Below are 1138185 nucleotides of genomic sequence, written 5' to 3'. Positions count from 1 at the left end.
AGAGAGAGAGAGAGAGACAGAAAAAAAATAAGCAGCATGGATGATTCTGCAGTTTTTCACTAAATGAAGGCCTGCTCCAGATTGGCTGTGAGAGGAGAGGTATAAATCTGCAAGCAACACCTTCACTGGGAGACCAACCCAAGAGAACACAAGTGAATTTAAAGCTGGGAGGAAAACTGCCTGGGTTAGACACAGCAAGAAATATTATGGCTAGTCTCCAAAGGAATTTGCAGGTAATTCTGCATACATAAGCTGTTAGGCTGGTGCAAAAGTAATTGCTGTTTTGCCTGTACTTTTAATGGCAAAAAATCCAACTGCTTTTGCACCAACCTAATATCCACTCTAAGTGCTAACTTTGGAAGCTCCAAGTAAGATGTTTGAAACAAGGAGCACAGACAAAATGTCACAAGCAGCATTATTAGCTGACAGTAAACATAGCTAACACTTGCATAGCATTGTTCTAAGCAGTTTTCACACTATTAACTTATTTAATCTTCAAAACAACCCTAAGAAGTCAGATGGCAGATGTTTTCATGAGCCTCAGTTTTTAGATGTCCAGTGTCACACAGTTAACAAGTGGTAGAAACTGCAGTATTCAGATATAAATGTGTGCTTTTTTCCCCTTACTTCAAGTTACGTTTCCCTTGCCAAGCTCAGAAAAGACGCCATGTCTTTGTGTGTTGTTGCCTCAGGTGTGTTTCTGTGACCCAGAGCTGAAAGCAAACTTGCCAGGCAGAGGAAATAAAGTCCTTCCTAGCTATTTGTTTCTCAAAAGCCTTGCTTCTCTGAAGGATGTTATGGTGGATTATATTGGACAGGGAGAAGAAGTGAATGCTTTTTGGATTTTTACAAGCAATTTAAACTAACGCGATGCTATGGACTGAATGGTTTTGTACCCCCCAAATTCATGTATTGAAATCCTAACCTACAATATGATGGTATTAGAAAGTGGGGCCTCAGAGGTAATTAGGTCAGGAAATGGAATCCTTATGAATGGAATTAGTGCCCTTATTAAAAGACGTGAGAGAGCTTGCTTTTCCCTCCCTGCTCTCCACCATGTGAGAACATGAAAAAGACGAGAAGACCGCAATCTGCAAACCAGACAGAAGGTCCTTGCCAAATACCTAATCTGCCAAGATCTTGATCTTATACTTCCCAGAGTAAACCAAAAAATAAAACTCCCAGGCCCCCATTCCACCCCCAAAAACCATGTGAATGAATCCTCTCCTCAGCCAGGGCTTCCTAAAATTTAACCTGCAAGACGTTCAGGCCATGATGGGAAGTGGGGGTTGGACATGCCTCATTATACTCCACCAGCATTAACATCGATACAAACCTAAAGCCTGATAAGAAACATTTGCACTCTATCCTCTCTGAAGCCTGCTACTTGGAGGCTTCCTCTGCATGATAAAACCTAGGTCTCCACAACCCCTTCTCGAAATCCAGACATTCCTCCCACCTTGAGTTGTCCTGCCCTTCCAGACTGAACCAGTGTAAGTCTTCCATGTATTGATTGATGTATTCTGTCTCTCTAAAAGGTATAAAAGCAAGCTGTACACTAGCCACCTTGGGCACATGTTGCCAGGACCTCCTGAGGCTGTGTCACTGGCATGTCCTTAACCTTGGCAAAATTAACTTTCTAAATTGACTGAGTCTTGTCTCAGAAATTTGGGGTGCACACCAGACTCCAGAACTATTACAGATAACTGTCTGTTGTTTAAGCCACCCTCTCTATGGTGTTCTGTTATAGCAGCCTGAATTACTAAGACAGGGAAGGGAGATATTTATCCAACAAGACAACAAGGATGAAGTCCTCTGGGGTTCCCACAAACGAAGGCTGGTCTATGCCTGGTTGTCAGTGGCTGGGGTGGGAGTTAAACAGTTAGTGATTTATCCCCGACAGCCACAGTACCACACTCAAACGTGGCACAGAATCCTCCAGGTTTGGCCTTCATGGGAACAGCAAGGTTGGGACAATAAGCCTATAATTGGTAACCTGTCCAGGCCAGAGCCAAGTCAAGCCTTCTCTGAAAATGCCGTGCTGCAAAGACATCATGAGCTTTTGCCTGACACTGTGGGGTTGGATTGGTAGTGGAAGAAGCCCAGGTAAAGACAGATATTGAATTTTCTGCTGTTTCATATTAAACTTGATTTAAAGAAGGAAAAGAATGTGGCATTTCTTGCCCTGTGGTCTCGCAGAATAAAATGCAACCCTGTTACATAGATAAGAGCAAATTCCTGAGAGGGATGAGGAGAGTTGACCTTGGTAAGGAAGCCGGGGAGTGAAGGTCCTGAGGAGGTGAAAGAGGTGATGAAACAAATTAGGCCTCAATGCAGATAACATTCCTGAACAAGGCAAGATAAGGGAACAAAGGGATATCCTTGGCTGACTACAGATAGGAGAACAAAGAAGAGACCACTGTGGGTGGCCTCCAGAGAGGGTGACGGGCAGTGGGGGACAAAGGGGGCTGCATGACGGTCGGTCGGGAGGGAGGAGGAAACTTGGAGGAAAAGAGCCTAAGTCTGTATAATCAGCTGAATGATGAGTGTGCTGTTTTAAACCAGCCTGCTTGGTGTGGCTTTTCCCCTTAACACTGGTACACTGATAGAAAAGACAAGACTGAATTAAAATGAGAAGTATGGATTCCTGAACCCATTCAACACCATGGTGGCCTCATCACTCTGCGAATGACTCTAGGGGGCAAGATCATGTGTGACATATACTTGGCATCGTAATGTGCATGACACATGCCGAGGTGGAGGGTGAGTGAGGCAGAGCTGCCTGGCAGGGAAGCCACTGGGCTCAGTCAAAATGCTAGAAGCACAGACCCTGGACCCAGTGGACACAGCACATCCCACTCTGGTTTCATCAGGGTTCCTCAGAGGGGGCCAGTTTGGAGATCAGAAAAGAATGTGGAGACTCCACACTGAGTCTAGTCCTAAAGTTAACTGGCAGGAGAAACAGGCAAACCACAGGGGATGGAAGAGAGAAGGTAACAGAGACCAGAATGTTCATGAAATTGGTGGAAAAGGAGACAGGAAGGGAGCTGGTCCTCAGACACCCCCCTAGTGCCCAGAGCTGGTATAGGATCCACTACAAACTGGATGTTGTGGATAATATCACTGAATGCTAACGTTTCCCAGCTGTGTATTGTTGGAGATGGGGTGGTGCTGGTGGTGGTAGGGGTAGTGAGCGGCACCAGTAAGCGTGGGCTCAGAATCCGTGTTCTTGAATTCAAATCCCCGCTCTACCACCCACAACCTGCCTGTGAAACACTAGATAAGTGAGTTATCTCCTACCTACCTCGCTTATCTCATCTGTGAATGAAACGAATACTGCCTACTTCATAAAGTTACTATAAACACTGATTAATTAATTCAGGTAATGCTCTTCATATACAGGATAACGATACGTCCCATCTTATCTAGGACAGTTTGGTTTATGCCTGTTACATGGTATAATTATTAGTGGAGCTTTCTCCTTTTACTCTCAGAAGTGTCTTGATTTGGCCTCTGCTGCTGGCCAAGATGGAGTTAGCATGAAATAGAATTAGCATTTCCTTCCTGAAACAAATTTTTTTAAAGAAACAATATATATATAATGATTCTCAAGCTATTGGACATCAGAAAAGATAAGACAGTGGTCCCTGAAAGATGTGAAACAAAAAGAGGTGATTCTACTAACTGCCCTATCTTACCATGTAGAGAAAGTAGATGTCTAAGTCATGGTGTAAAGAAGAGAAAGAAGAGAGAAGGAGGCCGGGCATGGTGGCTCACACCTGTAATCCTAGTACTTTGGAAGGCTGATGCAGGTGGATCACCTGAGGTCAGGAGTTCAAGACCAGCCTGGCCAACATGGTGAAACCTTGTCTCTACTAAAATTACAAAAAATTAGTCAGGCGTGGTGGTGGGTGCCTGTAATCCCAGCTACTTGGGAGGCTGAGGCAGGAGAATCGCTTGAACCTGGGAGGCAGAGGTTGCAGTGAGCCGAGATTGCGCCATTGCACTCCAGCCTGGGCAACAAGAGTGAAACTCTGTCTCAAAAAAAAAAAAAAAGAAAAGAAAAGAAAAAAAAAAAAGATGAGAGAAGGATCTGGAAGTCTAGGAACGCCAAGGGCCAAGGTAGCTAAAATTTTCAAGGCTGAGTTCCAGAGAAAAGGACGCACAGAAAGAGAACTAAGGAGACCTTTAGAGGGTCCAACTTAAGTACTGATCAATGTGTGCCTGTGAAGAAACTTACCCAAGCACGAGGAAAGAGCCACCCCAAAGGATCAGATGAACACCACCCTCTAACAGCGGATTTTCCCAACAGCTAGAATGGAAACTTCTCAATTGATGGGGCATTGATGAGAGTATTAAAGAGAGTCTTGCTTCAGTAATAAGGAAGAATTAACCCTAGATTAAATGCTGCTTTGGTCCCACCTAACAAAATATAAAAGCAAGACCTACATGGATTAAACTGTTTCCTAGTAATTTAACTCTGTTTCAGAAAAGCTGTCAAGAATACTTATAGAAATACGAAAAACAACCAACCTAGAATTGTTTAATGATTTTTAAATGTCTTTTTAAAACAAAGGCAAAATTAAGATGTTTACAAAACACAAAATCTGAAAGAATTATCACCAACAAAACTGTAATACAAAGAATATTAAGATTCTTAGAGCAGAAGAAAAATTATTCCAGATATAGACTTAGATTGAGAAAAAGGAATGAAGCATCAGAAACTGTAACTGCCTGGGTAAATACAATAATTTTTTTCTGATTATTTTCTTATTAAATCTTTATAAAAGATATCAACTGCTATATATATATGTGTGTGTGTGTGTGTGTAAAATTATGAACTTAATTATAAACCCTAAAGTAACCACTAAAATAACTCAACAAAGAGTTATAGCTAATAAACCAACTAAAGAGATAAAAATGGAATTATAAAAAATACTCCAAAAAAAGGCAGAAAAAGAGGAAAGGGAATAAAAAAGAACAGATGGGACAATAAAAAATAAGTACTATCATGTAGATTTAAGCCCACTAAAGATGTCAATAATTACATTAAATGTAAATAGCCCAAATTCCTCAATTAAAAATCCCAAATTATCAGATTAGATAAAAAAGTAATACCTAGTTGTATACCGCCTATAAGAAATTCATTTTCAATACAAAGACACAGATTAAAAGTAAAAGGGTGAAAAGATGTATATCATGCTAATACTAACCAAAATAAAGCTGAAGATGCTATATTAGTATCAGATGAAGTTATATTTCAGGAATTAAAATTACCCAAGTTAAAGATAATCATTTCATAATGATAGAGAGGTCAAGGCATCAAGAGTACAAAACAATTCTAAATATTTATGCACCTAAACACAAAGCTTCAAAATCATAAATTGGAAACTTATAGAATTGTAGAGAAATAGAAAAATTGGCATTTTTGTCAAATTTTAACATTCTCTCAATAATTGATAGACTGCCTAGATAGAAAATTAGTAAGAACATAGAAGACTTATACAATGCTATCAACCAACTTAACCTATTTGACCTTTCTAGAACACTCGTCGACAACAGAAAATACATTCTTTTCAAGTGCGCATGGAACATTTACCAAGAAAAAGCATGTTATAAGCCATAAAACAAGCATCAATAAATATATAACGATTCAAGTTTTACAAAGTATGTTCTCTGACCACAGTAGGATTAAATTACAAATCAATAATAGAAAGCCGTCTAGAAAATTCTTCAAATACTTGAAATGTACGTAACACACTTCCAAAGAATTCATGAATCAAATAAGAAATTAAAAAGTCTTTTAAATTGAATAAAAATGAAAACACAATATATCATCAAAATTTGTTTAACGCGGCTGGGCAAGGTGGTTCACGCCTGTAATCCCAGCACTTTGGGAGACTGAGTCGGGGGGATCACTTGAGGTCAGGAGATGGAAACCAGCCTGGCTAACATAGTGAAACCCCGTCTCTACTAAAAATTCAAAAATTATCCGTGCATGGTGGTGTGCCCATATAATCCCAGCTACTCAGGAGGCTGAGGCAGGAGAATCACCTGAACCCAGGAGGTGGAGGTTGCAGTGAGCCAAGACTGTGCCACTGCATTCTAGCTTGGGCAACAGAGGGAGACCCCATCTCAAAAAAAAAAAAAATTGTTGAATGTGGCTAAAGCAGTGCTTGTAGAAAAATTAAAAATGTATAGCAACAAAATGCTTATATAAAAAAAAGAAAGCTTTCAAATCAATTACCTCAGCTTCCACCATAAGAAATTAGAAAAAGAAGAGCAAATGAAACCTAAAGTAAGCAGAAGAGAAGAAATAATAAACATCAGCATTTTAATTATTAATAAATCCATTTATAATTACGAATTGAATAAACTATAAAACAGAAAACAACAGAGAAAAACAATAAAACCAAAACCAGTTTCTTGTGAAGATTAATAACATTGATAAGTTTGTAGCCACTGATCAGGACAAAAAAAAGGAAAAAGAAAACACAAATTTCCAATATTAGGAATAAAATAAGTAACATCACGGAAGATCTAAATATAATCAAAGTATAGTAAAGAAATATTATGAACAATTCTATGCCAATAAATTTGATAACAGATGAAATAAGCAAATGACTTAAGTGACACAAAATATCAAAGTTTACACAAGAAGAGCTAGATTACCCAAATAACCCTAAATAAATTAAATAAATTTGTTGTGAAAACTACCACAAAGAAAACTCCGAGTTCAGATGACTTCACTGAAAGACTCCACCAAATATTGAAGGCAATAATAGTATTAATTCTAGACAAACTCTTCCAGAGAACTGAAGAAAGGAAAATATTTTTCAACACACTCTATGAAGCCCATTACTCTGATGAGATTGAAATAGAGAGAAAAGAGAGATTACAAAAAGAAAACTCCAAAACAAAAACCTACAGGCAATATCCCAAAGCATAACAACGTGAGCAAATCGAATCCAACAATGTGTAAGTACCTCATGACTAGACAAGCCTTATCCCAGGAAAAAAAGTTTAGTTTAATATTCAAAAATCAGTTAAAGGTATTCATGATATTAATATATCTTGAAAGAAAAATTACAAAAGCATTCAACGAAATCCAACATTCATTTCTAATTTAAAACAAACAAAAAAAAAACCTCTCAGTAAACTAAGAATAAAAGAGAACTCTTCAGCCAGATAAAGGACACCTATAAAATCACATAGCTTACTTATATCATTCTTTTTTTTTTTTGTAAATTATTTTATTTCTTCCTTGATGATTTAGAGGGACTATCTTCAAACCAGCACAAATATTTCATACATAATACCTGGCCATTTTCTAACCAGTTGAGTAATTTTTTGCACAATAAGCTACCTCACGTCTTTCAGCAAGAAATACATTACATTTGAATAGTAAAGACATCACATAATGAATTAGGACACAATTAAAATTTGCTTTAAATATTGCTTTGGGGGAGAGGACACCACACTTCTACTCAATGAAGAGAAACATTTTTATAGTCCAGAGGTCTTTTATTTTTTTAACACGTAATATGCCATGAATTCACAGGGAATAGGTTCCAGCAGCTCAGGCTCTTTCCCGTTGGTTCTCACAAAGCGTGCTTCTCTGAGTGGACAGGCTGAAGCTTCAGTTGAACCCAGGTACCTTTCTCTTTGGCTTCTTTCTCTTTCTGATCATTTTCCTTCACGTGTTTCAGGAAGCTATCTCAGCTCTTAGAGTGTTTAATGTGCTCAATATGCACATTAATTATCTTGGCAAGTATCTTGCCCTTGTTTGTTTACAACAATGTCAACAGCGTGCGGGGGAACACTGTAGACTCTCCCAGTCTAGCCATGGTAACACTTGTGGGGTTGTTTACAGCAATGCCAACAGCATGCTGGGGAACACCGTAGACTCTCCCAGTCTAGCCATGGTAACACTTGTGGGGCATTCCCTTTTGAAGAGTACCCATTCCCTTCATGTCTACGATATCACCTTTCTTATAGATTCGCATATACGTGGCCAAAGGAACAACTGTATGTTTTCTAAAAGGCCAGAGAATATGTATCGGGTGCCTCTCCTCTTTCTCTTTGTGTTTGTCATTTTGGCGAATTACTGGAAGATGGCAGTTCCAGCCGAAAGCTCTTACATCATTCTTAATGGTGAAAGATTAAATATTATTTTACTCCTACATCAGGAATGAGACAAGAATGCTCACTCGCACCAATTCTATTAAACACTGTCTAAGAGGTTCCAGCCAGTGAAATAAGGCAAAAATAAAATCTCTCCAGACTGAAGTAGAGCTATCATTATTCACCATTACCATCATCATCTATGTGGAAAAAGAAGCCCAGTGTAATTGACAAATCAATATCTACCTCCACACATAAAAATTAACACAAAATGGAACATTTGTGAAAAACCTAAAATCTTAAAACATTTAGAGAAAAAACAAAGAAGAAAACATGTGATTATGGGCTAGGCAAGTATTTCTCCGAAGAAACATAAAAACCATGCACTATAAAAATTAAAAATTAATCAACTGAATTTTATAAACTTTAAATTTTTAGTCTTCAAAGACACTGAACAGCATGAAAAGACAAGCCACAGACTGGGAGAAAACAGTTGCCATCACATATCTGATAAAGGACTTGTATCAAAAATATCTAAAGAACTCTGAAAACTCAGTAAGAAACAACCCACTTAAAAAAAGATGAGCAAAAATTTTGAACAGAAACTTCACTAAAGAAGATACATAGATGGCAAATAAAGACTTGAAAATATATTCAACATCATTAATCATTAGGGAAATGCAAAATTAAAGCCATGATATCATACTACATGTAATTATTAATAATATTTAAAATTATAAAGGCTCACCACACAAAGTGTCAATGAAGATGTGGAGGACTTAATATGTTTTATATGCCATTTATGAGAATATTAAATGGTACAACCGCTTTGGAAAAAATTGGCAGTTTCTTAAAAATTAAAGCTACACCAACAATATGATCTAGTTATTCTACTCCTAGGTATTTACCAAGAGAAATGAAAGCATACGTTCATACAAAGACTTATACATTAATGATCATAGCAGCTTTGTTGGTAATATTTAAAAAGTGAAAACAACTCAAATGCCCATGAACAGGGAATGGATGAATTAACTGTGGCATATCCATACTATGGAGTACTACTCAGCAATATAAAGGAATGAACTACTGATACACACAACATGTGTGTATCAATAAGTAAGAAAGAAAGAAAGACAATTCTAGAAAATGCAAACTAATCCATAGTGACAGAAAGCAGGTCAAGCGTGGTGGCTCATGCTGGTAATCCCAGCATTTTGTGAGGACCAGCTGGGCAGATCACCTGAGGTCAGGAGTTCGACACCAGCTTGGCCAACATGGAAAAACCCCTTCTCTACTAAAAATACAAAAATTAGCTGGCATGGTGGCATGTGCTTGTAATCCCGGCTACTTGGGAGGCTGATGGAGGAGAATTGCTTGAACCCAGGAGGCAGAGATTGCACTGAGCAAAGATCGCAGGAGCAAGATTCTGTCAGAAGAGGAGAGGAGAGGGGAGAGGAGAGCAGGGGAGAGGAGGGGAGGGGAGGGGAGGGGAGGGGAGGGGAGGGGAGGGGAGGGGAGGAAAGGAAAGAAAAGAAGAAAAGAAGCAGATCAGTGGTTACCCAGGAACAGGAGTGGGTGATAGGGAAGGATGATAAACAGGCATAAGGAAACTTTCAGGGGTCATAGAAACATCCACTATCTTGATCACGGTGAGGGCTTCATGTGAATATACATATCAAAATTTATTAAATTATATGCTTTAAACATTTATAGTTTATTATCTGTCAACTGCCCCAATAAAGTTGTTTTTAAAAAAGTATCCCTGTTTGGATGATAGATTATAACCTTCCTGTTAAAAAGGGGCCTGGTATTTATGAATGCTCAGTTAGTGTTGGGTATTAACATTAGTGTTAGCATTAAAATATTAGTATTAATATTATCCTACCAGCCACAGTCATACAGGCCCAGGAATGAAGACAGGTCTGATCTGCAGATAGGTCTGGCAGATCTGGGAGTAAGGGACTGGGGAGGCAATACAGGGCAGGGCTAAGCTTGAGTTTGAGGGGTGGGTGGAACTGGGTTAAAATCCATTTTAACCCAGCAGTTTACAAGCAGTGTGATCTCAGGCAAGTGCCTTAACTTCTTTGAGTTCTCAGAATCCTCCTCTATAAACAGTGGCAATATACTAAACTAGCCTCATAAGCTGGCTGGGAGGATCAAATGAGATGATCCGGGGAAAAGCAGAGACTCAAATTCTGTATACAGAAACCACACAGCAGCTTTTTCAAAAGCAAAAGAAAAAAATCAGCAAAGTGCCGGCAAGCAGCGGCTGCTGAGCACAGATGCTTAGTGACTGGTGGAGACAGTGAATCACTGAGGCGGTGTATGCTGCAGCGTAACCCTCAAGCACCAGGCTCTCTGCTAAACTCGGAGATGATCAACGGGCTTGGTTCCCTTTTCAGAATGAAATCATAACAGAAAAAAAAAAAAGTGGAAGACTTAAAAAAAAAAACTAGCTAAATGTGTTACACTTTGTAAGTGAGTTGCTGGTGGAACTATGCTGCTGGCCACAGCATGTACTTAGCAGAACCGTCACAAATGTTTAGACACAAGACTATCCTTCCAATTGATGAGGATGTCCTGCCCTTGTAGAAGGGAGCTTCCTGAGGACAAAGATGCTATGGGGACAGTAAGTTATCTGGTCGCAAGCAAAAGAGAGGCAAATGAAAAACCAGACAACCATCTCTGCAGAAAACAGCAGAGGCAAGGAAGGCTGAGCTGACCTTCTGAGTCTATGTTCCTTACCAAGTCTTTTTCTTAAGGTCGTCTTTCCTGTGGAGTCCAGGCAAAGTATACTTTTTTGAAAAGCTTAAAACATAATTCTCATATAAATAGTGAGGACATGCTGAAATTTTACTAACTTATTAATGAGAGAGCCAGCAGGATGCCAAAGCTGGACAATGGTTGCTAAGTTGTATATTTAAAATGGCAAATACTCTATAAAGCAATCATGGAATAATCATCAGGGTTATTGTTATTTTTATTTTATTTTATCTTACTTTATTTTAGAATCAGGGGGTACACGTGCATGTTTGTTCCATGCCTATATTGCATACAGGTGGGGATTGGGCTTGTAGTGGCACCTACTACTCAAATAGTGAACATTGTACCCGATAGGTAATTTTTCAACCAGCATCCCAGTTCCACCCTCCCACTTTTGGAGTCCCCAGTGTCTATTATTTCCATCTTTATGTCCATGTGTACTCATTGTTAGCTGCCACGTACAAGTGAGAACATTCAGTATTTACCTTTCTGTTTCTAAGTTAGTTCACTTAGGATAATGGCCTCCAGCTCCATCCACGTTGTTGCAAAGGACATGATTTCCTTCTTTTATTATGGCTGCTTACTAAGTCCATAGGGCTTCTTTATGGCTGCTTACTAAGTCCATAGTGTATATATACCATTTTCTTTATACAGTCAATTGTTGATGGACAGTTAGGTTGGTTCCATGACTTTGCTATTGTTTTATTCTAATACTGTGAAAAATGACATTGATAGTTTGATGCGAACTGCATTAAATCTATAAGTTGTTTTGGAAAGTATGGTCACCTTAACAATACTGATTCTTCCAATCCATGAACATGGGGCATTTTTTCACTTGTTTGTGTCATCTATAATTTCTTTTATCAGTGTTTTATAGTTCTTCTTGTAGAGATCTTTCACCTCCTTGGTTAAATATCTTCCTGGGTATTTTATTTTTTTGTGGCTATTGTAAATGGGGTTGAGTTCTTGATTCGATCCTCACCTTGAATGTTACTGGTGTACAGAAACGCTACTGATTTTTATACATTAGTTTTGTATCCTAAGACTTTACTGAAGTCATTTATCAAGTCTAGGAGTCTTCTGAAGGAGTCACGGTATTCCAGGTATACAATCGTGTCATCATTAAACAGTGATAATTTGACTTCTTTTCCAGTTTGAATGCCTTTTAGTTCTTTCTTTTGTCTTATTGCTCTGGCTGGGACTTCTATTACTATGCTGAATTGGAGTGGTGAGAATGGACATCTTTTTCTTGTTCCAGTTCTTAGGGGGAATGTTTTCAACTTTTCCCCATTAAGTACAATGTTGGCTGTGGGTTTGTCGTATATGACTCTTATTATTTTGAGGCATTTTTTGATGCCTGTTTTGTTGAAGGTTTCCATCATCAAAGGATGTTGGATTTTATCAAATGCCTTTTCTGCATCTGCTGACATGATCATATGGTTTCTGTTTTTAGTTCTGTTTATATGGTGAATTGCATTTATTGATTTGTGAATGTTGAACCATCCTTGAATCCCTGGGATAAAACCCACTTGAGCATGATGAATTATCTTTTTGGTGTGTTGTTGAATTCAGTTTGCTAGTATTTTCTTGAGGATTTCTGCATCTATGTTCTCCAGGGGTATTGATCTATGGTTTTATTTTTGTTGTTGTTGTTTCCTTGCCTGACTTTGGTGTCAGGCTGATACTGGTTTCACAGAATGTGTTAGGGAGGAATCCATCCTCCTGAATTTTTTTGAATAATTTCAGTAAGATTGGTACCAACACTTCTTTGTATATCTGGTAAAATTTGGCTGTGAATACATCTAGTCCTGGTCTTTTTTGTTAGGAGACTTCTTTAATATTAATTCAATTTTATTACTCATTACTGGTCTGCTTAGGATTTCTATTTCTTCCATCTTGGGGGATTGCATGTTTACAGGAATTTACCCATTTCCTCTATGTTTTCCAGTTAGTATGCACAGAGGTACTCACAGTAGTCTCTGATGCTCTTTTATAATTCTGTGGTAGCAGTTGTAATGTCACCTTTATCATCTTGGATTGTACTTACTTGAATCTTCTCTCTTTTTTTTCTTGGTTACTCTAGCTAGCAGTCTGACAATTTTATTTATCCTTTCAGAAAACCAAATTTTTGTTTTGTTGATCCACTGGACCTTTGTTTTTTTGTTCTTCGTCTCATTTAGTTCTGCTCTGATCTTTGTTATTTCTTTTCTTCTGCTAGCTTTGAGTTGGATTGTTCTTCTTTTTCTAGTTCCTTGAGGTTTGATACTAGGTTATTAATTTGAGATCTTTCTGTTTTATATAGGCACTTAATGCTAAAAACTTTCCTCTTAGCACTGCTTTTGCTGTATCCCAGAGGTTTTGGTATGTTGCGTCTCTATTTTCATTCATTTCAGTTTTTTTTAATTTCTGTCTTAATCTTATTGTTTACCCAAATGTCATTCTATAACAAGTTGTTTAGTTTCCATGTACTTGTGTAGTTTTGAGAATATCTCCTGGTATTGATTTCTAATTTTATTCCACTGTGTTCAGAAAAGATACTTGATATAATTTTGATTTTTTAAAAATTTACTGACACTTGCTTTATGGCCAAGTATATGGTTCATTTTGGAGAATGTTCCACGCAGAGATGAGAAGAATGTATATTCTGCAGTTGTTGGATAGAATGTTCTGTAAATGTTTATTAGGTCCATTTGGTCTCTAATCCAGTTTAAGTCCAGAGTTTCTTTGTTGATTTTCTGCCTGAAGGATCTGTCTAGTGATATCAGTAGGGTGCTGAAGTCCCCCACTATTATAGTATTGTTCTCAATGTTTTCTTAGATCTAGTATTTGCTTTATAAATCCATGCGCTCTGGTGTTGGGTGCATATATATTTAGGACAGTGTTAAATCTTGTTGTATTGAACGCTTTATCATCATATAATGCCCTCCTTTCCGCTTTTTTACTGTTGTTCGTTTAAATCTGCTTTATTTGATATAACGATTGCTAGTTCTGCTTGCTTTTGTTTTCCATTCACATTGTATGTCTTTTTCCACCCATTTAATTTGAGCCTATACCTGTCTTTATCCAGTAAGTGGGTCTCTTTTAGGCAGCAGAACCATTGTGGTTATTTTCCTATTGCATATAAAACCCTTGCATCTCTTCGAAACAAAACTAATTTATACCTTGTCAGTTAATAATAATAAATAGTAAGTAAAACAAAATTACATTTCCCGAATACAAGAGTCAGGAAACTATGGCCTGTGGGCCAAATCTGGTCTGCCTCACATTTTCATGGAGTTTTATTGAAATATAGCCACATTCACTCATTTATGTATTGTCTGTGGCTGCTTTTGCCCTACAATAGCAGAGTGAGTCGTTGTGACGGGGACTATATGGCCATCTAAATCTAAAATATTTATTACCTTGCCTTTTACATATAAAGTTTGCCAGCCCTGCCCCCAAGAGAGTCAAACCTCGGGCAGGCTTGTTAGTGAGTACTTTAGCATGACATTGAAAGGATATGCAGGGATCCTTTGCCATTACTTCCAAATTTCAGATAGAAACACACATGCATACACACATGCACACACATACACACACTTTTAGGGCTTTAGGGTAAGTGCAACTTCCACGTCTGTAACTGTGGCTGAAGAGATCCATGATTTTCCTTGGGAAAGGGTTATATAGACTGCTACCAGTACTAATGCAGAAATAACAGGAGGAAAAGATGCTAAGCAAAAGAGTAAAATGACCCGAAGGCTCTACTTTGCTCACAGCTTCATCCTTTTGGTTCACTTTTTAATTTAGTCAGATCCTGCCTACCGAGCACTAAGGACTGGATTTGATCCTGTCTCTGGTGTGGCAGCTGTTCCCTGTAAGACACCAACGACACCTGGAGGCTCTGAAAGGATCCTAAATGAATGCAAGGGGAGAATTACAAGGATGTCCATCATAAAATTCTTTAATAGCAACAAAGTAGAAATTATCTGAATTTTCAATGATAGGACATGCTTAAATAAAGAGGGCTTAAATGAAGCCACCCAATGAATGCTCTGAAGTCATTAGAAATGGTAACATGGCTGCATATTCATTGATAAGGAAAGACATCCATTCATTATATATTGTTGAAAGAACAAAGCTCATCCCAAACAGCAGGTACAGTATGGTTAATTGTTTTAAGATATAAATGTAGGAAACACCATCTTGATAATAGTTACTATCACCAGATAGTGATTTTTAAATGTTCTTTGTGATCATCCAGTTTTATTTATCCTAATTTTGTGTGTATGAGTGACTTGTGTAATAAACGAACATTAAGGAATATTAAAGCCTTTCCTCACAGGGAGCTGCTTTTTGTGTTCAGAGGGTAACATGATTTTGTCTCTCTCTCTCTCTCTACATGTACATATATATATACACATATATATATGTCAATATAAAATTTTTAATAAGAAAGATAGAGTATCAGTACTTCCCCCCAAAGGATCTAGTCCATTCATGTCATTATAAACCATTTTATATGAAGGGGAACTATTTTCCCAAAGAGGACAGGCCATGATAGAGGAACTAAAGAGAAAATAAGAAAAAAACATGGATAGGTGTACATATTATGGTATATACTGATGAGTGAAATTAGTTCTTTCTCAGAACAATGTTGATTTAAGATTCCAATCATTTGAGACAAACATAAAATAGAACTTCACATGATAGTATGTAGGCTAACCCATAGAAACTTCTACCTAAAGAGTATGCCATATATAATAGTGACTTTGTAAGGTCAACAAATATTTAGAATGCAATAACATTCTTCCTTCTTTTCTTCTTTCCATCCTTCTTTTTTATTTGACATCCTTGGCCTATTTCGGGAATTACGTGTGCTGCAATATGCCAGGCATTGTAAGGGCAGAAAGACCATGGACATCAATCCAACACCCCTATTCCCGTCTGCTTCAACCTATTGGTTGCTTACAATCAGTTCCTGAGGTCAAGTTATTCTATCTAAATCTGAACACCCATTTTGTTAAGAATTTTGCTTTTACAAAACAACCAATATAAGATGACATGACTACCACAAGATATATGTATAATACATCTATTCAATTAAATCATAAATTTTAAATATAGTAAGTTAGTGACTAGTTTGTAGTGAATGGTGCTTAAAAATAGGGAAAAATGCTTTTTTTCCTTTTTTCCTCTGGAAAAAAGAATAAGTATAGAAGTAACAAGTGTTCATCTTTGTTTTTATTTCTTCTCAGGTTAAAGAGTACATGCAATAAAGAAGAAAGGATTACAGAAAGAGGGGAAGTGTGGAAGAAGCCTTATAAATTTTATTAAGATATGAACACTGAAACCTTTCTCATTTTTCATAGAAAAACACATACTAGATCGGATAGCTAGAACAAAATGGGCTTGAGTTGAACAAAAGTTCACTGGGAAGAATTTTACTAAATTCTGGTATCTTAGGTAAATTTGTAGGAATGCATACCTAAATTAAGAGGTTGGAGTATTTAAACAGACAAAAGGTGAAAAAGCTAAGCACATGTACAATTAAAGTTTAGACAATTTGTATTTTTAAATGCTAGTTGATTTATGTTTCTACATTAATTCATTTAATAGGAACCTTGACAGGCAATTGGGAACGTACCTTAAGGAATCATTCCACAGTGCAAATCTGTGACCAAAGAGGCCCTTTTTCAACCTGACATTAGTTTTTCAACGAATTAATTGCAAATTTTAAGAATTATGAGATATCTGAAGTTATTTGTATTAGGAAATGAACAGAAAAATGTAATTATTTTTCCCCTCAAATAATATTTGAAGCCTGAAAAGAAGCTATGAACTATGTCATATTTCTTGTATCTTTCTGACAGTTTGTAATTACTTTTAATGCTGCTGTTCTCTATATTATTAATGCTAATCTGTCATGACAGGGGCTGAAGAGAACCAGTGATTATATGCCTTTTCACCAGCAAGGCTGGTTTTAAGTAAAGGTCTTAATCACAGGAAACTAGAAGAGAAGTTACTTCAACGGAAATAGACCTTAACCTTCTTCCTGGTTTCTGCCATCTCTTAAAATAAATGTACATCGACAACAGTTGAGGCAGTATGACAATCTATGCAATAATTTCTGCAAGTGACATCGTGTGATGACACTCAGTGATTCACAGACTCACAGAGTTGTAAGGTGTCTTAAAAGCTCATCGACTGCAACTTGCCTGCCAATGTCTGAATCATCTCTATTAATCATGGCCAATGGCTACTTCTTCTCTGTTACAGATGCTCAGAATGACAAGGAACTCATTCCCTCTAACAGCACTGCTTTCTTCCTTATTTTGAGTCAAGACCTTACTTTCTGCAAATTTACTTACTGGTCTCAGCTCTGTCTTTTAGTAGCACATCAGACAGGCAGCTCCTCTCACCCAACACATGTTTGGCAACCATTGCTATAACTGATATTCTCTCTTGGTCTTCCCAATTACAGGCTAAGCACATTGACTTCTTTTAATAAGCCCCATGATACCGGAAGTCCTGTGTTTTATTCACCTCTTTGTCTCTAGTGTCTAGCACAACATAGATACTCAATAAATAATAGTTGGAAGAACAAATGTAAGTTCTCATTATCTCTAGTTTTCCACATTTTTGTTTGCATTTCCAGGGACAAATAAACTTGACCACTCTTTTCCAATCTTTGGCCATTCCTACTCAAACCCTTCTGTTAGGAGATGATCTCACCCAAATTAACCAAAGAATGGGAGACACATTCCTCAATTCCCCTCTCCTCCACGCTGATATCTATTCCTTCTTACTTTCTTACTTTTCAGTTATATCTCTTCTAGTCCATCTTGGATCTCTCCACAGGCACTCCTTCAGTTTATCAATATGCTTGAGCTGCCTTCCTTAACCAAACTTTCACTCCATCTTGCCTTACCCTCAAAAGCTGCTACCTTTCCATCACTGCCAACATCTGCAATCATGTTCTACAGATGTATTTTATGTCTCCTTTATAAAATTATCAATATTTCATTGCTAACATGAAAGCACAGGCAAGAAATGGAAAGTACCACCCAAAGATTTTAGATTCTGTGTGTGCTAAAAATGATTAGTGAGAGTGGACTACTAACAATGAGGTGTCAATCAATTGAATTTAGACACACACGGAAGGGCAGAATCAAATTCTATTGTCTAATAAGCAAATGTTAACGCTCTGCAAAAACCTTTCGTTGTTCAACATAAACTCATATTTATACAGACATTGGAAAAAAAACTTTATTTTTCCATGAATGTATTTTTTATAAAAACACAGGCAGAATTTCTGATGGTCTAAATTGTTTTTGTAAACAAATTTAGAGGTATTTTTTTCCTATTTTAAAATTTGCTGTCAAAACTAAATAATACCAGATTCATATCTCACTTTAATTTTCAGCTTGGATCAATAAGCTCAGAAACCTAACTTCTAAGCTGGCTGCTGTGGCTCACGTTTTCTATCCCAGCCCTTTGGGATGTCGAGGCAGGTGGATCACTTGAGTCCAGGAATTCAAGACCAGCCTGGGCAACATAGCGAAACCACATCTCTACTAAAAATACAAAAATTAGCTGGGCATGGTGGTGCACGCCAGCTACTTGAGAGGCCAAGGCGTGAGGATCGCTTGAGCATGGGAGGTGGAGTTTGCAGTGAGCCAAGATTGTGCCACTGCACTCCAGCCTGAGTGACAGAGCGAGACCCTGTCTGAAAAAAAAAAAAGGAAATCAAACTTCTAAAATACATTGTTCTTTTTGCTTGTAATTAGCTCCTCCTAACATCTCTTTATATTTTATATTGTTTTGAGGTTCATCTTTTCTTCACAGTCAATACAACGAGATCATGATGGGTGCTTCTTTAGAGTGAGAAGTTGTATCAGGGAATTGGAACCATGCAGAACATTTGACAATGATGAAACTATAAGGCTTTTACTAAGCACTGGGCTAATCACTTGAAGCACATTATTTCCTCAAGTGTTGTAAGGTGTGATATTGCCTCCATTTCACAAATCAGGAAATAAGATTCACAGAGTCTAAGTAACGTGCCTATGGTTACACAATGAATAAGGAGCAAAGTTGGGATTCAAACACCAACTTTGAGAATAATGCTTTTAACAACAGCACCATTCCTCTCCCTCGTGTGTTATTTAAACCCATTCCCCTGGATTAAGAATCCGGATATAAAGGTGCAGAAAGGTGAGTGGTTTATGTAAGCTCACATACACTGTAAATAGTAAGAAACTGGGTCATCCATCAGGCCACACAGCATCTAAAGGGAAAAGACGCTTATCAACCATCCTAGCTCTTTTGTCAGGGTCCATTCTCACCTGGAAACCACTGGAGCTCTGACTGGGGAGCTGTGGCAAAGTAGAAAATGATTAGAAACTACACTTGAAGGATAAGAAAGAGAAGGCGTCAGGAGCTTGAGTCCCAGAACTTTATTTGCCCAGCTCCTTCAGCTCTGCACCTTACAATATGATCCCACCTTTACGAAGCAGAGAAGAACTAAACAAAAGAATTTTTTTAATGCTTCATTTTTTTTTCTATGAGTATAGCTTTAATAGCAGCCTCTGTTCTTAGGGGACACAGCAGTAGCAGACAGAGCACAAGAGGAGAGGAGTTATCCAGGTGACTCCTAACCTGACAAATACTAAATCCATTTCCTTCTTAAAGCAAAAATTTATATTAAATTAAAATAAAAATCTACAAAGCCTATACCACTGCCAAAGCCATACAGAACTTATGCTGAGTTATACAATCAGAAGACATTTTTGCAGAACACATTTGCATTTGAAAGCACCAACACATCCTAAATGTGCAGCATATGTACAGATCTGTGCAGTAGCAATTAGGAACAGAAATAACCAGTGCAACTGAATTAGAGTTGATGAGGTTTCAGTGTTCAAGACAGCCACTTCCTAGACATGACTAATCCCTGCTCATCCTTGGGGTCTCAGATTAGATATTGCTTTTTCCACAAAGTTTCTGTAGGCTTCTGAAGATAGGCCGTATGCCCATCTAATGCGTTTCATCTTCCATTTCTCCTTCCTCACAGCATTTGTCACCTGCTATCAGTATGACCAGTTTGCTTCTCAATCTCTCTAACAATACTGTAGGAGTTTGGACCATGTCTGTCTTGTGCCTTATTGTATCATTAATATGTCTCACAATGCCTGGCACTAAATAGTTGCACAAATGGTTTTGAGTGCATTAAGAATAAACAGTAATGGAATGCAAGACAATCGCTTACAAAAACCAAAAAAGCTACCTATTATATCAGCTCCAACTGCAGAAAGTCGAAAGACCAGGATGTGATATGGTAAGTGGTGGACATACAACTGAGTCAGAAATATAGAACCATGAAAAAGGAAAAACAACAGGCCAGACCACGATGATACCATCACACTAATTTCTGGATAAGAACTCTACTCAAACACTATTATTGGAGGCATTGGTAACTGCAAAACAACTTTGATCTGGTATTAACTTATCATTGCTATCTATCCATTATCCATCTGTCTACATATCTACTTATCTGCCTACCTACCTGTTATCTAACTAGCTATCCATCTATTCATCAATTTATTATCGATTGTCTGCCTATATTTCCATCCATCAATCCACATGTGGTGGGCAACATTCTAAAGATGACCTCTAATTTGCAGATGTAATTAAGGTTACTAATCAGCTGCCCTTAAAATAGGGAGATTATTCTGGATTATCTGGGAGGACCCAATGTGATTGCATGAGTCCTGATAAGAAGAAAAAAGGATGCACGAGACATGCAGCAGAAGGCAAAGGTGGCAAGATGGGAGTGCAGGGCAACATCTCATCAAAAGCAAGAGCAAGGATGCAGCCCCAAGAATCAAGAAGTGGTCTCAACTGACAGCCAGCAAGGAAATGGGAACCTCAGTCTTAACAGCCACAAGGAACTGAATTTGGCCAACAGCCTGAACGAGCTGAGAAGGGGATTTATCCCCAGAGCCTCAAGGAAAGGACACAGCCTGGCTGACCCCTTGATTTTGGCTTATGAAACCCAGAGCAGAGAAACAAATCTAGCTGACTGGATTTCTCTCCTGTAAAATTATGAGATAAAAACTTGCACTGTTTTAAGTCACTAAGTTTGTGGTAACTTGTTATGGCAACAATAGAAAACTAACACACCATCCATCAATCCATTACCTATCTGTCTACCTACCTACCTATCTATCCATTACTTCTTTATCTAGTATCTATACATATTTAACCTACCTATTGTCTATCTAAATAGTATCTATCTATCATCTATGCTTGTTGCCTGAACTGGCTCAGTTCACTTAACAACAGCCTCTTCTCCCTGACCTTCCACCTTGCTCCTAAACACACATGTTTTCCTCCTGGGATAGGCCAACAGTCACCAGAAAGCCTGGATGGCTACTCCTTCAGCTGTGGGACCCTTTGTAACCTGCAGTTTCCCTGGTGTCACAGTTCTCCCATAGTCTAACATCTCACTTCTACCCTACGCTACTGCCCTCTGCTTGACCTTCACTCTAATAGCCTGCTGGGCACTGGGTCCTGACTCTACTCCTGGATGCTCAATTGCAGCCACTAGGTAAGTGCCCACTACCCCATCCTTAATCAGCTCAGGCTCATTCACTTGAATCAGTTACCGATGCTCCAAGACCGTGGCTGTCTGAAAAGAATCCTAGCAAATCATCAGGACATAGTTCATTCACTTCTCGGAATGGGATCTCTTTTGTTCTAATGGATTTTTCTTTTCTCTTTATAAGATCTGATTTCAAACAACTCTTTCAACTATTATTAAGAGATACCCAGAACAGGAAACTGTCACTTATATTCACCTTTCTGTAACTAAAAATCTTTATTCCTTAGAGAACAGTGTCAGCAAAGGGCTAAGGGGTCTATTGGGATATGTTATCTCTCACAGCAACACTTAGGACATATTTCTTTATAAAAGATACTGTGCTACCCTTCTAAAATGATATATCAGACCTGAAATGGGCACATAAATCCAACTTCATAAAAGAAGAGCTCTTTTAAACTATTCATGTTCTTGGAAATATAGGTCTTACAGCATATTACTTGCCATGATATAGTTATGAGGATTTTATATAAATATATAAACATATATACATGTGTTTATTAAAATATATATGTATTGAGTTCTTACTTTATGCCAGGCATCAGATACATGCACTTTTACCTACATTTTCTCCTATAATCCTAACGACTCACTAAAATATGTCCTGCTGTCATCTGCATGCTATAGATGAGAGGTTAAGAAATTTGTCCAAGGTCACAAAGGTAGAACATAACAAAATTGGGATATAAATCGAGGAGTCCAAACCTGAGGTTCGTTATCTCAATTACAGTCGTGTCACTTAACAATGGGATACATTCTGAGAAATGCATCATTAGGCAATTCCCTGTTGTGTAAACATCATCGAGTGAACTTACACAAATCTAGATGGCGAAGCCCACTACACACCTGGGCTATATGGTAGAGCCTATTACTCCTAGGCTACAAACCTGTACAGCATGTTTCTGTACTGAATGCTATAGGCAATCGCAACACAATGGTAAATATTTGTGTATCTAAACACAGAAAAGGTAAAGTAAAACTATGATATAAGAGATGAAAATGGTACACCTGTATAGGGCCCTTACCATGCCTGGAGCTTGCAGGACTGGAAGTGGCTCTGAGTGAGTCAGTGACTGAGTGGTGAGTGAATGTGAGGGCCTAGGACATTACCGTACACTACTGTAGACTTTATAAACACGGTACCCTTCGGCTAAACATTTTTTTTTAATTATCTTTCTGCAATAATAAATCAACTTTAGCTTATCGTAACCTTTTTACTTTATAAGCTTTTTAATTTTAATTTTTTTACTCCTTCATAACACTTAGCTTGAAACAACACATTGTACAACTATACCAACATATCCTTTCTTCATATATTTATTCTATAAGCTTTTTCTATTTTTATTTATTTATTTATTTTACTTTTTAAACTTTTTTTGTTGAACCACACATACACAAACATTAACCTAGGCCTGCACAGAGCCTGGATCATCTGTATCACTGTCTTCCACCTCCACCTTTTGGGAGGTGTTCAGGAGCAATAACAGGCATGGAGCTGGCTTCCCCTGTGACAGCAACGCCCTCTTCCAGAAAACCTCCTGAAGATCCTGCCTGAGGCTGCTTTGCAGTTAACTTTTTTTTATAAGTAGAAAGAACATACTCTAAAATAAGGCTAGAGTATAGAAAATACATAAGCCAAATAACATATTTATTATCATTATCAAATAATACACACTGCACATAATCGTATGTGCTATACTTTTATATGACTGGCAGCAGAGTAAGTTTGCTTACACCAGCACAAACACACAAACACATGAGTTATATTTTGTGCTACAACATTGCAATGACCATGACATCACTAGGTGACAGGAATTTTTCAGCCTCATTATAATCTTACAGGACCATGACATATATGTGGTCCATTGTTGACTGAAATGTCGCTATGCAAAGCATGACTGTACTACGCTATGTTTTGCTCATATCACAGTGAGAATCCAGGTGTGATGACAGAAGCACCCTTGCTCTTGGGATGAATCACATCAAATCCCCGGCCCCTGTTTGTGAACTGAGGGATACGGACCATATGCTCTCTCATGCTCTGTCTGGGTCCCTCTCTGACCACAGTAGAGGAGGTGCCTGGTTAGCGCATATTATCATTGCCCTTTCTCTTTTCCGCACTAACCTCCTGATGTCATGCACATCGTTGTCCTTCTCTTTTTCTAAAGGTCATTTAACACTCCATTTAGTCACCCTTGATAATGTTCTTCTTTCCAGAGGTGTAGTGAGAGAAGCAGCTTTCAAGGTGATTTCTCTGCATGGAGGTTATGTCCAGATCTGGAAAGCACCCAGCCAGGATTCCGTTTCTGGATCAGGTAGTGCAATGTCAAGAGCAGAAAGAATCCAGTCCAGTGAGAGACAATCATGTTGATCAGTTCTTTACCAAAGAAGAACCTAACTGAAAATAGCAAACTGTGGCTGACAATTCTTGCTTCCAGCAACACCTCAGGAGCTGTCCACGTCAACTCCCAAACCACTGGGGGAGTAGTATGATGTCAGGACAGGAAATGTATTTCATGGAAATCACCAACTCTAGTCAGTTATGAGTAGATTCCTGGAGTTCTAGGATAAAATGCATTGGAAGATGGGCCTCAACTCAGCAGGAAAGACCACTGATCAATTAATGATGTCTGCAAGGGACAGAGGGTTAGAAAAGAGGCACCAGGCTCAATGTCTATTCATGGATCCTTGCAAAATCAGTGCTAGCACAGGCTTTGCAATTAAATCAGCCTAGGATCAAACCTCAACTCCCTCACCTACTAGCTGTATAACCCTGAGCAAATTTCTTAAACTTTCTGTCAGCTAAAATGGAATAGTCATGAGAATAAAGACCCACTGAGTCATTAGCAATTAACATAAGGTTCCCCAGATAAAAAGCAGTGCAAAGAACACTGATACATATAGCAGGATGGAAATGATTTTCTTCTCTTCCCCGCCCTTGGGATTGGGGAAGAAGTCACAAACTGCCACTCATAGGCCCAATCTCACCTTGAGACCTATTTTATTTGGTCCATGTTGTGAGTTTGCAGTGTCTAAATAATTTTGGAATTAGGCCAGGCGCAGTGGCTCATGCCTGTAATCCCAGCACTTTGGGAGGCCGAGGCAGGCAGATCACGAGGTCAGGAGATCAAGACCATCCTGGCTAACATGGTGAAACCCCATCTCTACTAAAAATACAAAAAATTAGCCGGGCGTGGTGGCGGGTTCAGGTAGTCCCAGCTACTCGTGAGCCTGAGACAGGAGAATGGCATGAACCCGGGAGGCAGAGGTTGCAGTGAGCTGAGATCATGCCACTGCACTCTAGCCTGGGTGACAGACTAAGACTCCATCTCAAAAAAATAAATACATAAATAAATAAAATAATAACAATTTTGGAATTAGCTGCCAGCTTATTTCAGATGTTAACTAATATATCTTATTTCTTTTAAAAGCTTGGTCTGACAACATTGGCCCCATCCCAACATGCCAACAATCCATTGAAGCTGACTAGTGACTGCTTTCTTTAAATAGTTTCTGAGCCCTTTTTTCCCCGTTTTCATTGTGATATATGTCATATATTCAAACGAGTACATGAAATAGATGCATAATTTTAGGAGTGATTAAAAGCCAACATCTATGTAACCCAGTTCCAGGTAAAGGGATGGAATATGGCTCGCACCCCTAGAAGAACCATATGCCCCTCAAATCACAGTCTCCATCAGCCTCTGAGGATCACCACTGTCCTGACCTACATGAGAATCATTTTCTCGCTTCTCATCATATTTTTATGATGTAAGTATGTATCCCTAAACTACATAGTTTTGCCTATTTAGAGAGCAGTATGTAAATGAAATCTCATTGAAAATCTTATTTTGGGTCTAGCTACTTTTGCTCTACATCATGATTTACAGATTCACCGAGCTTGATGGATTTTATTTATTTTCATTGCTACATAGGTCATGCACTCTCTAAGTTGTGTCATCCTTCCACCTGGCCCTATTATAGACACTTGGATTTGTGCTTTTATATCAGGACATCTAGCTTCCCTGATGCAGGGAAATAATTACAATTATAAGGATGTTCTGTCCTCTGACCACTCTTGCCAAGGTTCCTATCTTGTTCCACAGCCCCACTGTGAGTCCAGTTTGCTGATATTCCTCCCAAGGCTTAACCCTAAGGACACTCAGTGTGTACAATTTCTCCTCCATGTCCTTTCTTCATTCTCAGGGACCTTCTGAGCTCTTCCATTAAGTGACCCAGTAGCCAAGGCTAACTACCCTGCATTTATTGGTCCCTTTTTCTCAACAGGAAATTAAGGGATTCAGTGAAGCCAGAGACAGATCATCCCTCTAGTAGCACATCAGGCAGCTCACAGCAGCTCCAGCCATGGCTGTTTGTCATTATCCTGGCTTTGTGAGCCTTTGTCCAGCTCTCAATCTGTGCCGACATCTCCTCTGCCAAACCAATTTGAATTAATTTGTCAAGCAAAATTTTGTGAGATAATATATCAGCTGCATTACTGAAATAAGATCTATGACTTCTACTGTGATCCTTTCATCTTCTAATTTAGCCATTCTATCAATAAAAGCAATCAAGTTTTCTTGGCAAATTTTTCTTTATAAATCAGCTTTATGGGTGATGGATACGCATTCTTCTTGATGTTTATGGATTTTCATTCCTAATATCTGTTCTATTGCTTTACTACAATAGAAGTGAGTCATCTAAGACAATGACAATTGGGGTGCTTTCCAATATGCTTCTGGCTGTAAAAGTCAGTCTCAGAGTTTCAAGTATGCTGAATGGGCTATTATACCAACCCTCTGTGGTGGGCAGAGAACCAAGTCCCAACCTCTCAGGCTGGCATACAAGGACCCTGACCACGTCAATGCAACCATCTACCTCCCGCACCCAGTCTCATCCTTCTCATGCATAAATGACATGAAAAGGCTCAGGTGTCATGTTAATCCTCTTTTCTTTGTCTGTGATGTCCCTTGTGTTAGTTAGGACTCTTTAGGTTGTGAGTGACAGAAAGCCACTAGTGACTTCAGGTACCATTTGATCAAGGCTCCAGCAAAAAGGGCTTGCTTGCTTTCTCCTTCTCTCTCTCTTTTCATTCTGCGTTTTCCAGTTCTAAAAGAATCTCAATGGATGTCCTCACTGGATGGCTTTTCTAAATTTTCCCCTCCTTTTATGTTATAGAAATATATATCTATAGCAGAAGTTCCCAAGCGGGGGTGATTTTGTACCCCTATAAGACATTCGGCAATGTCTGAAACATTTTTGGTTGTCACAACTCAGGGCACATGCTACTGGCATCTAGTGGGTGGAGGCCAGGCATGCTGTCAACATCCTATCATGCACAGGATAGGCCCCACTGCAACGAATTATGTGGCCTCCACTGTTGATGGTGCTGAGGTGAGAAACCCTGGTCTGCCCCTTACTCTGTGACTATGCAGTCAACATATTTCTCTCCTCCATTAGTTGCAACAAAATGCTGGGTCTGCTATCCAGGCCCTAAGTGGCTTAGTCCCACTTGGCTTGGATACATACCTAGTCTATACAGGGATGCTGCACATGACTGCGCACAAAGGTGCCTGCCTGACTGACGGGCAAGTGGGACTGACCCCAGGTCTGGTGGCCCACTGACCAGGGGGTGATTGCAGAACTGTATGTGACAGAAAGGAAAAAACATATTTCCCCAATTTTCATTATCCCCAGGGGTGACAGAATAGGAAGACAGGCTCTTTCTTGCATCTCTGGCTAGGATTATATTTTCACTATTAAAATGTCTAGATCATTCGTGTTATTCTGTGAGATTTTTAAGAAGGATATAATGAACCACCTGTTGTATTAGGAAGCTGACCTGGGTTTATTTCACCACCTGGGAGATGGGACATGTGGCTTGCAGATAACTAGCCTCTAACTATCACTCCTTTGTCCCCCTCCTTCTGAAAACCCTCACCAGAAGCTCATGGTCATCTAAGAAGGACCTCACGCTCATTGTTACAGGGTCAGGATATTTACCAACACCGTGGCGGTAGGCAGAATTCTAAGATGTCCCTTGAGTCCCCTGCCCCATGGAGAATATGCTCTGTAGAATCCCTGGGACTGTGAACATGATTGTCACTCCCATGACTATGTTGTGTTATATGGACAAAGAGATTTTTGCAGATGTAATTATGTCCCAAATCTGTTAACCTTAAGATGGGAATATTTTCTGGGTGAGCCTGACCTAATCACATGAGCCCTTTAAATCTGGGTCTAGAGGTCAGCAACAGAGGATGTCAGCATTTCTTTACTTTTTTTTAATTTATTATTATTATTATTATTATTATACTTTAAGTTTTAGGGTACATGTGCACAATGTGCCGGTTAGTTACATATGTATACATGTGCCATGCTGGTGTGCTGCACCCATTAACTCATCATTTAGCATTAGGTATATCTCCTAATGCCATCCCTCCCCCCTCCCCCCACCCCACAACAGTCCCCAGAGTGTGATGTTCCCCTTCCTGTGTCCATGTGTTCTCATTGTTCAATTCCCATCTATGAGTGAGAACATGCGGTGTTTGGAGGATGTCAGCATTTCAAAGCACAAGGCTCTAACCCACAATTGCTGGCTTGAAGATGGAGGGGCCTGTGTGGCAAGGAATATGAGTAGCCTGTAGGAGCTAAGAGCAGGTTCCTGGATGACAGCCAGCAAGGAAATGGGAGCCTCAGGCACAAGGAACTGAATTCTGCCAAGAATAAGGGTAAGACTGGAAGCAGATTCGTCCCTAGAGCCTCCAGGTAGAAACTCAGTTCAGCCAACACCTTGATTTCACCTTGTGACCCCTAAGCAGAGAACCTAGCCATGCTATACTGGACCTCTGAGCCACAAAACTATGAGCTACTAAACGAGTGTTGGTTTAAGGTGCTATATTTGTGGTCACTTGTTACACAGCCATAGAAGAGTAATACATCTATCAAACAGGCCTCTAGTCACAGCTAATAACTCAGGCCCTTTGCTAACCCCAAAACATTCAGTCTCCTCTTATTCCTACTTTCTTGTCACACCACTATAGGTGTGGATGACTTACCTGAGACCTTGCAAGCTCATCACACCTAAATAAATTTTTTCAGCATAAGACCAAAGGAATTTAAATTTCACAGAGTTAAACTATAGTTTTCTTTAACACCCCATTAATACTCAGGGTTGCCCCTGACCTCAATTACCCAGTAATGCCCATTTTAAAAGCTTAAAGCAAATAATTTCTGAAAAAAGATGCAAATATAATATCAAGAAAAAAGCGGTCACCCTAATGCTGAGCTTTACTCGGGTGCAGCAGGATTTCACGGCCATCCCTTTTGATTATTTAATATTCATTTCATCTCCACCGGAGGCTGTGAGGCTGAATAGAGATGATGTCTCGGGATTGTTAAACATAACTCCGGAATGCGTGCCTGAAACACATTCTGTTTGCTAGAAGATGTAAGATAGAAGAGGCAGAGTGCTCTGTGCTGATGTAACTGTTCTTACTGAATCTCTGAGTTTAGCCACAGTAAGAATTGCAAAGTATTTAGGGCCAAATATTCAGCTACTTGCAATTTAAGGAATATTTAAAAAGCTATCCACCAAGTCCCACTATAATTTGAAAGACATACTGAAAAGTAGTATTGGGACTTGGGAGATGTTTTGATCATGAATTAAAATTTCATAACATTATGACAGCATTTTTGATGGTACTTTTGTCTGCCTGTGAAGCATTTCCCTTGAGTTCAGCTATGCCATTTGCATTTTCAATATTCAGTTGTTTCTAACTCATGCCCAGACTTTTTGACCACGTTCATATTGGAACTGAAAGAAAAGTACTGGCAGTTCCCAATTATTTGCTACAAATGCTCCCTCTATAAGTTGTTCTTAAGCTGATTATTACAAAAAAAATGCCCTTTTTCTTTTGGAAACAATTTTGTAAAGGGGTGAAGGGTTCCTGACCGATGATAAGCATTAGAAAAGTTATAGTTATGATGAATATGTTGTAAGAGAAAAGATTGATCATAAATTCTGCTGGATAATTAAAAACCTAGAGAAAATATACATGTTTATAAAATGAACATAAGCATACTATAGGTACAGATTATAATGGCATTAAATGTAAACGAATACATTGACCATTATTTAACAATTGGGCTTGTTACTTAAGATATAGAAAAGATTTTAAGGAAGGCTGGGAAAGGAGTTCAGGAATTATTGACTAAATGCCAATTTCCTCCCCCCATTTACAAGTTTCCTAGAGCAAGAGATAGTGTTCAGAACCACATCGACTGTCACAAAACTATCCTTAACTTCAGAATGATTTTGTCAACAGTGCACGGAATCATCTAATGCATGTATGTGTCTGTGTATGCATGTGAGCATGTGTGCATATGTATGTGCATGTGTGCCATGTGTACGCACATGGCTGTGTGTGAATTGGTGCACATGTGTACATTGTGCATGTATGTGCGTGCATGCCTATGTGCATGTGTGTGCATGTGGATATGTGTGCATTCATGCACATGTGTGCACTATACATGCATGTATGTGTGTACATGTGTATGTGTATGTACATAGGAGAATCAGAAGTCTGTTTCCTCCTCTTCTGATTTCCCTGCCTTCTCCCCAACACCTACCATACCCCACCCACTTGCCTTCTCACTCCTCTCTGTTTTGAGGTCCCTGTAAGGCAAGTCCTCTCGGAGAAATGCGAAGAGGTGAAGAGGAGAGGAAGGCAAGATGATACCTTGAGTTGGAAATAGCATGTGGAGTGAAGGATGAAAGAAAAAGGGGTTGATGTTGGCTGACTATGTAGATATAACTATGTTTTGCATTTTGAAAACACTGCGGTATTTTCTTTACCTCCTGCTTCCTCTCTGCTAAAGATGGACCCAACAAATAGATCAGTATGGTAGGAAATGAGGTAGCCACACTGGAAAAAACTGAATAGGCAGAATAATAGAATTCTGAATACGGAAAGTGGGACTGATCCCTGTCCATACCACATTTTCAGCAGCCTTAGAGGCTTTAACTTGGAGTTGTACCCATGTCAGTGGGCAGTGGGGTGGGATGGAATGTGATAGCTACTGTGGTTAGTTTGTTTTTCCTGCCCTTAGTAGTCCACTCTTTTACCCTTCTTCAGTCACAGGAGTGGACATCTGACCTGAGCTTACCTATTAGAGTACCCTGTTTTTCTGAACACAGTGACTTAGCTGAAGTGGGTATGTGATTCAAGAAGGACCAGTCTAGTTTCCTCACTAGAATTGATATACAGATGATGGGAGAGAGAAATTTCCTTTATGTTGGTACGAATAACCTGGAGCTGGCAAGAGCCACTGTTCTTGGCCACATGGAAATAACTCGCCTGATAATTGTGAAGAACTAGAAACAAGCAGATAGAACAGAAAGGGAATGGATACATGGACAAATGGGTGGACTGATGGATGGATTGATGGACGGATGGATGCATGGATAGATGGACCCTCCCTTGTCCTCCCCACATTTAAAAGAGGCAGAGGTGCCAATAACTGCATCCCAAAGCATAAAAGTGTCTCCCCCCAACCTAATATTCCTCTGGGATCATGGGCCTTAATCAAATTCATCAGCTACTTTGGCCTGGTTTTCCAGAACTAGCAAGTTTAACTCTCAAAGTCCCAGGGAGATTTTAGTGATCTCCCCACCTTGAGCAAGAAAAGGTTTTGAGTCATAGGCACCGTGTTCCAACAGCCTTCAAACCCAGGGCCATCATGTTGCACACTTCCAGGATGTGAATGGGGCCACACTACAGATGTCCAAGAGGTAAATGGATTCACTAGTGTTGGGCAAAGTGGTGGCCAGCCCCACCCTCTGACCTATTCTCTGGAGCAATTCTTTCATCCCTTGATCTAAGTTTCTTCCCAAGTAGATCCTCAGCCTGTCATCAAACAGACTTTAGAGTGGTCTTTCCCTACTAGTACTTAGAAAAACCCAATTTTAGAATAGGGTCCCATCAATCCTTTTCAAGTGGTCACTTTGGACTAAACATTTTAAACTAAAGTGACCACTTGAGACCCCCAAGCTGGGGTCCTAGCAATCTGTTCACATCTTGTTTTCTACCACCTGCCCCTCTGGTCTCTGCTGCCAGAATTTTGCAGATGATGTACTTGCTGGGCCAATCACTGGGCCATGAAGGGGTTCCATGGGGACCTCAAGCCCTCGGTATTTATGCAGGGACTTCTGAGCTCAAACAAGACAATGCTCACACTAAGTGTAAGGAACAATTTAAAATAACCTTCTCAGAACATCTCCACCAGTCATAATGTGTAGAACTCCTTTGGATCCTGGTTCAAACAAACCATTCATTTTTTAAAAATATGTTTCAGTCAAGGAACTAAACAGTGACTGGATATTTGAGGATGGCAAGTGGATACTGTCATTTTTTTACATACGATAATGGTATTGTGACTATTTTTAAGAGTTTTTCTCTTTTAGAGATACATACTGAAATATATGTAGATGATATGATAGCTGGGATATGCCTCAAAATAAACCAGTACGGGTGAAAGAGGTGGAGAGAAGTGGGTGGAGTAGAGACAAAACACATCCACTGACAGTTGTTGAAGGTGGGTGACAGTTACATAGGATTTCAGTGCACTTCTCTGTCCATTTCTGTATATGCTTGAAATTTTTCATAATAAAAAGTTAAAAAGTAATTTCAGGCATCTCAGGCATCTCATTTGAGATTCTGGAGTCTCCTTATTGCAAGCAAGTAGATATATCTACATTAGCATTTCCCAGTTGCAGAAAACTTAATTGCATGATGGAAAGTGTTTTAAAATGTCTAGTTCCACCAAAAATATACAAGAAAATCAAGCTCTGTACACAATGCCAAGCAAGCTAAAGAAAGTGATGTTCCATCAAACCACAGAAATCCAGAAAATGTCCATTTATGCTGAAACTAAACAAAGTTTCAGTAACATCACTGCCCAAGCCAAAACACCATTTCTCTACCTCCTGGAATCAAAGAAGAGGTACAGTTTCTAATCAGAGGCATATACTCAGCCCCCTTGAACGCACTCGGTAACAACAAGGACCTTAGTAATGAGGCAGTTTCTTCTCAAGTAGTCACTTTAGACTAGATCTCCATAATGTGGGCTTTCAATGCCATCCACCACTTCACATCAATCATATTAGAAAAAAGGATTCAAGGATTCTTCCAGATAGTGTTCGGAGACAGGAGGAAGTGCTTGTTTCAGACCTGTTCAGTTATCGGTCTTTATAAGAAGCAAATCCACGTGAATGGAGGGCTCAGGGTATCTGACATATATTTGCCTCTCCCTCATTTATTTCTAACAAATTACTGGGAATGCATCATTGCTGCCCTCTCAGAAAAGGGAGTCTCTGATTGGTTTTACATGTGGGCATTAAAAGAGATATTTGAAATGTGTGTGTTGAATAACTCCCCTGTTCACTGGGCATTGTATTTACTGACCGTGAGGAAGATGTCATGGGAGTGGCAGTACTATCACCTGAACATGGCTGGACACAGAACCTCTCAGAAACATTTAGCTTTAGTCTCCACTTCTGTCCAGCAAGACTCAGTAAGGGAGGCAGACTTGTATAGTAAGCCAAGCTCAGCCTGGGAGTTTGGACCTGGATCTGAAAAAAAGACGCACCACCTGAATATCTCCAGGTGTGTCCGTGGATGTTGGCATCTCTTCCCCTGCCCCTTTGTAGTCTCTGACACTCCTTACCCTAGTCAGCTGTGGTTCCTGAAGACCCTCAGCCATAGGCTACAGCTATGTCCCATCCCAACTTCAATGCCACCCCAGTATCCTGAGCAATAGAGGCGTGCATCCAACAGTGGGATGTAGGTTTCCTCGTGTTTCTAAGCCTACGATCAGGCATTGTGGGCTCTTGGCACCGTATGTTCTCCAAGCTCTTCCCCAGCCTCACCGGCTTTGCCTGGTTAGGTTTCTGCCTTTACTACCTTATTCAAACTCTCTATCAGTGGGTCTCCGCCTGAAGCATGCATCAGACTCAGCTGAGGGCTCTTACAACTCAGATTACCAGCTCTACTCCTCAGAGCTTCCGATTCAGTAGAATCTGCATATCTAATGAACTCCCAGGTGATCTTGATGCTGCTGGTCCAAGGGCTACCTTTTGAGAACCTGTTCTTGAGCTCTTTTTGAGCCTGGAGCCTTTTCCTGAATGTCAGCCGCTTTGGTTGGTACTGTCTTCCCCCCTTAGCTTGGACACTGACCTTAACCCTAGAAAGATCATGACCCTGATCCTGATTTGGAGTCATCATCAAGATCATCAGCCTGACTCAGCCTCAAGACCCCTGCTGGCTCACGTTGAGACCTCTGCTTCGACATCATATTAGCATGGTCATGAACCTTGAAAAAGATAAAATTTTCCATACTTTCTAGGACACCGTGATTTGAGTTGTTTCTACAGCTTCAGCGCCTACCCTAGGGTCGCACTAAATTTTCTTAGTTCCTGTCCCACCCACCACCAGTGTTCCTCCTACCCTGCAGCTCCAACGCTGAGGTCCCAACCCTACACAACCAAGCTGACGGGACAGTATTCCAACTCTCTGCATCCCTCTCCAATTCTCAAACCCAGATGTCAGCCTGCCAACCTGGCTCTAGTGCCTGCACTGCTGATTCATCTTGTGTTTTGTTATTATTATTAACAACAATAATTATTATTTACTCTTCCAGGACAGAAAAGGCCTCAATTCAAGCCTAGCTGTATAAATGACTATCTGGAAGGAATTTGGCCAAATGTCTTTACTCCTCTGAGCCTCAACACTCAAATAACCTGTAGATGCCCAGGTTTTCCCTGCAGATATTCTGATTCCATAGGACCGAGAGGGGACCAAGGTTTTGACATTTCCTCAAAGCTTTCTTGGTGATTACAATGCACAGCCAGGGCTGAGAGCCCCTGGTCCAGGCCTCATTTCACAAACACAGAGACCACGACTGCGATAACAGTGACATGTAGGAACTTCACTGAAATCTGGTGCTGGGATTCTGGCCTCTCAGTCCCTAGCTGAGAGATCTACATGGAGATGGACATAGTTGCCACCATCCCACACCTAGTCAGAGCTGAACCAGAGCAGTCGTTATCCAGCAGGGCTGGGCCACAGAATCACCTGTGGAGCTTGTTAAATGGACATTTGGAGCCTTACCCCAGACTCCTGCTACACGGAGGTCTCCAAGGGGGTTAAGAGGAGGAGGGTGACAGGAGTTCTTCCACTGGCAAGAGTGTGGTTTCAGCGTCCTCCAGTGAGCATCCTCCAGGCTGCAACACGTTCCCGCTGTGAGCTAGGTTAGTATCCTGGCTCTGACTTTACCCTCCGTTCTCTGGCTGTGATGCTCTGATTAAATCTCACATCTGACTCTGACTTGGGCTCCAGTTTTCACATTCTTCTTGGCATCTTGGCTTAGGATCTTCATCTTCTCACTCTTTCTTCCCAGCTTCCCCAAATGTGGGGTTGGTGCCTCCCTTACAGAGGACCGGATTCTGTCACTGCTGGGCAAACCTTCAGAGGGTTCCCCTCCCCACATGAAAACAGCCCAACTTCTCTGCTCAGAGGCTTGCAACTGAACTCATTATACACACTATTAGCCATAAAGGCTTCAGAGGCTATTAGAGAGAAACAAAAGTTCCCCCAGTGGTTTCCATAGATGGTCTGAAATGTTTATCACTGTCCTCAAACAACAGTAAGTCACAGGGACACATAATTTGGCCCCTGGCTGCTCACTGGTTTATTTATGTCATTTATTGAGAGCTTTTTAAAGAATTGTTCTTCCCAGACAGCCTAATGCACTGATGGAAACACATTGTCCACTTTCAAAAATCAGAATCACACATCATTGTCCAGTCAATATGTCCCTATTCTTTTATGGAGGCTAAAAGTTGTGCTGATTGAGAGAGAAAAATGATGTGTGTGTATGTGTGTGTGTGTATCAAAATCCTCCCATGCTTTGGGAGGGTCAGCTAGGGCTCTGCTATCTTTCAGTAAAATGTGGCAATTTATTTGTGGAAATCCCATTATAGCTAATAGGAGTTAAAAACCATTTAAAAAGATAAGGATGTCTAGCCATTTCAAGATTATTTTGTGAAACACGCCCTGCTAAAAAAGGCATGAATTTTGCAAAGAACATCACAAATCTACTCATACCAATTCAACTCACATAAAACAATTAAAACTAAATAAATCTGATACCAATGCTAAATGCTTTTTAAAATCTCTCTTTAAATACATCAAGCTTAGAAAATCTCACTACTAGGAAAACATGCACTGCACACTTAGACATCAATGGTTATTCTCAGGCATCCCTCTTTAAGAAAAATAATTGGACAAAATTTTAAATTTATATCAACTAAGATAGTACTATAATTTATAGAAATGGAAACTTCAAACATAAAGAACTTTCAAACTGGAGTAAATCATATCCTTGGACCCATTCTGCTCAACATGTTAGCAGCATCTTAGTAAAGACATGGAAATGATGCTTTTCCAATTTATGAGGGAAACAAAACTGAGTGAAATAAGCGATTAAATAGACAATAAAATAAAGAAGATTCACATTGATTTTGACAGCCCTGAAGAAACGGTACCATTTACTAAAGTAATTCTATTCTACCTCTGGAAATTGATTCTAGGAAAATAATCTTAACAATGTTGGGGGAGGAAATAAAAAAGAAAAAAGAAAACTACAGCATAAAGATGTTCAATACAGTCTTATTTATAATAGTGGGAGCAATCATGGCATGCAAATATTGGAAGAATGCTGCAATAAATTCTAATACATTAATGTCATGAAATATAAGGCTATGATATTTATGAAAAGTTACATAACAAAAAATGCTTGTTTTATTACTAAGATTAAAAAAATCAGGATCTAAAATGATAGGATCAAAAGTTTTTGTTTTTTGGTTTTTTTTTTGTTTGTTTGTTTTAAGACAGGGTCTCACTCTGTCACCCAGGCTGGAGTGTAGTGGCATGATGTTGGCTGCCTGCAACCTCTGTGTGCTCAAGCGATCCTCCCACCTCAGCCTCCCCAGTAGCCAGGACCACAGGCATGTACCACCACACCCAGTGATTTTTGTGTATATTTAATAGAGATGGGGTCTCACCATGTTGCCCAGGCTAAAAGTTTTTAAATATCTAAGACACATAGGGAAAAAGTAGCTAGAAAAAATATACCAACATGGTAGCACTTTATTCATTCTTCATTCAACACAATCATTTTCTCTTTCCACCATCTAACATGTATTAATGTTGCTTGGGCCAGCACCTAGGGGGTGATTTACATTTTCTTTTCCTTTCTACTTGTCTGTGATTTATAGTTTCTTTGAATACATATGCACGAGGCTGCAATTTCCTCGAGAGGACCCATTTATAATAGGATCCTCCTACTAAGCTTACAAACTAACACAGGCTCTCCACTTTCTTTGAAAATGCACGCCTCACCCCTGTTGTCAGCTCCCCAGTTACCTCAGGCTTCCTGCTCTCTCTGCTTTCCCGTGATGAGAGATGCTTATATTTACCAACTGACTCAGGCCTTATGAGCCCCGCAGTGGAGGCCCACCGACAGCTGCAGACCTTCTGAGCTAGTTCTACTCTCCCTTTGATTCCCAGCCCTGCCCCCTCCACCAACAAACAAGAAAATAGAAAACTCCCCAAAACCAACCATCCAATCGCAGGTATACAATCTATCAGTACCACCCTTGAAAACATCTGTAAACCATATGGGTTAACATACAGAACAAAGAAGGATGCTAATCACAAAGCTTCAGAAATGCTCAGCACCCTCCAGGTCACCTAAGCTGGGGCTCTATGGGTTACAAGAAACTGAAACATTTTCAACTCAGGCTCCAGGGCATTGGCACACACTGTCCCCACTTTGCAGAAAAGTCTCCTCCCATATGTCCACCTGGCTTACCCCACTACTTCCTGTCTTTGCTCAAAGATCCCCTCTCCAACCATACTATTTAAAACATTGACCATGCGCCACTCACATCCCAGCACCCCATCCCCCTCCCGGTAATTATTTTCCTCATTGCACTTATCCTTTTCTTACATGCCATATATTAATATTTTACTGATCTTGTTTACTATTATTTTTCTCATTGCCTCCCCCAACACTCAGTACCTCCTGGAATACAAAGTTTCAGGGGGACAGAAGTATTTTTATCTTTATTTTCTGAGGCTATAATCCTATCCCCTAGAATACCATCTTGCACATTCTAGGCACTCGTAATATTTGTAGAATGAATGATGAAAGAATGATGCAATCTCAAGGAAAACAGTAAGTCACAGCAATCATTTGTTCAGCACTTGCCATTTGCAGAGAACATTTCACATTCAGTATTTCATTCACTCCTCTCCAGAACCCTATGAGATGAGTAATGTTATATTCACTTTACAGATGGATAAATTGAGGAGCAGAGATGAAACGGCTGTCTCAAGATCACTCAGGTAGTGTATTAATTTGCTCAAGCTGCCATCACAAAGACTAAGTGGCTTAAAAAACAAAACTTTATTTTCTTGCAATTCTTAGGTCAAGGTGTCACAGGGTTGGTTTCTTCTGAGGCCTCTCTTTGTGGTTTGCAGATGGCTGTCTTCTCTTTGGTCTTCACGTGGCCTTCCCTCTGTATGTGTCTGTGTTCTAATCTCTTCTTAAAAGGATACCAGTTTTAATGGGTTAGGGCCCACTCTATGACCTTATTTTACCTTAATCACCTTTTTAAAGGCCTATTTCCAAATGCAGTCACATCTTGAGGTACTAAGGTTTATGATTTGAACATATGAATTGTGGGGAGATACAGTTCAGCCCATAACACGTAGCAAGCAGGTGGTAGTGCTAAAATTTGAATGTGAGTTTCCTGACTGCAACCCATACCCTTCTTGCTCCACTGTGCTCCAGCTATCCTAAGATAGGCCCTGACCTGAAGACCTGACAACCACCCCCTTACGTGGACAATCCACACTGCCCTGTTTCCTTCCAAAGAAGGGGCCTGCTTCCCCTCCTCCATAAATGCATCGTGCCCAAGCTAGACAGCACAATTTCCCACATCCCAAGAATGTGTGTGACCCAATTTCTCCTCCAGACTTGAATCTTATTAATCCAGTTCCTCCAGTGCTTAGGATTCCATTGTGAGTCGCATGGGGACCATCTTCTGAGCTGTGTCTTCTGCACAGAGCATCCCTCTTTCAAACAGCTCCCGAGGCAGCAAATAGGCACTGCAGAAATCCACAGCCCAAATGATCCCCAGGGGAACCCGCGATGCTGCTCTGGAAGGGTGGGCGAGAATTTACCCAGAGTTAGGGCCTGAGATGACCAAGGATCCACTTGCCGCCAGGCTATTCTGTCACCCCAACTCCCCGAGGTTATTATGCCTCCTCTCTCAAATCTAAAATAAGTAAATGCACTTTTGTACTTCCTTTTTAGGTGCCTTTATTCATCACCCCCACAGAGGTGCTTCTGTCCTGAGCATTAGACTGTTTTCCCCCTGAATCAGACACTATCATCCCAGGCTCAGGCCAGGCCTAAGTAATGACACTTTGCTGTTCGTTGCTGCTCAGCTCAGCTCAGCTCCCACGTTGCTATTAAAAGAACACAATAACTGGACCATAAAGCAGTCTCTTCCCACCATCTAAATTTACAATCAAATCAGACTGACCAGGCAAATTGACCTGATCAACTGATTAGGAATCGATCATTAAGAAAGCTTTAAAGAAAAACCAATTTGGTTGGCACAGCCAAGCTTTGGGGCATGCTTCTGATGGGAACATACATAAAGAGAAGAAAAGCTCCACTCATTTTGTAAACACTGAGCCCCTCCCCAGTCTCAGGCACTGACTGAGCCCTGGAGTTACCACAACAAACAAGATGTGGTCAAAGCCCTCAAAAAGTCTACCATGTTGTAGAGAACCCCATCAAGGTTCAGGATGGTGAGAAACAGAAGGCTCACCTATGGTACACAGTGCTAAAGGAGACCTGGAGAGATTAACACCTCACCCAGGAGGAGTCAGCTAACTGAGCTTGAAGAGGATGGTGTCAGGTGGAGAGGATACTGGGACAAAGATCAGCAATCACAGCACAATGAGCTCTAAGCCACTAGGCTGAGCTGTCTCCAGTGGCTTTGTCTTACAAACCCTCCACTGGCCCCCACATGATTGAAATACTGCCTCCAGTACAGGGTCTGTGCCTTGGGATCTGCTCCAGATAGTCCTGGGCAGCAAGCCTACACTTCCTTCTTCCCCAAAACACCCACCACAGACACACACACACACACACACACACTCTCACACTCTCATACACTCACACACACATACAAACATTCACACACTCACACACATGCAGTAACACATACATTCACACACTCACATTCAAACACATTCACCAACACACTCATAAATTCACACACACTCACATACATTCACACACAAGCACTAACACACTCATACATTCACACACTCACTTTCACACACAGGCAAAAACACAATCACATGCCCTCACACTCATGCACACATTGTTACGTTCATACATTTCACGTGCATGCTTACACTCACACACATACACATTCATGAGTGTGCACACACGTGTTTTCATTTTTCCTTTTAACCTCACACTTAATTTCAAATTGAAGTGGACCCCGAAGATAATAAGGATACTGAAACAAAAGAGGTTCAATATAAGGGCTCATTTCTCCCAAGGTATCTTTCTCATAGCGAATCTGATTTTTGCCAGGACTCTTTCTATGCCAACTTTAGCCTGTTGTCAACACAGATATCAGAGGGATTCTGTGAAGACGTGAGTCACACTGCTATAGTTTGGATGTTTGTCTCCCTAAATCTCACATTTAAATTTGATTCCAATGTTGGAGGTAGGGTCCTAGTGGGAGGTGTTTTGGTCATAGGGAAGAATCCTTCATGGATAGATTAATGCCATCCTTAGGTGAGGCAGAAGGTATATCACTCCTCTCTAGACCTGGTTGTTTAAAAGATCCTGGCATCTGCCCCACTCTCTCTTGCTTCCTCTCTCACCATAGGATCCCTGCCCAGATTGGCTCCTCTGTGCCTCCACCATAAGTGGAAGTGCCTCAAGGCCCTCTTCAGAAGCAGATGCTGGCACCATGCCTCCTGTCCAGCCTGCAGAACAATGAACCAAATAAACCTCTTTTTAAAATAAATTACCCAGCCTCAGGTATTCCTTTATAGCAGCACAAATGGACTACGACACAGATCATGGCTCTTTCTGGTTCCAAACCCTCCAGTGGTTTCCCATCTCCCTCAGGGCAAAATGGCCCACAAGGTCCTTCAGACCTGCCCTGTTACCTTGCCGGCCTCTTCTCCCACTCTGCTCCCCAGAACTTCAGCCCCCTGGCCTTCTTTCTCAAAGCCTCCAGGCCTGTTCTCACCTGAGGGTGGCTGTCGTTCTGGCCACTCCACTTGCTCTCCCCAAGGCCAGAAAGTATCCTCCCCCAGATATCTGCAGGGCTGGCCCCCTTCACTCAAATATCTTTCTAGTGAGGCCTTCTCTGGTCACCCTCTTGAATACTGTGCCACTGTCTCTTCCACAGGCTTCTATCTCCTAGTTCTGTTCTGCTTTTGTTCATAGTTCTTATGCCATATAACATGAAGTAGACTTCTCTTTCTTACTATTTTTTTCTTCCATTAACTCAGGGAAAAGGCAAATTCCCAGAAGACAGGGACTGCTGTCAATTTGGGCCACAGGCATTTTCCTAGCATTTTTAGGAGAGAACTGGACAGAAGACAGCTCCACACGCAAATCACGAGCAAGAGGTGGATTCATTTGCCCTGAGGCCCTTGGGATGAGATGCAGATCAGGGAAGTCCTCTTTACACCTTGAGGTTCCAGACAACCACCTTGGGGGCTACGAGAGGAAGGGATGAAAGGCAGCTGTGTGCAGAGCTTCTTCATCCAGGGAAGCAACTTTTGCATTCATTTTTATCTCTTTGAACATTCACATAATATTGCATCTAATGTAATGAAAGATTTACACTGTTTTAGACAAAAGTTTAGAGACTGCCTTGGAAAGATTATAAAGACAAAAAGAAATGGACTGAAATCTAACTCTACTGCTTATGATGGTGACATATGGGCCAAGTCACATATGTTCTCTAAGCTTCATTTTCTATATTTAAAAAATGAAGATGATGCCTACTTTCACGGGTGGTATTAACACTATTAAGGCTGAGCATGGTGGCTCACTCCTCTAATTCCAGCACTTTGGGAGGCTGAGGCAGCCTCATCACTTAAGCCCAGGAGCTTGAGACAACCAGCCTGGGCAACATGGCAAGACCTGTCTCTACAAATAATTTAAAAATTAGCCTGCCATGGTGGCATGCACCTGTAGTCTCAGCTACTTAGGAGGCTGAGGTAGGAGAATTGCTTAAGCCCAGGAGGCAGAGGTTGAAGTGAGCTGGGAGCGAGCTGGGATTGTACCACTGTACTCCAGCCTGGGCAACAGAGCAAGACTCTGTCTCAAAAGCCAAAAAAAAAAAAAAAATACTGTTTAACAACTTGGTAAGTTATAGGCACCAATCAGAACACATGATGTCAACACTAAAGGAGACAGAGGATGACTGTCCTGGCATAAGCAGAGGGTCATTAAACAATGGGTCCCCATGTCAATCTCACAGCCTCCCAACAATCTGAGGGCCTTTGAATCCTCTAGCAGACATGGAAGTGTGGGAGGAGGACAAGGCTAATTAAGGGTGAGTAATAAGAACCCAAGCCTTTTTGTAGCCACCTTTGAAAGGCAGATGCAGAATGCCCCAGCAATGAAAATTCAAAACAAAAGGTCCAGCCCACCTTCTTCCCTTAAGCCCTTGTCAAAGATTAAACAGCATACCCCAAAGCCACAGACAAGTCATAATATGCCCATATTTTATCTGGGTCGTATTGTGTGCAGCATAATTAATGTTTAAAAAGCATTTCTGCAATAAAACGTCTCCATGATAACTGGCATGTGTCATGAGGATGCTGTGGCTCTGTTTAATTTGATTGCAGAAGAGATTTCTAGTTAGTGGAGCATTGCTGCCAATGGCCCCTTACTGGACACAGCTAAACACAGCCAAGTGATTGCATTTCCAATCAGAGGCAGAGCCTGGGACCGACAAGTCCCCCGTGAGTGCGTTTCCTGGCCGCTAAAGCCCTTTGTTCACAGTCTGGTTCTGCAAGTGTGCTTTCTTCCGATGTCTCACAATCACTGGGCTGCTTACCAGCATCTCCAAGGAGGGCCTTTGCATGAATGTTATAAAAGAATTCTCGCCTGAGATTGCCTGATGCAGACCTCTGTCGAGTCATTCTCTCAATTTGGTGAGCTGATGAAAAGCATCAATTATCTCAAAGCACTAAAGTTTGACAATTTTTTCACAAAATGAATATTTTAGTCCTCACATAACAATAGAGGCAAAATGAGCTGGGATGAGTGAAAAATGGACAGAATTAATTTCTTCTTGGCACAACAGATTTTCCTTTGCCCATTCCTTTCACCTCTTCACTGCTACTTCCCTTGGAGTCTTAAGTCAAGAGAGGGGGGATACTTGTCTCACCTATAAATGGCAGCTGCATAGCTGGGACTGATAGAAATGGGAATGATTTCTAGACCTAGAAGACATGATCCACTAAGTCTAAAGAAAATATTTCCCTTGTCCCTGGCTTGGTTATGAAAAAAGACCAGATGTCCAGTCTATATTATAGATTTAACTGAAGTGCCCCTGTGCATGGTTTTCGAACCAATTCATAACTAATAAAAACATTTAACATTCTACTACTAAAGCTGAATCAGAAGTTGCATATTATTTACTCTTCTATACATATATAAGTTGGATCAAGTTCTTGATGGTCCCTGTAATACTATCATTTATATTTGCATTCTAACTTGCTTTCTAAACATGCAGTGTTGCTCTGTGGTTAAGAACTTGGGCTCAGCAGTTAAAATGCCTGTGTTTGACTCAACTCTGCCATTTATGCTATGTCCATACCCCTGACTCTGCAATTACTTGTACATCAACCTAATAGTAACAGAAATTGTGCTTCTCATGTGAGTATTGAATAGTAACCCCTTCAAGGATGTATAATACTTAACAGTTTACAAAACACCCTAAGTATGTATTATCTCAAGGAAACTATCCATCTCTTTTGTGGAGAAAGATGAGATATTCTACCATTTCTCAGGCCTTTACAATGGCAATTTCTCCACTTTGAATATTCTACTTCCTTTCATTGTCCTTCAGACTTCAGCTAAGATAACACGACGTCCAGAAGAAATTGTCCTTAACCCAGAGGTTAACTTGGAGCCATGAACCACCATGAAGCCCTTGTCTTCTCTGCTGTAGCACTCATTCAAACTTCACTATCATTGTTTGCACATCTAACCTCCCTGCAAGACAAAAGTGCAGTGAAGGCAAACAGTACGTGTATCTCACTCACCATTATATGCCCAGAGCTTAATACAATGACTAAACCTAAAATATATGTACTATTTCTTTAATGCATGCACTATTCAATTAGTAAGTTAGTTTAAATATGTAGAAATTGACACCTAGTTCCTACAGACACAATTATTGTTCCTTTAATATATCTGTGCTCCCCAACCTTTCCCAGCCTCCTTGCATTAGGCAAGGCCATGTAATGAATTCTGGCCAATGGGCTGTGAGCAAAAGAAATGAGTCCCTTTAAGGTCAAAGCTTAACAGAGTGGATGAGGTTGCTCTCTGCTCTCTCTTCCCCTGGTACAGTGATTGGAGAAGGCACTTATTGAGAAGAGGAAGCTTCAAGGTGGAACAACTGTATCCCTGACTCATAACTTGGAATCAAACTGACCTAAAGAGGCCTTGGACTGCAGAGGACTTTGTGAGACTTATTGTAAACCCATGGAGATTTGAGGGGCGTGTTTGTTACTACAGCATAGCTTAGCCTGGCCTGACTAATTCACAAGTTTTCCAGGATTACACAGCACACTAGATTCAAACTCAGACCTCTTGAATTTTAAAAGCTTAAAATTGAATGAATAATAAGGACTTGGCTTTAATTTCTTATAGCCTAATATCTTTTTATCATCATTATATCCAGAATGTCAAAAAACAAAAATCTCATGAACCACCTACACCAAAATTTCCTAGGAAAATGACCAGCCATTTGCCATCAATTTATGAACATTTTCTGTATATGTAATGTGGATGCCTCTCAAACCATACCTTCAGTCTATTTATCGACAGAAAAGGCTGTGTGGTAGAAGGAGTATCACTGTTTGTGAATGAGGCCACCTGTTCCTCTATTCTGATGTGACAGGTTTGAGTCTCTTCCCTGTGAGTAGGCGGACAGTTGGAGTTGATTTGCTAGATAGTTCCCTCAGATGTGATTACAGCACAATTACATTGATAATCAGCTCAGTGTGTGGTCAAAATGTTTTCTAACAAAAAAAAAAAGTATTTTAGTACATGGAAATAAGAGTATCTAGGGAGCAGGTAATTTATAGCTAATGTCTCCTTACATCAAATCTGATTGCAAAGAAAGGTTCTTTCTGTGAAGTTAGGCTACTGAAACAGAGATAGACCAACTGGGCAAGGGCGAAGAGGCTTAAGTTTTGAGCCAGGGCAAGGGTGTAGTAATTTCCTCCCTATCCTGTTTCGTCAAAGGGTGATGCAAACCATGCATGCTTCTCTGTAAACTCTCTTCCCTTTCTCTCCAACTCTGTGGTGCTAGCCCTAAGTATTTAGAAAAAGCATGCCAGCATTTAATGAGAACTTACTCCTTGTGGTTACCTTTTTAAATTCTCATTTAAACCATCAGCCCTTTGAAATAGCTATCTTCCCTGCTCAGCACTCAGAATCTGGGTGGTCTTGGGCAAGTCACCTGTGAAATAGAGGCCCTACCTACAGACCCTGCAAGGCTGGGAATCAGTCAAGTATAGGGGGATATATTTGGTTTCTTGGGAAACAGAATCCAAGATGGAGAACTGCATGCAGGAAACTTCTCAGGGAGCCCTCTCGGGAACAGCCCCTGTAAGGAAGTGGGAAAAGCTAGGTTGGATAGAAGGAACTTAAACTGTGATGCAGTTGCCAAATGACCTCAGCCAGTCCATGGGGGCTATACAGTTGGGGGCCCTTCAGTGTCCCAAATTAAGACAAGGGACTGGCCTTGGTACACCACCCACCCATTACAACCCATAACCCATTAAATGCTGGCTGGTCACAGAGAGGGGGAGTAATCTCAGGTAAGGTAATCCCTACACCCAGAGCAATGCCCAGGGAAGAACTCAGCTATGAGCCAGCAGCAGGCAGCACACAGGACAGTGAGGGAAGAAATGCTTCAGTGCTTTCCAGAGGAGGAAATGGATGGTGTACCACAGCATTCACTCATTCTATGAGGGCAAGAGCCATGCGCTACGGTCCAGTGGTGGGAAAAGGAAGAATGGGTAAACAAAGAGTCCATTATTTGCAGTGCAGTGGTGCCATTAGGAAGCACACTTGCATCCGTTTAGCATGAGGGAACACATTTCTGGAATGGGAATGGTAAGTACATCATCACCATATTGGATCCTTATACCATAGTTCATTTGGATTTGTGCAAGCTGTCTTCAAATTCGCTATGCCACTCATCCATAATTTGTGCTAGTGATGGATCTCAAGCTATTGTTAGACAAACCTCCCAAGCTGTTACAGTGATGTCATGATGTCATAATGTCAGAGGCCTTCCCACTTTCCCAAAGCACCTGCTGTTCTTTGCCCTCTGTTTTCTCCACCAGGAACCCCAGCCACTGTCAACAGTGCATGTGAGCCTCCAGTGTGACTCTCTTCCTTGCATTCTTAGGTGATGATGCTGGATGGAGGTCCAGCATCACCACCTGCGCAGCTGTCCTCAGTTACTGAACTCAAAGCTGCTATACAGGACACAAAGTACACACGGCAGGAAGCAAAGCTCTCGCAGAGGAAATAACGTATATTGCCAAACACACTCCTTTCAGGATTATGATGTAGATGCTCACGGTGGAGAACATTCCCAAGGTGCACACTGATGTTCACTGGTCAAGGGTGTGCAGGACAGTCTGTCCAGCCTGAAGCTCTCACTGAACTCTGGTCGAGAGACATTAGCATGCAGGACATAAAGGAGATGAAAGAGGACGAGGTGGAGGAGGAGGGGAAAATACACACGCACACACACACACATACAGAGAGAATAGTGTAATGAATTCTTCATATTTAAATATTTTGTAACTTATATATGGTTTTAGAATACATTTCAGAGAAAAATAGCATTTAACAGTACTGCATGAGGGTGGTACTGAACAGAACGTGTTTGCACAGGATGTATAGAAACTTAGACATGAGGGAATAAGGAAGATTTCTTAATGGAGCTGAAATCTGAAATGTGACTGGGATTTAGCAAGGTTTGAGGGTTTGGGGGGGACACATTTCAGGCAAAAGCAACAGCATATGCCAAGCCTGAGAGATGACAGAGCATTTGGCATATTTGAAGAAAGCAGCCCATGTGTCTTCAGAGGCTAAGAAGGGAAGTGAGGAGAGGAGAGATGAGGATAGACAAAAGAGGCAGAAGCATCCCCCTGAGTACGAAGGGAAGCTACAGAGAGAAGACCTAGGGGGCTGGGAAACAAGAGTGTGATTTTAGAAAGCGGATTCAAAATGCCGCCAGGTTCTCACTTGAACCATGGCCCTCAGAGCACAGCCTTTCTCTAAGCTGAGGAAATCTCCTTACCAACCCTAGAACCTGTGATCATCAGAATAGCAATTTCCTCTATTTTACAGCCCTTTATGGTTTCTCTCTCTCTCTCAATCTCTCTCTCTCAATACACAGGTACACACATATACATAATGTTATCTACATCATATACATTCCCATACATTTCAGCTACACCATCACAAAAAATCTTGCTAAGTGTACAGGGCAAAATATAGATGAGCAATATTTACATTTCACAGATGGGCAAACAGAAGCTTAGGGAGATGACCTAAACTGACTGCCCTTACACAGCCAGCAGGTGATTGGAGCCAATACACAAGCCCAGGTTGTTGCCTTCTCACTCTAGGCTCTTTCCACAGCAATTTCCTATGAGGAAAGTAACCTTTCCTTGGGTACAAATGTGCTCATTGTTCCACCCTTCTTACTGTCACTAAAAAGCAATTTTCTGGAGCCTGTTGAGCTGATTATAAACATAGATGAGAAGAAGTAAATATTATACAAGGAATCTCTTGACTAGCAACAAAACAATAGGCTAAAATGTGAACCACTAACAAGTCCCAATCATTTCTTCAACAAAAATCTACTAAATGCATATCATAGGCTAGTCACAGTGAATATAGAGAGGTGAGGCAGACACTACCTTGGCCCTTGAAGTACTTACTTATAGCAGGGCCAAGGACACCCATGTCTACCCTGACCAGTTGGAATGTTTCTTCATTTAAGAGATGTGATGATCGAATTATTGACCCCAATTCTTTGCTACCCTGGAGGAATATCATCCACCACATTCTTACCACAGCCTCATGGTAGGACAAGAATACTTCCCCTTCACTAGACTTTGTGATGGCCGTGTGACTTAGTTTGGTCAATGAGATGTTAACAGACATGATGCAGTCAGATGTTTGAAACATACTTGAACAGCTAGACTTGCGTATTGCACTCCCGCCCTTCAACAAGAGAAGAACTTGCCCTGCATAGTCACTGTCCAAGGAGGATAAGAAACATTTATAAGATACTTAACCTAATCCACAGCCTGGAACCTAACTAACCCAGACTAGAGCAACTGAGCCCAACCTTACCCACAAATATATAAGCCAAAAATAAATGTCTATTGCTGCATATACCACTGAGATATGCAGTCATTTGTCCTGCTGCATTGTGATGACAGCTATCTGATTCAGGAGGTATACATACACAGTACTATTCCTTTGAAACAAGTAGGAACTGGCTGCTGCTACACAAGATTAAAATTAGACAAATATCAACTCCTTGTTTAAAATACTTCTGTTTCCCCTTAAATCAGGAAAAAGGCAAAGATGTCCACTCTTACCATTCCTGTTAAACATTGTACTGGAAGTCCTAGGCAGTATGATAAAGCAAAAATTAAAAATAAAAGGCATACAGATGAAAAAAAAAGACTGTCATTTGCAGATGTTATGACTGTATAGAAAATCCTAAAGATTCTACAAAAAATGCTACTAGAATGAATAGATGAATTCAGCACAGCCACAGGATACAAGGCCAATATGCAAAAGTCGATTGTACTAGCACTGAAACATTAGAAATTGAATTATTTTTGTTAATGCACCATTTACAATAGCATCCCGAGACATAAAATACTTAGGGATAAATCTAATTCATTAAGTATAAGGTTTGTATCCTGAACACTATAAAACATTAATAAGATTTTAAAAAGACCAAGAAAAATGGAAAGATAAACCACATTTTAAGTATCAGATGATTCAACATTTTAATTCTCCCCAAATTGACCAATAGATTCAATGTCATCCCAATCAAAATTCTACAAGATTTTTTGTTAAAAGTGACAAGCTGTTTCTGAAGGTTATATGAAAAAGAAAAGAACCTAGAATGGATAGAACAATTTTGAAAAAAAAAAGTTGAACAACTTGCAGTACCTGATTTTCACATTTACAATAAAATTAGAGTAATTAAGAAATTATGACAGAGATCAACCAGCTTTAACTACAAGAGACTAGACAGAGATATTGTAGGCTTTGTTGGAAGTATGATCTCTGTCACAATAACTGCAGTACAAAAGTAGCCATAGATGATAGGTAAATAAATGGCATGACTATGTTTCCATAAAAGGTTTTTTTTAATAACAGGTGGAAGAATGGATGTAGCCAATAGTTTGCCAACCTGTACAGTATGGTATTGGTAAAAATATAGATATATAGATTAATGAAATATACTAGGATTCCCCAAAATAGACCCAAATATATGTGGTCAAATGACTTTTTTAAAAAATAAAGGTGAAGTGGTGAGAACTTGACCCATACCACATTTCAAAGTTATATCATAGATGTAAATGTAAATGGATCATAGACCTAAATACTAAATCAAAAACTGTAAAAACTTCTAAGAGGGAATCTTCACAGCCTGGAATTAGGCAAAGATTTCTTAGATAAAATGCAAAAATCATGAACTATAAAAGAAAACAAATTGATAATTTGGACTTTATAAAATTTAAAACTTATGCTCTTTGAAAGACACTATTAAGAAAATGAGAAGACAAGCCATAGACTGAGAAAATATTGGCAAAACATATAATTGATTAAGAACCTGTAGCCAGAATATATAAAGAATACTCAAAACTCAATAAGAATAAAAGAACCCAATTTTTAAAAAACTGATTAAAAAATATGAACAGACACTTTACCAAAGAGGAGCTAGGAAAGCAAACAAATAAACATGTGGAAAGATGATCAACATCATTAGTAATTGGAAATTTCAAATTCAAACCACAATAAATGACTACTTTAAAAAAACTGACAATACAAAATGCTGGTAAGGACGTAAAACAATAGGATCTCTCACACATTACTGGTGTGAATGCAAAGGAGTACAGCCAACTTAGAAGACAGTTGGCATTTTCTTAAAAATTAAGCATGCCCTTACTATATGATATAACAACTCCACTTTTGATATTTACACAAGAGAAATAAAAACGTATGTCTGTACAGATACCTGTATGTGAAAGTTTATGTTTGATTATTTATAACCTCCAAAAACCGGAAATAACTCAAATGTCCATCAACTGTTGAATGATAAACAAACTGTGGTACACCCCTTTAAGATTACTCATAAATTAAAAGGAATAATTCTGACACATGCAACAATATGGACTGACTGCAAAAGCATAACCCCAAGCAAAAGATACCAGACACAAAGGGCTACATCTGTATGATTTCATGTATGTGACACTCAGAAAAGGGCAAATTCCATGGAGGAAAACAGATCGGCAGTTGCCAGGGGCTTGGAGTAGAAGAAGGGCTGGTCTACAAAAAGGGCACAAAAGAACATTTTGGGGTAGCAAAAACATTCGACGTCTTGGTTATGATAGACTGGTACTTATGTACGTGTATACGTTGCTAAAACCGATGGAATCTAAAAATGTGAATTTGACTGTATGTACATTGCAACATAATTGTACCAAAAAAAAAAAAAACCTTGAGTTGTTCCCCAATTCTCTCAAGATTAAGATAAAAACACACATCTTTAACATAGCCTAGGTGTGCTGTCAACACTGTCTTCCACTACATCAATGGCCTCAGGATTTTAGATGAAGACTCCTACCCCAGATCATCTGAATCAGAACCTCTGGAGGCAGTTCCAGGAATCTTCACTTTTAAGCAGCATCCCCAGGCTACTCTAATGCTCATTATAGTTGGAGGATCCCTAAGGAGGAATTTCTATCTCATTCTGTGGCCCTACTCATCTCTGAGCGTTCCACACCCCTTACTGTCTGCACTCGAGCTACATTGGCTTACAACCACCACCACCACCCCAGGGCCATTGTCCAGCACCCCTGAATCCCAGGCACAAATGTCACCTCCTAGGGACACCTTCTAGGATATGCCCCAAGTGGGCCAGACTCACCTGAATTCACTCTGCCTGCAGCCTGCATATCTCTGTCCCTGCACTTCTCAGTACGTAATTACATATTGGACTGGTGAAAAGTTGTTTACTGCTCATCTCCCCAGGGAATGTGTACTCTGTCAGGGCAGGGCTCTTGCCTGTCGCCTGTGTTCATTCCCTAGCAATGTGCCTGACCTATATAGTATTAATACAACAGCAAATACATAAACTGTACTTACAAGTGCCAGAATGATTTTCACTTATTACAAGGTAATATTAATCAATATAATCCTCACACCAACCATATGAGATGGATGCTTTTATTATCTCCCTTTTATGAACAATAAAACTGAGGCACAGAAAGGTTAAATAACTTATTGGAGGCCTCATAGCTGCTAAGTGGCAAGCCAGGATGCAAACCCAAGAGGTAGGGCCCATCATACTGAGAACCACTATGCTTCGAGTTTTATATCTGCTGAATAAAACAAACAAATGAAGAGGAAGACTCAAGTTGATAAAGCAAAAACCCTGTTAGTAATGAACTGACACCAGAGCATAGCTCCACTGGTTCCCGATGCCAGTCATTAGCAACCTCATCTCAGACACTCCAACTTCTACATACACAGGTCACCTCTTCATAGGGAGCAGAGAAGAGAAACCTGCACTAGCATTTCTCAAACATAAACTCAGATGTTTCGTCTCCAAAAATCTTCTGTCATTGGGATGGAGAGCAGCAAAGAAAAGGACTTGCTGGCAACCAGCAGATTTGCTGACAACCAACAATTCCTGCCGCTGGACCACAAGTTTGCTTGAAGAAGATAATCAAGTCCATTTGTCAGACATTTGAAATAGCAGAGATTCCTTCCCTAGACAGACAGGCAAGGCAAAAACAAACCAATTTGTGCTTCCTTTCTCAATACTTGAATTTCTCTAGCTGAATCAGTTGGCACACTCTTAGGGAGGCTTTGGGGCATCAGAAGAGGTAACAACAATTGCCGCTATAGTGATTGGTACCCTGTGAGACCACAGACCTGCAGGGAGGGGAAAATGAGGTCCAGCTGAAGACATCTGGCACCAGACAAACAGGTGGAGGGTCCATAGAAGTGGAGGACTATGCAACATCTCAGCGGATGGTCCTCTATAGAGATGTGCCATCTCTCCTCTGCATGTCGCCCTAGAACCAAGAGGTGTCTGTGGCTTTAAAAGGCTGATGCCAAGCCCAGGCCCCACTGGGTTCAGCCAGGACCGCAGTCCTATAAAACAGCACTTCTCCATCTTTCCAGCGCACAGCAACCATGGGGAAAGGCGAATGCAGACTCTGCTTCCTGGAGTGGTGCCTAAGATTCTGCATTTCCAACAAGTTCCAGCTACTGCTGATCCTGCCAATTTGGGGGCCACCCTTTGATGAGTGAGGCTGCAGAGGTTTGTTGACTATAAAGGAGAGTCAGCCCCATCGAGAAAATCCAAAGGGGTGAAAAAAAAAATCAGTTTTTTTTTTAGACAACAGAAGATACAAAACCAAAACCCAAAACATAGCAGACCCTTTTCCTCTTGCTTTCCAGACACAGGAATTTCTCTAACTGGGCAATCTGTCAACCACCGCTTACTAGAGCAATGGGAGACCATGTTTTAAAATCAATCAGCTGCTATGATCGTAATGACTCAGTGTGATGCATATGGAAAAAAAATACAGCTGACAGGAACTGGGATACAGTCAAATAACAGGAGAACTTATCTGCAGTGCAGCTTACATCTCAGCTCTGAATCTTTGCAGAGAATTGCTCATCCCAATGGGCTTCTTCTGTGGTCCTCAGGATAAAGACTGATAAGACAGCCAGTGATACAGGCAGAAATTTTTTAAATTTTGATATGTCTTGTAAAAAAGCATTTGGAAAAAGTTTGGATAGAGGGATTAAAAGCTCTCCTGAGATTTAATTAAACTACACATGAGATGGGGAAGAAGAGGGAGCAGAGAAGGGAATACGTGAACTTCTTCTGTGTTTCTTGCAATTGATTTTCACATGTAGCACCTTCTAGGGCACTGAAAATCTCTCTGAAGGTGGGCACTGTTGTTATTTTATTCCCCAAATTAAGAAACTGCCTTGGAGAAGTTTGGTGACTGCTCATTGTTACTGTAATCAACAGCCACACAACTCCTTCTCTACCACACTAACGACAAAAGAAGACAACAAGCAAACCGGAGTCGTTGAGTGACAGCAAGCGCATCTACAAAGCACTGTGTGGCTTTTCAAGGACCTTCTCACACTCTCTCTTGCTTAACATACAAGAATATAAATCAGAAGTTCATTTTTCGAAACATCATCCTTCATGGACACACAGCCAGTGAAGGCAGATGCATGGCACAGGCCCCAGTGGCAATCTCTAAAGGTAAAAAGTAGAAAGAGATGTGGCATCATTACATCCCGGGAGGGCGTGGATCTCAATAACAATCAATGTTAGTATTGTTGGAGCCAACAGTGACTGAATGCTTAAGAATATCAAGCATTCTTTTTTTCTTTTATTTTAGGTTCAGGAGTAGATGGGTTTGTTATAAGGTAAACTCATGTCACGGAGGTTTGTTGTACAGATTATTTCATCACCCAGGTACTAAACATAGTATTTGATAGGTATTTTTCCTGATTGTCTCCCTCCTCCTGCCTTCCATCCTCAAGTAGGCCCCAGGGTTTCTTGTTCCCCTCTGTGTGGCCATGTGTTCTCATCATTTAGCTCCCACGTTTAAGTGAGAACATGCAGTATTTCGGTTTCCATTCCTGTGTGAGTTTGCTAAGGAAAATGGCCTCCAGCTTCACCCATGTTGCTGCAAAGTGCATGATCTTGGACTTTTTATGGCTGCATAGTATTTCATGGTGTCTATGAATCATATTTTCTTTATGCATTCTACCGTTGGGGATTTACGCTGATTCTGTATCTTTGCTATTGTGAATAGTGCTGTGATGAACATACATGTGCGTGTATCTTTATGCCAGCATTCTTAACAGTGACTTTGTGTCATGAAATGTGCCAAGGGCTTAACAAGCAACATCTTACTTAAATCCTCAAAACAATCCCATGGAGGCAGATATGACCATGAATCTCATTATCTGGATAAGGAGCTGAGGCTCAGTTAAGTGTCTAGGGTTACATGGATAGAACAAGACAAAGATAGAATTCGAACCCAGGTCTCTGGATATCAAAGCTGGTGTTCTTATCCACTGCACTCAATCCCCGTGGAAGAAACAGAGTAATTGGCCGAAGTCTGACACACTTTGTTCTTTGGCACCTGACCTGGCACCGCATGGATGCTCTAAGGTGGTTCCTTGGTGAGGAGGGTCACGTATAAGATCAGCGAGTGTTGAGGAGCAACTGGGGGAAAGGAACCAAACTCTGTCACAGAGAGTCAAGAGAACAGGTCAGATGGAACAGACAATTCTGAGAGGAGAAAGGAGATCCATGAGCAATGATGCCCATCTGAGACCTTTACAACTTAAGCACCAGATGAATTAGCTGAGCCACCTCCCCAGTTTTTGTTACACCTTACAGTTGCTTAAGGTAGCAACTCACGCTTTCATTCAACAGTGATTTTTTTCCCCTGCATGTTGGGCACTGTATTAAGCCCTGGGAATAGAGCAGGAAATAAGACCGAATCCCTGTTTCATTAAATTTCCATGTGGCATGGGAGATGACAGACATTGAAAATTAGGATGTAAGACAATGTCACGTAGTGTAAGGGCCATGAAGATAAAATAACACAAAGTGAGAAATAGAGTGAGATGGGAGTCAGAGTATTTGTTTTCAACTTTTTGTTAAGTATAACAAACACATACAGAAGTGCACCAGATAAAATTTAAGCTTACTGTATGTTAACACATTGAACACAAAAAATGTTACAAGCACCTGGGTCAAGAAATAGAAGATAACCATTTCAGAAGCCACACGTGCCCCCTTCAAGCCACAACCTCAAAGGCATGGGAAGTTCTCATGGAGAAAGCAACATTAGAACAGAGACCCAAAAAGGGGAAGAGAACAGTGAGCCATGTGGGTAGTAAGAGAAAGAGAGTATTCCAGGCAGCGCGAAAAACAAGTGCAGAGAACAAATGAATGGAAGGCAGTTCAGCAATACCAAGAAAGCAACTGTGGCTGCATCAGAGCAGATGGATGCATAGATAAATGGATGGAAGGACAGAAGGAAAGGAAGATGGAGAGATGAGTAGAGGGATGAATAGACTTTTGGAAGGAAGAAGGGGAGGGAGGGATTACAGATGGAGGGACCAATGAACAGAGAGGTAAGAGATAATATCAGAAGAAAGGTAAGCAACAGATGAAATCAAGCTTCGAAATAAAGAGCTAGGATTTTATTCTAATAGCATTAGGATACCATTGAGTGATTCTTAGCTAGAAATGGTATGATCTCATTTGCATTTTCAGAACTTAAGTGGAGGACAGACTTAAGGGGTAGGGCAAGAATAGCTCTTTACCCCTGCGATGAAAAAATTATATACACTCCCCAAAAACTTTTTATGAAGCATGTGAGATAGAAGAGTCCAGAGCTGCTCTGGTTTGAAACTTGCCAGAAAGGCACTGCAGCCTTGGAGAGCCTCATAGGCAGCCCAAGGGCCTGGTCAATGCTATGGTTCCCGAGTGGTCAAGCTGGAGAAGGTGAAGTGCAGCACACCAGTATGCTCTCAAGCAAAATTCTGCAGAGTCAAAAGTTCTGCTTTCATTACCTCCAGGCCTCTCCTTCTGGGTCATTTCTCCACTCAGCACTCTTCTCAACCCCTCAGACACTCAGCAGTCCTCTGCTCTCTAGCCCCCAACTTGACCCAGAAACACAAGAATCTGATGTGGCAATTTGCCTGGAGCCTGAAACTCTTCACATCAGTGTTTGGACAATCTCAGTGTTTGCAGTTTAAACCTCATCTCCTTTAGCATGCAATGAAATGCCTGTCTCCAGTTGGAAATTCCAGGCCATCAGAAATAGGAAATGGAGAAATTTGCAGATAGAGGAAGGCCTCACCATTCTTTTTGCCTCTAAACTGATAATTTATCCCCAACTGCTCTGGATGTTAACTGACCTGGTGAAGAGATGTTTTCTGCAAGAGCTTCCATCTGATGAGTTCCCACTCTTCCTCCCCTAATCTAGCCTTCTCTCCACTAGCCTTGGTCCCAGGACACCTCTCCCCCTGACCAAAACCCACATCACCAGCTGCCTCCCCCAGGCAGCCTCCCCTGCTTCACCAGGCACCCAAGGCAGGTGAGGGGCAGAGAGAAGATATTCAAGGACTCTAGAAGTAGGAAACTAAGGAGGGGTTCTGGCAAAATGGGCACCAAAAGCAGCACTCTGATCCTCAACCCAGAGCCACCAGTGGGGAGAGGGACAGGGTAAGGGAGCCAAAGCACGAAATGAGAACGCAGGCCTGTGTTTCAGAGCATGGGAGGAGGCAAAATTAATGCTCATTAGAGAGACAGAAGCAGCAAAAAGGTGCGAGTGGAAAACCTCGGGTTGTCTGCATAATCAATGCTAATCACAATCTTTTATGGGAATTGTTTCCCATTTTATTCCTAATTACCACTCACTACAACAACGATAAAGCATATCACTAAATATAATCTCGAATTAACTTTGTGGTAAGTTCCATTTGATTATAACAGCCCAAGGAGTGATTACAAGGTACAGAGTGGTCCCAGAATTAACTCCTCAAATGCATGCCCTTTACTGGTGGCCCAGCTCAGATGGACCAGCTCTGAGCATTCACTTCTGCATGTCGTGATTGCGCGCCCTGGATTTCCTCCATCCCACACATAATGGAAAGGTTTGTGTGCCCTGGATTTCCTCCATCCCACACATAATGGGAAGGTTCCCACTTCAGAATACCCTATCCCTACTGCCCTTGTGGTCATTAAAATACTGGGCAAACCGCAATTCCTAATTTTGATTCAGAAGTGTGATCATCCAACTTGGGCAATGTGGGCTGACAGTCAAACTTTAAGAAGTCTGAGAAACAGCAAGTCAGGGTGGCCCAGTTGTCATTGGAATCCTTGTCTTCCCTCACCTAGGCTCAGAATGGGTTCCTGTCATTGGATAAGAAGCAGCTGCATTTATGCTATCCTAGGTCAGTGATGAGGTGTTGACTCTTCCCTGCGATTGGCACTTAGAGACCTGCACAGTCCATGTCAGCAAAATCCAAGAACATGAGGTCCCTTCTCCCCAGTAAGGCATGCACATATTAACTGGAGGCCAAAGCATGGGATTACCAGTCCTAGTAAAGGGAAGTCTGTTTTGACAGCACCATCACCAGGAGTCTTGCTGGATGTCCAGAGGGAGATGCCTTGCTGCCGAGGCACTAGCTAAAAGAATCGCAGTCTGACCCCATCCAGCCTGGGGCGTTTTGTGGCCAGCAGAGATCGCCTCACCAGAAATCAACCGTTGTGCAAGTTGAATCTGGTCTGTGGGTATTATTCAATACGAAAAGCCACACAGCCATATATGTGGGCCCCACGTGGGCCTCAGTAACTCTCTGCAGCTGCCAACAGCTGGAGCCAACTCCTTCTGTGCTTCCCCCACCATGGTTCACTGGCCCATCATGAAGTGTTTTAATGCTGGGAAGACTCAGTTGATTTATAGCAGATAAAGCTAGAGAGGAAACATTGTTTATAACCTCCAGGGATAGATATAATATGATTATATCATGCTATGATGACTATCATTTATTAAGGGCCTATTTAGAGCCTGTAATGGGCATGGGGGTGGTGCATTTGGCCTAGACGCCATCTCTTCAAGAGCTGTGGAGCCAGAATTTGAGGTCACCCCGAATGAGGCTATTTATATATTCTAGTATGTTTGTTAAAAGCATTCATCTGTCCAAAATAAACACTTAAAATATAACAATTTTTGCAACAATTTGGGGATGTTTTTATTTTTTAAGCATACCTGGAGGCTCAAAAATGTGAATTAGGTCGGGCCTCTGGAAAGCCAAGAGTTCCTGAGCCTGTCACGTAGTAAATGCGTTAATCATTTAATGCACTTCTCGGCATTTTAGGCGTATTATTTCTAATTCTCAAACATAATTTCAAGGTGAGTATTATCATTTCCATTCTACAGCTAATATTTAGAGGTAGGTATAATTATTTCTATTATACAGTTAATGTTGAGGGGTGAATATTATCATTTATATTAAACAAATGAGATTATGAGGTAGGTAATATTATTTCTAATATGTAGATAAGGTTGGGAGGTGGATATTATCATACTTATACAGATGAGGAAACAGAAACCTAAAAAGTCATAGAAGTTTGCCTAAGAGCTTACAGTTTGGACAGGCGAAGCCACCAGAACTACAGACAGCCCAGAGTGGGGTGTGCTAGCTCAGTTGCCAGAAAGCTGCTTGTACAGGTGGGGGTCATGTAGCCCTGTAGAAAAAGGATGTCCTCCTCTAACAAGGAAAACACCTCTAAACCCCTACAGAGGCTTCATAGCAGCCAGCCTGTGTCTTTTCACATGTGCTCCCATGAGTCAGCACTGCACAGGGACTTCTCTGCTGCCTCCATCACCCCCAGCACCTGTCACAGAGGAGTTCCCCTAATGCATGGGATGGGCCCTGGGCTTTCAAAGCAATTTTGAAAAATGAGTCTGAAATGGTGCATGTCAAGGTTGCAGACAGTGATGCTTCAATGACAAGCATCCGTAATAACGTGACAGCACAGCTGCTAGGCTAAGCCAGAGAAGCTCAGAAACCTCTCTCTCATTTCCGGGAATCCTCCGAGTCTGAGCATTTCCTGCAGATTGTGGCCAAGGCCCCGGTCCCAGAGTTCCATGAACCAGCACCTCACCATATTAGACAGAGGCAGCCCCCACTTCAAAGCTACAGCAGGACAGTGACTGCTTTTCCACGCTGCATGCCACAGGAAGTGACACACTCCTGAAAAGGATACAGGTCCAAGTCTCCAGTCACAGTGATGAAGCAGGCCTTGCACGTTTGCAGGGCCTCGACTCTGATGTTTGCCATCTACTACTCAGGTTATCTCACTCCGTCCGTGTCGGGCCCCCAGGGAGTGAAGGAGCCACAGGTAGAGATCCAGATTTGCCTTTTGCAAGCTGTTCAATTTCAGGTTGGCCCAGAGTTACGAAGGTGAGGAACCAAGAGTACCTTTGCTTCTGTTTGTTGTTTGTTTGTTTGTTTTTAACCCTTTTATGTACGACCTGTTCCTCCAGCTTGCAGCAGCCTCTCTCACAACGCTCTTGGCAGGGGTTTTCTGAGGAACCAAAGTTTACCCAGAGATGTCCCAGAGCCACCTCGGAAAAAGCAGAAGAGAAAGTCAAGCAGCCAATTTTCCAAGGTGAGCAAAACACATTCAATCTGAGCACAGTCACTTGGATGTGTATTTTACACTGGGTTTTTGCATAAGATATTCTCTGCAGAAAGCGTTTCACTGCTGTTAAAAAATAATAAAGAAGAAATCGGAAGAATAAAGGAAACCCACTTAGAGGCCATCCAGGTCTGTCCCATTTAAAGAACTCTTTCCTGGGAGACAGAACTATTCTCCCTCGGGGGAAATGTAAACTGGCTTCCTAATTAGGCATCAAGACTTTAATTTGAAACAATCTCTTCCTAAGAACCAAGGGGTTTTGTTCTTTCCCATCTGACCATCCTCAGTAGGGCAGAGATCAAGGGGCAGAGACTCAGGTGCCTACAGGAGCCAGGCAGGAAATGCTCAGACAGAAGAGGCCTATGAGGTCTCTATTGAACTGAGAATTGCATTTTACATTCATCTCCAACCCCCTCGGGGGTTGCCTTGAGGAAAGGAGGGACAGTGATGCCAGAGCTTCTGATTTTGCAAGAGAAGTTGGAACTCCAACACTGTGTGTGACTTTTCCAAGGTTTAAGTCATGACAACTCTTCAAAAGAAAAAAAATCAAAACACTCTGTGGGCCAAACTACACATATCTGTGGCCCTGTGCTGCCAAGCTGAGGAGCTGGAACAGACAGACTGGGAAGTTTTGGGGGCAGCTAGAGAGAAGACAATATCCCCTCACCCTCCCCATTGTTACTCAGAAACAGCACGGTTGTATTCAAAGATGCTGACACCTACGAAAACACACTTGATAAGAGATCAGCAAACTTTTCCTGTAAAGGTCCAGGCAGTAAGTATTTCAGGTCTTGTGGGTCAAACGGTCTCTGCCACAACTACCCAAGTCTGCCTGACCACCAAGCAAGCCTCCCCTGCCTCTCACCTTTCCACCTGCCTTACCCTCTGTTTCATGCCCGGCCCTCCCTCTATACCAGCCCACCCTGCACCTGCTCAATCTCTTCTCCTCTTTTGTCTCCCAATGTAAATGTCTCTTCTTCAGGGAGACCTTCCTCAGCCTCTCCCTCTCCTGGACTAGATCAGAACCCTGGTTATCACTGATCTCTCATAGCTACTCCCTGTGCTGTTCTTACCCAGTGATGAACACACTTTGTTTTTATATCTTTCAGTAATTTTTTTTAAAAATAACCTCTGTTCCAGTCTACTCTGTAGGCTCCAAGAGAGCAAAGGCTGTAGTTTTTGCTTTCCACTGTGAATACCTAATTCTTAGTGACGCACCTGGCCCATGGGAACCACACAGGTATGTATGGACCTGGATAAATTAATCCACAGCACCATGTGCCACTGATGACTACCTGAAGCATTTGTCAGAAACACAGGAGTTCCCCTGCCACCTTCACCTTGGACTCCCTTGTGGATTCCCGCCCCATGTCCTCGCCTGGCTGAATTTGGTGTTGCTCCTTGGTTGCTCTCATACCTGATCCCAGACCTTCTCTAACCTTCCACCCCTAAGCTTTGAGTGAAGTCACTTCCCTTCTCTTTTCCATCCAGACCTGACCCAACGCTGGTTAATGGCTCCACCACACTCCCCCCGCCACCATGCAGGTCCTCCTTCCCTAGCGATGCTGAATCCCACACACCCCCTCTAAAACCCAGCACCGTGCCCTAGGGCTTCAACTTCAACATCCACAGCAACCCCATGACTAAAGGAAGAATTGTCCATTTTACAGATAAGAAAATATGAGTTTCCAGAGGTAAGGTAGATTTAGTGTTTAAACTTAAGGCTCTGTGAGTTCAATGCCAATTCCTTGTTTTCTCAGCTCAATGTCAGGCAAGAAGAGCAAGAAATAATGCCTGACATCAAAGGAGCTTAAAAACCCAATATGAGTGACCTACAAGTTTTATAGTTGTAGTGTGCTATGCTTGTATATTTAAAATCATCACCCCTTCATCTTAGCCCATCTGATTAACCTTTGTGCCTACTATGACATATAGTTAACAAATAATTGTGTTTCAAGTGAGCCTGAGGAAATACGACCTGGTACCTCCGCCGTGATAACAACAGAAGTAGTAGTGATAGCAAACATAGTAGCTAACATTTATCTAGAGCTTTCTATGTGCCAAGGGGCATTCTAATCTCTTTACTTATGGTGGTGTGTTGAATAGTGTCCCCTAAATATTCATGTTCACCCAGAAACTCAGAATATGGCCTTATTTGGAAACAGTCTTTGTGGATTCGGTTAAGTTAAGGATATGGAGATGATATCATAGAGGATTTTAGGATGGCCCCTAAATTCAAAGACTGGCATTGCTATAAGAAGAAGAGAAGACACAGACATCCAGGTAAGAAGACCATGTGAAGATGGAGGCAGAGATAGGAGTGATGCTGCCACAAGCCAAGGAATGCCAAGGCTTGCTGGGAGCCATCAGAAGCTGGAAGAAGCAAGGAGGGATCCTCCCCTAGAACCTCGAGGCAGCACTGCCCTGCCCACACCTTACATTCAGAGTTTTGGTCTCCAGAACTGTGAGAAAATAAATTTCTGATTTGTTTTTTTGTTTGTTTGTTTTTTGTTTTTTTGTTTTTTTTTGTTTTTTTTGAGAGGGAGTCTTGCTCTCTCACCCAGGCTGCAGTGCAATGGCATGATCTCAGCTCACTCCAACCTCCACCTCCCAGGCTCAAATGATTCTCCTGCCTAGGCCTCCTCAGTAGCTGGGATTACAGGTGCCCACGACCACACCTGGCTAATTTTTGTATTTTCAGTAGAGACGGGGTTTCACCATGTCAGTCAGGCTGATCTCAAACTCCTGACCTTGGGATCTGCCTGTCTCAGCCTCCCAAAGTTTTGGGATTACAGGCATGATCCACTACACCTGGCCAAATTTCTATTGTTTTAAGCCACACAATTTGTGGTGATTTGCATCCCTAGAAAATGAACACACTTGCTCTGTGTCATTTACTTGTCACAATAACTGTATGAGGGAGGTATCATTTTCCCTATTTTACAAGTGAGGACATTGAGATTCAGTGTGGTTATGTGATTTGCATGAGCCCCTCACTAATGAATTGTTGGGCTGGCTTTGAATCCAGGTGGTCACTCTCCAAACCCCTGTGGCTACAAGTGGCCACCGACAAGTTTTCCCAGGCTTCCCCAGACTAGAGCAGAGTCCCACACCCATTCAGCCTCATTGCCAGTCTCCGTACTGTTTTTTCCTGGTGACTAACACAATCTACAAGGGAGAAATTTCTCTTTGGCAAAATCCTACCTTTGGGCTCTTCTGCCCTGCTGGGTTCTCCAGCACATGCCGTGGAGATTTGCCGTGTGGTGCTGTGATCTGGCTTGACTTTACTCCTTTGCTCTCCAAATAGAAGAGTTCAATAACTCAGTGGCAGCCTGTCTACCCTCAACTGGAATTTAAAGCACAGATGTCGATCATCATCAAGCCTCTCCTCTTCCTGCTACCTTTCCTCCTCCTCACATCACAAAAAGCCCTTCTTGTCAGATGGAGGGGAGGACCACAGAACAGGAGGATCGTGGAAAAATGGAAAACTCCTTGGCACATGCCGCTTAAGGTTTCAGCTCAGAGCATCAGCCGCCCAAAACAGGCCTTCCTCCAGCTTCCAACCGAGGGGTCAGGAGGGGCAAAGTGAACATGGTAATTTTTCTAAGTGTCTTATTAAATCTTTGTCAAGTGGCTGAACATCTGCTCTCTTTTCTGCTTGTGTTTGGAGGAGCAGATCTAGCCCAGAATCACAGGGTTTCAAGGGACCTCAGTTCATCTATAATCATACCAGAGCCTTCCCTCAGGCCCTTGCCAAAGCAATTAGCAATCCTGCTTTTAACCAATTAGGCCCATCTTTTCAGATCCCTGTGGCAGAGGCTGCCTTCTCCCTCCCGGCTGCCTGGCCTCCGAGGAGGCTATTTCAAAAGGCACAATTTGAACCAATTACACTTGTCTTGTTATTATAATCATTAATCATCATCACTCTAATGACAACTAATAGACTACTACAAATCCCGTTCTAGAACATGATGGGGACCTACATAAATAAAGAACAAATATTTTGTAGAGTGCTTCCAGGTTTTTCCGAGCCCTTTAACGTTGATGATCATGTAGGGTCTTCAATACTGTAAGGTGGGTTATCAATGTGCACATAAATAGCAGCCTTACGCCAGTTCTCAAGTCACTTAATCAGGCCATAGCCAATAAATAAGTCATAAAGAGCATTGGTTAGAAACAAAAGAGAGGCCTACAGTGTGGGGTGGTAGACAGAGAAAAAAGCAATCTTGGGACGCCTTATATCTGCATGATGATTTTCTATACTCTAAGCCCAGGTTTCTCATCCTGTCCCACAGAATTGTTGTAAAGATGCAACAACATGGCACTTAGAAAGCACGTAACACAATGCTTGTCAAATTTTCACCACAATAATGATAAGGAATAATTATTTTTTCAAGGCAAATAACATTTTAATGCAATGATTTTAAAACATCAGAATGGAAAAAATCCATGATGAACAAGATATCAAAATGTTAAACAAAGACAAGTCCCCATCTGGCACATGCACGGCTCGCCTCATTCCCCTCACCCTCATCCTAGCCCTGGTTCGATCACCCTAGTGGTCAGTGGATGGCTTGTGGTGTGATGGGGAGAGTGTCATACTAGGGAAAGGCCTGAGTTTGAGTTCTGCTGATGCTATTTACTTGCTGCAGGTTCTCAAGCCATTTACCCTTGCTGAGCCTATCCAAGTAGACAAGAAGGCCTATTTCTCTTCTGGGATTCTTGTAGGTAATGATATGAGCAAAAATATACAACTCTTTTTTTGGAAACTTGAGGTCTCATTCAGCTGTTGTATGCGTTTAATGGACATAGGGCTCCCAATCACCCTCCAGAGGTAACCCTTTAAGCCTTTTAGGAACCAGATAATGTTCTCAACCTTTCAGTCTATCTGCCCCCACTCTACCCCTTCCACAACAGAATGGACCTGCCCTTTGCCAGAGCTCAGCTCCCATGCACCTGCCAAGGTTTGCCATAGGCCAGATCTTCACTGTGCTCCCTATTTTTAGCCAATAGGGAGGGGATGGAGGAAGGGTTGAATGTCTTCTCTGAGGACATTGCTTTTGAGTAAGAACAATTGTTGAGCTTGTGCAATGTGTTAAGCCTTTTGCTCTACCCGCTACATGTTTTGTCCCATTTAATCTTCACAGGTACCCTACAGATAGATGCCATTGTTCTATTGCTTTACTGTTGAAGTAAATAATGCAACATAAGTCAAGTGCCCTGCCCAAAACCATGTAGCTAATGAGCATGAGGTAAGCCCAAGCCATCTGGTTCCCAAACGATATCCAAAGCATTCAATACATGGTGTCTTTAGAGACAAGAATAAAATATATTACCTAGGAAAGGCAGAGGGGGTGGAGATAAGAGCTCAAGCAGAATGTGTTTATTGGACACTGGGGAGGAAGAGAAGAAAAAATATTAATGTTCATGGTGTGTTTTGGTCACCATGTGATGTGGCTTCCTATACCGCCTCTTTTAACTCTCACAACAGCCCTTCAAGGTGGTATTATCATCTCCATCCTTGAGATCAGGAAGTTGAGAACAGAGCAATGCTAACCCAATGGGGTAGAGCTAAGTCTCAAGCCCCATTCGCTTTTGCCTGTAGCCCATGATCTTCCGCTAATGTTTCCCAGGCGGTATAGCACTGTCTGACCTCCTTCTCAGCACGGCGCCTGAGTCCTGTGGCTGACTGACTGGCTCTACTACAAAGTCTTGTTTTCCACCAAACTTCTGGCTACATAATAATTAGCATGTTGACATAAAAACCCTAGAAGAAAACCTAACCAATACCTTTCAGTACATAGGCATGGGCAAAGACTTTATGGCTAAAACACTGAAATCAATTGCAACAAAAGCCAAAATTGATAAATGGGATCTAATTAAACTAAAGAGCTTCTGCACAGCAAAAGAAACTATCATCGGAGTGAATAGACAACCTACAGAAGGGGGGAAAATTTGTGCAATCTATCCATCTGACAAAGGGCGAATATCCAGAATCTACAAGGAACTAAAAAAAATTTACAAGAAAAAAACAAACAACCTCATCAAAAAGGGCACAAAGGATATGAACAGACACTTCTCAAAAGAAGACATTTATGCGGCCAACAAATATGTGTAAAAAATATCTTCATCACTGGTCATTAGAGAAATGCAAATCAAAACCACAATGAGATACCATCCCATGCCACTTAGAATGGCGATCATTAAAAAGTCTGGAAACAACAGATGCAGGCGAAGATGTGGAGAAATAGGAATGCTTTTACACTGTTGGTGGGAGTGTAAATTAGTTCAAACATTGTGGAAGACAGTGTGGTGATTCCTCAAGATCTAGAACCAGAAATACCATTTGGCCCAGAAGTCCCATTACTAGGTATATACAAAAAGGATTATAAATCATTCTACTATAAAGACACATGAACACTTATGTTTATTGCAGCACTATTTATAATAGCAAAGACTTGGAACCAACCCAAATGCCCATCAATGATAGATTGGATAAAGAAAATGTGGCACATATACACCTTGGAATACTATGAAGCCATAAAAAAGAATGAGTTCATGTCTTTTGCAGGGACATGGATGAAGTTGGAAACCATTATCCTCAGCAAACTAACACAAGAACACAAAACAAAATACCACATGTTCTCACTCATCAGTGGGAGTCGAACAATAAGAACACATGGACACAGGGAGGGGAACATCACACACAAGGGTTTGTCAGGGAGTTGGAGGAAGGGGAGGGAGAGCATTAGGACACATATCTAATGCATGCAGGGCTTAAAACCTAGATGATGGGTTGATAGGTGCAGCAAGCCACCATGGCACATGTACACCTATGTAACAAACCTGCACACTCGGCACATGTATCCCAGAACTTAAAGTGAAATTTAAAATAATAATAATAATAATTAGTGTGTTGATTTCTTCTGGTTTTCATAGAATGGTCTTCCATCTTGAAGAGCAGCCAAGTAACAGGACTGGCCTCAGGTTATTATCTGCCTATCCAGCATAAAGCACTCAACAACCCACATACACCAGAAGCAACAGCAAACTTGATCGCTCCCTTCCCTCCTAATCCATATTCAGTCCCTTCCATAGTACTCCCAGTTCTGCCTTTATGCCTTTTCCCTACTCTCATTATGTTTTTCACATGTTTTCCAGCTGCCATCCAGCCAATACACTTAAAGAGGAAAATGCAACAGAGGAGTTAAGAACTGGAAGCTTTGAAGAAACCAACACTAAATTCAAAGCCTGGCTCAGGCCTGTACCTCTCTGGGCCCCAGTTTTCTCACCTGTAAAATGGATGTAATATTACCAACATGATAGAACAATTGAGGAGATCAAATGAGATAATGCATGAAAAGGGCTTAGCAGGCCAGGTGTAGTGGCTCATGCCTGTAATCTGATCACTTTGTGAGGCCAAGGTGGGCGGATCACTTGAGATCGGGAGTTCAAGACCAGCCTGGCCAATATGGTGAAACCCCCGTCTCTACTAAAAATACAAAAATTAGCTGGGTTTGCTGATGTACACCTGTAATCCCAGCTACTCAGGAGGATGAGGCAGGAGAACTGCTTGAACCCGAGAGGCGGAGGTTGCAGTGAGCCGAGATCGCGCCACTGCACTCCAGCCTGGGTGACAAAGCGAGGCTTTGCCCCAAAAAAAAAAAAAAAAAGAAAGAAAAGAAAAGAGTTTAACACAGTATACAACAGAGAATAAGCACTTATAAGCATTTGGTAATAAAAACTAGCCTTAGATAATGTGTCCATCTTGGCAAGTCCAGTCCCTGGAATTTTTCTTATTCTATCTAGGAGTTCAGTGAGGAAATTTTCTCTTCCCATCTCACAAGAGTATCTGGCCTCCATGCCCTCTCTCTTCCATGAGGTTGGCCTGACTGTGATTAACCTCTCCCCAGTCTGATCCTGTACATGTAAGTCTAATTTTTTATCTGCTACATAGATGTGAACTGCACATCCTCAGAGAATGAGGCCTATGCAGGAGTGATGGCTTTATCTGATTGGAGTCAGCCTGGTTAGGAACTAGATATTCAGAGCCTGATGCTTTGGGGAAGAGTACTGCTATGCACAGAATGCTCTCATAAACAAAGCTGTAAAAGCACCAGCCATAGGGCAATTCAAGCACCAGACATAGGGCAACTCTCAAAGCCCAGAGCTTAAGTCTGGGAGAGTCTTCTGGATTCATTCTGGTATCATTCTCATATGCCAATATGTATATAGGTGGGCCCAGTGACTTATGCCTGTAATCCCAGCACTTTAGGAAGCCGAGATGGGAAGATCGCTTGTATCTGGGAGTCCAAGACCAGCCTGGGCAACATAGTGAGACCCTGTCTCTACAAAAAATAAAAAATGAGCCAGTGTGTGGTGGTAATCCCAGTTATTCAGGAGGCTGAGGCGAAAGGATTGCTTGAGCTCAGGAGGCTGAGTATGCGGTGAGCCATGGTAGCGCCACTGCACTCAGCCTAGGCAACGGAGTAAGCTCCTGTCTCAAAAACAAAAGTATGTCAGTGGTGGAGTTTTTAGAGAAACTTCCCATGATGAAAAGGACACAGAATTGAGTTACTCTAAGAAATGTGACCAATACACCTCTCTCTGCTCAAGAGCCTCCGGTGGTTCCCAGCTGCCCATTGCAGTGCTCCACAAACATTTTGGCCTCCACACTCTTTTGCAATCTTAAAAAATATTAGGCCAGGCGCAGTGGCTCACTCCTGTAATCCCAGCACTCTGGGAGGCTGAGGCGGGCAGATCACAAGGTCAGATCGAGACCAGCCTGGCTAACACGGTGAAACCCCGTCTCTACTAAAAATACAAAAAAAAAAAAAAAAAAAAAAAATTAGGCAGGCGTGGTGGTGGGCACCTGTAGTCCCAGCTACTTGGAAGGCTGACGCAGGAGAATGGCGTGAACCAGGGAGGCAGAACTTGCAGTGAGCCGAGATCACGCCACTGCTCTCCAGCCTGGGTGATAGCACAAGACTCCGTCTAAAAAAAAAAAAAAAAAAAAAAAAAAAAATATATATATATATATATAGAGAGAGAGAGAGAGAGAGAGAGAGAGAGAGAGAGAGAGAGAGATCCCCACTCCTACATAGGTTTTGTTTATACAGGTTATATCTACCAATATCTGCCATTAGAACTGAGAAATTTAAAAATATGTATGCATTTAAAAAGAACAATCATAAACTTTAAGTGGCTCTTTACCCACGCATGATTTTGTTACACCATGCATTGGTCATTAAAAAGCTATTGGCTCAATGAGTTATGCAGCTGTTCCAAATGTTGAGACGTTCCATTATATAACACTAAATATTTTAACATCAGGCAGTTTTTTGTGAGTACACTGTAGGAAAAGAGTCAGTGATTTGCAATGCAGTTGGGTACCATTGCTTTGATTTGTGCAAAAGTGACAGCCATTTAATCAGTTTTGCTTTTACACCACCAATACAAGTATCCACACAGATGAAGAGACAAATAATGAATTTATATTATCATGAAAAAAGTTTTGACTTAATAGGCCCACTCTGAAAGGGTCTCAGGAACTCCCCACCCCCACCCCCCATGGGTTCTGCAGACCACAGTTCTAGTACTTCTGGAATCAAATCAGTAGTTAAGAATTTTGGCTTTGGTTTCAGGCACAGGGTAGCATGAATCAAAATTCTTCCACAGGCTAACTGAATAACCTTGGATAAGTCGCCTGACCATTTTGAGCCTCAGTTTCCTCTCCCTCTGTAAAATAAGAATAAAGATAGTACCTATCTCATAGGACTGTGATGAGGATCACATAAAATATTCTATATAAAGAGCTATATAGTACCTGATACAGAGTAGAGTACCCAATAAATGATATATACATTTTAATTTAGCAAATTCTTATAATATAGGTGCTAATGTGGGATAAAATGTGTAAAATAAGGGGAGAAAGGCAGACCATTTAACTTTGTCTATTGAATATGTAAGAACATGCTATCTCCCTCATTCTGTTTCAGGATCCTGAAGGAGAGAAATGGGCTAAGCACGTTGCTGAATTTACACCCATTATCAGGTGGAAATGCATCTTATTTATCCTAAAGAGACTATCAGTGTTCATATGTAGCTAATGCTCATTATCAAATAAAAAGTAAGTAGCAACAAAAAGCAGTAATTTAGCTCAAACATGCATTTTCATTTGGATATGAATCTTTTTCAGGTTTTCCATCTTTTGTTACGTTAACCATTCATCTGTTACACCTAACTGACACTAATATTGCCTTCACATGCTGAGGGGAGACTTTAAATTTAAATACGGTACTCAAACTTCCTAGAAGTCTCCTTTGCTATAAAAAAGAATATGCTTTATTCTTTAGAAGTCAGATCAAAGTAAAGAGCAAACCTTCCCTTAAAAAACCAGCAGCAACTTCTTCCAGCAAAGGCAGTCATGTATATCTCTGCACAGCTGCAAAGCAAGCTAACAGTATATCTGGTTCAGTATAAGAAAGGCAGAATTATGAGCCTGCCTGGATGATGGAATATAGAAATGCTGCTTTTCAATGCCTCTACAGGGGTACCTGTTAGCTGCTTCCTCCTAATCCAGACTCCTAACCCTTGCACACTTAACCTGCTGCTTACCCTACTCAAGGCGCTGTGACTCTTTGTGGTCCTGTCTGTGGCTCTGGACCTCCTTCTTGCTGAGTTGACTGCAAGCTGCTTTATTTGCCTCTTCAATCATCCAGCATCCCCCCTAGCAAAGGAAAACCTGTACCCCTCAGATGAGTTGTGAGAGAGTCAGCACCAAGGACAAAAGAAGAAAACTGAAGTTACTTTTGGAAAATGATTCAGCCTTAACCTGACCTAGACAGAGATGTCCCACATGGGACCATCACTAGGAAAGGAACACAACTCCATCGCTCTCATAAACAAAGTTGTAAAAGTGAAATGTTTGGGCAGGGACAAATCCACAACTTTACCTCATTCTACCACTCACAGGCAGGCTTCTCCAACTGGCAAAATATTCCTGGCTTCCCCAGCTCCAGGGTGCTCAGAATTCCCTGGGAAGCTTGCTAAAATGCAGATTCCCTGGCCCTGTGCCTCAGGTGATGCCAATGCAGACCTGCCAGGACCCCCTTAAGATGTCTTTTCTACCAGCCTGGATTTCCCAGCTAAACCAGTTAGAGGATTTCTAACCACCTTGATTTCTTTCCATTGCCACTATTTATGTCTTCTTTCATTTAAAAAACACTTATCAATCATATATGGCAAACATATATATAATACAATATATGACATATAATAAACTACTTTCATCAAGCTTAAATTCTAATTAAATGAATCACACAAATAAACAACCTATGTGATATATTCAAATGCTCAGAGCAGCTTTGTTCATAATACCTAAATAATGGAAACAATCCAAATGTCCGTCAACAGAAGACAGAGAGATAAACTGTGGTCTATCCACACAATGGAATAGTATTCCACCATAAAAAGAAACCAAGTGTTGATACATGGCACAACATGAATAAACCTTGAAAAAATTATGCTGAGTGAAAAAAGCCAGTCACAAAAAGACCACATATGTTATGATTCCATTTATAAATAATGCACAGAAGAGGAAAATCTATAGATACAGACAGTTAACCAGCAATTGCCAGGGCTAGGGAGTTGGGACAGATACGAAGTGATTGCAAGTAGGCATGAGAAATCTCTTTGGGTGCTATAAGTAGATTGTGGTGACATCTTTAGACTTGTGTGTCACCAGCAAATACAGGTTATGCTCCATATCTCTTTGTGTTGGGCCTCAGGAGTAGACAAGGCCATGGCACAGGGCTCAAAACGGCCATAGGAAAAAGCTGGAGTTAAGGATGGTGTGAGAAGGAGGTGGGTGGGCGCAGAAGGCCACATGCTGACACCTCCATCAACCCACATTTCACGGAGGAAAGAACAGGGAACTATCAGAAACGAGACAGAACAACCAAATGGCCATAACGTCAAGTCCCTAAATCATCCAAAGTGTGTCCTCGTCTGGGGCAGTATAATGACACAAGAATTAAGAGTCAGAGGTAGCTAACATTTAACAAACCCATCCTATGTGTTAAGCCCTGTCTTAAGCTTTCTGTGTGCATGAACTCATGTAATCATCACAGCCACTCTGTGACATAGGTATGAATGAAAGAGGTTTCTGTAATATACAAGTCAGGGTCCTGGCAGAACAAAGATGGCCCATTCAAATGAGGCCAGTGATGAAAGCTTAATAAAGGGAGTTTACAAAGGTATACGCAGTGCCCCAGGAACTAACAGGTGCTGGTGCAGTACTCCACAGCTAGTGACAGCAGGAAGTCATCACTCCTTTGGGTTTGAAAGAGCTTGCAAGTAGACGGATGGGGACCGGCACCTGAATGGAGAACCATCCAAAGAAAAGGGATGCAACCAACTCACAGTGACCCGGAAGAAAGGAAATGGGAAACAAATACCTCGACCTAACTCTCTTCCCTTTCTTCAGTTTTCTTCTGACAACTTCCATTGACAAACCCATTTGGACACCACAGGATAAGGAAGCCCATTGCTACAGCCTATAAGTCAGCCTCCTATACACAAAGATGGATGGACAAGGATAGAGAATGAATCTGGAGGAATAAATGGAAAACATCCCATGTCATATCAGCATCATTCACTCTTGACAAATAGGGAAACCAAGGTCTGAAAGAGTTAAGGGATGTGCCCACGGGCATACTTCTAGAAGGTCAGAGCTGGGCTAGGAATCCAGACATTCTAGTGGGTCTTAACCAACCCCTAGGCTTCAAGTGTTTCCCTGAACCCCAATCAGTGTGGAAAATGATCAGGACTCTCCAGGTTCCCAAGATTAGAGGAAACAACTGGGTCCCAGCACAAAGTGATCATCCAGAACCAAGACCAGGTCACATGACCGTATACTCCCCACACCTTCCAACTCCTGGATTTTTCAGTTATGTTGTACTCAGGCCTCATTTCCCATAGGACAAATGCAACCCAGGTCTGGGTATCAACTCTGTCCAGGTCACTGAATGTGGCTCAAACACAAATCATCAGGCATGAGGTTTTTGGTGGAAAATATTTTAGACTATTCTATGTGAGTGCTGTTTCTCTGCCACCTGCAGGCCTGCTGTGCCTGGGAACAGTTGGGGAAGCAAAACTCATGCCATCCCTGCTTGTCCTTCAGCCTTAGAGAAAGCACTGCTTGGGGAGATGCTTCAATTTGTATGCTAAAAATCTCTCCAACCCTTAAAGGAAAAGCAAAGTGCCTCTCCCTGCTCCGATTTGCCGCAACTTGCAGGACTGGTACTTGAAAAAATGGGCTATGGGGTCTGTGAGTCCCCAAATGGACTTGGTTGTGAGGGATCTCCTTCATGTGACTTCTCACGTCATACCCACTGGGTCTGTGGGGTCCCAGAGCTGTCCTAAGATGACCTGGTCCTGGAGACAGATGCCACCCAGGAGTCCCAGCTGGTGAGCTCCACCCCTTCCAGCCCAGGTGGCCCCTCAGGAGAAGAAGGTGAGGTGGGCATTGGGCAGTTTGGGGCATTGACTGAGATGACAGCTGAGCGATGGGGTTAATATGAAGGGACAAGCCTGTCTGCCACCCTGTTTGTTATCAAACAGTTCCTGCAGAGCACTGCAGTCACAGTGAGCACATCAATCCCAACACAGGCAGCCTTTCGAAGGTAGATGCCAGGCCTTCAATTGGCCAATGTACTATTGGTCAGCCCACCTATTTCATCCTTGACTTCTAGCTTTATTGTTCTGTGATAGGGAGGAAGGGGTTGCACTCCCTGTGTCCATTTCATCTGCCTTTGCTATTATGCACTGTGACAGTCTCTGCTCACAGCAGGTTGCAGAACTGAGCCAGTTTTATGATTGCTCTCTACCTTTTTCCCCAGTCTGTGGATCTTTCCATCCCAAATAAATCAATGTTACTATTTCTCCTTTCTCCCCCCATTCTTGGCAGGCTACTGCTCAGGCCATTTCTTTCAGATAATGAGCCAGGCAAACTTTCCTGCAGGGCCAGTGTGGGGCCCAGGCTGGGATGGAAACAAGGCTGCATGGTTCAAACCAGAGAGTTTCTGAGATGCTGCACAAACTGCCCTCTGTCTGGGCCAGTCATGGCCATTTCCCTTCCACGTGATGGAGGAGGAGGAGCATGGGACAGGGCAGGTAAGGGTGGAGAGAGCAGGTGCAAAACCATGCTTCATCCTAAGTCACCCTAAGTGGACTCAAGTCGGCTCATGGAGTGCACTGTCTTTATGTCAGGAGAGCTTCCAATACCATTTCCACTTCAGACATCAAAAGAAGGACTCTGGAAGCCATTTAGCTGAATGGTTTTCAAAGGAGAGACTTGTTTTTTAAAATAAACACTTATGCAGAATCCCAATATATAAAAGAGAGAAAGCACCATACTGGCTGATGTTGGAGAGAAAGCACCATACTGGCTGATGTTGGAGAGAAAGCACCATACTGGCTGGTATTGGAGAGAAGGGCTCAGGACCCTCCCCACTCTCTCTCCCCATCAACCCAAGAGGCCACCCAAGTGTCTTTGTGAAAACCCAGAGTTTTGCCGGTGTGGTTTGGAAACTATGAGCCAACCCTTTCACAGGGCTGAAATCTCCTTCTCAGCATTTCTGGTATGTTCCCAACTCCAGCCATTTGTGGCTGTCCCTCCAACACACATCCATGAATCTGTCCCTGCCTGGTACCGCTGCCCTCCTTGTAGTGCCTGATGCCAAGCCAGCTGGAGGCCTCTCCTCTACCCTCAGACCCTCCACCAGGTGCCTCATCGGAAGGACTGGCCCGCTCTGTGGCTATGCCCTCAGCCTTGTGTTCCCAGGCTCCCTGCCTGGTCTCTTGATGCCCAAGAAAGCCACCTTGACCTGCACATGGACAGGTTTTTTCCCCAGGGTGGGTAATTTCCCTATCTGCCTTCTTGGCATTGTAGCATGATGGTTAAGAGCCATAAGCTTCCAAGTCACACTACCCAGGTTCAAATCCTGACTCTGCCCTTTTCTAGCTACTCACTTTGGTGACCTTTGGCAAGTTATTTAACAGCTCCATGAATCAGTGTCCTCATCTGCAGAATAAGCATAGCAATCCTTCCAACTTTAGAGTTGGGAGATCCTGTATGTGGTCAATGTCCAGGGATGCTACTCTGTCACACTCATACTGCCTCTTGAGTCTATGACCCCAGACCTGGCACTCACAGCCCAGCTGGAGCTGGGACACCAGCCAGTTCCTCCACCCTGCTCCAGCATGCACATTTCAAACCACTCTGCCACCTGCTGGTAGTCTACACATGATCCAGGGGGAGCAAGTCAAGACAAAACTTTAACTCATGTTTATTTTCTTTTTTTTTTTTTTTTTTTTTTTTTTGAGATGGAGTCTCGCTGTCGCCCAGGCTGGAGTGCAGTGGCGCGATCTCGGCTCACTGCACACTCCGCCCCCCGGGGTTCACACCATTCTCCTGCCTCAGCCTCCCGAGTAGCTGGGACTACAGGCGCCCGCCACCTCGCCCGGCTAATTTTTTGTATTTTTAGTAGAGACGGGGTTTCACCGTGTTAGCCAGGACGGTCTTGATCTCCTGACCTTATGATCCGCCCGCCTCGGCCTCCCAAAGTGCTGGGATTACAGGCGTGAGCCACAGCGCCCGGCCAACTCATGTTTATTTTCTAAAAATCCGTTTAACAAATGTTTATTGAGCACCCATGTAATGCCATGAACTGTGCTATATATTAGGGATTCAATAGAGACTAAAGAAGACAAGACTGTTATCCTACAAAGCTAACATTTCAATGACTCTTTTTTTGTGATATTTCCCTAAAGGAACTGGAGGCAAGGGTTGATCCCAAGATCTGACAAAATACTCAAGAAAATGCTCAGCCGCCCAACCGTGTGTTGCACAGGTGCTTAGTGAGAGCCCCAAGGGTAAGAATCAAATAGAATCATCACCATAATTGTGGGCAGTGTTTTCTTTTCCTCTTGGGCAGAGAGCCTTCCATTAGGCACAGAGCAGTGAGGGTTGGGCACAGGACTGAGTTCGGGCTCATGGAGTATGGCCAGAAGTGACATGAGCTGCTTCCAGGCCTGGCCCATAGAAACTTCCTGCATGGCTGCTCCATGCTTTTCCCCCTTTCTGGCAGTCTTGAACAAAGAGTGCCCCCACGGCAACTTGGGAATCACCAAGGTAGGGAAGATAGCAGAACCACAAGACAGAAGGAGCCGGAGCCCTTGAATCACCACTTGGAAGAAAGTTGCTCAACCAGGAAAACTTTCATTGGAGCTTGACATGAGTGAGAAATAAACTTTGATATTTAGAGGTTATGTTTTACCATGGCTTATATGGTGTTAATGTACAGAAGTGGTGAAGGACCATGGAAAGAAACAGGAAGAAAATGAGAAAATGGGATGGACGATGAACAAGACAAGAATTCAGGCATCTTTTGTTGCTCTTATAACTTTTCTGTTCTCTAATGTTAAAACGTAAAGTGGTTTATTTTCCCTCTGAGTTCAGTAATAAAACATGTGCCACAAAAGGGGAGTATATGCCTGTGCCCACTGTCTCTGAAAAAGAAAATGTAACTTTAGTTTGACAGGATTTCTTTCACAGGAGGGGGAAAGAAAGAAAGAAAAGTACAAAGGAAATTCTCAAGCTAGTTGGAGAATCTAAAGACATAGTCTCAAGCACAGAGAGCACACTCAAGGAACTTGGAAGAAATATGAAGTTTCAAAGGCTGACCGCAGTCTCTGTCAAAGTTTCTGCAGTCTGACATCTCAGACTGCAGAGTCTCAGACCCAGCAAGAGGTCAGATGAAACCACCTAAATCACAGATGGGTTAACAGAAGACGAAAGCTATATCTTCTCAGTATGTAATCCAGGTTTAAGGAAGAACCTAAGCTAGCAAAACAGGTGTGATAAAATGAGATGTATCAGAAGGGATTCTCCTCCAAAATAACATTAAAACTGTTCTCAATAGGAGTTCCTTAGACCCTTAACATCAGAGTCACTGGGAATGCTGGTTGAAATGAAGTCTGTTTATTCTTAATAGTTAAAGAATAGAAAATACCTAAATGTCCATCAACAGGTGAATGGATAAACAAAGTTTGGTATATCCATACAAAAGAGTATCATTCAGCAATAAAAAAAGTGACAAACTGATACACACAATATGTGTGAATCTCAAAAACATTTTGGTGAGTCAAAGAAGCCAGACATAAAAGTACATACCGTATGTTTCCGGTCACGTGAAACTCTAGAAAAGACAACTTTAATCTAAAGTGACAGAAAACACATCAGTATTTGCCTGGGCAGGGAGAGTGGTGTGGAGAGCGAATGGGAAGTGGCACAAGAATGTGGGAACGTGTTCCAACTTGACTGTAATGGTGGCAACGTGGCTTTATAAATTTGTCAAAACTCATGAAAAGGTACACTTAAAATAGGTGTGTTTTACTGTATGTGAAGTATACCTCCACAAAGTTGATTAAACATTAAATCTTACAAAATGTAGACCTATTAAAAGCAACAATACTCCAGTAGCAATGAGCACACCTAGCACCCAGATGATGATTTCTAATACCAGGATGATTTCCAATACAAGGATTCTAGAATGGGAGCAGGAAGTATACAAAATGAGCCTGAGCTCATTGTAGTTCCAGAAAGTAAGGAAGTACTGAGAAAAAATAAATAAAATGAGTGACATGGTTTGGCTGTGCCCCTACCCACATTTCATCTTGAATTGTAGTTCCCATAATCCCTACGTGTCATAGTAGGGACCGGGTAGGAGTTAATTGAATCATGGGGGCAGTTACCCTCATGCTGTTCTCATGACAGTGAGTGAGTTCTCATGAGATCTGATGGTTTTTATAACAGGCTTTTCCCCCTTTTGCTTGGCACTTCTCCTTGCTGCTGCCACGTGAAGAAGGATGTGTTTGCTTCCCCTTCCACCATGATTGTAAGTTTCCTGAGGCCTCCCCAGCCAAGCTGAACTGTGAGTCAACTAAACGTCTTTCTTTTATAAATTACCCAGTCTCAGGTATGTCTTTATTAGCAGCATGAGAACAGACTAATACAACAATCCCACAGTAACAGGGTTACGTTAAGGAGATACAGAGTGAACTGAAAGTGCTCCCAATGGCCAAAGCCAAAACATTTTCAGCAACCAAATAGTATTGATATTACCCAAAAGTTAAAAATAAATAAAAAGTTAAAAATTAATTAAAAATAAAATAACATAATAGCCATGTGTCCATATCAATATAAATAAATGATTAAACAAATAAATAAATAGGGGAGAATAGACAAACTTTTGATACAGAAGAATTCCAAATAATTTACATATCTACTCCACCCTTCAGGAAGTAGAGCATAACTCCTATTCTTTCAGTGTGGGCTACAGATAGTGAATTTCTTTCAAATAGTAGAGAAAAGAAGTACAAAAGAATAACTGTGCAGTGAAGAAACAACGAACACTACCTCAGCCAGGTGATCAAAGTCAACATCAACAGTGATATATCATGTTGACAGTATGTGCCCTTGATATCACGTGATGAGAATGGCATTTACTTCTGTGGTTTTCCTAACAAAAGTCCATAACACCAGCCTAATCATGAGAAAAACATCAGACACATTTCCATTGTGAGACATTCTTCAAAATAACTCCTCAAAACTCCTCAAAATGGGGAAGGTCATCAAGATCAAGGCAAGTCTGAGAAACAGTCACAGCCAAGGAGATGTGACAACTACCTGTGATGCAGTGTCCTGGACAGGATCCCGGTACAGCAAAAGGACGCTAGGTAAAAACTAAGGCAATCTGAATAAAGCATGAACTTTAGTTAATAATCATTGATATTGGTTTGTTCATTGTGACAAATGTACCAGGGTACAGTAACAACATAAGTTAGTAACTGGGGAAACCGAAGGTGAGGCCTATGGAAACTGCACTATCTTTGCAATTTTTCTGTAAATCTAAAACTGTTCTAAAATTTAAAGTTTATTTTTAAAAATCAGAGGCCCATTCATTCAGCCTCTCTAGTCCAGGTGCCCAGTAATCTGTATTCAACACAGCCCCGTGAGTGTATCCAAGAAGCCCTAGAGCAGTGGTTCTCAACCTTGACTGCTTATCCCAATCACTTGAACTTAATACCACCGCCAGAACCCTTGTGATTCAACAGGCATGAAGGGAGGTCACAAACAGGTCTTCTTAAATGGTCTCCTGGTGACTCTATCATGCAGGGTTGACAGCCACTGCTTTAGGGACATGTTGGATTTCTTCATTCTTTTTTGCTTCTACATCCAATATTTCCACCCCCAAACCCCCCACCCTCCCACTCCACACCACACTTTCCCTTAAAACACATTTAAGCATATCACTTGCCTGCTTGGGAAAAAAAAAAAAATACCATGGGCCCAGAGAATGCAGGAACCACTCCAGGAGGCATATTACAGTCCTGGGCCACCAGCACCCAGCCACCTCCCAACTCTACCTTGGTCCATTCCCCTGCGGCACCACAGGTACCCAGCCCTGCAAGCCTCTGACTCCATTGCACCTTTACAGCACTACAGCTCATGTGCACGCCTCCTCTTTCCCAGACAGACTCTCCCACTGTTACAGTAGGTAGCTAGTCAGACACGAGCAGGGTAGGAAAGTCCCCTACCACCACCACCCCCACCAGGAATGTCAGGCCACCATTAGGTGATGGGCAAGTGGTTGTTAAATTGTCTCTAAAATAAATATCAGTTGCCGCCAGTGCCAGGGTAAGGCAGTCTCCCAATAGATAGAAAACCCTTGAAACTGGTGATTAGCAGCTTCCAGATAAGATCTCAGCAGTTGAGTGAGTCGGCTCAAGCATGAGCACTAAGAGGCAAAATGACAGAGTTTAAATGGCATATGACCTTCCTCTTGGAACACTCAACTAGTAAGGGGAAAATGCCTCAAGTGAGCATGTGCACAACTTCGGGAAACACACTGTGCACGAGGCCCCTCCCAAGCACTAGCAGGCCACTGTGCATGCAGACAGCCCACCCCAAGGGAAAACTCCGGGGAGAAGGGATGCGACCTCCCAGAAGCATGCCAATGTATAAAACCCAAAGTCAATGTCAAATCATGCACTTGAATCTCTCAAATTGCCCACTTGACCCTCTTCTACATGTACTTCCTTTTGCTCCCGCTTTAAAACTTTTATTTAATTATTTATTTATTTATTTATTTATTTATTTATTTATTTATTTATTTTAGATGAAGTTCTGCTCTTGTTGCCCAGGCTGGAGTGCAGTGGTACAATCTCAGCTCACTGCAACCTCCTCCTCCTGGGTTCAAGCAATTCTCCTGCCTCAGACTCCCGAGAAGCTGGGATTATAGGCACTCGCCACCATGCTCGGCTAAGTTTGTATTTGTAGTAGAGATGAGGTTTCACCATGTTGGCCAGGGTGGTCTCCAACTCGTGACCTCAGGTGATCTGCCTGCCTCAGCCTCCCAAAGTGCTGGGATTACTGGCATGAGCCACCACACCCGCTCTATGCTTTAAAACTTTTTGATAAACTTTTACTCCTGCTCTAAACCTTGCCTCTGTTTCTTTCTTTCTGAAGAGTCTAGAACTGAGGTTGCTGCAGACCCACAGGAATTCGCCGCTGCTAACATACTTGGGGGCTGTGTGACTCAAATACATTCGCTAGAGGTAGCACCGCCTGTTCTGCCTGACAAGCTCTCCCTCAACCTTCAAAACCTAGATCAAATGTCTCCTCCTCTCTGAAGCCTGCCCAGCTGTCCCCCTAGAATACAGTCAGTTTCCTCTTCTGTCTTCCGGCCACACTTTTCTGAACTGTGCCTCATCACCCACCAGAGTGGACTGCAATCTTGCTTTGAATGTCTCTCCCCATCACTGGAAGGTGAACACCTTGAGGATAAGAATATGCCACTGTTTGTCATTCACACCCTGCTGTCCTCCCAGCACCTATCACAGTGCTGAGCAGAGTAGCTCCTCAGTATTCATTCAAATGCGTAACTGAGTAAATGCATTAATGAACAAACTCATTCTAGAGGCCTCAACCTCGTGTGAGGGGAAATAAAATCTGCCAGCTAAGAAAATACCTCTCTGTATCAGATGGCCCGTCTATTTCTGTTCATTTGCTCTGCAAGTGACATTCCGAATGTTTCCTTAATGTGTTTGTTAAGAACTACATATGCCAGCTTGATGAACAGGCTCTGGTATACATAAGCCAGTCAGGATGTCAGCAATGCTGCTGGAGAACATGGAAAACAAGCCGACATCTCAGACTCACGGACCAGCCCAGAAGCAGCAAGCACCTTGCAAGGTAGACAGAAGGCAGAGATGGGGCCAGGACACCAGGCTAAAGCCCCAGGGCATTTCACAGTCCTGCCCTCAGCTCATCCCCATGACCCTCTGTAAATCAGGCAGGGCTATCATCTTAAATCTCTTTTTTTGGTGGAGGAAACTGAGGTTCAGAAAAGTTGGGGTGGAAGCAACTATCAGAAGCAAAGACCAAAGCGGCCACCACAAAGGAGAAATTGACTTGAAGTCCCTTCCTTTTGTAAAATCTTTGTGGGAATCATAAACTCAATTCCATACAGCCCTGTGCTTGATTTTAAGAAGCAGCAAGTAAATACCCCAGGGTCCCTCAGTGAAGGAGCAGGAACTGGAATGTGACCTTCTTATGACAGTGGGAAAGATTCTGTGTGGTATAGAAGAAGAGGTTCTAGGAACACAAACCATTGAGGATCTGATAAGGGTTATGGGCCCTCTAAACAGGAAAAAATCCAGTGCTCGTGGTCTTGCATAAAAAGCCAGAGGCTAAAAGGCCCTGAAATGTGCAGAGATTATTCAGGGGTCCATAGGTCTTGTGTAAGAACCGCTGGACTAGATGCTCTTACAGTCCCTCCAAATCTTGACATTCTCTAGTTTATCTTTTTTTGTAAAGGATAAAAAGGATTTTTAAAAAGATTTTTGCTTAGTAAAGACTGCAAACATAGTAACTACTCACTAAATGAAAGCTACTAATTGCAATGGTGTGATGATAGATGTGCAAGCAGTCTCCTACAATTGCAGGGGAAGGAAATTCAACTCAAATTGACTTAAACAAAATAGAGATTACTGGGAGTATCAAGCTTCAGGCATAGTTAGATCCAGGTGTTTAGATGGGATTCATCCAAAATCTAGATCTTCACGTCTTCATTAATCTTTCTTGGATCTTGGTTCTAGTCTCAGCCAGGCTCTCTCCTTGTTGGGGCAAGATGGCCAGCAGCTGCTCCGAATGTACATCCTGTCCTTTCAGTACTCCCCAAAGAGCAGTGTGCTTATTTTCCGTAAGTTGCAGCAAAAGCTGTACATGGTCCTGTTTGGATCACCTCAAGTCACTTGCCAATGCTTGAAGAAATCTCTAAGCTTCAGTGATAGCATACTCCAGTGGCCCTGGCTTTAGTCTCAGTTCCACAGTAAAATCTAGAGGTGGAGGCCAACCACCAAGTCATACACATTGAGAGTGGGGAAGAGGTGAATCTGCAGGAAAACACAGTGTGCTATTATTGGGTGGGGGTGGGGAATGGGAGGATGATTCTATATAGGCAGAATGAATTGATGGCTACTACAGTAATCATAAACACCCATGTCTACTGAGCTATTGCTCTCTGGAGTAGACGCAGCGTGGTGGTCTCTGTTCAGCAATGCTCTTGATGACTTCTTAGGTAGGATGTGTTGGTCCAAGGATAAATGGGATGGAGGACTTCAAAGGCATAGGAAACCCATTGACTCTGTCACCACAATAACAGCCCTGCTGACTCATGGTGACTCCCACCTCCTTTTGAGAGAGCAGCCCCAATAATAGAAAGCCTCCCATGTCCCACAGTCCTGCCTCCTCTTGTCAACAGCTACTGTTAAAGTGAGAACAGAAAATCTCCTATCACCTTGACAGGCCTCCCACTCAAGTGTATTTTTATTATTTTACCTAACCCTGAAGGCTATCTTTATCTTTCTCCCCTACAGAGTGATTTGGTGACTGTCTGCTTTAATCATTATAGAGATTCAGAAATTTCCTAGGGGCAAAACTACAATTCTTACAGAACAGTGATACCTGGAGTGCTTTTTCTATTCAGGACTCCAGCCCTGAAAGGGAGTCTGAGCACCAGTGATAGACTGCCATCCTCTGGGCCTTGGGAATGGGGACATGTCTCTCTACCCCCTTGTCCTCAGTCAGCAGCTGGCTCAGGGACATCATGGGTCTAGATTAGATGAAGTAAAGTGCTTTCAACTCTGTTGCCTCTTTCTAGCCTGCTTTGGTCCACAGCCAGCTCAGAAAGCTCCCTCTTTTTACTACTACTCAAACAGCCACCCTGGAAACCCAAAAAGGAATGACCTACCCACAGCCTTGAAACTAGTTATCTAGTTTTATCCCAGGAGAGCTGGGGTTTTTTTGTTGTTTTTTGTTGTTGTTGTTTTTGAGATGGAGTCTCGCCCTGTCGCCCAGGCTGGAGTGCAATGGCATGATCTCAGCTCACTGCAACCTCTGCCTCCTGGGTTCAAGCAATTCTCCTGCCTCAGCCTCCCAAGTAGCTGAGACTACAGGTGTCCACCACCACACCCAGCTAATTTTTGTATTTTTAGTGGAGATGGGGTTGCATCATGTTGGCCAGGCTGGTCTCATACTCCTGACCTCGTGATCCGCCCATCTCGGCCTCCCAAAGTGCTGGGATTGCAGGCGTGAGCCACCGTGCCCAGCAGAGCTCAGTTCTTTTTAGGATGGAGAGGGAACTCAGTTTTGGATGGAATGGGGAAACGTTTAATGCAATGGGAGTAAAAAGGTAGGAAAATGGGCCAAGCACAATGGCTCACACCTGTAATCCTAATACCTTGGGAGGCTGAGGCAGGCAGACTGCCCTGAGCTCAGGAGTTCGAGATCAGCCTGGGCAATGTGGCAAAACCCCATCTCTACTAAAAATACACACACACACAACACATACACACACACACACACACACACACACACACACACACACACATTAGCTAGGCCTGGTGGCATGCACCTGTAGTCTCAGCTACTCAGGAGGCTGAGGCATGAGAATCGCTTGAGCCTGGGAGGCAGGTGTTGCAGTGAGCCGAGATCGCACCACTGCACTCCAGCCAGGGTGACACATTAAGACTCTGTCTCAAAAAAAAAAAAAAAACAAACAAACAAAAAAAAAGTAGGAAAACCAAGAGTTGCCATCTAGGTGACCAAATTCTGTTTCTTCTTTTGTAACAGCCTCAAGGAGAGTCTACTGGTGATCTCCCCAATACTACAGTCTGCTTGTTCCCCTGCTCAAAAGCCTTCTCTTGCTCCCTGTTGCTGTCAATAGAAGATAAACCTGCTGGGTGTGCCCTGCAGGCTCTGTGTGATCTGGCCCCTGTTTACATCGCCAGTCTACAGTCTCTTTGCTTTATCCCTCACTTTGCTCCAACACGTGTTAAAGAGTAGTTCCTGTTCTCTTACCAGAAAACTTACAGGATTATTCTTTTAAATGAATTTCTCTACTTGGCTATTATTAGTTTCCAAGCCACTCTAGCCAGTGACAACAAATGTGATGGCTTGTGTATTTACGTATTTTCTTACAGTTCTGGAAGAACTGGTTTCACCGGGCTGAAACGAAGGTGTTGGCAGGGCTGTGTTCTCGCCAGAAGCTCGAAGACTCCTTCCTTCCTTCCTTCCTCCCTTCCTTCCTCCCTTCCTCCCTTTCTCTCTTTCTTTCTTTTTCTTTTTTGCCTTTTCCAAATTTTAGAGCAGCATCCTTTGCATTCCTTGGCTCCTGGTCCCTTCCTCCATCTTCAAAGTAGCCAAGCATTTTGCTTCAGTGGTCACATTCCCTTCTTTTATCTCAAATCTCCCTTCTTCTTCTTATAAGGACACTTGTGATTGCATGTAGGTAATCCAGGATAACCTCCCCATCTCAAGATCCTTATTTAATCACAACTGCAAGCCCTTCTTGCCATATACGGTAACATTCACAAGTTCTGAGGGGTTAGCACCTGGGTATCTTTTGTGGAACCCGTGATCAGCCTACCACAACCACTTCCCATATGTCTGTCAGGGATCACCCATATGTCAGTTGCTCGAGGAGGTCCTCACTGTCCCACTTCTCTTCTCAGCCAAAGGTTATATATCTCTTGCCATCCCCTGCTTCCCTCCACATTGCACACACTATAGTATGTGACACCTGTGACTGGCCTGTCCCTCTGACTAAACCCATCCCCAGATGGCAAGGGAAAGGTCTAATGCATGGAAATGTAAGTCACTTATGAAAGACCACATGAAAGAAGTGTGAAGCATGAAGCTACAGAACAATAGGTATAACATGAGCACTGTTTAAAGAGCACTTGTGTCTAGAAAGATGCGACCTGACTTTGACCTGTGGTTACATCTGGAGAGAGGCATAGGCTTGATGAGGCAAGAATGGCATGAGACTTCTTTTTCATTCTGGTGTTACCTTTTAACATGAGCATGTGTTCATGAATTTATTGTATATAAAAATATTTTAGAAATTAAATAGCGGCATATTTCAGATTCTGTAATGTTTCCCCATTTTCTGTTTGAACAAACAGTTGTTTTGTATGTGTCTGCAGTGTCCAACAGGGCCAAGTTTGAGATCTTTCCAAGAAGACCACTTAGTTTTAAAGACTAAGACTTTCTGAGACTTCTGCCAAAAGCTAAAATTGGTATCCCAAGGTGCCAAGTTCTGATGGTCACTCTCTTTTAAAGGGATCCATGTGGGGTAGAACAGGCAGATGAACCCGAGTCTCTAGTTAGTGAGGACTGCATGGAGCCAACAACTGTCAGAGCTTGAGGATGCCACACAGAGCTGGAAAGACTGGGCATCCACCCCTCCCAGAGGAGGGAAGGGGATCCATGGCCATCACTTTCTATGGTAAATGTTACTGACCAGCCAGCAATCAGCAGATGTCAACAGGCTTGAGTCAAGCCAATTGCTCTAATTAAAACATCACTAAATGCAGAAACACTGACTCAACTCAGCCAACATTTGCCTTTAACACATGGTGCAAAGAAGCAAGGGGATGCCCAGAGAAAGCCATTTGCTTTCTGAGCACCTTCTACACGCAAGTGCTCAGAAAATCCCATGAGCAGTCACGGGAGACAAAGCTGAAAAGATACAGGGCAACGACGACACTACCAACATGAAATTTCTAATAAATATGTTAAGGACAAGAAACAGGCATGGAGAAAATATTCCTCATGCATACAACAAAGGTTGATTATCAAATGCACATTTAAAAATCTCCCTCAAATGAATAAGAAAAAGGCAAGCAATGCAATAGAAAAGTGAGCAAAGGATAAGAACAAGTAATTCACAGAAAAGGGCATTCAATCAAACAGCCTGCAAATACATGAAAAAATGTCCCAAATCACCGTAAGATTAGGAAAAGGTTGATGTTGTTCTTGCACTCTATTTATAGGAGCACAAATTTTTAAAGTAGTTTTGTGAAAAAATTTGGGCATAAGTAAGAAACTTTAAATTGTATATACCATTCCACTCTGCTGCGATCAACCCTAGGGAAAAATACATATACCTATGTAAAAAAGTGCGAAACGCATTTTCATTGCAACATTGTTTGTTACTGTGAAAATCTAGAAATAACCTAATGATCCAATTACAGATAAATTGCTAAGCAAATTATAAAGCATCCACACTAGGAGATACAATAAAATGGCGATACATCATTGTATAGTCACATTAAAAGATCTCTAAGATATTCTGTAAGCATTAAAAGGGTATTGAGGAATTATATTTATAAATTATTTCTAGATACTTATATTTAAGTACACAGACACTAATCAGGAAAAATATAATCCAAACTGCAAATAGTAATAACAAAATTTGTTCTTTTCAAACTGTTTTCCCCAATATAATTGGTACAAATATGGTTTAACAGAGCACATGGAAAAAGAAATTAGAAATATTTGCTGATCATAAAAGCTTAAGATCAATATGCAATTATCACAAAAGCTAAAACAATGTAAGTTACACTAACAAAATAAGTCCTTAGAATTTTAAAATGATAGTGGCTGGTGACCTCTGAGAATATCTCAATTTGCAAATTCCATCCCTCTTCATTCTACATCACTTCTCTTACAGCATTTGTGAAGTTTACTTATTCTACTTTTCTATAAATTACTGAAAATACAATGATAATAGGTCCCAGTGTGATTCGGGATTTTTCTATATATCACTTTACTTAGATAATTTGTTGCTTTATGTAGTTTGTAGCTCTTTTACTACGTGCCTACAAATATGGGAACTGTGTTATCTTCCTGACAAACTGACTAATATGAAGTACACTTCTTTATTTCTGTTACTTCTTCTCTGTTTTGATGTCTATTTTGTCTACTATTTATATATAACCACATCAGTTTTCTTAAGCTTGCTATCAACTGGCTGTGTCCTCACCCAAATTTCATCTTGAATTGTAATTCGAATTGTAGTCTCTACATGTTGGGGGAGGAGCCTTGTAGGAGGTGATTGGATCAGCAGGGTGGTTTCCCCCATGCTGTTCTCCTGATAGTGAGTGAGTTCTCATGAGATCTGATGGTTTTATAAGGGGCTCTTTCCCCTTCACTCTGCGCTTCTCTCCCCTTCCACCTTGTGAAGAAGGACATGTTTTCTTCCACTTCTGTCATGACTGTAAGTTTCCTGAGGCCTCCCCAGCCATATAGAACTGTGAGTTGATTAAACTTCTTTTCCTTATAAATTACCCAGTCTCAGGTATTTCGTTATAGCAGTGTGAAAACAGACTAATACAATCATCTTCCATCCTGTTGCCTTAATTCTGTGTCTTTAAACTGTTTCTCTCACGAATGGCATACTGGTTAGTCTCACATTTTATCCAATCTGACAAAATGAAGTATTTTATTTATTTATATTTCATGCAGCTTGTGGTAAAATTATGTTTAAGTTCATCATTTGGGTATTTGTTTTCCATTAATTTCATTTACTCCGTTTATTCCAACTGTTCCTTTGTTCCTTTTTTCCTCCATTATTTTGGAAAAAATGGGTATTTTTTAGCATTCCAATTTCTCTCCTTTATTTGACTATTTAGTTATATCATTTCATGCTATAATTTTAGTAATCCTCTAGAGCAATGCTGCCTAATTACAATGTGACCCACATATATATATTTACAGAATATCTAAACTTCCTAGCAAAGTTTAAAAAACAGATGATATTAATTTGATAATGTATTTCATTTAACCCAATATACCCAAAATATTATCATTTCAATATGTAACAAATATAAAAGTATTAATGAGATATTTTGTCTTCTAAAAGTACATTTACATTGTCTTTGCAATTTGACATAAATTTTATACCTACAGCATATCACAACAGTTAAAGTTAAAGATAGGCCTACCAGAGCAACCACATTGTGTTTCAACAGAGGATAGTTACACTGTGTCAGTTTTTAACATAAATTTAAATTAATTAAAATTATAAATGTACTTCCTCAGTATCACCAGCCACATTTCAAGGGCTTAATTGCCACAGATGGCCAGTAGATACTCTATTAAGCAGTACACTCTAATATGTAAGGTTAACTTATCACGGTCTAACTTAAAATAATACTATGGCATTTCATGCACAATGGGGCACTCTTACGATAGCATAATTTATCCGTTTTCATCCTTTGTGCTATTTTCACATATCCTTTTCTTCCACTTACATTAGAGATTCTACATAATTATTATTTTTGCATTAAACATCCAGTAGTCTTTTATAGTTTAACTATATGATGGATATGCATTAAAAAAATAATTTCTAAAATTAGATTTTTGGCTTGCCTAAATAGTTATGCTTTCTCAGGGTCTTCAGTTTTTATTGTAGACCTGGGTTCCCTTCTGTTATCATTTCCCCTTAGCTTGAAGAACATCTTTCAGCATTTCCTGCAGTGCAAATATGCTGGCAAAACATTCTTTCAACTCTTCCTCATTTAAAAATGTCTTTAATTTGACTTCATTATTAAGTATATTAATGCTGGATGCAGAATTCTATGTTGAGATTTTTTTATTTTCTTTCAATTCTTTAAAAAGTAAAAAAAAAAAAAAAATTCAATGGAGACTAAAGATATTCCATTGTCTTTGGTCTCCATTGTATCCAATGAGAAGTCAGTTTCCATTCTTATATTGTTCCCCTGTGTATCCAATGTGCATTGATTTCTCCTCTAGCTGATTTTAACATTTTCTCCTTAGCTTTTCTTTTTGTCAACTTGACTATAATGTAGTTTTGTTTCAGGTTTTGTTTTTTTCTTTTTATCCTACTTGGGGCTCTCTGAGCTTTTCTTATAGCAATGGGTTACTATTTTTGATCCAATTTTGAAAATTTCAGTCCATATTTTTTCACATATTTATCTGTCATTCTCTCCAACAGACACTCTGAAAAAAAGTTTGCTTCACCATTTAACACTGCCTTTGAAGTTCTGTTAAACTTTCATTTTTCTTTTTTCCTTCTGTTGCTTCAGTTTGAAGCTCTATAGACCTGTCTTCAAGTCTTGGTGCTGCTAGATCTCTTCTGCCAAACAGTTAGCCAACTTGTCAATGCAAAGGAATAGTTCTTGGAGAATAATAAAAGTGCTGCTTCAGTGAACACATAAATGATAAGAAAGCTAAACATTTTTATTGCTGATATACAGAAAGTTGGAGTAGTCTGGATAGAAGCTCCAGGAAGCTACAACACTCCCTTAAGCCAAAGCCTCATCCAGAGCAAGCCTTACCTCTTCAATTCTGTGAAGGCTGAGAGAGGTGAGGAATCTACAGAAGAAAAGCTTAAAGCTAGCAGAGGTTGGTTCATGAGGATTAAGGAAAGACACTCAGTCTCCATGATATAAAAGTGCAAGGTAAAGCAGAAAGTGCTGATGCAGAGGCTGCAGCAAGTCATCCAGAAGATCTAGCTAAGATAACTGATGACAGTGGCACTGAACAACACATTTTCCAAGTAGACAAAACAACTATTAGAAGAAGATGCCATCTAGGACTTTTATAGCTAAGGAGAAGTCAATGCCTGGCTGCAAAGCTTCAAAGTATAGGCTGACTCTCTTGTTAGAGACTAATGCGGCTGGTGACTTTAAGTTGAAGTCAATTTTATGGATCATTCTGAAAATCCTAGAACCCTTAAGAATTATGCTAACTCTATTCTGTCTGTGCTCTATAACGGAATAACAAAGCCTGAAAGATAGCACATCTGTTTATATCACAGTTTACTGAGTATTTTAAGCCCACTGTTAAGGCCTACTGCTTGGAAAAATAGATTTCCTGCAAAACATTACTGCTCATTTACAATGCATCTAGTTACCCATCAGTTCTGATGAGGATGTATACGGAGATTAATATTGTTCTCAGGTCTGCTAACACAACATCTATTCTACAGCCATCAAGGAGTAATACTTCAAGTCTTATTATTTAAGAAATATGTTGTAGAAGGCTATAGCTGTCATACATAGTGATTCCTCTGACAGATTTGAACAAAGCAAACTGAAAACCTTCTGGAATGGATTCACCATTCTAGTTGCCATTAAGAACATCCATTGTTCATGGAAGGAGGTCAAAATAACAACATTAACAAGAGTTTGAAAGAAGTTGATTCTGGTGTCATGGCTCACACCTGTAATTCCAACACTTTGGGAGGCCGAGGCAGGCAGATCACTTGAGGTCAGGAGTTCGAGACCAGCCTGGCCAACATGGTAAAACGCCGTCTCTACTAAAAATACAAAAATTAGCTGAGTGTGGTGGCATGTGCCTGTAGTCCCAGCTACTCAGGAGGCAGAGGCAGGAGGATCACCTGAACTCAGGAGGCAGAGGTTGCAGTTAGCTGAGATCAGGCCACTGCACTTCAGCCTGGGCAACAGAGCAAGACCCTGTCTCAAAAAGAAAGAAAGGAGAGAAAGGAAAGAAAAGAGAGAAAGAGAAAGAGAGAAAGAAAAAGAAAGAAAGAAAGAAAGAAAAGAAAGAAAGAAAGAAAGAAAGAAAGAAAGAAAGAAAGAAAGAAGAAAGCAAGAAAGCAAGAAAGCAAGAAAGCAAGAAAGCAAGAAAGCAAGAAAGCAAGAAAGCAAGAAAGCAAGAAAGCAAGAAAGAAAGAAAGAAAGAAAGAAAGAAAGAAAGAAAGTTGATTCCAACCCTCATAGATGATGTTAAAAGGTTTAAGACTTCAGTGGAGGAAAGAACCGCAGATGTGGTAGAAATAGTAAGAGAATTAGAAGTGGAGCCTCCACCAGGCACGGAGGCTTACGCCTGTAATCCTAGCACTTAGGAAGGCTGAGGCAGGTGGATCACCTGAGGTCAGCAGTTCAAGACCAGCCTGGCCAACATGGTGAAACCCCATCTCCACTAAAAATACAGAAATACAAAAAAAAAAAAAAAAAAAAAAGCTGGGTGTGGTGGTGGGCACCTGTAATCCCAGCTACTTGGGAGGCTGAGGCAGGGGAATCACTTGAACCTGGGAGGCAGAGGTTGCAGTGAGCCTAGATTGTGCCACTGCACTCCAGCCTGGGGAACAAGAGCAAAACTCTGTCTTTAAAAAAAAAAAAAAGTGAAGACTGAAGACATGACTGAATTACTGCAATTTCATGATAAAACTTAACAGTTGAGGAGTTGCTTTCTATGAATGAGCAAAGACTGGTTTCTTGAGGTGGAATCTAATCCTGGTGAAGATACTGTGAACACTGTCAAGATGACAACAAAGGATTTAGAATATTACATAAACTTAGCTGTTAAAGCTGTGGCATTACTCTAATTCACTCTAATTTTGAAAGAGGTTCTACTGTAGGTAATATGTTATCAGACAGCATTGCATGCTGCTGTGAATGGAAGAGTCAATTCATATGGCAAACTTCATCATGTTACTTTGAAAAATTTCCACAGCTACCTCAGCCTTCAGCAACTCCTACCCCAATCAGTCAGCAGTCATCAACGTTGAGGCAATAATCTTCATCAGCAAAACTTTTAGAGCGCACTGAAGGCTCAGATGATTGTTAGAATGTTTAATAATAAAGTATTTTAAATTAAGTTATACACATTTTTAGACATAATGCTATTGTACACTTAATAAACTACAATTTAATGCAAACATAACTTTTATATGCACTGGGAAACCGAAAATATTTGTGTGACTAGTTGTGCCATTTGCTTTATCGCAGTGGTCTGGAACGGAACTCACAATGCCTCCAAGGTATACCTGTACTTCATGCTAAACACTGTGTCTAGTGGTAGCTCCTCCCTCTGAAGTTGTCCTTTTAGATTTCTTTACGTCCATAGCTCTTTGAGGGCTTTTTTTTTTTAAGTATGATTTAGTTGTTATTGTTTGCCTAGTGATTTGTGGTTGTGTTTTGGGGGATAAAGGTCCTTCATATCTCCCTACATCCTAGCCAGAAGTGGAACACCTCATTTAGGTTTTGTTGCATAATTAACATTCCCAAAACCTAAGGCCTAAAACAACAATCATTTGTTTAGCTCATATTTCTGTGGGTTGACAATTTGGCCTGGTTTAAACTGGGTGGTTCTTCTGGTCTCCGATGGGGTCCCTCATGCATCTGTGGCTAATGACTAGTCAGCTTAGAGGATCTGCTGTGGCGTGTTGGCTGGCCATCAACTGGCACAATGGGGCAACTGGATAGCCTGTATCTCATTCTCCAGCAGGCAAGCTTGAATTTGTTCCCACACCAACTGGGCAGCACAGCTACCTAGAGCATGAAGATTTCTTGAAGCTTATGCTCAAAACTGGCACAACATCACATATGTCACATTCTTTTGCACAAACAAATCACAAGCCCAGCCTAGATTCAAGAGATAGGTACACAGCTTTACCTCTTGATGGAAGGAGCTTCAAAGTCACATGAGCAAGGGCATGCATTATGGAAGAGTTGAGAATTGTAGCTATTTTTGCAATCTACCAAATAGTGTAACAGTTTGTTCTTTTTGAATTTTTTAAAATTTTCAGTGCAGTACTCAAATTATCTTCTCCTAAAGAAAACAAAATCTACGCTTTTTATGTTTATCAGGGAAAAAAAAATCATGGACTATAATCATCCCAAAATGAAAATGTCCAATCCATGAATGGCAATGACATTGGGTGATCATATCATGACATCATGAAGGTAAAGGTAGATTCTGTTCTACTCCAACCCAATGGGACTGTACTTGGAGCAGTGTTTTGGCTCAGGGAGGGGAATCACAAGAATAGCATTGTCAACCTGGGACATTTGGGGAAGAAAGAAATCAGTTCAGACCAGGACTCAATTTCACATCATAAGAGAGATGGTTGAAGGAATCAGCACTGTTTATCTTAGAGAAGAGAATGCATTAGAGACAAACCAGCCAGCTTCAAATATCTGTAGATCTGTTTGGTTTAATCCTTTCTTTCAAACCCAGAATGAAGGATTACTTTATCTAAATTATTTTTTATTGTGATATAGTTCATATGTCATAAAATTCACCATTTAAAGTGTTCAATTCAGTGGTTCTTATTATATTCACAAAGTTGTACAACAATCACAATTATCTAATTCTAGAACATTTTGATCACCCCAAAAGGAAATCTCATACCCATCATCAGTAACTCTATATTCCTTCCTCTTTCTAGTGCCCCTGGAAACCACTGATCAACTTTCTGTTTCTATAAATTTGCCTATCCTAGACATTTCATGTCAATGGAATCATATAAGAGGTGGTCTTTTGGGACTGGATGAAGAAATGCTTTCTTCGTTCCGCATAATGTTTTTGAGATTCATTCATGGGTAGTATGTAACAGTACTTCATTCCTTTTTGTGACTAAATATTCCATTGTATGGACAGATCTTCTTTTAATCCATTTATCAATTGATAGACATTTGGGTTGATTCTACGTTTTTGCTATCATGAATAATGTTGCTATGAACATTTATATCTAAGTTTTTGTGCAAACCTAAGTTTTTAATTTTCTTGGGTATATCCTTAGGAATGGGATTGTTGGGTCATTTCAGTTCACTCTTGAAGGCAAAGCCGTGTTAAGAGAAAATAATTTTCCACCAAAGGAAACTATGTTCACAATGAAATGAGCTTCCATGAGAGTTAGTAAATGCCTGTTCCTGGCGTGGTAGATGGAGAGGCTGGATGAGATTCTCGGCAGGACATGGGATGTTAGACTAGTAAGAGGCAGGAGTACAGTTTAGGAGCAAATATTCGGGAGCTAAACTGCTTTAGTTCAAATTTCACTTCTGCTACTTGCCAGCTGTGTGACCTTGGGCAAAACACTTAATCTAGTTTAGCTTCTGAATTTCCTCATCTTTAAAATAAAAGCACCTATCTCCCTAGTATTAAATTACATAATATATGTAAAGCTCCTGGCACAGGCCTGGCACAGAATAAATACTCAAACAACAGAAGCTACAATTATTACCATCGTCATCATGAGAGCTGAGGCTTAGACATTTTCTTTTAAATGCAAATTGGAGACCCCGTTATCATTTTACACTTCTACTCATTCACAGTCTTTCCATTTATCAGTTCCTCAATGATTTTCTTTCCAAATATAGTTTTACCAAACATATATAGATTAAAAGTCACCTGGAAGCAAACCCAAACCCTGCACCATTCTATTGACAATTGGACTGATTTCAGATTCAAAGAAGGGAATTAAAAGATGAGCCCGTAGCCAAGGTTTAAGTCCTTGATGGGAATCCAGTGACACTAAGCTCAGTGGGGTAGTTGCTAGGCCAGATGACCTTACAATTGTCCCTTCCAACTCTCCAAAGTCCTCTGTGGTCTAGAAGCACAACCTGCAACTATGGATCTTTGGGGCAGCTTCTTGGTATTCTCCAGGGAACATCTGGATCAATTTCTCCATTAGTCACCTACACTGTCCAAGAAAATTACCACAGGCCTACAAGACAGGACTAAAGGAATTTTGACCATGCAGAAGCAGAAAGATTTGTAAAGCAAGCATCTCAGGCCTGAATGCTCATGGGAATCTAGCCCTTCAAACAAAAACAGGAAGCAAGAGCTTAGAGCAAGGGATTAGATTCCTGTGGGTTTGCTTTGTCTCCTAAGCTATACTCCAAGCCCTGACTACTCAAAGTGCAGTCCATGGTCCATGGACCAGCAGCAGGGCATTGCCTGGAAGCTTGTTAGAAATGTGATATCAGTCCCCTCCCCAGACCTTCTGCACTGGACTCTGCATTTTACCAAGATCTCCAAGTGATTGGTGTGCACAGTGAAGTTTGGGAAACATTGTTCCAAGCTACTTGAGCAGCAAGTTTGCTTCCTAAGAATTATTACATAATGTTCTTCATTTTTACAGCATTTTGCAAGTTACAGAGAACTAAACCACAAGACCCCTGGGAGGAGGAATAGGCTCTTTTCATTTCTGTATAGTAGGGCCTGTGGCAGTATCCAACACCAAATTTGCTCTCCAATGCTGGATGAATCTGGAATAAGTTCTGACATGGCCCAACCTAAGGAGGTGACTTGGGAAGTAAAGGGAAAGGATTAATGTTTGTTTTATACGTACTATGTATCAGACACTATTATTATAGAAGTAAGATATTTTAGTCACATTTATAATTGAGGGAATTCAGTTCAGAGAGGCCAACTAGTCTGCCCAAAGTCAAAGAACTCATAAGCAAAAAAGCCAAGATCAAACCCAAGGTTACAAAGTTAATAGAATATGGCATAGCAAAGAACTCAAATCCCAGGTCCACCTAACTCCATAACTCTGTCCATGACTGAGTATAGCACCAAAGGAATCATTCATCAAATGGATTGACATAATTGACATAATGATGTGATTGACACGTCAACATTTCTTTATTTAACAAAACAAACATATATATATGTATATATGTGTGTGTGTGTGTGTGTGTGTATATATATATACACACACACATATATATATGTAGAGAGAGAGAGAGAAAGGGAAAAGTGGGAGAGGGAGCAGGAAAGAGAGAATGAACTCACTATTTACCAGGCACCAATCCTGAACATTTTACATGGGTGACTTAGCTCACGTTTCTTAACATTCTCATGCGGAAGTTCTATTATATCTGCTTTACAAGTGGGAAAATGATAGCACAGAGAGATTAGTACCTGTCCAAGGTGACCCAGCTGATAAATGACAAAGCTGGGATTCCAGCACAAGCCCTTGAGCCCATATCGTCAACCGCTATGATGTGCTGCTACTAGCATGAAGAGAAAACTTGACTGCTGGGCAATTTGCCTACCTATTAAACCTCTGCTTCCCCAAGATGCTCCCTACCCATCATGGCAGGTGTGAAATCACCTGTGGCCAGAAGACAGGTCCTACATCAAGACATCACTGAAGCAGCCTGAGTCCCAATCAGGAAGTTCCACAGTATCCTGAGATGGAAAACCACAAGAATAAGGAAAGTATTCTCCTTTAGCAAGAAGCCGAGGAGTGTTCTCTCTATCCTGGGTGCATCAGCTGCCCTTGTTCTTGGCTGGTATTCCTGCTTCACCCTGCTCCTCCTCTCTGTCCTTCTCGCTATTAGTTCACCTCTGCAGACTTCACGTGTCTTCAACCAACAGCTATGAGCTCATTCTGCCTACCAGGAGGCCAGCTGCTCTTGGCCTGCACTTTGCTTCCGGTCACAGTCTGGAAGGTCCTGCGTCCCAGAGAGAAGTAATAATGCTCAGCCTCTTCTTTCCTGATGCACTGGGGCTGCAACTGCTCATTCCTTCCCCCTTTAACCCCGTAGAATGCATCATCCTTTGCTTTGGCCTCCAGTTGGTCATGCAAATGAACAAGGGTCCTCACTCCAGTAGGCAACAGGCTTCAGAATTGACTCAGAAAAGCGTTTGCTCTTGGGCATTACCTAATCCAATCAGCCTCCACCTGTTGCAGATGTACTCTGAAGCTCTCCTCTTAAATGAACCACAAGGTATCTTTGAAAAAAACATTTGAATTTGCCTGCATTCAGCATCACTAGGTTATTTCTAAGCATTTCAAAACCTATGCTTGCATTTGAAACATTTTCTTTTTATATGACTGCATTGGTTCAGACTCCAACCCCACTTGATGGCTAGACAGAGTAATGCTCAGAGGCTTTAAAGTTTCTACTTTACATTGATGTTTTTCAAAATTTAGCATATGTAAGATTTGCATCAGGAACACAATAAAAATGAGTTTGCTATGTCAGTTTCCAGTTTCTTTCTCTCAGGTCAGATGTCAGCATACCTAGCGCGGGACAACTGAGGAATCTGCATTCTCAAAGAGAAGCCTTCATGGTGCCACTCCTCTCCACTTCCCATGCCTTGTTTATGTAGGTGGCTCCATGCTTTGAGAAATACTGCAACAGGGTAAGAGAGTCTATGAATAGAATTTAGGATTCTATGAACGTGGATGGGAAAGAATTTTGCAGCCTCATTTTCAACATCTTCAAATTGAAAATTAGCATTTCCCTTAATAATAAATATAGGCCACAAACGACAGTTGTACTAACAGTGCCTGTGACTTTGTCACCAATGCAACTCATACTTTTCTATCACACAAGTTTTGCAGTTATCTCAAAATATCTTTTACATTCACCAGTTCTTCAAAATTGTAGTTGTTATGAGACTTGCTGCTAGATCTCAGCAATATGTTAATTTAAAAACACAGCACAAATTTTGTTTAATATTCTAATAATTGTAATTTAATAGAATTGGCTGCCTTTGTAATCCAACATTATTTTTTATTTAAAAGCGTGATGCTGAGAAGATGTCCCTGGCCTTCACCAGACTGCTGAAGGGAATCTCTGAATTAAAAAAAAAAAAAAAATGTTTAGGAAACTCTGTTCTCAGACATCCCCTTTGCTACCCCTAACTCTTTGCTGATTCCAGGGGAATTTCAATGACAATGCTTGCCCTACTCAAGGGAAGCCAATGGATAGGTCTGGTTGAGCCAATCAGATGCTCCTTCTTGACGTAGGAGCTAGCATGCAGTCAGTAGGTGGGGGACTCTGGGGCTAAGAGGTCTTTAGAATCAGGACACAATGGATCCCACTGCAAACCACAGTCCCATACCAGACAATGGTGCAAGGGACAGACTGAAGAGATTGAGAGAGCTGGCCTGTGACTAGAATACAGCAGAGATAGGAAGCAGAAGTCAGCTCCACGAGCTAGAACCTATGATCTCAGAGGGGCTGAGAGAGAAAGAGCATTCCAGTTTCCCCAAGGCTCAGCTATACTCCCTTCCCTGGACCTGCAGAAACTTCACTTCTCTTTGTATTAATCTATCTCCTTTCCCTTTTCTAGTTGGAGTTTCTGCTTCTCCTAGCCAAGGCCTTGACTACAGGTGCATGGGTGGCCCTTATTAGTTGTTTCAGTATCTTTCCATGTTTGCTTATATCATCACTTAGCTGCATTGTAAAAAAGGGTGGATTTTTAAGTCAGACTTCCCGAGCTTATCCTCTGCCACATCCTGCTTGTAAGAAGGTAGGCAAGTTGCTTGGCCTTTCTGTACTTCATTCTCTCATCAGAAAAATGAGGACAATAGGAGTAGCTACTTTGAAATCCTGGCCAGTAACAGCAGCTACCTAACATGAGCATCAAATGAATTGATGTATATAAAATATGTCTGGGACAGAGTGAGTGCTCAGTAATTGTATGCAATTATAATGCTTATTGTCCCCAAGTCACAGGCCTTGGACTCTTGTCATCTGTACCTGCTTACCCTTCTTTTCGGCACAGTCCCAATCAGAGCTAACCATGATGGACAGGCCAACATAGGGGCTGGGCATCTCCACAGATTGGCATTCTCTACTGGCAATCTTACACTTATTCTTTGTAAAAAGCTTTCCAGTAAGATCGTGAAGATTTTCTCTTGGAGTTCTGCTCAATTACTAGAATAGATTCACTTATTTGTGAGATAATTTGTTTCTCTTGTGCTGAGATTTCTCTTCTTGTTTGGGACAAAATATAGTTCACATCACATCTCCATTCATTCCTGGGCAAACAGTTCATACCCCCGCTAAGGTTAGGAAACTTTAGCACATAGGGTGTGCTGGACACAGGCACAGAGCTGCACACACTCCTGGTGGAAGGCAGGGGGCAGAATTACCAAGGCATCCCTGAATTGAACACGGTAGCTCTGAGAAAGGATGGCCACCTCTTCAGCTACCAATCTACCCCTGTCCGTCTTTTCCTTGATGTGACCCCAGGTGTTTCCTCTCCTATTAACAAATACCACCTAGCACCAGGCTCTGAACACAAACACAGGGCAGCCACTACTATTTCCTGGATGCACGTCTACCTTCAGGGCTGTCCAAGATGTGGATGCTCAGAGAGCTCATTGCAAGGGTCCAATATCAGCTTTCAAATCGATGTGGCTTAACCTCTGTCCCTCTATCATTGATGTACCCATCAGGGAAGTCACCTAGGGTAGATGTAGCATGCTAGAAAAGCTTGTCTGATTTTTGTTTCCCTCACCATTAGGCAGTTTCCTTGCTGTCTTACGGTTTAGATTATTTTTAAATGATTTATGGAAAAATGAAAACTAATGTTCAATTAGACCAAGACCCTCCATCCAAAGAAGATGAATAATATAATCAACCTAGACAAATGCCAGTCTAATTCTTAAAGCTGCCTGCAGACAAAGATTGTGAAATCCTCTTATCCCTTATTGTATCTTTTAATCAGGCTAACATTAGGAAACTTATTGCAATGATAACAATAATAATATTGACAATCATGAACATGTGATAAATGATAGCTACTTGCCATATACTTTTCTAAGCATGTTACACATGCTCATTTAATTTTCACAAAAATGAAATAGGCACTATCATTATCTCAATTTACAAATTGAGTCAGAGAGGCTAAGTGACTTGCCCAGGGTTACTCTGCTAGACATTACCCTGCTACTGCTAGGACTTCTGCTAGAACTGAGCCCATTTTCTCATGCATTCTGTGGAGAGGCTGAACAAAACCACTTAAAACTGCCCTGCCTGCTGTCCCAAAGATGACAGAAAAGCACCTCTTCACCCCTTTGCCTGGTTTCTCCTGCAGGCAGCATTGATGTGGACTGTTCGGGTCCTCTTCCAATCCTGCCACTGAATTCTTCTGCAACATGACCATGTTTTTTCTAGGACTAAGCTTCCTGGTCCATAAAATCAAGGTGTTGGACCAGGTGATTGCTAATGTTCTTCCCTAGTTGTGATGGTTAATACTGAATATCAACTTGATTAGATTGAAGGATGCAAAGGATTGTTCCTGGGTGTGTGTCTGGGACGGTTTGCCAAAGGAGATTAACATTTGAGTCGTGGACTGGGAGACGAAGACCCACCCTCATTCTGGGTGGGTACCGTCTAATCAACTGCCAGCGCAGCTATAACAAAACAGGCAGAAGAGCATGGAAGGACTTGACTTGCTGAGTTTTCCTGCCTTCATCTTTCTCCCATGCTGGATGCTTCCTGCGCTTCAACGTCAGACTCTAAGTTCTTCAGCTTGTGGACTCTTGGACTTACACCAGCAGTTTGTCAGGGGCTCTCAGGCCTTTGGCCACAGACTGAAGGCTGCACTGTGAGCCTCCCTACTTTTGAGGTTTTTGGACTCAGGCAGATCCACCACTGGCTTCCCTGCTCCTCAACTTGCAGACGGCCTATTGTGAACTTTGCCTTGTGATCATGTGAGTCAATTCCCCTTAATAAACTCCCTTTATTATATACATGTATCCTATTAGCTCCCTCTGTCTAGAGAACCCTGACTAATACACTGGTCTATTTTTGAGTTTTCAGAGAAAGAAAAGAACCCTCACCAAAGCATAACGGATGACAACTGGGTAATGATCATTTGTGATGGGGAGGGTTCAAATAACCATGATTTCATCATTGTTTGGGGATAGCTGACAACCAGAACAGTGAGTTTCCCAGCTCTGGAGGCAGCCATCATAAGAGCAAGTGGGTAGTGAAGCTCTCACACCGGGCTGGTTCTCTGATCACTGCCTCCCTGGCTGTCTCCAAGAGAACAGAAAGGGTGGTCCCATAGACCACCACAACATCACCTGGGGAACTCAGTGACATGTCCAGAACCCACTCTCAACCAACTGCATCAGGATCCCTAGAGGTGGTGCCAGGAATCTGTATGTTCAACAATATCCTGGGTGATTTGAAAAACACTGGAAACCATGACATCAGGGGCTGTCAGTTTAGAACAGGTGACTAATCTCTTATTATTACTCGAGATTCAGATCACTTTTTACATTCTATAAAATTTGGATATTTTTTATTCATTCAGCTCCTAGATTTTATTGTGAAGAGTCAAGGGCAAATTGAGGGTATGCCCAGCTTTCTAAACTTCGAGATTTTGCCCATACACATTCCTGTGTGTCTTGCATATTCCACCTTCTTCAATGGATACTGCTTTCATCTTGCAAGTGAAAATGGGAGCATCTCTCAGCTCCTTCTTGGCTCTCAGTAAGGGAATTTTCTGATGGAACGCTTTGCTACAAACAAACACCTTCTTACCTAGTGAAATGTCACCATCAGAACTGCCCTGTCCTAGAGGGCCGTGGACTGAGCTTTGTGTCACAAGAGAAGACAACAGAACTCCTTGGATCATGTGTTAGGCTGAAGGACAGCAAAACAATGTCCTGCCATCTGGCCTTGACCTTGTCTTTCAGGATAGAAACCTTCAGACATGTGCCTGAGCCAAGCTGTGTGTCAGCTGAAGATCTCCGGGTCTCTGCTAACCACAGACATGGCAATAACTTGGGCTAATAACATGTGTAGAAGTGAAGTATGTTACATCCAAAAGAAAGACGTTAGAGACGGCATGTTTCTTCCCTGCAATGGCAATAGATAATGCTCCAGACAGTAAGCCCCATCAGCATGGGTGTTAGAGACAGGAAATGTAGAGCAGAGCACTCATCCCACCCACTGAGCATATGTAGCAAGTGCAAGAAATCACCCTTCATCGCATTAAGTCAATGAGATCCACGAACTATTTGTTACTGCAGCAGAATGTAACCTATTCTGACAGATATAAAACATGACTCTTAGAACAGTGGTTTTCAACCCTGGCTGCACAACAGAATCAGCTGGGGAGCTCTAAAATAGGTGCTTGGACCCAATCCCAGGTCAATTAAGACATAGTCACTCTCTTAGTTAGTGAGATAATCTCTCCATAAATATATTGACTGAAGTACACTGACAATTTTTCAGACTGGGGTTTGTGGGGAGGAAAAAACAGCAATGAACTGCTGAGCTTATACAATCATATAATGCCTTTAATGACAATTTTTTAAAAAAATAATGGCTTAGGGGTATCTTTGAGTACCAAATGCTATATTTATTAACCAATAACAAGGAGCATTTGAGGTGTCTATATTGGTTGTGATTATTCTGAGAAATGTGACAGTTTTCCTGATCTATCACCAGATATGCGTATCCCAGCCAGTTTAATTAACTTTTCTCATGTGGTTCACTGCATTTAGAAATGCAAAATTATCTCACTGTGTCCAGAGATTTGTCAAACACAACCTGAAAAAAAAAAAAAAAACTACTCTTCATTTACTGTAAGGAGAGAAAGGGAGGAGGAAGGGGAAATTCAGAAACAACATAAATGCAACCCCATTTTCCTAGAACCATCCTTTGTTTTGAAAACAAAGAGAAATTAGCTGGACATGTGACAAACAGACAAAAACTCCAAATAATGAAAACTTGCTCCGAAAAAAAACAAAAATCCCCATTATTAGTATGCCTGGGGAGATCACATCTACTAAGCAGCTGGGCTCGGCTGGTCTCCAAAGATAAGCGGGAGGAGGGAAGAAAAGGCTGTTAGAGAGATGGTGCTGCTGATACCCGGAAGAAAGCCACCCTCTTGATAATTGGCTAAGATTTTAAAATTAAAATACTGCTCATTTGGCTGACCCAGAATTGCAGAACTACAAGTGCAGGGAAATTTTCCTTTAGTGGGAATGAAGTCTCTGGGCAGAAAAGATGGGCTCCAGACGCCTCTTTTGAAGTTGAGCAAAAACTATTGCTGAGCTGTTCTGAAAGTATCTTCCACCTCTGGACCAACAGCCTCACACTGGTGGCACCAAGAGTGGAGGCAGCATTTTCAGTTTGCATTTTCATCTGTGCATTTTCAGTTTGCTGCTGAATACTGCCTGAACTCAACTAAGAGGAAGCCAGAGACCTGTGGCCCCTTCTCAAGGAGCTGCACAAGACATTGACAGAAATCAAAGAGATAAAGATCCCATCCATAAGTGACTTCTTAATTTTCTGTAACATATTTGCCTGTGATTTGTGTAAACATGGTTTCTGAAAACTAGGATCACAAGCAGTCCTTGGGAAGTCGAAAAGTTGAGGAAGACAAACCTAGAGCTTTGAAAAAAATGTGTGTGTGTGTGTGTCTGTGTGTGTGTTTTAAAGGAAGAAATTTTTTCTGCTAACCTTCCACTCTAACATACCCCCAACCCCCCCGCTGGCAGACATTGTTAATCAATCATGGCTGTCATTCCCACTGAGCCCAGATGTGGCCAGAATCCTCAACATCTCATTCCAGGTAGTCACCACCAATCAATGCAAGTTAGCATGCATGATGAGCACTACGCTCTCCATCTGAATAATTTGAGATTAGACAGAACTTCCAATCCAAGCATTTGCCAAGAGTTCTATGAGGGGAGGCGAACAGTGTTGGCCACCCTCCCAACACCCATTTACCCTTCCTCTGAAAGCCCCAGTTTTGCTCAAGTAGCTACTCCCTCCTTTACTCAGCCACGTACCTCAAAGGAGATAAACCCCCAGTTCTCTTCCCAGGACGTAAGTTATGTCTGGTCCTAGCCAATCACAGTAATCCATTTCCTCTGCCAGTGATGGGTTAGGATTGTGACACTATGCTGGGCAATGAGACTCGAAGGGAGGACTTGGGGAAGTCTCTTGAGAAAGGTTTTCTTTTCCCAAGGAATGAAGGGAAACAAAAAGAGGGAGGAGAGGAGAAGATGAGAGGAAAGCAGGACCTCTCTTCTTAAAGACATCCATATTTGGATGTGGTACCAAGACCATCTTCCTACCAAGGGAAAAGCAAGGCTGAAAGATAAGCCATTATGCAAAGATTGTCAGAGAAAAATGACAGAAAGAAAATACCTGGGTTTTTCACCTACTTCAGGACTTTTAATTATGGGAGATAAGGAATCCTCTCTACTGTTTAAACAAGCTGAATTAGAGCTTTTGTTTATTGCCACTGAAAATATTCCCAATTAATACATAGGAGGGGCTCTGTGCAGCTGGGCAGAGAAGAATGCTAGAGAGGAGACCAACAGCCACAAACACCGTTTCTGACGTCAGTAAGCAAGGGGCCCCTCATGACCTCAGTTTGAATTCTGGATCAAACCAGGCCAGATATTTAGGAAAATCCCAACTAAGAACAGAGCCAGAACCATAGCCCAGGACGTTGAAGACTGGTCCCCAGGTTCCATAAGTGAAGATAAAGTAAGTGGGGAGGAAGAGAAAGGGACTAGCATCCCACAACCAATTGTGTATACCAAGTTCTCTTTTCACTTAATGTTTCTTACAACCTTATGAGGTAGGGTGATGATCCTGATTCTGGAGATGAGGAAGCACAGAGAGAGGTTACCAGGGGATCAACAGCAGACCTGAGGTTTTGTCCTGGGTCTGACTTGGAAGTTCAACCTCCTTCTACTATATCATGAAACCAACATTGAGTTTCACCTGGTTCTAAAACTCCAAACTTGAGCGTCTTCAATACCCCAACCAGCTACAGGATTGGCCTGGTTTAGGACTAACGCTGCTGGTGAGGGCTTTGGCTTCCTGGGGACGAAGCAGAATTTGGGACCAGAAGCCAGATCCATCACATAATGGTGAGTGTAGGACCCAGATCCCCTGTTGGGCTCTGTCACCAGAAGCAAGAAACACTGGCCCCTCAGACTGCTGTTCGTAGTGATGCATGAAGGAGCAGCCTGGGATTGCCCCTGCCCGCAATCTGCATGTCAGTTTTCAATGTGGAGTAGCCACCAACCAGACACCACAGGGCCATGAGTTTACTGAGAAGAGAACCAATGTTCAACAGCGAGAGAGAAGTGAACACATAGATGTGGAGTCAGAAAGTTGGGTATTCATTATGTATTAGTTTCCTGTTTTTGCTGTGAAAGGAAAATAAATCTCGGGGACCCCAAATCACTAAGCCAAAGGGAGAAGTCAAGCTGGGAACTATGTCAGGAAGACCTGCCTCCTATTCTATTTCTAACTAAGATAGCTACAAAGATAAAAAAGCTACAAGGAAATTCCTTCTGGACAAAGGACGGATGGAACTCAAAGTCATCCCTCTACTCACATGAGACAAATGTGTATCTGACTGCTTCCTTTGACCTATTGTTTCACTAAGCCAGACTAAGGCATAAGTGACTATTCCTATAAATTGTATATTCAGTAAAAGGCTAATCAGAAGCTCAAAAGACTGCGACCATTTGTCTCTTACCTACCTATAACCTGGAAGCCCCCGCCCCATGTTGAGTTGTACCAGCTTTCCAGACAGAATGAATGTACATCTTACATATACTGATTGATGTCTCAGGTCTCCCTAAAATGTGTAAAATCAAGCTATGCCCCGACCACCTTGGGAACATGTGTCAGGAGCTCCTGAGGCCACGTCACAGGCATGTCCTTGATCTTGGCAAAATAAACTTTCTAAATTGACTGAGATCTGTCTCAGACATTTTGGATTCATACTGCCATGATAAATTACCACAAACTTAGTAGCTTCTAGGAATACAAAGTTATTCTCTTACAGTCTGGACGTCAGGAGTCCAAAATGGGTTTCACGGGGCTGAAACCAAGGTGTTGGCAGGGCTGCAAACTCTCAGGAAGCTCTTAGAGGGGAATGCATTTCCTTGCCTGTTTGGCTTCCAGAGCTGCATTCCTTGCATCCCTTGACTGATAGCCTCTTCCTTCATTCTCAAAGCCGCAGATTGGCAGCTTCAAATCCCCCTCTGCTTCCATTGCCACCACATCACCTTTTCTCTCCCTTGCAGTCAAATCTCCATTTTACAAAGACACTTGTGGTTACATTTAGGGACTTATCCATATAACTTAGGATTATCTCTCCATCTCAAAGTCCTCAATCACATCTACTAAGTCCCCTTACCATTCCTGTAATGGCGCAATGGGTTTGTCTTGCCCATTGTCCAGACAGAGCTGATTTATCATAACGGGGAAACTGCAATAGAGAAGGAGATTTGCACACATACAGCCAGTTAAATGGGAGAATGGAGTTTTATTATTACTCAAATCAGCCTCCCCCGAAATTAGCAGGCTAGAGTTTTTTAAAGAGAATTTGTGGGGATGGGGTGGCTATGGAATGGGTGTTGCTGATTGGTTGAGGATACAATCATAGCGGTACGGAAAATGGCCCTTATGCATGCTGAGTGACTTCTGAGTGGAGCCACAGGACCATGAGTGGGTCTCAGTGGAACCATCAGTGGTTAGAAATACAAAAAACTACCCTGAAAAGACATCTCAAAAAGCCAATCTTAGGTTCTACAATACTGATGTTATCTGCAGGAATAATCAGGAAAGTTGCAAATCTTGTGACCTCTGGAATAATGGCTGCTAATAGTTTATGTCTACATCTTAGCAGAATTCAGGTTCCTCACATGCTCCTAATCTAGTAGTCCTTCATTAGCTTGGCAGGTCCAGATGAGGCCATCCAGTTGTCAGAAATGCAAAAACCTGAAAAGACATCTCAAAAGGCCAGTCTTAGGTTCTACAATAGTGATGTTTTCTTCAGGAGTAATTGGGGAAGTTGCAAATCATATGACCTCTGGAATAATGGCCGGTAATTATTCAAGCCCCACTCATCCTAACTTGGTGGACTTTCATTAGTTTTGTAAGAACAGACTAGTTTTGGGGAAGGGCTATTATTTAAACTATAAACTAAGTTTCTCCCAAAGTTAGCTTGGCCCACACTCAGGAATGAGCAAAGACAGCCAACCTGTGAGGCTAGAGACAAAATGGAATCAGCCATGTCAGATTTCTCTCAGTGTCATCATTTTCTCAGTTATAATTTTTGCAAAGGCGATTTCAATATCCTACCACCCAGCTTTCCGAGGGCACTTTAAAAAATGATCCCGCTAAATATACAATCATGTCATCTGCAAAGAGGGACAATTTGACTTCCTCTTTTCCTAATTGAATACCCTTTATTTCTTTCTCCTTCCTGATTGCCCTGACCAGAACTTCCAACACTATATTGAATAGGAGCGGTGAGAGAAGGCATCCCTGACTTGTACCAGTTTTCAAAGGGAACGCTTCCAGTTTTTGCCCATTCAGTATAATATTGGCTGTGGGTTTGTCATAAATAGCTCTTATTATTTTGAGATAAGTCCCATCAGTACCTAGTCTATTGAGACCAACCCCATTGTCTGAGCCCAAAATCTCCTTAAGCTGATAAGCAACTTCAGCAAAGTCTCAGGATACAAAATCAATGTGCAAAAATCACAAGCATTCTTATACACCAATAACAAAGAGCCAAATCATGAGTGAACTCTCATTCACAATTGCTTCAAAGAGAATAAAATACTTAGGAATCCAACTTACAAGGGATGTGAAGGATCTCTTCAAGGAGAACTACAAAACACTGCTCAACAAAATAAAAGAGGACACAAATAAATGGAAGAACATTCCATGCTCATGGATAGGAAGAATCAATATCATGAAAATGGCCATACTGCCCAAGGCAATTTATAGATTCAATGCCATCCCCATCAACCTACCAATGACTTTCTTCACAGAATTGGAAAAAACTACTTCAAAGTTCATATGGAACCAAAAAAGAGCCCACATTGCCAAGACAATCCTAAGCAAAAAGAACAAAGCTGGAGGCATCACGTTTCCTGACTTCAAACTATACTACAAGCCTACAGTAACCAAAACAGCATGCTACTGGTACCAAAACAGAGATACAGATCAATAGAACAGAACAGAGCCCTCAGAAATAATACCACACATCTACAACCATCTGATCTTTGACAAACCTGACAAAAACAAGAAATGGGGAAAGGATTCCCTATTTAATAAATGGTGCTGGGAAAACTGGCTAGCCATGTGTAGAAAGCTGAAACTGGATCCCTTCCTTACACCTTATACAAAAATTAATTCAAGATGGATTAAACACTTAAATGTTAGACCTAAAACCATAAAAACCCTAGAAGAAAACCTAGGCAATACTATTCAGGACATAGGCATGGGCAAGGACTTCATGACTAAAACACCAAAAGCAATGGCAACAAAAGCCAAAATTGATAAATGGGATCTAATTAAACTAAAGAGCTTCTGCACCTCAAAAGAAACTACCATCACAGTGCACAGGCAACCTACAGAATGGGAGAAAATTTTTGCAATCTATCCATCTGACAAAGGGCTAATATCCAGAATCTACAAAGAACTTAAACAAATTTACAACAAAAAAATCAAACAACCCCATCGAAAAGTGGGTGAAGGATATGAACAGACACTTCTCAAAAGAAGACATTTATGCAGCCAACAGACACATGAAAAAATGCTCATCATCACTGGCCATCAGAGACATGCAAATCAAAACAACAATGAGATACCATCTCATACCAGTTAGAATGGCGATCATTAAAAAGTCAGGAAACAACAGGTGCTGGAGAGGATGTGGAAAAATAGGAACTATTTTTATACAGATCCTATTTAGGATCTACATGAAGCTGGAAACCATCATTCTGAGCAAACTATCGCAAGGACAGAAAACCAAACACTATATGTTCTCACTCATAGGTGGGAATTAAACAACGAGAACACTTGGACACAGGAAGGGGAACATCACACACCAGGGCCTGTCGTGGGGTGGGGAAAGGGGGGAGGGACAGCATTAGGAGATATACCTAATGTAAACGACGAGTTAATGGGTACAGCACACCAACATGGCACATGTATACATATGTAATAAACCTGCACGTTGTGCACATGTACCCTAGAACTTAAAGTATAATAAAAAATATGTAGCTATTAAAAATTTAAAAAATAAGAAAAAGATCCTGCTATGCATAATGAGCCTAGCACATAGTTGGAACCAGTGAATAACAAGGATGAAGATGTGAATGAGAATAGCAGAAACAATAACAAAATCTACTGAGCACTCGCTACATGGCAGACACAGTTCTAAGTTCTCTACATGGATTTCTCATTTAATCTTCACAATTCTCACAAAGAGAAATAAGTACTAATGCCAATCCTTTTTGCAGATGCAGAAGCAGGCAAAGGAAGTTAAGCAATTTGCCCAAGGTCACACGCCAGAAAGTGTTTCTATTGGTTTCCTGGTATGCAAATTACCACAAAACTAAGTATCTTAGAACAATAAAAATATATTATCTCACAGTTCTGGAGGCCAAACATCCAAAACTCAAGGTATTAATAGGGCTGTGCTCCTTCTGAGAGCTCCAGGAGAGGATCCCACCTTGCTTCTTCCAGCTTCTGGCATTGCCAGCAATTCCTGGCATTCCCCGGCTTGTAAATACATCATTCCAGTTTCTGCCTCCATCATCTCATGGAGTGACATCTCATGGGATAGAGCAAGCACTTCCTCATTCTCGCAGATTCAGGAGTAGCCAGTGTACAGGAATGGTCATAGACAGTCCCAGATCAAATGATCCTGGGAACCGCCCCTACCCCCAACCCCCAGCACCCAGTACAGACGAGCCCATGTTTCACTCAAAACTGATTTGACTTCAAACTAAAGCTGAGCCCCATTATCATTACTTAATGTCAGTGTAACAGCAGTGTGATACCCGGGCTTTCACACAATATATCATCCCTGCAGACTTGGATGCTAGCAGGACACCGTAGAAATACAGCTTCCCAACTTCCCAATGTGCTCACGGCCATCAATATTGATAGAGTGTCATCAATCAAATCACGCAGGCTTTTATATGCTCTCATTTTTAGCCTCGCCTCACCATGCATTATAATGGAATATTTAAAACCATGTACACATTTTGTCAAGGCTTCATGACCACTAAATGCTCTCTTGTTTGCAGCTCCAAATATTATTCATTACGTCTAGATAGGTGGTGTGCAAAAGTAAAGAAACCATGCAGGAACGGAGTGTGATTAAGAACGGGGAGGGAGAAAAACACCATCAAAGTCTGCTGTCTGATTCAGGCCTACATTCCAGACCAAGAATGTCAAGCACAAACTCATGCTCCCTCCCACCTGTTTCCTTCTGAGCCACTGGAGTCAAGATACGTGGCTCAAATACTAGCCCTCATGTGAGCTTGGACAGGCTGCTTTACCTCCAGTACCCTTGCTGTCCTTATCTGAAAAAAAGGAGACAATTCTACCCTTGGAAGTTTTCAAGGACTTCAGCCAAGGCTTGCACATCTCTGTGTTTTTGCTCAAGAATGACCTTTCCTGTGAAGCCCTCTCTGGCTATCCCTTTGTAAAGATTTATTTGCCACCTTCCCCCAGTACTAGTCATGGACGATCCCCCTTAGCATCCTCCATCTTTCATGGCACTCCCAACCTGCTTAGACTCTCTGATTCACTTAAATGTTTTATTTATTATCTGTTTCCTTACACCAGAATGTAAGTCCAACAAAGGCAGGATGTGTCTGTTTCATTCACTGATTTACCTCTGCGCTAGGCGGTTCTTGCGGCGCTGTAAAGGAATGCCTGAGACCAGGTGATTTATAAAGAAAAGAAATTAATTGGCTCATGGTTCTGCAGGCTGTACAAGCTTGGCACCAGCATCTGCTCAGCTTCTGCCCAGCATCTGCCCAGCTTTCTGGGAAGTCCTCAGGGAGCTTTTACTCATGCTGGAAGGTGAAATGGGGACAGGCGCATCACACAGTGGGAGCAAGGGCAAGGTCTGGGAGGGAGGTGCCACACACATTTAAACAAACAGATCTTGCAAGAACTCACTTACTATTGTTAGGACAGCACCAAGAGGATGGCGCTAAATGTGGGAAATCAATCCACCCTCATGATCCAATTGCCTCCCACCAGACCCACCTCCAACACTGGGGATGACATTTCAACATGAGATATGAAGGAACAAATATCCAAACAATATCAACCCCCAAAGCCCAGAACAGCAGGAGGCACACAGTAGCTCTGCCAATAACTGACTGTTGAGTAAATAAATATCGTACCTGCCAGCCCTAATGGTCATTTCACACTTGCTGGATAACAGACAAACTGAGAAAGTCACCAATAGCACCACATGTGTATTTAGCACCTACTCTGTGAGGGCCTCTGCTGTGAGCCCTGTGTGCATTATCTCCAGCAAGCCTGAGGGGCAGGTGACAGTCTCCCACTTTATAAACAAGGACTCCCGGTTGTTCCTGTTCTGAACCTGGTGCATAGTCATGGTGTGACCTTGAGCAGGTCACTGACTCCGAGGCCTGTCCTCTCCTCTACAGCCCTTTTCTGTGCATCCCCACAGGACTCGGTCCTTGTCCCTTTATCACAGGGACCACACTCTATCATAAATTCTCTCTCCTGAATCACTTGAGCTCAATGCAGGGGGAGAGACCATGACTTACCCTTCTACGAGTCTCCATCACCTGATAGTTGCCCTGTGAATCTGAGGTGAATACATTAATACAAATAAAATGAAGAAGGCAAACTAGAATCAGGGATAGCAAGTATTGATGTGTGCATTCCCATTCCTCCTCCCTCAGCCCTGCTCACAGACTGTCTGACAAAGCGAATAAACCCTTTCTTTCTAAGCATGGACTCAGCCTCAAAATCCTTCTTTACGCACCACGTTGAGCAGCTGTTTCCCAATCCACAAGAGTTGGCACAGCAAACTTATCAATCATCTCTGACATGACAATGGTTGCTGCATCACCCAACCCACTTCCTCTTCTTCATGGGCCTGCAGTCTACATCTTCCACCCTTCCTTGCAGTGGCTGTGCCAGTGCAACAGAGTTCTAGCCAACAAGATGTGTGTGCAAGTGATGAGCAGCTCATCCAGGTCTGCCTTGTCCATCCCTCCTATGAGGGATCTTCTGTGCTTCTTTCTCCCCTCTATGGATTGATGAAGACAAACACCATGATCTTAAAGGCTTCATGTTGAAGACAGTGGAGCAACAGGGTAAAAGAAGCCTGGAGCTCCAAATCACTGCTTGGAGGAAAGCCATCTGCCATCCAGGAAGTTGCATTTACAAAAATGAGAATTGAACACTAAACATTTGGCAACCTACAATTTGAGCTTGTATGTTACAGAAGCCAGCTTTACCCTAATAAACCTAGGTTACTGTTTTTTTCAAAATATCTTTTTCAGCTCCAGATTCCTACAATTCAAAAACTTTTCATTTGTTATATAGTGTCCGAAGGTACTTTCTAACATCTCAATGAGGCATGTGCACTTCTGTTTGTATTTATATTATTGTATAGGGTACTGTGTACTCAGCAAGTACAACCTTTAACTCTAGGAAATACTTAAAGGATTGCAAGATAGAATTTCTGTCTTCAAACCACAGGTCATCTCCTTGGGAAAATGAGACATATCCATGTAAAATGGTTGACTATCCCAAAGCACTACCTGAAGAAATGTAGCAACAAATGACATAATCAATAGGAAGTAATACAACACCTATACATCATTACCCATGTACCTCGGGCAAGTTACTCACCCCCACCCATCACCAACAACCCAGAACATAACTTCTTCCTTGAACAACACAGCACAACAATTGCACCCACCTCACTGGGTTGGGGAGACTTTAGGTAAATATAGGTGATGTGCATATAGCAGCAACTGGCCCAAAGTAAGCTTTCAATAAATGTTTGCTTCAATTTTGACAGGAGAGATAGCTAGCTATGGAAGGGAATGGCAGAAGGTATGTGGTGATGGCTAAGAGAGGATGTGATAAGGGAAAGAAGTAGGATCAGGAATGCATATGTTATGTTCAGGAAGCAGTGAGGAAATCAGTCTGGATATGTGACAGAGATTTCAAACAAGAGATCACTCTTACCAGGACTCGATTCTGCAGAATAAGAAATCAGTACCTTAACCACACTTTTGGAAAAGTGCATGATAAACGAAGGAAGGATAGATATGTGGATGAGTAGATGGAGAGATCAAAGAAAGAGAGAGAAAGGCAAGAAGAGAAAAAGAAAGACTGGTCAATCGGGATTTGACAGTATGGCACAGTGGAAAGAATTCATGCTTCAGAAGGAGAAAGACCTGGATAGAGGTTTCGACTCTGCTTCCTATTGTTGTATGATTTTGAATTAATTGCCTTCTCTCAGTAGCTGCAGCTTCCTACTTTAAAGCGGGGGTCACAGTCCCCATATCACATAGCCACATGGTGAGAAATAAATGAGGTAAACGATAGGAAGCCCGGCACACTGTCTGGCCATGGGGTAAGTTCAGTCATGCGACACTATGAAAGCCCTGCAGTGGAGATCAAGTTGCACTCAGCAAATATTTGCCTCTCCCTCCTCGTCTATTTAGTTAGTGAAAGCCACAGTTGCCTCTACAATAGCAATGAAAGCTCGGTTCCCAGACCGGCTCTGGCTAGGACTCAAGCTGGCAGTCAATGGAAGCAGGAACAAAAGCCCAGAAAACGCCACCATTGCACAAAGTCCTGGGCAATGTTGCCACCCTCCACACATCTCTATTAGGGAGGAGGCTTGGGATGCAAGCTAGGGTCTTAACAGTTTCCCCTCATTCTGCTGAGGAGAAATGTGCCCTGGTCTGAGAAAGCTTCTCTCCAATAAACATTCCTCTACCTGGCTCTGTTTACCTGCCATCCTCCGTCATACAAGAGCAAACTAGTCTTCACAATTTCCCAATCACACTGAAATTTCTGCTCTGGATTTTCTGCGCTTAAAGGGGTGGGGAGTGAAAAACTTGTCTAGTAGAGTTAGGGGTAACCGTCACAGAAATATATCATCAAAAACTGTGGTGGACCATTCATGGTGTTCTCATCAAACAATTGACTTAGTTGATTAAAAAAAAAAAAAAGTCCTCTTTGCAGAAAGCAAGAGTGAGTTTTCCAGCCATGAGGCACCCACTGCTGCCCTACAAAGGAAGAGGTTGTGAGAGAGAGGACTGTTTTGGCCACTTTCCCTCAAACATAGCAGAAAATGTGTCCTGCTGAGGGCATCAGACCCAGCCTATGGTTCTGCAGTGGTAACTCTCACAGCGGGTGGCCAGAGGCCAGCACTGGTCGTTTCTTGATGGTTTGTTTGTATCCCTGAAATGCCAGGAGCGTTGGGAAAATGATGGTGGGAGGGAAAAGGACAGAAATGGGAGAAAAGCAAAATGTTCTTTAAAAGCATTAAAAAAAAAAAAAACCCAGTAACCTGAGTGGGAAAGCAAACATGAGGCACTGCTAGCCACAGAAGTGAGGCTGAGGCTGGAAATGGGAAAACTGTCACAGCCTAACAGAGCCAGGACTCTGGAGGTCACACTTTGAGAACTTATGGCTTCTGCCCAACAACTGTCTTTGCGGGGCCACCCACATAACCTGCAGGGCCCAGTGCAAATGAAATGAAACGTGGGGCCTCTTGTTTCAAAAGCAGAAAAACATGTTGTTAATGATACTGAAATGTACAGTTTTTTCCTTTCTTCCACAATCTTTCTCTCAACTTGTCATGATGCTGTTTATTTGCTATTTAACACCATTCTAAGTAAAAAATTTAAAAATTAACACATTAACTTGTTAACATGAATTTTACCATCATCTTTGAATTGTGCAGTGTCAGTTTTAAATGCACATATAGGAGAATTTAACTAATGTGCAGAATCACAGAAATGACACAATTTGAAAAAAAAGAAATTATACAATTTGTATTCCACAGCTCATGCATGCATATATATTATACTCTTACCAGGACAGTGAAATTGTTGCACAAAACTGATTCAACTGCTTTATTTCACTTCTTATATTCTAGGAACACATTCTATCAACACTATCCACCTTCACCTTACTATAAGGAAGGACTGGAAGGAAAAGAAACTCTGTGTTGCCCAATCTGTCCCATTCCTTCTATGTCCTCATTTTCAGCATAAGTAGTCACCTCATGCAGGGAAGTAACATGAGTAAGAAAGAATCTGATAGGGTTCCTTGGTCGTTTGTTTCTTAGAATGCCATCCTCTTCCTTCGGTGTTCAAAGCAAGTCCTGGTTTGAAAGGAAAGCATTGATCCTAGGGTGGTCAGCACCTTTGGTTACTGAGTCCTAGACATAACACACTTACTTTGTACTCACTTTAAGTCTCTCTAAACTTCCATGCATTATGGGCCCATTGGAATTCTGTGCTCATGGGGCATTGAAAAATGCTATATGCAAACAGGGTGGCAAGGATTGCAGGACATACATATTGTGTGTCTTCTGCTCACAATCCTACATACAGTAACTCTTATCATTGTAAAAGAAATGAGAGGGAGATATGGGACATACAAACACAGAGGAGAGACACAAGAAAAGAAACCATGTAAAGGTAGAGGCATATATTGCAGTGATGTGGCTACAAGCCAAGGAACATTAAGATCCACCAGAAGGTAGAATAGGCTAAGGAGATTCTCCCTAAAACTCAGGAGGAAGTATAGTCCCGCTGACACCCCTATTTCAGACTTTTGGCCTCTAAAACTGTGAAACAATACGTTTCTGTTGTTTTAAGCCACTAAATTTATGGCAATTTGTCTTGGCATCCCTTGGAAACAAATACACTCCTATCGCAGCTTCCTTCCCCATCCCACGTAACCCCCTCACATCCATCATGCTATTGTATTGAAAGCACTTAGCACAGTAGGTGGCACATTTTTTTTTTCTTAAATCAATGATAACTTAGATATAAGCTCTAAAAGCACAAGGACCTTTTCTATCGTGACTTCTCTTCATCCTCAATGCCTAGCACACTGAAGGGGCTCAAAATGTAGCTTTCAAGTCAGCAAATGAATTAAGGATGTTTCCTTTAAGATGGAATGTAAGTTTGACTTTCACCCAACAAATTCTCCCAATACGCTATGAGATAATTAAACATATTTATATAGATCATCAATAGGGCTCTTGGGGTTTGTTCACTTATCCATTCAATAGCTATCCAATAGCCTTCTATAATCCTGGCCCTATTCAAGGTGCTACAGCTGCAGTGGCAAACAGGAGAGGTGAAGCCTCTGCTTTTGTGGAGTTTATGTTTGAGAGATGGAGACAGATGATATACAAGGAAACAAACAAGACTGTAGTAAGATTTCAAGTCGTGATGACTACTGTACAATTTTTTAAAAGGGTTGATATAAGGACAATGGTGGGAAGGCAGGAGCTATTTTGGACAGAGTAGTCATGAAAAGGGTCTCTAAGGTAATGACACTTTAGTTGAGACCTGAATGAAGGGTGTGTAGACATGAGGGAGAAAATACCTCAGACAGAGAGTGCAGCAAGTGAAAAGATCTGCAGCTTGGCAAACTGGAAGATGGACAAGAATTCTATGTAATTACACGTAGTCCCTGAAGGGAAACTGAGCAAATGGTGTCAAAAAGAAAAGTAGGAACCAGGTCATGTAGGTTTCATAGCAATGCTGAGTTTATTTTTTTCTGAGAAAAGACATTGGAGGATTTTAAGCAGGGGGTGACTTGATCTGTTCTAAGTCTCTCTGGCTGTTGCGTATAGAACAAACTGAAGGGAGTAAGGGGAGAGAATAGAATCAGAGATCTGTTGAGTTTTTACAGCCATCCAGTCAAGAGGGTACGATAGCATGGACAAGGTCTTTGTTGAATGAATTTTAAAAGGAGCAGCCCTGCACACATGTATGTTCTATAAAAAACAGATTTTAAACAAAGTTGTGCTAATTTAACCTACCTAGACTATATTAGTGATGGGTGTTCAGTGAATACTTGTAGATGGATAGCACAATCCCGATGCCCAGCTCATTGACAGTCAGGCTGACTTAAGACTTGCCAAAAGCTGATACTTCCAGCTGCATCAAATACCACAAAAAGGTGAAACACAGCATACTTCAATGTTGGCTTCATCTGTCTCTTGATATCCAGTGAGGTAAAAATGGCACCAAACTGGGCATAGAGACACATCCCCATAGTCTCAGCTACTTGGAAGGCTAAGGCAGGGGATCATTTGAGCCCAGGAATTCAAGGCTGTAGTGAGCTGTGACTGCACCCGTGAATAGCTACTGCACTCCAGTCTGGGCAACATAGTGAGATCTCATATGAAAAAAAAAACAAAATGGACACCTTTGCTCCTAGGATTGTCTGACCTATTATTCACCAGTAGCCAATCCAACTTATTTTAGCCCAGCTATTTCCAACCACAAATGGCAGAAAGGACAGGTAACATAAAAGCTCCTTGAATATAATATGCTGAAGATATTAGATGCTGATTTCTTGGTTGTGATCCCACCTGTTGGGGAATAGTGAGGAATAGGGTGAGGGTTTCACAGTACTGTTACTCATGAGATATGTGACCTGCCACATATGTCCTCTGTAACTGGCTCAGAGTTGAATGATTAAAGAAATATTTTGTACTGGGCTTGAGATTCATAAAGCTTAGAAGGCAGGCTTTAATATTCCTACAAATTTCCTGAATAGTATGTTAAAACTACACTCAACAAGCCTCTTTCTGAAGGGATATGGTAAGACCATGAGCTGTTGTTTCCCTCTCTAATGTTTTCTAGAATCTTTCCCAGAGTTTATACTTCAATATTCAGGCAAGTTAGGGACCCACCTGGGACTAAGTGATACTTTACCCTTATACCTTGCTAAATGACATGGTCATTCTGCAAAAACAGGCCAACAGGATACAATTTCACATCCCACAGAAGGAATCCAGGTTTTAGAGGAATACATGATCCAACACTCTACGTAATAACAACTTACTGAATAAATGAATGAATGAGTGCTGTTAGTTCACCGCCTCTGAGACCAAAAGTGTAACCTGAGGTTCTCTCAGCTGCTTATATTTCCAGCATCTGAGCACACTCATTATCAATAGATGCTTGAAAAATGATGAGGTTACAGAATTAGCTGAATTCATTCATGACCCAGATTTCCATATAACCTCAAGAAATCAAATGGAACTGAATACAAATGTTTGTGGAAATAACAGACATATATAATAATATATTTGCATTCCCTGCTTCTGGGCCAATTGACCTTGTTTATAGAGTATGATCCCATCACCTTTTAGTCACAGCTAAAGGGCTGAAGATGCTACCTGATCCAAGAATAGTCCTTCATAGATTGAGTTGAGCCAGTGTGTTCCTCCATTGGGAATCTCATTAAAGAGGCACAGAGTCTGTTATTAGTTGGCAGAAGATACTTGAGGACATAATGGAGGGAAAGTACTGGAAAACTACAGCCCATGGGCCAGATCTGTCCTGCTGCCTATTTTTATTAATAAAATTTTACTGGAACAGCATCATGCCCATTTGTTTACAAATGATCTCTGCATTCATGCTACAATGGCAGAGCTAGATCATTTAAACACAGATTTTATGTTCCATGAAGTAAAAAATATTTACTATCTGGTTCTTTACAAAAAGTTTGCTGACCCTTTCTCTTAGTCAGTTTTATGCATCTATAACAGAGTATCACAGACTGGGTAATTTATAATAAACATAAATTTATGATGCATGCACTTGCTCTCCCCAAGGGACCAAGGACAAGCCTGCTACGTACTACCACCCATGGTAACCCCACCCATACAATTGGCAGAGCATACACTTCTCCAAGGACTGAGGACCAGTTAACCAAATGCCTAGCAAAACTGTGCCACTACCTCCATAAATGCCCACAGTCTACATCACTGAGGAACTCAAATATGTCACTGATTTGATTAAAGTCAAAGAAATCACATGAAGACTACACTCCTGTGTCCACCAAGAACAAAAGGTGAAGCATCCTACCCAATTGACACTATAGGCCACATCTACCTATGACAAATACTCCATAAATTTGGAAGAGGTAACTGTTCTACCAGATATACAAATGTCAAAATAGGGACACAAGAAACATTTAAAAGCAAGGACACATGACAGCTCCAAAAGAACACAATATTATCCAATAACAGACTCCAAAGAAAAGAAAATCTATAGAATGCCTGGAAAAGAATTCAAGATAATTACCTATAGGAAATGCAGTGAGGTACAAGAGAATATAGATAGACAATTCAATGAAAGTAGGAAAGCAATTCAGGATCTGAATGAGAAATTCAAAAAACATGGTATCATAACAAAAAGACAAACATAAACCTTGAGCCTGAATAACTTAATGACAAAATAAAATAGGCAATTGAAAGCATCAACAATATACTAGATTGAGCAAAGGAAAGATTTTCTAGAAGACAGATCTTTGGAATTAACCCAGGAAGGAAAAAAAAAAATAAAAAAGAATAAAGAAAGCCTATGGGACCTATAGGACACCAAGAAGCAAACAAATATTTGTGTTGTGGGAATTCTAGAAGGAGAAGAAACAAGATAAGGTATAAGAACCCTATTTAGGCTGGTGCAATGACTCACACCTGTAACCCCAGCAATCTGGGAGGTCAAGATGGGAGGATTACTTGAGCTCAGGAGTTCAAGGCCAGCCTGGGCAACATAGTGAGACCTCATCTCTACAAAAACTCAGTCAGGTATGGCGGCATGAACTGGTAGTCTCAACTGCTCAGGAGAATGGGGTGGGAGAACTGCTTGAGCCCAGAAGGTCAAGGCTTCAGTGAGCTACAACTGTACCACCGCACTCCAGCCTGGGCAACAAAATAAGACATTGTCTCAAAAAAAATAAAAATAAAAAGCTTATTTAGTGAAATAATAGCTGAAAATTTCCCAAACCTTGGGAGAAATGTAAAATCCAGAATCAAGAGGCTTAATGACTCCTAAATAGATTTGACCCAAAAAAATTCTCTCCAGGGTATGTTATAGACAAACTTTCAAAAGTCAAAGATGAAGAGATAATTCTAAAAGTAGAAAGAGAAAAGCATCAAGTCACATATAAGCAAAGTCCCCATTCGACTAACCGCAGATTTATCAGCAGATAATCTTACAGGCCAGAAGAGAATGAAACAATATATCCAAAATGTTAAAAGGAAAAAAAAAAAACTATCAGATAAGAATACTATACCCAGCAAAACTAGCCATCAGAAATGAAAGAGAAATAAAGACTTTCCTAAATGAGCAAAAACAGAGGGAATTTATTATCACTAGACCAACCTTATAAGAAATGCACAAGGGAGTCCTACATCTGGAAGTGAAGGGATGATAACTACCATCATAAAAACATGTAAAAGTATAAAACTCACTGATAAACTATATATACAAATAAGAAAGAGAAAGTAATCAAATCTTATCACTAAAAAACTCTCCAAAGTACAAAAGAAAACAATACGAGAGGAGGAAAGTAACAGAAGATATACAAAACAACCAGAAAACAATTAACAAAATGACAGGAGTAAGTCTTCACCTATCAATAATAACCTTGAATGTAAATGAATTAAATTATCCAATTAAAATATATATACGGGCTAAATGGAGAAAAAAAATTCAACAATATGCGGCCTACAAGAAATTCACTTCACCTGTAAAGACACACACAATGAAAGGAAAGGGATGGAAAAACATTTAACACAAATGGAAACCAAAAACAAGCAGGAACCGCTACATTTATATCAGATAAAATAGACTTTAAGTCAAAAACTCTAAAAAGAGACAAAGAAAGTTGTTATATATTGATATAGGGATCAGTTTAGCAAGAGGATATTGTAAACACACAGGCACGCCATCCAGAGCACATGCATATATAAAGCCAATATTATTAGATGTAAAGGGAGAGACCACAGTGGAACAAAAATAGAAATTAGTAACAAGAGGAACTTTGGAAATTGTACACATATATCAAATAAATAACATGCTCCTAAATGACCAATGGGTCAACAAAAAAAAATTTCAAATGTCTTCAAACAAATGAAAATAGAGACACAACAAAATAAAACCTATGAGATACAGCAAAACCAGTACTAAGGGAGTAGTTTATAGCAATAAATGCCTATATCAATAAAGTAGAAAGATTTCAAATAAACAACCTAATGAGTCATCTCAAGGAACTGGAAAAGCAAGAAAAGCCAAACCCAAATTGGTAGGAGGAAATAAATAATAAAGATCAGAACAGAAGTAAGTGAAATTGAGACTAAAAAATGCAAAAGACCAACAAAATGAAACTTCTTTTATCTGAAAAAACAAAAATCAACAAGCCATTTGTTAGACTAAGAAAAAAGAGAGAGAAGACCCAAATAAAAAAAATCAGAAATGAAAAATAAGCCATTAAAAATAGTGCCACAGAAATACAAAGGATCATTAGAGACTATTGTGAACAACTACATGCCCACAAATTGGAAAACCTAGAGAAACTGGATATATTCCTAGACACATGAAATCTACTAAGATTAATCCAGAAAGAAATAGAAAACCTGGACAAAGCCATAACAAGTAATGAGATTGAATTAGTAATAAAGTCTCCCAACAAAGAAAAGCCCAGGACTAATGAGCTTTACTGCTGAATTCTACCAAACATTTAGAGAACTGACACCAATTCTCAAACTATTCCAGGAAATTAAAGGGGAGGGAATTCTTCCATACTCATTCTATGAGGCTGTCATTACCCTGATGTCAAAACCAGGCAAGGACACAACAAAAAGAAAACTACAGGCCAATAGCCTTATTAAATATAAATGCAAAAATCCTCAACAAAATACTAGCAAACCAAGTCCAACAGCACATCAAAAAGCTTACACAGCATGATCAAGTGGGATTCATCCTAGGGATGCAAGGATGATTCAATACATACAAATCAGAAAATATAAATCATCACACCAACAGAATGAAGAGCAAAAACCATATGATCATCTCGATAGCTGCAGAAAAGCACTGTTAAAACTCAGCATCCTTTCATGATTAAAAAAAATAAAATCTTTCAACAAATTAGGTTTAAAAGGAAGGCACCTCAACACAATAAAGAGCATCTAAGACAAACCCAGATCCAGCATCATAAGAACTGGAACAAGACAAAGATGCCCATTTTCATCACTCTTAGTCAACATATTACTGGAAGTCTTAGCCTGAGAAATTAGGCAAGAGAAAGAAATAAAGCGCATACAAATTGAAAAGGAAGAAATCAAATTGTCTGTTTGCAGACAAAATGATTTTATATACAGAAAACCCTAAAGACTCCACCAAAAAATCTTGGAACTGATCAAAAAATTCAGCAAAGTTACAGGATACAAAATCAACATAGAAAAATCAGTCGTATTTCTATACACCAACAACTAGCTAATAAAGAAATCAAGAAAACAATCCATTTACAACAGCTACCAAAAATGGCATATATACACAATAACCAAGGAGGTGAAAGATTCTACAATAAAAACTATAAAACAATGATGAAAGAGATTGAAGAGGATATAAAAATGGAAAGACATCTCATGTTCATAGATTGAAAGAAATAATATGAAAATGACCATGCTATCCAAAGTGATCTACAGATTCAGTGCAATCCCCATCAAATAAACAATGTCAATCTTCACAGAAATAGAAAAATCCTAAAATTTGTATGAAACCACACAAGACCCCAAATAGCCAAAGCAACCCTGAGCAAAAAGAACAAACCTGGAGGCATAATACTACTATGGCTCTAAATAGACCAATGGAACAGAATAGAGAGCCTAGAAATAAATCCATTTATTTACAGCCAACTGACTTTTGACAAAAGCATCAAGAACATACATTGAGGAAAAGACTGTCTCTTCAATGAATGGTGCTGGGAAAACCGGATATCCATATACAGAAGAATAAAGCCAGACCCCTATCTCTCACCATATAAAAAAATCAACACAAATGGATTAAAGATTTAAATGTATGACCTGAAACTACGAAACTACTAGAAGAAAACATAGAAGAAATGCCTCAGAACATTCATCTGGATGAAGATTTCATAGATAAGACCTCAAAAGCTGAGGCAACAAAAGCAAAAATAGGTAAGTGGGATTATATCAAAATAAAAAGCTTCTGTACAGCAAAGGAAACAATCAACAGGGTAAAGAGACAACCTGAAGAAGAGGAAAAAATATCTGCAAGCTGATCATTCAACAAGGGATTAATATCCAGATTATACAAGATACTAAAGTAACTCAACAGCAAATAACAATAATAACCAGATTTTTAAATGGGCAATTTAAATATCTATCTACGCAGATAGATATTTCTCAAAAAATACATAGAAATAGCCAATAGCATATTGAAAAATGCTGAACATCATTGATCACCAGGAAAATGCAAATCAAAGCTACAATGAAATATCATCTCACTCCAGTTAGAATGGCTATTATCAAAAAGACAAAAAAATAACAAATCTGACAAGGATGTGGAGAAAAGGAACTTGCCTTTTCCACTGTTGGTGGAAATGTAATGTAGTATAGTCATTATGGAAAATAGTATGGCGTTTCCTCAAAAATTTAAAAATAGAACTACCATATGACCCAGCGATTCCACTACTGGGTATACAACCAAAGGAAAGAAAATCTGTATGTTGAAGAAATATCTGCACTTGCATGTGCACTACAGCACTATTCACCATAGCCAAAATATAGAGCCAATCTAAGTGTCCATCAACAGGTGGACCAATAAGAAAATATGGCATATATACACAATAGATCAATATAAATCCATCCCCATACACTGAAAAGTTAAGACTTTCAAGAATGTTAAAGAGTTCTTTCAGGTCATATCTTGTTCCCTGAACTAGCATAGCAGCCCACTGACCACCCCTCAAGGACCAACGTACTGACTTTGTAACTTATGTGCAACAAACAGTCTTCAGAGGTGTCCCTGGAGTGAACATTACAGAAAGACCTTTATGTTTATCTATGCAAAAACCCAAGGAACTCTGAGTAATTTCTCTTGAGCCTTGTAAGCACCTCAGTCAGGACATTACAGAGGTGGAAGAGACCATGGGTGGGCCCTCCAAAGATTCTGGCTGCTTTGTAGTAAAGAAAACCAAAATGTTTCTCCCAAAAATGTTGAGGATTATTATATTAAAGACACTGAAAATGCAGGGGAACACATTGCCTCAGCTTTTATTTGCCTGATGACAGGACATAAATCCTTTCTTACTGGAGACAGCACTTGCTTATTGCCCTACGGAAGGCACCAGCAATTACCAGAGGAATCTGGGAACAGATTTTACTACCTTTCCATGTTTTCCCTGCCTTCTAAAAGACTGGAACTGCTCTCTCCTTTGTCTTGTCACTATGCTAAGATTTATTGCCCTTTGTTAAAATACTATTTAAGCAAGGACCCTAAGCTACTGCCTTGAGAGAGATACTTTTGAACTGAGGTCTCTCTCAAATGATGGGTATAGCACACATCCATAAACTTCTGCTGGTGTTTATCTTATTAATCTGACTTTTGTTTTCAGGGAAGTGTCTCAACTAAAGAATTTATCCGGGTAAAAAAAAAAAAAAAAGAAATTATTTTCTCCCCTTTGGTAGAAATTGTTCCCTTTGTCCATGACTACAGGAGGAACCACACACTAAGCAACTGTTCTTTCTTCCAGGCCTCATAGGAAAGACTTCAAGAACTGAGTTTCGTAAGCACTCAATCAACATCTATTGGGTACCAACTGTGTACCAACCAGTGTAGCTAGGGGGTCCTCAAGATCATCCCCAGGTTTAATGATTCACTAGAAGTACTCACAAAACTCAGAACACTCATTATACTCACAGTTATGGTTTATTGCAGCAAAAGGATACAGATTAAAATCAGCAAAGGAGAGAGTCACGTGGGAAAGGGTCCAGGAGAGAAGAGGCATGACAATTGTCCCAGGGGAGTTGTGCAGACAGTGTCTATGTCTCCCAGAAATGATGTGTGATAATACACACCCGAGTATTTGACAACCAGAAAAGCTCACCCAAGTCTTGGTGTTTTTATGGGAGGTCAGTCACGTAGATAGGGTAGACATGCTGTGTAGCTGACCATAGTCTCCAGCCCCTGCAGAAGTCAAGCTGACACTTTGTAGCCCAAGATCTCTCCCATAAATCACATTATCATCATAAGCTAACTGGAATGAACCAAGACCCCCAGATAAACAAAGACATGATATCAGGAAGGACATCCCAAGAGCTTACTGGTTACCTCCCAGGAACTGGGCAAGGACTAAATCTTCCTTTCAGCAAGTTTAATCCTTTACTACACAACCCGAGTGAGAAAGATGCCAGAGGAGAAGAAATGTGGACATGCCCTGAGACAACTTATCCTGTGGTTGGAAAAACAACAGCATGAAGGTCCTCAGTAAGCAGACCTCTGCTTACATCAAGCAACATGAACTTTGCCAAAGCCTGCAACTCTCCAGGACTCTGGCGTTCAAGGCATAGCACGAAAACTCTGGCCCTGCAAATAGCCCAGCACCTCCCACTTTGGCATGTCTTCCTGAATCTGTTGCAGTCATTCATTCACCAAGAACTTTCTAGCACCTACTATGTGCCAGGCTACATTCCAGGCACTGGGGATGCAGGAGTGAATACAACAGGCAAGTTCCTTATAGCCGCAGAGCTTGCATTCCAGGGTGACTTGGCAGAACAGACAAAAATCCAAGTAAACAGAAAGCAAGTTCACTGCCAACACTGATTAACGCATTAAAATAGCTTCAAGTGAGAGAAACTGGTACAAAAGTAATGCTTTGAAAAGGTAAAATGTAGCTGGGAGGACTGAATTATCAGAAGGGATGAGTCTTTCTGATTATCAGAAGGGATGAGAGAACAAACAGCGAGAGCCTATGCCTGGGACAGAATAAGACTATGCACTGATGAGAACACAGCAGGCTCGGTGCACAGAGAAGGTCCTAGAGTGGATCCAACTACTATGATCAAGTCTTCACGTCAGCTCTTGCCACTAACAAAGAAGCCTATTGGAGGTCAGTGTCAAGAAGACAAAAAATTGTCTTTAAAATAGAGGTTGGCTTTAGGGAGATGGGGAAGAATGAATTCATGAAAATTAGGGGTTTTTTAAAATATTCCACATTTTAGGGAGTGGGTCTTTTGAACTGAGGTAAAAGTCATGCAACATAAAATTAACCATTGTAAGGTGAAAAATTCAGTGGCGATTAGCACATTCACAATTTTTTGCAACTACCACCACTACCTAGCTCCAAAACATTTTTATCACCCCAAAAGAAAACTCCATACAAGTTATTGTGCGATGAATGAGTGGCTTGAGCTGGGCCTGGCTAGACAGGAAAGGTAGAAGAAGCAAGTTTTAAGCACATGTTGGGCATAGGCAGGCAAGAAGGTGGACAGAGCTGTCATGCAGCAGCCTGGGGTCTGCAGTTGGGCCTATCAAGAACATGTGTGGTTCCTTTGGCCCTTACCCAGCCTATTCTGCCTTAATATCAGAGAGTGCGCCTGGGGAAGAATCAGCAGATTATTTCCTGCCCTGGGAAAAGTATATATGTATATTGGGAGGTAGAGATTGACACAGGGTGGAAATGTAAACATTTTTGTAAAAGAGACTGTCCAGGAAGAGTACCTAATCCAATCAGGAGGTGAAGACCTGAAAAGATGCCTTCCTGGGGAAAATGCTGTTTGAGTAGAGACCTGAAGACAAGGACCAAGTATCAAGTTCACCAAATGGGGGTGGGAAGTTGAGCCATTAAGAACATACTAGAGGCCGGACGTGGTGGCTCACGCCTGTAATCCAACACTTTGGGAGGCCGAGGTGGGCGGATCACCTGAGGTCAGAAGTTCGAGACCAGCTGGCCAACGTGGTGAAACCCTGTTTCAACTAAAAATACAAAAATTAGCCTGGTGTGGTAGCGCACGCTTGCAATCCCAACTATGCTTGCAATCCCAGCTACTCAGGGGCTGAGGTAGAAGGATTGCTTGAACCAAGTAGGTGGAGGTTGCAGTGAGCCAAGATGTCACCACTGAGCTCCAGCCTGAGTGACAGAGTGTGACTCTGTCTCAAAAAAACATAAAATAAAAAGAGCATACTAGAGGCAAGAGACTGTGGTCCCTGAATAACCAACTGTATCAGTACTATCTAGAATATTGCTAGAAATGCAAATTCTTGGGCCCTGCCCAGACCAGCTGAATCAGAAACTCTGGGGATAGGGTCCAGCAATCTCAGTTTTAATGCACCCTCAAGAGGATTTGACACAAGCTACAGCTTGAGAATCACTGCTTAAGATTATTGCAAATACTTCATAGTCATGTTCAAAGCCTTTCCAGGCTGCCCTTGAACCTACCTTTCTAACTCTCTCCTCTATCCAGAATGCCCTGATGCTTGTCCTCCTGCTTATGCTTCAAGATGAAGTTTTATTATTTTTCATTTATAATTTTTTCCAGTCCTCACTCTGTACCAGTACTATTTTAAGCAGTATATACATATTAATTGAGTTAATTCTTACAATTACCCTAGGAGATAAGTGCTGTCATTATTCTCATTTCCCAAATGAGCAAATCAAGGCTCAGAGAGGTAAGGTAATTTTCCCAGGGTCACACAGCTAGCAAGTGGCAGAGCCAGAGTTTAAACCTAGACTAACCAGATTCCCAACCATCATGCTACACTGCTATAAAGTTCAATCTTGGGTTGTTCTGACTCCTTCCCAATCTCTCTAATCACCATATATGCAAACACACACTGTAGTACTTATCACTTGGTGCTGAAATTACACACCCATCTGTCTCCACTTTAAACTGTGAGCTCTGATGGTAAGGGCTATGATGTTCATCTCCGCATCTACCTGGCACAGGTAGGTGCTCTGAAACATTGAAAAGGGGTGGATGAGTTTGGTGTACCTATGAGCAACACTACTGCACACCTTCTGACCAACTCATAGAGTTCATTTTATAATCTGTCGCTTAGTTGGAAAAATGCTCAATCTCAAGAGACCACAGGAAAAAGAGAATCACTATATCTGGGAAGTGCCCAACTTCATGTGACTCAGTGCCATCTCTAGGGAAAACTTCCCATTCCCTTGGAGATACTTACTCTGAATAAATAGAGACTTGACATTTGAGTGTGAAGGCCAGGACCGTACAGAATAGGCTGTGGTGACTGCAAGTGCTACAAACACAGCTGCTGTCTCAGAAAACAAGTCAATAGGTTTCCCATTTTAAGAGATGACAGCTCTTCATCAACTATTTTGACTTGGTGTCCTAGCCAGGGGAATGAGCTGAGAAAGACGTTGCAAGCTCTTTCTGCCTGTAGCCTTCAGGGATGTCCTGACTCAAGGGTACAGGAGGACAACCAGGCCACTATGGGCCCTGGGAAGTCATCCTGCCAGAGAGGAATGTGCCCTTAAATACACTTCCGGGCTACATGCAGTTCTTTTTAAGGTGATAGAAGTAAAACTGCACAAAATCATGATCAAAGGGACTGGAAACACAACTCCTAGTCCCAGTGATACTCAAGTGGAGTCACAGGTTGCTTTATGTTTCTATTTCTGTTACTCTAGTTCTCTAATGTAAGCTCCCTGAGGTCAGGCATCTTCCATGCTCACCACCATATGCCCGGAGGACTATGGTAGGCACTAAAATATTTGTTGGCCGGGTGCAGTGACTCACACCTGTAATCCCAGAACTTTGGGAGGCTGAGGTGGGCAGATCACCTAACACCAGGAGTTTGAGACCAGCCTGGCCAATATGGCAAAACCCCATCTCTACGAAAAATACAAAAATTAGCTGGGTGTGATGGCACACACCTGTAATTCCAGCTACTTGGGAGGCTGAGGCAGGAGAATCACTTGAATCCAGGAAGTGGAGGTTGCAGTGAGCCGAAATCATACCACTGCACTCCAGCCTGGGAGACAGAGTGAGACTTTGTCTCAAAAAATAAATAAATAGATAGATAAATAACAAATAAATAAATAAACCTGTTGATGATCTACTATGTGATGCCAAAATGACTGAATTGCTGCAAATTCAAGAGTATCAGTTAGCAATTGCTATATAACCAACCAGTAGCTCATCACGCTGCTCAGAACACTCTCAAACATAGTAGCCTAAATCCATAAGCATTTATCATTGTTCATTGTCTCCAGGTCAGCTGAGGGGTCCAATTATCTGATCCAGGCTTGACTGAGCTCAGCAGGGCCAGCTCATGTGTTTGGCAGGTTGGCTGGTTGCTGACTGGTCTAGCATGGCCTCATTCACATAGTGAATGGTTGGCTAGCTTATCACTGGGATTTCAGGGGTAGCTGGATCCCAGGTCTCTTATCATCCATCTAGCCAGCCTGACTCTGTTCACATGGCAGTGGCAAGTCTCCAAAAGTGCAAGACCTAGGCTCAGAACTGACACACCATCATGTCCACCATCACAGCAATCACAGTCCAGCCCAGATTTCCAGATTTCCAGTGATGGGAAAACAGACTCCATGTCTAATTGGTGAGGGGGAATTGCAAAGTCACAACACAAGGAACTCCCAAGTGTACTGTAGCCATTTTTGCAGTCTACCTCACAGGTTTATTTTTAAATTGGTAGCTAAAAATACAGGTTACGTGGCACATAGGCATTGCTGGAGGTCCCTTCAGAGATACCTCATGAAGATAGGTTTCTAACTCTCAGAGTTAATGTAAGACTTAATTTGTCATCATACTGGCTAACAGGTTCTAAGAACATCAGTAGTAAGAGTTCATTTATTTGATTCTTCCTAATGGTGGAAGAGAGTAAAAATAATGAGAATTATGATGATCATAATTTTTAATAATAGTAAAAGAAGAGGAAAGCAATATTCATCAAACAGTACCAACTACATGCCAACCATGGGGACAAGGCCTTATGTATACATTGCTCCTAATCCTCACAAACCCCAAATAGGTCTTCTTCAATCATTTCCCTGATCGGAGATAAGCTATGAAAAGCTATCTAAATTGCCCAAGCAGAGGTGGCAGAATGCAAGCTCAGGTCTGCTGATTTCCAAGTGAGGGCTTTGTCCATGATGCCAAACTCACATCTGAACATTCCAGGAAGAGAACACAAAGTGGGGAAGTAATTAACTTTCCATGGTTTGACCCCTTGATACTTAAGAACACTCTCAGCCCTGCCTTGTTAGGCCTCTTTCTTGCCTCTGCTGGAAATGCCTTCTGGTCAATGCAGGGTTAGAGTTTTAGTAGCCATGAGGGCAGCTGTGTTATTGAGGCTTATATTGTCTGATTACTTAGGGAAACAGTAGAGCTTAATTTTATTAATTCATATTGATTTATATATCTTGGCTCATTCCACAAAGGATTTGAGGAAACTTACAATAAAAACAATACAGTTTTATACAATCCCGGAGATCAAATGCTGGTAGAAATGTATTCCCAGAACTACTTTTTCCATGGCATCTTTTACTGTTCTGTGTGGACAAAATAAGAAATCATCATCACAGAGTCTCAGCCCTGAAAGAGGCCATAGTGGGTCTCCAGCTGTATTAGTCTGTTCTCACACTACTATAAAGAACTACCTGAGACTAGGTAATTTATGAAGAAAAGAAGTTTAATTGACTTGCAGTTCTGCGGGCTTAACAGGAAGCATGACTGGGAGGCCTCAGGAAACTTACAATCATGGTGGAAGGGGGAAGGGAAGCAAGCACGTCTTACCACAGTGGAGCAGAGGAGAGAGAGAGAGCAAAGGGGGAAGTGCCACACACTTTTAAACAACCAGATTTTGTGAAAACTCACCCACTATCATTAGACAGCAAGGGGGAAGCCGCCCCTGTGATTCAATCATGTCCCACCAGGCACCTCCTCTGACATGTGGGGATTACAATTCAGGATGAGATTTGGGTGGGGACACAGAGCCAAACCACATCACCAACTAAAGAACCTAAAAATTACGTGGGAAGCTGCTTTAAATGAAGATGACTTTGTTACACACCCAGACTCTGATTCAGGTGGTCTGCGTGAGACCTTAAAACATGTTTAAAATAATATTTAAATTCCCTCCAGCAATTCTGCCACAAATATCACACAGATTGTACATTGAGGAAACCTCATAAAATCCACACCACGTAACAATAAAGGCATAGTCTTGCTAGCATTCACTTTAAATTAAGATACTGACTTAGAGTCTACTGTGTACTAAGCCCAGGGCTTAGCACCAGAGAGGGAAGATAAATAAGAGGAGAACCACCACCCTTCAAAACTAAGTCTAACCATGGTAACAATGAACTACACAATCAGTGGTGACACAACATATTTAGTACCACAAACCTAGAAGCATAAACCCTTTGAGGAGCGTGGGTAAATTTCATCTATGAGGTCCTTCATGGGAAGGTATGGTTCAGAGCATGGGCTCTGCAGGTGAACAGTATCCTGGCTTTCAGTTTGCTAACTGTATGCCCTTGCACAGGGGACTTACCTTCTCTGGGACTTGGCTTTGTCATTTGTAAAATAGTGATAAGGGTAGTGCCTACCTAATTAGGTTGTGAGGATTCAATGAGAGAATAAATTCGTTGCCACATATGGCTCAGAGTTATAATCTGTGTGTTATCTATGTGTTTTTCTACTCTGGGCACTTCAAAAGTTGTTTTGTTATTGTTGTTGGTGTTGGTAATGGTGGTGGTGGTGGTAGTGGTGACGGTGTTAAATGCGGTTTTGGTGGATGTGGTGGTAGTGGTGGTGGAGGTGGTGGTGGTGAAGATGGTGTTGAAGGTCATGGTGGTGGAGGTGGTGTTGGTGGTAGTGGTGATGGTGTTGAAGGTGGCAGTGTTGGAGATGGCGCTGAAGGTGGCAGTGGTGGAGATGGTGCTGAATGCTGTGGTAGCGGAGGTGGCGGTGGTACTGGTACTGACAATGGAGATGGAGTGATAATGAGGTGGTGATGTTTAATCTTTTCCTAGTCTACTTGGAAAAAAAAGACTAAAAGAAACTGCAACCCAAAGGCAAGCAATGGAGACCCTGAAGCCTGGCTGCCAATTAAATTATTCTTTTCACAATCCCCAAATAATACAAAAGACTATGATTTGGGCTGAGGCAGAGAAGACACAGTGAGTTCCACTTTGGCTAATACATTTGAAATAAACAGAATTTCCAGATGAAAGGGTGGTTCTGTAGCTATGGAGAAAGATGAAAGTAGGAAATAAGGATTTAAGAATCAGTCACACATACTGAGAAGGCACAAGCAATGTCCAGGAAAAATCTGTAGAGAACAAAGAAGAGAGAGAAGATAACACAGTAGTTCCCATTTGTCTGTGGGGGATACATTTCAAAACCCCCAGTGGATGCCTGAAACCATGGATAGTACTGAGCACTATATACACTATGTTTTTTCACATATATAATATAGATATATGATAAAGTTTAATTTATAAATTAGTCACAGAAAGAGATTAACAATAAGAACTAATAATAAAATAGAAAACTTTTAACAATATACTCTAATAAAAGTTATGTGAATGTAGTTTCTCTTTTTCTCTCTCCCAAAATATCTTATGTACTGTACTCATCTTTCTTCTTGTGATAATGCAAGATGACACAGTTCCTATGTGATGTGATAAGATGAAGTGAAATGGATGGGATAGGCATTGTGACTTAGCATTAGGCTACTGTTCACCTTCTAACAATATGCCAGAAGGAGGGTCACCTGCTTTGGGTGATCCTGGATCACAGAGCCATGACAATGTGGAGGGTGGGATATCAGAAGTAGTCAGTCAATGGCTAATAAGTGGATAGTGCATACAGCACAGATACACTATACAAAGGGATGATTCACATCATGATCAGGATTAAGCAGGATGGCTTGAGATTTCACCATGCTACTCAGAACACATGCAATTTAAAACTTATGAATCGTTTATTTCTGAAATTTTCCATTTAATATTTTCAGCCTTGCCTGTTTTCAAGGGCTGATGCCTCCTAAGTCACAATTTTACTAATCTTTCCAGTTTGAAAAACAGTTTCCTTTCCAGAGATAGTGGGAACATACTGTTCTGGGTCAGAATATTGAGTTTACTGGACACCCAATTCACTGGCTATTTGTTCGTGGAAAGCTGTATCTTTATACTTAGAACAGTTCTTCCACATGCACCTGCTTCATCTCCACACCTGCCCTATAGGATATGACCACCACTCATACAGGCCCACCTACTTCTACTCCATACAACTTCACACACTCTAATCCACCCCACCCAAGACTGCTCTTGGACACTGAAGATACTGGTTTCAGATTCTCAGGACTGACTGAAGAAGGAGACACCCTTGGCTTCCTTCTTCTTCTTCACTGGTTATTCATGAGAATTGCTTGGCCAAAAAGCAGTATTAAAACCTATTTAATAGTCCCAACATCTAAATGGGATTAGATGGGCTACCTGAAGAACTTGGGAGGTCTCTAGAATTGACTCATTTATTTTATTATTTTCTGACCTCCTATTGGGTGCTTGTCACCATTGGCATTAAAATGTTAAGTAAAATTATATATAACCATGGCCCTCATGAAGCTTAAAGTCCAACCAGGAAGAGAGATATTAATCCAGTTCTTACAAAATTAAGGGTAAAACTCAGGCTCTTAAGTATTGCGCTCTTAGATTGGTGCAAAAGTAATCACTTTTTTTGCCATTAAAAGTAATGGCAAAGCAGGCCGAATAGGAAGAGCTCAGGTCTGCAGCTTCCAGTGAGATCAATGCAGGAAGCAGGTGATTTCTGCATTTCCAACTGAGGTACCCAGTTCATCTCATTGGGACTGGTTAGACAGTGGATGCAGCCTACAGATAGTGAGCCAAAGCAGGGTGGGGTGTCACCTCACCCAGGAAATGCAAGGGATCAGGGAACTCCCTCCCCTACTCAAGGGAAGCTGTGAGGGACTGCTGTGAGGAACAGTGCATTTGGACCCGCATACTACGCTTTTCCCATGGTCTTTGCAACCAGCAGACCAGGAGATTCTCTTGGATGCCTACACTACCAGGTCCCTGGGTTTCAAGCACAAAACTGGGCAGCCATTTGGGCACACACCGAGCTAGGTGCAGGATATATATATATATATATCTCCCAGTGGCACGTGGAACACCAGTGAGACAGAACTGTTCACTCTCCTGGAAAGGGGGTTGAAGCCAGGGATCCAAGTGGTCTAGCTCAGTGGATCCCAGCTCCACGGAGCCCAGCAAGCTAAGATCCACTGGCTTAAAATTCTCGCTGCCAGCACAGCAGTCTGAAGTCGACCTGGGACGCTCGAGCTTGGTGGGGAGAGGGGCATCCACCATTACCGAGGCTTGAGTAGGCAGTTTTCCCCTCACAATGTAAACAAAGCCGCTGGGAAGTTTGAACTGGGTGGGACCCACCACAGCTTGGCAAAGCCTCTGTAGCTGGACTGCCTCTCTAGATTCCTCCTCTCTGAGCAGGCCATCTCTGAAAGAAAGGCAGCAGCCTCAGTCAGGGGCTTACAGATAAAACTCCCAACTCCCTGGGACACAGAACCTGAGAGAAGGGCTGATGGTGGGCACAGCTTCAGCAGACTTAAACATTCCTGCCTGCTGACTCTGAAGAGAGCAGCAGATCTCCCAGCACAGTGCTTGAGCTCTGCTAAGGGACAGACTGCCTCCTGAAGTGGGTCCCTGACCCCTGTGCCTCCTGACTGAGAGACAGCTCCCAGGAGGGATCAACAGATACCTCATACAGGAGAGCTCCAGCTGGCATCTGGTGGGTGCCCCTCTGGGACAAAGCTTCCAGAGGAAGGAACAGGCAGGAGCAATCTTTGCTATTCTGCAGCCTCCACTGGTAGTACTCAGGCAAACAGGGTCTGGGGTGCACCTCCAGCAAACTCCAGCAGACATGCAGCAGAGGGGCCTGTTAGAAGGAAAATAACAAACAGAAAGGAATAGCATCAATATCAACAAAAAGGACGTCCACACAAAAACTCCATCCAAGGTCACCAACATCAAAGACCAAAGGTAGATAAATCCATGAAGACAAGGAAAAACCAGCGCAAAAAGCTTGCAAATTCCAAAAACCAGAATGCCTCTTCTCCTCCAAAGGATCACAACTCCTCACCAGCAAGGAAGCAAAACCGGATGGAGAATGAGTTTGACAAACTGACAGAAGTTGGCCTCAGAAGGTGGGAAATAACAAACTCCTCCAAGCTAAAGGAGCATGTTCTGACACAATGAAAGGAAGCTAAGAACCTTGAAAAAAGGTTAGAGGAATTGCTAACTAGAATAACCAGTTTAGAGAAAAACACAAATGACCTGATGGAGCTGAAAAACACAGCACGAGAACTTGGTGAAGCACACGGAAGTATCAATAGCTGAATTGATCAAGCAGAAGAAAGGATATCAGAGATCAAAGATCAACTTAATGAAATAAAGCATGAAGACAAGATTAGAGAAAAATGAACAAAAAGGAATGAACAAAGCCTCCAAGAAATATGGGACTATGTGAAAAGACCAAACCTTCATTTGATTGGTGTACCTGAAAGTGACAGGGAGAATGGAACCAAGTTGGAAAACACTCTTCAGGATATTAACCAAAAGAACTTCCCCAACCTAGAAAGACAGACCAACATTCAAATTTAGGAAATACAGAGAACACCAAAAAGATACTCCTTGAGAACAGCAACCCCAAGACACATAATTGTCAGATTCACCAACGTTGAAATGACGGAAAAAATGTTAAGGGCATCCAGAAAGAAAGGTCGGGTTACCCACAAAAGGAAGCCCATCAGACTAACAGCAGATCTCTCAGCAGAAACCCTCCAAGCCAGAAGAGAGTGTGGGCCAATATTCAACACTCTTAAAGAAAATGATTTTCAACCCAGAATTTCATAGCCAGCCAAATTAAGCTTCATAAGCAAATGAGAAATAAAATCCATTACAGACAAGCAAATACTGAGAGATTTTGTCACCATCAGGCCTGCCTTACAAGAGCTCCTGCAGGAAGCACTAAATATGGAAAGGAAAAACTGGTACCAGCCACTGCAAAAACATAACAAATTGTAAACACCATCGACACTATAAAGAAACTGCATCAACTAACGGGCAAAATAACCAGCTAGCATCATAATGACAGGAAAAAATTCACACATAACAATATTAACCTTAAACGTAAACGGGATAAATGTCCCAATTAAAAGGCACAGACTGACAAATTGGATAAAGAGTCGAGACCCAACCGCATGCTGTATTCAGAAGACCCATCTCACGTGCAAAGACACACAAAGGCTCAAAATAAAGGGATGTAGGAATATTTACAAAGCAAATGGAAAGCAAAAAAAAGAAGGGGCTGTAATCCCAGTCTCTGATAAAACAGACTTTAAGCCAACAAAGATCAAAGAAGATAAAGACAGGCATTATATAATGGTAAAAAGATCAATGCAACAAGAAGAGCTAACTATCCTAAATATATATGCACCCAATACTGGAGCACCCACATTCATAGAGCAAGTTCTTAGAGACCTACAAAAAGACTTAGACTCCCACACAATAATAGTGGGAGACTTTAACAGCCCAATGTCAATATTAGACAAATCAATGAGACAGAAGATTAACAAAAACATTCAGGACTTGAACTCATCTCTGGGCCAAGTGGACCTAATAGACATCTACAGAACTCTCCACCCCAAATCAACAGAATATACATTCTTGTCAGCACCACATCGCTCTTATTCTAAAATTGACCACATAATTGAAAGTAAAGCACACCTCAGCAAATGCAAAAGAACAGAAATCATAACAAACAGTCTCTCAGACCACACTGCAATCAAATTAGAACTCAGGATTAAGAAATTCACTCAAAACCACACAACTACATGGAAACTGAACAACCTGCTCCTGAATGACTACTGGGTAAAAATGAAATTACGGCAGAATAAAGAAGTTCTTTCAAACTAATGAGAACAAAACCACAACGTACCAGAATCTCTGGAAAACAGCTAAAGCAGTGTTTAGATGGAAATTTATAGCACTAAATAGCACACGGGAGAAAGCGGGAAAGATCTAAAATCAACACTCTAACATCACAATTAAAAGAACTAGAGAAGCAAGAGCAAACAAATTCAAAAACTAGCAGAAGACAAGAGATAACTAAGATCAGAGCACAACTGAAGGAGATAGAGACATGAAAAACCCTTCAAAAAGTCAATGAATCCAGGAGCTGGTTTTTTTAAAAGATTAACAAAATAGACCACTAGCAAGACTAATGAAGAAAAGAGAGAAGAATCAAACACACACAATAAAAAATGACAAAGGAGAGATCACCACTGATCCCACAGAAACACAAACTACCATCAGAGAACACGGCAAACAACTCTATGCAAATAAACTAGAAAATTTAGAAGAAACAGAAAAATTCCTGGACACATACACCCTCCCAAGACTAAACCAGGAAGAAGTTGAATCCCTGAATAAACCAATAACAAGTTCTGAAATTGAGGCAGTAATTAATAGCCTACCAACCAAAAAAAGCTCAGGCCAGATGGATTCACAGCCGAATTCTACCAGAGGTACAAAGAGGAGCTGGTACCATTCCTTCTGAAATTATTCCAAAAAATAGAAAAAGATGGACTCTTCCCGAACTCATTTTATGAGGCCAGCATCATCCTGATACCAAAACCTGGCAGAGACACACACAAAAAAGAAAATTTCAGGCCAATATCCTTGATGAACATCGATGCAAAAATCCTCAATAAAATACTGGCAAACCAAATCCAGCAGCACATCAAAAAGCTTATCCACCATCATCAAGTTGGCTTCATCCCTGGAATGCAAGGCTGATTCAATATATACAAATCAATAAACATAACCCATCACATAAACAGAACCTGTGACAAAAACCACATGACTATCTCAATAGATGCAGAAAAGGCCTTCAGTAAAATTCAACACCGCTTCATGCTAAATATGCTTGATAAACTAGGTATTTATGGAATGTATCTCAAAATAGTAAGAGCTATTTATGACAAACCCCCAGCCAATATCATACTGAATGGGCAAAAGCTAGAAGCATTCCCTTAAAAACCAGCACAAGACAAGGATGCGCTCTCTCACCACTCATATTCAACATAGTATTGGAAGTTCTGGCCAGGGCAATCAGGCAAGAGAAAGAAATAAAGGGTATTCAAATAGGAAGAGAGGAAGTCAAATTGTCTCTGTTTGCAGATGACCTGATTATATATCTAGAAAACCCTATCATCTCAGCTCAAAATCTCCTTAAGCTGATAAACAACTTCTCCAAAGTCTCAGGATACAAAATCAATGTGCAAAAATCGCACGCATTCCTATACACCAATAATAGACAGAGAGCCAAATCATGAGTGAACTCCTGTTTGCAATTGCTACAAAGAGAATAAAATACCTAGGAATCCAACTTACAAGGGATGTGAAGGACCTCTTCAAGGAGAACTACAAACCACTGCTCAAAGAAACAAGAGAGGACACAAACAAATGGAAAAACATTCCATGATCATGGATAGGGAGAATCAATATAGTGAAAGTGGCCATACTGTCCAAAGTAACTGATAGATTCAGTGCTATCCCCATCAAGCTAACACTGACTTTCTTCACAGAATTAGAAAAAACTACCTTAATTTCCATATGGAACCAAAAAAGAGCCTGTATAGCCAAAACAATTCTAAGCAAAAAGAACCAAGCTGGAGGCATCACGCTACCTGACTTCAACCTATATTACAAGGCTATAGTAAACAAAACGTCACGGTACTGGTACCAAAACAGATATATAGACCAATGGAACAGAATAGAGGCCTCAGAAAGAATGCCACACATCTACAACCATCTGATCTTTGACAAACCTGACAAAAACAAGCAATAGGGAGAGGATTCCCTATTTAATAAATGGTGTTGGGAAAACTGGCTAGCCATATGCAGAAAACCAAAATTGGATCCCTTCCTTACACCTTATACAAATATTAACTCAAGATGGATTAAAGGCTTAAACATAAGACCTACAACCATAAAAACCCTAGAAGAAAACCTACGCAATACCATTCAAGACATAGGCATGGGCAAGGACTTCTTAACTAAAATACCAAAAGCAATGGCAACAAAAGCCAAAATTGATAAATGGGATCTAATTAAACTAAGGAGCTTCTGCACAGCAGAAGAAACTATCATCAGAGTGAACAGGCAACCTGCAGAATGGGAGAAAATTTTTGCAATCTATCCATCTGACAAAGGGCTAATATCCAGAATCTACAAGGAACTTAAACAAATTTACAAGAAAAAAATAAACCACCCCATCAAAAAGTAGGCAAAAGATATGAACAGACGCTTCTCAAAAGAAGACATTTATGCAGCCAACAAACATATGAAAAAAGGCTCATCATCGCTGGTCATTAGAAAAATGCAGATCAAAACCACAGTGAGATACCATCTCAGGCCAGTTAGAATGGCGATCATTAAAAAGTCTGGAAACAACAGGTGCTGGAAAGGATGTGAACAAATAGGAATGCTTTCACACGGTTGGTGGGAGGGTAAATTAGTTCAACCATTGTGGAAGACAGTGTGGCGATTCCTCAAGGATCTAGAACTAGAAATACCATTTGACTCAGCAATCCTATTACTGGGTATATACCCAAATGATTATAAATCATTCTACTATAAAGATACATGCACGCATATGTTTATTGCAGCACTATTTACAGTAGCAAAGACTTAGAACCAACCCAATTGCCCATAAATGATAGACTGGATAAAGAAAATGTGGCACATATACACCATGGAATCCTATTCAGCCATAAAAAAGGATGAGTTCACATCCTTTGCAGGGACACAGACGAAGCTGGAAACCATCATTCTCACCCAACTAACACAGAAACAGAAAACCAAACACCACATGTTTTCACTCACAAGTGGGATTGAACAGTGAGAACACATGGAAACAGGGAGGGGAACATCACACGCCAGGGCCTGTCAGGGGGTGGGGGGCTAGGGGAGGGATAGCATTAGAAGAAATACCTAATGTAGATGACAGGTCGATGAGTGCAGCAAACCACCGTGGCACGTGTGTACCTATGTAACAAACCTGCACGTTCTGCACATGTATCCCAGAACTTAAAGTATAATAATAATAATAAAGTAATGGCAAAAACTACGATTACTTTTGTGCCAACCTGTGAGGGAAGGCAGGCTGATTCTTCAGTGGTATTAAGTTGGAATATTCTGACCTTTTAGGGGTTATCAGGGAAGACTTCCTTCAGGAAGGGACTACTGAGCTGAGATCCAAAGAATGTATAGGAATTAACAAGATCAGGGGTTCCCACCTCTGGAGGTAAATTGGAATCACCTGCATAGCTCTTAAAATGCTGATTCCCAGGCCTCTCAGCAGACCAAATAAATTAAAATCTGTTGTGGTAGGACCAAGCCTTTATATTTTCAGGATCCCTTCCCCTGCACTCTAGTAGATTATCATGTGTTGCCAAGGTTGGGAGCCAATGAACTAGGAAGAAGAGACTGGGGACATAGGGAAGGGCATGTGCAAAGTCCCATGAAGGAGAAGGACATGGCCATTGGTGGAGCCTGAAGAAGGCAGGTGCGGCTTGAACACGGAGACGAAGCCTGATCAGGGATGAGGCAGGGAGGAGGGTGCGGGCCAGGAAATACCACACAGGCTGTGCTCAAAATTTTGTTTTTTTATTTTAACATCAATGGGAATCAAGTGGAGATTTTTTTTAATTTTTATTTTTATTACCATTTCTTGGCCACAATCAGCTTTGCATTCTGAGAAGATTCTGACTCCCTGATGAAGAAAAGATTGGAGGGAGCAGGAGGGACTAGACTTGGCCTGTGTGTGCCAGTGGGGAGGGGAGGAGGAACTTGCTTGACCTGCAGGCTGCAAACTGAAGGACAAGCAGTGACTGCTCTCCCACGGTGGGGGGAGAGGGCAGGGTGAGGTCTGTCAGTCAGGTGGCCTCTGTAAGAGCACCAGCCTTGCCAAGAAGGCAGACCATTTTGGCAGCCTCAGCGAGCACTAATCAACAAGTTTGGCCGAAGCCCCTCTCCTCAGGAGGACCAGGCACAGCGGCTTCGACAGCCTCACTTGGCACGGGGCTGGGCGAGGCTGCCGTGATACAGGCAGCCTGCCGGAAGCCATATGCACTGCTTAATTCCTCCACAAACCCACTGCTTGCAGCCACACAGACATATGCAGCCTTAATATGGTTACAGCGTCTTAAACTCCCAAGGAAAGGGGGAGAAGCGATGTTCCCGCCCAAGCACGGTGGTGGAGAGGAGAATTGTCAGAAGTGATTCTTGGCTGAGATTGGCAACATACACTGTCACTTGAACCTATCAATAGACCAGGCTGATGATGTTTTTCACTTAACACCTAGCGACGAGGCTGTCAGAAACTGGCAGGAGATCCTTGCACGCCCTGCCAAGAAAGAGGAACATGAAAAATCTGTCTAAATCCATGCTTGCTAATAAATATACCCCTGGAATTCTTTTTTAAAGAACGCATCATTTCAGATGTCTAGGCAATATTTGCCAGGCATTCAAAAAGCCTGATGGAGCCAGGAGGTTTTTCTCCAGCTCCAGTTTTCATGTGACTTTGGATTGTAGGCAGAACAGGCAAGGCAGGGACTTAGTAAAGGAGGGGCCCCAAAGATATTAATCTTTGTAAATTCTAGTGTGGGGTCAAGTGTGAGGCAAAGAGAACAGACACATGACACTGCCCCTAGGCTCCAGTGACAAGCTGTAGGACCAATGGAGCCAAGATCCTCATGGTACCTGTATCAGAAAAGGACATAGCGGGCTCCTTGGAGGATCCAGAGGGAAGATGCAATAACCACAAGCCAACCCTGTCTGGCTGCTGTGCAGTTGTTTGTGCTCTTCATGAATATTCCCAGTAGGACTGCACTCCTCCTGCATCCCCACAAGCTAGGTGAGGTCATGTGACCTGTGTTGGCCCATGGAGCGATACACATCACACTTCAGGACAGAACCCTTAAGAGCCAATGCACCATGTGTGACTTGCACTTTCTTCCTGCCCCGATGACTGGCAGTAGCTAGGTCACAGAGCAAGGACAACATGCAGAACACTCCAGCTGACCTGCAACAGATGTGGAGCTTATGTGGGAAATACAGTTAGTTGTTTTAAATCACGGAGATGATGGGGATTGCCACAGTATAACCCAGCCCATGTGCTGTTAGAGCCGTTGTGAACAATTCCTTCTCTCTCGGTCATCCTCCACCCTATCATGCGCAGGCTGTCATGGACAGTGGTTACAGTCCAGCAAGTCTGGGTTCTAGTCTACCAGTGATGGTCTTGGATGAGATTCTTAAACTCTCTGAGTCTCCATTTTTTTCACCTCTAAATTGTGAAAAATAATACTATCCTCTCTTTAAGGGTTTTGCATTAATTATATACAATACTATTTAGAAATTATTAACCTTTACTGCACTCTATGCAGAAAAGAGTTAACATAGCAGGCCTGACACTGCAATCCTTAGAAAGGCTTGCTTGCAAGGTTGGCCCTTAGCTAGTTTCTGGGAACCTGGATTTCAGGAGGGTTCCCACTATTCCCTAAGTGATTAAGGGGGCTACTCTAACTAAACTGTTTGTGCAAACAATATCATGTATACTGCACTTGCATTCCTCATGGGAGTCTGGAATTTTGGTATGTTATTAGCAGAAGGTGCCTACATGATCAGCCCCCAACAAAAAACCCAGGGCATGGAGTCTCCAGTGAGCATCTCTGGTTGGCAACATTCCACATGTTTTCACAACTCATTGCTGCGGTAATTAAGCATGGCCTGTGTGATGCCTCTGGGAAACCTGTGCCTGGCTTCCTCCAGGCTTCACCTATGCACCTGTGCCCTTTGCTGATTTCGCTTTGTATCTTGTCACTGGAATGTAACTTACACATGAATCTGACTATATCCTGAGTACTGCGAGTCCTCCGCAGGCATCACCAGACCTGCGGGTTAATTAATTTAATAATAACATATTAAAAAGCTAATTTAATATATTACGTTAATATTAACAATCTTTATACTTACTGTTAACTTATATTAAATTAATTAATATAGTAAATTAACTTATTAATATGCTAACTATTATATATAGTTAAACATATTAAAATATATAAATATATGAATAATATATATTATATATTATATAATATATTATATATAATTTGCATTACATTATTATATAACATAATAAAATCAATTACATAATATACAAATGATATTTATTAAATCTATAATATAGTATATATAATACAATATAATATAATAATTCTTATATATTAATATAAGAATAGCAATATATTCATATATTAATAGTATTCATATATTAATATTATGAATATATTGATATAATAATTATGTATGATACAATCAATTATATAATATATAAATATTATATATTAAATATATAATATATAAATATTGTATATTAAATATATAATATATAAATATTGTATATTAAATATATATAATATATAAATATTGTATATTAAATATATATAATATATAAATATTGTATATTAAATATATATAATATATAAATATTGTATATTAAATATATATAATATATAAATATTGTATATTATATATATAATATATATTGTTTATTAAATATATAATATATAAATATTGTTTATTGAATATATAATATATAAATATTATTTATTAAATATATAATATATAAATATTATATATTAAATATATAATATATAATATAATAATAAAATGCAAATTATATATATAATATATCATGTATTATTTATATATTTATATATTTTAATATGGTTAACTATATATAATAGTTAACCAGATTAATAAGTTAATTTAATATATTAATTAATTTAATGTAAGTTAACAATAAGTATAAAGATTATTAGTATTAATGTAATATATTAAATTAGCTTTTTAATATAAGTTATTATGGTATTATATATTAAATATATAATATGAATTATGTATTATGATATATTGTTATAAATTTATATTATAATGTATTATATATTAAATTTAATATATTAACTTATTCATATGTTACCATACACAGTTAAATATATATTACAGTATAAACATATTAAACTCATTAATATAAGTATAAAAATTGTTAGTATTAATTTATAACTTTAATATTTTAAAGTTATAAACTATATATTAATTTCATATATTAAAAGTTTTAAAAATATTAGTCATAAGTATATATTTATATTATAATTTTAAAGTGTTAAAGTTATAATATATTAATATATTTCAATGTATACTTATTCAATAACTTTAATGCATAGTTATTAAAATATACTTATTAATATACTTTAATGTATACTTTAAAATAAGTATATATACTTACATTAAGTATATATAAGTATATAAATTATATACTTTCATGTATACTTACAACTATTGTTATAAGTTAACAGTAAGTATAAAGATTGTTAGTATTAAAAATAAAAGAAAGAAAGACACACCAAAAGAAATGAAAATAACTAATTCATAGATAAATACAAAGGAAAAACACCTGGAGACCAACTGATGTCCCCAAGGTACTTCCTCAACTACCAACCACCCAGAATGGTGAGTTATTAGCCTAAGATTTTGGAATTACCCTCCCTATAGGACAAGTATTGGCCCCAGGGAATGTGTCTGTCCCTGCTGCACACAAGTGGCCATTCCTAAGGTCACTCAGTAAAAACAGCAATCCTAGGAGCCACAAGAGCTAACATTTATTGAGCTCTCTTCTCTACCTTTGATGTACATTATCTCATTTAAGCCTCAAAACATCGCTCTGGAGTAGGCACAGTCACTATCCTTGTATATAGACGAGAAAACAAGCTCAGAGAGGTGCAGCTATGTGCCCACCAGACAGTGTCACAGGTAAGGGTACGGACTTGGAATCCAGACTGCCTGGGTTCTCATCTCAGCACTGTGGCTGCCATAACAAATTGCCACAAATTAGGAGGCTTAAAATGACAGAGATTAATTCTTTCACAATTCTAGAGGCCAGAAGTCGAAATCAAGGTGTCAGCAGGACCAGGCTCCCTCGGTGGGCTCCAGAGGAGGATCCTTTCTTGCCTCTTCCACTTTCTGGTGGTCCAGGCATCCCTTGGCTTGTGGCTGCAGAGATGGGATGCGGTACCCATCTCTGCCTCTGGCTTCACTTGGCCTTCTCTTCTCTGTCTCTCCTCTTTTGTCTCATATAAGGACATTTGTTATTGGATTTAGGGTCCACCTATTTTAGGATGATCTCAACTCAAGATCCTTAATTACATCTGCAAAGACTCTTTTCCAAACAAGGCCACATTCTAGGTTCCAGAGATGAAGACATAGACAGAGCTTTCAGGGACTGCCATCTAGCTCACTACAAACATCACTACTTAGTGCCATGCCACCTCGGACCAGTTCCTTAACCATCTGACATGTCACAGGATTTTTCTGAGGGCTAAGCAAGGCACGTGGTCTGCCGCATAGTCAGAGCCCCCCAGCACACAGCTGTAATGCAGAGTGACTAAGATTTGAACTCAGGCACGCACAACTACTATTCAGTCTTACTTCCATCTGAGAACAGTTCAAGAGGGAGCCTCCCTTTTGGGTGGGTGTCTGAAGAAATCTTTGTAGACCCAACGACCACCCATTCACCGTCCTGCAGTCATTCTGACTAGAACCTTTCTAAGGACTCTTTTGGTCCAGAGCTTGCAACAGGCTAAACTTCCCCACCAGGCTCCCTCCTGAGGCCCTCAAAGAATAATTCTGGAGAATCTGGGCTCCTCTGTTTCACCATCTCAAAAACCCTGACAGTGATTACTGCTGCCACACTAGAGTACTTTGAGGGTTATCGAGTTAATGACTATAAAGTCTATGGAGCTCTTGAGAGGAAAGAAGCCATAAAAATCAGATAAATAAAACAGTCAATCAGCACGTGTTTATTGTGTCCACAGGGTGCACAGCACTGTACTCAGAAATAAAGATTAAAGGGGAGAAAACTAAAGGAAAAGAAGGAGGAAAGTTAGTTTAACCAAAGTCTTTCCAGGCCAGAGTACAAGGCCAGCCATAAACTAAAAAGCTAGCGCTCCCCAAGGCTTAAAACAATGAAGTGGGTGCCTATGAATCAGTAAAAAAATGATAAAGAACTCAACTGGGGGAAGCAGTGGGCAAAGGATTCAAGTAGGCAGTTCACAGAAAAATAAATACAACTAGCCAATAAGCAATGATGAGACACCATAATTAATCAAATAATAATGAATTACCATCTCTTATTTTTCATGCAGGCACTTTTTTAGTTTTCTAATACACAGTGCATGAAGAGTGTGAAGAAACAGGTACTCTTCATGCACTTTTAGGGACACTATGGATTGGGGTAACCTCTCTGGAGAGCAAGTGGGCAAGAGCTATCACAATTAAAAATATATATACCCTTTGACCCAGCAATCCCACAGTTGAAAATTTACCCTGTGAATAAACTCACAAGAAAACACACGTGGCTAGGCTGGGCACAGTGGCTCATGCTTGGAATCCCAGCACTTTGGAAAGCCGAAGCAGCCAGATCACTTGAGGCCAGGAGTTTGAGACCAGCCTGGGCAAAATGGTGAAACCGTGTCTCTATTAAATAATGTAATAATGTGGAAAACAATGTAAAGATTCTTTGAAGAACTAAAAGTAAATCTACCATTTGACCCAGCAATCCCACAACCAGGTATCTACCTAGAGAAAAAGAAGTCATTATATGAAAAAGACACGCATACTCATGTTTACAGCGGCACAATTTGCAATTGCAAAAATAAGGAACCAGCCCAAATGTCCATCAGTCAATGAGTGGATAAAGAAAATGTGGCGCATGTATATAGACTACTCAGCCTTAAAAAGGAACAAAATAATGGCATTCGCAGCAACCTGGATGGAATTGGAGACCATTATTCTAAGTGAAGTAACTCAGGAATGGAAAACCAAACATTGTATGTTCTCACTAATAAGTGGAAACTAAGCTATGAGGACATAAAAGCATAAGAATAATACAGTGGACTTTGGGGACTCAGGGGAAAGTGTGGGAGGAGGGGTAATAGACTACACATTGGGTACAGTATACGATTGTTGGGTGATAGGTGCATTAAAATCTCAGAAATCACCACTAAAGCACTTATTCATGTAACCAAACAGCAGCTGTTCCACAAAAACCTAATGAAATAAAAAATAAATTAAAAAAATAATAAAGGAATAATGCATATCCTTATATAACCAGGTATTTTTTAAAAACCTGGCTATAAAAGGATACGCATTATTACATTACTGCTCTTAATAACCGAAAATTGGGAACAAGTTGATGTCTAAAAGTAGAACAGTGATTACATTATGGGTAATGTATATGGTAAACATTAGGCAGATGTAAATGAAGTAACTACCTGGCTGGCAAGAGCGTGTGCCAAACTATCACATTAAGAAAAAAAAAAAAAAAACTACCGCAGAACAATATGTGCTATAAGCATAGCTGGGTCTGCACCTCTGGCCCTGCTGTAGCCAAGGCCTGCCCCACCACAAAGATATCAGGGTTAGGGCTTTCTCTGTGAAAGCCAAATTCCACCCAGATTCTTCACCACAGAAAGGAAGAACATAGCAAATCAATTAAGACCTTGAACTTGGAGTCAGATGACCAGGTTCAAATCCCAATTCTGGTGCCACTTACTAGGTGTGACATAGGGCAGGTCACTTCATCTCTCTGTTTCTTAATTTTCCTAAAATAGCAATAGCATCAGTACTTGCTTCACAGAGTCATTCTGAGAAACAAATGTGTTACTATCTAAGGAGAGCTTTTAAACAGAGCTTGGCGGATAGTCACTACCTCTGTAAGTGTTGTTAGGCAAATAAATTGGACTCAAATGGTAAGCACCCCATCTTCTGAATCCCAGTGTGACCCCCGCCCCCGTTAATGTGGCCCCAAACACTCAAGGGGTAAAGAAGGGAAAGGAAAGTGCCTTGTAGTATTCAATGGGCCACTCTACAGGATGAAGTCATCTTGAAAAGGATAATTAGGCCTCCACTTGGTTTTCATTTTATTTCGTTTTCTTGCCTACAGTTGACACACAGGGAGATTGTTACCTCCACAGCCGCCAACAGCAAAGCTGCCCGGTTTCTCCTATTTCTATAGCGAACTCCTGAAAGAGAGAAGTCTGCTGGTGCAAACTGCTTTCATGGGAGGAAGCATCTAAAATGCATTTTAATTTCCATTTGTGTGAAGCTTTTGTATCAAATTACAGATCTGGGGCACAGTGCATCTCAGTGAAGAATCCCATTTTCCATCAGTTTAGATGCATTTGTCGTACTGTCAAGGGGTAAAATATTAAGGCTGAAATCGTATCTCCATTGGCGACTGTCTGCTGGTGTCCCACTTCCTGTGTTGATTGAGTCAGATGACAGAGCAACAATTAGTATTCAGAGACAAGCGCTGCCCCCTTCGAGGCCCCAGACCAGGCAAAGTGGCAAGTCCAAGGGGCTTCTCACTCAAATGCAGTCATGTCAGTGGTCTGTCATTAACAGCAAGATCACCAGTCAACTAGGGCCAGCCAAGGTTGCTTGAATAAACTAAAACAGAAGCTGGCAGAATGCGATAAAGCAGCTAAATTCTGCAAAACTACCAAGTGACTGTTTACCAGGCTGCTGAATGCACCTAGTTTATTTTATGCAAGTCAGACTAAGCCTGCATTTGGAGGTCAAAGCAACTAGGCTAGAAAAGCCACCATTCCTGGCCGGGCGTAGTGACTCATGCCTGTAATCCCAGCACTTTGGGAGGCTGAGGCGGGTGGATCACGAGGTCAGGAGATCGAGACCATCCTTGCTAACACGGTGAAACCCCGTCTCTACTAAAAATATTTTTAAAAATTAGCCGGGCGTGGTGGCAGGCGCCTGCAGTCCCAGCTGCTCGGGAGGCTGAGGCAGGAGAATGGCATGAACCCGGGAGGCAGAGCTTGCAGTGAGCCAAGATCGCACCACTGCACTCCAGCATGGGGGACAGAGCGAGACTCCGTCTCAAAAAAAAAAAAAAAAAAAAAGCCACCATTCCTTAAATAGTTCTTATTTCTCTGGCTGGGCATATTAAGGTGGCCTCATTGGAGTGTACAATTTCTGCCCTGTACAAGGCTGCTGAAATAGATTCCCCTTCTCTGACTCTAACCTTCCTGCAGTGGCCAGGACTGCTCCCTTGGGTGCCCAGGACCAGTCAAAAATCACCTGTTTGTGATTACACTAGACTCATCTGGATAATCCAGTATAACCTCCCCATGTCAAGATTCATAACATTCACAAAGTCCCATTTGCCATGTAAGGTAACATACTCACTGGTTCCAGGGATTTGGATATGAATGACTTAGGGACCATTATTCTGCCCCCCCACACTGACCTAAGAGAGTGGTCCTAAGAACCAGACTCAAAGGAAGGGCTGTGGAGTTGGATCACTGATTAGTTGCCTGGCAACGTGGAGTTTATCACTAGTGGGAGGTGGAGCATCATCATCTGTGGGCACAGCATGATTGCTAAGACTTTCACCTGTGGAGAACCGGGACCAGAAAGGGGCAGAAGGGGAGATACTGGTTTGTGCAGTGTCTCTGGTGTTGGAGAGGAGTGAGAGATACAGTAATTCTAAGGACCGTGAAATTAGGTGGCTGTCACTGAATACCATGAATGCCTCCAAGAGAAAAAATGGCAGCCTCAGGGCAGTCACTCAATAATTTAGAGCAAACAGTGTCAGAGAGCATCCCTGGCATTATTTAAAGAAATGCTCATCTTCTTCAGCATAAAGACAGAGCTGAAGAACAGACACAGAACCTAATTGTAAGAGCAGCTGAAGTTCAGAGTTCTTAGATTCTTAGCCTAGGCACATCTCTTCCACCAAAGTCAAAATCCTTATGGGAAGAAGTGGGACTCTGAGACCTGGGGTGGAGACACTTGAAAACATGCATTTGAGCTCCTTCAACCCTATGATCCCCCTGAACCCTTTAGGCCTGCAAAAGTCTCCTCCTCCCTCTCACTGGAAGACAGAGCCCCTTCCCTTGAAGAATGAGCAAAGCCACTAATGAGGTAGGTGCCCAACAAAACAATGCCCCCACATCCTCTGCTGGCTACCAGACCAACACCAAGAATTGACTCTCAGCCTGACCTGACTGGGAAAGTGTTGAGCCTTCCAGGGAGAGAAGGTTTCTATACCACAGGGGCTCCAACTGGCTAACATGAATGGGCTCACATGGCTAACTTGGGCCAACATAGCCTGTCCATGTTAACTAGCTAACATGGGTGGGCAAGAACCAGGAGAGTGTGGGAGTAACTGCAAGGGTGCTGGGCCCATGGGTGCAGAACATAAAGCATTTGGGATAAAAAAAAGAGTTTATTTGATGGGTAACCATCAAATATAGGCTTTAACACCTGGCAAATCTCTGAGGGATGAGTCTTCCATGCAGCAAGGATGGCTCTTGGGAGCTTAGGTTTAAGCCCCTCAAGATGGAAGGCAAAGGAGAAGAGGGATGTGGGTAATAATTTAATTAAAGTCAACTGTTACAGTGCCTTTGAGGTTTGGAAGTCATTGCCAAGGTATCTGGAAAAAGAAATCCGAGCTGACATTCTAGGAAGCTCCAGTTCTTTGTGGGATCTGAGGGAAAGAAAACTCCCCTTGTTGGAAAATGGCATCGCTGCCTCCTTTTACTAGGAGTGATCAATATGACACCTCCTGAGGAAAAAAGAGCAACCAGCAGACCTGAGGAATGCTGCTCTTAGAAAGCTCTGCCTGCAAGGTCGGACCTTGGCTGACACCTGGATACTTTGATTTGGAGAGGGTTCCCTCCATTCTCAGAACTGGAAAGTGGGCTCACTGCATCAACACTGTTCATGCAAACAATATCATTCATGCTAAACGCCTGCTCTCCTTACTGAGATCTGGAATTTTGGTACATGCCAGGAAAAGGGTGCCTACATGACTAGCCTCCAATTTAAAAACCCAGGGTCCTGATTCTCTCGTGAGCTGTCCTGCTTGGCAACATGCATACAGGTTATCACAGTATGTTGCTGGAGGAATTACACTTGTCCTGCGTGACTCCACGGGGAGAGGATAGTGGGAAGCTTGTGCCTGGCTTCCTCAGACTTCACCCCCTGTGCCTCTTCCCTTTGCTGATTTTGCTGTGTATCATTTCACTGTCATAAATCATAGCTTTCAATATGGCTGTATACTGAATCCATGAGTTCTTCTAGCAATTCATCAAACCTGGGAGTGGTCCCGAGGACCTCCATCATATACTACGACAACCAGATAAACATAGTTCTTTTCATACATATTTTTCTAAATGTTCCTGAGGGCAAGAAACTTAGTGGATCATGAAGAAAATACACTCTTCCCTTAAGAGTTCAAAAGTTAAGGTGTTCGTTTCCTTCTATCCTGAGGGATTTTGCTTCCCTTTGTACCCACTGTTGACGTGTTCCAGCTTCTTTAATGTGTAAGGACTCTGGTTTCATACTTAGAGGTTTGTGTTCTTGCCTTACAAAATATAACTTTTTAGAATTTCTTGGGGAGGCTCCTTTCCCACTCCAAAAGCATAGATACAGAATTTTTTTATTCCACTGCCCCAGAGATCTCTAAAATGTTCAAAATGTTCATGTTTATTCCTCAGACCACATTTTCTAAACTACCCCTTTCACTAATAAATGGAACCAAAGCCCTGTTGGACAGATTTCATGTTCTGGCAGTGAAGGGATGGGAGAGAAGACTCAGGTAATGCCTGGGAGCCTAGAAGAGTATTTCTATCAGACTAAGGAATAGATAAGATTTTCTGAGAATCCCAGTTGATCTTAAGAAACACTAAGAGGCCTGGTGAGGTGGCTCATGCCTGTAATCCCAACATTTTGGGAGGGTGAGGCGGGCAGATGGCTTGAGTTCAGGAGTTCCAGAACAGCCTGGACAACTGTGTTAGGGTTCTCCAGAGGGACAGAACTAATAGGATACATGTATATATGAAAGGGAGTTTATTAGGGAGAATTGGCTCACATGATCACAAGGCAAAGTCCCACAATAGGCCATCTGCAAGCTGGGCAAGAAAGAAGCCAGTAGGGGCTCAGTCTCAACCTAAAAGCCTCAAAATCAGGGAAGCCAACAGTACAACCTTCAATCTGCGATCAAAGGCCCAAGCACCCCCAGCAAACCACTGGTGTAAGTCCAAGAGTCCAAAGGCTGAAGAATCTGAAGTCTGATGTCCAAGAGCAGAAGGAACAGGAGGAAGCATCCAGCATGGGAGAAAGGTGAAAGCCAGAAGGCTCATCAAGCCAGGGTATCCCACCTTCCTCCGTCTGCTTCATTCTAGCCCTGCTGGCAGCTGATTAGATTGTTCCCACTCACATTGAGGGTGGGTCTTCCTCTCCCAGTCCACTGATTTGGATGTCAGTCTCCTCTGGCAACACCCTCACAGCTACACCTAGAAACAATAATTTACCAGCTATCTAGGCATCCTTCAATCCAATCAAGTTAACACCTAACATTAACCATCACAGCAACATAGTGAGACCCTATCTTTACAAATACAAAAAAATAAGCTGGGAGGGGTGGTGCATGTCTATAGTCCCAGCTACATGGGAGGCTGAGGTAGGAGGATTGCCTGACCCTGGGAGGTTGAGGCTAAAGTGAGCTGAGATTGCACTACTGCACTGCAGCCTGGGCAACAGAGTGAGACCCTGTCTCAAAAAAAGAAAAAAGAAAAAAAAAAAGAAAGACTAAGCATTATCATAGTTGACCAAGTCTTAAAGAAAGACTAAGAATTATCACGGTGTAAAATCTGGCAAAGAGGACCATTTGAGTGAAAAGGGACAGGAGTAAAAAATGGCTGAGGTCATTCCAAGAACCTTCAAGGAGCTCAAATTCTGGACTGAAGGGGCGGAGAGATGGCCTAGTCAGGTGCACAGGGAAGCTGTCCTCCCTCAAAGTTTACCAAGGAAAAGGGAAAGTCTACTCCAGGGGTAGGAGCATCTATGAAAGCAAGCTCTGTGTGCAGGGTGGAACCCACAAATCATCTCACCAATTGATTCTCAAGTTGCTGTATTATTTTTCTGGTTGGAATGTTATTTTTCTCTTCTCTATTCCCAGTGCTCCATCCTAGACAACTTTTCTTCCAGTTTCCTTGGGTCCCATTCCCTGACCAGGCTCCTCAGCCCTCAGTTCCCCTGATCTCTGGTCCAGTCTTATTAGGCATAAGATGATGGTACTACAGTCTGATGCTTAGTCAACCCGTGCTCTGTCCCAGCCCTGGGATTCTTGCCCCACCCTGCCATCTCATAGATATCTGCATGGGGACAGAGGAGTTGGGTGGCTGACTAGTCAGGGTCATGGTAGGAAAGAGATGGCATGTTGAAGGGGTGAAAGGTTAAAAGGACTCTTTAGAAAAATGTGGGCAAAGTGAGGAAAATGAACAGGGAATGAAGCTCCCCGGGGCTAGCAATGGTGGGAAGCTGAGACCACCCCCAAGACTGAAAGGACAGAAGGAGGGAGAGTTACCAGAACTCAACAAGACCTACAGCTCTGGGAGAGGGCCACCTTACAGGAGCGACGGCCCACAACAGAGAACTGCAACAATGCCAACTTGTGCCCCATCAGGAGGTGAAGTAGGAATTCAAATAGGCTTTCCTCCACTTCTTTCCCTCCAATCTCCTGCTGCTGCCACCATTGACCAAACCCAGTGAGAAACCAGAGGAAAGGCAACTCACGCACAGGTCTAGGGATGCACATGAAGGATCCTGGATTAACAGCTAAGTACAAGTCAAGACATATAAACTTATAATTCAAAATATATCCCAATCATTTTAGTCTCTATGAAATAGAAAACTGATGCCAAGAAAATTTTAAAACTTATGTTAAGATGCAACTTTACACTTTCATAGCACATACCTTGGTAGGCAGCCAGTTATTAACATGCTCAGGTGTCTGAAGTGGCCCTCTCCCCCTAGTAGGTAGATAAAAGATGCCACATTAGAACAGGACGGGAGTGTCTGGGGATAGAACTAGGCCCTTCAGTACTTCTCTGGGGTAGCAAATAAAACAGATTTTGCTGCCTGTCACCCCCCACAGCAGTGTTTGCACTTTCTAGCAATCATGTCTCTTGTATTATCAATTTCACTTTTATGCAGTTACCAGGACTCAGTTCTGATGAACCCAGCAGACACCCTCCTTCCTGCCTTAGTCCTCAGTCACCTTGGAGTCTTGTTTCAAAAACTGGCTTTCTGATCAATTTCATGTTTTCACAGTCAACAGGCATTAATCCTAATGAACACCGCTTATTATGGGCTCTCCCTCACAAGTGGTAGGGAATTCCTGCGTGAAGTGGAGGCTCAGATGTTTTTGCAGCTTCCTGTGCATATAAGCCACTTTAGAGTTTCTCTAAAATTGAAGTTACTGTCCTCCAGGGTAAAGAGCTTAGAGGCAGTGCAGGCTGAAGGGGTGGCCACAAGAGCAGGAAAAGGAGGGGAGGCTGGGAGAGTGAGTGTCCCGATTTCTTCCAGGTGGCAGTGATGCCTGCCTCCACAGGTGAGCAGAAAAGCACCCATAGAGAGTGATATGGTTTGACTGTGTGCCCACCCAAAGCTCATCTTGAATTGTAGCTCCCGTAATTCCCATGTGTCACAAGAGGGACCTGGTGGGAGGTCATTGAATCATAAGGGTGGGTCTTTCCCATGCTGTTCTCATGGTAGTGAATAAGTTTCACAAGATTTGATGGTTTTATAAATGGTAGTTCCCCTGCACAAGCTCTCTTTTGCCTGCTGCCATGTAAGATGTTCCTTTGCTCTTCCTTCATCTTCTGCCATGATTGTGAGGACTCCCCAGTCATGTGGAACTGCGACTCCATTAAATCTCTTTTTCTTTATAAATTACCCAGTCTTGGGTATGTCTTTGTTAGCAGTGTGAAAATGGACTAATACAGAGGCTTTGTTCGCTTTTCTTTCACGGCAAAACTCCCACTCAGTTTAACAGATAATTGCCATTGGGTAACATTTCTCCAATTAACATTTTTCTTTTCATTAATAGTTCTTTGAGCAAGGAAACTAACTCATTTCTTGCCACGTTTGGAGGTGCGATCCTCCTTGGTGCTATAGAAAGGCAGGGTAGTATAGTGGTTAAGAGTTGAGGTTCTGCAATCAGTCAGTCCTGGGATTAAATCTCAACTCTACCACTTACTGGCTACACAACCTTAAAAAGGCCACTTAACTACCTTAGAAAGACTACTTCACTTTCTGGGCCTGTTTTCTTACCTGTACATTCTTATCTGTAAGGTAATTATAATCCTTTCTCACTGAATTTTTTAAGAAGATTAAAAAAGAGAACACAGAGAAAGCTCAGCATAGCCTCAGAATAATTAAATATAAAATTACCATATGAGTCAGCAATTCTACTTCTCAGTATGTATCCAAAATAACTGAAAACAACGATTCAGTCACTTATACATGAATCTTCACAACAACACTATTCACAGTAACCCAAAAGTGAAAACGGTCCAAATGCCCGTCAGCTGATGAATGGATAAACTGTAGCCTATCATAACACTGGAATATCATTCAGCCATAAAAAGGAGTGGGGAGTGACTGCTTCATGGGCATAGGGTTTCCATTTGGGTCATAAAAACATCTGAAGCTAGATAGGTGTGATTGTTGTGCAACGTTGTGAATGTACTACATGCCACTAAATTTCACAGTTTACAGTGATTAATTTTATGTTGTATGAATTTCATCTCAATTTTTTAAAAAGTTCAGCATAGTGTGAGGAACATACAAAGTGGGCAGTAAATGGTAGCAATTATGACATCCCCAGGGAAGCTTATATCTCCCTCTGGGTTGCATTCAAAGACTCCTTGTCAGCTACAGGCTTCTGCAGCTGCAGGTGGGTGAAATGTAGCCAAAACTCTTCAGCTGGGCAGCCAAGCCCCTCTATGCCAGTTCCCAGATCACATCACTAACTTTAGCTCTCAATGTCTCCCTCTACCAGTGATTTTCCCCATTTGTGGAGGTGAGGGGGTCATTAATTCTTTTAAGAATCTGCTGGAAGCATTGAATCCTGTCTTCAGAGGGAAAATGCAAACAAAATTTTCACTCGGCTTTTCAGGTTTCAAGACCATTCATGAGCAGTAGGAATGTTCCCTTTGACCTTCTTTCATTCTTACCCTACCCTCACCCAGCAATGTCTGCCCATCCTTTAAGGCCCAGCTAATACACAACATATCTACTGTGACTACCTCAGCCTTCAAGGCCCTTCCCTTTCTCAGAATTCTTCTGGAAATCCATATGATATCACCTACTTGGTATATTACCACACACTGCTTTGTATTGCAGGATTTCTCTTCTTTTTTTTCACAGGTTTACTTTTATCTCTAACTGTATTGTAAACCAGAGGGTGCAAATTCAAATGTCTCCAGAACCCACGTAGTCAGGGATGATGATAGACTGGAGAGAATCTCCCTCTTCTAAAAACCCTGGTGTCTCTGGGTCTATAGTTTGTCATGGAAAGTCAGAAATCTGGACATTTATGTGAAATCTTTTAGTTTTCAAATGCTAATAACTACCCCCCAGAAGCACATATTAGGTGGACACATTTTGTTGAATGCATGGCTGGTCTTGGTCAGACAAAAGACATAGTCAAAGTAATAACTTCTGCAGGCCCTGATTTACTAGAATACAGCTTGGGTGAATTCTAGGGTGCCTGGAGGGCTTTGACCTAGCATTCTAGGACAACCAACCACCTGTTAGCCAAAGTGACTGGGGTCTGATTTTTCTTTAAAAGGTCTAATACTTTGCTTTAAGGCTCACTCCCAGGAAGGAGATTTCAGATTGTGTCTTGACTGAAGACTGAAAAACCGTGCTTAGGTTAGAGGTGGTGATAACTTGGATCATTTCACAATTGTTTGTGCAGTTATTTCATGACACATATTGGACTGGGCACAAGAGATGCAATAAGGAACAAGACAGACTATACCCGTGCTCAGGAGTTCAGAAATGAAATGCAAGAGGATACTGATGAGGAAGAATAAGAATAGGGCATACATGAAATTAAAAATACAAATGGCCAACAAATAAACACAAAGATGTTCATCATCACCAGCACTCAGGGACATACAAATTAAAAAGCACTTCACATGGGCAAAAATTAAGAAGTGTGCTAATGTTGATGTGGGAAAATGGCTTCTCTCTGAACTACAAGTGGTATCATAATTTGGCTCAGGCCCTTTCAAGGGCAATTTGCTGGTGCCATTAATGTTTAAATGTGCATCCCCTGTGACTCAGTGACTCCACTTCTTTGTAGCCACTTTGGAGAAAACACTCATAGTACAAAAAAGACATATTCAAGTACATTCAATGGAACATTGTTTTCAAGGCAAAAAAAAAATCCTATATCAATAGGGAACTGTTGGAGCAAGCTGTCCTATGCGATTGTATAATGAAATTCTATGCAGTACGTAAACCAGTAAGGTAGGTTTGTTGGTCCCAACACGTAAAGTCTCTAAGACACAGTGCTGAAGGAAATGCACAGACAGTAAATACGACTACTCATTTTGTATGATACAATTCTATGGGTTAAAAACACACAGATGTTTCTAGTTTAAAGGGATCTAGACTAAATTCAAAAGAGTGGCAGCTTCTTATATGGAAGAATTCTCTGGAGATGGCTGGTGATGCTCAAGGTAACTGGAGACTTACTAGGAATCTTTGAAAAAACACGCTCATGCCGTACCTGTGTGGTTGACAAAATTTAAAACACTTAGATGATTTCACGGATCTGTTTTCATCAAGGACATCTGTGATGTTCCACTTTCTCACAAGCCAGAAAATCTCATAGTTCTCACCCCAGCATTATTTGCACATTTTTGTTGTTGTTGTTGATTATATCATAGTGACTCTCTAACAACTGACTATACTATAACCTTGTACTTTCCCTAAGTTTCAAAATTGGTGTTTCAGGCCCATTTTTATTTCCATTTATAAAGCTGTCTTTCTTTCAAAATAAAAACTGCTCAGACATGTGTTTTGGGGAGGCTGGGCCCAGCTAGGATCAGCTAGAAGCCTGAAATCACTCTCAGATGCCAAGCTGGCTGCTGGGTTCCTCCAAGAACTGCTGTAAGGGGTAGTAAAACAAATCTTTGTGGCTAAACAAAGCCGGCACCAAAGCCCAGTTCCACCTACCCTGGTTGTGAGACACACAGGACATCTATCATTCTTATTTGGCTGTCCAGTGTTGAAGAGCCCCCTAACACATCAGGAAGTGAAAATCCTTCCAGTCTCTCTTGCAGTGAGGGTCCAGCACATAGCCGAGACTCCTCCCATCACCCACTTGCCACGAAGCAATGGGAGCAGGTAAGCCAAAGCAGCAGCACTTGTGGCAGCCATTCTGGCAAAGGTGGCAGCCTCAGCTTCACCATCTTCCCAAGGCTGCTGTTACCCAGGCTTGCTCTGTCTTGTTTGCTGTGAGCAGGACACACTTCAGGGTCTATACCTGGGACATCAGTGGTAGGGTCTTTGGTGGTGGTGTTCTTGGCTGTACGGCTTCTAGACCTGTAGTTCCAGCCCTCCCGTAGATCCTTCAAACTTCCCAACAACATATTGACAAATTGATTTTCTGCTTGGTCAGGGTTGGTTTCTATTAGTTGCATCTGAGAACCTCACTGACCTGGTAATCTTGGGAAAGTTACCTAATTTCTTCTGTTTCTTCATCTATGAAAATGAGAATAATAATGTCTATTTCACAGGGTTACAAAGAGATAAAATATATGCCATATATTTAAAATATACATATTGCATATATGAAGTATATTTTAAAATGCACATACATAGTAATATATTGACTGAATGTTTTATGCACTTACATGAATTTATGAATATTATATATCTATATATAACATCTACATTAGGTAAAATAAATTAAAACGTCGAACCCTATAGTTTTCTCCCCAGGGTTGGGGGCAGTGGGGTGTGATGGGTTCTTAGGATTTATAGTAGATTGTTGTTTATTTCCACTCCTAACATTTCATAGATAAATGGAAAGGCAAATGATGTAAAGTTTTTCAAGGAGGCAGGAAAAAAATAAATTAAAAGACGGGATTTGTGGACCTAAGCTTGAGTATAAATAACTGCTCCAAACCACCTGTGACTCGCTTATTTTGTGTGTAATCTGTGGTGACCTTTTCACTGAAGGCCAATTTTCTGATATCAGAATAAATTCTGACCATAGTCCAGCTGGCTTGACAGCATTCACAGAACTTACCTCTTCTAATACAAGTCCCATTAAACATAATTAGAGCTGAAAATCTTCTGGAAAACAACTCTTGAGTCCCAGAGTGAAGTCCACAGCCGAACAGGTGACATCAAGATTAATGACCTAGTTGGGTGCCCATGCCAGCGTTCCCTTGTCAGCCCAGGTAATCAAGAGGCAGAATATGTGATAGTATGGAAGGGCCTCCGGGATCCCAGTGTGCAAATTAGTCTGAGCATCAGATTCTCTAGAACCAGGAATTTATCCTGTCCCTCTGTTCACAGGGAGTATGTAACCATCATGACAGGTCCTCCGGCTGCTTGATCAGCAGAGGGGAAGAGAGACTGGAGGTTCCCATTTCCCAGATCCATGGGAGCCTCAGAAATGAGCAGCCTCAGCCAACAGAGACAGAAATAGAGGTGAGGTGAAAATGAGTGTGTCTTTTCCTAACTCTCTCTGGACCATCCGCAGGACAGATACAGAAACTCCCTCACAAATTGTCAGGGCACAGTCACTGTGTTCCTCATTAAGCCTTTTCACCTGAGGACTCCAAGCTTCCCCAGGACATTCCTTCATACATTCAAGCAATAGGAAAAGATAAGCAGAAAGCACAAACCCCAAACTCCAATGGGGAGAAAAGGCAGCAGCATATCTCAGCCTGAAACCAAAGCAGTCCTCTGCTTTGATTTTAAAATAATGATTGATCAAAAGGGATCACAACCACTTCTCCTCCCTTAATTCAGGAGCTGGTTAATGTACTGGGAGATGAAGGGGCCCCACAGCCATCTTTCTTCTCCCTCTTCCTCCCTATACTCTAGCCATTTCTTCAGGAAAAAGGGAGTTTATAAATATCTATTACATGCTTCTCTAGTGTACTTTACGCAATACTTTGCTTATAAAACCCTTTTCTTCTCTGTGGGAAATTATTCCATGTGGTTTACATGGGGCTAAACTTGCTATTCACAGACAGCCCCTGCCCAACACACATGCACACACACACACACATACACACACACACACACACACTGCCACCATAGTAGTGAACACCAATACCCAGAAGTGGCCAGTCCAAGAGTGACCATATGACCTATGACCTAAGTCAGGCCCATCAGAGCTTCCTCTGATATATGAACACCAAAAAGGATAATATCATCTTGAGCTACTTCTGGTCATTTCCTGCAAAAATATGGGGAAAGTTGTCTGTAGTACGAGAGAATGGAACCACCATCCAAAGAAAGAGATGAAAGGATAAACAGGAATAGACACACAGAGCCCTCATGCTATCAAATGAGCCATTAAAAGAATGCTGTTTAATAAATGAAGAAATTCAAAACAAATCCACTCACTTGTAATAAGAGGTTTGAGGTTAGAAATGGTGAAAGAGTGAAAGGGAAGTTGACCCCACAGGCTATAAATAAAGCTGTGGGTCATAGTGTGATCTTGGCATTTATATAGCACCTGCTGAGTGCCCAGCTCTAAACCAGGGGCTTTTTGATATGTTTTGTGTAGCAACTGAGAGGGAGGAATTCCTTGGAACTCACACTAATTTATTTAACAAGGAAAGTGCCTGGCTAAGACTTTGATACAGAGAGGTACTTAATAAATGTTTTATTGAATAGTGTGATCTGATAAATTCAGGAGACAGGGGGACTATATTCTCCCTTGATCTTCACATAATACTTCTATTCATTCCCTTTATGTATATGACTTCTTATCCACTAATTGACTGTGTGCTCTTAAACTGGGGCTCTGCTATCCCATACCCTTGCAAATTACTCTTCAATGTCTAGTCTCTGCTATGAATTTATTCCTATGAAAATTCATCTTTTAGCCCCACCCATCATCTTGGTCTGTCAACATGATGCGGAATCATGACTCCATCATCCAACATTTAAGTTTCTTCCTTTCAACTCTGAATCATTTAAAAATTTAACAGGCTTAACTGATATATCTGTATTATAACTATTGGTAAATACAGGCAAGATAAGGAGAAGATGGTCCCACAATATACAGGTAGAGAAAACTCCCTTCCTTCCTCCAGAAAAAAAAAAATGACATTAGTAGAAGATCTTCATATATAGTTAAATACCCAGTTATAAATCAACCTGCTAACTAACTGGGCCCACATTTCCACCTGCCAACTATGGGGGTTTTATGAAAGATGCTGTCAGATGCCCTGCTGGATATCATGCACATCCTGCCTCCAGGCTGTTATAAGAGTACAAGAATCTGATCACATAAGAATTAAATTTGGTTTGACACGACCAGTTCTTGGTGAACCCATTCTGGCTCCCAGTAATCCCAGCTCCCATTTCCACTGCCTCACAAGCCATCTGTTTGATAATTGAGTCTGGGACTGCACCGTTCACTAGTGTCAAATTCACTGGCCGATAACTTCTAAAAGAACCTTCCTTCTCTTTGGGAAAGTTCAAAATCTGTCTATTATCAGTCTTCAGTCACCTCTCCTTTTTCTATTCAACAAATAAATATTTAAAGAATGCCTAACCATGTGGCTCTGTGTTAGGCATTTGGCAAATAGAGAGGAGTAAGCAGACAGGGTTGCTATTCTTAGAGAATTCCAATGACCATTGCCAACAATAGCATTTCAATCAAGCAAGCATAACATGAGAATCTCCCATGAAATTCTCCCATAACATGGGAGAATCAAGCAAACACAACATGGGAGAATCTCCTGTTGTGCTTCACCAGGTCTATCTCTGGGGGAAATAGATCTGAGTTAGTGACTTTGGCTGCATGTTGCTGGAATTCTTCCTACGACTCTCTCACCTCTGCAACTCCACTCAGATATACCAAGGAATTCCTCTCTGCTCTGGCAGTTCTAAGAAAAATAATGAGACAAATGGCTGGCAGTTGCTGAGCTGTAATATTTACTGGGAGAAGTCTCAGAGGGTTTTTGCTCTCTACTTTGGAAAACTGTTTGCTACAGCCAGCCACAGAGATAAAACTGAGCAGCACATGGGAAGAAGGGTATGTCCAGTATAAAGCAATAACATGCCAGAAATTCATGCATTAACCAAAACTTCATATTCAAGCCCAGCAAATGGACTCACCAAATGGCCTCACCAAACTAGAAAACCCTCAAGTGCAGAGACATGACTATGTATCGTCACAATCCCAAAGCAATGCTTGGAACACAGCAGGTACTTATGGAAGATCAGCTACATTCATGACCCCTTTGTGCAGTTGGCCCCATGTGACTTTCAGTTCCTCTTATTACAGAGGTGGAGCCTACCTCCCTACCTCTTGTCTGTGCTGAACTTGTGACTTGCTTTGGCCAACAGAATTCTGTGGAAGTGCTATGTGCTGGATATGAATACCAGCTTCACATTCTTGTTCTTTCTGCTTATCCTCCTGCACCTCTGCCTCTGCTATGAGAATATGCCTGGACTAGCAAGCTAGGATGAAAAAGCAATCATCCTCTTCTAGGATGAGAACAGCCATGTTGTCTTGGTTTCCCCTTGCATAAGCCAGACTGTAAATGAACGATGCCCACTCGACCCCTGACCTGTGAGTGAGCCTAGCCAAGATCAGCAGAGCCACTGGACTGCCCACACTTGACTCAGGACACACAAGCAACAGAAGCTTATTTGTTCTTGTTAGTTACACAGCATTATTTTTGGTATGCACCATTGCGTTGGTGGTATTAACAGTTCTCAAATATAAGAAGGACAAAGAGAAGAGGGAGGAAAGGGGACATTTCAATGCTAAGCTTATTATAAATTTGCCACATATGTGATATCTACTCTTCATGTTTGACATATTCTTCCTGTGCCAAAGGAATAGATTTGGAAAAGGAAAAAAAAATCTGCCTTCCTGATTGTCATAAATTTCTTGAGAAGGAGCGGATATGAGACAGAAGGGAAGGAGAAGGTTCAAAAGTAGCCTCTCTGTATCCTGTATAGCAACCAGCACTATAGATTTTACGTTTAAAATTTCCAACAGACCCGCAAGACAAATTTCATCTAATTCTGGAGACCCAAGCTTGTTTCTATGAACTGGTGATGGCCTCCTGCCTTCACACCTATGATGGACCCAGATTCCCTCCCCTTTTCTCTATTTTTCCCCACAGGAAGATCATTAGAAAAATCAGAATTTAAACAGCAATCAAGGCCAGGCATGGTGGCTCATGCCTGTAATCCCAGCACTTTGGGAGGCTAAGGCGGGTGGATCACTTGAGGTCTGAGTTCAAGACCAGCCTGGTCAACATGGTGAAACCCCATCTCTACTAAAAATACAAAAATTAGCTAGGCATGGTGGTGGGCTCAGCTACTCAGGGGCCGAGGCAGCAGAATCGCTTAAGCCTGGGAGGTAGAGGCCACAGTAAGCTGAAGTTGCACCATTGCACTCCAGCCTGAGTGACAGTGAGACTCTGGCTCAAAAAAAAAAAAAAAAAAAAAAAAAAAACAACCAGCAATTAAGCAGCGCTGCTTTCTCTCTCAACTGTTAAAACTTCACGCAAGCAGTCCTCTGTTCATCCACTTTTTTCCCGAAATGCAAGTGAAGAGCCCCTTTTAGTTGGCTTCAGTATGTTTCTCAAAGTGCTGACTCTTCTGGGTTTTGGATGGGTGACATGGTGAAGAGCACAGGCTCTAGAGTCAGACTGACATGGCTTTGGCTCCCAATAGCTCCTAGCTCTGCCACATAGGAACTGCATGGTCTTGGGTAAGTTTGCTAGCCTCTCAGGACTTAATTTTTCTTTGTATGAATGGGAAAGATTGTCATACCCATGTCACAGGGTTGTTGTGAATATTAAATGAGAAAATGGAAGCAAACTGTTCAGCACTATCCTGACACATAATAGGTCTCCAATACCCAACAGCCATCATAATTCTTTAAGCTGGGGCCTATTCTTTTGAGTTGGAGGATAAGTGGAATTTTTTTTTAATCCTTTGTCATTTTCTTCTGCTGCTTATAGGGCCTTTTGGTATCGTGGCTTTTCAGAAAGCTCTACAAGCAAATATCAGATGACTTGTCAACATTTTCCCTTTTGGTCTTTATTAAAATCACTCTACAGGACATTGGTCAAGACTGGACTTTGCAACTCTGGACAGTAGGAAGCTACACCAACACTAACCTAGCCTTACAATTATGAATATTGAGGAAGGATTCTGAAATCACCATTGCCAAAGCCTGCCTGCTTCCCAGCCTGGACTCTTTCCTTCTTCCAAGGCCCAGATATCATCAAGAGGCATCTCCAGTCTTGGTCCCAGGTCCAACTCCTGCCATAACATTCCAGTTTCTCCAGGATGGGTCTCCTAGGAATGAGAAGAGTGCCACAAATATCCACTACCCTCACTGCCTACTCTGCCACCTAAGCTGGCCAGCTGATGGCCTTCCACTCACCCTATGGTCTATTCCCGGGGCTCCCACCCACTTACCGGAAGCTCCACTTCTTTCAGGAACACCCAGAGTGTCTGCTAAGGCTCTGCCCATCATTTGTCTGCATTCCTTCTGGCCCACTCTCCCTCAAAGCACCAGCCTCACCCCAGGATATGGACTTCATTGCAGGGTTACCGCTTGTGATAGTTTTATGTGTTAACTTGGTCAGGCTATAGGACCCAGTTATTCAATTGAACACTAGTCCAGATGTTGATGGGAAGGTGATATGAAGACTTGGTTAAGATCTGCAACCAGTTGACTTTAAGTAAAAGAGATTATTCTTGATAATCTTGGTGAACTTCATCCAATTGGTTGAAAGGCCTTAAGAACAAAATTGAGGTTTCCCAGAGGAAGAAGAAATCCCATCTGTGGACTGCAAAATCATCTCCCGCTGGAGAGTACACAGCCTGAGGGCCTGCCCTGTGGATTTTAGACTTACCAGCCTCCACAACATGAATGTGTGTGTGTGTGTATGTGTATGTGTGTGTGTGTATGTGTGTGTGTGTGTGTGTGTGTGTGTGTGTATGTGTGTGTGTATTAATCCATTACTGGTTCTCTTCTCTGTTAGCATCCTTCCTGCCCAGGAACCCCTGCCACTACCACTGCCCACACAGCCAGCAGATCAAACCCAAAATGGCCAAAATCTGATCTCATTGCTCCCACAATTCACATCAAAACCACCCAGCTCCTAGTCACAAGATCACTTTACCAGGCTGACTGTCCTGTTAACATTTAACAATATCAAAAGCCAATAACATTTTCCTGAGCCATTCCTGTGGCCTGAGATGATGCTAATCACCATGTATGAATTCATTTAATCTTCCTGCCATCCTATATGGTAGGAATTATTATTATTCCTATTTATCCAAAGAAAGAATCAAGACTCAGCAGCACCTTCATGGAGGTGACTTAAGGTCCCCTGGCTACTAAAAGGTGGAGCTGGTATTCACACCTGCTCCAGCAACTTCCCAGTCCCAGTTTCTGGGGCCTCTGGCTTAAGCTGTTTTCTTGCTTCCAGTTTTACCCTAAATCCATGTTCTACATAGTAGTGATAGTAGAGCTGAATGTTGACCTCCTAAGAGATACGTCCACCTGAAACTTGTGAATGTGACCGTGTTTCGAAAAAATATCTTGGCAGACATAATTAAGAACCTCGAGATAATATCCTTAATTAGAGTGGGCCCTAAATCTGGTCATAAGTGAGCTCACAAGAGAAGGGGCAAGGCACAAAGAGGAAAAGGCCATGTGAAGATGAAGTCAGAGACTAGAGTGGTACAACTACAACCCAGGAGATGCTAAGAATTTCCAACAACTGCCAGAAACGAGAAGAGAGGCATAAAACAGCTTCTCCCTCAGAGGCTCCAGAAGGAACCAACTCTGCTGACCTTTTGATTTTAGACTTCTGACCTCCAGAACTGTGGAAAAATAATTGCTATTGTTTCAGCCACCTAGTCAATGTGTGGATTAAAGTATTTTTTGTTCCGGCAACCCCAGGAAACTAATACAGTGGTCAAAGTGATGCTTTAAACACGTAACTCAGATCGTGTCATTTTCCTATGGAAAACCCTCCAATGACATCCTATTACACTCGAGTAAAATTCAAACTCTTTACTCAGGCCCGCCAGGCCCAATAGAGTCTGGTCTTGCCTTCCCCTCTTACTCGTGACATCCTCCATCCTCACGCCCCTGATCGGTTCACCCTAGCCACACCAGTGATCTTTCTGTTCCCAAATGCACCAAACCCATGCCTGCCTGAGGATCTTCAGACTGACTGCTCCTTCTGCCTGGAAATGTTTCCCCCAGATATTCCCAGGGCTGGCTCCTATTCACCTTCAGGACTCCAAAGTCCCCTTCTCAGAAAGGCCTCCTCTGACCACAAATTCTAAAATAGCCCTTCCCCAAGCACACCCTATCCCACTGCCCGGTCCTGTATTTCTTCACAGTCCTTATACTTGTTTACCTGATTGGTTTATGAGTATTATCTGTTTGTCATGAGAGCAGATTCTTGTCTGCTTATTCACTGATCAATCTCCAGCACCAAAAACAATGCTGGGCACTTTGTAAGTACCTAATAAATGTTTGTCTAATGAACAAAGATATTTTGTTCAACTCTAACTCTGGGGCCCAAGACAGCCACCAGATCCAGATAGATAAAGGATTCAAGATTCTTCAATCTCCCACCTAGTCCTAAACCTCTGTTCTAGCAAAACCTGGGACTGAGCCCAAAGCTCCATCTGTCTTTGCAGCAAAGTGGACCCCCAAATCACTGGTCAACATCCCCTTCCCACTGCTGCAGCAATCATAAAAACAGTCAATCCCAGAAGCAGACAGGTTCACTTCTCCCAGCACCCAATGGACCCCCAAATCACTGGTCAACATCCTCTTCCCACTGCTGCAGCAATCATAAAAACAGTCAATCCCAGAAGCAGACAGATTCACTTCTCCCAGCACCCAACGGACCCCCAAATCACTGGTCAACATCCCCTTCCCACTGCTGCAGCAATCATAAAAACAGTCAATCCCAGAAGCAGACAGATTCACTTCTCCCAGCACCCAATGGACCCCCAAATCACTGGTCAACATCCCCTTCCCACTGCTGCAGCAATCATAAAAACAGTCAATCCCAGAAGCAGACAGGTTCACTTCTCCCAGCACCCAACGGACCCCCAAATCACTGGTCAACATCCTCTTCCCACTGCTGCAGCAATCATAAAAACAGTCAATCCCAGAAGCAGACAGATTCACTTCTCCCAGCACCCAATGGACCCCCAAATCACTGGTCAACATCCCCTTCCCACTGCTGCAGCAATCATAAAAACAGTCAATCCCAGAAGCAGACAGGTTCACTTCTCCCAGCACCCAATGGACCCCCAAATCACTGGTCAACATCCTCTTCCCACTGCTGCAGCAATCATAAAAACAGTCAATCCCAGAAGCAGACAGATTCACTTCTCCCAGCACCCAATGGACCCCCAAATCACTGGTCAACATCCCCTTCCCACTGCTGCAGCAATCATAAAAACAGTCAATCCCAGAAGCAGACAGATTCACTTCTCCCAGCACCCAATGGACCCCCAAATCACTGGTCAACATCCCCTTCCCACTGCTGCAGCAATCATAAAAACAGTCAATCCCAGAAGCAGACAGATTCACTTCTCCCAGCACCCAATGGACCCCCAAATCACTGGTCAACATCCCCTTCCCACTGCTGCAGCAATCATAAAAAGAGTCAATCCCAGAAGCAGACAGGTTCACTTCTCCCAGCACCCAAATGCTGTACACATCTGCCCTCTTCCCCTCTACTGCCCTCCAGCCCTTCCCAACACTGCCATGCCCCTCCTCTCTTGGTCCATTGTTATCTCCTGACTGGTGCTCACACTTGAGCTCAGGACACATTTCTTTCTTTTTTTTTTGAGACAGAGTCTCACTCCGTCGGCCAGGCTGGAGTGCAGTGGCATGATCTCGGCTCACTGCAACCTCTGTCTCCCAGGCTCAAGCAATTCTCCTACCTCAGCCTCCCAAGTAGCTGGAATTACTACACCAGCTACTGGCATGTGCCACTATGCCCGGATAATTTTTGTATTTTTAGTAGAGACGGGGTTTCACCATGTTCTCCAGGCTGCTCTCAAACTCCTGACCTCAGGTGATCCACCCACCTCAGTCTTCCAAAGTGCTGGGATTACAGGCGTGAGCCACCACGCCCGGCCTACCTTTCTTGAGCCAGCAGGGATCTGTCACTTTACTTCCTCCTAGAGCCACAAAGCAGCTCTCCACCTACCCTATTGGCAGGACCCTCAAGAATGTAAGAATGCTCTCCCCAGCTAAGAAACTCCAGCAGCATTGGGAGCTGCAACCTCCTTGGCCCAGTGATCCTGTGAACTCCAAACTCCCCACCAAAGGCTAGATCAGAGGCTGCAGAAAGTCAAGGAGACCAGCTAAAGACAGAGGCCTTCCCTAAAAAAAGTCCTTGACAGGAATCCTGTGGCACATCAATGCCAAGACATGGCCATCGTCCTCTTCTCCAAGGAGCAGGTCTGCCAATGGCTCCACAGCTGTGTGCCTGGCATGGCAGATGGAGTGGATGACCAGTGCCAGTTCTGGCCATAATCAAAACCCACAGGTCCAAGCCCCATCCTATTTAAGCTTGTTTGCCCATCCCTGAGTCCCAGAATACTGTACCTGCCTTCTTTGAACTGAAACCCCCAACACCCAGGCATCCAAGATGGCCTCCATCCCCCCTGGAACCACAGGTGTGCTCAACGTCCACGCTCACAGACCCCCTAGAGCCTGCACGTGACACTCAACGGGGAGCTTTTAAACATATTTAGACCAGCTCCCCACTCCCTGCCCGCAACGAAGATTCTGAGCCAGTGGGACAAGCAGGCATTTTTTAAAATCTTTTTATGTTTTCATTGGGTTTTCATTTTCGTTTTTTTACCTGCAGCCACTGCCTTCGAGTGTAATTTAAACTTCACATACAAACTGCAACTCCTTTGAACTTGAGGAGATTTCTAGTTCCGCAAACCTTTCCCACACAGTTCCAGGGGCCCTCTTTGACCACCGAAGGTGAGCCTGGGAAGTGGGGAGCAAACTCATAGACGCCTCTAGAGCAAGTCTGACTCAAGACCTCCCTTGCCCTTGCTTTTCAGGAGCTCAGAAATAAGATGGAGTTTTCTCCCTTGTCCCCAGGAAGCCCATCCACCTGCCCCGATTTGGCCAGTTTCACCTGATGCTGAGTGGACACAGCTCTTCTGGTTTTAGCAAAGTTTTAAAACCATTCACCACCCAGGTTTGCTGAAGCTAGCGTCGGGTTCACCTTTGGCAGTGAGTGATGCATTTCAGCTGGGTATCCTGCCTCCACAGGTTTTTCCCTTGGCCTGGCCGCAAAGCTGGGCAGACACATCAGGCCCCATCCAGAATCTAACAGAATTCTCGTCCTAAGAAGCTCAAGAACGATCCCCAGCAGAGATTATTGCCACCTACATGAAGGACTGTCCCCAGATGCCCTGATGAAGAATCCAAGACCCAGAGCAGATATGGAGAGTTGGAGAGCACATTAGAGAACACTCCCAGAGCTCCCTGCAGTCCTCTGAGGACACCCAGGATCCCTGAGGCCCCGTATGGCCCCTTAAGGGCAAAAGCTGCCTGAAGCCTCTAGGGCAAAGGCCCCCAACCTACCTAATCCTAAGAATCACCTGGGGCGCTTGCTAAAAACCACAACAGAATCAGAATCTCTGGAGAAAAATGGACATGTTTATAAATGCTCTGGATGATTCTCTGGCAATATGGGGAAGCAAGGGGGTTAAGTCTTGGCCCAAAGCTGTTCCCCAATTCAAGATCCCACCCAGACTCCTGAGCTTCCTAACTGGTAGTGATTGCCCAGAACCAGGTATTATGTTTTGCTGAGCTCAGGCAAGCCAGTCTCCTAGAGGCCTAAATCACTAGAGCAACAGTTCCCAGAGTTTTTAAATGATTTAAAGACCATCCATATTAGAAACAAGGAGACAAAATGAATGAGGGGTATAGGGCCTGTTATGCAATTCAGATTCCCAGGCCATGAGCCAAAGATCCTGAAACAGAATCCCTGAGAGCAGGGCCCAGGAATCTGCTTTCTGAAGAAGCTTCTCCCCCAGGGACACCTTTGCCCATTGACATTTGTCAACTCCTGGCTGGTGTCTGATGGAGGGGCCATCAAGACCAGTTTTGGGGACCTGAGATACTTAGACACTCCACTGAAGACTGGGGCCTGTGTCCAGAAGTTTCTCCATATCAAACCCACTTGCAGAGACCGTCATTTCTGATCCCTATTTCCAAGTCAGAACTCAAGAAGAAAGCTCTTTCTCCAAAGCCTGCTGGAGGAACTTCAAAGCAGGCTGGCGGGCTATTGCCTGCATGTGTGCCCTTCTTGGGGAAGTCAGTCCTTCCCTGGTGTGAAGCTCAGGGCCACAGTGAAGATGCTGCATTGTCAGGAGGGGGCCCCTCTTCCACTAAGAGACAGTCCTATAACTCTTCTTATCCTACTAGACCTCTTCTTCCTCTTCTGTGAAATGGACTAAGTTGAATCCTAACACCCTCAACCCATTTCTCCTGGAGGATATCACTGATGAAAATCACTACTGAATACCACCTCTTTTATCCTGGACAAAAGCTATGGGTCCCAACAGGTTCCCCTATCCCTTCCTTACCACAATGCAGACAATATTCTCTCTCTACAGGGTGTATCTGAGCACGTCACTTCCCTGCCTAGAATGCATCAATAATGTATTCATTGTTCTTAGGATACAATTCAAAACACTTAGCATATAGGCGCTACGGCCATGGTGCCCCCATTAATCTCACTGGCTTATCTTCCACCCAGTGTCTTTCTCCCACTTCTCAAAAGAGCTGAGCTATTCCTGTTCTTGGTAACTTTGCACATTCTGTTCCCTTCCTGAAGTGCCCTTTCCCTGGTAACTTCTAACTCAACCTTGGAGCTCAGCTTTCCTGACCACTTTCCCTCCCCATACCTAGCTCAGGCCTCATTAGCCCCCCTCGTTGATCCCTTGTTAGCATTTATCAAATGTGTAGTGAACTCGTTATCTGCATAATTACATGCTCATTACCTGTCTCCCCAAAAAGCTGTGATGCCATGAGGATGACCATGTCTATCCAGTTTAATATTATATTTCCATGGGGCCTGGCACATAATAAGTATTCAGTAAGTATTTGTTGAACAAGTGAGCAAACAAGAAAAGCAATTAATTAATCAAAAGTTTTAATAACACAGTTTTCCACCCCCAGTACTTTCAAGAACCACTGGGTACCTAAACCCTACACCAATGTATATTGATGAATAATGATGTAAGCAAACTTCTTCATCTGCCTTTGAATAGTCCACAAGTTCAAAAGGGCAACATTTGCCAAATGTATGTGATTTTTTTTTCATGACAATGGGATTCTTCACTTTACACACACAAAAAAAAATCCCCTGAAAGACATCTTTAAATAGTGTGTGTTCCCTCTGGTGCCCATAAGCTGTATTAAGAGCTCATTAATTATCTGCCAGGGAGGCTAGAACTAAGAGGCAAGTCATAAGGATGGTTGCCAAGGGAAGAAATGATGATAAATCAGCACTTAAAGGAAAGTGTAAATCATGGGGGAAGTAGGACCCAATTTACAGAAGTGCGATTTGCACACAGCTTATCAGGAACTTTATTATTATGAAGCACACTTGGAGGGGATAGAAACACTGTTGCCTTGGAACAAGATTTCTTCCTTTGAAAGGCATCTTTTCCACTCCGTCTCTGCACAGCTTTCAAAGGCGTCCTTGAGTTGCTGGCTTGGGACTGGAGTGTGTTCGTGCCCCGGCCTCTGCTACCCATCAAACTCTTTGGACCACTCAGGTACCCTTCCCTGGCATGAGTGTAAGATTTTATAAAGGTCCAGTCCACCTTATGCCAGGGTGGTTGGTAACTTGGGAGAGAAGAGGGCACTCCCCAGGCATGTTGTAGGGAATGTAGCGGGTGCTCCACAGAAAAGAATAGCATTTACTGAGTGGTTGGCGTGTGTTAGCTCTTGAGTTCATGCTTCAAAATATCCCTTATCAAAAACTGGAAATAATCAAAAAGGACTGAAAGGAGAATGATAATTTTGGCTGTGTCCGCATCCAAATCTCATCTTGAATTGTGGCTCCCATAATTCCCATGTCTTGTTGGGAGATTACTGAATCGTGGGGGCAGTTTCCCCCGTACTGCTCTCATGGTGGTGAATAAGTCTCACAGGATCTGATGATTTTATCAGGGGAAACCCCTTTAAATTGGTTGTCATTTTCTCTCTTGCCACCACCATGTAAGAAGTGCCTTTCACCTCCACCATGATTGTGAGGGCCTCTCCAGCCATGTGGAACTGTGAGTCAACTAAACCTCTTTTTCTTTATAAATTACCCAGTTTCGGGTATGTCTTTATCAGCGGCGTGAAAACGAACTAATACAGAGAACAAGCAGAGGCTATTGATTCAGAGCTTGCGACTGCAAGGGAATCAGCCACCATCACTTGCATTTGGCAGATTCCAGGGCAGGCAAAGGAGAGGGAACGCTTCATGTTGGGAAAAGGGAAGGCTTCAAGTGTGCCCTGTTTGGAGGCTGTTGACACAGGGAAGGATAGGTGAGCTAGAAGGGTGGAAGAGGAGCATCCCATGCAGTTGTCTAGAGGGGCAAATTTGACTTTCTCTGGTTTGTCTTAAGTTGGAAACAAGGACCAACTTGGGAAAACTGGCAATAATTGATCAAATCCTGGGTGTTTGGGGCCAATTGCTGCAGAGGTTGTGGGTCAGAGTTCTACTTCTCTATAAGTCTGGCGATTGTCACTTTCTGCTTGTATATTCAGCCTCTCATTAGAATGGCACTACCTCTTTAAATTCCACGATAACACCAGGGCTTTCTGCAAGAGCATTTCTTCTTTCACGGGCAATAGCAAGACCTATGTTTCTGTCCTTGGGACATTTCCAGATGCCTTTAAGAGTCAGCAGTCTCTGCCTCTTCCTCCCAGTTGCTCTTCCTTTCTCCGTGCTGAGGTCTGTGCTCACCAGGATTGCTCTATAACAAAATAATCCCTCACTCTCTTTCATTCTGCCCTCCTGCTCTGTTTTCTTATGGCCCTTGGCTCTTCCTTCTGATGTGTAAGGCCTATTGTTCTTGGGTATGAATATATTCATCTCTTCCTCTCAACTCAGACTGTGCCAGAGCCTTGAAGATGGGGCCATGTCTGAGTTACTTTTGTGGCCTCAGACCCAACACATTCCTGGCCCACAGAAAGTGTGTGACAAATGTTACATGAATAATTGAATGAATGCATTGCTTTCACTGTCAGCCCTGATGATAACGAAAGGAAAAGGACAGAAAATAATGAACACAACACAGATGGGGCAATTACAAAACCTCAAGAATTATTAAGAAGGTTCTGCTGTAGTGTCCCTGGTCTTCATGAAACCATAAATGAGCCCAAGATTGGATCTTCACTCTCCTTGTCAGTTTTCTGCCTTCCATTATTAAATGGTTCCAGGTAAGACTTCTCCCCTTCATAATTTTCCCAGCTTTGGAGATCTTATAGTTTTCCTGAATCCCCATATATGCCTATCAAAATACAGGAGATGTGGCAGGATGTCAAAATGCATCAATAATGAGTTCAAAGTGAGTGGTGGTGGGAGAGAGATACTATTTTGAATGACCATGCCAGAGTTGGAAATGGATAAGTTCATAGGAGAGAAATTACCTTGGCCATCCTAGTCCAAGGAAAATGTATTGCTCCCTATATGATGTCAAATGACAACTCAAATGGCAATCAAAATATAATCATTGTGTGATACAAGAGGCAGTGTGTATGTTGAGGTATGGCTACCTCAAGGCTTTTGTTTGGGATGCTGTGAAAAACTGCCAAGCAAAATTCTATTTAACCATGTCACAGAACCCATGTCTTTATAGTTGAGATTATCTAATTAAATCAGGTAAGAGTCCCTGTCTTCCACTTCAGCCAAATAATTAAAGGAAAATCAAAGCTTTGAGCCTGAAAAATTGTCAGCACTCCAATGCTTAGCCATTTGCAAATACAGCAACAGCCAACACCTCTCTCATAACAAAATAGAGATAGATGCCATTTTCCCCATTCCAGTAACCCAGTCTGTTAACTGCAGTTCTGCATGTTGACAGTGCAATGGTAATCATGACCCTCAGGCCCTACAAGATTGAGAAATGCCTTCTGAAGCATCAAACAGAGATTAAATTGTCTTGCCTGTAGTTACAGCGTTAATTTAAATTAGAATTCTTTGAAAACTGGTACTGGATTACCACTACTCAAAAGACATGAAATTTTATCAAAGGGTGACTCTGTATGAACCAGAATGTATGATTAACATGAACATTCTTCTCTTTTTTTTTGAGTCTTTCTAGATGCACAAGACTTTTTTTAGAAAACAATTTATTGAATATAAAAACCACCATTTGGCTGGGTGTGGTGGCTCATGCCTATAATTCCAGCAATTTGGGAGGCTGAGGCAGGAGGGTTGCTTGAGCCCAGGACTTTGAAACCAGCCTGGACAACATAGCAAGATCCCATCTTTAGTAAAAGTATAAAAAAAAAAATAGCCGGGTGTGATGGGCATGTGCCTGTAGTCCCAGCTACTCCAGAGACTGAAGTGGGAGAATCATCTGAGCCCCGGAAGTCGAGGCTGCAATAAGCTGTGATCACACCTGTGCACTCCAGCCTGGGTAATAGGAGTGAGACCCTGTCTCAAAAAATAAACAAATAACAAAAAAAAAAGCCACCATTTACTTTGGAATGGAACATGACAGTTTACAAGTGTTTCCACGTATTTCTTGTCTGATTCCAGTAACTCTTCAGAAATGTAGATGAGTAGGATGTTGAGGATAATGTCAGTGTCCCACCCAATTCCTTTTTTACTTTTACACTCAGACTTTGGTGTGCTTTCATTTCCAAACTGCAGCTCTATTTTGGAGAACTTCCCTTGGGCTATTAGAGAACACTTTGCCCAAATGGGTATAGCACTAGAAGTTTCTGGGAATTTACATTCCCTTATCCTGCCCTCAGTCCTAGCCAGTGACTGAAATGCAGGAGCATGAAAGGTTGGCCAGACATTGGTGGCTCATGCCTGTAATCCCAGCATTTTGGTAGGCAGGGGCCAGAGAATCACTTGAGGACAGGAGTTGAAAACTAGCCTTGGCAACATAACAAGACTCCATCTCCATAAAAAATTTTTTAAAAAATTAGCCAGTGTGATGGCACACACCTGTAGTCCTAACTACTCAGGAGGCTGAGGCAGGAGAATCCTTTGAGCCCAGGAGTTTGAGGTTGCAGTGAACTGTGATCATGTCACTGCACTCCAGCCTGAGCAACAGAGCAAGATGCTATCTCTAAACAAAAAAGAAGAGGAGGAAGAGGAGGAAGAAGAGGAAGAGGAGGAAGAGGAAGAAGAAGAAGAAGAAGAGGAGGAAGAGGAAGAAGAAGAGGAAGAGGAGGAAGAGGAAGAAGAAGAGTAAGAAGAAGAGGAAGAGGAAGAAGAAGAGGAAGAGGAGGAAGAGGAAGAATAAGAGGAAGAGGAAGAAGAGGAAGAGGAAGAAGAAGAGGAAGAGGAGGAAGAGGAAGAAGAAGACGAAGAGGAGGGAGAGGGAGAGGGAGAAGGAGAAGGAGAAGAAGGAGAAGGAGAAGAAGGAGAAGGAGAAGAAGGAGAAGGAGAAGGAGAAGGAGAAGAAAACAACTCTAGAGCTGCCTCCAGAGTTCCCCTGTGGGATCACGCTGGAAGGCTGGAGCTGGCCCCTGCAGGACTTTTCCTGAGATCACACCCTTGCTCTGCTTCCTCCCCTTTCCTTACTACCCCCATTCCACCACTTCCTTAATAAGCCACTCAAACCTGAAGCCACATGTAATAGCTACTCCTGGAGAGTGTGACCTAAGACTCAGGTGTAATTAATTATCAACCTCTTACAAATGGAAAAATGGACTCAGAGGAAGTTAAGTGACTTGTCCAAGATCATATAAGCTGAGTCTAGAGCCCAAGTCTTTCCATTAATCAGCCAATCAATCAATATTTACTGAGCATCTATCACTATACTCAGAATGGGGAATAATAGAGAGATAAACACGCTACAGTCCCTAACTCCATTCAAATGTACAGGCTGGTGAGAAGAAAGGCAAGACTCACCACAATGATTTTAGCTGGCAGTACTTTCCAACCGAAAGGAACTTGGAATAAAAGGGTATAGGGTATTAATTATGTCTTTTCAGGTTGATTTTGTCATGACGCCACTTGAAGTCAGTCAAAAGAGTGAGGATTTTTGCTGAACACAACTCAAGTCACCTCAAGTCTAATCAATTGCTTTCCTGCCCATCAGGGTACCACATTTAAGCAACTGCTGGGGGGAGAAATAGATAGAGAGGGGGCTGGGGAGGATGGGGACTTAATGGGATCCATGATGGAGAACTAGAAAGGAAGAAAATGGCTAGGTCCAGGAAGAATCTGACACTAAAGAGGCAGTGTTTCTGCACATGGTTACCATCCCTTCAAATGCACCCTAGGGCCATGGCCCTCAACCTCTCAGATGCCAGCTTCCTGGAGAAGGGCCGAGCCCACCCTCTGTAAACCAAAAATAAAATTCTAAGCCCCCCTCAACCATCTGAATTGACACCCTCCTCTAGGCCAGGGTGCTCCAAAGTTAACCTGAAAAACTGGTCCAGGCAATGACGGCAAGTGGGGGTAGTGGGGATGGGGCAGGCCTCATGATGCCCTCCTCCCTTTTGGAATTCAGGAAAAACCGACCATTATTTAACATCAACATAGACCTTAAGTCTGATAAGAAACATTTACAATCTGTTCTCTCTGAAGCCTGCTACCTGGAGGCTTCATGTACATGAGAAAACTTTGCTCTCCACAACCTCTTATGTAACCCAGATATTCCTTTTCTATTGATAATAACTCTTCCAACCAATTGTCAATCTGGAAATTTTAAAATCTACCTATAACCTGGAACCCTCTCCTCCACCTCCACTTCAAGGTGTCCCACCCTTCTAGATCGAACCAATGTATATCTTAAATGTACTTGATTGATGTCTCACGTCTCCATAAAATGTATAAAACCAAGCTGTGTCCTGACCACCTTGGCCACATGTCAGCAGGACCTCCTGAGGCCGTGTCATGGGTGTGTCCTTAATCTTGGCAAAATAAACATTCTAAGTGGATTGAGACCTGTCTCAGATACTTTTGGGTTTGCACCTCTTTAGGTCACCCACAACAAAGCCCAGCAGCCTCTCTGGGGCATCACTAGGACCTGGTGGCCCAGTGATCTGAATCTGCATGTCTGAGCCTGGCTCAGTTTGTCTGAGACTGACAGAGATGAAGTTACTCATCTAAGTTTACACAACCTAGTAAGAAGAAAAGCCAAGATCTGAACCCAGGAATGCCTGACTCCCAAGCCCACGCTTGAATACTGAGAAAGAAAAGGAAAGAAGAACAGCATTCTCATGAGTTCTCAGTTTTTCTCAGCAGAATAAACCACACTGGTAAGTTAGGCTGAGCAAACGCCTAAGCATAAAAGGAAATGAAATTCTCAATCAGAAACAAAAAAGCAGAATTAAGTCTTATATCACAAAGAACTAGCCTGGAAAGAAAGAGGAAAGCCTCAAAATGAGATGGAGTATAAAACAACGTAAATGTTCTAAAACTCAAAAGATGTGTCGGCTAGGAAGGAAAAGCTAAAGACAGAAGATGCTGGAGGTCATTTGTGTGGGTTTACCTTTATCTTCATGGTAACTTCACTGCAATTCCTCTGTATCACTTGCTACAAGAAAAGGAACAGCAGACATTAAAAAGGCAAGAAAAAGGTTAAGTAGTATTTTCCTAGTGTGCATCCAAACATGATTAGGATCAGGCCTTTCCTAAAAACTAGAGTACCAAAATAAGATAAATAGTTTTTTTTTGTTATTTTGTTTTGTTGTTTTTATGGTTTTTTTTTTAACATATATTCAAACAAGAGGAAACAGGAGGATGCCAGAATTTGCAAAGCCAATCTAACCTGATGTAGCAGAAAAAAATCTTTGATTACACTAACTTGAGGTTAAACCTTAGAAGAACACATAATATAGGAAATGGGCAGTCCTAAAAGTAGCTGGAAAATGACAACATAAGTGATGTCGAAAGCTAAGGAATACTTCTTTCTGTGGGAGACCACGCTCAGGATCTAACCATTTTCCAAGCACAGAAGAGGCACTCTTTCTTGGGAACGCACCTTGTGGGGAATCACAGGGATTCCCTTCTTCTACCTCCCAACCCCCTAGAAGTCTCTGCCCTCAGATCCAGGCAGAGGAATCTGAAATGCTTACTTGGCTTCCCTCTTGGGACTTGCAGTCTCATTAAAAATGCAGAGAGAGCCTGGGAGGAAAGTAAAGCCCCATTAACTTGAAGGAGGACCATTGAAATTTCCCTGTGCACACAAGTCCTTGCCAGTGCGACCTTGGCCGTTTCCCGGCCTGGAAAAAAAAAAAAAAAAAAAAAAAAAAAGTGGCGACGGTCAAACTCTCTTTTCCATGGTTTGTTGTGAGAGCTCCAAGAACATGTGGAAACACATGGCACGTGGTAGATTCTCAATAGCACTAAGCTCTCCCTCCTGAAATAGAAAAGTGCGAGACACAGGGGAAGAAGTATAAGGGGGATAAGGGAGCAGAGGAGGGGAAAGGGTTGACTAGGGCTCCAGCTGCTCCTGCCCAAAAGGGAGCTACCAGGGAGCATCCTAAGTCAACTGTATTCCATGGCTGGAAGGTGGAGCCGGGAAAAAATGGGGAGCATAGAAGAGAAGTATCTTGATACCTCAACCCAATATAGTCATGTCTAGAAGGGAGACACTTTTCCCAGGGAATGTGTAGATGAGGTCAAGCTCCAATGAGAAGCTGTGAATTAACCATAATCTTCAGAGCCCAGAGCCTGGAGAGATGCTGATGGCACCCGGAAGTAGGAACTGAAGCTCTCCTACCCGTATTATCAGTAGAGCTTTTCCCTCTGTCAAATCAGAATCCTCTGGAGGGCTTGTTAAAGGACAGATTGCTAAACCCCAACCCAGCCTTTCTGATTCAGTAGATCTGGGGTGCAGGCCAAGAATGTGCATTTCTAACAAGTTCCCGTGTGATACTAGTTCTGCTGGTCCAGGGACCACACTTTTAAGAACCGCTGTGCTATACCTTTATTTAATATCCTTATGAGAGATCCTCAGCCTAAAGCTAACAGAGACTTTGAACAACTCCTCCTCCTATTGGCGCCCCTGCACTTGAGTTGAGACATTGTGCTAGCTGACGCCTGTGAGCCCTGCCAGCTCTGGTGTTCTGCGATTTTGCAAGGGTCTAACCAATTCAGTGCATTTACTGCTTAGCTCTGGGCTGGGAATGGGGAGAGAGCAGGCGTACAAGTGTGATTGAGCGACAAGGAGAATCTCCAAAAGACAGAAAGAGCAAATACTGCATTTTTTTCCTATTTCCCTAATTTTGTTCCATACTCTAAAGCACTCTCCTGACTTCAGCTAAGCTTGCCCTGGGATCCTGGGCTTGGCAGATATTTAAAATAAAGAATGAGCTGTTTGGCAAGGTAAAGTTTTCCTAAACGTCCTCCCCACCAAAGATTCTCAGCCCCTATGGCTGTGCTTCTGTGACTCAACAGTGACATCTGGTGGCCATGAAGGTGCATCCCAAGCCCTGATAACACCTGCTCGTGCTTCTGAAAACTACGGCACATACAGGGGATGCCCAAATTGCCGTAAATAAGCTCATTTATCAATCACATATAACATACCCCTACTATCTGCAAGCAAATTGTTCTCTTGGTTGAATGCGAAAAACATTAAAGTATCTGACTTCTATTTTAAATCTCTATTCATTGACCCATTTGAAAGGATACAATCCTTAGGAGGCTGACAACCCACTGTGGTTGATGCATCTTAACTAATATTCACATTTAAACTGTTTGGTTAAAGGAATGCGTCAAAGCATTTGGCAGTGGAAAAACAACACAGCCTAACTTTGCATGCAACAATTTGATCTAAGCAAATAAATAAGTTATTTTCATTTCCAGTTTAACGTAACAAGAATATTTCTACAAGATAATTTGCTTTCAAAAATTCTAGCTGTGAAGTTTAATAACAGAACATGAAGCTTCGTGTCATTTCATATTTATGCTCCAATCCCAGTTTTGACAGTTCCCATGGGCTCTGGACTGCTTGGCTAGAGATATTTTAGGCCATGTTTTCATAACAACAGGTAGAAAACGCAGCCCTAGAGCCAGGAAAAAATAAAGAGCCTTTAATAGGGTTTTAGACATGGGACTTGCTCACCTTTTTCTCCTCCTTGCTACCAGGCAAGTTTACAACTCAAAGAAATGGTCAAGTTTTCCCTTCCAGTCTCCTAAATATATGGTACTAGACGCCTGTTCCAAGCTCGCAGTGTCAGAAAAGTCCCTTCTCTCCCCGGATTGGCTAACAGCAATGGCAGCTAGCTGGTACTGATCAAGAGTTGATGCCATGCTGGGGGTTGTGCCCAAAGCATCATACGAAGCTGGCCAAATCTCCAGGGAATCACCAGGAAGGAAGAACTATGTGTATCTCATTTCACAGATGAGGTAATGGGGCCTAGCTGGTGAGGACCTTTGCACATGGTCTCACAGATAGCATGGGTTCTGAACCCAGACATCTAATTCCAGACTAGGATCAGCCCTGGCCAGGTGTGTCAGGGTGAATCTGACCCATCCTCACCTAGTCAAACCCTTCAAAGGGCAGCTTCACCATTTTCTCTTCCTGCCCTACATTTCCCACCACTCTCACACCCACAAACCCAGCCCCTTCCAATGGCATCAGTGCCTCTTGCCAGTGAAATCTCACCCTGCTTATCACTAGCCCTCCCACAGTCCACCCTTGCTTTAAGTGGGTGACATGAATGTTAAGCATCTTAAAGGCAAGACTCATGTCTAATTTGTGTCTATATTAATCCCAAGCGCTGGCACCGGACATTATAAGCAGTCAGCGGCCAGTACATGTTTGCAGGATGAACAGATGAATAAATGGACCTGGAGAAATGCACTTCCATGCTGTAAGAGATCCCTGGGGTCAGGAAGGGAGCTAATCCCATTGGAGGGCATGGACAGTGATGATGCTAACCCCCAAAGAGTGGACAGGGGAGTGGGAGCACAGGGAGGACATCTAAGGAATGTACTCAGAAGGCATCTCTATACCCAGGTTGTCACCAACAAGCAGAGTGATCCCACCACTGAACAAGACACCTTCAAGGCAGAGTCAGGCACTGCAGCATGAAGCCAAAACAGAGGACTCTGCAACCTTCCCCCTTTAGCCCCTCTGGTGGGGCATTTAGGAAATATACAGAACCCCCCTCTCTTCTCTAGCACAGAAGTACCACCACCCCTTTCTAGACTGTGAGCTCTTCGAAGGCACAGGCTGTTTGGTTCTCTGCTAAATCCTGGATATCCTTGACACCTAGAGGAGGTTCAATAGGTATTCTTAAAGCATTCAAGCCTTAATTTCAGCAGCCACTACAAAGCAGTGGTAAGGGAGAAATCTGTGTCATATCCAGAGCAACACCCAGAATTCCTCAGTCTTTTCTGAAACAGTGATGTATCCGTCTTCATATTTTGTAGATGCTAATTGTTGACAAGATGATTTGGTAGCTCAAAAAATTGGAACTGACACCGTCAACCTGTTTAATCCATTTACAATCTTTGATCATCAGTGCAAGGGACTTTGTCAACTGAGTGAGGCCAGTTTACCTTGTGAGGCCAGCATCTTGTTTCCTATTAGTGATGAGCATTACAAGTAAGTAGATTGGCTTAGCATGTTAAATAGCATCCAACAGCCCAGCAAAAATCACACGCTAATGTAAGAAAATAGAATCTGTGAAATAAGGAGAGGGAGGATTCAAGCCAATGCACATTTACTGAGCAAAAGTTTTGCTAACTAGCTTCGCCACCACTGGACTTGCTGCACCCCATCCTCCACAAATTGTCCAAAGTGATCTTTCTAAATGCCAATTGGCTCATATTGCCTCCCTGTTTAAAATTCTTTAGTAGTTTCTCCAATCTCTTTATCATGTCATCCCAGGCTGTCTGGAATATGGGCCTTGCATACCTCCCTAGCCCAAAACATCTCCCTTTCCTCACTCCACGATATGCTACACACACTCCCCCTGTACTCCAGAAGTCTCATGGTATGCATGAATGGCTGCAGAGTCTCTTTCAACAGGACCTTTGCACATGCTCCTCCCTCCTTTTGGAATAATTTCCTCTACCCTTTCACCTAGCTAATTGCTTCAGGATTTAGACAAACTGTTTATTGCATCCAAGGAGACTTCCCTAATGTAATGGGGTTAAATGGTGGTCTCTAAAAAGATACGTCTACATCCTAAACCCCAGAACCTGTTAATGTGAAAATAAAAAGGGCCTGTAGGGCCTGGTGTGATAGATCATACCTATAATCCACCCACTTTGGGAGGCCGAGGTGGGTGGATCACTTGAGCCCAGGAGTTCAAGACCAGCCTGGGAAACATGGTTGTATTAGTCCATTTTCATGCTGCTGATAAAGACATACCTGAGACTAGGTCATTTATAAAGAAAAAGAGGTTTAATGGATTTACAGTTCCATGTGGCTGGAGAGGACTTACAATCATGGCAGAAGGCAAAAGGCACATCTCACATGGTGGCAGACAAGAGAGAAGTGAGAGCCAAGCAAAAGGGGTTTCCCCATGTAAAACCACGGCTTCTCATGAGGCTTATTCACTACCAAGAGAACAGTATGGAGGAAACCACCGTCATGATTAAATTATCTCCCACCAGTCCCTCCCACAACATGTTGTAATTATGGGAGGTACAATTCAAGATGAGATTTGGGTGGGAACACAACCAAACCACATCAATGGTGAAACCCCAGCTCCACAAAAATACAGAAAAGTTAGCCAGGCATGGTGGCACATGTCTGTGGTCTCAGCTACTCCGGAGGCTGAGGTAAGAGGATTGCTTGAGCCTCGGTGGCAGATGTTGCAGTGAGCTGAGATCACGCCACTGCACTCCAGCCTGGGTGACAGTGTGAGACCCTGTCAAGGAACGAAGGAAGGAAGGAAGGAAGGAAGGAAGGAAGGAAGGAAGGAAGGAAGGAAGGAAGGAAGGAAGGAGGGAAGGAAGGAAAGAAGGCAGGCAGGCAGGCAGGCAGGAAGGAAGGAAGGAAAGAAGGAAGGAAGGAAAGAAGGAAGGAAGGAAAGAAGGAAGGAAGGTAGGAAGGTAGGAAGGAAGGAAGGAAGGAAAGAAGGAAGGAAGGAAGGCAGTCAGGGAGGAAGGAAGGAAGGCAGGCAGGCAGGCAGGCAGGCAGGCAGGCTTGCAAATGTAGTTAAGTTAAAGATCTTGAGATATGATCATCCTAATCTGAGTGGGCCCTAAATTCAATGGCAAGTGCCCTTGTAAGAGACACACAGAGGAGCGGCACAGGGAGAAGGAGGAAAGGAGCCATGAGACTAAAGTGATGCAGCCACAAGTCAAGGAATGATGCCAGGAACCACCAGAAGCTGGAAGAGAAAAGGAAGGGTCTTCCCCCAGAGCCTTTGGAGGAAGCATGGCCCTACTGACACCTTGACTTCAGACTTCTGGCCTCCAGAACTGTGAGAGAATAAATTTCTGTTGTTTTAAGCCAGCAAGTGTGTGGGAATTTGTTACTACAGTTCTGGGAGACTAATACACTCGACCTTACCTTCAGAAGCTCCCTGTTCTGTGCTACCCCAACTCTGCACACACTCCTATCTCTGTCTTTTTTGTATGGTTTTGTGATTGCTATTTGATTTTGTTGCCTTCCACACCAGACCCTGTGCCCAGAAGGCAAAGATTTTATCTTCTGTGCTTTCTGCCATGTTCCAGCACTTCCTTGAATGGTTCGCAAGGCTGTCAGCAGGTAAAGAGCAAAAATGACCAAGAGTCTAACTTGATCTTTAAAATCCCCAAATCGACCACAAATGTCTTCTGAGGACAAGCCTATAAGTTCCCCCCTCTTGCCCCCTTGCTCAAAGCTTCTCTTGATCCTCAGTTAATTCCTGCATTTCTTTGCCAACAATGCCATCACCACCCACTTAGCCGGCCAGATGAATCATGTATCTCCCTCTTTTGTCAAAGGGTGACAAGCCCTTAAAATTATTCATAAGTAATTTCCATTGGTTTTAAGCCTCCATTCACTGTTTCAGGCTTAAGTGCATCTATTGCCTGTGAGTCCAACTTCACTGAGTAGAATGGTAGACTTGCTGTGGCATTAAACTTGTCTTTCTCTTTTTTAATTGCACATTACTAAAAACAGGCATACACCATAACCCTGCATAAAGTGTTAAGTGAACAAATGGAAGAATGATAAATGTGTATTCACCCCAAGCCTCTTGACAAGCTCCCTGAATAAAACCTAGGTAAATAAGGTTTAGTCCTTGGCTGCAAAGGGGTTTATAATCTAGGTTAGTCTAATAATAATAACTGCTAACATTTGCTGCCTCGCCACCAAATCTGTTTTGGTTTTGGTCTTGGTTTTTGATAAAGCACAATTACTTCCACACGTGCCACTAAAAATTTTTTTCAAAAGTTTCCCTTTCCTTTGTTTTTAAAATAAATATATATCAATAATAAGCCAGAAGGTCTATTACCTATTTACAAGTGAGCTGGCAAGTAGAGGTAATGATAAGTCAAGCAATGCGGCACTGCTGCTGGAAATGCAAAATAGGATAGCTGCTGTGGCAAACCATCCTGCAGTTCCTCAAAATGTTGAACAGAAAGTTACCACAGGATCCAGCAATTCCACTCCTAGGTATATAACCAAAGAAATTAGAAGCAGGTATTAAAATATTCATAGCAGCAATATTTGTTACAGCCAAAAGGTCCATCTGCAATGCAAATGTCCATCCACTGATGAATGGATAAACAAAATGCGGTCCATCCATACAATGGACTACTCTCTAGCCACAAAAAGGAATGGAGCACTGACACACAGGAACAGCACAGACGACAATCAAAAACACCATGTGGGTGAAGGAAGCCAGTCGCAATGCCCACGTACTGTGTGATTCCATTTGGATGAAATGTCCAGTCTAGGCAAATTCAAAGAGACTGACTAACAGTTGCCAGGGGTTAGGGGAAATGAGGGTAGAGACGTTGAGAGGCAATGGAGTTTCTCAGTCAGCTCAGACTGCTATCACAGAAACACCATAGACCGAGTGGTTGAAATGGCAAACATTCATTTATCACAGTTTCGAAAGCTGGAAGCCAGAGATCAAGGCGCCAGCATGCCTGGTCTCTTGGTGAGGGCCTCTGCTTGGTTATGTCCTCATATGGCTTTCCTTGGTGCATGCATGCAGAGAAAGAGCAGGCTGTAGTCCTTCTTTTCTTTTCTTTTCTTTTTTTCTTTTTTTTTTTTTTTTTTTTTTGGAGACGGAATATCGCTGTGTCTCCCAGGCTGGAATGCAGTGATGCAATCTCGATCTTGGCTCACTACAACCTCCGCCTCCTGGGTTCAAGCGATTCTCCTGCCTCGGCCTCCTGAGTAGCCGGTTCTACAGGCGTGCGCCACCACACCCGGCTAATTTTTTGTATTTTTAGTAGAGACGGGGTTTCACTGTGGTAGCCAGGATGGTCTCAATCTCCGGACCTCGACATCTGCCCACCTCGGCTTCCCAAAGTGCTGGGATTACAGGTGTGAGCCACTGCTCCCAGCCTCTTCTTTTCTTATAAGAACAATAATCCCATCCTGGGGGCTCCACCCTCATGACCTCATCCAAGCCGAATTAGCACCCAAAGGCCCCACCTCCTAATACCATCCCATTGAGGGTAAGGGTTTCAACATATAAATTTGGGGGGGATATTAACATGCAGTCCATAACATGAAGTGACTGCTAATGGGTATAAGGCTTCTTTATGTGGTGACAAAAACGTTCTGAAATTGATTGTAGTGATAAATGCATAACCCTGAGAATATACTGAAAGTCGTTGAATTGTGCAATTTAAATGGGTGAATTGTATATTGGGTGACTTATATGTAAAAAAAAAACCCTGTTATCAATAAAAAAAGGAGGAATATGAAAAGAAACAATGGAAGAAGGGATTACAACCTCAAAAAGATCAGGAATGAATATATCCTAGAGAAACATACTGTCCTATGAAAGATTCAAAGCCAATATCAACAACACAAAGCAATTGTAGGGAGAAGGTTTGTATCAAATCCAGGACAACTACAGACTCCGTCTTTTCTTGAAAAGGTAATAATGCTCATTAGATGACAGTACTGTTCTCAATGATCTGGAACATTTAGAACATTTAAAATGAGATAATATCATCTAAATCACTAAAGTCTCAAGGACCCTGTGCAGTAATATAATTTCTAGTTTATAGATGAGAAAATTGAAGTACAGAGAAGTGAAATTGCTTGTCCACAATCACTACCTGGAAGCGGAGTAACTCCAAAGTCCAGTGCTCAGCTGGGTAGACAAGATGCACCAATATGAAAACATGAGAAGCATAATATGTGGATCAAGAGAATGGCAAGGACAGCCAATGTCCTCACAGCTCCCCGAAGGAAAAGTGCTTCTGCAGAGAGGGCCTTGAAAGACTTAGTGCAAAGGGAATTTCCAGACACTTGGTGATATGGTTTGACTGTGTCCTCACCCAAATCTTACCTTGAATTGCAATTCCCATAATCCCCACATGTCATGGGAGGGACCCAGTAGGAGGTAATTGAATCATGGGAGTGGTTACCCCCATACTGCTGTTCTTGTGATAGTGAGTCCTCACGAGATCTGATGGTTTTATAAGGGGCTTTCCCCCCTCCTTCAGTCTGCATTTCTCGTTGCTGCCACAATGTGAAGAAGGACATGTTTGTTTCCCCTTCTCCCATGATTGTAAGTTTCCTGAGGCCTCCCCAGCCATGCTGAACTGTGCATCAATTAAACCTCTTTCCTTTATAAATTACCAAGTCTTAAGTATGTCTTTATTAGCAACGTGAGATCGGACTAATACATTTGGACAATTGGAAAGGGAAAGTGAGTTCCTGTGTCTCTGGGCGTTGGACAAATAGCATCAGGAAAAGTGAAGTTCATTCAGACTGTGAGTAGACCCTCAAGGGAAATGCTGCAAGTGGAAATCAAGCACTTTGCCAACTGCACAAGTTGATTAATCTGGTTCCTAGTGTGCCAAGAAGCATTCGGGCAGAAAGCTCCATATTTATTTTCAGGCCCGGAACAAATTTGACTGGGCAGCAAGAACTGTCTTAAATACAGTCTCTTTCTACTGGACACAACTGAAATGTCTAGATCATAGTTTCCCAACTAGTGTTCCATGGAATACTAGTTCTGCCTGTTGCTAAGAGGAGGTTGGGTTGACAGAAAAGAGTTGCATGTTTATACAAACTTCATAAATGCTTGATAAAACTAGATTAACATTTCTTTTTAACTGAGGACTTGTCAGAGCCTCTACTTAGCTAAAACGCATGGAGAATCTTCAAGAGGCTACAATAGATGGCAACGTTCACCTACAGGATCAGGAACCACATTCTCATAACAGAGAATTTGGCCTCACTGAACTCGTTTTAGTTTTTACAAATGTGTATTTTCTCCTTTTTGGGACTTCGCCTACTTTTTCCTTCCCTACTTATTACCTGCCAAACACTTTGTCTCATTCCTTCCAGAAGTCTTCCCTGACCTCTACAAACTGACTTAGGATCTCTTGCTTTACATTCCCTAAACATTTCCCACTCTACCATCATAGCATTCAACACACTGTATTTATTATCACTCATTTGATTTTCTGCTCCTATTGCTAATCCATGAGCTTGGTAATTAAGGGATCACATCTGCCTCACATGTCACGGTATCCCCAGGGTCTAGCACTCTGTTTGGCCTATAGTGGTTGTTGAATAAAATTATGGTTAAATGAATGAATGAGATGCAATCTACCTCCTTATAAACTCCTTTGCCCTCTGAAGACTCACAAGAGCTCTGTCTTTACCAGCAATGCCAATCACTGCTTGCCCTGGCCACAGACTCCCCCCATCCTTTTGTAAGAGGGTCTGCTCACCCACAGTCCAGCTCCCTATGGGGCTGTATTCATAACACAAGGTCTTACCCCATCCCAAGCCACAAGCAGACTGAAGAACCTGACCCAAAGGTGGTCGATCTAGAGGCTGTGCAAAGGTGAACTAGACCCTTCAGATTTTTTCCCTCTGTTTCAGGAATTGAAAATAAGACACACAGAAGGAAGTTGCCAGTTGGTGGTGGATACTAGACAAAGAACATTTGTTCAAAATGTTCTTCGAAATCTACATCTGTACTGTTCAATAAAGTAACCATTAACTATTTAAATATAAATTTAAATTAATTAAAATTAAAAATTCAGAGTCACACTAACCACATTTCAAGTGTTCAACAGTCATGTGAGGCTAAACTACCATATTAAACAATGCAGGTGAAGAACTTTCCATCGTTGTAAAAAGCTCCATTGGACAACACTATCCTGCATCTTTACAGTAGAGCTCACTTACCTTGACCAATGTAAGTACAGTGTAAGAGTCTCTGCTCCTTGTAGAGACTCCAAAGAAGTCTCCGAAGGATTCCAACCAGAACACCATTGCATGATGCAGCCCGTCATTCATTTAACATCAAAGTTGTATTGATGTACAAAGTGCTAGTAACATCTGATCTTCTGAGTGACAGGGAGGCATTAGTGAGCTCCTACCACTGAATGAAACTGGGCAGGGAGGCCCTGGCTGGAGCCTTGGGAAGATGAGAAAATGATGGGTTTTGCACACTGCCTGCTGCTAATCGGGCTTTCAGGTGGGAATGCTGGTGATCCTGGAATCCTGCTTCTAAGCCCCCCAAATCCATTTGAAGCCTCTTGCCTCCTGAACTGCCCTGAACCTGCTTCTGCCTCTCCTATGGCTGACCTAGCTCCTGCTTTGCTCCTTCCAAGCTCCCAGTCCTATAGCTCTGCTCCCCTGACCTTCCTGGGACAGGCCCTACCTCAGTTTTCATCCCCCTCCCTGCCCTTTCCCTGCTCTTCTGGCTGTGCTCACTAATCACAGATGGACTCCCTTGCTCCTTAAAGGTGCCCTAGGAGTTTTTAGAGCTTCCTACCCCATCCATGGAGTACACTCCTTTAGTGTTTTAAGCAAAATTAAGTCAAGATGATAATCAACCCTAAGTTATGGGGGGCAGCAACAACAGGTTAAGCCTTGACTAGACAGTTGATTTTTTCCAATCCCCACTGCTGTCTTGTAAGAATGTCACCCTCAGGTGAGGAAACAAACTCAGAGAGATCAAATAAGTAGCCCCAGAAATACAGCAAGGAAGTGACTGAGTTGGGATTTAAATAAAGGTCTTTCACTCCAAGACCAACATTCTTTCTGTTATACCTTAACTTCAATTCTCTCCTGGGATTTTTGGAACTCAGGGCTCCAGTGGCCTCAAAGATTCCTCACACTTAAAAATGTCTCCTTACTCTTGCTATCTCTCAACCATACAGTCCTTTCTTTCACAAGAAGATTCCAATGACAGATAATAGTTTAAAGCCTGATTCTACTTAGAGAGATTCATATTTCAACTAAGCAAGGAGTAGGCAAGCCATGGCTTATGAGCCATATCTCGCCCACCACCTGTTTTTGTATGACCCACAAACTAAGACTGCTTTTTTATATTTTTTAAAGGTTGGAAAACGTCAAAGAAAAAATAATATTTTGTGACACGTGAAAATTATATAAAATTCAAATTTCAGTGTCCATACATAAAGTTGTACTGGGACGTAGTCATGCCCATTCATTGACATGTCTACAGCTGCTTCTGTCCCACAAAGCAGAGTTGAGTAATTTCAAAAGAGATTGTGTGACCTGCAAAGCCTAAAATACTTATTATCGAGCCTCGATAGAAAATGTTTGCAGACTCCTGAATTATGCTAAGGGTGTCACGTTCTGACAGTGAAATCTCAGGCATTGATCACAATGGAAGCAGAATATGTAAGACTGACATCACATGGTAATCTGGGAGTTGATGGTGTCATTCTCCCAATCCCTGGGTTGGTGACATAGTGAAGAAGGGCCCCATGGAGTGCTTCTAGTAATATTGATTGGGTACGTCTAAGGGAGGTATTCTGACATCCTCAATAAGACAAACTACTTAATCTGATCATACCAGACACAACTTCAAACCTAAGCAACACTTCAAAGGAAATCATACTGGGAAGATGCCTGGACGAAGTATTAATATTAGTAACCAAGAAGAGTGATCCAGCCAATTAGGCCAAGAAACACGCAACAGTTCTGAGGTCTCACCAGTACGGTACCATCTGCTCATGCACACATCATTTTTATCAGCCTCATAACTCTTTCATCTGGGAAGTGTCATTGGTCTTCTAAGCCCATGACCACTGCAAAGAGAACAGTCCCAAAAAAAGATATTATTTTTCTCATTCTAACTTAACTTCTTTCCAACAAGGATAAAACAGAGAAGCAAGCATCCCTCTGCCATCCCTTTCACCCTGGCTGTCACTTCATTCTCATCAGCAAATTTCAAGAGAAGTGATCAGGGCCCCCACTATGACTCATTACTCAGACGTGAAGGCGGCTGTCTTCTTCCTTCTGTTCCTTGAAATATGAGAGATAATAGAAAAGGGGTTTTTTTTGTTTCTTTTTTTTTCTTTGGCTCAGAGCTAAATTTAATGCTTAAGCACCACAACTATCCTTAGCCTAGATTGTAACATCCTAGAATTAGGATTGTAATGTTCTAGAATTATGTCCTAATCATATCCTAATTCTAGGACACTACAATCTTCCTATCTCTAAAGCACTACTCTAATGTTTTGTTCTTACTTCAATAATTCTTTTAATATGTAATTTTCAGGGTCATACACCTTAAATGATTTTTTGAGGTAACAAGAGAATAAGGAATAAAAAGATTATATGTGTATACACAAATATACATTTGTGTATACAATATATAATTGTATGTAATAAACAATATTATACTTAATAAAAAATAACCATTTACTATGCACTTGCATGAGCCAGCCTCTCTACTAGGTATTTTATATACCCCATCTCAGTTAATTCCTTCACAAACCTGTTTCTTATTGTCAGTAGATGAGGATGATTAGCTACCAGGGCCTAATTGCAGGTCTGAGTCAGAATTTCCAAGGTCAAGCCAGGACTTTGGGCAGAAATTGGTTGAGACTCCAGCAAGAGACACTAAGTCTAGGAGGACTTGTCAATTCACCAGATGCTCAGAACATGTAGAGATGTCAGAGAAGGGTGAGAGCTGGGGAGCAAGCTGGAGTTACTACCATATGGCCAAGAAGCATGGACAGGGAAAAACATTCCTTTTCACAGCAAAGATTTACAGAACATCTCCCAACTCAAGGAGTTTAGGGTTGGACAGAGAATATTACAGCTGTCTACTACATAAAGTCCATTGGAATGCTATAGGTAAACTGCTTTGGGAATTCAGTATCCCTTCAGCTCTGGGGAAAACAATACGTGTGGAATCAAAGAATTCAACAGCCACTGATTTAAGTGTCCAATATGCAGTCCTCTGGTCAATGGGATATAAAGATGAATGAGACACTGTAACACCACTGCTCATCATCTTACAAAGATAGAATGTGTACAAGGGAAGACTTCCTGGAGAAAACTTCATCAAAAGTGAGTCTTACATATCCATGCGCTTGGTAGCATTATCTGCAATAGCCAAAAGGTGAAAGCAAACCAAATATCCACCAGCAGATGCATGGATAAACAAAATGTGGTATATCCATACAATGGGATATTATTCAGCCATAAAGAGGAAGAGACTTCTGATACATACCACAACACTGCTAAACCTTGAGGACATTAAGCCAACTGAAATAAGCCAGTCACACACACAAAAAAGACAAACACTGTGATTCTACTTATATGAGGCACCTAGAATAGTCAAATTCATAAAGACAGAAAGTAGAAGGGTAGTTTCCAGGGCCTGGGGATAAGGGGGATGGGGAGTTCATGTTCACCGGGCATAGCGTTTCAGTTTCGCAAGATGAAAAGAATTCCACAGATGGATGGTAGCACAAGAATGTAAATGCACTTAATACTCCTAAACTGTACACTTAAAAATAGTTAAAATGCTTAATTTTATGCTACGTGTATCTTACCACAATTTTGTAAATTTTTTTTAAAGTGAGCTTTAGTGATCAAGTCTCTTGTAGACTTTTCAAACACAGCACCAAGGAGACATAAATAAAAGTCAGAATCAAGAATGATCACAAGCCTAAGGAAATAGTCAAGAAGCAAGGATCTGAGGGTAGCCAGGGATTACTGAGAGCACCGCAACCTTGATGCCTGCGAGAGCTCCATAGTTCAGGCTGTGAATTTTATGTGGAATCTATTTAGGAGGAAATGGTCCCAGGCTGGGCCTTGCTGAAGAAAAATGAAGAGGATATCAGTTTAGATGCAGGGAAGTAACAATATCTAGGCCACTTTTTATAGGGTAGTCACCTGAGAATCATGGGGTTTCGCTCAACTCACCTTTTATCTCTTTGTACCAATGACTTTAAGATTGGCAATTTCAGGCCCCTCCCAGCAAGGCACCATATCATTTCACAGAAGTGTGGAGAAAGCATGAGCAGAAAGGAGAAAAGTTCCCCTCTCTTCATTCATGATCCATGGAAAGGTCCCAAAGTGCTATCTAAGTTATTAGGACACACTCTGCAGGGTTTTGTGGCCTATAAGGCCTGTTTGGGCTCCAGTGAAATCAGAACTTGAGACAAGGACTTGGGTGCATGTGCTTCACTTGGAGGTGATCACAGATTATTAAACAAAAGAAGTGAGGAACCAGGGAAAGTAAGACAGGGAGGACTGGAAGACCAAGTCAGGATGCACACCTAGGGTTAGAGCTGTTGGCCAAAGGGGCTCAATTTCTGAACTGGAACTCCAGAGATGAGTACAGAATGCCTCCCAAAACTACCCATCTGAAAGACAAAGGGCTGGAGCCTTCTTCCACAAACTCCCATCCTCTGTTGGTTAAGGATTGACCTCAAGGGCATTCACTCCCTGACATTTCCAGGAAGCCTTTTCATGAGCCAAGCAGACCCTGGCAGCTCAGATAGACTCCGAGGGCAGAAAGCAGAAAGGAACTCCACACTTCTGTGCTACTGGTAGGATGCTACCAAATGAATCTGAGCTTTCACAGAAGTGTCCCCCACAACCATGGCTAAATCAGACATAGGCATGAGATATGGGGCACCAAAAGTGTCTCTATGTGGACCTTTGGGGTCCTAGGATAATTTAAGGAAGACCGAGATAGTTGCAATGTATGGTGACTTGTGACATTTTATTATTCCAATAAAGCAACAGAGCTGGAGAAGTGACAAGGTTTTTTAATAGGCACTTTAAGCCTATCTCAAAAATATATATTATTGAGATCCTAAGAACTTGCAAATCCCAAAAAACTTCTTCCACAAGGACAATATTACACAACTGTCTCAAATGCAGCTACTTACAGCAAAGTGACATGACCACTCATAATCGGACAAAGTCATGGAGAATGTTGTCAGATGTCACAAGGTATGTGGCAGCCATGAGAATGCCCCTCCTAGCCCTCTACCTAAAGGAATCACAATTGACCAACAGCTCCAGATGCTGTGAGCTCAAATCCATGGATATATTTGTGCCAAGGCCATACTTCCGTGCTTTGCTCCCTGCTGCTTACTGGGTGCAGCAGGGATTCTAAGGCAGGTCCATTGCTGGGAGATGCAGAACTCTTCTGATGAGGAGTGTGACTCATGAACTTCCCTATGGCCTTGCATGAACCTTTAGTAGACTACCCCATCCTTAGACTCTACCCAGCCTGCCTTCCTCTTCTCTTTCACTTCAAGGGCACACGCGTATGGCAATCTGGCAGCTCTCATGGTGTTTCCTGACTCCGTCTACATTTTTCTCTCACAGACTTTTCCTCTAATGAAATTCTTGCCTATTTAATCCAGTCTTATCTGCTTCTCAGAGGACCTAGACGAACATGGGCTGTGCTGAAAAGTCCATGTGCCTATTTTCTCTTGTGAAATCTGTGCTTATTGCACCCCCCTTCCCATAAACACCTAACAATATTTTTCTCATTGTTTTCATACTTGGACTCACCCCTATGTTCAGATAAGTATCAATTTTTACAGATTTTATGTACAATAGAGGAAATATATGTTTAATATTCCACAGTAAGAAAGAGCTGATTACCTCCAGCAAGTATTCTAATAATTTAATAGATGAGAAAATATTGGGAGGAGAGGGGTAATATAATATTGTTTGACCCTGTAGTAATTATGTCTTCAGATCTGCAATGCTTTTGGAGGGACCCAGAAAAATTCCCTTAAACTATACAAACAAATTTCTTGTGCCAGGCCCCAAGGTACACTGCCCAGATCTCAAGTGAGTTTGCCAAGAGCAGTGCAGGCAGCTGGCACCTCTAGCTGCAGAGCATTAGGGGTGTTCCCCAGTGGTCAAGCCAAGGCCAAGGTCTCCCTGGGCAGCTCCCGGCCAATGACTGGACACAAAGGGGTACTAGGGCCAGACAGTTTCTGTCTGGCATACACTGCTCTAATGGGTGATCTCTACTTTGGAGCTACACATCAGTACAGTGAGACCTTCTCAGATTTACTCTACAGGCTGAGGCTCTTTTTAACAAAACCTCCTCCCTTCCCCTCTCTTTCCACAGCTGTCAGATCTTCACTGTGATCTGAAGGCCTTCAGATGATGAAACTGAGCCCCAGAGACAGAGCATACCTGCCCAATCTTTCTCAACAGATCCATGTTCCAGCTAGAAACAGAACCCACATATCTTCAAGCTCCAAAGTACAGTGTTCCACCCACATCTTGCTGCTTCTGCACCCCAGTGAGCCGGCTTGTGGCTGATGTGATCACCACAGTCAAACATCTTATACACTTAGACTCAGCAGTTGTCTCACTAGGTGCTCAGATGGCCAATTACATGTCTTCACATCTCCATTTGCTATACTATAAAATTTAGAAGACACTTGCCTCACATCAGCTCCCAGGGTGAAGAGGAATAAAATACTTTTTGTAGCTGGAAGAAAAGCCATAAATAACACAGAATTGTGCAGTCAGCTTTCACTTATCAGGGTAAATGGATGGGTGCACTAGTGCAGATACATGGCCTGGGGCTTCTGTGACTGCCAGAGCAGCATAGACACAAGAGACCAGAGAGACAAGCAGCCGGGGAGCTGGGAAGGAGCCCCAGATAAGCCTGGGAAGAGTGGCCCTGCTGAGCCGGCCGATTTGAGCCCGATCTCTTAATATGTGCTCTTTTGAATGGAAAAAGAGCATATGCAAGCAGTGCACAAATATATGGCTTTTAAGTATATGAAAAGAGAGATAGTCAAGCTCTCTCAGTCTTGCAGAAACACAAAATTAAACAATAATAATAAGATTAGCATTACAAATTCAAATTAGTAGAGATCAACATGCAATATTGGTGAGGGTGTATAGAAACAATGTATTCGTGCAAATGTAAATTGTGCACATTTCTCCAGAGGAAAATTTGGCAATTTCTACTAAAATATAAAGTGTTTATACACTTGGACTTAGCCATCCCACTTCTAAGACTTTATGATACAGATCAATTTGCACAGATACACGAGTGCACAGGGTGATCATTGCCACAGAATTTGAAATAGCCAGTCCCTGGAAACAGACTCAATGTCTACCATGAGAAGAAAGTTTAAATAAATTGCAGTGAATATGCAATAATGATATGCAATGGAATGTGCTAATATGGAATAATAACAAGCGAACAACAAATAGAAACATGCAGGATGGGTTACTACCTAAAAAAAATACAACATACACATATATGCATATGCTTGTATATGCAGAGAACATTTTTGGAAGAAAACAGAAAAACTGATTGAAGGTATCTACTGTTCTGAGAAGGGACTGATAGTGGGAAGGAGACAGTTTTCACTGTATAACCTTTATACTATATTTTTACCATTTCTTTGTCTTATTTGAAAAATAAAAAACTTGTTAAAAACATATGTTTTCTCCCTATAACACTGCTCATGGCAGCAGAAGTAAAAACAACATCAATAATAACAACCACCAACCTGTGATTAGCACTTTATATTCCATTCAGCATTTCCCACCTATTTCTCTGATGTGAGCAGACAGAAATGATTTCTACCCGTTTCTCAAATAAAAACGCTAGAGCCAAGGAGAGTGCCTTAAGTGCCCAAGGTCACTGGAGAGGTCATCTGGAAGGGACCACTCTTAATTTTACCATGGCTCATACCCACATCTTCAAGAAAGACGTGATGAAGAAGTATCCTAATATCCATGCTCTAAATCCTGGGAGCTTTTCTTTCCACATCTTCTCTCTCTGCCTCGCAAAGAAGAAAATCATTGTCTTCTAATTTAAAAAGCAACAAAGCAACACTGAAGTTTTAAATAAAGGGACAAAATAAATGTTTGGCAAATGCAGAAAAAGAAAGAGTCACAGGGGACTTTCAGGCTACAGAAGGTGGCCTGGAATGGAAGAATGAGCCCAGATCATGTGGGGACAATCCTCCTCCATTCTACATTCTCTGCTGAAGTCTTTGAACTCATTCCCTTCTGTCTACCCCAAAGAGCCAGTAGGGATTCCCTGGGAAATCAGAAGAGAGATTCCAGGGGCTGCTTTTCCACCAGGGATGGAGTGTGGAGGAAAATAATGGAGAGGGTTATCAATGTGGTTAAAATAGAAGGATCTCTGCCCTGCGGGGCCTAAAAGAAATGCTGTGGCTGAGCTCCTGAGATGAGATAACCTTGGCTTGAGACCTTCCTGCTGTTGAATGGGCAAATCACTGCATGCATTCAGCTTCTTTCCTTGGAAGGATTGAGATATTGAATCTTGTCTCAGTATCTGTAACACATCAACAATGCACGATCCTCAGGGGAATGTTCACAATTTAACAGTTTATTGTTAAGTAAGAAGGAAATTATAAGAGTATGTAACGAGACACACATTCACACACAGGCATGCATATTCATTACATATATATAGGATACATGTTATCAGTGGTCTTCTCTTACAACGATTTGTGTTTTTTAGTATTTTCCACATTTTCCAGTTTTCTGTAATATGCTATATTATTTTTACATTCAGAAAATATACATATGTATATATAATATATGTTATAAAGATATATATATTTATATATAATAAAAAGATACATATATATGTACATGTACACACATACATATATATATTTGAGGCAGAGTCTCACTCCCTCACCCAGCCTGGGCTCACTGCAACCTTCACCCCCTGGCTTCAAGCAAATCTCATGCTTCAGCCTCCCGAGTAGCTGGAATTACAGGAGCCTGCCACCACACCCGGCTAATTTTTGTATTTTTAGTAGAGATGGGATTTCGCCATGCAGGCCGGGCTAGTCTCAAACTCCTGACCTCAAGCGATCTTTCTGCCTTGGCCTCTCAAAGTGCTGGGATTACAGGTGTGAGCCACCACGACCGGTCAGAAAAAGTATATATATATATATATTTTTTAAGTATATATTTTTTAAAATAAAGACCATAAATACAATGAAGGAAGCTTAAGAGATCATTCCATTGGAGTTAGGGTATAACAATGCTATATACTTGAGGTCAGGGATCCAGAGTTACAACCACCATGACCAGCATTTCTTCCCCCTTGGTTCTCCAGGATTATGGTCTGTTAACAGGCGTCTAACATTTCTAACTGCCATTTCCATTAAACAGGGTAACCTGATGGTAATCCAGACTTCTTTTCAACTAGATTATGTTGCTGACAGCCTTCTCCTGGTTGGCCTCTACAATGTTAAAATGATTAATTGAGAAGCCATAAGACTGAGGCAGCTCCAGTGCATTGGGTTTCTACATAAGCAAACCAAAACCCAACTCAGTATAAATGGTCATATTTTAGGCCAATCAAAAACTGCTATCTCCTAACTGGGACTTTCCTCTGGAATGATCCAAATAGAGCTACTGCTCCACTTTAACAAATCTTTTTGTTTGTTTTTGTTTCCTATCAAAGCCTTACCCTTGTGCCCCTCCAGTGAATCCCCAAACCAGTTGCAGTCTGGAGCTGCCTGACTCATGAATCACTATTGATTTTAAAATTTATCTTTTTTTTTTTTTGAGACAGAATCTCACTCTGTCTCACTCTGTTGCCCAGGCTGGAGTGCAGTGGCACAATCACAGCTCACTGCAGCCTTCATCACTCCAAGTGATACTCCCACCTCAGCCCAGGTAGCTGGGACTATAGGCATGTGCTACTATGCCTGGCTAATTTTTTTGTAGAGACAGATTTTTACCATGTTGCCCAGGCTGGTCTCAAGCTCCTGGCATCAAGCAATCTACCTGCCTCAGCCTCTTAAAGTGGTTAAGATTACAAACATAAGCCACCATGCCTGACCTTTAAGTTTATCTTTTAACAAAAGTTATTATCAACATGTTGTATTAGTCAGTTCTCACACTGCTATAAAGAACTGCCTGAGACCAGGTAATCTATAAACGAAGGAGGTTTAATTGACTCACAATTCTGAATGGCTGGGGAGGCCTCAGGAAAATTACAATCATGGTGGAAGATAAAGGGGAAGCAAGGAGAGAGAAGAACAAAGGAGGAACTTCCAAACACTCATAAAACCATAAGATCTCATGAGAACTCACCCGTTATCATGAGAACATCATGGGGGAGACCATCCACCAGAGTAGAGAAGTTTGTTAGAAACTTCTCTACTCTGGTCCCTTGCTACTAACAAGTACTGCCTCCTTGACCAAACTTTAGCCAGGCCCCTCACAGAACCCTCTTCTTGACTGAGCCTTGCCCTTGGCCTTTGGACCCAGTTTTACCAAGAATCCTGCTAAGCCATTTAGCAACAATTCTCCCACCCTTGACATCTAATCCAGTTCCTCTTCCCTAACCCTGAATACCTAACCAAGATCTTCTTAATACTTTTCTATCCTCTCCCTCACCCTGCCTGTTGGCTTTAAGTCCCCAGCTGTCCCTTTTATATTTGAAGTTGAGTTCAATCTCTCTCCCCAATTGCAATAGTCTTGAATAAAGTCTTCCTTGACATTTTTCACAAGTATTTGGTGCAATTTCTCTTTAACACTGCTCAAAATGTGGGCCACATTCCAGCAGCATCAGCATCACTTAGACACTCGTCAGAAATGCAGAACCTTAGAGCCCACCCCAGAATTGCTGAATCAGAATCTCCACTTTAACAAGATCCCCAGGTAATTTCTGTGGATATTAAAAATTAAGAAGCACTGCTTTTTTCAACATGGCCTCAGCTCCTTCAATATGTGTGGAGCCCTAATTGTAGACTTTCAGGACAGCCCCCATAGGACCAGCCATTCATGACCAGCTGAGGAGACTCATTGACTTGTGCCCTGTCTCATTTTAACTCTCATCCTTTCAACCTCTTTACTTACCCTCTCCTGGATTCCATTTTCCATGTTCTCTGCCTCAAGCATGAGTTGTCAATCATCCCACTCTCCCCAGTGGCATAGGTCTGAGATAGAAGGAGATCCCTTGATTCCTAAGGGTGGTGGAGGGGAGCAGGGTAAGAAGCCCTCACTAAGGTCTGGCCCTAGAATGGAGTTTCAAAAGGCAATCAGACTTTTAACACACCCAAGATTAACCTCTTGTTGGTATATGTCCTCAGCCAGTGTCTTTTCCCCTGCTCTGCCCTAAGCATAACAAAGATCCCCCTTCTATTATATTCTGGGGAGCGAGGATAGGAACAGGACTGGTGAGACTTTTTTGGCCAGACATGTGACATGGATAATCATTTGATCCAATGAAGCCATGCATCTAGTGCCAATATGCCAAAAGAGTCTGGGTTAGGGTTCCCAGGATATATTTACACTACTATAAAAAGTTATTCTTTGTTCATCTGAAATTAAAATCTAGCTGCTGTCCTGTATTTTATCTGGCAACTCTAGCCTGGCTCTATCAGGAATATTTTCAATGCTCATGAGTGGGATTTCAATGTCACAAGAAGGTAAGATCACAGGACAAGACCGCCTATTATTCTCTCCTAATTAGAACATATATTATTATTGGCAGATTTACCCCTTCTACCACTCTTCCCATCTCTTACATGGATGGGGCTTATGGTAGAAAAGGGAGAGGGAAGTCTAAATTCGGAAAGTATTGGGAAATACTATAACAAGAAAAAATGTTTTTTTAATTTGTACATAGCTCTTTTAAAACACCCTCCCTTATTGCAATTCTGAGATATCTCTTTGTTCAGGAAATATCATGACATCGCTAATATATTCTTAGATTTGGCAAAAGAGACAATTTCTTGATGTTTCTTTCTGGTGTTTCTCTTTGGACTCCAAGGAGGTCATGGATACACGCCAGTGATAAAATTGTGATCCATCCCCCTTCTCTACTTCATACCCCATGACCTTGCCTGGTTAAAAAAAAAAAAAGTATCTCCCCTCCAAACTGAGTCATTGTCTTCTACCTCTCTCAGAGTTCTGTTCCTATGCAGTTTTATGCTATAGTTATGTACGACTTACGAACTTCTATGGTTTAAACTGTGAGCTCCCTGAGGATAGGGGCATGCAGCTCCCCAATCCTGGCCCCAGGTCCTGCCAATGGAAAGACCTTCACAAAAGTTTTTTGAATGAGTCCTGTATGGCTTTCTCTTAAAGCTAAAAACGAGACCCCAGCTGGACTTCCACTTGACTCTACTAGACTGTGATCGGAATGGAAAATGAAATGACATCAGTTTGGTCCAGAATCCCTGCCAGGGCTTACGGTTACAAAAACTACTGGCAACACTCTTTACAGGGCACTCTCAAAGGACTTTCTTTGGCCTCTGAATGTACTGGAGCTTTTGAAATGGATGCAAGCCCTTCCACGCCTGCTGGGTTCCCCTTTATAATCCACTGCAACCATTAATACGAAAAAAAGACGCTTATACGCTACTACTTTAGACACTTTCTTATTCAGAGCTAGGAACGGCCCCAGGAGGTGAGGCCTCCAACCCCTCAGGCAGGAGAGAAATAATAACCTTTTCATACTCTTTGCCCAGACTTGAGGAAGCCCAGGGTGTGAGTACCACAAATCGTAGCCAGCTGCGAGATTCCAGGCCAGCTCAGAATAAGAAACCTACTGCAGAGGGGGCTTTCGCAGAAAAAAGCCCAAGTGCACGAAAGATACCACACTCATCCCCATGGAGATTTCAGGTCCAGCTGAGGCCCCGTATCCCAGTGAGAGTCTCCAGTGGTCCTTGAAGTTGTTCCCACAGTTTATCTAGATCTCATGCTGCCCAAATCACATAATCCTTCATGCCTAGGGGGTTGTTTTCTCTTCTTTCTGAGAAAAAGGCACAGGCTAAGTGATTCTGAGGAGAGAAAGCTTCAACTTGCAAGGTTCACCAACCTCACTCTCTACTCCCAGTGTCTCTCTTGCCACTGAAAGTAATGTCAAGAACCGCAATTACTTTTGCACCAACCTAATATTTATACTTGTTATCCCAGCAGGAAAATACAGCATCCTTTCAGTAATGGACATCGGCTGATTTGCCTGCCCTACATCCACCACTTGTCATTCTGAGGCTGTCAGTCATAGCCCCCTAAGCCACTCCCCTTGGTGATGGCAAGGGTCCCAGATCAGGCCAATCATAATCCACAATGCCCCTGGTGGCTAGTCCGAGAAGAGAGCATGTTACTCAAGATGGGCTGCCCAGAGCTCTTCCCTGGAACTAATGCACAGACATCACATGAAAGCAGGCACTTTCCTTCTGCGAGGGGTCACTGAGCTAGGAGGATGGGAATCCGGGCCTGAAAGCAAGGACCTGCCTGCAGAGAGAAGCCAAACAAAGAAAAAAGAAGAGAGATGAGAAATGGGAAGACATATATACATCTCACTGCCAAGGTTCTGTATCCTGTAGTTCTTCCCTTGATCTTGGAAGCTATTCCACTGTCCATTTCCTCTTTTGCTTAAAGTAGTTGACACTATGTTTTTGTAGCTCACAACAAAAGGAGTCACGAATAATATTCTCCTTGAAGTTCTTTCTAACTGGGATAGACCCTTGAAGAAATACACCCCCCTCTTAATCATTTCAAGGTAAAAGACAAGTGAAAAGAAAGAAGAATGTATAAAACTACAGACTCTTACATAACCGCTGTAGGGTATGGCTATATCTAGCTGAGGGAATCTGTCCTGAATAATAAAGTAAGTAATAACCCAACAACAGGGACAACTAATATTCTGAGGCATTGCTGGCCATGCCCATGGAGAACTTGCCCCTATCCCCCTGGTCAAATTGGATGATGAGAAGTGGACAAAACTTTGATTAAAATGAGTCAAATAGAAAGAGCTGATCCAAAACATCACACAGAACTGAAGTACGAGGCTGCCATCTTGGGGTGTTGCAACAGACCAAATGAAAGTAAAGTGGTCTGAGAACTACCAAGAGAGAAGAAAAAAAAACAGGCACTTCCTTCTTCTTAACAACTCTCCCAAATGAAACACATCATTTGTTTACTGATCTAGTGTAGCCGAACGAAGAAACTACTATTTTAACAGTTGGCACCTATGTATTTATTTTATTTGTTTGGGTATTTTTTTTTTAGAAGAACTCATCTTTATTAAGAAACAACTTTGCTAGATTGCTTTGAGTGAAGAAGGTGAGATCCCAAACCTGCCTTGTAAGGGAGAAAAGAAATAAACAGAACAGTAAACTTAGCTGCAAAAGAAGTCATCCAGAATATTGGAGGTTGGCAAGGGATGTGAGATGGGACCAGACTCTTGGCAGGAAGCAGGAGCCTGCAGACTGGAGTGCTGGTGAGAGGTTCTTTGTGGTGGAATGGTCAAGGAAATTTAAAGAACAGAGCCTCAAATCTATACTTTAAAGATTTTTGTATTTAAGACTCATAAACATCTTTTATATCTTCCATCTTCAATAAAGTCTGACAATACACGTCCATGGGCAAAAAAGAAGGAAACAGGATGAGTACCCTGTCTGGTATGCATGAATGTGAGCAAATAATACACGGTGGGAGATGAGATGGGAATGAGCTCATCAGCAAGAGAAACCTGGTCCTAGAAATAAGATCACCACCACCCCCAATCAGCTTTTCACATTTTAGGAAGAACATTAACTTTTTCACAAAATGTGGGTTAGAAGTCATTTTAAACTTTAGGTTTAAAGACAATTCATTTTAAACTTTAGGTTTCCAAAACCCTTTGCCCATGTCTCTGACGTGAATACTAGACTGTATTTTCACATACCTTGTGGACTCACTAACTTGAGCTCTTTGAGGACAGGGGCATGTCTTACCCATACTAGTGCCTAGAACAATGTCTGGCGTGCATTTTTTAATTAATTATAAGCTTTATATTTCAGAGTGGCTTAAGATTTACAGAAAAAATTGCAAAGACAGTATAGAAAGTTCCCCTAAACCTCACACCAGGTATCCCCTATTATAAACATTTTCCATTAGCATTGTACATTTGACATAATTAACGAATCAATATTCAAGCATTATTATTAACCAAAGCCCACACTTTATTCAGATTACCTTAGTTTTCATCCAATGTTCTTTCAGTATTTCAGGATCCCACCCAAACATGTCTCTCCATGCTCTTCTTTGCTATGACAGTTTCACAGAATTTCCTTGTTTTTTAAGACTTAGACAGTTTTTAAGTTGCGGTCAAGTATTTTGTACAATGTGAAACAATTGGAATTTGTCTGATCTTTTTCTCATGATTAAACCAAGGTTGCAGAGAAGAAGACCACAGAGGTAAAGTGACATTCTCATCACATCATATCAAAGGTGCATGCTATCAACATAATTTGTCACTGTTAATTTTGACCTTAATCTTCCAACTGAGGACGTGTTTGCCAGGTTTGTCAATGCAAAGTTACACTCCCCTTCCTCTCCTTTCCAGACTTCACTCTTTTGAAGAAGTCACAATGCACAGCCCACACTAAAGAAATGGGAGCCATGCTCCAACCCCTTGGAGCAAAGAGTATCTACATAAATTACTTGCATTTCTTCTGCATAGGATATTTGTGTATCCCCCCCATCTATTTGTTTATTTAATCATTTATTTACATCAGTATGAATGCATGGATATTGATTTCATACCTTGGGCTATAATCCAATACTACTCTATTTTATAGAGCACATTGTCCCCAGTTGGCCATTGGGAGCTCTTGCAGTTGTCTTCTATGTCTCTTTGACACACCCAATTGTTGTGGAGTTTTTTGTTTTGTTTTGCTTTGTTTTGAGGGGGAGAGTTTTGGGGTGGGGATTGTTTTTGTGGGATTTTTATTTATTTCAGTCGGTTTTTGGGGAACAAGTGGTGTCTGGTTACATGGATAAGTTATTTAGTGATTATTTCCAATTTTCTGAAAAAGGGATTGTACCCGAAATATACAGGGGATTCTTAGAACTCAGCAATAAGAGAATAAAAAACCCAATTTATAAATGGGCAAGAGATCTGAACGATTACCTCACTAAAGAAGATATTTCCGAGATTTTGGTGTACCCATCACCCGAGCAGTGTATGCTGTACCCAGTGTGCAGTCTTTTATCCATCACGCACTCCCACCCAAAACGTCTGCATGGTAAAAGAAATAAAAAGCAGAGTAAACAGATAACCCACAGACTGGGAGAAAATATTCTCAAACTATGCATCTGAGAAAGGACTAATATCCAGAATCTACAAGGAACTCAAACAAATCAGCAAGAAAATTATAAATAATCCTATCAAAAAGTGGGCTAAGGACATGAATAGAAAATTCTCAAAGCAAGATACACAAATGGCCAATAAACATATAAAAAAAGCCCAACATCACTAATTATCATGGAAATGCAAATCAAAACCACAGTGCAATACCACTTTACTCCTGCAAGAACGGCCATAATTTTAAAATCAAAAAATAGTAGATATTGGTGTGGATGTGGTGAAAGGGAACACTTTTACAATGCTGGTGAGAATGTAAACTACTACACCCATTATGGAAATTCCTTAAAGAACTAAATGTGGGTTTTCTTTTTTTTTTTTTTAGAACTTTCTGGCACATAAGATGCTCCAGGCTTATCTGGTGTATTTCCTGCTCCAAGTCTTTAAATCCAGGAAGACCTAGCTTCCTGGTACCCATAATCTGGGTACCAGGTGCACTGGTTGCTACTGGGACATTGTTGACACTAGGCCCACTCAGCTGAACAAGCAAGGAAATATATGTGTGTATACCAACTCAAGTACATACACATACCTACAAATATTTCTTCATGTAACTATCCATATCTATTAAGCTGACATCAGTTCAATTCCAATACAGATGTGTAAAAGCATCTGAATTGCTAACCCACACTCCCATGAGATACAAATTTATCAACTAAAATACAATAATTCTTTTGCCTCTAGTTTTACAAATTCCACTCATTTCCAAAGTTACTTAGGTCAGTACCTGTTCCCCAACTCCTTTCAGTGAAATTGTTTCACATACTGTGATACAGTTAGACTGTTGTGTCACAGTCTATGTTCCATCCTAAATTTCCATGACTTCCTAAATGCTTTTTTAAACTTGTGTACATTAAGGTTCACTGTTTGTGTGTTAAAGGTCAATGGATTTTGATAGATACATAATCTTATTTGTCACAATTATAGTATTATACAGAATAATATCACTGCCCTAAAAAGAAAACTCTACGCTTCACCTATTCAACCCTCCCTTCCCCTCACCCAAGCCCCTCGCAATCATTTATTTTTGTGTCGTCTTTATAGTTTTGCCTTTTCCAAAATGTCATATCATTGAAATCAAACAATATGTAGCCTTTTAAGGCTAGCTTTCTCCAACTAGCAATATGCATTTAAGTTTCATCTCTCTGCATAATATGCCATAGAATGAGTGGACTACAGTTTACCCACTCATCTATTGAAGCGCATCTTGGTTGCTTCCAGTTATTGGTGGTTATAAATAAAGCTGCTACAAACATTTCTAGGCAGGCTTTTGTGTAAACATAAGTTTTCAGATCAGCTGGAGAAATAACTAGGAGTGTACTGCTAGATTGTGTGGTAACACTGTGTTTAGCTTTACGAGAAACTGCCAAATTGTCTTCCAAAGCTACAGTACCATTTACGTTCCCACCACAAATGAACGAGCATTCTTGTCGCTCCACATCCTTGCCAGCAATTGGTACTATCGGGTGGTTTTCTTTGTTTAGTTTTAGTCATTCTAGGAGGTGTAGTGATATCTCATTATTTTAATTTTCAGTTCCCTAATGGCAAATGATGGTTTGCATTCTTTCATATGCTTATTTACCATCTGTATATCTTCTTTGGTGAGGTGATCATTCAGATCTTTTGTCCCTTTTTAAATTGAGTTTTTTGTTCTCTTATTGCTGAGTTCTAAGGATTCTCTGTATATTTTGGATACAAGCCCTTTTTCAGACATAAGCTTTATACATATTTTCTCCCAATCTGTGGTTTTTCTTTTCATTCTCTTAACAGTGGCTCTTAAAAGTCCACTTTTTCAGACTTTGTTCATTTAATAAGGTCCAACTTGTCAATTTTTCTTTCATAAATCATGTTTTTGGTATTGTATCTAAAAACCCATTGGTAAATAAAAGGTCACGTAGATTTTCTCCTGTATTATCTTCTAGAAGCTTTACAAGTGTGTGGTTTATATTTAGGTCTATGATTCATTTTGAGTCAATTTTTGTGAAAGGTGTAAGGTCTGTGTCTAGGTTGGGTTTTTCTGTTTTGGTTTGGTTTTGATTTGCATATGGACATCCAATAGTTTCAGCACCATTTCTTAAAAAGACTATCCTTTTTCTCTTAAACTGCCTTTATTCCTTTGTCAAAAATCATTAGGCTATATTTGTGTGGGTCTACTTCTAGACTCTCTACTCTGTCCCATTGACCTGTTTGTCTGTTCCTCCACCAATATCACACCGTCTGGATTACTATAGCTTTGTAGCAAGTCTTGCAGTAAGACATTGTTCTTCTCTTTCAACATTGTGTTGGTTTTTGGGGGTCATTTGCCTTTCCACATAAATTTTAGATCAGTGTGTCAATATCTAAAATACAGCTTTCTGGAATTTTGATAGGAATTACATTGAATCTGTACATCAAGTAGGGAAGAATTGACATCTTAATAATATTGAGTCTTTCAATCCATGAACACGGACTATCTATTCAGTTTGATCTTTTATTTCTTATGTCAGAGTTTTATAGTTTTCCACATAGAGATTCTATACATATTTGTTAGATATATACCTAAGTATTTCATTTTGGGGGCACTATTAATATCTGTTATCTTTTTATTCCAAATTCTAATCATCCGTTCCTGGTATAGGAAAGCAATTGACATCTATATATTACCTTATATTTTGTGATCTTGCCATAATTATTGATTAGTAGATTCTTTGTGATTTTCTAAATAGACAATATACAGAACAGAGATAGGTGCATTTCTTCCTTCTCAATCTGTATACTTTTTGTTTCCTTTTCTTGTCTTATTGCACTACAAAAGACTTCCAGTACAATGTTGATTAGGGGTGGTGAGAAAAAAAATCCTTGCTTTGTTCCCAAACTTAGAGAAAACACCCAGTTCTCATTATTAAATATAATGTTAGTGGTAGGTTTTTTTAGATGTTCTTTATCAAGCTGAAGAAGTTCTCCTCTATTCTCAGTTTACTAAGAACTTTTGTCATATCGACATGTGTCCCCACCAGATCTCCCATCAAGGAAAGACTCGTTACCCCAGTTATCATTTCTTTCAGGATCTGCCTCAGCCACAGAGCTACCTTTCCCAAGGGCACATTCTTCCTGGGGCAACGCACATTCAGTGATTGATAGAGGGGTGTTGTAAAGGCCCGACCGTTTTAGTACATCAGGGTCAACTGCGATGAAGAACATATGCTCAGAGCTCTCCCTGGAGTCAGCCAAAGCTTTGCCAGACCTACATTACAGTTCAACTTTTCCCTCTACCCAACCAGGCTTCTTTCTCCTCCATTCAACAGGTGCTGATATCTGATAAACATCCTGTGCACCAAACTCTACCTCAGTGCTGACTTCCAAACACCCAAGCTCTCCCTATAGAGAAAACTTATTTTCCATGCCACTTCACAAATGACAGAGTGGCTTTTTTTTCCTACCAGACCATCAGCTACACACACACACACACACACACACACACACACACACACGAGTAGAGGGAGAAAAAAAACATTTCCCTCACCATTTGGTTATCACTTAAGAGTGCTAAATTTTGATGCTTGGCTGTAGGGTCTGTATCCATTTGACATTGTCACTCAATACAGATTCTCTTAATTCTCCTTGCCCACTTTGCAGAGTAATGCAGCCACATTAGCAGAAATGCTTGGACTCTAAAATGGCCTGGCTCCTACCCCTAGACAAAGGAATTCAAGTAGGCAGATGTCACAACCAGAAAGCCTCTTCCAAAAGCAGCACCGATGCAAAAACCACCAGACACAAAGCCAAAGAGCTCATCAGAAGCGTCAAAAAAGACGAAACACAAGTCAGAATCAGAGGATTGTCACTAAGGGTTTTAGTTCAGGATCAGATGAAACAGAGTGCTACCACCTAGTACAGTATATCACATATAAGAGTATATGCTAATTTTTGTGGGGCTTTTTTGAGAACTCTTTTATATTCTGGCACAGAAGATGCTCCAGGCCTATCTGGTATTAGTTCAATTTTATTGAACAAATTCAATAAATATTTGCCAAGTAAATTAATGAGCACATTCGGAATTAGAAGTTCTAGATCCTGACCCTAGTTTTTGTACACATAGTATACAATCGAGAGCCAACTATAAAACTACATATGGACTGTTTAATTTCCATGCATTCAGCTTACAAACATTTCATCAGCTTTTTCATATTTGTAGATGTTTGGCTGTTTCACAGTAGCATTGTTAGCCAATTAATATTTCCATTTTAGTAGTATCTCCATATTTGAAGGTAAAGCAATGTTTGTGCAATTATACAACTATTTTATTGCATTTGTTCTTATTAGTTTACAAAAATGAGTGGAGAAAGAAAAATGAATGTTGATTCCTGGCATAAGCATAGGTCTCATTAACTCAATACAATAGAGACAAAGATAGAAATCATTAGGCCTGTGGAAAGTGGTAAGTCATTAGCCTCAATCAGATGCTCATTGACTTCAAGCTGGTCAAACTTGTGCTCTATTTTGAAAGGAAATAATAAAATGAAAGACCTTGTATGGAATGTATAAATCATCGAGAATGATGCCTAAAAGCTAAGGTGTAATTAGGGACGTTAGAATGTTTTTCAGCTCTCTAGTAACAGAACCCACATGTAATCTCATTGAAGTTTCATAGCTGACTTTTGCACAAGTTTTTGAAAGAACATTAGGTACAAAATCAGGGGGATGGCTCAACTAATGCACGGCCTTCCACTCTTACAGAGTTGTATATTACCCAGTAGACAATAAAATCTGTGACTGCAATACTGGTTTTTAGTCTGTCATATTTATATAAACCTTGATATTTTGTAAGTACAAATGTATTGGCAATTTTGTTGGCCTAATACCAATCAGTACAAATAGATAGGTGTGGGTATAGGTATAGGTGTACTTATGGGAATAGGTATGGATACAGATGTACATGCCTAGGCACCTTAGCATACTCCCATTTCTGGAATGTAGCCCATAGTGTTTTTTTTTTTAAGAGGAAAATATGGAAGGGACAATGGGGTAGAGAAGACAGAAAGTGGAAGGGAGACTTATAGGCCCAATTCCCAGCCCATCCCCTGAGGTTGACCACCTCCCTTTCTTCAGAACTAGGTCAATCATCTTACTCTGCTCCTCTTTCATTTCCAGGGCACCATTTCTATTATTAAGGCCTGAATCCAGCTACCTTATGATGATTTATTTTAAACAGGACTCTGGTTCACAACCACTCTACAGGATAGATTCAAGCCTGTAAGACGAAGGAAATTCAGTCTTTGAAGTGGAACAATATCTGAGGACAAGGGGTGGAGGAGGCCTCTTATTACCTCTTTTAAACAAAATACTACAAATATTGCAGCCATTTCAATACTTTCATAAATAAATACAAAAAATTGTCATTGTACACCAATTTTGCTGATGACATGAAAGCATTTCAAAGAATACACAGTAGGCATTTTTTCATTTGCAAATTTAACATGCATGATTTTGACAATTTGTGAGAGATCCTGGAGGAGCATGACATGTAGCAATTTGTAATTTTGCTAAGGCACTAATTTGAATCACCTCCACTGTGAGCTAGTGTGTGGGGAATTAGTCATTCAGGTGGTCAATGAGCCAATACCTGCATCGTGATGCTAGTTTGTTGCTCATTGTTGATGAATCTGGGGGATTCTGGAAAGTTTCAAGACAAATATACTACTAGTTGACTACACAGTTCAATACAATTAGCTGTTAGAATTGTATATGTAAAAACGCAGATAGATCTCATTGGGGATGACCCTACCTGACCACTGGAGCCAATTGCAGGTGTCAAGAGTGGTCAAAACCAGATAACCCACCTCTGTTTTACATTCTATCAGGGCATTGGGGTAATAATTGGCATAATAATCTAGCACTTACTTGTTTGCATCATATAAACACTGAGGTGTTTTTAAAAATATTCTGTCCACCAGTGTTGAGTAGTGGTATGCTTCCTCACCTGTGGTAGATACCATTCAGTGCCTGCCAATGCCCATCCTCCACCTCTTTGTTACTCACAGCCCCTCATTGTTGTCCATGACAGTAGTGGATCCAGTATCTACTTTATCTACTCCCCTAATGTCTAGGGGTGGCCCTATGAAGCCAGTTCTGGCTAAAGAGATGTAAGAGGAAGCCATCTGGGAAACTACCAGCAAAATTTCGCTTTCCTATGAAAGCGACGATGTGGCCTAAACCATTGCCCCTGACTTTCTGCCTTGAACTTGGCCATGAGGACTAAAGCTATAGCAGCCTTCTTGCAACCACAAAGCCATAAGCAACAGAGAATGGCTGGGTTCAGGCCTTAATGGAAGGGAGGGTGGCCTGGAGGTAAAAGCAATAAGCAGAGAAATAATGGGAGCAACAATGTGTTCCTGACATTTTTGAGCCACTGAACAAACATTGCCTGTGTCCTTCGTATAAGAAAAATAAAGCCCTGTTCTCTGTCAGCCTTCATAAGTCAGTAGATTTGTTTTCTTATAGCCAAACACAAATACATCACTCATAAAAACACATCATTTGAAAAGATAATACCAATACCTCAAGACTCCAGTCCCACATTCTATGATTATAAAAGGCTAAGAGGTTCTTTCAGTGGAAAGCTTGATCCCCCAGACCTACTTACTTTACTCTACTAGACAGAGCATAGAGCTTCCATAGGAATCTTCTCTCTGATTTCCCCCATATTTCTTTCAGTGGGTGTTCACGCCTCAGGGAAAAGTGGACTTTTATCTATGGTGTGTCATGATATCGCTTTCTATCTGCCTCATGTTTGGTGTCACCTCTCAGTTACCAATGAACTATTTCAGGAAAGAGAAAAATCCTAGGGAAGGAATGGCAAAGGTTGTTAGTGGTTTATTATTGATTTTTTCTGAATCAAATTAGAAAGACTGTTAAGAGCCGTGGAGAGCCTGAAGACTTCAGAAAGGGAACTAAACTCCAGGAAGGTCCTCTCCAATATTCCTGTGACAAGTCTACACATGTGCCATGAAATATGCAGCTAAGCAAATTTTTTTCCAGGAACTCTACCAACCAGGAAGATATAAAGAGCATGCTTCCATTTAAAGGGCAATAAACTTCAACTTAATTAAACTAACTTTTTGGAAGCAGCTACTAAGGGCCAGGTTGTATGAGAGGAGCCAGGTACATAAAAAGGGACAAGGGTCATAGCCGCAAGGAGATCACACTGTATGGTGAGACATATGCTCCTTTGATCGATCAGCTGAGAATTCTCCATTTTCATTTTTATCCAGGTAGGAATGTAATAACTTCATCTTCCTGTATTGTGGTGTTTCTCCGTCTCTATTACTAAGCCAGATGCTGTTTACGGTACCTCATGCTGGGGGTTGAGAGGTAGATAAGCTCATTAACTTACCATTCATCCTCAGCCTATGCCATTCTGCAGGCAGGATGCCCAGCCTGGATGCCAACTTTTTACAAATAACTATTGAAACTGTCAGTTATCTTCATGAGCACTGCTCCGGTGAAAGAACAGCATAATTGGGGTGGGGGGTGGTAAAATGTTAGTGAGCTCATTTTTTTCACCAGCAACAGTAACAAAACATCTTTCTGGGGATAATATATTTACTCTTATTATTTGGTTCATAGCAGGTAAATTCCAAATAATACAAGAGTGAAAAATATCCAATTCCTTAGCTTTTAGGAGAGGTAGGACATACAATCTCTCAAGTTCCAAAAAATACAGAGATCATGGGACCCTATATCTTTTTTTTTTTTTTTTGGTCTGATTTTAAACAGAAAAATCCTGATGCTTATTTTTCTTCTTAGATATTTGTATGCTTAAATACAAGGCAGCAGGACTATAAGAAAACCCCAGTGTTAACCCTCAAGGAAAAGATATAAATTTGAATGATCTATGACATTGTCCTCTAGGACAATGGATGGTTCATTATTAAGTCAACCAAAATGTAATTTCCAGTATCCTTTCCATCCCTCCTAGTCTATAAATCCAAGACTCCAGCAATTTGCCTACTCCTGCCCATCCCTTAAAACTCAGCTCAGCTGCCAAAACCCTAGTGAAGGCTTCCTCTCTCCTGTGAGCATTGCTAACGTTTCTTTTCTCCTAGTCTCCCTTTATCTTCTGCTTTCTCTCGTCTGGCCTTTCTCAAGCCATATTCTAATTGTTATTAACCCTTCTGTCTTTCGCCTTAGTGAGGTCCTAAGAGATAGGAGCCAAGTTTATTCACCTTGTATCCCAGGGCCTGTAGTTCTTGGTATACAGGATATCCTCAATAAGTATTTGCTGAACGGGAAAGGAAAGAATGAATGTGGGAAGGGTGGAGTATCTTGGCAGGTGCTTGCTACTCAAAGAACTAGAGCTCCATGGTGCAGCAAGGGAAAAGGTCTCTGCCTCCCAGCAGAGGGCAGCAGAGAGCTTAGGAGCAGAAACTCCCTGCAGGATGATTAACTCCCAGAGAGAGGGTTTTCCCAGAATTATGGGTGGGAAAGGCCAAGTACCACCAAGAGAGGCAGCTGATTGGATTAGGTGGTAATTGAGATAGTTGAGAGGTGTTTGCAATTAATTTAAAAGGGGAGCCATGTACTTTAGTGTCGACAGGCAAAATCTGGCCAGGTGTGGCTTGTCTGGGCCTCAGGAGGGACAAGGGAGAGGCTAATCCAATCCAATCTAATCTAATCAACTGCCCCTCATGAACAAGATCCCAGTGTAAGCCAAAGTTCAATTAGCCAGGGTAAAAAACAAACCCAAACTCACACATACACTTACGGAACTTTAGGGTGGAGAGGACAAACCCAGTGACACTAAAAATCAGAGACACATCATTCATTGTCAGATGTCACGGTGTGCTCAGGTAGGACATCAAACCTGGCAGAAGTGTATAAGGACGCTAAGAAACAAAAGTGAGTCCAATATAACTGGGTGAATTGTGTTTTGTGGAACAGGGCCTCATCTGAAAGTCCATAGCCCTGGGAATTGGATTCCCAGCAGGGAATGGGCTACAACTGATCTCAATGTCTTGGTATTCATGAGGAAGAGGAAGAATAGAGAGCAAACCTAAACATCAACACAGAATGGGTCACTAATGGGTAGCCAGAATTTTAAAGAGACTTAAATACTAGATAGCCTATGAGGCAGGATCTGAGCAGGGAGACAAACCTTGAACAAAAGTCAGTGACAAAGAGAAGGTTCTGCTGGTCAGCTCAGAAATACCAAGGGCACAGGACCTGAGAGAAGGAGTCTGGAAACAGTTGTGTTTTGAAATCACAAACCTGGCCGGCCGCGGTGGCTCATACCTGTAATCCCAGCATTTTGGGAGGCCAAGGCGGGCAGATCACGAGGTCAGGAGATTGAGACCATCCTGAATAACACGGTGAAACCCCCATCTCTACTAAAAATACAAAAAATTAGCTGGGCGTGGTGGCAGGCGCCTGCAGTTCCAGCTACTCAGGAGGATGAGGCAGGAGAATGGCGTGAACTCGGGAGGCAGAGCTTGCAGTGCGCCGAGATGGCACCACTGCACTCCAGCCTGGGAGACAGAGCAAGACTCCGTCTCAAAAAAAAAAAAAAAGAAATCACAAAGCCTCTCCCTTCACCCTCCTGAGGACCAGACAAGCCACACCTGGCCACGTTCTGCCAGTTGACACTAAACGACATGGCTCGCCTTTTACATTAATTGCAAACACCTCTCAACTGTCTCAAGCACCATCTAATCCAATCAACTGCCTGTCATGAACAAGGTCCCAGTGTAAGCCACAGTTCAATTAGCCAGGGTAAAAAACAAACCCAAACCCACACACACACGCCGTCACAGAGCTTTAGTACCGGGTTGCATTTTATAATTCCAAAGCCCGGGACTTTTACTGCTGACAGTATGGTCTGTGGAGCAGAAACAACATCATTACCAAGGAGGTTGTTGAAATGCAAAATCTCAGTCCCCACCCCAGACCTACTGAATCATACGTAATCTGCATTTTAACAAAATCTCCAGATGGTGTGTGTGCCCATTAAATTGGGGAAGCACTATTCACCACCACCTGATCCCTGCCTGCACCTCCGACTGGAACCGGAGACACTTTCCATCCTGACAACAATGTTCCAGCCATACCAACCTTCTTTCCGTCCCTCAAATATGCCATACTCAGGGCAGGCATGATGGCTCACTCCTGCAATCCCAAAACTTTGGGAGCCTGAGGCAAATGGATCATTTGAGGCCGGAAGTTCAAGACCAGCCTGGCTGACACAGTGAAACCCCATCTCTACCAAAAAATACAATAATTAACCAGGTATGGTGGTGCACACCTGTAGTCCCAGCTATTTGGGAGGCTAAGGTAGGAGAATTGCTTGAACCCAGGAGGCAGAGTTTGCAGTGAGCCAAGATGGCGCACTCCAGCCTGGGCCACAGAGCAAGACCCTGTCTTAAAAAAAAAAAAAAAAAAATCATGCTCATTCCCAACTTAAGATCTCTGTCCTCTCTGTTCCCTCTCTCCACAACCATGGATGGGTTTCCTTGACATTCAAATCTTTATTTTCAGATCAGCTCTGCACAGAGGCCTTCTCTACATACCCAATACAAATGAAATGCTTGAGCAGTCTCACCTACGTTCTGCAATTTGACTTCCATGCATAGCGCCTGGTTGTTTGCCTTGAACATTCGTCAGAATCACCCAGAGAACTGTTACAACCCAGATTCCTGCGTCCACCCCTAGAGTTTCTGATTCAGCAAGTCTAGGGCAGAAGCTGAGAATTTGCATTTCTAACAAGTTCCCAGGTGATGCTGACACTGTTAATCTGGGATCACTCTTTGAGAATCATCGGCACTGTCTCACTACCTGATGATATTTTCCTCATCACTCTTTTCTGTAGTGTCATCCGCACTCCACTGGAGTGTCTGTTCTATGAAAGCAGGGAGTTTGTATGTTCTGTTCACCCTGTATCTCTAGTGCATGATACATAGTAGGTGCTCTTTAATATTTGTTGAATGAAGAATGGAGTAATTAGTAGCTAATCCTTTTCATTGTAGATTTTGGATCATCTGCATTTGGTTTAATCTAATTTTGCAAGAACTTTGCTTTCCATCCTGTGCATATATGTAACAGCCGTGAGAGACTATTCATTAGACACAATTTAACTTACAAAAATGTAAGCCACACACAGAGTTGACATCTGTTATTGACGGTATGTTTTAGGTTGTGAACTTCATTAGTTGTCCTTCTACTTGAGGATAGAGATTCTATCCAACACCATATTTAGAAAATAGCCCCTTCTTTTTAACAACACAAACTCAGTGGCATTCTCTTTAAATTGGGGGCAACATCCTCTTACACACAACACTGAAAGCGGAAAAGTAAACAATTCGATACATTCATACAGTCGTTCTTTCATACTCTGCAGAGTAACATTTCTCATACATCACAATTAAATACATCATCATAAGGTTTAACTAATCACTATGAATACATCTCAGTAACAACCAGGTCCCTGTAGTGCTAGTAAGATTATACTTCACCTATCGATCCATTGAGCTTGCCTCTAAGGAGCCTTAACAAGTCACATGTTTTCCTGAAATTACTGAAGAAACCAGTTCACTGTGCAGTGCCTCAATCACCCCTCCATTTGCAGATTCTGGAATATCCACATGTATGAGTCCACAGATAACTGTGTTTATCTGCTTCTCCTGCTACCTAAACACTGTCATAGCCATTGCTACCTCTACCTCCTCCCCTTCCTAGCTAGTTCCTCCTGGTGGGTCTCCTGCCCACATCTGGCTCTCTGACCCCACCAGACTCTGAATCTCCTCTTCCCTGTGAGACATTTGTTTTCATCTTTTTAATGCTGAGGCAGAAACCCTCCCTGCATAACAAGGGGCCAGAATCAAAGTCCAGGCTTGCAACCTACAAATCTACTGCTAAATTCGCTCTAAAGTTGGCCACTGGGAGAAGCACCTGGGGAGGAAGGATGAGGCATAGCCTTGCTAATTAAGCCAGATTCAAGGTGTCTGGAGTCTTGTGTAAGATGCTGTAGTTAAATGTCAAAGTCGAGGAGTCAGCTGGTAAAATGACAAACCGTCCCTGTCAGAATGCTGACAGGCAAAGGCGGCAGCAGTGGCTGGGGAGACGCCAGCTCTCTGTGGCTCACCTGTGTCACCTCCATCCTTCCTGAACACTCGTGACCAGCGACCACATTGAAGAAAGCAGACGGGCTTCCACCCGGCTACACTTGTAAGGGATCCTTAAAAATACTGACACAGATGACAGTGAGGGTCTCAAAGGAGGTCTCAACACAAGCCAAGGGCTGAGACCAGAATCAAACACAGTATCAATTCAATAAAGCCTATTTGAAGGCTTTGAAGATCCAGTTTTGCTGTGTACCTATATATTACAAAACACTGGCTCAATTCTGAATTGAAAGGCCTTACAATGAATGTTATTTTAAAACACATTGTTTCAGTTTTCAACATAGAAAAAAAAATCTATTCTGGTGCAGGAAACTACAAATGGCCATTAATTCTGGCTTTTGGTCCATAATTCCTTTCCTGTATGGGACCCATTTGCTCATCTAACAGAAGCATTTGACTGACTACTTATTTTTGTCATTTTTTTTACAATAACAGCAATCCTATGAAGTAGAGCAGATTTCAAGTATTTGTTCCTCCATTTTATGGTGATAACCTCAGATTAAGAAAGATCAAGTGACTTGCATAGATTACAGCTATGAAGTGGTATAGCCAGGACCCCATTTATCAAGCAGTCCAGCTACTGGCCATCCGCAGCATCTCAGACTGGTCTCTCCCCTCGGTTTCTTCAATCAGGCAGTGCTCTCTGGCATCTTTATTCCTTGCCAGTGAGCCTGGGGTTGCTGCTTTCACACACAACTCACTGTCAGTGGCTACGACTCTTTTCGTTTACTTTCAGCTGCCAGAAAAGATTCTTCTTCCAACCTCAATGATGTTGGTAACTTCAGCTTCCACTAAAAATATTTTTTCTACTGAAAAAGCTGTGGTGGTTTGTGTAGGGGAAACAAAAATGTAGATCTTAATTGAATATCCTCTGTTCTGTAGGTTCATTTATTTGTGATGAGATGAACTTTCTTTTTCTTCACCCTGGCCCCATCCACCTTATCATCTTTCTAGGGTATGGCACATACAAAGCTTGGTGCCAGAAGGAGAATTTAGTGATAAAATTCAATGTAGAAGAAAAAGAGATGAAGACTATTAGCATCATAACAAACAGAAACTGCCATGGGATCAATGTTGGCAGTATAAAAGATCCAGTTGTCAGGATCAAAACCTACCACAACCACCACTCATTCTAGAGTGGAGCCAAATGGAGCTGGATGGTTGAGAAGCTGCTGCAGAGGCCAAGAAGAATAAACAGGTCTGAAGCTGAAGACAAAAGGGGGCTACTCCAAAATCTTATTCTACCTATGGACTCAGTTCAACTTGAGAATAAAGGATCATTTAGGGTATTCTCTTGAACTGCATGTGCTTGATTCCCAAATGCTAATTGCTTAATAATGGACTGGATCACCATCGCCTCCTATAAACAGGGTCGTAGATTGGGTCATGCTACAAGCATTGCCTTATCATCAACCAAGAACCAGGCAGTGACATGAATAATAATATATGGACTTTCCTTAAGAAACTCACAGTCCCAGGGACTTTTTGAAGATAATGACTATGATGGTTAATTTTATGTGTCAACATGACTGAGCTAATGCATGCCCAGATAGTTAGTAAAATATTATTCCCAGGTGAGTCTAGGAGAGATTAGCATTTGAATCAGTAAACTCAACAAAGAAGATCAATCTTCACTATCCAATCCATTGAGGGCACGAATGAACAAAGTGATGGAGGAAGGGTGAATTCTCTCTCTTTCTCTCTTCTTGAGCTGGGATATCCATCTTCTCCTGGCATTTGACAATGGAGCTCCTGGTTCTTGGGCCTTCAGACTCCAGGACTTATGTCCGCACCAACCACCCACCTCCCCACCCTCCAGGTTCTCAGGCCTTTGGACTTAAACTGAATTACCCCACCAGCTACAAATGGCATATCAAGGGTCTTCTCTTGCCTCACCAAGTGAGCCAGTCCTCATAATAAATCACTTCTCATATCTCTCTTTACATATTCTACTGGTTTTATTTCTCTGGAGAACTTTAATATAATGACCATGGACATTTAAACTTTTAAATGAGCTTATTATTATCCTCTCATAAAATTTTCAATGAAGGTATTAAGACCTCATCAAGACAATGGATACAGATGTCTGCTGCAGTCAAACCATAAATGAAAAGCAAAAATGAAACTTAGAGCAAAACCTTTGAGAACAATGACCTCTGTCCCTCTGAGCACTGAATAATAACTAATATATACCATACTCAATTTTTCATATACCCAATTTCTTATTTTATAATAATATGAATACCTACAAGGTAAGTACTATTACTATTATACCCATTTCACAGAAGAAACTGAACATCAGAAAACTTAATAAACGAGCTCACTTTGCTTTTGCTTTTTCCTGAACTACTAATCCCAGGCTAACACAACCCAGCAGGCGCCTGCCCTCTCTGGATAGAACAGCTGCAAATGCTAAGAAATATTAAAGCCTTTGTTTTAATTAACTTGAGGATTTTTCCAATGTTCTGGCTTGGCATGTGGTTATTGAATCTGGTTACTGAATGTTTGGTAGTAGGCCATTCTGCTTGCCAATTCAAATTTATTCACACTGAATAGCTTTTATTTTAAAACAACAAAATCACAAATAAGGCACTAAAAATACAGAGCCAAACTTTGCGAATTTAATGTCACAACCAAATTCAGGTATTTCTTAAGGAAAAAATGTCAGTTGAGAACAGGATGTATAAAGACTTTATTAAATGCTACATTTTCTAATGCTGCTTTAAATTTATTTGTGTTGAAGTAAATGAAGATCATTCTAATAAAAAATGATATTTTTACAGTTGGAAGTATTTTTTTCTTTTTAAGAACCTTAGTTGTTTTTATTCCTCATAATGATTCTTATGAACATATCTTACTAATTGTTCAATAGTGTTTCCTATCAGAGCTATTTGGGATATATTCCTTGAATGATTACGATTTGAAGCACAACAGAAAATTCATAAGAGTTTCTCTTCTGCAAAACATGTTTTCTAAAAACATAATAAAACACTGGTGAAAATCCTATAACCATGTATACAAAAAAGATAGGAGGGAAGATAAGTATAGTGGATGTGAAAAAGTGAGATAAATCCCCATCTTTCACCCTATACAAAAGTCAACTCCAAATGGATTAAGGACTTAGAGGTAAGACCTGATACTATGAAACTACTAGAAAAAAAAAAAAAAAAACTTTGATCTGGGGAAAGATTTTTGGGGGTTAGACTTCAAAAGCATCAGTAACAAAAGCGAAAACAGACAAATGTGATTGTATCAAGCCAAAAACTTCTGCACAGCAAAGAGAACAATTAATGAAGTGAAAAGACCACCTACAGCATGGGAGAAAATATTTGCAAACTATCCATCTGTCTCAGTTTGTGTTGCTTTAAAGGAATACCTGAGACTAGGTGACTTATAAAGAAAAGAGGTTTATTTAGCTCACTGTTCTGCAGGCTGTACAAGAATCCTGGCACCAGCTTCTGCTTCTGGTGAGGGCTTCAGGCTGCTTCCACTCATGGTGGAAGGTGAAGGAGAGCAGGTGTGTACACAGACCACACGGTGTGACAGCAGGGAAGAGAGAGGGGTGAAAGGTACCACCAGACTCTAAACAATCAGCTCTTTGGAACTAATAGAGGGATAACTCGCTCATTACCACAAGGATGGCACCAAGTCATTCATGAGGGATCTGCCCCCATGACCCAAACACCTCCCATTAGGCCCCACCTCCATTGTTGGGGATCAAATTTCAATAGAAGGTTTGGAAGGTCAGATATCCGAACTATAGCACCATCCGATAAGGAATTAACAACCAGAATATATAAGGAACTCAAACAACTCAAGAGCAATAAAACAAACAACAGCAAATAATCTGATCTTAAAACGGACACAGGCACAGAGGCACATGCCTATAGTCCCAACTACTCAGGTGGCTGAGGCAAGAGGATTGAGCCCAGGAGTTTGAAGCTGGCCTGGGCAACACCCCAGTTGACCCCATTCCTAGTTTTTTTTAATGGGCAAAAAACCTGAACAGCCAGTTCTCAAAAGAAAATATACAAATGGCCGAAAGTTAAGCAAAAAAAAAAAAAAACTCAACATCACTAATCTTCAGGGAAATGCAAATCAAAACCACAATGAGATATCATCTCACTCCAGTTAGATTGATTATTATCAAGAAGATACAAAATAATAAATCCCGGAGGGCACAGTGGCTCACACCTGTAATCCCAGCACTTGGGGAGGCTGAGGCAGGCTGATCACTTGAGGTCAGGAGTTCCACACCAGCCTGCCCAATATGGCGAAACCCTATCTCTAGTAAAAATACAAAAATTAGCTGGGCATGATGGCACACACCTGTAATCCCAGCTACTCAGGAGGCTGAGGCATGAGAATCGCTTGAACCCAGGAGGTGGAGGTTGCAGTGAGCCAAGACCATGCCATTGCACTCCAGCCTGGGTGACAGAACGAGACTCCATCTCAAAAATAAAATAAATAAAATAAAATAAAACAAATCCTGGAAAGAATGCAGAGAAAGGGGAATTCTTGTATACTGTTGTAGAAATGCAAAGTAGTACAGCCATACGAAAAATATTATGGAGATCCTCAAAAAACTAAAAATAGAACTGCCATATGATCCAAAAATACCGCCGCTGGGTATATATCCAAAAGAAAGGAAATCATTATATTGAAGATATACTGCACTCCCATGTTTATTAGAGCACTATTCACAACAGTCAAGATACGGACTCTACCTAAGTGTGCATCAATGGATAAAGAATATGTAGTTTGTATACACAATGGAATATTATTCAGCAATAAAAAGAGTGAAGCCCTGTCATTTGCAGAAACATGGATGGAACTGGAGGTCATTATGTTAAGTGAAATAAGCCAGGCACACAAAAACAAATATCACATGTTCTCATGCCTATGTGGTAGCTAAAAAAAAATAGATCTCATGGCGGTAGAGAGTAGAATAGTGCTTACCAGAGGCTGGGGAGGGAAGGAGGAAAAGGGGGAAAGAGAAGTTGGTTAATGGGTACAAAAATACAGTTACATGGAAGAATAAGTTTTAGTATTTGATAGTTCAGTAGGGAAATTATAGTTAACAATAATTTATTGTAGATTTAAAAGTAGCTAGAAGAGAAAGAATTGTAACGTTCCCAACACAGGGGAAAGAAAAATGTTTGAGGTGATAGGTAACCCAATTGCCATGATTTGATCACTACACATTGTATATAGGTATCAAAACATCACGTGTACCCCCCAAGTACGAACTATGATATGTCAATTTTTTTAAAGTTATGAAACATTTTTAAAGGGAAGTATAGAATAAAAGGGAAAATGAGGAAGAGAAGACTGAAGTAATCAGAAGAGAAAAGAAAGGGGAAAAGGAAAGAAAAGAAAAGAAAGGAAAGATGGAAAAAAAGAAGGTTCTTGCTTTGGCTTTCGGTGTAATCCTGCCCTTTGCCATGCTTATGTCACACACTCACACCATACACACACACATACATCATATACACACCACACACCACACACACCACACACACATACCACACACACTGCACACACACCATACCACACACACATCATACACACACCATACAACACACACACACACATCATACACACACACATCACACACACACCACACACACCCCACACCACATACACAAACCACACATGCCACACCGCACACTCACACACCACACACACCATGCACACGCCACACACACCCCACACACCACATACACATCATACACTCACACCACACACATCATACGCATATGCCACACACCACACACACACCATGCACAGCACACACACACATCATACACACACCACACACACCACACCACACACACACCACACACCACAGCACACACACACCACACAACACACATCGTACACACACACCACACATTCACACACCACACACAATCACATACCCACACACAAACACTATGAACCACAGCACACACACCACGAATCACACAGCACACACACCACACCATACACACAGCACACACACCACGCCACACACCCCACACACCACATCACACACACCACACACACACATCACACACACAAACCACATTCATACACCTCACACACCACACACTACTTCTTTACAGTTGTCTCAGCCCCACACATCTGGCACATGATGTAGAAGTTGGCAACATTTTGATGATCCGAGATATTCCTTTCAAGAATACAAACGAAGGCCATAAACACATCAATTATTTTCAATTGTTTTAAAATTAAAATATAAAAGATTCTCAGAATGAAACCATTTACCAAAACAAGTTTTATGAAAGATGAATACTTAAGTTGCTTTCTATATTTGGTAATCTGCTGTACTTCTTTCTGAGTTTTTCTTAACAAAGAAAATATACTTATTGTGCGAATGGATGGTACACAGTTAGAATAGAAATTATAAATCGTTAAACAGCATAACCCCAGCCAGAATTTGTTTTCCATCCCCCCTCCTGTATACCCACCCACCCTCTGACCCCTTGGAAATGTGGCTTAGACATAAGAATTTTATCGTTGGGGAATATGTTGGTGGTTGACAAAGAAAACAGCATAAAATATTTTAAATTAGGACGGTCACATACGCACATATGTAAGCATCTGAATGCGTGCATACACACACCAGCCCCAGGTACATGGAAACCATACCCACAACCCTCTCATCTACCGATATATAAAAGGAAATTCTGAAATTTGAATTACAGCTTCCACCTTCTCAGTGGAACCTTATTATATTACTGGATGAGCTGTCAAACAGTCTGATAACGCTGTTTAAAATTCACAATTGGGCATATGTTTCCATTTAATCTGAGAAACAGCAAGGCCCACTCTAGCGGGTGATATGCTGTTTATCTGCTGCTTCCGCCGCGGTTGTCAGTGTTTCTGAAATGCCAGTGCTACCGGCAAAGCACTCTGATTAGGACGTCAGTCTGCCTTTGAGCAAAGGCTGCCAACAGCCAGCCTGTGCGGGGAAACAGAAGGGCCCTTAGCTATGGCCCAGGGTTGGGAAGCGCGTTAGAAAGTACCCACCAAAATGGAAGAAATTGCTGAAGAGAACTGGGCTTCCAAAAGGTAGCTTGACCTATCTGGACATGTGAGCCAGTATCGAGAGATGCCTTTTGTCAGGAGACATACTCGGGCGACTTCACTCTCTCTAAATCCCCAGTTTTCATTGCAAATACATAAGTATTGTTTTATATTCTTAAGAGTAAAAGGACAATAACAGAGAAAATTCTTATTCTTTTTCTTATTTAAATTTGAATTGTATAAATAGCATATAGATAATATTCAGATTGTAAAAGATTCAAACATCCAAAAATACACAATTTAAAACATGAGTGGGCCCTTTCCCTGTTCTTTGGCGGGTACTCTCCATTGCTGCATGGATTTATACATGGATCTTTACATATATGAACACACACTTTCTTTTTTTTAAACACAAAAGGAAGCCGGCTCTCCTATCAGTTCTGTGACTTGCTTTCTCCACTTCATAGTGACACATCTCAGAGATCATCCCACATCTGAACACACAGCTATACCTCATTCTTTATAATGACTATGTAGCTTTGCACAGAAAATGTATACGATAATGTATTCACTACACCCTCAGTTATTGACGTGCATGTTGCCTCCAGTTTTTTACTTTTATAACTAATGCTAACACGAACTTCCTTGTACATAGATTTTTATAAAACATGTGCTTGAGGGTTTTTGGTTAAAAAATCTCCTAGAAATGGATTGTTAAGTCAAAAACTATGTGAACCTTAAAATCTGATTTATATTAACGAAGTGCCTTCCCAACAGGCTTGAACAACTCATGCTTCCACCAACAACATATGAGAATGTGTATTTCACTGCATTGTTGTGAAGATCTGGTATTATCAAGCTTTTTGATTTTTGACATTCTAAGGAATGATAATCTTATTTTTTATGTTACTAATTACAACTTCAGATGACCTTATTTCCTTAAATATTTTGGACATTCCTTTTTCATTCCTTTGCAAATTACCCAATCTTTCTTTTTCTGCACATTTTTATTTAGGTGTTTGCCATTTACAGCAACTAATTCATAGAAGTTTCATTATTGGGTATTAATACGTTTTCTGTTACATATGTTGAAAATATTTATCCCAATCTCTCCACTTAGAATGACCTTAATTTCAGCACAAACTTTGTTAATTGGTCTTCAATGTTCTTAATTTTTTTTTCTTTAGGTCATCAGATAACTTTGTCTTTTGGTTATGTAACATGTTAACATTAGGACAACCTGGGAGAAGGGTACACAGGAACTCTCTGCACTATCTTTGCAACTTAAATGTAAATCAAAACTTATTCCAAAACAAAAATGATATACACATGTAAATATATATGTGTGTTTATGTCTGCATTTGCTAAGTTGTCCTTCCACAACTGCATTTTATGCCACTACTAACTTTTCATCACTTTGTACGGAATACATATTTGTATGACAGTAACAGTGATTAAATAAGTAAGTGGACCTTGTAGTAAGTGAGTTATTTCTTTGCTGCCATTATGTCTAATTCTCCATAGGTTATTCCATCTGAAGGCTTTTTAGAATCATAAGTAGCTAAGATCATTTTTCACCTCATCATCCCATTATCCATAATGAGAAAATACTTTTAAATGTGAAGATTACTCTTTCCAAAGATCCCTAGTGAGGGCTCCTATAGGCATTAGAGAAATTTATGAACTGTATGTTTTTGCAGCTGCAGCAGAAGTAGAAAGAGAATACTGAAAGACACCCACACAGTCCTACTGGTGACTCCCAAGAGTCAGGCTCCTTCCAGACTATACATGAGCCTGTTAGGATGATCTTACTGAACTGACCAACCTGCTGCTCCTTATTCCCAAGATATTAATGGGCTTTGGATTCACACCCAAGGTTTTTGGGAAGAGAGGAAGTCTTGATCTAGTGTCAAATTTCCTGGGGAATGTCAGTGGATCTAACCAGAGTCAGTCCAATTGCATAGCTCTAATAACTTTTCCATGTGCTTTCTAGTTTATGAAGGCTTCCACACACATTACCCCCATTTAATCCACTACAACCTGAATCGCAATCATCTGCATTCTTCAGATGGGGGAAATGAGGTCCAGTGACAGTCAGTGTGATTTACCCAAGGTCACCAATACAGTGAACTTTAGAGCCAGAAACCATGCCCAGTTCTTCTGAATTCAGATGCCAGGGGGAGAGAAGTTCAAGGAACAGCTTAGCAGAACAGACTCCAATCTCTGCTTGGCCATTGACAATTTTGCAACTTTGTATAAGTCAGCATTCAAAATGTGTTGGACCAGATAATTGCTGAGACTCCACACTACCTTAATACTCCAAATATAATTCCTAATCTATGTCTGTCAACCCTGGTCCTCGTCCTGGCCCTTTGAGACTGTTTCCAAAGTTTGATAGGATTTTTAGATTTCTGCCTGATTTTCTCCTAGTGTCCAGCAGAACCAAAAAGTTCCATTCAGGTCAAAAAGTTCCAATCTCACCTAAGAGTTCCTGAATCTTCCTAGGAGGAAGTAGAGAAGCCGGGCCTTTTCTCTGCTTGGGAATCCCAGAGCTTTGTGGTTAAAAGGTAAAGCCATATTCATCCTCCCTCACTGTATAAGTTGTGTTTGAAATAGATTAGAAGGTGTTTCAATAATAATCTTTATATTACTGATTTCATAAACTCCAAGCTTCCAAGAAAATATTCACAGGGTGGGAAGTTCTTGACCTCTTTTGGAAAATAAGCTCAGGAATGTCACACTCTTAGGTCAGATGATACAGGAAGGCAACCTAAGTACATCCACTTGTGTTGAAAAATAAAAGGTCAGGTCAAGAGAGATGTCTGTCCTTGGCCTATTTGAACATAACAAATTTATTTTTTTTAGAGTTGAAAATGCATTTCTCCTGAATTGTTTACACTAACTCTAACCAATGATTTATGAAATTTCTTGCCCCCAAGAGAGATACTATGTCATCTTAGATACAAATTCATGAAAAATTTAGGTAGTAGATAAAAAACAGTTGCAACATTCTCTCTCTCTCACTCTCTCTCTCTCCCTGTCTCTTCTTCTCTCAGAAGAGAAATTTTAGTAGCAAGTCTTGAATGCAATATAAAAAAAACAAATTGCTTTGTAGTATTTATTCTACATCTGTTTGTTTTGTTGTTTTTTCTTCTGTTGAACTGAAGAGGCAAGCAGAAACCCAAATGTGCTCAGGATTCTGAGTTGAGTTTGGATACCACTCCAGGCACTGCAATTAGCAATGGATAATTCTTTAATTGTATCCATAAGAACAAATGTAATGCAGAACTTGAGGGGAAAATATTTTGAATAATCACTTGGTATGGTATGGTATGGTATGGTATGGTATGGTATGGTATGGTATGGTATGGTATAATCACTCCAAGCAAAACTGAATTCATAGAGATTCATCTCTTCCTAAAAGAGATGAGAGTGTCCCATGTCCTTCGGGATGAAACATTGATCTTGCTGTGACTTAATAATGCTAAGTCTGGAAAGTCAATAGGCTTATAAATGGATATAGAGCTTGCGTTTATAAGACACAGATTCCAGGCCTGGGTACAACCTTACTGTCCGTATTGTCTTAGGAAAGTAATTCAGGCTGGGTACGGTGGCTCACACCTTCAATCCCAGCACTTTGGGAGGCCGAGATGGGCAGATCACTTGCGGCCAGGAATTCGAGGCCAGCCTGGCCAAAAAAATGACACCTCGTCTCCACTAAAAATACCAAAAAAAAAAAAAAAAGCTGGGTGTGGTGGTGCATGCCTGTAATCTCAGATACTCAGAAGGCTGAGGGAGGAGAATCACTTGAACCCGGGAGGCAGAGGTTGCAGGGAGCCGAGATCGTGCCAGTGCACTCCAGCCTGGGCAACAAAGCGAGATTCTATCTCCAAAAAAAAAAAGAAAGGAATTTTAGGAAAGGAATTCAACCTCTCTGAGCCTCATTTTCTTCATCCATCAAAGACAGCGAATGAACACATCCTAATGAATTAATAGAGCTAGGCATTGAACATCGATGGCTGATAACATCACACACACTTAAAGAAATATCTATATCACAAATTATCAAAAAATGAACCTGATTCTGATAAAGTCTCAAGATCTAACTACCAATTTACAGGAAACACAGGGGACAGAGAACCATATTAAACCATACCACAGGGACACAGTCAGTAAAATTCAGACTGTGGCAAACTTTAAGATAGAAAATGCTGGTATCTCCAACAACAATACAGAGAAAAGAAGGTGAGGGACAAAAAGAGAGAAAAACAGGGAGAAACTATAGATCAAAAGAGACTTAAGGGACATATCAACCGTTAGGTTGTATAAATCTAATTTGGATCTTATCTCAGACAAACAATGGTGGAAAAAACAATTGCAGAGCCTCTAGTTTCCACTTACGGATATAAATACTTGGACAGAGCTTTGCCCTCTCCCGTAGAACAGCAACAAAACAACAAGACAAGACAATTGCAAATTCATTACTTTTTTCAAACACATTGGAGAACTGAGGTCTCAAGGCAATCAGTTGGTCCAAAATACAAGGTCAGACAGATATCTTCAAGGAGAGCGGAGATGTGACTACTAGCTTACCTGGGGTAGATGGAACTGGATGGACACTGGGGAAAAGCGGTCAGCTAGAATAGTCAACATAATACTAGCAAATCAAATCTAGCACTATATAAAAAGGATCATATATCACGGTATTAGTCCCTTCTCAGGCTGCTAATGAAGATATACTCAAGCCTGGGTAATTTATAAAGGAAAGAAGTTTAATTGACTCATGGTTCTGCATGGTTGAGAAGGCCTCAGGAAACTTAAAATCATAGCAGAAGTGGAAGCAATCATGTCCTTCTTCACATGGTGGCAGCAAGAAGTGCAGAGTGAAGGAGGGGGGAAAGCCCCTCAAAAAACCATCAGATCTCGTGAGAACTCACTCACTATCACAAGAACAGCGGTATGGGGGTAACAACCCCCATGATTTAATTACCTCCCACCGGGTCCCTCCAAATGACACATAGGGATTATGGGAACTACAATTCAAGATGAGATTTGGGTAGAGACACAGCCAAACATATCAATCACAATCAAGTGGGATTTATCCCAGGGATACTGATTCAACATTTGAAAGTCATTCAATACAATTCACAATGTGAACATTAAAAAAAAAGAAGAAATATCATATGTAGTCATGAAAGACTGAATGCTGTCCCATTAAGCTCAAGAAAAGGATGTCCTCTCTTATCAGTCCTGTTCAGCATCATACTGGATGTATCATACTGGATGCATCCCAGTCAATGTAATAAACTAAAAAAAGGAAATAAGAGCCTCACAGATTATTATTACATTATATGTGTTAATAAAAAACTTCCCTATTTCCACCTATGCAAAGGGTACATATGAATTCTTTGTACTATTTTTGCAACTTTTCTAAAAGTCTAAATTTACTCCAAAATAAAACGTTTCGTTTTTAATTAACAAAATAGAGGTAATGATAACATCTTGAGTCCCTGGCCTCCCCTATTACCACCTAGCTTCTGTCTATACCATAAACTAACCTACTGCATGAGTCTATCATTTGTTAGACCATCTTGGCCACTGTTTAGTTTCCTGTTGCTGCTGTACCGTGTTACCACAAACTTAGTGGCTTAAAACAACATAAGTGTATTGTCTTGTGACTCTGAAGGTAAGTCCAAAAGTCTTACTGAGCTAAAATCCAGGTGTCGGCAGAGATGAGCCTCCCTTTCTGGGGGCACTAGGGGAGAGCCTGCTTCCTTGCCTTTTCCACCTTCTAGAGGCTGCCTGCATTCTTTGGCTCATGGCCCCCTCCTCCATCTTTGAAGCCAGCAGCGTAGCATCTTCAAATATTTCTCTGACTCTGACTTTCTCTTCTGCCTCCCTCTTCTACTTTAAAAAACACTTATGATTAAATTAGCCCCACAAGGAAAATCCCCCTCTAAGGTCAGCTGACAGGCAACCTTAATTCCATCTGCAACCTAATCCTTCTTTGTCATATAGCCCAACGCACTCACAGCTTCCCAGGATTAGGATGTGGACAACTTTGGGAAACATTATTCTGCCTATCACAGCTACCCTTTGCCAGGAATGCCTGGAACGTGTGCCTCTACCCAAGCCCTCTGGCTAATCAGGTCCCTAAGTCATAAATTCCAGAAACTTGATACTAACTAGTTGGAAATGTTATGGTAATTGCCTCAATTGTGACTTCTTCAGCTCACCCATTCCCAATAAGCTTATTGACTTTATTTATTTATGTTTTTGTTTGTCTGCTTGTTTAATGTATAACCTTTCTATCTTTGACTGCTGTTATCATTGTCTGGCTAAGCCTATAAATTCGAAGGCTGATGCAGACAAGTAAAATAAATGTCGCTGAAAAGAAAACTCATCTTAATGTTTATCTTAAAATATCTTTGTTGAAATGCAATCATATTTCTTCTTGTTTTCACTTTGGCAGTAACAGAAAATAACTAGTCAATATTCACCATATAGAAACCTTTTAAATTTACTCTTTCTAATGCCAAAAATGCCCATCAATATTTCAACCAACCAGCCAATCCAGGATAAACACAAATCCAGGATACAACGTCAGCTTCAAGATGTCTTTTTGTTTGTTTGTTTGTTTTTGTTTTGTTTTGTTTTGAGACAGAGTCTGGCATGATCTCAGCTCACTGTAACCTCCACCTCCCAGGTACAAGTGATTCTCCCGCCTCAGCCTCCGGGTAGCTGGAATTACAGATGCCCGCCACCATGCCCGGCTAATTTATGTACTTTTAGTAGCGACGGGGTTTTGCCATGTTACCCAGGCTGGTCTTGAACTCCTGACCTAAGGTGATCCATCCGCCTTGGCCTCCCAAAATGCTGGGATTACAGGTGCGAGCCACCGTGCGTGGCCTCAAGATGGCTTTTGAAATGATGGAGTGACATAGACAAGCCCTAAGATAAACAGCCACCCACAAAGGTGACCTATGTGATAACTCCAACTTTTCCCCCTTAGTCAACATTCATCCTGGCCTATTTCCTGAAGTTCTCATAGATCTGACTCAAATCCTTCATGAGTCTCCTATATAAGTTCAACTTGGATCTGCAGCTTTTTCTTCTCCAACTGGCAAAATTTCAATCATCTTTCAAGACTTCCCATATAATGCTTTTCTCTCCCCCAGGAACAATTAGTCAGCCTCTTCTCTCTGCTCCTGTGGGATGCTCTGGGAGTTCATACCTCTAACACAACCTTAACTTATGGTGTTATAACTGTCTATATTACTATCAGTTTTTTTATTTCAAGTGTGGTTATTAGTCAATAAATTCCAAGAATGCAGCTACTGTGTTTGTTAAATGAGTCCTCCTGGATTTCTTCCTACCTCTCTGGCTACCTGAAAATTCAAGTAAAGGAGAATTCAATTTCAATTCAATATTGGAATTCCTCCACACTTTTTCCTTGGTTCTTTGATCTTCTCACTGTATATTCGTCTCCCTAGTTGATTTCATTCATTCCATCGGTTTCAAATACTACCTTTATGCAAATTACACTCAAAGTGTATTTCCAGCCCAGAACTCACCAGTGAGATTAAACCCAAGTGTCCATCATATTTTGAATATCTTAAAGGCACCTCAAATACATCATGTTCAAAACACAACTAAGGAACTAGTCATGGGAACTTGTGGGTACCTTCTGATAGGGTTTAGATCTGTGTCCCTGCCCAAATCTCATGTCGAATTGTAATCCCCAATGTTGGAGGTGGGGCCAGGTGGAAGGTGATTGGATCATGGGGACAGATTTCTGTATTGGTGCCGTTTTCATGTTAGTAAATGAGTTATCACAAGACCTAGTTGTTTAAAAGTGGGTGGCACTTCCCCCCCACCTCTTTCTCCTGCTCTGGCTGTGTAAGACTTCCCTACTTCCCCTTCACCTTCCACCATGATTGTAAGTTTACTGAGGCCTCCCCAGAAGCAGAAGGTGTTTGCTTACTGTACAGCCTGCAGAACCATGGGCCAATGAAACCTCTTTTCTTTATAAATTACCCAGTCTTGGGTATTTCTTCATAGCAGTGTGAGAAAAGACTAATACACCTTCCCAGCATCAATTTTTCTGTTTCTTACAGCAGCAGTATCCTAATTTCCTTTAAGGACTTTATTCCTCCAACTCTTGGCCAACCTGGTCTCTGTGAGGTTCCTCCACTCTCACCCACTACTCTGGCCAGGGTGACTCTTGGGCTGTGAGTATATAATCCAATCAAACCAAGCAATTCACAGTGATGCCTTAGCTGGGGCTGCTAGAAAGAGAAGACCTTGCCCTTTCTCTGTACTTGGTGGAGTGAGTAGAGTATATGGTCATCTTGTTTCCATAAGTGGACAAAGGTACCCAAGGGAAACAGAGCAAAGAGATTGATTCCTGTCATATTCTTTGACCACATGCCATGCCTAATGCCAATATAACATTTTTTCCAGTTTAGTCAACTAAATCCCTTTCTGTATAAGCTAATTTGTGTTAGATTTTCTATCACTTGGATCATAAAGAACTTTAACTGATACCCTCTGCTCTACACCTGATCTTCCAGAGTCTCCAATTCAGTAAACTATATCATCATCCATCCAGCTAAGGAAATCAGACACTTAGGAGTCATTTCAAATTCCTCCTTCTCCCTTGCCTTCCATATCCAATCAGTCACCAGGTCCTGTCGATTAGAGGCCCTAAATATTCTCAGATCTGTCTATTTCTTTCCACTTTTATTGTCCCCACTCCATCCCAACTATCTTAATATTTGCCGGGACTACTAATGCCTACTAATTACTCTACCTTCACCTACTCTTGTCTTCCTCCAATTAATTCTCCACACTACAACCAAAATGATCTCTTTGAAGTGCTGAAGTATTAACTTCAGGCCAGTCATGGTGACTCATGCTTGTAATCCCAGCACTTTGGGAGGCCAAGGTGGGCAGATGACCTGAGGTGAGAAGTTTGAGACCAGCCTGGCCAACATAGTGAAACCCTCTCTCTACTAAAAATATGAAGAAAAAGAAACACTAGCTGGGCATGGAGGCACACTCCTGTAGTCTCAGCTACTCTGGAGGCTAAAGCATGAGAATGGCTTGAACTCAGGAGATGGAGGTTTCAGTGAGCTGAGATCATGCTACTGCACTCCAGCCTGGGTGACAGAGTGAGACTCTGTGAAGGAAGGAAGGAAGAAGGGAAGAAAGAAAGAAAGAGAGAGAGAGACAGAGAGAGAGAGGGAAAGAAAGAAAGAAAGAAAGAAAGAAAGAAAGAAAGAAAGAAAGAAAGGAAGGAAGGAAGGAAGAGGGAAGGGGGAAGGGGAAGGGGAAGAGAGAGGGAAGGGAGGGAAGGAAAGGAAGGAAGGGAATGAAGGGAAAAAAGAAAGAAAGAAGGAAAGAGAGAGGAAGGAAGGAAGGAGAGAGAGAGAGAGAAAGAAAGAAAGAAAGAAAGAAAGAAAGAGAAAGAAAGGAAAGAAGGAAAGAAGGAAAGAAGGGAAGGAAGGAAGGAAGGAACAGGGTTCCAAGATGACCAAATAGGAACAGCTCCAGTCTATAGCTCCCAGAGTGAGCGACACAGAAGACGGGTGATTTCTGCATTTCCAACTGAGGTACTGGCTTCATCTCACTGGGGCTCATCAGCCAGTGAGTGCAGCCCACCAAGTGTGAGCCAAAGCAGGGTGAGGCATCGCCTCACCCAGGAAGCGCAAGGAGTCAGGGAATTCCCTTTCCTAGCCAAGGGAAGCGGTGACAGATGGCACCTGGGAAATCAGGTAATTCCCACCCTAATACTACACTTTTCCAACGGTCTTAGCAAATGGCACACCAGGAGATTATATCCCTCGCCTGGCTCAGAGGGCCCCACGCCCATGGAGCCTCGCTCATTGCTAGCACAGCCGTCTGAGATGAAACTGCAAGGCGGCAGCAAGGCTGGGGGAGGGGCACCCACCATTGCTGAGGCTTGAGTAGGTAAACCAAGCAGCCAGGAAGCTTGAACTGGGTAGAGCCCACCACAGCTCAAGGAGGCCTGCCTGCCTCTGTAGACTCCATCTCTGGGGACAGCGCATAGCCAAACAAAAGGCAGCAGAAACCTCTGCAGACTAAAATGTCCCTGTCTGACAGCTTTGAAGAGAGTAGTGGTTCTCCCAGCATCGAGTTTGAGATCTGAGAACAGATAGACTGCCTCCTCAAGTGGGTCCCTGACCCCCGAGTAGCCTAACTGGGAGGCACCCCCCAGTAGGGGCAGACTGACACCTCACATGGCTGGGTACCCCTCTGAGACAAAGCTTCCAGGGGAACGATCAGGCAGCAACATGTGCTGTTCAGCAATATTCGCTGTTCTGCAGCTTCTGCTGCTAATACCCAGGCAAACAGGGTCTGGGGTGGACCTCCAGCAAATTCCAACAGACCTGCAGCTGAGGGTCCTGACTGTTAGAAGGAAAACTAACAAACAGAAAGGACATCCACACCAAAACCCCATCTGTACGTCACCATCATCAAAGACCAAAGGTAGATAAAACCACAAAGATGGGGAAAAAAACAGAGCAGAAAAGCTGAAAATTCTAAAAATCACAGCACCTCCCCCCTCCAAAGGAACGCAGCTCCTCACCAGCAACGGAACAAAGCTGGACGGAGAATAACTTTGACGAGTTGAGAGAAGAAGGCTTCAGACAATCAAACATCTCCAAGCTAAAGGAGGAAGTTCGAACCCAATGCAAAGAAGCTAAAAACCTTGAAAAAAGATTAGACGAATGGCTAACTAGAATAAACAGTGTAGAAAAGTCTTAAATGACCTGATGGCACTGAAAACCATGGCATGAGAACTACGTGACAAATGCACAAGCTTCAGTAGCCAATTCGATCAACTGGAAGAAACGGTATCAGTGATTGAAGATCAAATGAATGAAATGAAGCAAGAAGAGAAGTTTAGAGAAAAAAGGGTAAAAAGAAACGAGCAAAGCCTCCAAGAAATATGGGACTATGTGAAAAGACCAAATCTATGTCTGATTGGTGTACCTGAAAGTGACGGGGAGAATGGAACCAAGTTGGGAAACACTCTGCAGGATATTATCCAGGAGAACTTCCCCAATCTAGCAAGGCAGGCCAACGTTCAAATTCAGGAAATACAGAGAACACCAAAAAGATTCTCCTCGAGAAGAGCAACTCCAAGACACATAATTGTCAGATTCACCAAAGTTGAAATGAAGGAAAAACTGTTAAGCGCAGCCAGAGAGAAAGGTCGGGTTACCCACAAAGGGAAACCCATCAGACTAACAGCTGATCTCTCAGCAGAAACTCTACAAGCCAGAAGAGAGTGGGGGCCAATATTCAACATTCTTAAAGCAAAGAATTTTCAACCCAGAATTTCATATCCAGCCAAACTAAGCTTCATAAGTGAAGGAGAAATAAAATCCTTTACAGACAAGCAAATGCTGACAGATTTTGTCACCACGAGGCCTGCCCTACAAGAGCTCCTGAAGGAAGCGCTAAACACGGAAAGGAACAACCAGTACCAGCCACTGCAAAAACATGACAAATTGTAAAGACCATCAAAGCTAGGAAGAAACTGATCAAGTAACGAGCAAAATAACCAGCTAACATCATAATGACAGGATGAAATTCACACATAACAATATTAACCTTACATGTAAATGGGCTAAATGCTCCCATTAAGAGACACAGACTAGCAAATTGGTTAAAGAGTCAAGATTCATCAGTGTGCTGTATTCAGGAGACCCATTTCATATGCAGAGACACATATAGGCTCCAAATAAAGGGATGGAGGAAGATCTACCAAGCAAATGGAAAACGAAAAAAGGCAGGGGTTGCAATTCTAGTCTCTGATAAAACAGACTTTAAATCAACAAAGATCAAAAGAGACAAGGCCATTACATAATGGTAAAGAGATCAATTCAAGAAGAAGAGCTAACTATCCTAAATATATATGCACCCAATACAGGAGCACCAAGATTCATAAAGCAAGTCCTTAGAGATCTACAAAAAGACGTAGACTCCCACACAATAATAATCGGAGACTTTAACACCCCACTGTCAACATTAGACAGATCAACGAGACAGAAAGTTAACAAGGATACCAAGGTATTGAACTCAGCTCTGCACCAAGCAGACCTAATAGACATCTACAGAACTCTCCACCCCATATCAACAGAATATACATTCTTCTCAGCACCACATCACACTTATTCCAAAACTGACCACATAGTTGGAAGTAAAGCACTCCTCAGCAAATGTAAAACAACAGAAATTATAACCAATTTTCTCTCAGACCACAGTGCAATCAAACTAGAACTCAGGATTGAGAAACTCACTCCGAACTGCTCAGCTACATGGAAACTGAACAACCTGCTCCTGAATGACTACTGGGTACATAACAAAATGAAGGCAGAAATAAAGATGTTCTTTGAAACTAATGAGAATGAAGACACAACATACCAGAATCTCTGGGACACATTTAAAGCAGTATGTAGAGGGAAATTTATAGCATTAAATGCCCACAAGAGAAAGCAGGAAAGATCTAAAATTGACACCCTAACATCACAATTAAAAGAACTAGAGAAGCAAGAGCAAACACATTCAAGAACCAGCAGAAGGCAAGAAATAACTAAGATCAGAGAAGAACGGAAGGAGATAGAGACACAAAAAACCCTTCAAAAAATCAATGAATCCAGGAGCTGGTTTTTTGAAAGGATCAACAAAATTGATAGGCCATTAGCAAGACTAATAAAGAAGAAAAGAGAGAAGAATCAAATAGACGCAATAAAAAATGATAAAGGGGAAATCATCTCTGATCCCACGGAAATACAAACTACCATCAGAGAATACTGTAAACATCTCTACGCAAATAAACTAGAAAATCTAGAAGAAATGGATAAATTCCTGGACACCTCCCAAGACTAAAACAGGAAGAAGTTGAATCCCTGAAAAGACCAATAACAGGCTCTGAAATTGAGGCAATAATTAATAGCCTACCAACCAAAAAACTCCAGGACCAGATGGATTCACAGCCTAATTCTGCCAGAGGTACACGGAGGAGCTGGTACAGTTCCTTCTGAAACTATTCCAATCAATAGAAAAAGAGGGAATCCTCCCTAACTCATTTTATGAGGCCACCATTATCTTGATACCAAAGCCTAACAGAGACACAACAAAAAAAGAGAATTTTAGACCAATATCCCTGATGAACATCAATGCAAAAATCCTCAATAAAATACTGGCAAACTGAATCCAGCAGCACATCAAAAAGCCACTTAACCATGATCAAGTGGGCTTCATCCATGGGATGCAAGGCTGGTTCAACATACACAAATCAATAAACATAATCCAGCATATAAACAGAACCAACGACAAAAACCACATGGTCATCTCAATAGATACAGGAAAGACCTTTGACAAAATTCAATGGCCCTTCATGCTAAAAACTCTCAATAAATTAGGTATTGATGGGACGTATTTCAAAATAATAAGAGCTATTTATGAGAAACCCACAGCCAATACCATACTGAATGGGCAAAAACTGGAAGCATTCCCTTTGAAAACTGGCACAAGACAGGGATGCCCTCTCTCACCACTCCTATTCAACATAGTGTTGGAAGTTCTGGCCAGAGCAATCAGGCAGGAGAAAGAAATAAAGGGTATTCAATTAGGAAAAGAGGAAGTCAAATTGTCCCTGTTTGCACATGACATGATTGTATATTTAGAGAACCCCATTGTCTCAGCCCAAAATCTCCTTAAGCTGATAAGCAACTTCAGCAAAGTCTCAGGATACAAAATCAATGTGCAAAAATCACAAGCATTCTTATACATCAATAACAGACAGAGAGCCAAATCATGAGTGAACTCCCATTCACAATTGCTTCAAAGACAATAAAATACCTAGGAATCCAACTGACAAGGGATGTGAAGGACCTCTTCAAGGAGAACTACAAACCACTGCTCAAGGAAATAAAAGAGGACACAAACAAATGGAAGAACATTCCATGCTCATGGATAGGAAGAATCAATATCGTGAAAATGGCCATACTGCCCAAGGTAATTTACAGATTCAATGCCATCCCCATCAAGCTACCAATGACTTTCTTCACAGAATTGGAAAAAACTACTTTGAAGTTCATATGGAACTAAAAAAGAGCCTGCATTGCCAAGACAATCCTAAGCCAAAAGAACAAAGCTGGAGGCATCACGCTACCTGACTTCAAACTATACTACAAGGCTACAGTAACCAAAACAACATGGTACTGGTACCAAAACAGAGATATAGATCAATGGAACAGAACAGAGCCCTCAGAAATAATACCACACATCTACAACCATCTGATCTTTGACAAACCTGAGAAAAACAAGAAATGGGGAAAGGATTCCCTATTTGATAAATGGTGCTGGGAAAACTGGCTAGCCATATGTAGAAAGCTGAAACTGGATCCCTTCCTTACACCTTATACAAAAATTAATTCAAGACGGATTAAAGACTTACATGTTAGACCTAAAACCATAAAAACCCTAGAAGAAAACCTAGGCATTACCATTCAAGACATAGGCATGGGCAAGGACTTCATGTCTAAAACACCAAAAGCAATGGCAACAAAAGCCAAAATTGACAAATGGAATCTAATTAAACTAAAGAGCTTCTGCACAGCAAAAGAAACTACCATCAGAGTGAACAGGTGACCTACAGATTGGGAGAAAATGTTTGCAATCTACTCATCTGACAAAGGGCTAATATCTAGAATCTACAAAGAACTCAAACAAATTTACAAGAAGAAAACAAATAACCCCATCAAAAAGTGGGCAAAGGATATGAACAGACACTTCTCAAAAGAAGACATTTATGCAGCCAAAAGAAGACACATGAAAAAATGTTCATCAACACTGGCCATCAGAGAAATGCAAATCAAAACCACAATGAGATACCATCTCACACCAGTTAGAATGGCAATCATTAAACAGTCAGGAAACAACAGGTGCTGGAGAGGATGTGGGGAAATAGGAACACTTTTACACTGTTGGTGGGACTGTAAACTAGTTCATCCATTGTGGAAGACAGTGTGGCAATTCCTCAGGGTTCTAGAACTAGAAATACCATTTGATCCAGCCATCCCATTGCTGGGTATATACACAAAGGATTATAAATCATGCTGCTATAAAGGCACATGCACATGTATTTTTATTGCGGCACTATACACAACAGCAAAGACTTGGAACCAATCCAAATGTCCATCAGTGATAGACTGGATTAAGAAATGTGGCACATATACACCACAGAATACTATGCAGCCATAAAAAAGGATGAGTTCATGTCCTTTGTAGGGACATGGATGAAGCTGGAAACCATTATTCTCAGCAAACTATCGCAAGAACAAAAAACCAAACACCGCATGTTCTCACTCATAGGTGAGAACTGAACAACAAGAACACTTGGACACAGGAAGGGGAACATCACACACCAGGGCCTGTTGTGGGGTGGGGGGATGGGGGAGGGAAAGCATTAGGAGATATACCTAATGTAAATGACGAGTTAATGGGTGTAGCACACCAACATGGCACATATATACATAGGTAACAAACTTGCACATTGTGCACATGTATCCTAGCACTTAAAGTGTAATTTAAAAAAAAAGAAATCTTCAAAAAAAAAAAGAAAAAGAAAGAAAGACAGAAGGAAGGAAGGAATGAAGGAAGGGAGGGAGGGAGGAAGGGAGGAAGGGAGGAAGGAAGGAAGGAAGGAAGGAAGGAAGGAAGGAAGGAAGGAAGGAAGGAAGGAAGGAACTTCACCTGTCCAAACATGCAATTATTTTCCATTGCTCTTAAGACAAAGACAAAACTCTTTAACATTGTATCTCTATCTGGCTTACCCCAAAACAGCAGGTCACAAAAGTGTGCCTGCACATAGTTTTATTTGGGACATGACACCAGGGAGCAGGAGTTCATGCATCATGGAAACTGGGTAGAACAGAGAAGGAGGAAATGAAAGAAAGAATAAGTTGATTACCAGTGTGAGCAACTATGACCAATTCTGTGAGGAATTTCTTAGGTACCATGGGGAATGTGTCTCAGAACTGTCCACCAGAGACAAAAGGTAGAAGCATTCACCCACTGCCTTTCATCCACCAATGGTTGAGAGTTGCTCCATGGACACTAACACCCTGGTATGTGTGGGTTGCTCACATATGGCTGCCAGGTCTGCAAAGGCCTAGGCCTGGAACCAGAGAAGCTCCAGGACAAGGTCAGCATAAAGCTGATGGGAGCTGGTGTGGCACTGTTCACCGTAGCCTTGGCTGGAATTAGAGTGGGAGTGATGCGGCGTAGCACAGGTACCTGATGCTGTGCATGATCTGGCCTCTACCTATCTCTCCAGCTTCCCCTCGACCTCTAACTTCATTCAAACCATGCTAGTCTTATAGCTCCTGGACTCCACATGTTCTCACCTACCACCAGGTCTTTGAAGGTGTTTCCTCTGCCTGGAATACTTTTTCCTTCCCTCTTCTTCTGGTTCCCCCTGCTCATTCATCAGAACTCAACTTGAGCAACATTTCCTCTGGGAAGACTTCCCTGACTGTGTCAAATCCACCAATCAGGGGCACTCACAGCTCTGTGTGCTTCTTCTGTGAGACGCATATGAAGGCTGCAATTGCCCACTTGTGTGATCATGTGAGGTCATCCAACTGCTGCTGGACTGTGCGCAACATGAGGAAAACCACAGCATCCCCAGCATTAACATGGTATATCATAGTTGAAAGGATAAACAGATTTATCTTTTTACTCCTGTTAGTGTCTGGAACATCTAGTTGTGCAAATATTTTTAACTTAATTAATCAATCAATAAATGAATCTAATACTTTAAGAAGCAGAAGTGTTACTTTCTGGAGAACTGTATTTAACTTTCACTGAATTTCATTCTATTTCTTAAAATTGTTATAATGAGGCTCTTGTCTTGGAAGCCCTAGAACAGACACTATATCAATTTCCCCTTTTTAAAATGTGTAATAACTGTAAACAGCAACTGTAGTCCCCAAGAAAGAATAGTTGAGATAAAGAAAATAAGAGAAATCATCAATGTAGCTAAGAAAGCTTCACTGTGAAGTAAGACAGGGGTGCTATCTAAAGCAAATTAATATAGGTTATTGACCATAGAAGAATAAAATTTATTGGTATGTGAAAACAAACTCCCCAGAACCACTCTGAACTTTCCCTGTTAGCCAACACCATCAATTATTATTATTAAGTGCCTGCTCAGCTGCTGCTTGGTGGAAGAGGTAGGGAGGTTTGGTAGCTAGGCAACGAGCTGGAAACTCAAAGGGTAGGAGCTGTGATTCTGGCTCCTCCATAAAAGTGATAAGTGGCCTTGAGTAAACTCCCCCTGCCTTGTTTTCTTCATGTGAAAAATAGCATCACCAGTCTGCCTTTTTGCACTGAGGGAAGAAAAACAGAGAATTGCACCCTGCAATTACAGAAAAGTGAGCTTATGGGGGCTGGGAAATGAAGAACACATCAGGGAATCAACTTTTCAGTCAAATCACCACTTTATTACTAAAGGTTTGAGCCTGAGTATTCTGTGCCTCAGTTTATCCATCTGGAATGATTCACAGATAATGGTCATGTCCTGGCTTAAAATACAAGGTAAAGGTATGGCTTTATTTCGGTAGGATCTAGGGGAAAACTTGCATAGAAAAACCTCTCCCACAAAGTGCCCTTGTAATTTCTCAAATACCCCTTGCCCACCTGCTTTGTCCAAGCTCCAACAATACCTTGTTTGTATCCCTATTAAAAGTCTGTATTGTCTTGTGGCTTTTTTGTTTAGACATCTGACTCACTTGTGAACTCCAAGAGCCAGGCCATGCATCCATGTCTGAAGCTTTAGCACTAGTTTCTTATCTAGAGTGAGTGCTCAATAAATCTTCGTTGGAAAAATGAATAAAACAATGAGTGAATGGATGAACAGGAAAGAATGAACCAGCTGACCTCCTCACACATCAACAGCCTTCTCCTCACTTCCTCATGCTGTTCCCACCTTCCTCGAATGATGACACTGTGCTGACTTTGAAGAAAGGCAATCATGAAGAATGACGGAGTCTGGAAAACCAGGAATGGGGGTGGGGTTTCCAGGTGTGGGTGATGGGTAGAGGAGTGAGAGGACAGGAAGCAAAAGCAGAGGTGTGGAGTTTCCTTCAGAGACCACGGAAATCCCACTGGGAGAACAGAAGAGCTGGCATGGAAAATAGAAGTGGGGCAGGCAACAGGAGAGAACTGTGACAGCCTGAGTGGAGTAGGGCAGGACCCTGGAGCCCGTAGATGCACTTGGGTCAGGGTGATGGGGGTGACGGTACACAACTGAGGATAGAAGAATTCAATTCATCTTTTGTTTCCTCTCCTGTTGGTTTTTTACACATAGGATGAAAAAACCTACTTTGGGAAAAAAATAAGCAAGTGGACTCAAAGGTTTACAACAGCACTATTCACAACAGCCAAAAGGCAGAAACAGTACAAATGTCCATCAATGAATGAATGGATAAACAAAATATGGTCTATCTATACAATGGAATATTGTTCAGCCATAAAAAAGGATAAAATACCGATACATGCTATAACATAGATGAACCACAAAAACCTCATGCTGCGTGAAAGAAGCAAGTCACTAAGGGTTACATATTGCATAATTCCATTTAAATGAAAGCTCCAGAATATGTAAGTTCATGGACATAGAAAGCAGGCTAATGAGTTTCCAGGGGTTTGAGTGACAGGGAGTAGGAGTATGATGGAGCATAATGGGTACGAGCTTTCCTTTCTGGGTGACGAAATGTCTCGGAACTAGATAGAGATGGTGGTTATACAATATATGAATGCACTTAATGCCACTGAATTGTACACTTTAAAGTGGTTAATGGTTAATTTTATGTTATGTGAATTTTACTTCAATTAAGAAAAATAAGCTGGGCCAGGTGCAGTGGTTCACGCCTGCAGTCCCAGCACTTTCGGAGGCCAAGGTGATAGAATCACTTGATGCCAGGAGTTTGAGAACAGCCTGGCCAACATGGTGAAACCTCGTCTCTCCAAAAATATACAAAAATGAGCCAGGTGTGGTGGAGCACGCCTGTAATCCCAACTACTCCAGAGGCTGGGGCAGAAGAATCGCTTGAACCTGGAAGGCAGAAGTTGCAGTGAGCGGAGATTATGCCACTGTACTCCAGCCTGGACGACGGAGTGAGATTCTGTCTCAAAAAAAGAAAAAAAAAAAAGAAGAAGCTGGTAGAAAATACCTCCCCTTTGAATGAACCCATTGTTGGAGGCTTCCTCCATTTTATGGAGAGAGAAGCTGCAGTTAAAGCAGAACCAGGGCCTCTCCCAACTTACAGTCAAAATGTCACTGACAGTCCCTGCCTGGCTCTGTCGTAGGAAAGTTATCCCTTGTGACTCCTAGATCTTCCTTAGCTTTCTCCCTCCCTCCCACAGAATGTAAACTCTGGGAGGTCAGAAATTGGGTCTATCCTGCTCAGCTGCCATTTCCCAGCACCTAGCATGGTGCCTGATGTGGTGTATGACTACTGTGCCCTCTGATCCATTCTCCACACTGTAATAGGTGATCTCTTCAAAGAGAGAATTTTCTTGGGTCCCCTTCCTTCCATTTTCAACCCTAATGGCTTCACTGGCTCTAGAATGAAGACCAACGTTTTGCCCTGAGCCATAAGCTAAGCGTAATCTGGCTCATGCCCAGCTCACCTTGAATCTGCCCACCTCTATGACCCAGGCCCGTGACCTACTTTCAGCGAAGGTCACCACACTTCCTCCAGTGATGCAGCCTTTCCATGTGCTACCCCTCTGTCTCCCTTCACTTCAGCCTAATTAACTCTTACTCATCCTTCATTTCTGTGCCAAAGACTGTCCCCTCTGCCCACCAGCATCCATTCTTATCTTCCTTTTAAATAGAACTCCCACGCACCTAGCTATCACCACTAACAACATCTTCTGGCCTACTTTGTAGCTAGGTGTGGTCATGTGACTAAATTCTGGCCAAGAAACAATGATGTGTACAGCTGCCAAGTCACCTCTTGAAAGCCATTTCTTTCTCCCCTCCTTCTGGCTCAAAATGATATCCACAGAGGTAGGATTGGAAGCCAGATGTTGAAGATGGCAGAGCTGCCTACCAACCCTGAACTGCTCACCTCTGTCATATAAAAGAGAAAGAAATTTACATCTTATTGAAGCCATGACAATGTAGCATCTTTGTGACAGAGCTTAGCTTGTATCATAACTAATCTATACCTTACCTCAACCGAATCATATCAAAGCCTTTCCCTGTCCAGTGTAATCAGTCTGATCAGTCTGACTCTTCCTATTATGTGTTCTCAAGCCACCATAGACCTCTTATTTCTATCACTGTGTGTGTGGGGAGAGGAGGGGAGAAAGAGAGACAGAGACAGAGAAAATTTTTAACTCCTGCCCCTCTCCTCTAGATTATAAGTCCCCCAAAGGCAGAGGTCACATCTACCTAATTGACCGTGCCAATCCCAGCACACAAGCCCCAGGCCGCGTCTGGCACACAGTAGGTGTTCTATTACGCTTAATTCATTAAATATTTAAACAATACCATCTCTGTAAATAGGAAGAAGATGATATACATTCTTAAGTAAAGCCCATAACTAGTGCTGAAAGGAAAAAATTCCACTGAATAACTTTGGAGAAAGTGGCCTTGCTTCATCTGTGCTCTTGGTGAAGATAAGTCCTTGCTAGGTCATAAATAGCCATGAAATGAGATTGCACTTTGACTGATTCCCTTTTATTATTTTTACTATTATTTAGAACCATCCCAAATAATACAGTTACAGCCCAGCAGCGTCCTTCCCTTCAAATATAACTGTCATTCCTGTAGGGTAAGTTTCAGAAATGTTTATATATTATCAAAATTAAGTTTCAAAATGAGCTACAGTATCTGGGAAAGGGGGATAATAATATTTCACAGAAACTAATTGGAAACTTGTTTTGAAATAAAGTAGTTATTATTTCCATCATGGAGAGATGAAAGCAGAGAGATTTTCTTTTATCTCACCCAGGCTAGTATCTTACATTATTTATTCAAACTAAAATTAAAACCTGGACAAATCCTACTGCGGCATTGCATACCAGTTAGAGATTATTCTTCTGGAAATGAACTTTTTTCACAAATTTCATTATGAAGTTCCAAACGACTATTATTAAAGTGTAACATATAAAACTAAATTGTCTTTCCTTTTTCTGGCCATGTGCAAGATTCACTTTCCTATGCAGTATGATTCTTTTCTTCTGAACTTGGCAGCATGTTGTCTACTGGCCACGGCCCAAGCATCCAGAGAATCACACAAAACCTGCTCCACCGTCCCGCTGACCTCCCTGCCGACAGGCTTGCTGGGTTCTCCACCAAAGTCCTGGGGACCCCCTCAATGCCATTGTATTGCCCCACCCCTTGCATCCCAAGGAACAAACATCAAGAAATGTTCACCTGGTGACTTTGTCAAGACTTGAACTTTTTTCTACAGACTCAAACTCATGCAAACTCACTACCTGCAAAAAGTGCCTGGAGTGTAGTGTTAACCTACTTTCAGATTTCTGAATCCTTAACTCTGAAGCTCTTTCTCACCTATCCCCCAGGCTTTCCCACATCCTGCTCACTTGGCCTGGAATGTTCTTCCTTGTTCCTTGATTGCCTAACTCCAACTTGTCCTTCAGCTCTCAGCTTCGACGTAATTTCCTCCAGAAATATTCCCCTAACCTCACTCCCAGCTACTGGGTCAGGTATGGCCTATGTGTTGCCATGATACCCTGTACCACTTAGCACTTGCAACTTTTTATTTATTATTATTATTACTATTATTATTATTATTATTACTATTATTATTATTACTATTAATCTTAGAGATGGTCTCTCACTCTGTTGCCCAGGCTGGAGTTCAGTGATGTAATCATAGCTCACTGCAGCCTCAAATCCCTGGGCTTAAGCAATCTTCTGGCCTCAGCCTCCCAGGTTGCTGGGACTACAGGCCCTCGCTATCATACCCAGCTAATTTTTTATGTTATGTATTTATTTTTTGTACAGACAATGTCTTGCTCTGTTGCCCAGGCTGGTCTCAAATTCCTGGCCTCGAGTGATCCTCCTTCCTCAGCCTCCTAAGGCACTAACATTACAAGCATGAGCCACTGCACCTGGCCTACAACTTTTTAATTTGCTCCACCTCCTTCTGAATTGTAAGCCCCAGGAGGGCGGGAGTTAGGTTGTCTTGCCCCCCGCCCCCACTCTATCTTCAATACCCAGCACAGTGATGGGCACAAAGCAATTGATCAATACATGTTTCATTCATTTTTGATTTAGATTCAACTCTGATATCTGGCCCCTGGAAAAAACAATCCCTAATCTGCATCCCAAAGAATACTATCTTCAGGCTTTCCTGGCATTAACTCTGTGGCTCACCACCAGAGTTCTCTCTGGTTCTTCATCTTGAGAACTAATGTCTCCTCTGCTCATTTCCTTCTACCCTTGGAAGGTCCTGCCTAGTGCATCCAGGGTCTTCTCTTCTGGTCAATTAGTTTGAATTATGCTCATTAACTAGTTATTAAATCTGGCCCTATTTTTTGGGTCATTTGCATCGATATGCCATCTCCTGTACATCCAGGCCATCGTTTATCTTTCCACCCTCCAGTCTACTCTAGTTCTCTCTGGCTTAAAAAGGATTTAAGCCTGGTTTATACTCCTTAAGAGGAGACAAAGGATGTCTCTAGCTACTGGATGGTTGTTGCACAGACAAAACTTTAGACATTTCCTACCTTCGTTTCTTTCCATCTATATGACCTCTGCTCTTGATCCTGCTCAAACTTTCTCTTTTCCCCAAGCCAATGAGATTCCTCCATCTTCCAAGTAATAAAAAAGCCTCACACTCTATCCACAGAAAGAAAGTCATTTTCCAATCAGCTCTGTTTAGCTTTTGCCTCTGCCTGCATGCTGCCAGCAGCTCCTTTTTCATCACAGCTTCCTAGATTTATGTTTTGTTTGTTTGTCTGTCTGTTTGCTTAACTATGATGAAAGGTGGAAAAAGGGCAGGTTTTCCCAGAGGGAAGTCAATCAGATCCTTTTTTCACAGGTTGCCTAAAGACTGTCAGATCAATTAAACAATTCATCTCTCAGATGTATTCAGCTGAAGAATTTGTCCCTGGGTATTTGTACTAGAACATATTGAAACCAAGTCAAAACATCATATTATCTAACAGGAAATTCTTCTGACGTATATGGTAAAAGGGAATTGAAAGCATTGTTTCCAAATCAACCCCCAAGACATAAATTTGGCCAAACATTAGTCCAGCATGGTGCAATGAACTCCTCTCATGATTTTACACTTTGCTTTACTTTCTTTCCAATAGAACTCTGTGTGTTTTGGGTAAACACACGAAGAAGTGACATGAAACAGAAGTTGGAATCATTATGGTTAACCTGAGCATGTTGGAAACCAAGGATCAGCAGAATGTTATTATACACAACCCATAAATTGGAGTGAATGGTAAAACTAGAACAAGCATGAACTACTTACATTGCAAAATAGGCAGCAAAGTCTGGACAAAGACACCAACAATTTCCAAATAACCAATAGCTGATTGATGGTTAATATCTATGACACTAAAAATCCATATTTTCCTCTCCAGAGCATGGCCTCAGTGATGTTTGATTTTGATTGACTCATAGGGATAAATTGTTCAACTGGTCCAGACTGTCTTGGTTCACATCTTGGTTACATGTAAAGAAAGGAGCTAATGACTATCGCTTACCTTCACTCTTCTTGTTTGCACCATTTGAGGTACGAGCAGATCAATAAATAATAGCTCTCTCTTCCCTTCTCAAGTTAAGAACCTATCGAGAAACAAGACACAGAAGACAGACACATAGAGATCAAAATATCAGCTTTATTATTATAACTGATAAGACTAAGAGAATTTCGCTGGAGAATTGAGAACAAATGGACTTGCTAATACTCCTTAATTAGTCACATTTACCCACCAGTCCAAGGCATCCCTCCAGTACTCTAGGGCCCTCCCTACACAGGCTGTGGCTGCTTCTGTAAGTTTCTGACATATGTCAGTGTCCTGGAAATAGGAGAGGTCCAAGAAAGACAGTTAAGCAGATTTACTTCCTTCTTCAATCAAAGGCCAGGAGGGTCGGGCACCATGGCTCATGTCTGTAATCCCAACACTTTGGGAAGCCAAGGTGGGCAGATCACCTGAGGTCAGGAGTTCAAGACAAGCCTGGCCAACATGGTGAAACCCGATCTCTACTAAAAATACAAAATTAGCCAGGCATGGTGGCGCATGCCTGTATTCCCAGCTGGTGTGTGCCTGTATTCGCAGCTGGTGTGTGCCTGTAGTCCCAGCTACTCGAGAAGCTGAGGCAGGAGAATGGCTTGAACCCAGGAGGCAGAGGTTGCAGTGAGCTGAGATTGTGCCACTGCACTCCAGCCTGGGCGACAGAGGAAAACTCAGTCTCAAACAAACAAACAACACCAAAAACAAACAAACAAACAAAGAAGGCCAGGAATGTGACGATGGCTGTTACACCAAAGGCAATTCACTACGAAAACGTAAGTACACAGGCACTCCATACAGCAACCAATTAAATTCTATCAAATGTCCCACCAACAGCTATCATATGGTCCAAAGGTCGATAAGCTGAGGATTCCCTAAGTGATTCAAATTTACCTTGTAATACAGATATGAAACAAAATTTTAGGATTCCCATGAGGTTTTATAGATTTGTTTGGCCTTATGTGGGACAAAGGTAAGTTTTTCCTTAAGCACTCGAACTAAGCCAGAACGCTTGAAAATGGGTATGTTGCTTATTTGGGTTCTCTGATTAAGAAGACAATTCTTTCATCTATGCCTTCCAGAGCCCCCCAGACAAGCTCAGATCTATTTATGGCTTCTATTAGTTAGAGCAAGAATATTGTAAAGTCTCTGTTCTGTTTCAAACCAGACTTGGCTGAGAGCCTTTGTAAAATGCATCCATTCACTTTGCTCCCGCCATGAGTACATTAAATGCAATTTCATATTTCTTTGATGATTTATGCTCTTTGAGAGCCTCACATCATCATTTACATCAATGCTCACTGTTTGGGCCTAAATACACAGAGATAGAATATACAAACAATTGGATTAAGTGTGTCCTAACCATAAGACAAACTGTGGCTGACCAGGAAGACCTCTGAAATATACATATGAAAGATGATAGGAATACATTAAAAAATGATGATGGTGGTGGTGATTAGCACTTACTATGTGCCAGACACTCTTCTAAGCCCTTTATGTACATTCAATCATTTACTTTTAAATTTTTTTTTTTTTTTTTTTTTTTTGGAGTCAGAGTCTCCTTTTGTCATCCGGGCTAGAGTGCAGTGGCACGATCTCGGCTCACTGCAACCTCTGCCTCCCGGGTTCAAATGATTCTTATGTCTCAGCCTCCTGACTAGCTGGGACTACAGGCGCACGGCACCAAACTTGGCTAATTTTTGTATTTTTACTACAGACCGCATTTCGCCATGTTGGCCAGGCTGGCCTTGAGCTACTGACCTCAGGTGATCCACCTGCCTCAGCCTCCCAGAGTGCTGGGATTACAGGTGTGAGCAATCGTGCCTGGCCTCAAGTCCTTAAGTATTATTACCTCCATTTTATAGATAAGGCCAACTCAGGTTCATGGAAGTGAACTAACTTGCCCATGCTATAGGAAGTGAACCGCCAGGATTTGACCATGGATGGTGTGGTTATAGAGCCTTCATGTAAAGCCACAAACTGAAGCAAGGGAAAATATGTATTGAACTGAATCAACAAGATGGGAGAATTCATCCCTCAGTAAGTTGAAGTGAAATATGCTTAAGCCTTCATCCGCAAACTCAGAAACATACGCATGCACACACACACAAACACACATCCCTCTTATCAGCTACAATCAAAGTAAAAAGATAAACCTAAAAATCACAGACTCACTGCTTGGGGCAGAAGATATAACATTAACAAATAACAAAGAGAAAGTCATATATCTCCACTCCTGTTGTATTTCCACCTTCTTTATCAGGGACAATGATCTTTAAACCCAGGAGAGTTGAATAAATGTAGTTTAGAAGGAACTGAAGTATGAGATAGGTAAGGTGATAGCAGGAGACCATCTTGTTGTTTTAAATGAGTTTTTGTCTCCAGGCCTAAACAAATTACGTCCTGGAGTATGAAGAGCCTTTGCAGATGAAATCTAAGAGTCACTGTCAGTAATCTTTACAGGGTCGTAGAGAGTTGAAAAGGTGCTGGGGCAAGGTATTAGAGACATGTACTAGAGACGTGTAGAGCTAGGAAATTAGTATTCTAATTTTTCAAAATGAGGTGGAGGAAAGTGTATTCTGTGACCTACAGATCTGCACGCTTGATTTTGAAACAGGGTATGACTAGATGGTGTGTCAGCCCTTAAAAAGGAAGTGGTGATCACGAGGAACCAGGATGTATTCACTAAAGAAAAGTAACAGATTCTACATGCCTTCCTGTGTGTGTAGCTTTAAGGACTGGTGACAGTGAGGATGTCATGTGTACAGTAAGTGGTGGGAGAGCAACCTTGATGGGGCTCCCATCACCCCAAGGGCCACAAGGGTTGATTCATTCGATCTGGCTGGGTGATGGGTCCCCTCCTTTACTTTATGTTCCATGAAGTTGCACACTTGCTCAAGGAGAAACACCAGAGAGAGAAAGGCCGTCACATGGGCAAGGGAATACAAACCCTGTGCCTCCCCAGAATCCCCAGACAAGCTCAGATCCATCTGTGGTTTAGACTAGTTAGGGTAAGCATATTTACAAAGCCTCTTACTATTCTTGGAGATCTGATGGATAAGACAGTGCTTTTAAGAGAACAAATACCTGGTTGACCATTCATACCAAAAAAGCTTACATTTATGAATCAATGTCCTTCTGATTAGAACACTTTTCCTTCAGAGAGTTGCGCAGCTCATGGCCCCCCTCCATTAGGAGTCTACCTCAGTTTCACCTCCTTAAAGAGATCTTTAACCGTATGATATAAGATAGCATTTGCCCTCTAAATACACTGAATACCTTGTTTTCTTTTTCTGTATGGTTCATGTCATTATCTGACATCATATTATATATTCTAGCTCTTCTCACTATCTGACATTGTATTATATACAATATTATATATATTATGTATATATGTACATATACACATAATTTGTCTCTCTCCTGCTCTTGCAGAACCAACAAATTCTGTGTGAATTATGTCCCTGTGTTATTCAGTAGCCCTGGCCTTTTGAATGTGAACTCCATGAGGCCAGGGACTTTGCTGTCTTTTTTACCACTGAGTTCCTAGTCACTAGAAGAGTACTAAAACATAGATGTGCTCAATAAATATTTTTTGCTCAATAACATTTGTCAATTTGTGAATGTCAACCTGGAGAATGGTCTCTAGTGGCTACAGTGTTCTGTCCTTGGCCTTATCCAAAATATTAACTCTGACAGAAAAGAAGAAAGATAACAAGAAAATTGATTCTGATTCCCAGTCAAGAAAACATTTATCTTTATTATTGTTATTACTATCATCACCATTACCTACCATGTGATAGGCACTGTATTCTGCTCTAACACTATTGGAGATGCTCACAACAAAACTAAGAGGTAGAAATTATCATCTTCACTTTGAGATGAGCAAAACTGGGTTCAGGGAGTTTAAATAAGTGGCTAACATCAGACAGCAGTTACGTGATGAAGCTGGGATTAAAATTCGAGATCTGTCTCACTAAAAATTGTGTCCTTTTTTTTACAAGATGATGATAACACTTATAAAAACATGAGAAACCTACCTTAATTTGCAGCTGACTGGAAAAACTAGTACATCAGATGAAAAAAAATCAAGATTTTATGAGAGTCTGAGATTTGAATGGCAGGCCAGAATTCAAAAATATATATATATTAGGTATGAAGATGAAGTTCCATATACCAATTCTAAGCATCATATGCACGGATTGGGGGGAAGGGGGGAGAAGGGGGTGACGATAGTCATTTATTTGAAATAGACCAAGAGGCATCAATTGACCACAAGATTAGTCTAAACCAATAGTAATATGTGGCTGTAAAATGAACTAAAACAATCTTAAACTGCATTATCATGAATTTTTTTAAGGGAAGAGGGTTCCAGTTTTATTCTACAAAAGCTAGACCAGGAAAATGAAAGTTAAAATAGTGTTAAGACCCCTGGAATGGTGAAAATCTCATTATGAATGACATGATTAAAGGGCTTGGTAAACCTTGGCCTGGGAGAGAGAAGACTCAGAGATATGAAGATATCTATCTTCATATCTGAAGAACTGTCAAAAAAAATAAGAAAACATTCTCTGTTGTTCCTGATGAGTGAGACTATAGGAAAGAGGTTTGATTAAAAATACAAAGCTTACTAATAATTAGATGCCTTCCCCGGTATAAGTGAGTTTCCAATCTATTAGGGGAGATATTCAAGCAGAGGCTGTGTCACAATCTGGGCTGGAAACTCTAGTATCTACCCAAAGGGGTAGAAGATTAGGTTGATTTTAGGGGTTTGTTTTTTCAGTTCTATCTCCTACATGTGGTGACCTTAGTTTCTGAACCCCAAACCAAGACCTATGATCCTATAAAAGACTTTTTGTGTTGCTTCCAGATTTGAAAGACAGTCTAGCAGGTACAACCACCAAAATATCGTCGTTTCTAGGAGTTATCAGTGATGAAATAATGGGGAAAATATATGAAATTGGAACTTTCCAGGAAAGAGGAAGAAGTGAAATCACACTACAGCAGGCATTTACTTCTCTTTGAATACTCATGTTTCAACCAAGAAGGCAGAAACTCTGGGTAAAATTTCCTTTTTTTTTTTTTTCTTGCACAGCAAGTTTTCTGGAACTAATACTTCTTCCTCCAAAGGCTGAGTGCCAAAATATAATTACAAATATAATTATAATCTAGCTCATTCACATTAAGAAAGTCAAGAAGTCATTGGAAAAGCTTCTTGGAGCATCATCAAGATTTCCAGGCCCTACCACAGGAGCCATGCTAGCCCTTCCTTCATGACTTTGCTTCCACCTTTGTGCACACAGCAGATGTTCTAGTCTGCAGCTCATCAAGAGGCCAAACTATCCTTGTTCCTCCACCCTGGACCAGAGTGACTCCCCACCAACTCCCTATTTTGGGTTCTTGTACTAAGAGGTGAGGGGCCAAAGACTCCCCCTTGGCCAAATCTGGACTCTACTTCACCAGTAAGGAACTATTCAGACTGATTAAGATATTGTAATTCTGGATATCATGCATTGGGCTGGTATCAGCTGTTCCCTATTAGACTTAGACACAATGTTCTTTTCAATAGACTACTTTGTTTCACACTGACAGTCATTTTTCACCCCGCAGAATTTCAAAGCCAAGAATCCTGTATTACAATGTAAACAAACAAAATTAGACTCAAAATTGCCTTTTCTGATTTTGATATATTAATCAACTCTTCAGGAAAGCTTCTAAACATTTTCAATTACATCAAAACAGGCTGGCAACATTTTCCAACTTTAAAAAAAAATCAGGCTTAGTTAAAGGTTTGTTTTCTATTCCATTGATACTCTATACTACATATTTGCAACTGTTTCTGTTTTAGTACACATTGATTAATAGCATTAGTCCTCAAATCCCAGCATGTTCACACACACGCAAAAAAGTATTTCCATCTGTAATCTTCATTAAGGCAAGAGAAATCTATCAATTTTGGCATGCTTGCTGCTTCTTTCAGCTGCAGTCTTGAGTCCTTGCAAATGTCTGAGACTATGAGCCTCACAGCTGCCATTAAATGCTAATTGTAGGGCAGGTGTGCACTCTAGAAATGGAGGCCAAAAAGAATGGAGCAAAAGAGCCAAAGAGAAAGAGAAGTCTTGACACCTGAAAGATGCAGCTCCCTCTGTGCTTTACACCTTACTTGACTGGGCAGGAAAACTGGCATTTGAACTAACAATGAAAATATGCTAAACAACCAAACAAGAAGCAGGTATGATCCACAAGGGATGTAAAAAAAGAAAGGGTATACTGGACAATTATGTGCTTAATAGATTAGATGACGACAGCAGCTAAAGCGCTTAAATTACATCTATTGTTACCTTCTTTAAGAAGTGGAAATCATAGGAATAATGCTACCAAGACAACTGAAATATTTTCACATCCTTCCCTAAATGTATTCCTTAAGAAAAAAGTTTACGACTGCTCCTGCTGCTACTTGCTGAAGTTTTTCGTAACCTTTAAAGAACTGTCTCATCTACAAGTTAAAACTGGCTAGTTATCAGGATTTACTGAATCCCTGCAGTTTGCAATATGCGTTCTGTGCAAGAATACAAAAAGAATTAGAATACAAATCTGCCTCCTCAAAAGGGGTTACAATCTGTAGTAGAAACTGGATTTGGAAAAATGCTTGCAAAACATGTAAAAATACTCAAGTGTGAAAAATAACATGATCTATTATATAATTAAATGGGGTTGTGTGTGCCACTACATTGGGAATTTCACCTCCTTTATTAAAATGAAATGCAGAATTTTCAGCACTTGAAGGAGCTTCTCCAAGAGGATACAGGGGCTGGCCATTTCAGCACAGCTCCACTCTGTGGAATTTCTCTGTCTCTCTCTCTACCCCACCCCCAATGCCCTCAGACACACACACACACACACACACACACACACACACCCCACTTTCCTTGGCAGTCCTTAACATAAATGAGATAGACAAAAATTTTCAAAATTATTTTATTATTTCACTTTGTGCAAGATGCGTAAAAGCAGTCAAGCTTATACAGTCCAGCACAATAGCTACATAAACCCCCTGACCCCCAAGATTCTTATACAATAAGAATATCCCCATCCTTATTCCCCCAAAAGAGTTAGTGATTTAAGACTAATCTGAGACTGCTGGCATTAGTGCTAGTTCTACGATATTACAAAATTAGGAATCTATCTCTCATCTTCAGCAGAAAGTGTTCTTTAATTCTTAATATCATGATAAGGAAGAAATTTCAGAATGTCAAAAGATAGAGACTCATAAAAGGACCTCACATGTTTCTTATTTCCTGTCAAATGCAATGCAAAACAATATCTCAGTATTATTCTACTGCTTCCAGTATTTTTGCCTAAAGATGGGAATTTCTAATCATGTAAACCTGGTATTGCTCAGTTAGGGAGTGAAATGGAGTTTGGAAAAAAGTTTCACCCCTACCGGTAAGTTTCTATGAGGACTGAGTTGGAAGGGGGTTTCCCAGCATGTAAAACCAAGACTCCTGAGAAAGTTTTACATTTCTATCAGCAGAAATTGAAAACCCACAGTGACATTGACACCCAGTCACACCTTTGTTCTGCCTTATATTGGACAGGAAGGAGTGAGTTTCTCACCAATCTCTCTCCAGACATACCTACTAAAAAGTGCTAGCAGGCAGAGGTATTCTAAATAAACAGGCTTTAAGCATAAGCAGATATACATCTTAAGCTTTATTAGATATTTCTTATTTTCTTCATCAGTGTAGATATAAAGCAGGCTGTCTATTAAAAAAAGGCTTAGGAGTTTGGTTCTTTGATTAAGAAAAATAATCATGGTCTGTTAGTCTATTTATTACCAAGAGAAGAAGAATTTGCTATATGGCAATGTTAAGGATTGCGGCCCCACCTGGAGACCTTCCTAAGGGTCTCTCTTAACAGGTCCCATCTGTTCAGTTCACTTCCAATTTGCTTTGCCTAAAGTGCTGACAGAAAGACTGACAGAAATACCTGACTTCACAGTGCCGCCTTTAAATGAAACCCCATTCCCTACATTCATGGTTTGGTCCTTGGTGGGTCAGAAGATAAATCTCTAGATGAAACCACAACATTTAAAGAAGAGTTACTCACATAGTGAATGGGGATACTATTCTGTCAGTAACTGTATTAGTCTTTTCTCAAATCACTATAAAGAAACACCTGAAACTAAATAATTCACAAAGAAAAGAAGTTTCATTGGCTCACAGTTAAGCAGGCTATACCAGAAGCATGGCTGGGGAGGCCTCAGGAAACTTACAATCATGACAAAGATGAAGGGAAAGCAAATACATCTTATATGGTTGGAGCAGAAGGAAGAGAGACAGGAGGGAGGTGCTACACTCTTTTAAATGATCAAATCTCATGATAACTCTCTCACTATCATGAGAACAGCACCAAAGGGGAAATCTGCCCCAACGATCCAATCACCTCCCACCAGGCTCCACTTCCAACTCTGGGAATTATAATTTGACATGAGATTTGGGCAGGGACACAGACCCAAACCATATCAGTAACTATACATGGTACGGACAGGTAAAATAATAGTAGCCAAAATGCAGTGACTTATTCAGGAATGAAAGGAAGGATGATTTTCTAAAGGCGGTAAGACCTCCCTACAGACTTGGTCATTATGTAATTGCACTTATTTTTAAAAGGCTCCCATAAACTGTAACCCTGGTGATTTACATGAATCAATTAACATCTATGTATAGTAATCATTCATCCAGCTGAAAAAATATATTATATATATGTCAAATTATTTCTTTGTTTCATTTAACACAACACCAATCTCAATTCACGTATGTTCACTCTTCTTCTTCTTCTTCTTTTTTTTTTTGGAGACAGAGTCTCGCTCTGTCACCCAGGCTGGAGTGCAGTGGTGCGATCTCGGCTCACTGCAAGCTCTGCCCCCCGGGTTCACACCATTCTCCTGCCTCAGCCTCCCGATTAGCTGGGACTACAGGCGCCTGCCACCACACCTGGCTAATTTTTTGTATTTTTAGTAGACACAGGATTTCACCGTGTTAGCCAGGATAGTCTTGATCTCCTGACCTGGTGATCTGCCCGCCTTGGCCTCCTAAACTGCTGGGATTACAGGCGTGAGCCACCGCACCCAGCCCTGTTCACTCTTCTTAATCCACAGCTGCTATTCCATGATTCTGTACTCATCACCTTTAAAAAAAGAGAAAACTTAATTTTAAGAAATCTAAATTAAGCATTCATGTTAGAAAAACAGTACGTCAGCTCAAAGGAGATGGTTGTGTTAATGTAACAAAAGGTTTACCTCATTCCTTGTGCTCACTGAGGTAACCCTCATTCAAGTTGATACCCTTAAGTGAGCTGTGCTAAAAAATGATTGTATCCAAGGAGCTTAGTAGGGGCAAAGGAAACTGCAACACAAAAGGAATCCTACGAGATTAATTTTATTATTTAATATTTATAAGATTGTACCTAAAATGCTAACTCAAGAATAAAGAAATGTCACCGGTTAACATAAGTTTAAATATTTACAAATATTGAAATAGTGGGAACTGTCAAGTGAAAACACAAGAGACAAGGGCGATGTTATGCCTGATCCTATCAGCATCACCAGCTAATTCTGACAACTATGATCAAAGAACAAAGAAAACCCAGAATTATAATGAAGTGATTTTACATGGTTTTGGTTAGTGTGTTTTCTGTTGGAAATAAAAGAAGACAAACTAGAATTAGCTTAAATAATGACTTTTATGATATCACAAAGCAGGAAGTCCAGAGCTAGAGTGGCTCCATGGTGAGTTCACTTGGTAATTCACTGATGTCAAAAGAAACCTTCTTTACAACTTACTACTCTTCCAACCTAAGCATGTTGACTTTCCCTCTGAGACTGGTTTTCTTCAAGATCCTTAAGATGGCTTCTGCAATTCCAGGCATCATATAAGGATGACAATCGTCAGAGGCCGAATCATTTGCTTCTAAGTGTAAATTTTACACAGAAGCACCATACGCCTAAGCCAAAGACTGCCCCTCAATACTTTTTGGACAAAATTATATCACAAAGCCATGTCTAAATCAATCATCGGAAGGGTAATAATTAGAATTAGAATGTCTGATTTAGACTATTCAATATTCACCTCCTCTCAAGGCTGATGGAAACCCTAACTTCCCCTAAAATACATTACTACACAATATTTGAGAAAATTTAGAATTCTACCAGTAACAAATAAGGCTGGTGAGAATGACAATGGGGTAGACAGCCTGAAGTATCAACCACATATACCTAATAGAAATAGATCAGAGCTTAACTCACTATGCTATGGCTCAATTCATAGAGTTGACACAGTTTAACAGGTGGACAGTATCATGTATCTAAGATTAGTCATTGTTGTTATAGCAATATATCTTCATAGAGAGCTGGAAAGACATGAATCTCTCTTTAAAAGGCAGTAAGTGATTATAATTGAAGCACAAATCATTGCTAAATCCATATCATGTACATGGACCCAAAATAGATATTTCCTCTTTTATTGAAAAATCAAGGGTTCCTTTTACTGGAAAGTTGAGTTCCAATGAGTTTCCAGTAACAGTTTCACATTACAGACGTGCATTTGTAATAAGCTTAAATTGGTTAATTGGGCTCAATTTATCTAATGGGCTACTAAAGTGGTCAATTGTTATGCAAATTAGGGAACATGGCTGTATTAAAAAGTAATGTATTGTATAACATTACCTGAATATATTCAGATATACATTGTTACATTTTTCATTTCATTCTAAATTTTCATTTAACATATCACCATCTCCCATATAGAAAAAATGGCTACAACGATACTTGTTAACTGTGTGCTCTTTTCTAAAATATTTAATCAATTCCAATGAGAAATAATACTATTGAAATATTTTACTCCGTTTAAGGGAAGTCGGGAAAGACAATGTGGCGTAACAATAAAGCAATCAACTGAGAGGCAGGAAACAGAATTCTAATTCTGATAGCATTTATAGAGTACTCACTATGTACCAGGCACTTTGCTAAGTGTTTAACCCGTATTCGTTTCTTTAATTCTCCCAATAACTCTGTAAACGAGGTACTATGATTATCCCATTTTCAGACTGAAGCACAAAACTGGGGCACAGGGTCACTTGCGCAGGCTTACACAGTTAGTAAGTGGCAGAGGCAAGATTCAAACCCAGACCACATGACTTCAGAGCCAAAGCACGTAATTGTGGTGCAATACCACCTCTCTAGTTCTGGAATTGGCACTAGCTGCTTAAATTGGTGGGAGGTGGGGGTGGTTACAGTTTTCTAATGAATTAAGAATTTGAGATATTGGAGAACATTTCCAGCCCTAACACTAAAAATGTCATGAAAGCCATGACCTTACAGACAATCTCCTCTGCCATATGGTTTATATTAAGATTACATTTATGAGCCAGGCACGGTGGCTCACGCCTGTAATCCCAGCACTTTGGGAGGCTGAGGCGGGCGGATCACCTGAGGTCGGGAGTGCGAGACCAGCATGACCAACATGGAGAAACCTCGTCTCTACTAAAAATACAAAATTAGCCAGGCGTGGTGACACATACCTGTAATCCCAGCTACTAGGGAGGCTGAGGCAGGAGAATCGCTTGAACCTGGGAGGCGGAGGTTGTGGTGAGCCGAGATCATGCCATTGCACTCCAGCTTGGGCATCAAGACTGAAACTCCGTCTCAAAAAAAAAAAAAAAAAAAAAAGATTACATTTATGACACAACTGAACACCCACCTCTGGACTTTCTAAGTAACAACAACTGCAAGGTAATTCATCAGAAGGAAGAACGAAAAAGCCAACCATGACATATAAGTCACAGAAAAAATACATCCCCTTGGAGGGAAAATGTTAGTTTATGAGACCTAAATTCATAAGGTATCCCAGACACTGGCGGGAGACCCACCTAGAAGATAGGCTACAGAACTGAATTTCCTACACTATGGCTCCTGAATTAACCAAATATTTTTTAAAGCACACCATAATGTTTCATGACAATAAACAGTGGACAATTCTTTCCACTCAGAGCAAAAATTCTTTCATCTCTCTGAGCCTCCTAAAGAGTCAGAATTAAGGTATTTTGAAAAATCTCACCAAACATAATTATGAGTATTCATAGGATTTCTCAAAATATCCTCTTTGGCTATACCCAAACTGAGGCATAGAGATCTATACATTTGCAGAAGAATTAATATTAAATTTTTTTCTCCAAACACTGTGAACTAACTACTCACTAGAAGGGCCTACCATTCAGCTTATCTGAAGAGTGAAATTTGTAATCTAAATGACTAAAGTATCTAATCTTATGTTAAGGATACAAGCAGAATTGTGCAATATCTTCCTGCAGTCTGTGAAGTTCATCCTTGATGTACTTTCTCACTATGTGTCAAGAGCGTCATTGAGTGGTCTAAGTTCTGGAAAGTGTCCTGGTCAGAGGTGTTTTCTCAACCCAGTCCCTATGGCCCCTGGTGGAATGGCTATGGCACAGAAGTGCAAAAGATAGAAACATTTTATTCTGAAACAATCACTGGAATATAAAACTCAGCCAACTTTCTGTTAACGATCAATTTTCTTTGGGGTATAGACAGTTCCCTTTTGGGTGTACAGTAATATCTCAATTATCTCCAATAGATAAGGGAAATAATAGTGTGACTATGCAAATAACTCATGTCTCATAATATGTGTTTGTGTGTACGTGGACATATCGTTTTGTGGATTTTGTTTTGCAATCCCATTCTTCTTATATTACATAATAAAGTTAATTTGTTATTCCTGAACAAAAGATGACCAAAAGGTTCCAAAGCATTGTGGACGCTAAGGTCAAGTTGTGAAAAATAAATTTGCTACAGTATGCAAGGGCTAATCCATAACAACTTGCTTAAAAAGATAGTAACAGCTTGTTTACAACTATAATGTGAAATGTATTCCAAATAAAAGTGCTGTGCACTTCTATTCCCATATACTTGCTATGTCTTTGTCCTAGGTTTATGGAATAGATAAATTAAAAGGAACTTTATGACATTTTCCACTGACAAAAAACTTTAGGCAGCTGAGGCACAATACAAAAAGCCATTGATGACAAGAACCACCTGCTTGTCATGTAAATGTTTCCTAAATCACAAAAGGCATGAAGTTCCTTTTGTGTTGTTTCTCCCTTTCATCTTTCAGGCCAATCAGATACTATGGACAAGGGATAAAATGGGAGGAATTACTACTCTGTCTTGTCTGAGCCATTGAGTTCATAATAAAATAAGGATAATATGGCAATTCAGCAACAAAAGAGGCAAACAAGTATGAATTGAAATAACAAAATTCATTTGGTAATATTGAGACTTCAGAACCCAGGGAAGCAGAATGATCAATGAAGTGAGTGGAGCAATGGCCAGGGAGTCCCACCAGCTCAGGACCAAGCCTGGGTCAGACTCTTCCAAACCTCTGGCAAGTAATTTCTCTGCTCTAGATCATGTTTCTTTTATTTCCTTTTCTTTTCTTTTTTCGTTTTAGATACAGGGTCTTATTCTGTCACCCCAGGATGTAGTGCAGTGACTCAATCATAGCTCACTGCAGCCTCAAATTCCTGGGCTCAAATAATCCTCCCATTTCAACCTCCAAGCAGCTGGGACTACTGGCATGCACCACCACACCTGCTATTTTTTTATTATTATTTTTTATTTTTTTATTGTAGTGATGAGTTCTCACTGTGTTAACCGGGCTGGTCTTGAATTCCTGGCCTCAAGCAATCCTCCTATCTTAGCCTTCCAAGCCAAGCACTGGGATTTCAGTAGATCATGTTTCTTAATCTGTGAAATGGGAATAATAACAATACCTACTTCAAAGGGTTGTGGTGACAAATAAATCACCAGCTTGAAAGCACTTATCCCAGTGCCTGGCACATGGCCAGCAAGCTATACATGCCAGCTGCTACTCCTATTAACCCAAGAGTAAGATCATCCAACTGAGGGACAATATTTGGATAGCACACCCTGCCCTGAGAATGTCTCTCATTTCACATTTTAACAAAATATATGCAAGTTCTTCCTTTCATGAATTCTCCTTTGAAAATTTAATTCGGAAAGTAATATACATTTTCAGCCAGGCAGTGGCCCATGCCTGTAATCCCGGAGGATGAGCTCGGCGGATCACTGGAGGCCAGGAGTTCGAGACCAGCCTGGCCAAAGTGGCGAAACCCCATCTCTACTAAAAATACAAAAAATTAGTCAGGTGTGATGGTGCAGGCCTATAATCCCAGCTACTCACAGGCTGAAGCACAAGAATTGCTTGAACCCAGGAGGCAGAGGTTGCAGTGAGTGAAATACTTCCATAGCTTCTATGGTTTCACTATTGCATTTGAGTTTTTATAGCAGTGAGCCGAGATTGCATCACTGCACTCTAGCCTGGGCAACAGAGTGAGATTCTGTCTCAAAAAAAACAAGTAATATATCTCAAAAAAAAAAAAAAAATATATATATATATATTTAGAAAAAGATTTTGTTAATGCAGGTTTTAAAGTGAGAGTCTCTTCCCTACTCACAATATCAATTGTAATCATTACTTTAAATACCACAGTTCTTGATTTGCGATATATGCTTCCAACCTTTTACAAATTTAAACAAATATAGATATCATTTTTATAATTTTTTTTTTTTGAGACAGAGTCTCACTCTGTCGCCCAGGCTGGAGTGCAGTGGCCCGATCTCCACTCACTGCAAGTTCTGCCTCCCAGATTCACATCATTCTCCTGCCTCAGCCACCAGAGTAGCTGGGACTACAGGCGCCCGCCACCACGCCCAGCTAATTTTCTGTATTTTTAGTAGAGACAGGGTTTCACTGTGTTAGCCAGGATGGTCTCGATCTCCTGACCTCATGATCCACCCGCCTCGGCCTCCCAAAGTGCTGGGATTACAGGCGTGAGCCACCGTGCCCAGCCTCATTTTTATAATTTTTAAAATAGAAATAAACCATGTTATAGAATTTATTGCTACTTCCTCTTTCACTTAACGTATCCTGCATATCTTTCATAATATGTTAGTAGGTATAGATTTCTGCTGTTGACATAATCTAATATTAAATTTTAAATGATAAGGAGATAAATGATAAGATAAATGATGAAAACAGAAGGATCATTAAAAAGTGTTCTTTCATTGTTGCTTAGCTTTTAAGTGTGATGATGGCATTGGGATTATGTTTTGTTTTAAGTCCTTACCTTTTAGAGATATCTACTGGAATATTTACAGATAAATTACACAATGCCTAGGATTAGCTTCAAACTGAAAGAGGGATGGAAAGAGGAAAACTTGGAAACATAAATAAAACAAGATTGGCCATAAATTGATAATTAAGCTGGCTGATGACCATGTAGGGATTAAAGTATTCTCTTCTTTGTACTTTTGAATATTTTTGAAATTTTCCATAGCAAAAAGATTTAACAGTTTCCCTCCTTAAAACTGATCTACTAAATGCCAAATAGCCATATCTTTAAACCACAGCAATTAATTCCTCCTGACTGGTTAGATAATAATTTAATCTACAAGACTAATCATTCCTAACACACATCCCCTAAGCAGCACAAACCAAATGCAACTCAGCTTTCTTATAGTTTGAATGATGCTATAAAAATTCAAATGCAATAGCGAAACCATAGAAGCTGGTTATTGTATTTCACCAATGTTAAGGGAGCTATTTATCAACAAATGCAAATTATAAACTATTATAATTATTTTTTTAGAGTTAATGAAGTATTTTCCTTTTCCTCTTACACTGGAATTATTGCAGCTAGATGAAAAAACAAAAACAGTTGTTTAGTCTAGGTACAGTCAAGAAATCAAGAAGATCACATGGAGTGTTCTGTTCATCCAGCTAGGAGGACACATACAACCTGGAGTGTGTTCACCAAAATTTTGCCATGCTGAAGCCAAGAGAAGTTATTTGTTATGCCACTGGAGCAGAATAATGTTTTGAGTTTCATGTTTTACTCTATGCACACCTCAACACTTCCAGGAAGGTGGCCAGGCACTTTGTACGTCTTATCTCTGGGGCAGGAGAGGAGGTTTATAGGACATAGAGGGGAACTGCCTGAATCCTATAGCTCCTCTTGGCTTTTGTAAAAGTCTACACTGAAGAGGTATGTCCCTGATGCCCAGAGGCAGACAGGAGAGACAGTACTTTCTAGGGCAGCAAAAGGGAAGAATAAGTTTTTTCAATAATGGGTAGAGGTCAGAGTTCAGAAGATCCAGTGAGACAAAGAATCTTACAAGGCAAACAGTGTCTGTATTGTGCACGCAGTAATGTTGGATGCTAGACTTCCAGTCCTCTCGAAGATTTGTGACACCGAACGTGGACTGGAAGCAAGGGAGAAGCAGAATCTAAAAAGATTAAGATGAATGGAAAATGGATATCTCTGCATTATCAGTGAGATAAGGACATAATTCATGATCAATGACAAGGAGATCTTCACCTATGATTTGGCATCATTTAAGACCCTGAACCCTTGGACTATGCTTGGGGCAGGACATCACTAATAAATATTTAAATTTAATTTCTGCCAGCCCATAAGTATAATTAGATGTTAGATTTAACTTTAAGTGGATTTAAAGAAAATAAAAATGTCCAATAGTACAGATCTTAGTTTGTGGTAGTTAATTCATACAGGCTACTCCATTAAAAATCCACCATGCCAATAAAAGAGACTATAGAAGCAATCTACCTCCATTCTGTAATAACCATCCTTTACATCTTCACAGCTTTGTATTTGTAAGGTGTTTTCACACACGTTGTCTCATCTGATCCTCACAGTGTTCAGAGGGTTCAGCGGCTCTTGAGCAGTTGAGAGTAGATGGGCAGGAGTGAAATGGCTCAATGGAAGACAGGACTTTCTCAACTGGTCACTAGTCATTTCTTTTGCTCACTCGCTCTCTCACTCTCATGCTTGCTAGAAACAAGAGGAACCATTTATTCAACACTTCATTTAAAAACATCTGTGCAAACCTGTCACTTGTAAGATGGATTTTATGGAACCTATTGTCAAGGATGAATTCACTTCCTCAGGGGTGGCAATTTAGGCTGCCATCCAATGGTGGTAGTTAAGTCTTGGCCAAATGTTACTCAGCAGAGAAATATTAATATAACAAAACAATTGTTTGTAGGTATATTTAAGAAGGAAAAACAATTATAGCACTTTGCAGTGCCTTCTTACTATAAGAAACAGATACTTTTCTTAAAACAATTCAACAGAAAAAAAAGTTCACTTAAAGAGCATTCTTTTAGTGCAAATTTTTGAAGCCAGAAGATTTAATGGAAGTTGCCCCTAAGGAATGGGAGTTGGGGAAATGAAGTAGGTGAGACTTTCATTTTTCTAATTTGTACATTTCTTTATACATATATACACACACACACATATATATCATAGTTTGGAAACTAATCTTTTTTAATCAAATGAATCTAATATCTAATTGGATTCTTTTCCACTTTATCACATCATTGCTAACAAAATATCTACAAACGTAAGAATTCCTTAATAACTTACAGGGCTTTAAAAAGAGAACTTTGATTCCTAATTATTCACTTTTGTCACGAAAACCCCTGCCCTGGTTTGTCCATGCTCTTTAGGCCAGCAATTTCTAACTATGGTAAGAACACCAGTGGGATAAAGGAGTCTTCAACATCAGCATCAGGATTAAGAATTCACTTTCCATCAACCTACGCCATCTGGTGAGTATGCAAGGTTTAATGCACCTGCCTTTGATTTTTCAGGCATATTCTCAGCATACAAGTCGTAATCCAGGAGAACAGTTTTTTGTTTCTATTTTAAAGTTGTAACAGGAAAAAAATTCTCCGAAAGACAAAATGCATTTTTAAGTCTGCAAAACTTACTACAGGCTTTCATGGCTAGAAATCCTAGAACCAAGATTCAAATTCAAGTCTTTCTATTTCTAAAGATTATGTTCTTTCCACTCCACCGTACAACTTCCCCTAGAGATCATTTTCATAAATTTAGTTTTCTTTAAAACAGTAAATTGGATTTGCAGAGTTTTTTTCAGCCCCTGCTGCTGTGTGAAACAGAGAAAATGTCTCATTGTTAGGGTCAGCAGTGCCTGGGTACCACCGGAATGTGCCGGGATGATTTGTGTCCAGGTATATGTGATGGTATCCTTCTCCAAAAGCTGTGAGCACCTGCATGGCTTGAATTCGGCTTATGTGGAGCTCTCCAGTAGCCACAGAACAAACAAGCCTTCCCAGCACAACTAATAAAAGAAGAATTTAAAAAAAAACTTACTATAAATAATAAATAAAATAACAAAACTTAAAGACATGTAACTGTCCTTATAAGAAAAATATTGGCTTTCTGTTTTTTAATGGTGGGAGGCATATTCTTAGAGTAGTAGAGGGATATAGGAAGGTGAGAGCAAGAGCCCTTGACTCAGTCCACAGGCCCAGCAGCCTTCTTTTCAGCTGGCAACGGCTTCTATAACCTGCTCTCTCCTTTTCTAGGAGTAAGGATCCGTTGTAGGTAAAGAGAAGACTGTTTGGCCTCTCCAGTCCTCTGATTTAAGACCTTTCTTTTGTTCCTTCTCATTAGTAAATACGACAATTACTCCCTTTCCTTGGGAAAGTAACAACCCTATGTCAGCTATGGCCAGGTTTCCAGTTATAACATATTCCCCTAACACTTCATTTCCATGTGCTTCCTCTTTCTGAGAACCTCCTCCATCCCTCCCAAATGTCTTCCAGGTTTAGACCTTTTGGCTTCATTTGCATGAATTGATTATGTTTTTTAAATTGTTTCTCTTCATAATCCCCATAGCAACTGGCTTCTTTAGAAATTTCCTCACAGGCCAAAGATATCATACCTTTTAACTGAAAATAACATTTTAAATAGAATTAGTACAGGAAAATAAGCTGTTTTTTTACCTCATCCTTGACTTTTCATTTCTTTAATTTTCTTTGGTAAAATTAAAAATTTTTTAAAAAACCTGTCAACTCAGCTGGATGGAATTTGTTGGGTATTGTGGGGCCTGTAAGTTATTAAAGGATGTATATAATTTTTTAAATGCTGTCTCACCCATTTTACAGAGCAGGCGGTTTTTCACTTATTCATTCAATAAGTGTTTTTTTAGTATCTTAAGAACTGTGTTTAAAGCTGTGAAACATTTAAGGTGAGTATAAAACCCAGAATTGTCCTCCTGCACCTGAAATCGTTTTAGTTAACAATGAAACGTAGTGTGTAATTAAACACTGAAACTATAACACAGCCCTATCATCATTTTCAGTTGATGTAAGAAGAAGGTGAAATTTGAATTGGGCCTTGAGGAGTAGGATTTGAAAAGTTGAAAGAACACCAAAAACATTATTCCAGGCATCATTCCAGAAGAGAAGGCAGTATGAAATTTATATGAAGGATAAATATGGAATGTTTGGAGGGACAGTAAGTAGATCAACTTGGCTAGAGGAGAGTACGTTGAGACATATAAGACAGATGAAAAGCTAGAAGATAAGGCTAGAAGGCAGGTGTAGAAAGTCTTACCCATCAAGTCTCGACCTGGGTTTGGATTTTATCTCAAAGGTGATAGGATGAACTAGATAAAATGGAAGATTAATCTACAGGAAATTACGAAGTGTAATCTAAAATAATCTTTAAAATGGCTTGAGGGTCAGGCTTTCTCCTTGTCTTCTGCTTTGTTCTTCCTTCCTCCATTTCCCTTCTCCACTTTAGCCAGTGATCTTAAGAATCACACAATTCTATTGTGCAATGTTTAAACGGTGTCACTCTACTGCTTAAAACAGTTCAATAGCCTTGCAGAAACTTTCAGATAAAATCCTACCAATTTAATACATGGCCTTTAAGATCTGGCCGTAACTTGCCTCCCCAGACTTGTCACCTATACAACAAGCATCACTTTAACCCTTTTCTATTGGACTTCACTCCTCCATGCCCCTTTCCATTTTTTTGTCTCACAAACGTGTAACTCATCTTGAGGTTTCGGCTTAGCTGTCACTTTCCCAAGGATGGATCTCAGAGCGCTTTAAATCCAGATTATGCTGCCTTCCACATCTTCCATCTCTATGACAGTACTTAGGATCCATATCGTTGTCTTGGGCATACCCATGGCGGGGGTGGTTTCCCTAGTACCTAACAAAGCACCAGAAACATAAGAGATGCCTTAAAATTTTTGGTAAATAAAAGAATAAAAAATGAAGAAGGCAGAACAAAAAATAGGAGCCTATGGCAATCAGACAGTCATAACATAGTAAGATTTAGGCATAAATTCTGGGATAGGCTTGCAGCAACAGAAAAGAAGGGATGGATGGAGGCACAGTAAAAAAAAAAAAGCTAGGTGGAATGCTAACAAACCTCAATTCTGACTGAGCTGACATAATTTGGTATACATAATTAAAAGGTCCAGCTAACTCTATATAGTTTCCAAATACTGGCTGATCATCAGAATCATCCAGAGAATCAGCAATGTTTTTGGTTTTGATGTGTTTTAATTTTTCATGATCTTTCTCATAACAACTTACTGATGTTTAGGAATTACCTAGATGTCATATAAGGCCATTTCCAGTACTAATGTTCTGATTTAACCAAGACATCCACGAAAAGGTAATAAGTAACCGAAGGTAAGAGCAGAAGGAATGCCTTATACTACTACATTGTTAGGCTGGTTAACCTGGAGTAACAATTTGCATGTAACAGGTAGCCAAAAAAAAAAAATACTTGATGAATAAATCAGGGAAGCAGAAAGAGGGAGCACATTTTGCGAGATGGATTTGATGTTGGACATGAGTTCGGAACTCACACTCAACCATTTGTCTGTCCTTCCAGCTGTCTCAACAGAACTCTCATCCTGCTTTAAGTGGATATGTCCTTGGCATTGCTGTTGTGGCTAGTATAGTGACTATCTCTGAGGAACAGCACCCAATTTCTCTTTAAAGAATTACCCTCCCCCATTGTGTATAGTCTTCTTGAAATTGTAAATCAGGTCCTGCCCTCCCTTAGCTGAGACATAACAAAACTCTCTCCTTGATTTTGAAAACTTGAGTAAAGTGTCCAAAGAGCAGAGAAATCAATTGGTGCTCACCATTCTTGCTGTGTCATTAAGTTCCTTGGAATGCCCTGGTTTCTGTTCTTTTAACTTAGCCTTGTTATCAAGCCTTCTCAACACCTATGAACTACCCAGTATCCTTCTAAATCACCATTTTGTTTAACAAGTCTTTTCAATATCTGGTACCTACAAACAGACAAATGAACAAAAACTAATACTTAATATACCACCTTCATTGTCTCATTGCATAAAAGAGTTCCTTCCTGTGCTCACCCCAGATTCTCCTCCAGTTTCTGCACTAGGAAGGTATGCATAGCCATTGCAGTATTTAAAAAAAAAAAAGAAAAGAAAAAAATGCAAGCCACACATGTAATTTTATATTTTCTAGCAGCCACATTTTAAAAAGTAAACAGAAACAGATGAAATTAGTTTTAAGGCTATATTTTATTTAAACAAATATATCTTTATTATTAATATATAATATGAAAAAATATTGAGATTTTTTTTAGAGTAAGTCTTTTGAAGTGTGGTATGTCTTTTACACTTACAGCACATCTCAATGCAGATGCTAAATTTTGAAAAGTTAAAGTGATATATGTTCCTTCCAAAACAATATAGCCTCATATACAGAAAAATAACTCACACTGTTACTTTTAACATTTAAATTGCTGGGCATGGTGGCTCAAGCCTATAATCCCAGCATGTTGGGAGCCCAAGGCAGGCAGATTGCTTGAGGCCAGGAGTTCGAGACCAGCCTGGTCAACATGGTGAAACTCCATCTCTGCCAAAAATTCAAAAATTAGCTGGGTGTGGTGGTGGGCACCTGTTATCCCAGCTACTCAGGAGGCTGAAGCATGAGAATTGCTTGAACCCAGGAGGCGAGGTTGCAGTGAGCCAAGATTGCACCACGACACTCCAGCCTGGGTGATAGAGCAAGACTCTGTCTCAAAATAATAATAATAATAATAATATAATAAAATTTAATTTAAATTAACTAAAATATTCAGTTCCTCAGTTGCACTAGCCCCATTTCAAGTGCTCACTAGTCACATATGACAAGCATCTATGCACTAGGCACCACAGCCTTAGATCTGCTATGGGAGTGAAGAGTCACAGGGAACCTTTTCTTGATGGATATAGTAGTTGGCAGGAATTGGAGGCTTTCATACTTCCAACAAATTCCATTATGACAGGACTCAAAACTGTGTGAAGACCTATTTGAAACATTTCTTCCCTCAAAATGATGTTTCTTTGGCTGGGTAACTACAACAGGTTAACACATTATTGATTGTGAGATCTATCCTCTGTGCTCTGCAATTCAGGTGCATAGAAAGATCAAGGAATTATCTTGTCAGGTAGTTTTCAAAGTTAAAATTACACTATTACTCTTAAATCACTTCTCATTTATAACATGTTGAGGGGTGGGAAAAGACTTGGGGGATTCATTTTAATTATAAGGATTTTCACCATCAAATAGAAAAATAGAATTTTGAGTGGCAGGTTGAAGAAGGTGAGCTTTATCTCTCAGACAATAACAGATATTGTAAATTTTAGAGTGAAAGAATAACATAATAATGTCAATGTTTCAGAAAAACAAATCAGAACACAGACTGGTACAACAGGGGTCCATAGAGAAGGTGTGGCGCTTCCAGCATCCTTACATGATAGATATATGCTCTTATTTCGCCGGGAATGCTGTTTTCCTCTTCTGAAGCTGACAAGACATGTGTTCATCCTAGTTCAGTCGCCCCTTAGTTTCCCAAGTGCAGAAGGCAGACTGAGTCACTTCTCCCTTCACCTCTACTCTCACAGCAGTTCTTTGAGAATCCCACAGAAAAACCAAACTTATAGAGACAGAAAGTAGTCGTGAGGACCTGAGGAATTAGTGTTTAATGGGAACAAGAGTTTTCATTTTGCAAGATGAAGAGTCCTATGGTGGTAAAAGCAGCATAACAATGTGAATGATTGGTGGGCCTTTTCCCTGATTAACTCCTCTCTACGTTTAGGAGAGTCCTCATTTCCAGGCCAGAATGGTTTAGGTACCCTCGTTGTACCCTTTCATGACCCTCAAACTTTCCTTACCGGGCTCTCATCACAACTGTCATCTACAGCTAATTGTATGGTATATTAGTCTGCTACGGTTACTATAAGAAAACACTACACACTGGGTGCCCTATACAGACTGGTTGTGATTTTCTCACAGTGCTGGAGGCTAGAGGTCTAAGATCAAGGTGTTGGCAGGTTTGGTTTCTCCTGAGAGATTTTTTAAATTTTTTTTATTTTTTTGGCTTTCAGATAGTCTTTCCTTTATGCAAACACAACCTTGGTGTCTGTGTCCAAATTTCCTCTTCTTATGACGACATCAGTCAGACTGGATTAGGGCTCACCCTAAGGGTCTTGTTTTAATCACCTCTTTAAAAAGGACTGTCTCCAAATACATTCACATTCTGAGGCACTGGGAGTTGGAACTTCAACATATGAATTTTGGGGGATGCAATGTGGCTTATGATTAACCTCTACTGTTTCCACTTGTAAAACTTTTAACACGGACTTTGTCTTGTTCATATCTGAGGACCTTTACAGTTGATGCTGTCTTCTGAGCACACTCTACCTCCAACTCTTCATAAAACACGTTTTTCTCAACTTTCAAGCCTTAGCACCATCATCTGACAAGGGCCGTTCCAAACCACCTGGTCTAAAGTAACCCTAAGCGTTACTCTGTCACATCACTGTTTTCTCTCTTTCATAGCAGTCGCCACTTACTTACGTCCAGAATATCAGCTTCAGGAAAGGTGGGGATATGTGTTTTTACACGCTATTATACCCCCGGCATCTCACACACAGTCACAAGTGAATGAGATTCTGTAGCCACTTGGTACATTACAATGATTTTATTTACCCCTGGGAAAACCTAAAGGGCTTTTAACATCCAAATCGGTGTTTGAATTTCAGCTCTAACATGGATTAGCTGTGTGAACACCAAGTGCGTTACCCACTCTGTGTCTCAGAATCCTTAACAACACGATGACAATACCTTCTTTCCGGTTCTTATGGGGATTAAGTGAACTAATTAGCCCTAAGGTGACCAGGTCAACAATCTGACGTAGAACTCATGGTATCAGCCGAGATGCTATTAGCTTGAGGGTGTTCCAAAGCGTCGGACCTGGGAATGGTTTTCGAAAACGTGTTTAGGTGGTACCCAGAGCATTAAACACCAGGGTAGGAACGCTACCCTATTTTCAGTGGTTTTTTAAATTCTTTTTTGTTTTGTTGTTTTGTTTTTGAGACAAAGCCTCACTCTGTAGCCCAGACTGGAGTCCAGTGGCGGGATGTCAGCTCACTGCAGCCTCGACGTCCCGGGTTCCAGTGATTCTCCAGCCTCAGCCTCCCAAGTAGTGGAGACCACAGATCCGTGCCACCACACCCAGCTATTTTTGTTGTATCTTTTGTACATTTTTTGTATATTTTGTATATATTTTTTGTATGTATATTTTGTATATTTTTTGTGTATATATATATATATATATATATATATTTTTTTTTTTTTTTTTTTTTTTTTTTTTTTTGTAGAGGTGGGGTCTCCCTATGTTGCCCCTCGCTATGGTCTTTTCAATTCTTTGGATCAAAACCAGGCTTTGTTCTCATTCATGTGTCTTTGGCACCCATCCCTGCCTCCATCCCTTGCCATTTCTTGAGATTCTTCTGTTTAGCAGAGATCACTCGGCCAGACACGCATCGGCAGCAGCCTGGGAATGAAGCCAGCCTGCCTGGGGCGGCCCCCGCCGCGCTCCCCCGGGACTCCGGGCTGCTGTGAGGAAAGCAGCAACTCGTGGGGTCCTGGTGAAGAGAAAACGACCTGGACCCTGCAAAGCGACCCAGAACAAAGGGAGCCCGCCACCCACGTTATGAAGACAAAACACGTGGGTAACACGGCCCAGGCGGGTGGCAGGCGTGGCGGAAACCTCTCTGAGGCTGGCGAGGACTACTGAGTGTGGAGGGGGTCCCTGAGGAAGGGAGTCCCCGAGGGAGGATGGGCCTCCGAGGGGGCCAGGCCGACGTCCCGGGAAGGCGACCCGCGGCTCGGGGAAGCCAAGTTCTGGGTCGTCCTCTGACTTCGGCTTTTTTGCGGTCTGCCGCGCTCATCCCCGCGCCCGCCACCCCGCGAGCTTACCCGAGCCTCTCAGTCAGCAGAGCGCCCGCTGAGTGGCCGCGCCCGCGCGCAAGACACAGGGGAGGGGCGGGGCGGGGCGGCGCGCACTACGCGAGGGACGCAGCTGCGCACGCGGCTCCGCGCATGTGCGGTGAGGCTCGCGGCCGGAGTGCGGCGCTGGGCGGAAGCTACCATGGCGGCCGAGCGAAAGACAAGGTTGTCCAAGAATCTACTGCGCATGAAGGTGCGGGGACGCTGAGAGCGCCACTCCGGGCGGTAGGGGCACCCGGTCCTTCCAACCTGGCCGGGGCCGAGGCGGCGGGCGGACAAGGGACACCAGAGAGGCCTCAGAGGGCTTCCAGCTCTCGTGCTCATTCATTCACTTAGCGCCTGCTCTGCACTGTTTACTGGGAACCAGCTTACGAATTAGGCCGACTCTCTCAGGAGGCCCGCGGGCGGATGGGAGCTTGAGTACACAGAAGCAGTCAGGGTACAGCTTACCCAGTGCAGTGAGGGTAGAAGCGCTGGGGACCTTGGGGACTCACCGAGCTTCTCGAGAAGTTGTTGCTTACTTATATATGCAATAAATATGATATATGGGAAGTGTAACTCCTTAGCTGGGTAATTTAGGTAAATTCACTTCTTTCTCTGAATATCTCTTTTCCTCATCTTTAAAAAGAAGAGCATTAGGCTACATGAGTTCAAGCTCCTTTTTAATTTTGATAATACTTCTTTTAGTAGAGTTCTTCAGAGAAACAGAATCAACAAGATGTATATGTGTATATATGTGTATGGAGAGAGGGGGTATTTTTAAAACTGGATCACACGACTGTGGAGATGCAAGTCTAAAATCTGCAGGGTGGGCCAGTAGGCTGGAGACCCAGAGAAGTACTCAGTCCAAGTCCAAAGACAGTCTGCTGGCAGAACTCCCTCTTCTTCCAGGGAGAAGAGGGTGAGTCTCGCAGGGTAGTCTCTAGGTTACTGGGAGGGTGGAAGGCACAGCGTCCTAAACTAGGAGAAACTGAGTTCAGAAGTCTGAGAGGCAAGAAAGAAAAAGAAAACCATGGAAATTTCCAAGAATTAGAGACAATTCAGTATGTCTGGAAGGCAAGTACTAAGAAATGGGGTTGCAGAGTAGGCAATGGTCACAACGTGCAGGGAATTTGAGGCCAGATTAAAGATATTTTCCTTTATTTTGTGAGCAATGGAAAGCTATTGAAACGGGGAACAGTATCAAGAAAATGGCAAATATTTATAGTACTAGACAATGATTGAAGTGGTTTGCGTATATTAACCTATGCAATTCACATAATGACACTTTGAGGTGACTACAGGCAGTAACTCTCTTCTTACAGCTAAGGCAACTGAAACAGAAATAAGTAATTTACCCAAAGTTACACAGCTAATAAGTAGTGTAGACAGGACGGGAATTCAGGCAGTCTGGCTCCAGAACCCTGGCTCTTTATTACTACTCTGTACTCTGTGATGCCTGTCACTAAGCACTACTTCTAGAGAGTAGCAAACTGTTACATGTCATGTTTAAAGAGGTGGAATTTCCAAAAGAGGGAAGGAAGCATTCATAATGTTTTGAAAGATAGGCCATTCGCAGTGGCTCATGCCTGTAGTCCCAGCACTTTGAGAGGCTGAGGTAGACAAATCGCTTAAGCCCAGGTGTTTGAGACCATCCTGGGCAACATGGTGAAACCCCATCTCTACAAAAAATACAAAATATTAGCCAGGCCTAGTGGCACGCACCTTTAGTCCCAGCTACTTGGGAGGCTGAGGTGGGAGGATCACTTGAGCTTGGGAGATCAAGGCTGCAGTGAGCTGAGATGGCGCCACTGCACTCCAGCCTTGGTGACACAGGGAGACCCTGTCTCAAAAAAAAAAAAAAAAGAGAGAGAGTAAACATTATATGGGCAAGATTTGAATGGAGTTGAGCTAGGATGGAGTTAGGGATGAATGGGTGAATGAGGGTGGAGGACAAATTGCAGCATAACTTAGAGTTTGTCAAGCACTTTCATGCATATTAGCAAAATTTGAATCTTTACTGAACAGAGTTTGATTTTATGGTTGGTAATAACATTAACTTCAGAGAAGTGGAGTGAATTGGCCAAGCAGATATTGGAAAGATTTTAGCAGTTGTTTTAGCTCTTGGAATAAGCCAGATGATGTACTGGGTGACTCAGGCTCAAACTAAATATCCGAGTTGCAACTAAGAAGAAAGAAATTAACTTAAATGTCCACCCCCACCAAATGGGGAGACTCAACTGGACGTTGGAAGCAAAGGAGAAGGAAAAAGATCACCCACATTCTCTATTTGGTTTAGCAGCTTTGGTCATTGATAAGAAAAAACTTACTGGCAAGATAGCAGGAGACACTGTCTATACTGATAGAACAGAGTATACTGTGAGAAGGCATGGAGTAGCTGCACTTAGGGTGCCTTAACCAGAGCTAAGTCCTATATAGCATGGGTCCCCAACCGCCAGGCCATGGACCAGCACCAGTCCATGACCTGTAAGGAACAGGCTGCACAGCAGGAAGTGAGCAGCGGGCAGGCAAGCGAGCGAAACTTCATCTGTATTTACAGCTGTTCCCCATAGCTTGCATTACCACCTGAGCTCCGCCTCCTGTCAGATCAGTGGCAGAATCCTAGATTCTCCTAGGATCAGAAACCCTACTGTGAACTGTGCATATGAGGGATCTACCTTGCGCTCTACTTACGAGAATCTAATGCCTGATGATCTGTCATTGTCTCCCATCACACCCAGATGGGACTGTCTAGTTTCAGGAAAACAAGCTCAGGTCTTCCACTGATTCTTCATTGTGGTGAGTTGTATAATTATTTCATGACATATTATAATATAATAATAGAAACAAAGTGCACAATAAATGTAATGCACTTGAATCATCCCTAAACCATCTACCCTTCCCCTCTCCACCACCCGTGGAAAAATTGTCTTCCAGGAAGCCCATCCCTGGTGCCAAAAAGGTTGGGGACCACTTTTTAGGCAAGTATAAGAGGGTTGAGGATTTAATCCTGACTCACTTCAATGCCTCTGACTTGGTCAGCCATTGCAGGGTGATCCTAATGGGAAGAAGAAAAAGAAGGATGTGGATGGAAGGTCTTCCAGTATGGAATGGTTGTAGAGGGTGCTTATTTGTGATTTTGGCACTGTTAGACTCTCAGAACAGGGCTTGGCAAACTTTCTGTAAAGGACCATATGATAAATATTTTGGTCTTATGAGCCAGACAGTCTCTGTTACAACTACTCAGCTCTGCCAGTGTTGTTCAAGACCGAATGACCATGGTTGTGTACCAGTAAAACTTTATCGACGACAACAGACATCTAGCCTGAGGACTGTATTATGCTGATGCCTGCTCTGAGTCCTCACTAGTTTTGGAATGTGTTCTGAAATGCTCTAGAGTAGGAGAATCGAACTTGTACCTAAGTCTGGAGGTGCTTGATTCATATTCACAGGGAGTTCTGTCCTTTCTATGTGTACAGAACATATGTATATGGCTGTTGTATACCAAAAGAATAGGTACATGACTAAATGGGAGAAAAAAGGGCAGTTGGGCAGTATTGATGAGTTTTACCACGAGGAATATTAGTGATGAAATGAGGCATCTGCATTTAAAGAAAACCATCCCAGAAAGAGAATCTGGAAAAATAAGATAGGTCTAGGTTCATTTCCATTCAGAGAACTTTCACTGAGTGAGCTCTTTTGTGTACCAGGGGTGCCGCCTAAGTACCAATGATACAAGATGAACAAGAGTCATGGTCTATTCAGAATCGTAGTCCTGGGAGACACCAAAGCAGCACGATGGTGAACAATATTCCAGTGTTGATGAGGCTGTCTTGAGAATGTGCTTCTTTATAGGAGCAGACCTAGGAAGAGCCAAGCCAAATGCCAACCAGGAAGTCTTACCAAAGGACACACACTGTAGGCTTAAAAGAGTAAATATTTTGCCAGGCAGAAAATGGAAACGTGTTAAGTCGCAAAGGCAAAAGGACTGGGAAGTATAGCGTGCACATTCCAGAAACTGCAGTTCTTTCCTGGGATGAGGATGTACACACAGGTAAAATGGATGACGACTGCAAAACACTAGTCTGCAAACTTGTTTTCTTTTACTTTTTACTTAAAATAGTGATAGATTCACAGGAAGTTGCAAAAAGTGTACAGGGATATCCCGTGCGTCCTTCATGCCACCTCCCCTAGCGGCAACATTTTACAACACTAGGATATGATAAAGAGCCAGGACATTGACAGTGAGCTGACGCAGATTTCACCATTTTACACGCACTCATTTTGCGTGGACGGTTGCTGGGTCATATGGTAAGTGTATGTTTAGTTTGCTAAGAAACTGCCATGCTGTTTTCCACAGTGGCTGTACCATTTACTTTCCCACCAGCTATGTTTGAGTGATCAGTTTCTTCACATTCTCTTCAGCACTTGATGTTATCACCATCATGTGTTACTTAACACATGATTTAACAACAGGGATACGTTCTGAAACATGCATTGTTAGGTGATTTCATCATTGTGAGAGCATCATAGGGTTCATCTACGCAAACCTGGATGGTATAGCCTACCACACACTTAGGCTATATGGTACAGCCTGTTGTTCGTAGGCTGCAAACCTATACAGCATGCTACTGTACTGAATACTGTAGGCAGTTGTAACACAGTGGTGTCTGTGTATCTAAACATATCTAGATATAGAAAAGGTACAATAAAAATGCAGCATTGTAATCTTATGGGACCACTGTCATATATGGGTTCCATCGTCGACCAAACATCATTTTGCAGTGCATGACTATTTTATTCGTGAACGTTAAGGTTTTTTCATTTAACTTAGTAGTCATTGTTAAAGTGCTTATGCCTAAAAAGGCTTATGTTTGGAAAAGGTGGAATAGAAGGAGGAGAAATATGGGACCTGGGCCGGGCGCAGCGGCTCACACCTGTAATCCCAGCACTTTGGGAGGCCGAGGCGGGTGGATCACAAAGTCAGGAGTTTGAGACCAGCCTGGCCAAAGTGGTGAACCCCCGTCTCTACTAAAAACAGAAAAATTAGCTGGGTGTGGTGGCAGGCGCGTAATCTCAGCTACTCGAGAAGCTGAGGCAGGAGAACCTCTTGAACCTAGGAGGCAGAGGTTGCAGTGAGCTGAGATCGTGCCACTACACTCCAGCCTGGGCGACAGAGTGAGACTCTGTCTCAAAAAAAAAAAATAAAAAAAAAAATAAAAAAGAAATATCGGACCTGAATAAGGGAAAGAAATGGGGGATACATAGAAACCAGTGGAAGCTGAAACCTAACTGCTAGGAGGCTTCTGGGTATTTTCTGATTTTATTTTCTCCAGTGTTGATATTTTATCTTGTTGCTGTGGTTAGCCTCTTAAGTTTGTTCACTTGTTCCCTGAAGAAATACAGGTATTCATGCTAGTGAGAGACTGGCAGCAGGACTGTTATTTACTGCCATATTTTGAGTCAACTTTCTGCAGATTTGATAAGAGCAGCTCAAGAGTTTAGCAGCATTTCAGAGGAAAAATAAAAACGAAGAGCAGACTTATAGATGTACCTTTGCTTCTGCCTACATTTATCGGGCTCTTACTGTGCTTCAGTCATCATATTGGGACAGATGAAGGAGATGACCCAGACACCCAGTCCTTAAGGTCTCCAGAAAAGATAGATGCTCAGAAAGTTCAGATGTGGTGAGTCTATTGGAGGGAGCCATGGAAGCATTTAGGACAGAGGCACTGATTTTACTGGCACTCATAGAAGTCTAGTAGCTTTACCTATGTCAGACGGGCGAGGAGTTGGCCAGGTGGAAGAGGATAAGAAGGGCATTTCAACCCCAGATCAGCAGGTGCCAAAGCCAGTGGGCTCTGTGGGTGAGCACAAGACCTTCGAATGTGGTGTCTTAGCCCTTAAGTTTTCCGAAGGAAATATACATTGTGCATTTTCTCATGCCCTGACACAAGCCCTCATCGTCTAGTGTAAAGTTGGAAGGGTAGAGCTAAACCGTTTGATCACTTGCCCCAACCCTCAATCTTGAGATGGGTTCCATAGATAAATGAAGGAGAACAAGTAGAAGAAGAAAATTATTTGGGGTTTCCTCAGTTCTAAAATGGGAAAAGTTTCTGACATTGATTTTGTTTGTTTTCACAGTTTATGCAAAGGGGACTGGACTCAGAAACCAAGAAACAACTAGAAGAAGAAGAAAAGAAAATCATTAGTGAAGAGCACTGGTACTTGGATTTGCCAGAGCTTAAAGAGAAAGAGTAGGTTTATTAAAATTGATACTGATGATGCTTGTGGCATTCAGAAGGAAACTCCTGGTAAATTTAACTCATCATTCCGGTGACATAAAGCCCATGAAATTGTTTCTGTTCAGTTTATTGATTTAGTAGCACAACTAAAAAATATTAAACCTATAGAAGTTGTACATGGATTTATACATTTTTACTACTCCCCCTCCCAGCCACTATTTTGTCCTTTTTTACATTGAATGAAGGAACCTAGCCCACATATCTCTGATAGTAACAGCAGACCTTTGGGGAAGCTGTAATGTTCTCTCTATCACCTTAAGTTCTAAAGATTAGGGGTGTACTTCAGGTCTCTCCAGTTTTGTTTCGGTTACAGAGTTCATTAGGTTGAGCATTTTAAGGCAGGTCAGAAGTTTTTGTTTCTTCTTTTAAATTGTTACTACTTGTAATACCATCCATTTTAGCTAACATTTACTGAATCTATAGTGTGTACCAGGAACTGGGCTAAACACTTTACATCTGTAGTTATTGAATCTTCGTAGCAAACTTAGGAACTGCCTCCTATGATTCTGTCACTTTGTAGTTGAGGAACTGAGCTTAAGGGAGGGTAACTTGCCCAGCTTCACCCAGCTAGTCAGTGCTGAAGGCTGGGGTAGACAGTTTCTGGCCCACCCCTAAGCTTGGCTGGTGCCTGATCAACAATTTTGAATGAAGGAGTGTTGGATTTATTTCATCCATTAATTTAGCTGAATCCTTCTGGAAGCTATTTTTCATTTTTCCCTGATACTTTCCTCACCTTAGTAAGCTCTGTTGTATGGTAGTTTTACTTAAACTTTGGTCAAATGACTGAAGATGCTGCTTACTGTCTTGAGGCACATTTATGTGTTTCCATTCTGTACCTGATGTTTGGGCTTTGATTTGGAATGTTATATTCCCCTGTTCATTTGGCTGACCTCTGGACATTGTTTGAAGGTTAGATACCCTTCTCTAAAGATAGAAAGTATGTCCCACCAGGAGGGATCGGGAGAAGGTACTTTTTTTCTCTGCTTCTCAGAGGAAGCAAGATGTTGGTGAGGAGGGAGAAGATAGTGCCAGGGGCAGGGTCACAGGGAGGAAGGGACCTTTGCTGCTGGAGCTATAATTTACTTTTATGCCTTAAGTAAACTTGCCAAAGTGTTCCTTCCAGTTGTTTATTAAAGAGCAGGACTGTTTCTATCTTGTTTCCAGTATTTTTCCCCTAATACAGCATATTATTCCCAGAAAATGACCTTTACATTTCTTTCTGGGAAGGTAAATAATGCCTTTTTGCCATTACTCAGCATCCTGTTTATGTATAGGTGTGTATATCAGCTCAGGATGTTGGCAGGAGAAGATGACACTCTCAGACTGAGGAGAGACTATCAAGGTGTGGGTGGGGCATAGGGGGGCCCCTCGGGGCAGTGCAGCACCTCCTAGCATGTGTAGTGGGAGTGATTACCACCTGAGCTTGCAGAGTCAACGGGTGGGTGGGGAATAGCTGCTACCGAATCTGCAGATAAGTTGTGTAGAGAGAGCACCTTACAGGAGCTGCTACCTCCATTCACGGGTACGGCCAGCCCAAGGTCATCCTAGCAAGGGAGCCAGGTACCTGGCAGCAAAGGAGCCCTTCCGTGCATTACGTTCAAGTCAGCCTCCCAGGCCAGAGAAACAGGTGAAGACGGGAAGTAGGTCTGGAGGGGTGAATGGATGACATGTCCTTGGTATACGTGTTGTATTGAGTTGTTGTTTTTAACACTCTAAATAGGGAGATCATGGAATGGATTGGTTGATTAAGCACATGGGCTCTGAAGTCAGGCAGACCTGGGTTTGATGCCCAGCTCCGCCAGTTGTTTACTTGTCACCTTGGGTGAGTTACTTAACCTGTTTTGTGTCATTTGTGTATTGGGTATGATGATAGTACCTGTCCAGTACATTCCGAGAAGTAGATGAGGTAATATATGTAAAACAGTCACCATAACACCAGGCATAAAGCACAGTGATTGTCACCATTGTGTGTATTTCCTTATATCTGAATATATGAAGTACACCCATTCCTTTCTACTCACTTATGTTTGTGTATCCTTTTTTGCTAGTGTTGTCTTAACTATTCTGTGAATTTGGAGATTGCATGTGTCTGTGCTCTGAAAGTCTCGACTTTCCCATTTTTAATGTCAGCCGTATCAGTCTGTAATTCAGTGAAGATAATTAGGGCTATTCAGTGTTAACACTGCCTCACAGGGGACACTTTTAGCCAGTGGCTAGACCATGTAGGGGAATGATGATCTAGCTGCTGTGCCTCAACTTGGAACAACTGAAGGGCATTCCTGACTCCAGAGCTCTCATATGTGGCTGAGGCCTTAGTGTAGCCACATTGCCCATTATCTTCTCCCTCTGCCCAATCCTTCTTTCTCTGTTTTCCTAGAAGGGCATCTGCTGAACAACACTGCCTGCTAAGTTTTCTGCATATATGTCTGTCTCAGAGTCTGTTTCCAGGGAACCCGATATAGTGTGAATTCCTAGGAGTGAAATTTACCAGATGAAAGATTTTGCTATCTATTGCCTTATTGTTTTTTTCCCCAAGGATATGGTCCAGAAAGAGTGTGCAAGTATAGGCAGTTTAATTCCTCCTTTGCCGTAGCAAGTTGTTTAAGAAGTATTTTTGGCTATTGTACATCTTATACTTGTGTTTTGTGGTCTGTTTGGAGTCAGAAGCTATAGGGACCTGAAACTAACAAGTTAGCCTGCCACACTTTCACTGATGCTGGTGGAAGATAGGAACCTTCTGGGTCTGAGATGTAGGGGAGGGACAATAGCCTTTCCTTCCACCCATTTGAAGTTCATTAGTTGGGGTCCCTGTAACAAAAGACAGATTAACAAAGAGAAAGGTATACACTTTTATTTCACAAAAGTTTTAGGTGACACAGGAGCCTTCATAAGAAAATGAATACCGAAGAACTGGTTGAACCTGAGTGTTTTTATGTTAGCTTTGATGAAGAGTGGAAAGTTGTGAAGAAATATGATGGGAGCAAGGGGTATGAACGAAGAGTAATAAGCCAGGAGAAACTTAGCAAGTCTTTTGTTCAGATTCCTCTCTCTGTCCCTTCTTCTGAGATAAGGATGTTGCTTTCCTCTGAGTGTAGGGAGGGCACCTCTTATGTGAGATGCTTTTATGACCTGCTTCAGGGGACAGTCAGAAAATCCTACCTGCACGTCATTTTTCAGATTCCTCCAGTGTAAAATTTTCAGTATGCCAAGATGCCATATTTTGGGAGTAGTGTCTCCTGAACACCATCAGAAACAAAGGACTTACTGTACAGCAAGCAGCACAAGCATCAAGTTTGCGTCATTTCTCTTTTGTCCCCAACTCCTATGAGGGATGGCGTGAAGTGGCCCAGGTGGATGCTGTGCACCCAGTGGATTTGCATCATAGCTGAGATCTCCTGAGCTTAGAAAACTGGAACCTTGGATAACGGACCACAAGCAGACTTGCCTTCGGCCCCAAGAGAGGCATCTGTATTATGCTGGACAGTAAGCAAATCTGCCCTTCGCTTTAGAGGAAGACTGTTTTTCAAGGCTGCTCGCTATGCAGATATCCTTGCAAAGATAGTCCAGAGCAACCGGGCAGTTAGTGCCTCACTCAAAAAATGTGCAGGAATGTGAGACCCACTGAGAAGGGTTTTCTAACTGGAGTTTTGCCATGGTATTTGTGGCTTTAGGCAAGTCCAGCTTTTTCTGAGCAGTAGTTTCTCATCTGCGAAATTTATGAAATAATTTTGTGGGTGTGTTTTAGCCTGAAAATTATCCTCATTAATGAAAATTGGATAATTAAAATACAAAAAGAGGTAAGTTTTGAAATATTTCACTTGCTTGCCAACTCTGTAATTAATTTTTCTAATTCTTAAAACCATGCATGTAGATACAAAACACCTGTGCTCCTTTTTATATTAAAGATACGGTGTCAATGCAAACCCGTGGGAAAAACCTCTGAGGGGCCAGTAGTCCTGCTCTGAATCCAGTCCTGACCTCTGGAGGTTGTCTTTCTCTGGGTCCCTCCTTTGCCTTAAGTGAAAGCTTTGATGTATGGTGCTTTCCTGAGAGAGATGATTTACTTTGGAATTGAGGAGGTCTCATCAGCTGCTCCCTCTATAAGGAATAAGATTGGGCAATTGAGAGGGAATCCCAAGTTCATAGAAAAAGCTGAACAGCAAGTTCTGTGCCCAAATTTAGATTCCCTCAGGGAGAGGCGGTTCTGAAGTAAGTGAGTTTCTAGCCAGACTAGAGGGCCAGTGAGAGAGGAACCAAAATCACAGTGGTTCTCAGAGTTTTGGAACTCAGAAGCTATTTGCATTTATAAAAATTATTTAGAACTCCTAGGCCGGGCACGGTGGCTCACACCTGTAATCCCAGCACTTTGGGAGGCCGAGGCAGGCGGATCACGACGTCAGGAGATCGAGACCATCATGGTTAACATGGTGAAACCCCGTCTCTACTAAAAATACAAAAAAAATTAGCCAGGCATGATGGCGTGTGCCTGTAGTCCCAGCTTCTCAGGAGGCTGAGGCAGGAGAATCACTGGAATCCAGGAGGCGGAGGTTGCATTGAGCCGAGATTGCGCTACTGCACTCCAGCCTGGGCAACAGAATGAGACTCCATCTCAAAAAAAAAAATTTATTTAGAACACCTAAAGAGTGTTTTGTGTGATTTATATTTGTTAATATTTACTATGTAAGAAATTTTAAAAATTATTTAAATAACAAATTCATTACCTAACACATTTTTAATGACAAATAACTTTTTCAAGACAAAAAATTTAACGAGAAGAGTGGCACTGTTTTCTGTTTTTGCAAATCTCTTTAACATTGTGGCATAATAGAAGACAGCTAGACTCTGAACGCCTGCAGTCAGCCTGTTAAAGCATGTTGTATTGGTTGAAGTATATAAAGAAAATCCCCCTCACACAGGTGATACAGTTGAAAAGAGAGGAGTATCTCAATGGCCTTTTCAGATAATTCTTTGGTACAACTCCAAAACTCAGTCAGTAGTAGTTTCTTCAGAGTAAATTGCAACGTGGAATCTGAAAACACCAGTGAATTTTTCATGTCTTGGTCTGTCTTGTATTCCAAATAGATCTTTTACCTGTATATGATTTCTTAACATCCTGCATCTGTCATTTGGAAAATGAGTTGTATAGATTTTCCCAGTGTTAACTCATCTTGTTATACAATATCAAAAATCACATTCATTAGTATCACCGTGGGTTTCAACAGAAAAGTCTTTTAAGTGTTGGGAAGCTATCAAGCCCAAGATGACAGATAAAAGCTATTCGGAATTCTAACTTTTGCTTGAAAGCTTGAATTTTGTTATTGGCAGTAAATAGTGTCAGTTATTCCCCTTGAAGTGTCAGGTTCACTTTATTTATTTTCAAGAAAATGTCTGCCAAAGAACCCAAACCCGCAAAACCATAGTTACGGTGTGACATTGAAAAAAAGTGTCTAATTCATCTCTCGGTTCAGTCACACAAGTGCAGTTAGATTATTTGACTATGATGAAGTATCTTTTTTTTTTTTTTTTTTTTTTTTTGAGACGGAGTCTCGCTCTGTCACCCAGGCTGGAGTGCAGTGGCGAGATCTCCGCTCACTGCAAACTCCACCTCCCGGGTTCACACCATTCTGCTGCCTCAGCCTCCAATGTAGCTGGAACTACAGGCACCCGCCGCTATGCCCAGCCAATTTTTTTTTTTTTTTGTATTTTTTTAGTAGAGACAGGGTTTCATCGTATTAGCCAGGATGATCTCAATTTCCTGACCTCGTGATCCTCCTGCTTCGGCCTCCCAAACTGCTGGGATTACAGGTGTGAGCCACTGCGCCCGGCTAAGAAGTATCTTATATATAGAGTTTCAATTTCGTATACCGAATATTTTTTAAAGTAATTGAGGGCTAAGATTAACAGAAATAAATTTGTGCTGTGTCATCAAGAACATTCTAATGTGAAACTGGCATTTTTCTTTGAACTGTGAGGGCCTGGCAGTGAAGAATGTAACTACCAGGGTAGTCTGGTATCACTGCTGCTTTCACTCATGCTAAGATTCGTTTTACCCAGAGTTGCTTTTGCACAGTCTGCAAATGTCAACACAGTAAAAGATGACATCTTAATGTTATCATGCAAGTAACTCTGACCTCCTGCTACTACTCTGCATTGTCTCCATTCCAACTGCAGGGGCTTTATGTTTCTCAGGCAGGTTAGATTCCCTTCTCAGGGCCCCCACTTATGGGGACTTCAGGTGTTCTTCACCTGGGCATCCTCATATCTTGCTTCCTCACTGCCTCCTGGTCCTTGCTCAGATGTCACCCCTGACAAGAGGCCTATCCAGACCACTCTTTTAAAAGACGCCTCTCCTCTAGTCTGCCCTCAGTATCTCCCCTTAAACTGTGTGCACGTGTGGGTGTGTGGGTGGTGGTTGCATTCAGTGGAATGTACTTAAGTCTACAGCTGTATGTGTTTTGATAGTGCATGCATCTTTGTAAACCATACTCCTATCAAGGAAACATTTCCATCATCACGTAAAGATCTTCATCCCTCTTTCTAGTCAGTCTCACTCCTGCTCTGATGCAAGCACTGTTCTGATTTCTTAAACCGTAGATTAATTTTGTCTGTTCTTGAACTTCATAAAAAAGGAATTGTGCAATATGTGCTTAACTGTGTCAGCAAAATGTTTTGGATATTCATCCTTGTTTTGGAACATCAGTAATTTGTTTCTGTTGCTAAGTGGTATTTCATTTTACAGATACACCACGGTATATCTATTCATTCTTCTATTAATGGACATTAATAGAGAAGTGTTATAACACTTTCACTAAGGAAGTATGAGAGTTCAACATTTGGAGTTAGATATCTTTTTAATTTTATTCTAGTGGCATCTCATTGTGGTTTTTAATTAGCATTTTCCTGATGACTAATAATGTTAAAGAACTCATGATTGGGTTGTTTCCAGTTTTTTATTTTTTTATTTTTATTTATTTATTTTTTTTGAAATGGAGTCTCGCTCTGTTGCCCAAGCTACAGTGCACTGGCGCAACCGCGGCTCACTGCAGCCTGCTTCCCAGGTTCAAGCGGTTCTCCTGCCTCAGCCTCCGGAGTAGCTGGGATTACAGGCGTGCACCACCATGCCCGGCTAATTTTATTTTTAATAGAGACCATGTTGGCCAGGCTGGTCTTGAACTCCTGATCTCAGGTGATCGCTGGCCTCGGATACCCAAAGTGCTGGGATTACAGGTATGAGGCACCACACCCAGCCTGTTTTTTTACGCTTATGGATAAAGCTGGTATGACATTCATACTCAAGTTTTGTTTTGTTATGTTTTCATTTCTTTTGTAACTGTGGAATTGTACTTTAACAGAAATTTTCAGACTAGTTTGTTCTATGATTTTACACTTTCACTAAGGAAGTGTGAGAGTCCAACATTTGGAGTTATGTATCTTTTTACTTTTAACTATTTTAGTGGCATCTTATTATGGTTTTTAATTTGCATTTTCCTGATGACATAATGTTGAAGAACTTCTTCCTTTTTGGCCATTTCCATATCTACCTTTGTGAAGTGCCTTTTCAAATATTTTGGCCATTTTAAAAATTGAGAAAGTTTTGTTTTTGTTTTGTTTTTTTAAATATTTTATATCACATATTTGTTCATCCCCCATCCAGCCATCAGTTTATTGTATTTTTGATGCAGTAAGTTGCAGACATCAGTATATTTCTTTCTGAAATATTGCAGCATGCACATCATTAACTCAAGCTCAGTGTTTCTAGGGTTTTTTTGAGACAAAACTTACATACATCTGTGCATGTAGGAGTTATTTATGTTCTGAATACAAGTTCTTTGCCACATATATATATAGTGAATATTTTCTTCTAGCCTGTTAATGTTGTCTTTTGATGAGTTTCTATTTTATCAATTTTTTCTTTTATGGTTAATTCCTTATGACTCTCGTCTAATGAATCATTGGCTATGCCAAGATGGTAAGATATTTTCTGTTTTCTTCTAGAAATTTTGTAGTTATAGTGCTGACATTTTTATCCATGGTTTGCCTCTAACTTTTTGTGTACAGCATGAGGTAGAAATCAAAGGACATGTCTTTCATAGATAACCTGTGATCCTATTAACTTTTTTTTTTTTTTTGAGACAGAGTGTCACTCTGTCACCCAGGCTGGAGTGCAGTGGCGCAATCTTGGCTCACCGCAACCTCCACCTCCCGGGTTCAGGCGATTCTCCTGCCCCAGCCTCCTGAGTAGCTGAGATTACAGGTGCTGCCCCACCACACCCGGCTAATTTTTGTATTTTTAGTAGAGACACTGTTTCTCCGTGTTGGCCAGGCTGATCTTGAACTCCTGACCTCAAGTGATCTGCCCACCTTGGCCTCCCAAAGTGCTGGGATTACAGGCATGAGCCACTGCACCTATTAACATTTATTGAAAAAATTTTCTTTGCTTATTGCATTGTTTATCTCTAAGTCTGTCATAGTTTTATATATCATAAATAGAGTTTTTTCAAACTTATTTGTTGTGTGTATGTATGGGGTGGAGGGGTGTGTAGAAATTGAAGGTTGTACGTTGACTTCGTATTCTGTAATGCTAAATTGACTCACTGACAAGTAGTTTTTTTGTGGATTCCTTAAGATTGTTTACATGCATAATTATGTCATCTGCAAAAAAAGACAGTTATACATTTTATCTCCTCTTGTTGATTTATTTCATGGCTAAGGACCCAATACAGTATTGAATAGAAACGACAAGAGTAGTCCTTGAATTGTTTCTGATCACAGTTGGGAAAGCATTTACTTTCTCTCTATTACACATGAAGTGCTGTTTTCGTCAATGCCCCTGATCAGTGGTCAGAGATACTCCTTTATTTTCGTAGTTTGCTGAGGGTTTTCATCATAAATGATGTTGAATTTTGTCAAATAATTTCTTATGAGAAGATCATGATTTTTATTTTGTTAATGTGTTGAAAACTATTGACTTTTGAATATCAGAACAGCCTTGTATTTCTGACATACACTCTACTTGGTCTTCATATGTAACATTTAAAATTTTTAAATTCAATTTGCTGACATTTTATTGATGATTTTCACATCTATATTTAAAAAAGATATTAGACTGTAGAGTTATTGTAATGTCTTTGGTTTTGGCCATAAAATGAGTTGGAAAGTGTTCCTACCTCCTCTTCTTAGTTCTTGGTTTGTGTAAAATTGAAATTATTTCTTCCTTAAATGCTTGGTGAAATTCACCAGTGAAGCCATCTGGATCTGAAGCTTTCTCTGTGAAAAGATTTTTAGTAATGAATTCCATTTATTTGATAGATATAGGACTGATCCAGTTTTTCACTGCAGTTTTTTTTTCAGTTATATAATTTATTTTTTTAAATTGTTTTTTCCCTTAATTATATAAGTTCTATTGGTGTTTTTTTGCAGTCTCTATTTCTTAATTCAGGCTTTCTGTTTCTTTCTTCATTGCATGCATGTTTTCGTTTAAATCCTTGAATAAATTTACAGTAACTATTCTAAAGTCCATTTCTACTAATTTCATTTTCAGTTGTTTTCTTTCTTTCTATGAGGGGATTACATTTTCTTGCTTCCTTGCATGTCTAGGAATTTTTTATTGTGTGCTGTACATTTGTATGTATTACATTGCTGACTACCTGGATTTTGTTATTTTTCTTAATAGAGTGTTGAATTTTGTTTCATTAGGCAGTTGACTTACATGCCAATCAGCTTGATTTTGTTAGGGTGTGTTTTGTAGCTAAATTGTCTCTACTCCTAAGGTGTGGCCTTTCTACTAAATATCACAGAGTGTTTAGCTTGTTCTCTCCTCTCTGGCTAGGCAGAACTCAAACATTTCCTTGCTCTGTGCAAGCTCTGTTATTTCTTCAACATGCAATTGCAGGGTAAATTTTTTTTCCCCAGGTATGGTAGGCTGGAAAATGGTCTCCCAGATAATATCTAGGTTTTCATCTCTGAAACCTGTGAGTGTTACCTTATGTGGCAAAATTTACCTTGCTGGTATATGAGTAAATTACAGATCTTTAGATGAGAGATTATCCTGGATTATCTGGGTGGGCCCTAAATGTAATCACTTTTCCTTATAAGGAGGAGAGGTGAGGAAGATTTGACACACAGAAGGCCTTGTAACCGTGGAAGCTTCTGGAGGGATCCCAGGCCTACTAACATCTGGATTTTGTACAGAACTGTAGGAGCATAAATTCTGTTGCTCTAAGCCACCAATTTTGTCAGCTTAAATTTGTTACAGCAGCCACAGGAAGCTAATGCAGCAGGTGTTCTCCCAGAAATCATCTCTCCAGCAGTTACTTTTTCCCTAAGTCTAAAGACTCATCCTGCACATGTGCAGCTTCATGGTCAGCCAAAGATTCAAGGGAACCCAGTATGCAGGTCCTGAATTCCATAGTGTAGCTCCCTTTCAGTGGTATCCTCACCCAGATATTCCAGCCACCACCATAACCCCAAACTTCAGTTTGTGCCTTTATTTTTTTCAACTAAAGCCCCAATGAAACAGTTTGTCTCTTAAGCTCAGCAAGACAGGGTTTTGTGTGAGTCCCCCACTCCCTGCTCCACAATCTGGAAATTGCCTCCAGGCAGAAAGCTCCGCATTCATGGGGTCTACTTCATTTGATTTTCTTCTCTCAGGCATCACAGTCATATGCTTGGATTTGTTCATTATCTGAAAATGGTCATTTTATATTTTGTCCTGTTTTATATAATTATGGTGCAGGAAAGCTAGTTCCATACCAATTACTCCCCTACAGCTAGGGATGGAATAACCTGCTTTATTTTCATCCATTGTGTGATATAAATGTTTCATGTTTCATTCATTATTTGGCCCCTCTTTCTATAGACTGTAACCTCCAGGAGAGCAGAGGCTCCTTTTTTTTCTTTTTTTTTGGAGGTGAGTGTTTGACACTGTCACCCAGGCTGGAGTGCAGTGGCACAATCTTGACTCATTGCAACTTCCACTTCTGGGATGCGAGCAGTTCTCCTGCCTCAGCCACCTGAGTAACTGGGACTACAGGCATCCGCCACTGTGCCCAGCTGAGGCTCTTTTACTGGTGGCTGTTTCCGCAGTTTGATTTAATACACACAGTTTGGTTTAATAAGTGTTTGTTGCATAAGGGAATCTTTATGAGAATCAGAGCCTACTCCGGCAAACAAGCCTTAAAAGCCACATGTTTGCTTTCCTGCCATGCTTTAGGGTTTATGGCCAGGCTGGAGATAGATATGTCACCTTGGATTTACGGTCATGTGGTGGTGACTCAGCAGAGAAATTCTGCTGCAGACAGAAACATCCTGGTCCAGGGAACGCAACCTGCCCCAATGCCATCAGTGGTGTCGTGCTCAGCCCCGTCAGCAGCAACAGTGGTTTTCCTAGGGTCATTCTCTAGCATGATTTTGGTTCTGGTGCAACCACCTAGCGACCGTTATTTCTGCCCGTCTTCCAATTCTGCCCCTTCAGCCTTCCCGGTGATTCTGAGATGCCCAGTACAGCTGGCTCTTTGTGTCACAGATTTTGATATCTACAAGGGGTCCTGGAACCAGTCCCCCTTGGAAATGAAGAGCCTACAGTGTTCTTACAGTAAATTCCTTCTCTGCTGAAGTCATCCAGGGTCAGCCTTTGGTGTTTATAGCTAAGAGCTCTGACTGATAACACTGTTAAAGCTGCTCAAGCCTCTGATTTCCCACTACTTCTCCTGGATTTGTAATAAGAATTTGGTGGGGGCCAAAATCTCAGAAGTCACCACTAAAGAACTTATCCATGTAACCAAAAAACCACCTGTTCCCCAAAAACTATTGAAATTTTTTGAAAAAAATCTGTGTATAAGTGCACCACACAGCTCAGACCTGTGTTCAAGAATCAACGTAAATGCAAGTACAAAAAAGACTGGAAGGAAATATTCAAATATACTAACAGTCCTTTTTATCCTCTTGGTAAGGAGCTTACAGGCAGTTTATAAACTCATACTTTATTCTGCTTTCCAAATTACGTTCCTTAAAATGTGCTGCTTTGATAATTAGAGAATGGAATTTTTGAAATCCCTGAGAACGAAAGACAAAATATGCCAGAAACTTTATTAAAATGATTTGGAGTAGTGTGTCACTGTATACTGTATGTGTATTTTTACATACATATTATTTCCTTTCTGAAAAAGAATTGGAAAAAAATATGGTGAGGGGATGTAAACACAAAAGAAACTTTGCTTCAACTTTGGCAAATTCAAGTTTATTGTCAATACTTTAGATCTTTATATTATGTAGATATTTATGCAAATTAAATGTGGTGTTTAAGAGAGGCTGTGCCTCTAGCTTGCTGCTCTTGTCTCCTAATGCCTTTGCTGACCAAATTAATCAGATTTTATTTTTAACCCTAAGTTAGAAATCTTACTGTATTTTTACTTCATTCTACTGAGAACCATAGGTTGATTATTTTTTTTATTCAAAGTGTTGGCTTTTGTTTGCTGTGCTTTATATATGGAGAAATGCTATTTTTATTTTCCCATTTAGGAGTTTCATAATAGAAGAGCAGAGTTTCTTACTATGTGAAGATCTTCTCTATGGAAGAATGTCATTCAGAGGATTTAATCCTGAGGTTGAGGTATTAAATATAATTGCTTCAAATTAAAAATTTTTCCAATTGAATTTTTTTCTGCTAATAATTGGGCTTAGGTGTTTCTCCACCAGGTACCATTTCTACTCATTATATAGAAAATAACAAGTCTTGAAATATCGCCATAGCTATTTAAAGAAATTGGAGGCATTGCAGTCTAGTTTTATGGTAGAGGTGAGTAGATAATTTCATATAGCAGTATACAGCCCTTGACAGAGCCACCATAAATATTAAAATTTCAAGTTGTGTCTTTTACAGGAACGTCAAGATTTTATTCATATCATGCTATTATGAAAAGTTATTTTCTGGCACCTATACATGTATTTTTTCTAACGGAAAAATGTTACTTTAGAATTATGTCATTTGACTTTTTAATGGACTGTTGTAATCCAAGCTTGTAAGTAGATTTTTAAATGAATCCTTTCGACAGTTTGTTTGAAAAATGAATATTTGCCTTATAACTGAGCTATTCATTTGAATTTTCCTGCTCCAGGATAGAGAAGCAGACCTTTATTTAACAAATATTCATTAGAACTCTGGCTCATATGTTAAAAGCCATCCTATCAAGTACTTGATGAACCAAATGGACACATGAGATATAAATCTTTAGTTTGGTAAATATTACTTGAAGCCAGTGTTTCTTGCCCTTGGCAGTGTTAACATTTGGGGCCAGATAATTCTTTGTGGTGGTGGCTTTCCTAAGAGAATGACGAACCACATCCCTGTCCTCTGTTCTCTACCAACTAAATATCAGTAGCACACACACACCCCACCCTCCTACCCAGCTGTGACAACCAAAAATGTTTCCAGACATTTTCACAGGTTCCCTGGTGGGGAAAATCATCCCCAGTTAAGAACCACTTCTCTAGGAGCCACAGTTAACTAAGCCAATTGCCAGAGTTTATTGAAAGATTCTAGGTTAGTTTTCCTTTTCTTTTTTGGCGGAGTGGGAGGAGGCATGTGTGATAATTAAGGTGTTATGTTAGAAGTGTTTGTTTTTAATATATGCTGGTCTCGCTTTGACTTTCTTTAATTAAGCTTCAGATTGAGAAGGAGAGGGGCTGGGCAGTGGGGTGAAGAGGGAAGAAAAAGGCAGGGATTATGAAGATGTGGTATTCAAAGAGTAGGGTTTGGATAGGCGAGCATTCCAAAGTATGTCTGCTGCAATGGGAAAGGAGAGGTGCCACTGCCCGCAGAAATTGATGGGGGGCAGGGACGGGTGTTAGAAAATGGCCCTAATTACTGGATTCTGAAACACTGAATACACTCCCCCTAGGAAAAGGTTTTAAACTATTATCACTCTTTTAAGCCTTAGAAAAACTAGTTAAGACTGATTTCTCATCTTTTATTCCTTCTCCTCTTGCTAAAAAGAAGAGATTACACATTTAAAAAAAAAAAGGTCAGAGGATAATTATCACAAAAAGGTTTATGTGAAAGAGTTGGAGGAGAGACCCTGTGGTGCATGGATGTTACATGGGATGCATTATCCACTCTAAAGTTTAGGAGGGTAAGGCTGAGGTGCAGATTCCCTCCATTAAACAGGGCCAGCCTTCCACTTCTCCCACCTCCTCCACTCACCACCACCACCACCAAGAGATGCATTTAAAATTATTACTGACGACTAGTGTTTCTTCCATATGGCTTAAAGATGGGTGGGGGAAGTTCAGGGAAAATCTGAAAGTTTATTATTTCTTCCCCCACTCACCGGAATGTGTCAGCAGTATGCCTGCTTTAAATATGAGTAACTAATACTAAGATTTATGATCTTAAATACACTTTAAATTCACCCTAAGTATAATTCAGTGGGGCTTTGCCTTACTATTTTTTTGACTCAGAGCTTACTTCTCTTACACCATTGTGGTATCAAGTATTACAGAGAGTCCCTTATCAATTTTGACTAGTTCTCTAGATTATTTGACTTCAGTTTCTCTGCCTTCAGGTAAGTTTGACATCAGTTCCTTTCACAAGCGTTTTCTAGCCTGAAGGTCAGCACTGGTGTATTTTTCAGAAATTGATGCTTCAGATGAATGCTAAGCACAAAGCAGAAGAAGTTGAAGATGAAACAGTAGAGCTTGATGTGTCAGATGAAGAGATGGCTAGAAGGTAACCGTGCTGCGCAGCAGCCTTCTAATCTGGACCTAGCATTCATTGGCTCTCCCAGGAATGCTCCTCTTACCCCACAGTGCACGGCAGCTTTCAAGGGAGTCCCCCAGTAGGACGATGACTGTGATCGGCCTTCTCTTAATGGCCTACGGGGGCCACAGACCTGTCTCAGGCTGCCAGTTGAGGGCCCATTTCCAGAGCTGCTGGAAATGTGTATTTTAAAATGTACATCTCTATTTATTTAGGGTAATGCAAACACCAAAATGGCAAGGAATTTAATCACTCTTAGAGAAGTTCATAAATTGTTAAATCAGATGGTTTCTTTTAATGATAGTTTTCTTTTTCGTAATCTTTTTTATTGCATATTTGGTCTGATATTCTTGACAAGGCTTGATCCCTACCTTTTTATTTGAAATTAAACGTGTGCTGCCTGTCCTCTTGACAGATATGAGACCTTGGTGGGGACAATTGGGAAAAAGTTTGCCAGAAAGAGAGACCATGCCAATTATGAAGAAGATGAAAATGGAGACATAACACCAATTAAAGCAAAGAAGATGTTCTTAAAGCCCCAGGATTAAGATGGATGCCTTAAGCGATGGCCCAGGGGTGCTTGGTGGAAGTCAGCAGGGCATCTGGAGCTCATCCCAATGGTGTCTCTATAGTTATTAATACTGTAACGTTTACTTGTAAAGAGATTATCATTTTAGAAACATGCTGTTTTTGAAACAGATGTGTGATGGATGTTGTACATCCTTTGCTTCTTGGTATTCATTCAGAGTGGATTTTTAGCCCCTGATCTACAAATGTACATTGTTACAGGGCTGCTTCCTAAAGATTTTTTTTACCTCAGGTTTCTCTTAATATAGTTCTCCAGTCACTGACCTTGAATTGACTTACATAAACTACTGCCAATGTTTAAATTGCCCTTATGTTTATATTTATTATGTCAAGCCAATTCGTACATACAATTTGGAATCAAATGTCATAAGAATTTATTATATAAATTTATCAAGAATAAAAATGCCTCTCCAGCCTTAAGTATTTACATGCTCCCAGGTCATTGTCAGTTTATGGTATTATGTTGTTTTATTTAAAGCATTGAATTGATAGAAAAATTTGCTCTGTAATAAAAATCTACTTTCACATACTTTTTATATTTTCTTGTACTTTCAAATAACAATTTTAGTCTAATTCAGTAATATAACTTTTTTCCAAATAATAACTTTAAAAAACAGCCATTGATCAGAATATAGTGATGTATTAGGTTGAACCATAAGAAATTGCCTTTTACAGGTCAAAAATAACCTTTAGTTTCTTACGGTATAACCCAACAGAATTTACCACTGACCAATGGTACCATCTCCTAGTCTGAACTCTATTCTAAATGCTAAGTACAGAAAGAAGCACATAGAATTAAGTGTGTGTATGTGTGTCTGTCTTTCTGTCTGCAGATAAGTACCTAGGACTTCTGAGAACTACTGATTTAATTTCGCTCCCAGGAAGTGAATGAGGTACATGTCTCCTCTCTCCTCAAATCTCTGTAAGGAAGGTTTTATTGCTCTGTGACCTCAGTTCTCTGGTGAGTTATGAGAAAAGATAGGACTTTGAAGTTAATCTGGCCTTTTTTTTTTTTTTCACTGTGAGTATGAGAATGATGCACCTCCCAACTCTGGGAAGTAACGAGTTCTTCCCAGTGCCTTACCAGCACCACAATCCACGGACTTACTACCGGACTTACTACGTGTCTTATGTACCTGTCTGCACAGTCGACTTCTGATTGACAAACTCATTTCACCATAAAAGAAGTGGGGTAATGGGGGCTTATGCCTCTTGAGTGCACTGGTCTTAGCATATCCCCCATCACCCAGGAATAGCGGGCATAATAGGACGATGGAATGGTCTGCTGAAGACACATTTATGGCCCTAGGTGGAATACAACTCCATCTGACAAATGTAACGTGTGCTTTGATTGAGTGACCACTCCATGGGACTGTTCTTGGTCAGAATGCACGGTCTGGAATCAAGCAGAGGTAGATGGAGTGGTCCCACTCATGGGTGATTTGTTTCCTGCTTCTCTTGAGTTCCCAAGGGAGGAGTGCTCCCGCTAGGGGACACAACAATGGCTCCATTGAGACAGGAATTGAGACTATCCAGTCATTTCAGCACTGAACCAACGGGCTGGAGGTTACTGTTTTGGCTGGTGCAAGTGATCCTGGCAACAAAGGGGCATTTATGTCGTTCCTACACAGTGGATGGTGAGAAAGGCATCTGGAACCCAAGGATTCTCTAGGGCATTTTTAGCACTTCCCATGTATGCCACTAACTTCTAAGGGACAGCTATAACAGTCTCAAAGAGGGGAATGATTGAGGTCCTTTAGGGAATGATGTTTTGGTACACCCCACCCCGTATAAATCCTGAGAAGCTGAGCTACTGGCTGAGGGAAGAGGAACCATGGGATGTGTAAGGAAAGAAGGAAATTTATTATTTCAGCCTTATGACTAGCCAGTTACAGAAACAAGTTACTGCAACTGTTACATGGAGGGTTGGCACTCCATATCAGTGAGTTCCAGATATCGACTTGACTAACCACAGAAAGTACTCAAAAAATAAAAATACAATAAAAAATAATATAAAGTACAATACAGTATGACAACTACATAGCATTGACATTGTATTAGGCATCATAAATCATCTAGAGGTAGTCTAAGGGATACAGGAGGATGCACGTAAGTTATATGCAAACATGCTGTCTAAGGTAAGGGGTTTGAGCATCTGTGGATTTTGGTATCTGCAGGAGGTCCTGGAACCAGTCCTTGGATACCCAGGGATGACTGTTTTCTTCTGCGTGTGTGTGTGTGTGTGTGTGTGTGTGTATGTGTGTGTACTAATTTCTTCTCTTACCTCCTTATTTTGTTTTCTTAGGGCGTTAATTTCGCTATTTAGTCGTAGGGTAAGAATATTAGGTGGGTTTGTGATTAATTTTAGGTGTAATTAACTGATAGAATGTCTGCTGGGACTTTGTGTCTCCTCATTTTGGAGAAAGGCTGAGGGTATCTTGTACAAAGGATGTTTGCAGTGTATTCGGTAGAAACAGTTGTTTTCCTTGTTGCAGGAAGTTTAGGTTAGAAGTCTGTGGATGCTAAATGGCCGAAAGGGCAGGTTGTGGCAGATTCAAAGCTGTTGCTTCACAGAATCAAACTCACCCTCTGTATTCAGCTTTTAGTGCCGGGCTGGGACTGAGCAAACCCCATGTCTCCTATGCAGCTGACTTAATTAGGATCAGCCAGTGGAGGCCCAGCTGGAGATGGCGAGGCTAGAGGAAGAAGACAGGATGTGTCCCTTCTCTCTGCTTCCTCTTCTTTTCCTATTTCTTTGTCACCCTCAAAACACCTGCACCCCAGCAGAGGCTGGTATTCCAGGAAGAGTTGTTAATATGAGTTTAGTCTTCCCAACACTTGCTGCAACAGCCTCATAGCAACTCCTCAGAGACATCACCAGCACCAACCACCCTGTATTCATTCCGACATCTGTCCAGCGCCTTGGCCACAGGGTTCCCCCACCCAACCCAGAGACACTGATATTAGCAGAATAACAACTTAATGTCAGAGGTCTGAGTTTTGGCTCTTTGGGGCCCCTCCCAAGTTTCAAAAATTGAACAATTTCCCTCTCTTCCCTAGGAGTCGCAGCTTCCTGCATGATACCTCAGTGTTTTCCTTTTGCCTCGTTTAGTTCTTTAATACCCAATTAACAATTCTTAATATTTAATTTCCTCTGTTAAAATAAGGGTGGCTTTTAATCTCCTGACTAGATTTTAACTGTTACCGACATCCTAAAGCAATAATATCTGAAATCATGGGTTTGCTAAGCTTAAAATGCTAATTTTTCTAATCTGCATTCAAGCGTATAATGATTAAAGTTGAAATGTTTATCTATCTACAACTTCCTGGAAGTTATCTCATGAATCCAGGAATTAGTATGCACTTTTTAAAAAACACTGCCTCTGTATTTTTTTTTTTTTTAAGTTTGAGTCAACTTTATTTTTTTTAATTTTTTTATTTTTTTATTATACTTTAAGTTTTAGGGTACATGTGCACATTGTGCAGGTTAGTTACATATGTATACATATGCCATGCTAGTGCGCTGCACCCACTAAATCGTCATCTAGCATTAGGTATATCTCCCAATGCTATCCCTCCCCCCTCCCCCCACCCCACCACAGTCCCCAGAGTGTGATGTTCCCCTTCCTGTGTCCATGTGATCTCATTGTTCAATTCCCACCTATGAGTGAGAATATGTGGTGTTTGGTTTTTTGTTCTTGCAATAGTTTACTGAGAATGATGATTTCCAATTTCATCCATGTCCCTACAAAGGACATGAACTCATCATTTTTTATGGCTGCATAGTATTCCATGGTGTATATGTGCCACATTTTCTTAATCCAATCTATCATTGTTGGACATTTGGGTTGGTTCCAAGTCTTTGCTATTGTGAATAATGCCGCAATAAACATACGTGTGCATGTGTCTTTATAGCAACATGATTTATAGTCCTTTGGGTATATACCCAGTAATGGGATGGCTGGGTCAAATGGTATTTCTAGTTCTAGATCCCTGAGGAATCGCCACACTGACTTCCACAATGGTTGAACTAGTTTACAGTCCCACCAACAGTGTAAAAGTGTTCCTATTTCTCCACATCCTCTCCAGCACCTGTTGTTTCCTGACTTTTTAATGATTGCCATTCTAACTGGTGTGAGATGGTATCTCATTGTGGTTTTGATTTGCATTTCTCTGATGGCCACTGATGACGAGCATTTTTTCATGTGTTTTTTGGCTGCATAAATGTCTTCTTTTGAGAAGTGTCTGTTCATGTCCTTCACCCACTTTTTGATGGGGTTGTTTGTTTTTTTCTTGTAAATTTGTTTGAGTTCATTGTAGATTCTGGATATTAGCCCTTTGTCAGATGAGTAGGTTGTGAAAATTTTCTCCCATTCTGTAGGTTGCCTATTCACTCTGATGGTAGTTTCTTTTGCTGTGCAGAAGCTCTTTAGTTTAATTAGATCCCATTTGTCAATTTTGGCTTTTGTTGCCATTGCTTTTGGTGTTTTGGACATGAAGTCCTTGCCCATGCCTATGTCCTGAATGGTAATGCCTAGGTTTTCTTCTAGGGTTTTTATGGTTTTAGGTCTAACGTTTAAATCTTTAATCCATCTTGAATTGATTTTTGTATAAGGTGTAAGGAAGGGATCCAGTTTCAGCTTTCTACATATGGCTAGCCAGTTTTCCCAGCACCATTTATTAAATAGGGAATCCTTTCCCCATTGCTTGTTTTTCTCAGGTTTCTCCAAGATCAGATAGTTGTAGATATGCGGCGTTATTTTCGAGGGCTCTGTTCTGTTCCATTGACCTATATCTCTGTTTTGGTACCAGTACCATGCTGTTTTGGTTACTGTAGCCTTGTAGTATAGTTTGAAGTCAGGTAGCGTGATGCCTCCAGCTTTGTTCTTTTGGCTTAGGATTGCCTTGGTGATGCAGGCTCTTTTTTGGTTCCATATGAACTTGAAAGTAGTTTTTTCCAATTCTGTGAAGAAAGTCATTGGTAGCTTGATGGGGATGGCATTGAATCTGTAAATTACCTTGGGCAGTATGGCCATTTTCACGATATTGATTCTTCCTACCCATGAGCATGGAATGTTCTTCCATTTGTATCCTCTTTTATTTCCTTGAGCAGTGGTTTGTAGTTTTCCTTGAAGAGGTCCTTCGCATCCCTTGTAAGTTGGATTCCTAGGTATTTTATTGTCTTTGAAGCAATTGTGAATGGGAGTTCACTCACGATTTGGCTCTCTGTTTGTCTGTTGTTGGTGTATAAGAATGCTTGTGATTTTTCTACATTGATTTTGTATCTTGAGACTTTGCTGAAGTTGCTTATGAGCTTAAGGAGATTTTGGGCTGAGACAATGGGGTTTTCTAGATATACAATCATGTCATCTGCAAACAGGGACAATTTGACTTCCTCTTTTCCTAATTGAATACCCTTTATTTCCTTCTCCTGCCTAATTGCCCTGGCCAGAACCTCCAACACTATGTTGAATAGGAGTGCTGAGAGAGGGCATCCCTGTCTTGTGCCCGTTTTCAAAGGGAATGCTTCCAGTTTTTGCCCATTCAGTATGATATTGGCTGTGGGTTTGTCATAGCTCTCATTATTTTGAAATACGTCCCATCAATACTTAATTTACTGAGAATTTTTAGCATGAAGGGTTGTTGAATTTTGTCAAAGGCTTTTTCTGCATCTATTGAGATAATCATGTGGTTTTTGTCTTTGGCTCTGTTTATATGCTGGATTACATTTATTGATTTGCGTATATTGAACCAGCCTTGCATCCCAGGGATGAAGCCCACTTGATCATGGTGAATAAGCTTTTTGATGTGCTGCTGGATTCGTTTTGCCAGTATTTTATTGAGGATTTTTGCATCAATGTTCATCAAGGATATTGGTCTAAAATTCTCTTTTTTGGTTGTGTCTCTGCCCGGCTTTGGTATCAGGATGATGCTGGCCTCATAAAATGAGTTAGGGAGGATTCCCTCTTTTTCTATTGATTGGAATAGTTTCAGAAGGAATGGTACCAGTTCCTCCTTGTACCTCTGGTAGAATTCGGCTGTGAATCCGTCTGGTCCTGGACTCTTTTTGGTTGGTAAGCTATTGATTATTGCCACAATTTCAGATCCTGTTATTGGTCTATTCAGAGATTCAACTTCTTCCTGGTTTAGTCTTGGGAGAGTGTATGTGTCGAGGAATTTATCCATTTCTTCTAGATTTTCTAGTTTATTTGCGTAGAGGTGTTTGTAGCATTCTCTGATGGTAGTTTGTATTTCTGTGGGATCGGTGGTGATATCCCCTTTATCATTTTTTATTGTGTCTATTTGATTCTTCTATCTTTTTTTCTTTATTAGTCTTGCTAGTGGTCTATCAATTTTGTTGATCCTTTCAAAAAACCAGCTCCTGGATTCATTAATTTTTTGAAGGGTTTTTTGTGTCTCTATTTCCTTCAGTTCTGCTCTGATTTTAGTTATTTCTTGCCTTCTGCTAGCTTTTGAATGTGTTTGCTCTTGCTTTTCTAGTTCTTTTAATTGTGATGTTAGGGTGTCAATTTTGGATCTTTCCTGCTTTCTCTTGTGGGCATTTAGTGCTATAAATTTCCCTCTACACACTGCTTTGAATGCGTCCCAGAGATTCTGGTATGTTGTGTCTTTGTTCTCATTGGTTTCAAAGAACATCTTTATTTCTGCCTTCATTTTGTTAGGTATCCAGTAGTCATTCAGAAGCAGGATGTTCAGTTTCCATGTAGTTGAGCGGTTTTGAGTGAGATTCTTAATCCTGAGTTCTAGTTTGATTGCACTGTGGTCTGAGAGATAGTTTGTTATAATCTCTGTTCTTTTACATTTGCTGAGGAGAGCTTTACTTCCAAGTATGTGGTCAATTTTGGAATAGGTGTGGTGTGGTGCTGAAAAAAATGTATATTCTGTTGATTTGGGGTGGAGAGTTCTGTAGATGTCTATTAGGTCTGCTTGGTGCAGAGCTGAGTTCAATTCCTGGGTATCCTTGTTGACTTTCTGTCTCGTTGATCTGTCTAATGTTGACAGTGGGGTGTTAAAGTCTCCCATTATTAATGTGTGGGAGTCTAAGTCTCTTTGTAGGTCACTCAGGACTTGCTTTATGAATCTGGGTGCTCCTGTATTGGGTGCATATATATTTAGGATAATTAGCTCTTCTTGTTGAATTGATCCCTTTACCATTATGTAATGGCCTTCTTTGTCTCTTTTGATCTTTGTTGGTTTAAAGTCTGTTTTATCAGAGACTAGGATGGCAACCCCTGCCTTTTTTTGTTTTCCATTTGCTTGGTAGATCTTCCTCCATCCTTTTATTTTGAGCCTATGTGTGTCTCTGCACTTGAGATGGGTTTCCTGAATACAGCACACTGATGGGTCTTGACTCTTTATCCAATTTGCCAGTCTGTGTCTTTTAATTGGAGCATTTAGTCCATTTACATTTAAAGTTAATATTGTTATGTGTGAATTTGATCCTGTCATTATGATGTTAGCTGGTGATTTTGCTCGTTAGTTGATGCAGTTTCTTCCTAGTCTCGATGGTCTTTACATTTTGGCTTGATTTTGCAGCGGTTGTTCCTTTCCATGTTTAGCGCTTCCTTCAGGAGCTCTTGTAGGGCAGGCCTGGTGGTGACAAAATCTCTCAGCATTTGCTTGTCTGTAAAGTATTTTATTTCTCCCTCATTTATGAAGCTTAGTTTGGCTGGATATGAAATTCTGGGTTGAAAATTCTTTTCTTTAAGAATGCTGAATATTGGCCCCCACTCTCTTCTGGCTTGTAGGGTTTCTCCCGAGAGATCCGCTGTTAGTTTGATGGGATTCCCTTTGAGGGTAATCCGACCTTTCTCTCTGGCTGCCCTTAACATTTTTTTCCTTCATTTCAACTTTGGTGAATCTGACAATTATGTGTCTTGGAGTTGCTCTTCTCGAGGAGTATCTTTGTGGCGTTCTCTGTATTTCCTGAAACTGAACGTTGGCCTGCCTTGCTAGATTGGGGAAGTTCTCCTGGATAATATCCTGCAGAGTGTTTTCCAACTTGGTTCCATTCTCCCCATCACTTTCAGGTACACCAATCAGATGTAGATTTGGTCTTTTCACATAGTCCCATATTTCTTGGAGGCTTTGCTCATTTCTTTTTATTCTTTTTTCTCTAAACTTCCCTTCTCGCTTCATTTCATTCATTTCATCTTCCATCACTGATACCCTTTCTTCCAGTTGATCGCATCAGCTCCTGAGGCTTCTGCATTCGTCACGTAGTTCTCGAGCCTTGGTTTTCAGCTCCATCAGCTCCTTTAAGCACTTCTCTGTATTGGTTATTCTAGTTATACATTCTTCTAAATTTTTTTCAAAGTTTTCAACCTCTTTGCCTTTGGTTTGAATGTCCTCCCGTAGCTCAGAGTAATTTGATCGTCTGAAGCCTTCTTCTCTCAGCTCGTCAAAGTCATTCTCCATCCAGCTTTGTTCCGTTGCTGGTGAGGAACTGCGTTCCTTTGGAGGAGGAGAGGCGCTCTGCGTTTTAGAGTTTCCAGTTTTTCTGTTCTGTTTTTTCCCCATCTTTGTGGTTTTATCTACTTTTGGTCTTTGATGATGGTGATGTACAGATGGGTTTTTGGTGTGGATGTCCTTTCTGTTTGTTAGTTTTCCTTCTAACAGACAGGACCCTCAGCTGCAGGTCTGTTGGAATACCCTGCCGTGTGAGGTGTCAGTGTGCCCCTGCTGGGGGGTGCCTCCCAGTTAGGCTGCTCGGGGGTCAGGGGTCAGGGACCCACTTGAGGAGGCAGTCTGCCCGTTCTCAGATCTCCAGCTGCGTGCTGGGAGAACCACTGCTCTCTTCAAAGCTGTCAGACAGGGACATTTAAGTCTGCAGAGGTTACTGCTGTCTTTTTGTTTGTCTGTGCCCTGCCCCCAGAGGTGGAGCCTACAGAGGCAGGCAGGCCTCCTTGAGCTGTGGTGGGCTCCACCCAGTTCGAGCTTCCGGGCTGCTTTGTTTACCTAAGCAAGCCTGGGCAATGGCGGGCGCCCCTCCCCCAGCCTCGCTGCCGCCTTGCAGTTTGATCTCAGACTGCTGTGCTAGCAATCAGCGAGACTCCGTGGGCGTAGGACCCTCCGAGCCAGGTGTGTGATATAATCTCGTGGTGCGCCGTTTTTTAAGCCGGTCCGAAAAGGTTAATATTCGGGTGGGAGTGACCCGATTTTCCAGGTGCGTCCGTCACCCCTTTCTTTGACTCAGAAAGGGAACTCCCTGACCCCTTGCGCTTCCCAAGTGAGGCAATGCCTCGCCCTGCTTCGGCTCGCGCACCGTGCGCGCACCCATTGACCTGCGCCCACTGCCTGGCACTCCCTAGTGACATGAACCTGGTACCTCAGATGGAAATGCAGAAATCACCCGTCTTCTGCTTTGCTCACGCTGGGAGCTGTAGACCGGAGCTGTTCCTATTCGGCCATCTTCGTTTGAGTCCGCCTCTGTATTTTAATGCCCTTTGACTTGGTTGCCAAGTCATCCCGTTCATCCCTTTAGTTGCCAAGTTACTGTCCTCTAGGGGAGGGCCCCTATCTTATTTCATTTGCTCCTGTGTCTAGCAAGAAATATGGCCTATATTGAAGCTTTTAGTAAATATTTCTTCAGTAAGTGAGTGAATGGCAGTTAGAATGATTTAGAAACCAACTGGCTCACAAAGTCTATTTAAACTATAGTACTGAACAAAGACCAAAGGAGAAAAGCAAAGGCTATCGATTCTGAGCTTGCTATAGCAAAGGAGTCGGCCACCATCACTAGCGTTTGCGCAGAGACTCAAAGGCAGGCAGAGGAATGCAAAAGCTTTAAGACCCACGGAAGAGAAGGCTCAGGTGTGCTGATTGGACTGTTGGCGTGAAGAAGCTGGAGGTAAGCTAACTACGTGCAGGGCACCCTGTGTGATAGGTAAGAGGTACATGTTTGACTTTCTTTAGTTGGTCCTAAGTTGAAAGCAAGGGCAAAATTAGGGAAGCTTCAGTTATTAAGTCCTGGCCATCTGGGGCCGATCGTTACAGAAATTATTTACCTTCCAAGATAGCAATCTGGCTTCCTGCAAGTGTGGTTTATATAGCAGGCTGGATTCCTGGGTTGCTTACTGTAAATAGGGGTTGGTTTCTTGGGCAGGTTGCTGCAGGTGACGGGTCAACATTCTGTTTTTATATATGGTCTGGTCATTGTATATTCAGTTTCTCAGTCCTCAGCTTTATTTCTAATCATAACATGCAATGTTTGATCGTGTCTGTATGGAAATGTGCACCCAACTTAATAGGAAAACGCCACCAGTGGGATCAGGAATGTTTGTGGCTCTAGCCGTCAGCAGAGGTGCCTATTCTGGAGGCAAGTACTTCAGCAGTTAGCACCACAAAGACAAAGCCCACAGATCAAGGGAACTTTCACTATCCCAGATCCTGAGGGAAAAAACTGAACACCACACGGATATAAAATTCAGTTTAACAGATAACCATTGTTTCACGCCGACATACAACCATCCAATCACTGACATTCCCATTGGTTGATGAGCTTAATCCAAGTGGGCTTTCTGGGGAAAGAGAGATGATGTAGCTTTAATGGTAGTTTCAAGAAAATCCCTAGAGACCTCTCACTTTTTAATATGTCTTTTATAAAGGTATCAGTTTTCCCCCCTTGCCTGCTGAGACACATTTTCGCAGTCTTGGCCTCAGAGAACACGCAGATGCCTTATCATCTGAGTCCAGGGTGTCTTGGCAGCCTCTTAAAGAGAGACTGGAGTCTGACCTCCCATAGAAATAGGCTTGCATAAGCAGTTTATTAAAATTATTTGATGGTTCTGTAAGTTCCTGCAGGGCTGTAAGCCCTACTACAGATGGTTTACATTTTAATTTTAATCGTTATGGAAGCCATTAACCCAGAATCTTACCTTGTTCAGCTCTGTTTGGAAAAAAAAATCATTTGCACAGAGAGGTCACTGCTTTTCAAACCAGCAGCTCAATGTTATATACCAGAGTTTCCTTCCAATATATTTTGCTTGTTTTTTTTGGATGGCTTTGTGTTTTCATTTTCCCCAGGGAAAAGATGCACTGGGTTTCAGGATACTCAGGAAGTAAGAGTCCTGGACTCTTACTTCGTGCAAAGTTGGACTCATTCATGCAAAGTTGCACTGATCTCTGTAAGATATATTTGATCTGGATGGTATCTCTTGCTAATATCTCTTTCATCAGCATTGTCTGGATGGGGAGAGCAGGGGTGACCCTACATAACTGCAAAATTGCGGCAGGAACTAACAAGACCATTGAGGTCATGAAGATGACAATCTGCCAAATATTAGCAGACTGCATGTTACTGTGACATCCCTCCCTCCTCTCCCGATCATGGCAGGTTCTCACCTCCACCACTCTTCTCTGACCTCTGCTCTGATCCCTGTCCCTGATGGATAGTTCATCATGTATAACACCTGTATCAAACAAACGCTCTCCCTGAACCGAATCCTTCCTGCTTTCACCTCAGAGCTTCATTTAACCTCACTAGGATGGCCACAAGTCAAACATAGAGAATGACGCAGGAACAGGTCTGCAGTTCAAACCCTAGAGCGCATTCTGTAGTCCATAGGAACAGAAAACGAGCTATGTTAGGAGGGTGTGGCACAAAGCCACACTTGGCTATCTGAGCTCCTATCAGGCATTCAGTCAAGAAGTTAGCAGATAATGACGGGAACAGGACATTATCTGCAGGAAAATAAAGCAAGGTGGAAGCAGCTGCTCCGATGGGAGCTCCCCAAAAGAGTAACCATTGTGACAACCGTGCAGTGGAGACCTGTCTGTAAATGCCAGGAACATTTGCGACGTCATTCACCGTAACGATAATAACAACTCAATAATAAATACTGAGTCTTGACACTGGGCCAGGCACCGAATTATGGGGGGGGGATGTAAAGTATTACCATGATTTTACCCATGAAGAAACAGAGGCACAGAGACATTTGGTACACCCAATGTCACACAGCTTTTAAGTGATAGAATCAGGATTTGAACCCAGATCAACTGATTACAAAGCCAGTGCTCTGTCTCTTATGTCATGCTGTTCCTGACCAAGCCAAGGGTCGGGCTACTTATTCTCGCAGCCCAATAACGAGATGCAGATGAACTGGGAGAGAATCAAGTTTTTATTTCTGTAACCAGTTACAGGGAGAAGGCCTTGAAATTATCCCCAGACCAACTCAAAACTACAAAGTTTTCCAGAGCTTGTATACCTTCTAAGCTATATGTCTACATGTAAGTGTGCATTTGTGCATTCATCTAAAGACATAAGTGATTAACTTCTTTTCATCTATAACTAAGGTCTGAGTCTTGAAGCTCTTCCTCTGGAACCTGAGTAAATTTACTTAACCTAAATGGGTCCAGGTGCTGGGGTCAATACCTTTGTCTTGTCTCCTGCTAAATCATGGAGGTTTGGGGAGTTTCTTTAGTACCCAATAAGGCTTGTTTGTGGAGGCCTGGGGAGTTTCTTTGGACCCCCCAATAAAACTTATTTACTCCTAAACGGGTCCCGTTAAGAATTCCTTCATTATCCTGTCATGATTTAAGGCCCAGGAAAGGCCGAGGCAAAGCTCTTGATGGGCTTTTGTGACATTCCAGCCTTTGCAGAAGGGCACTGACTCTCTCAGCTGTTAATATTTGATGGAACCACTCGGTCAGTGCTGAAACCGTTGTTATGGAAGCCTGAGTTAGTGAAACCTGGCCTGCCACAACGTGGTGAAGAAAGCAAAAGAAAATAACTGGGAAAGAGGTATAAAACCTAGCCCCATAAAACGTTTTTTTGTTCGTTTGTTTGTTTTTTCCAAACAGAATCTTTCAGAATCCTGTTGTTCTGGCAGGTATTTTTTAATATTTCCTTCTTACAAATTTCCTTTTTACAGATGATATGCATTATATTGACATTAACAATCAATCTTAGACACAAGTGATTGTTTTTATAAATAGGATCTCCTCAATATTAGTGATCCTATATTAAGAAAGATAGTACATGTGAACCAATGGTAACCAAAAAGAATTTGAAAAGCAATAATTTAGTGGGAGCTCACTTGGAATATAACTCTATGTCATCATGTATTTATTTAAGTCATATTCTATGAAATATCCTATTTGAAAGCAAGGACACCCTTTGGTTGCAACCCCAAGTTACTCATGCAGTACTTCGTAAAAAAGAGGTGTTGGCTGGGCGTGGCGCCTGTAATCCCAACACTTTGGGAGGCCAAGGCAGGCAGATCACTTGAGATCAGGAGTTTGAGATCAGACTGGCCAACATGGTGAAACCCTGTCTCTACTAAAAATACGAAAATTAGCCAGAGCAAGATTCCATCGAAAAAAAAAAAAAAAAAGTATGTGTTTAACAGATAATAGTGAATTGAATGAAAATATCATTCTATTTACCCAACCTCATATAAATGTTAAATGTTTCCAGTGAGTCTCTTCTGTAAATTCATTTAACAAATATTGGACTCCTCAGAGGTTTTGCATGTTTCACTGTTTCCCAAGGTAATCCTGTCTGACAGCATGTATTCACAAACTCAACCTCTTCAGTTGCTCAAGGCTCAAGAGTAATGGAGTAGAATGTCAGTATTTTCCCCGGAGACCAGCGTTATGAAATTCATGGTTTGGGATGTACCGCTCCCTTCTCGTTGAATCCTGGCACCAGACTCGATTCCCTTCTAACACGCAGAAGGCGCGAGGCAGTTGAGGTGGTTTCTTCCCAGAAATTAACTCTACAGTTCATTTGATCTGATAAGATCTAGCTAGGGAAATTTCCAGGCAGAATGTTAAACATGACAGATTGCTTTCTCTGGCTTCCTATGGTAAAATACAAGATAGAAAGGAATTGTTCCATTTTTTAGCAGAATTTCAAGAAACATTGAGGCCCCATGGTGGTCTTTCTATACTAGCAATCAGAAAGTTCTCAAAGGCAGAAAATTCAAAGATCAAATCCAGCATGTTGTCAGCAAAATTTGATCTAAGGATAAATATCGAGGTAAATCCTCAAATGAAGATGCAGCTGTTAAACCATTTTTTGAGATGTCAGAAAGATTTCAGAATGTGCCTCCTAGACCCTCCTTGCTATGTAAAAGAGATTTCATGAATCTTAAGGGCATTGTCATTAATTTGAGGGATAGTTTGTTATGCAGCAATACATAACTAAAACACCAACTTTTAAACGTTTGCCAATCTTATGTGTACAAGGTGTAGCATCTCAATGTTACTTCATTTGCATTTATCTGACACTAATAAGATTGAGAAGCTTTACATGAATCCCTGTGAACTCCCCCACCGCCAGAATTGAATGACAAAGTTTGGAGGGGAAAAAAGTTTCTCTGAATTAGCTAAGATAATTCAGAGAAATAACAATAAATCAACAACAGGGGATAAACTATAGTGCAGTTACTGCTGGAGAGAAATTTCAAGGGAAAAAAATAATTCCAGAATGTTAGGTTGCCCTCTGGCATTGGTGCACCTTATACAAGATAGTGGTAACGTTGTACCTGCTTTCAAGAGAACACTTGTTCAACGGATTATGGCCTCTATCTCCTTGATTCTAGGAAAATTGGTCTCTGGATTGTTTGAAAGTACAGCTCAAAATGGCCAAACGCACAAGTCTGAGGTTGCTTCTGTCACCACCAGCAAAAGTGGCAGCAGTACCTGAGAGCCTCCTACAGAAATCTAACAGGAAACCACAGGATCTTAAGTTTCCTTGGTGAAAGGAAGTGAGGTTGAAATCTAGCCTCATGATGAGGGAGCGAAAGCTGGGGTATTAAGGCTGGGGACGGCAGAGGGCTTAAAACACCTTTCTCCAGCCTGGGCAACATGGTGAAACCCCATCTCCACCAAAAAGTTAGCTAGGCATGGTGGTGCACGCCTGTAGTCCCAGCTACCCAGGAGGCTGAGGTGAGCCTGGGAAGGTCAGGCTGCAGTGAGCCGTGATTGAGCCACTGCACTCCAACCTGGACAAGAGTGAGACCCTCTGTCAAAACAAAAAACAAAACAAAACAGAACATAACAAACAAACAAAAAACATCCTCCAGCACTCATGGATTAGCAGCTAATCATTTTTAAATCTGAAATTGGATATTTCCAGTATTTATACCTTGGAGCAGTAGAGCTAAACTAAGAAATGCCCGTGCTGGGGCCTGGCGCGGTGGCTCATGCCTGTAATCCCAGCACTTTGGGAGGCCGAGGCGGGTGGATCACAAGCTCGGGAGATCGAGACCATCCTGGCTAACACGGTGAAACCCTGTCTCTACTAAACATACAAAAAATTAGCCGGGCGTCGTGGGTGCCTGTAGTCCCAGCTACCGGGGAGGCTGAAGCAGCAGAATGGCGTGAACCCGGGAGGCGGAGCTTGCAGTGAGCCGAGATTGTGCCACTGCACTCCAGCCTGGGCGACAGAGCGAGACTCTGTCTCAAAAAAAAAAAAAAAAAAGAAAGAAAGAAATGCCTGTGCTTACTTCGCTTCCCAGATAAACAGATTACAAAAAAAAAAAAAAAACGAGAAAGCCACTACATATATACCAATAATTTCAAATGTGGGAGGAAGTAATAATTATGAAACTAGTAAGAGCTCTCTCTCGAATATGAATTATGCATATTGGAAACTCATTGGTTTTAATACATAAAGTGCCAGAATTAGTAGTCTTATTCCAAAAATTCTAATTCATATTAAATTAATTCTTAGAATAAAAATTCAAATACAAACTAACTCATTTTCCGTTTCCTTGATGAAGAGTATTTTTATTCTTAAAAAGAAAAAGAAGAGAAAGAAAAGGAAAAGAGGAGGAAGTATGGAAAGATTTTACTTCATTGAAAAGGAGCCAAGGAAGAAATGGGCTTCAAGTTGAAGATTTTAACAGTAACCCTTTTGAAAATATCAGAAGCCGGGGGAGGTGGCTCACACCTGTAATCCCAGAACTTTGGGAGGCCGAGGCAGGTGGATCGCCTGAGTTTGGGAGTTTGAGACCAGCCTGACCAACATGGTGAAACCCCATCTCTACTAAAAATACAAAAATTAGCCGGGCATGGTGGCACATGCCTGTAATCCCAGCTACTCCGGAGGCTGAGTCAGGAGAATCGCTTGAACCTGGGAGGCGGAGGTTGTGGTGAGCTGAGATTACGCCATTGCACTGCAGCCTGGGCAACAAGAGCAAAACTCTGTCTCAAAAAAAAAATAAAAATAAATAAATAAAATAAAAATATCGGGACCAAATCTTTACCTTATAGGTCTCTTTTATCTTAAAGCTCTGTCAACTGGCAAAACAAATTATGTTGTTTTTAGTCAGCATTGAAGTATTTATTTTGCATGCAATAAGATGCACCCATTTTAAGTCCCAGGTTTTATGAGTTTTCACAAATGCATTCACCTGTGTAGCTATTCCCATAATCAAGACATAGAATGTTTCCACAATTCCTGGATTTCCCTCTTGCCCCTCTGTTGCCAATTCCAGAGCCTCTATACTAGGCACCCACTGATCTGCTTCTATTATGTTAGCTTTGCCTATTCTAAAATTTTATATAAATGAAATCTTACGGTATGTAGTTTTTTCTACCTGTCTTCTTTTACTCAGCATGATGTTTTCCTATTTATCCATGTTGTTGCATGTTTCTGGAATTTTACTCTTTTTATTGCTGATTAGTATTCTATACCACCACTGTGCAAAATGTATTTTGTCCCTTTATCTGTTGATGGTCATTTGGTTGTTCCCAGTTTCCTTCTATTATAAATAAAATGGTATAGACATCTGTATATAAGTGCTTGTGAAAATATATTTTCATTTTTCTTGGATTAGGATCTAGAAGTGCAATTCTTGGATCTTATGATGTGTACTTATTTGTATAAGAAACAAACTTTTCCAAAGCAAGTATGCCCTACTAGACTCCCATCCTCAATATATGAGAGTTCTGCTTGCTCCTCATCCTCATCAGCAATTGGTGTTGTCAGCTATATTTGATATTAGCTATTCCAGTTGTACTTCATAGTGGTTTAATTTGCATTTCCCTGGTGAACAATACTGTTGAATGAACATCTTATCCTACACTCATTGACTATTCTGTATCTTCTATTGTAAAGTGTCTGTTCAAATATTTGCCAATCTTAAAAAATCCAATTGTCTGCCTTCTTGTTAATTTTCAAAGTATTATTTAAATATTTTGATAGTTAAGTCTTTTCAGACATGTATTTCTAAACATTTTTTCCCTAGATCATAGCTTGCCTTTTCGTAATTGCAATGCTATCTCTCCAAAGGCAGAAAGTTTTAATTTGATGAAGCCTGATTTGTCAGGATTTTATATGATGTATATTTTGTTTCTTATCTTTGCCCACCTCAAGGTTATGACAGTTTTCTTCTAAAAAGTGTATAGGTTTAACTTTTACATTTATGTCTATACTTTATTTAGAGTTTATTTATGTTTATGGTGTAAGTAAAGGGCTGAGATTCCTGGTTTTGTTTTGTTTTGTTTTCATACAAATATTCAGTTGCTCTAGTGCTACTGGTTAAAACACCACACTTTTCCCTACAGACTATCCTTGGTACTGATTACGCTGCTGTGGATTTATTTCTGGACACTCTGTTCTGCTCCATTTATCCATATGTCCATTCTTACACTAATATTTACCTATCTTGATGACTGCAGCTTTATATTAAGTCTTGAACTACAGTAGTGTATTTATCCAACTTTGTCCTTTCTTTTCAAAATTGTTTTGAGTGCTCTAGGTAATTTACAATTTCATATATGTGTGTGTGTATGTGTATATACGCACACATATATACACACGTGTGTGTATATATACACATATATACACGTGTGTATATATGCACATATATACATATATACACACGTGTGTGTATATGCACATATATACATATACACACACGTGTGTGTATATGCACATTTATATACACGTGTGTGTATACGCACATATATACACGTGTGTGTATACACACATATATACACGTGTGTGTATACACATATATACACGTGTGTGTGTATACACATATATACACGTGTGTATATACACACGCATGTGTATATATACACACATATATACACGTGTGTATATATACACATATATATACACATATATATACACACGCATGTGTATATATACACATATATACACAGAGTGATAACTTCTGATTATCACAAGGACAGCACCAAGCTATTCGTGAGAGAATCCACCTCCATGACCCAAACACCCCCCACCAGGCCCAATCTCAAACACTGGAAATTACACGTCAACATGAGATTTGGAGGGGACAAATATCCAAACTATATCAGTGGCTGGGATCCAGAACAGTGTTAATCAGTGGAGTATGGCTTTTTTCCCTTGATTCAGGGAAATTGACACCTAGATTTTTAGAAATTAACAAATTTACAAGATTACTTTTATCTAATGTGACCCTGGCACCTGAGAATCTTTGGCACTGAAATCAGAAGCATTGTTGATTAGAAGTGAGGTTGAAATCTGCTGTGGTGGCGGAGGCCACAGGGATCAATAACAAGAATGGTACCAGTCTGGGATTGGATAGTCAGTTGCTGAGCAGATGTCCTCACAGAAGTATTTTTGTGTAAGGTTGTGATGGCCTTTGTGCAAGGTCGTGGTTTTGGCAGAGTGTTTGTGATAGTTTTATCAGGCACTTAGTCAATGAAAACCCTCCCTTCATGACCTTTCCCAGTTCTGTCAGGATTTTCTTTTTTTTTTTTTATTTTTTGAGACAGAGTGTTGCTCTTTTGCCCAGACTGGAGTGTAGTGGCATGATCTTGGCTCACTGCAACCTCCGCCTCCTGGGTTCAAGCAATTCTCCTGCCTCAGCCTCTAGAGTAGCTGGGATTACAGGTGCACACAACCAGGCCCGGCTAATTTTTGTGTTTTTAGTAGAGATGGGGTTTCACCATGTTGGTCAGGCTGGTCTCGAACTCCTCACCTCATGATCCACCTGCCTCGGCCTCCCGAAGTTCTGGGAATACAGCGTGAGCCACCATGCTCGGCAGGATTTTCTTAACACAAGTGACTCCAATGATTCTGACAACTTTAACATTCCCCCCTTTTTAATCAAGGTATTTCTTTAAAAGCATCGCTGATCAATCATCCTGTGGTTAGATTTTGATTTTCTCTTGGTGTTGGGATGGACCTTTCCTGGGTTGTTGGTATGATCCCACATTGGAGGGAGTGATTGGCAGTTAGGGTTCAGTGTCAAAACCCTTTAGCCACATTTGAGAAACAAGAAAGGTTTGAAGGAAGTGGTTCTCAGGCTAAGTCTATCTGGAGCCCACTATTAAGTTTAATTTTCTCTGTTCCACACTCTTTTGCAATCACCTCAAAGTGCTGGGCCAGCAGTATTTTTTTAAGGAGGTGTACTTACGCAAAAGTTTAACATGTAACAAATGCAAAGTTTAAAAAGAGAAAATACAAAATTAATAGTAATATGTACATGTTGGAGTTTGGTGGCACAATCACAGCTCACTGCAGCCTCCACCTTTGCGGGCTCACCTCAGCCTTCCAGGTAGTTGGGACTACAGGTGAACACCACCAGGCCCAGCTAACTTTTTTTGTATTTTTTGTAGAGACAGGGTTTCACCATGTTATCCAGGCTGGAGAAGGGTGTTTTTAAGCCCTCTGCCATCCCCAGCCTTAATACCCCAGCTTTCTCTGCCTCATCATGAGGCTAGAAGATTTCAACCTCACTTTCTTTCACCAGCAAGACTTAAGATCCAGTGGTTTCCTGTTAGATTCCTGCTGGGTACTCTCAGATACTGCTGCCACTTTTGCTGGTGGTGACAGAAGCAACCTCAGACTTGTGCATTTGGCCATTTTGAGCTGTACTTTCAAAAAATCCAGAGGCCACATTTTCTAGAATCAAGGGGATAGAGGCCATAATCTGTTGAACAAGTCTTCTCTTGAAAGCAGGTACAATGTTGCCACTATCTTGTGTAAGGTTCACCAGTGCCAGCAGGCAACCTAACATTGTGGGATTATTTTCTTCCTTTGATATTTCTTTCCAGCAGTGTCTGCACTATAGTTTATCCCCTGTTGCTGATTTCCTATTATTTCTCTGAATTATCCTGGCTAATTCAGAGAAACATTTTTCCCCTCCAAACTTTGTCATTCAATTATAGGAGGTGAGGGGAATTCACAGGGATTCATGGAAAGCTTCTTAAATTCATTAGCAGTCAGATAAAAGCAAATGAAGTAATATTGAGATCCCATACCTTGCACACATAAAATTGGCAAACATTTAAAAGTTGGTATTTTGGTTATGTATTGCTGCATAACAAACTACCCCCCAAATTAATGACAACATAAGGTATTCACCTAAGTAAACACCTTAAAATTAAATATATGGGTATTTTATCAATAACTCAGAAGATTTATTCAACCAACAATATTAAATTAGCCATATGTATTACACAAAAAAATACCCTTCTATCTTTCAGAGGGGCTTATAGTTTTATTTTATTTTGTTTTTATTATTTTATTTTATTTTTTGAGATGGGGTCTCTGTCTGTCACCCAGGCTGGAGTGCAGTGGCATGATCTTGGCTCACTGCAGCCTCCGCCTCCTGGGTTTAAGTGATTCTCCTGCCTCAGCCTCCTGAATACCTGGGATTACAGGCATACACTACCATACCCAGCTAATTTTTGTATTTGCAGTAGAGACAGCGTTTCACCATGTTGGCCAGGCTGGTTTCAAACTCCTGACCTCAGGTGATCTGCCCACCTCAGCCTCCCAAAGTGCTGGGATTACAGGCATGAGCCACCAAATCCATCCAGGGGCTTATAGTTTTATAACCTTAAGTCAGCTAGCAGGGACAAATATAAAACTATCTGACCAGTAAATCCAGGCAAAAATGTATGTGGACAATTTTAAAGACATTTCTATTTTTTTAATCAATAATTTTAAAATCAGCTTATTCGTTAAAAATTTGCTTCAGCCACATGAACTGAAAGCTATTTGGGTTAATTACTATATATTTTTAAAATTTTTAGGAACACTCATTTGTTTGAACCTATCTGAATAGAATTCCTTAAGGGATTCCTGGCCAACTACACCAGATTTTACCGTGTAAACACACATACAACATAATAAATGTACATATGCATAAACACACCTAAGTGTATGTAGGTACACATACACACACACAAGGATCTTAGAGCTCTTTAATTGTATCATTTTAGTCATGAAATAGTAATATAAACACACTAGTTTGTAAAAGATAATTGAATCAAAATTATATTTCTGACAAAATGGGACAAGTTCATATGGCCAAATTTTCATTGCCCTGATAGGTAATCTGATGAAGGCTGTGGACCAAATTTTTGAGTAAAGCAGCTTGCATAGCAGGTTGACTTCTTAAAAAGACATCTTTTTTACCCTTTTATTCCTTCTTCTCAGTTTCAAATGAGTTTATAGTTAAATTATTAATGTTTGTGTTAATATTTTAAGTAGGACTGCCTGAATTCCATAAAAAATAAAATTTCCCTGTGGCCTTGAATTTTTAGTAACAAATCTATCTTGTTTGCTCCTCTGGTTTTTTTTGACTAGTCAGTGCAGGTGAGGATGCAATTAAACAGGATGTTTTGCTTTTTCTGACTCCTGTACAGCACACAAAGCAACTTTGTATCAAACAGCAATACCATGTATTATTACTCCAAGCTCAAGATTTTGACCAGTCTGATCTGAGAGCCTTTTAAGAACATTTATCCGGTTCTTTTTCTCTTAGACTATCAATCCTTCAATTAACAGTTCCATCACCCTAAGCAATTGTTAGTGAGGCAAACCCACATTTACATTTCCAAAGGGTATCTAGGTTGTTGGTTGCCATGGAGCTGTTAGAATTTTCAAATACATTAATATGGAATCCCTTTAAGACTTTTTAACAAATATCATGGCTGAAGTGCCATAAGCAGTGAGTTTTATCTCAACACCAGCAGAAAAGTCAACAGTTTCAAAGTAGGAGGGGGGTAAAAAAAGAAAGAACTTGGAAGGCTGAGGCAAGCGGATGGTTTGAGCTCAGGAGTTTGAGACAAGACGGGGAATAGGGTGAAATCCCATCTCCACAAAAAATGCAAAAGTTAGCCAGGTATGGCTGCACACACCTGTAGTCCTCTCTACTGGGGAGACTGAGGTGGGAGGATTGCTTGAGCCTGGGAGGTCAAGGCTGCAGTGATATATGTTCATCACACCACTGTACTCCAACCTGGGTGACAAAGTGAGACCTTGTCTCAAAAAAACAAAAACAAACAAACAAAAACTTAGAACGTTCTACATGTTAAATGTAAAGTCAGTTTCTTTTTCCTCAGAGTTTCTGATTTGTGTGTCAGGGGGGTTACATAATAGGCATATATATATGTATAGGCTACATAAGATATTTTGATACAGACATACAATGCATGGTAATCACATCAGGGTAAATAGACTGTCCAACACCTCAAATATTTATCCTTTCTTTGTGTTACAAACAATCCGAATATACTCTTTTAGTTATTTTTAAATGTACAATAAATTATTCTTGACTATAGATATCCTGTTGTACCATCAAATACTAGATCTCATTCATTCAAACTATATTCTTGCTAGCATTGACTATCCCCCTCCCCCCACCACATTACAGTTACCAGACTCGATAACCATCATCGTACTCTCTATCTCCATGAGTTTAATTGTTTTGTTTAGCAGCCACAAATAAGTGAGAACATGTAAAGTTTGCCTTTCTGTGCCTGGCTTATTTCACCTAACATAATGACCTTCCAATTCCATCCATGTTGTTGCAAATGACAGAATCCGATTCTTTTCTATTCTGATTCTTTTCTATGGCTGAATAGTACTCCATTGTGTACATGTATCATATTTTCTTTACCCATTTGTGTGTTGATGGACACTTAGGTTGCTTCCAAATCTTGGCTATTCTGACTCGTGCTTCAATAGATATTGGATTGCAGATATCTCTTTGATATACTGATTTCATTTCTTTTGCATATATACCTAGTAGCTCTATTTTTAGTTTTTTTGAGGAATCTCCAAACTGTTCTCCATAGTGGTTGTACTAATTTACATTCCCACCAACAGTGTACAATGGTTCCCTTTTCTCTAAATCCTCACCAACATTTGTTATTGCCTGTCTTTTGGATAAAAATAATTTTAACTGGGATGAAATGATACCTCAATGTAGTTTTGATTTGCACTTCTCTAATGATCAGTGAGGTTGAGTGCCTCTTTATATGTCTGTTTGCCATTTCTATAACTTCTTTTGAGAAATTTCTATTCAGATCTTCTCCCCATTTTTAATCAAATTATCAGATTTTTTTCTTTTGAGTTGTTTGAGCTCCTTATAAATTCTGGTTATTAATTCCCTGTCAAATGCGTAGTTTGCAAATTTTTTTTCATTCTGTTCGTTGTCTTTTCACTTGTTCATTGTATTCTTTGCTGTGCAGAAGCTTTTTCACTTGATGTGATTTGTCCGTTTTTCTTTGATTTCCTGTGCTTATGGGGTATTGCTCAAGAAATGTTTGCCCAGTCCAATGTCTTGAAAGATTTTTGTAAAGTTTTCTTGTAGTAGTTTTATAGTTTGAGGTCATGGTTTTAAGTATTTAATCCATTTTTATTTGATTTTTGTATATGTGGGAGACAGGAGTCTAGTTTCATTCTTCTGCATATAGATATCCAGTTTTCCTGGCACCGTTTATTGAAGAGATTGTTTTTTCCCCAATGTATGTTATTGGTATCTTTGTCAAAAATGAGCTCACTGTAGATGTACAGATTTATTTCTGGGTTCTCTAACCTGTTCCACCGGTCTGTGTGTCTGTTTTTATGCCAGTACTATGTTGTTTTGGTTACTGTAGCTCTGTAGTATAATTTGAAGAGAGATAATATGATTACTCCAGTTTGGTTCTTTTTACTCAGGATAGCTTTGGCTATTCTGAGTCTTGTGGTTCCATATACATTTTAGGATTTTTTTCGGTTTCTATGAAGAATGTCATTGGTATTTAGATAGAGATTGCATTGAATCTGTAGATTGCTCTGTGTACTATGGACTTTTTAACAACATTTATTCTTGCAATCCATGAACATGGAATAACTTTTTTTATCCTCTTTGATTTCTTTCGTTGATGTTTTATAATTTTAATTGTAGATATGTTTCACTTCTTTGATTAAATTTATTCCTAGGTATTTAATTTTATTTGTAGCTATTATAAATGAGATTACTTTCTTGATTTCCTTTTCAGATCATTTGTTCTTCGCATACAGAGATACTACTAATTTTTTATGTGGATTTTGCATCCTCTACTTCTACTGAATTTATTGCTTCCAATAGTTTTTGTGTGGAATCTTTAGGTTTTTCCAAACATAAGATTATATCATCTGTAAACAAGAATAATTTTTTTTCCAATTTGGATCCCCTTTATTTCTTTGTCCTGTCTGATTGCTCCAGCTGAAATTTCCAGTATTATGTTGAACAACAGTGATGAAAGTGGGCATCGTTGCCTTGTTCCAGATCTGAGGAAAGGCTTTCAGTTTTTCCCCATTCAGTATGATACCAGCTGTGGATCTGTGATATATGGTTTTTATTGAGTTGAGGTATGTTTCTTCTGTACCCAGTTTTTTTGAGGGTTTTTATCAAAAAGGATGTTGAATTTTATCAAGTAGTTTTTCCGCATCAATTGTAATAGTCATATGGTTTTTGTCCTTCATTCTGTTGATATAATGTATCATATTGATTGATTTGCATATGTTAAACAAACCTTGCTTCCGTGGGATAAATCCCACTTGGTCATGATAAATGATCTTTTTAATGTGTGGTTGAATTTGGTTTGCTAGTAGTTAGTCTAGAATTTTTATATCAATGTTCATCAGGGATATATTAGCTTGTAGTTTCTTTCTTTTTTTTTTTTTTTTTTTTTTGATATGTCTTTGTCTGGTTTTGGTATTACGGTAATACTGACCTCACAGAAGGAGTTTTTAAGCATTCCCTGCTCCTCTATTTTTCACAATAATTTGAGTAGGATTGGTAATAGTTCTTCTTTAAATATTTGGTAAAATTCTGCAGTGAAACCATTGGTTTCTGGGCTTTTTTTTTTTTTTTTGCTGGTAGACTTTTTATTACATCTTCAATCTCATTAGCTGTTATTGGTTTGTTCAGGTTAAGGAGTTCTTCATGGTTCAATCTCAGTAGGTTGTATGTGTCGAGGAATTTATCCATTTCTTCTAGATTTTCTAATTTATTGACATACAATTGCTCATAGTAGCCTTTAATGTTGCTTTGAATTTCTGTGGTATCAGTTGTAACATCTCCATTTTCATCTCCCATTTTATTTATTTGGATTTTCTCTCTTTTTCCTTAGGTAATCAGGATAAAGTTTTGTCTATTTTATCTTTTCCAAAAACCAACTTTTTATTTCATTGATCTTTCATAGTTTTTTTTCCTGTTTCAATTTTGTTTATTTCTACTCTGTTCTTTATTATTTCTTTCTTCTACCAATTTTGGGTTTAATTTGCTCTTGCTTTTCTAATTCTTTAAAAGGTTGTTTATTTGAAGTTTTTCTAGTTTTTTGATGTAGCCACTTATCAAAAGAACCTATCACCTTCCCACTTAGTACTGCTTTCACTGTATCGGATAGGTTTTGGCATGTTGTGTTTCCATTTTAATTTGTTTCACCTTAGGCCTCTTACTAGCAATGGAACTCAATCCTTAAAACCAATAACCTTAAATTAAGGTACCCACTAAAGACATTCAACTTCTCCAGTATACTAGGTTTTTGTTTGTTTGTTTGTTCGTTTTTTTTGAGACAGAGTCTCGCTCTGTCGCCGAGGCTGGAATGCAGTGGTGCGATCTCGGCTCACTGCAAGCTCCGCCTCCCAGGTTCACGCCATTCTCCTGCCTCAGCCTCCCGAGTAGCTGGGATGACAGGCACCGGCCACCACGACTGGCTAATTTTTTTGTATTTTTAGTAGAGACAGTGTTTCACCGTGTTAGCCAGGATGGTCTTGATCTCCTGACCTCATGATCCGCCCACCTCAGCCTCCCAAAGTGCTGGGATTACAGGCGGGAGCCACCACGCCCGGCCCAATATACTAGGTTTTTATTCAATCACAATTCACCGTACAATTCACCCACTCAAGCCTATTCACAAGCCAAAATATGGGCTCACTTCTTCTAGACCTAATTTTACTAGAAAAGTCTACGCCAAAGACCATTTCACAAACCCAAGTTTCAGCCTCCATTACCGTATCTACTCAAAAAGTCCTAATTAAACTCTTTCTCTCTTTTTTATTCCATCCCTTCTAACCTACTCTTAATTAATCTATTACCCCAAGTAATTTCAGTTGCAACATAAATACTAACAAATAATGATCAACCAGCAACTACCACCAATCAACACCCATAACTGTACAAGGCAGCCACACCCACAGAATCCTCATACAATAACCCCACTCCCTCACCCTCAAAAATCATTCAACTCTCTATGCTATTAAAATCAGTCATAATTACCACCCCATCATACTCAACTATTCACCGAACCAACACCAACTCTATTAATAACCCTAATAATAAGGCCCCTCAAATGTCAATATTTGACTCTCATGTTTCAGGGTATTCCCCAATAGCCATCGCCGCAGTATAACCAAAAACAACCATCATACTGCCCAAATAAATAAATAAATAAAAACTATTAACCCCACGAAATCTCCGCCAAAATTCAACACAATACCACAACCCACAGCACCACTAATAATTAACCCTAGACCTCCATAAATAGGAGAAGGTTTTGAAGAAAAACCTACAAACCCTGTAACCAAAAGTACACTCAATAAAAATAATGCATATGCCATTATTCCCACATGGACTATAACCGTGACTAATGACATGAAAACTCATCGTTGTACTTCAACTATAAGAACACTAATGACCAATACCAGCTAAACACACCCGCTAAGAAAAATTATTAATTACTCATTTATTGATCTTCCCACACCCTCTAACATTTCTACATGATGAAACTTTGGCTCACTTCTTGGTACCTGCCTAATTCTCCAGATCATTACGGGATTACTTTTGGCCACGCACTATACATCAGACAGCTCAACTGCCTTCTCTTCAGTTGCCCATATCAGCCGAGATGTAAACTCCTGCTGAATGGTCCGCTATTTTCATGCTAACGGCACTTCAATATTTTTCATCTGCCTCTTCTTACACATTGGCCGAGGCTTATACTATGGATCATTTATATTCCTAGGAACCTGAAATATTGGCATTATCCTCCAATTCACAACTATAGCAACAGCATTTATAGGCTGTGTTCTCCCATGAGGCCAAATATTATTCTGAGGCGCTGCAGTAATTACAAATCTACCATCAGCCATCCCATATATTGGAACTGACCTTATACAATGAATCTGAGGCGGATTCTCAGTTGACCAAGCCACCCTTACATGATTTTTGCCTTCCATTTCATCTTACCCTTCATCATTACAGCTCTAGCAACTATTCGCCTTTTATTTTTACATAAAACAGGATCTAATAATCCTGCAGGGGTTTCATCAGACCCTGACAAAATCACTTTCCATCCCTACTATACAACCAAAGATAATCTAGTTTTCATTTTTCTCTTCCTCTTTCTAATAACTCTAGCACTATTTTTGCCTGACCTTCTGAACGACCCAGATAATTACACTTTAGCCAACCCCCTCAACACCCCACCACACATTAAGCCAGAGTGATACTTTGTGTTTGCATACGCAATCTTACGATCCATCCCTAACAAACTGGGAGGCGTACTGGCCCTTGTATTCTCCATTCTCATTCTAGCAGCTATTCCCATTCTTCACATGTCTAAACAACCAAGCACAGTATTCAGCCATTCAGTCAATGCCAATTCTGAATGTTAGTCGCTGACCTGTTTACCCTCAGATGAATCGGAGGGCAGCCAGTCGAATGCCCTTTTATTGCCATCGGAAACACAGCATCTGTTATGTACTTCTCTACCATCCTCACCCTCATACCACTCACTACCTTAACTGAAAATAAACTACTTAAATGAAAATGTCCTTGTAGTATAATTCAATACTCTGGTCTTGTAAACCAGAAATGGAGAATTCCCTCCCCAGGACACTCAGGGAAAAAGCATTCCCATTTCATTGTCCACACCCAAAGCTGAAATTCTAATTAAACTGTTCCCTGAACTTTTCTCAGCACACACTTCAACTACCATGCCAGTCCTAATCAACTAGCAGTAACACATTAGTGCTTTTATGTACTTCATGCATTACTCTTAGTCCCCATGGATAATATATAGTACTATAATGGCTTATTTGTACATAGTACATTCATATATGAGAGTACATTATAAATCTAGTCCACATACATATAAGCACATGTTAACAATCTCTTAGCCAATTATTGCACATCTACTATTTTGAACCGTACAACAAAACCTAATCCATATGAATATTGACCCGTACTAAAAATCCTTAATATTACATAGTACATACATTAGTACATACATTCATTCATCAGACATAGCACAACTCAGTCAAGAAATCCCTCACCAACATGGATATCCCTTACCAAATTTTGGTCACTTAATCTACCAACCTCCGAGAAATCATCATCCTGCTCAGGAGTACTACTCCTCGCTCCAGGCCTATAACACTTGGGGGGTGACTGTTCCGAAACTATAGCTGGCACCTGGTTCTTATTTCAGAGCCATAACATTAAGATCGCCCACATGTTCCCCTTAAATAAGACATTTCAATGGATTAGTGACTACCACCCTGTTAACCAATCACAGGAGCACTGTCATGCATTTGGTATTTTTAACTTTGGGAGATGCTGTCACTCAGCATCACGGAAGGTCTTGTCTCCTCAGAATCCGCTGTAGACAAACTCAGATTTGATTCCTGCCGAATCAATTGTAGAAGCTGTTCCCCTAGTCCTGGGTAGATCCAGAAATTCTGTACAAGAGCCAGGGCCTGAAGTCAAGAACCTTAGGAATCTACCTGGTGCTCTATTCTAGTGTAGCTGAGCTGTCACCCACGCCTCAAGACAAAGCGCTTCCCACTCTGCCCTCCCCTTTCTTTAAGCAGAGGGAGTGCCTCCCCATTGCCAGCACTACCCCAGGCCTGCAGCAAGTACTTACTGGCTACAGCTGATGTTCACTCAAGGCCCAAGCACTCTTTAGGAACATAAAAATAACCAAAAGTAAATTTACCACAGAAGACATGCCTTGCAGACAGATGTAAATTCTATAGAAACCAGAGTACTCAAACCAGAAGGGCACTTATCTTTATGCCAGAAAAGACAAAAAGTCTTTTATCATCCCAGGAGTGTTTTAAGGTCCTTTATTAAGGCAGCCTTATCACCAAAGCAAATCCAAAATGAAGCCAAACACCTCTACCAAAAAGAGGGAGGCTTGGTATGAAAGAAGACTCACCAGGGCAAGAAAGGCCAGCCATAAAAGGCAAACCATGGAAGTGGAGCTCCAAGGACTCAAGTGACTACTGAACACTAACTCCACGAGTTGCCAATTCCTCCTGATAGCGATATTTCTTCAGGTTCCCCTTCCAACACCATTTATGTCAACCTAAATCACTAACAGAGAGAGCCTCTCTAAAATAAAATTATATTTATTTGGAAACAGGGAATTGCAATGGGAATGTATATGCCATAGTAAACTATTAAGTTGGTGCAAAACTAATGAAAAGCAGTGGCAAAAACCGCAATTACTTTTGCACCAACCTAATATGTGCATATTCAGGGAGGAAAAGGAAGATAGACATTTTTAAAGGAAAAACCAAGAGGATTACATAATTCTTTTGAGATAATAATCCTTGGCTAAAAGGATCAATAACAAGGGTGGTGCCAGTTCAGGACTGGACAGGTAGTTGCTGGGCAGATGTCCTCACAGCAGGTTTTGGGTTTTTTTGTTGTTGTTGTTGTTTTGGTTTTGTTGTTGTTGTTTTTGTTGTTGTAAGGTTGCAATGGCCTTTGTGAAAGATTGTGGCTTTTGCAAAGTGTTTTGTGATTGTTTTTATCAGGCATTTATCCATGAGAACCTCCCTTCATGGCCTTTTAAGGCTCCATTTGTCAGTTTTCTGTTTTTTAGCACAAGTGACTTTATGTTTATTAATTTATTTTGTTTTGTTTCATTTTTTGAGACAGGGTCTTGCTCTGTCACTCAGGCTTGAGTTCAGTGGCCCAGTCTTGGCTCACTGCAACCCTCCGCTTCACCGGTTCAAGTGATCCTCCCACCTTAGCCTCCAGAGGAGCTAGAATTACAGGCGCACACCACCACGCCCAGATAAGTTTTGTATTTTTAGTAGAGATAGGTTTTCACCATATTGACCAGGCTGGCCTAGAAATCCTGAGTTCAAGCAATACTCCTGCCTCACCCTCCCAAAGTGCTAGGATTACAGGCGTGAGTGGCAGCACCTGGCCATGTGACTTTATTTTTATACTGACAACTTCAACAGTGCTATCTTTACTGTAAAATTCTAATTTATCTATCTTCAATTACTCTTAAAGTATCCAGTGTTGCCTAGTTTACTCTTTATTTTCTTACTGAAGACCAAACAGAAAAACAAAGAAATGAATGCAAAGGGAAGAAGACAGGAAGAAAGAAAAGAAGAAAGGGAGGGGGAGAGAGGTAATAACAGAAAGAAGCAGAAAGAAAGAAAGAAAGGAGGAAAGAGCCATCAGAAGGAGCAAAGAGGTTCTCATCCCTGTTGTACCCTCTCTGAATACCTGCTCCACCAACTCATAGGTGGCCAGAGACTTAACTTTTTCTGAGAATAGCCCTCAAGCAATTACCAACCCAACTGATATCAAAACATCCCATCAGGTGGAGAAATTCGGAGATGTGTGTTTACACCATTTCATAGGATTTTCCTAGTGATTAAGCTGCAGTTGCCCTCAGTGCTGGCCTGCTTGATAAGACAGCTTGTAAGACTGCTTTCTCTTCTCTTTACTCCCTTCCAAATTTCTCCTACACCACCAGAGGAACTGCTGGCACATGAATCCTCATCTCAAGGTCTACTTCTGGGGGATCTCAAATCAAGACAGCAACTCTGAACCAGACATTTGAATAATAGTTATTGGTAATGTAATAATGGATAGACAGGCAGATTAATAGATCGATAATAGCATGGACAGATGGATGAAATAAATGGATGGATAAATGGGGATAGATTATTAATATGTAAATCAAGAAGAGAATCTTTGGAAAGGAGAAATATTACAGACATTTTTATCTGGAAGTTCATATTAAGTAAATTCATGTTTTCTTACTGAATGCTTTAAAATTGCTTTTTTTTTTAATGATCTTTGAAAATTTTAACCCTATACAATAGTAGAAAAACTACTAGTATCATAAATTTCCATATATCCATCTTCTAGGCTTCAAAAATTATCTACTCATAGTCATCTTGTTACATTTCTACCTCCACCCACATATCCCACTCTATATTATTTTAAATAAAATCACAGATGTCATACAGTTTTATCTGAAGATATTTCACCATATATGTATAAAAGATAAGGACTCTTAAATAAAAATCACAGTATTATTATCACTTCTCAAGTAATTAACAATTTCTTAATATCATAAAATATCCAATAAGTATTCAATTTTCAAATTGTCCAATTTATTTATCTATTTTTTTTTTTTTTTACAGTTTTTAAAAATCATGATCCAAACAAGTTCTCTACGTTGTGGCTGGTTGATGTTTCTTTTAATTCTCTTTTAATCTGTGTATCTCTGCTCCATCTCTCTTTTTTTTCTTGTAATGCAGTTCTTGAATAATTACTTGATACATTTTAATTTAACAAAAACTTGGCCAAATCGAATGCAAATTACATTTTTGCTTCCTATGAGTCATGCAATTTATAACCCAGGGTGAAGCCAGTGCTTTGACTTTATTTCTTACTGTCTGAAGACTAATAGTGGAAACTGTTATTTATATTGTGGAAAGCATTCTTGAAATGTAAATGCTTGGAGGCTGTGGAAACAGACATATGTATATGAAAGTAAAATTAGGAATTCTCAGAAGCTGGATAATTAAAGAGAATGAGAAAGCCAGCAGTAAATGCCAAATTACTGTGCTTTATAAATCTGGAAATTGATCATGCCATTTCCCTGCTTAAAATATTTCTATGGGTTTCCATTACATTGAAAAGACGCTCCAAACTCCTTATCCCGACCCTATGTGATCCTGGCCTGTCTCCCCATCTACAAGCTCTCCCTCTCCCTCACTACACTACAGTCACATGGCCTTCTCTCTAAACCTTTGATCACATTATGCACTTGTATTACAGGCCTGGATAACATTGTTTCTAATTCTAAAAATGCCTGCTCACAATGGAGAACTAAAAAAGTGCAGAGTATTTCTCAAGTTTAAAAACATATAGCCAAATGTGATATATATATATGTATATATATATGTAAATACATATACACACATATGTGTGTATATATATGTAAATACATATACACACATATGTGTGTATATATATGTAAATACATATATACACACATATATATGTGTATATATGTAAATACATATATACACATATATATGTGTGTGTGTGTGTGTGTGTGTGTGTGTGTATATATATATATATATATATATATATCACATTTTCTTTATCCACTCGATCGATGGGCCTTTGGGCTGGTTCTATATTTTTGTAATTGTGAATTGTGCTGCTATAAACATGCGTGTGCAAGTGTCTTTTTCATACAATGACTTATTTGATTTGAAATTTTACAGAATCTACTATGTGCTAGTTACTATGCTGGGAAGGTGGCGGGGATGGTCACAGCAATTAACTAGATGCATATATATACATATATATGTTTGTATATATACGTATATATTTGTATGTATGTATATATACACATATATGTATATATGTGTATATATACACATATATGTATATATATCACATTGTATGTATATATAAATTACATAGTGTGTGTATATATCATATATATGATATATATAGTGTGTATATATGTATATATAGTGTGTGTATACGCATATCACATACTGTGTGTATATATATAGTGTGTGTATATATATGTACATATACAGTTTGTGTGTATATTTATCACATAATATGTGTATATATACATACATATACATATATATACACTCACACTATGGAATACTACTCAGCCATAAAAAGAAACAAAATAATGGCATTTGCAGCAACCTGGATGGAGCTGGAGACCATTATTCTAAATGAAGTAACTCAGGAAGGGAAAACCAAACATTGTATGTTCTCACTTATAAGTGGGAGCTAAGCTATGAGGACACAAAGGCATAAGAATGATACACCCATTACCCAATGTGTAATATTTTATTCCTCACCCTCCTCTCACCTTTCCCCGGACTTTAGGGACTCAGGGGAAAAGGTGGGAGGGAGGAGAGGAATAAAATATTACACGTTGAATAATGGGTGCGCTGAAATCTCAGAAATCACCACTGGAGAACTTATCCATATAACCAAACACCACCTGTTCCCCAAAAACTATCCAAATAAAAAATATAATAAAATAAAATTTCAAATCAACTTATTGGGTCATGTTGGCCTCCTCACCGGCAGATGCTTGGACTACTAACTAATCTCCACACCTTCAACTCTACAATACCATCAAGTCTTCACTTTCCTTTATTTCATTCTCATTCAGGCCAAGTAAACTTAGCCTGGGGCCACATGTAGGATGACCTCCCAAACTAGCTGGGTCTTGGGAAACATGGAAGGGCTTACAGAAATAGTCTTGATTCCCTAAACCTAGGTACTATCTCCAAGGAGGTTACTGTCATAATTTTGGGAAGCTATGGGACGATGTGGTCACTCACTCGGCAAAGTGCCCGTTCAGAAATTTCATCCTCTCAGCCGTAGGAATGTCAACCCACTAAAGAATCTGCAGGCATGGTAGACTGATTGCATTAGTGGCCCCAGTTATATATCTTTCACTGCATACATGCCCTTTGCCATGTGACTTTGCAGCTCCTGTCACTGAAGAGGCAGAGTGTCTCTTGACTTGCTTTGGACAATAGGATATGTTGATCATAGCAGGGTGCCAGCTCTGAGCCCAGACCCCACGGGGCCTTGTGTGCATCCCCTTGTTGTCCCTCATGCCACTGTCATTACCATGACCTAAGGCCCGGGCTGGACCTCTGGAGAATAAGAGCTATTAGAAGCAGAACTGAGTCATCCCAGTTGGTCCTGCTGAGGCCAACCTGCCTCAGTCAACAACCAGTCTACCCTATATATGCGAGTGAGCCCAGTCAAGATCAACAGAGCCACCTAGCCACATAACCCCACAGACCTGTGAGCAGACGGGGCTTCTTGTTGTGTGTTTGTTAGGAAGTAATAGTGTGTCAGTTGACAACCTAGTCAGCAGGAGAAGAAAATTACATTGATTAAGTGCCTGTTAGGTACTATGCACTCTGAATGGGTGCTTTCAATATATTTTCTCACTCAATCCTTTACCTATTGTAGATGAAAAGGTTTTGCAAACATTATTTGCCTACAACCCACAGTTAATACATAGCTCAGCCAGATCTGGACCTAAATCTATCACCAAAGCCCAGACTTTTTTCTCTATTTAGGAAGATCTGCTGAGTACTCGTCAGAAGTGCTCTCTTAAGACAAAGTTGTTTGGCGTTTGAGGAAGTGTCCCCACACAAATGCACATGGACCCAGATCCTGTGGGTGTGACCTTATTTGGAAATAGGGTCTTTGCAAATATAATTAAGTTAAAACGAGGGCATACAGGAGTAGGGTGGGTGTTAATCCAGTGACTGGACACAGAAAAGGGAAATATGGACATGAAGACACACAGACACAGAGGGAAGGATATGAAGTGAAATCAGAGGTGGAGGCCTAGTGCAGAGGTTCACACCTGTGATCCCAGGTCTTTGGGAGGCTGAGGCCAGCTGATCACCTGAGGCCAAGAGTTCAAGATGATCCTGGCAAACATGACAAAACCCCATCTCTACTAAAAATACAAAAATTAGCCAGGCATCATCACACATGGCTGTAACCCCAGCTACTCAGGAGTCTGAGGCAGAGAATCACTTGAACCCGGGAGGCGGAGGCTGCAGTGGGCTGAGATTGCGCCACTGCACTCCAGCCTATGAGACAGAGTGAGACTCCATCAGAAAGAAAGAGAGAAAGAAAGAGAGAAAGGAAAGAAAGAGAGAGAGAGAGGAAGGGAGGGAGGGAGCGAGGGAGGGAAGGAAGGAAGGAAGGAAGGAAGGAAGGAAGGAAGGAAGGAAGGAAGGAACGAAGGAAGGAAGGAAGGAAGGAAGGAAGGAAAGGGAGGTGGAGATTGGAGTGATGCTACCACAAGTCCAGGAACATCAAGGATGGCCAGCGTCCACTGCAGCTGGGTGGCAAGCAAGGATCCCACCCTAGAGACTTTAGATGGCATGGCCCTGCAGACACCTTGATTTCACACTTCTAACCTTCAAAAATAAATTTCTGTTGTTTTAAACCACCAAGTCTGTGGTGCTTTATTACAGCAGCCCCGGGACATTAACAGAGTGTCTTCAAAACTAGTAGCTTTAACACTTCTTTTGCTTTTGTTTTTGTGTTTGTTTTTTGTTTGTTTGTTTTGTTTTGTTTTGTTTTTGACAGTTACCAATGGTAAGAAATAGAAACCGTTGCAAAGAGGCAGAATAACAGAGTTGCTAAGAGCATGGTTCCGGCTCCAGAGATCTCTTAGGCTCAAATTTCAACTTCCCCACTTGCTAATTATGTGATCTAAGGCAAGATACACAATCTCTTTGTGCCTCAATTTTCCTCTCCATAAAATGGGACTGATGCAACAAATTCGATGAATCTCGAAGGAATCATGCTGAGTGAGAACTGCCAGTCCCATAAGCTCACGTGCTCAATCGATTCCATTAATATAATATTCCAGAATTGGCACAATTTGAAAACTGGAGGACAGATTAGTGGTTGCCAGGGTTGGGGACACAGAAATGTGGTTGATATGACTATGAAAGGGCACCATGAGGGATGCTTGTAGTGATGGAAAGGTTCTGCATCTTGACTTTATCAGTGGCAATTTCCTGGATGTGAGACTGTGCTAGAGTTTTGCAAGATATTACCATCAGAGGAAACTGCGTCATGGGCACAAGGGATCTCTCTGTATTACATTTCATAACTGCATGCGATCTGCACTGATTTCAAAATAAATACGTCAACTTTTAGAAATGGAGCTAATAAGAGTATTCACTTTATAATTTGTGTTAGTTTGTATCCTGATGAGTGAATGAGTTAATACATGAAAAACAGGTCGGACAGGGCCCAGCAGAAGTGCTCATGGGTCTTTATCATTATCAGTTATTTTTCAGTACCACATCCTGTTTCAGAACCTTTTTCAGTCTTGCATCTTGAAATGTACCTGTGCATGTGACACCTGGACTCCGTCTCTACTTTCTCATTGCCATGAGGCAATCTGAGTAGATGGCCATTCATACAGGTGAGTCACAGGTTATGACAATTGTCTACAGGGCCCAGAGCCTTTTGAGTATCGTTTCATCTATGCAACTCTGGAAAGAAGGTGCTTTCCACACAGTGAGGAATCCAGCAGCTGTGTGTGGATGCTTGCAGCAACCAGTCAAGGGCATGTCAGCATGGGTCTGAGCACACTTGGTTCTCTTGGTGTGAGATGCAGTCCTTTACTCTCAGGGATTATAGCATTATAATCAGGGATTGTAGAATACTCTCAGGGATTATAAAGTAACCATCAGCTGCATGTAGCCGTGAGACATTTCAAATGTGGCTGGTGCTGAATGACATATGCTGTAAAGTGTAAAATATACCCTAGATTTGGTTGAGTTAGTACAAAAATAAAGAAGCATGTAAAATGCTCCATAACTTTTTGGAGGACACTGCCTACTTCCCAGAGCAGCCCATGGAATTACTGAGCACAGAGCTTTGCAGGCAGCACATGGCAAGTGCCCTGTAAATGGTATTAGGAGTACTTAAGGCAGTCTTCCAAAGTTGGAAACACAGTTGTAGTTTGAGACATTCGTTTTCTGTCCACCCTTCTCTCTTCCCCTCCCCATTCCCAACCCCAGTGTCTGAGAAGTCTTTGTAATTTAGGAGTACCCATTTTACTGGGTGGCCAAACCCGAGGGGGCTGGTGTTATCTGAACTCAGCACTTGTTTATATTAGAGAACTAAGTCAAAATCTCCATTGGAGACACAGACCTTATACTATTGCTATCATGTCAGCACAGAGACCTGGAAGTTTTAAATTCCATGAAATTCTATGCTCAATGATTCCCTCCTTTATAAACTTTTTATTGGAGTACAAATCATAGTGTAAGCCTCAATGAATTTTCACAAAGCGAGCATGCTTGTGTAACCAACGTCTGTACTTAAAACAAAAACAGAACATGGCCAGCCTTCTTGAGGCCCCCTCAAGTCCTCATCTAGTGAAGATTCCCCTCCACCCAAAGTAACTACTATCCTGACATTTATTTATTTATTTATTTATTTGAGATGGAGTCTCGCTCTGTCACCCAGGCTGGAGTTCAGTGGCTCAATCTCGGCTCACTGCAACCTCCACCTCCTGAGTTCAAGCAATTCTCCTGCCTCAGCCTCCCATGTAGCTGGGATTACAGGCGCCTACCACCACACCTGGCTAATTTTAGTATTTTTAGTAGAGACGGGGTTTCACCATGTTCGTCAGGCTGGCTTCAAACTCCTGACCTCAGGTGATCCACCCACCTTGGCCCCCCAAAGTGCTGGGATTACAGGTGTGAACATGAATTAGGTTTTTCTTTTTTAAAAATGTATATGAATGCTTGGGGTTAAAGCAGAACTCCCTTCTTTTATAACAGTGTGGGCCAGGTGGGTAGAGGGGATGACTAGGACTTGGCTTGGCCTTTGGCTGAGCAGCCAGGAGTCGCAGGGCAGAAACACTGGAGCTCCCGCTGGGGTAAGTGGGATGTATCATGTACGAAATAGTGAAGTTATGAAAAGCTTCATCCCTTAGCGTCTATTTTGGCTGGTATGAGTCTAGCTACACCAACTTTTTAAAAAATTAGTTTTAGCACGGCATATCTTTTTAAAAATGTTTTTACCTTCAATCTTGGGATGTTTCTCTTGGGGACCCTCGCTTGTTTTCACTTTCGTGGTGGACATTGACCCTCAGAAGTTTGAGGAAAGTGCATTCCTGTTCACTACAAAGTGAGTTCTGGGAAGGGGGGTGGTGTTGTCTCTGTTCTGACCTTCTCCAGCTTCTCACCCAGTGCTGCTGCTTTATGATTTACCAAAGTGGGGCTGCCTCCCATCTTTCACCAAGCCAGGAATCTCACTCTCAATTACAATGAAGCAGAAGTCACAGGACACAACGATATAGAGATGGGTCAGGATGTTGCACTCTCCTTTTACCGCACAGCAATTATGATGCCAGGTGTTACTGGCTCTGCCTCCTTGTGCTTTTCTTGTGCTTTTCTTCAACCGCCCTTTCACAGCTGTCCTGAGAGGGAGAATGTTCTGTCCCTTTTATCATTTCAATCAGGATAGAAAGAAAAGATTCATGATGACACTGAATTAGTGTACTTTTACCTTATTTGAAACACTGATGAGGCATCTTTTCTCCAATTTTTCAAAACATATAAATGCCGACGGTAATTTTCAAACAGGAAAATTTGACAATTTCAACAATGCATTATTATAAGAAATAACATCTCCACAAAAGGCATTTACACACCACTTATATCTTCTCTCTTCCTGCAGATGAACATGTCTTTATTGGAAGGGGCATACAGACTTTGGAAATTTGTTACACTTAGTACCAGGAGGTTTCATGATCCTTCTCAGGAGGAAAGACTTTCTGACACCTCCTAGTAGATTTCAGTAAAGCTTGGCACATAGTAGGTGCCAATGGATGCCTTGGAATGAATGGAGGATGATTTCTTCTCCTCCTGAGTCCTAATCTTCCCATTTTTCTTCAATAACAGTCCCATTTACTGGGTAAATAGACCATACATCTCTACAAGGTCACTAGCAGCACCCAATGTAACTATAAATCTTGCATCTCCTGACATGGTTTGGCTGTGTCTCCACCCAAATCTCATCTTGAATTGTAGCTCCCATAATTCCCACGTGTTGTGGGAAAGACCCAGTGGGGCATAATTGAGTCATAGTGGTAGTTTCCCTCATACTGTTCTCATGGTAGTGAATAAGTTTCACAAGATCTGATGGTTTTATCAGGGGTTTCCCTTTTTGCTTGGATTTCATTCTCTCTTCTTGCCTGTCGCCATGTAAGACATCCCTTTGCTCTTCCTTCATCTTCTGCCATGATTGTGAGGCCTCCCCAGCCATGTGGAACTGTGAGTTCATTAACCCTTTTTACTTTATAAATTAGTCAGTCTCGGGCATGTTTTTATTAGCAGCATGACCAATACACCCTCCAAGCTCCTCACCCATTTAATGTCAACCCTCTACACCTTAATTAAAATAACCCATCAACATGTGAGATAAAGGGCTCTGAAACCATGCAGTTTATACATGAAATCCTGACTTAGAAAGAGAAAGTGAACTTCCATCTAGGATAGAAAAGAGAGAGCTTCCTTTGACCTGTCACCGCTCTTCAGTGAGAACTGATGCTTCTCTTGGTCTCTCCTGGTGGCTAAGTTGGAGCTCTGAGCGAGTCATCAGAAATAGCCTCGGCCAGCCGTGAAAGAAGCTGCCTGGAACATCTAAACCCTGTTGTCATCAAGAGCTGGATGGCAAATCAGTTTCCTTTCTCACACAAGTTGTCATCAACTGCTGGTGGCTGGGTGGGCACGATGCTGAAAGAGTCGGAGGCCATATCTAGGCTTGGTGGAAAAGAGTTTCCTGGTCACTTAGCAATCTCTACCCTGGTAATTGTTATGAAAAAATTAACCAAAATTTGGAACCAAGGCAAAAAATACATGTGTAATGTTTTTAGTATCGTGTAAACAATGCCAGAACATTGTCTAAAAGCCCACGTAAGGACAACCTGACTCTCTGAGAAAATGTGACTTTGCTTGCTGTGCAACTTATATATTGGCCCAGTTCTGTAAAGGTAGATGTTAACTTGGAGAAACTAATAAGAGTGCCAATTACTTTTCAATTTTTTTAATTTTTATATTTAAGTTCCAGGGTACATGTGCAGGATGTGTGGGTTTGTTACACAGGTAAAAGTGTGCCATGGTGGTTTGCTGAACCTATCAACCCATCACCTAGGTATTAAGCCCAGCATGGATTAACTATTTTTCCTAATCCTCTCTCTCCCACAACCCTGCCTCCCAGCAGGCCCCAGTGTGTGTCATTACCTCCCTGTGTCCATGTGTTCTCATTGTTCAGCTCCCACTCATAAGTGAGAACATGTGGTGTTTCGTTATCTGGTCCTTTGTCAGTTTGCTGAGGGTGATGGAGTGCCTGTTACTTTTATCCCATAGAGATGCAAATAATTTCTGACCAGGATAGAGCCTAGACCCAGATGATAAGTACATTGCTCCATAGAACCGTAATCTGTTCTTTAGTTTTATATCTGATTTAGCAATCTAATTCTACCATCATTTTTTAAAGGACACTCTATTTATATAACAGCTTCTCGTCTCCTCTCTGAGACCAGCTTTGCCATCCTGCTGGTTATCTCATTAATGAGTTAAATAAAACTTTGATGTCTGCTCATTGTATGTTTGTATGAGATTTTAACATTTTCTGAAAATTATTTCTTGACCTTGTGGAAAGAGGAGGGAGGTAGCATGAAAGTCATGAGTTTTCCCTTCCTGGCCTGGGGTCCAGTGGAGGAGAGGGGCCTGAGGATGTGGCCTACACAGGCTTGCACTGTGGACCTCTTCCCAGGCCCTCCATGCTAGGGAGCCAACCCTGTAGAAAGAAATGCACGTGTGTGATCAGTGCCTGCTTGGACCACCCAGTTATCTACTGATCAGAAAGATCATGTTGCCTTTCAAAATCATTTAGTGACCTGCTGAAACTTTACCACCATTGTATAAGGAAATGATGTATTGCTTCAAGCCCAGCTCAAAGAAGTAAGCTTAAATAAAACTTTACATAGTCCAAAGCCTTCTCCGCATCACAACATCTTTCCTAATGCTTTCTGCTCATGTTTTGGTTTTTCTTCCATCATTACTATAGCACCCTATAATTAGCCATATGAATAACAACTTATTGTGTGCCTTCTAGAGCCAAGTAAGCTCTAAGTACTTAATATAGATTAACTTATTTAATATTGTAACCGCTCCATGAGACAGCTGCTATTCATCATCATCCTCTCAGCCGGGTGTGGTGGCTTATACCTGTAATCCCAGCACTTTGGGGGGCCGAGACAGGCAGATCCCTTAAGGTCAGGATTTCGAGACCACCCTGGCCAAAATGGTGAAACTCCATCTCTATTAAAAATACAAAAATTAGCTGGGAGTGGTGGCAGGCACCTGTAATCCCAGCTACTCGGGAGGCTGAGGTGGGAGAATCGCTTGAACCTGAAAGGAGAAGACTGCAGTGAGCCGAGATTGTGCCACTGCACTCCAGCCTGGGTTACAGAGCAAGACTCCATCTCAAAAAAAAAAAAAAAAAAAAATTATCCTCTCCACTTTACAAATGACAGTTCTAAGGCACTAGGAAAAAATCAAGTAAAATCCCCAAGATCTCATAGCTCATCAGTGGCAGAACTGTGACTTGAACCCAGAAAACTGGCTTCAAAAAGAAATGAACCACTGCGTAATTGCTACTTTTTAAAAACTGAAGTTGAACAAGTTCAGATTAAAAATTTTGCTCAACTCCACTATGTCCTAGGTGTGTGACTTTGGACAAGTTAACTTTGTAAGTCTGTTATGTTATCTAAAAATTGGGATGAGAATACACCTACTTCATGGAATCATTATAAGGATTGGATTGGTATATCCAAGTACAGTTGTCCCCGTTATTCACAGTTTCACTTTCACTGGTTTCAGGCATCTGAAGTCTACCATGGTCTGAAAATATTAAATGGAACATTCCAGAAACAAACAATGTATAAGTTTTAAATTGCACTCTGTTCTGAGGAGCATAATAAAATCTCACTCCATCCTGCTCCCTTCCACCCTGCCCTGCATAGGGGGGATTCATTCCTCTGTCTAGTGTTTTCACTCTGCCAGCGCTCCCCACCCATTAGTCACTTAGGAGGTATCTCGGTGATCAGATCAACACTTGCTGTATTGCAGAGCTTGTGTTCAAACAACCCTTATTTTATTAATAATGGCCCCAACATGCAAGAGTAGTGTGGCTGGCAATTTGGACATGCCACAGAGAAGCTGTAAAGTGCTTCCTTTGTGTAAAAAAAAAATGAAAGTTCTCAACTTCATAAGGAAAGAAAAAAATTGTACGCCGATGTGGCTAAAAGCCACAGTAAGAACAACTCTTCTGTTTGTGAAATGGTGAAGAAGGCAAAAGAAACTTATGCTAGTTTTGCTGTTGCACCTCAAACTTGAAAAAGCATATATAGGTCTGTACTACCCCCTGTTTCAGGCATTCACTGGGGGTCTTGGAACATACCCCCTACGGATAAGGGGGGATGACTGCGAAATTGCTCAACACAGTCCCTGGCATGTAGAAAGTCATCAATGATTGTTATCTTAAAATAAAAGAAGAAAAAAACAGGCAGTAGGGATTTTTATCAGGAGGAATAGGAGGTATAAGCCTCATTGTTTGTTCATATTAGGTTGGTGAAAAAGCAATTGTGGTTTTGCCATTTAAAAAAAAAAATGTAATGGCCAAAACTACAATTACTTTTGCACCAACCTAATAAACGATTCTCCTGTGACCTAGTGGGAGGGAGAAGCATTAGCCAACCAACAGTGAAAGGCCCCATTTGGATTAGGCTGTTCCTGATGTCCTGGGTACAAATTCAGAGCCATGTTGACCTTCTCACTATCTGGCCTCAAGCTAGAAAGGACAGACCAAAGTGACCTCTTGATCTCGTCTTCATTTAGATACAAGAGAAGAAAAGTATGACGATTACTACCACATTCATGGAGCCCTTATTAAATGCCAGGCACTGGCTGAACCCTTTGCATTATCATCACAGTTAATCCTCACAAACAACTTTATGAGATTATCGTTACCACTGCACCTGTTTTTAGAGTAAAAAGCAAAAACGAAACCTTAAGATGCAGAGAAGTTGAGCAGCTTACTTAAGGTCACCCAGCTGTTGAACAGTAAGCCCGAGATTTGAACCCAAGTCTTTGTGTCTTATTCAGTTGGTGCTTCTGTAATAAATTACCATAGACCGGGTGGCTTCAATGACAAACATTTGTTTCTTACAGTTCTGGAGGCTGGAAGTCCGAGATCAAGGTGCCGGCAGACCCGGTGTGTGTTGAGCACCTACTTCTTGGTTTGCAGACGGCCGTCTTCTTGTCGTGTCCTCACATGGTGAAGGGAGAAAAGCAAGCTCTCCCTTGTCTCCCTTGTCTCCTCTTGTGACAGCACTAACCTCATCACAAGGACTGCATCCTCACAACCTAATCACCCCCCAAAGGTCCCACCTCTGAATATCATCCCATTGAGGGTGAGGATTTTGACACATGGATTTAGGGGGCATGCATTCAGACCATAACACCAGGTGACTCCAAAATGCCCATGACATACTGCCTTGTTGATCTGCCACCAAGAATGTGACATTTGGAGCAATATTAACCAGGACTGAAACCACAAAAACAAAAACAAAATGCATCTGGCATGCTGGGGTTTTGGGGAAGGGTGAGCAGTTCTTTGACCTGAAAATAAGGAGAGCCACCTTGGGTTCCCACAAGTCCTGTTTGCACATTGCCTCATCCCTCTTCATCCCAGCAGGTGAGGCAGAGTCCTAGCCAGAGAGAGGGGAGGGATGGGAACCTGGAATGGTGCACTAGGGGAAACTCACATCCCATCATTTTCACATGTAGGGCCTTTTAGAGAGTGAGTTCTTCTTGGAGCCATTCATCCTGAGGACCCATGAAGATGTGGGCCTGAGTGTTAGCCATAAGCCTTTGAAAACACTTTGGCAATGATATTGATGATAATGATGATGATGGTATAAATTAGAATGCGGTGCTTGCAAGTAACGTAAAGTGAATTCTGACTGTCTTTTACCAAAAGGAGAGTATTTTTGAATGTATATATTATTCACATAATCAAGGCAAGCTTGGAGGACTGAGCTTAAAATGTTGGATTAGGGGGAGCCGAATGTTTATAAAGGACCAAGAAATGGGAGACACACCTTCCATTTGTGGGAGATTGTCAGCCTCACCCTTCATGTTGACATTCCATTCCCTAAGAGGGTCATATGTTTCTTCATATGTCCAAGTCCTGGAGCTAAAATGCTGGCAGAGGCAGGATGTAGACCTTATGTCTTCTATGGTTGGAAGAAAATAGCTGCTTCCCATCAAGATCTCACATCTGGGCAATGACCCCCAAGTAGGAAAGTAAGTGGATACTGCACAGCCACACCCCCTCCAAAATATCCAGCATCATAATGGCAATGGCGTGTACTGGCCTAGCTCTCATATAATTTTCAGGCCTGTTTTGCAACTCATCTTAGATATTCAACATGGAAGTGTGTGCTTTTTGTTCGTCAGTGAAAATTTCTTGCCTGAACATTTAAGCCTTACCAAAAAACCCTACCCAGGCCAAGAACAGCATGTTTCTATTTAGAACCTTCTCTATGTGGAATTAGTTCACCTCTGACAGTCAGGAGACAGAGCACAGGGCAATGCTAAAGAGAGGGGTGATGTTGTGTCCAGCAATGAATCATTACCTGTAATCAAAATCGGAGAAAGAACAGAAAATGGAGCTAAACAAAAATCTCTCTATAATAAAATTCTCTGGGCAATTACCTGGTGGCGAGAACATCTTCACACAGATGGAATTACCTGAGAGGAACAAATAATTTGCAACAAATGCCTGGAGTTTCCTTGATCTTCCTGATTCCCATGGTAGTTTGGGATCTCACTTTAGTCATCTCTATATTTTGCAATATGGTAGATAAGTTTTACTGCCTTACTGTGCTAGACACAATGTACATTATGCTGTTATCCTAGCTGAGCATGAGTCCAATAATCTAGGATTGCCACTGGTCAGCTAAAATCTTTGATTTCCACCTTGAGGCTTGGTAAGGATTTTAATTCATCTTGTTCCAGAGGGACTGTGTTCATAGACTTTGGGGATGAGATCCCAAAATAAATTTTAACAGAAAAGTTGCTTTTCTATGGGAGAGGGTCACTAAACGGTAATATCACTTACCCTAACCACTTTCTCTTTTCATGTTTACTCTCATCACTTTCGTTCTCCCCTAGGACATTGAAACATTGCCCATTTTCTCTGTTAAGCGTTATTTTATTCCTCATTCTTTACTAAATCTATTTCAAGACTGTATATTTGTCAGAAATTAACTTTGTTGCAAAAAATAGAAGTTCAGCTAGAAATAGTTCAAAGAAAATGTATTCATTCACACAATTTGGAAATCAATCCAAACGGTAGGTCTGCAGGTATGGCGACATCAAGGGGCTCAAACTATGTCATTAGATCTGGGTTTTTCTTCATTGTTCTGCTCCATTTTCCTTTCTCCTGGCTTAATTCTCTAACAGATTCTCTCTCCTTGGTGGGCTCTAGAAGCTTCACTTGTTACCATGGAAAGTACAGTACAGCAGCTGCTCATTTCTCCCAGTTCCCATTAGTAATCTTCCGACCAAAAATCTTTGATTGGCCCTTTCTGTATCACATGCCCACCATGAACTAATCACTGGAGCCAAGGATATAGGTTGGTTGCTCAGCCTGGGTTACAGCCTGTGGTCGCTGGGGTGGGGGTCCCTTGAATGACAGTCTCACCAAAATCCCAAAAGGAAGGAAGGCAGGACAGGTAAGAGAGTAAGCAACTTTACCCTACAAACATATTGAGGTCTCCCTATCTTGAGCCTTCACATCTTTCCCCAATTTCTCTCTTCCTTTTGCTTCTATTTCTTGATGTGGAATTCTGAGCTGGCTATTGTACTGGGATTCAGAAACACCCATCCAGTTCTGCCATGTCCACCAATGATCTTGGAGATCTCAGAAGGAGATATTGGCCTACAAGACAAATCAGTAGAGAAACACTTTATTTTGAGCCCCTCCAGAGCAGGTGTGTTCAGGAGTTCTAAACCCCTGCATGGAGCATTATATGTCGGCTGGACTAGAGACTTTTACTGGGCAGGAGTTACAACCACCCCATCAGAGCTGTTTGCATGGAATTTCTCTTTCTCCGAATTATACCATCCAGACATCCAGAATGTCATTCCAGAACGTGGTCTTTATCACTAGTATAATGAAACTGATGAAATTTAATGTTCTATTCCAATACTATAATAGAATTTATTTGTAGGCCTTTTATCGCCTCCCTGTGTAATAAAAGAAATCAGATTTTCACTGGATGCTTTTCCTAACTTATCCTGGGTCTGCTGTGAGGATGGTCCATTTTCCTGCTGGCAGCACTGGGAAAACAGAGAAAGGGAAGAGAAAAAGAGGGTAGATGGGTTTTGTCCTTGATGCTGTATAGCCAGGTATTAAAGGCACCTTGCATCCTACCCTTGAGCAGAACAGCAGGACTGGGGAAGGGGAAATTCTTTTAGCCAGGAGTCCTGTTGTTGAACCACCGTTTCATCATGCTTTCCCCCAGGAATACAATGCATTGTTGATGTACGGAGGGCTTCACTCTGCCCTTGGCTCTTACTGGTTTCTTACAGTAAATCAGGGATATCAATTACTGTGTAGACATGGTCAAGGCATGAAGGTATTTTGTATGTAACACTTGTCTCTTTTGTTTTCTGATAAATTGTATGTATTGCTCTAAAGTGAAGTATATTTGAACCTTTATTAATGCATTCAGGCATCCTTGTCTCTTCTGCTTTAAAACAGATACATTTGAAGCTAAATTCAAGATTCTCTTCCCTCCGCCTTCTCTTCTCCTTGCTCTTTTCCTCAGGGTCTAGATTTGTCGGGGCTGGTGTATTCTCCTGGCATTTGGGGAAACAGCATTTGTCTCATCTTCCAGTTGAGATTTCTCATCCTCACTTTGGCCCAGGTTCAAGGCTGCCCACCCAGCGGCCTCTGCTATGGTGTTCCCCGACCCACATGCTGGCACCTTGATTCTTCCAAGCTCTGTTCCCTACTCTCCTAAGGAGCTCCAGTTGACTTTTCCCAGATCTCCTCACTCCCACCCAAAGCCAAATGAGTCATGATGGGGGCTAAGGTCTGTATGTTTGTGTCCCAAAAAAATTAATATGTTAAAACCTAATCCCCTTAAGAGGTGGGCCCTTTGGGAGGTACTGCCTTCATGAAAGAGATTAGTGCCCTTATCAAAGAGATCCCAGAGATGTCCTTCACCTGTTCCACCATCTGAGGACACAAGGAGAAGATGAAAGTCTATGAATCAGGAAGCAGGCCCTTACCAGACACCAAATCTGCCAGCGTCTTGATCTTGGACTCCCTGAGAACGGTGAGAAATAAATCTCTGTTGTTTAGAAGCTATCCTGTCTATGGTGTTTTGTTGCAGCAGCCCAAATGGACTCTGACAATGGGGGTGGCAAGAGAGGTTGTCAATCTTTCTCTTGTTAAATAGACCACCATGTGGTTTATTTTGCTCCCAGGTAACCCCAAAAATCATGTGGAAGCCCTTCTTCAGGGAACCCAATATGAGCTTCTCTGATCTGGGGTTCTCAGACCCATGGGGGTGTCTATTCAGCATCTTCTCCTGATGGCTTACAGAGTTTTCAACTCTTGGGAAGCTGCACAAGAGAATAGATGCCACGCTCTCATGTCAGCTCTCTTGATGTCTCTCACAAGAGTCTTCCCTGCTTCTTCTGTAGCCTGAGCACATACCCAACAGCCTGCTCACTCCATGGCTTGGAGGAGTGGTTCTCAAATGTGGGTGTGCCTCACCTGGAGATCTCCTTACAACACAGGTTGCTGGCTCCAATCCTGTTTCTGATTCAGTAGCTGTGGTCAGTAGGACAATGGTCTTCGATATGATTGGGGCCTATGTCCCCACCCAAATTTTATGTCAAATTGTAATCTCCAATGTTGGAGGTGGGGGCTAGTGGAAGGTGATTTGATTATGGGGATGGATGTCCCCTTTGGTGCTGTTTTAGTGATAGTGAGTGAGTTATTGTGAGGTGTGGTTGTTTAAAAGTGTGTAGTACCTCCCCGCCACTCTCTCTTCCTCCTGCTCTGGCCATGTGAAGATGTGCCCGCTTCCCCTTCACCTTCTGCCATAATTGTAAGTTTCCTGAGGCCTCCCTATCCATGCTTCCTGTACAGCCTGTGGAACTGTGAGGCAATGAAACCTCTTTTCTTTATAAGTTACCCGGTCTCAGGTATTTCTTTATAGCAGTGAACAAATGGACTAATATAGTCCTTAACAATGATAATAGTGTACGAATCCTCAAAGCCTGTGAATCCGTTATCTTATGTGGCAAAAAGGACTTCGCAGTTGTGATTAAATTGAGGATCTTGACATTGGGAGATTCCACTGGACTATCTGGGGAAGCCCAATGTAATGAGGAGGGCCTTATGAGCGGGAGGCAGGAGAGTCTATCAGAAAAGATGTGACAATGGAAGAGGAGATTGGAGTGGTGCTGCCATAAGCAAAGGAATGCAGGCCTTTGAATGCTGCAAAAGGCAACAGATGGAGTCTTCCCTGGAGTCTCCAGAATGAACACAGGTCTGCTGACCACTTGATTTTAGCATTGCAAGACTCATTTCAGAATTCTGACCTCCAGAACTGAAAGGTCATGCCTTTATGCTGCTTTAAACTACTACATACATGGTAATTTGTTACAGCAGCCATAGGTATGTAATACAGAATTGGGGTGGCTCCTGAGAATCTGTGTTTCTAATAGAGTCTCAGGCGATGCTAATGCTTCAGGTCCAGGGATCACTCTTTGAGGACTGTTGGCTTTTAGGGAAGCACACCATCCTCAATGCTCTTCCAAACTTTGGACTATAAGCTAAATAAATCGCTTGTTCTCTCAACAACACTGGAATCATGCAAATAGAAGTGTTGGCTTCAACAACACTTATCCCCAGAAAGTGCCTACTAGGGAAATCAACACTTAGACTGATTTTTTTTTCTTTCCATTCTGCTCTGAAGCAATGGTGGAGAGCCACTGGGCTGTCAGTTTGACTAGCCATTAAAAATATATCGTGTTAGTATTTTATAAATGTTTATCTTGCTATATGGTTATTTATTATTTTCTCTGGGAGAAAATTGCAGAGCATTGTCATAGTATATACTTTGATGAAATCGCCAAGGAAAATAGGAAAAGAGCCTCCACGTTTTAGAAAGGAAATGGAACAGAGAGGTTTGCAATGAGCAAGATATTCTGATTCCCTTTATGTACGCTCTGCTCACCAGCTCCTCCCCTTTTGCCATACCCAACTGACCTTGGCCATACTTCTATAATTATCTGACATTGCTCCCTTCCACTAAGCTCTTCCAGGTAATGATACTGGCTTTTCCATCCCAGTATGCTCGGATGGGGGTAACATAGTAACAGTGCTGGTTACTATGGGCACTAAACCAGTCAGCCACATTCCCTAGATCTGCCAAGAGGTCTCCAGCGTTCTGCTTGAGATAGGACACCTTATCCTATTGTCTCCAGTGCTCCTGGTAGAGAAAAAAAAGAGGAAGGAAGAGAACGAAGCCCTGATGATTTACCATGAATCCAATACCTTGGGTGCAGTAGTCACGGAATATCAATGCACAGTGAGGAAGACTTGCAAGATCCATTGGACTGTTGCCCTTGCCATTTCTGCCTCCTCCTTTCCTTCCCTCTCTCTTTCTCCTTGTCTCTCTCTTTCTCTTCCTCTTCTCTTGGCAGGCAGTGGAGTCCAACTCAGGATTTGAATTCTGGCCCTGCCTTTTGCTAGAGTGTGACAAGAAATCTCTCTGATTATATTAAGTAGGGGCAAAGATACCCACCTCAATTCTCTGATGAGAACTAGATGAAAGAATACCTGTAATGTATCTGGTGCATAGTAGGAACTCAATTAACATTCTCCATGAGGCTGTTGCTATTCTCCAGCCTTCTCACTACAAAGTACTATTCAATCAATGAATTTCACAGAGAATACAGAGTGGGAAACAACTTTAATGAGAAACCCAGTTTCCCAGTTTCCCTTTCATTTCAAGACTATGACATTCCGACTTCTTTGAGGGCTTCCATTGCCTAGGTGGCCTTTTTCTTGTAGTTAGGCATTCTTAGAGCTCTGGGCATGGGCTTGTCTTGGCCAAAATGTCTTTTAGCAAAGTAATCATATATGCCAATAGGCAAATAGTGAGCAAGGCAGATCCACAAGTAAGCGCCTTTCCCTGGCGTGTAATAGGCAAAAGGGCTCTTCGCCAAGATAGCATGCTGGATGTCCCGCAGCACCGGAGAGAAGTCCTTGCTGGCTAACGAGTTGATCAATAGGAGGAAATTCCGCTGTGCTAAGATGTAGTCCTGGCCGTAGTCTTCCTGTACCTCAGCGGGGAGGTGGTCCAGAATGTCCTTCTCCAGCTTTTCCCACTTGTCACTGGTGCCTGCGATATCTGGGGTGAAAGGAAAGGGAAGAGTCAGATCCTGGGAAGGCCAAGGAAGTCAGGGAGCAGGCGCTTGTCTCTGTTGGGAAGGATGGCCCTTTGCAAATGACGTTTATTTATTTATTTTTTTATTTTTTTATTTTTGGGATACAGAGTCTTTCTCTGTCTCTCAGGCTTAAGTGCAGTGGTGTGATCTCAGCTCACTGCAACCTCTGCCTCCAGAGTTGAAGTGATTCTCTTGCCTCAGCCTCCCGAGTAGCTGGGATTACAGGCATCACCAACATGCCCGGCTAATTTTTATATTTTTAGTAGACACGGGGTTTTGCCATGTTGGCCAGGCTGGTCTTGAACTCCTGACCTCAATTGGTCCACCTGCCTCGGCCTCCCAAAGTGCTGAGATTTCAGGCGTGAGCCACCACGCCTGGCCTGCAAACGCCTTTTAAAATGTGTGCTTTATAATGGCATTTATTATCATTTCTAAACCTACATACAGAAAAGTGCACACGTAATTGGATTTTTCCAAACTGATAGCCCATGTGACTAGCAAACAGATCAAGAACAAAACAAGTCTGGGCACCGTGGCTCATACCTGTAATCTCAGCACTTTGGGAGGCCCAGGAAGGGGAATCGCTTGAGCCTAGGAGTTCAAGATCAGCCTGGGCAACATAGCGAGATCCCATCTCTAAAATATATATATATATGTGTCTGTGTGTGTGTGTGTGTGTGTGTGTGTACACATATATAATGTGTATATATATATACACACACATATATATGTGTATATATATATACACACACACACACATACACACACATAGACATAGACATAGACATAGACATAGACATAGACATAGACATAGACATAGACATAGACATATACACAGAAATTTAGCTGGGCACAATGGTGCTTATCTCTAGTCCCAGCTATTCGGGAGACTGAAGTGGGAGGACCCCTCGAGCCCACGAGTTGGAGGATGCAGTGAGCTATTATATGACTGCACCACTGCACTCTAGCCTGGGCAACAGAGCTACACTCCAATTTTAAGAAAAGAAAAAGGGAAAAAAAGAAAAAAAAAAACAAAACAGAACAGGACCAGCCTTAAAATCTCTCCTTTCAGCCCACTTCTCAGTAACCATTTTCCTGATTAATAGGACAGATTCATCTTGGCTGGTTTTGAACATTTATATAAATGGAATCGTATGAATAGCACTCATTGTTTAGCATCAGCTTCTTTATTCAACAGTATATTTGTGACATTCATCCATGCACTGTGTGTTGATTCTCCTTTCAGCATAGTATTCCGTTGCATAAAAATGCCATGAATTATTTATCCACTATACTGTGATGGGCACTGCGCTTATTTTCAACTGGGCCTTTAGAAATGCTGCTGCCACAGACACTCATCTTTTGGTGACTATTACATATATAATATATCATGTAATGTCTACAATATAATATATACTGTATATAATATAGTATATATACACTCATATAAGCATACACACGTATAATTTTTTAAGATATAGAAGTAATGCCTACCAATTAAATATAGGATTTTAGGCTGGGCATGGTGGCTCATGCCTGCAATCCCAGCACTTTGGGAGGCCCAGGTAGGTGGATCACCTGAGGTCAGGAGTTCAAGACCAGCCTAGCCAACATGGTGAAACCCTGTGTCTACTAAAAAATACAAAAATTAGCTGGGCATGGTGGTGGGTGCCTGGAATCCCAGCTACCTGGGAGGCTGAAGCAGGGAGAATTGCTTGAACCCAGGAGGCAGAGGTTACAGTGAGCTGAGATCGCACCACTGCGCTCCAGCCTGGGTGAGAGAGTGAGACTCCATCTCAATAAATAAATAAATAAATACAGGATTTTAAATATTTAATCTACTTAATGGATATAATTTTCATTTATGTTTTTAAAAATATATGAAGTGTAATTTTAATATAATTCACACATAAATTTTAATACACAAACTACATGCAATTAAGTATAAATATATTTTTAAAATAAAGACAATACCTGCTTATCATATAAAATTAAATAATTTATTTACTTTAAAATGTAGCAGCTCTGCCTCCTCATTATATAAAGTGAATAATAAGGAGATGTGCATATTTTTAAAATTAATCTCCTCTAAGGTAACTAACAGTTTTGTGTGCCCTTCTACATTCCTTCCTTGTTCATACAAACATACATACACATAGAAGAATTTGGTTTAATTTTTTTTACCAGGAAATAACAAAAACAAAAAGGATCATACTATGGTGTTTATATTTTCCATGAATTTGTTTTGGCTTAGTAATAAATCACAGACCTCCCTTCTTGTCAATGTCTATGGATTAAACCAGAGCAACAGAATTTCCCATTGAACAGCTTTTAGCCAATCACTTCCCTATCCAATGACCTTCCAGTTGTTCCTATAGGTTTCAGCATTTCAGGCACTGCTGCAGTAAATCGACTTTCACCACCTATTCGTTTTTACTTTGGCTTTATTTCTGTAGGCAAGAGTCCTCAAAGTACAGCCTGGTCGAAGGCACATTAATTTTGAATTTTAATAGCTACTGCCAGATTACTTTCCAAAAAGCTTGCGGTCTCCCACGCTGTCTCCTGCAAAGTGCTTGGTTGTTCACATAGCTGTGGGGATGAGCCCTTGCTAGCTTCGGTGACTCCTGGATATCAGGACTGCAGAGAAGGAGGGATGCTCACTTGGAAATGTAGGCCAGTGAAATCCAATTATACTTATGGAAATGCAAACGGAGTTTCAATTGCTCCTTTCTTTTCAGGAAGGCACACACCGTGCTTAAAGAAATGATTATCATGACAATTACTCTGGAGGTTTCTAGGTCCTGAAAAACATGTTTTCGTGAGCTACTATTCCTCCTCCTACCTCTCCCCTGTCCCTGTCTTCGTGGGCTGACACCTCATTCTTCTTTAAACACCTCATGGAATTTCTGGCCACTCTTGTGGGTAACCTATCCAGAGTCCCCAAAGCTGTCTCTGTGAGTGACAAAGCCATCAGCCTTTTGCCATCAGTCCGTCATCATCTCCCACTTTTGACAGACTCTCCCTACCCATCCCTCCCATGCCACTTTGGTGCTGCACACAATGAAGTTATTGATATGACCTGTATCAAAATCCCATCTCTGCCTCCTATCAGCTCTATGGCTTTGGAACTTCCTTAACTTCTCTGAGCCTCCATTTTCTCACTGCAAGATGGGGCTATTATGATGCCTACTTCACAGGTGAGGATTAAGGGAGATAATGCACATAAAGCACTTAAAATCTGCTAATCTAGCATGCAGTATGATTTAGCTATCTTTATTTCAGGGCACCAGAAAAATCTGGAATGTCTCTTAGAATGTCTTCAGAAGCTCCTTGTCTGTGTCCCTGAAGATTCCTTTTCTTGCCCCTACCTTCAAATAAATATAAGTATGAAGTGTCATTCTCCAAACATGAGTTCTCAGCCTTCTGCTCTTGGGCTTCTTGCCTTGAGAGAGCTCATCAAATAGCTTTAAACTGGGGGGCAGCCTGATATAAAAGGAAGAACCCAGGCACTGCATCTCAGGATCTGATCTCAAATTTTCCACCATCACGGTGTACGTGGGATACCAGATCCCCACCCAAGGGCATGTTATCCACCCCAACTCAGCACCATCACCTGGAGAATAATGTCAATGAAACCTGCTCCTCAGAGTTGTGGTGATTGGAGTATACATAGAAAGGGTAGAGGTATAAATTGGAGCAATATTTTAGAAAACAGGTTGGTATGATTCAGTAAAGCTGAAGACAGGAAAACTCTATGATCTAGTCATTCTTTCAGAGGCATTTGAACAAGAGTAACTCCATCTTGAATAGGGGCTGGGTAAAATGAGAATGAGACCTGCTGGGCTGCATTCCCTGGAGGTTAAGCATTCTTAATCACAGGATTAGATAAGAGGTTGGCAGGATTGGTATCACAAGATACAAGTCATAGTAACTCTGCTGATAAAACAGGATGTGGTAAAGCAGCCAGCCAAAACCCACCAAAATCAAGATGGCAACAACAGTGACCTCTGGTCATCCTCACTGCTCATTATATGCTACTTATAATGCATTAGCATGCTAAAAGACACTTCCACCAGCACCAGGACAGTTTATAAATGCCATGGCAATGTCCAGAAGTTGCTCTGTATGGTCTAAAAGGGGGAGGAACCCACAGTTCCAGGCCATCCCTCCCACTTTCCCAGAAAACTCATGAATAATCCACTCCTTGTCTAGAATATAATCAAGAAGTAACTATAAGTATACTCAGTCAAGCAGTCCATGCTGCTGCTCTGCCTAAGAAGTAGGCATTCTTTTATTCCTTTACTTTCTTAATAAACTTGCTTTCACTTTACTCTACAGATTCACCCCAAATTCTTTCTCACACAAGATCCAAAAACCCTCTCTTGGAATCTGGATCAGGAGCCCTTTTTGGTAACAATTTCACTCTGCAGCATGTGTCATGGGAAAATTCAAGCACACAAAAACCAAAGTACATGTACCAGAAAGTTCATAGCTGCATTGTTCATACTTGTTCAAACTAGAAGGGACTCAAACATCCCATCAACAGTAGAAAATCATGGCATATTCACAGAATACTGCACAGCAATGAAATGAGTGGACTACAGCTACACACAGTGCAGATAAATTGTCTAATCAGAATATTGAGTGAAAGAAGCCAGACACAAAAGGATACATACATATTGATTCCATTGAAAGTGCAAAAGCAGTTAAAGTCAAATGCTATTAAGTGGGCTGGATGTGACTCTACAAAGAAAAGCAAATAAATGATCATTACAAAAAGTAAGAGGTGATTACCTATTGGGAGGTTGGAGAGGGCTGTGATGGTAGAGGATCATATAGGGGCTTCTGGGTGTTGGTAATGTTTTATTTTTTGATCTGGGTGTTAAGTACAAGAGGATTTATAATAATTTGTTGAACCCTGTGCGTATAATGCTTTTTTCTGTTTATATATTTCTCGATTTTAAAAATTAAGATCAACATCAGTAAAGAATGTATGGTAAGTGGGTGAGAACAGCTCTCCAGAACTATTATGCATAGCAATTATACTGAATCTCCAAAATCATAACCTAACTGCAGGATTGCTCTCTCGTCTAAATGGAATTTTACATCTGTGTGTTGGAATTCTCTTTGGGCTGTGTCACCAAACACTCAATCCTCCTGCCAGATTCAAAATCAAATTCACCATTTCCCTCTTGTACCAGCTCTCAAGCAGCTTCCCTCTCTTTGTATCCCAGTCTCTCAGTCCAACCAGCACATTTGGCTTCACCTCTGACCCATGTCTCTTCTCCATCTCCTCTCCTCAATTCTCCTCCCAACCCAGGGAGTCCCCAAGTTGGAAACCCATCTCAAGACTTCATCTTCTCTGCATTTCTATCGCCCTGGTCCTGCCTGTCATCGTGTTGACCCATATCCCTTTCTCTGGGTCTCTGTCCCTTTCTCTGAGTCTTGCACCCCCTCTGCAACCTTAGGAGGTTCTCAGCTATCAAGTGTTTCAAGCCAAAATTTCAATATTTCTGTATAGATTTTATCTTTTGCATTTGGGATAACATTCAAACCTTTAGGGTTTGTTCTTTCGTGCATTTAGCAATACCTCCCAGTCTGTGGTCTTTTATTAGACATACTTTTTACATCTTCACTTGAATCATCGGTTAAATGTTTGATGGCCCAGAACTGAAGACTGAGCCTTGGGGTAGGCTGCCTCTTCCCAGAGTTCAGATATGCAGGGAGGGGAGTGGAGAGAAGGGCCTTCTCCTCTTGGGGTGGAGGGGAGGTGGGTCATATTCTTCAGAGGGAAGGAGAAAAATATTGTTTCTGAAATATAAAGAAGCTGGGGAAGGAAACCTTCTTGGCCAATGGCAGCAAAAGACTAATAAATGTTACTCTGACTATCTGCTCAAACTTTTAGATGAAAATAAGCTCTGAAGCCAAATAAAGAAACCTAGTATGAAACTAATGGATTATACATTGTTAAACAGGTTTGGGTGGGGCAATGAAAATAATCAAAATTGGTGAGAGTCAGTTAGGGACCATTTTTGAGCTGCGTTCCCACAGACCAAATACAACTCTACCATTGAGGGAGGGAGTGTGTGTCCCAGAAAGGTCCCGCTCAGAGCAGGCACCAGGGGACCAGGGTTCTAACCCAGTGTGGCCTCTGCTTGCTGATGACTTATAAGCCAACGCAATTCCTTTGTGAAAGGAAGCAGGGGTGAAGCCATACATGGAGAGCATGGCACTTAGAAGAGGCCCATGCAACCCAAGCCCTGCTGGGTGGACACTGAGAGCTGGAGAGCTCTGGATGCATGACAACCCCTTCCCAACCCCCTGCACTAAGAGACTTAACGAAACTCCAGCACAGTTTCTAGCAGCATAAGGCCCTGTCCCTTGGATAACACCAGCCCCTCCCTAAAATGCCTGCCTAAGAAGGCTCAACCTTGCCAGAAAATTTTACTATTTGTTCTATCCAAGACATCCCTGAGAGGTCCCTGACTTCCCTTTCCTGAAATACTTACTAAAAAAGAACTTTAAATTGTAAATATATAGCTCTTGCAATGCAGAAGCATTTCTCTCCAGGATCTGAGAGCCATTCCTTTGGAACTGAATCATCAAGGATCAGACCTCTGTTTCTCTGTCTCTGTGGGAAGACAGAATCTGGACTTCTTTAATTGCCAGCTGGCAGACACAGCTGGCCCCTCTGCATGGACACTGATGGACCCTTGTACTTTTTCACTAATCTGACTTACTGAGCCATGCTTTCCCCTCTCCCTGGTTTTCCTTTTAAAATGTTTAAAACACCTTCGCACAAATCAGAATGGAGCTTAGCTCTTTCCCCTACTGTCAGCAGTTACTGAATCAAACCTGTTTTCACCCCTTTAACTGATCTCTGGCTGTGCTCATCTTTGACAACAATGAGGGGTTCAATGTGTGCTCTGTCAGACCAAGAGGACCTTCGGGGTTCCTTCCAGGATGAACATCACAGGTTCTTGGGCTCAGAAACCTACTTGTTAGGAAGCCTCCAGGTTGGATGGAAGCAACTTTAATTCCCCACTTGGAAAGCTCCAGTCTCATAACTGATGAGAACATGGTCACAGCCGCCTTTGATGAGCCATAAGATGCCAGCCTTTCCATTGGGGCCCCTCCTATGGGAATAATGGGAGAAAAAGAAGCAAAGTTAGAAATGTTCATTTGTTCATCCAATAAATATTTAATCAGTGTCTACTGTATGTAGGAACTGGTATCAGTGACTTGGGCAGACAAAGGCAGGCAAGGCCCCCTGAGCCCAGGTGAGCAATGTTCTTGCTCATTCCCACAGTGTAGCTTCATTTGCTTCTGCCTTCTTTGGCTCCCCTATTGCAGCTGGTATGATGACAAACCAAGTTGAAGGCTCAATCTTGTCCAACTCCTAAGCAAAATGTAATTTAGGGCTGGCCGCAGTGGCTTATGCCTGTAATCCCAACACTGTGGGAAGCCAAGGTGGGCAGATCACCTGAGGTCAGGAGTTTGAGACCAACCTGGCCAACATGGTGAAGCTCCGTCTCTACTAAAAACACAAAAATTAGCCAGGCGTGGTGGCGCATGCCTGTAATCCCAGCTACTCATGAGGCTGAGACGTAAGAATCGCTTGGACCCCAGGGGGCAGAGGTTGTAGTGAGCTGGGATCACGCCACTGCACTCCAGCCTTTCGAAAGAGTGAAACTCCGTCTCAAAAAAAAAAAAAAAAAAAAAAAAAAAAAAAAAACAATGTAGTTTAGGTAAGATGAAGAGCACCTACCGACCAGGCCCTGATCTTCTAGCCTGACCAACATACCTTCTGAGGTTCCTGGTAAACATATCTTTTTGTGGGGAGGAGGGTCCACTATTCAACCCACTACAGCACCTGTAATCGAACAGATTGTGCTCAATACTTGTTGCAACGAGGAATAACATACATCCTGGGAAATGGTGGGGCATCTCTTTAAGAGGATGTGAGAAAGGACTTATTCTAGGGCTAGAGCAGATGCTCTGTTTCCCACCTAAATCATATTTAGCTTAGAAGCTGGTGAGATTGAGCCTTAAACTGAGTTTGTCACTGGACCAGCTATAAGGAAGTAATGGAAGGCAAGATCAAAGGAAGCCAAGAAAGGGAGTGATCCACTTGGAATAAGAGTCTCTGAAGATGTCACTGAGGCAAGGATCTCTAGGAAAGGCCATCCTGGATTAGGATGGGCCCTAAATCTAATTAATGATGGGTGTCCTTATCAGAGACAGAAAAAGAGAAGGCACAAGGGAGAAGGCCACATGAAGATGGAAGCAGAGATTTGGGTTATGTTGCCCAAGCCAAGGCACACCTAGGGCCACCAATAGCTGAAAGGGGCAAGGACAGATTCTTTCCCAGAGCCTCGAGAAGGAGCACAGCCCTGCTAACACTTGGTTTAGACATCTGGCCTCCAGAACTACGAAAGAAAAAATTTCTGATGTTTTAAGCCACTCCGTTTGTGGTGATTTGTGACAGCAGCCCCAGAATATGAATTGAGGTGCATTCCTGGTGGTCTTCAGCAGGAAGACACTGATGTTATGAAGGAGCAAAGACAGTAGGGCTCACAGTGCCTCATGAAGTCTCACACGAAGACTAGACCCATAACAACAGGGCTCCCAGGCTTGGCAAAGATTTCCCAAGTGAAAGAAGCATCCACTGGGTGAATGGATAAGCAAACTGTAGTCCAGCCATATGATGGAACACAACTCAGCCATAAAAGGGAATGAACTTGATACATGTAACAATATGGATGTCTCAAAACAATTATGGGCAGTGAGAGAGCCAAACACAAAAGGGTATGTACTCTTTGGTATAATTCCCTTCATGTAAAGTTCAACAAATGCAAATTAATCTCTAGTAAAACAGATCAGTGGTTACCTGAAGGGTGGGGGTGCTATGAACATTGTGCCCACCCCCATCAAAATTCGTATTTTGAAGCCCTAACCCCTAGTGTGATGGTATTTGGAGATGGGGCCTTTGGAAGGTAATTAAGTCCTGAGGGTGGAGCCTTCATGATGAGAGGGATTAGTGCCCTTTTAAGAAGAGACACCAGTGAGCTTATTTATTCTTTCTCTCAGACAATTGGTGAGCTAGTAATTTATTGTCTCTCAGACAATTGAAGAGCTAGTAAATTCCTCTTCCATTTTTGGTGTAAGCTAACTTGGGGTTTGGCCCTGTCACTTAAACACAAAAGGTCCCAAGGCTTAACTGATATAATTTTAACACGATGTCTGGCATCAAGCAGACTCTCATTAAACTGGTTAATCTTGCCACAGATGGCCAGCGGATTTTTATGTAAGTGATTTATAGTTTCATGAAATCTTAGCGTTTGAAATCCAACTCCTTTCTATTACTAATAAGGGAGGCCAAAGAAGTTACAGCAACTTGTTCAAAATCACAGCATGGGCTGTGTGGCAATCCCAGTTCGTGGGGTTAGCCAGAGTTCTCACTTCTCCATGACCTTTATAGATGTTGAAGGTTGGTCAGATAGAAGACAAACAGGTTAGCAGAGGAGCCAACACTGACTGCATTCAAATCCTAGCTCTGCCATTGATTAGCCACCTGTTAGCAGGATAGTCACTTTATATTTGGTCTCTGCCTTTTTATCTGTAAATTAATAATGATGGTCCATGCATCATAGGATCGTTGCGAAAGTTAAATTAATAATATATTAGAATAGTGCCTGGCACAAAGTAGCTCCATATAAGGGCTTTCTACCATTAGTGCTACTCAGGCTTTTCAAAATAATATCTCAATAGCCCAAAAGGCTCCATATGTTCACGGTTTCTTAGAGTAATAAGTGCACCTGCTTCAGAATCTCCAGCAGCCGTTGTTTACTATGTGGATTACTAAGAGCCACCCTGGACCCACTGAATCAGAATCTGCACTTAATACTTATTCAAGTAATCTTTTGAATATTAAACCTTGAACATTAGAGTTTTGTCACATATTTGTGCACATGAGCTTTTGTGATAATGCACTGCCTTATGGGTAAGCGCTGTGGTTTGAATGTGTCCCTCCAAAAGCGTATGTTGAAACTTAATCCCCAATGAAACAGTGTTAGGAGGTGGGGTGCACCAAGAGGTGATTAGGCGTTGAGGATGGGGTGAATGGATTAATGCCATTATCTTGAGAGTGGGGTCGTCATAAAAAGGGGATTTTGGCCCCCTTTCGCTCTCTTTCTCTTTCTCCCTCTCTCTTGCCCTTCCACCTTCTGCTGTGGAACAGCACAGCAAGAAGACCCTCACAAGATGCCACCCCTTTGATCTTGGACTTTCCAGCCTCTAGAACCAAGAGCCAATCAATTTCTGTTCATTATAAATTACCCAGTCTGCAGTATTCTGTTATAGCAACACAAAACAGACTAAGACATGACATATGAAGTTTGTTGACAGTAGATCATATACCACATTGACAATCTAAACAAAAAGCATGCTTTGAATCAAACATTTAAGACTCATTTGTCTTTTGCATTAATTTGAACCCTGCAAGAACTGCCAATATTAGACCATGTCTTACCTATGAAATGGCAGTATTGTATGGTTCAACCTCATCCATCCAATCTTGCCGTTAATGTTTAAGATGACGTAAGATGAGATAAATATAGGTGTCCAAAGTTGCTGATTAAGAGCCGCTGTGTCTTAAGGCTTTTTGACGTTATGTAACCCTTCATTGTCTGTCCAGTTACAGCCTCTAATTTTTTAATTTAACTTTTAATTTTCTCAAGGTAAAAACACTTAATGTGAATTCTACTTTTTTAACATATTTTTTAAGTGTGCTATACAGCTTTGTTAACTATTGGCACAATGTTGTATAGCAGATCTATGTAACTTATTCCTCTTGCATTACTCAGACACTTTGAATAACCTAACATTAGGTAACTTAAGAGAACACACCTTGTTATGGACTTAATGTTTGTGTTTCCCAAAAATTCCTATCTCAAAGCCCTAATCCTCAAGATAGCTGTATTTGGAAATGAGGACTCTAAAAAAGTAAAGTTAAATGAGATCAGAAAGATGAGGCCCTTGATCCAACAGAATTAGTGTCCTTATAAGAAGAAACACCAGACACCTCACACTCTCTCCTTGAACATGCACCAAGGAAGGGCTATGTGAGGACACAGCAAGAAGGTAGTTGTCTGTAAACCAGGAAGAGAGCCCTCACCAGAAAACCAACCATGCTGGCATGCTGATCTGGGACTTCTAAACTGCATAACTGTGAGAAAATAAATTTGTGTTGTTTAGGCCACACGATTTGTGATATTTTATTGTGACAGTCTGAGCAGACTGACATACGTAGTCAACAACAAGACCTGCCTTAATCAATAATGTACAGAACTATGGACTCTTTCCACTCTTCCTAGACGTAGACTGCACCCTTTCTATCCTTACTTAGCATAGGCACGAAAAATCATCCCCTCTTCTAAGTCATATTCCCCCGAATGCCTCTGTGAACTATTCAGTCAATTTGTTCCCTGGGCTGTGTTCCCTTACCTGGCAGGGGAATAAATTCAGCATTCACTTTGTTGATTATTCTGGTGGTCATTTTATTTCCTTTACATTGTGATATATTGTTGACAGTAGGCTAAAAATAAGGGACTTGAAGTTACCATTCTGAAGCTTACAAAAGAATTGTGAAGACCCTCTCTCTCCCCACCGTATGTGTACTTAGCATCATGTTTTCAAGGTTCATTCATGTTGTAGCGTGTATCAGTACTTCACTCTTTGTAAAGCTGAAAAATATTCCTTTATATGGATATGCCACATTTTATTTAGCCAGTGATCCTTTTATGTATTCTTAAGTTGTTTCTACCTTTGGCTATTGTGAATAATGTTGCTATGCCCATCTATGTATGAGTGAGTTTTTGTTTGAACACCTCTTTTCTATCTCTTACATATACACCCAGGAGTAGAATTGCTAGGTCACACAGTAATTCTAAGTTTAACTTACTGGGGAACTGCCAAATGTTTTCCACATCTGCTGAACCATTTTATATTTCTACCAGTAGTATAAGAGGGTTCCAATTTCTCCACATTCTCACCAACATGTGTTTTTTCTGTGTGTTTTTTTTTTATTATAGCCATCTTAGGGTGTATATTATATTATGGTGGTTTTTCATTACGGCCATTTTAGGGGGTATGTTATCTTATTGAGGTTTTGATTTCTAGCAATTGTGTATTTAGAAGCCCTCCGGTGATTCTGATGCATCTCAAGCTTGAAAATGTGGTCCGGGGATTAGTACCGCCAACATCACTCAGGAACTAGTTATAGACATGCAGAATCTTAGGCTCCACCCAGACCAACCCAGTCAGATTCTGCCTTTTAGCAAGATCTCCAAGTGATACCCACATATGTCAGTGTTGAGAAGCAATGGAGTAAGAGACAGCCCTAAATTGCCAACACTTCCTGATTACCATTTAAACAGAACAGAGTTAGGGTTTTTTTTTTTATGCCCCTCCTTGTCTGACATGTTCTTGCTTAACAGCCTGGAAAAGTAGAAAGCACATAGTACTTGGAGTAAAACAGATCCCGGTTCATATCCTGACTTTATCACTTACCAGTTACACAAACTTGGGTTACAGAGTGCTTGATCTAGAAAATTAATTAATATCTGCATTCTGTGGATGTTAGAATGAATTGACTATAGGCATGTAAATCTCTCACACAACCCAGCATGAGGAGGTTCACTCAGTCTTGCTCTACCCACTTTCCCCCTTGTCCCACAATCTCCCTAAAGAGTGTCAGGGAAGAAAATCTCAGCCTAGGCTTCCCATCTTGCCACTGAGCAGCTGAGAGACTGGCTGAATGACTTGCCAAATGATTCTTTTAAGGCAGCTGGCTCAGCAAGGAAAAGTCCAGGAATGATCCCACAGTCTGGACTGAGACAGAACTCAAGGCTGAAACTGTGAACTCTTCTAGATCTTTTAATTTGTAGACTTGTAAGAATCTCTAAGATTGCTTGCTTTGGTATAAAGTAATTCTGAAGTATTTTAAATAGCTTGGGACGGCCTCAGTAGCTCATGCCTATGATCCCAATACATTGGGAGGCCAAGACAAGAGGATTGTTTGAGGCCAGGAGTTCAAGACCGTCCTAGGCAACAAAGTGAGACCCCATGGCAAAAATAAATTAGCAGATGTGATGGCATGTGCCTGTATTCCCAGCTACTCAGGAGACTGAAGTGGGAGGATCGCTTGAGCCCAAGAGTTCAAGGTTATAGAGAGCTACTATCGTGCCACTGCACTCCAACCTGGGCACCAGAGGGAGACCTGTTTTAGAGGGGTTTATCTTCAACTCTTCTTATTCAAGCATAGCATGCAATTATACACAGGTGTTTACTCTGCGATTTCTGGAGGAAAACTGGCCCGAGAAAGGTTTTGGGCCTCAAACAGAACAATTTTCCAACTGTCCTTTGTACAATTAGAATTGTTTTCCACTTCCTCTAATTCTAGGTAAAAAAATAAAAAAAATAATAATAAAAAGAACAGTTTGATGTGGCAGGCAACTGTGATTACTCTCTCTCCGTTGAGAGGTCCCTTTTACTTGGATATTTCCTATATACCAGTAACTGTGCTAAGCACTCAAAACCCATGGTTCATTTAAATCTGCAGCCAAGATCAGAGGTTTTCAACTGGGGGTGATTTTGCACCCCAAAGATCATGGGAAATATCTGAAGACGTGTCACAATTAGGGGTGGGTGCTACTATTATCTAGTGGGTCAAGGACACATATGCTGTTAAACACCCCGTAATGCACAGGACAGTGCCCTTACAGAAAGAATTCTCCCCACCAAAATGCCAGTAGTGCCAAGGTTGAGAAATATTGCCCTGGACTCAGGTGCTACATGACCCTCATTTGAAGATAGAGACATGACAAGTAAGGTGACCTGACCCAGGTCACCCAGCTAGTAACCGAAGAGCAAGATTTAAGCCACAATGACACAAAATCTCTGAGGCCTGGGTCATTTTAGCAGGGCTTGTTTTTGAGCATAGCATGCAATTGCACACAAGTGTTTATGCGAACATTTCTGAAGAGCAAAACTGGCGACTTTAGGCCTCAAAGAGAAAGATTTTCCAACTGCTCTTTGTACCATCAGAGTTGCCTCCCATGCCTCTGATACTTGGTTAAATATTTATCCAACTGCCTTGCTGGGATTTGGGTTAAAGAGCTATGCTATTTATGTGGGAGGGATAATCAACATGTTATTACAATGGGGAAAAGTCTCCTGTAGTAGACATGGTCAAATCTGGAAGGAGTTACCTGTTGGGGTCATCTCCTCAGGAGCTAGTAAGTGACGGGGCAGAGGATGAAGGGTAATTCGGTGTCACAGTCAGAGGTGGTGATACCAGCAGCTGGCAGATTAAGAAGCTGCAAGCATACAGACTGTCAGCTGCTGCCCCAGATCCTCATGGTGGGATGGTTTTTGGGTCGCTAATGCTACTGGACCATTCACTGCATGCCAAGCACAAGACTGATGCTTAAACATGTGTTATTTCATCTCATCTCTCCATGGACCCCAGAAGAAGCAATTACTATTATCCTTATCTTATAATGAGGAGGCTGCAACTCAGAGGTTCAGAACTGTTCCCAAGGTCACGCAGTTGTCATTGGTAGAGACCGGATTAAAACCCGGGCAGTCTGTCTTCATTCTGCTTGCCTGGCATCCTAGAAGATTCTTACCTGTATTCCTACATGATGTCTTTTACTCTTTCCCTTTCATGTTCCTTTCTTTAGGGATGGAAGATGTAGGAGGGAAGGACACCGGAGGGAAGGACATGGTTGACTCTAGATTGCATTTCTTAGAGAAGAACTTAAAGAAGTAATGTTTCTCCCCATCCCACTCCTGGAACTTCCCACCCGTAGGAGTGTATTTAGAAGACATGGGTTATGTTGACTTTATTTCCACACAAGAATGGGAGTTGGGCTGGAACAAGCATCTAACAGTGGAGCTAGTAGAAAGCAAAAAATGGTCAATAAGGTACCACTGGGAAGAGCATCTGAGACCCTTTGACTTAGTGTTTGATGTGGTGGTAACATATGTTTACACTGAGTCACCAGGGAAGGAGGTGGCTTGGTGAGTCAGAACATGAAACTAAAGTTCAAGTTCAAGTTCTAGCTTACAGGCCAGTCACTGAACCCTTCTGACCTTGGTTTTTATAACTGAAAAATGAGAATAGCAACATTACATAGGTTATTGGGGTCATATACCTGAGAGCATTCAACAAATGCCTGAAATGTAATGGATCCTTCATAATAACTCTTAATGTTTATTAGGTGTCTACTATATGCCAAGCACTGTTCTGAGCGTTTTAACATCAGCTCTGAATGTATTTAATGGTCACAACTGTCATAGGAGGTAGATTCTAGTATTATCCTCAGGAACCTCATTTTTAAAAATGAAAACACTAAAGTGTATAGGGTTTAAGTGACTTTCCCAAGGACACAGAAAGTGATAGAAATAATAGCTAACACTTACATAAAATTTATAGTGTCCACACAAAAGCTTGTACAAAAAATATTCAGAGAAGCATTATTCATAATAGTCAAAAGTTGGAAAGAACCTAAATGTCCATCAACTGATGAATGGATTTTTAAAATGTGGTTATATTCATATGCATATTCAAAAAGCTGCAAAGAAACCTATTGAAGAGGACATTTTGGGAGTTTGAACTTTCAGGCAAACATCCTTTTAAGCAATGTGTACATTCCAACTCTGGCTACCTCTGCCCAAATGAGAGGCACATGGAACTTCTCACTGAGGCTGGACAAGCAGATAGAAGGTCAGGAGAAGGTGTGGAAATTCTGCCTGATAGAGACAGCAAGGAGGATAAGAAGTGGCCAGTGGGCACAGGGAACTGAGCAGTCTTTAACGGAAAACAAAGGAGCCAAACTTTAATGGGTTAATGAGGTTGCCAAGAAGTAGAGGCTGCAAGTCACCTAACTTTTGAAGGAGCTCAGGGAAAAAGGGGTAAAGAAGCTCTTATTGTTCAGCTCCCACTTACAAGTGAGGACATGTGGTATTTGGTTTTCTGTTCCTGCGTTAGGTTGCTGAGGATAATGGCTTCCAGCTCCATCCGTGTCCCTGCAAAGGATATGATCTCATTCCTTTTTATGCCTGTGTAGTATTCCATGCTGCATATGTACCACATTTTCTTTATCTAATCTATCATCGATGGGCAATTGGGTTGATTCTGTGTCTTTGCTATTGTGAATAGTGCTGCAATGGAACACACATGTACCCCAGAACTTAAAATAAAAGCTAAAATTAATTTTAAAAATAAAGAAGTGCGGGGCAGTGTCCATTAATAAAAATAGTAATAACTCATAACCTTCAGGGAAGACATACTACACATAAGCAGCTATGCTAAGAACTTTGTGAGAATTATTTTATTTAAGCCTCAGAACGCTCCTATGTGGTCATATTTCCTCTGCTTATTTGTCCACTCTTATTGCCTCCACTTTACAGGGACAAAAGTGGAGCTTAGAGAGGCTATAGGACCTCGGGTTTTCCAGGAGTGTCACCCAACCAGGCAGTGAAGAGGAGAGCCCCACCCTCCTGGCTGCCAGCCCAGATCAAAGAGAAAAGTATTGAGAGTCTGGGGAGGAATCATCCTTAGAGCATAGCCTGGGGTAGAATGAAAGGCCCAGGGAGAGAGAAGGAGTTAGTGGGGAGGAGGAAGGAGGAAAGGTTGAAGAGGAGAATGAGTGACAACAGAAGGAGAGAGGAGAATTTAGGGAAGTTCATGCGGGAACAGCTTCAGTTTGCTTCTGAGAGTTTCAGAGAGGGAGGGAATAGAGCAGACAAATAAACAGCAAACACAATTTGCAATAATTTTTTCTTCTATTCTGCACACCTCTTGCCTTCCAAGGAGGGCAGATCCAATGGAAGTGCTTAGTTTATTGAGCAGCTAAGAGTAGATGGATGTGATATGAACGTGCTGGTTATGGGAGAAGGAAGGAGAGGGAAAGATGAGGAAAGAAACCAGGGAGATTTGGGAGCCAGAAAGGACAGGGAGGGGGAAGTAACCAGAGGTGAGGTGGCTGGCAACTGAAGACCTTCGGAAGGAGGAAAAACAAAAAAAACAAAAACAACAACAACCACAAAAATCTGAAGGGAATTTGCATTAAATAGTGCTTTGTGATATATGGAATCTCTAGTAAAATCTGTTTGATTGACTCTGCCTTTTTGGAATGCGATAAAGTGCTAAGCGTTCCTTCAACATGGTGTAAAGAATGAGGAGAAAGTGTTCATGGAGACCTGAATTACATGAGATTGGGAGGAATGAAGTTTAAATTTGAGGAGAAAAAAGAAAAATGTTTGGAATCGGTAATTAGGTGCATGTGATTTGTTATAAATTGGAGCTCGTTTAAAGTCAAACCAGACACATTATTTTCCCACAGCTGCTGTAACAAATTACTACAAACCTAGTGGCTTAAACATTACAAATTTATTATCTTATGATAAAATCAAGGAGTCAGCAGGGTCATGCTCCTTCTGGAGGCTCTAGGGGAGAACTAGTTCCCTTGACTTTTCCAGCTTCTAGAAGCCACCTGCATTCCTTGGTTTCTGGCCCCTTCCTCTATCTTCAAAGCCACCTAGGTACCATCTTCCAGTTTCTCTCTGACTCTGACCCTCATGCCTCTTTCTTATAAGGACCCTTGTGATTGCATCAGATTCATCCAGAATATCCAGGATAACCTCCTCATCTCAAGATCCTTCACTCAATCACATGTGCACAGTACCATTTGCCACGTGAGGTAACAGGCTCACAGGTTGCAGACAATGGGACGTGTATGTTTCTGGGGACCCATTATTCTGCCTCCCAGACCAGCTGCCTACTCACAACAGCCTGAGATAGTTTCTTCAGGGTTATTTACTCTGCAGCAATGAATAACTGGAACAGAGTCATCAATTCCAGCTCAGTTTTTCCTGGCTGGTGCAAAGTTCCATGATAAATCTATGCCACCAAAATTCTTGTCACTCAGAAGGTGACAGAGGTGCCAGACTCAAGACAATCTGGTGGGTCAGGGCAACCACGTGCTTCTTCTGGAGCCCTTATTAGTGACTGACTGCTTCTCTCCCTCCATGCACCTTGCTTCAAAATGAAAATAACAGCAATGAACTCCCAGATAAGCATGTTTCCAAAGTTACTATTACATTGATTTTGCCAAAGATATATCAACAAGTCAGCATCACATTGGATGTTAATTTCTGTGGATTTGTTGGTTATATATTGCCTTTTACACATACTTTGACTTTTCTAATCCTTGTGTTACATTCTAGCTTTTTCTTTTCCGGCTCAAAATCTTTTCTATTGTTTCACAAAACTCTCCAGTAAGTGCTAGAGAGCCCCTCACTGTGTTCTCTGCTGAATTCCCCTGTCCCTTATCAATTACAGTGTTATGGACTGAATTGCTCCCCCCACCACCCAGAAAAGTTTGTATGTGGCAGTACTAACCTCCAGTATCTTGGAACGTGACTGCATTTGAAGATAGAACCTTTAAAAAGATGATTAGGGTTAAACGGGATCATAAGAGTGGTGCCCTAATTCAGTATGACTGCCATTCTTATAAGAAGAGGAAGAGACACCAGGGGTGCAACAGACAGAGAGATGACCATGTGAGGACACAGCAAAAAGGTAGTCATCTGAAAGCCGAGGAGAGAGAGCTCAGGAGAAACCAACCCTGCCGACACCTTGGTCTTCGACTTCCAGCCTCCACAACTGTGAGAAAAGGAATTTCTGTTTTCTGAAGACACCTTGTCTGTGGTATTTTCTTATGGTAGCCCTAGCAAACTAACACAGAGGAAAATCGATCATTTCAGAGCTTTGTTTCTTTTTTTTTAATGTTTAATATTTTGTGGGAACATAGTTGGTGTATATATTTATGTGCTACATGAGGTGTTTTGATACAAGCATGCAATACATAATAATCACATCAGGGCAAATGGAGTCTCCATCACCTTAAGCATTTATCCTTTGTGTTGCACACAATCCATTTATGCTCTTTTAGTTATTTTTAAATGCACAATTAAATTATTATTGACTATTGTCACTCTGTTGTGCTATCAAATAGTACATCTTATTCATTCGTTCTATTTTTTGTACCCATTAACCATTCCTACTTCCCCCTCCTTAGTCCTCTCCACTACTCTTCCCAGCCTCTGGTAACCATCCTTCTACTCTATCTCCATGAGTTCAATTGTTTTAATTTTTAGCTCCCACAAATAAGTGAGAACATGTGAAGTTTGTCTTTATGCTCATTATGTTATTTCACTTAACATAATGACTTCCAGTTCCATCCATGTTATTGCAGATGACAATATCTCATTCTTTTACATGGCTGAATAGTACTCCATTGTGTGTATATGTACCACATTTTCTTTATCCACTCATCTGTTGATGGACACTTAGGTTACTTCCAAATCTTGGCTATAGTGAACAGTGCTGCAACACACATAGGACTGCAGATATCTCTTTGATATACTGATTTCCCTTCTTTTGGGTACATATCTAGCGGTGGAATTGCTGGATAATATGGTGGCTCTATTTTTAGAGCTATTCTCCATAGCAATTGTACTAATTTACATCCCCATGAACAGTGTACAAGGGTTCTCTTTCTCCACATCCTTACCAGGATTTGTTATTGCCTGACTTTTGGATGAAAGCCATTTTACCTGGGGTGAGATCATATCTCACTGTAGTTTTGATTTGCATTTCTCTGATGATCAATGATATTGAGCACATTTTCATATGCTTGTTTGCTATTTGTATGTCTTATCTTCTTTTGAGAAATGCCTATTCAGATCTTTTGTACATTTTAAATGAGATTATTTGATTTTTTCCTGTAGAGTTGTTTGAGCTCCTTATATTTTCTGGTTATTAAGTCTTTGTCAAATGGCTAGTTTGCAGATATTTTCTCCCATTCTGTGGGTTGTCTCTTCACTTTGTTGATTGTATCTTTCACTGTGCAGAAGCTTTTTAACTTGATGTGATCTCATTTGCCTGTGCTTGTTGGGTGTTACTCAAGAAATCTTTGCCAATTCCAGTGTCCTGGAGAGTTTCCCTAATGTTTTCTTATAGTACAATAGTTTCACAGTTTGAGGTCTTAGATTTAAGTATCGAATCCATTTTGATTTGATTTTTTTATATGGTAAGAGACAGGGATCTAGTTTCATCCTTCTGCATATGGTATCCAGTTTGTTTTTTCTTTCTTTTCTTTTCTTTTCTTTTCTTCCTTTCTTCCTTCCTTCCTTTCTTTCTTTCTTTTCTTTCTTTCTTCTTTCTTTCTTTCTTTTGAAACAGGGTCTCACTCTGTCATCCAGGCTGGAGTGCAATGGTGTGATCACAGTCTGCTGCAGCCTCTATCTCCCTGAGCTCAAGTGATCCACCCACTTCAGCCTCCTGAGTAGCTAGGACTACAGGCACATGCCACCATGCCTGGCTAATTTTTTGTATTTTTTGTAGAGACATGGTTTTGCCATGTTGCCCAGGCTGGTTTTGAACTCCTGGACTCAAGCAATCCACCTGACCTCCCTGTGTGCTGGGATTACAGGCATGAGCCACAGCACCTGGCTGAGTTTTCTCAGCACCATTTATTGAATAGACTGTCCTTTCCCTGGTGTATGTTATTGCATTTGTTGAAAATGAGTTCACCATAGATGTGTAGATTTATTTCTGGGTTCTCTATCCTGTTCTGTTGGTCTATATGTCTGTTTTCATGCTGGTACCATGCTGTTTTGGTTACTACGGCTCTGTAGTATAATCTGAAGTCAGGTAATGTGATTCCTCCAGTTTTGTTCTTTCTGCTCAGGATATCTTTGGCTCTTCTGAGTCTTTTGTGGTTCCATATAAATTTCAGGATTTCTTTTTCTATTTCTGTGAAGAATGTCATTGGTATTTGGATATGGATTGCATTGAATCTATAGATTTCCTTGAATAGTATGGACGTTTTAACAATATTGATTTTTCCAACCTATGGACATGGAATATCTTTCAATCTTTTGTGTCCTCTTCAATTTCTTTCATCAATATTATATAATTTTCATTGTAGAGATCTTTCACTTCTCTGGTTAGGTTAATTCCCAGGTATTTCATTTTATTTGTAGCTATTGTAAATGAGATTACTTTCTTGACTTCTCTTTCTGATTGTTTGCTATTGGCATACTAATGCCTGTAATCCCAGCCTTTTGGGAGGCTGAGGCAGGCAAATCACAAAGTCAAGAGATCGAAACCATCCTGGCCAACATTATGAAACCCTGTCTCTACTAAAAACACACACAAAAAAATAGCTGGGCATGGTGGCGCACACCTGTAGTCCCAGCTACTCGGGATGCTGAGGCAGAAGAATCACCTAAATCCAGGAGGTGGAGACTGCAGTGAGCCGAGATCACGCCACTGCACTCCAGCCTGGCAACAGAGCGAGACTCTGTCTAAAATAAAAAGAAGTACATGCTACTGATTTTTGTATGTTGATTTCGTATCCTGCAACTTGACTGAATTTGTTTATCAGTTTTAATTGTTTTTGATGGAGTCTTTAGTTTATTCTAAATATAAGATCATATCATCTGCAAACAAGGATAATTCAACTTCTTCCTTTCCAGCTTGAATGTTCTTTATTTCTTTCTTTTGTCTGCTTGCACTAGCCAGGATTTCCAGTATTATGTGGAATAACAGTGGTGAAAGTGGGCATCCTTGTCGTGTTCTAGATCTTAGAGGAAAGGATTTCAGTTTGTTCCCATTCAGCATGACAGTAGCTATAGGTCTATTGTATATGGCTTTTGTTACGTTGAGATGTGTTCCTTCTATACACAGTTTTTTTTTAATTGAGGGTTTTTATCATAAAGGGATGTTGAATTTTATCAGATGCTTTTCTTAGAATCAATTGAAATGATCATATGGTTTTGTCCTTCATTCTGTTGAGATTATGTATCACACTGATTGATTTGTGTAAATGTTGAACAATCCCTGCATCCATAGGATAAATCCCACTTAGTCATGATAAATGATCTTTTTAATGCGCTGTTGAATTCAGTTTACTAGTATTTTGTTAAGGATTTTTACATCAACGTTCATGAGGTATATTGGCCTGTAGTTTTCTTTTCTTTTTTTTTTTTTTTTAACATGTATTTTCTGGTTTTGCTATCAGAATGATATAGGGCTCATAGGATGAGTTTGGAAGTATTCCCTCCACCATTATTTTTCAGAATACTCGAGTACAATCGGTATTAGTTCTTCTTTAAAAGTTTGGTAAAATTCAGCAGTGAAGCCATGAGGTCCCAGCCTTTTCTTTGCTTGCAGACTTTTTACTACTGCTTCGAACTCGTTACTTGTTATTGATCCATTCAGGTTATGGATTCCTTCATGGTTCAATCTTGGTAGGCTCTCTGTAAGAATTTATCCATCTCTTCTAGGTTCTCCAATTTATTGGTATATACTTAGTTACTCATAGTAGCCTCTAATGATCTTTTGAGTTTCTGTGGTATTGGTTGTAATGTCTCCTTTGTCATCTCTGATTTTTATTGGGTCTTCTCTCTTGTTCTTAGTCTTGTTCTTAGTCTTGTTCTTAGTCTCATTAAAAGTTTGTCAATTTTGTTTATCTTTTCCAGAAACCAACTTTTCATTTTGCTGATCTTTTGTATTGTCTTCTTCTTTTCAATTTTATTTATTTCTGCTCTAATATTTATGATTTCTTTTCTTCTACTAATTTTGAGGTTGGTTTGCTCTTGCTTTTCTAGTTTTTTGAGATGCATCACTAGGTTTTTTACTTGAAGTGTTTCTACTTTTTTAATGTAGGCACTTATAGCCGGTAGCCAGCTTCCCTCTTAGTACTACTTTCACCACATCCCATGGGTTTTGGTATGTTTGATTTCCTTTATCATTTGAGAAATTTTTAAATTTCCTTCTTAATTTTTTTCATTGACCTACTGGTCACTCAGGAATATATTGTTTAATTTCCATGTGCTTATATAGTTTCCAAAATTCCTCTTATCTTTTATTTCTAGTTTTGGTCCATTGTGGTCAGAGAAGATACTTGATATTATTTCATTTTTTAAAATGTTTTAAGACTTGTTTTGTGGCCTAACATATGGTCTATCCTTGAGAACGATCCATGTGCTCAGGAGAAGAATGCATATTCTGCAGCCTTTGGATGAAGTGTTCTGTAAATAACAATTAGGTCCATTTGGTCTATAGTGCAGATTAAGTTTGATGTTTCTTTATTGATTTTCTGCCTGGATGATCTATCCAAAGCTGAAAGTGGAGTATTGAAGCCTCCAGCTACTAATGTATTGAGGTCTATCTCTCTGTTTAGTTCTAATAATATTTCCTTTATACATCTGGGTGCTCTGGTGTTGGGTGCATGTATATTTACAATGGTTATATCCTCATGCTGAATGAACACCTTTATGACTATATAATGACCTTCTTTGTCTCTTTTTACGGTTTTGATCTTGAAATCTATTTTGCCTGATGTAAGTATAGCTACTCCTGATCTTTTTGGTTCCCATTTGCATGAAATATCTTTTTCCTATCTTGACAGCGCTTTGTTTCTGTCTTTACACAAACTCCCGGCCCTGTTGAGTACATATGCCTCCCATCTCTTCTGATATTGTTACTTGATTTCTTGTTACTGTTTTAGTAGCTTTATAAAGTACCTTGGGTGGTTTCTGAGTCCTACAAATAAACTCATTTCTAGAGTTTCTCCAGGACATGAAGATTCAAAACTGGATGTGATGAACGAAAACTTCATACATCTTGGTGAGTGGGTGGGAGAAAGAAGAGAGAGGCATGGGGAAAAACAAATCCAAGATGACTCAAAGATCTGAAACTCAAAAGACTAGGGCAGAAAGAAGTCAGGGTCCAGTTACAATGTTCTGCCTATGGCTAGCCAGTTACCCCAGCATCGTTTATTGAATAGGGAATCCTTACCCCCATTGCTTGTTTTTTTCAGGTTTGTCAAAGATTAGATGTTGTAGGTGTATTGTTTTATTTCTGGGTTCTCTGTTCTGTTCCATTGACCTTTGTATCTGCTTTTGTACAGGACCATGCTGTTTTGCTTACAGGTAGCCCTGTAGTATAGTTTGAATTCAGGTAGTGTGATGCCTCCAGCTTTGTTCTTTTTGATTAGTGGTGCCTTGACTATTCATGTTCTTTTTTGGTTCCATATTAATTTTTAAATCTTTTTTTCTAGTTCTGTGAAGAACCTCAATGGTAGTTTAATAGGAATAGCATCGAATCTATAAATTGCTTTGGGCAGAGTGGCCATTTTAACTATATTGATTCTTCTTATCCATGAACATGAGATTTTTTCCATTTGTTTGTGTCATCTCCAATTTCTTTGAGCAGTGTTTTGTAGTCTTCCTTGTGGAGATCTTTCACCTCCCTAGTTAGCTGTATTCCTAGGCATTCTGGAGGGCTGACAGCAAGTTTTGTTTCAGATGGGTTAACTTGGTGATGATCTTAAGAAAATAGATGGACATAGCTGGGTGTAATGAATTTGCACAACCAGAGGGTGAGAATAAGAGTGAGATATGCCCAGAACTTTGGGGGGCTGAGGCGGGCAGATCACGAGGTCGGGAGATCGAGATCTTCCTGGCTAACACGGTGAAACCCCGTCTATACTAAAAATACAAAAAAATTAGCTAGGTGTGGTGGGGGCGTCTGTAGTCCCAGCTACTAGGGAGGCTGAGGCAGGAGAATGGCGTGAACCCGGGAGGCGGAGCTTGCAGTGAGCCGAGATCGCGCCACTGCACTCCAGCCTGGGCGACAGAGTGAGACTCCATCTCAAAAAAAAAAATTAATAATAATAATAATAAAAGAGTGAGATATGTTATTTATTTTAACATTCAGAGTTTCCCTTCAATGAAAATACATGACAACAGAGTAAGAAGTTCTGGCTTGGAAAGAGCTTTAAAGGCCAAGTTGAAGATATGTGGAAGGTTATGCTCTGTATTGTGAGTTATTTTTTGAGAGAGCGTCTCACTCTCTCACCCAGGCTAGAGTACAGTGACATGAACACAGCTTACTGCAGTCTTAACCTCCCAGGCTCAACAGATTCACCTCAGCCTCCTGAGTAGCTGGGACTACAGGCACATGCCACAATGCCTGGTTTGTTTGTTTTTTTCTTAATTTTTTTGTACAGACGAGGTCTCACTATGTTGCCCAGGCTGGTATCAAACTCCTGGGCTGAAGTAATCCTCCTGCCTTGGCCTTCCAAAGTGCTGGAGTTACATCCTTGAGCCACCGCACCTGGCCTTGTACTGTAAGCTTTTCACTTACCCATTCATTAATCCATTTTCCATTTTTCACTCGTTCATACACTTGCATTTCTTCACTGATTAACTGAGCTGCTGGTGCATGCCAGACACTGGGCCTACAGCACATACTGCACATTTTGGCAATAACTAAAGTGAACTCATATGAGTGAAGGTGTTGCTCAAAGTTGAGAACAGAGGAAAAAAAAGAGAAACCTCCTTGTCAGTGTGCCAAGGAGGAGGCAGTACTCTGTTATTTCAGTAAATATTTATTATATAAGTGAGGCAAAGAGTCTGTGAGACGTTCCCAGAAGTACCAGACTATTCCAGGGAAATGAGAAAGGTGAGGCTTCCACACAGGCCAAAATTGTAAAGGCTAAGTTCAGAACAAAGATTAGGAAAATATTGCTGTGTGTTTTCTCAGGATTCATTTGCTTTGGCAAGGTAGCAGGAAATTGGAACTACTTTAGGGTTCTCACACAGCTAAAATATAATACTCATTGCTCCTAACCATCCTAGAGGACACTTCGTCTCCCCCAACTCTTTCTCTCTCTCTCTCTCTCCCTACCTTCTTCTTTGTTTATGCCTCAGGCCAACCAAGACTCTAGTCAAAGACACATAGCAGTTAGTTTTAAGAAAGTTACTGAGTTAAAGCCAGGAAAGGGAATGTGATGGACAACTATATTTGTCTAGGAAATGCGAAGAACCCCCTCCCTGACCAAATCATTCTAGAACTGATATTCACATTACCAAAAAAAGCACAAAACACAAAAGTCAAGCAAACAAACAAAAACAGCATAGTCATACCCTTTATTTTAAGAAATTTTACTTAGAATTAATTGATCCAACAGTGAAGAGTGGTACTCCTCTATTTGAAGGCAGGATCCTAGGATCCAGAGCCCATCCCTTTGGCTTCCCTCTCACCTCTGCAGTGACCCAGTGACCCAAAAGTCAGGTCGATGGATCTTCCCTAAACTGAACAAGAGCCCAAGGAACCCCAGTTTGAAAATGTCTGTCCCAGAAAAGAGGGCATGCTATGACACGCATGGGCATTTTTTATGAAAAGGCAAGACTGTTCAGCCCTTGACTCAAGTTGTGTACTATTTGTTCTTGGAAACAGAGAGAGACAAACTATCCAGTGTCATCACATCCTGACCTAGCTGGATTGAGGCTGCTCAACACTGGGGACAATCTTCGGGTTAACAATAGCAGGCAGCTTTTGTTTGATGGCACAAACAGAGGGAAGGTATTGCCTACTCAGCTTACAGGGAACTGAACACAGTGTGTTAAATTGACGAAGTGTTGAAAACAGGTTGCCTGAAATGCTGACATTATTTGTAATGTGAGATTTCCTGTACAAATCTACCAACCATGTGTGTTGGCAGTCACATTATAAAGACATATAAGAACCCTAAATCCCCAGTAACAAATGGATGAGTTAGAAGGCAGATAAGAGTTTCTACATGAAAGAATTTGAAAGAAGAGAAAGGTTTTATTGTGATAAGACCAACAGGGTATATACAATTTGACTAATCCTGACCCAACCCTGCCTTTGCATGCCCTGCATTTTTGTTCGCCCACATAGAATGCCATGAGCCATGTCTTGTGATGGGCACCCCATGACCATGTGTGAAAATGCTGACTCACCTCCCATGCTGCTGACATTCACCAGCCTCCCTTTGGATTTTCTAAGAAGAGGCAAAAACGTCTTTGTGACCTCCACAGTTCCAAAGAAGTTCACGGCCATGCATTGTTTGTAGTCAGTCATAAGAAGAAGCTCCCCATCAGTTGGAAAGCCAAGCACCCCAGCATTGTTGATCACAGCCCACAGTCCTGGAGACAGAAAACCATAATGAGTGAGTGTCTGGAAGAGGAAGTGAATAACACAACCTGCAATACCTGGAAGACCATGCAAGAGGTGTTACGTGTGAGCCAGGTCTCCTGGGGGATTAGAGTCTGCCACTGGACAAAGGCAAGAGCCTTAGGGAAAGGGAGTGGGAGTGGGAGGGGAATTCCTGTAACAGGAAGCTAGATGTGCAGAGATGTAAAGTAGAATATTCTGTTCCAGAAACTCTTCAGAATTTACTAAGTGAACCAGCAGGTATTGCAAATTAAGGGTTTGGCAGGAGCCATTATCCTGAAAGGACCTCTAGTCCTTGTTAAGGTGCTTAGATAGGGAACCACTGATAGGGAACCAACAAACCACTGATAAATTCCCCATCACGGGCATGCCACATGGGCGGACCCCAACACGTGGAGGCTCTGTATGTCTAAAGGTTTTTAGGAGATGGATGGCACTGTAGAATGTGAATGCTGTGAAGATGAGTCTCTGGAAAGTAATGGGGAAGGAAAGATGGGTTGCAAGGAGGGCATTGGGATAGCCGAGGTGGAAGAAGGTGAGGGTCTGTGCTAAGTCGTAGTGCTATGCAGTGGTAGGAAGGGGCTGGAGGGTAACTATCCAGGAGGTGGAATTGACAGGACTTGGATCAGTAGGATACAGGCACTGAGGATAAGCTGAGGGTCTCAGTGACCCGCAGGTTGCTGGCTTGAATGACTGGTTAGGTGGTAGAGCCAGTGTCTGAGCTGTGGGATGCAGGAGAGCAAACCGATTTGCAGAATGGCAGCAGGGGGAAAAAAAACAACATTTGACATGTTGAAGTTGAAGCCTCTGGAGTATAAGGGAAGATGTCTGATAGATAACTTTGTATACGTGGAGAAGAAGGATTAGGTTGGCAATATAGTAATAGATTTGGGAGTTATTGGCGTAAACCAGTGTTTCTTGGCCCTGCGCTAACATTAGCATCACATTGGGAGCTTTATAAACTAATGATGCCTGGGATCCCGTCCTAGAGACTGATTTAATTGGGTCTGGGGGATCTGTTCAGTCACACAGGGCCTGGTGCTTCAGAAGGGTCCTGCACGTGGTTTCAGTCTCTGCTGTCACCAACTAACATTCCTAATAATCTTCCGAAATCAAGCTAGGGGCCCCATGTTTTCATTTTGCATTGGGTCTGCCAAGTTAGTTACATAGCCCATCCTGGACCCCAGCATAGGTAATTTTCAAATGATTCTAATGTGCAGTTGGATTGAGAACTCTTGGTATACGGAGAAAACTGCATGGCCCAGGGCACATAGAGTGCGAAGTCTGCAGATGCAACCCTCAGAAGCATTTGTATTTGTGGGGAGACAGAGGCAAAGTTTCATCCAGGAGAAGTGGAAAGAAAGATTGGAGAGCTAGGAGAGCAATGGGGGCTGGGGACCCCAAAGCCAAGGAGGAGAGTATAAACAACATGCTTAAATACTGCAGGGAAGTTAAAAACTGGGTCTTCCAGCAATCCCATTACCGGGTATACATCCAAAGGAATATAAACCATTCTATTACAAAGATACATTCACACATAGATTCGTTGCAGCCCTAGTCACAAAAGCAAAGACATGGAATCAACCCAAATGCCCATCAATGATAGACTGGATAAAGAAAATGTGGTACATATACACCATGGAATACTATGCAGCCATTAAAAAGAATGAGATCATATCCTTTGCAGGGACATGGGTGGAGCTGGAAGCCATTATCCTCAGCAAACTAAAGCAGGAACAGAAAACCAAACACCACACGTTCTCACTTATAAGTGGGGGCTGAACAGTGAGAACACATGGACGCATGGTGGGGAACAACCCACACTTGGGCCTGGTGGAGGGAGGGGAGGTAGAGCATCAGGAATAATAGCTAATGAATCCTGGGCTCAGTACTTACAGGATGGCTGGATCTGTGCAGCAAACCACCATGGCACATGCTTACCTATGTCACAAACCAGCACATCCTGCACGTGTAACCCAGAATTTAAAATAAAAGTTGAAAACAAAAAAAACCTGGGTCTTCAGGCTAATTCTGATTAGCTTTGCCAGATCAGTTAGGGAGGCAGAGTGAGAGCCAACGGCAAATTGAAGGTGAGGAAGAGAATCACAGAGCTACAGGGTTCCGTGGAGCGTAGCCATGAAGGAAAGAGAAGAGGAAGGGTAATGGGTAAAGAAGGACAGTGACCATGAAGGTATTTTTTTTCGAAGCTGGAGACTCTAATGCATGTTGCTATTGCGGACAGAAAAGCAATGAGCTGGGGCTGGAGGAATTATTCATGGGAGAGTGACTGAGAAGTTGGAGAGAATGAGACTGAGGTTTCTGTAAGTTCTGTGTGGATGGGCCCATGTCTGAGTTACTCCGAAGGTCTTCATGTTGATAGAGGCCCCCACACATGGTAGGGGTTCAGCACAGGTGTGCTTCAGGGCAAACAGTGCCCAGAGTGGAGTGGGGGGGCATGTTCAGCCTAAGCCGGAACAAGAGCTGGGCATTCAGGAGGAGGGTAAAGGCACTGAGGGTGCTGGCGGCAGTACCTCTGTCCTGCAGCATTGCTGCAACCTTGCTGTAAGCATCTTTTATCTGCACTGGCTTCGTGATGTCCATTTGGAGCACCGAGAGGCGCGGAGAGCAGGTTCTTCGCAATTCCTCAGCTCCTGGGCCATTTTCATTCAAAACTCCGGCAAATACCGTGAAGCCCAGCTCATCCAGATACTTGCACAAAGCATGGCCAAGCCCGCAATCACCACCTGCATAGGGTCAGGGGAGTAGGGAGTGAGGTCAAACCAGAGTGACAGGAGAAAATATTTAACAAGGAAAACATATTACGTTGTTTACGATTCTCCATGCTCTCTGAAGAGAGGGGTTCCTGAGGAAGTTTCTTTATGTTCTAAGTGGAGAGGTGGGAGGAGAAGCCAAGCCAGACAGATACATTTCCCCATATAAAGAAAGGGGCATAATATAGAATTAGGGGTTGTGAGTGGGCATAGGTGGAAAGAGAAAGGCATGGGGGAAGGGTAGTCCAGGAGTGGCTGGTGGCCAAAGTAATTGGGAAGGAAAACCAAGGCATCCAATGGAAGTAGCTTCAGTAATCTATAATGTGTAGTGTTTGATGTAACTTCACTCACTCTGTAAAACCTTCAGTCAAACATTCATTACAAACTCATACTTTGGACTCGGTTTTGCCTTTTGGAGACACAGGGCAATAACAGAGGCTGCCCATGGGGGCCAGTTCATGCTGGATTATAAAAAGTTCATGGCCACCTGTGTTTCTCACCCTCCTGGGCCTTTTTCCCTATCCATGGTCTGCCCTGAGCCATGGAATAGACGTCAAGCCTAAAAAGAAAGTTACAACAGAAACCAGATAGAAAGCCCTAATTGCATTGCTCTGTGAAAACAGAGACTAATGTAATACACAAAGTATGACTTAAGCTTCTCAGAATTTGAGATGGGAGTATACCCAACCCAGCCAAGAGGGTATTAGGGACCCAGGAAAAAGTGTTTTATACCCACAAGTGCAAAACGTTGATGTCTGAAATTCCTAAGTTGAAGATAACATGAACATTAAATCACCCTTTGAGCTACATACACCATAATAAACATATAACAGTTAACGTCTCTCTTGTTTTAATAAGAAAGTATTTCACATTGCCTGTGTCATGTGATCTTCCTTGGACTCCTGCAGGGATCTCTTGTTGGTAGTCAGACATGCCCGCCAAGAATTGGGAAATAAGGAAAATCAGAGTACATGCAGAGAATCAACTCAAAGATCAGTATGTGAGTGGGCAGGAAAGAGATCTCGCTTCCAAGCTAACAACAGGGGCCTGAAATCTACTGTCTGCAAAGAGAGGGCAGGTGTTCACATACACTATTGATAAACATGTGCAGGACTAAAATCCACCAGTGTGAATTGGCCTATCTTTTGACCCAAAAAGTCTCAGTATTTATCCTAGAGAAATACTTGCAGGCACATAAATGATGTTCTTTACAACACTGTATAAAAGCAAAAGAAGGAATTAACTTAAATGTCTATGAATAGGAGAATGGGTACCTAAATTACGGTACACAAAATGGAATAAGACAAAGCAGTTTTAAAGATGGAATAGAACTATTGACAATGACATGGCTATTGCTCCAAGATGCTTTGTTAAGTGAAATAAAATAATTTGCAGTATAATAATAATTAATAAAATCCAATTTTAATGCAAAAAAGAAGGAGAGTTGATGCCATAAATAGCGAGGTGTGGAAATGTAAAAAAATAAAATAAAATAAAAAAGAATTTGGAAGGAGAGATTCCCTAAGTTTTCCTTAGGAGGACAGGCAGAATGGAGGGTGGACCTTATCTTGTAATGTTTACCATTTTTGCTACAAAAAAGTACTTATTTTTCTTCTGTAATTTCTTTTTTTAAAGGCTATGCTAATTAGAATGGAGACTGGTCAGTCCTCTAAGTGTAGAAAAAGGTGGAAGAGAGAGAGATCCTAGCATGGTTGGCATGTGCGAACACTGCCAGAGAGAGAATGATAGTCATGGCAAAAGGTGTGTGTACTCCTGTCCTTCTGACACCACCATTATGAGATGAACGCCTCTGGTTGCCATCACTGATTGCATTTAACGTTTGCTCCATCTCCTTCCTTCTTATGTCTCCATGTATGTCATTGCCCAGCAAATAGCTCTTGAGTGTAAGTGGTTTCCTCCCTGGGGCTGGCCAGAGGAGGAGATGGTACCAACTGAAACACATGCAAGTGTCTGGACCATGTGATAGACACCTGTCTTAGTGTAAATTAATGCATTAGAATTCTGGTACTAATATATAATATATGTGTATAACCATTTTGTGAGCCCAGTTCCTGAAGAAATGGACCTGTTGCTGGACAAATCCAACTTCTGGATCCACAGTGCTGAGGCCAGATGCTGGACACTGGCAAGTTCACCAGACTGCAGACCAGTGCTGTGTGTGCTCTCCCTGGAATCCCCTAAATACCAGTAGTGGTCAAGTCTGTCTTATAAAATTATTCCCCAAATGTCTACAGTAGAAATTATCCTTCCTATCTTACAGATGAGGAAACTGAAAACAAGAGATGCCAAGATCACACAGATGGTAGGGATCGACCTGGACTCTATTGGATCCTAAATCCAAGTTCATGAGTCACTGTCGTACTGGACCAGCCACCTTCTCCTTCATCTGTGTCAGCAGAGAAGGGAGGTTTGGGCAAGCTAATCCCAGGATGATCCTCTTGTGGTCTGTAAGAAAGGGTATGAATTAACCTGAAAATAACTAACTTTGAACCAGGTTGGAGTTAAAAGTATCTAGAGCCTGGTTATACACACCCTGCTGGGTGAGACCAAGTGTTTCGTGGACAGCCTTTCCCATTTTGTGAGGTACCATACCTTATGCTTCTGCCTTATTATTGGCACAGCTAGATATATGGGGGCCATGGATTTTAAAGCCCCCAGTTCCCCCTAGAGGCTTGTGTGATATCAGGATGCCCAGCATGTTCCTTCTGCACAGAGAAGAAAACTGTTCTGCAGTGCAGAGACAAACACCATGACCTTGACTCTACGGAGCACATAAACAGTCAATCAGGGTATCTGCTGCTCTCTAGAGAGCTAAGAGAGGGGGAAAGGGGTCATCCACCCACTTAGAGCTGCTGACCATGAAGGCATGCAAACTGTCACCTGTATCCAAACCTGAAGTCCATCATCTGCTCCCCAAATCCACCTGAGAATCATGAACTTTGCACTTTCCAATCCTTCCTTTGGCCTTGCATCCCACAAACACTTTGATGTGTTCAACACTGTGTGCCTCCACACAAGATGCTGAGAGCTTCCCAGCTTCCCCTTCCCCACAGGGGTCCACAAGGTTATAATTGTCCTGTGTAACTCCACCTCTTGTCTGGGGCTGATTGGACCAGAGTCAACCAGCTTTTCTCTTTCAGAAATGTGGAATTGTGGCTGCAAGATCCAAAGCAGTGTCCGATACTGTCTGACCAAAGAGGTCATTAAACTCAATAGCAAATGGGGGGACTGGGTGGCTGTCTTCCTTCATGCACATGGAGATATGGGCTAAGTCCTCTTGAAGAGTAACAAGAGGCAAAGCTACAAATAAGAGCAGAGTCTGAGGTCAGATGTTGTCCACAGACATAGACGAGCATCTTCTTGGCTCATGATAGCTTTCCACTCTCTGGTAAACCTCAAGTGCTCTCTTCCCCATGTATGCTTTAAGAAATTCCACATCCTCCTAATAATCCCTCTTCTTTCTCGAGTTAGTTTTAGTGTCTTTCCTGAACATCTTTTTCACTTACTGCAGACACTAAAACTAGTTATCTTTGCTTTGGAAAACAGTCCTCAAAAGGTTAAACATAATGTCACCAGACGACCTAGCAATTCTGCTCCTAGGTGTGTACCCAAGATAAATGAAAATATATATTTACACAAAAACCTGTGCACAAATGTTCATAGCAGCATTATTCATAACAACAGAAAAAAAGAAACTAACCAAACATCCATCAACTAATGAATGGATAAAAAATATGGTATACCCAACAGTGAGATATTATTAAGCCATAGAAAGGAATGAAGTTTCTATGCTTGCTACAGCATGAACATTGAAACCATTACACTGAGTGAAAGAAGCCAGCGTGGCAGGTAAAGGGATGCGAGCAAGGAGGAGACATTGTGATCTTGACTCCTTTTCCTTTGAGTAGAGGATAATTTGTCACATTTTGGAAGGCAGTGCCTTTGAGCAGCTTCATGAGCCTAGGATCTGACTCTCTTAGGAAAGTTCCTTGGAAGAGCCTACAGGTGACAACAGTGTTGAACTTTAGGCAAGCCCTGTGATACTGGAAAATTGCAAAGGTTAAGAAATGTCCCCACCCTTTTGTGTTCTGGGAAACAGCTCACTGCAAAGAACTCCCTTCCCCATATGACTTAGATGAGACTCATAGGTGCCCCCACTTGTTTACCTATGACAAGGCCAGACCCAGAGCCTCCAAACTCCCTTTCTTTGTTTTTGTGGTTAGTTTAACTGCCTGTTTCCACTGGTCAGTCGGAACAAAGTGTTCGTTAACCTAACTTTGGTGTAGAGTCTCTCCTTTCCCCAGGTCCTGGCCCACCCTCAGCCTGAGCCAGCAGACAACTCCTCTTTACAGACCTTCCTGATCAGCCCTCAACCACTGTCTGATTGTGTCACTCTGATCATCCCAGCCCCCAACACCCACTTCTTTCTAACCTTGTTTATGCCTCTTTAGCAAAGCAAAATATTTACTGCCTCATCTTGAGACACTTGCAGATTAAGTGGTCAGAACATTCCCTCTACTGCAATAATCCTTTTGAATAAAGTCTCTCCTAACTAAATCTGAGGTTTTTTTTTGTTTGGCAGTAAATTAATGAAGCCAAAGATCACGGGAGACCATCTGCTTGTGTTTACCCATGAGGCAGTGTGGCATAGGCGAATGGGTGCGAGTCTAGCCCTGCTATTCCTGCCTGTGTAACCCTAGAGAGCCTTTCTAATTACTCTCTGCCTCTGCTTCCTTACCTGTAAAATGGGCTAAATAATGGTACCTGTGTCAGTTAATATTTGTGAAATGCCTAATAGAGCCTATTCCAAACAATTACTACATCAGTCTTTTTAAAAAATAAAACTGTGTCTTTATTTTAATTTTCAGATGTTTCCACTCACAATATTGGTAAATGTAGAGTTTGCCTCTACTGACTGTCAGCTGAACATCTTGGTTAAGACTCAGACTGCCTGATTCTTCTCTTCCACTTACAAGCCTTGGGAAAGTCACATATAACCATGTGGAACCTCCACTTCCTCACATGGAAGGTAGGATTATCATAACACCCCCTCCTAGACTGGCATGGGCAGTCAGCAAGACAGGATTTCGCACTGGCCCAGCGTGTTGTGAATGGCTGTCATCAGTATCGTGGCTGTAACCGTGACGTCATTTCTGACTTATGATGTTAGAGATCAGGCTGTGCTAGGCCTGGTGTCTATGAAGTCCTGAGGCAGCTCAGGGGTCAGAGGGCCTTGAAAAAGTCTGTGGCTAAGGAATCACTCCTTGAGGAGAGGGGAAAATAATTGTATACTCCGGAAACCTGGCAACAAAGCCAGGGCTTTCGTGAGAAGTTGGAAGTGTTTCATAAGAGTTACCCAACAGTGGTGTTTGAAAATAAGCACACCAAGTATGGATTGCATGTTTACCAAGTTCCAGCTAGTTCACATGCATTTACTCACTGAATCCTCTCAATCACCCTGGGGGGTAAGTAATGTTACCATCACCCATTTACAGAGGAGGAAACTGAGGCACAGAAGGATTAAGTCATTCAGCTAAGACACAGCAGAGGTAGTTTGGAGCCAGGCACAGATTAGGATATAAACAACTGGGGTATAAAATATTCAAATCCTCCAAAGCACAAGGCTTAGCCCATAGTGGATGCTCAATAAAAAGCACATGTTGGATGAATAAGCATTGAAGAGGGCACTAGAATATTTGTGCCTTACAAACTGAGAGAGGGTCCTTTGTCACTAGTGCTGAGGGCACCTGACTCATAGTAAGTGCTCAACAGGGCAGAGAAAATGCTGAGGTTGGTGTTAAACTATGTCATTTGGGATCATTCTGTCTCTAGCAGCCTGGAAACCCATCAACTTGGGACAGGCAATGACTACTACAGACCCATTTGTACAAGATTGGAGTGAATTTGAAATAGCAGTTAATTCTAAAAATGTTAATAAAGACTCAGTTTATGTGCAAAAGGGAAATAATGTGAATCACCTTGAATTTGAGGGTATTAGGAATTGTGTAATGTAGTTGCAAAGTGTATTTATGCTACTGCCACATGGGGGCACCATATTAGCTGGTGAACGGAAACACCCCATCATTTGTTGGTTCAAGTCTTAAATTGGGCACGTTGTGAATAACGCGTGTTTGGGAGTTCTTCAGGCCAGGCCTCTTGAATAAAACGCATCCACCCTGTAAATACAGGACTGAGTGCTGGGATGCATGTGCCCTGGAACACAAGCACTGTCCTTTGGAAGCTACATTCAGAAAGAAGGAAGATGGGGGATAAATTTACAAACCTGTAAATGTTTTTTAGTCATTAATAAAACATCATACAAGAAATAAAAGCTCACAGTCAATACTGAGATCAATAAAAGAAGGTATTCTCCATAATCTCACCATATTGCATAACTCTCATAATGTTCATGTTCTTTTTCTTCTAGTCTTTTTTCCTACATATCGTTCTTTAACAGTTATAGCACACATACAATTTGACAGCTGATTTTTAAATTACTATTATATAGACTGGTTTTACATATTTCTACATAGTCTTCAAAGCCATAATTTTTCATTACTATAGATAAAATCGTCCCTATTAAAATACAGCCAAGAGAAATGATGATAACCTGGATTCTGGAGCTGGGAGACCTGGGTTCAAATCCCAGCTCTGTCACTTAACAGCTGTGTGACTTTGGCTGTCACTTAACCTCTCTGTGCCCCAGTTTCCCCATCTTTAAAATGGAGTGACAGTAGGACCTGGGTCATAGAGTTGTTCGAAGGATTAAATAATTTGATATATTAAAGTAATTGGAACAAGGTCTGGCACAAAGCCACTGCTCTCCAGATGTTTATTAAATAAATGGTAACTTTTTTTTTTTTTTTGACAGAGTCTCACTCTGTCACCCAGGCTTGAGTGCAGTGGCACAATCTTGGCTTACTGCATCCTCTGCCTCCTGGGTTCAAGCAATTCTTTGCCTCAGCCTCCCAAGTAGCTGGGATTACATGCACCTGCCACCATGCCCAGCTCATTTTTGTATTTTTAATAGAGACGGGGTTTCACCATCTTGGCCAGGCTGGTCTTGAACTCCTGATCTCATGATCTACCTGCCTCAGTCTTCCAAAGTGCTGGGATTACAGGTGTGAGTCGCCACGCCTGGCCCATAAATGGAAACTTTTTTTAAAAAACCGACACTACACTACTCCTTTCATTGGCTCCCTCCAGTTTCTGGAACCAAAAAGGTTTTCAGATCAGTTCTCTCAGAAGGTCCTCACTGCTTTTCTAGCCACAGCGATGAATCAGCCAAAGATCACAGCTCTGCTTTATGCGTCCTTGCCCCTAAAGCTCCTCCGAGTGCTCCCTTTGCCAATGATGTCTTCAACTACCAGCAGCTTAAGGTGGAGGTGCTTACGGGGTTGGTATCTTCAGAGGCACCAAGACCCTTTCTCATAGTGGAATCTCACTTCTTATGGTAGAACGGACAAACACAAATTGAAGATCTGCTATCTATCAGTAAAAGGATGTGATCTGAATAGGCATTTCATTTGTCCCACACAATGAATTTTGCAAAAATTTGAACAAAGACTCAGAATCGGGAGATTGTACCTGAAAACCCAGATCAATGGTTTCTCTTGATTAACCAGGAGATGAGTCGGCATTCCCACAAGGGACCCATCAGCTGAGGCTGAGGACCTCCGGGGCTCCCCCTCTGATGGGGTATGCACTTGAAGAAACAAGGTTCACTGATCAAGAGCTCTCACACACACACACATTCCCATCACCAGCTTCCCTCAGTAATGCAGCCTACCCTGACCCCATAGCCTTTTGAGTTGGAGATCCCTGACCTACAGTTTCCCACTTACAAAGGTCATCTGAATCAAAGCTGTTTAGCTGGTAGAAAGCCTGTGGGAAACTAGTGGGAAGTGGACTTTCCCCACCCTTTAGTTTAAGACTTAGGCAATCCATCAGATTGCCACCCTCATGTTGACATTGCCTGTTCCCCATAAAATAGATTAAGGTATAATAAAATGTTAGAGAAATACAACAAAACTCTAGCATACTTAGGACTGCCCTGAGGTCAAAATAAAAGCTCAACTCTTAATCCAGGAAGAGCAAATACTTGACCTCCCTCCTCCTTTGCCCTCAGCATTCTTAACGGATAACAGTTGTCGGGTGAGGAGGCCTTGGGAAATAGCTAGATTTTTCATGTCAATTTTTTTTAATGGAAACAAATGCATTTTTCTTGGAACATAACCTTTATGAAGAATTCTCCCATATTCTTGTGATTCCTGTGTTAAGATGAGCAACTGAAGTGCCCGGGAAATTAAACACTTGCCCAAAGCTACACAACGGGAATGTGGTAGAGTCAGCCGTGAAACCCAGGTTTGCTCTTTGCAAAACACATTCCTGTACTGTCCCGGTGCCACTTTTAACTTCTGACACATCTTCCTACCTGTCTTCACCTTCATTCTTTTGTTCCCTCATTCATTCAGATATCATTGTGTTAGGTCCTAAAAACACCCACCCACAGAAGACAAATACTCCCTGGCTTCATGACGCATACTGATTAGGAAAGAGGTTCTCACTCCTCAATCCCACTACAATCTAAAAAAAAGTCAATGCCCATCCCCAGAGACTCCCATTTAATTGGCCTGGATAGGGGTCGGTATCCACTGGCAACAGTTTCTGAGATCTCTTCAGGAGATTCCAAACTTCAGCCAGGATTGAGAGCCACCAATGCAGGAAAGCGATTCTCAACCACAGACAATTTTGTCCCCTGGGGAATATCTGGCAATGTCTGGAAACATTTTTGGTTGTCACAACACAGACTACTATTGAGGCCAGGGATGCTTCTCAACATCTGCCAGCCAACATCCATCCTCAAATATCAACAGTGCCAAGGCTGAGAAACCCTGGTCTAGAGAGAAGATGCACATTGGATAAATAATTACAATATTGGTGAATGTTATTAATAGGAAAGTTCTAGGAATATGTCATAGTTTACTTTTATAGAGAACTCCAGTTTCCTCCTTAAGGGAACACTCATTGGAAAATAATACAGGCAGGAAAGAGAAGAAACTAGGTGATCTCCATCAGAGTACGGACTCTCTTGGGCTGTCTGGTTCACTGTTCCAGACCCCACACCCACTGAGCGCCTGTAGTAAATATTTACCGAATGACAGAATGAACAATTGAGTAAATGAAGAAGTATCACAGTCCAGGCACAACCCATCACCTTCTCACAGTTTCATGTTCTTGCCCTGTACTCGCTCCCTGGACCCATTCATCACCCTCCCTGAGCCCCGCCATCTGTCCACAGTGCCTAAAAATCAGATTTTTTCTTTTAAATGACCTTCATTTTTTAATAGGAACATAACTTAGGAAGGGTTTCTCGATTCTATATTCACAAAGGAAACTGAACTGTACAGATGACTGTAATTCAGCATTCAACTAAGACCTGGTCACCGTGAAAATTCGCATTACCCTTAGGGCACATGTGAACCAACACAAAGCTGATGTGGGAATGGGTGGGGTAGGTGAGCCCTAATGACTTTTGCCCATGTAAGGGGACTAAGTCCAAAAAGTTTGAGAGCCTTATGTTTATATATGTTATCTCACTTTATGCTTGCAACCTAAGGTAAGATGCACATTTTTTAAAAAAACAGATTTTATTTTTTAGAGCAAATTTAGATTTACAAAAAAATCAGAAAGCTAGTACCGAGAGTTCCCAAATACTTCGCATACAGTTTCCCTATTATTAACATCTTATGGCTGGGTGCGGTAGCTCACACCTGTAATTCCAGAACTTTGGGAGGCTGAGGCAGGAGAATCGCTTGAGCCCAGGAGTTTGAGACTAGCCTGGGTAACAAAGGGAGACCCTGCCTCTACAAATAATTTAAAAATTAGCCAGGTGTGCTGGCATACGCCCCTGGCCCCAGCTACTCAGGAGGCTGAGGTGGGAGAATCACCTGAGCCCAGGAGGTTGAGGCTGCAGTGAGCATGCTCATACTGCTGCACTCCAGCCTAGGCGACAGAGCAAAACCCTATCTCAAAAAAAAAAAAAAAAAATTAACAACAACAACAATCTTACATTAGTATGATGTAGTTACATCTTCTACAATTAATGACCCAATATTGATACATTATTATTAACTAAATTCTATACTTTATTCACATTGCGTTACTTTTACCTAATGTCCTTTTTCTGCTGTAGGATCCTGTTCAGGACATTGTGTTACATTTAGTGATCCTGTCTGCTTAGACTCCTGTGGGCTATGACAGGTTCTCAGACCTGACATAGTTGACATAATTGATAGTTTGACGGAGTGCTCATCAGGGATTTTGTAGAACGCCTCTCTATTTGAATTTGTCTGATGCTTTTCTCCTGATTAGACTGGGATTATAGGTTTGGGGGAAGAAGATCACAGAGGTAAAATGCCATTTCATCACATCACATCACATTAAGGGTACATAGCACCCATGTGACTTAAGACTGCTGCTGATGTTGACCTGGAAGATGTTGACCTGGTTGAAGTGGTGTTCATCAGTTTTCTCCACTGCACAGTTGCTTTTTCCCCTTCCCAAGCTGTACGCTTTGAAAGGAAGCCGTTGTGCACAGGCCACACTTAAAAACTGGGGAGTTAGGCTGGGCGCGGTGGCTCACGCCTGTAATCCCAGCACTTTGGGAGGCCGAAGCGGGTGGATCACGAGGTCAGGAAATCGAGAGCATCCTGGCCAACATGGTGAAACCCCGTCTCTACTAAAAATACAAAAAGTAGCCGGGCATGTTGGTGCGCGCCTGTAGTCCCAGCTATTCAGGAGGCTGAGGCAGGAGAATCGCTTGAACCCAGGAGGCGGAGCTTGCAGTGAGCCGAGATTGCGCCACTGCACTCTAGCCTGGTGACGGAGGGGGACTCTCTCTCAAAAAAAAAAAAAGAAAAGAAAAGAGAAAGTGGGGAGTTATGCTCTTCCTTCTTTAGGGTGGAATAGCTCTATACATTATTTGGAATTCTGCACAGGAGATTTATCTCTTCTCCCTCGCTTATTAATTAGTTCAATCACTTATTTATATCAGTTTGGACTCATGAATATTGATTTTATACTTTGGATTATGGCTTACTACTTTGTTGTGTTGCTCTAACTCTTCTAGCTTTGGCTATTTAGAGCTTCCAATTGGCTCCCATAAAAGTGCACATTTTTTCCCATTTTACAGGTGAGGAAACCAAGCTTCAGAAAGAATATAAAAAGTTTCCAGCCTCACTCAAGTAAAAAAGCAGAGGTGCCATTTGAACCCTACGTCCATAAGATTCTAAGGCACCTGTTTTTTTGTTTGGTTGGTTGTTTTTGTTTGTTTGTATTTCCTGTCTAACACATTCTCTCTGAATATAGTCAACTTCCGTGAATCAATGACTAGTGTATATTTCACCTATCGTTGTGAATAGGCAATAGCATTTTTGAGGTTACCAATCTGCTATGTATTATACATTATAGAGAAACTTAATCAGCACCAAGGTTAAGAAACAACATCAACAGCTCACCAGAGATCTCCCTTGTATCTCCTTCCAGTTGTCCCCACCCCTCACAGGTTACCACGATCCTGACTTACAACAGCATAGATCCGTTTTACCTGATTTTTGTTTTAAATAGATGGAAATAGGTATCGGTCCTCTTTGTGGCTGGCTTCTTTTGTTCATTCTCCTATGTTTTCCTGTGGCTTGGTTAATAGAAATTTTTTGTTAATGTTCCAACCATGTATTTCACAAGAATTGCTACAAGTAAAGTAACACTTGTAAAAACACGTTAAGCAACTACATAAAAAGTAAATTTACTTAAGATTAGCATAACACAAAAAAGAGAAAACTAACCAGAGATACAACTAAATTGCCCCACTATCCCAAGGTCCCTTTTATCATTATCTAAGGTTTTATCTAAGTAGGGCAGCCTTACTAATGTCCCTTTTTTTCATGGGAAAGATGCTTCCTGGCTGACAGGATGTCATTCTTGCCAACACATGACCAAAAACTCACTCAGCCGCTTCCAAAATATAATGGTACAAGATGCAACTTGCCAAACTTGAATAAAATCCAAGATGTCTGTGATTTACAGTTTTCTATTTTCTGTTTCATTGCTAATTACCACCATTGACCTAGTTCTTTACAACAGAGATGACAAACCCTTGGTACCTGGGCCAGCTTACACTTCTCATTCCACCATGGACACTGTTCAATCAAATCACCTCTCCCTTAGAATCTACTCACTCCAGTACTCCTCACCAACCACAGAGGAAACCAATTCGCCACCCTCACTCACACCAGAGCATTGTGTTATTTTCTAGTTGGATCCACGCTTCTATTGCATGGTTTTCCGGTTGAATCCAGGCTTCTCATTTCTGCTCCATTCTTACCACATCTCTCCCCAGCTCATGAACCTGCTCTGACACCCACTTGTCTGATAGATGGTGGATACAGTACGCTGTCTGGATGTCAATAACTTCTATCATTTGCCCACTGTGGGGGAGTTTTCTACATTTCCCAACCTTAGGACATACCTTCTATTCTACTTGGGCTGATTTCTTAATCATCTCACATATGTGCTACTTACTCCATCCTGTGTGTTCCTGCCTATTCATTACCTCATTCTTTCAATAGCTCTTTGTTGAGCATGTGCCATGTACTCTTCTACATCATGGGGACACGGCAACATATAAAACCATCCAAGTCCCCATCCCATGAAGCTTAGCTTGTAGGAGGTCATGGGAGACATTCAATAAGCAAATGTATTGGCGTCAGGTGGGAATGGGTGTTTGCAACAGAATAGTGACTGGGTGCCAGGATGCCATGTTCACGGAAGAGTGCACCAGGCACAGGGCAGAGCAGGTGCAAAGGCTCTCAGACAGGAACATAATTCTCAGTCAAACAGCAGAGAGGCCATTTTAACCAGAGCAGAACAATCAAAGAGAATAAAAGGAGCTAAATTACAGCAGTAGTTCAAGGCCAGTCCATGTGGCCTTTAAGTCAGTGATTTTCAGTTCCCCCCCAGGGAACATTTGACAATGTCTGGAGACATTTTTGATTGTAAAAATGGGGATGGGCTACTGACATCTGGTGAGGCCAGAGAGCTGCTAAACATCCCAAAATGCATAGAACAGACCCCACCAAAAAGAACCATCTGGCCTCAAATGTTAAGAGAGCCGAGGTTGAGAAACTCTGCTTTCAGCCATGGGGAAGACCATGAGTTTTATTGTAAAATGTGACGAGAGATATCATCAGAAAGTTTTGAACCAAGGTGTGACTTGAGTTGACTTAGGTTTTAAAAAAAATAGAAATATTTCTACTGGACAGCACCCTTCCCTTTCTGCTAAAGACACTAGTGGGGAAAGAGGAAAAAATGACATCTCAAAGAGATGAAGTGGGAGTGGGAAGAGAAAGCAACATTTCTGGAGGTTGGGAAATCAAGTTGGTGGAAATGGCTAAGTGGTATGTTAAGAATAGGGCAGGGCTGAGCCCGGTGGCTCACGCCTGGAATCCCAGCACTTTGGGAGGCTGGGGCAGGTGGATAACTTGAGGTCAGGAGTTTGAGGCCAGCCTGAGCAACATGGTGAAACCCCATGTCTACTAAAAATGCAAAAATTAGCCAGCTCTGGTGGCACACACCTGTAGTCCCAGCTACTTGGGAGGCTGAAGCAGGAGAATTGCTTGAACCTGGGAGGTGGAAGTTGCAGTGAGCCAAGATCACACCACTACACTCCAGCCTGGGTGACACAGCGAGACTCTGTCCCAAAAAAAAAAGTTAGATTTTAAAAAGAATGGGGCAGTCTAATATTTACAATGTCTGTGATGACAGAGGAGCCCTGAATTTTCTGGAAAGCGTATTACTTTCATCTGATCTATGTGCATGGCTTTTCTTTCTTTTTTTTCTTTTTTTTTTTTTTTCGATATGTGGGTTAAGGTTAAGTGATTAAGGAGAAAGGGCTCTTACATGTTTGGACTGATAACAGAGTAAAGAATGAGAGATGAGAGTTCATCTTCACTAGAAATCACAGCCAGAGGTGACTTGGAGAAAGACAAGCTTGGGAATTTGTAGACATGCTGTTGAAGGCATGGATAGACCTGCCTTAGGTCATCATGTAAGGACTCCAGCACATAATCTCTTGACTTAATGAGCATGGTGACCTTAAGTGATATCTGAATCACTTTGATTATCAGGAACAACTGCTTATTAAATAAAACTGATAATGAACTTCTATCTATGGTTATGCATTCTATGTTAGAACTTCTTTACATAATACAAGAGGGAGATGCTCTACCAGTCCAGTACCATCCATGTCCAGTGTTGTTTGAGCTCCCCAGCAGCAACACAAGATGAAGCTTTCTTTCCATGGACAGCAGCACACAAAGTCTTCTCTGTGCACAGTCTCAGAGTTAATAGAACATCTTTAGAGGTCAGCCACAACCAATGAATTTAATCAATTCACTCAGCTTCTCTCTGCTCCCCCATGCTGGGCTAGGTGCTACAGGTACAATGGTGACCAAGATGGACACAGTTCTTGGCCTCAAGGTCTTACAGTCTAGTGGAGAACTCAGAGTCCATGGCTAGCGCTATGAACTTTCCCCAATCCTGCTAAACGTATCATTGGTTATGTTGGCATTTTTTATCTTAGTTTTCAATCTCTGCTACTTTAATAATAAATAAATAAATAATAATAAATAAATAAAAATTAAAACTCGGGAGAATGAAAAATGATGATATTTCGATCTTCTCTTTTCATTTCTGTAGACTCTGCAGGGGTGCATCAATTGTAGTTTGCTTGGGATGTGTGCCTCTTCCAAATCTTCTCTACCTGTAAGACTTTTGGTTTGGCTTTTTCCCCTGCAGTCTAGGTGACTCTGATCACCAATTCCCTGATGTACGTGGGCTCCTTCTGTTGACTTCTGCATTTGCCATGCAGCCAAAACCTGTGCTACCAGAAAAAAAAGTTCTTAGCAACTTTTAGCTAATAAGTGCTATAGTTGGAATGTGTTCCCCAAATTTCATGTGTAGTAAACTTAATCCCCAAATTCATATGTTGATGGCATTGAGAGGTGGAGCCTTTGGGAGGTAATTAGGTCTAGATAAGGTCATAATGGGGCCCCCAAGAGGGGCTGGTGGCTTTATAAGAAGAGGAAGAGAGACCTAAGCTGGCATGCTCTTGCCCTCTTGCTATATGATGCCCTCCACCATGTTATGATGCAGAAAGAAAGAGCAATGCCAGTACCATGCTCTTCAGTTTTTCAGCCTCCAGAAATGTGAGTGAATAAATTTCTGCTGTTTTAAGGCACCCAGTCTGTTATGCTTTTTTACAGCAGTTCCAGGAGACCAATAAAGTGAACTACCTGTCTCCTACTACATGTGATCTTCAGTAGACTGCCCAACACTGCCCAAGCTAAGAGAAAGGATATTTTTCCCTGGATTGTGAGTTTTGAGCATAAAAAAATAGAGAGATGGGCAAGACCTAGATTCAGGGCCCAGCTTTGTCATTTACTCTCCTAGTGGGACTAGGAAAAGCTAGTTCAAGGGAAATGCATGCCCAGGGTGTAGCCTTCTCTAGAGAGTTTCTGAGCAGGTAGAAAACCTCAAGGGTTGCTCCCTGAGGGAGACTCATGCTATGAGCAAACTAGAACTCACTGACAATTCCATTCACAGGACCCTCTCGCTAGAAACATTTGGATACATGACAGTTCGCTTGCTCTGACCAAGGAGGAACAGCTGCCCATACTCAGTTCCCTGGGTCTAAGAGACACTCAGACAACATCTTTGTTAAATTCATTATTTGCAAAGGCCTGGGCAGAAGACCAAAACAGAAAAAGAGGTAAGAGGATCCAGGCGTAGCTTCTCAATTTTTGGCAAACGAGAATGCCCACCTGAACAACAGAGAGGGGCACAGCCTCCCCATTCCCACAGCCCACCAAGGAAGGACCTGGGATTGCTCATTTTTCCAGGGACCAACCCGTATAAGAATAGTCTCAGCAAACTACCTACAAGACCTCAAATCTCGGATACGACTTGATTCCTGGTCATACACCGCACAGACATTATTTCCTGAGCACCTATGATGTGGTTGGCTCTGTATAAGGCACTGACGGCACAGTGTGATCCTATCCTTGGTGATGGTGAGCCCTTGATAGAGACCTGCACCAGGTGCCAAGGGCACATGAAGAAGCATCCAAAGCCCGTGGGGTCTGGGAGAGAGCAGGGAAGATTACACAGTTAAGCAAACTCTCAAAAGTAGTATCCCCATTTTACAGATTAGTAATCTGAGGCTCTGAGATGTTAATTATCTGACCCAGGTCACACAGCAAGAAGCTGGCAGAGCTGAGAAGCTGCAACTAACGATTCCGAAGTCCATGCTCTTTTTTTCTTTTTTTATTTTACTTTAAATTCCGGGATACATGTGCAGAACTTACAGGTTTGTTACATAGCTGTATGTGTGGCATGGTGGTTTGCTTCACCTATCAACTCGTCACCCTAGTGTTAAGCCCTGCATGCATTAGCTATTTGTCCTGATACTTCCCCTCCCCTCACCCTCACCCCCACCCCAATAGGCCCCGATGTGTGCTGTTACTCTCTCTGTGTCCCTATGTTCTCATAGTTCAGTTCCCACTTATGAGTGAGAACATGCGGTACTTGGTTTTCTGTTCCTGTGTTAGTTTGCTGAGGATGATGGCTTCCAGCTTCATCCATGTCTCTGCAAGGGGCATTATCTCATTCCTTTTTAGTCCATGGTCTTTTTGCACTGCTAGATAATCTCTCTAACCCTGGCGGGAAGGCACTTGCCTGCCTAGCAGTCTTTGTTTGCTCATGCATTCATTCATGCGTGCATGCATTTCTTCAACAGAAGTTTATTAAGCATCTACTGCATACCAGGAGCCGTACGCAATGCTATCATTACAGAATTGAATGAAATAGTCAAGATAGTCTAGTGGGACTATGACACAGATATTTACTAGATAAATATTCAATTTCAAGGTGAGAAAAGTTCTATGAAAGTAACAAATAGGATATGAAGATTGAGAAATACACCTGGAGACTTAAAGCCTGGAGAACAGAGAATACCTGTTCAAGAAGTTAATATTTAAGCTAGTAGTTATCAGTTGGCAGGGATTTTGTCCTCATGAGGCATTTGGCATTGTCTAGAGACATTTTTTCTTATCACAACTGGGGAGCAGATTATTGTGTCATCCAGTGAGTAGAGACTAAACATCCTATAATGTACAGAAAAGTTCCAACGACAAAGAAATTTTCCAGCCCCAAATGTCAATAGTGCCAAGATTTAAAAACAAAAACAAAAACAAAACAAAAGCATGACTACAAGCAGTTAATTGTCATGTCTTAGACTAAGACATGAAGGTGAAGAAGAAGCCAGCCTGTAAAGGGTGGAGGAAAAAGCATTCCCGGTGAAAAGAACAGTAAATGGAAAGACTTTAGAGCTTGGTGCTTCAAGCTAACTAGCAGGGGAGAGAGGTGTGGGATCTGGGGGCTCGGATTCCACAGGGCCTTCTGGTCTTGGGCAAAAGTTTGGGTTTGAATTCTCTACAGCAGAAAGCCTTTGATGGGTCTTAAGCCAGAAAAAGACACTCAACCTACTCTGCAGAGAACAACTTAAAGAGACAAAAGTGGAATCCCAGAGGCCAGGGAGTAGCCCTAGAACAAATGACGGTAGCTTTGACTACATCAGAAGCAGGGGAGGTGACGAGCCGTGGACATATCTAGGTGCAGTTGGAAAGTAATAGCCTCAGCACCGAGAACGAATTGTATATGGGCGGGCAGGGGAGAAGATGGGCAGAGAAATGAGAATGAAGGGGAGTTCTTGGGATTCTGGTCACTACAGAATGCTGGGTAGTGCAGCTCACCAAGATGGGGAACCCTGAGCAAGGGCCAGGTAGGGAAGGGTCCCAAATCAAGAACTCAGTTTCAAGCATATAAAGCGCAAGACATCCAGTGGAACTGAGTACATAAGGTGTTGGAGAGAGAAATTGTTTATACAAGATTTTGAGCTGTGGTTCATTTGTAAAGTAGGGCTGGCTATCCATTAGCTTCACCTGGGACGGAGGCGCTCTAAAGAAACACCAATGCCCAGGCACATGCCTTAGATCAGGTAAACTTGAGCTCTGGGAGTGGGTGCCCAAGCATCATTATTTTTTAAAAGCCCCAAGGTGATTCTGACACACAGTGACAGTTGATATCCACCGGATTCAAGAAGCTGTCCCGAGGTGGAGACCTTCTCTGTATGCATGCAGCCCCACTATGGGGCTGAGAAGCCTCACCTTTGTGCCTTACCAAAGGAACTGTCTCTAGTTTGTGTCTATTTAAAAATTCCATCTCTGCTGCTTCAGTGGTTGGCTGAAGTCTATCTGTAAAAACAATGAACTGCTTGTAGTCTTGGGTGTTCTTGTATTACCTGCAGTTCCAGACCTTTTGTTCCAAGACTCTCTTGTTTATGGGAATGTCAGTCTCCTGATAAAGCCCCAGGGCTGTTTCCTCTCTTTCATTCTTTGGGAGCCAGAATGTTTGCAATCTCTCTTGTGAACTTTCTTTCCGAAATGCTCACAGCATCTTCTGACACCTTGTACTCAAAGCAGGAGATATATTCAGACCTGGCCTATTCTTCAAGGTGCAGTTAAATCTCCATTCCCTTTATTATTATGGGGCACCCATCATGTGACTTGCTTTGTACCTGGCACTTGGGGAAACCATGATGCACATGAATGACATGACCCGTCATCTAGGAGAAAGTATCTCAACTTCAGAGCTATTGACATTTGAGGTCAGGTAAATTTTTTGTGGTAGGGGCTGTCCTTTGCATTATAGAATGTTCAGTGGCATCCTGGCCTCAACACTCAATACCTGTAGCATGTTGTCACTCCCCGCTACCCTATAGGTTTTGACAACCAAAAATATCTCCAGAATTGCCAAATATTCCCCTAGGTAACCAAATTGCTCCCAGTAAAGAACAATTGCTTGAGAGGGAAGAGTATATTAAATAAATAGTCACAGAGAATGCTGATAAAGAATATGAAAGGGTCATAAACAGGAGAGATGTAATTGAACAGAAACATATAAGCTCAACATGGGACTACCTGTTCCAGCCCAGAAAGTAGCCAGGATTATTTTCATCATAATGCGTTCTCTGGTTACTTTATTGTCCTTTGTCTTCTTTGATTTCCTACAGCAGCATTCACTGTTTGTGTACTATGCAGCCAGGCTCAACACTAAGCATTTGGCATGCTCATTTCATTTTATTCTCATAACTATTCTACTGACTACAAGCAGTACATTGTCACATCTTATACAACTACCCTATAACCAACACTGGCACCACAAACAATTGAAGATTTCCTATATAAGTAAATTGCCTTTCTAACCAATAACATGTCATATTAGCCTTGCAAACTAGAACAAAAGCTGCGATGTCTATAGTGTCCACTTTTTCTTTATCTCTTAAGCAACAGCCTCCTAGTTCATCAGTTATCACAATCCTTTTTGTACTATTAATGTCTCTTCTTCAAGTCCTTCCTTCTGGGTCTCCAAATCACTCCCCAAATTTCTCTCTTCCACCAAACTTTTTCTTTTGATCTTCATGTTCCCTGGAGCTAATTCCCCATCTTCTCCTTCCCTTTTCCACCAAAATTCTCAAATTTTCAGAGTTGCTCACTAACATCATCTCCTTGCTGCCTTTGCACTGGGACTCCTTCCTGTGCCCTTTCCTGAAAGAATTCTCTCTAATCGGTATCCCCAAGGCAGTGAAAGCAGAGCTATCAGCTCATCTCATTTTCTCTCTCCTCCATACTGGATGTTGTTTGTAACTATTTTCCTTGGAACCCTACACCACCCAGGTCTCCCTTCCACCTCCTATCCTATAGGTATGAGTGGACCCCACCGCCCAGTGCCCTGTCCTAATCTCTGTCTACACTCGTCTCTCAGATATCTTTTTAGGTTTCAGAGCTTCATTTGTCCTACCTATGTGGAAGATTAATCTAATTTTATCTTCCATCTTGGGCTGTTTCTTGTATTTTAGCCTCATTTCTCCAATTTAATTTGGACACCACCACCTGAATACAACCTTGGCATGTCAAATTCAACATGTCTCAAACAAAAGATATAATATTTTTCGCAAAGTCAGCTCCTCTTCCTCAGTCTCGCAAGACCTATGGTTTCTCTTCATTGTAAAAATCACCCTCAGACCCTCAGAATCATTCTCTACATTCCTTTGTCTATGCATTCATTCCTTGAGCCTGTTGTGGACACCATGTTTTTCACTGGGGCCATAGTGCCTCCCTGCATGGAGCTCATGGTCCATCTGGAAATCCAGGCAGTCAAAAGAAGAATCAGAAAGGGCATATGATGAGAGCCATGATAGGGAGAGTCCAATGTGCAGTGGGTCTCTCCTTTTCTTCTCTGCCTAGGTCCAATAAGACAGCAAGTCCTACAGGGCTTCCTTCATAAAGTCCCTCCAGTTGGCTGCTTGCCCTTCCAACTCATGGCCTCTACCCCAGTCTCCTACATCCTCTTGCCTCTTCTCACTTCTGCCCACTTCTCTGAACTCTCACACATTATACTGTCCTGCAATATACTGGCTTCTTGCCTACCTGCTCCTCTATACTGCAAGTTGATTCAATGTCATGAACGCATACTATTTGCCACTATATTCCCAGTACCAGGCACAGAGTTGCTCAATAAGTGTTGGTGAAATAACGAATGAATGGATTCTAATCCCCTTTCCACACTGCTAATCAGAGTTCTTTTTTAAAACCCTCCTATGCCATTGTCTTCTTCTCTAGCTCTTCCCTAAACTTCATTCTTTAACAACATACCAGGTAGGTTCTGAAGTAGTAATCTAAAGGTAGCCAGGTAACAAACCCCGGGCATGACTGGGAATATTTGGAAAACAGTGACAAGCTTCATGAGCACAGAGCACTTATGATTGCTCACTGGAGAAGTGCCACCCCTGCTAATGGAGGGAGATCAGGAAGTTCCTGGCTGTTCAGTCTTTAGTGTTCTCTGGTGCTATGGGGTAAGGAGTTCTCTTTCTTAAGGAATGAAAGTCAGCTTTGCATAAGATTCTGTGTCTGAATGCGGAAGGTGCTTGGGTCAGCTGAGCAGGTCTGAAAAAGATGGCAGCCAATACCCCTTTCCCTCAAGGGGAGCACACTTGCCATCTACCTTTTTGCACTGCTTATATTATCTTCTTGAGCTAAAAGACCTGCATTTGAATTCCAGCACTGCCAATTACTTATTTGTCACTTGGCCTTAGTTATGTAAACTCTTGAAAAACCTCAATTTCTTCATCGTTGAGTGGGGTTAATAATAAAAACCATTTCATCAGTATCTGGACCATGATCACTCTAGAATAGGGGTATTGAGTATACTGTGTACATTGGCTCCTCTTGTGTACACTTAAAGATTTTCATGATTTTTTTTTTTCCATTATCAGCTCACTGCAACATCTGACTCCCAGGTTCAAGCGATCCTCCTGGCTCAGCCTCCCCGAGTAGCTGGGATTACAGGTGCCCACCACCATGCCCGTCTAATTTTTGTATTTTTGGTAGATATGGGGTTTTACCATGTTCCTCAGTCTAGTGTTGAACTCCCGGGCTCAAGTGATCTGCCTGTGTCAGCCTCCCAAAGTGCTGGGATTACAGGCGTGAGCCACCGTGCCTGGCCCATAATATTTTTTTAAATTATCTTATAAGGCGTTTGTGAGAATTAAATGAAATTAGGCATGGAAAGTGCTCCTTACAGTATCTGACACATAGGAAGCCTCTGATACAAGGTGGCTCTCAACAGCACAGTCACACCACTGTCCTGGCCATGAGGGTTTTGTGGCACCGAGATCATCTTATCCATTCATTGGTTTGTTGTGTTATGTCTTCCTCCGCTAGAATTAAGCTTCATGAGGCAGGGCCTTATTCTGTTTTTGCTCCACACTGTATCTCGAGCGTGCATAGTAGGCAATTGGTACTGAAAACATGAGCTGTGAAAACAACCAGCTTCGGCCCCAGCCACGGCTCACATCAATCACACATCCTGCTCCCAGTCAGCACCCTTCGCTCCCCACCTAAGAGGTAATGCCCTGCCTCATAGAGAGATGGGGACTCAGGAGGCAATGCAACAGGTGAACAGTTTGCCTAGAGCAAAGGTCTTCACAGTCCAGCACCTCCCAAAGACTCTCTGTAACAGAAGAACCAAAAAGACAGCTCAGGGTAAATTATCAGGACTGAGAAGAATCAGGAGAGAAAACACAAGAGGCTAGAGTGGTCCCAGCAGAAGCTCTCAAAGAGGTCAGAGCTTAAAAGGGCATGAACCAAAGTTAGACAGCACAGAGCCAAGGGTCTCAACACTGGAGAAGCATCTGTCAGTGAAAACTGGGATTAAGCTGAGACCTGCAAAGCAAGTCTGCTACAAAAAGAGGGCTTGCTAGCCAAGAAACAGTCAGAGTGCAAAAGAACAAAGGAGCAGGGCACTATTGTATGAGGCTGATGAGGCACATTAATGAATGGCCCAGAAGGCAGAACTCTCATCGCCTATATTCCTTTTGTCTCCTTTGCCAAGGGGATTACTGAACTGGAAAAGATAGAAAATAGGTAAAAATCATTATATTTTATAAAGCAGCTACTACGTATCAGGCAGCAATATATATTCACAATCTTGCTTAATACTTAGAAGAGATATCAATCATGATTCCACTTTATATGTGAGAAAAATTAACCTCATAGAGGTGAAGCAGCTTTCTCATGAGTGCAGAACTAGTGAGTAGTCTAATATCTTCATTTAGATACTGTATATCTTAAGAGGGAAGCTTAAGATGGATGGGGGGCTCACTGGGGGTAAACAGCCCAGTGCTGACCCCATTTAAGTTCACAGTCAAACCTCCCTGGACCATTTTCATACCAGCTGCAGTTTGCAGTTTAGACACAGCATCCGCTATTCAGAGAGTTGATTTTCTTTTCTTTTTTCTCTCTTTTTTTTTTTTTTTTTTTTTTGGACAGAGTTTTACTCTGTCACCCAAGCTGGAGTGCGGTGGTGTGATCTCAGCTCACTGCAACCTCTGCCTCTCATGTTCAAGCGATTTTCCTGTCTCAGCCTCCTGAGTAGAGTAGCCAGGATTACAGGTGCACACCACCATGCCCTAATAATTTTTGTATTTTTAGTAGAGATTGGGTTTCGCCCTGTTGGCCAGGCTGGTCTCGAACTCCTGACCTCAGGTGATCTGCCCACCCTGGCCTCCCAAAGTGCTGAGATTACAAGCGTGAGCCACCATGCCCAGTCAGAAGTGTTGGTTTTCTGGACCTAGTGTGACAGGGGAACACTTCTTCCCCACTTCCTATGCTGTCTGCAATATGGAGGGATAGCTTTCAGTGTGACGTTCCTGGCCCCTCTGGCTCCTCTACCCTCCTCCCCCCAGGGAGGTGGAGCAAAGTATCTGATTGGTGAGTTTGGCAGAAAGAATTGGACATGAACATTTTGCCTGGTGCAAAGGTCTTTTCTCTCTCTAGCAGGAGAACCAAATGACAACTCGGAGGAAATGATCAGGACTGAGAAGGAGAGGAGAAAATCCAAGAGGCCAGACCCTCACGTGGACCCTATTGTCTCTTCCTTCCAACCTCCCAGCCTATAAACACCTGTGCTAAGCCCAGCTGCCCAGCCCAGGCCCCATCTGTGGGTGAGGCCTGAGACTTTTCGACCTTGCCTTGGCTGAGCACCGTTATTACCACATGCCTAAGACCCGTGCTCCAATGCATCTATCAGGAATAAAGCTGATGTCTTAAGCCCCCTGTCTCATTTCTCCATTGGTTCAGAATTCAGGGGAAATTCTGTTTAGGGACTGACCCCACCAAACAAAGCAACAGCATGTGGTGAAGAACCCTGCATCTGTTCTGATTTAATTTCACCTCATTTAGTTCCAGCTGGGTTTGTGTTGCTCATACCAAGATGGTATGTGATATTAACTCTGAGTCAACAGCTCAGAGGAATGTCAAGAAAGAAACTGGAAATGGTTCAGAGGAGGCTAAATAGAATGATGAACGTTCTGGAAACTAGGCCATGGGAGGAATGGTAAAAGGAATGAGAAGATTTAGTTCAAAGAAGATTTGACTCTGATATGATGCAGTCCACATGTTTCAAGGGCAATCATGCAAAATAATACTTTAATTAGATTATGTGACTTCCAAGAGCAGAGTTAACTTCAAGGGAAGAATAGTTCGCTCATTATAAGGAAGATATTTACAACCATTAGCATTGTATAAAAATGAAATAACTTCCACCAATAGGGGGTCAACTCCCTGTCACTGGGATTATTCAAAACCCCAGTGGATGAAATGGGATGATCCTGAAAATGGTGTTCAGGTGTTGGGAAATGGTTGGGTCTGAAATAAAGTTTATCTATATGATTTTTTTTTTTTTTTTTTTTTTTTTTTTTTGAGACAGAGTTTTGCCTTGTCGCCCAGGCAGACAGTGCAGTGGCGCGATCTCGACTCACTGCAAGCTCCGCTTCCTGGGTTCACGCCATTCTCCTGCCTCAGCCTCCCGAGTAGCTGGGACTACAGGCGCCTGCCACGGCGCCCGGCTGATTTTTTCTATTTTTAGTAGAGGCGGGGTTTCACCGTGTTAGCCAGGATAGTCTCCATCTCCTGACCTCGTGATCCGCCCGCCTCGGCCTCCCAAAGTGCTGGGATTACAGGCATGAGCCACCGCGCCCGGCCATCTATATGATTTTTATAAACCCTAAAGTGGCTGAATGATCTGTTCTTGGCTGCTCACCCCTTTCCCCCCAATATCACAAGTGACCTGAAACAAGGAGGGCAGGCCAGGGGAGACCCCTTGCATGTGGCCAGATCCTGCCTGGGGAGCCCCAGTCCCCACATTGCACTTGCTAATGGGAGGGAACATGGAAGCCTCAAAGCTCTATGTGCTCCACTAGGGAAAAGCTTGGCCCAAGACGAGCTTCTTTCTCCCCTCATCCTTCCTTGAAGGAGTCTGTGATAGCCTGAATAAGAAGACAGAGGCCCTGACAGCAAAGTAACCCACAGAAATGATGTCAAGAGATGCAACTGCATAAGCAAGAGAAAAGTTTCTTCTCTGCCTGCTCCTCTCTGCAGGAACCAGAGCAGAAGTTGGAAGCTAACATTTGGCCACAAGAATGTGTTCTGTTTGATCTATGGGATTGTTTAAAATATAAGAAAGAGACCAGATGCAGTGGCTTACACCTGTAATGCCAGCACTTTGGGAGGCCGAGGCAGGTGGATTAGCTGAGTTCAGGAGTTCGAGACCAGCCTGGCCAACATGGTGAAAGCCCATCTCTACTAAAAATACAAAATTAGCTGAGCATGGTGGTGGGTGCCTATAATCCCAGCTACTTGGGAGGCTGAGGCAGGAGAATTGCTTGAACCCAGGAGGAGGAGGTTGCAGTGAGCCGAGATCGTGCCATTGCACTCCAGCCTGGGTAACAAGACCAAAACTCCTTCTCAAAAAATAATAAATAAAATAAAATAAAATATAATATAAGAAAGAAATCATTGCCAACTTGTTTTAAATGGGAGATTTCACACACAAAGATCCACAATTTTCTATTTCCTCTTAAATACCACAAAAATGGCAAAGTGGCAATAATTGACTGGAAATAGGAAGCAGCTGCCTTCTCTAGTCATGAGGTATGTGCTCCAGTTTGCATGGAACTTACCACCCTCCACCAAGTTTTAGACACTGAGGCCAAGTGCGATAGTTCTGGCTCACGCCTGTCATCCCAGCACTTTGGGAGGCTGGGCGTGGTGGCTCACGCCTGTCATCCTAGCACTGTGGGAGGCTGGGCGTGGTGACTCATGCCTGTAATCCCAGCGCTTTGGGAGGCTGAGGCGGGAAGATCACTTGAGGTCAGGGGTTCAAGCCCAGCCTGGTCAAAATGGCGTAACCCCCTCTCTACTAAAAAATACAAAAATTGGCTAGGCATGGTTGTGGGCCCCTGTAATCCCAGCTACTCGGGAGGCTGAGGCAAGGAGAATTGCTTGAACCTGGAAGGCAGAGATTGCAGTGAACCAAGATCGCACCACTGCACTCCAGCCTGGGTGACAGAGCGAGACTCTGTGCATAAAAAATTAAAAAAAAAAAAAAGAAAAGAAAAGAAAGGGAAAAGGATCACAAGAGGAGATGATAAATTTTTTTTAAAACATGCCAAATTTAAAGTTTCAGGCTAAAATTCTGGAAATATGAGTCAGGAGCTCAGAAGAATGTCAGGTATACAAAACCACGATTTGCCAGTCCTCTCTCAGAGGAGATAATTGATACCACAGGAGCAGGTATGACTTTGCTGCTGGGTAGAGAATGCAGCCATATAAGAAGGTGGAGTAAAGACAGAGTCAGAGATTACCTTGGAGGAAGTGTAGGAAGAACCCGGAAGAGTCAAAGGACAAAGAAGCATGGAAATGCAGTTCCTGCAAGGCTAACGAGGCCATGAAAAGAAAGAAAGTATGGTCGGCAGTGCTGGAGCAGAAGTCAAGCTCTGGTGATTAGAAGGACACCAGTGACACTTAGAGAGCAGTTTCAGCAGACTGGTGGAAGCCAGTGGATGTTCTATTTGTGCCACATCCTGGGTAAGCAGGAGCACGCTTAGAACCAAATCAGCATAAAGCCTTGTCCAGGGCAAGCCAACAATTAAGTCACTACAGAACAATGGAGCTTCCAACAGCTCAGCCATGTCACTCTGCCCTTTTTATGCAAATGACCCCAGCAAAAAGAACAGCAAAGGTAAGTACCTAAGTGAGTGGGCAGATTGGGACAATCCTATTGTGTCCAACTAACGACCATGAAAAGGAGAGGACGTTTCACCCACATGGTTGGTTCACTCACTGTGCATTCGCTCATTAACACTGTGTTAGGCCTAACGTGCTGAGAGACTGAGAAGAGGCACATGGTCATAAAAAGAGACCTGGTTCCTGCCTTCAAGCCGCTTGCAGTATAGTTGGCATGGATTTCCATGCAGTCAGAATACTCCCCAGTCAAAACACTCCATCTATAATGCCTGATACAATCATTGTTCAAACTTTCACAAAATTACCCGGGTTATCAAAACCTTTTTTATGCTTCCCTGTAGTAGGTAAAGGTAAAACTTAAACCGCATGATAAGTGGGGACATTTGTTCATGTAAAAATCATCTGGTAGACTGAATTATAGACTCACTAAGGGCCATCCTTTCAACATCCACCATCACTTTGTTGCTCATGCTTCTCCAGCATCTATCTACAAATCTAACCAAGTTCTATTTCATTATTTCCAATTTCCAGTGACACTTCACTTGAACTACCCTTCACTGCTCTCAGACTCAGTTCTGAAGTCAAGCTTAGCACATGGCATGTCTCAAATCATCACCCTCTGCAAACATCCCTAGCCCTGTGTATGGTACTCTTATTTCATCATCCCTCATAAGCATCTTCTACACCCAATCAATTGCCAAGCTCTGTATTAAGCAGAGTCATGGGCACATAACAGATGTTCAATATTTACTTGTTGATTGAATGGACACGTTTTATATCCTGGGTAACCTTTGTGGTCTAATACCAACTATGGATCTAACACTTCTAATGACAGTGGTTAAGAGGATGGCTTTTGGTGAGAGATGGATCTGATCTGGGTTTAGTCCAATCTTGGCTACTTAGTAGCTCAGTGACTTTGGACGCATTTCCTTGTTTACAAATGTGAATTATTAGGGTTGTGAGAATCAAATATAAAATGCATGTAAAGGTTAGAGCACAGAGATGTTATTTCTCTTAGTCTCTTAGTCCACTGTCAATGTTTATCCATCTTAATAATCTAACGTGAAATCCAAAGGAGTCCAAACCCCAAGATGATACCCATGGTATTCAACTTGAGAACCTTATTTGGACTGTTCAGTAATTGCAAGAAGGGATGATCACTCACGTGAGACACTTTCTTGTGAGCATAAAATATTTTCACTGAAAACAGATCTTACTTCTCCTCCTGGATCCGTTCTCCAATATATCCAGTTTTGAAATTTTCAATTAAAAATTATCTAATGCAGCAAGCCTTATTGAGTGCTAGCTGTATTTGTTGTAGCTACTTAACCAATTAGGCTGGAATACCTTCTCACTTTCCCCCTAGAAAACTAATTTTAGATTCTTAACGAGGTCCCTCTTTTTTTGTCAAGCTTTCCCCAGCTCCACACACAAGACCTGTGTCTGCCTGGGATCCGCTTTGGGAATGAACCTGGAGGTTTCTTATGTGCCCCATCACACAGCCACAGTTGGGTGTGGCCGTGTCTTCCCCAGTGGTCCATGAAGCCCTGAGGTGTCTGCTCTGTACACAGTAGATGCTGAGTCGGTTCTCAATATTTGAGATGACTGGAGGGGGCAGGATGAAAGGCCAGAGGATAGAAACTTAAAGTTACCTGTGCATCTCCTGCCAAGCTTAGAGGGTAGGCTGAGAAGGACAACGTGTAACCTCAGAAGAGGGGGAAGGAACTCCAGTGAATGTGTGTCCAAGATGAAGGAAAAGTAGGAATTTTGATCCCATCGCTTGACAGTAATTTCCTGGTCTTAAAATTTTCTTCCCCCTTTGCTTCTGGAAAATGCATGGCACATACTGGGCCCTCAATGAATATTTATTGAGTGAATACATGAATGCTTCTTCTCTCTGTTTGTCAACGTTTTCTTTTGTTCTTTTTGTTCCTTCATGTTCTTCCTAACTACTCAAGCTTTCCCCTCACCACCCCAATACAGTCATTCTCTCTCTCTCTCTCTCTCCCTCTCTCTCTCTCTCTCTCTCATCTGCTAACTCCATCTATAGTAGTATAACATATGCAGGGGTGTGTGTGTGTTTGTGCGTGTGTGTGTGTGTGTGTGTGTGTATTATTTTCCATTTACAGAGGAGAAAACAGAGTCCCAAAATCCAAAACCGAGCACCAAAGTTTACACAGCTGTCCACACAGCTAGTAATAAAGATGCAGCAAATAAGATGCTATTCCCCCAGAACCCTCCCACTGTTGTGTGCATCAATCCATGGTGCACTTTGACTCCCAGCAGCCAGCACCTGCGATTCTTTCCCCAAAGGACCAGAACCCACTTTGCCAGCCAGTGTCCACATGGTGCCAGAAGTGCATGGAATTAAGTCTCCCCTCCTGCCCACAACCAAGGGGGAACAGGGGTGACTGCCCTTAACTAATGATTGACTGGTGTGAAGGCATAAAGACTACAGCTCTCTAGTCTCCAATTGGCACAGCTCTGATGAGTGATCCACACCACCCCACGTCCGCCCAGGGTGATCAAGCCCAAGTGATCTTCAGAGGACTTCTCAATGTCTCACCCTTACCTGGCTTCTTCCTTTTCCCTGCCCATCTTCTCTGGAAACCCTCCTAATAAATCTTTCCCACAAATCCTCACAGAAAGCACTGCCTCTGGGGACCTAGCCTAAGGCAAGGTAGATGCAGGATTCAAACCCAAGCCTGTGTGTCTTCAAAGTTTTTTCCCACTATGTTGTGGTTGAGATGTTATTACAATCGTGTTGGTCTGCTCTTTGTTCATTTTACAGTTATACATTTAAAATGCATCATACAACCCTGTCTCTACTAAAAATACAAAAATTAGCCCAACGTGGTAGCACGTGCCTGTAATCCCAGCTACTTGAGAGGCTGAGGCAGGAGAATCACTTGAACCCGGGAGGCAGAGGTTGCAGTGAGCTGAGATCATGCCACTGCACTCCAGCCTGGGCAACAGATTGAGACCCCATCTCAAAAAATAAAATGAAATAAAATAAAATAAAATGCATCACACATACATTTTAAATATTTGAATGGCCTCTGTGGTTTCAGGTATCTTGAAGACAAATATGTATTCAAACACTCTATGCTTGCTTACTTTTTCTTACTGTAATTATATTGTCTCTGAGGCAACAGACTTTTGAACATCTTAGCAAAATGAAATAAAGGGCTCAAAGGGGAGAAAAAAGTCATTTTTTTAAATTTGTCTTTGTAATTGCCTCTCACCTGGGTCCAAAATTAAATACAAACTAAAAGGAGCTTTAGCTGTTTTGTGTTCTCTTTTAAGTATTTTTATTGTATGAGTAATGTAATCACACCAGAGAAATTTGAAATCCAGGAGAGAAAATAACACGTAAATAGTCTAATCCAACCATTAACCAACTATTTCCTTTATAAACTATTTCCTTTCATTTACAAACTATTTCCAGCACACTAATCCAACCATATACAAACTATTTCTTCCAGCTGTTATCACAGCTTTTTGCCCAGCCCAGGAATCTATGCATTTGACGTGGCTGTAGACTTGTTCCAACCCTGGGATTTCCTGTGTGTTTTCCTTTGGCCCAAGCAGTTTTCCATGTAACACAGTCCTTGTGGCTGTCATTTTTAATGGTTGCACATTGTTATACCCAGAGGATGTACCATATATTATCACCCTTTTTGTTGCTTTTGATATTTAATATTAATCTAAATTAAATAATAAGATTGTGTTGAATGTGCCATTTTGGTTTTGCTTCTACTCTTTTTTTCATATTTCAGATTATGTCTTCAAAATAAATTTCCAAGACTTGAATTATCAGATAAAGGAACCATATGTATGGTTTTGATGTACACTGCCACATTTTTCTTTGGTCCTGCCCCACCACAATGCGTGCTAATCTATGTTATCATAAGCCAATCTGGAACAAAGGTTATTCCAAACTCAGCGTGGCTTCTTCATTCTTTAAAGAGTTGTGGTCTAACAAAATGAATTCATTTTAAATTTCTCGATTTCATACAAAGGTCTTGAGGCCTTGTCTAGGATGATATGAGCACATAGCATTCCTCATAAAAATGACAGAGAACTTGAAAATAACAAAGAACGTGAAAGTGACATTTCAGTCATCCTTAAATATATGTAGTGCTCATCTTAATTCTAAGCTTTCTTCATTGCCATAAGCATTTCATGCAGGGATTAGTCCTTGAGCTTGAGTTGCCTAATTGATTCAATCATCCTCACTCAACACTAAATGCACGGCACCTTTCAGTGGCTGATGTGGGCTCACTGAGTTGGGTGCATATTTTGTGAGCATTAATTAACACCTGCATCTTGAAATGCAGAGGATAAAGAATGTTGACAAAATAAACAAGCAAGAAGGGATTCCCATTTTCTCAGCTACCCTGTGGTTTGCCTGAGCTCATCCTAAGGTTTCATAACAGAACAGGACACAGAACAGGAAAATTGAGACTCTCTTACAAATTTCACCGATAAGCCATTTGAGAATTCTAATAAAAAAGTGGAAAATCCAGCCAGACTCCCAGATACATGATTCCAGGTGATATCAGACATTCTTGCAGATAAACATCCCATTGACTGAATTTTCTCCCTCTAAACTTTCAAAAATTAATTTAAAGAAGCTTCTTTTCTGTGGCTTGTCTAACCCCAACAAGCACCAATTTGCATTTTGTTTCAAGAAAGCATTTTACTTTAACCCAAAAACAAAGTCTGTTTCTCTGCAAATTGTCAAGCCCCAGATTTTCTCCCAACCACATCCCCATGCCATTCTTGCCTTCACCCTGAGGATCATGGTCAGAGGGGTGATGATCTCCCCCAAATGATTCCACAGCTGATTTTTTTTTTATTTGGTAGGGCTTTCTGGGTTAGGATAACGCTGGATAATCCTAATTACAGCCCTATCCAAGCTTAAACTCCATAACCAAGCAAAAATTTTACAACTCAAAGAAATTTAATTTGGCCTCACACTTGCAATGGGGAAACACACACACACACACACACACACACACACACACACACACACAAACAAGGGAAAAACTGGCAGCTCAGCTAACAGGCAACTGAATGTTGGACACGATGCCAAGTTGGTCCAATTAAGAAACATTAGAGGTCTAATGAGGAACAGTTCAGACAGGACACAAGGTTCTTGACAGCAGCCAAGCAAACTGCAAAGTCTCCAGCCCAGGTAAGTGAATCCCTTCAATATTTCAAAACAGCAAGGGACAAGTAGAACTTGGCTTGTAAGCGTTCTTGCATACCTAGGGAAGAAGAGTCCAGGTGGAGAACCTGGCCAAACAATGATGTCAGAACAAAAGTCCATTTAAGCCTAAAAAACAATCTATGGGACATTCCTGGGTACAATAGAACACATGAAATATTGCCATTTTGCCTATTAATATTTATTCCTGGGAAATTTTAACAAAATCATTGTCTGGGTGCACTTCATCCTCTCCTTCCCTCCCACTACCAGCCCCTTCAAATGCACCTCCTGGAAAAAACGGAACGAAAACAGTGTCATGAAAAATACTTGGGTGAGGGCTTTCATTTACTCCATGCCAAGTATTTTATTTTTAAGCCAGATTTGACAAAGTCCTGCTAAGGCAAAGCAAGTTTCAGATCATACCCTCAGTGAAAATTGTAGCACCGTCTGCTTACCTGTCACCAGGACTGCCTTCTGATCCACAGGTAACAATTCTTGGCCAGATAAGTAAGTATACATGAGGAAGCATGACACCGAGAAGAGGATCAAGCCCCAAAAAGGGGACAGGATGAGCAGGCAGACTGCACAGAGGCCTGCCAGGCAGACCATCCAGCTCCACAGCTGCCCTGAGCTCTTCTTGTATTTGCAAAATACTGTCCCACATAGTACTGTGGGGACAGCCAGGCAGATCCATGCTGTGTCCGAGAAGAAAGTGCTCATTCTCAGTGACTTGCTGCACCTTCAAGTGCTCAGGGCCAGTGAGTCTAGCGGGCAAAGGCTGGCTGGAGGCAGCCTGAGTTCTGTGAACAGAGAGTCAAGAAGGGAGGGGAGAAAGCAGCCCCAGCCCCTTTCAACTGAGCATAGATTAAGCATAATCATATTCCCAGTGGGTAATTTAAACCAGTGTGCACTTCAACATAAATACCAAGGCACTTCCTATTTGACCGCTCTCGCCCCTCCCCACCCCCTGCATACACAACACATGCACATACTCACCCACAAACACACACCTTCTATTTTTTTTTAATGACAGTCCACCTCTGGAGCGATGACTAACTGGATAATAATTGACAGAATTTGAACTGCATGGAGAATAACAGGAAGATCCTCTAGCTCACAGGAAAATACTGTCTTCTTCAAGAGCCTGCAGTATGTCTGGGTGCTGAGTCCTTTTTCTGACTCGGGAGTGAGTGAGAGTGTGTGTGTGTGTGTGCGTGTGTGTGCATGCATGCATATAAATATAGGCAATCGATGAAGTTTGGAAAATAGATTCTGGAAGGGAAGGCACCTCTGATCTGGTCCATAGCTTCAGGACTCCTACAAATCCCAACTGAGGCAGGCTGAAGGGTTGGATGGAGAGGGATATGAAAGTAGAGGAAGATATTCCTTGGTAGAGGAAAGTGCTTTGGTCTTGCCTGAGTGGAAACATGCCAGGGAGAGATAATAATGACAATTAACTAATAGCGGCTAATATCTATTGGTAGTTTTTTGTGGCAGAGGCTGTGTATAGCTGCTTATTTGTTCTTTCTCTTTATTGTAAGCCTATTCTATGCCAGCCTCCATTCACTGGGACTCCTCTCATCCTCCTTGAATACAATATCCTTATGAAGTTGATTCTAGTATTATAGTAATTTTACAGGTGAGGAAACCAGGACACAGAGAGGGTAAGAGACTTAGTCAAGATCACACAGCAGTGGAGTCTTGCAGCCTGATCTCAGAGCTGTATGCCCCTAAGCATTCTATTCCACTGCCTGCTTTAGGCAAAAAAAAAAAAAAAAATTAGTGCATTATGTGCTAGATCTTTCCTACTTTCACCCCATTTCAACCTTATAAAACTGTTTGAGGTGGGTGTTATTATTATGGTCAGTTTACAGAGAGAAAAACTGAGGCTGGGAAAAAATAAATCCCTTACTCACAAGCGGCTTAAAAGCCAGCACTCTGCAACTACAGCACCACCTAACCGTGCTAAGCCAGAGAGGGGTCACCGCACCTGGGCTCAGGGCGTGCCCCATGTGGGCCACATGCCTGGCTGGAGGGAGGCAAGGTTGTGATAAAGGCTGGACTTTGGCATAGCTAGAGAGAAACATTCTCTATTTGAGGTCAGTTTCCCTCTATTCAAATCTAATCTTAACTCCACTACTTATTAATTACATAGTCTTGGGAGGGTCACTTCACCTCCCTAGATCTTCATCCCTTTGGCTATAAAATAATATCATATCCTGCCTGGAACAGTAGAAGGAACCTCATAAATGCTAGTGATTCATGTTTTTTAAACAGGAGGAGAATGAAGAATAAGAGGAAGTCGTGTAAAACAAAGTGTCCAGTGGAGTATAGACTTGTCTCAAAACACGTGCTGGAGTTAAATGAGGGGCAGGAGGAGGAAGGGAGAGGATGCCTTTTGTGGATGATGTTGGGGAGGCAGGACTCGGGAAGGAAGGGACCCAGCAGCGTATCCCCTGTAAAGGGAGGTGAGGCAGAGCCCACCTGGGCTCAAAGCCAACTCAAGACCCAAGGGAGAAGGGGTGGGAAGCAGTGTCTTGTGAACCATTACTGTGCTGTGGGACTGTGGGGTTGGACAACAAGGCAGTTATGAGGGTCTGCGTGGAGTGATGGCAACTGTTGTCTGCCCTCCCAGCCACATGGACATTTGAGTCAGGGAGACGTTACCAGCTCCAGGCCAGGAAGCTTAGGGGCAGGGATCTGGAATTGCCTTTGGCTAGCCCTGAACTCTCCCTCCCTCAACAGACCCCAATTCCTTCCTGGGTGCCATCTGAGCCACAGGGCACCTCTCACAATCCTTGTGGCCTCACCAGCCCAGAGCATCCTGGCAGTTAGCTCCGTTCGAAAAACAGCTTCCAGGTGGGGAGACAGGACTAGCTATGGCTCTTCGCTGAGAGTCTTGGCATTTGGTCAGTGGCTCCCACATTTGGGCTGAGCCAAACACCTGCGCAGGCTTCCTGCCAAGTGCACGCCCACTTGAGAGAGGTGGCTTTTCTCCTGGAGGCAGCCCTTGCGAGTTCCCAGACCTACTCTGTCCTGGGGCTCCCAAGGGGAGGGTAAAATCTATGAGCAAAAGCCACCCTCAGGCCACACAGAAGTCCCATGAAGGATACTCCCTGAGCCCTGATGGTGAAGGGGCTGAACAGTATTAAGAACATGAGCTTTCGGGTCTCACAGACTTCTAAATTGAGTTCGAATCCTGGCTTAGCTGTGAGGCACTGGGCAAGTTACCTGCCCTTCCTAAGCCTCAGTTTCCTCTTCTGTAAATTGGCGGTAGGAGGAGTCTTTCTTCCAAGGGCTGTTTTGAAAAGTGAATGACACCATTCTTGCATCGTCCCTGGCACTTACAGGCACTCATGGATGGTAGGCACTTTTCTCATTGTTGAGAGTACCCACTGCCTCTTAGCCTTTTTCCTCTGAGCAGAGAGAGAGGTTCTTGACAGCTACCTCCTCACTCATTTATTTCTTCTTTCAGTTCAGCACTCGGCTGTTTCCTTTGTCATCCTTCAGATATCTGCTTAAACATCACCTCCTGTCACCCAATCTGAGTATCTCCTATCAGCACGCTTTATTCATTGCCTTTGTTGCGCTTAGCTCAATCCACAATTATATATTTACTTTGATCAGTTTAAGAACGTTTTCTGTCTCCCCTACTAGACCATAAACTTCATGAGGGCAGGAACCTTATCTGTTTATTGTTTTTCCTTTACTGTTCACCACGTGCACAGTCCAGTGCCTGGCACATCACATGTACATAATTAATATTTGTTGGAAAAATATAGGAAGAATCACATCTCTATTGAGAGTCTTCTAGGTGGCCAGTTCTGCACCAGCCATGGAGGAATTCAGTAGTGAACAATATAGACCCGGTTCCTGGCCTTGCAGAGTTGAGGACGCAGTGCTTCCAGGAGGCCTGCTGCAGGAGCAGAGACTAGTGGGGGTGCACGGTGGTGGAAAGGAAGGCTATTTACCAGTTGGGGAATATATGGAATTGCAGAATCCCCAGGTGAGAACTAGCCCAATCCTTTCTAAGCCCTGAATGTCCTCATCCCAACCTCAGGGTCAGTCCATCTCAGAGCTACCGCTGAATGAAGATTTCCTGCATCCTATTGAGCTAAATCGTGTCCCTTGTTTGTCCCCACCATTTTGTCGTGAAGCTATTCTCGAGGCCATCATGGCTTGGCCAGTGTCCCCTTGCTTGCAGGCTTGCTCTCAGCCTTCCAGGGAAAAGGAGCCAATTGGACCAACTCATTCTTGCTAATGACGCCAGTGGGTCAATGTGTCATTTCCTCCTGCCAGCAGAGGGGCCTTTTGGAAAATGCCATCTGAAAACAAAACATCCTACCCAAAAGAAAGGATTGCCGCCCCCCCAAAAAAAATTGCTGGGCAAAAAATGCTGGGGAAAAAAAAATGCTGAGAATCCTCCAATGTACACTTTCTTAGAATTGGTGGATGTTGAGTTTAGAAGAGAACTTGAAGAAGGAACTTCCCATCTAAAATGGGAATTCCCTCTGTAACATCCCCACCAAGTGGTCATCTTGTCTATTGCCAGAACATCTCTGAGAACAGGCACTTCACTTCCTCTGAAGGCTGATTTTCCCATTCAAGATGGCTCGGGATATTAGAACATTCTCCTCTAGGTCAAATTCATCTTGACGTTTGTCTTCCCACTCCACGTGGAGTCAGAGGATGTCTTGTTCTATTTCTTTCAGATATTTGAAAGATATTTCAGAGCTCAAACATTTTTAAAATCACATTGTTACAATAATTGAAGAACATTTTCCTATGATGAGGGTAACATAATGACGGCATGATTTGCCAAGCAGAGAATGACTGTGTGTTGATGTCATAGTGACCCAAAGTTCAGGACATGGACAGGGTGGTACCAGCCATAACAGATCATCTCAGGGACATCACAGAGATCTTGTTGGTAATACGAGTTTTTTGTTCGTTTGTTGCTTTTTGAGCATTAGGGTGATAACTAATGTTTGGAGTGTTTGTGATTGCGCAAATATCATGTATTACATATTTATCTATTTTATACAGTGGGCAGGAGTGGGGAGACTAGGAGAAGATAGCCAGAACTTGGGGCTGGACCATGCCTTTTTTCTATCTTTGAAATAATACGTGGTAAAGATGTCTAAACTCCTCAATTATCATAAATTCCAAGTAAGTCAGATCTCATTTTTTTTTTTTTTTGTATAGGGTTTCAGGGATCTGCAGCCACTTCTCAGAATGGCATCCAATTACTTACATCTCCCCTGAAAGATTAGGCCCAGAACTGGGCACAATATTTTCAGTACAGTGCAAAGAACATAGAATAGAGTAAGATTATCACCTCCCCTATCCTTGAAGCTTTATTTTTGCTTATGTGTCCAAAGACTTATTTGCTCTTTTAACAAAAGTGCCCTATTCTTGACTACCACGGTGTTTGTTATCAAATAAAATTCGTTTTTATAGTTTCTGCGTCACTTTTAACTTTTTATAGTAAAATATCATACACATGAGGAGAAATTATCCAAAATATAAATAAATACCCATTCCTCCATAGTGATATAAATACATTATCAGCTAGGTGGATGAGAAGAGACAAATCTCACATGCTGAAGAATTATAAATAATGGACATAAATACTCCTTACCTCAAGGACTTGGAGTGTAACTCCCCATTAAGTGTGAACTACACATGGTAACTTTCTTCCAGAGTGCAGCATGAAAACAGAGAAACAGAGCAACGTTACCACGTAGAAACCAGACGAACACTACCCAGGTAGTGAGGGTCAGCACCAACAATGGCAAATCATGTTGATAGTATGATGTGATTTAAAAAAAAAAAGGCAACTTTATCATTGCAGAACATTCTATGAAATACCCAGCAAGTATTGGGTCAAGGCCATCAAAAAACAAGGAAATTCTGAGAAACAGTCACAGCAAAAAGAAGCCCAAGGAGACGTGACGACTAAATGTAATGTGGAAACCTGAGACAGAAAAGAGACATGAGGTAAAAACCAAGGAAATCTGAATACAGTATAGACTTCAGTTAATAATAATGTATTGGCCGGGCACAGTGGCTCATGCCTGTAATCCCAGCACTTTGGGAGGCCGAGGTGGGCATATCACGAGATCAGGAGATCGAGATCATCCTAGCTAACATGGTGAAACCACATCTCCACTAAAATTACAAAAAATTAGCCAGGCGTGGTGGCGGGCGCCTATAGTCCCAGCTACTCGGGAAGCTGAGGCAGGAGAATGGCATGAACCTGGGAGGCGGAGCTTGCAGTGAGCCGAGATCGCACCACTGCACTCCAGCCTGGGTGACAGAGCGACACCCCATCTCAAAAAATAATAAAATAAAATAAAATAATAAAAATAAAAATACTAATGTATCAGTATTGGTTTATGAATTGTGACAAATGCCTCAGTGTGAGGTCAGATGGAAATTCACATCACAACTTGGTATGTAACCAGGCTATTTGCAGAGTGGTGTGTGTGTGTGTGTGTGTGTGTGTGTGTGTGTGTGTGTATCTGTCTTTCTGGGGGCATGTATATGTGTATAAACCTGTATGTGTGTGCTTGTGCACAGGTGTACGTGTGTGTAGGTGTGCCTGTGTCTGTGTGTGTGTAAGTGAGGGTACGTATATCCATATGTAGGTATGTGGGTATTCGTGTATGTGTGTACATGCGTACATGTATGTTTATGTACACATGTGTGTAGAGTTGTGTGTCTGTGTCTGTGAGTGTACGTATGGGGTATGGGGCGGATGTGGGAAGCGTGTGGGGGTGTCTCCATTCATGTGTGTGTATATGTGTGTGTGCACATGCATGTGTAGATATGTGTAAGGGTGTTGTACAAGTGCACACATGCATAGGTGCGTGGATGTGCATGTGTGCAGGTATATCTGTATATTCGTGTGTGTCTTTGAGTGAATATATGTGTATGTATGTGCAAGTGTGTATGCATAAGTAGAAGTGTCTATCTCTGTATCTGTGTCAGTATATGTATGTGTGTGCATATGTGTACATAAGTAGATGTGTATATCTCTGTGTGTAGGTATATGTGTGTATGTGAATATACATGTAGATGTGTACATGTATCTCTCTGTGCTTAGGTACATGTGTGTATGTCCATGTGTCTATGTATATATAGATGTGTACATCTCTGTATCTGTGGGTAGGTATATGTGTATATGTGTATGTGTGTATATATGTAGATGGGTACATCTCTGTATCTGTGTGTAGGTATATGTGTGTATGTGCATGTGTGTATATATATAGATGGGTACATCTCTGTATCTGTGTGTAAGTATATGTGTGTATGTGCATGTGTGTATATATATATATAGATGTGTACATCTCTGTATCTGTGTGTAGGTATATGTGTGTATGTACATGTGTATATATGTAGACGTGAATGTGTGTATATATATATATATATACCTCTGTATCTATGTGTAGGTATATATGTGTGTATGCATGTGTGTATATACATAAATGTGTATCTCTCTGTATCTGTGTGTAGGTATGTGTGTGCATGTGTGTGTATATTTAGCTGTGTACATGCATCTCTTTGTATCTGAGGGTAGGTATACGTATGTATGTGCATGTGTGTATATACCTAGATGTGTATGTGTATCTCTCTGTATCTGTGTGTAGGTATGTGTGTGCTTGTGTGTATATATGTAGATATATACATGTATCTCTGTATCTGTGTGGGTATATATGTGTGTTTGCATGTGTGTATATATGTAGATGTGTATGTGTATCTCTCTGTATCTGTGTGTAGGTGTCTGTGTGTGCACGTGTGTATGTGTTTGTGCACATGCACTGCCAGCGAGTCAACCAGTCAGTCCACTTCCAACAAGTAGGCCTGCTCACAGCTGCTGGACCAGAGGAAGGCTGTTGAAGGCCGATGTGGGTTCCCTCCTTGCTCCATTACAGCTCTCAAGCCCAGCTGCTAAGCATCTCCTTGGGCTCTGCAGTCTGTAAACTGGGGATAGTATTAATAGTGTCTCCCTCATTGTGTTCTTAGGAAGGTCATGTGAGATAAATGCTGGTCAAATGTCAAGTACAGTGTCTGGTCCAGATTTCTCATTCAATAACACTTGACTTCAGGAACCTCCTCCCGACTGATGGGTCAGAAATTACCCTGACTTGCATGTTCTTTACTCTTCCTATGGGTTTCTATTTGTGGAGACTGCTCCCTAGCCAACTTTGCCTTTATCTGCCGCTTATGACTATAAATCAAAAAATGAAGCAATAAGGGTAGGGTGAGGCAATCCACTGAAATTAAACATTAATAGATTTACCTGATGATTGGCTTTTAGTCCACTCCCTGATTCATCAATTATTTGCTAAATGTTTATTCCGGACCAATAATTAGAGATACAGACCCCTCCTTGCCCTTGAGGCTTGCGTGTGCGTGACGAGTAAGGCACGCTCCTGCATGCCTTTGTGTTCCATACACAGTGAATCAGTGAATTCTGTTAGTAAAACACAGATTGAAAGATCCCTGAACTCTGTCTCGATTTACTCGCTTGGATACTGACAAGGACTCTCTGTCTACACAACTTTACTTCTCCTAAATACATTAAGAGATCCACATGTATAAAAATATTTCTGCCCATGTGTCCCAGTATTTTTCTCTCTCTCTTTCTCTTTCTCTCTCTGTGTCTCTCTTCCTCCCTCTCTCTCTCTCTCTCTCTCCCTCTTTTCTTATTCTCCCTCCTAAATTTCTTAAATTTTACATCCACCATCTCCACTTCCTTTCCTCATTCTTGGAAAGGAACAGAGTGTGAGAATTCTACCCTGAACAGGGGGAGCTCATAGAATGGATGCCCCTCTATTACTAGGCTGAATGTTTTTCCAGCCCCTTTCAACAGCAGAGGGGAGTCCTTGCAACCCCTTCCACATTGGTCAGCCAAGCCAGAGCAACCCTCTGTCAGGGCAGTGATGATAGCGTGACCTCCTGAAGTGGTTCTTAGATGGCGTCTGGAGAGAGTGCTCACTTTCCCTGGTCCATGGTGAGAGGACATCAGCAGGAAGGACAACATATTGAATTTCCGTAAGAAAATTCACCTCACTGAAGGGACTGACTTCAGAGATGATAGCCTTCCTCCTCTTTCAGGCATTAAAATAGCTTTTTGTATATGAGACCACTGTGGTAGGTGATCACACTTAACGGTTGTTGCTGTTTGATGCCCTTACTTGGCAAAATTAAAAGTTGGCAAGCCTACATGACTTCCACAGTTTTGGTAAGAAATCTTAACCAGCATTCAAAGTTCAAAGGTATGGGAGCCCCACTGATGTACAACATGGTGGCTTTGAGTTAGAACGACCTGGGTTAGAATTCCAACTCTGCTACTTAATTGACAATGAGCCCTGCTCTCTCTGCTCTGAGCCACTACCTGCTCACCAATACTGCAGATAATAATACCTAACTTTTATTGGCTATAAGGACAGTCTGTGTAAATGGTCTGTCATGTCACAGTTTTCCATGGCAGCAATTATCACAAGCGTCTTTTTGGTCCCAACAAAAATTCCTGCAGTCTAATTCTTTCTGGTTTCTGTCCTTTCTTCTTTGGTCTTACAACTTGAGAAATAGAAGCTGAAGGCAACTGATATACAACTTTGGCACAGATAGTCATGGCCAAGGTTCACAGAAGGAAACACACTTGTATCTGTATCTCCAGAAGGGATATTAAACCTAGGATGAGACTATTAGAAAGAAGATATTTAAATATTTGGGAGCACAGCTGAATACCAAAAGTAAATTACATCATAAGCCAGATGTTGCAGGAACTTCGTTTTTTTGTTTTTTTTGTTTTTTTGCCTGAAGGAAAAGTTTTAGTTCATAAAGGAAACGATGAGCAGAATTGCTATCACAAAATAGCAATTCATGGTTCATGGTTAATTAAAATGAGCCCATTTGAAAATAATCAAAGATGTGCGCAATGATTTATAAAGAGAGTTGTTCATTTCAGTGTTATTTATCATATGTAAAATGCAGAAACATCCTCAATGGCTTATCATAAAGGATTTGTTATATAAATTACGGTACTTTCATTTGATAGACTGCTATACAGCCATTAAAAATCATGTTGTTGAAAATGATTGCAATATTTTCTAAGCAAGGAGAGCAGGTTACAAAGTAGAATGTATAGTATGGTCATATTTTATGTCGTTATAACACAGATATCAGCTGAACGCTTCTAAACTTTAGGATCCAGATAAGATAGGCTCAAATGCCCAGTTCTATGGTCTTGAGAAGCCTTGCCAAGACTTCTTCAATTTCCTAGGGAACTACCTTCTCACAGGTCCTTCTGCCTCTTGTCAGCCACTGCTTTGCTATGCCATTCTGACTTCAGTGTGAAACTCAACCTCTCTTATCTGCTTGCAAAACAAAATTTATAGCAGTAAAGCTGTTTTTAGTGGCATTGATGTTGAGGTAGGAAAGATGGAGGGGGTAGAAGTACTCATACTCTGTAGTGGTATGAGTAGTGGCCCCTCAAAAGATATGTCCATATTCTAACTCCAGGAACCTGTGAATATGATCCTTGGAGAAACAGGGTCTTTACAGATGTAACAAAGTAAAGGATGTGGAGATGAGATCATCTTGGAGTAGCATAGGCTCTAAATTGAGTGACACATATCTTTATAAGAGAAAGAAGAGAAGACGACAGAGGTAGACACAGGACAAAGGCCACGTGAAGACAGGGCAGAGATTACAGCTACAGTGCCACAGCCAGGGGATGCCTGTGGCACTGTAGCTCTGTGGAGCCACCAGAAGCTGAAAGAAGCAGGAAGCAGCCTCCCTTGGAGCCTCTAGAGGGGCTATGTCCCTACCAACACATGGGTTTTAGAATTCTCTCCTCCAGAACCGTGAGCAAATAGATTTAGATTTCTTTTATTTAAGCCAGAGGTCCCCGTTCTCTGGGCCATAGACTGGTACCAGTCTGTGGCCTGTTAGGAACCAGCCTGCACAGCAGGAGGTGAGTAGTGGGTGAGCCAGTGAAGCTTCATCTGTATTCACAGCCGCTCCGCATTGTTCACATTACCTCTTGAGCTCTGCCTCCTGTCAGATCAGTGGTGGCATTAGATTCTCACAGAAGCACAAACCCTACTGTGAACTGCACATGTGAGTAATCTAGGTTGTGTGCTCCTTATGAGAATCTAACACCTGGTGATCTGTCACTGTCTCCCATCACCCCCATATGGGACTGTCTAGTTGCAGGAAAACAAGCTCAGGGCTCCCACTGACTCTACATTATGGTGAGTTGTATAATTATTTCATTATAGATTACAATGTAATAATAATAGAAATAAAGTGCACAATAAATGTAATGTACTTGAATCATCCCAAAACCATTCCCCCACCCCCACAAAGATCTGTGGAAAAATTGTCTTCCATGAAACCAGTCGCTGGCACCAAAAAAGGTTGTGGACTGCTGATTCAAGCCACCAAGGTCATGGTCATCTGTTATGGCAGCCCTAGGAAACTACCGCAATCACCAAAGGACATACAACAGTGATGTAACTCTACTTACTAAAGGATCCTTTGTCTCCTCTCACCACCACCAGGGAGTTTCCTAACCTCCTAGATACTTCCTTGAGCTTCTCTTAATTCTCTCACTGTCTCTTTAACCTCCTCCTCTTCCTCCCACCCATATTGTTCCACAGACTCAACTTCTCCCTGTTTCCTACAGGGTTGTCATCTCACTTGTCATCTCACAGCCTACTCTAACTCCTACTCCCAAAGTTACAAGTGCCAAATTTACTTTATTCACAGCCTTCTCTATCTCAGTGAGGACAACTTCATCCTTTCAGCAGCACAGCATGCAAGCACTGGACTCCCCTTGACTCTGCTGTTGGAATCAACCCACATCCAATCCACCAAGAAATCTTGCTAGCTCTACCTTCAGAATTTATCCACTACCTGACTACTTCTGACTCCCTCCACTGCTGCTAGCCTAGTCCAAGGCATCATCACCCCCTGCCAGCATTGCAACTGCCTCCAGTAGATCCCTCTGGTTCCACCCCTGTCTCCCAACAGTCCATTTTCAACCCAGCACCAGAAAAAAATTCTTTTCAAAACTTTAGTCCAATCTTATCACTCATCTACTGAAAACCTGGCAAAGCCTCCCGTCTCACCTAGAGAAAAGCCAAAATCCTTAAATGGCTACAAGGATGGTCTGGCCCCTGCAGTTCTTAGACCACATCTGACTTCTACCCCCTCTTTCACTCTATTCTAGTCCCAAGGACCTACTTACTTCTTATCAAACACATGGGACACCCTCCTTGATCCAGCAGTTTCCTCTGCCTAGAATGTTCTTGTCTAGTTGCCTAATTCCCTCGACTCCTGTGATTCCTTTCTTGTATGTCTCCGGCTCAATGCAACTGGCTCCCTCATCATGCTCTGAATTTTCCCATGGAAATGATCTAAATAATAAAACCATAGCAACAATAACAAACTTCATGCTGTATCTGTCTGCTGACAATGGACTGAATGTTTGTATCATCTCAACCCCCAACTTTATATGTTGAAATCCTAACCCCCAATGTGATGGTATTTGGACGTAGAGCCTTTAGGAGGTAATTAGGCTATGGCGGTAGAGCCCTCATGAACGGGATTAATGCCCTTACAACCTGGAGAGCTCTCTTGCCCTCTTTTGGCCCCGGGAGGATAAAGGAAGCCAGCAGCCTGCAGAGCCAGCAGTTCTGCAACCTCACCAGAACCCAATCATGCCGACACCCTGATCGCAGACTTCCCGCCTCAAGAACTGTGAAAAAAAAAATTATGCTGTTGATAAGCCACCTTATGTTGTTGATAAGCCTCCTGTTCCTGTTAAGCCACCTCTGGTACTTTGGAATAGCAGCCCAAACTGAACAAGACACTGTCTATCTATCAAAAACAAAATAAAACAAAATGGTGGTCATGAGTATACTGTTAACATGTTTACTTGAACTGAAATATGAAGTCAATTATTTTTTCTAACAGCTGATCATTAAATATAACGTGACCATAAAACTCAAAAATAATGTAAATACTTTGATTTAGCTGTTTGACTTGACAATGTGAAATGGCTTTGCCAATTATATGATGAATATATTCCAGAACTTGAATGAGTTGTCTTCAGTTACAAAGTTGTCCTAAAATATATTTAAGATACATAAGATAAAAGCATTTTATCAAAAATATTGCATTCACAATATGGTATTATATTGAAATTAACATTAACGCTGTTGTGATTTACCCAACTCTGAGTATACTTAGGGAAACATAATGTCTCGGAGAAAAAAAATAACAAGTATAATTAGTATTCATTTGATATGGGTTTAAACCCACTTTGGTCTAATTTCTGGACACTGAAGATGGAATAATAAATTATTTTGCAAGTAATTGTGTTTACAATTCTCAGCTTCCAGCAAAACTGAAGAAGAACCTAACCTAGTTGCCAGTTGACCATAAAATTTAATTAGGGGCATATAATTCAAAAGGAGGTTTAAAAATTGAGTGTCCCATCTATTCCTAACTCGCTGAGAATTTTATCACAACAGGATGTTGAATTTTGTCAAATGTTTATTCTTCATCTATGGATATGATCATATGGTTAAGCTTATTTAATATGTCAATATTGAGAAATATATTGATGGATTTTTTTAATTGAGTAAAGTTGCTATTCAAATCTAGTTCCATCCCCATCTACTCACTTCTGTGAATGAAAATTCTCAGTGATACGTGTATAAGAATTTTAAAAATAGCAATATAATTCATGCTGAAACCTGTATTTTTCTATTAGTAAGTAGCATTCAAATTAAGATACCTGAACAAATTGGAAAAAACCCACATCCATCGAATTAATACTTTATTTTTATATTTAATAATTTAAAAATTTTATAATAGTATTTTATTTGTTATCTATGACTAATAATTAAAATGTTAACTCAATCCAGAAGAGAATTGATACAGAAGTCTATGGTAACTATGTTACTTATATATGTAAAATATATACATGTTTAGTTTTTTCCTCATATGTATAAACATATATATTCTTTACATGTTTATATTTATATATATGAATGTACGTTCATTATAGAGAAACAGGAGGAGAAATCAATAAGAAACATTCAAGTGTAAAATATATTATAGTGAATAAAATTCTGTGAAGGAAGTAAAATAGAACTGTGGATATAAGAACAAAAAAAAATGTAAAATTTCCAACTGCTAACAAGAGAACATGCTTACGTGTTTTGAAAATGTTGTAATATGTTGGAAGTATTGAACTGCCAAGGTATTTTGATTGATCTGGATATATTTAAAAGAATGATATCATAGTTTATCTTAAAATGTCAATATAATATATGTTAGGTATCCATTATTTACAACCATTTAGACATAAGACAAAAATTTTAGACATCAGCTTTAAAATGTGCCAGGAAGAGCATACATTTTTTAAAAAAAATCCTTTAGGGGTAATAAGCAAAAATGTCTGAAGACCTCTGATTTCAAATACCTTATGGCAAGACATCCCCTCTATTAGTGAAAAGTTCAATACAATATTTTTTTAAGTAATCACCTGGAGTTATCCTGGCCAACAGCGCCCTGGCTCAGCATTCAAAGTCTCTTCCAGGGAGATTACAGGGAACATCAAACTTACCCCATGTACCAACTAAATGTGGTAATGGCCATGTCAGCTGGGGTCTCCCAATTTCCTTCAGTGTACGTGACTGGCTGGGTCCCTATTTACCTGCGCCATCTCCTCTGTTGCTCCAAGTCACACTCCTCTGTGCCCCAACTTCATAGAAACACTCATGGGTCCCTGACACCCCAGCTCCATCATGCTTCATGGCCCACTGTTCCCTCTACCTTTCCTGTCTTCTGCTACCACCCCTTGTCCTCCAAGACTCAACTCAGGTACCACTTCCAAAAGCAAGCCTTCTGTGATCCCTCCGCAGTCCCCAGGTTGGGGTAGGGGTCCCATTTTAGTTCCCATAGTCCCCTAGGTTCTCTCCATCATAGCACACTGAACTTATGGGACTGCAATTCCAAAAATGTAATGGGAAAGCAGCTCACCCGGGGTGGCTGCTAGGAATGCTCATTCCTGGCCTCACTGCGGGAAAGTCTATTTGGACATTTGGAGAGTGGAGTCCAGGAAGCTGCGCATTTAACACACATCCCAGGTGATCTGCTGCAAGTGGTATGAAGAACACATTTTGAGAAATTCTGTTGTCATGCAATTGCTCTCTGACTTGACTGAACCACACTAGCCTCTGAACTTTTTTTTTTTTTTTTTTTTTTTTGAGACGGAACCTCGCCCTTTTGCCCAGGCTGGAGTGCAGTGGCGTGATCTCGGCTCACTGCAAGCTACGCCTCCCAGGTTCACGCCATTCTGCTGCCTCAGCCTCCAGAGTAGCTGGGACTACAGGTGCACGCCACCACCCCAGGCTAATTTTTTATATTTTTTAGTAGAGACGGGGTTTCACCGTGTTAGCCAGGATGATGTCGATCTCCTGACCTCATGATCCACCCGCCTCGGCCTCCTAAAGTGCTGGGATTACAGGCGTGAGCCACCGCGCCCAGCCACCTCTGAACTTTTTGAAGGCAGAGAATGTTTTATTCACCATTATCTCTGCCTATAGTGGCTAGAACACTGCCTGGTATGTAAATGGCACTCCATAAATGCTTGTCGAATGCAGGAACGGGTGAATTAATTCATTAGCCAATACTCCCATTTTCACTGTCTCCTGTATCAAGCCTTGCATTAATTAACCCGTGTCAGCTAAGCCATCACGTTCCTTGGTTGGAGCTGATCTTTATATTCATTCGTTGGGGTTACTTGGGTTTTCTCATATTAATCAGAAGTTATATTTATCTCTGATAATATAAAATATGAATAATTCTAACTTTATCAGCAATTATTTTTAGTTGGCACACACTTTCGGGGTCCAGAGTCCTTGGTGTGCCATAAAGGGTTTAGAGTTCTTGCCCTAAATACCCTGCTACAGCCTATAAACTCCACTTATCTGCCATAGTTTATGTGGCCACCTCCCTTAGTCCAAGAATAAGAGCAATGCAACCCCTTTCACCTTATTGTGGCAGGCGGAGGCACAGTGTATAATCCCAATTATACAATAAACTGCCCGACATTTGTATGGAATCAAAAGAGTCTCTGTCGGGTGCCATGCACCAAGCCTTAGCATCCACAGAAGCTATTCTGGAATAACTTCCCTCCCCTCCTCAGCTCATTCCTCCCCCGTATCTCGCCTGGATGCAGCATCCTGGTTGTCGTCAACCATTCCACAGTGATAGGCAAGAAACGTTTCTGCTGGTATTTTCTCTCTCCCTCTCTCCTTCCACATCCCCAAGGCCCTGTGGTCCATGCTGTGCTTGGTCCCCATGCCCTCCCCTGCATTGTCCCGTTTCTTGTCATGCTCTCTTACCCAAGGCTTGCTCTTAGCATCATCTTATCCCACGGGCCTTCGGGGAGTGGTGCAGGTAAGAGGTGGCTATGGACCCTGGGAAAGGATAAAGAGAGTGAGAAGGCAGCACTGAGGTCTGTCCTCAGGATTATTCCCTGAGAGATTCTCAAACCTCGCAGACTGTCCAGATTAACATGCTGACCCTCTGGGGTGTCACTCTAGTTAGAAGGCCATCAGGAAAACCACAGGGGCAGAAGGAATTGAAAGAGGGACCGGGTCCAAGAGATTTTGCAAAGGGAAATTAAACCCGCCTAAGCATGAAGGGAAAGAGAGGGCATGTCAAAATAGTACCACCAGTGCCAAGTATTCCCAGATATAAGGAATTCACTTTTGGACATTAGGGCAAGATAAATTGAGCCATCCCCGTTAAATACTTTGCAGTGTCAAGTTAATATACATTGCAGAGTTGTCAGCCCAAGATTCAGGGTTGAAACCAAGAGAATTGAAGGGAAATGATGTAGATGTTAAAAGAAAGGCTGAAGGCTGAATCTTGGGTTTTACTCAGTTGGGAGCTAGGAAGAATATACAAAGGGGTCAATAAAAAGAAAACAGAGAAGGAGGGAGAGGAGAATTAAGTAGGAGTAAGAGAAGGAGATGGCCAGCTGAGAGTAAGTGGGAGAGTGTTAGTTAAAGGAGAAAGAATCCCAGCACCTGGGGAGGCCAAGGAGGGCAGATCCCTTGAGGTCAGGAGTTTGAGACCAGCCTGGCCAACATGGTGAAACCCCGTCTCTACTAAAAATACAAAAAATTAACCGGGTGTGGTAGCGTGCACCTGTAGTCCCAGCTACTCGGGAGGCTGAGGAAGGAGAATTGCTTGAACCTGGGAGGTGGAGGCTGCAGTGAGCTGAGATCGCACCTCTGCATTCCAGCGTGAGTGACAGAGTGAGACTCCATCTCAAAAATAAAATAAAGTAACTAAAGGGGAAAGAGTCTACAGGAAAAGGGGAGAAGAAATACTGCCAGTGACAGAAAAATTCAAACACATGACAGACAGGGTTTTTTTTGCAAAAAGGAAATTCTAAAGAAATGGTAAATTTTAATTTGTCTTACATAACTGAATCCCTAATGAAACATCTGTGCTAGAATTGCATTTAGTATCAGATAATGAACCCATAGCATCCACAGTACTGCTTTTAGTTTTGTAGATGCATCCGAATAGCACACACGTTGCTTTCCAAGAAACACCACCTGAACGTTCCTTACAAACAAGGAGGAGAAATAAAGGGAACCTCATCTCCATACCACGCACCGCCTATTAATATTATATTGCACTCCCATGGTCTCTGGGGGAGCAAAAACATTTGGGTGTGCTGTGGGTTAGGTAAACACCCACTAAATATTGATGCATGCATAATTAGAATGACTAAAATAATTCTGGCATAAAATTACCCTAGCAGTCAGGGGAGAGACAAAATGAAGTAATTTGATAGTGAAAATTAATACAAGTCGACTCTCAATTTTCAATGCAGCTAATTGAAAACCACTTATTATTCAAACCTCATATTCCTCCTTGTTTGTACTTTTTTGCATTGCCCTGAGAGAAATGAAGGCAAGAGGAGGGTCCCAGGGGAAAAGCTGTCATATTGAGATAGTGAAACAAGAGACTCATGCTTATTTTTCTAATTCAGTGGCTCCTCAATTTTTAGTCACATTGATGTTTCCCCCTATGACACACATCCATGGACATGTCCAAGGGGATAGGCCATCCTCTCCCATTCAAACAGCATTGAAATTAGAATGAGATTGACATTATCATAAGTGTAATCTCTTTTGGGATAGCCTTATTAATATATAATTCACATATCATACAATTTACCAATTTAAAGTGTACAAATCAGGCCAGGTGCAGTGGCTCACACCTGTAATACCAGCACTTTGGGAGGCCGAGTTGGGTGGATCACCTGAGGTTGGGAGGTCAAGACCACCCTGGGCAACATGGTGAAACCTTGTCTCTACTAAAAATACAAAAATTAGCCAGGTGTGGTGGTAGGCGCCTGTAATCCCAGCTACTTGGGAGGCTGAGGCAGGAGAATCGCTCGAGCCTGTGAAGCGTAGGTTGCAGTGAGCTGAGATGGCGCTATTGTACTCCAGCCTGGGCTACAAGAGCGAGACTCCATCTTTAAAAAAAAAAAAAAAAAAAAAAATAGGGAACAAATCGGCGGCTTTTCCAGACTTGTGCAACCATCATTACATTTCACTTTAAAAAGTAACCCATTAGCAGTCACTCCCCATTTCACCCCAAATCCCCTAGTTTTCAGCAACCACCATTCGGCTTTCTGTCTCTGTGGGTTAGCCTATTCTGGACATTGCCTGCAAGTAAAATCATACAACATGTGGCCTTTTATGAGTTGTTTCTGCAACTGGCTAAGGAAAACATGAGTGGAATGTTTTCATGGTTCATCTGTGTTGTAGCATGCATCAGGATTTCATTGCTTTTTCTGGCTGAATCATATTCTATTGCATGAACATGTCACATTTTATTTATCCATTCAACAGTTGATGGATATTTGGGTTGTTTCCACTTTGGGGCTATTATGAATAATGTTGCTCTGAACATTCCTGTACAAGTTTTGCACATGTAATCTTGAATATGAGCTATAACAAGAGCAGCTAACATTGCCCAATAAGTGTCTATGGGGAATACAGGCACCGTCTTGTTTCATCAGCTCAGTACTCCAACGTGCAGAGCCAGGATCCAAATCTCCATCACTCTGTCTCTAAAGGCTATGTTTCTAGTCTCCTTACTTTATTTCCTCTAAATCTAAAGATTAGAAAAGGGAAGTCATTCATTACTTCAAGTGAATTGCTATCCTACAAGTAAGACAGTAGTTATGACATTAGTTATTCCAGTGGTGCCCCACTTCCTTTCCCCTACACTTATCTGTGCATGCCTACTGGACCTCCAAATGTTAGAACCTGCATGGTTTTGCGTTGCTTTTGTTATGGAGAAACTGGAAGTGATGGGGAAGAAATCCACCCCACGCATATTTTCAACCAATAACCAATACGTGTTAGTGAATAAATAGTGAACAACCTCAGCCAGCAGGTAGAATAACACTGAGAAGGGTGTTTACTGCGTTTCCGAGTTTCTCCAGAAGGATTTACTTTATGGAACGATTAAGCCCCCAGCAGGATTAAGCTTGGTTGTCCTCAGCGATAACTGATTTCCTTCCCTTCCCTGTCTCACATCTCCACCCCCCTACTGGTAGTTTCTGGGATCACCTCCAAAATAAACTACTTGTCCTTGAATCTTTGTCTAAAGGTCTGTTTCTGGCAGAACTGAAACTAAGATATGGTGGTTATTTCTCGCAGTTGAATCACACCAGGATTCCTTGCAGAGACTATTCTGAGACACATCAATCCCTCGTAAGGGGAGGTCCCACATCCAAGAAGGAAGTATTAATGGGTTTGTGCATCATTTTTTGAAGAGGATTCAAAAGAAGCAGGTTGGGAGTAGATGTCTCTTGGAGGATCCAGGCATTATGGAATAAGTATCTTTTATATTCAGGTTGCTGAAGACCAATAGGGTATATGCAACAGAGTGGATGATAAATATAACCACTGCAGTTGTAGTACCTAGGTCTGTCTTAACTCTCACTGCATTGTCCCAGCACTTAACATGATGCTTGATACAAAGCAGGTGCCCAATACATGCTGACTATCATTTAATAAAGTTATTCTTTACAGACCAGTGAGAAGAATACATCTTCAGAGTCTTCCATCTTTGAATACATCCTTCTTTCCTGGCACATGTTGTTCTACTATCTTGTATTAGGATAAAGGCTAGACTACTATAAAAAAAAACCCTCAAAACATAGTGGCTTAATACAGAAGCCAACACATGTAATAAAATTGTAAAAAACGAAACACAGACACATGCACACGCAAGGGAGTACAAGTAAAACGGGAATTCTTTATAAGATCTATCAACTGCATCCAGGTCAATATCTTGGTTGTGATATTACACTACAGTTTTGCAAAATGTTATCATTTGGGGAAACTGAGCAAAGAGTATGCAGGAGCTCTCTGTATTATTTCTTACAATGGCATGTGGATCTACAATGATCTCAATAAAAATTTTTATTAAAAATGTATAGTATCATACATAACAGTACTGGTAATCTAGAATGGTGAGCCTAGTGAGACAGTTGTACTCCACAAGGTCATTCAAAGACCCAGGTTCCTTCTATCTTGTTGCTCCTATATCTCCTAGGGGTACTATCTTCACCTACAGGGCTGGAGCTGAGTCAAATCTCAGTGTCAGTCCACAGGAGGGGAGAAAAGAGGGAAATGAATTTCCTCTTAAGCATTTCATCCAGAAATGGCATGTATCACTTCCACTCACATTATATTGGCAAAAACTTAGCCACAAGGGCACATCTAGCTGCAAGTGAAGCTGGTAAGTGGAGCTTTTATTCTGGATGATCATATGCAAGTAAAACACTATTATTATGGAAGAAGGGAAAGACATTTTGAGTAACAACTGGCAATCTTCCACAAAGCACAAACTGATTTCGTTAATTGGTATAGTGAGATGTTATTTGGTGTGTGCCAAAAATCCCTTCTTTGGGGAAAACCATGTCTGACACGTTCTATACTAACCTTTCTCTATCCAGAGCCAAGAGATAAGGAGACAGGACTCTATGATGTCTGAGGCTCGACAACTAGATCCACCTTTTAAGCTTCCAGTTACAGGAGCCAAGCATCCCTACTTTTGATTTATCTATATTGGGATGGATTTCTATGATTTGCAACCCAAAGAAACCTGATGAACATAGTGGGTATCCTTACTTCTCAATTCCTGAAAACAGTGAGACAAGAAAATGGCAAATATAAGCTTTACTGTCTCAAAGGGTCCTTTGTGTCCTTCTAGGAGAGCCCCTAATGCTTCAGCACTGAACACAGAGCCCTTGCCAGGACACTCACAATAACATGTAGGTTTAGTCAGCACTATTTAAACACTTAGTTTAATCAGTACTGAGAGAGGCAAGGGTAACAATAATGAATTATTTCAAAAGTTTTTAATAGGAAAAAAGAAAAGCCATTGACCCAAATAGTATGCTTGATAATTCTTAATAAGTGCTATAAATGCTTCTAAAAGAATATTAAGTTGCTTAATTGCTGAATAAATGAAATATAAACATTATGTTACTTGGAGAGTTCTTTAATATGTAATGAGGAAAACCATTTTATGAAATGTACTGCATGTGATAAATGCTTGTTTTCTTTTCTAAAATCAATTATTGAAGCCATTAACCACTGTTTAAATATAGCTCAATTTTTTTCTGTCTATTCCCCTTTATATTTTTTTTATTAGTGAAAGAAAATAGGTTTATCTAGGAAAGACAGCTGCATGGTGAAATAGATGGAATGTGGAGGATATGGGAGTCAGAAGCCTTGGCTTTTTTTTTTTTTTTTTTTGAGACAGAGTCTCACTCTGTCGCCCAGGCTGGAGTGCAGTGGCGTGATCTCGGCTCACTGCAAGCTCCATCTCCTGGGTTCACGCCATTCTCCTGCCTCAGCCTCCCAAGTAGCTGGGACTACAGGTGCCCACCACCTCACCCAGCTAATTTTTTGTATGTTTAGTAGAGACAGGGTTTCACTGTGTTAGCCAGGATGGTCTTGATCTCCCGACCTCGTGATCCGCCCGCCTCAGCCTCCCAAAGTGCTGGGATTACAGGCGTGAGCCACCGCACCCGGCCAGAAGCCTTGGCTTTTAATCACAGGTCTGTCATTTACTAGTTCTGTGACCTTGGGTAAGTCACTTAAACTCACCTGATTTCCAGATGCAGTGTGGAACTATTACAAGGTTTCTCTTACCCACCTCAGAGAGTTGTAGTGCTACTACTACTAAGTCATAGCACTTTTAGGGCAGTGCTTATCAGCCTTTACTATACATAGGAATTACCTAGGGATTTTGCTGAATACAGATTTGTATTTATTAAGCCTAGAATGGGATCCAAGACCCAACATTTCTAATAAGCTCTCAGGTGATGTTGATGTTACTGATCCACACTTTTGGATAGCAAAGTTCTCATGTGCCTACCAAGCTCACAATAATTTCCGTTCTTTAGAAATGACCACAGTTTATAGCAGTTCTTGTGTCCTTTTGCCACAGCTGACAATGGTAGAGGTGATTTCTGATCCAAGCTGGGCCAAAAGAAGGTGTCGTTTGCAAGCCTGGGATTTTGAACAGGGACAACCAGAAATGTGACATATATTCATTTGCTGATTCATTCACCAGTAAAAAAAAAAAAAAAAAAAAAAAAAAAATTCTGTCTCTATGCCAGACACTATAGTAGGTAGTGGAGATACACCAATCAATCAAGCAGGTCTCTGCACTCACGGAGCTTTCATTATAGCAACATGCAAGATAATTTCAGATGAGCTAAGTGCTGTGAAGAGATTGAAGAATTTCAAGGGGATGCAGGAGACTTTAAGTGAAAGTGTTGGGGAAAGCCAAGCTCTTACTTCCTCTTCTGTAGTGACCTTGGCAGCCAAGAGTTGAACATGATGGCATAACAAATGGGGGAAGCCTGGGTCCCTGAGTGATTATGTGGAGCACAGCACTCTTCCCCTTCCCTGCAGACTGAATTGGACTGTGATCGGAGTGAGAAATAAAATACTGCACACCTGTGAGTAATTGTGACAGCAAACTGATCTTTCTGAGATGCATCCACTGCCTGGACATATTATTGGGGGAAGACAATACTAAACAAACACTGATATACAAACTCACATTGAAGTTAATTTCTTTCTCCAGTCATTTCTGTCTTAGATCTCTTGGTCAGACCTTTATAAAATCAACTCACTAAATTATGATGGAAGCTAAGGAAGCAATTATAGAGTTTGTAATTTTCCTTTAAAACACGCCTGATTATATTTTAAAAGAGTCCTCGGTGGCACAAGAATACTAACATTTAAATTCACCATTTCTCATGTTTATCCACACACTCTAAATCTGGGTATCCCTCAGAGGATCCTGTAATTCCCCAAAGGAAGTCTGTCTTCTTTACTGCATCCTCAGTGGGTCTTTTCTTCCTTAGCTGCTGGCCTCAAGAGCATATAGCTGGTCTCTCAGCCCCCTGAATACCCTTCCTCTTCTCTTCTAATTTTTATGTATCCTAAGCAGCCACTGCAAAGCTGTTCTTTAAGACTGCTTAGCACAAGAAGTCTCCTGTGACTTATGCCTGCCTAATAGGTGAGGACAAGACAGGCAGGAAAGCCAGAGCATCCTATGAGAGAGGCCAGTGCCAGGGACTGGCACTTCTTGATTTCTTCACCTGGGCTTCATTAATTTTTATATCCTAGGACTTGAGCTTTGTCCTTGTGACTGTGTGTGCTTAGTGAAAACTGAGCAGTAAATCAGGCAATTGATATGAACCTCTCTGAGTCTGCCTTTGGTACCAGATCTATCGGCAAGAGCACCACATGAAGTCAAAACTTCCATCCTCCAAGACACTAAAATGAAATCCTCCCCAGCCAGGGGTCCATTCCAGGATGCATGTCCATACACGTGTACAGTCTGCAACCATCCACAGAACCACACTCATGATGAGGAGACAAAAGATGGGCCTCAAAAGGAGACCTCTGAGTGAGGATGCCAACTTTCCTTTCTGCATTCCTTGGTTCCTTCAGCAACAAAGATTAGTCTTGGCATCACTGCCTGCTTGGCGACCAGAACAAAGAGAAATAAGGAAAATTAGGGACACAGGAAAACCTATGGGCACACATAGATATGGAAACTCAGAGATAATAGAAACTTAAAGAGATACATGGAGAGTGAATATTCTGCCTCCCTATAGAGCCTTTTCCATCATCCATCCACCCAAGCAATGCTGACCTGAGTGCCTATTTATCAGGCACTGGTCTTGGCCTTGGGGATAAACAAAGATGGAGGTGAAAGTCTAAAAGCAGACACTGGAGGTGGGAAGAGCAGTTGACGTGGCCCTAACAGGGTTCCCACCACGGCGGAACGCACAGACAGGGGACGTGGGGGAAGACGTGACCCTAAAAGGGTTCCCGCCACGGCGGAACGCACAGCCAGAGAACGTGGGGGAATTCATGAAGCGAACCTCCTGCTACCTCAACGCCGGTGAAGGTGAAGGAGACACCTGCGCGTCATAGAGACTCCGAGACCTCCAGGCTTCCTAGAGAGGCCCGGAAGTGGCTCCAGGAGGCAGGTCCGACGGCTTCGGCGCCCCAGCTGTGGTGATGGGTAGCTAGGAGGCCTGGGCCTCTCTGCCTGCTGTAGCCGTCTGCCGCGCCCTTGTTCCTGCAGCTGTGAGTGGGCCTGGGCTGGGGTTGGGGGGCCGCCGCCCTTCCGCGGGGACCCTGGACCGCCTCGGCCTGGAACGCGACAGGTGGCGGTCCCGGGGGTGGGGGACGGTGGTGAATGACTGAGCAGGGTGGCGGGAAGGAGTATCCCCTTTCAGATGTCTTCCTGATCCCAGGGGACCGGGCGCAGCTTGGCTTTCTAGAATGTCGCCAAGGCCTCAAACACTGGCCCTCCGCATTTTTTGTTTTTAAGGACATCGGGGCCCCAAGCTCCGAACTTTCCACAGGTGGCTGGCTATACTTGATTCCTGTCTTTGATTTTCTGCACACTTTGGGAGAACGATTACCTCCTCTTTATCACTTGGTTCTGGTTTGCCACTTAAAAGTGGCAGTGACAGGTTCCCATTTAAACTGCATGTATTTGTTGGGAAAAGGTAAGTAGGTTTAAACAAAACCTTATAGGCTAGTCATAATACCAGATGAATCAGATGTGACAGAAATTGTGGAGGTGGAGTGAGCCCTGAAAATCTGAGACGGGTCTCAGTTCATTTAGAAAGTTTATTTTGCCAAGGTTGAAGACATGTACCCATGACACAGCCTCAGGCGGTCCTGACGATGTATTCTTAATGTGGTCAGAGCCCAGTTTCGTTTTCTACATTTTAGGGAGACATGAGACAAGAACAGATGTAAGATGAACATGTTTTTCGGTCTGGAAAGGCGGGACAACTCGAAACGGGGAGGGGGCTTCCAGGTCATAGGTAGGTAAGAGACAAATGGTTGCATTATTTTGAGTTTGATTAGCCTCTCCAAAGGAAGCAATCAGATATGCCTTTATTTTAGTGAGCAGAGATACATGAATAGAATGGGAGGCAGGTTTGCCCTAAGCAGTTCTCAGCTTGACTTTTCCCTTTAGCTTAGTGATCTTGGGACCCCAAGATTTATTTTCCTTTCACAGTGATAAGATAATGACCTAAGCGAATCTGTATTGTCCCAGCCTTATTGTGCGGCATTACATGTAGTGGTTAAGAGTCATACAGACCCGGCTTCAAGTCCTGAACCCTGCCCAACCCCTTATGACCTGCATAATTTGTGGGCAAGGTTCCTAACCTCTGATCTATTTTCCTCATTTCTGAAAGCTGATGATAATACTAGTAACAACTTCGGAAGATTGTCCTGAGGCTTAAATGCTAAACCTTTAAACTACCTGTATTAATCCATTCTCATGCTGCTAATAAAAACATACCCAAGACTGGGTAATTTATAAAGTTAAGAGGTTTGATGGACTCACAGTTCCACATGGCTGGGGAAGCCTCATAATCATGCCAGAAGGCAAAAGAGGAGCAAAGTCACATCTTACGTCTTATATGGTGGCAGGCAAGAGAGCTTGTGTAGGGGAACTCCCCTTTATAAAACCATCAGATCTTTTGAGACTTATTCACTATCAAGAGAACGGCATGGGAAAAACCCACCCCTGTGATTCAGTTACCTCCCACTGGGTCCCTCCCAGGACACGTGGTAATTATGGGATCTACAATTCAAGGTGAGATTTGGGTGGAGACACAGCCAAACCATATCATTCCGCCCCTGGCCCCTCCCAAATCTCATGCCCTCACATTTCAAAACCAATCATGCCTTCCCAACAGTCCCACAAAGTCTTAACTCATTTTAGCATTAACTCAAAAGTCCACACTCCAAAGTCTCATCTGAGGCAAGGCAAGCCCCTTCCACCTATAAGCCTGTAAAATCAAAAGCAAGTTAGTTACTTCCTAGATACAATGGGGGTACAGGTATTGGGTAAGTATACTCATTCCAAAAAGGAGAAATTGGCCACAACGAAGGGGCTACAGGCCCCATGCAAGTCTAAAATCCAGCGGGGCAGTCACATCTTGAAACTCCAAAATGACCTCCTTTGACTCCGTGTCCCATATCCAGGTCATACTGATGCAAGAGGTGGTTTCCCATAGTCTTGGGCAGCTCCACCCTTGTGGTTTTGCAGGGTACAGCCCCACTTTTGGCTGCTTCCAGGGCTGGCGTTTAGTGTCTGCTGCTTTTCTAGGTGTACGGTGCAAGCTGTTGGTGGATCTACCATTCTGGGGTCTGGAGGATGGTAGCTCTCTTCTCACAGCTCCACTAGGCAGTGTCCCAGTGGGGACGCTGTGGGGTGGTTCCAACCCCACATTTCCCTTCCATGCTGCTCTAGCAGTGGTTCTCCATGAGGGCCCCACCCCTGCAGCCAACTTCTGCCTGGACATCCAGGAGTTTCCATACATCCTCTGAAACCTAGGGAGAGGTTTCCAAACCTCAGTTCTTGACTTCTGTGTACCCACAGGCTTAACACCGCATGGAAGTTTCCAAGGCTTGGGGCTTGCACCCTCTGAAGCCCCAGTTTGAGCTGTACCTTGGCCCGTTTTAGCCACAGCTGGAGCAGCTGGGACGCAGAGCACCAAGTCCCTAGGCTGCATAGAGCAGGGGGACCCTGGACCCAGCCCAGGAAACCATTTTTGCCTCCTAGACTTCTGGGCCTTTGGTAGGAGGGGCTGCCAAGAAGGTCTCTGACATGCCCTGGAGACATTTTCCCCATTGTCTTGATGATTAGCATTTGGCTCCTTGTTACTTATGCAAATTTCTGCAGCCAGCTTGAATTTCTCCCCAGAAAATGGGTTTTTCTTTTCTTTTGTATCATTAGGCTGCAAATTTTTCAAACCTACACTCTGCTTCCTCTTGAATGCTTTGCAGCTTAGAAATTTCTTACCCCAGATACCCTAAATCATCTCTCTGAAGCTCTGACTTACACAGATCTCTAGGGCAAGGACAAAATGCCATCAGTCTCTTTGCTAAAACATAACGAGTCACTTTTGCTCCAGTTCCCAACAAGTTCCTCATCTCTGAGACCACCTCAGCCTGGACTTTATTGTCTATATCACTGTCAGCATTTTGGTGAAAGCCATTCAACAAGTCTCTAGGAAGTTCCAAACTTTCCCACATCTTCCTGTCTTCTTCTGAGCCCTCCAAACTGTTGCAGGCTTTGCCTGTAAACCAGTTCCAAAGTCACTTCCACATTTTCAGATATCTTTACAGTAGCACCCCACTACCCAGTGCCAATTTACTGTATTAGTCCATTCTCATACTGCTAATAAAGACATTCCCAAGACTGGGTAATTTATAATGGAAAGTAGTTTAATGGACTCACAGTTCCACGTGGCTGGGGAGGCCTCATAATCATGGCAGAAGGCAAAGGAAGAGCAAAGTCACGTCTTACATGGTGGCTGGCAAGAGAGTTTGTGTAGGGGAATTTTCTTTTATAAAATCATCAGATGTTGTGGGACTTACTATCATGAGAATAGCACAGGAAAGACCCGCCCCCATGATTCAATTACCTCCTACCGGGTCCCTCCAGGACACGTGGGATTTACGGGAGCTACAATTCAACAAGAGGCTTGGGTGGAGACACGGCCAAACCATATCACTGCCTAACCCATAATAAATAATAAGTGTAGCCATGGTTGTTGCTGTTTTTATTTTAGGGCGGAGGAAACAGAGGTTCAGTGAATTGCCTAGGGTAACACAGGGAATTGGTGGAAGAGCCAAGTCTAATGCCCAGATTTCCAAACTGGGAGTCTTAACCCTTCATCAGTGCTACCTGTGCCACATGGGAGAAGATGGGCCACCTCCAATTCATTTTCTCTGGGAACTGCAGGAACCACAATGAGGTTGCAGAATGTGTTAACAGTGAAAGCCCTCACAGGACTCAGGTCAGTACCAAGCACTTCAGGTAGGGGCTCTGCACAGCCTCGAGTGCTGCTGCGTTAAGATGAACTGTAGAGTCAGATGCACCTGGGTTATTGGTACAGATCCCTGCTCTACCATTTGCTAGCTGTAGGACTTGGAGTTAGGCACTTTGTGTCTCTGAGCTTCAGTTTTCTCACCTGTAAAATGGAATTAACAAATTAGTACTCATCTGAGAGGGTTGTGAAATAATTCACAGACAGAGTGTTGCACAATGCCTGGCAGAGAGTAAGTGCTTAATAAGTGGCAGTTGATATTACTTCAATTACTAGATATTAATTCAATTACTTGGTATTACTTCAATTTATAGACGTGGCAAACTGCTGACCTAGTGAAGAAGAAAGTACAAGTGTAGTACTCCTTGCAGATAGGACAGAAAGAGGCATTTGAAGAGCTTGCAAAATGTTCACCCCATTTATATTTACTGGGTCTACAATCTGCTAGATATTCCTTGTCCCTATAGATATTGCCAGTCTGTACTCACATGGCATTTATACTGTAGCTTGGGAAACAGATGGGAAATACCAGTTACAAAATTATTTCATTTCTTTGTCATCAGCATTGTGAGGAATTGCAAGGCACTTGTGCCACAAGTATCTAGGCAGAAGTTTAGGTAGCCGAACAAGATTTGAAACACCTCAGGTGATGACCCTGAATTATAGACAGCTGTCCTGCTACCTAGTTATATTCAAAACCCTGCATAAATACCCATATCTATTACGAGTATACTGGTTTTCACTTAACTCTATGCCCTTAGGTAATTTTCTTCCAAGGTGTGTTTGGCCTTTTGGTTTTTTGTTTTTTGTTTTTTTTGAGATGGAATCTCCCTCTGTCGCCTAGACTGGAGTATAGTGGTGCAGTCTGCACTCACTGCAACCTCCATCTCCCAGGTTCAAGCAATTCTCCTGCCTCAACCTTCTGAGTAGCTGAGATTACAGGTGTGCATCACCACGCCTGGCGAATTTTTTCTGTTTTTAGTAGAGACAGGGTTTCACCATGTTGGCCCAGCTGGTCTCAAACTCCTGACCTCAAGTGATCCACCCACCTCAGCCTTCCAAAGTGCTGGAATTACAGGCGTGAGCCACTGCACCCAGCCCCTTTTGAATTTTATATGTCACATCTCTTTTATCTGTATCAGAATTCTTCTCCTTATCCCTCTAACTGCATATTTATTTTTATTGTTTTGACTTCCTTGTATTAAACACAAGTAGATAATTTTCAGATCATGCATGGAATTTGAACAGCACCATTTCGTAAGCCCTCTAGCATGAATATATTTGCCAGATCTCAATATAATAAGAATACAGTTACCTTTTACCTCTGGTCAGCACTTGTACAGTGATTTAAAACACGTAATCATGGGGTTATAGTACTTGGAGATATTTTTTCTCTCTCTTAAAGTAAATACAGTTTTTTTATTTTTATGGTAACAGTCTTAAATTCCCGCTGTTCCATACTTTCTATTGGTGAAATGCTAATGACACCCATATTTCTATATTGCATTATGATACCAGAGGGCAAGTAGCACAGTCATCTTGAACTCATAGGGATGAAGGAACGGTGTGCGTAATCAAAGGTTCTTATTTCTGATCTTTAGCATTTAATTAGGTCTTTTAAAATGTAAAGTACTCCCAGTCATCTTTTATTAGTTTTTTCTCATAACTTCCCTTGAGATGTCAACTTTATTACCCTCGCTTTACCTTAGTATTCTCAAGAGGTCAGGTGGATTTTTAAATTTAATTTTTTTTTACTGTTTGTAATTAAGGTTTTTTTTGTTGTTTCTTGATCATGTGCTTAACTTTAACCTGTATCCACTAAAATGACTGCTCAGGTCGGATGTAGCCCTCCCCACCAGGGGAGAGCAATTACTGAACAAAGCCACATTTTGGAAGGACCTTCAAGCACTTGCCATTATAAAGGCAGGTCTGAGTGCCCAGCCCTAGAAGGAATCAGATAGAAACTAATTAATAAAACAGAAGCCACAGAGTAGATGAAAATCAGGCAGCTGGTTGAAGAACAACTGTATATTCTCTTTTCTCCCTTCTGGCTTAGGATTCATGTGAATTTTGGGTGGGGGCAGGTCTGCAAAATGCGTTTGCTGAGATTTTTCTGTGCTTATCAATGTTGGGGATCAGGAAGGGAGGAGGCGGCTCCCAGCAGTGCAGCAGATGGCTACCATCCTGTGAAGGCTTTACTGGCCTGGTGGATAAGCTTTTTCCTTGCTGTTTATCTTGTTAAGTTATTAATTTTTCTTATCTTTCTCTTCTGACCCCCCCGATCAGGTCAGTTATACAAGTTTTTGCCTCAGATCATTCTGAAACTAGTTGGAAGGTAATGGAGTAGCATCACTAGGCCTGGCAGGTTTCTGAAGCATTAATAATCCGAAGTTGTATGTTCCTTACTTGATTAATGTGCACATGAACCATGATTGACCTATGGTCTTGTGACTGGACTGGAATGTGTAATTTTAAAACCAAAGACTAATTAAAGATAGGTATTTCCGTTGGAATGTTTTAATTGGGCTTTTGAAGGCCTTGTCCATTTTCAGAATTCCTTATGGTGGAATTCTTACAGAGATATTAAGAAGATCTTAAATTGTTATCTGACATCCTGTTTGTCAAAACTTTCAACCAGACAAGAACATTTCCAAAACTTACTGTTTCAATTAATGACATCATCTTCCTCAAAACATCACCTGGGTGCAGCACGCTGCCACCTCCTGCAGTTGTTCACCAGCCCTCACCCTGATTTCACCTGAGCACACTGGCCTTTTGTCCTCACTGGTAACCCGCTAGTCTAGAGCCACATCTCCCTTACCTGGACCCTGGCCCATTTCCTCCTCCAGGGGAAGCCTTCTCTTTCACAAGTACCAAGGTGGCCCCAACGGTTCATTGCTGTAAACCTACAAAGGCTTGTGTTGTCTGCAGAGTGGAATTCAATTAGCCAGGCATCATGGCACACGCCTGTAGTCCCAGCTACTCAGGATGCTGAGGTAGGAGGATCGCTTGAGGCCAGGAAATCAAGGTTGCAGTGAGCCGTGGTCACACCTCTGCACTATAGCCTGGGCAACAGAGTGAGACCTTGTCTCAAAGAGAAAAAAAGAATGGGATTCAAACTTTATGGAAGGGGACAGAAGCCTGTCTCCAGGCTCACCCCAGGCTGTCTTTTCACCCTCAAGCATCAGCTCCATGCTTCAGTTTGCACACCAGCCATGGCGGACTCACCATGTTAGCTGCCCAGCACAGCCTTCCCTGCATGTGATCCATTTATTCGTGGTGCACCCCCACCTGTGATAACCCTCCTTTCAGCCTACCTAGATCCTCCCATGGGCCCTGTAGTGCTAAAGCTCACTCTCCCATGATCTCTTCCTGATGTGCCCTGTCAGAATCAGTCTCCCCACCCCTCACCTTGGTTTCCCACCACACTTTGTTTATACCAACATTATAACAGTAGCGTTATTTTCATCTTTTTTGCCTTTTCCTTTTGGTATCTGTAGAAGCCTCTTTCTTATTTGTAAGCTCTGGAAAGCAGGACCTCTGTCTCGTTTGGGTTTGTATCTTTCATTTCATAACCCGGCACTTTTTAGGAGACATGTTATTGTTAAAATGGCAGTATTAATGTCTTGCAGAACAGCAGCTCTTAGACACTGCAGAGCCCTGGGTAATTTGTGCCCATCACAATTTTACTGAATTGGATATATTTTAGGGTGTTCAGAATAATCCATAGATTCAACAAATATTTATTGAGCATCTACTATGTTCTGGATTCTAGTAGGGACACCCCAGAAGGCAGAAGACCTCAGTTCTCATAGAACTTAACATTCTGTGGGAAGGAGATCAATAATAAAAAGTAAATAGTTTTAGATAGATAGCAAAATGTTCCATAGAGAAAACAAAGCAACATTTAGGGTACAGGCATCTGTGTTAGCTAGGGTGATCAGAGAAGTCTCTCTGAAGACTTGTCAGCAGACCTAAATATTGAGAAAGAAGCTTCCAGAAAAGGACCTAGTATACGATGTGTCACACTGAAGTGAGAACAGGAGGCACTAATGGGCTCAGCATCTTCAAGATAAGGAAAGTCTGTACGGTTGGAGCACGGAGTGCCAGTAGCAGAAGAGTGGGAAATTGTGACCAGGTCATGGAGGTGAACGTGGGAAGTCTGTATTGATATATCAGTAACTGATGTCTACTGTGTTGGGAAATAGCATTCATCATGAAGGGTTGTGAGTACACTAAAGAACAGAATTGACTGCATTTGGTTTTATGGCTACTCTAAATCCAAATGGGAGTGTTCTGCACTCAGAAAACAATAGAATCACAAGGTCACTGTTAGGTGCATTGAGGGAGTGCTGGCACATTCATTCTTCATGAATTTTCTTGAAAGCACAACCGTGGCAGTTGCTTAATGGAACCTTGGGAACTCATCAGCCATCCTCTGCCCCATTTTGCTCAGTTTCCCTAGTATTTCTCACTCTTCTCCATACCCTCAAACCACTGAGACAGTCACTTGCTGAACCTTGTCTTCACTTGTCACACTGACTGACTCTGCATAAGTGATCTGATTCGCTTCATTGGCAGTCTTAATACACTCACACAGGTATTCAGAAGAACTTACAAAACTCTTTGTAACCCTGTGCTTTTGAGAGATGTAGTCATGTCATGTGGAAATGTAATAAAATAGTTGGATCTCTAAACTCTGGAGTGTGAAAAAAGGGCAGCTCAAGGAATGACATCTGTGGAGTGCCCATACGGTGTCAGGTGTTTTGTTGGACATTTTTTGCACATTATCCCATGCAGTCTTCAGGCAGGCTTATTATCAGCTCCACTTTTAGATGAAGCAGCAGGTTCAGAGTGTTTAACACATGTGGTAAACACACAGTCCAAAATCACACAACTGGTAAGTGGACCCCAAAGTCCATTCTCTTTTCATTTAAGACTGTGTTTTAGTGGTTAAGAGTGCGGGCTCCTGGGGCCAAACTGCCATCGGGTGTGAATCCAGGTAAGCTTGGGCAAGTTTATTTACTGTCTCTGTGGTAATTCTCAGCTGAAAAACAGGATCTAATAGTACTTTCCTAGTAAGATTATTAAAAGGATTAAATGGCTAACATACACATAAAGCACTTAGCATGCTGCCTGGCCCTAGTAGTAAGCACTAGGTATGTGTTTGTTGTTATTATTTCCACTGTACCATGCTGCCTTTTTAGAAACTTTAGCATTCCTGTAACATAGCACAACACACAACCAGACAGAAGAGAAAAGTGAAATCTAGAGAAATGTCTTGGCCAAGATCACATAACCATTTAAGGGCGGAGGCGAGACGTCTTCACTGTGTATTCCTGTCCCCCATATTTTTTCTTTCTTTGTGCATGTACACTGACTTCACACTCATAGCCTCTCTGCCATACAAGCTCTTCATCCTGCATAGCCCTAACCTCTGCTGCTCCCGCTTCCCTCCTGTCTCCACACTCTTCCATGTTGAAGTCTACTTTTGTGGTGCAGTGGCTGCAGTCGTGGGTGCCTGGCTGGGAAAGAGAAATGGTAGGGCTCTTGATTGCTTGCAGTCTTCATGCCTAACCACACCTCTGAGTGTCTCTGTTGACTTGAGCACAGGTATATGTGTGTGTGTGTGTGTGTGTGTGTGTGTGTATACGCACCCAGTGCCTTTGAGGACCTGTGTGCTTCCTGTGGTTTTTTTTTTTTTTTTTTGAGATGGAGTCTTGCTCTGTCGCCCAGGCTAGAGTGCAGTGGCGCGATCTTCGCTCATTGCCAGCTACGCCTCCTGGGTTCACGCCATTCTCCTGCCTCAGCCTCCCGAGTAGCTGGGACTACAGGTGCCCGCCACCACGCCCGGCTAATTTTTTGTATTTTTAGTAGAGACGGGGTTTCACCGTGTTAGTCAGGATGGTCTCGATCTCCTGACCTCATGATCCGCCTGCCTCGGCCTCCCAAAGTGCTGGGATTACAAGTGTGAGCCACCGTGCCTGGCCTCTCTCCCTCCCACATGGAAGGAGTTGGGTGTCTTCATTTTTGCTTATTTAGTTTTGTTTTTGGGAGAAGGGGGCCTTGGAGCCTTGAAAGAAATGCGGGGAGGGCCACAGAAGAAGAGGGAGAGAGAAGTGGGATCCCCAAAGGCACTGAGCACTTGTACTTTAAGTACTTGCAAGATTTGCGGTGGGGGAGGTGGGGCATGGTTTGCTACATAAAGGAGTTTTTCCCCATATACATATTTTTTAAGTATAGGGTTAATAAAGCAGTATTAAACCATGCTGCAGTGCGAAATTTTAAAGAAAAGATGTTGGGAGCTTCCTTTAGAGTGCTCTCTAATTTTCTGATGCATGGGGGGGAAATGCCTCTTCCTACCAAATTTGAATCAATTATTTTCAAAAAGGCTCTAATCATTTTCAAGAATTTACAATAATGCCTTATGTTCGAAACGTTTTTTGTGGCTCTCAAAGCACTGCCAAGTACATTCTCTTATTTAACCTCCACATTAACCTTTTCAGGTGGGCAGAGCAGGTATTACTGTCCCCATGTTACATCGGGTGAAATTTGAAGCCCAGGAACTGAAGGGAAAGTAGCTAAATGACACAGCTGTGACCAGACCCAGACCTCACCTTTTCATTCTACTACAGCGTATTGACTTTTTGTTTTTGTTAGGTCAAAATTAGGGAGAATGACGTTTGCATTTGGATCAGTAACAGTGATGCATACTTCTTTCTTCAGGTCCAGTTATCTTTTGACTGCCACATATGGACCCCAAAAGATCTCAAAAGGAAAGTGTCCTCATTACAGGAGGAAGTGGCTATTTTGGTTTTCGGTAAGTGTATCTATAAAATATACACATGGAATTATTTTACTGGTAGTTGCCAGAAGCATTCAACTCTGACAGCAGAGCAGACTTTTACTTGTTTGTGTAATGTCAAACCAGAAATGATCTGTGTTGCCCACTGCTCAGACATTGCAGCTGAGAACTACAGGTATATTTCACTTAAAGAAAAATTATTTATAAAGCCATTAAATTGGGAGGGGTGACTATTCACATCACCAAAAACAATTTTAAATCATAGCTGTTCTTTCACAGTTATCTTATTATTCACAAATATTCCAAAGAATAGATAGTGGGCCCTAGAACCAAGGGGGAAAAATGCCACCATTCTTTGAAGATAAGGCCTCTCTCTTTGTAATTTAAGTAGATGAGAGGATTCTCACTTTTGAAAATTTGAAGAAGCGAGGCTTGCACCAAGGAACATGCATAGTGAGGGGCTCAGGATGAGCCAAGAAGACTTGGATCAGCCCCACCTTGATTGGTAAATTACTTTATACACTTCCCCTAGGCACAGCTTAAGAGTGACTTGATTCAACGTTTACTGTTTCTTATTTCAGCCTGGGCTGTGCCCTGAACCAAAATGGAGTCCATGTGATTCTGTTTGACATCAGCAGCCCTGCTCAAACCATTCCAGAAGGAATCAAGTTTATACAAGGAGACATCCGCCACCTGTCTGACGTAGAGAAAGCCTTCCAGGATGCAGACGTCACTTGTGTGTTCCATATTGCCTCTTATGGTATGTCAGGGCGGGAGCAACTCAATCGAAACCTGATCAAAGAAGTCAACGTCAGGGGCACAGACAACATCCTCCAGGTTTGCCAAAGGAGAAGGGTGCCCAGGTTAGTTTACACCAGCACTTTCAATGTCATCTTTGGAGGTCAAGTTATCAGAAATGGGGATGAATCTCTGCCCTACCTGCCTCTTCACCTCCACCCTGATCACTACTCTCGGACAAAGTCAATTGCAGAGCAGAAGGTGCTGGAGGCGAATGCTACACCCCTGGACAGAGGCGACGGTGTCTTAAGAACCTGCGCTCTGAGGCCAGCTGGCATCTATGGGCCTGGAGAACAAAGACACCTTCCCAGGATAGTCAGCTACATCGAGAAGGGTCTGTTCAAGTTTGTCTACGGGGACCCCAGGAGCCTGGTTGAGTTTGTCCACGTGGATAACTTGGTGCAGGCTCACATTCTGGCCTCAGAAGCCCTGAGAGCTGACAAGGGCCATATTGCCTCTGGGCAGCCCTACTTCATCTCAGATGGCAGACCCGTGAACAACTTTGAGTTCTTCCGGCCTCTGGTTGAGGGCCTGGGCTACACATTCCCGTCTACCCGCCTGCCATTGACCTTGGTCTACTGCTTTGCTTTTCTAACAGAGATGGTTCACTTCATTTTGGGTCGACTCTACAACTTCCAGCCCTTCCTCACTCGCACTGAAGTTTACAAAACTGGTGTCACACATTATTTTAGCTTAGAGAAAGCCAAGAAAGAGCTAGGTTATAAGGCTCAGCCATTTGACCTCCAGGAAGCAGTGGAATGGTTTAAAGCCCATGGTCATGGCAGAAGTTCTGGAAGTCGTGACTCGGAGTGTTTTGTTTGGGATGGGCTATTGGTCTTCCTCCTGATTATAGCAGTTCTCATGTGGCTGCCTTCTTCTGTGATTCTGTCACTGTGAAGGAGGGGCCAGAAATAAGGTGATCACAGTTGGCTGAGATGGTTCTCAAGAAACATGGGTTTTAAAATGTGTACAGTGATATCTGGTGCCAAACATTGGCTCTTCAAATTGCTACTTAAGAATAGGTTCTTGGATTGAATCTTTATGTCTTATTTCCTTGCACTAATCCAGATGGGAATGAAAAAGCAGAAGCAGAGATTAGTTTGAAATTTGATTTGTTATGTGCTTCTGTTTTAGGTGGGTACAATAGAAGTCAGTTTGGAGCCATAGAAGTAGGCTTAGTTGAGTTGGAGATGCCCATCTTGAATTTCTGAGAGGGCAAGATATACTTATTTCCATTTTATGCAGTCTGCATCTACCTAAAACCTCTGACTGATGTGGGAATGGCGAAACACTATCAGGCTTGAATGCGTGTGAAAAACACCAAATTGGCCCAGATCCCTAACAGAGCAATCCTCGAGGGGATGGTGGCTATTGCTGGAGAGGCATTAGCTATTCACAGGGTACGTTTTAGGTGTTAACTTTTGCCCTTTATGATATCAGGGCATTATGCCTATGTGAACACATGGTAATGTTTGATGTTTAGGCCTTTATTCTACCTCATAGGATTCTTTTGAGGATTAAATTCAAGCATACAAAGCGCTCCTCAACACACATAGCCATTCTTTTTATCAGAATTGTCATGGTACATTCCTTATGAGGGCTTTCTTCCTCAGTGTTCTCTTTAGAGGGCTATTGCTACTGGACTTTCTGCAATGTCTTTGGGTGTGCCCTCAGAGCCTGCAACAAGTGTATTTGGATATACTCTATTTGTAAAGTTTAGGCCTCTAAGAAGGCCACAATGAAGCAACTAAAAATCTGATGATTAAGGGAGTCAATCAAGCTGATGCCATTTTTAGTTTAAAAATGAAGCAGAGCTCTAAACTCATAGATGGGTTTTCTTACTGGGAAGAAGATTGGCTCTCTGAAGACAGCTTCCAATGAGGAATGTATTGAACAATGGCAGCACTGTCTGGCCACCCACAAACTGTTACAGATGATCCAGTTACACTGTTGCATAGGAACCCAAGTGGAAAGAAGACAGAGTCCATGTCTGTCCATGGCTCCAGCTACAGAAAGGATAGTATGGGAACATTACAAGGGGGATACATTACTGTGGAAAGTTCTGCTAGAGTTAGTCTTGAGAGTATCTGTAAAATACAAATAGATGAGCAATCCCTGTGGAATGCTGCCTGGATATTTTCAGAAAAGCTCTGAACTTGATGTCATAATACCAACACCGTGAATATCGTGTGTGGCCTTAACCAAGGAACAGAAGCCCTTTAGAACTTAGCTTCCTCACTTGGGAGCTGGGACTGACTGCATTTGCCCTTTGTATAAACCCACCCACCCCATAGGGTTCACTGGGAGCATAAAGCAAGATGTGGTGAAAGTACTTCTAATATAAATTGCAACATCAGTATGAGGTGATGGTAGTGATTGTTTTTAGGAAAACGTGTTTGGAGTCTTTTCTGTCATAAAGAAGCTTTTGCATTAGCCTGGGGTTAACGCATATGAGCACCTGCCATGTATTGTTCTAGAACTGCTTGAATATCCTCATCCCCAGAGCAGGTCATCCAAGACAGCAGGGTGGAAGCTGCATTGTCCTTTATGACTTGGCCTCAAATGTCACAGTGTCATTCCACAGTATATTGGTTATGCAGGTCAATCCTATTCAGTAGGGGAAGGAAATACACAAAGGTATTTCCGTATTATACCAGAAGAGGGAGATGGTCAAAGGCGATCTTGGAGGCTGAGCTCTTGGCCCGATGTGAGTCATCCTTCCTTTTCCATGAAACGTTGCCCACATTTCCAGCTACAAAGCTTTTTCTGCCTGCTTCTTGCCAGAAGGATTTTAGGGGCCCAACGGCTGTGTTAACATTTTGCACTATATCCCTTTCCATTCAAGCTGGCAGTGGTACTGGGAACATTATTTTGAATGCGTCACCTGAGTCTTATTGCAGTTCACTCACAAAAGCCACACCCACAAATCTCTGAGGTAAGTTCTCCACTGTGAGCTTCTGCTCAGACTGCCAAGGGACAATACGCTGTGCTTCTTAGAAGCCTTACTGTCTGAACAGCTCTCTGGGGTGCCACATCAGGCCTTTCTGAGATCTTAAAAAGATTTTATACTCACAGCCACAGCCATGCACTGTCGTTTCCACAGTCTCGGGTGTTTACACAGGTTAGCCGTATTCAGTGTGGGAGGAGACTACACAAGGATATGAATACCAGGAGGTGGTGTCATTGGAGGCCAACGTGGAACCTGGCTACCACATTCCTGCTTCCATATCTCCCCAATTCTGTTACTGTCTCCCACTCCAGCTTGAAATGGTAGATTTTCTCAGTGCTCATTCCTTGGCCCTGTTCTAATACCATACTTTCTCCCTAGGTGAGCTCACCTAAGCCCATGGCCTCCATTTTCATCTCCCAGCCCAAATATGTACTACTAGATGTACAGTTCCAGACCACTCCTGGGCTCCAGACTCATATCTAAGTACTTCTGCAACTCCACATGGATGTCCCACATGCACCTGTCAGCCAGTGTAGCCAAAGTGGAATTCATAATCCTCTCCCACCCCAAATTCTTACAGGGCTCCCTTCCTTAGTAAATATCTCCACTACCTGCTGAATTTCCCATCCCAGAGATCTGGGATAATCCCTGACCCCTGCCCTCTCCCAGACTTGACACACCTAACCCATGTTTAAGCCAGTTGATTTTTACTTGTAATCATGCCTTAAAACTGCCCAAGGTATAGGTGTACCTTCTCTCCCATAGATTCCACTAGTAGCCCATTTGCTCTTCCACCCATATCCACACCCTCCTTCCTTCAGTCCATTCTCCACATGCCTAGCCAAGAGACTCTATAAAGGTGCAAATCTTTTGTCACTTCTCTGCTGAAAACTTTCCTTAGGTTGAGAATCTTTAACGTGATCAAGAGGCTTTGTCTGAACTGGCCCCTTGCCTGTCTCTCTAACTTCATCTCACATTATTCTGCCTTCTCTGCCCCAATTACACTGACCTTTTTTAGGTTCCTGGGCTCCAAGCTTCTCAGGCTCCCTGCTCCTCCTTTTGGCCTGAATAATGTTTATTTCGTGTCTCTTGTTAAGTCTCTTTCTAGAGGCCTTCACTGATCCCAGCAATTTAAGATTGGTGCTCCTGCTACAAATGATGCTACAGGCCTGTCATAGCTTCCTGCCTTTCTTTTATAGCATTGCTCATAACTGTAAACATTTGTACGGTTATTTGTTTAATGCCTGTTAGCTCTATGAGGGTGGGAACTTTGTCTTGCTTACAGCTGTACTCCTAATGCCCGGCACAGTGCAGGAGTTCAATAAGTATTTGTCCAATGAATGCTGTTTTCCCATCTGCTATGGATGAACACTCTTTTCTAGCACACAGATAACTCACTGTTTCTAATCTTTTGGAGACTGGGGAAAATAGCCAACCTACACTAGAACTGTCGTAACTAAGTCAAGATTAGATGAGGTCTAGTGAGTAAGGGAAGTCATTGTCTATATGATCTGGTGGAGTATTAATGCTATAAGGAGGTCAGGGAATGGGGAAGGAATGTGGGCCAAGTGATTTGTGCTCCCTCCACATCTCAGCTGAAAACTCACCACTTTAAAAGACTTAGTCTATTTCCTGAAAGGGAGCTCCCCTTCCTTTCTATGGTCAGGAGACGCTGCAGTTAAGAAATTCTATTAGTTCTAGGGTTCCCAGCTGCCCTCACCTTGCCTCAACCTTAGATTGAATCACTCAACCCTGCCTAACAATAAAATTATGCTCACACTTGTGCACTTGGGGATGCTCTCAGAGGTCTGGGCAGAAGCCACCCAGCACTGCTACCTCACCCATGGCTTCTGAGGAGTGTGTGGGAGGTTATCCATATGATTGATGGAGGGTCGCAATGAAGGAAGGATGTGTGAGCAACAAGGAGCCCTGTATTGGAACCTAAAGGTAATGCCCAAACTGCTCCCACCTGCAAAAAGGGAAGAGCGGTCTGGAAAGCCTGTTGGAAATACTTCTTGGATGTCCTCAGTGCCGTTTCTGGTGACAGGGGCAGACAGTGCCACATTACAAGCAGTAACAGTTAGTGGAGGGTCAAATAACTCATTCTGGCACCAAATTACCTATGCTGTGGTGTTTCTCAAACCTAGGGAATAGGCCTAGGGATTCTTTTCAAGAAAATGTTTTATTTTCCTCAACCATCTAACATGGTGTATAAAAGAGGCAAGTGTTGCTTTGTCGTAGATTGTTGGGGCTGCTTCTACCTTGTATTGCTTTCCAAATCTCCGGTTCGCCCAGCCTTACAAAGGGTAGAAGTTGCCTGCAGAATGCCACGCCCCAGCTCTGACCCAATTAGACATCATTATAGGGCCACTGGTGCCCCTGCTGGCTGGCCTTGGAAGCCAGCACCAGCAATGTTATTAAAATCTTCACCAGCATCTCTTGCTTAGAGATGGCACACCAGGTTGTGTGCTGTTCACCAGCATATCTCACTTTAGAGAATGATACCCCATGCTCCTTTTTGGTGACAAAAAGTCCCTCCCAGCCCTTTCGTGGGGCTGACCTCCACATGCAGGCCTGACCGCTCACAGGACTTCCATCCTTCGGCCGCAGTCATTGGGCCACGATGGGCCAGTCAGCGTCATCCTTTCAGCCTTTCTCCCAGAGCAGGTTTAGAGAAACCCTTTCAGCTAGGATTGCTTCTCTGGGGAGGACAGGCGCTTGGTGCAGCTCCTCTTCAGGGTCCTCCTACCTGAAGGAGAGGACCGAGTGCTGATGATGTTTGGGCTGCTGGGTCCAGCTATGTGTTAAGAAGAGCCAAAAAATGGAGAGGGAGGAGGTCCTGGTGACTACACTGGGGTTCCGTAACGCTGCCTGCGGGACGCTCATCATTCCAGATCGTCCTCTCACGTGAGTCTTCAGTTCACTTTCTTTTCTGCTTAAGGTCCTTTAAGTTCGATTTTTCTCCAGGAATCGCAGCATGTCCTGGTGTGCCATGTCCACAGTCCACTCCTGGGTACAGGTGATCCTACCCCGTGGTTTCCAAAGGCAGCCTCTCCACTCACCTCTGTGCCCTCTTTCTTTCAAACGGGGGTCGTCTTTTGGTCCCTGGGTAATTTAACATTTGCTGGAGTTTTTCTTAAAAAATGAGATTGATTTCCTTTTCTAGAATCATGTTTATTTGAATTACGTTTATTCAAATCATGTATATTTGGCACCAACATACCTTTAAGCAGAGTAGTTCAAACTCTTGTTTTATATGGAAATTGTTTGATGAAGTGATTTGCTCCCCAGAACATAAACGCCCCATGAGAGCAGGAACCATGTCTGTTTTTTCTACTTCTGTACCCTTCATATGCCCAATAAATGCTTGTTGACGGGGTGAATGCACTTATCAGCCAGGTGGTCCCTTATCTGAAATTACAGCTGATTCCCCAGTTATTGCTTCTTTTACACCTGAGACTCCCAGCCTGAGGCAATAAGAACATTCAAGGCCTAAATTAAAAATGCAGACTCCAGAAGGGTGACATCATGTAAAACGGCAGAGTAGGAAGCTCTGGAATCGGTCCTTTCACTGTAACAACCAGAAAAGCACGGGGGCAGGGGAATGATCAGAACCAATGATTTCAGGAACTCCTTACATCTATTTTACCTCGATATACAGACTCCAGACTCTTCCCTGATGCTTCTGATTGAGAAAGTCTGTGTTGGTTGGTAATCTGCACTCTAGGTGTTTCTTATCTTTCAACAAGGAGGTGAGCACTGGTGCCAGATACTAAACACTGGCTCCCTTGCAAGATGCTGAGAGGCTCCTGACTTCTGCTTGGCTCTTCCCTTTGCAGTGCTTTGCTACAGCAGGTGCTCAGTACAACTTTGCTGAATGAATGAAGGGGGAGATGGGACTCGCCAAAGGGCCTTGGATTCGAGTGACCCCCCACCTGCTCCTTTATGCAGGGCCCAGTTCTTTGTTGACACAGACAAGCACTGCTACGTCCCAGTGCTGACTTTTCCAGCCAACCTAGAGCCTCTTTTTCTTGAGCCAAAGGGATTCTTTGGCAACACATCTTGTTGTGCCTGGTTACCTGATCTTTTAGTGTAAAACAGCCTTTTGCTATTGAAAATCAAACCAGAAATAGAGTCAACCAGTCCCTGGTATCTCTAAGTTGTGCAAATTCATACCATGTTACCCTTCTGTATTTTAGAACCTGGGCACACCAGGAACTCATTGAACTCAAGTTGCGTTCATAATTACTTGAGTTCATTGAACTCAAGTAATTATGACCGAGGCCAAATCTAGTTCACTACAAAGAAATTGCATGTAGCAAAGTGATCCAGGCAAGTGTCTTTCAACCAACAGGGGATTTATCAGCAGTAATTCGCAATGTTTATTTTTAACAGCTGGTTAAAGCATGCAAGTAATTAAAAAATTCTTCATTACTAATATGCAAGATTTTAATCTTGGCAAGTATTCTACATATCTTTTGCTCTAGCCTCCCAGTGGAGCCATATTTCAGATCCAAGAGTAAAATACTGTCTTACCCATATATATATTTTAACATATGTATATATGTTATAAGAATGAGTCGTCTTTTGCTCTTAACAGTCACTAGGAGTTAGTGTCCTGAATAGATAATAATAAGTCTGAAATGTTGCCCAGGTTTTAAGGGGAATTATTTGCACATTGCTGGGCAATTACAACACCCCCACTCCACTGATTTATAGTCCTGTGCCTTTCATAGGGGATTTAGCTTCTGGGAATGTTCAACATGAAGCTAATGATCAATATTAACCTGTCACCCTAGTTAACTAAATTACTCAAAGATGAACATTGTTAATAGTTAATTGCTACTATTTGTTGAGAGTTTACTCAGGATAAGGCTTTCTAATTTTTTTTTCTTTTTTTTGAGATGGAGTTTTGCTCTTGTTGCCCAGGCTGGAGTGCAATGGCGTGATCTCAGCTCACTGCAACCTCCACCTCCTGGGTTCAAGCGATTCTTCTGCCTCAGCCTCCTGAGTCAATAGGATTACAGGCGCCCACCACCACAACCGGCTAATTTTTGTTTAATTAGCGGTGATTTGGGGTTTCGCCATGTTGGCCAGGCTGGTCTCAAACTCCTGACTTCAGGTGATCCACCTGAGGCTTTCTTTATTTCTTAGGCTTATTTAGCTTTCTTAATGTCTTTAAGAAACAGATCAATTTATTATCTCCAGTTTACATGGGAGGAAACTGAGGCTTAGGGAGATGCAGTACCTTGCCCAAGGGTACCCAGCGTCACCAGCTAGGAAGTGGCAAAACTTAAATTTGAGCCAGGTTTACTTGAATCCAAGACCAAATTTTTTTTTTTTTTTTTTTGATAGAGTCTCGTCTGTCACCCAGGCTAGAGTACAGTGGCACAGTCATGGCTCACTGTTGGCTCGAACTCCTGGGCTCAAATGATTGTCCTACCTCAGCCTCCCAAGTAACTGGGACTACAGGTGCATGCCACCACATCCAGCTTTTATTTTCTGTAGAGACGGTGTTTCACTATGTTACCTGGGCTGGTCTTGAATTCCTTGCCCCAAGCAATCCTCTTGCCTCGGCCTCCCAAAGTGCTGGGATTACAGGTATGAGCCACCGAGCCTGGCCCAAACTCTTACCTTGTTGGAGGTGGTTTTATCACGTTAGCATGACATTATTCAAGGCTAAGTGTTACTCGAACTTCATTTGCAATTAAAGTAAACTATTTGTTACAAAAAATGAGTAACTGTAAATAGTGACTTCTGCTACACAAACTAAGTTACAGAAGCAAACCATTATTTTGTCATGTGAGTATGTATTACGTAGAGCTGAGGTGTGTGGGCGGGGGGTGCTGTTAATCTACTGGAATTCCATGTATTTTGTGAGGAGCATGGATGTTAGAGCCATACTTAATAGCCCAGAGGACATCCTCCAGGAAGACTTGTTTGTGTACCTAATCAAATACTGATATTGGTCACATTGCACATGTCCTAGTCTCTCCTCTAAATCAGTATCTTGAGAGCAGAGCCCAAGTATTATTCGCTGCTGATGGCTCTTTGCCTCCCCTGCAGTCTTACACTATTCTGGGCGTGGAGCACAGACCTAATAAAAATCTTTCGAAGTAATGAAAATGCAAAGTCCAGCCTGTAGAGGTGCCCTTAGATGTTTAAATTCTCCCAAAGAAGGGTGAACTTTTTACAAAGCACTTCACAGTGGAAGTGTCTCTGAGCACAGCAAATACCTTAAGTTTGGGCCCAAGTGGAAAAGAAATATTTGGTAGTGGGTGATTATAGCCCTTCAGTGCTCAAGGGACTCATGCATTTGCTTGCACTTCCTTATGCCTGTCCTGGAGCCATCTCTTATTTGCAATGTGACTTTGAGCAAATGCCTCTCATCTGTAAAGTGGAGATAAAACATTCCCTGCTTATCTCTTGGGGGAACTTGTATGGATTTAATGGCACAGAGGCCTTTTGTAACCTGTACAAGAACTATGCACATGGATCCTTAATTAATAGTGTTTCTGCTGGGAAAGATGGAAGGGTTTGGAGGGGAAGCTGGTGTCTACAGGAAGAGATGCAAGACATGCTAGTGGAGTTTGAGACGTTCAAATGGAATGTTCAGTAACTAATTAGCAACATAAGACTGTAGTTTGAAAAAAACAACTGCATATGCGGGTAGAGATGGTTCAGTGAAAATGTTTCATTGATTTCCTGCCATATAACAGGTATTAGTTTATTTACCGTGGCTTTTCTTTTTTTCTTTTGAGACATGGTGTCACTCTGTCGACCAGGCTGAAGTGTAGCACTGTGGACACAGCTCACTGCTGCAGTGCCCTCCTGGGCTCAGGTGATCCTCCTAAGTAGCTAGAACCACAGGTGCACCAGCACACCTAGCTAATTTTTCTGTCGTCTTTTGTAGAGACAGGGTCTCACCGTTTTGCCCAGGCTGGTCTCAAACTCCTGGCCTTAGGTGATCCTCCTTCCTCAGTCTCCCAAAGTGGTGAGATTACAGGAATGAGCCACCGTGCCCAGCCTACCATGTTTTTTTTGTTTGTTTGTCTGTTTCAGACGGAGTTTTGGTCTTGTGGCCCAGGCTGGAGTGCAGTGGCACAATCTTGGCTCACTGCAACCTCCGCCTCCCAGGTTCGAGTAATTCTCCTGCCTCAGCCTCCCAAGTAGGTGGGATTACAGGTGCCCGCCACCACGCTCAGCTAATTTTTGTATTTTTAGTAGAGATGGGGTTTCACCATGTCAGCCGTGATGGTATCGAACTCCTGAGCTCAGGTGATCCACCCACCTCGGCCTCCCAAAGTGCTGGGATTACAGGCTTGATACCATGGTTTTCAATTACTCAATTCAGTCACGTTTTGAGCTCTAAACTGAAAATGAGTTTTTCTTTTCTTGAGATTGCAGAGTCAATTACACCATGCTAGAGAACAAGTAGGCATCTATGCCTCTCTGCTCTAAATTTTGATGTCTATAAACACCCATAGCGGTGTGTGTTGGTTTTAAATTGTGGGGCTAGAAAGCCAACCCAAAATCATCAAGCTTTTATTTCTACACATTCAGAGTGCTTCTGTGTAACTTAGATTTAAAAGTAACTATACAAATAATGCATAGATGTATTTTTCTTATATAATGTTAAAATATTACGGATAAGGCCAAAGACCCCTTTTACTAATGTCCCCAAATTTCATATATGTATATATTTGTATAGAAAACAGGGCTGTGGTGTTCATGTCTTTCCCCATACTACTGTCTCCCACCTCACAGTTCCTTCTGCTACTACGGTTTCTCACTCAATAGTACAGCATGGTGATCTATTGATATTAGTATATATTCTTTATTTGCTGACATAGGAGGTCACCGGGTATATAAAGATGATAAGCATATGTCCTAGTTGGCCTAAGACAGTTCTGGTTTCATGCCTGTAGTCCCACCTTAATTTTTAATAGTGCTTCCTTTCACTCTCAGGTATGTCCCATTTTGTATAATAAATTGTACGATCACCCTATATATAAGACACATAGTTATATGAAGAATTAAGCATTTTTCATAACAGATGTATTAGAAGTTATTGTGAACTGATTTTGAGGGGAAAAAATCTCATTTTGTACTAGAATAGAATATAGTAGAAAATCCTGAATTCTGGGTATGTAGCAGTATTCTACCAACATTGAAATATTAATAAAAAATTACCTAAAGAAAATCTTATGTATAGTTTTTCAGTGCTTCTTTTGTGTATCCCTCAGCAAAATAGATTTACTGGTGGAAGAGTAGATGATCTGACACGCGGTCGTATGAAAGCAAACACTGGTTCGGTGGTTCACCGAACACTGGTAACTAGGAAAGACACAAAATAAAATATATCTGAACGAATTCCTCTACAGCACATGCAAAATAAAGCTAATATCAGTAGCAAACTATAATAAATTTGAATAAATTCCTCTGCAAGTAGCCATTGAACATGTAAAAGAATAAATATTTAGTCAATATTGGTACAAATTATGCAGCATAATACACTAGAAAGAATTCCAGTATCAACCTTGCGAAGGCAGCAAATTTAACTATATCACAGAACACTACAGTATTCAAGAAGCAAAAAGGAAAACATTTCGGTGAATTCAAATGGAACTTGATTTTCCAGTAAGTATAGCAACATCAGTCCAAAAGCATTTGTGAAATGCATCATATATGTTTTGCTTTTCATTTTCTCCAAACCTAAAAAGCCATCTAAAATGCCTGAGTATAGGTAATTCTCCTTATACTTAGCCGTCATTGTGTTAGTGATAGAGTCGATAACAGCCTCAAACAACCTCCTTCAATTGTCCTTCACAATGTTGTGGTTATTACTTCAGTAATTTTACTGCCTCAAACCTAGTAAACAAATAACATGGCTTTGCCTCGGCCAGCCCTATTAAGAACAGAGGTTAGGAACAGGTGGCACTGCCAGCTCCCACCCCTACCCCAGGCTGCCCAAGAAACCTGTCGTTCCCCAGCTGTTGATAGAGTCCTGTGTGCCACATCAGAACTTTCCTAACTTCTGCTGTCCACCTACCTCTGATTATGCTTCATGTACCTCCCCAACTTCCCTGCCAGTCTCCCAGGCATAGGCATGACTCATCTACCAGCAAAGGTGAAATCTGAGTTGGTAGATCTAACGCCTGGACTGCCTTTCCATTCCCCACCCTGGACACACATTCAGGGCACAACTGGCGCCAAGGAAGGAGGCTCAGTATGTGAGCTGGGTGGCGCCTGGCCTAGAGCTTGCCTTTGTAAGAACACTAGATGATTGCTACTTTCTCAAACAACGATGGCATAGAATATGTCTTATTTATGGCCATCAGATAAGGTAGATATACCTAGTTCTTAACAGCTGAACAGCATTCCATAGTGTAAATGTACCATGGTAGATTAAGGCATTTCCTTATTGGTGTTTATTCCGTTTGTTTCTAGCTTGCCACCTTATCAGACAGCACAGGCATGGATGCTCTTATATATATATATCTCCTTACATCCACGTTGAAATGAGCTGCTAGGATAGACATCCAGAAGTGGAATTAGAATTTTAATAGGGACTACTGTATCAGACATGCATTCAGCTGCGCATTTAAAAATTATTAACAGTGCCTTGAACAGTAGTTTGTTGTTTTCATGTAACAAGGGGTCCGGAAGTAGGCATACGTGGGATGACGCAGCTCAGTGGTAACATCAGGGACTGGCCCCATCTTTCGGCTCTGTTGGATCCTCATTCTAATGATTCTCACCGCGTGATTCTGAGAAGGTGGCTGCACCCTCAGGCATTATTACAGGCAAGAAGAAAAGGGAAGATAAACAAGGCCAAAGGGAAATGCCAGCTGGGTCTATTTCTTTTAAAAAGCCTTCCTGAAAGCCGACTCCAATTTCTTCTACTGGAAATGAGGGAGGAAGATGGGATTATAGGTGGGGCTTGAGTCAGCCATACTGTTCATCCGCTTCCAAAGTGGCTGTACAAATTTACCCTCCCACCAGAGTTCCTAGTGCCTCCATACCATTTCCAGAACTACCTTACATTTCCATATTTGCCAATCTCATGAGTTTTTTAATATCTCATTTTTTAAAACCTACCCTTTGTAATTACTACTCGAGAGCATCTTGCCAGGTATCTGTTAGACCTTGAGTTTCCTCTTATGTGAATTTCATAGTCATATTTTCCCCTACTTCTCTATTGGGTTGCTCATCATCTTTGCATGGATTTGTAGGATGTAAAAGACGTAACATCTTCTATCATGTAAATCATGGATAGTTTCTCTCTCCCCAACAGTTGCCTTTTAACTTAGTTTCAATTGTCTTTTTAATTATAGTAGTTTTAATTTTGTTGCTAAATTAATCATGGGGGGTTATATTTGTTTATGAAGGTCTTTCCCATTCTGAAGAAATAGATATTGTATGTTTTCTTTTAATAGCTTTAAAGTTTTATTTTTTACCTGTTTACCTTTATCTGGTATTTAGTTTTGTGCATGAGGTGAAGATCTAACCTGGTATTTTCTAAGTGAACAGTCAATTGTCTCAACATAATTTATTAATAATTATCTTTCTACTGAATTCAAATTCTCCCTATTCCCTCTCCTTCTCCTCAAGTTTATCTTTTACTGTGAAGATAACACAACTTCAGCTATTAAGGATTTATTAGGTCTTTTATATTTGCTAAGACATATCCCCACTCAATTTCATTTCATAATTGCAGGCTGTTTATATATACATTTTCCATATCCCTTTTAGAATCAGGTTTTATAGTTCTATGAAAATCTTGAGGGTATTTTTTCAACTGGGTTTGCTTTAATATTACAGTTAAATTTGGAGAGAATTGACATGTACAGTTTTGAGGCGTTGCCTTCATAAACATGGTATACGTCTCCATTTAGTTTTGTGTCCATTTATGAATCTCCATTTATGAATCTTCTGCAAATGATTTTTTTTTCTGAGACAGAGTATCGGAGTATCACTCTGTCGCCCAGGCTGGAGTGTGGTGGGGCAATGTCGGCTCACTGCAACCTCCACCTCCTGGGTTCAAGCGATTCTCCGGCCTCAGCCTCCCGAGTAGCTGGGACTACAGGCATACACCACCATGACCAGCTAATTTTTGTATTTTTAGTAGAGACAGCATTTAGCCATTTTGGCCAGGCTGGTCTCATACTCCTGACCTCCAGTGATCTGCCCACCTCGGCCTCCCAAAGTGCTGGGATTACAGGTGTGAGCAACCATGCCTAGCCAAGATTCTGCGTTTTCTATGTTAAGGTCTTGGATATCTTTTGTTAAGTTTATTCTAGGTAATTTAAGGTTATTATTTCTACTATTGTGAATATCTTTTTATTAGAATTATTCTAATGAGTTACTGATGATAAATGGAAGTATATTTGAATTTTATACATTGATTTTTATATCTAACTTGCCTTAATATATTGTTACTGGTTCTGCAAGTTAGCTCATTTTTCTTGAGGTTTCTAGGTAGATGGTTATAGCCATTCATAAATAATGACAATTTCATCTCCTTTCCAATTTTTATCTTAGTTCTTTTCTTGCTTATTGCTTTGGCCAGGATATCCTGTATAATATTAAATAATAGCAGTATAGTGGACAACCTTTGTTTATTCTAAGTGATGGTATTGTTTCCATATTTATCAAGCATGAAGTTCTGTGTAGGTAGGTTTCTGGTAGTTACCCTTCATCAAGTTGAGGCAGTATTCTTTACTTAGTTTGCTAAAAAAAAAATTTGTTTCTGGGTTTTTTTCTTTAATAATTTCAACTTTTATTTTAGATTCGGGGGTGCATGTACAGATTTGTTACATGAGTATATTGAATGATGCTTAGGTTTGGAATATGAATGATCCCATCATCGAGATAGCACAGGCCAGGTGCGTTGGTTCATGCCTGTAATCCCAGCGCTTTGGGAGGCTGAGGCAGGGGATCACATCAGGCCAAGAGTTCAAGACCAGCCTGGCCAACATGGCAAAACCCCTTCTCTACTAAAAATACAAAAATTAGCCGAGTGTGGTGGCACACATCTGTAATCCCAGCTACTCGGGAGGCTGAGGCATGAGAATCGCTTGAGCCCAGGAGGCAGAGGTTGGTTGCAGTGAGCCAAGATCGTGCCACTGCCCTCCAGCCTGGGTGACGGAGTGAGACTCTGTCTCAAAAAACAAAACAAAACAAAAACAGATAGCACAGTACTCAACAGTTAATTTTCCAACCCTTGCCCTCCTCTTACCCTCCCCACCTCTATTAGTCCTCAGTGTCTATTGTTGCCATCTTTATGTCCATGGGTATTCACTTATAACTCCCACCTATAAGTGAGAATGTGTGGTATTTGGTTTTCTGTTGCTGCATTAATTTGCTCAGGATTTTGGCCTAAGCTGCATCCGTGTTTCTTCAAGGGATGTGACTTTGTTCTTCTTATAGCTGTGTGGTACTCCACGTTGTATATGTACCACTTTTTTTTATCCAGTTCATGGTCGATTGGCATCTAGGTTGATTCCGTGTCTTTGCTATTGTGACTAGTGCTGCAGTGAACATACGAGTGCATGTGTCTTTATGGCAGAATGACTTACATTCCTTTGGGTACTTGCGCAGCGATGGAATTGCAGTCAAGTTGTAGTACTGTTTTAAGTTCTTTGAGAAATCTCCAAACTGCTTTACACAGTGGCTGAACTAATTTACATTCCCACCAAAAATATATAAGCATTCCCTTTTCTCCATAGCCTCACCAGCATCTGTTGTTTTGGGACTTTTTAATAATAGGTATTTTGACTGGTGTGAGATGGTATCTCATTATGGTTTTGGTTCGCATTTCTCTAATTAGTGATGTTCAGCATTTTTTCATGTTTGTATGCCACTCATATGTTTTCTTTTGAGAAATGTTTGTGCATGTCCTTTGCCCACTCATTTTAATGGGGTTGTGTTTTGCTCGTTGAACTGTTTAAGTTTCTTATAGATATTAGACCTTTGTTGGATGCATAGTTGGTGAATATTTTCTCCCACTCTGTAGATTGGTCTTTAATTGCTTCTGAGGACTTAGACGTAAATCTTTCCCATGCTGATGTCTAAAATCCTGTTTCCTAGGTTTTCTTCCAAGATTCTGGTAGTTTGATGTCTTACATTTTAGTAAGTCTTTAATCCATCTTGAATTAATTTTTTTATATGGTGAAAGATAGGGGGGGTCCAGTTCCATCCTTCTGCATATGGCTATCCAGGTATCCTAGCACCATTTATTGCATCTTTCCTCATTGCTTTTGTCAACATTGTTGAAGATCAGATGGCTGTAGGTGCACAGCTTTATTTCTGGGTTCTCTATTATGTTCACTTGGTCTGTGTGCCTTTTTTTGTACCAGTACCATGCTCTTTTGGTTACTGTAGTCTTAAAGTTTGAAGTTGAGTAACATGGTGCCTCTAGCTTTGTTCTTTTTGCTTAAGATTGCTTTGGCTATTCAGGCTCTCTTTGGGTTCCATACGAATTTTAGAATAGTTTTTTCTACTTCTGTGAAAAGTGATGTTGATAGTTTGATAGGAATACCAACGAATCTGCAGACTGCTTTGGGACGTGTGGCAGTTGTAATGATACTGATTCTTCCAACCTTTGAGCATGGAATGTTTGTCCATTTGTTTGTTTCATCTGTGATTTCTTTCAGCAGTGTTTTGTAGCACTCTTTGTAGAGATGTTTCAACTTATTGGTTATATGTATTCCTAGGTATTTCATTTTGTGTGTGTGGCTATTCTAAATGGGATTGCATTCTTGATTTGGCTCTCAGCTTGAACATTATTGGTGTATAGAAATGCTTCTGATTGTTGTACATTGATTTTGTATCCTGAAACTTTGCTGAAGTTGTTTATCCATTCCAGGAGCCTTTTGATGGAGTCTTTAGGGTTTTCTAGGTATAGAATCATATCATTCAGAAAGAGAGACTGACTTATTCTTTTCCTATTGGTATGCTTTTTATATTTTTTTATTGGGCCTGATTGCACTGACAGACTTCCAGTACTGTGTTTAATAGGAATGGTGAAAGTTGGCATCCTATGTTGTTCTAGTTCTCATGGTAAATGCTTCCAGCTTTCGCCCATTCAATATGATGTTAAAGCTGTGGGTTTGCCATCAATGGCTCTTATTCTTTTCAGGTGTGTTCCTTCTATGCCTAGTTTCTTGAGAGTTTTAACATGAAGGGATGTTGGATTTTCCCAAAGGCTCTTTCTACGTCTATTGGGATGGTATGATTTTTGTTTTTAGTTCTGTTTATGTGGTGAATCACATTTATTGATTTGCATATGTCAAACTAACCTTGCAGCCCAGGAGTAAAGCCTACTTGCTTATGGTGGATTAACTTTTGATGTGCTGCTGGATTCAGTTTGTTAGATGCAAAAATCCTCAATGAAATACTGTGTTCATTAGGGATGTTGGCCTGTAGGTTTTTTTCATTGTGTCTTTGCCAGGTTTTGGTATCAGGGTGCTAACTGGCTTCATAGAATGAGTTAGGAGTCCCTCCTCCTCAGTTTTTTGGGATAATCTCAGTAAAATAAGTACCAGTTCCTCTTTATATGTCTGGTAGAATTCAGCTGTGAATCCATTTGCTCCAGTGCTCTTTTTGGCTGATAGGATTTTTTTTTTCTTTTATTATTATACTTTAAGTTTTAGGGTACATGTGCACATTGTGCAGGTTAGTTACATATGTATACATGTGCCATGCTGGTGCGCTGCACCCACTAACTTGTCATCTAGCATTAGGTATATCTCCCAATGCTATCCCTCCCCCCTGCCCCCACCCCACAACAGTCCCCAGAGTGTGATGTTCCCCTTCCTGTGTCCATGTGATCTCATTGTTCAATTCCCATCTATGAGTGAGAATATGCGGTGTTTGGTTTTTTGTTCTTGCGATAGTTTACTGAGAATGATGATTTCCAATTTCATCCACGTCCCTACAAAGGACATGAACTCATCATTTTTTATGGCTGCATAGTATTCCATGGTGTATATGTGCCACATTTTCTTAATCCAGTCTATCATTGTTGGACATTTGGGTTGGTTCCAAGTCTTTGCTATTGTGAATAATGCTGCAATAAACATACATGTGCATGTGTCTTTATAGCAGCATGATTTATAGTCCTTTGGGTATATACCCAGTAATGGGATGGCTGGGTCAAATGGTATTTCTAGTTCTAGATCCCTGAGGAATCGCCACACTGACTTCCACAATGGTTGAACTAGTTTACAGTCCCACCAACAGTGTAAAAGTGTTCCTATTTCTCCACATCCTCTCCAGCACCTGTTGTTTCCTGACTTTTTAATGATTGCCATTCTAACTGGTGTGAGACGGTATCTCATTGTGGTTTTGATTTGCATTTCTCTGATGGCCACTGATGATGAGCATTTTTTCATGTGTTTTTTGGCTGCATAAATGTCTTCTTTTGAGTAGTGTCTGTTGATGTCCTTCGCCCACTTTTTGATGGGGTTGTTTTTTTCTTGTAAATTTGTTTGAGTTCATTGTAGATTCTGGATATTAGCCCTTTGTCAGATGAGTAGGTTGCGAAAATTTTCTCCCATTTTGTAGGTTGCCTGTTCACTCTAATGGTAGTTTCTTTTGCTGCGCAGAAGCTCTTTCGTTTAATTAGATCCCATTTGTCAATTTTGGCTTTTGTTGCCATTGTTTTTGGTGTTTTAGACATGAAGTCCTTGCCCATGCCTATGTCCTGAATGGTAATGCCTAGGTTTTCTTCTAGGGTTTTTATGGTTTTAGGTCTAACATTTAAGTCTTTAATCCATCTTGAATCGATTTTCGTATAAGGTGTAAGGAAGGGATCCAGTTTCAGCTTTCTACATATGGCTAGCCAGTTTTCCCAGCACCATTTATTAAATAGGGAATCCTTTCCCCATTGCTTGTTTTTTGTCAGGTTTGTCAAAGATCAGATAGTTGTAGATATGCGGCATTATTTCTGAGGGCTCTGTTCTGTTCCATTGATCTATATCTCTGTTTTGGTACCAGTACCATGCTGTTTTGGTTACTGTAGCCTTGTAGTATAGTTTGAAGTCAGGTAGCGTGATGCCTCCAGCTTTGTTCTTTTGGCTTAGGATTTACTTGGCGATGCGGGCTCTTTTTTGCTTCCATATGAACTTTAAAGTAGTTTTTTCCAATTCTGTGAAGAAAGTCATTGGTAGCTTGATGGGGATGGCATTGAATCTGTAAATTACCTTGGGCAGTATGGCCATTTTCACGATATTGATTCTTCCTACCCATGAGCATGGAATGTTCTTCCATTTGTTTGTATCCTCTTTTATTTCCTTGAGCAGTGGTTTGTAGTTCTCCTTGAAGAGGTCCTTCACATCCCTTGTCAGTTGGATTCCTAGGTATTTTATTCTCTTTGAAGCAATTGTGAATGGGAGTTCACTCATGATTTGGCTCTCTGTCTGTTGTTGGTGTATAAGAATGCTTGTGATTTTTGTACATTGATTTTGTATCCTGGGACTTTGCTGAAGTTGCTTATCAGCTTAAGGAGATTTTGGGCTGAGATGATGGGGTTTTCTAGATATACAATCATGTCATCTGCAAACAGGGACAATTTGACTTCCTCTTTTCCTAATTGAATACCCTTTATTTCCTTCTCCTGCCTAATTGCCCTGGCCAGAACTTCCAACACTATGTTGAATAGGAGTGGTGAGAGAGGGCATCCCTGTCTTGTGCCCGTTTTCAAAGGGAATGCTTCCAGTTTTTGCCCATTCAGTATGATATTGGCTGTGGGTTTGTCATAGATAGCTCTTATGATTTTGAAATACGTCCCATCAATACCTAATTTATTGAGAGTTTTTAGCATGAAGGGTTGTTGAATTTTGTCAAAGGCCTTTTCTGCATCTATTGAGATAATCATGTGGTTTTTGTCTTTGGCTCTGTTTATATGCTGGATTACATTTATTGATTTGCGTATATTGAACCAGCCTTGCATCCCAGGGATGAAGCCCACTTGATCATGGTGGATAAGCTTTTTGATGTGCTGCTGGGTTCGGTTTTGCCAGTATTTTATTGAGGATTTTTGAATCAATGTTCATCAGGGATATTGGTCTAAAATTCTCTTTTTTTGTTGTGTCTCTGCCAGGCTTTGGTATCAGGATGATGCTGGCCTCATAAAATGAGTTAGGGAGGATTCCCTCTTTTTCTATTGATTGGAATAGTTTCAGAAGGAAACTTGCTTGGTAGATTTTCCTCCCTCCTTTTATTTTGAGCCTATGTGCGTCTCTGCACGTGAGATGGGTTTACTGATTACAGCACACTGATGGGTCTTGACTCTTTATCCAATTTGCCAGTCTGTATCTTTTAATTGGAGCATTTAGTCCATTTACATTTAAAGTTAATATTGTTATGTGTGAATTTGATCCTGTCATTAGGATGCTAGCTGGTTATTTTGCTCGTTAGTTGATGCAGTTTTTTCCTAGTCTCGATGGTCTTTACATTTTGGCATGATTTTGCAGTGGCTGGTACCAGTTGTTCCTTTCCATGTTTAGCGCTTCCTTCAGGAGCTCTTTTAGGGCAGGCCTGGTGGTGACACAATCTCTCAGCATTTGCTTGTCTGTAAAGGATTTTATTTCTCCCTCACTTATGAAGCTTAGTTTGGCTGGATATGAAATTCTGGGTTGAAAATTCTTTTCTTTAAGAATGTTGAATATTGGCCCCCACTCTCTTCTGGCTTGTAGGGTTTCTGCCGAGAGATCCGCTGTTAGTCTGATGGGCTTCCCTTTGAGGGTAACCCGACCTTTCTCTCTGGCTGCCCTTGACATTTTTTTCCTTCATTTCAACTTTGGTGAATCTGACAATTATGCGTCTTGCAGTTGCTCTTCTCGAGGAGTATCTTTGTGGCGTTCTCTGTATTTCCTGAATCTGAACGTTGGCCTGCCTTGCTAGATTGGGGAAGTTCTCCTGGATAATATCCTGCAGAGTGTTTTCCAACTTGGTTCCATTCTCCCCATCACTTTCAGGTACACCAATCAGACGTAGATTTGGTCTTTTCACATAGTCCCATATTTCTTGGAGGCTTTGCTCATTTCTTTTTATTCTTTTTTCTCTAAACTTCCCTTCTCACTTCATTTCATTCATTTCATCTTCCATCACTGATACCCTTTCTTCCAGTTGATCGCATCAGCTCCTGAGGCTTCTGCATTCTTCACGTAGTTCTCGAGCCTTGGTTTTCAGCTCCATCAGCTCCTTTAAGCACTTCTCTGTATTGGTTATTCTAGTTATACATTCTTCTAAATTTTTTTCAAAGTTTTCTTTTTTTTTTTTTTTTTTTTTTTTTTTAGACGGAGTCTCGCTCTGTCGCCCAGGCCAGACTGCGGACTGCAGTGGCGCAATCTCGGCTCACTGCAAGCTCCGCTTCCCGGGTTCACGCCATTCTCCTGCCTCAGCCTCCCGAGTAGCTGGGACTACAGGCGCCCGCCACCGCGCCCGGCTAATTTTTTGTATTTTTAGTAGAGACGGGGTTTCACCTTGTTAGCCAGGATGGTCTCGATCTCCTGACCTCACGATCCACCCGCCTCGGCCTCCCAAAGTGCTGGGATTACAGGCGTGAGCCACCGCGCCCGGCCCAAAGTTTTCAACCTCTTTGCCTTTGGTTTGAATGTCCTCCCGTAGCTCAGAGTAATTTGATCGTCTGAAGCCTTCTTCTCTCAGCTCGTCAAAGTCATTCTCCGTCCAGCTTTGTTCCATTGCTGGTGAGGAACTGCGTTCCTTTGGAGGAGGAGAGGCGCTCTGCTTTTTAGAGTTTCCAGTTTTTCTGTTCTGTTTTTCCCCATCTTTGTGGTTTTATCTACTTTTGGTCTTTGATGATGGTAATGTACAGATGGGTTTTTGGTGTGGATGTCCTTTCTGTTTCTTAGTTTTCCTTCTAACAAACAGGACCCTCAGCTGCAGGTCTGCTGGAGTACCCTGCCGTGTGAGGTGTCAGTGTGCCCCCGTTGGAGGTTGCCTCCCAGTTAGGCTGCTCAGAGGTCAGGGGTCAGGCACCCACTTGAGGAGGCAGTCTGCCCCTTCTCAGATCTCCAGCTGCGTACTGGGAGAACCACTGCTCTCTTCAAAGCTGTCAGACAGGGACATTTAAGTCTGCAGAGGTTACTGCTGTCTTTTTGTTTGTCTGTGCCCTGCCCCCAGAGGTGGAGCCTACAGAGGCAGGCAGGCCTCCTTGAGCTGTGGTGGGCTCCACCCAGTTGGAGCTTCCCGGCTGCTTTGTTTACCTAAGCCAGCCTGGGCAATGGCAGGCGCCCCTCCCCCAGCCTCGCTGCTGCCTTGCAGATTGATCTCAGACTGCTGTGCTAGCAATCAGCGAGACTCCGTGGTCGTAGGACCCTCTGAGCCAGGTGCGGGATATAATCTCGTGGTGCGCCGTTTTTTAAGCCCGTCGGAAAAGCGCAGTATTCGGGTGGGAGTGGCCTGATTTTCCAGGTGCCATCCGTCACCCCTTTCTTTGACTAGGAAAGGGAACTCCCTGACCCCTTGCGCTTCCAGAGTGAGGCAATGCCTCGCCCTGCTTCGGCTCGCGCATGGTGCACGCACCCACTGACCTGCGCCCACTGTCTGGCACTCCCTAGTGAGATGAACCCGGTACCTCAGATGGAAATGCAGAAATCAGCTGTCTTCTGCGTTGCTCACGCTGGGAGCTGTAGACCAGAGCTGTTCCTATTCGGCCATCTTGGCTCCTCCCCCTGATAGGATTTTTATTACTGATTCAATTTCAGAAAAAAATATTGGTCTGTTCAGAGTTTCAATGTCTTTCTGATTTTATCTTGGGAGTTTATGTATTTCCAGAAATTTATCCATTTCCTCTGGATTTTCTGGTTTGTATGCATAAAGGTGTTCATAATAGTCTCTGAGTATCTTTTGTACTTCTGTGGGATTGGTTGTAATGTCACCTTTGTCATTTCTGCTTGTGCTTAGTTTGATCTTCTCTCATTTTTTGTTAATCCAGCTAGCAGTCTGTCAGTCATGTTTATCCTTTCAAAGAACCCAGTTTTCAGGCCGGGTGCAGTGGCTCACACCTGTAATTGCAACACTTTGGGAGGCCGAGGCGGGTGGGTCATGAGGTCAGGAGTTCGAGACCAGCCTGACCAACATAGTGAAACCCCATCTCTACTAAAAATACAAAAATTAGCCGTGTGTGGTGGCACACGCCTGTAGTCCCAGCTACTCAAGAGGCTGAGGCGGGATAATTGCTGGAACCCAGGAGGCAGAGGTTGCAGTGAGCCAAGACCATGCCATCGTCATCCAGCCTGGATGACAGAGTGAGACTCTGTCTCAAAAAAAAAAAAAAAAAACAAAAATAAAAACACACGCTTTTGGTTTCATTGATTCTTTATGTGAATTTTTGGGTCTCATTCAGTTCTGCTCTGATTTTAGTTTTCTTCTGCTATCTTTGGAGTTAGTTTGTTCTGGTTTTTCTAGTTCCTCAAGACGTGATGTTAAATTAAAAATCTCTGTGAGATCTTTCTTACTTTTTGAGGTAGGCATTTAGAGCTACAGACTTTGGTCTTGACACTGCTTTTGCTACATCTCAGAAATTTTATGTTGTGTCTCTGTTTTTGTTTATTTCAAATAATTTTTGGATTTCTGCCTTAATTTTGTTGTTTATTCAAAAGTAATCTGGGAGCAAATTGTTTAATTTCCATGTGGTTGTGTGGTTTGGGGATATCCTCTTGGTATTGATTAATAATTTTATTCCACTCTGTTCTGAAAGTATGGCTGGTATGATTTCAATTTTTTTGAATTTATTGAGACTCATTTTATGGCTGAGCATGTGGTTGATCTTGGAATATGCTCCATGTGCAGTTGAAAAATATGTATGTTCTGTGGTTAACAGGTGGAGTGTTCTGTAAATGTCTGAGATCGAGTTGGTCCAGTGTCAAATTTAAGTCTAGAATTTATTTTCTGCCTTGATGATATGTCTAACACTGTTAGTGGAGTATTGAAGCCTCCCAGTATTATCATGTGGCTAAGTCTTTTCAAAGGTCTAGTAGTAGGTTTTATTTTTGTTTGTTTGTTTTTTAATAAATCTGGGTGCTCCAGTGTTGGGTGCATATGCATTTAGGACAGATAAGTCTTCTTGTTACATTGAACCCTTTATCATGTAATGCCTTTTTGTCCTTTTGTTGTTGCTGGTTTAATGTCTGTTTTATCTAAGAATAGTGACCCCCTACTGTTTGTTGTTTTCCATTTACATGACAGATCTTTCTCCATCTCTTTACTTTGAGCCACTGGGTGTGCTTACGTGTGAGGTGGGTGTCTTAAAGACAACAGATGTATGGGTCTTGTTTTTTAATGCAATTTACAAGTGTGTGCCTTTAAAGTGGGGCATTTAGACATTTACATTCAAGATTAATATTGAAGTGTAAGGTTTTGATCCTGTCATGAGGTTTTTAGCTGGTTGCTTTGTAGTTTTTACTTGTGTGCTTGCTTTATAGGGTCTGTGGGCTATGTCCTTAAGTGTGTTTCTTGGGTAGGAGGTATATTTCTTTTGTTTCTATGTTTAAAACTCCCTTAAGATTCTCTTGTAAGGCTGATCTAATGGTAACAAATTCCCTTACTGCTTGCTTGTCTGTAAAAGATTTTATTTTCTCCTTTACTCATAAAGCTTAGATGGGTGCAATATGAAAATCTTGGTGGGAATTTCTTTAAGAATACTGAAAATGGGCCCCCAATCTCTCCTGGCTTGTAAGGTTTCTGCTGCAAGTCTGCTGTTAGCCTGATGGGGTTTCCTTTGTACATGATGTGACATTTTTTTCTAGCTGCCTTTAAGATTTTTTTTCTCTAGCATTGACATTGAACAATCTGGTGACTATATGGCTTGCTGATGTTTGTCTTGTATAGTATCTCACAGGTATTCTCTGGATTTTTAAAATCTGGATGTCTACTTCTTTAGCAAGGTTAGGGAAATTTACTTGAATTACTCCCTTAAATATATTTTCCAGCTTGCTTATTTTTTCTCCTTTTCTCTCGGGAATACCAGTAATTCATAGGTTTGGTCACTTTACATAATCTTATATTTCTCAAAGGTTTTTTGTTCATTCGTTAAAATTGTTTTTTATTTTTGTCTTACTAGATTAGTTTGAAAGACCAGTCTTCAAGCTCTGAAATTCTTTCTTCCATATGGGCCAATTTATTGACAAAGTTTGCAATTGTATTTTGAAATTCCTTAAGTGAGTTTTTCAATTCCAGAAGTTCTGATTGATTGATTTTTTTTTTTTTTTTTTTTTTTTTGTGACAGTGTCTCACCCTGTTTCCCTGGCTGGAGTACAGTGTTATGATCTTGGCTCACTGCAAGCTCTGTCCTGCAGGTTCACACCATTCTGCCTCAGCCTCCAGAGTAGCTGGGACTACAGGTGCCTGCCACCACGCCCAGCTAATTTTTTGGCATTTTTAGTAGAGACGTGGTTTCACTATATTAGCCAGGATTGTCTCAATCTCCTGACCTCATGATCTGCCCGCCTCAGCCTCCCAAAGCTGGGATTATAGGTGTGAGCCACCGCACCCGGCCTGATTTCTTTTTAAGATGTTTATCTCTTCCTTAATTTACTGGATTGATTTAGAAGTTTCTTTGTGTTGATTTTCAGTCTTGCCATGGATCTTGTTGAGCTTCCTTGTAATTCATGTATTGAATTCTTTCTCTGTCATTTCTGCATTTCCATTTTGGTTAGGGACCATTGCTGGAGAGCTAGTGTGATACCACTAAATTCAGATTTTTCATGGTGCCAGAATTCTTGTGCTAGTTCCTTCTCATCTGGAGATGCTGACTCTTCTAATTCTTGTAATTATTTTCATGTGGGTAGGATTTCTTTTCTTTTTCTTTCTCTATAATATTACCGGTTTTTTCTTCTTTCCCTTTCCCTTCCCCACACCACCCCCGCTACTGCCCCCAGGAGTTGTGACTGTAGAGAATGTGGGTAGGGTCTTTTGGCTTTGCTTCTATAACCCTATGCACTACTTTTGGCAGGTTTTGTATTAGGCTTTGTGGTTTGACTTACAAACCAGTAGAGGGTACTTAAGGGTAAGAGGCAGCTGCAGCCAACATGCTGGGTATATACTTGCCCTTTGTTTACTACTAGAAGCTCGCCGTTGCCTCAGGAAATGGGCTGATGCATGGAATGCACAGTCCTCTGAGCTTCCTGCTTAGCCCCAGGAAGAGGGGGGCATGATGGGCAGGACCAGACCAGGTAGGCCTACCTACAGGTCCCCCAGTGGCAGGCACAAGCACCAGTGCTGAGGGAGAATCCAGTGGGCAGCCACCAGATACCCAGAGGTGGGCCTAGGCATGGAGCTGGAAAACCTCCTCAGCCCCAAGTTATCTGTACAGATCAGGGGTCAGCCTAAATTCCTAATTCAGGAGAGTGGGTGCTTCAGCTGCCTAGAGATATGCCTGGGCATGGGACAGAGAGGTCCTCGCTTTACCATCGTCTCTACACAGGAAGGGTGGGCTGGCTCAGACTACTCATTCAGGCAAGGAGGTGCTCTGAATGCCTGGACATCTGCCTGGGCATGGAGCGGAGAGGGCCCTGTTTCACCACAATTTCTGCAGAGGAAGAGTGGGGCAACTCCGGCTGCTGATCCAGGTCAGTGGAGATCTGCCTGGGTGTCAACCAGAGAAGGCCCTGGGGCACTACAATCTTTTTATGAACTAGACATCATCACAGGGGCTGTTTGCCTGTGTTCTTCTACCCAGGATCTGAGGTTTTCTTTACAATTCTAGTGGATTCCAATTTTCCTTCTCCAATTAAAGCTCAGAGAGTTTAGGCACTACTTTGCTATTTCCAAGTGGCTGAGGCATGTTAAAAACCTCTAATCCACCACCTTGGAAAAAAAAAAAACACTAATTCACTAAAAGCTTTTATGTGGCATATGTGTTTCATATTATCAATTTCCTTATGGAAAAGCATAATCTATTAATGTAGAGAACTGCATTGATAGGTTTTCCAATATTAAACCATTACTGGATTCCTGAGATTAACTCTACGTTATGAACAAGTGAACATTGGTTTGCAAATATTTTTCAGGATTTCTACTCTATTTAACAGTGAGATTGGCATCATCCTCCCTCCCTTTCTCTCTGTTCCTTTCACTTTTCTTGATTTTCCCTCTCTTCCTTGATTGTCCTCTACCCTCCTAAAATGAGCTTAGGAGGTCTCTTTTTTTTGGTCTGTCACCTTATAATTTTTATTCAATAAAAATATATTCTGTAGTCAGGAATAGTGGTTCATGCCTGTAATCCCAGCACTTTGGGAGGCCAAGGCAGGAGATAGCTTGAGGCCAAGTTTGAAAACAGCCTGGGCAACATAGCAAGACCCCATCTCTACAGAAAATAAAAAATAAATTATCCAGGCATGTGGCTGCATGCCTTTAGTCCCAGGTATTTAGGTGGCTGAGGTGGGAGGATCATCTGAGCCTAGGCGTTCAAAGTTACAGTGAGTTGTGACCCTAACATTGCACCCCAGCCAGGGTGACATGAGCAAGACCCTGACTCAGAAAGCTTTCACGTGTGTGTGTGTGTGTGTGTGTGTGTGTGTGTGTGTGTGTGTGTTCGTGTGTTCCTTCTCTTTTGGGAACAGAAAGCCCAGACACAGATCATTGAAATTATCCAGCCAGAGGAGCAAAAACAGGAAGAAGAAGAGAAGTGGGGGGAGGGGGAAGAAGGGAGAGGTAAGAGGAGGGGGAAGGAGAGGAAGAGGAAGATGAGGGAAGGAGAAGGAAGGAAGAACAGAAGGAAGGAAGAGGAAGAGAAAAAAGCCTCACAGACTTATAGGACACCATAAGCAGACCAAAATACTCATTATGTTAGTTCCAAAAGTAGAAGAGATAAAGAGACAGAAAGCTTCTTTAAATAAATAATGTCCAAAAACTTGTCAAATCTCTGAAAGAAAATGGACCCAAAGGGAATAAACTCAAAGAAGTCCATATTGAGACATCAGTTGTCAAAAGTCAGAATTTTGAGAGCAACAAAAGGGACTAATTACATACAAGGGAACTCCCATAAGAATCAGTGAATTTCTCAGCAGAAACCTTGCAGGCCAGAAAAGAATGGGACAGTATATTGGGAGTGCTGAAAGGAGGGGGAGAAAAGGTTGTTCAAGAATACTGTATCTGGCAAACTGTCCTTTAAAAGCAAAGGAGAAATAAAGACTTTTTCAGATAAAATTTGAAGAAGTTCATCACCGCTAGGCCTGAATAACAACAAATACTAAAGTTCTTGAAGTTTAAACAGACTCTAAGCAGCCATACAAAAGCATATGAAAGTATAAAGTTTGCTGGTAAAGGTAAGTATATAGCTAAACACAGAATACTATATTGTTAGTGTATACATCACTTTTAATTCTGGTACAGATGTTAAAAGCCAAAAGTATTTAAAAACTATGAAAATATGTAAGGGATACACAATATAAAAAGATAAAATTTATGACATAATTGACAAAGTTTGGAGGAAAGAGTAAAACTGTAGAGTTTTTCAATGTGATTACAGTTGTTATCAGCTTAAAACAGATTGTTACAACTATAAAATGTTTCATGTAAGCCCTATGTTAGCTACAAAAATTACAAAAAATCAACAAAGGAAGACAGTGAAAGAAGAAAAGGGACAAAAGAGCTGCAAGACAGACAGAAAATTATTAACAAAATGGCAATAGTTAGTCCTTTCCTATCAATAATTAAATGTAAATGTATTAAACTGCCCAGTCAAAAGACACAAAGTAGCTGAAGGATAACAAGATTCAACTAGATGCTGTATATAAGAGACTGACTTTAAGTTTAATGACACACATATACTTAAAGTGATAGGATGGAGAAAGATACGCTAAGCTACTAAAAGAGGGGTGACCATACTTAAACAAAATAGACTTTAAGTCAAAAGCTGCTACAAGAGACAAAGAAGGACAGATAATGATTAATGGGTCAGTTCACCAAGAAGATATAATAATTGTAAATATGTATGTACCAAACATCAGAGCACTTAAATATATGAAACAAACATCGGCAGAACTGAAGGGAAAAACAGCATCGCAATAATAGTAGGAGATTTCAGTAATGAATAGAACATCTAGACACAGGATCAATAAGGAAACAGAGGGCTTGAAAAATACTATAAATCAAATGCACCTAATAGTCATATACAGAACATTCCACCCAACAGTAGCAGAATACACATTTTCTCAAGTGCACACAGAAATATTCTCCAGGACAGATCACAAAGCAAGTCTTAACAAACTTAAGAAGATTGAATTCTCAAATTTATTTCCAACTACAGTGAAATGAAACTAAAAATCAGTAGGAGAAGGAAAATCAGAAAACTCATAAATATATGGAAATTAAATAACACCTACTCTGGAACAACCAATGGGTCAAAGAAGATATAAAAAGGTAAATTATAAAATATCTTTAGACAAAACAAAAACATAACTCATGGAGAAAAAAGCAGTAGGAAGAGGAAAATTTGTGGTGATAAATTCCTACCTCCCAAAAGAAGAGCTCAAATAACCTAACTTCTATACCTCAAGGAATGAGAAACAAACAGACTAAGCCCAAAGATGGCAGAAGAAATGAAATAATAAAGATTAAGGTAGAAGTTATCAAAGTAGAGAATAGAAAATTAAGACTGAATCATAAAGAAATAGAACATCTGAACAGACTTTTAGCTAGTAAGGAGATTCAATCAGTAATCAAAAACATCTCAAAAAAGGCCCAGGACCAGAAGATTTTGCTGATGAATTCTATTAAACATTTAAAGAACAATTAAGACGAATGCTTCTGAACTTTTAAAAAGTAGAAGAGGAACGAATACTTCCGAAGTCATTTTATGAGGCCAGCATTACCCCAGTGCCAAAGCCAAAAACAGACATTACAAGAAAAAAATAATGCAGACCAATATCCCAGATATAGATGCAAAATTCTTAACAAAATACAAGCAAACCACATTCAATAGCACATTAAAAGGACATACACCATGATGACTAAGTGGGATTTAGTCACTTATAAGAGACTGGAGAGTATCCCTAGGACATAAGAATGATTACAAATATGCAAATCAAAAATGTGATACACCACAGGAACAGAACAGAGGATAAAAATTACATGATCATATCAATAGAAACAAATTGCGTTTGGCAAAATTCAACACCCTTTTGTGATTAAAAAAACTTAGGAAACTAGGTGTATTAGTCCATTTTGTGTTGCTATAAAGAAATACTTGAGATTGGATAATTTATTTTGGCTTTCAGTTCTGTGGACTGTGAAGCATGGTGCCAGCATATGCTTCTGGTAAGGCCTCATGAAGCTTTTAGTCATGGTGGAAGAGAAGGGCAGCCAGTGTGTCATATGGCAAGGGAGGTAACAAGAGAAATGCCAGGCTCTTCTCAACAACCAGCTCTTAAATGAACTAAGAGTGAGAACTCACTCATTACTGTAGGGAGGGCACCAAGCCATTCATGAGGGATCTGCCCCCATGACCCAAACATCTCCCACTAGTCCCTACCTCCAACACTGGGAATCACATTTCAATATGAGATCTGGAAGGGATGACTATCCAAATCATATCACTAGGAATAACAAGGAAATTACCTCAACATAATAAAGGCCCATATATGAAAACACGACAGTTAACATATTCAAAGGTAAAAAACAAACTTTTCGTCTAAGATCAGGAAAGAGGTGAGGATGCTCACTCTCACCACTTCTATTCAGCATACTAGTGAAGGTTCTAGCCAGAGCAAGTAGACAAGAAAAAGAAATAAAAGGCACGCAAACTGGAAAGGAGGAAGAAAAATTATCTTTGTTCACAGATAACATGATTTTAGGTGTAGAAAATCCTATAGATTCCACCAAAGGGGAAAAAAACTGTTAGAACTAATAAATTCAGTAAAGTTACAGGATTCAAAGTCAGCATACTAAAATTAGTTATGTTTCTGTACACCAACTACAAGCAATCTGGAAAGGAAATTACAGCAATCGCATTTATAACAGCGTCAAAAAGAAAACACTTAGCAATAAACTTAACCAAGGAAATGAAAGACTTGTACACTGAAAACTATAAAATATTGCTGAAAGAAATTTAAAACACAAATAATGGAAAGACATCCTATGTTCATGAACTGGAAAACTTAATATTGTTAAAATGTCCATATTACCCAAAGTGATCTACAGATTCAATGTCATTCCTACCAAAATCCTAATGGCATTTTTTACAGAAATAGAAAACACAATCCTAAAATTCATATAGAACCACAAATGATCCCAAATAGCCAAAACAATCTTGAAAGAGAACAAAGGTTGAGGTCTCATACTTCCTAATTTCAAAACACACTTCAAAACTACAGTAATAAAATATTATGGTACTGGCAAAAGACAGACATATAGATCAATGGAACAGAATAGAGAGCCCAGAAATAACCCTATGCACCTAAGATCAACCGATCTTTGACAAAGCTTCCAAGAATACACAGTGGGGAAAGAATAGTCTCTTCAAAAAATGGTGTTGGGAAAACTGAAAATCCGCATGCAAAAGAATGAAATTGGTCTCTTAACTTATATGTGAAAATCAATTTAGAATTGATTAAAGACTTAAATATAAGACTTAAAGCCATAAAACTGCTAGAAGAAAACAGAAGAAAAGCTTCATGACATGGGTCTTAGCAGTGATTTCTTGGATATGACCTCAAAAGCTTGGGCAACAAAACAAAGGTAAGTAGAACTGTATCAAACTAAAAAGCTTCTGCACACAGCAAAGGAAATATTCAGGAGAGTAAAAAGGCAACCTCTGGATTGAGAGAAAATATTTGAAAACTGTACATCTGATAAGGAGTTAATATCAAAAACAAGGAATTCCTATAACTCAATAGCAAAAACCCACAATTTTTTAAATGGGCAAATGACTTAAATAGACATTTTTCCAAAGAAGACATACAAATGGTCAACAGGTATATGAAAAGATGTTCAACATCACTAATCTTCAAGAAAATGCAAATTGCCCAGGCGTGGTGGCTTACGCCTGTAATCCCAGCACTTTGGGAAGCCAAGGCAGGCAGATCACTTGAGGTCAGTAGTTTGAGACCAGCCTGACAGACATGGTGAAACTCCATGTCTACTAAAAATACAAAAAAATGAGCCGGGTATGGTGGTGTGCACCTGTAATCCCAGCTGCTTGGGAGGCTGAGTCAGGAGAATCTCTTGAACCTAGGAGGCAGAGGTTGCAGTGAGCCAAGATCTCAGCCCTGCACTTCAGCCTGAGCGACAGAGTGAGACTCTGTCTCAATAAAATAAAATTTAATTTAATTTAAAAAAAAAAGAAAATGTAAAAGCCACAGTGAAATATCACCTCACACCCTTTTAGGATGGACATTATTAGAAAAATATGTATATAACAAGTGTTGACGAAGATGTGGAGAAATAGGAAACCTTCTGCACTGTTGGTGGTAGAAGTGTAAAATGATGCAGGCATTATGCAAAGCAGTGTGGAGGTTCCTCAAAAATTAAAACAGAGGTACTATACGTTCTAGCAATCCCACTTCTGCATATTTAGCTAAAATAATCAAAATCAGGAACTGAAGGAGAGATTTGCACTCTCCAGTTCATCGTAGCATCATTCACGATAGTCAAGAGGTAGAAACAACTTAAAGTGTACATGGACAGATGAATGGACAAAGAACATGGGGTATAGGCATACGATGGAATATTATTCAGTCAGAAAACAGAAGGAAATCCTGTCAGATGCTACAACTTGCATCTTGAAGGACATTATACTAAGTAAAATACGCCAATCATAGAAAGACAAATACTGCGTAGTTCTACTTATGTAAAGCATCTGAAGCATTGAAACTCATCTAAGCATAAAGTAGAATGGTGGTTACCAGGAGCTGGGGGAAATGGGAAATTGCTGTTCAGTGTATATAATGCTTCACTCATGCAAGGTGAAAAAGTTCTAGAGACCTGTACCACTTTGTGCCTGTAGTTAACACTGTACTGTACTCTTTAAAAAACAGGGTAAATCTCATGTCATGTTGTTTTGGGTTTTTCTTTTGGCCACAGTAACAAAAAAAAAAAAAAAAAAAAAAAAAAAAAAACTTTCTCTGGAATGTTTGGTAGAAGTTGCCCATGAAATCATCTGAAATTGATGCCATGGGGTGGGAGGTGCATGTCTTTGTTTTTTCTATTTCTTGGATGATAATTGGATTAGTCTTATTTGTTTTTTCTATTTCTTGGATGATAATTGGAATAGTCATATTTTTAGTGATTCTTAGACATTTGGTCGTTTTTATTTTAATATAATATTACCTATTTTGTCTAGGCTTCCAAAAGTCTTACTATAAAATTATTTTTACTCCTGGTAGTGTTGATTTGTGCTGCTTTTTTTCCCCTTGACTTTTAAAAGAACCATTTTATCAATTTTAGTTTTGTTTTTTTGGATTTTCTTGTTTTTTACCCTCTTTAGAGTGTTTTCCCTAGCTTCTAAGTTAAAGCGTAGATCATTTATTGTCACTTTTTCTCATTTTACAATAAATGCATTTAAAATTCTAGTATTTTTTTTCTGGGCAGTTCTGTCCCTTTCCTGAAATACTTTTGTCCCTTCCCTAACATATTCCCTAAAAATATTTTAGAAATAGCTTTTAAACTTTGTGATCATAGGACTTTTGGGGAGCATCTTTTTGTTTGTGATTTTCATGTGGCGCCAAGTTTAATCTTGTATTAGAGCAATTAAAATTGTTTCCCGCTCTGTGGCTTGTTGTACAGTCAATATTTGTAAATGTCCTGTGTTTGAAGAAAATTTGTATTTTCTGGATCCAAAATTTACTCTGTGTTTGCAGAAGCCTAATGTACCTTTGATCAGGCTGGTGACTTGTGTTTTTCAGATTCTCCTTATCCTTGTTTTGTGCCTTCTTTATCTGTGCTGTTGTGAGAAAACACTCTGATCTCCATCTATAATTGTTAACTTGTTGATTTTTGTTCTCCCACTCTGCTCTGTGCTTCTCGAAGCTATGTTGTGAGACACGCAAAAGCTTGGGTCCTTCACAATTGGCTGGTGCAGTATTACTGTTAGAATTGTAAAACATTGCCCTTCTTAGCGATATCAACCTTGATTTTGTAACTTGTCTGATATTAGCAATGCTGCAGCAGCTTTATTTGTATTAGAATCTGCCTGATACGTTTTTTATATAACTTTGTTTTTTGTTGCTTTTTTTGAAAATAAAAATGAAAAAAGGAAAGAATAATATAACAGCCACTTTTCACTCTCCAGAATAATTGGCTAACATTTTGTGCCGTTTTAGTCTTTCTTCCCACTCCCTCGCCCCTGCCATCTTCCCCACCGCCTTCTTCCCCACTCCGCCACCCCTCTCACCTCCGCCCCGCCTTTCCCCTCTCATTTCCCTCCTCCCCTCTCTCTCGTTTTCTTTCTTCTTTTTTTTTTTTTTTTTTTTTTTCTTGTGCAGTGGTACAATCTCGGCTCACTGCATCCTCCGCCTCCTTGGTTCAAGCGATTCTCCTGCCTCAGCGTCCGGAGTAGCTGGGATTACAGGTGCGCGCCACCACGTGCCTGGCTCATTTTTGTATTTTCAGTAGAGATGGGGTTTCACCATGTGGGCCAGGCTGGTTTTGAACTCCTGATCTCAAGTGAGTGACCCACCTCAGCCTCCCAAAGTGCTGGAATTACAGGCATGAGCCACCGCACCCAGCCTCATTTTCATTATTATTATTTTTTATTTATTTTTATTTATTTATTTATTTTTGAGACAGAGTCTCGCTCTGTCGCCCAGGCTGGAGTGCAGTGGCGCGATCTCGGCTCACTGCAAGCTCCGCCTCCCAGGTTCACGCCATTCTCCTGCCTCAGCCTCCCGAGTAGCTGGGACTACAGGCCCCCTCTGTCTAGCTATTCATCTGTGGACAAGAAAGCTTGAGTATGCCTGTATCCCTTTTTTTGGTAGAGCAGGCTGCATTTACATTTGTGTCAAGCAGAGCAACACTTCCCGCTCTCTAAAAAAGAAAGAAAACCCATACTCAAGCTGAAACTACCTCTCCCTGCCTCGGTCACATGGCCTTTGCCTTCCCCGCTATGTGACTCAATCCTTGTCTTGACATTAAGATGTTCCTTTCAGTCCATTTTTATACCTGTATTATCTACTTAGCTGTGTGTATGTTGGAAGCAGTTTTATGTGCAGTTTTTAAATATGTGTAAATGGCGTCACTGGGTAGCACTGTTCTGTATTTTCCCTTTTCTCACACGATATTGTGTAAACGTATCCATGTTACATATATGGGCTCTGTTCCACTCCACTTTACCTCCTTATACTATTCCGTCTTACACATATCCCGCATTTTATCTATATGTCTCTCTACTAATTCATACCATTTCACTCTTCTCTTTGCTGTGTGTGTGTGTGTGTGTGTGTGGCTGCTTTCACTCAACTTGTATGGGTGTGATCCATCCACGCAGTTACTGTAGTTGCAGCTCAGTCATTTGTCATTGCTGTATGGTGCTCTATTGTAGAAATGCGCATTTGTATGTGTATATCAACTCTTCCGTAGACGGACATTTAAGGCTCTTTTCAGTTTTTGCCTATTGTGAATAACAGTACTACGAACACTCTGTATATGTCTTTTGGTGTGCATATATATGCTTCAGTATTAGGTATATATTCAGGAGTGGAATTGATGGGTTGCAGGGTGTGTATATGTTTAATTTCAGCAGAGAATGTCATACATTTTTTACAATGTAGTTTTGTACTAATTTACACAAGTGTGCCAGGTGCTCTACATTCTTGCTAACACATTAGGCTTTTAATTTTTGCCACTCTAGTAAGTGTGTAGTGGTATCTCATGGTTCTAATTTTCATTTTTCCCATAGGAATCATGAGTGAACTTTTTCCTACACATTATCAGGCCTTTGGATATACTCTTGTGAGGTGCTTATTCATGAAATATGCCCCTTTTTTTTTTTTTTTTTTTTTTTTTTTTTTGAGACGGAGTCTGGCTCTGTCACCCAAGCTGGAGTGCAGTGGCGCAATCTTGACTCACTGCAAGCTCCGCCTCCTGGGTTCACGCCATTCTCCTGCCTCAGCCTCCCGAGTAGCTGGGACTACAGGTGCCCGCCACCACGCCGGAATATGCCCCTTTTTCTCAAATGGATTGTCTTACTCTTATTGACTTGGAATGATGGAGTTATTTTTTGGCTGAGGTCTTTTGTCAGATACATTATTGCAAATATCTCCCTCTACTCTGTGGCTTGTCTTTTCTCTCTGTCTTCTTATTGTATCTTTTGATAAAAACCAGTTTTGAATTTTAGGGGAGTCAAATTTAGCAGTCTTCCTTCAGGGATGCTGCTTTTGTAGTTTTGTTTAAGTAACCTTTCCCTACGCCGATGTTGTGAAGACCTTCTAGAAATATTGTTTTATCTTTCATATTTTGATCTATAATCTAACTGACTTGATTTTTGTGTGTGGAGTAAGATAGGAGTCAGATTTCACATCCATCAGCGATGCTGAAATAAATTTAATAGATATAAAACTGGTAAAACCAGTGATCAGTATCCACAAGGGAATGATCAATGGAATCTCCACAGGACACAGTTTGCATTTCTACGGACAGGAATAATTTGCATTATTCGGACAATAAAACGTGGAGAAACCGTATAAAATCAGATAATCTGGATAGCGGATAACCTATACTGTATGTATATATATTGTTCTCTGCATTCTCCTTTAAACAAGCTGGAACATCTCACTGGTTCCTTTGTTAATTAATAAGATTTCTGACATATGTTCATTATATATCTTTATGAGAGTTATGGTTGTATCCATTTAAAAAGTGGTCATTTGGCAGTTCTAATTTCATCTTTGCTTTTTACTATTCCTTGCTCATCTTCTAATGCAGAGGTTTGTCATAGGCTATTATTAAATCTTTGGACCAGGGTAACTAATCCAACCACTGGGGGCTGGGGGTTGGGGGTCAGAGGTATGAGATACAACATGGCTTCCTGTGGACCAGGGATTGTTGGCAAGAAACGCAGTGATTGACAGTTCTAGGGAGCCTATCACTCAGCTGAGAAATACAGGGACTTACTATAAGGTCCTCGCTCCTTCCAACACTAAACATTCTTTCAAAACTGATAAATTGAAGAGCACTCAAGTATTAATCGTACAAACTTGAGTTTCAACACAGAGTGAGTTTTTGCTGAAGATAAACCTGTAACCCAAAGAAACGTGGGATAAATAGGATAGTAAAACACATTTCAAAAAATAACTGTAACTCTACCTATCTCATGACTAAATTATTGTATGTGTGTGTGTGTTTTATTTGGGAATATAAAAGGTGAATAGCAGTTTTTAAAAAAAGTTCTGGGCAGATTGCTATATTCATTCAGATGAAACTTTTATTTTTCAAAATGTGATACAGCTGTTTAATTTTCACATTAACAACAGCCAACATCTGTGTGACTCATTCACTTAATTCTCTATGTACACAAAGCACATACTATTTATATAAAAAATAAATTAAGCTTTAATAATGAAACACAAGTTTACAAATGCAGCTTCTTAAGGCCTAATGAAAAATAAGAAATGTGGAAATTTCTGAGAGGCAGGATCACTGGAATCTGGCTCTTCAAAAAGAAAATATTTTGAAAATTAAAAACCAGGGACAAATTATTGAGTATTTTTAAATGCCAATTTTCTAATTCTGTATAATTCCAAATCTAATTATTAACTTTTTGTTGGTTAGAAGATAGCTTTTACGGTTGGGTTCAAAAAGTTAAATGTCACACAGGTTGAAGGTTAAGCTATTTTCCTTTTAAAGTCAAAAGGGTTGAGGTCCTTTTTAGCCATCCTTTTTGCTTCCAAATACAATTCATCACTTAGTGGCCCTAGATCAGCAATCTTGAGAGCTTGTTTGGAGGTTCCAGCAGGGGAGCGCAGCTACTCGTATACCCTTGACCGAAGACCGGTCCTCCTCTATCGGGGTTGGTCGTCCTCTTCGACGGAGCGCGCAGCTTCGGGAGGGACGCACATGGAGCGGTGAGGTAGGAAGGGGACACCCACCTAGCCAGCCAGATCAGCCGAATCAACCCTGGCGATCAATGGGGTGACAGATGTCGCAGCCAGATCGCCCTCACATCCGATCAGCAATCTTAACATTTTATGCTCAGATACTCTTAAGTGAATTTTGAAAATCTCTATCTTCTTGCACATTGCTATATTGACATCTAAAATTTCTCATTATAAATAGCTGCAAAGTGCTGGCATACCGTAGACACTACATGTTTAAATAAAACTGTTGTATTACTTTTTAAATTTAGCCCAGGAGGTTCTTAATATAAGTTATTTGATAGATACTATGATCTTTTTAAAAATTTTATGAACAGGGCCATTTTTTTATGATCAGTCTTACCTGGAACAAGGCAATTTTTAGTAGCAAGGAATGCCCCACTTTTCCTTTTACTCCTTGAATTTGTATTTTCATACCACTTCTCCCTCAAAATTTTAGCCTAATAAATTTTTGATTTTTATGTTATTTAATTCTATCTCTGTACCAAAAGTATTATATAGTATCCTATAATCCTAAGGCTGTAAGCCTTTAAAATTTTCCTCTGGATTGAGCTGAATCAATAAACACATAGCCCAAATTTCACTAAATTATTAAACATAGTAAAACTTCTTTGGAAATGTATCACTTAATGAGATAAAGAGGGCTTTTCTCCACAATTATTTCATCTATGTAGATTGATAACATCTTAAGATTGAGCCAAAGTTCATCATCAATTCTATTTTCCGTTTTCAATTTCATTTATGGAGATGTTGATCCTTGTTCACACAGATACATCAATGGGAACGGAAGCTTTATGATAGCAGAATCACTGAATTCTTCCAACCCCTTTGTAGTTACATGCTAAGAGACTCAGAAATCTACAGGCTGTTCCTCCCACTTTGTTGAAAGCAAAAAATTTGGAACCACCAGAAAAACTTGGAAAATCCATTTGCAAAAAGATTTGTGCCCTGTTGATAAGTCTTTCACTTTCCAAATATCCACATTTTGAATTTTTACACCTTGGGACATGCTCTACAGTAAGACTAGAGGTGGAGACAGCCATATTTTCTTTTGTAAGGTGAGAAAAGGGCATTTTCTCAGGCAGATGAATCTTAGAGAAGAATATAACAGGAAGATGAGGCTCTGAACACTGCTCCCCTGAGAGTACTGGAGTCTGTGTATTCCTTGGAAAGCTCTGGTATACTCCCAGGGGTAAGGCTAGCTTAATCTAAAGGCCACTGGCCATGGCGACTTAAGTTTAGATTTTAACTAGGTCACAAAGCATACGAAGTATTAGAACATGTTGTCCGGCTGCCTTCTTAATAGAGCAGTAGGTCTTCAAATGTGTTCCACTATAGATAAGTCCCATGAGACACTTCTGGCAAAAAGATTCTGAGATCGAATTTGGAAAACAAGACCCTCTACACCTTTCACTCCTGCACATCTAGTCTCACAGTAGAAAAACTTTATTTAGTTTTTATAACCTAAGTTTCCCAAACTCACAAGGCCTAACCAGCCTCCCCACTTTATTTTTCCTTGTAATAACCAATATTCTAAATAACACACTTAGGAAAATGGTGAACAAAAACAGTGTAATACATATGCAGTGGTGGTTTTGATCTATCAGTGCTGCTTCCATCTTTCAGAATGTGCCTGTTACTAGTCTTCTTGGCCTGGATTGGCTGTGCTTTAACAGTCATGTAGGAAGCATGTCTCAGCTAGATACTGAAGTTATGTAGCATCACATAGACTCTGGGAAGAGCCATCATACCATGTGTGCCTTTCCTGAGAGAATCAGTCCCTAACACCACCAAGAACCAGATTAACGTGTTACTCTGTCAAGGACAGGAGGAAAGAACCGAAGAAAGTACTCTCTCATGGTGGATTCCGGTTGTAGCACCAGGAGAAGGAGACAGTTTTAGGCAGAGGGTTCTTCCCAGCACCATTTATGTCATAATCCCCTGACTTCTCTTTGGCCACGCATGGATTTTACACAGCAGCAGCTGGAGAGAGGCTTAGCTTCTGCTTCCTATGCCGCCATATGTCAGGTTCTTTGATATGGTAGCAAAAAACCCATTTGGGCAGAAAGGGGATGCAGGCCTTAGCACTGTGGCTTTAAAGTAGAATGAAGTGAGGAGCTGAAAGGAGGTAATGACAGCAACACCTGAGCTCTGCTGTGTGGAAGTCCTAACAGAGCTGAGAGGGGTTGGGGGAGATGCCAGGTGCAATAAATAGGTTCTGGTGGCTACCTGGCCAAAGGCTAATGGGGCCCTGGCTACAGAGTGCCTGCAGCACTCATCCCAGTGCCTTTCTCACCTAGCCTTTCTTGAAAGTTGCTTTGAACATCTGCCACTAAGAGGAATGTTCTTTCTTCAGTTGCTGACTGCCAAATAAAATAGCAGCTCCCAGTTGGAGGAGTAACTGGAGTGATAGCACCAGATAACAGCCCTTCCTTGGCCAGACTGCTGTTCCCTGTGTTCCTGGCTTCAAGCGAGGTAAATGGCTTTCTTTTAGGAGCTTGTGGATGGAGATGATTGATGAGACCCACAGCTTTTTGTTTAAACATCCACACCCCCAAATCTTGGCACTGTATTTGGCATGTGGAGGTGATCAGTAAGTTTTTGTAGAGTGAAGGGACCAGAAGGATCTTCTGGTCAGAGCCTGATTTGTTCTGCCCTGCTTTTCAGCAGTACATGCATACTAAGCCCAGCATTTCGGGTAACAAGAGGAGGGTCAGATGGGTTTCTAGGGGCCAGTTCCATCCACATCAAACATCAGGCTTACTGCTGGTTTGTTCTTCCCCACCACAGCCATCGTTTTTCACAGTTACACTCCTTTTCCCATCAGCTGTAAATTCACTCATTGAGAAGTTGTGACTCTACCAACCACCTCCCTTCCCAACCCAGCACTCTCCTCTCCTTTAAAAAGCCATATTACATTATTGGTATGTATTAACAACTTAAGATGCAGAGGTGTAAAGCCCTGGCCAGCCGCACATACTGTCATGAACTAGGTAGATCTGCCCCAAGGGAGATGGCTGCATTTGAAATTTTCTGTAACACCCTAATGCTTAGCCCATTAAAGCTCAGCTTGCTGCTCCAGAAGACTGGGTAACCCAGAGACATTTCGCCATCAACCTAACTTTTGTCTACCTCTTTCAAGCAGCAGTTGACCTCTTGCCTGTGGAGAGCTGTGGACCAAGGGCCATTCCAGCAGCCTCCCAGCCAGTTCAGTAGGGCCATGAGGGACTAGTGGGGCCAGAGCCTCCCAGCAGCTGGCAGAGCCAGGGGCAAGTGAGAACCTGCCCCTGCAGCACGGCTCTGGTCTCTCTGATGGGCTTTTTAAAACAAAGAGGCCCCAAGATTCCTACCCTCCATCCCAGTAACTCTAGTCACAAAACAAGCTGTCACCATTAATTAGAAATTGTCTTAATGAACAGATCCCATCACTCAGCCATTTTCTTGTGGACTGCAGCAGGCAGCCGGTGGTAGTTAAAGTACATTGAACTGAGCAGGCTGCCTGTGGGTAGGGCTTCTCTTTGGGCCCTTATGGAATCATTTGCCTTTGAGTTAAAATCCTTTTCAGAATCTCATGAATAGTTTCTTACATTTCCAGCTCATCCTCCATGGACATCAGTTACCTGGATCATTAGAGGTAGAATCTTCTTGGCCAGAAAAGAAATCCTGTTCACTGCACAGGTCGTGCAACAGAAGGCTTAATTGATCAAGGTTTTCATTGCTTTTATTCAATGAGGTTTGGAACATGAGAGGCCAAAAATGAGGAGCACATTTTGGGGAATCCTCTATAAAGAATATAAGTTAAGAAAGTTGTCCAAGATGAAAATAATAGGAAATTACCCCAACTCATGCCAGTTGGGTCTTAAGAAATGTCCTTGATGGCAGGCTTGAAGAAAAGATGTCACAGATTAGCGTCTTCCCAGAGTGTGAATAGGGCACGTTCTCCTACATGCAAACACACATGCGCACACACACAATACCCTTACACACATACCCCAGCTTCTATGAGTAAAACTTGCTGTTGCTGACTCTCTTCTCTCTTAACCTGAAATAAAACAGATTTCACCATCAGCAGTGGGCCATGAGAAATGGGCTGCGTGCTGAACTCTGTAACATTTCTCTTTCTGTACATTTGCCAGTCATTCATAGCTGGATGGTATAGGGCTGAGTGTCAGAGAGGCAGACTCCAAGTTCCTGGTAAGACGTTGAGACTCAGAGAGGTTAAATCTCCTCAATGGTAAAACAGAGTAAGAGCTACTCTGCAGGCTGACATGAAGATTCAATGAGAATAATGTGAGTAAGGGAGGCAGCACAGTTTCTCGTTGGTGGCTACTATTAGGATTTTTGTCTGGATGATTCTTTCTTAGAAGATTTAGACATATTATGAAACACTTGGCAACCCCGGCCGCCCCGCACCCCATTACATGCCTGTAGCACAACCACAAGCATCCCTGTTGGGGGATCTTGACCCAGTCTAGAGCCGCTGGACTAGCCCATTCTTGGAAACACAATAAGTACTCCTTAAAAGTCAGTGGTCATCATTTATTTTCGCTATTAAATTGAAGTGTCCTTCTAGAGGAAACAGTTCTACTTAGGGGAAGTGGCAAGCGCCTAAGGTATTACTGTAGGTTAATTTCTAGAACAAAGAGAACTAGAGTCAAGGGTGCCAAAGGATTTTTTGTTTGTTTGTTTGTTTGTTTGTTTGACAGAGTCTCCCTCTGGTGCCCAGGCTGGAGTGCAATGGTGTGATCTCGGCTCACTGCAACCTCTGCCTCCCAGGTTGAAATGATTCTCCTGCCTCAGCCTCCCAAGTAGCTGGGATTACAGGCGCCCACGACCATGCCCAGCTAATTTTTGTATTTTTAGTAGAGACAGGGTTTCTCCATGTTGGGCACGCTGGTCTTGAACTCCTGACCTCAGGTGATCCAACCTCCTCAGCCTCCCAAAGTGCTGGGATTACAGGCATGAGCCACCATGCCTGGCCTGTGAGCCACCATGCCCGGCCAAGGATTTCTGAAGAAAGCAACTCAGAGGGCTTTCCAGAAGCCTGGCCCGTGGTGCCCATCATCACCGTGCCTAGAGACCCCCCAAAAGTTTTTGCAGGTGGAGGGGCTGACCTACCTCTTGTTGCATTTCTCCTGGTACAGCTGGAGCTGGTTCTCATTAACACTGAACTCTTTAACCAGGGCATCCCGGTTGGCATTGCGCAAGTTCTGGTGTGTGTCATACAGAAAGAGCTGGTTGTTCAGTTCTTCTTGCCGCCTCCTCAGCTGGCGACAGGAGGAGTAAAGTTCCTCTTCGCTCTCCTGGAGGATGCAGGGGAGAGAACAACCATGTGGTGACTACACCTTCCAAACCAAAATGTGAACCTGGCATCTCACAAGCATGCCCAAAGGGAGCATGGGGCAGAAGTTTTGCAACTTGGATTAGCCCAGAAGAGCCAGGGCCTATTTTAACCAAAGAAAGATAAAACACAATTATTTATTGTGTGGGAAGCAAGCAGTTTAAAAAGTGCTTGGTCTTTACACTGTTGATTTATTGCAAAACATTGAAATAATGACTGCATTTCCTGTAGATCCTATTTCTTAATCTAACCCGGTTTTCCTTTGGTCTACATGTCACCTTCTGGCCTTTACCTGACTGCAAAAGTGTCTAAGCAGCTGCACGCTTAAAGTGGAACCCAGCAGAGGAGAAAAAAACAGCATGACATGAGAACTAAAAGGCAGGCAGGAGGCAGATAATTTAAAATCTTTTAAGGGCCTTAAAAGGCAAGGTAACAAGCTGCAAGGTGGATGAACCTTGAAAACATTATGCTAAGTGAATGAGCCCAACTCTAAAAGATCACAAATCACACGATGCCATTTATATGAAGTGTCCAGAACTAGCAAAATCACAGAGACAAAGTAGGTTAAAGGTCACCGGGGTCTGGGGGATGGAGTGAGTGGCAGCAGCTAATGAGCGTGAGGTTTCTTTTTGGGTGTTGGAAATGTTCTAAAATTGATTGTGGCCATGACTGTACAACACGTAATAGGCTATAAACCATTGAATTGTACACTTTAAATGAGTGATTATATGATATGTGGTTATATGAATTATCTCTCAAAGCTGTTACCCAAAAAAGCCAAGGTATCATAAATTACATCTTGCAGAGATGGGCATGTGCCTCACCTGTAGCCAGTAATGATTTCTACTTCCCCCACCAGTACAACCTCCAGGCACATGACCCAAGCAAGGCCAACTAGACGCATCCGTGGGACTTTCGTTGGTGCTCTTGGTAGAGTTTCTTTTCTTGGGATCAGCTGAAAGAGTAAGTGTGGTCCTGTCATGGCCACGTTGCTATTGAGTCAAGAAGTTTGGAATGTGCCAGAAAAAGAGGAAAACAGCCACTGAGTGAGCACAGAGATTCAGCCATGACTGAAACAAGACCTACCCCTAAACTTTTCAGTTGCAGGAACCAAAATAGTCCATTACGCTAGGGGAGAAAAAAAGACAAAAGCCACTCAGGGTAGGGAGTTTGGGTTTCAATGCAGGGGGAGGATGAGGATGTTTTGCCTCATCTGTTTCAGAGGATCCCTGACTACTCTGTGAAGCTTGGCTTTGCAGGAGGGTCAAGTCAATTGGCCTTTCCCGATGGAGTTCAAGTGAAAGACTCCTGTGCTACAAAAACATCTGTTGAGGTGCACAAACAAGATCCTTTGTCATTTACTTTTAGAAAAACACGGACTCAGACCATACTCTGCAAGGTTTTTTCCTCCTTTAATGACCTAACAAAACAGTCCCCAGGGTAACAGCTGGAACTGTGACTTTGGAGAAGGGGGACAGAAGATGATTATTCCAGCTGTTTGCAAAGGTTGAAGAGTAAGCAGAGGTAAAATGGGCTGTCCTTGGTGATTAAGTGAATGTATCAAGTGAGGCATTGGGAAGAGTCAGTAATGACTTCACTTAGTAATGACTTTCCTCCCTATTAAGAATAAAGCATATTAAAAAGTCAGGAAACAATAGATGCTGGCGAGGCTGTGGAGAAATAGGAACACTTTTACACTGTCGGTGGGAATGAAAATTAGTTCAACCATTGTGGAAGACAGTATGGTGGTTCCTCAAGGATCTAGAACCAGCAATACCATTTGACCCAGCAATCCCATTACTGGGTATGTACCCAAAGGAATATAAATCATTCTACTATAAAGACCCACGCACATGTAAGTTTACTGCAGCACCATGTACAACAGCAAAGACATGGAACCAACCCAAATGCCCATCAGTGATAGACTAGATAAAGAAAATGTGGTACATATACACCATGGAATACTATGCAGCCACAAAAATGAATGAAGTAATGTCCTTTGCAGGGACATGGATGAAGCTGGAAGCCATCATCCTCAGCCAGCAAACTAACACAGGAATGGAAAACCAAATACCATATGTTCTCACTCATAAGTGGGAGTTGAACAATGAGGACACAGGGAGGGCAACAACACACACCATGGCTAGTTGGCGGATGGGGAATGCATGTGGGACTTAAAACCTAGATGACAGGTTGACGAGTACAGCAAACCACCATGGCACACGTATACCTATGTAACAAACCTACACGTCCTGCACTTGTATCCTGGAACTTAAAGTAAAATTTTACAGAATAAAGTTCAGAGAAAAGGAAAAAGAAAAGAAAAGAATCAAGTCGCCGGGCGCAGTGCCTCAGGCATGTAATCCCCAGCACTTTGGGAGGCTGAGGTGGGAGGATTGCTTGACCAGGAGTTCAAGACCAGCCTGGGCAACATAGCGGGACCCTGTTACTATAAAAAATGAAAGAAATTAGCCAGGCATGGTGGCATACCCTGTACTCCCAGCTATTCAGGAGGCTGAGAGGGTAAGATCACATGAGCCCAGGAGGTTAAGGCTGCAGTGAGCCACGATCATGCCACTGTACTCCAGCCTGGGCAAGACAATGAGACCCTGTCTCAAAAAATAAAGCAAAATGAAAACCCCATTTAAGTCTTAATACTATACCATGAAAGGTCTCTCTTTCCCTTTTCTGCACCTAGAAGAAAATGGCTTCTGTTGTTTTATTCTATATAATGGGTATTTGTTATTCGGGCGCAAGTTCAAAATTCACCTTTTCTATGAATGCTTCTATAACTGCAACCCTTTATCACCTTTCCTGAGTGCCAAAATATTTGCAGCTATATTACATACTGTAGTCCTGGGTACACTGTATATATATGAGATATAATGCACATTCAGAAAAGAACGTAAAAGATAGAAACAGTTTAGTGAATAACTCTACAGCAAATGAACCAGCCCTCTTGACTTGAGGAACCACCACTCTAGTCAAGAGAAAGCATTTTGTGATACTTATTTCCTGGATTTCTTTTGAGTCTGAGTTTTCACTTAAAAATTTAGTTTGTTTTATTAGAAAATGAAGCTTTTGGTAATAAGTTTTACCTGGCCTGAGACAAAATCTTTATGGCACTCTCTGCCTTTAGTTTTTCTCCTGTTTGTTGGGGGGAAAAATACACAAAAAAATAAAGTTTTTCCCCCACCAATACCTTTTAAATTGTTTTATGTTGGAAGCTTAAGCTTACAAAAAAGGTACAGTAATAGTACAATGTTCTCACATACCCCAACCACCTAGACTCCACAGTGTTAACATCTCGCACAACCACAGTACAAGTATCAAAACTAAGAAATTAATATCGGTGCAATACTAAAACTACAGATCTTATTCATATTTCACTGGGTTTTCCACCAGTCTCCTTTTCCTGTTCCCACATCCAATCCGGGATCCCACAGAACCTTTAGTCATTGTGCTGCCTTAGTCTCCTACAATCTGTATGGTTTCCTCATTCCTCCCTCAGGACACTTTGGAAGAATACTAGTCAGTTATTTTGTATGAATGTCCAGCAACTTTTGTCTGGTGTCTTCTTATAATTTGTTTGAGGCGATGCAGTTTTGGCAAGAATGTCACAGAAGCAATGTACCCTTCTCAGCGTCTCACCTCAGGAAGTACGTGATTTCAACCTGCCTTATTCCAGGTGGTTGGTAACGTTGATCATCTGATTAAGATGGTAGCTGCAGGGTCTATCCGCTGTAAAGCTGCTATTTTTGTCTTTCTAATTGATAAATTTCTTGGCGGAAGACACTTTTGGGACAATGGAAATATATTTCTCCTCCAACTTTCATTTTGCATTCATCAGTAGGTCTTACTGCAGCAGTTAGTACTATGCTGTTTCAATAGTGATTTTCTAGTTCCCTCATTCCTTCTACATTTATTAATCAGAATTCATTTGTAAGGAAGAGCTATCTCTTCTCTGTCATGTATTCATTCATTCACAGACATGTGGCTATTTCATTCTGTGTGCTAGAATCTGATATTATCATTATTTTGCTATGCAAATGGTTCCAGCTGTGGCCATTGGGAGCGCTCCCTGGTTGGTTCCTAGGCCCCTTTGATGTGCTTCCACCATTTTTTCAGCACTTCTTTATTTACTGAAATGTTAAGATGCTCCAGGTCCTTTTTATATTTTATTTATCCCATGTCTGGAAATCAACCACTTGTCTAAGGAGCCCTGATTTCTTTTTATTGGCATATGATATTTAGCAATATCTGGAATTGAGAATCCAATGACTGGGGTGTCATAAGTTCTAGGCACTCAGCAGAGTGAGCTAGGATATGTATGTATTTGTAGTAACATGTAAACACACACATTTATTCATCTACGTGTGAATATATATATATAAATATATATGTAACTTGAGTTTATATTGATACCTCCAATTCCAATCCAACATTAATTTTGGAAGGGTTGGTATAAATTTCTACTTGTTCACATGGTGTTTTGTTTTTTAATAAGATTTTATGTTTTTTTCTTATATAAGTTCTGTACCTTTATTTAAATTACTCCTAAATGTGTTATGGTTTTTGTCAGTATCACAAATGGGATGTCCCATTTGTCCCTTCCTCCCACACCACATTTCTGTTTGTTACTTCTAGAACAGACAGAAGTGGTTACGTTCAATAAATACAAGAAAAATAAACATCAGTCTCTTTAAAATTGAAGTCTTCCTGTTTTGTAAACTATACAATCAGAATTTGTACAGTTTAAATTTGTATACAATAGAGATCACTCGACCTTTTTTCTAAAATTATACTGATTATTTCATTTGGCTGTTTACATTTATGGCATCTACTAGTTTATGCTTTTTTCATATTTAATTTGTTGCTAACTGTGCTGGTGTTAAACCATCCTTGCATTCCAGAATAAATGCTTAGTTGTAATATATTGCTCTTCTAGTAAACAGCTGGATATTTGCTATTTTTTGAAGTTTAACATCTATATTCACACATGACATTGGTCTACGGCTGAATGAGGTTAGGGGAAAGCTAGGAGTACTATCTTTCTCCAGTTTTGATATGAAAGTTGTATAGCTTCAAGACAGAAGAAGGATTTCCATTGTTCTTCTTACTTTGGTGGAGTGAAATTGGAATTACGTTATTTAAATGAAGACAAAACTAAGCTATAAAACCATCTAGATCCTAAACCTGTTTTATCTAATAGGTGTTTTAACTTTTCTACTGCTTTTCAGAACAATTTTAGCCTATTTACATTCTTTAAGGTAATCATCCATTTGCTGTAGTTTATTATTTGGGGTTCAGTCTCCTTTCCAGTATTTACTCTTACATGTTTTTCCTCTTTATTCTTTTATTAAGTAGGCAAAGAGTTTAACTGGTCTTTTGAGGGCTGGACACAGTGGCTGACACGTGTAATTCCAGCACTTGGGGAGGCTAAGGCAGGAGGATCTGAGAGCAGCCTAGGCAGCAAAGCAGGGCCCTGTCTCCACACACACACACAAATTTTAAATTAGCCAGGCATGGTGGCATATGCCTGTAGTCCCAGCTACTCAGGAAGATCACTTGAGCCCAGGAGGTCAAGGCTGCAGTGAGCCATGATCACACCACTGTATTCCAGGCTGGGTGACAGAAAAAAACACTGTCTCAAAACAAAATTTGGCCTTTTTGATAAACCAGAATGTTTTATTCTTTTTATCCTTTTATTTTTATTTGTGTTTTATTCAGTTGGTTTCTATCTCTTTTATTCCTTTGTTCTATTTTATTGGTGTTTTAAAAGTTCTGAAGATGAATACTTAGTAGTACATACGTCTTCATTCTTTGTGAAGTTTTAAGGCAAGCACTTTCCTCTTCTAAATGTAACTATGGCATAAATGTTTTACTTTCTAAGTAATTTACTTGTTTTAGTATATTTAGAAAATTATTATCTTCAAATTGTGAGCAATTTTGCCATCTTTTTGTGTCTTTTGAATCTAGTCCAGTTACAGCCAATGACTTAGGAAATCATTATTTTTAAAAAATGTATTAAAGTTTTCTAACGAATGCAATCAAATTTATGAAGTTTGAGACAGAAGAAAATAGTGTATGTTATCCATTTGTAGGACACAAAGTTGTATATTTCTTAAGGCAAATTATTTTGATATTATGTCTTTGCTGATTTCTTATATACAAGACTTTCCAAATTCTGAAAGATTTTTTCTTTATACAGTTGTCTTTGTATATGTAGGAATTTTTGTCTTATATACTTAGGTACTATGCTATTTGCTAATGACTTTTATATCCCTTTAGAAAACAAGCATTTTATCATCACATATTGTTCGTCTTAATACACTGTAGTACTTCTGATCGTAAATTCTAGATTGATGTTAACTTTTCCTTCCCAATTTTCCCAGTAACTCTTCCATCCATTCCTATTTGTTTTATTTACCTTGCCTTTAGGCCTCTTGTTGTAAACACTGCAGGTAGATTTCTTTTCTAATAGGAGGATTCAGCCTATTCACCAAATTAAATGTAAGTTCTTATCCATTTCACTTCAATTACTACACATTTTACCTTGCTTTAACTTATTCTGATTCTTTACATTATTTTTACTCTCTTGGTCAAGTTTATGTTGATCTCCTTTTTTCCTCCTTATTTCTTGTCTGTTTTTCAATTCTGACAGTGGTTACCCTCAGTCTAACAATGCTAACTAAAATCACAGTTTCCTTTAACATCAGATGTAGCATTAAATCTCCCTCTGCAGTATAGTTTATTTACTGACTGATTCCCTAGTCGTCAAAGTTGAAATAACCTTTAGCATACCTTTATTTTACCTTTCCATGCCTTTGCTTTGTTGATACTTGATTATTTTTTAGCTTTTGATTGTCATTTTTTATCATGGTATATTTCTTCCAATTCAAAAATCCTTATTTGATATTTACCATGACAAAATTTTTATCACACTGTCATCATCCTGTAAGATGTAACTGTACTGCAAAATTAATTATTCACTGGTTTCCCTCTCTTCACCTCCCTATCTAAAAGTTTTCTTTTCTGACTAAAATAATCATCGATTCAGGGGCTGCCTCAAGATTTCCCTTGAGTAGGATACATGATATATCTAAAATATTGCATACCTTGAAATTCCTTGACATGTCGGGGGCTGGACACTGAATTATTCCGTCTTCCTAGTCCACATTCTACCCACTTTGGGAGTCTTTTAGTTTTCAGCACCAAAGAGGACAAGTCTGATATTAGACTTATTCAGTTTCCTTTATACACAACTAGTGTGCTGGAAGTCCAGGTTTTTAAATTTATCCTTGGAACTTAACATTTTTACTGAAATATTACTGAGGGTATGGATGTGTTTTCTATTCATCTCACCTGCAACCAAGTGGGCCCTCAGAAGCAGCAGATTAGAGAAACACTTCCTTTATTCGCTATTTCATTAATAGCTCTCCACCGTCTGTTTAACTTTGTCCTTTGGGACATGCTTTCATATTAGGTCCTTGGCATCTGTCCTCCCAGCCCACCTTTTCCTTTCTTTCCATCTCATGGTGGGGTTGCCCTAGATTGTGAGACTTTTCCTTCACATTATCTTTGGTGTCACTAATGCAGATCTCTTTATATACTGAATTTTTTAATGCAACAAATCAGGTCTATTCTCTGAATTCCAGAAAGCTTTCTCCAGTGCTCTCCTTGGATGTCTTTGAAAGATCCTATGAGTTATGTGTTACAGTTCTCATCATCTGAGGTTTCCACTGGCTCAGTTTCAACTGCCAGCCATCTATTCCAGGTGTGTACCTTAGTCTGTCTTCCTCTTTTTCCACTGCATGCTCATGGTTTTGTGTGTTCAGTAGTCATGTCACACTCTTGGGTCATGGATGTTAAACACAGCAGTTTTTGCTCTTTGGAGCCAGCATTAGGCAAACTGACCAACTTTAGCTGATGAGGCATAAGGAGGGCCTTTGTGTCCCTCCAGGTCTCCCCAGGTGTAAGGAAATCTTTCCCAACCTCAAAAACCAGGACCAGCTCAGTGCCAGAGTGCAGCTCCCAGTCCTGGACCTCCAGGATTCTAAAGTGTGCAATCTTCTACAAAGGGATTCAAGCATCTGCTCTAGGATAAGCCTTAATCTAGTGCACAACATCCTGGGTTTTCTTCCACTCTAAAGAAGGGCCTCTCCACCCCTTGCAGGTTAGCTCCTACCCAGCACAAAACAGAACCCAGTCCACCCAGGATCAGTACTAAACAGGTCGTGGGGCAGCCAGTTTTCTCAAATGTGCCCTCCAGAAATGGCCAGTTTGCCCATGGAAGATGATGACTATTTAAGCTTTCCTATTTTCCCCAGTCCCATTCTTCGGGATCTCACCATGTTAAATCATTCCAGTGGAGGCCTATTCCAGTTAATGGCAAGATGGGATATAATACGACAACTTAGGAGAAACTATTTACTTGCAGAGAACAATTTGACATGCAGATAAAAATACATGGTCCTTTTTTCTTTGATTTATTATTCCATTGCTAAATATCTAGCCTTGGGAAATAATTTTTAATCAGAAAATATTACATGAAGACCTATATTATTTATAAAGTAAAGAACTGCCAACGACTTGACTCTCCGTTAGTAGGAGCATAAGTGAATTAGGGACCCATACCTGATGAAACAGGCATCAATGGCTTTGAAAATCATTTAAAGTCGTCTGTGAAGTAGAAAAGGGCACCTGTATGAATCTGACTATGGAAATATCATATACAAAAAATCATAAGGCAATGGAAATCTACCAAGATGGTAACGGTCGTTAGATACAGGCTATCTGGGGGACTCTTTTCAACTCCCCCACCTTTCTTACATCTTAAATAAAATACAGTAGGTAATAAAATGGTGCTAAAAATACTCTTTATAAACTAAACAAACATACTGCTAGCAAAGTAAAGGACTGCGACTTGATAAAGTAATTGTGACATGTAAATGGCTTCTTCAGAAGGTGTGTAAAGTGCTTATTGACAGTTTTCTGGGGCTGTAAACTCTATCTCAGCAAAGGTTTTATGAGTAAACTCCATCTTAGCCCTTACTGGATCAATCATTTGCTCAGAAAAGTCTGCATTGAGGCTGTTTACCAGAGTTTCTCCCTGGCTTCCAGAGGATATGGTGATAAATAAAAGGTATGACCGTGGGCATTAAGGAGAAAGCCCAGGTCTACCGAATGCAATTCAGCTCGGCTTCCAAGAGCGACTCTTCATCCCAGTGTGGACAGAAATGCCGAGCTGCACCTGTGAGTGGCACAGAACCAGGTGACAGATGTGGAATTAAATGAAATCTCAAGACCTAGCAGCTGAACTAAAGAAAACTTTCAGAAAGCAGATTTGTGAGCGTCGACTTTCCATTTAGAACCCCACACAACGCCCCTGGCTCCCTACAGTGGCAGCCCCGGCATTAAGCTTCCCTCATCAAGGAAGTCAAATCTGCATCAACACAATTTTCTTTTAAATATACTAATTTTCTCTGCTGCTGGTGATACCTAATCACTTAAATTATTTATAATGTTTCCGGTTGTTTACAACAGCCTTGCAGAGCAGCGGGCCTAGGCAAATGCTGCCCTACCACAATCTAAAACCATTTTTATCACTTGACTTTTCTGTGAAGTGTCTGCGGAGGGGTTTTATGTATAGAGAGAAGCAGCACTGGTTCCCTTTCCCCGGGCAATAGATGCACAAATCCCAGATCTTCAGTGAGCTGGGGAGGGATAAGCTTCACTAAGCAAAGGGTCTGCTTCACTAAGCAAAGGGTCTTCATGCTCACTGGTTTAAGGCTTCTGCTAAAGCCCAGGTTTTACAGTTTTACCATTCAGCTAAATTAATTGATCCCACTAATTCTATATCTGAGTATTGATCCTAAGGAAAGAATTCTGGCGTAAAGGAGGAAAAAGGTACTCACCTAAAGCTGTGCATGATCGCCTTATTTGTAAATGGATTCCATCTAAATGCTCAGCTTGGGGGGTGATTAATTTATGGTCATTCTACTTGATTGGAGGCTATCAGACTTTTTGATAGGATTCCTAAAGATGCACTGGCACCAAAAAGCATCCAGAAAGGATGAGTCTATCTAGGAAGGCATCATCTGGCCTGGCTCTTGCTGAAGTGAAACTATGGGGAACTTACAAGTACCGGCACCCTTTCCTACACTGCCTACACAGAATCACACAGCATTCTCCAGGAAAGGAGGATGCTGGGAGGGAAAACCCAGGACACTCTGGGGAATTAGCAAAAAGGAATTCTTGTATGATGTCTCATGCTTGGGCTAGACAATTCTGAATGGGCTTAAGTCCATCTGCCAATTGTATTCACGGGCCGTTTCTACCCTCACCAGCAGGCATAGCTCAGGGAACCCTTAACTGGTGTTTCTCCACTCACCAGGACTGGCCGCATCTCACAGAAAACCAGGAGGGAAGCCAGCTCTATGTCCTCGCTGTACCCATTCTTCAGAGGAACGGACCTGAATCCTGAAGCAGAACAAGGAGGAAAATGCAAAGGCAGGTAATTAATGTCAGACCTTAGATTTTTTTTGGAGGCTACCTCGGGATCATAGGCCTAGTTCAAAGGGTAGAGAAGTCAGTGCCCCATGCTGGGGGCTGACTTTGTGGAAGCCAGAGGTCCTATCCTGATGGTTAGGGACAGAGGCCGGCAGCCATGACTGACTGGTCCATACAGGGAAGCAAGGTTAAAAATATCTACCATCTAGAAATAAAAATGATTCACTCAGAAGAAATTAAAACCCACAGAACATTCCACATTGAGTGTAGTGATTGCAGCTGTGGTTCAATTCCTTAAATACTCCTGAGACCAAAAGAGTAGTGAATCCTCATCCATTTCCTCCACTTACAGCCTTACAAAGCACAGGACCAGGGAGTGTGTTTTATCTTTAAAGATTTCCAATGGGAGGAAATCTTTCTGTCCCTTAGTAGTTCATAGCAGTATTGATCTTCCTCCTCCTAAAGCCATTCCCTCTTTACAATTAGGACCTGTCTTTCACAGTCATTTAAATGTTTCTTTTTATTTGGGGCTGAGGGGGGCAAGTTGGAGCCGAATCTCCCCCACCCCCATTCAGTAATGTTTAAGGCAACACATCTCAAAGGTTGGTTTGCTGGCTTGTTTTAGTATAAAAGAACACAGGGCTGAAACAGAACGGTCACTCCCACCCAATCCTCCTCTCTGTCCTAAAAGGAACCATGGTTAACAGTATCTTTCCCAAGATTGCCTATGCATATGTTTGAGTTGCTTTTAATCACAAATGATAGTGCCTTACCCAGTTAGCATTGTATCTCAGAGATGGTTTCTGTGGTCCTAGTTTGTCTTGAAAGCATTTATATCATATCTACTGATTCTCCAAGTAATGCCCAAAATAGGACACTCCCACTGTTTCCTCTGTGCCTTCCACCATTCAGATTTTGGGCTTATTTCTCTTGGAACATTTTATACTCTCAGTTGCTTTATCACCTTCAAACAATATCCACTGAATCTCTCACTTTCCGCTGCTTATGAAGAGGAAGGTCACATTCTTACACAAACCTGTTCCTTTTCTCTCCCCAATTTCTCCTTTTACACCCCTAAGGTGTATTGTCATTTCTGTATGGACATGGTATATAATATTTGCATTCCATTTTGTAACCATAATTCTCCCACAAAGGGAGGCTTATGTTTTTCTGGCATTTTAATATAAAATTCTTAAACATACAGCAACACTAAAAAAAATTACAAGGATTACTTGTATACCCACCACCTAGATTGTACGAAACTTTTACTCTACAGTTGGCCCTTGATATCTATGGGGGACTCGTTCAGGACCTCCCCAGATACCAAAATCCTTGGAGGCTCAAGTCCCTGATATAAAATGACATAGTTGGCCAAGTACGGTGGCTCATGCCTGTAATCCTAGCACTTGGGGAGGGCAAGGCAGGAGGATCACTTGAAGCCAGGAATTCAAGACTAGCCTAGGCAACATAGCAAGACCCCCATCTCTACAAGAAATAAAATAAAATAAAAAATTTAGCTGGGCACAGTGATGCACACCTGTAGTCCCAGCTACTAGGAAGACTGAGGCAGGAGGATTGCTTGAGCCCAGGAGTCTGAGGCTGCCATGAGCTATGATCACACAACACTGAATTTCAGCCTCAGTGACAGAGGGAAGACCTTGTCTCTAAATAATTAATTCAGTGGCGTAGTATTTGCATATAACCTATGCACATCCTCCCATATCCTTTAAATTAGATTACTTTAATACCCAAGACAATATAAATACTGTGTAAATAATCGTTATACTGTATTAAGGAATAAGAAAAAAGTCTGCATATGTTCGATACATAATGTTTTCAAAAATATTTTCAACCCAAGCTTGGTTGGTTGAGTCCACAGATCCAGAGGGCTGACTGTACTTGTTTTGTCATGGATTTATCTACCCATCAATCCATCTTATTTATGTATACAATTCAAAGTATGACAAAGACATCAATATACTTTCCCCAGCATGCATCTCACCACCCAGAGCTCAGTATTACTTTACAGTGTTCCTCTTCTGATACACAATTTTATACATAAGGAAATGTACAAATTTATATTTTTTAATGGCTGGATGCTCATCATCTTACTGAATTCCGTGGATGCCTTCATTGGCTAAATTTGTCCTCTTTTGTTCTCTTCAAAATGAGCCCATGGGACACAGAATTCCTGAGCTGTGCATGTTTGAGAGCATCCATCCTTTGATTTTATACTTGAGTGACAGTTTGAGGGGGTATAAAACCTGAATGTTTTATACCCACTCATTTCCTGGTAGGGTTTATGGGGACATTGCTCTCATTGAATATACTGCTGTAAAGAAGTTTTCTGACCTATTTTTCCCTATCGCTACAATGTGATTTTTGTTGCTAGTTTGTTTTTTGCCTTGATAGAGACTCAGAATTCTTGCAGACTAGCCCAGTGATATGCCAACATTAATGCAAATGTGAATCACCTGTGAATCTTGTTAAAATGCAGATTCTGACTTGGGAAGTCTGGGGTGAGGCCTGAGATTCTGCATCTCTAATGAGCTAATCTGTGGACATTGGTGAAGAAATCTATGTTATGGTTTGGCTCTGTGTCCCCACCCAAATCTCATGTTGAATTGTGATCTCCACTGTTGGAGCTGGGGCCGGGTGGGAGGTGACTGGATAATGGGGGTGGACTTCCCACTTGCTGTTCTCATGATAGTGAGTTCTCACGAGATGGGGTTGTTTAATAAAAGTGTGTAGTACCTCCCCCTTCACTAGCTCTCTTTTCCTCCTGCTGGCCATGTAAATATGTGCTTGTTCCCCTTCTACCAGGATTGTAAATTTCCTGAGGCCTCCCCAGAAACAAAAGCCTGTACAGCCTGCAGAACTGTGAGCCAATCAAACCTCTTTTCTTTATAAATTACCCAGTCTCAGGTATGTCTTTATAGCAGTGTGAGAACGGACTAATACAGTCTAGCTGCTGATTGACTGTTAGAATGAACTGGAATGACTGTTTGCTCCATGGCATTCCGGGAGGCTATCAGGTAGCCCCTACACTCCAATAGCATGGTTCCAGGCTGGACAGTACTATCTGACACTAGGCGTGTGCCTCTTAAATCGGAGACATGAGCTCTGCCCTCATGACCAGCTGTCTCCAGCTCTATGTACCTTCTCTCGCTGCCCAAGTCCCATTTTTATGCACTGGGCAGCCCTCCTTGTATAAAAAAAAAAAAAATAATTGTTTTTCTTCTTCTTGTTTCTAGTCATTTCACTGGGGAAAGGGAAATACAGACACCTTTTAAAGTAAGATCAATGCATCTGGCTTTGAGCACCCAGTGAGAGGGCAGCCTGCAGAGGAGGAACACGGGGTTCGAAATTAATTAGACATTCCTGGGTTTGAATCTCAGCTCTGGTCCTACAGGTGTGTGACCTTGAGCAAGTTAAGTCATAGTCTCTCGGCCTCAAAGTGCTCAGAATTTTAAAACCAAAGATAAAACCCCTTTCACAGGATTACTGTGAGGATTAAAAGAGAAAGAGTTTAAGGTACCTAACACAATAAAGGCTGCTGCTTTCCTTCCTGCGCTCCAACTGGTTTAAAAGCTTCAGTGCATCTCTAATGACAATGGGTGAAGTTTATTTTTTCAGTATGGAAGACCCTCAATGCCTCCTGTTCATTCTATTTCATTCCTCCCATGAATATGGATGTGCCAGGCACTGCTAGGAGCTAGAAAGAAGTGAGGAAAGGTCCCTGCTGAGAGTATCTCACAGTCGGGGGAGGAGAAGGTCACATTTTTAATCTCCCTTGAGGTTTTGACCTTTGTTTTTTCCAAATCTCCAAGCTAAGTCATTGCATTCTGCAGATGAATTGACACACTTTGATGCCCATTAAGGTAACGAGGTTTTATCATCAACTCTGACATCTCTGCAAGGCACTGGGAGGGGTTATGAGGCTCAAGGCCCTCATCCTTCAAGAGGACGTCGGGGTAACCAAGGGGTTTCAGCACAGCTGCCCCTCTCTGCTGGATGAGTTCAGTAGAGGAACTGGCAGGCAGTTACCATAAAAAGAAATCTGTTACAGCGTCAAGGCTAGGAACGTAAAGGTGTACCAAAAGCTACACTTCCTGCACCAGAAGAATTGGTGTCATTCCTAAGCCTTATTAGACTAATCTAAAAGAAGCAAATTAAGGAATCACAGCCCTGATCAGTGCCGGGTTTAAAGTAGTTTATAGGCCAGGCACAGTGGTTCACTCCTTTAATCCCATCACTTTTTTTCAGACCAACATGGCAAAACCCCGTCTCTACTAAAAATACAAAAATTAGCCAGATGTGGTAGTGTACACCTGTAGTCCCAGCTACTGAGGAGGCTGAGGCAGAGGTTACAGTGAGCCGAGATCACCCACTGCACTCCAGCCTGAGCGACAGAGCAAGACTCCATCTCAAAAAAAAAAAAGGGGGAGTTTACAGTGTGGGTGAGTTAACCCAGAAGGGTTGCCAAATATCAGGCCTCTTACAAATGAATACTCATTATTATTGCTAGAGTAGCAATGTTCATGAAAATGAACATTTCTAGAGTACAAAAAAAAAAAAAAATCAGAAACTTTAAACATTTTCCCAAAGTCTTGTTTCATCTAGTAACTTGCTAAGGAATTCATTTCCTCAATGGTAAGATAGGCAGCCTTGACATAGTTTGGTTCTGTCAAAGTGCCATCCAAGCACCATCTGGGGAGCTGCCTAAAGATGCAGATTCCTTGGCCCCACCCTGGGCTGACTCATCACCCTGTGGTGGGTCCAGGAACCTGCACTTTCTTCTGAGTCTTGCTCTGTCACCCAGGCTGGAGTGCAGTGGTGCAACCTCAGCCTTCCAAGTAGCTGGGATTATGATTACAGGAGTGAGCCACCGTGCCCGGCCAGCACCTGGATTTTCTAGCATGCCTGCTGCTCAGAAACTGGGCTCCTGCCCAGTAGCAGAAATGGTCAGGTTTATGATATTATACAAAAAAAGGTGGAAGTTGAGGGAATGTCTGAAAACAAAAAAGATCCAATTCAGCTCTTCATTGAGCCCCACGTTTCCAAACAATATCAAAAGACTGTATTTTTTTATGTAAGTAACTAAAATGACAGTCATCTTTCTCTTGAAAAATGATCCTCAGAAAACAAGGGAACAGTGACCTCTTGAGGAATCCAGAAGAATCTATGATCTCATATCTCATGCACCATGCATCAGAAATACTAAAGGAAGAGGAAGAAGGAAAATTCAACATCCAGCAAGGGCCTATTTGTCAAATATTATACCTAAAATCCAGTGGGAAAGATCCAGTGGGAAAGTAAACTAGAGAAACTATATAGAAGCTAAGGAGAGCCAGTTTTTTTTGTTTTTGTAAATGACTGGCTCTAGAAGCAGCAGGGTCCCAAATCCCCTCACCTGGAAGTGTCTATCTCAGCTGTGTAGGAAGGGCTCAGTCATCTGGGATTCAGCAGGGTTCTTAAGAGCTGGTCGTATGACCCAGCTTGGCTTGGTTGCAGAAAAATACAAAATGACCCTTCTTATACCATGAAGGGATCTTGTGTTTTCTTCAGCAGGGAAGAAAACTGTAACAACTCAAAGAAGTAAATTAACCCACCCAATTTTATAGAAGAAGAAGGTGAATTCTGAAGGGTTTGGGGAGTTGGACCCTCGAGATTGTTACTCCCCCCCCAAGATGCCAAAGGTCTCTCCCTTGCCACCCTCTCACACTGCCAGCCAGAGAGCAGGAGGGGGAGATCAAACCAGACTTAGCCCTAGCTAGGGAGAAGCAAACCGCATGTAATATTTCAAAATGAAATCAAACTGCAGTGCCAGGTTGAGGATCCACTAACAATCCAGTTTTGCTTGTAAACATCCCACTTTGAGGGGCATAGCCTCCCCTGTCACCCACTTCCTCCCACCTGTGTGCTACACGACAGGCTGTACACCTGCTCTCCAAGCCACCCAATCGGTTTTACAGTGATTCCATCCAAACCAGGAAAAATCATTTTTCATTCTTTTTGAAGCCAGCAGCCAAACCAAAGTACAACGCCAGCCCAAATCGAACATCTTAATTAAAATGCCTCTTACCTGATTTGACTGCTTTAATGGGGTAAGTGGCATGAGCAAGAAAGTTGGGATCGCTGAACATATCTTCTTCATAAACCACAAAGCGCAGAAATGCCAGGTTTGGGTCATAAATTTCAAATGTCACCTTCTCCTGTGTTGGAGCCCAGATAGGGCTGAGGCCATTATCATCTGGAAGGAGATCAAAGCTCATGAGAGGCCACATTGGAGCTGCCCCCTTCTGGTAAGACAATCTCCGCATCCTTCAGCTGTGAATCCCCTTAGCAACCATGTAAATAAATATGCATCTATGCCAAGATCTAAGAAAATCTGAATAATTATCTTCACTCCCCCACCCCACCTTGAGCAATCCTGGAAGCTGCTGTTGCAGGCTGGTCCCTTGGTGAGCAGAGGAAGGAGACCACCTCCCATCTCCCCGCCCCAGGATCAGGGACAAGGGAACGGGGGAGGTGTTTGTTTGCAGAGCAGGAAGGTGGATTTTGGAAAAGACAAAAGGGGAGGAGAGCCTGGGAGCCACATCCACCAGCAGGGGGTTCTACAGCTGGCAGGGGAGAGCCCAGCCTCACAGAGCAGGCAAGCAGCAATCCTGCCACTCTCCATAAATGCCAGTTTATTTGGTCAGCATCTGAGTTGTTCATTGGGCTACTTTTTACCAGGGGCAAGGATCCTGTGCTTTAGAAGGCCCACCAATCACGGTTCCCTCCTGGCTTTTCCTGGAAGAGCAAGCATTCCTCTTGTCCCTCCTGCCCTCTAGGGGCTAAGATCTCCCAGGTTAGGCTGATCCTCTGGGTCAGGTCAGCCACGTAGGTTCACCCCCTCTCTCTGTGTCTCTGCCTCTTGGCCTTTGACTCAGGAGATTAATCAGATTGGGCTGTTGCACAGAGAGGACCAACCTAGTGTCAGGGCCTCACCTACGATTCCGGACTTGAGTTACAGGCAGGCAAACAGCACTGGGGAAAGTCTAAGGATTTCAGAAAGTGGCCCTTTGTATGTATCCCCTCCTCAAGCTGAACCATGTGGGCAAGAGGGAGGAAAGAAAACCCTGGGACAACTAAAGAGCATTGCAAAATCCCCCACGAAGAGCACTCCCACAAAGGATTCACTGGCCGGACGTTTAAAAGCAGAGGGGCCAAGGTGACTGACTTACTCACAACCGTCGTCTTGAACTTGTTGTTGTCATACTCGGCTCCACAGATCTCCACTTCTACAAAGGGACAGGCAATACTTCGTCCAAGTTTGGGGAGATGGCGAGCACCGAGAACCTGGGACACCAAAGGGAAGCATTGGAACCCCCCTGGGGTCCTGAACAGGCAGCCTAGCGTGGATTGCAGCTGGGTTCTAGAGTGACACTGGATGAGTTCAATGCCAGCCCTAATTTTCCTAGATTCACTGGAAAAGCCGGAGCAACCTTCTGCAGTGGATGAAGGTGGACTGTGGTAGATCCCACAGTTCCTCAGCATCAGCCTGGGTCTCGGCCCCATATGCCACCTGACTCAACAGGTAAAACTCACCTGAGCTCATGAATGCACACATCCATGCCCAAGCAGGTGCCTCTGATCAAGGCAGAGCTTAATCACTGGATTTCCACACCCCTAGGAAAGGCTGAGGAACAGTGTGGCATTCTTTTTATAACTGCTGTTTATTTAAAGGCCTGTGTTTACGTATGCTTCTTCCCCCTACCACCCGCCCGCCCTTAACCTTAGGAGAAATGCAATTCATTTCTCTACTTTTCAAAAATTCTTACAAAGCAACAACACTTTCTCTGAAAGTCAGATGAATTTTAAAAAGCCCTGGAATTGGACAAAGTAAGGGAAAAAACTTCTCCATTAAGACCAAATGGCTGTTTCCCATGTTTTCTTTCTCTTTCCGGCCAGAGGCTGACCTCACCAGGACCCCAGAAAGATAGGGTCATACCTCACCCCCACAGAGGACAAGGGGAAGTGGGTTTGAGGAGGTTTCCCCTCTCTTCCCTCTTCTCCCAGAACGACCCCGGAGTGTACTGTAAGAAAGAAAGATCCTCAAACACTGCCTGAATGGGGATCGTTTAAACAAGACAACCAGCCTCCCTAGACATGGGTTCCCTGCTCTCAAGACAGCATCGGCCCAGCCCCCAGGGAGGGCGGCTGGCTCCCCTGGCAGGAAGGGAGGGCTGGCTTTACCTTGACTGTCAGCGTCATCAGGATCTTCCTCTGGGACTCGGGTGGCATCGGGTCATATTTCTCTGTCCTCATGCTCTCAGGCTGCAGAACGTAGCCCGTGCGCCCATTGAGAGAAAACAATGCGTGATTCATCTGCATGTACTTATCTGGGAAGGAAAGTGAACGCCTGCTGTAAGTCAGGCATGAGCACGCTGGCCCCCTAGGCCAGGAGTTTCTAGGTGGGGAATGAATTTCACCTTTTCCCCAAATTAATGTGAGGCAGCTGTTCAAATAGGTATCTCACTCAAAGAAAATATAGGGTTTCTAGACAGCAAACTCCCAGACTGGGGAACACCTTTCCAAGTATGTCACCAAATCCCGAATCATAAAAGAAAAGATTCAAACTTGCTAAAAGTGTCTATGTAGCAATAAATTGCATAGGCAATTTTAATTCAAATGACAAATATGTGAATATAAATTTTTAACCTCTTAGTTCTGATACATCTATGCTATAAATACCTACTGCAGTAGATACATCAGGTAAGAAGCACAAATAGTTCCCAGAAAAGAAAATGCCACTGCTCCCTAAATGAGGGAAAAACTGGTTAATGTCCCTTACAAGAAGAAGCTCTAATGGACGACGATGTATCAGTTTTCACCTCTCAGTTGTGCAAACGGCAAAAAGTTCAACAAAACTCAGCGAAGTCATACCAAAAGAGCGTACTCCAACCTCCACCTATTTGCATCCCCGCCCACGATCTCTATGGAGGGCAGTTTGGCAGTGTGGCTTAGCTCAGGCACGTCTTCAGTGGTTTTCCTCAGGGCAAAGTTGATCAAAATGCAAGCGCTGTTTGACCCACCCTGCCTTTCTGAGAATTCTGTCCCATAGACATATTCCTACATCTGTGGAATGGCGCTCACGTCAGGGTACAGAAGGCAGTGCTGTCTATGACAGCAAATAATGGGGAATACCTACATGTGCCTCCACGGGGACTTATTAAATAAATGATTGTTCCATTCTGTGGAATCCGATGTGGCTATAAAAAGAATGTAAAGGAGGCTACTGATGAATAGATCCCTCGAAAGAGGTCTTAAATAACAACAACAAAAGCACAAAGCCCCGTGATTTATGCGATCACTTTGTGTCCAGAAGTTTGTGTATGTTAGTTATGCCAGCATGTAAATGTCTCTGGAAGAAAGTCTGAGCAGAAAGCCCTCACACAGCAACAGGCCTGGAGAAGAGAACTCCAAAGATGCTTTAATTACATGAACTAATGCATTTTCTTTTTCTAAGCCAGACTAACTCAGCCTCTGTCACTTACTTACAATCACGAAGCCTGCGTAAGCCAAGCAGCCTTCGGTCCTCTCATCCCTCCATTCAGCTGCTGGACCTCATACTAACCATTACTCTGCTGAACCGTGCAGTCCCTCGGACAAATCACTCATTCTTGGACACCACATGGTATCGCTGACCCAAGGTGACTCGGCCTGGAGTGACTGCAACCGCCACCTTGCAGGGACGGGACTACCTTCAGTCGGCCTTTACCTGCCGTCTGGAAATTGAGTGCCACCATCTGAGAACCGCACAGCCAGAGGCGGAAGGGGTCGTAGTTTGAAGAGTCAACTCTTTGTCCCTTTGGGTAGACGCGGGTCAGGCCCTTTTGATTGTACTTCAGGAGGTCGACGGGCTTCTGTCTGATGATGCTGTCAGCCTTCGTCTCCACAAAGGAGCGGATTTCTCGGAAGTCAGGATTTTCTGCACACAGAGAAAAAGGTCATCAGTACTTCTGTGTCTCATCTGTGCATTTTCTTAATGTTTGCTGCAATGGCTGGATGCTCAGATTATAAAAGGAAACCAGGAATCTCCCTCTTTGACATTCAAGGGGTTCTGATGATATTGTCCCAATTGGTATCACTGTGGACTCTTGCCCTCTGGGGGTTCCAAGTATTAAAAAGGGGCCTAGTTTTCCCACCACCTTTTAGGCTAGAATTACTGTAATTTACTTTTTTTTTTAAACTATCACCATCCTTGAACAAGAAAACACAAAAGTGGTACAGTTATAGAAGAGGGAGAATGGGAATGGTTTTGGGTAGGAGAAGATCTTGGGAGGGGAAGATCCAGAGAGACCACAGACACAAGATGAACAAACTGAGAATCACCTGCCAAAGCCCACAGGTAGGGTTGCAATGTGGGTGCCTGTGCAGGGAAGGGAGAACAGGAGGAGAGGGAAGGGGACAGGCCTCATCTTCTCTCCCATCCAGCTGTGGTGGGATAGCCCGGCAGTCAACATGCTGAGCCTGCTGAGTCCCTGAAGGTAGAAGTTCCTAGGGACTGGCCTCCCGGTAAGTTAACTGAGGGGTCTAGTATTGTCTGGCTGGTCTTCTGTTCTAAGATGAAAGATATGGAAGCAGCTCAAAACACCCAAAGAAAAAAATACGTACAGCATCATCAAAAAGCTTGCTACCTGGAGAATGTGGTAGAAGGTCTTTTTTTTTTTAAATGGCCCCCAAAGATGTCCAGGCCCTAATATCTGGAGCCTGTGCATGTCACTTTATATGGCAGAACAGACTTTGCAGGTGTGATTAAGGAGCTTGAAATGGGAGGCTTATTCTGGAATATCCAGGTGGACCTAATGCATCACAAGGGTCCTTATAATAGGGAAGCAGAAGAGGAGAAGGCCAAGGAATGCCAGCAGCCCCCAGAAACTGGAAGAAGGGAATGGCTTTCCCCTCCGGAGGGAGCACAGCCCTGCTGGCACCCTGATGTTGACCTCATGATACTGATTTCAGACTCTGGCCTCCAGGACTGTGCAAGAATAAATGTTGTTTTCAGCCACCAAGTTTGTGGTAATGGCAGTAAGAACTAAATCCACCCACTAAGTGGGTGATATGGTTTGGCTGTGTCCCCACCCAAATCTCACCTTGAATTGTAGCTCCCATAATTCCCACGTGTTATGGGAGGGACCCGATAGGAGATAATTGAATCATGGGGGTGGTTTCCCCTGTACCGTTGTTGTGGTACTGAATAAGTCTCGCGAGATCTGATGGTTTTATAAGGGTTTCCCCTTTCACTTGCTTCTCATTCTCTCTCCTCTGCTGCCATAATTGTGAGGCCTCCTCCACGTGGAACTGTGAGTCCATTAAACCTCTTTTTCCTTATAAATTACTCAGTCTTGGGTATGTCTTTATCAGCAGCATGAAAATGGACTAATACACCAAAAAAGCTTCTGCCACCAGCTCCCTCACTCGGAGGACAAACCCAAGGTGGGGCCATCTACTGGGAGTAGTTAAGAATGAGAGAATGCACTCTCTGCCCCCTCTGAAAATATCAGACTCTAAAGGAAGTTAAGTTTTCATTGGAGTTATAGGGCATGTTCTTGGGAAAGATGTTACCTAAGTTGTCCTTGGTTTTGCTGGTTGGTTTGCAGTAGACAACCAGGTCAGAGAGCTCGATGGCGATGGACTGGTTCTTCTCCCAGTACTTCATGTTGTTCTCCTGTTTGGAGTTCACTGTCTTTAGTGCCCGCCCCCGAGAAATCCCATCTTCCCAGCTCGCCCTGCATTTTTCCTCCTCCATCCCCACTTTGCTTTCTTGCACACTCGGATCTTTAATATGGTTGAATGTTTTCCTTTCCTGAAGACAACCCTGCCCCTCTCGTTTCTTCCTCTCACTGTGAAAATTCTCGACAAAGCTGTTTCCACGAGGTTTTGGTGTGCAGCTCAGTCCTGGCCACAGCCCTCAAATATAGGTGAGGTCAGGATGGAAGGGGGCTCTTCTCTGTCACCACCCCTCTGTCTTTAACTCTGCCTCCTGTCCCCTCCCCTAAAGCCACACTGTTAGAGTGTCTCAAATTCTAGTTCTTCAAATCCTCGGGGGCTCTGTGGACCCCAGCATCCTCGTCATAACTCTCTATCCCCTGCACCCTCAAAACCTGCACACCTGCTCCCCAGCTCTGACTGCCCATCAGGGCTCTGTCCAAGGGGACCACTACCCAGTGCCCAGGCCATGTGCCATGGACTCAGGAGGTACCTCCCTTCAGAAGACCCACCATCAAATCTAACTCCTTGCATGTAAGGATGAGCTTCTCACTTCACCCCAAAGCAGGCAACCCTGTTGGGCCTCCCCAAATTCTATCAGACTTTTATTGGCCAAGGGGGGACCTTGAGAGAATATTTAGATAATAATGGTGACTGTTTGGGGGGTGCTTAGCTCTAGCCGTCACAGGCTAAGCACTTGAGGGATATTACCTAAGTCAATCCACACCCTGACAGGGAGAATTATCTCCATTTAACAAAGAAGTTGAGTAGCCTGGGCAACAGAGTGAGACTCTGTCTCAAAAAAAAAAAACAAAAAACAGCATGACAATTACTCTCCAGGCCTGCAGCTGTCACCCCTCAAGCCATCTCAGAATGGGAAGTCACAATACAGTTGGTGAGGCTCTGGAAACCCACTAACTAGAAGGATTTTGTGACTGCCCTCTGCCATCAATGAGGTGGCTACAGACCGTGTAACAATGCGGGCACTTAGGGACAGGCAGAGGTCCTGGCAGTGACAAAGAGTTTATCCGCCGCTGGTTTCCCAAGAGTGGGATGGGGCCTTCTTCCTTTGCTCCCCAACACCAGCTCCGCAAAAGGGGTAGCTGTGCCCAGTGTGGGAACTCCGTCAACTCTACTGTCCCAGTTTTTTTACCCCTCAGATGTAATAACAGGACTTTAAAAATCATTCTCATGAAATCTCAGTAAATATAAAAACCAGTTAGAGAGGAATGCAGACCAAAGGCCGCCAACAGCAACCTTGAACAGCTCAGCTTCATTTCAGGAACCTTCACGCGGCAGGAGAGGAGGTGTGAGGCAGGGGAGAGACAGAGCCTTCTAGGGAAATAACACTTTTCCACATTAAGCAAAGTAGAGAGAGCTGGAGTGCACTATTTGGAGATTTTTTAAATAAACCTCAGGGTCGTGGCACCTCCCTGTGCCTCAGAGCTGTACTGTGGCATCAGAGACACTGGAGGGCAGAAGAGATGGTTTCACTGGGAAAGCCAGAAGGACAGCGCAGCTGGCTACAAGCTCATGGTTCCTCCCCCATGGCTGGTGGTGTGAAAAGCCATGGGAAGAATTAGGAGCCCTAGGGAAGGCCCCCAGGAGTTCCTGGGTCAGAGAAAGACGATGCCCCACCAGCGAGGGCACCCATGGACCAGTCCCCTCTGCAAAGTCTCCTAAAGAGGACACTTCCCTGCAGAAGAGTTGAGTGAGTCAAGGATCCTCTCGTGACCAGGGACTGGCCAAGATGTGAGGCCCTCCCAAGGGGAAAAAAATGACCTGGCCACTGGTGGGTGACTATCTTGGAGGAGAGACTCACTGACTCTAGCCAGAAGTCAGAGGGCACAAGAGGCCCCAGGAAGGCTTTAATCAGCCCTTTGGGTCAAGTTCTACCTTAGAAACAAATGGGTGCATGGGAAACCCTACAATTTCTTTCCAGTTCGGCAGCCACAAGAACAGACAGCCCTTACTCCATCATCGAAGACAGGGTGGCACTTTCCCATGTCGCTCTGATATAATGATAAGGCAGTGATTAAGTACTTGTGAGTTAGGAATTTGGCTCCTCATTTTGCAGACAAGGAAACTGAGGCCCAGAGAAGTGTGGTTACTTGCCCAGGGTCCAGCCCTGCCAGGATGCAAACTCCAGTCTGCCCAATTCCAGACCTCCTATTCTTATCCAGAAGCTCACACCTTCCCAAAACACTTCCAGCCAGAGACTAGTACTTCAGGTAGGACAGCCCTGAAAAGGTCACTCCCATCTAGAGGGGAAGTTCCTCCACCGGAAAGAACCGGGTCTCGCTGATTTGCTATGTTCCCAGAGCCCATTCCAGCTCCAGGCAGGTGAGCTCAGTGAACGTTTTCTGTCAGGAGGATCCAGACTGCTTTATATGATACTTAGAAAGAAAATATTCAAAATGAGGAAGGCAGTAACTTCCTTGGTAAGATATGTAGGGCCGCAAAGACATCATCAATGAGCATTGCTGCAGGCACTCAGCCTTCTGAAGGTTCGAACCAGACAACCAGACCCACCTTCCCAGGGCACCTCCACTATCCCTGCCTCTCTCTAACAAGAGGTGCTCCAATTGTCTGAATCCACCTGGTCTCCTTCCTGAATTCTGAGTAGGACCTGGGCCTGCTCATCCTGCTGCCTGGACCCACCCACAGTCCCAACTGAGCACCAAAGCCCTCAGAATGCCAGGCCCACCTGCACCCGGGTGAGCAGGTGCCTACCTTGGTGTCAATCTTCCAGGTGATCTCTCGGATGCTCTGAAACCACTCAAAGAGCTCCTCCACCCTGTCTGTGGCAAACTCCACCGGAGGATCGCCCTGCTGCTTGGGCTCCAGGATGAAGACAAAGGACTTCTGGTTTTTTCCCTGAGGGGCTTTCACTTGGGGTAAGAGAATAAGAAATGTCCCAATCAGCCTATTAGAGGGCCACAAAGACCAGACTGCACCCTGCCTGAGCTGTTTCTCTCATGGACCAACCACCACTGCTATGACCACGGTTAGCACTGATGGGGACGTCTACTTTCCATCGGGGTAAGTACACATCACAGATGACTACTCAAGGGATGCAGTAGATTCAGTAGGGTCCTCCGAAAAGATGTGTCAGGTCACCAGTACCTGTGAATGGGACCTTATAGGGTCGTTGCAGATGTACTTAGGTTAAGGATCTCAATATGAGATTATCCTGGATTTAGGGCAATTCCAACATCCAACAAGTATGAGTATCCTTATAAGAGAAAGGAGAGGGACACTTAAGATGCAGGAAAAAAAAACAAACATTAAAATGCATGAGAGAACCTGAAAAAAATACCCTCTTGTCCACTTTAGTTATAGACATGTGTTCGTCTTGATCAAAAGAAACACTGAATATCTTTTTGGTTGACCAATTAGAAAATGCTTTTTACACTCATCATAAATATTTTTTACAAATTACTAAAACAATACATGTTCATTTTAAAAATATTTAAAATATAGCTAAGCAACTTGGCATTTTTACAAAATGTTTACATACAATACATAAAATTTTGTGAACTGTTTCACTTAGCATATTGTGCATAATTTTCTATGTTGTTACATATAATCTTTTACATATAAAGAATAAATAATTTAAATGGCTTTTTTTTTTTTTTTTGAGACAGGGTGGCACTCTGTCACCCAGGCTGAAGTGCAGTGGTGCGATCTTGGCTCCCTGCAGCCTCCACCTTCCAAGTTCATGCGATCCTCCCACCTCAGCCTCCCTAGTAGCTGAGACCACAGGTGCACACCACAAAGCCTGGCTAATTTTTGTATTTTTTGTAGAGAGGGGTTTCGCCATGTTGCCCAGGGCTGGTCTCGAACTCCTGAGCTCAAGCGATCCACTCACCTTGGCCTCCCAAAGTGCTGGGATTACAGGAATGAGCCACCACACCCAGCTAAATGGCTTTAAAAACAGATGCAGACACAAGGGAGAAAGCCATGTGCAGGCAAATGTGGAGACTGAAGAATGCAGCCATGAGCCAAAAACACCAAAGAGTCACCAGAAACTAGGAGAGAAATGTGGCGTGGGTTCTCCAGACACAGAGAAAGGATCTTACAGAGAAGAAAAGATTATGACAGGGAAACTTATCTGCCAAATAATATTAGTAGCTAAGATTTCTGAGCTCTTATATACCAGGCAATATTCTAAGCAGATTACATGTATTGCATCTTTATTTTATTTTATTTTTTTAATTTTGAGCTCTTGCTACATTATCCAGGCTGGTCTCAAACTCTTGGGGCTCAAGGGATCCACCCACCTCAGCCTCCTGAGTAGCTGAGACTAAAGGCACCCTGCTTTTGCTAGGCCCATTTTGCAGGAGGCAAAACTGAGGCTCATTAAGAGAAAGTCACATGTGGAAAGTCATACAGCTAGTAGTAGTAAAACTGAGGCTCAGTTCAAACCTGACTCCAAGATTTCTACTCAGAACCAATGAGCCATGTGCCTCTGCTCTGCAGATACAGGGATGGGGGAAGATGATACAAAGAGCACCAGAAGTGGATGCAGGGATCCTGCACCCCCCTGCCCAAAGGACCTCAGCACATGTGGTGGTCGGTCACTTAGGACCTTGATTTTCCCATCTGGTAATCGGAGCAAAGAATCCCTCTCCTACCTATCCTGCTGGATCATTGTAAAGGTAAAGAAGCAGGTTATAAATGTGGAAAGCAGGCTGGGCATGGTGGCACATGCCTGTAATCCCAGCACTTTGGGAGGCTAAGGCAGGCAGATCACTTGAGGTCAGCAGTTTGAGACCAGCCTGGCCCACATGGCGAAACCCTAGCTCTACTAAAAATACAAAAATTAGCCAGGCACGGTGGCCCATGCCTGTAGTCCCGGCTACTCAGGAGGCTGAGGCAGGAGAATCACTTGAATCCAGGAGGCAGAGGTTGCAGTGAGCCAAGATCACGCCACTGCACTCCAGCCTGGGTGACACAGCGAGACTCTATCGCGAAAAGAAATAATAATAAATGAATGAATGTGTAAAGCAGAGCATTGGCAATAGAAGCAGGAAGTTCCTGGGGCTGCTGTCACCTGAGTCCTAGGGGAGCATGCCCGTGCCTGCCCAGGGAGGGTCATGGGCTGCCCAGAACAAGGAGGCCCGCTACAGAGTCCCTTCACATGGGAGCTGCACCACACCCACTTCAAAGCAGGCAGGCTCAAGACCCAGGAAACCCAGCACACATCAGACCCTGGCCACCACTGGACAAGCCTAGCCTTGGGGCCACGCCTTCACATCCCGTTGCAGCATGGTCAACGTGGGCGGGCTGGGTTTCCTGGGCCCCAGCCGAGCAACCAGGAAGCAGAGGTTCAAAGAGGAGAAGTGACAGGCCTGTAGTCTCACAGCGACAGAGAGGCAGAGCTGGGTTTAGAACCCAAGACTCCCAACTCCACGCTGCATTTCAGCCAGGCTGACAGCTCAGCTTTCCTTCGCAACGCATGGGAAACACAGATGGATCCTGAAATAATAAGAGTGACGCTGGTAATAATATCCGCTAACCACCATCTAGCACTTATGTACGAGACCTTGTTTTAGCACTTACAGTTTTAGTAGAGATTAATAGCAGACATAGCATCATACTCACTGACCAGCCTGACCTAAATACTCAGCTTCAGCCAGGGAAGGAGCTGGCATTCAAGACAGGACCCTGTGTCAGCCACCTCCCTGTGTAGGGCGGGGCTGAGGTCAGCCCATGGGGGATAGGGGTGGAAATCCAGGCTAAGATGATGTGTGCACGTACCGACGTTATAGGTATTGAGGTCCAATATTCCTCTGCAAAGAGACCCTAAGGGATTGTCTTCAATAATCTGTGAAGAAACAAGACATAACTCACGTTAGTTGTAACGGGAATAATAAAAAGAAAACCCGTTTCCAAAGCACACCGTTTAGCAGAGATACTGCCTGTGGAACTGTTTAAAATGCATTTTCATTACCAGATACGTCCATGGGGAGAGAGCTAAATAATGAAGCATGGAGCTGATAGGGACCTGGCGGGGAGAGGGTGCCAGGAGGTTCGGAGTTTCATTTTCCAATCCGTAAAAACGTGCCTTGTGAATTCTAGAACAGGTTTCATAATGCTTCCTCAGATCTGGTTTCCAAACACATCCTAGACTATTTATCTGACCTTATTAGAAAATGAGACTATTTTGCCTACTAAAGCCCGGCTCAAGAACCTTCTGTGGCTCCCCATGTCCTGTGGAAGCAACACCCATGCTCTATGACCTGGCTTTTAAGACTTTCAGAGCCCCCATCACCCTTTCCAGCTCTGCCTCCCATTGCACCCTTGAACCATCCCAGGGTCTGGCTGAGATGAAGAATATCCTGGGCTTAGGAGAGGTGGCAGAACCAGGCATCCACTCCTTGCCTGCACCACCCCAAACCCCACCCCCTGCACCAGGTAAATGCTGATGTACAGGTAAGGGCAACTCAGTACAGAGGAAGCAAGGGCTTCCAGTCTCTGCCTCAGCCCAAGCACACGGAACACAACCACATTCCCACTGCCACACCTTTGCTTAGACTGTACCTCCCACTTGCACCTCTCTTCTGCCAGTCTCTTGCTGTTGAACTCTAACTTGACTTTTAAGGGTCAAATACTCCTTCCTCCAGGAAGCCTTCCCAGATTGCCCTACATCCCTTAGAAAATAAACACCTGGGGGTCTAACGGGATCTTAAAATCCTCATTACAAAGATATCATCCTTGGTGGAGTGCTAGCACGCTGAAAGTGGCTGCTCTCTAAACAAGAGGCGGCGAGGGAACAACCACCAGGTTTGCAAAGTCACCAGGAAGGCCTCATCTCACCTCTGGTTAGGCCCACTTGCTTACTCGCCCCAAGCACGTTCTCAATGTCTGGCTGTCCAATATAAATGTGTTTCATCTGCAAGTTGCTTAAGCAAAGGACAAATTCCCCATTTGGTCACTTTCACTCCAGCGGGAATTCTCCTGCATAATGAAATCCTTCCAAGCCCAACACAACCTGATTAAAACACGGCCGGCTTGTCACAGCAACTCACCCACAACAACTCAATCTCAATTTCCCTATCATCACTGTGTCTTCCCTGATCCAGAGCTCCACAGAGACCACAAGCAGCACATGGAAAAATTCACCCACTGAGATGGCACAGCTCCCTGAAAAACTGGACCTGCAGATCCCTTCTTCCTGTAAGAGGATCGAAGAGGGGGACTCACCTGCTTTTCTAGCTCCTCGAAGTCTGCAGTTGAGATGTCCTCGACGTAGTTGGATGGGAAGTACTGCTGGATCCTGGTTCCATAGTCTCCTTTCCACCTGGATAAGAAGAGAGGACATGGGGGCGCTGTCACCAGGTGGCATGAATTACCCACTACTGCTCATCTGCACCCGGCTGCTGGCTCAATTCTGATGGGGACAGACAGCAAGTGGCCAAGTGACCAGTGTCACTATCTGTGACAATGGAGCATCTCAAAGGCAACTGCTGTCTTTTTATTTTTTAATTACTAATGAGTTACTGGGGGCTGATTTTACCCCCATCACATGATCTTAATGTTTAATCAAAGATCACAAGTCAAAAGTTTCCATGCTTTACGTGGAAGTCAGAGACCATACAAGACAAAAGTTCACCCCTATTTCGGGGAGGTTGTGAATTTAGAGAGAAGGTGGTTCTGGAGGCAGACAGGCTGGAATTAAACTCCAGCTCTACCACTGACGGTGGAGGCTTTCTGTGCCTCCAACTCTCCATCTGAAAAATGCATAAACGTGAGTGCTTCCCTCAGAGGGTTTTATTAGGACTCTAAATTAACATAAGCTGAGTGCTTGGGACAGCGCCTACCTAGTACACAGTAAATACTCAATAGTGTTAGCTCTTATTATTATTCAGCTAAAACATTGTTCCCTATCTTTATAACAACACTAACAACACGGGACATAATCCATCTATGAATGTTCCTGGACCCCACCAGACGGTGAGCACCTCTAAGATTCCTCCCGGCAAGGCCGTGCCCAGACATGCAAACGCCCTCCTTCAACCTGCCCATCTCTTGAGCTATTTTCCGCAGCCAGGGACTCTCCAAAATGCACCTCTGACCACACCACATGATGGCTCCCCAGGGCCTCCAGAATCCAGCCCAGACTCTTCAACATGGCAGCCACGGCCCAGCACAGTCTGACCCCAGGACTCCCAGACATCACCTCCTAACTCTCCATGATGTTGACTCCAGCTGGCCCGTCGTCCCTATCATGCCCCTGCCATGCTGCCTAGCTTCCATGCCTTGGCCCATGCCCTTGGTACCCAACTTCCCCCCACTAATTTAAGACTCAGCTTGGGCATTTCCTCTCCCACGGAGTCTTCCCTGACTGCCCCCTAGGCTGAGCACTCTTCCTCTGTGGTCCCCTGGCATCCTGTCCCCACAGTCATCCAAGCAGCCACATCTTATACTTAACGTATAATTATACATCTGTCTTCCCCTCTATATGATATCCTTCTGGATTTTTTTTTTTTTTTTTTTGAGACAGAGTCTCACTCTGTCCCCCAGGCTGGAGTGCATGGCACGATCTCAGCTCACTGCAACCTTCGCCTCCCAGGTTCAAGCAATTCTCCTGCCTCAGCCCCGCCAGTAGCTGGGATTATGGCATGGGCCACCATGCCTGGCTAATTTTTGTATTTTTAGTAGAGACAGGGTTTTACCAGGTTGGCCAGGCTGGTCTCAAACTCCTGACCTCAAGTGAGCCACCCGCCTCGGCCTCCCAAAGTGCTGGGATTACAGGCGCAAGTCACTGCACCCGGCTGACCTTTCTGGATCTTAATCAAGTCTGTGCTCCGTGGTGGTGGGAAGAACTTAACAATTTTTTGGTCTGAATAAGCAGAGTGAGGACTGATGCTACCAATTCACCTAGCAGAGACACAGGACTGCGGGTTGTAAGCCCTTTTCACGCCCCCCCGCACCATTTCTCCAGACCCACTTCTGGCAAGGGCTGGCTGTATTTACGGCGATCATATATACCATCTGTCCAGGACTGAGCACTTTACATTCTCTTCACTCTCAGGAGCATCTTGGTTCAGACAATAATTGTTTGGTCCCCTAGCTACAGGGAACCAGTTTGGAAGTATGCAAAAAAGCCGGTTTCACCCAGGCGGCCCCCTAGGTAGCACTACTGCCATCAGAGAGAGGAATTGACCACAGCCGCTGGGCGGTTTGCCCACAGTCCCTTGCCAAAGGGACTTCTGACAGTCTCTTAAGACAAGAGCCTTCGAAATTCAGAGAACTGCCTGTCAGAGGCATAGAAAGGCATGAGGCCATCTCACACAGAATGGAAAACCGTGATTTGGAGTAGTCACCTGGGCTCCAGCCACAACTCCAAAAATGTTGTTAGTCACCCACCCAGTGCGCACCAGGATGTTGACCAAGGCAGGGACAGGAGCCCAGTGAGGGAACGCCAGTGTGCCTGGAAGAGACCTCAACTCTGTGCCACTTCGAGTGGAGGGACTTCGGCAAAGCCGAGCCTCTGAACTGGGAGAAGCAGACGGACAACACTGTGGTTGCCCAACTGGGTCTGGGAGCCTCCAAGGGGAAGCATCAGAGGCTGCAGTAGGAACAGCAATGTCAGCAAGGAGGCCAAACAGGGCAATTCTACGCCCCCACTCCAGCTCAATGGGTAACTCGGCTGCATCTTTGATTCTGTGGAATCTAGGTATGAATTGGTTTGCAATGAGGTTCTCCTGATTTTAAGAAAAAGTTTGATAATCCCTGGATTAAGGCATCTTGCAAGAGGACAGGGAAGGACTTAGCAGATGAATGGAGTTAAGAGTGTAAGCTCTGGAGTCAAAAGGCCTGGCGGTTCAAATCTCAGCCTGCTATGTGGCCCTGGACAAGTGACTGCACTTCTGAAGGCTTCAGTTTCCTCATCGGTAAAATGCAGGTAACAACAGAACCAACCTTTTACAGTCATCATGTAGACTCAGTTATTTCAAATGAAGTGAGTTATTTCAAACGTGCTTAAAACAGTGCTTGACACATAGAAGCACTCCATGCATGCTGCTATTCAGATTCCTAAGCCAGGTCCAGTTATCTTGTGGGAGGCAGAAATGCCAGTCTATGAGGTGCTTAAACCAGTGCTCACTATTATGAGCAAGTTCTTATTGCTCTCAGACAGAAGTCACCCCACAAAACCACTTCCCCAGAAACCTATCAGTGGGCAGTGAATTTTTCTTCTAAGGTTAAAAAGCGAAGTGGTAACTAAACCCTAGCATACCCAGGTACCTTTGCACGAAAAACGTATTGTCTTCAATTCAGGATGTGGCCATTGCACACAGCACGGGACTATGGAACAGCATACGAATTTGAATTGGAAATAACACACAGTCTTGTGTATTGGAAAGCGCCTGCACTATTTAGTATTTAGTATTTATTTGTGTGACTTGGAAAGTCTCATTTGCCGCATCTTTTGTCACAGGGAGTAATGAAGATTTGGTTGAAGATTTGGTTAGACAATGCATGGAAAGCAATTAGCAGACTGCTTGCCACTTAGAAAGACTTCAATAAATGGTAGCTGCTGTTGTAATTATAATAATATACAATATATGATATGATATGTCGATACCTGTTAATATTGTTGTTTATCCATTTTCTCAAATAGAGCATGCACCAAGCCACCTTCCTAAGAAGGGACTTAACACAAGAGGTCAAAGCCAGCCCAGGATGACAAAGGGGGTCAGACTTGGCCAGCACCTGAGTCTTATCACCAAGAAGGGACAAGTCAAGCCCACCTGCCGAGCAGCCCAGCCTCCACTCAGCCTTACCAGCCCCCGGGCTCCTTGGAGACATTGTGGATGAGGGCACCACGGCAGAAGCTCAGCTCATCGCTTCGCTTGGCTTTGTAGTCATACAGAGCTTTCACGGTTCTCTGAGGCTTTCAGGGAAAACAAGAAGGAAAAGGTCAGGCCAGGGACAGGAGGGGAGGGAGGCGGCTGCGTTCCCAGGTACCATTTGGTTCTTCTCATTGGGGAGCAGGAGGCTTCAGGCCAAGGTTACAAAGTCATCTGCTGGAGAGGGACTGGCATTGCAAAGGATCGAAGGCCCCAAAAAGCCACCAGGGAGTGAAGGAGAACTGGCCTAGTCAGAGCCAAGGGTACCTGGGTTGGGGTTAAGGGTTAGGGGTTAGGAGTTAGGGTTTGGGGCTAGGGTTTAGCGCTGGGGTTAGGGTTAGGCTTAGGGTTAGGGTGGGAGTGACCCTATATTGTAGTGACACAATATTGCTCAATTTCCTCAACAAAGAAAGGACATGCCTTTTAGATTAAGCCAAGACTGTCATCACAGTGCCGGTGCTCAGCAAGCCTCCCAGAAGCTCAAGGGCAACCCCATTCTTCCTGCCTGTCCTGAGGGCCTCATTGCTCTGTTTTTGTAGGTCAGCAGTCCCCTATCTACACTCCTGCAGGACCCTGACATTTTGCAAGAGTAACTGAGCTTCTCCTCCATGAAATTCATCAAAAGGTGGTCTCTGTTCACAGAACTAAATAAGATAGAACTTCCTTGGTTAGAAATTTTCTTCAATGAATTTGCTTTCATGCTTTCTGCCTGGCGGGCATAAATGAACACCCACACGGCAAGCAAATGTTAGTGGGAAAAGCTCTGACGTTGTCAAACCTGTTTAAATGAGCAGCTTCCTTCTCCTCCCACCCAAAGGAAATGGGAACAGGAATTTCACAGGGAACCTAGTAAAATTTTTCCTCAGAACACAGGCTACAGAGTCAGATATGTAGGTTCAAATCATTGCTCTGCCCTTGAATAATGATATAAGTTTGAGTCTCTCTGATCCTCAGTTCCCCCGTCTGTGAAATGGGAATTAAATTTTTATATATTTCACAGGGTTGTTAAGACTACTAAATGAGATCATGTGTATAATGATAAAACTGACAACAGCTTGCACTTCTTAAGTGCTAACTATAGTATCGCTAAAGCATTATTCCAAGCCTTAAGGTATCTCCTTTAATCCTTAAGCAACCATAACAGGTAAGTAGTTATATGAGTATGCCCATTTTGCAGATGAGAAAACTGAGATGCAGAGAGAGAAAGTAATTTGCCCCACATCGACCAGCTGTTTTAAGTGGCTCAGCCCAGAACTGGATCCATCAATGTGAGTTAGTGCCATAGTGCATGATGTTTCATAAGAAGCAATGTGGGTTCTAGGAGCTCTGCCACAGGGATCTGCAGCTGGAGGCCAGAGGCTAAGCAGTACCCTTGCCTTTCTCTCCCCCACCTGCAAACAGAGCAGCCTCTACTTGCGTATCCTGCTTCAAGGGTGGATATAAGGACCAGCCAGTCTCCAAGGCCACAGGAAGGAAAAGTCATCAGTTAGAGAGGTGACTGTTCTCATCGCCAAAACATCCTTCACTACTAACAAAAGTTTTTGCTACTAAGGTCTCTTAATGCATTTCACACACAGCTCAATTTGCCCACAACTTTTCAAGATTTCATTTCTTTCTGAAACAGATCTGCATTGGCCATGGATTATAAATTTTTGAAAAAGAAAGTCATCTCTGGATTTCAACAGAGCCCACAAGCAGGGCCCCTTCCTAAGTGAGCGTTGTACACTAATTGTGTGCCACATGGCCCCCAAACAGAAAATTCGCTGTGGTTCTTCCTCTGCCGGCTCAAACTAAATTTGAGATGAAAGCATGGCAAGGAGGAGCCGAGGGCTGAAAGTAAAATCCATCCCTACCTGCATGAAATTACACAACAGAGTCAGGGTGGGAATATGAGATAGCATTTGCACTGCAAGGAGGTCAGTGAACCAAATGGAATTTATAAACACCACAGGCTCTGTCAGCGAGCCAAAAACATTTGAAAGACTTTTCATTAGAAGCCATTTGGCCCAAAGGTGGTTCGTCAAACCTCAGAATTTTAGCAAAACACTGTTGCATTTGGATGGAATTCTATTAACATTTTCCCTGAAACTAGGCTTGATATTATCAATCATCCTTTCTTCTCAAAAAAAAAAAAAAATTATTTTGGCCAGGTTTTCCAAAGTCTTCCCTTGCCCTGTTATAACTGCCATGGGAACAAGATGGAATCCACATCAGCCTCGTGACTCCAAAATCATGTGAATTGGAGGTTCGGCACCGTACCATGGACGGATTGATTTCACTGGGATCCACATACATTCTGCTGACGTCGTAGAGGGAGTTTATATCTCTTTCCTGGAAAAAAAAAGAAAGAAAGAAATGGAATAATCCATGCTCCTGGAATAGCCCTTACATATAACAAGGGTTCTAGGCTTCCTTATGGTTACCTATCCTTTGATAGAGGAGTTGAAACCTCATAGAATTTTCTTTTGGCCCATGAGTAGACACAGGAAGAAGCTATAAAGAAGGTCCCCAGACTTGGAAACTAACCCAAAATCAGAGAGGCCCTGTCCTGGCCTGCTGCGTGCCAGGCACTGCGTTCCTTTGTAAAAGCACAAATCCTAAGATGCGATGGTGTGCTGGAGTGACCTCCCGGCTCACAAAAGCCCACTGTGTACATCACTTCCTGACTCCACGTTCCAGGTTCAACGACAGCACATCAACAACTTGAAACTGACCTCCATGGAAGTATTTACACCATGGAAACTGGCAAATGCTACAAACCAGTGCCTTCCCCCTACCCCGCTGAGAGCTGTTTGAACATTTACTAGCACACCACTGACAAGATCCACCCCCACCACCTCTCTGTTCCTCTCTAACTCTTCTTTCTGTTCCTCATGTCACCTTAGGGCTTGTGATGTGGCCACTCCTGTACCTAGAGTCACCCCTTCATTCACTTCTCCCCAGATCCCATTCACTGCTATCTTCCATGTTTCGGCTCACATTTCTCCCCTTTTAAGGTGGCCTTCTCTGATCTCCACTCCCACAGCCTAAGGTAGTGTCCACCCCTTTTCACACTATCCTGTTTTCTTTGCTTTATTATATTTCATGCTACCTGAAAACATCTTAATTGTGTATATTATCTGTCTCTCCTCTCCAGAACCTAAATTTCCCAAAGCAGATTTTGTTCCACAGTACTCCTAGTATCTAGAACAGTCCTTGGCACATGATCGGGATGCCATAAATCTCTCTTCAATAAATTAATGATCTATGTGGTAGGAATGGAGACAAAGTAACCACATCAGGTCTCTCCTGCACCCAGAACTCTCCAATGACTCAGAGAAAAAGCCAGGGCCTTACAATGGCCTATGAGCCCCTGCATGATAAGTCACCTGTGAACCCTCATCCTTATTTAGCTCTACCCCCACCTGGGCTGGCTTGATTCCGGCCATGCTGACTTCCTCTTGGTGCCTCCAGGCAGGCTTCTACCTCAGGACCTTTGCGCATGCTATCCTCTCTTCCTCCAGAACATACCCACATGGCTCATTCCTTTTCAGTGAGATCTTCCTAGACCACCCTCTGAAAACTTCAACCCCTTCCCCATCACTCTGTATCCTCTTATCCACCTGCCCAGTGTTTTTCTCCATAGCACTCATCACCATCTGGCACATGCTATGGATATTTTAAATGTCATTTGTTGCATCTCCCCAACACTACACTATAAGCAGCACAACGGCAGGGTCTTTGTTGTGCTCAATTTGTATCCCCAGGACCTACAGCAGTATCAGATACATGGTGAATACTCAGAGGTTTGCTGAATTCATGAACAGATGAGTTACAACCTCAGACAAGAAATCCCACCAAATCACAAGGGAGTCCACCACCTACCATATTGTAGCGCTCCAGGAGCTCGGGGGTCACGGGGTAGCGCAGTCTCATCTTTCGGTAGAGTGAATGCTTCTCGTAGTAACTGACGAGCTCCACCAGACTCTCAAAATAGGCGGAGGTCCCCAGCACAAAGTGCCGGCCGTCCCGGTTGATGCGACAATGCTTTACCTTGCCCCTAGCCCTGGAGCAGGAAGAACACAGGGTTGACATGCCAAGATCCTGGTGGCCAAACAATTTTTACACAAACCCTACTGATTAGATACAACCTAGTTATCCAGCCTTAGAGAAGTGGGTAAATAAACAGGGTATAGTCCTCCTATGGAATACAAGACAATAAGAAAACAATGATGTGGGTATTTTCAAAACAGATCTAGAAGAATCTGTGTCTCAGAAGAAATATGGCCGAGTGACTCAACAGCTCCTCTTACCCTTCCTCTCCTCCCCAACTACAGGACTTGACTTTAGGAGCTTCCTAGGGAACTAGGTCAAGAGTAGGCCAAATGTGTCCCACCACCTGCTTTTATAAATAAAGCTTTATTGAAACACAGCTACAGTTCATTTGTTTATACATTGTCTGGGACTGTTTTCACACTGTAACAGCAGAGTTGTGTAGCTGCAACAGAGACCATATGGCCTGCAAAACCTAAAATATTCACTCTGTGGTCCTTCACAGAAAATGTTTGCCAATCCCCCCCACCTCAAAATTATTAAATCTTGTCTTCGGTGACTCAACTAGCAAAACAGTGACTTTTTTTAAAAAAAAAAAGAAACAAGTCTTTCATTCCTTCATCTGTTTGAAACATGAAGCAGAAAAAATCCAAAACAGAAGAGCCTCCTTGGTTTTATTAGCTTTTATCAGCAAGACAGAAACATCTGGAAAAATATTTTTGACCCTAAGTTTACAGCCAAGAGGGTCTTTTTAAAAATGTCTACCCCAAATAGCCAAAGCAATTTTGAGCAAAAATAACAAAGCTGCAGATAGCACACTATCTTACTTCAAAATATACTACAAAGCTATAGTAATAAAAATAGCACAACAGTGGCATAAAAACAGACACACAGACCAGTGGAACAGAATAGATAGCCAAGAAATAAATCCATGCATTTACAGTCAACTGATCTTCAATAAAGATGTCTAGAACACACCAGGGGGAAAGGACAGTCTGTTAAATAAGTAGGGTTGGGAAACCTAGATTTAAAAAAATTAAAAGAATTTTGAAATAAATTCCTATATAGAAATAATAGCAATTTCGAAAGAAGAAAACTAGACCATTATCTCACACCATAAACAAAAAAAGCAGCTCAAAATGGATTAAAGACTTAAACATAAGACCTGAAACTGTAAAACTACTAGAAGAAAACAGAGAGGAAAACCTCCGTAGCATTGGTCTGGGCAATTATTTTTCAGATATGACCCCAAAAGCACAGGCAACAAAAGTGAAAGTGGATAAATGGGATTTTATCAAACTAAGAGGCTTCTACATAGCCAAGGAAAGAATCAACAGAGTAAATAAACAACCTACAGAATGGGAAAAACATCTGCAAACTGAACATCTGGTAAGGGGTCAATATCCAAAATATATAAGGAAGTCAAACAGCTCAATAGTAAGAAAATAAATGACCCAATTTAAAAATGGACAAAGGCCGGGCGTGGTGGCTCACACCTGTAATTCCAGCACTTTGGGAGGCCAAGGCAGGCAGATCACTTGAGGTCAGGAGTTCGATACCAGCCTGGCCAACATGGTGAAACCCCGTCTCTACTAAAAATACAAAAAATTAGCTGGGCGCAGTGGCGGGCACCTGTAGTCCCAGCTACTCGGGAGGCTGAGGCAAGAGAATGGCGTGAACCCAGGAGGCGGAGCTTGCAGTGAGCTGAGATCACACCACTGCACTCCAGCCTGGGCAACAGAGCAAGACTCCATCTCAAAAAATAAAAAATTTTAAAAAATGGACAAAGGATCTGAATAGACATTTCTCAAAGGAAGATACATAAATGGCCAACAGTTACGTAAAAAATGTTCAGCATCACTAATCATCAGATAAATGCAAATTAAAACCACTATGAGATGTCACCTCACACCTGTTAGAATGGCTATTAGCTAAAGGAGAAGTGCTGGTGGGGATGTGGAGAAAAGGGGACCCCTGCACCTGGTGGGTGGGACTGTAAATTAGCATAGCCACTATGGAAAACAGTACAGAGGTTCCTCAAAAAATTAAAAATAGAACACCATGGGATCTAGCAATCCCACTTCTCGGTATATATCTGAAGGAAAGGAAATCAATATGTCAAAGAGAAAGCTGCACTCCCATGTTCATAGCACCATTCACCATAGCCAAGGTGTAGAATCAGCCTGCCCATCAACAGATAAATGGATAAAGAAAATGTGGTACATTTACATAATGGAATACCATTTGCTTTAAAAAAAAAAAAAAAAAAGGAAAGCCTGTCATTTGCAACAGCATGGATGAACCTGGAGGACATTGTGCTGTGTGAAATAAACCAGGCACAGAAAAACAAATACCACAGGATCTCATACGTGAAACCTAAAAAGGTTTAAACTCACGGAAGTGGAGAGTAGAATGGTGGTTACCAGGGTCCGGGGCAGGGGGAGGTAGGGAGTGTTGGGGATATGTTGGTCAAAGGATACAAAATTTCAGTTAGACAAGAGGAGTAAGTGCAAGAGATCTATGGTACAGCATAGGGACTATAGTCAATAACAAAGTCCTGGCCGGGCGTGGTGGCTCACACCTGTAATCCCAGCACTTTGGGAGGCCAAGGAGGGTGGATCACCAGAGGTCAGCAGTTCGATACCAGCCTGGCCAACATGGTGAAACCCCACCTTTACCAAAAATACAAAACTTAGCCAGGCATGGTGGTGCATGCCTGTAATCCCAGCTACTCAGGAGCCTGAGGCAGGAGACTCCCTTGAACCCAGGAGGTGCAGGTTGCAGTGAGCCAAGATCACGCCCCTGCACTCCAGACTGGGCAACAGAGCAAGACTCCATTTCAAAAAAAAAATATGTCCTGTATTCTTGAAAATTGCTGAGGGTAGACTTTAAGTCTCACCACACACAAAAAAAAAATGGTTAAGTGTGTGTATATGTTATTATCTCAATTTAGCCATTTCACCATGTATACATATTTCAAAACACCATGTTGTACATGATACATATAAACAACTTTTATTTGTCAATTAAATAAATTAGGAAAAGCATCTAGAGGCATCGTTTCTATGGGCATACTGCTCATTTAACAATTTTGCATGGCAGGGAAAAAAATCAAGAAAAGGCATTTTTTGCACTATAGAGAGACTTTTTGTTTTAAAATATTTATTTTTTTCTTTTTTTAAAAAACGTTGTTTTTTTTCTTTTTTTAAAAAAGGATTTCCAGTCTTTTGAAAAAAAAAATATATTGCTTTAAGCGATTTCGTCAAAAAGTCCTGTAAAAACAAAATGCTAGAAGACTTCTGCTTCAGTGGTTTATTTCCAGTGATATTTTATTAAATATTTATTCCTTCTAAAAAAACAGAGGAAAGAAAAGAAACACTGCTGAGTAGAAAAGCTGCAGAATGTTCCCATTTGTATTTTCTAAAAATAGAATGAAAATACCCAGACACAAAATGGCACCATATATTTTCCATAGATACAGACATGTATAAATATGTACATATTTTTTAAATGTCTGGATGGACACACCAGCTAGAAAACTGTGCTTTCTACCAGGACCTCTCTACTGAGATTAGAAGGACCACAGGGGGCTTTAGCCTTCACTGTAATGTCTTAATTTTTTATAGAGAGAATATCCTCCTGCAATATTCATGTAATTAAAAATTAATTTTAAAACTTTTTATAAGAGCTCCTCAGGGCAGGCAGGGGGGCTCTGGGGTGCCGAGGTACAGAGCCAAGGTCAGGTTCCGGCTCCTTCCACAGGGGACCCCTAAGCCTCAGCTTCCCGATCCACAGCATCGGGGATCCACAACCCGTCGCATGGGGAGCATTAGGATCATCGTCTATTAGCTTATTCAGGGTAAGCTGTCGGCACAGTGTCTGGCACTCAGGCAGGACTCAGTAAGTGAATGGTTTGGAAAACATAAATGAAATCAACCCACAACTAACTTCCCTGGGAGAAAAGAGAATCAGAAGGGGAGATGGGAACAGGTCTGGAATACGAGTTGCATCTTCCATCCTCCTGGAGCGTGGATGCCACGGCCACAGCCTGAGGTCTCAGCTTCACTGCCCAAGAGATGCCTTCCACCAATCACAGCCGGGCAACAACTCAACACTTCCTTTGTGGATTTGAAAGCAGGTGTTTCTCCTCTACTGGGGAAATCTATCCAGAAGTTCATTACACATCCCCAGAGCCCAGAACAGTGCCTGGCACAGGAGAGGCACTTTACAAATATGTAGAGGGCAAGGAGAAGTTGCTGCAGACCTGTGTTCCCCTACTGCCTGGTCCAAATTCCCCATCCGTTTCCCTGGAGAGCTACTCACCCTCCACCACCCTGCCTGACCAATCCCTTTGTAGCACTCATCACAAAATACTACACTGATTTCCTTATGTGCTCAAACCTCCTCAGTGCTTCTCAGTGAAGGACAGTGACGCTTCACCCCATACCCTGACCAGAGAGGGTTTGAAAAAGTGTGTGTCCTGGGGCAGGGATGTTATTTTTGATTGTTACAATGACTTAGGGTCCCAGACAGACATGCAGTGGGTAGAGACCAGGGAAGTTCAACATCCAAATACAACAGGATCAGTCCTCACACCCCAACTCTTTGAGAAACACTGTGTGGACTGAGCTTCCCTGACAGTGGGCCATGGGGTGAGGTGGGGAGCGGCCATCCTTGCTGATTGATTCACTGAGCCAGCATTCACCAACCACCAACTACATCCCAGCCAATGTTACATAAGCAGGAACAGGTCAAAAGCAAGAAACACTTGGAGTAAGGCGATGTCTCTCATCCCTGCCAGACCATTAGCCTGAGAGAGCAAGGACTGGGCTGTTTTTATCACTCCTGCATCTCTGGAGCCCAGCACAGGGCCCGGCACACAGTAGGTGCTCACCAAACATCTATTAACTTCTAAAAAATAAAAACTTCCATTCTCAAGACACCTCCAATCTCATGGGGAAGACAAGCTCACAAACTGAATGGGGCGTGTATGTAAGTCAGGCAATCAACCTGAGGACCCACCCAACCTCTTCATTCACGCGGTCCCATTGAAGTGACCCCAACCCCATCCCCAGATGGCCTGTCAGAATCATGCCACCTGGCTCAGGGAGGGGGCCATCCTTTCTGCCGGACACTGTCCTGGCAGCCCAAGGTACAGCCACCTGAGACAGAAGCTGATGGAGAGTAACGCCAGCATGCACATACAGGTGGCATCCTGACCATCATCAGGTGAGGCCCCGATCCGGTTGTGTCAGAGCTGTCTCACCGCTTGGGCACCTCAGTTTCAGCCAGTTGGGTTTAGTTGCCATCATTTGCACAGGATGACAGCACAGTGGGAGTGCCAACACCCCACCTGGGGCCTGGCACACAGCAGGTTTTCAATCCGTGTGCAGCGGACTGAACACACCTCCTCCCCATCCAGGCTGAGGAGGTACCACTAAGAGGCTTAGGGGAAAGAGCAAAGGGCAGAGGCACCAATGCTGAGAAGCCCAGGTCACCCTCTTGGGAACAGAGAGTACAGAAAAGCCATGCTGGTGGGAGGCTGCTCTCTGGCTGGAGCCAGTACACAGTAGGTCCTCAGTAAACTATAGTGATAATGACCGTCACCACGGTCCCCAGGGAGGTGGCTCAGGCATAGTGGTGCAGGCAAGGAGGAAGGGAAATCCAAACGCCCAGGGGGCAGCCTGGCAGGGTCACCAGGGGATGGGATCAGGGCAGAGGGAATGGGGAGAGGAGTGGACAGGGGCAAACCACACACCCCACAGTAGCTGCCATGCAGCCAGCACCACCGCGCCCATGTGGAAACACAGGCCCAGAGCATCCACTGCCTCCCATTTTTCACAAGAAGCAATCTGAGTTTTTCAGTGAAATTTCTCAGTTTTTCACATCAGTGTACAAAAGACGCCCACAGGCCTCTGGCTGGAGATTTGGCCCCCAGGCCTCTGGCTAGAGACTCTGGAGTGAAGAGCTTAGGCTTTGGAGACGGACAGGCCTGCATCTGAACCTCAAACTCAGTTGACTATGAGGCTGTGTGACTCCAGGCAGGTCACTTAACCTCTCTGGTCCTGTTTCCTCCCTTGCAATAACTAGACCTACCTCTCACAGGCTGTAGCAAAGGATTCAATCAGATGAGGCCTTGAAGGCAGTCCAGTGTCTAGAACACGGTTAGGAACTCAACATATAGCAGACTGTTACCACCGTAAGAACATGCAGGGAAACCCTGGGGCTGGGGAGATGGAGGGACAGTAGGCTACACGGAGTCTGAGTCACTCCTCGGCTCCTTGTCATTAGTGGAAGTGGGAGAATCTGGCGTTTTGGGGTAACATTAGAGAACCACAGGCCTAGAGGTGGTTGGGCAGCAGCTGCAGTTGGGAGGAAACCAGATCTATATCATCACAGGCCTGGGCTGCCTGGGCTGTCTGGGCTCGAATCCCAGCCCCACCACTTAGTGGCTGCATGCTTCAGCAAGTTACTTAATCTTGCTGTGCCTCAGTTTCCTCCTCTGAGAAACACGGATCATGGTCATGTCAACCCCACAGAGTTACTGGAAGCCAAAGTGAGTTACTACAGAACATCCTGCCCTGGAGAACGCAGACTGTGCCTGGCACGCAGGAGCGCACATTCTCGCAGCGGCTTTTGCTGTGGTGGTTGTTGTTGTCGCTGATGCTGGGGGGGCAGGGCACTGCAGGTGAGCCTCCACCTGAAGTTCCCCCTTGTCTCTCCGCATCTGTCCTTGCCAAGCCCCTCTGTAGAGCATGTGCCTCCCACCCTCGCACCCACCTGAAGGTGATGGCATAGGAGTCGCTCCCCTCTCGCTTCCGGATCAGGAAGGCCCCGTCCCGGGGAATCCTCATCAGCATGTCCTCTGCCTCTCCGCGGCTCAGGCTGTCATAGTACCACCTGCGGCACAGGGCCAGGGAAAACGACCAGGTGAGCGGTCTCCAGGCTGTCAGTGGGCCACCCGCAGAGGACAAGATAATGGCACCAGTGACACCTGGAACCTGGCCCTGGAAACGACCATGGAAATCACACAGTGGGCTTCCCCAGACAAAGGCACCTCAGCAAAGAGAATTTGTGAAAAGAATAGTGGAAGACCCCAGGGGTCTGTTTCAAGCCCAAAATAATACATTGGGCCGAGCACAGTGGTTCACACCTGAAATCCCAGCACTTTGGGAGGCTGAGGCAGGAGGATCACTTGGGGTCAGGAGTTTGAGACCAGCCTGGCCAACACAATGAGACCCCCATCTCTATAAAAAATAAAATAGCCTGGGCACAGTGGCTCACGCCTGTAATCCCAGCACTTTGGGAGGCCAAGGCAGGTGGATCGCGAGAAGCCAGGAGTTCAAGACCAGCCTGACCAACATGGCGAAACTCTGTCTCTACTAAAAATACAAAAATTGGGCCAGGCGTGGTGGCTCACGCCTGTAATCCCAGCACTTTGGGAGGTTGAGGCGGGTGGATCATGAGGTCAGGAGATCGAGATCATCCTGGCTAACACGGTGAAACCCTGTCTCTACTAAAAATACAAAAAATTAGCCAGGCATGGTGGCAGGCGCCTGTAGTCCCAGCTACTCAGGAGGCTGAGGCAGGAGAATCACTTGAACCCAGGAGGCAAAGGTTGCAGTGAGCCGAGATCATGCCACTGCACTCTAGCCTAGGCAACAGAATGTGACTCTGTCCCAAAAAAAAAAAAAAAAAAAAAAAAAGGAAATACAAAAATTAGCCAGGCCCAGTGGCGTGCGCCTATAATACCAGCTACTCAGGAGGCTGAGGCACAAGAATCTCTTGAACCTGGGAGGCAGAGGTTGCAGTGAGCTGAGATCGTGCCATTGCACTCCAGCCTGGGAGACAGAGCGAGACCCGGTCTCAAAATTAATTAATTAATTAATTAATTAATTAGCTGGGCACAGTGGCACACACCTGCAGTCCCAGATAGGAGGCTGAGGTGGGAGGATCACTTGAGCCCAGGAGCTCGAGGCTGCTGCGAGACGTGATTGTTCCACTGCACTCCAGCCTGGGCAACAGAGCAACACCTTGTCTCAAAAAATTGATTCATCTTCATCCACCCAAGCAGCCCAAACCTGAAAAGCCAGGCTCCCAGGGAGGCACAGTTATTGCCACGTGTCTCAGAAAATCGAAGACGGAGATCACAGCAGGAGTTTCACAAGGTTTTGGGTTGTTTTCGGGTTATTTCTTAAGATAAGAAATAGCAAGTTTTAAGAGGCAATCCATAGGAAAATGTGACAGAAAAAGTGAAAAAAAAAGTTGCTATAAGTAATACGGCCTCCTCGGAAATGGACATTTTTGCAGCTTTCTGCCTAAAAATTGTTTTTTCTTTATTCCCAGAATTTGTTGACCCTTCGCAAGACCTACCTTGATACTCATTTCACTAGATAAAAAAAATCAGCGGGAGACTCTTATAATCATTGTTTCCTTGTTCATTTTCAGAACAAACAGGAAGGAGCTCTGAAAGGTAAGAGAATATCCCCAGGCCAAAATGACCCTCTGAAAATCAAAGCCCAAAGTCTCGGGGCTATGAAGACAAAGTAGAAGAAAGGGAAAAGAGAAAAGGGGAGGAAAGAAAGAAAAGAGAAAAGGACACAGGTCATGGTGCCAGGAATTTGGAAACTGGCCACCTCGGCAATTTTGAGATGCCGGTGGGCTGGGGAGAGGGTGTCCTGGGGGACTGGCCCGGCTGAACCACCAGGCCAGCTTCTCTGCCTGGTGGAGCTAACCCGACCACCGCCTGCCTCCTGCTCCACCCTCAGACACGTACGGCTTGGACTCGTGGGGGTTGGGGTTGGGCACAGGGTCCGTGAGCCGCAGCTCGAACTCGGCGCAGCGCAGGTGCGTCTCGCGGTAGTGCTGGATGAGGGCATAGATGCTGCTGAAGGTGAGGTTGTCAGTCAAGTAGTATTTCAGGGTCCCGCCCTCCATGGTGGAGCGGATCCGGCAGTGCTGGACCCGGCCTGACCGCCTGCGGGGAGAGGACGCCATCAGTGCTGGGAGAACGCAGGCCAGGCCATTGCGGCAGCCAGGGCCTCAGAGGCGGGGACATTACATGTGGCCACACAACCTTCCCTCTGCTCCTAGAACAGACACAGGAGGCTGGGCGCAGTGGCTCATGCCTGTAATCCCAGCACTTTGGGAGGCCGAGACGGGTGGATCACCTGAGATTAGGAGTTCCAGACCAGCCTGGCCAATACAGTGAAATCTCGTCTCTACTAAAAATACAAAAATTAGCTGGGCATGGTGGTGCATGCCTGTAATCCCAGCTACTTGGGAGGCTGAGGCAAGAGAATCACTTGTACCTGGGAGACGAAGGTTGCAGTGAGCCGAGATCACGCCACTGCACTCCAGCCTGGGCGACAGAGCGAGACTCCATCTCAACAACAACAACAACAAAACCAGATGCAGGGCCTTAGTATAGGCTAGACCCTCAGCCTGGATTCCAGAACATTCTACCTACTTCCCCCACCCCACCCCACCCCATCCCCCTTTTATATATATAACTGCTTCTCTAGAGCCAGGATGCCTGGATTCAAATCCCAGCTCTGCCACATATGAACCAAGTGTCCTGGAGCAGGTCACCCGTGCTGTCTGAGCCACACTGTATTACTACCCCAGCGGTCTGACAGGAATGATAACAGTATCCACCTCAAAGAGGCATCCTGAAGAGTAAACGAGACCACACACACAAGGTGTCTCGAATACTGCCCAGCACATGGTAAGCATCATTTAGGTGTCCAGGATTATTTGCGTGTTATTAGTATTCTAATTTTCAGCCAGGTGCAATGGCTTACAGCTGTAATCCTAGCACTTCAGGAGGCCGAAGCCAGAGGATTGCTTGAGCTGAGTTCAAAACCAGCCTGGGCAACGTAGTGAGACTCCAGCTCTACAAAAAATTTAAAAGTTATTCAGGTGTCGTGGCATGTGCCTGTAGTCCCAGCTACTTAAATGGCTGAGATAGGAGGGTTGCTTGAGCCCAGGAGTTTGAGGCTGCAGTGACTGAGACTGCTCCATTGTACTACAGCCTAGGCAACAGAGCAAGACCCTATCACAATTTTTTTTTAAGTGACAGAATTATAATTTCCCTCTTTCAGGTCTCATCTTCTTTCAGGAAGGTTTTCCTAACCATTCCCCACGTCAGGGCATCAGAGCCTTCCTCACAGACTTTCACAAATCCCCCCAACTCACATTAAACCCCCCCAATAAAGGGAGGGATGTCCCTTTATGTTGCCTTGTTTCATTGCACTCATCACAACTATACTTGCAAATCATTTGAGTGACTGCTTTTTCATTGCCCATCTCCTTCAAAAGACGCTAGTGTCCAGGAGGACAAAGACATTGTCTGTCTGGCATAAGTACTGTGTCTAGCACAGGGCACGCCCTCAAGAAGTATCTTTTAATGCACTGAGACATGGATAAGTGGGTGGATGAATGAATGCACAAGCTCATCACAGCCTATGACGGCTTCAAAAGGACAGCCCTAGAGTCCTCGTTTTATGGAGGAGACAGAGATGCTAGAAGGTTGGCTGAATCATCCAGAGCCACATGACCCACTCCAGGGCTGGGATCGGGGAAAGTGAGTGAGACCACATCATCTAAGAGTAGGGTCAGATCTTGTCTTTGTTTAAAATGTTCATATTTTGTTCATCACAGACTTTTTTGCATTACTTTTGATTTTTTAAAAGATTGCCCTGAAATCTCATTAATCTGGGTTACAGTGCCGAAGTGAGTCATACCCACCTCACCCTTGTCCCGGCCTAGAAGAGCTAGACAAATGAAGCCTGGGATTCAGGTCCCAGCCTGCCCAATTCCTGCCTGAGCTAGAACCACTCGCCACCCTGCCTCATCGGTTGGCATGGAGAAGAAGGTAGGCGTTCCCTGGGTCGGGGGCATTACCAGAAGGACAGGGTGTAGTCATTGGGGAAGGTCTCGCTCTCCCGAACCAGGAAGGTGCCATCCTTGCCCCCCGTCTCCATGCAGTATTCCTGCAGCAACTTCTCGGCACTCGTCCTCTTCTCCACCTTCTTGTGGAACCATTTCTCCCCAAAATGTAGTTCTGTAGGGGGTATATCCTGGGCCGCAAAGAGAGGAGGGGTTTCTGAAAGCCTTGGACCAAACCCCAGCATCACTAGACAGGTCCTTCTGTCTCACCCTGACCCAGGGTACCAGATAACATAGAGAGGCCAGCCTCAGCTGGTCCCCACCCGAAGGGGTATGGGAAAACAGCACCTGCTACCCTCCTCTGCCTGCCTCCCACTCCTGAGAGCCCTCATTTATGGTGGCCTCCTGGCATCCTGAGACATGCAGTGAACGGTTCCCAGCAAAGCCCTCCATTCTGTTCTATGGGAAGTCTGAGAGCCATGAGGCCCTGGGGGCTGCAGAAATAAACAGCGGGAAAGATGACCACAGCTGGAGGAGAGGGCAACAGGAAAGCATGGGACCAAGCCAGAGCACCGGCCTCCATCTAAGGCCAATCAGGCACTTTAGAGAGCAGGAAAGCATCTTGAACCTCACTGGTTAAAGCACCTGGGGCAGCCAGCCAATCAGAGACAAGCCAGCCAGGACATGGTACCCAGAGTATCAACAGCTTCTTCAGCGGAGCATCCCCTTGCCAGCCGGCCAGAGAAGCCACATGGGAAGGAGGTCCCGGGGACTGGCTGGTCCTCGGGGTTCCTGGGGACCTCCTCCCTATGTGGCTAGGGTGTCCCCCTACCTGGGGCACTTCCTCCTCCATAGTCTGTTCAATGTCATCACTGAAGGACAGCTTGGCATCGGCAATGGCGCAGTAGTGCCGAGTCCATTTCTAGAAAGTGAAACTGGTATTAGTGCCCCCCAAGTCCTCTACCTCATCAACTGTGGAGCCCAGGAGCCCTGCAGGGCGTCACCCCAGCATCTACTATGGATGTGCTTTTCCCAGTTTCATAGACATTTATGGCGAATTCTCTGAATTCAATTCCTTACAAGGCATTTCTTTTTTAAAATATCGATGCATTTTGAGCTTCTTTTGGTATTTGAGCTTCTTTTTGGACTTTTTAGATCCATGAGTCTAAGGTAGGTACAACTCCTCATCATTTTCTTTTCTATTCCATCTACCTTTTAAAACTTTCAGGATTTCCCAGCCAGTTTGTCTGGAGACCTTACGTTCAATATTTATTTGTGGCTTAATGACTTCTTTTTTTTTTCCCCCGATGAAATTTAGTCTCTGGTTTTATTGTAAAGTACCAGGGTTAAGTTCTTAGCTTTGGTCACTGTTTTATTGTCATGCATGACGTTAATGTGAGAGGAGGCTGGGTGCAGGGTATGCAGAAACTCTTTTTTTTAATAACGTTTTTATTTGTATTTTTTTATTATACTTTAAGTTCTAGGGTACATGTGTACACTGTGCAGGTTTCTTACATATGTATACATGTGCCATGTTGGTGTGCTGCACTGTTTTTTTTTTTTTTTTTTTGAGACAGAGTCTGTCTCTCTCACCAGGCTGGAGTGCAGTGGCTCAATCTCAGCTCACTGAAACCTCCGCCTCCCGGGTTCAAGTAATTCTCCTGCCTCAGCCTCCTGAGTAGCTGGGACTACAGGCACGTGCCACCATGCCCAACTTATTTTTGTAGTTTTAATAGAGACGGGGATTCGCCATGTTAGCCAGGATGGTCTCGATCTCCTGACCTCGTAATCTGCCTTCCTCGGCCTCCCAAGGTGCTAGGATTATAGGCATGAGCCATCGCGCCTGGCCCAACTTAATTCTTTACTTAAATATTGCCATTTTTGGCTGGGTACAGTGGCCCACGCCAGTAATCCTAGCACTTCGGGAGGCCAAGGCGGGCAGACCACTTGAGATCAGGAGTTCAAGACCAGCCTGGCCAACATGGCGAAACACTATCTCTACTAAGGCTACAAAAATTAGCAGGGCATGGTGGTGCACATCTGTGGTCCCAGTTACTTGGGAAGATGAGGCACAAGAATCACTTCAACCGGGAGGTGGAGTCTGTGGTGAGCTAAGATCGTACCACCACACTCCAGCCAGGGCAATGGAGCAAGACTATCTAAAATAAATAAATAAGTAATAAATAAATATTGCCTTTGATATGTATGTTATATCTAGGATATAAGAACGGACATGTAAAAATATACTCAAAATGGATATACACATTAGGTAAAGGGATAGAGGCAGCATTAAAGTCTGAAAAATAAGGTTTCTGGTGGAACGACCCCCAGTTGGAGGACACGAAGGAGTCAGGACAACCTAAATGCACGGCAGCACCGGGTACTGGATCCTGAAACAGGAAAATAGCCTGAGTGAACACAGTGGCAACAATGAAATACCATCTATAAACTAGTTATTAGTATTGTACCAATGTTAATTTCCTGATTGCGCTAATTATACTATGGTTATGTAGGATGTTATTAATAATATTTGGAGAAGCTTGGTAAGGGTAGATGGGAATATCCCATACTATTTGTGTGTGTAAATATATTTAATCTAAAATTATTTCAAAATAAAACATTAAAAATGCAAAAGGAAAATAAAGTTGGCCAGGCTTAGAAGCTTACGCCTATAATCTCAGCACTTTGAGAGGCCAAGGTGGGAGGACTGTTTGAGCCCAGGAGTTTGAAATCACCCTGGGCAACACGACTAAATCCCATCTCTGCAAAAATACAAAAAATTAGCCAGGCATGGTGGTGCGCACGTGTGGTCCCAGAGACTCAGGGAGGTTGAGGTGGGAGGATCACTTGAGCCTGGGAGGTCAAGGCTGCAGTGAGCCGCAATCACACCACTACACTCCAGCCTGGGCGACAGAGTGAGACCCTGTCCCACAACATAAATAAATAAAGTTTAAGAAGGAAGGTAAATTCACATGGCAAAAACTCACTTGACTAAAAATGGGAACAAGACAGGCGTATTCTCAGAGCTCCCAGCAGGGCTCCAAGAAGCAGCTGCAAGGGGCGTGGCCGCAGTGGCTACGGGAAGGGACCAAGGCCCACCTGGTCAATGGAATCCCACATGTACAGCTCCCCCTGTTGCTTGTGTTCGTCCTTCTTGTCCTCCATGTTGACATCCACATCGCCTCGGGGGCCCAGCTTCTTATGCTGAGGGGAAAACATATACATAGGCTGTCTCCATGGAGACCCAAGTTTAGGCCTTTGAGCCAGCAGCCTTCATCTGCCTCTTCCCAGGCAGGGCCTTTGCACTGCCTGTTCTTGCTGCCTGGCTTCCCTCTTAGTCTGTTCAGCTCTGCCCTCCAGGTTACCCTGAACGAGGAGGAGGAGCTTTCCTTACAGCTTCATCTAAAAATTGCCCATACTGGTCAGGCGCAGTGGCTCACACCTATAAGCCCAGCACTTTGGGAGGCTGAAGCAGACAGATCACTTGAGCTCAGGAGTTCTAGACCAGCCTGGCCAACATGGCAAAACCCTGTATCTACAAAAATAAAAAAATTAGCCGGGCATGGTGGCACGCGCCTGTAATCCCAGCTACTCAGGAGGCTGAGACAGTAAGATTGCTTGAACCTGGGAAGTGGAGGTTGCAGTGAGCTGAGACTGCACCACTGCACTCCAGCCTGGGCAACAGAGTGAGACTCTGTCCCAGTAAAAAATAAATAAGTAAAAATAGCCCACACTCCCCTTCCTATCCTGCCACTCTCTAGCCCCAAGCCTGCTTTATTCCTCTCACTTGTCTAGCCCTACACACACCATGTGTTTGTCTTCTGTCCTCACTGCTAGAATATAAACCCCATGAGGGCAGGGATGTTGTTTTGCTTCCTGTTGAGTCTCCTGTGCTAGAAGAGCACTTAGCAGACAGTAAGTGCTCTGTTGATACTCGGTGAATAAACAACAACACCACCTGTGCCCAGCCTTCTCTAGCACACAGAGGGAAAGGCAGGCCGCAGTCCAGAGGGAACAGGCTGGGCAGGGTGGCGGGGGACCCAATGGGGATTAGACTAAGGCGACCGGGGTGCAAACAGCACTGCAGCTATTCTACCAGCTGTGTGACCCCGGGCAAGTGGCTGCACTTCTCTGAGCCTCAGGCTTCTCATCTGCAAGATTAAGACAGTGATGACACCTGGACTCCCACGCAGGCAAGCGTCTGTAAGTTGAGGGTCATGTAACCTGGTGAAGGAGCTCAGGATAGGGGGTCAGATCCAGATTTGAATTCAGGGCCTATTACCTTACTGGCCATGTGACCTTGGCTGAGTCATCATCAGAGTCTCAGTAATCTGTCTCGTAAAATCGGGACGTGGCAGCCCCTGTGGGATCCCGTAAGTCAAAGAACGTGAAAGATAAGTGTCAACAGTGAAGCAGGACCTCAGTGTCCCTTGTGAATGGCAGCATGATACAGGCATGGGAAAACAGGCTCTGAGGGCAGACCACCTTGGCCTTGAATAATTTCCTCAGCAAATACTAAATGTGTGACCCTGGCTGAGCTATTTAACCTCTGAATCTCAATGTCCACATCTGTAAAGTGGGCAAGGGCTGAGGTTATTCGTCCTGCAGTGTCTTGACAAGACTGAATAAGAAGATACATATGACCACGCCTAGCCAAGTGCATGGTACAAAGTGACCGTGTGGCCAACGCTATTTCCACCTCATTTCTTGAAATAGAAAGAAGTGGGCCACAGCGTATCAGGTGTGGGGCAGAGGGTGCTCTAAAAGGGGCCTTCAGTACTTTGCATCTTAGAACAAGAGCTGAAAACTCCCTGGGAACAGGCAGCAAGCCATCCTAATGGAAACAGAAGGAATGAGCTGGGAACAGGGAAGAGCACATGCAACCAGGCTGCCCCGAAGACTCACCAACTAGGTGCCTGAGAAGCCATGGACCCTCCATGGCCGAGCTCCCTCCACCCCTTATCCTGCCTTCACCGTGCTGGAAGCATCCCTTGGCATCTCCGAAACAACTGCCTGGGTGCAAACAGTGCTGCAGCTATTTTGTTAACTTGTGACCCCAGCCAGGTGGCTGCACTTCTCCAGGCCTCACACTTCTCATCTGCAAGACTAAGACAATGACAGCTGATCTCCCGCTTAGGCAAACATCTGTACCTTAAGGGTCACAGTCTTGGCCAAACACTCCCCGTGCACTGATGCTCTTACCCATGGGGGCACCAACATCCCCTCCTCTGGTTGTGCTTGGCCAAAGCTCCTTGCACTGTTTGGTGTTTCTCTGTTGACGGGTTTGTCTCCCTACCAAACCACGACTTCCTGGAACATAAGGATTGTGTCCAATGTATCTTGGTGGCCCAGTGATAATATAGGGTACATGCCACGTGTTGACACCACCACACCCTTGTGTGTCCTATTGTCCCAACCTGGAAGGACATCCCCCTTCTCTGCCTACTGCTATGGTCTGAATGTCTGTGTCCTCCCAAAATTTATATGTTGAAACCTAATCCCCAATGTAATGGTATTTGGAGATGGTAGCTTTGGAAGGTAATATGGTTTGGCTGTGTCCCCACCCAAATCTCACCTTGAATTGCAGCTCCTATAATTCCCACGTGTCATAGGAGGAACCCAGTGGGAGGTAATTGAATCATGGGGGCGGGCCTTTCACGTGCTGTTCTTGTGATAGTGAACACATCTCATGAGATCTGGTTTTATAAATGGGAGTTTCCCTGAACAAGCTCTCTTGCCTGCCACCATGTAAGATGTGACTTTGCTCCTCCTTTGCCTTCTGACATGATTGTGAGGCCTCCCCAGCCATATGGAACTGTGAGTCCATTAAACCTCTTTCCTTTATAAATTACCCAGTCTTGGGTATGTCTTTATGAGCAGTGTGAGAATGGGTAACACAGAAGGTGATTAGGTCATGAGGGTAGAGTCCTCATGAACGGGAATGAGGGTAGAGCTTTTATGAATGGGAATGAGGGTAGAGCTCTCATAAGTGGGAATGAGAGTAGAGCTCCAGTGAATGGGAATGAGGGTAGAGCTCTCAACAATGGGAATGGTGCCCTTATAAAAGAGGCCAAAGATATCTCCATGTCCCAGATGGTTATTTATAAATAAATAAATATTTAAAAATAAAAGAGGTCCCAGAGAGCTGCCTCACCCTTTCCACCATGTGAGGACACAACTAGAAGTCGGCAGCCTACAACTTGGAAGAGGACTCTCATACCAGCACCCTGACCTTGAACTTCCAGCCTCCAGAACCGTGAGAAATCAGTTCCTGTTGTTTATAACCCACCCAGCTTAGGGTATTTTGTGATAGCTGCAGGAACAGACTGAAATACCTAGGAAACAGCTGTTTGTCCTTCCCCATGAGCTCGTGGAATGTCAACAAAATTCACACTCGCTCCTTCCATGAAAGGCTGCCCCGCTAGGGACTTCAGATTCCACAGTCCTTGCAGGTAACGTGACTAAGCTCTCATGCACAGAACAGTAGAGAAAAGGACGGGACAGCTGACTTGCTTACCAGAAACCATTTGCCCTGGACACCCTTGGACTTCCCGTGCTCTGAGCTGGAACTCGGATGTGCCTGAGACCAAGCGTCCACCACATAAACAAGGACAAAGCAAAGTCCCTTCACCGTTTTTGTGTAATGAGCTCCTTCAAAATCTGGGGAAAGCTACAGACCCTTTTCTCAGAATAATAATGCATAAAATTACAAAGGAAACTCAATTATATTGAAACATGATTAAGATATTAAATAAATATTTGCAATACACTAAAAGATGGGTTTCTTCATTAACATCTTAAATAAGATCTAGAGGCAGACCTAATAACCTCCATAATTCCAAAGTGATGACGAGCACAACATTATTTTGAAATATTTGCAATAACTGTAAACGGGATATGAAAACACTCATGACTTCTGCTGGTGACAGAGCCCGCAAGTGGCTTGCTGCCAATGTTCACAATGGAAGGAAGTATTAAGTTTTATGTACAGGTTAAACAAATAAAGATGTAATTTTTTTTCTGTTGAAGTTCACGTGCCCCTCTGATTCTAACCGTGGATTCTTCGGGGGTCTGTGAAACCCCAGTTGAAAACTGCTGCCCTGAGAGATGCTAGAGCAGAATGCGGGGGCCCCGGGTCCCTGAGTCACCTTGTGGGCTAGAGCTCAAAACTCACAGAACATTCTCCCTCGCATGGGGAAGAAATAAACTCTTCTGTGCTTTAAGCCACGGCATATATGGTCTCTTTATCCTAATAATTCAAAAATCCAAATGTTACCATGGCATCCCTAGGCACAGATATAATCACCCATCTCCCCTGCAGTGCTGGGAACATCAGCTCTATTGCTGCACTCAGCCTTTTCTAGCAACTGCCCGCCTCCCACACAACTGGAAGCTGCAATCACAGGAACAGCACCCAGGTCGCTGGACACCTCCAGCACCTCGCATGGGGCTGTCTCCGAGAGAGGATGGGGAAGGTTCACCAATGAACAAATGAACTATAACAGGTTAGCACTTAACGTAGCACCAACCACATGACAGGCGCAGTTGCACGCATTCTGCACGCCTTCCCTCACATCATGCTCCCAGCAAGCTAGCCAGATGAGTTCCAGTATTATCTCCCCCAGAGACTGGTGACAACAGAGGCTCCCAAAGGTTAATGACTTTGCCTAAGGTCACAGTGTTAGTAAGGAGAGCAGATTTGAGCCTGTGCAGTGGGACCTGGAGCAGGCCCAGTAGGACATAGAACTTGGTGAACGGGACCCAGAGCCGGGGAACCGAGCCACTGGGCTCCCTGGACAGCCAACAGCAGCACCCGGGGTGCCTACCTTGATGATGATCTTCTCCCGCAGCTGGCTGGGCGAGGGCAGCTGGTCAGCACTGGCCTCCGTGGGCTTCGTCAACAGCAGGTCGCCAAATACTTCCTTGAAGGCCTTGGCCATGTGACGCTGTTGCTCCACGCTGCAGTGCTCCTCGATGGACAGGATCACTGGGAAGCTGCAGGCAGAAGAGGGTGGGCAGCTCGGCAGGGGGAGCACACACCTCTGCATCTGCCCCACAGAGGGGCCAGGGCAGCTCCCTGGGACGACAGAAACCGGGCGCTGCTCGGGGGGCACAACCCCCACATCTGCCCTCCCAGAAGGAGAGGACCTCATCCTGGGTGTGAAGGCACAAGTCTTGGGACTCAGAACAGCTGCGATCTGATTCAGGAGCTTCCCCATACCCCAGAATGCACCTTTTCTCTGTATTTTTTTCCATCTATTCATATCTTTAAACTTACAGAAAAAAGTCTCTAATCTTTTTTTCAAGTTCAAACCTACAGAAAAGATGAACAGACAGCACAATAAGCACCCATGTGTGCTTCACCCAGGGTCACCAACAGGGACGCTGTTCCACGTGTGCATCCACCTACTTTAGTATGTTTATTACTTCCTCTATTTATAAAGTATATTGGTTTTATATATTCTCATTCATATGCACACATATGTAATTTGCATGTGTGCATGCATACATTTATTATTTGTATGTGTATATATGTATATTTCTATAAGGTGTCTGTGTATTTATAGATCATTTGTGTGTATCTGTAGTTGATTTTTCTTATCTATTGGGGTTATGGTTCATAAAGTCACCACCAACACTGATTGGCAAATACCTGAGCCATTGCTCCTAAGGGGAAATACAGGATCAGGGCCTTTTGAGCGTGTGGTCACAACATTTTCCTCAATGAATCAATATCTGACGTTGTTTTATGTGTGTTTCTGTTTAAAGACACCTGATTTGGTATATATTATTGACTGACACTGGGCTCACAGCCAGCATCACTGTAATTCGTGCCTGAACCAAGCGTATCTGACACAGGTGTTTTCTCCATCGGGCACATCACAGCCTTCTCCTGCTCAGGAACACCAGGCAGCCCTCACCACTGTGCTTCGGGCCATTTGAACAGCAAGATCACCAAGAAAAAGCTCAAAAACAGGAAAAACATGGCAGTCAACAGATGGTGAGGACACTTGTTGAAGCTTTCACGCTGTAGACCAGGAAGGGGAGCGCTGCTTTGCTCACCCTCAGCTGAACACGTGTGCATCGCATGAGTCTCATTTCCCACACTTTGTGCGTGTCTCAGAATGACCTCAGAGTGCTTTGAGATTTGATTTGGGGTTACAAGTCAATTTTAGCAAGTAGAATCCACCAATAAGGATCACCTGTATCCTTCTATATCATGTGAACGTGTATGTATAAATTCACATATCATTAGTACATGTATATACATATATACGTATATATACACACATATATATTTATGTGTGTGTGTGTGTATATATATATATATATATACACACATACTCCTCCTGAGGCAGGAGAAAAGTCATTTATTTATGTATTTATTTATTTTATTTTATTTATTTATTTTTCTTTTGGAAATGGAGTTTCACTCATTGCCCGGGATGGAGTGCAATGGCGTGACCTCAGCTCATTGCAACCTCCGCCTCCCAAGTTCAAGCAATTCTCCTGCCTCAGCCTCCTGAGTAGCTGAGATTACAGGTATCTGCCAGCATGCCCAGTTAATTTTTTGTATTTTTACTAAAGATAGGGTTTCACCATGTTGGCCAGGCTGCTGGTCTCAAACTCCTGAATTCAGTTGATCCACCCGCCTCAGCCTCCGAAAGTGCTGGGATTACAGGCGTGAGCCACTGTGCCCAGCCTATATTTGTATTTCATTTATACACATATTTACGTTTCCTCCTGAACCATCTGAAATAAGGCGCAGACATCCCCCACAGGTATCTCTTAAGAACATCCCCTGACATCACCACACCATATCACCTCAGGAAACTATCTTTAAATAATGATCATTAGACATACTGATCATTAGACATACTCAAATTTCCCCAGTTATCCAAGAAATATACTGTATAGATGGAGTTTTTCCCACCAAGAATCCATCTGAGGCTTGTGCATGGCATTTACTATGAAACAAAATTATTCTAAAGGCAGCTATGTCACTTCCATAAATAGGAAATCACGTCACTCAATAGAAATGAAGGCAAATGTGAAAATAAAGTGACGATGATAAAAATAAAATCCTTAACCATGTTCCAGCTCAAGTAAATCATAGCCTCATCACTCCTGGGAAGCGTGGACCCAGCTCACTCCCCGATCCTGATCCACACACCCTTACTAGAACATAACAGCTAAAAAGCTTTTACAACAAAGGCTACCTAGTAAGTTGGTATCAAAATGTAACTGACAGCAAAATCTGAACCATTCGAATGAACGCTGCTTGCAATCATTTTCTTAAATCCCTCTTAATACCAATAAGGATGGCTTTTGCTGCCAAAACATTAATGCATTAATGTTTGATTACAGAGTTCTAGCCCTATAGGTGTTAGATGATTCCAGCCCTATTTTAACCAGAAAAAACTTCCTCTAGTCATGAATGAGATAATGTTCGATGAATGACTGTCAGCTCACAACCATAAGCACCTATGTCCTGCAAATGAAAGCAAACTCTCAAAGCAGAGTGTAAGCTGCCACTGCACAGTGTCTGTTAATACCAGCTCCTTCCATCTGCCTGATGGAGGTTGGCACTTAGAAGGGCTAGGACCCCACAGGGGAGAATGCTGCGATGGAGAAATCATATGCCTTCATTGAAAGGTTTTCACCAAGTGCGAAAAGACGTCCATAATTTCATTGTCTCACAGCAACACCTCCACCCAGCTCAAGGGACATCTGCAGTAAATGCAATAAAAATAACCAATCGGGTTGGGCACGGTGGCTCATGCCCATAATCCCCACACTTTGGGAGGTTGAGGCGGGAGGATCACCTGAGGTCATGAGTTCAAGACCAACCTGGCCAACATAGTGAAACCCTATCTCTACCAAAATACACAAATTAGCCGGGCATGATGGTGGATGCCTATAATCCCAGCTACTCGGGAGGCTGAGACAGGGGAATTGCTCGAACTCAGGAGGTGGAGGTTGCAGTGAGCCGAGATCCTGCCATTGCACTCTAGCCTGGGCGACAGAGGGAGACTCCATCTCAAAAAAAAAAAAAAAGAAAAGAAAAGAAAAGAAAAAAAGAGAAAAAATAATCGATCTTATTGACTCAACAGTTACTCTATGCCAGGTGCAGGGTTAAGCACTTGCTGTAATGGCATCTCATTTAATCATCACAACCGCCCTGTGAGGTGCACACAGTTATCACCTCTATTTTTTAACATGGAAATTGAAGCATAGGATGGTAAGTGCTTTGCCCAAACTAGTACTCAACAGCTGGATTCAAACTCAGCGAGAAGGACTCAGAACCCATACTCGTAACTGCTATTCTACCCCAGAAAGTATAAAAAGACAACTATCATTCCAATGAGCCTATAGAAGGCCTCTTGCCAGCTCTCAGAAATAACAAGGAACCCAAACCAGGAGTCGGCATATGATGGCCTCTGCCCCAAATCTGGCCTGCCATCTATTTTTGTAATGTGTAATTCAAGTTTTAACTGGAACACAGCCAGACTCATGTGTTTACCTCTTGCCCATGGCTGCTTTGCACTTCAGCAACAGGGCTGAATAGTTGCAACAGAGACCACAGGGCCCATAAAGCCTGAAACATTTGTATCTGGCTCTTTATAGAACAATTTCGTTGACCTCCAGCCCAGACCAAGATCTTCTGGTGGGACAGAAAAGGATTACACCTGAGGTCAGAAACCCTTGAAATGAACCTAAATGTTCTCACCCATTTAACCCCTCCTTGTCTCAATTTACTCATCTGTTAAATGGGGATGACCATACTCACTTTGTGGCAAAGAATCAATATGATCACCTGTACAAAGAACCTAGCACAGAGCCTGGCCCCAGGTGGGTATTCAAAAAACACACCACCACCATTACTGGCTGCTTGGATTCCGCCTGTAGAAACAGGTTTGGTGGGGGTGAGAACTGGGCACAAAAGAGGGAATTAGGACAGAAGGGGAATTTTACTTTCCTTGCCTCACTTTTTTTTTGGTTTTTGTTTTTTTGGGTTTTTTTCCTTTGAGACAGGGTCTCGCTCTGTTGCCCAGGCTGCAGTGCAGTGGCGCAATGTGACCTCACTGTAACCTCTGCCTGCCAGGTTCAAGCAATCCTCCCACCTCAGCTTCCCAAGTAACTGGGACTACAGGCACATGCCACTACACCCAGATGATTTGTGTGTGTGTGTGTGTGTGTGTGTGTGTGTGTGTGTGTGTGTGTGTGTGTGTGTGTGTGTTTTGGTAGAGAAGGGGTTTCACCATGTTGCCCAGGCTCTTCTCGAACTCCTGACCTCAGTGATCACACCTCAGCCTCCCAAAGTGCCGGGATTACAGGCGTGAGCCACTGCGCCCAGCCTTTCCCTCTCTTTCGGGGGTTCTGAAAGTGGGGGCCAGACAGAATGAGGAGGTGGGGTGGGCACTGAGCAGCCACAGGGTTCCCCAGCCAGAGCCTCCTCGGGGCTCTAGAGCCCGGGAGCAACTTGCACTCTCGGCCTGCAGGGGGTGCCAACACTCGGGTGAGAACTTGATGGCAGTGGCTTTGGCCAAGATGGGGCCCAGGCCTTCCCGCATTTGGAGGGAGGTGTCTGTGTGTGTTTGCCTGTCTGTCCATCTGTCTATCCAACCCTAGCTGCCTTCCCCTTTAAGTCACACCACCCAGAAATCAGCCAACTGACCTCGAGGTAACAAAGGCGTGGTCTTTGATGGCCTGCACGACGTCGTCAAACTTGATCTTGGTAGTCCGCGTCCAGCCATGGTAGATGACCGGCTTCCCATCGGGCCCGTCCCAGCAGTCCACTACAGGGAGAAACGCGGCAGCCTCAATACCACGTGTGTTCACTGACAGCCCCGAGGTCAGCCCCCGGCCCACACACCAGTTCAGTTACTAGACAAGGACACCCACACTCCCTCCATTCGGCTGCCAACACGAGGACATGGCTTTCCCTGTATCCGCAGGGTTCCCTGTGCGCTTACATAATGCAAGTGCAGCTGTCCAAGACAAGCTAGTTTCAATGCTGCTTTTTTTTTCATTTTTTTTTTTTTTAAGACAGAGTCTCGCTCTGTTGCCCAGGCTGGAGTGCAGTGGCACAATCTCGGCCCATTGCAATCTCCGCCTCCCGGGTTGAAGCAATTCCCCTGCCTCAGCCTCCTGAGTAACTGGGACTACAGGCGCGTACCATCACGCTCGGCTAATTTTTTTGTATTTTAGTAGAGACAGGGTTGCACCATGTTGGCCAGGGTGGTCTCAATCTCCTGACCTCATGATCCATCCACCTCAGCTTCCCAAAGTGCTGAGATTACAGGCGTGAGCCACCACGCCCAACCTCAATGCTTCTTTTTAAAGAAGATTTTACCACGTGTTTTATTTTCTGACTTTACCTGTTGAAAACCTTGACTGCCTTTTCTGCCCGTGGAAATGATACAGAGCAATGAGAAATTTATTTGTAAAGGTTCACAGTAATATTTTCAAACAGAAATGGGTCATGTGGAAGATGAACATCCCCAATCTTTTGGACCCCTGGAGGGCACAGGAGCTGACTGCTTCAAGCTTTACTTTTAAACATTTGTTTTTTCCTGAGGGAGGAGAAAAATCATAAACGGGAAGAAAGTCTATAGAGTAACTGCTACAAAACGTTGCTTCCATGATGAGTCGTTTTGGTAACACTGGAGCCTAAGTCAGTAGTTGATGCCTTTTTTATTTTATTTATTTATTTTTTATTTTTATTTTTTTGAGACAAAGTCTCCCTCTGTTGCCCAGGCTGGCGTGCAGCGGCGCGATCTCAGCTTACTGCAACCTCTGCCTCCCAGGCTCAAGTGATTCCTGTGCCTCGGCCTCCCAAGCAGCTGGGATTACAGATGTGCACCACCACGCCTGGCTAATTTCTGTATTTTTAGTAGAGAAAGGGTTTCGCCATGTTGGCCAGACTGATCTCAAGCTCCTGATCTCAAGTGATCCGCCCACCTCGACCTCTCACAGTGCTGGGATTACAGGCATGAGACACCACGACAAGCTGGTTGTTGCCTTTTCTCAGCCAAATGCACCCATGAGCCTTTGGTGAGAGAGAGGCCGGAAGGAAAATAGCCAGAGAGGCTATGAGAAGGAAGGAGGGAAATAAGGCGTCTGCCATCTGCCCAGGCAGAGATGCCACCTGACCCTTCTTTTCTTTTCAGTTTAGACACAGAGTCTCGCTCTGTTGCCCAGGCTAGAGTGCAGTGGCACAATCACAGCTCACCACAGCCTCAACCTCCTGGGCTCAAGCGATCCTCCCACCTCAGCCTCCCAAGTTGTTGGGACCACAGGCGCATGCCACTACACACAGCTAATTTTTTTACTTTTCGTAATGATACGATCTCACCATGTCGCCCAGGCTGGTCTCAAACTCTTGGCCTCATACAATCCTCCCACTTCAGCCTCCTGAAGTGCTGGGATTACAGGCATGAGCCACCATATCCAGCCCTGACCATTCTTTTCACATTTGCTCAGAGACCCCCCAATCCAGGTGATACGCGGTACCTGTGCACACCTAGGACCCAGCTGCCAAAACACAGCGGGTGTCTGTTTGCCTTCCTCTAATACCAGCCCAGGAGGAAGCTGAGGAGATACAGATGACAGGGACTCCGTCTCAAAAAAAAAAAAAAAAAGAAAGAAAAAAGAAAACAAAGAAACATCACACTCTAACTCCATAAATATGCACAGTTATTATGTGTCCATTAAAACCTTTTTACAATTCGAAAGAAAACATGGAGCAACCACATGGTTATCCTCAATTTGCTGCGAGCCTGACCTCCACCAAGAAGGAGCTACTCACGTTCAATGCAGCGACAGCCCATGCGCAGGCAGCGGATGTAAGCTTCTGGGGACGACTCGCTCCGCAGCTGGTCACCTGTAAGGTACCTGCAGGAGAGAAGGCAGGTGGCCGTGTGAGAGTGGCAGCCACAGGGGTTGGGGGGCAAGCCTGCACCTCAGGGTGTTGTGGGGGAACTTCTCCGCCCGAGCCGCCAAAGCTCTGAGTTCTTCCATGTAGAAAGACTCAAAGCTAAGGCCTAGGACAGAAATACACAATCCCACGGTCACACTGGGCATGAGCTCTGAAGTCAGGCCACAATCGCAGGAAGTGACTGCTGACCACCTGGGCAATGCAAGCGTGGAGAGGACGTGTTCTTTTGAGGAGAAGTTGGTCAAAGCACGTCAGAAGCAAAAAAAGCTGCAGAAGATGAATTAACAAGGCCCCATGGCCGCTCTCTGGGTCCTCGGTCTAAACAAAGATGGGCACTTCTTTTGATATCAAGGCTTGAGGCCAGGCACAGAACAGATATTCAACAACTGTTGGTGCAATCGGCTATGCTAGGAGCCATATCCACCAAAACTGCCGTAAGAATGACTCTTTAATGCACTTTCCTCCTTGTCATGATTCACCCCAACTTTTTTAAAATTTGTGTTCCGAGGCCAAGCACGATGGCTCATGCCTGTAATCCCAGCACTTTGGCAGGCTGAGGCGGGCAGATCACGAGGTCAGGTGTTCAAGACCAGCCTGGCCAACATAGTGAAATTCTGTCTCTACTAAAAATACAAAAACAAAACAAAACAAAACAAAACAGGGCATGGTGGCTCGTGCCCGGAGTCCCAGCTACTCGGGAGGCTGAGGCAGGAGAATCTGTTGAACCGGGAAAGCGGAGGTTGTGAGCTGAGATCGCACCAATGCACTCCAGCCTGGGCAACAGAGTGAGACTCTGTCTCAAAAAAAAAAAAAAAAAAGTTTATGTTCCTCACACTAGGTTCTGTCAGAGGGTGGTAGGAGGGACAGGATCAGGAAAAATAACTAATGGGTAGTAAGTAGGCTTAATGCCTGGGTGACAAAATAATCTGCACAGCAAACCTCCATGACACAAGTTGACCCGTTTAACAAACCTGCACATGTACCTCTGAACTGAAAATAAAAGTTTTTTTTTTAAGTTTGTATTTCTTAACTGTCTTCTAGGTTTTCTAGAATTCACCATGCTGAAACACAAACTCTTAAAATGATGGGCATGGTGGGGAAGAGAGAACTGTGAAATCAATTTCCCCCTGAAAGACATTTTACCTTCCCAAATGCCTGGAGCATAACACCATAAAAAGCCTTTTCCCAGATGACCCCCTGGAATGTCACTTAGGAAAGTCCCCACCCACAGCTGTGGGGGCCATCACCCAAGGACTTCACCCCTCACCCAATAAGACAGACTAAATACTGGAACATCAGCGCAACATCCTGTATCCTCCTTCTGTTGCAATCAGAGTAACCATCCCAAGAGCCCCCTGTGAGCATCTCATCTTCTGGTTAAAAGTCGTCAGGGTCTCCCCGACAGCTCTCACGGTGACCTACAAGATCCTGCTCCAGCAGGACCTGCCTTCCTCCCCTCCTGACACCGCTCTCCTGGATTCTGCACTCCAGCCTTAGCAGACTCCTCTCAGTTGTTCCTGCCCCAGGGCCTTGGCACATGCTGCTCCTCTGTCTGAAACACTTCTCCTTGCCTTACCACCTGCTCCCCACATCAGCAAGTCCTATTCTGTGGTTAACTTTCAATGGAGGTCTTCCTCCCAGCACATGAGGACATGGCTGCTGCCGGTTCACAGCCACATCCCCAGCTCCCAGCAGGCACAGGGTACACACTCCCTATAAGTCAATTCAATGAGTCACTGAATTGCTTTGCTGTGGCTACTGTGAGATGCCCAAATCGTGAAAAACTAAGTTTACTATGTTACTTTAGTTACTAAGTTACATAAACTAAGTTACTTTTGTTTTTACTAGCTTTTTAGGGCCACAGAAAAGAGATTATTATTACAATGCCAGCTGACAAAGGGAAGTGTGTTCCCAGCCCCTTCCAGAAGCTTCTGTGTATTTTAGTCCAAGGAATGCGGTGCTACACCCTCCACCTGCTTCACAACAGGGCTCACCGGAGCGGCGTATCGGACCCCTGCCTCAACCCTCACGTGCTCTGTGCTGCCCAACCCATCACAGGCTCATCTGAAACTCACGTGTTATGTGACGAGGAGATCCAGTAATGAGACAGGGGGTTGTTCATGTCCTGCATGTCCACCGCGTCATACTTCTCATCCCAGATGCTGTTTTCTCGTGAAAACAGGTACGTGAGGAACTAAAAGAGTCAAACACGAAGACCGAATCATCACGTTGACGGGCAGGATGGTGTCTGCTTGTTTCTGGTCTGCGCCCACCAGGGGGGAAGAACAGCTCTGATGCGGGAAATCAACAGGCGGTCTCCAGACCTCAGTTACCCACGTTTTCAATACCGAAGGCTCAGGCTGCAATGGGCTGCAGCGACATATTTGTTCCATGGACCTAGACAATATTTTCCTTTGTAATGTTTATCCTAAAATATTTGCTACTGCAAGGGTTTATGCTTACCATATATACATTGTTGTTGGTTTTTCTTTCTTTGTTTTTTCACACTGAGTCATGCTCTGTTGCCCAGGCTGGAGTGCAGTGGCACAATTTCAGCTCACTGCAACCTCCACCTCCTGGGTTGAAGCGATTCTCCTGCCTCAACCTCCCAAGCAGCTAGGATAACAGGCGTGCACCACCACACCAGGCTAATTTTTGTATTTTTAGTAGAGACAGAATTTTACCATGTCGGCCAGGCTGGTCTCAAACTCCTAACCTCAAGCGATCCACCCGCCTCAGCCTCCCAAAGTGCTGGGATTACAGGCGTGAGCCACTGCACCCGGCCTCATATATACAATTTAAAGCATAATAGTAGCATGAATATTTGTGAACCCACGACCCAACTTAAGAAACAGAGTGTTATCCATATCAGAATGTTGAAAGGGCAGGAAATTTCAAGTTACAATTCCTGGCCCCTTAAAAAAAAATGCTTTAGCGATCTGGGCCTAATTTCTGCTGCGTGAGAACGACCTCATATGGGTCAGTCGCTCCCCAGTTCCACCTCCCCTCCTTCCCTATGCAAGGTCAAAGGCAACCATTCTGACCAGCAAGCACCCAGACACCTTCGCATTCTGTTTCTGTGCTTGCAATGGTTCAACTCTCCCTGGTGGCAGATGCCCTCTAGTGGCAAAATCAATAATCCCACCCAGGCAACACGGTCAGTAGAGAAGAGTAAGAAAGGGCTATGAAACTGCCTTTCCAAAATCAGAACAACAAGAAAATTATGACAGTGAAACAGATCTGATCTAACCAACCTCTATCTTGCCTTTAACCTCCAAACTGCCCTTAATTATTCCTGGGCTTGGGCCAAGCTAACTTTGGAAAACATTTAGTTTATAGTTTAAATACCAGCCCTTCCCCCAAAATAAACTGCCTTTGTAAAGCTAAGGTAAGACCAGGTTAGGAGGATGAGAGGAGCCTGGATTCTGCTAAGGTGGAGACTAACTGGTTACCAGCCATTTTTCTGGAGGTTACAAGATTAGCAACTTCCTCAGTTACTCCTACAGATAACATCACTGTGGTTTAACCTAAGATTGGCCTTTTGAGACGTCTTTTCGGGCGTTCGCATGGCTCTACCTGGACCGCCCACTGGTCCTGTGGCCCCACCCAGAAGCACACTATTTTCCACAACCATATGATTGCATCTCCAACCAATCAGCAGCACCCTTTCCCTGGCCCGCCAAACAATCTTTAAAAAAAAACCCTAGCCTCCGCCAGGTGCGGTGGCTCACACCTATAATCCCAGTACTTTGGGAAGCTGAGGCGGGCTGATCACAAGGGTCAGGAAGTCGACACCAGCCTGGCCAACATAGTGAAACCCTGTCTACTAAAAATACAAAAAAAATTAGCCAGACATGGTGGACAGCGCCTATAATCCCAGCTACTCGGGAGGCTGAGGCACGAGAATCACTTGAACCTGGGAGGCGGAGGTTGCAGTGAGGTGAGATCCCACCACTGCACTCCAGGCTGGGTGACAGACTGAGACTCCATCTCAAAAACAAACACACAAGCAAACAAACAAAAACATAAAAAAACGAAACTCCAGCCTCTGAAAGGGAGGATGATTTGAGTAATAATAAAACTCCAGTCTCCCATTCAGCTGGCTCTAAGTGAGTTAAGCTCTTTCCCTATTGCAATTCCCCTGCCTTGATCAATCGGTTCTGTCTAGGCAGCAGGCAAAATGAACCCACTGGGCAGTTACAGTTACAGTAATCTAGAACCTGGGAGAAAAAAGAAAAGAAAAGAAAAGAAACAATCCCAGCTAACCAGTCAGTCGAGGCAACATCATACAGCAAAGTTCTCCAAGGAAAGACAAACAGAAAATAAACCTCAGAAAGCACAGACATCAATCAAAAAGTCACCCCCAAGCGACAACAAGCCCAGCCTACTCACCTCATCCACAAACAAGAAAGGCTCAGCAGTTTCACGCATGGTGTCATCAATGAACTTTGTCATCCGCTCACGGACTTTGTTCAGATCCTGAGCCCAATGCTCCTTAAAATGACAAAGAGAACGAGAGATCAGCAAAGTGAGAACTGATAAAATTCTTCATTTCCCAGGGTCCATCCAGTCGCAATCGAAGACTGAAACATCAACCAATTCCGAATTCACTTGCAATCGACCACCACATGTTGAGGCCTCATTCTGCACATGGCCCTCTGCCAGGGGTCAGCAAATGTTCTCTGCAGAGAGCCAGAGGTAAATATTTTGGGCTCTCTGAGCCATACGGTGTCTGTCGCAACCACTCAACTCCGCTGTTGTGTTGCAAAAGCAGCCACAGATGATCCGTAGGCAAATGGGCATGGTTGTATTCCAACAATATTTTGTTTATAAAAACAAGTGGTCAGCTATATTTGGTCCATAGGTCATGGTTTGCCAGCTCCTGCCCTATGATAGCTCTTTACGTTTGTTAGTATGAAGCAGCCTGGGGGCATAGTAGTTACATCAGCCTTCCAGGTCACTTACCTGGGTTGGCATCTCATTCCACCTAGTTGACCTTGGGCAAGTTACATACCGTCTCTGTGCCTCCCCATCCATGAAGTGGGAATAAGAGTATCTACCACACAGTTTCTGTGAAGCATTGTATGAAATGTACACTGTATGAAGCATTGTATAAAATCTTATTAGGTTATGTGCCTAATGCAGCACCTGGTGCACAGAAAGTGCTCAGACCCACTTTGGTAGGCCGAGGCGGGTGGACTGCCTGAGCTCAGGAGTTTGAGACCAGCCTGGCCAACATGGTGAAACCCCATCTCTACTAAAATACAAACATTTTTTTTTTCTTTAAATCAGCTTGGCGTGGTGGCAGGTGCCTGTAATCCCAGCTACTCAGGAGGCTGAGGCAAGAGAATTGCTTGAACCCAAGAGGCGGAGGTTGCAATGAACCGAGGTTGTACCATTGCACTCCAGCCTGGACAACAGAGTGAAACTCTGTCTCAAAAAAAAAGAAAGTACTCTGACCGTGGCAGCTTGTGCAAACAAGCATCTTTCTTCCTCCTATGGTCATCTCACTTAGTCCACACAACTCCGCAAGTCATTTATTGCCATTGTCATTTTACAGAAAAGGAAACAGAGGCCCAGGAACAATACCTCATGATCCTAAGCTCACACAGCTTGTAAACTGCAGAGTCTCAGCTCCAAATAACGAAACTGATATGGAATGTAATCATATGCCCTCTTTTCAAAAGAATAGGCAAACAGGGCTGCTGAAACACTGATAACGTCTGAAATATACATGACCAGTTCCAAAGCAGCTGCTGCACAGTCCTAGACATTCTAGAAACCCTTTAAAAAAAGAATGCATAATATTAAGTAACTGTTGCTTTCCTCTCCATGCCCTGAAATCCCAAATATTCATAGGAAAAGGGGATGAAATATGACATGTAAATTCAACTTTGATCAATGCTTTCTTCACTTCAAATATTCTAACAACTTTATCTTTATGACTAATAGAAGCAAATATGCGACCAGATGTGTGTGTGCTTAGATGGGAAGGGCTGGATGCAATGTCCGAAACAATGAAAAATAGAAGAACAGACACAAATCAGGTGGTGACCAGCAGGCTGGTGACATGCATGGGTGCAAGACAAAAATGAACTGCTGTTGACTCTTGCAAATATGCCTGGATCAGGGGCCCAAAACAGCTAGGAAGGTGGGAAACTACAAGCTCATTTGAATACAGAGGTGTCAGAATCTTTGAATACTAGAACATGAAACCCAAATTGTGGGATATTTTATTAAAATACTAGGCCGGGCGTGGTGGCTCATGCCTGTAATCCTAGCACTTTGGGAGGCCGAGGTGGGCGGATCATGAGGTCAGGAGATCGAGACCATCCTGGCTAACACGGTGAAACCCCGTCTCTACTAAAAACACAAAAAATTAGCTGGGCGTGGTGGCGGGTGCCTGTAGTCCCAGGTACTCGGGAGGCTGAGGCAGGAGAATGGCGTGAACCCAGGAGACAGAGTTTGCGGTGAGCAGAGATCGCGCCACTGTACTCCAGCCTGTGTGACAGAGCGAGACTCCATCTCAAAAGAAAAAAAAAAAAAACAACTTTGCCTGGCCAAGATGTCCCAAAGAGGCTGGAGGCATTCTCCTTCCTTCCCCCTACAAAGTTTTTGCATTTATCAAAAGGCATGGGTACTTAGCTAATATAACCTGGCCCTGGACTGGCTGCAAAGAAAGAAATCTTCTACCTAAAGAAGACTGAAATGTCAATATTCTAGGGGTTATAAAATGCATCCACTTGGTGTAGGGTATTGCACTAGATACCTGTAATAGTGAAAATGGCAAAGAATAAGGATGAAAATAAAAATAAATGGCGATGGCCATCAACACTGAGCACTGACTCTATACTCGGCCCCACACGGTGTCTCATCTTGAACTTACCACCACCCCAGGAGGTACAGGTTATTCTCCATGTTATATAAATGGGGAAACAGAGGAGAGGCTTCTAGTCATTAAGTAAGTGGTCCCAGTCATGAGCCTCAGACTAAACCCAGAAACACTGATTCTAGAAACATACTTTTAACCCCCTTCCTATCCCATCACCCATCCATCCCAGAGCTGTACTATGGCGTACTTAACCAATCCTCTAAAGAAATTTAGATTACTTCCAAGTTTTCATTCCTATTAAAAATGCTGCCATTATTTCCTTAGGATAAGTGTCTGGGAGGGCAACTATTTACTCCAGATATAGAATCGAGTTGTAAAGCTTTCTTTTCATTGCATACAGCCAAAGTGTTTTCTAGAAAAGGCATACTAATTTGCACACAAAGTGCTGCAGTGATTATTCCATATGAGCATCTGTGTGACCAACAAACATCGCATGGATGCTCATGGCTGCTCGGGTCCTAACTCCCCAGATGCAGAGAGAGAGATTTCCTACACTTTCTCCTGGCCCCAGATCCCTGATCTCTAAGGGCAGCCCAGCAAAGGGCCCCGTTTGGGGAAAGCACGTAATAAAGTCAACCACCACTAGGTGGGGTAAATCTACACGCCCCAGTCTCCCTACCAGGTGGTGAATTCTAGGATGCGAGGCTACTTGTCCCCAAGAATTTAACCAATTTAACTTTAATCGTTCCCTACTAAACTGAATAATTTAGTGGAAGGAAAATAATGAAGGGAAAAAAGTGCATGAATTTCTCTCTACCTCACTCTAGCACCAGCTCAGACCTAACGTGACTGTGCCCAATAAAATTAACTTATTACCTTCATTTTACTTCCTCCCTCAAACTTAGTCTCAGGTTGGGCAAATAAGCCTTCTTTTGATCATCATCATTCAACCCCGGCACTAGGAAGGCATGATGATTACAACACGCATCAACATCCTCATTCACCATTTATCAGCCTACTAGGGTAGCTACGACCCTTTCCTGAGCCCTCAGTGTGGATGGCCTTGTGCAAAACATGTCTTCTCTACTCATAAGTTTCTCTTCCATCAATGAAATCCAAATGCAGGCTGGGTATCGGATGGCATTTAAAAATTACTGTTAATTGCACAAGCTGTAAGAGGAGTGTTATGGCTATATTTTAAAAAAAAAAGTTCTATCTGTGAGAGAAACATACAGAAGTATTTACAAACAAAATGACGCAAAGTCTGGGGTTTGCTTTAGAATTCTTCAGCAAAGAAATGAAGAAAGGGGAAGGGTAGGGAGATACAGGAGTGTAAAGTTAGAAGTGGATGAAATAAAACTGGCAAAGTGGGCCGGGCACAGTGCCTCACATCTGTAATCCCAGCAATTTGGGGAGCTGAGACAGGTGAGTCACTTGAGCCCAGGAGTTGGAGATCAGCCTGAGCAACATGGGGAAATCCTGTTTCTACTAAAGATACAAAATTAGTCGGGGCTGGGCGTGGTGGCTCACACCTGTAATCCCAGCACTTTGGGAGGCCAAGGCGGGTGGATCACCTGAGGCCAGGAGTTCAAGACCAGGCTGACCAACATTGTGAAACCCCGACTCTATTAAAAATACAAAAATACAGGTGTTGTGGCAGACGCCTGCAATCCCAGCTACTTGGGAGGCTGAGGCAGGAGAATCACTTGAACATGGGACAGAGCCATTGTACTCCAGCCTGGTGACAGAGCAAGACTCTATCTCAAAAAAAAAAAAAAAATTGTCAGGCATGGTGGCACATACCTGTAGTCCCAGCTATTCGGGAGGCTGAGGCAGGAGGATCGGTTGAGCCCAGGAGGTCGAGGCTGCAGTGAGCTGTTACCATGCCACTGCTCTCCAGCCTGGGCAAGGGGGTGAGTGAGACCTTATCTCAAACAAAAAAAAAATTGCAAAATGCTCGTAATTTTTAATCTGAGTGATGATACGTGGTGGTTCATTAAACCGTCTGTCTGCTTTTGTGTATGTTTGAAATGTTCTGCAAGACAAGAGGTTTTTTAAGTAAATGAACTTATTTTTGCTGCAACCCTAAAACTACTCTAAAATATAAACTCTATTTAAAAAAAAACAAATGAAGTAAAAGAAAAAAGTAAATGGAACTCCAATGATATAAACAAAAATTTGAGATTTATATGTGAAAAGACATGCATACATGTACACACACACACACACACAGATCCATACAATTGACTCTGATCCCCACAATTCTCAGAGGTAGATGCTCTCAATCCCACTTAAAGAGGGGGAAACTGGGGCACAAAAAGGGTAAACCACCTGTCGGTGGCTGTGCAGCTGGTAAGATGATTTCAAGTTGATCTCACTCTCACAGAGTTTCTTGTCCTCAGCACTGTAGGTACTTGGTGCTGAATACTTCTTTGACTTTTTTTTTTTTGGTGGGGTGGGGGTGTTTTTGTTTTTTGTTTTCTGAGACGGAGTCTTGCTCTGTTGCCCAGGCTGCAGTCCAGTGGCGCAATCTCGGCTCACTGCAACCTCTACCTCCCAGGTTCAAGCCATTCTCCTGCCTCAGCCTCCCAGGTAGCTGGGATTACAGGCACCCACCACAATGCCTGCCTAATTTTTGTATTTTTAGTAGAGATGGGGTTTCACCATGTTGGCCAGGTAGGTCTCGAACTCCTGGCTTCAAGTGATCCGCCCGCCTCGGCCTCCCAAAGTGCTGGGATTATAGGCGTGAGCCACCCTACCCGGCCCTGAATACTTCTTCGCTGGGGGGTAGGGGGGGCTGCCCTGTGCAATGTAGGATATTTAGGAACATCCCTGGTGTTGACCTGCTAGATGCCGGCAGCAGCCTCCCGCTGTGACACGCACCCATGTCGTCTCTGGACACTGCCCAGTGTCCTCTGGGGGCATCGTCACAGCAGTGGAAAACCAAGGCGCAACACAACCCCCCCTTGAGTCTATAGCTGGGCTCAGAGCCCACAGGCAAACCCTGTCCAGGGAGACTGTCCCAGGCATCACCTGTTTAAGGAAAGCTGTGCTAGTTTATCTCCCAGGGGACCTGGCAGGCTTGATGAATCTGATCCCATCCTCCCATCAGTCAAGGAAGGCTTCCCAGGCAGTGACACCTGAGATGATGGCCAGAAAAGGTGCACCCAGCCAGGTGAGGGCAGCCCCATCCTCAGGCCCTCACCCCTCCTGCCCTGCCATCTTCTCAGTCTTCTCATCCTCAATGTGTGCCTTCAAAAGAGGCCCGACATGAGGCTCTTCTCATCCAGAGTTTCAGTGGCATCAGACAGCAATCTGAAGTCTCTGGCATCTGGCAGACTGCAATCGTTCCATGAAGACAGGTGGCCAGGTGAGCACAGGTGGCCAGGTGAGCACAGGTGACCAGGTGAGCACAGGCGGCAGAAGGGTGAGACTAGTCCCCAGCAGCATCCCGCCAGCTCCCTCAGGCACCCACACACCTTGTGCTCTCACCTGCTGTTCATGTATGAGAAACCTCTGGAAGTCATGCAGGTAAACAGCAGAGGCATCCGGCCTGTCAGTGTTCCTATCCTCGGGGAAAGGGGGTGCAGTTAGAGACAGACACATTCAACAGAGGAGTCGAGAGGAGATGCCAGCCAATGGGGCAGCCTGCCACCCAGAACGCCCCACTTAGTCTGGCACTGTGTTAGGTACCAGGTTGGCCAACAGGAAGACACAGGTGAGTGACACAATGTCCCTCACCTACAAGGATTCAGAGGGACCCTGACATCGGAATCTCAAGGGGCAGGCCCTGGTGTCTACATTTAGCTGCTCCAAAATAGCTCTGGTGCACCCCAGAGTCTGAGGAGCCCCTCCAGGAGTGTGGCCATGGGGAAGACAGGTGAACCAGGCATATGGGATACAGTGTAGCAAGAGATGAGGGTGGGAAGGGAGGGGAAGAGTGGGAATGGCTGAGAAGGCCCCAAACCCAGACCTGGAGGACCAGAGGGGCTTTCCTGAGGAAAAGGCACCTACTTGAGCTCCAGAGAGTGAGGTGGGATGAGCCAGAACGAGGTGGGGTGAGCCAGAATGAGGTGGGGTGAGCAAGAATGAGGTGGGGTGAGCAAGAAGGAGGTGCAGAGAGTACCTGGCAAGGAAACCAGAGAAGCAGCGGCCTCGAGGAAAAAAGAGAAGGGAGGGGAGGAAAGAAAGAGGAGTAGGAGCGAGGGAACGCAGGCCAGAGGGAGGGATTGCAGAGCAAAAGGTGTGGGGAACACAGGGATGTGAGTGTGCCTATCCAATACCCAGACAGGGCTCGACACACCACCCGCCCGTAGAGGGAGAGCTGGTGTTGGAGAAAGGACAGGAGCCAGACCCAAGGGCCTCCTCAGAAGCCACGATCCAGAGTTCCCTGGGTCATTGAGTGCTCTGGAGTGGGAGCCACATGAGGCCCCACCAGACTCCAGGCCATCAGGGCAAAATTAACTGCAGTGTGAAAGACACTTCCCTGGACCAAGCAGAGGTTAGGTATCAGGTAGGGAACACTAGGGAACACTACACTCCGAATAAAGGCAGGACTCCCGCCTTGGCCAGCAGGCCACCAGAAAAACAGGGCCTCACTGGGCCAGCACGAGCCACCCCCGGGTTGGATGGGGAGTACATTCTGCTACACGGGGCTTCCCAGGGTAATGGGTATGTTTCCCTGAGCACTTGCAGGAGCCTGGGGAAAAGAGGTCTATTTCAAATAGTGTAAGAGATGAAACATGCCCTGAGCTTTCTCCCTTTACTAAACACTCAGGGTCCAGGAGTCTGTTGTCTTTGATTATGAGTACAATTCTAACCTTTCCCCACCAGCCTCACAGTCTAACACTAAGTTTTCATTAAAATACTACATAGAAATTATGGCTGGGCACAGTGGCACATGCCTGTAATCCCAGCACTTCGGGAGGCCAAGGCAGGTGGATCACCTGAGGTCATGAGTTCAACACCAGACTGGCCAACATGGTGAAACCCCATCTCTACCAAAAATACAAAAAAAAAAAAAACAATAGCTGGACATGATGGATGCCTGTAGTCCCAGCTATTCGGAGGATGAGGCAGGAGAATCGCTTGAACCTGGAAGGTGGAGGTTGCAGTGAGCCAAGATTGCGCCAGTGCACTCCAGCCTAGGCGACAAAGGGAGGCTCCGTCTCGAATATACATACTATATAAAAATTAGATTCATTTTATTTATACTTTGGAGTCTTGGAGTTTCTGATTTCAAAAGTGACAGAGGGAAAAGTTGCTCACCGATAAAGACTGGATCAACGTACCCCAGACCATTAACTCCAGGGCCAACATTTCTCCCAGTCAGATAGGCTGGGGAAACACATAACATCTCAGAAATTCCCCACTTGGGAAATCATGAGGCACAGTGAATGTCCTGATAAGTCCTGCAACTCTGACTTTTTAGTAATAATATTACTATCTATCAGCCCCTCATGGGTGCCAAGCATCATGTGAAGCAGTTTATACACCTGAACTCATTTTAATTCAGTTAAACCTGTTTAACAAGGAATTTTTCACTTATTTGATCATTAACATTAGTTTTTGTAATTAAAAAAAAAAACTATTAACCTGTCACATCTCATGAGGCACATTCGGGGAAAGGAGGCCCTGAGGCACACAGGCTTTTCTACAGAACTTTCTGGACCATCCTCCCAGTGCTCCACACCTTCCTGTTGCTACTGCTCATCTCTATCCACGCCACAGGCATGGGATGGCCAATTCCCCAGCAGGGGCCCCCTGCCCCTTTGGAGGTCAGCGCCTGCACACACAGGCATCCCCTCCTGGAGGCCGGCTGGGCACCAGGCACCGAGGTCCGGCACAGCCGCCCCGAACGACACACAAGAGCTGCCTCACCCCAGGATGAACACGGACGAATCCTTTTTGAATTCATCGAGAATCTGAAATGGAAAGCACACACAAAAAAAAGAACCTTAGACAAGTCACTTAATGCAAAAACGGAAAGATTTTTGTTGTTAAAAAAGCATCATTTTGTCAGATGCAACAAGATCATTAAAAATATCATTTTAGTTGATGTTAGTTGTAAATATTCAAATATAACAGAAACTTAAGAAGCAAAAGGTAGAAGCCCTCCTCATTCCCTCCACAGTCGTATTCCCAAGAAGCAGTCACCCTTAAGCATTTCATAGGTTTCCTTCTAGAATTTGTTTTAGGGATATTCATTTAATGGTATCATATCATATTATAACATTTACGTACATCTCACAATTTTTTGCTGTGTTTCAAGCTTTACATATTATTCTGCAACCTCAAATAACCCTGTTTCCTTTCTTTGAAAAACCATTGTATTCCACAATAAGCATGTCACTTGATTTTTGTAACATCTAGTATTATTTTTAAGTGTCCCTGTGTGCCTATTTCTCTATCTTTGCCCACTTGTGCCAGTTTTTCTACAGAGTAGAGTCCTAGAAGGAAAAGCGCGTAGACACAGCACATTGTAGGCACATTGGCTTTGATAAATTCTGCCAAGGTGCTCTCAAAACAGTTGAGATAGGCACCTCCACTGGGGTACACATACCTTTTTCTATATCCTCACTGCCAGGTTTCTTTAGAGATGGGGTCTCACTGTTACCCAGGCTGGAGTGCAGTGGCACGACCATAGTTCACCACAGCCTCACTCTCCTGAGCTCACATGATCTTCCTGTATTAGCTTCCTGCGTAACTAGGACTACAGGCATGCGCCACCATGCCCGGCTAATATTTTTTCTTTTTGTAGAGATGCAGGTCTTACTATGTTGCCCAGGATGGTCTTGAACTCCTGGCCTCAAGAGATGCTCCCTCCTGAGCCCCCTCAGTAGCTGGGATTACAGGCAACATTTCAAATCTTTAGTATTTCAAAGATGCATTTCTAATCTTCGAAGGCAAGAAGACGAAAGAAATATCGGACTGCTTCAGCTCCTCTCTTCACAGCCCACTGCCGTGCCAACTGTTGCATGATGAAGAGGCTCTTCCACCAAGGGGGGCGCCATGGAGCACCCCTCCCTCCAGCTTCTACTTGCACCAGCCCATTTTCTGTGCATTGTACACAGGCACCCTGCACACCCACATCTTGTCCATTTCTGCCCAGGTAGCCTTGCTTCAACAGTCTTCAATGACACTGCGATTGGATAAGCACTTAGGGAAATGTATCCACTATCACATGATCAATGCTAACGACATAAAACATCTCCTACCCCAGATGACCCAGGGTCCTCTTGCTGAACTCCTTGCAGCCCAGGACGTCATGGGGACTATCAGGGTTCTAGAAAGGGAATCGCAGGCCTCTGAGAAGCATCAGAGAGTCCACATCAGTTTGTGTGGGTGTGTGTTTCTTCTGGAGACATAATCAGCATCTCAAAGGAGTAGGTCCCACCAAAAGGTTAAGAGCCGCAAACTTAGCCTTTTTAGGCAAACTGAGAAGTACTTCCTTTCGTTGATGTGTAATTTACAGCATAGGTATTTCTTTTTAAAAAGGGGTGGTGTTGCAGATTTTAGACAGGGCATGTTGCTATTTGGACTCATTTACTGCTTAGGTCACCAAGTCAGCCTGCTGCTGAAGGCATCAGGGGCTAGAACACTTCCAAGCCCAAAGCCCCACACCCAGCTTATTTACATCTGGAGGGAGCCCAGTGTGTGGCCCCCCTCACTGACCACCACATGCAATTCTTCAGCCCTCTCCTTCCTTTACATTCCTTTCAACAAAGCACAGAAAAAGCCCGCACCGCATTCCCCCACTCAGGGAGCTCGGACAATGGCAGAGGTACCACCATGGTACAGATGCTCCCAGAACCAGGAAAGACCTGGCTTCCCCTCCTCTGCCAGGTCTTGCAACTCCCTGCCCGGACACTCTGCTTGTTGAAGCAACCGGAAGCTCATTGGCACAGGCACCTGGGAACGTGTTTGCAGGAATTGGCCCCTGGGACGCAGAGCAGGACAGAGAATGAAAAAGAACAAATGAAAGCCAAGAGCCACAAACGCTGCAAGAGAACCAACAGTGAGAGGCAAGATAAGGAAGACAGTCGGGCATCCCAAAGGCAAGTTACAACATCAAGGAGAGAGTGACCAGCTTTGACACGTGCTGCTGAGTGGACAAGATAAAGACCACGGGGCAGACTTCTGGATTCGCAACACATGGAGGTGATGGCTGACGTGCCAAGATGAAGTGCTCTAGGAGGCAGGGATGGAAACAAGACGGGAATAGACTCAAGAGACAGTAGGAAGAAGGGAAGCGTAGACAGCTCTTGGAGTAGGTTACTTTAAAGGGGGCAGATAAATGGGGCTGTAGTTGACAGTATGGGGCACAGGTGATCAAGGAAGACGTTCTAAAGATAGAAAAAGTTATAGCTAGTATTATGTATAGGATGGTGTCCCCGGGAATATATGTCCAAGTCCTAATACCCAGTACCCATGGGCATGACCTTCTTTGGAATTAGGGTCTTTGCAAGGTGCAATCAAGTTAAGATGAGGCCTTGCTGGGTTAGGGTGGACCCGAATCCAGTGCCTGGCTTCTTAAAAGAGGGAGATTTGGGCCGGGCACGGTGGCTCACACCTGTAATCCCAGCACTTTGTGAGGCCGAGGCAGGCGGATCACTAGGTCAGGAGATGGAGACCATCCTGGCTAACACAGTGAAACCCCATCTCTACTAAAAAAATACAAAAAATTAGCCAGGCGTGGTGGTGGGCGCCTGTAGTCCCCAGCTACTCGGGAGGCTGAGGCAGAAGAATGGCGTGAACCCGGGAGGCAGAGCTTGCAGTGAGCCGAGATGGCGCCACTACACTCCAGCCTGGGTGACAGAGCGAGACTCCCTCTCAAAAAAAAAAAAAAAAAAAAAAAAAATTAAAAAAAAAAGAGGGAGATTTGGAGACAGAGAAGCACACAGAGAAAAGGGGTCCATGTGATGATGGAGGCAGAGACTGGCACAATGACATCTACAAGCCAAGGAGCGATGCAATGACATCTACAAGCCAAGGAGCGATGCAATGACATCTACAAGCCAAGGAGCGATGCAATGACATCTACAAGCCAAGGAGCGATGCAATGACATCTACACGCCAAGAAGCGATGACGCCTACATGCCGAGGAGTGATGGTGTCTGCACACCAAAGAGCAATGCCATCTACACACCGAGGAACACTTGTAGGACTGCTGGCAGCCACCAGCAGCCAGGCGGTGTCCACACTCCGAGGAATGCTTGAAGCATTGCTGGCAGCCACTAGAAGCCATGAAAGATGTCTGGAACACATCCTTCCCTGGAGCCTTCCGAGGGGTGTGGCCCTGCCAACACCTGGATTTTGGACTTTTAACCTCCAGTACAGTGAGGGAATAAACTTCTGTGTTTTGTTGTTTTGTTTGTTTGAGACGGAGTCTCGCTGTGTCGCCCAGGCTGGAGTGCAGTGGCGCAATCTCGGCTCACTGTAAGTTCCGCCTCCAGGTTCACGCCATTCTCCTGCCTCAGCCTCCCAAGTAGCTGGGACTACAGGCACCCGCCACTATGCCCAGCTAATTTTTTTTGTATTTTTAGTAGAGACAGGGTTTCACCGTGTCAGCCAGGATGGTCTCGATCTCCTGACCTCGCGATCCGCCCGCCTTGGCCTCCCAAAGTGCTGGGATTACAGGCGTGAGCCACCGTGCCCGACACTTCTGTTATTTTTAAGCCACGAGTTGCAGTACTTGCCACAGCGGCCCCAGGAAATGAACATGGGCTCCATGAGCTGGGGCAAGACGGTGACAGTCTCAGTCACTCCTCCTGCTGATCCCATCAGGTAGTAAAATAAGCCCCATTTCAGAAACAAGAAACAGGCCCAGGGAGGCAAGGACTTTTCTCCTAACAAGTCCAAGGGCCAGAATTTCAACCCAGGCCCACCTTGGTAAATCTCTAGCATCCCACACTACACGTACATATGTACACACAATAAATGAGATTCCAGCAATCACAGAATATTCTAGATGCTACGGGTGCACCGTGGAGGCAGCAGTTAATTTATGTTCGGCATTACCATGGAGGGTTATGTGGTCAGATTCTACCTAACCAAGGGACAGGGGTGGCACTGGGCCTTATGTCACTCTGGGCAACATCCCAGGACCTTCCCACCCCAGCAAAGGGCCAGTGAGGTCAGGAGAAACAGCTGTATTGTTAACCACTGTGCCTCTTGGGTCACGCACACATTTACTGGATGAGTGACTAAAATAATAGATAAACTAATTTCTTCTGGTAGCTAAAAGGCTACAGGGAAATGTCATCTCTGAGTCGGGCCCCAGGAGAAGTTACCAGCTGGACAAGAGAAGGGGCCATGCCAGAGGCGGGGGTCACAGAAGCAGGGGCCAGGGCACTAAGAAAGGGAGGGAAAGGAATGGAGTTTTCCCACGTGGCTGAAGGCACACGCCCTTTCACAACCGAAGCTGGTCTTACGCACTCAGTGGTACTTAGGCTGTAGAAACCATTTGGTTCTGGAAGGCCAAGGGTAAAATCTCATCAATAGAAAAGCTAGGCCAGGCACAGTGGCTCATGTCTATAATCCCAGCACTATGGGAGGCCAAGGCGGGTGGATCACTTGAGCCCAGGAGTTCAAGCCTAGCCTGGGTAACATGGTGAAACTGTCTCTACAAAAAATACAAAAATTAGCCTGCATGGTGGCACACGCCTGTGGTCCCAGGTACTCCGGAGGCTGAGGTGGGAGAATCATCTGAGCCAGGGAGTTCGAGGCTGCAGTGAGCCATGATTGTACCACTGCACCCCAGCCTCGGTGACAAAGTGAGACCCTGTCTCAAAAACAAAAAAAAAAAAAAAAAAAAAGAAAGAAAAAGAAAAGCTAACCAGAGATTCTATCTAACTTCTCCACTGTGGACTCTCCTCTTGCCAGCCACTGACAATAAGAATAAACTGCAAGATCTCTGAGCTCCTCCACAAACATCGTCACAGAACGCTCATCACTCACTTCCCCCATGCTCACACCCATGTAAAATCCGGCAGAATAATCCTTCAATGCCTTACTGGATCATAGGAACAACCAGAGATACGTTAGCAGCCTTCTCAATTTTCTTTTTGATTTTTTGCAAGTGCTTTCTATTTTTATGTAAGAATGCTGTAACCACAGGGGACTTCACAGGTTTGATCAGGAGGTAGCAGGGTAGCAGTCACGTAGCCAGGTATTAAATTACAGTATTGGCAGATGACCTGATACGCTGCTTGATGTCTGCTGCAAAGTGTGAGAAAAGGGACTTGGGTGAGGGCAGTGACAAGGTGATAATGGCTGAAGTCAGCTGATGATACATGGGGGTCTGTTACGCTATTCTCTCTACTTCTATATGCTTTACATTTTCTTTAATACAAAGGATTCAAAAATTAAGAAGTATTCCATGGCTATGCGTCAAAGTTGGGCAGAAAATCAAATCCTAGCTCTGCAGCTTACTACCCTGCAGTAAACAGGCCTTCAGCAAAGTAACCTCTCTGGACCTCAGTTTCTTAATCCCTAAAATGGCAATAACAACAGTAGCTCTTGCACAGGCCTCTAGGGGGGAATTAAATGTATACAAAACACATAGAGCAGGTTGGGCATGATGGCTCACACCTGTAATCCCAGCACCTTGGGAGGCCAAGGCGGGAGGATCACCTGAGGTCAGGAGTTCGAGACTAGCCTGGCCAACACGGTGAAACCCCGTTTCAATTAAAAATACAAAAATTAGCCAGGCGTGATGGTGCATGCCTGTAATCCCAGCTACTCAGAAGGCTGAGGCAGGAGAATCGCTTGAACCCGGAAGGAAGAGGTTGCAGTGAATCAAGATCGTGCCATTGCACTCCAGCCTGGGCAACAGAGAAAGACTCTGTCTCAAATAAAAAAAAAAAAAAAAAAAAAAAAAAAAACACATAGGATAGTGCCTAGCAAATAGTCCACCTGAGAAAATGTTGGCTATCATCTTTGTTAATGATACTGTTATTACAGCCTAGTTAGAGGTATATCCCCTCACCAGGGAGACACAAACGTGAGATTACATTTCTTATCCTCCTGCTGCTGCCAAACTTTTGGAAACTCTGAAGCTCGAGAGGTGGAACGTAGGCAGGTGGTTAGACACAAAGAGGAACTAGCAAGCTCACGATGGAAACCATTTGGCTGCTGATAAGCATGAACCCACTCCCTGGATTTAGTTCTGGGGATTATAAGTCACCATAAATAGCTCTGTCTCCTGCAGGAGCCTGAGAAATCCAGCTAGGCCCTCATTCCCCCCAAATCACAAAACAGGTACTTTTCTCTGCCCTGTGCTTCCAGCCAGGAACAGGAAGTAAACAATTTGCTAACAGGTTAGGGGATGGGCATTTACCTACACAACAGCAGTGAGGTTCTTAGAGCTGGCCAGAAGCCATCTACATAGCTTGGGACTTTGTTATTCAAATCTGTCACTAAATTAAATTTTTAAAATGCAGTGACCAAACTGGAGAGTTATACCCTCAAACAGTGGAGATGAGGGTTGCCAAAGCAAAACTTCTTTGGGGTCAGGTAAGCAACATAAATGAGCAGACAGAGCTGTATGGGGCTGGGTCAATACAGAGAAAGTGGACCGTTCCATGGCGAGATGTGACCCTATTTATAGCCAGATCTCGATTTTTTTCCTAAGGGAAGCCAAATATCTAGATTTTAATATATAATATAATCTCTCAAGTTTTAAATGTAGGCAATTAATTTTTAACATATTTAAACCATTAGATCAAGTACAACCAGGGGCAGGCTCAATGTGGCATTCTGGCCACCAGGGGTCAACCTTTGGTATCGGCAGAATCTTTGCCATACAAAGTTCCACACGGGGCAATCTAGGGCACCCCAGAGGGTTCTGACATTTTGTAAAACTCTGATTCCAATTTATGTTTCTCCCTCATAGACACAAACACACAGACTAGCCTTAATAAGAGCCATAATTAAAGTACAGGTTGAAATACCTCTCATGTGGAATGTTACCACAGTGGAAACCATCAATGAATGGGTTAATCTGGTAGCAGGTGAAACAGCTTTTGTGCAAATCTTCTTTTTTTAATTTTTAATATTATTTAATAATACAGACTAGGTCTCACTATGTTGCCCAGGCTAGTCTCAAACTCCTGAGCTCAAAGGATCCTCCTGCCTTGGCCTCCCAAAGTGGTGGGATTACAGGCGTGAGCTACTGCTCCCAGCCATGTGCAAATCTTATTTTCAAACTTTGCCTGACATCTGTCTGACAACACAGCATCTTGAAATTTCAAGGTAAACTATTATTAAAAAAAAAAAAACTGTTATTTGCAACTACTTATCTTGAGTAAATCGAGCTTTTCTCAATCCTGGTCAATTGCATAAGATGACAATCGTCACCATTCCAAATTTCATACGCACACTGTCATCATTATTCTATGACATGTTCTATGTTCAATGACACACGTCATTGTTCTCAAGGACTATTTTTAAAGTTACAGGTTTTAACCTTAAAAAGTATTCTGATAAGCTTTTATGAATCATGGTTTTTGTTGTGGTTGTTACAGTTTCCTGTCTAAAGGAGAGGGGATTAAAGAGTATTAAAAGTTTTATAACCATTGATCTCATTTAATACCTTCATTTTATAGAAAAGGCTAAGTGAGAGGACAGAGATGGCTTCCCCCAACATTACTTGGTCAGTTAGAGGTCAAGTGGGTCTAGAATCCAGTTCTCCCAACTCCCAAGCCTGCAATCTTTCTATTTCATTTGGCAAACAAATAACTAATTATTATATATGAGAAAAAATGAACACATTGCAATTCAATGATCCACTCTAAGAAATATGTTTTCCCCAAATCTGGGCAGATAGGAAATGGCCCTCCCATTTCTCTAACTCAGATACATCCAAAGTCCCACGGCCAGTGGTCACCCATCAGGTGGCCTCACTGTGTGGCCAGCCCACAGCTCTGCATGCAGAAAGCAATTAATGACTGTCTTCTAGGAACATTCATGCTCATCACTTAAAAATGCCTGTCTTCACAACTCCCAACCTCCCATTGCACAGAGGAGAAGACTGAGGCTAGGAGCAGTCAGTGGTTCATCCAAGATCATGCAGCTAACTGCAGAAACCACAGCCACCTGACTCCAAGTTCCAGGTACTCCCCAAGCCCTCACACCTTTCTCTGGGAACTCTTTTGCAGTCTGCAAAGCCCTTTCCTGACAGCAACAACAGCAGCCCCTACTTATTGAATGTGTGCCACCTACCAGGTACTGTGCTAGGTGCATCGCACAGAATAGTCTCAATTTTAAAACTTTATGCTCTATGGAACTTTTTATTGCAAAGGTAACATGTTACTTGGAACATATCACAGAAAATGAGCTGTGCAAAGAAAAGGTAACTATCCTTCCTGCCTATCTTCCCAACCCCTTCCAGCACACACACACAAAATCAACATTAAATGTGAGGTGCTTTCTTCCATACTCTCCCCTTGCTCATAAAAAGGAGCAAAAGGAGGATTATTGCATTCTCTGTTTTTGTGTTTGTTTTGAGATGGAGTCTCACTCTGTTGCCCAGGCTGGAGTGCAGTAGTGCAATCTCGGCTCACTGCAACCTCCGCCTCCCAGGTTCAAGTGATTCTCCTGCCTTACCCTCCCAAGTAGCTGGGATTACGGGTGCACACCACCATGCCTGGCTAATTTTTGTATTTTTAGTAGAGATGGGGTTTTGCCATGTTGACCAGGCTCATCTCAAACTCCTGACCTCAAATGATCCACCCGCCTGGGCTCCCAAAGTGCTGGGGTTACAGGCGTCAACCACTGCACCTGGCCTGTATTCTATGATTTTTAACAAAATAGCAGACCTGACTCCTGATGTAAATCTGCTGCTGGCTTTCATCACAAAATGTCACAAATATCATCTCAGATTAATGGAAAGAGAACTGACACATGCTTCTTAATCAGCTGCATAATGTCACATAATATGGATAGACCATAATTTACCCAGCAATTCCTCCATTGAGACATTCAGATGGTGCCCAGGTACTTTGCCAGCATAAGTAATGCTGCAATAAACAATCCGATAATATATTCTCAGGCCCCGATGTTTTCCCTTTCATAAAACAGAGTCCCCAGGATGCCACTGTCAGATCAAAACATACACCCTCTTAATTTTTAAATAGTCTATTATTTTAATCAAAAAATATGCCCTCATAAAAAATATGAATAAAAGTATATAAAGGGCTGGGCACAGTGGCTCACACCTGTAATCCCAGCACTTTAGGAAGTGGAGGCGGGCCGATCAGTTGAGGTTAGAAGTTCGAGACCTGCCCACCCAATGCGGCAAAACCCCATCTCTACTAAAAATACAAAATTAGCTGGGCGTGGTGGCGCACGTCTGCAATCCCAGCTACTGGGGAGGCTAAGGCACAAGAATCGCTTGAACCCGGGAGGCAAAGGTTGCAGTGAACCAAGATCACACCACTGCACTCCAGCCTGGGCAACAGAGTGAGACTCTATCTCAAAACAAACAAACAAACGTGTAAAAAGAAGAAACATATATATAATTCCTCAATCTGGAGATGGCTATTAATAATAACAGCCATTTGCTAAATTTCCTTTCAGAATGAAATAATGCAGTAGAGTGAGTTGCACTTTTTTAACAGACTCAGATCAAATTCCAATCAAACTTATGGCCATTCGCATTTCCACCAGGAAGGCATATGAACACCATTTCTCTACATTTTGCCCACAGCTCTGTCATGGTTAAAGAATTTTGCCAATCTAATGGATGAAAATGGTATGCTTTCATCATTCTCATTTATGTTTCCTTGACTAAAATGGAGATTCAACACTTCTTGTGGGTTTCTTAGGAACATGCCAGACTTGGAAATACATGGAAAACAGAAACATCACTTGATCACTTGCTCAAGAATCATCTTACCGATTTTTGCTGTTCAAACATAAGTTTTTTATAGAAGAGATGGAACTGTTCAAAGCTGAGCTCATCTTTGTGTGCTCCTATTTCCTGTAAATATGAAAAAAGTGACCACATGATTTTTGATGTCCACCGTAAGAATGGCTCCATGCTATTTATAGAATAATTTTTGTTTCAGAAATGGCATGCTATTTTATTGGCATGCTGAAGAGACAGCTATGACCACATTGTTTCAGTGTCATGGCTTTTGAAAGGAAAAAGTCATGCTATTTAACATGGCTTTTCTACAACATTGGCTAAAATCAAATTCATATTCCTCTGAATCAAAACCCTCCACACGTTCCCTAATCCCCCTGTCTGGGAAAACATACTCACAGAGACACCTACCAAGTAAGACCCTCCTTTGAGCCCCAAAAGGGAAGAGTCTCAGCCAGGTTTCCAAGAGACATGATGCGTAACTCCTCCTTTTTTGGGCAGAAAACACTCTCTTTGGACTTCCAACTTCAGACATATTTGTAGAGTACGTACATATAGGTCATTTTGTAAAGCATTGGGAGTCAGACAGAACTCAGCTCCAATTAATTGCTTTATGGCTTTGGGCAATTTCCTTGACCCTTTCAAACCCTCAGTTTTCTTTACCTGTAAAATGGGAGAACCACTACTATGCTCCTAGGGCTTCCCTGAAAGTGAACAACATACCTGCAAAACACCTGGTTCAGTAAATACTTGATAAAGAATTAAATGGCAACTGTGTAGCAATCAATGGTAAATGCTTCTCCCATCTCTCTCCTCTTCTGACCTACCCTTTTCTCTTTTTCTATTATTGGATTAATGTGGAATATTGGGGGCAGGTCAAAGGATGCTTGATAAGCAATAAAATGGGATAATTTTTCCAGGAGCTCATTAATACAAAAATGAAATGAGCTTTTTGCACTGAGGAACCTTGTAATGGAGCTGATATTGAAAATGGGCATTGGAGTCCTCCAACTGGGGCTGTTTGGATGCAGGGTTGCTCATTTCCTAAGAAGAATGAGTATTTCCCTGTAAGCAAAAATCGGTGCCCATTGTCTCCATCCTTGCCTCACCTGCTCTACTATATCCCATCACTCATGGAGTGGCTTTACTGCCCAGACCCACCAATAACTTGATTACACAACAAAATAAATTTAATGATGTATGGAAGGATGGATGGTTGGAGAAACAGAAGAAAAAAGAGCCAACTCTGACAGCTACACTACCAGGACTTGCATACAAAATGCCACGGTCCTGGTACCCTACACAAGGAATCTTTCATAATATTTTCCAAAAGACATACATGCATTCATTTCACTAGGGAAAAAATGGGCTGCAGTATGGTCAGGGAAATAGGGAAAGCTGGACTAATGGAAAACAGGTCTGAGGGTAGATGTTCCAAGTCCAAGAGCTCAGTAAACATGGTCTTTATTGATTACATTCTCTGCTAGGATTGAGACGATGGTCCTCAGATATGTCCATGATCCCTCTGTCTGAACTAAGATGTACTCTGGAGGCAAAGGATTTTCTTGTGCACTATTCCACGGAACTCAAAGGCAAGCCACGGCTTCATGAGAGAGGCTAAGTCACTCCGCATTCATAAAATTCCCAGGCTGAGCCATGAAACTTACCACAAACTTATCTTTAAGGAACTTGGCACTGCTCACTTTAAAGTTGATCAGGGGCAAGATGGTCTTCAACTCTCGGAGACTGATGCTGCAAAAGAGGGAGACCCAGTTCTGTCACCTTGAGGGTTTTCAACAGCACAGGATTTAGCTGCTCCCATCAGTTCCCACCTCAGGCAGCCCTCTATGAGAGAGCCTGGTCAACAGTTATTTATGGACCACTAACTGGGAACAAGACATTGAGTCAAGGTAAGGGTGACACTTCAATGAGCAAGGCTCAAGCAATGTCCATGGACATGGGTCACATAGCAGACTCACAGGGTAGGGTGATGCCCCAATAAGGAGGGCTGGTCTCCACCCTTCAGGTATGTCCAGGGACATAGGTCACATAAGAGATTTATAGCGTACAGTGATGCCCCAATGAGGAGGCACCTACACTGGAGATCCCCAGTATAGGGTGATGTCCCAGTGAGAAGGGCTGGTCTCCACCCTTCAGGAATGGTCATGGAGGAAGGTCTTGCAGGAGATTCAGTGTGGGCAGAAAATGATGTCAAATGACCAGATAATCTCAATACAAAATGCCACAGAAATGCCAAAGGCCCAATATAGGTGTTGACATGATGTGATTTCTGCCCAGGACTCTGAATGTCAAAGTGAAGAAATTCAATGAAGCCTGGGTAAACATCAGGAGTAACTATGACACTCTTCATGTAGCCAAATGCTTTGTCACCTAATTAGCGACACACATGAATGGATGAACAAGACTCCTACTGACTCTACCTGCCACCCAGAGGAACCAAAACCACAGGACGGGCTTGGCAGAATCAGCCAGGAAAGACCCAGCTGAATTTGACTCTAGTCTGACACTGTGAAGAGACAAGAGGGATGCAGAGTAAGTGGGGACCCCCTGCACCCCCAAAAATAAGTAAAAAAATAAAGGTTTCTTTTAATGCCACTGGGGTTCAGAGCAAGGCAAGGTCACTAAGGGCCAGGGAGGGGAAGTGGGAAGGAACAAGGCCTACATGAGCACCTACTGTGTGCCAGGCTGCCCTGGGGTCATCCAGGCATTAAAGTTGCCTAATTGTTCACCAGATTCTACCTTCTGCAAAGTACACATGGTTGACCCCCAGGGCTCAGAACAGCCAAGGGTGGGGTGTCACATGGGTACACAACTCAGGGCTTAGAGCTGGATGGCAGGCAGCAGAGCCTGGATTTGAATCAAATTCCAGTGCTCGGTCACAGGAATCTGCATGAGTGTTTCTTCGAAGCCACATAGTGAGGTTCAGCTGAAGCGGGAAGCGAGGGCCAGGCACGGTGGTGGCTCACGCCTGTAATCCCAGCACTTTGGGAGGCTGAGGCGGGCGGATCACGAGGTCAGAGGATCGAGACCATCCTGGCTAACACGGTGAAACCCCGTCTCTACTAAAAATACAAAAAAAATTAGCCAGGCATGGTAGCAGGCGCCTGTAGTCCCAGCTACTCAGGAGGCTGAGGCAGAAGAATGGCGTGAATTCGGGAGGCGGAGCTTGCAGTGAGCCGAGATCACGCCACTGCACTCCAGCCTGGGTGACAGAGCAAGACTCCATCTCCAAAAATAAAAAAGAAAAGGGAGGGAAGCAAGGGAGAACACGTCCCAGGCAAAAGGAGCAGCAGCAGCAGTAACAATAGTAACAAAAGCTGAAACTTCAATAGTGCTTATCAGGTGACAGGTGTTGTTCTAGGTGGTGCCTTATATGCACATTCACCTGTTTGATGTTTGAACAATTTTACAAGGCAGGTACCATGATCATCTCCATCTTCCAGGTGAGGAAACTGAGGCACCGATCAGTTTGGTACCTTATCTGTGCTAGCCTCAAACTCCAACCCAGTGTGCCCATAATGACCACACCTGACTGCCTCCAAGCGAGTAGCTCACACAAGAAGGAGAAGTGAAATTAGTGGGGTGGGTGGGTCAAGAATATGAGATCCAGACCCTTCTGGCTGGAGCCAAGTGTCCAGCAGAGCTGAGACAGAGTGGTCAAGAGAGGAAGCTCGCCCCACCTTGCAGGAGAAAACCACCTAGTTTCCCTGTACCATCCTCCCAGCTTCTGCTGTGGCATGCGGAAGGAAGTAGCGCGTCACTGCCCAGCCGCTGCCCTGGAGACGGTCCAGTGTGACTCTGGCCATCCTGTGTCCCCACCTCCAGCCTTTCCTCTGGTTCTAAGGGCCTCTGTAACAGCACAGACTTCAAATGACAAGATGCTCCCCACCCACTTACTGGTACCACAGGGACAGCACCCACGGCTTTCACAGACAGACCTTGAGGGCAGAAAAAGTCCCTGTTGGGCCAGCTGGGGCTGGCTGGGCACAGCGGCCAGCAGGCTAGGGAAGTTGCCCCAGGGGCTTGCAAGAACCTTTCTGCCTCAGCCCTGGGAGTGGTCCAAGGAACAGCTGGGCCAGGGCAGGATGAAGGTGGAGGAGCAGTGGGAACAGGCGCTACCAGAGCGGCAGCGAGAGGGGTCGTGGGGAGAGGAGCCAGATCATGCTGGTGCCCCAGTGGAGCCCATCCTGGGAGCAAGGGAGAGGCCAGTGTCCTCTCATGCTGGTGCCCAGTGGAGCCCATCCTGGGAGCAAGGGAGAGGCCAGCGTCCTCTCACGCTGGTGCCCCAGTGGAGCTCATCCTGGGAGCAAGGGAGAGGCCAGCATCCTCTCATGCTAGTGCCCCAGTGGAGCTCATCTTGGGAGCAAGGGAGAGGCCACGTCCTCTCATGCTGGTGCCCCAGTGGAGCTCATCCTGGGAGCAAGGGAGAGGCCAGCGTCCTCTCATGCTGGTGCCCCAGTGGAGACCATCCTGGGAGAAAGGGAGAGGCTAGCGTCCTCTCATGCTGGTGCCCCAGTGGAGCTCATCCTGGGAGCAAGGGAGAGGCCAGCGTCCTCTCATGCTGGTGCCCCAGTGGAGCTCAACCTGGGAGCAAGGGAGAGGCCAGCGTCCTCTCATGCTGGTGCCCCAGTGGAGCCCATCCTGGGAGAAAGGGAGAGGCTAGCATCCTCTCATGCTGGTGCCCCAGTGGAGCTCATCCTGGGAGCAAGGGAGAGGCCAGCGTCCTCTCATGCTGGTGCCCCAGTGGAGCTCATCCTGGGAGCAAGGGAGAGGCCAGCGTCCTCTCATGCTGGTGCCCCAGTTGGAGCTCACCCTGGGAGCAAGGGAGAGACCAGCATCCTCTCATGCTGGTGCCCAGTGGAGCCCATCCTGGGAGCAAGGGAGAGGCCAGCGTCCTCTCATGCTGGTGCCCCAGTGGAGCCCATCCTGGGAGAAAGGGAGAGGCCAGCGTCCTCTCACGCTGGTGCCCCAGTGGAGCCCATCCTGGGAGAAAGGGAGAGGCCAGCGTCCTCTCATGCTGGTGCCCCAGTGGAGCTCATCCTGGGAGCAAGGGAGAGGCCAGCGTCCTCTCATGCTGGTGCCCCAGTTGGAGCTCACCCTGGGAGCAAGGGAGAGGCCAGCGTCCTCTCATGCTGGTGCCCAGTGGAGCCCATCCTGGGAGCAAGGGAGAGGCCAGCGTCCTCTCACGCTGCTGCCCCAGTGGAGCTCATCCTGGGAGCAAGGGAGAGGCCAGCGTCCTCTCATGCTGGTGCCCCAGTGGAGCCCATCCTGGGAGCAAGGAAGAGGCCAGGGCCCCCCAGGAGCCCAGACAGCAGCAGGGCAAAGGAACCATCCCATGTCCAGGAACAGAGAGACTGAGGGGCCTGGGGTGCCAGAGCAGCTGCTCAAGAACAAGTGGAGAAAACCCAGGAACCAGGGGCTTGAGCATCCAAGCACCTGGGACATGGGAGCCCACCTGGTCCAAAGGCCTCCCCTTACAATGTAAACACTGGAGGCTGAGAGCTTCTTTGGGCTCCTAGCTCTGGGACAGCCTCACCCGCTTTCTCCCTAGGCGAGCCCCTCCCTCACTCCCACCTCTGGATGTGTGTGTGTCGTGCTGCACAGCCCGACCAAAACCAGCACAGGCAGGCTGAGCCCCCATCGCTGCAGGGGAGGAAGCCAACGGCTCAGCTTCACCCCTCTCTGCAACCTGCCATCCCCTACAGAGAGTGCCTCGCCCAGGTCAAAGCCCCTTCCAAGGCAGCCAGCTCTGACCCAGTCCACGCAAGGGAACAAAGGCCTGGCCCTCTAGTCTCAATTCAGGACAGCTCCACAGGCCATGCTCAGAGCTCCCCATCAGGTGTGCCCAGGCCATGGTTGTGACTCCCCAGCTGCCTGTTCCAGCTGCCTTCCTTCCCCCAGGGTGATGACCCTGCACTCCCTAGTAAGCCTCCTGCACACAAACCTGCGTCTCAGATCATGTTTCCTGGGAGCTCAACCTAGGGCTGTGGGTTAGGAAACAAGGGAATCCCTTTGGAGAAGGACGGCAACTATTCCCTGAATGAGTTACCAACAGCCCCTCCCTCTCCCATGGCAGACAGCACTGAACAATCACAGTGTCCTCCCTGCTCAGCCCGGGAGGCCCCCAGGGTTCTTCAACTCCCGCACCCAGGCAGCCATCACCAAACCATTAAGGATGGCAGCCCCGTGACACTTACCAGCCATGCTGAGGCTGGGCCGGCACCTCCACTGCCCCCGGCTCTTTTGTAGCAACAATGGCAATAAGAAACATTCGTCAAGTGTTTACCATGAGCCAGGCAGGTCCACGCACCCTTCACATATTAACTCCTGAAGCCTCACATCTGCCCTGGGAGGCGGGAACTATTATTTTATCTTTTACACATGAGGAAACTGAGGCCCACAGAAATTAAATCATTTACCCCAATTCACACAATGAGTTAGTGTGAGATCTGAGATTTAAACCTCAGCACCATCTGACAGAACTTTCAACAATGATGGAGACATCTGTGCTGTCTGAGGTAGTAGCTGCTAGCCACACGGGGCTGCTGAGCCCCTGAAATGCAGCTAGTTCCACTGAGGAGCTAAGTATTTTATTTCATTTTGTTTTGTTTTGTTGAAATGGCCACCTGTGGTGAGGGGTGCCCTGCTGGACAGCGCAGCCCCAGAGTTCTGCTTCTCTAAGTAGCTCCCAGACCAGCAGCATCTACATCACCTGGGGATTGGTTGAAATGCAAATTCTTGAGCCCTGCCCACCACCTACTCAATCAGCCACTGTGAGATGGAGCCCAGCAGCCTCCACTTTCACAAATCCTCCAGGGGATTCCGGTGCATGCTCAGATTTGAAAATTGCCCTCTAGACAGCCCTAATTTTCAACCCCAGCTTCACAGAAGAATCTTATTTAAAAAATTTGCAACGCCAGAGGCCATGCCCAGAACAGTAAAACCCGAATCACTACTGCCGTGGCTCTGCCAAAGCTTCCCCAGGTGACTCTAACATTCTGGAGTCTCAAATAGGAAGCCTATTTGCATTCACGCTGAATGAGATAAATGGACTCACCCACCTGCCTTCCACCTGCAACCCCCTCACCCTTTGCCACCTCCTGGTAGAGTAGTTCCTCTGTCCCTGCCAGGGCTAAAGGACAAAGGGAAGTGCACATTCTACTTATGCAAATCCAATGTTATACGCCAAGGGGGCAAGGGCAGAGGAGGGAAAGGAAGTAAGTGTTGGTGAGGATATGAAGAAAACAGAAACCTGTGCACTGCCTTGGGAAGGTGTAGCTGCTACAGAAAACAGTATAGCAATCCGGCAAAATAAATCCAGCAATTCAGCTTCTGGATATATACACAGCAATCCAGCAACTGATCCAGCAATTCAGCTTCTGGATATATACACAGAGGAATTTAAAGCAGAGACTCAAACAGATTTGTACACCCATGTTCGCAGCAGCACTATTCACAATTGCCAAAACGTGGAAGCAACTCAAGTGTCCATCGATGGAGAAGTAGATAAGCAAAATGTGGTCTATCTGTACAATGGAATATTATTCAGCCTTAAAAAGGAAGAAGATTCTAACACATGCTACAACACAGATGAAACTTGGAGACATTACACTAAGTGAAATAAGCCAGATACAAAAGGACAAATATTCTGCTAGTCCACTTATATGAGGTACCTGGAGCAATCCAATCCAGAGAGACAGACAGTAGAGTGGTGATTTCCAGGGGCTAAAGAGAGAATCAATGGGGAGTTACTGCTTAATGGCTGCAGAGCCTCAGTTTGAGATGATAAAAAGTTCTGGAGATGGATGGTGGTGACGGGAGCATGACAACATGATATACTTCATCCCACAGAAGTACATATCTAAGAACGGTTAAAATGATCAATGTTGTTCTATGTTTCATTGTTGTTACCACAATAAAACAAATTTTAACATTTGTTTTTAATTTTTTTTAATCATAAGGTGATTGGTCAGGGTGGGGAAGGGAAGATTTCTGCATTTCCCCCAGCTCTCAACAGCACAATTGTTTTTATTTTCGTTGTTTTTGGTTTTGTTTTGTTTTGTTTTTGTTTTTGAGATGGGATCTCACTCTGTTGCCCAGGCTGGAGCTCAGTGGCACAATCATGGTTCACTGCAGCCTTGACCTCCCTGGGCTCAGATGATCCTCCCACCTCAGCCTCTCAAGTAGCAGGACTACAAATGTGCACCACTACACCCAGCTAACTTTTTTGTACTTTCTGTATAGACAGGGTTTCCCCATGTTGCCCAAGCTGGTCTCCAACTCCTGAGCTCAAGCGATCCACCCGCCTTGGCCTCCCAAACTGTTAGGATTACAGGTGTCAGCCACCATGCTCGGCCAGTAGCACATTTAAAAAAAGAAAAAAGAAAAAAGGAAAAGCAACACCAGTGGGGAAAGTAAGTCTGCAAACCCTGGTGCCACCCCTGACAACCTGGGCTGCTTTAGTCAAGTCACTTAACCTCTCTGGGCCTCAGTGTCCTCACATAGAAAACGTGTCTGAGAGCACCTAGCTCAACCGTCAGCCAAGAGCATATCCTAAGGATGTAAAGTGCTTATTACAGCCACGGCTGCAAAGAAGGCTGTAAACAAATGCCCGCTGCTACCATTTGCCTCTAGAAAAGTCAAAAAATGAAACAGCGTGCTTGGGCCAAGCAAAACACCTAAGACTTGTCCATTGCCCGGGCTGGGCCAGCCCTGAGCCTGCCCCCTCTCGCCTTCAGTCTTTCCTCTGCCTCTGTGGCTCCTTTGTTTTCCTTCAGGAAACACGATTCGTCTCGTGGGTGACAGGAAAGGGAGGGAAATTGGCAGGACAGAAGTCAGTTGCTCTTTCATTGGCATCTTGGTCAAAGTTTCTTTTGCAAAGCTCCCTCCAGGCTTCCCAGAACCACAGGAAAGGTGGGATTTTCCACATGTTGACAGAGAGCAGGGCTCTGCCCACTGGGAGGGAGGTAGAGGAGAGGAAGCCGGTGAGCACACAGGGATGAACTCAGTCCAGAAACAGAAAAGTTTCTCTCTGCAGAGGGTCCTGGACCAGCCGATGGGAAGATGGATCTCTATGCAGGACTTGCCAGAATGCCTCCTGAGCAAGAGGGTGGTATCCATTTCTTGACCTCACAAACGAAGAGCCGACTTCAGAGCCAGATTGGCCATACCATACCAGCACCGCGTGGAGAGAGGCACTGAGGGTGGCTCCCTCTCTCAGCCCTGTGCCAATCTCAGCTATGAATCATCATAAGCCACAGAGAAAGAAAAGTCAGAAGAGGCATCACCTCCGAGGCTGAAAGAGACCAGTGTGTACCAAATCTTCCAACACAAGCACCTCATTTGATCCACCTCAGTAACACGAGAGGGTGGCCCAGCGTGGCGGAGCAGGCAGGGCATTTTGGATGAGAAGAAGAGGACGGAGAGAAAGGCAGGTGGACAGAAAAACATGGAGTGAGCTAATGGCTGACCTAACATTACTAGACTTTTAACCACTTCCTAGTTAATAGTTCCAAATCCTCCCATCGGGCATGTGAAGAAACCAGGGAAGCTCACCCAAACCCTGAAGCTAACAAGTAACAGAGGACACTGACCAGACACGAAGTCACCTTCAAGATGGAAAGATTTTCAGGAACAAAATAAGAGAGCTGACAGAGTTTAGTTATTGGATATTAACTAGGATAATGACACATCTAGATGGGATAATGACATATCCACATAGGATAATGACATAAATAAATCAAGAATGAATGAAAGGAATATTTTACCAAAAAAATAAGGTGCCTCACGTGAGGCTAACATGAGACAAGGACTGAAGAGCTCAATGCAATCCCTGGCATGCCAAATACACGGTTGTTCAATAAATGGTAGGGTTTGGTTTTGGTTTTGGTTTTGGTTTTTTTGGTTTTTTCTTGTCGTGGTGGGTTTTTTTGTTGTTTTTTGTTTGGTTGGTTTTGTTTTGCTTTTTTGAGACGGAGTCTTGCTCTGTCACCCAGGCCACAGTAGAGTGGCGCGATCTCGGCTCACTGCAACCTCCACCTCCCGGGTTCAAGCAATTCTCCTGCCTCAGCCTCCTGAGGCTGAGTAGCTGGGACTACAGGAGCGTGCTACCATGCCTGGCTAATTTTTTGTATTTTAGTAGAGACAGGGTTTTACCGTGTTGCCCAGGCTGGTCTCGAACTCCTGAGCTCAGGCAATCTGCCTGCCTCTGCCTCCCAAAGTGCTGGGAATATAGGTGTACACCACTGCGCCTGGCCAAATGGTAGTTTTTATCATTACATTATCAAGAGCTGAATCATACCTCAAAAACATAATGAATTAAAAATGCTCAACCTCACCCATAAAGAAAGCAAGTTTAAGCAAAAACACTTGGTTGCCTCGGTTGCAGATGAACAAAGATCAAAGTCTAATGGCACAATAAATCATCAGGAAAGGGTGCCCTCTTGCCCCACTGGTAGAAATATTATACAAATTGCTACCTCTCGCTATCAAACTATTAGACCAGCAAACGCTGTGCTGCTGGTATTCGTTTCTGAGAATTTACCCCACTCACAGCTCCCTCAAATGAGTTTACAGAAAGATAGACCCAAAGGTTTCCACAGCAGCATTAATCACAGTAATGATAAAGGATTGGGAGCAGCGCTCTGTGCATCAACACGGAAATGATTTCCGAAATGACAATGCATTAATCTAAAGAAAAACCAAAACTGCGTTTGCTTTTTTTAAAAAAAAATGTCTGGGTAAGACTTCACCTTTACAAAAAAAAAAAAAAATAATAATAATAATAATAATAATAATAATAGTAAATAAGCCAGGCATGGTGAAACACACCTGTAGTTCCCAGCTACTCAGGAGGCTGAGGCGGGAGGATCGTTTGAGCCCAGGACTTTACGGCTGCAGCGAGCTATGACTGTGCCACTGCCCTCCAGTCTGGGCAACAGACAGAGACCCTGCCTCTAAAAAATAATAATAATAGTCCGTCATAGAGCTTTGTGCAGGACTGATAGGGAGCTTCTCCAAGAGGTACTTTTAAGTGAAAAAGTCAAGTAAACTGAATATACGTTATCACATCACCCAACACATCTCTACCAGCCCTTAGAACCACCTGGTGGCCGGGCGCGGTGGCTCATGCCTGTAATCCCAGGACTTTGGGAGGCCAAGGTGGGCGGATCACAAGGTCAGGAGTTCAAGACCATCCTGCCGAACATGGTGAAACCCTGTCTCTACTAAAAATACAAAAAAAATTAGCCGGGCATGGTGGCGGGTGCCTGTAGTCCTAGGTACTTGGGAGGCTGAGGCAGGAGAATGGCATGAACCCAGGAGGCGGAGCTCGCAGTGAGCTGAGATCATGCCACTGCACTCCAGCCTGGGCGAAAGAGCGAGACTCCGTCTCAAAAAAAAAAAAGAACCACCTGGTTTACTTCTTCACGGTCAATCAATCTCTCTCCTGTCACAAAGCATGGGCTGGTGCCATCAGGAGTGTGGTTACTGCTGTATTACCAGGACTTTAAAGGTGCTCAAATATTTGTGATGAGGTCCAAATGCCCCATGGCAGAGATCATCTCTGAGGCTGTACTTGAATTTTCTGCGGAATAGAGGCTCCCTCCAGGAGGAGGATTTTGTCATCCTCAACCCCAGGACCCAACATGGCATCCGCAGATCACAATGGACGCAGTGAGGACCTTGCTCCCGACAAGTCATGCTCCCACCCCCTTGGAAGGTTTAAAGATAGAATGAGGATCGAAATCCAAAGTGATCAGAAAAAAACTGAATGACTCTTACCTGTTTCTTCTGGTTTGATCCACAGAATATATCTGCTTTCTCAGCCAACTGGAAAGAAATATGAGACAAAAGAAAGAGAGAAAGAGAAAATTAGAAAATAGCACAAGTCTAAGTGAGTCCTACGGAATGTGCACAAAAGGAACTGGAACCAAAAGGAGGAGTCTTCCAACTTTCTAACAAGGGCAGCTTGGGAAGCAGTTTCCTCCTAGTGTGGAAAAGGCCTATCTAAGCCAAGATTTCAACTCAAAAAGGCCAGGTTTCTTTACATTGTCAATTCCTTCTGATGATAGTCATTTAATCCCCAAAAAGCTAGAAAGAAAAATAGTAAAAAGTAGAGGACTTTGATTTAGTGGAAGGAAAATAACTCACACCCCAATGCCCATCTAGACTCCCATGACACTGAAGAGACAGTCTTGAGGTCTTCATCAACCCAGGAGGGAGTGATAGGTGGAAAATTCCAGACCCTGTATCTGTCCTTTGATCAGTCCACTGAATCTCTTATTAAATCCTTTAAGAAGGAAGCCCTGTTTTCCCCCAGCACATACCCCAGGAATGTTTCTATCTCGAGTCCAATGCACCACTCACTCCAATAGGCCAACGCTGAAAACTAGCACAGGGAAATGCTCTTATTTGAAAAACTGTAGAGCCCACACCGCTACTAGGCACCCATTGCATACAAGACACTCAACGAGCCTCAAAAAACCAATGTCCCTTTTTTTTTTTTTCCCCCCTGTAGCCCATGTTGGCTAAAGGCAGCAGAATAAAGGAATCAGCAACTACGCAAATCAACAGGCAAAAGCCAACTACCTCTCGATAATGGTGGGCGTGGACGCATTCATCGCTTCCTGGTGTAAGATTTTCAAGCCAGAGAGCCAGTTAACTGCATCCTCTTTAGAGTCAGCTGGAGTGGAGAAAGGGAACAGAAATGCTGTGTTAATTCCTGGGAAGACGTCTGCTTACAAAGCCCTGCCCCATACAGATCACGAAGATGGGAGAAGCCTATGCTGGTTTCTAGTTTTGCAGAAGGCAAAGAAAGCATCCCCTTTCACACCGTCATGGCCCTAGGACCTGCTTTTTGTCTGAGATGGGGCCACACATTCATGATGAGCTTTGTACCACAGGGATGACAAGTGGGTTATTTCCTGTGCCAAATGGAATCAGCTAAGAATGGAGGGAGTGGTGGGAACTATCACTATGACATTGTTAACATCATTTGAGCACTAACTACATATATATACTAGACATTGTTCTAAGTGTTTTTCCTATATTGATCCCACAAGGGAAGTACTATTATATTCCCATTTAACACATGGAGAAACCACTGAACCTAAGACAGGTTCAGTCATGTGTCCAAGGCCACACAGCTCATAGCAGCCATTACAGACTGAATATTTGCATTCCTTCCGAATTCATATGTTGAATCTCTAACCCCTGAGGTAGGGCCTTTGTGAGGTATTTAGGTTTAGATGAAGTAATGAGAGTGGGGCCTCCATGAGGGGATTAATGCCTTTTTAGAGAAGAGAAAGAGAGACTAGAGCTCCCTCTCTATCCAAGCACACCCTGAGGAAAAGCCATGTGAGCACATGGCAAGAAGGCAGCTGTCTGCAAGTCAGGAAGAGAGCCCTCACCAGAACTCAACCATCCAGCATCTTGATCTTGGCATTCCCAGCCCCCAGAATTGTGAGAAAATAAATGCCTGATGTTTAAACCCCCAGTCTACAGCATTTCATTACAGTAGCCAGAGCACACTGAGACAGTGGAAGATACAGGATTTTAAACAAGAATCCATTATCTTACCCTGGCAGCACACTGACTCCAGGGATGAAAAAGCTGAGGAATTCAAACCCAGGTGTCCAACTCCAGAGCAGAGTTTCTCAACCCCAGCTGCTCAGGAGAATCACTTGAAGGCTTTTCAAAACCCCAATACTTAGGTCCCACCCTAAAGTAATTAAACCAGAAGAGAGGGATGACGGAGACATCAACAGGTGGAAACACCTGCCTGGTGCCAAAGTATATCAAAGGTTCAGTCATCAGTCTCCTCTGCTGCTATAACAAATGACCACAAACTTAGTGACTTAAAGTAATATAGATTTATTTTCAGACTGTTAGAGAGGCCAGAAGTCTAAAATAGACTGGTTGCATGAGATCTCTGAATTCCTTCTGAAAGCTCTGGGGAAGAATCTGTTTACTCACCTTTCCCAGCTTCTGGAGGCTGCCTACATTCCTTAGCTCATGGCCTCTCATCTGCTGACCTTTGTTTCCATCCTCACATCTCTTTCTCTGGGAATGACCTTCCCGGGTATCTAAGAACCCTTGTGATTCCACTAGACACCCAGATAGTCCAGGATATTTCCCATCTCAAGATCCTCAATTTAACCACACCCGCCAAGTCTCCTTTTCCATAGAGGATAATATATTCACAAGTTCCCGGGATTAGGACATGGGCATCGTGGGAGGGCAGTATTCAGCTTCCCATGGATGAGTACCACTGGCTTAGGGATTTAGCTTTTTGTTTTATTAAAGAGTGTTAGCTTTTAACCCTATGCTAACTAATAAAATGCAGAATCTGGAATAATCTGCACCACAACCCTAAGCAGCTGTCAGTATCTCCCCTGCTTCTAATCAAGATGGCACAGAGGGACAGCAAGTAGAGCTTGCTAATACCCAGGAGAGTATGGCTTGCTAATACCCATGGTTGCTATTACCCTTGTTAATAAGCGGCATTGAGGAGTGGTTAAGAGCTTGGCATCTGGCAAAAGGAAGATCATAGCTCAAGTCCCACTGCACCACTTCAGGGCTGTGTAACATTCAGGAGGTTACTTAACCCTACTCTGTGCCTCATCTCACCTGTAAAATGAAGCTAACAGTGCAAACACCTCATGGAACTATGAAGCCTCTCCTTAAGCACCAGGTACTTTATCAGTCCGTACACCCATGGCAGAGACTGCTGCTCTCATCTTCCCACACAGATGCGGAGGAAACTGAGGCTCTGAAGGGCTGAGTTTGTCTCAGAGCCAGTAAGTGAGAAGATGGAATGTGAATCAAAATCTTGACCATCACTGTGCTGACCTTGAATTTAGGGTTCCGGAAGAGGGACCAAGAGTGGGATATATATCAAAGTTCACATCCTGGCTTCCAAGACCCGGGTTCTTCTGGTCTCCTTACCAAATTAAGAACAGGGGGTCAGGGCTCAGCCTGCAGGTGGGGCTAAGGAGACAGAGGTGTGAAGCTTCACCGCCACGGGCCTTGCCCTCCTACCCCATCTCTACCAACTCCCCCTCCATATCATCAGTCAGACATTCGCTCCTCATTTCCTACATCCGACATGCTATTTCCCTCCTCCAAGCCCTGGCACACACCACAGCCTTTCCCTGGAGCACCCTCCCTCTCTTTCCTCCAAACTCCTACTGAAGCCTCAAAACCCAATGTAAAAGTCACCTTCTCTGCCAAGCTTCCCTGGAATTAAACATTCACAGCACACTGTATCATGCTTGCACTAGGTCTTATCCCAGTACACACATCTGTCTCCCCAAGTCGACTGAGAGCTTCTTAAAGGCGGCACCAGGTCCCATTCATCTTCCTAGCTCACTGGCATGTACACAACCTAACACAGAGTATAGGCTCAAAAGACATGTAGTAAAAGAATGAATGAGAAATTAATAAGTTATTTGACCGAAAAGTAAATGTCCCTATATTGCTCAACTTTGACAGCTGCCTCACCCACTTTGGTCTATTTTAATCGTATTTATTTTCTTAATTAATATACATATACTTCTAAGTCAATAAATTCTAGGACTGAACTTGAAAGTAGATACAAGCTTCTGCCCCTGAGTAAAGTGAGGAAAGTGCATGTGTGTGTGCAACAGAAGATCTCAGGACAGTTCCTTCAGATCAATCAGATTTGCTGAGCCACATCTGCTGGAAGAAAACAGGTTACATTTTTCTTTTTCTTCTCTTTTTTTTTTTTTTTTGAGACAGAGTCTTGCTCTGTCACCCAGACTGTAGGGGAGTGATGCAATCTTGGCTCACTGGTTCAAGCAATTCTTGTGCCTCAGCCTTTCAAATAGCTGTGACTACAGGTGCGCACCACCACACCCAGCTAGTTTTTGTATTTTTAGTAGAGACAGGGTTTCACCATGTTGGCCATGCTGGTCTCAAACTCCTGACCTCAAGTGATCTGCCCGCCTCAGGCTCCCAAAGTGCTGGGATTACAGGGATGAGCCCAGCGTACATTTTTCATCCAACAGAGCCTGGCCTTCAGTGTTAAAACTATCTAATCATCACTTATTCAGCTCTCAGCATGAGCCAGAGAGACACTTAACATACTCCTCACAATACCCCCATGAAATAGGCATTATTATTCTCCCCATTTCACAGCTGAGCAAACTGCAGCTCAGAGAGGTTAAGTCACTCACCTAAAGACACACAGCTAGAAAGGGGCAGGGCTGGGATTCAAAACCATGACCCCAAATACACATCAGTGAGCAGGCAGGGGTGAGCATTCTGCTATTAGCGAACTTCTTCAGGAAGACACTAAGGCACAGGGAAGGAGAAAGGCACAGAAACATGCACCTACCTGCCAAGCTGAGCGTGCTGAGGACGAACTGAGTGCCATATAGGATGGTGAAGCAGCAGTCTTCTTTCTGGCGAACTGCTTTTGCTCGCTCGAAATCTTTGGAGTTCTTCCCTGGGCGGATTTCTTTTATTTCCATGATATCCACTAAAATGAAATTAACATGAGCCAATTAGAAGCTGGAGTTCCCTCCACCTGAGGATGCAGCCACACAACTGCAGCCCAGGCACAGCCTGGCTCCTTCCTTCCCCAACAGGATCCCGCAAAGCTATCTCTGCGTCTGGACTCAGTGTCCCCTCCTTCTGGAAATGGACAAAGGGCTAAGACCCTACCCGGGCATTTGCTGCCACCCCACAAACCCCTGGAGTCTGAAGAGTTTGGGGTTTCCGCTCACCCTGTTTCTCAGACAGACACATTTTAAACTAGGACAATTAATTTTTGTAATGCAACTGAGATTTCAGGAAATAAGCACAGACTATTCTACCAAAAAAAAACAAGAGACCAAATTGATGCTCACTAGAGATCACTCTAGGCAGCCTAAAGGTCAACTGTCCGGTTGACCTTGACCTTGATGACCTTTTCCCTTGAGTCCCAAAAGCTACAAATGCTCTGTGGCTCAATTAAAGGGGGAAGAGGAAATGAAGGCACTAACTGATTCAAATTAAAAATAATAATAAGAGGCCAACCCCAGCGTTGGGGATGGTAACAGGGGTTCTGGATATCACAGGGCCTGTGAGAAGAGAGTGGTAAACTATGACTCTGGTAACAGTCCAGAGTAATGGACTGTTACTAATGGGCCACAGCCTCCAGTATTTATGCCTTATATAGCCAGCTGCCCTTCAATCCAGGTTGTCTCTGTGACCTGTTTTAACCAATAAAATGTAGTATAAATCAGGGATTCCCCAACCCCCAGGCCATGGACTGGTACCGGCAAGTAAGCACTATTATCTGAGCTCCACCAACTGTCAGATCAGCAGCGGCATCAGATTCTCATAGGGGCGCAAACCCTACGGTGAACTACGCATGCGAGGGATCCAGGTTGTGTGGTCCTTATTGGAATCTAATGCCTGATGATCTGAAGTAGAACAGTTTTATCCTAAAGCAATCCCCCCACTGCCCCCACCATCTGTGGAAAAACTGTCTTCTATGAAACTGGTCACTGGTACCAAAAAGGTTAGGAGCACTGGCACGCTGGCATAAATGATGCTGTACCAGTTCAGGGTCTAATGGTTTTTTTTTGTTGTTTTGTTTTTTTTTTTTGAGACAGAATCTCACTCTGTCACCCAGTCTGGAGTGCAGTGGCATGATCTCAGCTCACTGCAACGTCTGCCTCCCAGGTTCAAACAATTATCCTGCCTGAGCCTCAGGAGTAGCTGGGATTACAGGCATGTGCCACCATGCCCGGCTAGTTTTTGTATTTTTAGTAGAGATGGGGTTTCATCATGTTGGCCAGGCTGGTCTTGAATTCCTGACCTCAAGTGATCTGCCCACCTCAGCCTCCCAAAGTGCTAGGATTACAGGCGTGAGCCAGCGGGCCCAGCCTGGGGCCTAATACTTAAGAAGGCCTGGTACCTTCCATTTTGTGCTCTGGGGGAAGCCAGCCTCTGTGTAAGAAGTCAGACTACCTGGAGACCACCATGCTGTAAGAAGCCCAAGTTAGCCCTATGGAGAGGCCATGGAAGAAGAATCAATGCCCTCAGCCAACAGCCCAGCTGAGCCCCCAGCCAACAGCCACAGAGCACTGGACCATCTTAGAAGTGGATCCTCTGGCCCCAGTGAGCTGCCCCAGCTGACAACATGTGGAACACAGACAAGCTCTCCCAGTCCCCACCCATGCCCAGATTGTAGAAATATGTGCAATAAATAAAATGATTGTTGTCTTAAGCCACTAAACACTGGGATAGTTTGTTGTATAGCAATAGATAACAGAAACAAGTAAGAAATCCTTCCGTTCTGCAACTTCTGCTGCCATGTGACTCCATCTACTCCTGGTCAAAACCTACCAGGCAAGGATAGCAACCTGACTGACTCAAAGGTGACTCCTCCTTCCCCCTACAAGATGACCAGTGAACTCTGGACTGGCACAGAGACACAAGCTCAACAAGCTCAACCAGTCCCTTCTTTCCCTTTCTTCTGAAAAACTACAACAACAATCATCTTTTCATGGGATGCACCCATTCCATGTGCTTTAGATAGAGCTGATTCACCCCCACCACCTTCAACCACAAGCTGAAGGCGACAGCAGGGGCCAGGGAATGACCCAAGTGCCCTGGCTCAGTGACTGGTTCGGGGACAGACACATGGCCCAGCTGCACCATCAGCATCCTCCTGGGACTTATTTGGCCAGGACTACTGGTAAAACCTCCCCTCCACGGCTGCTCCCAAGCTGGTAAAACATGAGCCTGGGAGTGGCAGGGACCACCTTGTCTACCATGGAAGAAAGTGTTATCAAACCCTGGTGTACCTTTGAACTCCAGCACTCCTGGAGATGAGAGTGAGAAAGGAGATCTCAGCTTTGCAGCAAGAAGAGGTGGCTGTGGCCTGGAATTAAGGAAGAGGACAGAACGAAGTCCAGAGGTGAGCAAAGGCATCTTAGAGTCATAGTGAAACACAGGAGAGGTTCGTGGCCATTCACAGGCAACAATGGGAGCTAGAGGAGGAGAGCAGACAATTAAGTTAGAGGAGAGGGGATGGGATGCACTCAAAGCTTTCTGAGTTCTTACCGTGGGTCTAGCTCAATTAGAAACAGCTCAGTGGGCAAAAGCCATGTGAAAACAAGCCGGGCACTGGTGGCCCACGCCTGTAATCCCAGCACTTTGGGAGGCCAAGGCGGGCAGATCACTTGAGGTCAGGAATTCGAGACCAGCCTGGCCAACAAGGTGAAACCCCATCTCTAGTAAGAATACAAAAAGTAGCTGGGCTTGGTGGCACAGGCCAGTTGTACCAGCTACTTGGGAGGATGAGGCAGAAGAATCGCCTGAACTCGGGAGGCGGAGGTTGCAGGGAGCCGAGACCACGCCACTGCACTCCAGCCTGGGTGACAGAGTGAGACTTCGCCTCAACAACAACAACAACAACAACAAAAAGGCCATGTGAAAAGAGTAAAAAAACAGCACGTCATCTACATCCTGTGCATGTACGGTGGTAGACATACCCACCTACACGTGACAAGATTTCGTAGAACTACACACCAAAACAAATGCAAAATAACAAGAAAACGGAGTGTATGTAAAAAATGGTGAAAACCAATTAAGATCTGCAGTTTCATTAATAGCACTGCACCAGCGACCATGTCCAGGTTTTGATAACTATGGTTATGAAAGATGTTATCACTGGAGCAGCTAAATGAATGGTTCACAGAAACTGTACTATTTTTGCCAGGTCCACAAGAGTCTAAAATTATTTCAAAATAAAAAGTAACTAAAGACACTTCTCAATTATGGGTGGCCCTATTATTAGGGGGGTGGTATCTCTAAACCTTGTGGGGTAGAGTATTAGGGATGAAGGTGAGAGAAAGTAGAGAAAGGACTCATCCCCCGTCACACCCCACTGAGGACTTCTACTACAAGCTGGCTGGGGGGACCCATAACAAGTGGGGACCCCATCCAGACCTTGCACTATAAATCTTGTTCAAAGGGCCATTCCCACTGATTGCAGACCTCGAGGAAACAAAAATAAGCGGGCCCCATCTTAAATCTTACTCAAGGGAGTTAACCCTATTGCCCGCATGTGCAGGAGATCTGAAGAATGACCAGTCCTCCACCTTGGCTGCATTATAATACTAAACATCATGCCTAGGGGTGGGGATTTAACACGCTAATGAGATATGCAACACAGGAAGAAGCTCTCTATGCTGTTACACTGTGCAGGTGCCAGAAGTTCCCCGCTTCTACATGCTTAAATATCACTCCCTGCCTACTTTAGCCCCTTTAAAATTCCTCTCCTGACTGTCTTCGGGGAGCCAGGAAGAGAATTCTCTTTCTCTTGTGCTGCTTCTCTTATGCCTGGGCATAAGCTCCAATAAAGCCTTGTCTGGGAAAACTCTTTGGACCTCTTGTCAATTTCTATCACACTGAGAGCCCAAGAACGCACGGTCAGTAAAAGATGGACATGTCGCCACTCTTCACCCAAACCAGAAATCTGAGTCTTCCTTATCTCTTCTCTTTATCTTCACTCCTCAAAAACAAACAAACAGAAAGATCCTTTTCGTGCACTGAAACTTTTTTGTTTGTTTGTTTCATTTATCTGGGGGAAGCTTGAGTACTTTTACAGACTTCATGATGTTGCACCCCAAAATACTTAATTTATCTCAAAAAAATGAGCACACTTTCTTATAGAACCATAAAACCTTACACCTAACAAAACTGATGATAATTACATAACATAACCTAACACCTCATCTGTATTTAAATTTCCCCAGTTTTCTCCAAATCTTTTTACAGTAGACTTGAAGACAAATAAAATGCATACATCTTATCTCATTATGTCATTACATCTTCAATCCTACGGAGTCTCCTTGTTTACTTTTGTTTTCTCTTGTGCCTTTGACTTTTTAAAGACACTAGGCACTGGAATTCATTTTTAGAGGAAATCAACATGGCTGATATAACTGCTTTAGCAATTATCTAAAAACTTGAAAGGTATTAAGGTTTGTTTTCCAAAGTTAGTTATTCACCCACCCAGTTGACTGCCAGTGAAAGTCTAGTGACTTTAAGCAAACATTCTTTTCTCTTTCTGTCTAGTCTAACAATTCTCTTTCCCAGTAAAATGTCTTCAAGAGGGAATTTTTTTGGTTTTTTTTTTTTTTTTTTTTTTTTTTGAGACAGAGTTTTGCTCTTGTTGCCCAGGCTGGAGTGCAGTGGCACAATCTTGGCTCAGTGCAACCTCCGCCTCCTGGGTTCAAGTGATTCTCCTGCCTCAGCCTCCCGAGTAGCTGGGATTACAGGCATCCGCCACCAGACCTGGAAAATTTGTGTGTGTGTATGTGTATTTCTAGTAGAGACAGGGTTTCACCATATAGGTCAGGCTTGTCTCGAACTCCTGACCTCAGGTGATCCGCCTGTCTCGGCCTTCCAAAGTACAGAGATTACACGCATAAGCTACCACGCCCAGCCAAGAGGGGATCTTTGAACTGGCCTATGGTGAGCATCTGTCCTTACAGAAAAATTATACATAACTAAAGAAAAACTTTTTTAGACAAGGTAACATTGTCTTCCAGCAATAGCCAGATTTTAACAATTCTACTTCTGAAATTGCTCTGGAATCTGTCAACGTCTATCCATTTCCATGGCCAACACCACAATCCAAGCCACCATTATCTCTTGTCTATGGAGGCAGCTTCCTGACTTGTCTCCTTAAAGCAGTACGTTATCCCCACAGTCACCTTACGAAATACAAACAGGCTCATGCCACTCCTTGGGATCAAGCCTTCCCGTGACGTCCCATTGCTGTAAGGACTAAGAACCACAGCCCTGTGATGACCCCTCCAACCCCACGTGGCCTAAGCATCTGCCTCCCAGCCCTTGCACCACCCACACAGGCCCCTCCAAGCATCTCTTATAGGTCACACTCATTCCTACCATAGGACATTAGTGGTGTTGTTGGCACCACTGAAAATGTTCTTAGTCTGGTTAGTGCCAAGCTCTCCCTTCCAGTCTCAGCTCAATCAAACCAAACTCAGAAAACCTCCCAATGCCTGCTATGATCTATACCAAGCACCTCTCTTCCACAGCACTCAACAGAGGCAAATATGTATTAGATGGAATCTGTGGATCCACAGCCCTCCTTTCCTAGACTGTAAGCTCCATACACGCAGGGATTGTACACCCTTCTTCACCACTGAGCTCCACCCCTATCAGAGTAGCTGGCACACAGCGGGGCCCAATAAGTAGTTCTTGGAAAGAGGAAAGGGACAGAGAGAAATGGGGACCTCAAGAGGGATCAAATTACTGATGACTGAGCAGAGCAGGGGACAGAGAGGAAGAAGGACAGAGGAGGAGACAAGGGAGACCAAGGGAGACAGAGAGGGACAGAGAGACCAGGTACAGAAAAGCACAGGTTACCCAGACAAGGAGGGAGAGAAATGCAAACGCACATGTACAAAGGCAGAGAGACAGAGCATGGTAAGAAAGAAAGAATGAAATTCTAACAGCCATTCTAATGATACAAGCAGCCCTGCACATCCGCACACCCCCTTCCAAAGGGCCCAAACAAGCACCCTTTGGAAGCCAGCCCTGCCCCAGGAAAGAGCTGCAGGCATCTGCCTTCATCAACCAGGACTTTATCATCCTGAACACCCCTCTCTTGCTTCTTCCCAAGACAAGTATTAGCTTATTCATCATACTTCTGAAATGATTATCCTTTCTCCACTGAGTGGCCTCTGCCCCTTTGTCAAAGATCAGTTGATGATATTTGTGTGGGTCTATTTCTGCGCTCTTGATCCTGTTCTACTAATCTTTCTATTCTTCTGCCAACATCACCTGTACTGATTACTGGAACGTTAGAGTAAGTCTTGCAGTCCTCTGATTTCGTTCTACAATGCTGTGTTTGCTAGTCTATGTCTTCCACCTTTCCATATAACCTTTGGAATCACTTTGTCACTACCCACAGAATAACTTGCTGGGATTCTGTAATATTGTGACTTTTAATAAGATATACAGTCATCCCTCAGTGACTGTTGGGGATCGGTTCCAGGATCTTCCACAGATACCAAAATCCAAATAGATGCTCAAGCCTCTGATAAAAAATGGCAGAGAATTTGCATACAGCCTATGCACATCCCTCCATATACCTTAAATCCCTAGATTACTTTTAATACCTAATACAATGTAAATGTTATGTAAATAATTATACTGTATTGCTCAGGGAATAATGACAACAAAAAAGTTTGTCCATGTTCAGTAAGATGCAATTTTCTCAAATATTTTCAATCGACCATAGCTTAAATCCGCAGACGCAGAATCCACAAATACAGAGGACTGACTGCATATATTTGGTCTCCAACCCCATTTTCTGGCACACAACCCCTAACACCCTTGGAATCTGCAGTGATAAGTATCTTTTTGTAGGGCTGGGGGCTCCTAGATACCTCAGGATGAAGGTTGGCTGCCAGGGGAACCAACGATGTGATTAGAGGGTTGGAACTTTCAGCCCTACCCCCAACGTCCAGGAAGGAGAGAGGGGCTAAAGACTGAGTTGGTCACCAATGGCCAATGATTTAATCAATCATGCCTTTGTAATTAGGCTCTCATAAAAACCCAGGATGACAGGGCTTAGAGAGCTTCTTGGTTGCTAAACACATGGAAGTTTCTGGCGGGTGGCATGCCCAGAGAGAACATGGGAACCCTATGCCCTATGCATCTCTTCTATCAGGCTGATCATCTTTATCTTTTGTAATATCATTTTAATAAACTGGTATACATGTTTCCCTTAGTTGTGTCAGCCATTCTAGCAAATTAATCAAATCCAAGGAGTGGGTTATTGGAACCCCAATTTATAGCCAGTCAGTCAAAAGCATAGGCCACAACTTGGGCTTGTGACTGGCACCTGAAATGGGACAGAGTCTTGAGGGACTGAGCTCTCAACCTGTGGAATCTGATTCTAGCTCCAAGTAGATAGTATCAGAATTGAACTGAACTAGAGGACACCAAACTGGTGTCCAATGGAGAATTGTTTGCTTGATGCGTGGGGGGAAAACCATACACATCTGGTGTCAAAAGTGTTGAGTACAGAGGGAAGAGGAAAGAGAAAGAGAAAAAAAACACACCTTGATTTTTCCTTTCTCTGAGGTGAAGTGTTTCGTGCTGTATTGAATGTGAATTGAAAAAAACCTTTTCTTGTATCTCTATTAGATTTTGGTTGGGATTGTGTTGAATCTATAGATGAAGCCAGGAAGAACTGATATCTTGAAAATATTGAGTCTTCCTATCCATGAACATGGACTATCTACTCATGATCTTTTTAAGCATTAGCCATAAGCCCGATGTTCTGCTGGATGTACTTGATCCTGGCCCTCAAGGGTCTTACAGATACAGTAGCCTCATCCTTGAGGATAAAAATAAATGCTATATAGCAAAACTCTTACAGAGCACCTACTCTGTGTTAGGCAGAGTGCTAATGTTTTGCATGTTATCATAGGTTGGTTCCCTGGAAGTTGAGCCTGAGTCAGGAATTCTTGCTCAAGTGTTTACTGGGAGAGTGCAGGAGTGGGATGGCGAGCAGAATAAAGCTAAACAAGGCTGTGGTCCCACTTAGGGATGGGCTTCACCCTGACTGTATAGGGAGTGGCGGGGGGATGTCTGGAGCATGAATCACACCGGAAAAGTAGGTCCTCCTGAAGGAAGGGAGGCCAGTCCTCTTGTCCTCCCTGCCAGTCAGTCATTGGCTTGGCTTACAGCCACTACAACCTCCTAGGTGATGCAGATTTCTTCTAGTGAGAGCAGTGCCCTGAAGAAGGGGCACCTGTGAGCCACGACACCCAACACTCCTAGCAGCTGGGAAATGGAGCACAAGCCTGGTAATGGGAGCTGAGTGGGGCACAACAGCATCCTCTGTATTAACTCATCGTTCCTCACAAGAACACTATGAGGCAGGTACCATGACTGCCCCTATTTTACAAATGAGGAAACTGAGATGTGGAGAAGTGAAGTACCTTGGCCAGGGTCACCAGCCACAAGTGCAAGAGCCAGCATTTGAACTTTGACTCATAGTCAAGCAAGTGACTCTAAGAAGCCACATAAGAATATGCAGCTCTCTCCAGGGTTTTCTATCTGGTATTCAGCAAAGTCTGAGGGGGTCGGTGGGCATTTTTGTTGACATCTCCACCCCTTGATCTTACATCAGGCAGGGGCATCTTGGTGAATGATGATCCCACTACCCACAGGGGTGCAGAGCTGCACAGAGAGCGGTCAGGCCCACTGCGCTCAACGCAGTGCATTCAAGCCACCTTTCTGACCCGAGGCTGGGAACAAGATTCTAGTGCAGGGGCTGCAAATTCATGTTCCCAGGAGCTATCCAAGTCATGAGGAGCAGTGTCGCTACTGATGAGGTGGACAGACTCTGGAACCTGGAGTCCCAGCTCCCCAGCTTATAGCAGATAGCTTTGGACAGTAACTTCAATTCTCTGTGCCTCTGCTTCTTCATGTGAACAACAGGAGTGATAGTGATACTTACCACACAGTGCTCTTGTGGGGATTAAATGAGTGTGCGACTGTACATGTGTGTTTGTCAATTAAAATAGTACCTGGCAAAACAAAAATGTAGGGGAAAAAAAACAAAGATGTAGAAGCTTCTCTGTACTTGTTAGCAACTGAATCAAGCTGGACACATATAAGGCATAAGAAATAACACGGGACAGGGAACAATGGCTCATGCCTATAATTCCAGCACTTTGGGAGGTTGAAGTAGGAGGATCATTTGAAACCAGAGAGTTCAAGACCAACCTGGGCAACAAAGCAATACCCCATCTCTAAAAAAAAATACAAAAAATAAACGCAGTTAGCCAAGTGTGCTGGTGCACACTGGTAGTCTCAGCTACTCAAGAAGTTGAGGGAGGAGAATTGCTTGAGCTCAGGAGTTTGAGGCTGCAATGAGCTGTAATCACAACTCTGCACACCAGCCTGGCAAGAGAGCAAGACCCTGTCTCAGAAAAAAAGAAAGAACATGGTGTCTCAATTTATTTGCTGTGAACATTAAGGAGGCAGATCCTTATGTACCGACATGACAAAAACTCCTCGATGACCTGTGTAAATAGGAGACTAGATGTATGCATCCATGTGTGTACACACATACATGGCCATGTGTACATGTACATATTATATACAAGTGTCCATCACTATGCAAATTCTCACTATCTGAATGTCTACTATAACTTATTAACTCTTTTTTTATGCAAAATGCACAATCCAGATCATAGACCTGCTGTACGAGGTTCACGAGCACCTAGGTGCCAATGAAAACAGTGAAGGTGTGGGCCAGGCACAGTGGCTCACGCCGGTAATCCCAGCGATTTGGGAGGCCTAGGCAAGCAGATCACTTGAAGTTGGGAGTTTGAGACCAGCCTGGCCACCATGGCAAAACCCTGTCTCTACCAAAAATACAAAAATTAGCCGGGCATGGGGGCATGCACCTGTAATCGCAGTTACTAGGAAGTCTGAGGCAGGAGAATCACTTGAACCCATTGTGGGGGTGCAGAGGTTGCAGTGAGCCAAGATCACACCACTGCACTCCGGCCTGGGCAACAAGAGTGAAACTCCATCCGAAAGAAGAAAGAAAAGAAAGGAAAAGAAAAATGAAAAGGTGCCCGGGCGCGGTGGCTCACGCCTGTAATCCCAGCACTTTGGGAGGCCGAGGCGGGTGGATCACGAGGTCAGGAGATAGAGACCATCCTGGCTAACACGTGAAACCTCGTCTCTACTAAAAATACCAAAAAAAAAAAAAAAAAAAAAAATCAGCCGGGTGTGGTGGCGGGCACCTGTAGTCCCAGCTACTCGGGAGGCTGAGGCAGGAGAATGGCATAAACCCGGGAGGCAGAGCTTGTAGTGAGCCGACGTCACACCACTGCACTCCAGCCTGGGCCACAGAGCAAGACGCCTTCTCAAAAAAAAAAAGAAAGAAAGAAAAAGAAAACAAAAGAAAAACGAAAAGGAAAAAGGAAAAGGAAACAGAAACAGAAAAGGAAAGGAAAGGCGTGTCTGTCTGCAATGGAAGAGAAGCAGTTAGACACACAACCAACGGCACATCAAACCCGGCATCCTGCCCATTCTATTGAGTTCTTCTTTCATCCCAGCATTTGCTTCTGACAAGCAAACTACCAACCAGGGTCCAATTTAAATGAATCTTTAGTATTTTAAGCAGATCATTTCATTGTTTTTTCCATTACAGTACAAGGTAGTTGGAGGATAGAAGAATATCCTAATTCAGAAACATTACTGTATAGTATCCTATGTACTTTTTGCAAACATGCTTAGCAATGGGTTCATCAAAGCACCCAAAAATTGGGCATTTGTTGCTGTAGATGCTTTGTATTCACGCGAAAAATATTGGTAGGCTGATTTTAGGTACTTAAGGTTGTTAAGTGATACTAAGGAAATTGGCTGGGGTGTTTCAATCAGTTGGTAATGCATCAGCGCTTGTCTCTGTGTAATATGATGTAATATATTGCAATCCAAAAATGTTCCTCTCCAGTGTGTTTTCAGGAATGTACTGGATTCAGCTAAGAAGGAATGTGCCTATTTGTAAGTGTGCACGTATGAGTGTAAAGGTGTGAGAAAGGGTACCAAAAGATTTCCACCAACTTGCTGACAACAGGCACTACTAGTGAGAAGGAGATGGGCAAATGATGGTCAAGGAGGGCTTTGTCTGCATGGGTTCAAATTTTTGCCAAGGGCTCATAGTGACTGAAACAACACTTTATTCTCAAAGTAGGCTGTGGTCAGCAGACCTCAGGCCATGCACTCTTGCATGGTGGGGCTCAGTGGCCGAGTTTCCTGCTTGAAGAAAGTGAGATAACCCAGCCACAGAAATGAGGCTTCATCTTTGCACAACCCCACCCCCTTCCCAGCATCACCTCGGGTCTTCCCAGGTCCACCCCACCCCCACCACCCATCCCTCCACTCCCACCCCCTGCAAACAAACCCCCACACACTGAGTCTCCTAGAGTCAGCCTCAAAGGCCGGCACCCCACTCCAGCCACCCTCCCTCAGCCCTCCCTGCCTACCCATCACCTTCTGGCACAGCCTTGCGGACTTTTGGCCCCTCCGTACGTCTCATAGCTTCCTCTCACTCCCCGCTTTACACCACCGACCCCTTTGCTGGCCGGGCCATGACCCTGTTCTTCAAGCTCCCATTTCCTTCCTCCTCCCGCTACTGATTCTCTGTCTCTCTCAGGCTCCCTGCACCCACGGAACGTCCTCCCACCCCTGACACCAGGAACATGGCTTTTTCCCCAATTCCCATACATGACCTCAAGGGGCACCACACCTGACAATGAGCTTAACAAAAATTTCTCTCTGGAAGCTCAAGACATATTCAAGCGAGCAAACAGACAGACAGAAGGCTTGGGCACCTTCCCACACATACCCCAACCTCTTTTCCGACTTTCAGTTATTCAGTCAACCAGGCAGTCACAGAACCCCACGCTGAGCGCTAGGGATGCCACACTGCAGAGACAGACACAGTCCTGCCCTCAGACGGCTCCGAGTCTGGGAGGGAGGACAGGCCCTGTCCAGGCCGGCATATGATATGTGAATATCCACATCTCCATCCACATCAGGAGTGCAACAGAGTCCACACTGGGGCTCCTCCCCAGCAAGGGGAAGAAAGGCTTCTCTGAGCACATGCATCCTGGCTGAGTTCTGCAGACTGGAGCTCACCTGGGAAGAAGAGGAGAAAGCCTCCCTTTGTAGGGAGTTCTGGAGTACAAAGACCTTGGTTCAAATCCTGGCTTATGCTCCCCAGGGGTGCACAGGAACCAGGCACGTTGCATCCCTTCTCTTTGCTGTTTCCTCCGCTGTACAAGCAGTGATGCTTATCATTGAGTTGTCATGCAAACCAAATGAAATAACATGAAATAAAAATCACGTGGCCCCAGGAGGGCTCCACCAAGGTGAGTTTAGCTACTAGGCTGAATGGTTTTCTGTACCACCTTGCAACACCAGCTTCCCAGCTGCTGGTGGTTTCACTTTAAGTAAAAAGCCCCAGCGTTGCTTACTGATCTCAGCCAAGGACCCTGCTTTAAGAAAAACCAAAGGTGTTAGGTTACTTCACACATGTAGCAGCGTCTGACATGGCAGCTGGGGGAATAGGTGAGATACACAGCAGAAGAACATGTAATGACAAAAGGGGCTTCCGAGGCACACACGGTAGAGCAGAAAGAGCCCAGCTCTAGAAGGATCTAGCAGGCATGAGTTAAATCCAGCTCTTTCTCTCCTGGCTGTATGAAGAAGCCTCTATTCTGGCTTACTGTCTATTTTCTCATCTATGAAATGGAAAAAGAACATACACCCTATAGAGATATATCTGAAAAAAAACTTTGCAAAAAGTAAAGTTTACAGCCGGGCGCAGTGGTTCATGCCTGTAATCCCAGCACCTTGGGAGGCCGAAGTGGGCAGATCACTTGAGGTCAGGAGTTTGAAACCAGCCTGGCCAACATAGTGAAATGCTGTCTCTACTAAAAATACAAAAATTAGCTGGGCATGGTAGTAAGCGCCTGGGTGCCTGTAATCCCAGCTACTCAGGAGGCTGAGAAGAACGGCTTGAGCCCAGGAGACGGAGGTTGAAGTGAGCCAAGATCATGCCACTGCACTCCAGCCTAGGCGACTCAGTGAGACTCTATCTCAATAAATAAATAAATAAATAAATAAATAAATAAATAAATAAATAAATAAAGTTTACTTTTTGGCCTGCAGATAGGGGGTGGGCCTGCCCTTATCTTCTTTGTTAAAAAGATAATAAACAACAGAGTTGTTGCCACTGCGCTGACAGCAGAGGCGAAAATCAGTGTCCTGCTTCCATGTGAAGAGATTCTTCCCAGATCATTATGCTCAAATAATTAGGTCTGTGATTCTAATGCTTCATATTCATGCAGAACTATTCAATAGATAAGAGTTTTAAGTGATACTGGGGAAACTGGTGCTTCTCTCCCCTCTGGGACTCCCCATCCCCAAGGGAGGAAGGGACCACTCCCTGGAAAAAGGAACTGAGGATACTCAGCCTCTTCATCTTGTTCTAGCTGGATCCACCCCCAAGGGACCACGTGCCCTGCCCTGTTCCTTGCCACTCGGAAGGGAGCTGCCTCCAAGACAGGGGTCCCCAATCCCCAGGCCATGAACTGGCACCTGTCTGTGGCCCGTTAGGAATCGAGCCGCACAGCAGGAGGTGAGCAGGGGTCTAGCGAACATTACTGCCTGAGCTCCACCTCCTGTCAGATCATCAGCGGCGTTAGATTCTCATGGCAGCACAAACCTTATTGAGAACTGCACATGTGAGGGACCCAGGTTGTACACTCTTTATGAGAATCTAATGCCTGATGATCTGTCACTGTCTCCCATCACTCCCAGATAGAACTGTCTAGTTGCAGGAAAACAAGCTCAGGTCTCCCACTGATTCTATATTACGGTGAGTTGTATAATTATTTCATTATATATTACAATGTAATCATAATATAAATGAAGTACACAATCAATGTAATGCCCTTGAATCATCCTCACACTATCCCCCCAGGCCAATCTGGCCCATGGAAAAGTTATCTTCCACAAAACCGGCCCCTGGTGCCAAAAAAGTCTGGGACTGCTGCTCTGAGACACCTATGGGCATCCACCCAGGCCATGACAGGGTGGGCAGCTCAGGGGCCAGCTGTCAGGGCTCAATTCTAAGCATGCTCTCCAGGCAGCCATCTCATCGCCCTTCGTTGATTGCCGATGTTTCATTTCTCAATCATTTCCAAACTCAGGAGACAATGAGAAAATGAGGAGCTTTATGTGCTCACCACTAACACCCCCAGCATGGGCCATCAAATAATTCTTTAAGTTTTTTTGGAGACAAGGTCATGCCCTGTCACCCAGGCTGGAGTGCAGTGGCACAATCACAGCTCACTGCATCCTTGAACTCGTAGGCTCAAGGGACCCTCCTGCCTCAGCCTCCCAAAGCCAGGTGACTGGGACTACAGGCATGCACCATCACACCTACCTAAGTTTTCTCTTTTTAGTAGAGACAAGGTCTCACTATGTTGCCTAGGCTGGTCTCAAATCCCTGGCCTCAAGTGATCCTCCCATTTTGGTTTCCCCAAGTGTTGGGATTACAGGCATGAGCCACCATGCCCAGCCTAAATGTTCATCATTTTGGTGCCATTTAAACTTGGTGTTTTTCACCCTCCTGCTGGTAATTAAATTTAAATGGTGCCCACCCTTTGTTATGTCTTAACTGTAGTATATTTTAAAATATATTGAAAAAATACATACCTGGCACCTCTAAACTATGAAATCAAGTTTCTTTTCTATATAAAATTAAGTTTAAAAATAGTGAATCAATATTAAAATAAGTATTAGATATAAAATAGTACTCATGGTATGCAAATATAACAAAAATTATTAAGGCAATAAAGGAAGGGCTCATTACTTTATATACAGCCTATTAATATTTTAATAGGCTAATTCTGCTTTTCTTTAAACCAGTACTGTGTATCAAAATTACACAGAAAACTCTCATTATACAAAGACTATATAGAGATTTTTTTTTTTCCTCACACATGGATTGACCAGTTTTGGGGGGTGGTTTGGAGCCATATGACATTATTTCTCAAACTGCAAACATTTGTTTATCAACCTTATAAGGTTTGTTGTATCTGCCTACTGCTGATACTATTTATGTGATAGTTTTCTTTAAATCAACTCACCGTTTTCACCTGAACTGATGTATGTTAAGAGTGATTTTATGTTTTTGGCAAAAAGAAAACCAGTAACACTCACCATATACAATAGGAACTGCAAAATAATAAAATCAGTGGAAACGTGACAATATGATTAAATTCTACCTAGAAATAGTTGTCTGCTGGAAGCAAAACCCTCGGCTTGGTTCTGTGAGTCATAAAGGGAAATGAGAAGCCTTTAAGAGAGGCACAAAGCCAATTAGCCATGCAAGACTCACTGATGGGGTCAGAGTGGTGTCACCTAAAGAGAGGACTGGGTCACCGGGACCCGAGGAATGGCCACAGAGGTGGACCCATGCTTAAAGCCTTGAGCCTTACATGCACCATGTGTGCATTTTACCACATCTATGTTATTTACATATATATATATATATATATATATATATATTTAATTTTACTTTAAGTTCTGGGATACATGTGCGGAACGTGCAGGTTTGTTACATAGGCATACCTGTGCCATGGTGGCTTGCTGCACCTATCAACCCATCATCTAGGTTTTAAACCCTGCAGGCATTAGGTATTTGTCCTAACGCTCTCCCTCCCCTTGCCCCCACCCCCTGACAGGCCCTGGTGTGTGATGTTCCCCTCCCTCTGTCCATGTGTTCTCATTGTTCAACTCCCACTGATGAGTGAGAACATGCGGCGTTTGGTTTTCTGTTCCTGTGTTAGTTTGCTGAGAATGATGGCTTCCAGCTTCATCCATGTCCCTGCAAAGGACATGAACTCATTCTTTTTTATGTCTGCAAGTTATATTTTAATAAAGACATTTCATATCTTTCAGGCTGGCAACGGCGGCTCATGCCTGTAATCCCAGCACTTTGGGAGGCCAAGGCAGGCAGATCACATGAGGCCAGGAGCTCAAAACCTGCCTGGGAAACATGGTGAAACCCCATCTCTACTAAAAATATAAACATTAGCCAGGCATGGTGGCAGGTGCCTACAGTCCCAGGTGCTTGGGAAGCTGGGAGGTTGAGGCAAGAGAATCACTTGAACCCAGGAGGCAGAGGTTGCAGTGAGCCAAGATCAAGCCAGTGCACTCTAGCCTGGGCAACAGAGCCAGACTCCGCCTCAAAAAAAAAAGAAAATTAGTATCTTTCAAAGACAGACATGTTAAAATTTTGGAAATGGAATTGGTGTAAGAAATCATTACATTGCTTTAGTCTCTTGACTATGATGGCAGATATAGGATGCTATGCATGTGACCAAATTGTACATAACTAAATACACACAAGTACAAGGAAAATGGGGGAAAATCTGAATAAGACTGGTAGTGGGTTCTATGAATGTTGTGAATGTTAATATCCTGGCTGTGATACTGCACTACAGGTTTGCAAGATATTACCATTGGGGATAATTGGGTAACGTTCACATGAGATCTCTCTGTATCATTTCTTACATCTTTATGTGATTCTTCAATTATCTCAACAAAAATTCCAATGGAAAAAAATGCACAGCATCAAGGAGAAAAAAAAAAAAAAAAAACACATGTTGGTACCAAACAGATGTTCTTGTCATAATCAGGAAGACGGAAAGGGAACTGAGAAGGAAACCACACTCCCAACCTTGGTTCAGGCTCCCTAGGCACTGCCTGTTGTTAACGCTTTGCCATGGCACCCACGACACGGGGGTCCCTGCGGAGAGCATCCCTTACTCCTCCCAGGGGATTCTACCAGCCACCTCTGGGCTCCGCCTTCTGCCAGGACCCGTCCTATTTCCCGCCCAGCTAGAAATAGATGTTCATGCAGCCTCCTGATAAGCTGGGCACTGAAACCCAGAGGAAGTGGCCTGCAGGGTGCCCACTCGTTTGGAAAAGGCAAAGGTCACACAGCTATAGAAGCCAGCTGGGACCACAATTCCTAGGAATGTCAGCAAGGAGTTGAGGTAGTCTGAGAACTGGCAGAAGAGTAAATGCAGACTTCCCTTTCAACAACAGCCTTTCATTTGATCACACACTTTTCTGACTTCCATCTGAAGCAGCACTGCATGTATATGTATTCTCGTTCTTTGAGTTTGCTAGTTTGTCTTTTTTTGTTTTTGTTTGCTTTTTACAGCAAGAGAAAGGTTCTCAAAATACAGACAACTACCTTAACTTGGATGGCCTGGAATAAATTCTAGAGTTGTAACTGATGTTGAGTCTTCCCATGGAGAACGCTGGTCCTCAACTTCCTACTAAGGACCTTTCGGCTTCAGAGAAAACCAAACAGGAGGAAAGGGAAGGGAAACCACATGCACAGAAACACTGAGTACATGCCCGTGTGCACAGCAGGGGTCCTGACACCTGTGCACTCATGTAAGGCTGAGATGACTGTCTTCCTTCCACAGGTGGGGAGGCTGAAGCAGAGAGAGTCACTGACTCATTCAAGGTCACAATGGTTGAGCCAGAACTTGAACCTGAATGGCCAGGCTCCAAAGTTTGCACTCGTTTTTGAGACATAGTGTTGCTCTGTTGCTGAGGTTGGAGTGCAGTGGCACAATCTCAGCTCACTGCACCTCAGCCTCCTGAGTTCAAGCGATTCTCCTGCCTCAGTCTCCTAAGGAGCTGGGACCAAAGGAGTGTGCCATCATGCCCGGCTAACTTTTGTATTTTTGTTGGAGATGGCGTTTCACCATGTTAACCAGGCTGGTCTCAAACTCCTCACCTCAGGTGATCCACCCACCTCACCCTCCCAAAGTGCTGGAATTACAGGCATGAGTCACCTTGCCCGGCCCAAAGCTTGCACTCTTAACCACTACCAAGGGAAGGATGAAACGAGAAGCCAAGATCCAAAGTGCTCTCCCCTGCAGACAGCAAAAACCTCTTGGCTCCACCAGTGGGAATACGAGTCCATGGCTGACACGTGGGCCAATACAGGGCACCAGGAGATCCACGATCCAGTCCCACTGCCACTACCTTACTGTGTGACCTTGGGAGAGTCATTTTACCTCCCTGGGCCTCAGTTTCCCCCTCTGAGAAATGCAGGGATTGGGTCAGCTGTGTCATTTGGATAGTCTCTAGGGTATGAAAACACTAGTTGACACCAATTCAGGATGAAAATGACTCTGGTCTTGTCCTTGGTGGCCCTGGAAAGAAAGTATAAACGGGTAATGTTGGGGGTTGAACTGCATCCCCCAAAAACATACATAGAAGTCCAGTCCCTGGTATGTGTGAATGTGGCCTTCTTTGGAAATAGGGTCTTTGCAGATGTAGTCAAGATGAGCTCATGCTGGATTAGGGTGGGTCCTAACCCAAGACTACTGTCCTTGTAAGAGGGAAATTTGGACAGAGACACACTCAGAGGGAGAGATGGGAGTGCCAATATCCACCAGCCAAGGGACACCCAGGGTCACCAGCAGCTACCAGAGGCCAGGAAGAGGAGAGGAAGGATCCTCCCCTAGAGCCTCCAGCGGGAGCACTGCCCTACCAACACCTTGATTTCAGACTTCTAAGCTCCACACTGCAAGGGAATAAGTACATTTCTGTTTTAAGTCCCTCATTTTGTGGCACTTGTGTTATGGCAACCACAGGACACTAATATAGGTAATAACATGGTTTTCCTATTATCTTCAATTATTATCATTATTATTATGATTATTATTATTATTATATTTGAGACCGAGTCTTGCTCTGTCGCCCAGGCTAGAGAGCAATGGCACAATCTCAGCTCACAGCAACCTCCACCTCCCAGGTTTAAGCGATTCTCATACCTCAGCCTCCCAAGTAGTGTCACCACACCCGGCGAATTTTTGTATTTTTGGTAGAGATGGGGTTTCGCCATGTTGGCCAGGCTGCTTTCAAACTCCTGACCTCAGGTGATCTGCCCGCTTTGGCCTCCCAAAGTGCTGGGATTACAGGTGTGAGCCACCACACCCGGCCATCTTCATTATTATTATAACAGCTACTTACTAAGTGTTAGCTGTACGTAAGGTAGTATATTAACTGCTTCACCTAAATTATCCCATTTCGTGCCAGCCACCCTACGACAGAGGAGTCATTATTATACCCATTTTGCAGACATAAAATTCTAAGGCTCAAAGCAGACAAGGAGCTTGTCCAAGGTCACACAGTGAATCAATAACAGAGCTGACACCAAACCAAGTAAGTGGCACCTGGAAGGCCACTTCCTCCTCTTTGGGTACCTCCACCTCCTCCCACTGAGAAAAACAGTGTTCATGACACCAGGAGGTGGGCAATGGGCCTTTCCCCTGCCCACAGGGTCTGTTCTCCAGAGAGCAGATTACAGCAAGGACTTGGCACTTTTGCAGTAGTACCCAGTTCTACAATGGACCAAGGCTGCCTCCCCATCCACCCAAGAGGAATCCAGAGTTAGCCATAAAAGACCAAAGGAACAAATAAAAACTCCTCAGCTCATGGCCAAGAAGCTCTGGGGACTGGCAGGAGGTTTTGTTAAAGGAGATTGTCCTCGTCCTGGGAGCCCTTGTAAAGGGCAGCCATGCCTTGGTCCAGTGGGTTCTCCTCCCCACCCTGCTCAGATCTCACCCTGTCCCAGGTGGGTCCTACCAGAATCTTCCTCTCAGGAACATCCCTCAAGGAGCCCCAGCTCTGAAACTCCCAACAGCAGCAGCAGCAGCAGCAGCTCTGCAGATCCAGGGTCTATCAACCACGTGACGAGTGCTCTCTGTCCATCATCTCAGCGGTCTCTCCCAAAGCCCTAAGTAACTACCATTATCATCAACTCCATTTTGCAGAAGGGGAAACTGAGGCTCAGGCAGGTTGGGCAAGCTGGGGTCTGAGTCCTGCCAGTCTAGCTGCAGGCCCAGAGTTCTCCAACACCACCCGCGCCGGCTCCTGGGCTAAGACTCTCACACAGACCGCCCTCACAATTCTGCCAGCAGCCAGCAGAACACCGAGCCCTCCGAGGTCAAGTTCAGGGCAGAAACACCTACTGGGACAGAGAACAAACCAGGTCCCCCTTACTGAACATTTAATAGGTGTCAGAGTTGACCTCAACATCTCTTTAATCCTCCCACCAATCTTGGGAAGAAAGCCCCATTTTCCAGAGACAGCCCAGGAAGATGAAGTCACCCATTCAAGGCCACCTGGCTGGGTTTTGATGCCAAAGACACCAGGGTAGTCTGTGCGGGTGGCCCACAGTGGAAGGCCCGGAGACAAGGTAAGTCCAGTTACCTCCTGTCCCCATTCCCACGTTCCAGCAGCTGCTCCCTGAATGACCTCTCAGAAAACCTTGGGGTGAACCTGCTAGCTTCTGGCTAAAGATGAATGCTTCCTTTGAAGTCAGGTAAGCCTCTGCAGACAGAGAGATGCCAGAAGCATTCAGCACTCCCATCGCCAAAGGCAATCGTTAGGCAAGACACACAGGAGGCCGGGCGCCGTGGCTCATGCTTGTAACCCCACCACTTTGGGAGGCCAAGGCAGGAGGACAGCTCGAGCCCAGGAATTCCGAGACCAGCCTAGGCAACACCCTCACCTTGGCTGTAAGTTCCCACCTCTACAAAAAAATATATATAATAATTAGCCAGGAGTAGTGGTGCATGCCTGTGGTCCCAGCTACTCAGGAGGATGAGGTAGGAGCATTTCTTGATCCTAGGAGGTGGAAGGTACAGTGAGCTGTGATCACACCACCGCACTCCAGCCTGGGTGACAGAGTGAAATCCTGACTCAAAAAAAAAAAAGATTTTTTTAAATTTTGAAATTGAAAAAAAAAAAAACAGGCAGGAGTATCCTTTTACCTTGTCAGTGATTAACAGGAGAGGCCAGGGGCTTCCAGGTGCCTCCTCCTCACCCACAGGGAACGGCCACCCCGGGCCAGAATACTGGCTCAGGACCCGTGTACCGACCGGAGCCACAGTCCAGGAAAAAGGACCCTGGGGGTGTGGACAGATTGCGAAAGAAGGCCCCAGTCCTCCAGAAGCTTCTCCAGAGCCCAGTGACTCTAACACACAACCAGGCTGTGGCCCCCACAGAAAGGTAAAGCACTCCTTCTTTAAAGGGTGATTTTCATTCTGGGGTTGCTGAACCCCAAACGTGGTATCCTCATGCTGTGGGCTCTTCTCACAGACCAGACTCAGGGAAGGAATGGGTTCTGCGAGGTGGGTGCCAGCAGGAAAGCACCCTCACCTTGGCTGTAAGTCCCCACAAGACACCCCCTCTCTGAGAGGTTGCCTTCCGCTTCTGGACTTCCCTTTCCAGGTCCTCATCACATCTCACAAGCGTGACTTGTTTCCCTCAGTTACTGTCATGGCCCCAGCAGCAAGCTGGGCACACAGGAGGCCTTCAAGTATCGGCTGACCACTGGCTGCCTGGGCCTCACACGCTGACACCTTCCTATCTGGGCACTTAGCCTGCTCTCTTATGGCTAATGGGTCACCCACAGGGTCTCCCACTAGCTGCAAGGATGGCAGGCCTCTGCCTCATTCTCTAGCTTTGCAAGAATGGGATCTGATCCTCACGCAGTCAACTGGATATCATACCACTCACAGAAGTGTAATTAAAATGGTAGATTCTGCCTGGGCGCAATGGCTCATGCCTGTAATCCCAGCACTAAGGGAGGCTGAGGCAGGAGAATGGCTTCAGCTCTGCAGTTTAAGACCAGCCTGGGCAACACGGCAAAATCCCATCTCCACAAAAAATACATACACACACACACACAAATTAGCTGGGCATGGTAGTGCACATCAGTAGTCCCAGCTACCTGGGAGGCTGAGGTGGGAAGATAGCTTGAACCCAGGAGACAGAGGTTGCAGTGAGCCGTGATCATGCCACTGCGCTCCCACCTGGGTGATAGAGTGAGATCGTGTCTCAAAAAAAGGCAGGGTGGGGACAGATTCTACTCAAAAAGGAAAAGAAGAGCATGCATTAGGGAATATTCACTTAACCTCTTTTGCTTAATCTGAGGATTATTCCTAAAATGTGGCTGCCATGTGGAGCGGAGCCCAGGAGAGAGGCTCTGATGGTGACTGCCACCTCTGACCACTACCACTGTTAACAATGATGGTGAATATCCCCCCAAGTATTCACCATGAGTCAGGCACTGAGCAAAGGCTTTATGTGCATTTCCTCATTTGAGTGCCACAGAATCGCCACAATATCACTATTCCCCCCCTCCATTTATCAAAGGAGAAGACTGAGGCCGGAGGACGACAAAGCCCACTGCTGGTAACTGTGTCCGAGTGCCCAGGCTCAATGGTGGGGCATGACTGGCTCCAGCAAGACAGCAGCCTGCAGAAGTCAGTCCCTTCCGCTAGGGCAAGAGGAGTCACCCCTGCCCCCGCTTTGCCTGTGCAAATGAGTCTTCATTTGTGGTTAGCAAGCCAGCCCTTCATTTCCCCACCAGGCTCAGAGTTTTGCAAACCAAAGTTGGGGGATGGCTAGCGTGGCCTCCCGGCAGTTCCTGTTGCAGACAGCTAGAAGGTAAGAGCCTTCCTTCCCTTTCAGACAAGGCAGGATTGGGGCAAGAGCGGGGAGCCTCCTGGGGTCCCCATTACCCTCTAGCCCAGGCACTTCTGGCCTAAGTTCCCCCTAACACAAGGATCTGAGTCCCACTCGGGGTACAAATGCCTGCTGGACTCCACAGCTTGGGGCTGAAATCTACCTGCCTCCCTCTTTCCCAGCACTGGTCAGAGACCCAGCCAGGGGTCCCAACTGGAGTATGGGGTTGGATGAGGTTCAAATACTAACCCCACCATGTCCCCAGGTGTAAAACTGAGACAAATAGAGAGGGCCAGTTTCGTGGCATTGACATGAGGATTTAAGGAGACCAAGTTCATGGCCAAGTGCTTAGTGCAGTGCCTGGCACACAGCCTGTGTTTAAATGTTTGCTGCTATTATCCACAGATTCTCACGATGATGGTCACGTCCGTTCATTCAGCCATTAGGTCAACAAAGAGTAGGTAAAAGCCAGCGTGCCAGGCACTGTTCTGGGAGCTGGGGATACAGCTATGAATAAAACAGACCAAATTCCTGGCCTCGAAGAATTACATTCTAATAGGAGGAGACAGAGACAAGTCAATATTTATTACACTTGGCAATCACAAGTGCTACAAAAACTAAACCAAAGAAGAGCAAAGCATGGTGTGTGACCAGGAGGGAGGGGCTCTCATAGAAGGTGTTATCAGGGAGGCCTCCCCAGAGGTGGTGACATCTGGGCTGATGTCTGAGATAGAATATTTCAGGCAGAGCAAATAGTAAATGCAAAGGCCCCAAGATGGAAATGTGTATGGTTGGTTGTAGGAAGAGCAAGGTTGTCACCAGCTGGGACACACTGCGTATGCTCTCTGAAACCCTCATGACCCGCAGTGCCTGTCCATCTCCCCTCTCCTGCCTGGACATTCTAGTCACGCTGTCTCTGCACTTGCATATACCCTCAGTCATCCAGAAGCCCGATGCCCCCCTCACCCTTCCCATCCCCCTCCACTATCACACACTGTGTCTGTCAGTCTCCTCCAGGGTCCTCTGGAGTCAGCTGCAGCCCTTGGCAGATGATTTTGCCATTTCATTCATATATATACATATATAAAATATATGTGTGTATATATATATATACACACACACACACACACACCCCACACATTTTTTTGTTGTTGTTTTTTAAGACACAGTCTTACCAGGCATGGGGGCTTATGCCTGTAATCCCAGCACTTTGGGAGGCTGAGGCCTATGGATCACTTGAGGTCAGGAGTTCCAAGACCAGCATGGCCAACGTGGTGAAATCCTGTCTCTAATAAAAATACAAAAATTAGCCAGTGGTGGTGGCATGCGCCTATAATCCCAGCTACTTGGAAGGCTGAGGCACAAGAAACGCTTGAACCCAAGAAGTGGAGGTTGCAGTGAGCCAAAAGTAGCACCACTGCCCTCCAGCCTGGGCCACAGAGCAAGACTCTGTCTCAAGAAAAAAGAAGAAGAAAAAGACAAGACACTGCTGGAGTGAGTGGCATGATCACAGCTCACTACAGCCTCAACCTCCTGGGCTTAGGTGATCTTCCCACCTCAGACTCCTAAGTAGCTGGGACCACAGATGCGTGCCAACATGCCTGGCTAATTTTTGTACTTTTTGTAGAGACAGGGTTTCATCATGTTACCCAGGCTATTCTCAAATCCCTGGGCTCAAGTGATCCCCCTGCCTCAGCCTCCCAAAGTGCTGAGATTATAGGCATGAGCCACTGCACCCGGCCACTATTATATATTTAATCTCTCCACTCCTTGAAGGCAAGACAGCACTGCCCGTTCATGGGTCCACAGCAGGAAAGTGCCTGGCACCTAGTGGGGATGCCACCGAGAGGTAGAATAAGCCCCCTAGAGAGCGATTTGGCACTCACTACTGAGGCTGGAAATACACACGCCCCCCCACTCAGAGGTTCCTTCCCCATCCACAGCTACCACAGCACCCTCTGCAATTTCAAAGGAGAAAGGGACTCAGCACAAATGCCCAGCAGGAGAGAGTGGACAAAATGGCTCTTGTCACCAATGGAATGCTCTACAGCAATTCAAAAGAAAGAAACACCTCTACATATCGATGGAAATAAACAAAAACTAGGTGCAATGTGGTGTCCTGGATGAATCCTGGAACAGAAGGAGAACATACGAGGAGAAACTGTTAAAGTCCAAATAAATTCTGGAACTTTGATAGCGATGTGGTAATGTTAATTTCTCACTTTTGGCAAAGGTATCATGGCAATATAAAACAGAGAAATGGGCCGGGTGTGGTGGCTCACACCTGTAATCCCAACACTTCGGGAGGCCAAGGAGGGTGGATCACCTGAGCTTAGGAGTTCGAGACTAGCCTGGTCAACATGGTGAAACTGGCTAGGCACGGTGGCTCACGCCTGTAATCCCAGCACTTTGGGAGGCCGAGGCGGGCAGATCACCTGAAGTCAGGAGTTCAAGGCCAGCCTGACCAACAGGGTGAAATCCCATCTCTACTAAAAATACAAAAATTAGCCGGGCACGTTGGTGTGTGCATGTAATCCCAGCTACTCAGGAGGCTGAGGCAGGAGAATCGCTTGAACCCGGAAGACAGAGGTTGCAGTGAGCCGAGATCGTGCCACTGCACTCCAGCCTGGGTGACAGAGCCAGACTCCGTCTCAAAAAAAATAAAATAAAATAAAAACTACTAACTACCCCATTAATGAATGAAAATCACAGATACAAAAAAGACAGGGCAGAGGGGGCAGTCCTTGTCATCATTAAAAGCCAGGTCCTGTGCTTTTCTGACTATTCCTGAGACTAGCAATGTTTGAGAGAATGGCCCACACAGGAAATTCATTCTGTGATCTCCTGTAAAATCAGAATGCAGTTGGTAAGATACAGCCTCTTATCTCCTGAACTCATGATCCACCCACCTCGGCATTCAGAAAAGAAAAAGGAATGCAAGTTAAGGGGAAATAAATTCACATTTGTTGAAACCTTCTATGTACCCGACTTCACCAGGCACTCAGGAAAATGCCACATTGTTCAATCATCACAGCAGCTTCGGAAGGCTGAGGCTGTGACGGCTGGCTTCTATATGAGGAAACTGAGTCTCAGACGACTTTTATAACTTGCTTAAGGTTGTAAAAGCAACCTTTTCTCAAGACCCTCTGCTGACCCGCAAGGACTCGCTGATCAAAACTGCAGCTCATAAAAGCAAAGGAAGAGGCACCACACCACAGCACAGAATAAAAATGACGCTTCTCGGCCGGGTGCGGTGGCTCACGCCTGTAATCCCACCACTTTGGGAGGCCGAGATGGGTGGATCACGAGGTCAGGAGATCGAGACCATCCTGGCTAACATGGTGAAACCCAGTCTCTACTAAAAATACAAAAAAATTAGCCGGGCGTGGTGGCAGGCACCTGTAGTCCCAGGAGGCTGAGGCAGGAGAATGGCGTGTACTTGGGAGGCGGAGCTTGCAGTGAGCCGAGATCACACCACTGCATTCCAGCCTGGGTGACAGAGCAAGATTCTGTCTCAAAAAAAAAAAAAAAAAAAAAAAAAAAATGACATTTCTCAACAGTCTGGAACAGACTTCACAAGTTGTTGGCCTGGGAACTGCATCAGGGTACAGGAGTGTTTTGTCAGGTGAAGATCATTTTGCTTATTTGTGTGTTTCAATGAGTCAACTTTTTTTTTTTTTTTTTTTTTTGAGACGGAGTTTTGCTCTTGTTGCGCAGGCTGGAGTGCAATGGCATGATCTCGGCTCAGTGCAAGCTCCGCCTCCCAGGTGCAAGCAATTCTCCTTCCTCAGCCTCTCAAAGAGCTGGGATTACAGGCATCCGCCACCATGCCTGGCTACTTTTGTATTTTTAGTAGAGACGGGGTTTCTCCATGTTGATCAGGTTGGACTTGAACTCCCGACCTCAGGTGATCCACCCACCTTGGCCTCCCAAAGTGCTGGGATTACAGGCATGAACCACCGTGCCTGGCGGCGTCAACGCTTTTTTTTAAATGAGGAGATTTCACAGTAACAACCTACATTTCCAACTGCAGATCTGTGGACCCTGAGCCTGCAGCATGACGTAGGATCTGTCCACTTTACACCAGGCACACATGCACTGACTCCCCGTTAACCACGGTTCCCACCACCCTTAGAACTTTCCCAGTGTGCAGCCTGTGTTTATTGTCATTTGTCCCCTAGATACAACCTGCTTCTCTTATTTAGGTCACCTATCCAGCTGCCTGCAGGTATTTATGTTTCTGATCCCTCATCTGAAACAGAGGAAGTAGGATTTTAAAGAAATAAATGCAGGCCGGGTACAGTGACTCATGCCTGTAATCCCAGCCCTTTGGGAAGCCAAGACAGGTGAACTCCTTGAGCCTAGGAGTTCGAGATCAGCCTGGGAAACATGGCAAAACCCCAGCTCTACCAAAAAAAAAATACAAAAAATAGCTGCGCATGGGAGCATACACCTGTGGTCCCAGGTACTTGGGAGACTGAGATAAGATCACTTGATCCTGGGAAGCTGAGGCTGCAGTGAGCGATAGTGGCACCACTGCACTCCAGCCTCAGTGGCAGAGTGAGACCCTGTCCCCAAAAAAAAAAAAACCCAGCAATCCTCTATAATGTATGAGATTAACCATGCACCTTACCACACATCCCGTTGAGGGGCATCCCCTGAGTCTTATTTCAGCGCAAGGTCAACAAGGACATGCAGCCCTAGGCCACAGCACAATCATGGGGCTTAGGAATCTGCAAAACATGAGGAAATTCCCTAGGGGAACAGGGAGGCTGGAAGTAGAAACAAGTCCAGGATCAAGTGTCCTATCTTCAGTCATCTCATCGGATCCACAGGAGGCAGGAGGCTGGTTCTGCGGATCTCCAGCAGGGATAAACCAAGACCTCAAATGGATACAGAAGAAGAACTTTTTAAAAACCCAGCAATTACTCAAAATTGTCTCCGGCAGCCTTGAGAGTCATACTAGAAAATCACGGTAAAGCTGTTCCAGCTAAGTGGCTTTGGGAAGGTTCTTGCTACTTTATGAAACTCAGTTTCCCCATCTATAAAATGGGTAGACTCGTCAAAAAGCATGAGGAGGATTTTTAAAGCGCCAAGGACAGAGGTTAATAAGACCACTGAGAGGACGTGGTTAATGAGTGGCTGCTGCTATCACCATTTGAAGCACTGAGTATTGTAGAGAAGCTTCCTCCAACAACCACCACTATCACTGACTGAACATGTGTTATTCTAAGTGCTTGTTACATTGAATTCTAAAACACTGCTGTGAGATAGGTCCTACTATTATTGCGATTTTATCAGTGAGGAGACTGAGGCACACGAGGTCGAGCACTTTGACCTCAAGGTCACACTGGTAAGTGCAGAGCTGAAACTGGAGCCCAGGGAACCTGCCCATGGACCCCTACACTGACCTCCTACTGCACCTAGGTGAGGACACAGATCATACTTGATGCTTTTCTCGGTTCCCCCATCTCTGAGCCTAGGATCCTGGAGCCTTGCCGTGGCAGAGGGAAGCACATCTCCAAACAGTGATGAACCCCAAGAACCAGGAGGTGGACATGATGCCAGAAATGAAGGTGGCAAAGGGGCCGAGGAGGACTCTAGCTTTCTGGCATGGGGACCTGGCTGGATGGTGGTATCTCTTACCACAATGGGGAAAACTGGAGGAATAGGTTTTAAAGGCAGAGATCTCCGTTGTTTTGGTGACAAATTCCATTTTGGACACGTTGAGTTTGAAATATTTACTAGATACCCAGTGCGACCAGACAACATTTCCAGAGCTCGCTCCAAGTTCAAAGCTCCTTTCACTGACATCTGAGAAAATTTCTCTGGTCCAATGCCATCTGATTTCTATGTCTTCTTTCTCTACGATCCACCTAACACCCTATGTGACAATCTTAGCCTTGTCATCTTGTCTCTGTCTTCCTAAGACTTGAACCCCTGAAGGACAAGACCTTGCTTTGGTCAATCTGGTGACAAGCAGAGTCTCCAGCATGTGGAGGGGCTCAGTAAATATTTACCGAATGGGTCAAGGAAAGGGATCTCAGGAGATGGTTACGTGGGAGTGTGTTTCCTATTAGATGAGTGCAAAAGTTGTCACAATTTTTGCCATTAAAGTTACAATTAAACTGCAATTACATTTGCACCAACCTACTATTACTGCTCTAAAAGATTAGAGCATCTCGGGCTGGGCGCGGTGGCTCACGCCTATAATCCCAGCACTTTGGGAGACCGAGGCAGGTGGAACACCTGAGGTCAGGAGTTGGAGACCAGCCTGGCCAACATGGTGAAACCCTGTCTCTACTAAAAATACAAAAAACTAGCCAGGTGTGCTGGCGCATGCCATGCCTGTAGTCCCAGCTACTTGGGAAGCTGAAGCAAGAGAATGGCTTGAATCCAGGAGACAGAGGTTGCAGTGAGCTGTGATCATGCCATTGCACTCCAGCCTGGGTGACAGAGTGAGACTCTGTCTCAAAAAAAAAAAAAAAAAAAAAAATTAGAGCATCTCTTCAGATCTAATTTAAAAGATTAGAGCAGTAATAGGAAAAAAACACACTCCCAAATAAGCATCACTGAGGCCAGGATGGCCCCACAAACCTAGTGGCTTACAACAACACAAATTTACCATCTTGCAATTATGCAGGTCTGATTTCCAAAACGGGTCTCGCTGGGCTAAGACCAAGGAGTCAGCAGGGCTGTGTTCCTTCTGGAGGCTCCAAGGGGGAATCCACCCATTGCCTTTCCCAGCTCTAGAGGCCACCTGCATTTCTTGGCTTGTGGCCCCTTCCTCCACCTTCAAAGCCAGAATCCTGCTCTCTCTCCCTGACTGTGACCTCCTACCTTCCTCTTTTAAAGATCCTTGTAATTACATTGGGCCTACCTGGGTCATGCAGGAGAATCTCCCCATCTCAAGATCTTTCCCTTAATCACACATGCAAAAATCTCCTTTGCCACATAATGTAACATATCCACAGGTTCCAAAGATTAGGACATGGACACCTTTGGGGGTATGTGCAGGGAGTCACCATCCAATGAAAGGTGACATCATGGGGAAGGACAAAAAGGCCAGAGGTCACATGGCAGCTACGAGAGGATCCCAGCCATCCTGGCCTCAGTGTTGCCCTTTAATTATAACCGCTGAATCTGAATGCCCAGTCTCTCCCACACCCCGTTATCTCACCAGTGTGGCACACGAGGAACATGGTGAGAAGGCCTGAGGGAGATCCAAACATGATCCCAACGAAAAGTGCCAGCCACACCTGGCTCCACAAAAGCTGGAGGTGCTTTCCAGCAGTCACAACCCCAGAGGCTGTTTGCTGACAAATCACAAGAAAATAAGTGGCTGGGGCCATGTGCAGTGGCTCACGCTTGTAATCCCAGCACTTTGGGAGGTTGAGGTGGGTGGATTACTTAAGATCAGGAGTTCAAGACCAGCCTGGCCAACGTGGTGAAACCTTGTCTCTACTAAAAATACACAAATTAGCCAGGTGTGGTGACGCATGCCTATAATCCTAGTTACTTGGGAGGCTGAGGGAGGAGAATTGCTTGAAGCCGGGAGGTGGAGGTTGCGGTGAGCTGAGATCACGCCATTGCACTCCAGCCTGGGTGACAAGAGTGAAACTCCATGAAAGAAAGAAAGAGAGAAAGAGAGGGAGGGAGGGAGGGAAGGAGGGAAAGAAAGGAAAGGACAGGACAGGACAGGACAGGACAGGACAGGACAGGACAGGACAGGAAAGGAAAGGAAAGGAAAGGAAAGGAAAGGAAAGGAAAGGAAAAAGAAAAAGAAACAGAAAAAGAAGGAAAAGAAGGAAGGAAGGAAAGGGAAAGGGAAAGGAGGAAGGGAGGAAGGAAGGAAGAAAGGATGGAAGGAAAGGAAGGAAGGGAGGAAAGAAAAGAAGGAAGAAAAAAGAAAAGAAAAGAAGGAAGGAAAAAAAAGAAAAGAAAAGAATTGTCTGGGTGCAGTGGTTCATGCCTGGAATCCCAGCACTTTGGGACACCGAGGTCAGGGGATTGCTTGAGGCCAGGAATTCAAGGCCAGCCTGGGCAACATAGAGAGACCCTGTCTCTACAGGGAAAAAAAAAAAAAATTAGCTGGGCATGGTGGTGCACATCTGTAGTCTCAGCTACTTGAGAGACTGAGGCGGGAAGATCGCTTGAGCCCAGGAGTTTGAGGCTACAGTGAGCTATGATCACACTACTGCCCTCCAGCCTGGGCGACAGAGCCAGATCCTGTCTCTTAAAAGTAAATAAACAAGAAAACAGTCATCTTAAAGCCTTCAACACAAATCCAAGCTAGACAGGAAGGGGCTCACTTCAGAGATCAGACAGTGCAGCCCCTACCCCCACTCAATCTTCACCTGGACTCTCATGGGGCGAGGGGTGGGGAGCAGCATTTCAGGGACTGGCCAGACAGGAAGCCTGGCCTCTGCGAGCAAGCAGCTCACTTCTGCGTTTCTGTCGAGAGAGGAAGCCTCTCTGCTGCAGCTGCCCCGGCCACAGGGGCTCACCAGAGGCCTGACTGCAGAGATCCAGTCTCGAGGTAAAGCCCCGGGGAAGCCAGACCTCCCCTAGGCTGAACTGAAAACAATCCATCCAGATCAGAAGGGAAGAAACATAAAAATGACCATAAGGCGCCATCATCCAAGAGGCCACTTTCCTGTGAAACCACAGCCAACATAGGCCTCGCCTGCTTTATAAGTGCCCTACGGCTGCTGCACCAATTACTGCAAACTCAGTGGCTTAAAGCAACACACATTTATCAGCTTTCAGCTCCTAGGTCAAAACCAGTCTCACTGGGCTAAAACCAAGGTGTCGGCAGCACTGGCTCCTTCTGGAGGCTCCGAGGGAAAACCTGCTTCCTGGCCATTTTCACCTTGCAGTGGCCGCCTGCAATCGTGGCCGTGTGGCCTCTTCCTCTGCCTTTGAAGCACATCATTCCAACCTCTGTTGCCATCATCTTGCCATTGTCTTCTACTCACTCTGATCTCCTGCCTTTTTCTTTTTTTTTTTTTTTTTTTTGAGATGGAGTCTCGCTCTTGTCTCCCAGGCTGGAGTGCAGCGGCATGAACTCGGTTCACTCACTACAACCTTCACCTCCCGGGTTCAAGCGATTCTCCTGCCTCAGCCTTCTGAGTAGCTGGGATTACAGGTACACGCCACCATGCCCAGTTAATTTTTGCACTTTTAGTGGAGACGGGGTTTCGCCATATTGGCCAGGCTGGTCTCGAACTGCTGACCTCAGGTGATCCACCCGCCTCGGCCTCCCAAAGTGCTGGGATTACAGGCATGAGCCACTGCCCCCAGCCCCGCCTTTTTCTTAAAAGGACCCTGTGAACACACTGGATCCACCTGGGTAACCCAGAATACTCTCCCATCTCAACCTTCTTCACTTAATTTCATCTGCAAGGTCCTCTTTACCAAGTAACATGACATACCCACAGGTTCCGGGGAGCAGGACATGGACATCTCTGGGGGCCATCAATCATGCTTACCACCTATGCCGACCCTTCAACACCCTGTCCACTGATCTGCAGAGGAGGAGAGTATTATTTCAAAGACAGTTTTGGAACATCTTCCCAGGAAAGCCAAATCTCAATCCCCCACACCCCACCACAATTGACAAAGCTAAGAGAAATTGATAACAAGCTCTAGGGCAAGCACAGAGGATAAAATTGAAAAAGGAAGAAAAAAAAGACACTCCCTATTTGCAGCATCTCTGCAGCGTAAGGGTGCTTTGCATACACACTGGAGAGTCTAGTCTCATCTTCCCTAGTTAACACAGGAAAAGAGAAGGCTCAGCGAAGTTAAGGAATTTGCCCAAAATCACACAGCCTGCAAATGGTGGATCTGGGATGGAACCCCAGGCCTGTCTGGCTCTCTCTTTGTGCTGCTCTGGAAAAAAAAAAAAACATCTTGGATCTGTCTGAGATTATTTGAGAGGGGAGGGGTCCCCAAAAGTTGTTTGCAGTAAAACCTTTTCTTTTGGGTAGGAAGTTATGCAAAGCATTTGCCACTGCCCCCAGTTGCTTGGCAAGTTAGCGGAGAAAGATCTATTTTGGGGCTCTGCGCTCCACTGATCTGTTCACCACCCGCTGCTTATACATTTTTTTCTACAGAGGCCACTTCCTGAGGCTTAAATGGGTTGGTCAGCCCAGCAAGACCAAGCCTGGCTCAGAGCAGCACACAAGGCAACAAGTAGGGCCAGCACTGAGCAGCCAGGAGCCCCCAGGACCCACCTCAAAAGGAAAACCACCCATCTTAGAAGAGGCAACGGCTGCCTGTCAGCCGATCACCAAGACACACAGCATTCGAGCCCTCGAGGAAGGCAACAGCCACCGAGGCTGCCCAACTACACATGTACATTTGTATTATTTCATTCATTCACTCATATTATTCAAGAGCCCCAAACTGGAAATACCTCCAGTATTCACCACTATGCCTTGGGGTGGTTTGTTACACAGCAAGAGACAACAATCCATTATTATTACTATGATATTTAGCATCTGCTATGTGCCAGGCATTATTCTAATCACTCACATGTTAACTCACTGAATCCCCACAACAATCTGATAAAGCGGGTAATGTGGCCAGGCACGGCGGCTCACGCACGCCTGTAATCCCAGCACTTTGGGAGGCCGAGGCGGGCAGATCATTTGACATCAGGAGTTCTAGACCAGCCTAGCCAACATGATGAGACCCTGTCTCTACTAAAAATACAAAAATTAGCCAGGCATGATGGTGTGCACCTGTAATCCCAGCTACTCAGGAGGCTGAGGTGGGCGGATCATTTGACGTCAGGAGTTCTAGACCAGCCTAGCCAACATGATGAGGCCCCCATCTCTACTAAAAACACAAAAATTAGCCAGGCATGATGGTGTGCACCTGTAATCCCACCTACTCAGGAGGCTGAGGTGGGCGGATCATTTGACGTCAGGAGTTCTAGACTAGCCTAGCCAACATGATGAGACCCTGCCTCTACTAAAAATACAAAAATTAGCCAGGCATGATGGTGTGCACCTGTAATCCCAGCTACTCAGGAGGCTGAGGTGGGAGGATTGCTTGAACCTGGGAGGCGGAAGCTGCAGTGGGCCAAGATTGCGCCACTGCACTCCAGCCTGGGTAATAGAGTGAGACTCTGTCTCAAAAAAAAAAAAATTGGGTAATGTTTCCCCATTATACAGAGGGGAAAACTGATATGCCCAAGATCTCCCATGAGGAGAATGGGGGAGTAGGCAGTGGTATATTCGGTCACTGGAATGCTGCTCAGCAACAGAAAAGGAAAAACTACTGACACTAGCAACAACATGGGTGAACCTTGAGAACATCACACAAAAGAAGTCGAATGCAAAACACAGTCTACTGTTTCATTCCATGTTTATGAAATTCTAAAACCAAGGAAAAATCCTGGATGACTCAAAGTAGGTTGGGGTGGCCTGGGGCAGGGAGTGTGCATGCTGGGGAGGGTGGGGGGCTGCAGACTGCAGAGGGAAGTGAGGGAACCCTCTCTCCTGCGATGGAAGGTGTTCTGTGTCTCAATTAGGGTGGTGGTTACACATGTCTACACATGTGTCAAAATGCATCAAACTGTGTACTTAAAATGAGTGCCTTTTATTGTATATAAATTAAATATGAAATAAAGTTCATTTTAAAAAGTTCTTAAAATATGAAGCACAACTTCCATTACCTAAAAGATCATAATCCTTAAAGATGAAATAGGACATCTTCACAGAAAAGCAACCAGATCCTAGTTTGGGTCCAGTGCTCCCTGGAGGGTAGTCAATGGGAGATATTTTTCTTTTGTGTTTGTCTATCTTTTCCAAAGGTTCTAGAATGAATCTGCATTTCTCTGATAATGGAAAATAAGACCTACTAAATGTAATTTTTAAAACTGAGCTAGGGCTAGGCACAGTGGCTCACAGCTGTAATCCCAGCACTTTGGGAGGCTGAGGCGGGCAGATCACAAGGTCAGGAGTTCGAGACCAGCCTGGCCAACATGGTGAAACCCCCATCTCTGCTAAAAATACAAAAATTAGCCAGGCATGGTGGTGGGTACCTGTAATCCCAGCTGCTCAGGAGGCTGAGGCAGGATATTCGCTTGAAACCAGAAGGCGGAGGTTGCAGTGAGCCGAGATAGCGCCACCGCACTACAGCCTGGGCGAAAGAGCGAAGCTTGGTCTCAAAAAATAATAATAATAATAAATACATAAATAACTGAGCTGGGATAGAGTCCAGCCTTCCAGAGGTGGCTGGGAAGATCTCACACCTCAGGGCAGGGTGAAAAGCAGTGGGCGAGGAGCCAGGAGGTCCACCCAGCTAAGCCTCAGGCTTCCTGGGTGCCCCAAGCCAAATCCTTGACTTCTCCAAGCCTGGCTGCACAAGGGGATTCGCAGGAGCTCCCTCGCCTCACAGGGTTGGTACCAGATGAAGCCTCAGAAATGAGCTCTGAAAATGGATATGAGGCAGTGTTGTCACTCCACACCTGGGAATCCAACACCCCCAGGATGTCCTGACTCTGCCCAGCCATCTGACTCTGGAAAGAACACAAACCATCCTCCACCCACCACATCCATCTCTAGAAGCAGCCCGGCACCCAACAAGGTCTTTGTCTTCCATGCTCAAGCACCGCCAACCTCCACTGAACCCCACAGTCAGGCCGACCAGAATGTGGATCTGAACTCTGCCATGCCCCGCTGTGTAGACTTGAGCAAGTCACTGGACCTCTCTGAGCCTCAGCTTCCTCTGCAAATTGAAGGAGTTACACCTGCCTCATGGTGGGCCTAGAAGGATGAAATAAGATGACAGTGTTGGAAATACCCTAAGTTCTCACTAAAAAGCTGTATTTATTTTTGTGATTCAAAGAGCCCCACCACAGTAAAAAAAAAAAAAAAAAAAAAAAATCCATGAGCCCACACTAGCTTATGGAAAAGGAATCAAATCCCCCTATTCATATTCTACCTAAATACCAGTTCTCATGAGGCTGCCCTCCACACTCCTCCCTTATGCCAGAGTGACAGGCTCAGCAGCCCTCAGTTTCCATGGAAACTCATGACAAGGGGCATCATGATGGAAGTTATTTCAGCCATTTCCTGCTGCCCACAGTGCCAACAAGGCTTGCTGCTGCAGAGAAAAGGTATGCCCGGCTAGTTGGCTCTGTCCTGGCTATTGTTCAGGCCACTGAAGCCTCCAGAAACACAGCCCCCACCAAGCAGATAATTCCTGAAGCTCAGGCCTTCGGAGCTCCATTTCCGTGCAGCCGATGAGTATCCCCAAGATGCAAGCAGAGGAAGAATGGCATTCACCCATGCAGACAGCATCTATGGTCTACCTGGTATGTGCTAGTCATCATGCATGACACAGGAACAATGAATGGAACAAACAGCCCCCTTTCAAAGAGCTGACAGTCTGAGAAAGAGAGACATTAAATGCCCACATAAATATAAATAACCACCATATGACAATGCTCCCAAAGAGAAGAGCACGATGGAATGAGAGACTAATGGGATGTCCTCCAGAGGGGCAGGAAGTGAGGAGCTGACTGAGCCACAGACTTGATCAGGCAGAAAGGACCTCACCAGTGAGGAAACTGAGGCACAGAGGGCCGAAGCAATCCTAACGGGAGTAAGAGCTTAACACACTAGCTGGCTGAATACTCACGAGAGCCCTGTAAAGTAGGTGTTGTAATTCTCACTTCACAGATCAGGGGACACGAGCCGACAGAGAGGAAGTGACCGAGCCCAGGCCACATGAAAGGAAGGAACAGAGAGTAGATGACAACCAGGTCTCTCTAATCTTGCCCCTTCCCTCCCAGAATCTGTCTTCTCCTTTGGGTCTTTGCTCTCAACCCCAAGTGTTCACTTAACCCCCTTCTCCCCGAAACAGTAAGGAACGTGAGAACATGTTCATAAGCACAGGGAGCTTGTCTCATTTTTGCCTACCCTGGCCTGGGCCTGACATGTAATAACTTATCAATAAATGTGTTAAGTGAAAGAATCACAACCGAGTGCAGGGGCTTATGCCTGTAACCCCAGCTCTCTGAGAGGCCAAGGGCATGGGGGTCGCTTGAGTCTGGGAGTTTTAGACCAGCCTGGGCAACACAGTGAGACCCTATCTCTACTTGAAATTTTAAAAATAAATAGATAAAATAAAATAATCACAAGGTACCCTCTGATGTTCTACATACATCTTTGTCATCTTCTGGAAGGCCAGGTGCAGTTTGAGGGCTCTTGTTTTATCACTTGTGTTTACTGAAGCTGTAGCAACACCAAACACAGCTGACAAAAGGCGTTTAAAACCACCCTAGTGCCTTGCGCAGCACCCCTCAAGACGATGCACTCCAGCGTGCGCAACAAAAGCGAAACTCCTTCTCAAAAATAATAATAGTAATATCAACATCTAAAACAGCTTTCTGTTTTTAGTGGAAGATAGGTGCTTCACACGCACTAATTCATTTTACCTTCACAACTGCCTCACGGCACAGGTACTAATATTATTCCCATTTTATACATGGGGGATGGATGCATAGTCCTTCTCCACCTAGAGGATTCTTCCCATCGGATCTCGGCCTAAATATCAGCTCCTCAGAGAGGCCTTTTCTGACCACCCATCATGTGCGCTCTTCCTGTCCCTTGTGCTGACTTCGCTTGTAAAGAGAGGGCTTTGTCTTCACCTCCCTGTTTACCATCCGTCTCTCCCCACCAGCCTTCAAAACTCACAAGAAGGACACTGTGATGGTTGTGCCTCTATTTCCCCAGCATCTAACGCATCCAGTGCCCGTCACCTTCTGGGCAATAAATGGGTAACTGTGCAATGGGCATAGGAAAAAAAGCCCAGCTCAGAGAAGACTCTAGACCAGCTAGAAAGAGGCAGAACCGGATGTGGCCCCAGGTGCCTGAGTGTTTTCCCACTAATGATAACAGCGCAACCGCACTTTCAGTTCTTGCTTCTGGACATCAGGACCTTGGGAGTAAGTCATAATTTCTGGCTGGGCACCGTGGCTAATGCCTGTAATCCCAGCATTTTGGGAGGCTGAAATGCGAGGACTGCTTTAGCCCAGGAGTTTAAGACCAGCCTAGACAACATAGTGAGATCCCACCTCTACTAAAAAAAAAAAAAAAAAAAAAAAAAAAAAATTAAAATTAGCTGGGCATGGTGGTGCATGCCTGTAGTCCCAGCTACTTGTGAGGCTGAGGGAGGAGGATCATTTGAGCCCAGGAGGTCAAGGCAGTAGTTGAGCTGTGATTGCACCATGGCACTCCAACCTGGGCAACAGAATGAGACCGTGTCTCAAAAAAAAAAAATTATAATGAGGGAAAAGGTCTCCTTCTCAGACTTGCCAGGTCACCCTTTTCATGGTCCCAAAATAGGATATGCCAGATAGTTCAGTATCTGAAGCCTAATTTATTTGTTTTTTGAGACAGGGCCTTACTCTGTTGCCCAGGCTGGAGTGTAGTGGCACGATTTGGACTCACTGTAACTTCCATCTCCCAGGTTCAAGCAATTCTCCCACCTCTGCCTCCCAAGTAGCTGGGATTACAGGCATGTGCTGCCACACCCAGCTAATTTTTATATTTTTAGTAGAGGCAGAGTTTCACCATATTGGCCAGGCTGGTCTCGAACTCCTGACCTCAAGTGATCCTCCTGCCTCAGCCTCCCAAAGTGCTGGGATTACCGGCATAAGCCATCGTGCCTGTCCGTGAAGGCACATTTTTTTTTTTTTTTAAAGATGAAGTCATGCTCTGTCACCCAGGCTGAAGTGCAGTGGCACAATCTCGGCTCACCGCAACCTCCACCTCCCGGGTTCAAGCAATTCTCTTGCCTCAGCCTCCTGAGTAGCCAGGATTACAGGCGCAAGTCACCATGCCTGGCTAATTTTTGTATTTTTAGTAAAAAACGGGGTTTCACAATGTTGGCCGGGCTGGTCTCGAACTCCTGACCTCAAGTGATCCGCCCACCTTGGCCTCCCAAAGTGCTGGGATTACAGGCGTGAGCCACTGTGTCTGGTCATTTAAGACTGCTCAATTATAGCGCACTTAAGACCTACAAAGGTTTCCACCAAGAAGACCGCGAGAATCGAAGAAGCCACCACCTGCATGGGAACTGGAAAAAATCAGGCAGGATTTTCCCATGCTCAGACTCCCAGCAGCTGAAGAGGGACTTGTGTTCTGAGTGGCTTTTGAGCCCCCATGGCCTCTGAAAGGGCCAGGAGAACTTCAGAACAACAGGCTGAGTAGTCAACAGAGCCCAGGCAGGGCAGGCTGAAGAAGAAAACAGCCCCCAACCATGGCAGTGTTAAAGATGCAAATGAGGAAGCCTCTAGGGGGTGGTCTCTCAGCCCCTGCAGTTTCCCGCTGGAAAGACAGGGTCCCTGGGATACACTCTAAGACTGTATCTTCACCTCTGGGAATCAGAGGCTCAGCTACACAGAAGGATCTCACTGTGTTGTGTGGCTGCCAACCTGCTGAGGCTGAGACCCCTTGGTGAGGACTGGGAGACCCATGCTCTAGCCTGGGCCCACCAGGGAGAGCTGGGAACCCCCTCCCTTCACTGTCCAGTAAGGCCCCATATGCAATAAAACCTCCTCCCTTCGCATAACCACCCTCTGCATGAAGAGGCGTTCCAGAGCGTCATATCACAGGTGCTTCATTTTAAGCCTAAATTCCCCAATTATCATTCCTTCCATAACTCAGGAAAAAAAGGAAATGTTTAAAAGTTAACTTCAGCAACTCTGGTTTTGCCTTGGAAGATTTGTCAGGCTGGAACAGCCACTGGAACAAGCAGTCCTGATAATAATAAAAGTAACTTCTTATCGCCACCATCTCCAGCAGCTGACGTTTAGTCAGCACTTACTCTAGACAAACCCTGTGCTACAAACCTAATGTGTATTGGCTCATTTAATCTTTATCCCAACTCTATGGGGAGAGGATCATCATAATCCCCACTGCAGAGACAAAGAAACTAAGGTTCAGAGAGGTTAACTCCCTGTGGTCACACAGCAAGGGAACAGTGAGACAGGACAAAAGCCTTGGGTCCTTGCTCTCCATTCTGCCTGTGCTTCATGTCCCCCAGGGTGTCTTTTTTTTTTCTTTTGAGACAGAGTCTCGTACTGTTGCCCAGGCTGGAGTGCAGTGGCATGATCTTGGTTCACTGCAACCTCCACCTCCCGGGTTCAAGTGATTCTCCTGCCTCAGCCTCCCGAGTAGCTAGGATTACAGGCACATGCCACCATGCCTGGCTAATTTTCGTATTGTTTTAGTAGAGATGGGATTTCACCATTTTGGCCAGGCTGGTCTCGAACTCCTGACCTCATGTGATCTGCCCGCCTCAATCTCCACAAGTGCTGGGATTACAGGCATGAGCCACTGCACTCAGTCCCCATGGGTACCTTTCAATCCAATCCCGGCTACACCCCACCTCGCAGATCCTCCACTCCTAAACATTCTGACCCCAGACTATATCTCTGCCCCTGTCTCAGCTCCTGAAGCACTGCTAAAACAGGCAGGTCCCCTGAGAAGACCTTATTACCTATTGAGGAGAACAGTGAAATAACCAGAAAACAAGCAAAAAGACAGCCTATCCTTCAGACCCGGTACCATTCCCCTCCGCTGTATCTTAAGACATTTATATCCTAGCCCCAAAGTTTGGCACTAACACACAGACCCCAGCCTGGGTTCCCAGCCCCTTATCCTCTCTCCTTATGGAGGGCAGCCTTCTAATATCCAAGTACCAGACCTGCCTTCTAGATCACTCAACACACCCAAGGTCAAGGCTCAGAGAGATGCCCCTGAATACCATGGTCTCCATCTCTGGTGGATTCACGATAGCCACAAACTTCTTCCCATCAACAGGTAGAATCTATTTCCCTTCCCTGTGTCAGGGCTGGCCTTGTGACTTCCTTTTAACACAGCAAAAGCTTCAGGCTTCTGCTTTCTGTCCCTTGGAAGCCATCACAGAGAAGACTAGCTACTATGAGACCACCATGCTGTAAGGAAGCCCAAACTAGCCACAGAACAGGGAGAGACGCTGCACAAAGGAACACTGGTGGCCCAGAAAGCTGCCTGGGAACTTCCAGCCTGGCCATCCAATGAATATATTCAGGTAAGGGACTCCAGGCAACACCAAGTGAGACAGAACAGCAAATCCACTGACTGAGCTCTGCCCAAATTCCTGACCCACAGAATTGTTGTTTTAAGCTCCTGTGTTTTTACACTGTTATAGAAAAATCTCCTTCAGCTGATAAGCAATTTCAGCAGAGTCTCAGGATACAAAATCAATGTGCAAAAATCACAACCATTTCTACACCATGACAGACAAACACAGAGCTAAATCATGAGTGAACTCCCATTCACAATTGCTACTAAGAGAATAAAATACCTAGGAATACAACTTACAAGGGATGTGAAGGACCTCTTCAAAGAGAACTACAAACAACTGCTCAAGGAAATAAGAGAGGACACAAATAAATGAAAAAAGATTCCATGCTCATGGACAGGAAGCATCAATATGGTGAAAATGGCCATACTGCCCAAAGTAATTTATAGATTCAATGCTATTCCCATCAAGCTATCATTGACTTTCTTCACAGAATTAGAAACTACTTTAAATTTCATATGGAACCAAAAAAGAGACCACATAACCAAGACAACCCTAAGCAGAAAGAACAAGCTGCAGGCATCATGCTACCTGACTTCAAACTATACTACAAGGCTATGGTCAACAAAACAGCATGGTACTGGTACCAAAATAGATATACAGACCATTGCAACAGAACACAGACCTCAGAAATAACATCACACATCTACCACCATCTGATCTTTGACAAACTTGACAAAAACAAGCAACGGGGAAAGGATTCCCTACTTAATAAATGGTGTTGGGAAAACCAGCTAGCCATATGCAGAAAACTGAAACTGGACCCCTTCCTTACACCTTATACAAAAATTAACTCAAGATGGATAAAAGACTTAAACATAAGACCTAAAACCATAAAAAACCCTAGAAAAAAACCTAGGCAATACCATTCAGGACATAGGCATGGGCAAAGACTTCATGACTAAAACACCAAAAGCAATGGCAAAATTAACAAATGGGATCTAATTCAGCTAAAGAGCTTCTGCACAGCAAAAGAAACTATCATCAGAGTGAGCAGGCAACATACAGAATGGAAGAAAAATTTTGCAATCTATCCATCTGACAAATGGCTAATATCCAGAATCTACAAAGAACTTAAACAAATTTACAAGAAAAAACAACCCCATCAAAAAGTGGACAAAGGATATGAACAGACACTTCTCAAAAGAAGACATTTATGCAGCCAAGAAACGTAGGAAAAAAGCTCATCATCACTGGTCATTAGAGAAATGCAAATCAAAACTACAATGAGATACCATCTCATGCCAGTTAGAATGACGATCATTAAAAAGTCAGTAAACAACAGGCCGGGTGCGGTGGCTCACGCCTGTAATCTCAGCACTGTGGGAGGCTGAGGCGTGTGGATCACGAGGTCAGGAGATCAAGACCATCCTGGCTAACACGGTGAAACTTCGTCTCTACTAAAAATACAAAAAATTAGCCAGGCGCGGTGGCAGGTGCCTGTAGTCCCAGCTACTCAGGAGGCTGAGACAGGAGAATGGCGTGAACCCAGGAGGCGGAGCTTGCAGTGAGCTGAGATAGCGCCACTGCAGTCCAGCCTGGGCAAAAGAGCAAGACTCCGTCTCAAAAAAAAAAAAAAAAAAAAAAAAGTCAGGAAACAACAGATGCTGGAGAGGATGTAGAGAAATAGGAATGCTTTTACACTGTTGGTAGGAGTGTAAATCAGTTCAACCATTGTGGAAGACAGCGTTGCAATTCCTCGAGGATCTAGCACCAGAAATACCATTTGATCCAGCAATCCTATTACTGGGTATAAACCGAAAGGATTGTAAATCATTCTACTATAAAGACACATGCACACATATGTTTATTGCGGCACTATTCACAAGAGCAAAGACATGGAACCAATCCAAATGCCCATCGATGATAGACTGGATAAAGAAAATGTGGCACATATACACCATGGAATACTATGCAACCATAAAAAAGGATGAGCTCATGTCCTTTGCAGGGACATGGATGAAGCTGGAAACCATCATTCTCAGCAAACTAACACAAGAACAGGAAACCAAACACCACATTTTCTTACTCTTAAGTGCGAGTTGAACAATGAGAACCCATGCACACAGGGAGGGGAACACCACACACTGGGGCCTGTTAGGGGTTGGGGGACTAGAGGAGGGATAGCACTAGGAGAAATACCTAAAAAAAGAAAAAAGAAAACGGAAACATCATCCTGAAACCAGTTCCCAGCCTAGGGAATCCATCATCTTCTCAGGTGACTAACACTGGGAATGGCCTTCCCTTTTGAGTCCTGAACCCCGACGTGCAAAACCATCCCTTATCGATGATACTGCCAACCAAAGTGCTCATAACTGAGCACTAACCTAAAGGTTTTACATACCCGATCTCTAGTCTTTACACCCACACACGAGGAAGGTACCACCGGTGTGCCCATTTGACAGATGCAGACACTGAGACCCAAGGAGGGAGTCACACAGACAGAATGGGAGACTCAGGAGGCAAGCCCAGGCTTGTTCAACCCCAACACTGCTGTCATACGTGGTGCCATATGACCTTCCCCAGCACACTGAACACCTCAGGGTCATTCCAGGAAGTGCACACTCATGTCCCTCTGGTACACAGGTTAAATGTGGCCTTAGACCACAAAGCACAGCCACTAGGGCCAGGAAGGCCACTGTTAGATCAGTTTCGCTGCTGTTCCCTGGGCTGCTTCTCAGGTGCATAACCTCCCTTGGTGCCTCTTAGAGAGGGAAGCAAAAGTTACCTTCATTTTCGTTATAAATATAGTCATGTACAAAATTATTTGATCAATGTTGTGCTTGCCTCTCCCACTAAACAATAAGGTCGATGAAATTAAAGACCCTGTCTCCTTCTATCAGAACTCAATACAGTGCTTTGCCCTGAGCAAATGATCCATAGATAGTCACTGAATAAATCAATAACAGGAAGAATGAATTAATGAGAAATAAATGCACTTTGCTCAGGGCCATTTTAAAGAGCAACATCACCAGCAAAAAATAAAAAGAAAGAAATTGCAGAAAATAAGGCACTAAGTGGACGGCAGAAAGGACACCTGTTTGCAAAAAGAAAGCTAAAACAGGAAGGCAGAGTGTCATCTTGTTTGACCTCAGCAGGGCATGTGTGAATGGGTGACCCAAATTTTTCACCAGTCTGCATCACCAAGAATGACCACAGAAGGGCCAGAACTACTGGTTTGCAGGTTGCAAATAAGTTGGAGCAGAAAGGCAAATTCACCAATACTGATGCTGCAAATAACGAAGGCCAAGCATAGATGCTGAGAGAAAAACGGTCTCTTATGAGGCTGCTCATGGCCACGTTACGTGTTCTATAGACTAGAGTCGTCTGGGATAGGAGAGAAGCATGGGCTGGGCACGGTGGCTCACACCGTAATCCCAGCACTTCGGAAGGCTGAGGCATGCCACGAGAATCAAGAGATAGAAACCATCCTGGCCAAGATGGTGAAACCCCATCTCTACTAAAAATACAAAATTAGCTGGGCGTGGTGGTGAGTGCCTGTAGTCCCACCTACTCAGGAGGCTGAGGCAGGAGAATCACTTGAACCCAGGAGGAGGAGGTTGCAGTGAGCTGAGATCACGCCACTGAACTCCAGCCTGGTGACACAGGTAGGCTCCATCTCAAAAAAAAGAAAAAAAAAAGGAGAGAACCATGGTGGCAGACAAAGACTGGCAGAAAGATGAAGAGAGCATGGGAAAGGCATTGCATCTTGGATGCTGTGAGCTACACAGTATGCATCTCAGCCACACGTTCCAGTAAATTCTCTTTTTTTGCTTGAGCTGGTTTCTGACCCCACCCCCCGCCCCGGCCAAAAAATCCTGACTCTGCTGAGGGCAGCAATAACTGGGACATCAGACACTCCCTCTAGAATCAGGACAGAAGTGACAAGGCTAGCCAATCAGGGGCAAGAGGAGAAAGACACATGCATAGGCACACACAGGCTCACACACCGCAGGGAACAGAGAAAACAGCAAGTCCCAGGGTGGCCCAAGTCTGGTCCATGTGTTTCCTGACACAGGGTCTAAGTGGGTCTCTGTCTTCATCTGGGTTCCCCCAGAAACAGACTCTGAGGCAAGGATGTACATACAAGGAGTTTATTTGGGGGCTATCCCAGGAATCACTGCAAGGGGAATGGGGTGGTGGACAGGGAAGGAAGCGCAGCAAATAAAGGCTGTGTCATCAAGCTTATTATTCCTGTGAGTAAATAGAGCCGAAGTCCATTGGGGAAGCCTGGGAGTCAGTGCAGAACAAGCCAGGAGTGTCCTGACTGAGGGTGAGGGAGCTGGGGTATTGATCTGCCGATTCCCCACCCAGCCATGCCACCCCTGGAGGCACTAACACCCCAGCACTCCCAGCCTATCCTGCACCACAGGCTAGCAGAAGCCCTCAGGCATAGTCACAGGTGTTTCCAGCAAGTGGCTTGTGGTGTGCAGAGGTGTGTGCTGAGGGGATAAGGTCAGGCCAAGAGTGTCTGCAACAGTTTCAGTTCCCTGCCACAAAAGCAACAAGTCCAAGTCACCATGCTCAGAGAGACCAGGCCTGGCTTAGCACAGGTTCCCACTCTCTCATGAGCTACTCAGAACACACACCCACACTCCTTCCTCACCCCTAGAATAGGAGTATTATATTTTAGAGGACAATGCCTGGTAGACACCACCAACCTCACAGGCAGCAACCTTCATCAGGCAGGTCCAATAGGCCACAAACTACACCAAGCTCATGTCTCCCCTGATCTCATGGGAGCCCCTCCAGCATGCTCTGATAAGCCCCATTTTGCATAGGGGGAAACAGAGGCCAGGCCCACAGAGGCTATGGAGCTTGCTCAAGATTGCACAGTGGTGGCCAGGTGAGGTGGCTCACGCCTGTAATCCCAGCACTTTGGGAGGCAGAGGCAGGTGGATCACAAGGTCAGGAGATCGAGACCATCCTGGCTAACACAGTGAAACCCCATCTCTACTAAAAATAGAAAAAATTAGCCAGGCGTGGTGGCGGGCACCTGTAGTCCCAGCTACTCAGGAGGCTGAGACAGGAGAATGGCTTGAATCTGGGAGGCGGAGGTTGTAGCGAGCCGAGATCATGCCACCGCACTCCAGCCTGGGCGACAGAGGGAGACTCCATCTCAAAAATAAAATAAAATAAAATAAAATAAAAAGATTGCACAGTGGTAGGTGGCAGAGCTGAGACTCAAACTCAGTGCTGTGGGCTTGGGGCCACACAGCCTCTCCAGTACAGTCTCTCAGGACCCTCCTCCCTCTCTCTCTAAAAGGGTGCCCTGGACATTCTGACCTCAGGACACTGGGGATTCACTTCTTTGGAACTTAAGGGGAGGGGTTTGCCTCCAAAACAGCCAACAGGCCTTGGCAAATGCAAAACAGTGTAGCCCCGTTGGAAAACAGGCTGGTGGTGCCTCAAAAGGTTAAATGTAGTCACAAATGCTTAAATGAATGGTTACTGCATGGCCCAGCAATTCCACTCCTAGGTGTACACCCAAGAGAAAGGAAAACACATCTACACAAAATCCTGCATATGAATGTTCACAGCAGCACTATTCATAATAGCCAAAAGGTAGAAACAACCTAATATTGTTTGCATATCTGTCTCCGCAGCAGTCTCATGTTGAATTGTAACCCTCAGTACTGGAGGTGGGGTCTGGTGGAAGGTGACTGGATCATGGGGATGAATTGCTCATTAACGGTTTTGCACCATCTCTTGGTGCTGTCCTTGCAATATTCAGTGAGTTCTTGAGAGATCTGGCTGTTGAAAAGTATGTGGCACCTCCCTCCCTCTCTCTCTTGCTCCTGCTTTCTCCATGTCACATGCCAGCCCCGCCTTCACCTTCCACCATGATTGTAAGCTTCCTGGGGCCCCTCCAGCCATGCTGAACTGTGAGTCAATTAAACCTCTTTCCTTTTTATATTACCCAGTCTTTGGTAGCTCTTTATAGCCGTGAGAACAGACTAATACAGTGACCCTGGGCTATGCCTCAATGTTCTCATCTGTAAAATGGAAATAATGCGTATTGAACACATACAGTTGTGGAATTAAGTAAGCAATAATACAGGGAAAGCTCTTAGAGCTGTAACAGGTACATAAACATATACTACATAAATGTCAGCTCTTATGGTGGCGTTAGTGACAGTGATGACAATGATGACGATGTGGGGGCTTGATGGGCTTCCTGCCTTGTATGAAGCTGAAAAAATGCTTCAGCCTGAAACCAGCTCTTCCTTTGCAACTTGGATCTCAGATCCAGAAGGCAGAGCCCAGGATCTGAGAAGCCCATCCTCCTCAGTGCCCTCCTCGCAGAGATGCACACTGCCCCAATCCCTCAAGCCTGCAGAAGGGTTACCAAGGCACCCTGCCCTTTCTTGGGTCCCAGAGCTGACCTCCCTCTCCTGATGTAGGAGGAGGACACCGCTGGGACAAGACATGGGGAGCTGACCCTGTGAAATCACCACATGAATCACCACGTTCAACAAGATAAGCCTCTGCTGTGAGGTCTCCACTGACCACCTGGAGAAGGAAATGCATTGAACAGACTTGAAACATGACCTAGGAAGCCTTGGCGAGAAGGTAGAATGGACGACTCAGGAGAAAGCCAACCAGAGCAGCCCGAGGGGCCATATCAGTCATCCGTCATCCACTGCAAACTCTCCCATGGCTCCCGGCTCCCTGGAGGAAAAGCTTGAGTGCTATGGAGGCCTCCACAGCCCTGGGTCATGTGACCCCTGCTTCCTCCCCATAACTCTGCCCCCATCACCCTGCTTGGCTGGCTATCCCCAGAACATGCCCCACCTCGAAGGCTTTGTCCTGGCCATTCCTGAAGCCCTCAAAACACTTATCTACACAGCCCACTCCTTCAACTTTTCCAAGCCTTTGCTCAAATGCCAGCTTCTCAGTGAGGCCTTCCATGTCCCCAGCCCCACACCTGGACCCTCATGATCCCCCTTTCAGCATTCTATTTCTTTCCATATATAAAAATTTACTCAGTTACAACTTACAAGACACGAATCACATGTCTGCAGGCTATCCTATGATCATGTAATGGTGCAGACTCCTACTCTCAATGGTCATGAAGCTCCCTGGCCACAAGCTGAGCAGTGCTGCCTGGGTCAAAAGCAACCCCCAAGAAAGGTTCTACTGTGATTACCCAGTAATCTGCAGAAGTACAGCTGGCACTGGATGCTCGGGCCCAGCAATCAGATGTCACACCTAAATCTAGGACAGATGGCAAAGCTGGTAGACACACTTCCACATTTTCAGTCTCTGTGGGAAATTAAAGCTACCTGATCACACACACAGGGAGCACCACTATGATGATCATAGTACCTGCCACATGGAGAATGCCTTTGCTGCTTGGGGACCACGGAAGCAGGTAATGCAAAAGGACAAAAGAGGTATAATCTAGATCTGTGCTATCCAATATGGTAGCCACTAGCCACATGTGGCTTTTGAACACTCAGAATTGAATCTGTCTGAATCAAGATGTGTTATAGGTATAAAACACACACTGGATTTTGAAGACACAGACCAAAAACCAGAATCAAATATCTCGTTAATAATTATATTGCATACATGTTGAAATAATAATGCTTTGGATATACTGAGTTAAATAAAATTTATTAATAAAGTTAGTTTCACCTCTTTTTACCTTTATGAATGTGGCAACTAGAAAACTTTAAACTACACACATGACTGCGTACAGTGGCTCACACCTGTAATCCCAGCTACTCAGGAGGCTGAGCTGGGAGGATCACTTGAGCCCAGGAGTTTGATTCACTTCACCCAGAACAAAATCCCATCTCTATTTAAAAAACAAAACAACAATAACAGCAAAAAAAAAAAAAAACAAAAAAAAAAAAAAACAAAACAAAACACTACTCTCATGGCTGGTATTGGTGACTCACACTGTATTTCCATTGCACAGCAGTGGTCCAGAAGCAGCCAGCTTTGGCTACTGCAGGATGGAGACATGGATGGCAAAGCATTGTGAGTGGGGTGGGGGAAGGGGGTGTGAGGCATCTGTTCAGATCTTTCGCCCACTTTTTAATTGGGTTGTTTTCTTATTGTTGAGCTTTTGTTTTTGGTTTTTTTTGTTGTTTTCTTGCGTTTTGTTTTTTTTTTTTTTTTTTCTGAGATGGAGTCTCGCTCTGTTACCCAGGCTGAAGTGCAGTGGTGCAATCTCTGCTCACTGCAAGCTCCACCTCCTGGGTTAACGCCATTCTCCTGCCTCAGCCTCCTGAGTAGCTGGGACTATAGGCACCCGACACCACACCCGGCTAATTTTTTATATTTTTAGTAGAGACAGAGTTTCACCGTGTTAGTCAGGATGGTCTCGATCTCCTGACCTTGTGATCCATCCACCTTGGCCTCCCAAAGTGCTGGGATTACAGGCATGAGCTACCGAGCCTGGCCTTTTATTGTTGAGTTTTAAGAGTTGCCTATTTTGGATATGGGTCCTTTATCAGCTCTTGTTTCATAAATATTTTCCCCTATCTGTGGCTTGTCTTGTTAACCTCTTAACCTAAAGGTTTTCTGGCACATGGTGATTGGGGAAAAGTGTCTGATGTTGTTCCTCTGAAAACTTTGGTAACCTTGGGCAAATCACTGAAGCTCACTGTACTTAGGAGTAAACCAGGCAAAACTCACAGACAGATTGTAATGACTAGACACTACAAATAAATACCCATACACATGATCACATGGATACATGTGAGCTTGTAGTGCCCAGCACAATACTGACACATGGCAGATGCTCAATACTGCTCCCAAGCTTTCAAGAACACTCTCTCATCCTGGTGCCAGCAGCACTTCCCAATGACATTTCTCCAGGTTCCTCTTAGGAGGTAACTGATTGCCAAAGAGGAGGCAGAGGAGCTCAAAGTGGACAGTTAGGAAGAAGCATTTCCAGGGCTCTGGGAAAACGGTCACCAAATATACACTCCCTGGGCTGAGGCGTTAAACCTTGAAATGATGAAAAGTCTGTGCTATGCTTCACCGCAACATTTGGACAAACATCTACTGAGGGAACTAAGACAGGTTACTAACTTCAAAAAATGGTCCTTTTGTGCCACAAAAAAAGCAGAAGTGATGGTTAAAATGTATGATTCTTGACTCAAGCCAAGAAGCACATCCTTGCCAATCAGTGTCCATGCCCATGTGCTGCAAGCTAACATATCCAGAGTTGCCTCATTCATTTACGCCCTAGTCAGCACCAACCCCATGCCAGAAGACAATGCTGGGGCCCAGAAAAGTTGAAAATAGGACACTGTCTACAGAAAGCCAATGTTTAGAAGGAAATTATTACATCAACTATTTAAGATAGAGCAATGAGCAATCAGGAAAATGCAAATCAGAACCACAATGACATAACACTTCACCTCCACTAGGATGGTGATAACCAAAAAGACAGATACTAACATGTGTTGGCGAGGACATGGGGAAGTTGGAGCCCTCATACATTGCTGGTGGGAAAGTAAATGGTGCAACTGCTTTGGCAAACAGTCTTGGCAATTCCTTAAGTGATTAAACAGTTACAGATAACCTAGAATTCCACTCTTAGGCAAAGAGCCAAGAGAAATGGAAACATGTGTTCACACAAAAACTTGTACATGAATGTCCACCGCAGTATTATTCACAATAACCAAAAAGAGTCCAGGCACGGTGGCTCATACCTGTAATCCCAGCACTCTGGGAGGCAAGGCAGGTGGATCACTTGAGGCCAGGAGTTCAAGACTAGCTTGGCCAACATAGTGAAACCCTGTCTGTATTAAAAATACAAAACTTAGCCAGGTGTGGTGGTACACGCCTGTAATCCCAGCCACTCAGGAGGCTGAGGCACGAGAATCACTTGAATCCAGGAGGTAGAGGATGCAGTGAACCAAAATCGCACCACTGCCCTCCGGCCTGACCGACACAGTGAGACTGTAGAGAGTAAAGAAAGAAAGAAAAGGAAGGAAGGAAGGAAGGGAGGGAGGGAGGGAGGGAGGGAGGGAGGGAAGAAGAAAAGAAAGGAAAAGAAAAGAAAAGAAAAGGAGAAAAGAAAAGAAAGGAAAGGAAAGGAAAGGAAAGGAAGGAAAGAAAGGAAAGAAAGAAAAGAAAGAAAGGAAAGAAAGAACAAAGAAAATGAAAACAGTAACCAAAAAGAGAGAACTACCTAAATGTCCATCAAGTGATGAATGGATAAACAAAATATGGTCTATCCATGCAATGGAATATTAGTCTTAAAAAGGAATGAAGTGTTGATAATATGCTACAATATGAACGAACCTTATGTTAGGCTAAAGAAGTGAGATGCATCCTGGCTAACACAGCAAAACCCCATCTCTACTAAAAATACAAAAAAAATTAGACAGGCGTGGTGGTGGGCACCTGTAGTCCCAGCTACTCAGGAGGCTGAGGCAGGAGAATGGCATGAACCCATGAGGCAGAGCTTGCAGTGAGCCGAGATCATGCCACTGCACTCCAGCCTGGGCGACAGAGTGAGATTCCGTCTCACAAAAAAAAAAAAAAAAAAAAAGTGAAATGCAAAAAGCCATGTATTGTGAGAAATGTCCAGAATAGGAAACTCTGTAAAGGCAAAAAGTAGATTTGTCATTGCCAGGGATGGGGGAAAGTAAAGTAGAGGTGACTGCTAATGTATAGGATTTGGGGGAAATTATGAAACATTCTAAAACTGATTATGATAATGTTGGTACAACTCTGAATATACTAAAAACCACTTAACAGTATACATTAAGGGGTACATTATAGGGTATACAATGTTTTTATCTCAATAAAAGTATTAATTTCTTTTGCACTTTGGGAGGCTGAGGTGGGTGGATCACCTGAGGTCAGGAGTTCGAGACCAGCCTGATCAAAATGATGAAATGCCGTCCCTACTAAAAATACAAAATCAGCTGGGCGTGGTGGCGCATGCCTGTAATCCCAGCTACTTGGGAGGCTGAGGCATGAGAATTGCTTGAACCTGGGAGGCAGAGGTTGTAGTGAGCTGAGATTGCGCCACTGCACTCCAGCCCGGCGACAAGAGTGAAACTCCACTCAGTCTCAAAACAAAAACAAAAAAAGAAAGAAAACAAATCTATAGGTTCCTCATCAAGAGAAGGTGGTAGGTCAAGGTAGCAGTTACACATTCAATATCACATATCTACTAAGCATCTACTGGGAACACTTGGTAGCAAAAGCTGGAAGTACAGACATGAATAAGACTGTACCCACCTGAGGCCGGGCGCGGTGGCTCACGCCTGTAATCCCAGCACTTTGGGAGGCCGAGGCGGGTGGATCACGAGGTCAGGAGATCGAGACCATCCTGGCTAACACGGTGAAACCCCATCTCTACTAAAAATACAAAAAATTAGCTGGGCGCGGTGGCGGGCGCCTGTAATCCCAACTACTGTGGAGGCTGAGGCAAGAGAATGGTGTGAACCCGGGAGGCGGAGCTTGCAGTGAGCCAAGATAGCGCCACTGCACTCTGGCCTGGGCGAAAGAGCGAGATCCGTCTCAAAAAAAAAAAAAAAAAAAAAAAAAAAAAAAAAAAAAAGACTGTACTCACCTGAAGGAGCTAACTTCTAGTTTTTTCATTCCAGACAGAATGTTGGTGGGCACCTCTGCACAGCCACAGATTTTTTGGAAGCCATTTCAAAATGAAATGTTGGCCAGGTGTGATGGCTGATGCCTGTAATCCCAACACTTTGGGAGGCTGAGGTGGGTGGATCACTTGTGGTCAGGAGTTCGAGACCAGCCTGACCAACATAGTGAAACCCCGTCTCTACTAAAAGTACAAAAATTAACCAGGCGTGGTGGTGTACAACTGTAATCCCAGCTACTGGGGAAGCTGAAGCAAGAGAATCGCTTGAACCCTGGAGGCGGAGGTTGCAGTGAGCTGAGATTGTGCCACTGCACTCCAGCCTGGGTGACAAAGCAAGACACCACCTCAAGAAAAAAAAAATTAAAGAAAATAAAAAACAACTATCTAATATCGAAAAAATGGGAGATAGGTTTTTAAAAAATAAGGTAGAATCCTATAGTAATTTCAAACAATAGCGAAGACGTGTTTGCTGGAATCGGGAGTATCATGATTGGAAACAACCTAAATGTCCAGCATTGACAGGACAGATCAATCTATCGTGCTGTACTGTTGAGTGAAATTGCTCATGGATGTTAAAATAAAGCTACATCAACATGGAAAATCTTCACAAGGTCAAGCAAAAACATGCAAGTTGCTTGAGGGATACACACCACGCAGTGTCTTTTATGTAAAGACCTGCAAAACATATTATATGTTAATCATGGATGAAAATTTTTGAAATGGGAATTATAATTATTAAATCATGATACTGATTTCTCTAGGGAGGGAAGGGTACTTATGAGAACTTAACTATATTTTATTTCTTAAAAACAAAAAAGATCCAAAGCAAACATCACAACTCATCTAAGTTGGTTGCGGGGTTGGGGGTTATTTATTCTCAATCGCTACGCTACTGAATTCCCACATGCATAATAGCTTTACTCAAATTGATTATCTTGCAGCTCTGGAGACGAGCAAAAGTCATGAGTCTCATGGGGCTAAAATCAAGGCATCACTGGGACAAGCTTTCTCCAGACCCTCTAGGGGAGAATGAGTTCCTTTGCCTTTTCCAGCTTGCACAAGCCACCTGCATTCCTTGATTCATGGCCCCTTCCTCCATCTTCAGAGCCAGCTGGTGCCATCTTCCAGTCTCACTCTGACTCTGACCCTCCTGCCTCCCTCCTGCAAGGACCTTTGTGATTTCATCATATCCACCCAGATAATCCAGGATCATCTCCCCATCTCAAGATCTGTTCAATCTGCAAGGAGCATTTTGCCGTATAGAGTAATATATTCACAGGCTCCAGGGATTAAGACAAGGGCATCTTGGGAGCAGAGAGCGTTTATTCTGCCTATCATAGAGGGTTGGAAATAACAATAATAATAATAATAATAATAATAGCAATAGTATCACAATAGCGAAGATAGGGAATCAACCCAAATGCCCATCAACAATAGACTGGATAAAGAAAATATGGTACATATACACCATGGAATACTATGCAGCCATAAAACGGAACGAGATCGTGTCCTTCGCAGGGACATAGATGAAGCTGGAAGCCATCATCCTCAGCAAACTAACACGGGAACAGAAAACCAAACACTGCATGTTCTCAATCATAAGTGGGAGCTGATCAATGAGAACACATGGACACAGGGAGGAGAACAACACACACCAGGGCCTGTTGGGGAGCAGGGTAAGGATGGAGGAGAGCATCAGAATAAATAGCTAATACATGCAGGGCTTAATATCTAGGTGATGAGCTGATAGGTGCAGCAAGCCACGATGGCAAACGCTTACCTATGTATCCCACACATTCTGCACATGTATCCCAGAACTTACAATAAAAGTAAATTTAAACAATAATAATAGCAATAGTAGCTCTTATAGAGTGCTTGGGATATTTGCCAGGTACTATGATACCCAAAGTATGATACATAATTAACTCCCCTAATCCTCATGAGAGTCCAGTGTAATAGGTACCATTATTATCCTATTTTACAGATGAGTGCAATGAAAAGTTAAGTAACTTGTCCATGGCCACAAATGGGATAAGTGGCATAGCCAAGATCTGAACCCAGGCAGTCAGACCCTGGATCCCTTGCTCTTGAGTATGTGGGGTCTGTCATATTATTTTTTAAACCAACATCGACATTTAAAATAGTTAATAACAGGCTGGGCTCAGTGGTTCACACCTGTAATCCCAGCACTTTAGGAGGCCAAGGTGGGAGGATCACGAGGTCAGGAGATCGAGACCATCCTGGCTAACACGGTGAAACCCCATCTCCACTAAAAATACAAAAAAATTAGCCAAGTGTGGTGGCGGGCGCCTGTAGTCCCAGCTACTCGGGAGGTTGAGGCAGGAGAATGGTGTGAACCTGGGAGGCGGAGCTTGCAGTGAGCCAAGATGGTGCCATTGCACCTGGGCAATAGAGCGAGACTCTGTCTCAAAAAAAAAAAAAAAAAATTAATAACAGGCCAGGCTCAGTGGCTTGCACCTGTAATCCCAGCACTTTGGGAGGCCAAGATGGGAGGATCTCTTGAGGCCAGGAGTTCAAGGCTACAGTGACCTATGGTCACACCACTGCACACCAACCTGGGTGACAGAGCAAGACCCTGCCTCAAAAAATTAATTAATTCATTAACTAAAATAAATTAGTTAATAATACTAACATGGTCACAAAGTAGTACAAAATGAAAAAGGCAGATTACTAAAGTACATTACAAAAGGGTCGCATGTTGTGAAAATGTCTTGTGAATAAAGTTTTGTTGGACAAAAAGATTTGGAAGGTGGTACACCAGGTGTTAACACCATCTCTCTGGGTAGGGGGGTGGCGGGGGCTAAGGGGTTGTTTTTCTCACCCAGAAGTAGGTTAAAATGTGTCTACCAATGAACACATAGTACTTCTATAATGAGGGGGAAAAAGCAGTTGTTTTAATTAGGAGAAATATGCAAGGCCAGAGGGAAGCAGCTCAGAGCTGTCTAAACAGGAAACTGGCGTAACGTTCACTCTGCGCCACGCTGGGCTTGGGCCCTTCTTGCCTCCCCAGGGACACGGGCCCTCCTTCAGTCATGCTACTACCTGGTGTAGGGGCTTTTCCCACTGGTGGAGGCTGGTGGCAGGCCAGGGACATCCTGGAGTGGCTGGTAGTGCTGGGGAGAGAGACACCTGGCCGGTGAAATCCAGCCGAAGCAGGAGCAGAGAAGACGCAGTGGGATCCCTGAAGTCCTGAGGCCGGGGAGGCCAGCCCCTCCTCCACCTCTTCTGAGCTCTGCGGGGTCTCCTCTTCCTGCTGCACATGCTCTCACCATGCCTTGCCTAATTTTGCTAGTTTCCATTCTACAAATTAGTAAGTTCCCATTTCCTTCTTTCTCAAAACAGAATCCTTCACACACACAGATACTTCACCTCCCAAAACTCACGCCTACCCCTGGCCTCCAGCACAACTTGTATAGATGAAAGCAGCACCTTACAGCTTCTTCCCAACAGCCCTGTGACAGTGGAGTGGCCCCCAGGCTGTGATGTGGTATCATCACTGTTTCTATTTCCAGAACTTCACCTTCACCCTGTCGACGCTCCTTCTCCAAGCCCAGGCCTCCCCAGCCTCCCAGAAGCACTGGGCTGCTTTTATATCCAGGCTCAGGTCCAAGAGCACTTAACCCCAGAGGACCCCTAGCTGTGTGCTACAGAAGAGCAGGAGGAGGACACCCCCTACACATGCGAGCTATGTCTCAGCCTGTCCCATGTCCCCCACGCAAACACAAATGCAGGCACCTGCTGCCTGAGGAGACATATGGCAGCATGGCTGGGAGGCACCCTGTGTTAAGTACATACTGGACTTGTGACAATCACTTACAAACTGAATCCTCCCAGTGATCTGATGGGGTAAGCTCCACTATTACCCCATCTTATAGATAAGAAAACTGAGACTCAGGCCAGGCGCGGTGACTCACACCTGTAATCCCAACACTTTGGGAGGCCAATGCAGGCAGATCACTTGAGGTCAGAAGTTCAAGGCCAGCCTGGTCAACATGGTGGAACCCCATCTCTACTAAAAATACAAAAATTAGCCAGGTGAGGTGGAGGGTACCTGTAATCCCAGCTACTCAGGAGGCTGAGGCAGAATAATTGCTTGAACCCGGGAGGCAGAGGTTGCAGTGAACTGAAATTGTGCCGCTGCACTTCAGCCTGGGGACAGAGTGAGACTCCATCTCAAAAAAAAAAAAGACAAGAAAAAAGAAAACTGAGACTCAAAGAGGCCAAGTAGATTGCCTAAGGTCACACAGTCACTAAGTGCCAGGACCACGAGTGGAACCACGGTGTATGGTTAAAGAGGAAGTTGTCACAGAGGTGCCCTATCTCAACCCCAGATACTGCTGCCATGGTTAGGAAGAAACCGGAAGTCCGAGGCTGAAAGGGGCAGCCAGGGCCTTTTCCTGATTCATCTGTTAACCAGGTATCTGAGGAGCACCAGCCACAGGCCAGATATGGGCCAGGTGCTGGGAAGTCCCCCTTATGAACAGAACAGACAGGGTCCCTGGCCTCCCAGCACTCTTAGTCTGTGGGTCAGGACTACCGAAGGCCTGGCCCCAAGATCGGGCCTTGCATGAAAGCAGGAAAAGTCAACCCCAGGATTTCTGATTTCAACCCCAAACTGCACAGCACCTAAATCTCTCCCAAGACAAATCAAGACACATAATTTTGCGAGCCTGATATACAAAAACCCGCATTTATATCTAAGACAGACTAGGGGACAGGTAGTGGAGATAATTTTTTTTTTTTCAAAAATGATTCACCAAGGGACATCTTTAACTAGATCCCTCCCCCAACTCAGCACAATCCCTAAGACGTTGGACCTGCACTGACTTGTCAGGAACTCCAAATATACCTGCATTCCCAGAACTTGGTGCTATTTTGAGGGACAAATGCTGCCTCCCTCGTTTACCCACTACACTGTATTCCCTCTTACACCCTCAGGGCCCAGGCCAGAACCAACGCAGCTAGAAAATAACATGACACGTGGAAGAAAGCAACGCCTCTTAAATTCCGTTATGACAAACCACAACCCATCCATAGTATCAGTGGCTGAATGGGTAGGTCAATCCCTGTACTCACCCCGTTGCCCTCAGGCCCCTGTTACATGAGAGTGTATTTGTGTGTTAGGCCTGCCACTCATGAAATACCAAAAATTGGATGGCCGAAACAACAGAAGTTTGTCTCACAGTTCTGGAGACCAGAAGTCCAAAATCAAAGTGTTGGCGAGGCTGGTTCCTCCTGAGGGAGCACCCCTGGTGTTCCTTAGCTTGCAGATGCATGACTCAGATTTCTGTATCTGTCTTCACATGGCCTTCTCTCCCTGTGTCTCTCTCTCCTCTTCTCATAAGGAAACCAGTCATATTGGATTAGGGCCCACTCTATTCCATTATGATTTCATCTCAACTAATTACATCTGCAAAGACCCTCTTTCCAAATAAGATCACATTCTGAGTATGGGGATTAGGACCTTGACATATGAAATTGGTAAGGACAATTCAATCCGTAACAGGCACCCACCACTGCCCACAGCCCGGGAGCCAGACGATGTCCTCTTACAGGAGACCACCTCCAATCCACCCCTATGCCCAGGAAAGGCTGGCCGTGCCAAAGGATACTGATCTCCAAAGCAGCCTGCTCATGTGTGCTGGCTTTAAAAGGCATGGCCCATAGGAGGCCTCTCTCTCAGGGGTCCATCCTTGGGAGGTTGCAAAACCAAAGCTGTCACTGATGTGGCAGCAACAGAAAAAGCCAAGGTTTGGAGACAGTCTGTGCTGGGGAGGGGAGGGCCACATCTGTGAGAGAAACCCAAGAGGGCAGATGAGGCTGTCTAAGAGACATCACCATCAGCAGCTCTAGTTACAGACAGGAAAGTCCTCAGTGCCAGTGGCTCACCACTTCCCTTTCCATGCAGCCCAGCGATGAGACTGTTCATTCTCCTGGATTCCTACAAGACTCCCAAACCCTTACCATCAACCTGCTTATCAGCCTTCACTGGGGCACCTAGAGCTGCCTCTGTACCCTCCAAAATTAGGGGTTACAGAAAAGCCTGGAAGGATGCCCCCCAACTTAGGCCCTGTTCTTCTAGCATGCGGCTAGGGCATGTTTCCCAGCATCCCTTGCACTTGGTCACATGCCAAATTCTGTTCAATAGAAGGTGGGAGGGGGCCGGGCACAGTGGCCCATGCCTGTGATCCCAGCTCTTTGGGAGGCCAAAGCAGGAGGATCACTTGATCCGAGGAGTTCAAGGCTGCAGTGAGCTGTGATCACACCACTGTACTCCAGCCTGGGCAATAAGCAAGACCCCATCTCTTGGGGAGAAAAAAAAAAAGCAGGTGGGAGGAAACAGGTACATCCACTTCAGGTATGGCCCATAGAAACCTCCAACCTCCTGAGCCATCCTCTGCTCTTCCTCTTCCTCCATGCAGTGGTCACACAAAGGATCCTGCGGTAGCCTCCAACACCTTTGGAGATGATAGCACAGAGTCCCATTGTGATCAGACAGCAGAGTCCCACCCCCAATCCCACTGGATCATGATTTGAGTGAGTGAGAGATAAACTTACAGGAAGAAATAACTTGTTACTGCAATTAGGCTACCTTCACTAATAGGAAAGCTTTGTTGCTATGCCCTATGCCAGAATGCTCTCCCCACAGAGCTTCCCATGGCTCCCTCCTTCTCACCCTTCAAGTCTCAGCTCAAACATCACCTCTACAGAGAGGCCACCCTGAGGCCTTCCCCAGCTAGGCTAGTGCTCCTGACTAATGACTCCTTATTACAGTACCCTGTTCCTTTCCTTCCTAGCGTCTATCACGATCCAACATGATTGAATGTGTTAGTCTGACTTTTTCTGCTTTTCCTACAAGATTGTAAGATCCTCTAGAGATCTTCAGGGTCCTGTTCACTACTTTATCCCCAGTGACAAGCACATTGCCCAACACACATCAGGTCCTCTTTGAGTATTTGCTAAATCAACAAAGGAACAAATTCTAAGAACATTCTAAGGTTGTCATCCAGGATAGAAGACAACTCTTGAAAACAAGACAAGCAATTCCTCAGCTATTCAGCATAAGAGAAGGGCTATAGCACCATCAAGAATAAAAATGTCAACTCTACTTTTCACACTGGCATGCTCCAAAGTGGAGGACACATACTCCAGGGGGAGCAGGACAATCCATCGGGTGCAGGAAGGAAAATCCTCATATAAATGGAAAATGTAGTATTTATCCCATCCTTTCTACAATGCCATCTTGCCTTTATGCTGGATGATGATAATGATGACATCAACGACAGCAAGAGCAAAAAATACTTAAGCACATCCTCTGTGCCAGATACTATTGAAGGATTTTACATATATCACGTCATTTACTTATCACAAGAGTCTTATGGGGTGTGTTCTTCAACTATTCTCATTTTATAGATAAGGAAATGGAGGCCCAAAGAGGTGACATGAGAGACCCAAGGTCACACCCCTACCAAGTGCAGGACCAGGATTTGACAGCCCTTCTTTATACCATCACCGCATACCAGTAACTGAAAGGCAAATACATTTATGGACACTTCAGGCATTGGTTGCGTCTTATTTCTGATGAGACGCTTCATTGCAGGGGCTTGGGGACCACCCTCAGACAATGGATTTCTTCTTAGGAGATGCCAGCGAGAAAATAATTCATTTATTATTATTATTAATAGTAATTTCACATTTATTTCAAAAACATTTTGATAAAATAATAACTTTCAAAAATATTCATTTTTTCCATGAAAAGAAGTCCAAGAGTGGATTTCAGGATGAGCCAAAATACAGTAAACTCTCACTTCGGCACCCTTGTCCCCAACAGCCCTTTTCCAGGCTGTGTTTGTGGTCTTTTCCTAGCATCTCCCCACAAATCCGGCGCCTCTAGGATGAGCACTGAGTCTCCTTTCTCTTGGTACCTCCAGCACCTGGCAGAGCAAGTCCTCTGCACACGTAAGGAATTCATGTGTTTCTGTCCTGCTGTCACAAAGAAACTCTAAATGAAGCTGCCATTCTTTGGTCTCAGGCAGGGTGTTTATGACACACAGATCTGATACGTCTTTGAGATCATTTAGGAGAAGAAAACAACACAGAGCAGGAAGAAGACTTGAGACTGAAACTGGGAAGAACAAGTTCAAATTGTAGCTCTGCCCTTTCCTTAACTTGGGCATGTCATCTCATCTCCCCAAGACTCAATCTCTTTATGAATAAAGCAGGGATAGCTCCCCCTTCACTGGACCACTGCGGGGATTAAGGAGTTATCTTTGATGTGCCTTCACAGAGACTAGGACACAGTGAGCATTCATTAGAAGAGGCTCTCATCAACGGTATCACTATTATCATTATTAAGTGGGAACCCCAAGAACCTAATACCAAGGAAACAGACAGCTCATATGTTTGAGAATCCGTCACTCATGGGCAGCCACCACTTGCCACAAATAAGCAGACAGAGAAGATATGCCTAAGCAAAAGTGAAAATGTCAGGATAAAAAGCCTACACAGTTGAGATGGACGCATCCAGGCCCTCAAAAGGGCCCATCACCACAGCCGACCCTAAAATTCCAGACCCACAAACAGGTGGCACCACATCGGCTCCTGAGACAAAATCCAAGCCTTTCAAATGCACAAGATGCAAGAGGACACCTAAGGCTCAACTCAGAAAGGCCCCAGAGCAGACCCCTTCCCACCTGAAGACTGCTCAACTAGGTCCCTCAGAAAGGAAAGAAAACCAACATGCCCAACAGTACCACAAGCTCCCTCCCGACATTCACAGACAACCAGCTCCTTAACTCTATGCAGAAGGCTGGGGATGGAAGGAATCCCAGCACCATCTTATCCAACACCCCTGGAAAGCAATAGGGAACCTGGAGGCCAGGAAGTGAGGTGTTGTGCTTCAGACTCAGTCTTCTCTGCCAGAGGCCAGGCCTTGGGGGTCCTCACCAGGGGGCCTTTTTTCTTTCTGGTCTTATTGTATTAAGTTTCGATTATGCAATATTTCCCACATCTTAAAAAGAACATAAAATAAAATCCATTTAATTCTCACCCAATAAGATAGAAACTACTATTATCTCACTTGACAGATATGGAAACTGAGGCACAGAAATATAACAAAAGAATTAGCTTCCAGTCACACTTCTAGTAAGTGGCTGATATGGTCTGGCTCTCTCCCCACCCAAATCTCATCTTAAATTGTCGTTCCCATAATCCTCATGTGTCATAGGAGGGACCCAGTGGGAGGTAATTGAATCATAGGGCCGGTTACCTCCATGCTGTTCTCGTGATAGTGAGTAAATTCTCATGAGGGCTGATAGTTTTACAAGAGGCTTCCCCCTTCACTCAGCTCTCCTTCTCCTTGCTGCCACCATGTGAAGAAGGCTTCTCCTTCCACCATGATTGTAAGTTTCCTGAGGCCTCCCCAGCCATATTGTGTGTGAGTCAATTAAACCTCTTTCCTTTATAAATTACTCAGTCTTGGGTTTTGTTTGCTTGTTTTTGTTTTGTTTTGTCTTTTTTTTTTTTTTTTTTTTTTTTTTTTTTTGAGACAGAGCCTTGCTCTGTCACCCAGGCTGGAGTGCAGTGGAGTGATCTCGGCTCACTGCAGCCTCCGCCTTGCACATTCAAGCAATTCTGTGCCTCAGCCTCCCAAGTAGCTGGGACTACAGGCATGTGCCACTACACCCAGCCAATTTTAATATTTTTAGTAGAGATGGGGCTTCGCCATGTTGGCTAGGCTGGTCTCGAACTCCTGACCCCAGGTGGTCCATTTGCCTTGGCCTCCCAAAGTCCTGGGATTACAGGTGTGAGCCACTGTGCCCAGGCTGGAGTATGTCTTTATTAGCACCATAAGAATGGACTAATACAGTGGCAGAGCAGGGATTTGCATCATAAATTGGGATTCAGAGTCGACATGCTCATGTGGGAGCTTGGCTGCTGGTGGCCACCATCAGTTCCTGCCTACCATCGATATGCATGCCATTCCTTCTCTAAGAGAGAAATTTCCTTTCCTTGAAGCTGAGCTGGGCTTGCTGATCTGAGTTGGTGCAAGTGATGTCCTCGGATTTATGAGGCTGTCGTAAGAAGCCTGTAGCTTCTGCCTGGGACTCTTCTGCCTGAGACCACCACATGGTAGATGTTTGGTCAACAGTCCCAGCTAAGGCTGGGTGCAGTGGTTCATGCCTGTAATCCCAGCACTTTGGGAGGCCAGGGTGGGCAGATCACGAGAGGTCAGGAGCTCAAGACCAGCCTGGCCAACATGGTGAAAGCCCATCTCTACTAAAAATACAAAAATTAGCTGCATGTGATGGTACCCACCTGTAATCCCAGCTACTCGGGGGGCTGAGGTGGGAGAATAGCTTGAACCCAGGAGGCAAAGGTTGCAGTGAGCCGAGGCTGCACCATTGCACTCCAGCCTGGGTGACAGAGATTCCGTCTGAAAAACAAACAAACAAAAAATAATCCCAGCTAAGCTCAGTCTTCCAGCCATCACCACTAAGGTATCAGATGTGTGAGTGAAGATTCTGGAACCTTCCAGGCGAGGTGACACCAAATGACCTCAGTCCAGGCTACAAAGAGTAGAAGAATTGCCCAGCTGAGCTCTGCCCAGATCTATGACCCACAAATCTGCTTGTTTATATTACATGACACCCATTAATCCCACAGGATCAGGGCAGCCATCCCTGCTAACCATCTAGCAAATCTCTCTAAACTCCACCCAAGCAGCTCCTCCACAATGAGCCCTCCCCATTCCTCACCACCTCCCCCACATCCAAATGGACAAAAACCTTCCCTCCTCACACCACATCCAGTGAAAACTCCTGCTATGGTACTAAGCACACAATCTTGCAAGGGCAAGTTTGAGTCTGTCTCCCCCTCTTGCAAGCTGGGACTCCATCCTCCTCCTCCCTCTCTCTGCAGAGTTTAGCACTCAATATGATGGCAAACATGTGCTGAACAAATGAGAAAATTCCATCCAAACAGGGTTCAGAGCAAAACCCTATTTTACCCAGTGACATTTTATTGCTGTGAGCAAAGCAAACACATGACTCTAGAGCAGTTTCTCAACCCCTGCACCACTGACACGTTTGCTGGATCACTCTCTGTGGTGCGGACTGTCCTGTGCACTACAGAACATTTAACAGCCTCTCTGGCCTCTACACACTAGATGCCAGTAGCACCCTGTATCCCAGGTGAGAAAATCAACACGTCTCCAGACTTTGCCAAATGCCCCCTACCCTGGAGTAGGGAGGGAGAGGCAAAAATCACCCTGGTTGAGAACCACACGCTGCTTTAGACAGTAGGACCTAGGTATTTTACCCAGGTCTGCACAGGGATTGTAACACCTGTCCAAAAGTCACACACCATTTGCCAACTATTCCAAAACCAGGTGCCGGTGCTCCTCTCATGTGCACCTGCCCCTGCAGACCCCACAGTAACCAGCAAGTTCCTGCTAACCAGAACCCCGTGAGGAAATTGCCAGAGCTGGGAGTTCTTCTTGAGATAAAACGTCACCCTTCTCAGCAGGAGACTGAGCGGTGACACTGACAGTCCCCACCCAGGGCCTGAAGGCCTGCTCTCTCAAGGTGTGAGGGAGAAGCACCATTTCTAAGCTCTTCACACATAATTGGCTTTCCCTGTCACTTTACCAACACCATCATTGCAAACAGGACCTCCACTGCATGCTCAAAGATGCAAATCCAATCACGTCATCCCTCTTCTGAAAACCTGAGAATGGACCCTACTCCCCTCCAGTCCAAACCCCTAAGGAAGACTACATAGGCTGGACTCCACTAGTTAGCAACAACAGCAAACATCCTGAAAGTGGTGGTTCCCAACAACTGAGTGCCTGTCACACACTATGAATTCAGCCGAGCCTCTCCAATGCATCTTCTCATTTGCTTCTTCCCAACCATGAGCCTGTGGGGTAGACACCAATGTTATTTCCAGTCCACAGATAAGGGAATTAAAGTTCAGAGAGTGGAGGTAACTTGCCCAAGATCACACAGCAAAGCTCATCCAAGGGCACTGGAAGTCAAGCCCCAGACTGCTCATACCTAATAAAGCAATATAGGCTCCACGGAGATTTGAATCCAATTTAATAACTGCTGTATCTCTAGCGCCTAGGGCGGCGCCTACAGTGGGCATCCAAATGACAGAGGGGAGGCAATGGAGGGGGGGCAAAGGTGGGAAGGGAAGGAGAAAGAAAGGGAAAGTGGGAGGGAGAAGAGGAGGGAGAGGAGGGGGAAGGTGGAGGAAGGGCAGTGTCTCTCCAGTGGCATATGTGTGAAACCTGCCTAGTTACCAGACCATCCGGGGGACTTATTATAATAATACGCCCCAGCCAAAGTGGTGAAATATCATCATTCTTGGTCTCTCCAGGGAGAAAGAAGAAGGAAATAAAGAGGCTGAACAGATAAATAAAAGAATGAATTGAGGCCGGGCATGGTAGTTCCTGTCTGTAATCCCAGCACTTTCGGAGACCAAGGTGGGAGGATCACTTGAGGCCAGGAGTTGGAGACCAGCCTCGGCAACATAGCAAGACCCTATCTACACAAAAGTTAAAAAATCAGCCAGGCATGGTGGCACTCACCTGTAGTCTCAGCTACTTGGGAGACTGGGCAGGAGGATCACTTGAGCCCAGGAGTTCACAACTATAGTGAACCATGATCAGGCCATTGCTCTCTAGCCTGGGCAACAGAGCAAGACCCTGTCTCTAAAACAGAGAGCGAGAGAGCGCATCCGCGTAAGCGAGTGAAATGGTATTACTCAGCAGAAGGGGAGAATGACAGGGCATAGATTTCAAGCCAAAATCCTGTCTCATGCCCATCACAATGAGCTTCAGAAGAAGGTTCTAATACCCTGTAATTTCTTTTTTGTATATATTTATTTTATTTTATTTTACTTTAAGTTCCGGGATACATGTGAAGAGCATGCAGGTTTGTTACACAGGTGTATACACATGCCATGGTTAATACCCTATACTTACAAGATCCCCCCTGGGTGTTTCTGATGGGCAGCTAGGTTTGGGATGGGCAGGTTGAGAAGAGAAAGGAACAACCTGCAGTCCAGTCTCAACGTGGCCCATCTGTATTTACCATCAGTGCCAACCCTCTCACCCCTTGTGGGGGAAGGGAGGGTGGCCACCCCAGCTGCAACAGGTTTCTGGGCCACCTGGGGGTGGAGCCGGCCAATGCAAACAGTCAAGAGGGAAGATGGCCACCTCCACATGGGCAGTTCCAAAGCAGGGCTCTGGCTCTGTGCCACAAGAGACCCACTGGGCTCCAAAACCAGGAAAAGCCTTTCAGAAAGCAGTTTGATCACACTCATGATAGGATACATCAAATTAAGGATGACACCAAGCTACCAAAGTCTACCTGTGGATGGCCAAGTTCAGCAGCCACGCAGCATAGATGAGGGTTCAGGCAACAGGTACTTTTACATCCTGTGGCTGAAACAGACAGTGGGGGCAACCTCTTTTGTGGGGTGCTGCCAAACTTCCCTTTAAAGTTAAAATATGCCATACCCCCATCCTGCCTAACACAGTGAGACCCCGTCTCTACTAAAAATACAAAAAATTAGCCGGGCGTGGTGGCGGGCGCCTGTAGTCCCAGCTACTCGGGAGGCTGAGGCAGGAGAATGGCATGAATCCGGGAGGCGGAGCTTGCAGTGAGCTGACATTGTACTACTGCACTCCAGCCTGGGCAACAGAGCGAGACTCTGTCTATTAAAATATATATATGCCATATCCTTCAGCTCAGAAATAAACCTTCAGGAAGCTGTCCTTCAGATATACCCATATATACAAATGAAGAATAATGCAACGATCACCCTTTTCTACCACTGGAAGGAATATAAATGGTGCAGCCACTTTAGAAAACAGTCTGACAGTTCCTAAAATGATGAAACTGAGTTAGTGTATGACCCAGCAATTCCACTCCTAGGTATATACCCAAAACAAATAAAAACAGACATCCACACAAAAACTTGTAGAGAAACATTCTTAGCAGCACTATTTATATTAGCCAAAAGGTGGCAACAACCCAAGGGTCCGTCAACAGATGACTGAATAAACTGTGGAATACCCATACAACGTATCGTGATTCTGCCACAAAAAGGAAAATTTCTGATCCACGCAACAAAGTGGATGAACCTTGAAAAATGCTGAGTCAAAGAAGCCAGTCACAAAAGCCCACATACATAGGATCCATTTCTATGAAATGTCCAGAATAGAGAGGTTTATAGAAACAGAATTAAATTTAACGGTTGCTTACGTCTGGTAGGGGGGATGAGGGGATGGGGTGATGGTGAAAGGTATGGGGTTTCATCTTGAGGTGATATAAAGGTTCTACTTTTGATTGGAGTGGTGCTTGCACATTTATATAAATATACTAAAACCACCACACTATACATGCTGCATACAATGGGTGAATTCTATGTATACTATGTGAATTATGTCTCAATCAATCTATTATAAAAAAAAAAAAAAAGAGTGCAAGGCTGGGTGAGGTGGCTCATGCCTGTAATCCCAATGCTTTGGGAGGCCAAGGAGGGAGGATCACTTGAGCACAGGAATTGGAGACAAGCCTGGACATAGTGAGATCCCATCTCTACAAAAAAAAAAAAAAAAAATTAAATTATCCAGGCATGGCGGTGCATTCCCATGGTCCCAGCTACTTGGGAGACTGAGGCAGGAAGATCACTTGAGCCCAGGGGGCTGAGGCTGCAGTGAGCCATGATCATGCCATTGCACTCCAGCCTGGGTAAAAGAAAGAGACCTTGTCTCAAAAAAATTAATTTTGTTTTAAAAAAAAAAGAGTACAATGATAGTCACTTCGAATAATAACAAAAGCCTGGAAATAGCATGAAATGCCCTTCTCTGGAGTTAAACTGTTACATTGAGGCCTGTGCCATTACATGTCATGTGTCCAAGAAAGAATGAGATCAATGTGTGCTGATAAGAAACCACCGCCAACATCATTATTAATTAACAAAAAGAAGTCAAGGTGCAGAAGTGTACAAGAGTTCCCAATTGTTTTCTTTTTAAACCCACACATTATGCAAGCATAGACTATTTTGGAAGATAAAAGTAACTGGTAATGAGCTTGCCTCAGTAGGATGGTTTAGGGAGGAGAAATATTTGAGTTGACTCCTTAACCCCCAGGAATATATATTTCAATTAAAAACTAGTTAATTTAAAAACACAAATTAGAGCAAATATTTGCAACTGAAAATTGCTTAAGTGCCTTTACTCTATTTGTTAAAAACAGTCTTAGAAACTTTAGGATCTGAACCAGCTGCCCAATCAAACGGAGGTAGGGGAGGAGGGACACCTCTACCAAGACCAGACCTGCATTTGAAAGCTACAAAACGTTCAACAACTCACTCTCCCTGCTTGGAGACTAAAGCAAAGGCCCCTCACTGCTATGGTATGCAGTAAAACAAGGTAGCATTTGGCGACCAAGCTATGAGTTTCTGCAGGCTTGGGCTAATTCGCCCTTAAGAGGAAAGATGACTCGACCAGTTGTGGGAACCAGACGATCCCTGATGCTGTCAGACAGGGCACAGAACCACCAGGCAAGGAGAGCTGCCTGAATGCCATTTCCATGTTGGCTGACCTCAGCTTCAGTTCTTTCACCAGAGTTTTCCCAGCTGAACTTCCTCCACCTGGTGTAAACCTCATCAGAGATCCACACAAACTGGCAATGCTTTCATTTTAAGACGAATAAAAGAACACATCAAACCAACAACAATCACAGTAATGACAAGACAGGAAGGTGGACAGGTGCTCAGGCCAGGGCCCCAGAGGACGGGCCACACTGCCCCACCCAGCGAGTACTCACAGAAGCCCTCGATCTTGTCAGCGGTCTTGCTCCAGGCCACCTGCCGCGTCTCCATGATCACCTGGACGGTTCTCCGCTCGGGGGTGGACTTGCGGAAGCTGAACACAGTCATCACCGTCCCCAGCTCCAGGGCTCTCTTGATCTGGCTCTTCTCATATTCCGCAAGGGAATCTACATTGACCGTGGTGGACATTGTCGGCCGCTCCAGGGAGAAGGAAGGAATCGGGAGAAATCAGGAAGCTGAAAGGGCAGAATTAAAGAGTGAACTGATTTTAGTACTGAAAGGGGTTTAGTTAACAGGGCATGAACTTCAGGAACCAAAATCCTGTCTCATGTCAATCAGGATGAGTTTTAGGAGAAGGTTCTAGTGGCAAGGCATCGCTGGCCACTCAGAGAGCTAAGGCAGGACACAAAGGTTTAAATGGAAACTGAAGTGTGAGAAGAGCCCCTGACCTCAAGGACCCAACCGTTACGTGGGCTTTGAATAACCAAATCACCCTGACCTGGCAGTGAGTCCCCTCTCTCCCCACCCACTCTTATCCTAAAGAATATTTGAATAGCCAAAGCAGCCCAGCCTGGCTCCCACCTCTCACCCCTAATCTCCAACATCCTTCTCTATCCTGTCTAGAGATTTCTAACCATCTCTTTATTCCTGAGCAAAATTAAGAACAAAAAAAAAAAAAAAATGAAATAAACGAAAAACAAACTAAACCTTCAGAATCATCCATGGAGACTTTGGCAAATGGTTCCTCTGCATAGAAATGAGGATGAAAGGCAGGAAATGTCAGGTCTTGGCAGCTTCACGTTCAAACCCTAGAGAAGGTTCCTGCTGACTGTGTAGCTCTGGGTAGACTGCTTGACCTCTCTGTGCCTCAGTTTTAGCCTTTTTAAAATGGGAGTGTTCAGAAATGCCCCAGCAAAGCACCTGGGGTGACGGCCAGCACCTAGGAGGTGTCCTTGATTGCTGTTTATGCTTGTGGGTGGTCAGTGTCAGAGAGGTGCTTGGGCCCAAAACCTTGGAGGAATCCTTGCGTGGACTCTCTCACGACCACTTCCAACGCATCTCACCCTTTCACCGGCTCCTCCTAGGATCTCATACTTGAACTATTCTAATCCTGCTCTCCCCACTTCTTCCCTGACCTGCTAGGGTCAATTCTCAGATGCAGAGCCAGAAGGATCCTTTTAGAACATGAATCAAATCATGTCACTCCTCTGCTCAAAATCCCTTAGTCCCTCCCTGAGCCCTCACTCTGTACCATTCCCTCATTCTGCCTCCCAAATCCCCAGAAACACATTGCCTGCCCCCAAAATAGGACTTAGAGTGAAGGCGCTCCCCAGGCCCTGGAGCTGAACCACCAGGGACCCCCTTGCCAGCTAGGCTGCAAGAAGTCACTTAGATCCTCTGGGCTCATTTCCAGTCCCATAAAAGAAGGTAACAGTATCCACCATCTAAATGTTTTTGTAAGGCTTAAACAAGATAATGTATCTCAGGCCCTTAAAACAATGATACAAAGTCAGCACTCCTTAGATTAAGCTATTGTTAAAATTACCATTATTTGTTCTGTTTCTTATCTCCTCCTTTCCCTCCAAGTCCCTGGAGGTGCCTGGAGTTGTTACTCTGTAGCTCTCAAGGTTACAGAGTAGCACTAGAGAGACCCTCCCAGGATCCAAAGAAGGAGGAGTGAGAGGCTGGTGTTCAGCCAGGGCTGTCTGTGCTTCCAGCCGGGCTCAGCCTTCTGCCAAGCTGCTCTAAATCTGTGGCTCGGTTCCCTCATCTGTAAAATGGAGGTTAAATGCCCACAAGGGGCAGCTGGGAAGACAAAAAGCTACAATGTATGCACAGCCTGCAGCATTTACCAGGGTCTCAGTTAGCATTAATCAGCCATTGGGGAAGGCATTAATCAAATGTCAACTCTATGCCAGGCACTGAGGTGGGGACTAGGATGCAAATGAGGGGAATGGGGAGGGGCCCAGGATTTGCCCTTTGCCCCCACCTCCCTCTACTGCACACCCATACCAAAGGGACCTCCTCGGTCAGCCATGCCAGCAGCAGGAGATAATTACACCTGCTCTCTGCCCATGGGGAAACAGACTAATCAACTGAGAATTCTAATGTAGTTACAAGTGCAGCAGCAGAAGCATGCACTGGGGGCACGGCGGGCAGAGAGCAGCAAGAAGGAATCCTAAATTTAATCTGGAGTGTGGCTAGGCACTTAAAGGGCTCAGAAAAAGCTTTCAGGGGAAAAAAGCAGGCATCTGAACTCAATCTTTCAAAAAAGATGAAGCAGGAGGAACTGGCTTTAAGTTTAAGCAAAGGCTAGGAGGCAGAACAGAGTATGCTAAAAAAAAACCCTGCTGAGAGTTAATGTGCATCTTACCTTATCAGGAGAAACCCAAAATGACCTCCTGATCATTAGCCAGGACAAAGGGATGAACAAGGTGCCCCCATGGTCCATTTCATCCTTGTTAAGCAGCCATTTATTGGGCCCTTCCCCAGGTGCCAAGCACCTGTTGTGTCTGGTTCGTCTCATTTATCTCAATGGGAAATACGGCAGCGGAAAACTGAAATCCCAAGAGGTCACATTACTTGATCAAAGTCATGTAGACCAGCAGCAGCACAAAGATCAAAACCCTCACCTGAGTCCCAAGCCCCTAGTCCAGAATCCTGTGGCAGCATCTGGCCAGATATTAACTGATTTGCCAGTACTTGCCACTCTCAAAAGAGGTTAAGGGACTTATCCGAGGTCACACAGATAGAAAGTAGCAAAACGAGTTAATGGGTGCAGCACACCAACATGGCACGTGTATATATATGTAACAAACCTGCACGTTGTGCACATGTACCCTAAAACTTAAAGCATAATAATAATATAATAATAAAATTTTAAAAAAGTAGCTGAAACTGGATTTGACCCAGCTGCCAACCACAGAGCTCTTCACTATGTTGACTGTTCCCAGCCATGCATCCTGGAGTTCCCCACTCCCAGGTCTCTAGGCCATAGTCCACTGGAACATAAGTAGGAAACACAAGCCCCATTATAACACCTTCAATTAGACAGAAACCAGGACAAGGGACCAGGCTCCTCAGTTCTTTCCAGCCCTCACTCTGGGAGGGCCTTGGACTTAACCTTCCCCAGGGTCCCAGTTACTTCCAGCTTCGAAGCCCAGTGGATCAACTCAGCCATAAACACCAGACTTCCATGCTGCGTCTCACCAATTGCTTTGTAATAGCTGCTCACAGGTTGCCCTAAAGGAGCAGGGGTGGAATTTACACTCTCACCTGCAGTGGCTGACACCGTTCCTTTGAAAACACTGTATCCCCTCTGATGCTGCAGGGTGGGTGTAAGGTGCAGCAGTAATGTCCATTCAACTGTTGGAGGGGCCCTTACCACTCAAGTATTTGCCTGTGCCCCATTTTAACAGAATCGTTTTGTGGGATTTTGGATGAAATCCTGTACTGGCTTAACATGCACAGAGCACTGAAGAGAAAAACTTCCTTGATTTCTGGTTTGGGGTTCTTGTATCTCACGAAATGCCCTTCTAAATAAGCTTGTGAGATACAAGAACATGAATGAGCTTATGAGATGCAATTGGAAACAGATCTTCACGGCCAAAAGATCCCTGGAGTCCACCATTCAAATCCTGCCAGCACCCAGCTCAGGTCTCCAGCGTTCCACGCTTTATCAACTATGGCAGGGAGGTCTCCAAGACCTTGAGCCCAGGAGAGAGCACCAGCCACCACAGCAACTTCCATTTTGCTTCTGCTTTTTTTGGTTTTTTCAAAAAAAGAAAAAAAAAAGCCTTGAAATCCCTTTTTTGTTCCTGTTTCCCATTCTTAATGGGTAATTCTATAAAATGACTTATTTTGTAAATACAAATATGGCTGAGTTTGAATAACTGATTTTTGCCATTTTTACATTTCATGTCCTTCTAAAGGTTTTTCTTGTATCTCATAAGCTCATTCATGTTCTTGTATCTCATAAGCTTATTTAGAAAGGCATAAAATGGGCCAGGCACGGTGGCTTATGACTGTAATTCCAGCACTTTGGGAGGCCGAGGTGGGCGGATCATGAGGTCAGGAGATCAAGACCATCCTGGCTAACACGATGAAACCCCGTCTCTACTAAAAAAAAATACAAAACAATTAGCCGGGTGTGGTGGCACATGCCTGTAATCCCAGCTACTCGTGAGGCTGAGGCAGGAGAAAGGCGTGAACCCGGGAGGCGGAGCTTGCAGTGAGCCGAGATCGCGCCACTGCACTCCAGCCTGGGCGACAGAGCAAGACTCCGTCTCGGGGGCGGGCGGGGGGGGGGGGGGAAAGGACATGAAATGAGATGCGAGGACCCAAAACCAGAAATCAAGGAAGTTTTTGTCTCTTCAGTGCTCTGTGCATGGTAAGCCAGTACAGGATTTCATCCAAAAATCCCACAAGACAATTGTGTTAAAATGGAGCACAGGCAAATACTTGAGTGGTAAGGGCCCCTCCAACAGTTCAAGGGACATTACTGCTGCACCTTACACCCACCCTGCAGCATTAGAGGGAATACACTATTTTCAAAGGAATGGTGTCAGCCACTGCAAGTGAGAGTGTAAATTCCACCCCTGCTCCTTTAGGGCAACCTGTGAGCAGCTACTAAAAAGCAAAACACGCATATGCTTCGATCCTGCAATTGTACATGTAAAGAAAGACATGCACAAAGATGCAATATGTACGACAGAAAATCACGGAAGCAATAGTTGCAATAGAAATACAAAAAAAGAAAAAAAAACAGAAAACAACTGCTCATCAATGTGGGGGGCCTCCTGGATAAATAATGGTGCACATGCACTGAAGAACGCTCAGTAGCCATCAGAAAGAATGAGGATGATAGATAAGCAATTTGATCTGGAAAGATTTGTGAGGTCAATAAAAAAATAGCTTCAGACAATAGTTGCAACTGTATGAGTATAATACAATTCCCTTTTTATAAAGGTGATCTTCTGGTAAATCCAGGAGAGTGGTTACTATTTATCGGAGGCTGGGAGAGGGTAGAGGATACAACTTGACTTTATTTATATTAACTGATGATGTAACGGGCAAATTTTTCTCTTTGTGTTCTTGCTGTTTTCTAAATTAAGAAGTGTTTGTGTGTGTTTGTTTGTTTGTTTGTTTGTCTTGAGATGGAGTCTCTCTTGTCACCCAGGCTGGAGTGCAGTGGCATGATCTGGGTTCACTGCAACCTCCACCTCCTGGGTTCAAGTGATTCTCCTGCCTCAGCCTCCTGGGTAGCTGGGATTACAGGCGGCCACCACCACGCCCAGGTAATTTTTGTAGTTTTAGTAGAGATGGGGTTTCACCATGTTGGTGAGGCTGGTCTGGAACGCTTGACCTCAAGTGATCAGCCCAGCTCGGCCTCCCAAAGTGCTGGGATTACAGGTGTGAGCCACCGTGCCTGACCAAGAAATGTTTTCAAAAGTTTTCTCACCAGCAGCTTTTCATTGACTCTACCCAATGAGTGCAAAAGGGCTATTCATGGGGTCTGTGCTTTTCCACTTCCAGAGGAACTGCCCATACTCCAGTCGCTGGTGGGGGAAGGCAGCTGCATCATTAGGTGACTTAAACATCAGTGAGGCTCACAATGACGATTGTCCCTGAGCTGGTATACACGTGACTGCACACACACCTTTGCAAGAGAAACTGCTTGAGGCTGGCATAGACTTCAAAATTCTGTAAAACTTCCCCGCAGAACTGTAGTCAAGGACGAGGGCCCATGCCCCAGAGAATGCCCTTGAACCAGAGAGTCAGGAACTGCCCAAGGACTCTCCATGGATGCGCCCCGATTCTCAGCGAACCTCGTGGAACAGCAATAAGCCCCAATTCTCGACACAGCCCTGGAAAATTGGGTGGCTCCAGTATCCAGAGGGGGAAACAGACTCAAAAAGGTTCTTCAACTTGCCCAGGGTCCCACTGATGGAACTGAAATTCAAATTAAGTTCCGACGGGCAAGGCCACCTGTTTCCCTCGCGCCATGTCACCCCTTTACCACCCCGCCCCCCATAGTTTCTCACCCTAGTTCAAGATTAGGGTACCAAGAGAGCCCCGCCCCACCGTCCTGCTGGAATCCAGGAGCTCCCCGTCCAAACGGGGCACGTCTTTAACCTGAACTCTTGCGCTGTGCGGGTAATGCCCTCTTTGGGATTCCAAAACACAACAAAACACAACACGCACAGACACACGCATAATTACGCAGACAGCTGCGGAGCGGGCATCGCGAGTGTCCTGCAAGCTCTCCAAAAGTCTCCGGGAAGGACTGCGCCTCCCGCGGTATCGCTCCCACCCGCCACCCGCAACCACCGAAGTGAGACAGGGAAGTGTGGCTCCGAGCGTCCGCGAGCTCTGGGCACAAGGGCCGTCAAGAGAGACGGCGCCACCCCACGCAGAGCCGCTCGAAAAGAGGAGTTTTGAACGCCAGCCCCCACACGACCCCTGACCTTCCTCCCGGTCCCCATTCAAAGCTGGGGCCGCCCCACCGCACGGACCGGAGAGGTGGCGCCGGCCCGGGGTGAGGAAGTGGCCAGCGGCTGGGCCAGGATCCCTGCCGTCACCAAACGGACCCCGGGCACGGCGGGCCGGGGTCCCCGAGGGTGCGCCCCGTCCCTGCCCGCTCCGGCTGAGCCAGGACGCAGACCCCCTCGGACGCAGCGCCCTGGGAGCCGGTCCCCGCGGGGCGCAGGTCCCTGGGCGCCCTGCCTGCCTCGCTCCCGGCCGGGCAGCTCACCTGGCCGTGCCGCCCGGGCACAGCTGCCCGCCTGCCCCGGGTTTGGGCTCCGGGGTCCCGCGCGCGCAGCCCGCGTCCCGACTCGGGTCACTCAGCGCCGCTCACGCCCTCCGCCGCCGGCGCTCGCTACTTCTGCTTCGGCCGCGGCGCCGCGCCACGTGATCCTCGGGGGCCGCCCCCCGCACCGCCCAGCCTCGCCCCGCCTCGCCCCGCCCCAGGCGCGCCCAGCCGGGTCCGCCTCTCGGAGCGCACCCCGAGTGCAGCGTCCCCGCGCCCTCCCCGCCATGGAGCGGCCCAGGCCTGGAGCCCCGCCTCTGCGTGCCAAAGAAGAAACTGAGGCAACCCGAGGGGAGGCTACCTGCCCGAGGCCACTTGGCCAGGTGCAAAGGGAATTCCCCAATATCATGGCATTCCTGGAGAGCCGGCCGCAGTCCAGGTGTTTGCCGTATACTTAACACACTCCCGGCCGGGCGCCCGGGCTCACGCCTGTCATCCCAGCTCTTTGGGAAGCCTAGACGGGAGGATCGTCTGAGCTCGAGAGTTCGAGACAGCAATGAGCTAGGATGGGTGTGGCCGAGAGACACTCCGTCTCAAAAATAAATAAATAAAAATTAAAAATAAATATACTCTTCACAATTACCCGCCAGGAATTGCCAATTCATGGCCCTAATTTGAAGCCCTCGTTGAGGCTGCGCTGGAGTCAGACCAACCCTTACTGCTACCTTAGGCAGACCACTTAAAAACCGACAGCCTCAGTTTCCCCATCTGTAAAACGTGATCAACATAGTGCCAGCCCCAAAGGGAGTCAGGAGCAAAGAACCCCAGACAATTGATGTCCCGTTTTCCTGATCTCATGGGAAGAAGCTAATATGTTCTTTAAGAAATTTATTTTTCCGTTCGTGTGTTGCATGAAGCTATCTGATTCAAACCCTTCCTATGCTCTTTGATGGAGGTATCTTTGTTGTGACTAGAGGCAGTTTCAGGGGCACCTAGACAGCTGTCAGGCACTTGAATTTCACTTCCAAGTTGCTTGAGTTATAGCTTCTGTTTTCTAAGAGGCAGGGTCTCACTCTGTCACCCAGGCTGGAGTGCAGTGGTGCCATCATAGCTCACCACATCCTCGAACTCCGGGACTCAAGCGATCCTCCTGCTTCTGCCTCCTGAAGAGCTGGGACTATAGAGGCACACCACACTTGGCTAATTTTCTCTTTTTTCGACATGAGGTCTCACTATGTGTCCCAGGCTGTTCTTGAACTCCTGACCTCAAGCAATCCTCCTGCCTCTACCTCCCAAAGCACTGGGATCACAGGCATGTGCCACTGGTCTGTTATAGCGTTTTTTTTGTGTGTGTGTGTTTTTGGTTTTTTTTGTTTTTTTTTTTGTTTTTTTTTTGTTTTTTTTTTTTTTTGAGACAAAGTCTTGCTCTCTTGCCCAGGCTGGAGTGCAGTGGCACGATCTCGGCTCACTGCAACCTCCACCTCCCAGGTTTAAGCGATTCTCCTGCCTCAGCCTCCTGAGTAGCTGGGATTATAGGTGTATGCCATCATGCTTGGCTAATTTTTTGTATTTTTACTAGAGACGCGGTTTCACTATGTTGGCCAGATTGGTCTCAAACTCCTGACCTCAAGTGATCCACCCACCTTGGCCTCCCAAAGTGCTGGGATTACAGGCATGAGCCACTGCACCCGGCCTGTTATAGCGTTTTTTAATTGAGGAATATCACTCTCACTGTCAATGTTGTATCCCAAGCCATAGGACTCGTTTGTGACTTCACAAGATCTGTGGATTCATTTCTTTCAGCACTCCCAACTGGCGTGTATAGCTGTGCTCATCACCACAGATCACTTAACACATCAATTTTTTAAAGAGATCTTGGAAGGACTCATTATGACATCAACCACTTGAAGTCATTGGGCCAATTCCCCAGGAAAAATGACTACATCTAGGGGCAATTCCTTTGCCTCACTTTTTTTTTTTTTTTTTTTTTAGAACTTCAGCTTGTATTTATTTCAACCAATCTTTTTCACACTTTTGTTTTAGTATGTGTTATATAAAGTACATAATATATTAGTTCAGTCATATATATGTATAATTTATTATTACAAAGTCTACATGGATAGGGGAGTGGGTTAAGTCTCTTGATGGCAAAATGAGATTGCATATAATCAGAATGTGTGGAGACCACTCTAGGGAGCCGTGGCTCCTAAAAGCCTATCTTGACAGATGCCAATTCTGGCTGGATTTTTCTCTCATCTGTGGGAAGCAAGCAAAAAAATAAGAACATGAAGAACAGGTTTCTCTGTTTAATCTATGCCTGTGAGCCTATAGTATTTTTGAGTTAAAATGTCCACTGTGTGTGAGATAATGGTCATCGTAAATGGCAGTTTGCTTTTTTTTCTTTCATGTTTTTAATTCATTTTCTTCTTTGGCTCATTTTTTGCTAACCAACCCCTAGCCCAACCCCACCCCCCAGGTGAACGACTGAAGGAATCAGTGGATTGAAAGAGAGTACTGGAGGCCCTTCATCTCTTTCTCAAACTCTAACTTGGTTGTTCAAAATAAAAATAATCTGCCAGGTGCAGTGGCTCATACCTGTAATCCCAGCACTTTGGGAGGCCAAGGCAGGCGGCTTACCTGAGATCAGGAGTTCACGACTATCCTGGCCAACATGGTAAAACACCCTCTCTACTAAAAATACAAAAATTACCCAGGCATGGTGGCACACACCTGTAGTGTCAGCTACTCACGAGTCTGAGGTAGCAGAATCGTTTGAACCCAGAAGGCAGAGGTTGCAGTGAGCCAAGATGGTGCCACTGCACTCCAGCATAGGTGATAGATCAAGACTCCATCTCAGAATTAACAATCGTCGTCATCATCAAGGCGGCAGGCGCTGTTCTGGGAGGACTCTAATGTAAAATGACACTTCTTTTCCCAAGGATAATAGGTGGGGAAGGAACCATTCTGTGTATTCTTTCTTTTCCATGGAATAAAATAGGTAGGGAAAGAAACCACTCTGAGCCGGGCGCGGTGGCTCACGCCTGTAATCCCAGCACCCTGGGAGGCTGAGGCGGGCGGATCACGAGGTTGGAAGATCAAGACCATCCTGCTTAACATGGTGAAAACCCGTCTCTACTGAAAATACAAAAACATTAGCCTGGCCTGGTGGTGGGTGCCTATAATCCCACCTACTCAGGAGGCTGAGGCAGGAGAATGGCCTGAACCCAGGAGGTGGAGCTTGCAGTGAGCCGAGATTGTACCACTGCACTCTAGCCTGGGCAACAGAGTGAGACTCCGTCAAAAAAAACAAAAAAGAAAGAAGGAAAAAAAGAAAGAAAGAGAGAGAGAGAGAGAAAGAAACCACTCTGTGGGTTCAGACATATGAGGTAGAAAGGCCCTGTCACAGGTTAGCTGTCAGAGGGCTAGAGTGGGTTAAGTCAGTGGGTGGTGGGGGCTGGATTTGAACCTCAGCCTGTCTGGTGTCAGAGCCCATGGGCATGCTGACCTGCCACCCATCCCCAGATTAATAAGAGGCATTCAGGCAGGGAGATGTGAGTTTGTAACCACTCTACATAGATGCACAAATGGGTCAGGAAGTGACCTCAAAGGGTAGAGGGATCTTTCTTTTCCTTTTCCTACAAAAGAAAGAAAAAGGGAAGTGGATAGGTAAGAAAGAATAACCTGAAAGAAAATTACATTTTAAGCTGAATCATCTTGACTCTTTGTATTCTGTGTTGCTCACCAGTCCTTGGGCATACAAATGCTTTTCCCTATTACCCTCTTCTCTTTGCTGGCAGCCATGGTGCATTGGACCATTAGCCTCTCTGGGTATCAGTTTCCTCATTATTATACCTATGGGTATCAGAAATGTACCTACATCTGAGGGGGACTGTGAGATGAGGGAGGTAAAGCCCTCATCCCCATGGGGCAAAACCAAGGCTGACTATTTTAGGAATTGTTACTGGGAAGAAGAAGACCTCCTGTGAAAGCATGAACTTGGAAACAAGGAATCTGGGCTCCAGTTCCAAGTCTGCCCCTTCCTTAGTTTTATGGCTGTGGGCTGCTCAGCCACCCTCTTTGGACTTAATTTCCCCATCATAAGACCCACCTATAGCATATGCAGAATTAGCAAATCTACAGAGACAGAACGTAGATCAGTGGTTGCCAAGGACCAGGAAAGCAGAGAGCGGGCCTATCGGAAGGTAAAAGATAAGGGGTACAGGGCTGCTCTTTGGGATGATAAGAATGTTCTAAAATGGATTGTGACGATGGCTGCTCAGCTCTGTGAATGTGCTGAAGCCTCTGTACTGTACACTTTACATGCATGAGTTGCATGGGATGTGAATTATATCTCAAGAAAGCTGTTTTGAAAAATATCTGTGGACTGGGCACATTGGCTCATACCTGTAATCTCAGCTATTTGGGAGGCTAAGGAGGGTGGACCACTTGAGCCCAGGAGTTCAAGACTAGCCTGGACAACATGATGAGACCTCCATCTCTACAAAAAACTTTAAAAATTAGCCAGGCCTGGTGGAGTGAGCCTGAGTCACAGCTACTCGGGAAGCTGAGGCAAGAGGATCACTTAAGCCCAGGAGGCAGAGGTTGCAGGCAGTGAGCCGAGATCATGTGCCACTGCATTCCAGCCTGGGCAACAGAGTAAGACCCTGACCAAAAAAAAAAAAACACCCTTAGAGGGTTATTTCAAACCCAGACCTCCTTTCCCCTCCTCCACCACCACCTCCAAAGGCAGTGACCAGGCTGAGGTCCACCGCCCTGCCCCAGGGAACCTCGCCAACCCTACCCCTCTACCCCCACAGCCAAAATGACCAGAAAACCCCCTGGAGCCCTTGAGTCTAGTTTCCTTTCCCAACATTGTTCAGAGAAGCACACATCCGTGGCGACGAGCCGAGTCCCAGCTGCTGGCTGGCAGGCCTCTGTGAGAGGAAGTACCACCCAGAATGGGCTTTCAATGGGGTTAGGCCTCACTGCTTCTGGAGGTAGGGGAGGGCAGACCCCTCTGCTATTTAAATTGTGGCCAGCTTGGTGGAGCCCCCGGTTTAATGGTTTTGTGGGTTTTGTTTTGTTTTGTTTTTTTTACTGCCCAGGCTGGAGTGCAGTGGTTGGATCTCAGCTCACTGCAACCTCTGCCTCCTGGGCTCAAGTGATTCTTGTGCCTTAGCCTCCTGAGTAGTTGGGACTACAGGCGTGCATCACCACGCCTGGCTTTTTTTTTTTTTTTTTTTTTTTTTTGTATTTTTAGTAGAGACGGGATTTCACCGTGTTACCCAGGCTGATCTCAAACTCCTGAGCTCTGGCAGTCCACCCACCTCAGCTTCCCAAAGTGCTAGGATTACAGGCATAAGTCACTGTGCCCGACCCATGGTTTTGCTTTGAGCACCTCTAACCTGGAGTCCTGGTGGAGCTCATTTATTCATTCAACAAACATTTGCGGAGTGCCTGCAAGGGGCCAGGCACTCCCAGGCTCCAGGGATATAGCAGCAACCATCAAAGTCCTGCATGATGGGCACAGAGTGTAGTTGGAGGAACACAAAAAGGGGGCTTTGGAGTGAGACAGAGCTGGTTCCAGTCCCAGTCGCTCACTCTCTGTAGCTCTGCACAGCATTTGCAGCCGCTGTAAGCTTCACTTTCTTCTTTGGTAAATAGGGCTGCTGTGGAGGAGTGAGTCTGCGAACGCATATCCAAGTCCTGGGCATGGATCCTGGTTAGATGGGACCCCTGGAGCTGACTCAGTAGTCACTACATTGCAATGAACTCTCAACATGCGGACCCTGTTATGCTAAGAACCAGACTGCAACCAGGCATTTGCCAGGCCCCAAACCTCATGTAAAATCAAGACAGCCAGTTGAAAGCCAAGAGCAATAGTGTACAAGAGCAGCTGAAAACATGGGACACAGAGACAGGTGGGCCTCAGTGTGAATCCCAGCTCTGCCTCTTACCCCCCTGTGTCTCCAACAATGTAATAGTCTCTGAGCCTCAGTTTCCCAATCTGCACTGCTGAAGACAAAAGCCCCTCGTTCTCATGTCTGGAGTCTCCACTAGGACGTATTCAGCTTCCACAAAAAGGCTATCAATGATCTCACATTGCTGGAAGCCCAGGAGTGGTTGGGGTGCAGACAAGGTACACTGAGAAGTTCAAGTGTGTCAACAGGGACACCGATTATTTCCACATCTGCCACTCCTGGCAACCAGACCTGAAAGGGAAGAGACTGAAAAGAGTACACCTTTTCCCAACGCCCCCCCACACCCAGCATGCTTTCCCTCTGTCTCATTGGCCAGAAATGGGTCACAAAGCCTGCTCTGCCTCAGTCACTCTCCAAGAAAATGGGATTTTCCACATTTGGCAGTATATTTAGGATGGATCAGCTTCCCCCACATCATGAGAGGATGCCCAAGAGTATGTGGCCAAACAGGGCAGCTGTCGGCAGGGGCAAGGGGAGATGGTGTCAGGCAGGCAGTCTGCAGGGTCCTGCAGTGGTCATAGGCTGCACCAGGCAGCTGGCACAGAGCAAGAAGGCATCCGAAGGTCTCCCTTTTGTTCCCACCACAGACCAGCAAGCCAAGCTTCCTTTCTTAGCCTTTTCAGTCATTCTTTTTTTTGGAGATGGAGTCTCACTCTATTGCCCAGGCTGGAGCACAGTGGCATGATCTTGGCTCACTGCAACCTCCACCTCCCTGGTTATCCTGCCTCAGCCTCCCGAGTAGCTGGGATTACAGGCATGCACCACCACACCCAGCTTTTTTTTTTTTTTTTGTATTTTTAGTAGAAACAGGGTTTCACCATGTTGGCCAGGCTGGTCTTGAACTCCTGACCTCAGGTGATCCACCCACCTCGGCCTCCCAAAGTGCTGGGATTATAGGCGTGAGCCACCGTGCCTGGCCCCTTTCATTCATTGGACAAACACTGAGCCCTTATTTAATACCAGGCCCCGTGTCTTACCTTCCAAAGGCTGCCGTAACAAATTACCATGAACTTGGTGACTTAAAAAAAAATAGAGATATATCATCTCACAGTTCTGGAGGCCAGAAGTCTGAATGCAAGGTGCCAGCAGCAGCACTGGTTCCCTCCTTAGGCCCTAGGTGAGAATCTGCCCCACGCCTTTCTCCCGGGTTCTGTGGTTGGTGGTGATCATGCGCTCCTTGGCTTGGAGCTGCATCACTCTAACTCTGCCTCTGTCTTCTCATGGCCCTCTGCTCTCTGTCTCAAATACCCCTCTCCTTTCTCTGGTAAGAACACCAGTCCTCTGATTGAGTGTCCACCCTGAATCCAGGATGTTCTCATCTTGAGATCCTTAACTTAATTACCTCCATAAAGACCCTATTTCCAGCCTTGCACCAGTGGCTCACACCTGTAATCCCAGCACTTTGGGAAGCCGAAGTGGGCAGATCACTTAAGGCCAGGAGTTTAAGACCAGCCTGGCCAACATGGTGAAACCCCGTCTCTACTAAAAATACAAAAAGTAGCCAGGCGTAGAGGCACAGCCTGTAGTCCCAGCTAGTTGGGAAGCTGAGGCAGGAGAATCATTTGAGCCCAGGAGGTGGAGGTTGCAGTGAGCGGAGATCCTGCCCTGGCACTCCAGCTTGGGCAAGAGAGAGAGACTCCAACTCAAAAAAACAAACAAACAAGCAAACAAAAACAAAAACAAACCTTATTTCCAAGTAAGGTTACATTCACAGGTGCAGGGTTTAGGACTTAGTTTTTTTGTTGTTGTTTTTTTTGGGTGGGGGGTTGGGGGGGGTCACAATTCAACCCACTGTACCCTATATTAGGCAAATAGATTAGACCTATTTACCTCTCAATGGGGAGACAGCAGGAAGAGGCATTTACTATCACAGAATGGCAAGAGCTGAATTAGAGGGACAAATCAGGCAAGGGCTAATCCTCTGCCTCATGGAGCTGCGAAGACTTCTCAGAGGAGGTAACCTCAGAACTGGGTCCTGAGGGATGAGCAAGAGTTCTCCAACAGCACCAGAGAGAGGGAAGCTTTGTCTAAAACAAGGCTGTGTTTCACAAAACTCATCAGTGCTTTTAGAAGTCAGAATAGTCCTGGCTACTTGGGAGGCTGAGATGGGAGGATCCCTTGAGCACAGGCGTTTAAGGCTGCAGTGAGCTGTGACAACACCAGTGTACTCCAGCCTGAGCAACAGAAAGAGACTTTTTCTCACACACAAAAAGAAGTCAGAATAGAGAATCTCACTGCCTTGGAGGCAGCAGAAGGAAGGACCTTGAGGGCTGCGATGTTCTAGGTTTTGATCTTGTGGTCACATGGGTTAGTCACTTTATGAAAATGTACTGAGCTCTGTACTTATGATCTGGGCCTTTTATTTATTTATTTATTTTTTTTTTTTTTTGAGATGGAGTCTCGCTCTGTCACCAAGGCTGGAGTGCAGGGGCATAATCTCGGCTCACGGCAAGCTCCACCTCCCGGGTTCACACCATTCTCCTGCCTCAGCCTCCCGAGTAGCTGGGACCACAGGCACCTGCAACCACGCCCAGCTAATTTTTTGTTTTTTTAGTAGAGATGGGATTTCACCGTGTTAGCCAGGATGGTCTCGATCTCCTGACCTCACGATCCGCCCGCCTCGGCCCCGCAAAGTGCTGGGATAACAGGCGTGAGCCACCGCGCCCGGCCTGATCTGGGCCATTTTATGCACGTTATACCTCAACAGAAAGTTAGTATTATTATTTTGATACAGGGTCTCACTCTGTAGCCCAAGCAGGAGGGCAGTGGCGCAATCTCAGCTCACTGCAACCTCTGCCCTCTCCGCCGGGCTCATACAATCCTCCCACCTCAGCCTCCCAAGTAGTTGGGACTACATGCACACATCACCAAGCCTGGCTAGATGTTTGTATTTATTTATAGAGACAAGGTTTCATCGTGTTACCCAGGCTGGTCCTGAACTCCTGAGCTCAAACGACTCTCCCACCTAAGCCTCCCAAAGGGCTGGGATTACAGGCATGTGCTACCACACCAGGCCAAAAAATTAATATTTTTTAAAGGCTGTTCAATATGTTCACATGTCTCTGACTTTTCTCTTGTCATTGTTTTCTAAATATTCTTTACTATGCATGTCTTAGTTGTTATAGAAAACTAAAACTGTTTCAAAAACAAGGCTGCTAGTAGTCAGAACGGTTGCCCTTGGGAAGGTGGTGATGAGCAGCACCCAGGCGAGTCCTGAGGGGTGCTGGTTTCTCGGTTGGGGTGTGGGTGATGTGGGCGTGGGTGTGTTCAGTGTGTGAAGATCCAGTGAACTGTACACTTCTCTGCGTTGTTATGCATCAATAAAAATTAAAATATAAGGCAGTTAGCGAAGGGGGTGGAGAGAAAGCATTTGGAATCTTTTTGGCTTACCAAAATCCACAACATTTATTGAATATCTACCTTGCATCAGGGCCCTTCGTGCAGTCAATGTATTTCATCCTCACAGTGGAACTGGGAAGCTCCATTACTTTCAGGACAGCTTTACAGATAAGAAAACCGAGGCTCAGAGGCATTAAGCGACCGGCAGGTGTGAAACACCAGTGGTGGCAGAACTAGAATCTGAAGGCCCATGTCTTTTTCTTTTTTTTTTTTTTTTTTTTTTTTTTTGAGACGGAGTCTCGCTCTGTCGCCCAGGCTGGAGTGCAGTGGCGGGATCTCGGCTCACTGCAAGCTCCGCCTCCCGGGTTCACGCCATTCTCCTGCCTCAGCCTCCCAAGTAGCTGGGACTACAGGCGCCCGCCACTACGCCCGGCTAATTTTTTTTTGTATTTTTAGTAGAGACGGGGTTTCACCGTTTTTTTAGCCGGGATGGTCTCGATCTCCTGACCTCGTGATCCGCCCGCCTCGGCCTCCCAAAGTGCTGGGATTACAGGCGTGAGCCACCGCGCCCGGCCCCATGTCTTTTTCAAGACCTAGAATTATTTACACTTCTACAGAGGACTCTCACCTCTCCTGGGGGGCCTTAGAAAAGTCTGAGATGCGCCGGGAGTTATTGGCCTTACTGAATCAGAACGTAGGGGCAGGGCCTAGGGATCCGCATTTAACTGCCGCCCGCCGCTATCATTCTCTTGCACCCTCTAGTATGGGCACCAGTGCCTTTCACTGAAACAACAGGGAAGAAACCCAGGCAAGCCTGTTCAGAGGTAGAAGCAGTCTGGGCACTTTGGGCAGATACAGGAAGATATTAGACGTAATGGTAAGGGGGTTTTACCTGCGGCAACCATTTCAGAAAGACCAGCTCATCACTCATGGTGAGTTCCTTTGTGGGGGAGCAGAGAAACTCACATGGCATCTGAGACAAACTTACCTTAAGCACTGTTTCAATAGAACCCTCATTCATGCAGTCAAGAAATTCATTCATTCCATGAATGGACTCATTCAATCAGCCCACAGCATTTCTTGAGCACCTACCACATGTCAGTTACTACTACAGGCTCTGAGGATAAGGAGATGAAAGATTTATTCTCTGTCAGGAGTCCCAGGCTGCTGGGGAAGACCAACTGGTTGAACAAAAAATACGCACCTATTAAAATGGTTAAAATAAAAAACCACTGACAATAGGCTGGGCACGGTGGCTCACACCTGTAATCCCAGTACTTTGGGAGGCCGAGGTGCATGAATCACCTGAGGTCAGGAGCTGGAGACCAGCGTGGCCAACATGGTGAAACCCCATCTCTACTAAAAATACAAAAAATTTCCCAGGTATGGTGGGGGAAACCTGTAATCCCAGCTACTCGGAAGGCTGAGGCAGGAGGGTCGCTTGAACCCGGGAGGCGGAGGTTGCAGTGAGCTGAGATCGCACCATTGCACTCCAGCCTGGGCAACAAGAGCGAAACTCCATCTCGGGAAAAAAAAAAAAAAAAAAAAAAAAAAACTGAGGATAACACCGAGTGCTGGTGAGGATGTGGATCCACTGGTGGAAATGCAAAACAGTGCAGCCTCGTTGGAAAACAGCTGGGCAGTTTCTTTAAAAAGTTAAACATTCACTTACCATATGACCCAGCAAACTCACCTGTATTTACCTAAGAGATATGAAAACATATGTCCACAGAAAAACACTAATGTTTACAGTAGTTTCATTCATAATCACTGCAAACTGGAAACAACCCAAATGTCCTTCATTTGTGACTGGATAAACAAACATTCATACAGTGAAGTAGCACTCGGCTATAAAAAGTAATTATTGATACACACAAGACCAAGGCTGAATCTCAAATGCATGACTAAGCTGAGTGAAAGACACCAGCATTAGGCCGGGCATGGTGGCTCACGCCTATAATCCCAGCACTTTTGGAGGCCGAGGTGGGTCAGAAGTTCAAGACCAGCCTGGTCAACATGGTGAAACCCCATCTGTACTAAATATACAAAAACTAGGTGGGCATGGTGGCGGGTGCCTGTAATCCCAGCTACTCAGGAGGCTGAGGAAGGAGAATCGCTTGAACCCTGGAGGTAGAGGTTGCAGTGAGCTGAGATTGTGCCATTGAGCTCCAGCCTAGGCAACAAGAGCAAAACTTCGTCCCACTCCCTCACCGACTCCCCCCAAAAAAGACACCAGCATTAAAGGTTATAAACAGCGTGATTTTATATATGACATTCTGGAAGAGGCAGTGTTGTACAGACAGAAAGCAAATCCGTGGTTGCCAGGGGCTGGAGTGGGAAGAAGTGTTGGATACAAAAGAGCATAAGGGAATTGGGGAGGGGTGAGGAAATTGTTTTATATTTTGATTGTGTTGGAGATTACAACTTTACATATTTGACAAAACTTATAGAACTAAAAAAAACCTCAGAACTGTATATCAAAAAGGGTGAATTTTGCTGAATGCAAATAATATTTTTTAAAGAAAAAAAACAAGATTTTATTACAATACAAGTGATAATCCCAAAGAGAAGAAGAAGAAGTGATCAGTGCAGGTTGGGAAGGCTTCCTGGAGGTGACGGTCCCTAAGCTGAGCCTAGTAAAAGGACAAGAGTGTATCAGTTGAGGCCAGGCACAGTGGTTCACGCCTGTAATTCCAGCACTTTGGTAGGCCAAGGCGGGGGGATCCCTTTAGGTCAGGAGTTTGAGAAGAGCCTGGCCAACATGGTGAAACCCCATCTCTATTAAAAATACAAAAATTAGCCAGGCATGTTGGCAGACGCCCGTAACCCCAGCTATTCGGGAGGCTGAGGCACAAGAATCTCTTGAACCCAGGAAGCAGAAGTTGCAGTGAGCCGAGATTGCACCACTGCACTCCAGCGTGGGTGATAGATCGAGACTCAGTCTCAAAAAAAAAAAAAAAAAAAAAAAAAACCACGAGTTTATCAGTTGAATGGGGTGGAGAGGAGCAGGAATCCAGGCAATGGGAACAGCATGAATGACATCCACTCTGGGGAAAGACTCAGCTGTGCACGAGTGACTAGCAAGGAAAGCAGGGCTCACCAAGTGTTCCTTGACACTTGTTAAGGCATTTGGACTTCCTCCTGGGGATAAGGGGGAGCTACTGAAAGCCTTAGAGCAGAAGAATGACCTGGACAGACTTCCAGTTTGGAAAAGATCTTCTGTGGGCTGTAGGGAGGTGGGAGAAGGGAACCAGGCTGGAAGCAGGTTGAAGTCAAGACCAGTTGAAGTCATTCTTCCCTGTGATTGTACCTTCTTGGCTGAGACATCTGTCACTCCATGAACAATACTGAACACTTGCTGTGTTCCAGGGAATGTTCTAGAAGCTGAGGATATAAGAATGGACAAGGGGAAAAAAAGACAAAATACCGATGGCTCTTCCATTCTACTGAAGACAGACAGTAAACAAGGAAACACATAAACAAGATCATTTCCAGTGGGGTGAGCACTTTAGCAGAGCAGATGAATATAATGGGGGAGGAAGGGCTGGGTTTTTGTGTGGTGGTCACAAAGGCTTCTTGGAGGAGGGTGACCTGAGGAGGAGGAGGAAGAGGAGGAGGAGGAGGAAGAGGAGGAGGAGGAGGCGCTGGCTAAGTGAGGGCCTGGAAAATGGACTTCTCAGGCAGTGGGCTCAGCAAGTACAGAGGCCTGATTGCTTTTGAGGGTTACAAAATGGTGCAGAGCTTGAGGGCAGGGTTGGGGGCACAGCCAGGTGTCCACCTGTGTCTCCAGCCCTGCAGAGGAGAAACAGAGTGGCTTCCCCTAGGAGAGGCTGTGTTTCCCTCCTATGCCTCCCCCATGTTTTGGTGAATAACAGTTTATGGCCCCACTTGGAGAGAAAGGCCTGAGTCCCTGTAGGTGGATTTCCTCTTGACTCTAAAGGTCACAGCTGTTGCCATCATAAACAGTGCCCATGTTGACAAAATCAAACCAGCTCCAGGAGACAGGACACAGAGATGGGAGACAGGAGACAGAAGAGGTAGGACACACCTGGGAAGGCTAAGCCTCATTTACAAAGTTAAAAAACAAAAAGTAAAAAAATACCCAAGCAAGCAAACACACATCAGTGTCTTGTGACTCACAGCAAATGCCTGCATCTGTTACCTGGGTCCCCCGTCAATAGAGTTAGCTCCCTGTGGGGGCCCCCAGGGCCCTTTCCTAGTATGTAACCCACCTTGGCTACACAGCAGCTGTCCACAGGGGACATTCCTACATAGACTGGGCTTTTGCATCGGGTCTGAACTTAGCTGTCAACCAGCCATCCAGACCATTCAGAAGGGGCTAAAATGTCACTGAAAACATGCATTAGTTTCCCAGAGCTGCTATAACAAACACCATAACTCGCTGATGTGGTGGCTAAAAGTCTGAGACCCCGGGGTCAAAAGGGTTGGTTTCTTCTTTATTATTTATTTATTTATTGAGACCGAGTCTCACTCTGTCATCCAGGCTGGAGGGCACTAGCACCACCTCAGCTCACAGCAACCTCTGCTTCTCGGGTCCAAGCAATTCTCCTGCCTCAGCCTCCCGGGTAGCTGGGATTACAGGTGCCCATCATGACGCCCAGCTAATTTTTGTATTTTATGTAGAAACAGGGTTTCATCATGTAGCCCAGGCTGGTCTTGAACTCCTGACCTCAAGTGATCTGCCCTCCTGGGCCTCCCAAAGTGCTGGAATTACAGGCATGAGCCTCCACACCTGGCCGGCATGGTTGCTTTCTTCCGGAGGCTCTGCGGGAGATTGTCCCATGCCTCTCTCCAAGCTTTGGGTGGTTGCTGGGAATCTTTTGTGTGTTCTGGTTTGCAGATGCCTCTCCCCATCCTCTGCCTCAGTTGTCACATGGTGCTCTCCCTGTGTGTCGCTGTGTTGCCTTCATATCATCTTCCCTCTGTGCATGTCTCTGTGTCCAAATGTCCCTCTTCTTATGACACACCAGTCATTGATTTATTTTTTTTGTGGGGGGACAGTGTCTCATCTCACTCTGTCACCCAGGCTGGAGTGCAATGGGGTGATCACGGTTCACTGCGGCCTTCACCTCTAGGCTAAACCAATGCTCCCACCTCAGCCTCCCGAGTAGCTGGGACCACAGGTGCACACTACTATGCCCGGCTAATTTTTTATATTTTTTGTAGAGACAGGGTCTCAGTTTTGTCCAGGCTGGTCTCGAACTCCTGAGCTCAAGTGATCTGCCCACTTAGGCCTCCCAAAGTACTGGGATTACGGGATTGAACCACCACACCCAGCCTCATCAATTTAGGATGTACCCTAATGCAGTATGACCACATATTAACTTGATTACATCTGCAAAGACCCTCTTTCCAAATACAGCTATGTTCTGAGGTTCCAGCTGGACATAAATTTGGGGGACACTGTTCAACCTGGTCCACAAGGTAATAAAAAAGATGGAGAAAATTAGGCTTGCCAAAGTCCTCTGACACAGCTGGGATGGCCAGTGTTCAGCCTGTGGCTGAAAGACAACTGCATGGGCTGGAGGGTGAGACCTGCACGGGGCACGCTTGGCCAGTGATCAGTGTCGCAAAAGTGTCTTTGAGGAGAGTGAATCTATTCAGATGCCAGCTGTGGGCAATTGCACTTTCCAAAGACACATCCCCTGATTCTTCCTCCATCCCACATGCTCTTCTACACTGTCACATTGACATTCGTCCATGGAGAGATGGGGTCCAGGTTTCCTTTCCTTGAATCTGCCAGATCTTTGTAACTTTTCACTTTTTATTACTTATTTATTTATTTATTTTGAGACAGGATCTCACTCTGTCCCCCAGGGTGCAGTACAGTGGCTCAATCAATCACAGCTTACTCCAGCCTCGACCTCCTGGGCTCCAGCAATCCTCCCACTCAGCCTCCGGAGTAGCTAGGGATACAGGCTCACACCATCACACCTGGCTAATTTTTTAAATTTTTTATAGAAATGGGGTCTCACCATGTTACCCAGGCTGGTCTCGAACTCCTGGGCTTAAGCAATCCTCCTGCCTCAGCCTCCCAAAGTGCTGGGATTACAGGCTTGAACCACTGCACCCAGCCTCAGAACTTCGTAACTATTTTTTGTTTGTTTTTGTTTTTGTTTTTTGAGACAGAGTCTCTCTGTCGCCCAGGCTGGAGTGCAGTGGCAAAATCTTGGCTCACTGAAACCTCCGACTCCTGGGTTCAAGCGACTCTCATGCCTCAGCCTCCCGAGTAGCTGAGATTACAAGTGCCTGCCACCACGCCCAGCTAATTTTTCTATTTTTAGTAGAGATGGGGTTTCACCATGTTGGCCAGGCTGGTCTCGAACTCCAGACCTCAGGTGATCCACCCACCTCAGCCTCCCAAAGTGCTGGGATTACAGGCATGAGCCACCACACCCGGCCCCCTTTGTAACTTTTTATAGCTGCCTCAATAGAATGTAGTAAAAGGGACAATGTGTGACAGCTTCTGCCTGGCTTGAGGCACACAACTTAGGAGCCCCAAGATGACGTTAGAAGACCAGCTACCCTGACCTCACCATGCTGGAGAGGTGCCCGGGGAGCCTCACCTGTAAAGTTCACCTCTGCTCACATCTTCCCAGCCCAGGCACAGGCCGTGAGAGGGAGGACACCTTGGAGATGGCCCCAGCCCAAGTTGGCATCCACCTGCAGCTGGACAAGAGACCTTGCAGAGAGCTGGAACTTCCCAGCCACTCCCAAATACCCGACCCACAGAAACCATGAGAAAATCTGAGTTATTGTTGCTTTAGGCCACTGCATTTTGGAGTCATCTGTTATGCAGCAATGGATGACTGATACAGGGAGATTATTTTGCTGAGTGGAGCTTGCAAATCTGGGCTACAGCAGAATCATCTGCGGCAGTGGAGGAGAGGCTGGGTTCTCCCATCTGGAACTTTCCTTCTTTGCCTTCTGTAAGGCCTCTTCTTCAGTCTCCTCTAAATCAAATCTGAGCAAGCAAGTATTTTTATCTTTTGTATTTTATCTTATTTTTTGTTGATTTAATTATTTTTAAGAGACAGGGTCTCACTCTGTTGCCCAGGCTAGAATACAGTGGCATGATCATATCTCACTGCAGCCTTTAACTCCTGGGCTTAAGGGATCCTCCTGCCTCAGTCTCCTGAGTAGCTGGGACTACAGGCATGTGCTACCATTCCCGCTAATTAAAAATTTGTTTGTAGAGGTGAGGTTTCACTATGTTGCTGAGGCTGATCTTAAACTCCTGGCCTCAAGTGATCCTCCTGCCTTGGCCACCCAAAACCTTGGGATTAGCAAGTATTTTTAATGCCCATTTGAAGGGGCTCTGCCTGATCAGCCAGCCTTGGGGACTTGGGGGGATATTGCAGTGGTGTATTCTTTTGCTCAGGCTTTTCCCATTGTCAGGAAGTCCCTTGGCCTGCCTTTTCACTCTCCCCTCAACCTAATGATTCTGTTTCATCTATAGGACTCTGTTCCTTATGTTAAAGGAAAATACAGACAATTTTATACACTTTTTTTTTTTTTGAGACGGAGTCTCACTCTATTGCCCAGGCTGGAATGCAGTGATGCAATCTTGGCTCACTGTAACCTCCACCTACCAGGATCAAGCGATTCTCATGCCTCAGCCTCCCGAGTACCTGGGACTATAGGAGCATGCCATCACACCAGGCTAATTTTTGTGTTTTTAGTAGAGACAGGATATTCCCATGTTGGCCAGGCTGGTCTTGAACTCCTGACCTCAGGTGATCCGCCTACCTTGACCTCCCAAAGTGCTGGGATTACAGGCGTGAGCCACCATGCCCAGACCATTTTAACAGTTGACAGTTTCTTTTTAAAAAAATAATAGCAACATATGTATGCATTTGCCATTACTTTGAAATGCATTAAAATTAACATGCATTAATAATTGGAAAGAGGCATAGACAGATGTGACAAAGCAAACAGAGTAAATGTTCAGGGGCCATGCGTGGTGGCTCATGCCTGTAATCTGAGCACTTTGGGAGGACGAGGTACACAGGTCACCTGAGGTCAGGAGTTCCAGACAACCCTAGCCACCACATAGGGAAACCCCATCTCTACTAAAAAATACAAAAAGTAGCTGGGCGTGGTGGTGCATGCCTGTAGTCCCAACTACTTGGGAAACTGAGGCAGGAGAATCACTTGAACCTAGGAGGCAGAGGTTAGAGTGAGCCGAGATCACACCACTGCACTCCAGCCTGGGTGACAGAACAAGACTCCATGCGCAAAAAAAAAAAAAAAAAAATGTGCAGGGTGAAATCATAGGTAGTGACTAGATGGATGCTTGCTATACAACCCTTTTTACTTTTCTGTATGTTTTAAAATTTTTATAATAAAAGATTGGAAAAATGAGAAGAGCAAACAACTACATAGCAAATACAATGAGCTAGATATGGTTCTAAGCCTTATGTCTGTTAACTCATCCCATCCTCAGCCCAACCCATGAGGGGTGTTCTATTTTGATCCCCATTTTACAAAGGAGGAAACTGGGGCATAATGAAGTTCGAGCCATGGTCAAGTTTGAAAGGCTAGCCGAGGGAAAGACATATGACTCTAACCTAGGCAGTCAGCTCCCAGGCTGCTGCCCAAGCTTAACCATTACAACGCGTCACCTCTCACCCATGTACTGTGTTATAATCAGAAGAATTACACTTTCATAATTACAATACACTTACATTTAAGTATTATCATTACTATTATTATTACTTTAAAGACAAGGTCTGGCCCTGTTGCCCAGGCTGGAGTGTAGCGGCTTGACCATAGCTCACTGCATCCTTGAACTCCTGGGTTTAAGAGATCCTCCTGCCTCAGCCTTCTGAGTAGCTAGGACTACAAGTATGCACAACCACACCCAGCTAACTTTAAAAACATTTTTGTAGCTGGGCGCAAGTGGCTCATACCTGTAAGGCCAGCAGTTTGGGAGGCTAAGGTGGGAGGATCACTTGAGCCCAGAAGTTTGAGACCAGCCTGGGCAACATAGTGAAACCTTGTTACTACAAAAAATACAAAAATTAGCCAAGTGTGGTGGTGCGCACTTATAGTCCCAGCTACTGAGAAGTAGGAGAATCACCTGAGCCCAGGAGGTCGCTGTTGCCGTGAGCTGAGATCACGCCACTGCATTCTAGCCTGGGTGACAGAGTGAAACTCTGTCCTCAAACAAACAAACAAAAATTTTAAGCCAGGGATCTCACTATATTGCACAGGCTGGCCTTGAGCTCCTAGCCAGAGATGAGCCTCCTGCCTTAGCCTACCAAAGTGCTGGGATTATAGGTACTTGCCACCATGCTCAGCTAATTATTATTATTATTATTATTATTTTTTTTTTTAATAGAGACGGGGTCTCACTATGTTGCCCAGGCTGCTCTTGAACTCCTGCCCTCAAGTGATCCTCCCACCTTGACCTCCCAAAGGGTTGGGATTATAGGCATGTGCCATTGTGCTCAGCCCATATAAGTATTATGTAGTGGGCTCTGCCATTCTTTTTGGGTGCCCAGCAAAATTTGACCTCCTATGTTTGACTGCCTCCCCATATAAGGCCACACCTAGCCAAAGAAAAAGCCAGATCTTGTTTTCCCACACTCCCTTGCAGCTTGGGTAGGGACGCTCAGCTCTGCCCCATAGTCAGACGTACCAGCATCAGGCTTGTGTCCAAAAGCCACCAACAAGAGAAGCAGGTGTCAGAGGGTACATATCTGGCAAAGGTAGTGGCAGAAACACCTGGTATCTGGAGGGAGAGAACCAGAGGGTGCAGCACCCTGAGCCCAGCAGAACCAGCCATGCTCTGTGCCCAGTCCTGGCAGTGGGCACTGCTCTACTCGAGCAATCCCACCTGTGGTTGTGCTTTGTTTCTGGCTATGTAGACTCCAGACCTGGATCTCTGCCCTCCTGGAGACTCTCCAAGCCACCTAATGTCCTTTAATAAATTCCTCATTCTTCCTAACACTAGAATGAATTCCTGCTGTGCCTCCTACAACTGATAGATGAGCAGTGGCGCGATCTCGGCTCACTGCAAGCTCCGCCTTCCAGGTTCACGCCATTCTCCTGCCTCAGCCTCCCCAGCAGCTGGGACTACAGGCGCCCGCCACCACTCCCGGCTAATTTTTCGTATTTTTAGTAGAGACGGGGTTTCACCGTGTTAGCCAGGATGGTCTCGATCTCCTGACCTTGTGATCTGCCCGCCTCGGCCTCCCAAAGTGCTGGGATTACAGGCGTGAGCCACCACGCCCGGCCTACATTGTATTCTTAACTATAGAAAGAAAACTCAGCAGAGCTACAAGACTGGAAAGGAGCTACGGACAAGTGCTCAGTGCAATGGGTAACGTACAATTTAAGGGAAATTTGACAAGTATATGTCCATATATACAAGCTATAAGCTATCCTTGGAAGATCATCTAGAAAGCGGCAACAGTAGCGGTCCCTAGGAGGAGTTTGGATGACAGGGGCTCCAGGCACTGGGGGTCTCAAGACAGATCAGACTAGAAAGAAACTTTGGAGGAAGTAGGATACGGTGGCAGAGGCACTGAAAGAGCCAGGCTTTGCAGTAGATCTATTCAGGTTGAAAATGCAGCTTTCCTGCTTGGGAGACTCATTGAATCTGTGATTTTAGACCTTTAGAATTCTGCAGCAGTGCAGATATTACCTATCAAAGAATAAATAACATAAGTAAATATATTTAAAAGGGAAATAAAAAAGATTAAATATTAATCATAGTGGTCTGTGGGAGGTTCTTTTTCCATCTCTTTATACATTTTTGGCTTTTTCAAATATCTTAGCATGAGGATGTGTGCTTTAAAAACCAAAAACAAAACAAAACAATGAGAAGGAACTGGAGCCTACAGAATAGGAAAGAATATTTGCAAATCATGTATCTGATAAAGGACTAGTATCTAGAATCTATAAAGAACTCTTACAACTCAATAATGAAAAGACAACCCAATTAACAGTGGGTAAAGAATCCAAATGGACATTTCTTCAAAGAAAATATACAAATGACTGATAATAACACGTAAAGATACTTCCTGGGAAATGTAAATTAAAACCATAATGAGGTTTCACTTCACACCTGCTAGAAAGGCTAAATTTAAAAAGATGGACGATAGCCGGGTGCGGTGGCTCACGCCTGTAATCTCAGCACTTTGGGAGGCCGAGGCAGGTGGATCACCTGAGGTCAGGAGTTCGAGACCAGCCTGGCCAACATGGTGAAACCCCGTCTCTACTAAAAATATAAAAATTAGCTGGGCATGGTGGTGTGCACCTGTAATCCCAGCTACTCGGGAGGCTGAGGCAGGAGAATCGCTTGAACCTGGGAGGCAAAGGTTGCAGTGAGCTGAGATTGTGCCACTGCACTCTAGCCTGGGCAACAGAGTGAGACTCTGTCTCAGGAAAAAAAAAAAAAAAGAGAGATGGACAATAACAAGTATTGGTGAGGATATGGAGAAATTGGAAGCTTCCTACACTGCTGGTGGGAGTAGTAAATGTTGCAGCTGCTGTGGAAAATAGTTTAGCAGTTCCTCAAAAGGTCAAACGCAGAGCTACTGTATGACTCAGCAAGGCCACTCCTAGGTAAATACCAAAAAGAAATGAAAGCTCATCCACACAAACACTTACACATAAATGTTAACAGCAGCATTATTTATAATAGCCAAAAGGAGAGGCAACCCAAATGTCCGTCAACTGATGAACAAATGAACCAGATGTGATCTATCCATAAAATGGAATATTACTCAGCAATAAAAAGAAACGATTTGCTGATCCACGCTACAAAATGAATAAACGTTGAAAATGCAATGCTAAGTGAGCCTGGGCACGAGGGTTCACACCTCTAATCCCAGCACTTTGGGAGGCCCAGGCAGGCAGATCGCTTGAGCCCAGGACTTTGAAATCAGCCTGAGGAACACCGCGAAACCCCATCTCTGCAAAATAATACAAAAATCTAGCCAGGCCTGGTGGCGAGCGCCTGTGGTCCCAGTTACTCAGGAGGCTGAGGTGGGAGGATCGCTTGAGCCCGTGAGGTGGAAGCTGCAGAGAGCTGAGATCACACCACTGCGCTCCAGCCTGGGTGACAGATCGAGACAGTGCCTCAAAAAACAAAACAAAACAAAACAGCAACAATAACGACAGCACATGATGCTAAGTGAAAGAAGCCTGACACAAAAGGCCACATATTATATGATTCTATGTACATGAAATGTCCGGAATAGGCAAATCCACAGAGAAAGAAAGTAGATGAGTAATTGAAGGGGTGGGGGAAGGGGGTATAGGGAGTGACGGCCTAAGGGGTACTGGGTTTCTGTTTGGGGGTGATGAAAAGTTTCAAAAATTGATTGTGGTGATGATGTCAGTGCTCTGTGAATACACTATAAGCCATCGAATCACACTTTAAATGGGTGAATTGCGTGATACATGAATTATATCTCAATAAAGCTCTTTTCCAAATGTAAAAAATAGGAAGTGCTGGAGGAAAATGTGAAACAACAGCTTTTTTTCTTTTTTCTTGTCTTTTTTCTTTTTTGAGACAGAGTCTCACTCTGTCACCCAGGCTGGAGTACAGTGGCGCTTTCTCGGCTCTTCTGCACCTCTGTCTCCTGGATTCAAGCGATTCTCTTGCCTCAGCCTCCCAAGTAGCTGGGATTACAGCCACCTGCCACCGCGCCCGGCTAATGTTTATATTTTTAGTAGAGACGGGGTTTCACCATCTTGGCCAGGCTGGTCACTAAACAGCTTTTTTTTCTATGAGGCTTTTACTCTTTTGTTTTTTTGTTTGTTTGGGGGTTTTGTGTGTTTTGTTTCCAGGGCCTAGCAGAAAATTGGAGCCCAGAAAATGGGTGGGTGGATGGATGAATGGATGAATGATTGGATAAAGAGATGATTGAATGATCGGATGGGTGGATGAGTGGGTGGATGGAATTTCCAATGTGGTCCCTCCTAGAGCTCCCTTTTTCCTTTGACTCACCCAAAAGTAAAAGAGATGCAACTATTCCAAAATGATTGTCTTTTCAAAACTCTTCATTCCAGCAGCATCTGAGCTCAGGCAAACAACCACTCACCAAGATACAGAGTCACTACACTTCCTACCACATTTCCTCTCCTTTGCCCAAAGTAGCAGCAAGTAGGAACCACTGGAATCCCATACACAATTTCTAAAAACAGGCGTAGAGGCGCGGTGTGTGTGTTCCAGGCCTGTGCCCCAGGCTGTGGGGCTCTCAAGACAGATCAGACTCGGAACAAACTGCTGAAGAAGCAGGATAAGGCAGCAAGCTCACTGAAGAGCCAGGCTGTGCAGTAGACACATCTAGGCTCAAACGCAGCTTTGTTGTTTGGGCAACTCACTGTCTCTCTGGGCTCTCAGCTCCTTATCTGTAAAACAGTGCCAATAACACCCGCCTCACGAAGTCCACGCCTCTTCAACACCAGTATTAATGAGGGGTTCACTTGGGACCTGGTACCTCTCACTTAGCTTCCTTCTTTCCCCCACCACCTCTGTGCCTGGCCTCCCCTGTCCTGAGACACTGTATGGTGTGGTCACCTTCATAAGCTCTGGTTTCAGATGACCTGGATTGAGTACAGGCTTGGCTCCTCCACTGTGTGACCTTGGGCAACATACTTAACCTCTCTCTGCCTCCGTTCCCTCATCTGTAAAATGGGGTTAATAATAATAGCTGCCGTATAAGATAGCAGTTTGTTCTGAGGATTAAAGGAGATAAATCTTACAGATCGCTGAGGTCAGTGACTGGCATATACTATGCACTCAGTGAATACTGACAATAATAGCCCGGCATAGCAGCATACTCCTACAGGAAGCCCTATCTGAAAGGCGGTAGGGGGCAGTGGCCACTTGCCAGTTGGCCTTGCAGGGGAAATGTGGCCCATCCATTGGGCCTCCCCGACGGTTCCTGGGCTTAGCAGCCCTATTTGATCTTGCGGAATAATGACAATTCTACTACCCTGCTTTATGGCCATCCTATCTGTGGCTTTGAACAGGAAGCCGTCTTTCCTCCCAGACACACTGGTGCCTTTCCTGTTCTCCATGGAAACAGGCCAGGCTCGGTGCTGCTGACTGGCCTGGAGTCAGGGTTTGGTCGAGGACAGATTGGAGGCCATGTGCTTACCTGGGGGCAGCAGGGAAAGGACCGTCTTCCAGATGGACTTCGTGGAATGTTCTTTTCCTGACGCCTGGAGCTTGAGTGAGGGGTACCCTCAGAACTTCTGCAGAGATAGTTTCAGAAGCTGATGTTAAAGGAACAGGCTGAGGCTGGGTGCAGTGGCTCACACCTGTAGTCCCAGCACTTTGGGAGGCCGAGGCAGGCGGATCACTTGAGGTCAGGAATTGGAGACTAGCCTGGCCAACATGGTAAAACCCCATCTCTACTAAAAATACAAAAATTAACTGCATGTGGTGGCGGGTGCCTGTAATCCCAGCTACTCGGGACGCTGAGGGACGAGAATCACTTGAACCCAGGAGGCAGAGGTTACAGTGAGCCAAGATCACACCACCCCACTCCAGCTTGGGCGACAGAGTGAAACTCTGTCTCAAAAAATAAGAGAAGCTGACGTTAAAGAAACAGGCTGAAGCCAGGTTTGGTGGCTCACGCTTGTAATCCCAGCACTTTGGGAGGCCGAGGTGGGCAGATCACTAGAGCTCAGAAGTTTGAGACCAGCCTGGGCAACATAGTGACACCTCATCTCTACCAAAAAAAAAAAAAAATACAAAATTAGCCAGGCATGGTGGTGCATGCCTGTAGCCCCAGCTACTTGGGAGACTGAGGCGGGAGGATCACTTGAGCCCAGGAGGTCAAGGCTGCAGTGAGCCACGATGACGGCACCGTACTCCAGCCTGGGTGACAGAGTGAGGCCTTGTCTCAAAAAATATATATATAAATAAAAATAAAAAATAAAGGAACAGGCTTGGGGTGGTTTCCCATTGTCAGCCACCTCTCAGCTCAGCTGGGCTTCTCTTCCCTGCTTGCTAAGACTGAACTCATCTTTTATCTCATCTGATGCCTACCACAATAGCAGAGGAAGTGAGGATTTCCAGACCCATTTGACAGATCAGGCAATGGGGGCTCAGAGAGGGTAAGCAATTTGCCTAAGGACACACAGCTGGTTCTTCCTCTGCCAATGTTCTCTCACTTTGCACCATTCCCTTTTTGATGACCTTTGTGGGAGTCACTGCTTCTGATCCAGAATCAGATTATTCTTTAAAATAAAAGATAATAATGATAACTAAAGTTTGAATACCTACAATGTAGCAGGCATTTCCTACACATTATTCCATTCAATCTTCATAGCATATTTTATTAAATATCCCAGAGCAGTTATTGGTGTCCCTTTTGGGGATCCCTCCCACACATACTTCAGACAGGCCTTTGACATTGCTAGGGAGACACGTGAGGTTCCCACTAGTGAGCTCTGCCATGGGGCCCCACAGTCATTCATTCACTAAAGCAAGTATTGAGCACCTACACCTTACCAGGTCCTTGACAAACTGTGAAGTGCTGTGCACTGCTTTGTGAATTTCCAAGTGGATCACCACCCAGCTTGGTACAAGGTATAGGCAAAAGGAAATGGAAAGGAGATGGGAAAGGAGGGGAATGAGGTGAGGAGGGGTGGAAATGAGGTGGTGGGGAGGAGGTGGGGAGGAGGTGGGGAGGGGTGGGGAGGAGGTGGGGAGGGGAGGGGAGGAGGTGGGGAGGGGTGGGGAGGAGGTGGGGAGGGGAGGGGAGGAGGTGGGGATGGGCGGGAAGGAGGTGACAGGGGAAGGAGGTGGGGGAGGCGAGGGAAGGAGGTGGGGAGGGGAGGGAATGAGATGGGGAGGGAAGGGAAGGAGGTGGGGATGGGTGGAGAAGGGCAGAGTTTCCCCAGGAAGCTTCTCCATCCCCTCTCAACTCAGGTGGAGGTGGAGACGGAGATGGAGATGGAGGCGGCAAACCTAGAAGTGGGTCCCTAGAACCTGTGTCACTGGGTCAACCCTGAGGGATAGTTACCAAGGAGCGAAGTCCTTTCAGGCCTGGCCTGGACTTTCCTCCTAGAATCTTCTCCCCGGGGGTGGGCCTGTGATGGCGGCCAGGCCAGGCAAGAGAAGACACAGGGCAGCGCCTCACACAGGCTCAGCCTCCACCCAAGGTGGGACCATCTAGCCCAACCATGGAGCCCTGGCTGTTGGCCCAGGGATGGGGGAGTCTCACCTCCGCAGCCACTTCCCACTCCCCAGGCCCTCTCCCAGCCCTCCAGCTGCTTCTCCTGGAGATAAAACGGCTGAGCTCCCTTCATATTTTCCCCATCCTACAGTCATGGCTGTGGCATCTGCATTAGTGGCTGTGGCATCTGTCACCTCCTGGTTCCCTCATCCCCTCCCAAAAGTCAGCACTGCTGGGTGCAGTGGCTCATGCCTGTAATCCCAGTACTTTGGGAGGCCAAGGCAGGGAGATCACTTGAGGCCAGGTCAGCCTGGCCAACATGGTGAAACCCTTCTCTACTGAAAATACAAAAATTAGCTGGGCGTGGTAATGTGCGCCTATAATCCCAGCTACTAATGAGGCTGATACAGGAGAATCGCTTGAACCTGGGAGGTGGAGGCATCAGTGAGCCAAGATACAACTACTGCACTCCAGCTTGGGCAACAGAGTGAGACTCCATCTCAAAAAAAAAAAAAATTAAATTAAATGGTCAAAATGGTAAATTTTATATTATACATATTTAACCAGAATACAAAAAAAAAAAAAAAAAAAAAAAACCTGCCAGGACTTTAACACAATGCTGAACTTGGCATAACCCACCAATGACCAATGTGGATGTTTTACCAAATTGGCTCAATGGGGCTGTGAGTGGGAAAACTAAAGCTCGTGCTGTGTGGACCTGAGCTTGGTTGCACCTGCCACAGGTGGGAAGCCAGGCTGAGGTGGCGGGGAGAGGCAGGGCCGAGGGGGTGTGGAAGGGTGCGAGGCCGGGAGCAGAGCTGAGCTGCCACTGGCCATCCTCAGCAGAAGCTGGTGGGGCACCCTGGACAGCTCAGACTGAGCCACAGGCACTAGCTAATAGTAGCTCATACCATTATTAAGCACTTGCTGTGTACCAGGAATTTCTACAGACCTTCGAAGTACCGTGGTTGGTCTCCACTACACAGATGAGGAAACTGAGGCCCAAAGGAGAAAAGCAGCCTGCCCAAAGCCCCGAGTTGACAGGTGGCAGTGCAAGGCCTGGAGCCACGTCTTTCATAGCTGTCCTCTCCCTGCTGGCAGCTCTGCCCCCAACAGCCACTCACCGGGGAGGTGCCCAGTGCTAGGCTGGAGCTTCCAGCACTGGCCCTCACTTCCCTGGGCACCCTGAGGGCCCTGGCCGTGCAAGGAGTGGGCCTCGTCTACAGTCACGTCCTTCATGGAAGTTGCTGGAAGCAGATGCAGCCCAGGCCAAGCCTCAGGGTCAGTGATTCTGTTCTGGCTGGGGAGGGGGAGCTAAGGGGACCACCTCTCCCAGCCCCTCCTTTGGGGGCTCACAGAGACCTCAGATGGAAGCTGAAGTGGACTCTTGCTCTCCTGCCCTCAGCCGAGGGGCTGAGCCACTCCGGGAGGGTTTTTGGAGGCCTGCTCCGCCCCCAGCTGCTATTAGTGCTGCCACGGCCAGCCGCCTCCACCCCAGGAAAAAGAGGAAGTGGTCAGAAGCCAGCAAGAGAGAGCCTTAAAAGAGGACGTGTCCCAACCCTCACAGTCCCCTCCCTGTCAGGCAGAGTGGAGGAGCTGGCCGGGTACTTCTCAGAGCTGGCCGGGTGCTTCTTGGAACCTTCCACCTGGGGAAGCTGGAACCTGCTTTCACCCCACAATGATATTCTAAAAACACCCTAGAATTGTGAGGGCCTCCAGGCTTCCAGCATCAGGGAACTCTGAGACGCAGTGTTGGGGAACAGTGGGAGCTCCCAGCTCAGCACCCAGCACTCAGCAGGCTCATAGTTCATACGTGATAGACGGGGCCTACATCACAGTGAAGAGTTGCAGGTTCAAATCCTAGCTCTTTTATATATATTATATACATATATTATATTTTTTTTATATTTATTTTTTGAGATAGACTCTTGCTTTGTTGGCCAGGCTGGAGTGCAGTGGCACAATCTCGGCTCACTGCAACCTCCGCCTCCCAGGCTCAAGCAAATCTCCCACCTCAGCCTCCCGAGTAGCTAAGATTACAGACGCCTGCCACCATATCCACCTAATGTTTATATTTTTAGTAGAGACAAGATTTCACCATGGTGGCCAGGCTGCTCTTGAACTCCTGACCTCAGGTGATCCACCCACCGTGACTTCCCAAAGGGCTAGGATTACAGCTGTGAGCCACTGCACCCGGACTCTTTTACATATTTATAGGGTAAAAAGTGACATTATGATCTATGAATACAACGTGGAATAATTAAAGCTAGTTAACATATCCATCACCTCAAACACTTAACTTTTTTGTGATGAGACTGTTTGAATTTACTCTCTTAGCAATTTTGAAATGTACCATACTCTATTATTAATGACATTTACCACGCCATACAATAGGTCTCAAAAAAAACCCATATTCCTCCTATCTGAGATTTTGTATGCTTTGACCACCATCTCCCCATTTCCCGTCCTCGAGCCTCTGTAACCACCATTCTACTCTCTGCTTCTATGAGTTTGACTGTTTTAGATTCCACATATAAGTGAGAACATGTGACACTTGTCTTTCTGGGCCTGGCTTATTTCACTTAGCATAATGTTCTCCATCTTTATCCATGTTGTCGCAAATGACAGAATTTCCCTGGCCATCAATCTCTAGTTCCAGGCTGGAGGCAGTGGCTCATGCCTGTAATCCCAGCACTATGGGAGGCTGAGGCAGGTGGATCACCTGAGGTCAGGAGTTTGAGACCAGCCTGGCCAACATAGTGAAACCCCATCTCTACTAAACATACTAAAATTAGCTGGGCATGGTGGAATGCACCTGTAATACCAGCTACTGAGGAGGCTGAGGCAGGAGAATCACTTAAACCCTGGAGGTGGAGGTTGTAGTGAGCCAAGATTGCACTACCGTACTCCAGTCTGGACAACAAGAGTGAAACTCTGTTTGAAAAAAAAAAAAAAAAAAAAAAAAAAGCTGGGTGCGGTGGCTCACGCCTGTAATCCCAGCACTTTGGGAGGCTGAGGTGGGTGGATCTTGAGGTCAGGAGATCGAGACCAACCTGGCTAACATGTTGAAACCCCATCTCTACTAAAAATACAAAAAATTAGCCAGGTGCAGGTGTGGTGGCAGGCGCCTGTAGTCCCAAGTACTCGGGAGGCTGAGGCAGGAGAATGGCATGAACCCGGGAGGCGGAGCTTGCAGTGAGCCGAGATCGCGCCACTGCACTCCAGCCTGGGCAAAAGAGGGAGACTCTATCTCAAAAAAAAAAAAAAAAAAAAAATCTCCAGTCCCCATTCTGCTTTTTAAATGCTGAATAGTAGTCCATTGTAAATATGTGGCACGTTTTCTTTATGCATTAATCTGTTGATGGACATTTAGGTTGATTCCATAACTCAGCTATTATGAATGATGCTGCAATGAACCTGACAGTGCAGACATCTTTCAACAAACTGATTTCAAATCTTTTGGGTAAATATCCAGAAGTGGGATTGCTGTGCTGGATTTTTTTTTTTTTTTTTTTTGAGACAGAGTCTCACTCTATCACCACCCAGGCTGGAGTGCAGTGGTGAGATCTCAGCTCACTGCAATCTTCCCCTCCCAGGTTCAAGGGATTCTTCTGTCTCAACCTCCTGAGTAGCTAGGATTACGGATGCCCGCCACCATGTCCAGCTAATTTTTGTTGTTGTTGTTGTATTTTTAGCAGAGATGGAATTTCACCATGTTGGCCAAGCTGGTCTTGAACTCCTGGCCTGAGGTGATCTGTCCGCCTTGTTCTCCCAAAGTGCTGGGATTACAGGCATGAGCCACCACACCCAGCCAAATTGCTGGATCTTATACATTGTTTTCTATGTTTGCTAAAACATAGATACCTCTATGTGTTTTTAACTTTTTTTTTTTCACAATGGGATCATATTATTCTACTGTTGTTTTTACTTAACGGTATATTGCAGATCTCTTTCTAGGTCAGCAAATCCAGCCAGCTTTCTTTTTCTCAACCATGGTACCTTGCATTCCGCCGCGTAGATGGATTACACTTAAGTGAAGCAGCTGTCCATTGAGGGACATCTCAGCTCTTTCTAGGTTTGTGTCTTTGCTTCATAAGCAATGCATCTTTGGACATGTATCCTTGAACAGTGGGGTGAGTATATCCACAGGGAAAGATAAATCATTTGCTGTGTAAATGCTGGACACATACCAAAACAATTTTGACAGAAACACCAAATTGCCCTCCAAATACTTCATTGCTTGAATTGGTAACACTCATCTATTTCTTTAAATTTATTTAATGAAGGCCAGGCACAGTGGCTCACGCCTGTCATTCCAGCAGTTTGGGAGGCCAAGGCGGATGGATCACTTGAGGTCAGGAGTTTGAGACAAGCCTGGCCAACATGGTAAAACCTCGTCTCTACTAAAAATACACATAATTAGCTGGGCTTGGTGGCAGGCGCCTGTAATCCCAGCTACTCAGGAGGCTGAGGCAGGAGAATTGCTTGAACCCAGGAGGCAGAGGTTGCCAGGAGCCAAGATCACACCACTGCACTCCGGCCTGGATGACAGAGTGAATGAGACTCCATCGCAAAAAAATAAAAAATAAAATATAATTTATTTAATGAAAAAGTTTAGTTTGTTTAAGGCATATAATTTGACAAAAATCAATCAAGTGATTTTTTAAAATCTACATCTTCAGGGATTATAGAGATGTTAAAAAGCAACCCAGATGGGTTCAGAGAACAGGATCTTTGGCTGAGTTAGCTCCTACCTTCCCAAATAAACCACCCAACCAGTAGTGTGAGAACATGTAAATCAAACCCTGGTTTGGCTGCCCGGCATCCTAGACTGCTGTTTCCTGACTGAGGGGCCCCCTTGTGAAAGTCGCAGTGGAAAGGAGCTTTAGTGAGCACCACAGCCTGGAAGTAAACCTCACCCACATCTTCCACCCTGAGCTCTCTCCTGCCACCCCCCGCCACAGGCCTCAGTGCCTGGAGAGGTCCCCTGCAGGAGGGAAGGAGCCAGGTACAGTCATAGTCAAGACTGTTTCAATCCCAGCTCTGCCAGCATCTCACCGAGCCTCTCTGAGCCTCAATTTTCCTAATCTGTCAAATGTGCCCGATAAAACCTAACTGGTTCACAGGGTTGTAATGAGGATAAGATGTGGAAACAGATATGAAAGTCACTGGCTTTCCTTCCTTCTGTTTGGGTTTACCATCAAGTCTACAAATGGGGAATAGGAGATCCGAGTCTGGGGTTTTCTGACCACAAGTGCTTTCCCAGAAACAGTCTTCTTTGAAGTTATTTTTTTGCAATTTGAATAGTTTATACAGGCACATGGCATGCCATTCAAAAGGTCTCAAGGGGTAAGTGCAAGAAGTCCCCTGTTTACCCCTAATGTCCCCTCCCCCAAACCAGTTCTCCTCTCCGAGACATCCTTAGTCACCTCTTTCTTGTGTCTCCTTTCAGACTCAGTCTTTGAGCATTTCCACAAAAATGCAGCATTCTGCATACTCTGCTCTGCACCTTTCTTTTTTCATTTTTTTTTTTTTAATTTTTTAAGTTTGAGACAAAGTCTCACTCTGTCACCCAGGCTAGAGTACAGTGGCACCATCTCGACTTACTGCAACTTCCACCTTCCAGGTTCAAGCAATTCTCATGCCTCAGCCTCCTGAGTAGCTGGGATTATACGCATGTGCCACCAAGCCCAGCTAAATTTTGTATTTTTAGTAGAGATGGAGTTTCACCATGTTGGCCAGGCTATCTCAAACTAAGGGCCTTGGCCGGGTGCGGTGGCGCAGGCTTGCAATCCCAGCACTTTGGGAGGTCGAGGTGGGCGGATCATCTGAGGTCAGGAGTTCAAGACCAGCCTGGCCAATATGGGGCCACCCTGTTTCTACTAAAAATACAAAAATTAGCTGAGTGTGCTTGCAGGTGCCTGTAATCCCAGCTACTTGGGAGGCCGAGGCAGGAGAATCACTTGAACCTGGGACGCAGAGGTTGCAGTGACCCAAGATCACGCTACTGCACTCCAGCCTGGGTGATTCCATCTCAAAAAAAAATGGAAAGAAAAAAAGTCATTCATTTAACAGTCATGTCTCTAGTCTACTGTAATCTAAAACAGTCCGCCAGTCCATATTGTCTTTTATGACACTGACATTTTTGAGTGTCCAGGCATTTTGCAAATCTCTCTTAACTTGAATTTCTGTTTCTTTCCTCATAATAGATTTAGGTTAAACATTTTTTTGCAAGAATATTATATAGATGATGTTGCACCTTATTATTTTAAATGGCTGCATGGTATTCCAGTATATGGATACATCACAATTGATGTAACTCATCCTCTATCCACAGATGTGTAGATGACTTCCAATCATTTATTTAAAAAACAATACTACCATTAATAATATTATTATTATTTCAGACAGAGTCTTCCTCTGTCGCCCAGGCTGGAGTGCAGGGGCACAATCTCACCTCACTGCAACCTCCACCTCCCGGGTTCAAGGAATTCTTGTGCCTCAGTGTCCCGTGTAGCTGGGACTACAGGCACCCACCATCACGCCAGGCTAGTTTCTGTATTTTTAGTAAAGATGGGGTTTCAACATGTTGGCCAGGCTGGTCTCAAACACCTAACCTCAAGTGATCTGCCCGCCTCAGCCTCCCAAAGTGCTGGGCTTACAGGTGTGAGCCACCGCGCCCAGTCCCATTAATATTCTTAAACTTTTGTCATTTTGAAAATCTTGGAGTATGTCTGCAGGAGAAATTCCTAGAGGGGGAATCACTGAAGCTGCACATATATGCCTTTGTAATTTTGAAAGCTATTGCCAAATTACTCTTTATAGAGGATAAACCCATTAATACTATCGCTAGTACTGTTTGAGAATGCTTGACCCAGAAGCTTGTCATATGCTTTTAACTTTCATCTCACTGTGTCCTGGCTAGCAAGGTGGTTGGTGTACCTTTGCTGAATCCCTTTATGTGACAAGATTTCCTTAAGTTTTTGCCTATGAATTTTGGCTGGAATTTAATGAAATTACAACTCCCAAAATATGACAAAGTCCCCCGTGCTCTCCTGGAGCAGAATTCATACTCCTGGTTACAAAGCACATCTGTTTGCTTTGTAGGCTCCACTGGTTCCAAGAGAAGAGGGCAATGAAGGTGTGTCAGGCACTGTACCAGTTACCTGATTGACGTTATCAAGCCTGAGAAGTGGGAATTATTAATATGCCCACTTTACAGATGCTTGGGAGGTTAAACTGCCTGTTTACTCAAGTTCGACGGAGAAATAATCAATGCAGACATGAATGGCATCACAGAAGTGTATATTGCTCTTATTCTCTGCCTCCTTGGGTGTTAGGGTTGGAGATTGACAAAACGAAATCCTACACTTAAATTCAAAATCCAAAAGTTGTTCATCCCCTCCCGGCGCTGGGGTGAGAGCCCCGCGGTTCCCACCCCTGGCTCTTGGACTACGTGAAAACGACCCTCCCCAGAAGGCACCACTGTGGGTGCTCACTCTGCCCCAGCGGCCGTTTCGACTACATTTCCCAGAATGCAGTGCGTTCACCGCTGCGGCCATGCTTCCGTTTCCGCCCCAGATGTTTTCTGGGAGTTGGGTTCTCCACCTGTGCTGGGGGCGAAAACTCAAGCACTCAAGGCACCCTGCCAGTGGCGGCGGCGGACCCCCACGTGTCACGAGTAGATGAAGTTATAAACCGGGAAGCACCGGGGAGGGCTGAAAGCGTTTCTACCTCCCTTTATCCAGCAGGCCGGCCTTGTTTGTGCCACAGTGCCCTGAGCACCCATGGGCTGGTCCTGTCTGACTTTGGGGTTAATAGAGGTTCCATTCGACTATGGCATCCTCTTGCCTATTGAGTTTTCTAGGGGCCATGAAATTCCTTCCCTGGTTCTGTGACATTATGTTGTCCCCAGAAGTGCACCCTTGTTCTTCCTCCTTTACACACTTGCTCCCTTCTAAAGAAAAAGGAAGGACGCACCTCTGAATGGGCTAGTCTCGCCCCTACAGAGAGTCAGGTCGTTCGCTGTATGACAGCCAGGAGGCTCAGGAATAACGTCTGGCCGCTGAACTCGGCCTCTGAATGGATAGCTGAAAGCAGAGGTTCCCAACTGGGACTTTGTTTAAACATACATGCCCATGCCCCTCCAGATCTGCTGAATCAGCCTGGGCCAAGCTCCCCCCTGACCCTAATGTCAGCCAAGGTCAGAACCTGAGATTTACAGGGAAAATGCGAAACATTGGCATTCTAGACCTAACCTACTTTTTCTTACAGAAGCTACCAGACTGCCCACCTTGAGAACAGTAAATCCACATAATTTATCTCTGTATCCCCAGGAGCCAACTACATGCAGCCCATAATAGGGAGCAGACTTGGGGTTGACATCCAGCTGGTAATTACCATATGGCCTGCAGTCTGTGGCCAGTGGCTATTAGTTAGTCAGGGTCCATGTTATCTCGGTTGTTAAATATGTTGAATGCAACCCTGAGTTATAGTCGTTGTTTGGATGAAACTGAGCAAAATTCAACTTGGGAAAGGCAGAGGATGGTCAAACATGAAGATTTTCAGTGACTACCCTAAGGGATATTGCAACTTACAGAAAAGAGAGGTTCCTGTGGCCACAGGTCATCCAAGAAGGCTTCCGGCAACTCTCCTTACCTCTCATGGGTCAGCACTAGGTCATATGCCCTTCCCGGCCAATCAGTGGGAGGGAGGCTAGGAATGCCACCACTGGCTTAGACCGATTAAGATTGAATCTTGGGCTGGGTTACCCAACACAACCTTTTCTAGTTCAGCCCTGCAGTGACCTGGATGCAAAACCCAGCCCCGTTGCTGGAGGTCATTTACAACCAGCACTTAATCATCTTATATTCTTTGCTGAATGTTTATGGAATCAACAGGAAAAAGGTTCCACTGCATAACATTATTTTTAAAGTCCAGGGTTGGAGTTAAGATGAGACACTTTGAATCCAGAAAAACCAACCCTTCTTCCTTTCCCCTTCCTTCCTGCAGCATCCAGCCTGTTGGCCCCCTTTTTCACCTCTCCAGATGCCCTAAAAAATTCCAATTCCTGGGCTGGGAGCAGTAGCTCATGTCTGTAATCCCAGCACTTTGGGAGGCTGAGGCGGAAGAATTGTTTGAGTCCAGGAGTTCAAGATCAGCCTGGGCAACATAGTGAGACTTTGCCTGTAAAAAAAAAATTAGCTGGGTATGGTGACCCATGCCTGTAGACCCAGCTACTCAAGAGGCTGAGGTAGGAGATCACTTGAGCCCAGGAGGTCAAGGCTGCAGAGAGCCATGGTCTGGGTGACAGAGCACGACTATCTTAAAAAAAACAAACTTGCCTCCTTATCATCCCCACCAGCTTCACCATCATGACTGCTATTTATGGAGTGCCAAAAGATTTGGAATTTTTTTGGTTACAAGTGAGAAGAAAAGTCACCTCAATCTGTTTTAATCAAAAAGGGAAGTTGGGGGACTGGGTGCGGTGGCTCACGCCTGTAATCCCAACACTTTGGGAGGGCAAGGCGGGCAGATCAAGAGGTCAGGAGATTGAGACCATCCTGGCTAATATGGTGAAACCCCGTCTCTACTAAAAATACAAAAATTAGCCAGGCTTGGTGGCGGGCACCTGTAATCCCAGCTACTTGGGAGGCTGAGGCAGAATGGCGTGAACCCAGGAGCCGGAGCTGACAGTGAGCCAAAATCACTCCACTGCACACCAGCCTGGTGACAGAGTGAGACTCCATCTCAAACAAAAAAAAAAAAAAAAAGGGAAGTTGGCTGGGCACGGTGGCTCACACCTGTAATCCCAGCACTTTGGGAGGCCGAGGCGGGTGGATTACGAGGTCAGGAGTTTGAGACCATCCTGGCCAACACAGTGAAACCCTGTCTTTACTAAAAATACAAAAAATTAGCTGGGTGCAGTGGCGGATGCCTGTAATCTCAGCTACTTGGGAGGCCGAGGCAGGAGAATTGCTTGAACCCAGGAGGTGGAGGTTGCAGTGAGCCAAGATCGTACCACTGCACTCCAGCCTGGATAACAGTGCAAGACTCTGTCTTAAAAAAAAAAAGAAAAAGAAAAAAAAGGAGGTTATCCCCTCATGTAACTGAAAACCAAGGGCCACAGTCACAGCTGGATCAAGGGGCTCCAACAATGTCATTGGGACTTAGTCTTTCTTCATCTCGCCACTCTCCCTCCCTTGGGATGGGCCTCACCTCCAGGCAGGCTGTCTCCCACAGGAGCCCTGCATAGCTGCAGCTTTCCTTTCTCCTGGCTTCACATCCACAAGAGAGAGGATCTCCTAACCCACCAGTTCCAATAAAAGCCCTAAGTCTGGTTCTCATCAGCTCAGGGTGCATGAGGTGCCCATTCCTGAGCCCAACCTCACCCCTTTCACTCCCCTCTGGCCACTGTGGCCTCTGGCTCCGGAAATGTCCCTCACTCCTTCCAGCCTCCTGGCTTTTGACCACGCAGGTCGCTCTACCTGGGCTCTTTGCCTGGGTGACCAGTGTTCCAGCAAGTCTGTGCCAGTCGGTCCAGTCAAGAGACAGAGCACACCGGTTCTTTTGTTTTGTTTTTGTTTTTGAGATAGGGTCTGTCTCTGTCATCCAGACTGGAAGGCCGTGGTGCTACTGTGGCTCACTGCAGCCTCAACCTCCCATGCTCGTGTGAACCTCCCACCTTAGCCTCGCTAGTAGCTGTGACTACAGGTGTGCACCACCATGCCCAGCTATCTTTTTCTTCCTTTCCTTTCCTTCCTTCCTTCTTTCCTTTCCTTTTCTGTCTTTTCTTTTTTTAGTAGAGACAGAGACTCACTATGTTGCCCAGGCTGGTCTCAAACTCCTGGGCTAAAGTGATCCCCCCACTTCAGCATCCCAAAGTGCTGGGACTACAGGCATGAGCCACCGAACCCAGCTAGACTGGTTCTTCTGTCGATAAAACATAATAGGTGAACTGTGAAGCAGGTATCGAGAACCAAAAAGATGAAATGGGACACTAAGTTATTGCAAGTTGATAATGACACAGAGCAGGCCCTCTTCACACGTCTGGAAGAACAAGAGGAGCGGGACCAATGATAAGAACTTCAAAGCTGGGAGGACGAGGGGCCCTGTGAAGCTGGGTCCCAGAACCTGAGGAAGTCTGGCCAGATGGGAAGTGAGGCTCCCGGCCCCTGTTCACTCCCGTCTCGTAGCACCTGGCTCTTTCCTTCATAGCACCCACCGTGGGGTAACAAATGATTATATGTGCTATCATCTGTCTTGAGTTCTCCCCACCAGCTCCCTGAAAGCAGTGGGATGCCTGTGGTCACTCCTGTCCACCCCAGTTCCCAGCACATACTAAGCGCTCCTGAAACCACTGTTGATGGAGTCATTTCTCAGGGGTAGTGCATGGGACGTTCCTTTCCTGGCTGGACTAAGACTCTGCCAAGTCATCTAAACCCTCCTTCACCCTGCATGGGGGCTGGGGCTCCAGGGAGATAGGCTGGGCCCCAGGAGTAGGATGGAAGATGGCAGTCACTCTTAGAGTCATACACAGGCAGGGTCATCACCTGTGAAGCAGCACCATCCTCAACTCTGCACCTGGAGCCCTCATTGGTCTCATCCCAGTCAGGCCCTTCCTTGAGCACTGCCTGGCACCTAGCAGGTTGAATGCATGAATGAGACCTAACCCCTATTTTCCAGGGGTACTATGTACTCGGAGTAATGGACTCTCTAGGTCATCTTTTGACTGAGAGGTACTCTGCTACCTTTTCAATTTTAGCCAACACCGCCCCCCCCCCCGCCCCCACAATGGTAACTTTTGTGTGCTTTGTACCACAATTAAAATCTGTGTTTAAATGTTGAGCACATGGAGGAAGCGAGTAGAATTTTGAATACTGGAGGCTGGGAAGGGGAGGAGGGAGGGGAGGATAGGGAGAAGTTGGTGAATGCACACAAATTTCAGCTAGGTAGGAGGAACGCGCTCTGGCGTTCTGCATCACTGTAGGGTGAATATGGTTAACTATGGCTTATTGTATATTTTCAAAAAGCTAGAAGAGATTTTCAATGTTCACAACACAAAGAAATGACAAACGTTTGAAGTGATGGATATGATAATGACTCTGATTTGATCATTATACATTTTTTTTTTGAGACAGTCTCTCTTCGCCCAGGCTAGAGTTCAGTGGCACAATCTCAGCTCACTGCAACCTCTGCCTCCCGGGTTCAAGCGATTCTCTTGCCTCAGCCTCCCAAGGAGCTGGGGACTACAGGCTTGCACCACCACACCAAGTTCATTTTTGTATTTTTCGTAGAGACAGGGTTTCACCATGTTGGCCAGGCTGGTCTTGAACTCCTGGCCTCAACTGATCTGCCCGCCTTGGCCTCCCAAAGGGCTGGGATCAAAGGTGTGAGCCACCACGTCTGGCCTGATCATTACATATTTTATATGTGTATCAAAATGTCACTCTGTAACCCATAAATATGTACAAATTGGGGAAAATCCAAAGGGCAAAAATTTTTGACGGAAAAAAAATCTTCCTCCTGCAAGTAATAAGCCATATGATATAGTGGATGCTTTGGAACCAGACTGGGTTCAAATAGAAGCGATTCTACTTCCTGGCTGTGTGAGCTTGAACAAGTCACTTTACCTCTCTGAGCTATAGTTTCCTCATCTGTAAAATACAACTAAAATAACCTCAAAGCCCCAGCACAATACCTGGCACACAGCAGGTATTTAATACAAGTTTGTTTGTTTCCTCTTATAAGCGAGCTCTAATCACATCAGACCTGGAGGACCCACCTCCCTGAGAGTGGGCCAGTGTCTCGGTGTGAGGCTGGGCCTGGATGTCGGGGCAGCAGGTGGATCAAAACAAAGGCCAAGAGCGCTGGTCTATGGAGGAAGGGGACTGCCTTGGGGGAACCCCTCTTGCTCTATGGGGCACAGAGGGTGCATGGATTAGAACTCTATTCAAACTTGCTTAAGCAAACTGGGAGATTCACTGTCTCACATCTGTGGGAATTCCAGGGAGGATTCTGCCTGGCAGGCAAGGTGAATCCAGGGACTCAAGAGAACCCTCAATGGGTTGGTTTCATTCTTTTTAAGCCCCATGTGCTAGGGATGCTGACCACAGCCCCAGGCCTCTGCACCCACAGTGGGAAGAGGAAGCTTTGGTTGTGTTTTGGTTTGGTTTCGGTTTTTTTTTTTTTTTTTTTTTTTTTTTTTTTTTTTTGAGATGGAGTCTGGCTCTGTTGCCTAAGCTGGAGTGCACTGGCACTATCTCAACTCAGTGCAACCTATGCCTCCCAAGTTCTCCTGCCTCAGCCTCCTGGGTAGCTGGGATTGCAGGCACATACCACCACACCCGGCTAATTTTTTGTACTTTTATTAGAGATGGGGTTTCACCCAGGCTGGTCTCAAACTCCCGACTTCAGGCGATCTGCCTGCTTGGGACTCCAAAGTGCTGGGATTACAGGTGTGAGCCACTGCACCTGGCCAGGGAAAAGGAAGCTTTACTCCCAGAGCCTCTGCACGCCAGCCCCAGGGATGTGCTCATTTGCTGGGGTCACGTGCTCACCCTTGACCCTGTGACTGGTCGAAGCACTGGGATGCAGTCATTGGCTGTGCCTACGTCACATACTCTGTAGGGGAGGGCAGGGTTGGTACCTGTGGTCGACAGCCCCACTGAACCAGCTTCCTAAGGAAGACAGTAAATGTCACTAGAAGAAAAGTAAACCTTACTACCTGCGTACCTGCCACACACTGGTTTTCTTCTTTTCTTTTTGTTTCTTTTCTTTCTTTTTTTTTTTTTTTTTTTTGGAGACAGAGTCTTGCTTTGTTACCCAGGCTGGTATGCACTGGCGCTGTCTCAGCTCACTGCAACCCCCACCTCCCAGGCTCAAGTGATTCTCCTGCCTCAGCCTCCCGAGTAACTGTGATTGCAGGCATGGGCCACCACACACAGCTAATTTTTGTACTTTTAGTAGAGACAGGGTTTCACTATCTTGGCCAGGCTGGTTTCAAATTCCTGACCTCAAGTGATCCACCTGCCTTGGCCTCCCAAAGCGCTGGGATTACAGGCATGTGCCACTGTGCCCGGCCCCACACACTGTTCTGAGCACTTACTAATTCATTTCATTCTTCTAACAACCCTACGGAGTAGGTGTCATTTCATCATGCCCATTTCATGGATTAAGAATGGAGGCACAGGGTGTTTAAGTACCTTGCCCAAGGTCACAGTTGGTGAGAGGCGGAGCCAGGATTCAGCCCCAGGCCGTCTGGCTCCAAGTCCACGTGCTTAACCACCATGCCACATTGTCTCTCCTCATCCCACAAAAGCAACAATCTGTCCTTTTAGGGGCAGCCGCAGGAGAAGGGGTCCCAGCCCTTCCCTGGAGGAGTACGGGGGAGCAGCTGGACCTCAGGTGACCCATCCTCAGCACAAAGCCTGTCTTCAGTGCCCTCTGTCTGGAAAATACTGGGGGCTCCCAGAGAATGTACCAGAAATAGAGGCCACTTACCAGGCTCCACTCGAGCGGAAAATGCCGTGGCCTGAAGACTCAGATACTCACCAACCTTGCCACTGCCACAAGCGCAAGTTGGCTGTGTGACTGCAGACCCGCCACTGTTGCTCTCTGGGCCTATTTCTTCCGCTTGCACGTAAGCAGATAGAGGCTTAATCCCCTGTGCCCAAGGGCCCTGGGGTCTCGCTGGGGAGAAGCTAGGGGTGAACTAATACCCCAGGCTGTGGTCGACCACCAGCTTCTCTGGTCTCAACAGCCGCAGGTGCTGGGAGAACAAAAATCCCCCCTGCCCCCACCCAGACACTGAGTACCAGTGGCTCTTGGGCCCCTGGAGGGAGAAGGCCCGACGGCGGCCCCAGCTTCCTCCTGCACAGCACTCTCTAGTTCACGCTTATCACTCCTGGGCCTGCCTGTCCCACTCCCGCAAGACGGCACCCCTCCCCCTGCCAGGCTGGGGCAAGTTCCGCCCCTGCCACAACTTCCCCATCTGCCGCCTTAGCCCCCAGCCTGGTGTGAGTTCTTGAAACAGGTGTCAAAAACTCACAAGGGCACTGGCTAGTGCCAGCTGGAGTGATTTTGTCCCTCAGGAAGGGTTTCCAGATTTAGGAAATAAAAATGCAGTCTTTGGACATAATTATACAAAAACATTATGTGCTTATCTGAAATTCAAATTTTCAAAGTTAAATTCAAATTTAACTATTTTATTTGGCAATCCTGCACTCAGGGGACATTGCCCCTATCTGGAGACAGTTTTTGATTATCCCAGCTCAGGGATGCTACTGGCATCTAGGAGGTCAAGGCCAGGGAAGCTGTTCAGCACCCTACAGTGCACGGACGGTCCCCACCAAGTGATCTGGCCCCTAATGGCAATTATGCTGAGGGTACGAAACCTCCCCGCGGTGGCCTCCCCAGCCCTAACACGCATGCTTGCCTGCCATCTCAGGAACTTGACAGAGGAAACCGTGGTGATCCTTGCGTGAAAGTCAGGGAAACTGAGGCACGGGCGAACTGTCTTATTCAAGGTCACACAGTGCAGTCTTTCCTTCTCTAATAAACTCGTCGGTTCTTCTAAACACAGAGGCACGCAAGGCCAGCCAGGAAATACAGGTGGGGAGAGGGGTCAGACAAGAGCCTTCAGGGTCCCCAGACCCCCGGGAGTGGGGTCCTTTGGGGCTGGGTAAGCCAGCCCTGGAGAGGAAGAGGAACCATGCTGACAGGCGTCACTACCCGACTGTTGTCAATTGTGCCACCAGGAGGCAGCAGAGACTGGGAAATAATTCTGCACACCTTGCCCTCCCCCGCGCTGCAAGGAACTCAATTCCTGGCTAGCCCCACCTCTCCCCCAGCCCAGAATCTGATGCAGCTGCTCTAGGACAGGCGCCAGCCATCCGCATTGTTTAAAACAGCTCTCAGGTGATTCTATTGTGCAGAGAGGATTTGCGAAATGCTGGACTTATGCCTTGGTTTTTTCTTTCTTTTCTTTTTTATGTAACAGAGTCTCACTCTGTCGCCCAGACTGGAGTGCAGTGACGCGATCTCGGCTCACCGCAACCTCTGCCTCCTGGGTTCAAGCAATTCTTGTGCCTCAGCCTCCTGAGTAGCTGGGATTACAGGTGCCCACCACTACACCTGGCTAATTTTTTGTATTTTTAGTAGAGACGGGGTTTCGCCATGTTGGCCAAGCTGGTCTCCAACTCCTGACCTCAAAGTGATCCACCCGCTTTGGCCTCCCAAAGTGCTGGGATTACAGGCATGAGCCACCGTGCCATCCAGGCTTTGGTTTTCATCACTGATTGCACAGCAGCACCACCAGGACACTTTAAAAACCCACCGCTGTGGATTTTTAAAGTCTATCCACAGGTGCATGGATAAAGAAATGTGGTCTAGACAGACAACAGAATATTAGTCAACTGTAAAAGAAATAAAACTCTGACACATGGCCAGGCGCGGTGGCTCATGCCTGTAATCCCAGCACTTTGGGAGGCCAACGCAGGCGGATCACCTGAAGTCAGGAGTTGGAGACCAACCTGGCCAACATGGTGAAACCCCGTCTCTAGTAAAAATACAAAAATTAGCTGGGCGTCGTGGTGCACACCTGTAATTCCAGCTACTCAGGAGGCTGAGGCAGGAGAATCACTTGAACCTGGGAGGCGGAGGTTGTAGTGAGCCGAGATTGCGCCACTGCACTCCCGTGGGCAACAGAGCAAGACTCCATCTCAAAGAAACAAACAAACAAAAAACAAAACAAAAAAAATTGACACACGGTACAATATGGATAAACCTCAGAGATATTGTGCTAAGTGAAGTAAACCAGACACAGAAGGACAAATACTGTAGTTTCTGCAAACAGGAGACTCCTAGAGTAGTCGGATTCATAGAGGCAGAAAGCAGGACGGTGGCTGCCAGGGGCTGCAGGAGGAGGCGGAAATGGGGAACTTGTGTTTAATGGGCCCAGAGTTTCCCTTTGGGAAGATGAAAGTGTACTGAGGGGGATGGTTGCATGGCAGTGTGAATGTACAGAGTGCCACTGAATGGGACACTCAAAAATTGTTAAAATGGGCCAGGCACAGTGGCTCACACCTATGATCCCAGCACTTTGGGAGACTGAGGTGGATGGATCACCTGAGCTCAGGAGTTCCAGACCAGCCTGCGCAACATGGAGAAACCTCATCTCTACCAAAAATACAAAAAAATTAGCCAGGTGTGGTGGCGGGCACCTGTGGTCCCAGCTACTCGGGAGGGTGAAGTAGGAGGATTGCTTAAGCCTGGGAGGCGAAGGTTGCAGTGAGCTGAAATTGCGCCACTGCACTCCAACCTGGGTGACAGAGTGAGACCCTGTCTTGAAAATAAATAAATAAATAAATAGTTAAAATGGTAACTTTTATGTTATATTTTTATTATAATTTTAAAAAGCAGAACATATATGCTGGGTTTCACAATTAAAGCTTAAAATCATTCCACAAAACAAAAGCACAGATGCCAATGTCCAAGTCACTCCCCAGACTAATAAGAATGTCAAGGTTGATTCCCCAAAACTGATATTTTCTTAGTGTCCCAGAGGAATTTAACATGAAGTTACTGTTGAGAATCCCTGGTTTAAAATCATTCTAAGATTTCAGCACCCTGGAAGAATTATTGCTGCTCTAGCCATTTATCTCTTGTGATGGTATTAAACTGTGCCCACACATTCTTTCATACTCCTCCTTCAAGAGGTAGAAACTAATCGGGCATATTGGCTCACGGCTGTAATCCAACACTTTGGGAGGTCGAGGCAGGAGGATCCCTTGAGCTCAAGAGTTTGAGACCTCTCTCTCTCTCTCTACTAAAAATACCAAAAATTAGTTGGACATGGTGGTATGTTCCTGTAGTCCCAGCTTCTTGGGAGGCTGAGGCAGCAGGATCGCTTAAGCCCAGGAGGTCAAGGCTGCAGTGAGCTATGACTGCGCCACCGCACTTCAGCCTGAGCAACAGAGTGAGACCCTGTCTTAAAAAAAAAACACAAAGAGGTGGAAATTACTTCCTTTCCCCTTGAGTTTGGGTGGAACTTTGTGACTTGCTTCTAACAGGTAAAAAAAAAAAAAAGGAAAAACCAGAAGTAATGGTGTAAGACCCGGAGACAAGGTCATCAGAGGCACTTTGGCTTCCATCTTGGTCTTTCTCTTTCTCTCTAGAATCACTGACCTTGAATACAGCCAGCTGCCATCATGAGGGCACTCACATAGCCTACAGAGAGGCCAGTGTAATGAGAAACCAAGGCCTCCTGTTAATAGCTGTGCAAGGGATCCATCATTAAGTGGATCCTCCAGCCCCAGGCGAGCTGTCATATGAAACTGCAGACCAAGCCACCATCCTGCAGCAGCCGTGTGAGAGGCCCTGAGCCAGAACAACCCAGCTAGGCAATCCCAAATTCCTGAGCCAGAGACATAGTGAGATAATAAATATTTTCTGCTTTAAGCCACAAATTTTAAAATGATTTGTTAAATAGCAATAAACAACTAATATATATCCATCCATGAGTCACTCAACAATCCACACATCCATCTATACACCCACCCATTTATTCACCCATCCACTCACCCACCAATCTATTCATCCATCATCCATCTATCTATCCATTGATCCAGCTACCCATCCACCCAGTCATCCACTCATTCATTTACCCACCCATCCACCCACTCACTCATCATCTACTCAGTACAGAACCCAGGGCCTAGCACACAGTAGACGCATGTAAATATTTGTCAAATGAATAACCAAACATTTTGTAAATGTCTGCTCTCTATTTCTTGCCAAGACAGGCCAAGGGAGGCTCAAATGTGGCCCCTGGACCACTGTGAGATGGAGCCAGTGCCTGGTTCTGCCAGAGCAGCTCTGGCCTCTGGATGCTATTGGCCACCTCCTGGGCCCATTTGGCATCATCTCCTTCTGCTAAGAACCACCCACCCTTCTCTCACCCACCCACGCGCAAGCTGCATGGGCCTGCCTGGTAGGAAAAACCTGGCTCTGTCCCTCCCTCTCCCCCACCCCACCACACACACGCCCGCTGGGGCTGGTCATCCTGGAAGGCTGGGAACAGAGAAGCTTCTTGCCTCCCCAAGAGAGTTTGTGACAAGAAGATTTGGGTTCTTCTAGGTTCAAGAACCTGGGCCAACTGGGGCAGCCATAGGGAGGTTTTTGGCAAAGGCCTGGCTGCCTCTTCCCAGAGAATGTCATGTAGGCCTGGGCTCTGCCCGACCCACCCCAAATACCCACTTCCAGCCTATTCCCTTCTCATCCCTCATGGTTCACCTTACAGGCTCAGGCCTCAGTTTTCTCATCTATAAAATGAGAATGATGAGACTATTTTGGAGATGAGATGACACGTGCACAGGGGAACCCTCAGCAAGGGGCCCGGTGAGCAGCAAGTGCTGCAGTGCATGTGGAGCTACTGTGGACCGAGCGGATGGACAGTGAAACCAATGACACCCAGAGGCCCGCAAGCAGCCGCTGACCCGGCCCTCCCCTCTCCTCCCCTGTGCCCACTCTGCCCTGGCTGCATCCCCTCCTCCTGCTCCTCACACTCTGTGCCCACTCCCACCTCTGGGCTTCTGCACTGGCTGTTCCCTCTGCCTAGAATACTCTTTCCCCAAATACCCACTCAGCTCCCTTCTCCCTTCCCTCAGGTTTTTGCTCAAATGTCACCTTCTCAGTGAGCCCCACCTGGATACCCCTCCTCAACTCTCACCAGTCCCCTGTTTGGATTAATTTTTCTCTACCGTATTTATCCTTTTAAGGTACTACATCTTTTCCATCTCTCTCTTTTTTTTTTTTTTTGAGATGGAGTCTCGCTCTGTCACCCAGACTGGAGTGCAATGGCACCATCTCAGCTCCCTGCAAACTCTGCCTCCCGGGTTCAAGCGATTCTTGTGCCTCAGCCTCCCGAGTAGCTAGGTCCCACCAAACCTGGCTAATTTTTGTATTTTTAGTAGAGATGGGGTTTCACCATGTTGGCCAGGTAGGTCTCCAACTCCTGACCTCAAGTGATCTACCGCCTCAGCCTCCCAAAGTGCTGGGATTACAGGCACCAGCCACCACGCCTGGCCCACTATATCTTTTCATTGTTGATTTTGTTATTGCCTGACTCCTCCCAGAACATAAGCTTTATAAGCATGGGAATTTTGGTCTTGCTTGTTCATTGCTAGATCCTCAGCATCTACCAGAGTGACTGGCACATAGTAGGTGTACAGTCAACGTCGATGAATGGAGGGTGAATGGATGAATGGATGGATGGTGAATGTATGTATGGATAGATGAATGAATGAGTGAATGGATAGATGGATGGGTGGCTGGATAGATGAATAGATGGATAGGTGGGTGGATGGATAGATGGATGGGTGGGTGGATGATGGTGAATGGATGGATAGATGGATGGGTAGATAGATAAATGAATGGGTGGGTGGATGGACGGATGGATGGATGGATGGATGGATGGATGGGTGAGTGGGTGGATGGGTAGGTGGAAGGGTGGATGGAGAGAGGATGGACAGATGGATGAATAAGTAGATGGCTGGATGGATGGAGAATAGATGGATAGAGGGTGGGTGGATGGATCATTGGGTAGATGGATGGTCAAAATAAGAGGAGACTGAGTGAGCCTTCTCTAGCAGTCTAGAAATCACCATCTAGGCATGAGTTCCCCATGTTCTAAAGGTAGAAAACTAAAAGACGACTTCAGGGCTTATTAAAAAGTGGTGCAAAATGTTCCACTCTCTCCATATGTCATCCCACCTCCAACAGAAGACTTGAGGTCCATGAGCAGGGAGAGAAAAAGAGGGAAATCTCCTTCCCAGGTTCCGGGTTCACTCCTGTCCTCCAGCCACCCCCAGCCCAAGGCAGGTGATGCTTGATCTTCATGCTGCCTGCCTGGACTAGAGAAAGGCAGCTAGCAAGAGGTGCCTGGGTGGGGAGAGGTGACCACAGCAATGTCCTCCAGTCTACAGGTCAGGGCAGTGTGACTTTCTGGGAGTCAAGTGGACACCAGGAGGCAGTAAGCCTGAGATAGCTTCCTGTTATGCCACCCAGAAAGGAAGAAGAGACCCAGCAGGGGGCAGCGGGAGGTGGCCCACAGGGGGAAGGGGCTGGGGGGAATATGGCCTGGGGACCATCACCTCCACCCCTGCCTCATGGGGTCTCTCCCAAAGCTCACACCTGGACCACCATTTGAACATCCCTGTTGTCAGCCAGAGAAGCAGCAATGGCCTACGGAGGACAAGGGCAACCCCAGCAAAATGAGGCAGGTGCTCAGAAAAGGGAGGGGCTGAAGGAAACGTGAACTGAGTTTTGAGGCCAAAGTCTTAACTAGCTTAGACTGACTTTGTGCTACTAAAGGTATTTTAAGAAACTGGAAAAGCCCAGGCATGGCGGCTCACACCTGTAATCCCAGTGCTTTAAGAAGCCAAGGCAGGAGGATCACTGAAGGCCAGGAGTTTGAAACCAGCCTGGGCAACGTGGTGAGACCCCGTCTCTATAAAAAATTTAAAAATAGGCATGGTAGCACTGGCCTGTAGTCCCAGCTACTCAGGAGGCTGATGTGGGAGGATCACTTGAGCCCAGGAGGTGGAGGGTGCGGTGAGCTATGATGGTGCCAGTGCACCTCAGCCTGGGTGACAGAGTGAGACCCTGTCTCCAAAAACAAAAAATACATCTATTAAAAAAACAAACTGGAAAGATTTGACAGAGCAGTCCATAGCGCCAAGAAGAACACCATTTCACACATGTGCTCCAGGGAACACATGTGTGAACACATATGTGCTCAACAATAAATAAACCAGCGGCTTCCAAAATGTCCCTTGTAGGTCCTGGGGCCACAGGGAGGATTCCGTGACCTCATAAAGCATTCAGGACACTGCTTGGCACAAGGAGGGGCTCGGTCAATGTTCCTTAGTGAATAGGCATTGGAAACAGAACGGGGGGAGTGGAAGGAGGTCAGTAAGAGGCTTCTGGTTCCCTCTTCATGTGCTCCTGTGCAGGCCGGGTCTCACTAACGCAGGCTTCATCACAACGGCTTCGGCACTGACCGAGTAGTTCAGTGAAACATTAATAGCTGAGAGAGCCAGTGCCCTTCTACAAAGGCTGGAATGTCACAAAAGCCCACCAAGAGTTTTGCCTGGGCCTTTCCTGGGCCTTGAAGCATGACAGGATAACGAAGGAATTCTTAACAGGACCTGTTTAGGATTAAACAAGTTTTACTGGGGGTCTGAAATAACTCCCCAGGCCTCCACAGGCAAGTTTATTGGGGGTCTGAAGGAACTCCCCAAACCCCCATGATTTAGCAGGAGACAAGATAAGGGTAATCACCGCAGCACCTGGACCCATTTAGATTAAATAAATTTACTGAGGCTCCAGAGGAAGAGCTTCAGGACTCAGACCTTAGTTATAGAAGTTAATCACGGCTAGGCATGGTGGCTCAAGCCTGTAATCCCAGCACTTTGGGAGGCCCAGGTGGTTGGATCACAAGATCAGAAGGTCGAGACCAGCCTGACCAACATGGTGAAACCCTGTCTCTACTAAAAATAGAAAAATTAGCCTGGGCGGGGTGGTGCATGCCTGTAATCCCAGCTACTCAGGAGGCTGAGGCAGGAGAATTGCTTGAACACAGGAGGCACAGGTTGCAGTGAACTGCAGTGCACTGCACTCCAGCCTGGGTGACAGAGTGAAACTCCGTCTCCAAAAAAAAAAAAGAAAGAAAGAAAGAAGTTAATCACTTATGTCTTTAGATGAATACACACTCAGACGTAGACATATAGCTTAGAAGGTACATAATCTCTGGAAAACTTTGTAATTTTGAGTTGGTCTGGGGATAATTTCCAGGCCTTCTCCCTGCACCCGGTTACAGAAATCAACTCCTTCCTTTCCCCGTTCATCTGCATCTCGTTATTGGGCCGCGAGAATAAGCAGCCCCACCCTCAGTTTGGTCCGGAAACACTCCTGTTAAGGGGACGACGACAGGAGCATGCCAGAACACTCTTATGCCAAGACAACTTCCAGATTGGGGACTGAGTCCGCCCCTGAGAGGGCAGTCCCTGGACCCCAAGGTGGGGAAGCCTGGGCCCCCATCTCAGGGGGTTCCCCATCCGCTACCCCAGGAGCCAGCGCAAGGCCGAAGCCACGTCTGGGCGGCAAGGGTCGGGGCGGGCTGGGTGCAGCAGGGAGCCCCGCCCATTCTGGGCATCCTGCCTCTGGCAGGGTTGTGCTCTTAGGTGGAGCCACCGCCTGCAGGACCCAGGTCTGTGCCCTCTGCTTCCCTCAGCCTCACAGAGCCTCCCAGCCCGGGCTCCCGCAGCTGCAACGCTGGGCAGGGAAGCCGGGTCTCCATGACAACGTTGACGTCACCGGCCCGGGGCTGGGAATTGCCTCCCGCCCCCAGCAGCGGCCAGGCCCAGCCCCAGCCCGGATCTGCAGCAGCTGGGACCCCAGGAGCGTTGGCGCCTCCGACCCTGTCCTCTGACCTTCCCGTCCTGGCCACCAGGGGCAGACAGGCGTGAACGGGCCAGCCAGGCTCTCACCTGCCTGCCACCTTCCCGAGATCCCGCTTCTTCCCGCCCTTCCCTTTTGTCCTCAAATTGCTCTCAGCTGGTTGCAAGCTCAACAGACCTCGCTTCCTGTTTCATTAACTGGAAACCCCCTCCCGGGAGAATGTGCATTTTAATAGAATGTGGGGAGCGATGAGCTCGCTGCTCTCTCGATGGCTTCACCTCTGCCTCCCTTTACTCCACAATACAGAACAACTCCCAGGCCGGGCGCAGTGGCTCACGCCTGCAATCCCAGCACTTTGGGAGGCCAAGGCGGGCGCATCATCTATGGTCGGGAGTTCGAGACCAGCCTGACCAACAAGGTGAAACCCCCGTCTCTACTAAAAGTACAAAAATTAGCTGGGCATGGTGGCGCATGCCTGTAATCCCAGCTACACGGGAGGCTGAGGCAGAAGAATCACTAGAACCCGGGAGGCGGAGGTTGCGGTGAGCCGAGATCACGCCATTGCACTCCAGCTTGGGCAACAAGAGCAAAACTCCATCTCAAAAAAAAAAAAAAAAAAAAACAAAAAACCTCCCAGATTATCATATAGCCCCTCCCACATCCCGGGCGTCTACCCTGTAACAGCTTCCCACTGCCCTAGTGCTGAGACTTCAGAGGCCTCGGCTCTCTACAGCGGCCCAGACCCCCGTACCTCCTCCTGTTCCTCCTCCTCCTCCTCCCCACTTCCAGCATCTGTTCCGCCGACGAATTGCCAGGCTCTGCCTCGGGGCCTCCGCACATGCTCTTCCCTCTGCCTGCAAGGCAGTTTCCTCCTCCGCCTCCCCTCGGGCTGGAGACTCCAGCTGCTCTCCAGGCCTAGGCTCGCAGGTGAGCTCAGTGCTGCCCCCTCTTGAAGGCGCTCACAGCAGCCTGCACTTCCTTTCGGCCCTCCTTGCTGTCCCCAGGGTGAGGACAGTTAACAATAACGTGGTGTGTGTTTCCAAACAGCGACAAGAGACGTCTGAATGTTCTCACCACAAAGAAATGATCAAGGTTTGGGGTGATGGATTTGCTGGTTACCCTGATTTGATCATTACACAATGTATACATGTATGGAAACCATAAATATGTACCATTGCCAAGTATTGTGAACCCCAAAGTATCTGAGACAGGGCTCAATCAATTTAGAGAGTTTATTTTGCCAAGTTTAAGGACGTGCCGGTGACACAGCCTCAGGAGATCCTGAATGTGTCGAAGGAGGTCAAGGTACAGCTTGTTTTTATACATTTTAGGGAGGCGTAATACGTCAATATGTGTAAGACTGACATTGGTTCCATCTGGAAGCGTGGGACAACTCAAAGTGTGCAGGGCCTTCCAGGTTGTAGATGGATGTAAATTTTTCTGATTGCCAATTGGTTGAAAAGTTATTATCGGTAGTAAGAAATGTCTGAGTCGTGGCCGGGTGCCGTGGCTCACGCCTGTAATCTCAGCAGTTTGGGAGGCTGAGGTGAGTGGATCACTTGGGGTCAGGAGTTCGAGACCAGCCTGCACAACATGGTAAAACCCCATCTCTACTAAAAATACAAAAATTAGCCAGGTGTGGGGTCACATGCCTGTAACTGCAGCTACTTGGCAGGTTGAGGTGGGTTGAACCTGGGAGGTGGAGGTTACAGTAAGACAAGATCATGCCACTGCAGTCCAGCCTGGGCAACACAGTGAGACCCTGTGAAGAAAGAAAGAGAAAGAAAGGAAGGAAGGAAGGAAAGAAGGAAAGAGAGGGAGGGAAGAAAGGAAGGAAGGAAAGAAAGGAAGAAAAGAAGGAAGGAAGGGAAGGAAGGAAAGAAAGGCAGGGAGGAAGGAAGGAAGGAGAGAGAGAGGAAGGAAGGAAGGAAGGGAGGGAGGGAGGAGGGAGGAAGGGCATGCTGGCTCACGGAAAGGAAGGAAGGAAGAAAGAAAGAAAGACAGCCGGGCGTGGTGGCTCACGCTTGTAATCCCAGCACTTTGGGAGGCCGAGGCAGGCTGATCATGAGGTCAGGAGATCAAGACCATCTTGGCTAACACAGTGAAACCCCGTCTCTACTAAAAATACAAAAAAATTAGCCAGGCATGGTGGCAGGCACCTGTAGTCCCAGCTACTCGGCAGGCTGAGGCAGGAGAATGGCGTGAACCCAGGAGGCGGAGCTTGCAGTGAGCCGAGATGGCGCCACTGCACTCCAGCCTGGGCGACAGAGAGAGACTCTGTCTCAAAAAAAAAAAAAAAGGAAGGAAGGAGAAAGACAGAAAGACAGAAAGAAAGGGAGGGAGGGAGGGATGGAGGAAGGAAGGAAAGAAGGAAGGAAAGAAAGAAAGAAAGAAAGAAAGAAAAGAAAAGAAAAGAAAAGAAAAGAAAAGGTCTGAGTTGCCATATGGGTTGTAGAGACCAAGGTGTTATCATGCAGATGGTGCCTTCACGTAACAGGCTTCAGAGAGAATAGATTGTAAATGTTTCTTATCAGACTTAAGGTCTGTGTTAAAGCTGGAGGGTATAATAAGAAATGTCCAACCCCCTCTTCCATGACGGCCTGAACTAGATTTTCAGGTTCATTCTAGAATGTCCTTGGCCTAGAGGAGGGGTCCATTCAGAAGGTTGCAGGGCCTTACAATTTTATTTTTGGTTTACAGTGTCCATTAAAAACAAAATAGAATGCAAAACAAAAAGGAAAATGATTTGTATGATCATTTGTTTAGCAGCTGCCTCCATCCCCACACTGTATGTGGCCTGAGGGTGAGGATGGCATTAGTTCCATTCACTCCTGAGTCCCCAGTGTGCCCAACACACAGTAAGTGCTCAACACATATTTTTAGATGGCCTTATTGAGGTTTAATTGACACACCGTTCAATTCACCCTTAGAAAGTGTGCACTGCAATGGTATTTAGTGTATTCAGAACTGTGCAGACATCATCATGGTCGATTTTAGAACCTTTTCATTACCCAAAAATGATACCCTGTACCTGTGGGCAGTCACCCTCCTATCCCCCATCCCCCTCAGCCCTAAGCAAGCACTAACCTACTTTCTGTTTCTATAGACACTCTGGATGTTCGTATAAATGGAATCACACATTATGTGGACTTTTGTGACTGGCCTCTTCCACTTAGCACAACTTTTTAAAGGTTCTACTTGATACATTGTGCTCAGTGAATAAATGAATGGGTGACTGGATGAATGAAAGGCTGTGAGAAGCAAAGGCAGGGCCCTCTCCTGATGGGATGATGGGCAGTGGAAACGGGGGCTCTGGATGCACTTTGGGATCCACGTCTAATAAGGATGCAGCTCTGACTGAGTCTACAACTGCCTGCCCCAGGCACATCTCTGATGGTCTGCAGCCCAAGATCAAAATTCCAGTCTCGTTGCCCAACCCCTGAGTTTAGATGTAGGTCAGATGCCCGATCCACCGCCCCTCATTCCATGAGAAGAGCTGCTTTCTGTTCTTCACACTGGCATTTTTCATTCATTCATTCATTTATTCCACGGGTGCACGGTTATGATCTACAAGTCCTTTGTAAATGAATATACTCTTATTTTAAAAAATCAATTGCAAGAGACAGATGCTGGCTCTCAATTGAGACTTTGGGGTAGACCTGGGAATCTTACCTCTGCAAGTCCATTCTGCCAGAACCCATTCCAGGAGGTCATGCCTGAGACCTTTAGTGCTTGGGGTTTGATGGGACAGTGCTCCCCGGTGGCTTGGAAAGCCTCTCCGTAAACATGCATGCTAAGTAGAAAGATTTTACCAACATGTAAATGCTGTCTCAATTCCTGCCCCCTCAGTGCCCCAATTCCTTTTCTTGTGTTTGTTTGTTTTTTGTTTTGTTTTGTTTTTGAGATGAAGTCTTGCTCCGTCGCCTAGGTTGGAGTGCAGTGGCATGATCTTGGCTCACTGCAACCTCTGCCTCCGGGGTTCAAGCAATTCTCCTGCCTCAGCCTCTCAAGTAGCTGGGACTACAGGCACCTGCCACCATGCCCGGCTAAGTTTTCTATTTTTAGTAGAGATGGGGTTTCACTGTGTTGGCCAGCCTGATCTCAAACTCCTGATCTCAAGTGATCCGCCTGCCTCAGCCTCCCAAAGTGTTGGGATTACAGGCATGAGCCACTGCACCCGGTCAGTGCCACACTCCTTATTATGTGGCCACTGCCTTGGCTACTGGTTTATAGAAATTCTAGAACTGCATTGTCTACACAGCAGCCACCAGGTATAGATGGCCGCTACTGAGCACTTGAAATGTAGCTGGTGTGAACTGAGTCGTGCTCTAAATGCAAGACACACACCAGATTTTGAGACTTAGTATGGGGGAAAAATACATAAACTATCTCATTAGTCATTTTTTATATTGACTACACATTGAAATGATAATATTTTGGATATGTGAGGTTAAATAAAATATATTGTCACAGCATTTTGGGAGGCCAAGGCAGGCGGATCACCTGAGGTCAGGAGTTTGAGACCAGCCTGGCCAACATGGTGAAACCCCATCTCTACTAAAAATACAAAAAAATTAGCCAGGTGTGGAGGTGAGCCCCTATAATCCCAGCTACTTGGGAGGCTGAGGCAGGAGAATCGCTTGAACCCAGGAGGCAGAGGTTGCAGTGAGCCGAGAACATACCATTGCATTCCAGCCTGGGTGACAAGAACGAAACTCCGTCTCAATCAAAAAAAAAAAAGGAAGGAAGGAAGGAAGGAAGGAAGAAAGAAAGAAAGAAAGAAAGAAAGAAAGAAAGAAAGAAAGAAAGAAAGAAAGAAAGAAAGGAAAGAAAGAAAGAAAATAAAATGTATTGTCAAAATTAATTTCACCTATTTCTTCTTAATTTTTAAAATGCGGCTACCATAACATTTAAATTTATCTACGTGGCTTGTCTTCTATTTCTTTTGAACAGGGGTGGCCTGGAGCATCCCCTATCTGTGATGGACACGTCTCCAGGGCTGTGAAATGCATTACTGCTATTCACAAAACAGCCCACAAGGGAATCACTGTCCCCCACCTGCCCTGCCCAGCAGTAGCCAGTGGATGGATAGGGAGAGCCCCAGAGAGGAGCTGCTTCTAGGGTAATCCTGGTCCCAGCAAGTAGCTGGGATTGCAGAGCCTCCTTCCCAGTGGATCTGAAAGCCCCTTCTCCTCCCTGGCAAATCAAAGAGGAGGAACATGCCTGGTGTTCTCGGGGCGGGGAAACAGTGCATTGCTCTTACCGGCACAGTTACAGAACAAACAGCCTAGAGAACTGTCGCCGGGTGCGAGAAGGAGTCTCTTCCATCCTGTCCTCATCCTTGTCGTTCTGCAGAGATGACCCAAAACGCTCCAGGGAAAGTTTCATGGCCCCGAAAGGCAGGTTTCAGTACAGTGATGAGTGGATCCTGCACATGGATTTGTTTGCTGACAGGCATCTCCCTGACAAATCAGAGGGAAGCTAGCCCAGGCTTCTTGGACATGCAACCTGCGCAGTCACACAGAACTGAGCTTCGAAGGGTCCTGTGCTTGGTTTAATGCTCTGCTAATGCTTTCTTAAAATTCTTAATCATTTTTTGAACAGGGAGCTTGCATTGTCACTTTACACTGGGCTCTGCAATCGACATCGCCAGCTCTGAGCCCAGGGCTGCTCCAAATTGAAAGTGCACAAGAAACACCTGAAGATCTTGTTGAAACATAGATTCTGACTCAGGAGGTCTGGGGTGAGCCCTGAAGCTCTGCATTTATCATGAGCTCTCCACAGGCCACACATTGAGCAGCAAGGCTTCTAGACCAGCGGTTTCAGCCCTGGCTGCACATGAGAATCAGTTAAGAAGCTTTTCCAAGTCACACATCCAGGCCCCATCCCAGAGTCAGCATGTTTTAAAGCTCTTCAGGTGATTCCAATGTGTAGCCAAGGCTTCTAGGGCAGCGCTTCTCAAATTCTGTGTGCACGCGAATCACCAGGAGACCTTGTTAACAATGCAGATTTGGCAAGGTGTGGTGGCTCATGTCTGTATTCCAAGCACTTTGGGAGGCCGAAGTGGGCAGATCACCTGAGGCCAGGAGTTCGAGACCAGCCTGGTCAACATGGCGAAACCCTGTCTCTACTAAAAATACAAAAAATTAGCCAGGTGTGGTGGCGGGCACCTGTAATCCCAGCTACTCAAGAGGCTGAGGCAGGAGCATTGCTTGAACCCGAGAGGCAGAGGCATAGACTGCAGTGAGCCGAGATCATGCCATTGCACTCCAGCCTGTGCAACAAGAGTGAAACTCCATCTCAAAGAAAAAAACAAAAAACAAAAAAAACCAATGCAGATTCAGGCCTGGTGTGGTGGCTCACACCTGTAACCCCAGTACTTTAGGAGTCTGAGGTGGGAGGATCGATGGGGCCCATGAGCCCAGGAGTTCAAGGCTGCAATGAGGTATGATCACTGCTTTGCACTCCAGCCTGGATGATAGAGTCAGATCGTATCTCTAAAATAAACTCGGCTGGGCACAGTGGCTCACGCCTGTAATCCCAGCACTTTGGGAAGCCAAGGCAGGCAGATCGCTTGAGACCAGGAGTTCAAGACCAGCCTGGCCAAAACGGTGAAACCTTGTCTCTACTAAAAATACAAAAAATAGCTGAATGTGGTGGTAGGTGCCTGTAGTCCCAGCTACTTGGGAGGCTGAGGCAGGAGAATCACTTGAACCTGGGAGGTGGAGGCTGCAGTGAGCCAACATTGTACTACTACACTCCAGCCTGGGTGACAGAATGAGACTCCATCTTAAAAAAAAAATAAAATAATTAAAATGCAGATTCTGATTCGTCATGTCCAGGTGGATCCTGAGACTGCATTTCTAGCAGACTCTCCCACCATACGAAGGCTGTGCATCCGTGGATCACATTTTGAGTAGCAAAGCTCTAGACTCAGTCAATTTTCTATTTCTAGTTAGTATCAGCATTGGAGTGGGGACAGAAAGGAAAGGCAACACTAGATTTTTCACGGCCTCGTCTACATGTGGATAGAGTACACTGAAAAAATAAAGTCAAATATCCTACCATGTATACACGTGCAGGTTGTGCACTGCACAAGTGTGCCACATCTATGGGAGTCTGTTCACACCATAGGTTTGTATATTTATGGTGACAGTTTTCCAGCAGATGGCAGTAGAGTGTTTTAAGAAAGGGACACAATGTTCACCCAGAGGCTTCACTAGGATGGACGAGTGTTGCTTTGATAGAAGTCAGGGTGCCACCACTCCCCATCCTGAGTCCAGACACAACAGAGGGGAGGAGCAGCCATCTTTTCATTGAAAGGAAAAATCTTGCCTGGCACAGTGGCTCACGCCTGTAATCCCAGTACTTTGGGAGGCTGAGGCAGGAGGATTGCTTGAAGCCAGGAGTTTGAGACCAGCCTGGACAATGAAGTGAGGCTCTTGTCTCTTAAAAATAAAAAATAAAAAATTAGCAAGGCATGGGGGTGTGCACCTGGAGTCCCACCTGCTCAGGAGGCTGAGGCAGGAGTATCTCTTGAGATCAGAAGCTGGAGGCTGCAGTGAGCTAAGAGGTACGATCGAACCACTGCACTGCACCCTGAGTAACAGAGCAAGACCCTATCTCAAAACAAAAACAAACAATCTTTATTGATGTTGCTTTTTTTATTGAGGTGAAATACATGAAACATAAACCATTTAACGTTTTTATTTCAGTGATGTTTAGAATATTCGCAATGTGTGCAACCACCACCTCTAGTTACAAAACATCTTCCTCATCCTAAAAGAAAACCCCACAACCACTAAGCAATCACTGCCCATTCTTCCTTCCCTCCCACCCCTGGCAAACACCAATCTGCTTTGTATCCCTATACATTTGCCCGTTTTGGATATTCCAAATGCAGAATCCTACAATATGTGGTCTTTTGTGTTTGGCTCATTTCACCTAGCATGAGGTTTTTGAAGTTCATCTGAATCATAGAATGTATCAGTATTTCATTCCTTTTTATGACCAAATAGTAGTATTCCATTGTCTATGTGTACCACATTTATATATTTATTTATTTGTGATGGACAAAATTTCTCTTTTAATTTTTTTTTTTTTTTTTCACACAGAGTTTTGCTCTTGTTGCCCAGGCTGGAGTGCAATGGGGCAATCTTGGCTCACTGCAACCTTTGCCTCACGGATTCAAGCAATTGTCCTGTCTCAGCCTCCCAAGTAGCTGGGATTACAGGCATGCACCACCATACCTGGCTAATTTTGTATTTTTAGTAGAGACGAGGTTTCTCTGTGTTGGTCAGGCTGGTCTCCAACTCCTGACCTCAGGTGATCCACCTGCCCCGGCCTCCCAAAGTGCTGGGATTACAGGTATTAGCTACCGTGACTGGCCCCTGTTTTATAATTTTATTTATTTTTTCTTATGCTTTTAAAGGCAACATAAATGGACAAAATTTTGAGTGTTTCCACTTGATGCCACTTTTTAAGATTTGATGTGCAACATATATGGTAACTTACACAAATCTGAAGAGTAGAGTTTTGTGAATGTGTAAACGTCTGTGTAGCCACAGATCAAGATGTGGAACCCAGAAGGTTCCCTCCTCCCCTTTGTATTTGTCCATTTTTACACTGCTATAAAGATACTAGCCAAGATTGGCTAATTTATAAACAAAGGAACTTTAATTGACTCACAGTTCTGCATGGCTGGGGAGGCCTCAGGAAACTTACAATCATGGCGGAAGGGGAAGCAAACACGTCCTTCTTCACAAGGTGGCAGGAGAGAGAAGAATAAATGAAAGAGGAACTTCCAAACAGTTACAAAACCATCAGTCTCATGAGAACTCACTCACTATCATAAGAACAGCATGGGCAAAACTGTTCCCATGATCCAATCGCCTCCACAAGGTTTCTCCCTCAACACCTGGGGATTACAATTCAAGATGCGATTTGGGTGGGGACACAAAGCCTAATTGTATCACCCTTCCCAGTCAATAATAATCCCCCTTACAGAGATAACCAGTGTTGTGACTTCTGTCATCATAGGTGATTTGTGCCTATTCACGAATTTCTACAAATTGAATCATACAGCAAATCCTTTGTTTCTGGCTCCTGCCACACAACATAATACTTACCCAATTAATTCATGTCATTGTGCATATCAGTCGTCGGTTCTTTTTCTCCTGTTTTGTAGAATTCCATCTTATGAATATGTCACCGTTTATGTTTTCATTCTCCCGTTAATGGAGACATTGGTATTGCTCCACTGTTTGGCTCTCCCACAGTTTGTTTATTCATTCTCCTGTCAGTGGACATTTGGGTTGCTTCCACTTTTTGGCTATTGTAACTAATGCCACTATAAACATTCTTATTTGCGTCTTCTGGTGGATGGATGAGCTCAGTGCTCTTGAGCTCTTCTCCTGCACATCCAGGAGTGAAGTTGCAGGGTCCTAGGGTAGGCATATGTTTAACTTTAGTAGGTTGGCTCTCCAAAGTGGTTGAACCCATCTATCCTCCCTTAGTGATGCATGAGAGTTTCTTTCAGCAACCACCCCCATCTCTGAAAACAATGCAAACTGGTTCTCAGGCTCCCAATGGCAGACACCTACCAGGTTGGCCAGGAGGCCCCTCTGTCACTGATGGTCCAGGAAGGTATACCTGGTGACTGTGCAGTTTTCCTGGTAGAGTCTTCCTGGCCTGCCTTGGGAAGGGCTGCCCCTTCAACCTATTCCTCTGTCTTCTAACATAGTTAGTCACTGTCTTAGTCTGGACTTCCCTAGAAGCAGACACTGAGATAAAGATTTTCATTTGAGAGTTGGTCCCAGGAAATACCAATGGGACAATGGAAAATGAGGTGGAGAAGGGAAGGAAATCCTAACAAGCCCGTGAGCACTGAGGGCAGCTGGAGATTAATCCCAGGGAGGGACCCTGGGAGCCAGAGGAGAACATGGGCCTCAGAACTCTCCACTTCCCATGAGGAGTGAGGGAGCCGGGGTATTGATACACCACCTCCCATCTGTCATTGGTTGAGGGCTGCTGCCTGGGCAGAGGTGTTAATTCTAGGCCCTTGCAGCCTGTCTTAGGAAATAAGCCAAGGAAACTGAAAGTCACCCTTGACTCCATGTGCACCCTCCCTCCGTACCAACCACCATGTGCTGCTATTTTAAGCCTGAGCTTCCCTTGAATCTGTCTATTTTCTCCACAGGGTCCAAGTCCCAGACCCACACCCATCCATTTACCAACAGTGGAGGGATCTTCCTATAGTGCCTGGCTTATAACCTTGGCTCTGTGCCCTGCTTACTGTGGGACCTTGACCAAGAGATCCAGACTTTCCTGGCTTCCACTTCCCCATCAATAAGGGGTCATATAAGCGCCTGCCTTGTAGGCATGCTAGGAATAGTACATCAGTGTAGTCCTATAAAACCCTTCCTACTGTGCCTGGTGCACAGACAGTGCTATATAAGTGTTTTGTTTTAAAAATCAGTAAAATAATTGCAACCTTTTTTTTTTTTACAATTGCACATACCTCTCAGGACAAATCCCAGACTCCTAAATATGATTCATTAGGTTTTGGCTGGTCTCACCTCCACCTTCCTCTCACAGTGTGCTGCATGATGGCCCCCAGACATACATCCACGCGGAACCCGTGAATGTGACCTTATTTGGAAAAACAGTCTTTGGGGCCTGGTGTGGTGGCTCATGCCTGTAATCTCAAAACTTAAGGAGGCTGAGGTGGGAGGATCACTTGAGCCCAGGAGTTCAAGATGAGACTGGGCAACACAGTGAGACCCCATCTCTACAAAACATTTTTAAAAATTAGCTGGACATGGTAGTGCACGCCTGTAGTCCCAGCTACTCGTGAGATTGAGGCAGGAAGATTACTTGAGCATGGGAGATTGAGGCTGCAGTGAGTCATGACTGTGCCACTATACTGTAGCCTGGGTGGCAGAGCCAGACCCAGAAAGAGAGGAGGGGAAGGGAAGAGAGGGGAAGGGAGGGGAAGGGAGGGGAAGGGAGGGGAAGGGAGGGGAGGGGAGGGGAGGGGAGGAGAGGAGAGGGGAGGAGACGGGACGGGACGGGACGAGACGAGACGAGACGGGACGAGACGAGACGAGACGAGACGAGACGAGACTGGAACTGCAAAGATTGCAGCTGTGATAAAGGATCTCAAGACAAAGTCATCCCGGATCATCCAGGTGAGCCCTGGTTTGCTTCCACTTTTTGGCTATTAAGTCCAGTGGCATGTGTCCTTATAAGAAGGGAGAGAACAGACAGGTGACGAGGCCATGCGAAGATGGAGGTGGAGGCTAGCGCTGTAGCCACAAGCTAAGGAGCACCCAGAGCCACCGGAAGCTGCAGGGGCAGGGCATGTGTCCTCCCCCGTGCTTTCAGAGGAAGCACAGCTCTGTCTACAACTTGATTTTAGGCTTCTCCAAACTGCTAGAGAACAAGTTTCTATTGTTTTAGGCCACCCAGTTTGCGATAAGTTGCTACAACTGATATATTCTGTAACTAAGTACTTAGTAACAAAGTATCCAAAAGAAGATGCCTTAAAATAAGAGATTCACCTTCATCCTCTCACAGTCTGGCAGCTGGAAATCGCAGTCTTGGTGTCTTTCTGAGGGCTGCGAAGGGGAAGCTGCCACGTCCTCCCTCCTGGCTTCTGGTGTTCACTGGCCATCTTTGGCTTGCAGCTGTACCACTCCAGGCTCTGTCTTCATCCTCATGTGGCCTCTTCCTGTCTCTGTCCTTTCACTCTGACTTCCCTCTATGCATATCTCTGTGTCCAAATTTCTCCTTCCAGCTGTGCATGATGGCTCACGCCTGTAATCCCAGCACTTTGGAAGGCCAAGGCAGGTGGATCACCTGAGGCCAGGAGTTCGAGACTGCCTGGCTAACATGGTGAAACCCCGTCTCTACTAAAAATACAAAAAAATAATTAGCCCGCCATGATGGTACACGCATGTAATTGCAGCTACTCGGGAGACTGAAGCAGGAGAATCACTTGAACCTGGGAGGCAGAGGTTGCAGTGAGCTGAGATCATGCCACTGCACTCCAGCCTGGGCGACAGAGCAAGACTCCAAAAAAATAAAAATAAAAATAAAAATAAATAAATAAATAAATTTCTCCTTCTCAAATGGGTATCAGTCATATTAAACTTGTGCTCACCCTAATGATCTCACTTTAATTTGATCACCTCTGTAAAAACCCTATTCCCAAATAAAGTCGCATTCTGAGGAACTGCAGTTTAGGACTTCAATGTCTCTTTTCTGGGGGATACAATTCAACCCTGACAACCGTACACCCCCAAGCCCATCACACTTCCCACTGGCCGTTCCCAGCCTATATCCGGCTCTGGTCTGTTGCCAAGTCTTTGCACACTCCCTTTTCCCCTCTGGTGACTCAGCAAACATTTTCATTCTTCATTCTCAACAATACCACCTCCTCCAGGAAGTCTCCCGTGATGCCCATAGGCCTGGGTTCACTGCCCACCATCTGTGCCTGCCTTAGTGTCCTGTCATGGCATTTGCCATGCAGTATGTGACTGACTCCTTGCCAGCATGCTTGGGTGCTGAGCCCCTGGAGGACAAGGGCCATGTCTCTTGCTGCTGTTTCTTCTTTCTCTAAACCACTTTATTGTGGTCTAATTAACACAGAGGAAGCCATGCATATTTAACGCTTACAACTTGATGATTACGGAGATGAGTATACAGCCGTGAAACCATGCTGAAACAGCCTTTGCAAAATTATAACAGGAAAAATGACGGCAGTGAAAGAAATCAGACCTAACCAAATCAATCTTGCTTCTAACCTTTAAGCTGTCCTTGCTCATTCCTGGGTGTAGGCCGAACTAACTTTAGGAAGGAATTCAGTTCATGGTTTGACTCTGAAACAAAATTGATAAGAGCCCTTTCCCAGAAAGACCCCCTTCTTGCCTGGGGACCAGACTGCCTTTGCAGGACTAACAAATTAGCTACAAGGTTAGAAATTACAGTTTAGGGCCAGGCACAGTGGCTCATGCCTGTAATCCCAGCACTTTGGGAGGTCGAGGCGGGCGGATCACCTGAGGTCAGGAAGGTCAGGAGTTCGAGATCAGCCTGGGCAACACGGTGAAACCCCGCCTTTACTAAAAATACAAAATTAGCCGGGCATGGTGGCACATGCCTTTAATCCCAGCTACTCGGGAGGCTGAGGCAGGAGAATCGCTTGAACCTGGGAGGTGGAGGATGTGGTGAGCCGAGATTGTGCCATTGCACTCCAGCCTGGGAAACAAGAGTAAATCTCCGTCTCACAAAAAAAAAAAAAAAAAAAAAATTTCAGTTTAGGGATCATGCAGCCTCTGGCTCCAAGAGTATGAACCTTCCCCAGATTGCTCCTGGGCATAACATCACTATCGTAAAACCTAAGATCAGTGCTTGAGATATGTTGCAGACCCTGCACTCATGGATCAGCTGACACCACCCAGACAGGTAATCTGGCTCAACCAGTTCTGCCATCCCACCCAGGGACAGAAAACAGCAAGAAAACCTCACTTCAACCCCCTGTGATTCCATCTCCAGCCCCACCAATCAGCCCTCCCCACTTCCCAAGCCCCCACTCGCCAAATTATCTTTAAAAACTCTGATTCCCAAATATTCAGGGAGACTGATTTGAATAAAAATGAAACTCTGGGCTCCCGCACAGCTGGCTCTGTGTAAATTACTCTTTCTCCATTGCATTTCCCCTGTCTTGATCAATTGGCCCTATCTTGATCAATTGGCCCTGTCTAGGCAGTGGGCGTGGTGAACCTGTTGGGTGGTTACATACAAGAAGCCGTACATATTTAACACATACAACTCGGTGAGTGTGGGGATGAGCATACACCCGTGAAACCATACTGAAACTGCCTTTGCAAAATTTTAACAGGAGAAATGATGGCAGTGAAAGAAATCAGACCTAACCGACTCTATCTTGCTTCTAACCTTTAAGTTGTCCTTGTTCATTCCTGAACGTAAGTCAAACTAACTTTGGGAAGGAATTCAGTTCATGGCTTGACTCTGAAACAAAATTGGTAACAGCCCTTTCCTGAAAAGACCTCCTTCTTGCCTGGGGACCAGACTGCCTTTGCAGGACTAACAAATTAGCTACAAGATTAGAAATTTCAGTTTAGGGGTCATGCAGCGTCTGGCTCCAAGAGTCTGAACCTCCCCAAATTGCTCCTGGGGATAACATCATAGTCTATGCCATAAACCTTTCCATCTCCTTCAAAAGTTTCCTCCCGCCCCAGTTATTTGTTATTACGATTGTGTGTGATAATAACATCTCCATGCTTAGCAAATCTTAAGTATATACTGTAATATTGTTAACTATGGTCATTATGCGTATGGTACTTCTCAAGGGTTTTTCCATCTTGCATACCTGAAACTTCGTTCCCTTTGACCAATACCTCCCCACTTCCCCCTCCCTTCAGCCCTTGGCAACCACCATTCCACTTTCTGTTTCTATGAGTTTGATTATTTTAGATTCCTCATAGAAGTGGTATTATGCAGTATCTGTCCTCCTGTGCCTGGTTTATTTCACTTAGCACACATGCCCTCCAGTTCCTCCACGATGCTGCAAAGAGCAGGATTCCCTTCTTTGTAAAGGCGTAAAGGACACCACTTTGGAATGGTGTTCCATTGTGTGTATATATCACATTTTCTTTATCCATTCATCTGCTGAGGGACAATTGGGCCGATTCTGTATCTTGACAGTTGTGGACAGTCCTGCAGTGAACATGACAGTGCAGATCTCTTCTCTAGATCCTGATTTCAATTCCTTTGGATATGTTCCCAGAAGTGCGATTGCTGGATCATATATGGTAGTTCTGTTTTTCATTTTTTGAGGAAGCTCCCTGCTGTTTTCCACAGTGGCTATCCACCAATTTCCATTCTCACCAACAACGTACCAGGGTTCCCCTGTTCTCCACACACTCACCAACCTTTGTTTTCTTTTGTTTTTGATGATGGCCACACCTCACAGGTGTCAGGTGGTATCTCATTGTGGTTTTCATTTGCATTTCCTTGACGATTAGTGACTTTTTTTTTTTTTTTTTTTAGACAGAATCTCGCTCTGTCACACAGGCTGGAGTGCAGTGGCGCGATCTCAGCTCACTGCAACCTCTGCCTCCCCGGTTCAAGCAATTCTCCTGGCTCAGCCTCCCGAGTAGCTGGTATTACAGGCGTTCACCATTACGCCGAGCTAATTTTTTGTATTTTTAGTAGAGGTGGTGTTTCACTATGTTGGCCAGGCTTGTCTTGAACTCCTGACCTTGTGATCTGCCTGCCTCGGCCTCCCAAAGTGTTGGGATTACTGGCATGAGCCACCGCGCCTGGCCCCTTTGCCCATGTTTATTTCTATCGAATTCTGACAGACCTTTGCCCATTTTTTAATTGGGTTATTTGGTTTTTTGTTATTGAGCTGTAGGTCTTTTGCTTCTTCTCACATGTTTTCTAGCACTCCCCCTGGACCTGTTGGAAGCAGGTCCTCAATAATGAATTGCTGAATGCATGAATGGATGAATGAATGAATGAGGCCAAGCCCTTTTCCAAGATTCTCTGATCTCTTTTTTCTTATTGTGCTCTGGGGGAGCTTCTAGCAAAGTCTAGCTAGCTTTAGAGCAGCCTGTCAGTCACAAATGACAGCTCAGCTCACCAGGTTCTCATGCTGCACAACTCTGGGGAGCGCCATTCACACTGCAGTGTAAGAGACCGGAAGACAGCGCGTTCTAAGGCAGGCGCTGTAAGTGGGGCAACGTGGAGATGTGCATTGCCAGGCAGCCCCAGAGCTGTTTGTAAGAATCCAATTGTTGCCCTCTTGGTTGAGCTTCACACTGCTCCCAATGACAGGATTTGCCTTAAATTTTCTGAATTAGGCCGGGCCCGGTGGCTCATGCCTGTAATCCCAGCACTTTGGGAGGCCGAGGCAGGCGGATCACCAGGTCAGGAGATCGAGACCATCCTGGCTAACACGGTGAAACCCCGTCTCTAATAAAAATACAAAAAATTAGCCGGGCGTGGTGGCGGCGCCTGTAGTCCCAGCTACTCGGGAGGCTGAGGCGGGAGAATGGCGTGAACCCGGGAGGTGGAGCTTGCAGTGAGCCGAGATCGCGCCACTGCCCTCCAGCCTGGGCGACAGAGCGAGACTCCGTCTCAAAAAAAAAAAAAAAAAAAAAAATTCTGAATTAATACCGCTGTCCCCAGCACGGGGTTAGATCTCTGTTGGACTCTCACTGGGCCCATTTGGGGCTGGCACCAACAGTTGCTGGTTTTACTTGGAGGTGGGGGATGGTCATTGAGGTAGGTCCTCGCAGAGACCCCTCAGAGAGAAGAGAATTCTGGAGAGAAGGAAAGAAGCGCTAGCTATGAAGGGTGGGCGGGGCTCCAGGCTAGGTAATTAGCAAGGGATGCAGAGGCACCCGGGAACCCAGGAACCAGTAACCAGTAACCAGGGGAGCTATCACCACCCCTGGGTTGAAGGGCGAGGGGAGTACGTGGTGTAACTCAGTGCAGCTGGGAGGAGGCACAGGCCAGGTGTGAGCATCGCAGAGGTGCAGGCAGGGTTAGGGACGCTGAGGCACCCAGGAACCAGCGAGGGGCAGTTCCCAGGCTAAGGCTGAAGGGGCGAGACAGGGAGCTGTGTTACCTCGAAAGCTGGAATCCTGGTGAGCAGCCCACGGAGGGAGGCAACTCCTGCCAGCAACGGGCACAGCGGCTGGGATGCCAGGGAAGACACCCCCTACTTCTTCCAGCGGGGAGCCTGCATTCTCCAGCTTCACCCAGTGGGCAGAGGAGCCCAGCTGCTGCGGGGCAGAGCAGGGAGGAAGGCTGAGAGTGGCCCCCGGCTACATCTTCCCCCAACCCTTGGAGCAATGAACACCTGTGGTGAGCCAGGCCCTACGCCGGTGGAGAAGGCAACATGGAGCAGGCTGAAGCGTCTGGCTCGCGCATGCACACGTCTATACCACTAGCTGGTCCTCTGGCCTGAGGATGGGAGCTCAGGCAGCCAAGGGCTCTTTGGACTGTTCATTTGATGTCCTTGGTGAGGCCTCTCACCCCCGCAGTCAAGAGCCCTCCTGTCCTTTTTCCATAGCGCCTGCTCTCCGTGTGACCTGAGGAAGGCGCCGCTGAGTGACTGACACTATTTTTTTTTTTTTTTTTTTGAGATGAAGTCTCACTCTGTCACCCAAGCTGGAGTGTAATGGCGAGATCTCGGGTCACTGCAACCTCCGCCTCCCAGGTTCAAGTGATTCTCATGTCTCAGCCTCCTCAGTAGCTGGGATTACAGGTGTGGGCCACTATACCCGGCTAATTTTTGTATTTTTAGTAGAGATAGGGTTTTACTACATTGGCCAGGCTGGTCTCGAACTCCTGACCTCAGGTGATGTACCCGCCTCGGGCTCCCAAAGTGCTGGGGTTACAGGCATGAGCCACCGCACCCAGCCTTCTCACCTGTCTTAAAAAGACCTGGCAGAGGCCTCTGGAAGGAGGCCACCAGGGCATAGAGAGAGGTGGGGCAGGTAGCAGAGGGAGCTGGATGGTGTGGGGACGGTGGGGGCTGGCAGGGGGCAACTCCAGACACAGAGTCTCTGGAGAGCTGGTTTCGGGCCGGGCCCATGGTGGAGAGGCAGAGGACTGGCTCGTGGACATCCTGGATTTCTGTCAGCATGTGGAGGCAGGACATGCCTGGGCTGAGGACAAGGATACCCCTGCTGAGCTGGGGGACCCTGAAGGGTGACTGGTTTAGGAAGAGGGGTGAAGATAAAGCATTTTTTCTTTACTTTTTTTTTTTTGAGACGGAGTCCTGCTCTGTCGCCAGGCTAGAGTGCAGAGGCGCAATCTCGGCTTGCTGCAACCTCTGCCTCCCGGGTTTAAGCGATTCTCCTGCCTCAGCCTCCCGAATAGCTGGGACTACAGGCACACGCCACCACGCCCAGCTAATTTTTGTATTTTTAGTAGAGACAGGGTTTCACCATGTTGGCCAGGATGGTCTCGATCTCTTGACCTTGTGATCCACCCGCCTCGGCCTCCCAAAGTATTGGGATTACAGGAGTGAGCCACCGTGCCTGGCCAAGATAAAGCATTTATTTTTGGACTTGTCAAGATTGCCTCTTGGAGACATCTAGGGGGAGGAGGCAGCTGAAGTGTGGGTCTAGGAACCTGGCATTGACCAGCAGCACAGCATCACCTGGAAACTCGTCAGGAATGCAGATTCCCAGGCACCACCTAGCGCTATGGCGTCAGTATCTGCGTTTTCACAAGACCCCCTAGGTGGATGGAAGGCACATTCCTTGGAGTAGCTCTGGGCTACAGCTTTCGTAAGGCCCTGCTGAACAGCAGCACTGACCTCAGTCTATGACACGGAGTCTCAGCTGGGGAGCGAACTATCCCCCCACGGGACACGTGGCAACATCTGGAGACACTCTGGTTGTCATAAATGGGGAAGGGGTGCTACTGCTGGGTAGAAGCCAAGGATGCTGTTCAATGTCTGGCAATGAACACAACAGCCCCCCTGCAACGAAGACAGCTCCGGCCCCAGTGGCCAACAGCAGCCAGGATGCTGAGCCCTGGTCCTCAGGAAGTGCGCACAGAAGGTGGCGAGGGCATCCCGGCACTGTCTTGAGCCTCAGATTTCCCGCCTGGGCTTCGCCCCCTCCTTGGACCTTCTCCCGCTGGGCGCCGAGAAACCACACAAAGGCCAGACATTGATGAGTCACTTACAGTTTATTTTTGCCTGAAAGTATTTCACATCTCTTTGTACACAGCTACGTGACAGTAGTATTAACCATCAGGAAAAGCAACAGTGCGAGGGGAAAGGTGGCATGTCTTGTTTCTTCTTTTTTTTTTTTCCTTTTTTATTTTTTTTATTTTTATTTATTTTTTTATTTTTATTTTTTTTGCTTCTGCTTCTTCCCGCACCAGAGTGCTGTGAAGTATGGGACCGGAGGGGGGAAAGAAAAGAAAACCAAACAACTAAAAACAACAACAAAAAACAAAACACAAAACAGAACACACTCACACACACACGAAATAAAACCTGGCACGGAAAATGAATTAAGACTGGAACCCAGTTTCTTTTTTTTTTCCTTTTTTAAAAAAATGAGGGCATAGTGGGGGGGTAATAAAGTCTACCTAGCAAAGTATAAAACGACAAAAGCATGGTTTCCATTGAATAAGATTAAATATATATAAAACAAGTACACTGACTGTGGGGTAGGTTTGGAGGTGCCGGAGGAGGGAAGTATTTGTGCTAAACCAACAGAAAAAAGGGCTGGGGGGAGAGGGGGACCCCAAATAAACCATCAACGGGCTGTTCTGTACAGTGAGGGCTTATTAAGAAAAAGCCGACTGTTTATAAAAGAAACGGAGGTTGGTTTGTCTTCGGAGCAGGTGGGGACAGAAGGAGTGTCTTCGTTGCAGTGGTCACATGTGGGGGGTGGCGGGGGTGGGGTGGGGAGGGCAGTCGGACTGGCGGAGGCGACACATCTCTCTTTTCCCAAGAGACCATGCAGAGAGGCGGGCATGCATGGGGCCACGTGAAGCACACGATGGCAGGGGGAGCCCAGGGGTGACAGAGTCTCCGTTGGGGACAGGGGACAGCAAAGGCTGACAGGGACAGGAGCTCCCTGGGGGTGGGGAACAGCTCTTTTACCGGGGTGGACTGGAGAGGGCGGGTTAGCAGCCTCCCATTCAAGTCTAAAAGGTGCCGAGAGAAAGAGCTTGGGCCTTAGTGGAGCAAGGGGATCTTAATCCCTCCTCCTCCAGCCTGAGCCCCACCTCGTGAGGGAGTTGGAGACATTTGGAAATCAGAAACGCACAGTGGTGGGTGGGGGAGTGGGCAGACAGACAGACAGACGAGAGAGCATTAGCATAGAGAATCCATTACGAAAAAGCAATTAATTTTTCCAAGGAGGTTCTTTTTTTTTTTCTTCTTTTTGTTGTCTGTTTGTTTCCTTTAAAAAAATAACAATAATACTACCACTAACCCGACAGCTGACTGGTTTATACAGTACTACACGCCAGGTGGGGGCGGGAGGGCGGTGGGGTCGGGCGGGGGGGACGGTCAAAGACTTCATAAATAAGAGGCGGGTCCCAGACCCGCAATTTGTCAACATGTCTTAAATAGGTGCATTATTTAAATCTTATGTACAACAAGAATCACTTTGCATAGCAATGGTGAGGACACAGGACGGGTGCAGTGATGTGACTGGGTCTTCTTGTCCCAAGGGCGGGGGGCGAGTTCGCAGCTCAGCTCGGAGCCTCTAGGAAGAAAGCATCCTTCGTCCGGCCCGCAATGGTGGCATCGGAGTTGACTTTTCCCACACGACGGCATCAAACACAAAGGCAAAGAAAATCCACAAAGGGTCCCCCACCCCCCAGCCCACCCCCAAACCCCTCCCCGACCCGCTGATGCTCCTCTTGTTGCTACAAAGTCCACTTTAGATCAGGTCAAAGGTTCCAATTACGAAGCTAAAAGAATTCGGCGGGGGCTGGGCGTGCTTGTGGGCCCCCTCCCCACCCCCTCCCCCCTCCGCCCCCAGAAAGACTCCCCATCTATCTCACAGCCAGGGCACCAGGGTGGGACCCCAGGACCGGCTGCTCTGCGGCTGTTAGTCAAGAGTTATTTTGTCGCGGTTGCAAACGTCTTCCTGCCTTGAGCTGGGAGCTTCACCAGGCTTCGGTGTAGCGGACGTCCACTTCCTTCAAATTGGGAAGCTTGGCCTGGGGGTGGCAATAAGAGTCCTTGTCACGTGTAGGCCATTCCCTTGCAGAAGCTGCCAGTGCCTGGCTCCACCCGCATTGCCGGCTGGGGGTCTCTGCCACCCTCTCCCCACCTTGGTGCTGTGGGCTACCTGGGCTCTTGGAGGGGTGGGTGGCCTTAGGCAGAGAACAGAGCAGGTGGGATGTGCCCTGGCCCCGGAGAAACCAGGCAGCGGGGTTCCCATGCCCCCGCCTCAGATGGCCTTTGGTCTCTGTCTTCGCAGGTGGAAGCACTGGGGTTTGAATCCAGGCCCTGCCACTTGCTGCTGCGTGACCGTGGGCAGATAACCCAGCCTCTAGGGGCCTCAGTTTCTTCCTCTGTGGGCCCATCTGACTCTAGTCCCTGGCTCAAAGGATGGTGCTAGGGGTTAAATACCAAATGTAGAAAGCCCAGGGCACCGTATATGCCCTATGAAAGGAAATTGTTCTCATTTTTACTGTTAGTGATATTCTCATCGTTATCAGAGAATGGACAGGGTGAGTGACGTGGATCCCAGGAAATCCCAGGTACCCAGGGTTTGGCTTAGATTCTTCCCACTTGAGGCTCCCCCTAGGCTGGATGCATTACTCGACTCTGTGATTCCACCTGCTATGTCTCTCCATTGTTTTCTGCTTTCTGTTTCTGCTACCCAGACTTCCACTTTTCTTTATGAACAGTTGGCTTTTTTTCTTAACAAGCCTCCACTATACAGAGAGGTAGCTGCCTCCTAACTGGCCTCATGCCTTTACATCCTCCCTCCCAACTTTCCTGTACACTGGCCAGCACACTTTTTGGATACATGTACACGTATGTATGCATGAACACACACACATACACACATGCACATGCAATTCCTCGCTGCTGCTCTCCTGTGCTCAACAACCCTCAATGGCTCCCCACTGCCCAGGCAGAGGTTACAGGTGGGGACCTGCAGCCACCTGCAGTGCTATAAAGCATACTAAGCCAGCCTTTCAAAATTAGGAGACTTCACAGACGAATCTAGATTTCAAGGTTCTCTTGAAAAATGGGAAGGTCTGGCCAGACTGGGCAGTGAACAGTGGGGCGTGGCCTGCCTGGCACTGAGCAGAGGCCCCTCCTCCAAAGGACAGGCAGCTGCTGTTTGCTCGAGTCCCCTCCACAGGGAGGCCGGTCACAGGCTGGCAGCATTAAGTTGGCACCATGTCTCTCTCAAATGTGTGAAAATAAAAAAATCGACTGAAAGTGATTTTTCTTCCCAAGGGGCCTTTCCTGCACTCCCCATGTTCTCTTTCCAGCTTGGTCTCACAGTAGCATCTGACTTTCAGCACTTTGAACTCAAGATAATCCAGGCAGCATTTCTCAAACACGAGTGTGCCCAGAAATCCCCCAGGGTGGGGTTACCTGGGGTGGCCTGGATCCTGCATTTCTGTTGGCCCCCGAGTGGTGCCGAGGGTGCTGGTCTGCAGACGCCACCCTGAGGGCTGAGGTCTAAACGCTGGGATGGGTGATCTGCTGGCTGTGCCCCTGCCACCTTCTGTGTCCCATACGTCCTCTCTTGGACCTCGCTCTCTACCGACTGTCCCTCCTGGCCCCACCAGGCCCTCTGCCCGCCTTGGTTTGCTGAGCTTGCCTGTGCCTGCCAGGAGGGACTATCCCCCGGAAGGGGACTGTGGCAGCCACACCTCGGTGTCCCTGTCCCTGACATGGGCCTGGTACACAGCAGAGGCTCCAGAAGCATCTGGAGGATGCCCCAGTGAGCACGCCCTGGCGGCAGGAGGCCTGGCTGTAGGAGGTGGGCCCCGGCCAAGGGCTGCCGGGGGATTCCCTCTAAGTAGCTTCCAGAGCACGAAGGTGCCAGCGTGGCTCACGGGTGCCATCTGTGCCTTCTCACCTTTGAGCCCAGCCCTTCTCTCCCAGGATGCTGGCCCTCTGCCAGTCCCGCCCGCTCCTTCTGGGGCAGCTGGTACAGGCCCAGGAGGACGGGGTGACAGGAGGCGACTGAGGGCCTGGCTCCTCCAACCTTCCCAAGATGTGCACGTGTGTTTCTTAAAACGCCCCTGCCTTCCACCCTCCGATCCTTTTTCTTTCCCGGATTTCACTTGCTGGCCTAGTGCCGGTGCAGCGCAGCCCTCAGTGGTGAGGCACCAGCCCTGCTCAACCCTCCCTGCTTCTACTCCTGCTCCCTCTCAAAATATTTATTTCCTAACAGCCAGAGCATGCTTTGAAAAGCATGACTCGCTGCTCTGCTGTGACCTGTGAGGGCTTTTTCCATCCGGCCCCAGCCCATTCCCTCTCTCAGTTCCTGGTTACATTTGCTGCAAAGCCAGGCCTCGCCCATCTCTTCTGTCTCAGGACCTTGGCACTTGCTTTTCCTCTCGCCCTTGGTATTTCTGGCTTCTTATGTTTTGGGTCTCAGCTCCTGCGGCCTCTTCATCAAAGGCACCATCCCTGATCACCCCAGGCCACACAGGCCTTCCTATTTCCAATTACTTCCCTGCTGCTTCCTCTTTGTCACTCTTTTTGATCTGCCATTATTTTATGTATTGATCTGTAGATGTCATCATCCTTTACTGGAGAACGAGCTCTGTGCAGGAGATGCACCAGCATCCAGATGCTGGCTAGAAGAAGGAGGGGAGGAGAGTGGGGAGGAAGGAGGGAATTACCTTCAGATCTTCGTAGGTGTCAGCTGAGAGCTTGGTGCTGTTCATGTTTAAACTGCAGAGACTCTTCATGGCTGCACAAGAGACAGATACAGTTGTTAGGAGAGCGAGGCCCCAAAGGTATGAAGGTATGGGATGGCCAAGCTGGAGGAGCTCAATGCAGGTGCCAGGCCCCCTGTTAGGAGATGGGGCTGGGGAGGGAGGTTTCGTAGACACAGCCAGGGTAGGTGGCCCACTAGACACCGAAAGTCTATTTCAGGCACGTGCTGGTCTGAACAGAGCCTTCGTTTTCTTCCCACCCTCTGAGCCTCCCTCCCTTCTGGTCCCTCTGTCGTGTGCCCCCACTGCCTGGACCTGATGTCCCCAGAGCTTGCCTGCCACACCCCAGATCAGGCCCGAGGCCTCCCCACTAAGGGAACCCCGGATGGTCCCCCCGTCGTCATTGACTCGGTGCTGCTTCTTGAAAGCAAGCCTCAACCTCTGGTTTGTGTTGGAGTCGCACGGGGGGCAGACCCCTCCACCCACTCCCAGAGACGCTGAGCAGGGCCGCAGCAGGGACCAGGAATCTGTGCTGTTGATGAGGACCGCGCCCCCCCGGGGGACTCCAGTGGAAGCAGCGCATCTGCATTTGCAGCCAAACTGGCCGAGCGCTGCCGCTCTGCCTCCACTGACCCAGTCACCTGCTCCCACCTCCTCCCAAGCCACCCAGCATTTGCCAGCGGCCCGGTAGGAGTCATGGCCCCTGCTCAGGGTGCCTCCCCCTTGGCCAACTCCCACAAATCTGTCTTCACACCCAGACTCAACAGCACCTCCCCGGGAAGCCTTTTCTGACTCTTCCCACTGAGCCACGGGTCTTCCCGTCTAAAGCAGTGGGCCTGGAAAAGGGAAAGCTGGTCAAATACAGAATCCCGGGCTCAATATCCCTGAGGCTAGTTCAGTCACCTGGGGTTTGGCACACAGGAACTGGCCTTTCTAGGTTCCTTGAGAATTCTGTGCCTCCTTCTATTATGACAGGGCTTCTCAAATGTCAACGGGCACGGGAGCCTCCCAGGCATCTGCTTACCGTACGGTGTCTGAGTCAGGAGGTCTGGAGTGGGCTTGGGAATGTACATTTCTGACCAGCCCCCAGAAGACGCTGCCACCACTGGTCAGGGGACCACAGTGGCAATGTACTACAGCCCCGTCCTTGAACTCGACCCCTCAGTGGACTGTGAGTGTCAAGAGGCTATGGGCTGGCCTTACTCATTTTTTCTATTGCCTCTAGAATATAAGCTCTCTGAGGTTAGGGATATTTTTCCCTGTGTTGTTCCTGGCACATGGAATGGTGCCTGGTCCACAGCAGGTGTGCAGTGAACACGTTTGTGAATGAACGAATTTCTCTATCTGTGCATGGTGCAAAGTCAGTGCTTGGCCAGTTTGGCTGAAGCAAGGAAGGAATGAATCAAGCGGCCCCTCACCCCCCAGCTGCCCCGGAGGCACTCACAGCTCAGGGCCAGCAGGCCAGCGTCTGTGACCGGGGTCTCGCACAGGTTCAGCACCTGGAGCATGGTGAGGTGTTCCGACAGGAGCCGAAGGCCAGCGTCTCCAAACTGTAGAGCACAGAAACTCTCAGCCCTCTCCCGGCCACTCCTGGGGAAGTGACTCTGAGGCTGGGGCAGAGGTGGAGGAAAGGGATGGGGACAGAGCCTGGCTCTGAGGCCCATGGCCCACCAAGCCCTGGGGTCTGGGCTGCGTTCACGTCCCCTAAACAATCCCACGCCTCTCTGAACCGGGTTAGAATCCAGCTTCTGCTGTTGGGAGTGGAGCCAGGCCAGGGCCCCCTTGGAGTCAGTTTTGCCTCCATGAAGGAGGGCTTTGAACTTGTCTCTCCCTAGCTTCGAGATGCTGCCTAGGTGGCTTTCTCCTGCTGGGTGGACAGTGGAAGGACAGGGCTGGGCCGGGGGCAGGCTGCAGGGACTGTCCCCAGTTTCTCCTCTGGAAAATTAGGGTGAGGGTAGAACCTGCACTTCACAGGTGTGCAGTGAAGGCCCCTTCATCTGCCCTGTGCAGAGTACTGAGCAGTGCAGTTCACACTGAGCTGGGACTCAGCAGCCACTGGTGTTACTATAACAAAAAGACCCAGAAGCCTCCTGCGCAGCCCCCCGCAGGCCAGCGAAGCCTGGCTCACGTCTCAGCTCTACCTCTCAGAACCTCAGGACTCGGAACTGGGCACATTATTTCCAAATGGGAAATGGGCTGCAGGGCTTCATGAGGTCCTCAACCTCCTCTAGCCTCAGGGAGTGGGTGCTGAGCTTGAGGGAAGGGTCGTGTGGTAAGCAATGCCTGGGGTGTAGGCAGGGAAGCGGGTGAGGGGCAGGGAGGAGGGTGAGGGGGCAGGGAGGAGGGTGACGGGGGCAGGGAGGAGGATGAAGGGGTAGGGAGGAGGGTGAACGAGTTAGGGAGGAGGGTGAGGGGACAGGGAGGAGAGTAAGGGGGACAGGGAGGAGGGTGAGGGGGCAGGGAGGAGGGTGAGTGGGTGGGGGGGTGAGGGGGCAGGGAGGAGGGTGAGTGGGCAGGGAGGAGGGTGAGGGGAAAGAGAGGAGGGTGAGGGGGCAGGGAGGAGGGTGAGGGGGCAGGGAGGAGGGTAAGTGGGTAGGGGAGGGGGAGGGGGCAGGGAGGAGGGGGAGGGGGCAGGGAAGAGGGTGAGGGGAGCAGGGAGGAGGGTGAAGGGGCAGGGAGGAGAGTAAGGGGGGCAGGGAGGAGGGTGAGGGGGCAGGGAGGAGAGTAAGGGGGACAGGGAGGAGGGTGAGGGGGCAGGGAGGAGGGTGAGGGGAGCAGGGAGGAGGGTGAAGGGGCAGGGAGGAGAGTAAGGGGGGCAGGGAGGAGGGGGAGGGGGCAGGAAGGAGGGGGAGGGGGCAGGGAGGAGGCTGAGGGGAAAGGAAGATGGTACGGGGGAATAGGGAGGAGAGTGCAGAGGTGAAGGAGGAGGGTGTGGGGGACTGCAGCAGGGCGGGAGGACGTACCTGAGTGGACCACAGGTTCAGCTGCTTGAGCGAAGGCAGTTTGATGAGGTGCTCGGCGCAGGCACTGGTTACATTGGTGAAGGCCAAACTGAGGTTCTCCAGGTTTCCGAAGGAGCCGGAGCTCAGCAAACGAGCCAAGTCAGCGTCCTGCGGGCAGACGGGGGAGAGGCCTGAGGGTGCTGCTGGGAGTTCCCGAGACCCTGAGCCCTCCTATCCCCTATCCTCCTCCTCTCCCCTCGCCCTACAGAGAGCTGTTCCTGGGGGGCGGTAAATCCCAGGAGCTGAGATGGGGGCACAGCTCGGTGGGATGGGCCAAGGGGGTGGCCAGAGAGGGAGGGGCTGCCACGCATCCCATGGACGACAGCTGCCAGGCGGAGGAGAAAGCCTCCAGTGCTGTGACTCACACCCTGAGGCACCAGCGGGGTGTTCCAAGGCCACGATCCTCCCACAGGCGTCTGTGTGTGTGTGTGTCTGTGTGTGTGTGCCTGTATGTGTGTATATCTGTGTGTGTCTGTGTGCACGTTTGTGTATGCATGTGTCTGTACATGTGTGTGTCTGTGCACGTCTGTGTATATTTGTGTGTGTGTGTGTTGGTGTGTCTCTGTGTGTCTGTGTCTGTGCATCAGGGTGTGTGACTGGCTGCCTCACTCCTGGGCAGCAGCTCATGCCAACACTGAGGCCACACTCAACTCTAATGCCTGAAGACACCAGCGCATGCCTGAGCACCGGACTGGGAGGTTCCTAAGACAACCTCCACACTCCCCTCCATCCTTGAGTGTCAGCGGCCCTGTGGCTGCCCGGAATGAAGGCTGATTTAGTGTGTGGCCCCACACACTAAATCTGGAAAATGGGATGTAAGTAGACATGTCAAGTAGAACTTCCAGGAAGTTTCTTAAGAGGAAGGGGCACGTTCTCCTTCCTGCTGGCTGGAATGGAGACAAGAGGTCTGGAGCCTGAGCAGCCCTTTTGGTCCAGGAAGTAGAAGCCATGTGTCAAATATAATGGGGGCATCAGAATAGAAGGAAATAAGACCCTTAAAGACCTTGTGAAATGCGAATGGTAAGATACACAAGCTTCCAAGGGTTGCTGTGAGGATAAAACAAACTAATAGAAGAGCATCTGACACACAAATGCTCAAGGTATATCTGCTATTATTCCAAGTACTATTAATAACTAGATATCAACACTATTATCACCAACAATCTGTATCATATTTTAACTTCCTTTTTGGTTTTCATTTCTCTTCCTGTAACCCAGCTACCTCCTGGAAGAGCTGGCGTGTTAAGTACTAGGGGGTCCTTGTGCCCCGCCCTCCATCACCTCCCATCTCAGCAGCAGACACCACCTGCCGTTCCCCAACAGAGAGGACCAACCCACCTTCTCCATCCAGCCCCAAAGAGAACCAAACCAACTCACTGTGGACTTGGAGGGCAGTGTTAGCCTGGTGGGCCCGCCTTTCCTTTGCTGCAACAGAAACCAGGCTGGTTACAACCATTCTTTTCCCCAAGTTTCCATTCTAGACTTCCACCTCTGTTAACAACACTCATGGAGCCATCGTTATTTTCTTGGTGGTACAAGGCAACACGGTGGTCTTGGTCTCAGGGGCAAACCCGGAGATGAGGTTTGAGCACAGGTGGTTTACTGGAGGGTGATCCCAAGAAACACCAGTGGGAGAGTGGGGAAGTGACACTGTGGCTACCTATAATGGAAGGGGTGTTATCAATCCAGCTATCACTGGGTGGGTACTGGCACCAAATCCCACCGGGGGACTCTAAGAAATGGTGGAGAAGCCATGTCTCAAACATATCTCACTGAAGGGGTGAGGGAGCTGGGGTATTTCTACACACTCTCCCCAGAAGGGACTGGTTGAGGGCTGCTCCAGGAGATCAGAAGGCATGAATTTCCTGCCCCTTCCGTCCTTCTGTGTACACATGTGTGAGTATATGCATGTGGACATACAAAGTCCTTCAGCAAAGAGGTGTGGGTGCTGGCATTTGGAAGTTGGGTCCCCCATGTACTGAAATGGAAGGGTCTAAGGGACATGGAGGAGGGAGGGTGGGCAATGTCCTGGCCAGGCCCCAATGAGCTGTGTGACTCTGGGGATTGCTTTGCTTCTCTTTGATTACCTGAAAAGTGGCAGGTGGTAATACCAATTTCTGGGGTTTGGAGGAGAATTCAACGAGATTGAGGTCCACTCAGGTCCAAGTACTAGCTGCCCCGCATCCCGCCCTGGCCCCCCCTGGCCTGCTGGGCAGGGGAGTGGTCCGGAGCAGCCGGGGACTCACCAGCTCCTTCAGCTCCCGCTGCCGGTCACACAGCTGCTCGTACATGCGCTTCCCCACGTCTGTGCTCTCCAGGGTTGAGATGATCTGCAGTTGGGTGTCGTTGTTGTCGATGATGTTGTATTCCAGCATCAAGCACAGGATCTGTCCAGAACCGCAGGGGTGCATTACGGACCCGGCCTGCCACCCTAGCTCAGCACACTCTGTGCACCCCAAGGGCCTTGTTTTGAAAACCAGCAACCCCACTATCCCCTTTCTGCAGCCCCGGCTGTGTAAGCCTGGGCAAATCACCTGCCCAACTTCCTGCTTGTACAATGGTAGCACCAGTGACCACGCACTGAGGTTCTCCAGGTTCAAATGTCAATGGACATGGGAGTCTCCCAGGCATCTGCTTACCGTGCGGTGTCTGGACATGGGGCAGGCCCCCGGGGGATGTTTGCAGGCCCCTGAGCACTGGTGGAAAGGCCAGAAGTTAAGACACCTCTCTCTCCCCAGTTCCTTCCCCAGTGGCTGTCATGAAGTAGGTGCTCAAACTCACGGAATGGCTCAGAGCCCTGGGCCCATCTACCACACAGCTTCCTAGAGGGCCTCATGACTGCACATGTGGCTCTTCGGCCTGGGGGTCAACACGCCTGACAGCCCTGCCTCTGACATTCCCTTTCCAATGACGATTTTTTTTTTTTTTGAGATGAGGTCTTGCTATGTTGCCCAGGCTAGTTTCAACCTCCTGGGCTCAAGTGATCCTCCTACCTCAGCATCCCAAGTTGCTGGAACTACAGGTGCATGCCATGGTGCTCAGTTCTAGAACTTCTCACTCACCAAGGAGCAGGTCACTCAGCCCACGCTTCTCACAGCGCCTCTTGCCTGTCTCCTGTCTCCCTGCTCAGCCCTCCCCCATGGCCTCCGAATCCCTGTCACAGGACAGCCAAGATTAAATCCAAACTCCTTCCCAGCACCTCTAGGTACCCAGAAGGCTCTTCATGCCCATCCAGCCACATCCCAGACCTCTTGCCCCTTGGCTCCCTGTGTTCCAGCCACCCTGGCCTCCAGCAAGCCTCCGCCCGGGATGTCCCCACAGCCTGCTCAGCTCCCACCTTCCCGCTGCCTCTTCCCCAGGGCTCACATCTGCCCGAACTCTCATTTCCACGGGAGCTCCCATGGCTTTGCTGCGCCTGCCAACTCTTCGATGCTCTTCCCACTGAGGGGTGAAGTCTAGCTCCCACGGCTTTGACTGAGGGCCGGCCGCGGTGACTCACTGCCAGCAGGAGGATGTGGCAGAAGTGATGCCGCCTGCCTTCCAAGGGAGGCTAAGTTAAAAAGTGACATGGCTTCTGCCTTGGTTCCCTTGGGACAGTTGCTCTGGGAGTCTCAGGCTTCTGGGGACTTTGGGACAGTTGCTCTGGGAGTCTCAGGCTTCTGGGGACTTTGGAGCGTGCAGGGAGAGAGAGGAGCAGCAGCAGGTGAGGGGTGACCTGTGGGGCTGGGTGTGTGTGTTCTTGGCAGGTGGACAGGCTACCTGGAGGCCACGAGGTGAAGGGTGCGGCTGGGGAGCCCCAGCCGCCAAAGCCCTCATTGTCTGAGGCCTCTTAGGCCAATGCGAGAAGCCTTGGGGCTAACCCAACCTGGCCCCATCTGACTGATGAGGCCCCAGGTGAGAAGTGCGTAGCTGCGCCCAGGTACCCCAATGCCCATGTGCAAAAGAAATGAACGATCTTGTTTTAAAGCCCTCACTTAGAGGTGGTTTGTTACACAGCAATAAATGAGCAGAACAGAAGCGTCCCCAACCCCACTGATCAATGGATCAGCTGGATCACAACAGAAACAAATACACTGCATGATGAAGGCTCGAGGCTCCCACTAAGCTCAGGACGGCTGGGACTGCACGCCTCACCCACTGCCCCCCGTGCCTGCAGCAGCTCCTGGCTCCCAGCAGATGCTCTATCGGCACGGACAAGGGACGGGGAGCCAGCCACCCCACCAGGGACCCCGACCAGCTCCTTACCTCCACCATGGTCTGGTTCCCCCTCAGTGCCAGGAGCATGCAGGGACCCAGCTTGTTTTCTGCCAGGGAGAGCAGGAATTTTTTGGTCTTGTAACAGGAGCCCATGAGGATGTGCACCTGTGAGGCAAGAAGGCCCAGGTGAAGGGACAGAGACACCCAGTGCCAGCCTCCAGCGTGCTGGCAGGAAGTGAGCCCAAGAGCCGTTGAACAGACCTGCCTACACGCTGTCCAGACAGCCAGGTGTTCTAGGATCACCAGGCCCCAGGGGGATGCAAGAAACCCCTCCCTGGCACACGATCTAACCCAGATGAACCCTGAGGACACTATGTTGAGTGGAATAAGCCAGTCGCGAAAGTCACGTTCATGATCCCTCTTTTCATTCTGTCTTTTGCCTTTTAGTAGTACCTGATTTAACTATAAGCCCCAGCTCAGCAAGGGTATCTTTTGTATAAATCTATAATACTAAATGCAATAAAAGCTGACTAGAATGCAATTTAAGGTCTCTTGATTTAAACAAATGTAGCCCTTGCTATTTTTATTTTTTTTGAGATGGAGTCTCGCTCTATTGTCCAGGCTGGAGTGTGTAGTGGTGCGATCTTGGCTCACTGCAACCTCTGCCGCTTGGGTTCAAGCAATCCTCCCACCTCAGCCTCCCTAGTAAGCTAGGATTACAGGCATGCACCACCATACCTGGCTAATTTATTTCTATTTTTAGTAGAGATGGGGTTCACCATGTTGGCCAGGCTGGTCTTGAATTCCTGAACTCAAGTGGTCCACCCAACTCGGCTTCCCACAGTGCTGGGATTACAGGCGTGAGCCACTGTGCCCGGCCCTTGCTAGTTTTTTCAAGAATCTGTAATAGAATCTCTAAATATGTAATCTCCTGCCATTATAAAAGTTCTGATGTTTGAAACACTTATTACGTTGAAGTTTTAAGCAGAAGGAGACTCTGACTCCACTTACATGAGGTACCTGGATAGGGAAATTCAGAGACAGAAAGGAAAAGTGGCTGCCAGGGACTGAGGCCGGGAGGAAGGGGGAGTCAGTGTGTAATGGATGCTGAGTTTCAGTTTCGGAAGATAAGAACGTTCTGGAGATGAACGGTGGTGATGGTTGTGTTACAACATGAATGTCTTCAGTGTGACTGAACGGTGTGCTTACAGATGCACACTTTTATATGATGTGTATTTTACTGCCAAAAACAAAAAAGCCCCCTCCCCTGCTCCCCTCGGGAGTCTGCTGACAGTTGATCCTTTGAATTCCTGGCACCGCTGGAACCACGTAGAAACTTCTAGGCAGCCTTCGCACATGTATGGGGTAGGGGACGTGACGAAGCCCAGCCACCTCTGCCAAGCCCGCTGTGAGCTCGGAAGGGTGTTTTGGGAGACTGCCTGCGCCCCAGGAATCCAAGAATTGGCAAATCCTGCTTCCTCTTGGGTTATGTGTTGGGCGGTCTTTTGTTCTGGTGCATGGGCGATGGGGGCCCAAGGGCAGGGGTCCCCGGTCACCGGGGCTGGGGGGAGGCCTCGACACCCCATTGGCTTTCCTCCAACTTCACACAATGGCAAATGCCCTTGGCGGTGGAGAAAGCAGCCTCATCAAGGGGCCGGCTTCCAAGCCATGCATCTCCATGGCAACAACACACTTCCATCCAGCGGCTGCCTGCTTCCTTCCTTGTGTATATTTTTTCCGCTCCATCATGAACAGCTCTGGCATACAAATGCAATCTCTCGGGCTGGGAAGCCGCCAGCTCCCTGCGCTTTCTTGCACCGAATCCTCACATTGTAGGGTGGGGGCGGGGGCGGGGGGGCGCAGCTGAGCGTTGCTATGGTGAAGCTGTGACATCAGAGGAGAACCCGAGAGGTGACCGAGAGCGCGAGAGAGGTGGTGCAGGCTGGCAGGGGCAGGCATGTTCCTAGATGCGCAGGGCCCTGAGAGGCCTGGGGTGGCCGGCGAGGAGTGGCGAGGGAGTGCATGAGGCAAAGGGCCTAAAAATAAGCCCTTTTCAAGAAGCTCCCAGGGGCAGCGCCTCAATTTGTCATCGCTGCACAAACATCTCTGCTGAGTTCAGTGTGGACAGCCAAACCAGCCACCCAGCAGAGAGGAGAATCACCACCGGCGTCATTTCCGAGCAGCGACTGTGCCGGCCCGCCGGGCGCCGTGCATCTACTGTTGCATGCGATCGCTGCGGTAACCTCGAGAGGCCAATGCGAGGCTCCCGGACGAGGGGCTGAAGCTGGCAGAGGCAAGTTACCAGCCCAAGGTCAACAAGCTAGCTCCCAGCAGAGCTGCGACTGGAAGCCCAGTTTGAGTGTGGGAGCACCAGTGACCAGTAAATGGAGCTGGTTTTCTCAGCAAGTGGAGTCGGCGAGGCTGCTGGCCACTAGGGTGCAGCATCTGCCCTGGGGGAGGAAGAGTCTGTGGCCCTTTACTCCTGGAAGAAGCCATGTGTGCCTGGCCAAGGAAGGGCTTGGAAACAGAAGGCCTGTGGGACCCCAGGCACGCCACCGAACCTCTGTGGGCCTCTGTTTCAACAGAGGTGTAATTCAGCAACAAGGATGCAGTACAGATAAAAAAGGATAGTGCATATGAAGTGCCGGATACAGTGCCGGGCACAAAGAAAGTTATCATGGATGCAGCTATTGGTTTGGTGACCTCAGACCCCTCATGATAGTGGGAACAATCCCCCTGACCGCGACACCTCCTTGTAAGGATTAAACAAGCTGGTGGACCTGCAGTGCCTTCCAGAATCCCTGGTCCCGTTGGGCACTCAATTTCTTGTAGGAACATAACCATGGCAATGAACTGTGTGACCTTAGGCAGTAACGGCCCAGGCTTTAGCTGCCTTGGGTATAAAATGGGGCAATGACATGTGTCGTCTTCTCACTGTGCTGTGAGAGCTGAGTGCAACTGGGAAAGCCAAGTGCTTGGCTTGGAGCCTCAGATAAGAAATGAGTAAGTGACAGTCACGGTCACCATCACCACCACCACCACCACCACCTTCATGATCAGCACTGTGTTAGCCGGGAAACTCCGGGGCTGGCCCCAGGGGATGGGGGACGGCTGTTTTACTAGTCAGGCATGGCAAGCCCAGGGACCCCTGGAAGTCACCCCACTGGGGTCCCACTGCGTACCATGCTGGCGAACAGCTCCCCGTCATCGTCGCAGGCCACCCCTCCGGGGCTGTAGAGCTGGAACCAGCCATCTTTGCCGGCCCGCACGCTCAGCAGGCATGAGTGGACCTGCCAGACAAGGGAAGACACAAGTGTGAGCTGCATGCAGCCCCGGTGACAAGGGCGACCATGATCTGCACACATGAATGGGAAAGGCTCAGGCAAGTCCTGCAGTCAAGAAACCCGCTTAACTTTGTTTCCTCCAGCAACCCCCAGCCTTCCACCAAATGCCATGAAAGGTCTTTCGGGAAATACCGTGGCCCCCACACCCCAGGGGACTCTGGCTACTGGCTGTCAGCTGCACAGGAGGGAGGGCAGGCCCCGGCTTGATTGGCTGATCTGAATGAAGCGGGCCTGTGGCTGCAGCAGGTAGAGATGCCCAGAGCAACCGCCCACAATCAGCCCCTTTTCCCTTTCTCCTGCCCCCTTTCTCCTTCTGCTATGCCTTCCTCTGGGTGGGGCCATCTCCTGGGTCTCCGTTCTCTGTTTGGTTCTCTGTCCTCCTCTCTCTGTGTTTCTAACTCCTCTCCCGTGCTCTCTGCCCTCTTTCTCTAGAAACCTCTCCCTGCTGCCTCTCTGGGGTTCTGCTGCCCCCAGCACTGACTCTCCCTCTTGGGTGTGTGCCTTCTGCCCTCCCTTTCTTGACTTGTGCAGGCACCATCCTCCCCTCCAGGTATCTGCCCTGCTAATCTCTCTCTCTCTCTCTCTCTCCCCCTCTTTGGGACTCTGCCACCCTCTCTTGTTAGGTCTCATCCCCACTTCCTTCCCTGAGTCTTTGTCCCCCTCCACTGAAGGATCTGTCCGTGGCTGGGGGCAATTTCAGTGCCAAAAGCACAGCTCTCACATTCCTTCCCAGAGCTGTGTGTCTGTGTGGATGGGCCTGTTTGTGCATGTGAGCACACGTGTGTGTGTGTATGGGAGGAATTCCACATCCACTCTGGCCCCTGCTGTGATTACACAGAGAGAGAGGGAAGGAGGGAGAGGATGGAGAGCGGGGAGAGTGAGGGAGAGAGACAGAGCATGAGAGCAAGGGCGTGCAGGAAACACAAAGGACTTTTCCCCACCTCCTCCTGTCCTCCGAAGAAAGCTGAGAGAAGTTCCTCATCATTTCCTTTAGGAAAGGACGATTGGCTGCCAAGAATCTGTTACCCACAGATATTAAACTGATCACAACCCACACACGAGCACACAGAAAACAAAGGCAGTGGCTTTTATTTTTCCCTCTGAGCTGGAAGAATATCAAGGGTTCCCTTATCGACTTCAAAGCAATAAGGACTTAGGAGTGTTGAGATGCTATTCAACAAATATAGCAAATAATTTTAAAGGAAACAACTTTGGCTTCATTTAGGAAGGAGAAGGTAGAAGGGAAGGGAGAAAGAAGAGTGAGGAGGAAAAGGGAGAGAGAATCAGCAGAGAAAAGAAAGAGGCAAACAGGAGAACAAGGGCCTGGGTGTGGGACCTTGGCCAGGGGAGCTGGCTCCTTCCAGACCGGCAGGTCACTCGGGGCCTCATGCACATTTCCCTGGTTTGAGAATTACCCTCCCAGCAGCTGGCCCTGCCTCTCTACTCTGAGAAGCAGCTGATGCCACTTTTGTTCTCCCAGCGTCAAAGGCTGGGTTTGAATTAAGGCTCAGTTCCCAGGAGAATTCTGAGACGCTGTCTTCACAGGTGGCAAGGAAAGACTTAAGTTTAAGAAAAATGGAGACACTCACTGGTCCCTGACATTTAAAAGCACCATATCCACCGTTTCTCCTTTTTCCCTCCATGCCTGAGGAACACTTAGGGAAATCGGTGTTTAGAATTGCGGTGTTTTGGAACTAGAGTCTTCAAGATCCCTCCAGAACTCGGTTTTTCAGTGTGGCCTGGAGACCAGCCCCTCAGAACCACTTGGGATGCTTGTTCAAAACGCATCAAAACGCATATGCTTGGCTCCACCCAGGCCCCGTGAGCTGGAACCGGGAAGGGATGCGGCGGCAGGGGGGTCTGCCTTTTGAACAAGCTCCTCAGGTAATATAGTTTGAGAACAAGTACTCTAGAACTTCTGGAATTACAGCCTGATAAACTGTGGGTTCTGAGTCAGAGAGACCTGCCATGGTTGGACATGGCAAGACCTTGGTGTCCATGTGTCCTCAGATTCCTTCTCAAACACCATGCTCCACCCTCCAGACTAAGGTCCAGTTTGACCCATTTAGCTAAGTCCAGCCAGTTCAGTACCACCTTCTCCAGGAAGCCTCCTGGGGATGGCTCTATGGAGAGGAACTCCCCCTGTCCTCTGCTCATCCTTCCCCCTGTTCTGCCGGGAGCACGAGTCTAGGTCTGTCCTCAACTGGGAGTTAGGGCGCTACCACACCCAGAACTCATGCACACAGAGAAGCAGGCTGTGAGCATCTCAGAGCACAGCACACAGTGCAGTGAGATGGTTATCAGCACCAGGCTCGAATCTTGCCTCAGTCGTGGACCAGCCGCGCAACACTGGGAATACTATAGAAGACACTCACAGGGATGCTGTGAGGCATGAGAAAAGGAATGTGTGTGACCCGGGGCACAGCACCTCCTAAAAGACAGCTGCTGGTGCTGTTACTATCAGATGATGCGGGCCCAGGGCTACAGGCTGGCTTCCTTGCCTGCCTAGGTCCCTGCCCATGTGCACAGGCTCAGGGGCAGAAGGTGGAAGGCTGCCCTCTCCCTGGAAGCCCAGCTTTGGTGAGGGACACAGCAGCCCTTCAGGGAAACCCTTGGCCACCATGACCGGGAAATAAAAACCCAGCTCTGAATCCCAGCTCAGATTCCTTGCTCTGCCCAGTGATTCACATAATAGCAGAACCAGACAGGATCAAAATGCTGCCTCAGAGCTGGTTGAGAGCTGCCATGCCAGCCCAGCCCGAAATCAAGGCCTCGGCTGCGGGCAGAAACCACCAGCCAGTGGAAAACCACCCCCGGTGAGCCGGCGTTTACAGTAAAACACTGACATCACAGGCTGGGCTCTGCACCAGGCGGGGATGTGTTTATACACAGGCAATGGGTCTCTGAAAGCTGTTCTGAATGCCTGTTGGTGACAAGCTTCAGAAGGCCTCTAAGGGGCCCTCGTGCATCCTGCCATCCCCAGACAGCCGGCCTGAGATGCAGAAACAAAGGCCTCACCTCTTGCCTGGGGTCTTCGGCGAACCTCTGAATCACGTACTTCAGTTCCCTGGAAGAGACGAGGCGGCCGGAGTTACTGCCGGGGTCTGGAACTGAGTGGGAGGTGTGGGAAGGGGAGGGGATGGTGTCAAGGAAGAACGGGCCAGGGAGCTGGGCAAGGCGGTGGATCAGGGACACGTGTCTCAAGAGAACTGCCAAGAGGAGCCACCACTGCCTCCCAGAATGCATGGGCCACGGAGGGAAGACCTCAGGACAGAGGCCGTGCGTGCCAGAATGGAATGAGGGCGGTGCCCAGACACTCACTTGGTGAACTTCTCATGTGCGAGAGCTCTGCAACAAAAACAGGGGAAAACACGGCGGTTAACAGAAGCGTCGGAAACAGCACAATGTTCCCAAGATTAACCTCTGGGGACGTCTAGACTTTATGTCTGATTCAAAGAATGAAGAGGAATGTGAGTGAAATGCCAACATTTTGTCCCCACTCAAAGCTCCAAAACAAAGGCCTTCTTTGAGGAGGCGGCAGATCAGAGCAACATGAACACACTGGGCCCCCCATTCCCGAAAGTTCCCTGTGCCCACACCTGTGAATAAGAGGGGCTAAGCTGCTGCCTGAGCATGTGTGGGTGCATGTGGGCTCCGGAGACCCAGGTGTGTTCATTAATTGTTCCACGATTAAGGCGGGCGGCACTCATTACTGCACACATCAGCGGCCATGGGGGACCATTCTTCTAAGACAGTTGCCACAGCCAAGAGCGCCCAGGCCTATGGGGACGGGGACTGAGGCCAATGACGTCACGACTCTGCTGAGACTGAGCGCCTCTTAGGAGGTGGATTTCTCCGGCCTCAAGTACTGGGGACCCTCGGGGACTGGCCAGGCCAGCACATGGGGCAATTACTGCGTGTAATGTGCCCTTACAGAGGCAGCATTTCCTAAACACGCTTGGTAATCGGCTCCTTCGAGAGCCCCAGCTGCCTCCCGAGGCTTGCTCCTTCCAACCTCTTGAAAGAGACCTGGAGGCATTTCAGGGCCTGGTTATTTTGACAAAGCCTTCTCTTCAGGCCATTATCCACCAGACAGCGTTCTCTCTAGTTTCCAGTGATCAATTCAATATGGTGCTAGGGGCCGGCAAGAGAGAGGCAGAGGGTCTGTTTCTGGCCAGGTTTGCTGCAGAGCCTGAGCTGAGCGTTGTACCGGGCGTAATTAGAGCGCTTCCAGCATCTCAGTACGGCACAGCGAGCAATGCTACGCGCATTATCTTTTGATTCTTACTATCGCCCTCGGAAGAGGAGCGGCAGGTATTACGGTTCCCATCTGGTGCATAATAAAAGACGATAACTGCACGGCCTGCCAGGAGCCATGGGGAGGGCTCTGTTTGCATTCTTAGCTCATGAATCCTTGTGACAATGCAGTCAAGCAGCTCCTACAATGTCCCTGTTCTCCTGAGTTCCCCATTTTTCTGAGGGAAGATGTGCCTCCCCAGGGGTCCCACAGCTGAGGACGTGGCTGAGCTGGTACCGACGTCTCCAGGGTCTTCCCGCTGTGACTTCGCTTCCCCATAACATGACTGGCCCCCCACTAAGGCCTTGGTGGACAACTGAGGTTTGTCTCACAGGTGGGAGGGCTCCGGGGATGCACACGGGACTTACTCTTTGGGGAATGGAATGGGTTGAAGCAAACTGGCCAGAGACGGTCTCCAGTCATCATAGTCTGACCTAGAATGAGAGAGGGTGACAGTCAGCTTTGGTTGGGACAAGGAAGGTTTATGGCACTGTTTTTGGTCCCAGATGGGCCAAAAGATGGGGTGAGAGCCTGGCAGGTAGTCAGTGGCACTGACTTCTCCACCCACTTCCACCTCCAGGATGAGCAAGTCAATGTTCTCAGCGTGGCCTCAAGGACTCACAACTGGGCCTGTGCAGAGACTTCCTCATGGCACCCGAGGGGGTGAGCTGTCTATTCCCCAGACTTCACAATGCCCTTTGAACCAAGGCTACGTGATCATTGTTCATGCCCTCTTTGGGACCATTAGGGGGTGTTTTAGGCTGAACTTTGCCCCCCATTCATATACTGAAGCTCTGCACCCCAGTACTTCAGAATGTGACTGTACTGGGAGACACAACCTTTAAAGAGGTGATTAGGTTACAATGAGGCTGTAGACGGATGTCCTTAGAAGAAGAGGAAACACGGACACGCAGAGCAAAGACCAGCCAGGACTCAGCGAGAAGGCAGCCATCTGCAAGCCAGGAGAGAGGCCTCCAGAGAAACCAGCCCTGCCCACACCTTGATTTCAGGGTTGTGCCTTCCCGAACTGAGAGAAATACATGTTTGTTGAGTAAGCTATGAGGTTGATGGTACTTTATAGCAGTCCTAGCAAACTAATGTAGGGGGCTTAGGCTGGGACCCTGGGGCCATTCTCACCTTTCTGTGATCAGAACTGAGGGAAAATTCTATAGACAGAATCATAAACAACAAACATTCTAAGCTGTTTGTTTGTAGTTTGGGTCAAACCTCCTGATTTGTTGGATCCCTTTTTTTTCTTTTTCTAAAATTTATTATTATTATTTGAGACACAGTCCTACTCTGTTGCCCAGGCTGGAGTGCAATGGCACGATCTCAGCTCACTGCAACCTCCACCTCCTGGGTTCAAGTGATTCTCGTGCCTCAGCCTTCCGAGCAGCTGGGATTATAGGCGTGCGCCACTATGCCCAGCTAATTTTTTGTATTTCTAGTAGGGATGGGGTTTTGCCATGTTGGCCATGCTGGTCTTGAACTCCTGGCCTCAGGTGATCTGCCTGCCTCAGCCTCCCAAAGTGCTGGGATAGGCCAGGTGTGGTGGCTCACGCCTGTAATCCCAGCTGCTCAGGAGGCTGAGGCAGGATAATTGCTAGAACCTGGGAGGCGGAGGCCGCAGTGAGCTGAGATCACCCCACTGCACTCTAGCCTGGACAACAGAGCGAGACTCAGACTCAAAAAAATAAATAACTCAAAGTGCTAGGATTACAGGTGTGAGGCACCATGCCTGGCCTTGGTGGATACTTCTATTTTTGCTTTCAGACAACAGCTTTTCTTCTTTTCTAAGAGTTGATGCTAAATACCCAGGAATCCAACTTACAAGGGAAGTGAAGGACCTCTTCAAGGAGAACTACAAACCACTGCTCAATGAAATAAAAGAGGACACAAAGAAATGGAAGAACATTCCATGCTCATGGATAGGAAGAATCAATATCGTGAAAATGGCCATACTGCCCAAGGTAATTTATAGATTCAATGCCATCCCCATCAACCTACCAATGACTTTCTTCACAGAATTGGAAAAAACTACTTTAAAGTTCATATGGAACCAAAAAAGAGCCCACATTGCCAAGACAATCCTAAGCCAAAAGAACAAAGCTAGAGGCATCACGCTACCTGACTTCAAACTCTACTACAAGGCTACAGTAACCAAAACAGCATGGTACTGGTACCAAAACAGAGATACAGACCAATGGAACAGAACAGGGCCCTCAGAAATAATACCACACATCTACAACCACCTGATCTTTGACAAACCTGATAAAAACAAGAAATGGGGAAAGGATTCCCTATTTGATAAATGGTGCTGGGAAAACTGGCTAGCCATATGTAGAAAGCTGAAACTGGATCCCTTCCTTACACCTTATGCAAAAATTAATTCAAGATGGATTAAAGACTTAAATGTTAGACCTAAAACCATAATAGCCCTAGAAGAAAACCTAGGCAATACCTTTCAGGACATAAACATGGGCAAGGACTTCATGACTAAAATACCAAAAGCAATGGCAACAAAAGCCAAAATTGACAAATGGGATCTAATTAAACTAAAGAGCTTCTGCACAGCAAAAGAAACCACCATCAGAGTGAAAAGGAAACCTACAGAATGGGAGAAAATTTTTACAATCTACCCATCTGACAAAGGGCTAATATCCAGAATCTACAAAGAACTTAAACAAATTTACAAGAAAAAATCAACCCCATCAAAAAGTGGGCGAAGGATATGAACAGACACTTCTCAAAAGAAGACATTTATGCAGCCAACAGACACATGAAAAAATGCTCATCATCACTGGCCATCAGAGAAATGCAAATGAAAACCACAATGAGATACCATCTCACACCAGTTAGAATGGCGATCATTAAAAAGTCAGGAAACAACAGGTGCTGGAGAGGATGTGGAGAAATAGGAACACTTTTACACTGTTGGTGGGACTGTAAACTAGTTCAACCATTGTGGAAGACAGTGTGGAGATGCCTTGAGGATCTAGAACTAGAAATACCATTTGACCCAGCCATCCCATTACTGGGTATATACCCAAAGGATTATAAATCACGCTGCTATAAAGACACATGCACATGTATATTGATTGCAGCACTATTCACAATAGCAAAGACTTGGAACCAACCAAAATGTCCATCAATGACAGACTGGATTAAGAAGATGTGGCACATATACACCATGGAATACTATGCAGCCATAAAAAAGGATGAGTTCATGTCCTCTGTAGGGACATGGATGAAGCTGGAAACCATCATTCTGAGCAAACTATCGCAAGGACAGAAAACGAACACCGCATGTTCTCACTCATAGGTGGGAACTGAAAAATGAGAACACTTGGCCACGGGGTGGGGAACATCACACACCGGGGCCTGTTGTGGGGTTGGGGGAGGAGGGAGGGATAGCATTAGGAGATATATCTAATGTAAATGATGAGTTAATGGGTGCAGCACATCAACATGGTACATGTATACATATGTAACAAACCTGCACATTGTGCACATGTACCCTAGAACTTAAAGTATATTAAAAAAAAACAGAGTTGATGCTAATGACGGTAATAACAATGACAATAACAACAGCAGCTCCGATGTCACGGAGACTTTCCACACACACTGCAGGATGCTAAGGGCTATACCTTAGTTCATTTACTCTTTACAAGAGCACAATAAAGTCAGTGTGACTAACCCCACTTAACAGATGACGAACTGGAGGCTCAGAGGTTTAAGGTCACACAGCTGTGGCATATGAGGAGTCAAATCCAGGCTTCTGTGACAGCAGAGCCTTGGCTCTCACCAGCCCTGAAAGGCCACGGCTGTGATCTTAGCAAAAGCCAACGCCTGCCTGGGTAAGGAAGGAGGGCTAAACCTCAGTGAGAGCAGCTGCGGGAAGCACCGTGCTGTTCACCTGACTTCACTTAACCCTTTCATGAAAGAGCCTCCTTCCTGTGTGCAGAGACAGCGGGAGAGGTCAGTTACCCACTCCGAGTCATCTACACAGCCTAGGAAGGGGTAAAGCTGGACTCAGAACCAGGTATTTCAGGCTCTATCACACCATGGTGTGTGGTGAAGCCAGGCACCAGGGTGTCACCCCCATCCGACCCTGGGAAGACCACTGTCCCACAACCGAACAGTATTAGCACTGCTGATAACGCAGATGCAATTCGCTCTGCGCTGCCTGCGCACCGGGGCTTGAAGTAAGGGCACTGCTTGTGTTCGCTCATGGGATCTACCCAGAGGACCCTGTGTGCTGAGTCCAAATTACGGACAAGGAGCAGTATGGCAATTCACTGACCGTGACCACAGGGCTGTGATACAGCCAGGCCACAGCAGGGAAGCAATAGCTTCGGGAGTTTCCTGAGGCCCAACAGGCTGCTTCCCGACCACCTACCAGCACAGCTTCATAAAGAGGGAGTTTTTTGGCCAACTCTTGCCCCCAAAAGCTGGGAGCGTCCAGAGAACTCGCCGGCGTCTCAGTCTGAGTACAGATGGGCTTGTATCACACAGCAGAGCACTCACACACGGCCCCCAGAGACTGCAGTCATGACAACCCCCATTTTACAGACGAGGAAAATGAGGCTCAGAGCTGTTTGTGATTTCCCACAAGTCACCAGCAAGTGGCTGAGATCTGACCTCAGGTGCTTCAAAGACCATGACCCGTCCTCTCGGCCCCAGCACCTGCACTGTGTTTATAACCAGTTCCCCCACCTGGGTTCCGGATCTCTCTGGCTATAGGGACTCCGCGGAAAAACAAACCCAGAGGTAGTCAGTTCTCGCCTAAGCCAGGCCTGGGCACCTCTGAGGGCCCAGAGCTTAAAACCGTGACACATAAAGTGAGGGGTGGCCACTGGAGCAGTCCCCATCCGAATCACAGAGCTGTCCCTGGTGTTCCCCAGCTTCTGACCATCTTGCCTCGGACCACCCCAGGAGGGGCCCAGGTCTCATCTCTGCATCCCCCATGCTGGGCCCCGGGCTGGGTGGATGGCTGGTGCTTGGGAGGGGACTGCTGAACACAAGGCCCAGTGCACACTGGGACCGGGCCAATGACAGAGCCTGGGGCCTGTGACCGGCTTCAGAGCAGAAGGGATGTTGAGTCTCCATCTGGGGGACTAGCAAGTGCCACCAGGTGCCAAGATCGAGTGGGATGCTGACTTCGATCCTGGCTTGCACTGGGGCAGGAGGTGGGATCTGAACCCTTGTCCAGTGGTCTGTGTTGGGGAGGCGCTGCAGAGAGATGCCCCGCTGACACCTGGGCACCACCCACGGGAGAGGCCAGGGGGTGCTCAGACCCGGGCTGGGCAGAGGGGTGGTCCCGGGACCCCTACCCACATACGACTCACCACAGATACACTGTGTATCGGTTTGCGTGCTGTGTGTCTAACTGTGCCTTACATAGAAACGGGAGGAGATGTTTTTTTCACCAAGTACAAATGTTCACTCCCATCGACAACAGGCGGTTTAGATAACCCCTGAGTGAGGGCTTTTCCTGCCCCACCTTCCTCCAAATAAGCCCACGATAGAGTGGCAGCCTTCAGAACCCCAATCATACCCTGGAAGCTTCTGAGGAAAGGCTCCGATGCCAGACGCGGAGAAAAGAATGACCAGGAAAGCCTGTTGCCTGAGATAAGTCCTGACAGTGATGCCAGCGACCGCTTACTCACTGCCTACCCGACTTGCTCACTTAATCTCCAGAGCGGTATGTGAGGGCAGAGGGTGCCGGTGAGGAAGCTGAACTCCACGCCTGGGAGGCAGATGAGGACTGACAGCAGGTCCTCTGGACTGCAGTGCTTGAGTGCGGAAGGCCCAGGTGCAGCCTGGGGTTCTCAGAGCTGCAGGAGCCTGAGGCCTGTCGTGTGCATGTCAGGACATGGAGACCCCTTTATGCCCCCGTATTCACATGCTCCCTTCTGAGGGGTCATCTGTTTTTGCAGCTAGCTTGTCTTCCCTCCAGAAGAATCACCTTCCTCCTTTCCTCCCACCTGTCCCTGACTCATGGTTTCCAGAAAATGGAAATGCAGTTGACAGCAAACCTCGTCTGCAGCGCCTGCTGCGTGCCAGGTGCTCTCCAAGGGCTCCCATGCGTCAGCCCATGCAACTCTCCCAGCAACTTGGCTGGGCGGGTGCTCTTGGCACCCCCATTTTATAGGCAGGAAAATGGAGACACAGTGATGGGCTGCCCTGGCCCCAGGCCACACAGCTGGTGAGAGCTGGGATCTGAACCTGTGAGCCTGGCCCCAGTGTCTGTGCTCCACCCTCTCAATAACCATGTCTCACAAGGAGGGTGGCCCGGCTCACACCTGAGAAGGAAGACGATCTCCCTATATCACAAGGACACTGGTGGGCACATGGTGGCTCACGCCTGTAATCCCAGCACTTTGGGAGGCTGAGGCGGGAGGATTGCTTGAGGCCAGGAGTTCGAGACTGGCTTGGGCAACATAAAGAGATCCCATCTCTAAAAAGAAAAAAAAAGTTAAAAAAAAAAAAAAAAAGTAAGCCAGGCAGGTGGTGTGCACCTGTAGTCCCAGCTACTTGGGAGTCTGAGGTGGGAGGATTCTTTGAGCCTGGCAGTTCGAGGCTGCAGTGACCTGTAACTGCGGCACTATACTCCAGCCTCGGTGACAGAGTATCTCAAAAAATGAAAGGGAGGGGAGCACTTAGGTTTTTTTTTACTTTAAAAATAAAGCATATTCCATGCAGAAATGTCATGAAATGCAGAACTCTAAGGAGATTTGAAATCACCCACAATCAGAGGAATCAGGGTCCCCACGGGGGACTATGAGCCCCAGCAGCAGGCCCATGGTCACTTGTTACTCCTGAGCCTGTTCTGTGAACCGTGAGCGTGGCCTGTACTCCCAGGTGCTCAGTCCAGTGGGAGACTGTGGCCTGTCTGAGGCGGGGTCTGGACAGAAGCCTCCTCCTCTCGGTCTCCCAGCCTGGGGCTCCGCTTCCTGGCAGCTCCCACAAGACCGAGAGGGGTGCATGGGAAGGAGGGAGAGGGCAAGTGGACTTCCTTGCCTCGGCCCAGACCAGCTTGGAAGTCTGTGACCCCAGTCGGACCAGGTTGGTGGATGAATGGGGGGCGCTGGACAGAGGTTGTGGGGGAGGTGAGGCTGGGTGTCCCCAGACTGGCAGGCCCACGAAGAAGGGAATGAGGAACCCTCTTGTGCATGGGCCTCTCTGTGACGGGCCTCGGCACAGGACCCAGTGGCCAGCAGAGTCCCCGCCTCGGGACTGCCCTGGCTCTGGGCGGGCCTGTTATCCTAGGATGGGATGCCTCTGGCCACTGGGGCAGTCTCCCATTTGGCCAAGGCTGGCCTGGGGTGGGAGGACAGGCACCAGGCAGGGTGTGAGCGACCTGACTGCCCACCTAGGAAGGAGAAAAGAAGGCTGGGCCCTTCCCAGCTTGGACGGAGGGGACGGACAAGCAGGCAGGTGCCTGATGCATCCTGCTGACCCCAACATGCCTCAGGCATTAGGCACCTGCACATTTAACCCTCCCATGAAGAGGGCCTTAGAACCCCCATTTCACAGATGAGAAACGGAGGTCCAGAGAGGTTCAGACACTTGTCAAAGGTCACAGAGCTAATGGGGGACATGTTGGGACTGAACAAGGCTTTGTGAGTGCAAAGCCCGGGTCTCCCACCTCACGCAGCTCAGCTGGGATTTTAACCCAGTTCAGAAGATGCCACCTCAACCAGAGCCCTGTGCTGCCCTGTGGACAGGACGCTTCCTGCCAGCCTCGCTGCTTTCCCTGACTCACAGAATCTCCTGCAAGTCACGGGCAGAACGTGGCGGCCTCACGGTGGCCTGATGCTTGGGAAGGCACGGGGCATGAGAAGGCCCCTGTGGGGGCACATTCAGACCACTTTGCTCCTGCTATGCAACATCCAGAAACATCTGCTCCCTTGAAAGGCAAACCAGCTAGCTCGGGGATTTGAACCCAGGCTGAGAAACAGTGGCTGTTACCCGCGAGGCCGGAGGACCTCAGGAAAATTCCCTTTCTCTCCACCTGTGCGGTCATCCCATCAGGGACCTTCCCAGGCCCCACAGCACATCTGCTGGCCTTAAATGCTCCAGGGACCTTTGAGTTTCTAGAGTTATCATGTGCTCCAGGAATGAGCAGTTTAAAGTTTCCAAACAGGCTGGGCGTGGTGGCTCACGCCTGTAATCCTAGCACTTTGGGAGGCTGAGGTGGGCAGATCACTTGAGGTCAAGAGTTCGAGACCAGCCTGGTCAACATGGCGAAACCCCATCTCTACTAAAAATACAAAAATTAGCCGGGCTAGGCGGTAGATGCCTGTATCCCAGCTACTGGGGAGGCTGAGGCAGGAGAATGGCTTGAACCCGCGAGGCAGAGGTTGCAGTGAGCTGAGATCGCGTCACTGCACTGCAGCCTGGGTGAGAGAGCGTGACTCCATCGCAAAAAAAAAAAAAAAAAAAAAAAGAAAAAGAAAAAATAAACACATATAAGAAAGAACTACCTAGAAGAATCAAAGACTTTTTAAAAATTACAAAACAGGCTGGGCACAGTGGCTCATGCCTGTAATCTTTGGGAGGCTGAGGTGGGCAGATCACTTGAGGTCAGGAGTTCGAGACCAGCCTGGCCAACATGGCAAAAACCCGTCTCTACTAAAAATACAAAAATTAGCCAGACTTGGTGGCAGGCGCCTGTAATCCTAGCTACTGGGGAGGCTGAGGCAGGAGAATGGCTTGAACCTGGGGGGCAGAGGTTGCAGTGAGCGGAACTACTGCAGGTAATACAGGATGTCCCCTGGCCCTGCCTCCCAGTCATTAGGACAACCCCAAATTCATCTGCATTTCCCTGAAGTTCCCCGAGGGAGGGGCCTCTTCCAGCTGAGCTGCAGCCCACCAAGGCCTCTTAAAATCTAATGTTTGCAAAGAGTCCCAAGCGGTCGACGGGAGCCAATCAGAAGCGCGTCCTACCCCTGTGGCCCCAGTGGGCCACGGCTTCCACACTCTCCCCATCTGAGCTTTACAGCAGCCGCACTGAGCGCTTGATGTCACTGCTCTTAGCACTTGGCAATACTCAGGTTCAGAGGGACTGAGTACAGGGACCAGTATGGCATTTGGCATAGAGTCTGGCCTGGCGTAGGTATACAACAAAAGCTGGATGAAAGAATGAATCAACAGGTGGATAAATGAAGGTGTGAATCATACATAGGTGCCCAGCAGGAAAAGAGCTGGACTCCAAATGACTACAAATCCCAAAGCTCTTCTTCGCCTCCCGAATCCACGTTCTTTTCATCACCTCACCCCTCCTGCGCCTCATGCGGTGATTTTTTTCACCATCAACCTCGACCCGCATTTGGAATAGTTTTCCTTTTCAAGGACCTCCAGGAAATTTTTGCAACTTAGGTTACTTTTCAAAAGTGTCAAATTCTAATGATGCAGGGGCCTTCCTATGGGAACACGCAGCAACTGATCAGGGCCTGCGCCCCACTACCCCTGCTCCCTGGCAGTGGAGCGGGAAACACTGACCTGTGCACCCTGCGACCTGCACTGCCCTCTCCGATGGATGTGGTTCGCTCTAAGCGTGCCTTCCTGAGCCCCGCCTGGCAACGTCCTCTTTAAGACCCTTCAATTCCACATAAAGTCATCTTTTTTTTTTTTTTGGAGATGGGAGTCTCGCTCTTGTTGCCCAGGATGGAACGCAATGGCGTGATCTCAGCTCACTGCAACCTCCGCCTCCCGGGTTCAAGTGATTCTCCTGCCTCAGCCTCCCAAGTAGCTGGGATTATGGGCATGTGCCACCACGCCAGGCTAATTTTTGTATTTTTAGTAGAGACGAGGTTTCTCCATGTTGGTAAGGCTGGTCTCGAACTCCCGACCTCAGGTGATCCGCATGCCTTGGCCTCCCAAAGTGCTGGGATTACAGGTGTGAGCCACCGAGCCTGGCTGCTTCTTTTTTTCTTTATGTGTAACTCCCATTTGGGCAGCACTTCAATACTGATAACTGCAGTTCACGCTTTTATTATTGAGATGGAGTCTTGCTCTGTCACCCAGCTTGGAGTGCAGCAGTGCAATCGTGGATCACTGCAACCTCCGCCCCCCGGGGTTCAAATGATTCTCGTGCTTCAGCCTCCCGAGTAGCTGGGACTACAGGCGCCCGCCACCACACCCGGCTAATATTTGTATTTTTAGTAGAAACAGGATTTCGTCACGTTGGCCAGGCTGGTCTTGAGGCCTCAAGTAATTCCCCCGCCTCGGCCTCCTAAAGTGCTGGGATTACAGGCGTGAGCCACCGCACCAGGCTGACAACAGCAGTTTACTCTTATCAAGAACCAGAGGCTAGGCCAGCACCAAAAATCTCCAACATCCCTGAATTCTCATGCAGTCCTCCGAGAAGACATGCATTTTACAGACAAGAAAACTGAGGCCCAGAGGAGCCAAGAACACTGGCCACAGTTCCACAGCAGCTCAGGCCCACGGCTGCATTTCCTCAATGCTAGGAGGCAAGTTTCCTGCAATCCAGGTGTGCAATAAATGCCATGTGGCTTTTCTCTCTCAAAGCACTCTTACTGAATCAATGACGCATCTCGCCCTCAATAGTATGGTCAAGCGGCGGGAACATGGCTGCATCATAAACGGCGGCTACTCCCATTGGCCAGGTGTTCACCTCGCAGAGGTGTCTGCTCTGCGCCAGGCACTCAGGGCTGGCCCCTCCCATCTCTTTGCCAATGCCAGATGCAGCCATACTTGCGCCACCTCCCAGCCTGGGACCGGAGGCTCAGAGAGGATGACCAACCGTCCAAGGTCACAACTAGTATGTGGCACGGGTGAGACTTGAACCTAGCATGGTCTGACTCTGAGTCTGTGCCTTTCCTGACGTATCTCACTTTGGAGCCCTTTGAGCGGCTGGGGTTGTTTGGGTCCAACCAGTTTGAAGCCTCCAATGAGCCAGCAACTTAAGCAGCCTGCTGGGTGTGGGGAGGAAAGTTGTTGGGAAAATACAGTTATCAGGCCCAAATTGTGTTGAGCTCCCCGAAGATGGAAGAGGCTGCCAGGAGCATAATCCCATTTTGTGGAGGGCTTGGGGATAGGCGTGACCTGCTCCTCTGCGTAGCCCCATCGGGAACCCGTCCTGGCTTGCCCTGACTGTCCTGGGCCCTTGGCGATGGCCCTGACCCCCACCTGCACCCTGGCAGCTGGGTGATGCGGGCAGGCAGGGGGTCTGGACGCAGATGGGGGAGAACAGAGCCCCCATTCATGAGCATGTTTATGAAGAAGGAAAAAATGTGTGTCAACTGCGTGCTGAAACTCAAACCCTTAGTGCTTAATGAGAAATAGGAGTCAGGCCCCAAATACCAGAAGGCCCAGGAGCTCACGGTGTTTGCAAAAACCAGCTGGAACTGGGGAGTTGGAGTGGACAGCGGGGCCACTCTCTGGCCTGGAGGCTTCTACCTCCATCAGAGCAGGGAGCCCCCTCCAAAATCCAGGGAGGCGCCCTAACCCGGCTGCCGCTGGGAGAGCTGGCACCCTTCTCTGCCTTGAAGACACTCAGGGCTGTGACGTATTCTTGGAGTGGCTCTCTTAGTGGGATCTGGAATTCCGCTTGGCTGGGGGTGGCGGTCACTGAATGTGGTTATGCCCTCACCTGACCTCTGCTGCTGGGACCACGAGGCGGGGCTGGTCCTGAACCCCTGGGCACACCCCACCCTTTCCTCTCCGGGGCCAAAGCCAGGGCAGAGGAGGCTATGTGGGGACGCTGCCTCCACGATCTCCTTCAAACCAGCAGCAGCCACCTTGTGAACGTGTGTGCGCATGTTCACCTTCACAGACACCACAGGCCTTGCTAGCAGAGCACAGGGGGCACCCCAGGGTGCCTCCCAGCCATTTCTCCAGCTCACCAGGCCCTCAGAAGCTGCCCTCTGTCCCTCGAAACCCTGAGCAGGCTCCAGGAGCAACACAACACATACATGACAGAATGACCAAACGCTGCCCAGCGCGTGACGACACAGGGGCTCAGGGAAACCCCACCCACCCACACAGACAACACCCCAGGCACCGGGCTTCCGAGTGGCCTCCCTGCAGGCTGAGGGCCCCGGGAGCCCTGGCTCTAGACAGGCACCATGCATTGGTTAAATATGACAACACAGCCATACCCCGAACCCCTCCGAAAGGTCCAGCAACCACATGCAGCTGCATCTGAAAATGCCTGTCTCTGGATTCAAAACTCCTGAGAGTGGGGCAGAGCTTGTTCCGAAGGAAGGAGTTTGTGGAGCGAGAAAGGGGGAGGTGTCTGCTGAGTGTCTGCAGACCTGAGCTGGTCTGTGGAACCACATGGCTCTGTGGGGGGCAGAAGGGAACAGTCAATGAGATCCCTCAAACTGGGGCTCCCAGAACCAGGTGCTCACGGGTTTGAGATGTGTCAGGTGGAGCGTGTGGATGGCAAGGCTGGAGAGACCCTTAGGGGTCAAGGATTAAGAACTGTACTCCCCTCCACCCTAGAGTCACAGAGTTGAGGTTCAGGGACGGGGAGGGACAGGCACAGAAGGAGCCAGCTCAGAAGCCACACCACCCAGAGCAGCCCCGGGTCCACGGGTCTCCTACACCCACACCCAGGCACACACAACACCAATGTGCACACATAGACACCCAGGCACACGGCACAAATACGCACAGCCACATACCCAAGACAGACTCACACACTCCTGCACATGACCCGTCACTCACTCAGACACATGCATATGCACAGATACTCACACCCCAAAGACACACGGCATGCATGGCTCACACAACACACACATACATGGGCTCATGCACATACCTGCAAACATACAGAGAAACACACATGCTCTCTAACCCTACAGCACAAATGGTTACACCCACATGCATGCAGCCACAGCCACTAGTGCACAAAACTAGCCCAAGTGCCTAGACACACCCACTGCTGTGCATTTAACACACACACACACACACACACACATCCCTACAGAGAAATCCACAGGCATGCCCACACCCATCTCTCCTATAAACACACACACTCGGCAGACCACGTGTGCTGTCGCACCCACATCCACCCATGGCCGTTCAGGCACACAAAGACACTCACAAGCTCTAAGGATCCCACACACCCAACACAGTAGAGATGTCCACACACTCAAAGACACACTTGGGCACCCCTGTGCTCCTGCACACCCTGGCAGATGTATCCAGATCCTCACACACACACACAAACTCATGTAGACATATGTACACATGTATGCTTGGGCATGCACCTTGCACATGTGCCCAGGCACTCAAGCATACAGGTACAAAGCCATGCATGCACCCCACGTGTGTATATACACACACCATATGCTCACAGATACACAACCAGAGCCACATGTGCCTCACCCACTTGTACATATGCACCCTGTATGCCTGTACTCACAGCCACACTTGTGCTTATGCACACTCTTGCACACACCAGCTCGTGTGCACTCACACACAAGCCACTCTACCATGCCCGGCCCTGCGTAGCTCGAACCAACAAACACAGCCGCACCCAGCAGCAAAGCCCAGTCTCCTCCCACCGGCCCCGGGGGCGGGCACGCGGGGGGGGCACTCACAGCAGCTTGAGGATTTCCACGTAGCAGCCGAGCGTGCGGTCGGCCTGGGGGCCCAGCTCGATGCTCATGGTGCTGCAGGCGGGGCTGACCATGAGGCAGTCGATGAGGTTGGGCTCGCTGTCGTTGCCTGCGCTGGCCGTCAGCGCCGGCTTGGCAGTGCTGGTGCGTTCCACCTCCACGTGGATCTCACTGGAGGCCACGACCACCGACTTGAGCCGGGCCTCAGACAGCGTGGCTTCCTGAGACACCAGGTCCGGGCTGGGGTGCAGAAGGCGCAGAGGTAAAGTGGGCTTCCGGTCGCACGGCTGCTGGCAGCCGTTCCGGATTTCCTTCAGGCTTGGGGAATTGTCGCGGCTGGGGGAAGAGGCGGGAGAGGGCACATGAGTACAGGCACCGTTCATGATGCACCATGACCCATCAGACTAAAGGCCTCCCTGAATCCCAGGATGAGGCCAAAATGTAATACTATCATCATTCCTGTGCTACAAATGAGGAAACTGAGGCTCAGCCTGGGTGCACGGCTTGCCCAAGGTCTAGACAGGAAGAGGTGGGGATGGCAGCCCAACCCAGGTTGCCTGTCTCTACAGCCCATGCTATCACCCCAGCACATAACAGGTGCTCAAAAAATATTTGCTGACCGACTGAGTGGATGCTGATCTTCACGTGACAGCCATAAGGCTCTTGGCATTCTCCTCCACCAAAATGCCACTGGCCACTTTCTTGATAAGCCAATGGGATCTACTGTTTTGCTTTTAGTAGCTTCCTGCAGTCTAACTGCCCTCCAATCCCTGACCTCATGCCACAATGTCCTCCAGGACTCTGCTCTCCTGCCCCCAAACCCAGCCAAGTGAGCAAGCTCAGTATCTGCCCTTCTGTCTGCGGAACCCCCACTCCTCCTGGGTAACCCTCCAGGCACAGCATCTTTAACTGCCCAGAGGAACAGAAGCCTGCACAAGGTGTTAACACATGTTAACCCAGAAAGGGGCTCTATGGCATTATTAATCTCACATTTGTTAGGCAAACACTGGGCAAACAAGATGAAATTAGGCCTCTTAATGGCAGGACTTGTCAGAGCCTTGACCTGGTTAAAGCCCCTCCTCTGACTGCTTCCCAACGTGCCCAGTTGCCTGGGAGGTGCATTATAAGGGACAGTAGTACCATCAACGGGTTCCTCTGCTGGTGCCCATGGGCCGGCAAGGTGCTAAGTGCAGTCACACAGATGCTCAAACACATCACTGAACAGTGATTCCGACCGTCTCTGTGCCACAGGTGAGGAAAGACGGTCTCAGAAGTTAAATGATCTACCCCTAATTAAACAGCCCATGAGTCGACGGAGATGGGATTTGAAGCCAGATCTCCTGGACCCCAAAGCCCAGGATCCTCCTAACTAGGTTGGCTTCCAAGGTCCCCTAAGAGCTGTGCAGGTCCCCTCCTCCAGGAAGTCTTCCTTGATTTCTTCCTGCTACTCTTGCCCTTCCTACCCTCGAACTCCTCCTAAACCAAAGCTCTCCACCCCTGGCGGGACACCAGGATCCCCTGGGTACACTTCCAAACATCCCAAAGCCCAGTTAGACAGGAATCTCCAGGATGCGACCTGGACATGAGTAATTTTTAAGGCTCCTCGTGTGTGGTCAAGGTTGAGATCCACTAATCCAAGACTTCGAGCACAACGGCACGATTGAAAACAGCTGCTTGTCTAGTCCTTCCCCACATGTGTCACATGCATGGGTCCTGTGCCTCTAAAGGGGCTCCCAGGCTTGAGGACAGGGCCACACAGCTGGCATTGTGTTTGGGGAATTGTTGCAGCTGGGGGAAGGGGTGGGAGGGGGCACGTGAATAGCCCCTCCAAGGGCTGTGTGCAGAACTTGAACCCCATGCACAGCAAGGGTCTGAATGTATCCAGCACATGCCAGGAACCAGGCCTGAGCTGAGCCCACCAAGGGTGTTTAATAAATACACTTTCAGCTTTGCTGGGGGAAATAAACAATCCATCGGCTAAAGTCCGAGAATTCTATCGTTGATAACAACTTGTGTGTGGTCTGTGATGGGGGGAGACCTAAATTCTCTGGTCCAGATCTGATTTGCTCCCCAAGTACTCAACACTGCATTTCTCTTTGTTTGCCGTTGCTGGGTTTTAAAAGTGGATTTTCAAGGCTGTTTGGCTCAGATTGGTGATTTTCAAGAGAGCCACGCTAACCTGGGTCAAGTTGTCTGTTCTTTTCAGTGTGAGTACATTGTGTACATTTGCCCACCGAGAGCACTGGGGACGGCCTGGAGGACATGACGGACTTTATCTTGAAGGGACTGGCTGAGGGGGGCGTCATGGACCTGAGCCCACGAAACGTGTTGGCAGCATCGTGCTTCTCTGGGTGATATCCAGGAAATGTATGGCATCAGCTGGAACCCAGGCTACTGTGGGCTCCGAGGGGGCTCAACACAGCTGAGCCAGGGCTGGCACGAGGCAGCAGGCACCATCTCACCCTCGCCACGCCTCCAACCTGGCATCTCCTTGCCACAGCCACCTAACCGTTCCCCAGGGTCACGCCTGCCCCCTACTCCATCCTCCTCACAGCAGCAGCCAGAGGGGAATGGAACTGAAATCCCATCACGTCCCTTCTCCACTTACAACCCACTGTGGACTCTCCAATGTTCCCAGGATAAAAGTTCTGCCACTGAAACCCAGGACAACCCTGCTACTTACAGAGTGATCCCCAGCCTGCAGCTTCGCCTGGGAGCTTGTTAGACAAGCAGAGTCTCAGGCCCCGCCCCAGACCTGCTGAATCCAAATCTGCATTTTAACTCCAACCCTAGAGAGTCCCAGGCACCAGGAGGTTTGAGAAGCTGGCTATTCATGGCCCAGCACTCTCTCCTCTCCAACTCCATCTTTTGCTTCCCTTTCCTCTCTCTGCTCTAGTCACACTGGATTTCCTTCAGCTCTTCCCCTGCAGGGACCTCCATATTCAGTGTGCAGCAGAATGACTTGTGGAGTTTGTTTAGAATGCAGACTCCTGGGCCATACCCCAGAAATGTTGCAGCCAGGAATCTATTTTAAAGCAGTCCAGGTGATTCTGAAGTAGTGGTTCAAGGACCCGTAGATACAAAAACATTGTACACGGGCATGGTGGCTCACCCCTGTAATCCCAGCACTTCTGGAGGCTAAGGGGGGCATTTCACTTGAGGCCAGGAGTTTGAGACCAGCCTGGCCAACATGGCGAAACCCCATCTCTACTAAAAATACAAAAAAAAAAAAAAAAAAAATTAGCCAGGTGTGGCAGTGCACACCTGTAATCCCAGCTACTTGGGTGGCTGAGGCATGAGAATTGCTTGAAGACAGGAGGCAGAGGTTGCAGTGAGCAGAGATTGCGCCACCGCACTCCAGCTTGGGTGACAGAGTGAGACTGTTTCCAAAAAAACCCAAAAACCAAAAACAAAAACACTGTGACGAATGGCACCTTCACCCATCACTGCCAGGCCTTTCCATGTGGTTCTCTCCCTGGGTCACCCTCTTCCTGCTTCTTGCCTGGAGAACAGCCAGGAGGTATTAACGTAAATATCACCTCCCCAACGCTCCTTCCAAAAACAGATGCCAGGGCCATCCTAATTAAATCAGAATGGCACTGGGAGGGTCCTGGGCACCCTTTTCTTTCTTTCTTTCTTTCTTTCTTTTTTTAAATTGACATATAACCCAAAGTACGCTGGTAAATGTCTAACAACCAACTCTCCAAAGAAAGAAGCCCTGATCTGGCTGGATGTGGTGGCTCACGCCTGTAATCCCAGTACTTTGGGAAGCCGAGGCGGGCAGATCACCTGAGGTCAGGAGTTCGAGACCAGCCTGGCCAACAAAGTAAAACCCCATCTCTACTAAAAATACAAAGATTAGCCAGGTGTGGTGGCCCACACCTATAATCTCAGCTACTCAGGAAGCTGAGGCAGGAGAATCGCTTGAACCCAGGAGGTGGAGGCTGTAGTGAGCCAAGATTGTGCCACTGCACTCCAGCCTGGGCGACAACAGCTAAGCTGTCTCAAAAAAAAAAGAAGCCCTGATCTGCAGTGTTTACCAATTTCTTTGGTGTAAATACTCACCACAGCTACTTCAAGCTATCAATATGATATCATTACAGAACTGGGAAGGGATGTGTTCCCAAATGTAACGTGTGAGCTGGCTCCTGCACACTCTGGGTATAACTTAAATACTGTAAGCCAGGCGCGGTGGCTCACGCCTGTAATCCCAGCACTTTGGGAGGCCAAGGTGGGTGGATCACGAGGTCAGGAGATCAAGACCATCCTGGCTAACATGGTGAAACCCCATTTCTACTAAAAATACAAAAGGGCAGGCCTGATACTACCCTCTGGCTTCCGTTTTCTCCTCTTTTTGCCTCACCGTGCTGTCAGCTCCAGAACATGCCCTTGGGAATGAGCAGCCTCCCATCTCCACATTCTGGCCCCTGGAGTCCCTGCACTTCCTTCTGATCAGGGAAGTGATTCAAGGTGGGACATGATCCCCTTTGAACATCGGGACCTGAGGCTGAGGGCATTAAAAGAGTCACCCTCTCTCATGCCCTGCTGCAAGAAAACAGCCCCTGATTTATCAAATGCCTTTTCCTGCCCCTCCGAAGAACTCAGCAGTACGGCATTTGTTTGAGAAATCCCCCCTGTACAGGTTTTCAGCGACTCAGAATGCTCTACTGCCTTCATTTTGAGAAAAGACTGAAATACCCTCCTGCTGTATCCCCAGCTCTGGTGGGGTCTGGACTCATGTTGGTCTCCTTGGAGTTGTGTAGTGTACCACCTGAACAACTGGGTGGCTGCAGCAGAGACCACTGTGTTCTGCATGTCACATCCTCTCCAATGACACCAGAGGTCACTGCAGAAAGTTCCCCATAAACTAATGGCATCTGCATTAGTCTGCATCCCGGGAGCAGTTCTCAGCCAGCGAGGGATGGGAGCTGGTGAGTGACTATCCCAGCACCGCCAGCCTCGGCGGAGCAACTCTCAGCAGAGCAACTCTCAGTGTGTTACGCACGGCCTCCTGGGGCACAGTGGGAGTGCATGCCAGCTGCCTGAAGTGGTCACCTGCTTGCTTGCTTTCTTATTTATTTATTTATTTATTTTTGAGAAGGAGTCTCACTCTGTTGCACAGGCTGGAGTGCAGTGGTGTGATCTTGGCTCACTGCAACCTCTGCCTCCCAGGTTCAAGCTATTCTCCCGCCTCAGCCTCCTGAGTAGCTGAGTACAGTCATGTACCACCATGCCCGGCTAATTTTTATATTTTTTTAGTAGAGACGGGGTTTCACTATGTTGGCCAGGCTGGTCTCCAACTCCTAACCTCAAGTGATCTGCCCGCCTTGGCCTTCCAAACTGCTGGGATTACAGGTGTGAGCTACTGCGCCCAGCCTCACCTGCTTATTAATTCATACTTCACTGATGTCCTCCCTTCCCTGTCCCCCAGTGTTTCCTGGGACCACCTTCCTAGGAAGCCACTTCCACCCAAATCCTGGTCTTGGAGTTTCCTTTTGGAGGCTCCAAAGCCAGGTCGTGGCCCTGCCCTGCCACCTCTTCCGGTCACTTGCTACCCCACCACTCGGTTTTATTGCTCTCACGGTTTTTCTTACCCTCTGACATGATCTTGCACATTTACTTGTACATGATCTCTTCCTGGTAGAATGGAAGCCCCAAGAGAGCAGGGAATTTGTGATCTTGCTCGCTCTCCAGCACTGAAATTGTGTCAAGCACACAGCAGGCGCTCAAGAAAAACAGATGCAATGGCTCATGCCTGTAACCTCAGCATTCTGGGAGGTCCAAATGGGAAGACTGCTTAAGCCCAGGAGTTTGAGACTAGCCTGGGTAACACAGCAAGATCCTGTCTTTACAAAAAAATTTTAAATATTAGCCATGAGTGGTGGCATGTGCCTGTGGTCCTAGCTACTCGGGAGGCTGAGGTGGGAGGACGGCTTGAGCCCAGGAGTTTGAGGCTGCAGTGAGCTATGACTGCACCACTGTATTGCCGCACAACCTAAGTGACAGGGTGAGACCCTGTCTCAAAAAAATAAAATAAAACCATGCAAATCATGGGCAAAAGCCTGTGTTCTCAAAGCCAAGACTAGACAGGATAAACCTTACTGTCAACCCTTGTCCCCAACACACGGGCACATATTCACACCTCCATGTGCACACACGTACACACAGTCACATGTATGTGTACAGTGCACACATGCATTTGCATACCCATGTGCACACATTCACACACACACACCAGTGTGTCATACCTCTCCAGTGGTGAGAAATCTTCAGCATAAAACATCTGTCCCTAAAGCCAAGCAGCTCTAACAGCCTTGCAGTTGCGGTGCTGATTCAGTGCTTGCTTTTTCAGCAGCATCCCTGGCTTCTGGGCCCATGAATCAATGTGCCCAGGGGAACTGGCAAACACACCATGAGGTCTGCCCAGTAAACAGCCACTCCACCTCTCTGGCCTGGTCAGTTCTTGGTGACTTTGCCCATGATGGGGGTGGCAGTTTGCCCCTCCCAAGCCCTCTGGGTGGCGGTGGTTCAGCAACTGACCTGTTGATGAACTCTTCATAGCAGGAGTAGATGGCAGCCAGGCACACGGCCACCAGGTTGGGCAGGACCCGGGGGTGGGGGCAGTGCCCTGTGGGGCCGTGCATGCTGGAAAAAAGCAGAGGGCTGGGGTGAGAAGCCTGCAGGAGTGGGGCCCATGGACAGGGTAAGGGGGGAAAGGGAGGGCGTTGCTCAGGCACGGGGCTGCCCGCTCTGCCAGCGCCACTTGGGGGGCTCTGAGAGCCTTCACTGTGCAATTGGTGGCACCAGGATTTGGGCCCCGGCTGTGCCACGTGCAGGCAGCAGAAGGCAAAGCTCCTGGCTGTGGACTCCGGATCCAGGGTTCCCGGGTTCAAACCCCTGAGTGGCCTTGGAAACCTCCTAAACTCTCCACCCTGTTTCTGCAGCGATAAAATGAGGATAGCAGCCCCCTCCTCAGTTGGGGTACAGTTAGGACCAAATTTTCTAATTCACAGAGAGACCTAGCAAATGGTGGCCATACGTCCTGGGACAGTCATGCTCACACCTGGTGGTTCAGGAATAATTAATTATTCCTAACACCTCATTTTACTTTCAAACATATCCTGCTTTGGAAGAAAAATGATGAGGGTCATTTTGGCTTAGCATAGAGTCACCAACATAGTTACTAAGTCCTCAATAAGTGCCACTAATTATTACTTGTCTTGGCTATTTTGGTGGTCCTGAGGATAACACCTGTACCATTTCTGGGAAGCTGTCATCGAGGCTGCTGTCACTAAGAATGCCCTAACCTGACAAGATTTTGCAAACCACAACTGGGTGGTGTCACCACGGTTCTGGCATGAGGGCATGTCACAAAGCCAACCTCAAACGACTTCGTGAGTTCCAAGTGGGCATATTTAGGAAATACGTAGCTTCAGAACTTGTTTAAATGGGTTACTGTGATTTTCTTAAAACATGAGAAGAGTCTGGGGGCAGCAGTTCACGCCTATAATCCCAGCACTTTGGGAGGCCGAAGCAGGTGGATCACCTGAGGTCAGGAGTTCAAGACTAGCCTGGCCAACATGTTGAAACCCCATCTCTACTAAAAATACAAAAATTAGCCAGGAGTCGTAACGTGTGCCTGTAATCCCAGCTACTTGGGAGGCTGAGGCAGGAGAATTGCTTGAACCCGGGAGCCGGAGGTTGCAGTAAGCCGAGACTGAGCCACTGCACTCCAGCCTGGGTGACAGAGCGAGACTCCATCTCAAAACAAACAAACAAACAAAAGAGATGAGAAGAACAAGAATGATGACACCTCGGCCTGACACGAGACTTCCGCAGCATTCTCCATGTGTTGTGTCTCCTACTCACTGGAGCATCACACTAACTGGGCGAGGGATACTATGGTTCTTGTGTGACAGATGAGGAAACTGGAGCACCGAGAGAAAATTTAAAATTAAACAAAGCAAAAGCAACCACCCCCCCCCCCCCCAAAAAAAACCCAAAACACCAACCCCAAGAACCAAAAGTGAGTAAGAGCAAGAACATTTGGCTTCCTCTTGGTTATGTTTATGGGGTGATTGTTCAAGCACCCGACGATGACGCTCTGGGACCACCAGGGGTGGGACAGAGTCCTAAACATGTGGCACCTACAGCCTGAGGGGTCGTGGGACCTGAGGAAACAGCAGTGTTGCTGAGGTCCAGTGTGTCCGAGTTCCTATCGGGCACCGTGCAGTAGGCTAGGGGCTTCCTCATAGAGGGAGTCTTCATTTAATTACACGACAGCCCCCCGTGGATATCTGAGTAAACAGGATCCGAGAGGAAAGTGGCTCCTAGGCCACAGAGGGACGTCGCGCCGGAGACCCACCTCTGAATGAACTTCTTCACCACTTCCATCCCCGCGTTGAGCTCGTTCAAGGCAAGGATGTACTCCTGAGTAAACAGCCTCAGTCGCGGGCACTTCCCAAAGTCCTGTGGAGACAGCAGAGGACAGGAGTCGGGACGGTGCTAGGCAGGGCAGGAGCCCAGGGCAGCCAGGACACCAGAAAGAAGGGCGGGACCGAGCTCTGCCTGGAGCTGTTGATGTGGAAGGCAATGGGGAGACACCAACCCTCTGGAAAGCACAGGTGGCGTCTACTTCAAAGAATAGCACTGCGACACCCGCGCTTCCACTCTGAAGGACCATCTGATGAGCAGGTGCTTCTGGCTGTAGAGAAAGCCACCCTCAAAAGGCACTTGTGAGACAAATGAGACGAGAAAGAGAAAAGAGAGCCAGAAAGGCTGGGGGGACAAGAGAGGGTGCTTCCGAGGGGAATGTGGAGTGTGGAAGGAGGTGTGTGAGAGGTGGGTGTGGAAGGAGAAGAGAGGTGGGTGTGGAAGGAGGTGAGTGTGAGGTGGGTATGGGAGGAGGTGAATGTGAGGTGGGTGTGGAAGGAGGTGAGTGTGAGGTGGGTGTGGAAGGTGTGAGGTGGGTGTGGAAGGAGGTGAGAGGTTGGTGCGGAAGGAGGTGAGAGGTGGGTGTGGAAGGAGGTGAGAGGTGGGTGTGGAAGGAAGTATGAAGTGGGTGTGGAAGGAGGTGAGTGTGAGAGGTGGGTGTGGAGGTGTGAGGTGGATGTGGAAGGAGGTGAGAGAGGTGGGTGTGGAAGGTGAGAGGTGGATGTGGAAGGAGGTGAGAGGGGTGTGGAAGGAGGTATGAAGTGGGTGTGGAAGGAGGTGAGTGTGAGAGGTGGGTGTGGAAGGTGAGGTGGGTGTGGAAGGAGGTGAGAGGGGTGTGGAAGGAGGTATGAAGTGGGTGTGGAAGGAGGTGAGTGTGAGAGGTGGGTGTGGAGGTGTGAGGTGGATGTGGAAGGAGGTGAGTGTGAGAGGTGGGTGTGGAGGTGTGAGGTGGATGTGGAAGGTGAGTGTGAGAGATGGGTGTGGAAGGTGAGAGGTGGGTGTGGAAGGAGGTGAGAGGGGTGTGGAAGGAGGTATGAAGTGGGTGTGGAAGGAGGTGAGTGTGAGAGGTGGGTGTGGAGGTGTGAGGTGGATGTGGAAGGAGGTGAGTGTGAGAGGTGGGTGTGGAAGGAGGAGAGTGTGGTGGGTGTGGAAGGAGGAGTGTGAGGTGGGTGTGGAAGGAGGAGAGTGTGAGGTGGGTGTGGAAGGAGTGTGAGGTGGGTGTGGAAGGTGTGAGGTGGGTGTGGAAGGCCGTGAGTGTGAGGTGGGTGTGGAAGGTGTGAGGTGGGTACGGAAGGCAATGAGTGTGAGGTGGGTGTGGAAGGCAGTGAGTGTGAGGTGGGTGTGGAAGGCAGTGAGTGTGAGGTGGGTGTGAATGGATGTGTGTTTGTGACAGGCTGCTGTGGACAGAGGCATACATGTGCAATGAGGAGTTGGGCACCAGGCATTAGTGGCAGGGGAGGCACTGGCACGTGTCACTATGATGAGGGGACAGGGACACCACCCTGGTTGGAGGCCCCATCTGTGCCACGCTAGGGAAAGCAGCGCCTGCACCAGGCCCCCGGAACTAAAGTGTCCACTGCGGGGCTCTGTCAAGGGGCCAGGTCAAGGACACAGGGACACTGCCTGTGCCGGCTGAGGGCCATATGTGGTGGCTGCCGTGCTCGGCCTCTTCCAGGTGTCAGGAAGACAGGGGCCACGGCACAGAGAGCTCTGCCAGGAGGCAGGAAGTCGGCGCCCAGCCCAGTGGGGGGCTTGGGGCTTGCCAGGAGCAGAACAGAGGTGCAGGAGAGAGGCACGGGCCGGACAGGGGCCTGTGAATCTGGCCGCCGCATTCATTCCCAGGGTCGTGGCCAGGGCTGCGGAGGTGCTGGGACTGCCAGCCCCTCGGGCTGTGTCTGGCCACCCAGGAGCGGCACCGTCCTGCCCCCGACCCTCCATAAACGTGATGTGGCTGACCACGGAGGGGAGCCTGGAGTCTCCAGACCTGTCCCTCCGTACCCATCTCAGTGGAACCCATTTTTTAAGGAGAGCAGCCTGCATCAGGACTTCAAGCTGTAGAACAGAAATAGAGACCCCCCTCAGGTCTAACTGACCCCGAAGCTGGCATGAAAGCTCTGAGTGGAACCCGTTCCTACCACTCCCTCCCGCAGGCTCCCAGGAGAGAGTTTCTAGAGCCGCTGGGGGCTTCTTCATGTGGAGTCAAAGGGGTCCTTTGTGAGAGACAGTGCAGGGGGAGCTTTCACTCGTCTGCCTGCTAGGACTGTCCTGCTACATAAAGAGGGAGGCAGAGCCCCCGGAGCAAGTTCAGAAAAATGCACGCACTGGCATGAGCACAAACACACACACACACACACACACACACACACACACACACACACTCTCTCTCTCTCTCTCTCTCTCTCTCTCTCTCTTTCTCTCCCTCCCTCCCTCCCTCCTGGGTTAGAAAATGAGGCCTCTGCCTCACAAGTATTTAATCTGGCTTTGGGCTGCCACGTCTGTCTCTGGGCCTCACTGACCCCACTATGGAATGAGGGTCCACAGAAGTGATCTCTAGCCCCCTTCCACCACGAGGGTTTTATGATTTTGTAAACTGCTTCAACAGAGACTTAAGGTAACTGTCATCTTAGCTATTAGATTTTTGAATAATCAAGGTCATTTCCATGGAAATAAACATTTACAGAGGGATCCAGCAGCCTCTGAAAAATACGCTCCCCTTGGAAAACTGGAGGTTAGGTTACTTGACGGTCCACTGGGGACCACAGCCGTGTCTTCTCGCCTCCTTTGCCACAAGAACACTCCGAGTGGCGTGGGGGCACAGAGATACATGGTCATTCTTCAGAACGCAGTTTGGCGAATTATTTGGACTGAATCTCCAGAGGAACATACTAAAGAACCGCTTCCTTTTGTTTCTAGTTTTTATTTCAGTCTAGTAAAGAACATTCTTTGAGACTCTCAAAGCTTCAGTTTGCTCATCCGTGAAAGGGAGCACATAACATATTTGCAAGAGATGCACCCAGAATGGGGGAGCCCCCAAATCCCAGAACAGCACCGTGGCTACGTTCCCCCCGTTTCCTAAATGTCTGAGTGCCTCCTTAAGGAGAAACACTGCATTTGGGGTGAAGAGCAGTCACTGTTCATGCCACCCCAACAGGCTCATGGCTTAGGCAGGCTAGGTACGCTCCTTAGCCAGAGACATGACCCCCCCCCCACACCAGCTGAGAGCCCCAGCTCCACAACGGTGCTGCTGACCCGTGCCACTCATTAAGCATCAGGGCGCATTCAGTGAGTAAATGTCAAAGCTCTCTCTCGCCCACCGCCTGTGTTGTTAGGATTCCATGAGGTCAGGTCTTCCTGTGCCTGGCATGGCCATAATCACTGTTTAATACAGTCTGTTCTTCTACACGAGAGGCGGATCCTCCTCGGTCCTCCCAGCAGTTCTCCTCTGCCGCCGCCGCTCATGGTGTGTAATTAGGAGGCGCCAAGAGCAAGGTGGGATCTGGGTGCGTTAAAGCATCCCCAGACACCTGGGATCACTTAGGGGGTACTCGTTACAAGTGAGGCGAGGACTCATGGCTGAGGGTCCCTACTCTCTGCCAGACTGCCACAGATACTATAAATTCTGGGTCTGCCCAGAGCGGTTCTGATTTTTATAGAGAAAATTAATACATGGTCAACACTCCAGGCCCATAAAACTAACCAAATACAAGAAAGGCGTTGTATGGTGAAGCCCCGAGAGCCTGTCTGAATTATGAATTTTTTCCCTTTGAAGTCAGATGTCCTCAAAGAACCCTTATGAAACGGTTTATTGACTAACATGGAGTATGCAAAAATGTTTATGTGCCTGAAGAGGCATTCCTCTGCCAAGTATGTCCCGGGGGTGTGGCTCTGCCATTGACAAGTTAAGGTCCTTCGCAAGAAAACCTGAAGAACCTTTGCTCTGAACTCCAGCATGGCACAGCCCACTCCATACACTACACCCGTAGTGATTTTAAAGTTAACAAACAGGGCACCTTTCCTTCTAGCTGGCCAAAGCCAGAAAGAGCTCCTCCTTGAAACTATGAGCGCCCAAATTAAGGCAGAAACCCCGCCCCATCCCCCAGTGGGGAGTCTCCTTGTCCTGGAGAAAGAACTGCACAGGGTGTCCCTATCCCCTGTGTTCTGAAAACAAGAAATGAATTTACCCCAAATCTAGGAGGGGCTCAGAAATCAGCAACAATTCATTTACAGTTTGCAATCGCTTAGGGTAGAGAATGGTACATAGCATTCATTATGGTACTAACACGATTTCAGTTGGTAGTGGTGGCCTGGAATGCAGGAGGGGAAAGAGTGTGATGCTGTCTCTGGCTCTACAGAAAGAGTGCTATAATTGATTAATGATGTCTGCCATGAGCATGGAAGGGGTAGAGGAGCACATGTGTCATGCACTTCCATTCCTGACTGGGGAAGGGGCTGTAGGTGATATACTATTCTTCAGGGGCATGGTGTGGAGACAGGCAAGCTACATCACAAGTGAAATGATGTGTGGTTACCCTTTTTCAGTTGTTTTCACGTGCTCCAGGAGACTCTAAAATCTAACGTGGTGGCTGGCTCAGTACAACATGTGATTGGGAATGGGCCCTGGCCTCAGGCTGCCTGCTCCTTAGCTCCCACCAGGACCACCCACAGCTGCTCATCAGACCCTGCCTATCCCGTCCCACCTCTCTGGGTCCCAGATTCCTCCTATGCACAGGTGTCATGGGAATGGCATGAGGGTTAATAACACAATACACTCAAAGAGCACCACACTCTTGACTCCAAGAAAGTGTTCAATAAGCATCTGCAAAAAGATGTTATTCTTATTCCTACCTGTGGTCCCTGTGGCCACTTAGTGGACCTAGCTAAGCCTCAGTTTCCTCGTGACATACAGGGCAAATAATGGCATTTGCTGCTGTCCCTGGAATGATGAGGGAACACCAAGGGGCCACACAGATTACAAGCGCCCCACCCGCTCTAAGTGTGCAATTAAATCCTGCTTTTGTATTTAAAAAAAAAAATTAAAGGCCAAGCTTTATTCAGATTTCCTCAGTTTTCCCTTCATGTCCCTTTTCTGTTCTGGGATCCCATGGAGAGCCCCAAATGACATTTAGTCGTTACGCCCCCGTAGACTCCTCTGAGCTGTGACAGTTTCTTAGAATCTCCTTGTTTTTGATGACCTTGACCGTGGGGAGTACTGGCCAGGTACTTTGTAGACTGTCCCCTTGTTGGGATTTGTCTGATGTTTTTCTCATGATTGGAATGGGGTGATGGGTTACTGGGAGGAAGACCATAGAGGTCAAGTGTCGTTTTTATACGTCCTATGAAGGGAATATTCTGTCTAACTGGCTTGTTGTTGTCGATGTTGACCTTGATCACCTGGCTGAGGCTGAGTGTGTCTGGTTTCTCCACTGCAAGGCTACTCCTGCCCCCTTCCATACAGTGCTCTCTGGAAGGACCTCGCTGTGCGCAGCACACACTAAAGGAGTGCAAAGTCGCGCTCTGGGTCCTTGAGGGCAGGGCATCTACAGACATTATTTGGGCCTATTCTTCCCGGGAGGCTTTCCTCTTCTCCTCCAGCTGCGGTATTTTTGTAATTCTTAGGAACTGCAAAAAGATTCTTCCTGTTGCCGTAATGGAGGACAAGCTGTACAAAACCCCCAAAAGTCCTTAACCAGAATCTCAACCCCAGTTCCTGGCTGTCACGCTGGGCCAACCACATTCCCCAAATCTGTGCCAACGCAAAAGGCCAGGGAGGCGCGCGGGGCCTCATGTTCTGGGCGCTGGGGTCTGGGTGTTGGGGCAGGGTGACTCACCATGTTATGCTTGAGGATTCGCTGCACCACGGGGGTGAACACCTCGATGACCACCATGGACCGGGGCCGCTCTCTGCAGTGCTGGGGACAGAGTGGGGTACAGTTACTGCGGCCCTAAGAATGTTCTGAACACAGCCCGTGGCTGCTAGCAGGGCTGGGGACAGTCAGCCCAGCTGTGGGTGCCTGGGTTCCCTTGATGAACACGGCTGCACTGCTTTCTAAAAATGAGTTTATTTTGGAGGGGGGCCAGTTCTAGGTTCAGAGCAGAACGGAGAGGAAGGTAGAGACCTTTCCCAGATACCCCCTGCCCCCGGCACGCACAGCCTCCCCAACGATCACTGCACATGCTCCTTTTAAGGATGGGGTGGGGGCGTTCCAGGCGGCCCTGAAATGTACCCTGGGCACGCAGGCCAGCAGGCATGTGGGGCACTGGAAAAGGAATCCTGGTGGAGAGACAGGGCCCAAGAGGACAACACAATCTTGTTTCCCTTTCCTGTCCCCTGATGCACACACAGAGGACTCCCTGGGCAGGGGGTAAAGTGCACCACGGTCCCCTTTCCTCCCAGGTGCCTGCATTTCTACCCCACAAGCTGGTCTCATTGGTGGACACAGCCCTTGCCTCCCCAAAGGACCGTGCGGTGTAACAAATGTAGCACGTATACCCTGTGGGATATTTGTTACAATGGAGAACCCCACACTGACACATCATTGTTACCCAGAGTCCACAGTTGACTTTAGGGTTCACTCTTGGTGCTGTGCGCTCTGGGTGTTTAGACAAATGTCTAATGTCCTGGAGCCACCAATGTAATATCATAGGAAGTCGTTTCACGCCCTAAAAATCCTCTGTGCTCAGCCAATTCGTCCCTCCCTCTCCCCAACCCCTGGCAACCACCGATCATTTTACTTTCTCCATAGTTTTGCTTTTTTCAGAATGTCCTGTAGTTGGAATCGTGCAGTGTGCAGCCTTTTCAGATGGGCTCCTCTCACTTACTAATATGCATTTAAAGCTCCCCCTTTCTCTTCGTGGTCTGCTAGCTCGTTTTTTTTTTTAGTGCTGAATAACACTGCATTGTTACACAGTTTATTTATCCATTCACCCACTGGAAGGCATTTTGGGTGCTTCCACGTTCTGGTAGTCATGAATACAGCTGCTGTAACGTCGGCATGTAGATGTTTGTGTGGACAGGTGTGTTGAACTCATTTGGGGAAATACCTACGAGTGCCATAGCCTTAAAATTTTTTTTTTTTTTTTGGAGTTAAAAAAGTAGACGAGATGAGAGCTTTTGTTTGCTTTTTGTTTGGTTTTGACCTTAAAGCTTGAGACTATTTCAGATGGTACACATAGGCGTTCTGACAGGGTCCTTATTTAATATATAATGAGACTTCTGTAAAGCTAAGATTCTGCATGTTTGGTCTGAAAGACCTTGGAAATTGGGTATGATAGTACGAGGGCTTTGGCATTTGACCACCAGGGTGTTGAAAATTCTGTGACTCTTCAACTGGTGGCTTTAGCACTCGGGTGGCAGTCTGCAGACCCAATTCATCACCAGCGCGGTGTTTTGTTTTTCATACTGGAAAGGAAGCCCTTCACAGGCTGTGAGGACAAGGCCCAGCCCCTCCCTCGTGTCCTGCACACATGTATCACCCACCCGGCCCCCAGATGAGGATGCTAGACCTGGGATAAGAGAAATCAGGGCTCCCCTGAGAAAGCAAGATGAATAAACTTTCCTCAGATCTTGGAATTTGGCAGGAGTTTGGCAGAGCGGACGCAGCGCGGGAGGCTTTGGTCCCCTCAAGCTCTCCTCTCTGGGCTCCAACTCCCAGAGGCAAAATAGCCAAAGAAGCATCCCACATGGCTGGGACCCCCCTCCCTCCAAAAGGCAGACGGCCCTCTTTGAAACACCCACACAGGATTACAGCAAAGAATGCCAAAAAGGGTACCTTTTTCTACCTCATCCCTTTCCAAACTGTGCTACTAGGAACGCTGAGGTAAGAAACACAGTGAGGCAAGTGAAGCCTCAGGTAGGAAACACAGTGAGGCAAGTGTATCTTGTTCTACAACAAATATCCAGTGTTCTAGAACCAGACTTTGAGAATCATGAGATCTGGGTGAAATCCTAAGCTTGAGAGGCAAGCATGGGGCAGGTTTGGGTTAAATTGGACAGGAGATGGAGGAGGTGATCTGTTGTGACAGGCAGAGGAGCAGCTGGCCGTTCTCTCAGGATACTGGGTTATTTAATTCCACTCTTCTGGGGGCATGATACCCATGAGTCCCGGAGGCAGACAAGGCCCTTGTGTGTCCTGAGGAGCCCGGGGCCTGTGTGTATCCACACCTGTATACACACACACACACTCACGGGTGTTCACTCCCTGGGCCAGGGGGCACACATTGCACATGCCCACATTAAGGATGGGGGTGGGGGTCATTCCAGGCCCTGACAGGTACCCTGGGCACTCAGACCAGAAGGTGTGTGGATTGGTAGAAAAGGAATCCTGATAGGGAGGCAGACTCCAGGAGGACAACTGAATCTTGTCTCCCTTTCAAAGCTCCCGTCCCCTGACACATACACAGAGGACTCCCTGGGGTGAGGGGTGGGGGGCCGGGAAGGGGCGGCAAGGGAAATCAAGCGCACCACAGCCCCCTTTCCTCCCAGGGGCCTGCTGTTCCACCCCACAGGCTGGTCCCACTGCTGGACACAGCCCACGCCTCTCCAAAGGACAGCGGGTGACCGTGGCAGGAGGCAGGTAATGGGAGCGGGGAGGGATGAGGACCAGCTGAGCGGGGCAGCAGGGGTATGACAGGGGAGTGCTGAGAACATGTCTCTCCAAGGACATAAAATTATTACACTAAAAAAACCACACAGCAAAGAACAAAACAGGTTTGTGTGATGGTTCGGCCTGAGCCACAAAGATGTGCCCTGGACATGTCCTATGTGAATCCCACTGCAAGGCTGGCGCCGGGTGCCCGGCAGCGGATGCCCTGCTCCACAGCTCCTCTAAGCTAACCTGGAGCACCGTGCTGCCTCCCGTGTTCAGGGAAAGCCCCACAGCCGCACCCCACCGTGGGCCAGCCACTGCGCAGAGGAACCTTGGCTAATAATAACCCAGCTCTGACGTCATGAGCCCAGGAAATCTGCAGCAACCTGTCTCCTAAGACAGCCGGGAAGTGATTCCAAGGAAAAGCAAGATGTTCCCCTTGTGACTCTTTGTCACCTGTCTGGCAGAGACGTGGGTGTAGCCCTAAGAATGGGTGCCGGGCATGCCCTCTCCGCCTGTGTCTGGGACCGTGACCCAAGACGGTGGGGCCCAGGTTTTTGGCCTTTCTGTGCAAACCCAATCCCTGGTATGCGCACAGAGGGAGGTTACTTCCTGCAGCCACAGCCCCAGCTCAGCAATCCCGTACCTTGCAAAAGAATTCACAGAGATCTGGTGGTGGGTGGTTGTTTTCCAGCAAAGGAGCGATTGCCTGAAACACAACAAACAAGCATCAGGAACCGTGGGGTAGATAGCCACGGAAAGACTTCGAACAATCTCCAGGCCATATTGTGAAGTGAAAAAAATAAATGCAGAGCAACACATCCTGCATCACATCATTCATATTAAAAGCAGAAAAAAAAAGAAAAGAAAAAATCCCCCAAAAATCCACAACCGTATCTGTCTGTGTGGGTTTGTCACCACCTGAAAACAAGGTGTTTCTAAAGAGGGCACTGGGATGGGATGAAATACTCTTTTCCTGATGAAAACATACTCATACTCATGAAATACTTGCAAAATTGGCTGGGCGCAGTGGCTCATGCCTGTAATCCCAGCACTTTGGGAGGCCAAGGCAGGTAGATCACTTGAGGTCAGGAGTTGGAGACCAGCCTGGCCAACATAGGGAAACTCCGTCTCTACCAAAAATACAAAAATTAACTGGGTGTGGTGGTGTGCGCCCCTGTAATCCCAGCTACTCGGGAGGCTGAGGCAGGAGAATCACTTGAACTTAGGAGGCGGAGTTGCAGTGAGCCGAGTTCCTGCCACTGCACTCTAGCCTGGGTGACAGAGTGAGACTCTGCCTTAAAAAAAAAAAAGAAAAAAGAAAAAAGAAATACTTGCAAAATGAGATTTTAAGTAAAATTAAAAGTTCTGTCACAGCTAGTATGGCTGGGGTCTGGGTCTGAACTCGATTCTGAACTTGAACCTAGATTCAGCTCATGTTCTTCACCACCATGGTGAGCGCCTTCCATAGTGAGCCGGACCACAGCTGGGGTTTGGACTCCTGGTCCATGACCAACAACGGTTACTACTGCCTGGCCAATGGAATGAATAAAACCAACTCAAGCTATGGTAGAAAAATTAGCGCATAAAAAACTACCAAGCATGTCCAAAGAAGACTAATTGCCAATAGGGCAAATAAGAGGATGTAACTGTTGGAATGAAAGGAGGCTCCAGAAGGCATCATAATAATGACAACAGCAATAGTAATAAAAGAATGCTGGAAGGGGAGGCTGTAAAATGCAGGGGTGAGGGTCAGACCCTCAGATCAAATTCTTTCCTGTTCTCAGGCATTCCTGCTGAGCCGGGAAGCTCAACCTGACCCAATTAAGGGTTCAGTTCAGCCACATTAGCTGGATAAATGCAGCCTGGATTTCTCAGATCAAAATTTCTTTCCCAGGCTTGTCCTGAATGCAAGCCCTTGTCCTCCATCCAGGGCTTCCAGGCACTCAGTGGGACCCACAGGTGTTGCTGGCAGGGAGAGGAAGGCAGTACCTCCTTCCAGCTCTCATGCTTGCTCCTGGTTCTGCAGCAGCCCGTCTTACCACTTTGCCTTTGCACATGTAAGTCCCCCTGCCTGAACTGCCTTCCCCAGCTTGCTCCGTTTACCTGACATTCTCCTATCTATCCTTTAAGATTCACCTTGGTCACCTCCTCCTGGAAGTCCTCCATCATCATCCTCCCAGGACCCTCCCTGACAGAGGTTAAGTACCTATCCTCTGCACCCCCTCTAACACCCAGAACAAACCTCAGCCCTTGGCCATGTTATTTTTGTATTATCTGTTGATCTGCCAGGTTCTCTCAGCACACATTCAGTCCTCAATGGCAGGCCTCAAGTCTTGTCCAGCTCTCTATCTGTGTCTGGCACATAGTCAGACTCACATGCTCAGCAAAGTTCGTTAAATGAATTGATGAATTAATACTATGCCAGAAAAAGGTGGTGGTGAGTGATTGGGGGTGCCCAGGTTGACTTGTCCTCCTGTTCTGGCAAGAGAAGGCAATGGACAGTCCGGGTGAAAGCATGGAGAAAACCTCTATACTGTTAGCGTTAGCAAACACCCACTGAGAGCCCACTACGTGCCAGACACTGGAGCTGACAGCAAAGGCAGAAGCTGCTGCCTTGACTCTCCACAATCAAAGGCCTGGGGCTCACCTCATTTTGTGCATACAGTACCCAGCTAGGCTTGCCAGGGCCGACTGAGTGGGTCCCCCAAGGCCCTGATTCGGCTAGAGGAGCGTGAGGGGCCTAGTGACTGATGCTGCTCTTGTTCTGTACCTTGCAGCCAGGAGACATCCCAGGCAGGTTAGTTCCAAGGTCCCCTCCTGGGCACAAAAGGCTCTGCCTCTTGCTTCTATTTCATCTCCCATCCGCCTGCTTCTCATTTCCTTATGCTTTATGCTCCAGCAATGCTGAAGCTTCCAGAACACACTACGTTGCTTTAAATCTTTGTGCTCTTGCACATTTTGTTTCTTCTCTCTGGGATGCTTTTATCCCGTTTTGCCACCTGGAAAACTCCTATTGATCCTTCAAAACCCAGCTCAGATAGCACTACCTCTAGGAAGCTTTCTGGCTCCTTTCCCAGGGGAGTTTATCACTCTACTTACTCTCTGCACTCAATGTCTCTATTTTTTGCGGTGATCACTTTTGTCTTCCTACAATAGATGATGAACTCCTTAGGGACTAGGTTATCTGTGAATTCAAATACATAGCATGGTGCTTACCATCTAGCAGGTGCAATTTCATTTCTTTCTTCTCTCAAGTGAGAGTTAGGTTTCGTAGCTAAAAGTCATTCAGGAAGATATTTTACCCCAAAAATGCTTACATCATGGTAGAGTCCCAGAAAATAGCATCTCACTTTATGTATCACAGGGAATTAAATCCAAGTTCTATTTGTGGATTAATTGGGAGACATGTCCTGGGGCAAGAAAGAGAACGTTTACCTTTCAGCTAATGGGGTGATGCCTCTGAATAAATTATACGGGCTCTGCCATCTCCTGCCTTCAACTCCCTAGGCAGAGACGCAGGAAGGAGGAGGCGATTATGATACATTTGCTACAAACCTCAAAGACAGACAATTACACTCCCGCTCCTATCAACTGGGGCTCTGAAATATGCAAAGGCAGAGGGAGGTGCGTCCGGCTTGCTAGAAAAGACAAAACGGAGCAAGGCCAGATGCTGGTGGATTACGCAGGCGCCAGAATTACCCCAAACCAGGAAAAGGGTTGTAGGCTCCAGGAGGCGGAGGTGGGTGGAGGGAGCGTGTTCGAGAGGAACTTACCACAATGATGTTTTCATGCTCCTGGGTGGTCAAGTTTGTGTTCTAAAGGATTGAATGGAGACAGCAGGAGGAAAACAAAACAAAAGAAAATTAAGAAAACGAGCATTTGGATTTCAAGATCCACAGTTTTGAAACATCTTCAGCGTCACAGACCAACTGTCACTGTCATTTTTTCTTAATTAAACAGATCAGAACACCCTCAGGGGCAAGGTCGGGAAGGGGGAGAAGGTATGGTTTTGGGGCAGGGAGAACTGAGTTCTTGTCCCTGTTTCGGGGCTTGAGTTATGTGACCTTGAGTGAGTCGAGTCTAGGGGAGACTCAGTTCCTGCTTCGGTCAACAGGGCTTCCAGTAACCTCAATAGGCTATTGGGAGAGGATCTGGCCCTCGTCAAAGTGAAACTGCTTAGAAGCCAGAAGGCAGGTTCATAATAAGTATGTAAAGAAACAGACCTTTCAAGAGTCCTAATCTGTGCCAGGCAGCCTTTTAGGAGTAACACGTATATGATTTCAGTGCTTCTCAAACTAAGTTCCCAAGGAACATGAAGTTCCGTGAGTGGGCCCGAGATGTTTTAGCTGAATTCAAATTCTAGCAACTGACTTGCAAAAACATAATTAGGTTGAATGGATTACATTTGCTGAAATTTTAGGGGTCCTGTTTCCTTCCCAATCTGGACTTTTCTTAAATAATTGGTAACTGTTACAGGTTGAACATCCCTTACTGAAAATGCTTGGGAACATGTGTTTTGGATTTCCATTTTTTTTTTTTAAATTTTGGAATATCTGCATTATACTTAACCAGTTGAGCAACCTAGTCTGAGAATGCAAAACCTGAAACTCTCCAATGAACGTTTCCTTTGAGTGTCATGTTGATGCTCAGAAAGTTTCGGACTTTTGGCCAGGCATGGTGGCTCCCATGCCTGTAATCCCAGCACTTTGGGAGGCTGAGGAGTGTGGATTGCTTGAGGCCAGGGGTTCAAGATCAGCCTGGCCAACATGGTGAAACCCCGTCTCTACAAAAAATACAAAAATTATCTGGGCATGGTACTCGCTACTCGGGAGGCTGAGGCAGGAGAAGCATTTGAATCCAAAAGGCGGAGGCTGCAGTGAGCTGAGATTGTGCCACCACACTCCAGCCTGGGCGACAGAGCGAGACTGTCTCTAAAAAAGAAAGTTTTGGACTTTGGAGCATTTCAGGTTTCACGATTAGAGATGCTCGACCTGTGCCGCCATCTGTGAGTACTTGAACAAGGAAAGAGACGGCTGTGCCATAAACAAGGAATCACAGGAAAACTCAGAAGTGCCCGCCCTTCTTTCTTGCTAGTTTCGTGGTGTGTTCTGCTTTGCTTGTCTGTTTTGGTGGACACACAGTGGTGCCAATTCGTATTTCCTAAAAGAGCCACATTGGCTGCTTGTAAAGAGACCTCTCATTTGAACAGTGTTGGCAAGATCGATTGTTCTGGTTCTAGACAGAGCCCCATGGCTCCCACCACCTGGACAGGCTTAAGGCATATGGGGGTATCTAATGTGTTTACAGAAGCCAAGGCAAAAGAAAAGCTTGCGAGCTATGAATTTGCTTTTGCCCAATAAGCTGGCTCCCGAGGGCTGCGGGAGGCCGTGAAGCCAGGTCAGCATCTGAATGAACAACATGAGTCTCTACCGGTCCCCATGAGACGTCCTGACCTAGGTGAGGTTGGACCCAAGATACCTAGAATGCAGGCATGTGAAAGGATGTTTTTTGGATCTGAACACGCTTTTTTTCTTTAGTGGATATGAGTGGAGTTTGAGCAGCCTGTTTATGGTAGATTATTAACTATCAGTCATTTTTCAGCTTCGGGGAGAAGCCTGGCCTTGGTCTCTCCTTATGACTGCTGAGCTCTCTATGCCTCAGGCACTGTGTAAGAGCTTTGTTTTGCTCATGCCACCAATTTCTTTTGATTATGACAGGTTCTCTACTATCCCATTGACTGATCAGCTGCCTAAGACTGACGGGATGCAGTGACTAGCAGGCGCAGGGTAATAGGGGCTGCAGTGAGGATATGAACCCGTCTGTCCTTACTCTAAAGTCTATATTTCCTGCCACTGAGCTACAGTGCTCCACCACCCATCCAAGAAGCAGTTCCTTATTTTGGGCTGCCAAGGGCAGCTCGACACATCCATCCCTCGCCGCCACCCACGCACCTTTCCAGGAAGGCTTTGGCGACCACGGACATCATTTCCTTTGTCCCAGTCACAGGACAGCCCATGCATTCTACAGGGAGCCTTCTCTCCCCCAGGGCCATTTTCCACCCCTGGTAGAGCATGTCCACCAATAGCCACTGCATTAGAGGGAACACCTGACTCTCGAGCTAAGCGGCCACTTTACACGCAACTCAACAAAGGCCTGGGAGGGTGGGGACAGCCAGCTTTGCTTTGCTGGTGGACGGACAGTTCTTTCTCGGAACTGTTTTGCGTCCTTAGCAGCTCCCTCCACGATGCCCCTCTGCCTGCTCCCTCCAGATCCTTCCACCTTCTGGTTGGTCTGGTGATGCCTGGAACCTCTCCAGAGGAGGCCTTGCAAACAACTTGGGCAAACAGAACAGAGAAACAACCCAGCCCCAAAACAGGGCACGGAGGTCGAAGGCAGATGTTTGTTTTTCCAGCTACTAGCTCCAGACCCCTGGCTGAAGGTGCTTACGGGGTTCAGACCACAGACATCTCCTATGACAATGAAAATGTGGCCATGTATCAAAGGCCCTTGCAAGTTAGGCACAGTGCCAAGCACTTTATGCATATGAGAGGATCGCATCTTCAATTCTGTGAAATAGGTACTCGTCTCAGACCCAATTTACAGAAAACAACTGGGCACAGAAAGGCCTAGCAACTTGTCCAAGGCCACCCAGCTACTGAGGGCAGGACAAGGTCCTTCCGACCCTACAACACGGTTTCTCACTCTTCATCTCCATAGTTACATACTTGCCAGAAAGTCTCTACCAACCCGGGTTTATCTCACATCTATGTGCAGGGGCATAAGCTTCATCACTGGGCAGACCCGGGCGAGGGTCCTGGCCCAACACTTAATCTGACTGGCCCTGTGTAAGCTACTTAACCTCTCAGCACCCCTGGTTACTCCTCTATACATTTTAATACTTACCTTGCAGGGTCCTTGGGAGAAACTGGGGAGGTCTAAGGGCCATCAAACTGACCACTGCAGAGCATGCATGAGTGGATGCCGGGTCAGGCAGCCTGGGCTGGAGTCCCAGCTCTGTCCCTAAATGTCAGCTCTCTTCAGTAAAGTAGGGTGAGTAATGCTGACTCCTTGCCTGACACAGTAGCTTCAAAGCACATGGAAACTTCTTCCATTTTCCTACTTTAAATATCTTTATTCCTCCATCCTAGCACTTAAGGGTCAGCTGCCTTTGAGATTTTTACTTTAAAGCCCAAGAAGCACCCTCAGCCAGGTGTCTGGTCCTAGGTGTGGTGGCTCATGCCTATAATCCCAGCACTTTGGGAGGCCAAGGTGGGAGGATCACTTGAGCCCAGGAGTTTGAGACCAACCTGGGCAACACAGTGAGACCCCATTGTTAATAATAATAATAATAATAATAAAGCCCAAGGAGGGATGTGAAGGCCAACAGTCATGCGGTCACCTGAAGCACATCTGAGAGGGGAAAAAAAATCTTGCCCGAGGCCGGCAATGGGGCACGTCTGCTGCCCTCAGCACTGCCCTGATTTAATAAGGGTGTGGTGGTGGTTGAGCCTGGTGGCGCTGAAGTGGTGGCCAAGTTGGTCTCAAAAGCGCTTGGCAACTCTAAGGTGGAACTTCTAGCTCCATTACAAACTTGCCACGTGAGTTGGGCAGGTCACTCAGTATCACTGGGCCTCAATTTCCTCATCTGTGAAGTGAAGACAGAAAGGCCCATCTTTCAGAGAGAATGTGAGTTTTAAAAGAGAGGCTGTCTCACTTTGGGAGGCCAAGGCAGATGGACCATTTGAAGTCAGGAGTTCAAGACCAGCCTGGCCAACACGGTGAAACCTTGTCTCTACTAAAAATACAAAAATTAGCTGGGCATGGTGGCGCACGCCTGTAATCTCAGCTACTTGGGAGGCTGTGGCAGGAGAACGGCTTGAACCCAGGAGGCGGAGGTTGCAGTGAGCCGTCACGCCACTGCACTCCAGATTGGGTGGCACCTGGCACCTGCCTGGCTTACTACAGGTGAGCAGGGACCCCTTCTCCAGATGAGAAGTCTGCACCTGGAGCTGGACATCCAGCACCCAGGCTCAGAATTCCAGCCACTCTGTGATTCATTTCCCAGCCTGGGTTTTTACTCCTCTTGGAACGATGCTGGTCTCCCAACTGAGGACAACACCTCTGACCTCTGTCCCTCTGCCTGAGACTGTCACTGCCACCTACTTTCTACCTCCCACCTCGCCTCCTCCTGGAGTGAGGGACCTTCTCTACTCCACAGACACGGAGGGCCGGTGCCAGGCCCCGTCCCACGGGCAGCGGCCAGTGTGGGCCTGCAGAGAAAGGGGAGGGCTCCAGGCAGCCAGGCACTTGCATGGGAGCTTGACGGGGGAGACTCAGGACCGGGGGTATCACTGTCAGGGGAGGGGGACAGAAGCATCAGTCTGGTGGCTGTGCACAGTTTAAATCAGGAGTCATCAACTCCAGTGTTCCCAGAGGGCCAGGTGAGCAAATAAACGAGAGCAGTATTAATATTTGTAAAGCGCCTAGAATAGCACCTGAAACAGAAAACAGAAAGAAGCACATTTCCGAAGCGCCTTCTGCCTAACCAACAGCGGGACAGACTCGCTGATGAGTTTCATTGTTCACTGCCTGTCTCCCCTGCCGGGACACAAGCTCCAGGGGGGTAGGGGGCTTGTCTTTGCTTGAATTCCCAGATGGTGCCTGGCACAAAGCACACATTCAATATGCGAGGAGGCCAGCAAAGCAGATGGCACAGGAGGCCCAGCCGACGGGTGGCATCAGGTAGCACCAGCTGCAAACCGCGGCTGGATTTTCTGATTGTTTTTAAAGAGAACCTGGAAATTCCCACTGTACTGTGAAATCTCCTGATTTTTAAAATGGTGTTTAAATTAAACAGAGCACATCTACAGGCTTTGTGGGGTGACGAGGGCAGAAAGCTGAATCCCCCTGGACCCCTGGAGCTCATGTGGGCCACTGCTAGGGGAAGACAGAGATGGGGATGGGACTACTGGCTCTCACTGCACGGGGCAACACCTCCTCTTCGGTGCCTACAATCCCCAGACAGCACAGCTGCAAGCAGCTGGGGCAAGCCTCCCTCTCCCAACTCCCACACACGGCTGGGTGGGCAACTGCTCACCTCCTTCGGCAGCAGGGCAACAACACAGCCCACACGGAGCTCTGCCTGCGCCTGCTGCTTGGCATGGAGCCGGTGATCGGTGGAGGGAAAGGCAAACAATGTAAAGGGGTCCAGGGGAGGGGTTTTACCTCTGAGAGCAGTTTCGAGACGATTTCCAGTGGGGCCTGGTTGATGGAGTCATCCTGCAGGGGGGATGTCAGGGCCATGTCCACCAGGGTCCGGATCTCTTTCAAGACAACTTCCCAGCGGCTTGGGTTACTCAGCACTTTCTTATATTTGTAAATCTTTTTCTGGTTGAAAGAGATAAAGAGACAGCAACATGTTACTCACGTAAGGAAGGCAGAAGATGGAAGACAATCAAAGAATCAGATGGGTTAGGGTGTAAAGGGCCCTGAGAAACTGACAACTTGGCCCAGTCCCCGTTTATAAGGAAACTGACACCCCGAGAGAGGAAGGGTCTCATCCAAAGTCACGGGGTGCATTTGCAGCCAGGCCTCCTGACACTAGACTCATTTCCCACACAGGCTCACTTCACCCTGATGATAATCCTTGATAGATTACCTTTTTCTTTTTTCCTGTTTTTTTGTTTTTGTTTTTGCTAAAAGGATGAAGAAACCGAGGTACACAAGAGGTTAGAAAATCTGCCCAGGGCTCTAGAGTTGGCAGAGCTGAGACAGAAACATGTGCTCGGGCTCTCAAGCCAGTGCCCTCACCACCATACTATACTGTCTCCACACAGTTTCCAATGACTTCAAAAAGAAAAGGGGGAGACTTCTCTTTTAGATCGTATCTTCTGCCAAACTCACTTCCCAAGGATTCAAGCGCAGTAAGAGTGGGAATGGTCAGTCCACAAAGGGGCTTTCTCTGAGTTGAAGGCACTGTTTCCGCCTATGTCAATCCCAAGAGGTCGCTTGAAGACAGGTAGTCAGCTAGGGAACATGACAGACAGGATTAAGGCCAGGAATTAGACTCCGGCCAGGTAGGGACTAAACCTGGAATGCTCCCCCGGGAAATCCAGCGCTGCCCTCCGCATCCACCTGGTGAGGAAGACAAGAGTGCTCTCACCTTTGCTTGGGCGCTGTGTCGAAGCCAGAGAGCGGTTGGGACAGGGGCTGCTGCCTCCCTGGATTTGAGGCAGAGTTAGTTCCGCCTCTCTGACATCATGGAAACGGAGGCCCTCGGAAGGCGGAGGTCTGGGCCAAGCACTCCCTCCACCCCCGCCCGGGCTCCCGCCTTTGCAGCTGCCTGCCCCATGCACCCGGCCTGCTTGAGAGACTTTCTAACTGGATGAACTCCTTCATTAAGTGCTCTGCTCCTTAGGGAGAGCCTAATTTTAGTGTTACCATGCCAGCAGCCAGCTGGGGTGACATGTCACAATCTCTGAGCCAAAGTCAGAAAGAGGAGGGGGGAGAGGAGGGTCCCTTGCTGAACTGCTAAGGCTCAAACAGAAACTTAGAAGCTGCCAGAGCCTCCCTGACCGCTGAGTTTCTGAGCTAGGAATTATCAAGTGGTCAAGGGACCCACCGCTATCAAGGAAGTATCTGAGGGACACATTCCATGCCAAGTGGAACGGTTACTTCTGTCGGTGAGGCACACTGGTGGGACGGGAGGTGGACCTGAGTCGGAAAGATCTGGTTCTTCCTAGAAAACTTTCACCTTCTGAGCCTTAGGGTCCTGTTCTGTAAGTCAGGATGGAAAATACCGGCACCTCTTTCAATCTGTAACCCTGACCCATCCTGGACCCATGTGGTCCACTCTATGGAGCCGCATTCAAAAGTCAAGTCCAGATAAATCAGCCAAGAGTCACAAAAAGGAACGCTGAGACTGAATCTGTCTCTTGAAAAACTGAAGGAGATGAAACGTAAAACCTAGGCCAATACGGCATCCCATCTTCCTCCTCTCCATTATTTTCCCGCACCCCATGATTTTCTGGGGCCTCTGATATACTCATTGCCACTGGTGTCGCCCCCATGAACTCACACCAAAGACGGTTTTCATTCCCCCCGCCCATCACCCCAAGTCTTTCCCGTCATCTCTCCCTTCTCCTCTCTCTGCTCCTTCTTTCTCCTTCTCTCTAGTTCTTTCATCTACCCACCTGCCCACCTTTCTTTCCTCCTTCCAGCACCTGGTCTTACTATTCTTTGCCCATTCACCCATTGCACATCAAGAATTAGAAAGAGATCAGCTCTTCTCATAGGCCCAGCAGAGCAGAGGAGGCCAGGGCAGCCCAGCATTCCCCAGGGAGCGGGAGGGGAAAGACCAGGAACATTCACTTGCCAGCCATTGGAGACCCTACGAGGACAGGAAGAAACGCGTGACAAGTTGTCGGGGGTGAGTGTACAGTGAAGAGTAAACATGCAGTTGATGTTGACGATGGTGACAGTGACTACTGGCTGAACTTCATTAACGATGAGACGCACCCAGTCCACTGAGGCGTCTCTGGAACCATAACCAGCCTCCTTCCTAGTTACTGTCAACCAAAGCCGCCCTGTCCTAGTGCTGTGAGCAGGACACGCTGCCTGAATAGCACGATGAAATATCTGTGCAAAACCCAACATGTCTGAAGCAAGAACCCTACCCGCTCCAGAGGATGAATGCTCCTTTGAGCCTCAGAGTCTGTGGTTTTAGTTTGTACCCAGAGAATTGTTTAATTTTTAAAAGACCATGAAATGATCTCACAAAATCCACCCTATATCAAGCCCCAAAGCAAACCACAGCGATCCACACCCGTGTCTTACATTTGCATGGAGTCTGGGCTCTAAGTGGACTCTTCTGATCAGCTGCACATTATTTACTTTTGAAAGATTAATGACTTCATTCTTTTGCGAAAGATGATGCATGCTCATTGCAAAAAATCTAAACTGTACTGAAAAGCACAAAGAAGAGGATAAGTTTTAAAAGGCCTCAAAAATCCCACAACCCAGAAATAGCCACCATTAATATTTGGTGAACATCATTCCAGCGAAGTCTCATTTAAACTTGCAAAATACAACCAGCCCTGAGGTGGGTGGCCATGAGTACAATCTCCTGTTCTCCACACACAGATGCCACTCAAGATGCAGAGGCAACCAGTCTGAGGCATAGCAGGGCCCAGTGGGCAACGCTGGCACCAACGCAGTTTCAGACACGAGCCCTCGGGGTCGGTACACCCAGCCTCAGCTCATCCACAGCTCCCCTCCTTGGAGCGGGGAGGACAACAGCTTTCCCGGGAGGGCCCAAGCCCTTGCCTCACAGGCATCCATGGGAGAGTCTGCAGAGGCTGTATTCAGAGCCAGAAGATCCCAGGGCTTGTACCAAGGGCTAAAATTTCATGAGGACATACCATGTGCCAGCACAGTGCTAGCTCTTATGAGCTTTATCCCACTCAATCCTCACAGTATCCCATGAGTTGGGGGCTTGTCATAGGGAGGACCCTGAGACAAGGGACTGAGTGCAAATGGCTTACTGATCTGAGAGGGAACAGCAGGAAATACTGGTGGGGAGAGTGGGGAAGTGAGACGGGCAAGAGAAGACAGTCAATAAACAGGGCACTGTCAAGCACATGATATAGGCAATGAGGGCTCACTCCTGCTGGGGGCTCTAGGGGACAGTGCAGATCACACTCAGAGTTGACGTTCCTAAAGAGTGAGGGAGCTGGCCATTTGTCCATTAGCTCCCTAAACTCTTCAGGGCTTTTTTTTTTTTTTTTTTTTTTTTTTTTTTTTTTTTCTGAGACAGAGTCTTGCTCTGTCACTCAAGCTGGAGTGTAGTGGTGAGATCTCAGCTCACTATAATCTCCACCTCCCAGGTTCAAGTGATTCTCCTGCCTCAGCCTCCCAAGAAGCTGGGATTACAGGTGTGCACCACCATGCCCAGCTAATTTTTGTATTTTTAGTAGAGATGGGCTTCACCATGTTGGCCAGGCTGGTCTTGAACTCCTGATCTCACGTGATCCACCCGCCTCGGCCTCCCAAAGTGCTGGGATTACAGGCGGCAGCCACTGCGCCTGGCCAACTCTTCAGGGCTTCTGACTGCCGTGTGCCCAGGCCAAAGTGATCCCACAGCCAGAAAAAAGCATGCGCTCTGCAGGGTCACAGGTGTTCATGGTGCACAGCTGGCAGCCCTCACGCGATGCTGAGGGGGTGGCCAGCTGCAGCTTCTGCCAGAGGATTGTTGGTGTTCTCTGTGCACAGAAGCCTATCATGGCCCCGAGAGGTCAAGAGACTTGCCCAGAGTCAAGCAGCTAGAAAGGGACAATTCAGGAATGAAAACTGGCTCTGGCCACTGCAAAGCTCTTTCCATCACATCAGTGAGGGCCACGATGGTCGGGTGAAGAGGATATCAGATTTGCCAAGAGATCCTGAAGAAGTGTCAAGAATGCTTGGTGACACAAGGACAAGATCCAGAAACAAGATCCACAAGGCTCTGAGAGTGGAGGCCAGGTAACCAGAAGGCGGTGGAAGCAGCAGGGGGAGGGTGGGCTACGGCTCTGCGGGTGCGGGGGGAGGGTGGGCTACGGCTCTGCGGGTGTGGGGGGAGGGTGGGCTACGGCTCTGCGGGTGCGGGGGGAGGGTGGGCTACGGCTCTGCGGGTGCGGGGGGAGGGTGGGCTACGGCGTTGTGGGTGCGGGCTGCAGGCAGGCCCCTGTTCCCAGAAGAGGCTCTGAGCCCCAGGTCAGGGTGGCCACAGGGATGAGGGAGGCCTGTCCAGGATCAACAGGGCCCTGTCCCTCCTCCCTAGGTGACAAATTAGCATGCCTCATCCCAGGAACTCTGATGAGCTCATCAGGTGATGAATCATGGTGGAGCTGGGATAGGGACGCCTCCGGAATCCCTGCTCCAGGCTCCCTGGAGGCTGGCCCTCAGCTTTGCAATATGGTCTTCCTGCTGAGTGCGCTTTGCCAGGTGGGGTGGGTGGCCTGGTGGTTTGTCTAGCATGGACCCCACAGGCCACTGGATTCTTCTGAAGTGGGGAGTACACAGGGGCCTTGGAACTGTTCTGTGGCTGGGCACACGACCTGGTGTTTTCACAGAAAGGGGCTGACTTAGAGCAGGGTTGGTGAACTATAGCATGCGGTGAAACCCAGCCCCCTGCCTGTTTTTGTTCGATGAGACCAAGAATGGTCTCACAAACTGTAGGAGTTGTGACGGAAAATAAACACAGAATATGCAACAGAAATCCAATGTGGCCCACAAAGCCCCAAATATTTGCTATCTGGCCCTTTGTAGAAAACAGTTTGCCAAGGTCTGGCTTTAAAAGTCAAATTCCAGCCTAGGAGTAAGCATGCAAAGAAGATGCTCAACGTCATTAGCCCTCGGGAAAACGCAAGCTAAAACCATAAAGAGATACGACTTCGTCCTACGAGGATGGCTGTAATAGAAAATGACAGACAACGCCAAGTGTTGGCAAAGGTGTGGAGAAACTGGGAATCTTGTGTGTTGCTGGTGGGAAGGTAAACTGGTACAGCCACCTTGGAAAATTGTTTGAAAGTTTCTTAAAACATTATACATAAATTTATCATATGACCCAGCAATTCTGTTCCTAGAAATCTACCCAAGAGAAAGAGAAACAAACTCCAAAGACATGCCCAAGAATGTCCATAGCAGCATTCTTCACAGAAACAACTTAAATTCATCAACTGATGAATGGATAAACAAGATGTGGTATAGCCATTCAACCAAACAGTATTTGGCAATAAAAAGGATTGAATTACCCACATGCTACAAGACGGATGCAACTCATAACCACTACACTAAGGGAAAGAAGCCAGATAAGAAAGACATAGTGTATGATTTCTCTTATGTGAAATGTCTAGAAAGGCAATTTCACAGAGACAGAAAGTGGAACATTCATTGCCTGGGGCACAGAACAGGAATGAGACTGCAAACAAGCATGAGGGCATCTTTCAAGATGGTGGAAATGCTCTAAAACTGAATTGTGGTGATGACTGTACAACTTTATAAATTTACTAAGATCACTGAATTGTGTACTCACAGTGGGTGAATTTTATGGTATGTGGATTCCATTTCAATAATGCTATTTTTTAAAAATGCTATCCTAGGGAGGTAGTCATCAGACAAAACCAAAGGTAGTATGGCTCAGTGGCGAAGCGTATAGGCTTCACGAGCAGACTCCAGATCAAATCTAAGCTCTACTTCATCCATCCACCCATCCATCATCTACTCACCCACCTACCATTCACCCACACATCCATCCATCTGCCCAACCACCCACCCATCCATCCATCCATCCATCCATCCATCCACCCACCCGCCCACCCATCCATCCATTAATCCATCCACTCATTCATTCATCCATCTACTTATCCATCCAACCATTCACCTACCCTCTCAACTATCCACCCACCCAACTATCCACCCACCCACCCATCCATCCTTCACCCACCTCATCATCCATTCATCACCCATCTACCATCCATACTTCCATCACTCACTCATCGATCTATTCACCCTTCCATCCAATCATCCCATGAAGATCTACTATGACGTGCCAAGCACTATGTTAAGTACTAAGGATAACCATGGTGAACAAAGCAGACAAGCCCCGGTGCTCATGAAACTTACAGTCTATTACTTGCACCAGTTTCCTTGTCTGCAAATCAGGATAAGAATAACTACTGTCAAAGGCTTGCTGTGACTATTTCATGAGATAATATATAAAACACTTAGCTCAGTTCCTGGCTAAACAGCAGCTCTGATTGTTTTCACCTACCAAGTTCTGTAAAGGAGTAGTCCAGGGAGGTAGAACTCAGGAGGGCTCCCCACATCCGAGCCCAAGCCCCACCAGCCAGCGGCAAGCAGAGACAGCAGGCAGAGCCTCCTGCTTCCCGTCTGGCAGAGTCAGCCACTCCAGCGCTGTCCTCACCCTCTCTGCTTGTCAAGGAAGGGACGTTACCTGGGCAACACTTGCCATCGCTCTGGCAACTGTCAGCAGAGGCAAGCACATATGCCAGGGTTCTCAGGCCAGGGAAAGCAGAGCCTGTTGCTCCTCCACGGGAGACAAGTCGTCAGCAGGAATGTGCCCCTTGCCAGGAGAGGAGTGACTCAGAATGCACTGGAAGCACGTCGCGCCAGGCAGGGGCTGCTGCTCTGCTGCTCTGCTGCTGCCGCAGCCTCTGGGGCTCGCGCGCGTACACACCCAAGCACGCATGCTCCCCACCACCTGTCGTGAAGAGAGGACGCTGCACGGGCGCGCCCATGGCACTGCAGAGTGGAGGAGGACCCCACAGGGAAATATGAGCCAGGGAGGACCCAGCCCGGCTTTGAAAACTTTTTCCAGTGCAGGTCCTACAGCGGAGCTGCCTAGTCCAGAAGCTACCAGCCCCAGGTGGCTACGCACACTGAACTTCATTAAAATGAAATACAACTACAAATCCAGCATCTTGATCACATCGTAACATTACAGTTACTCGGTAGCCAGCTGTGTCTAGTGGTGACTATAGTGGTGCAGACAGAGAACATTTTCATCATCGCAGAATGCTCCGTCGGGCAGTGCTATCCGAAAGTCTTGGTGTCCCTGTCATCACGTCCCCACGGGCCCAGGAGCATGCATGTTTGCCTCTACCCATCGATGCTGAGGTCTAGTATGTGTGTGGCACTGCGTTCGGCCCGAGGAAAGGGCCCTTGCCTACCTCCTCCCATGGGAGACCCCCCTCTCCAAGCCCCCATCTCACTGGGACCCTGCCTTGGAATTTTCTTAAAAGGTCTACCAAGGTGCAATGTCCCCACTTGTGCCTTGCACACCCGGGGACAATGGCTGGCTGGTTATCTTCCCTGGCTTCCCTGATTCAAGACTCACTATGGCTGCAGATGCTAAGTGTGTAGGAAATAATTTGCTATCTCCAGCAAGCCATGGCTTCCGGGAGGACTGGACACTTGGGAGGCAGCATTTTTGGCCTTCTTGAGTCCTCCAGAATAGCTTCCCTTCAATCCGGTGAGCATCAGAGACTGTCACATTACCTTCATATATAATGCAGGCCTCATAACTGTCCCATGGGTGTTACCCCCAAACTGCCCTTTTGGCCGCCAAGTCTTCAACATCAACCTAAAACCCGCTCATAACCTCTCAGCTCCCTGCTGGTGCACTCCCCACAGAGACACCCTGGGTCAAACACAGCCCCCTGGCCTTATTCCCCATGCCTGCTAGCCCACACAATCCATGTCACAAAATCAGCCTCGGTGCTTTGGCTACAATTTTCCAGGGAAGGAGGCAACACTGTCCCGATTATCTGTGCACATTTCCAGTGAAATACATGGGCACCAGCACCACCATGACTGGAGGGCATCTGTGATCTAATTGTGGAGTATAAAATAACGAGAAGACACTCAACTTAACTAGAAAGTGAGACCCCCAAAATCTCATTTTTAAAGAAATATTGTAAATGCATGTTTCGTTCGTTTTCATTACAGGTCAGGGCTATAGGGTCAACGGTGCTTCTGGGATTAGACTGAACACTATTTTTTTTCTCTCTGACTGGGATTCCTTTCTTGCCCCAGGCTTGGTAGGGACAACCCTAGTGCCTCCGGGAATCACACAGGGGCTTTACCAGTCACAGCCCATCACTCTGGCCTGAGAAACTAGGCTGTCTGAGGCACCAGGGGGCTGCCATCACTATATACACATACATATAGATTTACTTCATTGAGGTAAAATCCACACACCATAAAATTAACCATTAACCTTATTTATTTATTTATTTACTTACTTATTGAGACAGAGTCTCGCTCTGTCACCCAGGCAGTGGCATGACCTCGGCTCACTGCAACCTTTGCCTTCTGGGTTCAAGTGATTCTCCTGCCTCAGCCTTCCCAGCAGCTGGGATTATAGGCGCCCACCACCACACCCGGCTAATTTTTGTATTTTTAGTAGAGATGGGGTTTCACACCATGTTGGCCAGGCTGGTCTCGAACTCCTGACCTCAGATGATCTGCCCGCCTTGGCCTCCTAAAGTGCTAGGATTACAGGTGTGAGCCACTGCGCCCGGCCACCATGTACCCATTTACAGTGAACACTTCAGCGGCGTTTAGCACAGTGTTGTGTAACCACCACCACTATTTCCAACACTTCTCCATCACTTCCAAGGAAACCCTTTTAAGCTGTTACTTCCTATTGTACTCTCCCCCAGCCCCTGGGCAACTACCAATCCACTTTCTGTTCCTGGATTCCCCTATTCTGAACATTGCATATAAATGGAATCATACACTATGTGTCCTTTTGTGACCACAGTGAGGCCTGGGAATCTGCATTCAGCAGCTTCCAGGTGAGACAGATGTCCTTGAGCCCTCTAAGCAGCAAGGTTCTCACCCACATGCCTCACTTCCTCTCCTCCACGAGGTGGACGTGTTACAGAGGAGAGGAGAGGTTCATACCTTGCGCAGGTCACATAGCTTGTGTTGTGGGTGGAACTGTGTCTGCCAAAACTGTTGTGGGTTAACATGTGTCTTCCACTGCATATAAATCATACACAATGTGGCCTTCTGTCCACTTAGCATACCGTCCTCAAGGTTCATCCGGCTGTGGCAGCTTTGCTTCACCCCCTTCCATGACTAACAGTCCACTGCATGGATACGCTGCAATTTCTTTCTTTCTTTTTTTTGCGAGATGGAGTCTCACTCTGTTACCCAGGCTGGAGTGCAGTGGTGCGATCTCAACTCATTGCAAACTCCGCCTCCCGGGTTCAAGCGATTCTCCTGCCTCCGCCTCCCGAGTAGCTGGGACTACAGGCGCCCGCCACCACGCCTGGCTAAGTTTTATATTTTTAGTAGAGACAGGGTTTCGCCATGTTGACCAGGCTGGTCTCGAACTCCTGACCTCAGGAGAGCCACCGCGCCCGGCAGATACACTGCAATTTCTTTGTTAATCCGCTGATGAACTCTTGGGTTGTCTCCACCGTAGGCTATCATGAATAGTGCTGCTATGCACATATATTGTTGCTTTTTGCCCTGTCCCCGTGCCTCAACTGCACTGAATCAGTTTAAATTTTGCCACAGGACAGCACAGGGTGTAAGGGGTCTTTTAGGGGACCCCAATTTACCCCACACAATTACTGAACTCTGTTACCTGCTGGTCCAACTAATTCATTGATGAATTAATCAATGCTTACCCTTCAGGACTCATGTTTTCAAGGTGGGTGGAGGGACGCCTACTCTGAGTGGGGCACTGTCTCTATGGAGGGGCAGGGAGTGGGGGAAATGATACAGAGATGAGACAAACCAGCCCCTGCACACTCCCAGTCTGGCTGAAGGGTGAGACAGGGCACAGAACATTCTAACCAAACTACTCATTACAGTCATAATGGCTACTACATATCAAGGGCTGACATTTTCCAAGAACAGCAAGCACGCACACTGGGTTCTGATGAATGACGAGTGACAAGACAGCGGAAAAGCCATCGCTTCTGAAGGGCACTCCATAGGCCAGGTCCTGTGCGAAGCACTTTGTATAAATACATTTTAAATCATCCCATCCACTAAATGAGGTGAGTGGTATAATGTAAGTCCCATTTTACAGATGAGAACATCGAGGCTGAGTGAGGTAAGTCATGCAGCTACTAAGAGCTAGGCAGAATTGGGATCCAGGTCTAGCTCTGGATCCTGAGCACCTGACCATCATGCCACTCCGAGAGGCAAACCTGAGCACCTCTATGCCTTGATCAATGATTCTGCTGCCTTCAAATCGGAGAGTTGAGCCTCGCCTCCTCGGTTTCCCAAAGGCAGTTGCAGGCTGGTGCAGCTGGGTGCCCAGTGGACACCTGCCTGAAAAGCCAGCTCCTGGGGAGATGGGCAATTTGTTTGCAAGAGGGGAAAACGCCTAAATGCCCACCGGTGGTGGCCTCCTGTGCTCAATGCCGCTTCCAGGGAAACAGCGGGAACTCAGGCGGGTGTCCTGCTCCACTGTCTCTGCGGCATCGGCTGGTTGCCTAGGTAACCACGTGCCTGGCTGGCAAGGAGATAAGCTGGCCTTGGTGTCAGGCTCCCAGCTGAGTACCACATCCTACCTGGCTCTTCAGGCCAGCTGCACCGTGGGCAAAATCCAATCATCACGCAGATGCTGTTTGAGCACATTAAAAAAAAAATTGTATGTAGCTGTTTTCCTCGCTGAGCTAGGAGCTGCTTGGGAGCAGGGATGACATCTCATCTGTTCCTCCGATGTGTTGGATGGTGACTGCAGCCACCCAGGGAAGGTGCTCTCGGTGTTTGTTGCAGGTAGAACAGGCAGTGGGGAGAATGAAAATGGCACTGAAGGCTAACATGCGTTAGGTGCTGCTTTAGGCCAGGCCCTGCACCAAATCCTTTCACCTACCCTGCAACTCTCATTCGTGTGCACAGGAATTGCCTGGGGGTCTGGTTACCATGCAGATTCCAGCTCAGCAGAGCTGGGCGAGGCCTGGGAATCTGCATTAAGCAGCTTCCAGGTGACACAGATGTTCCTGAGCCCTCTAAGAAGCAAGGTTCTCACCCACAAGCCTCATTTCATGGTGGACGTGCTGCAGAGGAGAGGAGGGGCTCACACCTTGCCCAGGTCACACAGCTGGTGTTGTGGGTTGGACTGTGTCTGCCCAAAACATATGTCCAAGTCCTAAGCCCGGTATCTGTGACTATGACCTTCTTTGGAAATGGGGTCTTCGCAGATATAATTAAGATGAGGTCATACTGGATTAGAGTTGGCCCTAAATCCAGTGACTGGCGTCGTTATAAAAAGGCCATGTGGAGAGAGAGAGAGACACACACACACACACACACACACACACACACATGCTCCAGAGAGACCTCCACGTATGGAGGCAGAGCCTGGATGCCAAGGCGCATCAAGGATAGCCGGACACCATCAGAAGCTGGGTGAGGCAAGGAAAAGGCCCTCCCCTAGAGTCTCAGAAGCAATGTGGCCCTGCTGACACCTTGATTTTGGACATCTGGCCCCAGAATTGTGTGAGAACAAATTTCTGTTGTTTTAAGCAACACAGTTTACGGAAATTTGTCATAGCAGCTGTTGGAAGCCCAGACAGCTGTAAGGAGCAAGCAAGGACTGACCCCAGGACGCCTGGTCCCAGTCAGTCTGCCATCTTACTGCGGTGACTCGAGCTGAGCCGTCCAGCCCCATCATTTCACAGAAGGCAGCAGGGCCCTCTGCAACTGTGGTTGAGAAAGTGGGAGCTGGGTTTGGAATTGGTTGGGTTTTCTTTCCCTGGGGAATTGGGGGGGGGGGGGCCTGATGTCCTATCCTGCTCTTGCTGCAGCAGGGGACAGAAACACTGACTTCCACCCTAAGGCCCGCCTCCAGCCCATTACCCGATTGCATAAGCCCTGGCCCTGCCCTGCGTCAGAAACGGCACACCTGGGCACCTGCATCATCAGTGAGGTCAGAGGGAGCCACCTGGGGACCCAGGAGGCTACAGGAGGAACTTCCAGGAGAATTCGGGTAGGGACGTCAGCATGGGGCTCGCACAGGGTCCCTGGCAAAGAGGAGCCATGGGGGAGGATTCCGGCCCCAAGCTGTCCTCTCACACAAAGCTGTACATCAGCCGACACCAGCAGCCACCATCACACCAGCTAACATCCCCGGGCTTCCTATGTACTGGGCCCTGTGCTGAGGTGTGCCCCAAATGACTCTATCAGGCAGGGTTCTTGACCCTGGCTACACATTAAAACCACCCAAGGGGCTTAGAATTCCAATAACGGAGTCCAACCTCAGGACAATCCCATCAGACTGGTGTTGGGGGCAGGCAGAACCTATGCATCAGGACTTTTTTGAGCGCCGGTATATTTAAAAGTGCATTTGCACACCCATGTTCACAGCAGCGTCATTCGTAACAGCCAAAAGGCAGAAGCAACCCAGGTCCACCAATGGATAAAGAGAGACATAAGGTGTGGTCTACCCATTCACTGCAGCATTATTCTGTCTTAAAAAGGAAGGAAATCCTGACGCAGGCCACACTATGAATGAACCTTGGGGACATTAGGCTGAGATAAGGCAGCCACAAAAGGCCAAATCTTGTGTGATTCCACGCATATGAGGTCCCTAGAGTAGACAAATTCTTAGAGACCGAAAGCAGAATGGTGGATGCCAGGGGCTGGGGGAGGGGGTAATGGGGACAGAGTTTCCATTTGGGAAGAGGAGAAAGTTCTGGAGACGGATGGTGGTGACAGCAGCACGGCAACGTGAATGAACCACTGAACTGCCACCTAAACCTGGTTCAAATGATGCCTCATGCATATTTCACCGAACTAAACAAGAGAATATTTAAGATCTCCAGGTGATCTGAATGTGGTGCAGCCGGGGTTAACAGGTGCGACCCCCATTCTACAGACTTGAAGACCACAACACACAGAGGAAAAGGTAACCCACTCCAGGTCACAGCCGGCCCTGTAGGAACCAGGATTCTGGCTCAGGGTCACCCCCTGGTCCTGAGCTCCGGTCCTTGAAGGGACTGAGCCACACACACAGGAACAATCCTGGACTCTCCCTCGGCATTCTGGAAAGGCTCTCTGATCTTCACACGGTCCTAATCCCGGCGGGGGCTGTTTCTCCAGGAAAACTGAGTGCAGTGGAAAAACAGCCTGCACGGGTGGGCCGGGTGTGGGGTGGGCCTGGAGAAGTGCATTTCCTCATGGACTAGAACAGGCGCCCCTCTTTCAGAATTCTAAAACTCAACACAGCCTGCCCGCCCCTCCTGTCCTCCTGGATTCCCTGCTCTCAGGCTGACCAGAGGCTGTGCGGACAGGAGGCACCTCCCTCATTCCCACAGGAGGCTGAACTGGGGCAGGAACACCCAGTTCAGCAGGTTTTAAGTTAAGATTTTGAACAGGCTATAGAAAGAGGGAAAGAGGGGAAAACATTCTCAGGTGCAGGCAGAAGCTGCCGGGTTCTTCTCCAAGGAGAAGGGAGAGGGGGGAGAGGAAAGGGACAAGGGGAGGGATGAGAGGTGACAGAAGGGACAATAAGGAGCGTCGCCTCGGGCGTGTTATGCTCTGGCCTTGATAAGGATACGACCAGTTTCTCAGGGTTCCTTAATCAAATCCCAGGCACCATCCCCTCAGAGAGTCCCGTGCAGGTGGGGGTGGGCCAAGAGCTGTGGGATTTTCTTCTGCTCATTCCTGTGTCAAGATGCTCTGGGGGGAGGGCTGTGCCCGGAGACACATTCACTAAGAGAGGCAAACTCCTGCCTGGGTCATGAGGTGACTGGTGGCCCCAAAGAAGGTATGTCCACATCAACCCCTGCCATCTGTGAATGCAACATCCCACGTTTGGGATCTTGAGATGGGGAGATCACGCTGGATTATCTGGTGGGTCCTGAATCCAGTGACGAGTATCCCCAGGAAGTATACAAAGGAGAGACAGAGGAGGCGCAGGCCATGTGACCATGGAGGCAGACACCGGAGTGAGGGGGCCACAAGCCAAGTGCTAAGCTCTGAATGTTTGTATCTTCAAAAAATTCATTATTGAAACCTAATCCCCAGTGGGGGGGGTGTTAGGAGGTGGGGCCTCGTGGGGGTGATTAGTTCATGAGGGTGGAGCCCTCACCAATGGGATCAGTGCCCTTAGAAAAGAGGCTTGGGGGAGCTCCCTCACCCCTTCCCATGTGAGACACAGCGAGAAGGCACCCTCTGTGACGCAGGGAGCGAGCCCTCACCAATCTACCTTGATGGTGGACTTCCTGGCCTCTAGAACCATGAGAAATGAATTTCTGTTGCGCCAGGGAGGCTGGCAGGTCCCAGCCCCATGCTCAGCATGCCAACTTACTACCCTCATCACTCTTTGCTCACTCTACGACCTATGGGCCAGCTGCCTCCCCCACCAGCCTGCACACTCCTGGGAGCTCAGAGGCTCAAGCAAGCCATGTTTTTGCTCGCAGATGTGTGCATCATCACAAACGGAGAGTCGGGCAGATCTACACTTGAATTTCTTTTCCGCTTCTTATGAGCTGTGCAGCCTTAGGCAAACTACATCACCTCTCTGAACCTTAGTTTCCTCATCTGTAAAATGGGGATAATAGTAGCATTTGCATCCTGGAGCTATTGGGAGAATTAAATGTCACATTTCAGGCTTGATAAATGACACCTATTGAGTTCAGTAGGACACTGACTAAAGACAGTTAATGTCTTAGAAAAAATAAAGGTGACCAGCTGGGCACCGTGGCTCACACCTGTAATCCCAGCACTTCAGGTGGCCGAGGCAGGTGTATCACCTGAGGTCAGCAGTTCAAGACCAGCCTGGCCAACATGATGAAACCCCGTCTCTACTAAAAATACAAAAAAATTAGCTGGGCATGGTGGCACGCACCTGTAATCCCAGCTACTTGGGAGGCTGGGGCAGGAGAAATGCTTGAACCCAGGAGGCAGAGGTTGCAGTGAGCCAAGATTGTGCCACTGCACTCCAGCATGGGCAACAAGAGCGAAACTCTGTCTCAAAAAAAATAAAAAAGGTGACCAGAAACCCCCTAAATGTCCATCAATAGAGAAGTGCTTACACTGTGGCCCCCACAGTGCAACAGCAAACAGCAGTTAAAAAGAAGGAAGGAGGGTTACAAGATCTGCCGTGGATTCCACCTGCACAACATGCTGTTAAGTACAGTAGCAAATACATGCATAATCTATGTTGACATACACATATATATGATCTAATTCACGGGGCTTCAGGGGGTGGGGGGTGGGGACCAAGTCCGGCTGGTGACAGCTGTCTTCTTTGGAGACGGAAGTGGCTCGGGGGAGGACCAACGGGTAGGGCTCAGCTTTATCTGCAATGTTTCAAATTATTGCAGGAAGCCGTTCATGCATTGTGCATTTAATTAAAGAGAAATAAAGGAAAAAACTCTCCAAAGATTTCAGAAATTGGAATCATGACGGTGATATTGTATCTTTCCCCAGGATTCTTAAATTAGTCAGAATGCCATACTTTTTTTTTTTTTTTTTTTTTGAGACGAAGTTTCACTCTGTAACCCAGGCTGGAATGCAGTGGCGCAATCTTGGCTCACTGCAACCTCTGCCCCCTGGGTTCAAGCGATTCTCATGCCTCAGCCTCCCTAGTAGCTGGGATTACGGGCGCCTGCCACCACGCCTAGCTAATTTGTATTATTAGTAGAGATGGGGCTTCACCACATTGACCAGGCTGGTCTTGAACTCCTGACCTCAGGTGAGCCACCTGCCTCAGCCTCCCAAAGTGCTGGGATTACAGGCACGAGCCACCACACCGGGCCAGAATCCCATATTCTTAAAGAGAACTGGAAGGCATCTGAGATCTTACTACTTTTGACTTTTCAGTGGTCTAGTAGATGGATAATCCGATTTTTCAAGTGCATGTTCTTTGAAAAATTCATACAGAGGACAAGAACTCCAGCATGGAAGGCTCATGGCCCGCACACCTGTATCATGGTGCACACACACACCCACAACCCAGTTACACACACACTCACACACACAAACACACAACCAGCCCAATTTAAAACTGCACCTAAGTTTCAGCTGCATCATACATGCTGGCTTTCTTCTTTTTAACCTTACCACGGCCCTCCCTCCCGCCACCCCCTGAATCCATGCTAACTCCATGCTCACCATGTAAACCCCGAAAATTTGAGACTATGTTATATATCGGGGTCCACAAACCATTTTCCTAAGAGCCAAATAATAATAGTCCAGGCTTTGTGGGTCATGCCACCTCTGTTGTCACCAGCTTAATGCCACAGCAGGAATGGGCAGAGCTGTCCCCCCCTCCCCCAAATGGGCAGAGCTGTCCCCGCCACCCTGAAAACTCCTTATTTATAAAAACAGGTGCTGGGCCAGATCGTTTGCAGACGCTTGACGTCTATCATTTCATCTCTTTCTCCATGGTCACGGATAATCAAATACAAATATATATTTGTCTGGCAGCAGACTTTCAACGGCAAAAACTGCAATTACTTTTGCACCAACACGATACAGACAGGTTTTGTGGGGTCCTCATTTCATTTTACACAAATGGCACTGCATAATACTTATGTCTGCATCTGGCTTTTCCCTCCTAACACCTGGTGGGTGTCACTCCAGATCAATTCGTATCGATTTTCCCAGTCTGTGTGCTTTTCTAAGCCACTTCAAGGGTCATTAAGCAGAGGTAGGATATACCTTTAAAAAATTAAAATGAAGCCGACCAAATCCTTCCCCCTGACTCTGTCCTGTGTGCCAACCCTCCTGAGGGTCTTTCTGACAGGGCCACCAGCTTGGCCTTCTGAACCTCAGTAATTGGCCCTCCCCTCTTGACCAAGGCCACCCAGAGCGAAAAAGCAATTTGCACTCAACATTAAAGACTACGGGGTGGGGGTGGGGAACACCTCTTATTAATCATTAATATAAGGTGGCATTTTCAGGGCATTTCAGGAAACAACGCTGCTTAATTGCAACCCACCAAATAAATAAAAAAATGCAAATACTGTACCAGAGCCTGCTCTTCCTCTGTGGTGTGGGAGGCGGGCAGCCCCAGGCGAGTTTCCTAGCCCTTCCGAAATACAGTGAGGGACACCACAGGCTCTGTTTCCTTTGGGCCTGATAAAGGGAACTCTCTCTATCCCAAATAAGGATTTCCCTTGCCAGGCCTCAAGACGGTAGCATCTCAACAGGGGCCTCTGTTGTTTATTTCACTAAGAACTTTATCTAGTGCTTGCAGCACTTCAAAGGACATCTGATCTGTTCATGGCTTTGTTTGGAAGCCTCCATCCTTCCCAGCTGCATCCTCTGGGTGGGAGTCACCGGCGCCTACTACAAAGGGCTTTAACTTATGAGAATCCTGGAGAAGGATCCTGTTCTTTAATAAATTAATGTTCAGTAAGTCTCTAATGTGAGTTTCAAGCCAGGTAATGCTGTCATGCTTGAATATAGGAGAAGGCGCACTCCTGCCCTCCCTGGGGAGGCGGCTCCTCAGACACTCGTGCGGCAGACTCTACTCACCCAGAGAAGCTCAGCGTCCTAGGAGTGAGTTCAATGGTGTTCACCACAGTGAATTCTAAGTGACCTGCACAAACAGAGGGGATTCTGGCAGAGTAACCCGAAAGCTATGGACACGTTTAGTCATCCATGCTTGATCTCAGGCTATGAGAAACCCAGTAAGAAGGTGAAATGGTTACAGAAGGAGGCAGCAGACTCTGGGTTTGAATTCCAGCTTGGATGCATGAGAAGGTTAATCTGAGAGTCAGACTCGTGTTCATACAATGGAGATATAAAACCCAGGGACACTGTGCAGCCTAAAGAAAATAATGAAAATAAAGTAGATGGAAAACAGTAGGCACTCAATAGATGTTTATTGTTCTTTCCCCTTTCTTCACACTACTGCAGTGGTTCTCAAACGCTGGGGTGCATCACAGTCACCCGGAGGGTATGTTAAAATAGTTTGCTGCTCTCATCCTGCCACCTCAGAGTTTGTGAAACTGAAGACTGGCATTTCTAGAGAGTTCCCAGGTGATGCAGATACTGCTAGTCTTGGGACTTCACTCTGAAAACCACTGAGCTACCGGTTCAAAATCCCTGGGTCTGCAGTGCCAGGAGGCCTGGGATGATAAGGACCCTCTTGGATGGAAGATTGGTTGCAGACTTTAACAAAAGTCTCAAAAGTCAACAGACATGATGAATGGTCTGCCTGAGTCTGTTCCTGCCTCCAGCCGGTGTCAGGCTGGCCCCGACCTCTGGGGTGTGCTTTCTAAGGTCCTTGTACTCCTGGACAGAGGTCAGGTTCAGCCCAGTTTTCCAAAGGGAATGGTCCAAGCATGTGCCAGCCCCCGCTGGAAACAAACCACCCTGGCCTTCTGCTGCCACGTGCCAGCAAGCTCCATTAGGAGTGGCCTCAGTTTCTCTGAAAGGGGGTCTCTGTCCCTCTCAAGGCTTTCTGCAAAACAGTCTGTTGGTTCTGAAAGTGCACCAGGGTGCTCCGGCGAGCAGAATGTGGGCAACAGCCCTCAGGGCCCTAGTCGTTCTGCATCATCTCCCGGTCAATTATCCTCTCTCCCAAACACCTTCCCTTCCAGAGTTAGCCGGCTGTCCCGCTGGGTATTTTCTGATGATCCCTCGGTGAAGCAAGGGCCTAATTCCTCTGTGGGGACAAGCACTGCTCTTTTTAAAGTCTCTGTTTGGCCTCATCTCCGAGCCAACAGGCCAGCAGGTGGGAGCCCTGGAGGCCAACAAAAGAATGGCAGGCCACCTCCCTCTTCCAGGCTGGACACCTGGCCAAGGTGTGCCCCAAGTGCAGATCAGCAACCCAGCTCAGGGGCCTCCACTGCCCACCACTGGCTGTGAAAGAGACACACTGCAGACGCCTGCAGAACAAAAGATCTTGCTCATCAAGACGCTGCCTCTCATTTACGTTTTAAAAACTTGTCTTTAAAGGGCGAGAAAAAGAAAAACAAAATTCTGCCTTAAAGGGCAAAAAACAAGTTCACCCACAAACCGTTTACATGAAAAACTTCCTTGTATGGCTCCATGACTCATCAGCCTCATCAAAGCCTGCGCTGGATGACACACGAACGCTCGGGTCCCCCCTTCCTTGCCCAAAGAAACGATGACAACCCACAAACGCCACTTCTTCCTTCGCAGTTTGGGAAGCCACTGTAATGCGTCATTTCTGAGGCTCAGGAAAGACCTTTACCCAGAAGGTGGGGGTGGGGGTGTCTTGAATGTCCCAAAGCCCAAGGCTGGCCCTTATGTAGAGTTGAGGAAGCCCTGGCCAGGGACAGGGGAGTGCAAGGGAAGGCTCGGTGACCCAGGCACATGGTGCAAACCTAGGACCTCCACCTCCCAGCTCTGTAGCCAGGGGCAGCTCACTCCACCCTGGTCCCTGGAGTGTGCTTACAGGCTTCCGTGTTGGGGGGCTGCGAGGCCTGGGCAGCAAACCGCCTTGTACTGCCTCTGGCCTGTGGATAGTAGATGCTCAATAAACCTCTCCTTCCTGTCAGAAACTCAGTCTCCCTATGTGGATGACAGCATTTTCCTAAAGGATCTAAAGTTCCATCCACCTTAAACTCTGCCTGAAGGGAAGACTATGAAACTAGAAAAGAAAATGGTGTGGATTTGTGTGCTACTGCAGACACTGCTGCGACATATATTAAGGAGCATGGAACGGAACCGCGTGGATGATAAAGTCTGCGTGGTGTTTACAAAGGAATATTCATAAGCACTTTCTGAGAAGCCCCGTGCAGCTGCTAACAGTGACTGCCTAGGGGAAAATGGACTTGAAGGAGTAGAGGCCAACTTTTCATTTTATACCTTTCTATACTTTTTAGGACTACCACCTATGTACGTGCATTTTATTTTTGTTAAATGTTCGCAGGGGATATCTGGCAGGACAAGGAACTGGCTGGAAAGGGGCGCGAGGAGATCTTCTGGGTGACGGAGATCCAGGTGGTGGTTACTCAGGTGAGTACAGCAGTCAGAACTCCCTCACACTCAACAGTTAGGGCATGCACATTTTGTCACATGTAGGTAATAGCTTGATTTTTTTACAATTTAAAAGAAGTTAAGAGAGATTTAGGGATAGTGGGAATTTTCTTAGTTCTCTTTGTCCTTTTCGGTATTTTAAAAAGCTTCGTAAGTGCCAGTTTTTAAATGCTCTGTGTCTTAGGGCTCTTGCACACTGCTGGTGCAAGTATACACTGGTGCAACCACTTTGCAAAACTGCAGGGCAGCATCAACGAATGATAATTCAGCTCCCAGGCATATACGCAACAGGACTGTGGACACACATTCACCAAAAGATGTACACTAGAGTGTTTACAATGGTCTATTCGTAACAGCCCCAAACTGGAAAGACCTATCCACAGAATGAACAAGTTAACAGAGTCTAACCAGACAACAGAACACCACCCAGCAAAGTGAATAGACAAACTGCTGCTACACACAACACAGACAAATCATAAGAAGCCAGTCTCAAAAGAGTTCAGGGTGTCTGAGTCCATTTAGATAAAGTTCAAGTATATGCAAAGCTCACCTGTGCTGCTAGAAGTCAGGATAGCAGTGGCTGCCCATGGTGGGGAGGAGGGGCCCAGGTGAATGGTAACTCTTTTTGATTTGTACCCTTTTCTAGATGTATTTTATCCTTCAATGAGAAGTTTATTTCGAAAACGTCCTGTGTCTCTTCCAAAGATAGCTCCAGCTGGGCAAAGTGGCAGCTCTGTGGGCTCCAACGGAAGAGGCCAAAAGGCCCATCCTCCTCCTGTCCCCTGGGTTCAATTCACAGCCCTGCCTGTCTCTAGCTGTGTGATCCTGGACGTGCCTCTCTGCTTCCTCAGCTCCTGCTTCAAGACAGGCCTAACCAAATTTTGAGAAGTCCCCAGCAGAGCTCCCGACCCTAGTAGGTGCCTAGTAATTGTTTTTCTCTCCCTCTACTGTAACGAAAGCCTGCGAGACATGAGCTCTCTTTCCCAATGCTCCCGGCCCTCTGCCACTTGTTAGTTTCAATCCCTGAAGCAGCCCTGGTTACTAGTTATGGGGTCCCTGATGACCCACTGTGGGGCTTGGGCTGTGGCTGGGAGATGCTGGAGACTGTGGCCCTCGCGGGGGACTGGCAGCCTGGCCCCAAAAGGTTTCCCATTTGGATTGAACACGTGCACAAAGAGGCTGCCAGGCTGGACTCACCAGCTGCACCTCCCACTGAGGGCCCCTCCTGCAGTCTTGGAGTGGGCTGGGCCCCCTGCCTCTGGGGAAAGCCCCTCCTTTCACAGTTCTCCACTGAATCCCTTTGATCCCCTCTTAAGAGGTCACAAAGCCCTCTTTGACTGAGTGCCAGAAATTAATCTGGATAGAATTCCTGCCTTTTCAACCTGGATGAAGCAGGCAGGTGGCTGGGCCTGGAAGGGGATCAAGGCCGACTCCCGCCCATCCTTGCCTCCCCACCATTCTGCCTTCCTTCTCGGAGGGTAGGACCCTCCAAGAATGGACCCACGGTGCCTGCCTGGAAGTTCCACAGAAGCTTCTGTGAGAAAACCCCACGGAGGCACAGCCAGAGCCAGTGGCACTGACCCGGCCTCCAGGAGCACTCGCCCCATAGGCCTGGGCGGTCACTCAAGCAGGACGGGGGACACTGTCACTGCCTCTGTCAACTGGGTGGCCAGGCAGGGGCTATGTTGAGAAGAGCTCTGCCTCAGGGCAAAGCATGCGGTGGCTGATGGGTGATGCCCGCCCTGGGCTCATGAGTCGGTGGCCTGCGTGCCACACATGTGCCTCCGTCTTCTGCAGCCCCGTCTCCTAGCATCCTCCGACACCAAGAGCCTGTTTTCCTCTGTGTCCTTGTAGATCAGAGAAGAAGAATGAATGTTCTGAGTGGGTACCACATGGCAGGTGCTATTCTAAATACTGAACAGCTGTGAACCCATTTAATCCCCGTAAGAAACTGGTGAGCTTGGTTTCATTTGACTCAAGAGGCCCAGAGACGAAAGCAACTGGTCCAGGGTCACACAGCCAGCAGGAAGTGGATCAGGGTTGGAACCTGGGCAGTCTGGCCCTGAAGCGCTGCAGAAAGTATTATTTTGGGAGCAAATAGGTAATAGGTGGTGAGAGCCACCTAAAAATACCCCTCCTCTCTGGCCCAGTAACCACTTCTAGAAATCTGCCCTAAACAAGTAACTCAAATAAAGCGAAAGCTGAGATACACGACGGTCATGGCTGCGTTATCTATAACTGAGGAAAGCTGGGAACGACCCGAAGGGCAACCACAGCAGAGGCCTTTGGTAAATGGCCCCAGCCTCTTCACGGACGATTCTGCAGCCATTAGGAAGCCTCCCTTGGGCGCTGTGGCACGGCACTGGGATGTCTGAGCTGCCATGCCTTGGCGAGGCTCACAGGACTGTCCATGTGCCTGGCCACAGCTGCTAAAATGGCTGCGTGAAGATGGACGCAGCCTCGGAGGAGAACTGCAAGGTCATAACTGGCAGGAGCTGGGGGTGCTGACCTTGAAGTGATCGTAAAAAGGTCGAAAAGGAGACAGAGAGGGAGGAAGGTGGCCAAGACGGGGTTAGACGGGCAAACGGAGGTGGGGTGGGGTTCAAGGGCAACGTCTTCCCTCAAGACCAAGGGATGAGCTGGGCTAGAGGGGACAGGCCCAGCCAGGAGCCACCTCGGAGGGTCACTGTATAGAGTGAGGGAGTCAGGTGCAAGGCCAGATCTGGGCTTCCAAACCTCAAGTTTAAAGTCAGGGGACACAGCGACCAGTGTGTTTGGGGAAGATGTGGAAGCGGGTCAGTCCTGAGTGTGACACCGGGCCTGGGAGAGGTGGTCTGACAGCGGCTGTGCTGATGACGTGCAAGACAGGATGAGGCAATCAGCCCTTCTGCGTGAGAAACAGGGGCCTGCCTAGTCAGACGTCAATTCACATTATCTTTTTTTTTTTTTTTTTTTTTTTTTTTTTTTTAAGCACAGTTTCACTCTGTCACCCAGGCTGGAGTATAGTGGCACCATCTCGGCTCACTGCAACCTCCGCCTCCCGGGTTCAAGCGATTCTCATGCTTCAGCCTCCTGAGTAGCTGGGACTATAGGCCTGAGCCACCACGCCCAGCTAATTTTTGTATTTTTAGTAGAGACAGGGTTTCCCCATGTTGGCCAGGCTGGTCTCGAACTCCTGACCTCAAGTGATCCTCCCGCCTCGGCCTCCGAAAGTGCTGGGATTACAGGTATGAGCCATCACGCGCAGCCAATTCACATAACCCTAGTGGTGATGGGAGACTTAGGGAAAAGTGGAAAGCTCTCACGCAAGCCTCAGGCACCAGCAACACCCAGGCTCTACCCAGATGTGCCACGAGAACAGGTGGGAGCCGGGGCACTGCTCCCAAGTGCACATCAGGTGTGAGAAGTGTCTGGGTAGCGTGTGTCTGTGTACATGCATGCATGTACAGTTGGGAGCCACACTCCCGGTGGCTGAAGTCCCAGGTTCTGGACTCACTCAGACTTCTGTTCAAATCCCATCTAAGCCATTGAACAGCTGTGTGACCTTGAGTGAGTGATTTAACCTCAGCCTCAGTTTCCACATCAGTAAAAAGGGAGAAGAGGAGGAACAGGCACCTCCTCAGGGCTGTAAGGATTCACCAAGGTGAGTAAGTGAGGCACTGGCACATGCATGGGACAGGAGTTAAGTGTCCATCATGGCTCGAGGACCAGCTGCAGCCTTGTGCTAAGGCCTTGGGGTGCAACTGGGGGCTCGGCTTGGGCTGGATGACGACTTGGGGGATGTGAGCTTGGGAAGGGATTTGCAGCCTGGTGGAGAAAGCGCCTGGGGCCACATCTCTAGGACACTAGGAGTGGCTCTTCCCCAGGGAGGCTCCCATGACCAGGAGGCGACCCAGGGGAGGTGGGCTCCGGGAGCAAGGTCAGAGCCAGGGGTGACAGCCCCTACTGGAGGCCCGGTCCAGAGCCTCAGGATTTCCCCTTTTGTAGGGATCCCCCCTTCTAGCATGGCCCTCAGTGAGGGGTCAGGGGAGGCATCAGCTCAAGGGCTCTGTGTCATTCTGACCTGGTCCCCTGGGCCTTTCCCCTGCATGGGGATGAGGGTGATGGATCCCGCCCTCCTGAGGGTGCAGCCAGTGGGGACATGACCCAGGCCCTGCCCTCAGCTTCCCGTCAGGTGGGCTTCCCCTCTCTGAGCCCCAGGCACTTTGCCTTGGTGCTGGGGACTTTGAGGGTTGTGGTCCCCCAGCGCCAGCTCCCAACACAGAACATGGAACAGACTCATTCCCGAGGCGCCGCAGCCACTCATGAGGTGGAAGCGAGATTGTGACCCTCGCTGGGAGGCATCTGGCTTTGGCACGGTCCTTTATCCTCATCCTTTATCCACTTGGACGCTCAGTCCCCTCTGCTATGAGATGGGGGAGGGATGTGGACCCCACAGAACTGTTTCCGGACTCAGGAGCACAGGGGCACATAGTGCTGGACACAGGGGACACTCCGTGGCCAGAGCCGGGCAGAGACAGTCTCGAGGGCGGGCTTCCCACCCACCCTAGCCCTCCCAGGCCATGAGTCAGCCGGGACCACCTGTGGAGGCTGGAAGGGGCTGCCAGGGAGACAGGCCGAGCCAGCTGCTCCCACCATGTCGGACCCACTTGGAGACACTGATGATGGCGCATGAGAGGCTCCCACGCGTGGGCTCCTACCAGGATCCCTTCTGCCTGCTGCACAAACAACACAGCCTTCGATCCTCACACGGCCCAGTGACGAGACGCCATGATCATCCCCATTCCACAGAGGAGAAAACTGAGGCCCAAAGAAACACACTCCAAACCAGCATACTCATAGTATCCCCACAGGCCACACACACACTCACACACACATAAAACAGTCATCCCACATGCCACACACACACACTCATAAAATAGTCACCCTACAGGCCACACACACACACATTCATAAAATAGTTGGCCCATATGCCACACACACACCACACACACACTCTCACAGTCACCCCCACACACCACACATACACAAACACACACATAAAACAGTCACCTCACATGCCATGCACACATACTCATAAAACAGTCACCCTACAGGCCACACACACACACATTCATAAAATAGTCGCCCCATATGCCACACACACACTCAGTCACCCCCACACACCACACATACACAAACACACACATAAAATAGTCACCCCACAGGCCACACACACACACATAAAATAGTTACCCCACAGGACACACACACACACTCATAAAATAGTCACCCCATATGCACCCCACACACACACACACACACACACACACACTCTCTCTCTCTCTGTCACTCCACACACCACACACACACCCACACCCACTGTCATAAAATAATCTCCCCACACCACACACCCTCATACAAATGACCCCACATGCCACATATACACACAAATAGTCACCCCACACACCACACACACACACTCATAAGCCACCCACACACCACACACACACGCACACCGTCACCCCACACACCACTCACACACTCATAAGCCACCCACACACCACACACACATGCACACCCATAGTCACCCCACACACCACACACACACATGCTCAGTCACCCCACACATTCATAAAAGTCACCCCACATGCCACACATACACACACACACTCATAAGATAGTCATCCCACACCCCACACACACTCATAGTCACCCCACACGCCACACACACTCATAAAATAGTCACCACACATACTCAAAACAGTCACCTCACACACCACACACAGACACACCAGTCACCTCACCACACTCATAAAATAGTCACCCCACACAACACACAGTCACACTCAGTCACTCTCGCTCTCACACACACTCACACATTCACTCTTACACACATTCTCACGCGCACACACACTCACTCTCACACTCACACACCCCACATTCTTTTCCACCTTTCTCCACAGAGGAGGGACAGAGGCCTGGGCCTGGATGCGGTGATCGAGGGGCTGTGGCCACCCTAGGGGGCTGGGAAACCTGCCCAGCAAGAAGAAGGCAGCGTGGCCAGGGCAGGCAGCCAGAAAGGATCCAAAGCTGGGCTGGGATTTTCCCAGAGCCAAGGGCACTCCTCTGGCCCTGGCAGCCCTGGGACAGGAATACAGGCCAGCTTCTTGTGACACACAGTCTGCTCATTGGTCCCCGGCTCTGGGGCTTGGCCCCTGGGGCTGTTCTGAGTGACCTCACTTCCCCTGGGGAAAAACCATCTTGGTTTCCAGGACTAGTGTGCCTCGGCCTGAGGAACCCCTCTCAGGAAGCGAGAAGGTGGAGAGGCACCAGGAGCTCCAGCTCCCATAGCAGGTGCATCCTGGCTTCTCGGGGCTCCTCTAGGAGCCTGGTGTGTGTCTCCTCACAGCCCAGTAGCCTGGACCTGTCACCTGGGCCTGTTCACATGGACAGACTTGTCCCTCACAGCTGTGCATACCTGGGTCTCTCACCTTGAAACCCTGGACACAGAAACAGGCCAATCTTCTCAATGCTTTGTAAACACACACGGTCCCCTCACAGCCTGAACACGCTCTTGGCCTTGCCCCACAGACTGGGCCTTCATGGCCTCGTGTGCACACAGGCCTGTGCCCTCACAGCCTCATGTGCAGACAGGCCTGTCACCACAGGGCTTGGCCTCTGAGGGCCAGGGCATGAGCCAGGAGGTACATCTGAGTCAGAAATGAAGCCTCATTAACCCAGAATAACTATTTAATGCTTCCACACCCCTGGGAATTAGCCTCAAGGGCTGAACCACCCAAACCAAACAGGGCTGGCCTCCCCAGGGGCCCTCAGGACTGCAGCTTCTGCTCTAGCGAATGCTGGGAGGTGGAGCAGCCATGGGCTGGGAGATCCTGGCCCTCCTCCTGCAGGCTCCAGGCCTCCTCAGATCTCCCAGACCAACATGGCAGAGGCCAGGCCGGGAGGGCTGGGAGGAAGAGCAGAGCTGCTCAGAGAAAGAGGCAAAGATGTTCAGGGTCTAATCCCGCTTGCCTTCTTGGTGGCCTTGGAACCTTGTGCGACTGACTTATCCTCTCTACACTCAGGTTTCCCCATCTGCAAATGTTGATAAGAACAGAACCTATTCAGTGAGAGGAAGTAATTCACAAAATGCAGTGTCCATTGCCGAGCAAACTCCTCCAACATGGGAGCTACAACCGTGTGTGAACAGCTCAAAGTTCTGAGCTGATGCCACAAAAACAACACTGTTACCCAGACGGAAAAGCGTGACCAAGATGACCTGGATATTTGCCTTCTTCCACAAAACAATTTGAGGTCAATTCCATAGCAGCGGTTGTCAATCGACCCTGTTATCATGACTGTCCCCATAAGGAACCCTAGTGTCTCCCTCATCTGTCCTCCCTTTGGAAGAAATACTCAAGAATAAGATTTCATTGAATAGGGTCGAGCTTTGGAGGGCCACAGACTATTGTAATCATTAAGATTTGTTTAAGTGTCAAGGAACCAATTTTGGTCCCATTAGGGGTGATGCTGCCCCTGTTGGGAATGGCCTAGAGATGCAAGTCCAACTTGATCAAAACTAAGCAATGGGGACACAGTATTTAGGAGGTGGCATTTTTTTTTTTTTTTTTTGAGACGGAGTCTCGCACTTTCGCCCAGGCTGGAAGTGGCATTCTTTACATACAGGAGAACGTATTCTGACAGTATGTGCACCGCAGCCACAGGAGACAAATGTATATTGGTGTAGGAGAGAAAATGACAAAAACAAGATAGCATTAGGAGATATACCTAACGTTAAATGACAAGTTAATGGGTGCAGCACACCAACATGGCACATATATACATATGTAACAAACCTGCACGTTGTGCACACGTACCCTAAAACTTAAAGTATAATAATAAAAACAAAAGAGAGTTAAAAAATTCAAGCTGAGGTGGTGGAATTTCTAAAGGTCCTCAATTTTGATGTTCCACTGATTTTTTTTTTTTTTCAGTTAAAGACAGAGAAAAGAGAAAAGAAACAAGGAAGGAAAAGAAAAAGAAAAACCTCAAATAGGTGGTTGTAAATAAAGAGGGGAGAGAGAGTGGCTGTATCAGCAGAAGCAGAGGGGTTATGTCCTGGGAGGGCTGTGGAGTCCCAATCTCAGAGAAAAGCACGGTGTGATCAAGGAGGAGGTAGGACAGCCCCACAGATCTGGATTGAAATCTGCTGGGCAACTGTAGGCAAGTCACTTGATCTCTCTGAGCCTTGGTTCTATTACCTGCTTAACGACAATGAACCAGAAATGACCTAGCCAGCCCTGGCATCTCACATGTACTCAGTAACTGCATCTGTATTAGGTGAACACTTTCTGGAATCTGCCCACAGAACCAGGATCCAAATTCACGTTTCCCAGCTAATTTGGCTAGCTGGCGGTACCTCCAAAACACCTTACGTTTCTTTGCCATTTTAAAAGGAAGGAGAGCATGCCTTCTCAAATATCACCAAAACTGGGTACAAAGAGCCACAGGAATTGAGATCAAGTTGCCAACACTGAAATATCACTGCCACCTGGTGGCAGCATACCTAAATTATTGGGGGGCAATTGTCCAAGGAGAAACACTGTGTCTGAAGCATGCTGTAGACACAGCCAAAGCTTACACCCTGAGAGCAAAGACTACCATTGATCACCTGGCAAGTGGGCCAGCACACACCCAGGCATCTGCCAGTTCCTTGACATCCTGATTTAGGTTTTCTGAAAATTTTTTAAACTGCTTGATTAAATTTAGCAACCATAAATAAACCGGATGCCACCATAATTGAATGCAAACATCCAGGTCTTCATGAGAGCTGCTAGAAACACAGTGATCCCAGTTCTGGACTTGCTCAATCAACTGTCTGAATCCCACATGCAAACCTTAACATTTTTGGGGTGGGGCATGGGGGTCTCACTCTATCACTCAGGTTGGAGTGCAGTGGACCAATCTTGGCTCACTACAACCTCCATCTCCTGGGCTCAAGTGATCCTCCCACCTCAGCCTCCCAAGTAGCTGGGACCACATGGGCGCACCACTACGCCCGGCTAATTTTTTGTATTTTTGGTACAGATGGCATTTTGCCATGCTGCCCAGGCTGGTCTTGAACTCCTGAGTTAGACTACCCGCCTGCTTTGGCCTCCCAAAGTGTTGGGATTACAGGCATGAGCCACCACACCTGGCCAATCCTTGACATTTGAATGTTTCAAGGCCGAGCTTTTAAATCATCTTTCTAGCCAAAGCCTCCTGAAGTCCATTTCTATGCCCATCATGTTGGTTGCCCCTTGCAGCTGTGCAATACTCACAGATTTCACAAATGCTGCCTTCCAGGTGCACGTGTAAGTCACTGTTGAAAATGTGGACCAGGGAAAGGCAGAAAACAGAGCCTTGTGGGATACCGCACCTGACAGCCTTCATTGATACTCATCTTGGCCTCCTTTTAAATAAGGCATTTTTCCCCCAACCTGTCGGGTAGGCAGTGTGTCTCCAAGTACATTCTGCCGTGTCCTGAGCTAAGAGAAAATGCAAGGCTGTCACTTTCTGAGGCCCCACAAGTAAAACACCATGGGGAAGGGAAGAGGTGGTACCCCCGTGACCAACACCGCTCAGTCCTCCCTCTCAACTGCTTTGGCATCTGACCCCCAGACGGTCCCCAGTAGGTGCTGACGAATGTCCCGCCTGTCTTCAGACACACTCGTACCCGGGCACAAAGAGAGACCCAGGCATCAGAGATGTTCTCCCAGTGGATACAGAGCTCTCAGTAGCACCTGCTGATCACACGAGCAGGTGTGCACCACCTTACCTGCTTGGCTGACATCTATGCCTTCCCACTCTACTACATTCAGAAATTTCCAGTACATACAGGTACTGGAAAGGTCGAGCTGAGCCCTGCCTCAGCCCCTTCCTAACGATGGGAGCTTGGACTCCAGTCTGAGCCTCATCTTTCCCGTATGGAAAATGGCAACAACGATAATCATCAACCTTATGCGGTTGTGGTGAGGGTGAAATGGACATGATGAGACTAGCAGAGCTCCTGGCACACAGTAGGAGCTCAAAACACGCCAGTCCTGGCACACAGTAGAAGCTCAGTAAACACTAGTTCTCTTCCCCTTTGCAACCCAACGTGGAGACTCAGCTCAGCTTCTGAGACTTGGCCCCACAGCACAAAGCAAGAGGACCAGTAGCTGACAGAGGAAAGGAGGGGAGTGGCCCTCTCTGGGACCAGGAAAGTAATTATCTGGGGTTGCCTTTCTGCCCCCAACCCTGGCCGTTGGGGGAGCCCCTCTGGAGCCATGAGAGGAATCCTGAGTGTTCCCTGGGTCCTCCCAACACGTGACATGGCACCCAGCTCTGCATGGGGCCAGCTGTTCATCCCCTGTGGCTCCCCAGCTTACTGTAAGGATGACAGCTTATGACACACTGGTCATTCCAGCCATACCCGCTGTGGGGCCAGGGGCCTGTCAAAGCTTGTTCTAAACCAGAAGATCAGAAGACAAGGAGAGACAGGGAGGCAGGGCAGGAATGAGAAGCTGACTGTACGTGCTTCACGCCCTGGTCCTGACGTCAAGGTTTCCATCGCCTGAGCCATGGGGCACAACTCAGGCTCCTCGGGTGGCTGGGGGACCCCTCTTAGAAGATCTGCCCCTGGGTCTCCAAGAAGATGAAGTTCCCTTTATGTGCCAGAAAGCTCTGAACCATCCTATGTAGAGCCAGAATCAGAAAATTAGGCCACAGAATCCGACAACTGAAAATCAGTGAAGACTACAGAAATAGGGCTCAGGATTTTGAATCTCTGTTAAGTTTACACTTGGCACAGCCTTTGGAAGTTACTTTCAACTAAGCATCTTGAGCCCCTGAAGTCCAGCCTCCCCGGCTGGACTCCCCTCAGGGTCGCCCTCACTCTGAGAGCAAGCAGTTCTATGATCCTTTTGAAGCAGGAAAACAGCTATAGGGTTTGAGAACACCAGGGCGAGAATGCTATTTCAGCACTGCAGGGGACAGGAATTGAACAGCAGAGGACGAAGGGCCAGGGGCTCTTAGGTAGGGGAACAAAGTTCCTCAGCTGAGCCATCTGGAAGGCATGAGTTCTCCACTTTCATGCCTCTGGGTGACAGATTGGCTTTAAGCCATCGCACCACTGCCTGAGTCGCTTTAAACAAGCAACCGAGTCAGTACTTACCTTCCATTGCAGAGAATGGAACCACTGGTCTCGCAGGTAGCTATTGGCAGCCTGTAACGACAAGAACAGGACAGCAAGGTCCGGTCATCAGCTTGCGGCATCTCAGGGCATTTCAAGGCCAGCATGTGAGCCCCCAAGCCTGCTCTGTAGACAGCGTCTGCCCTGTGACCCTAACAAGCCTGCTGAAAGATATGCTAAGCTGAGCCTGTTGTGTGCAAAACCAAAACAGAAGGGCTGGTCAGGGAGGATTTCCTAAAAACAAGACATCACTAGCACCGTGTGCTTCCTTTGCTGTATATGAGTGACTTCAGACACTGCTGACTTGAGAGCTTTAACTGCACACACAGCTGGACTTAGGGGCATGGGAGGGAATGGGATGAACTGGTTGGAGGCCTGGGAGTGAGGATGGTGGGGGCTGGCTGGGGGCCTGTGTATGAGGACTGTTCTAGGAACTTGGCTTTTGTTATCCACGTAGTCTCTCCTTGGTCCTCACAGCAGCCCTATGAGGTGGCACCTATCATTATGCCCATTTCACAGAGGGAAAAATCGAGACCCTGAGATCTCACAATGAAGTGCATTCAGACCCAGGGTAGCCTGGCTTCCAAGTCTGGGCATTTAACCATGACCTTCTCCTGCCAATGGCAGAAGATCATGGTAAACGGCACCCAGCAGACCTAGGCTAAACATCACAGCGGGTGAAACAAAACCTTCTCAGCTCCACCCCACACTAGCTGTGAGTCTTTGGACATCTCAGCCTCAATTTTCCCATCTGTAAAATGGGGACAATAACCCTGATTTTCCAGGGATGTTTTAAAGACCAGAAATTATTCTTGTAGAGCATCTAGAACCAGGCTTGGCACATGGCAGGTGGTCAGAAATGCAGCCATCGTTATTATTATTGTTATCATTACCATTGCCATCATCCAGTCCTTTCCAATAAAATGCAGCCCAAGGCAGCCCTCCCATCCCTCATGAGTATCACTGCGGCTCTCACCTCCTTTCTCGGTCTGCTAACAGAACAGTAATGCTATGGTGTTTCATGGACGCCAGACACAGCTCTGAGTCCTGTGTGTGGACTGGCTCATTCAGTCCTTACAAGACAGCCCTGTGAAGTCGGTACTGTCATCTCATGGTACAAATGAGGAAACTGAGACTTTGGAAGTTAAAAACTTTCCTGAGTGTTCACAGACATGTGGTGCGGGGCCAGGAATTGAACCCAGGTAATCTGACCCCTGCTGTAAACCACAACACCGGACCATTCTGAGTTCCCCATTGGCTACCCCTCCACCCCAGGCTGGGCCGAAGTGCAGCGTGCGTTCCCCACCAGAACCCACAACCCTCTCTCCAAAGTGACCCTGCCTCTGACGGTTCAGGGGGTCTGACGAAGGCTAGAGTCTCTCTCCAAGCACGAACATCCACCTTCTGCCTCGAGGCACACAAACGCGCACACACACACTCAAGCATGTAACCGCTTTGTTTCACCCTTGTTCGAGGAGATCCGGATCACGCTACAGGTGACCACCTCCCGCTCCCCAAGTCATCTACGAAACATCAGCTGCTCTCCGAGGTCAGGGTCTGGAGCAATCTCTGGCCTTGCATAAATGATCCATTCCAGTAGCAAGTGTGGTGAGGACTCAGGCTCTGGTGAGTGAGCTCAGGGACTCAGAGTTTTGAACCCTGGACTGCACGAATCCACACCAGCCACCCTGATGCTGGTGGAGCTTGAGTCTACCCAAGTGCAAAGCAGGCAGGAGGCAAGCCCTCCGTGTGACACAGGAACTCCGACAAGGGCTGAGCCTCTTACAGGTGCAGGTTCAAGTCTCGGCTCTGTCGTGTCTAGTGGTGTGACTGCAGCAAGTTGCTTGACGACCCAAGCCTGTGCCCCCTGCCCAGAGTTGCGGAGGCCAAGGAGGAGAAACAGCCCCCTGGAGAGACTGTTGCTGAGCTCCCTCCCATCAGCACTGCCCAAGCTCTACTGGTCTTGTGACAATTCCTATTCATTAGGATGACAAAATACACCCTGCTCGGGGAGAGCTGTGCGAAGATCCCAAACAATGAGCTAATCCATGAAAAGTGCTTCCTCAGCACGGTGCCTGGCACGTGCAAACACTCCACAAACAGGGGCCAGCAGCGTCAGCAGCCACGGCCAGGTCTGTGCTGATAAATGCTTAACATCAGGCTCTCTGGAACAACAAGCCCTGATCCCGGCGTGTGCGGATTTCTGTGTTGTGAACAATCCCATTTTGGCTGATTCCACACCTTCAAGGGGATGCCCCTGGGCCAGAGCTGGGGAGAGACGGGCACGATCAGCTCTGGTGGGCAGGTGCAAGCTGGGATGAGCTGGCTCCAGGGCATGCCTGGTCCACATCCATTCCTGTGCTTCCTCACACACCAAGGGGGCCAGAGAGAGAAGGAGGTGGTAAGGAAAATAAAGCCCCCTAAACATGTTCCATCCTAAATCCCTTGTGATTAAGTTATCCTGCGTGGCAACGGGACTCTGGATGTGACCAAGTTCAAGGTCTTGAGATGGGGATGATCTAGGTAGCCCAATGAAATCACAAGGGTACTCACAAGAGGGAGGCAGGAGGGCAGAGTCAGACTAAAGCAGAGGTCAGAGTGATGTGGCCATGAGCCAAGGAATGCGGACAGCCTTTAGAAGCTGGAAACGAATTCTCCCCGAGAGCCTCCAGAAGGAACATAGTCCTGACACCTTCGTTTTAGCCCCATGGGACCTGTGTTGGACTTCGGACCTCCAGAACCATAAGAGACTAAATCTGTGTTCTTTTAACCACAAAGTTAGGGGCAAGCAGTCACAGCAGCAATAGGAAATAAAAGCAGGAGGTACAACCAGGTTGGTATAACGCGGATGTGAGTTGTTCCACTGGCTCTGAGGGTCCACAGTGGACCCAGGCAGTGCCTGTAAGCTGCCACCGGCTGGACGGAACGGCCAAGCAAAGACAAAAAGAAGGTGGAGGAGGACAACCACATCCCTCCCTCTTCTGTGTCCACTGGCCCCGCCAAAGTGCCCTGTATATATGTGTGACCCTAAGAGGGAAGGGGCCACGCATGCTCTACCTACCACTGTATCCTGTGGCCTGGAGCACCAGGAGACCAACAGGTGTTTTCTGAATGAATGAACAAAGGAATGAATGGACTAGGAGTTCCTTGAGGGCAGGGTCTTATTTCTGATTCCACAGCTAGGTGAGCAGTGCCTGGCTGGGCCAGAGCTGGTTACACTGGAACGAATGAACACAGAAACAAAGGAAGAAAGAGGAAAGTGACCCAGGTGTCACAGGTGGTAGAGAATGACCAGAGGAGACTCCCTTCCCCAGCCTCTGTAGCGAAACCCAACACAGACCGTCCTCCACGATGGCTAGCCCAGCCCTTCCCATCTGGGGTCTCCCTGGCTCATGAGTCTTAGGGGGCCTTCCAGCCCTCCTCAACAGTGTGTGAGCCAGTCCTCTGGCTTGGCCAGGCAGAGGTTCTTGCCCAGGACTCTGGATCTTGGGCAAGTGCTATGGAGATGGGGCAGGGAGAATTCACCTGGGAGGAGCTGGGTCCTGCCCTGCACCTTCCTGCACTGGTGGTGATGGGACTACCACCTGCATGCCCCGACCCCAGCTCCAGGCCATTCTCCAGGCTGCCACCGTTCTTCTAGTACATTCCTTTCCTGCTTGGGATGGCCAGATCCCATTTCGGCTGCCGGCACATGAGAGCCCTGAGGGACCTGCAGGGCCTACTGGCTCTTGGCCCCTTCTTCCTTTTCAAAGTGGACATTCTGATGTGTTTGCCCCGTAGGCATTTTTACAGAAGGAACCAGCATTTCCACAACTGTGGCTTCTCCTGGTCACACCGTTGGTGCTCCTGGCGTCTCCTCTGCCCCGAGCTCACATCCAGATGGTTCTGGCCCTGCCAGACTGGGTCCGGCCCACTGCTGAGTTGTTGGCAGGGATGGCTGACAGATCTCTCCTCCTGGGCCCCAGCTGCCTGGCCTGGCCACGCCCCCTGTGACTTCCTGCTGAGCTGCAGGAGCCTCCAGTCTTAGCTGGGTCCTCGTAGCCTGCCTCTCACAGCAGCACTTGATGTCTAAAGGCCTGGGACGGATTTCTTCAGAGCCACTGACCACAGACACTGCTACACATCAGTCTCTTCTCAGCCCCATCCTTCCAGGCAGAGCCATCTGGGTTTCCAAGCCTTTCCTCCCATAGGAGGGTGTGACCCCCTTCCCCAGCCACACTTGGCTTTCTGGCCACTTCTGTTCCACTCTGGGATCCTCTCAACTCTTGGAGGTCGGTGTGGCAGTCCAGGAAGAAGGCAGGTTTCGGTTCAAGAAGGCAGGTTTAGTTTGCAGATCCCAGCTAAACAGGTATGACACAGGCTGGCGAACTAAGTGCGATGACGCATGTCACTACCAACCACAGACCACGGGTGCTTACTCGGTACCAGGCACCACGAGAAATGCTCACACACACCTCCTCTCCTCCTCAACGCACCCATCTTACAGATGAGGAAGCTGAGGCTCGGAGCAGGCAGTGGGGTGCCTCTGCACACTCCGGCGCCTGCCCCTGCCCTCCCCACACCTCGGCCAGGACCCCATCCCTCCTCCGCTCTCCTGAAGCTTCTGGCGGCCACTTCTTCAAGCCCTCGGCCCACACCCTGAGGCTGGCTGGGTATTTATGTCCCACCCACAGGATTGGGAGAGGAGGCAGGATCCACGTAGGATTAACTGCGACTGCTCCAGTGAGCCTGGTGTTAAAAAAAAAAAAAAAAAAATACAGCTGAATGAATTAATGACATGTAAGGCAAGGCACAGAGATGCCGGGCTGAGGACAGTCTCGATGCGGAACTCTCCTGCGCCTCCTTCCAGGGAGGCAGAGACAGCCAAGATCTCCCACCCACCGCGCCCGGCTCCTTCTGCCCCAGTGCGACGAGAAGGAAAGCTGGCCGTGGTCCCCTCCCCACCCCCGTTTAGGCTGGCTGCACTTTGGAAGAAGGCAGAGGCTTCAGCCATGTTTGTCCACGGTAACAATGAGCATCTTTCCATCAGAAGCCAAAGGGAGTTTAAAGATCACCTGATTCAGGGGGGTTTATGGACCCCTTTGAGAACCTAAAACAAGCTATGGACTCACACCCATGTAATGTCAACATTTATGCACACACACAAAGACACATACACCACACACACACCATACACACACACACCAGTTACACATGCACACACACGACACACAAGGACACATACACCACACACACAGACACATACACACCACACACATACACACACCATACAGTTACACATACACACACACCACACAAAGACACATACACCACACACACAGACACACACACTATACACACACGCACCATACAGTTACACATGCACACATACCACACACAAAAACACATACACCTGCACACAGACACACACACCACACACACACACCACACACACAAATACACATACACCACACACACACCATACAGTTACAAATGTACACACACCACGCACACACACACACACCATACACCACACACACACCATACACACACCATACAGTTACACATGCACACATACCACACACACAAAGACACATACACCACACACACCATACACACACACCAGTTACACATGCACACACACCACACAGCCACATACCACGTAGACACATACACCACACACACAGACACACATACACCATACACACATACACACCATAGTTACACATGCACACACACCACACATACACGTACCACATACACCACACACACATGCACACACATCACACAGACATACATACACACACACCACAGACACATACCATACACACCTCATACACACAAAGACATACCACACAGACACACACCTCACACAGACACACAGATACACATGCACGTACACCATATACACACAGAGACATCACATATAGACACATACACCACACACACACGTCACATATCACACAACACACCACACACATGCACACACCACACACAGAGATACACACTATGCACACCACATATAGACACAGGACACACACACATGCACATACCACACACACATGCACACACAGAGATACATGTGCATACACACCGTATACACATATACATACCACATATAAACACACATATCAGGCACACACATGCACACATACCACACACACCACAGACATAGACACATACACACTCACAGAGACACACATGTGTACGCACACACATGCAGACATACCATACACACACACACACACATAAACCATACAGACATACATACACACACACCACAGTCCCACACGCAGGACTGTGCAGGTAGTTTTGGAATCTACCATGGACCACGGCTTAAGGACCCAGGTCTAACCCAACCTTTCCTCCACTGCCACATTTCCACTGGGGAAACCAATGCATATACCACACACACACCCAGACTTGCTGGGGTCATCATTTGTGTCATTTCCAGGTCTCTTCCCTCCGGGCTCCTGGCAAGCACACAGGCCAATGCAACGAGCTGATGTCATGCTGAAGTGACCCGTGGCCCGCGCGTGGGAGCCCCTGAGAACCCGTGCACCGCTTGGCACACTCCCTTCCCCCACTGGCCCATGGTGGACACACAGCACAAGTTAGAAACAATGCCGTGCCGCTTCCAGCCACCTAGAATGCGTGGTCGCTGGTGACTGTGGCAGCACCTGGCCTGCCCTGCTCTCAGACTGGCTTCCATGCAGCGTGTACTCCCCCACCAGGAACATTCTGCTGTCACCCCCTTCTCTCCGCTGCCCGCTGGACTCCTACTTACACTTCAGGTCCCTCCTGAAATGCCACTTCTCCAGAATGACTGTCTTGATGGTGCCTTCCCCTCCCCATCCCCAACCAAACCAGGCCAGAATGCCTCGCCTAACGCATCACACTGTCCTGGAATCGCCTGTCTAGTTGTCCTTCTTCTGCAGGCTATGGGCTCTGGGAGGTCAGGAACCACGTCTGACTTAGGCACCACTGTGTCCATGAAACCCGGAGAAATGTTTGTTAAGTGAAAGATTGGTTGAAGTGTTGAATGAATGAATGAATTGGATAGATGGAGACATGGATGGATGGAAAAACAGATAAGACAGATGGACAGTCTGATGGATAAATGGATGGGTGGGCGGATAGATGGATGGATGAATGGGGCATTCATATACCCATTCTGCTCAGCGAAGAAAGTCCACACACAACAGACCTTCAAAAGAACTCTTCAGCTCTGATTCCCTCTCTTCCCCAAACTGTATTTGACTAAGACTCTAAAAATGATCATGGCAGTGTTTTCTTGAACACCTACTAAGTACCAGGCACAGTGCTAAGTATTTTACATGTAATATCTACGAGCCTCACAATATGCAAGGAGACAAGTATTAGAGTGCGTTTCACAGATAAATTAAATGAGCCCCAGAGAGGTTCTTCCTGCTGTTTAGGGTTCCACAGCTAGAATGTGGTAAAACCTAGGGTTCCATGGCTAGTTAGAGTCTAAGGATCCAGAGCTAGTGCCCAGGGAAGTTGGGCAGGAACTCAGGTCTGTCTGACCCCACAGTCTTCCCTCCCTGCAATCCAGCCCTGGAACATGAAGCAATGCATCTGAGCTCCTCTGGATTCCCAGGACTTGGGTTGGGACATCCGTGAGCATTATTTCTCCATGGTAGCTGCCCTACTGATGAAGCAGGAGGAGGAAGGATGTGGCACGCAGGAGACCTCACCTTGAAACTAAGGGAAGCGCCAGAACTTGCCTCTAGGAGAGCAGGTGGAGGCTGATGGAGCCAAAAAGGTTGGGACAAGGCCGGACTGTAAACTGCTCGTTCCTTTGGCTTGTCTACTTTTGAAGGAGGACATACGCTGCTAGGCAATGTCTTGAGTCCCAGCACAGGCATCTCTAAGGGGCTTCCAAGCAAAGGGAAAGCTGACCAGGCTGCGTTCCAGCTGGGGGAAGGGTCACGCTTCTGTGCAGAGTCCCCATACTGTCCTGCTGGTGGCTGAGCCAAGAGAACTCAGCCCAGTGGGAACATAAGGCATGGCTGGAACCCCGAGGGTCACTCTGAGGAGAATCCATTCAGACCTGGGAAAGGTCCCCCAGCCCAACCCTGAGGGTCACTCAGAGGAGAATCCATTCAGACATGGGAGAGGTCCCCAGCCAGACCCCAAGTCCCCCGGAAGCCTGCGGGCAGCTGGTTCCAGGCTTCCGACTTCTGGTGTTAAATCTTTGGAATGCTGAAAGGGCCTGGTTCCAGGCAAACGCTGCCCAATTTCCTCTCCCAAACTTGCCAAGTTCTTTCTCATTGTTGCATTGTCTTGAGAGGTGAGAAAAACAGCCCAGGGTGCGCTGTGAGCGACCTTTTCCAAGCTCCCCTTCCCCGGCCCAGTTTCTTAGGGAAAAGGAGCTTCCTTTCTTACTGGAAGCTAGAGAGTGAGACCTTTCTGGTGCTTTCCAGACCGGAAAAGTCCTGCTTGCTACCTTCCAGTAAGAAAGGAACCCACCCCGTCCCTGCCCTGCTGCCAATGTTTGGGGTAAACAGTTGCCCCGCCTCCTGCAGGACTTTCCAGAACATTGGTGAGAAGAGCCGAGTCCCGGAACCCATCCCCGAAAGAAGCAGACACTCTTGGGAGGAGGGTCTCCCTGCTCTTATCTTGCCTGAAGCCTTGTTTGTGGAGCAGCGGCTCTGTCTAATTTTTGCTGATGGGCAGCCACTCAATTTTTAGGCAGAATCCCCCAGAAGATGATCTGCGCCGCGCTGCTCTTTAATGCCTGCTACCCCATCCCAGGGGCCAGTGACAGCACCTTCAGGACGTTTTCATGACACTGTCTATGTACTTACATGCTTGGCCTCCCCACAATGAAATGCTAGCAGAAAGGGCATCAATGGAGGAAATGGGATAAACAGGCCCTTTCTGCAACGAGGGATTCTAATAACATGGCAGTGAGGGAGCTCACGCTGAAAACACAAAGCATCCAAAACACACCAACTGGACCCACGCTGGAAGGCTGGGCGCCTCTGTCTGCCAACTCAACCTGCTGGTAGATTGCTCTGTCTCTGAGCTGGGGATGAGGGGCATGGGCCTGAATGTCCTCTCTGCCTTCCTTGAAGGATCAGGTCAGCTCCCCGAGGTCTGCAAGAGGCATTGATTCAAATTCTAACAAAGTAAGAGTTTTACAAAGAGCTCCTTAGAAGACAGAGAGAGCGGAGGAGGAGGAAGAGAAGAGGGGAGAGACACACAGAGAGGACTGGGGGACAGGCTCAGAGGTGGTGAGAGGCCTGGAGGAAGGACCTGCAAGAGAAGCCCAGAGTGAGCCACAGCAAGGACTAAAGAGAGAGAAAGAGGAGAGGCAGGAGGGGACAGAAGGGGAAGGAGGGGAGAGAGATGGAGAAAAGGCATGAGAGAGAGGAAAACAGACACACATGGATGCAAAGAACCTGAAAGAGACAGAGATGGAGAGAGATCAGGCAGGCTGGGGTAGGGAAGGGGCACTAGCCCTCTTTGGGCCCCGCCATTCCCCTTGTCTGTAGAGAGAATGGCTGTGCTGTAATGCAGCAGGGTGCAGACTGCATTACAGCACAGCCAGACTGCAAGATCGAAGAGCCCCCTGTGATCTGACGTGATTCGCCCCAGGAGGGGCTCAGGTGCCTGCAGTATGAGGTCAAAATGAAAAGGCCTCGAGGTCAGCACTGCTCCACAGAACTTCGTGTGTCAATGGAAATGTTCTTTATGTGCGCTGTCCAACACAGCAGCCTTTGGCCATGTGTGGCCCCTGGCCACTGGAGGTGTAGCTAACGGGACTGAGGAACTGTGTTATTAATTTGATGAGTAAATTAAATCCATCTGTGGGCTGCCATGCGTGGCTGCTGGTGGCTGTGCCGGGCGGCACCATTTAAGGCACTTTCACTCATCTGCTGACTAGGAGCACTAAGGTAATGCCGTTCAGATGGGCACCTGGCTGTTTCTTGGTCCCCTCTCCCACCCTGGAGCAGGGAAGATCTGTCCCCAGGGCCAAAGGGGTTGTTCTCTGTGACACCACGGCTCTGGGATCTAATACAGTATGTTGTATGTGAATCAAGACAAAGTACAGCCTCTCAAAGCAGAGGGTCCTGCCACCCGTCACAAAAGGCACGTGAATACAACCAGGACTGAAGAAAGCCCTGAGTACCACACCAGGGGCCAAGTGCACCCCGCCCCAGCCTCCCTAGAACCACACAGACTCGCTAGCCCTGTTTATAGAATGAGCCAGCTACATACCACCCATGCATCACGGTGGGCAGAGTGTGGGGGTGAGGATGAGAGGGAAGCAAGGGAGAAGCCGATCCAGGTCTACCTCCCCTGACGGAAATGGCAGCCAGGGAGAGAACCACAGCCGCCAGGGGCAGGGGCTGCACCCACCTGGGTTCCCCTTGGGGGAAGGGTTGGGAGGCCGTGTCTGCTGCTCCCTCATTAGCTCGGAGTCCGGCTCTGGATCTGAGGAGTTGCAAGCCGCCTCCTCCTCCTCCTTTTCCTCTGCTTCCTCCTCTCCTGCTCCTGCCTCTGACTGCGCTGTCCACGGGATCAGGGGGCAGTGAGCAAGTGGGATGCTGGAGCAGCTAGAGGCTCCCCGCCCGCTCGGCTCCTCAGCACCACGGCGGCAGCTCTGTCCTGAAGCCCTGCCAGACACGGCGGCCAGGCGAGTCATCACAGCTGGGCCCGCGGCCACAGCCGGGTTAAAGGGACATTCCAGGCACTGCTTCTCTGCTTTTCAGCCTCACTGCCCCTCCATCCCTGTGGCGAGTGATGCTCTGGCCTCCTTTGGAGGCCAGGGCTGCCCCTCCAGCCCCAGAAGGAATGAGGCCCCTTTGCTGGTGGAGCAGGAAAGTGGAGGCTCAGGGCCTCCTCTCCTCCAACTGGAATGTTTCAAGGGGCTCCCTCCTGCCTCTCTGTCATGCACAGATCTAGGCCCCTCTGCCCTGCCACCACACTGATTCCTCTAGTGTCCCTCTACCCCTTCAGAGCTTTCAGTGGCTGCCTATTGCCTTTGGAAGAGGGTCTGAGGCTTCTTCACTTGGCTGGCAAGGCCTGGGTGATCTGGCCATCGCCCAACAGATCTAGACATATCCACAGCCCCAAACTCCATCTCTCCATCTCCTCCAGCTGCAGCAAGTACCCAGGTCCCCCATATTCAGGCTTTGCACACACATCCCCTCTGCCCGGGGAGTGTGCCCCCACCCCACCATTCTGGCACACTTCTACTCATCCCTCTACACCCAGTTCAAATGCCCCCTGTCTGGGGAGCCTGCTTTGGCCCCCCAGGCCAAATAAGTTCCTCCTTCTCTGGGCTCCCAGTCCTCCACGGTTGCCTCTAATTTAGCCATTATTTCCGTAATCATTTGTTTATGGCTCTGTCTCCCCAGGGGCTGAGGGGCTCTTCACGCATGGGGCCTCCCCGAGCACAGGGGAGAGGCTGCCTCAAAGCTCTGTGACTACAGCAAAGTCATTGGGGTAGGACAATCTCTGGCTACCCTACCTCTCCGTTGGCCACTGAACCCTGTGATTGCCCGCCCCATCTCCCCCGCCGAGGGGGGCTGGCACTGACCACCCCCTTCATGGACTCTGTGCTGCAGCCATCGGATGGGCAAGAAGGAGCGAGTGAAGAGGCAGAGGAGCTGGCAGAAGTGTCTGGCAGGAGGGTGACACTGACCTCTATCATAAAGATGAGAGGAGAGAAAGAAAGAAGAGGAAGGCTTTGCTGGCTGTGGTGGGGAGGGGGGGAGGGACAGTGTGGGGGTGTGGGGACAGGGTTAAAAGAAAAGCGTAGAGGGCAGAGTGTGAGAGATTCACTAAGAAGAAAGCAGACTGGGGCAGGCGTGGTTTCCAGAGTCCTCTGAGAGATGACAGTAAGAAACAGGACATTTCTAACAATGCTAAGTTGTTACGCTCCGCTACTGAGCTCAGCATTCCTTGGAGCCCAGACTGGGTGACTCTCAGCCCAATGCTGTTACACAATCCAGTGGCTGCTAGATCTAAAATAGGTTTTTAGAAAGCATCTCTTTGGGCTAAGAGAAGGTTTCCCTGGAAAAACAAGTTAGGAATAAAATGATCCCAAAAGAAAAAGCAAGGCAGGTCTTCTTCCCACTGATAAGAGAGTAAATTTTCTCTAGATGAGGGGTTTCAGACTCGGGGTTCCTTCTGAAAATTGGCTGGCTCCCCTGACATGATGTAACATGTCTTATGTATGTGTGACCGTGGTCGTGGTTTTTGTCAGTCACTTCTCCATTCTTGGTGGACGCACCTCACCGCCTCTGTGTGGTCCTGGTGGGGCTACCAATCCGAGACCTGGGCCTTGCCTGAGGTCAAGGGTGGGCGGGTAATCCGGGGGAGTGAATTCCTGGGGGCTGAATGGGAACACGGCAGAGCCAATCAGGATCTTCCATGAGATTTTGTAAAAGGTACTGGAAAGAAAAAGGGCGCTCACTCTTAAGGATTACAGCCTCTAAGGATGTGGCTTTGGGCTGCAGGTGGGTCATCTTTCCTACCACATGGTGAGATTCTGCCAATGAAGCCAGCACACAGAAGCACAGCCAGGAGATGGAGAGAGAGATGCCCAATATTAATGATGTCATCTGACCCCCGGATCCAGCAATGCCTGAAGTCCCCTCTAAGGCTTCCCAGTTACTTTAATAGTTAATTTAATAGTTAACAGCATTAAACTCTCTTTTTGTCTCACTAGTTGGAATAATGTTTGTGCCATTTCCAACCAAACGTCCTGACCAGTACATACAGAATGCACTTTTTTTCCCAAAAAGATAGCTTATACTTCTATCAGCCTCAAAAGACTTAGATCAACAAGATATCAGAAACTCCCTCACTCAAAGTAATGCAAAAAGTCAGTATCTATTGCTCATCTGCTTTTCACGGCCTTCTTGGGCCTAACAACTCACCTGTGTGCCTCAGTTTCCTCATCTGTAAAATGGGGATCATAAAACTTATTTATCAGGTTTATTAAGGGAAACTAAATGAGCAACCTGAAAAGTTCCTAGACTGCAGCAGGTGTGCAGGAGACGCTCAGGCCATGCACAGTCCTTTTCGTTTTCTCCAGTCAGACCTGGTTTACAGCTTTCTTATACTTGGGGAATAAAATCACCCAAAGTTAAACAACCTTTCCTCTTGATAGCTGCTGGCTCCCTCCAAGGGAAACGAGGGGCACAAGTGCATGAAGATGAGGGAGAAGAAACTGCTTGTTCATGTTTATTTCTCCTACCTGCAGTAAGACAGTTCCCCCAGGAATCGTGAGCTGTAAACAGTACTTCGGGGCATTCTCCCAGGACAGCAGCTGAACGTCTTCAATTGCGCTGTAGGAGACTGAGTTTTCCATGTACCCAGTTGGCTGCAGCAAAAAAAGAAAAAGAAGAGATATGCATTGGTTACAGTAGCAGGCATGACGTCCGCATCTCAGACGGTTTTGGAAACATCGCCCCTCTGGCGACAGGCAAATGGAGCTGGTGCAGGAGCTCAGCACCTCTGGTGACCAAAGCAAGCCTCCCTGTTTCTGGCTGGCCATATCCAGCTGCAAGGGGGTTCACTGTAAAACTCCACCCACACGTTTGGAGGTGCAGAGTTAGGAACAGAGTGGGAGCAGCTGGAGGGCAAGAACTGAGGGACTGCTGCTCTTGGTATCCGCGGGGCCAGCGCAGGGAGTGGCTGGAAGCCCGCCATCCCTCACCAGCAATAAGCCACCACCTTCTCCTGCCCAGAAAGCACCGATTTCTCTTCTCCCTCTCCCCACGGATATGCATCCTCCACTCGGCCTCCAGAGCCACGTTCCAAGATGGAAAACTCCATAGCCCCACCCTCCTCCTCAACATTCTTCAATGGCTCCCAATGGCCCGGCCACAAAATCCACACTCCCATCCACAATCGACAGACCCAGCGGGGTCTGCTCTCCCTATGCGCCCAGTCCCGCCTCTCGGCGGCATCTCTCCCTTTCCACACTCCTCACACTGCCCTGATAACAGTGCCTCAAACTCAGCCGGCTCCTTGTCCCAGAAAGAGCACAGCCCCACCCCTGGCATCTGCGCTTCTACTCTCCAGGTCTCATCTCAACTGCACTTTTCGGGGAACTCCCACCCTCTAGACTCATGACCCAACCTGCTTGCACCCTTCCCTGTGCCCTCCTTTTCCGGTGCTCACCACACCCTATTTATTTGTGGCTTTATTCTGTGTCATTATCTGTTGGATGTCTGCCTCCTGGCCAGGCTGCTAGCTCCATGAAGTCAGGGCCTAGGTCTGTCTTGGTTCCCACTCTTTCCCCAGTGCCTGGCTCATGGCAAGTGCTCAATAGCATGTGTTGAAAAGAATGAGAAACGCTATTAGTATTGGTCATTGTTGGGAGTAGGGGCGGGGCAAGATAAATCCACAGCCACCCACCACTCTCTGAGTGAGTCTTGCTGTCCCGAGAAGGCACCAGGTGACCGAGGGATACAATGGCCACCAGGAGCCAAAGCGGGTGTCCTTGTCACTTTGGCTCCAGGAAGCCAGACTTCAGGAGAATCAGGTGAGTGCAGCACAGCTGAGAAGAATAACAGCGAACACCTCCCTGGCTCTCCCATGCACCCTGGGCACATGGCAATCATTTAATCCTCACACAGGTCTTGTGGAACAGGTATCAAGGTCATCCCATCATATAGACAAGGAAGCTGAGGCTCAGGAGGTCACGTGATTTGCCCAAGGTCATCTAGCTAGGAGTGGCATGGCCAAGACTGAACTCGGCCATCTGACTCCGGAATCAGAAGCCTGACCTCTATCCTGTGTTCCAAGAAAGAGGCAAAGGCAATTCAAAGTCTAAGGCCCAACAGGTTAATTCTACCATAAAGATGGAGGACTTCTGTTAGGTTTGTTAATTTCAGTATCTGTCTGCCAAACGAGAGTTATGGTGATGGGGGTGGAGGTAGAGAGGGTTGATGGCTGAAGCTGCCTCAATTTCCCTGATGTGATCAATTGCTAGGCTCAAAAAGTACAAAAGATTGATCAATTCATTTTTCATTCATTCCTTCATTCATCTGACAGACATTTACTGAACTTCCGTTATGCTGCAGGCGCCATGCTAGGTGCTGGAGATTCAGCAGTGAATAAGACAGGAGCTTAGTGGGCAAACAGACAACAAACAAAATATCTAAATAAATAAACTATTGGAGAGTGGCAAGGGCCGCATAAAGAATCACAATGGGGTGTCATGACAGGTGGCCGAGAGCAGGAGTAAAGAGTGTCACAGACCCCACGGCCAGTGCAAAGGCTCAGAGGTGGGAACAGCTGGGAGTGTTCAAGGAGGAGCAGAAGGTGAAACGGAGGGAGGGCTGGGTAAGCGATGCGTTGGAGAGAAGGGTGGGTCACTCCTGGAGAGGCTGGTAGGTCCACCTAGGGGCTCAGGGATTCCTCCCAGGGGTTTGCAGGAGCTTTAGCCAAGGTTCACAGGGATTGCTGCATAGAAAACAGACTTGAAAGGAGACAGTGGTGGCAGGGGGACAGCCTGCAGGCTGCTGCACAGGTCCAGGTGAGCGACAAGGCTGCCTGGACCCCACAATCTAGGGGAGGAGGCAGCTGCGTTCATCCTGTCCTTTCCACCACTGCATCGCTCACCCCTCAGAGGACCCCCTGGCCCCCAATCCCGGCGGCTGCCATGTGTCACCCAAGAAGGTTCTCTTTATGCAGCGTGCCTCAAAGTCACACTCGTGGGCCTGCCCTTCACTGTTCTGGCCTGTTCCAGCATCCCGTGCACTGTTCTGTTCTCCCTATTCTGCAGTAAATGACTCAGCCCTAACAGTATGTCTTGTCCTGAGCACTGCCGGAGAAGCCAGGGCTTGGTGGTTGGTTCTGTACTTCTTTTCCTCACCCATATTCAAATATTTATTGTGTTGGTCACTGATTGTCTGTGTCCCCTGCTACTGTTTATATACTGTGGGAACAGGAGGGTTCACCTGCTGTTTCATATGCCTAAATGGCGTCTGACATTTAGGAGGTGATTACTAATTTCCTGACAAATTAATGACTATCTTACAAAAATAAAGGCAACTTTCATCCGTGTTTTAACTGTAAGCACCACCCACAACACACTGGACAGAGGCTTTCTGAGTCTACCTTTCACATGCCCTGCCTTAGCTGTCTTAACGTGGCTTTGATCTGAAGTTGCAACCAAGGCTTTTTAGGGAAAGGTTGGGTATAAATAAATACATACTGTTTTTTTGTTTTGTTTTGTTTGAGACGGAGTCTTGCTCTGTCGCCCAGGCTGGACTGCAGTGGCGCGATCTCGGCTCACTGCAACTTCTGCCTCCCGTGTTCAAGCAATTCTCTGCCTCAGCCTCCCGAGAAGCTGAGATTACAGGCGCCTGCCACCATGCCTGGCTAATTTTTTTTGTATTTTTAGTAGAGATGGGGTTTCACCATCTTGGCCAGGCTGGTCTTGAACTCCTGACCTTGTGATCCACCTGCTTCGGTCTCCCAAAGTGCTGGGATTACAGGCATAAGCCACCGCAGCCGGTCCTTTTTTTTTTTTTTTTTTTTGAGACAGAGTTTTGCTCTTGTCACCCCGACTGGAGTACAATGGTGCATTCTCAGCTCACTGCAACTTCCGCCACTCGGGTTCAAGCGATTCTCCTGCCTCAGCCTCCTGAGTAGCTGGGATTACAGGCGTGCGCCACCACGCCCAGCTAATTTTTCAGTATTTTTAGTAGAGATGGGGTTTCACCATGTTGGCCAGGCTGGTCTCGAACTCCTGACCTCAGGTGATCCTCCTGCCTCGGCCTCCCAAAGTGCTGGGATTACAGGCGTGAGCCACCACACCCAACCCATACTGTTTTTAAAAAGCAGACAAGCTGCATGCCTACTGCCTGAAGCAGCATTTGGCCAAAAGCAGACTTTTTAGGACCAAGGAGACTTGTGTTTGGGCCGCTTACTGTGTGTCCTTAGGCAAGTTACTCCCCCTCTCTGAGTTCATTTCCTCTACTGGTTAAGATGAGAATTTATTTAATAGGTAGAATTCCTGGGAGCATTACCAGAGATCCAGTTTATCAAGGACTCAGCACAGTACCTGGAACAAACTAAAGAACGCAATCAAACGAACTATTTTGAGAAAGACCAATCTTTGCCTCTGGGGTCTTCCTCCCCAAACCCATAACCCAAGTCTAACCATCAGAAAAATATCAGACAAACCATAACTGAGGGACTTTCCTCAAAACTCCTGACCAGTGCTCATTAAACATGAGGAAAGCCTGAGCAGCTATCCCAGCCAAGGGAAGTTTTGGGAGACGTGACTACAGGTACTGTGGGGATCCTGGATGGGATCCCGGGACAGAAAAAGGACATCACGGAAAACCTAAAGAAACCTAATAAAATGTGGACTTCGGCAATCATGTATCAATATTGGTTCACAAGTTGTGACAAACGCAGCCCACAGACTAAGATACTAGCAGCTGGGGAAGCAGACTGCGGATGTGTGAGAACTCTGGGGTATCCTCGTCGCTTTCCTATACATCTCAAACTGTCCTAAAAGAAAATGTTTATTTAAAAACAAAAACAAGGCCGGGCGCGGTGGCTCACGCCTGTAATCCCAGCACTTTGGGAGGCCAAGGTGGGCGGATCATGACGTCACCTTGATCGAGACCATCCTGGCTAACATGGTGAAACCCCGTCTCTACTAAAAATACTAAAAAAACGAGCCAGGCGTGGTGGCGGGTGCCTGTAGTCCCAGCTACTCGAGAGGCTGAGGAAGGAGAATGGCGTGAACCCGGGAGGTGAAGCTTGCAGTGAGCCGAGATCGCGCCACTGCACTGTAGCCTGGGCAACAGAGCAAGACTCCTTCTCAAAAACAAAACAAAACCAAACAAAAAAAACTGCTGCTGCTGTAGTGCTATCACTGGGCAGGAACACGGGAGGCTTGCAGGGGACATGGGCTGGATTGGGATGGAAAGCCTCTGAACGCTGCTGTTCCTTGGGCTCAGATATGAGCTAACACTGCCCAGGCACCTCTGCCGTTCTGGGTACTTTCCTATCGCTGGGATTATTTTACAGATAACTGATAATTCCCTGGTAAGCTGAACATGACGACCGGAGCTCCAGGGGAGGAGATTCCTGTCTGGGGTAGGAGGCTGAATTGGATAAGAAAGAACATTAAAATTCTCCTCCATTGAGGGATGGTAGGGAATCCTGCTCTAAGATGTACAGCTAAGAGAACAATAAGCAGACGAAAAATTTTTTTCCTAAACGTTAAGAGCAGTGTAAGGCATACTGTATGATTCCATTTATATGACATCCTGAAATAAACAAAACTACAGGGGCTGAAATCACACCCATGGTTGCCAGCCGCTGGGGCGGGCGAGGGGCAGGGGGACTCTTGGGGGTGATGGGAATATTCTCTGTATTGACTGTGGGGGCGATGTCACTTGGCTGTATACATTTGTCAGAACTCACAGATCTGCACGCTAAAAGCGTGACTCTTACTGTATGTAAATTACAACGCAAACCTGACTGAAAAAGGCAATGCGTGAAGACAAGGTAATTTGGAAGATGACGAATAAAATCTTTCCCATAAAAATCCAATCAAGACCACTCATTAGCACTCTGGTGTGTGACTTTCCTGATTATTTTAATATATAATTTTTTATAAAGCCGAAATCATACAGTACAAAGAATTTTGTAACGCCTTTTTTTTCCCCACATTATCGCACATAGATGTCCCTGCTCTGAATGGCAAGCTCCAGAACTCTCACTGTAGCAGCTATAAAATATTCCGCCACCATCAATTTCATCCCTGCTCTCACCCCCTCCCTCAGGGACAGTGCCACTGTTTCATTTTATGCTGCCATGCACAACTCCGCAGTGAACATCCTTGTGAAACATGTTTTTCTACCCTATATTTAGGATTATTTCCTTAGGCCAGATTCCCAGAAATGGAATTACTGGGACAAAGGGCAAGAGCACGTTTTACGTTGTTGCCAAATTGCTCTCATTAAATGGATATTAAAGGGAACCGGAGAGCCCTGGCCAAGGCTAAGGGGCTTTTGTCCTGGGCCACCAGCTTGACAGGGCCATGTGAGAAGCAAGGAGCGAACCCAGGTAGGTTTGGTGGGACCGCTCGCTAACTGAGTGCCCGCAAGGTGACGGTGCCCAGAGGGTATTGGAGATGCGGCAGCCCACAAGCTGGGGTTCTGGCCCCGGGGGACGCTGCCTTCCATGGGAGCTGGAGAATGGGTCGGTGAACTCTGCCTTTGTCTTTTTGCTCTCGGGGACAGATATGGAGCTAGTTTTGGGGGATCCTGCATTTGCCAGACCAGGAAGAGATACTTCACCTCTGCCTGTTTCCAGGTGAGCCCCCTGTCCAGTGGCACACAATGCTGGATCTGGGCTGGAAAAAATAGGGCCTAGAAGGACCTCATGAGGGTCCCATGTGAACCCCCAGAGATCTTCAGAACTGGCATTCCAAACCAGATATGGCCTCAGACCTGCTTCCAGAGTGGGTGGGGAATGGGGTGAGCTGACCCCCCCAGAAAGAGCCCCCATTGGGCCCCCGATGCTGGCAGAAGACACCTAGCCTTCGCCTTCCCTTGCCTTTGTGGTGAGCCAGCTCCCTCCTGCCCAAACCTGCCTGCTGGTTTCCATGGGGATTCCTCTCAAAGTGAATACGAATCATGACGTCCAGGCTGACTCAAAACATGTGCCAGGGAAGGGAGGAGCTCCCGGACCCCAAAAGAAGCCAGTCTGGAAAATCCTCCCATGAGCTTATTCCCGAGGCCAGAGAAACCTTGCCCAGTCGGGGATGGGGTTGAAAACAGCAGCTGTTTGTCATGGGGCATGTGTGGCCCTGACAGCTGGGTGGATGTGCTGGGCTGGAGTCAAGTCCCCTCTCTCCCTACGTGGAAGCGGCTTGAATTATCACACAGGGGACACCCATGCTGCACAGTCGGGTTCCACGTGGCACCACCCCACTGTAAGGAAGGATTTGCTGGACCTGCACACACACCCTGGGGCCCCAAAGGAGAAACGAGAAGTTGGATGGCAGCCCTGCTTAGACAGTCAACAGCAACAACACCAACAACACTAATGATGAGGCTGCCATCACAGTGTCATACGCAGTGGTGCTCAAAGTGGCTTGCGCTGGGAGAATGGGCTTCAGTCCCCACCTCCCCTGGCTGCATTTCTAAAATTCAAAGTAAAATTCACAGAACGTAAAACTAACCATTAATCACTTAAGATGTACAATTCACGGGCATTGAGTCCATTCCTGATGCTGTGTCACCATCATCTCTATCGAGTTCTGAGATGTTTTTACTCCCAAAGGAAGCCCCATACCATTAAGTCGTCACTCCCTGCTACCCCATCCCCAGGCGCCAGGCAGCCACTAGCCTGGTATCTATCAATGGGACTTGCCTGTTCTGGACATGTCACATAAATGACATCACATACTTTGTGGCTGTTTGTGCCTGGCTCCTTTCACTTACTGTTTTTGAGGTTTATCTGTGCTATGGCATGAGTCGGAACCGCATTCCTTTCATGGCTGACTGACATTCCATTGTATGGGCAGGCCACATGTTTATACATTCATCTGCTGATGGACACATGGATTGTCTCTATCTTTTGACTATAGTGAAGAGCCAGCTTTATATATCTTTTTTTTTTTTTTTTTTTTTCAGATGGAGTCTCACTCTGTCGCCTAGGCTGGAGTGCAGTGGTGCGATCTTGGCTCACTGCAACCTCCGCCTCCCGTCAAGTGATTCTCCTGCCTCAGCCTCCTGAGTAGCTGGGATTACAGTCACCCACCACCACTCCTGGCTAATTTTTGTAATTTTAGTAGAGACAGGGTTTCACCATGTTGGTCAGGATGCTCTTGAACTCCTGACCTTGTGATCCACCCACCTCTGCCTCCCAAAGTGCTGGGATTACAGGCGTGAGCCACCACTGCTGCCATATATCTTTTTTTAATGATGACAGAAGGAAGGACACCTGCTATGCAGACGCTAGCCTCACTACACCCCACCCATATGGACATTCACAGGTGCCCGTGGTTAACATTCATCAAGCAGTTACCATGTGGCCAGCACCATGCTAAGAGCTTTATATATAATCCCTCATTTAACTTGACAACAATGCTAAGGCGGGGAGGCTGTTTTTATCCCTGTTATCCACATGCTACAGAGGAAGAAACTGAGGCACAGAGCAGGGGATGTCTCACACAGGCCTCCTGCTCTTATAAGACAGGCCCAGGATTCAATTTCGTAACCCCCCAAGACAGCAACTTCCATCCCTCTGTTATGCCAAATTCCTCTGGCCAGAGGCAAACTCCAATTTGTGTACCTTTGTGCTCACACACCTCAAGTACATATTATGAGAAAGGAGCTGGGACCACAGCCAAAGCCACAGCTGGAACCAGCATGGCAGGGGCCTCAGGTCCACCCTTCTGTTGCTACCCCACGCAGCAGGTCCTCAGACACCTATAGATCAGCTTGGCCTCCAAGGCAGAAACCCATGGATGCTCATTTGGGGAAGGCCCGTCAAAATATTTCATGTTCTTTTTAATCTCACAAACGGAAAGTCATACAGCAAACGCAAAGTGGCAGGTAACGATATGATCCTAGAAGGGCCGGTTTGGGCCTTGGTCCCAGAAGAAATCTCAAATGCCGTTCACACTCTCCCTCCCCTGGTTTCCCTCAGGTAATATGACCTCTCCTTGCCCCGGGGCTGTTGTTATTATTACTGTGATCCACTGGTGAGCTGGGCTGCAACCCAGCTGTGCCCTTGGTGTTGTGGGCACAGGGGAGCTGCCTGCACCTTTCTCAATGGCTGCAGAGTTGGGGTGACTGTGTCTATTTTGTATGGTTTCTCCAACCATTCTCCAGACGCCGACTGACCAGTTCTTTTTGCTGACACTTGACACTGCACCTTCCCCCATGCCAGGCCCTCAAAAGGTTACTACTCTTTTTTTTTTTTTTTTTTTTTTGAGACAGAGTCTTGCTCTGTCACTCAGGCTGGAGTACACTGGCATGATCTTGGCCCACTGCAACCCCCGCCTCCCGGCTTCAAGCGATTCTCCTGCCTCAGCCTCCCAAGTAGCTGGGATTATAGGCACACAACACCACGCCCAGATAATTTTTGTTATTTTTTAGTAGACATGGGGTTTCACCATGTTGGCCAGGCTGGTCTCAAACGCCTGACCTCAGGTGATCCGCATGCATCAGTCTCTCAAAGTGCTGGGATTACAGGTGTGAGCCACCATGCCCAGCCGAACGTTACTGCTCTTCTGTTGTGGCCTGTGAAACCAGGGCATGCAGTCTGTTAGAACCATGTGTAAAGTAAAAGTAATGAGGCTTTGAGCAAGAAAATCTCATGGGAGAAAAATACATCCCTCTTGTGTTTTATTTGATCTTACTTTCTTGGTGATAGCTCTAAAGTTCTTTGTAGCCTAAATGAGTTGATACTGGCACTGCCCTACAGGATCGTCTGTGATGATGCAAACGCTCCGTATCTGCACTGGCCAATGCTGTAGCCACCTGTGGGCCACTGAGCACCTGAAATATGGCCAGTGTGGTGGAGGAACCAAATTACACATTTTGTTTAATTTTTGTTAATTTGACTGTAAAGAGCCAGATGTGGCCAGGCGCCGCCCTGTTGGTCAGCTCTGTTGTAGGCGATACCCTCCTGTTGGTCAGCTCTGTTGTAGACGATACCCCCGTTGGTCAGCTCTGTTGTAGGCGATACCCTCCTGTTGGTCAGCTCTGTTGTAGGCGATACCCTCCACTTCTCTAGCGTGTGCCAGTTTCCAAAACACCTTCTTCCCGAGCACATTCATCCTCCCAGCCAGCCTTGTGGTCAGGATTAGTACTTTTAAAAACCACACAGATGAGGAAACCGAGACTCAGAACTACAGGGGAACAGTTATGTCCTGATCCTCCAGTCCCCTCCCTGGATAAGAGCTGTCACCTAAGGACTGAATTCATGAAGTCATTCAACAAGCAGAGGCCTCCTAGGTGCAACCCTATGCCCAGACCTGGGGATAGGCCAGTGATGGAGAGGGACACGGCTCTGCCATCACAGAGCCATCAAGCTGGGGGGGAGACAGATGATCCCTGAAGATGGCTGGTGAGAGGAACAGAAATCTGTGTCCTTGAGTGTGGCACTTTTCATATGTGCCACTGGGCATCTTTGACAGTTGAGTGTCCAACAAGACTCAGAGGAACCCCAAAAGGAAGCTGAATGGGGGAACTGGCCCAAGCCCCTGCTGGAGCCCCACGGAGTTGGTGGAGGGCCTGGGTGCAGGTGTCCCGCCCCCTGCTCTAGTCCCAGGACCTTCCAGGCTGGGAGACTCCCCCCCCCCCGCTCCCCTCGCTCACCTCCCACATCTCCAGGGCTCTTCCCACCTCCACAAGCCCTTAATCCCACAATCCTGCAAGAGGAAGGTATTGCATCACTCTCATGACAGACCAGAAATGAACACTCTGAGCAGGTGCACAACTTGACCAACCGCACACAGCTATTCAGGAGAGAGCTGGGAAGAAAACCAAGACCTTTGGACTTCACGCCCTGGCCTTTGTCTACAGGCAACTAGTAAGTTAAAGACCAGAGGGGTTACCAGAGTATGAGACCATCATACCAGCAGACTGGCTCAAATGGAAAAGATGAAAAATGATAAGTGTTGGCACAGACACAGTGCAAACAGAATCCTAAATTGCTGGAGGGAGTTAAACTGTGAATCCACCTTGTGACAGCTCTGCTGAAGCTGAACATGAGTCCCCTAGAACCCAGCAATCCCCTTCCTCCACAGAAAGGCCCATATTTGTGCTCCCAAAGATGTTTGCACAAGTGTTCCCTGAGCATTAGGTAGCCCAAACTAGAAACTACCCAAATGACCATCAAGAGAAGAATGAATAAAGAAATCCTGGTATATCCACTCAGCAGAAGCCTAAATGATGAGAATGTATGGTCTACAACTATGCACAACACATAGATGACCTACACAAACTGAGCATGGAGCAAAAGCAACTGGACAGAAGCATGTCATCAATGTACATCACCATGTGCTTCCACCCATACAAACTTCAGAAAGAGGTGCACCTGAGTCTGTGCTGTGGGAAGTCAGGGTACTGGTTATTGGGGTGACCAATTGTCTGGTATGCCTAGGACTAAAGGGTTTCTTGGGATGTTGAATGGTCACTACTCTATTGGGAAAATCCTGGGAAAACCAGGACATGGTGTTGATCCTACTGGTTACCCCATGGAGGGATGGCGCTGGAAAAAGGCAAATAGGAGCTTCTGGGGAGGGCTGGCAGCATTCTAGGTCTGGATTCTGGCTGTTGGTGATACAGGGTGTTCACTTTGTTAAAGTTCATCAAGCAGTATACAATGTGTGTACTCTTTTGTGTGTATGCAATGTTCCAATTGAAATTTTTTTTTTTTTTTTTTTTTGAGACAGGGCCTTTCTCTGTTGCCCAGGCTGGAATGCAATGGCACGATCCTGGCTCACTGCAACCTCTGCCTCCTTGGCTTCAAGCGATTCTCTTCCCTCAGCCTCCCGAGTAGCAGGGACTATAGGCGTGCCCCACCACAGACAGCTAATTTCTGTACTTTTAGTAGAGATGGGGTTTCATCATGTTGGCCAGGCTGGTCTTGAACTCCTGACCTCAAGTGATCTGCCCACCTTGGCTTCCCAAAGTGCTGGGATTACAGGCGTGAGCCACCATGCCTGGCCGAAAGATTTTTTAAAAAAATAAATCAGATTTTCTAGAGCTGAATCCAAACTCCACAACTTGGCCTTAGGCAAGTCGCTTGGTATCTCTGAGCCTCCACTTTCTCCCTGGTAAAAGTGAGATTATACTCATACCCACTAGGATGGATAGAGAAAAACCAAATAAATAAAAGAACGTAGACAAAAAAAAAGTGTTGAGGGAGAGGTGGAGAAAGTGAAACCTGCTTACACCACTAGTGTGAATGTAAAATGATGCAGGCAGCTTTTTGTAAAATAGTTTGGTAGTTCTTCGAAAAGTTAAGTATGACCCAGTAATTCCACTCCTAGATATACATCTAAGAGTTGTGAAAACATAGGTTCACACAAAAACATGCACACAAGTATTCAAAGCAAAATGACTCATAAGAACCAAAACATGGAAACAGTATCCATCAACAGATGATGGATAAACAAAATGTTGTCTATCCATTCAATGGAGTATTATGCAGCGATAAAAAAAAGACATTACCACATGGATGAACCTTGAAAGTATTATGCGGGCTAGGCGTGGTGGCTCATGCCTGTAATCCTGGCACTTTGGGAAGCCGAGGTGGGCAGATCACTTGAGGTCAGGAGTTTGAGACCAGCCTGGCCAACATGGTGAAACCGTGCCTCCACTAAAAACACAAAAATAAGCCAGGCATGGTGGCATCCACCTGTAGTCCCAGCTACTCAAGAGGCTGAGGTGGGAGAACTGCTTGAACAGGGCAGGCAGAAGCTGCAGTGAGCTCAGATTGTGTCACTGCACTACAGCCTGGGCAACAGAGCAAGACTCTGTCTCAGAAAAAAAAAAAAAAAAAGAAAGAAGGAAAGAAAGTATTACACAAAGCAAAAGAAGCCACACAAAAGACCACACATTGTATGATTCCAATTATGTAAGATGTCCAGAATAGGCAAATCCATAGAGACAGACAGTGGGTTCATGGTTTCCAGGGCAGGGACGGGGAAATGGGGTATGATACTAATGGGTATGGGGTTTCATTTTGGGGGATGAAAATGTTCTAGAATTAGTAGTGATTGTTGTACAACCTGGTGAATCCAGCAGTCCTCCCTAATCTGAGATTTCACTTTCAGAGGTTTCAGTTACCAGTGGTCAACTATGGTCTGAAAATATTAAGCTGTCTTGAGAGAGAGAGAGAGAGAGAGAGAGAGACCACATGATATTACCTTTATTGTAGTATATTGTTCTATTTTTTAAATTGCTGCTGTTAATCTCTTATGGTATCTAATTCATAAATTAAACTTTATCATAGGTATGGCCGGGCGCGGTGGCTCACACCTGTAATCCCCAGCACTTTGGGAGGCCGAGGCGGGCGGATCATGAGGTCAGGAGATTGAGACCATTCTGGCTAACATGCTAAAACCCCGTCTCTACTCAAAATACAAAAAAAAAAAAAAAAAAAAAAATTAGCTGGGCGTGGTGACAGGCGCCTGTAGTCCCAACTACTTGGGAGGCTGAGGCAGGAGAATGGCATGAACCCGGGAGGCAGAGCTTGCAGTGAGCCGAGATCGCATCACTGCACTCCAGCCTGGGGAACAGAGCGAGACTCCGTCTCAAAAACAAAAACAAAAACAAAAACTTTATCATAGGTATATATATGTTTAGGAAAAAACACAGTGTATATAGGATTTAGTACTATTCGAGGTCTCAGGCATCCACTGGGGGCCTTGGAACATATCCCCCATGGGAAAGGGGGGACTGCTGTACGGTGAAATCAACCCAACTGTACACTTTGAATTAGATTACAACTAAGAAAAAGGTAATGCTGGCCAGGCGCGGTGGCTCACACCTGTCAGCCCAGCACTTTGGGAGGCTGAGGCTGGTGGATGGCTCTGAGCTCTTAAGTTCAAGACCAGCCTGGACAACATGGCGAAACTCCGTCTCTACAAAAAAATACAACAATTAGCCAGGCATGGTGGTGGGTGCCTGTAGTCCCAGCTACTTGGGAGGCTGAGGTGGGAGGATCACTTGAACCCAGGAGTTGGAGGTTGCACTGAGCCGATATTGCACCAGTGCGCTCCAGCCCATGCAACAGAGCCAGATCTTGTCTCAAAAAAGGGAGGAGGGGGGAGAATGGGGAGGAGGGGGAGGAAGAGGAGGAGGAGCGGGGGAAGAGGGGGAGGGGGAAGAGGAGGAGGAGAAGGAGGGGGAGGAGGAGGAGAAGGGGGGGAGGAAGAGGAGGAAAGAGGGGGAGGAGGGGGAGGAGGAGCAGGAGGAGGAAAGGTATGGTAGGGGGAAGGTAAGGGTAGAGGGAAGAGGGAAGGGAAGGAATACTGTACCTGCCTTAAGGGTGTTTGCAGAGAGCACCTGAATGGGCCAGGGCATGTGGCGTGCTCAGCACAGGTGAGCATCTGATACAGGTAACTATGATTATGCTGCCCCCTCCCCCAGACTCCTCAAGAGGGTGCTAGGGAGGGAGTGTAGCTGTGAGAAAGCAGATGGGAGAGGCTACAGGCAGGCACCGGGTGAGGCGAGGATCCATTTGTGCCAGCGGCCAATGAGCTCAATGCCCAGACGCGCCAGGTGGTCGGCGGGCACTCAATACACGGAGGCGATTACTTTCAAGCCTCAACAAGAAAAAAGAGCTTTGCTGAAATGCTTGCCAAGCTCCTCCATCATCCACGGATTACTCCGAAAAGAGCGGAGAGGAAAGCTCCGGCTTGGAGTCGGCCTGGTGCATGGGGTGACCGACCAGCTCCACATGATGGATGGCAAGCAGGTCGCACAGCTCTTGATGGCCTGGGGTCAGAGACCCGATGGCACCTGCGCATCACAGGGCTGCAGAGCAGAAACTCCCCCCGCCCTCCAACCCCCCAGGCTAGGCACAACACCACCTCTCGCCAATCTCAACCAAGCCTACAATACCCAACTCTCCTTGGGGACCCAGGAGGGGTCATGGGTTCATCAAGACGACAGAAAGACCCTCCAGGCACCCTTCTCTGCTGCCCAGACCTCAGCAGCACAGCCTGCAGCTGGGCTGGGAGGGCAGAGCTGGTGCCTGGGGCTCTGTGGAGACGGTCAAGAGGCAGGACGTGGGCTCATTAATCACGAAACCAGCTATGGCAGCCACCCCCTTTTATGGCCACATGGCTCAAGGTTTAATAATAGAGCAAACGACTGATATTTCCACATTCAAACCCCTCCAGCCCCAGTCATCTTCGTGGGCATGAGAAGAGGGATGAAAATCTGGGTCCCCAGGGTGCAGCCCTTGGCATCTGTGCCACTGGGCACCTTTGCCATTGGAACAGGTGATGGACACAAAGATGCCCTAAAGTCAGCATCATTTCCAACTGCCAAGTCACATGCATTTGGAAGGCCCACAGCAGCCAGCCTGGACTGGGCACATGCCACATGCCAGGTCCTCACCAAAGCAGCCTCCAGGGACCATCTTCATCTCATGGATACTTCCCAAGGATCCTGGGAAAGGGGCACTGCTAAGACTCCCCAGTTCCATGGAGGAGAAAAGGAGGTTCGGGTCCATCAAGCAGTGGGCCTCGGTCACAGCCGCTCAGTGGAACGGCCACATGGAAGCCAGGACTGTTGTTTTGAGTCCTGCCTTGCTTCTACCAGACACTGGCCTGGGAGCCCCAGGATGAGCAGGGTGAGCGGAGGGTGCAAAGTAATGGGGAGTGCAAAGTAACAACACCACAGTGCCAAAGGCACCGCAGGAGGAAGGAGGAGGGTCCGGTACAAAGGGCAAGGACAGGAGGGAGGGGCACCCTGGAACACGGGGAGGGCTGCCCAGAGGTGGCCTTTGAGCCGGCTGTCAAGGTAAGGAGGGGAGCGCCAGGCATTCTCCGCCAAGGAAACAGCACAAGGAGCCAGAGTTTGTGCGACCCTGGTCTGGAATGAGAAGTTGTCAGAGGAGGCTTGGGTACAAGGATGTCTCAGGCAGGGGCCTGAGACAGGACACAGACCAGGAGATAGCCCTCGACTGCCCAAGCTTCTCCCATTTCTGAATCCTCTCTCTTATTCTTTCTCTCTTTCCATTCCTTTCTTTTATAAAAAATTAAGATGTAAACAGTAAGGTGCATAAAAAAGTAAAATATAAACAGTAAACTGCAGCCAGGCGCAGTGGCTCATGCCTGTAATCCCGGCACTTTGGGAGGCCAAGGCAGGAGGATCACTTGAGCCCAGGAGTTTGAGACCAGCCAGGGCAACATAGCAAAACCCTGTCTCTACTAAAAACACAAAAACTAGCCATGTGTGGTGGCAGGCGCCTGTAATCCCAGCTACCTGGGAGGCTGAGGCAGGAGGATACTTGAGCCTGGGAGGTGGAGGGTGCAGTGAGCCAAGATCACGTCACTACACTCTAGCCTAGGTGACAGCACGAGACCCTGTCTCAAAAAAAAAAAAGAAAGAAAGAAAGAAAGAAAACCAGTAAACTGCATAACAAGCAGAAGGGCAGAAATCTTCAGTGGGTTCATTCTGACAATGCACACCCCTGTGCACCTGCCAGCCAGGCCAAGATGGGGAGCATCTCCATGCCCTGGGGGCTCCCCTGCTCCCCTTCCCAGCCCAGAAGGTCCGGAGTGTTGACCTCCATCTCTACAGATTAGCTCTGCCTGTTCCTCAACATGTTATAAATGCAATCACACAGCAGATGCACATTTGTGTCTGGCTTGTTTTGGCCAGTATGATGTCTGAGAGCTTCATCCATGTGGCTGTGTGCACCTGCAGCTCATTTGTCTTTGAATCGCTAAGTAGTGCTCCTCCCCCAGATGCCAGTATGGAAAGAAGGGCACTCTGCCTCTGGGTTCTCACAAGCCCGGGACACGCCTCAACCCCAGTACCTTCTGTGCACTGTCTCCAGCTGTTTGTGTTGTGAGTTCCTTAAAATAGCACCTTACATCTCTATCTGGCACCTTAGCTGGTGTCCAGAGTAATGTGACTTGATTAAAGACCTCATGTGTGCCAGATACTGGGTCAACTGCTCAAAGACATCTCCCCACGAATGACCCATGCCAGGGGTACCATTATGATCCCATTTTATAGATGAGAAAACTGAGGCCCACAGAAGAGAAATAACTTTTCTTAAGTGATGCTGCTAGTTATTAATGAAGCCAGGATTTGAATCTGCTATAACTCTAAATCAGAGCTTAGCAAACATTTTCTGTAAAGGGCCAGAGAGAAAATTCTTCAGGCTTTGTGGGCCATATGCCCTGTCTCACAACTGTCAGCAGTGCTGTTGTGGTGTGAAAGCAGCCACAGACAATACACAAATGATCATGGTTGTGTTCCAATAAAACTTTATTTACAAAGACAAGTAGTGGGTCCAACCCTGATCTAAACCATTCAAGAGGAAATAGAAATGTGATGGATGGATGGATGGATGGATGGATGGATGGATGGATGGATGGATGAGAGAAAGTGAGAATATGTTTTCTCTCCTTGCTTTCTTTGCACAGAGAACCAAAAGATGTTTCAGTGGGTGTGTAGGTGAGAGGTTTAGTTTGTTATTTGTTGTTTACGCCAGGACTGGGTCCTACTGAGACATCCTAAGGCCCTCATTTCTGCAATGTCTCTCCTAGGAACTGGCCTTAACCCAATCCCTAAGTTCTATGGAAGCATCAGACAAGTTCTGCAGAAATTTCCCAGAGGACAAATTTGCCGAAAAATTCCTTGGGCCCATCCCTAAAAGAAAGCAGATGGCCCAGAAGCCGGGCGACATGGGTTTTCTCTCCCAGGGACACCCACATCCACTTGGGGAAGCGAGGCTGCTGGACATGATCCAGAAGTGAGCTGCCAGGACCCCGGACAAGGTGACCCACATCTCTCTCTTGTTCCCGAAATCATGGGAATGAGCCAGTGTGACAGAAGCCTCCTTTGGACACCCTCTGACAGTGTCAAGAAAGCTGGGGACAGTGCCTTCCAGCAACACAGCCTTCAAGAGAATACCAGGAAAAGAGGTTGAGACGAAGGAATGGGAGGTAGGGAAGGAATGGGAGGGAGGAAAAGAATGGGAGGGATGTTTTTGTCCGACGAGCAGAGGGAAACGGAGGCTCAGAGGGGCGTGGTCATTCCCAGGGTTCCCCGCCAAGTGTCCAGGCTGGCAGACAGGGCTGCCTCTCTTCCTCCTCTCAGGAGTCCTGCTGGTCTATCCTGAGGCCCTAGTGAGCTTCAGAAGCTCTGTGCCCTGAGGGCAGCCCCTGCAGTCAATCCCTGGGCCTCCAGCCTCCGGACACCTGCTGTCACCCCCTGCCCCATCAATCCATCCCCCACAGGACTCAGAATGTCTTCTCTGAGATCTTGAGGGACCCAGGGCTGACGCCGGCCTATCATTACACACGCCATTGAGGTACACTTTGTCGTTTTACTTATATTTTTCACTAAACAGATTCATTCAGCGCCTTAAGTTTACCCGCTATGTCCATGACAAGTTGAGAGAGGGAGGAAGGGACAGAGAGAAGGCTACTTTTTATGAAGCCTGAGTATGTGTGCTTCTCTGTATGCATTTTATCTGGTTCAACAAAAACTTTTCTTCGAAAATACTACATTGCGCTGAATCGATGGTTATGCATCTATGGACACAGACCATGGCAGGGGCTCAGGGGACTGCTTTGGGATTTTTCTTGCCATGCATGCCTGCATCGTCCCACAGAGAGACCAGAGTGCCCGGCATGGGCCAGGCTGGCTGCCATGGGGTGCGAGACCTGGCCCTGCCCATAAGCACTCGCCATAGGGTGGAAAAAAAAAAAAAAAACACAAGTCTGCATATATGTTTCTACTGTGCTTCTAATATAGGTAGTTACTATTGTCATGAATATAAATTTGTTGAAAAGCAAGACAAGGCCAGGTGTGGTGGCTCATGCCTGTAATCCCATCATTTTGGGAGGCAAAGAAGGATGGATCACTTGACCCCAGGAGTTCGAGACCAGCCAGGGTAACATGGAGAAACCCCGTCTCTACTAAAAACAGAAAAATTACCCGGGTGTGGTGGTGCACGCCTGTAGTCCCAGCTACTTGGGAAGCTGACGCAGGAGAATCGCTTGAATCAAGGAGGCAGTGGTTGCAGTGAGCCGAGATCACGCCACTGCACTGCAGCAGCCTGGACCACAGGGTGACACACTGCCTCAAAAAGAAAAGAAAAACAAAGAAAGAAAAGGAAAAAAAAAAAGCAATACAATATTCTGAGCACCGGAATATGTTTATGGCCTTTCATACATTTTTCTCAAGTTGTAATGGTAAAGAACACAGCTTTGAGAACAGAAAACCTGACTTTATATCTCAGCTCTGCCTCTTACAGGCTGTGAGACTCCCAGCTAGAGAGCCAGTTGGGCTTTATGAACCTCGGTCTCCTCATCTGTGAAATGGGAGTGATAGAGGCCAGGAGACAGGGCCACAGGAAGACGACGGGAGGCCCACGTCTGGCTCATGGTAAGTGCTCAATGAATGTCAGCGTGTACAGCACAGAGGGCCTGCTGTGCCCCACGACTAAACAGCACACCGGCTTTCACAGGGTCTCCTGCATGCTGGGGGAGACAGACAGAAAAGACAAATAAGTGAAATACACAGGATGTTAAGTGATGATAAGCGTAGGTGAAAAGCAAACCAAGCAGATAACAGAGAACGAGGATGTTGGGTTTTGGCAATTACTGAAGCCATGGCCATGTCATTTCAGAAGAAGTAGGTAATGATGTAATTGTCACACCGACAATGCTGGAGAAGCACTGGGGCTACTGCTCAGCGCCTCCCAAGGTACAGCACCCTGCCCGTAAACGAGGTCAATGGACGGTGGCACACCGGGACCACACCTGACAAGCGTGGCTCCAGATTTAAAGAGAAAACTTCTGCCTTCAGAGAATCAACTGGAAGGGACAAGTCTCCCCCAAATCTCTTAAAAAGAGGTTTAATCTGGGACTGGGGAAAAAGAGAGAGAGAAGAAAGGCATCTACTTTGAAAGACAGACTTGGGTACTTTTTCTGGCCAAAAAACAAAAACTATGCAAGCCGTCTTTCCCTTTCTGCTACCTCAACAGAGAGCTCCGAGACGGCCAAACAAAGCTTGGGGTGATCGGCCCAGCCCTGGGGATCCGGAGGGTCTCGTTCTGTTTGATCCTAATTGCCTCCTTCCACACAGTGTCTCAGCTCTGAAAAGCCTCGGTCCTCTTGGAGGCAGGCAGGGTATAATATCAAGACAAATGCAGTAGTTCCTGGGGAAGCAAGAGCCGGCAGCCTTAGACGGTGTGTTTCAAGTGGGAAATCCCTGACCGTTCCTGCCTCAGCGCTGGCCTGGGGGCTGCAGGCTTCCATGGAGGGTTTCCAGGATATGTGACAAGGGAGCTTGACTCATGCACCCGCACACTGGCTGTCCACACACGGACCTGGCCACCTTTCTCCAGGAGGCTGGACAGTCAGGCCCAAAACATCTGAGGCTCTCACCCTCAGGAGGGGATCAACGTGTGCTCTCTAAAATCACCATGAAAAATCTGCTCCCTGAAGTCAGGGGAGGAGGGAGAGACAGGTTTGGTCACTTCAGGAAGTCAGGAGCAGTAGAGGAAAGTTCTGGAAGATGGAGCAGAGACGGCTGAGATTCCCACTCCAGCGCTGTAGCTCACCCATTGGGTGGCCTTTGGCGGCCACTTCATCTCTAGCACCTTTGGTTTTTTCATTGGTAAAATGGGAATGAGAAGAACACCCACCTCAAAGCTTTACCGTGATGGGGATGATGATCTGCGCAATCTGTGCAGCAGCTGGGGAAGCAAGGACTTTGTGGTGGCTCTGGCTGAACAGAGGTGAAACCGGCCCCCCACTGGGTCACAGGCCCCCGAGTACATATGGCACAGACACAGACTGACCGCCTCATCGATTCCACCCACAGCACTCCACCTTTCAAAATTCTGCCTACCAAACATACTCATCATATAATGAGCAGAGGTGGTGTTTCAAATGTTTAATCGCTGGTACAGCCCAGGAATGGGCGGCCCCATCAGAGTGGACCCCAGCTGTAAAGCTGGCTCCAGTGTCCAGTGCGCTCCCCTAGACCCTGCCCCGTGGTAATGAGTCATGCAGGTTCCCTTTCTCCTGTATAAACACCTCTGACTCCCTGCCCTTCTGCATTTCTGTTTCAAATCAATACCAGTTAACTGCTATTAGGGAATCACACTGCACACACTGCATCAAAAACAAAAACCAACCACACAGATTTCATCTCATGTAGCCTGTTCTTTACTTTTCTAAATTGGGAAAACAGCTCATGGGTCCCAACAGACTTAGGTGAATACCTAGAATTCCGGAACACCCCAGATTTGAATCCAGCGAGCTCTCCTCTTTGAGTTCTCTACTTTCTTCTCTCCTTTACCTCACTTTAAGCACCCATGCAAATGCCCCCTCGGTTCATTTGTCTAACATCTGTGTGACATAGTCCAGAACCCCTTCCTTAAGGACTCCACAGTTGAGTGGGGAGTCAGATGTCTACACATTAGTAGAATTCCATGTGTATGTGTGCAGGTGTGGAGGCAGAGGAGCCCGAGGGAAAGTGGGACGAATACTTCAGAGAGTATGCGATGTTTGAGTTGGGCTTTGAAGGATGAATAGGAGTTTATTGGGCAGAGAGAGAGAAGTTGAAGGAGGTGAGTCATAAAAACTGATTAAATCTCGATTACAGAGAGCCTTGCGTGGCAGGCTACAGTGCTTGGAGTTACACCGGATCACTGAGGAATGTGAGGGCTTACTGGGATTTAATTCTCCTAGTACGGGAGACACTAGGTAAATGTATGTGAACAGGCCTTGTGAAGAGGGACTCTTGGGCCCCCAAGGATCACTGTTGCTACTGTCTACAAACAAGTAGGCAGTGAACGACTATCTCTTTCTACTATCGCTGTTTCGATGATAATAGCACCCACAAATTACCACCTCCAATGCAAGAAGAGATGCATCACGCCTCTACTACAGTAAACTGTGTTATCAAAATAGTAGTAAAGTTGCTTTGTCCATTTCACTATCCCATCAATAGGGCCCAAAATCCCATCTCTGAAAGAGCCTGGTAAGTGGGGTCCTGATGACAGAAGGTAGGTGTGGGGCGGGGCTGTCTCTACAAGTAGCTGTTTAGACCCACCCCCACCCCAAATCCTTTCTGGAAAAAAAAAAGATAGGAGCACAAACAGATGACAACATGACCAATCCCTGAAGCTAGAGGGAGCAATGGAGTCCGGCTGTGAGAATGCCATGCGTTTGTTCCCTGGACCACACGTTCACTAACAGGCCTTCCCCGGCAGCGCCCTGGGCACCATGCTCCAGGAGCTCATGGAGAATGGGGGAGGTGATCAGTGCTGGTGAGACAGGTGCTACGACAGGGGCAGCAACTCTTACAGAGCAGTAAAGAGGAAGACAGCCACTAACTCTGCTCACAGCCGAATCTTGAGAAGTGAGGAGGATTTTGCTGGGCCAGGGACATGGAAGGGCATTTGGGGCTGCAGGGTCAGGACAGGTGGGGTTCTTCTCCAGCCCAATCCTCCAGCAGATGCAAAGGAATTTCTAAGGTCCAGGGAAGTGGACTGGCCAAAAGGTACTGTGCCATGCGGTGTCTGCCGTTAAATTTGTACTGACACACGCTACGACATGGATGAACCTTGAAAATGTGATCCTAAATCAAAGAAGCCTGATACAAAGGGTTTCAGAATGGAATTGATCCACGTATATGAAATGTCCAGAATAGGCAAATCCACAGGACAGAAATCAGACGGCTGTCATGGCCTGGCAGGAGGGGAGCAGGGCTGACTGCTGATGGGCACGGGTTTCCTTTTGAGGTGATGAGAATATTGTGGAACTAGATAGAAGTGGTAGTGATTGCACATTATAAATGTACTAAATGCCACCAAATGGTACATTTATTATTATTATTTTTTGAGACAGAGTCTTACTCTTTTGCCCAGGCTGGAGTACAATGGCACAATCTCGGCTCACTGCAACCTCAACTCCTGAGTTCAAACAATTCTCCTGCCTCAGCCTCCTGAGTAGCTGGGATTACAGGTGCCCACCACCATGCCTGGCTAATTTTTGTATTTCTAGTAGAGACAGGGTTTTGCCATATTGGCCAGGCTGGTCTCAAACACCTGAACTCAAGTGATCTGCCCACCTCAGCCTCCCAAAGTGCTGGGATTACAGGCGTGAGCCACCATGCCTGGCCGAACTGTACATTTACATGTGGTTTTTACATTATGTGAATTTCACCTCAATGAAAAAGAAGTTCCACACGAATGCAATGAATTCTAAGAATTTTCCAAACTTACGGGTGATATTAAAATGGCCATTTCAAAGCCTCTGCTCTCCCTTCACAGGGGTCTGAACAGTTGGGGGAGTTGACTCATGGAGGCATCCAGGCCCAGCAGGCTTCATCCACAGCCACATGAACCCCTTCCTTGCAGAAGCGTTCCTTTACTGGACAGAGGGAGAATGAAGTACTAGGGTCTCAGGGGATTCCTCCAGAGGCCAATTCAAGAACAGAAAGTCATTTCCTGGCATCTCACGATGTGTTGATAATTCGGATGATGGACGGCGCCGGGCTAGTTTGATGTTTATTTCCATGAGCTTCAGTCTTCCTAGTTGGATGAACCAAGGCTCCTGTCATTATGTGGGACTGCAGCTGATCTACACGGGCACACTCTTAACAGACCAATGGTTTCAGCCATTCTCACAGACTACTCTGACCACTCGAGGTAAAAACAGGGTCATTCTGACAAAAAGAAGGATGATTTTACACTTACATACATATATACACACATAAAACACATATACAAACATGGCCTTACACTCAGCTTGAAACAAACAACCTAAAAACTGGATTAAGAGTCTCCTTCCTACGCTTCAGACTCACAGTTTATTCATTCATCAAATATTTACGGAGTGCTTGCTGGAGGACATCGAAGTACTTCCAGCATGTTCTAGGTGTTACGGACACATTGTTCAACAAAACAGAAAGAGCTCCTTGCCTCCAAGGAGTTTTCCTTCTAGTAGGGGGCTTACACTCCAGTGATGGCAATGCAAGCTGAACCCACCACCTGGTGCTGGTGGGCGCTAGGGGCCGTCTTCCCAGGCCTGGCTTGTGGCAACCACGCCTACTGCTCGGCCACACTCCAACTCCACTTCTCCCTTGGATTCGGCGCTCCCAGCCCTTGAATCTAGTGAGTCACCAGGGTCAGAGCCAGCTGCTTCTTGCCCTTCAATTCCTCCACACCTTCCCTTGCCCTCTATCCTACCTCTGCCTCCTCTTATTTTTCTTCTGGAATATTCCAAAGGCTTCCAATCTTTATTTCCTGCTTCCAACGATTCCCTCTCTACCCAAAACACTGTCGCCAGAGTTTTCTTCCCAAAACACAACTCAAATGTGTTGTTCCTCTGCTCAGTGACTTTGAATATCCCTGATTTGCCTACAGAGAAAAATCCAGCCCCCTTGGCCTTGTATTCAGTAGCCTCCATAAGGCTTTCAGATGCTCTCGTCTTTCCCAGAAACCACTTGGGAAAGGGGTATCTAGAAGTGCCTCTGCAACGACAGACAGAGGACTTTAGGTCCAAAGGAGAAACAAAGTACCCCCAATAAGCCTCGGTTGGGGCTGACAGTGAGAGGAAACACAGTGAGACAGTGGGTCTTCTCTTGGGACTCAGTCACTCCCTCCACGTCTGTGACCCGGCCGTGAGAAACTCTATTGACAAGTTTCATTGAGTGCTGGTCCCGCTCTCTGCCCAGGGTCAAGTATTCCCAATGACTTATTTTTAAAAAGCAAATTCGGGCACTAACTGAGAAAGAATTCAGATTTAGCCTAGAACAGTTGCTCAACAAGTGACAAGAATAGATCAGTGGCCGATCCCATTCAGGGTTAAAGAACAGAGCCTCCTTTTCTACCATCAGGCCCACAGCTGTATGAGAGGCCCGGAGCCCCGACCCCGGGGGGAAGTGCCGGTGACAGGGTGGGGACATTCGCACAGACATGAGGCCCAGGACTTGCCCAATGCTGTCGCCGTCAATAGGGAGACAAAGGGGCCAGGCAGGCCAGATGTTGGCAGCAACTCCCTTGCAACCCCAGGAACAATTCCTTCTTTCACTGCCTGATCAGACGGCCAAGGTCAGAGGCAATGCCAGCCAGAGCTTACCCTCTGAGTGCCAAGGCCCTTTAGAGAAATTTAAATAATTTTAGATAGAAACACTCCTTCTTTCCTCGCTTTAAGCAGATGGCAGGGAGTAGCCTTTGCCCTTTCTTGCTGATGCAATTGTCCCTTGGAGCATCTGCTACCCCACACTGCCACCGTCAGGAGCTCCTGAAGCAGTGGAGAGCTGCTGGCCCCCGAATGGTGTCCCCCAACTGCCGTGCACTCTTTATCTTCATTTTCTTTCTGTCATTTTCGTTTTACCCCCGCCGACTTTGTGCTGTTGGGCATTCCGCTCGCCGTTCATGAAAGCGTTCCCTCTTGCTTCATCCTGATTTGCTGCTTTTAGTTTCATGGTCTTGGAAACCCAAGCAATACACTAGTCAGGACTGTGCCCTGCATGGGAGCGAGGCCCTGCTGGGAATGCAACCAAAGAGTTAGAGTGTGGCAGCCACCGTGACTTTGGTACACTTCTCTACCTGGATTCTGGGCTGGGTTCGGAGTGTTTGCTGGAAAGTGGTCTCTGAATAAGCAGGGTGTTCCTCCGTTTACCATCAACAAGGTGCACAGATGACTCAAAGCTCAGAGGTCCTTACAACTGAAAACCCAGCCCACTGGACTCCAGGGAGCAATGAAAAACCACTTGCTACCCTTTAGGGGAGGCCTTTGAGGACCCTTCCCAGTCCCCACACATCCCTTCTCAAGCTCAGTCTGATAAGTGGCTTTCAGAAGCACTGCCTTGGCCCTGTCACGCTCAAGGAGACTGGGGACACCCTGGCAAGTTGGCAAAAAAAATATTCCAAGGAGGGGTTCCTGGAGGCACTGGGCTGAACATTTGGGGAAGAGGCTTGACATGGTTTGGGTCTGTGTCCCCACCCCAGACTCATGTTCAATTATAATCCCCAATGTTGGAGAAGGGGCCTGTGGGAGGTGATTGGATCATGGGGGCAGTTTCTCAGGATTTAATACCATCCCTCTTGGTATTGTTGGCGTGATAGTGAGTTCTCATGAGATCTGGTGGTTTAAAGTGTGTGGCACCTCTCCCCGCCAGCTCTCTTCGTCCTGCTCAAGCCATGTGATGTGCTGGCTCCTCCTTTGCCTTCCACCTGAGGCCTCCCCAGAAGCTGATGCTGCCATGCTTTCTGCACAGCCTGCAGAACCGTGAGCCCATTAAACCTCCTTTCTTAAAATTACCCAGTCTCAGGTATTTCTTTAGAGCAAGGTAAGAACTGATTAATACAAGGCCCCTCTGCAGAGAAGGAAAAGAGCAGGGACTAAAGGGTTCTGGGGATCAGGCTCCCTGGGTCCCAACCCCAGCTCTGCCACCCCAGAGCTGTCTGCGTGAGGAAGTGGTTCCCTTGCCCTGTGCCTCGGTTTTCCCTCTGTAGCAACCTCAGGGTGTTATGGTGAGGAATAAGGATAGCACTATTCCTAAAATGCCAAGCTCGGCTATTCCCCTTCTAGGTGAATACCCCAAAGAACTGAAAACATGGACTCAAACAAATACAGCCAAGCACTGCATAACAACGTTCTGGTCACGATGGACCACATTTATGACTGCGGTTCCATAAGATTATGATTCCATATTTTTACTGTGCCTTTTCTATGTTTAGATATGCTTAGACACACAAATACTTACCACTATGTTACAACTGCCACCAGTATTCAGTAGAGTAACCTGTTGTACAGGTTTGTGGCCTAGGAACAATAAGCCGCACCTCACAGCCCAGGTGTGAGGCAGGCTACACCATCGAGGCTTCTGTGAGCACACTCCAGGATGTTCGCTCAGTGACTAAATCACCTAACTACGCGCTTCCCGGAACGTATCCCCATCGTGAAACAATGCATGACTACACTTGTACAAGAATGCTCACGGCCGCTTATTCACGACAGCCAAAAAGGTGAAAACAACACAAACGTCCATCAACAGATGAATGGATAAGAAAGAAAAATGATACATACAGACAATGGAGTATCATTCTGCCATCAAAAGGAAGGCAGTGCTGACACATGCTGCAACACGGAAGAACCCTGACAACATGACGCTGAGGGAAAGAAGCCAGTGGAAAAAGACCATGTACTGTGTGATTGTACTGCTATGAAAAGTCCAGAAGAGGAAAGCCCAAAAAGACAGAAATTGATGGCTGTCAGGGGGCTGGAAGAGAGGGGAATGGGGAATGACTGCTAATGGGCACGAGATTTCGTGCTGGGGTGGAGAAGAGGTTTCGGAATTAGATAGAAGTGGCAGTTACACAACATCGCGAATTTGCTAAAGGCCGCTGAACTATGCTCTTGTTTGTTTGTTTTTGAGACAGAGTCTCGCTCTGTTGCCCAGGCTGGAGTGCAGTGGCATGATTTCGGCTCACTGCAACCAGGAGCAGTGGCTCACGCCTGTAATCCCAGCAGTTTGGGAGGCGAAGACGGGTGGATCACTTGAGGTCAGGAGTTCGAGACCAGCCTGGCCAACATGGCAAAACCCTGTCTCTACTAAAAATGCAAAAATTAGCTGGGTGTGGTGGCAGGCATCTATATAGTCCCAGCTACTTGGGAGGCTGAGGCACAAGAATTGCTTGAACCCAGGATGCAGAGGTTGCAGTGAGCCGAGATCACGCCACTGCACTCCAGCCTGGGTGACAGAGTGAGACTCCATTTCAAAAATAAAAAAATTAAAAAAAGAAAGAAAAGAGAAAGAAAACAAACCCAAAATAAATTAAGTGGGCAATTTCATATGAGGTGAATTTATCTCAATTAGAAAGACAAAAATACCTTAGCTTAGTGCCCAGCGTGTAGCTCACCATGTCACAAACAGGCTCCAGAGCCGGGAGACATAGGGCACCTCGCTTCTCTGATTCTTGTCTGTCCCCTAAAGGGGTCTGATCACGGCCCTGCCCTCAAGGCCCTACATCACAGCTGCTGTAAAGCTGGAGATTAGGAATGGGAGCTGAGGGAGGGTGTCAAGGCAGCTAAGCAGGTTAGGAAACCCCTGCCTCCATCTTAAGGGGAGAATGAACTCTTGGGAGCCCCAAGACACTGGTTCCATTCTACTGGAAATATCCGTTCTTCAGAAAGACAAGTTGAGCCACAGTTATCCTAGCTTCAAACTTTTTAAACCTGTCATATCATTTTTTTTTTAATTTCTTTTTTTGAGACGGAGTCTCGCACTGTCGCCCAGGCGGGCTGGAGTGCAGTGGTGCGATCTCGGCTCACTGCAAGCTCCGCCTCCCGGGTTCACGCCATTCTCCGGCCTCAGCCTCCCGAGTAACTGGGACTACAGGCGTCCGCCACCACGCCCAGCTAATTTTTTTGTATTTTTCAGTAGAGACGGGGTTTCACCATGTTAGCCAGGATGGTCTCGATCTCCTGACCTCGTGATCCATTTTTTTTTAAGTGGCAGAACTCTTTTTTTACATGAAATCTTTGCCCAGAGTCCCTTAAAACAGAAGGCAGGTGACACTCAGCGGGAGGTGTTGCCTTCAGGGGGGAGCAGGGCTGGGCCATGCCCCCTCTACCTCTTCCACACCTGCTATGGTTCAGGGACAATCTCTCCAAGTCCACATTTTCCCTCTTCCCAGTGAGACAACCAAGAAAGGGCCTGGCAGGGTTCTGCTGGTTTCCTTCAAGAAGGAGGCTCAAGGTGAACATGACACTAAGGGGCAGGATTGCTGTCCAGTTAGAAACTGGCTTCCGAGGTCTGGAGGGCTGTTTTGGGGCACAGAGGAAGGGGCTGGATTTGTGGTGGCTCAAGAGAGCAGAGCTAGGGCCAAAGAGTACCAGTCAGAGGGACAAAGGTGAATGCCTTCCACACCTGAGAGCTGCCCCATGGAGGCCCCAGGAGGACCAGCTGCTGGCCTCTGTCTTGCAAGGACCGCCACCACCCTTCACCTTCATCTTCCTCCTCATTGTTAAGAAGTAACCCCTTATCATCCCTGCAATAGCCCTAGGAGGCAGGGGGGTGCCATCCCCATGTCCCTGCAGGGGAAACTGAGGCACAGAGAGGCGAGGGTGCTTGCCCTAGGTCAACTGGAATTCTTATCTGAATCCGAGATTCTATGGAAGAAAAACAGACTCAGGAGAGGCAAATTGCTTTCTGGAGCTGAAGAAGCTGAGCTAGATCTGGAACTGTGTCTCCTGACTCTTAGTCCAGTGTTCCCTCTGCTGTCTCCCACTGGCCAGCACAGAAAGGAGAAGAAGCATCTGGGGTCAGATGGCACAACCTTGGACCTCGCAGGCCAGGTCTCCGGGGCAGCAAGTGGCTTTGGAGTGAAGGCTTCCCTGCAATGGCACGGGCTTATCTGCCATGGAACTTTTCCGACGCCAGTGCAGGAAGGGAGCAGGTGTTGGCTGCTTCCAGGCCATGGTCCCCAGAGAGGGACACAGAGGATGTATGCACAGTCTTTTGTGATGTCTCCCACGTGCAAAAAACCAAAATGTCTTTATCCAACTGGCTGGGAAGAACATCCTACACACCAGCCCATGGCATGGAGATTTCATACTTTATGGACTGAAGGGACCAGAGGAAGGGGTGGGGAAATTCACAAGGACAGCTCTCTCCAATGTGAGCTCCGAGATGAGATCGTTTTTGGAGAAGGAAGGAGAGAGGGAGACACAAAACATCTGGAGAACTCTCTCTGTGTTCTTCCCCTTGCTCAGGTATACAATTCAAAGTAACAAGACCCAGCACTCACATAGCTCAGGGCTGGGACTGCCATTGACCAGGGAGAGATTAAGGGACTCTGTACTCTTTATGACAAAGACCCCAGGAAGAGCAGGAAAGAGACCTTATATGCAGTGTCTCTCACTTTTAGTTAAATGATGACGATGGTGATAGTGGTGATGCTGTAACAGTGGTGACGAAGATGATGGTGGTGATGAAGGTGATGGTTATGATGGTGGTGATGATGGTGATGGTGACAGTGATAATAATGTAGTGGTAATGGGGATGATGGTTATGATGGTGGTGATGGTGATGATGGTGATGGTGATAGTGATAATAATGTAGTGGTAATTGGGATGATGGTGGTGATGAAGGTGATGGTGATGATGGTGATGGTGATAGTGATAATAAAGTAGTGGTAATGGGGATGATGGTGGTGATGAAGGTGATGGTGATGATGGTGATGGTGATAGTGATAATAATGTAGTGGTAATGGGGATGATGGTGGTGATGAAGGTGATGGTGATGATGGTGATGGTGACAGTGATAATAGCGTAGTGGTAATGGGGATGATGGTGATGATGAAGGTGATGGTGATGATGGTGATGGTGACAGTGATAATAGCGTAGTGGTAATGGGGATGACGGTGATGATGAAGGTGATGGTGATGATGGTGATGGTGATAGTGATAATAGCGTAGTGGTAATGGGGATGACGGTGATGATGAAGGTGATGGTGATGATGGTGATGGTGATAGTGATAATAATGTAGTGGTAATGGGGATGATGGTGGTGATGAAGGTGATGGTGATGATGGTGGTGATGGTGATAGTGATAATAATGTAGTGGTAATGGGGATGATGGTGGTGATGAAGGTGATGGTGATGATGGTGATAGTGATAATAATATAGTTGTAATGGGGATGATGGTGGTGATGAAGGTGATGGTGATGATGGTGATAGTGATAATAATATAGTGGTAATGGGGATGATGGTGGTGATGAAGGTGATGGTTATGATGGTGATGGTGATAGTGATAATAATGTAGTGGTAATGGGGATGATGGTGGTGATGAAGGTGATGGTTATGATGGTGGTGATGGTGATGATGGTGATGGTGATAGTGATAATAATGTAGTGGTAATGGGGATGATGGTGGTGATGAAGGTGATGGTGATGATGGTGGTGATGGTGATAGTGATAATAATGTAGTGGTAATGGGGATGATGGTGGTGATAAAGGTGATGGTTATGATGGTGATGATGGTGATGGTGATAGTGATAATAATGTAGTGGTAATGGGGATGATGGTGGTGATGAAGGTGATAGTTATGATGGTGGTGATGGTGATAGTGATAATAATGTAGTGGTAATGGGGATGATGGTGGTGATAAAGGTGATGGTTATGATGGTGATGATGGTGATGGTGATAGTGATAATAATGTAGTGGTAATGGGGATGTTGGTGGTGATGCTAATAGTGGTGGTGATGATGACAGTGACAGTGATGCTGCTGTTGATTGTGGTGGTGGTGATGATGTGATCAGAGCAGCCTCCACTACGACCAAGTACTTCTCAAGCTTCACCAAATTTAATACCTGCTCTGACACTTCCATTTTACAGATGAGAACACCAAGGCTTAGAGAGGTACTGGGACATCTCAAAGCTACACAGCTAGAAAGTCATGGGAGTGGGACTCACACCTGGATCTGCCTAACTCTAGACCCTGTGTTCTTCAGCACTGTTCTGCACTAGGCTTAGGAGACATCATTCTGCAGCAAGTACACAGCAGTGGGTAATACACCACGCTCTAGTAACGGGGTGCTGACATTCAAGTCCTGGCTCTGCCTCTCATTGGCTACGTATCCCTGAGCAACCTACTGGACCTCTCTGTGCCTTGATCTCCTCATTGTAAAATGGACATAATACTGCGTTTCATTAATTCAGAGACGTACAACTGAACCTCCCTTAAAACTGATGTGATAATAAGTCTCTGGGCACATTCTTTTCTTTTCTGTTTTTTGTTTGTTTGTTTGTTTTTCCCCGTTTTTTGAGACAGAGTCTTGCTCTGTCACCCAGACTGGAGTTCAGTGACGTGATCTCAGCTCACTGCAACCCCTGCCTCCCGGGTTCAAGCGATTCTCCTCCATCAGCCTCCCGAGTAGCTAGGATTACAGGTGTGCACCATCACACCTGGATAATTTTTGTATTTTTAGTAGAGACGGGGTTTCACCATGTTGGCCAGGGTAGTCTCGAACTCCTGACCTCAGGTGATCCACCCGCCTCAGCCTCCCAAAGTGCTGGGTTTACAGGAGTGAGCCACTGCGCCTAGACGCATTCTTTTCTTGCTTAGAGGTATGCAAGAAAATGGAGTATCTTACAAGATATCTCAGATCTGGTGATAAATGCTAGTATCTACCCTAGAGGGTTGTTACAGGAATTAGATGAGATAATACCTAGTGACTGCTTAGCGCAACCAGGCACTAAGTAAGCATTTATAAGAACTACTCTTATTTTGAAAAGTCTTACAGTTTAGCCAGTCTACTAAATGTATCCAAGTGTTTGTCAAGGAATTAAAATAGCCACACTTAGAGCCAGAACCTGTGTCAGAAAAAGTTCTCTGCCCTTACAGACCATCACTGACCCCTACTCACACACATCATCAGACTCACGTGGCCAGGAAGGACCAGAGGCAGGACCTGAACTCAGAGCTCTTCAGGGCCCAGCACACACCTCCCAAACACGCAACGTTTACATGCTGGTGTCTTGGGCTACAATGTCACTGCTGTCCCGTTGGCAGTAACTGGAGCATCCCCAGAGGAACCAAGGAGGTGACAATACAAAAGGGAGCAGGGAGTTGTCCTGGGGGTGTTGGCTCCAGCCTCCAGGGCCCTTGTGTTTACTCTGCACTAATGGATGAAGTCAGCCTCTGTATGGGACCTCCCTTACTGGGGCCTGGATCACTGCTCTAGATGATCTACGGACTCGACTCGGGACAATGTTTTCTGCTCCCTGTAGCCATGTGTCACCCCTGCTCTGAGCCTGCTAGAAAAGGAGGGCCAGTGACAGCTTTGTAGTCGTCTCCACTGATGGTGTGGGGAGAGAGAGGAAGGGGCCAATTCAGTCCACGTCCACTTCTAGGAATGTTCTGAGCCTGGTAAAGCCCAGAGGAGGCCCGACGCATCCCCATTCCAACACTGCATGACTCAGGCCCAAGTGCCTAACTTCTCCTGTGCCTCAGTTTCCTCCTCCATAAACTGGGGATAATAATAGGTCTTTTGTACATTTGTTGTGAAGGTTGAATGAGATAATCTGGGTAATGCATTTAGCATATGGCTGGCATGAAGTTAAGTGCTCAGTTACTCAGTTATTATATTACGAGGCAACTCTCCTTGAGCAGGTTCAGGAAGCAGCAGGGCACACCTGTGTCCTTAAATGGGAGCAATGAGTATCCATCCCCATTACAGGATGAAATGAGGTAGGAATGAGCAAGAGCTCAGAACAAGAGAATGCCCTATGCAAATGCTCTTCCAGCAACCATTTCGTGAGCAGCTACTGTGGAGGGGCTTAGGATACGCAGGGGACAATCCTGTCCTTGCCCACGTGATCTTGCAGTGTGGTCTGCTCTGACAGTCAGCTGAAGTGTGAGCTGCATCTTCATGTGCCTGTTTCCCCTACTGGCCTGTGAGCCTCCCGAGAACAGGGATGGTGACCTGTCCACAGAGGCCACCACTGTATCCCCAGCACCAGCCCAGCATCCGGGACATCAAACCTACTCAGAAGTGGAAGAAAAAACTGAGCAAGGGTGAGGAACTGTATTTCAGGCCATACTCGAAGGCTCTTTCTTACAGAATCACCTACAACCTTTCCGTCACTGTTTTTAGTGACTGAATTTTCCAATTTGTCCATTAGTAAAGCCTCCAACAGCCTTCCAGCTTTTGCCAAATCTCCACCTTTCCCTGAAGGATTATGCCCTGAACCTGGGGCACGGCTGTACCCAGCTGAGAACTCGGGCTTCGCCCGGTCCTGCTGAGAAAACAGTGCCACTTGCCAAGCCTGGCACCCCTGCCATGTCCTCCTGCCAGCCAGCAGGACTCCTGGGGCTGTGAAGTTGTTGGTGCCAGGCTACAGGCAGCCCCAGAAGGGCTGAGAGGTGGCAGGGTGGCCAAGCAGTTGGAGGAGGGGGCCGTGGGGTTATCAGATTCACAGCCTGCAGGTGAGGGAAGTAGGGCAGGTGGGCTCCCTGGGCCCTCAGCCAGGCATCCCTCCAGACTAGCGCGGCCCAACAGAACGTACTACGATGATGGAAATGTTCTGTATCTGCACTGGCCACAGGTGGCTACTGAGCACTCACAATGTGGCTAGTGTGACCAAGGATCTGAATTCTTAAGTTTAATTTAGCATAGAACAGGCACACGTGGCTAGTGACTACTATACTAGATTGCAGTCCAGGTAAAGGCTCCAGGGGTCAAGCCTAGGCTTGGGTGTTAAATGGCGCCCCCAAAAGTTGGTAGAAAATGGAGGGTAGGTGAAACGAAGCATGTCTTATTTCTGAGACACACTCACTGCTCAAGAGGAGTCAGGACACTGACAGCTCACATTCTTGAACAACTGCCTCTGGGCCACGCATGCGTTAAGCACATTAACTCACTTAACTGGCACAAATACACGTTACACATTACACTGCCACCCAGGGAGGTAGGAATGACAACAAGGCCCATTTTACAGATGAGGAGACTGAGGTTTAAAAAACCCTTCTCTCAGCAACACCCTGATGCTATGGGTGATGTCCTGCTGGCTAGACCTCCCCCTCCCCCAACCCTAGGGCCCCGAACCCACAAAGCGATTTTCAACAAGTAACAGATATATTGTACTTATTTTTAAAACAACACAAACACCCACTTTTTAACCATCAAATATGAGCTTCGATGTCCTCAGTCTCCTGCATCCCAGGCCAAAGGTGGAATTCCTCTCCACTTCTTTCCAAAACCTTAAATGAGGAATAGCAGGGTATACCTTTCCTTATTAAAAGGGTTCCCACACTACTGCTTCACTTCACATTCTGACAGCTCCTATTAGGGAAAACATGCCTTTTTTTTTTTTTTATTTTTTGAGATGGAGTCTAGCTCTGTTGTCCAGGCTGGAGTGCAGTGACGCGATCTCGGCTCACTGCAACCTCCACCTCCCAGGTTCAAGCAATTCTCTTGACTCACCCTCCCGAACAGTTGGTATTACAGGTGCCCGCCACCACGCCCGGCTAACGTTTGTATTTTTAGTAGAGACGGGGTTTCACCGTGTTGGCCAGCCTGGTCTCCAACTCCTGATCTCAAGTGTTCCACCTGCCTCGGCCTCCCGAAGTGCTGGGATTACAGGCATGAGCTACTGCACCTGGTCTAAAGGTGCATTTTTGTAATGTCACTATTATGGCTCTGACAATAGGGACCAGAGGTCATTTCATTTTATTATTGGTTATCTACATTTCTCTCTCAGTGTGAAACTTGCTGATATTTGAAGAAACTGGGATGTGAGGCAGGGACCAATCATGGAGGTGTGTCTGAGACGGAGGGGGTTCCTGGGAGGCAGGACTGATGCTGGTGCTAATGCTGGGGAAGTCCCAGGCAGGCTAGCAGGGTGGGCACCAAGCTCGATGTGAACCGCCGTCATTCTGCACTCAAACTGATTTCACAACCAGCCTGAGGGACCTTGGCGCCACTGACTCTGGGACTGTGGGCCACCAGGGCAAGCAGGGCCAGCGATCAAGGAGCCTGGACTTGAAGTAAGACTCAACGGGATTTGAGACCCCCGCTCGACCATGTGCGGGCCGGGCACCCTGGGGAAGTCGCTTCTCAGAGCCCCAGTCTCCCCGTCTGTAACATAAGGGTGGCAAGGCCTAACTCCCGTCAGGGAAGGAAACAAAGAACTAACAGAGCAAGCACACAGTAGGTGCTCCAAGAACACTGGCCCCGTCCACTCACTGTTAAAGGCCAGATGCAGAGAAGTACCGCTTAGGAATGACTGCAGGAAAGAACCCAAAGTCTCATGTAATCCAACCTCGCACGCCCCCACCCTACCCCAGCACATCTGCAAGGTGGTGGGGGCTCTTTCCAAGAGCGACCGCGTTCATTCACAGAAACAGGGCAAGGGCCAATCGCTGCTCAGAGGATGTCCAGGCCAACCCGACAGCCCAACTCCAGGCTAGTTTTGTAGACAGAGATGAGAAATGGAGTCTGAGGCAGTTGCCAGAAATCACCACTCTTGAGATCCAAGAAAGAGATGGCTGCTTCAGACGCGGAGCTGAAGGTCTCTGAAGCCTTGGGAAGAACATGCAAAAGAGCCCCCGGGAGACAGGAGGGAAATGGGCCCAAGGACGCGCCAGAACACGACATCAAAGTCACCCTGGGCTGGTGCCAGGGTCGGGGCCAAGGCCGTCCTGGTGAGCGACTCCACCAAGGGTCTCATGATGCAACTCTTCCGAGACACCCTTCCTCCAGTGAGGCTGAAGGCTGAGGGCAGCTGGGTGGGGGCAGAGGAAAGGGCTGGAAGAGAGTTGGGATGAACCAGGTAAGAGGTAATTTAAGCACAGATCCACCCTTGTTAGTGCAAGAGGCTATTTCTCCTGGGCATCAAGGGAGAGGCTTCCAGCCAGGGAAGCAGGGCTCCCGCGCACGGTCGAGGCAGGGTATGAGCAGCCATGGTGCTGAATGGGACACACGCAAGGTGCACGACGTGCTCACTAAGCCATGTCCTACACACACCAAGGAAGGGACCGCTTGCTCGTCTGTACCAAGATCCCCTGTGAGCCTGCAACTCTTTGGAAGGCCTTTTTTTTCTTTTCTTTTCTTAATTTTTTTTTTTTTTTTTTTTTTTTGGTAGAGATGAGATCTCACTATGTTGCCCAAACTGGTCTCAAACTCCTGGGCTCCCATCTGGGCCTCCCAAAATGCTGAGATTACAGATGTGAGCCACTGCGCTGGGCTCTTTCCTAAATGACATAGGGTCTCACTCTATTATCCAGGCTGGAATGCAGTGACGTGATCCCTGCTCGCTGCAGCCTCAAATTCCTGGGCTCAAAAGATCTCTCACCTCAGCCTCCTGAGTAACTGGAACTATAGGCACACACCACTGCATCTAGCTAATTTTTTAGTTTTGCTAGAGACAGGGTCTCACTATGTTGCCCAAGCTGGTCTCAAACTCCTGGCCTCAAGCAATCCTCCCACCTGAGCCTCCCAAATGCTGGGATTGTAGGCATGAGTCACTGCACCCGCCTGTCTTTTTTTCTTTAACAGATTTTATTTTTGAGAATAGCTTCAGATTTACAGAAAAACTGCTGAGTTAGTACCTAGAGTTCCCATACGCATACCCACACCTCATTTTCCGACTATTTACATCTGACATTAGTGTGGTGAATTTGTTACAACTAATGAAATAATATTAAAACATTTTATTGCTAAAGTCCACAGTTGATTCAGAGTTCCTCAGTTTTTTTCTCTAATGTCCCTTTTCTGTTTCACGACCCCATGGGACATTTCATCATCACGTGTCCGCAGGCTCCTCTGGGCTGTGATCATTTCTCAGACTTGTCCCAGTCACGCACCTGGGACACAGGAGGGCTCTGGAAACAGAGGTCCTGATCACTGGTGGCCTTGGTGGAGGACTAACGACCCAAAGGCTTGGATTGGGAACAGAATGGGGACCTGGAACCAGGGATCGCTAGAGACAGAGCACCGGCGTCTCCTTTCAGCACATGTTAACAGAGAACCAAGTTCAAACAGGACCGCGTTTTTGCCAGGGAGAGCCTTTCCTCAGGCCATCCCTGGTTCTCCTCCCAGGGACCTGCTGGGGCCTCCAGGAAGAAGGGGATCAGTCTGGAGACTCTCAATGTCCCACAGGGGTAGGGTGGGGCTCCCTGGCGTTTCCACCTCGGCTTCTTCAAAACTAGCGGTCCCACCACCTGCCAGGAGGCCATTGTTAGCACATTTTATAGACTAAAAAAATACACCGAGGCTCAGAACGGAGCAGTGGTTTGCCCAAGGCAGTCCACTGAGAAGCAGCCAAGCCAGGTTCACCGCCAGTGTGCTTCCCCCGCACAGCACTGGCCCCACGACAGCCATCCCGGAAGTCTACTGCCAGTTCCCAGGCCACTGCCTCTAAACTGACAACACGGGGTGCTAGGATTGGCTTTTGGAAGGTCCACGACCCCCAGAGGATGCGCCTTCTCCACCCCCTCTGTGGCTACACCAAGGGAGGCAGCCACACAAGTGGAAATTTCTAAAAAACACAAAAAAACTACAGCTGTCCTTGGCTCAAATCACAGCAAACAAGGATCCAGACAAGCCCGTCTGCAGAAGGGGTGAGGCCATCCCCCTTCCCCCATTGATACTCCAAGGGAGAGAGGGAAAAGGAAGATTCTAGCACAGGCCTGGTGGACAGTTGGCTTTGACAGACAGATGCTGGAGGGCTGAAGAAGTTAGTGAAAGCTGAATGAATGAATGAATGAATGAATGAATGAAAGTTAAGTGCACTCATAACGAACGCTTAGACAGCACCTACCACAGTACAGGCGCTAGACACACATTCACTCATTTAATCCTCACAATCAACCACCCTATGCAGCAAATACTGCTCCCATTTTACAGATGAGAAAACCGAGTCTCAGAGAGGTTGACACCAGGTCAAAGTCACCCACCTGGGCAGTGGTGAAGCTATGGCTAAGCCAGCTCTTTCCAGCTCCCAGAAGCCAACTGTGCCCATCTTTTCCAAACTCTGCATTTAAGCATCTCACTTTGGCCATAGTGTAAGTATTTACACAGTAGAAACGGGCAAGCATTGCAAATCGGGACTTCCCCGGCACCTGTCAGAAAGTTGCTGCCGCCTCTCTCTGGCCCGCTTGCCTCCTTGGCAGGACTGTCCTGTGGAATCAGTTCCTGCAGGTCTCGGCAGCTGGAAGGTAACACTGAATTCAAGAGAAGCCAGGATCCCCTGAGGCCCAGCCAGTGCCATGTCCCTCTGGGAGAGCCAGGGACCAAACAGTGGTGGAAAATAAGCAAAAAAGGAGAGCACGGGCTTGAGGCTGGTTACCCTAGGTTCAGATGCCAGCTCCATTACCTACTGGGGTACCTCGCCGAAGTCATTTCATCATTCTGCGCCTCAGTTTTTGCCTCTGCGAAGTGGAACAATGGAACCCCCAGAATGAGACAGTATGTATAGAATGCATGATACACAACAGGTGCTCAGGAGCTGTCACTACAGATATTCTCAAGGGATACAGGGTGATGGGGAGAGAGAACCAGGTGAGGTCACCCCAAGAGCATCCAATTTAGAGGAGGGCGATTATGCACCCAGAAGGGAAAGCATTCATAAGGGTGCTACAGATGCCTTCTTCGTAAAATGTACGATCTTATTTAAACCTCTGCGAGTTCTCCAGGTGAAAAACTGCACCCCCTGTTCTAATTTACATCTCTTTGATTTTTGAGAAGCTGACAGTTTTTCACTGTATTTCTCTTTTGTTCTTTGCACCTTTTCCCCTTGAGGCAGTCACAGTTTCTCACTGATTCACAGCTACTTCGGCTTATTAAGGTCATTTAACCCTTCAATTGTCAACTGGGCCACAAGTGCGTTTTCCCAGGTCACCCACTCGCCTTTCAGACTGGTTTATGGCGAGGCTGGTTGCTGGTCTGCTTTTCCACGCTCAAGGGTCACTTTGTTATGGAGCCAACTCCAGCTCTCCTTGCCTTTGTGGTTTCTGTCTTCTTGAACAGAACGAGCCAAGGTTTGAGGCTCTTGCTGATCTGTTAGGCTGATTCCTACTTACTGGGTTGAAAGCGAGAAACAAATGTAAAAGTTTCCACTCTCCTCCCCCAGCAAGCCAAGGGCTGTCATGCCGGGTCCTCCTCCCCATCAGGCCTTCACTCTTGGGTCACCCCTAGTCCCTGGAGCTCCTGCCTGGCACAGAGAGAGAGTGACTCACTCCCGAGGCACGGTGCCCTTGCCCGGGGCCCCAGCCACAATGAGATGGGAGACACACGGCCCACGGACTTTGAGGCTTTTGCTGATCTGTCCCTCACATGGGGGTTGGGGGCACAGCTCCCTTCTGATGCTCCCACTTTCAGTGGGCAGAGGGCAGGCACGTAGGCAGTGGGGAGAAAGAGGTGAAAGTTAGAGGGAAAGGCAGACTTTACTGACCGCACTGAGGTCAGAGCCAAGGGTGAGGCCAGAGGGTCCCTCTCCCCCTGGAGTTGCAATGAAAAGGCAGAAAGACAAACCGAAGGACCTCAACATCAAGCCTACGGATTCTCCCATCAAAGGTGCCCTAGAAGGCAAGGCCCTGGTCCCTCTGGACCTTGGTCTCCATATCTGCAAAATGGGCCTCTTTTCTGTACAGTTTCTTCCAGCTTCAAAAAAAAAAAAAAAAAAAAACACACACACACACACTGAAAAGCTCACGGTCATCCAGTCTACAGTTCCCAGCATCCCTGGAAGAGGATACTGAGGCCTTCTGGCCTCAACTTCACTCAAAATAAAGCCTGGAGAATGAAACATTAGGGGAAGCTTCTACCAGCTGCTAACAAGTCAAGTCAACAACTATTTATCAAGCACCTACTACGTGCCCAGGGCTGCAGATATACAGCAGTGAACAGAATAAACAAGAATCTCTGCGCTTCGGGGAGGTGACAAGAAGCGGGGACGAAATAAGGCAAATGCCCTTTAGAAGGTGGTCAGTTCTGTGCAGACGACACAGCAGAGGAGCAGCGCATGGAGAGGCAGAGCAGGAGGGTCCTGAGGGCGGCGTGGCATACTGTGAGAGGGAAAGGGACTTTCAGCCTAGCTTCTAGCCACGCAAGGGGCCGACACTTCCCATGTGGTCTCTTGGGTGATCCTCACACCATCCCTGAAGGTGTGAAGTGGAAACTGAGGCCCAGAGACGTGGCATCCCTTACCCAAAGTTGTGCAGCAAGGGAATTCCCAAAGTGAGTCTGCCTCCCTCCAGGCCACACTGTTTTCCTGAGGCCCAAATACTGCCTGACTTGGAGCTCCTGGGCCCGGGGAAGGTGAGGATGTGGCCAGGCCACCCTCCCAACACCTGCCACGGATGCCACATCCAAGAATGGAAAGAAGTGGATTCCGCCCTGTAGCAGCGGTGTCTCACTGCATGACATGCTTCTAGGACAAGCAAGTCCCTTCAGGGAAGTCTGCAGCTGCCCTGAGAGCAGCACAAGCTCCCGTGGTGCGGGGTTTCCGCCAGGCGGCAAAGCCTCGGACTTCGATGTGGGAATTCCTCCCAGCCGGACACATGGCTCCGAAGACCCAGTGAGCATCCACAGAAACTGTATGGCTGAAGGATGCTTGTCTCTGGGTGCAGGAGGTACGAGAAGTCGCTCATACATACTGATGGCAAGCATACAGCCTGACAAATGCTCACACTCATGTGACCACCACCCAGCACCCTAGAAGGCTCTCTCATGTCCCTTCTTGGCAATTCCCTCAAGAAGTAACCATCATTCCAACCTCTATCACTACAGGGTAGTTTTGTCTGACCTTGAACTTCCTATAACTGGAATAATACACTATGTACTCATTTTACTTTATTTTGTTCAACATAATATCTGTGAGATTCATCCATGGTGTTTATTTTTCATTGCTGTGTAGTACTCCATTGTATAACTATGCCACAATTGGTTTATCTGTTCCACTGTTGATGGATACTTGGGTTGTTTCTAGTTGGAGGCTACTATGACTAAGGCTGCTCTGAATATTCTTGTTTATGTCTGTTAGTAGACAGAAGCACTCAGTTCTCTTGGGAACAGAATTGGGAGTAGAATCATTGGGTCCTAGGAGAAGCAGGAATGAATGCATTAGACCCCTGCCAAGACCTGGTAAGCAGGCAACCTAGGAAGGCCTCCTTGAATATGAAGAAACAGAGATCTAGTAATATACCCAGAGTCACACAGCAAAGCTGTGGTACCAAAATCCAGTTGTGCGTGGCTCCAGCTCCATGACCTCCTCACCCAGTGTAGCATGGGTGGGCACCATGAGCAGGACCTGCCTGAGAAAGAGCAGACAGGAAGGAAGGAACAGCAGCAGTGAGGGAGGAAGGCTCCTTCACTGTCTGAAAGAACAGCAAGGAACCCGATGTGTCCCCAGGAGGCTGGGAGACCAGGTACGGGGCCTGGTAGGCTGAGCAAACACAGAAGCATGAATAAGGCCTAAGTCCACTAAACCCCAAGCACATAATTTTATCTGGAAGCCACAACTCATCCAGCCACACCGGCGCACCCTCCTTCTTGAGGAGAGGGCAGCCTCCAATCTGAAGCACCTCTGTCTCCCCTGGACTGTCCGAGACAGAGTGGCAGAAGCCTCGCTTGTCCAAACACACGACAGTCAACGTCTCCCAGGTCCCCCGCTGCCCAATTTCAGCCTCAAAGAACCAACTATTTGCCTCGGCCTCCCGAGTTTCTCGCCTGGAGTCTCCGGGCTGGCTATGAGTGTTCGGGAAACTCTCTGGCTCTGGTCCTGAAAGGTGAAGGAGGGCGCAGGGGCATGTCCCCCCGTGACATCTGTGCCCGCTCCCCAAGCGCCAGCCCAACACAGGGCTGGGAAAAGCTGGGTGAGAGTCGGCACATCCTGAAGGAGGCGGCGCCGTGCCCCAGAAGGAGGCAGACAGGAAAGCCAATCAGTGTGTGTTGAATGACAGCACGAATGAGTCAAACCCCTCCTGGGTAGGGGGCAGGTGGCAGACAGCCGCTGTCTTTGTGTCACTCCCTGCCCCTCTGAATCTCCCCTGCCCCGCTGCCATGAGGATGCCACGGTTACCACAGGAGGCTGCCATGTGTGTACTAGGACCCCACCTGGCAGCCACAGTTGACCAGTCCAGAAGTCAGCATCTGCCTGAGCCCACCGATATGGGTTCCTTCTGGGGGATGTGAAGACTGGAGTGAGAAGGGCAGATGGTCTCCCTGGCAATGCTGAGCTGCAGTCTGCACCAGGGGAAGCTGGCGGCCCTGTGTTACCAGGAGGGGAGCAGGAGGATGGAGTGCAGAGAGGAGCAGGGATGAAGGTGCCGCAGGCTCTGGCCCCTGCCCACCTGCTTGCCAACAACTCCTGGAGTTGGGCTGCTGGGATCTGCATCTGGAACAGGGAGAGAGGCTCCTCTTCTTGGAGAAAGCCCACTGCCACCCAGTGGGGCAAATCTTCCTTTGGAAGGTGGGCCATGGTACAAGCCTCCTATCCATCTGGGCCCAGATCTTGGGCTGAAGTTCACATACTGCCCTGTCTTTGGGGCTGGGGCATCCCTTGGCCGAAGGAGGGCTTTCTGTAATGCCATGGTTACCATGCCATTCCCCCACTCCCTAAACTGAGCCTGCCATCAGCTAAAATGTCTTAAGGCCCCGCTTGAAGGGTCTTAGCCCTTCACCAGGCACCCCCGAGCACTACCTCTTCATGAAACCCCCTCTGGAGACCCCTGCTCCATCCCCTCCTGCCCTGCAATGCCCACCCCCCACAGGTTCATGCCTCCCACCTGCATACAGTCGCCCGGGCACACATGCACTCATTCCAAGGATGCCTTCTTCCCCGCATGTTCTCCTCTGCGAATTCATTCTCTGTGTGCTCATCCATTAGCTTGAGCATGTTTTATTCATTCCCACGTACATGCCTCCACTCATCAAATATTCATCGAACACCTATTGTGTGCCCGACTTGCTGACTCTTCCCCTAGTCCCCAATTTCTAGAAGTGCAATCTGCAGGGTCATCAGCATCAGAATCACCCAGGCTTGCTTGTTTAAAATCCAGAGCAGCCCGACCCACTGCCCCATTGTCTCAAGAGCACACTCTTGGAACAGGCTCCCTGGCACTGCGGCGCAGCCTCGAGCTTGAGAACTCCTGGCTCCCGGCTGCTGGCAGAGGCCAGCTTTGCTTCTTCTCATTCTCTTATTTTCCTTCTTCCCCCCACATCAACTCTAGGGGATTCCAGGGAGGAGCTCAGAGCCACATTACATGGAAGACTAGATTCCTCTGTAATAGCTTTGTGGTTTTATTTCTGCTCTGAGACCATTACATGTATAACACACACTCGTAAAGACACATATGTACTTTTAAATCAAGTCCCTGGAGCTCAGCATGGGCACATTTTAGACATCGGAGACTCCTCCAAGAAAGGCACCTTAAGTGGGGTTGGAAGTAGGGGTGATATGGAGGAAGGCCCCAATGCAAAAATGTCTATTCTCAGCACCCCACCCCCGGGTGCCCAGCTTCCTTGCCTGTGTGAGGGCGGCATTCTTTTCTCCCCTGGCAGGTGTATTTGACCAACTAAAATCTGGGCTCCACTGTGATGTCACCACCTGCTTCTGTCCTACCTGCCCCAGTGGCTTTTTCAGACCACATATATCAATCTGTCCTAAAACTGCTAGGTAGAAGGAGAGGACGAAATGGGAGAATGGCTGGCCTACTGGCCCTGGGCTCAGGCTCTGCAGCTCTTTCTAGCCCAGGAAGACGGGCCCTGAAAGCCAGACCCAGGCACCAGCTGCTGGAGACAGCTAGGCTGCAGCATGGGGTTGGGTGTCCAGCTTGTGGTCTGCAATGGAAGGCGGCTCTTCCAAGGTGCCATTAATGGCCCCGACAGTGCTGACCCTCCCTCAGCAGAATCAGGGCTAAAAGGCAGAAGCTTTTCTAGACATTGATCTGTCTCCCAGGGCACCTCTGCACCATGAAGCCCCATAATAATAGCTAAGAGTCTAGGAGAGACGGCCCAAGATTGCACAGCTCATGATAATAAGAGAACACGCCAAGCAAGAAGCGTACCGATTGCCATGCAACAGCATCATGCTCAATATGGAACCCGAACCACCTTGCTCAGTCCACACCAGTGTCTCAGCTTTAATGTGCACATGTATCGCCTGGGGGTTTTGTAAACATGCAGACTATAATGCGGTACGTGTCAGTGTGGCCCCAGATGCTGCATCTCTAACAAACTCCCAGGTGAGGCTGACGCTGCTGGTCCATAGACCGCACCTTGGATGGAAAGAAGTATTGCTATTATCATCATTCCCATTTTACCAGGAAGGAAACCGCAGCAGCGCGCAGAGTTTGTGACTTGCCTGGAGTCCACAAAACAGAAAGAGGCAGAGCTGGGATTTGAACTCAGGACTTCTGGCTCCAAGGTATGAGCCCATGATCCCCAAGCCAAGATGACCCTCTCAAGGCAAGCTTGAGGCTTTGCTGTATTCTCACTGTTCCTCTGTGTCTGCCATCAGGTGCCAGCCAGGTTGTGGCTCGCCTGTAGACACCTTTTCAAGAACTGGAAGACAAAGCCCCCTCTTGGCAGATGATAGCAGCCATGGCCAGCCAGCTGGGGGAGGCTTTGTGCAAAACAAGATGGTTTTTCCTCTGGCGGGTCAGCGCCTTGCCAGGGCACGTGAGATTCCTGCCCACTGGACCCCACACCATGATGAGGTCTAAAATCAAAACTGTGTAACCCTCGGCAGAAAGCTCTGCTCAGCAGTTCTGCATCCTACTCAGCTCGAGGACGCGGCAGATCCCAGCAGACAAGGGCAAGGGCTTTGGATTCCAAAAGCCCTGAGTTCAAATCCTGCCTCTCCTACTTGGCTGCTGTGTGACTTTGAGCAAGTAAGTGTACCCTTCTGAGCTTCAGTTTCCACATTTGAAAAATGAAAAAAAATATTTACGTCCCTCACTGGATGGGTATGTGATATGAACTTGGAGCCCTTCGGTGCTGGCTCTGTGCCATCTGGCACTGGACAGATGAGTGAACCACCCAGCATGGGATGGAGAAGGTCCCCAGGAGAAATGTGTAATGCACCCATCTGGGGCCATCCGCCAGGCATGGGCGTGGGCGTGGCTAGGAAGCAAAGGAGAGGACACCCTGGCAGCCATCCTTTGCCACATGTCCTACTCTCATGGGCCCCAGCCCAGGGATCATCACCCTGGTCCAAGAGGCCCGCAGCTGGGCATCTGCCAACACTGCCAGCACTGCAAGTTAGCCCCAAATGGATTTGCTTGAGGGCAGAAGGGTCCAGCACCTTGCCAGTGGTTTCTGGGATGAGAGAATGCTGATGAGGCATTCCTTGTAAACAGGGCCCCCTTGTCAGGACTAAGAAGACCCAGATTTGAATCCTGGCTCCTTGGACCATGAGCTGGGTAAGCCTGGGCAGGCATGGACCTCTGCGGAGCCTCAGTGTGTTCTGCTGCACAATGGGGGCTGAGGGTCCCAGGAGATCCGAGTTTGGCTCAGTACTTGGCACAGACCACAGCTCACTCAATGTAACTTACAACGGTTGGCTGCATCCTCATCTCATAAATGACCTTTCTGGCCTTCCAATGGCTCTGTCCAACAACCATGGAACCCTCACTTCCCTTCCTTGCACATTTACATCTAACCCACGAGTGTGTCCTGCCCTCTTTACCAGCAGATAGATCCTGAGTCCGACCACTGTCATGTCCTCTGCCCGAGGTATTTATCAGCCTTCTCTCTCAACTGGATTACTACAACAGCCCCCAGCAGGTATCCCAACTCCCATACTTGCCTGGATTTAGACCACATCATCCAAGAAGAAGTCTGGGATGGTGGAAATGTTCTGTATCTGGGCTGGCTACTGAGCATCTGAAATGTACCTACTGAAACTGAGGAACTGAATTTTCAACTTTATTGCTTCAATTAATTTAAATTCCAATGGCTACACATGCCCAGTGGCTACTAGACTGGAGGTTTAGAATACTGTCCATACAGCAGCTGAGGGATGCTTTTTAAAGCCAGAGTCAGATTTTATCCTCCCTCTGCTCAAAACCTTCCAAAGCTCTCCACTCCGCAGAAAACTCAAGGCCGGGGCAATTGTCTGCGAGGCCCTCTGTAATTGCTGGTCCTACCTTTCATACCCCAGCCCCTGCCACCCTCTTCCCCCTCACTCTATAGTAGCCCCCACTGGCTTCCTGGTAGTTCTTAAACCTGACCAGCCTCACTCCTGCTGCAGGGCCCTCTGCACATACTGTGCCTACCTCCACCCTACCCTTCCCTCCACCACACATCTGCTAAGTGTCTGCATAGCTGGGTCCCTTGATTCACAGCTCTGTTCAATGTTGTCCCTGAACCCAGGAAAGGACACCCTAAGTCCTTTGCACCTCAGATCCCTCTGCCCTCTTTCTCTAAAGCATCTATGATCACCTAAAATATTAGGTGATCTATAGTCATGGCCAGGCACACTGACTCACGCCTGCAATCCCAGCACTTTGGGAAGCCAAGGCGAGTGAATCACTTGAGGTCAGGAGTTCAAGACCAGCCTGGTCAACATGGTGAAACCCTGTCTCTATAAAAACTACAAAAAGTAGCCAAGCGTGGTGGCATGTGCCTGTAATCCCAGCTACTTAGGAGGCTGAGGCATGAGAATTGCTTGAACCCAGGAGGTGAAGATTGCAGTGAAGCAAGATTGCACCACGGCACTCCAGCCTGGGTGACGGAGACTGTCTCCAAAAAGAAAAAAAAGTCATGCATCTCTTAACAATGGGGATAGGTTCTGAGAAATTGCATTTTCAGCGATTATGCCATTGTGTGAACATCATAGAGTGTATTTACACAAACCTACATGGTATACGGCCTACTACACACCTATGGCTGGGCTACAAACCTGTACAGAATGTTATTGTCCTGAATACTGTAGGTAGCTGTAGCACAGTGGTAAATATTTGTGTACCTAAACATATTTAAACACAGAAAAGGTACAGTGAAAATATGGCATAAATGATAAAAACGATTTACCTGTACAGAGCATTTACCATGAATGGAGCTTACAGGACTGGAAGCTGTTCTGGGTGGGTGAGTGAGTGAGCGGTGAGTGAATGTGAAGGCCTGAGACATTGCCGTACACTACTGCAGACTTCATAAACACTGTACACTTAGGCTACACTACATTTGTAAAAAATTGTTTTTCTGGCTGGGCGCAGTGGCTCACGCCTGTAATCCCAGCACTTTGGGAGGCCGAGGCGGGCGGATCACGAGGTCAGGAGATCAAGACCATCCTGGCTAACACGGTGAAACCCCATCTCTATGAAAAATACAAAAAATGAGCCAGGAATAGTGGCGGGAGCCTGTAGTCCCAGCTACTGGGGAGGCTGAGGCAGGAGAATGGCGTGAACCCGGGAGGCGGAGCTTGCAGCGAGCCGAGATTGCGCCACTGCACTCCAGCCTGGGCGACGGAGCGAGACTCTGTCTCAAAAAAAAAAAAACAAAACAAAACAAAAACAAAACAAAACAAAACCAAAAAAACACACAACTTTTTTTCTTTTTCTTTTTTTTTTTTTTTAAGACAGAGTCTCGCTCTGTCGCCCAGGCTGGAGTGCAGTGACGCAGACAGGGCCCCTGCAACCTCTGCCTCCCCAGTTGAAGCGATTCTCCTTCCTCAGGCTCCTGAGTAGCTGGGATTACAGGTGCACACCACTATGCCCCGCTAATTTTTGTATTTTTGGTAGACATGGCGATTCAACACGTTGGCCGGGCTGGTCTCGAACTCCTGACCTCAGATGATCTACCTGCCTCAGCCTCCCAAAGTGCTGGGATTACAGGCATGAGCCACCACGCCCAGCCCCACAATGCCTTTCTCTGTATACCTCTTGAAAGACTTGCCTGAGGCTGTTTTATGGCTCATTTTTTTATAACTAGAAGGAGTATACCACAAAATAACAATAAAATGTACAGTAGAGCGAATGCACAAGCCAGTAACTTAGTTGTTTACCATCAAGTCTTATGCACTGTGCATACTGTAGGTGCTGTGCTTTTGCACGACTGGCAGTGCGAGAGGTTTACACCAGCACCACCACCAACACCTGAGCAATGCATTGCACTATGACATCTCTACAGCTATGGCATGAGTAGGTGACAGGAATTTTTCAGCTCCATTATGATCTTATGGGACCACCATCACACACCGACCACGTCACTATGCAGTGCATGGCTGTTATCTGTTTACATGTTTATCTTCTCTGTCCTTACCTGAACTTAGGAATATGAAAACAGATTTTAACTACTGTGGTCGTTGCTCTATCTCCTGCACCTAGAACAGCTCCAGAAACACAAGAGGCTTTCAATAAAGAGGCACAAAAGAATCATGAGGCTGGCCCAGCATGAAATAAGTGACCACTGATGCTGGTGTCATAATAAATGTTCACCTTCACCCCACTCTTGGGGGTCACTCTTACCCCAAGCCCACCTAGGCCATGTTCGGGGTCTGATATCAAACTGTCTGGTTTGCTCAGCCAGGCTTGGTGTTCCCTTTTAAATAAAAACAAAAAGCGCCACCCTCTTCTTCTGCCCAGCATGCCCGGCCTGTGGAGGCCAACAAGCTGGAAGCCGCACACAGAAGAAGGAAGTCCTGGTGGCTCTGGGCGGCAGGAGGGGCGCCCAGGCCTGGTTGCCAGGTAACCCCGATCATTCACAAACACGGGGTAATGCGGATCCCACAAGGAGAGGGCTGGGTGTTTACTCAGACATCTTATCTACTGGGCTCGCCTGCCAGTGTTTGCACCTTGCTTTCAAAGGACAAAGTACCTGGTGGCGGGGTTGGGGAGGTGACGCTGAAGGGAACAAAGTCAGGATGGCTGCAGGCGGGAGGAACAGTGGGCCTACTGTGCGCAGCCACTCTCAACACATTTTATGCCAAGCTCCTGGCATTGGGGACTGAAATGAGACAATCCAAGAAAAGCTTCCTGGGGTGCCAAGCAGCAAATACTCACAGCTGCCGCAGCTGTGTTCATTCCAAGATGTGCTCAGGACAACTTTCCCAGCAGCCTGCCTGGCTGGCCTGCCTCCTCCCCACGCCTCCTGTCTTTCCTTCTGCCCCTTGCTCACTCCAAGCCAGGCTGTCTCCACCTGGGCACTGTTGACATTTGGGGCTAGGTCATCTCTGCGGTGTCCTGTGTGTGGCAGGGCACTGAGCAGTATCCCTGGTCTCTACATGCTGTTAGTGGAAATGTAAAATGTGGCAGCCACTATGGAAAATAATCTGGCAGGTCCCCAAAAACTTAACCGGAGAAGAGCTGTATCATCCAGACGTTCCATTTCCAGGTACAGACCCAAAAGAATGGGAAGCTTGGTCTGTGTGTGATACCTGTAAACCTACGTTCACTGCAGCACTATCTGTAACGGCCGAGAGGCGGAAGCAGCCTCGTGTCTGCTGATGGAGGGATGGAGAAGCACGGCCTGCATTCACCGCAGCACTATCTCTAACGGCCGAGAGGTGGAAGCAACCTCGTGTCCTCTGATGGACGGACGGATGGAGAAGCATGGTGCAGCATACACAGACAATGGAATATTGCCATAAAAGAGAAAGAAATTCTGACACATGCTACAATATGAAAGAATCTTAAGAACATGACGCCTAGTGAAATAAGCCAACCACAAAGGATAAATATTGCGTGACTGCATTTACAAGAAGTACTTAGAGCAGTCAAATTCGTAGAGACAGAGCATAGAATGGTAGGTGTCAGGGGCTCGGGGAGGGGAATGGGGAGTTAGTGTTTAACAGGGACAGAGTCTCTGTCTGATAAGATGAAAAGAGTTCTGAAGATGGAGGGTAGTGATGGTTGCACAATGGGAATGTACTTAATGCCACCGAACTGTATGTTAAAAACACCTCCGATTTGGTGAATTTGATGTTATGTGTATTTCACCACAATTGTCTTGTTTTTTGAGACAGGTTCTTGATCTGTCAACCAGGCTGGAGTGGAGTAGCAACATCATAGCTCATTGTAGCCTTGAACTAGGCGATCCTCCCACCTTGGCCTCCTGAGTAGCGGGGACCACAGATGTGCACCACCATGCCTGGCTAATTAAAAACATTTTTTCTGTAGAAACGAGGTCTCACTGTGCTGCCTAGTCCTCCCATTTTTATTTATTTTTATTTTATTTTTGGATTTGTTAGCATGATTTAATCAATTATTCCACATTATAAACATATATTAAATTATCACATTATACTCCATAAATATGTAATACATACAACTATTGTTTGTCAATTAGAAAAAAAGAACGAAGAGGCTGCCAACAAGATGGTAAGTACACAGTAATAAGTGAATTCAACCAACATGAGTGAATTCAACCAACATCAGTAAATTCAACCAACATCAGTAAATTCAACCAACATCAGTAAATTCAACCAACACGAGTGAATTCAACCAACATGCATTTGGCATTGACATGGCCTTGGCCTTCATGGAGCTTCATGATCTCGTGGGGGAGGTGGCTTCTCATTTTTAAATTAAACTTTTCATTTGAAAGTACTTTTGGATTTACCGAAAAGCTGAAAAGACAGTAGAGAGGATTCTGGTAGCCCTCTCACCCAGCTTCCCTTGGTGTTGACACCTTTCAGACCATGGAACATTTTCGTCACAAGCAAGAAACCATCATTGGTCTCTGATGCTGAACTAACCCGGACACTTTGCGTGAACTTCACCAGTTTTTCCCAAGTGTCCTTTTCCCGTCCCTGGATCCCATCCAGGGCACCACATGACATTGAGTCATCGCGCCTCCTTGGCCTCCCTGGTCTGGGACAGTTTACGCTTTCCTCAGCCTTGAGGACCTGCACAGTTTTCAGGAGCGCCATTCAGGCACCGTACAGAATGTCCCTTAAACTGGGTGTCTCCTATGTGACACCTGCTTTTGTGTGTGTACACGTGATGTACAATTGTGTGTATAAGTGATGTCCAATTTAGCCATTTTAACCATTTAAGTGTACGGTTCAGTGGCATTTGGTCCATCCACACTGCTGTGCAACCATCGCCACTGTCGGCCTCCAGAGCTTTCTCATCTTCCCAAACTCAAACTCTGTCCCCATCGAACACCAACTCCCGGCTCCCCTTCCTTCTACCTGTGGTTACCAGGATTCCACCTTCTGTCTCTGGAGACACTGCCTCATGCCCATTAGGAGGGCCACTGATAAAACAACGGAAAATAGTAATCGTTGGCACATTGTGGAGAAATCACAACCTTCACGCATTGTTGGCGCGAATATAAAAGGGTGCAGCCAAGTTACTATGTGATCCATCAATTTTACTCCTAGCTATATATGCAGAAGAATTAAAAATAGGGACTTTTAAAAGGGACACCAGCGCACCCGTGTTCAGAGAAGCATTACTCTAAGTAGCCAAAAGGTGGAAGCAACCTAGTGCCCGCCGCCACCTCCTTCTGCAGCAGAAGGCATTCCCCCATAATAACCAGTCCAACATCTGCCTTCCACCCCACCCGGGCTAGAACAGGTTCCGTAACAGCAAAATGAGATGACGTGCAGCCAGGTAAGTGGACTGTTCTACTCCTGAGATCTCTGGCCTCAGTTCCCAGGACTCAGAAACTCTGAGAGAACAAATAGCTCACCGCTGGGTCTGCATTTTCCAGGGAAAAAATGGCTTCAGACAGAGAAGACGGTGATTCTGTTTGGCCAGGACTGGACTCAAATTCTAAGAAAAGTAACAGTCACAATGGAGCTCCTATTAATTGCACACTTCCTGTATACCAAGGTTTACCCCTAGCTCTCATGCTCACAGCTCTCCCAGGGGTGGGTATTATTATGGATCCATTTTAGAGATGAGGACACTGAGGTTCAGGGAGAAAAATCACTTGGCAGGAATCAGTCTCCCCCAACCAGGGCAGACCAGACACACTCCAATGGCAATAACCAGCCCGGAGGGGTTTCATCTATGCTGGAGATCTCCCCAGGCTTAGGTGGGGACGTTTCTCCTTCCTGATTTAGCTTTGGGGAGCACAGTATACCCTGGTGGGGACCCATGAAGATGGTGACTTCACAGACTTGGTCACATCACTGCCAGGCCGCCTAGGGAAATGGGGTCATCTCAGATCTCTCCGGGCCCCAAATGCCCAAATGGCAAGGCCCTCTTGGACAGGGAGCGGACAGTGTATGTGCTGAGCTGGGAATGAGGCCTTAGACCCTTTTGTTGTGCACACTGAGTCTGTGTGCATCCTGTAGGGTGTGTTACCTGGGCAGGTGTGCTTTCACTGTCCCCATTCCCTGCTGAGAGCATGAATTCTTCTGTCTGTTTTGCCCATGGGTCCGGATTCCTCTCTGGCTTTCTGCTGTGCCTGATGTCACTTGGGGACTCCCACAGTCTAGGGGGGGTTCTTGATTTCCCCAGAGCTATGGTGACCCACTCAGGGGAAAAGCAACTGGAGGTATCTATCTCAGCACCACACCATCACGTTTCCCCTCCCTGGATGAGGCCTGCTGCTTATTATAACAATGACAACATCGGAAATGCTGCTTGTGGATTTCTGCAAGAGAGGAGATGACAGGCTTTCTTTGCCCTCCTGCTCTTTGTTGGATTCTGCAGACCCGAGATGAGGCCTTGCGTGTGTGGGAAAGTTCCCTGTGGCTGGGAAGACTGATGGCACAGAGGAGGCACCAAGGTGACAGCTGGTGCCCCTCCCACTGTAGGGGTGTGTCGAGGCAGACTTACCAGGGACCAAGGAAAAACCCCCCCTTCTGGGGGGCATCCCTAGGAGCTTCCAGCCCAATGACACCTGCGGCCAGGGCTTCAATTTGCTGAAGATTAAAGTGAAAACAAATATATTTTAAAGTTGCCATCATCTCTTCAGGGCCTGTTAGTTCCTAGCAGACACGATGCTAAGCACTCTATGCTTTCGTTGGGTCCCACAGAGTCTTACCAGATATAACGATTATCTCCATTCTACAGACAAAGAACTGAGGCCCAGAGAAGAATAAAGTTGCCTGCCCAGGGTCACACAGCCAGAGAAGTGGCTGCAGGAAAAAAGGCACCTGCTGACAGCGGTGAATGAAGAAAATGAGAAAGTGAAAGGACAGCTCTGAGCCAGAAAGTAGAAATCTGGAGGTAAACATGAATTCGATTATACACCCATATTTGCCAGTCTGGGATTCTGCAAACTTCTCAAGCACCTGGTAGTGGCCTCCTGGAGGTGTGTTGTGAACGGTTCTGCAGCTGCCTCTGGGCTCAACAGGAAAGAGTGGTGATTGATTATTGATGTCTGCCAGGGCACACAGTTCTGAGAAGTAGCAGAACGGATGCTACAGGAATCTCCTGCCCAACTCTCTGAAGCAGGATATTTCTCTGAATCTTTCTGCTCCTTAGCTTCTCCTTGCATTAAATGAGCTCAGATAGAGAATAACAGGTTAAAGTGCCTTTTGAAGAGGAGAGCATTTTCTCTGAATGCTAATTGCACATCTGGCATTTGTTAATTCAGAGATAAAACTCAGTTCTCATGGAAAGGTAGACTCCCCTCAACATACATTTATCAGGCACTGATTGTATTATTGGGTATCCGCCCTCAATGAGTTTGGCAAGGAAGACAATTAACTTAATGATTATTTAATAATTATTGTTGTTCTAAATGCCTTAAATGGAAAGTACAGAGGGCCAAGTCCCGCCCACCACAGGGCAGCCTCGCCTTCCTGTTGAGTATTTGATTCTGATGTGGAAAATTACTTTTCTGTTCACAGCCCACTGGAAACGCTTGCATGGTGGCTCCAGTGCCTAGGAGGGTGTTAGACCACCAAAGAATGTGGACACGTAATATAAAAGGGCCAGGGGGGCCACGTGTCTGCACACAAAGCTGAAGGTGGTCCCTCCACCAGCAATTTGTCTATCTTTGCTAATTAGAAGCTCATGCCTCCTTCTTTGCTTTTTCCTGCCCCACAGAGGAATCTTGGCCATGCTGCCTATAGCTTTTGGCAAGGGGCGAGGGCACGGGAAAGAGAAAACACAAATGGCATCTGGCAGGGCCAAGAGAGGTGCGTGTGAAGCTGGCGGAGCACGCCCAGCCTTCCTCTCCAGGCTGTGTTTAGAGGTCTCTCTCTCTCCCCTTGGCCTGAGCACCCTCCCCACTGCCGGGTGAAAGGAGCCACAGGGCGTCACAGTTGCCTCCCCTGTTCGAAGCTGGCGCCGGGACAGGCAGTGGGCTCTGTTTGGAATATATGCTCTTCATCAGACGACTCTGAAACAATCACCCTTTCTGGCCCGAGAGGAGGAAGGCACCTCTGAGGCCAGCGCTTCCCCCAGTGCAAACAGCGACCCAGCCTGCCCAGTCCTGCTTTCAACTTTGTTGCTTTTGCAAATACGGTCCTGGGTCCTATTTCCCACATCCCTGCAGCCAGGTCCCGCCTGCCTCCTGGGGGCATGGCCTGCTCCAGTGCCCAGGCCAGGACGCAGGAAGCCAGCCCCTTCATCTTCCAGAAAAGCAGTGGGCGGGAATGGGGATGAGCAATCTGCGAAACGGAGCAGGCCACAGTCAGGGTGGAAGAAAACGAGGGAAGACTGAGAAACAGTGGGACTGAAACAAGCAGAGACTCAGGCCCTGGGTGCTGGGACCCACGTGGCTAAGCAACTGGTCTTCACAACATTTATCCCCACCTCACCTCCCTAACTCCTCCTCAATCCCCAGACAGCAGCTGACAAGTCACGTCTTTAGAGGAGACTTTCCTGTCCCCCAGGGAGGGGACTCCCAAACCCCCTGCACTGGAAGTCTCTGCTGAAGGTCAGTCTTCCCCTTGGAAAGGACTGGCAGCTCCATGAGGACAGGGCCCTCATTCCTCTTGTGCACTCTGTCCCCAGCCACAGCAATGAAGGAACAAAGCCAGAGAAAGAGAGAGGGAGGGAGGAAGGCAGGTAGCCTGGCTTCTCCCACTAAGGATGGCCCCTGGTGGTAGGCACAAGAGCAGCTCCAAAGATGTCTATGTCTTCGCCCTGATCCCCAGAACCTGGGAATGTGCCATCTGACATGGCAGAAGAGACGTTGCAGATGTGGTTCCATTAAGGACCTTGAGATGGGAGATTCTCCCAGATTGTCGAGTTGGTCCCAATGAAAGAGGAAGGCAAAGGGTCAGAGAGAGGCTGGGAGATGGTACACAGGTGGCTCTGAAGATGGAGGAAGGGGCCAAGAAGCCAAGGAATGCAGGTGGCCTCTAGAAGCTGAAAAAGGCATGGGAAGAGATTCTGTCCCCTAGAACCTCTGGAGAAAACATCCTAACATAGCCCACCTAACATAGCCCAGGGGGATCTGTTTTGGATTTCTGACCTCCAGGACTGTAAGATGATTGATCTGTGTGGTTTTCAGCCACTGGGTTTGAAGGAACATGTCACAGAGGCCACAGGAAAAGAACATCCCCACTACACACAGGATACCCTCGGGAACCACCAGCCAGCCCTTATCAGCCCAAGTGAGCCGACGTCAGAGACAGGCAGACAACTACCAATGAGCACAGAGTTCTGGCTTCCTTCCACTGCCACGTATGGGGAGGATTCCAACTCCCTGCCCCCTTGCAGCCAGGCCACCGCTACACAACTGGGCCTGGACAGTCAGATGTCAGAGGATGTCACACAAGTCCCTCCTAAAGCCAAAGGATGCAGCTGCCAGCGCTGGGCTCCCCAGTCCTCCCTGCCCCTGCCGCCGAGGCTGCAGAGTCACCAGGTGGAAGGACCCCACCAGCCAGGGCCCCCCTGCACACTGCCGGTGGGGAACAGCGTCCATGGTGACTGAGCAAGAACAAAGTTGTTTCAAGTCCCTGGACCGGGGAGTCTTTGTCACAGCAGCAGAGCCTCACCCATCTGAGGATGCATGGGGAACTGTCTATGGGAGCAGGAGCTGTCACCCACATGCATCCAGGGGAACTGTCCACAACAGGGGCCTCAGCCACCTCTGGAAGCAGAGGCCACCTTGGACACAGACCCCTATGATGTCCCCAGGGCCCTGTGACAATTTCCACCTTGGATGGGGGAAGTTTGCCTTAGTCACCAAATGACTGTGAGATGAAATCACTTCTTCCAGACAGTGTGGAGAGAAAACGGAAGACAGAGCAGGTTCCCACAGCTCCCACATACTGCACACGGCCCCAGTGTGTCTTTGAGGCACACACTGCAGCCACCTACAGCCACACACTGACATGGCTGGCCCGACGTGGTCCTCTGTGCTTCCTTCCTCAGGACCCCAAATGTTTTTTCATTTTTCTGCTTCTCAGCCAGGTCCCATGTGCCATGTCTGTGGCTGGGATTCCAGGAAGCCAATGGATATTTTCAGCTTTATTGTCCCATTTGTCACTTGCTAATTAGCTAGAAGTGACTAATCAGAAAACAGTTGGGAGGCAGAGGAAATCCCCCCATTTTCCTGGCTTTTGGTTGCCCATGGTTACTCAGAACCCTCTGGGTGTGTGTGATGGAACTGGGGTGTGTGATGAAACTGGGGTGTGTGTGATGGAACTGGGGTGCGTGTGATGGAACTGGGGTACGTGTGATAGAACTGGGACATATGTGATGGAACTGGGGTGTGTGTGATGGAACTGGGGTGCGTGTGATGGAACTGGGATATATGTGATGGAACTGGGGTGCGTGTGACGGGACTGGGGTGCGTGTGACGGGACTGGGGTGCGTGTGACGGGACTGGGGTGCGTGTGATGAACTGGGGTGCGTGTGACGGGACTGGGGTGCGTGTGACGGGACTGGGGTGCGTGTGACGGGACTGGGGTGTGTGTGACGGAACTGGGATATATGTGACGGAACTGGGGTGCATGTGACGGAACTGGGGTGTGTGTGATGGAACTGGGGTGTGTGTGATGGAACTGGGGTGTGTGTGATGGAACTGGGGAGGGCACAGAATGGGGTTAGGACTTTCTTCATCCTCTCCTGGGTGTAAGGAGAATCTATGTGCTGTAACCAGGCATCACTTCAGAATGACAGTGCTGTGGTCACCAGTGGGCAAAAGCCAAGGTCACCAAAGCCCCTGACTTCAGCCTTCTAGTAGTTTCTAATTGATCAGGTAGATTCCAGAAGCACAAACAGCTCCACTGGGTCCTCCTGGTCTATCCTAGCAATAGCAGCCATGTGACCCCAGGCCACACCTAGAGCACAGAGGGTGGAAGCCACATAGACATTCTTTGACGGGATAAGACCTGTCAACACCATCCTGCCCAGTGCTGCCAAGGTTTCCCAGCCAAGAGTGGGAGGGGGGCATGAGCAGAAAGAAGCAACTAAAGCCCTGCGACCCTCCTGCACCTCCATGGACAGGGCCAGACCTTCCCAAAGCTGGGAGGGCATGCCATCACTGACTGCCACCTAAGGCAGGCCCCAGCCACACACACACCTATGACCCATGACCTTCAATGCCACTCCACACCAGTGCTGTTCCTTATTCTCCCATTTCACGGATGAGAAGACTGAGGCTCAGAGAGCTTGCATGACCAGCCTCAGATCATGCAATGAGTAACTGGCAAAGCTGGGTATTAAATTCAGGTCTCTCTGTATCCACTGTGGAACAGTAAGGAAAGAAGGAGTGCTACCGAGGGCATGGGCAGGGTGCTCAGTGTGTACTGCCTTCGTCCTACAGCCATAGGGGTGGGGTGAAATCACATCACATAGGCACACGCACAATAATTCTGACACACATGTAGATGTGCACACATTTGCCCACGCACACGGGTGAGCGCATTTAAATATGCACATGGGCACTTGGACGGCACAGGCTTGTGTGCACATACACACACACACAAATGCACAAGCATGTACACACAGCACACTGCACACACACATTCAAATACACATGTACAAACATACACACTGGCATATGCACGCGCGCATGCACACACACATTTGCCTGGTTTCTCCACATGGGAAGAGAACGCGCAGTTGCCTTCAGAGGAACCAGCCAGCACCCTGTGCCCTGCTGGGGCACCCAGGCCCTGCTCTGGGCTCGGTCTGCCCAGCTTACCAGGTCTAGCAAAGGCCAGTCCTTGCTGCCTGTGTCCTTTAGGGGCGATTTCATCATGAATGGTACAATTTCCAAAGACAAATAAATAAAGAGGAGGTCTCAGCCCCGCCTCTCAGGACCACTGGCATTTCACTCAGGGCCGCTTCTTCAATATCCTCCGCCCCCCGCCCCCAACACACACAGAGCCCAGCCATGAAAATCCCCTACATGGGACAGTTTCCTGGGGCACGTACAGCACTCCAGGGCTAGCAAGGAAAAGTGGCAGCTATCTGCCCAAGGAGAATTTCCCAACGGCCCTCGGCTGCTGGCTCCTGACCTCATGGGTGACAAAGTCCAATGAAGAAACAGCAGATGTGAAACCAACGGCCCCCCATTTGCAAGCCCGGCATTTTCCAGGGTAAGGTTCTATCGAATGATTTACCAGCTCAACCAGGTTAATCATTGCCTAAGAAATACAAATGGCTCCATCAACCCTCAGGCTGGTCACCCAGGTGCTCCTGCAGGTTGACCGGCTCCCTCCTCATCCTGCAACCTGCACTTAGGGTCTGGTTTGTTGACTGAATAAGCCAGTGACAAATCATCAGAAAAGCCCCTTTCCCTGACTACCTACTACACATCTGGCTTTGGGCCACGCCCTTTCCACCTAAGCCTGCAGTAAAATAGATCCAGGAACTGAGTACAGGCCCATGCAGACAGACCTGGGTTCAAACCTCAGCACCAATGGTCCAGCTGTGGTGCCAAGTCAATCCTCGTGTGTGAAATGGGTTGCTATGAGAATGAAGGAGTCAATGTGTAAAGCAGTGGTTCCCAACGGGGGGCATTTGGCAATGTCCAGACACAGCTTCCTTTTTCCTTTTTGTTTTTTTCAGAGACAGAATCTTGCTCTGTCACCCAGGCTGGAGTGCAGCAGCATGATCGTAGCTCACTGCAGCCTTGAACTCATGGCCTCAAGCAATCCTCCTGCCTCAGCCTCCCACGTAGCTAAGACTACAGGCACACACCACCATGCCTGGCTTTTTTTTTTCTTTTTTTTTTTGTAGAGGCATGGTCTCCCTATGTTGCTGAGGCTGGTCTCCAACTCCTAGCTTCAAGTGATCCTCCCACCTCAGCCTCCCAAGGAACTGGAATTACAGGTGCATGCCACCACACGTGGCCTGGAGACATTTTTGGTTGTCACAACTGGGGTGGAAGGGTGCTGTGGGCATCTAGTGAGTGGAGGCCAGGGATGGTGCCAAATGTCCTACCATGCCCAGGACAGTGCCCGCAATAAAGACTGATCCAGCTGGCTGGTGCCTCACACTGTAATCCCAGCACTTTGGGAGGCAGGTGAGACAAGAGGACCGCTTCAGCTCAGGAGTTCGAGAACAGCCTGAACAACAAAACGAGACCCCATCTCTACAAAAACTTTAAAAATTAGCCAGGAGTGGTGGCCTGTGCCTGTAGTCCTAGCTACTTAGGAGGCTGAGGGAGGAGAATCGCTTGAGCCCAGGAAGTCGAGGCTGCAGTGCGCCATGATTGTACCACTGCACTCTAGCCTGAGGGACAGAGGGAGACCCTGTCTCAAAAAAAAAAAAAAAAAAAAAGTGATCCATCCTTAGATGTCAGTAGAGCTGAGGCTGAAAAATCATGATGTATATACTACAATGCTTGGGTCAAGGTAAGCCCTAGATAAATGCCAGCCGCTGTAATGATCTGGAAATTGTTCCAACAGCTTTACAGCATGACATGATTGCCGGCGTGCTGCAGAGGAGGCTGGGATCAGAGGCTGCGAGTTGCTCGGGTGACAGGAAGAGCAGAGCTGAAGAGGCCTGCCTGGCTCCCTGGGCATTCCTTTGTTGCCACAGCACCTGGCCCTGGGGCACAAGCTGGTCCCAGGCCAAGGGTCCCAGTGTCCAATTTCGGTGTCTGCCAAATTCCCCCTCACTGCCCCACAACTGTGAGCCAGCCTCTCCAATTCTTCTTCATCTTGCACTTCCCCAAAGGGAAGAGGGGCCATTTCCTGAAGTGTTTTCTTGGGTACACTGAACTAACGGACACTCAATCTGGACCCTGCAGGCTTCTGAGGAGATCCCTTCCTTCCTCCTCCTCCTCCTCCTCCTCCCCCGCTTCCCACCCTCCACCTGCAAACCCTCGCTTTTGCCTGAAACGGTAAGTTTGTCTCCAAGGCCCAGCTACCCCTCTGAGCAAGGTGTCCAGCCCTGACCCCGCAAACCAGGCCCTCCTCTGAACTGGTTGTCACTGGCTTTGGGACCCTCTGCTCAGCGTGCCCACAGCAAGAGATGGCCTGCAAAGACCCTCTATCTGACTGGAAGGGCCAGCAGGGAGCCTGGAGCGGGGGTCTTTCTGCAGAGATGGCAGAGCATCTGCAGGAGCTGGTCTGTGTCCCCCTCCAGAGTCACCCTCGCTGCACACACCCCATGCCCTCGGCCACATAAACATGACATGGTCTACGACCCAGCCGCGCTGAACCCCTTCCGTCTCTCTTTCTGGAGGCCAGGCCTTGACATATGTGCTTCCCTCTACCAGATATGCTATCCCTCTCCTCCTCTGCCCCAGATCCTCCTCACTTGACTTAAACACCATTGAAACCTCCCTGCCTCCGGGAGCCCAGGCATGGCTCGGCCATCCCACATCTGTGTGCCCACATCCCAGCCCAGACTGCCCTGTACTGTCACAGAATATGTGCCGGTCTTTAATACCGCAAGGCTGTGCACTCCCGGGGGAGTGGCCTTTGCAGCCCAGCACCATCCAGGGAGCTCTCGCGATGCAGGGAATGTTCTACATCGGCACTCTCCAGTACAAGAGCTGTTCGCCACGCGTGGCTACGGAGCACTGAAGTGTGGCTACGTGCCTCACAAGCTGAATTTTTACTTTGGTCTAATTTTAATTCAATGTAAATAGCCATACATGGCAGCGGCTACTCTTCCAGCCAGCACAGGTCTAGAGGGATGTCTAGCTCCCATCCAGTGCTCCACACCCCCTGAACAAGAGAATGAATGAATGATGAGTGAACAGCACTTGGTTCTCACCCTCCTTTCTCACCCCGCACGATAATCATCTGACTTCAATTTTCTCCACGAGGCCGCAGCTACCTGCAGGCAGGAGACACACAACTGTGTTCGCTCATTGCTGTAACCTGTGCTTTCTTCGGTTCCTGGGACACAGACCCTCAGTAACTATTAGTTAGATGAATTAATGGGTGAATGAATGAACCGCCTGCAACTGAGAGCCTCTTCTCCTTCCCCACCAAGCCTCAGGAAAACTGTCATGAAAAGGAAAACTCCCTCTGGGTGGATTTCTGAGTGCACCTCCAGCCCAGTTCATCCTCTTGCTAAAGGGACCGCCGCCCTACATGCTGGCTCTGTCCTGCCTGGCATTGAGAGGGAGCTTCTGCCGCCGGCGAACAAGGCATCCTTCTCCATGCCTTCTTCCTGCTCTCCCAGGACACCATGGGAGAAGTAGGGCAAGTCTGTCTTCTCTTGACTCAGAGAGAAGGATCGGGATTCCTCATTTCCCTGGGCTGCCATTCCCTGCCTCCTGGCCCCAGCAGCAGGATGCCCCCACGAGGTTTCAGGAGACACGATAACTCGTAAGAACCAGGGTGAATTTGAGAGTCTATTATAAATCAAATGCCTTTCATCCTCGACTGCTGGCTGTGATGTTCTCCAACACTGCTATTCACAGCGAGCGCCATTTGCGTTTTCCCCACCCACCGCCCCGTCCCACTTCCTTCTGATGTAGGTCACGGTGGATTCTCCCTGAGTTCACTAGATCTACCTGCAGTGAGGGGGTGACACCGCTTGAAGCAAATTTAGCAATTCTCTTACAGGCATGTGGGAATCCCGTGCTCGCTCATTCAGCCGAGACCCAGACTTGTACTGTGTGTGGAAAATCCTGTGCAAAGACCCTGGGGCCCACGGGAGGGCCGGCAGGAAGGCTTCTATGCCCAGGTAAGCTGGGCGTTTGGAGCTTGAAAACCACCATCATTTGGAAACAATGCTGAGGAGGGTTCGGATTCTAGAACAGAAGCAGATCAGTCAAGTAGTAACTTGCCCTAGTTTTACCGTGAGCATCGCAGGTCCGCCCCGTGCTGTGTGGTCTGGACCAAGTCACTTCTCTCCAGCCTCATGCTTCCATCTGTAGATGGAGGAGGATGCTGGAGCTCGCCACATAAGCTGTGTGGATTAAATGCCATTCATAGAGCACTGAGCACAGGGACTCTTCACACAGGAGACGCTCAGTAAACGTTATTACTGATGTTGTCACTGTTGTGTGCACGGTCCCTTTTAGCTACACAATATAAGCATCATCTTAGTACAGAACCTAAGCTTCTGCTCCTTCACTGCGAGAAGCATCAAGCACCCACCCTCTTCCAGGCACCATGCTAGGCGCTGGTGATACAAGGACGGGTTCGTCTGCAGGACTTCTCTAGAAGCGCAGCAAATCCTGAGATAACGAATGCATTAAATCAAACACCACAGTACCTGTGGTCAGCCTGTCTCAAAGGATGGAAGAAGCTAAGGCACCCTGCAGGGAGGAGGGCAGGCCTGGGAGAGTTTCGCACCAGTATGAGCTGAGCAGGGAAAGCGGAAAGGGGAACCCTGGCTGTGGGCCTGGCATCTTCTAGGAGTCTAGGAGTTTACAAGATCATGGGCTCTTTTGGGCAACAGCAAAAGGTCGTTTGTGGCTGGAGCACAGGGTGTCTGGTAAGGAACTGGCAGGAGATGAAAATGAAAAGATTGAGTCTGGCCCCAATTTGGCAGCCTTCTCTGCCAAAAAAATGAGGGGTTGAACTTTGTCCTGTGGACAACAGAAGGGTTTTAAGTACCACTCATAAAGTTACTCAACCCCAGAAACCGGAAGCAGAGCCCTCCATGCACGCACACACATGGCATACACACATCTCACACATACACCCTCTCCACACACACGTGCACACACGCAACACTCCACACATACACAAATACACGCACACACACACATGCACATATACACACAACATTCCACAAACATATACACACATACAAATACCCATACACCACACATATTCAAACATACACACACACACACAGGCACACACACATGCACACATGCACCCCTGTGGTGGTCCTGGCACCCTGCACTGGACCCAGAGCAGAAATAGAAGTCCTTAGGCTCCAAGATATAGCAATAAGGAGGTGGCCTGAGAGCCACACAGAGGCCGGGAAGGTCAGCGGCAGGCTGTTTGGAGAAGGAAATATTTAAAAACAAGAGGTTTCCTGTGTGCGCGCACACACACACACACACTTACCCCCTGAGGATGAGACAGAGTCCTATCAGTAATTCTTTCAAAATAATGCCCTCACGTGTTCACGCCACACACATAGCACCAAAGAGACTTTGCAATTAAAAAATTGAGTATTTTTCACTTGCATGACCCTCCAGCCTCGGTCTCATTTGAGAGCTGAAGCCACCCCTCTGCCCAGCACCCACATTGAAAAGGGATGCGTGCACATGACTTGAGTCTGTCTCCGTGAGTTCACACTCACTGTGCACTAGGTGCATGTGGAACCCCACAAATGATGGATAATTGGGGCGGGGGGACCCCTGCGTGTCCAGCGTTTGCCCTTCCTTCTCTCTCTCCTTTCCCCTCTTCTGGGCTGATGAACTGTTTTCTAATGGGAATGGGTACCCCAAGGAGGCTCACAATGGAGATTTCTCATGCCAGGTGGATGCAATAAAAATGTGCTAAAGCTCCTTAAAATAGCTGTGTTCTCCCAAGTAAGATAAACCTTTTCCCGATAATACGATTCAGACCTGCAATTAGCTCAGTAAACCCTCTTCTTTAGACAGAAAGTAGAAGGTGAAATGGAAGGCATTTCAGGGGTCATAGCTGGACTAGTGGAAGTTGATTTTTTAAACAATGACTCAAACTTAGTTATCTCCTTGGAAGGAAAGACTGCCTGAGCCAAATAAAAATTTCTCTTTGTTTCAGAAAATTAAATCCCCATCCTTTGTTAGGCCTGATATAGAAGCCAGGCACTGTTCTAAGATAGTAGCTTGTTTTATCCTCACCTTAGCTCTAGGTGGGGAAACTGAGGAACGGGGGGAAGTGACTAGCCCATGGTCATAGATAAAAGCCAGGAATTGAACACAGGCTGTCTGGCTCCAAGGGTCAGATCTTACCCCCACGACCCTGACCCCCCTTCCTTTCAGCGCCCTCAGTCCTGCTGCTCTGCTGGAAAAGGGAGGTCACAGGCTGGCCCAGGACGCAGCAGGGAGCCCTGGGCGGCCCTGAACTTCAATGTGGGGACACTAGCCAACGCAACGCCTTGGCAATAAGCAGCCAGCTACAGGGGTGGGTATGATTGTTTCTGAATGTTCTCACGGGACCAACAAAGAGCGCTCTCCGGCTGCCGTGTAGCACTGGACATGATTAGGGAAGGGAGGAGAGGGTGTCTTCCAGCCAGGAAGCTGGCCCACAGGTGTCACTTTGCCATCTCAGAACCACACAGTCTTCAGATTCCCAAAGTCAGACCCAGCCCACCTCTCAGATGCGCTCACCTGGAGCGAAGCAACTTCAAGGCCACACAGCAAGCCATCAGCAGAAAAGCAGTGACACACAGTGCCACCAGCCAGGCCTGGGCCCTTGCCACCTCATGGGCTCCAGCGGGCAGGGCTCAGACCAGCACCCCGTGGAACGGACTGGCTCCCAAGCGGCCTCTCGCTAGGCCTGGGGCAGAATTCACAATCCCCCAGAGAGTGAAGCCACAAGTCAAGCTACATACTGCTGCAATGTAAACCGTTCCTTCTCTCTGTTCTTCCGTGCTAGGGACGGTGCTATGGATTGTATGTTTGTGCCTCCCGGAAATTCCTCTGTTGAACCCCCGACCCTGCAATGTGATGGTATGTGGAGGTGGGGCCTTTGGGAGGTGATTAGGGTTTGAGGAGGTCATGAAGTTGGGGCCCCCATGACAGGATAAATGTCCTCATAAGAAGAGAGGCCAGAGTGCTCTCTTTCTCTACCATGTGAGGACACAGTGAGAAGGTGGCTGTCTGCAAGCCAGGAAGAGGGCCCTCACCCAAACCCAGCCAGGCCAGCACCTTGACCTGGAACTCTGAAACAATAAATGCCTGTGGTTTAAGCCACCCAGTCTATGGTGTTTTGTTATGGCAGCCCAATCTAACACAGATGGAGAATACGACCCTCAGATGAAGGTCCAGAAAAACACACTCCTGCAGACCCTATTCCCAGATGCAGGCCAGTTTCACCTGCCTCTCAAGATCACGCACGCCATGCTACCAATCTCCCAACCTACGCCATGCTACAAATCTCCCACCCTCGGTGCCTCACAGAGCATACAACTGGGACTCAAGAAATGCCTGCGTGACAAACAGATCTAAGCACTGGTGGGGTGTCCGAGCATTTAATAGTTGGCCCCCATTTTAATTCTCATTCACAGGTAAAAGACTTGGCTCCCATTTTCACAGAGCTCCCCGCCTAGGAGTCTTCAACTTCAAAATCAACCAACTCCTGCTGCTTTTAAAATTTGGAATGCCACACCCAGCAAGTCTGCCTCTCAGCATCTACTGAGAGTCCCAGGTAAGACAGCTTGTTCCTGGGCTGTGTTTAAGAGTGAAAAGCGAGAAAGGGCCTTCACATCCATCGACCCAGGGTGGGGCACGACCATTTTATGGAATGTGATGTGGCAGCTGAACAGAATAAGGTCAGTCTTTGGTTATTAGAACCAGTGACTGAGTGGTGAACCCAAAGGAGTCCATTAAAGGAGAAAATTAAAACATGAAATAGACATTTCGTTTTTGCTAAAAGTATGTAAAGGTGTATATGTTCTCCATCTTTTGTAGTAGAGATGAGGCTTTCCCTTTGCAGACGGCCTCTGGGTCGTTTTCACATAAACGCATGCCTGATGCCTGATTGACAAGCTGCAGCTTCTGTTTCTCTGAAGACCCCCTCAAGGCTGTCTGATCATTACAGCTTTTTCCTGTTCTTTTACAGTTCTCTCACCCACAACATCGGTTGTTTTGTAGGGACACTCCACTCCACTGAGACTTTCTTAAGCATTCCATTCAGCTTTCATAAAGACAGCCGTTCTCTCTTCACGCTCATATTTCATAAGTTTATGTAATCTTCAAATAAACTGTGTAAATCCAGTAACACCTCTCACCAGCGTAACCAGGTTTGGTAAACAAACAGCTCAACTCATGGAAGAAGCGTGTGAGGGTCCCAAGAGCATCCTACCAGCCTGGGGCACCGATCAGGGGCTGGAGTGGTTAGACTGGCTGGGCCTATGAAATCACAGCCCTCTGCCACTGAAAGTTACAGGTTACACGGCTCCACCGTGCACATCTCCAAAACACATCTCCAAAAAGACTCACTGAGTGAAGAAGTAAACTGCAGAAAGATCTATATGACAGGATTCCTTTTATGTTTAAATAAAGAAACTCACATAAAATTATACCATATACTTTCTATAGAACCATCTGTTTGAATGTAAATATAAAGGAAAAAACCCTAGAAGGATGGGATATGGGGTAGGAACAGGGTCGGGGGTGGAGGAAGGGGAACTTCAGACTTTTCTGTTAAGGCACTGCTTTTCACAAGAATAATATACTTATATATATAGTACATAATTGAATTGTGTTTATTTAGTCATCAAGACTTAACAGAGGGGTTCAGCACCCAAAACAAATAAGCCCACGGACTGATAAGTATGCAACTTAAAAAAAAAAAAAAGGCCGGGTGCAGTGGCTCACACCTGTAATCCCAGCACTTTGGGAAGCAGACGTGGGTGGATCATGAGGTCAGGAGATCAAGACCATCCTGGCTAACACGGTGAAACCCTGTCTCTACTAAAAATACAAAAAATTAGCCAGGCGTGGTGGCACAAGCCTGAAGTCCCAGCTACTCGGGAGGCTGAGGCAGGAGCATCGCTTGAACCTGGGAGGCGGAGGCTGCAGTAAGCCGAGATCGCGCCACTGCACTCCAGCTTGGGCAACAGACCGAGACTCTGTCTCATAACAAAAACAAACACACACACACACACACACACACACACACACACACACACACTCAAAACAAGACACATTTAACTGGCTTCAAAGAAGAGGCCAGGCCAGGTGCAGTGGCTCACGCCTGTAATCCCAACACTTTGGGAGGCCGAGGCAGGAGAGGATCACTTGAGCCCAGGAGTTCAAGCCCTGCCTGGGCAATGGCAAAAACCCATCTCTACAAAAAATACAAAAATTAGCTGGGCGAGGTGGTTTGTGCCTGTAGTCTCAGCTACTCGGGAGGCTGAGGCAGGAGAATCACTTGAGCCTGGGAGGTCAAGGCTGCAGTGAGCCGTGATTGTGCCCGTGTACTCCAGCCTGGGCAACAAAGTGAGACTCAGCCAGGGTGAGCAAGCCCATCTCACGGATCAGAGGCGGCACAGGATGGAGCTCTCCAACAGGCAAGACTAAGGAAAGCCGGGGACTCATCAAATCAGTGTGCTCTGACGAGACACAAAAAGGCCAGCGATGCTGGTCACTAAGCTGCCCTGGTGAGCAAGTACTTTCGGCCCTTGCTTCGTCTTTCCGTTTGGATGGATGTGCTCCACGTCTGACAAATTCACAATGAAGTGACACTAAAAACGACCTTTCAAGGTGGCTGAGATTACTGTGCAAATTAGAGAACTACTTTCGGCTTCGTTCACTGCCATCGTTTGTTTCTGTCACTCATTCACCAATAACATGGTGGTCCCTGCTACATCCAGGCCCAGTGCTCAGGGCTGGGGGCAGAGTTGTACACACGGAGCACGTAGAGAGACATAAAGCAACCAATGGACAGTTGGTTATTATTTCATGTAAATTGTGCTATGAATCACATGCTATGAACTGTGCATTCATAAAGAGAATGACTGTCCTGTGGTGGGGGAATGGTCATGGAAGGTCCAGTGGAGGTGGCACTGAAGATGAGGCGGAGGGAATTAGGAATGAGTGAGTGAAGGCAGGAGGGAAGCTTAGTCTTGCTCTTAGCAGGAACTGCGGGCCTCAGGTGGTAGGGAGGAGGCTCCAGCTGAGAAAAGGAAACAGGACGCAGGGTAGGAGCAGTTAAGGAGCTCCGAGGTGCAGTAAGAGTGGGAGAGGCAGGGCCAGACAGAAACATACCTAGCCCTGTAGTCCTGATCAGAACAAGGAGTGTTTCCTAAAAGCAACAGCGAAGCATGAAGGATTCTTGAGCAGAGATGTGGAGTGCCCTTCTCTCACTCCCAGCAGAAAACAATGATTGAGCAGATCTGTGCTTCAAACGGCCCTTGTGTGCATCCATCCCCGCAGGGCCTGCAGACATTGGTTTCAAGACCCCCTGAACAGCCAGACATTGTGCAGCTGCCCTGGCCCATCATCCTCCACCCCCAAGGACGCCTGGTTAGAACCTTCTCACCATTCCGCTCAAACCTTCAGACTGCCGGGCTGATGGAAACATTCCCAAAATGTTTTTCTGTGCAATTGAGATGCCGGCCTGGAAAATCCCTGCTGCAAGCATTTCTTTCTCACAGGAGGCTACACCCAACTGTTTCGCTGCAAGATTCTGCGTCACAAAAGGGATATCCCCAGCTAATATGACATTCAAGCGAATGGAGAATCTGAGCTGCCTGAATTCAGGGTAATCGGCCCATCGGTGTGTGCTCTTCCTCGGCACTATCTAATCGAATTTTCTGTGTGCATGAATATAAATACTGTTGTCTGACCCACAGTGAACTTGTAAATAGCCTGATTATATCAACCTTAGTAGATCAGGTTTCCACAAACAGATGGACACCGTTCATTTTATTTTAATTTAAAATGAACACAATTTCCACTGGATACAGATAAAATTAATGACCTTAGAATCAACTTGCCTGTGAAAAAAAAACCTGATAATCATATTATTGCCCGAGAAGATCATAACAAAGTCTTGGTTTGGAATATCACGTGCTATTTTGAACTTAATGCCTTTTTCTATTTCCTTGGAATGAGAATATCCTGACACATTCTTCAGGGTGGACTCAACATCAGTGTGACTTGGCTTAAATGGCAGAGGATAGATCACCACCCCAAAATTACTGAAACCAAGAGATCCACAGGATCAAGACCAGACCAAGAAAATCTTATAAAATGGTAATCAAATCAACTTCCTATCAAAACCAGGCTCTTCTTAAATTGCAGATATCAACTTACTCAGCTCGCGAAGTAAGAACATGGAGACACAGGCTGGCCCCAAACAAATCCCCTGAGAAAATAAAAAGCTAACCCACAGCACATTCACTAATGATGATGAAGCTGTTTTGGACCACATTTCAACTTTGTTCCAACAACCCCTTAGAGTGAAATTCGGCAGCCTTCTCTCAGTGTTTATGCAACTGGGCCACTGCAGGCAGGAGCCACCGCCGGGGGCCGCCTATGTCTTAAGTGTCTCTACTTTATGAGTTTCCATGGGCAGGCAGCCCATGCTTATGGGTGTCGCTCTGAGAATGAGACGGACTCAGGCCTTAGCCCCTCTTGACTCCCTACCACTTCCCTAATCTGGAGCAAGTCATTTTACTTGCCTGAGCCTCAGTTCCCCCATCTAAGAATGGGTACAATGATAGCAGCTACCTCACAGGGTTACAGGGGGATGCAACGAGACTGTGGTGTGTGTGTAATGGACCAGGCACAATGTCTTCTGCAGGGCAAGCCCCTGGTGAGTGGAAACGATGATTGTTATTGTTCTGTCCGGAATGCCGGGTCTCTTCCCACCCGCCTCGGCCTGACGGCCAAGACTCTGCACCCAGGGCTCTCTCCACCCTCTGTGAGTTCCCCGACACCTTCAGCTGACCCTTGCCCTGCACCCCACGCATGCAGCCCCCACCACCCCAATCTCTTGCTGCCACTTCATACCACAGGGTGTTTCCCTGCTCAAAGCGGGAGGCTCCTGAAATCCTCATGGCTAATCCTCCACTGAACTTTCACCAAACTCCCATTTGGGGCATTTCTTTTCTTTTCTTTTCTTTCAACAGAGATGGGCGTCTCACTATATGGACCAGGCTGGTCTCGAACTCCTGGCCTTAAGCGATCCTCCCATCTCAGCTTCTCAAAGTGCTGGGGTTACAGGAGTGAGCCACCGTGCCCAGCCTCTATTTGGGTCTTTTTTTTTTTTTTTTTTTTTTTTTGTCTTTTTTTTGGAGACGGAGTCTCTCTCTGTCACCCAAGCTGGAGTACGGTGGTGCAATCTTGGCTCAGAGCGACCTCTGCCTCCCAGGTTCAAGCAATTCTCCTGTCTCAGCCTCCCAAGTGGCTGCAACTACAGGTGCGTGCCACCATGCCTGGCTAATTTTTGTATTTTTAGTAGAGACAGGGTTTTACCATGTTGGCCAGCCTGGTCTTGAACTCCTGGCCTCAAGTGATCCGCCCACCTCGGCCTCCCAAAGTGCCGGCATTACAGGTGTGAGCCACCGCCCCCAGCCTATATGGGGCGTTTCTATCCAACTTTATTTCTCAGGATGCCCCGACACTCCAGGCCAAGGCAGGCTCACACGTGAACATTGTGACGGCCAGGACGGTGAGCAGGGGGGACCCTGCTCTGAGTCTGTAGCCCAGTTCTGCCATGACTGGTCCTGAAGTTTCCAGCAACTTACTCTTAAAGTCACACTAATATGTCATGGGAAAAATGCCAGACAAAATCATACATGCCAAACAACTGCACAGATGTGGAGTTCACAAGCGGGCAAAACCATTAGACACTGATACAAGCCAGGAGAGCAGTTACCCCTGGGGAGAGCAACGGCTGGCGGGAGGTGCAGGGCAGGGGGTGGGGTACTGCTCAGTATGTTGTCTCTTGATTTGGGCGCTGGTTACACGTGCGTGCTGAGTTGGCAAAAATTCACTGAGCTGTACGTGTGCATGCTTCCGGATGTATGTGACGCACGTATGTTTCTATAACAACATTTTACTGGAAAAAAAAAAGACAAGCAGTGCCTCAGTTTCCTCATCTGAAAAATGAGAGGTATTAACACCTACCACAAAGGCTGGTGCTGTTGTCCCTCGGCCTCCTGCTCTAAATAAGTTCTACCCACTTCATCAAAGGTCATGAACCAGGTGTCCACCTGAGGTAGCCAACCCTAATTCTGCATTTATAGAAAGAAGGTTCCGGAGACGGGTTGTGCTACAATGTGAATATACTTAACACTATTGATCTGCACACTTAAAAATGGTTAGGACAGGGCATTATGTTCTGTGTATCTTATCACCATTTTTTTAAAAAGATGAACTATAAGAGAATATTCTTATCCTGACGATCAATTTATAATGCCCCCGAGTTAATGACAGGTGAGAGAGGTACCGAATAGCAAGCACACAGGCCACACTGGGTCCATCCAGGGCACACCCTCCCTGCATGGCGCAAGGTAAGATGAAGACTTCCAATTGCCACAGCAAGGCAAGGAGCACTCCCAAGTACCTTTGGTCATCCTCACAACAAGTTCCAGGTCACCCTCAGCAAGCTGGAAGCCTTCACACCAAACAAGCCTCTCCTCGTGAAATTTTAATAATTAACACTTACCTGATTTCAAAGGTTTTACAGGGAAATTAATCTTCATACTGGCTGGTTATGGCTGCTCTGCAAAGCCAGGGGTCGGGGGATGCTTCGGGTCCCTGCTTATGAGTTTACACTGCAAACAGGGATCACATCAGCCCACAGCACACAGCAGACAAGAGGTCCCTTGTCACCGAGGTTCCCTGGGCCCTCAGGTGACACGACTCTCTCTGGGAGGAGATCCAAGATGCTCTCGCCTTGAAGTCAGCGTGGACAATTTTCTCAAAAACCTGGAACATGTAAACTGACCTGGAGTCCTAGGAGCTTGTGGGAATGCTCAAGTGCAAAACTTTCTATCACTGTAACAGCTTGTCAGCCAGTTCAGAGTCTGGGGTGACCTCGGTAATTTATGGTGGGAGGGGAAGGTGGGTAACAGGGTCCAACATCTGTAAACGAGTGTCTGAACACTCAAGGGCAACTGATCACCAAACTGACTGATGCTTCAAATGAGGACGTACCTTACAAAAAGTCAACATCAATGGAAATAATAATAATTGTATTATTACTAATAGATTAAGGGCTTTTTCTATGCCAGGCACAGTACTACAAAATTCACGTGTCTGATCTCATTCTTGCTAGTAGCTTCATGCAGCTTTTTCTGACTAGCTCCACTTAGAGAAAGAACGTACAACAGCTGTTTAAAAAAAAAAAAAAAAAAAGCATTCCAGTGCTATACCATGAGCAGAAGTGACAGGAAAGAAGCACAGGGAAGCATCATGAGACACAGCCCACGAGAAGGTTAAATACACTGGAATTTTATGCATGTGAGATTCTCAGACAGCATTTGGCTGTGTGACCTTGGGCAGGTTGCTTGACCTCTCTGGTGCCTCAGTTCCTTCATCTTTAAAAGGAGAGGGCTCAATTTTAAAAAAATTATGGGCCACGTGGTGGCTCACACCTGTAATGCCAGCACTTTGGGAGGTTGAGGCAGGCAGATCACTAGGTCAGGAGATCGAGACCATCCTGGCTAACACAGTGAAACCCCGTCTCTACTAAAAGTACAAAAAATTAGCTGGGCATGGTGGCAGGTGCCTGGAGTCCCAGCTACTCAGGAGGCTGAGGCAGGAGAATGGCATGAACCCGGGAGGCAGAGCTTAGAGTGAGCCGAGATCACGCCTCTGCACTCCAGCCTGGGAGACAGAGCAAGACTCCGTCTCAAAAAACAAACAAACAAAACACTATGAAGCTGGAATAAAACAGCACAGTGGCAGAGCAAGGACAGTATATCAGTGGTAACTAACAGAAAGCCTAAAAGGAAACTTAGCACATATTTGAAAAATTTAGTATCTGATAATAGCAATATTTTAAAGCAATGGGAAAAGGGCACACTATTGAGTGAATGATAACAGACAATCCATTAACTATTTGGAGGGAAGGAATAGCATTATTCCCTGCCTCACACCTTATACCAAAAATTTATCCTGGGTGTAGGTGCTTAGTTCTAGGTTAATTTTACAGTTCTATAGTTTTGTTTTTTTTTTTATGGGGAATGTTTGCTCAATCTTAAAATTTGGAAGAACTCTCTAAGCCACGAAGACACTAATTAAGAAGTCACTAATTAAGACACTCAACTCTGACCACAGAAAAATATATAACTTCTATATATCAATAAATACCTCAAACAAAATCAAGAGACTAGAAAAACAAAAAAAGTTGGAGAGTAATAACTGCTACATAAATGATTTGAAAAAGGATGAACAGTTTTCTATATTTCAAAAGAAACCCTTACAATCTTTTTTTAAAGACACATGCCATAATTGAAAATAAAACACACAAAGAATATAAACAACTTGCGGAGCAAATGCAAACAGTCAACAAACCCATAAAATGAGGGCAGTGAATGAGGTTTAATGGAACAAATCCTGACTGAGGGCCACTGGGCAACATTCACAATTTTAAAGAGCTCAGAGTCCACTGCTATTGGGTATGTGTGGCCTTGCTGTGTGGTCAAAAGGGTGCATTCCTGAAAGTCCTGGCTTTGAAACGCAGCCTGGCCACAGGCTGCCCGGGTGCAGGAACCAGTGTGGCCCAGCTCCAGCGTGGAGATGCTCTGACCCACAGGCAGCCGTGGTAGCCGTGAGCAGTAGCTCTCACGGGGCCCTCTCCTGCCCTGCCTGGAACCAGATGGTGGAGAGAAGAAAATGCTCATCTCTGCGCCCTTCCTTCCCATCTGCGGTCACCTCAGCTGCCCAGAAGATGCTCAAGGTGATGGAGATGGAAGGAAAGGGCAGGAGAGGTTCACTGCCTCCTTCTGACTAGTGTTCCCTGCGGCCCTGCATGGACTCCACCCCGGTCATGCTCTCAGATCTGCTAGTGCAGCCCTCTGATTGTAAAAATAAAGCACATAGGCCAGGCGCGGTGGCTCATGCCTGTAATCCCAGCACTTAGGGAGGCAGAGGCAGGTGGACTGCCTGAGCTCAGGAGTTTGTGACCAGCCTGGGCAACACGGTGAAACCCTGTCTCTACTAAAATACAAAAAATTAGCTGGGCATGGCGGCACGTGCATATAGTCCCAGCTACTCTGGAGGCTGAGACAGGAGAACTGCTTGAACCCGGGAGACGGAGGCTGCAGTGAGCCAAGATCACACCACTGAATGCCAGCCTGGGTGACAAAAAGAGACTCCGTCTCAAAAAAATAAAAATAAAAATAAAAACAATAAAGCACATAATGACAATAATATAAAAAATCATGCACATAACCTTAGCTACCATGTACTGAGTGGCTACCATGTACTTAACAGGCAAACTTTATTCCAATGGACAAAGTGAGTGCTGCAAAGTTTGACTGACTGATGATTCATTCATTCGTTCACTCACTCAAAACTATGTACTGAGCATCTAGCAGGTGCCAGGCCCTGTTCTAAATGCTGGGGATACAGTCATGGGGAAAAAACAGGCAAACCCCTGCCTTTCTAGTGGGATGGAATAATAAACAAAATAAGTAAGAAACGCGTGGTCTGTCAGATGATAACATATGCTCAGGAGAAAAAAACGTAAGTCAGGGAACGAGAAATAAAAAATTGTGGGAGTGGGTGCCAACTTTTTGGATGGATGGAATGATCAAGGACAGCCCAAGGAGGTGACTTCTGACAGGAGACAGGAGGGAAGCGAGGGAGCGTGTGGTGTGGGTGTTTAGACAACAGGCATCCCAGGCAGAGGAAGCAGTCAGGGCAAAGGCCTCGAGGCACAGCAGGCTTGGCGTGTCCAAGGAGGCAGCCCAGATCACACCATCAGTAAGGGAGGGAGGCTTTCACTTGCCATGCTGTCTGGGCAGAGAGGCGCAGGAGGCAACACGGTGTGTCCAAGGTCACACAGTTAATCATTGAGAGATCAGCCAAGCATGGCACACTGGAGTCAGGGCACAGAGCTGCATCCCAGGGAGTCACACCCCTCCACATCCCAACACTCTGATGTCACACCTCCACCTTCCTTGGAGGCTCCTGGAGGAAAGGCCCAGGTGACAGCTCTTCCCTGGCACCAGGTGGGTCTCCTGGCTTCGCCTCCCGCTGCCTCGGGACCTGGGAAAGGTTCTCCCGACTCAGCTGCTGGGCAAGCCGAGGCCTCCTGTGGTGGCGAGACTGAGCGAGGGCAACAGCGCTAGTCCCTGGGGAGGCTCAGGGCGACCCCCGGGATTCTAAAGGTACTTAGAGACTGCGAATAAGTTCAGGGATTTATCTGTTGGGCTCAATGTATTGGCCTGGCAGGAAAGGTCATTCAGGAAATTTTTCAAAATTAGTGATAGTCAATCTTCTAAAAGACAATTATATCTGTGCGTATACCTCCTGCATCAGCGTGTGGAACATACACGCACACGCAGGTGCACACACACTTCTACCTAACACACGTCCGAATGTGAACACCACTTGTTCAACTTCGACATCTAATGATGAGGTGATCCGTGGCCAGCGTGAAGATACGCAGAAAGCATGGACTCCTGAGCCCTGGGACTGCAGTCTGAAAGCAGCGGAAACACTTCGGACCTGGGCACCTTGCGCACCTCGCTTCTTTAGCTGTCCTTGGCCTCGATTTCCTTATCTGTAGAGTGGAGCTCACCAGATTGCTAGGAGAACTACAGAATAAAGCGCCCGACTTAGTGCCTGACATCCAGAAGAAGCGCCATGAAATGGAAGCTATCAAATCGCAGGACAGTTTTAGAAGTATGTGCAGTGCAATCATTTCATTTAGAAGACAAACCAAACCCATGTAAGCAAATTTATGAGCCATTTCTAAATACAAATAGCAATGGAGGTGAGATAATCAACAACTAGCCCCAACTAGTAATTTGCAACAGAAATGAATGTTTCTTAGTCAATCATCTTCTGTTTCCCCCTTCCTGGTGGTGACATGGTTTGAATCAGCCAGTCTGGGAAAAGCCATGACACACGGGTTGACCTCTTGAAAGCAGTTAACTTGGAAGGAAAAGGAATGATTCTTAAACCCAGTGAACCCAGTTCTCCAAGCAAAGGTCGGGCGGCAGGCCCAGGCTTGCCCCTCGAGGTGTGGCCCGAGCCTCCTCAAGCCATGTGAGCACGTCACAGAGATGCCTCAAGTGTCCCAACTTCCTACTTGGTCAGCACTAACCATGCGGGTAGAGACGGCCTGGTGTGAAAAACAAAACACGGGTAGGGTCGTAGAATCGAGACTGGACTGAGGGCATTGATGTCCCAAGGGCCTCCTGAACAACAGACCATAAACCAGGTGGCCTGCATATCAGCAATGTGCTTTCTTAAAGTTCTGGAGGCTGAGAGTCCTAAGTCAAGATGTCAACAGGGTTGATTTCCTCCGGAGGCTCTGAGGCAGGATCTGCTCCACACCTCTCTCAGCTTCTGGGGCTTCTGGGGCTGCCAAAATCCTTGGCATTCCTTGGCTAGCAGCTGAATCTGTCTCTGCTGTCACACGGTGCTCGTCCCTGTGTGTCTCTCTGTGTCTAAGTTTCCCTCATCTTTTACGGACACAGTCACTGGATTTGGGCCCACTCTCCTCCAGCATGACCTCCCGCATGACCTCCAGCATGATCTTAACTTGGTCGCATCTGCAAAGTCCCTATTTCCAAAGAAGGTCATGCTCACAGGTACAGAGACTACAGCGTAAACGTGCCTTTTGAAGGCTACAGTTCAACCCATAACAATGACGATCCCAGAAGACATCAGAACAAGCTCAGGCTAGCTGGTGGCTACGTTCGACAGTTCAGCAGGAGAAGGGCGGGTGGGCTGAGTACTCAGGGCTCGCTTTTCCAATTATTCTCCCTGGGACGGTAGAGAAATTTCTTTTTTATGCAGAAGAAGCTGAACTGATCGAAGATAATGTATGTAAAAGAGGGTACGTGCCTAGCACACAAATGCCACTTAGTGATGCCACCTTGGATGGATCTGGAGGAGGCTCGAAGCTCTGACACTCGGTGACATTTCCACTACCCGGTGACACAGAAGCCTCGGAGGTAGCAGCCACGCGGGCACCCAGCTAAGGGAGAGATGTGGGAGGCGGGCGGGAGAGGCTCTGCTCTGCCTTGGGAAGCGGTGAGGAAAGCTGAATAAAGGCGCAGGCTTTTGTGAGCAGAGGCAAGAGACTCGAGTGAACTGCCAGGAAAGTCAGCTGCCAGGGGTGCCAGGTGAGTCACTGACTCAGACGGGCTACACCGATCCCACAAAAGACACGTCCTCCCACCAAGAGAAATCTGTTTGACTTTAGAAAAGTACAGGTTACAGTGATACTCACTACACACCCCACCTTGCAGCGCAACAGAGGCGAGACGGGAGGAACAGGAACTGCACCTAGGTCCCTGAGGGATCCGGATCCACCTTTACTGGGATTTTATTTCCCCCAAAAGCAGGACTCTACTCAAATCACATTCGCCTGGGGTAATAAAGTATCAGAATCCTCTAGTAAGAAGGCTGGAGCCTCATAAGACGTGGGACCCTGGTAGGAATGGATCAGATTCTGTGACTTTCCTTGATCCTGAATGAGTCTGATTTTCCCCCTGGGCTTAATTTTAACAACGAATGATCTATAGAGATAAATTTATAGCGGCCTGACTGAAAGATGGACTCTTTGAGAAGGTTTTCACGCAGTGATGATGGTCTTACTGTCCCCAGCCAAAAACCCTATCCTCTCACTGTTAATGCGGACCCTCGTACAAAGGTTTTCAGATGTCCCTGCACCTGCCCATGTATAAGGTTCCTATGGCTGCTCAAATGGCCACACACGCAATGGCTTCTTCTCTTACAGTTCTTGAGGTCAGAGCCCAACACGGCCTCACAAGGCTAAAATCAAGGTGTGGGCAGGGCTGGCTCCTTCTGGAGCCTCCAGAGGAGAAGGAGTATCCTTGCCCGTTCTCCAAGGCTGCCTGCATTCCTTGGCTGGTGGCTCCTTCCTCCATCTTAAAGCCGGGAATTGCAAGGCTGCTCTCTGCCTCCGCACATCTCCTCCTCAGACTCAGACTCTCCCACCTCCCTCTGTCCCTGGTAGGGACCCCTGTGATGACACTGGCCCCCCTGGATAATCCAGGGTAACCTCCCCATCCCAAGCTCCTCAACCCAGTCTCCTCTGCGGAATCCTCTTCATCCTGCAGGCAGCATATTCCATTTCTGGGGAGTAGGACATGGGCATCTTTGAGGGCCCATGAGTCTGTCCACCACACAGATCTCACTGCCCCACAGTTTCACAGCCCATCTCCTCGAAGACCAACAAGCCCCAACCAAACTGCTGACAGATCCAGAGCCATCTATGTCACCCAGCCCCTCACACTCTGCCCACCCACACTCGGTGACTCGGGGCTCACTGAGTGTCCCAAGCATGGCTACCCTCTGTATCATGTACCATCTGAGAAACCATGTGCCCCCAATCTCTCTCTTTACCCTCCCTCACGGGCCCATCCCAAGATATTCTCAAGATGCAGCAATAGCATTGTGACCTCCAGAAAGCTTTTCTTCATCCTCCCAACCTGCCCTAGAGACCTCTCTCTTCTTCCCCCCTTATATCCGTGTCATGCTGCATTATGAATAACTATTTAATCATTTGTCACAGTATGGGGGAATACTTCAAAGGCAAGGACCACAGCTCATTCATCTGTATCTAGCCAAGGCCTGATTTACAATGGGTAAAGCCATCAGTAAGTGATGGATGAAGGGATAAAGGGATGGGCGGATAGATGGAGGGATGGGTGGGTGGATGGACGGGTGGGTGCATGGACTGGTAGGCAAACAAACTGAAGGAGAGGAGAAAGGAAGGGAGGGAGCATGGGTGAGTGCCTAACAAAAAAATCGCGCTCACCAAATATTTGTTGAGTGAAAGCAAGGAGATAGATGATGATGGCAGTAAAGCAGGGCGAGCAGGCATGAATTAGGACCATGCTCTATGACCTTAATTCTATGTTTCTTTCATGCCATTGAAATAACTCAGCTGAGCAGTTAACAACATGAGGAAGAAGCTCAAGACTTGGGCATCATTTGTGCTAAGTCAGAGAGGGAAGCCCCAGCAAGCAGGTAGCTGTGACCTCAAACCAATGACCAGGAGGATTCTAGGAATAGTTACCAGAATTAGCCAAAACTCAATGAACTATTTTAATTTCCCAGGCTGACTCAAAAGTACATCTCTCTGGGACCAGCAAAAAGTGTAAGAACTTCTACCAGGCCAGGAACCAGCTCCACGCTCCACCTCTGGTCATATCAATTCAATGCATGAGCACAGCTTCAAGGTACTCCCAACCTCACTCCGGGCCCCTGTCTCTGGCTACACCCAGCTTTTAAAAATGTATCCAGCATTCAGCATGAGACCAATGGTGGACTGGGGAGCCACAGGGTCATAGGAGGAAGGGCCAGCCTTGGCATTGTTTAGAATGAAAAAAAAAAGTCTTCACTCCAAGACCAGACAAGCGCCAATTTCAACCATCTCCTTAAAAATACTATTTTTCTATGAAGTTGTCATGAATGTGAAGGATATTTTTCTCCAACATTTTATTATGAAAAATTTCAGACTTAAAGAAAAGTTGAATACTGTTATATACCCACCAAAATGGCTAAAATTTAAAAGACTGACAATAACAAGTTGGCATAGATATGAAGCAACCAGAAATCACCCATACTGCTCCTGGGAATGTAAACTGGTACAACCACTTTGGAAAACAGGTTGGTTTTCTCTACAAAAGGTGAACCTATGCAATACCAGCGAATGGCAACTCATGCCTAACTATAAGCCAACAGAATTTCATGCACACATTCCCAAAAAGGCATACGCAAGAGACTTCCTAGCAGTATTATTCATAAAAGCCTAAGAAGGCAACAACGTGAATGCCCACCGTCAGTAGAATGGGATATTTTTAGGATAAAATGTGATCCAGCAACAAAAATAAATAACCTTCAGCTCTAAACAGAATGTAGATGAAGCTCACAAACACATGTGGAGCCAAAGAGGCCAGACATAAAAGAACACGCATTGATTTGCTTTCTGTAAAGTTGAAGCTTCTAAAAAAACTAAATAAACACAGACACTGTGGTCAGGAGAGTTATCGCGGGGGAGGAGGATGAAGGGTGGTCTCTGGGAAAAGTCTGAGGATGCTTCCATGGTAGAAACAAAATCCAACTGATAGCCTGGTGGTAGGTCCATGAGATGGGATAATTCATGGAGCTGTTCATTTGGTTGTGTACTTTTGAAAGTAAGTAATACTTCAATAAAAAGAAAGAAGAAGAAAAGAATGGATGAATACCCTTACACCCACCACCTAGATTCTACAATGAACATGTCCCTGTTGGTGTTTTTTTCTGGTATCTAGCTATTCCTTTACCCGTCCATCAGGCATTATCATTATTACTGACGATAAATGATATTTCTGGCATGCAGGCTGTGAACCCAAAGGCTCTTACACACTCAGCCAACCTCCCCCACCGTGGGCTCCCGGCCAAGCCAGGGTGTGTCTGCAAACCTCACTCTCCACCATCGTCTTGTTACCCAGCACCCCCTTTCCTGACACACTTTGAGCCAACGAGCTGGAGAGCTGAGAAATTCTGTAGCAGACAAAAACCAAGAAAACACATTCCTTTCAGGTCCAGGCCTGCCTGGCCCGCGCGTGTTGTCTGAACTGCACCATCACCCTGTTTGCAACTTCTTCAGAAACCAGGCCCCAAACTGCAAAGCTCACGCCCTGTGTGCTCACTCCTGGGAATCCAAACAAACTCAAAACATGTCCAAAGCCATCCAAGGAACTGAGAGAAGATTCCTGCTCATTATAAAGCAAAATTTCTCTTCTTATATTGGAGTGGGTAGAGAGAGGCTCAGGGCCCTTCCAAAGGAAGTTGGGTTGCCTTCCACAGAGCTGCCCAGAAACCAAACGCAAACCTGCTCCTCTGGCGGGCTGGGGCCTTCACTGTGACCCCTCCCGGGGGCACCTCTGCAAGGCAAGAGTGGGCTTCCTAAGCTTTTTTGTGCCTTGGACCCCTTGGTAGTCTGGTGAAGCCTCTGGGCCCCTTCTTAGAGTAATCTTCTTAAAAGTATAAAATAAATAGGAAACTGCAAAGGAAAGGAAGCTGATCATAATGAAAAACAGCTATCAAAATATCCCTTAAAATTTCCAATGGAGTAACAGATCCCCTCTTTATTAATCCATCGTATAACAAGACCTAGCTGTGGGCCTGATAACTACTGTAACTTTGGGGTACTGATGAATGTAATGATATTCCAAGATATCCACAACAACAGGAATGAAATATGCAAACACCCGCGATTTCTATTGATGACTAAGTCACAGGCACTGCTAACACCACTGTGATTGGTACTGCCTACAGCCGTCATGGAAACAAATGCTAAATTTCAGTTACAGGTTGGTGACCATAAAGATGTCTTTTTTAAAATGCCACATCCAAGTTCACAGATCACTTGAATTCTATCCAAGGACCCAAGGTTGAGAATTCCTGGAAGTCAGGAGCTTTCTTTTGTCCCTTTTGTTTTACTCCTGACGAGAAAATGCTCTCTGCACCTAGGTATAGACCCAAACAAACTGAAAGCAGGGATGCAAAAAGATACTTATATACCAATGTTCACAGCAGCACTATTCTCAAAGCCAAAACGCAGAAGCAACTGAAATGCAAACGGACAAACTGAATGGACGAACACACACACACACACAGACACACACACACACACACACACACACACACGTATTATTAGTCAACCTTTAAACAAAAAAAAGGATTCTGATACATGCTACAATATGGGTGAACCTTGAGAGCATTACGCTAAGTAAAATAAGCCAGTCACAAAAAGACAAATCTTCTGATTCCACTCATACGAGGTTCCTAGAGGAGTCAAATGCATACACACAGAAAGCAGAAAAGTGATTGCCAGGGGTCGGGAGTAGGCAGAATGTGGAGCTATCATTTAATGAGGACGGAGTTTCAGTTTGAGAAGATGACAGTGTTCTGGAGATGGATGATGGTGGATGGTCGCATGACAATATGAATGTACTCAACGAACTTTAACATTTAAAAATGATTGGCTAGGCCAGTGGCACACATCTGTACTCCCAGCTACTTGAGAGGCTGACGGAGGAGAACCATTTGAGCCCAGGAGTTCCTGGGCAACATAGCCATACTCTGTCTCTTAAAAAAAATGTTTTTTAAGATTTAAAATGGTAAACCTTACGTTATATGTATTTGACCATAATAAAAAAAAAATTAAGGAAATAAAAATAGGGGCCAGAGGCAGTGGCTCATGCTTGTAATCCCAGCACTTTGGGAGGCCGAGATGCACGGATCACCTGAGGTCAGGAGTTTAAGACCAGCCTGGCCAACATGGTGAAACCCTGTCTCTACTGAAACACAAAAATTAGCCAGGCATAATGGCGGGTGCCTGTAACCCCAGCTACTTGGGAGGCTGAGACATGAGAATCGCTTCAACCTGGGAGATGGTGGTTGTGGGGAGCCGAGATTGTGCCACTGCACTCCAGCCTGGGTGGCTGAGCAAGACTCCATCTCAAGAAAAAATAAACAAATAAAATAAAAATAAAAAATAAATGAATAATTTAAAGAAATAAAAATAGGGGCCAGGCATGGTGGCTCATGCCTGTAATCCCAGTACTTTGGGAGGCCGAGGTGGGCGGATCACTTGAGGTTAGGAGTTTGAGAACAGCCTGTCCAACATGGTGTAACCCCATCTCTACTAAAAATACAATTATCAGCCAGGCATGATGTCATGTGCCTGTAGTCCTAGCTACTAAGAGGAGGCTGAGGCAGGAGGATCACTTGAACCTGGGAGGTGGAGGTTGCAGTGAGCCAAGATAGCAACACTGCACTCCAGCCTGGGCAGAGGAATGAGACTCCATCTCAAAAAAAAAAAAAAGAAAGAAAAGAAATAAAAATGCTCCCTGCAGAACATGGGAAGGCGCAGTTACTGTCAAGAATAGGAACAGCCTCACTTGTGACTGACAGCTGAGTCGCTGGGTGGCTCTGAGCAGGGCCTGTGCCGCCAAACCCACTAATGAGCTGTGCCACCGTGGGCAAGTTACTTCACCTCTCTGACCTCAATTTCGGCATCTGCAAAATGAGGGCCGTGATGGCTGCAGCTGCCATACCTTGGGCAATGATGACGTGCCTGGCTTGGCGATAAGCATTTTGCAGACACTGTCTCACCAAGACTTCCAGATAACCCCACGAGCTTAGTAGGTTGTGGCTAACACGTTACAGATGACTTAGTTAACTCACCCAAGGTCACCTGTCTAGGACATAGCAGAGCCAGACTGGCTGAAGAACTCAGACTTATAATTCTCTCTGTATCTCTCTGTCACTTGTAGACAGTCTCTGCCCCTCTAAGCTCCAGTGGGACAGACACCATCTCTGTTTCATGTGCCATGTTACCCCCAGAGCCCACTACAGAGGAGGTGCTCAATAAACACTTGCTGAGCAATTGAGAGAATCCAGCTCTGTCTGACCCCAATACTGGCTTCCTTTATAAGCAATGGATCGTGGCATTACAGGGTCCTGTCTTTCAGGTCTCCTAATAGATGCTGTGACAAGCCTAGCACCTCACAGGTCAGAGGGTTCCGCATGGAACCCGTGAAAGAGGCAGAGGCCAAGGGAGCCAGTTTAAGAGACAGAAAAATAAGCCTACTCCAAGGAGCACAGAAACACTGTCCACCCATGGGCACACATACACACGTACAGGCACACCTGGCAAAAACACCTACAACTCAGGAGCCAGGAGCTGCAAAGTTCTGCCGGTGTGCAGGCGCTGGCTTTTAGTTCAAGACGCCTTGACGTTTGGAGGGAGCCAAGGGATGAGCTGGGTGTTACATCCAGGCTCCTAGCTAAAGGAAGCTGTGTCTGAGCGAGGTTCAGGGTTACCTGGTGGTGACTCAGCTCACCTTCTTCCTGGGGGAGGAGGGAGGCTCCACCAGGGGCTACGAGGTGGTTGGAGAACAGGCACGGTGCTCTCCAGACAAAAGATGCTGTCCTCTTGGTTCTTTTCCAGACTTCGTTCTAGGCCACCATGGCTTTTCGCGGGAAGGGGGTTTGGCTGGGATCTAAATGAGGCAACCACGGTTGGGCTGAGTGACTCGAGAATTTGGATTTGTCAGACTGGATGAGTCAGTTGCTTGGCCGGGGCCCAGGTAAGCTTGAGGTATCGTGAGGGAAGCCCTGCTTCTGGAGTCCAACCAAAATGTGCTGGGAGGGTACCAGACCCACCTTGCGGCCGTGTGACTGTGGGCCCCACGTCCTTCTGTGTGACAGGGGGTGAGTCTGTCCCCCATTCAGGCCTCGCACTCAGATGGAACAAGATGGCAAACAGGGAGTGACTCCACAGTAATCAAAAGAAATGAACTAGATATTCAGGAATCAACGGAGAGATCTCCAACACATGAGCATCGTCGGATAGGGTGGAAAAAGGCAAGCTGCAAGGGAACTTTAAAAACATACACAAAGCAAAGCGCGGTAGCTCACACCTGGAATCCCAGCACTTTGGGAGGCCAAGGCAGGAGGATCACTTGAGCCCAGGAATTCGAGGCCAGTCTGGGCAACATAGCGAAGTCCTGTCTCTACCAAAAAATTAGCCAGATGTGGTGATGCGTGCCTGTAGTCCCAGCTACTTGGGGGGCTGAGGTGGGAGGATCACTTGAGCCTCAGAGGTCAAAGCTGCGGTGAGCTGTGATCAAACCACTGCACTCCGGCCTGGGTGACAGAATGAGACACTGTCTCAAAAAAAGAAAAAAAAACCATATACAAAGAAATGTTATATATTGTTTATGATTATGTGTGTGTGTGTGTAAAAATATTTTAAATGTGAAGATGCACAAGGGACTTACAATAAGGGGGTACCTGGAGGTGGGTAGTAAATTAGAGGTGAATGTCAAGTAATTATACCTTTTCCAGTAATGTTTTATTTCTTTCACTTAAAAAAAAGGCAAAGCAAAGAGGACAACATACTAACAATGCTCTAGTCGGGGCGGTAGAAATGCGATTTTATGATACTAATCTTTGTGGCTTTTGCTTCCTGTTTGCTTGTTTATTTGTTAACCAACCTGGAAGGCATCTTGACATCAGTAGGTGGTGAAGCCACATGTCCTACTGATTGGGTATGCTAAATTGTGTGTTTATTCTTTTTACTTTTCAAAATTCAAAAAGAAGAAAAGTCTATCACAGTATGCAGTGCTCACTAAATGGCACCCTTCTAACAAAAATCCAGGCCCAGGCACCCCATGGCTATGCCAGAAGACACCCCTCTGGCCTCTGGCTACTTCAAGTGAGAAGGAGAACTCTACTGGGCACTGCATAGACCCTCAGGGAGCTCTGGGTGTGCTTCAGTGGATGGAGCAGCACTGAAGCTGTGTCCCTCCTGTGTCAATCCAGGTGTGGCCACCTGGCTTAGGGCTCTGATGACAGGGCCCAACCCACCAATCACACTCCAGGAAACCCAGTGACATCATCGATCGCCAATGGGAGCTCCTGATCATCGTGGGCGAATCGGTGTTGCCACACTGGGTTGATAGGATTCCAGCTAGAAGCAAAGATGTCTGACATTTCCCTTGTCTTAGGCAGTGGCAGCCTTATCAAGTGTGAATGGACAAGCAGAAACCTCATCCGTCTGCACTTGGCTCCTAAATATCAGATTTACTCTTAAATTGTAACAGCACCTCTGAAATCCTGCTTATACGCTTTTCTTCTCGCCTTCCTGGATAAAAAGGAAACAATATTCTGTACCCTGCATTTCACTGTATCAGACACTGGCCTTTCTTGGAGAAATTCTATCTGTAAGATATAGGATACCAAAAAGACAAGGGAACACTCAGGATACCTTTCTCCTTTCCCTAATCTCGGCCAACTCCCAATTGTAGAAAAGTATCTTATGTTTGAAAACCCAACTGACCCCCTAAACTGGCCATTTTGAAATCTACAAGGTATCATAGGAGCTTCAAAAGCCAATTGGTTTCTCCTGTTAGCTCATCATCCCACATCTGTCTACAAATACACAAGACTTAGAAGGAAAAGAAAATTCACTCCAGGGAGGGGCTTTTTGAAGAAGCTCCGCACAGACTCGACCTGCTAGGTTCAGAGTGTGAATATAAGCACCCTCCCCTCAGGTGACGCACCCTTAGAGACACTCAGCCCCCTCCTCTTCTGGAAGCAGAAATGCTATTGTTGCAACCCAGTCCTTCCAAGAACCTGCAGTGGCATTTCAGGGAGGCAGCCGACCTTGGCGGTCACCGGTGGTTCTACAGAGCAGAACGACAGCGGGGGCAGCTCGTGTTTGCTATTCGGGGGGGGGTGGCAAATGCGAAGCCACCAGATAACTAAAACCTCTGCTGTCTTCCTGCCACTGCCGACCATCACCATAGGAACCACATCCTGCTGCTACCATGGCAACCGTGCAGTACCATCCGCTCAGCAAGCAATGATGCAGAGGCCACTCAGGAAGGCTTGCCGAAAGGCCTCGGGGCTGAAAGGGTCCCATGGTCCACAGTCACGGCGACCGGGCAGTGACAAAGAAAAGCCTTCCAGAACAATCCATTTTTTGGTATAAAAGCCCTCCTCCTGTTCCTCAAGAATTTATCCCAAAATTAAATCTTGTATAAAGCACATTCCTGTTCCCAGGCTGCAAAAAGCTCCAGGGCAAAATGCATCAGTGAAGAGCCCAGGGGGCGGGGGGTCCTTTTTCTGACACATGCCACCGCTAATTTAAAGAGGATGCGAAACCCAGGGAGCTCCCCACAATTTAGCCACACACTCACGACAGCAGCTCCTACGGGAGACCCAGGCACCAGGATTAGGCCCTCCCAGAAGCAGCCTCTGACTTCCTCCTCACAACCCTTCTTATAAACCTAATTCCTCACTTCCTACACCCATTTTACACAGGAATGAGGCTCAGAGAAGTTAAGTTATTTGCCCAAGGTCACACAGCACAATGGGCAGACTGTCTGACTCTCCAGTCATGAGAAATTCTGATCAACTTAATTATATCCAATGCCAAGTTCCAATAATCAGGCCCTACTTATTAATCACAGCTCATCTTGATTTTCTTTCTTTTTCTTTCTTTCTATCTTCTCTCTCTCTCTCTCTCTCTCTCTCTCTCTCTCCCCCTTCCTCCCTCCCTCCCTCTCTCTCTCTCTGAGAGATGGGGTCTCACTATCTTGCCCAAGCTGGTCTTGAACTCCTGGGCTCAAATGATCCTCCTACCTTGGCTTCCCAAAGTGCTGGGATTAAAGGTATGAGCCACTGCACCCGCCAATTTTTAATAAGCATTATTTTAAGTAAGCAAACACTCTCTACAGCATAGAAATTGCTTATTTGTTCTAGGCATTGTTCAAGAAGTGGGATCCTGTTTGTGGCTCCCAGAGTCTCTGAGGTAGAAACCACTAGAGATGAAGAAATCGAGGCAGACAGATGAAGTAACTTGGCTGAGTGCACCAGCAGGCAAGAGGCAGACCTGGGGTTCAAACCCAGCCAGCAGGACTCCAGAGAATGGGCTCACAGCCGCTTTGCTATACCGCTTCTTGACTACCTGGGCAGCTGAAATGCAAATCTTAGGCCCCACCTGCTAAGCACACTCTCCAAGGCCTTGAAACTGAAATGACCCCACCAGGCCACTCAAGAGCAGCCGCATCACCACCCACTGCTGCTGCACCCCTGCCGCAAAGCCAGCGTAATGACAGCTTTAGGGAACAGCCCCGAGAAGACAGATGAGACCTTCCCAGAGAGCCACAACTACAATGCCAGCTTTTGTCCCCAAATGGTGGTTTCAGTTTCAGAGCTCACTTCCCATTCGTCGCCATTCAGGATGACAAAGCCTTCAACACTGAGGGCTGGAGGAGAGGAAGGGAACATTACTGAGTCTACCATGTCCCAGCACCTCACTGAGGCATCTCCATGATGGACATACTTGAGTGAGCCATGTCAAACTGCCGTTCTGTAGGTTAAAAGTGGTAAAATGCTGGCTGTTTCATGTGTTTTATCCTGTCTTATCGTCATAACAACCCCACTTTACAGATGAGGAAACTGAGGCTCAATTTCCTCAAGTGAGGTTAAATGGTTGGCCAAGGTCACAGAGACAGGAAGTAGGAGACCCAAGATTCCAACCCTGTCTGGTCTCAGTCAAGGTCCTTCCCCTCCACCATGCACACACTATTTCCTGGACTGCCCTGGGGCATGGGAGGCCCAGCAAGGGTGTGCCTGAGTAGAGAACAGCCCAGAGAACCCAATTCCTCTGCTGACGGAGTTCTGAGTTAAGGGGTCAGGACTTTCTTTGGGCAGCCCAGGCTCTGCTCTCAAATTGAAGCAGCTACAGCTTAGCAAGTACTAGCAAAAATATAATCACAGGGATTTTACTTTTTGTGTGTGTGTTTGCTTTGAGACAGGGTCTCACTCTGTCATCCAGGCTGGAGTGCAGTAGCGCGATCACAGCTCACTGTAGCCTCAACCTCCCAGTCTCAAGTGATCCTCCCACCTCAGCCTCCTGAGTAGCTGCAACTACAGGCATCACCACACCCTGCTACTTCTGTTAAAAAATATTTTGAGGCCGGGTACAGTGGCTCATGCCTGGAATCCCAGCAATTTGGGAGGCCAAGGCAGGTGGATCACAAGGTCAGGAGTACAAGACCAGCCTGGCCAACACGGTGAAACCCCGTCTCTAATAAAAATACAAAAATTAGCCAGGCGTGGCGCGGGCGCCTGTAATCCCAGCTACTCAGGAGGCTGAGGCAGATAATTGCTTGAACCTGGGAGGCGGAGGTTGCAGTCAGTTGAGATCGCACCACTGCACTCCAGCCTGGGCAACAGAGTGAGACTCTGTCTCAAAAAAAAAAAAAAAAAAATAGAGATGCAGGTCTCGCTATGTTGCCCCAGGCTGGTCTTGAACTCCTGGGCTCAAGTGATCTTCCTGCCTCGGCCACCCAAAGTGCTGGGATTACAGGCATGAACCTGGCCTTTTATATTTTTTAATCAACACCAACAGACACAGAACACAGGAAGCAGGTAGACAGTTACTTAATCGGTTTGAGTCCCAGCTGGCTAGTGGGAACGGTAGGATGCTAATGCCAACTGCATAGGGCTGCTCAGAAATAAACACAGCCTGTAAGCCAAAGGCCCTGACCCGTGCTGGGCGCCCGGACGGTTCTCAGCGTACATCACTTCCCTTGCTGGTCCTTGGCTCTCTCGCCAAGCTGGAGGGGTATAGTCCAGCCTGGACCCCTGCAGGGACTTCAGTAGACAGCCTCTCCCAGGCCTAGCCTATGTTCTTCCCCAGACAGGTGAAGGTGTTGTCTGGATGCCATTCACCATGAAGTGGTGGCCACTGTTAATTCACGGTCCCGACATCCCTCTCTCTGCTACCCAACTCCAGGTGTCAACAAGCCCGGTGGGCCAGGAAGAATGACCCTTAGAGGATGACAGGTCCTACTTTCACAATTATGACAGATTTTCTGCGCTCCGCTGTCTTTCGACCAAAGTGAGAGCCAAATAGGAAATGCAGGGGTGAGATGATCCACAGGCTTTAGCCATGGGCGTTTCAACTGACTCGGGGAAACAGCACCCCATTGACCCCAGCCTTCCGAAGAAGGGTGAGTCCTCAAACAGCTGCACCACCCACCGCCCTCCTCCACTTCCAGCACACACACACAATTAACCATGGGGGCATGAGAAGTGCAAAGGGACCCCCGTCACTTACTTTGTGAAAAAATTCCACACATCCACTGGCGTTCATTTTCCTAGAAAATCCTTGAATCTCGTGGCTGTGGCAGGAGGTCCACATTGAAAAGAGATGTCTGCAGCCACTGCCAACTCTGCGCCCTGGCTGCATCTCCCAAGCCTCCAGAGAACGTCGAACTCCAAAAACGGCATTCCCGAAGGATGGGATCATTTCCTAAACACACCCAGAGAATCGCCTCTGCTCCACATTTCTTCAGGAAAAAATGTTTCCCACTTCCCTGGCATTGTCGGGGGAGACTCCAAGGACACACTGGCTAAAATGTGGGGCTTTTTCTTTCTCATAATGGCCTATTACATACTTTGCAATTTCACAGCTAATATGTGAATACAGGGCTGTCATTACAATTTGAATAATATAGAAATGAGAAGTGTGAAAAGCAACAAAATCCCCTTTACCTGAATTCAAGCCCACTCTCTTGCCAGAGGAGGGTGTTTCCTTGGTCTCATTTTTCTATGCAATCATATACATATTAAAAAATACCTTTGTGTTATGCATTTGTGTGATGAGTCTTAGACAATAACATGTCTTGGATATCTTTCCACAGTCATGCATTTTAGATTCACTTCATTCTTTTTCATTGCTGCATCATATTCCACAGAATCAATGTACTAAGACATACTGACCTATTCTTTCACTGATGACCTTGGAAGCTGTCTGATTTTTCACTGATGACCTTGGAGGCCGTCTGGTTTTTCACTGACGACCTTGGAGGCTGTCTGGCTTTTCACTGATGACCTTGAAAGCTGTCTGATTTTTCACTGATGACCTTGGAGGCCGTCTGGGTTTCACCGATGACCTTGGAGGCCGTCTGGTTTTTCGCTGAAGACCTTGGAGGCCGTCTGGTTTTCCACTGATGACCTTGAAGGCTGTCTGGCTTTTCAGTGATGACCTTGAAACCTGCCTGATTTTTCACTGATGACCTTGGAGGCCGTCTGGGTTTCACTGATGACCTTGGAGGCCTTCTGGTTTTTCACTGAAGACCTTGGAGGCCATCTGGTTTTTCACTGATGACCTTGGAGGCCGTCTGGTTTTTCACCGATGACCTTGAAGGCCGTGTGGTTTTTCACTGAAGACCTTGGAGGCCATCTGGTTTTTCACTATGCTACCTGACACATACTTGGGTATGTGTCTATGCAAACATGAGAGAATTTCCTGAGGACAGATGCCTAGATGCTTCGATATCTATTGCCAGGCATCCCAGACACAGTGGTACACTAGCCAGCCCTGGTCCCAGCCCCCAGGGAGCCCACAGTTTGGCTGCAGACAACTAAAGCTATCAGCCCAGAGCAAGCCAATCCCCAGCAGTGACGCACAAGTGCCCGCGCACTGACGAGATGCATCCAGGCTGGGAGGGCAGGGAAGGCTTCCTCTGACGGCGATGAGCTGAGTCCTGAAGGCAGAGCTGGCTGGCCAAGAGCAAGAGCATGAGAGTGTCCAGGGAGAGTGTCCAGGGAAGGGAGTGGGGAGGGCTTCCAAGCCTGGAACACGGCACGTATCTGCAGAAACCAAGGGCTGAACCGAAGTAGAGCTCCTTTAGGAAAAGAAAGCAGCTCAATATGATTGCAGTCCTACTCGGGTGGACGAGGGGACCCGGGGGAGCTAGAAGAACGTTTAAAACGGGAGAGAAGCGCGATTCCATGTGTATTTTAGAAAATCCCCGGAGGAATCAAGAGTGAGAAAATGGGCTGCTGAAGTCAAGTGACTGGACTAGAAACCACCCCAAAGCTGGGGCCATGTCACCTTCATTGCTAGATCAGTCAGAGTCCAACCAGGAGATGGAAGCCACTTGGGCACTGGAACTGAGAGACTCCAACGCAGGGCACTGGGTACACAAGGAAGGAGATCCCAGAACCCAAACGGGGGCAATGGAGCAACCCAGAGATTAGCAACAGCAGGAAGCTGCCCCCACCCGCAGGCCAGAGAGACACAGGGGAGGTGGCAGGACTGAGGCCCAGGGGCTGGAAGCGCCGACAGAGGACAGGCCATAGGGTCCGTCCAGTGGGAGCTGGAGCCACGGAGGAGTTGCAGGTGCCATCAGAGTGGCCTCTGGAGACTGAGGGAGGTAGAAACACTGGCTTCTCCATTCCTCTTGCCTTCCAACCTCCTAGCAGCTCCTCCCACGGGTTGAATCCAGTGACACGGGAGCCTGGGACACAAGAACCTACAGAGATTGGCTCCCGACCACACCCAGCAGATCAGAGCAAGGACAAGGAACGGACCCCAAGGGCAAACAGGCCCAGACTGGCACAGCTACCAACCTCCGGTCCTTAGAATAGCGCCTGGTGCAGGATACACATTTGCTAAAAGAATAAAGCCGGTGATGCTTCATTTGAGAGCCCCTCCAGCCCTGTGATTTCCTGATGGCCACTTAACGATGCTCTTGGGCTGACGAAACACGCCTCCCATTATCCCCAGCCCTGGCCCTGTGCTCCCAAAGCACTCAATAGTAAATCAATAGTGCGTTCTCTGAAACAGAAGCCCAGTGGTGCCCGCCCACCCAGCCTTCAAAGCCAAGATCAGCTGTGCCTCTCCTTACATCGCCACACACGTCAGTGCCCTCCAACACAGACCTTGTGTTTTTCCATCTAGAAGCGTGAGGGACCACAACGCTTCAAGGATGAGAATCAGAAGGCCAAGGTGTTCCTTTCAGCTGTGAGTCATTTTGAGGCCTCGCTGACAGGTGAGAGGGTTCAGCCTCACCTGCCCGGTCAATCCTTCAGCCCTAGAGCCCAGAATAAAGCACAGCCCCCAGTAGGTTTCTCTCTGCTGGAGTCATGCTTCTAGTTTAACTGGGAGAAGACGGTCTGGCACAGGGAAAAGGCTGAGAGCTTTGGGACAGGGCACTCCTGCCAGGACAGGCCACGTGGCCATGGGTCACCTCCTGGCCTCAGTCTCCAGCTCTGGAAAATGGGAAGGATATGACCTTCCTCCAGGGCTGTTGGGCCTGGCACACAGCAGGCCCTCGAACAACGATGCTCAGGGGAGTGTTCATCGCATTTTCTGTTACTGGACCCCAGCGCCCCACTTGGTCTGTGGTAGCTCCTCTGAAAGATGTTAGTATGAGCAACAGCTAGAGCCACCATGGCGCACACTGGCACGGCACACACACAGGCCAGGCAGCAGCCTAAGGATTGTGTATTAAGTCACTTAATCTTCACAACCACCCTGGGAAGCAGGAAATACTGTTTCCTCCACTTTACAGATAAGGAGACTGAGGCACAGAGAAGTCTGGAAACAAACCCACGGGGACCCAGGTTATAAGGGGTGAAGCCATGACCTTCTCCTGGGCTCTCAGGCTCCAGAGCCACCGCGATTGACCGCAACACTAGATCTACCAGGGGTGCCCATGCGGTGCTGAGAGCCACGCTAAAGTCTTAATTAATAGGCTGTCCCATCTAATTCTCACAGTACACCCATTTTGCAGATGAAGAATGGAGGCTCAGTGAGCGCAAACCACTTGTCTAAGGTCATGGACTAATGAGTAGCCAGCTGGGTTGGAACCTGGATGGTCTCGTCACACTCCTGACCACTGCACCCCAAGTTAGCCTCGTTCCTAAGGTCAAACTGGGCTGCCTCTTCCTCCCTCCTCATGCCACTTCTGGAAGCTTCCCTCACCCTGATCCTCTGGAGGTGGCCACACGCCCCCACAAAGGGGAAGCTTTCTCAGCCACCCTCCTCCTCCCTGCCTGCCCCACCCCTCCAACTGCATGGGCTGGGACACCTACCCTCTTCACCACAAAACCAGATGCAAATCCATTCCTCAAATAGACTGGAAGTGTCACCGGATTCTAGTCTCTTCTATAGTAAATACATGAAGTCAGTCTCCATAAACAAATGCATTATTTTAGGGATGAAGATTCACTGGACATCAACAAAGCTGGCGGCGTTTTTGTTTTGTTTTGTTTTTGTTGTTTTTCTTTTAAACTAGCAGCAGCAACCACAACGGAAACCCCATGGTCTGTTTTGGGGTCAAAACACAAAGCCTTCCTCTAGCCCCAGGATTGCACTGGGCAGTGGGGGCAAGAATGCCCCACCTAGGCTGAGGGAAGCGCAGCAAATATGGTTTGGGCAAAGACAACAGGGCAAAGGTTGCAAGTCAGTGGAATGAAAGCCAGCCCAGAGGATCCGAGAGCTGGAATCTTAAATATTCACACCAGGAAGTAATGGCACTAAGTCTGGAGCCAGCTAGGGCCATGCCTGTGTCCCTTGCAAAACGGCTTGGCCTGGAAACAGGAGGCAGCTCCACTCTGGGAATTGACCCATCTGACCCTTGCCCCATTGCCTAGACCCACGGGTCTGCACAGCAGCCAGGCCAGAACGGACCGGGGGGTTCCCAAGTCAGCACCCTCAGCACAAGCTGGAGGTACAATCCCAGCTCCACGCCGGCTCAGCCCCAGGAAGGTGTCCCCGACACGGCAGAGAAACAAAGGCCAGCTCTATTTGCAAACTGGCCTCCTGGAGAATCCCGGGGTGGAAAGGAGCCCACTCCAGCCAGGTGGTATGGCAGATCAGCTTGCAGTCCTGTCATTCACTCAACAGCCGTTTCCGGAACACCTACTATGCGTGGGGCCCAGGCCAGCCGCGCTGGCTGTCTCCTCAACTCCAGCCTCTTGCTGGGACCTTGGCAACCAGGCCCAAGAGAAAGGCGGCTCCTCTGAATAGCCTGCTGGCAGGAAGCCCCACACTCTGGGTCTGGTGAGCAGCAACGGATGCAGGCAGGCCCCGCTCTACGAAAACTCGATCTAGGGGGAGAATCTTCCAACCTACCAAGAAGAGGAAAGAACTCAGAGGTTTACCAGAGGGCAAGGGATCAAAATCAAAACTCAAAAGCTCCCACCAGCCAAAAATGGGCCAACCGGAGCATCCAAAAGAATAGTAACTGCAAGGAATTGAAATTCATCAAATAAGCCGGACATGGTGGCTCACGCCTGTAATCCCAGCACTTTGGGACGCTGAGGAGGGCGGATTGCTTGAGACCAAGAGTTTGAGACCAGCTTGGGCAACATGGAGAAACCCCATTTCTACTAAAAATGCAAAAATTAGCTGGGTGTGGTGGTGCGTGCCTGTAATCCCAGCTACTTGGGAGGCTGAGGCAGGAGAATTGCTTGAACCCAGGAAGCAGAGGTTGCAGTGAGCTGAGATCATGCCACTGCACTCCAGCCTGGGTGACAGAGTAAGACTCTGTCTCAAAAAAAATTATTATTTTAATTATAATTATTTTGTGGCCAATTAATTTTATTAATAAAAAAGAAATTCATCAAATATAAATTTAAATCCATGAATTCATGTTGATATTTAAAAAAAAACCTTTGGAAGATGCTACAAAATCAGTTTATTACTCTAAACTTGATACAAAGGGGAAGAGTGAAGCATTTCTGCTGCCTTTCCTGTACACACTAAACATTGCAACAACCATGTAGCTGATGAAGTGAAGCCCTTCTTCGGATGATCCCATCTGACAAATGAGGAAGGAAAGGTAGAGCTAAAACACCTGCCCTTTGCAATCTCTAATGAAATAATGCACCTGAGCAGTGATTGCTGGTGCCCACTGGAACATGAGCAGGAAAGGTGATGGGGGTGGTGATGGATAGATCAGGCAGCCAGCACCAGAACCTGCCCATCAACCACAGCAAGAAAGACCCCCACCAAGGCATGAGGGACCCTGGAGTGAGGCAACTGGAAGTGCACAGAAACACCTACCTAGAGAGGAATCATGCCGAAAATTTTAATCCAAATCAACCAAATCTCTAGATCAGTGCTCTCCAATAGAAATACAATGCAAGCCACATGTTTAAAACTAAATATTCTAGTAGCCACATTTTAAAAAAGTAAAACAGGTGAAATCAATGTTAATAATATATTTTAACCCAATATATCAAATATATTATCACTTCAACATATAATCAATACAAAAAATGAGTAGTGAGATACTGTATATTTTTTTTCATACTAAGTCTTCAAAATCCAGTGTGCGTTTTACACTTAGAGCACATCTCAATGAGGACCTCATTTCAAGTGCTCAGCGACCATGTGTGGCTGGTGGCCGTGGTATTGGACAGCACAGGTCTAAAACTAACTAGAGGCCAGGTGCAGTGGCTCACACGTGTAATCCTAGCACTTTGAGAGGTAGAGGTGGGCAGATCACTTGAGCCCAGGAGTTCGAGACCAGCCTGGGCAACATGGTGAAACGCCATCTCTACAAAACATACAAAAAATTAGGCAGGCGTGGTGGTGCACACCTGTAGTCCCAGCTACCAGGAAGGCTGAGGTGGGAGGATCATCTGAGCCTGGGAAGTTGAAGCTGCAGTGAGCCACGATCATGCAACTGTACTCCAGCCTGAGCAACAGAGTGAGACCTTGTGTAAAAACAAACTAGGAATTCACAAGGTATGCAGGAAATCTACAGGAAATACAGGGAACAGAGGAATGTGTTAAATGACACCATGAGGAAGCAATCAGCAAAACTCAGAATATGGAAAATTCTACAGGGCAGATGACTAACTTAAAGAGATTGTAAAACCTTCAGTAAGCAAATACAGGGTGTAGACCACGTCCGGAATCTTAAATGAGCAAACCAATAGTAAAAATCATGAATGAAATAACTAGGGAAATGTGAACATTGGACATTTGATATCAAGGAATTATTGTTAGTTTCTTAGGCATGAGGATGGTATTACATTTATATCTATTTGTTAAAAGATACTTTATTTTTTAGAGATTCCTATTTAAGTCATTTCTGATGAACTAACAGCATGTCAGGGATTTGCATCTAAACAGTGGCTGGGAGAGAGGGAAGCATACAGAGGCAGCTACACCCCAAGACTCATCATAAGCTGGGAACTGTTGAAGCAGATGATGAGTACATGGGGGTTCATTTTACTCCCCCATGCTCTCAGTATATGTTTTAAAATTTCCCAAAGTTAGGCTGGCAGCTGTGGCCCAAGCCTGTAATCCCAGCACTATGGGAGGCCGAATCAGGTGGATCACCTGAGGTCAGGAGTTCAAGACCAGACTGACCAATATGGTGAAACCCCATCTCTACTAAAAATATAAAAGTTAGGTGGGCAAGGTGGCATGCACCTGTAGTCCCAGCTACTCAGGAGGCTAAGGCAGGAGAATTGCTTGAACCTGGGAGGTGGAGGTTGCAGTGAGCTGAGATCTCACCACTGCACTCCAGCCTGGGCGACAGAACAAGACTCTATCTCACCAAAAAAACAAAACAAAACAAAATAAAGGTTTGTGATTTGTGATTTTTTTTGTTTTAATGAAGGAAAAAAAAACATTGGTCTTGGACTGGTCCATCACAGTATCTGAGAAAGGTGGTAGTGAAGTGTAATTTTGAAAAGACCTGGAATCGCACCTCCAGGACTTAAATCCTGGCTTTGTGCCTGGCTGGTTGTGTGACTTTGTGCATGTCCCTTTGCTTGCTAAACCTCAGTTTACTCACCTCCTAAACAGGGCTACTAACAATAGTGTTTCCTCAGAAGACTGTCAAAGGATTAAACTAATCCAAACCAAGTGCTTAGCTGAGAGCACATAATAATGTTAGGTGGTAATAACACTACCATTATTGACATTGTCATCATTATTATTAGCAAAAACATCAGTGATGAAGTGATGAGGGCGGCCATCATGGTCCCACTTGGGCGACTCACACCCAGGGAAACAAGGGCCCTGACACCTGCTCCGTGGAGCTCCTGGGCAGCTGTGAGGAGCGAGCACCCCCTCGTCCCCGATCAGACCTTGAGAACTATAACACAAAGAGGGTGGCAGCCCCGCAGCAGGATGCTGACGTCACTGTCGTCAATACCTTGATAGAGGCCCAAGAGACAAAGTCACAGCCAAAGTGAGCAGAGCTTTTGCCAAACGCCCCATTAAAGATACAGGAAAAGCATCCTCATCTAAAATCCTGATGGAAATTGATCAGAAAATGAGGTTCAATTTGCCAGCCAGGTCTGATTCAGGCATACTTCCTTTGGGGCAGGACTTCTCCGTGAGGGCAGGATGTCCGGAGCTCCTGACAAAGGGGCCCCCAGCCAATCACTGCATCAGATCCATCACACTTCCATGCTCCTGCCCACCAGGAAACTCACCTGTTCTCTCCTCCCTGGTTAAGGGAGACAGGAAGACAGCAAGCTGAGGGGTCTGGGTCCCAGTTAAGACCCAGCCCCAAGGATGTGCAGCTGGGGCAGGTAGGCCTCAAGAGACATCTGTTCAGACCATGCCCTTGGGTTATCCAGGCAGCATTCCTGAAACCAGGGTTGGAGCCCTGACCCCAACCCTAGGGTAGGGCTCTGCTTAGGGCCGCCCTGGCTCGACCTGCTCAGGATGACCAGAGGGAGGCGGACAGAGTGGGCGGAAGGGAAAGACAGCCAGACTATGACCCCCGAGTACCTGCACATCAGGCACCAACATGAAAGTCATTCCCATTTTTAGAGCTAAAAAACCAGAAGCTCAGAGAGGTGCCAGAGGCAGTGCACGCAGGAAGGAGGCAGCCCCAATGTCAAACCCAAGTGCCTATCTCCAAAGCCAAACTCCCACCAATGTGTTATGCCGAGCTAGGTGACAGGAAGCAAGCCCCCAGACACACACACAGGCAGGGAACTGTGCAGGCTGAGGGCACATCAGCATCATTCCGGTGGGCTCTCCAGCTGGGTGGTCCTGCCCATGCCACATCTCTCTGCACCTGCTTGCGCATCTATAGGATGGAGCTAAAGAGAGCCCTGTGGGGCAATGACAGCTGAGGACACAGGAGGTCTGCCACACGGGGAGCACACGGTGTTGGTGACACCTGCAGACACCTGAATGAATCTGTTCTTCATGAGGACCTGCTGGCACTTTTTCTCTCTGAAGAGTAGATCTTTATTTGAAAAAAATAAAATGAATGATTCCCTTCCCATCATAAAAGCTGCTGCTCTTAAGGCTAAGGGAAAGGGAACCTGAATTGTATTCAAGAGTTCATTCCTGGAGTAGGGGAGACTCCACGCTGAGCAAAGGAATGGCAGGCAAGGCCAAGGGAGAACCACTCCAGACATGACACTTGCTCTCCTAAGTACTTCCCAACCCCAGTGCACAGTTGACAAAAGCATACATCAGAAGGGGCCCTGAGACACCATGAGGATCCCCATCCTGGGGCCTACGTGGGTCCCTCAGGCATGATCAGATCATTCTGCACACCATCCCAGGCCTGCAGGAGCTGTCCTGAGATCTGTCTCACGGAGCACCCTCTCAGACTGATGGAGAGTGCTGAAACTCCCAATGCAGTCTGTAAATACCTATCAATATTCCAGAGGTGCATAACCTTTGACTCAGACATTTCATTTCTAGGAATTTTTCCCAGAGACATTTTTGCATTTGTCTCAAAGATATATATACATGGATAATCACATGGCATTGCTTGAAAGAGTAAAAGGCTGCAAAAACAGCCATCAGTAAGAAAATGACCAAATAGAGCTATGGAGTAGAATGCTCTGTAACCACAAAAAGAGAACAGGGAAGCTGTCCTGATATGCAACCATTCCTCACTATTGTTTAGTGAGAAAATATTACAGGAAAATGTGCACAGGATTCTATCATTCGTTTAAACAAACCAAATTTGTACGTATTTGCGTCTATGTACCTAATTATGTCCACAAAGGAGATGATCAGAAACCAGGGATGCTGTGGCCTCTGGGGAGGAGATAAGCCAGCCGGGCCACAGGGCAAGAGGGACTTTTCACCACATTTCCTTATAGATTTCCTGAGCTGTGCATCATATGAAAGTCCTATCTATTCAAAAATAAATGCACACATTTAATATTTCAAAATAATATAAAGTAGAGGATGTAGCACTCACTTTGTCTCTAGAACAAGGTTGGGGGAGGAATGCTCCTGCTTTGTTCCTCTCTGTTCAATCATCTCTGATTCCTCCGTTAAGCATGGGTGGATAGGTTGGCATTGCCCAAGTGGGCTCTACTAAAAGCCTGGGAAAACCAAATGGGAAATAAACCAAGAAAGGCAAAAATCACCGGATCAGTCCAGCTCCAGCAGGCTGGGCCAGTGTCCCAGGCAGCAATGGGACTCACACCCCAGTACTACTGAGTGCTACCCTCACAGCCCTTCCCCAGAACCCAGTCCTCTTGTTCCCCCAAGAACCCCAAATATAAAGCAGGGCAAACGCAAAGTGATCTGCGGCCACCCCAACCAGGAGATTCCACTCAGGTCTCCTGGTTAATCTTAATGAGCCTTGTGAATTTGCATTCCACTCCACATCTGTGCACACTTTAACAGCAAAATAATATCTCCAATGACTCCTGAATTAAATGGTTTCACCTTTTCTCCCTTCACCAAATTGTCTAAAGTGGATGTTCCCACAAAGGGGAGCCATGTTTTACATTACGCACCAATTAAACGACTTAACCTTTCCACCCCTCAAGGAAAATGCTCATTCCAAGAAGATGAGCCATGTTCTAAATTATATATTAGTTAAATTACTTAATCTTTTCCCTCTGAATCCACAAGTCAAGTGGACACACATAGAGGACACACCCAATTTAGCCTATGGTTTCTCAAACTCCTGACACCCTCACAGGCTGCACATATCCCAGTTTGAGAAACGTAGTTTTAGGCTTATCTTTAGCAGCTGCAGAGGGAGGGTACCCAAGACCCCCAGAAAGCCAAGGCTGGGCAGATGATCTTCCTTTCTTTTTTAAGACAGAGTCTAGCTCTGTCACCCAGGCTGGAGTGCAGTGGCACAATCGGCTCACTGCAAGCTCCGCCTCCTGGGTTCACGCCATTCTCCTGCCTCAGCCTCCTGAGTAGCTGGGACTACAGGCGCCCGCCACCACGCCCAGCTAATTTTTTTGTATTTTTTTTAGTACAGATGAGGTTTCACCATGTTAGCCAGGATGGTCTCGATCTCCTGACCTCGTGATCCACCTACCTCGGCCTCCCAAAGTGTTAGGATTACAGGCGTGAGCCACTGTGCCCGGCCGATGATCTTTCTTTAGAGGACATTCAGGAACAAGGCTTTGAGCCATTTCTTTTTTTTTTTTTTTTTGAGACGGAGTCTCGCTCTGTCATCCAGGCTGGAGTGGAGTGGCGTGATCTCAGCTCACTGCCACCTCCGCCTCCTGGGTTCAAGTGATTCTCCTGCCTCAGCCTCCCAAATAGCTGGGGCTATAGGCGCACACCACCACACACAGCTAATTTTTAGTAGAGACGGGGTTTCACTAGTGTGGCCAGGCTGGTCTCGAACTCCTGACCTCGTGATCCGCCCGCCTTGGCCTCCCAGAGTGCTGGGATTACAGGCATGAGTGAGCCATTTCAAACTCAAAGTTCCACTTTATTTTCTTCCCACTTGATCATCTTTCTATTCGGAAGACTTTTCCCCAATCAAGCTTCTGTTCTTAAGCCATTACTGATTGTTATTTCCATTACCCATTTTAATCTCCATTTTCCAATGTTATTTCCACAATACAAGGCCAGTTTCTTTAAAAAACAATAAATTGCAATGTAAGGAAGAATGAGGTCTTCCTGTGTAATGAAATGGCTGAGCATAACTGAGGCAAGATCCACCTCTTAAGAACAGAGGTCAAGATCTCAGCAGGGCTTTGTGAAGGTCAGAAAACTTCTCTGGGGGCCCTTGCTCATTACTGTCTTCTCAGACCCCAAATCAGTAAGTACTGGTCAGGATCAGAACGGTCCTGAGTGTAGGCTCAGGATCACACAGGCCTAGATCCAATCAGCTTCGCCAGTTTCTAACTACGTGAGCTGCAGGAAGTTCCTTAACCTCTCCGAGCCTTGGTTTCCTCATCAATAAAATGAGGCTAAGAGGGGTCCCACCTGTTAGGGTTGCAGGAGGATGAATAGAGACAACGTGTGTAAACTGCTCAGCAATGTGACAGCATGTAATAAGCACTCAATGAACGGCAGTTCTTACTGTTCCTGATTTATTTTATTTTATTTTGAGATGGAGTTTTGCTCTTGTCGCCCAGGCTGGAGTGCAATGGCACAATCTAGGCTCACCGCAACCTCCACCTCCCGGGTTCAAGTGATTCTCCTGCCTCAGCCTCCCGAATAGCTGGGATTACAGGCATGTGCCACCACGCCCGGCTGATTTTTTGTTTTGTATTTAGTAGAGACAGGGTTTTGCCATGTTGGTCAGGCTGGTCTCAAACTCCTGACCTCAGGTGATCCACCTGCCTTGGCCTCCCAAAGTGCTGGGATTACAGGCATGAGCCACCGTGCCCAGCCTGTTCCTGATTTAAACCAGCCACTCTTTCACTGAGGAGAGACTCAAAGAGAGACCCAGCTTACAAGAGGGAAATGATCTTGGCCAAAGTTTCTGTGCAGAGCTCCCTGACACTACTCATAACTTTCTTCACAGTCTGGGGAAACAGACAAGGCTTTCAGTTCCCAAACTAAGAAAGCACTAAAGCTCCAAGAGGGACCAGAAACTCGGCCCAGCAGGTCCCAGCTGAGGCTCTGGGGCTCACAGACCCCGCTGCCTTTGAAAACCAGGGTGCAAATGGACAAAACGCACAAGATCAGCAGCTCTCCAGGCGTGGGGTCTGGAGGACCAGGCCCACATGGAAGCAAGAACAGGCAGAAGCGAAACAACAACATGGCCTCCACACAGGCCCAGTTCTCTCCTTTTTCAGAACACATGAGGGATTCCACTTCCCTTCCCTCTTCACCCACCCCTATAAATTATAGGTGTGGCTACGTGACTTGTGCTGGCCAATGAACCATGAGCAGTGATGTGTGTCCTGTACAAGTGGCCACACCCCCGTCCTGCCTCCAGGACAGCAGAAGCACATGTTGAGACGGGCCCTCCATCGGCTGGGTCACTGCACGATCAGATGAGCAAGGCTCCCGACTGATGTGCCCTGGACATTTAGCATGAAGGAGAAATAAACCTCAGGTGTGTTGAGCAGCTGCGCTGCCCGTTACCGTTGCACAGCCCAGCCTCACTGGCTGATTCAAGGGGTCAAAAGAGCAGGGTCTAAAGCAGCACTTTCCAAACTGTCTGTGGGAAAAGACCCATTTTTATTTTCTTTCCAATCCACTGTAAACCAATATTTTTGAAAACTATAATGAAAATTTCATTGGAATGTCAAAATGCTAAAAGGGTTCCACACCCTCACTCTTGCTCTCCTCATTTCTCTCCCTAGAGGCTGGTAACAAGCTCTGCAGATAGGCACAGACTGGGACCACTCGTGGAATGGCACAGACCGTGGAGCACACACAGCACAGGTGGGCTGCAGGCCCACCGGCCATTTTTTCTTTTCTTTTCTTTTTTTTTTTTTTTTTTTTTTTTTGAGACGAGTCTCACTCTGTCGCCGAGGCTGGAGTGCGATGGCACAATCCTGGCTCACTGCAACCTCCATCTCCTGGGTTCAAGCGATTCTCCTGCCTCAGCCTCCCGAGTAGCTGGGATTACTGGCACCCACTACTACACCCGGCTAATTTTTGTATTTTTAGTAGAGACAGAGTTTCACCATGTTGGCCAGGGTAGTCTCAAACTTTTGACCTCAAGTGATCCACCTGCCTTGGCCTCCCAAAGTGCTAAGATTACAGGCATGAGCCATGGTGCCCAGCCCCGCTGGCCATTTTCTATTTTCTTTTTTCCTTTTTTTGAGACAGTCTCACTCTATCACCAAGGCTGAAGTGCAGTGGCATGATCTCAGCCCACTGCAACCTCTGCCTCCCGGGTTCAAGCGATTCTCCTGCCTCAGCCTCCCAAGTACTTGGGATTACTGGCGCCCACGACCACGCCAGGCTAATTTTTGTATTTTTAGTAGAGAGGGGGTTTCACCATGTGGGCCAGGCTGGTCTCAAACTTCTGACCCCAAGTGATCTGCCTCCCTCGGCCTTCCCAAGTGCTGGAATTACAGGTGTAAGCCACGGCGCCCAACCCCACTGACCTTTTTCTAACACTGGTGAAATAACTGAACCTTCCCAAGCCTCACCTCTCCATTTATAAAATGACAGTTGGCATGTGAGGATTTAAATATAAAGTCCATGGAGCACAGGGCCAGGTGTGAACACGCCCTCATTACATGTCAGCTACTCAGCCACATCCTGCCCTGTTCCCAGGTGATGACGTCTGTCACTGACAGGCCTGGTGATCCGCTCAGGGATCTGGAGGGGTGCCATGGGGTTCAGGCAACCTCAGAACAAGGCAGTGGGTTGAGATTCAGAATTCACTTCTAGACATCCACAGTGAGATAAGGTGACCAGACTGGCACCTCAATGGGGCAGAAGGCCAGGCGCGGTGGCTCAGGCCTATAATCCCAGCACCTTGGGAGGCCAGGGCAGGAGGATCGCTTGAGCTCAAGAGTTCAAGAACAACCTCAGCAACACAGAGAGACCTGTCTGTACAAAAAAATTTAAAAATTAGCCAGGTGCAGTGGCATGTATCTATGGTCCCACCTACTCGGGAGGCTGAGGTGGGAGGATGGCTTGAGCCTGGGGGGTCAAGGCTGCAGTAAGCCATAATTGTTGCCACTGCACTCCAGCCTGGGTGCACAGAGACCCTGCCTCAAAAAATAAAAATTAAAATAAAGGGATCAGAGGTATCTGGGACTAGGCAGGCGACCCAGTGATCCACTGAGACCAGGGATAACACTGACTGCTCATACCAGGGGGAAACTCTTCACCATCAAGCACCCGGCTGTCACACAGCAGAGCCACAGATGATGACCCAGGGCTGTGTTCACTCCAGAGCAGGGTAACCATGTATCCCGGTTTCCCTGGGACTGAGGGATCTCCTGGAATTCAAGACTTTCAGTATAATTGGGACAGTATTGGGCAAATCAGAACAAACTGGTCACCGTACTCCGGGGCCTGTGTTCTTTAGCTGTAATATTTAGGTTGTGCTGAACTAGGGCAGCTCTTTAATGAAACATCAACGAGGAGGCCAGAGTAGATCTCTGGCTGCTTAACAGACTGCCTGGGAAAGCCACATCCCACGACATCACGCAAACATATCTAAGGACAGAGAGACAGGGCGTGATGGATGCAGCAGCAAAGACAAAGTGATTACCCGGCATTGCAGGGACAGCAGTGGCTCCGCACAGCCTGGGGACTGGCTCTGCCCTGAGGCCTGTTCAGGAATGGAAATTTCTAAATACTGGTCACATAGCCAGAAGGCTTTTTCTTGCTTCTTTTTTTGTTTTGTTTTTTGCATTCAAACAATAGGTAATCAGAATCTGCTTAGTTAACAGCCATATTGTCATAATTTGCCAAACAAAGCAATGGGAATATGATGATAACGGTAACACTTGACATTTCTCACAAGGGCAGGTCTTGGATGTGACTTCATTTCCCAGAGCCTGCTGGCTGTCTTCTTTTGTCTGAGTCCTCCCCATCCTCGCCCAGCCATCAGCATGACGCCCAAATGCCTGGCGCACGTGACAGGCCCATGGATCGCTGAGCGAATGAGTTAATGAACGAGGACATCTCCGTTCTGCGGGTAACCCAGGCACCCCCAGGCGAGCCAGGCTGGGTGCTCTGTGGCCATGTCACCTCCCCCTCCATTGCTCACATGGAGGCAGTGCCACCATGTCCCCAGGATTGTCCTGAATACTCAATACATAAGTTGACCATGTAATCTATGAATGAAATGAAGCGTCACTGATCACTTTACTAGGACTACAAGTGTAAACTGGGACTGTCCAGGCAAAACAGGACAAGTGGTCACCTCACTGATGTAGCATCTCACCTAATCCTTGTTATGCTGCAACTGTCAGCCCAGGTCCCGGGTCCAGACTCCATGGTCTGAAGCCCAGCCCTGCCTCCTAGCAGCTGGGTACGTTACTTAACCTCTCTGGGCCTCAGTTTCCTCATCGGAGCTAGGCAGTAGCTGCCCCTTAGGGCTGCTCTGCAGACTACTCTATTTAATAGTTGCAACACTTAGAATAGGGCCTAGCATATAGTAGGCACCACTCATGTGTTGACTGAATAAAAAAGTCCTCCCATCATCCCCAGGATTGTTGCCATTTCATAAATCAGGCAAGGAAGGCACAAGGACTTAAGTCACTTGCCGGTTAGTAGCAGAATGGCTCACGCCTGTAACCCCAGCACTTTGGGAGGCCGAGGTGGGCGGATCACTTGAGGTCAGGAGTTCGAGACCAGCTTGGCCAACAGGGTGAAATCCCGACTCTACTAAAAATACAAAAATTAGCTGGGTATGGTGGCATGCACCTGTAATTCCAGCTACTCGGGAGGCTGAGGCAGGAGAATTGCGAGAACCTGGGAAGCAGAAGTTGCAGTGAGCTGAGATCACGACACTGCACTCCAGCCTGGGCGACAGAGCGAGACACCGTCTCAGAAAAAAAAAAAAAAAAAAAGAACCAGAGTCAAACCTAAGCATCAATGCCCATGCCACACCCATCCTGAGATCCTGCCCCCGACCCCACTCCACCCCCAGCTACCGCATTTTCTCTCCCCATTCAAGAATTTAGGGCTGTTCTGCAGATGACGCTATTTAATAGCGTAACCTTATAAGTCAAGTAAGAAGGAGTGCAAGGAGCCCGATACAATGCGTGGCACAGGGCACTGCCAGAGCTCCCCCTGGGGCCAAAGAGGGGCTTCAGGTCCCCTGAGGCTGTGTGGCACACGCAAAGCAGGAGGCACCAGTCCCAAAATAGGACGGGCATTTGCTGCCCGTGCGTCACAACCCAAAGTTGTTCTCCTTTTCTCTTCTTGCCAAATTACTCGATCTCAGAAATTCCTTAGCAAGACAAGACTGAAATGCAATCTCCAACCCCATCAGGCCCAGTGGAATTTCACCAACACAAATTACTGCGTTCTCCAGGAAAACGGAGGACGCTGGCCTGAAGTTTCAGATTCTCAGTAGGTCTTAGAAAGCTCCGGCACTTGAGCAGCTCCTGGAAGTGGCAGGAAGTGGTTTGCCTTTGCTTATTTTCCAAAGGATAACCACCAGATTTGCTCGTAAAAACTTGCTAACCAATTGGCAGAGGGCACCTGCGCAATCCAATGATTTCTCATATCCTGGGTTTTTCTTCTCTTGTTAGTTCAACTCGTGAGGACTTCAAAGACGCAGATGCACAAGGCTTGGCTTGGCACATGCAAAGAAGGAAGGAAAGAAAGAAGGAAGGGAGGGAGGAAGGGAAGGACAGAGAGGGAGGGAAAGGAAACAGTGGGCCGGGGAGGGCACAGTGGCTCATGCCTGTAATGCCAACACTTTGGGAGGCCAAGGTGGGTGGATCATTTGAGGTCAGGAGTTCAAGATCAGCCTGGCCAATATGGTGAAACCCAGTCTCTACTAAAAATACAAAAATTAGCTGGATGTGGTGGCACGCGCCTGTAGTCCCAGCTACTCAGGAGGCTGAGGCAGGAGAATCACTTCAACCCGGGAGGCAGAGGTTGCAGTGAGCGGAGATCGCACCACTGCACTCCAGCCTGGCGACAGAGTGAGACTCCATCTCAAAAAAAAAAAAGAAAGAAAGAAAGAAAAGGGGGAGGAAAGAAGGAGGGAGGGAGGGAGGAAGGGAGAGAGAGAGAGGGAGGGAGGGGAGGGAGGAGGGAGAGAAGGAGAGAGAGAAGGAGGAAGGGAGGAAAGGAGAGAGGAAGGGAGGAAAGGAGAGAGGGAGGGAGGGAGGGACAGAGGGAGGCAGGGAGGGAGGGAGGCAGGAAGGAAGGAAGGAAGGAAGGAAGGAAGGACGGAAGGAAGGAAGGACGGAAGGAAGGAAGGAAATTTTGATAAAGAATCAAAATTCACCAAAAGAATCGTTAAGCCACAGCCCATGGCGTCATGTTCACCGATGCTCAGGCAGGACTGCGCACCAGCTCTAAAAGTCGCCAGAGGCTGGGGCTGGCAGGACACAGAGTGAGGGAGGGAAAGAGGAGCAGAGACCAAGGAGTGGCTGAAGAAGGCCGATTGCCCCAGGGAGACTGGGTATGTTCTGCATCAGGAGAGAGAAGGAAGAAAGGGCTCCTCCAGAAGTCAGCAGCCCAAGCAAAGCAGAGGAGCCAGGTGAAGCCCAGAGTGCGTGGGGCGCCCCGGAAGGCAAGGGCAGAGGAGTTTGGATGCCTCCCATAGGGCCAAAATAGGAGAGTCTCGCCCGGGCTGACAAGCCCAGACTTGAATCTGAATGCCACAGGCAACAACTGCGAGTTGCTGGGCAGGACCGGAGCTGCCGCCCCCAAAACTGTTTCAGATTCAGAGGGCGCTGCTGGGTAAAGGAGGGGTAAAGGACTGGACGGGGAAGCTGAGTCTCCTCCACCACTTCTCAGGAAGCCTTTGGGGAGCCACCTCTGCTCCCCGGGCAGAGGCCACATGCCAGCCCAGTCTGCTAAGGACATTCCCAGATTCTTGGAGGCTGGGATGGGGGCACGTGTCCTGGGCCAGCCCAGAAGATGGATGACAAGGAAGCTACATGGGCGCCGGGACAGGCGGATGCTAAGGTGAGGAGACAGCTCAGCCAGGGCTGCCTCCCACTCAGAGGTCATCGCCAGGTCCAGATCTGTGCAGTCACTTCCCTCCCGAACTGGGCACTTGGGAGAAATCAGAGAATATCCTAGAAGGGACTCTGAAAGGGAGCTGGAGATTGGGGCGAGGCTTGGGGCACATGTGTACATGGGTGTGCAAGTGGTGTGTGTGTGCAGAGACAAGTATGTGTGCCGAGTGTCCTTCCATGCATAGGTGTGAGGCATGTGCATCCATGACCTTGAGATTGAGTGCTCATGGCCATATGTGTATACGGTGAGGGGGTGTGGCCATGCTGGGACACGTTCACAGTGTGAATGGTGCATGCATGCACACACATCTTCAACAGGCAAACAGCATCGTGTCAGGGCCAAGAGCCTGGACTGAAGCCTTGAGCACACGATCTAGCTTCTCTACACCGATCTAACTGCTCTACACCTCAGTTTCCTCATTTGTAAAATGGCGCTAATAACAGAAACTACCTCCTAGTGTTGATAGGGGGATTAAATACATTTGAATTTGTAAAGCACTCAGATGCTTGTACATGGGGTCCTACTAAATGGTATGCATGTGTGTGTTAAAAAATAAATGCATACGTGTGGGTGAGTGGTCGCACAGCTGGGAACCTGTATGTATGGAGAGGTGTGCACGGTGTAAACTAACTGGGACTGTGTGCACACGCAGGGGCAGGAAGATATGGGCTGGGTGTGCACGGATGTGCAAGAGGGAGGTGTGTCTGCCCGTTTGCAAACGTGTGGACTGTGTGTATACATGACGCCTGGGGGAGTGCATGCCAGGGCCCAGGACATGTGTGCTCAAGGACCATGGGGTGTATGCATGCACACACGTGTGTGCTCGTGGGGTATGCAAGTGTGTGCAGCCATGTTCTGGGGCACACATGTGTGGGCACCTGGGCAGGGGCATGGAGGGATGGGAGCCATGAGTCAGGTGGAAGGACCCTCTCAGAGTGAGGCGCGAGGAGCAGAGGCCTGATAACCCCCGTGAGAAAGCAGGACCACTGGGCAGAGGCAGAGTGGCCCCCTCAGAGCTGCCGAGCAGCCCCAGGGGGACTCGGTGCAGAGGTGAGGACCCAGACCAAAAAGGCCGGGGGACAAGGGCCGCATCTCACTCAGGCCTGTGCCCAGCCCCCGGCACTGGACCGTCCTCAGGAAGCTGGAAAGGAAGGAAGGAGAGAATGTGCCCAAGGGAGGGACACAGACCCCAACATGACAAGCACCATCCTCAGGTCACGTCCTGGGGCTCCACATCCATCATTTCATTGAACCTTCTTGACTGTCCTAGAAGGAGCCACGTTTTCAGACAAGGAAGCCGAGTTCTATGGTTAAAACATCTGCCCAGAGGCCCACTGCTAGGGAGCAGCAGGTTCCAACCCAGCTGGGTCTGACCTCTGTCCTCAGAGCCACCATGGTACTCTGAGAATGAATGAATGAACCAACACATGCATGCATGAATGAATGAACAGACCAACAAAGAACAATGAAAAGGAAACCGAAACTTAGTGCCCGGAAGAGGAATAAAATAAGGGAAGCACCGGAGAGTCGGCAGGCACTGCCTGGAGAAGCCTCTGGGGGGACCACAGCTGGAGCAGCAGCCATGGTGGCCTGCAGGGGACCCAGGAGCCCACGCTGCACGGGCAGAAGGAGCTTTCTTTGTAGCCCTTGAGGCTGCAGCAGCAGAGGAGGCGGCGGGGCACCTGTGTCGGCCAAGGCTCCCAGAGCACAAGCCCTGTGGCTTCACAGCAGGGCCAGGCCACTGAGCCTTTAGCACCAATTCAGAAAACCGGGATTCTGCACTCTATGCGAGTCCTGTGGGATTTGGGGTTAACAAGACCTCGGCTGCCCAGGCCCAGACACCCTCGGAGAGCCAGTCTGCCGAGGCCTGGGCATCACCGGCAAGATGGGTTATTAGAGTGACTTCTCCAAGCTGGCTGTGTCCTAAGGCCCCGTAGGGCTCAAACTAATGAAACAATGAGACAGTCGCCTTGCTTCCAGAGACCCTTCTGGGAGCCACCAGCTGGGTTCGGGGGTTGTTTAGAAACAGTTCCTAGAGACCCCTACTTATTATGAGCTCCAGCTCTAAGTGGCCTCTTGGAAAAGTGGCTCAACCTCACTGAGCCCCAAGTTCTTCCTACACAGTAACAATCACTCATCCATGAGGGGTTATTGGTGGAGAGGACCAATACAAGGTATGAAAAACACATCTCGGAGGACAGGTAGCAGGTCCTTCCAAGTGACAGCTGTTCTCATAAATGGGAGCCATCAGAGCCCTAGGTCTGCCTGAGCAGAGGGGAGCCCCAAGCTACTGAGTCCCCCGGGCTATGCAAGGCTGTCAGGCAGGGGTTGGAGGAGGGTGGACTGTTGCATGGGCACCACCAGCTCCAGCTGCCCCATCACTGTGCCTGGGAGGCCCAGGGTCTACACCTCCCTCTCCGCCTAGACATCCCCACAGCCCGGACACCCCTTACGAGGCCCAGCATCAGGGCATCTGTGCAATCCACTTTTATGGCCTCTTCCAACTGTTGAACCCCCCAGCCAGCCAGCAGTAAGCAAATGGCCCAGCTGCCAGGCTGTGGGTGGGTGTCCCGGGCACTGCCCGCCAAGCGGCACTGGCTTCTCCCTCTTGAACTTGTCCTTTGACCCCTTGGCTCCCATTCAGTTTCACAGAATGTAAGACTCTGCTCATTTTAATTGGGAAGAAGCCCAAGAGATGGAGCACCAGGTTTCAAACTGTGTTCCCAGGGGTCCAGGGTCCGCAGGGGGCTGACCCCCGCCTCTACTGGGATGGTGTGCCTTTATGAACCTTCTCTTCTTGCTGTTGGAGGAGACAGCTGTGATACCAAATCCCTGGAAGCACGTGCACAAAAGCTCACCAAATTTAAAACTGAGCTCTCCCGCACCCCACTTTGCTACTTTGAGACATCGTCATCCATTCAAAGGGTTTTATCACTGGATGAAACAACCATAAATCTGATTTGATCCTTGCTGAAAGGCTGAAATTTTAATTGGTCTTTGTCCTTCAAAGTCCTTCTCACTTTTCTTTTCACTTGTCAGGGTTGAGAAGCAATTAACTCCCCTCCATCGTACAAATTCTAAATAGGTTTCACTTACTTCCTTGTTTCCCATCCATCGCCCCCAAGTAGGATCGCCCCCATGAAGGGGGTCTGTTTTGTTCACTGCTGTATTCTGAGCACACAACAGGCACGACAAATATTGATTTAATATTTATTTTAATTAACTAAATGTAGCAATTTTAATAGTAACCATAGCACCTACTATGGTCCAGGCCCTGTTTACACATGTGATGTGTGTTAACTCACCCAGCACTCATATCCACCCTTGGAGACCAGTCCCATTATCCCCATTCTACAGATGAAAAAACAAAGGCACCACTACACTTGCTACCCTGGATTCACAGCATCTTCAAAGCCCCACCCTCGGTCCCTGGCTCACTTGCTCTCCCTTCCCTGGAACAACGCCCTGCTTCCTTTGCGCCCCTGCCAGCTTCATGGCCTCTTTCTCTGCTCCTGCAAGTCTCGGAGCTGGGGGAGCTGGGGGAGCTGGGGATTATCTCGCAAACTGCATTTTACAGATAAGGAGGCTGAGGACTGACAGCTTCCTGTCTAGTTGGGGGAATGAGGTGGAAAGAAAATGACAGCCAACAGCCAAGTCACTAAGGGAGGCCAGCAGATGCCCCAGGAGAGTGAGTGGCCATGGCTGACCACAGCAGGCAGGGGCTTCCAGGAGGAGGTGACAGCTCTCACAATGTCTCAAGTCCTCCAAAGAGCAGCAGCCCACAGCTTTGGGGTCTCAGCCATTCCTCCCACAAACATAAAAAGAGAAGGGGCCTGGGGTCTCTCAGATTAGCAGACACACCTGCCCACCCTCTGAGAAGTGGGTCTGTGAATTTCACTGGCCTGTGGCCAGCAGCAGCAGGCGAGGTTTTAGGCACAGACATCAAGCTGGACAGAGTCGTTCCCCACATGGGACTGTACCTCAGCAGCCTGTCCCATCCTTCCCCGGACGCCAGGGCGGAGATCTGTAACTTCCCTCCTCGCAGGAAACAGAGCGGCAGCCCGGCCGGCTTGGTTTGTTGTTCTCAAACGGTTATGCCATGCACGCCCAGCCCATCCAAGAAGCCTGTGGGTCGCCTGGCTCCTGCTTATCACTGAACCAGCCTGCCCAGGGCCCCGCCCCAGAGGGTTCATCCTCTGCTTCCCCCAGGCTGAGAGGTCCACTCTGACCATCAGTGTCTGTTTCACTGAGAAACCCTATGCTACAGTAATGATGATGATGATGGTGAGAGCTAACACTGAGTGCCAGGTACTCCACAGTCATTAATTCACATATGCAAACCTATGCCACGGACAGCATATGAGGTCCATTTTACAGAAGACAAAACTGAAGCTCAGAGAGGTCACCTAATGTGCCCAAAGCCTTACAGTCCCCAAGTGTAAGGTTTTGTCATCAGAATTGTGTGTGGGTGCCATCTCCGACACTAGCTCTATGATCCATGGCTAGTTACATAGCTGCTCTGTACCTCAATGACTTCATCTGTAAAGTGCGATACTGGTGCCCAACTCACGGGCTTCCTTGGCAGGCTGAATGAGAAAGCACCTGGCAAGTAGGGGCTCTTGATAAATGGCAGTTATTAGTATTTATTGTTATTAATAATATTCATGATGAAAAGAGATTCAGAGTTGTTTGGGGACAAGGGTATCAGTTACCCAGGGGCACCTGGGCAGTGTCCATCCAGGAGTCGAAAGAGCACAGGCTTTGCAGTTGGCCTGACCTGAGTTTGAACCCAGCTACCATGTCCTGCTGTGTGACCTTAAGCATCAGCGGAGGCATCGGGGGGCGGCCCCGGGGGTCCCCCATGCCCACAGGTGCCTCCTCAGAACGGGAGCCGGCTGGGGCTCCTCCTGACCCTCTTTGATACCGTGCTTCCTGAGGGGAGTGTGTCCTGTTCCGCTTACACCCCAAGGTGGAAGGGGAGCTGTCTGGCCGTCCCTGGAGAGCTCTAGAGAAGGCCCTTCCCAGGTCCAGGCTATAGGGAGACCCACCCTCTCCCAGCACAGCCACGTGCCTTCTTTCCCACCCTCTGCGTCAATAAAGGCCAGTTCTGGGGAAAGCTTCAGCCCCGCATCTGCTCCATTCCCAGCACATGCCTGGAAACACCTGCAGCTGGCTGGGCTCTGCCCTGCGTCCCTCCAGCACTGGGCTGGCAACCGAGAGGGGAAGGATGAAAGACGAGTCTGAAATCACGGCTGGAGACCCAGGAAGAGGCAGCTCCCACAGTCTGAGGCCCCGGTAACTGCCCCCGATTCCCCCGGTGACTGCTCAGCAGGCAAGGACCGTGCCTGGAGGGAAGCTTCTGGAACATTCTTCATCCAGGTGGACAGGGGTGTTACCTTTGAGCCAGGGACTCTGGCTCTGACCTCCCCGATCACATGGTGAATCACATTTCCACATACTCACACTGGTTGTTTTTTTAATTAAGAGATTTTAAAAAAACGGCTAATAAATAAGTCATCTTCCCTAAGACTTCCTGAGAAGCACCAGTGTACAGGCGAGGCCTGAAACATGAAACGGCGGGTGACAGGCCGCGTGAGTCACAGGGCAGGCCTGGGCCCTGAAGCCACGTGGGTCACCTGCAATCCCGGTCCCGGCTGCTGTGTGAGCCAGCAGGTGACTCGCCCCTTTGAGCTCTGGTCTCCTCAGCTGTGGGTTCTGCGACGTGCGTGTTGCTTCGTGTATGTTAGGCCCTCATATTCGGCAGTTTGTTGCTGCCATTGTTATTACTGTTGGTGTTTATATTAACTGTGAAGCTCAGTTTTCCCATGCGGAGAGTGGGAACGAGCAGACCTAACTCGCCACACTGCCGGAAGATTCAACAAGGCTGGGCCCGGGTGGCTTGCGCCATGCTGGCTGCTGTCCTGATGCCCTTGTCATCGTCACCATAAAGAGGACAGCCCCTTGAGTCACACGGTACACACTATGTGCCCCACTCCAAGTGCTTTATATTTCGTACTTCGTTTAATCCTCACAAAGACTTGAGGAAGTGGGCGACATTCCCATCTGCATTTTATGGTCCAGACAACAGGTAACGACAGGTAACGACAGGTAACGACAGGTAACGCGGAGGGTGAGTGACCCCAGAGCTCCGGCCTGTGCACCTGGGCACAATAACCCCTTGCACAGATGGCCCCAGTCCAGCTCCCACTGCTGCCCTCAGACTGCACTCTGATGCTGGGGGAGGGCCCTAGAGGAGAATTCGGTGTGGTGGCTCCATCACCCCTGAAGTGTCTGTGTGCCGGGACCAGGATCAAGGCCCTAGGTCCTCTGTGAGGACGTACAAGACCCTGGAGGGGCAGGAACTCGGGTCTCCCAGCTCCAACCTACAGCTTCCCCCGAATCAAGCTTCCAGTGACCCCCGCCAGCGGCTCCTCCCTGCATTCTGGTCCTTTCCAGCCCAGAGTCCCTTCCAGGGGCGCAGGGAGCAATGCCCTCCTACTAAAGGGGCATCTGCATCTTCTCGCTCACGGGCCCTCCTCTTCGGCCGCTCCCTTCTCTCTGTGTGTCTGTCTTTCTGGGTCTCTCTCTCCCACGTACCCCCACCCCACACAGCTCCCCGTAACCCACTCTCCCTTTACTCCCCATTTCTCCCCGACCCCCCACGACAACTTCCGCCTCCCCTCCTCTTCCACATCCTGCCTCTTGTCCTCCTTATCCCGGCTGCCTGCCGTTTCCGTGGTCTATTTTTGCCAGCCTTTGTCTTTGTTTCTCTTCCCCCCTTTTTCTCCAGGGCCCTCCCTTCCCTCCCCTGTTTTGCCTCCTCCTCCCAAGGCGCCTTTGTCCCCAGGCCCTCTCGAGGGCCTGCATAGCCTGGCCTGGCCAGCAAGGCCCGGCCCTGCTAGCAAGGCCCAGCCGGCCAGCACACTCGCTCCCGGCCACCGCGATGCCACTGAAACCCCTCCCTGCTCTGCAGCCAGAGGAGGAAGGGAGAGCCTGGGCAGAAGGGACACTTTTTCATCTTCATCGCTAACAGAAGTGCTCATGGCTGAGTGGCCACGGACAGAGGGACAGAGGACTCAGCCAGGAGCTGAAGGCACTCAGGCATGTGTCTCAAAGCCAGCTGTTGACTAATAACACTGAACACTGCACCATTTTCAACACGTGAAGTTAATTTAAGAAAAAAATGAAAAACAATGACACCCGGAGAGGACATGGCAGTGTTAAAATAAGGACGCTTGCACCCTGTGGATGGCATTACAGATGGGCTCCACTCTGCGGGAAAGCAAGAGAGCCTCATCGATATCCAAAGCCATCAAAATGTTCATACCCCTGTGGCCGACTAATCTCCCTCCTGGGAATTTTTCCAAATGATCTTTCATCATCAAAAGGAAAGGATAAAAACGCTACAGGCACGCAGATATTCACTGTGGCACACTCTATTGAGGAAGAAAAGCAGGAAACGGCCTTAGTATCTAACCAAAGGGAGATGGTTTCATGAAAAATGGTGTGACACAAAAGATGACCACGTGGCCACTAAAAAGCTTCCATCACGGCGAAGACTAGGTAAAACGTCATCTCCGCTGATGACGGTAGAGGAGAAAATGGAAAGAAACCAGCATGTTCACTGTGCCTGTAATGACATAAAAGTATGTGTACAGATGGGCCAAGACCAAGAGGAATAAGTGGAAAATCGATACAAGCAATCCTCAGTAGCCAAATCCATCCAGCTCCCGAGTTCAGACAGGGAAGGGTGCCAAATGATCCAGATCCACGTGATTGTGGAGTTGGGGACGTCAAGCGGCAAGAGTTCGCCAAGTGAGGAATTTATCTGAAAATACATCCAAACCCATTCAGCTGGTGTATACTTGGGTAGGGTAGGATTTCCATACTTGGGTGAATTGTATGAAGAGGTTTTTTTCGTCTTCTTTTAAATTATCTTCCATGTTCCACTGATACTGTTTTTGCAATTAAATAAAGGAAAATCAGAATTCTCGTGTCCAGGGCTTTGGAGCCCACAGAGGGCTTTCCCACACATAATCTTCCCTGAGCCTCACAAAAGCTCTGTAAGGAAGCAGGGCAGGGAGTTTTACTAACCCCGTTTTTACCAAGAAAACGAGGACTCAGAAAGGGTGTGACTTGCCCAGAGTCTCACACAGCCATGCGGTGACAGAGACGGGACTCAAAAGGCAAGGGCTGGCCCAGCCCTGTCCTCACCAGGCTCTTGTAAGGCCAACCCCAGACACCGGCACTCCAGCCCCCTAGACATCTCTGGAGCTGTCGCCCTGTGATGGGTGACACCGTTCCTGAGCCCTCACGAGGATAATGCCTGCAAGGGTAATGGCCAGACCCCACATGGGTCAGGAACAGGAACCCACCACAAAACCCCTACCCCAGTCTCTCAGCTCAGCCCGCGCAGCCCAACGAGAGCCAAGGCTATGCAGTCAAGCAGTCACCAGTTCAAATCTCGACCCCTCCACTGTGTGCAGGCTGGACCCCTTGGAGCCTCCACACAGCCAGGAGAAAAACTGGCATTACACAGGGGAAACTCTTAGGATCACTAGATAAAAGGAGAAAGTGTGTATTCTGCACCCAGTTCGATGCCTGCCCCATCTCAAGTGCTCCCTATGCCTCCGTGTCCTCCTTGGGGCCTGTGCATTTGCTCTCCTTGTCTGGAATGTTCTACCCAGACACCCCAGGGTGGCTCCCTCCTTCACCCTCCTTAAAGTTTCACATCAAGTGTTAGCCTGGTAGAGGACTGGCCACGCCACAAACACCTGCTCCCTTTGCCCTGTGTGGGTCTTGTCTTCTTCAGGGCCCTTATTCCCCCGCCATGCTAGGCATTTGGTTTTTCGTTTTTGAGACAGTCTCCCTCTGTCGCCCAGGCTAGAGTGCGATGGCGTAATCCCGGCTCACTGCAACCTCCACCTCTCGGGTTCAAGCAATTCTCCTGCCTCAGCCGCCCGAGTAGCTGGGATTCCAGGCACACACCGCCACACTCAGCTAATTTTTGTATTTTTAGTGGAGACAGGCTTTCACCATGTTGGCCAGGCTGGTCTCGAACTCCTGAGCTCAAGCAATTTGCCCAACTTGGCCTCTCAAAGTGCTGGGATTACAGGCATGAGCCACCACGCCCGATCCATGCTAAGCATTTGTATGCTGGTTTGTTACAATAGCATCAGGCCTCTGCACTGGGCTCTCCTGACCACGAGAACAGAAACATCATTCACTGTGATGCTATATTCCTTGCACACAGTAGGAGCACAGAAAACCAATGAATTAACTACTAACTGGTAGTGATGACTCTGTCAGAGAGGAACAGGAACCTTTAGCTACACCTAACCTCTTACAGCCCCTGAGGGATGTCAGGCTCCTTGGGACACTACAGGCCTCTGGCACAGGCGTGCAGGCGTGTCCACAGGTCTCTTGCCCTCTCTCACTTCCCCTCTCACTCCCCAGGGACCCAAAGAGCACCAGTCCAAAGGCTGGTACTGAGAAGATATCAAGAATCCCGGTGGCCGGAAACACATAAAAAACTGTCTTTCTGCAGCAGAAACTGCAGATTTCAGGACATCACTGGATTCTGAACCCCTAGAAAAGGTCAAATTCCTAGCACTGGAGAGCTGGGGAAGTTCCCGAGACTCTCCTTCCCCTGTGCCTCCTCCTGCCAGAGTTGGCATTTGCCAAAAGCTCCCAGCGTGAAGGGCCCTTCGCTGGGCACTACGCACACATCGCACATCAGCTCTCTCCCCCTCCCTGAACGAGCCTGGGCAGTGCCGTTTCACAGAGAAGGGAGGGGGGCTCCATAAAACCAGAAGCAGGAGCCAAGGCCATCCCACAGCTGGGTCCTGGGAGAATGGTGGCCTCGTGGGTCTGTTTGGTGACAGGGTGTGCTGGGTTCCTGCACTCTGAAAGTCACACACTTGTAAAGTCTTCCAGACCTCCGGGTACAGCGGCACTTTTGGAAAGAGGGACTCACAAAGGAGACCTCTCCTGCTGGTCTCTCACCCAAGCCCCTGCACCCAAGTGATGTACCTGAATAATACGCTCTGACTACCGAGGAGAAAAAAGTACCAGTGTATTGTGGTACTCCTTTCCTCAGGGCCTGGAGCCTCTGCAAGTAAAGTCCCCCTCTGTGGGGAACAAGCACTACCTCCCCTCTTCACCCACCAACTCCAGCTCCTCCTCTCCTGTGCACATAGAAGTCACCTCCTCCAGAAAGCCCTCCCTCACCCCTCAAGTCAGCCTCTGAGTGCACCATCAGCATCTGTATGGGCACATCGTACCCCTCCTTGCCCGCCTTTCCTCATGCCACCAGCTAGGGATGTGAGCTCCCCAAGGCCTTGGACCAGCTGGGCCTTCATGGGTGCATCTCCTGTGCCTGAGAGTATGGCCAGGACAAAGCAGACAATCAAACTGAAAAATGAATGAATAACAAAAGAATGAACGAATAGAATGAATGAAAGCAGAAAGAATGGGAAGAGACTGAATGAAAAAAAAAATGAATGAAAGAATGAAGCATGAATGAAACTCACAGGAAGGTCTGAAAGGCCATCTCTTCCAGTGCCTGCCAGAGACAGGAAGCAAAGTCCAGCATCAATGACAGTGGCTCACATCTGATTCTACAGTGGCAACTACATCGCTCTGCCAGAGATTATTCTCTCCCCGTCTTCCAGATCACACTGGGCCTGCAGAACAGCGAAGAGCCAGGAGCTGTGGGGAGAGTTCCCGAAGAGGAGTACAGAGGTTCTGTGCCCTCCCAAGGCTCTCCTGAAAGTCACAGGAGCCTCCCTGGTGCTGCGGTAAAGCAAGGAAGCTGATGACTGCCCAGGAGTGCCACCAAGGAGAAGGGGCACACAGAGAGGGGATGGGGGAAGGAACAGGCATGTCACCCTTATAGCAGTCCCAGGAGACGCATATATCCACTGTTTCGGGGAGAACCAGACACAGAGGAGGCCAACAATCAAAACCTGCAGGTGGAATGAGTGGATGACTACAATGATGGCTAACAGCACACTCCCTCCGTGCATCGGGCCCAGTTCTAAGCACTTCATACGTATTACTCATTTAATCCTCCCTGCAACCCAGTGAGGTAGACACTATTATGCCCAGTTTAGAGACAGGGAAACTGAGGCACAGGGACTCTCAGCGGGTGACCCAAGGTCACCCACTAGGAAGTGGAGGAAGTGGAGGAAGAGGAATTTAAAACCCATGCAGACTGGCTCTGGAATATGAGCCCTTAACCCCCTACGGTCGCACTCTCTCAGCTTCGGTGTGCTACGGTCACGGAGCTAATCAGAACCATAACAATAATAACAATGTACTCATCTTTAGTATGCTAAGGTCATGCAGCCAATAAAATAAAAGTCATGCAGCAGTCTCAGTTTACTATGCAAACGGCGTCTTGCCAACAATAATAAACAATAAAACAACAATAAATAAAAATAAAATAAAATAATAATTAAAGTAAGATGCGAGGCTGCCAGGGCATCCCAATGGCACCTCCAGGTTGCAAAGAGCAGAAGCCGAGAGCAGTCATTCCATGCAAGAAGAGGCATTCGAAGATCGTCTAGTAACCGTGTTTGCAGAGCCGGAACATCCTTTTTGTTTGTTGATAGGGGATTGCTCTGAGATGCTGCTGGGCTAAGCCCCCTGAAGCTGCTCTCTGGCACCACAGCTCTTGAGCCTTTACTCCGTGCCAGGCACCAACCAAACACTTTGCATGGGTTTTTTCCTTTAATCCTCACACAGACCCTGTGAGAGTGGTGCAAGGAAGCCACAGTTTGCACATAAAGCAAGCTGAGGCTCAGAGTGGTTAAGTGACTTGCCCAGTGTCACAGAGCTAGGAAATGATATCTGAACTCAGCCGCTCTCTGACCACAAAGCCCAGAGCCTTGCGCTCTGGCTCTGGCTTCCTTCGCCTTGGGAGAGGAGTTGCTGCCTGGAAGCCACGCGGGCCATGCTGCCCAGCCTGCCCATTCCCGCCAAGCCGGCCCGCTTGGCAGGCCACAGGCTCAGAACCCCTCACTTCAAAGTGATTCACCCTCAAGGGCTGTGTGGTTTGGTCTGGGGCCTCGGGAGTGGAGCAGTCAGAGCCCCACTCGGCCCTGACCACCCAGGTTTGAAGCGGGTTCCTCAGGACCTCAGGAATCCAGGTGCCAGCTCGCCGTGACCGCCCGGGACAGCCTTGCTTAGCAGAGGCCACCATTTCTCAAGAAGTCACGCTGGGGCTCCCAGGTAGAGCAGTGAGGCTCAGGAGGCAAGGGAGGGTGGGGAGGGGGCACCCCAAAGTAGCCCCCACACCCCCCCCGGTTCACTAGAAGCCTCACCCCTGCAGGGCCTGTTCTGGTTCTCAGGGCCCCCCATGACCAGAGGCCAAGCACAGCCCAGCAGGCGTCCCCTTCTGTTTCTCCGAGGCCTGGTGTCCAGAGAAACGAAGCTGCGCCAGCTGCCCCCACCCCAGTCCCACGCTCCCTCCAGAAGCTTCCCTCACGGCGCTCAACGCCCAGTGCGGTTATCGCCTGCCGTGCGCCTTTGAACCCCAGGAGGCCGGGGAGTATGGAATGTGCGATGCCTGAGGTCAGAGCTCCAGTTTGATTTGAGCTGGGTTGAGATGAGGGGAAAATGGCCAAGAACAACTCACTCATTTACTTCATTTCCAGACTTGGCGGCTGTTGGGGCCGGGCTTCCAAACCAAGCTGGCTTTGGCCAGGACATCTGCAACAGTGCCGGCCACCAGGCACAGCTGGATTCGCTTAGGGAGTTAAGAGCCTTCAAGGTCTCTTAAGAAATTAGTTCCTGGGGAGTCTGGCTCTCTCTGGGGACCGGGCAATGGGCCGGCCCACTCCAGCCTCACCTCCTGTGGCTGAGGACACCCGGAAACTCTGCGGGACTGGAGGGACTCGGCGGTCTGCTTGGAGAGTCACTGTGTGCACTCAAGTGCAAAGTGGCCCGGCCCTGGGCACCCCTCCTGAATGAACTCCAGCGAGGACCCGAAGTGCAATTTCCTAGTTGCCACTGCGTCTCAGGGCCTAGGACGTATGAGGTGAATTAGAAAAGAAACCCAAGAACAAATGGATGATCCTTGGTTTCCACATCTGTCAAATGGGCGCGATCATATCTACCTCCCAGGGCTGCTCTGAGGCCTAGTGGATGGACGAAACAGATGCAAGGCCCTGAACACAGAGTGCGCATGTTTGTCTCTGAATTAAGTCCATCAACTCCAGATCTCACAGCCACTTCTTGGGAACCTGAATATCTCTGAGAAAGCCTGGCTGTGATGGAAAAGCCTCCCTTTCTTCCCCTAAGCCCGTTCATGTGAGTCTGACACACCAGCTCGCTCTGGCCAGCAGGCAATGAACGTGCAAACCAACACGCCAAGAACAGAGTGATGGCCTTGCGTGTGGCCTTTGGGAGCCCCTCTCTGCCTGTCAGGCCGGGTGCCAGGCTCTCACGCCCAACCCCTCAACCCTCCGCAGTAGGTCTGGGAGCTTAGGATCATCGGTCCCATGACACACTCACAGCGCCTGAGTGACTCATTCGGGGAAGTGGCAGAATCCAGGGGAGAGCTGGGTACTCCCACCTCTACAGTATGGTGGTCCAAGCAGGCCACGTGGTGCCACCCCAGCTCTATCATTCATTAGCAATACCACCTCCAGCAAGCTCTTTCGCCTCAGCTTCCCCTTCTGCATTTGGGAATAAGACTACCTATTTCACCAGGTTGTTCCCTGTCTATGAAAAATTGTACTCACATAACTAAATAACACCTAAAATTCTCAAAAAAGGATCTGGCATATTATAAGTGCTCAGTTAATGTTAGCTCTTACTGTTATTTCCACGGGCTGCGTAAACATACAGCTAAATAAATAGGCCATCAGTTCCCACTGAGTCGGGAGGGACATCAGAAGGGCTGTGGTAAGAAATTACCTCCAGTCTTCCGAATGGGAATTCTCCACCCAGGCCACACTGTAGAATCACCTGGGGAGTGTCTACAAGCTGGGACGTCCAGCAGTCCACAGGCACAGCTGGTTTGCATTTTCATGAACCAGAACCACTTGCAGTATTATCAGCTTTCCACAATTAGAGTTGTAAAATAGCTCAAAGAAAACAAAAGGTAGAAATAGCTCGGATGAGTGAGCTAGACAACACACCCAGGAATCTTTCTCCACCCATTTCAAAGTCGTTCGCAGTATTTCTTGACAGATATGAGCTCACAAGGAGATGGATGGAGAACATATTATACTAGGAAAATTTAGGAACAACTTAAATGTCCATCAACAGGAAAGTAGCTTAATACATTCTGGTATACATACGCAATAGAATACTCCACAGCTATTCAAGCAAATGATGTCGGAATAAAAAATAAGACGTCTGAGCCCCATACACAGCAAATGAATCTCAACCTCTGGGGGTGGAGTCAGGCATCAGGACATTTTTTAAGCTCCTCAAGTAATTCCAATGCGCAGCTCAAGTTGGAAACTGCTGCTCTAAACTCGCCCAAGAAAGCCTTGGACAGAAAAAAAAAGAGGTTTTCAGGGGTAGGAGGAGGAAGGCAGGAGGGGAGGGAGGGAAAGAGGCAGGGAAGAGGGTATATCTGAGCAGACCCCACTCCTAGGAAGGGGATAAGGACAGAGGAATAAGGAAGCCAAGAGTTAAATGAATGAGGACACCCGGGCAGGCAAAGATCAAAGGTAGAGTGAACCCCACACTCGTTTCAGAAGCCCACCTGGCATCTTCCAGCCCCATCCAGAGCACGCCGAGTACTGGATGCGCACAATGTTTCCATCGCTTAGCGTCTACAGGAGTCCCATCAATGGCCTTAAACTAGCCGGGTCTGTGCGCACCAACTGCAGCAGAGAGCCGGAGATGATTACCCAATGACCCCACTACAAAAACCCACTCCTGCCTCAAGTCCCCCACCCTCGTGGCCCAAGGGGGAAGAGGAGATGCTTGTACTGGGCGGGGAGGTTGGTTTTGCAGCCAGGTGATCGTTCTCCACCAGAGTCAAAATGGAGCCCAACCTGCAACACCCTGCGTTCGGCGCCCAACCCGTCTACCCTTCGTCGGGGAGACGGGTTGCCATGGCAGCCACACATCCCAAACCTCGGCCAGAGCCAGGGCTTTCTGAGCTGCACCAGGCCTCCTTCACAGGCGGTTTTGGCTTCCCGTGCCTCCCAGAACTCTTCCTCGAGCTGGCAAGTGGAACTCCACCCAGCTGCTGTGGCCTTTTCACCAAATCTGACTTTGCCAGAAGGAATGGGAACGGGCGAGGTCCGCCAGGGAAGGGCGACTTCCACCTGGTGGGCCCCTGAGCTGACCTGGAGTTGGTGGAAAAAGATGATGGCCAAGGACCTGAAACTATCTCGGTGACTTGGCAAAAACGCTATCTGGTTTGTCCGCCAATGAATCTCACATCTCGCAGAAACCCCAAGACACAGTAGGTGTTTAACAAATATTAACTAATTTATTAAGCTTGAAATGATTACATACAGGATTGAACTAAACTGGATGCCACCTTACACAAGTTCCCAGTTTATGACAAAATATGTTGGGTGGAAAACATAAAATGCAGACAATTCCATCCCCTTAATTTCAGTCCTTTGATTTGGATAAAGATCGCCACTATCTGCCTGGACAGATAACATGCTGCAGGACGGGTTGCGAAATTCTAGAAGCAGAGTTTATAAACCACTGTGCTATATAAATAGCAAAAGCCATAAGTGACCAACACTGAGGATAGCTGGAGGAGGGGATGGCCGAGAAAGGTCCCCAGACTGGACTGTGGGCAAGGCTGCTACTCCAGGCAGCAGGCCTCAATGGGCCCAATCAATCCCCACAAAACAGTGGGCAGCTGGGGGAGGGTCAGGGAGAGGGAGAGGAAGAGGAAGAGGAAGAGGAAGAGGAAGAGGAAGAGGCTGCGGGAGGGAGAGAGGCAAGCCAGGAGGCACTTCGGTCTTCAGAGCTGCCACTTTCCTGAATGTATTAGAGCAGACACAGCTCTCTCCTCTCCCTCAGAGTTAACGGCCAAAGTTCTTACAAGGCCCTACACCATCTGACCCCACTAGTGACTCACAGAGCTCACCTCCTGCCACCCTCCTCAAGGCACATTCTGCTCCATCCACATTTACCTCCTTGCATTCCTAGAAAAAAAACCAGGTAAATTGCTGCCCCAGGGCCTTTGCACATGCTGTGGATGGCTCCTTTACCTCCTTTAGCCGCTGCCCCATGGCCTTTGCACATGCACAGCTTCCTCCCTTACCTTTTCCAAACCTGCTCAAGTGTCACCTCTCATCCAGATTTTCTTTGGTCACCCTATTCCAAAGGCCACCACACACAGACGCCACACCCTCCCCATTCATACCAATACTTCTGTCCTCCCTCGTCTGATGGTTTCCTCCACAGCACTTAGTGGCAGCAGACAAGATTCTATATTTCCGTGTTCATTTTCCTCTCCTCCAGTAGAATGGGGGCTCCAAGTAGGCCAGGATGATGCCTGCTTTGCTCCGTGCCTGCAATGGTGCCTGGTGCACAGTGGACGCGCCACCGCCATCTGCTGAACGGACGAGCAAGCAGGCATGCCTGTGCACCAACAGCGTCCCATGACCTGCCTCGCTGACCCCAGGGCTGACCCTGTGAGTCAGGCCCTATCTCACCCCCATTTTACAGTTGGGAACGGGCTCAGCTTAGGATGTGGTGGAGTTTGGATTCAAACCCAGCCCCAGTGACTCCGAAGCCCGGGTTTGTCACCTTCTCCAGCAATGGGAAGATGCAGCCTGCATTTCCTGCCCAAAGCACATTATGCTCCTAGCTCTCCCTCTTCCTGTCACTGTGAAAGGGAAGCTCCTAGGTGGGGGAGGGGCAGGGGCTTCCCCAACACACACCGTCCTCCTGGGACACGCATGTCCACCAGGCTCAAGTGGGAACAGAGGTCCTCTCTCCAGAAGCTACTTAGCAGGTGACCAACTCCCAGTCTGCCCCATGACTTAAAAGGCCCTCTGCTGTCTCACCCTCCCCTCCAGGAGCTCCTCCTCCAGGTACTTAGGCGCCCAGCACCCCTCCAAAGCCAAGCACCCACTCACCTCCAGGCCTTAGATTGCCTGCCCACCAGCCTCACTCTCCCCTGCTATGATAGGCACAATAATGGCCCTAATCATCCTACTCCCTTCAACCTGTGACTATGTGGCCTGACATGGCAAAGGGACCCTTAGAGTTGCTTAAGCTGAGGATCTTGAGACGGAAGGTGCCCCTGAATGATCTGGTGAGCCCAGTGTAACCACAGGGTCCTTATAAGAGGCGGCAGGGACAGGCCCGGTAGCTCATGCCTATAATCCCAGCACTTTGGGAGGCCAAGGAGGGTGGATCACTTGCGGTCAGTAGTTCGAAACCACCCTGGCCAACATGGTGAAACGCTGTCTCTGCTAAAAATACAAAAATTAGCTAGGTGTGGTGGCGCACACCTATAATCCCAGCTACTCAGGAGGCTGAGGCACAAGAATCACCTGAACCCGGGAGGCAGAGGTTGCAGTGAGCCAAGATTGCGCCACTGCACTCCAGCCTGGGTGACAGAGTGAGACCCCCTCTCAAAAAAAAAAAAAAAAGAGGGAGGCGGGAGGGCCAGAGCCAGAGGAGATGTGAAGACTGAAGCAGAGGTTGGAGTGATGCTGCCACGAGGGAAGGAATGCGAGCAGCCTCTAGATAATGGAAAAGGCAACAGACCCTTCCCTTAGGCTTCCAGAAAGACAACACCTCAACTTTAGCCCCTACGAGACTCACTGTGGACTTCTGACCTCCAGAACTGTAAGATAATAACTTTGTGTTGCTTTAAGCCACAAAGCCTGTGGTCATTTGTCATAGCAGCCACAGGAAACTAGTGTACCCATCCCCCCAAGACCTCAGTTGAAACAGCACCCTCTGGGAGCCGCTCTGGCCCTGGCATGGCCCCATCCCACGCAGATGCTCCCTGGACTTCCTCTTTCATAATTATCTGTCAGTGTTACTTAGTCAAGCTCTGAAGCCATCAGCTCACATTCAATTTCAGTCTCCGCTTCTCACAAGCTGTGTAACGTTGGGAAAGCTTCTCAGCCTTCCTGAGCGGCCCTGTCCTCATCTGTTACACACAGTCGCTCAAGGCCCTCACCTGTACACCTGCCATGAGGCTGGAATGAGGGAGCTCATGCAGAGACAGGGCCCGGCACACCCAGATGAGGGTGACACAACAATCCGTACCACCTGCCAGACCATGAGGATAATGGAGACTGTGCCTGTCTCATCACCGCATATTCCTAAGAGCCCCAGACGGCGCCCAGCTATCAGGTCTCAACAATATTTGTTGAATAAATCATGAGTCCCACAGCCATCAAAAATCTCAAACGCAAATAGGAGGGACAAACCATGTGCAGCTGAGGGAGACAGCCGGGCCAAAGCCCTGAGGTGTGCACAGCTTCTCCAGCTCCATTCAATGGCCCACCACTAGTTCAAACTGGGCAGAGCAGCTCTCACCGATGTCAAAGCCATCCCGTGAAAACACTGCATTCAGCCTCAACTTTGGACCCCACCCTGACATCACACACAGGCTTCTTTCCCACTCTGCTTCAGCTGAGGTCCCCACCAGGAGGGCCAAGGGGAGACTCCCTCCATGATAAGTGAGGCAAACCACCCCCGTCCTTTCCCAACAATGTTGGGGAAACTGATGTCATCATAACAGTCCCCTTGCACAAGGTGGCTGTAAAGGTAAAATGAGAGAACGTGAATCAGTGCCTGGCATACAGCTGGCACCCCATAAATCCCAATTAGATAGTTTTTAATTATTTTACCCCATAGCAAACACATAAGTAGCAACAGGTGCCCCTTCCAAAATCACCTGCAAAACAACAGAGGGAGGCTGGAGCAGCAGAATGGGTCAGGGCTTTGGACTCAGGTGGAGATTTTATTATTATTTTTTGATACAGTCTCACTCTGTCGCCCAGGCTGAAGTGCAGTGGCACGATCTTGGCTCACTGCAGCCTCTGCCTCTCGGGTTCAAGCGATTCTCATGCCTCAGCCTCCTGAGTAGCTAGGATTACAGGTGTGTGTCACCACGCCTGGCTAATTTTTATATTTTTAGTAGAGATGGGGTTTCACCACGCTAGCCAGGCTGGTCTCAAACTCCTGACCTCAGGTGATCTGCCCACCTCGGCCTCCCAAAGTGCTGGGATTACAGGCGTGAGCCACCACGCCTGGCCTCAGATGGAGATTTGAAGCTGAGAGAGCTTGGGTAAGTTACCTGACCTCTATAACCTGTTTCCCTATCCACAAAATGGAGATAATATTACCTACCCCAAAGGACTGCTATGACCCAAGGAAATACTGCCTACCACTCACTCTCATGTTAGAATCGCTCGGAAAAGGCTATGGCCCAGACCTCCCCCAGACCAAAGCCATCAGCGTCTCTGGGGTGGGGCCTGGGTTTTGGGGGTTACGAAGATCCCCAGGTGATCCCATTGTGCGGCCAGGGCTGAGAACCACACATGCTTATGTGGACCTGGCACAAAGTAGGCACTCAAGAAATCCAAGCTTTCATCATTATTTCTCAGCTGGCCAGGATTTTCTTTCATTCATTCAGCATACATTTGTAGAGGGCCTAATATATGCAAATGCAAATCAAATTTAAAGTCATATGTTGGTTTTCAAGAGCCGGGGGTAGGGGGAAAGAGGAGTGACTGTTAACGGGTACAGGATTTCCTTCTGGGGTGACGATGTTTTGGAACTAGACAGAGGTGGTAGTGGCTAAATATCACTGAATTCTTCACTTTAAAATGGTTGATTTTATGTTATGTAAATCTCACCTCAACAAAAAAAGCAAAATAATAATAATCATAACCCAGACACGAAAAAGACAAATCCTATATTAACCCATTCATATGTGGTCCCTAAAGGAGTCAAAGTCATAGAAAATGAAGAGAGAATGGTGGCTGCCAGGGGCTGGGGGAGGGGGACTAGGAGTTAACATTTAATGGGGACAGTTTCAGTTTGAGAAGATGAGAAAGTTCTGGAGATGGATGGGGGTGATGGTTGTGCAACAATGTGAACGTACTCAATGAACTGCACACTTAAAACTGGTTAAAATGGCCCATTTTATGTTACGTGTATTTTATCACCATTTAAAAAAAGGTCACATGCTGACAGTCCCTCAAGACATTCATTGCCCACCTCAGCTACCTGTAGCCCCCACCTCCTTACCATAGGAGATGACATCTTCCCAGTTTTTCCAGGCGAGCAACTTCGAGTAGCTGACCGCCCTCTTTACAAACAGGATGGAGGCTACGCATGTGTTTTCTCTGTGGGGCAAGGCCAGATTAAGCAAAGAAAACACAGCAGCTCCTTCCCCCTCCCCCCAGGAAAAACCCTGTCCGGTCAATAGCAGAACTAAAGAGCTGGTGCACACTTTCACTTCCCACTCGAGTGCCTGAGGACCCGGCTTCTCCTAGGCGTCCAGCAAAGCCCAGACTTAAAGGTGGCAGGTGCTGTCCTCTCACCCTGCTTCGGGTGAGGACGGGTCTCCAACTGAGCTCCAATGAACAAGACGAGGCTGGGCTGGCTCCAGGAGGCAATTTCTGGCTGGGAGGTGGGGAAGAAAGACCCAGAAGAAGGGCAGGGTGTGACAGAGGGACCTGAATCCCAGAGCCCTGGGTCTCCTGCTCCCCTCCCTGAGTGCCTCTGGATATGGCGCTTCCAGGCTGGCCCTCAACGTCCACACCTATAGGAACAAGAGAACTGAATTCAAGTGGGAAAAGCAAATGGGTTTATCTCAGGTGCCAACTTCTTCCCACCGGGAGGCTCTGGGGTGGCTGCGGCTCTGCAGGGCACCAGGAGGACCAACAAGGGCTGGAGGGTGGAGGGGACCACACATGGTCTGTGCATTCACCATCCCTGCATGAGATCCCTTCCATAATTCCTCAATGGAATTCCATGAATGTGCTTTCTGGATCTAGAACGCACTCGGTGGCCTCCCTGACTGACACATGTCCATCTGACCTTTGCTTGCACACCTGCTTTCTCAGGGAGCTCACTATCTTCTCCGGCAGGCTGCTCCTCTCCATACAGGACGCCAAAATCTCGGCCCTACAACCCCTTCCCAGGAGCTGCTGGCGCCATGCAGAACTGTCGGCTCCCTGTTCTACTCTACGGCTTGCTGATACCTTACCACTCCCTCTGCCCCTGTAAAAGCCTTGCTTCCTTCCACTGTGCTACATGTGAGTGGCTTTCAAAGGATGGCCTGTTCCGGAAGCTTGAGGGAATGCCCACGCAATGTGTCTCCCTGACCAGCCTTCGCCTTCCCAAGAGTGAAGTGGAGACTGGCCCTGGGATACTTTCTGGGGTGGGGGGGAAGGGCAGTGGCAGAGATGGCTAGCGTGGCCCATGCCAACACCCTATTCTGGCCTCCTCTCCCTTCTCAATAATAAAAATCCTGCTGTGGGGTGGGATTCATGGCTCCCACTTACATTTCCCAGATGCTCTTGCAGCCGGGGATGCCACATGATGGTCTGGCCAGTAAGGTGAAAGCAGAAGTCACCTTAACAGGGCAGAAGTCCTTTTCCACTCCCCTGCCACTCCCACTTTCTGCTAACTGGAATGCAAACGAAATGGTAAGATCCCATTTCCCACTAACTGGAAGGCAGGCAAAATGGCAGGAACTTGAGCCTCTCTTGGCCCATGGTGCTAAGAACGGAGGAGCAGCCACATGGAGGGGCCCTAGGCCCTCAAAGCCACAGGCCAGCCACGGCAACCCTCACACGACTTAGACCCTAGATTTCCTTTATACGAGAGAAAACAAACAAGCTTCTGCTGTGTTTAAGCTGCTGCATTTTTAAATATTATATGATCCCGGAGTCTTACATGCAGGAGCAAGGAGTTCTGAGTGCTGATGACGACAGTCCAGCCGCCTTCACACAGGGAGGGCAGCCATTGCCTTCAGTGGGAAAGGAGGGGACCTGGATGCACAGTCCATACCCTGCCCTGTATCTACCCCTTAAGAATTCAGGCTAGGTGCGGTGGCTCACGCCTGTAATCCCAGCACTTTGGGAGGCCAAGGCAGGCAGATCAACTGAGGCCAGGAGTTCGAGACGAGCCTGGCCAACATGGTGAAACCCTGTCTCTACTAAAAATATAAAAATTAGCCAGGCGTGGGTGTGGTGGTGTAAGCTTGTAATCCCCGCTACTCAGGAAGCTGGGACAGGAAATTACTTGAACCCAGGAGGCTGAGGTTGCAGTGAGCCGAGACCACACCACTGCACTCCAGCCTGGGCAACACAGCAAGATTCCATTTCAAAAAAAAAGAGTTCAGGGCCGACATTTCCAAGCCCGATGTGTATCTTCAAAATCAGAAGATAGACACAACCAGCTGCCATTTTTCAAGCATCAACCATATGCCCAGGTGCTCAGCTCAACGCGGCATGAATTAGCCCCACGAGATAAAAATGGTCCTACTATAGATGAAGCCCAAAGAGGTCCACCAAGTTGAGGCTGAAACCCAGGAGCCCTGACCTCCACGCTGGGGCTGGGGTCTTTTCATTCATCTTCACCGTCTCCTAAAGATCCTTAGGGAGCCTGAGAAGCTGAACTTGGCTGACGTCGGGAAGTAAGGACAAAAGGAAAGAAGGGGTGGGAGGGAGAAGAAACAGGAAATGGGAGAAACTCTTGGATTCCTGTAAATGGAGATTATCTATGAAGATGTTCACTGTGGCATTGTTTACAGCAGCAAAAATCTAGAAGCAATCTAGAAGACCATCAACAGAATGCATAAATAAATATGCCACGGCTTCTTCATACAATGGATCTCATATACAGAAAGTAAGCAAACTAAAAAGGCAAGTTGCACAAGAAGGCCCAAGTAATGATACTATTTATATGAAACTTTACAATCTAGGAAACATGGCCACTCTGCAGACACCGGCGCCGTCGGGAAACCTGTTCTATCAGCCATGGTCAACCCCACTGTGTTCTCTGACATCGCTGTCAACGGCGAGCCCTTGGGCCGCATCTCCTTCGAGCTGTTTGCAAACAAGTTTCCAAAGACAGCAGAAAACTTTCACGCTCTGAGCACTGGAGAGAAAGGAGTTGGTTATAAGGGTTCCTGCTTTCACAGGAACATTCCAGGGTTTATGTATCAGGGTGGTGACTTCACACGCCGTAATGGCACTGGTGGCAAGTCCATCTATGGGGAGAAATTTGAAGATGAGAACTTCATCCTAAAGCATACAGGTCCCGGCATCTTGTCCATGGCAAATGCTGGACCCAACACAAACGGTTCCCAGTTTTCCACACGCACTGCCAAGACTGAGTGGTTGAACGCAAGCACGTGGTCTCCGGCAAGGTGAAAGAAGACGTGAAGACTGTGGAGGCCATGGAGCACTTTGGGTCCAGGAATGGCAAGACCAGCAAGAAGATCACTATTGCTAACTGTGGACAACTTGAATAAAGTTTGACTTATGTTTTATCTTTTTTTTTTTTTTTTGAGAAGGAGTCTCACTCTGTCACCCACGCTGGAGCGCAGTGGAGCAATCTCAGCTCACTGCAAGCTCTGCCTCCCGGGTTCATGCCATTCTCCTGCCTCAGCCTCCCAAGTAGCTGAGACTACAGGCGCCCCCCACCACACCCAGCTAATTTTGTTTGTATTTTTAGTAGAGACAGGATTTCACCGTGTTAGCCAGGATGGTCCTGATCTCCTGACCTCATGATCCACCTGCCTCAACCTCCCAAAGTGCTGGGATTACGGCAGTGAGCCACCACACCCAGCAACTTGTGTTTTATCTTAACCATCAGACCGTTCCTTCTGTAGCTCAGGAGAGCACCCCTCTGCCCCATTTGCTCACAGTATCCTAGAATCTTTGTGCTCTCACTGCAGTTTCCTTTGGGTTCCATGTTTTGTTCCCTTCCATGCCTAGCTGGATTGCAGAGTTGAGTTAAGTTTATGATTGTGAAATAAAAGCTATATAATAACAAAAAAAAAATCTAGGAAACATTATGGAGTGTTCTATAAGAGTATGTAGTTGTACAAGTACAAAAATATGCACAAGAATAAACATCAAAGTCGGGGCAGAGAAAAGGAAGGGTTTGAAATCAGAGAACGGTACATCAGGTATTGCAACTGGAATGGTTTATTTCTTCCGCTGAGTGGTTACACTGAAATATTATTTTATACCCTGCTTTGCATGGCTGAAACAGATCATCATTTTAAAAGCAAAGGGAGAATATGCAGTTTATTGCATGTCAACTTTATCTGAAAGCAATTTTTTTTATGCACCTAGAGAGAAAGAGACAGAGAGAGAAAGAGACAGGAGGGAGGGAGGGAGAGAAGGGAGGAAAGGGTTAAGGCCTCCAGACACAGCATCTTCTCCTCATGGCCCACCCTCCTCTCCAGAGGGCCAGCCATGCTGACCACAGCAGCTCCATTCATGAAGCCACAAGGCCACGGTGAAGAGGGCCACTTAAACTCCATGTTGCTGAAGGCTCCTTAAGTGAAGTGACATCCCAAACCTTCCAAAATGAGTTACCCTCAGGCCTGGCCACCCCCAGAACCACATTCAGTCCACCAGCAGTTCTGCAAAGACAAGCACTGGTCGACTCCCTCCCCGCCCGCCCCCCATGGCTGGAGGCAGGGCAGCCAGGCTGGCAGGGCCTAGGCACAGAGACTGTCCTGGGCTGGCTCCCCTGGCACCAAGGAGGCAGGAAGGGCGTGCAGGAGAGGCAGGACCAGAGGAGAGGGAGCCCCAGGAGGAGGGCGCCATGAGCACGGCCAACACTGAGGCCCCTCCGCAGGCGGACAGTGGTTCCTCCACTTCCCCCATCATTCCCCTTCCACAGAAGTGCGGTGACACGGAAGAGACCACACAGTAAGAAGACACCAGGGGCTGGGGCTCCCTGCTCCTCTGACCTGACTCAGTTCACCCCTGGGATCCTCACGCAGCACCTCCCACCAGAGGTGTGGTCTGAAGGTAGGGAGAAGCCACCATGAACCCCTCACATGAAGCAGAAGTAGTGTGCGACGTGCCTACCTGGTGGCCCCCGGTAAGCACCAGATGAATGGGAGGAAGGGAGTGAAGGAAAGAGAGAGCGGAGAAAGGAAGGGGGAAGGGAGGAATGGAAAAAGAGGGTGCAGGAGAAAGAAGGGGGAAAGAGAAGAATGGAGACAGTAGGGAGAGAGGGAGGGAGGGTAAGTCAGTGACAGACAACTCAACTTAAGGAGCAGCAGCTGGACTCCCACAGTCACCTTGCCCTCTCCAAGCCCGGGGGGTACAAAGTCCACGCCCACAAGCTCTGAGCAGGGGGGAACCTGAGTACAGTGGGCTAGGAGGCTGGGGGAGTGGAGAGGCCGTGCCCAGCCTGAAGGGGTGGCCACACAGGAACATGGGCACAGCCAGGAGTGCCCGGTTAAAGGCCTGCCTCTGCTTCTTTAGCTGTAGAATGGGGATGATCACAGGAAGCACCACCTCGGAACTGTCTGGGGATCCCAGGAGCAAAGGGATGGGAGTCGTCTAGAGCTGAGCCAGGCCTGTGGTAAGTCACATAGAAATGTTTGCTTCTGTTGTTATTATTAGAAAATGGATATCCGGAACTTTTTAGGGGAATGCTCCCAACTTTAAAGGCAGACAACTTACTGAAGCTTTAAGAAAAAAAAAAAAAAAAAAAACCACTGTGTGGGCCAAGTAAAACACGTCAGCAGACTTGACTTGGCCCATGGGTCATCCGCTTGCAGCTTCTGCTCAATGCGTCCCTGCGTCCCCGCGTCCCCCAAAGGCAGGCCCAAGTCCTACAGGGGTCGAAAATCATGAGTGAGATTTGAGATCACCCCATTCCAACACAAGCGTCCAAGCCCATGAATCCCTTAATGGGAAATAAATATTTAAGTCAACCCCCGCCCAACTCCCACACCAAAAGGACAGGAACTGCTAATTCTTACCCACTACAACCAAGTCTCCAGTTTTATTTCATAGGATGGAAAAAAAAAAAAAAAGACCTATTTTAAAAAGAAGAAGAAAGGGAAAAAGAAAACCAACAAAGACAAATTCAAAAACGCACCACTGTTGACTTGGGCAACAGCCTCTGCCGGGTCAAAGAGGAAAACAGCTCAGTCCTGAAATCCGTCCCAGACATGGAAATTACAGAGCGGCCCCTGCTGACACCCCCTGCCCTTTCTGTGTCATTCCCTCATGAGGAATGCAATTATATGCCCCCCACGGCAAACACGAAGGAAGACACGTCAGTGACAGCCGCAGCCTGTTCACGTCGTCCTGCAGAGACAGAGGCCGACATAAGCACTTGCAGGCGGTGGCCACCAGTGCAGCAGGAGCTGAAGGCACTGACCTCAGAGGAGGCCGGGCAGGAGGCAGGGGCCGCAGGCAGGCTGGTGGTGTGGCTGAAGGTGCTATATTCACTCCCATTTTATAGATCAGGATGCTGAGGGTATGCAGAGGAGATGGGATCTATGTAAGCTTGGCCCACTGGATGCAAGGCGAACAGGCTCTCCTCGCACCTTCAGGGCAAGCAGTTAAACAGACCAGCCCCTCACACACTCACTGGGCAGCTGCGGTGTGGCCAAGCCCCGAAAGGAACAGGACAAAGTACTGGGCGCAGGCTGCAGATCACCACAGATGCCACGATGTGCCCCTGGATGTCCCTCCAGCCTCCACACCCCACTGTGCACCTCAGCCACCCCAGGGCCTCTGCACTCACCATCCCAACGGCCTCTCCACATCTGCACAGGATCAGCTCCTGCCTCCAGGCCACCTCCTGAGGGGCCTCCCATCTCTCCACCCCTTCACCCTGCCCCTCTACTGTCCTAGCACCTGCCACCTCTGAAGGGGCTCTGGTGATTGGCTGACACATTTGCGGGTGCCACCCCCAGTGAATGCTCAGGTTCCTGAGAGCAGGGCCCATGTTGGGGCACCCTAGGACAGGGCATGGCATGTAGCTGACACTCAACGGTGTCAAGTGAGTGGCTGTGATCAGTGCCTACAAGACCCAGGGGACCCCTGGGGAGATGGGCCACTCCTCCACGCATGGGGCACGCCACACACAGGATACCAGAACGGGCGGCCAGATGAGCCACCATGAAGGACACTGGAAATACGAACAGCTCATCTTCACGAAGCACTTCTGGGGTTCTGAGCCTTGCTCTCAAGTTGGTTCATACATCCTCTCATGGAATCCTGACCACAATTCCAGGTCATAAACACTGCTGCTAATCTCATCTTATAGACGAGGAAACTGAGGCAGAGACGTCACACAACTTGCCCAAAGTTACATATACATCAGAAACACAAATGCAATAAGTGAGATTTCAAAGATGGCGGGTGAGGATGTACCTGTGTGCACGTGCATACATGTGTATACTGAGAGCACATGTGCATGTGCGTGAGTGTGTGTGTACACGGCATATACATTGAGTGCATATGCATGTACATGTCCGTGAATCTGTGTGTGCACCTGCAGCAGTGCCCCCTGAGCTGAGGTTTCACTTTCTGCAGTGTCAGTGACCCATAGTCAACCGCAGTCTAAAAAGATTAGGTGGAAAATTCCAGACAATTCTTTAGTCTTCAATCCCACACTGTCCTGCTGCATCTTGTCCAGGACGTGAGTCCTCCCTCTGTCCAGTTTGTCCACACTGCATGTCCTAGCTGCCTGTGAGTCACTCAGCAGCCCTCTCTGTACTCAATTCCACTGCCATGGTATCATGGTGCTTGTGTTCAAGTCACCCTTATTTTATGTATAAATTAAACTTTATCACCAGTATGTACGCGTAGGATGAAACAGAGTCTATGTAGGGTTCAGTACTCTCCACCATTTCAGGCATCTACTGGGAATCTTGACACATATCCCCCAAGGATGAGAGTGGACTACTGTATAACTGTGTGTGTGTGTGTATTTGTGTATGCATGTGTGTGTGCACATGTGTGTATGTGTACACTGGTATGTGTATTACATGTCTGCACATGTGTATATGTATGCCTATGTATCTGTGTGCATGTCTGCATACATGTGTATGTGTACATATGCATGTACAAATGTATGTGCATGTACATGTATGTGTGTATGCATTTGTACGTGTATATGCATATGCACATGTATACACATACATGTATACATATGTGTGCACCTATACATATTTATGTGTGCATATGTGTGCGTGTGGGTACATTTATATGCATATATTGTGCCTGTGTGTACAAGCAAGTATATATGGTATGTGTATATGTATTTCTATGTGTGCATGTATGTGTACATGTATGTGTGTGCGCATGTGAGTATATTTATATGCATGTATTGTGCCTATGTGTATACGTGTATATGTACATATGTATGCATGTATATGTGTATATGCACAAGTATGTCTACATGCATTTATGTGTACGTGTGTGTGCATGTGGGTATATTTGTATGCACGCATTGTGCCTGTGTGCATGTGTGTATGCACATGTTTGTGCGCACATGTGTGCCTGTGTGCATGTGTGTATGCACGTTTGTGCCTGTGTGCATGTGTGTATGCATATGTGTGTGCCTATGTGTATGTACACCAATCATAACACTCCCTTTTCTTTCCCAAGAAAGGATTTCTTTTTGTACTGATCTCAGGAGTTTCAGGGCTACAGCGAAGAGATCACATGAGGAAGTCAAGAATTGTGTTTACTTACAAACTATATGGAACCAATATTTAATCATTTTCTACTTACAAAATCCCAATTTTGGCTGGGCACAGTGGCTCATGCTCGTAATCCCAGCAGTATGGGAGACCAAGGTGGGAGGATCCCTTGAGCTCAAGAGCTCAAGACCAGCCTGGGAAACACAGCAAGATCTCATTTATAATCTTTTTAATAGCTTTTTTAAATCTCAATTTCCTATGGCTCCAGCCAGTATAACCCCAAGACTCCACCTTCGTGGTGGACTCGAACCTCCAGGTGGCCTGTCAGCAGCGCCTGCTCAGATCCAGCCTTATTTTTAGCACTTTCTCCAGACAACCCAAGGGAAAAGAAAGCTGTTTTGAGGTCAAACTTCTGAAACATCTGTCTCTGTGACCCGGCCTCTGTGCAAACGCCACTACTCCCAGGACATGAAAAGCACCCTGCAGATGCCCAGAACCCCAGCCACCACAGCCAGCAGGCTGCACGTGCAAAGAAGGCTCTGGACCCAAGCTGCCTGGACGGGGCGCCTGGATGGGGCACCTCTTGAACCGCTGGGGCTCTCTCCCAGCATCCCTGCGGCGCCTTTGTCTCAAATGTGGAAGCAGCAGAGAGCTGAGGCCAGGGGCCGCTTTATTTCCCTATTGCTTTCAACATCTTCTTTTGAAATTCTCTTTAAACTGAAACTGTCAAAAGTTGTGTCTGATAAATCTGAAGGTTGTAGAGGAAGTGGTTTGTTCTTCCTCCTGCTCATGATTTCTGCACAAGATAGTACACAGTACTTGGTGAACTGTCAGGCAAGGCAAGAGCTCCCAGTGAGGGCCAGAGGAAATGCAGGAGATCACTGAGGCCTGCTCTTTACCTGCTGCTGCTGTCAGACACCAGACAAGGTCAAGGGTGCAGCAGACAGGAGGACCCCAAAGAAGGCCCTCCTCATCCCTCCCCATCCCATCCTCCAAGACATTCAGGGAAATGTTCAAACAGAACTGGCCTGGTGGCTCTGATACTCCCACGGCAGCCTGGCTGTCGGGTGTTATTATCCCATTTTCCAGGTAGAGTTTAACTAACGTAATCAGAATGTAAATAACATGCTCAACTTAATTTCAATAACTAACTTGCCCAATGTCACACATAGTGAGTTCTCTGAAGAACTGTGAATCCACAGTTCAGGCAAAGCCTGAACTTAAGAAGGTCTGACTCCAAAGCCTGACGTCACCTGCCCTGGGAAGCCCTCTCTGGCCCCTCAGACCTTGGGTGTAGTCAGGTCCCCTCCTCTGTAATCTTGGTAACAGTAGCAATGACAGTGGTAACGGCAGTAATAAGAGCCCTCTGTTTTTCCTGTATACTTTCTCTGTGTCAGACACAAGGCTAACACCAGATGTGCATTATCTCACTGAATCCTTCACAGAAGCCCATGGAGTTGGTACCGCTATCTGCCCCATTGTACTGATGAAAAACAAAAGCTCAGAGAGGTGAAGTTACTTGACCAAGGTCACACAGCAGGCAAGTGGCAGAGCCCAAGGTAGAACTTCCAACATGCTGTTTTGATTACTGGCCTGGGCTGATCCCAGTTTTCCTATACGTGACAATTCTTTGCATTATCTTGGGTCTAGATGCTTCTAGTCCAGAATGACCCCAAGGGCTGCCAGCCCCTTTGGGTTTCCCCACCAACGTCAAAGGTTGAGGGACAGAGGACATTTCCCTGTTGGCAACGAACTGGGCCCCACACTCCTGATCAGCTCAGCCATTGCCAGGTTCTTGGGCCTAAGGTTGATCCAAATCGGGGCAAAGAATTAGGTCCTCTCAAAGCGGAGTAGGAAAGAACAAGACGTTCATGGGGCCTTCCTGTAATTCGGCTTCCATGTTGAAGTCCAAAGTCCCAAGGCCAGCATGCAGGCAGCTCACTGCGTCCGCCCTCCACAATTCCACCAGCCCCCAGCCCACTCAATACACCTGAGGCCTATGGAGCGTGTGCCAGGCCTCACCAGGCCCCTCGGACTTTCCCAATGCTGTGTTCTGCCCAGAAAGCTCCTCCCTGCTTTCTCCTCCTGGCCTGAGCGGACCCATTCTTGGATCAGCAGCCTTCTCTCCAGGGACCCTGCTGCTTCCCACGAGTGCCCACCCTGAGTCACCCTCGTTTGCGGGCACTGGAACCGATTGTCCATAACTCTCTTCTCCCATGCTGTTGTCTCCACACTCCCAACCCTTAGCACAATGCCTGGTACCCAGGAGGTGCCCCATAAGGGCATGCTTCAGGCACGATGCCTAACTGCTGAATGAGAGAACACTCTGAAAGCACAGAGGGCACGGCACGCGCAGGCCCCTGCGAGAGGCCTGGGGCATATCTGCTCACTTCTCACTTCGTTCTCACCCTACAAGGTGCGGAAGGTTCCATCCTTGCCCTCAATTTACCCGCAAGGAGAGGGACACTCATGCAGATGGGGCCGCAGAGCTGGAATTCCAGCCCCGGCCTCTCTCTGAGTTTGCGCTCTACTTCCAGAAAACGGACACATCACCTGGGGGTCTGAGTGGGCAGTGGGAGAGTGAGCACACTTTACAGTTTATCTTGAAGACAGGCTTGGGAGCCTGAGATGAACATAGAGAACCATGGCCTTCTGCCTCCCCAGCCCTCTGGCCCCTGCCCAGGAAAGCCCGCTCATTATCTTGGGCTCCAAAAAGCTACCCAAAAGGTTGCCCCTGATCGTGCATTTCAAAGACTTGTTCACCTGGACTAGAGGACCACAGGAGCCCCACATTAGAAACAAAGGAGCAAGGGCCGGGCATGGTGGTGCACTCCTGTGATCCCAGCTACTGGGGAGGCTGGGATGGGAGGATCGCTTGAGTCTGGGAGGTTGAGAATGCAGTAAGCCGTGATTTCATCACCGTACTCCAGCCTGGGAAATACAGCAATACTCTGCCTCAAAAAAAAAAAAAAAAAAAAAGAAGGCCAGGCACGGTGGCTCACACCTATAATCCCAGGACTTTGGGAGGCCGAGGCAGGTGAATTGCTTGAGTCCAGGAGTTCAAAACCAGCCTGGGCAAGATGGCGAAACCCCATTGCTAATAAAAATTTAAAAAGTAGCCAGGCATGGTGGCACATGCCTGTAATCCCAGCTACTCGAGAGGTAGAGGCAAGAGAATCGCTTGAACCTGGAAGGCGGAGGTTGTAGTGAGCCAAGATCATGCCACTGCACTCCAGCCTGGGTGACAGAACGAGACTCCATCTCAAAAAAAAAAAAATAAAGAAGAAAAAGAAAAAAATAAAGGAGCAAAAGAGAAGAGGCCAGGAAAAGTAAAAACACTAAATTCCTCTTTTTTCCAGACCAAACCTGGGGTATAAATGCCATTTTTGAGGGTGGCGCATTCAAATCCTCTCATCTTCTCACAGGAGGCCTTTACGGGGTAAAGAGAAACTGAGGGGAGCCTCACAGAGGGGGAGAGGCACCGCTGCTGGGGGCACTGCTATAGAGGCTGCTCTATGTTAAGCCCCTGCCTCACTAGGCAGGCTTTGTCCCACCTTCCCAACGGGGCAGAAGGTTGTCAAGCGCCTCATCTGGGATGGGAACACCAGGCTGGGGCACTCAGACTGGTTGCGGGATGTGCCCAGGTCCCAGAGTGAGTGTTAGGGACCGGTGACAAACATGGGTCCACGTCCAGCCCAAGGGCGTGGGCCCACATCACACAACCTCGCCTAAGCCCCTTGCCTGGTGGGATGGAAACTCGCTCAACTAAAAAAAACTTCTAGAGCCCAAGAAGATCCTTGTTCCTGCCCAGCGAGGATGGACAGCTTCAAAGGGCAGTTTGGGGGTTTCTGTTTATTTTCCTGTATGTTCTGGTCACCTCAATCATCTAACCAGAAGAACTGGCCCAAAATTAGGCACAAGAAAAAAGGAAAAAGTCTAGCCCTGCCACATAACTCCTGGAACTGGTTGCAGAAACTGAACTTTGGCTTTCTAAACTTGGTGAAGGAACAACAGCCTCTTTCAAGCAAGGCCCTTTTGTTCCTAGTTCCCAGGGAGGAGGCAGAATCTTTGGCTGAACAAATTCGGTTCAGCCCAAGTCTCCCAGGGAAACGGCGCTGTGCTAAGCCCCCCATGGTCAATGCATTAACTTGCTCCTATCCCAGGCAGATCACCAATCAATTGGATGGCATTGGTTTTGTAATTTCAAAAGCATGTAGCCATCAGATTCATTATGCAATCATGGCCCGTTCGTAAGTAATACCAATAAGAAGTGCTTCCTGAGCAATGTCTCAGTTATGCCTCATGATAACCCTGTGATGTAGACACACCCCCATCTTTCGTTACACAGACAAGGAAACTGAGGCTCGCCAAGCTCAAAACCATTGCCAAGATCATCACTAGTAAGTGGCAGAGCTAAGATTCAAACACAGCAACTGCACATCCCTGGCCTCCAATCAACCAAGAAACAGCCAAATGAAGTAATTTTTTTAAAAAGGGAAAGAGGCCAGGCCTAGTGGCTCATGCCTGTAATCCCAACACTTTGGGAGGCCAAGGCAGGAGGATCACTTGATCGCAGGAGTTCAAGACCAGCCTGGACAAGATGGCAAAACCCCATCTCTACAAAAAATTTAAAAATTAGCTGGATGTGGTGGCACACACCCGCAGGCCCAGCTACTCGAGAGGCTGAGGTGGGAGGATCACTTGAGCCCAGGAAGCTGAGGCTGCAGCAAGCTGTGATTGTGCCACTGAACTCTAGCCTAGGTGACAGGGCGAGACCCTACCTCAAAAAAATAAGACAAAATAAAAAGTAAAAAAAAAACAAATGAAAACAAGAGAGAAGAAAAGAAAAAGGAAAGGACAAGGATGTATTTTTCATCATCGACTTCTTGCCACCTGAAATTACCAGCTTCTTCTCTGCAAGGGTTGTCTCCCCGACTGGAACGAAGGTGTTCTAGTGGGGCTGTGTTTGGTTCACCCCACAGCCCAGCCCTCAGCCGGGCACCTGACACCCAGAAGACCCTGAGCGAAGGTCTGGAGCGAGGGAACTCACAGGGCCCTGCTGTCTGAGCCAGGGCCACAGGCACAACCCCTGCCTTTCCCACAGGTGACAGCAAGGACAGCTCACCGTGCTGGGTCACTCTGCCCAGTCACCACCACAGGCGAAATGGTCGAGCCAGAGAGGCCCTCTCACGGTTCAGCTGAGCCAGGCCCAAGGTCAGCTCGCTGGGGAATTTCTCTCATTCGTTCATTCAATCGATCATTTCTTATTAGCTCATTCAACAAATACTTATTGAGCACTAACCACAACCAGGCATTGTGCGAGGCAGCCTTCTTGGGACAGTGAGTGTTAGGGACTGGTAACAAACGTACGGGGTCCAGTCTGGGGACAGAGAACAGGAAAAGGAAGCAAGCACAGCAGGACACAGCGTCAGACACGGGGTGCATCCTGCCCCTATCAAGGACGCAACCTGGTGGTAGTGAAAGTCCAGCTGGCATCCCCTCCCTCCACAGCAGGGCCTCAGGCCTGGTTTATATATGTTTCTAAATGAAGATCCAGCCCACAACACCAAAGACTGTCCAGGTACAGCATCATCAAGTATGGATGGAAAAAACGGCACATGCAAATGAACACCCTACAAAAATGTTAATTATCATCTCTGGCTGTCGGCATTCTAGGTGGATTTGGTTTTCTTCTGTTTATTTGCGTTATCTAACTGTGCTACAACAAACCCGAGTTCTTTATGTAATGGGTAAGGGGGGTGAACATCTTTAAAAAATAAATGTCCGCTCGTAGATGTATATCCAAAAGAACCAAAAGCAGGGGCGATAATAAATACTTGCACCAATGTTCACAGGAGCGTTACCCACAACAGCCAACAAGGGAACAACTCAAGTGTCTGTCGACCGAAGAATGGATAAATCAAATGTGGTCTATCCAGTCAATGGAACATTATTTGGCCTTAAAAAGGAAGGAAATTCTGGCATGTGCTAAACATGGGGGGAACGTAAAAACCTCACACTAAGTGACATAAGCCAGACACAGAAGGACAAATACCGTATGATTCCACTTAGCTCAGGTACTTCAATAGGCAAACTCATAGAGACAGCAAGTAGAACAGCAGTGACCAGGGGCTGGGACGAGGAGAGAATGGGTACAGAGTTTGTGCTGGGGATGATGAAAAAGTTCTGGGTGTAGACAGTGGTGACTGTGAATGTATTTAATGCCACTGAATTGTACACTTACAAATGGATAAAATGATAAGTATTGTGTTATGCATATTTTACCACAATAAAAAAATTTTTTTAAAACCTCAGAACTTCAGCTGCCAAAACGAATGAATGAATGAATGAATGAATGAATGAATGAGACCTTCACTCTTCCCTGATCAAGATTTTCCTGGTTGCATCATCAAATAGACAAAGTGAGAAAACAGCATGCTGTACCGGGGTAGGGACAGCGACTGGGGCAGTCTCTCTACCTGGGCCTCAGTTTCGCCAACTGTGAAATCAAGGCATCTGCCCCATCGGACCAGATGTGGAGCCTGTGACCAGATGTCATCTTTCCTCTCTTCAGTCTCACAGCTAATTCTAGGAAGGTGCTGGCACTAGGAAGAGCTCTGGCTTAGCCAGCCACCTCTCACTGTGCCCACGCCACTTCCCCTGGGAGACTCCTTTTCTCACCTGTGAAATGCGGAGACTAATGACAAAGCTACTGTCTCTACCCCTGCTTCCCTTACACACTGGCTGCGGCTCCCTCAGAAGATCACAAAGGTGAGGTGGATGGAGCCCTAGCTTCTTCCCTGAGCTGGCTGCCTGGAAAAAGCCACCCCGGCCAGGTAACTCAAGGGACTAGGAAAATCCTGGCTGCACTCAAGCTTGGCAAGGAGGCTGAGGGGCAGGAGAAATGAAGGAGAACTCTCCAAGGCCTGCCTTGTTGTCCAACCAACACCTACTTCATTTTTCCTTAGGTGGAACCATACAAGAGTGGGCACATAAAGGACACCTGGGAAGTCCCCTGAGGTCTCAGGAAAAGCAGTGGAGCCTAGGAAAAGACACACGAGCTCGAGTCGGCCTGACCTGGGTTTGCATCGCAGCTCCACAACCCACAGCCATGTGACCCTGGAGGCCAAGGGCCTGGGGTACCTGTCCCCTCTCTTGTAACACGGGGACACTGCCCACCCAGGGGGCTGAATAAGTGCCTGGCACATCATAGGTGCCTGAGAAATGGCAGGTTCCATTATTTCACCCGGTCCAGCCCTGGCAATCGGTACCCAGCTGGGCAGAGAGCCGGCTTGAATCGTCCTACAAAATCCTCAGGGAGGAGAGAGGACTCCATGCGCACAGCACGCTCATAAAAACAAATCTGAGAATAAAAACCACAACCGCCGTCCCGCCAAACGTAGTGGGAGTAATGAAGCAAACAAAAGGGAAAGTTCAACTCCTTTTTTTGGCTTTAGAACATGCAAATGCAAAATTCAGTGGCAAAGGAATTATCCCAGAAAAATTCCATGTCTAAATCTGAAATGGCCCCAAGGAACTCTGTCCCTCTCTAGTCATTTAAGTGACGTTTTGCTCTAGGGTGTGGCTAAAGATCGGGGCCAGCCAACCTGGGGAGAAACAAAGACAATGAGGAAACTTGTTTATTGGGGTCCTTAAAATGTTAACAACCAAGGAAAACCCTCAGCTTCTCTTAGTGGTGCTTGCTTACCATTGCTGAAGGTGAAGTCCTTGGTATCCAGAAGGAAGGAGCCCATTAGACCTGCACTCATCGTCCACTGCTCCATTCACATCAGCTGAATTTGCCAGGTAGCCTCCATGATAGAGACTCAGTAAAGGATCCATACTTCCCAAATTCCAGGCGTTCAAATGCCAAGACTGCCTTTGCCTCTGTGGATACTCCCTGGGCATATTTTCTCATGCTTAGTATTCTTTAATCGTTGGTCATCAAGGGTTTGTGGTCACTCTGTCCCTCTGCTTTACAGGTCAGGGAGGTGAGGCAGCCCAAGGTCACACTGAGAGCCAGGGCAAAGCTGAGCAGTGAGCCACCATCTGCCTGATTCCAGCAGAACAGCCCTCGGACTCAATCACAACGCAGCTCCAGTGATGCACTACACCTTATCAGAGAGTGAAGAACTGCTCTAAATCTTAAAACAAACATTTTAGGGGCAAGAAGTGCCAACCTTGAAACTCCAGACTGGGATAAAAGAAAAAATATTTCACCATAACCAAGAAGACTAAACACAGCTCAAGCAAGTACAGAAAACGCTGCAGGGACCAGCCCCACACTTACCTGGCCAAAGGAGCAAAACTCTGAATAAAAACCTTGATCTTTCTACTTAATGAAACATTTTTTTTTTTATCACTTACATGTTTATTTCTGTGCAAAGCTCCATTTCCTGCTGGGGAAGCGTCACTGACCCCCTAGCCTGGTTTATTGCCCTAGAGAGGGAGGTGTCCATGAATCCCTAAGAATGCCTATATTATGGATGCTAAAAAACACATAGTTGCTAAGTTTTATAAGCCCTGCTCTGTCTTACCATTTTGCCAGCCCAAGGATCCATAGCTTTCAGCACATTTTCAAAGGGAGTATGTCATTCCCAAATCTAGACCCAGTACCCCAGAACATCCATTCAGCAGGGAATAGTCTGTCATTTTGATTTTTGGTGACTGTGACAAAGGACTCACTGACCATCCACCCAGACACAAGAATGGAAATGAGACCAGGAATGAAAGAAAAAATAAATCACTTCCCAAAGCAAGTCATGGGATGCAGAAATGGACCAAAATTTAAGTGGATATGACAGAAGAGAAGTAAAAGATAATGATGACAACACAGTTCCATGGGTTTCCGAGAAGGAAAGAGGAAGAAAACTAGCCTCATCTTTATGAGGGCAGCCAGCTCCATGAGAACTGCCTATGCAGCTCACCGCAACACGCAATGCCTAGAACGGTGCCCAGCACATACTGCTGAATGTTGGATAAATATACCATGTCATTTACTCTCACAATCCTGGGATGTAGGGATGGGAATTTCAGTTTCCAAGATGAGGGTCAGAGAACTCATGTGATCTACCCAGAGTTACAAGCAACAAGAGGCATTGCTGGGATGTGAACCCAGATCCAGGCACTGCTTTGCAAACCCAGGTGCTTTCCTCTATACCACACTTTGTTTAACCCAAAATCATCTCTTAAGAGCGAACACCCTGGTGTGGAGAAGGCTTCAAAAAAATCCCACTGGCTCCCTTGAGGGTCATTTAACGACTCTGGGCCTTAAGTTCCTAATCTATGCAGTGAAAGAAGCTGGGCTACATCAAGAATGGCAAATAGGGTCCCCGTTGCATGCCAACAACAATTGATTATTAGTGGCTGTCTCTGAGCTCACTGGGAAGACTAATTACGCTAGGGTTGATTAGCAATGTCTACCACGGTCAAGGCAATGAGGAGTGGCAGCACATGTGTCACTTATTTGCCATCCCAGAACTAGATGAACTTCAAGTTCTCTTCCAACTATGGCTGGCTCTGATTCTAATTATAAAAACAAAAAAAGGGGGAAGGGGCAAATGGAGAAGGAAAAATAGGCTAACATTTTCCAACATGGGCCATGGCTGAATTCAGTCAAATCAAGGCTGTCTGCCCAGCCAGCCCCTCATGCTCCATGCACACAGCCCTGCCACATGGGAGGAAGTGGAAAACATCAGATCCACTGCCCACATACTCAACAAGACACCCAATCCAAGCCAGAAGCTGCAGAACAATGGGTTTTGCCTGGCTTGGCCTTAGTTGTAAAACACCTCACCAGGAAGCGTGGTAACCTCGCATCTGGGCTCAAACCTGGGCGGGACCTCTTGCCCATCCTGAGCCTTCACAGATTACTCCAACTCTCTAAGCCTCAGTTTCCTTCATCATTGAAAAACTTCACAGGATTGTCATAACGATCACATACAACAGGGCATCAAAGTTCTTCACAACAAGGCCACAGTGGGTAGGCAAAGAAATGGCCACTACCATCATCACCGTCATCATCACCACCACCATTTTGCTTTGCAGGGGGCAAATTTTCAGAAAAGAGTCCAAGTGCAAGAGATTCTTTTGTTTCTCCCACGTTCAGCATGATGCCCATTTGGTTGCTCTGAACTCTAAAGGGAAGAGGCTCTGAACACCACTCCATCTCCTCAAGCTCCTGGTGCATCAGCCAGGGTCCTGGGAGGAAACAGATGGCAGAGGAAATTTTCACAAAAGGACAATATATTAAGGCATGGGCAGCGTACAGGGGAAGCACAAAAGATGGTTTTTCTACCTAGGGTGACCAGCCGTCCAAGTGTGCCCAGGACTGAGGGGCTTCCTGGGCCACAGGACTTTCACTGCAAAAACCTGGGACAGTCCTGGGCAAACCAGGACAGCAGTCACTTCATTTCTCCCCCATGTATTTCTATCCCTGGGCCTGACACTGCAGGGGAAGGAGCAGTTACAGAAAAACCTGGGTAGAGGGAGTGACATGACTGCAGGAGTGGCTGAGGGACGCCACCCACCCATGGCAACCGCTGGCAACCCGAAGGAAAAGGGAGGAGGGAATAAATAGCCCACTCACCCTCCTCCCATCCTCCATCTCCCCCAGGCTCTCCACTGGCCAGACCCACCCAGAAGGCAGGGGAGCAGAAAAGAATGGAGGGTGGGGTTTCCAAGGCAAAGGCTGGAAAGAATAGAACATGGGCCCAGAGGCAAAGAAAAACACACAGGCCCTGTGTTGACTCTGGGGTGGCCAGGGGAGCCAAACCTCACCTCTCAGAGCCTCCATGGTGAGGCCTTGTGGGGACTCAGTGCCCCTAGCCCTCACACAACAGGAAGGAAAGGAACTTCCCTTCCCCACTGGAGGGGACACTGGGATGTGGCCAAAGTCCCCTTGGTCCATGGGTTTGGTTTGTGGCATTCAAAGGTGAGCCCAGCAGGGCTCGGAGGAAGAAGACCCCTTCAGCTGGCATCTGACAAGGCCACCTCCTAAGAGTGGGAAAGGCTAAGACAATTCCCCAAAGAAGCAGCAGCCTCCTGGGCTTGGTCTAAAGCAGGTGCTCTGTCACTGCAGACCCGAGTGGGGGATCAAAGGCAGGGCCTGCTTGGGGTGGAAGTCTATAAAATCCAGAGAGCACACCCCTGGAATTGCTACGCAGTTTACCCCACGGGTGTGCTCAGACCGGAGGCCACCAGTCAGAGGCAGTGCATGCGTCAGGGGCAATATCGTTTAGAAAATAAAAGCGACTTTCAATTCTGTTTTTAAATCATATTTTCCGAGATCAAAATCTTATTTCCCAAGCACTGCTGCTGAAAGCTGAGGTGAAAACCACCAATAATATCTTAATCCTCCCAACGGCGGGTTTCCATCTTGCTTGGGTTGGGAGCTTGGTGGCTGGGGTTAGGACAGGGGCTGAGAGCCCATTCCAAATAATGGTGCCTGAGGTCACGGAGCGAGGTCACGGAGCAGGGTCACGGCACGGGGTCACAGCGCAGGGTCACAGCACAGGGCCACGGGCACACCCAAGAAGAGCTTCCCTTGACTCCAAGGTCACCAGAAGGTTTCCAAGAAAACTGTGAGACTTTCCTGTCCCTTCACAGCCTGGATGCCAAGGTCCCCCACCATGCAACAGACAAAGGCCTTTATTGACATCGGGTATTCCTGGAAAAACGGACCCAAACCCTGCCTTCAAGCTCACAGTCCTGCAGGAAGCAGGAAGGTATACAGGTGGCAAACCCAACACAAGAGAAGCGGTAGCCACAGTAATGACAGTGATGGTGACGGTGACGGTGACAGTGATGGTGATGGTGATGGTGATGGTGATGGTGACAGTGATGGTGACGGTGACGGTGATGGTGACAGTGATGGTGACAGCGGAGATGACAGTAATGGTAGGGGTCATGATGATGATGATGATGGTAGCAAACATCTGTTGAGCACATGCCACGTGTCCACACTCTACTAAGTACTTTCCATGTATTCTCTCCTTTATTCTCAGAATTCCATGTATTCTCCCCTTTATCCTAGGGAGTGGCTACTCTTATATCCCCAGCTTTCAGATGAGGAAACTGAGAGCTGGATCACACCACTGGTTAAATGGCCTCATATGAAATGTCTGGATCAAAAAGCCTGGCCAGCCCTCCTAATCAACCTGCCCGATCACTGTCCTGTTTTAGGGAAGGACTGACCTGGGCAGGCAGGGGATTTAACGCCTCCACCTCCCTGCAAGACGTAATGGGGAAACAGTGTGCGGGTTTCAAAGTGGAGGCAGGGGGTTTCCTCCTTCCTGATCCCCTTCAAGCAAAGCTTCCCAGAATGGCTGAGCAGGGAGGGCCCTACGCAGGAGCACCCAGTGGAGGCCAGTGGGACTGAGATCAGCCGGGATCCCCTCCTCTAGTCATGCCCCCAGCCAGGGCTGTGCTGGCCCAGAGAGGGTGCCCTGCTTACCACTGGGGGCAACAGAAGAACCCCAGACTGTTCGTCTTTGCAGTGCTCCCTGACCCCTACCCCCCTTCACCAAGCCTGCGGGTAGAACCTGCATGCCAACTCCAGAACCTTGCTTTTTAATAGCCTTCCAGGTGATGGGGTTCAGCTATAAAAAGGAGAGGGACCCACTGCCCAGCCGTGGATGGGTCTGGGGTCAAACAGATGAAGGCCTCTTTAGAAGAGGTGAGAAGCCAGGGTCCCTATCCCCTCTCCTCCCCACTTCCTCATCTCCCCCAAAAACCTGCTTCAATTCAGACAGGGCACAAGAAGCAGGTTTTGAAGTCATTTTTCCTTACGCCAAAACTTTCTAATGCTAATTTCTCCCCCTCTCTCTTATTGGCATGATGTAATTCCCCTTTTCAACAACCCAGATCTCTGAAGTCCTGAGTCATCAGGGCGAAGGCAGGGACAGCGAGGGGGAGGTCAGTCGGGAGGGATCAAAGGTAGGGGGGAGCTTGCCAACGCCCAGGCCAGCTGGGATTTCCTTCTGGGGGCCTGGGGTGCCGTGGCCCACCGGCTCTTGGCCCCACACCATGCCAGACATGGGGACAGGGCTCCTAAGGCCCCCACATTGTTTTTCAGACCTCCTGTGGGCCAGTTCTGAAGAGACGAGGTGACTGTGGGACGGTGCAGGAGTTCCCAGCTCTGTCACATGCCAGCCCGGGCAGCCCCTGCCTGCTCCAGAAAATGGGACCTCACGAGGTAGGTGTGATGATTAAATGAATGAACACAGCAGTTCTCAACCAGGGGTAATGTGGCCCCCCGGGGACATGTGGCAGAGCCTGCTTGTTACGTATCACGGGTTGTTACAACTGTGGGGAGCAGTGGGCCAGCACCTGGCAGGTGGAGGCCAACCTAGAATAAAAGCTCCTCCTGCTCCCTGTGTACCTATGCCACACGCACTCATTTAGGAGAAAGGGTAGATGGCTCCACCCCACATGGTTAATACGGGTGATTTCCAGGTGGTGGGATTCTGGGAGGATTTTTTTCTTCTTGATTTTGTAAGATTGTCGTCAGCCCTGTATGATGGCTTCAGTTTTGCTTTTACAAGAGAGGGGAGGTAAATGTGGAGTGGAGAAGGCAAGAGGCAAAGGCGACCTGGCTGCCCAGCTGGGGTGGTGCCGCGCCACAGGGGAGCAAGCCCTGGCTCCAACTGGGGAAGGTAGCCCTGGAAAACCACTGACTGGCGGGGGGGTCGGAGGGGTTCCAAGCAGAAAGAAGAGGCGTGTGCCAAAGGTCAGAGGCATGGGGAAGCTGAGGCCAGAAGCCAGACAGGGCGGGACGCTCGCTCCACAGTAGACTTTGAACTTCGTGCTCACTGTGATCCAGTCCTCACCACCGGCTGTGACAGAGCGCTCTGCAGGGTCAGGTGGTCTCAGGCGAGGAGGCTGAGGTGACCACCCCAGGTTCAACGAGGGCAGGTGAGAAGCGATCCTCTGCCACGGCTCCTCCGGAGATGGGTCTGCAGGAAGCTGGCCCAGGAAGCTCCCGGAAGGGGCCCCAGTGCAGTCAGGGTAGACCCTTCTGCTCTGTCCACACGCTCTCCCTTCCACAAGGCCCTCCTCTCAGCTCACAGCCAGCCTGGCCACTGTGGGCCTTTCTGACATTCTGCTTTGCAGCCCCAAAACTCTGCTTACCAGCCACAGGCAGTGATACTCTGGAGCCAGACAGCCTGGGGTCAAATCCTCGCTCCACAATTACAAGCTGGGTAAGTAGGGACCTCTCCTCTCCGGGCCTCAGTTTGCTCATCTGTATAAGGGGGACAATGACAGCACCACCTCGCAGGGGCATCGTGAGGATTAGATGAATGTACATCTGCACAAAGGGCTCTAGTAGTGTCTGGCATAAAACAGGTTCTGGGTAAGTGCTCACTATCCTTACTGTTGCCTTGCTGGTGATTCGGCCCTTGCTGCCAGGGTTCCTGTGCTCACACCCCACCAGGGACTCGTCGTGACATCTGGAGGCCACTGGCTCTGGAGTTAGGCTGCCTGGGTTCCAGCTGTGTAACCTTGAACTCTTGAGGTCTCCATTTCCCCTGCTAACGCCTCACGGGGCTGATGAGAGGACGAAATGCGCACACGCCTAAAGGTCTGAGAATGACTGGAGGAAATGGTCATGATTACCCCGCGGTCCCCTCCACTCACCTTGGACATGACTATCATCTGGCTCTGGGCTCTGTCTGGCCCTGCTGGGACTCCCCGAGCTCAGTTGCCACCAGCCTGCTGGGACAGTTCGAGCTCTTCCATTTTCCTACCCTGAAGCAAGCCTCAGTCACAGGGTCGTGAAACATGAACCAACCAGGGCGACAAACAGATGTCAACAAGTCATCATTCCCCTTTCCAATGGGCAGACCTGCCCCTGTAACCTGCCAGCTGAGACCCCACTGCACTTCCCCCACTGCAGACAAGAGGCAGAGTGCCACTCCTGCGTCGCCTACAAGGTGCCCAACTGTGTCCCTGGCCCTGAGGTCCAGCCTGATGGGATCACCTTCGAGACAGCACAGGCCTAGGCAGGGCCTTCCCACCAGGCCTCCCTGAAGGGAAGGTTCAAGAAAGGGGTCCTGTGAGCCACAGCTCAGGCCTGGGATTTGGAGTAGCAGGGGTCTCTAGTGGAAAGCCCACCAGGAGCTCACCAGGCTGAGCCCAGCAGCCTGACGCCATTACCACCACTCTTCACAGGCCACAGGGGTGGGCTCGGAATCCTAGGGCCTGTGTGCACACCGAGAAAGGCTGTGTGCACCACAGCTGGGCCATGTGTTGGAGACACCATGTACGCAATCCCCTGCTTTCAGTACGGACAGAGCCCTGCAGCAGGGGAGTGGTAGAACTCGCACTTACGCAGAGGGCCAGAGGCCCGTGGGGTTACAAGGAAGTGGAGGGGTAGAGATCTGGGCTTGCGCCTCCCTCTCCGTGGGTCCCTCTCCCCTTCCAACAGGACGGACCTCCCAACTAGGCAAGCTGTTCATTCATCCAAACTATGTCTGTTGAGGGGCAGTGCCTCAGTGTCCCCATCGGTAAAATGGAGAGAGTAACAGTATCTAACTGGGTTGTACGGATCACTGATAAAACCTGCATAGCATAGCCCCTGGCAAGAGGAAACACACTAATCACACGAGTGGCCGCTGCACGGTCACTACTGTGACTAACTGCCTGGTCCTGGCGACTCGGAGATCCCTGCACTCCTAAGCCTTCCAATCTGTGACATCCCGGGCTCCCGGCTGGCCGGCCAGTCCTTAGTCTCTCTGCATCGTAAAGCACCACCCGCCCCAGGGTGCATGGGTTTACCCAGCATTAATCACCCCACACTGGTAGACTCTGCTCTAGGAGGCAAACCCACCTCTATCTTTAATTCCTATGCCGTCTTACGGTGTCCACCCCATAAAAACTGCACAGACTCCCGGAATGTGCCCAGCCGCTCTGGCCTGTCCCTTTGCTCACTGTTCCCTCTGCTCATTCCCACCTCCGACCTGCCACCCTCATCTCCATCAGTCTCCATCCTACCTCTCCATCCAGATGCCTGTCTCCTACAAAGAAGTCCTTCCTGAAACTCCCCACCCCCATGATGGCGTCTCTTCCTCCGTCCAAACACAGGACAAGACATAAACCTCTCTAAGCAATGTGCTTTGTTCAATGGTGTATCATAATTGTAATACCCCCATTTAACTATGAGTCCCTTGGGAGGGAAGAGTATGTCTGACTTTCCAAGTGCCATGCCTGAGAGCACTCACTATGCAAGAACAGTGCCCCAGAACACTCAATTTGCACAAATAATATATGGTGTTCAAGTTATACACCTAATGCTTACCCTTTACGAATAGCTGGCATTCAATTTCCCACATCGGTTCCCTTAACTTTTTTGACAAAATCACAAAGGAATGTCCGCCAACCTTGGCAAACACTAAACTGAAAAGCTCACTTATTTCTACCTAAGATGTTTCTGCAGGAGGCTGAAATAGTTTCATGTGCATCTACCAGGTGCATATACATTGATGGACCCACACAGACACGGGGTCAGACCTGGCTTTGACACTAAACTCTACTTCCTCCCAGCTCTCTTTATCTGAGACTCCATTAGAGCATCTGTAAAATGGGAATAAACACCTACCCCACAGGATTGTTGTGAAAATTAAATGAGCACTGTGCCCGGCACACAGTAGGGATACGATAAATATCGTTGCAACCAGGAACATATAGGTCCATCTCTTACAACGGATTTGCTCACCCTACTTTATTCCCCACCAGAGAAGACTGCAAGCTTGGCCGAAATGCCCCCAACCTCAAACCCAGGAACCAGATGAGATCACGGTCATGTGAATTTCCTTTCTAGGGAAGCAGCTCTGCTCTTGGCACCCTGGAGACCTCAAGATCTGCTGCTGCATCCCAAGGATGCTGGGGTGGGAGTAGTCATCGCTTCCATGCTCTCCTCTTCCTCCCAGACGCACATGTAAACCATGTTCCCAAGTCTTCCCCTGCACTCCGTGTGGCCGTGTGTCTGAGTTCTAGCCAACCAAGCGGCCAGATCTACAAACGGCTTGGCTGTGGTGCTCACTCTTTCCCCATCCCCCTGACAATGAAGGACCTAGGGGAGGGCAGACCCATTTCACAAGAAAAAGAGGGGGCAGAACCCTCGGGAGACCCCTGCAGGACTGCAAGAACTGGGCTGCATGAAGCCACCCAGATGCCAGGGCTGCGTGTTACGGCAGCTAGCCTGCCTGGGGAACACACAGCCCCTTCCATACCCGTGGCTCTCCTTCCCTGCAGAGCCTCGCACCGGTGTGTGTGTTGGTAAACAGGGTCACCTAGTCCACACAGGGAGCCAACATGCGAGGGAGGAGAGCCAGGCCTGGGTCTGCTCAGACTGTGTGCTCCAATTTTCAGATATCCTGGACCTCTAAGGAAACTGGCACTGGCCCAGGACACCCAGAGAAGCTAGCAGCAGTCCCGGTGTGATCTTCCTTCTCCATATGACCCCACCTGAGCTGGATGCAGCCAGCCCAGCCCAAGGGAAGCACCCAGATGGCTGTTTGATTCCATACACTCAAATCCTATATCCACCAGGGACCAGACGATCCAGACCACGTGCTTCCCTCCAAAAAGAGTTCGCCCAGCACAATCAGTTTAGTCGCTCCGTCCACCCTACCATTTCTGACAGTAGCTTGAAAGCAGTAGAGCCACGAACAAAGGATGCCATGGGAAGGCAGGAGTCTGGGTTTGAATCCCAGGTGGGCTGCTGAGCCAGCTGCAAGGGTCTTTGCCGACACACTTCCCCTCACCCCTTCCTCGCTGGCAAAACCAGAGGTGAATCAGAGCACTAGTGTGTTCTAGATCCTAGGATCCTTAGAGTGTAGTTATGGACAAAGGGAGTTGCGTTTTCAAAGTTCTGCTGGGCTTTGTCATTTAAGAATCTCTTAAGGCACTGCTACCAGGGCTATTCTTCACTATTTATTGGGAGGCAGCCAGGTTTGCAAAAAAAAAAAAAAAAAAACAAAACAAAAAAAAAACAAAAGAAAAAACACACAACAGAAGCAAAAGAATGGAAGCTTTACGGGGCAAGGAGCTGCCTGTGTGTCCATCACCTCGCACATTCTACATACTCATTAATTTTTTAAACAGATAATAACAGCTCCACAGAGCAGGAGGAAGGAAACTGACAATCATAGAACATGTACCAGGTGCAAGCCACTTTACTGGGTGATTTCCACAGATGATCTCCTCCCTCAGGGCCTTTGCAATTGCTGTTCCCTCTACCTGGAACGCTCTTCCCCCTGGAAGTCCTATCACCCGCTTCCCTGACCACTATGTACAAAGCAGCCCACCACTCGCCCCACCCTGCTTGCTTTTCTCCACGATCCCTGTCATCGGATTTTATAATTACTTGCTCTTAACTTAGTTGTTTGTCCACTCCCACCAACACAGGCTCCACGAGGGCAGGCTCCTGTTTTCTTCCGAGTGCCTAGAACGGTGACACTTAACTGCTGAATGGAGGCATGAAAGCACCGCCAGGCCTCACCTCATTTACCCTGACATCAATGCTAAGAGGAAGTTTCTCTGATCCTCGCTTTACAGATAAGGACACAGGCTAGGGGACCTGCCCAAGGTCACCACCTGGGACACTGCAGAGGCAGGATTCAAGCTCCCCTGTCTGATTTCAAAGTCCAGGTCCTCACTCCCCTACTCCACTGGGTCTGCCGTGTTCTCTTCCTGTGGCCTCACTGCACACCCCAAATGCCAGGACGAGCGCTGTGCACATGGGAGGGGTAACGAAATGGCTACTGAAGTCAGGAACCAATTTCAGCACCAGAAATATTTTCTCTGCCATCTCCTTTGCCTCAATACACACAGCAAACACCTCCCCCACACGCACGTCTCATCACCCTTCGGTTAGGGCTCTGCTGATGTAAGCGAAGCTTCCTTTCAAAATGCGCACAGTCTCCCTCGGTGCCTGTTGAATACACTGGGTGGTTCATCACCAGAGCCAGGAGCAAGGAAGAGAAACTCTCACTTCCTCTCTTCCTCCACCATGGGGCTGGGTGGCCTGGCTTCCATCCTGGGGAAAGCAGGAAGTCAGGGAACAAAAAGCAATGCCCTCAGGTGGAGCTGCACAGACCCTTGTTCTGTGGGTGGAAGTCAGCGCATCCTTGTCAGAGCCCCCTGGTCACCTATGTTCCTTCAGCTGCAGGGAAGACCAAGTGGCCAGACCCTCTGAGGGGGATCCCTGGTTGGTGACCTTTCAGCCAGAACAAAGCATGACTCCAGGTAGCAATAACCCCAGGAAACACTGCCCTTCCCTCTTCAAAAGGAGGCTCAGCTCCCCCATCCCAAAGAATTAAGCAAAAGAACATCAAAATAGAGACAACTCCATTCAGTAAAAATAGAAAATGTTTTCTTTCAAGGAACAAGAGTGTATTAGTCCGTTCCCACGCTGCTGATAAAGACATACCTGAGACTGGGCAATTTACAAAAGACAGAGGTTTAATGGACTCACAGTTCCACGTGGCTGGGGGGAACTTACAACCATGGTGGAAGGTGAAAGGCACGTCTTACATGGTGGCAGACAAGAGGAGAATGAAAGAGCTAGGCGAAACGGGTTTCCCCTTATAAAACCATCAGATCTCGTGAGACTTATTCACTACCAAGAGAACAGTATGGGGGAAAGCGCCCCATGAGTCAATTATCTCCCACTGGGTCCCTCCCACAACACAAGGGAATTATGGGAGCTACAACTCAAGATGAGATTTAAGTGGGAACACATCCAAACCATATCAAAGAGGCTGGGACTAACCTCAATGCCCATCAACAGGGGAGGGTCTACCTACATTACTGTGATACACTTCTACAACAGAACACTATGCAGCAATGAAAAAGAACAAGGCAGCTGCACACGCATGGAGGGTCTCCAAAATATACTGTCCAGTGAAGAACCACGGTAGACAGCTGTGTGCATGCATGTCCAGATACACAAGAAATGAGCAGCAGTGCTTGCCTCCAAGGAGGGCCACTAGGGGCTGTGTGGACGTCGAGTAAGGGAAGCTTCATTTTTCATTAAACACCTTGTTATACTAATCAAATCTACCTGATGCATACATGAGTATTTCAATTTTTGTAATTTATTTTAAGAAACTAGACTACGCCCCGCAAGGAATTTTTCTTAAACTGCTGGCAAGAATTTCATTGCCTTCCTACCTATGAGACCTGCTAAACACCCCTAGCTTTCCCCAATGCACTATTCATCTCAGGGAACTCTCTGGAGGCCACCCATTTTTAGGTAACAATAATCCCTTCCATTTGTGCAGAAAGTCATGAAGCTCTTTCAGGGCAATTAGCAAAACAGGAATTGGAATCCTGGTCACTGTATGCTGACTATACTAGTAGGTGCTTATCTATCCTCTCCAATCCTTACAGCAACCCTAGACATGAGGTGCTCTCCCTAAGGATGGAGGAAAAACAAGGCCCAGCAAGGGAAAGCAAAGCACCAAAAGTCACACAGCCAGGAAACTGCACCCTTCAAATCCAGATCCAGCGCCATGAGAACGCAAAACCCAAATCTGTTCTCCCCCACAGAGGAGATGCCCCATATCAGGCTGCCTCACCTAATCTCATGTATTCCTTTAATCAAAGGTGTAAGCTGACCCCCTGCAATGTCCATGCCAACAAAACACCAATTGGGTACCTTCAAGACGAGTCAGTCCTGGCTGGCAGCAGTTGAGGTACCCTGGGACAGCTTTGCCTTCTACCAGGTCCCCCTGAGCCCTGCCCAGGACAGTGCCCCAGAAATGCCCTCTCACTGCCCGATGAGACACTAAGGAGCAGGCAGGGCCGCCACATCAGTCAATCTGTGGGCCAAGCAGCCCAAGCCAGCAGCAACTGCCACCTCTGTCACCCACTTGCAGGAAAGCTCAGCCACATGCAGTGAAATTCCTTCCACCTGGACTGGCATGATGTTGCCGTGGCCGGAACAGGCATCTCAGATTGCACCAGGCAAATGCGAGCATCAAAACTTACTCCTTCCTTAAAATGCACTTACTTATTACAGCCTGGGAAAGGCAGACCACGTTTGCAATTTACAGAGAATTTTGACTTTTTCTCCTCTCTGTCTCAGCCCCTCCCCTCCACCACCTCCAATCAGACAAGTTGTCTAGGAAACAATTTTGATACACTCCAAAATCCTCCTATGACAAATGGCATGGAAAGGGGGGGGGGGAAATCTGTGTGTTTACTGCCACAAAAAAACATCAAATAAATTAAAGGCAGGCTAGGCACATGGGGGGAAGGGGGGTATGTAACAAAAGTGAAAAAGCAATTAACATGCGTGCATGTGGGCACAGATGAGTTCTCGTGGGATCTGTGACTACCCTGGAGGACATAGATTTTAATTCTTAGGTAGAAACCAAGCCATGTGGATGTGTAACTCTTAGCTCAGCAAGTGACACACAGTAGGCATGCAGTAAGCCTGTGCTAAACAAAGTCCAAGTTCAGAAAACACCAGACTAAAGAAACCAATGAGAATGAAGGTGGCTTCTCCTTTCCCATCCATATCAAGATGCCCAGAAACATTGCAATCAAACAGCAGAGTGGTGAAAATTTAAAAACAAGCCACTGATGAATTATGGCTTGAGAATAAAGAACACTACTGTCACCTGTGCCCCGACCCCTGAATAAAGGACTTTCTGAGTGGATCCACCATTCTGAAATACCGTGTGCCACATTCTCTTAAAAGTAAGATGAAATAAAAGGTAGGCAGCTTATTTGTACTTCTGTGGTGCAGAAGAAACAAAGCCTACAGACAAAGCCCTCTGCCCACGGACAAACATGCCTAGCAGGTGATCAAATTCAACCCACAGACGAGAGCAGCAAAATGGATTCTGGTCCTGCCGAACCCGGCCGCTTATGCAGAACCCCTGGCTGCCCTGGCTGTCATTTACAACCAACACGACCATCACCAGCCATGAAGAGCCAGTGAGGCCCAGGAACTGGGAAGTTTGGGTACAAAGAGGGAATGGGGCACCACATTCAGGCCACAGCCTGGGCAGACAGGCCCTTCCCCACAAAGGTGCAGTCCTGGGTCCCCAAGGGAGGGGGCCCTGGCCTCCCTATCTCCCCTCCCAAGTCAGCTGTCGCCTATCTGCTTCCTCCTTTGTTTACGAGCATTTCGGATCCAAAGTCTCCAAGCACAGGGTGCATCAGACCTGGCGGCCGTCACAAGCCACATTAGGCACGCTGTTGGCTCTGCAAGGATTTAATCAGTAACTGGCCCAGGAGACCAGGGCAGGGCAAGCTGCGACCTGATCCCACAGGAGGCAAAGTTTACAGGCAGGCCAGGCGGGTGAGGCTGCTGGCTCCACCGGTAAGACAGCCTGGAGGGCTATCAGGTCCCTTGGACCCCAGACTAAAAGGTGTACCTAGCCGGTGTCACCCAGCAGGTGGGACTGGGAGCCCGAGTCTGCCTGCATCCCAGCCTGATGCAGATGTGCTCCTGGAAGCACGGTCTTAAATCTCTCAGATTCGGTTAATTGGATCAATGGAAACAGACTGCAAAAGGTTTGGGCAAAAAAGAGTATTTGGCTTGTTTATTGGTTTGAATCCCTATCAATCACTCTGGGTCTTGTTCCTGAAGCCCATACAATTAACCAGATAATTACCAGATGATTCTGAGTTGGGCTGTGTAGATGGCTTAAAATATGGATGACTGATATTTCAAGTAAGGATATGACTCTATAGGAAACATACTTGGAATATCGGGAGCTCAGGGCTGGGCCAGCGGCTGCTGCGAAGCCACAGGACTGCAAAGGGTTTTTGTTCTAGGGAACTGCACTCAAATTCACCTTTGTTTTATTTGGGCTCATATTTCTCAATAGAGTGCTTGGGCCGCACTATAAAACGCAGACAGATTACATAATGTCCAGGCCTCAGGGAAACCCCACAGGGGCTCCGCTGCTTCCCCGAGAGCCTGGACACCAACCAGGTGTCTCATGATGGGACGAGAGCCCTGGTGGCAGTCCCAACCTCACCTCTACCCGGGAGGCCAGCGCTCCAGCCAGGCCAGCCCTCACAGCCCCACCTCCAGGCTCACAGGCCCTGAGGCAAGGCCCCCTGGAGCCCACCAGAGGGCAAGGGTAAGACTTAAGGACACCCCCTGCCTGTAGTGCTTGGTGACGAAAGGCAGCGGAAAGGGGATTATGCCAGTCCATCAAACACTTCCTTATAGTTCCTCTTGCCACATTTCCTAACACCAGAGCATGGCTCTGCCAAGAGAATCTTGCTCCATGGATAAGCCTCAGTCCCCAGTACTAGACAGGTGCTTTCCGGAAAGGCCCACACTACCGATGGTGCCACCTACCTGGGCTGGCCAAGGTGAGCGAGGGGCCTCTGGCTATTCAGGTCTTTCTTCCTTCCCTCTTTCTCTCAGATATACCTCCTGAGCAATCGGAGGTAAGTGGGGAGGCATTAGCCTCGAGAGCTGGCTTTCCGGAAACAGGACGGTAGCAGCGGGACACTCACTCCTGGCTTCTCCCAGAGGGAGAAGGGGCTCCTCCTGGCCTTCCCATGGCAGGTCACTGTTCCTTCTAACCATTTTCCTACCCCACCACCAACAACCCTTCATTTTGTGGAGTGTAAGAGGAAAAAAAAAAAAAAAGCCCAATAAAGTCCCCCTGAGCCAGGTGAAAATTCTGAAGCCAGATCTGGGGTCTCCAGAATCCAGGCAGGGGGCACCGCGGTCACCAGTTCCTCCCCACATCAGAAACACTCCGTACTGGCAAATTTTCGGAGGCTCTCTCCCGCCTCCATCCATTGGAAAGCCAAATGCTGCGGCCTGTGGCGCGGGACGGGCTTGAGAACATGCACCAGCCTGACCGGGGACTGGGCCGCCTCCCCGCGACCAGCAATCCTCCCTGAAAAAGGAGTCTTTGCAGATATTGCACCAACGTGCCCACAGGAAAGAGAAAATAGGTGCTCTAAGCATGTCGGACCCCAAATTAAGAATAAAAGTCCTCGAGGGCTGCAACGCTCTGGGGTGGGGGGTGGGGGACTGGTTCAAAGAGTAGGATTCTTCAGCTAACTTTTCCCCCCTCCCCATTCCTTGGGGCATGTGTCATGGCCTGTGACACACCGCCAAGGGAACATGGATGCCAGGGAAATGTCTACACACGCTACACGTTTGTGACATGCCATGTAAGCGACACCCTATTTCCTGGCTGGGTTTTCTTGGCACAGGTGTGGGCAGGCAGTGGATTCGGCCCCCTCCCACTGCGCTTAGTAAACAGGATCACGGTGGCCCCAGGGAGGAGTGTGCATTCTGGGGAAGACAAGCTACACCCCCAATGAGGATGGGACCCCCACGGCAAGCCTCAGGCCCAAGCCACAGCCGGTATTTGAAACTGTCCTTGTTTCAAAACACAAAGCATCCTGTTCAGGCTCCTACCCGCCACCCCCACTCTCCCCTCGACCCCACCACAGCTGTCTTTCTCCACGTACGAAGAAGGCCACCATTTGCAGATCTGATTTCAGAAACAGATCAATGGTTTTTCCTCTCCGACTCATCCAGCTGACCCAGTCCTACCCATGTATTTAAAAACAATAACAAAATTAAACCTCCAGCAACAAAACACACACGTATACACACACTCTACAGACAATGCCGGACCAGGGCTCCACCAAGCAGCTTCTAGGCTAGAACTCGACCACCGCTGGGTCCTGAGATATTCCAGGACCACTGCCCCCTCCCCCTCCACTTCCAACCTCTCAATGTGCGAATGAGATTTTCAGAAAGGGAAGCACCCCGTTCTGCCTGCCAGCCCTGGCAGGAAAGAGAATAAAGGACGGGTAAACCAAACAGAGAAACTGGCTTCTGGAAATTCTTTGGGTTTGGGGGTTTGGAGGTTTTGTTGTGTTGTTTGTTTTTTTTTTTAAATCTGAGGGGTGGTATTTTGTTTTCCCCTCCCCCACCCCTCAGATCCAGATGGGCCAGGGGCTTCCAGAGAGAACCCCCACCACCATCAGGGCCCAGCGTCGGGTCCATCCTCGAGTCCCAGCCACCAGAAACACAAGAGCTGGGGGCAGAAGGTCCCCAGGCACCCAGCCTGGCGGTGGGCCGAGTCTCCAGCATTTTAAGGGTCTCTCCTGAGCCCGGTCGGCTGGTTTGGGCTTCAGACTCCAAAATCGAGCCCCGCGAGCAGGCCAGGAGCGAGGCGCCCTGGTTCTCCCCGTTCCCCCGGCACCCCCCACCGCCCCCCAGGCCCTGGGCTCCAGGTGCAGCGCCAGGGGGCAGCCAGGGAGGGCGCATCTCGGGCCCCGAGGAGAGGCGGGGGTGCAGCCGCGCAGAGCCACTCACCGTGGCGGACGCCAGGCTGTTGTCGGCCAGCGTTAGGTGGTGCGGCTCCCAGCGCCTCAGGAATTTCGAGGTGAGGATCTTGCTGAGAAAGGTCCGCGGGTGCCGGATGACACAGACCTGAATGTCGCCCTCCTGCAGCAGTTTGTACCTCATCCCGTTGCAAAGCAGAAGAGCCCGGCGGCAGGGCACGGCGCCCATCTTCGTGCCTTCGGGGGCCGACACGTCGCCCCCCAGCAGCGGCTTGGTCTCCTCGATCTGCCGGGGGTCGCCGCCGCCGCCCGAGCTGCTGGTCACATCCATGGCCGCGCCGGGGGAGGGGGCTGGGGGCGGGGAGAGGGGGCTGTCCTGGGCTGCTGGGGCGGCGGGGCCCCCGGATCCGGCGGCCCGCACCCCCCCACCCCCCGGGAAGGTGGGGGGGTGTGGGGCTGGGGGCGCCCGCAGGGGAGGGGGCGCTGCCCGCGGGGGGCGGCGCGTGCGGCGGGCTGGGCCGGCCTCGGCGCTTCCTGCGGGGCTCCGGGCTTCCTCCTAGCTCGTCGGGTGCATGCTCGCGGCGGCTGACCGGGCTCGGCGGGCGACGGGGAGGGGCGGGGGAGGCCGAGGGCGGGCCGGGGCCAGGCGCGGAGGGCGGGCGCCGGGGTGGGGGCGGCGGGGTGGGGGCGGGCGTGTCTCGGGGCCCCGCGCCGCCGCGCGCGTGTGTACAGAGCGTGTGTCCGCGCGGCCGTCCGGGCGAGAGTGGCCGCGGGCGGGGCGGGCCGCGCGCCGGGCTCCCGGAGCCCGGGGCGCCCGCGCGATTGGTCCCCGCAGGGTCATGTGCCCGCCCCTCTGACGTCAATGGCGGCAACGGCGGCGGCCGCGGCGGCTTCGGCCTCTCGCGGGCGGAGTCCGCGGTCCGGGCGGGGTCGCGGCCCACGACGGGGAGGCGCGGCCCGACGGGAGGGGCAGCCCCTGGGGAGGGGGCTGGGGCGGGCGAGCCCCGCGGGGTCCCGGCCCGCCCCGCCTGGAATGTGGGGAGGGGGCGGGGCGCGGGGGCGGGGCGCGTGACGTCACGCCAGCCGCGCCCCCGCGGGTGCCCGGGCGGGAGCCCAGCCAGGCTGCCGGAGCCTGGGGGCCCGCGCCTCACCCACCCCCGCCGCCCCCGGGCCGGACTCGGACGGGTAAAGAAGGATACCCGAGGGCCGGGGGCTGGGTGGAAGGACGGGGACTGGAACCCTCGACCCCTGACGCCCCCTCCGCTGTCCAGGCTGTCCAGCGGGCTGGCCAGATGGGGCCGTGGGACGGGGACGCCTTCCCGACTGAAAGTGTCCCCGCGGTGATCCGGAGGATGAGCCCACCCTGCCCTGTCTCCCACTGCGGGACCCAGCCGGCCTCGAACTCCTGGCCTTTGACGTCTGCTGGCTTTGGCCTTGGGGGTCCTCAAACCTTCTGGAGAGAGGGGACGGTCCGCCCATCCCCCTTCTTTCTTCTGCCCAGGGAGACAGAGCCTCTTCTAGGAACCCACTTAAAGCACCCCCCAACCTACACAGCCACCCCTCTTGTGCGCACCCCAGCAGCTCCCCCTACTTCACCTTCCCTGGGACCCCACCTGGTCATTTTATCTGAGTTCACAGGCCCAGCACCAGCCCACGAGAGAACCATATTCGATTCTCTTGTGACCCAGGGTATCAGGAACTGCAGCCTGGATGCAAAAAGCTCCCTTTCTGCCATCACAAGCAGCCGGCACCTAAGGCCACCTAGCAAATGCTCAGCTCCTCAGCCAGGTTTTCTTATCTCCACGTGCTCCTGCAGCTAATAACGTTAAAACCCTAGATTTTTGCCTTTTTAAGTGAAGGCGCCTCTGTAGTGAACACATGAATGTGTGCAGCGTGTGTTGAACTGCGTCGTGAACACTGCGGAATATCCACAGCATCTGTGCCGTTGGTGGAAATTATTCACCCCCCCTCTCCCAAGAACAGGCAGCATGAAGGTGCTCCCCAGAGGACCCTCTCCCCGAGCCTGGCCAGGGTTTCAGGCAGGGGATGAAAGGCAGGTCCCAGGCTGCATCCCTCACCAAGGAAAGAAGACTCACATCCAGCCTGCCCAGGAGATGCCTCCTTGGGGAGGCACAATTAGATTAGAAAGTTAGAAATTCCTTAGCTCCCCACAATTTGCTGCCATTTCCTTCCAGTTTTGAGCTTGAACAGCCTTGAGAAAACCACCAAGCATGAAGGGGCAAGCCCTAGATATGTGGGTGTTGGGGGGTGGTTGGGGCCAAGAAACCCCCCAGTCCATTAAGCGGGTGGGATTAGATCCTTTGTTCAAATATTTTCATTGAGCTCCTGCTGTATGCTGGTCACAGGCCAGGCACTAGGGTATTAATGGTAATGACTATAATAACCACAGTGGCCAGAGGCTTCCTATGTGCTAAGAATTTTGTACGCACACATCATTCTCTTCTCACACCCTATGACATAGGTGCTGTCCTCATCCTCAACCACAAAGCATGGAGGTCAGAGTCCAGAACAGTAACAGACATTGTGCTTGGTGCTCCAGGAACAGAAAGGGGGATGTCTAACCCAGTGTGGGGGACCAGGGTACTCTAAGAGTTCTTTAGGAATCAAGTAAAGAAGGGGATAGGTGCTCCAAGAAGACGAACTGGCTCCTACCAAGGCAAAGAGATGGGAGGATGCTCAGCTTGTTCAGGAAACTGAACTCACTTGCCATGGGGTGCAAGGTCCCTGGAGGAGGTGGAGCAGAGATGTAGGCGGTGAGCAAGCAGCACCCTGAAATGCAAACCCAGGGACTAGAGCAGTGGGGAGACACCACATGGGCCATGCAAAGGAGTGACTTGTACATGGCTTCTTCAAAAGGCTGCAGTGTGGCACAGATGAGCATTGCAGAGGAGAAACCTAGAGGCAAGGAGGCCAGTGAGGAGACTTTCATGCTCACCTACCCCCCACAGAAGGAAGCAACAAGGGCTAGCACAAAGTCACTGGGTGGAGTGGCCCAGTGGCAAGCAAAGCAGCTGCTGTCCACTTCGGGGACATCTGTGGACACGCCCCTACCCATACAGGGCACAAAACTCCAGTAGAAGGAGGAGATTTAGCAGGATGCAAATCCCTGATATATTCCAGGACCATTCCAGACATCCTCCATGCAGCCCAGTACAGTGGTTGATTTGTAAACATTAAGTAGGACATACCGTGATAATAATGACCGGTACCCAAGCACCAGATACCATGCTGGAGGCCTTATGTATTTGTTCTCGTTTATTCCTCCCCACCAGCCTAGGAGGTAGGAACTATTACCATCCCCATCTTAAGTGAGGAAGTTGAGGCTCAGACAGGGTCAGACAACTATCAGGATCCAGCCGAGGTTTGAACCTCAGATTCTGTTCGACCTCAAATTCCATGTGCTTCCCACTCCTCTGGGAATTTAGGAGGACATTACAAATGTCTGTCTTTGTAATGTTGTCCTGAGCAGGCATTCAGGAAGAAAGTATTGAATTCAATCAGTGTCCTCTTTAAATAGCAGTATTTCTTGAATATAGTTTCAAATCAGTGAAATGGAGCCCCCAAGACACGGCAAAGAAAGTTCCTGAGGGCAGAAGCCAGAAGCGCCTGTCTGGCAACAGCACTAGCTCAGTGCCTGGACAAAGCTGGGGTGCAGCAAATACACAGGGATTGATTGTCAAAAACATACTCCTTGGTGCTTAGCAAAGGTCCAGCCACAGGACTGGGTCAGTAAGTTGCGGGGGATGAGCTGGGATGGCGTTAGTACTCAGTCTGTGACAGTGTGACAGTTGAGTCCACAGCCTCCTAGACTGGGATTTGGCTAACTCATTGCAGAGCCCCTCCACCTTCCACTATCCCAGGCTCCCAACCTAGAAAGGAATCTGAATCCAGCCATCAGATTCCATCAGAGCCCCATCCCTGGAGCTCCCCAAATTATAGGAAACATGAGCCCGTCGAGCTCCCGTGGATGGACCATGTCCCCGAGTTGTGCTCAATGCCCTGGAACTCCAGACCCTCCAAAGAATGGTCCGAGCCCCTAAGAGCCTCCCCTTCCAACACTGAACTTGAGAAGCTTACGGAGTAGCAGGAAGGGCACGGCGGTTCACGCACCCTTCACTCCCCTTGGGCTCTCGCAGGCTCGTTCACTAACCAGAGGCCAGTTCACCAGACAAACCTGTCATTTTCTGCATTCTTTGCTGGCGGTGTCTCCTTGTTTGAGCCAGGTTCCAAAGGATGACGTGTGCCCTCACCTGAACTACCGCTTTCGTTCAACAGCCCACTGTGGGGTCACCCCGGGCCACACTGGTGGAGGACCCACTCGATCAACTCAATGCTAGGAGCTGGGATGCCAAACTGAACAGTAAAGTGCCTTCATGGGCACAGTCTCAACTCGAGTTCTCTGAGGTGTCCCCTGTAGCTAACTCAGAAGGGAAAGACACACCCGCTACCCAGGCTGCCATTAAGGAATTTGATGAGGTGGCAAAGTACCTGTTGGGGAGGAGAGCAGTGGAGCTGAGGGGCAGCCTAGGAGAGGTTGAGCTGAGGCGCCTTCCAGCAGCCACACCTGTAAGTGGATGTTCCCCCTGCTCCCATGAGGGCAGCATTTTATGTGCTATGGATCTGTAGCACCCAGCACCGTCCCCAGCCCTCAAATAGGTGCTAATAAACAGGTGTTTAACGGAATTAAATAAAAGAAAGAATGAATGAAGCGGGCAAAGTAAATGCATAGTGATTTTCGGTTGAATGGCTGGATCTCGCTGCGATGTCAATGTCCTCACCCCTGAGCTACGTGACACTGCTTCATTCATTTTCTTTTATTTGATTCCATTAAACATCTGTTTATTAGCACCTATTTGAGGGCCGGGGACGGTGTTGGGTACTACAGATCCATAGCACACAAAATGCTGCCCTCATGGGAGCTCAGCAACTATTGTCATGGGGGGTCAGCAACTATAGTCAAGGGGCCAGATTCAGCCCATGGACTCCAAAGCCTAAAATATTCACTCTCTGGCCCCTTTTCAGAAAAAGTTTGGCAACCCTTACAATAGACATAAATAACTTCAAGAAGAGAGATACCGGCAAAATGTACTAAAATAATTAGGAAACGATGAGTTGTATTACCTTTTAAAAAATATTATTCATTTAATTGTAACTTTACATAACTTAATCTTTTTTTTAACTGGCTGTTTAACAACCAGCAGTCTCCAGTGGAGATCCACTCCAGCCTCTGCACAGCTCTCTCTCCTTGCCCCACCCCACCATGAAATGGTGCACAAACCCCAATGCACTGCACTGTACCCTCCAAGCGGGCAGGGTTCATTCTGGTTTTGCTCACCACTGTATCCAGGGTCGTGTTCAATAGTCAGCCTGCTGAAAAAAGGAAAGCCTGATCTATAAAGTTTGACAATTTCCCTGGTGCAAATACAACCACCATGGCCAATTATTATACAAGCTACCAACATGTGTCCTTGGACATGGAGTTAGGAAGACATGCACCCCACGGCAGAGTTTCCACCACACAGATACAATACACCAGCAAGGGGCCAGATTCAGCCATGGACTGCAAAGCCTAAAATATTCACTCTCTGGCCCCTTTACAGAAAAAGTTTGGCGACCGCTACAATCGACATAAATAACTTCAAGAAGAGAGATACCGGCAAAATGTAGTAAAATAATTAGGAAGTGATGAGTTGTATTACCTTTTAAAAATATTATTTACTTGTAACTTTACATAACTTAATTTTTTTTACTGGCTGTTTGACAACCAGCTTGCAAAATTTCTGAAAAATTAACAATCAGCTGTCATGAGCCATTACAGATCGGCTTCAGGACACCGCTGCTTGTTTCTCCAGGGCATGTCACAAAGTAAATGCACCATGATTATCTGTTGAATGGCTGGATCTAGCTGAGACGCCAGTGTCCTAACTCCTGAGCTACATTACCCTGCTTCATTCCTTCTTTTATTTGATTCCATTAAACACCTGTTTATTAGCACCGAATTGAGTGGCAGGGACTTTGCCGGATACTGCAGCTCCATCACACATATGATGTTGTCCTCATGGGAGCTCACAGTCATGTGGGAAAGCCAGACGCCCTCACAAAAAATCATCACAACCGCCCCCCAAAAAAGTATACCAAGAAAAAAACAAACTCTCTGCTCTTTTGCTTACCAGCTGTATGTGTCTTTGATTGATTTACCGTCAAGTGGAGTCGTCATAGTACCTTCCTCCCAGGTCGCAGAAATTCAGTGAGATGATCAAGCCGAGCCCAGAGTAAGCACTCACAATAGTGTTAGCTATTTCACATTACCACCGTTATTTTAGAACCCGTATTGGCATGACCGTGGCAACGGGCCTTCCATCCAGACCACCTCTCTGAATCTTTCCCATTCGCCCAGCAACTGGGTATAGACACTCTAGACACAGCATCTCTGCAGGATTGGAAGCAGGGTTTCCAACTTGGGCTCTATTCACATTTGGGATGGATGACACTTTGTGGCAGGCAGCTGTCCTGTGCAGTCTGAGATGTTCTGCAGCATCCCTGGCCTCTACCTGTTGGATGCTAGGAGCATCCGCAAGTCATAACAACCAAAAATTTCTCTGGACCTTGTAGCTGGGACTACAGGCGTCCACCGCCACTCCCGGCTACTTTTTTTTTTTTTTTTTTTTTTTGTATTTTTTAGTAGAGACGGGGTTTCACTGTGTTAGCCAGAACGGTCTTGATCTCCTGACCTCATGATCCGCCCACCTTGGCCTCCCAAAGTGCTGGGATTACAGGCGTGAGCCACCGCGCCCGCCTTTGTCACCTAGGAGGCAAAATCACCCCTGGTTTCAAGGAAGATGTTTATTTCTCCCTCTCAGCTGGCAGAGGATGCTGTGGTGTCAGCCACCTCCTCATCAGTCATCCTGTGGGTCACAGTCTCAGGAGATCATATTGTTCACACTCGTGCCCTGACACGTTCCTCCTCAGATGCCACTTATGGGGTCTAGTAACAAACTGGCTTCTAGCCAACTTTATCAGACCGTCAAGGAACATAGGGCCCCATACAATGGAATGAGATGCAACTTGTATTAAGTCGTGGTTTTGGAGTCCGTTTAATGGCGTGAGGCCGTGTGTGTAATAAAATGTCAGGAACCAAAAGCAGGCAAAAAATTGTTCTTAAGCAATCCCAATTTTGTATCTACCCATGACGCTGTTGCTTTTGGGGGATTCTTTGGAAGTTCCATCTGAAAACTCTGTCTCAAAATTACATCAGCCAGGAGAGCATTCCTGAACCTCATTTATAACAGGAATCAGGTACTAGCGTAAGGGAACAGACACTCCGTACTGATGGCGTTTAATGTGCTGATCAAATAATAAAATGTGCTCATTCTCCCGGTGTAAAAAGAGGAGTCGTGTTTTGTGAAGTTGGTGAACATCCTCCTTCCTCTTCTGGGCTGATGTGAAGCCAGCCCATTCTCTAGCTCCAGCAGTGGGAAGGGAGGAGAGGGGAAGCTGATTCATGTTCAGCCGCCTGTGATGCTGGGGAGCCGAATGATAGCTCCCCACCCTCTCTGCTTACAGGAGACGAGGGAGGGCAACAAGGGAACGTGAAGTGCCAGCCTCTCCCCCTTCCCTTCTCACTGTCACCAAATAAATAAGTCTGGAATCGCTGAGAAAGTACTACAGAGGACTCAGTGCTTTCCTAGAACTAATATTTCTTACAATCGATTGATTGATCGCTTTTCCTACATACACCAAAACAATAGTGGTTATCTCCAGAGAGATGGGATTATGGGCAACCCTTTGTCCTATTTATTTATTTAGAGACAGAGTCTCACTCTGTTGCCCAGGCTGGAGTGCAGTGACGTGATCTCAACTCACTGCAACCTCCACCTCCCAGGTTCAAGCGATTCTCCTGCCTCAGCCTCCCCAATAGCTGGGATTACAGACACCCACCACCACATCCAGCTAGTTTTTGTATTTTTAGTAGAGATGAGGTTTCACCGTGTTGGCCAGACTGGTCTCAAACTCCTGACCTCAAATGATCTACCCGCCTCAGTCTCCCAAACTGCTAGGATTACAGATGTAAGCCACTGCGCCCAGCCTCTTTTCCTTTCGAAATCAATGTTATTTTTGTTTGGTTTGGTTTTGGGGGACTTTTTTGAAACAGTCTTACTCTATTGCCCAGGCTAGTGATATAGCAAAACTCTGTCTGCAGTGGTGCGATCATGGCTCACTTCAGCCTCTACCTCCTGGGCCCAAGCAATCCTCCCACCTCAGCCTCCCAAGTAGCTGGGACCACAGGGGCACACCACCACACCTGGCTAATTTTTTATTTTTTATTTGTGTTTTCATAGAAACAGGGCCTCGATATGTTATCCTGGTTGTACCCAAACTCCTAGACTCAAGCAGTCCTCCCACCTGAGCCTCCCAAAGTGCTGAGATTATAGGTGTGAGCCTACCACACCCAGCCAAATCAACGTTACTGGAGTATACTTTGCATGTAATAAGCTGCACCCATTTGGCCAGACACAGTGGCTCATGCCTGTAATCCTAGTACTTTGGGAGGCTGAGGCAGGAAGATTGCTGGAGCCCACGAGTTCATGACCAGCCTGGGCAATATAGTGAGACCCCATCTCTACCCCCAAAAAAAGAACCCATTTTAAAAGAATAGATTGACAAGTTTTGACACATATATACACACATGTGACCATCACCTCAATCAAGACATGGACCTGGAACTTTCCCACAGACTCAAAAAATACCTTCCTGCTCCTTTATAGTTGATCCCAGTCACCCACTGCCAGCCCCAGGCAATCCTTGATCTGCCCTCTGTCACTGTAGATAGTTTCACCCTTTATCGAATGTCATATACATAATACCAAAAAGTATGCATTCCTTTTCTTCTGAATTCTTTGGCTCGGTATAGAAGGATTTGAGATTTGTCCACGTTGGTGTTTGTATCGTTGTCTGTTCTGTTTTGTTGCTGACTAATATATCCATGACACAGATATTCCTCTTATGAGTAAGTTTTGTTTTCAATTCATTTTAATTTTTTTAATGCCATTTATTTTTAAAGAAACTCACAGAGACTTTATGAAGAGCTCAAATGCCAGGCTGCCATTGACTCGTGAACGTGGGGCATGGCTACACAGAGTGGAAGGCCATGGATCATATTTTTAAAAATAAAAAACCTGTGGGGCTGGGCACAGTGGCTCATGCCTATAATCCCAGTACTTTGGGAGACCAAGGTGAGATGATCACTTGTGTCCAGGAGTTTGAGACCAGCCTGGGCAACATAGGGAGACCCCATCTCTACTAAAAATAAAAAAAATTAGCCAGGCATGGTCACACACGCCTGAAATCCCAGCTACTCAGGAGGCTGAGGTATAAGAATCGCTGGAACCCAGGAGGCAGAGGTTGCAGTGATCCGAGATCGCATCACCGCACTGCAGCCCAGGCGACAGAGCAAGATCCTGTCTCAAAACAACAACAACAACCACAACAACAACAATCCACTGTGTTTTTCAGATTAATTACATCTGTCTCCCACACCAGTTTTAGCAGTGAGGCTGCTCAAATTGACCAATTTAAATGTGATTGCCTTTCTTTCCTCTCCATCATCTCTAAGTCAGTTGCCAAGAAGCAATGAAAGGAAGGAATTGGGGAGGAGAAGTGGTTTAGACTTGTGGAGCAGGTACTGATCTTCCAAAACTCACCCACACCCCCATTTGCATGGGTCAGTCTAGACAATCCTCAGATAAGGATGGGTGATGATATCACCCCATTTTGCAGATTAGGAAGCTGAGGCAAGGTCAAGGGTTCAACTAAAACCCCACAGCAACAGCGGGGGGTTGGGGGTGGTGCAAGAAACTCCATCCAGGGACTCCAGGTAGAAAAGCAAAGACATCAAGAAGACAGACCTTAGATTTGAAGCCCAGGTTTCCATCATCTTCAGCTGGGTTCCGCCAACCAAATCTCTTAATCTCTCTGAACCTCAGACTCCTATCTGTGAAATGGAGATTGAATTGTGATACAATTGAGCTAAGCAGATAATGCATGAAGGTGCTCAGGACAAGATGTCGGAAGAAGTCAGTTCTCAATATAATGGTAGGGAGAAATGGCTTCTCAACCCTTGGGCTCCTTTCTTGAGCTACAGCATGAAGTTGGAACTGACTCCAGCCTGCCTGGGCTGAGGAAAAAGGAGTGGATATTTTCTTGTAGCTCCAGGGAGCAGAGCCTCACAGATGCAAAGAAGAGAGAAGAAGGCAGGCCAAAGCCTCCAGATGCCTCTGTTGCAATAGTAACTAATCAGAGTGGATTAAACAAAGAATAGACATGGGTTGTTAGGAGTCACGGGTGCCTCCCAGGGCCCCAGTGGTGTGAAGGTAGCCAGCCCAAAAGGGGCCAAAGATCCAAGGACCCACGGACCTTCTCTGTACTTTATGTTTCTGTTTATCTCTGGGTTAGGCTGACTTAATTTGCTATGTTACTTTTGCATGACAGGAGGTGGCCATTGGAGAGGGCATCCCAGATTGAGCTAGGATCTGTTGAGCCCAGTTCTGAGGGAAGGACTTGGCTTGGGCCAGATACGCACCCCAGTCAGTATCTGAGCCAACCTGGACAAATGTGGTTGCTGGTGATCAACCCCTACAGGTGAAAAGGACAGTCAAGTGGGTCATTGCGAACTGGGCAGGGCATTTCTTCCTCCTATTAATAATAATAATGGCCGGGTGGCCGGACGCGGTGACTCACGCCTGTAATCCCAGCACTTTGGGAGGCTGAGGCAGGTGGATCACAAGGTCAGGAGATCGAGACCATCCTGGCTAACACGGTGAAACCCCGTCTCTACTAAAATTACAAAAAATTAGCCAGGCGTGGTGGCAGGCGCCTGTAGTCCCAGCTACTCAGGAGGCTGAGGCAGGACAAGGACGTGAATCCGGGAGGCAGAGCTTGCAGTGAGCGGAGATCACGCCACTGCACTCCAGCTTGGGCGACAGAGCGAGACTCCGTCTCAAAATAATAATAATAATAATAATAATAATAATAATGGCCGGGCGTGGTGGCTCACGTCTGTAATCCCAGCACTTAGGGAGGCTGAGGTGGGCGGATCACCTGAGACCAGGAGTTTGAGACCAGCCTGGCCAACATGATGAAACCCCCGTCACTACTAAAAATACAAAAATTAGCCGGGTGTGGTGGCACATGCCTGTAATTCCAGCTACTCAGGAGGCTGAGGCAGGAGAATTGCTTGAACCCAGGAGGTGGAGGTTGCAGTGAGCCGTAATCATGCCACTGCACTCCAGCCTGGGCAACAAGAGCGAAACACTGTCTCAAAAAATAATAATAATAAATAATAATAATAATAATAGCTAAGACCCATATAGGGCTCACCATGGGCCAGCCACTTTAGTAAGCACCTTACATGTATTTAATCCTACAAAATGATTAACTTAATTAATCATTTAAATTAATCCTTACAAAAACTTGATGAAGTTTATCTTGTCCGTTGTGCAGATGAGGAAACTGAGGCACAGAGAGGTTAAACGACTGACCCAAAATCACACTTGAACTGGGCCAATCTGATACCAGGCCTGCTCTCTCAGCCACCATGCCATATTGCCTATTTTAGCCTCAGTCATATTTTTTTTTTTTTTTTGAGATGGAGTCTCGCTCTGTGTCACCCAGGCTGGAGTGCAGTGGCGCGCGATCTCGGCTCACTGCAAGCTCCGCCTCCCGGGTTCGCGCCAGTCTCCTGCCTCAGCCTCCCGAGTAGCTGGGACTACAGGCGCCTGCCAACACGCCCGGCTAATTTTTTTGTATTTTTAGTAGAGACGGGGTTTCACTGTGTTAGCCAGGATGGTCTCGATCTCCTGACCTCGTGATCCGCCCGCCTCTGCCTCCTAAAGTGCTGGGATTACAGGCATGAGCCACCGTGCCCGACCCGCCTCAGTCATATTTTTTACAATTCATCTGTTAGCCCATGTCTCTCAAAATAAAAAAAGATGAGGAAGGGGAAGTATTTGAGATGTGACATTTCACCAAAGCATTTAACAGCCAACAACGGAACACAGGGGCACTTTGCTGGCCATCTCCCTGTTTTTATTTTGACCCAGAGTTGAGGGAGAAGGCACTGCCACGTTCTCGGGGCATGTCAGGGTCTCGTGCAGCCCCAGGACACTCCCACTGGCCTGTGACCACCTGGGGCCGAGATCCGCAGCTGCTAGGCTGTTACCCTGCATCTGCATACAGCAGGTGCTGGATACCGTTTGTGGTTGCTGAGAAAATGTGTATCTCGCACTACAGCTTTCAAAGCACTTCCAAAGACAGGGAAAGAGATCAGTTAAAATATTGCCCCTGTGAAACCTTCAAGAAGGTAATTGATGGAAGGAATTCACACAAGGGAGGCCCGCAAAAGCTGAATAACCAGGCCTCACGGGAGCAGGAACCGCGGAATCATCGGAAAGCCTCCTCTCTCTTGTGTTTCTTCCTACCCTCTCTGTGAGCCTGTCCAGCCCCTGGCCTTCCTGACAGGCTGCCTCTGCTTCTGTGTCTGGCCCCGGGCCCCAATAGGCCACTTCAGCCCAGTTGCCCAGGGTGAAGTGGTCACCATCTGCTGGTTTTCCACCTCTAAATGTCGGGATAAGGGGTCTGAAGGGCCTGTGATCTCTTTTTTTTTTTTTTTTTTTTTGAGACAGAGTCTCGCTCTGTCACCCAGGCTGGAGTGCAGTGGCGCGATCTTGGCTCACTGCAAGCTCCGGCCTCCCAGGTTCACGCCATTCTTCTGCCTCAGCCTCCCTAGTAGCTGGGACTACAGGCGTCTGCCACCATGCTTGGCTAATTTTTTTTTTTTTTGTATTTTTTAGTAGAGATGGGGTTTCGCCGTGTTAGCCAGAACGGTCTCAATCTCCTGACCTCGTGATCCGCCTGCCTCGGCCTCCCAGAGTGCTGGGATTACAGGCGTGAGCCACCGCGCCCGGCATGGCCTGTGATTTCTATACAGCCAGGCCTCCCCAGTCTCAGGTTCCCAACCCCAGGCTCAAAGAGGAAAGTCATTTGCCCAAAGTCTTCCAGAGAGACGGCCTCAAAGCCAGGTTTCTGTATCAGTTCCATGGAGCTGCCGCCAACTAGGGGGCTTTAAACAACTACAAGAAATTTATTTTCTCATAGTTCTGGGGGCCAGAAGTCCAAGATCAAGATGTTGGCAGGCTGGTTCCTTCTGCGGGCTGTGGGGGAAGTGTCTGTTCCATGCCTCTCTCTGCTGGTGATCTTTGGCATTCCTTGGCTTGTAGACAGACACATCATCGCAATCTCTGCCTTCATGCTCAAGGCGTTCTCCCTGTGTGTCTGTGTCCAAACTTCCCCTTTTTATAAGGACACAGTCATCGGATCGGGGCCCACCCTGCTCCAGTATGACCTCATCTTCACTTATTACATCTGCAAAAACTTTATTTCCAAAAAAGGTCACATGCTGAGGGCTAGGACTTGTATTTTGGGAGCGCACAATCCAATCCATAGCAGAGCCCAAAGCCCACCACAGCAGTGCATGTGTTCTGCCCCCAGCCCGGCTGGTTCTCCGTAAGCACACCCTGCTCGCCGGGCCTCCATTCAGCCCCCAGGGCGTCGCTCACCCGGTTTTATCTGGGACAGGCATGGACCCAAGTCTGCCCTACTGTCCTCGAGCTCACACTAGAATATTCACAGGGAGCAGTCATGATTTCTGAGGCTCCACTCCGGGTGCCATGGGCGGGACCTGACTCGACTTTGCGCTGAGCACTTAGGACAGCTTTGTTCAGCCGGACGGCCCATTGTCTGTTTCCCAACCACGCTCCAGTTTCATCAGGCAATTTTAGAGGCATTAAACCTGAACAGCTCACAAAGGACTAATGAGTTTCATTCAGCGTGGATGACAATGACCCGTGAATCTGAGCTGGACAGTGTCCCCTCTGCCTGAGTGGTTTCACAATAGCAGTGGTTGACAGGTGGCTGGGTCCTGGGCCAGGGATTCAGGCAAGTAGTTTACTTCTCTCTTTATTCATTTTTTTCTATTTTGTTTGGCTAAAAATCTTAAGCAGATTTTACTCAGGGGTTAACTAGGCAAATCTCTCTCAAAGGTTAGTTGCAGCTGAGAAACCCTAGATCTGTATGAAAGTGGGAAAGCTGACTCATTTCTTTGACCATGACAGACACCACCAATCAATCGTGGACTCAACCCTGAAGGCCACAGGGGACTGGAATCCAGGCCTGTGTACATTAGATTCTGTGTTCATTTCATACCATTATTTGGTGACTTGCAGGATTTTTTTTTTTTTGAAACAGATTCTTGCTCTGTTGCCCAGGCTGGAGCACAGTGGCACCATCTTGGCTCACAGCAGCCTCTGCCTCCCGGGTTCAAGCAATTCTCCTGCCTCAGCCTCCCGAGTAGCTGGGATTACAGGGGTGCACCACCACACCCGGCTAACTTTTGTATTTTTAGTAGAGACTGGGTTTCACCATGTTGGCCAGGCTGGTCTCGAACTCCTGAGCTCAAGTGATCCACCTGCCTCGGCCTCCCAAAGTGCTAGGATTACAGGCGTGAGCCACGATGCCCGGCCTTTGTTTTTTTTTGTTTGTTTGTTTTTTGTTTTTGTTTTTTTTTTTTTGAGACAGGGTCTCGCTCTTTTGCCCTGGCTGGAGTGCAATGGTGTGATCATAGCTCACTGCAGCCTCAACCTTCCAACCTCAAGCAATCCTCCTGCCTCAGCCTCCCAAGTAGCTGAGACTATAGGCTTGCAGCACAGACTGGGCTAACATTTTTTGTTTGTTTAATAAACAAAACGTTTTTTGTTTCTCTAACATTTTTTGTTTAACAAACAAAATATTTTTTGTTTCTCTCACATTTTTTTTTGTTTTTTAGTAGAGATGGGGCTTCACTGTGTTGCTCAGGCTGGTCTTGAACTCCTGGGCTCAAGAGATGCTCCTTGCTGGGCCCGGTGGCTCATGCCTATAATCCCAGCAATTTGGGAGGCCGAGGCAGGTGGATTTCTCAAGATCAGGAGTTCAAGACCAGCCTGGTCAACATGGTGAAACCCCGTCTCTACTAAAAATACAAAAAAAACTAGCCGGGCATGGTGGCGGGTGCCTGTAATCCCAGCTACTTGGAAGGCTGAGGCAAGAGAATTGCTTGAACCCAGGAGGTGGAGGTTGCAGTGAGCAGAGATCACGCCATGGAACCCCAGCCTGGGCGACAGAGTTAGACTCCATCTCAAAAAAAAAAAAAAAGAGAGATCCTCCTGCCTCAGCCTCCCAAAGTGCTGGAATTATAGGTGTGAGCCACCATGCGCAGCCTGAGCACGGAGGCAACTCGCAGCTTTGAGTCTGTACTTGGTATTTACCTCTTTGAAAGGAGAAGTGCTAAAGGGGCCATCAATACATACTAATTCTAGCAGCCATGTCACTCTTACTTATCCCCAGGAAGAGATCAGCAAGCTAGAACATTTTTCTTGCCAGGGCTAAAAAAAAAAAAATTTTAAATCTATAGGGGTCTTCTGGGGTACCCCTATTTTTTTTTTTTTCAGACAGAGTCTCACTCTGTCACCAGGCCAGACTGCAGTGGCATAATCTCAGCTCGTTGCAACCTCTGCCTCCCGGGTTCAAGTGATTCTCCTGCCTCAGCCTCCCGAATAGCTCGGACGATAGGCACCTACCACCATGCCCAGCTAATTTTTGTATTTTTAGTAGAGACAGGGTTTCACCATGTTGGCCACCATGGTCTCTATCTATTGACCTCGTGATCCACCAGCTTCAGCCTCCCAAAGTGCTGAGATTACAGGCGTGAGCCATTACGACCAGCCCCACCCTGTCTCTTTTGCAGGTAGGGAGAACTAAGGCTCAAAGAAGGGAAGAAGAAGCCTTCCCCAAGACCACACGGGTGACAGATGGCAAAACCAGGTTCGGCATTCCTGGCCCCCCAGCTCAGACCTCCCCCAACTGATCTCCTCCTTTTTTCCTCTGGCCTCTGATGGAGCCTGCCAAAGGCCTGTGTATTTCTCACCTGCCTGCTTATCATCTAAGTTAGTGGTGACAAGTCCCTGGGGAGGTTCATTTTCCTCCTGTTCCATCTGCCCCAGCCCCTTGAAACCCTGCTGCGCACTCTGCCTTGCTCCCTGATGATGTGTGCTGTTGCTTCCACCAGCTCTTGGGAGTTCTGCAACTTTCCACACCTTTCCTGGTGCTTTCTCTGGGCCTCCCTCCTGGTGTCACCATCCTCAGCCCTAGAGAAGGCTCTGAGCCTTGTCCCTTGCCCTGGTTCCACTGCAGCCATTTCCCTGGAGCCCCTCTGGCTCAGGTTCGCACTCCCTTCCCCCTTGCTCCACCACCTTCAGCTGCCCGATGCTGGCAAATCTTCCCATTGGCCAATTGCCTGGGGCAAGCCCAGCAAAGAGTGCAGACAAACCCCCTGGTGGCCACAAAACAATGTGGCCATAACAAGTCTAGGAACTCTTTAAAAAAATTTTTTTTTTCAAAAATGATATATTTTTGGCCAGGCTCTCACGCCTGTAACCCCAGCACTTTGGGGAGCCGAGGCAGGCGGATCACTTGAGGTCAAGAGTTCAAGACCAGCATGGACAACATGGAGAAACCCTGTCTCTACTGAAAATACAAAAATTATCCAGGCATGGTGGTGGGCGCCTGTAATCCCAGCTACTCAGGAGGCTGAGGCAGGGGAATTGCTTGAACCCAGGAGTCAGAGATTGCAGTGAGCCGAGATGGTGCAACTGCACTCCAGCCTGGGCAACAGAGCAAGACTCCATCTCAACGAGAAAAAAGAGAGACTTTTTTACTTGGAAAAATAAGAAGATACAGATAAATTAAAAAGCCAATAATAATCAGTTCAAGAATATTAATTAGGTACATACTATAGTCTAAACACTATGTACTTAGCTTATTTGGTCCTCAAAATAAGAGAAATTCTATAGGGCAATGACATAGTGTCTTCAACAAATAAATGGCAAGAAAAAAATGTGAAAGGGGGATAGTATTTTGGATGAAAAGAGACTTAAAAGGATTATGGACTGTAGAGAAACAGGCAGATGGATGGAGGACAGAACAGCTGCAGTAATGGGTTAATAGCTGCGTCTAGGGGCTTATTCAGGTGCTCGCTGTAGAATTCATTCCCGTTTGCTGTAGATTGAAAATTGACCTAATAAAATGCTGGGGTTTGGAGGAGGATCTATCAGCCGAACATAATGTGAGGGCTTTGTGGATCTTGATTGAAACAAATCACATGTAAAAAGACATTTATGGGATAATGGAGGATGAATGAACAGTGATTAGATATTAGATGTTATTAGGAAATTGCTTAGAAAAATTATACGTACGTGTATTAATGATATCATAGAAATTTTTTAATTTTTAACAGAGTCTCCAGGCTTGGGATTTGCTTGAAAATAACCAGTAGGGATGAGGCTGGGGAGGTAGAGATGAAACAAGATTGGCAATTCACTGATAATTGTTGAAGATGGGTGCTGGATAATGGAGGTTCATTAACTATTCCTTCTTCTTTTGTCAACAGCTGAAAATTCTGATAATAAAAAATTAAAACCTGGGCAACATGGCGAAACCCTCTCTCTACAAAAAACACAAAAATTAGCGGGGCATGGTGGCGTGTGCCTGGAACCCCAGCTGCTTGAGGGGCCGAGGTGGGGGGATCACTTGAGCCTGGAAGATAGAGGCTGCAGCGAGTTGTAATCAAGCTGTGATCATGCCACTATGCTCCAGTGACAGAATGAGACCCTCTCTCAAAAAACAAAACAAAACAAAACAAAACAAAACAAAAAAAAACTATGAGGTAGGCGCTATTATTTTGCAGCCGAGGACACTGAAATGAGGTCTAGAGGTGTCGAGTAATTTACCCAAGATTCCCTCTGTCACCACATCCCTGAATGTAGATTAAAAAAAAAAAAAATTCCTGCCTGTCATCCCATCACCTCCTCTTAACATCTTGATGGAGATCCTTCTAGATCTATGCATATAAAAGGACTTTAAATGGCTAGAAAATGTACATACTGCATGAGTCTACCCTTGTGCACCACCAATGACGCTAGTGTGTCCTTGAGCATAAATTTCTGATGTAGAGCTACGAAAAGGAAGTAACACATACGGAGCGCCTGTTCTGAGCTAAGCACTCTCACTGCACCACTTAGAAGAGCCTCATTAATCCTCCGGCAACTCTGGCAGGTGAGCACCATGGTCTCCATTTTTACAGAGAAGGAAGCAAACTCAGGAAGGAGAACTGCCTTGCCCAAGGTCACAGCGCTAATAATTGATGTAGAGTCAAGGGTTGGTGATGGGACTTGACTTTATTAAACACCTGCTTCTCCTCTTGACTGTAACCTTCAGGAAGGCGGCCATCTTGTCTGCTTTCTTGGGCCTGTTGTCCTGGAGCCTGAACAGGATTAATAAATATTCCTGGCCGGATGCGGTGGCTCACGCCTGTAATCCCAGCACTTTGGGAGGCTGAGGCGGGCGGATCACGAGATCAGGAGATGGAGACCATCCTGGCTAACACGGTGAAACCCCGTCTCTACTAAAAATACAAAAATTAGCCGGGCGTGGTGGCAGGCGCCTGTAGTCCCAGCTACTCGGGAGGCTGAGGCAGGAGAATAGCGTGAACCGGGGAGGCGGTGTTTGCAGTGAGCTGAGATCGCACCACTGCACTCCAGCCTGGGCGACAGAGCGAGACTCCATCTCAAAAAAAAAAAAAAAAAAGATTATTTGAATGAACAAAGGCACTAAAAAAGAGCTCTAGCTGGGATTTGAACGTCCTTCCTCCAATCTAATAGCATACTAGGAGTCCTTTCTAAAGAACTGTGGTAAAACACACATAAGAAAATTTACCATCTTGAGCATTTTAGGTGTACGGTTCAGTGGCATTAGATACATTCACACTGTCATGCAACCGTAAGTACCTTCCATCTCCAGAACTTTTCTCATCTTGCAAAACTGAAATTCCATGCCCGTGAAACAGTAAGTTCCCATTCGCCCATCCTGTAGCCCCTGGCAATCACCATTCTACTTTCTGTCTCCATGAATTTTTTTTTTTTTTTTTTTTTTAAATAAGAGACAGTCTTGCTCTGTCACCTGGGCTGGAGTGCAGTGACACAATCTCGGCTCACTGCAACCTCTGCCTCCCGGGTTCAAGCAATTCTCCTGCTTCGGCCTCCTGAGTAGCTGGGATTACAGGTGCCCTGGGATTACACCACGCCTGGCTAATTATTTTTTGAGATGGAGTCTCGCTCTATTGCCCAGGCTGGAGTGCAGTGGCGCGATCTCAGCTCACTGCAACCTCTGCCTCCTGGGTTCAAGCGATTCTCTTGCCTCAGCCTCCTGAGTAGCTGGGACTACAGGCGCGTGTCACCACGCCTGGCTAATTTTTTTTGTGTTTTTTTTTTTTTTTTTAGTAGAGATGTGGTTTCACCGTGTTAGCCAGGATGGTCTCGATCTCCTTACCTCATGATCCGCCTTCCTCGGCCTCCCAAAGTGCTGGGATTATAGGTGTGAGCCACTGCGCCTGGCTATAATTTTTTTATTTTTAGTAGAGACGGGGTTTCATCATGTTAGGATGGTCTCGATCTCCTGATCTCATGATCTGCCCACCTTGGCCTCCTAAAGGGCTGGGATTATGGATGTGAGCCACCGCACCCAGCCTCCATGAATTTGATTACACTGCCTACCTCATGTCAGTGGAATCATACAGTACATAGCTTTTTGCGACTGGAGTATTTCCCTTAGTACAATGTCCTCATGGTTCACTTATGATGTAGCATGAGTCTGAATTTCCCTCCTTTTTATGGCTGAAGAATATCCCATTGTATGGATAGACCAGAATTTGTTTATCCATTTGTCCATCAATGGACAGTTGGGTTGTTTCCACCTTTTGGCTTATTGCGAATGCTGCTGCCATGAACATGGGGGTACAAATATGTCTTGGAGTCTCTGTTTGCAATTCTTGTTGTTATATACCCAGAAGGGGATTGCTGGGTCATGTGGCACTTCTGTTTTTCTAGGCACTTCTTTTAATTAATTTTTTTTTTGAGACAGATTCTCATTTTGTCACCCAAGCTGAAGTACAGTGGCACAACCATGGCTCACTACAGCGTCGACCTCCCAGGCTCAAGTGATCCTCCCATTTCAGACCCTCAAGTGCCTGGGAGTACAGGTGTGTACCATCACACCCGGCTAGTTTTATTTTTATTTTTTGTAGAGGTGAGGTTGTTGCCTAAGCTGGTCTCAAACTCCTGGGCTCAAGTGATCTTCCTGCTTCAGTCTCCCAAAATGCTGGGATTACAGGCATGAACCACCTCACCCAGCCTGAGTTAATTTTTATTCCGTATTTTTTGCCTAACCATAGCTTTTCTGTTGCCATGTTTTTTGTCATTTTGATGACCACACATGGGTCTCAGGAGGTTGAATGATTCCTGTAGTCTTTGTGGAAGCTGCCCCTCCTCTAGGAACCTCCTTCCTGTCTGTCCCTGGTGGTGAGTCCTGCTTCAGGGACTCAACTCATCCTTCATGACTCCAAGGACTAGCTGAGACTTCTGGGTAACACCTGGGATTCCCCTTCCTGCCCACTTCCTGTTTGACATTACTCAATGGTTTGGGCCATCACGTGTTGAATGTTCCCTTTCCAGGGAGGACAACAGCTTCTGTCCCTTTTTTTTTTTTTTTTCACTTTGTCACCTGGGCTGGAGTGCAGTGGTGGTGTGATCATGGCTCATTGCAGCCTCAACTTACCAGGCTCAAGCAATCCTCCCACCTCAGCCTCCCAAGTAGCTGGGATTATAGGTGTGTGCCACGATGCCCAGATAATTTGTAAAATTTTTTTGTAGAGACAGGGTCTCCCTATGTTGCCCAGGCTGGTCTTGAACTCCTGGCCTCAAGGAATCTTCCCACCTTGGCCTCCCAAAGAGTTGGGATTATAGATGTAAGCCACCGTGCTCGGCAACTTCTGTCTCTTGCTCTCTACTCTCTCCTTCCCCGTTTATTTCACATTCTCTCACTAATGTTGCATGAATAAATGTTATTGAAGTAATTAAGTAATTACCTCCTCTCCTGGGGGTTGTTTCCAACTTTTTAATATAAGTAACAATGCAACAACAAAAAGAGGTAATTTTTTTCCCCTATACTCATGAATCATTTTCTTAAGATAAATTTCTAAGAGTGGGAGAACGCATCACTGCACTTGTGGGAGCAGGAGGAAATTTTAAAAAATGGCAGATTGGGCAAAATTTATCCAATAAAGGAGCTGGAAGGAAGTGCACGGTGTCAAGGGAACATGGTTGTTGAAGGAGCGCTTTCCCACCATCGTCACTAGGAGCTTTCCTTCCCATTTCACAAACAGATCCTACAGTGGGCTGAATGTTGGTTTCCCCCTCAAAAGATATGCCCACTCAGAATCTGTGAATGTGGCCTTATTTGGAAAAAGGGTCTGAGCAAATGGAATTAAGTGAAGGACCTCAAGATAAATCATCTTTGGATGGACTCTAAATCTGATGACAAGTTATTAGAAGAGCAGGGGAAACAAGACCGAGGCCCAGGGAAGAAGGCAAAGGAAGACAGAGGCAGAGCCAGGAGTGATGTGTCCACAACCAAGGAATCCAAGGCCCCCGGAAGCTGGGAGAGAGGCGTCGAGTGGTTTCTCCCTCAGTGCCTCCAGAAGAAACCAACCCTGCTGACAACTTTGTTTATTCTTTTTAAAAATTTTTTTAAATGTTTAGTTTTCATTTTTTTGGATACATATTAGGCATATATATTTATGGGTTATATGAGATATTTTGATACAAGCATAAAATGTGTAATAATCACATCAGGGTTTTTTCCATTTAAAGCTGTGCTATAGTGACTTTATGTGTATTTTTTCTATACAAGCATTTTTTAACTAATATTTATTTATTTATTTTTAATTTTTTATTTCCATAGATTTTTGGGGAACAGGTGGTACTTGGTTTCATTAGTAAGTTCTTTAGCGGTAATTTGTGAGATTTGGTGCACCCATCACTGGAGCAGTGTACAATGAACCCAATTTGTGGTCCCCAAAGTCCACTGTATCGTTCTCTTTTTCTTTCTTGAGGCGGAGTCTCGCTCTGTCGCCCAGGCTGGAGTGCAGTGGTGTGATCTCGGCTCACTGCAAGCTCCGCCTCCTGAGTTCAAGCAATTCTCCTGCCTCAGCCTCCCGAGTAGCTGGGACTACAGGTGCCCGCCACCATGCCCGGCTAATTTTTTTGTATTTTTAGTAGAGTTGGGGTTTCACCCTGTTAGCCAGGATGGTCTCGATCTCCTGACCTCGTGATGCACCTGCCTCGGCCTCCCAAAGTGCTGGGATTATAGGCGTGAGCCACCGTGCCTGGCCCACTGTATCATTCTTATGCCTTTGCATCCTCATAGCTTAGCTCCCACTTATGAGTGAGAACGTATGATATTTGGGTTTCAATTCTTGAGTTACTTCACTTAGAATAATGACCTCCAGTCTCATCCAGGTTGCTGTGAATGCCATTAATTCATTCCTTTTTATGGCTGAGTAGTATTCCATCATATATATATATATATATATATATATATATATATATATACACACACACACATATATACACACACACATATATATACCACATATATATACCACATATATATACTGTATATATATATGTGGTATATATATATACGGTATATATATGTGGTATATATATATATGGTGTATATATATGTGGTATATATATATATATACCACAGTTCCCTTGTCTACTTGTTGATTGATGGCCATTTGGTTACACATTTTTGCAACTGCAAATTGTGCTGTTATAAACATGCATGTGCAAGTATCTTTTTTGTATAATGACTTTTTTTTGTTTTTCGAGACAGAGTTTTACTCTTGTTGCCCAGGCTGGAGTGCAATGGCATGATCACAGCTCACTGCAGCCTCTGCCTCCCGAGTTCAAGTGGTTCTCCTGCCTCAGCCTCCCAATTAGCTGGGATTACAGGCATGTGCCACCATGCCCAGCTAATTTTGTATTTTTAGTAGAGATGGGGTTTCTCCATGTTGGTCAGGTTGGTCTTGAACTCCCGACCTCAGGTGATCCACCCGCCTTGGCCTCCCAAAGTGCGGGGATTACAGATGTGAGCCACCACTCCCATCCGTATAATGACTTCTTTTCCTCTGGGTAGATATCCAGGAGCGGAATTGCTGGATCAAATGGTAGATCTACTTTCAGTTCTTTTTTTTTGAGATGGAGTTTTGCTCTTGTTGCCCAGGCTGGAGTGCAATGGCGTGATCTCAGCTCACTGCAACCTCCTCCTGGATTCAAGTGATTCTCCTGCCTCAGCCTCCCAGTAGCTGGGATTACAGGACTGCGCCACCACAGTTGGCTGATTTTTTTGTTTTTTGTTTTAGTAGAGATGCGGTTTCTCCATGTTGGTCTCGAACTCTCAACCTCAGGTGATCCGCCTGCCTTGGCCTCCCAAAATTCTGGGATTACAAGCGTGAGCCACTGCGCCCGGCCTTACTTTTGTTCTTTAAGGAATCTCCACACTGTTTTCCATGGTTATATTAGTTTAGTATAACTATGTTTTCCATGGTTATACTAGTTTACATTCCCTCCACCTGCTGACAACCTGATTCGGATTTGTGGCCTCCTGACTTGTGAGAGAATACATTTTTGTTACCTGAAGGCATAAAGTTTGTGGAATTTTGTTCCGGCAGCCTCGGGACTCTCCTATAGTCCTCATCCCTGCAGCCCCTGCCAGAAGAATGCGGCCACCGCTACAGGTGCCAGCTGGACTCACCCTTGGGGCAGGCAAGATGCTTCCTGGTGATGAGTGCCCCACCCTTCGGAGGGAAACACTGGAGCCTGCAGGGCAGAGGACAAGCCTCAGGCCATCGGGGAGAGCAGAGCATGAAACGGGGTGGTGGCAGCCTCTGGCACGGTACTTGGGAAACTAAAATTAGACTATTTTCATATGCCACACACAAATGAATTCCGGGCGGATGGAGGCCAAAATGTGGGAAACAACACTTGAAAATATTTAGTAGAAAATGTAAGACAATATTTCCATAACCTTGGTATAGGGAGGCATTTCTTAAACAAGATGAGCCTTGAAGCTTGAAGCATTTGACTATATTAAAATTACAGAAAAAAAACCCCTGAACATCAAAGGGTACCATAAACAAGTAAAAAGACAAGCTCTAGACCAGCACAAAAGTCTAGCAATGCAAATTAGTAACCAGGATTTACAAAGAAGCCCTGCAAATCGATATGCATGATCAACTCTCAACTCCAACTGCAAAATGGGCAGATATGAATAGGGAATTGCCCAAAGCAGAAGCAATAAGATATGAAAAGATTTTCAATCTAGTCTGGGTGTGGTGAGATCATGCTTGTAATCCCAACACGTAGGAGGCTCAGACAGGAGGACTGCTTGAGCTCAGGAGTTTAAGACCAACCTGGGCAACACAGCAAGACCCTGTCTCTACAAAAACTTTTTTTTTTAAATTAAGTGGGCATGGTGGTGCGCGCCTGTGGTCCCAGCTGCTTGGAAGGTGGAGACAGGAGGATGGCTTGAGCCTGGGAGGTCGAGGCTGCAGGGAGCCATGATTGTGCTATTGCACTCCAGCCTGGGTGACAGATCAAGACCCTGTCTCAAAAACAAAAAATGATTCTCGACCTCACTAAAAAGTATTAGGGGGTACAAATTAAACGACAGTGATACTCCATTGCATCTTCATCAGATTGATAGAAAATAAAAAGTTTGACACAGCCAAAGACCGGTGAGAACTGGAGAGGCCTCGCTGGCAGATGGACATCAGCAGTGGAAGTACTTCCTTCACCTGGTCTTATGGACTGAACTGTGGCCCCCAAATTCAAATGGTGGAGATCTATCCCTCGGCACCTCAGAATGAGACCATATTTGGAAATAGGGCCTTGAAGAGGTAGTAATTAAGGTAAAATAAAGCCGTATGGGTGGGTTCTGATCCTGACATGTGTCCTAATAAGAAGAGGAATTAGGACACAGACACACAGAGGGAAGACCACGTGAAGACAGAGGGTGAAGGGGCCATCTGCAAGCCAGGGAGAGAGGCCTCAGGAGCAGCCAACCCTGCCCACATCGTATTATTATTATTATTTTTTTAAACAGAGTCCCACGCTGTTGCCCAGGCTGGAGTGCAGTGGCGTGATCTCGGCTCACTGCAACCTCTTCCTCCCGAGTTCTAGAGGTTCTTGTTCCTCAGCCTCCCGAGTAGCTGGGATTACAGGCTACTCAAGCACGCACCACCACGCCTGGCTAATTTTTGTATTTTTAGTAGAGACAGGGTTTCACCATGTTGGCCAGGGTGGTCTCAACTCCTTAGCCTCATGTGATCCACCTGCCTCGTCCTCCCAAAGTGCTGAGATTACAGGTGTGAGCCACCACGCCCAGCCCCCTGCCCACACCTTCGACCAAAACGGTGAGAAAAGAAATTTCCGGTGTTTAAGACACCTAGTCTGTGGTATTTTATTATGGCAGCTCTTGTCAACTAACACACCTTGTAAAGTTAACAATGTTCAAATAATCTTCCCTGCAATTTAGCTCTTACATATAAATGTTAGGCCTTTGTTACTCAAACTGTGATTCCTGAACTGGTAGCATCCACGTCAACTGCAAGCTCCTTAGAAATGCAGAATCTTGGCCCCACGCGGACCTCCTGAATTGGAGCCCGCATTTTAACTTTGACTTTTTGTTTAGTTTTGTTTGTTTTTGAGACTGAGATTCACTCTTTTCACCCAGCCTGGAGTGCAATGGCACCATCTCAGTTCACTGCAACCTCCGCCTCCCAGGTTCAAGTAATACTGCCTCAGTGTCCCAAGTAGCTGGATTTTACAGGTGCCTACCACCACACCAAGCTAATTTTTATACTTTTAGTAGAGGTGGGGTTTTGCCATGTTGGTTAGGCTGGTCTTGAACTCCTGACCTCAGGTGATCCACCCGCCTCGGCCTCCCAAAGTGCTGGGATTATAGGCGTGAGCCACCACGCACTTTTTTTTTTTTTTTTTTTTTTTTTTTTTTAAAAAGAGATGCGGTCTTGCTGTGTAGCCCGGGCTGCCAGGCTGGAGTGCAGTGGCTATTCACAGGTGTCATTGAGCTGTAAAGCCTCGAATTCCTTGGCTCAAATAATCTTCCCACCTCAACCTAACTTCGACTTTTAGCTAGTGATTCTTTTTCTCAAACTTTATTTATTTATTTACTTATTTTTTAATTCTTTGAGACAGAGTCTCACTCTGTCACCCCGGCTGGAGCGCAGTGCTGCGATCGATCTCGGCCCACTGCAACCTCCACTTCCTGCCTCAAGCCATCCTCCAGCCTCAGTCTCCCCAGGTAGCTGGGACCACAGGTGTGAGCCACCATGCCCAGTTCATTGTTGTATTTTTTATAGAGATGCGGTGTCACTATGTTGCACAAGCTAGTCTCAAACTCCTGAGCTCAAGGCGATCAGCCCACCTCACCTCCTAAGGATTACAGGTGCAAGCCACCACACCAGGCCTTTTCTCAAACTTTAATATTCACACACATCACCTGGGGGTCTTGTCAAAATGCAGATTCTGTCAAAGCACTATTCACAATAGCAAAGACATGCAATCAACCTAGATGCCCATCAACAGTGGACTAAATAAAGAAAATGTGGGCCTGGCGCGGTGACTCATGCCTGTAATCCCAACACTTTGGGAGGCCGAGGCGGGCAGATCACCTGAGGTCGGGAGTTTGAGACCAGCCTGACCAACATGGAGAAACCCTGTCTCTACTAAAAATACAAAATTAGCCGGGCGTGGTGGCACATGCCTGTAATCTCAGCTATTTGGGAGGCTGAGGCAGGAGAATTGCTTGAACCCGGGAGGCAGAGGTTGCAGTGAGCCGAGACGGTGCCATTGCACTCCAGCCTGGGTAATAAGAGCGAAACTCTGTCTCAAAAGAAAAAGAAAAAGAAAAAAAAAGAAAACGTGGTACACATGCACCATGGAATACTATGCCACCATAAAAAACAACAAAATCAGGCCCGGCGCGGTGGCTCACACCTGTAATCCCAGCACTTTGGGAGACCAAGGTGGGCAGATCACGAGGTCGGGAGATGGAGACCATCCTGGCTAACACGGTGAAACCCTGTCTCTACTAAAAATGCAAAAAATTAGCCGGGTGTGGTGGTGGGCATCTGTAGTCCCAGCTACTCGGGAGGCTGAGGCAGGAGAACGGCGTGAACCCGGGAGGCGGAGCTTGCAGTGAGCCGAGATTGCACCACTGCACTCCAGCCTGGGCGACAGAGGGAGACTCCATCTCAAAAAAAAAAAAAAAAAAAAAAAAAAAGAACAAAATCATGTCCTTTACAGCAACATGGGTGGAGCTGGAGGCTATTATCCTAAGCGAAGTAATGCAGAAGTAGAAAACCAAATACTGCATGTTCTTATGAGTGGGAGCTAAACATTGAGTACACATGGACATAAGGAAGGAAACAACAGACACCAGTTCCTACTTGAGGGTGGAGGGTGGGAGAAGGGTGAGGATTGAAAAACTACCTGTCACTTATTATGCTAATTACCTGAGTGACAAAAATCATCTGTACACCAAACCTCCAAGACACAAAATTTACCCATGTAACAAACTTGCACATGTACCCCTTGAACCTAAAATAAAAGTTACAAAGAAGTCCGGGTGTGGTGGCTCACGCCTGTAATCCCAGCACTTTGGGAGGCTGAGGCGGGCAGATTGCCTGCAGTCAGGAGTTCAAGACCAGCCTGGCCAACACGGCGAAACCCCGTCTCTACTAAAAAATACAAAAATTAGCCAGGTGTAGTGGCGCACACTATAGTTCCAGCTATTCAGGAGGCTGAGGTAGGAGAATCGCTTGAACCTGGGAGGCGGAGGTTGCAGTGAGCCAAGATTGTGCCACTGCACTCCAGCCTGGGCAACACGGTAAGACTCCATCTCTAAAAAAAAAAAAAAAATTGGAAGGAAAAAAAGAAATAAAACAAAATGCAGATTCTGGTCTGGAAGGTCTGGGGCGGGGCTGAGACTGGGCATTTCTCACAAGCTCCTGGGGCTGCTGCTGGTCTGAGAAACGTACTTGGAGGCACAAGGAACAAAGCCACCATCCTCCACCCAGCCCTGACTGCACGCTGTGACAGAGGACTGTACCTGGGCCTCCCAAAGGCTAATTAAATGAGACTCCCTGGGTTGGGGACTGGGCTTTGGCATTTTTTAAAAGCTCTCAGAAGATTCTAAAGTGCTGCTGAGATTGGGAAGTGCTGTCTTAGAGCTGTGAGTCACCTGGGAGGCCCCCAAAGCTCACAGGGGCTCGGGCATCTTGGGGCAGACTACGACATGGCCATTGTAGTTTCCTCTAGTTCCCAGATGAACCCATGTGCCCTCCCCGCTGCCACAACTTTTGAGAGCCACTCTAGAGCAGTGGTTCTCAAACTTGAGCTTGCATCAGAACCCCTGGAGGACCCCTGAAAACACAGATTGCCAGGCCCCGCCCAACAGTGTCAGCAGGTCTGAGCTGCAGCCTGGAAATGTGCTTTGCTAACAAAATCCTAGCTGCTGCTGCTGCTGCCGCCGGCCCGAGGACCACACTGTGGCAACAAGCTCTCGGATGCTGCTTGAATCAGTGCCCAAAGAGACTGTTTCAAATATTCACTGAAGCGTTTTTGAACGTTAAAAAATGAGAAATCATCCATGTGGCCATTGTTATGGGTTGAATGGTGTCCTCCCCACTAAAGATGTGGAAATCCTAAGCAGAGTATCTGTGAATGTGATCTTATTTGGAAACAGGGGGCTGGACGCAGTGGCTCATGCCTGTAATCCCAGCACTTTGGGAGACCGAGGCAGGCAGATCACCTGAGGTCAGGAGTTCGAGAAACATACAGTGCTAGGTGGTGAAACCCCACCTCTATTAAAAAAATTAAAAAATTAGCCAAGTGTGGTGGTGCGTGCCTATAATCCCAGCTACCCAGGAGGCTGAGGCAGGAGAATTGCTGGAACCCAGGAGGTGGAGGCTGCGGTGAGTTGAGATCCCACCACAGCACTCCAGCTTGGGTGACAGAGGGAGATTCCGTCTCAAAAAAAAAAAAAAAAAAAAAATTAGCCCAGCTTGGTGGCGGATGCCTGTAATTCCAGCTACTCAGAAGGCTGAAGTATGAGAATTGCTTGAACCCGGGAGGCGGAAGTTGCAGTGAGCTGAGATGGCACCACCGCACTCCAGCCTGGGCAACAGAGTGAAACTGTGTCTCAAAAAAAAATAATAAAAAAAAAATAGGCAATAGGGTATTTGGAGGTGATCAAGTTGAGTCATTAGGATAGGCCCCAATTCAATATGCCTGGTGTCCTTATGAAAAGGGAAATTTTGGACACAGAGACAGAAATGCATAGAAGGAAACGACTGACAGGCTCAGGGGGGATGCCATTTCCAGGCCAGGGAATGGCTGAGGCTACCTACTGGAACCCAGGGGAGGCGTGAAACAGATCCTCTCTCGCTGCCCGCAGAAAGAAGCAGTGCTGCCGGCACCTGACTGCAGTCTTCAGCCTCCGGAACTGCAAGGCAGCACGCCGTTGTTGCTCGGGCCACCCAGTGTGTGGTAGTCTGTTACGGTTGCCCTGGGAAACCAACACAGCCATCTCCCAATGAATGACTCGTTAATTATGGTCCAACCCACCCCATGGAATACCCTAGGACAGTGGAAGTGACCCACAGAGGCAACAGGCAGGGTGACCCAGGCAGGATGATACCACTTACATAATGCTCCATCTGGTTACTGCAAACATGAGCGAGTATTAACAATATAAAAACACGCACACAGGGAGGGGAACATCACACACCGGGGCCTATCGGGGGGTCGGGGGCTAGGGGAGGGATAGCAATAGGAGAAATACCTAACGTAGATGACAGGTTGATGCGTGCAGCAAACCACCATGGCACGTGTATACCTATGTAACAAACCTGCACGTTCTGCACAGGTACCTCAGAACGTAAAGTATAATAAAAATAAATAAATGAATAATTTAAACAAACAAAAACATGCACGGGAAGAGAAATACCAGGTTTTATCTGGAGAGTGGTGACACGTCCCTTGAGAGAGAAAACCTGGATGTAAAAGAACCCCTTGAAATCAGGGGTTTCCGCTGTATTCTATAATGTTGTGTTTCTTGGAAAGGATTGAAAAGAATTAGATAGAATTCATTTGATTAACAAATACTATTTCAGTGCTTACTGAGTTGGGGCAGGGCTTAGCCCCATGCACAATTGCATCCAAGAATCCAGGGTTTTGCTCTGTTGCCCAGGCTGGAGTGTAGTGATGTGATCACAGCTTACTGCAGCCTTGACACTCCCCCACCACTTTCCCGCCCCCCACCCCCACCCCGCCACTTCCCTGCCTCCCCCCCGCCCTCCCTCCCCCCGACCCAAGTACCTAGACTCCTGGGTTCAAACAACCCTCCTGCCTGGGTCTCCCAAAATGCTGAGATGACAGGCATAAGCAACTGTGCTGGGCCAGGAAATGCTTCTCAATTCAAGATCCCTCTCTAGGAACATACCACTGCCTTCTCCTCTCCAAACAATGTGTTTTTCCACACATAAGGTGAGTTTCAGAAAGCAGCAGTCTACTCACGTTTGCAAGCACACACACACACACACACACACACACACACACACTTCAAAAAGAACAACACAACAAAGCAATTTTCTCGCCGCACTTTTTTTTTTTCCGTAAAGAAGCAGACAATTCAGATCCCTCTTTCGCATCATGGTAATAGAAAAGAACAAAAACACACCAAAGAAAGAAGCCGACAGCAAGACAACCAGGCATTTCCACTGAACAAGACATGCAAATCCCGGAACCTGCAGACCCTGAAGGCCCATGAGGAAATGCAAAGAATAAACAAACTCATGGGAAATCATTCAATGAGCGTGGCCAGGATCCCCACCCCCACGTATACCAGGAGAACCAGGGCAGGGTTGCTTCTCGGGAGCTGAAGTGGGCTCTGAGGGTCCCTGCCTGAGCTGTCAGCTCAGAAAGCCAAGAAAGAGGCAAGCCCTGGAAAAACTGCACTTGCTCTATGGAGCAAGTCACCGTCAGAGGCCAGGAGGCTGGGGTGTGGGTATGAGACCAGGCAGAAGGAGGTTGGCCAGGGGATCCCCCGTGATGGTCTCAGAGACAGACCATTTGTGAGTGCCCAGCAATGAGGCAGTAGACTAGCAATGAAACTGAGATTTAAGCACCATTTTATTCTATTTGTAATTTCTTTCTTTTTTTTTCCTGTTTATTTTTTTTTGAGACAGTCTCACTCTGCTGCCCAGACTGGAGTGCAGCAGCGCAATCTCAGCTCACTGCAACCTCCACCTCCCAGGTCCAAGCGACTCTCCTGCCTCAGCCTCCCAAGTAGCTGGGACTACAGGCATGCACCACCAGACCTGGCTAATTTTTTGTATTTTCAGTAGAGATGGGGTTTCACCATATTGCCTAGACTGGTCTCGAACTCCTAAGCTCAAGCCGTCTGCCTGCCTCTGCCTCCCACATCTATTTGCAATGTTTTGAATAACACCCAAGGCCAAGAAGATGCAGTGGAACTGGACGATGAAATTTACATGCAAGCAGGAGCTGAACCATCCTTTAATTCACTCAGCGTCTGTTTAGTGAGCACCTACCATGTGCCAGCCTGATGCCAGGCACGAGGAAGCTGTGTGATGAAGGGCTCACATGGTGTCCATGTGTGGGGCATCCGGGTCCCTGGCATTTGGCAGCCTCTGATTTGCCACTTGTGTTTAGCAGCCGTGGGTACAAAGTAGGGGGCCCAGAGTCTGTGCAGCTGCCCTTTAATCCAGTCGGCTCATTTACCACGCACAGCAAGTCTCTGGGCAGAGGCAGCATTATTTGCCTTTTACTAGGAAGACCAGCTTGTTCTGATTTGCCTGGGTCTTGCCTGGTTTTAGCACAGAAAGTCCCACATCCTGGGGACCCCCTTAAGCTGAGAAAACAGGGACAATTGGTCACTCTGCATTTTCCAGATGAGGAAACAAGGTTAGGGAGGTAAAGGGATTGGACCGAGGCTAATTTGCTGAGTAAGGGTTGAAAGCCAGGCCATTGGGTTTTGTAGTGGCCTAGGAGGGGAAGACAGACAAATCAAAGACCATGCGCCACCTCAAGGAAGCCCCCAGTGTGTTATTTTTGATGAAAGTAGCTGATGCTCAGTGCTGGTCAGGACTGGTGAGTGAGGCAGGACCAGGCGGACCCTGTGTCAGTATCGAGCTGACTGTCTCCTTGGAAAAGCAATTTGGCAACTCGTATTAATGCTGTGAAATTGTTCATACTCTTTGACTGAATAAGAGTATGCTTGGACACCTATTCTAATGAAATTATCCTTTTCTTTCTTGTCAAAAAGCTATCAGAGGCCAGGCGTGATGGCTCACACCTGCAATCCCAGCACTTTGGGAGGCTGAGGCAGGCGGATGACTTGAGGTTAGGAGTTCGAGACCAGCCTGGCCAACATGGTGAAACCCCATCTCCACTAAAAATATAAAAAAAATTGGCTGGGCGCGGTGGCTCACACCTGTAATCTCAGCACTTTGGGAGGCCAAGGCGGGCGGATCACAAGGTCAGGAGTTTGAGACCAGCCTGGCCAATATGGTGAAACCCCGTCTCTACTAAAAATACAAAAATTAGCCGGGTGTGGTGGTGGGTGCCGGTAGTCCCAGCTACTTGGGAGGCTGAGGCAGAAGAACCTCCAGGAAGCGGAGGTTGCAGTGAACTGAGATTGTTCTACTGCACTGCAGCCTGGGTGACAGAGCGAGACTCAGTCTCAAAAAAAAAATTATATATATATATATAAAAATTAGCCAGTCATGGTAGTGTGTGCCTATCATCCCAGCTACTCGGGAGGCTGAGGCAGGAGGATCACCTGAGCCCAGGAGGTAGAGGCTGCACTGAGCCAAGATGGTGCCACTGCACTCCAGCCTGGGCAACACGGCAAGACTCTGTCTCAAAAAAAAAAAAAAAAAAAAAAGCTATTTGGAAAGAAAATGTTCTCTGCAGCACTATCTGGAAGAGAAAAGAAATGTTAAGAGCCCAGGTAGGTCAATGGCTCCATACAGCATGAGCCCTCTGCCTCCATGATTACACAGCTATGAAAATGTCACTTTGATGACTGTGTAGCCACATGGAACACTCTTAGGATAGAAGCAGTATCTTATGGAACAGAAAAAGAATGATGCATGCCTTGGGTGCCTGCAACTTTGTAAAATGCTTCTGATTGAGGGCAAGGCTGGAACAGATTACGCTGAATGGGAGGTGTTGTGGGAATAAAGGAAGGTTTTTAGAAGTTATAAGTAGTGGCTGGGCCCAGTGGCCCTCACCTTCCAGCACCTTGGGAGGCTAAGGCAGGAGGATTGTTTGAACTCAGAAGTTTGAGACCAGCCTGAGCAATGTAGTGAGACCTCATCTCTACAAAAAAACTTTAAAATTAGCCAGTGTGGTTGCACACACCTGTGGTAGCAGGTGCACCCTGGAGGCTGAGGCAGGAGGATCGCAGTGAGCCGTGATCGTGCCACTGCACTCCAGCCTGGGCAACAGGAGAGACCACTTTGCCTCAATAATAATAATAACAATAATAATAATAATAATAAATAAAATAAAACTAGTTTTACATCCCATTATACTTTCTTTTAAAAAGCATGGAAGGAAAGCTAGGAATCCTAGGCTTCTGCATGTGGACAAAGATATCATTTGCAAAATGGTCTTGGCTGCACTGGTGGAAATAGTAAATGATTGGAAGCAACCTGAATTCCATCAAGAGAAGAATGTTTAAATAAAAAACTTATTCTTCCATACAGTGAGTGCTACTAAAAACAATGACGCCAGGCACAGTCGCTCATGCCTGTAATCCCAGCACTTTGGAAGGCTGAGGTGTGTGGATCACCTGAGGTCAAGAGCTCAAGACCAGCCTGGCCAACATGGAGAAACCCTGTCTCTACCAAAAATACAAAAATTAGCCGAGTGTGGTGGCACGCGCCTGTAGCCCCAGTTACTCAGCAGGCTGATGCAGGAGAATCGCTTGAACCTGGGAGAGGGAGGTTGCAATGAGCTGAGATCCTGCCACTGCACCCCAGCCTGGGCGACAGAGGGAGACTCCATCTCAAAAAAAAAAAAAAAGAAAAGAAAAACCCACAAATTTTTACAAATTAAAAATCAAACATAAAAAATAATGGTGGGACAGCAGATTCGCCTACCAAGAGCTAGGGGAATCTCATGTTAAAAAATGCTTTGATGTGCAATGACCAAAAAGAGGCTTTTGTGTTTAGCACACAAAAAAAAGCTGGTACACAGGAATTCCCAGGAACTTTCCAGCAGCAGTTGGGATTTTGGCAGGGATCACGCACGCCTGCCTGCCGGGGTGGGGGTGGGGATGGAGCCTGCATCCTCCACGCCTGCCACAGGCACCAGCACTGACCCTGAACTTGGTTTGCTTTCAGCCTGTGCCACAATCTGCTGGGTCTGGAAGGAAGAACAGGGATGGACCCGGCAGAGAGGAAGGGGCAGAGGAAAGGCTTTTCTAGGCAAAGCGAACCGCACATGCATAGGCAAAGAAATATGGGGGAAAGGAGGTATAGAATATCCAAGGAGTTACTGGCTGTGGCTGGGAGGGCAGCATAGTGGCAGCTGAAGAATGTGAACATCCTCCTGGCCACCTGCAGAGCCCTAGCCAGCCACTCACCATCTGCATGCTCTCCCCTCTAAAAGGCAGCACTACTGTGGTCTGCCTACAACCTCGAGCAGGTGCTCGGAAGCTCAAAAGAGGTGATGGGAATGTCTTATTAATTGCAACCCACTCCCAAAATATTTTTATTTTTATTTTTTTTGAGACAGTCTCGCTCTGTTGCCCAGGCTGGAGTGCAATGGTGTGATCTTGGCTAATGGCAACTTCTGACTCCTGGGTTCAAGTGATTCTTCTGCCTCAGCCTCCCGAGTAGCTGGGATTACAGGTGCACGCCACCACGCCCGGCTAATTTTTGTATTTTTAGTAGAGACGGGGTTTCACCATGTTGGCCATGCTGGTTTCGAACTCCTGACCTCAAGTGATCCACCTGCCTTGGCCTCCCAAAGTGCTGGAATTACAGGCGTGAGCCACCATGCCCGGCCTCAAAGGATTATTCTTGTTTGTTTGGTTCTTTAAGAGTTGAGATCTCACTCTGTTGCCCAGGCTGGAGTGCGGTGGTTCAAGTGATCCTCCCGGCTTAGTCTCCTGAGTAGCTGGGACTACAGGTGCGTGCCACCACGACTGGCTAATTTTGTTGCTGTTGTTTGTTTGTTTTTGTAAAGACAGGGTCTCACTGTGTTGCTCAGGCTGTTCTTGAACTGCTGGGCTCACACAATCTTCCTGTCTTGGCCTCCCAAAGTGCTGGAATTACAGGTGTGAGCCACTGTGCCTGGCCCAAGAGATTGTTTTTATTGTGATTGTTCTCGGAATCTTGTTGAGGTTTGATAAAGACACCGGATGTCATGGAGCTCATTTGATCCAAAAAACAGTTCTTTTTTTATTCATTCACTCAACAAATATTTACTGAGAGCCTACTATGTGCCAAGCCCTGCTCTATGTGTTGGGTTAGAGCTCACAGAGACACACATCAAATCGAAGAGATGAAATCACAAGTATATTAAGTGTTGCTAAATACTAAGGAGAAAACTTAAATGGAAATGGAGGACAGGAAGTGAGAGGTTGTAATCTGAGATTGGACTGGTTTCTATCATCCCCAAAGGCATCTCGCCTTTGAGGCACAAAAGTGCTCAAAAACACAGTTGTTGGATGAATCTTAAAGTATCAAAATCCCAGAAGACCTTGAAGATCATCTCCTTCCAAACATTCAGTTTACAGGTGGGAAACTGAGGCTCAGAGAGGCTAAAGTGTGGCTTGTAGACATTGAGTGACCCAGGAAGGAGATGCCTGGGCCCCCTGCTTCTCCCAATACCCCCTCTTGTTCCTCGTCTGTGGCAACCAATGCAGGGTGACTCCAGATCTGCTTGGGACTAGAAAGGAGCTGAAGTCAATAGAGCCAGATCCTGTCCTGGGTGAGCTGGACCAGGGCCAGCTCGGTGGTGGCCACTGGACATGGAGTCTCTTCTGGCCTCCAGCCGTGCCAGGTGCCCATAGCCTTGGCAGCAATGGCGAGGTGCAGAAGAGGAGGGTGGCCCACACGCATCTGTGCACGCACCTGCTCTGTTCCCTTCTATGCATCTGTAGTTGCTCGGCTCACACGGAGCTCAGCAAATGTCGGGGGATTGGGCATGTGATCGTGGGCTACAGGCCAGGCCCTAAGCTGGGTGCCCTAGGGAGGCAGTCAGGAGTGAGGAAAGCCTGAGCCCCGCCTGGGAGATGCTGATGTCAAAGGCTGGGAAACAGGTTCAAACATCACAGCTCACAGAGGAGACTGGGATGGGGAGAGCGGTTTTCGATGGTGGGGGAAGAGTTGCACTGAGATAGGCCTTGCAGGACAGGTAAGGTAGAGACAATGGGGGAAGGAGAGGTAAAGTCAGGGAGGCGGCTGTGCTCAGGAATCAGGGAGCAGGTCTGCAGAAGCCCGGGGGCTGTACATCCAAAAGGGCTGGATGATTGAAGACGCCGGTGGTGGTGTTGGGGGAAGGTGTGGGGTTTGAGTCTTTTAAGGAAAGTTGCTGGGGGTGTTGAGCGGGGCAGTCGCAGACTCTCTAGAGAATTTGAAGTGCTACATTGGTATCTGTGTCCCCTCTGTGACCTTGGGCATGTCACCTGACCTCTCTGAGCCTCAGTTTCCCCACCTGAAAAATGGGACTAAGAATAGTCCTACTTTCTGGGATGCCTGTGAGTGAGCCCAGCACGGGAAGTGGAGCCACTGCTAGGATTCATGTATTCGACATTTATTGAGCACCTACTGAATACCAGGCACTGAGGCTGAAGTGGGGGTTGATGGTGAAGGGTCAAGGCTCCTGGCTTCCCAGGGTAGGTGTGAGTACAAAGATGCACAGGGTAACCAGGTTCTCGGGTTCTGGAAGTAGGGTGAATAGGGCCGTGGTGGCAGGAAGGGATGTTTCCCCAGCCTGCAGGAGTCAGGGTGGGTTTTCTGGAAAAATGAATAATGCATGGAGACTTGAAGAAAGAGAAGCCTCCTAGATGAAAAGGAGAGGAAGGGTCCAGGCACCATGGCTCACGCCTGTAATCCCAGCACTCTGGGAGGCCGAGGCGGATGGATCACCTGAGCTCAGGAGTTCAAGACCAGCCTGGGCAACATGGTGAAACCCCGTCTCTACTAAAAATACAAAAAATTGGCTGGGTGTGGTGGCTCATGCCTGTAATCCCAGCACTTTGGGAGGCCGAGATGGATGGATCAGCTGAGGTCAGGAGTTCAAAACCAGCCTGGCCAATGTGGTGAAACCCCGTCTCTACTAAAAATACAAACATTAGCCAGGGGTGGCGGCACACACCTGTAATCCCAGCTACTGGGGAAGCTGAGGCATGAGAATTGCTTGAACCCAGGAGGCAGAGGTTACAGTGAGCTGAGATCGTGCCATGCACTCCAGCCTGAGCAACCAGAGTGAAACTCAAGAAAGAAAGAAAAAGAGAGAGAGAGAAAGAGAGAAGGGGAGAGAGAGAAGGAAGGAAGGAAGGAGGGAGGGAGGGAGGGAGGGAAGGAAGAAAGGAAGGAAGGAAGGTAGGAAAGAAAGAAAGGAAGGAAGGAAGGAAGAAAGAAAGAAAAAAGAATGAAAGAAAGAAAGAAAGAAAGAAAGAAAGAAAGAAAGAAAGAAAGAAAGAAAAGAACATGTGAAGGAAGACCTGGCAGGGTGGGGGCAGGACCTGACCCACTAGCCAGGTTGCTCTCCTGGAAACAGGGTTGTCCCTACTGGGGTTGGAAATTTGTCTCCATAACGTGTGAGTGTGGGAAGCACTGGCATTTGGTGGTGGCAGTGGGCAGGAAAGCTAGACAGACAGTCCCTGATGACAAGAATGGGCCCTCGGCCCCCAGGATGGGCTGCCGTCTCTCAGGACATTCACGTAGGCGAAAACCCTGCTTGAAATTATCTGTGTCTGGAATCTAACTTCACTTTACATAAAAAGGCCGTTTTTTCCTGCTCAGTTTTCATTGTCCCTGCATTTCCCAGGAGCACAACCACAGCGTAAATGGAGGTAAGGTTGTTCTTTGTTTCATTTGGACGTTAACCAAGAGTTGCTCACCATTTTGGAAAATCACGTCACTGAGAGCCTGCCAGCCTGTGATGTTTGAGTCACCCACAGGCACACCTGTGGCCATCTGTGCTGTGGCTGCAGCCTTCCTGGGGATTCCTGAGCAGGAGCAAGTGGCTTACTACTTCTTTATGTCTCTGGGGTAGAGGGGGTTCTAATGTCCCCACATACAATTTTATGTCAAATTAATTTCTTTTTAATCCTCCTTTATATTGTAAATAGGCATGATATTGATGTATCTGAAATCACATGTATAGCTAAATTATATACCAGGGAATTCAACTTCAAGACAGAAAGAAACATTCAAAATATTAGTTTTGACCAGGTACGGTGGCTCACGCCTATAATCCCAGCACTTTGGGAGGCCAAGGTGGGAGGATGGCTTGAGGCCAGGAGTTTGAGACCAGCCTGGGCAACATAGCAAGGACCCATCTCTGTGAAAAATACAAATATTAGCTGCGTATGGTGTCACGTGCCTGTAATCCCAGCTACTTGGGAGGCTGAGGCAGGACAATTACTTGAGCCTCGCAGTCTGAGGTTACAACGAGAGCTGTGATCGTGCCACTGCACTGCAGCCTGGGTGACAGTAACAGAGCAATATTTTCTATATATATTTTGGAAAAATATTATATTTTGGCAGGATGGGGGCCGGACATGACCCATATACATAATATATATATCTATATATATATATATTTTGGCTGGGCGCGGTGGCTCACACCTGTCATCCCAGCACTTTGGAAAGCCGAGGTGGGGGGATCACGAGGTCAGGAGATTGAGACCATCCTGGCTAACACTGTGAAACCCTGTCTCTACTAAAAATACAAAAAAAGACAGGCACGGTGGTGGGCGCCTGTAGTCCCAGCTACTCAGGAGGCTGAGGCAGGAGAATGGCATGAACCCGGGAGGCAGAGCTTGCAGTGAGCCAAGATCACACCACTGCACTCCAGCCTGGGCGACAGAGTGAGACTCCATCTCAAAAAAAAAAAAAAAGAGATATATATATATATACACACACATACACACACACACATATATATACACATATCTATACACACACATATGTATACACACACATATATATGCACATATATACACACACACACATACACATATATATACACACACACAGATATATATATATATCTGTATGTGTGTGTGTTTATGCAAGAAGCATTGGGTCTGAACGCTCGCAAGGCCCTGTATCAGGAGCCCAGGAATATGTTGTGTGAACCAGGGCTGAATGGAGCACTCAGCTTGCCCAGCAGCAGCTGGGGGCATGGCCATAAGCAGTCCAGATTCCAGGGAAATGAATCAGTAACCCGGGGATGAATCAGGAGACGGGAATTGCAAGTCATCCCACCTCCACAAGGTGGAAACTTAGCCAGCACCTTTACCCGGCGCTGACCCACCCGTATTCTCATAAGAATGTCTGACGGTGGAGACGCTGATCCTGAGAGGAACCTCAGGCACGCAGGTTCCAACCCGGAGTCAGGCTGGAAAAGTTGAGGCTCTTCAAAGAGACTACGACTTTGAACCTGGGTCCATGTAAGCTCCAGTCATCCTTCAAGGAATGTGACTAACGTCATCCATTGATGAGGGCAGGAAAATGTCAGATAAAAGACATTTTCTGATAAGTTAACAGGTTACTTTCACAGTATGCACATTCTAAAGCCCTTGTTTTCACAAAGAGAGAGGAATACCTTTTATGTTAATAATAAAAAGTAGTTTCCCTGTTTGATAAATGTGCAAATATTTAAGGCTGTGGAGAAATAGGGACACTTTTATACTGTTGGTGGGAGTGTAAATTATTTCAACCGTTGTGGAAGACAGTGTGGCGATTCCTCAAAGACCTAGAACCAGAAATACCATTTGACCCAGCAATCCGATTGCTGGGTATATACCCAAAGGAATATAAATCATTCTGTTATAAAGATTCATACATGAGTTTGTTCATTGCAGCACTATTCACAATAGCACAGACATGGAATCAATCCAAATGTCCATCAATGACAGACTGGATAAAGTAAATGTGGTACATTTACACCATGGAATACTATGCAGCCATAAAAAGGAAAGAGATCATGTCCTTTGCAGGAACATGGATGGAGCTGGAAGCCATTATCCTCAGCAAAGTAACACAGGAACAGAAAACCAAATACTACGTGTTCTTGCTTATAAGTGGGAGCTGAACATTGAGAACACATGGACACAGGGAGGGGAACAACACACACTGGGGCCTGTCAGCAGCGGGGTGTGAGGTGAGGGAAAGCATCAGGATAAATGGCTAATGCATGTGGGGGGCTCAATACCTAGGTGATGGGTTGATAAGTGCAGGAAACCACCATGGCACACGTTTACCTATGTAATAAACCTGAACATTCTGCGCATGTATCCCGGAACTTAAAATAAAATAAAATTTTAAAAAGTGGAATTTGGGGGTGTCACAGTTCCTGCCTGGGCCCCCCATGGTTGGGCTCTGGCTGTCACTCAGAGGGATGAGGCTGGAGTGCCAGGCCCCAGCCAGATCAGGAAAGGCCTCAGAACTCACATTAAGGAGCTTGAATTTCATCCCGAGTTTATTGGGAAATTGTTGGTGGATGTTAAGTAGGAAGTAATGTGATCAGATTTGCATTTTAGAAAAATCAGTCTGGCTGCAGAGTGGATGGTGGAAGGGAGCAGGGCAAGGCTGGAGCCAGGGAGGACAGTTAGGAGACTGCTGGGGCCATCAGGGTGTACGTGTGTGTTGGGGAGGGGGCAGTGGTGGTCTGAGTCATCCAGAGGGCATATTATGGTGGCATGGATCATTTGGAGGGGGGGGGTATGGTGATGGCTTGATTCATCTGGGATGGGGTGGGGTTTACAGTGGCCCCCATCTTCTGTGAGGCTGGGGGAAGAAGTAACTGTGACCTGGATTAATAACTGGGCAGTGGGGAAAAGAGCCATGTGCAACCTACCCTCTGTGGCCCGTGCCAGGCACGGCTCATGTAACCCTCCTAGCAAACCTCTAGGGTAGCTCCACTGTGATTACTGCCAGCATTTTACAGGCAACGGCACAGGTGCACAAAGGGCTTACCCTTGCCACGGTCACAGCGGCGGGACCCCGGCCTCAGCAGCGGGACACCAAAGTCTGAGCTCAGGCTCAGAGAGACGTCCCAGCACTGTTTCAGAGGCAGCACTGTGGGGTCTCAGGGCTGGATTCCGGCTCGGGGGCAGGGTAACTTGTGTCTGGGTGGACTGTTCATGGGCTGCCCACCCTCACATGTGGACAAAGAACTCAGTTCCTGCTGTTCAGCCCGGAGCCGCCACCTCAGACCTGCTCATGCTGCAAATGGAGGGAAGGTGGCCCTGACCTGGGTGGGTGCAGAGGCGGCGCAGCTTCCCCAAGGCAGGCATGGACCAGACCGAGCTCTGACGCTGAAGGTCATGGGCAGCCCCGAGTCAGGGCCATGAAGGGTGCGGGGGACCCGGCCCACCATGCCTCTCCACCATCGCCAGTGTCCAGCGATCCCTTCCGCACCGGACCTGCCTGGGAGGGGAGAGGACAGCGGCCGCTACCTTCTTCTTCGCCGCGGCCCTCGTGGGTTTGGGGCGCCCTCTGCTGGACGCTTTTATGGCCTGCGGTCTGATGCCAGGACGGCCTCAGGGGTTTGGTGACGGGACTGGGAGGAAGTCACAGGGAGAAGGTGGCCGGCCGATCCCCTGCCGTGAGAAGGAAGACACAGGGCAAACGAGCCTATGCTTTTCATCTCCCAGTTTTCGTGCCTCTTTCAATAGGGGTCTACCCCGTCGGCACCCCTAAATCCCCCACCCCATCACCCACTACAGACTTTTAGTGCATTTTTTATTTAGAATTCATTGATCCCACAATAATCAATTAAAATAATATTATTTATTCAAATTATTCAAATATTATTCAAATTATTTTAATGGTTGGAAGTACTCTTCCTGCTTATGTATTGATTTATTGGCTAGTATTTGGGTGCACAGAACCACTCCCGCTAACAGCTCTCCCTGGAGTGGCCATGGTATGCCCCATTCTCCATCACCCAGCTTCATCTTCACTTCTATTTTTTTTTTTTTTTTTTTTTTTGAGACAGAGTCTTGCCCTGTCGCCCGGGCCGGAGTGGAATGGTATGATCTCGGCTCACTGCAAACTCTGCCTCCCCGGTTCAAGCGATTCTCCTGCCTCAGCCGCCTGAGTAGCTGGGATTACAGACAGCCACAACCACACCCGACTAATTTTTATATTTTTAGTAGAAATGGGGTTTCTCCATGTTGGCCAGGCTGGTCTCAAACTCCTGACTTCAAGTGATCTGCCCGCCTCAGCCTCCCAAAGTGCTGGGATAACAGGTGTGAGCCACTGCACCCAGCCAAATCTATTATCAAGCCCATTATTCAGATGAGAAAACTGAAGTCCTGGCAAAGATTAAGTCCCGTGTCCAAGGCCCTCGATCAACGCTGGGCCAGATTCCCAGGCCAGTGCTCTCTTTTGCCTTGCCAGCCCTCCTGGCAGAGCTATAGCAGGCCCTGGCTAACACACAGGGATCCCCGACTTGTGCCTGCTATGCCTCAGTTTCCTCCTCTGCAAAATAGAGATAACGATAACAGCACTTACCTCAGAGGGATCATGTGAAGAGGAAAGGAACTAATACTTACATATATAACATTCTTGGCCAGGCGTGGTGGCTCACGCCTGTAATCTCAGCACTTTAGGAGGCCAAAGTAGGAGGATCCCTTGAGCCCAGGAGTTTCAGACAAGCGTGGGCAACGTAGTGAGACCATCTCTACAAACAATTTACAAGTTAGCCAGGTGCAGTTGCATGCACCTGTAGTCCCAGCTACTCAGGGGGCTGAGGGGGGAAGATCGCTGCCCAGGAGGTCAAGGCTGTAATGAGCCATGATCGTGCCACTGCACTCCAGCCTGGGTGACAGAGCAAGACCCTATCTCAAAAGAAAAGAATAAGCATTAAAATACATACATATATATATAAAATAAAATCCTTAAAGCCTGGCACAAGATGACTTCTCAACAAATGTGGGGGCGAGACGCGGTGGCTCACACCTGTAATCCTGGCACTTTGGGAGACCGAGGTGGGCGGGTCATCTGAGGTCAGGAGTTAGAGACCAGCCTGGACAACATGGTGAAACCCTGTCTCTACTAAAAATACAAAAACTTAGCCAGGCGTGGTGGCGGGCGCCTGTAATCCCAGCTACTCGGGAGGCTGAGGCAGGAGAGTTGCTTAAACCTGGGAAGTGGAGGTTGCAGTGAGCGGAGATTGTGCTACTGCACTCCAGCCTGGGCGACAGAGCAAGGCTGTCTCAAAAAAAAAAAAAAAAAAATCAACCAAACAAAAATGTGGGGTTTTAGTATCCACCAGCCTAGTACTCTCAGCCCTGGTTGCAAATCCACCTGGGAGATTGATTGTAATTAACCAATTAGAGCAGGACTGCCTCTAATTGGTCTCAGGTGGAGCCCAAACACGGGCGTTTGTGGAATCTCCCCAGGTGGTTCTCATGTTCAAGCAAAGGTGTAAAGTGCCAGGCCAGAGCCTCCACCGCAGGGCTGGTGTCCTGGGTGCCCAGGACAGTGGGCGGCAGCTGGCAGGTGCCAGGAAATGCTGAATGGCTGCTTCATCGCCCTTGGTGTCTACATTGCTTGTTACTCAGCATCGGGAGTTTAGATGTCATCTCCCATCAGTTAGGAGGGAGGTCACCCACTCAGACCTAGGTCATCGGCTCTGAAATAAAGATGGGCTTTGTCCCATTCTGAAATTCCCTAATCCAAACATGAAGTCATCCCAGCCCTGCCTTTGGAAGTTCCACTCAGGACTGAGCCAAGAAGGAGCCTGCCTCTTTCTTTCTAAAGTCACAGGCTGCGGGGCTCTGGATTCCCGGGATACGTCCAAAGGAGAAATTTGGGTCTAGCAAGGATAGGGGGTTGAGCAGAGGTCACTGAGCTCCCGCCACGGGCATGGATCCGGGCTCACCCCTGCCAAGTTTCTTGAATCCCTCTCCCGGAAAGGATGATAAACATGAGTCTTCATTTCCTCAACCGAAAATGCCCTGCAGGTTCAGGATAGGAATGATGACGCGGGGCTGGCCTGCGTGGGGTGGGGCTACTGCACAACAGTCATGCAGGCTGGTGTGTGAGCCTCCCGGCAGCTCTTCCAGGATCAGCTGGTCCCCACTTAAAGACAGCTGTGGCTTGGAGGGGTTAAGTGCTCCAGAATCCATGCACAATTTGTTGGAGTGTGAAGCTATCCATACCTCTTCTAGTCTGTCTATATGGCAGAATAAGATGCGGCTGAAACATCAGGCAGGGGCCCAAGAGACTTTCTTAAATTGTCTCTTTAAAATAACATGATTTCCATCCTGGGCAACAAGGCAAAAACCCGTCTCTACAAAACGTACAAAAATTATTACTAGCTAGGCATGTGCCTGTAGTCCCAGCTACTTGGGGTGCTGAGTGGGGAGAATCTCTTGAGCTCGAGAGGTCAAGGCTGCAGTCAGCCATATTCATGCCACTGCACTCCAGCCTGGGTAACAAAGTAAGACCGTGTCTCAAAATAATAATAATAAAAATAATAATAATAATAAATGATTGGCTAGACGACGTAGCTCATGCCAGTAATCCTAGCACTTTGAGAGACCAAGATTGGAGCATCACTTGAGGCCAGGAGACCAACACTAGCCTGGGCAATAAAGCAACATCCTGTTTCTACAAATAATAAAAATAAAGTAAAATAAAATAACATGATGGAAGATGAAGAACAAGTCTGGGAAGCTACGTGTTTCCTCATGGAGAGATTGGATCACCCTCATCTCCAGCTTGGTGTCTTGTGACAAGAGGATGGCACCGCAAATGTTTGTTGACCTAAACATTTATTTATTCACTCTTCAAAAGATATTTATTGAGCGCCTACTGGGCATTGTATGAGCACTGGGAAATGGAAAAGAAACAAGACTGACAAGGTCCATGGGCTGATGGAGCTGATATTCCAGTGAGTGTGTGGGGAAAGGGGTGGGCAGGGGAGAGAGACAAAAAAGTAAACAAATAAACAAAGATGATGAAAGATCATAATAAGGGCTGTGTATCAGTTATCTATTGTTGTATAACAAACACTCAACAATGTATGGCTTAACACAACCTCCATTTATTTCCTCACAATTCTGCAATGTGGGCTGGGCTCAGCTGGGTGGTTCTTTTGCTGGTCTTGTCTGAGGTCACTCACAGCCTCAGTTGTCTGTCATCAGGTGGCTTGAGAGGGACTAGTCTGAACAATTAGACTTACTTTTTTTTTTTTTTAAGTTGAATTTACTTTAAATGCAGAAACCAAAGCATTTCACAGAAACCTCCAGCTGAAAAATCAGAAGGTACGGCCATCCTGAGCCCACATTTCTGCATGGCAGCAGAGCATGTGCTGGGCAGTGGCTGCCCCCAGGAGATGGGGCATTGCTCCCCAGGTTCCCACAGCGCTGGCTTCTCTCTGGAGATTTCTAACACTGAGCCTATGTATCCACTGCCATTAAGACCCCTCAATGATTGTTGTTCTGACTATAGAGCTGAGAGGAAAGTGACACCTCTCTCCAACCCATGGCTCTAATCACAGTGGAAAGTGAAAATGGGCTGAGAAGAGCCTGCTTTTGGTTATTTGTATTCGTTATTTCTCACCACCTTTGCTTCACTTTTGTAACCACTTTGGCCTTTGCAGCATTTTAACCCTTCTGATACAGAGTGGGAGGAGAGGGGCAGAGAAGTCTTCTGTAAACAGGTGACTTTGATGTTGTGTCCTGGAGGATGAGAAGTTGGTAGCTGGGCATAGTGTTAGGGGGAGATGCAGTACCAATGTCCTGAGAGAGCCCCATGGCTGCAGCCCAAGGTAAGGGACTTCTTGCAGGGTCTCAGAGGGCATGTGCAAAGTTTGGGTTTCATTCTCAATGCAGTGAGACAGGAGCAGGAGGTTAAATGGTGCAGCTGCCGTGGAAAACAGCTTGGTGGTTCCTCCTGCTAAACATGGAGTTACCGTATGATCCAGCAATTCCACCCCTGGGTATATAGGCCCAAGAGAAGTAAAAACAGGGACTCAAATGCTTGTACTCAAATACTCATAGCAATGCTATTCACATTAGCCAAAAGGGGAAACAACCCAAAGGTCCATCAATGAAGGAATGGATAAACAAAATGCAGTCTATCCATACAACGGAATATTATTCAGCCATTATGAAGGAATGGGGCGCTGACCCATGTGACAATAGGGATAAACCTGCAAAATACCACACGAAGGCAGAGAAGACCATCACAAAAGGCTACTTACTGCGTGGCTTCATTTATATGTGTCCAGAACTGGCACATTCCTAGAGACGAACAGCAGGTTACTGGTTGCCAAAGGCTGGGGAGAGGGGGAATGAGAGTGACTATTCATGGGTACGGGATTTCCTTTGAGGGTAACAAAAAAATACCTTTTGGAATTCGATCAATGAACGCCCAACATCATGAATGTGCAAAATGCCACTGAATTGTTCTCTCTAGAGTGGCTGACATTTGGTCAATTTTACCTCAATTAAAAAAAGGAAAAAATGAGGCCAGGTGCAGTGGCTCACGCCTGTAATCCCAGCACTTTGGGAGGCCGAGGCAGGCAGATCACTGAAAGTTGGGAGTTCGAGACCACCCTGTCCAACATGGTGAAACCCTGTCTCTACTAAAAACACACACAAAAAATTAGCCAAGTGTGGTGGCGCACGCCTGTAATCCCAGCTACACCGGAGGCTGAGGCGGGAGAATCACTTGAGGCAGAGGTTGCAGTGAGGTGGTGTCACGCCACTGCACTCCAGCCTGGGCAACAGAGCAAGACTCCATCTCAAAAAAACAAAACAAAACCAAACAAAAAACAAACAAAAAGGAATAGAAGATAGGGAACATAAAAGAGAAACAATCAACACTGCGGTAGCTACGTTGCTGGTGATATTGAGGAAATGAGGAAGCCATTCTCATACCCAAAGTGGTGTTTCCTGTAGACAACCTAGGGGTGTGCAAGACTCTGGCTGGAGAGGGGTGGGTTAGCGGCACCAGGAGGGGTCCTCCCACGTGTGCACCTGCCAGCTTTCCTGGTGGCCCCCCCACCCCCCGTGATCTTGCCCCAGCATCAGGAATTGGGGGCGATCTGGTCAGGCAAGTCTCCTACAGCACTTAAACCCACGTTTCCGAATTGGATTCAATGGGAGGCAGCTTCCCAGTTAAAAGTCCAGGGCCTGGAGCTGGGGGGTGACAAGGTGGGCCTCCCAAAGACACTGATGACTGAGAATCAGACTGCAAAGGCAGGGGCCGGGATTGGGTAGGCGGTTTACAGAAGGTGAGCAGGATCAGCAGGAATTGCTGGTGAAGGCAGGAGGGTGCGTCTGTCGGGACTCCTCGCCCTCACTGCTGTCTAACAAGAAAGCCCGGGTAAGGAGAGGCCTCCAGCAGCTCAAGTGGGCCCAGGGACTCCGGCTGTAGCGTCTGTGGAGCAGGACATTTGAGTGGCTCAGATCTAGGGAGAACAGGACAGCAGGCTCTGACCAAGGAAAGCCATGGCAACGTCCGGCCAACTCTGGAAGCAGATGGGTCATTTCCAAGATGTCCTGAGAAGGGTCCTATTCCCGAGTCCCTCCCCTCTGGACTCATCAGATTCTGACTTAGAGGGTGGGCTGCATCGTTTTCCTGTGGCTGCTGTAAAAAAGCCCCACACACGCAGTGGCCTAAAGCAACACGGATGTGTTATCTCATCGTCCAGGAGGCCCGGTGTCCAATGCTGGGCTGGAATCAAGGCGTCAGCAGGGCTGCTTCCTCCTGGAGGCTCTCGGGAGAATCTTTTCCTTGCTCCTTGCAGCTTCTGGAGCTGCTGCATCCTTGGCCTTCGGCCCTGTGCCCTGCTCCAGCCTCTGTGTTGGTTGTCACATCTCTCTCTGACCCTCCCGCCTCCTTGATAAGGACTTTTGTGACTGCCGTGGGCCCTGATAGCGTTTGGATGTCTATTCCCTCCAAATCTCATGTTGAAATGTGGTCCCCAGTGTTGGCGATGGGGCCGGTGGGAGGTGTTTGGGTCATGGATGCAGATCCCTCATGAATGGCTTGGTGCCCTCCCCATGGTAGTGAGTTCACTCAAGAGTTGATTATTCAAAGAGCCTGGCACATGGCCGGGCATGGTGGCTCACACCTGTAATCCCAGCACTTTGGGAAGACAAGCGGGGTGGATCACTTGAGGCCAGGAGTTCGAGATCAGCCTGGCCAACATAGTGAAACCCGATGTCTACTAAAAATACAACAATTAGCTGGGCATGGTGGTGGGTGCCTGTAACCCCAGCTACTCAAGAGGCTGAGGCAGGAGAATCGCTTGAACCTGGGAGGTGGAGGTTGCAGTGAGCTGAGATTGCATCAGGAGGTCAAGAGATCGAGACCATCCTGGCCAACATGGTGAGACCCCCGTCTCTACAAAAAATATAAAAATTAGCCAGGGTGGTGCGCACCTGTGGTCCCAGCTACTCGGGAGGCTGAGGCAGAAGAATTGCTTGAACCTGAGAGGCAGAGGTTGCAGTGAGCCGAGATCATGCCAATGCACTCCAGCCTGGGCAACAGAGGAAGATTCCAGCTCAAAAAACAAACAAACAAACAAACAAACAAAAAACCAAAAAGCCTGGCACCTCCCACCTCCCCTCTCCTTGCTCCCTCTCTTGCCATGTGACGCCGTGTGACGCACCTGCTCCCCCTTCACCTCTCGCCATGGCTACCAGCTCCCTGAGGCTCTCGAGCCGATGCTGGTGCCATGCTTGTATGGCCTGCAGAACCGTGAGCCATAAAACCTCTTTTCCATGTACATTACTCAGTCGCAGGTATTCCTATTTATAGCAATGCAAAACGGACTAACGCAGGCCCACTTTGAAAATCAAGAATAATTGTCTCATCTCAGAGTCCGTAATCACATCTGCAAAGCCCTTTTTGCCACGTCAGGTGACATATTCACTGGTTCTAGGAGTAGGGTATTTGGGGAGGAGTAGATGTATTTGTGGGGGCAGGTGGCAAAGATCAGGAATCTCAAGGTCTTTTTCCTGCAGAGGTGAGAACTCTGACAGGGAGGCCCCTGAGCGCAGCTGGGCTCTTCTGTCTGTGTCTCTGGGGTCCACTGGAGCAGAGGAAGCTTTGTTGGTGCCGGTCTCATTGTATTGTGTCTAATGACACAGAGATGGCATAAAGAGGAAAGGACAGCCAGAGAGAGAATACAGGCCTGGGTATCACACAGATGTGGGTCCGAATCCTGGCTCTGCCTCAGACAAGCCATGAGACTTGCAGCAAGTTTGTTTTTCTTTTTTTTTTGAGATGGAGTCTCACTCTGTTGTCCAGGCTGGAGTGCAGTGGCATGATCTCGGCTCAACATGACCTCTGTCTCCCCGATTCAAGTGATTCTCCTGCCTCAGCCTCCCAAGCTGGGATTACAGGCATGTGCCACCATGCCTGGCTAATTTTTGTATTTTAGTAGAGATGGGTTTTCATCACGTTGGCCAGGCTGGTCTTGAACTCCTGACCTCAAGTGATCCGCCCACTTCGGCCTCCCATAGTGCTGGGATTACAGGCATGAGCCACCGTGCCCAGCCATAGAATAAGTTTCTTAATAGCTTCTGACTTTCTTATCTCTTCTCATCCTAGGAATATTCTGAATGTAATGACTAAGTTTAGCAACCTCTCCACAGGGCCTGGTAGGGGAGGTGTTTGATGAATGCTGGCCCTGGACAATCGCTGGGGAGTGCAGAGGACGGGAGAGGAGGGAGGCCAAGGCAAGCTGCACCTCCCTCTTCCTCTTCCACCCTGCCCCACAGCTTTGCTGGGCACACACGGGGCGGCTGTGGCAACTGCTCTCTGGCCGTGCTGGAATTGTGAGTTTCTCCTTTCCTGGTCACAGCTGATAAGTATATCCTGCTCGATACAAAACATCCACCCTTATGGCAAGAGTCCCAGGCTGGGAAATCCCTGAGCACCCCACCTCTAGCCCAAGGGAGCGTGCACTGCCTTTCCCCATAAATAGTTTAGGAGTACACAACTGTAGATGGTTGAGGGGTCTTCCCACCTCCTGGATCCATGCTCTGGGATGCAGCTGGGGAAGATGCAGGCTGGGCTGGCAGTGGCGACTGTGCGGAAGTGGCGACTGTGCAGAAGGGGGTAGTTTGTAGCTATCAGCACTGATGGGGCTCAGAGCTGAAGGCTTAACGGCCAGCAAGAGGAGGTCTCGACTGCACCAGCCACCGTTCTCTGCACTACCATGCATTAACTCACTGAGTTCTGGCACAACTCTGAGGCTGTGGGTCCTTGCCACTCACTGTCCCCAGGAAACTTGAGGCAGAGAGAGTAAGAACCCAGCTAATGAACAAGTTAGTGCTGGAGACTGGATTTGAACACAAGTTTAGCTCCAGGACCTGAGCTTTTAACTGGAAGGTTGGCTCCTACATGAATTTAATTCAGAAACACGAGTTTAAAGGCTGTAGGAGACTTGCCTTCCCAGGTTCCTTCCAATTCTCTGATGCTGGGGCCAGGTGGGGGATCACTGGGGAACACTGGTTGCTGCACACGTGGGTGGGCTCCTCCTGGTGCTGTTAACCCACCCCTCTCCAGCTGGAGTCTTGGCCACCCCTGGACCATCCACAGGAAACAGCACTTTGGGTATTGATATGGTTGGGCTCTGTGTCCCCACCCAAATCTCATCTCAAATGATAATCTGAATTGTAATCCTCACATGTCAAGGGACAAACCTGGTGGGAGGCGGTTGGATCATGGGAGCGGTTTCCCCCATGCTGCTTTCATGCTAGAGTCCCACGAGATCTGGTTGTCTGGTAAGTGTACGGCTCTTCCCCGTTCTCTCTCTCCTGCTGCCATGTAAGACATGCCTTACTTCTCCTTCCGCCCATGACTGTAAGTTTCCTGAGGCCTCCCCAGCCATGTGAACTGTGAGTCAATTAAACTTCTTTTCTTTATAAATTACTCATTCTCTGGTAGTTCTTTATAGCAGTGTGAAAACGGACTAATGCAGGTATAAAAGTGGACTCCTGGCCTGGTGTTGCGGCTCATCCGTGTAATCCCAGCACTTTGGGAGGCTGAGGAGGGTAGATCGCTTGAGGTCAGGAGTTCGAGACCAGCCTGGTCTTGAACATGGTGAAACCCCACCTCTACTAAAAATACAAAAATTAGGTGGGTGTGGTGGTGCATGCCTGTGATCCCAGCTACATGGGAGGCTGAGGCATGAGAATCGCTTGAACTCAGGAGGTGAAGATTGCAGTGAGTGGAGATCGCGCCGCTGCACTCTAGCCTGGGCAACAGAGCAAGACCCTGTCTCAAAAATAAATAAATAAATAAATAAAATACAGAAAAAAAGAGTGGATTCCCTATTTCCTCAATATCACTGGCAACACAGCTACCGGAATGTCAATCACTTTTCTTATTTGCCCCCTATCTTCTATCCCTCTTTTTAAAAATTGAGGTAAAATTGACCAAATGTCAGCCATTTCTGAGAGAACAATCCTGTGGCATTTAGCTCTCTCACAGTGTTGGGCATTCATCTATCCAGTTTCAAAACCATTTTGTCACCCTCAAAGGAAACCCCGTACCCACGAATAGTCACTCTCATTCCCCCTCTCCCAGCCCTTGGCAACCAGTAACCTGTTTCTCTCTAGGAATGTGCCAGTTCTGGACACTTAAATAAATGAAGCCACGCAGTAAGCAGCCTTTTGTGACAGTCTTCTTTCCCTTCCCATGGCATTTTGCAGGTTTATCCCTATTGTCACACGGGTCAGCACCCCACTCCTTCATATGGCTGAATAATATTCCATTGATGGGCAGACTGTATTTCGCTTATCCATTCATCCACTGATGCATATTTTGGTTGTGTGGGCACATTTGGGTTGTGAATAGCACTGCTATGAGCATTTGAATACAAGTATTTGAGTCTTCACTTCTCTTGGGTCTACACGTCCAGGGGTGGAACTCCTGGGTCATATGTTAACTCCATGTTTATCATGAGGAACCACCAAGCTGTTTTCCACAGTGGCTGCACCATTTACGTTTCCACCAGCAGTGCACGAGCGTTCCTGTTTCTCCACATCCTCGCCAACTTTATTTTCTGCGTTATTAAAATTCAAAAGAATTATAGCCATCCTAGAGTAGAGAGTGTTTATTTTTATTTATTTATTTATTTTGAGACAGGGTCTTGCTCTATTGCCCAGGCTGAAATGCAGTGGTGTGATCACGGCTCTCTGTAGCCTTGACCTCCTGGCATCAAGCAATCCTCCCACCTCAGCCTCCCAAGTAGCTGGGACTACATGCATGTGCCACCACACTTGGCTAATTTTTAAATTTGTTGTAGAGACTGCTGGGGGTCGGGGGGAGGTGGGTGGTCGCGTTCTGTTGCCCAGGCTGGTCTGGAACTCCTGGATTCAAGTGATCTTTCTGCCCCAGCCTCTCAAATGCTTGGATTTACAGGCGCGAGCCACTGTGTCTGGGATTATCCCTCACTTTTAAAAGCAGAGCTGAGATACCACTTGGCCCCACCTCTACAGATCCAGTTGAGGAAATGGGTTTTTCAAGTCCAGTGCCCTTGGTAGAGAAGGATCCTTGGTGTCAATGGCTGGGGGCCGGTGGAAGCAGCTGACCCACCCTTCAGAGGAAACCCAATCTTCCCCTTGGCCCAGTAACCACGGAGACAACCCCAGGAGACAACTCACACCCCAACTCCAGAGTGGGCAGAGTTCACGTGAATGGACTCCCTCAAGTTCTCCAGAGAGGTAGAGGTTTCTCTAAAAAGTCACTCAAGCTTGGTATTAAAAAAAAAAAAAATCTTGGCTTCCATCAGCTCCTATTCCAGCTGAAGGACGGTGGTCCTGACTCAGCCCCCAGCAGGATTCCCCGACCCCTTTGCCACATACTGTCTGACTCTGAACCCTTGGCTGTTCAACAACTGAGCCAGTTTCAGAAAAGGTCTGTCCCCTCTCCAGAGACACAGGCCGGACTGTGACATCATTATGTGTGTGGATGTTGGAAATGGCCTTGAATCCCAGCTCTGCCCTCTGCATTGAGCCATGAGTTTGGCAAAGTGACTTCTCAGTGCCTCAGTTTTCTGTGCTGTAAAATGGACAGAATGATACTACCTTCTTCCTACGGCTGTTGCAAGGATGAATTGAGTTAACACATGAAGGGCTGAAGATGGGCTCCGTCACGTAGGTTTTCAATAGGAGATCCGTTATCACCATTGAGAGCAGTCAACAGGGTTAAAGATGGTGACAGTCAACCCCTCACCTCCGCACCTGCGAAGTGCCACCCCCCATAGACAGGGCGTCCCTCTGTCTCAGGCACTGGTTTCTGGCTGAGATTCAGTTAGCAACTCTCCCTCACCCCAAAGATAAAAGGGCTACAGGCCGGGCATGGTGGCTCATGCCTGTAATCCCAGCACTTTGCGAGGCTGAGGCGAGCAGATCATATGAGGCCAGGAGTTCAAGACCAGCCTAGCCAACATGGTGAAACCACATCTCTACTAAAAATATAAAAATTAACCAGGAGTGGTGGCATGTGCCGGTCATCCCAGCTACTTGGGAGGCTGAAGCAGGAGAATCACTTGAACTCAGGATGTGAAGGTTGCAGTGAGCCGAGATTGCACCACTGCACTCCAGCCTGGGCAAGACAGCCAGACCCTGTCTCAAAATTAAATTAAAATTTAAAGGGCTACAGGCCACTGGACCATATGACCTCGTTATGAAAGGTAGAAAAAAATTTAAACCCACTTGCCACACCTATGTTATGCCATGCCGTGCCACCAAAGATGAATATACTGCCTCTTTTCATGTGATTTCAGGAGGGAGTCTGCAGACGGCCCGTGCACTTTCCTGTCCTTACCTAACCTGGACCTTATGGTAGAGTTGCTAAGCTCTTTACCCCTTGCCTTCAGTGGAGATCTGTATTTGAATTATCTTTTTCAAGTACTACCAATCTTTGTAGGTTTATTGTCTCTGGACAGCGCAGTAAGAGGGAACTAGAGAAATCTGCTTTCTGCAGATGGAATTCTGCCTCATATTACCAAGCCCTTAATATCAAGGTCCTCTAGTCCTCCGAAATCTATTTTCTCTCTGTCTTCTGAGGAAAGCCAATTTGAAACCATTTTTCAGGGAAGACAGCAAGGAGACTTATGCTGACGGCGATGGAGAGGCTCAGGCAGTCAGCCATGGAAAGACTCAGGCAGTCAGCCATGGAGAGACTCAGGCAGTCAGCGATGGAGAGACTCAGGCAGTCAGCGATGGAAGAGGCTCAGGCAGTGACTGGGGTGTGGCTGCTAAGGGACGGATCTAACATCACAAGCCACGGTCTAGGAGCTGACACCCACACCGTGTAAATGACAGAAACGACAACGTTTCATTCTTAAATCAAATCAAGCTGTATTGATAATGATGATTTAGCAGGAACCACTCTAAAAATCAGAAACAATTAGAATGCCTTCCCCATCAAATTATTTTATTAGGTTAATTAAACAGCTTAAAGATGATTCCTTTTGTGTGGTACCCTTCTAGAAAATATTTCAAGTTTTTAAGTGAACTTCCAATACATAAAACAAAATTACTTTAGCATACACAAATTTCAGATCAAAATACAACACTCTGTTTCTGTTTTCTTACAGTTATAAAATCCAGTCAATACAAACTACATAAAAAAGATAAAACACTTTCACTGATCCTTGGTACAAGAGAACAGCATGATGGCAAAATGTTCCCCAAGCACAGGTCCTGGGTTCGTGAGAAGGGACCAACCCCACAATATACTGAAGCATGTAAACAAAGTGCGTGCTACTTAATTTAGGTTAACAAATCCTTTTTGCATCAGTATTACTTGTAAACCATAAAGCAACTTTTAAAAAGAAAGGTTATTAATTAAAAATTACTTCTGACTGCTAAATTTCTTATCAGCAAGTGAACAGAAAATTATTCCACAAAACAAACTAGTACCTTTGGACCACAGGATGTGAGACGTGACATTTCAATGAAATCAACTTAGCACGACTTCTCTACTATCCTACTGAACTTGGGGAGTACAATTTTACAAGTTGCAGCCTTCTAGCACTTCCAATATTTTGAACTTTCTAAACCTGCCTATTTAGCTATGATTTTCATTGCAAATCCCTGTTTTTCAGTAGTAGGACTTTATTAAAGATAGGATAATATCACACACAATACAATCTTCACTGAATATGTGTCTAAGCAGACCTACTTGGAATTCTACTAGATAATAAAGTTGCAGGATTTAAAAGAAATACTATTCTGCAGGTCCCATGTCAGAAAACACAGATATGTTCAACAGATTGGTGTGGTATTTATATGGTATTCGTGGCATTTTCCTTATAGTATTCAAAGCATCAAAATGACAAATCAAGACTGTTAAAAACCAGTCTTGGACAAGGGTGACAGTCACATACTCGAGGGTCCAGCACAACACTGGCATGAGCCAACAGGAGCCACGCCGGCCACCTGCTGGGCCAGGGACCACTGCAAAGAGCAGCCCTGAATTTGGGAGGGTCAAATCGAATTTACAAATCTTGTTTTCAGGAATTTCCTTGATAGTTCTCTTTCATGGCAGAAGACCTATACCCGTGATGGAAAACAAAAGAATGTACACATTTCTAGTGTGTCATGAATGGGTCTCACTCACAGATAGGTACAGACATCACTGTCACTGCTAACACACAATGAAGTCTGCCTACGCCTACCTGAGGAGCATCCGCGATACCGTTTCTGATGAGGACAGGACTCTGCGGAGGTGGGCAGAGCAGGGGGTGCTTTTGTCAGCTCTGCTGGTCACTTCCAGGCTGCTGGTACACACCCCAACAGTGGCTGCAAAGATTGTTCAAAACTTCTGCTGAGGCCACAATGATTACGGGATGGTTGTCACAATTCACAAAAGGTATGATACAAAAAACAAAGGGTATCACCATTACGTCGCCGGCGAACTGAAGGGGTACAAGACCGAGGAACCAAACACAAGCTGAATTCAAAACGAAAAGAACCCCAGTGGCAGAAAAAGCCACGAATTATTTAATGAAGCAAGTTGTGCTAATAAACAGCCTGTGCTTTTCTTAACTGAAGGTCACTTGATACATTTCCCAACACACAATTTTTATTCAGATTATCTTTGTTTTCATGGAGAGCCTGAATTTTGAGGTACGATCTAGGAAAAAGATGTTATCACCCACACAAATGGAAGGCTCACTTCTTTACTTCTTAAGCTGATGATACCCTTTTGCCCGCCCCATGTACCAGATCCTACATGATTTTTTAAAATAAAACATAAGTCAATTTCAATGAGCATATGCTAGACTAACAATAAATTTATTTTTTGGAGTTTCTTTTGAAGCACAAATTCCTTTTAAAAAAAATATGAAAAGGTGGTCTCTCCTGGAAACAAGCAGTTCTAGTTTCCGATCCCACAACGATTTGGAACATAGTGTGTTTTTAAGTCAGAGCTGAAGAGGAAAGAAGGAAACAAGGGCTGCGCTCCGCTCTGGCGAATGCGAGCTGCAAAGGGACAGAGGAGGACCCACACGGAGGGTCCCCACCCGGCTCTGCGGACAGACATGGCAGAGGGCCTGTCACACAAGAGGCCACCGGGCCGAGCACGTCCGGGAGCCTGGGGCTGCACTGGGTGCTGAGGTAGTGAGCGGGGCCTGTGCCTGCCTGCCCTCCCGGCTTGGAGGGGGAGCCCTGAGGGCCTCTGGGGCTGGCCTGGAAGGTGTCATTCTAGCCTACAGGTGCCTAAGGCGCTGGGATGTGTCCTTGGCGGTGCCTCAGAAGGCACCTGGGTCCAAGTTCTGACCTGGAGCCTTGGGGACAGATCTGACTCTCACAGCCAGGGCCAGCTGGTTGTGGAAAGTGCTAGTATGCAGGTCTGCTCAGGGATCTGTGAGGCTCATGCTCTGGCCATTATGTGGTCTGAAGAACCAGAAGGGCTATTCTCCTCGCCCCCAACAACCCGCCCCAACTGCACCTTTCTTTTCCTTTTTATTTTGGATACATAATTCAAGCAGTAAAAAAACCAGGCTGGAAGAGGGTTGGGACAGAGGAGCAGAGGGCAGGGTGGGAAAGCTATCCCAAGAAGAGTGAGTAAAAACAACGACTCCGAACATGGCCAAAATACCCTTCCTCCACCTTGACGGCAATCCCTAAGCTGGCAGAGAAAGATGCGCCGACTGCGAAGTGCCTGTTTTCTCAGAGATTCCACCTAGCAGTGTCCATGGGGAGCCACAGTGGAACATGGAGAGAACAATCAAGGCTGGTTCAAACGAAAGGTTATTCACCAGTGAAAGAAACGGGGAGAAGACACAGCCGGCTAGCTCTGAAGACATGGTGTGCATCCCAGCCTATAAATCTCTAATGATCTTGATCCCGTGTTTCCCCTATTTCTGAGCAGACCTTTTTTTTTAATTTTTTATTTTTTTGTGAGACAGAGTCCCCCTCTGTCGCCCAGGCTGGAGTACAGTGGCACAATCCTGGCTCACTTCAACCTCTGCCTCCTGGGGTCAAGTGATTCTCCTCCCTCAACCTCCCGAGTAGCTGGGATTACAGGGGCCCACCAACACACTCGGCTAATTTTTGTATTTTTAGTAGAGACGGGGTTTCACCATGTTGGCCAGGCTAGTCTTGAACTCCTGACCTCAAGTGATCCACCTGCCTTTGCCTCCCAAAGTGCTGGGATTACAGGCGTGAGCCACTGCACCCGGCCTGAGCAGATCAAAAACAAGGCAAGAGGGGTCAGGACACACAGGCAGAGGCTCGTTCCCTCTCCTTCCAGAGCTGAGAATAAAACTGCAGTAGACTTTCACCAGGGAGGAGGACAAGACAAAACCATGACAACAATCAGGTCCCTTGGTGACGACGTGCCCCATCAGCAAGGCTACCCACCTACGGAGTGGGAAGGTTGCCGTGCCAACCTCCCCTAGGGCAGGAGAAACAACTGGCATATGTTCAAATGATCAATATCCCACCCCCCGCAACAAAACTTTTTTCTGAAATTTCATATAGCAACGTGCTTTCTTGAACCGAGACGTAAGACTTTACATTTAGCCATTACACTATGAAGAGTATTGCAGATCTAACACCCAACACATCTTGCCCAGCACTCTTCTTTGCCTTCTATATTTTTATTCAAGTTATGGATACAAATGTCAAACAGGATGCTGCTAGAGTAGCTCACCTTAAGTGATCTTGCCAAAGATCCGTTCTTGCCAACACTGTCTGAACCTGGCTATTCAGCCGACTTCTCGGTCCTTTGTTAAATCCTACTTCTACTTCCCTTTCTTTCTTTTCTTTTGAGATGGAGTTTAGCCCTTGTTGCCCGGCTGGAGTGCAACGGCACCATCTCGGCTCACCGCAACCTCCGCCTCCTGGGTTCAAGAGATTCTCCTGCCTCAGCCTCCCGAGTAGCTGGGATTACAGACATGTGCCACCATGCCCGGCTAATTTTGTATTTTTAATAGAGACGGGGTTTCTCCACGTTGGTCAGGCTGGTCTCAAACTGCCGACCTCAGGTGATCTGCCCGCCTTGGCCTCCCAAAGTCCTGGGATTACAGGCGTGAGCCACCGCGCCCGGCTGTTCTACTTCCTTTTCACATTCAGAGATCAAGAATGACTTTATCAAATGTCTTATTGAAATCAAGACAAGCTGAGCACATTATATACTCCTACCTCTGCCAGTCTCATAACCTAACCAGGAAAAGAAGTGTATGATACCATAGAAGGATTAAGTAGTTCACTGTTTGTACCACTTTGTTAAATAACCTTCTTTATGCAAAGGTACAAAAGTTCCACACACACAGACACATGCACAAACACACATGCACGTACACACAAGTACTTGTAACACATATTTGTTTGTTTTTAAGTTTCATGTAACATCCAAGTTAAGAAAGCACAGTTAGGTCTACTGGTCTAAAACAGAGATCTAGGAATTATCTCGTTTCTTTGACCAATACAGATTACTACCTTTGCTATTTCAATGAAAAAAAAGGAAAATTCAACTTTAGTAAAGAGTTTTAAGTATTATTAGAGAATTTCACTGGGCAAATTCTAAACAGAGGGTTATTTATAACAAACTCTAAGTATTCTAAACACATATTTTGGGCTGTTTCAGCTATCTAGAATTGTGTTGAATTTAAATACTAGAGATGTAGATGGAGAGAGGTGATATGGGTCTAGAAAGCAAATCATTTTCTGGCTGGATGCTCACACCTGTAATCCCAGCACTTTGGGAGGTTGAGGCAGGCGGATTGCCTGAGCTCAGGAGCTCGAGACCAGCCTGGGCAATATGGTGAAACCACACCTGTTCTAAAAATACAAAAAATTAGCTGGGCATACTGGTGTGCACTTGTAGTCCCAGCTACTTGGCAGGCCGAGGCAGGAGGATCCCTTGAGCCTGGGAGATGGCGCCACTGCACTCCAGCCTGGGTGACGGAGCGAGACTCCATCTCAAAAAAAAAAAAAAAAAAAAGTATTTTATGAACACCAACTTCTAATACATTTACTTGTATATCATGTGGCAGCAGACGTGAGAATGTGGAAAGCTATAAGGCCTGGGACACTCAGTGCAGGCAGCCTTGGCCTCATCCACAGGGCCTCCCACCACCCCATGTTGAGAGGTGACATAATCATGGTGGCAGCAACAGTGGTCACTGCACACAAGGCACTCTCCCAGCTGCTTACAGTCATCACCCAGTTAATCCTCACAACAACCCGCAGAGGTGAGTCCTCCTGCTATTCTTCTTCCACATAAGAAACGGAGCCTTGGGAGCCTTAAGAGCTTCCCAAGTCACAGAGTAGTAAGTGTGGCAGAAGCCCCCAAGCCCAGATGCACCTGCCACCAAGGCCTATGCTCTCAACCACTGGGTTTGTAAGGAAAGTATATAAAGATGATTGCCTGAAAATAATTAAAATAACAAAGTTTGGGGTTTAAGTTAAAGGAATAAGCCTTTGTTCTCATGGAAATCACTTCCAGGAAATGTCTCATGTCCTGAGCTAAGTCAGTCTCATGTCCTGAGCTAAGTCAACAGGGTGCTAACAGATTGTCATTGGAGGAGAAGCTTTGTCATTCTACTATTGAAAGCAAGCCCTTTACTCTGAAAAGCACAAGCATAAAAATTAAATCTTATTAATACACAACGACAGTTAAACTTGGCTATACTTGGTACAACTTAAGCACCAGATTTTACCTGGTGCTTAAGTTATACCAAATATGCCAGGCTTTTAGAAATGGGCATAACTCTTTTGGCCACGGCATCACTGAACTCCTCCATTTAAGTAGAATGTGTACAACTGTGCCCTGAAACTGGGCCATTATTACAAGATCTCCCGAGAGGAAGAGTCTTGCCTACAACTGGTGAGCCTCCTCATCTTCTTCCTCCTGACTTGGTGACCAGGCAAGCTGACAGACACTAGGGAGGATGGAGGCGACCACGTGTGGAGTGCAGAAGGCGCATACCGGAGGAAGGTGAGGGATGTTCCACAGATACATGGAACAAATCACATCATTCATGATTTTCAGTATCATCCAACTCTATATAGTTCTGCCAACCTCAACTCTGCACTGAGGAAACACTTTAAGTGAGGAGGATCTTAGCAATGAGTAGATTTTCATCAAAATTAAAGATTTCTGGGAAACAATAGCACCTTATAAGAAATGAAAAAAATAGTATCCTCAAGCACCCAAATCCCAAATACTGGGTCAGATGACAGATAGACACATTTTCTTGTCTGATGCTAACAAGAATGGAAATCGAGCCCCCTGTTTTACACAGCAGTGGCGTTTAAATAGACTACTTTTCTGCATTATGAAAACAGCCTTTTAAAGACTCTTTAAAGTTCAAGTTGAGTTTCAAGTAATCAGTTTGCAGCAACTCTAGGAGAATTATTATTCCTCCTGGTTGTAAGTGCTTTTTTTTCTTTTCTTTTTTTTTTTTTTTTAAGTAGTAAAATGGAAAACAGGCCTTAGAGAATTGTATTCCTCAAGGCCTCTGACTGCCTGCTTCCAAGCTTTTGTTAAAGAACAGAATGTGTTGAATTCTTCTCAATTGGCAGGGGATCAAGCACAATACTACATAATGAGGTAGCTGAGAACAGAGTTTTTCCTATAAACACAAAGAACAACTGAATAAGTGCATGTAATTCTCATCCAATTAAACAGGAAACATGATAAAGCAAGTTAGTACAGTTGTATTTAAACCAAGTTGACTGGTATAACTTGAAAAAATTTAACCCAAGTTTCTAAGGTATGCCTTATTCATAACTGATGAGTAAAAACAATAAAAATAAGGTACCCAAACCTATTACTTGTAATGAAATGCTAAAAATAAGATCCTAATAAATATAATTCACCAACCAGAAGACAGATGAACCTCCGTTTGGGATGTGAATGATTTGAAATGGCCGTTCATTTACGTGGATCCTATTCAGTGTCTACTCGTTCACTTCATCTTAAGGCCGTGTGTCCCCCGGACTCTGTGTGTTGCCATCCTTTTCCACCTGTTCCTTCTCTAATTCATATCACGACTGTACAATTTCTGGTTTTCTTTCAATGTGTGCACAGAAGGAAGCTCAACAACTTTGTTGAGCCAGGAAGAAATTATTATCAACATTTATAATCAGGCCAAATTTCAGCTGAGTAGTGACTTTAAAAGAATTAGTTTTAATCTCAAAATAAAAAAAAAAAAAGAGGGCAGGCGAGGTGGCTCACACCTGTAATCCAGCACTTTGGGAGGCTGAGGCGGGCGGATCACGAAGTTTAGGAGATCGAGACCATGCTGGCTAACATGGTGAAACCCCGTCTCTACTAAAAACACAAAAAATTCGCCGAGTGTGGTAATAAGCACCTGTAATCCCAGGTACTGGGGAGGCTGAGGCAGGATGATTGCTTGAACCCAGGAGGCGGAGATTGCAGTGAGCCGAGATCGCACCACTGCACTCCAGCCTAGGCGACAGAGCGAGACTCCGTCTCAAAAAAAAAAAAAAAAAAAAAAAAAAAAGAGAGGGCAACAGTCATTTCTGACTAAATAATTATATAATGTAGTTTTATTTATTTGATGTTTAATTTCATGAAAAGGGGAAGGGGTTTAAAAATCCAATCACTTAGAGAATTTCAATGACAGAACTGAAAAAGAACAAACTTTCTACGGAGCGTGGTGGCTCATGCCTGTAGTCCCAGCTGGGTCTCCACATCTGAGGCCAGGAGTTTAAGATCAGCCTGGGCAACAGAGCAAAACCCAGTTTCTAAAAGAAATTTAAAAAAATAAAATAAAATAAAAAAGAATAAACTTTCCTAAACTGTATACATTAGACCAAACCATCTGGAAGTATGATTTAATTCCTCAGATGTCACATAAATGGAACTATTACAATGAGACAATATTGAAATATGTTTAAAATGGAAATAATAATAGGGTTCCTTCTGAAAAACACAAAACTTTACCAAGTTTTACCAGCTAACTTGCAAAAAATATAGAAAATGCCTAGCAGTCAATACCACTGAGACTTAACTGCCAGCAGGCATGACAGACACTCAATCCAAGTCTGTGTTATCAAATATGGGCAAATGGGCCCCTTCTCATCCTTATACTATGAATTTCTGTAATTTCTCAAAACTACAGACAGAGTAAAGAGTATTTCAAGAATTATTAAAAGCTATCAAAATACTTTCCTCAACATTCTAAGACATAGTTTATTTTCCCTTACTAATTACATGGAATAAGAGAGGGAAGTATACATGAAGCTCTTTGAAATAAAAAAACAGTTTCTCTTTCAAAGAAACTTTCTTCTGTTCTTACGACCTTAGTAAATAAATTCTTAACCTTCCTATAGCTAACTAACAAAGAAAATCAAAGATCTTTCAGCTTATGCCTGTGCAACTAGCAAAGGACATGTTTGGGAGCGTAAATTGTATTAATACTAAAAATGATTATTCTATTACTAAAAATACTTGTATGCCTAGAAAAATCAAGTTCCAGCCTCACTGGCTGACTGGTGAGCTGATAATCCAAAGACCTGGCTTCTGCTTTTGGTTCTTGCTCCTCCCTAAAGTGAGAAATGAAGCCATATCTATCAGGCCTCCAAGATTACCCTGGTACAATGGGGAGAGTGCCCTGCCTATTCCAGAGGTGTGAGGATCAAAGGGGTATGTCCTGGAAAGATTTTGACACCCATATAAAAAGCAGTCAATAAAGCCCAATACTAAACATGATCAACATTATAAGCTGTGCTGAGTCTATAGAGGGTCTCATAGTCCCATATAGAGGGTACAATCAGAAGACTGTACATCATGTACATCAGGCACTTGGCATTGTTTATGCTATACTAGTTTCAGCTCCATATAGGAGGCCGGCCCATGCTAGTTTCAGCTCCGTATAGGAGGCCAGCCCATATGGGTACAAAGTTTCTCACTGAAAACCCAGTAAAATCAGTCACTCTTGGAGTGCCCTTTTCAACAGAAGAACATTACTTTGATCACAAGAATCTTATATTTATTTGTCAAATGTTTATTGCCTACCTACTCTGTGCAAGCACTGAGACTGGCAGATGACAAAGACGGGGCCCTTGCCCGTTCCATAGTGGGTTTATGACCTTGAGTAGGAGAGTGGTGTGACCTCTGCCTCACTGTTCAGCTCCCAGGATGGCAAGCACAGTTCCTAGTGGGTGCTCATCAGACATGTGTTGGCTGACCCAAGGCGGGTTTTGCTACACTCAGCTGCTCTCTTCTCACTGACTTCCTGGACTCCAGTGCTCAGTGAGCAGCCAGTGGAAAAGGGCCGCCTCACCTTTCCCTTCCACCAGGTGTTTTTAACGGGGTTCCGGCATCTTTAAATTGATACAGTCAAAGCGCCACCTCATTCTTCCCCCATTTAACCAAAGGTCTTCATCTGACCACGGGAGGCCTCTTGAATCATGAACGCCAACATTCTGGAAGGGGATACTGCGGTGTTTCTAGCACTCCTTGGAAGGTTTTTGGAATCCCTGGTTTGGTACACTGAGGTAGGAATGTACCAAAGGGAACTCTAATGGACCACAGCAGCTAAGACATTTCTCTAGAAATGAAACTTAACTACCCATGAGTAACTTAGGTGCCATAGCAAAGCCAGTCCTCTCTTTACCACGTTTGTACAAAGAATGTATTTCCTATGCATTGACTAGGGAATCCCCCCAACTCATAAATTATAAAAATGACACTTCCAAGCCATCAATGAAGGAAGTGTCATCATTAAAGTGGTAGTGCAATATAACAAAGTGTTTACAAACAAAACACCATCCAACATACCCCCAAATGCTCCTTTTTGGTTGTTATACAGTTTGAAAAAAGCCTACAGTTAGCTATCAATTCCTTACAGCAATGAAGTACTAAGCTAAACAATGCATTCAGAAATTTCTTAGGCCAAATCCTGACAGTATACCAACTACGAGTTGGTAAACACTGTTTTTAATCCTGCTGAAGAAGAGAAACGCGAACACCAAGTAAAACTTACTATAAACTACAAATATTTCAATATTTACACTCAATATGAGTTCGACACAGTAGTATAAACTGAAGGTCAACAGGCTCAAGAATTTATCTGAAGCACCAGGAGACAGTAATATATGTAGTTTAGAACTACAATTCAAAAAGTAAACACAAATACATTTATCAGGTCAAATAGCATCACACACACACGTACAACTCACTCATTCATCTCTCACACTTTTTCTATTCACAGGATATAAGCACTATCAAAAACAAAACAAAAAACACTTTCAATAAACACTTAAATCTTTGAAAAATCTAAATTTGGATATGCTAAACAAAGAAACAAACTACCTATTTTAGACTGCAGCCTAGGAGAGGTTCTTTAAATATTTACTTATTCTAACCTGAGACAACTTTCCTTCTGAAAATAAATTGCACTTCCCCCAAAGATATTTGTATTTAAAATTTAAGACCTATCCTGAGCCACCAATTCCAACACACACCTGGTAAAAGTGCCTTATCAAGAAAGAAGTATCAAAAAGTTATCAAGAAATGATGTTTCAAGGCATAAGTGGAATGTTAAAACACAAACCTGCATGAAATGAGTCAACATTTATTTTACAATACTGAAATAACTGTAATTTACAAAAGAGTCATGATTAATGTTGGAGCATAGTAAAATTAAATACATCCCTATACTTCAACACAATATTTTAATATTTATATATAGTAAAATAACAGTTTGGCACTTAGCAGCTTTGTTGGTTATTGCATCCCATATTATGTGGCAAATTTATTTTATAAAACATTATCTAATTTCTGCAGTTATAGAGTCAATGAACTGAAATTAAAAAAAAAAAACACTATTTTTATAAAATGAATTTACCAAGTCATGCAGGTACTGATAATATTGCAAGAGGAACACATTCACTCCTAAATAATGAACTGTCTCCTTGGAGAGGCCTGGTGTAGACTGGAAAAAAAACTTTAAATATCAGAAATTAAAAAAGGAGAATTGCTGACGATCGTGGCTTTAACTGGATGTCAGTTACTGTTTTAATGTTCCCCAATTACAGCTGCTGAATGCCAAGGTACTGTTCTGTACAGGACATTTCACCAAAGCAAATTTAGTTTTTCAGCTATTTCCTTCCTCTAAAACTAATATCTAGTTGTAAAAAGAAAAATCTTCCTTTCTTTGCAGAGGCCACATAGTTTGCTTTCATTAAAAAGATCTCCACACTGTCACTACGAAAATGTGCAGACAACAGCTGACTGGTACACAAAACAATTCTGAATTTGGTTTTGACTGACATATTAAACATGATTGAATTACATGACTGTGCGGCACATCTGGCCTGGTGCCTCTGGCATATAAGATAAAAACCTTACACCTTCTCTTATCAGGTATCTTCTGGCTAAAATGGAGAGTTAATGTACCACACTCAACACTCTCTAGAACCCCATAGGCACAGCATCTTTCAGCAACTTTTGACGCATTGTACTGACTTCCAGCAGGTATAAGAAAAAAAATCACAGGTCACCCTTTTTTATGTCTATGGGTGGGAGAACGTAAGTGATGTTTTTCATATGCATGTTAATTGCATATAAACGTTCCATACAGGAAGTTTCTAGAAGAAATTCCTGTTCTCGACTTAAAACCAAAGGATACCTTTATACATGTGTTAATAAGACAAAATGCTGCTTCTTACAGCCATATTCCAAAAGGAAAAAAAAAACCTTTTTTTTAGAAAACAATTAAAAATGAAGTACTGTATATTAAATTGATTAGAAATTTGACATTGCATAAAATTCAATTTAGGAAGGAATCAAGCACTTTGAAGTCCCCGATTTCACACTAGGGTGGTGTAATTCAAGTGGAAAACAAAATATCTTACAAGATACGTTCCACGAACGAAAGACATTTTTCCCCCAATGAGAAGTGGGGTAAAGTGGGTTGAGGTGAGAATGAGAGATAGGAAAGGAGGGAAGGAGGAAAAGATTAATTTGCTCTACTATGAACAGAATGAAATTAAGTTGAGGTAGTTTATTCTACCAGCCAAACTTTACTCGTAACATAATTTGTCTAAAACTCTCACTAGTGAATGCCACTGGGAAACTTCTATTACAAAGACTAGATTCTTAACACAGATTCGCATTCTAAGACAAGTTTTCAAACCCTAAACAGTAGTAAACAAGACTTTGTGTGCTTTCAGACAGGTTATATGAAAAAGTTTCTGATCCCTATGTATTTTGTCTGGATAGCTTTTTTGTTTTTGCTTTTTTAGCCACAGCAGACCTTTATTATTTGTCTGACTCAGGTCTTTCTTTTATAAAATCTCCTACTCACTAATATCCTCATACTTAGAAAATGGTTTTGCTCATTGAGAAGGCAGAATGGCACTGCAGGAGACCCTTCCCGGCTCCACAGGTACTACCCCAGAAAGGATGCGTGACGTGTCTTGATCTAAGTCAACACAGAAGCGAGCAACTTCTTTCAGTTCACATGAGGGCTGCAACCTGACTCATCAATTTACTGAATCTTTACATTACTAAGATAAAGTTACAAAAGAGCAATTTTATCTTCATTTCAATTCATCATGATATAGTTTTAAAAAGATTCTTAGGACAGAGTACTAGGAATAAATGGAGACTAACTGGCATACAGTCCAATCTAACATTTTAGGCACAAACCTTAATTTGTTGGGCAGGGTTAGGCATAATATATCCTTCCAAGTGCAGTGGAAAAGCAGTCTTGGCATGTTTGGATATGTTGATTTGCATATACGGATTTTGTTTGTTACCAAAGCTACGTATTTGAATACAGCAGTCAGACATGAGTTCCCTTCAGGGAAAATGCACCTTAGTATTTTAACTTTGATATTTTACATGATAGCAATTCCCACTCCCTTTTCCTTTTGATATTTACTAGCCTCCCTAGCCTCCAACATCTACAGCCACATTTAACTGGAGGAACTCACTCCTCCCAGGTAGTTTTTCAACAGTTACGTGTTCTCCCAAACAAGAGCTAAAGCTCAAGTTTGTAAGCATCATAAAACCACCAAAGAGTTACCATACCAAAGCCCAGCACAGAGTGAGTTTCAGCTGCCATCTCTGCTCTCCCTTTCGGAGCTATGTTATGGTGCTCTTGGGTCAGGATCTCGCACTCTGCTCTGCTTCCTCCTCAAGGGGAATGAACACGAATACGGAATAAGCCTTGCTGAAGCTGCAGGCGGAAAAGCTTGCAATTCGCAATGCGTAAGGCTGCACATCCTGTACGGCGAAGGTCGGATGGAAGGAGTGGTTTAGTGTGGTGCCAGGTTCCTGTGCTTCTTTTAAACTCACGCACGTAGTCGTAATTGGTACCTAAGCCACAGAAATAAGCAAGGGTGAGAAAATGTACCCAGAATCACCAGGAAACAGTTCCAAGAAAATCACTGTAACACTCTTACCTGTATCAAGATCTCCAATAACATAAATACTGGCTCCTATAGGTACAGCTCCATAAACAAAAGAGGAACTGGCGGGGATGCATAAATTCTGGTCGTTAAGATAGATCCACCTGAAAACAAAGCCCATGCACAAAATTAAGGAAATCAAAAGGATGACAACAACATCTAGGAAGACTGACACAGCAAGCTTGGTGAGTCATCAGCAGTATCAGGCACTGTGCCAATCTCGACCCCACGTTCCACTGCCAGGTAACCACCGACATGCTGCCAGTCGCTACAGATAGGAGTTTTGTCTGTGCTAGAATGAAACATGTATTGAGTCATAAACAGCATGTGCTTTCCAACCTGCTTCTGCTCAGCACAAGGTTTCTGAGATTCATCCACACTGTTGTTTGCATCTGTCATTCATTTCTGTTTATTTCTAAGCAGTACTCCATCATACGGATGTACCAGAATTTGTTGGTTTTTCAGACAGGGCCTCCCGAGTGCAGTGGCACAATTATGGTTCACTGCAGCCTCAACCTACCAGTTCAGGTGATCCTCCCACCCCAGCCTTCCAAGTAGCTGAGATTACAGGTGTGCACCACCACATTCAGCTAATTCCTGTGTGTGTGTGTGTGTATGCGTGTGCATATATATACACATATACACATATGTATATACACACATATATACACACATATATACACACATATATGTATGTATATATACATATACATACATATAATATATACTTATACATACATATATACACATATACACATATATATGTATATGTGTGTATATACATATACACATATATGTATACACACACACATACACACACACACACACACACACACACACACACACACACACACACATATGTATGTATAAAGATGGGATATTGCCATGTTGCCCAGGCTGGTCTTGAGCTCCTGGGCTCAGGTGATCTGCCCACCTCAGCATCCTAAAATGCTGTATAACAGGCGTAAGCCACAGAGTCCAGCCCCAGAATTTGTTATTCATTCACCTGTTGACGTTCCAGTTTTTGGCTGTTATGAATAAGGCTGTCAGGAACATTAGAGAGCAAGTCTTTTTTGCGGACTTATGAAATTGCTGGGCTATATGGTAAGGTTATTGTTTACTGGAAAAAAAAAAAGTGCCCCACTGCTTTCCAAAGCTTTGTGCCATAATTTTGCACTCCAATTAGCAATGCATGAGAATTCCAACTGCTCAGTATCACTGTGAGATCTGAGTATTATATTTTTAATTTTGGCTACTTTAATGGCGTATACTTCCCTGAAGACCAATGATGTTGAGCATCTTTGCCTGAGCTTATTGGTCATTTTATGGAATTTTTTTTTTTTTTTTTTGAGACAGGGTCTTACTCTGTCACTCATCCAGGCTGGAGTGCAGTGGTGCAATCACAGCTCACTGCAGTCTCAACCTCTTGGACTCTAGTGATCCTCTCACCCCACCCTCCCAAATAGTTGGGACCACAGGTGCACACCACCACACCCAGCTAATGAATTTTTTTTTTTTCCATAGAGATGAGGTCTCACCATGCTACCCAGGCTGATCTCAGGTTCCAGGGCTCAAGTGATCCTTCTGTCTTGGCCTCCTAAAGTACTGGGATTGCAGGTGTGAGCCACCATACCCAGCCCCATTTTATGTTCTTTTATAAAATGTCTGTTTAAAGGTTTGCTCACTTTAAAACTGGGGGCCAGGTGTGGTGGCTCAAGTCTGCAATCCCAATACTTTGGGAGGTTGAGGCAGGTGAATCACTTGAGCCCAGGAGTTCAAGACCAGCTGGGCAACATGGCGAAACCTTGTCTTTACAAAAAATACAAAAATTAGCCAAATGTGGTGGCATCTGTCCCAGCTACTCAGGCTGAGGTGGGAGGATTGCTTGAGTCAAGGAGGTCAAGGCTGCAGTGAGTTGAGATCATGCCACTGCACTTCAGCCTGGGCAAAAGTGAGACCCTGTCTCAAAAAAAAAAAAAAAAAGATAAATTAAAAAAAAAAAAAAGGACGTAGCAAGACTGTCTCTAAATTTTTTTTTTAATTGGGTTTACTGTCTTCTTCTTATTCAATTGTCAGATTCTTTATATCCTGTGGATATAGATACTTTGCTAGATAAATGTATTATGAATATTTTTTCCCAGCATGTAGGTGGCCTTTTCATTTTCCTAATGGACTCTTTTGAAGAACAGAAGTTTTTAATTTTGATGAATTCCAATATATCCTTTTCTTCTTTTACAGTCACAGTTTCTGTGTCATTCTAAAAAATCTTTGCCTACCCCAATACGAAGATTTTTCTCCTATGCTCTCTTCTGGAACTTTTAGTTTTATCTTTTACATTTAGGTCTATGATACATTTCAAGTTAATTTTTTGGGTCTGACATGAATCACAGTTCACTTTCTTCCATACAGATAGCTAGCTGTTCCAGCACCATTTGCTAAAGGCTTTTCTTTCCCCCACTAAATTGCCTTGGCACCTCTGTTGAAAATCAATTTAATAACCACTAAAAGGATTTGAGGCTCTATGAAGAAGTGCTTGATCCCAGAGCTGAGGCAGAGAAAATACAAGAGGGGCCTGGGGCATCCTGTCGTGCCAGATAGGAAGTGCTTAAAAAAGGATGGGGGTGTGTCAAAGGACACGGAAGCCACAGTGAAGCAGCTACTGACAGCCGAGGCTGGAACTATGTGAGCAAGAAAATCAATAATGATGGTGCTGGATTTATAACTCAGGAAATAAAATAAATATCCATGAATCCATATACTATAAATAATTGGAAAACATTAACAGGAAAAAGGGACAGGTTTCCTTTACCGAAAAATTCCAATTAATAAATGCAGAAGGAATGACGGGAACAAAATCATCATCAGGCAAACACCACAGTAATGACTTCTGCAGGCTAGGTCTACCAGTGGATGCTCAAATGAGTGCTTGACAGTTTCAGGAGAAAATCGTTTTGCAAATTCTCGAATGATCTCCACAAAAGTATTTAATAATTACAACAAGAAAATCAGTTAACTTTCCAGTGGAGAAATCTAACAGATACCACCTTAACCAAGTCATCAAGGTTAATGTCACCAGCAATAAGGCACATCAACGTGTTCTCCCTGATATGATGCAGAGAAGTGTGTAATATGACTTCTGTGGTATTGCCAAACTGCATAACCTCAGTCTAATTGCAAGAAATCATTAGATCAATCCAAATTAAGAGATCCTACAAAAAAATAACGAACCAATAACCTTCAAGAGGATGAAGGTCATGAGAGTCAAGGAAAGAATGAACCACCTGCTGAGTGCAGTGGCTCACGCCTGTAATCCCAGCACTTTAGGAGGCCCAGGCGGGTGGATCACGAAGTCAAGAGATCAAGACCATCCTGGCCAACATGGTGAAACCTCATCTCTACTAAAGATACAAAAATTAGCTGGGCATGGTGGCACGTGCCTGTAGTCCCAGCTACTTGGGAGGCTGAGGCAGGAGAATCACTTGAACCCAGGAGGCGGAGGTTGCAGTGAGCTGAGATCGCGCCATTGCACTCCAGCCTGCTGACAGAGCAAGACTCTGTCTCAAAAAAAAGAATGAAGAACTATCACAGATTAAAGGAGTCTAAGCAAACACAGTATCTGAATGCAAGGTAGAATCCTGGATTGGATCTGGAAACCGAGAAAAAAGACATTAGAGTAAAAGCTGGTGAAACTCCAGTAAGTCTGTAGTTTACTTAATAATTTTGGACAACATAAATATCCTGGTTTTGATGCTTGTACTACGGTCATGTAAGATGTTAACACTAGGAGAAGCTGATTGAATGGCTTATGGAAATGGGAACTCTTTAACTATTTCTGCAACTTTTCTACAAGTCTACAGTATTATTCCAAAATAAAAGTTTTTTATTTCTTTTTCTTAAAGAGTAAATCTAGACCCTGCTATGTAATAATAATGTTCCCTCAGGGTAATGTAAATGAACAATTGTCTGTTAATAGCTAACAGGCATAGCCAGGTCACAGTGGACTTCAGGAGGACCTTGGGAATGCATCTAAATGGTCTTAAGAGTTACCAAGGTCCAGGCCTACCCTCACTGGAGCACACAGTCATATGGTCATCACTCCATCATCCCTACTCTATGCTGTGAAGCAGCCAGGGCATCTCAATGTCAAAGAGAAATGTACAATTATTTCCTGAAGAACACCATTTTTATTTCAATGAATACTCTTCCTAGACTCTTCTAAGGCAGGTGGCTTCCACATTTTGAATTCCAATAAACACAAAAGTCTAATGACCACAGAACAACTCAGAAACAAAGCTAAGCACCATGTTTCTAAAGCCGTTCATCTACATTTGATTCAACTAACATCTGAATGTTGATGGGTGTCAGGTAGTCTGCTGGGACTGGGATACAGATTTTGGCCCCTGCCTCCCAAATGCCTCCAATAAAATGGAAAAGGGAAAAATCTAAAAGCTTGTGCTGAAAGTGAAAATGGAGGCCCTGAACACACCTTTGAAAGATAATGTTTGAAAAACATCAAACTACAATACTGGTTTATTCACATTTCACGTCTTCAGGCCTAAACATAAATAACTACATCTCGGCATTTAAGTTCTTCCCAGATTCTGAATGAAACCAACCAACATAGTTCATCCCCGGAATGACTGTATTAACCTAAGAAACTGGACTACATAGATGATCTACCAGGTTTTGTCCCAAGCACATCAATGATTCAGTTCCTGGGTTTCAGAAAAATACGCGTAGGTGATCTATTTTAGGTAAAGACAAGGCTTCAAATGAAACAGAACTAATTTGAAAATTTAACTGAATCACATCTTCAGGTGTTGCTGCTTATAAAACAGGTATAAAAGGCCATGAGGTTTTACATGTCATTTATCATCTCACCGACCCTGAACAATTTAGCTATCCTAGCCTGCTTCCTCATCTGTCGAGTGAGATACCAGATACCATCAACAACCTCAAATGACTGTTGTGAGGATGAAATGAATATCAATGTAAAGTATTTTGCATAGTTTCTAGTACTTACAAGGTATCATTAAACGATACTAATTTTTGCAATGAACAAGGCAATATCATGTCTTCAGTTATAATGTTTTCAAACGGGCTTGTCAGTACATGGGGGCTATAATGATGCACCCTCTGGTAACTCAGAATTAAGACTGCCCTGAGTCTGAAGCTTTAAAATACAGCATGGATTACAACAGTGAACTTCAGAGACAGGGAAGTAGAAGGGGAATGACAGGAAAGGAGAGAGGAAGAGAGCTATAGAGGAAAAGAGGGCAATCAATTGAGGAGAAAGGAGAGGAGGAAAGAAAAAGAGAGCTGTAGTGAGGCGTCTGCTTCCAGTATGGCAGAAGTAACTCTTAACAAATGGCTCCTCAGTTGCTCCAAGTGTCAGCCGTAAACTCTGGACAAACTACAACTACCTGAGCACTCTGGAAACTGAAGAAAAGCAGGTAGATTCTGGAAAGAAATGGAAAGTTAATTGAGCAAGCAACCCATATGGACTAAGTTTCCTGTTTCTTGGTAGCTTTCTCTGAAGGCAGCCTCACTGGGGCAGCTCTGGATAGCTAAACCCCTAGAGAAAATATGGCCATCTTTCTGGCTACAGGACTCAGCAATCAGGAAAAGGGGTCTTGGGGCAACCAGGATCTCCAAAGTGTGGTGGAGAACCTGAGAAAGAGGAGAGGTAGAGAAGCACCCCTCAATTTGTGCGCATCCACTCATCTCAAGTCTTCAACTAACCCTGGAACCATCTATGCTTATGACCGAGGCTTCGAGAACTGGACTGAGATTTCAGCTGCCACCCATGGCAGGTGGCACAGCTTGCAATTTAAGTCTAACCAAGTCAATTGCTGACTAAAACTCAGAGCAACACTCTAAAGCAATATAAGAAAATTCAAAGCTTCAAAAACATAATAGTAACCATATCCAGGATTCAGTCCAGAACTCCTCAACAGAAGAAGAGCCAGAAAAATTAGAACCCATTTCTCAAGGGAGCAAACAATCAATAGACGCCAACTCTTGAGATGACTCAGATACTGGAATTAACAGGCAAGGACTTGAACACAACTACCACAGTGATGCTCAGTAAGGGAAAGGAAAATATGCTTGTGATGGAAAGATAGGAAATTTCAGCACAGAAAATTTAAAAACCTAAAAACAAAGTACACAAACATTTTAGAATTACTAACATAAATAAATAACTAACATAAATTTGAAATAAAAAATTCACTGGATGGAAATAACAAAAGAAAGCAGCAGCAAACAAGACAGAGCAACAGAAACCATCCAATCTGAAGAAGGAAAAATGATACTGCAGACTGAATGGTCATGAAAATAAAACATATCAGCATGTCCAGCTAGAGTGGTGCTCTGTGGAAAGTTGAAGGCTTTCATGGTGTGCCTTAGAAAAGCAAAAGATCTACCATAAGTAATCTAGAATTCTACCTGAAGAAGCTAGAAAAGAGTAAAAGAAACCCAAAGTAAGTAAAAGGATGGAAGTAATATAGATGAGTGTAGGAATCAATGAAACAGAAAATACTAGGGAGAAATGAACCCAGTGTAGAAGCTGGTCTTTTGTTCACAGAGGGTGCAGACTGGCAAGGCCAGGGGCCAAAGGGCCACTATGCCGCTGTCGGCTGCCTTCCTCTCACTCCTCCTGTGCTTGCTCCTACCAGCATGCAGGAGACCAGGGGTGCACACTCTCCAGCGGCCTCAGCACACACACTTCCAATGGGATGAATCTCAGCCCTGTGGGATGGGGAAAATACTTCCTGATTTGTTCCTTCCTTGGGTGTTTTCCCTCTGCCCTAAAGGTAGCAGCTGTGCTTCCTACATTAGCTATTTCTACAGTTTTCAGAGTCCTCTTTTCCCACTTTTAGCAGCTGTCTCTTACTAGTGGTAATTACATATATTACATTTTCCCTGTTCAAAAGACTGGTGTGGTTTTTGCCACTTGACTGGACCATGACTGAAACAGATGTGGTTGGGGGTGGGGTTCATCTTTTATCCTCTAGTTCACACGTCTTACAAAGGCATCTGAAAGTACCTGTTTCTTCCTAACCATAAGATACAAACAGCACAATGTGGTCAGTGGGGTAGACCAGTGAGATGTTTTGTGGAACATCATGATGATTAAAATCTCTGTGGACTAATATACAGCCGACATTAGCCCATTATATATTAGTTGATACAGCCCTGAGGCAAGGCTGTGGAGGCATACTGTTGCCCCTGACAAGTAAAAGCAAACTGCTTCTGGTGACCCTTGCAAATTGGTATGAAGAAAATACATTAGCTATGTCAACGGCTGCCATACTAAGGTTGGGAACTGTGCCTCATAAAGATACAACATTTGTGTGAGGATATTACGTCTGGGAAAGAATTTGGGATCAGTATGATCACCTGATTAAGTTTATGAAAACTTTCTCTGTGTGCATTAAAAAAGCAAAACATCGGCTGGGCGCGGTGGCTCATGCCTGTAATCCCAGCACTTTGGGAGGCCGAGGCGGGCAGATCAAGAGGTCAGGAGATCGAGACCACGGTGAAACCCTGCCTCTACTAAAAATTAGCTGGGCGCGGTGGCGGGCGCCTGTAGTCCCAGCTACTCAGGAGGCTGAGGCAGGAGAATGGTGTGAACCCGGCAGGTGGAGCTTGCAGTGAGCCGAGATCACGCCACTGCACTCCAGCCTGGGCAACAGAGTGAGACTCCGTCTCAAAAAAAAGCAAAAGATCTACCATGAGTAATGTAGAATTCTACCCAAAGAAGCTAGAAAAGAGTAAAAGAAACCCAAAGTAAAAGGAAAACCTAAAAACAAGCTACACAAACATTTTAAAATTGATAACATGTTTGAAATAAAAATTTTCCAAGATTTTCCGAGATCCACTTTACTTTTCTACTTTTTCTAGGTGAATTAAGTGGGGATGTGATAGGCATCACCTCTCCTGCATTTTCTACTCTTTCATGGTGGCATGGTTTTTGCAGATTCACCCAGGATGCAGTATTGTTTCTGGTTTTCTATTTTGGTAGGGAAGCAGAGCTCCGGGGACTTCCACTTAGCCCTTGTTGTCATGGTGGCTCCCAATCCATGTGTCAGAGAACCAGCATGGTGATTTTGCCAGTTGTCAAGTATGTCTATTCTAGTTATATATTCAGGAATCAAAAGAGGAAACTGACAGATCTCAACTTCAAAGAACAGTTAATTTAACTTATATACTGTAAAAAATTAAAGTAGAGGGGCATCTAGGCTAAGCGAATGCACGGAGGCAGTAAAACACAAGAGGATTTAAAAAGTGAGCTGGAGTATACGATATGTGAAAGAAAGATACTAAAAAAGGGTGAAACTTTTTCTTAACCTCAAATCATGGAGAACCCTGAGTAGGTGGCTAAGAACTATTACCTTTGTTTAGTAAGCAGTGGGAAACAGTCAAGAATTCTGAGAAGGGCAATCAAAAACTCTGAGCAAAAAGGTATGTGCCACTATGCCTGGCTGATTTTTGTCAGGTTCATCTTTCAAAACCACAAATAAGTAACTGCACTGGCAAGGCTGGCCAGAGGCTAATGACACTACACAGATGCAGGAATAACTGTGAGGGTAGCAGCGGGGCAGGGAAGGTGGGAAATGTGAAAAATGCTACCAAGATTTAAAAAAGGACCAGACCTGGCAACTGATGAGTTGCAAAGTACAAGACAGAATTCAAGATGATTCCCTTTTCTGAGACAGGGTCTTGCTCTGGCACTCAGGATGGAGTGTAGTGGCACGATCATGGTCTACTGCAGCTTCCACCACTTCCCAGGCTCAAGTGATCCTTCTGCCTCAGCCTTCCAAGTAGCTGGGACCACAGGCGTGGACTACCATGTTCAGCTCATTTTTGAATTTTTTCAAAATTCATAGAGACAAGGTCTCACTATGTTACTCAGGGTTGTCTTGAACTCCTGGGCTCAAGGGATCCTACCACCTGGGTCTCCCAGAGTTCTGGGATTATAGGTGTCAGCCACTGTGCCAGCCAAGATGACCCTTTTTTGAACATGGATGACTGGGAGGATAGTAGTGTTACTAACAGAATATGGACACAAGGAACAGAAATAGAGAAACCGTCATTCTGGGTATATGAAGCTGTTGCTCTGGCTTGGTAATACTTTATGGCAATTTCTTTGCTTTCCTTTCAAGCAGTTTTGCTTTTATTCAGAAAAACAGAAAAGAATAAGATATGGCTTTTTTCCCAGAAAGTTTTAACCTAAAAATAGGGAACAAAGACAGGAAAGACAAGAGATTACTTAAAAACAATCGACATGGTCTCCAATCAAATATGGACTGCTCATCCGGCAACTACAGTTTCCACACTATGCCAATATAACACATTTGCGTCTGATCTTTTAAGAAATAAACTACTCCTACATGTTATTTTGTTCTATCGATAGTTATAGGAAAGCCTATATTTTTAAGTCAATCTAGCGTGGTAGTTGAAAAGGTGGACTCTGGGGCCAGAACGCCTGAGTTCAGATCCCACCTCAGCTTCTTGCTCCTTGTGTGTCTGTGGGCACACCGCTCACCCTTTCCTCATATGGAAAATAGGAATAGTAACAGTACCTACATGCGCTTCAGAGTGCTGTTTTGAAGATTAAATACATGGCATTTGGTGTTATATGTGTGTTTAATGTTATCTAAACATGTTAGAATCTTATATTGGTAAGATAAATTAACAGCTTTCTTCATTCTATTTACAAACATCAGAGAGCTTAGAAATAAGGAACTGAATATACATTAATTTTATTTGGAAGTGCTCTTATTTATTTAGAGACAGGGTCTCGCTTTGTTGCCCAGGCTGGAGTGCAGTGACACAATCTCGGCTCACTGCACACTCCACCTCCTGGGTTCAACCAATTCTCATGCCTCAGCCTTCTGAGCAGCCAGGACTACAGACACGTGCCACTATGCCTGGCTAATTTTTTTTTTTGTACTTTTAGTAGAGACAGGGTTTCACCATGTTGGCCGGGCTGGTTTTGAACTCCTGGCCTCAAGTGATCTGCCCGCGTCGGCCTCCCAAAGTGTTGGGATTATAGCCTGGAGCCAGTGCACCTGGCGAGAAGTGCTTTTAAACAGCAAAGAAGGAACCACAGTCTTACGTTTAATTATTATGAACTTAAAGCAAGTGATAGTTATATTAAAAGCTTATCCAGTACAAATATGTAACAACCTGATAGGCCAGGTGCGGTGGCTCATGCCTGTAATCCCAGCACTTTGAGAGGCTGAGGCGGGCGGATCATTAAGTCAGGAGTTCGAGACCAACCTGGAAAACATAGTGAAACCCTGCCTCTACTAAAAATACAAAAATTAGCCAGGCATGGTGGCATGCGCCTGTAGTCCCAGCTACTTGGGAGGCCGAGGTGGAAGAATCGCTTGAACCCGGGAGGCAGATGGTGCAGTAAGCCGAGATCACGCCACTGCACTCTAGCCCGGGCGACAGAGCGAGACTGTCTCCAAAAAAGAAAGAAAGAAAAAAAAAGACTTCATCCCTTGGGCAATCAGCCCTCCCAGTCATGTATCAAGGAAGGAAAAATGTAGAGAAGTCTGAAAATCTGCCCCTACCACAGCAAGTATTCTCTAAACTGCTCTCTAATAAATTTTCCTAAGATAGTCTATTCCTGTAATTGAAAAAAAAGGCTATGCAAATACCCTAAATTTAAAATACATGTTAGGCAGCATTTACATGCATTTGCAGCATCTTTGTAACTGCTCACTGCGTGCCCTCATCTAAAACAGCATGAAATTAAACATTATGTTATGGCACCCTCTTCTGGTAGCACGACTGAACTACTCTAATAAAATTACGTTTAGCACAGCAATTTCCCCTTAGGATTTAAACATATTACTGCAATAAGAATACTGCTCAGTGGTTACAACAATAAAATGTGTGAGGAAAGAGAGAAGACATCGAGAAGGATGTTATCTACCCTACAAGACATACGTGGCACTTGTCAGAGGTTTTAAGAATCTCAGAAATCAAGCCTCAGCCACTTAATCAACATTTTACTAAGCATCTGATACAGACAGGTAGGATGCTGGAAGCCAGGATACAGAGCTGACGAAGGTGGACCTTGCCCTGAAGTTGCTTGCAGTTAACAGCTACAACCCCAGAGACTTGTCTGGAGGGCATGGAATCATAGATGAAGGGATAAAAAATCAGACTAGGAGGCATGAGAAGGCTTTCTCTAGGTTTTGATAACTAAGCAGTTTTGAAAAAGGCCAAGCTAACTGGATGGACAGCGGGAAGGGAGCTTTTAGGCAAGTAGCAGCAATACGAACAGAGCTGAGACAACCACACATGTTTGCAGGGGAAAGTGGCTCGGTATAAAGTATCTGGGTCAGTAGCAGAAAAAGCAAAGGCCATATCACAAAAGGCTATATATGCTAAGTTAAGGAGTTTATTTATTTTTCTTTGGAGAACAGGGTCTTGTTATGTGGCCCAGGCAAATCTCTAACTCCTGGGCTCAAGCAATCTTCAGTTTCTACCTCCCTAAATGTTGAGACTACAGGTGTGAGCCACCATGCCCAACAAGTTAAGGAGTTTTAAACTTTTTCCTAAAAGCTATAGGGAGCCAATAAATGATTTTAAGCAACTAAGCGTCAAGATCTCATCTACATATTAGAGATATTTTCTATTTGCAGACATTTTAAGTTACTAGCACTTGTGAAGTCACTGAATAAATATCTAGTATGCATGAGACGTTATCTCCTAAATCCATAATTTAATAAAGTGACTGAAAACAAAACTAAACAAAGCTAAAATACGACTGAAAGCACAAAGAAAAAGTTGCAGTAGCTATGTGAAACCATTCTTAGTTACCTTTTAAACTCATCATGGTAGAACTCGGACTTGCAAGTTACCATCTCGCTACCCTGGGCGTCCTCACGACTTCGGACTCCCCCAAACACATACAGCTCCATAGCAACTCCACAGGCCACCGCTCCAAACCTGAAAGGCCACACACAGCGTTATCAGGCACAAGCTGTACAATGCGAGATCTCACTCCCGCGTTCCTCTTATGCTGGTTTAACTCTGCAGCATTACTACGTGGGCCTTCCTTTCTCAGGAAATGCCAAGTCAAAGAAAAGGTTACTCTGAAAGAAAAGAACAAAAGCCAGGCAGGGTAAGGGGCTCCAGACCCAGTGAACAGCAAGGGAATCTACAAAGTCCACCCCACAGCCACGTACCTCCTCTCTTTTAGTGGACATATGGCAGTCCACTGCTGGGTCCTGGGATCATAACACTCTACAGACTCAAAAAGCTTTCCGTAGGAGCCTCCACCCATGGCGTAGATTTTCTTTTTCATAGCTGCATAGCAGCCGATCTGAAAGCAGAGAACAATGGTGGGGGAGAGGCAACATTTCTCATTCAGGTCAGGTGAACAGATATTAAACTGTCTGGGCCATACTTAAAGAGATTTAGGAAGGGGTTTGATTTCTAACCGTAAAACGATGGTGCTTTTCAGTATTACAACACCGGACTTTAAAATGAGAAGAGCAAAGTAAGACACATATTCTTAATCTTCAGAAAAGGAGCTCTTACTCCAACTGATACTATTTCACTAACTGAAAGAAGTTCAAAAGCCTCATTTTTATTTATTTATTTATTAGAGACAGGGTCTCGTTCAGTTGCCTTGGCTGGAGTGCAGTGGTGCCATCATAGTTCACTGCAGCTTCAAACTCCTGGGCTCAACAGATCCTTCCGCCTCAGCCTCCTGGGTAGCTGGGACTACAGGTGCACAGCACTGTGCCCGGCTAACTTTATTTAAAACTTTTTTGTAGAGATGGGGGATCGCTTCAGCCTAAGAGTTCAAGACCAGCCGGGGCAACATAGTGAAACCCTATCTCTACTTAAAAAAACAAAAATTAGCTGGGTGTGGTGGTGCACACCTGTAGTCCCAGCTATTCAGTAGGCTGAGGTGGGAGGATTGCTTGAGGCAGAAAGAGGTTGCAGTGAGCCAAGATGGCGCCACCGCACTCTAATCTGGGCAACAGAGTAAGACCCTCTCTCAACAACAAAAGGAAAGAGAGAGAGAGAGTAAGAGAGGGAAAGACAGAAAGAAAATAGGTTGGGAAGATGTGGCTGCTGCACCATTTGCACACTCAAATGTGGAGCTTGACACACAGCGGTGCTGCACAGGGCCCACAAGCAGGATAAACTCTCACACACGCTCACTTTCCTATCTTGGTGTGTGGCTGATGACAGTGAAGGCAAACTACCGATAAAGAGAGTTCTATAAAGTTAATTCTTTTAACACCATCAGTTATATTAAAGGTTTATTCAGGATATGAAGACACATTAAGTTTAAAATCCAATGTGTACACAGACTAGTTATCACAAAATGCAGTCCTCACCTTTCTGACCATGGTCAAATCAGGTTGCTTTGTCCAGGTTTTAGAATAAATATCGTAACACTCCATGGAAATCAGCTCCTTTTCACCATCCTCTCCTCCCAAAATGTACAGCATCCCATCTATCTCCACAATTCCGAAGTTATGTCTTGCCTGAAATTACATTAGCGATCCCTGAACACACAAGGCCAATGATCATATTGAAAGCTGATATTCATACACTTAATAAAAATTAGAGAAACATAAAGATGGCAAAAATAGACAATGGGGACTCCTAGAGCAAGGAGACAGGGAGAGGAGCAAGGGCTGAAACACTAACTATTGGGTACGACGCTTGGTACCTGGGAGACTGGATTAATCTTACTGCAAACCTCAGCATTATGCAATATACACACATAACAAACCTGCACATGTATCCCCGAGTCTAAAATAAAAGTTGAAACTATTTTTAAAAATTAGAGAAATCTTTTTTCCCAGTGTTCCAGCATGGAAGTACCACGTTCAAAACCATTTCTCCGGTAATGCTTCTTAAAGATTTCTGGCTTCCCTAACAGCCCACTCTTCCAGCACAACAGCCAGAGAGGCCAAAGCCACTTCTCAAAACAAACTTAAGAAATACATGGTGAGTTCATCAGAAAATCCTCACTTTTTAACCCATAATAGCTCACAACAAGAAAATGAACTGTTACCTCTGGTTCAATACAATTATTTTTGCATAACAAAGGGCAGTGTTTTCAAGTTGACGTGGGAAAGGCTAGTATAAACTATGGCAGAAAGGGCTGTGGAGGACAGGGTCAGGCCAAGGCTATTTGGGATCATAGAAGCCCTAGGTGTTTCATGTCCGTTTGTCAATGAATATTTATGTAGTAAACCCTACGTGCCAAGCACGATTCTAGTGCTGAAAATGAAATACTGACCAGAACACATGTAATTCTCTGCCATCAAAGAGCTTATGTGAAAAACTTTAAATGCCTGGTCCGTGAGATGGTGAGACGTCGTACGAAGACGGGGACAGGAAAGCTAAGAGGCAGGAGGGAGGCCCGCTGAGAAGGTGCTGCGAGGAGGGGGCAGGCCACGCTGGCATCTGCACAGGGCAGGATAAATGTGAAGGCTGGGGTGAGGGCATTCCTGGAAGATTTCAGAAACTCATGGAGGCCAGAAGGAGTGAGGGCCAGGAAGGGGAGGAGAGCCGGGCACTAGAAGGAGAGGTTGGAGCGAATGAGGCAGGTGGCTTGACAAGGCTGCCGTTTCTTCCCTGAACTCAGACACAAAACAAACAGAAGCGCTAAGGGGAAAGAGAAACACATCAAACAAACCAACCAACTAGTGTTTTACCTCGTTCATAGGTGGCAATGCTGTCCATGTATTTGCATCTGGATCATACTTTTCTCCTGAGCTAAGAGTCTGCTTATTTTCATCTTGGCCCCCGAATACAAACAAAAATCCTTCTGCAAAGATCAAAGGAAACACAAATATGAAATGTGAGTCTTCAACACCCATAAACGCCACAGCATATATAGAAACAGCATCTGAAGAAACTCTCTGATGACAACAATGTTCTCTTTGGATTCAGGGCTTTTATCACATCCCATTGGATCCTTGGTGATGGAGCCAAACCATCACTTTGACCATTTTGCTTTACTCATTACTGTCTTTGAGGGGATTTCCACCACCCTACAATGAAAAAGGAAGCCTGGCGTCACCCGCTCAGTCACCAGGCAACTCTGGGCCATCTCAATTCATCTCTTCTGTTCCCTCTCAGCCTCTGGGATTCTCATACAACTTTTGCACCGCAGCGCACATCTGTTCATTCTAGACCCCAGGAATACCCAGATCTGAGGCATCCGTGTGCACTTTCTATTCAAAACAGGATCTAAGAGCAACTGAACTTCCGATTTCATGTAATGGCGTATTAGGTTATTCTTCTGCAAAAAACAATTTGCTGGATAAAACATTTAAAAAATAATCTTAGCCGGGTGGTGGTGGCTCAGCACTTTTGGAAGCCAAGCTACAAGGACTGCTTGAGCCCAGGAGGTTCATAGGAGGCAACACAGCAAGACTTCATCTCTACAAAAAATAATGAAATTAGCCGGGCATTGTGGTATTTGTCTATAGTCTCAACTACTCAGGAGGCTGAAATGGGAGGATCGCTTGAGCCCAGGAGTGTGAAGCTGAAGTGGGCTGTGATCATGCCATTGTACTCCAGCCTGGGCAACGAAGTGAGATCTTGTTTCAAAAATAACAACAATAATAATCTTCTTAGAAGAGGAGAAGCCAACAAGATAACAAGGCAAAACTGAAGGGAAAATTAGGACCTACAGAGGTTATCAAGCATGAAAACCATTTTACACTGAGGGCATTTCTAATCTAGGAAAATTTAAACCTTTTGTCCTGGGGATGAAAAAGACAGAAGTTTAAGCTCCAGGTCCACAGAAAACGTGGCTTCTGGCAGGAGATCCTCTCCAAAGTTCTACACTGTCAGGATGAAGGCCAACCAGAATTCGTACTCAGATTTAAATCTCCTTGCTATCTGGGAAATCATGAGCCTTGAACTTAACTTACAGTTAATACCAAATTAGTAGTGTTTTCAGTCAACTGGCAGAAACAAATGCAAAACTTCTGTAGAAGGACCTTAATCTAAGCCTTAGATTCTAACATCCCAGGACATCTAAGGCAGAAAGTTATTGCTACAAATAATTTTTTTTTGATTTTTTTTGTTTTTTAAAGACAGTCTTGCTCTGTCGCCCAGGCTGGAGGGCAGTGGTGCAATCACAGATCACTGCAACTTCTGCCTCCTGGGTTCAAGCGATTCTCCTGCATCGCCCTCCTGAATATCTGGGATTACAGGCACATGCCACCACATACCCAGCTACTTTTTGTACTTTTAGTAGAGATGGGGTTTCACCATGTTGGCCAGTTGATTTCAAACTCCTGACCTCAAATGATCCACCCGCCTCAGCCTCCAAAAGTGCTGGGATTATAGGTGTGAGCCACTGCGCCCGGCTGCTACAAATAATGTTTAATAAATGAGCAGCATGCAGCCACAGATATCAGACATACCAAAAATTAGACTCTAAGAAAAGACCAGCAGAAGCAGATCATAGGAAGTAGTCTTGCAAAGATTTCAAATATTATAGTAACCAGAAAGATGATTTTTTTCAAGTTGGGTGATGAAGAATAAAGTCTAAAATTTATTTAAAAAACAAAGATAATTTAAACAAATGCTTATCATGTTTAAAAAATAAAAATTAACTGGAAGATAACTCCAGGTAACAGGGAACTATAGAAATAAGAGAGGATTTGAAGGTAATGGTGGATTAAGTTATTCTCCTGTAAAAAGACAAGAATTTGTAGAAATTAAAAAAAAAAAATCAATGGATAAATGTAATAGCAGATTAATCAGAGTTAAGGAGAAAAGAAGATAAATCAAAAGATAATAATCAAGAAAACAGCACAGTGAGACAAAAAGATGGAAAATAATAAGAAAATTTTAAATACACACCAGAGAAGAGATTTTTTAGACTTGCCACTGACTTCACAACAATGGAAGGCAGAAGTCAGTGGAATGACTTCAATGTGCTGAAAAATGATAAATACCAAAGCTGAAATGCTATACTCAGCAAAAATATCCTTTACGAATGAAGACAAAATAATGACATTTGCAGGCAATCAAATCTGAGAGTTGTCCACCAAAAGACCCATATTAAAGGAAATTCAAAAGGATGAACTTCAGAGAGAAGGGAGATGATCCTAGGTGGAAAGTCTGAGGAGTTAAGAAGGAAGAACGAAGAAAGTGGCAAATCTAAATGAACACTATCTACCTACCTACCTGCCTGTCTATCAATCATCTATCTACCTATCTGTCTGTCCATCCATCTATCCATCCATCCATCCATCCATCCATCCATCCATCCATCCATCCATCCATCCAACATATATCAAAAAAAGACATATTGTGTATATAGTAGCTACCCCTTATCTGAAGTTTTGGTTTCTGTGGTTTTATCACCCATGGTCAACTGCAGTCCGAAAATAGGTGAGTTCAGTAAAGTAAGATATTTTGAGAGAGACCACATTCACATAACTATTACAGTATATTGTTATCGTCGTTTTATTATCAGTTATTGTCGTTAATCTTTTACTGTGCTGAACTTAAACTTTATCATGGGTATGGATGTATAGTAAAAACACACAGTATGTACAGGGTTCAGCACTATCTGTGGTCTCAGACAACCACTCGGGGGTCTTGGAATGCATCCCTCATTGATAAGGGGGATCTACTGTACATATTTATTAGTGATAATGCATTTTAAAACTGTAAGAGTATGGAAAATGGAAAATGAAGAAAAACTCTCCTGAAGAGAACACAGGTACTGACTAACTTTGGACTTTGCTAACTTAATACAGGCTGTAATTTCTAAGGTAATCTTCCTAAAGGACTATTAACAAGAATGTAAGTCCCAAACTGGTAGAGAAGAAAAATTGAATGACAAAAAAACAGTCAAAATCAATTTTTAAAAAGGCAAAAAAAAAAAAAAAAACAATGCAGCCTGGACAAACGGAAGGACCTCCTCAATCACTCACTTCTGTTTCCATCAATTCCACTGTACACAGTCGCTCCTTCCATTGCTGGGTTTCTGAAACACCAATCCCTCTAGCAAACTTTCAAATATTAGTCATATAGGAGCCTTTGTGACAGACGTGTATGTGTGAAAATTAGGAATATGTGTATATATTTTGGGGGAAATGTAAGGGAGCTAATTCTGAGAAGATGCAACAGGGAAACTAGACCTACATCCTGCAGGCTATACTACTCTGTCCAGCTCTTCACTACTGACAATAACTAATAATTTTGGGACTCATAAAATGACTCCACTTCTATACTATGGTAGAGCCTTGGCCATTTGTATGATGCACTGTGGTACAGTATAGCTTTAAAAATATTATAGCCTGGGCAACATTGCAAGATCCCATCTCTAAAAAGAAAAATAAAATAAAAAATAAAATTTTAAAGATAATGTTGCTGGGCAAGCAAACACAATTAAATAAGGACTGCAGGAGGGCTGCTGACCACAATTAGGATGACATGAGATGACACTTATCAGGTGGACAAGGGAGCAGGACCACGGCGAAAAGACAGGCAGCCAGCAAAGGCAATGCCTCAATGGCTATCTTTTCTATCAGCTCCTTAAGGGAGAGCTTTGGATAAAGTAGAGCAGTTTTCAAACTTGTAAAGGTCAAGTAAAGCATTTTCCATACTAAATAACTTTAAGCCATTGCCTATATAAGTAGCATTTCCTAAAGTCTCATAACTTCTCTTTTTTTTTCTTTTTTTTTTGAGACAGGGTCTCACTCTGTCACCCAGGCTGGAATGCAGTGGTGTGATCTTGGCTCACAGCAGTCTCGATCTCCTGGGCTCAAGAGATTCTCCCACCTCAGCCTCCCAAGTAGCTGGGACCACAAGTGCATGCCACTATGCCTGGCTAATTTTTTTGATTTTTAGTAAAGACAGTTTCTCTCCTACATTGTCCAGGCTGGTCTTGAACTCCTAGGCTCCTCTCACTTTAGCCTCCTAAACTGCGGGGATTACAGGTGTGAGCCACCACACTCGGCCTTATATAACATATTTTATATAATTACATATTGTAATTCTAAGCTGCATGAATTTCAAAGATGGGACTACCATGGTGCAAAGAAACGCTGTGTTCCAGGTGTGGCCCTACAGCTACTTAGTGGTAAGCATCACTGAAGTTTGCTCTCCTGACATTAAGTCATCAAGTAACTGCTTCTCCAGTAGTTCTTAAAAGCAGCTATGTGCTGAAGATACAGAGATAATAAGGACTGACAGAAAATACGGTTTTCCTAACCACGGTCTCAGAAGCTAGAACTACACTAAAAATGTCATGTAGAGATAATAAAATTGTATCTTTAAAAGGCTCTGAGTCATTCTGTAAAACCTTGAGATTACACATTACTTGATCTGCTGTTTAAGGAAAATTTGCCACAGAACGGTACCTGCTGAGAGAACTCCATGGTTAATTCTCGGCATGCTTAAAGGGGCCAGTTCGATCCAAAGCTGCCTGTTAGGGTCATAGAGAGGGCACATGCATCGCATCGCTGCTGTGGGTTTCCGTGAACTAAGGAAGTAAATAAGTGATCAGTAGTTAATGTGCTTCATACAGTTCTTTTTATAAGTAGCCATCACTAGTTTTAGTTTACTAAAGAATATTTAAAACATTTTTTAAAAACCCTTGTGGAAGTCAGTGTGACGATTCCTCAGGGATCTAGAACTAGGAATGCCATTTGACCCAGCCATCCCATTACTGGGTATATACCCAAAGGACTATAAATCATGCTGCTATAAAGACACATGCACACGTATGTTTATTGCGGCACTATTCACAATAGCAAAGACTTGGAACCAACCCAAATGTCCAACATTGATAGACTGGATTAAGAAAATGTAGCACATATACACCATGGAATACTATGCAGCCATAAAAAAGGATGAGTTCATGTCCTTTGTAGGGACATGGATGAAATTGGAAATCATCATTCTCAGTAAACTATCGCAAGAACAAAAAACCAAACACCGCATATTCTCACTCATAGGTGGGAACTGAACAATGAGAACACATGGACACAGGAAGGGGAACATCACACTCTGGGGACTGTTGCGGGGTGGAGGGAGAGGGGAGGGATAGCTTTAGGAAATATATCTAATGCTAAATGATGAGTTAATGGGTGCAGCACACCAGCATGGCACATGTATACATATGTAACTAACCTGCACATTGTGCACATGTACCCTAAAACTTAAAGTATAAAAAAAAAAATCAAATGTAATTATGTTTTAGATACTGAAAAGCATTATGAATTCTTGTTTACATGGAACTACCTCTTCCCATACACCACTTTTCAAACAAGTCCCACCTCATACTTACACTCTCTCTTCTCCACCAACAGTCACGATGCACTCAGAGTAGCCCCGGGGTTTGAAGTTGGCCAGCATCGCCTCCCCTTGCTGCGGCTGGCTGAGCGGTATATTGCTACACTCTTTGACAATTTCTCGTACTAATGGTTCATTCAGCATCTGTTCCCGTAAATAACTGGAGTCCAACCCTGAAACCCACAGAGCTGACATAACATCCTTCATGTGGACCTGCAGAAGAGGGAAGAAAGATGGGGCGAAAACAATGGAAAATGCAACACATCATTTTTAGAATCTACATTTTCCACCTCATGGAAAACAAACTGTTAACACTCAGGTTATTACCAGGCAAGTGAGACACACTCGTGCTGCTTGAATATCTTCTCCTGGCCCTAACTGTCTACTTCCCAGAGTCTTGATAAGTAAAAGTTTAATTTTTAAAAATCATCAGTTTATTTGAGGTATCACTGTAAAAGTTTCAAGCAGCTTCCTTTACACCTTAAAGGATTCCCATTTCAATAGGAAAAGACAGGAAAAGAACCAGCTATAATTTGCTTTATTTCACACATTTGGATGTGCCATGAGTTAAATCATGTTTATACAAATATTATATACAGTAATAGCTCAATACAATATGGTAAACTTAGACATCAACATTAATAATACAAGAAAAATATACAAAAGCCAAAGTTTAAAAAAAAACCTGAGTACTATATAATCATTTTTGCAGTAATTACTGTTCAAAAATATCTAAGACGACTAATATGAATTTACACTTTTACTGCTCAATCACTAAATTTGAACTGACGAAAGTATTTTATAAATGTAAAATAAAACTGTGAGTTTTAAAAATCAACTGTCTTTACAGCATGAAGTTTAAACTGACCAAAGGACAAAGAACTGCCTCGTTTTCCCAGCAACCAGCCAACCTTAAGCATCTCCCTTGCTTTAAGGCAAGAAGAGGGCAGGACGGAAGCTGGCAAGGAGCAGCATGTCCCACTGTGGTCTTGGTGAGTGGGAGCACATAGGAAATTTTTCTCATTTTTCTATCTCCTTTACCAATTTCCCCAACTAACATGGAAAGCAGAACACTACCTGTCCTTACCTGTCCCAATTAAAACCAATACTACAAATATGGTTTCTAAACATGCATACTTATGGGCTTACAGAATTCAAAAAATTATAAGATAATCATCAAAATTTAACAGTCCAGTTTTAACTTACAAGAACAATTAACAGTAAAATTATACATTGTGAGATCCACTCTCTAACACCTAATATATTTCTTATTTTGAAAACAGTAATTGGAGCTAGTGTCTTATTTATAATAATCAGACTTAAAAATGAAGTCCTGGCTGGGCATGGTGGTTCACACTTGTAATCCCAGCACTTTGGGAAGCTAGAGTGGGAGGATTGCTTGAGCACAGGAGTTTGAGACCAGCCTGGGCAGCACAGCGAGACCCTGTCTCTACAAAAATCAAACAATTAGCTAGGCATGGTGGCACACGCCTGTGGTCCTAGCTACTCGGAGGCTGAGGTGGGAAGATCACTTCAGCCAGGAAGGTTGGGACTGCAGTGAGCTATGATCGTGCCACTCTGGCTACTGCCCTTCAGCCTGGGAGACAGACTGAGACTCTCTGCCCCCTCAAAACCCTCAAGTCCTGTGATTTTGCTCCTTCCTCCAAGGTATTCACAATTTGGATCTAGAGGCTGATATTCTTTAAGACCTTCACTCCCAGAACCTTCCCTCTTGAAACTGCACTGCCACACAAACTCCAGAGCCTGCCTGCTTTCTCCTGCGTGGTGTCAATCACACCTGAAGCTCCTCAGGCCCATGCCCCTCCACCCCTGCCATCGATCCACGTGCCACCCCCCTGCCTGCTGCAGGCACCTGAGGCCTGGCAGAGGTTAGCCTAGTGATATAGTAGGTCAGGATGCTGAGAGCAAGGGTGGGGATACTGCGTTTCTATAATCTCCAGCTTAAGCTTGAAATGCATTTTCCCATTAAAAACAACATACAAAGGATATTACGCTCCTTACAAGGGCTAATATTTTCACTGATATATTGTGTGGCATGGGCTTTTGCAGACTGGTCTGAAAAACCAACTGCTTTCATGATATAGGGGAACATGTTTTACAGGTATCTTTTAGATTGCTGCATCGTAAGTCTTTCATGATGAAGAAGAAAAATAAAACAACTAAAATTTGAATTAAAAAGAAATAAAAAGGCAAATTTGACCATGTTATAAATGACAGGTACCTTTCTTATTTCTGTATCATGTGCTATCCATCGAATTACTGCTTCAAAGACATATCTTTCATTGCCAACGTTTAACTTCTCAAGAGAAATCACTTCTTTAAGCTTTTGAGGACTCAGCTCTAAGAATTCTTCCGTGCTGCTGACGTCTCGGAAATGAGTCTCCAGGTATTCTGTGGCAAGGTAATGAACGTGATGGAGGCAGTAATGTAGTGCAAAGTCACGGATACCAATACAGTTCTCAGCAGCAATGCAGCCTTCCAAAAACTCACAGCACAGGGTTTTAAGGTCCGTCAGTAGCAGCAGGTCAGCTGCCTGAACAACATCTTGGATTGTATCTTCATTTAGCCTGATCTAAAAAAGTAGCATAATTATCTTATATTTGAATGTGTACATTTAAAACCCAAACCACTAACCTATTAATTGGGGCCACATGAAATTTCCATTTATTTTAGATCAAAGATAATCGAATATTGGCAATTTCATATGGTTTAACCCAGCATTTTTTTTTTTTTTTCCAAGAGTTGGAAGGCACCAACATAAGCAAATGTGTGCTTGGTTAACTTTTCCCAGCTCTGCCCTTGCTGTACCAATGTCAACCACCAATAACCCTTTTAGGGTGAACTGTCCATGTTGTTCACTTCTGTAATTCAGAGAAAAACCTTAATGACTCAAATGCTTGGGAAATGGAAAGTTCTACATTCTATGGTAAAGTCAACATGATTAAGTACCAGCATCAGAACTGATGAAAATCTTGCCTCCCCACCTATGAAGTTCACTCTTCCGCTAAATGGCATGCCAACCTGAATGCTAACCCCTTGAAGGGAGAGGGGTTTCCAGTGTTTCAGAAGCCTCATTCCGCATCCCAAAACACTGTACGCAGTGCAATTTGGTACACAGACAGATACACTTAGGTCTCAAAACTACTTTTTGGAATAAATCCCTAATACAAGGGTGTTTTTTTTTTCTCATTATGAACATCTACTTTTCCTTAATTTTCTTCAATTTTCTGACTAATGCTTCTTCCTCCACTGACTTCACAGTGCTCCAAAGCATCAGGAAAGAAACAGTTCTCTAAAATATTGCCACAGTCCTAAGTGGACGACCCCAAAGCATGGGCACTTCACCCACATTCGCAAATGCAAGGGAGACTTCATGAGGAGTATAGCAAGAAACATTTTTACATTTTACACTTTTTGTACCACAGATTTTTAAAAAAGTATAATTGCCAATCATCTTAGAAACTGAGCAACAAAAATGTGGAAAGTAGTATGGTGAGTAAGCCACAAGTAGGGGAAAATGTTCCATTTATATGACATTATATTTAGCCACAAGACAGCAGGCAGCTGTAGACTCTTCAAATATAGGCACGTGAAAAAAACACTCAACTGCATTTCAATAAAACAAAACTGCCAATTCAGGAGTTTGTTATAACTTACATTCCAACTATCGTTTTTTTTTTTTTTTGAGACGGAGTCTCGCTCTGTCGCCCACGCTGGAGTGCAGTGGCGCAATCTCGGCTCACTGCAGGCTCCGCCCCCTGGGGTTCACGCCATTCTCCTGCCTCAGCCTCCCGAGTAGCCGGGACTACAGGCGCCCGCCACCTCGCCCGGCTAATTTTTTGTATTTTTAGTAGAGACGGGGTTTCACCGTGTTAGCCAGGATGGTCTCGATCTCCTGACCTCGTGATCCACCCGCCTCGGCCTCCCAAAGTGCTGGGATTACAGGCGTGAGCCACCGCGCCCGGCCCCAACTATCGTTTTAAATTTAAATTGGGAACAAATCACAGAACTCAATCTGTAAATAATGTTTCAACTTTCAAATCCAAGCCTGAACATGAATAGGCTCTTACTGGCTTATAACTCATTATACTAATAACTGCTGCTGGATTGACTTTACAAGGTGGAGGAGAGGTTGGTCTTAGCCCTGGTTATGTGATGCTACAGAGCATCTCTGGGCTGTCCCCAGATTAACTTAAATTCATTTACTTTTAACAATCATACACGTACACACCCACCCACTAGTGCTGAGAGAAGAGAGAAAGCATGAAATCAAACCAAAACCTTCAAAAAGGATGAGAATCACTGCGTTTAACTCTGGACAGAATGAATATATTTAGATAAAGAAAGCAATACATTCAGAATACTTAGAAAATATGTAAGACAAACAGCCCCTACAGAAAGGAAAACAAGAGGGATAAAGAAAGAATAAAGGAGAGAGTAGGGAACAAGATCTCAGAAAGAATAAAGATGAAATGCATTCTCACACAGCCAAAGGTAAGATGCACTGACCTCTTCCTTCTGTTAAAAAAACAAAACAAAAAACTAGCCCTGATTCACACGGAAGATTTTTCTTGAGTCCTCATGCTTTGCTTGAAATCACGTCATGGGGAATGGGTAGTCGGAGGAGGGCAAAGGAAAAGAAAGAAGTCTGATCGTTTATCATTCTCCTCCCTGGGTATCACAAAGTCCCCAGAGGTTCAAGTGGACATGGAGAGGGAAGAGAGAATAAGGGTGGGGCAGGGATGTGGGTACTACTGAGGCAACAGGACCAGGGCATCGTGAATAAGGTGCTTGTCATGTCTGTCAGTCATCTTTCTCTGGGAATGATCTACAAGGAACTCTCTATTTCTACCAAATAATCCACAACGCCCCAGGAAGTTCCTATTTCCATGCTATGGAGACAAAACAAGTTTTGTATCCCCAGTCATATGGATACAAAGCAAGACTGGAATCGGGATTCCAAAGCAAAAACCAAAAACACAGCAGTCAGGGCAGCATCCCATGTTCTTTAATATCTCATATGAGAAGGTGGAGCTCAGAATGGTAGCAACAAACTGAGATTTGAGTCTAAGATCTTACTTCCTCTGCTTCTCTAGGAGCACAGCCATGGAAGAACACACATGGGGTGCCATTACCAGTAGGAAATGTCAGTCAATGCACACAGTGACAGAAGATGAAGATGACAGTGCTACTTTGTCATATAATGGATGAAAGGAGACCCTCACCCTGAGCTTGAGAAGCCTCTACTTAGGTCTTCCTTCCTTTGTTTCTCATCATACCTGCCCACTGAAGATGTAATCCAGGATCTCTCTCATAACCATTACCGATATCCCTTCAAGTTCAATCTTATAAGTTGATCCATCATCTTTTGGAGGATTATAGTTTAACTTTGTCCTAAGAAAGGGAAAAAAATGTAAAATTTCTATGAAAGAACAGAAATAGCTATAAATATTTATGTACTCAAAACTCTATAACGTATAAGATACTTATCAGTATATGAATCCCCACCTAGAAAATTTAGTTCGTTAACTTTAGGTCTATGTATTTCTATAACTTTCAACTACAAAACATTGGTCCCAGGATCCCAAATGCTACTTCTTAAAAAACAAAAACAAAACAGATGACCAAAGAACTAAGATCCACATGACCATGAATCTGTATTTCACCTTGGAAATCCCAGTCCCTTTAGGCTTATTTTCTAATGTATTGAATTCTCTAATTAATCTTCAATAATGTAACAAGGACTCCACAAACCTGCCATCCAAAACAAAAGCTAAGACCTTGTCAATAGCCCGCTTCTAACCAGATGGTCTTCCCCACCAATCCATTCCTCTGCTTCCACCATCTGAAGTAACCATTATCCCAAATCCTATGCTCACTTTTTCCTTGCTTTATTACTGCATCCGTGAAATATATATTTTAAATTTTAACTTGTTTTATAATTAGTCATCCATTTTGCATTATTGTTTTATATAAATGACTTAAAATTTTATAGAGGTGTGCATATCACACTGGTTCTTTAGTTCTTTCTGCTGTGCAATATCCCATTTTCCTGTTGATGGGCATCTGGGGTTGTCTCCAGGTTTTCGATATTGCAAACTGTGATGCTATGACTATTATTGCATATGACTCTTTTGTGCTATGTTAAAGAATTTTTCGGCTGGGTGCAGTGGCTCACGCCTGTAATCCCAACACTTTGGGAGGCCGAGGTGGGTAGCTCACTTGAGGCCAGGAGTTCGAGGCCAGCCTGGCCAACATGGTGAAACCCCATCTCTACTAAAAATGCAAACATCGACTGGGAGTGGTGGTGGCATACGCCTGCAATCCCAGCAGCTCAGGAGGCTGAGGCACAAAAATAGCTCGAACCTGGGAGATGGAGGTTGCAGTAAGCTGAGATAATGCCACTGCACTCCAGCCTAGGTGACAGAGCGAGACTCTGCCTCAAAAAAAAAAAAAAATTAAGTAAGTAAATAAATAAATAAACAAAAATTTCCCTTGGGTCTACTCCTGGGAGTAGAATTATGCTACTTATTCTCCATAGTAGGTGGCGCTGTTTACAGCCTCATATACTATGTATGTGTAAGGGCATCTGCGGATTCATAAACTCTACAACATTTGAATCTGTCACACTTCTTAAGTTTTGTCAATTGAATGAGTGAAATATGGTATCTCACTGTGGTTATCATCTGCATTCTCTTACTACCCAGGTGCTGAACATCTCTTTGTATGTTTGTAGCCACGTTTCCCCTTTTGCAAAACGTTTGTTCATGTTTCTTGTTCATTTTTCACTAACTGTCCTCACATTGCGGTGTAGGAGTTCTTTACATATTTGTGATACTAATCATTTAACAGACATGAACTTTTTAAAAGGGGCCTTTTAAAAAACTTAAAAAAAAAAGACTTCTTAAACAAACTGATGAAGAATTTGAAGAACAATTTTTCGGTCAATGCTTTTTGTTTTAAGAACTTATATCTAGATATTCCTGTTATTTTTTACTAAGAAAATTTAAGGTTTAAAAAAAAATTCAAGTGAAATTTAAAAATAGCTTTGAAACATGCTCTTGGTATGAATTATAACTCTGTTAAATCTCAAGATTGACACTGTGTTACCTGCTACCTAACAACCATGTTTTCTAAGAAAAGAAAAGCACACCTTCAAATACTGTAATCCAAATAGTGAGTTACAGGGAGAACTTCTTAGAAACAAATATTTAAACTCATTATTTGCATTCAGACTTCTACAATAAAGTCAACAAAGGATCAGACTTTTGGTAGACTGAATACAAACAGAACAGGAAATAATATTAACAAAATTTCTTTTATTTTTGTTTTTGAGACAGGGTCTCACTCTGTCACCCAGTCTGGAGTGCAGTGGCGCAATCATGGCTCACTACAACCTCCTCCTCCTGGGTTCAAGTGATTCTCCTGCCTCAGCCCCCCAAGTAGCCGGAACTACAGGCTCACACCACCACACCCAGCTAATTTTTGTACTTTTTGTAGAGACGGGGTTTCACCATCTTGCCCGGGCTGGTTTCGAACTCCTAAACTGATCTGCCCACCTCAGCCTCCCAAAGTGCTGCGATTATAGGCATGAGCCACCGCACCCAGCCAATGAAATTTCATATGCTAGAAAACAGACAAGGGTAACTGACTTGGAGTATCTGAGGAAACTTAATCCTAATTTAGCAGTAAGCAAAGCCGAGACTCAACCTGAATTGGACTGAAGACTTCCCAAAGGCTCCGGGAACTGGTAGTACAGGGTAGGTGAGGACGGGGTCGGGGTGGGGCAGGGGGTGAAAGATAAGCTAAAAACAGAACTGTTAACAAAGTCTTAGGAAATAGTTGAATTTCCGGATTCTCCTTCCATGTGGATACACATCTTCCCTGTAGAGCTCAATAAGACTCTCCCTAGCTCCAGTGGAAGACAAATGACTTATATTTTGAAGAGTATACAACTGAGAGTCTCTGGACAGGGGAGCACCAGGCACATTTGAGGGTAGGTGTATTGTAACTGAGAGGGTTAACAGAATGTTTACATACTGAATGCTGGACCATTAGTCTTTTTCTCTCAACTCTGCTCCTAAAATACTGAAAGCCAGAACATATCTTCCAAGCAAGAAACAAAGACTCTTCTGGAGGACTTGATCAGCCCAAGGGTACAGACCCAAGGGCACAGACATCAATCTGCCCTAAGAAAATGACCCAGTTTGATCACACAACAGCAAAACCTGTGTTCAACAAGTCTAACCTATAGGGCTCTGAGCTTCCTGCACATTTTGAAGCTGTACTTCTAAAACTTTCTCATGTCACATCATACACAGAAAACGTAGTATTACTCTGGGCTAAACAGAGGCGGCCTGTAGGCTCATGGCTGGACAGGGCCCCCAGCATTTGGAGATGCTGCTCAGCTACTCTGAAGACTGACACCATCAGTATCTTCACATACTTGCAACATGTTTTTTTGGCACATTGGTTAAGAAACTGTTTTAGAGCACTGCTCTTAAAATCAAGCAAACAGGACTCATTAGATATTTAACAAAGATAAAAGACAGGAACAAAACTGATAAGAAAAAAGGTAACTTAAAGGAAGTAAAGATTGTGCTAAAATGAAAAGTTCAAGGAAAAAAGAAAAATTCATCGTAATCTTCCCAGAGGGAAAAGACAGGATATTGTGTACATAAAACAAGAGTACGATGACATAAAAAGAAACATTCATAAGCCAGCAAAAAATGGTAATGATTGAAAAAAAAATTTTTTTAAATGTAGGGTCAAGATAAAAAGTTGAGGAAATCTCCTAGAAAAGAGAACAAAGAGACAAAGGCAGAAAATATGACAGATGGCTGAGCACATGGCTCATGCCTATAACCCCAGCACTTTGGAAGGACTGCTTGAGCCCAGGTGTTCAAGACCAGACTGGGCAACACAGCGACACCCCACCTCTATTTTTTTTAAAATTTATTAAATAATTTTTTAAAAAAGAAAATGAGAGATAAGTTAAGAAAACTGGAAGATCAGTCCAGAAGGTTCAACACCTGAAAAAAAGTAATGTCCCCCCAACCAAAAAAGATAAGACTATTAAGGAAGTACTCTCAGTAACGGATGAAAATAGACCCACTCCAGAGCACATCATCATAATAATTCAGGATACGAGAAATAAAGAAAAAAGTCTTACAAGCTTTCAGAAAGAAAAATAGGCTATATGGAAAGGATCAAGAATCAGAATGGCTTCATACTTGTAAATGAAAGTTAAATAATAAAGAAGAAATTACTTTAAAATTCTGAAAGAAAATTATTTCAGACCTAGATTTTTATAACCAGCCAAACTATCAATCAAGTGGCAGGGGGGAACAAAGACATTTTCAGCTATATGAAGTCACAAAACAATTTACTTCCCATGCAACCTTTCTCGGGATGGTGTTAGAAAATGTGCCCCAAAAAAACAAAGGAATATATCAAGAAAGTGGAAGATTCTGGATACTAACAAGATGCAATCCAAACAGGAAGGAAGTGAAAGGGATGCACAATAATGGTGAAGAATGATCCTGGAATGACAGCTATGTACCAGCAGAAGGAAGCCAGTCCATTCTGGTGACAGTAGAAGGCCCTTGTACATCTTTAACATCAAATATATAATGTGTATGACAGTATACAGAGGGTATTTAGACAACTTTCTTTCCTCCCTGTATTTCCTGTCTACTATTCCTGCCCGTACAGTTTCCAGTGAACTAATGGTTTTACTCAAAAGGTACTTCATTGCCACTGGCTGTTGTCTAGGTGTATCTATTTGCCTGATGCTTTTATTAAAAGTGAAGGAAAGAATTTGAGTCAATTCTCCGTCAAGAGAGAAAACAGTGTAAGAATAAAATACCGAAATATCTGGCTTTGAAATGCATCATATAATCTTTTTGGCAGCAGACATGTCTTCACTTAGGATGTCATGACTATTTGTATTTCTCAGTCACTGTGCTGGTTATCAACATATATAGCCTCTCAGCTCCAAATTCACCCTTTTTTGCTTGCTTTGGAAAAATGGATCTGATCCTTTTAAATCATTTTCCTTTGTCAAATAGCACGATGTTAAGCTTCAGTTAAAGGCACTGGAGAGACACTGGAGGAGGTGAGAGTTTTGCTTGCTGGTTCTGGTGAAGAGACCTGCCTCCTGCCAGGCAGTCTTCTCTCCCAGCACCAGGCTCCCACAGTGCACAGCTGCAACCACACCCTGAAGTTTTCCCCAGAGCCTCCTTCAAGTACCTTCCCATGAACAGCTTTCTCAGGCATCTTAGAGCAGCAGTCCCCAACCTTTTTGGCACCAGGGACTGGTTTCGTGGAAGACAATCTTTCCACAGAAGGGAGTTGTGGGGATGGTTTCAGGGTAAAACTGTTCCACCTCAGATCATCAGGCATTAGATTCTCACAAGGAACATGCAACCTAGATCCCTCACATGCCCAATTCACAATAGGGTTCGCGCTCCTATGAGAATCTAATGCCACCACTGATCTGACAGGAGGCGGAGCTCAGGCAGGAAAGCTCCATCACCAGGGCCTCACCTCCCACTGTGTGGCCCAGTCCTAAGGCCATGGCCCAGTCCTAAGGCCTTAGAAGACAGATTTCCAACAAGTTCCACAATGTGGCTTTTCTGCCATGCAGTGAGCCATGGGTGTGTCCTAATAAGTCAGCTCTGGGGTAGCAGATGCTCCATATATCTATTCCTGTATTTTTTAGAGTTTTCTTTACTTCTTACTGGCCAGTCCCTCATTACTCCAATCTCCTGCTGTAGTTAATAATTCTTTATATTAAATTTTCTTTGCTCAAACTGTTCTGTGGTTTCTCTCTCCTGACTAGACCCAGATGGACACTAACAGCCACTAAAAAATTTAGAGGAGGTATCTCCAAAACATGTTCAGATAGAGGAGCTTCAGGATAGAATTAGAGTTCTTATTTTAAAGTAACCCAGGTTCAACCAAGAGCTAGCTGTACTTGCTTGCGCATGTGGCATTAGATTCTCATAGGAGCACGAACCCTATTGTGAACTGGGCATGTGAAGGATCCAGATTGCACATTCCTTGTGAGAATCTAATGTCTGATGATCTGAGGTGGAACGGTTACACCCTGAAACCATCCCCAGAACTCCTGTCTGTGGAAAACTTGCATGCGTCTTGCAGACAGTGGTAGGATGGGGGAAACTAGGCTATCAGGGAAAAGGTTACAAGAAGCCCTCTTTTAAAATTATTATTATACTTTAAGCTCTGGGTTACATGTGCAGAACGTACAATTTTGTTACACAGGTATACATGTGCCATGGTGGTTTGCTGAACCCATTAACCCGTCACCTACATCAGATATTTCTCCTAATGTTATCCCTCCCCTAGGCCCCCACCCCTAACAGGCCCCAGTGTGCGATGTTCCCCTCCCTGTGTCCATGTGTTCTCATTGTTCAACTTCCACTTATGAGTGAGAACATGCATTGTTTGGTTTTCTGATCTTGTGACAGTTTGCTGAGAATGATGGTTTCCAGCTTCATCCATGTCCCTGCAAAAGACATGAACTCATCCTTTTTTATGGCTGCATAGTATTCCATGGTGTGTATGTGCCACATTTTCTTAGTCTATCATTGATGGACATTTGGGTTGGTTCCAAGTCTTTGCTATTGTGAATAGTGCCGCATCAAACATATGTGTGCATGTGTCTTTATAGTACAATGATTTACAATCCTTTGGGTATACGCCCAGTAATGGGATTGCTGGGTCAAATGGTATTTCTAGTTCTAGATCCTTGAGGAATCGCCACACTGTCTTCCACAATGGTTGAACTAATTTACACTACCACCAACAGTGTAAAAGTGTTCCTATTTTTCCACAACTTGTCCAGCATCGGTTTTTTCCTGACTTTTTAATGATCGCCGTTCTAACTGGTGTGAGATGGTATCTCATTGTGGTTTTGATTTGCATTTCTCTAATGGCCAGTTATGATGAGCATTTTTTCATGTCTGTTGGTTGCATAAATGTCTTCTTTTGAGAAGTGACTGTTCATATCCTTTGCCCATTTTTCGATGGGGTTGTTTGCTTTTTTCTTGTAAATTTGTTTAAGTTCTTTGTAGATTCTGGATATTAGCCCTTTGTCAGATGCATAGATTGCAAAAATTTTCTCCCATTCTGTAGGTTGCCCGTTCACTCTGAGGGTAGTTTCTTTTGCTGTGCAGAAGTTCTTTAATTAGATCCCATTTGTCGTTTTTGGCTTTTTTGCCATTGCTTTTGGTGTTTTAGACATGGTCTTTGCCCATGCCTTTGTCTTGAATGGTATTGCCCAGGTTTTCTTCTAGGATTTTTATGGTCCTAGGTCTTATGTTTAAGTCTCTGATCCATCTTGAGTTGATTTTTGTATAAGATGTAAGAAGGTCCAGTTTCAGTTTTCTGCATACGGCTAGCCAGTTTTCCCAGCATGATTTATTAAATAGGGAATCTTTCCCCATTGCTTGTGTCAGGTTTGTCAAACATCAGATGGTGGTAGATGTGTGGTGTCATTTCTGAGGCCTCCGTTCTGTTCCATTGGTCTATATATCTGTTTGGTACCAGTACCATGCTGTTTTGGTTACTGCAGCCTTGTAGTAAAGTTTGAAGTCAGGTAGCGTGATGCCTCCTGACTTTGTTCTTTGTTCTTCTTGTCCAGGGTTCTCTTGGCTATGCGGGCTCTTTTTTGCTTCCATATGAAGTTTAAAGTAGTTTTTCCAATTCTGTGAAGAAAGTCAGCGGCAGCTTGATGGGGATAGCATTAAATCTATAAATTACTTTGGGCAGTAAGGCCATTTTCACAATATTGATTCTTCCTATCCATGAGCATGGAATGTTTTTCCATTGTTTGTGTCCTCTCTTATTTCCTTGAGCAGTGGTTTGTAGTTCTCCTTGAAGAGGTCCTTCACATCCCTTGTAAGTTGTATTCCTATGTATTTTATTCTCTTAGTAGCAATTGTGAATGGGAGTTCACTCATGATTTGGCTGTTGTCTGTTATTGGTGTATAGCAACACTTGTGATTTTGCACATTCATTTTCTATCCTGAGACTTTGCTGAAGTTGTTTATCAGCTTAAGAAGATTTTGGGCTGAGATGATGGGATTTTCTAAATATACAATCATGTCATCTGCAAACAGAGACAATTTGACTTCCTTTCTTCCTATTTCAATACGCTTTATTGCTTTCTCTTGCCTGATTGCTCTGGCCGGAACTTCCAATACTATGTTGAATAGGAATGGTGAGAGAGGGCATCCTTGTCTTGTGTCAGTTTTCAAAGAGAATACTTCCAATTTTTGCCCATTCAGGATGATATTGGCTCTGGGTTTGTCGTAAATAGGTCTTATTATGTTGAGATATGTTCCACCAATACCTAGTTTATTGAGAGTTTTTACCATGAAAGGCTGCCAAATTTTGTCAAAGGCCTTTTCTACATCTGTTGAGATAATCATGTGGTTTTTGTCGTTGGTTCTGCTTATGTGATGGATTATGTTTATTGATTTGCATATGTTGAACCAGCCTTGCATCCCAGGGATGAAGCCAACTTGATCGTGGTGGATAAGCTTTCTGATGTGCTGCTGGATTCGGCTTGCCAGTATTTTATTGAGGATTTTCACATCAATGTTCATCAGGGATATTGGCCTAAAATTCTCTTTTGTTGTGTCTCTCCCAGGCTTTGGTATCAGGATGATGCTGGCCTCATAAAATGAGTTAGTGAGGATTCCCCCTTTTTCTATTGATCGGAATAGTTTCAGAAGGAATGGTACCAGCTCCTCTTTATAGAACTCGGCTGTGAATCCGTCTGGTCCTGGACTTTTTTTTGGTTGGTAGGCTATTAATTATTGCCTCAATTTCAGAACCTGTTATTGGTCTATTCAGAGATTCAACTTCTTCCTGGTTTAGTTTTGGGAGGGTGTATGTGTCCAGGAATTTATCCATTTCTTCTAGATGTTCTAGTTTATTTCTGTAGAGGTGTTCATAGTATTCTCTGAAGGTAGTTTGTATTTCTTTGGGATCGGTGGTGATATCCCCTTTATCATTTTTTATTCCGTCTATTTGATTCTTCTCTCTTTTCTTCTTTATTAGTCTTGCTAGCAGTCTAACCATTTTGCTGATCTTTTCAAAAAACCAGTTCCTGGATTCATTGATTTTTTGAAGGGTTGTGTCTCCATCTCCTTCAGTTCTGCTCTGATCTTAGTTATTTCTTGTCTTCTGCTAGTTTTTGAATGTGTTTGCTCTTGCTTCTCTAGTTCTTTTAATTGTGATGCTAGGGTGTGGATTTTAGATCTGTCCTGCTTTCTCTTGTGGGCATTTCGTGCTATAAATTTCCCTCTACATATTGCTTGAAATGTGTCCCAAAGATTCTGGTACGTTGTGTCTTTGTTCTCATTGGTTTCAAAGAAAATCTTTATTTCTGCCTTCATTTCGTTATTTACCCAGTAATCATTCAGGAGCAAGTTGTTCAGTTTCCATGTAGTTGTGCGGTTTTGAGTGAGAGTCTGAATCCTGAATTCTAATTTGATTGCACTGTGGTCTGAGACAGTTTGTTGTGATTTCTGTTCTTTTACATTTGCCTAGGAGTGCTTTACTTCCAATTATGTGGTCAATTTTAGAATAAGTGCAATGTGGTGCTAAGAAGAATGTATATTCTGTTGATTTGGGGTGGAGAGTTCTGTAGATGTCTATTTGGTCTGCTTGGTCCAGAGCTGAGTTCAAGTTCTGCATACCCTTATTAATTTTCTGTCTCATTCATCTGTCTAATATTGACAGTGGGGTGTTAAAGTCTCCCATTATTATTGTGTGGGAGTCTAAGTCTCTTTGTAGGTCTCTAAGAACTTGCTTTATGAATCTGGGTGCTCCTGTATTGGGTGGATATGTATTTAGGATAGTTAGCTCTTCTTGTTGAATAGATCCCTTTACCATTATGTAATGGCCTTCTTTGTCTCTTCTGATCTTTGTTGGTTTAAAGTCTGTTTTATCAGAGACAAGGATTGCAACCCCTGCTTCTTCTGCTTTCCATTTGCTTGGTAGATCTTCCTCCATCCCTTTATTTTGAGCCTATGTGTGTCTTTGCATGTGAGATGGGTCTCCTGAACACAGCACACTGATGGGTCTTGACTCTTTATCCAATTTGCCAATCTGTGTCTTTCAATTGGGGTATTTAGCCCATTTACATTTAAGGTTAATATTCTTATGTGTGAATTTGATCCTGTCACTATGATGCTAGCTGGTTATTTCACCTGTTAATTGATGCAGTTACTTCACAGCATCGATGGTCTTTACAATTTGGCATGTTTTTACAGTGGCTGGTACCGGTTGTTCCTATCCATGTTTAGTGCTTCCTTCAGGAGCTCTTGTAAGGCAGGCCTGGTGGTGACAAAAATCTCTCAGCATTTGCTTGTCTGTAAAGGATTTTATTTCTCCTTCACTTATGAAGCTTAGTTTGGCTAGATATGAAATTCTGGGTTGAAAATAGTTTTAAGAATGTTGAATATTGGCCCCCACTCTCTTCTGGTTTGTAGGGTTTCTGCAGAGAGATCCACTGTTAGTCTGATGGGCTCCCTTTGTGGGTAACCCGACCTTTCTCTCTGGCTGCCCTTAACATTTTTTCCTTCATTTCAACCTTGGTGAATCTATGTGTCTTGGGGTTGCTCTTCTCGAGGAGTATCTTTGTGGCATTCTCTGTATTTCCTGAATTTGAATGTTGGCCTGCCTCCCTAGGTTGGGGAAGTTCTCCTGGATAATATCCTGCAGAGTGTTTTCCAACTTGGTTCCATTCTCCCCATCACTTTCAAGTACACCAAACAAATGTAGATTTGGTCTTTTCACATAGTCCCATATTTCTTGAAGGCTTTCTTCATTTCTTTTCACTCCTTTTTTCTCTAATCTTGTCTTCTTGCTTTATTTCATTAATCTGATCTTCAGTCACTGATATCCTTTCTTCTGCTTGATCGAATCAGCTACTGAAGCTTGTGTATACTTCATGAAGTTCTCATACTGTGGTTTTCAGCTCCATCAGGTCATTTAAGGTCTTCTCTACACTGGTTATTCTAGTTAGCCATTTGTCTAACCCTTTTTGAACGCTTTTCGATTCCTTGCGATGGGTTAAAACATGCTCCTTTAGCTTGGAGAAGTTTGTTATTACTGACCTTCTGAAGCCTACTTCTATCAACTCATCAAATTCATTATCCATCCAGTTTTGTTCCCTTGCTGGCAAGGAGTTGTATTCCTTTGGAGGAGAAGAGGTATTCTCTTCTCCTCCAAAGAATTTTCAGCCTTTCTGCTCTGGTTTCTCCCCATCTTTGTGGTTTTATCTACTTGGGTCTTTGATGTTGGTGACCTATGGGTGGGGTTTTGGTGTGGATGTCCTTTTTGTTGATGTTGATGCTATTCCTTTCTGTTTGTTAGTTTTCCTTCTAACAGAGAGGCCCCTCAGCTGCAGGTCTGTGGGGGTTTGCTGGAGGTCCATTCCAGACCCTGTTTGCCTGGGTATCACCAGTGGAGACTGCAGAACAGCAAAAATTGCTGCCTGATCCTTCCTCTGGAAGCTTCGCCCCAGAGGGGCACCTGCCTGTGTGAGGTGTGTGTTGGACAAGGAGCCCTTTTATTGTTTTCTTTTATTTTTATTTCTGACTCATGTGACTGGATGGGTTTTATTATTTTTTTTAAGGATTATTCTACTGTCATATGTTTCCACAATGAAAGAGGATCATTTCTAATGAGTACAGGTTTTGGCTGGGCACAGTGGCTCACGCCTGTAATCCGGGCACTTTGTAAGGCTGAGGTGAGAGGACTGCTTGAGCCCAGGAGTTCAAGACCATTGTGGGCAACACAGCAAGACCTCATCTCTATTTAAAACAAAGAAACGAACAAATATAAAGAATACAGGTTTTTCTCAGCAGGTGGCAGAGGATACACAATGGCTAAGAGGAAGGAATAAGAGACTTCCTGAAATACGAGCATGGACCATTTCAGACTTCCATAAAATGTGATCCTTTCCAAAGCCCATGAAAAAATGAATTGCTGTACACTTGAAGTCTCCAAACACCTGAAGGTTAAGTATCAAAACTTTAATTACGGTTTAAATTCACATCCTTACATCTGCCCCTGACACCTTCCCATCATCCTATCCTGCCCTTAACCTCCCCCAATACCATTTGTGCCTGCCCAATTCCCACCCGTCTTTGAAAGATCAGTTGTAATGCCAGCTGTTCTACAGATTTTTCCTAGATCACTCCATCCTGCCACAAGCTGCACCTCCGCCCTTACCTCTTTGTAGGTAAAAATAGATTCCTGTTATGAATTTCCCCAGCACCTTATCAATAACTTTATTATGACATACTATGGAATGATCAAGTTCTGGCCTACATTATGGTATTTCTCTATTTCCTTTAGTAAACTCCAAGTTCCTTGAGGCTGGAGCCCTCTTTATCACTGTATGCTGACAACCTAGCCCAGCAGTTTACAAAGTGAAGATGCTGCTTGATGATTACATGTACAATAAACTTGAAGCTGACAGTGGTCTTTAAATACTCAAGTCTTTAAATGTGAAGTGCTCTCACATATGATTTTTTCTGATGACCTTAGGTACAACAAAGCTGAACCAGATCAAAAACAAGGAAGAACGTTTAATAACTGTATCTGTACAACGCTGAAAGGATTAAGGCCCAGTGCTTCTCAAACTTTAATGCTCATACAATTCAACTGGGAACTGTTCAAAACAAGGTTTTTCTGATTCAGAAGGTTGGCAATGCAGCCTGAGTGCTTGTCTTTGTAATGAGCTCTTGGGTGATGTGGATTCTGTCGGTCTCCAGACCACTCTTTGAGTAACAAGGGGTTAATAGGTGCTTCTTCAATTATCTGTGCTATGTTTTTTGTATTTCCAATTAATCCCAGATGAATATTTTGTAAAATATAATGACTTAATTCATAGATAAATTCAACAGACATAAATTACTCTGTCAAACTGCTAAAAGAGTTTCTAAACTCTTGAGCTTCTATGATCATGGGCAGGTAACAATGTGCAGACCATCACCAGCCTGCACATGCCATCTTAGTAGCATCATGCTGGATGATCATCTACCTGTCTGCCAAGAATGAAGTGAAAGTTGGAAATCAGGGCCTCTCAAAGGGCCTCCCTTCCAGTCTTGGACTGTAAGCATCACTCAAATCTATCCGGAAGCAGTCTTGCTCCACAGCCTTCTGCCATTCACAGCCACTTCCCTCCCGCATTTCTGGGACAGTCACCGTTCCTTTCTAATTTAGTAACTACACAAACTTGTCTTATTCTCCCTTATTGTCTTCACTTTTCCCCCAACTTCCCAACTTAAATCTCTATATACCTTTAGTTTTATTCCATTCTGTTTTGCATTTCTTTCCTTCCATATACTTTCATTTTTCTAATACCTACCAAAACATTTTCGCCTTAGATTTCCCTTTTTTATCTAGAATTTTCTCATCTTGCACTTTGTTTTTATCTCTGCCACATATAACTGAGAAGTCAATGGACTGTACTGAATGAGTAATGAATAATCATTTAAAAAGAGCTAAGCTAAAGGGTTAATAACTGATCATTTTTTCCTTGAGTGAGCCTATGAATCAATAGGCCTTTTCTATGTTCTCTGTCCCCACCTCAGGAGGCTACAGGATCATACATGTAAATTTCTTGGAAGTCTTAATATTCTTTTTAATTATTACATGATGTCAATTTACAAACTCTCCTAGAAAATGCAGCAACCTTAAAATATCACCTTGACAATTTTATAACACTCTAAAAAAAATTAGAAACAATAGAAAGTATTATAAAAATGGATCTCAGGTGTTCAAATATAAATACTATGCATGTCACATTGTTCCGCGTTTTCTGTTTCTAGGGCAAGACATTTCCCCTCTCTGCCCCGTCTGCTGATCTGTAAACAGAAGAGATTAAGGTGATTTGCAATCTCTTCCATCCCTGAATATTTCTTGACTGAGCTGCTGAAACCAGCTACGTAGAATTACTGCAGAGACTCAGCCCTGAGACCTACCCTAGTGAGTCCTAGAGGCTTAACTCTGGCCAAATCAATCAGTACTTAAGGATTTATAATATACTTCTTGCACATCATGTGGTCTAAGTTTATTTTTCTCCCAAGCACCCATCCTTTGGCCAAACTTTTTAAAAAATTTTTCTGTTCTTCTGTTCTATTAAAGTAGAGCAGGAAGTGAAACAATATTCACGTTACTTTTTCTTGACAATATGGAAAAAAGGACATAAGAAAAGTCGTTGGCTACTAGCTAATAAAGAAGATGGTATTATTCAAAGTTTTACATCCATGAAAGGGGTCTACAACTTGTAAGTAATTAAAATTGAGCCAAAGTCATCCACTGGGTACGTATAGTCCCCTTCTTGCTTCCAAAATGCTGGAAAAGTTCACTGTGTCTAAAAGCCACAACAAACCACCCAGGTAATAGGCCTGGTCATCGTCTTCCAAGAATCATTTTAGACGTGACTGAATGGGGCTTGACATAACAGTGATAGAGAATAAGTCTAAGTGACTTTTCTTCCCCTCTGATGTAAAAGCTTGTCTCCAATAAAAGCAAGGAAACATATTTAAATAGAATGCAAGAGAATGTAATGTTCACGAAGTCGAGATTTGCAGAAATTTGGGGGTGATTCATGGGCATTACTCATGATTTCGAATGAATCATGTCATCATGTCACCTTGGATTGTGTAGCTATCAGGAACGGACCCTGAGATATTTGAAGAGGGGCCTGTGTAGCCTCTTCATTTACCTGCTTATGCCAAACTAATAATTCACATTCCTGTAGGGAATTTGTTTCACAGATGCCCTCCAACTGCTTTTTTGTCTTCAGGAGCTCCTGAAAGCACATCAAAAATAGACCTTCAGGGAAGAGGATTTTTAGGGCAGTGAAACTACTCTGGGTGATACTGTAATAGTGGATCCATGTCATGACACATTTGTCCAAACCCATAGAAGGCACACCACCAAGAGTGAACCCTGACGTCAACTACAATCTTTGAGTGACAATGATGTGCCAATGTAGGTTCAGGAATTGTAACAAATGTATACCACCCTCGTGTGGTATACTGATAATGGGGGAGGCTGTGCATGGGTAGGGATGGGGGAAAGGGGATATATTTGTACTTTCCTCTCAGTTTTGCTGTGAATGTAAAGTTGCTCTAAAAAATAAAGCTTCTGGCATGGTGGCTCACACCTACAATCCCAACACTTTTGGAGGCCGAGGTGGGAGAATCACTTGAGCCTAGGAGTTTGAGACCAGCCTGGACAACAGAGTGAGACCTCCTCTCTACAAAGAAAATTAAAAAAAAAAAAAAAATTAGCCAACTGGGGTGGTGTGCACACCTGTGGTCCTAGCTAATTAAGAGGCTGAGGTGGGAGGATCGCTTGAGCCCAGTAGGTCGAGGCTACAGTGAGCTGTGCTCATGCCACTGCACTTCAGCCTGGGCAACAGAGTGAGACCCTATCTCAAAATAAATAAATACATAAAAATAAAAAATAAAAGGATGTTTTTAGTACCCATTCAACTTAAATGAAATATCAATTTGCAGTTAATGTTTCCATCAACAGATGGCCTTGTCTCACACAAGCCTTTTACAGCCCACTTTTGTGGGTGGAAAAATACCAACCCCTCTATCTCACAGTTCCTGCCATCCAAGAATTCCATCTACATGGAAGAAGAGCATTTCCACAGACGTCTGAGACACAACCAGAGGTCTCAGAGGGAAACCCAAGGAAGCTCCTCAGCAGGTAGTGGGGTGTGGACTGGGTGCCAGGGGCCTACAGGTGAGCTGCCCTCCATACAGCTCCATGAGCTACACAGGCTAACACCAAGGTGCTCTTCCTACAGGATTTGTCCTGTCGGAAGACATGTTAGAGGAGTGCTGAGGGTAGGAGACAGCAACAAGACACAGGATGGTCTTGGTGACCTGCCTGGGAACCACCATCAGCCTCACACTGGTGCACTGAGAGCAAAGGGCATAAGGCAGGGGAAGGGCAGGAACCCGCATGGGGCACCCACCTCCTCTCACTGAGCTCAGAGCTGGACTCTTCACTATTTCCTTTTAATTTTTCTCTATTCATTTCTCTCTGCCACCAATTCTTTTTACCTAGATTACGGTTTTTACTCACCAAAAAAACTTTTTTCCTCACACAGATCTTAGAATGACTCATCATTTGAATGGATTTTTTTTTTTTTTTTTTTTGAGACTGAGTCTCATTCAGTTGCCCAGGCTGGAGCGCAGTGTCGTGATCTTGGCTCACTGCAACCTCCGCCTCCCGAGTTCAAGCGATTCTCCTGCCTCAGCCTCCTGAGTAGCTGGGATTGCAAGTGTGCGCCACCACACCCAGCTAATTTTTGTATTTTTAGTAGAGATGGGGTTTCACCACATTGGCCAGGCTGGTCTCGAACTCCTGACCTCAGTTGATCTGCCCACCTTGGTCTCCCAAAGTGTTGGGATTACAGGCATGAGCCACCATGCCCGGCCATGTATTTTTAGTAGACACAGGGTTTCACCATGTTGCCCAGGCTGGTCTTAAACTGCTGACATCAAGTGATATGCCCGCCTCGGCCTCCAAAAAGTGCTGGGATTACAGGTGTGAGCCACTGTGTCCAGCCATTTTAATGGATTTTAAGAGTAGTTCCCCAGTCGACCTTCTCAGAATGTTCAGGAGAGCTTTATAAAAAAACAGATTCCTAGGTTCCAAACTGGGCCAATTAAATCCAGTTCAAGCATATGCATATTAAAAAAGTTCCCAGCTTGTCCTGACCTCCTCCCTGCCTGGAACACCCCTCCCCCCACCCCATAGTCACACAGTTTAATCCTTCCCTAGATCCAGTTCTCTGCTCCAATAACACCTCCAAAGAGCAGCCAAGGTACCCACCATGTCTAAAACAACAAGCCTCCAACCCCCTTCCCTTGCTTTATTTTTCCATAGAATTTATCACCATCTAATAAGACGCATTTGTTTAATGTCAATATCCATGAAAATAGTGACTTTGTTTGTTTCCTGCTCTATCCCCATACCAAATAAAATGGTACTGACCAGGCACTTGATAAATATGAATTGACTTGATAAATGAGCACGCAGCCAGGTTAGAGAACCAGTGGATTTTAATATTGCGATGTTGGTGACTATTCTCATGTGGTTCTGAAGTCAAACGACCACACTGTTTAGAATGGCATCATGAACCGGCTGAGTGGTTGTGAGCTTTTCTGCACTCCATCCCACTGGTTTGTCCTCAAATGAGAAGGGGATACTTTCTCTCCATATCGGCCCCAGGGTGTGCTGGACACTCAGCAGTTCAATTCAATGCTCAAATGTTCCACTATCCACAGTTCCACTATTGTCCCCAGTGCAATAATCCGAATGGGAACCGGACTCTAGGGCTGGCCACAGGAGGAGGCTTTCATTTGGGAATAAACCTAGTTGCACCCCATCTCAGCCCGCTTCTCTGCTCACTACTCAATACCACATGTGCCCTGCCTGGGAAGATTCGGAGATGCAATGTAGTGAAAAGTCAGGAAAGGTTTCAGGAAAATCAAGGGTTTACTTTCCAGGTGTCTTCATCCCACCAACCAACAACACAGTAATGAAGGTGACGGAGACCCACCTTCACAATGGAGGTGCAGAAGCAACTCCCAGGAGGCCACAGCCACAGTCCTATCCTTCCCCGACAGCCTCCCTTCCCCCAACTATGCAACACAGGCAGATCCACAGAAACCTTTTCCATTCTCCTCTTGATATCACATCATCCACTTTGAAGAGGAAATATAATGTAGCATTTTGTATTTAGCTTTGCTCTGCATAACCATGTCCAATTACATTTGTATCTGGAAGAAATATGAGAATAGCAATTATGTATCTTTGAGAGTCATGTGATTTGAAGAAAGGAGAAATTTATCTCAAAGAAGGTTATGTTTTCTGAAAAGAGAACATGGCAAGTGTGAATTACAAATGAAACGGGAAGGCAGTGCAATGAAACTTCTGCAGAGTGTGCATGTGTTTGGGGGACATGAAGCAGGGAAGACAGCACACACACAGCACCCCAGGATTGTGGACGTGCACAACTATAAGTAACAACTGGACCAGGCAGGAATGCAGCCATCCCTAGAGGGACAGCTACAACGTGTAACCAAACCAGTGAAAACTGGATTGGTGGATAGGTGGTGTTGTTTTGTGTAGCTAGCCTCTCACCGCACCAGGTGAGATATTAGGTACTAAGTATGGATTCAGAAATAAGATCTCAACTAGTTGGTAGTCTCCATCCTTGAGGAACTGACAAACTTTTACTTCTAACCATAGACTTAATGTCAACAAAATGAATTGCTATGAATCATTTCTATTTGGATTTTAATCCAGTCATGTAAGCCTCTAGCATTATGTTTCATGATAGAAAGTACCCATTGTGTTACATAAATCCTTTTCCCCCCAGGCTATGCATAGCCTATTCCTCCCCAGTTGTCCCTAACTAGTAAACGGTACTATTTTCTACCCACCTGCTTAAGTCTAAAATTTCAGAGTCCACCTAATAAATACAGAAGGATGGACCGGGTTATAAAACAGAAGTGGATACTAAAACTGGTGAATGCAGGTTAGTGAGGAATGGGATATTTACATAATCTCAAAGTGTTGCTCCCACAACTTATTAATTATAAAGAGAAAAACAGACTAACCTAGTGGATTCCTCCTTTTTTTTTTTTTTTTTTGAGATGGAGTCTCGCTCTGTTGCCTAGGCTGGAGTGGAGTGGCGTGATCTCAGCTCACTGCAACCTCCATCTCCTGGGTTCAAGCGATTCTCCTGCCTCAGCCTCCCAAGTAGCTGAGACTACAGGTGCGTGCCACCTACCTGGCTAATTTTTGTTTTGTATTTTTGGTAGAGATGGGGTTTCACTGTGTTAGCCAGGATGATCTCGATCTCCTGACCTTGTGATCTGCCCACCTCAGCCTCCCAAAGTGCTGGGATTACAGGCATGAGCCATTGCACTCGGCCCTAAACCTAGTGGATACCTCTTAAATAACGTGATCAAACTGAACAATACCAATGTTGGGACAAATTAACATCACGGCCTCCTGATATGATGCACTGAAGAGGACATGATATCACTTCCATGGGGTTCTTGCCAAAAATGCAACCCTCCCATCCAATCTAATCGTAAGAAACCAAACAAAACCAAGACAAGGGATATTCTATAAAATAACTGACTAGTACTCACCAGAAGAGCTGTGGTCATGAAAGACAAGGAAAGACTGAGGAACCACCACACACTGGAGACTAAGGAGACATGGCAGTTGCAAGCACTGTGGAGCAGGCATGTGCTATGTACAAGGGAAGGCAGAATCAGCTCTTGGGAGAGAGTGGTCACAGGAGGCTTCACAGAGGTGGCACCCGACTCAGGTTGGCTGAGCACTTGCAGGCATACTTGGAGGGAGAGCAAGTACACCAAGGAAGGGGGACAGCAAAAGCATTACAGTAAAAGACTACATCCCAGGTGTGAAAGTTGATCATACAAACTGGGTCATTCTAGTCATACCCAGTTAAATATGAGTCAAGGACCAGTGTAGAAAGCACTTAGGGCACATAGCTCCTGCTGCAAGAACTAACTTTTCCACAAGCCCAGTTGCTGAAACTGCCTGCTGCAACCCCACAGCCAGTCTGACCTGGTAGCTTGCTGAAATGACCTGCAACGTCTCTGACTGGTTTACCCACCACCGTTGCTTGCCAGTTCCTGAAAGCTTCTCTAGCATCCATGAGCTTCTTTTTTTTCTTTTTCTTTTTTTTTTTTTTTGAGACAGATTTTCCCTCTCGTTGCCCAGGCTGAAGTGCAATGGCATCATCTCGGCTCACCGCAACCTCTGCCTCCCAGGTTCAAGCGATTCTCCTGCCTCAGCCTTCCAAGTAGCTGGGATCACAGGCATGCGCCACCATGCCCGGCTAATTTTGTATTTTTAGTAGAGACAGGTTTCTCCATATTGGTCAGGCTGGTCTCAAACTCCCGACCTCAGGTGATCCGCCCGCCTTGACCTCCCAAAGTGCTGGGATTACAGGCATGAGCCACCACGCCCGGCCTTCCAAGAGCTTTCTTTCACAGTATGTCCCAGCCTTCTCTTTGTTCTTCTGACATACTGAAGACCCCAGTCTGGGCGTACGGCCCAAAATGTAATTCTTGCTTCCCAAATAAACCGTTTTAAATTTAGAGATTTGCTCTATATTGTATACAACTTCAACAAAGAAATGAGAGAATGCAAGGAGTTTGGCAAAGCTAGAGAGCGGGGTGCAGCCATGTGTATGAGGGGACAGGGTGGGACGTGGGGAAGAGCCGTTCCTGAAGGACTTCCCACAAGCAAACTTGGACTTTGCCTTGAGGGAAATGGAGCCGCTCCTTAGGAATTTGGTTTTCTTTTTTTCACCTACTGATTTTGAAATAATTTAAGATTTTTAAAAAAGTTTTTAAAAATTGTACTGAGTTCCTTTGCACCCTGCAATTATCCAAACTCAGAAATTAATATTGTTACAGAAATACTAATTAAACCACATGCTTTATTCCAGTATCACCACTTTTCCCCCGCAGTGTCCTTTCTCTGTTCTAGGATCCAATCTAGTCCCATCCTGCAGTTAGTTGTCTTGTCTCTAATCAGTGACAGTTTGTCCTTCCTTCCTTGTCTTTCATGACCTTAGCACTTTGATGTGCACTGGTCAATTAATTCGCATCTCGTTCCTCAACTTGGATTTGCCTTTTTTCTTTTTTTGAGACATGGTCTCTGTTGCCCAGGGTAGAGCGCAGTGGTGCGAGCACAGATCACTGCAGCCTCAAACTTCTGGGCTCAAGTGATCCTCCTCCCTCAGCCTTCTGAGTGGCTGGGACTACAGGTGTGCGCCACCATGCCTGGCTAATTTTTAAAGTTTTTGTAAAGATGGGATCTTGCTATGGTACCCAGGTTGGTCTAGACTGCTGGGCTTAAGCAACCCTCCTGCTTTAGCCTCACACCTGCCAGGATTACAGGCGTGAACCACCATGCCTGCCTGTTTAATTTCTTATAATTCCACTGAGGTTATGCATTTTTAGCAGATACACTACGGAAATATCGTATCAGGCAGAAGATGATATTATTATGTCTTGTTCTAATGATGCTGACCTTGGTCACTTGGTTAAGGTGGTACCTCTTGGGTTTCTCCATGGTTAAGTTATAATTTTTCCCTTTGTAAGTATATTCAAGGAGATAATTTGGGAATACATAAATACCTTTTTCTCCTCAAAATCTCACCCTTTTTGTAGCCATCAGTAGATACTGTCTGCAACAATAACTGTGGTACTTCAATGATGATTTCTATCCTCTATTTCTTCTACATATACGAATTGAAATTCTTTTATAAGAAAGACCTGTCTCCTCTCCTCCATTTATTAGTTTATTCATGCATTCATTCATTCACTTATCCATGCACAGACACATGGGTGTTTATCTTATTATCTGGAGTAGAATCCAATGTTATACTGTGATTTATTTTCTTGCTCACATTGCTGAGGTATTGGCCTCTGGGAGTCCCTTCTGGGTGGCTCCTGTGCCCTGCACAAAGCCTGTCTTCTGAGCTCCTCAGTGCTTTCTGGCACAAAATGCTCCAGCCTCTTGGTGTCTTTTTCCTGCCCCAGCACTGAATCAGCCTTGTCTCTGGAGATATTAGAGTTTTAAACATTATCCGATTACATTCTAGAAACATCACTCTGGCGGCAGCAGTGTGGAGACTGACGGGGGCTGAGCAGGGAGGCAGACAGACCAGTGAGAGGTCCTGCCACAAGTCAGAACTGATGAAAGCTGGCACTTGAGGAGGGGCAGGGCCAGTGGCAATGGTGAAGAGAAGGCAGATTCCAGAGATCTGAGAGGTAGAAACGAGAGGTCTGGGCATCAATTAGATGCTGAGAGTGAGCGAGGTGATGATATCTCTGCTGCCTCCTAGATTTCTCCTGGGGAGTCTGGTAGTATACTAACCCACACAGTCAATGGAGGACAGCCCACTGGCTGGGGGAGGGAGCTAGGTTGACTGGGTTTAAGGTGGCCATGTAGCGGGCTTGGTATCAGTGGGTCTGGGGCTCAGGAAAGAGGTCAAGGCAGTAGCTTCTCTGGGGTAGATGAGATCACCGTGGGAGACAGTGCAGGGTGAGAATGGAATCTTATGTCTAATCAAGGTATAGGGACAGATGGGGAGGAGAGCCAGAAAAACAGGCTGTGAGGAACATGGGACAAGAGGTGCCACAGAAGCCTGGAGAGACCAAGTATCAACAAAATATATCAACAAAATGATCTGATAAATACAGCAGACAGGTCAAGATAAACACTTAAGTTTTCACTTGATTTGGCAATTATACACTGCAATTTTTTAAAGAACAGTTTTGATGGAGTGGTAAGACATGAGCCTAACTGCAGACTGAACAAAAACCAGGAGCTGAGACTGTGCACAAGATAAAGAGATACTTTTCTTTCAAGAAGCCTGGTTGCAAGGTCAGGGAAATTATGCACTTGTAAGAAGAGGATGCAGAGTCTGTTTACTTTTTTTCTTTTTTTCCAATATAAGTAGAGAGTTTATTTGGCCACATTTGAGGGCGGCAACCCAGGAACACGGATTCCAGTTGCCCTGAATGAATCTATGCTTCCTCTGCTTGCTTTTAACAGATGCGTTTGTTCAACATGTGCACATCTCCTACACGCCAGGCACTGGAAAAGATGAGCAGACTTTTCTGCTGGGGCAAAGAAGCCAGGAGAGAAGGAAAAAAAAAGAGAAGAGAACAAACAACAGGAGAAAAAGGGTGGGGGAACAGGAGATGAGACAGTCAGGGAGGATAGGCCTTGACTATCAATCTTTGCTCTACAGAAGATTGGCATGTAAATCATCATTATGTCTAATTAGCATTTTAAACATGACCTTCAGAGTTAAAAGATTTTACGCCCAGATTTTTAAACATCTAATACTGTAGATGAAACGGTGACAAATTACAACCTGCTGCCTGTTTAGCCACGGAGATAGAAATGGTTGTTATATTTTTAAAAGGTTATTAAAACAAAAACAAAGAAGAATATGTGACCAAGACCACATGTGGCTTGCAAAGCACAAAATTATTTCTAACCCTTCAGAGAAAAAGTCTGCCAATCCCTGCTCTGAATATTTTTACAATAGCAAACACACAACACTTTAAAATCCAGTCTAACAGATAAGTGAAGTAACGATTTTTGAGAAATGATTTCCAAAAGTGATGAAGGAATGGTGATAGATCTAAAAAAAATGGTGATAGATCTAAAAAAAAAAAAATAAGATACACACTGGTAGGGTCTTTATATGATAAGACAGTTTTCCTGGACAGTAACCTGGCTTCACACAACAAATAACAAATCTGTTTCTATCTTCAGATCTGGGATATAGTCTCCAAAGTAGGTTTACCTGTAGTCACAAAAAATACAAAAAGAACCCAAACTCTTTTTCTGATTTGTTTATGGTGTCATCATTCAGCCTGCAAATTAAATGGCAAAGAGAATGACATTTCTGAAGCACAGAATATGAAACAGTAATATGATGTAATAACAGCTATTAAAAATGACAACTATGGGCATTACATTGAGATACGAGAGAGATGTGAAATGAATTCAAGTAAAAAGACGAACTGTAAATAACAGGTAAATATAGATTTCAACTACTTCAACTGTAACTATACATTAAGTATACTGTTCAGAACCAGAAATTGAGGGCAACATAAATGAAGCTCCAATGTAATTTCCCAATTTTTTGTGTGTATAGATTTTTTAAATTTAAATCTAGTTCGCGTCATTTTGAAAGTAAAGCAGTCAATAAAATTTCTCTCTTAAAAGACAAGGTTTGAAAATGCATGTTAAAATTTTAAGAGTTCAAAGACGATTAAAACGATGACGCAGCAACTGGTGAAGCCAAGAAATTCTGCTTCAATGAAACAAGTCTGATTCCTTGTTCTGGTCACACCCTGACCTTTTGGAAAGGTACATAAAAGGAAGGCATTCGTGCCACAACCTGTCAAACAGTTCTAGATTTTCTACTTTGCTATTCTATTTCGGAGGCTATTAAAAGGCTCTTTCTATATAACCTTAAGACCCCCATGCAAATGAGCATCTCAAGAATAAGCCCCTTCACTTTGGGGAGCACTCTTACAAGTTTCCCCTGTCTAATTAAAAACTGGCTTATCTGGTTCTTTCTTGCTACAGTACACAGGCAGCACTTTAAATACTATAGGAGCTCCATACTTCAGAAGCAAGTTCATGTTTCTACTCACTTTCCATTTTCTCTTTCCCAATGTAGAGAGTTACAAGGAAGATTTTATGCCTTTTCAAAGAAAGTAGGCCTCCTAAATAAATCCAAAATGAAAGCAGGAATTTATGTGAATTTATTATTGTCTTTGTACTTGTCTTTTTTGTGTAGTTCAAACCGAAGCATTAAGTGAACTTTAAGAGACTGCCCCCTTTTTCCTTTTTTAGGAAAGGAGATAGTGGAGTAGGGGAAACAAAAACTACAGCCTCCAGTACACCCCTCCAGTTCCCTTTAATAAATAAGAGGCAGCTCCAGGATGAACTTCCCGTTAGCATGTTTAAGCTCCATCTGAAAACCACCTTTTTGCTTCTGGCGCCTCCTTAATTTATAATCCACTGCTATAAACTTCTCCAAACAACTTGAAGCTGAAAATGCCTTCCAAAATGTTGTCAAGGAAATGAATGCTTCTCAATTAATTCTTTAGTCATGTTGGGACAAAACGCTCTCTCATCAGAGCTACTCTTTCTGAATAAAGAATTCGGTCTCTTCTTCTCTCAGCTTTCTTGGCATCAGAAATTGAATTCGTGGGAGCTGACCATGCCATCTAAAACAGTCCAAAAGTAAGACTCTAAACTCTGTTGCAAAATGGTTTATTCTGTCCCTTTGCCCTACCCCACAAACGTATTCAGCTACATAGTAAAATGCTATGGCAGAAAGTTCAACCTTACTTGGATGTAGTATATTCAGCATCCTGAACTCTGACCTTTTACTTTTTCGGCAGGACAGTCATGTAGCAGGTAACGATGTTTCAGTCCGTGATGGACAGTATATACAACAGTGGTCCCGTAAGATTATCATGCCATATTTTTGCTGTGGCTTTTCTATGTTTAGATACACATATACTTGCCGCTGTGTTGTAACTGCCTACAGTGTTCAGTACAGTCACATGCTGTATAGGTCTGTGGCCTAGAAGCAACAGACTACATCAGATAGTCTAGGTGGGTAGTAGGTTATGCCCTCTAGGTTTGTACACTCTGTGATATTCGAACAATGACAAAATGCCCAATGATGTATTTCTCAGAACGTATTGGTGTCATTAAGCAATGCTGACTGTACATACATATCACAGACAACTCAATTATCCTTTTTTTTTGAGACGGAGTTTCACTCTTGTTGCCCAGGCTAGAGCGCAATGGCGCGATCTCGTCTCCTCGCAACCTCCGCCTCCCGGGTTCAAACAATTCTCCTGCCTCAGCCTCCCGAGTAGCTGGGATTACAGGCATGTGCCACCACATCTGGCTAATTTTTTTTTTTTTTTTTTTTGTATTTTTAGTAGAGATGGTGTTTCTCCACGTTGGTCAGGCTAGTCTCGAACTCCCAACCTCAGGTGATCTGCCCGCTTCAGCCTCCCAAAGTGCTGGGATTATAGGCTTGAGCCACGGCACCCAACCAACTCAATTATCTTACGTATGAAAGTTCTGCTTACGGACTGAGTGCCCCTGGCCCTGGACAAAAAAGATGATGGGCTTTAAAATCACCCACTCCATATGTCTACTGGTTTTCCACACTAAATGAGGCGATGATGCACTCCTTGCTGAAGGCACACACCATGAACTAAAGGAGTCTGCTGGAGGGAGTGATTATTTGGCAGAGTTGGAAAAATCTTACAGAGGAAGGGATACTTGAACCAGGCCTTGAAGGATGAATATGAAATTATCTGCAAGCAAGAGTAGGAAGTCAAGAAAGGCAGAGAGACAAGAAACACATGCAGAAAGCAAAACATATTCACAGACAGGTGAAGTACTCTGCAGAGCTGTCAAGGGCTAGAAGAATATAATTAAGGTGTTTAAACAGCAATGTTAATTCAAATTCAACACATTTAAGACAGACTGTTGTCTTCCCCACTTTCCCTAGGCAGCCAGGCTCAAAACTGTTATCTCTTCTTTTTTCTTCATTCTTAGTTCTCATGTTCAATTAGCATCCAGTTGATTTCCTCCTTAATTCTGGAGACCCACCACCATCTTGATGCCTAGGACACTGTCCCAGTGCGCTGCTCTCAATTGGTCTAGTAGCTCCATGTTCATCCCTTCCTGGTCCTGTAGATACACAGCAACTAAATGCCTTCTTAAAGTAGGGCTTCAGTATGGTACTAGTCTTTAATGATTAGCAACTGATGATAAAGTAAAAATCTAAACCAATAACCCGGCATGCTAGAATATGTCTTACCTTCCTCCCAGCCACTGTTCCTATTCACTACCCCAAACACAAGCCTGATGTTCCTGCATTTATCCTTTGTTCTGCCTCAATGGCCCTGCTGTCCCCTTTCACCCACCCAACTCCTACTCATCCTCTCCAAGGCTTTGTTCAAATACCATTTCCTCCATATGTGATCGCCCAAGTAGTTCTTCCCCTCGCAATTCCTACAGCTAGAAGTATCTGTAAAATTAAAATAGCTTTTGTTCTATACTTTGTTTTTTCACAACTAAGCTGTAAAACTTGAGAGTAAGCTCTGTATTTCACTAGTCTTCCTAAACTGTCCTGACTTTAATGCCTACTGTAAGTGTGATGAACATCATCTGTTGGTGACGATGAAGAAGCCAACAGCATGCCTGGGAGCATCCGTGCCTGGGAGCCATCCCTGCCTGGGAGCCATCCCTGGCTGCGAGTCATCCCTGGTCTGCCCTTTTCCTCATCAACATGTCCTGGTGCCAAATGTCTGTAATCCAGCTGCTGTGTCCGCCTCCACTGCCAAACCTGGCCCAGGGCATCCCACTTTCCATCTGAACAACTGCAGCACCTGCTGAAACGGCCGCTGGTTCCACTCTTGGCTTTTATAGAGCACACCCAGCAGCACTGCATTGGAGTGACTTTAAAACAATACACAAACAAATATTCCTCTTTTAAAATACACCACTGCCCATCCATAGCCCGTAAGATAAAGCCTAAACTCTCTATCAGACTCAACTATGCCATCAATTGCTTTTTTGTCCCTTTCTCATATCCTATCACCTCCCCAGCCAGCTCCCAATACACAACATGGCAGCAGAAGTTTCATCTTCTTTGGAAGCAGTCTAAATGCCAGCTCTAACTCAGGGATCACAGGCCTTCCCAGCCTCTAATCTGTTGTCGATGCCATCCCACCCTTTGCTCACCATCTCCAGGTATGTGGTGTTCTGTTCCCAGAGAGGCCTGACCTAGTCCTGGTGCCACCCCTGATCCTGGTGCCTCCCCCTGCTCTTCTCATGCCTAGGTCTCCTCCTCCCTCAGATCTCAGTTTCAATGGCACCACCTCGGAGCAGGGATCCCGTCACCCAGGCCACAGCAGCAGCCATGCTCATCCTCTGTGGACTTCCTTCGGCAAACTCATATGGCTCTGTAATTAGACCCCTTTACTGCTCACCTCCCCAGGTAGCCCCCATGGATGCTGGCACTCCGTCTAGAAAGGGCAATGAACAAACGGGCATATTAGAGAGGCTTAGCCAAGAACTGATGTTCTCTACTTAAAGAAAGTCATTTCTGTAAATGTGATTAATTGGGGTAACACTATAATAATAAAGGGTCAAATCAGCCAATTAAATTCTTTTAGGGCAGACTATCAGAAGTTTCTACTCTGATAAACACAGCAAATCTATTCTCTGCTCATTCTTGAGATTCTGAAACTACCCATAACACAAGGATGTTATAAAAAAACTAAGTGAAATCAAAAGTAATCTTTAAATCTTTAGTTTTATGTTTATTTCCTTCTCCAGCCCCACAGAGATAGAAAAATAAATAGACTGACATAGGTCTCCACATACTGGGTTAGTTTTGATACTCTCTGTGGGAGGCCACTGAATACAATGCTCCAATGGCAGGCAGCACAAGAGGATGGAGTCCTGGAGGGCGCAATCCTCTGTAAATGACTGAAATGGAGGCTCCAGGAGGACAGTGGCCTTGTCAGTTCGTTGCCACCATCTTGCCAGTACATAGATGCTGCTGAGATGTCTTGAGTTATCTCCTGTGTATGTATTAAACGACTAAACCTGTAATCAACTCCCTAAACAACACCCTAATTATATAGAAGGTCCCTTTACTGTGAAATATATCTGTGAAGAAACAATACACAGTATATCTCAATAACTTTAGACAATGCTAATTCTTGAACTGCAATCTATTATTGGTAAACACAACCCCACAGCATATGGGTTAAGGCAGTGATGACATTTCTTAAGGATGTCCCAAGACTTATTATGACAGTGAATATTTTCATAACCCCTTTTCTGATCACTATGAAAGAAGCCTATAAATAAAGGAAATGGTAACCTCTTTTGCTCAAGCACCCCACTCAGGGGGTGATAAAAATGAGATGTCTATTCCTTTCCTACCAACAGCAGGCATTGTAATTTTTAGGCGGGGAACAAAGTTGATAGCTTTGGTCGCACAAGACAGTAGCTGTTAAGGAGGCCAAGCAGGAGAACAAACAAACCCACCAAAAACCCCGAGAGAAGTCTCTTATCTGTTATACTAAGTGTCAAATCCCTGTACCAACTTTCATGTAAGGAAGAGAAGCTAGAAGTTGTGGGAAACTATTCCCTGGACTAACCAAATGGAAGACTATACAATTAACCAATGGGTCCTGCTGGCCTCCAGCTCCATCACTGAAGTAGACTGGGGGCTGTAGCATGGAGAGGAGAATGGCAAACACGAATATCAGGGAACTTTCTAAGGATTTTCATTGTCCTTCAAAATCCCGCTGTCCTTAAACTTCTGGCTTCATTTCTAGTGAATGTTCTCTGTGGGTTAGAAAAGACTCATATCAAACTCACAGCCTAAATGTGAGGTTTCAGTATGAAGTTTCTTACAATTCAGGGACTGATCAATATAAACAATTTAAGTGACAAAAGTGCAAATATTTTGAGCTCAGTAATACTAAACCATTTACTATTATTCAGAGGTGTAGGCAACTGGTTACTGATGAATGCTAATAGGACCATAAAACTATGTTTCAAAATATATCTAGTCATATTAATATGTTACCATAAAAATCACAAGCATCAAATGGTCTTTAAAATTGTTCTTAAAAACATAAACAACTTTGTAGTTGAGAGAACCACAAAATATCTACGAGCAAAAATATACATTTAAGTTTCTATAAAAACTCAAATCCAAATAAACCCCAAAGATATTTAATTGGTCTGTATTTCATTATTCAACAGTCAACTTTTAAAAACTAGTCCTCCTATCTTCCATTTATGATACGCATTGGCCCTCTAAGCCTTACTCTATTGAAATGGAGGCTCCAGAAGGGCAAAGGCCTTGCCAGTTGGTTGCCACCATCTTGCTAGTACCTAGCCGCTGCTGAGATGTCTTATCTCCTCTGCATGTGGTGAACACTGGAGATAACCAACAAAATATTTCACCAAGATCTTATTTACCTAAGTATTCCATTTTTCTAACTTATTTGAACAGAGGAAAAGTCCAAATCCCTTCACTATAATAGCAAATGGCAAAGTACTACGTATTTCTATTTTGCAGTATTTCTGTAATAATCTTTATGAGAAATTAGGGCATTCACATTCCCAGAGAGAAATGAATGCAGCAAACATCTGACCATCATTCTATGGCTAAGTCACTCTTTGGCCCTAAGTACTTAGGAAGATGATTTAACTCTGCTCTTCCAAGCACCAGAATCAGGAACTCTGGTAGAGTGTCGGGCCATCTAGATGGACATAGAATCTTTATCCTCCACAGAGCCAGAGCTGCCACCTTTACCTGAGCCTTTGATTTCCTTCCTTCTTTGGATTTGTTGTGGCTTAGGAGGAAGAGAACCCATGGGAAGCGCTCAAATGCAAGGTCGCAACCATAGCCTGCCACGTGTCACATCTCACACCCCCGTATCTCCACCCTTAACCCAGAATTCAAACTCACAAATCATTCATTTATATTACAGCTTTAGTACACAAAATGATAGTCTTGTGTCTTTCAGAAGGATGATGCAACCCTGTGAAGAACTTATTGCATGGCACTCACAGACCAAATGAACCCTTATTTGTCCTAATTATGTTTTCCTTACAAATTATAAATAGATTTTAAGTCCCACTTTGATATCATAAGAACTCATTAACACTTTAAACAATGGATAAGGCGGTTTTGAAAACTGGATGCTTACTCTATATCATCCAAATATAAATCCTAAGGAACCAGAGTTTCTATGTGGAAGAGCATTTTACTTCAATCCTAAATTATATAACAAAAACTAATTTAAGAACATTGAAGGAGACATCACAGGAGAAAATGCAAACTATAAGAAGAGGCAGAAGTAAAAACAGTATAGGTAAAAGAGTGAGGACTTATCCACTAGAGAAAATTAACCAGAGCTAGGTTTTACTCCTATCACATTACTATTACTCATAATAACAATCCTCGGGAAAGTTCTACGATAAATCTGAACACCCCACACTTCCCTCTATGCTACAGACACTAGTCTAACAAGAATTTTGTTGATTTGTTTCATCATTTGAAACCTTCCAAAAACCTCTCCAGAATTAGAACATCTACTGCTACTAATAGTGGCAACCACTGTGTTATATAAAATAAACAAATATCTTTAAACTGACATGAGTAATCTGTGTTAAATTGAAATTTACAAGTGCTTAGTTTCCTTAGAAGCCTGGATAAAATATGTCTTTGATCTTCTGAAACTGAACATAGTTATTATCGCTTTTGAAAAACTCAGTAAGAATAGGGTTTAATCAAACAAGGTTGTGATTACAAAAAAGAAAAAAGGAAAAAAAAAAGAAAAGGAAAATCACTGAGAACCATTAAACTATCAAGACCTTCTGGACAAATTTCATCTTCTGAGCAGTTGTTAGGAACGCCTTATAGTAAGTAGATAAAAACAAAGTCTAGATCCCTTAAAAGAGACTCAAGCCCAGCTTATTTTCCATCACCATAAGAGTACAAGGAACAGGTAATGTCAATTTTATTTTAAGTGTGCTCAGGATTTCAAAAGATACTCAGAAACTGGAGCTTCTAACTGAACCCCTGAGCACTAAGAAACTTCACAGGCTACAATCACTATTCAAGATCCTTATGACAATCATTCGGGAGCTGCTATGAAGACTATAAACTCGAAACACAAGTGAAGAAAAGATTATGAAAATATTGTAAAGAAAGCAAAACATTATTAACTGAACATTACTGTGAAATCACTTTGCTTCACAGCCAGACTCTCATTACCAGGGAACACTTAGTGGATACTGCTGCCTCGGGAGTGTATTCTCAGCATTAACAGGGAAGCAAAGAATCTAATAAGAGGCTATGCAGTTATTCACATAAATTAATCAACAAAAGTAAACTGGGGATGAAAAGCAGGCTCTGCACACACCACATAGTACTCACGGACTTTAGTGCCCATGTGACATTAAACTACAGTGTATGTTTCAGATATTCAAAAAATAATGTCTATGTTACTATGAAACTTGGACCTCCTACAGAGATCCTATTAGTCTCCTTAAGTAGTTTCATCAGTATCATCTGTGAGTCAAACTTTATATTTAAATGGCAAAACAGGCTCATCAATAATTAGGCCTTGGAACATACCCAGATTAACAGCATAAAATAAATGATTGTTGTGATACAACTCTACAGGCCTGGATTTATACAACAGAATACCCAATAAAGTCCTGTATGACAGGGGAATGGAAATGCTTTAATATTAACATAAAACAAAACTTTAAATGACACAATAAAGCTATAAAAACAGAAACAGGTCCTCCTCCTCACAACACATACACATGAGGCAAAACAAAAATAGCATAGAGCTACATAACTTAGACTTAAAGGGGATTTGCTGTCCATGTAGCCCAACCACCTCACTTCACAGATAAGGAAGCTAGAGCCCAGAAAAGTCGCTCATGATGACCTAGGCTGGATTTGAGGCCCTATGTCTCATTCTATCCTCACTAGACCTGCCTTCTCTCAAAAAATAAGGGGGGGTCGGGGGGAAGCCACTTACATTCTTAGCTGACTCATCAAAGGATCTAAAAATCTTAGGAATCTTTTTTTTCATTTTCTCTCCAGGACTGAGAGCTAAACAAACTTTTGTTGCAATAGGTCTCCAGAAAACCCTAAATTTTACAAGTGATCACAGGACTGGAAACCTGTACAGAGCCACCATAATGTCACTGCAGAAGCACATAGCCGTTCATTTTCAAATCCTTTTCACATACATTACTCACCAAGAACCACAGCTCAGGAGAGAAATGGGTCTGAACTTTGCATCAGATCAATGGGACTGTGCCAGAATCGGAAGAGCCTCAGACATGAAGCAGACCAAACTGTAATATTCAAAAGAAAAATAAATTTCCTGCAAGCCGCAGGGAGCTTTCCCCAGAAGGTCTCAGAGTTGATGAGAAAGAAAAGGCTCTGTGGGTGCTTATGACTATGAATTCGGTTTTGCCATTCTTAGAAAGGTTGTTAGATATATATATATATATATAATCTATATCTATTTTTTTTTTAATTTAAGAGACAGGGTCTCTGTCACCCAGGCAGGCTGCAGTGCAGTGGCAGTCATAGCTCACTGCATCCTGGAACTCCCGGGGTCAAGGGATCCTCCCGCCTCAGCCTCCCGAAGTGCTGTAATTACAGCCATGAGCCACTGCGCCCAGCCTGTCAACTACTTTTAGGTTTAGTTTCCCCAACAAACCAAAGAGAAAATCTCACCCAGGAACCAAAAGGAGGAAAAGCTTTGGGAAAGGAGCATGCTGGGAAAGGGGCATGCATGCCATTTACTGAGCTGAGGGACCGCAGGAGGTCCTGCCTCCTTCCTGGAGCAGCTGCACCCTAGGGCTGCATGACACGTGCTCTCTCTACATAACCCGGGGATGCCAGTCCTCTCTGAGCTGACCATGAGGGTGTGTTGCCAAAGCTGAGTTTTCTGGCCTTTTCCTTTTATATTTAAAATCTTTCTAATATGGTAGGATTGCTAAGGGTGTCAGCAGGAAAAACAAGGGCTAGACCAAAGATAAAGCAGAATAAAAGATTAAACCAATAAGTCAAAAGACTTTTCTATATTAAGTAGAAAGTATGCCAAACAAGTTACTTTAATTCCCAGTGTGACAGAGTTGGACTGGCTTCCTTTGTTGGGCACATAGTAAGCAAAAGACAATACTGCTCCTATTTTTTATATACATGATTTATTATTGTACAGACTGGGTCTCACTATGTTGCCCAGGCTAGTCTCGAACTCCTGACCTCAAACGATCCTCCCGCCTCCACCTCTCACAGTGCTAGGATTACAGGTGTGAGCTACCATGCCAGGCCATACCACTGCTTCTAAACCACACAATCACACAACCACTTATGACAGTTACCAACACTAGGCCAAACACAGACATTAAACAAAATCAGAATTTTATAAAACTTCAGAGATTACCAAACTTTTGAACATTCAATTCACAGATTAATGATATCACAGATCTAAATGCTTAAGTTTCAAAAGGGAAAGATAAGAAACATCAAGTTCTAGAATACATAAATATATTTTGTTTCAATATAATTCTCTAAAGTGCTATTCAAACAAACAAGTACATTATAAAAGCCCAATATTATTGGTATTAAAATTACCAGTAAAAATACAAAATTAACAAATTTCTTTCTAGTTAGTGATACAGATTCGTCAAATTACTTTGAAACAGCTTCGGAATTGATAATTTTTAAAAACATCCCAAGACATTCTATCACTTCAATAGCCAAATAAACTTAAAGCAATTCATCTGTCACTGATGAAACACATATTGACTGATTCATGTTTATCCACAAAACATAAAAAAAAAAAATCTGCCTTCTCTTTAAAGATGATTGAAAATGGAAACCAAAATGACACAGTATGTAAAAGTGCTTGATAAACATTTTAATTCTAAGATATTGTAAGCCAGCTAACAGTAAAGTTTACACAAAGAGAACGGTGAAATACAAGTAATGCTCTAACGTGGTAGGGCAAGAGTAGGAAGGCGGTTAGCCGTAATTAATTTGGAGTCTAATCCTAGTTCAACCATTAAGTACTAATAACCTCATAACACAAGTCACTAATGTCCACTGAGCCCCTATTTTCTTATTTAGAAAGTGAAAGAACCGGACTACAGATATTTCCTAATTCAATGGGTACTACCTTTGAAGACATGGGAACAGACCTATGAGGTGTCAACACTATTACGTATTTCTTCACAGGTGTGATTAAATGAGAAGACTCATTTTTATCCCTCATTCATCAGATTAGTGAGCTGAAGCCTTGTCATCTACCAGCAACTCACAGCTAATATGAGTAAAAGCTGGAAGCACAAAGCGGGTCTTCAAACTCTGAATCCAGTGCGTTTCTCAATTAGGTATAACTGAGCGTCTGTGTACTATGAAAATGTGATGGTGCCAATTTTCTAATGTACACATTTGCTGTGGTAGAAAGAAAGGCAGTCATTCATTCAATACATTAACTGATAGGCACAGTTCTTTCTGGGTGCAAAGAGTAAAGCAGTGAATAAAAGAAAACACCGCCGGGTGCCACGGCTCACGCCTGTAATCCCAGCACTTTGGGAGGCCGAGGTGGGCGGATCACGAGGTGAGGAGTTCGAGACCAGCCTGGCCAACATGGTAAAACCCCGACTCTACTAAAAATACAAAAATTATCCGGGCGTGGTGGCGGGCGTTTGTAATCCCAGCTACTCGGGAGGCTGAGGCAGGAGAATCGCTTGAAACTGGAAGGCGGAGGTTGCAGTGGGCCGAGATCACGCCACTGCACTCTAGCCTGGGCTAAAGAGTGAAACTCAGTCTCGAAAAACAAAACAAAACACCACGACCTCATTGAGGTCACACTGTGGTTGGGAAAGACCACCAAAGTAAATGTGTAAAATATGGGGTACGTCAAAGTGGTAAGTGCTATGGAGAAAAACGAACAAGGATAACAAGCAAGGATTCGGCAATTTGCAATTTACTTCTTTTAAGCCAAACGGATGCCATTTAAAGAACTATAACAATAATGCATCTAAAGTAGTTTTCTTCAGCATTTTCCCAAACAGGGAAGACTTTGGTCTGCTGACTCCAATTTGGGATGGGTTGCTCAAACCTCGGAACTGCCAGCTAGAAGCTGTCTGTCACATTAGCAATCCAAATTCTGTACTAACGATGCTACCCCAGACCCTACTGCCGCCCCGCCCCCCCACCCCTCCACACTCCCCACCGCCAAAGAGCGCAAATGGATTCACAAAACAAATCCAAGAGAAACCAGAAGTTACAAGGGCACTTGAATTTCTTCTAAGTTTAGCACAGATATCTCCCCAATGCAAAGGTTAAAAGTGTAGCGTGCGTGGTGGTTTTGCTGGGACAAAGCGCTAAGAATACACATCATTTTGCTTTTTCTGACCTGTCAATTGTAGTGATATTCTCTACCACTAGCTTATATTTAACCAGCTTACTGGTCAGTTTCTCCAGTTTTTAGCATTCCCCCCTTTCCTTTTATTAAAACAGCAACCTAGTTTGCAAGAAGGTTGCTAAAAGAAAAGATAGTCTCCTGCAAGATCTGATACACTTGTATAAGCACTGTCTTATCAACCTTTTAATTAACCTGGTTAGTTGAGTTGGCAAATCAGGTTAAGCTTTGCTTTACTAAAGTATTAAAATGCCCTTTGTCGCAAGGCTCTCACGGTCCTCGGGTTGTAACAGCATCCTGAGAATTCGCTACAGTTTACTTCAACGTGTAACTCCTCTTTTAAACAGTTACCAGAATGGAGCGGAAAAGACACGTTTGGCAAGGAGAATTTCGCCCGGAGGTTCGGACTACCAACCCAAGGAGAACATCGAGAGGGTTTTCTCTGCCTGCACCCAGCGAGGCGCTGTCTGTCTGGCCTCCCAGCGGGCAGGGCGCTCCCCGCCTGGTTGGCGGCGCCGGCCCAGCCCCCGCGCGTGGATTCAGAGGCGAGCGACTGGCGAACTTCAGCGGGGACCGCGGGCCCGGCCTGGGCGAGGGGGTGACTCTTCCCCGGCGCGGCCTCGCCCAGCCCGCAGGTGCGGGTCCCGGCCGGCCCAGGACGGCGTCTGGGGGCCTCAGGGTCTCCGAGGTCGGGCGCTCGCCGCGGCGGTGGGAACCGGGAGGGACAAGGCGGGGGATCGCGGCCCGGGTCCGGGGACAACTCCAAGGGGCGCGGGGGTCCAGTGGGGAGCGCGGGCCTGGAAGCCACAGAGGCCGCCTGGGGGACGCGGTCAGCGGGGCCGGGTTCCGGCGCTTGCCGGGAGGGACGCCGCGCCAACGGTGACGCGGGGACCCCGGCGCCGGGGACAGGGGACAGGGTCTGGGGGCCACGCCCGGCCCGGCCGCCCCGCCTCCGGCTCCGGGCAGCACCGCCGCGCCCGCCCGCCGTAGCCCCCTCCCCACCTGATGTACGGGCTGGCCGCCGCCAGGATGTTCTTCTGCACCGGGATCTCCTCCCCGTCGAGGACCAGGTGCGCGTCGCAGAAGCGAGACTCCTCGCGGAAAGAGCTGAGCGCTCGCAGCAGACGCGCGGCGTGCTGAGGGTCAGACACGGCACTGCCCTCAGCCATCGCGGCGCCCGCTCCTCTGCCGACGGGTCCGGCTCCCGACACCGTCCGGCCGGACCCCTCGAGCGGCCCGAGTCCTGCGCGCGCGCCCGCCCGGCCCGGCTCTCCGCGCTCTGAGCAGAAGCTGGAGCCCCCGGGACGTGCCTGTGCTATCCGCGGCGCGCTGGGCCGGCGCCTTTAAGAAGCCGCGTCATGAAGTCATTTCTCCGCGACGCCCCCGCACCGTCGCTCCCCGCCTTCTCGCCTCCGCTGCTGGAGATGGCCAATCAGAAGCCTCCTTCCTCCGCCCGCCTGACCAGCTGCGGCTGGGTGCAGCGGAAGGTGTCTACGGATGAGATAGGTCGCTCCCGCGATGGAGGGATGTGCGGGCGGGCTAGGATTCCGTGGTTAAGCCTGTGGCCTCTGGAGCCGCGAGTTTGAATCCTGGTTGCAGCTGTTCCACTTACTAGCTCTGTGGCCATGGGTAAGGTGCCCATCCTCAGTTTCTCCGTCTGCAAAATGAAAGCGAATTCTTAGTGTTGTTGTGGACTCATGAGATGATGCATGGAAGCAAGGGCGAAGTCGCTGTAGCTTTCTTTATTTATGAGAGAAAAGGAGCTGCCCAGGTGAGAGGACAAAAACCCGAGAAAACAGACCCGGAAAAGATGGTTTTGGTTGCGGGCTAGGAAGGAGATGTAGCAGATGAAGCTGGAGAAGTCCGAAGGAGGCCTTAAATTTTGCAGGGCCTCCTTGGTGTGGGAAGGAGTTTGGTTTCTGCAGTGGTGAAGAACCATGGAAGTACCGTATTTAGCAGGGGATTTTGTGCAGGTCACTCAGCTCCTGCGTGGAGAATAAGGCGGGGATGGATGTGCTAAAGGCAGATCGATGCTTAGGTATTGCAGGACTAGAGAGAAGGGAATGGGCACCTGGATGAAAGGGTGATGCGGGGGCGGGGGTAGACAATAGTGGATTGTTTTAAAAGAAATTGTGAGGGAGAGGGAGTTAAGGATAAATATTCTGTTTGAGTAACTGCATGCATGTTTGCACCTTTCAGGGAGAGCTAGGAAATGCTGAAGGGGTGGGCAGTAGAGAGGCAGATGTTTAGATTCAGACAGGCTCCCAACCCAGTGAAGATCAAAGCTGTGATAGAAAGGATCGCTGGGTCAGCTCAGCTGGCAGGCCAAGCCCCACGGTATCTGAAGTTTCCCTGGAGGTTGCTCAGGGCACATGGGAGTGTGGAATGTAGCAACCATTTTGTGCAAACGTTAGGGACTCCATAAGCCTCTAAAAAATTAGCAATTGTATGAGGACTCCGGACCAGAAGAATGTGGCTAGCATTCCAGGCAAGACAGGATGGAATTTTCACTGTCCTTCAACCAACTGAAAGGCTCCAATAAAGTCTTGGGTATTTACCCTGAACCAGCCAAGGCTTTGGAGTCACTGGCAGGAATCCGAGTATCTAACTGTTTTCAGGGCAGAATAGATGGGGAGGGTACGGCTGTGGAAGACACATGCATTTCCACTTTCTTCTGTAAATGCAGCTCAGTGTTCCCGGATGCAATGATAAAGATGTCTAGGATTTGCTTCAAAACAAAACAAAGGGATGGGGAAGCAGATGGGAGTGTAGATGAGTCAAAAGTGGCCGCAAGTTACTAATTGTTAAAGCCACGTAATGGGGATGTGGAGATTCGTTGTACTGTCTCTATATTGTTGTGGATGTTTAATGGGGATGTGGAGATTCATTGTACTGTTTCTATATTTTTGTGGATGTTGAAAAATATTTTCTTCTTTCTTTTTTTTTTTTGAGATGGAGTCTCCCTCTATTGCCCAGGCTGGAGTGCAGTTGTGCAATCTCTGTTCACTGCAACCTCCGCCTCCCGGGTTCAAGTGGTTCTCCTGCCTCAGCCTCCCAAGTAGCTGGGACTACAGGCATGTGCCACCATGCCTGGCTAACTTTTGCATCTTTAGTAGAGATGGGGTTTTACCATGTTGGCCAGGCTGGTATCGAACTCCTGACCTTGTGATCCGCCCACCTTGGCTTCCCAAAGTACTGGAATTACAGGCATAAGCCACCACACCCGGCCGAAAAATATATTTAAAAAGGTAAGAAACACACAAGACAAGCAGCTTGGACTTATCTTCTCCATGATACCTACCCAGTATCCCTGTGAGCAGCTGACATTCCTTTCTCCAAGCAGTTGCTGTATTTTGAACATTGCTCGAGCAAGAAACTTTTTATAATGGGTTTATTTATCCATGTCACCTGCTATACTATGTTTATTGTAGCTCAGCATGATTTCCAGGTACCAAGCACAGTACTTGGTGCGTAATAGTGCTAACTGAATGTTGGATGGATGGAGGGATTAAAAAAAAGAAAAACACCTGAATATCAGACACTTAATAAATGTTTCTTGGGAGGCCGAGATGGGCGGATCACGAGGTCAGAAGTTCGAGACCAGCCTGGCCAACATGGTAAAACGCCGTCTCTACTAAAAATACAAAAATTAGCTAGGTGTGGTGGCAGGCACCTGTAATCCCCACTGCTCAGGAGGCTGAGGCAGGAGAATCACTTGAGCCCGGGAGGCAGAGGTTGCAGTGAGCCGAGATCACGCCATTGCACTCCAGCCTGGGTGACAGAGCAAGACTCTGTCTCAAAAAAAATAAAAAATAAAATAAATAAATGTTTTCTGAACTGTATTCTCTATCTGTTCTTAGTTAATTTGTGTTTGCCATTTTTAAAGTCAAAAACCAGGGAGAGTTCTCTACACAATGTAAATATTTGATAAGTACTTATTAATTGCTTATTGTGCTAGTCTATTCTTTAAATATCAGAGGTTCCAAAACAAAGAGCTCCAATAGTAGGATCACAGTCAGGTAACCAATTATCCGAGTAGGAAGGTTGCCTTAGTTGAAGTAACTGGAGGTGAATGGGGATTTGTCAGGCAGGCTCTTCCAGATAAAGGTGAACCTTCCCTGTTGTTTTGATAGAAGGAGGAAATGGAATGACCATCAAGAGAAAGGTAGTTGCTGGCTTGAGAGGATCATCTGTGCAACAGGCAGCTAAGCAGAAGAAGACTTTATATATATTTTTAATACCACCCACACTGTTGCTAGTATTCCCCACCACTCCATTGGCCTGGTGAACTCTTATTCATCCTTCAAAACCCAGCTTAACCATGGCCTTCAGGAAATCTTGAGCTGGCTTCCCAGGACAGAGTGGGTCAGTCCTCTGCATGCTCCTGCTGCTGTGCTGTACTCACCATACTGTACTGTAATTTACTGGTTTGTAAGTCATTTCCACTGCTGGGTTGTGAGCTCCTCCAAGGCAGGGGCTTTGCCTTATCTGCCTATGTTCCCAGGACTTACACAGTGCCTGATGTGTAGTAGGTACCCCATGAATGTTTTACATAATTAGCAGGAGCGTATCAGGTAAATTAGCAAAGCAAACTGTGGGATGTGGGATGTCAGACAATAGGAGTAGGTGGGCTTATGGGAGCTGAAGAGCACATGCTCCTCAGCTCTGATTGATTGCTCTGTGCGATAGGGGCCCAGTGGTGGTGGATCTAACAACTTTTTAAGAGATTCTGACAATTCAGACTTTACATGTTGAATATTCCGGATTTTCAACATTAGCAACTAATTCCATTTGGAGGAAAAAATGTAGCATGGGTCTACAGACAAGATCTGGCTGTAATTCATGTTCAGAGGTAATCAGGAAACGATTAGTTTACTGAAAATGTAGTCGACAATCAAATGGCTGCTAGGTTGCCAATAAAATGTGTTGAGTGGAATTCACATGCCCCAGAAAGCTCCTCCTGGTGCTGTGGGCAAGGAAGAGGGCCCAAGTGTGGGAAGAAGGATTCAGGAGGCAGAGCCAACTCTCCCAGTGCTGCCGGAGCCACTCTTGCTTGAGCTGAAGTACTGTGGACTGTTTTGCAGCCTTCTTGATATTGCTCAAACTGAGCCACCCTTGATATTGTGCCTATCAGAATGATGGATTAAATGTTATTGTTTCCTTATATTCCATAGGCATCAGATATCAACTGTCATTGTGAAACATATTACAATGTAAGAGATTTGATATTGTCCTAACAGCTTTAGTCTCTGGTGGCTTTACTGAGCTCTTCTGGTTTAGAGGTGAAACAACCCAGAGAAAGGATTTATTTATGTATTCGTTTTTGGTCTGAAGACCAAAAAGGATGTTTGCAAGATATTAACAGTAATCATTCATTCAACAACTGTTTTTAAAGCACCTGCTGTACGATACCTGCTACAGATACAGTGATGGTGAAAGTATAGTTGTCTCAGTGTTATTATAGAAGCTTTTACTCTGTATTTTCCTCGATTTCTATTTTCTGTACTGATCATGCATAATTTTTTACAATCATTAAAAAAACAAGAAAGCAATGTCTTTTTGCAAAAAGGGAAAAAAAAGCTTTCTTTTGCTTTGAAAAATGTGCCCTCAAGAGAGGAATCCACTTGGGGGGTTGGGCTTTTATTTCCTAAAAACTACTTAGAGAGTCCAGTAAGAGAAATAATGCAAAGAAAATATTAACAGTTTGAAAATTCTTTAGCAAATATCAAGTCCAACGGATTTATCTTATTGAAGAGAAAACCAAAGTACAGATGAGCAAATGACTCAGTCAAGGTTATAGGTGTGACCCAGTCAGGGCAGAACAGACTAAGGTCTAGATCTTCTGCTTTCCAGCCCTGTAAGCTTTTCCATTACACCAAGTCGACTTGTCATAAACATTCATTTGTTTGAGACAGTCTCTTCTGATTCATTTTAAGGTAGTCTTCAGATATTTTATTGGGTAAATCTTTCATTTGTCCAAATCTATATATAGCTGTTTTCTTTCCAAAAAAAAGTCTAGGCTCTTTCAAATTGCTGAGTCAGAGAACATCTCAGTATTTATAACGCTTCAGAGTTGGTTCTATATATTTACACAGTACTCAGAGAAGTGTCTCAGAAACCGGTGAACTAATTAAATTGTAATGAAACTCCATGAAGGTCGTAACTGTTCCTATCCAAATTCATCATGTATTCTACCCCAGCACCCAGTACAGTGCCTGACACACAGTAGGTGCCCAATAAATATTTGCTGAAGGAATAAATTCTAATAGAATTGAGATTTTTCTGTTTACAAGGGATTACTTCACATGTTATTTTTCATATTTCCCCAATGAACTCAAAACGGAAATATTCACCAGCCTGCTTAACATTGCCATTTGAATAATAGAAACCTAGAATTTAACACCTCAGAAAGTAAGCTTCTACTTAAAAAAAAAAATTAGCTGGGTGTGGTGACACCTACCTTTAGTCCCAGCTACTCGGGAGGCTGAGGTGGGAGGATCACTTGAGCCCAAGAGGTCGAGGCTGCAGGGAGCCGTGATCATGCCACTGCACTCCAGCCTGGGAGACACAGTAAGGCCCCATTTCAAAAAAAAAAAACAAAAAGTCCTGATTTTACCCCTAAACCTACTCATTTTCCAAGTAAATGGCAGCAGCATTCATTTACCTAGAGACAGAAACTTAGGGTCATTCTTGACCTCTGTCTCTCATACCCTTCATCCAATTCTCTAGTGAATCCTGCAGCTCTTCCTGCAGACTACTTTTTTTTTTCTTTTCTTTTCTTTTCTTTTTTCTTTTTTTGAGACAGAGTCTTGCTCTGTCACCCAGGCTGGAGTGTAGTGGCTCACTGCAGCCTCCACCTCTGAGATTCAAGTGATTGTCCTTCCTCAGGCTCCCCAAGTAGCTGGGATTACAGGTGCCCACCACCACACCCAGCTAATTTTTGTATTTTTAGTAGAGACAGCATTTCACCATGTTGGTCAGGCTGGTCTCGAACTCCTGACCTCAGGTGATCCGCTCACCTCAGCCTCCCAAAGTGCTGGGATTACAGGTGTGAGCCACCATGCCCGGCCCTGCAGGCTAACTTCTGAATCCAGCCACTCCTCCCCACCTCCACCAAGACCACGCTGATCCAGGTACCATTCAGCTCTCCTGCAACAGCCTCCTAACTGCTCCCCCTGCTTTCTCTCTTGCCCCCTTATGAATTGTTTCTCCTCCTAAGGTAATCAGATCAAGTCACTTCCCAGTTCAAAGCTCTTCCATGGCTTTCCTTCAAACTTAGGGAAAAAACCCAAAGCCCTTACCATGGTCTAAAAAGCCCTGCGTGATCTGGCTTCCTCCATGGCCTCATTTCCTGCCATTCTCCCCTCAGTGTGCACCAACCAAACTGGCCTTCTTGCTCTTTCTTGAACAAGCCTAGTATATTCCCACCTCAGGGCTTTTGCACTGGCTAATTGCTCAGCCTGGAACTCTCTTTCCTCACATTCTCATAGCTTGCTCTTTCATTCTTAAATCAGAGCTGCAATGTCAGCTCCTCAGAAAGGCCTTGGCTCACACTCCTGCATAAATGCCTCCCCTTAACTGGCTTCATCTTTCTTCACTGCATGTAATCACTACCTAAAATTATATATGTTTATTAGTGTATTATGTGTCTCTTCTGATTATAAGGCTTCATGAGGCCTGGCAAAGATTCTTATTTTATCACTGTATTCCTAGCCTCTAAAGCAATGCCTGGCATATAGTATGTGCTCAATAAATGTTTACTTATTGAATGAATGAATGAATATTTTCCTGGACCTTTTCATCTCTTGCTGCCTAACCTAACATTGCCAACTTGGAGGAAGATGAGTTATCAAAACTGATTCAAAGGACCTGAAATAAACGTTCCAAACCTTAGAAGGTCACAATATAGTAGCTCTGGGCATAGGTTGCCCCAATAACTTCTTTCAAGCTAGGTCCAGTGCAAGAACCTTATTCTCCCCTGTCAAGACACACCACTTTGCACTTTTCACCCTTTAAATTTAGTTTGTATATTTTATGTTGTTTATACACCTGAAAGCATATAAAAGGTGCTTGTCTTCTCCCTAGAATTCTAGCCAGGATACTGCTGGGTGTACAATGAGCTGGATTATTCTGCAGAATTTACATCACATAAGTAATTTGCCTGTGCCTTAGATCTGTTTAAATATCTGTGAAGTCATTTAAATTCATTTAACTCAAGGGATTTCCTAACAACCTCCCTCTTGGTCTGTTCTCCCAGACTTAGAAGTTGCTTCTTCAATTTCTCCCTCTGTAAAACTGGGGCAATCGTAGCAGTTCTTACAGAGTGGTTATGAGGATTAAATGAGACAGCAGTGATGAAGTGCTGACAAGAAGATCCGGCCCGTAGCAGGTGTTCAGTGAATGCTAAGAGCTGTTACATGTATCATTACTATCACCACCATCATTCTTGTTTTCAATGGCATCCTTGCCCAGCTCAGAAATGATTAGCTTCTAGTTGACTTTCAAGTCAATTAGTCTCTTCACCCCCCAGTCAGGGCCCACCAGTGATACCTCCTCCAGTTCTGGTTGACAGTCTCATTGCTTGTTTTTCTCTAATATTAGTGCTGGGTTTTTGGTGAATTTCATCTATTTTCTAACTCCACCTGACATCTTCATTTTCTACTCCAGGGCTTTAAACATCCCATTCTACACCTTTTATTGCATGTTCCTTGCCTTTATTTTTTTTTAATGTTTAAATCCATCCTTGTGTTTTCTGAAATATGTCAGACCTCTTCTTTAACCAGTAAGTTTTGAAACTAATTAATACTTTAATACATTTAGCTTTTAAAAATGTCTTTATTGAGGTATAATACACAGTAAAGTGCACTAATCTTAAGTGCACGGCTGAATGAATGTTTCCATGTGAAATGGAAACATTTCACACGTGTGAAATCCCCAGCCACGTCAAAATATAGAACATTTCCAGCAACCCAGAGGCTCCCTAAGGCCCGTTTCCAATCGGTGCTACCCAAAAGAAACTGGCCGGGCGCCGTGGCTCACGTCTGTAATCCCAGCACTTTGGGAGGCTGAGGCGGGCGGATCACAAGGTCAGGAGTTCAAGACCAGCCTGGACAACGTGGTGAAACCCCGTCTCTACTAAAATACAAAAAAAAAAAAAAAAATTAGCCAGGCTGGTGGAGGGTGCCTGTAATCCCAGCAACTCGGGAGGCTGAGGCAGGAGAATCACTTGAAAGCAGAAGCCGGAAGGCAGAGGTTGCAGTGAGCCGAGATCACACCACTGCACTCCAGCCTGGGCAACAAGAGTGAAACTCTTGTCTCAAAAGAAAAAAAAAAAAAGAAAGAAAAGAAACCACTGTTATGGCTTCTATCACTATTGATTTGTTTTTCCTGTTCTTGAACTTTTGCATTTGGTTTCTTTCACTCAATGTGATATCTTCAAAATTCTTTCGTTTTGTTGCTTGTAGCAATAGTTGGTTCTTTATTGCTGTGAGTATACCATTGTGTGACTACTCCACAATATATTTATCCATTTTCCTATCGATGGATAGATAATTTTTCCATTTCAGGGCTATTCTAATAAAACTGTTATGAACATTTAAAATATATGGTTGGCACTTTGGGAGGCTGAGGTGGGCAGATCACTTGAGGCCAGGAGTTTGAGACCAGGCTGGCCCACATAGCATCTCTCCTAAAAATACAAAAATTAGCCATATGTGGTGGCGGGCACCTGTAATCTCAGCTACTTGGAAGGCTGAGGCAGGAAAATCCCTTGAGCCCGGGAGGCGGAGGTTGCAATGAGCCGAGATCGCACCACTGCACTCCAGCCTGGGCAACAGAGTGAGACTCCATCTCAAATAAATAAATAAATAAATCTCCAATAAATAAATAAAATAAAAATACATGGTTGAATTTATGCACTTTTTTCCACAGGAGGATATGGCCAAGAGTTCAGCTGCTGGGTTGCAGGGTTGGCACATATGTTCAGCTTGAGCTGCCAGTTTTCCAAAGTGGTTGTACCAAATTATACTCCCACAGTAATGTCTGAGAGTTCCAGTAGCTTCACATGCTCCAGTAATTGGTGGTATCAGTCTTTTAATTATGCCTGTCCTGGTGGGTGTGTTGGTGTCCTGGTAGGTGTCTTATTTTCATTCGTATTTCTCTAATGAATAATGATGTTGAACACCTTTCTGTAGGCATTTTGATCACTTGGTGATTTTTTGGGGTTAGGTGATTACTGAAGTTTTCTCTCATTTTTAACTTGGATTTTTTTTTTTTTTTTTTTGAGATGGAGTTTCACTCTTGTTTTCTGGGCTAGAGTGCAATGGTGCAATTTCAGCCCAACACAACCTTGGCTCACTGCAACCTCCACCTCCGGGGTTCAAGCGATTCTCCTGCCTCAGCCTCCCGAGTAGCTGGGATTACAGGCATGCACCACCACGCCCAGCTAATTTTGTATTTTTAGTAGAGACAGGGTTTCGCCATGTTGGTCAGCCTGGTCTCGAACTCCCAACCTCAGGTGATCTGCCCGCCTCAGCCTCCCAAAGTGCTGGGATTACAGGCATAAGCCACCGCGCCCAGCCAACAGTTGGATTTTTAAATTAACATTTAGGTGTTCTTTATTTTATATATATAATAATATATAAATAAAGACAGATTTCTTCTCCTAGTCTGTGGCTTGCCTTTCTACCCTGTAAATGGTATCTTTGATGAACAGATATTCTTAGTTTTCATGAAGTTCAATGTATCAATATTTTCTTTTATGGCTGGTGCTTTTCATAATCTGTTTAAGAAATCTCAGCAATCATGAGATTCTCCTGTGCTTTCTTCTAGAAGCTTTTTTTGTTTTCCTTTTCACAATTAGGTCTATGATCCACCTCAAATACATGCATTTTCTTGAATCCAGCTCAAAATCTATCTCTTTTCAGAGACTCATAGACCTAAATGTAAATTCACGCATGCTTTTAATCACTCATTCATTAAAAAAAAAAAAATTTAAGCACTACCATATGCCAGGCGCTTAGGGGAAACCAAAAGCAATAAGAATCAACATTTAATTTAAGAAACATATTGGCTAGCAGGGGAGGGAGTGAGACTTGCACGTGAACAATATCTAAAAAGTAATCATTTAGTTGGAAAACCTGATGTGCCCTGATCATTCAAACATGCTGCGTGGAGTCACCTCCTTTATAACATAGGCAGGTGGATTCTATTCCCTAAATGCCAGTGATCGTGTCTTCAACACCCTTTACTAGTACCCCTTTACTCCGGTAAAAGTCCAGGTCTTTGTGCCTGGTGCTTGAGGTGTCCACCATCGGGCCCCTCCCTCCTTCCTCAACCTCATTTTCTGAATGCTCATTATCCTTCATCCAAACCCTCCACACGGACTCACCTGAATTCCTGAACAGAGTCAGCTGATTCATCCTGCCAGTTCTTTGTCTCTGCTTTTCCCTCCTGCCTGAACTTCTCTCCTGTGACTTTGATGCCTGAAAAACCTCTTGCCTCTACTGCATTACCTCTGTGAAGCCTCTTCCGGCTTGCTTGCGCG

General features: G+C 45.4%; 6 protein-coding genes, 6 long non-coding RNA genes, 3 other non-coding genes and 6 pseudogenes across 44 annotated transcripts, besides 160 other annotated features; 8 read left to right on the top strand and 13 right to left on the bottom strand.

Annotated features, from left to right (window-relative positions):
• On the bottom strand, positions 7510-8134 carry LOC100419639 (ribosomal protein L21 pseudogene; annotated as a pseudogene).
• Positions 139940-140439: an enhancer, noted in NCBI's record as "H3K4me1 hESC enhancer chr16:82336089-82336588 (GRCh37/hg19 assembly coordinates)". NCBI's record gives its function as "activates a minimal SCP1, AML or CMV promoter by ChIP-STARR-seq in primed H9 embryonic stem cells {active_cell/tissue: H9 hESC(primed)}" and the evidence as "EXISTENCE:reporter gene assay evidence [ECO:0000049][PMID:30033119]".
• Positions 140440-140941: an enhancer, noted in NCBI's record as "H3K4me1 hESC enhancer chr16:82335587-82336088 (GRCh37/hg19 assembly coordinates)". NCBI's record gives its function as "activates a minimal SCP1, AML or CMV promoter by ChIP-STARR-seq in primed H9 embryonic stem cells {active_cell/tissue: H9 hESC(primed)}" and the evidence as "EXISTENCE:reporter gene assay evidence [ECO:0000049][PMID:30033119]".
• Positions 182324-182823: an enhancer, noted in NCBI's record as "H3K27ac hESC enhancer chr16:82293705-82294204 (GRCh37/hg19 assembly coordinates)". NCBI's record gives its function as "activates a minimal SCP1, AML or CMV promoter by ChIP-STARR-seq in primed H9 embryonic stem cells {active_cell/tissue: H9 hESC(primed)}" and the evidence as "EXISTENCE:reporter gene assay evidence [ECO:0000049][PMID:30033119]".
• On the top strand, positions 250133-250418 carry RN7SKP190 (RN7SK pseudogene 190; annotated as a pseudogene).
• Positions 260484-260628: an enhancer, noted in NCBI's record as "145 bp 16:82215972 sequence used in MPRA reporter constructs". NCBI's record gives its function as "activates a minimal TATA-containing promoter with rs2911405 allelic activity by MPRAs in C283T melanocytes {active_cell/tissue: C283T}" and the evidence as "EXISTENCE:reporter gene assay evidence [ECO:0000049][PMID:36423637]".
• Position 260556: a transcriptional cis regulatory region, noted in NCBI's record as "rs2911405 or 16:82215972 MPRA-significant variant associated with a GWAS melanoma risk locus at 16q23.3". NCBI's record gives its function as "allelic transcriptional activity by MPRAs in C283T melanocytes {active_cell/tissue: C283T}" and the evidence as "EXISTENCE:reporter gene assay evidence [ECO:0000049][PMID:36423637]".
• Positions 272564-272723: a silencer, noted in NCBI's record as "silent region_7765". NCBI's record gives its function as "represses an Ori minimal core promoter by ATAC-STARR-seq in GM12878 lymphoblastoid cells {active_cell/tissue: GM12878}" and the evidence as "EXISTENCE:reporter gene assay evidence [ECO:0000049][PMID:35858748]".
• Positions 272698-272842: an enhancer, noted in NCBI's record as "145 bp 16:82203758 sequence used in MPRA reporter constructs". NCBI's record gives its function as "activates a minimal TATA-containing promoter with rs2303262 allelic activity by MPRAs in UACC903 melanoma cells {active_cell/tissue: UACC903}" and the evidence as "EXISTENCE:reporter gene assay evidence [ECO:0000049][PMID:36423637]".
• On the top strand, positions 272699-294761 carry MPHOSPH6 (M-phase phosphoprotein 6). 2 transcript variants are annotated; one of them, XM_011522808.4, is made up of 6 exons: positions 272699-272798; positions 277983-278271; positions 278729-278841; positions 291409-291499; positions 293520-293614; positions 294060-294761. In XM_011522808.4, the coding sequence occupies exons 3-6, from the start codon at positions 278732-278734 to the stop codon at positions 294190-294192; spliced, it is 429 nt and encodes a 142-aa protein (XP_011521110.1). In that variant the 5' UTR covers positions 272699-272798; positions 277983-278271; positions 278729-278731; the 3' UTR covers positions 294193-294761. The 2 variants fall into 2 exon arrangements, with proteins under 2 accessions (XP_011521110.1, NP_005783.2); NM_005792.2 differs by lacking the exon at positions 277983-278271.
• Position 272770: a transcriptional cis regulatory region, noted in NCBI's record as "rs2303262 or 16:82203758 MPRA-significant variant associated with a GWAS melanoma risk locus at 16q23.3". NCBI's record gives its function as "allelic transcriptional activity by MPRAs in UACC903 melanoma cells {active_cell/tissue: UACC903}" and the evidence as "EXISTENCE:reporter gene assay evidence [ECO:0000049][PMID:36423637]".
• Positions 276858-277002: an enhancer, noted in NCBI's record as "145 bp 16:82199598 sequence used in MPRA reporter constructs". NCBI's record gives its function as "activates a minimal TATA-containing promoter with rs67612167 allelic activity by MPRAs in C283T melanocytes {active_cell/tissue: C283T}" and the evidence as "EXISTENCE:reporter gene assay evidence [ECO:0000049][PMID:36423637]".
• Position 276930: a transcriptional cis regulatory region, noted in NCBI's record as "rs67612167 or 16:82199598 MPRA-significant variant associated with a GWAS melanoma risk locus at 16q23.3". NCBI's record gives its function as "allelic transcriptional activity by MPRAs in C283T melanocytes {active_cell/tissue: C283T}" and the evidence as "EXISTENCE:reporter gene assay evidence [ECO:0000049][PMID:36423637]".
• Positions 276995-277139: an enhancer, noted in NCBI's record as "145 bp 16:82199461 sequence used in MPRA reporter constructs". NCBI's record gives its function as "activates a minimal TATA-containing promoter with rs62044258 allelic activity by MPRAs in C283T melanocytes {active_cell/tissue: C283T}" and the evidence as "EXISTENCE:reporter gene assay evidence [ECO:0000049][PMID:36423637]".
• Position 277067: a transcriptional cis regulatory region, noted in NCBI's record as "rs62044258 or 16:82199461 MPRA-significant variant associated with a GWAS melanoma risk locus at 16q23.3". NCBI's record gives its function as "allelic transcriptional activity by MPRAs in C283T melanocytes {active_cell/tissue: C283T}" and the evidence as "EXISTENCE:reporter gene assay evidence [ECO:0000049][PMID:36423637]".
• Positions 279648-279792: an enhancer, noted in NCBI's record as "145 bp 16:82196808 sequence used in MPRA reporter constructs". NCBI's record gives its function as "activates a minimal TATA-containing promoter with rs12102917 allelic activity by MPRAs in C283T melanocytes {active_cell/tissue: C283T}" and the evidence as "EXISTENCE:reporter gene assay evidence [ECO:0000049][PMID:36423637]".
• Position 279720: a transcriptional cis regulatory region, noted in NCBI's record as "rs12102917 or 16:82196808 MPRA-significant variant associated with a GWAS melanoma risk locus at 16q23.3". NCBI's record gives its function as "allelic transcriptional activity by MPRAs in C283T melanocytes {active_cell/tissue: C283T}" and the evidence as "EXISTENCE:reporter gene assay evidence [ECO:0000049][PMID:36423637]".
• Positions 282051-282195: an enhancer, noted in NCBI's record as "145 bp 16:82194405 sequence used in MPRA reporter constructs". NCBI's record gives its function as "activates a minimal TATA-containing promoter with rs2967349 allelic activity by MPRAs in UACC903 melanoma cells {active_cell/tissue: UACC903}" and the evidence as "EXISTENCE:reporter gene assay evidence [ECO:0000049][PMID:36423637]".
• Position 282123: a transcriptional cis regulatory region, noted in NCBI's record as "rs2967349 or 16:82194405 MPRA-significant variant associated with a GWAS melanoma risk locus at 16q23.3". NCBI's record gives its function as "allelic transcriptional activity by MPRAs in UACC903 melanoma cells {active_cell/tissue: UACC903}" and the evidence as "EXISTENCE:reporter gene assay evidence [ECO:0000049][PMID:36423637]".
• Positions 290045-290339: an enhancer, noted in NCBI's record as "tiled region #8727; HepG2 Activating non-DNase unmatched - State 14:Gen5', and K562 Activating DNase unmatched - State 14:Gen5'". NCBI's record gives its function as "activates a minimal TATA promoter and a strong SV40 promoter by Sharpr-MPRA in HepG2 and K562 cells {active_cell/tissue: HepG2 | K562}" and the evidence as "EXISTENCE:reporter gene assay evidence [ECO:0000049][PMID:27701403]".
• Positions 291136-291280: an enhancer, noted in NCBI's record as "145 bp 16:82185320 sequence used in MPRA reporter constructs". NCBI's record gives its function as "activates a minimal TATA-containing promoter with rs7203990 allelic activity by MPRAs in C283T melanocytes {active_cell/tissue: C283T}" and the evidence as "EXISTENCE:reporter gene assay evidence [ECO:0000049][PMID:36423637]".
• Position 291208: a transcriptional cis regulatory region, noted in NCBI's record as "rs7203990 or 16:82185320 MPRA-significant variant associated with a GWAS melanoma risk locus at 16q23.3". NCBI's record gives its function as "allelic transcriptional activity by MPRAs in C283T melanocytes {active_cell/tissue: C283T}" and the evidence as "EXISTENCE:reporter gene assay evidence [ECO:0000049][PMID:36423637]".
• Positions 302906-303493: an enhancer, noted in NCBI's record as "OCT4-NANOG-H3K27ac-H3K4me1 hESC enhancer chr16:82173035-82173622 (GRCh37/hg19 assembly coordinates)". NCBI's record gives its function as "activates a minimal SCP1, AML or CMV promoter by ChIP-STARR-seq in primed H9 embryonic stem cells {active_cell/tissue: H9 hESC(primed)}" and the evidence as "EXISTENCE:reporter gene assay evidence [ECO:0000049][PMID:30033119]".
• Positions 309263-309407: an enhancer, noted in NCBI's record as "145 bp 16:82167193 sequence used in MPRA reporter constructs". NCBI's record gives its function as "activates a minimal TATA-containing promoter with rs6564982 allelic activity by MPRAs in C283T melanocytes {active_cell/tissue: C283T}" and the evidence as "EXISTENCE:reporter gene assay evidence [ECO:0000049][PMID:36423637]".
• Position 309335: a transcriptional cis regulatory region, noted in NCBI's record as "rs6564982 or 16:82167193 MPRA-significant variant associated with a GWAS melanoma risk locus at 16q23.3". NCBI's record gives its function as "allelic transcriptional activity by MPRAs in C283T melanocytes {active_cell/tissue: C283T}" and the evidence as "EXISTENCE:reporter gene assay evidence [ECO:0000049][PMID:36423637]".
• Positions 320058-320202: an enhancer, noted in NCBI's record as "145 bp 16:82156398 sequence used in MPRA reporter constructs". NCBI's record gives its function as "activates a minimal TATA-containing promoter with rs12922879 allelic activity by MPRAs in UACC903 melanoma cells {active_cell/tissue: UACC903}" and the evidence as "EXISTENCE:reporter gene assay evidence [ECO:0000049][PMID:36423637]".
• Position 320130: a transcriptional cis regulatory region, noted in NCBI's record as "rs12922879 or 16:82156398 MPRA-significant variant associated with a GWAS melanoma risk locus at 16q23.3". NCBI's record gives its function as "allelic transcriptional activity by MPRAs in UACC903 melanoma cells {active_cell/tissue: UACC903}" and the evidence as "EXISTENCE:reporter gene assay evidence [ECO:0000049][PMID:36423637]".
• MTND6P28 (MT-ND6 pseudogene 28) lies at positions 320554-321079 on the bottom strand (annotated as a pseudogene).
• On the top strand, positions 321154-322285 carry MTCYBP28 (MT-CYB pseudogene 28; annotated as a pseudogene).
• On the bottom strand, positions 344389-407670 carry HSD17B2 (hydroxysteroid 17-beta dehydrogenase 2). 2 transcript variants are annotated; one of them, NM_002153.3, is made up of 5 exons: positions 407234-407670; positions 374541-374753; positions 371796-371981; positions 351884-352021; positions 344389-344848 (listed from the first exon to the last, which is right to left on the bottom strand). In NM_002153.3, exons 1-5 carry the CDS (start codon positions 407496-407498, stop codon positions 344487-344489), a joined length of 1164 nt encoding a protein of 387 aa, NP_002144.1. In that variant the 5' UTR covers positions 407499-407670; the 3' UTR covers positions 344389-344486. The 2 variants fall into 2 exon arrangements, with proteins under 2 accessions (NP_002144.1, XP_047290005.1); XM_047434049.1 differs by lacking the exons at positions 344389-344848; positions 351884-352021 and adding an exon at positions 352690-352758.
• Positions 371354-372553: an enhancer, noted in NCBI's record as "MED14-independent group 3 enhancer chr16:82103975-82105174 (GRCh37/hg19 assembly coordinates)". NCBI's record gives its function as "activates an origin of replication core promoter dependent on BRD2, BRD4, P300/CBP and CDK7 cofactors, and independent of MED14, by STARR-seq in HCT116 cells {active_cell/tissue: HCT116}" and the evidence as "EXISTENCE:reporter gene assay evidence [ECO:0000049][PMID:35650434]".
• On the top strand, positions 376157-398587 carry HSD17B2-AS1 (HSD17B2 antisense RNA 1). Of its 3 annotated transcripts, XR_933796.3 has the most exons (3): positions 376157-379830; positions 390465-390630; positions 398315-398587. It is a non-coding gene; the product is annotated as an HSD17B2 antisense RNA 1 (long non-coding RNA). The 3 variants fall into 3 exon arrangements; XR_933797.3 differs by lacking the exon at positions 390465-390630; XR_007065140.1 differs by having other exon boundaries at positions 390465-398587.
• Positions 431109-431188: an enhancer, noted in NCBI's record as "active region_11226". NCBI's record gives its function as "activates an Ori minimal core promoter by ATAC-STARR-seq in GM12878 lymphoblastoid cells {active_cell/tissue: GM12878}" and the evidence as "EXISTENCE:reporter gene assay evidence [ECO:0000049][PMID:35858748]".
• Positions 431199-431288: an enhancer, noted in NCBI's record as "active region_11225". NCBI's record gives its function as "activates an Ori minimal core promoter by ATAC-STARR-seq in GM12878 lymphoblastoid cells {active_cell/tissue: GM12878}" and the evidence as "EXISTENCE:reporter gene assay evidence [ECO:0000049][PMID:35858748]".
• SDR42E1 (short chain dehydrogenase/reductase family 42E, member 1) lies at positions 431453-454068 on the top strand. 4 transcript variants are annotated; one of them, XM_005256257.5, is made up of 4 exons: positions 431453-431536; positions 435055-435282; positions 442039-442132; positions 442699-454068. In XM_005256257.5, exons 3-4 carry the CDS (start codon positions 442065-442067, stop codon positions 443810-443812), a joined length of 1182 nt encoding a protein of 393 aa, XP_005256314.1. In that variant the 5' UTR covers positions 431453-431536; positions 435055-435282; positions 442039-442064; the 3' UTR covers positions 443813-454068. The 4 variants fall into 4 exon arrangements, with proteins under 4 accessions (XP_005256314.1, NP_660151.2, XP_011521773.1 ...); NM_145168.3 differs by lacking the exon at positions 435055-435282; XM_011523471.4 differs by lacking the exons at positions 431453-431536; positions 435055-435282 and adding an exon at positions 442506-442622 and having other exon boundaries at positions 442040-442132.
• Positions 431529-431678: a silencer, noted in NCBI's record as "silent region_7764". NCBI's record gives its function as "represses an Ori minimal core promoter by ATAC-STARR-seq in GM12878 lymphoblastoid cells {active_cell/tissue: GM12878}" and the evidence as "EXISTENCE:reporter gene assay evidence [ECO:0000049][PMID:35858748]".
• Positions 435029-438467, bottom strand: LOC112268169 (uncharacterized). The gene is made up of 2 exons (XR_002957879.2): positions 438134-438467; positions 435029-435456 (listed from the first exon to the last, which is right to left on the bottom strand). It is a non-coding gene; the product is annotated as an uncharacterized LOC112268169 (long non-coding RNA).
• Positions 464766-465321: an enhancer, noted in NCBI's record as "NANOG-H3K27ac-H3K4me1 hESC enhancer chr16:82011207-82011762 (GRCh37/hg19 assembly coordinates)". NCBI's record gives its function as "activates a minimal SCP1, AML or CMV promoter by ChIP-STARR-seq in primed H9 embryonic stem cells {active_cell/tissue: H9 hESC(primed)}" and the evidence as "EXISTENCE:reporter gene assay evidence [ECO:0000049][PMID:30033119]".
• Positions 466788-467354: an enhancer, noted in NCBI's record as "NANOG hESC enhancer chr16:82009174-82009740 (GRCh37/hg19 assembly coordinates)". NCBI's record gives its function as "activates a minimal SCP1, AML or CMV promoter by ChIP-STARR-seq in naive H9 embryonic stem cells {active_cell/tissue: H9 hESC(naive)}" and the evidence as "EXISTENCE:reporter gene assay evidence [ECO:0000049][PMID:30033119]".
• Positions 480238-703882, bottom strand: PLCG2 (phospholipase C gamma 2). 4 transcript variants are annotated; one of them, NM_001425751.1, is made up of 34 exons: positions 703487-703882; positions 686957-687053; positions 656741-656980; positions 588336-588479; positions 584567-584660; positions 583760-583807; positions 573625-573709; positions 571988-572071; positions 561970-562013; positions 559582-559654; positions 553650-553751; positions 551333-551451; positions 549129-549214; positions 546996-547116; positions 542143-542311; positions 537416-537520; positions 535149-535238; positions 534332-534507; positions 532203-532403; positions 530207-530326; positions 523259-523439; positions 521654-521725; positions 519329-519438; positions 515745-515841; positions 514299-514365; positions 511269-511426; positions 508392-508494; positions 506545-506754; positions 505020-505165; positions 504008-504122; positions 502864-503031; positions 496660-496748; positions 486044-486228; positions 484629-484967 (listed from the first exon to the last, which is right to left on the bottom strand). In NM_001425751.1, exons 3-34 carry the CDS (start codon positions 656931-656933, stop codon positions 484925-484927), a joined length of 3798 nt encoding a protein of 1265 aa, NP_001412680.1. In that variant the 5' UTR covers positions 656934-656980; positions 686957-687053; positions 703487-703882; the 3' UTR covers positions 484629-484924. The 4 variants fall into 4 exon arrangements, with proteins under 4 accessions (NP_002652.2, NP_001412680.1, NP_001412678.1 ...); NM_001425749.1 differs by having other exon boundaries at positions 703538-703882; NM_002661.5 differs by lacking the exons at positions 686957-687053; positions 703487-703882 and adding an exon at positions 663499-663632 and having other exon boundaries at positions 480238-484967.
• On the bottom strand, positions 480758-480997 carry RN7SKP176 (RN7SK pseudogene 176; annotated as a pseudogene).
• Positions 529612-530111: an enhancer, noted in NCBI's record as "H3K27ac hESC enhancer chr16:81946417-81946916 (GRCh37/hg19 assembly coordinates)". NCBI's record gives its function as "activates a minimal SCP1, AML or CMV promoter by ChIP-STARR-seq in primed H9 embryonic stem cells {active_cell/tissue: H9 hESC(primed)}" and the evidence as "EXISTENCE:reporter gene assay evidence [ECO:0000049][PMID:30033119]".
• Positions 542244-542745: an enhancer, noted in NCBI's record as "H3K4me1 hESC enhancer chr16:81933783-81934284 (GRCh37/hg19 assembly coordinates)". NCBI's record gives its function as "activates a minimal SCP1, AML or CMV promoter by ChIP-STARR-seq in naive and primed H9 embryonic stem cells {active_cell/tissue: H9 hESC(naive and primed)}" and the evidence as "EXISTENCE:reporter gene assay evidence [ECO:0000049][PMID:30033119]".
• Positions 600132-600191: an enhancer, noted in NCBI's record as "active region_11224". NCBI's record gives its function as "activates an Ori minimal core promoter by ATAC-STARR-seq in GM12878 lymphoblastoid cells {active_cell/tissue: GM12878}" and the evidence as "EXISTENCE:reporter gene assay evidence [ECO:0000049][PMID:35858748]".
• Positions 605751-605940: an enhancer, noted in NCBI's record as "active region_11223". NCBI's record gives its function as "activates an Ori minimal core promoter by ATAC-STARR-seq in GM12878 lymphoblastoid cells {active_cell/tissue: GM12878}" and the evidence as "EXISTENCE:reporter gene assay evidence [ECO:0000049][PMID:35858748]".
• Positions 609776-609825: an enhancer, noted in NCBI's record as "active region_11222". NCBI's record gives its function as "activates an Ori minimal core promoter by ATAC-STARR-seq in GM12878 lymphoblastoid cells {active_cell/tissue: GM12878}" and the evidence as "EXISTENCE:reporter gene assay evidence [ECO:0000049][PMID:35858748]".
• Positions 610516-611097: an enhancer, noted in NCBI's record as "H3K27ac-H3K4me1 hESC enhancer chr16:81865431-81866012 (GRCh37/hg19 assembly coordinates)". NCBI's record gives its function as "activates a minimal SCP1, AML or CMV promoter by ChIP-STARR-seq in naive H9 embryonic stem cells {active_cell/tissue: H9 hESC(naive)}" and the evidence as "EXISTENCE:reporter gene assay evidence [ECO:0000049][PMID:30033119]".
• On the top strand, positions 611029-613337 carry LOC124903731 (uncharacterized). The gene is made up of 2 exons (XR_007065139.1): positions 611029-611125; positions 613087-613337. It is a non-coding gene; the product is annotated as an uncharacterized LOC124903731 (long non-coding RNA).
• Positions 611098-611679: an enhancer, noted in NCBI's record as "H3K27ac-H3K4me1 hESC enhancer chr16:81864849-81865430 (GRCh37/hg19 assembly coordinates)". NCBI's record gives its function as "activates a minimal SCP1, AML or CMV promoter by ChIP-STARR-seq in naive H9 embryonic stem cells {active_cell/tissue: H9 hESC(naive)}" and the evidence as "EXISTENCE:reporter gene assay evidence [ECO:0000049][PMID:30033119]".
• Positions 619408-619607: an enhancer, noted in NCBI's record as "active region_11221". NCBI's record gives its function as "activates an Ori minimal core promoter by ATAC-STARR-seq in GM12878 lymphoblastoid cells {active_cell/tissue: GM12878}" and the evidence as "EXISTENCE:reporter gene assay evidence [ECO:0000049][PMID:35858748]".
• Positions 619718-619887: an enhancer, noted in NCBI's record as "active region_11220". NCBI's record gives its function as "activates an Ori minimal core promoter by ATAC-STARR-seq in GM12878 lymphoblastoid cells {active_cell/tissue: GM12878}" and the evidence as "EXISTENCE:reporter gene assay evidence [ECO:0000049][PMID:35858748]".
• Positions 620588-620737: an enhancer, noted in NCBI's record as "active region_11219". NCBI's record gives its function as "activates an Ori minimal core promoter by ATAC-STARR-seq in GM12878 lymphoblastoid cells {active_cell/tissue: GM12878}" and the evidence as "EXISTENCE:reporter gene assay evidence [ECO:0000049][PMID:35858748]".
• Positions 620748-620937: an enhancer, noted in NCBI's record as "active region_11218". NCBI's record gives its function as "activates an Ori minimal core promoter by ATAC-STARR-seq in GM12878 lymphoblastoid cells {active_cell/tissue: GM12878}" and the evidence as "EXISTENCE:reporter gene assay evidence [ECO:0000049][PMID:35858748]".
• Positions 621118-621217: an enhancer, noted in NCBI's record as "active region_11217". NCBI's record gives its function as "activates an Ori minimal core promoter by ATAC-STARR-seq in GM12878 lymphoblastoid cells {active_cell/tissue: GM12878}" and the evidence as "EXISTENCE:reporter gene assay evidence [ECO:0000049][PMID:35858748]".
• Positions 625523-625572: an enhancer, noted in NCBI's record as "active region_11216". NCBI's record gives its function as "activates an Ori minimal core promoter by ATAC-STARR-seq in GM12878 lymphoblastoid cells {active_cell/tissue: GM12878}" and the evidence as "EXISTENCE:reporter gene assay evidence [ECO:0000049][PMID:35858748]".
• Positions 627556-627605: an enhancer, noted in NCBI's record as "active region_11215". NCBI's record gives its function as "activates an Ori minimal core promoter by ATAC-STARR-seq in GM12878 lymphoblastoid cells {active_cell/tissue: GM12878}" and the evidence as "EXISTENCE:reporter gene assay evidence [ECO:0000049][PMID:35858748]".
• Positions 631558-631877: an enhancer, noted in NCBI's record as "active region_11214". NCBI's record gives its function as "activates an Ori minimal core promoter by ATAC-STARR-seq in GM12878 lymphoblastoid cells {active_cell/tissue: GM12878}" and the evidence as "EXISTENCE:reporter gene assay evidence [ECO:0000049][PMID:35858748]".
• Positions 631968-632057: an enhancer, noted in NCBI's record as "active region_11213". NCBI's record gives its function as "activates an Ori minimal core promoter by ATAC-STARR-seq in GM12878 lymphoblastoid cells {active_cell/tissue: GM12878}" and the evidence as "EXISTENCE:reporter gene assay evidence [ECO:0000049][PMID:35858748]".
• Positions 632558-632677: an enhancer, noted in NCBI's record as "active region_11212". NCBI's record gives its function as "activates an Ori minimal core promoter by ATAC-STARR-seq in GM12878 lymphoblastoid cells {active_cell/tissue: GM12878}" and the evidence as "EXISTENCE:reporter gene assay evidence [ECO:0000049][PMID:35858748]".
• Positions 634038-634147: an enhancer, noted in NCBI's record as "active region_11211". NCBI's record gives its function as "activates an Ori minimal core promoter by ATAC-STARR-seq in GM12878 lymphoblastoid cells {active_cell/tissue: GM12878}" and the evidence as "EXISTENCE:reporter gene assay evidence [ECO:0000049][PMID:35858748]".
• Positions 634438-634497: an enhancer, noted in NCBI's record as "active region_11210". NCBI's record gives its function as "activates an Ori minimal core promoter by ATAC-STARR-seq in GM12878 lymphoblastoid cells {active_cell/tissue: GM12878}" and the evidence as "EXISTENCE:reporter gene assay evidence [ECO:0000049][PMID:35858748]".
• Positions 634528-634637: an enhancer, noted in NCBI's record as "active region_11209". NCBI's record gives its function as "activates an Ori minimal core promoter by ATAC-STARR-seq in GM12878 lymphoblastoid cells {active_cell/tissue: GM12878}" and the evidence as "EXISTENCE:reporter gene assay evidence [ECO:0000049][PMID:35858748]".
• Positions 634648-634717: an enhancer, noted in NCBI's record as "active region_11208". NCBI's record gives its function as "activates an Ori minimal core promoter by ATAC-STARR-seq in GM12878 lymphoblastoid cells {active_cell/tissue: GM12878}" and the evidence as "EXISTENCE:reporter gene assay evidence [ECO:0000049][PMID:35858748]".
• Positions 643879-644488: an enhancer, noted in NCBI's record as "active region_11207". NCBI's record gives its function as "activates an Ori minimal core promoter by ATAC-STARR-seq in GM12878 lymphoblastoid cells {active_cell/tissue: GM12878}" and the evidence as "EXISTENCE:reporter gene assay evidence [ECO:0000049][PMID:35858748]".
• Positions 644759-645178: an enhancer, noted in NCBI's record as "active region_11206". NCBI's record gives its function as "activates an Ori minimal core promoter by ATAC-STARR-seq in GM12878 lymphoblastoid cells {active_cell/tissue: GM12878}" and the evidence as "EXISTENCE:reporter gene assay evidence [ECO:0000049][PMID:35858748]".
• Positions 645229-645278: an enhancer, noted in NCBI's record as "active region_11205". NCBI's record gives its function as "activates an Ori minimal core promoter by ATAC-STARR-seq in GM12878 lymphoblastoid cells {active_cell/tissue: GM12878}" and the evidence as "EXISTENCE:reporter gene assay evidence [ECO:0000049][PMID:35858748]".
• Positions 656325-656619: a silencer, noted in NCBI's record as "tiled region #14941; HepG2 Repressive non-DNase unmatched - State 20:ReprD, and K562 Repressive non-DNase unmatched - State 20:ReprD". NCBI's record gives its function as "represses a minimal TATA promoter and a strong SV40 promoter by Sharpr-MPRA in HepG2 and K562 cells {active_cell/tissue: HepG2 | K562}" and the evidence as "EXISTENCE:reporter gene assay evidence [ECO:0000049][PMID:27701403]".
• Positions 663327-663406: a silencer, noted in NCBI's record as "silent region_7763". NCBI's record gives its function as "represses an Ori minimal core promoter by ATAC-STARR-seq in GM12878 lymphoblastoid cells {active_cell/tissue: GM12878}" and the evidence as "EXISTENCE:reporter gene assay evidence [ECO:0000049][PMID:35858748]".
• Positions 663417-663516: a silencer, noted in NCBI's record as "silent region_7762". NCBI's record gives its function as "represses an Ori minimal core promoter by ATAC-STARR-seq in GM12878 lymphoblastoid cells {active_cell/tissue: GM12878}" and the evidence as "EXISTENCE:reporter gene assay evidence [ECO:0000049][PMID:35858748]".
• Positions 663547-663816: a silencer, noted in NCBI's record as "silent region_7761". NCBI's record gives its function as "represses an Ori minimal core promoter by ATAC-STARR-seq in GM12878 lymphoblastoid cells {active_cell/tissue: GM12878}" and the evidence as "EXISTENCE:reporter gene assay evidence [ECO:0000049][PMID:35858748]".
• Positions 663845-664139: a silencer, noted in NCBI's record as "tiled region #4151; HepG2 Repressive non-DNase unmatched - State 4:PromP, and K562 Repressive DNase matched - State 4:PromP". NCBI's record gives its function as "represses a minimal TATA promoter and a strong SV40 promoter by Sharpr-MPRA in HepG2 and K562 cells {active_cell/tissue: HepG2 | K562}" and the evidence as "EXISTENCE:reporter gene assay evidence [ECO:0000049][PMID:27701403]".
• LOC105369213 (uncharacterized) lies at positions 665570-703882 on the bottom strand. Of its 8 annotated transcripts, none has more exons than NR_189584.1 (4): positions 703487-703882; positions 702544-702663; positions 686957-687053; positions 665570-665751 (listed from the first exon to the last, which is right to left on the bottom strand). It is a non-coding gene; the product is annotated as an uncharacterized LOC105369213 (long non-coding RNA). The 8 variants fall into 8 exon arrangements; NR_189582.1 differs by lacking the exons at positions 665570-665751; positions 702544-702663 and adding exons at positions 675054-676199; positions 679403-679499 and having other exon boundaries at positions 703538-703882; NR_189583.1 differs by lacking the exon at positions 702544-702663 and having other exon boundaries at positions 703538-703882.
• Positions 684423-684482: an enhancer, noted in NCBI's record as "active region_11204". NCBI's record gives its function as "activates an Ori minimal core promoter by ATAC-STARR-seq in GM12878 lymphoblastoid cells {active_cell/tissue: GM12878}" and the evidence as "EXISTENCE:reporter gene assay evidence [ECO:0000049][PMID:35858748]".
• Positions 689641-690248: an enhancer, noted in NCBI's record as "H3K27ac-H3K4me1 hESC enhancer chr16:81786280-81786887 (GRCh37/hg19 assembly coordinates)". NCBI's record gives its function as "activates a minimal SCP1, AML or CMV promoter by ChIP-STARR-seq in naive H9 embryonic stem cells {active_cell/tissue: H9 hESC(naive)}" and the evidence as "EXISTENCE:reporter gene assay evidence [ECO:0000049][PMID:30033119]".
• Positions 690249-690857: an enhancer, noted in NCBI's record as "H3K27ac-H3K4me1 hESC enhancer chr16:81785671-81786279 (GRCh37/hg19 assembly coordinates)". NCBI's record gives its function as "activates a minimal SCP1, AML or CMV promoter by ChIP-STARR-seq in primed H9 embryonic stem cells {active_cell/tissue: H9 hESC(primed)}" and the evidence as "EXISTENCE:reporter gene assay evidence [ECO:0000049][PMID:30033119]".
• Positions 694022-694091: an enhancer, noted in NCBI's record as "active region_11203". NCBI's record gives its function as "activates an Ori minimal core promoter by ATAC-STARR-seq in GM12878 lymphoblastoid cells {active_cell/tissue: GM12878}" and the evidence as "EXISTENCE:reporter gene assay evidence [ECO:0000049][PMID:35858748]".
• Positions 695597-695789: a silencer, noted in NCBI's record as "fragment chr16:81780739-81780931 (GRCh37/hg19 assembly coordinates)". NCBI's record gives its function as "represses an EF-1alpha promoter that drives an FKBP-Casp9 reporter gene in an ReSE screen in K562 erythroleukemia cells {active_cell/tissue: K562}" and the evidence as "EXISTENCE:reporter gene assay evidence [ECO:0000049][PMID:32094911]".
• Positions 696413-696862: an enhancer, noted in NCBI's record as "active region_11202". NCBI's record gives its function as "activates an Ori minimal core promoter by ATAC-STARR-seq in GM12878 lymphoblastoid cells {active_cell/tissue: GM12878}" and the evidence as "EXISTENCE:reporter gene assay evidence [ECO:0000049][PMID:35858748]".
• Positions 696413-697371: a biological region, named in NCBI's record as "H3K27ac-H3K4me1 hESC enhancer GRCh37_chr16:81779157-81779776".
• Positions 696752-697371: an enhancer, noted in NCBI's record as "H3K27ac-H3K4me1 hESC enhancer chr16:81779157-81779776 (GRCh37/hg19 assembly coordinates)". NCBI's record gives its function as "activates a minimal SCP1, AML or CMV promoter by ChIP-STARR-seq in primed H9 embryonic stem cells {active_cell/tissue: H9 hESC(primed)}" and the evidence as "EXISTENCE:reporter gene assay evidence [ECO:0000049][PMID:30033119]".
• Positions 703598-704380: an enhancer, noted in NCBI's record as "H3K27ac-H3K4me1 hESC enhancer chr16:81772148-81772930 (GRCh37/hg19 assembly coordinates)". NCBI's record gives its function as "activates a minimal SCP1, AML or CMV promoter by ChIP-STARR-seq in naive and primed H9 embryonic stem cells {active_cell/tissue: H9 hESC(naive and primed)}" and the evidence as "EXISTENCE:reporter gene assay evidence [ECO:0000049][PMID:30033119]".
• Positions 703987-704036: an enhancer, noted in NCBI's record as "active region_11201". NCBI's record gives its function as "activates an Ori minimal core promoter by ATAC-STARR-seq in GM12878 lymphoblastoid cells {active_cell/tissue: GM12878}" and the evidence as "EXISTENCE:reporter gene assay evidence [ECO:0000049][PMID:35858748]".
• Positions 704607-704666: an enhancer, noted in NCBI's record as "active region_11200". NCBI's record gives its function as "activates an Ori minimal core promoter by ATAC-STARR-seq in GM12878 lymphoblastoid cells {active_cell/tissue: GM12878}" and the evidence as "EXISTENCE:reporter gene assay evidence [ECO:0000049][PMID:35858748]".
• Positions 705571-706503: an enhancer, noted in NCBI's record as "H3K27ac hESC enhancer chr16:81770025-81770957 (GRCh37/hg19 assembly coordinates)". NCBI's record gives its function as "activates a minimal SCP1, AML or CMV promoter by ChIP-STARR-seq in primed H9 embryonic stem cells {active_cell/tissue: H9 hESC(primed)}" and the evidence as "EXISTENCE:reporter gene assay evidence [ECO:0000049][PMID:30033119]".
• Positions 718077-718325: a silencer, noted in NCBI's record as "fragment chr16:81758203-81758451 (GRCh37/hg19 assembly coordinates)". NCBI's record gives its function as "represses an EF-1alpha promoter that drives an FKBP-Casp9 reporter gene in an ReSE screen in phorbol 12-myristate 13-acetate-treated (for megakaryocytic differentiation) K562 erythroleukemia cells {active_cell/tissue: K562(+PMA)}" and the evidence as "EXISTENCE:reporter gene assay evidence [ECO:0000049][PMID:32094911]".
• Positions 723645-723939: an enhancer, noted in NCBI's record as "tiled region #4528; HepG2 Activating non-DNase unmatched - State 22:ReprW, and K562 Activating DNase matched - State 5:Enh". NCBI's record gives its function as "activates a minimal TATA promoter and a strong SV40 promoter by Sharpr-MPRA in HepG2 and K562 cells {active_cell/tissue: HepG2 | K562}" and the evidence as "EXISTENCE:reporter gene assay evidence [ECO:0000049][PMID:27701403]".
• Positions 724019-724068: an enhancer, noted in NCBI's record as "active region_11199". NCBI's record gives its function as "activates an Ori minimal core promoter by ATAC-STARR-seq in GM12878 lymphoblastoid cells {active_cell/tissue: GM12878}" and the evidence as "EXISTENCE:reporter gene assay evidence [ECO:0000049][PMID:35858748]".
• Positions 724936-725135: an enhancer, noted in NCBI's record as "active region_11198". NCBI's record gives its function as "activates an Ori minimal core promoter by ATAC-STARR-seq in GM12878 lymphoblastoid cells {active_cell/tissue: GM12878}" and the evidence as "EXISTENCE:reporter gene assay evidence [ECO:0000049][PMID:35858748]".
• Positions 725156-725235: an enhancer, noted in NCBI's record as "active region_11197". NCBI's record gives its function as "activates an Ori minimal core promoter by ATAC-STARR-seq in GM12878 lymphoblastoid cells {active_cell/tissue: GM12878}" and the evidence as "EXISTENCE:reporter gene assay evidence [ECO:0000049][PMID:35858748]".
• Positions 725560-725783: a silencer, noted in NCBI's record as "fragment chr16:81750745-81750968 (GRCh37/hg19 assembly coordinates)". NCBI's record gives its function as "represses an EF-1alpha promoter that drives an FKBP-Casp9 reporter gene in an ReSE screen in K562 erythroleukemia cells {active_cell/tissue: K562}" and the evidence as "EXISTENCE:reporter gene assay evidence [ECO:0000049][PMID:32094911]".
• Positions 728657-729337: an enhancer, noted in NCBI's record as "H3K4me1 hESC enhancer chr16:81747191-81747871 (GRCh37/hg19 assembly coordinates)". NCBI's record gives its function as "activates a minimal SCP1, AML or CMV promoter by ChIP-STARR-seq in naive and primed H9 embryonic stem cells {active_cell/tissue: H9 hESC(naive and primed)}" and the evidence as "EXISTENCE:reporter gene assay evidence [ECO:0000049][PMID:30033119]".
• Positions 729338-730019: an enhancer, noted in NCBI's record as "H3K4me1 hESC enhancer chr16:81746509-81747190 (GRCh37/hg19 assembly coordinates)". NCBI's record gives its function as "activates a minimal SCP1, AML or CMV promoter by ChIP-STARR-seq in naive and primed H9 embryonic stem cells {active_cell/tissue: H9 hESC(naive and primed)}" and the evidence as "EXISTENCE:reporter gene assay evidence [ECO:0000049][PMID:30033119]".
• Positions 730702-731384: an enhancer, noted in NCBI's record as "H3K4me1 hESC enhancer chr16:81745144-81745826 (GRCh37/hg19 assembly coordinates)". NCBI's record gives its function as "activates a minimal SCP1, AML or CMV promoter by ChIP-STARR-seq in primed H9 embryonic stem cells {active_cell/tissue: H9 hESC(primed)}" and the evidence as "EXISTENCE:reporter gene assay evidence [ECO:0000049][PMID:30033119]".
• On the bottom strand, positions 731161-998115 carry CMIP (c-Maf inducing protein). 11 transcript variants are annotated; one of them, XM_047434717.1, is made up of 22 exons: positions 997382-998115; positions 947429-964179; positions 835231-835356; positions 821997-822047; positions 790559-790720; positions 785107-785148; positions 781977-782039; positions 778574-778654; positions 772678-772781; positions 770853-770957; positions 764295-764648; positions 751083-751148; positions 749739-749765; positions 749436-749484; positions 746256-746363; positions 743122-743238; positions 741123-741263; positions 740254-740301; positions 738838-738984; positions 737319-737424; positions 735839-735909; positions 731161-733177 (listed from the first exon to the last, which is right to left on the bottom strand). In XM_047434717.1, the coding sequence occupies exons 2-22, from the start codon at positions 947678-947680 to the stop codon at positions 733124-733126; spliced, it is 2274 nt and encodes a 757-aa protein (XP_047290673.1). In that variant the 5' UTR covers positions 947681-964179; positions 997382-998115; the 3' UTR covers positions 731161-733123. The 11 variants fall into 11 exon arrangements, with proteins under 11 accessions (XP_047290673.1, NP_938204.2, NP_085132.1 ...); NM_198390.3 differs by lacking the exon at positions 947429-964179; NM_030629.3 differs by lacking the exon at positions 997382-998115 and having other exon boundaries at positions 947429-947569.
• Positions 737742-738243: an enhancer, noted in NCBI's record as "H3K27ac hESC enhancer chr16:81738285-81738786 (GRCh37/hg19 assembly coordinates)". NCBI's record gives its function as "activates a minimal SCP1, AML or CMV promoter by ChIP-STARR-seq in naive H9 embryonic stem cells {active_cell/tissue: H9 hESC(naive)}" and the evidence as "EXISTENCE:reporter gene assay evidence [ECO:0000049][PMID:30033119]".
• Positions 751184-751823: an enhancer, noted in NCBI's record as "H3K27ac-H3K4me1 hESC enhancer chr16:81724705-81725344 (GRCh37/hg19 assembly coordinates)". NCBI's record gives its function as "activates a minimal SCP1, AML or CMV promoter by ChIP-STARR-seq in naive H9 embryonic stem cells {active_cell/tissue: H9 hESC(naive)}" and the evidence as "EXISTENCE:reporter gene assay evidence [ECO:0000049][PMID:30033119]".
• Positions 755702-756439: an enhancer, noted in NCBI's record as "H3K4me1 hESC enhancer chr16:81720089-81720826 (GRCh37/hg19 assembly coordinates)". NCBI's record gives its function as "activates a minimal SCP1, AML or CMV promoter by ChIP-STARR-seq in naive H9 embryonic stem cells {active_cell/tissue: H9 hESC(naive)}" and the evidence as "EXISTENCE:reporter gene assay evidence [ECO:0000049][PMID:30033119]".
• Positions 756440-757179: an enhancer, noted in NCBI's record as "H3K4me1 hESC enhancer chr16:81719349-81720088 (GRCh37/hg19 assembly coordinates)". NCBI's record gives its function as "activates a minimal SCP1, AML or CMV promoter by ChIP-STARR-seq in primed H9 embryonic stem cells {active_cell/tissue: H9 hESC(primed)}" and the evidence as "EXISTENCE:reporter gene assay evidence [ECO:0000049][PMID:30033119]".
• Positions 759166-759961: an enhancer, noted in NCBI's record as "H3K4me1 hESC enhancer chr16:81716567-81717362 (GRCh37/hg19 assembly coordinates)". NCBI's record gives its function as "activates a minimal SCP1, AML or CMV promoter by ChIP-STARR-seq in primed H9 embryonic stem cells {active_cell/tissue: H9 hESC(primed)}" and the evidence as "EXISTENCE:reporter gene assay evidence [ECO:0000049][PMID:30033119]".
• Positions 775647-777569, bottom strand: LOC100129617 (uncharacterized). Its single transcript, NR_045112.1, has one exon. It is a non-coding gene; the product is annotated as an uncharacterized LOC100129617 (long non-coding RNA).
• Positions 780398-781295: an enhancer, noted in NCBI's record as "H3K27ac-H3K4me1 hESC enhancer chr16:81695233-81696130 (GRCh37/hg19 assembly coordinates)". NCBI's record gives its function as "activates a minimal SCP1, AML or CMV promoter by ChIP-STARR-seq in primed H9 embryonic stem cells {active_cell/tissue: H9 hESC(primed)}" and the evidence as "EXISTENCE:reporter gene assay evidence [ECO:0000049][PMID:30033119]".
• Positions 788768-789493: an enhancer, noted in NCBI's record as "H3K27ac-H3K4me1 hESC enhancer chr16:81687035-81687760 (GRCh37/hg19 assembly coordinates)". NCBI's record gives its function as "activates a minimal SCP1, AML or CMV promoter by ChIP-STARR-seq in naive H9 embryonic stem cells {active_cell/tissue: H9 hESC(naive)}" and the evidence as "EXISTENCE:reporter gene assay evidence [ECO:0000049][PMID:30033119]".
• Positions 789494-790218: an enhancer, noted in NCBI's record as "OCT4-NANOG-H3K27ac-H3K4me1 hESC enhancer chr16:81686310-81687034 (GRCh37/hg19 assembly coordinates)". NCBI's record gives its function as "activates a minimal SCP1, AML or CMV promoter by ChIP-STARR-seq in primed H9 embryonic stem cells {active_cell/tissue: H9 hESC(primed)}" and the evidence as "EXISTENCE:reporter gene assay evidence [ECO:0000049][PMID:30033119]".
• Positions 790328-790387: an enhancer, noted in NCBI's record as "active region_11196". NCBI's record gives its function as "activates an Ori minimal core promoter by ATAC-STARR-seq in GM12878 lymphoblastoid cells {active_cell/tissue: GM12878}" and the evidence as "EXISTENCE:reporter gene assay evidence [ECO:0000049][PMID:35858748]".
• On the top strand, positions 794766-813034 carry LOC105371362 (uncharacterized). 2 transcript variants are annotated; one of them, XR_007065138.1, is made up of 4 exons: positions 794766-794851; positions 810714-810799; positions 811467-811733; positions 812675-813034. It is a non-coding gene; the product is annotated as an uncharacterized LOC105371362 (long non-coding RNA). The 2 variants fall into 2 exon arrangements; XR_933786.3 differs by lacking the exon at positions 794766-794851 and having other exon boundaries at positions 810557-810799.
• Positions 797205-797499: a silencer, noted in NCBI's record as "tiled region #7704; K562 Repressive non-DNase unmatched - State 14:Gen5'". NCBI's record gives its function as "represses a minimal TATA promoter and a strong SV40 promoter by Sharpr-MPRA in K562 cells {active_cell/tissue: K562}" and the evidence as "EXISTENCE:reporter gene assay evidence [ECO:0000049][PMID:27701403]".
• Positions 797476-798182: an enhancer, noted in NCBI's record as "H3K4me1 hESC enhancer chr16:81678346-81679052 (GRCh37/hg19 assembly coordinates)". NCBI's record gives its function as "activates a minimal SCP1, AML or CMV promoter by ChIP-STARR-seq in naive H9 embryonic stem cells {active_cell/tissue: H9 hESC(naive)}" and the evidence as "EXISTENCE:reporter gene assay evidence [ECO:0000049][PMID:30033119]".
• Positions 808022-808862: an enhancer, noted in NCBI's record as "NANOG-H3K27ac-H3K4me1 hESC enhancer chr16:81667666-81668506 (GRCh37/hg19 assembly coordinates)". NCBI's record gives its function as "activates a minimal SCP1, AML or CMV promoter by ChIP-STARR-seq in naive H9 embryonic stem cells {active_cell/tissue: H9 hESC(naive)}" and the evidence as "EXISTENCE:reporter gene assay evidence [ECO:0000049][PMID:30033119]".
• Positions 808863-809702: an enhancer, noted in NCBI's record as "H3K27ac-H3K4me1 hESC enhancer chr16:81666826-81667665 (GRCh37/hg19 assembly coordinates)". NCBI's record gives its function as "activates a minimal SCP1, AML or CMV promoter by ChIP-STARR-seq in primed H9 embryonic stem cells {active_cell/tissue: H9 hESC(primed)}" and the evidence as "EXISTENCE:reporter gene assay evidence [ECO:0000049][PMID:30033119]".
• Positions 814919-815540: an enhancer, noted in NCBI's record as "H3K27ac-H3K4me1 hESC enhancer chr16:81660988-81661609 (GRCh37/hg19 assembly coordinates)". NCBI's record gives its function as "activates a minimal SCP1, AML or CMV promoter by ChIP-STARR-seq in naive H9 embryonic stem cells {active_cell/tissue: H9 hESC(naive)}" and the evidence as "EXISTENCE:reporter gene assay evidence [ECO:0000049][PMID:30033119]".
• Positions 816722-816911: an enhancer, noted in NCBI's record as "active region_11195". NCBI's record gives its function as "activates an Ori minimal core promoter by ATAC-STARR-seq in GM12878 lymphoblastoid cells {active_cell/tissue: GM12878}" and the evidence as "EXISTENCE:reporter gene assay evidence [ECO:0000049][PMID:35858748]".
• Positions 819256-819305: a silencer, noted in NCBI's record as "silent region_7760". NCBI's record gives its function as "represses an Ori minimal core promoter by ATAC-STARR-seq in GM12878 lymphoblastoid cells {active_cell/tissue: GM12878}" and the evidence as "EXISTENCE:reporter gene assay evidence [ECO:0000049][PMID:35858748]".
• Positions 819426-819495: an enhancer, noted in NCBI's record as "active region_11194". NCBI's record gives its function as "activates an Ori minimal core promoter by ATAC-STARR-seq in GM12878 lymphoblastoid cells {active_cell/tissue: GM12878}" and the evidence as "EXISTENCE:reporter gene assay evidence [ECO:0000049][PMID:35858748]".
• Positions 823820-824420: an enhancer, noted in NCBI's record as "H3K4me1 hESC enhancer chr16:81652108-81652708 (GRCh37/hg19 assembly coordinates)". NCBI's record gives its function as "activates a minimal SCP1, AML or CMV promoter by ChIP-STARR-seq in naive H9 embryonic stem cells {active_cell/tissue: H9 hESC(naive)}" and the evidence as "EXISTENCE:reporter gene assay evidence [ECO:0000049][PMID:30033119]".
• Positions 825347-826189: an enhancer, noted in NCBI's record as "H3K4me1 hESC enhancer chr16:81650339-81651181 (GRCh37/hg19 assembly coordinates)". NCBI's record gives its function as "activates a minimal SCP1, AML or CMV promoter by ChIP-STARR-seq in primed H9 embryonic stem cells {active_cell/tissue: H9 hESC(primed)}" and the evidence as "EXISTENCE:reporter gene assay evidence [ECO:0000049][PMID:30033119]".
• Positions 825853-825922: an enhancer, noted in NCBI's record as "active region_11193". NCBI's record gives its function as "activates an Ori minimal core promoter by ATAC-STARR-seq in GM12878 lymphoblastoid cells {active_cell/tissue: GM12878}" and the evidence as "EXISTENCE:reporter gene assay evidence [ECO:0000049][PMID:35858748]".
• Positions 826143-826292: an enhancer, noted in NCBI's record as "active region_11192". NCBI's record gives its function as "activates an Ori minimal core promoter by ATAC-STARR-seq in GM12878 lymphoblastoid cells {active_cell/tissue: GM12878}" and the evidence as "EXISTENCE:reporter gene assay evidence [ECO:0000049][PMID:35858748]".
• Positions 826143-827033: a biological region, named in NCBI's record as "H3K4me1 hESC enhancer GRCh37_chr16:81649495-81650338".
• Positions 826190-827033: an enhancer, noted in NCBI's record as "H3K4me1 hESC enhancer chr16:81649495-81650338 (GRCh37/hg19 assembly coordinates)". NCBI's record gives its function as "activates a minimal SCP1, AML or CMV promoter by ChIP-STARR-seq in primed H9 embryonic stem cells {active_cell/tissue: H9 hESC(primed)}" and the evidence as "EXISTENCE:reporter gene assay evidence [ECO:0000049][PMID:30033119]".
• MIR6504 (microRNA 6504) lies at positions 831515-831575 on the bottom strand. The gene has a single exon (NR_106759.1). It is a non-coding gene; the product is annotated as a microRNA 6504 (primary transcript).
• Positions 834132-834361: an enhancer, noted in NCBI's record as "active region_11191". NCBI's record gives its function as "activates an Ori minimal core promoter by ATAC-STARR-seq in GM12878 lymphoblastoid cells {active_cell/tissue: GM12878}" and the evidence as "EXISTENCE:reporter gene assay evidence [ECO:0000049][PMID:35858748]".
• Positions 849153-850000: an enhancer, noted in NCBI's record as "H3K4me1 hESC enhancer chr16:81626528-81627375 (GRCh37/hg19 assembly coordinates)". NCBI's record gives its function as "activates a minimal SCP1, AML or CMV promoter by ChIP-STARR-seq in naive H9 embryonic stem cells {active_cell/tissue: H9 hESC(naive)}" and the evidence as "EXISTENCE:reporter gene assay evidence [ECO:0000049][PMID:30033119]".
• Positions 850001-850849: an enhancer, noted in NCBI's record as "H3K4me1 hESC enhancer chr16:81625679-81626527 (GRCh37/hg19 assembly coordinates)". NCBI's record gives its function as "activates a minimal SCP1, AML or CMV promoter by ChIP-STARR-seq in primed H9 embryonic stem cells {active_cell/tissue: H9 hESC(primed)}" and the evidence as "EXISTENCE:reporter gene assay evidence [ECO:0000049][PMID:30033119]".
• Positions 850420-850564: an enhancer, noted in NCBI's record as "145 bp enhancer 117 fragment used in the MPRA reporter construct; PK_construct_2133". NCBI's record gives its function as "activates an SV40 promoter by MPRA in HepG2 cells {active_cell/tissue: HepG2}" and the evidence as "EXISTENCE:reporter gene assay evidence [ECO:0000049][PMID:23512712]".
• Positions 850485-850498: a transcriptional cis regulatory region, noted in NCBI's record as "HNF4 motif; enhancer activity is reduced when this motif is scrambled". NCBI's record gives its function as "necessary for full MPRA enhancer 117 activity {active_cell/tissue: HepG2}" and the evidence as "EXISTENCE:site-directed mutagenesis evidence [ECO:0005528][PMID:23512712]".
• Positions 859926-860743: an enhancer, noted in NCBI's record as "H3K27ac-H3K4me1 hESC enhancer chr16:81615785-81616602 (GRCh37/hg19 assembly coordinates)". NCBI's record gives its function as "activates a minimal SCP1, AML or CMV promoter by ChIP-STARR-seq in primed H9 embryonic stem cells {active_cell/tissue: H9 hESC(primed)}" and the evidence as "EXISTENCE:reporter gene assay evidence [ECO:0000049][PMID:30033119]".
• Positions 883785-884079: a silencer, noted in NCBI's record as "tiled region #2593; HepG2 Repressive DNase matched - State 5:Enh, and K562 Repressive non-DNase unmatched - State 14:Gen5'". NCBI's record gives its function as "represses a minimal TATA promoter and a strong SV40 promoter by Sharpr-MPRA in HepG2 and K562 cells {active_cell/tissue: HepG2 | K562}" and the evidence as "EXISTENCE:reporter gene assay evidence [ECO:0000049][PMID:27701403]".
• Positions 889544-890150: an enhancer, noted in NCBI's record as "H3K27ac-H3K4me1 hESC enhancer chr16:81586378-81586984 (GRCh37/hg19 assembly coordinates)". NCBI's record gives its function as "activates a minimal SCP1, AML or CMV promoter by ChIP-STARR-seq in naive H9 embryonic stem cells {active_cell/tissue: H9 hESC(naive)}" and the evidence as "EXISTENCE:reporter gene assay evidence [ECO:0000049][PMID:30033119]".
• Positions 908957-909021, bottom strand: MIR7854 (microRNA 7854). Its single transcript, NR_107008.1, has one exon. It is a non-coding gene; the product is annotated as a microRNA 7854 (primary transcript).
• Positions 909642-910141: an enhancer, noted in NCBI's record as "H3K4me1 hESC enhancer chr16:81566387-81566886 (GRCh37/hg19 assembly coordinates)". NCBI's record gives its function as "activates a minimal SCP1, AML or CMV promoter by ChIP-STARR-seq in primed H9 embryonic stem cells {active_cell/tissue: H9 hESC(primed)}" and the evidence as "EXISTENCE:reporter gene assay evidence [ECO:0000049][PMID:30033119]".
• Positions 910142-910643: an enhancer, noted in NCBI's record as "H3K4me1 hESC enhancer chr16:81565885-81566386 (GRCh37/hg19 assembly coordinates)". NCBI's record gives its function as "activates a minimal SCP1, AML or CMV promoter by ChIP-STARR-seq in primed H9 embryonic stem cells {active_cell/tissue: H9 hESC(primed)}" and the evidence as "EXISTENCE:reporter gene assay evidence [ECO:0000049][PMID:30033119]".
• Positions 922899-923517: an enhancer, noted in NCBI's record as "H3K27ac-H3K4me1 hESC enhancer chr16:81553011-81553629 (GRCh37/hg19 assembly coordinates)". NCBI's record gives its function as "activates a minimal SCP1, AML or CMV promoter by ChIP-STARR-seq in primed H9 embryonic stem cells {active_cell/tissue: H9 hESC(primed)}" and the evidence as "EXISTENCE:reporter gene assay evidence [ECO:0000049][PMID:30033119]".
• Positions 924029-924726: an enhancer, noted in NCBI's record as "H3K27ac hESC enhancer chr16:81551802-81552499 (GRCh37/hg19 assembly coordinates)". NCBI's record gives its function as "activates a minimal SCP1, AML or CMV promoter by ChIP-STARR-seq in primed H9 embryonic stem cells {active_cell/tissue: H9 hESC(primed)}" and the evidence as "EXISTENCE:reporter gene assay evidence [ECO:0000049][PMID:30033119]".
• Positions 926360-927009: an enhancer, noted in NCBI's record as "H3K27ac-H3K4me1 hESC enhancer chr16:81549519-81550168 (GRCh37/hg19 assembly coordinates)". NCBI's record gives its function as "activates a minimal SCP1, AML or CMV promoter by ChIP-STARR-seq in naive H9 embryonic stem cells {active_cell/tissue: H9 hESC(naive)}" and the evidence as "EXISTENCE:reporter gene assay evidence [ECO:0000049][PMID:30033119]".
• Positions 929240-930070: an enhancer, noted in NCBI's record as "H3K27ac-H3K4me1 hESC enhancer chr16:81546458-81547288 (GRCh37/hg19 assembly coordinates)". NCBI's record gives its function as "activates a minimal SCP1, AML or CMV promoter by ChIP-STARR-seq in naive H9 embryonic stem cells {active_cell/tissue: H9 hESC(naive)}" and the evidence as "EXISTENCE:reporter gene assay evidence [ECO:0000049][PMID:30033119]".
• Positions 929403-929532: an enhancer, noted in NCBI's record as "active region_11190". NCBI's record gives its function as "activates an Ori minimal core promoter by ATAC-STARR-seq in GM12878 lymphoblastoid cells {active_cell/tissue: GM12878}" and the evidence as "EXISTENCE:reporter gene assay evidence [ECO:0000049][PMID:35858748]".
• Positions 937328-937397: an enhancer, noted in NCBI's record as "active region_11189". NCBI's record gives its function as "activates an Ori minimal core promoter by ATAC-STARR-seq in GM12878 lymphoblastoid cells {active_cell/tissue: GM12878}" and the evidence as "EXISTENCE:reporter gene assay evidence [ECO:0000049][PMID:35858748]".
• Positions 937408-937677: an enhancer, noted in NCBI's record as "active region_11188". NCBI's record gives its function as "activates an Ori minimal core promoter by ATAC-STARR-seq in GM12878 lymphoblastoid cells {active_cell/tissue: GM12878}" and the evidence as "EXISTENCE:reporter gene assay evidence [ECO:0000049][PMID:35858748]".
• Positions 944946-945005: an enhancer, noted in NCBI's record as "active region_11187". NCBI's record gives its function as "activates an Ori minimal core promoter by ATAC-STARR-seq in GM12878 lymphoblastoid cells {active_cell/tissue: GM12878}" and the evidence as "EXISTENCE:reporter gene assay evidence [ECO:0000049][PMID:35858748]".
• Positions 945066-945185: an enhancer, noted in NCBI's record as "active region_11186". NCBI's record gives its function as "activates an Ori minimal core promoter by ATAC-STARR-seq in GM12878 lymphoblastoid cells {active_cell/tissue: GM12878}" and the evidence as "EXISTENCE:reporter gene assay evidence [ECO:0000049][PMID:35858748]".
• Positions 945066-945743: a biological region, named in NCBI's record as "H3K27ac-H3K4me1 hESC enhancer GRCh37_chr16:81530785-81531426".
• Positions 945102-945743: an enhancer, noted in NCBI's record as "H3K27ac-H3K4me1 hESC enhancer chr16:81530785-81531426 (GRCh37/hg19 assembly coordinates)". NCBI's record gives its function as "activates a minimal SCP1, AML or CMV promoter by ChIP-STARR-seq in primed H9 embryonic stem cells {active_cell/tissue: H9 hESC(primed)}" and the evidence as "EXISTENCE:reporter gene assay evidence [ECO:0000049][PMID:30033119]".
• Positions 948746-949479: an enhancer, noted in NCBI's record as "H3K27ac-H3K4me1 hESC enhancer chr16:81527049-81527782 (GRCh37/hg19 assembly coordinates)". NCBI's record gives its function as "activates a minimal SCP1, AML or CMV promoter by ChIP-STARR-seq in primed H9 embryonic stem cells {active_cell/tissue: H9 hESC(primed)}" and the evidence as "EXISTENCE:reporter gene assay evidence [ECO:0000049][PMID:30033119]".
• Positions 952931-953000: an enhancer, noted in NCBI's record as "active region_11185". NCBI's record gives its function as "activates an Ori minimal core promoter by ATAC-STARR-seq in GM12878 lymphoblastoid cells {active_cell/tissue: GM12878}" and the evidence as "EXISTENCE:reporter gene assay evidence [ECO:0000049][PMID:35858748]".
• Positions 961679-961748: an enhancer, noted in NCBI's record as "active region_11184". NCBI's record gives its function as "activates an Ori minimal core promoter by ATAC-STARR-seq in GM12878 lymphoblastoid cells {active_cell/tissue: GM12878}" and the evidence as "EXISTENCE:reporter gene assay evidence [ECO:0000049][PMID:35858748]".
• Positions 961779-961868: an enhancer, noted in NCBI's record as "active region_11183". NCBI's record gives its function as "activates an Ori minimal core promoter by ATAC-STARR-seq in GM12878 lymphoblastoid cells {active_cell/tissue: GM12878}" and the evidence as "EXISTENCE:reporter gene assay evidence [ECO:0000049][PMID:35858748]".
• PPIAP51 (peptidylprolyl isomerase A pseudogene 51) lies at positions 966364-967424 on the top strand (annotated as a pseudogene).
• Positions 972592-973092: an enhancer, noted in NCBI's record as "H3K4me1 hESC enhancer chr16:81503436-81503936 (GRCh37/hg19 assembly coordinates)". NCBI's record gives its function as "activates a minimal SCP1, AML or CMV promoter by ChIP-STARR-seq in primed H9 embryonic stem cells {active_cell/tissue: H9 hESC(primed)}" and the evidence as "EXISTENCE:reporter gene assay evidence [ECO:0000049][PMID:30033119]".
• Positions 978612-979151: an enhancer, noted in NCBI's record as "H3K27ac-H3K4me1 hESC enhancer chr16:81497377-81497916 (GRCh37/hg19 assembly coordinates)". NCBI's record gives its function as "activates a minimal SCP1, AML or CMV promoter by ChIP-STARR-seq in naive H9 embryonic stem cells {active_cell/tissue: H9 hESC(naive)}" and the evidence as "EXISTENCE:reporter gene assay evidence [ECO:0000049][PMID:30033119]".
• Positions 984490-985175: an enhancer, noted in NCBI's record as "H3K27ac-H3K4me1 hESC enhancer chr16:81491353-81492038 (GRCh37/hg19 assembly coordinates)". NCBI's record gives its function as "activates a minimal SCP1, AML or CMV promoter by ChIP-STARR-seq in naive H9 embryonic stem cells {active_cell/tissue: H9 hESC(naive)}" and the evidence as "EXISTENCE:reporter gene assay evidence [ECO:0000049][PMID:30033119]".
• Positions 984825-985119: an enhancer, noted in NCBI's record as "tiled region #2416; HepG2 Activating DNase matched - State 5:Enh, and K562 Activating DNase unmatched - State 5:Enh". NCBI's record gives its function as "activates a minimal TATA promoter and a strong SV40 promoter by Sharpr-MPRA in HepG2 and K562 cells {active_cell/tissue: HepG2 | K562}" and the evidence as "EXISTENCE:reporter gene assay evidence [ECO:0000049][PMID:27701403]".
• Positions 985176-985860: an enhancer, noted in NCBI's record as "H3K27ac-H3K4me1 hESC enhancer chr16:81490668-81491352 (GRCh37/hg19 assembly coordinates)". NCBI's record gives its function as "activates a minimal SCP1, AML or CMV promoter by ChIP-STARR-seq in naive H9 embryonic stem cells {active_cell/tissue: H9 hESC(naive)}" and the evidence as "EXISTENCE:reporter gene assay evidence [ECO:0000049][PMID:30033119]".
• Positions 985176-985939: a biological region, named in NCBI's record as "Sharpr-MPRA regulatory region 2768".
• Positions 985645-985939: an enhancer, noted in NCBI's record as "tiled region #2768; HepG2 Activating DNase matched - State 5:Enh". NCBI's record gives its function as "activates a minimal TATA promoter and a strong SV40 promoter by Sharpr-MPRA in HepG2 cells {active_cell/tissue: HepG2}" and the evidence as "EXISTENCE:reporter gene assay evidence [ECO:0000049][PMID:27701403]".
• Positions 985645-985939: a silencer, noted in NCBI's record as "tiled region #2768; K562 Repressive non-DNase unmatched - State 14:Gen5'". NCBI's record gives its function as "represses a minimal TATA promoter and a strong SV40 promoter by Sharpr-MPRA in K562 cells {active_cell/tissue: K562}" and the evidence as "EXISTENCE:reporter gene assay evidence [ECO:0000049][PMID:27701403]".
• Positions 986547-987231: an enhancer, noted in NCBI's record as "H3K27ac-H3K4me1 hESC enhancer chr16:81489297-81489981 (GRCh37/hg19 assembly coordinates)". NCBI's record gives its function as "activates a minimal SCP1, AML or CMV promoter by ChIP-STARR-seq in primed H9 embryonic stem cells {active_cell/tissue: H9 hESC(primed)}" and the evidence as "EXISTENCE:reporter gene assay evidence [ECO:0000049][PMID:30033119]".
• Positions 990849-991188: an enhancer, noted in NCBI's record as "active region_11182". NCBI's record gives its function as "activates an Ori minimal core promoter by ATAC-STARR-seq in GM12878 lymphoblastoid cells {active_cell/tissue: GM12878}" and the evidence as "EXISTENCE:reporter gene assay evidence [ECO:0000049][PMID:35858748]".
• Positions 993518-994281: an enhancer, noted in NCBI's record as "H3K27ac-H3K4me1 hESC enhancer chr16:81482247-81483010 (GRCh37/hg19 assembly coordinates)". NCBI's record gives its function as "activates a minimal SCP1, AML or CMV promoter by ChIP-STARR-seq in naive H9 embryonic stem cells {active_cell/tissue: H9 hESC(naive)}" and the evidence as "EXISTENCE:reporter gene assay evidence [ECO:0000049][PMID:30033119]".
• Positions 995048-995811: an enhancer, noted in NCBI's record as "H3K27ac-H3K4me1 hESC enhancer chr16:81480717-81481480 (GRCh37/hg19 assembly coordinates)". NCBI's record gives its function as "activates a minimal SCP1, AML or CMV promoter by ChIP-STARR-seq in primed H9 embryonic stem cells {active_cell/tissue: H9 hESC(primed)}" and the evidence as "EXISTENCE:reporter gene assay evidence [ECO:0000049][PMID:30033119]".
• Positions 995812-996577: an enhancer, noted in NCBI's record as "H3K27ac-H3K4me1 hESC enhancer chr16:81479951-81480716 (GRCh37/hg19 assembly coordinates)". NCBI's record gives its function as "activates a minimal SCP1, AML or CMV promoter by ChIP-STARR-seq in naive and primed H9 embryonic stem cells {active_cell/tissue: H9 hESC(naive and primed)}" and the evidence as "EXISTENCE:reporter gene assay evidence [ECO:0000049][PMID:30033119]".
• Positions 997123-997422: a silencer, noted in NCBI's record as "silent region_7759". NCBI's record gives its function as "represses an Ori minimal core promoter by ATAC-STARR-seq in GM12878 lymphoblastoid cells {active_cell/tissue: GM12878}" and the evidence as "EXISTENCE:reporter gene assay evidence [ECO:0000049][PMID:35858748]".
• Positions 997853-997902: a silencer, noted in NCBI's record as "silent region_7758". NCBI's record gives its function as "represses an Ori minimal core promoter by ATAC-STARR-seq in GM12878 lymphoblastoid cells {active_cell/tissue: GM12878}" and the evidence as "EXISTENCE:reporter gene assay evidence [ECO:0000049][PMID:35858748]".
• Positions 997973-998322: a silencer, noted in NCBI's record as "silent region_7757". NCBI's record gives its function as "represses an Ori minimal core promoter by ATAC-STARR-seq in GM12878 lymphoblastoid cells {active_cell/tissue: GM12878}" and the evidence as "EXISTENCE:reporter gene assay evidence [ECO:0000049][PMID:35858748]".
• Positions 998433-998532: a silencer, noted in NCBI's record as "silent region_7756". NCBI's record gives its function as "represses an Ori minimal core promoter by ATAC-STARR-seq in GM12878 lymphoblastoid cells {active_cell/tissue: GM12878}" and the evidence as "EXISTENCE:reporter gene assay evidence [ECO:0000049][PMID:35858748]".
• Positions 998742-999274: an enhancer, noted in NCBI's record as "H3K27ac-H3K4me1 hESC enhancer chr16:81477254-81477786 (GRCh37/hg19 assembly coordinates)". NCBI's record gives its function as "activates a minimal SCP1, AML or CMV promoter by ChIP-STARR-seq in naive H9 embryonic stem cells {active_cell/tissue: H9 hESC(naive)}" and the evidence as "EXISTENCE:reporter gene assay evidence [ECO:0000049][PMID:30033119]".
• Positions 1008594-1009503: an enhancer, noted in NCBI's record as "H3K27ac-H3K4me1 hESC enhancer chr16:81467025-81467934 (GRCh37/hg19 assembly coordinates)". NCBI's record gives its function as "activates a minimal SCP1, AML or CMV promoter by ChIP-STARR-seq in naive and primed H9 embryonic stem cells {active_cell/tissue: H9 hESC(naive and primed)}" and the evidence as "EXISTENCE:reporter gene assay evidence [ECO:0000049][PMID:30033119]".
• Positions 1009504-1010415: an enhancer, noted in NCBI's record as "H3K27ac-H3K4me1 hESC enhancer chr16:81466113-81467024 (GRCh37/hg19 assembly coordinates)". NCBI's record gives its function as "activates a minimal SCP1, AML or CMV promoter by ChIP-STARR-seq in naive H9 embryonic stem cells {active_cell/tissue: H9 hESC(naive)}" and the evidence as "EXISTENCE:reporter gene assay evidence [ECO:0000049][PMID:30033119]".
• Positions 1009622-1009871: an enhancer, noted in NCBI's record as "active region_11181". NCBI's record gives its function as "activates an Ori minimal core promoter by ATAC-STARR-seq in GM12878 lymphoblastoid cells {active_cell/tissue: GM12878}" and the evidence as "EXISTENCE:reporter gene assay evidence [ECO:0000049][PMID:35858748]".
• Positions 1017765-1018059: an enhancer, noted in NCBI's record as "tiled region #12949; HepG2 Activating non-DNase unmatched - State 21:Repr, and K562 Activating DNase matched - State 8:EnhW". NCBI's record gives its function as "activates a minimal TATA promoter and a strong SV40 promoter by Sharpr-MPRA in HepG2 and K562 cells {active_cell/tissue: HepG2 | K562}" and the evidence as "EXISTENCE:reporter gene assay evidence [ECO:0000049][PMID:27701403]".
• Positions 1017765-1018067: a biological region, named in NCBI's record as "Sharpr-MPRA regulatory region 12949".
• Positions 1017928-1018067: an enhancer, noted in NCBI's record as "active region_11180". NCBI's record gives its function as "activates an Ori minimal core promoter by ATAC-STARR-seq in GM12878 lymphoblastoid cells {active_cell/tissue: GM12878}" and the evidence as "EXISTENCE:reporter gene assay evidence [ECO:0000049][PMID:35858748]".
• Positions 1039096-1039175: an enhancer, noted in NCBI's record as "active region_11179". NCBI's record gives its function as "activates an Ori minimal core promoter by ATAC-STARR-seq in GM12878 lymphoblastoid cells {active_cell/tissue: GM12878}" and the evidence as "EXISTENCE:reporter gene assay evidence [ECO:0000049][PMID:35858748]".
• Positions 1044575-1045125: an enhancer, noted in NCBI's record as "H3K27ac-H3K4me1 hESC enhancer chr16:81431403-81431953 (GRCh37/hg19 assembly coordinates)". NCBI's record gives its function as "activates a minimal SCP1, AML or CMV promoter by ChIP-STARR-seq in primed H9 embryonic stem cells {active_cell/tissue: H9 hESC(primed)}" and the evidence as "EXISTENCE:reporter gene assay evidence [ECO:0000049][PMID:30033119]".
• Positions 1045126-1045676: an enhancer, noted in NCBI's record as "H3K27ac-H3K4me1 hESC enhancer chr16:81430852-81431402 (GRCh37/hg19 assembly coordinates)". NCBI's record gives its function as "activates a minimal SCP1, AML or CMV promoter by ChIP-STARR-seq in primed H9 embryonic stem cells {active_cell/tissue: H9 hESC(primed)}" and the evidence as "EXISTENCE:reporter gene assay evidence [ECO:0000049][PMID:30033119]".
• GAN (gigaxonin) lies at positions 1052114-1127961 on the bottom strand. Of its 2 annotated transcripts, NM_022041.4 has the most exons (11): positions 1127643-1127961; positions 1091226-1091340; positions 1088168-1088518; positions 1085921-1086138; positions 1084992-1085113; positions 1080312-1080424; positions 1078980-1079129; positions 1077813-1077949; positions 1077445-1077573; positions 1065595-1065704; positions 1052114-1065508 (listed from the first exon to the last, which is right to left on the bottom strand). In NM_022041.4, the coding sequence occupies exons 1-11, from the start codon at positions 1127807-1127809 to the stop codon at positions 1065327-1065329; spliced, it is 1794 nt and encodes a 597-aa protein (NP_071324.1). In that variant the 5' UTR covers positions 1127810-1127961; the 3' UTR covers positions 1052114-1065326. The 2 variants fall into 2 exon arrangements, with proteins under 2 accessions (NP_071324.1, NP_001364415.1); NM_001377486.1 differs by lacking the exon at positions 1091226-1091340.
• Positions 1055855-1056049: a silencer, noted in NCBI's record as "fragment chr16:81420479-81420673 (GRCh37/hg19 assembly coordinates)". NCBI's record gives its function as "represses an EF-1alpha promoter that drives an FKBP-Casp9 reporter gene in an ReSE screen in HepG2 liver carcinoma cells {active_cell/tissue: HepG2}" and the evidence as "EXISTENCE:reporter gene assay evidence [ECO:0000049][PMID:32094911]".
• On the bottom strand, positions 1057830-1057905 carry MIR4720 (microRNA 4720). Its single transcript, NR_039871.1, has one exon. It is a non-coding gene; the product is annotated as a microRNA 4720 (primary transcript).
• Positions 1127085-1127354: a silencer, noted in NCBI's record as "silent region_7755". NCBI's record gives its function as "represses an Ori minimal core promoter by ATAC-STARR-seq in GM12878 lymphoblastoid cells {active_cell/tissue: GM12878}" and the evidence as "EXISTENCE:reporter gene assay evidence [ECO:0000049][PMID:35858748]".
• Positions 1127375-1127434: a silencer, noted in NCBI's record as "silent region_7754". NCBI's record gives its function as "represses an Ori minimal core promoter by ATAC-STARR-seq in GM12878 lymphoblastoid cells {active_cell/tissue: GM12878}" and the evidence as "EXISTENCE:reporter gene assay evidence [ECO:0000049][PMID:35858748]".
• Positions 1127575-1127914: a silencer, noted in NCBI's record as "silent region_7753". NCBI's record gives its function as "represses an Ori minimal core promoter by ATAC-STARR-seq in GM12878 lymphoblastoid cells {active_cell/tissue: GM12878}" and the evidence as "EXISTENCE:reporter gene assay evidence [ECO:0000049][PMID:35858748]".
• Positions 1127925-1128124: an enhancer, noted in NCBI's record as "active region_11178". NCBI's record gives its function as "activates an Ori minimal core promoter by ATAC-STARR-seq in GM12878 lymphoblastoid cells {active_cell/tissue: GM12878}" and the evidence as "EXISTENCE:reporter gene assay evidence [ECO:0000049][PMID:35858748]".

This window comes from Homo sapiens, chromosome 16 (assembly GCF_000001405.40).
Source record: "Homo sapiens chromosome 16, GRCh38.p14 Primary Assembly".
Lineage (NCBI taxonomy): Eukaryota > Metazoa > Chordata > Mammalia > Primates > Hominidae > Homo > Homo sapiens.
Note: the sequence above shows the minus strand (reverse complement) of the source record. Positions and strands in the feature narration are given on the sequence as shown.

What these genes read in the sequence shown, in the direction of transcription:
- MPHOSPH6 (NM_005792.2), top strand. Translation starts at nt 272,748, where the DNA reads ATGGCGGCCGAGCGAAAGACAAGGTTGTCCAAGAATCTACTGCGCATG. An exon ending in AGAATCTACTGCGCATGAAG is followed by an intron (nt 272,799 to 278,728) that starts GTGCGGGGACGC and finishes TTGTTTTCACAG; the next exon opens with TTTATGCAAAGGGGACTGGA. An exon ending in CCAGAGCTTAAAGAGAAAGA is followed by an intron (nt 278,842 to 291,408) that starts GTAGGTTTATTA and finishes TTTCCCATTTAG; the next exon opens with GAGTTTCATAATAGAAGAGC.
- HSD17B2 (NM_002153.3), bottom strand. Translation starts at nt 407,498, where the DNA reads ATGAGCACTTTCTTCTCGGACACAGCATGGATCTGCCTGGCTGTCCCC. An exon ending in AGCAATGCTGCAGGACAGAG is followed by an intron (nt 371,982 to 374,540) that starts GTACTGCCGCCA and finishes TTCTGTCTCCAG; the next exon opens with GACTGTGGGCTGTGATCAAC. An exon ending in GAATGTCAGCAGCATGGGAG is followed by an intron (nt 352,022 to 371,795) that starts GTGAGTCAGCAT and finishes TTATTCCCATAG; the next exon opens with GAGGGGCCCCAATGGAAAGG.
- SDR42E1 (NM_145168.3), top strand. Translation starts at nt 442,065, where the DNA reads ATGGACCCCAAAAGATCTCAAAAGGAAAGTGTCCTCATTACAGGAGGA. An exon ending in AGTGGCTATTTTGGTTTTCG is followed by an intron (nt 442,133 to 442,698) that starts GTAAGTGTATCT and finishes TTCTTATTTCAG; the next exon opens with CCTGGGCTGTGCCCTGAACC.
- PLCG2 (NM_001425751.1), bottom strand. Translation starts at nt 656,933, where the DNA reads ATGTCCACCACGGTCAATGTAGATTCCCTTGCGGAATATGAGAAGAGC. An exon ending in GGGCTGTCGCTGCATTGAAC is followed by an intron (nt 547,117 to 549,128) that starts GTGAGTAGCTCC and finishes TTCTCCCTGTAG; the next exon opens with TGGACTGCTGGGACGGGCCC. An exon ending in CCTCAATACCTATAACGTCG is followed by an intron (nt 511,427 to 514,298) that starts GTACGTGCACAC and finishes TCTTACCCCAAG; the next exon opens with TGAAAGCCCCTCAGGGAAAA.
- CMIP (NM_198390.3), bottom strand. Translation starts at nt 997,681, where the DNA reads ATGGATGTGACCAGCAGCTCGGGCGGCGGCGGCGACCCCCGGCAGATC. An exon ending in TCCATTCTCTGCAATGGAAG is followed by an intron (nt 790,721 to 821,996) that starts GTAAGTACTGAC and finishes TCTTTCAACCAG; the next exon opens with AAAAAGATTTACAAATATAA. An exon ending in GAATCCTCAAGCATAACATG is followed by an intron (nt 772,782 to 778,573) that starts GTGAGTCACCCT and finishes CTGTCTCCACAG; the next exon opens with GACTTTGGGAAGTGCCCGCG.
- GAN (NM_022041.4), bottom strand. Translation starts at nt 1,127,809, where the DNA reads ATGGCTGAGGGCAGTGCCGTGTCTGACCCTCAGCACGCCGCGCGTCTG. An exon ending in GTTGGTGGAGAAGAGAGAGT is followed by an intron (nt 1,085,114 to 1,085,920) that starts GTAAGTATGAGG and finishes TTACTTCCTTAG; the next exon opens with TTCACGGAAACCCACAGCAG. An exon ending in ATTTGACCATGGTCAGAAAG is followed by an intron (nt 1,077,950 to 1,078,979) that starts GTGAGGACTGCA and finishes CTCTGCTTTCAG; the next exon opens with ATCGGCTGCTATGCAGCTAT.